This window comes from Narcine bancroftii, chromosome 3 (assembly GCF_036971445.1).
Source record: "Narcine bancroftii isolate sNarBan1 chromosome 3, sNarBan1.hap1, whole genome shotgun sequence".
Lineage (NCBI taxonomy): Eukaryota > Metazoa > Chordata > Chondrichthyes > Torpediniformes > Narcinidae > Narcine > Narcine bancroftii.
The window spans coordinates 95,521,027-96,565,966 of record NC_091471.1 but is presented as its reverse complement, the minus strand read 5'-3'; the positions used below and the strand labels follow the sequence as shown (position 1 = coordinate 96,565,966).

At 40.5% G+C, this 1,044,940-nt stretch overlaps 1 protein-coding gene and 4 long non-coding RNA genes across 23 annotated transcripts in view; 1 reads left to right on the top strand and 4 right to left on the bottom strand.

Moving 5' to 3' along the window:
* The window catches only part of LOC138756172 (uncharacterized), a 110,333-nt gene extending 76,148 nt beyond the window's left edge, over positions 1-34,185 (bottom strand). Inside the window, exon 1 of the long non-coding RNA XR_011352825.1 lies at positions 34,115-34,185. This is a non-coding gene — a long non-coding RNA (uncharacterized lncRNA). The remainder of the gene's footprint in view (positions 1-34,114) is intronic.
* A 38,274-nt stretch (positions 34,186-72,459) lies between these two features.
* tusc3 (tumor suppressor candidate 3) lies at positions 72,460-621,389 on the top strand. Of its 18 annotated transcripts, none has more exons than XR_011353547.1 (11): positions 72,460-72,591; positions 164,417-164,586; positions 236,208-236,325; positions 277,999-278,139; positions 286,546-286,686; positions 295,908-295,997; positions 386,114-386,177; positions 407,867-407,941; positions 533,164-533,225; positions 558,002-558,240; positions 613,246-613,333. XR_011353547.1 is itself a non-coding variant. In XM_069924580.1 (11 exons), exons 1-11 carry the CDS (start codon positions 72,487-72,489, stop codon positions 621,167-621,169), a joined length of 1,152 nt encoding a protein of 383 aa, XP_069780681.1. In that variant the 5' UTR covers positions 72,460-72,486; the 3' UTR covers positions 621,170-621,389. The 18 variants fall into 18 exon arrangements, 13 of the variants coding, with proteins under 13 accessions (XP_069780681.1, XP_069780684.1, XP_069780688.1 ...); XR_011353545.1 differs by having other exon boundaries at positions 557,973-558,240; XR_011353546.1 differs by lacking the exon at positions 613,246-613,333 and adding an exon at positions 593,687-593,769 and having other exon boundaries at positions 557,973-558,240.
* Positions 448,881-466,213, bottom strand: LOC138757377 (uncharacterized). 2 transcript variants are annotated; one of them, XR_011353550.1, is made up of 3 exons: positions 465,027-466,213; positions 455,800-455,995; positions 448,881-449,085 (listed from the first exon to the last, which is right to left on the bottom strand). It is a non-coding gene; the product is annotated as an uncharacterized lncRNA (long non-coding RNA). The 2 variants fall into 2 exon arrangements; XR_011353549.1 differs by lacking the exon at positions 455,800-455,995.
* Positions 482,799-499,904, bottom strand: LOC138757378 (uncharacterized). Its single transcript, XR_011353551.1, has 3 exons — positions 499,856-499,904; positions 483,817-483,884; positions 482,799-482,871 (listed from the first exon to the last, which is right to left on the bottom strand). It is a non-coding gene; the product is annotated as an uncharacterized lncRNA (long non-coding RNA).
* A 370,727-nt stretch (positions 621,390-992,116) lies between the features above and the next one.
* On the bottom strand, positions 992,117-1,005,333 carry LOC138756171 (uncharacterized). The gene is made up of 2 exons (XR_011352824.1): positions 1,005,232-1,005,333; positions 992,117-992,448 (listed from the first exon to the last, which is right to left on the bottom strand). It is a non-coding gene; the product is annotated as an uncharacterized lncRNA (long non-coding RNA).
* Between the last annotated feature and the right edge of the window lie 39,607 nt (positions 1,005,334-1,044,940).

Here is a 1,044,940-nt window from a genome sequence, read left to right as displayed (position 1 = left end):
GGGGCTTTATTGTTCCTGGGCTTTGGCTTGAAGTGAAGGTTGAGCTTGCAGCGAACCAGCCGGTGGTCAGTGTGGCATTCCGCGCTAGGCATGACCCTGGTGTGGAGCACATCTTGTTTGTCACTTTCTCGCACCAGGATGTAGTCCAGGAGGTGCCAGTGTTTGGATCGGGGATGCATCCAGGTGGTCTTAAGGCTGTCCCTCTGCTGAAAAAGGGTGTTTGTAATGACAAGCCGCTGTTCTGCGCAGAGCTCCAACAGGAGGCGCCCATTGTTGTTGCACTTGCCGACGCCATGCTTGCCCAGGATTCCTGGCCAGGTTTCTGAGTCTTTGCCGACACGAGCGTTGAAGTCGCCCAGGATGACAACCTTGTCGGCTGTAGGGGTACGTTGGATGAGGTTGCGCAGGTCGGTGTAGAACTTGTTCTTTTCTGCTGGTTCCGCCTGGAGGGTTGGAGCATAGACACTGATGAGGGTGATGTGACGCTTGTTTTGAAGTGGGAGTCGCATGGACATGATTCGGTCCGAGAGGCCTGTCGGAAGGTTTTCGAGTTTGGAGGCAATGAAGCTCTTGACCATGAAGCCTACACCAGATAGGCGTCGTTCATCCGAAGGCTTGCCAGACCAGTAGAGTGTGTAGCCCGCGCCGCGTTCTTGGAGGCTGCCTACATCTGCCAGGCGGCAGATGGGATGTATATATATGTTATATGTATATGTTATATGTATATGTTATATGTATATGTATATATATGTTATATGTATATGTATATATATATTATAGAGAGAGAGAGAGAGAGAGAGAGAGAGAGAGAGAGATTGAGATTGCTGGCGCTGAGACAAAGACTTCTTGTATCCTCTTTAGCCAAGGCAAGGTCCCAGAGGATTGGAGAATAACCAATCTTGTTATATTGTTCCTCTGTTTAAGAAGGACAGAACTGATTAAACACTGACATTATCTACTGGTGAGCCTTACAGGGAAATTATAGAGAAGATTATTAGGCATAGGATCTACCTGCATCTGGAAAAGCAAATACCTATTCAGAATAGTCAGCACGGCTTTGATTGGATTCAAAATTGGCTTAGCCTTGGTGGTGTGGCGGGGGGGGGAGGGAAAGAGAGAGAGAGAGAGAGAGAGAGAGAAGTAATTGTACTAATAAGAGTTCTAGTGATAATAAAGCCATATAAAATGCAAATCGTATACAGCTCAAAACCTACAATGGACAGAGTATCGGCATGAAATGTACATGTAAACAGGTGAACGTTAAAGATAAAGAGCACCACCTCAGGTTCACATTTGTTCCAGAATAATTGGGGACTGGGCCAAGCTGAGCAGAACTGGAAGCTCTGACCAGATCTACCTGGACCATTGCCTGAAGAGGGCGCACAAAATCAGTGAACCGGTGCAGACTCAAAAGGCCAACATGGCCTGTTTCCGCTCCGTAAATGGTTATATGGTTATGGACATGAATCACTGCTGGGTGACAAAGCATGTGAAAACTTAAACATTATCAAGAGGTTGTACACACCAGGGAAACCTATTGTGTTAGTTGATGCATTATCCAGGGCAATGACACAGAGTGAAGCACACAATGAGTGTTCCAGAGACAGATGTAAATCTCCACATGAACCTGATCACTGAATCTCTTCCCGTAACTGACATGAAATCCAAGCAGATCACAGCTGAAACAGAAGGTCATCAAGAATCTGAATAAAGGATGACCTAATGGTGAATCTCAGCCATACTACAACATCAGAGCTGAGCTGAGTGTTGTCAATGGGCTTCTACTCAAACAGAACAGAATTGTCATTCCTCAATCATTGCAACAAGAGAAGCTGAAAAGGGTGCACGAGGGGCACATAGGGATGGAAAAATGCAAGAGGGCGGCCAGAAATTCTGTTTATTGGCCAGGGATAAATGCGGACATTGACAGGATGGTTACAAACTTCAAGAATGGATTGAAACATCATCCAAAGCAGAGAAAGGAATCCATGATAATAACTGATGTACCAGCAGAACTATGGCATAAAATTGGGACTGATGAGTTCTACATTGATGGAAAGTATTACTTGTTGGTTATTATCTATTGAACTATCCAAAGATTGTGCTGCTTCTTAGAACATCTGCTGCTTCTGTGATCAAATATATGAAACCAATCTTGCCAGACATGGAATTCCTCAAATTGTCTTCAGTGACAATGGTAAAGTTGTAGAGAATTTCAGAACTTTGCAGAAGAGTATGAATTTCAACATGTGACTTCCAAGTCCTCTGCATCCACAGAGAAACCGCAAAGTAGAGAAAGGATTTTACATAGTTAAATAGTTACTCAATAAAGCACTGGACACTGGCTCAGGTCCTTATCTAGCTCTATTGAGTTAGATAGCTTTGCCACTTGAACATGGCATGTCACCTGCTGAGCTTCCGATGGGACATAGACTATGCACCATAATTCCCTACTCTGTAGGCTCAAACAAGAACAGAGATGTCGAATGGAAACAAAAGTGTCTGCAACGGAGACAAAAAAAATCTATGACAAGTCAGCAAGAAGCTTAGGGTCACTGGCACAACATGACACAGCGAGACTCAGAGATTTCAACACTTGGGACAAAAGGGCTACTGTTCAGGAGGATGTCAATCTGAAATACTACTCTGTCAGAACAGAGGATGATCAAATGCTAAGAAGGAATTGAAAGAGCCTGCTGAAAATGCAAGAGATACTGCAGGAACAACAAATGCAGAAGATCCAGCCTGCACAGCAATAGAGGAAACACCACCAGTGCTGGACAGTAGTGGACCAGCAGAATCAACACAAGAACCTGTGATAAGAAGATCCATATGCATCATCAAAGTACCTGACAGACCAAATTTCTAAGAGAGAAAGAACTGTACACTTATATAAAAAAAAAATTCTGCCAATGTTTGGGTTGAACTTGAAATTGAAATTAATATTGTATAAATGTGTCATGTTTAAGATAAAATATCTCAAGGAAAGGGGACGCACTGATAGTGTAGGGAGTCAGGATATGAACTGTGACATCTTGGGTAGATTCAAAATGGATACATCCACAAGGTCCTGTCTGTGTGTTTTCTAGCAAATAAATATAGTCCTTTTAAAAGAATCAAAGTTTATTTATTATAATAAAAGAAACATCAAAATAATGGAGGACTGTTATTCTGACTGGAAGTCTGTTATGGTCTGCAAGGACCTGTGCTGTTTATGATATATCTAAATAATTTGGTTGATAATGCTGATCAGTAAATTTGGAGGTGATGCAAAAATAAAATTAGAGGTGTTATATTGAGTGAAGAAAGTTATCGAAGGATTCAGTAGGGAATAGGGGCAGATGAATAGCCCCAGGTGTTTGAACTGGACAAGTTTGGGAGTCAAATGTCAATGAAAAGTATACAGTAAATGGAAAGATCCTTAGGATCAGCAATATACAGAGGTATCTTGGGATACAAGTCCATAGCTCCCTGAAAGTGACTTAGAGCATCAAACATGATTTATTGATTTCAAAAGTCAGGAAGTTATGTTGCAGTTATACAACACATTGTACACAGTCTTGTTGCCACATTACTGGAATAATGTGAAGGATTTGAGGAGGGCACAGAAAAGATTCACCAGGATGGCACCTGAACTGGAGAGCATGGACAACAAGGAGACATTAGACAAACTTAGATTATTTTTTTCTTGAGGGTCAGAAGCAGAGGAGCAACCTGATTGATCTAGAATTAGAAGAGGCATAGACAGGGCAGAGAGTCAAAGTATTTTTCCTGGAGTGGAAATGATAAATGCCAGAAGACATACATTTAAGGTGAGGGGTGGGGTGGGGGGGTCAGGATAGTTTGTAAGGAGATCAGTGATATTATTTTTAAAAATGCAGAGAATATGTACATATACATGTACAATATACAGATATACATGGTTGATCTAATACAAAATATTAGTTGGACCACAACTAGAATATTGTGACCAGTTGTGATTACAATAATCAATAAGGTGCAGAAGAGATTCATCAGGATGTTCCTGGTATGGAATGTGTCAGTTCCAGATAACCAACCTGAATAAGGTTGGTTTGTTTTTATTGGACCAGGGAAGGCTCAATGGGGACTCGATAAAGATATACAAAATTATGAGACCATAAATAAAGGAGGTAGTAAGAGTAGTAGAGTTGTCTAAGACCAGAAGACATAGATTTAACTGATTAGTAAATGTTAGAAGGGTCCATGAAGTTTTTTTTTAATCCAAAGGATAGTTGGAATAAACAGCCTGAAATGGTGGAAAGAGACGCTCTCACAACATTTAATAAACACCTCCACAATCCGCATTTGTGTTTATTGTGTTCAGAAAAGGTTCAAAGAGGATCAAGACTGGACACGTTATCAACAGTGCTCTTTATTTATGCATAGGGGTACTCACAAAAGGGCACACACTCAGACTAACCTGGAATAATGCACAATTAACTACACATTGGGTGCAAATAAATTGATGCTAAACATTCTCAACTCCTGATTGGGAATGCAAGGGTTAAGCACACAAGGTCCATCTAGCCACAGGTACAGCACATAAATGAACAGTAAGTTAACTACAAGTATACAAAATGAACCTGGTTTCCAGCATCAAGCATGGCTCAGGATCTGGTACAGGCCTATTGCAGTCAGCCCTCCAGTACCTGCCCAGCAGCCTGAATTTCAGTAATGGTCTCAAAACAGCAGCAAAAGCAGAGAGAGCAAGACTCCATGTGCTGGGCTTTTTCAATGTAGGGTTCATCCATGTGACCTGCGAGAACCAATCATGCATCAGCTCACCTTTGGGCAGATCTAACCCTTGATTGGCAGGTAACGTGACTTCTGGCTAAGTTCCAGCTGGAGAGGACATGTGACCCCCCCCCCCCCCCACATTCTGACCAGGTTCTTGATGGAGATGTCACATGACTCTCCACAATCCAAACAGACTCCAGAGATCACATGACCCTCCACAATCCAACCAGACTCCAGAGATCACATGACCCTCCACAATCCACACGAGAGCACTGGTGGGCAAAACAGTCACAATGGACATTGTGGGCTGAAGGGCCCATTCTGTGCAGCTTTATGACCCTGCATTCTGAATTGCCAAGGCATTCAAGGCTGAAGACCAAATGCTGATAAATTGGATTAGTTTTGAGAGATTTTTGATGGTCAGCAGAGATAATAGTGGGCAAAGGGTCCATTTCTGTGTGGGTACTCAACTACTTACACATTGATAATTAACAGTGACCTCTTTTTTTTCCCCCTTTTCCCTCAACTTGAGGTTCCACTGAAGTACAGGATGTGCCTAACATTATAGAAATAATCCACAATCAAATAATGGTTTCAAAACAATCCCAGATTTTGCATATATGCATCCAGCAGTAGGATTAAATGAAAAACATCATCTGATGGTAATCACCAATTATTAGGCAGAAAGAACAAAGAAATAGCAACAAATGAAAGAGTAACATTTCCTGTCCTGACTTTGTCCTTCTCCTAAATGAGAAATCAGGGTTACCATTTCAGCTGACCACATGCTACATTACAAATCAAGTCAATCCAGTGAAAGTCTCCATGTCTCTCAATAGTCAGAACATTCATTCCCATTCTTGTTCATTGCTTTAGTACCAAATGGTTCTGGATCAAAATGGCACAAGTCCACTAAGGTTTTCAACAGAAGAAAATCAACATCCTGCTCTGTATACACATTACATTCATAAATGATGCTTACATTCTCATGAGAAAGAAGCAGTTCAATAGATTACATCAGATAACACAACTGCCATACACAGGGTCTTGTTGACTGGCAAGTTAACAGGCCTCTGTCATGCTACTGTGCCCAGTAAGATGCCGGAAGAAACAATGTGTGCCTATCTAAGCACGTGACCCTGAGAAATAGAGCAAATACTTCAGAATGAAGATTCTTTGTCAGAACTAGGAAGCACAGGTGTTAATGAGGAAGCAATAGTTTGTGGTGACACTGGATTTATGGATCCAAAGTTCATCTTGGATCAATCATAGCACAATGGTTATCAATAATCCTGCTCTCTTTCAGATAATTGTCAAGAAGATTAAAGTTGAATGAGGGCTAGGAATGGAGTTGGAGGTGAGATACAATAGTAGTAACTTAATTGACTGAACTAATGGTTCCACGTACTGCATCTTGAAACTTATTGGCAATAATTGTGAGTAAATAGTTATGCACCCTTTTAATGAAATAAGTAATAATGATCTAAAATAAAGAAAAAAATTGTATTCCAAAATACTAACTTGTATGAATATAGTCACATGAATATAAAGCAAAACAAAAATCAGAAGTTTTAAAAACCTGCTTTTTCATTTTAAAAAAATACATGGTCCTGTAATTTGACACTCCGGTTATATGATCACAAAAGATTGTTTCAGACTTGTGTTTCTGTACATAAATACACAGGAAAACTATTTAAATGAAGTCTTAGAAGATGGATGACACAATATGTAGAGCTGTAAATTAAACTTGGAAAGCTGTGCAGGTTTCCATAACTAGCTTGGAATCCTAGTTCATTTCTCAGCCACAGTAGCTTCATAAACTTACTGCCTTTGAAGTTCTTAAGATCTTGATACATCAACCTTGCTTGTACCCCAAAGATAATAATGTTAAATAAACTTCTGCGCAAAGTGTTTGGAAAATATCAGTAAGATGCATGAGGCAATGAATAACTGATTTATTCAAAGAATAGCTGATTAAATGCCAAGAAGATCTAATGTACCTTTTGACCTTTAAGTGGAGTAGCAAGAACCAACCAACACCATGGTTCTTACTGCTCTACAACTATTTAGCTGATAAATAAATTTTTGAAGGGATTAACATCAAGACAACAAAAGCAGGAGTCTTTTTGCTTGTCTCAAACCTTTCCACAATATTGATTATAATGATCTATTCATATAGTAGATATGGATGAACAAGCTGTTTGATACCATTGCATCCTGCTCATAACTAAAGTAAGTTTACTCCCATATGCAAGCCATATCAATTTTCTTCCAAATTGGCAACACATCCATTACACCTCAACCCATGGTCAGTACCTCAGCTCTTATTTCACTGAAGACAATTTAAACATCTGGTCATTTTCTCCCAACACAAATTTGTGGATCCTTGTTACAAAATCCTTCCAATGTTTTACAAGATCTTGGCCTGCAGAATCTCTGAAATTCCTCTGGAATTTCCTCATCAAACAGTACTATCGTTCCTTCCACCGTGTGACAAATTCTCAAAAAAACTTCTTCTACCAAGCATGTAGGTAATTTGTCACGTTGATATCACATTCTATTATAAACCATTAACTTTAGGCCATGAGGAAACAATAGGAAAAGAATCTCTACTAGACGTTATCTAATAATATGGAAATTAGCTTGATGAATAGAATAAAAAATTACAAATTCAAATAACATGAGGCACAGTCATTCCAATAAAATTGTCAATTTTCTTAAAACAGCTGCAATTTTTTTTGCAAATCTGACAGCAGAGTAGATTTCTTCAAATGAATTCTTTCATTGAAATCTGCTGATGAGAATGCATCCCAACTGGGACTATTTGTAATAAACCTCCTCCCATATTTCTGAAGAACACAATGCTGATTTTTAAATATTAAGTTCATGTCTTAACACCATGTACAAACATAAAACAAATTGCTATTCCTAGGAAATAAAAAAACTGCCAAAAACATCAATGGGTGTTTTAATGACCCTTTAGTTTCTAGGAATTGCTTATGCTCCTCTTAAGATTCTGAACAACTCAGTAAACATTATTAGTAAATTAGAATAAGCTTTAAGAAAATTGTGATTAAAAGCACCTCAAACAAAACAAGGTTTAATTCTTTAGAAATGCAACCTCAACAACCAATTAAAAAACATCAGTATATAATGATCAGACCAATATGCAATACTAGCTCCACTGAAAACAGCATTATTCTCCCTACTCTAGCTCTCTCTTATGCTGCCTGATTTAAATATATATTTATAGTCACGATGCCAATGAGTCACAGATATAGAAATTTATTCCACTGCAAGAAGAATTATTAAAACGCCCTGCATTAACTGAGAATTTTCTGGGGCTGACTGCAAGAGAAGTTGGCCCCTGCTCTTGAATACACTATGCAAATGACACAGTTCAATTACAAAAGGGCATTCAGTCATTAGTATCCCCACAAATGGGATTTTTTTTTTTCTTTCTTTCATAGACATCCCTCTCTTCTGGGATTGAAAACATTGTCACCCTTGAATAGGGTCATCATCAATACACAGTAAAACAGAGACCCACTTTTGCTGAAAAGCTCTTTTAGTGATTCTGAAATTTCTTTCCAAATGTTGATAATCATCAAAAGTCTTGTTAATTAAATCAGATTTTCTGATGAGTTATACAATGGCTAAACAATTGATAAAAGCAGATAATTTACACCAATTATGCCAAAACTGTTTTAACTTGATACGTGGGGTACATTATTTCTGGGGGAATTCATGACCAGTACAAGATTCAACCAGGCATCACACTGCTTGGCACACCAGCATACTTGACAATTTTCTGCGATCAGACAAGGAGTTAAGGTTCATGCAACAACCTTTTTCAAATTCTTTTAACATACATTATTAGAGTTCAAAGATGCAACTTACAACCATCATGGAACAGACTCAGTACAAATAAAATTGATAATGTGTTGCTTTTCCACACATTTAAAATAGCACTTCGCCAAATAGTCCATTCTCAGAGAGTTTTCCGATACTAGATGGACAACTCCAGATCAAACATAATCAGTGGCTCCGTTTCCAAGCCTGTTGTTGCCAACACACGTGCAAAATGCTGCAGAGAGATCTTGGGCCATTCACTTTTGTTGAAACTGCTCGCTTTGTGGCGGCCACTGTGATTTTTATTCTCAACCTTTTCATCTCAGGAATTTTCCAAGATACTCAGCCATTACTCTCAATTTGCAGCTCAGAACAGAATCAAGTAGGCCAAACAAGCACAACGGTCACAGGGAATTGATTTCACTGAGCAACAGATGACATCCAAAATACTATTTACCACTGTTGCTGGCTTCCCACATATCCAGGCAGAAACTCATTAAGAACCTATACCTTTTCATTAACATGAAAGGTTTCTACTTCTCAATGTACAGATTTAGAGAACTTGGATATCAGAGAACTTCCTCAAAGTCAATGCCAAACCTCTGGTCACCTTGGTCTTGATGAAGAGCATATTGCTAGACATTTTCAGCAGGGAAGATGGATCCTCTGAATAAAGAGCTGCCTCCACTTCTCACATCACAGCAAGTATGCACTGAAACAATAACCAGCATCATGGAAGATCTGTTGCCCACATGTCCAGGAGTACCTACTGTAAACACCAACTAAGACTTCATCATTTTGCACAACTTAGCAAAATGCTCTTCATTCTCGTACAGCAAAGAGACTTGATTTATGCAGGGAATGAAGAGGCGCTTGAAAAATAGCAGAACAAAGATGGAAGATATAATTCCTTGGCACCCTTGGTCTGATTTTCCTCAATTGTCTACATAGGGTCCATAAAAGTCATTGTTACAGAGGCATTTCACATAAGCAAAATATGAAACCATTGGACTTTTCTCATGAGCCTGACAAAATTGAAACCGACAAGAATAACAGGGAAAATAAGTAACATGAAGCACTCTAAGCCGTGCTGGTCAAGCAATTAATTTATAAAGAGATCAGAAGATACACATGATTATGAATGCATGGGAGAGAGTGCATAGGAGATTCACCAATATGTTGTCTGGATTGGAGGACCTTATTAATGGGGAAAACTTGTTTTCATGAAATAAAGCAGGTTGAAGCGTGGCTTGGTAGAAGTACAAACATTTATGAGAGGCATAGCCCATGGTAAGGAAGTCAAAAGCAGAAGGGTAAACTTTTGAGTACGTAGAAATTTTAAAATGGCTCATAGGAATAAGTTTTTATTTCCCACCACCCCACCCCATTTTACACAGTGAGTAGTTGATATCTTGGACATGCCGCTAGAGGAGCTGTGGGATCACATGCAATTTCTACACATAGGAGACATTTAGATAGACACCGAGGCAGGGAAGACTCAAGGATATGATGCCAATTGAAGTGAAGGTACTCAATGTATATGTGTGAAAAGGTCTACACAGAACTCTATGCATCTATGGACCTATGTATGATAAGACCAATGAACAAAATTATAGCAAACACAGGACAACCTCTAAGCCTAAAAGAGAGCACTTTCTAAAATGGTGAAAGCCTTTAATCTGTTTGGGGGGGGGGGGGGGGTGCAAAGAGGCAGGGAGGTCTATAAATGCAGATTATTTTAAAAAAAACAATCAATAATCCCAAAGCTAAGTGGACAAAAATCATCTTATACCCAGAGAAAGTTTTACTGTAGCTAATGCAAATTATTTGACTATCCTAGGGAACAATTCTTTGGGAAGCATAGAAGCTCTAAAATAATCATCTATTGGTAGCACTAAACACATAACTTAGTAGAGCTGATATGTTACCCTCTGCTTTTGCAAATTGCTTAAAATAAATTTTGGAGACAATAAAACAATGCACAGACATAAAGATATGAAGGACACTTCTAAACATTACTTTATAGAGAATTGTCCCCAATCACGTTTCATGTTGATTTAGCAGTAGGACAGCTGGACTGGAGTAAATTATGAGGACAGATGGCACAAAATACTGCTGCATTCCTTGGGTTATTTATTTGAAGTTTCATAGAGAGTATGGGGGAACAAGTGGGACCAAGGGATCAGAGTGTAAAAATTAGATCAAATCCTAGAATGAAGAAACTTAAAATTATATTCATAAGCAAATACAAGTGAAAGCAAGGCTCTCTCTTTCAAAAGCAGCAATAAATATTAATGTTTAATGCAAAACTTGACATTATTAGGTTTTGTAAAAAACAAAAAGCTGGAGCAACTCAGCAGGTCAAACAATGTCTTTTATATAGCAAAGGTGAAGGATACATAACTGGCATTTCGGACTGGACCCCTTCATCAAGGTACAGAATAATGTAGGCAAGCGTCTGAACAAAAAGGGTAAGGGGGAGGGGAGGAGTGTGGTCCAAAAGGCAAGAAGTAATTGGTGGAGAAGGCAGGAAGATCTCAGCAGCAAGTAGGGGAGGAGAGATGGCTCAGTAAAATGTGAGGAGTAGAGACCTGAGGGAAAGAAGACAGGGGGGAGGGAGAGAGAATGGAGAGGTTAGGAGAAACCAGAGAAACTTATATTAATGCCATCAAGCTGCAGAGTGCAGACATGGAAAATGAGGTGTTGTTCCTCCAATTTACAGGGGGTCATGGTGGGATAGTCCACAAGGCCATGAACAGACATGTGGGTATGAGAGTGGGATGCAGAACTGAAATAGTTAGCCACTGGGTGGTCCCTGTCACAGATAGAGCAAAGGTGCTCAGTGAAGTGATCACCCAATCTGCGCCAGTCGCTCCGATGTAGAGAAGACCACAAAGGGAGCACTGGTTGCAGTATATCAATCCTGTGGATACACAAGTGACATGTTGCTTCATTTGAAAGGCCTGTTTGGGGCTGCAGACTGTGGTGATGGAGGAGTTGTGGACACAAGTGTGGCACCTCTTGAAGCCAGGGGAAGGTGGCAGAGAGGCAATTGATAGGGAGGGATGAGTGCACAAGGGAGTCACGGACAGAGCAGTCCCTATTGAAGGCAGAGAGGGGAGGAGAGGGGGAGAGGTGTCTGGAAGTGGGATCCTGTTGTAAGTCTCGGAAATTACAGAGGGTAATGTGTTGGAGACTGGTAGGGTGGTAGGTAAGAACAAGGAGAATACTGTATTTGTTGTGTCTAGGGGCAGAGGGAGCCAGGGCAAATGAGCAAGAAATGGGGGAGATGCAGGGTGAAGGCTTAGTTGATGGTGGTGGAGGGGAAGCCACGTTTGTGGAAGAAGGCAAACATTTCAGATGATCTGGACTGGAAGACCTCAGCTTGGGAACAGATGTGGAGGCGAAGGAGAAATTGCAAGAAGGGAACAGAATCTTTGCAGGGGACAGGTTGGGAGGAAATTTAGTCGAGGTAGTTGTGGGAGTTGGTGAGCTCGTCTCCTGCGATGGAGACAGAGAGATCAAGAAAGGGGAGAGAGTTACTTGGCATTCCGATGGTTAGTTGTAGAGTCATTTTTAATATTCCATGTCTGGAAATCAATTCTTTTCCAACTCAAATGGTATTTAATCTATTCAGAGTCACATTTCAGAAGTTTGAATGGGAACTTGTATTAGCATCTGACTGGATTTCGATGTCAGTCAAAGGAGGAATGGCATTAGTCTTTGAGTAGCAGTCTTTTACTTAAAATGGATTTCATGGTCCTGGAAGTGCAATTATGGAATAATGTAGGCATGTGGATATTCTATCCACATGTGGATAATTCTATCCACTCTTAGTTAAAATCCAAATATTTCTTCCAATGCTTTAAGGCACTACCAACCTGACCCTTATCTACTCTTCACCCCACCCCCCCCCACAACCTTGCCATCCTCCATCTCAATCCTTCAATCAGTCCAAATTTCCTTAACTTCTAATGTATTTCATGCTCCTAACCCATCTCCCATTATCCTGGACTATGCAACATCCTTATCACACACCTTTGAAAGTGCAGAATAATTTCCAGGCCATTAATTTTCAAAAACCAAAGATACTGAAGAATATGTGGCAAAAGTAGATAGATAAGGCATGATTTCATTGAGCAACAGAATAATTACAAAAAGCTAAAATGGTCTAATCATGTTCTGTAAGTGATTTTACATTAATCTTATTTCAAAGATTGGACCTCGGGCTGCGCAGCTCTCTTTTATGCTAGAATCAAGTCTCAGTCTATGTGTGTGGTAGAGCTTGAACTAACTCTTGCCCAGAGATGACAGTGTTCCCATGAACCAATGGGTAACACATATATCACATATGCCAAAAGGTTTTAAGGATCTCTAAAGCTGTATTTTATGCTTGAATTTCATTTTATGAAATGCACTTATCATTTAGGTGGCAACCAGTCCAAAATACTGCTCTTCATTTGAATTGAATTTATAGAACTATTTACAATTTAAATTGCAGTTCATGTAATATTGGTTGTGAACAGTAATTGTTGCCTTAAGGCAGTAACCTCCAAGTTTTATGATATATGACTAACTGCTTTTCAGGCTGCAACAACATTACTAGCTCCATACGATGAACTCTTAATTAACATACAAGTTTTATTTGGGCTCCTTGTGTCCCACATTGTCTCTCCATTGGACTCCATGAGAGATTACAAAATATATCACATATAGTAAAATAAACTTGCACATTGAAGCCAATAGAATTAATTAAGCTAATAAAGTGTAAAATATGTGAGCTAAATTAAGCCAAATCTAACAACAATCCAAACAAAAACATAAATAAAACTACTATTTTGTGAACATTTCGGCAAGAAAACTCACAAGCTGAAGTTGCAAAATTAATGATTCCACATGCAATGAAATGAGTATTAGAGGCAATATTTGGAAACAGATTTTTCATAGGTCTGAATGCAAAATGTGAATGTGTTTCTAAATCAGAATTATAAAGTCAGATAGATATAAAACTCTCAACTCATTGGAAGTTTTCTTTACATTGTACTTCCAGGAATGCAAAAAATCCCTTTGACCAACGAACTGAAAAAGTTCAGAGAATGTGTAATTTCTTCCAATGGCCTCTGATAAATGTTCGGAGATGTCATAAAATGGGCAGTTCCTGTGTCTGGAAAATTTCCTCAAAGTCATGTTATTGGGGAGCAGCAGAATTTCAGAACTTGATGTAGATAGCATAAGATATCATTGTCGTAGGATACTTAATCAAGATGTTCCATCACCAAATACACTATTTAAATGCTAACTGAACAAGAACAATAGATATTTTTCTTATTGAATAACAAAATGAGCATAAATTATCAAACAACCACCAGTGGATTCAAAAGAAAGCTAGAATTCATCCAAGAGATATAGTCAGAAATGAGAAAAGCTCGGCTTTGAGAAAGGAGATTAAATCTTAAAATACTGCTTTTTCCAGAATACTGGACTGGATGTGCATTTTTAATCTCTAATTGCTCAGGATAGTTTCACATTAAATAAATCCATTGCTCTAACTGCAAAACTCAAGCTTAGGAAAACTGTTTTGAGAGGACACAAAGTAGTGTAAATATTTGATATGATATTCAAATTTTTATTTTTTCATTTAGGGTTTACTGCCCTGACAAAGATATTTCTTAACTGATCATACATTGGTGTTATTATCTGAAATAAATAAGAATCATCTTGTTCAGCACAATGCCATCTATAATCTGAAAATAAGATACCATAGCGCCACATACTTGTCACGGGGAAAATCGATAATGACAAAAATTCACATTTGCAAATGTAATTGTATTCAGATGACAGTTAAAGGATGTGGATAACATCTTTGACAGTTATTCAATGTTGTTAACATTTATAAATAATAGCATAGATCTTTATTCAAAAGTCCACCCAACAAATAACAAATCATCCTTTGCATATTGCTCTGCATCAATATGAAAGGCTGCATTCCAGATAATCTTCAAATATTTCAAGGGAATTTCAGTTTCATGAATGGTCTGCTTCCTTACTTTAAAAAAAATGACATTTTCTTTGAACAAAATGACAGAATCCCAAGCAGATATGGCCCCGTTTAGCACAAATCATACCGGTTTCCAGAACCTAGGATCCCTCGTTAGTCTTTGCTGAATTTCCTGATTTTAGCCATGCTAGCAGTTTAGATGCTAAAATAATCCTTGTAGGCTAGAAAGACAATGGTGTCACCATTGTAAACAATTCTGACTGAAACAAGTTATTTCCAATGAAGACAATTTGTTTGGAGACTACGATCAAAAACAAAATTCAGTCCTGTGATACATTCAATACCATAATCAGAATTTATTGTCATGAACACTATTTTGTGGCATCATTTCAGTACAAATAATGCTACAAATTACATTTGAAAATAAATAAATTAGTGCAAAGAGGAGAAAATGAGGTAGTGTCTGTAGTTCATTGTCTATTCCAAAACCTAATGGCAGAGGGGAAGCTGTCCATCTGTCACTTGGTGTTCATCTTCAGGATCCTGTACCTACTTCCCGATGGTAGCAGTGTGAAGTGGGCATGGCCTTGGTGGTGAAGGTCCTTGAAGGTAAAGGCTGCTTTCTTAAGATGCGACCTCGATGGAGCACTGGCCGAGTTCAAAATTCTCTGTAGTTTTTCCTGTCCTGAGCATTGGCGCCTCCATACAAGATAATCATGCAACCAGTCAGAAAGCTCTCCATGGTACACTTGTAGAAATTTGCAAGAGTCCATGGTGACAGACCAAATCTCTTCAATTCGCCACATGAATTATAGTTTCTGGTGAGTCTTCTTCATGATTGCATCAACATGGAGGCCCCAAGACAGATTTTCAGAGATATTGGCATGCAGGAATTTTTTGACAAGTTGTAGGGCCCCATTCATAGATTACCGTCATAATTGGAAGATTGAAGAAGTCTGGATGCTCTGGCGATTCTCTATCTAGTGTCTGAAGGTCTTCATTCGATCCATATATTTATAATTTTACAAGTTCATCTTGCCTAGCAGGAGTTAAATTAGCCCATGGATTTTTTTTTTTTTTTAATTATTATGGAGTTAAATATGGGTTTAAATATAGTTTATCATGAATCATTTCATTAATTAAGATAGAACTTACCCTTTGTTTATGTAAAGGGATGGTTTAATTTAGTCCTATCTATTCTTTTTTCTTATCCAGAACTATATTTGGATATATTATGAGAAACTTTAATTACCATGTTGATGGAATTTGATGTCTTAAAGAAATGTTATATAAACAATTATGCTAAGTTTTTTTATTTATATTATACTGTATGTTCAATTTGTGATATGTGTATATGACCTGTTGTTTGTTATATTAGATGACAATGTATGATTTATATGTTAAACTCAATAAAAAATATTTTAGGAAGGCAGCCAGGAACTTGAAGCTCTTAATTCTTTCCACTGTTGACCTCCTGATGAGGACTGGTTCATGTTCTCTTGATTTGTCCCTCCTGAAGTCAAGCAGCTCCTTAGTTTTGCTAATGTTGAGTGCAATGTTGATGTTGTGACACCACTCAACTAACTGACCTGTCTAACTCCTATACGCTTCCTCATTGCCCTCTACAATTCTGCTGATAACCATGGTCTCATTAGCAAATTTGCACATGGCATTTGAGTGGTGTCTAGCCACACATTCATAGGTGTAGAAAGAGTAGAGCAGTGGGGTATGCAGGCATTCTTGAGATATGCCTATGTAGATTATCAGTGAGAAGAAAACATGGGTTCCATATCTTGTAGTCTTCTAATGAGGAAGTCAAGCATCCAGTTGGAGAAGGGGGTGCAGAGCCCCAGGTCTTGGAGCTTGTTGACCAGTACTGAGGATATGATGGTGTGGAAAGCTGAGCTGCAATTAATGTATGTATGTGGTGCTGTTGTCTAGTTGATCCAGAGCGTAGTGGAGAAATCTGATGTGGAGCAATTGTGATAGTAAATAGTAAATTCCAATGGGTCCAGATCTTTACCTAGGTATGAGTTAATGTGAGCCATGAACAACCTCTCAAAGCATTTCCTGCCAGTAGATGCGAATGCTATTGGGCGATAGTTATTGAGACCACCAACTCTGCTCTTCTTGGGCATTGGTTTGATTGATACCCTTTCAAACTACCATAATAGTTTTCTGGCAGAGATCGTCCAATTTCACTTATAAATTAATTATTTTTAATATCAGACACAACAAAGGGCAACTTCCAACAGAAGGCAGTAAATTCATCAGTAAATTGGAGACGGAATATTCCAAAATATTTCCAATTTGCTATATCAAGGCAGCTCCCATCTTGCTTGCCTTTTAGTCAATTATCTTTTATCTGGTACTAATTCTCCAGTCAGTAGAAAGAATTTCTCCATCAAAACCGCTAATACTGATATTAAATACCTTCAACAAGTAATGTCTACTCAAAATTGGACCAGTACTTCAAGTGCCATAGAACAAAAGCTAACAAAAGGCTACAAAGGCATACTTTACCTTTAAATAAAATTAAAGGTCATATGGAGAGTTCTCAAACGTCTGCTCCTACCACCTTCAACAAAATATAGACAACTTTCAATAAGGAGGAAAGGTGGTGACTTTTAATTGAGAGGGTCCAGATTTTAATAAATATTTAAATACTTATTCATACCTTTAATGTTCGGAAAATTCTGAATCTCTATAGAATATGCAAGATTGATATATAGAAAGGACACAATTTTCAAACAATGGATCCCTTTCAGATGGGTCAACAACCAAACATTTTGACACTCATATCTGACTGAGAAACTTCTGACAAAGCTTAAATTGCAATTGTAAGCAAAACTTAAATACAGGGGAAACTATGATATACATTTTTCATTATGCTGTTATCGATTTTAAAAAAAGATGCAATTTCACCCATTTCCAGTGTTCATTACAAGAGAACTGGGTGTTGAATATACAAAATGCTGACAGTTGAAAATCATTTGCAATTAATACATATTAATGCAGTGGTCTCAACCTTTTTCTTTCCATTCATACCACTAAGTAATTCCTATGCCATCAGTGCTCCGTGATTAGCAAGGGATTGCTTAAAGTGGTAATTGTTACTGAAATATTCTGCTTGAGAAAAATTATCATTCGCCCCTTTCCTTTGGAGTTATGAGACCGTCCACATGACAAGTCAATTAGGTTCAATTAAAACAGTGTTTTTTAAAACTTTTTCTTTCCATCGACATACCACCTTAAGTAATCCCTTACTAATCACAGAAAACCAATGGCATAGGGATTACTTAAAGTGGTACGTGAGTCAAAAGAAAAAGATTGAGAACCACGTCATTAATGAATCAATGTGTAGAACAGAATTACTCATGAAACTTGCTTCTATAATTTTAAGTATAAATACCAACTAAATATTATGGGTATATAAACTTACAATAATAACATGAAGAAAACTTCATAGTCTCCTGCATTTCACAGGAAGAAATATTAAAAAGCAAGGTAATGTTATCCTAGAAGAACCAAAATGTAAACTGCATTCTACCTTCTGAAAGCATTCTAAATTTTACAAAACCTGGAACTTTTATTATATTCTATCATAAGGTCATCCTTCCAGCCAGGTCGATACAGGTAATCCCTGAATTATGACCGTAATTAGGACCAAAGGATTGATCTCAACTCTGATTGGCCCCACCGCAAATGACTTATCAAGGTCTTAAAGTATTTTTTTTAATAAAAGATTTTCAACGAATGAACCTTTAATGAAGAATCTCAACATATGTACAGTACCTTTAATAAAGATATTCAACACATGAACTTTATTAAATAATAGAATCACAACATATATATAGTTCTTTTAATACAAAATAGTAGCTGGACAGTAGTTTTAATAAATATTGTCAACATTTGAACTTTAATTAGAAGTCTCTTCATCTGAACTTGATCGCATCACCACACTTATACTTGGCTGTGGATCTCAGTTTTTTTTCTTCATGGCAGAAGTTTGATGAAGGACATTGGAAGAACATGCCTAAATCAATTTATTTCTTCCTCCCCCTCCCCCCCAACTAAAATCGGCACTTGCTGCTTCACCTGAGACTCGTATGTAGTGCAAACTGAACTTTCTTTTAAATCTACTAAACCAATAATTACTTGCAGTGAAGATCCCAATGTAATCCATCCCCGCTCACTTTTTCAATCCCTCCAAAAGACTTCTAGCCTTCATCTAAATCATCCTTAAACATCCTTAAATTCAGTGGCAAGTATTTCTGAATCAGATCTTCCAACCACACCATTAATAACTTCTCCATCTCGTGAATGTGCTCTCATCATTGCTTCATTAAAATCGTGCTCTTCTAACTTACAGATTATTTTATGGCCTCACATTCTCCTTTAAAATTGTTGACACAATGGAGTGCGACAATCATAGGATGTGTACAATTTCATTGACCTTTCAACTTTGGTTAATGACTTTCATTTTTACCTCCAAAGTTATGGTATTCCCTCAGACTCTTAGCAGATCGATCAGCAGGGGATAGGTTTTTCCTCTTGTGTGCCATGTTTCTTGTGCATCTACAGAATGTTAACTGTGCACATGGCCTTATCTAGCGCTATGTTGCCCATGAGCAGATGCATTTTTTTTTAACGTTTCGGTCATATGTATGGGTGGACATAAATCACATAGGTTGGAAGCTGAGGACTACCTGTAATCTACATTTGATGATTGTTAATTATTGATCCTAACAATCCATTATTTATTTTTTTAAGTGTCTTCCTGCTTTTATCTCTCTCCTTTTCCTTAGAATGTTCAACATTATATATCATTCCAAAACCTTCAAGTTGGCAGAAATAATTAAAACATGAGATATTAAATTTATTTTAAAAGTTGATCAAAATTTGAGCCATAAAAATGAACTTTTTTTTCTATACTCCCCTCCAATTTACAAACAAAGTGGAAGATTGTTTTCTTGATGAGAGATAACCACAATTTCTCTGCCACGGATTCCATTAAAAAAAAAATCACAGGTGGCAAAATATTGCTGAAACACTGATATACAAAAAATATATTTCTCTAAATATACAGATTCCGATGTACATTGCCAGAAGGTTGGGATAAAAAATTTTTAAAAAACAGAAAATCATAAAACTTCCACCAGGTCAAGCAGTATCCATGAAAGAAGAATGAAATTTAATTTTTCAGAAAGAAGACCAGTCTTTGACCTGGAACTCTATTTTTCTTTCCACAAATAGTTCCTGACCAGGTGAGTGTTTCCATTATTTTCTATTTTACTTTGTTTTTCCAGCATCTGAACGTTTTCACAATTGTAATAATTGGATGTTCTGCATGAGAAGGAGCTCTTTGAATGAAAGTAGCTTAATACATTCACTAACATCATTTTGGCATTGGCAGTTAAGTTTCCATGATAATCTGTTGCAAATAAACTTTGCTCGCCTTCACCTAGTTAATCACTGCTTCAGACAAAATGTTTTGCTATTTGAACGTTTGCAATATGCTATGCTCATTTTTGCTCAACTATGTAACATTAAATAATTGAAAACATTAAAGTGTGTGGCTTCCACATTGCATATTCAATTTACAAACTAGCTAAAGCATCATTAAAGACTAGGTCAAATTCATTTCCTGTCCAATTCATTTTTTGTTAAATGGAGAATTTCTTTAAGATAACCAAAACATCCAGATTATGAATGAAAATTTAGTCCACAGAAAATTTCAGGCACAAGTTTAAAAAGCTTGGATATTTTCAATGCAACAGATACTAGTGCCTTGTCCAAGGAGTTGCCAAAAAAACTTCTATATCAATAAGTATACTTATCAGACATGTTCAAGTGTGCTTCAACACCATTTGACCATCCAGCAAAAGAGCAGAGGGGGGGGAGGGGGGGGGGGAAAGCTGCTATCAAGTAATCCATCAAGAAGTTTGCTGATATTTTAACCTGACCACCACTTCAAGCAGGCTACTGTGCATCATTTGTTGTTCCTGTAAAATATGTTGACATTCCTGGATAATTTTAATCATAATGTTCAGTGTTTTAAATTGGATAGGAACAGAAGGAATAAAAAAAATAACTATATGGGGAAATGTGTTGGCTCGTAGCAAAGACACGAGAAGAAACAAGAGCAAGAACAAGTACAGATATTATAGAGTTAAGGAGAAAGGTCATTTGGAGCAGGTGTACGGAGTTTATGGACAAAACAATAGCCTAGAGTTGGTTGGTGAAACCAGACCTAGTTTATATCATGGTCAGCCCCGCTTGGGTTGGTGGGGCACGGGATGGCATCGTGGGACCATCTCTTCCGGTCCAGACCCGAAGGTCGTGTATGCGCATGCGTCAGCGGGAGGCCAGCACCAGGACGTGGGGCGCGGGTCCAGAGACGGGCTTAAAGGTTGCAGCGCGGAATTTAAAACAAAGCCTGTGGTCGCAGTCTCTTCGCTGTGCTTGCTCCATGCTACAGCTCACTAATTACGGTGCAAGTTCAGAATAGATTCTGTTTGCCCCTACAATTGATCTTTTCTGTGCAACTTCCAGAATCAAACTTCATGCTGTAGATTTTTTTTTAAAAAAGCAGTAAATATTTAAGTTTATTAAATAATCGGAAAGATGCTTTTTTTTTGTTAAACAACAGAAAGGAAACATTTATACGAAGTTGTGAGCTGACTTTCTGATGATGGTCCAATGTTTCCAAATCTCATCATATCCATGCTTCCACAATCAGAAAGACTTAAGAGTTTAAAACAAAAGACAAACAATTTAATAACACAATAGTTTTATATTAAATATCTTAACTGTCCTTAGGTCTACTAAAGAATCAAGGAAAGTTGTAGACTCAATATTAAGATGCTGCATTAGCTAAAATGTTCTGCAGCTAAAGAAAAGTCAATAATGCATCACATTTAGACACGAACTCTGGTTAAATCCATGATGCTGGTTGTTAAACACTCTAACCTGTTCAGTTAGACAGCCCCATTTGCTGGAGAATTTCGGCTTTGCAATGCGAAGGGGGGAAAAAGTTGTCAGGTTGCCGAGCCGCAGCACATCTCAATGTGAATACACGCGAGCCACGAACGCTTTTGGCTCCCTTGATTAACAATGAGTTCAACAGTTACCCAGCTAATAAAAATCAGCGAAGAGTCTTGAAATACTGCAGTTTAAAAAAAAACACGAAGGCAAGTCATCCACAATAGGAAAGAAATAGCTCGAAACCAAAGCAGATCCGGTCAAAACCCGGGATAAATAAACTCTTGAACCACAAACTAGTTTCCGTGCATAACATCAAATTAGGCAAGATAGCCCAGATTTAAATTCGCATTGCATTTCCCCAACATTGAGATGACGTATCTATTTATAGAAAAAGGTACAACCAGTTTCAACACACCACTCTCAAGCCACCCAGTGCAAAAATAGTTAACAACAGATCATTTAGCCCGTACTCTCTCAACGACGAGTTCTTCAATATGTTAAATTAATGCCCGATTCCTTCGAATTCTTTAACCATCTCAAATAAAACTGGGGAATTGTCATTTAAAACACATTAAATCAATTCACCATATGCTGTATGTTACTAACCACTGGTATTCCCCACATCCTCTGCAAACCTCACACACATCAGCCAGATACAGAAGCTTCTCGAGGTGGTATATAATACAGTAAGTGTACCGAGCGTGGAAAGAAAGATGCATTTAACTAGAAAATAACTTTTCCTTTTTCATATATATATAAATAAATCAGGCCAATCGCGATCACGAAAAAAATGTAGCTGACAATACATCGGAAATCTCAGGTTTTTTTTTTAAAATAGATGAAACAGGAACATAGAAGAGAAAGGAGGAGTGATAAACAGGGAGAGGAAAATGTTCACTGTCGCTTCAGATGGTAAGAGATGAGGAATTAGTTGTCAGGAATATGGTGGGTTTGAGTATTTACAGAGGCTACTCCGGTGGTCATCATTATTCCCTCGCTTGCCCTTTCTTCTCCAACAGGAATTGTCAAGCCACACAATTTCGCAACCTACCGGGAACTCGACGGTGAAGAGTAACTAGTCTTTTTCTAGTCACTGATGTCACATACCTTTAACTCTTTAGAGTCCAGGACTGGGTGTCACAAATCGTAGGAGAGACAGCAGGAAAAAGTAGAAAGTTGAAAATCTAGACTTGCAATTCCCGGTTCAAACTCAGCATCGTCCTCCGCTGAGTTCGGGTCTCTCTCAGTCTTACTCCCATAGATCGCGCCTCCAGTGTTATTTAATGCACTTTTCTTCCTCCGGATCTCTTTTGCAAACGTAAATTAACCAGCAAACCGTCTTGAATATATACGTTTATGTATCTATTAAAATCGGAAAATCCTTCTTTCGGAAATAAGCCCCCTCTTCTTTAGTGAAGAACTAAATGCCAGAAAATCGTTGCATCATTAACAACCATTTCCCTTGTATGGCATCATGCGGCAATTTACTGGAGCACAAATACTTAAACTGGCGAGTGCAGTAGTTGGTGATAGCCTTTCTCCATTATGCTGAGGTAGTATCTAATTTCATATCTGATCAGCTGTAAGCCATTAGCATGATCAATTTCACCGACTGCGGTTAAAACCAGGACCCAGAGCTGATTTCAAACTGAAACTGCTGACAGCTGATAATATTCACAAGATAATACCAGGGATCCGGAGGAAATGCTCTCATTTTAACATTCTCAGCAAACGGATAGAGCAGGAAGCATAGGCAGAATGAAGCCTCTGTAGCAGACAAGGGCTGGATTCACTTGTGTTTTACTGCCCTTGACCACCAGGTGACTACACTCCTGTCTTTTTAAGACACTGAGGGGTTTCTTGTAAGTCGACAGCGCTGATATCCTTCAGCAGTAAGTATTCCGATTGGTCTTAATGCCCGTCGTGTTTCACTTTCGGCGACTCGGAATTAACCATTGAAGCAACGCTTGGTCAGAACTGAGGAGTTTGCATTCTCACGTGAACACTACCTTGCACATATTGCATTAATTTAATTGGCTGTTCACTGAAGATATCCGCTTAATTTTCAAGTAAACTTTTAAAAAGCAGCACTATTAACTATACAGTGTTCCCTGTACTATTCAGGGAGATCACAATCCATTTAAAGCCATGAAAACCGTTTAAAGTTTGGGATTTCCAAAATCATTCGTCAAAGGTTCTTAAATCCATATTTCTTTACAAAATGTTTCAAAATAAATGCAACTGAAGCAAAGATCGAATGTCCATACTATTTTACTCGAAAGTATTGTATTTAGTTTGTTATGGGTATAAAGTAATTTAATGTCCAAAGCCAACAGATTTCAGAGCTGTGGAGTGTTCGTGCCGTTGCACCTGATAAGATTTAACCAATCAGCAACAAATCATGACTGAATTGAGAAGGAAAATACCAATGAGAATGTCCTAAATGATGAGGGCGATGCGACGCTTGTTTTGAAGGGGGAGTCCCATGGACATGATCCGGTCCGAGTGGCCTGTCGGGAGGTTTTCGAGTTTGGAGGCAATGGAGTTCTTGACCATGAAGCCTACACCAGATAGGCGTCGTTCATCCATAGGCTTGCCAGACCAGTAGAGTGTGTAGCCCTCGCCGCGTGCTTGGAGGCTGCCTACATCTGCAAGGCAGACTTCACCGAGAGCGGCTATGTCGATGTCAAGTCTGAGGAGTTCATCTGCGATGAGGGAAGACTGACGTTCAGGTCAGTGGCTGTCAGCCTCCTCTAGCATGGTTCTGATCTTCCAGCATGCTAGCTTGAGTTTGTGAGCATCTTTTAAAGGACAAGTTCTACACTGATCTGCGCGACCTCATTCAACACACCCCTACAGCCGACAAGGTTGTCATCCTTGGTGACTTCAACTCTCGCATCAGCAAAGACTCAGAAACCTGGCCAGGAATCCTGGGCAAGCATGGTGTCGGCAAGTGCAATGACAACGGGCGCCTCTTTTTAGAGCTCTGTGCAGAACAGCGGCTTGTCATTACAAACACCCTTTTTGAGCAGAGGAACGGCCTGAAGACTACCTGGATGCATCCCCAATCCAAACACTGGCACCTCCTGGACTACGTCCTGGTGCGAGAAAGAGACAAACGAGATGTGCTCCACACCAGGGTCATGCCAAGCGCGGAATGCCACACTGACCACCGGCTGGTTCGCTGCAAGCTCAACCTTCACTTCAAGCCAAAGCCCAGGAACAGTAAAGCCCCCAGAAAGAGGTTCAATGTTGGAAACTTGCAGTCAGATGAAGTGAGAGGAAACTTCCAGGCAAACTTCAAAGCAAAGCTCGAGGATGCAATCCGCCTCATGGACTCGTCCCTTGAAACCCTCTGGGATCAGCTGAAGACTGCCATACTGCAATCCACTGAAGAGGTACTGGGCTTCTCCTCCAGGAAAAACAAGGACTGGTTCGACGAAAACAACCAGGAAATTCAGGAGCTGCTGACAAAGAAGTGAGCTGCCCACCAGGCTCACCTTGCAAAGCCGTCCTGGCCAGAGAAGAAACGAGCCTTCCATCGCGCATGCAGCCATCTTCAGTGCAAACTCCGGGAGATCCAAAATGAGTGATGGACTAGCCTCGCCAAACGAACCCAGCTCAGCGCGGACATTGGCGACTTCAGGGGTTTTTACGAGGCTCTAAAGGCTGTGTACGGCCCCTCATCCCACGTCCAAAGCCTGAAGAAAACTTAGGTCCTCCATCAGCCAGCTCCCCACCATGACTACCAGCCCCCCCACATCTCCATCGGGCACACAAAACTCAAAACAGTCAACCAGTTTACCTATCTCGGCTGCACCATTTCATCGGATGCAAGGATCGACAACGAGATAGACAACAGACTCGCCAAGGCAAATAGCGCCTTTGGAAGACTACACAAAAGAGTCTGGAAAAACAACCAACTGAAAAACCTCACAAAGATTAGTGTATACAAAGCTGTTGTCATACCCACACTCCTGTTCGGCTCTGAACCATGGGTCCTTTACCGGCATCACCTACGGCTCCTAGAACGCTTCCACCAGCATTGTCTCCGCTCCATCCTCAACATTTATTGGAGTGACTTCATCTCCAACATCGAAGTACTCAAGATGGCAGAGGCCGACAGCATCGAATCCACGCTGCTGAAGATCAAACTGCGCTGGGTAGGTCACGTCTCCAGAATGGAGAACCATCGCCTTCCCAAGATCGTGTTATATGGCGAGCTCTCCACTGGCCACCGAGACAGAGGTGCACCAAAGAAGAGGTACAAGGACTGCCTAAAGAAAGCTCTTGGTGCCTGCCACATTGACCACCACCAGTGGGCTGATATCGCCTCAAACCGTGCATCTTCGCGCCTCACAGTTCAGCGGGCATCAACTTCCTTTGAAGAAGACTGCAGTGCCCACCTCACTGTCAAAAGACAAAGGAGGAAAAACCCAACCCCAACCAACCAATTTTCCCTTGCAACTGCTGCAACTGTGTCTGCCTGTCACGCATCGGACTTGTCAGCCACAAACAAGCCTGCAGCTGACGTGGACATTACCCCTCCATAAATCTTCGTCTGCGATGCCAAGCCAAAGAAAAGAATGTCGTAAATGGGAATGTTGCGGGTGTGGGAGGGACTGTTGATCTCCGTTCTGATGCGTCTCGAATCGAATGTCCACAATTTATCCCCCTGTCCAGATGCTGTCCGACCTTTTGTGTTCCTCCACATTCTGCAATCTCGTGAGTTACCAATCGCAAGTGGTCATACAAAATAAAAGTTTAAAAAAAAAACTAGAAAACTCATAGATTTATAAAAACAATATAACCACTCAGTTTCAGCACTTTTCCTGAGCAAAATAATATTTTTTTAACAAAATGATAACATTAACTAATTAAATTGTTCTGTTCTCATTGTTGACCTCCCAAATGCATATATATTTTCAATTTTTTTTCAGAATCTGGATTTTGCCTACAATGTTGTCTGTCACTAATTTTAACCGAGAAGAATTGGTTTTGACCCACCTTCACGGAGAGTTACAGTCCCTCCAGTTAATATAGACCTGTAAAGTGAGATTAATGTGAGATTATTGTAAATAGATGTTTGGTGTGAGCCAAAGGATTTTTTTTCTGTGCAGTTGGGTCAAGAGTTCCAATAGGTAGTCCCCACAGAGCCTTCAAAGGTGTGTATATATGAAACCCTGGCTGACTCATAACCCTCTATTTTACATTCATTCATGTGCCTGTCTAAGAGTCTCTTGAATGCCCCTATTTTTGCAGCCTCCATTACCACACCTGACAATGCATTTCAGGCCCCCACAACTCTCGGTGTAACAAAACTTACCCCTGATGTCCCCACTAAACTTTCTTCCCTTCACTTTGTACAGATGTCCTTTGATGTTTGCTACTCCAGCCATGTGAAAAAGGTGCTGGCTGTCTACCTTATCTGTGCCTCTCATAATCTTATAGACCTCTATTAAGTCACTTTTCATCTTTCACACCAAGAGAAAAGTCTTAGTTCTGTTAATCTTTCCTCATAATGCATATTTTCTAATCCAGGAATCATCCTGGTAAATCTTCACTGCAGCCTCTCCATCACTTCCACATCTTTCCTGTAACTAAATACAAGTAGGCCTGTGGCATTTTTTTCCCAAGCCCTCCAAGACTCTGAACGCAGACACTTGGCGATCAAGAAAGAGGCACAAACTATAGTGGAGGTTGTACATCACTGGAGGCACACTCTGGCCGGCAGACCATTCACCCTGCTGACAGACCAAAGAGCTGTTATTTTTATGTTTAGCAATAAACAACAAGTAAAATCAAAAGTGACAAGATCAATGAGGTGGAGAATTGAGCTGTCCAGCTACAATTATGGGATTTTGTATCAGCTGGTCAAGCTCAATGAGCCACCCGATGCCTTGTCCAGGGGCACCTGTGCCAGTGTACAAATAGATTGCCTCCAAGCCCTCCATGATATCATCTGCCACCCTGGAGTCACAAGGCTCTGCCATTTTGTGAGGGCCTGTAACCTCCCCTACTCAGTTGAGGAGGTCAGGGAGCTGATCTGCAATTGCTTAATCTGTGCAGAATGGAAGCTGCAATTTTACAGACTGGAGAGCACCCAACTCATCAAGGCTTTGAACATCTCTGTCCACGAATCAGAACATGTACTTCCTGAATATCATGGACGAGAACTCACATTTCCCATTCGCCATCCCCTGCCTTGACTTGACCACAGTCACGGTCATTAAACCCCTCCATAACATCTTCATCCTGTTGAATGCCCCAGTTATGTTAACAGTGACTGGAGTCTGCATTCATGAGTGAGGAGTTGAGCCAATATTTTCTTTCCAAGGGCATAGCCATGAGTAGAACCATAAGCTACCACACCCGTGGGAATGGGCAGATGGAAAGGGAGAATGGCACGATCTTGTAGGCAGTCCTTTTGGATCTCAAGTTGAAAGGGATGCCCATCTCCCAGTGGCAAGAGATCCTTCCAGAAGTGCTGCACTCCACCAGGTGCTACTTTACACTGCAACTAACACCATCCCACATGAAAAATTGTTCTCCTTCCCTCGGAATTCGGTGTCGGAACTATGCTGCCAGTCTGGATAATGACCCCAGGGCTAGTGCTTCTCTGGAAACATGTTAGGACCCATAAGGGAGACCCACTGGTCAAGGAAATGCATCTCCTTCATGCTAACCCACAGTATGCTCTGATTATATACCCGGATAGACACAGTGTCCATCCAGGATATTGCTGGGGCTCCAGCTTGAGCCACCCAGTAACCCTTGTCAGTGACCAGTCAGCCCCAGGGATCACCCTGACAAGTGATGAAATTTTCCCACTTCCACCATGGCCCATCGATTTCCCCCCCCCCCACCCCTCAAACAAATTCCCCATCTCGCACCCCCCACCCCATCCCAACAGATCCGGTACACACAGGCACAGTTCAGCCCTCTAACACTCAGCCTGCCAAACAAGCCACCATTCTGCAGGAACCAACGACACAGTTGGTACTGCAGCAAATGCAGCTCTGGAAAAAAACCACCAAAGTGGCTGAATCTATGAACTGTTAAGGACTCCTCGACTGGTGTTGATGGACATTGACCTGCGTCACCCCATGGGTCTTCATTCAATAAAGGAGGCGTGAATGTGGTGAAATGCAGTATTACAGGCATGATCTCACTGGGCTGGGCAGGTGTGCCTGCCTTCTGTACCTGTAGCTCCTCCTTGTAAGATCCCAAATAAAGGCTGAAAGCCCTTGTCTCCTCCCTCATATCTACCTTGGACATGAGCCAGCAGCATGTAGAGGCATGCCTGCATTTTCTAATTAATAAAGCCTTTGACTAGTTGCTTCGTGTCTACGAATGGTCATTAGCTCACGATTCCTAAGATAATCCCCTGACTAATGAAACCCAGCATAACATAAGTGATCTTAACTATCCTATCATCCTTAACAGCATCCTTAGGAGATGTATGGATTTCGACCCCAAGGTTCCTCTGTTCTTCCACACTGTTAAGTATCCTACCATTAACCATGTACACTGCTTTCAGATTCGACCTTCCAAAATACATCACCTCATACTTATCTGGATTGAATTCCATCTATCACTTTTCTGCTCAACTCTACATTCTATCTATAATCTATTGTAACCTAAGACAACCATCAATACCATCCACAATTCCTCCAACCATTGTACCATCCGCAAACTTACTGACCCATTCCTCTACTTCTTTATCCAGGTCATTTATAAAAATCATAAAGAGCAGGGGTCCCAGAACAGATCCCTGCAGAACTCACTGACCTTCAGCCAGAATACATTCAATATTACTCTCTGCTTTATACAGACAAGTCAATTTTGAATCTACACAGCCTAGATTCCCTGACTCCCATGCCTCATAATTTTCTGAATGAGTCTCCCATGAGTACCTTATCAAACACCTTACAAAAATCTATATACACATCTACCACCCTACCTTCATCAATTTCTTTTGTTAACTCCTCAAAAAACTCAATTAGGCTCATGAGACATGACCTTCCCCTCACAAATCCATGTGTACTTTATCCAAAAAACTGTACTTTTCTAACTGCTTATAAATTCCAAGCTTAAGAATCCCCTCCAATAGTTTGCCCACCACTGATGCAAGGCTCACTGGCCTATAATTTTGATAATTCTCCCTATTTTTTGAACAAGGGGACCACATTTGCCATTCTCCCATACTCTGATACCTCCCCTGTGGCCGAATAGGATGCAAAGATCATCCCTCTCTTCCTTTAGTAAGTTGAACTGCATCTCATCTGGTCCCAGGGACTTATCAAACCTAATATTTCAAATCTGCTTCTGTTCACACTACTGACCCACGACTGCATCGCCAGATCCAGCTCCAACAATGACAATGACGATGAGTCACATTTCAGAGAAGAGGTGTAAAATCTCATGAAATGGTTTGAGAGTAACAATCTGAGTCTCAATGTGGACAAAATGATTGTGGACCAGGACCAGGAACAATCACCATCATATTAACAAATCTGTAGCAGTGAGAGCAAGGAGAGCACCAAGTTCCTTGGAGTTCACTTAACCAGTGACCTATTGAGGACACTCAACATCTCCTCAGTTGTCAGGAAGGTGTAACAGTGACTGCACTTCTTGAGAAGACTGAAACGGGCCAGGCTACCAGCCACCATTATGTCAACTTTCTTAAGGAGCTGTCGCTGCAGAGAAATGTATCAGAAGACAATCCACAGGACCATAACAGTGGCAGAGAGAATCATTGGAGTCTCCCTCTTCCCCACCCACCCATCCCCACCCCCTGCAATTGACATGATCTACCAGGATAATTGTCTGAAGAGGGTGTACAAAAATCATCAAGGACCCCTTCCACCCTGCACACAGCAGTTTTCAGCTGCTCCTGTCGGTAAAGTGATACAGGAGTACCAGAGCCAGCACCATCAGGCTGAGGAACAGCTTCTTCCCACAGGCAGTGAGAATGCTCAGTGACCAAAGGAACTGCTCAAAACAATATTTATTTTTATAGCTATAATATGTGTCCTGCGTGTGTGTATGTCTGGTTATGTGTCTGCATATTTTTCCACTGAGGACTGGAAAACGCTGTTTCATCATGTTGTATTTGTACAATCAGATGACAATAAACTTGATTTGACTTAAGGAGATCCAAAACTTCCTTTCTCTTAATCTCAGGATGCTCTAGCACATAAGCTTGTTCAATTCTGACATCACCTTGACCAAGGCCCTTTTCTCTGGTGAATACTGAAGCAAGGTATTCATTTAAGACCTCCCCAACCTCCTTCACGTTGCCTTCTTTAGCCTTAACGTACCTTCACTCTCATTATCCTTCTGTTCTGCACATAAGCATAAAAGCTCTCAAGGGTTCCCTTAATCCTATTACCAAGGCCTTCTCATGCCCCCCTTCTAGCTCATATCAATCCTTTCTTAACTTTCTTCCTGGCTACTGTAAAATTTCATGAGCCCTTCTGGGTTTTTTTTCGCTTCCTAAATCTAATGTCTGCTTCCTTCTTCCTCCTAACTAGCTGCCTCACCTGTTTTGTCAACCACGGTTCCATTTTCCTACCATCTTTTTCCTGTCTCAGTTGGACAAACCTCTTTAGAGGTTCATAAATAGTTCCATACAGCTTAATACACTAGTTCGTTGCATATGATATCAAGAAAGAGCTGAGAGTACTGCATGCAACACTTGTAATGTGACCAAGCAATGCTGAAGTGCTGAGAATTAATATTCTAGAACGACCCAAGTTCTTCCAATAGAGTTACAATAATATTGACAATGGAAAATTGCAAATGTAGGACCAATCCAGTACATATATAAATATCCTCCTCATTACTTCTCTACTGGTGCTGAAAGAAAGAAATGTTTTGGGCAAGGGAAGGGGAGCAGATTAAATGGGCTGCTTTGGTTTGGATGGTATTACTGTTCTTTAGGGTAGTTGGAGGCACATTCATTTGAGCCCATTTCATTATGCTCCTGACTTTTGCTTTATGAATGATAGAAAGTCTTTGTGGTATCATGAGGTGAGTCATTCACAACAGAAGGTCCAGCCCCCAATCTGTTCATGTAGCCACACAATATTGTATGGTTTGCTTATTTTTCTAGTTGATGGTAAGCCCTTCTGCTACTGAACGTCAAGGATAGATGATGAGATTTTTCCTTTTTGCAGATGGTTTCATATTATCACTTATGAGCTCATGCTGCACATAAACATGGGCTGTTTGTTTGTTGAGGTGAATGGAATTGAACAAAACAATTATCAAAAAAATATCCACACTCACTTTATGATGAAAGTAAGTTAGGCTGAGGATCCTTCCTTGAGAAAACTCTGCAGTGATATCATGGGGCTAGGATAATTGACTTCCTCAACCAGAACAATATCCCTTTGTGCAAGGAACCATTCCAATTATTGGAGCTTTTTCTCCTTCTGGTATAATGACTTCAGTTTTGTCAAGGATCCTTAATGATATATTTAGTTAAATATTGCTTTGATATCAAGGGCAGTCACTCTCACCACCTCTGGGATTTTGTTCATTGATCCAGGCGAAAAGTATTCAATGTTGTGTCCTGAGGGAAAAGCAAATTGAGTAACTGGAAACAGCGATTGCTGGAGAATAAGTACTGCTTGATAGCACTATCAATGGTACATTCCAAACTTTTGTTGATAATCCAGAAAAGATTAATTGAACAATAAATGGCTGTACTGGATTGGTCCTACATTTGCAATTTTCCATTGTCAATATTATTGTAACTCTATTGGAAGAACTTGGGTCGTTCTAGAATATTAATTCTCAGCACTTCAGCATTGCTTGGTCACATTACAAGTGTTGCATGCAGTACTCTCAGCTCTTTCTTGATATCATATGCAACGAACTAGTGTATTAAGCTATATTCTGTAATGGGAGAAACCTCAGAAGCAAGTTAAACTGGATCATTCACTCAGACCTTCTAAATGATCATGGTTACAAATAAACCAGTTTTGACTTCAGCATTCACATGAAGCACCGTGTAATTCTGCCAAGAATAGGAAAAGTTTAGAGGGATATAGGCTGAATACAGCAAATGATAAGAGTTTGGACAGCATGAATGTTGGAACGAAGGGTCTATTTTTGTGCTATAGAACTCTGTGTCTCTATGTAGCTGTTTAATGAATGGATGTGGCTAGACTTCAAAACTTCCACAAGGTCCAATGGTTATAAGTTCAATTAGCTTTAGCACACATGTATTCCAATATTAGAGCTTCACCAAATAGGCATCTGATTTTTTTTAAATGCACCAGGTGATTCTCTGGTATTGCTTATTAAACCAAGGCTGATCTCCTGGATTTATTGCAATGGGATCATGCCAGGCCACACAGTAAAAATTATCTTGGTATATACAGTGCCTCAAGAACACCCAGTTTTGAGATGCCCTATCTGTTTTCATCTGTCATATTTAGTGAAGATGGCAGCATTGCCACACAACAGTGGACCATGTGTTGAATCTTAACATCAGAGTTTCGTCACTCCAATCATAGGTGATTTGTCTACTTGCATCTGTAGCAGGCAGATTGTCGAGGATGACGACAAGTGTCCCTCATGTTGGTTCATTCCTGACCTGCTGCTGGAGCCCATTCTATTAAGTGTCATGTTGGACAGCCAGATCACATTTTGTGCTCTTGCTACTTTCAATATTTCTTCCAAGTGTTCTTCAACATGGAGGAGCACTGATTCATCAACTGATGGATGGTAATAATTGCTGTTTAGAAAGAGTTTTACTTACTTCATTGCATATGGAACCAATGTTGATGACTACCAGAACTATCTCCAAGCAACTGTTTAGCATTATGCCACCCAGATGGTTCAGACATGCACAGAGATTACAATGGAGGAATCAGGCCAAATTTAGACAGCAGTTTCCAGATATTTGTGAGGCTAACATCATGGTAGCACCACTGGCTGAACTGCTGTCTTCCATTTCTAGCAATACTAGTTCAGTCCTGAGTATTGGTACGGTGTTTGGAGTTGGCATTTACAAAGAAAACTTGAATGGGTTTTCATCCAGTGCTTGGTTTTCTACCACATTCCAATTCCAATTGATTGCTGCCTTAGAACATAGACATGTACAGCATAGTACAGGCCTTTTGGCCCACAATGTCATTCAACTCATATAAACCTACTCCATGAGCAATCTAACCCCTTCTTCCATAATCCTGTTTTTCTTACAAAAATGTTTGCTTGATTTCAACTGCTCTCTTCTCAAGATGCTCCCAAAATGTTAATTTTCTACCAAATGCCATTATTAGCTCTGTTTTTTTTTTGCCCAATAATTGGCATTACTGAAAAGCCTACATTTATTATTTACTGCTAATTATCCTTTAGCAGGTGGTGATGAATTGTCGTTTTGAACCCCTCTGGTCTTCTGGTAAAGGTACCCACATTACCAATGGGTAAGGCACTCCAGAATTATACCATGTGACAGGAAAGGAATAACACAACATTTCCAAACCAAAATTATGTATTACTTACTGGGAACCTACAGTTGCCGTTTTCACATACAACTGCTGTTTGGGTCCTTCTTTGGGTAGAGGTGATGTATTTCAAGGTTCAAGATTCCTTTATTGTGATGTCATAAAATATCACATGAAATTGGCTTTAGTCTGCCATAAAGCAGAGAGATTCACCATCAGGACAATTTTCTGCCTATTTCTTTGTAAGAGAAAGAGAAGCAAAAGAGAGTCCCTCCAGAGTCAATGAGTGTCCATGAATTCGCGTCAGTGCTCCCACAGCCTCCTCAGCCATACAGACATCTTAAGGTTCTCATTACTTGAGGTGGTAGGTGAATGGAAATAAAAGGTTTGAAAACCAGTTGTACCTAATTGACTTGTTATGTGCACGGTTTCATAACTGCAAAGGAAATAGGCCTATTACAATTTTTTTCAAGCAAAATATTTCAGTAACAATTGGGTCTAGAATAGTGGTTCTCAACCTTCCCTTCCCACTCACATACCACCTTAAGTAATCTCTTACTAATCACAGAGCATCTATGGCATAGGTATAACTTAACGTGGTAGGTGAGTGGAAAGAAAAAGTTTGAAAACAACTGGTCTATAGCATTGGCACCCGAGTTCTAGATCCAAACATCAGACATAATCTGAAAGACACAAGTAACAACAGCACTGATACCTGGTATCTTCCTCAGCCAGTCTCAACCCAGTCTTCAGCAGTCCACAGCCTAGTATAGGTCCTTTGACCTCAGTTGCCAGTAGCCTGCAGCCTAACTGGGTTCCTTGCCTTGAGTCATCAACAGCCTACTGTCTATGTGTTCTTCAGCTGCAGAGCCCCTCACTGCCCATCACCTTGGTCACTATCCCTTAGGGTCATCTCCTTGTTTCTCCCACTCAAAGAGTGGATGGTCTCCCCATTTTATAGTGCCCTGCTCCGGTCCTCTGCTCAACCAGAATCTGCAACCCCTCAAGTCTGCAGCCAAACGCAGGTGCCGCCAACTTGGGCCAGTCCTCGTGGTTGCAGGATTTAAAAATAAACCACTGTCAACTCCTTTAACAGGCTGTTTAAAGCTTGTATGGAGCTGTCAATCGTTGGACTGGTGGTAGAACCCTGTGTTGGAGTGCTGTGTCTCTGTACCCGGCTCTGCGCATATCCATATATTTTTGAGGCACATTTGAAGTAGAAAAGGAACTCCAATATATTTTGTAGATGGTACATAGTGCTATCACAGTATGGTAGAGAGGATGAATGTTCAGGGTGATTGATAGGGATGAAGTTTCCTAAGATTTGTTGAAGATGCATTCATCTAATTAGGTGGAAAGCATTCTACTGCGCTACTTTCTTATAACTTGTAAATTATAGAAAGGCTGTGGGGTATCAGGAGACAAATCATTGAACATTAAAGTCAAGCAGGTTTTCCTCCTACATGCGAACCACAATTATATTTACATTTGGTTCAGCAGTGGCAGGGAGGACACCATCGCAACCAGGGACCTGGCACCAACAGGAGCACCCACCATTCCACAGCATCCTTCAGCCCACGACGATGCTGACTGGGCATACATCCCTATCCCCAGGCAGGATGGGGTGCGCAGGATCTCCTTGACCACCAGGGTCCCACTTCAGCCAGGGGGGAGAACCTGCCCCCCCACCTATCCAATATGACTCTCACACGTCGACCCTGGACCCCTCGGCCACCCCTCCGCGCAGCACCACACCAGTCACTCAGACCCCTGCTCCCAGCCCCCCCTTCCAACTTCCCCTCTGACCAGTGATCAGGAGCCAGTCCTACGATGGTCACAGAGACTCCAGCAGCCACCGGATCGTCTCAATCTATAGATTTGTATAGTGGGTACGATTCATTGTTACTCCCCCCCCCCCCCCCCGCCCACAGCTGGGACAATTTTAAAGAAGGGGGTGAATGTGGTGGTGCACCACCAGCCTAATGCAGGGGGCAGCCTCTGTACCTGCAGGAGTGTACCGCTGACCTACTACAGGAGAGTAAGGGGGACAGAACTTAACCTGGCCGGCTGTCAATCAGTCCACCTGAATGGATCAAGCCTCACCCGGTTGGGTGTCAATCACTCTCCGAGATATAAGCCTGCGCCAGCTTCCGAAGTCTCTCTCAGAGTTACTGCAGCTACAGCCAGCCTGACTCTGTGGAAGTCTTTGTGAATTAAAGCCTGTTGTACGGTCTTTACCTTGTGTGTGTCTGATTCTGTCTAACAGCGTGCCACATAACCTACTGTTGCAGGTTTTTTTGTGGCTACTGTAGTTGAGTTTCTGGTTAATGGTATCCTTTCCGGTCATTGATAGTGGAGGACCTAGCAATGGAAATGCCACTGAACATCAAACCTCGATTGTTAGCATCACTCTTCTTGGATATGATCATGGCCTGTCTCTTTTCTAGTCTAAAATTACTGACTATTTATCCATCTGATAAAATCCTTAATCAAATATATAATCAAAGCTATTAACTTGGAAATATGAGTTAGGGGGATTACGTTTACCACATTTTCAAAATTATTATGAGGCAGCCCAACTTAAATTTATTAGTTCATTGATGAATTTGGTACAGCCTCCTAGTTAGGCTAAAATTGAGATGGCAAGTATTTCTGAATTTGAAATACATCAATTTTTGTTTAGATGGAATATAAATTTGTTACCACAATATAATGTGCCTATCTTTTTTTTCTTTGGCTTGGCTTCGCGGACGAAGATTTATGGAGGGGGTAAAAAGTCCACGTCAGCTGCAGGCTCGTTTGTGGCTGACCAGTCCGATGCGGGACAGGCAGACACGATTGCAGCGGTTGCAAGGGAAAATTGGTGGGTTGGGGTTGGGTGTTGGGTTTTTCCTCCTTTGCCTTTTGTCAGTGAGGTGGGCTCTGCGGTCTTCTTCAAAGGAGGCTGCTGCCCGCCAAACTGTGAGGCGCCAAGATGCACGGTTTGAGGCGTTATCAGCCCACTGGCGGTGGTCAATGTGGCAGGCACCAAGAGATTTCTTTAGGCAGTCCTTGTACCTTTTCTTTGGTGCACCTCTGTCACGGTGGCCAGTGGAGAGCTTGCCATATAATACGATCTTGGGAAGGCGATGGTCCTCCATTCTGGAGACGTGACCCATCCAGCGCAGCTGGATCTTCAGCAGCGTGGACTCGATGCTGTCGACCTCTGCCATCTCGAGTACCTCGACGTTAGGGGTGTGAGCGCCTATACTAAAACATTTAATGAAGTTATGGATAAAGAAAAATAAAATGATAGGCTCTAGGGATAAATTATTGGCTTTGACTCCATTGTATAATAATCAACTTATTTCTTTTTCAATACATAATCAAAGTTTATTGCATTGGAGATTTAAAATTTGGGAGATTGTTTTAAAGAGGGTACGTTTTTGTCTTTTAATCAGATGAAGAAAGATTTTGGTATTGATAAGAATTCTTTATTTCTTTATTATCAAATTCGATCTTTCGTAAAATGTATGTTTGGTTTTACCTAAAATGACTAAATTTGAGACTTTTCTTACGAAGGTACCAGAGAAGGGTTAGATTTCATTTATGTATCAAATATTACAGGATGGTATGGATAAAAAGGGTTGGGATAGATCTAAAATTAAATGGGAAGCGGATATTGGTTTTATTTTTTCTGAAGATGATTGGTTATGATCGGATATCTATTATGATAGTGTAACTAGATTGATAAATGCACGTTATGCAATGATTAATTACAATTTTTTACTTCAATTATATTTGACACCTGAAATTTTTTTAAAAGTATGGTTTTCATGAATCAGATTTGTGTTTTAGATGTGGTGATACGGTTGGAACTTCTTTTCATGCTGTTTGGTTATGTATACATATACAATCTTTTTGGAAGAAAATTCAATCGTTTTTAGAATACCTGTATAAGAGTAAAATAGATTTAGATCCAACAGTATTTTTATTTGGTAGTTTGCAACCTCTGAAAGACTTGGGATTAGATAAATTCCAGCTTGCTTTTGTATATTTAGCTTTATCCATAGCAAAAAAAATGTATTTCTAGAACGTGGAAATATACAAATATGATTGATATTAATAGATGGCATAATGAGATGAAATATTGTTTAATAATGGAAAAATTACATATGTTTCGTATGATAATTATATATTTTTTATTAATAAGTGGCTGTTATACTCAGAATATTTACATTTCAATTTATATTTATTAGATTTTAATATGTATATTTAACTCTTTTTTTATATTCTTTCTTTTTTTCTTTTTTTATGGCTCTCCTTAAGAGAGTTGACTGAAGGGGGGGTCTTTTCTTTTCTTTTTTTCTTTTTTTTCTACATATATATATATAAAAAATTCATGTTCATGTTTAAATGCTGTATATGTCATATATTATTTGTTTTTTGAACGAATAAATATTTTTTTTTAAAAAGCGATCCTGCTAATGCTACACAATAATCAATGGGACCTGATATTTAAAAGACAGAAGAACCACTATCTTTTTAATCCAACTTTATCCACATTTTTTAAAGGAACCATCAGTGATTTCACAATTCAGTTGATGAAAAGTTTGTTGAAATCATTTGCTTGTTTTTCTATTTGGGACCATTGACATTTCAGAAATCACAAGCAAGTGTGATAGTTTAAGTTTATGCACTACTTGAGCCAACACGTTTCATTAAATTGTGTCATTTTAGGGGCCATAATCCTAAGGTTTCTATATGACACAGCATAGGAGAGAAGGGCCTGCAGAATAAGGTTACCTACCAGTCAAGAAGAAGAGGTTGAGAAGTGGATTCTTCAGATAATCCTGCATCACTGTATTATGTTTGAATAGGGGAACCTATAACAGGATGAGGGAGGAATTTTTCAGTGTGGACCGGGAGCACAGGCTAGTTGGCAGGACAGTTTAGGAACAGTGGAACGCTTACAAAGAGATTTTTCACAATGCTCAACAAAAATATATTCCCATTAAAAATAAGACCAGTAAGAAAGGGAAGAGTTAGTCTTGATTAACTAAGGAAATAAAGGAAAATATAAAATTAAAAGCTTGTGGACAAAGTAGCCAAGAGTAGTGGGAAGATGAAGGATTGGGAAAATTTTAAAAGGCAATAAAGGAGAACTAAGGAGGAGATAAGGAAATGGAAGTAGGATTTTGAAGGTAAATTAGCATAAAGTATAGAAAACAACAAAACATTTTATAAATATATAAAATGGAAGAGGGTGACTAGAGTAAACATAGATCCCTTAAAATGCCAGAGGCATTGAATAGATATTTTGTGTCAGTCTTCATGGTGGAAGACACGTGCAGCATGCCAAAGAGTGGTGGTAGGGAGGCAAAGGGAGATGAGCGTCTTGATAAAATAATTGTTACAAAAGAGAGAGTGATGAGCAAACTAATGGGACTGAAAACAGACAAATCCCCTGGTTTCTGATGGGATGCATTGCAGGGTATGAGGGAAATGGCAGAAGTTATAGTCGAGGCATTGGTAGTCATTTACCAAAATTCTCTGGACACTGGGCCGGTCCAGGCAGATTGGAAAACAGCAAATGTCACACAACATTTTACAAAGGGATGTAGGCAGAAGACAGGTAATTGTTGGCCAGTTAGCTTAACATCTGCAGTCAGGTAAATACTTGAAGATGTCAATAAGGATGAAATAGCAAGATATTTTTTAGAACGAAGGGGTTCCATCAGATAGAAACAGCAAGGATTCAGAAAGGGCAGGTCTTGTTTGACAAACTTGCTGGAGATCTTTGAGGATATAATGGGTGCGGCAGATAGCGGAGAACAGGTTGATGTTGTATATTTGGATTTCCAGAAGGCATTTGATAAGGTGCCGCACAAGAGACTTCCCAATAAGATACAGAAGAATGGAATTGGGGGAAATATATTGGCATGTATTGAGGATTGGTTAACTGACAGAAGGCAGAGATTTGGAAAAAATGGGTGTTTTTCTGATTGGGAGACAGTGGTAAGTGGGGGGGCCGCAGGGGTTGGTGCTGGGCCCGCAGCTGTTCACCATTTACACTGATGATTTGGAAGAGGGGACAAGGTGTAGTGTAGTTTGCAGATGATGCTAAACTGAGAGGAAAAGCAAATTGTACAGAGGATGTGGAGAGGCTGCAGAAGGATATAGTTAAGTTAAATGAGTGGGCAAAGGTCTGGCAGATGGAGTACAATGCTAGTAAATGCGAGGTGATCCACTTTGGTAGGAAAAATAGAAGAGCAGATTATTATTTAAATGGTGAAATACTGCAGCATGCTATAGTGCAGATGGACTGGGGAGTGTTTGTGCATGAATCACAAAAGGTTGGGTGGCAGATACAACAGTTTATTAAGAGAGCAAATGGAATGCTGGCCTTGGTCATTAGAGGAATTAAATTCAAGAGCAGATAAGTCATGCTGCAACTGTACAAGATACTGGTGAGGCTATACCTGTGTGCAGTTCTGGACTCAATACTTGATGAAGGATATCGGGGTGCTTGTGTTTGCCATTTAAATAGTGAGTCTTTTTTAAATTCTGTATAATCAGTATTACTCATTGGCATCACTTCACTTTTATTTGCGTTGATCTTTTTTCAATTTCTTTATTGATATTTCTGATTCTGTTAAGTACACTATGATGTCATCTGCAAATAAACTGATTTCATACACCTTCTCCTTTATTTTTATCCCTTTTATTTTTTTTCTGTTCTTATCAGTTCTATCAATGGTTCTATTGCTAAAGCGAACAGTGAGGGTGATAGTGGACATCCCTGCCTAACTGACCTACTTAATTTAAATTGGTTCGATACATATCCATTTACTGTTACCTTTGCCAATGGTCCATTATATAATGCTTTAATCCAATTAATATATTTTTCTGGTAGCTTGAACCTCTGTAATACTTTAAATAAATAATTCCATTCTACCCTGTCAAAGGATTTTTCTGCGTCAAAAGCTACAGCCACTGTTGGCATCTTATTTCCTTGAACTGCATGAATAAGATTAATAAAATTACAAATATTATCCGCTGTTCATCTTTTCTTAATAAATCCAGTTTGATCTTGTTTTACTATTTTTGGTACACAGTTGGCCAATCTGTTTGCTAATAATTTTGCTATTATCTTATAATCTGAATTAAGTAGAGATATTGGTCTATATGATGCTGGTGTTAGTGAATCCTTCCCTATCTTTGGTATTACTGTAATTATTGCTATCTTACATGAATCTGGCAAGTTTTGTGTTTATTCTATCTGCTTCATTACTTCCAGGAGAGGAGGAATTAATAACTCTTTAAATGTTTTATAGAATTCTATTGGGAATCCATCCTCTCCAGGCATTCTATTGTTTGGCAGCTTTTTTAATATATCCTGTACTTCCTCTATTTCAAATGGTTTTATCAGTTTGTTTTGTTCCTCATCTTGCAATTTCGACAGTTCAATTTTAGCTAAAACCTCTTCTATTTTATCATCTTTCCTCTCGTTCTCAGTTTGGTATAATTGTTCATAAAATTCCTTAAAGTTTTCATTAATCTCCATTGGATTATATGTAATTTGTTTGTCCTTTTTCCTTGATGCCAATACAGTTCTTTTAGCTTGTTCTGTTTTACGTTGCCAGGCTAATATTTTGTGTGTTTTTTCTCCTAGCTCATAATACATTTGCTTTATTTTCATTATGTTTTTCTCCACCTTTTACATTTGTAATGTTTCATATTTTATTTTTTTGTCTGCCAATTGTCTTATTTTTGTTATATCATCCCTTGTTGCTAGTTCCTTTTCTGTACTTACTATCTCCCTTTCCGACTGTTTTATTTCCCGATTGTAGTACTTTTTCATCTTATGTTACATAACTTATTATTTGCCCTCTAATGTAAGCTTTCATTGCATCCCATAATATAAATTTGTCTTTCCTGATTCCGTGTTTATTTCAAAGTACATTTTAATTTGGGATTCAATAAACTCTCTAAATTCCTGCCTTTTAAGTAGCATGGAGTTTAACGTACATCTATATGTATTTGGTGGGATGTCCTCCAGTTCTATTGCTAATAACAGGGGTAAATGATCAGATAGCAATCTAGCTTTATATTCAGTTTTCCTAACTTTCTCTTGAATATTGGCCGACAACAAAAACGTATCAATCCTTGAGTATGTTTTATGCCTACTCAAATAATATGAGTATTCCTTCTCCCTTGGGTGCTGCCTCCTCCATATATCCATAAGTTTAATTTCTTGCATTGATTTAACCATAAATTTGGCCACTTTATTCTTTTTGCTAGTCTTTTGTCCAGTTTTATCCAACATTGGATCCAATTTAAGGTTAAAATCCCCTCCTATCAATATATTCCCCTGCATATCTACAATCTTCAAAAAAAATCTTGCATAAACTTTTGATCCTCTTCATTAGGTGCATATGTATTGATCAAATTCAAAAATTCTGAATATATCTGACACTTTATCATTACATACCTCCCTGCTGGATCTATTATTTCCTCCTCTATTTTGATTGGTACATTTTTATTGATTAATATAGCTACACCTCTGGCTTTTGTATTATATGATGCTGCCACTATGTGCCCTACCCAGTCCCTCTTTAATTTATTATGTTCCACTTCAGTTAGATGCGTTTCCTCGACAAATGCTATGTCTAATTTTTCTTTTTTTGGAAATGTAATAGCCTTTTTCGTTTAATTTGGTTATGTATTCCATTAATATTTATAGTCGTATCATTCAGCATGGCCATCTCATATTCTGTTTACACCTCATTTCTGCTTCCTCACCACCACCATTCCTCTTTTCCCCATTTTCATCTCTCAGTTTTCCCTTTTTGAACTCAATGTATGACAACACATTTAAAACATAAAATACTTCAACAACTCCCACATTTAATATTCCCTTAACCCCAAATGTTTCCCCCCCTCTCTGAGCTGCCCCTTATCCCTTGCAGGGCAACCACAACTCCCCTCTCCATTTGGATTGCGAACCCACTTTCAAGCATCAACTGATTTCGCAGTGACGGTTATTCTCTCCAACCCAACCACCTGCAGAAAAGACTTTTTTCTTTACATATAACAAAGCTCACCCTCTTTTTTTCCCTTACTTCCTTTCTTCCCTTTTCTTTCCCTTCTTTAGTTCTTACATATACATTATTCTTACATCTTTATATGTATTTTATCGCCGTTCTTCATTCTTGTTACATCTCTTCATCTCTCGTTCTGTCCTTCAGGTGAGATCCAGTGTGTAAAAGTAGATGACACATTTTTCTTGTTTACTTTCATTGTGTGATGACATTGTTTAATGGTTTTATTGTATTGTATATGTTGAATGTTTAATGGGTTTGGAGGGGGTGGGAAGGGGGAGGGAAGGTAAAGGGAAAAAGGGGATTAAATGCCACTGTGTATATTTAAGACAGAAATGTTTGTATGTATTTTGATTGATATGGTTCACAGTGCAGTTGAATAACCATGTTGAAGAACTTTGGGGGCATCCGAGACACTCTAGTAAAAGCCCTTTCCTGCTCACGGTCTCGAAGGCTTTGGTGAGGTCAACAAAGGTGATGTAGAGTCCTTTGTTTTGTTCTCTGCACTTTTCTTGGAGCTGTCTGAGGGCAAAGACCATGTCAGTAGTTTCTCTGTTTGCGCGAAAGTTGCACTGTGATTCTGGGAGAACATTTTTGGCAACACTAGGTATTATTCTATTTAGGAGAATCCTAGCGAAGATTTTACCTGCAATGGAGAGCAGCGTGATTCCCCTGTAGAATCAATAATGGTCACTATTAAAGTAGATTTAGACCGCAACTTCTTACATTACACGAGGAATTAAAAGTAGAAAACAGGAGGTTGCCATCAAAAAGCAAAATATAATGAAAGCTGGAAATCTGCCATAAAATTGTTAATGCTGTTATATTCAAGTGCCATCTTTGGAGAGAGTAAGTGCATACATTTCAGGTATATTTCTTGCTTTATTTCATTTACCATATGAATTGTTCAACTCTTCCAGAAATTGTACCATACTGATTTCTTGAGGAAAGAATGTATTGAAAATGTGTAGTGAATATCTTGCTCCATTCATTCACCAGAGTAAAAATTCTGGCTCGGTTCCTTCTGCATTCTCCACTTGTCTAATTTTCTAAATTATGTATATTCAATGATCTACCATAATTAATGGAACTTGGATCATTAAAATTAGATTGCAAACTAGTAAAAAAAATTATCTTTAAATAATCATGAGAAAGATTATTGAAGTTTGACTTATTATAGAAACTCTACTTTTGTTCACATCATTCACTTTAGGCTCAGTCAAATATAAAGTTGTTTATCACTTTTGATTGCAAAGTTAGAATGCTGAACCCTAATACAAATAGATTACTGAGAAGGTGCAACTATCACCCCTGTTCTGATTTTATCAACAGTTTATTTTTGACAGGAACTTGGCAATTACTGATGAAAAGAATGACTGAACTCTGCATCTATTGTTTTTTGCCTTTGAGTTAGCATAGCCCAAGACTTACAATTAATATCTGAATAAAGAGTTTGCTGAAAAAGATATAGAATTCTAGTCAGCTTCACATTAGATTGCTGAACAAAATATTGAGATGTTGTATCAATCTGTAGTTTAATCTCCTTCTAAATTTACATATAAATTGACAATTCTCTAGGTACAACTGCACAATAACATAGTACATAATCTTTCTTAAATATACTGTACATAAAAATCTGTCAACAATCTTCCAGATTCTTCAAACTCCTATAATCTGGTTACGCAATACTTAACAGCTCCATTCACTTCCTTTCCAAACATACAATGGACAAAAAAGGAGAGCAGAGGAAAATCTAAGGCTTATAAATACATTTCTCTTTTGAATTTTAATATCAACTATTTGCACTTGTATTGCAACATTATTTAAATGATCCAAGGTAACTGGCAGGATCTGTGTTGGACAGATTTTAATACCAAATCACACAAGTAGGTATTCAGACAGATGATCAATGACTTGATCAAATAAATTGGCATTGGTAGATGGTTACATTGGAGTAGAAATTCTAGTATTCTAGTTTCGCTTACCCTGAATAATCAAAAGCAAATAATTTGAAGCTCAAAAAAAGAAATTGGTCTTTGCATCATATTAAATAAAACATTGTAAAGACAGGTAATAGTGGTTTGTAACTATAAGTATTTTAAATAAAACTCCACCCCCCACAACACAGTGACAAATTCAAGCAAGAGATCCATCATGATTCATCACACCATTCTGGCTGATTGCAGCTATTTTAGATTCCAATAAAGCACTCAAGGGGCCATTATAGTTGTATTCCAGTGCGATCACTGAAAAAGATTCATGGAGTACCTCTGAGCTTAAGCATCTGTGTTTCTTTGCCATTCTTTGGGTAACTGTGATCCATTGTCCTTGTTCTATTAACCTGTACTTCTCTTTATATGTCATATAAAGCTCATGCTATATTATTTTTAGAATCTATTTACTTTTTTAAAAATTTTTTGGGATTCATTTACATCCAGGATGCAATTTCATGCAACGTGTAGAGAAATTTGTAGTCTGCATGTTTAAAAAAAAGTTCCACTGGAAAGTCATCCTGAAAGCATCATTAGACCATCCATCAGAGATTCACCAGAAGGCATTTGTCTCACTCTTCCCAACAGTCACTTACTTAGAGCATTGACATTCATGCACAATAGGGGATATTTGGCCTAGATTGTATTTTCTCGCTAATAAAGAGCACTTGGATTAACTCAACCTTTTGACTTACAGTTAACAGGATGGCAAATGATAAGGATATTTTAGATGTGCAATGAGTTACTATCTTTGTACTATTTCAAGCAGTGAGTTCTTTATCCCCACTGGCAGCTGATGAATAATAGTTTTCTTTAATAATGAACATTAAAAATCCTAAATATTTCAGTGTTGTGGGCCCAGAGGATCCCAAAACCCAGGAGCAATAGAAATTCACCAAGACAAATGATTACTTACACAAAAGTTGCTTTTAATTATCTTAAAACATGAAAACATGATCAAACTCTAACTTTTTACTATTAACTTAACTTAACCCCCTTCTAATTGTAAACAGACATGTATGTAATGTGTCTGTAAGTTCAGAAAAGTTCTTTGATTCACAGTCCAATATCAATTCTCACTCCTCCAAGTTCACTGGTATCAAACAATCCTTATACTGTGCAAATAATTTAACATTTATAAAGTTCACCAGGCTTTGATGCCTGAAAGGTAAATGGTTACCACTCAGGAAGGTTCTTGTCAGTTTTCAAAGAGAGATTGATTGCTCATTGGACACAAACTGATTCCGTCTGATGAGCCACTTCAGTGTTTTGCTGAAGAAACTTGCCACGTCAGGGTTTCCGGATGATAACCTCTTTCTTTCAGGTCACCACAGAGTTTATTTTTGTTTCCCTTTTTGCAAGTGAAACATTATTCAGACAGCTATCTCCTCTTGTATAGACCACAATGGCTTTGAATAGGCTGAACTAAGAACTCACAACCCATCTTCAAAATAGTTTTTTTTCCAGTTTGCCAGCTTGTCCTGTTCCTGTCCCAGCTGCTGCTGCTGAACTGTAGAACTGAATTCTCTCTCTCACTCTCTCACACAGAGAGAAAAAAACCTGTTTGACTCTCTCTCTGCCTGCAAAGCCACATGACTGGCCTAGAACAGCAAGCTGCATTCAGACAGACTGTGGCAAAGGACCAAATTTTCTGAGTCTGTTCATCTGATGCTTTTCAAAACAATAATCCATTACTCCACAGCATGTCCAATTAACACCTACTTATGAAGTCTCCATAGATTTTGCAAGGGCACTCGGAGCCTGGACTGTCTGGCTTGAGCAGAGCTCTGGCATTTTAAAATGAGATCTGTGTTGTGAAGTGATTGTATATTTTTGTGACATAACTAAAAAAAACTCACAATTTATCTCCTTTAAAACATATCTTTATACAATATGAAATATTACAAAATCTGTCACATCAGACATATTTATATGGAATGCATATGTAAATAATCAAATTATTTTAGTTGATGCATGTATATATAAGGACTGGATATTTTAATGGCATTAAAGACTAATTCACTATTGGGAGTTGTTGGAACCTAATTTAGATTGTTGATGAAAATGCCATCAAAGCATTATATTTCACAGTTCAGCATAGGATGTCGTAGGTGCTGTGTGGTTAGTAAGGGATTACATAAGGTGGTATGTGAGTAGTTAAAAAAGGGTTGATAACCACTGGTGGTATCCAATGTATCAGGCCTGAGTCCTTTGCCAAGGTATGAGTCAAAAGCAGGCAGGTGCCTGAATGAAAATGTAGGGGTGGAGAGGTGGGAGGAAGGGATTAGTGAAGGGGCACAGGCTAACAGGTAAGAAATCACAGATAGATATAGGTGGGAGGATAGGAGAGTATTAGATAAATTTTGATAAGATAAACATTATGATTATGATCCTGCTTTTGTCATTTTCTCACCGTATGTAGTTCTTTCTCTCTGGCATAGTCATGAACTTTCATTTGTTTTTCCTTATGGCTGATGCAGATGTAGAACAGAAATCAATATATTAAATTTAGATTTTCAAGCCCAACAATGACACTAGATGATGTAGAATGCTTATCTATCTTCTGAATCAAACATTGAATTGTTAAAATGTTCAGTGAACCATTCACAATGAAACTCTGAAAAGTTTTAAATTTGTTTTTTCTACATTAAGGTTCAGGACCTGGAGTGGTTAGTGCAGATACACCTTGATGGTATCCATTAAATTTGGGGATAATCTTTTCTAGGAATCTTCCAAACATAATCTATTGATCCTACAGATTCCAACATCTTCTCAAGTTTTCATTAGGTCTGATATTGTACTGCTAGAAATTAAATTGGGACTCAAAATAACTTGCACTTATTAAAATGAAGAGTGTTGTTATGGAGGCTCTTGTGCATGGAAAATGTTCTTCTCATTTTACTACAGTTTGTCTTATTTGGGCATTGTGAGCTGGATGGATTGTAATGGCATTGGGTAAGAGTTGAAGATTGTATGAACAGTGATACTTCACATTGTGCTGTCCATAAATCTACAAATCAACTGAGGCTACTTTTGTTCCATATGGCACTGATGTAGAATGGATTTCTGTCAATACTGGCTTGTGCTTGCCAACTTCTAAACTTGTTCCATCCTCGCTTTCTTCACTACACCCATCTGTTTCAGGTGACGCTGTAAGATTTGAGTGTGGTCCATGTCAAGGCAAAAAAAATCAATAAAATACAGTCATTCTGTACAGTGTTGCCAGAACCATTTACTATCAGCATGCAGTTAACTTGCACTTTTTCAAGATACAATACAGTGCTTGCTGTTTTATGGGGATTTATTTTCAACTTGTATTTCTCAAAATATTCCTTTCTAATGCCCAATGCATGGGAATGTATTGATGATACTCACATACTTTATTGGATCTCAAATATTGAGAATAAGAAAAAAGATTGAAACAGCAAAGAAATAAGCATTATTCTAACGAAAAGTCACAGCTGTTATGCAATTTAAAAATTCCAGTATTCTGAAATAAATTGAACAATAGAAACAATATCTGCCCATCATGGCTGATATTTTACTTCAAAAAGCACCAAATTTAATTGTGTTCTGTAGTCTTCATGAATAATTATTCTTTCAAGTTACAAAACTTAAATATTTGTTTAATATTTAATGGTTCATGATGCAAGTTTTTTTTGCAATTGAAATCAGATTATTTTTATTTTTAATTTCTGAATTGCAGTGTCTTATTTTTTTTTTAAAATGGCACCACCACAGGAACTGCTGTAATGGCAGCACTGCCGCAGACCCAGGAGAGTGGGGAATGAAGCCACAGCGCTGCTCTGCAAGGTCCGACTGCCCTAATGATGACAGTCTGTAAAGGCTTAAAATGGCCTGTTGAATGGGCCAAAGATGTTTTTTTTTTAAATCTTGCCACCACGGTGTTTGTGCCCAAGATGGCAGCACCTGTGCTGGGTGGAAGACACTGGGGGAGCAGTGGATCGGTGCAAACCACCACAATCAGAGCAAATGCCCCTGTTCAGGAGGAGAAACAGAAGAGACTACCCAACAGAATTCTGAACTACAGAGGCTCTGTGTGGATGGTGACAATGTGGTTGAAGGACTCATACAAGTTGTGGGCTGCTGGATACTGTCTCATGGGAACCAGGTATTGAAACTGGGATTCGAGAAGCTGCTTAGGGAAGAAAGGCTCCTGCAGGGCCTCAAGCACTGAAAGTCTTTCTGATTGTATAGGAGGCTTGGATCTGGAGCTGGGGTTGCCGTTGATTTGAACTAGAGTCCATGCAGGTGCAAAAACATTGGAAGTGAATCCACAAACACTTAATGTCTTTGAAGGGTCTTTCTTATACTCTCTTTCCCCTATTATAAGGGGCACCTGGCAATGCTCATGCTGACTCTTTGCTTAATGCCGACAAAAGTTGAAGTATTTCATGTTTATTACATTTTGATGAGTTATTACATGATGATAAAAGGAACCTTTGACCTTTAAAACCTCAAATGTACAAACTTTTCCATCGAAGAATAGGTCCTTTAAAATAAGAATGAAAAATATTAATTCTGAGATAACATTTATTCATCTAGTTTAGTAATGTTTCTATTGAGCAGACATTTTATGACATTTTCAATTCTATAGAAATGCAAATCAATATTTTCATTATTTGTTTTTTTTTAACTTTATTTATTCATTCAAAATACAGATAGTAAATAACATATACAACAATGATGAAGGGCAATTGGCAGGAAAAGTAAATAATGTTGTTCTTAAAGATGAAGGAAAACAGGGATTAAAAATTGGGAAATCCCTGAAATTCATATATTCATATTTTAATGCCAGGAGTATTGTAAAAAAGGTGGATGAGCTGAAGGTGTGGATTGATACTTGGAAGTATGATGTGGTAGCGATTAGTGAGACATGGTTGCAGGAGGGATGTGATTGGCAACTGAATATCCCTGGGTTTCGTTGTTTTAGGTGTGATAGAGTCGGAGGGGCAAGAGGAGGTGGGGTTGCATTGCTTGTCAGGGAAAATATTACAGCGGTGCCTAGGAAGGATAGATTAGAGGGCACATCCACGGAGGCTATTTGGGTGGAACTGAGGAGTAGGAAAGGAGAGGTTACACTTGTAGGGGTGTATTATAGACCACCCGGAGGGGACCGAGACTTAGAGGAGCAAATCTGTAGGGAGATAGTAGATATTTGTGATAAGCACAGGGTTGTAATTATGGGAGATTTTAATTTTCCACATATAGATTGGGAAACACATTCTGTGAAAGGACTGGATGGGTTAGAGTTTGTGAAATGTGTGCAAGATAGTTTTTTACAACAATATGTAGAGGTGCCGACCAGAGAAGGAGCAGTGTTAGATCTACTGTTGGCAAATGGGATGGGTCAAGTGATGGAGGTTAGTGTTGGCGAGCACTTCGGGTCCAGTGATCATAATGCCATCAGCTTCAATGTCATTATGGAAAGAGAGAAATCAGGGCCAAGGATTGAGGTTTTTGATTGGGGAAAAGCTAGATTTGAGGAGATGCGAAAGGACTTGCAGGGTGTGCATTGGGACAATTTGTTTTATGGGCAGGATGTAGTAGAGAGATGGAAGTCTTTTAAAGATCAGATTTTGAGAGTGCAAAAGCTTTATGTTCCTGTTAGGTTAAAAGGAGGGGCAAAAGGTTTGAGAGAGCCGTGGTTTTCAAGGAATATTGGAAACTTGGTTCGAAGAAAAAGGGAGGCGTACATTAGATATAAGAAGCATGGAGTTAAGGAGATGTTTGAAAGATACATTGAATGTATGAGGAATCTTAAGAGAGGAATTAGGAAAGCTAAAAGAAGGTACGAGAAAACTATGGCAAGCAGGGTGAAAGCTAATCCAAAAGAGTTCTACAAATATGTTAATGGTAAGAGGAAAGCTAGAGACAAAATTGGTCCCTTAGAAAATCAGAGTGGAAAACTGTGTGTGGAGCCTAGAGAAATGGGGGAGATATTGAACAGTTTCTTTTCTTCGGTATTCACTAAGGAGAAGGATATTGGGAGATGTGGGATAAAAAAAAGCAAATTGGGTAAATATGGGGAATATAGAGATTACAAAAGGTGTAGTTTTAAGGCTTTTGAAGAATATAAAGGTGGATAAGTCTCCAGGACCAGACGGGATCTTCCCCAGGACATTGAGAGAAGTGAAGGAGGAAATAGCAGAGGCTCTGGCGGTAATTTTCCAAATGTCATTAGATATGGGGATAGTGCCGGAGGATTGGCGCATTGCGCATGTGGTTCCGTTATTTAAAAAGGGTTCAAGGAGGAAGCCTGGCAACTATCGGCCTGTAAGTTTGACATCTGTGGTAGGTAAATTAATGGAGAAAATTCTTAGAGATAGTACTTATAAACATTTGGATAGACAGGGTCTGATCAGGAGCACTCAACATGGATTTGTGGGAGGAAAGTCATGTTTGACCAATCTGATTGAATTTTTTGAAGAGGTGACTAGGAATGTGGATGAGGGTAGCGCAGTGGATGTTGTCTATATGGACTTCAGTAAGGCCTTCGATAAGGTACCACATGGAAGGTTAGTTAGGAAGGTGCAGTCTTTAGGTATAAATTTTAAGATAGTCAAATGGATTGAACATTGGCTGAAAGGGAGAGGCCAGAGAGTAGTAGTGGATAATTGTCTGTCAGGTTGGAGGCCGGTGACCAGTGGTGTGCCTCAAGGATCTGTATTGGGCCCATTGTTGTTCGTTATATACATTAATGATCTAGATGATGGGGTGGTGAATTGGATTAGTAAATATGCAGATGATACTAAGATAGGTGGAATAGTGGATAATGAAGAAGGTTTTCAAGGATTGCAGAGGGATTTGGGCTGCTTAGAAAAGTGGGCTGAAAAATGGCAGATGGAATTTAATGCTGATAAGTGTGAGGTGCTTCATTTTGGTAAGAAGAATCAGAATAGGACATATGTGGTAAATGGGAGAGCATTGAGGAATACAGAAGAGCAGAAAGATTTAGGAGTAACGGTACATCGTTCCCTGAAGGTAGAAACTCACGTGAATAGGGTGGTGAAGAAGGCTTTTAGTATGCTGGCCTTTATCAATCATTGCATGGAATATAGGAGTTGGGAGGTGATGTTGAGATTGTATAAGACGTTGGTGCGGCCTAATTTGGAGTTCTGTGTGCAGTTCTGGTCGCCTAATTATAGGAAGGATATAAACAGAGTGGAGAGAGTGCAGAGATGGTTTACCAGAATGTTGCCTGGGTTTAAGCATCTGGAGTATAGGGAGAGATTGGACAGATTGGGTCTTTATTCTTTGGAGCGTAGAAGGTTGAGAGGGGATTTGATAGAAGTATTTAAGATTATGAAAGGGATAGACAGAATGGATGTGGATAGACTATTTCCGTTAAGAGGAGGAAAGATTAAAACAAGAGGACATGAGTTAAGAATTAAGGGGCAGAGGTTTAGAGGTAACATGAGGGGGAACTTCTTTACTCAGAGAGTGGTAGCTGTGTGGAATGATCTTCCGGGAGAAATAGTGGCGGCGGAGTCAATTGTATTATTTAAGAAAAGGTTGGACAGGTATATGGATGAGAAGAAGATGGAGGGTTATGGGCATTGTGCAGGGAGGTGGGACTAGAAAGGGGTGTTTGGTTCGGTGCGGACTAGAAGGGCCTAATGGCCTGTTTCCGTGCTGTAATTGTTATGTTATGTTATATGTTATGAACCATAAACATGAACGTTATATTTTGTAGATTTAAAAAAAAGAACCCCCCCCCTTCAGCCAACTATCCTAAGGAGAGCCATAAAGAAAGGAAAAAAAAATATTACAGAAAAATTAAACATACATATTAAGATCTAATCAACATAAATCAAAATGTAAATATTCTGAATATAATAACCACTTACTAATAAAAAATCTATAGTTATCACGCGAAACATATATTTCATCTCATTATGCCATCTATTAATATCAATCATATTTTTATCTTTCCACGTACTAGCAATACATTTTTTCACTACAGACAATGCTAAATATACAAAAGCAAATTGAAATTTATCTAATCCCAAACCTTTCAGAGGTTGCAAACTACCCAATAAAAATACTGTCGGATCCAAAGGTATTTTAATCTTATACAGGTATTCTAAAAACAATTGAATTTTCTTCCAAAAAGATTGTATATATATATATATATATATACATGATCAGACAGCATGAAAAAAAGTTCCAACATCTAAAACACAAATCTGATTCATGAAAACCATACTTTTTTAGTTTGTCAGGTGTTAAGTATAATTGATGTAAAAAATTATAATTAATCATTGCATAATGTGCATTTATCAGTCTAGTTACACTGTCATAATAAATATCTGACCAATCTTCCTCGGAAAAAATAAAACCAATATCCACTTCCCATTTACTTTTGAATTTATCCCAACCCTTTTTATCCATACCACCCTGTAATATTTGATACATAGATGAAATATAGCCCTTCTCTGGTACCCTCATAAGAAAAGTCTCAAATTTAGTCATTTCAGGTAGAATCATATCTCTACCAAACACAAGTTTTACCAAAGATTGAATTTGATAATAAAGAAACAAAGAGTTCTTATCAATACCATAACTGCCCCTCATCTGATTAAAAGATAAAAATTTACCTCCTTTAAAACAATCTCCCAAATTTTCCACATCTTTAAATCTCCCATGTAATAAACTTCGATTGTGTACTGAGAAAGAAATAAGTTGATTATTATACAACGGAGTCAAAGCCGATAATTCACCTCTAAAACTTATCGTTTTGTTTTCCTTTGTTCATAACTTCATTAAAAGTTTTTCTTCAATTTCATACTTTCTTTGACATTCAAATGTGTTTGTTATAAAAAAGCAACATCATTTTCATTTTTTTTAATATACACCAAAATTTGTTTACGCTTAATCGGACTGTTTAAACCTCGAACATTAAAAGTAGCAAACCTCAACTTTGACATATCTACTAATATTACTAAAGACCAATAATATCTTTATATTAAAACTCAAATCAACGTATATAGGCTCTCCAATAGGAGAAAAAAAACACAAATTAAAAGCTAGATAAAATGAAAATAAATTAAAAAATTTAAAAAATAGTTTAAAAAAAACCCCAAAAAACTACCAAAGGGTAGTAATCCATAAACAAGTTGCTGATGACTAATAGAACCTAGAGTAAATCTCTCCCTCCCCAGCTGAACAAAAAATAACCTCAAAATATCATAATAACATGAAAAGTAAAATAAGAATAAGAAGATTCTTCTATTCATCCAAGAGATTCCAAACTCGAAGATCCCATTTCAAAAGAAGTTGGACTCTATCCATTCCCGTTTTTTACATTTCTGCCATTTCTTCCATTTCCAGAACAACCAGGTTTTTCTTTAGGAGACAATGGTGGACTGCATCTTTGTCCTCTCATATCTGGCAATGAATCAGCAAAAATCATTGCTTCACGATCATTCTCAAAAAAGCGAGATTGATAGTTTCCATGAAACACCTTCAGCACTGCCGGATAGCGAAAAGTAGACTTATAACCTTTACGCCACAAAACTTTTTTAACTGGATTAAATTGATGTCAATGTTGAATGACCTCTTGACTCAAATCAGGATTTAAAAAAAAACTCTGCTATTCTGAATCAATTACGGAGTTTGTCGTTGGCTTACATCTTGCACTGCTAGTCGAAGTATTGCTTCTCTGTCCAAATAATTCAAACATCGAATTATTACAGGTCTTGGTGGCTGACCAGGTAAAGGTGTTCTTCTTGAAGCTCTATGAGCTCTTTCCAGTACCAAGCCTCCAGAAAAAATTTCTTGCCCTAGTACTTGTGGGATCCAGTCTTTAAAAAACCGAAGAGGATTTTGTCCTTCCATACCTTCTGGCAAACCAACAATTTTCACATTATTCCTTCTACTTTGATTCTCCAAATAGTCTATTTTCCTCTCTAACTCCTTCTCATGTTCTCACAATTCTATAATGGATTTTTCAACCTTCAACACTTTTTCTGTATTAGAAGCCACTTGCTGTTTACATTCCAAAAAAGCAGACTGAATTAAAAAAAAATCTTCACAAGATGCTTCCACACGTGCTTTAACTGTATTAAATTCTGAACTTATACTAACATTCATTTTTGCCAGCTCTTGCATTATAGGCTGAATGACAGCATTTAACTGCTTATATTATAGCTCATAAAAGCTCAGACCTGCTTTCTCTGACGTAGTGGCAGAACCAGGTAACTGCAACTCCTGCTGCAACTCAACAAAAGGCATTTTAATGGTTTTACTGCGAGTCTGGACTCCCAGCGATGGCACCCAGACTTCCTCAGGGGGTTGATGCTGGCCTCCCCCCGCAGCTCATTGTTTTTCCACAAAATCATGGAGGAGATCGATATCTTCATGATGAAGTGTTACCTGAAGCATTTCAGACAATAGAATCATCTTCCTGCGTGCTCCCTCCGTTAAAATTGAAAGTCTGCCAGAATCAGGATCCACTTCTTGGGAACAGAGAACAGGTAATTCCAGCACTATCCTTCACTTGGTGAGTAGTAGACATTTTTTTTCAGCTCCCACAGGCGGTCTTTGTGTTTTAGGCACTGAAGAAATTAAACCTGAAGCTGTAGCAAGTTGTTTAGACCCCAAATCTTCAACTCTTCGAAAATGTAACTTCTTCTGCACTTGAGGTTTAATATTCTTTCCATTAATGGCCATAACAGTTCCTTAATACTTTGAACTAAAAGTTAAGAAGTTTAAACTTGAAAACAAAGGGTTAAAAAATGGGTACTTAAAAGTCCGGCCAGTGAGGTCGAGATTACACATCTCGACTCTACGCCATCTTGCCACGCCCCCCCATTATTTGCTTTAATCATTCAAAATATAATGACTTTGGTTACATTAATTTACATATTGAAAATATAGATCTGCAAGTTTATTCCCTTCCTGTCTAGTTTCTTGTTACCGGATGTCAAAGAAAACCCCAAATACTATAACCAAGCAACACTGCCTGAAAACTTGAGACTGTGGTGCACTGTTAGCCAGAATCAGACACATACAAAGATAAAGACTGTACAACAGGCTTTAATCCACAAAGATTTCCAGAGAGCTAGGCTGGCTGTGGCTGCAGCAACTCTGAGTGAGGCCTCAGGAGGCCGGCACAGGCTTATGTTCCGGAGGGTGATTGACACCCGACTGGGTAGGACTTGATCCATTCAGGCCGACTGATTGACAGCTGGCCAGGTTTGTCCTGTCCCCTTACACTCCTCCAGGTACAGAGGTTGCCCCCTGCAGTAGGCTGGTGGTGTACCACCACATAGAGATACTCCAATTATTGTGCCGAAGGATTCAAGATACATTTTTCCATCATAACAATTGACTTCAGGTTGTTTACATTCAGGCCTGTGCAAAGCTGGTAAAAGGCCCAGGCCAGGTAGGAAATGTAGGCCCCATTTCAAAATACGGATTAAGTATTTTTGTAATCAGTGCTAAATACATATGATTTATGTATGGGTACATCATGTAGTGTACATAATGTTCTTACTAGTAATAGAACAGAATAAAAGAACTAGAATAATTTATATGAAGAAAAGTAATGGCAAACAATTTTATTCAAAATGTATATATGACAATAGAGTACAGAACTCAACATCCTCAACATCCATTGGAGCGCTCACACCCCTAACGTCGAGGTACTCGAGATGGCAGAGGTCGACAGCATCGAGTCCACGCTGCTGAAGATCCAGCTGCGCTGGATGGGTCACGTCTCCAGAATGGAGGACCATCGCCTTCCCAAGATCGTATTATATGGCGAGCTCTCCACTGGCCACCGTGACAGAGGTGCACCAAAGAAAAGGTACAAGGACTGCCTAAAGAAATCTCTTGGTGCCTGCCACATTGACCACCGCCAGTGGGCTGATAACGCCTCAAACCGTGCATCTTGGCGCCTCACAGTTTGGCGGGCAGCAGCCTCCTTTGAAGAAGACCGCAGAGCCCACCTCACTGACAAAAGGCAAAGGAGGAAAAACCCAACACCCAACCCCAACCCACCAATTTTCCCTTGCAACCGCTGCAATCGTGTCTGCCTGTCCCGCATCGGACTGGTCAGCCACAAACGAGCCTGCAGCTGACGTGGACTTTTTACCCCCTCCATAAATCTTCGTCCGCGAAGCCAAGCCAAAGAGAAAAAGACAGAACTGTAATAAGAAGCAGTAAATACAAACGTACATTCATATTTATTCTGTATTTCAGACCAAAAATGATCATTACTTCTTCACATTCAGAAATGTTTTACGTGCTTTTCTTTGGGCAAATTCATCAACTACACCAGAAAAATGAAGCGACTCTGCCTTGTCACTGTTGATGCTCAATATTGCTAATCCATTCAAAAGTTCTTGCATCATTATGGACTGAAAGTATGACTTAATTTGTTTTAGGACACTGAAACTCCTCTCATTAGAGGCCACTGTTGCTCTGAATGACAAAAAAAAATGTGCAACATGATGAGGACTTTGGGAAAACATTGTCCAATCTCAAGTTCAATATTTACCATAAATTTTGTTCAGTAATTGTGGTGATATGTTTCCTCCGTTGTATATAGTTATTGTTGACTACTGTATATATGGAGCTAGCCCGCCCACTGATGATTCATACCCTATGACTCCTCCCCTGTGGTCCTGGGCCATTAAGGTCGAGCCACCTTTCCCCTTCCTCCATTCCTATACCTGGATCCGGGCCAGCAAGATTCTTCTGTATATTAAAGCCTATCGTTCCCTCAGTCTAGTCTCTGTGGTTACTGGTAGTGCCTATCAGTAATACAGCAATTAGTTTGAAATTCACATCAAAAATTCTTTTCAGAAGCACTTCACTCTGAATGTCACTTGAAATATGCCTTGGATATCACAGCTAAAAATGATTAGCTTTTTGTAACATTTCATTCTCATTTAAAGTGCCACAAAAAAATCAAAAAGTCCACAAATGTCCGTGACTGCAGAAAAACGTGAAAGACCATTGATAACAAAGTCAATTATGTTGAAGAACACAATCACCCTGAAGTAATTTTTGCCACCCTTTTCAGTTGGGTACCCCCTGTGAGAAGCAAAACTATTTCACACACCAACTTTGATTGACACATGCTTCTTCAAGTATATCATTCCACTTCTCTCTCAGTTTCAGGATATCTGCCCGTAGTTGATCAATGTTATCCCTTTCCACAGATAATGTGGCATCACAAGATTCTATTACCAAGTTGACCTCGTGGATCATTGTGAGAACTTTAATCCAAATGGCTGACATCAGTACATTTTCAAAGGTATCCAAGTATATTTTGATACCCTGAAGATCAGACTTATACAGGTACTCTGCTTTCAAATTAATAACTTCATTCAGCTCTGTCACTGCATTTCTAACACTATCCAAATGCCATGCAATTGGTCTTACACAATCAATTTTTTCTGACCACCTTGTCTTTGGCATTTTTTGAAGTGAGACAGGAAGGCATTCTTTCAGTATCTCCCACCGCTGGGAACTTGAACGGAAGAATTGAACATTTTCGGTATGATTCCAAAGAATGTTACAGCTTCACTGCAGGCTTCAGCACAATCCATATCAACGAGATTTAGAGTATGATGTGCGCAACTGGAGAAAATTAATTTCTCATTCTTCTCCTTTAAGATAGCCTGCGCACTTCTGTACTTTCCTGCCATATTGGAGCCATTGTCATACTTACACAGTCGTCAAAGTTCAGGTTGAGCTTTTCTCTGCAATTTCTTCACCCGTCTTTTTGGAGCATACATGATTTGCAAGAAAATGTTCTTCATTTAAAAAACTGGTATCCTCTCTCTTCACATATCTGATGATGAATGATAGCTGTTCTTTTTGAGAACCATCAAGCGTTCCATCAAAAGAAATTACAAAATACTTTGCAGCTTTTATTTCTTCAATAATGCACTTTTGCATAAATGATTCACAGATTTCAATAAACTCCTTTTGTATTTTATTTAATAGGTACTGTACTTGGAGCTGTGTTTCATTCCCCTTTGCATTCCACACACGTGTAATGTTTTTGGCTAATATTGAATCATATTTGTTCAGAAGCTCAACAATACCCAAAACATTTCCATTTAGGCCATTGCCAATTTGTTCAGAAGAACCACAGAAAGCAAGACCCCTCTCTGACAAGAATATGATGAAGAATTTTCTTCCATTCATTACTTTCAGTCTTGAACTAGTCAACAATATAATTGACAATTGAGGATGAGGCACTGCTCATTGGAGCCTTACTTGCTTCTTTCAATGCAATATCATTTTCCTTGTGTAAGTTAGAATTTTCATGACTTGAAATGCGATCCTTTAATTTTCTTGACCCTTTCTCAATACTCCATCCTGGATGACTGGTTAATATACTACCATAAGAGGAGACATCCCCCTCGGTAAACAAAAAAAAACAAGGTGTACAATAACGTCAATTTTTTCACATGACTCCAACACAGCCACTCTCATTTATATTTATCTCCATTTGTCGGTGTTATTGTAAAAAGGTGAGTTGAAAATGAGTGATTATCCTTATCCTTGGGTACATCATTTGGTACTTCAAAATGCTGAACTTTGAGACATGATTCAGTGTCAATTCTATTCCTCTTATCCATAAGTCCATTGTCGAGCTGTGGACCCTTTTTTCATTATCAGCATCAGCTTCATTTGGCAACTGTGGTTCCACTGTTTGCTCTATGAGCTTATCATCAGTTTCTTTGTGGGTATTACCTTCTGTATCTGTAGCTGAGCCTGGTTATCAAGCTCACTGTGGTCATTCTTTGATTCACATGGATGGTGATTTCTAGCAAGGAAGTGATGCACCTTCAATTACTTCAAAGACTAGAAGTTATAGAGAAATTGATCGGCTTTTAATGACAACAGATTGTCCTGGACTGAGAAGGGAGATGTGGCATAGTTGCCTTTATTCAGGGGTTTGTGGGAGGAGCCTTAGGCTCAGTCAACAAGGGTGTGTCCTAACAAAGCCAAACATATGTATACAATGGTTTACCACATTCACCCCTTGTTTTAGAAAGAGTCTGGTGAGGTGAAGTGTTTTAAATGTTCTTACAAACTATTTTTTGGATAGTCGGGTCTGTCACTGCGACCGTTGTAGTATCAGCTGCGGCTCAGTTGTTGAATCCTTGGTGGTCTGGAACGCCTGTATGGTTCCATCAGCGTCGGCTTGGTGGATGCGTGGTGATGGATCTGACATCTCATCCTCTGGGGCTGGGGTAATATGCTATGGCACTGGTCCATCATGGGAGTGGTAGATGAAGGGGGTGCAGTGTTGTCAGCATGGTCTCAGGGACTCCTAAGTGCCAAATCCCAAATGGGACCATGTCCTCACGCCCATCAGGGTATGCCATGTAGGCATATTGGGGGTGATATTAGGAGATGGACCCTTTTGACCAGTGGGTCAAAGTTATGGCTCCTCAGATGCTTCCAGAGTAGGACTGGCCCTGGGGACATCAACCAAGATGGCTGCATGTTCCCTGAAGTGGACTTCCTAGGGAAGGAAAACATCCTTTCATGTGGAGTGGCAGTACGTAGGAGTGATCTGATTGAGTGGAGCACATCGGGGAGGACATCTTGCCAGTGGGAAACTGGAAGGCCTCTAGACTACAGGGCTAGGAGGGCAGCCTTCCAGACAGTGGTGTTCGCCCTTTCTACCTGCCCATTCCTCAAAGGTTGTAACTGGTGGTCCTACTCATGGTGATACCTCTGGCCAGCCAGTACTGATGCAGCTCATCACTCATAAAAGTGGTTGCTCTGGATATAGCAGGGGTACCCAAACAGGGTGAAGAGGTTGCGCAGGGCCTTGATGACTGTGGCAGTGGTCATGTCCAGGAAAGGAATAACAAACAGAAAATGTGAGTACTCATCAATGATGTTGAAGAAGTATATGTTGTGGTCAGAGGAGGGGAGGGGCCCCTTGAAATCAATGTTCAGGCATTCAAAGGAGTGGGTAGCCTTTATCAAATGAGCTCTGTCTGGTTGATGGAAGTGTGGCTTGCACTCCATACTGACCTGGCAGTTTCTGATCATGGTCCTGATCTCCTCAATGGAATAAGGTGGGTTGTGGGTTTTTGAAAAAGTGACCCCAGGGTGGCTGTGGTTGCTGTGGAGGGCTTGTGTGCTTACACAGGTTCCGAGGAACAGAGCATCTGAAGGTTCATTGAGTTTCCGAGCTGGTACATGAATGATGAATGAAAGTTTGATTCCCTACCTGAGTATCTTGTCATTTTTGATTTTACTTCGCTGATGATTGTTGAACATGAAAGCAAATGTCCATTAGTCGGTCAGCAAGGTAAATTGTTTGCCAGTGAGGTAGTGTGTCTCCAGTGCTGTACCATCTCAAAAATGGTTTGGGCCTCCTTCTCGACAGAAAAGTATTGAATTTTGGGGCCCTGGAGGATGTGGGGAAAATAAGGCTACGGGTCTGCCTGCCTGGTTAAAGGTGGCGGCCAGGGCGAAGTCGGATGCATCGCTCTCCACCTGGAACAGGATAGATTCGTCACAGCATGCATTGCGGACATTGGCAATGTCTGCCTTTCTGCGGCTCAAGGCCACACAGGCCTCTGATGGCAGGGGAAAAGAGGTGGATTTGATAAGGGGGAGGGTCTTGACAGCATAATTGGGGTTCCACTGGGCCTAGTAGGAGAAGAAGCTCAGGCACGTTTTTAGAGCTTTGAGGGTGTGGGGAAGGGGGAGATCCAAAAGAGGGCACATGTGACCGACTGGCAGGTCATAAAGGACTGCTTCTAACCAGACCCAGGTCATTTTGGACTGGTTGACCTTGATAAACTAGACTCCAGTCTTTTGTTAATAAAAGCTTTTGTTTGAGTCAACAAGTCTTTGAATCATTCAATGCACTACAGGGGTGAGGTTAGTGAACAGCAGTGGAGGGATGATCTTGAGAGCTGAAAGGCCACAGGTTGTGCGTAGTGGGAAATCTGAGGGTTGCTGGCTGGAAATGAAGGGAGGAGATGTCGGGGATGAGAGGTGTTTCCGTGGGTGAAGCGCAGAGGGCAGTTTAAAATCTGTTGGTTACAGACAGTGAGGGGGGAAGGGGCCCATTGTACTCCATCGTCACACTTTTAAGGTGGCATTGAAAGTCCAGCCCTAGCAGCATGGCCACAGAACACTATAGCATCACAAGGAGCTTAAAGCAATTGTAGTCTTTGCCCCGTACAGTCAATGTCCCTATCCAGTAGCTACGGACATCTGCCATTTGGGACTTCAAGGCCAAAGAGACTTCATGGTTTACTGGTTTTACTGCGAGGGAGTGATGCTGTACTATGTCAGGGCGGATGAAGCTCTCTGTGCTCCCACTGTCAAACAGGCAGCTCATCATATGACTATTTACTTCGATGTCCATCAATGATCTGGTGAGTTGATGAGGGCTACCTTGGTCTAGCATGATGGAGACCAGTGTTGAGTCGCTGTCAGGCTCCGTAGATGTGCTGGAGTATTCTGGCATTCAGTTCCAAGATGGTGGTGTCCAAGATGGCAGCCCCCACGGACTGCAAGCAGTGCTGCATGGTTGAGAAGATGGTGGCATCCAAAATGGCGGCATCCAAGATAGCAGCCCCCACAACCCGCACGAGGAGCTGCTGGGTTTAGAGGGCAACTCGGATTTACACACCTTTGCATAATGCCCTTTCTTTCCACAGCAAGAGCATAACGTGTCTTTTGTTGGGCAGCATTTTCTAGGATGTTTGTGCAAGCCATAGAAGTAGCATTCAAGTGCCCGTGGAATACAGTGGCCGTGGCCAGATCACTGGCAGGACATGGCGGTGTTTTGCAGGCTTGTGGTCCTTCCATGTCACAAGATGGCAGTGCCCGGGGTAACCATGGGGTGGCCATGTTGTCAGCTGGGTAGGTGTCCATATTTTGGAGGCCATATCTAGCATGTCTGCCTTCTGTATGTTGAGCTCTCCATGCTCCAACAGTCTCTGCTGGATACAACATCTCTGATCAAGTCTTCCATATTCACCGCGGCCATCATGGCCTTGCAGCCACAGGCCCTTTCAAATGCTTGCAGGGTCGGAAGATACTTGGCGCTCAATTCTCGGGTTGCTATTTTTGGGTATTGATGCACCATCAATAACTCCAAAAGATTGAAGATGAACAAACTGATAGGCTTTTATTAGCTTTAGAACAAAAGCACATCCATGCTGCTTAACTGTTCTGCATTGGGCAGTAATGAGTGAGACCTGTATTTGTATGTATCTTTGTGCACTAGCGTATTGATGGGGGGGGAGGGGTGGCGGAGTCCCGCACTAGGTGCCAGCCTGAGGTGGACGCCAAAATTGGAAAAAAAAATAGAGAACCCAGAAGGTAAAGCACAAGGCTAGCGCAGTTTTGATGCACTCTGCAAGAAAAAATGTCAGAAATTGTGCTAATATTTTTGTTTCTTTAGGGTCAGTATTCTTCCTTTGATTTGATCATTACTTTTATTACATTTTTCAATTCTAAGATATAATAAAATATTGATGAATCTGTTTCAGGGAACTCGCACTGTTGTATATTCAAAATGAGCAGATCAAGCAAACCAAAAGGTTTATCAATATTCAGTGGAGTTCTTGAAGTTTGGGTTTATACCTGCTGTACATGATGAACGTGTATCATTTTGCCAAAAGACTTTGACAAATGAATCAATGAAAGCAGGCCGTCTTGAAGCTCATTTGAGGGTAAACATCCTAACCATGTCAATTCGAAATTGTAATATTTTAAATCACTGAAAGAGAAGTTTGAAAATATATCAAAAATCACTTCATTATTCGCTACACAACCTACAACCCTGAATCACACCCTTGAAGCTATCTATGAAATTTCTCTGCTGATAGCAAAACATGGGAAGAATCAAACAATTGGGGAGGAACTGATTAAACCAGCAATATCATTGTTTCTCAAAACAGTTCTGCAAAAGGATGTCAAAGATGTCCGAGCAATGCCATTAAGTAATAGTAATGTCTGCAACAGAATAGATGACATGGGTCAAGATGCTGAAAAACAGCTTATTGAGAAGATGAAATCTTGAAAGTTTTCAATACAACTGGATGAATCTACTGTACAGGACAGTGAGTCTCTGTTATTGGCAAAAGTGAAATATATTGATCAGCAAATGTTTCAAGAAGATATGTTTTTTTGTGAATTATTAGAAACAACCACTACTGCAATTGATATCTACAGCAAGCTCAAAAGTTATTTGGATATAATGAAAAAACTGAAAGGAAACATTGTATCTTGTGTTGCAAATGATGCACCTGTTATGATGGGTTAAAAAAAAAGGATATTTAACATTAATGAAGTATAAAAATCCAAACATGCATTGTATTATCCACTGAGAAAACTTAATTGTCAAGAAAGTTTCCCTGTTCTTCACAAGATACTGCATTCAGTGATCAAGTGTATCAATGCAATCATAGTTAATGCCAAATGTGAATGTCTATTTAAGCCGTTTTGTGTTAATAAAAATGCAAAATATGTGAGATTATTGCTTCACACTGAAGTAAGATGGTTATCAAAGGGAAACTACTTCAAAGGGTTTAAGGAACAGTGAGTTGTTGGACAAACCTGAAATGAAGCTCTTGCTAACAACAGATGGCAAAGCTTATGTGAGTTACTTGATGGACACTTGTGAGAACAAGCAACTCCAAGTAGCAAATATGACGCTCACTGATGCAAAAACAAAGATATTTGGACCATGACATTTCTAGAATTATGCAAAAGAAATATTTCTGCAAGAAATTTCAGTCAATTCTATTAGTTGAATAGGTGTGAACTATCTAATGCTCCTACAAACATCATTGTTGACCATTTGAAAATCCTTCATCACTGACTTCAGTGATAGATTTTGTGATTTAAAGGCAATGGATTTTCCTTCTTGGTTAACTCAGCCATTGCTGGTGGACTTATCTAAAGTTCCAGTGCAATACCAAGAGGAGTTAACCGAGTTGCAACATGATGAATCTGTGAAAACTCTCTTCAAAGTGAAAGGAACCATGATGTGGCTGTCTAATGAGATCAAAAAGAAATACACAAACTCAATTGCTTTAGCAAGGGAACTATTGATACATTTTCCATCATTTTATTTAATAGAATGTGGCTTCAGTGCTATTAGTGATTTGCTACAAGTTATGAGAAACTGAAAGGAAATTACAAAATGTGGAGATTTAAGGTAGAAACTAACAAAATTAGTCCCTCGAATCAAAAAAATCTGCAGCTAGCGTCAGGGGCAAGGTTCCCACTGAAGTGATAACAATTGTGAATGTGTGTTTGAGATGGTTGACACATTGAAATAATAGTTGAATATGAAATACATGTTCCAGTATATTCCGACCTTAACTGCATTGAAATACATGCAGTAAATGATTTAATTAAAACTTCTTTTGAATATATAACTTTTTTCCACTAATGGTGGGGCAAATGTTTTTTTGAAAAATTAAAGTGGGGCTTAGGGGAAAAAGGTGGATAACCACTGAGGTAGTGTCTCCTGTGCTGCACTGCCTCAACAATGGCTTGAGCCTCCATCTTGACAGAGAAGTGTTGAATTTCAGGGCTCTGGAGGGTAGCAGCCAGGGTGGAGTCTGATACATCACTATCCACCAGGAACGGGATGGATTCATCTACCACATGCATTGTGGCCTTGGCAATATCTATCTTGATGCGGCTGAAGGCTACATGGGCCTCTGGCGTCAGAGGGAAAGAGGTAGATTTTATGATTGGTGGGCCTTGTGTGCATAGAGACCCACTGAGCCGAGCCGAAAGCCTTTAGGGAAGGGGAAGTTCCAGGAGTGGGCACATGTGGTCAGGGTCTGGATCAATTACACTGTTCTCAATGACACAGCTAAAGGTGGCAAGATGGGTTGTTCAAAATATGCACTTGGCTTTATTATACATGAGATTTAGGAGCTTGGCGGTTTGGAGGAATTTTGAAGATTGGTGTCATAATCCTGCAGATCATGGCTGCAAATGGTGACATTGTTGAGATACGGGTATGTGGCCTGCAGCTCCTACTGATCTATCATGGGGTCCATCTCCTGCTAGAAGCCTGAAACTCCATTGGTGATGCTGAAGGGGAACACAAATCCAGTTGGTGGTCCTCTGTGTGGATAGGGAGTTGATGATATATGGATTTCAGGTTGACGGTAGCATGAAGCTCTCCATACTCCCACTTTCGAAAAGGAAACTCATCACGTGGCCGTTTACTTGAATATCCATCATTTACATGGTGAGTTGATGTTGGCTGTCCTGGTCGAGTGTGATGAGGGCCAGTGCCGCATCATTACTTGTCGCTTTGGAGAAGAGGTTGCATGCTGATTTGGAAGGTCAGTCTCCAAGATGGCTGCCCTCACGGCCTGCATGCGGTGCAGCTGAATCCTGAAGATGGCACCCAAGATGGGGGTCCCTGCAACTTGCATGTGGTGCCTCTATTTCCTGGCAAAGGCGACATGCAGGATGGCAGCTCCTACAATCCGCACACAGCGCTGCTGGGAAGGGCTTTAGATCTATATACCTTAGCATAGTGTTCCTTCTTCCTGCATCTAGAGGAGACCAAGTCATTCTCTGGGGGCAGCATTTTCTCAGGTGCTTGCCCAGCCTGCAGAAATAGCACTTCGGGTTTTCCCAGAGTATGGCAGCCGTGGTTGGTGCACGAGGTGCATGAGGTGCTGCAGTCGTGGTCAGATCGTTAGCGGGGCAAGAAGGTGGTGGTGCATCCCAAGATGGTGGTGTGCAGGTAACCACAAGGCAGCTGCATTGTTGGTTGAATAGACCTCCATATTCTGGAAGTTTATTTCCAGCATTCCTGCCAGCTCAACTTGTCTCCACAGACTGATCTCTTGCTTCAATAATCTTTGGGGAATGTTGTTCCACATGATCCCTGCAACATTGGCATCTCTGATTAAATCCTCAGTGTACTTCGCAGCTGTCATAGCCTTACATTCACCGCCCCTTCCAAGGGTTCACAGGGGCTGGAGGAACTTGGTGTTTGACTCCCCGGGTCGCTGCTTTCAGATCTCCAGGAGATGCTTGGTGTAGACTTCATTAATCTTTCGTAGATACTGGCCCGTTAGAATGTCCATGGCCTCCTGATATGATGTGGCATCCCTGATCATTGAATACACCAGGGTGCTGACTCGGGAGATCGCCACCTGTAATTTGTCTTTCTCTACCGCACGTTGGCTGAAGATGCCTGCAGGAATGCCTCGAAACAACGTAGCCAGAGTTTGAAGTTGGTAGATGCCTCAGGTAATTGAGGGTCGATTTCCAGCTTCTCCAGCTTCAGGATCTGCTCCATTATAAAACTAAAGCTAATAAGAATGATGCATCATCAATAATTCTAAAAGATTGAAGTTGAACAATTTGATTGGCTTTTATTACCTTTTGAACAAAAGCACATCTCTGCTGATTGACTGTTCTGCACAGTCGGTCAATTGATGTGCCCAAACGGACAAACATGTATATACAATGGTTTACCATAGGTAACCTAGAGGTGCCTAGTGTAGACCTTGTTTACCTTCCTCCGGTACTGGCTTTTCCGATTTCCATCACCTTTGGGTGCGACTTGGCACCCCTGATCACTGAACGTACCTGAGTCCCAACCTGGGAATACACTGTCATCCTCTAATCGAACGATAGTAGAGGAGACCTGCAGGAATGTTTCAAAGCCACACAGCCAGAGTTCAAAGCTGTTGGGTGGGTCAGGCAATTGTGGGTCGAGGTCCAGTTTTTCTGGCTTCAGAATCTCCTCCATTATCAAAAAAACTGTTGTCAATAAAATTGATGCACCATCAATTACGTCCAAGACCAGAAGTTACAGAGAAACTGATAGGCTTTTAATGACAACAGCTTAGAGACATGCTGCTCGACTGTCCTAGACTGAGGAGGGAGCAGTGGCACAGTCACCTTTATTCAAGGGTCTATGGGATGAGCCTCAGGCACAGTCAGCAATGGGCATATCCTAACACAATCAAACATATATACAGTGGTTTACCACAGGAAGTCAGTCTTTGATATGGAGTTTTTAATAGCTTCTTCTTGCAATTTGGCATGCTTTCTCTTTCCTGCATCACTTTCATATTTTTTTCCATTGTGAAAATCTTCTAGGTCAGAACGTTTGGTTCCACCCACTGACCAATCGATTATATAATATTGATAGTAATATTTTGATATTAACAAATAAAACAAGAATCAAGGTAAGTCCATCAATTTTTGTTCCTTTACTTTTTTAACATTGATTAAAACTAAAATATTACTACCTGTACCAATATTGTAAAATCTATTGGTCATTAATGTGATAGCAAAATTACTGCCCTAAATTATATTCACAAACTTTGCAGCTCTATTATATTTAACGTAATATAAAATATATTAGCATGAAATACTTTGCATTAACAGTTAACAAAACACAAAAACAAGAGTGTATAAAATGCAAAAGACAGCACTAAACAACAAAGCTAATAATGAAACAATGAATTTAAAACATAATTATGTATCTTTTATCAACTTGCATTGAAACTACTCACAGGCCTGATTATTCAAAGTGATAGCATTTATCTGCTGCAAAATCCAAGTTTCCTGATATTTGATAAAGGGGTATGCAAGTGCAGAGCGAGAATTGTGGCTGTTGTGAGAAGAGTGGGAAAAGATATATCTGTATGTGTGTGTGTGTGTGTGTGTGTGTGTGTGTGTGTGTGTGTGTGTGTGTGTGTGTGTGTGTGGCCACCACAACAAGATACATATAATACATTTGGAACATAAGATGGTTTCAGTTATCTGTATTTATTTATCTGTATTTTACACGGACTCGTCCCCTGAAACCCTCTGGGATCAGCTGAAGACTACCATACTGCAATCCACTGAAGAGGTACTGGGCTTCTCCTCCAGGCAAAACAAGGACTGGTTCGACGAAAACAACCAGGAAATCCAGGAGCTGCTGGCAAAGAAGCGAGCTGCCCACCAGGCTCACCTTGCAAAGCCGTCCTGGCCAGAGAAGAAACAAACCTTCCGTCGCGCATGCAGCCATCTTCAGCGCAAACTCCGGGAGATCCAAACTGAGTGGTGGACTAACCTCGCCAAACGAACCCAGCTCAGCGCGGACATTGGCGACTTCAGGGATTTTTACGAGGCTCTAAAGGCTGTGTACGGCCCCTCACCCCAAGTCCAAAGCCCACTGTGCAGCTCAGACGGCAAAGTCCTCCTCAGCGACAAGATCTCCATCCTCAACTGATGGTCAGAACACTTCCAATCTCTTTTCAGTGCCAACCGCTCAGTCCAAGAATCCGCCCTGCTCCAGCTCCCTCAACAGCCCCTAAGGCTAGAGCTGGATGAGGTCCTCACCAGAGAAGAGACATATAAGGCAATTGAACAACTGAAAAGTGGCAAAGCAGCAGGTATGGATGGAATCCCCCCAGAGGTCTGGAAGGCTGGCGGCAAAACTCTGCATGAGTTTTTCAAGCTCTGCTGCCTCAGGACCTTCGTGATGCCATCATCATCACCCTGTACAAGAACAAAGGTGAGAAATCAGACTGCTCAAACTACAGGGGAATCACGCTGCTCTCCATTGCAGGCAAAATCTTCTCTAGGATTCTCCTAAATAGAATAATACCTAGTGTCGCCGAGAATGTTTTCCCAGAATCGCGCAAACAGAGGAACTACTGACATGGTCTTTGCCCTCAGACAGCTCCAAGAAAAGTGCAGAGAACAAAACAAAGGACTCTACATCACCTTTGTTGACCTCACCAAAGCCTTCAACACCATGAGCAGGAAAGGGCTTTGGCAAATACTAGAGCGCCTCGGATGCCCCCCAAAGTTCCTCAACATGGTTATCAAACTGCATGAAAACCAACAAGGTCGGGTCAGATACAGCAATGAGCTCTCTGAACCCTTCTCCATTAACAATGGCGTGAAGCAAGGCTGCGTTCACGCACCAACCCTCTTTTCAATCTTCTTCAGCATGATGCTGAAACAAGCCATGAAAGACCTCAACAATGAAGACGCTGTTTATATCTGGTACCGCACGGATGGCAGTCTCTTCAATCTGAGGCACCTGCAAGCTCACACCAAGACACAAGAGCAACTTTTCCATGAACTACTCTTTGCAGACGATGCTGCTTTAGTTGCCCATTCAGAGCCAGCTCTTCAGCGCTTGACGTCCTGTTTTGCGGAACTGCCAAAATGTTTGGCCTGGAAGTCAGCCTGAAAAAAAATGAGGTCCTCCATCAACCAGCTCCCCACCATGACTACCAGCCCCCCCACATCTCCATCGGGCACACAAAACTCAAAACGGTCAACCAGTTTACCTATCTCGGCTGCACCATTTCATCGGATGCAAGGATCGACAACGAGATAGACAACAGACTCGCCAAGGCAAATAGCGCCTTTGGAAGACTACACAAAAGAGTCTGGAAAAACAACCAACTGAAAAACCTCACAAAGCTTAGCGTATACAGAGCCGTTGTCATACCCACACTCCTATTCGGCTCCGAATCATGGGTCCTCTACCGGCATCACCTACGGCTCCTAGAATGCTTCCACCAGCATTGTCTCCACTCCATCCTCAACATTCATTAGAGCGACTACATCCCTAATATCGAAGTACTCGAGATGGCAGGGGCCGACAGTATCGAATCCACGCTGCTGAAGATCCAACTGCGCTGGGTAGGTCACGTCTCCAGAATGGAGGACCATCGCCTTTCCAAGATCGTGTTATATGGTGAGCTCTCCACTGGCCACCGTGACAGAGGTGCACCGAAGAAGAGGTACAAGGACTGCCTAAAGAAATCTCTTGGTGCCTGCTACATCGACTACCACCAGTGAGCTGATATCGCCTCAAACCGTGCATCTTGGCGCCTCACAGTTCGGCGGGCAGCAACCTCCTTTGAAGAAGACCGCAGAGCCCACCTCACTGACAAAAGACAAAGGAGGAAAAACCCAACACCCAACCCCAACCCACCAATTTTCCCTTGCAACCGCTGCAACCGTGTCTGCCTGTCCTGCATCGGACTTGTCAGCCACAAACGAGCCTGCAGCTGACGTGGACATTACCCCTCCATAAATCTTTGTATGCGAAGCCAAGCCAAAAGAAAAAAAAGAAAGAAAAAAAAGAATCTTTTATGAATCTTCTTCAAAATATCAATATTCTTTATCAGGAAGGCAGCCAATATCCTTAAGCGCTCACCCATGCCATCATTTGTTTGACCTATTGCCCTCAAGTAGATGATATAGGTCCATTAAATCAAGGATGAATAGATGCAAGAACAGTTTCTCTCCCTCTGCCAATTGGTGTATTTTGTATTGTTTTAATGCAACTTTTTTTGTTTTTATATACCCTTGTATGTTGTTTTTGTGAGTACCGCAGTTTGTATTTTAAATTTTGTTGTGTTTTCTTTCACAACAACAATACTTTTTTTTTACTTACAAAGGGTCCCCCCCTTTGCCTCTACCAGGGGGAGTAGGGCCCCTCAAAATCATAGGCCAATGCTAACTGGCCCACCTGGCCCCTCTCTTTTCTATTATTTATTTAACTGTTTTAAATGAATTTTCCCCCAACAAAGTTGGCAACTTCAATCCATCTTGTTTGTCCTAGTCAGTTCATTGTTTTTCTTGTTTCGTTTGTTCATATTGAGGACAATGGTGCACAATCTTAGTGTGCATTCTGAACGCGAGCTGGGCTTTCTCTTCCAAACGTGGCCAGACTGATTTCCTTCATACCATCTTGCACCTATCCCATTCACCTTTGGAGGGAAGCTTCCACTGCATCTTTTCACCTCAAAAGTTAGTTTATCCAATAGGACCCTTGCTCCTTAACCAATGCAAGTTTTTAATCTACATTTGCTGGTATATTCTAATTGCTTGTACGAATGCTACTTGTAATGCAAAACTCGTACTGAATGATTTTTATAAACAACATTTAGTGAAAATGCACGCAATTTTATTTCATTTGCAGTTTGTTGGGTTTGATTTGTTTCTCTTGGACACAAGTTTACAAATTCAGGAATAATTTCCACTAGCCTCAGTAGTGTATTGCAATGTTCCATATTTTTAACCTTGAAGAATGTAATTGACATTCGGTAAATTAAGCCTGTAGATTAATGAAGCTCCAGTGAAGGAGCTCCCTCATCGATCCACCGCACACTGTTCCTCCACGGCACGCTCCTCAGCGCCCCCCACTGGTAGACGTTCCCCCAACCCCCGCCCTGCGCCTGGAGCACTCTGGGTATTGTTGTTTCATTCTCTCTTGCTCCCAACCTGATGGAGCTCACGCCGGACCAGAATGCCTCGCGACGCCAGCATCTCAGCCAATGGGATACGAGGTCGATGTTGCCCCAGTTATCAGAATGGCGTCTCGGCGGAGGTTGGCACTGCTGCCCGTGGTGACAGTCGGTTCCTGGCTGCTCCTCTTGTCGTGCGTTCAACTCGGAGGCAGTCAGAAGAAAAAAGAGGTGAGCGAGTCCGGGTTGTGGTTTGTGAAATCGTTCCGCAGAAGGAGCAGGGTCTGGTTCTCCAGGGATGCAGTTGCTCAGGGGGTTGGACCAGCAAGAGTGCCCTCCTTCATTGGATTGGGCTCACAATGATAACCACTCCGCCCACGGTTTGCATCCAACTGCGGGTCAGTGTTTTGCTCTTGTTGATTACAAGTTTAGTCAATATTTATCCGGCTTTGACAGTTTTCTAAATATGATAGATTTCAGAGGAGTATTTCCGTAGAAGCAAACGGTTTCTTAAATACACACAGTAAATAAAATCAAATGATGTGAAAGCCTCTCATAACGACACTAAGGGCACTTTTATTCAGATGTTGGCCAATTTCGTGCCAATTTTTAAATGAAACATTTTCAACTCTTGTCTGCATGTCACATGACAAAATCTTTGAAGGATTTTGATAACGGGTTTTCCTGTTAATAACGATGATTTTTTTTCTGTTTCTTAAAAAATAAAAATGTCATCTCAATAATTCTTGATCATTGTTATTAAAGTTTCTTATTAGTTAATTCTGCAAGCACCGAACCAAATGATTAGAGTTAATCCATATCTTGTACAAGAGGTGAAAACATCCAGCCCTTAGCACCTGAATGCATTTTTACCCTCAATGCCACATGTATACACTAAACACAGTCCTCGATTCTATAATATTCAAAAATATTGAGGTATTGTGCTTTGAATGACTTATAATTTGCTGTGGAGAACTGACCATCTAATTCTGCTAAGTGGTCACTTAAGAGCCATAGAGTTGTACAGCACAGAAACAAGCTGATTGGCCAAACCATCCTTGTTAACCAAGCTGACCAACTGAGCTGAGTTGAACAACATCTAATGATGCTGGCATCTACAGGAAGAAAGTCAAAGTGTTTGGGCTGAGCTCTTCATCAAATCATAGTTTAAAAAAAAACCAAGTATATGCCTGAATAAAAATATGGGGGGAGAAGAAGGAGGAAGAGAAGGAACACAGACTTACAAGTAAGAGGTAATACAAGTGGGAGCGTAGAAGAAAAATAAGCTGAGAAGAGATGGGGAGAGGGCAGAGGGCTAATAAGTGTAGCTTACTGATAGGAGAAAGAAAGAAGAGTCTGGAGAGCTGGAGGAAATGCATTTGCTTCTGCATGGCCCATATCCCTCTGAACCCTTTCCATATATCATATATTAATTTTTTTTAATGTTGTAATTTTACATACCCACTTCTATATCTATGATAAAGGTTGCCCATCAATTCCATTTTAAATCTTTCATCTCTCACTTTAAATCTCTGCCCTCTAGTTTTACACTTCCCAATCCTGGGAAAAAACAAAAGATTGATCATTCATCTTATCTATGCCCTTCATGATTTTTGATTTTATTTGTGAGGTTACTCCTCGATTTTAAAAAAAAAAGAAGCCCCAGCCTACCCAGTTTCTTTTCTTAGCTGAAGTCCTTGTGAATCTTTACTGCATCCTTACCAATTCAATGACATTTTTCGCTCCCACTTGTATTACCTCTTACTGCATCCTTACCAATTCAATGACATTTTTCGATAGTTAAGAAGACCAGAACTTCATACATTACTCCAAGTGTGATCTCATCAACATCTTGTACAGTTGTAATATACATTCCAATTCTTGTACTCATTGCCCAGACTAACGAAAGCAAGTGTGTCAACCCAGCAAATTATGTTACCATTTTCAGGAAATTATGCCCCTGTATCCCAGGTCTCTCTGGAGTAACACACAAAAGTCTGCAAACACTGGAATTGAAGTAAAAACACAAAGCTGGGAAAACTCAGCAGGCCAAACAGTGTGCCTTATGTAGCAAAGATACAGATACATAACCAACATTTTGGTCTTAAGCCCTTCATCAAAGTATGTGATGAAGGGCTCAAGCCTGGAATGTTGGTTATATATCTTTCATATGCCATATTCAGCACATTGTTTGAATCTATAGGAACATAATAGGAGCAAGAGTAGGCAATCGTCCTGGCGAGCCTGCTGCGCCATTCAATGAGATCATGGCTGATCTGATGATAGGCTCATCTCCACCTACCTGGCTTTCCCTATATACCTAATTCCCTACTATGTAAAAATTTGCAAACATTGTCTTAAATATATTTATTGAGGTAGCCTTGACTGCTTCAATGGCAGTGAATTCCATAGATTCACCACCCTCTGGGAAAAGCAGTTCCGCTGCATCTCCATCCTGTCGGACTCTGGCTTTACCCTACCCTCAATTTAGTCTATGTGTCGTCTGAGTCCAGCGTGCTCGTTGAATGAAGTGATAGGAGAAGGTATTCGGTTCAACAATCAGTTTATTACACAGCACAAGAATAAAATTTAACAGAGCTCTGGGTCAGTCGTTAGTTCATAGGTCACCTGCACAGTGAGCTATTCCCCAAGACTGACTCCTATTGTCCAATTGGCTCAGTTTATATAGATCAACCTTATCATACAGAACAAAAGTTGGCTTCCTTTGCTAGATTTCATTATCATACAGAACAAAAGTTGTCTTCCTTTGCTAGATCTTTTTGCATAAGGGTTATCACAAGTCATCTCCTGTTTTGCAGATATCTGGGGTGTAGCGCTCCCATCTTAATCCTCCAGGCCAGACTATCCTGTTGTGTTGATCAGAAATTAATTCATCCCCAGATATTTCTAATCACCATTCTGTTCCTGTCTGGCCAATTTCTGCTGTTCTCTTTAACACCTCCTCATGCCTTAATCTTCCTCCTAGACTGGTTTCTTGCAGACCATTCTTTGTTCTGGTTTGGCCTGTGTCTCCTGTGCTACTCACCACCTCCTTCAGTTTGAGCATTCCTCCGAAATCGTTTTCTGCATTTCCTCTCCCTGTATTTGGGAGCAGACAATTTTGCTCAGCCAACTTTGCTCCATGCTGTGATTGCCCCTTAATCACATTCCTCTTTTTCCCTGAACCATGCAGTAAATATAAACTTATTAATTAATCAATCATTTCTTTCATAATGTTTTAACCTCTAGATTTTGTAGTGAATTCCATAGATTCACCACCCTCTGGGAAAAGCAGTTCCTCTGCATCTCCATTCCAAAAATACAACTCTGGATCTTGATGCTATGTCCCCTTGTTCTAGTCTCTCCCACCAATGGGAATAACTTACCTACCTCTATCTTAGTTATGCCTTTCAAAATTTTATTCATTTCTTCTAAATTCAAGTGAGTACAGCCCTAGATGTCTCGATCTCTCCTCATAAGTTAACCCCCTTATCTCTGGAATTAACCTAGTGAACCTTCTCTGCACTGCCTCAAAAGTCAGTACATCCTTCCTTGAGAAAGGAGACCATAACTCCATGCCATACTCTAGATGCGGCCTCAACAGTACCTTGTACGGTTGCAGCATAACCTCCCTTCTAAATTCAATTCCTCTAATAATGAAGGCCAACATTCCATTTACTTGATAGCCTGCTGCACCTGCGAACCAACCTTTTGCGATCCATGCACAAGCACTCCCAAATCCTTCTGCATGCAGCATTCAAAGGCATGTGGTTTGTCTTGGCTTCAATGGGTGGACATCAAGTATAAAATTAGGGAAGTTATGTAGAAGTTGTGTAAAACTTTGGTCTTGTCGCATTTGGAATATTCCATGTATGACAGGAAGGATGTGGAAGCTTTGGTAGATAAGAGGTTTACCAGCATGTTGCCTGGTTTAGAGGGTATGGGTTAGGGGGGAAAATTGGAGAGATCTGTTAAAGGTTTATAAAATCACGAGAGGCATTGATAGGGTGGATTGTCAGAATCATATCCCTAGGGCAGTGATTCTCAACCTTTTTCTTTCCACTCACATACCACTTTGTATTCCTTATGCCATAGGTGTTCTATGATTAGTAAGGAATTGTTTAAGGTGGTATGAGGGTGGAAAGAAAAAGTTTGAAAACCACTGTTTTAATCATATCCAATTGGGTTGTTATGTGCATGGTTTCATAACTTCAAAGGAAATAGGCCAATGACAATTTTTCTCAAGCAAAATATTTCACTAACAATTGGATCAAGAGCAGTGATTCTCAATCTTTCCTTCCCACTTAGTGGAGTGAAAAGTGAGATTGGACTGTGAATCAAAGAACTTTTCTGAATATACACATACATTACATATACGTGCAATTACAATGAGAAGGGGGTTAATTTGATAAGTTAATAGCAATAAGTTAGAGTTTGATTCTGTTTTCATGTTTAAAGATAATTAAAAGCAACTTTTGATTAAGTAACCATTTATCTTGGTAAATTTCTATTGCTGCTGGGTTTTGGGGTCTTCTGGGTCTGTAACAATATCCTATTTAATTTGGAGAAAATTTGATACAATATTAAAGATAGAATGTTTCAATTTATAAAGATATGGGCTCATTCTTAGAATTTTATTATAATTGGAAGAATTAAGAATTATTGAATGCTCCATTGGATCCATTTTTAAAAATTATTATATAAGGTAACCTTGATTGGAGAGAGGGAGTAGATGAGTTTTAGTTTCTTTTTTTTAAATAATTTTTGTAGTTCGCTTAACTTTGCAAAATGGTTTAACGTGGTTATTATCGATGAATTCAAATTAATTGTTTCTTATGTTAATTAAGGAATTCTCGATGTAGTTTCATCTTTTTTAGCTTACATGTATACAAGTGATTTTGTTATATGTTTTTCTTAATTTTTTTATGTAAGTTTATATGTTAAACTCAATAAAAAATATTTAAAAAAAAAAGAATTTGCTTTTTCATTTATTTTGAAATTTTCCTTCTGTATATTTGTATATGCAGGACAGCTTCATGTATATTTGTTTCTTTCAGACAACAAAACCTACTTAATAGCCTTTGACTATGAGCTATAGAATAACCAACATTCTGGTCTGGGCTGGCCCTCAGCACTGAGATTTTGCACCCAATTGTGAACTTCTCTTTAAAGAATGGTTGACAATAGTGAGGCTTGGAGAAAATTTTGACCCATGAGGCTGGTAAAATGGACTGGCAGTGGGAATAGTAAGTGAGGCATGCATGGTCACTGGCCAGATAGAGGGCAATGTGGCCCGGAGTGCCCTTGATTCACAATGAAGATTTTATTTTTGTTTCAGTGAAAACATATTAAGTACCTCTGTAGCAATTATGTCAACATTAATTATTTGAATGTCTAGAAATATTTCACTGTTTGGCTGCATAACCTGATATTAACCCATAAACCACACAATGTGCTTTTTTTCAATCTTTTCCAGCTGTATTTTTTGTTCCTTTAGTTTTTAAAATTCATAATACTTATTGCTTCATTTCAGTTGTGAATATCTATTGCTTATTTTGAAACTGTAACTTGTGGTTCCATATATTCCAGTCTAGTCAGGGAAGACATCAATACCGTCAAGCAGAAGAATTGTATTTTTCAATGAGATCATTTCCTCTTCCTTGTGCACTCAGTCTGTACAATTATTCTTTCTTCATCCCAGCAACCATTCTGGTGTCATTCTGTGACAAATATCCCCTTATTAATGCAAAGAAGCTGAACCTGTGCACAATGTTCCAAATTAAGTATAATTTCAGTATGAGATCTTTATTCTTGTGCTCAAATCCTCTTGAAATATTATTTGCTGTACCTTCAAGTTAACCTTCAGTGATTTAGTTAATGTGAGACCTTAAAGTCGATTGATGGTCATAAAGCCTGCTTCATTATTAAATGAGATCATACCAGAACTACCTCAAACTCCAGTTTTTTTTCTTATTCTCGCAATCCTTGATCCCCAGAATACTGAGAAATTTATTGATCTTTATTTTTAATATAACCATTGACTGATGTTTCTCAGGAATATAGAATTTCAAGGATTCAGCACACTTTTAGATAAGAAATTTCGCTTTTCAATTGGAAACAGCCTAATCTTTATTTTGAATCTATGACTCCCTTGGCGAGAGAAGCATTCCTGCAACCATCCTATTTCATTGAGGTCACCTCAAATTCTTCAAGACACTCTTTTTAAAAAAAAAAGTGAGGCTGAACCTCCTCAATCTCTTTTTGTCAGGTAGACCTGTGGCTCAGGAATGACTCTTCACTGCATGCTCTCAATATCAAAAATATGCTTGTGCCGATAGTGAGATTAAAATCTGCCAAGATTGAGAGAAAGGTCATCTGAAATAGGAGGGCAGTCATCTTGAGCAAAGCAGAAAGGTCATGGGTCTCCTCGTAAGAGCAAATGGCACCTTGACCCAAACAAGTGAGCATCAAGGCTACGAGAAAACAACTAGATATATTCACTTATAATGTTTCATTCTGCGCAATCTATATCTTTTGCATTGCTCAAAAGTCTGAACCTTTATCAGAATATGGACTGCTCCACTTTCCATAAAGGGAATTTGATGGAAATAAATGGCTTCTCTGGAAATGTAGGATGTGATACTTGCCACCTATTAGCCCAAATTTAAACATGGCCCAGCTCTTGCTGTTTCATTATCTGGAGTGTCATGAATAGAATTTGGCACTTATCAACAAACCACTTCGTTTCTACCTGTTGACATTGATGAAGATGTTGAAAATATTTTTTTGGATTCATGACACCTGAGAAATACCTGCAAAATTATGCTGAGATGATTGATCTTCTTTTACTATAAATACCACTGATTAGTGGATTGTTCAGAATCAGAATTTTTTGTCATAAACATGTGTCATAAAATTAATTATTTTGCAGCAGGATTACAGTTGCAAAATTGCAACAAATTACATTAAAAATAAATTAATGTAAAAGAATAGAAAAGTGAGCTACTGACTGTGGTTCATTGACCATTCAGAAATCTGATGACAGAGGGAAAGATGTTTTGTAACATTGGGTGTTAATCTTCAAGCTCCTGTACCTTCTTCTTTATGGTAGCAGTGAGAGACAGTTTGTTCTGGGTGGTGAGGATCCTTGAGAATGGAGGCTGCTTTCGTAAGACACCACCCCTTTGTTCCCACTTATTTAAATTTATAGTACTGTACCATCAGCTTTGATGCTACACTTGTTCATAAAGTGCCTTGGTGTCAAGGTAACTCATTTTCACTTCACAACTGATATCCTAGCTATGATAGATTTTTCCAGGGTGGGGGAGTCGGTCTTTCTGTCCATATTTGAAACATGGATGACAAAAGTTATGAAACCAATAGTTATTGCTAGAAACAAATGCATCAACTAATAGACTATGAACAAGACCTATGATAGTTTTCAGACAACATCTGGCATCTTTAAATAGATGATTGAGAGTCAACTTGTGGCTCCAGATCTGTGGGATTAGATTTGTCCTTTCTTTTACAGGCAGGACAAGTATGGACAATATCGTATATGCCGGGTTATTGCCAGATATATTGCTATGCTGGCAAAGCTTGGTCAGATATTCATCTGGTAATAGAACAGGTCCTCAGTGGAAGTGTCCATTTAAGAGCCATCAACCCCTCATTGTTTCCAGCCAGTTGAGAAGACTCTTTCCACATTCTGACGAGTAGTTGAGGATGAAAAATAAATGCTTGCTGTACCATTAATGCCCATTTTCAATGAAATACTATACATGACCGGCCTGCACTGAGAGAACTAGCCTTTCGTGACATTTGCTTATTCACAGAAGATAAATCCATTGATAAATGAAACATCTGAAGAATAATATTGCCCAGAATGTTTTGGGTTTAGCACATCAGCGTCAGGAGTGGGTGATAATAGTGATCTCACTGTGATTTATTTTTGTCTGGAAAACTTTTTTTAAACTATTGCTATCATGATACAAAATATCGAAATTAAATACATGGGCTCAGAAATGTATCCATATCTTTGATGTTGTGCTAAAGGTCATTGCATGACCCCCTAAAACTGTTTGGGTCATCAGCCCTCCACAGCAAAATTGAGTTAGGTCCAAGGTCTGACTTATCAGCTGCTAAAATTTGCAGGAAGTGGAAGGTAGGGGTGGTGCTTTTCTGGAGATTACTCATTCAGAGTCACTGAGGTCTGAGTTTGAATTGCAAAGGGTGCAAGTTCATGAAGGCATATTTTGTCATCAGGAGGTCAAAGTGAAAGTGGTGGTATTTAGAAAGTGACGAAAAGGAGCAGTTAATTTTTTTAAATGTTAGGATCCAACAGATATCTGGATCAATAGACCATCTAAATAGTTCTGCTTCTGCAGAATATACATTTGAGATGAGGTTGCTGAATTAAAGATCTAACAGAAAAACGTGATTTATTGACATCAAACTGTGTGCTACTACTCTGGAAATTGTGTCACATGCAAAGGGTGTTTCTTAATTTGAAGGTGACTGGTCATATTTGTGTCAAGGATTGATCTAACACTGACAAGGACCAAATTATATTCTACACAGAACATAATTCACTTACAGATGTAAAAACCTGAGAAAACTATTATTCCATTACCCAATTTCTTGCCCTTCACTTGCCAAAAAAAAAGGGAGAATATTATTTTGACTTTAAAAATATTTCAGTCTAGACTGGAAGATGAAAACACTTTCTACACAATAAATATATGAAACCAACAATTGATATAACATTATAACCATATAAACATTTACAGCACAGGGCCAGTTCGGCCCTTCTAGTCCATACCGAACAATTTCTCCCACCTAGTCCCACTGGTCCGCATTCGGCCCACAACCCTCCATACCTCTCCCATGCATATACCTGTCCAACTTTTCCTTAAACATTAACATTGATCTTGGTTCTACCACCTCTGCTGAAACTTCATTCCACACCCCCACCACCCACCTGTGTGAAGAAATTCCTGCTCATGTTTCCCCTAAACTTTTCCCCTTTTACTCTCAATCCATACCCTCTTGTTTGAATCTCCCCCACTCTCAATTGAAAAAGCCTATCCACATTGACTCTATCCGTCCCCCTTATAATTTTGAATACCTCTATCAAATCACCCCTCAATCGTCTATGCTCCAAGGAATAAAGTCCCAGCCTACTCAACCTTCCCCTGTAACTCAAATCCTGAAACCCCAGCAACATACTCGTAAACTTCCTCTGCACTCTCACTATTCTGTTTATATCCTTCCTATAATTCGGCGACCAAAACTGCACACCATATTCCAAATTTGGCCTCACCAATGCTTTATACAACTTCAACATAACATCCAAACTCTTGTATTCAGTACTCTGATTTATGAAAGCCAACATATCAAATGCCTTCTTCACCCTATCTACATGTGATTCAACTTTCAGGGAATTATGTACCATGACTCCTAAAACCCTTTGTTCCACTGCACTCCTCAATTGTCTATCATTTAACGTGTATGACCTGTTTTTGATTAGTCCTACGAAAATGAAGCACCTCACATTTATCAGTATTGAACTCTATCTGACATCTTTCTGCCCACTCTTCTAACTGTCCTATATCAATCTGTAAGCTTTGATAATCTTCCTCACTGTAAACAACACTGCCAACCTTTGTATCATCTGCAAATTTATTAATCCAATTTGCCACCCTATAATCTAGATCTTTAATAATATGACAAACAGCAGTGGACCCAGTACCGATCCCTGAGGCACTTCACTAATTGCCGGCCTCCAATGCAACAAACAATTTTCCACCACTACTCTCTGGCATCTCCCATCCAATAATTGTTAAATCCATTTCACTACTTCATCATTAATACTCAATGCTTTCACCTTCCTTGCTAACCTCTTGTGGAAAACCTTGTCAAAAGCCTTACTAAAGTTCAAATAGACAACATCCACAGCCTTCCCCACATCAACCTTTTTAGTAACCTCCTCAAACAACTCTATAAGATTTGTTAAACATGATCTGCCCTGGATGAAACCATCCTGACTACTCTGAATCAATCTCTGTCCTTCCAAATAGTTGAATATACCATCTTTAAGAACACTTTCCACTAATTTACCCACCACTGATGTCAGACTTACAGGCCTATAATTACCAGATTTACTTTTGGATCCTTTTTTGAACAGCAGAATATCATGAGCCACCCTCTCCTCCAGCCCTCTGGCACTTCCCCCGTGGCCAGTGACATTTTACATATTTCTGTCAACACTCCCACTATTTGTTCACTAACCTCCCTCAGGGTCTGGGGGAATATTTTGTCAGGACCCAGAGATTTATCCAGCTTGATCTTTTTTAAAACATCTAATACTACCTCCTCATTAATCCTTATAATGTCCTTATAACCTCCCTACCATATTTCTTCACTTCATTTGGTTCAACATTCTTTTCCTTAGTGAATACAGAAGAAAAAAAACATTTAAAATTTCTCACATTTCTGATTTCTCATAGAGTCTACCCCCTTGATCTTCAAGAAGCCCAATTTTATCCCTCACTATTCCTTTACTTTCAATGTACCTATGGAAACCCTTTGGATTTATTTTCACTTTGCCTGCCAAAGCAGCTTCATATCTCCTTTTAGCCTTTCTAATTTCTTTCTTAAGATTTATTTTACTCTCCCTATATTCCTCAAGCAATTCACCTATTCCCTGCTGTTTATACCTATTGCAGACATCCCACTTCCTCTGAACCAAGTTCCCAATATCTTTTGAAAACTAAGGCTCCCTATAGTTTCTAGCCTTGCCTTTAATCCTCATGTGACATACTCAAATGCTCTCAAAATTCCTCCTTTGTATATCCGCTATTATGTGCTACATCTTTTCCTGAAAATATCTTATCCCAATCCACACCCTCCAAATCTTTTCTTTTTCCCTGAAATTTGCTTTCTTCCAATCAAGAAATTCAACCTTTGGTCCATCTCTATTCTTTTCCTTTGCTAGCATAAAACTGATAGTATTGGAATCACTGGACCCATAGTGTTCCCTAAAACAAGCATCTATCATCTGACCTATCTTGCTCCCTAATAGGAGATCCAATACTGCCCCCTCTTGAGTTGGTTATTCTATGTACTGATTAAGAAAACTTTCCTGAAAACACAACCAACTCTAACCCATCTAGCCCTCTTATTGTATGGGCATCCCAGTTAATGTTTGGAAAGTTGAAATCTCCCATAACTACCACCTTGTATTTTTTTACACATATATGCAATCTCCTTACAAATTTGTACCTCTAATTCCCTCAGTCCAGTTGGTGGTCTCTAATACACTGTCATTAATCGGTAGTCTCCATCGGGCCATAGGACCTTTAAACAGCTGGTGTTCAGGCAAGGAGAACAACAACAACACCATGGGAGTTTTAAACAGCCAGCAATCAGGCCATTTAAACTTTGCAGGAGTTGAAAACAGTAGACCCCAGCACATTTAATCACAGGTGATTTAAAGGGACAGTGCCTCAAACCGTGCATCTTGGCGCCTCACAGTTTGGCGGGCAGCAACCTCCTTTGAAGAAGACCGCAGAGCCCACCTCACTGACAAAAGGCAAAGGAGGAAAAACCCAACACCCAACCCCAACCAACCAATTTTCCCCTGCAACCGCTGCAACCGTGTCTGCCTGTCCCGCATCGGACTTGTCAGCCACAAACGAGCCTGCAGCTGACGTGGACTTTTTACCCCCTCCATAAATCTTCGTCCGCGAAGCCAAGCCAAAGAGAGAGCATGGTCCATTTAAACACCGTAGGAATTACCAGCAATGGACTCACGAACCAGGTAAAGAAGACCCGACCATGTAGACACAGAGGGGGCTACAGATAAAGCTGAAACACTGGGACCTGAGGTTTCCGCTCCCTACCGTCCTCCTGGCCAACAAACAGTCCTTGGGGAACAAACTTGATGAACTCCAAGTCAGACTTCAACATCAGAGAGTCATCAAGGAGTACTGAGTGATGTGCTTTACAGAAACGTGGCTAAGCACAGACATTCCAGACAGGGTGCTGCAGGCCAAGGGCTACACCCTCCATTGCACTGACCAACCACTGGCGTCTGGAAAAACAACAGGAAGTGGTGTGTGTGTGTCATCATTAATTCATCGTGGTGCACAGGCATGACAGTCATGTCCCAGTCCTGCTCCCCCGACCTGCAACATCTGGCGATCATGTATCACCCATTCTGCTTGCCAAGGGAGTTCACTGCCATCATCTTGTTCGCAGTGTACATTTTGCCCCAGGCTAACATCAGGCTGGCACTGGAGGGACTGAGCACTAATTAACAGCCATGAAATAACACATTCAGATGCCTTCCCAATCATTGCGAGAGACTTCGTTCAGGCCAACCTGAAAAAGACTCTTGACAAACTACCACTAACACGTCACATGTGAGACGGGGAACCAACATACTCGACCACTGCTACACCACCATAAAGAACGCATACCAAGCCATACCATGACCACACTTCGGCAAGTCTGATCACCTGGCTGTGCTTCTATTCCTGGTACAAGCAGAGACTGAAGACCATAGCACCAGTGGTGAAGATGGTGAAAATATCGTTGAGGGAGGCGGAGGAGTGTCTGCAAGACTGCTTTTAATCGGTGGACTGGAGCATATTTAAGAAATATCCATAAACTTGAATGAATATGTAACAGATGTAACTGACTTCATCAAGACCTGAGTGGATGAGTATGTGCTCACGTGCACATACTGGGTGTACCCCAACCAGCAATCCTGGATGAATCAGAGTATTCGCAACCTGCTGAGGGCGAGAACAAGGGCATTTAACCCAGGGATCGGGATCTTTACAAGAAGGCCATCTCTGAAGCAAAGTAGCAATTCCAGAGTTAGCTAGAAACAGACAGATACACGCCGGTATTACAGCCTACAAAGTGAGGATGACTACTATGGATGGCTGTGATGCTTCATTACCTGACGAGCTGATCATTTTGTATGCCTGCTTCGAGAAGAACAACCAAACAGTGCCTACTAGAATTCCTGAAAAGGCTGAAGACCCTGTGATATCTGTATCTGAGGGCAACGTCAGAACATCATCCAAGAGGTTGAACCCTTGCAAGGCATCAGGCCCGTACAGCATAACTGGCAGGGTACTGAAAATATGTGCCAACCAACTAGCCAGCGTGTTCATGGACATTTTCAACCTTTTATTGCTGCGGACAGAGGTTTCCACCTGCTTCAAAAGGGCATCAGTCATCCCGGTACCCAAGAAGAGTAGTGTGAGGTGCCTCAATAACCAGTAGCATTAACTTCTACTGTGATGAAATGCTTTGAGAGGCTGATCATGGCTAGAATTAACACATACTTAAGCAAAGATCTGGACCTGTTGCAATTCACCTATTGTCACAATCTCTCCACAGCGGTTGCAATAACACTGGCTCTCCACTCAGCTCTGGATCACCTCAAACACAGCCCACTGCTCTACTCATAATACACCCTTGACTGTGTGGCCAGGCACAATTCCAATTCAATTTACAAGTTTGCTGCTGACATTACAGTTGTCGGCACAGTCACAATCGGCAATGAGTAAGTGCTCGGAAGGGAGATTGAGCAGCTCATTGAATGGGGTAACAACAACCTTGCACTCAATGTCTGGAAAACCAAAGAGATGTATTGTGGACTTCAGAAGGAAGTTAGGGGAACATGACCCAGTCTTCATTGAGGGCTCCGTGGTGGAAAGGGTCAAGAACTTCAAATCCTGGGTATCAGCATCTCCGATGATCTGTCCTGGAGCTTCCATATTGATTCAATCACAAAGGTGGCTCACCACCGGCTATATTTTGTGAGGTTTCTGAGCAGATTTGGTCTGTCATCGAAGACTCTCGTAAACTTCTGCAGGTGTACAGTGAAGAGCATTCTGGCTGGTTGCATCACTGCCTGGTTTGGAGGTGCCAACTCTCAGGACAAGAATAAAATCCAGAGGGTTGCTAACTCAGCCTGCGACATCATAGGCAGCAGACTTCACTCCATCAAGGACATCAACATGAAGTGGTATCTTTAAAAAAAAAGCAGCCTTTCTCCTCAAAGACCCTCATCACCTAGGCCATTTTCACTCTGCAACCATTGGGGAAAAAGATACAGAAGCCTAAAGATGAAGACTCTACAGCACAAGAACAGCTTCTTCCCCGCTGCCATCAGATTCCTGAATAATCAATAAACCAAAGACACTGCCTTACTTTTCGTGCACTATTTTTTTTAATAGTTCTGTTGTAAGATGGTTATAATACCAATATTTGCTCTATGATGCTGCAGCAAAACATCGAATTCCATGACAATAAATTTTGATTCTGATTCTGAACTCTACACAATGTTGGTTAGACGTAAATCACAGCACCTCATTTAGAATTGAGCACCAAAGAGAGGTTTGAAATGGTCACAGTAATTAAAAATTAAAAACTCTGTTAACACTGGAAATCAGAAATAAAACAAACGTTCTGGAAATACCTTTGATCAGAATCATTCTGTGGAGTTGAATGTTGAGTTCCAAGAGCTTCATTCTGCCTAAGCAGAAAATGACATGCTGTTCAATAAGCTAACATTGAGCTCACAGATACCTGATACATCAATTCTCCATTCACCTCTCTCTCTCTGACCTAGGGTGGCCATTCCAAAGGAGGACATTGTCCTATCTATCTGTCTGTTTGTATATGTGTGAGTTTACATTGTTGTTTTTTTCCAGTACAGTTTAATTTAAAAGGTACTTCAAAAACAACAAATGCAAGAACTGAATATATGTGTTAACCTATAATCATGTCCTTCTTTGGAATTGCCATTCAACTTTGACCCCTATGCTTGGTTTCTTTTTTTCTTTTAATAAGGCCCAACATAGCATTAATAGTTCTCAAAGCCTGTTCTGTTTTCAATTGCCAAGCTAATTCTCTATCACCTAATGCTGCTTAGATCTCTGAATTAGACACTCATATTGTTAAGTTTGCAATGTATTATAATGTAATTTCAACTTAGTCAATGCTGCCTTTTTATCTTCAGTATGACGTGGACTTTTTACCCCCTCCATAAATCTTCGTCCGCGAAGCCAAGCCAAAGAAAAAAGAGATAATTTTTCTGAAATTCTTTTTCCAACTCAGTTATCTTTTTCTCCAATGTCAAACTTTCTGTTAAGTACTTTTTTTTCTTTTGCTGAATAACTAATAATTTGGCCTTGTAAATATGGTTTCAAAGCATCCCATAAAATGAAATTACTCCATACTGATTTTGTATTTATATTCAAAAAAGAAGCAATTTGTTCCTTAACAAAACTAACAAACTCTGGCTTCTTCAAGAGCATAACACTAAATCTCCAACGATAAGTTGACTGCATAACTTCAGGTCCAGCACATGATATAAATAATGTGGAGTGATCAGACATAATCCTACTCTTATATTCAGCCTGATTAATTTGAGCTTGAAGATGAGCAGATACCAAAAACAAATCTATTCTTGAAAATGAATCATGTCTAGATGAATAAAACAAAAAATCTTTCTCTGTTGGATTTAATCTTCTCCAAATCTCAACTAAATTCAAATCTTTCATCAAAGATGCGATTTGCACAGCCATCTTCGATTTCCTTATACTTTTTGGAAACTTATCCAATAATGGATCGAAAACACAATTAAAATCCCCTCCAATTAAGATGTTTTCCTTAGCCTGATTTCATGTCGGAAAAGCTTCATATATAAATCGTTCATCATCTACATTAGGCGCATAGGCATTGAACAGTGTCCATCATTCTGCAAAAATCTTACAGTTCACCATTAAAACTCGACCTGCTGTCTCAAAAAATGTTTCCAGTTCAAATGGTATTTTCTTATGAACCAAAATTGCCACTTATTGTGTTTTAGAGTTAAAGGAGGAAGCAATTACATGTCCTACCCAATCTTTCTTCAATTTTAAATGTTCTTTTTCAGTTAAATGTGTTTCTTGCAAAAAAGCATTATCAACCTTCATCTTTTTAATGTAAGCCAACACACGTTTACCCTTAATCTGATTGTTATGTTAATTGTTACGATTGTTTCCTGTACGTTAAAAGTTGCAAAATTCAAATTAGACATTTTATACTAAAAAAAATTCTATTATTTTCACAATTCACATGTATATAACAAGAAAATAACTCCCCTTGCTTAAATAATTAAAAAAACCTACTCCAAAATAAAATACAAAAAGCCCCTACAATATAAAAAACACACAAAAAAAACTTTCCCAAAACTACACCAATGTAGTAATTCCCCAATTAACTGGGTGTGGTTTAAAAAAAAAACCATTAGTGACAGATGACTTTCGAAAGTTTCAGAGTCCCCACCCCACCCACTCCCAAGTTGAACTTTTCAGCAATTGAGCATCTCAATCATATTCCCAAAGATTGTTCCGGATCTTCAATATCAATTAGACTCCTTGACATTTCACCCTTCTTTCCATTCCCATTCCTCTTATCAGACATTCTCCTCTTAGGTGACAGTGGTCGATCAGTTCCCCCGCACATCTGGTAAAGAATTAGAAAATATTAATGCATCATGATCATTCTCAAAAAACTGAGATTGAAAGTTCCCATAGAAAACTCAACACGGTAGGGTACCGAAAAGTAAACTTGTACCCCTTTCTCCAGAACACTTCTTTTGCTGAATTAAATTCCTTACGCCTCTTAATAATCTCTTGACTCAAATCAGCATAGAAAAAAACTCTATTACCTTGAACTATCATTGGAGTTTGATTTCGCCAAGACTTCTGAACAGCAACTCTTAAAATCATCTCTCTATCCTGGTATCTCAAACAACAAAGTAAAACCGCTCGAGGTAGTTGACCCGGATAAGGTTTCCTCCTCAGTGCTCTATGCGCTCTATCCAATTCCAGACGGTCCGGGAAAAATTCAACACCCACTACATCTGGAATCCATTAAAAAAAAATTCACTGGATCTGAACCTTCAATATCTTCTGAAAGTCCTACTATATTCACATTATTCTGACGCCCTTGATTTTCCAAAGTGTCAATCTTCTTCAACAATTCTCTCTTCTGAATCTCCCATCCTACAAAAGAATCTTCAAGAATCTTCCACTTTTAATGTTTTTTCTCTATTCCGTTCCACTAGGTCTTTACAATCATGAAATGCCCCTTCATTCTTTTTGAAATTATCTTGTACTGTATCCACCACTTTCAGACATCTATTAACATCAGCTTTAACAACAGTTATATCTTTCTTTATAAGATGACACTTCTTCACAAATACTGTTCATTTTAGCTTTCATATCCATAAATCCTTGATCCATTTGTGAAGATATCTGTGATGACATATTATCCATTTGATGAGCAATCCCTTCCAACATTGTAAAAACTGCTTATATTTAAGCAGTTTATATTTAAGTGGGACTCTGGTTTATTACAGGGATATAACATGCCTGTTTTAAAACATTTATTAGGGATTTGGACTAAAAGGAATTCTGCTATAGGTATGAAGGGTAAGATATCAATTCAAGGTCCATTATATTAAAAGAGGTTTATTCCTTTTACGATGAATAATAGGTATTTAAAGGCATAGGAATCTGAAGGTTTAAAAGTGATAGAAGATTGTCTTGAAGAAGGACAGTTTCTTTCTTTTAATCGACAGAGAAAAATTTGGAATATCAGTTAATTCTTTATTTGTATATTATCAGGTTCGAGCTTTGGTAAGGGATAGTTATGGAAGAGAAATGAAATTACCTGAAGTAACGAAATTCAAGTTTCTGATTTTGCATACGTTGAAAAAGGGTTTTATTTCTGATATGTATGCTTTGTTGCAAGATTGTATGGATAAACCAAATTAAAATAAATCTAGAAGTAAATGCCAAGGTGATTTATCTTATGATATACCTCAAGAGGACTGGGAAGTGATGTGCCTAGATCGGGTGACTAAATTACTTAATCTAAGATATAGTTTGGTTAATTATAATGTTTTACATCAGTTGTATTTGGCCCCTGAGAAACTGAAAAAAATATGGATTTAGTAATTCAGATTTATGTTTTAGATGTGGATTACATACTGGAACTTTTTTACATGCAGTTTGGCTTTGTGATAAGTCCAACCATTTTGGGGAAAAATTAGAGTATTCTTTGAAAAGTTATTTAGGATTAAATTGCCATTAGATCCAGAAATTTTTTTTGTTGGGTTATATTGTCCCTGACTGGTTTGGGGTTGAACAAGTTTCAGATAGCTTTTGTTCGTTTAGCATTAGCAGTAGCACGGAAGTGTATTGCAATTACTTGGAAAGATGATGTAGCAGTAAATTTGAATTGTTGGCACAATGAATTGACATCTTGTATTTACATGGAAAAAATTACTTATAATTATTCCTTCTTTGTTCAAATGTGATCACCTTATTTGGAATGTATAGGTTTAGAAATATCTTAGGATATTATATAGTTTATGTTTGTAGTTGATTGATATATGTCTTTTTTTGCTCCCCTGGCGGGGCATGCTGGGGGTGGGTTTATATTGTCTTAGTTTAGTTTATTTTGTTATTATTTTTATGTATTGTTTTTATGTAATTTGACAATCTTAAATAAAGTTTAAAAAAAAGACCCAATGTGAGCATGGGAAACCCCTGTGTTACAGTCCACCCAATTTCAATTGAAACAAATTATACAACAAACTTTTTGCATATACCTGTATATCAAATGAATTTAACTTGATTTGTTTTCTTTCTGCAAATGTTGCCTGAACTGCTGGGTATTTCAAACAAATACTGTGTTCTGCTGTTTGCTGCTCCAGCATATGTTTCTGACTTGTTATCCAACTGTTCTCATTCATATCTGCACCAGACTACTTCCAAAGCATTGTATCCACAGGACATTCTCCACACAATAAAATGAACTGTGCAAGTGGACTAAGGATGAAATTTAACTCAGAAAAAAGTGAGGTGTTAGACTTGGGTAGGTTTAACTAGGACAGACTGTGAATGTTAGAACTCTGGGGATTTTTGCAGAACAAAGAGACCTGGGCGTACATAATCTCAAGAAAGTGGCGTCACAGATGCACAGGGTAGTGAAGAAGGTGATTTGCTACCTGATTTTTTCAGTTTCTCACATGCCCAGATTGCATGTACTGTTGTTCCCGTTTCCTCCTTACAGCGAAAACATGTATCTGATAATGTTGGATCCCATTTACTTAACTTTTGGGGCATGGTATATAGCCTGTGTAACCAATTATATTGTATCATGCGTAACCTCGTATTTATTATATTTTTCAGTTCCAGAGCATAACTTTTCCCATATTTCATTTTTTATCTTTATGTTTATATCTTTTTTCCCATTTTTGTTTGGGTTTATAGCAACATACCAAAAAATCCAGAGATGTTTCTTCTAAGTAATATAAGAAGAAAAGAATTAGGCCTCAAACTGGATGAAGCGCAAAAAAGATTTATTATGATAGCCTTAGATGTAGCAAAAAAATGTATAATGTCAACTTGGAAATCAGATGAGAGCCTGAGAGTACAGCAATGGTACATGGAAATGAATAAATGTATTCCATTGGAAAAAATAACATATAATTAAAAAAATAAAGTCACATTATTTGAACAAATTTGGGATCCATACATGGAACACAACAGAGAGGGCCTATCGCGGTCCTCCACCCCCCCCCCCAAAATGATAAAATGAGAAGAAGACAAAATGACCTGATCCAGTGTGTAAAAGTAGATGAAACAATTTTCTGTTTATTTTCATTGTGTGATGACATTGTTTAATGGGTTTATTATATTATTTATGTTGAATGTTTAATGGGTTTGGAGGGGGTGGGAAGGAGGGAGGGAAGGGAGGGGGGCAAAAAAGGGGAGAAAATGCCACTGTGTATATTCAAGAGGGAAATGTTTGTGTGTATTTTGATTGATATGGTTCATAGTGTGAAAAATTAAAAAAAAATTAAAAAAAGGTGATTTGCATTCTTGCCTTCATCAGTCAGGATGTTAAGTACAACTGTACAAGACATTCTGAGGTGGCATTTGAATATTGTGCATAATTTTGGTCACTTGGCTTTATGAAAGATGTAATTGAACTCAACAGGCTGTTTAAAAGATTCTTAAAAATGTTTGAATTGTAGGGACTTTTCTCCCTAGGGTATAATGAGCTAAGGTTTATAAAATCATGAGGGGCTTTTTCCCCAGAGTAAGGAGATCTCAAGCAGGAGAGCACAGATCTAAGTTAAGGGGGTGCGAAGCATTTAATGGGACTTGATAGGTACTTTCGTTGTTAATGGCTGCAGTGATTAGTCAACATGACACCCTCCTCCACTCTCTGTCAGGAAGGCACTTCCTCATTGATACCAGCGTCAGAGTAACCGGTCTTCAAAACCCGGATCGGCAAACAGCTCTGAGGGCAGCGAACAGCACCATGATACTGTGACAGATTTTATCATATTTTGTATATAGATATATTTTTGAAGGAGATAGATTGTGGGAGTAGTGTAGGTCACAAACAAACAGTAAAACACTTCACAAAATAGATCTCATTTAAAATGCCAGAACTCAGCTCAAGCCAGAGAGTCCAGGATCCGAGTGCCTTTGCAACAACTTTGAAGAATGCTTAAAGAGACTTCACAAGTAGGTGTTAATTGGACATGCTGTGGAGTCCAACAAATGAACAGACTCAGAAAATTGGGTCTGGATCCGCAATCTGTCTGAATGTAGTTTGCTCTTCTGTCATGTAGTTTCTCTGTTTGTGTCAGAGAGAGAAAGAGGGAGAGGAGACCAAACAGGCTCTCTCTAAGAGAGAGAGAGAGAGAGAGAGAACTGGTTTCTGCAGCATAGCAAGCTGGCAGCTTGTTGAAAACCCTTGTGGTCCATACAGGAGGAAATAGCTGGCTGGAGTGTTTCATCTAAAATAAGGGAAACAAAAGGAACTCTGTGATGACCTGCAGAAGAAGAGGTTGTCATTTGGAAAACCCTGATGGGGCAAGTTTCTTCGGCAAGACACTGAAGTCACTATTGGAAATAAATCAGTTCTATGTGTGTCCAATTAACAACAAATCTCTCTCTGAAACCAACGAGAACCTTCCTGAGCAGTAACCAATTACTTTTAGACACCAGAGCTTGGTCAAGATTCATAAATGTTAAATTCTGTGTACAGAATAAGAATTGCCTGATACCAGTGATCTTGGAGGAGTGAGAATTAAGATTGGTCTGTGAATCAAAGATCTTTTCTGTACTTACAAAAACATACATACACATGTGCTTACAATTAGAAGGAGGATAAGTTATGTTATGTTAATAGTAATAAGTTAAAGTTTGATCCTGCTTTTATGTTTAAAGAAAATTTAAAATGACTTTGTTTTAGTAACGATTTGTCTTGGTGAATTTCTATTGCTGCTGGGTTTTGGGGTCCTCTGGACCCATAACATTATGAACATTTGGCACGCTTTGGCGGCAACCAGTTCACGTGGACATGGGAGCAGACCTTCTGTGAGTCCACTGCTTACTAGTGGACCTTAAAGGATGGTGATTGATGGACCAACTTACAAAGGGCATGGATGCTTTCCAAAGTTGACTTCATCAGGAGCTATCATCAAATCCCAGCCTATCTTGATAACATCCTTAAAACTGTCATTGTAATCCCTTTTGGGGTCTTTGAATTCCTGAGAATGTCCTTTGGACTTGAGAATGCAGCCCAGACCTTCAAGAGGCTGATGGATGTGGTGGGCCGGGATCTCCCTTTCGCGTTCATCTATTTGGACGATATTCTCATCACCAGCCACAACATCACAGAGCATGCGGCCCACCTAAGGCAACTGCACCTGGTTCCAGAAATTTGGACTATGTGCCAGTTTGGGTTGGAAAAGATAGACTTTCTGGGGCATCGAATCAACTGGCACGGAGTGAAACCCCTGCCTGAAAAGGTAGAGGCCATTTGGCGTTTCACAGAATAATTCATATATTATACATTATTTCTGGGTTAATTCTCCAAAGCACTCTTTAGAAAATTCAAAATCCCACAAATATTGGAATTTGTCTTTTATAGTTGCTTAAAGTTAATGGCCCTATCTAATAATAGATTGATTACATAACATTATATTCTCATAATCACATTATGTACAACCAGGGGGAAATATGCTATACTATTTCTTACTCCTTTTTCTTTCCAATCTCTATATCTGCTTGTTTTTCCTTCAATTTGTGTCTCCACATTTATTATTAACTTTTCTCCATTAATGATTGATTTATTCATGATGTATGAACAAAGATTAAATGTTCAGTGGGATTTATACTCCCCAAAAAAAGTGAGTGTAAAAATTAAAACTGATTTTACTCAAATTTTAGTGTTTAATATTATTTCTCAAATGCTGGCAAACTTCCAAATTCTTGCCCAATTCTTGGTAAAACATTTTAGATGGTGAGTGTGGCCTGCTAATTGATTTATTACAGTAGACAACCATACTTATTGCTTCTTGACATCTACATGAATATTTTTTAATAAAGAACATTTAATGAAGATTATTTGGAGGATCATTCTCTTGTTTCATTGGATCTAACGTCCTGAAAAGAATTGTGGTTCCACTGTTTTCTTTTGATTGACATCAGCTGAAGTTATTTGGTAATGTTGTTATGGCATGGGACAGCTAAAAACTTTACAAATCTTGTTCATACTATAAATAATACAAATGTAATAATACTCAAGTCCTTTGTACATTTTACTAATTTAACAAAAAATGAGGACAACCATTATTTTTTTGCTCAAAATATCTACTCAAATTTGCTTTAGATACTAAAATGTTCAATGGTTTTGAAGAAATTCGTTTGTAGAAAGAGGCACTGACTAATTTACAGATCCAATTTGCAGAAAACCAGACTATTAATCTGTAACATAATTTAATGCCCCTCCCCCCCCTTGTTATTTAGACATTTAAATTCTAGGAATGAAATAAATTCATAATAAAATAAATCTGTAATTGTGAATTTAAATCTACCAGATTATCATTTTAAAAATCCATTCTTGGTCTGTGTATTTTTTTCTATTGGATGTTCTGTAGTCTCTTACTTTAATTTTCTGCCCTCTTGACTGAGATAAGCCCTCTGGGAGGCAAAACAAAATCCATCTCTCCAAAATTATTAGTTTTTAACAATTTTAAAAAAAAAGTATGTATGGCATATAAATCGCTTGTAAATATGTGCGCTGTGTCTATATACCTGTTCGCACGTTTTTAACCTGAGGACTGAAGTACGATGTTTCGTCAAGTTGTACTTGTACAATTCAATAATAAAAATAATCTTTATCTTCAACTATCTATTCATCCTCATGCTTTTGACTACTTTTGCTCCTCAATCTTTTATGATCCAGAAAAAAACAAACCGAGCCTATCTAATCTCTTTTTTATGACTGTAGTGCTCCCATTCAAGTCATATTTTGGTGAAAACCATCTGCATTCTAACAGTATAATCACATTATATGCAGAGGGGACCTTGACCTAATTTGTGAGAGTGAACTGCATGTAGATGATTGAGAATAACAATCAGGTTTGAGATAAAATTCACTTGTATTTTACAATGTATGGTCCATGAGAACATTTCTAGCATGGCGATGAATGTGAATCCGTTCTTGACATTTGGCTGATTTGAAGAAGCTTAATGTTCAAATTTTGGATTCAATGTGGTGACAAACTCTGCAGCTAGGCAGAAAGATGATCACCAGAATGAGAGCCACATTGGGTATATTTCTTGCTAACCCCTTTCTCTGGCAACCTGTACCAAACATTCTTATAAACCTAATCCATTCTGGATCTCCCACTTGGGTGAGTGTTGCTGTATGGGCAGCAGTGTGAGGTACCTTCCCTTCAGATAACAAGTTGATAAGCAAAGGGGACACAGGTAATGGGAAAAAGACCAGAGAGTGGGGTTGAGAGGAAAAAAATAAATGAGCCATGATTTGAATGGAAGAGCAGATATGATAGGCAAAATGGCCTAATTATGCTCCTATGTCTTATTGTCTTATGTTCTTATAGACCAGGTTTTCTCTGCAATTGAGAGGGATTCTCTTTCTACATTCCCAGCTTCTGTTTTACATTGATTATCGATGCCTTCAGGTAATTGGATGTGATGGTGAAATGGACAAAAGTTTGGTTGGATCATTTGTTGGAGAACATGGTCCTTCTCTTGCAATGATTGATTCTTGCCCACAAGGCAAGTTTATATCACAGATACTGATCAATTTCTGGAATAATGGTAGGTCTGAGCAGAAGATATCATTATCCATCCAAAAGGAGGTTTTGATTTGACTATGTCTGTGCTTTGATTTATCACTCCTCCAATCTAACTCAATGGATTTGGCAAAAGGCTCAATATAATATGGAAACAAGACACAGGAGAAAAGCTACTCTTGCCTGACTCTAGATTTAACTGGGAAATTTTCTGTTTGCCACTTGTTAATTTGAACTATGCTACTGAAGTCTGTAGAGCAGTTGTATCCAATTATAAATCCCTCCCTCCTCCCTCCAAAGGAGAGTCCACAATTTTGTTGGTGATATTCTGGTCTTGGATCAAGCAGTCTAGACACCCACTTACTGTGCACGTTGGTGAACCTGTACCAGAGGAGCTCAAGTTACGGTGAAGGTCTCCTCCAACATGATTGGTAAAAAAACATAATTGACCTTTAACAGTGAAATGAGTTCTCAGTTTCTGACCTCCTTCCACTTGTAGATTAGGGTGATGGTCCTATTCTCAATGGATGCTGACATTCTACCAACTAGAAACTTAACTTTACGTGTTTTCTGCATCCAGTGCTACTGAGCCAAGCACAAGTCAACCGAAAAGTCATCATTCCTCGGAATTGTATTTGGCTCAAAGAGATTTGACTATATCTATCCATTTATATTAAAAAATACCAAAATTCTTGAGGAACTCAGCTGGTTTATTCAGCATCTAGGATCTTTTTGACAAAAAATATATTGCTGACATTTCGGGCCTAAGCCCTTCCTCAAGGAAAAATCAGAAAAGGCACCATTTATATTGTGTGTCACCTTTATAAAAAGGATTTCCTGATCCTGCATGTCTGGCTGCTATTGTGCAGTGGAACCATCTTGACTGTTATACAATCATCCTCTAATGCCGAATATCACTTTGCATCTTTCAGTGAAGGCAGACTTGAATGATAAAGTTTGCCATCACTTTCAGTGGTTCAGCTCAATTATCTTTTTTTTTCTTTTTTTTTTCTTTTTCACACCATAAATCACATTAGCCATGATATACACTTTTTCTTTTTCACACATATACAGTTATCTTGAGGAAAAAAATGTTTGAGTATCAAAACTTCAAACCTGATACAAAGGTCTTGTTTTAGTTGTGACCCCACCCCCACCTCGAATACATCTGATATGGGAACAAGAAGCATCTGAAAATATTTGACATTACCAACTAAAGTTATTAATTTGAATGATTCAGATGCAACCCATCTTAGCAAATCTACCCATCTTAGCAAATTTATGCTGGTTGTGCTTGCTTAACCTGCACATATCTCAATGTTAATTTATCCAGGTTTTCTGAATATTTTGAACACAATTTCTCAGTACCAGTGTTAAACTGACTGACCCTCATTTCTCACATGTGCTAATCTTCACTGAAACCAATTTATCTATCTCAGTTTCAGTCTTTGCAGAGAGCTCATCAAATCTTGGAGCCACCAACTTCAAGTGGCATGTGCAAAGTTGTAAAATGAATCACTTTAATCAGGAATGTATGATGTATATATGCACACATTCTTAATGACTATTGGAAACTATTTGTTTCTATGACCCTTTCCCCCACTATCCAGTCAATAATGGGTAAAAAGACATTGTAAGTGCAAATGCAAAAATATATATATTTTTATCAAATCTTAGCTTGTGATCCCATCCTAATAGAATCAGTAACAGCTTGCATTATTGAAATACATTCAATGAAGAGAATGCGCCTTAGATACTTTACAGAAAGGGAGTGAAATAATAAGTAAAAGGGATAATGGAATATAAACTCAATGATGTCAACTATCAACTTATTATTTAGATAGCTTTTTTACAAGATGGTAATAAAGTTTTGAATGTTACTAATTTGATCAGTCGTAAGACAAGTTAATAGTTGGGCAGTGACTGAGTTCATCAAATCAGCTGGACGGTACAACTGAAGGCTGTAAAAACAAGTTTTTTGCCCCCAAAATTTGAGAAAATTTTACACCCAGGATGATAATTTAATGATTGTGTTTAATATTTGTCCTCAAAAATTATGTATAATTAATACATTTCTGAACAAATATATTGGAATTACTAGCTTGTTGCCTTTTTGAAAAGCTTTATTTTTGAGACTGGTTGCAACTGTTTCCTTCAGGTAAAAAAAGAATTTCGAAATGTCTCTGCGGGAAATTTATTGATTGAACTTTTGGAATTACTAGCTTGTTGCCTTTTGAAAAGCTTTGTTATTTTTGAGATTGGTTGCAACTGTTTCCTTCAGGTAAAAAAAGAATTTCCAAATGTCTCTGTGGTGGGAAATTTATTAATTGAACTTTTTTGAGCATTCTGTATTAATGCTGGTAAAATTTTAAAAATGATACTTTTCAAATTATACTTAACAAAATCTTATATTCAGGAATACACTTTAATGTTTTAGTATGAAGGTGAACCTAGCCATGCAAGTCATAATATTCAATTGTATTTTGTAAAAGGTTTTTGCCATATTTATTGATTTCATTTATTTTATTTGCAGTATTTAAAGTTGAGGACAAATTTTGTATTTATGCAAATGAAACTCTCAAATCCATGTATGTCAGGACACACACACACACACAGAGTCGGCACAGTGCCTTTACAGGACTTGGTTTTGAATCATGCACTGTCTGTGTGGGTTTTTCACTTTCCTCCCACTGCTCAAAATGTATCAGGGATGTAGGTTATTTGGATGTAATTTGAGTGGCACCAAAACAGCCTGTCACTGTGCTGTATGTCTAATTTTTTAAAAAAATTAAAACATTTTACATTTTTAAGTTTCAGTATTGTAACTGCAGTGGGACAGCCAAGCTAGATCTGCAGCTTTGTCCTACAGCACACATATTCTGTACTAATGCTACTGGGATGTGGAGTGGACCTGTATGCTTTACTGCATCCAATGCTTACAGGCACCTTTTGATATGAAATTAATCCAACTGGTATATTCCAAATGAAAGGAAGAATTTCCCTTGAATTTTCTCTTTAAATTCAGCATATGTTGTTTTGCAATTATTTTATTATCTGGCATAAAAAAAATTCCCTTTTCTTCAAAGGTAATGCTATACAGTAATGACCATCAACATGTTTAACAGAATTTGAAACTAAATCCAGAAACTGTTTGTCCTTCTTTGAAGGTTCTTGAATATATGTGAGATATTCAGGAAAATCACTTTTAAACTGTTGTTGCCATAGATAATTAAGTTTCACAACTGAAATTTGGTTGACATTCATGTTCAACATCTGATCATAATTCATTTTTCCTCCTAATGGTCCACTAATCGTCCTTCCAAGCAATGTTCTCACAGTATAAGGTCTGTCATTTTGACTTCTTGTTACTTCTAGAGGTTCAAGAGCTTTTGGTACATCTAATTCAATTAACATCTCAATTTTGACATCAATCTTAGTTAAGCAAACATCTTTTAGATGACCCCACTGTTTGATATCCTGATATGGAATATTCTCCTTATTCACAGGCATAATCTTCTGAGTATATACACTTGGAAGATCGCAAAATACATTGCTATTCAATCCAGCAATCTCTAAACCCGAAATTATATCAGTTTCAATGTTCCTTTCTTCGTTCATTGTCTTCAATAAGATCTGTAATCTTTTTCTGTGAAGATTAAGTTTATTCATTAATTCAACAGTACAAAATGATGCAGTACTTCCTGGATCAAGAAATGCATAGGCCTTCAGTGTGAAGCTCCCCTTTTTAGCTTGAACGTGCACAGGAACAATTGAGAGAGCTTTATCACTGGCCTCAGTAAGACTGTTTGTCTGACCAAAGCTGAAGTATACTTTTTGACTGTGTCTTGGATTCAGATTGTTTGACTTCCTTCTCAACTTCGTTGAGTATGCAATAACTTGGGATGCTTTAAACTGCATATATCACAACTGAGTTGCTTATTACAAGTTTTACTGATGTGTCCTTTACAGAAGTAGCCAAAACTTAATCCATTCTTCTTTAAAAAGGTTAATTTCTTGTGATACAACTTCTTCTCCAATTATGAACATCTTTTTTAAACCATGCTTATCTTTGCAATACAAACAGCCTTCCTGAACAGTTTCAACTTCCTTCTCCTTTGTTTCCTTGTTCTTTCCTGTGCTTGTATCTGACACATCAGAAACAAAGGTTCTTCCCTTGGGTTTCTTTTGAGATGATGACTTAGACTTATTTACATCTTTAGGAACTATTGAAGTATCCTTAATATTTCCAAAGACTGGTACAGTGTTAACATGCGCGTGCCATTCCAAAATTGTATAACATCTTCAAAAGTGGCGTCCCTTCTTGGAAGGATCTTAAGCTCTGCAACTTTGGTTCTCCATAAATCCTTCAGCTTATAAGGCAATTTGTTTACAATAATCAACAAATTAGTAAGCAAATTCAGCTCTTGCAAATATATACTACTTCCCATTACAACATCCTCTCAGAAAGAGTCCATATGCTTGTAAAGCCTTTGTCTTCTGATTTTATTGCTGACCAAGAAAGAATCTTGTCTATGTGGGCTCTTGCGATTTTATGTTAATCGCTATAATGATAATGCAACTATTCTTTTGCCCTTTTAATACCTTGTTCTGGATTTGTATATTGGCATCTTTTGACTAACTCCTTCACCTGTCTTCTAGGGTACTGTTCCAAGTAATAAAGATGTTCTTTAGCATTTTTAGTATCACTTTCAGTGTGATGTTCAAAATATTTCATGAACATCAGATATTGTAATAGATCTCCATTAAAAACTTAAATTTCCTTTTTCAAGAAACCATTTGAACCTTGTTGCTGTGCTAACGTGGTATAAGTTTCATTTTGTTTTCCTATGAGTGTGATAATGTCTTGTCCACCATGGCTTGCGACGAGGTGAATGGAGAAAACAGATCTTGAACTGGTGCCATAGGTGTAGAACCTTGAGTTGTAAAGTGATTGCATTGATGGGAACCCTTGGTCTTTTAAGTGATGACATTGATGGAGATCCTTGACTTGTAGCTGGTTCTCCAGCAACATGTAGAAACTTCAGTGGTTGTGTATGATCAACTCACATGGTTGAATATTTTGGAATTACCCTCCTTTTGCGAAGATCCATATATTGAGAACTCTGGAGAGATTGAATGTCACTAGTTCTTTCCATAGGATTGGTCATTGTCATTGGAGGACTAGCAGCGTCACCCATGGCACCTTGCTTGAGGATATTTGTTTCTTGTGGCTGTGTTAACCTTGGCTCTGCTGGAAGGTTAGGTTGGGTGTGTCACTTTGAGTGACAAATCTTGCAGAAGCCTGAGCTAATGCTTTCACTTTGGCTATATTCATAACACCTTGCTCCTCAAACTCTAGTCTTTTCTCTATTCAATAATCTTTTTTTCACTAGCCATTTGTAACTTCAGTTGCTGATTTTTGATTTCAGTTTCTTGCCTCAGTTGGTGATTCTTGATATGAACCTCCCTATCCTCTAAAGCATATCTTTTCTCCAACCACTGTTGTTGTGCACAGATGGTAGTCAAGTCTGCTTGTGCCATAGCATACATAGCTGATATGCTTGAAGTATGTGAAGCTGTTCTTGCTCAAGATGCCTTTGAAGATTTTGAAGATCTTCCTACGCTTATAATCTTGGAACTAATATCATCAGGATTCACATCAAAACTTTCAGATACTGCTGATTGAGTCTCTATCTTCTGCATTTCACTTGGTTCAGCATCACTGGGACTTTGCAACATACATTCATCTGTTCCAGATTCACTAACTTTTAAGCCTATGAACAAGGCCTGCAGTGCCTTGACAGAGTCTTCTTCTTGCTTGCTGGTTGAAGCAATTTCTTCTTTGGCTATTGGCTTCACTGTCTTGCCAAGCATTGTTGGTCCACTTTGCTGGCTCAACTCACAATCAAACAGTTCTTTGAGAGGAGCTTGTTTGCTCAAGGTCTTTGGTCCAATGAGTCTACTTATCCATCTTGCGTTCTTCACACTGCAACCTGGCTTTCTCTGGCTCCTGGCTGAATTGTCTTTGTGGTTCTGCACACAAGCTTTCTTATCTGAATACTTACAATAACATCTTCTGGGCTCCCTGCAAATTCTGCTACCAGAGCTCTGGTTTATCTTTTCAACGTCACAGGCATCTGGCTATACCTTGGCTCAATTTCATACTGTGCAATTCACAGACAGATTCTTACAGACCTGGAAAATATTCTCTTATTAAAGCGTGGATGTCTCTTGGCTTTAAATCAAGTTGTTAATTCTTTTAGAGAAATTTTACGAGCCTTTCTTCCGAATAAAGTTCACAATTAAAGTTTTATTTGAATCAAAATATAGACGACACTTTCTTTATTCTAATATATCCTAATTTCAAAGTATCATCTTCCAAAGTGTGAGCTGCAATATCCCTAACATCTGTCTCACCCCCCTCTCTGTCTTCCCCCCCGCCATCTCCCGCCTCTCTGTCTCCCAAGATGGTGTCCCCCACAGTTCGCACATGATGCTGTTAGCTCCCGGCAATGGTGACCAATATGGCTGCCCCCACAATCCGCAAGTGGTGCTACTAGGAAGGGGTTTAGACTTGCACATTTTGCCGCTGTCACTTTTTCCCACAGCTGGAGCAGGTCGAATCCTTTGCTGGACAGTGTTTCCTCTGGTGCTTGCCCAGGCCACACAAGTAACACTTCTGGTGGTCCCAGAGTACCGTGGCTGTGGTTGGGTTGCTGATGGATCCAAGCGAAAGCAATGGGAGTTGTTACGCAGAACACTACTCTTGTGGTCGACTTGTTAGCAGAGTGAAAGGGTAGCGGTGCATCCCACAATGGCGGCATCTAGGGTAACCACGAGGCAACTGCATTATCTGTTGAGTAGGCCTCCATATTTTGGAGGGCTACCTTCAGCATACCTGCCAGCTCAACTACTCTCTGTAGACTGAGCTTTTCTTGTGTCTAAAGTCTCTGTTGGTTATAGTTCGACCTGATCCCAGTGACTTAGGCATCCCTGATCAGTTCCCCCAGTGTACTCAGCAGCAGCCATGGGCTTACATTCACAGGCCCTTCTGAGGGCTTGCAGGGCCTGAATGCCCTTGGGATTCAAGTCATCTGGTCGCTGTTTGCGGGTCACTAGAAGGTGTCTGATGTAGACAATGTTGATCTTCCTCAGGTACTGGTCTTTAAGAATGTCCGTGGCCTCCTGGTATGACGTGGCATCCCTGATCATGGAGTACATCAGGGAACCAACTCAAGACAGCAGTTCCTGCAATTTACCAATCTCTGAATGCATGATGGGTGAAGATGCCTGCAGGAATGCTTCAAAACAGCGTCGCCAGAATTCAAAGTTGGCAGATGCTTCAGGTGATTGAGGGTTGATTTTCAGCTTTTCTGGTTTCAGGATCTGCTCCATTGCAAAATTTTAGAGAAAAAAATATTGATGCACCATCAATTACTCAAAGACTGAGGTTGAGAAACCAATAGGCTTTTATTCACTAAAAAAACAAAGGCACATCCATACTGCTTGACTGCCCTGCACTGAGGAGGTGGCTGTGGAATAGTCTCTTTATTCAGAAGCCAATGGGAGGGGCCACAAGTACACCCAGCCAATGGGTGAGGCCCGACCAGACGAATACATGCAACAGAGGTTTACCACACAGAGATTGATGGGTTCTTGATTAGCCAGGGTCTAAAAGGTTATGGGGAGAAGGCGGGACAGTGGAGCTGAGTGGGAAATTGGATCAGCTGATGATTAAATGGAGGGGCAGACTTGATTGGCTGAATTTCTGAATTTGTGAATTTATGCTCCTCTGTCTTATAATTTTATCATCTTGTATATGCTTCACACTTGTTTATTAGATAGAAAGCTACTTTTAATCCTTTTTCGTTTAAGTCTGCATTGCAGCCAGTCCCTTGGTGTTTTTGAATCTATTTCTGAGTTAGTCGGTATTCTTGGCTTCTTAGTTAATGATTGAATGATATGATGTTCATAGTGAGAAATAGTATTTAAAGTTGTTTATGAACAATGGCAATAGATAGATCATGTTTCTTCATTCTAATGCTGAAAATGGTAGTGTGATAGTACAGATCTATCACCAATGTATATAGTGTATATAGTTACAGTATCTAGACTGTGCTTACAGTGATTGGCTGAGAGCTAAGCCACGCCTACTGTCTGGGCCTTAAAGGGTTGTGTCCCTAGCCAGGTCGGTTCATTCCGGACTGGTCGACCACCTGTGAAGAGCTCCGGTCTTTTGCTAATAAAAGCTTTGGTTTGGATCAACAAGTCTTTGATTCTTTCGAGGAGCTCTACAATTTTATTAGCAAAAAGAATTTTTTTTGAAAGGGATGGAGCGTTTAACACGGCGAGAAAAACTTGATATCGACCCACAGTCAGCTACAGCCTTCAAAGCTTTTAAGTTCTGGCTGCTGAACTTTGAAAACTTCCTGAGATTCATTCAGGTAGAGGAGGATAACCAGCAACTAACAGCATTGCTGTCTATGGTGTCCTTGAGAGTCTACGAGAACATCCAGGATGAGACCACTGTGTAAGCCATAAAGGTACTGAAAGAAATGTATGATCAACCGGTGAACAGAGTTCATGCCCGGCTTGTGCTTGCGTCGAGGAAGCAACAGCCCGGCGAGTCCAGCAGGGCATATTTACATGTATTAAAGGCGTTGGGCAAGGACTGTAACTGTGTGGACAAAACTGCTGCTGAGATCACAAACGATCTCGTCTGGGATGCCTATGTGGCTGGGCTCCGATCGAACGAAATGAGGCTGCGCTTGCTCGAGCAAGGGGTAGAAAAACTAGAGGACGTGGCCCGGATTGCGATCACAATGGAAGATGCAGCCTTAAAGTCCAACGAGTTCTCTAGGGACTGGACCCCTCGTTCTGATATGAGTAGAGTGCCCTTCTACCCTACCACCCCCCGATATACTGACGGCCTGTCAGCTGCTGCTACACTGCCCCCTGCGAACCCAAGATGTTATTTCTGCGGGATGGACAAGCACAGCAGGTCCCAGTGCCCAGCAAGAAAAGTCTGGTGCCAGAAGTGCCTTAAAAATGGCAACTTTGCTGCAGTCTGTAGGTCTAAAATGGCCGCCGGCAAACACAGTGCCTTGTGTGAAGCCCAATCGCCACTATCCCATTCAAACTCTTCTTCCCCAGAGCTCTCGTCCAATGAGAGCAAGGGCTCTCCTGCACGGCAACGTCTGATGTCACGGAGATGCCAAACCCGGAAGGGGCAGCCCACCCTCGCAACCATGGTGTTGGCCCGCCTCTCGCCCCCGTGCGGAACACTCGACCCGGCCTCAGTCCCGACTGTGGCAACCGCTGCTGCTGCCGCCGCCACAGCCACCCCGACGGCCAATGCTACTGCTGCTGCTGCCTGCTCCCCGTCTACCGCTGCCTACGCTGCCGCCGATGCAGCCACCACGACCGACTGGGGACCCGCGGTGGCCAACCAGGTACTCACCCTAGCGTCCATCGCTGACGACCGCCGGGGCCTGACTGCCGCGACCGACGACCTACCCACCGCCAACCGCGAGCAACTACAAACCCCACTACTTACCTTTCATCCGCCGACGCCGCCACAACAGCACTTCCAGGAGGTCTTCCAACCTGCTCCTCCAGCTTTGTCTACGTCTATTACGTCATCCCGTTGCGTGAAGTCATCCCATTGCGTGATGTCATCACGTGGAACTCCCCTGTCAACTGCTTCAATAACACTAAATCAGCAATGCTCTCATCCCCTCACCAGAGCAATGGAACTGATTAAAGTGCATAGACACTACACCAATTGCTTATTTGACTCTGGGTCAACTGACAGTTTTATCCAGCCAGATCTGGCCCTCCGTTGGGGACTTGACATTATCCCCACTACCCAGAGGATTTCATTAGCGACGAGGTTGCACTCGACCGGGATAAAGGGGTATTGCATCGCCACGCTGGAAGTACAGGGCGTAACGGTCACCCACTTCAAATTATTCGTCCTTCCCCAATTGTGCGCCCCCGTGTTGCTGGGATTAGACTTTCAGTGTCAGTTCCGAACGGTGTCCCTACACTTTGGGGGACCTCACGCCCCCCTCTTGGTCTGCCATCGCCCCACCCCCGAAGCACCCGAGCAACCCGAGCAACCCGCCCCCGTGCCCCGGGGCCAATCCTGCGGCCTTTCCACACTCCGGATTGCCCCGCCAGCACTCTTCGCAAACCTCATCCCTGGCTGGAAACCTGTGGCCACCAAAAGTCGGCAATATAGTTACGAAAACAGGCAATTCATTAGGAGTGAGGTGCTTAGATTGCTGGATGAGGGCATCATCGAACCCAGTTCAAGTCCCTGGAGAGCCCAGGTGGTGGTTGTCAAGAACGGGGAAAAGCTACGGATGTTGGTCTACTATAGCCAGACCATTAACCGCTTCACGCTCCTGGATGCGCTCTCCAGGGGGACGTGTGCCAGCATACAGATGGACAGACTACAGAAACTCCATGAGGCGCTCTGTCATCCAGGGGTCACTAGGTTTGCCCATTTTGTGAAGGCGTGCAACCTACCCTACACAGTCGAGGAGATCCGCTCCATGACCCGAGCCTGTTCGGTGTGCGCTGAATGCAAGCCCCACTTCTTCCGTCCAGATAACTCCCACATTATCAAAGCCACCTGCCCCTTCGAGCGTCTTAGCATAGACTTTAAGGGGCCCCTACTGTCGACCAACCGTAATAACTACATCCTTACGGCATCGACGAGTACTCCCATTTCCCGTTCGCTGTGCCCTGCCCAGATACCACTGCCATCTCAGTGATACAGTCCCTTCACAGTATTTTCGTCATTTTCGGGTACCCCAATTCCATCCACAGTGATATGGGGTCCTCATTCATGAGCGCAGAGCTGCAACAGTACCTTCTGGAGTGTGGTATCGCTTCAAGCAGGACCACCAGCTATAACCCACGCTGTAACGGCCAGGTCGAGAGGGAGAATGCCACCATATGGAGAGTGGTTACACTGGCTCTCCGATCTAAAGGTCTCCCCACCTCTCACAGGCAGGAGGTTCTCACTAGTGCCTTACACTCCATCCGCTCCCTCCTATGTTCCGCAACAAATGCCACACCCCACGAAAGGTTCCTTTTCCCGAGGAAATCCGAATCAGGAACCACTGTACCGGCATGGCTCACCGTCCCTGGCCACGTCCTTTTGCGACGCCACATCCGGCACTCAAAGAACGACCCCTTGGTCGACAGAGTGACTCTACTCCACGCGAACCTGCATTACGCCTACGTTGAGTTCCCAGACGGGCGGGAGGACACTGTTTCAGTGCGGGACCTAGCTCAGGACGCGATAGACCCAGCAAACTCCCCAACCCAACCTTCCCCAACTCTTTATTCCCCAGGCCCCATGCTGCAACAGAAGGACCAACAGCACCCCAACGACCCGGGCCACCCTGCCGACAACACGACTGGGGAATTGAGCGAAGGAGCGGTCGCACCCGACGAGCCCGCTGGCGACACCACTCTAGCGACCCCAATCCCGGCACTACGGCGGTCATGCCGGATGGTCAGACCCCCTGATCGCTACAGTCCTTAACCTACCCCTTCCTTTCATTCTCTCCCTCGTTTTTTTGTTTTTTTTTCCAGGGTCAGTTCTCCAAGAAGGGGTGAATGTGATAGTACAGATCTATCACCAATGTATATAGTGTATATAGTTACAATATCTAGAATCGCTTACAGCGATTGGCTGAGAGCTAAGCCACGCCTACTGTCTGGGCCTTAAAGGGTTGTGTCCCTAGCCAGATCGGATCATTCCGGACTGGTCGGCCACCTGTGAAGAGCTCCTGTCTTTTGCTAATAAAAGCCTTGGTTTGGATCAACAAGTCTTTGATTCTTTCAATAAGCTCTACAGGTAGCAACAAAATAGGATCAATGCTTTATTAATCAGATTATTGCTTTTCCTGTTATATTCTGACACTTGCAGTCACTGAAAGCTCTGTATCCTGTAACAAGTGGTAGGTTTTGAGTGCCTTTATAACATTAACACAAAAAAATCATGAGGAGTAGAATATGTTACGAGTCCAGAGGACCTCAATACCCATCAGCAATAGAAATTCACCAAGGCAAATGGTTACTTAAATAAAAGTTGCTTTTAATTATCTTTAAACATGAAAACTGAATCACACTTTATCTTAACTAACCTAACAACCCCCTTCTAACACTAAGCACACATGTATGTAATGTGTATATGTTCAGGAAAGTTCTTTGATTCACAGTCCAATCTTCTCCAAGTTCATCGGTATCAGGCAATTTGTATACTGTGCATAGAATTTAGCATTTATGAATTTTCACCAGGCTCTGGTGCTTAAAGGTAAATGGTTACTGCTCAGAAAGTTTCTCGCTGGTTTCAGAGAGAGAGATTGTTGCTGGTTGGACACCCACAAACTGATTTCCTCCAACCAGTCACTTCAGTGTCTTTCTGAAGAAACTTGGCCCATCAGGGTTTTCCAAATGATAGACTCTTCTTCTAGGTCACCAGAGTTCCTCTTGTTTTCCTTATTTTCAGGAGAAACATTCGAGCCAGCCATTTCCTCTTGAATGGACCACAAGGGTTTTCAACAGTCTGAACACAGAACTAATAACCCGTCTTCAAAATGGGGTTTTCAACAAGCCTGCCAGCTTGTCATGTTGCAGCCTCGAAAGCAACAGCAGAATTGACTTCTCTCACTCTCCCAAAAAAATCATGTCTGTTTTTCCTCTCTCTCCCTCCAAAGAATCACATTTTTTTCTCTCTGTTTGCAAACCACATGACCCCTCTTAGAACAGCAAACTGCAACCAGACAGATTGCTGGCACAGGAATGAGTTCCTGAGCCTGTACATTTATTGCTTTAAAGACAATAGTCAATAAAAGAATTTGTATTGTAAACTAGCTGTCACATAGCATGCGAAGAGTTGCAATAAATTAGTCGTTTTCATGCAAAGGATGAATCTAATTGAGTCTCCCCAAAATAATTTTTCATGGCCTCGAAAGGTGGGAATATTTGAAAGAACAAGTTGATAATGGGGTGCTGGCACAGAAGAGGATTAAGGTTTGTGTAGGTCAACCACGATCACATTGAATGGTGAGGCAAGCTTGAGGTATTTAGTGGCCTATTCCTGCTTTATTTTGTGTTCTAGATATATATTCCAAAGCTTCAAAATCTCTCTGCTGGTGTGACATGCCTAATGGAGCTGTGAGTTCTCAATTTATCTAAAATGTCAATAGTTTCAGTTGAAAGTAGACCACCTGTGCCAAAACATAAAAGTGAACAAATGTGGTGCATAAATTGCAGGAAAGCACTGCTTGCCACATTTCCGATTGGGAAGAGATCATGATTATTTCTTAGTCAGGACTGAAATTCTTTTAATAACACCAATGGGCCCCTTTGATGATATGTTGATCTGCTGATATCACAAGTTTCTAACACTGTGTGTTCCTGAATTTTGTTAGAAGTTTATGTGAAGAAAGATCAAACTTTTTTGGTATTTACTCTTTGGAATAATTCTACTTTGCAGTGAATTTGAGTAAATTCTAAGACAATGCTGATTTAAAGAAAAAGTAAATTAAAGTTCCCAATTTCAATGCAATAATTTCCCAGAGGGTGCTAGAGAAGCTGTCCTCAGTGGGCTTCAACACCCCTCTCTGTAACTGAATTCTGGGCACAGTCTGTCTGGGTTGGTAGTAAATTGTCGAGCACCGTCACGCTGAGCACTGGTGAACATCAGAGTTGTGTGCTCAGCCCACTCCTGTTAACACTACTGACCCTCGACTGTTTTGCCAGATGCAACTCTAATAGTGTCATCAAGTTTTCAGATGATGCAAAAGTAGTTGGCTTCATAAGCAACAATGAGTTGGAGTTTACTTATCTTTGGAGTTTACTTATCTAGAAACCTATGATGGACACACAACGTCACCTAACTTGTCAGGAAGGCACAACAGTGACTACACTTACAGAGCAAACTGAAGCGGGTAAGGATACCAGCCACCATAATGTCAACCTTCTATAGGAGCTCCATAGTGAGCATACTGGACAGCTGCATTACAGTGTGGTACCATTGCTGCTGAGAAATTGATTAGAGGTCAGTCTACAGGACCATATCACTGAAGTTTCCCTCATCCCTGTTGACATGATCTACCAGAATCATTGTCTGAAGAGGGCACACAAAATCATTGAGGACTCCTTCCACCCTGCACACATCTTTCAGCTGCTCCTGTCAGGAAAGAGATAGGAGAGTATCAGAGCCAGCACCACCAGGCTGAGGAACAGCTTCTTCTCATTGGCAGTGAAAATGCTGAATGACCCAAGGAACTGCTCACCCTAACCATTGGAAACTTCCATATTCATGAAATAAAATGTATTTATTTATTTGTACATATGAATATATGTATTGTTTATCTGTATGTGTGTTATGTCTGGTTGTGTGTCTGCAATTTTTCCATAGGGACCAGAGAACACTGTTTCATCTGGTTGTTCTTGTGCAATCAAATGACAATAAACTTGCCTTGATGACTTGACAAAAGGCAATATTCAGTTAATGTTTTCACCCTGAACTCTACTTCAGGTTTGCCAAGATTGGGCAAATATCCCATAAGATTGTGGGGGTGGGGAAAGGAGCACAGACATACAGGATTACATGTGAACACTGGTGGGAGTGGGAAAAGAGAAGAGAAAGAATGGGAAGTATGAGGAGAGTGTCACATTTGTGGCACGAAATGTGAAGTTAATAAAACATTAAACACAAGTTTTATCAGGTAAACTTCTTAGTGTCTTTTTATTCTCCGGTTTCCTTTGTACTCCTGCCTGTGTTCTTATCTCTCTCTCATACCACGTGACTTCCGGTACATCTCATACGTATTCATTATCATGACATCCCTCCTTTAATCAGAAATAAACTTTACCTTCACTTACCAATATCACTCGGAAACATACAAACATCGTAACTAATGGTAATACTATAACTCAACTACATAAAATTTACTTCCTACAGTACTCATACATGCACTTTATGATATAAGATTAAAATACTGTCCTAAAGTTCTTATTAAAGTTATGGCACAAAGTCTTTGTATCGTTTGGGCGCTTTCCGGTTTCGTTTCGGCCTGCCTGCGATATTGTCGTCGCTTCTCGGTTGTTCACTCTCGGCGTCGGACATACTGCTCGCCACGGCTTCGGGTGTTTCTGGCGCTCTAGTCACTTCATCAGGAGTGCTGGTAACTGCCTCTGGAACATCATCAGGTCTCTCAGTTTCAGCATCTCGTATTGGCCTTTCAACCTCTTCGCTCGATGCATCTCTGGACTGGTACCTTTTTACACCCGAGACATTTCTCTTATACAGGACTCTAGTCGGAGACTTGACTGTCACCATACTGCCACTTCTGGATACGACAGTATAGGGTTGATGGTAATAAGGTGTGTCTAGCTTACCACCAGTTTCATGCCTCACTAGAACATTATCTCCTGGCATGATGTCGGAGTACTTGGCTCCACGTTTCGAATCTGTGTACAGCTTTGCTGCACCTCTCTTTTCAGCATCGTGGTCCCTCATCTCCTGGTCGTCTCGGATTTCCTTTATTTCTGGCATTTTTGTGCGGATTTTTCTCCCAAAAAAAATGCTTCTGCAGGACTTTTTCCAGTGGTTGCATGAGGCGTTGCTTGATAGACAGCCACATAAGATAGCAATGCTTCTCGCCAATTTTGTCTTTCTGCGTGTGCAATTCTCAATCGTTTTTCAATGGACTGATTTTGTCTCTCTACTTCTCCGTTGGCTTGCGGCCATTTCGGAGTTACTTTATGATGGTGGATACCTGTGGTCCTCATGTATTCCGCAAATGTCTCTGAAATGAATTGTGGACCATTGTCAGAGTATAATGTAACAGGTAGTCCATATCTTGCGAATATCTCTGCTAATGCTTGTATTGTTTTTTCAGTGGTTGTGGACTTCAACACCACGTACTCATAGTATCTGCTGTAGTAATCTATCACTACCATAATTGATTCACCCGTCGGTAAAGGTCCAAGAAAATCAACAGCTACGTCGATCCATGGTCCAGTCGGAAGTTGCGTACTCCGGATCGGTTCTGGCGGATTACTCCTACTTGTGATTTGACATCCGTGACAAGTTTTAACAAATTTCTCTGCGTCCTTATCACAACTTGGCCACCATACCTTGGTCCTGAGGTTTTTCTTGGTACCAACAATACCTAGGTATCCTTCATGCGCTAAGGATACGATCTTCGGTCTCAATCTTTGTGGTATCACCAATCTGCAACCTCTTAATACACACTGTCCGATGCAACAAAGTTCATCTCTAATGGGAATGTAAGCCTTGTGAGTACACTTGTCCCATTGTCCACTCTGTATGCATTCTCTTACTTCCATGAGTTCTGGATCACGTTCGGATTCTCTCTCTACTTCCTTCGTAGTCACAGCTTTCGGTGTCGCCTGAATAGCTACGAAGCGTACAAAGCTCTCTGTTTCTGTTCCCAATTCTGACTTGGATTGTGGACCACCAACCTTCACCAATCTGGACAGCGGATCAGCAATGTTTGCTTTCCCTGCAATGTGGATTACTTTATATTTGTAGGGTTGTAGTCTGAGTACCCATCTCTCTATTCTGGCACATGGTTTGGATCTAGGTGCATAGATCACCTCTAATGGCTTATGATTTGTGATGAGTTCAAATTCAATGCCGTATAAATATGCATGGAACCTCTCACAGGCCCATACAAGTCCGAGTGCTTCTTTCTCTGTCTGAGAGTATCTTCTTTCCACATCTGATAACGATCTGCTGGCATAGGCAATGATTCTTGGTCCTCCATCATGCATCTGGACCAACACTGCTTCTAAACCAACTGGGCTGGCATCCGCTATGTCTTTGGTTGATGCCGCCGGATCGTAATATCCAAGAGTTTTTGCATCTGTCAGGCTTTGCTTCAGCGCTGTGAACGCTTTCTTCTGCTCAGATCCAAAATGAAATGGTACTCCTTTCCTGGTTAGTTTCCTTAGTGGTTCTGCCAATGTAGCGAAATTAGGAATGAACTTTGCACAAAAATTGACCAATCCCAGGAAACTCCTCACCTCTGTTGCGTTCTGAGGTGCACGTGCCTCTTCAATAGCTTTCACCTTGGACTCTGCAGGGTTTAGTCCTTCCCGTGTAAGTCTGTGTCCCATGAAGTCCATTTCTGACACACCAAACTGGCACTTGTTTTCATTCACGGTAAGGCCTGCCTCCTGTAGTCGAGATAGTACACGCCTCAACCGTTTGTCATGCTTTTCCTTCGTTGGTGCATGGACTATGATGTCGTCAGAAATGTTGGCAACTCCAGGAATGCCTTGAATCACTCGATGGATTTCATACTGGTAGATCTCCGAAGCTGCATTAATTCCAAATGATAGTCTCTTGTAACGATACAATCCACAGTGAGTCACAAATGTTGTCACATCTCGGGAACCTGGATCCAGCTCTAATTGATGATAGCCCCATTTCAGATCAATTTTTGAGAATACCTTACTGGTAGTTAGTTCTTGAAGTATTTCCTCCACTGTTGGTATAGGATGTCGTTCTCTAATTATAGCTTCATTGGCCATTCTCATGTCAACACATAGTCTTATGTCACCCTTTGGTTTGGGCACAATCACTACGGGACTGACCTATTGTGTCGAATGTTCCACCGGTTCAATAATGTCTTGTTCGATCAATTCTTTAATTTTGGCTTCGACTTTCCCACGAAGTTCAAACGGAGTTCGGAGCATTGATTGTGCCTTGGGTTTGACCGTTTCGTCTCCCGCTAGCTTCAATTGTCGACCTTTCAGCTTTCCTACTCCTTGGAAGACTGCGGGGAATTCTTGCTTCATATCCTCATATGACTGAATTGAATTGACACAAGCTCCAATATGAAGTATTGCCAGGTCTTGCGCTGTGCTTCTACTCAGCAATGGTTCTCCCCTCTCTTCTATGACCATAAACTCTGCTTCGGTGTACTTATCTCCAGCTTCAACAGTTGCAGTAAAACATCCAATGGTCTGCAATGGCTTGGTTGCTGTGTATGAATACAGTTTCTTGGAACACTTCTTTGAGGTACAGATGATCTTTTTCCTTTTCAACTTCTCCCATAAATGTTGATCAATCACATTACTGTCACTGCCTGAGTCTATAATGACCTGAACTGTCACTCCACCAATGATCACTGGGACCTTCTCATGATGTACTTCATTCAACGTAAATTGGTAACAACTCTGTTCCTCCTGGGTATCATCATCATCACCGTCTATCTGGCGAATGGTATCTTTCTTTCCAGGATACTTTCCTTTCCCCAAGGCTTTGCCTTTGGAAGTTGTACTCTTCCTCTTCTGGTCTGCATTGGACTTGCTTTTGCACTTCTTTGCAAAGTGGTCCTTACCTCCACACTTTCTGCAAACTTTTCCTTTGGCCGGGCAATATGGGTCGTTTCCAAAGTGACCTCGGTTTCCATATCGATAACACTCCACATCCTGTGTCGACATATATCTTGGCTGATTATGGCGATGTGAGAGCCTCTTAATTTGCTGGCTTGAGTTGTCTTTCATGGTCATGGTATGAAATTGCCCTTCAACAGCCTCTAATGCAGCAGCAATGGTTAAAGCATCGGTGAGTTCCAACTCACTCCCTCTTTCCAGTAGACGTCTTCTGAGTTTATCTGATCTGCAGTGCTGTACAACTTGATGCAATAATTGGTTGTCCAAATCAGCTAGCATGTAATTGCATCCAACAGCCAGCTGGCGTAGTCTCGTCACGTACTGAGCAATTGTCTGGCTATCTTCTTGTCTCGTTCTCCGAAACAAATGGCGTTGAAATGTAGCATTCGGTGTCACTACATAGTGTGCATTTAATGCATCTACCGCTTTCCGGTACTCATCCTTTCTTCCAGTATTCAAAAGTGTCTTAAATGTTTCCCGAACTGAGGGTCCTGCAGTGAAAAGAAGTAACGCCCTTCTCTGTGCTTTTTGTTCAACTATACCGGTATCTAAAAATAGGCCACGAATGTCAGCGTAGGATTCAAATTCTTCCAGCCATGCCTTCCACTTCACACTTACAGTGCTTGCATCACCCGTTGGGTCAAAATGAGCAATTCCACTATGTGTTAGAAAGTCACCGTCTGCACCAGCCATGAGGAAATATTCCAGCCCCAAAAGTACTGAGTCAAAGAGAAAATTCTTATCACCTTGAAGTTGTCTGTAATCCTCTGTAATCTTGTTTAGTCTTTAATTTTCTTCAAGCTTCTTTCATCCTCGTCGCCAATGTCACATTTGTGGCCTGAAATGTGAAGTTAATAAAACATTAAACACAAGTTTTATCAGGTAAACTTCTTAGTGTCTTTTTATTCTTCAGTTTCCTTTGTTCTCCTGCCTGTGTTCTTATCTCTCTCTCATACCACGTGACTTCCGGTACATCTCAGAGAGATGAGGGAATGTAGAGTGGGTGAAAAAAAGAGAAAGTGGGAAGGTTGTTATTGGAAATTGGAGGTCATTATTGATGCCATCTGGTTGGAGACTGCCAACATGAAATATAAGGTGTTCCTCCAATTTTCTTGTGTGGTTTTAACCTGGAGGTGCATGATGCAATGGACTGACATATTAGTGTGGGAATGAAAAGTGGAATTGAAGTGGCTGGCCACTAGGAAATTATTGCAGTTGCAGTGGACAGAGTATAAATGGCAGCGCTGCCAGAGCCACTGTAATGGCACCACTGCCGCTGTGCGGACACGAGGGGATGTGAGGAAGCAGAGATACAGCGCTCCCACAGGGTCCAGCCGTCCGGTCGACTGCCTTTGATACTGCATGGGATTTGAATGGCCCATTGACAGTGCTTTTATTTGAGATCCTGTAACTTTGGGGTCTGTGCCCAAGATGACGGCGCATATTAATCGACAGTGGAGGGCACCAGCAAACAGGAAGACCAACTTTGTCTGAGAAGCAGAAGAGATGACCCACGGGACTGTGACCCCAAAGGTGAACTGGTGAGAGGGCTCTGCAGCGGACTGCTCGTGATTGCTTTTAGAAGATTCATGCTGGGCTGCGGATTGCTGAAGACTGGCTCGAACTGACTGGAGGGGTACCAAGTATTGAAATTGGGATGTGAGGAGGTGCCAAGGACACTGAAGGGTCCCTCACCGTGTCGGAAGTTTGGATCTGGAGCTCAGGTTGCCAATGGTTTGGATGGGACACTAGGTGGGTACAGAGGCTGCAGAAGCACTGGAAGTGAATCTACGGACACTTGGTGACTCTCGTTGGGGGGGGGGGGGCATTTTCTTTTGCTTTTTCTTAGACTGTAAAAAAAAATAAGAGGTGCCTAGGCAATTTCTGCCGGTGGCCAATCTGTCAACTTACAGCAGGCAAGAGAATTTCATGTAATGTAATTTTATTACTATGACAATAAATTGAATATTAAATCTTGAGTTCTTTCCCTTCCTTCTTCCCAGTACAGAGCACCTTTTACATCCCTCAACCCCTCCGCTGTAACATCATTGTTTCTTCTCCCTCCTACTGTCACTCACCTATAACCCTGTGATACTTCCCTCCTCAGCCCATCTTTTTATTTGGCTGTATCCCCAGATTTAGCATTCCTGAAGAAGGGTTCAGGCACTGAAACATTGACTGCCTATTGCTTTCTTTAGATGCTGCATGACCTACTGAGCTCTTTTTTTTGTATTGTTCTTCAAGAGCAAGATATAGCTGTAGCATGATCCACAACACCATTTATGTATAGTTCTGTTAGTCTTGCAAAAATGGTCAAACTGCTGGTTCCCTTTGTGCCATTCTCTCTCTCTGTAGAACAATTCTTCAAAATGCATGTAGGAGCATTTTCTGTGGCATATTGGGCCAACAGGTACTGATTTTTAACCATCATTTCCATGTTCAGAATATCAGGGCATTTGACTTCCCATTATTTTACAAGGATAGCTGGTAAATGTATTATCACCCCATTCCTTTGAATGGGATCACATAATCATTACATTTTAATTAATTTCTTTATCTTAAAGATGTTTTAAATAGTTTTTTTTTACAATTGTTGAAATCCATGAATAGTTTTTAAATGTCTCTGGTGTAGATGGATGCTTAATGGTGGGTTGAAAAGCCTGTTTCTGGGCTATGCGACTTGATCAACAAAAATGCAATAATTCTTCATATGATTTTTGATATAAAGGCCTACAATGAGTACAACTGGCATTGTGCTGGATTGAGCATGGTTAAAATCAAGTGATGAAAAGTGAAGATTATGAATACCTGTGCATCTTTTTCCTGAACATCTCTCAGGAAGTTAAATGATTTGATGACCTAAAGTTGGAAAAATAATGGTATATTAACAACATGTACATTTGTTATTATGCAAATTTCCCATTAAATTCAGTGGACGAAGGGAGACATACAACAGAGCTGCAAATCTTCAGTATATGGTGATATGTCACTAGCTTGGTATGCTGAGCCACATTAGTTTTAAATGAATTTGTTATGTTTGCACGTCAATTGCTTTTAAACATTGTAGGTAATATATTAGGAGTCTATGCACTCGATAACTATGTAATTACTAATTATTTTCTATCTCTCGCCCTGAATAGCAACAATTTTAAACCATTGGATCTCATTCCTACGAAATGTAAATTGCTGCTGAGAGATATTTTTAGTGAAGCACTATTTTTTAAAAAGTTGTTCTTGTCTTTGAATTATGGGAAATTAGAAGAAAGTGAATCTTCTCTGTAAATTTCTCTTTGACACTAATTAACTGTCCCCCACTTTTCCTCTGTATCTTTCATAATATTGTACTTACATTTCATTAAGGAAAAGATTGCTTTATCCTGTCACTCTAAGCCTCAATATGCTGATTAACCTTATAATTTTATATTTCTAGTATATAATGCATAAGCATAATAAAATAAAGTCATATATCCTTGCCCTGATTGATGCAGCAACTTTAATTTCAAAATTATCTTGAAATTAAATTAAATTGAATAGTGATGCTGAAGTTGCTCAACCACTTTTAAAATCTTGTCTAAGACAAAAGTAGTTCTGTCAATTTGAAGAAAATAGTGGCTTATTTCAAACACAAATGGTTTATTAACAACATCGAGTATTAATGAAAAGTGAAGCTAATTGGCACCAGCTTTAAAGATGTTGAATGACACTGCAAAAATCATATTTCTTTCTTTAGGTGCACTAAACTGAAGTTGTTTCCTGTAGTTGACCAATGTCTTTTGAATATTTATTGATCTGTCTGCAATGTAATGTATTCTTTGTCAAAAATAGTAGTAAATTAGGTTTATTGGTGGATGATGGTTTTTACAGTAGTCTTCAGAGTAGCTGTGTGACCAGAACTGTAGAATAAGGCAAGTTTTACATTTATTTTGTTAATGCATAGCATTTTGCATTGATCTTACAAGCTTATTTTCCATGGTAGGGCACTTCAAAAGAAATTGGACAAAGCATTGGCACCAGATTAAAAAAAGTTATCATTATTAGGAGGGTGTTTTTATCTCGCGTTTTAACCATAGCACATTATAGAAATTATGAAAACCATAAATCAGCCTTTAGTTTAGGCTAAAGAAATTGGCTAGGAATTGAATTGCATAGTTCCACATTTCTGGGTGCTGCACAATACAGTTTTCAATGAAAAGTAAAATGTAATTGACAATTAGGGAACCTCTTGTGAGGACTGAGAGTTCAATATTTTCCTTCCAAATCCTTCATCCATTTGATGAATTAATACATGGAGAAACCTGGACATGCATGGTAATGTCCAACATCTGTCAGGATCCTAACATTTGTGGTCTGTAACATTTCTGGGCCTGATGTAAACAAAGACTATAGTATGAGGCATGATCATCATTAATTAAAAGGGGTGAACCAAGCAACCCAATCCAGGGCAACCCAATTGCAGAAAACTTAACTCAGGGTAACTTAAGACATTTACTTACCAAGTTTCCTCCTCAAGTTATACATGTTAAAGACTGTTTAGTTATAACTGAATTTTAACTCGAGTTAAAGAGTGACAGAGTATATAGATATGTTTTTGGGAGATAAATTGGGAAAGTTGTGTTGGAGTCACATACAAACACTTTAAAACAGATCTTATTTAAAATACTGGAGTTCTTCCCCATGGTAGACATATTGGATCCAGAGCTTTTGTAAAAGCTTTTGAAGAGTTCTCAAGTGACTTCACTAATGGATTATTGTTTGCAAAATACAACAGATGAAAGAGCATGCCAGAACTGCTGTTGTCTGGAAGAGAGCTGGCTGTTGCAAGAGGGTCATGTGGTTTTGCAAGCAGAGGGAGTCAAACAGGCTTTCTCTCAGAGAGTCAGAGAGAGAGGGGTAGAGAGACAGATCACTTGCAGTGTTACAACCAGCAGAAGTAGCTGGGACTGGAACAGGGCAAGCTGTCAAGCTTATGGAAAGCCCAGTTGTAAGTTGGCCTTGTCAAAGCCCTTGTGGTTCATGTAAGAGGAGAAGACTGGCTGTCTAATGTTTCACTTGGAATAAGTAAAAAGGAACTATGTGGTGACCTGAAAGAAAGAGGTCATCTTCTGGAGGACCCTGAAGAGGCAAGTTTTGTCAGCAAGACACTGAAGTGGCTGATTAAAAAGGAACAACAAATCTCTGTCTTAAAACCGACAAGAAACTTCCTGAGTGGTAATCATTTACTTTTCAAGCACCAAAGCCTGATGAACTTTATAAATGTTAAATTCTGTGCACAGTATAAGAATTGCCTGCAACCAGTGAACTTGGAGCAATGCGAAGAGAGATTGGACTATGAACCAATGAACTTTTCTGAACTTACACACACATGGGCTTAGAATTAGAAGGAGGTTAAGTTAGGTTAAGGAAGTCAATAGAGATAAGTTAAAGTTTGATTTTCTTTTTCATGTTTAAGGATAATTAAAAGCAACTTTTGTTTAAATAACGATTTGTCTTGGTGAATATCTATTACTGATGGGTTTTGGGGTCCTCTGGGTTCGTATCATTATCTCTAATGTTTAAACAGAAAATGAATAGGAACCAAAATAAGAATCAGCCATGTCATTCCCAGCTCAGCTGACTTTACAAAGTTAATTTATAAATCTTTGAGTACTGCTAATATAAATTGATAAAACTGTCCCATGTGCTGTTCAAGTAACTGACTAATGGTAATATTATGAGCTCAGAGGACCCCAAAACCCAGCAACAATAGAAATTCATCAGACAAATAGTTACTTAAACAAAAGTTTTTTTATTTAAACATGAAAACAGGATCAAGCTTTAACTTATCACTATTAACTAACCTAACTTAATCCCCTTCTAATTCTAAGTGCACATGTATGTAATGTGTAAGTTCAGAAAAGTTCTTTGACTCACAGTCCATTCTCACTTCTCACTCCTCCAAGTTCACTGGTTGCAGGCAATTCTTATACTGTGCACATAATTTAACATTTATGAATTTCACCAAGCTCTGGTGTTTAAAAGTAAATGGTTGCTGCTCAGGAAGGTTCTTGTCTGTTTTCAGAGAGAGATTTGTTGCATATTGGACACCCACAACTGATTCCTTCAGATCAGCCACTTCAGTGACTTGCCGAAGAAATTTACCCCATGAGGATTTTCCAGATGATGACTTCTTTCTTTCAGGTCACCACATAATTCCTTTCTGTTTCCCTTATTTCAAGTGAAATATTATACAGGCAGTCCTCTCCTCTTGTATGGACAGCAAGGGTTTTGACCAGGCTGAACTAAAAACTCACAACCTGTCTTCAAACTGGAGTTTTTCCACAAGCTTTCCAACTTGTCATGTGCCAGTCCCAGCTGCTGAACTGTTGAACTGAATTCTCTCTCTCTCTCATACACACTCACACAGAGAACACCACATGACCCTCTTAGAACAGCCAACTGCACTCAGACAGACTGTGGCTCCAGACCTAATCTTCAGAGTTTGTTCATCTGTTGCTTTCTGAAACAATAATCTATTACTCCACAACATGTCCAATTAACACCTATTTGTGAAGTCCTTATAGGCCCTCTAAAGTTTTTGCAAAGGCACTCAGAGCCTGAACTGTGTGGCTTAAGCAGAGTTCCAGGATTTTAAATGAGATCTGTTTTGAAGTGTTTGTATCTGTATGTGACCTAAACTTAAAAAAACTGCCACAATTTATCTCCTTTAAAACATATCTATATACAATATAAATTATAACAATCTGTCATCACAGTAATATTCATAGAATCATCCCATACAAGTCCAAATTTATTACATTCTAACTGTATATACAACTAGTCAAAACAGTATTTCTCCACATTATGGTGCACACATATACATACATTCATAATACAAAGCACTTAATAATGATATAGACAAAGGTATAATTTAAAATCAATATATCCAAAATTTTGGAATGATTTAAGTGGCTACATGATGCTATTCATTATTCTCACAACCTGTCAGAAGATACTTCCCAGCCTGGCAGTCCTGATTTTGATGCTCTTGCATTTCTATTTTTTTGTGAGCTGAAACAACAGAACTGTTTAATGGAATCTTTGCAGGAGTTTAAATAATTACAGTTGTATCACAATTACTCGATCTCTGAAGTCATGCACCTCCCAGAGTTCTTTGTGCCCCCCCATACACCGGGAACTCCTGATCCTGTGGGGCCCGCAACTATATGTCACTGATTTGTTAATGGAGTGGCACGGTTCATTTTCTTCTTGATGGTAGTAAGTCAAAAATACTGTGTATTCGATGGAGAAGGTCTTCAATAATTTTTTGAACCCTATTTAAACAACCTCCAGTAAATGTCATCAAAGGTAAACCCCAATGATCCTCTCAACTTTGTTGATGATCCTATGTATTTTCTTTGAGTCTGATGCTTTGCAGCCAAAATACCAGCTAATGATGAAGCCAAACAAAGCACTCAATTGTGCTCCTATAAAAAGTTGTCATTGTTGGAGGCTGGTAACTTTGCCCTCCTCAACCTCCTTAGGAAGTGTGGGTACTGCTGTACCTTCCTGACAAGAAGGTGTTGTGGGTTTAGGATAGCTCATCCTTTGTGTGCACACTAAAGAATTTGGTGCTTTCCACACAAAAAATGTCAGAGCCTTTGTCCCAATCTCTGAGTGTATCTGACCAGAAGGACAACTACCATCGATGGCATCAGAGTGCTATGCAGGTGATAGGGAATTTCCATTGAAGTCTTCAGCAGTGGACTCCAGACCCACTGAAATATCAGGGCATAAAGACAAACATGCTGAAAAGTCCTGATTCTACTTCCTTCAGCTGATAAATTTGTGCTCTTTCTTGTTGAGGAATAATTGAAAGAAGAGTTAAATGTAGTTAGTGCACCTCAAATGTGGCTTGTCAGCACAATCCTGAAGGACCTCTTGTCACAGAAAGTTAGCAGGTTTTCATGGATTTTGACCAATGAGGAAGAAATAACACTCCAAAGGTGCAACAGTGTATTTTTTTTTAACAAAACATGAAAGAGTAACAAAACAACAAGTCAAATTCAGGATAAAAATAGCAAGCCTCATGTCCTTCTGTTCATTGATAACTCTTGTTTACAATGTCTGGGTTGGAGAAACCTTGATTCTTCGCACCACTTGCAATTTTGTTCCGAGGAAAACTTGCTCACTTCTCACACTTATATAATCAAAAAATCCTTGCTTCCTTCCTAATCTACACATATCAGTTAGCAATAACTCGCATTATTCTTAATCATCGGCAAGCCTTCACATTGTCAATTCAACCAGTCTTGGAAAGTTTATTTTGTCATATTCGTTGAGGTTTGAAGGCCTCATGAACCTCATGAGTCAAGACCTTATATTTACTTGTCTACTGAATTAACATGTCTGCTCCTTCTGAGATCTGTGAGCAAACAGTTCCATTTTAAGTACAAAGATCTGTTTTTAGCCATCTCATTGCAACATTACCTGACTAGGTCAACTTTATTTAACCTCATCCTCACCAAACTACTTCTACTGGATGTATTCTTCCAGTGATGATAACAAAGCTGTGGACAATCATGTGGAGAAAACGTTCTGTTATCTCTTTGAGGATATCCTCAGTCATATTTCATGGCTCTTTAAACATGTTAAATGAGAGTCTCAGAACAGATCTTCCAGTTTAAAACTGGGCATGAATCAGGCCCTGTGGAACATCAGCAGCAACAGGAATATACGTAACCTCTTGCCTCCCAATTCTTCTGTTTCCGTTGCATCTACTCCCAGGACAAGGTCTACCAGTCCAGATCATTAGAGATGTCCTCCCTCTTCAAACAATTTGGCTTCCCCACTACTGCCATCAACTTGACCCTCACCCACATATTCTCCATTACCTGCACCTCTATCCTGGTCCCCTCCACCCCTGTGCGCAAGGAGGATAGGATTCCACTTGTGCTCACCTACCACTCCACCAGCCTTAAAATCAAACATATCATTGTCTGTCATTTCTACTACTTACTATGTGATTCCATCACCAGACACATTTTCTCTGCTCCGCCCCTCTCCGCTTTCCACAGGGACCACTCCCTCTGTGACTCCCTTATCCACTCCTCCTTTTTCAGCAATTGCCCCTTTGACACCAACCCCTGTGACCACAAGAGATGCTTCTTTTGCACCTATATCCCCTCCCTCAGCACCATTCAGGGCCCTAAACAGTCCTTTCAAGTGAATCTGTGGGGGTCATCTACTACTCCCAGTATGGTCTCCTCTAAATTGGAGAAACTGGGTGCAAACTGGGAGACCTCTGCTCTTTCCATCCCAATAACAGGGATTTCCCAGTGGACACCCATTTCAATTCCCTGTCCCATTGCCTATTCCCTTACCGAGAGAGTAGAATACAGTGTTTCGCTCAGTTCATTTGGTCCTCTGAAATCTCTTTATGGGATAACTGCCTTGAAGAGGCTCTTCTGTCTATGTAGACTTCTATTAGAGTCACTCTCACTGCTCCCCCTCTGCACTGCCTGCTGCTCTCAAGCTCTACGACCATGTTCTCATCCAGACTCACTTCCACAGCTATGAGTCTTTCACGGCTACTTGCATCTGGTGCCACGTGGATTCCAGCTTTGATTCCAAGTTTGGGCATACTTCAACTGGATGGCATTAATATCAACTTCTCTGGCTTTCATTAAACCTCCCGCCCCACTTCCACTTCCCTTTGTCTCTCAATTCCTGTTTCCTTTCGCACAGATATGATAAATTCTACCGAGTCTCCTATCACATACAATTAACACCAACATCGAATCCAGTTTATGTTGGTCTGGTATCCTCCCCCATTATTTGAATTCTGAAACTTTGACATATTCTGCTTCTGGGTTATTCCTTTAAGAAGGGCTCAGGCCCAAAACATCAGCAATACATCTTTGTCTCCAATGGATGCTGAAAAAACCAACTGAGTTCCTCCAGCATTTTGGTGTCTGTCCTTTGGAAGAACAACAGCTCATATTCTGTCTGGGAACCTTCCAATCAAATGATATTAACATGGACTTCTCTGGTTTCTATTGCTTACTCCTACCGCACACCTGTAGCTCTCTCTCTCTCTCTCCCTGTTTCCTTCTGACTCCTTTAGATTAGCTCTGCATTCACAGAGCCCAAATCTTCTCTCTCTCTCTATCCCCCTCCCTCTTCATAGGAATTCTCACCTTTCATTTCTCCTGGATGCTTATCCATATCTAATCATCTTTTGTCTGTATTCCTCCCCCTGACAGGTACTGCTAACTTTATCTCATACCACAAAATGTCAGTAATATAGCTTTACCTCCGATGGAGACTGTGAGACCTGAGTTCCTCCAGCATTTCTGTAATTTTACTACAATCACAGCATCTGCAGACTTTTGTGTTTCACTCAGTGTAATCTCACTCTATCATTGCTACCTAGCCACTTCCTGGTTTATTGAAGAGAACAGATGGGCTTGTTGGGAGCAGAACGAGACGCACCTGAAAATGATTATGTTCCAGTTAAATAAATCTAGACAGCATAGGTTTTAAACCAACAACTGGAATGTTGAACAAAAAAAAAATAACAGCATGCAATATTTTGGAATCTGTAGTAAAAAGACTGCTGGAGGAACTCAGTGTGTTGGGCAACTTTTGAGTGTTGTTAACTTTTCAGGTTGAAAACTTGCATCAGTGTACTGCTGTCAGTCTTGATTGAAGCATTGATCTGAGACATCAACAATTACTCCGCCGCCCAACCCATGCGGCCCCCCCCCCCCCCCCCACCAGATGCCGTTCAACCTTCTGCAAGCTTTGGGTTTTTTTTTCGCAGTAGACAAAGATAAGTTACAGTGCCCTCTACAATGTTTGGGGCAAAGACACATCTTCTCCTTATTTGCTTCTTGGATCCATATTTTAAATTTGTAATTAAACAATTCATATGTGATCAATAGTGCATATTCCAGATTTTATTCAAGTTTATTTGAGTACATTTGGTTTGACCATGCAGAAATTACAGCACTTTTTATACATAGTTCCCTCATTGCAGGGGCACCATAATATATGGGACATAGCAATGGTGTGTATATTAAAGTAGTCTTGTTTAGTACTTTGTTGCATATCCCTTGCATGCAATAATTGCTTGAAGTCTGTGATTCATAGATATCACCAGGTGTTATCTTCTCTGATGATGCTCTTGCCAGGCCTCTACTGTAGCCATTTTCACTTCCTGCTTGTTTAATGCACTGATCCCCTTAAGTTTTCTCTTCAGCAGATGGGATGCATTCTGAATTGGATGACTGACTTGGCCATTCAAGAATTTTCCAATTTTTAGCCTTGAGAAACTCCTTTGTTGCTCTAGCATTATGTTTGGGATCATTGATCTGCTGTAGGATGAAGTGCCTTTACACCTCCACACTTTGCTCTTACCATCACCCTGATATGTTAATCTTGTCTCATCTGTTCAAAAATCCTTTTTCCAAAATTCTGCAGATTCTTTAAATACTTCTTGGCAATCTGTAAGCTGGCCATCCTGTTTCTGTTTCTAATTAGTGGTCTGCATCTTTCAGTGTGGCTTTCATTTTTCTGTTCATGAAGTCTTCTTTGGACAATAGTCATTGGCCAATCCACACCTGCCTCCTGAAGAGCGTTTCTGATCTGTTGGATATACGTTTTGGGATTTTTCTTCATTATGGTGCAAATTCTACTGCTATGAACAGTGGAGGTCTTCCTTGACGTACCAGTCCCTTTGCGATTACTGAGCTCACCAGTACGCTCTTTTTTCTTAACGATGTTCCAAACAGTTGATTTTGGTAATCCAATCCAAAAATTTGGGCCATATCTTGTACTGTTTTATTCTTCTTTTTTTCAACCTCATAATGGCTTCTTTCACTTTCATTGGCATGCTCTGGTTCTAACGTTGAAAAATGGCAACTCCAAAGGTGATCAAAAGCTTTGAAGCAAGCTGAACCATTGCAGCAATTGAATGTACCTGAGCAATCACAAACACTTGTGAAGCCAAATGCCCCAAATATTATGAAATGGGGAAGCCATATATTAAAAAGTGCTATAATTTCTACATAGTCAAACCAAAATGTATACAAATAACCTTGGTATATTATGTAGGATTAGATGTTAATATCTCTTCTTGCACTCCTGCGATTTGCTGCCTAGACTCTGCAGGGTAGCCAAGTGAGTGGTGGCCTCTTTTGGGATATCAAGTGGATGCCCTGTTCCTCAGTGTTTTGAACCTCCAGAGAGTTTAGCAGTGAATCCCGGCCACCCCGGCTCACCCCCAAGATGCCATTCACTCACATGGGACCCCAGATGGAATCCTTTCTCCTCATCCAGAGCCACTGGCTGCCATTTTTAGCTGCTCTGGAGAGATCTTTAACTGGTTGTTGGTGTTTGTTTCCTTGCATTCCCAACTTCTGGAGTAGGCTTGATTTCTATGTGGCTACGAATCCTCTGCAAAATTTGGAATGTGCACTTAATTACTTGTGAATCTTTTGATTACACATTTAAAACTCTGGAGCACAGAGGCCAATAAAGAAAAAAAAAAAGTGTCTTTGTCCCAAACATTATGGAGGGCACTGTATCTCTCCAGCAATAGATCAGATCTAAACTCTGCTATCATATCCAATTGTGAATCATGGTGGACTGTTAAACAGCTAACAGAGAGGATGTGCCATGAGTAATCCCATCCTCGAAGATAACAAGGCCCAGCATATATGTGCTATAGAAGAGACTGAATCATTTACAACTCTGATCATCTCGATGTGCCACAACGATCCTCTTGGTTTATTTCTGAGTTTCCCAACATAATAAAATATAATTGAATTAATTTCATGTCAAAAGATGGTTGCAAGCATTGGATGCAGTAAAGGATATAGGACCACTCCACTTTCCAGTTGTATTAGTACAGATGTTTGCTGTAGGACAAAGCTGCAGATATGTAGCTTGACTGTCCCATTGCAGTTACAATATTGACACTTATAAATTTAAAGTGTTTTAATTTTAAAAAATAGACATACAACACGGTCATGGGCTGTTTTGGGTGCCACTCTATTTCCATCCAATTAACCTCACCCCTAAGATATTTTGAGTTGTAGGAGGAAACCAGGGCCACTGGGGGAAAAACTAGGCAGACACGGGGAGAATGTACAAACTCCTTACAGACAGTGATGGATTCGAACCCAGAAACCTGAGCATTGTTGCTGCAAAGGCATTGTGGTAACTAACATGCAAACCATGCCACCCCAACAATGTGGAAAATTATGCAGATATGTCCAATTCACAAAGAACAGGTTAAATCAATTCTGGCTAATTTCTGTACAATTAGTTTAAATCTAATAATTACCAACACCTTTCATAACTGTGTTGTCAAGTAACACTTAACAGGAGAATGCTCACTGATGTTTGGTTTGGGATTCACCAGGACCACATAGCTCCAGATCTCATTACAAAGAACTAAATTCTGTGTCAGAAGGAAGACTGCCCTTGACATCAAGAAAACACTTGACTGAGTGTGTCATAAAGGTACCCTCATAAAATTGAATTTAATGGGTCTCCATAGGAAAACACTCCAATTGCTCACTCAAAAGAGCATGCTTGTCTTTACCTGAAGTCAATCATTCCATTCTCAGAACACCATGTAAGAGTTTTCTCAGGGTTGTGTCCTAGGCCAAACTATTCAGCTATTTTATTAATGCTCTTCCTTTTTGACATGAGATCAGAAGCTGACATTTTGTTGATGATTGGAATATTTCAATTCTATTTGTAGCTCTTCAGCAACTGAAGCAGACCATGACTGCAGGCAGTATAACCTGAACAATTTCAGAAAGGAGCTGATAAGTGGCAAGTAATTTCCATACCAAAAAATGCCAAGCACTCACCATTCAATACATGAAGTCTTACTATTTAACCTTGACAGTGTTGCTGAGTTGCCCACTATTGAAATTTCAGTGATTATTATTTTTTCAATATTTTATTTACATTTTTAGAACATATTGAAAAATATGAACGACTTAAGTAGACAAATTTATGCTGCATGATGGTTGCAACCCACACCCCCCCACCCAACCAAAAAACCTCAAAAAAAGTATGTTAGAAGAAAGAGGAAAGAAAGAAAGAGAGTGGAAAAATAAGGAAGGTTGCTGGAAAGAACTGTTCACACCACAGATTTCAATTCATTACTTAACTAGTGTCCTTCTTTAGAGAAGGTTAATGTGGATTAGAGGACTGAAAGAAACTCAACTAAAGATTTACACCTGAGATCTGTAAATATGGTCTCCATATTTGCAGAAATATGTCATACTTATTTCTTAGGTTGGAGGTAATTTTCTCAAGGGGAACACCAAGATGGGAGTCAGACTACCAAGTAACTGCAATACACTTTCTGGCCACTGCCAATGCAATTTTAACAAATTCAACCTGATATTAAATAATTCCAATTTTAGGAACATAGGAAGTAGGAACAGGAGTAGGCCAAAAATGGCCCATCGAGCCTGCTCCACCATTCAATACGATCATGGCTGATCTAATTTATGACCTAACTCCACCTACCTGCCTTCTCCCCATATCCCCTAATTCCTCTATCATGTAAAAAATTATCTTACCGAATTTTAAATATGTTTAATGAGGCAGCCTCAACCACTTCCCCTGGTTAGAGAATTCTAAACAGTCACTACTCTCTGGGAAAAACTATTTTTCCTCATCTCTGTCCTAAATCTACTCCCCCGAATCTTGAGACTGTGTCCTCTCATTTTAGTTTCCCCGGCCAGCTCAAAAAACCTTCCTACATCTATCCTATCCATACCCTTCATAATCCTATATGTTTCTATAAGATCTCCTCTCATTCTTCTGAACTCGTGCGAATATAATCCTAGACGATTTAATCTTTCATCATAAGTCAACCCCTTCATCCCAGGGATCAACCTAGTAAACCTCCTCTGGACCGTCTCCAAAGCCAGTATTGGTTCAATTTGGTCTTATCCCCATTATATTTCCCAGTAAAAACAATTCTGGGTTTTGTGAAAATGGAATTCCAATAATTTGTTCTAAAAAAAAAATTCCTAATTCCACCCAAAAAGTCTCCCTTTGGAACACAAGCACATCTAAAAAATTTATCTGATAAGTTGGACTTTAATGTATTTAGTTTCTGTGATGTGAGATATAAATGATGCAAAAAATTGTATTGTACTAATCCATACTTTACATTTATTGTATTTGTCATACTGGCCCTTACATAAATCAGACCAGTTTTGCTCATCAATACTTACATTTAAGTCTGATTCCCATCTCTGTCTAAACCTGTTCAGGGGTTCCCGTTTGAAGTAAGAAATACATTCTCGAAGTGAATTTCCTTGTGTTTCCCTTTCAACACAGAGTCACCACATAACTACAGTTTTATAAAAACGTCATTGGCCCCAATTTTTCCCTTATGTATGCTCTTAATTAAAAATAGCAGAAGATTGTGTGGTTATGGTTTCCATATTAAATTTTTAATAGTTCAAATTAAATAAGTTTCCCCTGCTCATAGCAATCCTTAATATATCTGATCCCTTTACGAGACCAAGTCTCTAAAATTTTATTACCCATTGTAAAAGGGATAGGCCTGTTTTGAATCCGAGATGCTTTAGGAGATAGGCCCTCTTTTGTTCCAATATCATAATTTATTTTATACCAAATATTAATTATATATTTTAACAAGGGTGCTTCTTTCTCACCAGATATTAATTTTGCTTCCCATTTTTATATAAATTTTTTCTGATATTCTCTCTCCAGCTTTTTCTAATTCTATTTTCAACCATGCAGGTTTGTCTCCTTTCTCAAAAAAGGAAGTAAGAAATCTCATGTGGGCCATTCAGTAATGATTCTTAAAATTTGGGAGCTGTAAACATCCCAAATCATATTTCCATGCTGATTTTTCTGTGAAGGCTCTCGACATCTTACCCTTCCAAAGGAATTTTCTGACATTTATTTAACTCCTGAAAAAAAACTATTAGTTAATGGAATGGGTAATGTTTGAAATAGGTACTGAACTCTTGGAAATATATTCATTTTGACACAGCTAACTCTTCCAACTAATGTTATTGGTAAAGCTGTTCACCTGTTCAAGTCTTCTTCAACCTTTTTAAGCAAAGGTGAGTAATTTAATTTATATACCATATATTTCATCGTACAAGTTGACCCCTTTTTCAGCCTCATTTTAAGGGTTTTATGGTATATCCGGCATATAAGTTGACCCCAATTTTCTTGCTGCCTGAAGTGCCCTGTTGACTGGTGTATAAGTTGACCGCCAATGCTTGTGATGCCTGAGATAGGCCGTTGACCCCCATAGATCGTGCAGATTGATCTGCTTGGCATTGGCTTGAGATGATTGCTGTCATGGAGGGTCCATCGACACAACACAGCACGCGATGAAAATATGAAGCAAGGTTGAAGTTGAAAGTGATGGAAATGGCCAAGAAAACCAGCAACTGCATTGCTGCAAGAAAATTTGATGTGCATGAGAAGTTGGTAAGAGATTGGAGGAAGAAAGAAGGGACTGTAAGGAAAGTACCAAAAAGTTAATGTTCTTTGAGTAAAGGAATTATCTGTTGGCCAGAATTAGAAAATCACATTACAGAATGAGTATATGAACAGAGACAGGATTGCTACATAGTCACCCGAAATACAATAAGAACATTTTCACTGCAGTGGGCCAAGTTGCATCCAGACGTGGGAGATGATTTTGAGGCTACAGTAGGCTGGTGCAATCATTTCGTGAACAGGAAAAATCTGGTATTACACCAATAAACAAAAAAATTCACAGAAACTACCAAAAGATCTTAATCATAACGTTGTAAGTTTTCACCAGTTTGCATTGGCAAATATCAGAAACATGGATGAAACCCCCATGAATTTTAACACAATAGGCAATAGCACAGTGGAATGGAAAGGTGTTAAAACTGTGCAAATGAGAAGTACAAGGCATGAAAGGACTAGGTTTACTGTGGTATTATCATGCATCGTCAATGGGACAAAGTTAAGATCCATGGTAATCTTCAAAGTATATAATACTTACATGGCGGTTATCCTGGGTTTGACATTTATTTTGCATCTTCTCAATGTTTGCATGAACAAATATGGATGTTGAGTGCAGAAAAATCATTTAGAAAGTGTGGGGTAAGGCGTACTGCACATCTTGATATGCTCAAGGCATGGTACACAGTGAAAGAGACTGTGATAAATTGATTTGAAAAGTGTGGCATCTCTTGTGCAATGGATGGCACGGAAAATGATTTATTATGGGATACTGAAGACACAGCTGAAACTGCCTCAACAGTTACAGACTGGGACCCATATGATGACTGTTTAAGCAGTGAGAGTATGGATGTGCTTGCTGCCATCTTTGCTTCAGCTGAAGATAGTGAGAGTGATTTTGAAGGGTTTAAATTGTGTTTTCATTAAAAATCAATGAAAATCTGTCACAGACAGGCTTTTTTGGTTTTGCAAGGATCGACATATGCTGAATCAGTTTTTCAAGGGTCGACTTATACAGCAGATCAGTGTGGATTGGATTTTGAGCTGAATTTAAGATCTCAAAAGTATATCTGGCATACAAGTTGACCCCCATTTTTGAGAGATTATTTGGGTTTCACAGCTCGACATACTTTGAAATATACAGTAAATTCTTTAAATTGTTATTCCTAAACATTTTATCCCATTTAGCAACCACTTAAATTGGGTATCTCTTTGGCACTGAGTATAATCTCCTTCTGTAAGTGGTATAATTTTGCTCTTATCACAATTTATTTCATAACCCAATACTTTCCCATAATCTTCCAGTTTCGAGTACAATTTCTGTAATGAAGTTAATGGCTCTATGAAATATATCAATACATCATCAGCAAATAAATTTATCTGGTTGATCCTGAATCCCTTAATGTCTGGATCTCACCGAATTGCTTCTGCAAACAGTTCTATAGCTAGAATGTAAAGAGGTGGAGATAGCAGACATCTTTGTCTAATAGATTTTGTCAACTGGAATGGTGCATTTGGCATTACTTAGGTTTTAGGGTCATTGTACAGTGCCTTTATCCAATTTATATTACAAAAAAATGCCCTCATCCAAATCTTTCCAGTATTTTAAATAGAAACTCGCACTCTAGTTTAGCAAACACTTTTTCTGCATCCAAGGCCACACAAAAGATCTGAATTTCTCTCCTAATAACATCACAGAAGTATGATCTTTGAAACAGTGAAGAATTTATTTTCCTTTATCTGACATGATGATAGTCAAGGTGAGTGAAATGATAAAATTCATGCTTTATATTTAGAATCCATGATCCTACCCTGTAATTGGGCTGATGTCAAAAATGTCTATCCTTGAATAGGAATCATGTCCATTTGAATAAAAAGAATAATCTCTTTCTCTTTAATGAATCTTTTTCCAGGTGTCCACTAAATTCAACTTTTGCCCTTATCACTGCCTTTGTTGATCTATCTAGAATTGGGTCCAGACAAAAATTGAAATCTCCTCCCACTAAAATATTTTTATAGGTATTCGCCAAATTAAGAAATGTTTCATGGAAGAATTTCTCATCATCAACATTTGGCACATATAAATTCACAAGGGCCCAGGACTTTGAATATATTTGACAGTACACTAATTCATACCTACATGCTGGATCTATTACTACATCCTGTATTCTAACTAGAAGGTTTTTCTACATCAAGATCACCACTCCTCTTGCATTTGAACTGAATGAGGAGGCACATACATAGCCAACCCAGTCCCTTTTTAGATTTTGATACTCTTTTTTTCAGCTAAATGTGTATCTTGTAGGAATGTTAGATCAACTCTCATTTTTAAAATATGTGCTTTCTCGTCACCATCCCATTCAAACCATTAGCATTAAAACATAAACTTGACTGTATTATTCATCTCTACAAAAACTCTCATTATATTCTCTTAATGCTCCCCCATCCCTTCTCCCCACGTGCCTTCTCCAAAAAGTTGCTTATTCTTTTCCTTCTGTGGTGAGATCCACACCCTCCAGCAAACCAAGTATGAAAAGAAAAGAAAGAATATAGTTAAAATAAACTTAACATAACGTATACAATGACATAACAATTAAGCAAACCTCCCCCCCCACCACTAGCATTGTTAATATTGTGTACAATCCAACCCCCCGCCCCTCCCGCCTTTGTTTTACAGGTTGTGGTAAATGCCATGCATATATAAACATGATATGATAGGGATCAGGTTCTCATCATCTCCGTCCCCCCGGAAAATTCTCCATATGATAATTACTCAATCTTTTTATGCAAGAGTAATATCTAAATAAAGCACAAAAATACAAAGTTGTCATGAATTAATTACTGCACTGGTCTAACATTCTGCAATGTTTCCACAATCTCTGCTGCAAGTTTAAAGTCTGAAAAAAAATTCTACCACCCATCAGAATGATTTTCAAAGTTGTTGGATATCTTAGCACAAACTTGTAGCCTTTCTGCCAGAGAGATTTTTTAACCAGATTGAATTCACACTTGTATTCACATAGAAGAATACTCTATTTCCTTCATATTCCAGTGGATCTCCTCTCTCTTGCTCCTTTCACTGTCTTGATACCTTAAGCATTTAATCAATATAGAATGGTTTTTGATCTGGTACTGGTTGTGGTATAAGGGATCTATGTGCCCTTTCAATTTCAATAATTTGCTCAACTTTTTCTGTTCCCAGCATTCTGTGTATCCATTCTTGGAAGAAATGAATAGGATCTGGTCCTTCCGTGACTTTTTTAAGTCCAACAATCTTGATATTATACCTTCAACTAAAATTTTCTAGTGTATCCAATTTTTCCCACATTTTGTTCCATGCATCTGTTTCATATTATTTTTCAACTCTTTCCTTTACATCTTCCATTCCATCTTCTAAAGTCTTCTTAAATCTTGCATCCAAGTTACCCATGACAATTTGCATATTGTTCACAACCTTAAGATACTTGTTTTTTTTAATTTGAAATTCTCAATTCACTCAATTCTCTCATTATATCTTCAAAGGTACACTTAGTGCCCTCTGAGGCTTTTGGCTGTTTACCTTTACCAAACAGTAGGGCTTTCTTCTGTTGTTCTTCCTCTGCACTGTTATCCCTGTCCAATGAGTCTGTTATGACTTCATCCTCCTTCGTGTCCTGTTGCAGAAATTAGAATCTGCTTGTATTAGCAAAAGCACTAGATGTGCCAGCAGGCAATGGAGATGAACTTCCAGTCACACCAACAGATGAGCTTCTCACATGAGGGGTGGATCGAACTCCAGCCCCAAGCTTCTTTTGGCTGGCAGGCCTTTGGTCACGATCTCCTTCAACTGCCCGTTGGACTTTGGAAGACCCTGCAACAGGTTTGTTCCTCTTTGCTGACAATCTTGAGGTGTTTAGATAAATTTTTTTCTTCAGGGTTGCATTTTAATACTTCTCTTATTAACTCTTTCTAATTACTTTCCCAGGAGGGTCGGGTTCTTGCTTTTTAACCCTGACACATCATGTGACATCCCCCCCCCCCACCCCTTCCCAATGATTATCTTTGACCACAATCTCATTCAGGCCAGTCACATAAATACCATGACAATTAAGTTCGAGGTTGGCATGCAATAACTAGTAACTTCTCTTAGCCTGGTTGGTACCCATCAACTATCTCAAAAAATCAATTCCTTTTCCACAGCTGCACAATTGCTGCAACATACAATCTAGAAATGCTGTACTTACCTTTACTCTTATAACATCTCTTGAACGTGCAGTTTCTTCCACTGTGAACAACAACAACAGGCATATAGGAACACCACAAATTGCAGGATCCCATTAATGATTACGTATTCTGTACATCCCAAAACTCACTTGACTTTGGTGCAAGTGCCATTTTCAGGAGATTGCTTCAAAAATCAACCATCCATCCTTTGTTCTTGAAAGGTCCAGCTCTGATGTTTAGACTGTGCTTCCATCTTAATCATATGACCTTGAGTAGAGGAATTTATTTTACTTAATCCAGCCTGATCAAGTCTGATAATGATTAAATGTTTCTTGATTTTTGCCACATGAAATGGTGATTTAAGTGAAACTGCTAGCTTAATTTTTTATCTTTCATTCTCTAAAAGACTGTCACTGTGTCCAGTTGTGCAGTTTTTTCGATAACCAGCTTTTTTCCAGGTTTGCCAAGCTATCATTTTTCTAGAATAATTATTGGCCTAGGTCTTATTGTAATGAATAGTTAATCTTTTTTTATACTTTTCGGACTATAATTTTCATCTTTGCCATTGAAAATTCTCGAGTATGATTTTTAAAAATTGCTTGTGTAATATTGGTGATGTTTTGAAGGCTGCATTAATTCTGCTTCCAAAGTTGCCTTGAAAGTGCGATTGTGAGCTTTTTTTATAATTGATTTTGTACAATCAATTCATTTCTGAATTCAATGTTGGATTTATTGAATTTATGGGCAACAGCAGAAAAATAACCACCAAAGATAGTGATAGTGAGTTTGGATGTAATAAGTCTACGAAAGGAAAACATCTGTGGATACATTTTGGTAGTTGGTATTCTCCAAGAGGCTGTACCCTAACCTCAGCTTTTTCTGATTTGTATTAATGATTTTTTTTTTGAAAGAAACAGGAGTGTAAAACTGTCACAAATTGGTCAGATTACAGTTTATTGCCAAATGTATCAAAATGCAGTGTTAGAGATTCTTAGGATGAAGGTTCGGGTTCAACATGGTTATTATAATTCAAATTAATTGTTTCTTATGTTGATTAAGGAATTCTCAATGTAGTTTCACCTATTTTTGTATTTTTTGTGCTTACATGTATACAAATGATTTGTTATATGTCTTTATTAAAATTTTGCATGTATTTATTTGTTAGACTCAATAAAAATCATTAAAAAAAAAGATTTTTTTGCCCGCAGACCAGTTAACATTTTACTTCTTGTACTATGGGAAAAGTGCAATGACAGACAGCAATCAGGCAGTATGGAGCAAAAGGTAGCATTATTTTATTATTTTGGGTTCATTGAAGATTCTTAGAACAGCAAGGAAGAAACTGTTCTTGAATCTGGTGATATGTAATTCATGCTTTGGTATCTTATTTCTAGTGAGAGGAATTAGTCTTTTAACATGTTGGCTGCTTTTCTAAGGTCGCAGGAATTAAAGATAAAGTTATTAGAGTGGAGCGGAATAAGTTAGCATCCTGAGCCTTGTTCACAATCCTCTGCAGATTCTTGTGATCTTGGGCTGAGTAGAAACTAGGCATTGATGCATCCTCTTAGGATTCTTTCAGTAAGGCACCAGAAGAAATTAAGGAATTCTGTGTTGTGCCATATTTCTTCAAGCTTCTGTGGAAGTGGAGGTGCTGGTGCACTTTCTTGCCATTACATTGATGTGGGTGGACCGTGCACATGTCCCTGGAAATGCTTATCCTGAGGAACTTAAAACTGTCTACTTTCTCAATCTGTTGATGTGGACTGGGGAGTAAATTTTGCCACTCTGGAAATTTATTACCAGCTTTTTGACCTTGCTGATATTGAGGGAGAAGGTGTTGTCCTGCTACGAAGCAACAAGTCAGAGGTACTCTTCTGTACTCTTCATTGTTGTTAGAGATCCTGCATGGTGTAATTCACAAATTTATAGGTGGATTTGGAGTTGTGTTTGGTCACATAGTCGTGGGTGTACAGGAAATAGAGTAGAAGACTGAGTATGCTACCTTGTGATGCCTTGGTGTTGAGGAAAATTGTGGAGGAGTTGCTGGCATCAATCCTCACTGATTGTGGCCTGCAGGATAGATGGATGTGATTCCTATTGCAGAGGTGGGTACTGAGAGAAGAATCACATACTTTGGGAATTAGTCTGCTTCGTACTATTGTGTTGAAAGGAGAGCTATTGTCGATAAAGAGTAGTCTGACGTGTTCTTTTTCTTCAAGTGTTTCAGGGGAGTTTAAATGGAAAAGCATAAACTGTCAGAGAAGTCAGAATTGTTTTTTTGGCAGCAGGTGAGAGCAGCTATAGATGTCTAAGGAGGTTTATATTTATTTGTTTAGATTGATAAAGGCAAGGGAAGATTTTTAAAAAAATGAAGATACTAGAAATCTAAAATGGAAGCAGAATATGGTGCCACAAGTTTGAGTTTACTCATTTATTTTTAAGAATCTAAATAATTAGGGTGTCATGGTTAGTGTAGGATTTAGCATAACACCTTTACAGAGCCAGTGATCGGGACTTGGGTTTGAATCCCTGGCTGTGTGTCAGGAGTTTGTATGTTTCCCTCTGTCTGCGTGGGTTTTCTCCAGGGGCTCCGGTTTCCTCCCACTGTTCAAAACATACAGGGGCTGTCGGTTAATGAGGTGTAAATTGGATGGCACAGACTTGTGGGCTGATATGGATTGTTACTGTACTGCATGTTGAAATTGAAATTTAAAATTTAAATCTAAATGTAAATTTAAATTAAATTTTAGAATAAAGCAGACCTCATGGAGCCCTGCTGCAATAATTATTTATAGGCTGAAAGATTAAGAGTAAAATTGGTCATTCTTATGTTTATGGTTCCAAGAAATATTGTGGCACATTGCACTCTAAAATTATTTTCTAGTTCCTAGTTGTCATCTGCTCAAAATGAACGGAGGAAAGATTAGGGGAGACGTCATGGGTAAGTTTTTCATACAGAGACTTGTTGGTGCCTGGAATGCTTGGGTTTCTTATTTCTAGTGAGAGGAATGAGTCTTTAACATGATGGTTGAGACGGAAACATTCAGGGCATTTAGGAGACTCCTGAACAGGCACATGGATGAAAGAAAAATAGAGGTAGGAAGGGATAAGTATTTTTTTGGTTGGAATATATACAGCAGGCCAGCACAACATTGATGGCTGAAAGCTGTAATGTTCTATGTTTGATGTTCTATGCTAAATTAGTTTCTTTATCATAATTCTTAACAATTTTTATTTACAGTTCATCCTCTGAATTTTTGTTTTAACTTAGAGATACACTGCAGAACACAGGTCCTTATGGCACATGAGCCCATACAACCCATGTGGATTGTGAACAATTCAGATTTCAGATTTCTTGTCAGAATATGTAGTTGACATTACATACAACATTGGAGGAGTTACGTGATGGAGTAGTGGCCGGTAGGAGAATACCAGCCTTCTCCAGAAAAAAAGAAATAAAGTGAAGAAAATACAAAGTTCAAGAAACACAAAACATAACAAATAAAAGATGAAGTTGTGGAGAAAAGAAAGAAAATGGCACACAAGAAGGAAAAAGTAAAAACAACAGGAAAAAAAAGAAAAGATGCCAAAAGAGAAAGGAGAAGGCCTTACCTGCATGAAGAAACAGGAAGCCATTATGGAGAAAAGAGCCCACTCCCCAAGGTTGGTGACGACCCCGCAGAGTTGCGATTTCCCGACCGCTGGACTGCAAAAATGGCTCTCTGAGCTAAACAAAAGCGCTATGCGCACACTAAGGAAAAAGAGAACACCGACGGGAGGGGGGCCCAGCTGAGGAGCGAGCTAACTCAACGCGACCAGCTGAGGGATGCCTGACGTCAGAGCTCTCAGCTGGAAGAAGAGGAAAGCGACAGGAAAGCGAGTGATAGGAAAGAAGAACAGCCACAGGAGGTCCAAAAGATGACTAGCCCAGAAGAAGAGGACTAACAGCAAGAAGTCATGCAAGAAGAAGCCCAGCAAAGTGAGGCAAGCAACTCAACAAGAAAGTCAGAAGGGACACAGATACAAGAAAGAGAAGTAGAAGACACAAACACAGGCGCAGACACAGAACAAGAGGAAGAAGAAGACCAAGCTGCACAGAGAAATAGAAGGTAAAATAGATGGACAGTATATAGATTTTTAAAAAAAATTCAAGAACAAATGAGAGCATTAAAAGAATGGTTGACATTAGAATTTAGTGAAATGAAAAGAAAAAATAAAAGTACAGAAGAAAAAGTGAGTAGAATAGAGCTGATCATGACAGAAATGGGAAAAGATTAGAAAATGTGGAAGAATGAGAAATGGCTATAGAAATGGAAGTGAATGACTTAAGAAGAAAATTGGAAGAAAGTGACAAAAAAGTTAAAGAGTTACAAGAGTTGTTAGCTCAGAAGATTGATATAATGGAAAAATTTAGTAGGTGAAACAACATAAAGATAGTGGGCCTAAAGGAAGATGAAGAAGGCACAAATATGAAAGAATTTATAAAAGAATGGATCCCAAAGGTCCTGGGAATGCCAGAAATACAGGAAGGAATGGAAATAGAAAGGGCACACAGAACACTTGCCCTGAAACCATAGCCACAACAAAAACCAAGATCCATTCTAGTAAAATTCCTGAGATATACGACAAGAGAAAATATATTGGAGAAAGCAATGAAAAAAATGAGAGAAGACAAAAAAACCATTAGAATACAAGGGTCAAAAAATATTTTTTTACCCGGACATAAGTTTTGAACACTTAAAGAAGAGGAAGGAGTTTAATACAGCAAATCGATCCTATGGAAAAAAGGTTATAAATTTATGTTAAGATATCCAGCTGTGCTTAAAATATATATCCCGGGGGAGCAAAACAGACTGTTCTCGGATCTGGAGAAAGCATAAGAATTTGCAGAACACCTGCAGGACAGAAGGAGAGATGAAGAGATGTAACAAGAATGAAGAATGACGACAAACTACATATAAAGATGTAAAAATAATGTATAAGTAAGAACTAAAGAAGGGAAAGAAAAGAGAAGAAAGGAAGTAAGGGGGAAAAAAGAGGGTGAGCTTTGTTATATGTGAAGATAAAAGTCTTTTCTGGAGGGGGTTGGGTGGGAGAGAATAACAGTCACTGCGAAATCAGTTGATGCTTGCAAGCGGGTTTGCAATCCAAATGGAGAGGGGAGTTGTGGTTGCCCGGCAAGGGACAAGGGACAACTCAGAGATGGGGGGGACATTTGGGGTTAAGGGAATTTTAGATGTGGGAGTTGTTTTTTTAAAAAAAATATTTTTCACACTATGAACCATACTGACAAAAATACACACAAACATTCCCTCTTGAATATACACAGTCATTTTCTCCCCTTTCCCCCCCTCCCTTCCCTCCCTCCTTCACCCACCCTCCCCACCCACTCAATGTTCAACATATATGATACATTAAACAATGTCATCACACAATGAAAATAAATGAGATTTGTGTCATCTACTTTTACATACTGGGTCAGTTCAATTCATCTTCTTCTCCTTCTGTCATTTTAGGTGGTGGAGGTCCATGGTAGGACTTCTTTGTGTGTTCCATGTACGGTTCCCAAATTTGTTTGAATACTGTGATGTTATTTCCATATGTTATTTTTTCCAATGGAATACATTTATTCATTTCTATGTACCATTGCTGTATTCTCAGGTTCTCTTCTAATTTCCAGGTTGACATAATACATTTTTTTTGCTACAGCTAAGGCTATCATAATAAATCTTTTTTGTGCTCTATCCAAATTGAGTCCAAGTTCTTTACTTCTTTTATTACTTAGAAGAAAGATCTCTGGATTTTTTGGTATGTTGCTTTTTGTGATTTTATTTAATAACTGATTTAGATCTTCCCAAAACTTTTCCACTTTCTTACATGCCCAAATTGCATGTACTGTTGTTCCCGTTTCTTTCTTACAGCAAAAACATCTGTCTGATACTGTTGGGTCCCGTTTATTTAACTTTTGGGGCGTGATGTATAGCCTGTGTAAACAATTATATTGTATCATGTGTAACCTTGTGTTTAATGTATTTCTCATAGTTCCAGAGCATAGCTTTTCCCATGTTTCATTCTTTATCTTTATGTTTAGATCTTGTTCCCATTTTTGTTTGGGTTTACAGCTTGTTTCCTCATTCTCTTTCTCTTGCAGTTTGATGTACATGTTTGTTATAAATCTTTTAATTATCATTGTGTCAGTAATCACATATTCCAAATTGCTTCCTTCTGGTAACCTCAGCCTGCTTCCCAATTTGTCCTTCAAGTAGGTTTTCAGTTGGTGGTATGCGAACATTGTACCATGAGTTATAATATATTTGCACTTCATTTGTTCAAAAGATAATAATTTATTTCCCAAAAAACAATTTTCTATTCTTTTGATCCCTTTTCTCTCCCATTCTCTAAAGGAAAGGTATTCTATTGTGAAGGGGATTAGTTGCTTTTGCGTCAATATTAATTTTGGTAGTTGATAATTTGTTTTTTTCCTTTCTACGTGAATCTTCTTCCAAATGTTGAGCAGATGGTGTAGTACTGGTGAATTCCCATGTTGCACCAGCTTTTCATCCCATTTATATAGTATATGTTCAGGTACCTTCTCCCCTATTTTATCTAGCTCTAGTCTGGTCCAATCTGGTTTTTCCCTTGTTTGATAAAAATCTGATAGGTATCTTAATTGTGCTGCTCTATAATAATTCTTAAAGTTTGGTAGCTGTAAGCCCCCTTGTTTGTATCATTCTGTTAATTTATCTAGCGCTATCCTCGGTTTTCCCCCTTTCCATAAGAATTTCCTTCTTATTTTCTTTAGCTCCTTGAAGAATTTCTCTGTTAGGTTAATTGGTAACGATTGGAATAGGTATTGTATCCTTGGGAAGATATTCATTTAATGCAATTTACCCTTCCTTTCAGTGTAAGTGGTAAACCTTTCCAATGTTCTATGTCGTCTTGTAATTTCTTCATTAATGGCTGATAATTTAATTTGTATAGATGGCCTAGATTATTTTCTAGTCTAATACCTAGGTATCGGATTGCTTGTGTTTGCCATCTAAATGGTGATTCTTTCTTAAACTTTGTGAAATCCACATTATTCATTGGCATTCACCTCACTTTTATTTGCGTTGATCTTGTACCCCGATACTTCTCAAAATTCCTTATGTAATTCTTTTATTGATATTTCTGGTTCTGTTAAGTATACTATGATGTCATCTGCAAATAGACTAATTTTATATTCCTTCACTTTTATTTTTATCCCTCTTATTTTATTTTCTGTTCTTATCAGTTCTGCCAATGATTCTATAGCTAACACGAACAGTGAGGGAGATAGTGGACATCCCTGCCTAGTTGACCTGTTTAATTTAAATTGTTTTGATATATATCCATTTACTGTCACCTTTGCCAATGGTCTTTACATAATGCTTTAATACCAATTAATATATTTCTCTGGTAGGTTGAACCTCTGTAGTACTTTGAATAAATAATTCCATTCTACTCTGTCAAAGGCTTTCTCTGCGTCTAAGGTGACCACTACTGTTGGAGTTTTGTTTCCTTGTACTGCATGGATTAAGTTAATGAACTTACAGATATTGTCCTTTGTTTATTTTTTCTTAATAAATCCAGTTTGATATAGTTTTACTATTTTTGGTACACAGTCGGCCAATCTGTTTGCTAATACTTAAGCTATTATCTTATAATCTGTGTTGAGTAGAGATATTGGTCTATACGATGCTGGTGTTAGTGGATCTTTCCCCGTCTTTGGTATTACTGTAATTATTCCTGTTTTGCATGAATCTGGTATGTTTTGTGTTTTTCAATCTGGTTCATTACTTCCAGGAGAGGAGGAATTAATAAGTCTTTAAATGTTTTATAGAAATCTATTGTGAGTCTGTCCTCTCCCGGCATTTTATTGTTCGGTAATTTTTTTTAATATATCCTGTATTTCCTGTATTTCAAATGATTTTATTAATTTGTTTTGCTCCTCTTCTTGCAATTTCAGTAGTTCAATTTTAGCTAGAAACTCATATATTTTGTCTTCTTTCCCTTCGTTCTCAGTTCGATATAATTGCGCGTAGAATTCCTTGAAGTTTTCGTTGATCTCCATTGGGTTATATGTAATTTGTTTGTCCTTTTTCCTTGATGCCAATACCGTTCTTTTAGTTTGTTCTGTCTCAAGCTGCCAAGCTAGTATTTTGTGCGTTTTTTCTTCTAGTTCATAATACTTCTGTTTTGTCTTCATTATGTTCTTCTCCACCTTGTATGTTTGTAGTGTTTCATATATTTTTATTTGTCCGCCAATTCTCTTCTTTTTGTTGTATCTTCTCTTGTTTATAATTCTTTTTCTATACTTGCTATTTCCCTTTCCAGCTGTTCTATTTCCCGATTGTAGTCCTTCTTCATCTTAGTTACATAACTTATTATCTGCCCTCTGATGAACGCTTTCATTGCATCCCATAGTATAAATTCATCTTTCACTGATTCCGTATTTATTTCAAAGTACATTTTAATTTGTCGCTTGATCTAACCATAAATTTGGTTACTTTGTTCTTTCTGCTGGTCTTTTGTCCAGTTTTGTCCATCTTTGAGTCCAAATTAAGGTTAAAGTCCCCTCCTATCAGTATATTCCCCTGCGTATCTGCAATCTTCAAAAAGATATCTTGCATAAATTTTTGATCCTCTTCATTAGGTGCATATACATTGAGCAAATTCCAAAATTCTGAATATATCTGACACTTTATCATTACATACCTCCCTGTTGGATCTATTATTTCCTCCTCTATTTTGATTGGTACATTTTTATTGATTAATATAGCTACTCCTCTGGCTTTTGAATTATATGATGCTGCCGTTACGTGCCCTACCCAGTCTCTCCTTAATTTCTTGTGTTCCTCTTCAGTTAGATGTGTTTCCTGCACGAATGCTATATCAATTTTTTCTTTCTTCAGTAAATTTAATAGCCTCTTCCTTTTGATTTGGTTATGTATTCCATTAATATTTATAGTCATATAGTTCAACATGGCCATTTCATACTTTGTTTACCTCTCATTTCCGCCTCCTCTTCACCACCTTATCCATTTCTGTTTTGTTTTTTTGAACACACTGTAAGACAACACTTCTAAAACATAAAATATTTCCACTATTCCCACATCTAAAATTCCCTTAACCCCAAATGTCCCCTCCCTCTCTGAGTTGCCCCTTGTTTCTTGCCGGCCAACCACAACTCCCCTCTTCATTTGGATTGCAAACCCGCTCGCAAGCGTCAACTGTTTTCGCAATGACTGTTATTCTCTCGCACCCAACCCCCTCCAGAACAGACTTTTATCTTCACATATAACAAAGCTCACCTTCTTAATTCCCCCCTTGCTTCCTTTTTCCCTTTTCTTCCCCTTCTTAGTTCTTACTTATATATTATTTTTCTTCTTTATATGTAATTTGTCATCATTCTTGTTCTTGTTACATCTCTTCATCTCTCTTTCTGTTTTGCAGGCGTTCTGCAAATTCTCGTGCTTTCTCTGGATCCGAGAACAGTCTTCTTTGCTGCCCCGCTGGATATTTTAACATAAATTTATAACCTTTCTTCCATAGGATCGATTTTGCTGCATTAAACTCCTTCCTCTTCTTCAGGAGCACAAAACTTATGTCTGGGTAGAAATTTTTTTTTTGACCTTTGTATTCCAGTGGCTTTTTTTCTTCTCTCATTTTTTTCATTGCCTTCTCCAATATATTTTCTCTTGTCGTATATCTCAGGAATTTTACTAGAATGGATCTTGGTTTTTGTTGTGGCTGTGGTTTTCGGGCTAATGTTCTGTGTGCCCTTTCTATTTCCATTCCTTCCTGTATTTCTTGCATTCCTACGACCCTGGGATCCATTCTTTTATAAATTCTTTCATATCTTTGCCTTTATCTTCCTTAAGACCCACTATCTTTATATTGTTTCTTCTATTATAGTTTTCCATTATATCCATCTTCTGAGCTTACAGCTCCTGTGTTTCTTTAACTTTTTTATCTGTTTCTTCCAATTTTCTTTTTAAGTCATCCACTTCCATTTCTCCGGCTGTTTCTCATTCTTCCACCTTGTCTACTCTTTTCCCTATTTCTGACATTACCAGCTCTAATCTATTCACTTTTTCTTCTGTACCTTTTATTCTTCTTTTTATTTCATTAAATTCTCATGTCTGCCATTCTTTTACTGCTTCCATATATTCTTGAAATTTTTTAAAATCTATGTACAGTCCATTCCCTTTATCTTCTATTTCTCTGTGCAGAGCTTGATGTTCTCCTTCTTCTTCTTCTGCATCTGCTCTAGGGTTTGTGTCTTCTTCTTCTCTTCCTTGTATCTGTGTCTCTTCTGACTTTCTTGCTAGGCTGTTTGTCTCAGTTTGTTGGGTTTTTTTATGGTGTCTTGATGTTGGTCCTCTTCTTCTGGGATGGTTATCTGTTATGTCTCTGATTTCCTTTTTTCATTCTCATCCCTCCCGTTCCCGTTATTTTCCGTATCTTCCCACTGGGAACCCTGCTGTTGGGTCTTTCTCAGTTGTTCAAGCTGTGGAGTTCCACTCCACAGCTGGTCCCCCCTCCTGTCGGTGTTGTCTTTGTTGTGCGCGGTTGCGCACCTCTGTTTGGCTCCGTGAGCCATCTTTGTAATCCTGCATTCAGTGGGTCGCGACCCTGCGGGGTTTCCACTGACCTCAGGGAGTGGGCTCCTCTTTCCACGGCATGTCCGTGCTTCTTTGTACAAGTAAGGCCTTCACCTTTCTCTTCCTTCTTCTTTTCTTCCCATTGTTTTTGGCTTTTCTTTCTTTGGTGCCATTTCCTCCACACCTTTATTTTTTATTTGTTGTGGTTTGTGTGTCTGGGGCTTTGCTTTTTCTTTACTTTTTTCCTTCTTTTCTGGAGAGGGCTGGTATTCTCCTACTGGCCACTACTCCATCATGTGACTCCTTCAGATGTGGGAGTTTGTTGAAATATTTTATGTTTTAAAAGTGTTGTCATACATTGAGTTCAAAAAGGGAAAACTGAGAGATGGAAATGGGGAAAAGAGGGATGGTGGTGGTGAGGATGCGGAAATGAGGTGTAAACAGATTATGAGATGGCCATGTTGAACTATATGACTATAAATATTAATGGAATACATAACCAAATTAAATGAAAGGGGCTATTAAATTTCCTGAAAAAAAACCAGACATAGCATTTGTGCAGGAAACGCATCTAACTGAAGTGGAACATAATAAATTAAGAGAGACTGGGTAGGGCACGTAGTGGCAGCATCATATAATTCAAAAGCCAGAGGTATAGCTATATTAATAAATAAAAATACCAGCTCAATTTTAGTATTTAAGCATTTAGTATTTAGTATTTAAGAAGAATTTGGACAGGTGCATGGATGAGAGAGGTATGGAGGGCTATGAGTGCAGGTCTGTTGGACTAGACAAAACAAAATGGTTCGACACAGACTAGGAGGGGTTTGTTTCTGTGCTGCAATGTTCTGTGGTTCGAAGGTTTAACACCAGCCTTTTGAAACACCATCACGTTTGATGCGGATGACACCAGTTGATCGTCATTTAGGTAGGTTCCCACACTCTTTTTTGGCACAAGAATGATTTATGCCTATTGAAACAGATGGGTACCTCACCCTTTGAGAGTGAGATGTTGAAGATATCCATGAATACATTGGCAAATTGTTTAGCACAAGTTTTTCGTACTCGGCAGGGTACTCCGTTTGGACCTGATGCTTTCCTTGGATTCACTCTCCTGAAGGCAGCTGCGCACCATCCTTGGATATGGGCAGGAGAGGATCATCAGGGGAATGGGTGTGTACAGTGGTGGTTCTTTCTTGTTCTTTTGGTCAAATTGGGCATGGAAGTCATTGAGTTCACCTGGGTGCTGTAATAGCATTGTGCAAAACCCTACACTAACTGATTACTCCATGGAGTTGAATTTATTTTCATCCCATGAAGGATGAAAATGGAATACAAGAATGAATTTTGCTGCACTTTGATGCAAGAAGTTAAATATCAACATTAGCTGCAAAGTGATAATGATGTTAAAGTTTGTTTTTCTCATTCTTATGGAATTCAGATTATAACTTATTACTGAGATTTCATCAATGTCAATTGCAAGGAATATGTAATGTGAATTAATATAAAATTATAAAGACAAGGAAATTATGGTTGAAATGAAATAATTCAAGTTGAAGTTCATTATCAACCAATTGTTCAAGTAAAATCTGACGGAACAGCATTCTCCAGTCCTCGGTGAAAAAACATGCAAACGCACAACCAGACGTTACGCACCTGCAGACACATGATAGATAGGCAATACATATAACATATAGAAAATAAATAAATATTGTTTAATAAATAGTTGAGTCTCAGCGGGTCAGTATGAGCAGTTCATTCAGTTGTTCAGCACTCACTGCTTGTAGGAAGAAGCTGTTTCTCAGCCTTGTGGTTCTTGCTTTGATACTCCTTTGTCTCTTTCCCAAGGGAATAGCTGAAAAATACTGTGTGCAGGATGAAGGGTCTTCACTGTTTTTTGCGTGCCCTCAAACAACGATCCGGGTAGTTTATGTTTATGGGGGCAAGAGAGATCCCAGTGATGCTCTTATCTGCTCTACGGTTCTGTGGATTGAACTCTTATCTAACACTCCACAGCATTCTGACCACACTATGATGTTGCTGGGCAGGGTGTTCTTGATAGAACTCCCATAGAATGTTGACTGGATAGTAGCCTGTAGCCTTGCCTGCACAGTCTTCTCAGGAAGGGCACTCACTGTTGCACCTTCCTGACTAGTGAGGAGTTTTTGTGTGTCCAGTGAAAAATTGTGCTCTCTACTCTCTCCACTACTGAGTTGTTAAGGTGTTGTGGAGGGTGGTCATTCTCAGTCCTTCTGAAGTCCACGATCATCTCCTTTGTTGAGTCCACATTGAGATTCAGGTTGTTATTCTCGCACCATATCATGAAATTTAGGAAAAACAAAAACTGCAGAAGCTGGAACCTTGAGCAGTGAGCTGCTGCAGGAAATCAGCATGTCAGGTAGTATCCATGGGTAGAAATAATCAACATTTTGGGTCAGCACTATTTATTATGACTTGATTGTAGAGTCCTGACCTGAATCATTGGCTGACCTGTTAAATTCCTCCAGCAGCTTATTTTTCACTTAGGAAACATTATGTTATTTTGATTGATCGTTTGCCTCAAATTAAATCTTGTCACAATATATTGATGCACATTACTTTCATGAGACATCACTTATAAAACCACCAAACGTACATTTCGGAAGCAGCTTTGATTTCTACTTTAAGACTTTTAAGAGGTCTTTAATGTGTATTTTTTTTTCAACGATTGCTTTTCAAGAGGATAAAGTGGTTGTGCGGAATGACCTTGAAAGTTTTTAAAATGGAGTTACACCAAGTTCATTGTTTTACATTCAATATTATCTTAAATTTTACTTGTGTATTTACTTTTGCATTATCTCACTGTGATGCAATTAAAACCTAACATGTCTGGAAATATAGAACTTAGGTGTCAATTGTTTCATGTTTAGATTGCATATGGCTACTTCATGATATGGGTACAAAATTACATTATTTTATTTTTGTGGATAAAGAGGAATTAACTGGAATCAGCCTTCACTGAGGTGTGTGCCATTCTGCTCATGTCCATGGATGGATACATGGAGGGAGTGCACAGAACATTCCATAGAGTCAGAGAGAAAAGCAACATAAATATAAGCCTTTTGGCTCTTGAAGTCCATGGAAACCATCAATGAACCATTTTTTTACACTAATCTTATGCAAATCTAATTTTTTCTCTCTACTTTCCAATAAACTCCTTCCAGTTTCTATCTATAAATTGCATGTAATGTGGCAAATTAACCTGTGTATTTTTGCGAAGTGAGTTCTTGAGACAAACAGGCTGGACAGGAAGCTCAATGTTCTGGATACACAATTTCAGGTATGACAGAGAGATCTGCAAAGACGGAGACAGTGATGTATTTCTGATGAGGGAACATTACAGTAGGCATTGGCCAATGACGCTACATATTTGATGAGGTTATGCCAATAGTAAGTAGGAATTAGAAGAATAAATCATAGAAGTTATAAATGCAATAGGGTAGCAGTAATACGAATTTAATTTTCTCAATATTGATTGGGAATACCTGTGTACAAGGGGTTTAAATGGTAAGGAATTCATGAAATGGATTCAGGTTGTTTTTTTTGTAGCGGTTTTATTGAGAATCCTATTAGAAGGGGAGCTATACATGACTTCAGCCAATGAGAAGGGGAAAGTCTTTGGAGGAACCCTTTGATAACAATGACCCTAATTTGAAAAACTTCAAGGCAATCATGGAAAAAGTTAAAGTTGGTCTGAAACAAAAGGAAATCAGAATTAATTTGTATAATAAATATCCTGGGACATGTAGTTTGGGAACACTTGTGATTGGGAGAGATCTATAATAAGTAGGAGGTAGTTAAAGGCTCTATTTAGGATTTACAGTTGACGTGACCTTGCAAGGATAAGAGACAATGACTAGAAATTGAGAAAGCCCCAGGAAACAAAGGATATTGAAGGTTTGATCAGGGAACAGGCTATAAATGTGCCAGGATTAGAAAATTAGAACCATAGAACAATACAGTGCAGAAACAGGCCCTTCGGCCCTTCTCGTCCAAGCTGAACTATTATTCTCCCTAGTCGCACTGATCTGTACTCTCTCTTTGGCCATTATACTCCTCCAATTTATCTACCTGCCCAAATCCTTTTAAAAATTAAAATGGAGTCCTCATTCACCATTTCAGCTGGCAGCTCGTTTCACACTCCCACCACTCTCAGTGTGAAGTTCCCCTGCATGTTCGCCCTAAACCTTATCTCTTTCACTCTTAACACATGCCCTCTGATTTGTATCTCACTTACCATCAGTGGAGAAAGCCTACCAAATTTTACTCTGTCGAGACCCTTCATAATTATAAATATCTCTATCAAATTTCCCCTCATTCTTCTATGCTGCAGCGAGTAAAGTCCTAACCTGTTTAACCTTTCCCTGTAACTCAGTTCCTGAAATCCGGTCAACATCCTAGTAAATCCTCTCTGCACTCTTTCTATCTTATTGATATCTTTCCTGTAGCTAGGTGACCAAAGTTACACACAATACTCCAAATTTTCCTCATCAATATCTTATACAACTTAACTATAACATCGCAATTCCCAAACTCAATACTTTGATTTATGAAGGCCAATATGCCAAAATCTCTCTTTACAACTCGATCCACCTGTGACACCACTTTCAGGGAATTATGTATCTGTGTTCCTGGATCCCTCTGTTCAACTACACTCTTTAGTGCCCTACCATTTACTATGTATGTCCTTTCTAGCTTTGTTCTTCCAAAATGCAACACCTCATACTTGTCTGCATTAAATTCTATCAACCAATTTTCAGCCCATTTTTCTAGCCAGTCCAGATCCCTCTGCAAGTTTTGAAAGCCTTCTTTGCTGTCCATAACACCTTCAATCTTTGTGTCATCTGCAAACTTGTTGATCTAGTTTACCACATCATCATCCAGATCATTGATAAAGATGAAAAAATAACAATGGTCCCAGCACTGATCCGTAAGGCACACAACTAGTCACAGGCTTCCAGTCAGAGAAGCAATCATCCACTACTATTTTCTAGCTTTTCCTGTGTAGCCATTGTCGAATCCGGTTGACTACATCCACAAGAATACCTAGCACCTGAACCTTTCTTACTAACTTCCCATGTGAGACCTTGTCAAAGGCCTTACTAAAGTCCAGGTTGACAACATCCTTTCCTTCATCAACTTTCCTGGTAACCTCCTTGAAAAACTCTATAAGATAGGGAGGTGGCACATTTGGCATAGAGGTTAGTGTAACGCTTTACAGCGCCAGCAAACTGGACCAAGGTTTGAGTCCCTCACTATCTGTAAGGAGTTTGTATGTTCTCCACTTGTCTGCGTGGTTTTTCTCCGGGGGCTCCGGTTTCCTCCCACCATTCAAAAATGTACCTGGGTGTAGGTTAATGGGATGTAAACTGGGTAACATGTTCTTGTTGGCTGAAATGGCCTGGTACTGTGCCTTATGTTGAAATTTAAAAATATATGTTAAACATGACCTACCATCCATAAAGCCATGTTGACTATCCCTAATAAATCCCTAGCTGCCCAAATACTTGTTCATCTGATCCCTAGGAATACCTTCCAATAACATATCTACTACTGACATCAGGCTCACTGGTCTTTAATTTCCAGGGTTTCTTTTGGAGCTTTTTTTAAACAACGGAACAACATGAGCTACCCTCCAATAATCTGTCAACATAATAGTGTCTGAGGACATTTTAAATATCTCTGCCAGAACCCCTGCAATTTCTACACTAGCTTCTCTCAAAGTCCAAGGCACTATCTTGTCACGCCTTGGGGTTTATCCTCCCGTGTTTGCTTTTATACAGCAAACTCCTCCTGTTCTTTAATCTGTATAGGTACCATGACTTCACTGCTTGTTTTCCTCACTTCCTTTGATTCTGTGCCAATTTTCTGGGTAAATACTGATGCAAGGGGTTAAAACAAAATGGGCTGCAGACCCTGTGATTGTAGTAAAAACACCAAAATGCTGAATGAACTCAGTTGGTAATTTCAGCATCTTTAGGAAACAAAGATATATTGCAAACATTTTGGGCCTGAGCCCTTCTTCAAGAAAAAAATCAGAAAAGATAGAAGCAGGATATATCAGAAAGTCTCAAAATTCACACAATGGGGGAGGAATCCAGACCAACAAAAGGTGTTAATTGGATGTGTTAAGGGACTAGGTAGAATTTATCATGTCAATACGGAAAGGAGACATGGAATGGAGAGATGACAGGGAAGCTGGGGTGGGGCCAGAAAAATCGATAGTAATCCCATCTGGAATAGGAATATGAGGTATTGTTCCTCCAATTCACAGGTAGTCTCAGCCTGGCAGTACATGAGCATGGACAGATATGTCAAAAAGGGAATGAGATGTAGAATTGAAATGGACCCTGGAGGTCCTGTCCTTCAACCTAGTGCCTAATGCCCTGAACTCTCCTTGCAGAACCTCCTCACCATTCCTACCCACCTCATTGGTTCCTACATGGACCAAGACATCTGGCTGCTCACCCTCCCTCCTGAGAATGCCATGAGCTCAATCTGAGATACCTTGGAACCTGGCATCAGGGAGGCAACATACCATCTGGGATACTTGATCTCTTTGGGAGAACCTCTCATCTGTTCTCCAACTATGGAATCCCGTACCTCTACACCTTGTCTCTTCTCCTCCCTTCCCTTCTTAGCTACAGGACCAGACTCTGTGAGAGAAACCTGACTGCTGTGGCTTGTGCCTGGTAGGTTGTTCCAACCCCACCTCCCCAACAGTATCCAAAATGATGTACGTGTTATTGAGAGGAACAGCCACAGAAGTGCCCTGCACTGACAGTTGGATCCCTTTCCCTCTCCTGATTGTACCCACCTACCTTCCTCCTATTTCCTAGGTGTAATAAAGCAAGTTTTTAAGCTTCATGGAGAAAGCTTAAGTAAAAAATTTGGAATGGCAAAAAGTCATGAAATTACTATTGCAAGTAGTATTAAGGAGCGATTGAAGGACACCAATAACTTCCCCTGTAGATTGATTTTTTTTTAAGGATTCTTAGGAAATGGGGATGTTGAAGTGCCTTCTTGACTGTAGCAGTGGTATTAATTGTCCAAGAAAGACCGTCAGCCAAATACATTCCTAGAAACTTAAAAGTCGTGACCCTTTCCACACAGTTCCCAATAATATACAATGGAGCTGGGGCCATACTGTTCCTCTTGAAATCCATTACGAGCTCTTTCATCTTCAAGGAATTCAATGCCAGATTGTTTTCTGAACACACACTGACTGTTTGTGGACTTCGTCCCAATAGGCTGACTATAGGCCCTTGAAATGAACTACAGTCGTGTCATCTTCAAATTTTATGATGGTATTAGAGGAATACTCAGAGACACAGTCATAAGTATAAAGAGATTACAACACTGGGCTCAATACACAGCCCTATGGGGAACCAGTGATAAGTATAAGAGTAGGGGGGGGGGGGGATAATGAGTGCCTGCTTTTACAATCTGGGAACGGTTTGTTAAAAAGTTCTTAATCTGGCCTATGACCCTTGAAGCATAGCAATGCAAGCCACACCAGGGATACACACATCCTCAAAGGTCATAAAACAAGATATGTTTTCAACTCATTATTATGTAACTTTCTAACCAGCATTTTAACTGAGAAAGCAATTCAAGCTAAAATTATGTACATGAAAAGAAAGAAGAAAGGTTTCACTTAAGAGTGATATAAAAGAAAAGATTAAAAGTATACCTGTATTCATTTATAATAATTAATATTTAAAGTGTCATTCCACTTTTACAAAAAAATAGTTTTCAGACAGGTTCTGCAGAATGTTAGACATATTTCCTTAATTTGATTTTTTAAATGTCTTCCACAAAACATGATTGAAATTTGACTTTTACTATTCCATTGGAAATTTGACTGAATGCTTTCCAGAGTGAATTGCGAATTGCGCATGCAAGGATGAATCTTTTCTGACATCAGACATGTACCAAGTGATAGTAGTCCTCATGCATTACCATATTCAGCATTTTTAGGTTAAGATCATAAACAAACCGATTTTCATAACACTTTCCTGTGCAGTTGTGTGATTTAAAGGGAAATTCACAGTCTAACTCTCAGCCTTCTACACTGCTCCAGAAAGCTTTAGGTTACCTGTTAATTCTAAAATCTGTGTGGGTGACTGATGTCGACTGAGTCTTTGAATGAGATAAATAGAAAGGCTTAACAATGCAGTTTTATCTCTCCAGTGTCAAATATTACCTAGTCAATGAGCAGTTTCCAACAAGCTAAGGTTCTCTAAGGTCATTGTTGTGTGGTCTTAACCACAGGCTTGCCATCATGTTTGCTTTGACAGTTGAGATCAAGTCACTGTCCTATTCAACTTTGTAACTTCAGGATCATTTTACTGCCACAATCTATGTCAATTCTTTTGCAGTATTGCAGAGGTAATTGATTGCAGGGTGATTAACCTTTAAATTTTAAATTTTTAATTTAGACATACAGCATGGTGACAGGTCATTTCAGCCCACGAGTATGTTTCATGGGTGTAGGTTAACTGGGCAGCATGGACTCATGGGCTGAAATGGCCTGTTACCGTGCTGTATATCTAAATTAAAAATTAAAAGGTTGGCAACCCAGATTTATAGGGCTTGAATTTTCTTTCTTTTTCTGTTTGGTTCAGCTCCATGGTATTTTCCTGTTTCTTATTAGTTTTTGGGAAAATCAAGTATTCTTTGTTGTTGAAGTAAAGGTTGAGTAAATAGATGCCCTTAGCAACCAGATTAACATTGTAATGCAATACATAAAAGTAGTGGAGAAATTCAACATGTCACACAGCATACATGAAAGCAAAGGTATATAACCAACATTTTGGGCATGAGCCCTTCATCAAGGGGGGAGAGAGAAGAAAAGGCAGGAGAGGAGCACAGGCCAACTGGCAAGAAGTAATGGATGGATACAGGTTGGAGGGCAAAAGAGAAATAAGCTGAGACATGATAGGGGGAGCAGGTAGCTTTCTGAATTGAGAGGGAAGAGGGTGGGGAATGGGAGGAAAGGAGACACAGGGATAGGGAAAGAGAGAGGCAGGGGAAGGGCCTAAGAGAAACTCGAGCAGTCAAAATTGTAATACAGTTCATTTTCAATTTCAGAATTCCAGAATTTCCTGTGGTTCTTGGATACTGGGACTCAAAGGGGGACTTGGGGGTCTTGGATCCGATGGTTGCTCAGTTGGAATCATGTCGTCTGGAATCCTGCGCGGGGTATTTGAAGATTCCTGGCCTATTGTGGGCATTGGGACCTCAGATCCTGAAGGTCTTCCCTTCCTATTATCCAGAAACCTAAACAATTCTTCCAAGTAGACAACCATTGCCATATATTCCTTGCAATTTACAAGAAGTTTATTACATTTGGTACTCATAATTGATTGAGACAGTGTCCTTCCTGCCATCTGGGTTTGCCACATAGGCATACATCGGGTTTGCGTGCAGTAGGTGCACTCTCTCGACCAGAGGGTCGGTTTTGCTTCTCCTCGTGCTTTTTCAGCAGGGCTGGCCCTGGCATCATTAGCCATACTGGAAGAGTGATTCCCAATGTGGATTTCCTTGGGAATGCAAACATTAGTTTGTGAGGAGTCACATTGGTCGTAGTGCAGAGAAGTGATCTTATGGAGTGGAGTGAGGTGGGCAGAACCTCTTGCCAGCGCGAGTCTGGAATGCCTTTAGACCGAGGGCCAATTTCACTGCTTTTTCAACTCATCCGTTCCCCCGGGGGTTGTAGCTAATCATCCTGCTTGAGTCGATGCCTCTTGCGAGCAATATTGGTGTAGCTCTTCACTCATAAATGATGATCCCCAGTCGCTATGAGTATAGTTGGGATACCCGAACATGGTGAAAATGTAGTACAGGGCTCTGATGACTGTGGCATCTGGACAGGGGATAGTGAATGGAAAACATGAATACTCATCGATAACATTAAAAAAGTACGTTTCCATTGGTGGAAGTTAGGGACCCCTTGAAATTGATGCTGAGTTGTTCGATAGGGTGGGAAGCTTTTATCAGGCGCACTTTGTCAGGGCATTAGAAGTGCAGTTTGCACTCAGCGCAGACCTGGCATGACCTTGTTATCTGCATGATGTCATTAATAGAGAAGGGCAGATAGCGTGTCTTGACGAAGTGAGTATTGTGGGTGATGACCAGGTGGCAGAGCTTGCTGTGAAGTGACCGCAACTGGCTGGTCTGAGCAGCAGCACAGCTTCCTCAGGATAGGACATCTGGAAACTCATTGAGGGTACCTGGTCTATACACTCTCTCAGTTTTTGGCTGAGAGTTCAATCCTCCACCTCGTGATCTTGTTCCTTATTTTGCCCCTTTTTGTATTATTGAACATGAATGCTACAAATCAATGAGCAGTGTGAATTTCCTGCTGGCCAGGTAGTGCCTCCAGTGCCTGATGGCCTCCACAATGGCTTGAGCCTCCTTCTCCACAGAAGGGTTTCAGAGCTCATGGGCTTGCAGGATGTGGGAAAGAAAGCTACTGGCCTGCCCGCCTGGTTAAGGGCGGCAGCCAGAGCTACATCGGAGGCATCGCTCTCCACCTGGAATGGTATGTTTTTGTCCACCGCATGCATGGTGGCTTTCATGATGTAGCTGCCTGGGCTCCGGCTGATAATGGGAAGGGAGCGAACCTTGTCAGCATAATGGGGTACCTACTGGGCGTAGTATGAGAAGAAGCCTAGGCACCTCCTTAGAGCTTTCATGGTCCTTGGAATAGGGAGGTCTAAGAGGATCAATGATGCCAGGATGGCTAGACATTTGGTCCGGAACACACACTCACTGAAATTGTATGTGAAGTTCAGGGATTTGGCTGTGTGAAGATTGTCATCATGGTACTCCAGATTGTGTCCTCAAATGGTGACGTTTTCGAGATAGGGGAAGGTAGCCCTTAGCCCGTACTTAACTACCATTTTGACAATCTGCCTCTGGAAGACTGAGACACCATTAGTAATAACGAAAGGGATGCTCAGGAACTGATAAAGTCGTCATCTGCATGGAATGCTGTTTAGGGATGGTGCTCGGAACGGATTGATGGCTGGTTATATGCAGATTTCAGGTCGATGGTCGAATAGACCCGATACTGCACAATTTCATTCACCTTTGTCCGAGATTCGGGGAAATGGGTATGTGTTCATGAATGTAAAGTGATTAATAGTTTGGCTATAGTTAATCACTACCCTGGACTTTTCTCCCCTTCTCACACCTACTACCTGGGCTCTCCACGGGCTCTTGCTAGGTTCAATTATGTTTTTTCTTTAAGCAGGCGTTGCGTTTTGGCTCTAATAAATTCTCAGTCCCCTGTACAGTATCGCCTGCTCTTTGTGGCTATTGACTTACAGTCAGGGGTTAGGTTCTGAAATTGTGGGGAGGCTTGATATTCAGCATGGAGAGACCGTGTGTAGTGTTTGGATTTTGGGACCTTCCTTTCTTCACTGTGATTGGGAGAAGTGGGCCTGAGTACTCCATGGTCATGCTTTCAAAGTGACACAGGAAGTCTCAGCCCAGCAACACAGAAGCACACAAATCTTTCAATACATACAGTCAGAACTTGCAAAATTCCCCCCTTTTATGGTTAAGTCGGACTGGAAGGACTCCTACCAGTCGACAAATTCTTCCAGGGCCTCTATGGACAGAGTATCAACCTGGAGCATGCCTGGCTTCAATAGGGCTTCCATCCCATTTCCAAAAAGTAAGCTAATAAAATTGTAACGTGATCGATAGTACTCAGAGACTTGTGAGGGGCACAAACACACTTTCATTAGCTTACAATTAACGGCTGGTATCTACAATAGTCTTCAGGTAAATTGGAGGTAAGGCGGGAAAACAGGGTTTATATTGGGACCGATGGGCGGAAAGCCAAGAGGAGGGGCCGGCCATCAAATCTATGCATAGACAGTGAATTCCAGTTCACTGCAGATGACCACTTATGCAGAGCATTAAAGTTTAATTTACCTGTCATTTTAATTCCTTGACTCATTAACATCTGATCTCTCTGCTTTTGATCTCCTACATTTCCAACAGTGCATAATTTAAGCTCGGGAAACAGCACTTCTTCCTCCATCTGGGTGTAGATCTTGAGGCTTGGTGATCAGCTTTTCTTTTATTGTTGGTATTTTAAAGTTACTTTTGCCTTGAATACTTTGATCTGCATCTTATCATGGGCATTCCATCTGTTCTCTCCATCATCTTCCTCTCTGCACCTAACCTAAAAAATGATATTTTCTTATATTTTCTATTTCTTATGATAGCTCTCCCCAAAGATGCTGTTGACTTGCTGTGAATTTCTGGCATTTCTTAACCTTTGTTCTGATTTTTTGCTATTGGATTGGTTGCATATTTGATGAAGAATTGCAAGAAGTTTATACTATACCGTTGGAATCCATGTGGAGCTCAGAGTTGGAGCATTTTCAAGAAAGATTAAGTTAAGTTTTGACAGAAAACTTGGTAATTTGAACAAGAGTGCTGAATTTCCTCCACTCTACAGTGGGTGGCAAATTCCAAGAATATCCCACCATATTTATAGTTAATCTAAGTTCAGAATTAAGGGGACTGTTTCATCTTGTATTCATATATGCGCATTCTTAGACAACACATGGATGAAGGAAAAGGTTCTTTACTTTAAAGTTGATGTAAACAGCCCATGAGGCATGCCATGAGGCTGCAAGCCTCCATTACAGATCTTACATATAGCAGTCTCCTGCTCTGTGTCAGTCTCTGATGGCAGCCAAGTATAATCAAACAGGAACTATATCCTTAAGACCTTGCTCGTAGCAAATGCAACCATGATCACTATCATTACATCTTCCTTAAAACAAAAGTAGCTTACTTTTAACTAACATCTTTTCTTTGTATATCTGTGCAATTTTAACTTTAACACCAGGAACTTACATTTTCATTCTTATCAACATTGTTAACATTTTTTAAACTTGTTTTGTGTGTTCACATTTATATACACTGAAACTTGAAGAGTGAATAAGATAGCATTACTTAATTCCATAACAGGAGTCTTTAAATTTGCTCAATTAATCTCTTAGGAGGATTCATGTATCTTGACAATCTCCTGACGGATTGTCCTTGAATCTGAGTCCATAAATTTGTTTTGTCTTTCAGCCTTACTTAATCACCATTGTGGAGTTTAGGTAGGTTTTTTTCTTCCTCTGTCAAAGTAATACTTTTGCTTTTCTTTCTGTTAATCTTTGAATTTACTCATTTTCTCCCTCTCTTTTGATTTTTAGGAGGTTCTCCTGAATGGGTAGGTTTGATCTTAGCCTACATCCCATAAGGAGTTGTGCTGGTGACATAGCACACTTGTGTGGCGTTGTGCGATATACTAGCATGCTCTGGTAGAAGTCCATTCCACTGTCTTTTACCTTGTTAATCAGTCTTTTCACTGCCTGTATGGATTTTTCCACTAGACCCTTGGACTGTGGAAAATGAGGACTTGCCATGGTGTGTATAAAGTCCCACTCTTTGGCAAAGTGTTGGAACTTTGATTGCAAAACTGGAGTCCATTGTCTGTGAAGTCCTTGCTTGCCACACCATGTCTGGAGAATATGGCTTTCATACCTGTTATTACAGCATCTGCAGTAGTGGTGTTCAGTTTACACACCTCTGGATACAGGAAGTAATTGTCTGTGACTACAAGATAGTCCATGCCTTGACATTCAAATAGGTCAGTGCCTATCTTCTGGTAAGGTCTGTATGGTACTGGTTGTGGCTTTAGTGGTTTTGCAGGATTGCTTGTTTGGTATTTCTGGTATATTGTACAGTTTGACATTTCATTTGTTATATTATTGTTGATTCTTGGTCAGTACATCCCCACTTGTGCTATTTTCTTACACTTTTTGATTCCGAAATGTCCTCCATAGATCTTTTTTAGCATCTCTTTTCTCAGACTCTTTGGGATAAGGATTTTATTTCCTTTGTAGATGTCCTCAACTTCTGATAGTTCCAACCTGCAGTTCCAGTACTCTGAAACGTCAGGTGAGCAGACCTGCTTCATGTTGGGCCATCCATCCAAGATGTTTTTTCTCAGTTGTCTCAGTGTTTCATCTTCATTTGTCTCTGACTTTATAAGCTCCATTTTTGCATCTGATAAGGGTAGCGCACTTGTGATCATGTCCACAAAGGCATTTATGTCTTCGTCCATTTTGGTGTTTGCGGGTTCTCTTGTGTCAGCAGCTCTAGACAACCTGTCTGCTGTGTACATTAGTTTACCTGGAGTGTATGCCACATTCAGTATATAACGTTGCAGCCTAATCATCATTCTTTGTATTCTAAATGGACATTCATTTAATGGTTTTTAGAACAATGCAATCAAGGGCTTATGATCAGTCTCTACACAGGTTGCTTGTCCTGACACAAACTGATGAAATCTTTCACATGCGTACGTGATGCTGAGTAGCTCCTTTTCAATTTGAGCGTATCATGTCTCTGCATCTGTCATCGAGCATGATGCATACGCAGTGGGTTGCCAGTCATCATATTTTTGCAGAAGAACTGCACCGAGCCTACTGTGTGATGCATCTAATGATGTCTTGATAGGTCTCGCTGGGTCGTAAAACCTCAGAACTGATTTCTCTGTGAGCAGTTTCTTTAGTTCTCTCCATGACTTTTCTTGTTCATGATTCCATTCCCATTCAATATTCTTTTTTGTTAGTCTTCTCAATTGAGTCATTTTTTTTCTGAGAGGTTGGATATGATTTTACCTATATCGTTGACCATTCCATTAAACCTCAGTATATCCTTTTTGCATTATGGCCTTAGCATTTTCCCAATGGCAGACACCTTTCTGGGATCACATCTGATGCCCTCACTACCAATAATATCTCCTACAAATGTTAGTTTTATCACTCTGAGCTGGCATTTCTCTCCATTCAGCTTCAGGTTTGCTTTCCTTGTTGCCTTTAGCACTTTCCTTAGTTTCTCATCATGCTCCATTCTCATGGTTCCCCATACTATGATATGGATCCAGGTGCTCATAGACCATATGGATAGTTTTGTGATACACTTCAGGATCTGAGGCAATTCCCAATGGTAACATTAGGAATCTGTATCTGCCAAATGGACTATTGAACGTGCACAGTCTTTAATTTGCTTCATCCAATTTCAACTGCAAAAATCCTGATGATGCATCTAACTTGCTGAAAAACTTTGCATTTGCAAACTGTGATATGATTTCTTAAAGCGTCATAAGCTAAAAGTGGTCTCTCTTTATTGCTCTGTTTAGATCTCTTAAATCCAGGCCAATTCTAAGATTTCCATTCTTTTTCTTCGCTACGAGTGAACACACCCACTGTATTGGCTTATCTATCTTCTGAATCACGTTCAGGCTTTCCATCGTGTCCAACTCTACCTTTAGTTGCTTTTGAAGCGCAAATGGAACTTTTCTGCATGGATGCATAATCGGTGCCACACATTTATCCATTCTGATCGTGTGTTCTCCTGGAAGGCAGCATAGACCCTGAAATAGGTAATTGTACTCTTTCATGAGTTCATCATAGACTGTCTCTCCTTCGCTTTACACAACAAGGACACGTTTTACCAGGTTCATTTTCTCAAAGGCTGTTAAACCTAGTATCGCCTGAACATCCTTTGGTTCCACAATGAATGCTAGCATGTGCTCTCTGTCCTTGTGTTTCACTTTGACCATGCATTCTCCTTGCACTGGTATATCGATACCTGAATATCCTGTCACCTTCTCTTTTGGTCCATATGTCTTTGGTCTGGGTCTAATCTTCTTAAAATAAGTCTCTGATCTTATATTAATTTGTGCTCTGGTATCCAATTTAATTGAAATGTATATGTCATTCACTTTTAATCTCAACATCCAGTCTCTTTTTCCTTGTTTTCAGTCACAATGTCTGCATAGAATTCCTCTATCTCCCTTTCATCCACTGCTTTGTTGCACTTTGTTTCGACAGCAATGGGTATAATGGTTGCTTTTGTTGTACATATTGCATGTTTTACCATATGCTGGACACTTTTTTGGTAAGTGTTGTGTATCGCATCAATGACATGGCTTTCGATTGTCCCTTTCATTTATGTTCGATGGCCACGCCTCTCTTTCCACTTGGGTGCTCAGTTTGTTAAATGGTTTATATCCATTCTTGCTCACTGTAGCCACATTGCAGCTAGTTTCACCGAATAGCTCTTTTTCCTGCACTTTTATAGTTTTTGTCTCCCTACAGAGTGCCATCACTTTTTCCAGGTCTAGATTTGGCTCTCTTAACAGTCTTTCCATTAGCCACCGAATGTACATGTTTTGCTTTTGTTTCTCAATTCAGTCACATACTGATCAATACTTTCTTCCATTTTCTGTACACATGAAAATCACATTACGTTTCGGTATGCAGTATGGCTCAAACTGTTCAATTATTTTTTCCAGTTTCATTTTTTCTCCTTTAGCAGCAAATGTGAAGTTATTATACACCTTCAGAGCTTCATCACCCACAGCTGTAGGAAAACTGATGCTTTCACTTTATCACTTTTCTCATCAACTCCGACTGCCACTAAATACAATCCAAAACATTGTTTGCATCTAGTCCAATTTTCAGTCGCATTACCTGTCAACTGAAGTTTTGCTGGTGGATGCAATCCTTCCATTTTTCACTTTGTTGGCTTCTCTTCACTGATAGGTTGCTGACTTTAGATTTTTCTTTTAAAGTATTTCCTTTTAATTTCCTTCATCCCACTTGACACCATGTTTCATCTTTGTATGTGTGAGTTCTTAGACAACACATGGATGAAGGAAAAGGTTCTTTACTTTAAAGTTGATGTAAACAGCCCATGAGGCATTCCATAAGGCTGCAAGCCTCCATTACAGATCTTACATTCAGCAGTTTCCTGTTCTGTGTCAGCCTCTGTTGGCAGCCAGGAACCATATCCTTAAGACCTTCCTCGTAGCAAATGCAACCATGATCACTATTATTATAGACAGCACGGTTAGCATAGCAGTTAGTGCAACACTGTTACATCTCCAATGACTCAGGTTTGAATCCATTATTGTCTGTAAGGAGTTTAAGCATTCTCCCCGCGTCTGCATGGGTTTCTCCAGGTGCCCAGGTTTTCTCCTACCCTTTAAAACATACTGTTGGTCAGTTGGGTGTAATTGGGCGGTACTAGCTGGGATGTGAGTGGGAAGGGAAGATTGAGAATCGCTGCTCTCGACCCAATTGTTACTGAAATATTTTGCTTGAGAAAAATTGTCATTGGCCCATTTCCTTTGGAGTTATGAAACCATGCACATAATGAGTCAAATAGATACAGTTAAAACATTGGTTTTTAAACTTTTTCTCTCCAATCACTTACTCATCACAGAGCACCTATAGCGTAAGGAATGCTTAAACTGGATGTGAGTGGAAAGAAAAAGGTTGAGAACTACTGGTGTAGGTGCAGAGGCACACAATCAGATGTTTGAGACCATTTGGAGATTGGGGAGATTTAATTGGATTGTTATAGGATTGGTGAAGTGGGGAAAACACAAAGTCCTCAGTAAGTATTCCAGGTCTCCCAGTCAGCATTAAGGGATTCAGACCAAGTATTTCAAGGAATGTCCAAAGACAGATGTTCCTCAAGACAAAGCCATCCAAAAGGAGCATTGTATTAGGAATTATGATATCCATTACATCCTTCAACTGGAAATCACATCAAAATCATGAGAGAAAGTGCTTAGCAGAATTATGAACTGATCTACAAAATAATTGTTGTAATGCTTCATTGATGAAAAAAAAAGGACTGTAATTTGAATAACCCTGAAGTAAATCTACAGCAAACAATCAAGGCATATTTTCTTTTTACCAATCTGTTGCATTATTTATGATAAAAATTGTGTTTTTTTGCTCCGCGCCTCTTGTAAAATGATTAGATTAACGAGCAAGAGGTTATTGTTGTCTTACATTTTTTAACAATTATATTAATATTTTACCCAAACTGTTTCATTGTTTTAACTTCATTGTTTTCCACAAACAGACATTTATTTGATGCAAGAGATATTATTGTCATTTTTTTCTCATTATTGCTTATTTAATATCAGAACCTCCAGGCAGAAAAAGTGGAGCAGCTCATGGAGTGGAGCTCCAGGCGTTCAGTCATTCGAATGAACGGTGACAAATTCCGAAGATTTGTTAAGGCCCCGCCTCGTAATTACTCTGTAATTGTGATGTTCACTGCCCTTCAGCCCCAACGACAGTGTTCAGTCTGCAGGTATGATTAAAAAGAATAAAAATGCTGGTGTGGGTATAAAATACAGGTGAAATACAAACTTATTAAATTTCCGTTAGCATTATGGTATCCTTCTCTGCCTCCATCTTGTAATCAATGTAATACTCGAAGGGCATATAATATGTAAAATATGACAATGAAACAGTATTTGAGTGTCTCAAGTATAACTTTAAATCTACAAAAGAAAAATTCCTAATACTGTTGTTTCCAGTGTTTATCCTGACATAATTACAATTGACATCAGATGTAACAGATTTTTTTTTAATTTCAAACATCACGGTATATTTCTCAGTAAAACTCTCATTTTTATTGTTATTACAATATGCTAAATTAAATTTTTTATCTATGGTGGAATTGAACCAACAAAACTCATTCATTATTTATCTCAGCACTAACAACTTATTTCATTCAGTTAATTCTCTGCTAATATATTAGCCTGTGTAAATGTTATAGTTTGTTGAGAAATAGTTTTGATTAATTAAAAAATATAAAATAGTCATGGACTCTTTTTTTAAAAGCTACTTACACAAGATTTTTAATTGAGAAGCATTTTTATTCATATAAATGAGAGTCATGGTTACAAATTCACCACACCCAACACATTGATGTTTATTAAGATTCCATTTACGGAAATTGGAACTCTGCCACTCTTCTATATTTGTGGAAGAAATGCTCCAAGATTAGTTTTCTTTAGCAGAATGATTAAAATCTGCCAACATCTCTCAGTGAGCCTTTTAATCAAATAAACTATTAAAGCTTAAACATGGTAAAATTAATAATAATATAATTAGAAATCTTTCAAACCTGTTTTTTTGCCAGGCAATTTTGAGCCTTGTTTAATTCAGATAATGGAAACATTTACATTAATTTAATGTGATGAATTTGGTGTACCAAACAGTACACTTGATGGAGAGGACAGACAGGTAAATGATTCAGGTCTGTACCCTTCATCCAGTATAGTCAATTTGATGGATAATTCATATGTGAAGTGTAATATCTATTTAATTAACAGAATAATCTGCTTTGCTGCGTGACGAGTTCAGTTTTTAGCCATTTTTTAAAATTTATTTTTGTTTTAGATGCTATTTCTTGTGCTTGTTAAATGTCTTTAATACAGATAACTGTCCAAAGGGACTTCAGAAAATTTCATAGAAATTAATATCAACTCAAAGGAGTAATTAAGATGGCAAGCAAATCCTTGGCAATGTAAGAATCAAAAGAAGAGAATAAATATCAGGGTTTATTATGATATTATGAAGAAAGTTGGAATCAATTGTTTTGTACATTTGCATAATTTTAATGATAGGGTTGAGAGATAGAGTCGTAGAATTATACAACATGAAAACAGGCCCTTTGTCCAAAAGCACCTTCAAAAGCTTGTCCTGTTTGCCTGCATTTGGCCCAAATCCTTCTGGAACATTCAGTAATCTAAGATTGCAAAAGGATTAATGGGATGTGGGTTAAGGAATAGCAAATGGACTTGAACTTGGATATAGTTTTGAAGTTTGGCAAGTTAAACCATGATAGGACTTGTGCAATAAACGGTAGGGCTCTGGAGAGTGTTGTAGAACAGAGAGATCTAGGGATAACGATGTATAGTTCTCTCCAAGTGGTGCTATCAGTCAGGACACCAAGTACTGGATTACATCCTGTTACAGCTATATGAGATGTGGCTGAGACCACCCTTAGAATATTGGTCGCAGTTCAGGTCATCAATCTATAGGAAGGATATCATTAAGCTGTAAAGGATGCAGAAAAGATTCACAAGGATGTTACTAGGACTGGAGGGCTTAAAATAAAAGGATAGGTTGGACAGGAGTGTAGGAGACTGATGGGTTGAACACATAAAGATGCATAAAATCTTCAAGGCATGGATAAGGATAATGGTCACGGACTTTATTCCAAATTAATATGTTTAAAAACCATTTAGGTAGGAGGATGGGTAGGAATAATGTGCCAAACCCAAAGAAATGGGACTATGTTAGGTGGACATCTGGCCAATAGTGCTAAGTTGGGCTGAATAGCCTGTTTCCATAATGTTTCCTATCCATGAACCTATAATTATGTCTGTCTCTACCACTCCTGAATCATATTCCATGTGCACACTGCCCTTTCTGTGAGAAACAATATTCTCACATCCCCTTTAAATCTTTCCCCTCTCACTTTAAACAAAAGGCCTCTAATTTTAGACTCACCTACCATGATTCTATGACCATCTGTGATCATCTACTTTATTTATGCTCTCCATATTTTTGTAATCCTTCATAAGGCTATCCATCAGCCTTCTTCACCCCAGCTTATCTACTCTCTCATAATTCAAGACTGCCAGTCCCAGGAATATTCTTATGAACCTTTCTGTGTCTTCTCTAGTTTAATCTCATCATTTTCATTGTATAATGATTAGTTTTGTTCACAATCGTCCAGGCACAGTCTCACCAACACCCTATAAAGTTGTAACACGATATCCTGATTCTTATATTCAATCCCCATCTGATGAGAGCAAAATGGTAAAGAGCAAAGGGACAAGATTTAAAGAGAAGAATGAGCATTTCAAACTCGTGATGTTGAGGAAATCAGGAACAATATGTTAACAGACTAGAAGATTTATGGTTTCAAATCTATTTGCTGGCAGCTATTTTTGAGCCCTGGATTTTAGAAAGGATTCTCAGAATCAGAATCAGTTTATTGTCATGAACATGTTTCACAAAGTTATTGTTTTGTGGCAGCAGTATTGTGCATTTCAGGTGCAAAATTGCTATCAATTACAATTCTATAAATGAAAGGTTAAAAAAAAATAGTTGGTGCAAAAAAAAAGTGAGATAGTGTCCTTAGTTTCATTGTCCATTCAGAAATCTGATGGTGGAGAGGAAGAAGCTATTTTTGTAATGTTGAGAGTATGTCTTCAAGCTACTAGTAACAGTGAGAAAAGGGCTTGGCCTGGGTAGTGAGGGTCATTGATGACAGAAGCTGCCTTCTTGAGACATCACCTCTTAAAGCTGTACTTAATAGAGTGAAGACTGATGCCCATGATGGCTCTCACTGAATTTATAACCCTCAGCAGCCTTTTCCCATTGTGTGCATTGACACCTCCATACCAAGGCAGTGATGCAGCCAGTCAGAATGCTCTCCACAGTACACATGTAGAAATTTGTAAGAGTCTTTGGTGATATACCATATTTCCTCAAACTCATGACGAAATATAGCTGCTGGTGTGCCTTCTTCATGATTGCATGATGGCCCCAGAATAGGTCTTTCGAGATGTTGACACCAAGGGATTTGAAGTTCCTTACCCTCTTCACTGCTGACCACTTGATGAGAACTGGTTTGTGTTCACCTGGTTTCCCCTTCCTGAAGGCCATAATCATTTCCTTAGCTTTGTTAATGTTGGTATTGTAGCACCACAAAATTTGCTGATCTTTCTCATTCCTGTTCACTCAGGGAAATATTTGCAGCAATTATATGTGCTGAACAGTAGTTGATGTGGAGCAAGGAGGCAGAAGAACAGATACAGGTGAGCTTGGGTGAATAGGAGTTGACAAATAGAAGAGTTTTGGAATAGCTCAGCCTGGAAGTAGGAAGTAGCAACAGACATTTATGAAATTTCAGTGGGACATGTTGTGGACTTCCATCAAATACATTTCGATAAATGGGCATTCATATTTCAACAAGGATTTATGCTCAAATGAATGCTGAGGGGATGTAGAAACATAGTGAATAATAAAGAAAAACTTGGGATATATTAGGTGCAAATCAGAATCTGAACATCAGACAAAGGGTGAATATAAAAGAATGGATTAAAGATAATAGAAAAGTAAGAAAAATATTTTTAAATATGACTCCTTGTATAGTTTGCTACTTGTAGAAATTGTATTGCATGGTTTTATTGTTCTATTTTTGGACAAATGAGGTTAATTAATATTTCCAAACCATACACTTTCTAAATAACAGTTACCATGATGTGAACTACTAGTCTGAATGGCTGTGCTGAGATTAAGTTGTACAACAATCAAATCCAGCAATTGAATGATGAACAATAGAAAGGTTTTCCACCATGCCAGCTGCTTTTTGGGTTTGCTTTAGGATTAAGGTTCGATGATGAATAAGAACTAATGATATATGTATACTACTGAAATTGTCTTAAAACGATATTGTTCTCGAACTGCTAATAGATGTAAACTACAGAGAATAAATGAAATCACTAATGGAGTAAAATAAGAATTCATGAAAATATTACACAGGCCAGATGCATTTATGAAGAACAAAACACAATGAACATTTAAGAGGAAAATATTTTAATCAGAACATTGCGATCTTTGATTTATTTTTCTCTCTTATGGATTCTTCCAGATGCACTGTGCCTTTTCCATCATTTTGTGTTATTTATATCAGATTTCCATCAACTGCATTATTTAATATTTTTATATTAGTTCTGGAGTCATTTTCACTTCCCATCCATTAATACTCATGAAATCTATTCTTTGCCGAAAAACTGAAAACCTTTTAAATTCACTTCATTTAAGTCATGGTTCACAACCCCCTCAAAATTGGTCCTCATGTTTATCTGCCATTAAACTTCAAACAACAGCTTTGGCTCCTTGCACATTGATTTCATATTCTTCTTCATTAAAAGTCACTCTAATACCTTATATATAACGCAGAATTAAAAAAAATATTTGAGCAGAATTTCTAATTGTCGATAGTGCAAAAAAAGTACTCACAAGAGAGAAATGTAAACAAGGAAATAAATAAAAACCAAGTGACTATACAACAAAGAAAGAATCCTTAAATAGGTCTCTGATTAAGTTTGCTGTTTAGGAGTCTGATGAAGGAGAGGTAGCAATTTGGTGGTATGAGTTTTGTGGCATCTATACTTCTTACCTGATGACAGCTGTGAGAACAGAGCATGTCCTGGGTGGTGTGATAATTCGTGCTGCATTCTGATGGGGAAAGTTTTGCCTGTGATGTTCTGGGCTGTGTTCACTGACTTTTGCAGTGTTTTCCATGCAGTGGTATTGGTGCCCCATCTCACATCATAATGCAGCTGGGTCAGCAAACTTTCTACTATACCTCTGTAGAGGTTTGCCAAGGATTTTGATGTGATACCCACAAACCACAAATTCCTGAGGAACTAGAGGCACTGATATGCTTTCTTCATAATAACGTTCATGTGTGGGTCCAGGAAAGGTGCCCTCAAATAGGGACACACAGGAATTTAAATTTGCTCACTCTCTGCACCTCTAATCACCCAATGATCACTGGATAATACACCTCTGGTTTTCCCTCATGTTACAGAGTTCTGTGTTGTGTATTGGCCTATGTGTTGTATGGTTTTATGTTAAAAAATGACAGGTTGCCTTAGAGAGCCAAGGTGAAGGTGGACTGCTGAGAGAGTGGGAGACAGACTGTGCATATGCAGAAAATGATCTAAAAATTTCTGGACTTGGACAATAAACCACCACTGGGTGCTGCTATGGAGTGGAAGAAGGCCCAGAGCATGAGTCATGGTCTGGAGGACAGTTTAGAATGTTGGGATTTCAAAAAGGATGAAAATTCTGAAGGCAGCCAGAAGGATCCGGACCAAGCCAGTGGTTTCTTTCTCTGCAAGCAACACAAGAAAACTTCAAATTTTGTGCTCTCTCTCTCTCTCTCAAAGATCTTTTGGCTTCAGTTTACCAAACAAAATGAATTTTGTTTATGATCTTTGCTTCAGTTGAAATCGAAGTTTTGTGAGTGTTGTGTGTTTTGTGTTTGTTTTGTGTCTAAGTTTTTCTGTGGGCTGGTTGGAAATATAACTTAGACTTTAATTACATATATTATATTTATGCTGGGGAATTTATTTGTTTTACACTGTCATAGTTATAAAAGGGGGGATTTTGAATTAAAGTTTGAAGGTGAATTTTTTGTTAATAAAGTAATTGTTCATCTTTACCCCTGTGTGATATGCCTTTTTTTGTGGTTGCTGGCGGTGTACGGCCCATCACCCCAAGTCCAAAGCCCTCTGTGCAGCTCAGATGGTGAAGTCCTCCTCAGCAACAAGATCTCCATCCTCAATCGATGGTCAGAACACTTCCAATCCCTTTTAAGTGCCAACCGCTCAGTCCAAGAATCCGCCCTGCTCCAGCTCCCTCAACAACCCCTGATGCTAGAGCTGGATGAGGTCCTGGATAAGGCAATTGAACAACTGAAAAGTGGCAAAGCAGCAGGTATGGATGGAATCCCCCCAGAGGTCTGGAAGGCTAGCGGCAAAGCTCTGTATACCAAACTGCATGAGTTTTTCATGCTCTGCTGGGACCAAGGAAAGCTGCCTCAGGACCTTCGTGATGCCATCATCACCACCCTGTATAAAAACAAAGGCAAGAAATCAGACTGCTCAAACTACAGGGGAATCACGCTGCTCTCCATTGCAGGCAAAATCTTCGCTAGGATTCTCCTTAATAGACTAATACCTAGTGTCGCCGAAAATGTCCTCCCAGAATCACAGTGTGGCTTTCGCGCAAACAGAGGAACTACTGACATGGTCTTTGCCCTCAGACAGCTCCAAGAAAAGTGCAGAGAACAAAACAAAAGACTCTACATCACCTTTGCTGACCTCACCAAAGCCTTCAACACCATGAGCAGGAAAGGGCTTTGGCAAATACTAGAGCGCCTCCACACTCTTCTCCATTGACAACGGCGTGAAGCAAGGCTGCGTCCTCGCACCAACCCTCTTTATTATCTTCTTCAACATGATGCTGAAACAAGCCAATAAAGACCTCAACAATGAAGACAGTGTTTACATCCGGTACCACACGGATGGCAGCCTCTTCAATCTGAGGCGTCTACAAGCTCACACCAAGACACAAGAGCAACTTGTCCATGAACTACTCTTTGCAGACGATGCCGCTTTAGTTGCCCATTCAGAGCCAGTTCTCCAGCGCATGACGTCCTGTTTTGTGGAAACTGCCAAAATGTTTGGCCTGGAAGTCAGCCTGAAGAAAACTGAGGTCTTCCATCAGCCAGATCCCCACCATGACCACCAGCCCCCTCCCCCCCACATCTCCATCGGGCACACCGAACTCAAAACGGTCAACCAGTTTACCTACCTCGGCTGCACCATTTCATCTGATGCAAGAATCAACAAAGAGATAGACAACAGACTCGCCAAGGCAAATAGCGCCTTTGAAAGACTACACAAAAGAGTCTGGAAAAACAACCACCTGAAGAAACACACAAAGATCAGTGTGTACAGAGCCGTTGTCATACCCGAATCATGGGTCCTCTACCGGCATCACCTACGGCTCCTAGAACGCTTCCATCAGCGCTGTCTCCGCTCCATCCTCAATATTCATTGGAATGACTTCATCACCAACATCGAAGTACTCGAGCTCGCAGAGTCCGCAAGCATCAAATCCACGCTGCTGAAAACCCAACAGCGCTGGGTGGGTCACGTCTCCAGAATGGAGGACCATCGCCTTCCCAAGATCGTGTTCTATGGCGAGCTCTCCACTGGTCACCGAGACAGAGATGCACCAAAGAAGAGGTACAAGGACTGCTTAAAGAAATCTCTTGGTACCTGCCACATTGACCACCACCAGTGGGCTGATCTCGCCTCCAACCGTGCATCTTGGCGCCTCACAGTTCGGCTGGCAGCAACCTCCTTTGAAGAAGACTGCAGAGCCCACCTCACTGACAAAAGACAAAGGAGGAAAAACCCAACACCCAACCCCAACCAACCAATTTTCCCTTGCAACCGTTGCAACCGTGCCTGACTCGCACATCGGACTTGTCAGTCACCAACGAGCCTGCAGCAGACGTGGACATACCCCTCCATAAATCTTCATCCGTGAAGCCAAGCCAAAGGTTGCTGGTTTGATCTTGTAACACTTACTAAGGTCTATAATTTACTACTTGTTTTTGGTTACGTTGAGTGCTGTTCTAACACAATTCAGCCAAGTTTTCAATCTTCCTCCTGCAGGTTGATTCACTGTTGCATTTTTTACAACCCACGACCATGTATTATCAGCAAATTTGTAGATGGTGTTATTATCATAGTAAGTCACACAGACATAGGTGTACAAAGAGTAGAGCAGGGGGCTAAGAAGATGGCCTTGTGGTGCTTCAGTACTGATGGAGATTGTGGAAGAGATCTTCTTACCAATCCTCATTGATTGAGGTCTGGAGTTGAGGAAATCCAAGATCCAATTACACAGTTGGCTTTTGAGTCCCAGGTCTTAGAGTTTGCTGATCAGTTTTGTGGGTATGTTGGTGTTGAATGTCAAACTGTATTCGATAAAGAGAATCCTGATGTTACTGTCCAGGTGCTCAAGGGCTTTGTGTAGATGGCATCTGCTGTAGACCTGTTGCTGTGGTAAGCAAATTGGAACAGATCCATGTCACTGCTCAGACAGGAGCTGCTATGCTTTAACACCAGCCTCTCAAAACACATCATCACTCTGGATGTGAGTGCCACTGATCAGTAGTCATTTAGGCAGATTACCACACTCTTCTTGGGCACATAAAAGATAAGCCGATTTAAAACAGGTGGGTGCCATGCTCTTATGGAGTGAGATGTTGAAGACATCTGTGAATAAATTGGCAAGTTGGTCAGCACAGGTTTTCCGTACTTGGCTGGGTACTGCTCGGACTGGATCGTTTCTTTGAATTCACTTTCCTGAAGGCAGCCACATGTCATTCTTGGATGCTGACAGTAGGGAATCATCAGTGGATTATAGTGGTGTGAAGTGTAACTTCCTTGATCTGGTATTCAGATCAGGTATAGAAGGCAATGAATTCATCTGGGACTGAAGCTAACCTGTCTCCTACTGCACCAAATTTGATTTCACAGTAGGTATTTTGGTGTATAAGATGATGCTTGAAGCATCCAACAACAAAAAAAATGCCAAAAACAGTGGTCCTCTTAGAGGCCAGGTACAAAAACGTGACCTTAAAATTCTATTCAAAATTCCACTCAATTGGTTCCATAACCCACTCAGACCCCACCCCACAACACAATTTTAAGATACTGGCATATTAGAAATACATTTTTTATTGTAAAATAACATCTAAAATCCTTCAAAATCACTATCACCATCGTTGTCTGAAACAAAGAACATGGCAACCATATATGGAGTCTCACTGTTTGCACTGTCATTGTATGGATCCCAGTCTGAATCTGACGATGCAGATTTTGCTTCATCGATCGAGATCTTTTGGTAGTTTCTGAGCAATTTTTGTTTGTTTGTAATTTTACCAGATTTTTCCTGTTCCTGAAATGGCTGCACCAGCCTAGTGTACCTTTAAAATCAGTACATATGCTCTGATTTTATTTCTTGTGACTATGCAGCAATCTGTTTGAGTACCCATTCTGCCACATGATTTTCCATCTCTGGCCAACGAATGATTCTTCTTCTTATCGAACATTGTTTCTTCGGTATTTTTCTTAAAACATCTTCATTTTTTTTCCCAATCGCTCTCTTATCTTCTTCTCAGTTATTTCAGTTATCCTCACAGCAGCATAATTGGTCAATTCCATGGCCACTTCAATGACATTTAACTTAAAACTGGCTTCATAGTTTCTTCAGTTTGCTGGAGGCTCCATGATTACACCCACCTTCTGGCCACGCCCAACAGCTGAGTCAACATGACACCAGCTCAGTCAACACATGTATTTTTGGAGGGGGGGCGTCATCTTATACACCCGATATATGATCAAACCATGCAATTCAGGCTGAAATTGTGGACCCATCGTATCTGAAGCTCATTTTATGCATTGAAATATACAGTATGTCATTTAGGCCCTGCCACAGCTGTCGGGTATCCTTCATTATCTCTATTCTTATCCTGAATCTTGAGATTGCTTTTTGTATGTTGTACCTGCTCCTTGTGCACTGTTCTGAATTTCCAGACTTAGCTGCCTGTGATCTGGCTCTCATTAAAACTGCTGTAAGACCTCACCTTATCCTACCTTTTCCTGTTTGAGGATCATTTCCACTTTTACCTAAGGACCATCATTTTTCTTACTCTAATTTACTCTTTTTTTTTGAACATTTTGCTTCTCTCCCTGATATTCCCATATATCCGCTGTCCAGCAACTCTCACATTAATGGGTTAAGAGCAAAAATTAACTTCTCGTCATTACATTTCCATGATCAGATATTTATTGAACAGCAAATGTAGCAGAAGTTAACAGTGTAAATAGACCCAAATTATGCCTGTAATTAAATGGAATAGATTAATCCTTGCATAAATTCTGTGCCTTGTATTAATTTAGAGGATGGGAATGATTGTTCATTTGTTCTGGCTGATAAGCACAGCAGAATATCCAGCTTTTAGTAAATGTGCAATGACACGCAATAAAGTATGTAATGAGTAGTCCTGCTTATCTTAGCTGAGGAGTGTATTAAGATGGAAGTTGGAGGCAGATAACGAGATTAGTTTGAGCATTAAATCAAAAACTTGTTAAATGTGAAAAGTCACTCAGAAGGCAGTGGCAACAATCATAAAACAAGCCACATGGTAAATAAAAATAATAAAATATTAGTGCTCTGAAGATAAATTGAAAACAGGGTTACTTAAATAATATTTTAAATGGCATTTATTTTTTATTTATTTGATGAAATTTGCCCTTCAGCGTTTATCTTAATCAATGGAACATTGAGATAAAAGCAAAATTAGAATTAGCAAAACTTTCACCCAAGAGAGAACATTTAAAGCTTAGAATGAAGCTAGGATTGAATGCAAAGAACAATTCCAAAATGTACAAGAGTGAACATTTTTAGAGTAAGGTAACAAAGTTCTTTAAGTGACTTTTAGTTCAGAAGATATTGACATCAATGACCAAAGAGTGCCTTGATGTTTGAGAGTTAAAAGCAGATAGAATAGGAGCATCAAAGCTTTCTGTGAAAATGGGTTAGAGATTAAGTATATAGGGACTCCCTGACTTGCGACCTTTGCGACTTACATCCATCCGCACATATGACGGAAAATATAAAATTTACGCGGTTATGTTGTGTTGGGCACTATCAGTTGCCCCAATAATTGCAATGACAAAGACTTGAGGGGAACGATAAGCTTTATTGCACAGAAGACTTGAGCTGGCCCGGAACCAAACTCGGGAAGTGCTGGGAAGGGAAAGGTGGCTCGACCTTTATGGCCTGGGTCCCGGGGAGAAGACCAGGTAAGAGTGTCATCAGGGGTGGGCCAGTCCAAGCCAATTAGCATATACAATCCATACCATTACATGTTGTATTTGACAAACTATAACAGGGAAACAGGGCATGTAAGAGCCAAAATATGCATACTTACCTTGTTAGTCGGCGTCCCAGGGTTCATAGGCTGGGTGCAGCCATCTTGATTCTTGTGGGTCATGTGCGGTTCACATATTGGAGTTCGGTTGGCGCACGTGCAAGAGTTAAGGGTGCAAATTCAATATCGTTAGGGTGGTAAACTCTTGTGCATGCGCCAACTGTACTCCAGTATGTGAACCCATTGCTGTTGCAGCTTATACATGGACTCAGTCTTACCAATTCTTTTGAGCCCAGGAGCTCAGATCCTTCCCTATTTTGAGTAATATGTAACAAATGTAAAATTTTGTGTTGTATATGGTGATGAGTTAGTATGTGACTGTACGACAATGACACTATCTGCAAATTTGCTGGCGATACCACAGTAGTAGGCTGCATAAAAGGAGTCAGAATTCAGGTGGGAAATTGAAAACTTGGCTGAATGGTGTATCAACAACTTCTTACTCAATGTTACCAAGAAGCTGATTCTTTCCTTTAGGAAGGGAAAACCAGAGGTGTATAATGCAGCAATCATTGTGGGTTCAGAGGTGGAGAGGGTGAGCAAATTTAAATTCCTGCGTGTCATTATCTTTGAAGATCTTTCCTGGATCCAACATACTATTATCATCAGGAGTTTGCAGAGGTGTAGTATGATAATGGCAATCTTAGCAAGCTTCTACAGATGTGCAATGGAAAGTGTTCTAACTGGCTGCATTAGGTCTCATATGAGGGCATCAATACCTCTGAGAGGAAAGCCCTGCAAAAGATAGTGGAGATAGCCCTGGACATCACAGGCAAAATTTCCCATCATCGAGAAAATCTACGTGGAATGTTGCTGTCAGAGAGTACTAACAATCATCAAGGATCCACACCACCCAGCACAAGCTCTGTTCTCACTGCTGTCATCAGGAAAGAGGTATAGGTGCTATAAGACTAGTACCACCAGATTTAGGAACAGCTGCTACCCCTCCACCATCAGACTCCTAAACAACAAAATCAATCAGGGACTTAATTAAATACTCTTACTTTTCACATTATTACTGAATATTTTTTGTTTCGTAGTCATTTTGTTTACATTTCTCTTTTGTATATATTATTTTTCTCTTGAGTACAGTTGACATGATCGATAAGGAGAAATTCTGGGTGGCCAGCAGGAAAAACTGTTTCAGGATTGATTGTGATGACATTTATGTACACTGACAATAAATACATTGAACTTTGATATGAGAACTTTTCTTGAAAATCTTGTCAATATCTTTGAAATGTCATCTTGATTTTCTTGAAATCTTTCATTGGAGGGGCTTCCTTCAGGAGTCTATAACTGTGCACTAGATAACATGGCCCATCCATTAGTCCTAATTAAGCATGACCAGAACCTTGATTGCTTCACGGAGAATGCTGTCAATATATTTGGTAGATCTTGTTATCATGGTGTTGACAATATTTCTCCAGTACTTTGAAGTATCCACTGAAGGTTAATCAAGATGGATATCTGTGGGAGGGCTGGGATTGCTGTTACTCATTGGACCATGAGCATGGCATCAGGTTTGATGTCTTTATTTCTGAGCACCCTCAACTTGACAAAGACTGAACTGGAATGCTGGAGATAGTGGCCAATTTCAGCTTTGATGTGTGCCTATGCTCAGAGATATTTCCATCTTATGGTCCCTATGGATCTTGACTGTCAAAGCAAATTGTTGTGCAGCAGCGTAAATTGTTGACATTTGTGTTGATGGTGAGCCTGATTTTTTTTCATAATTTTCAGTTAGGAGTTATTAATAACTTGGTGCTTGATCTTCATATGTGCATCTCTACAAGTGCGGAATATATACAGATAGTCCCTGACTTAGGACCATAATTGGGACTGACAAGTTGGTCGTAATTTGGATTGGTCATAACTTGGGGATCTTGGGCTGCTGCAGAGAGTGGGGACCTCGGGCTGCCGTGGGCAGTGGGGACTTCGGCCTGCCACTAGGAACGGGGACCTTGGGCTGCGGAGGACAACGGGGACTTTGGGCTGCGGCGGGGAGCGGGGACCACTGTGTACAGAATTTTAATACAAAATATATTCTTGTACAGTAGTTTTAATAAAGATTTTTAAAAATAAATCGGTTGTATGTGCAGGTAGCCGTAAGTTGAGGACTACTTGTCTGTCAGTGTGATGCTGGCATCTCCATAAATAAAATTTAGTACTATCCCTTTCATCCTGTAAAATAACTCCTTTAAAACTGGAAGCTTCTTGCAATTGAACTTCAGTATTATGGCTACCCCTTTGACTTGAAAATGGGGTGAGTCAAAAGAGATGTTATTGAGGGTGAGAACAAGTTCTGTAGGCCAGAGGAAGGGGAGTGGCTGGATCTGTTGTTAAGAAAAAATGAAGGGTTCTGAGAACTTCAGTATGTAGGATGGAGGTGTGTAGAGATTGGACATCCAAGTTGAAAATGAGGCAGTCAAGTTCAGGGAACTGGAAGTTGTTGAAGTGATGGAGGACATGTGAGGTTTTGTGGATGCCTGTAGAAAGGGACCAGATCAGAGGGACAAAATGGATTTGAGGTAAGATATCAGATTGATGGGGAAGGATCATGCCCAAACAGTGGGTTTGTGGTTCATGGGCAGGAGATAGAACTGTGCAGTGTGGGTTGGGAAACAATGAAGTTAGAGATGTGTGTGTGTGTGTGGGGGGGGTGGGATATGACCAGAACTGAGGTCAGAAATGATATATGAGATGGAGGCGTGATATTTATTGAATTTGGGGAAAGCAGGGAATCAACCTTATATGGATTTTGCACTTGGAAAATCTGTATGTTTTGATAAATGGTGCACCTCAAAAGGAATAAATAATGATTTTAACAGAATAAAAAAAATGATACTAATTGAGGAAATTCAAAGGTGTGTTCTCAATTATATCAAATTATATCTGGATGAGAAAGATGTGGGGACAGGGCAAGAATTGGCAAGATTAGCATTCTTTAACTCAAAAGCAAATTTCAGCTCGGAAAGCCTTTTCAGAAGGTTAATGTGGAACAGAGCAGTAAACATGAAATTAAGTCAGGGGAGAATATTAAGAGAAAAGCTGAGTGTAAATTAGGAAAGGACAGAATTTCAAGTTTTTTCTGTCATAATTGTAAAAATCATGATCATGTTCTTGCAAATTGTTAAGTGCTGAAAAAGAAGAGAGAAAAGGAGATATTACCAGAAACATTTATTCAGACAGTTAAACTTAATGAGAACAGAGGTGTCATACCTGTTTCATCCACATTGTGGATGCATTCAAACCTTTTGTGTCAGAGAGCTTGATTTCAGTAAAGGAGGGAACTTCCCAAGTTCCAGTTAAAATTCTCAGAGAGACTGGGTCTGCCCAGTCACTGTTGGAGGATGTTTTAATCCTTGATTAAAATACGGACACATGGGAGATGACTTTGATTAGAAGTGTTGGAGGAGATGTAGAAGTAATTGCTTTGCACAAAATAATGTTGAATTCAGAATTAGTTAAAGGACCGTTTGCAGTACAAGTTATTTCAAATTTGCCCATGGAAGGAGTCTCATTTTTTCTAGTGAATGACTTGGCGGAGGATAAAGTTGGGTCAGTGTTGAGATTAACAAGTAAGCCAAGTAAGGATGAAGCTGACGAAAATAGTGAGATATATCCTGCATGTGCTGTGACAAAGTCTTTGTTTAAGAAAATGATGAGAGCAGTGGAAAATCCAGTTGATAGAGACTTGCCCAGTACTTCTGAAATAGTCCAGAAAGAGCAGGTTAAATTTGAGAGTCAGGATTTGCCTTTGTAAAGAAGAGAGTTAATTGAGCAGCAAAACACAAATTCTAATTTTACTGACTTGAGGGAGAAGGCTGTGGATGAGGAGAAGATTAAGGAAATGCCCTGTGGATATTACTGGAAGGATGAATTGTTAATGAGCAAATAGAGACATCGTGATGTCCCTGCAAATGAAGAATGGGCAGTAATTCACAGGTGGTCATCGGTAAAGCCTATAGGAATTAAATTTTAAATTTGGCCCATAGTACACCTTTGGGAGGCCATCTAGGTGTAAAGAAGACCATGAATAACATTTTGAAACAACTTCTCTGGCCTGGTTTGAGGAAGGATGTTGTAAATTGGTGCTGGATATGTCACCTTTTCTTGAAAATCTAAAATTAAAATAGCAGTGAGTGGACCCACATTGCGGGGCAGCCATTTTTATTGTAGTTTTAACTTGTATGCTGAGAGCTTGGGGAGGAGAGTTCAACTGCGCAGGCAAAAGTAATGCCAGCAGGGTTGGGGGGCCAGGTTTAAAAAGGTAAGCTTTCTATTTACTTTCATTGCTATGAGGAGGCAGTGAGAGATTAGGGGTGTGTTCAACTGAGAAAATTGATTAGGCCTAGAAAGCAATTGAGTTAACAAGAAGAGAGTAATAAAAGGAGGGACAGCAAATGGAGATGCCATTGACAGAGTGGGGTATTCACTTTGTCTCTCAGAGGCTTAATCATGCAGCAGCTGAGGAAGAGCAATCTCCTTATAAAGTAAGGGTGGTAAGTTTCTTTAATTAATTGTGATTATTGCAAGAATTAAGTTATGGAGCCAGATGTTTGGTCAGTCCAGTGCTCTGATTGCAGGATGTGGAAAGTCAGGGGCAACACAATGTCCCTGTAAAAGGTGCATTCAACTCTAGCTCCTTGGAGACTGGTTTAGGGAGCTGGAGCTGAATGAATTCTGGATCATTCAGGAAGCAGAGGTTGTATGTAGTGAGGAAGGCAACTGGGTGACTGTCAGGAGAAGCAAGGGGGAGAGGCAGAGAGAGTAGGGTACCCCTGTGGCTGTTCCTGTTAATAATATGTGTACCATTTTGGGTACTTTTGGTGGGGATGACCTATGAGGGACAAGTTTTAGTTGTTGGGTCTCTGGCACTGGAACTGGATGTTCAGCTCAGAAGGGAAGGAGGGAAGAGAGGAATGCAGTCATGATAGGGGATTTGATGGTAAGGGGGACAGACAAGAGGTTCTGTGGGAGAGATTGATTATCTCAGATGGCTTATTGCCTCTCTGGTGCCAGGGTCTGTGATATTTCCAATTGCATGCTCCAGATTGTCGGAAGGGAGGGTGAGCAACCACATGTACTAGCCAATGTAGGGACAAATGACATGGGGAGAAAGGGTGAGGAGGTCCTGCAAGGAGAGTTCAGGGAGCTAGGAGCAAAGTTGAAGGAGAGGACCTCCAGGGTTGCAATCTCAGGATTCCCTCTCATGCCACATGCTGGTGAGGCAAGAAACACAAAGATAATTCAGCTTGACTCATGGCTAAAGAGGTGGCGCAGGAGGGAGGGCTTCAGGTTTCTGGATAATTGGGCTCTCTTCCAGGGAAGGTGGAACCTGTTCCAGTGGGATGGTTTGCACCTGAACTGGAGGGGGAACTAACATCTGTGTGGGTAGTTCTGCTAGTTTTGCTTCGGGTGGGTTTAAACTGGATTTGCAGGGAGAAGGAAACCAGAGTGTTAGAACAGATAGTAAGGTGGAAGACAAAGAGAGTCATGAAAAGACTGCATGTAAAGACAGGGAAAAAAATGGTCTTATGTGATCTACTTCAATGTAAGGAGTGTTGTCGGTAAGGTGGATGATATTATAGTGAGGATTTCCACATGGGATTATGATGTTTTTGCTATTAGTGAAACTTGGTTGCAGGAGTGGCATGATTGGCAGCTCAATGTTCCAGGGTTCTGTTGTTTTAGATGGGATAGAAGGCAAGGGAGGAAAGGAGAAAGTGTGGCATTGCTGTTCAGGGAAAATTTCACAGCTGCGCATAGACAGGACATCACTGAGGACTCATCTACAGAGGCCATATTAGTGGAGCTGAGGAATGGGAAGGGCATGAGCACACTTATAGGGCTGTATTACAGGCCACCCAATAGTCCGAGAGAATTGGAGCAGCAAATCTGTAGAGAGATAGCAGACTGGTGTAAGAAACAGAAAGTTGTGATAGTGGGAGATTTTAACTTTCTGCACATAGACTGGGACTCTCATGAGTTGGAATTTGTCAAATGTGTACAGGAAAATTTTATACATTAATATATAGAGGTATCAACAAGAGAAGATGTAACACTTGATCTTCTTTCAAGAAACCAGGCAGATCAGATGGCAGAAGTATGTGTTGGTGAGGATTTTGTGTCCAATGACCATAATTTCATTAGTTTCAAGTTAATTATGGAGAAGGATTGGTGTGGTCCTCGAGTTCAGGTTCTGAATTGGAGAAAGGCCAAATTTGAGGAAATGAGGAAGGATCTTAGAAAATTCAATTAGAATATTATTTTCTAGCAAGTATGCATCCAGCAGATGGAAGGCCTTCAAGGATGAAATTTTGAGGTTGCATGTTCCTACCAGGAATAAGGGCAAAGTTAACAGACATAGGAAACCTTGGTTTTCAAGGGATATTGGAGAGTTAGTTAAGAAAAGGAGGTGGCTATATATGTGGTATAGACTAGGAGGAAATGAACTACTTGTAGTGTATAGAAAATGTAAGAGAATGCTTAAGAAGGATATTAGAAAGGCAAAAAGAAGACATGAGTGATTTGGTAGATAATGTGAATGAAAATCTAAAGGGTTTCTACAAGTATATTAAAAGTAACAGTGAGACAAAATTGGACTCCTAGAAAATCAAAGTGGTCAACTATGTGTGGAGCCTCGCAAAATGGGGTAGATATTAAACATTTTTTTGCATTGGGGATTTACGGAGGAAACTGGCGTAGTGAATAAGGATGGAAGGGAAACAAATAGAAGTGTTACATATGGAGTTTAATGAGCAGGAGGTTATTGCTACAAATAAAGGTAGACAAATCCTGTGGACTGGATTCCTTCACACCTTGAGGGGACAAGTGCTGAAATTGCAGGGCCCCTGACATATATATTCAAAATGTCCTTGGTCACGGGGGAGGTGACAGAAGATTGGAGGATGGCTTATGTTGTCCTGCTGTTTAAGAAGGGCTCCAAGAATAAACCAAGCAATTATAGGCAATGAGCCTGATGTCAGTAGTATGTAAATTATTTGAAGGATTTCTGAGAGATAGGATATATATTTATTTCGACTGTCATCCGCTGATTAAGGACAGTCAGCATGGATTTGTGCGTGGTAGGTCATGTTTAACAAATTTTGTAGAGTTTTTTTGAGGAAGTTACCAAGAAAGTTGATGAGGGAAAGGCTATATTGACTTTAGTAAGGCCTTTGACAAGGTTCCACATGAGAGGTTGATTCAGAAGATTAGGACTCTAGGTATACATAGAGAGGTTGCAAATTGGATTTGAAATTGGCTTGGTGGAAGAAAACAGAGTGGTGATGGATGGTTGCTTCTCAGACTGGAGTCTATGTCGCGTGGTGTGCCTCAGGGATCTGTGTTGGGACTATTATTGTTTGTTATCTATATAAATGACCTAGATGATAATGTGGTGAATTGGATCAGTAAGTTTGCTGATGACAAAAAGATGGGAGGTATCATGGACTGTGAGGAAGATTTTCAAAGAATGCAGAGGGATCTGGACCAGCTGGGAAATTGGGCCAGTAAATAGCTAATGGAATTTAATGCAGACAAGTGTGAGGTGTTGCACTTTGGAAGAGTGATTCAGGGAAGGATGTGCATAGTAAATGGTAGGCCTGAAGGTGGAATCACATGTGGATAGGGTTGTAAATAAAGCTTTTGGCATCTTATCCTTTATAAATCAAAATATTGAGTATAGAAGTTGAATGACATTATTCAAGTCATTGGTGAGACCACACTTAGAACATTGTGTGCAGTCCTGGTTGCTCAACAGCAGTAAAGATATTAATAAGACTGAATGAATGCAGAGAAGAATTACTAAGATGTTGCTGGGTCTTCAGGAGTTGAACTATCGGGAAAGATTAAACAGGTTAGGACTATACTCCTTGGAATGAAGAAGAATGAAGGGAGACTTTATGATTATGAGGGGTAAAGGCAGAGTGGATGTGAGTAGGATGTTTTCACTTCGATTGGGGGAGAGGTATAAAGGGAACATGAGGGGAATGATTTTCACTCAGTGAATGGTAGGAATGTGGAATGAGCTGCCATCTGATGTAGTGAATGCAGATTCAATCTTGAGTTTTAAAAAATAAATTTGATCAATATATGGATAGGGGAAATCTGGAGGGTTATGAATTGAGAGCAGGACAATGGGACTAGCTATTTTTATTGATTGGCACAGACTAGAAGGGTTGAATGGCATGTTTTTTCTGTGCTGTAATGTTTTATGGTTCTATGCTAAAACGAATAGATTATTTGACAGGAAGACTCGAGTGAAAAAATACATGAAAACCCTCTTAGAGCAAAACTTTCTGGACCATATGAAGTAAAATCATAACTAAATCATGTTAACTGTGTGATAAATTGTTCAGATCTTAGGAGTAAAACTCAGGTTTGTCATATAAACATGTTGAAACATTACTATGAGAGAAATGGTAATGGAGAACAGTTTGAATCAGAGGTGTTAGTTGTTGACAGGGTTGAGGAAGTTATGGATCATAAGATCATAGAAACAGAATCTTGTGAGGGTAACCTTAAAGAAACCATTGTTCCTGTATGTCTGTCTAACTCAACAATTTTGGAAAATCTGGAGGAAAAGTTAGGCCACCTTAAATCACAAGAACAAAGGCAGTTCCTTTGGAGATGCACAAATTTGTTTCCTGATGTGCCACAAAGGATGTCAGTGATTTGTTATAATGTGGGAGAAGCAAGTCCCATACAACAACACCCCTATTGAATAAATATTATAAAGAGTAAAATAATGGATCAAAAGGCAGAATACATGTTGGACAATAATAAAATTGATCATCCAGTTGCCTACTTTTCAAAACAATTCAGTGTTATACAAAGGAACTTTTCCACTATTGAGAGGGAACTGTTATCTCTAACACTCACTCTGCAGAATTTTGAAGTCTATCTGGGTACAACCCATGAACCAGTAATGATTTTTACTGACCACAATCCTCTGGTTTATTTTTTGAATAAGATGAAGATTAAAAATAGGATATTATTAAACTAGAATTTGATCTTGCAAGAATATAATCTGTAGATTTCTTGTCTAGATGTAAAGGAAATACTTTCATTATCAGGATATGCTGTAACATGATATATATTATGTATAGTCATCACTGTAGTGAAGAGTTAGAAATTTGTGTAGGTTGGAAGAAGTGAGAGAAGGTAGGCCTCAAGGAGAGACGAGTGAAACTACTTTTGATGCCTTTTTTACAATTTTGGTATCTATAGCTCATCAAAGGGGTAATATGTCAACACAGATTGATCATGGATTTATGAACATGACTGCAAAAATGAATAATATTTGTGAGGAAGTCTCTTCTGTTAAGAAATATATTTCTGTTGTTGAAGCTGATGTCGATAGATGTTTGAATATGGTGGATACAGTTCAAGACAATTTTAAGAAAACGGAAGGTGCCTTTCAAGTTTGTAGAGAACAAGTGGAACGTAATATAGAAAAGAATAGAAAAAGTTAAAGATTCTTTTGTTGGATGGAAAATTCAGAAGAAAGACTTATTGAAGAAGATAGACTTTTTGGAAAACCAAAGCCGGCAGAACAATGTTAAAATAGTGGGAATTCCAGAAGGAATTGAGGGTTCGGATCCAATAATTTAAAAAAAAATTGATCCCTGAAGCATTGGGATTGGAATTTTTTTCCAGAAGGTCTGGAATTAGATAGGGCACATAGAGCTTTGAGAAGTAAACCATACCCAGGCCAACCTCCACGATCTGTTTTGATTCATTGTCTACGGTATCAAGACAGCGAAACCATCTTGCGAGTTGCGGTCCAAAATGCACGTAGATATCAGTCTCCGTTGATGGTACGGGGAAATAAAGTTTTCTTTTATCCAGATTTAAATCAAGAAATTATTAAAAGGCGTAAAGAATTTAATTCTGCTGAAGAGGTGCTTTGGAGGAAGGGTTATAAATTTTCTTTAATATACTCTGCAGTTTTGAAGATTTTTTATGGTAATTTTCAATCACAGTTTTTTGAGAGGGATTATGATGCTTAAACTTTTGCCAATTCTTTGCCAGACAGGGCTACTGAAAGGCACTCTTCTACCTAAGGGGAAGACCCCTTATAAGAAGAATGGAAATAGTAATGGGAGGCAAACATGTCAAAGAGTTTGATTGATATTGATGATCTGGAACAAACCTTGGGATTGAATTCATTGGGGCTCTGAACTGATTTAGACTTATAATTTTGTAAGTCCGGTTGGGGGGTGGGGGGGGGGATGGACGTCGCTGAAGCTTTTGGATATCATCCGTCACCTGTGGGGGCGATTTTATTTAAATCCACTCCCAGTTAAGTGGGGAGTTGCTACTTTTGTAGTTTCTACTTTTTTCTAAAAAACCTTTATTTATTCTTGTGTAATCTTTATTCTGTTTAAGGTGGGGGAGGGTTTAGTTGTTGATTAATTTAGGGGCTTTCTGTCAAGGGAGGTTCATTTTATTAAGGAGAGGGTTTTTTGTGGATTGAAGGAATAGAAGGGGGGGTGGTTAATTGTGATAACAATGTCTAGTTTGAATTTTGCAACATTTAATGTTCAGGGCTTAAACAACCCGATTAAGCGTAAACGTGTTTTAGCTTGTATAAAAAAGATGAAAGTGGACATTGCTTTTTTGCAGGAAACTCATTTAACTGAAAAAGAACATTTAAAATTGAAGAGAAACTTGTTTGGTCATGTAATTTCATCTTCTTTTAACTCGAAAGCACGAGGAGTAGCAATTTTGATTCACAAGAAAATATATTTGAACTCGAATCTTTGGTGAAAACAGCTTGTCGAATTTTAATGATTAATTGTAAATTGTTTGCCGAGTCATGGTCCTTGTTGAATGTGTATGTGCCTAATGTCAACGATGAACAATTTGTGTCTGAAGCTTTTTTAATTCTGAGTCAAGCTAAAGAAAATATTTTGATTGGGGGAGATTTCAATTGTGTATTAGATCCATTATTGGATAAATCTCTGAAAACTTTGAAAAAATCAAAAGCAGCAGTTCAATTGGTTTCCTTGATGAAAGATTTAAATTTGATAGAGGTTTGGAGAAGGTTAAATCCTACTGAGAAAGATTTTTCATTTTATTCTCTGCGTCATGATTCATTTTCAAGGATTGATTTATTTTTGGCATGAGCACATTTGCAATCTCATTTTATTCAAGCTGAATACAAGAGTAGAATAATTTCTGACCATTCATTGTTATTTATTTCTTGTGTTGGGCCAGAAGTTATTCAATCAACTTTTTGGTGGAGGTTTAATGCAATGCTATTGAAAAAACTGGAATTTTTAAAATTCATTAAGAATCAAATTGCTTCTTTTCTGGATTTGAATAGGTATACAGTTCAGTGTAATTTTACTTTATGGGATGCTTTGAAGGTGTTTTTACATGGTGAAATTATTAGCTATGCTTTAAAAGAAAAGAAGAAATTTTTGGTGGAGAGTCAGTTATAGGAAAAAGAGATAACTGATTTAGAAAAAGAATTTCAGAGGAATTTTACAGACAGTTTTAACTAAATTGAAGCTACAATATAATACATTACAAACATATCAATATGAATGTTTGATTCAAAGATCTAAGCAATATTATTATGAATTAGGGGATAGAGCCCATAAAGTTCCAGCGTGGCAATTGAAAACAGAACAAGCATCGAGAATTATTAATGCTGTGATGAAAGATAATTCAGTTACTTTTAAACCTCAGGATATTAATGACCAAGTTTTATCATTTTATCAGAAATTATATACTTCTGAGGGAGTTTGAGATGATGGTTCCATTGAATCTTTTTTGTCAGATTTAAACTTGCCAATATTAGGGGAAGATGATGTGAGGAAACTGGACTCTCTTTTTACGGATTTAGAAATAAAGGATATTATCCAGGAGATGATGGGTTTACTGTTGAATTTTATAAAGATTTTTTATAATGATTTGTCTTCTCTATTTATGGATCTTCTTCAGCAGGTAACACAAGAACAAGCTTTACGAGATTTGTGTTTGAGTGCAATAATAGTGGTCATATCAAAAAAAGATAGAGACCCTCTGAGTGTAGCTTCATATCGGCCAATTTCTTTATTAAATGCAGATTATAAAATAATAGGAAAATTATTGGCAAATAAACTTGCTAAGTATTTACACAATTTATACATGCTGATCAGGCTGGTTTCATTAAAAATAGGTATGCCTCTGACAATATTCTTAGAGTAATTTCGCTGATCAATGCTTCATGCCAGCAACCCAATCTACCAATGGTAGTTGCTCTTGATGCTGAAAAAACTTTTGATTGGGTTGAATGGAATTTTTTATTCAAAGTCTTGGAGAAATAAAAGTTTGGACCCTCTTTTATTGGTTGGGTAAAGGCACTATATAATAATCCAGTTACTAGGGTGGCGACAAATGGTCAAACCTCTTCCTTTTTTAAATTATCGCATTCAACTCGTCAAGGTTCTCTCTTGTCGCCAGCTCTATTTGCATTGGTCATCAAAGCGTTAGCTCAAGCTATTAGGCAGAATGAGAATATTAGAGGTATAAGGATAGCAGATGATGAATATAAGATTAATCTATTTGCTGATGATGTTTTGATATATTTAACTAATCCGGAACTATCTTTAATTTACTTGCAAAAATGTTTAGAACAATATGGTAAATTATCAGGATATAAAGTGAATTAGAATAAAATTGAAATATTACCAATTTCTGAGGCAAATTATGATCAGTGTAGATAAATTACTAAACTTCATTGGACTGATAAAATTAAGTATTTAGGTATAATGCTTGATGTAAATGTTCAATCATTGTGTAATTTAAATTATGTACCATTAATGAGAAAGATCAAAGTTGATTTGATTAAGTGGAAGGATCTACCATTATCATTAATAGGCCAAGTAAATTGTATTAAGATGAATATTCTGCGAATTCCATATCTTTTTCAGTCGATTCTTTGTTTACTTCCGAAATCTTTTTTTCAGGATTTACATAAAGTAGTATGAGAATTTTTATGGAAGGGAAAATTAGCTAGAGTTGCGATACATAAATTGACTTGGAAATATGCTTTGGGAGGTTAACAATTACCTCATTTTGAAAATTATTATGAAGCAGATCAGTTAAGATTTATTAACCATATGCTGGATGTTTTATACCCCTCCCCTAGCTGGGCTAGGCTAGAATTGGCTGGTATTTCTGAACCTTATTCACATCAATTTATATTTAAGTGGAATTCTGTTTCATTACAGAGATATAATGTACCGATTTTTAAAACATTTGTTAAAGATTTGGACTAAAAGGAATTTATTGATAGGTACAAAAGGTGTTCAAACTCCAATATATCAAAATTAATTGATTCCTTTTTCATTGAAAAAATAGATTTTTAAGGGAATGGCAGATTAATGGAATAAAGTCGTTGCAGGATTATTTTGAATAGGGTAAATTTTTATCGTTTAATCAACTTAGAGAGAAATTTGGAATTCCAGTGAATTCATTGTTTGTATATTATCAAATTAGAGCATTAGTGAAAGATAATTTTGGAAGAGAAATGAAAATTCCTAAGTTAATGAAATTTGAGTTTATGATTTCTCATTCATTAAATAAGGGTTTTATTTCTGAGACATATGTATTGATGCAAGACACTATGGATAAAATAAATTTAGATAAATCTAGAATTAAATGGGAAAATTATTTAATTTGTGATATTAATCAGGCCATTTGGGAGATGATGTGCTTTGATGGTGTGACTAAAATGCTTAATGTAAAATATAATATGGTTAATTATAATTTTTTTTGCATCAGTTGTATCTAACCCTTGAGAAATTGAAAAAAATATGGATTTAGTAATTCAGAGTTGTGTTTTAGATGTGGATGTAGGAACATTTTTACATTCAGTTTGGTTTTGTGATAAGGTTCAATCATTTTGGCATAAAATTAGGGAATTTCTTCAAAAATTGTTTAAGATCCAATTTTTGTTAGATCCAAAAAAAAATTTGTGTTGCACTGCCCCATTTATGGATTTGGGTTTAGATAAGTTTCAGACAGCATTTCTTCATATAGCATTGGCTGTGACACTTAAATGTGTTGCGATTTCATGGAAAGACAAGGTTGAGATAAATGTAAGTCTTTGGCATATGAGTTGAGGTCCTGTATTTATATGGAGAAAATAACATTTAATTTGCATGATAATTGACTTTTTTGTTAAGATGTGGTCACCCTATTTGAAATAGGGTAATATTTTAAATTGTTGTTTGCAATTCTTTTATTTTAATGCTTCCCTTGAGGAGTTTGCTGAGGGTGGGTGGAGGGGGGTGGGTTAGTTGTAGTTTTCATTTTTATATTATGGACTTTATTTAATATTTTCAAAAGATAAACTTTTACAAAGTTTTATAAAAAAGGAAAAAAAAACAGAAATTTGTGTAGGTTATAAAATAACTTTTGCTCGAGGTAAAAATCCTTTTTAGGGAGAAAGTGTAATGGAAAAAAATAATTAAATATATATTTAAAAAGGGGGATAAAATTAGGTAGTTTAGGTCAGTTTTCACAAGTAAATATCACATTTCAGAAACAGAGAGAGAGGAAGAGAGAGAGAAGAAGATAAAATCTGCAGCATTCAGTGAAAGGCTGGCAAAGTGAAAACCCTGTTAAAGACCCTATTTCAAGACTCGCTTTGAGTTCTGAATTCAGCCTATTTGGAATCTCTGAAGTGGTTGGTTGTTGTGTTTCTTCTGAAATAGGGAAAAAGAAGAACTCTGCAGTAACCTAGAAGCAGGCACATATCTTCAGAAAGACACTTCAGTTGCTGAAGGAAGGAAATCAGTTTGTCTGCACCCACGAAAGACCTGCCTGACTGGTAACAACTTAAGTTAAGGCACCAGAGACTTTTGAATGTAATGGCTAACAAAAGAGGTGAAGACGAAGAGTGGCTAACAAAAGAGATGAGGACATAAAAGGAAGCTAAAATTAGTGGGAAATCAGAGGACTGGGATTTCTTTTGACAGTTACAGAAAGAGTCAAAGAAAGTCACTCAGAAAAGATGAGCTATGAAAGGAGATTAGCTAACAATATTAAAAACTGTACTAAGAGTTTTTTTAAATATATAAGGAATAAAAGAGAGACACGTATTGACATAGGTCCGATAGAAATGATGCTGGGAAATTGTAATGGGTTATAAAGAGATAGCAGAGGAACTTAATCAATATTTTGTGTCTGCCTACACCATGGAAAACATTAGTAATATCCTGGACAATCAGAACCTTCAGGGAGTAGAGTTAGATTCAGTTAAAGTTACTAGAGAAATTGTGCTAGGCAAACTAAACAGATTAAAGATTGATAAATCTCCCAGACCAGATGAGGTGCATCCATGGGTTTTGAAAGAGGTGGCTTTGGAGATTGTAGATCCATTGGCGATGATCTTTGAGAAATCGATAGACTCTGAAGAGATTCCAGAGGATTGGAAGGTTGAAAATGTGGTTCTGCTGTTTAAGAAAGGTGGGAGACAGGAAAAGGAAACTATAGGCCAATTAGTCTGACATTGATGGTTGGGAAGATATTAGAGACAATTCTCAAGGATGAGGTGATGATATACCTAGAGATGCATGACAGGATAGGTCCAAGTCAGCATGGTTTTTTAAAGGGTAGATCCTGCCTTACCAACCTATTAGAGTTTTTTAAAGAAATCTCAAGTAGGATAAACAAAGGAGAAGCTGTGGATGTTATCTATTTAGATTTTCAAAAGGCTTTCGATAAGGTGCCACATATTAGGCTGCTAAATAAGATGAGGGCCCATGGAATTACAGGGAAATTAATAAACTGGATAGAAAAGTGGCTGATAGGTAGGAATCAAAGGATTGAAATTAAGGATGCCTGGCTAGTGGAGTTCTGCAGGGGTCGTTATTGGGGCTGCTACTGTTTACATTTATATTAATGATTTGGATTGTGGTATGAATGGTTTTGTGGCCAAATTTGTGGATGACACCAAGATAGGTGGCAGAATAGGAAGTGTAGTAGAAACTGTAAAGTTGCAGAAGGTTATATACAGATTAGGAGACTGGGCAAAATTATGTCAGATGAGATTTAACATAGAGAAATGTACAGTTGTACATTTCGGCAATGGAAATAAACAGGCAGAATACTATTTGGATGGGGTGAAAATTCAAACCTTGGATGTGCAAAGGGACCTGGGTGTCTTCCTGCAGGGAAACCTAAAAGTTAAAGATCAGGTGAAATTGGTAATGAAGAAAATGAATGCTATGTTTGCATTCATTTCAAGAGGAATAGTGTACAAGAGTGAAGAGGTGTTGATGAGGCTCTTTGGGGCACTGGTGAGCCCTCACTTGGAGTACTATGTGCAGTTTTGGGCCCCCTACCTTAGAAAGGATGTGATGTTGTTGGAGAGGGTGCAGAGGAGATTTACTAGGATAATTCCCAAATGCAAGGACTAACTTGTGAGGAGCGTTTGGCAGCTCTTGGGTTGTATTCATTGGCATATAGGAGAATAAGAGGTGATCTTATAGAGGCATTTTGTATTTTGAAAGGGTGGATGTGAGTAAGATGTTTCCCTTGGTGGGTGAATCGAGGATAAGGGGTCATCATCTGTAAATTAGAGGTTAGCCATATAAAACCGAGATTAGGAAGAACTTCTTTAGCCAGAGGGTCGTGGATCTTTGGAACTCACTGCTGCATACAGCAGTGGAAGCCAAATCACTGGGAGTATTTCAACAAGAAATTGACAAGTATCTCATTAGTGAGGGCATCAAGGGATATGGGGAAAAGGTCGTAAATTGGAACTAGTGTAGAGTAGCTTAGTGTAGATTTACGGAACAGACTCAATGGGCCGAGTGGCCTGCTTCTGTTCCTTTGTCTTGTGATCTTGTGACTTCAACTCAGTGCAGAGAACTCAAAACTGCTTGATACCAGTGAACTTGGAGAAGTGAACAGTAAATGAATGGACAGTGAAAAAGAAACATCTTGAACTCCCACTCCCACTCCCACTCCCACTCCCACTCCCACTCCCACTCCCACCAAATTAGAAGGGGATAAAGTTAAGTAATATTGTTAAGTTAAATATTGATCTTATTATTCTGTATTAAGAAAATAAAACCAATTTTGTTTAAGTAGCCATTGTCTTAGTGAATTTCTGTTCCTGCTGGGATTTGAGTCCTTAGGGCTCGTAACACTAAGGCCATAATTTGCACCTATGAAAAGATTGATAATAGTTTCATAAGAATTATGAGAAGATCCAGGAACTAATTCATTGTAAATATAGCACTTTCATAGATGCAAATGACCATATTCATGGGTTAAGTAATGGTAATCACAAGGCATTGGATTAAAAATCACATTGCGCTACGGTACCTCAATCTGATTAACAGCTGAATACCAAAAGGTTTCTTTATCAAGAGCTGACAGAATCCCTACTGTAGCATTAAAACATTCTGGTGAAGTATGCTTGCTGCAGAATTTTGGCATCAGTTTTCTGATCTGGGTAGAGCAGAACATGTCAGTAATGTCAGAAATATTATAATTATGACAATCTTCAAGAAAGGTGACATCGAATTGCAGTATTTTGAGTCAGATCCCCCAGCTTTCCACCACAGGAATGTATTTGCAAGGATTTTCTTCAACTGCCATCTCCCTTCTAATTTTGAAAGGATTAATGTCAAAAGAAAAATACAAAAGTCTGCAGACACAGTGATTAAAGTAAAAACAATGCTGGAGAAACTCTGCAGGTCAAACAGTGTCCTTTATAGAGCAATGAAAAAAATACACAACTAATGTTTCAGTGTTGAGCCCTTTATCAAGGTATGGAAAATGTCGGCAGGTGACTGAATAAAAGAGTAAGTGGGGAGGTGTGGTCGCAAAGACAGGGGGTAATACATGGAGAAGGGAGGGAGAGCATAGCAGCAAGCAAGGGGAGGAGGAATGGCTAGGCAAGTAGAGATGGAAGGGGGGGTGGTGAGTTGACAGAGAGAAGGGGGAACAAGAGCAGGTTAGCAAAACTGGAAAAGTTGATGTTAATGTCATCTGGCTGGCAAGTGCCCAGATGGAATATCAGGTGTTGTTCCTCCAGTTTATGGGTGGTCTTGGTGGGATAGTACATAAGGCCATGGACAGACATGTGAGTTTGAGAATGTAATGCAGAACTGAAATGGTGGGCCATTGGAAGCTCTCTGTCACTGGTGTGAACAGACCAAAGGTGCTCAGTGATCTCCCAGTCTATGCTTGGTCTCTCTGAAGTACTGAAAGCCATAAAGGGAGCACTGGATGCAGTGCAATTCTGCAGATACACAAGTGATGTGTTGTTTCACTTGAAAGCCCTGTCCCCAGTCTTAGAGGGGCGAGGTGTTGGTGCAAATGTGGTATCTTCTGTGGCCACAGAGGAAGGTGCTGGGGGAAGCAATTGATGGGGAGGGATGATTGTACGAGTGAGTCATGGAGGGAGCGATCTCTATGGAAGGCAGAGAGGGGAGCGGAGGTGATGGGAAGTTGTGTCTGGTAGTGGGATCCTGTGCCAGAAGTTCCAGGACATAATGTTTTGGATGTATAGGCTGGTGAGTTAGTAGGTAAGGACAAGGGGAATCCTGTGTTTGTTGAGTCTGGGGACAGAGGGGGCAGGGCAGATGAGTGAGTATTGGGGAAGATGTGGGTGAGGGCTGAGTTTCTGGTGGTGGAGGGGAAGCCATGTTTGTGAAAGAAGGCAGACATTTTATAAGATATGGACTGGAAGACCTCACCTTGTGAACAGTTGCGGCAGAGACAGAAATTGAGAGAAGGGAATAGAATCCTTGCAGGGGACAGGGTGCAAGGAAGTGTAGTTGTGGAAGCTGGTGGGTGTATAATATATGTTGGTGGAAAACGTGTCTCCTTATATGTTGACAGAGTGATCCAGAAAGGGGAGAGTGTTGTCAGAGATGGACCAGGTGAGTTTGAGATCAGGGTGGAAGTTGGCTGTGAAGTGAATGAAGTTGATAAGCTAATCCCAAGTACATGGGGCAGCTCTGTAGTCCTCAATATAATGGAGGAAGAGTTGAGGGGCCTCAACTGTGTAGGCTAGCAGCATGGATTGCTCCACTAAGCTCACATACAAACAGGTGTAGCTGGGACCTATTTGGGTAGAGATGAATTAACGGAGAAGCTTGCAAAAGGACCATTTAAGGGTAAAAGTTCACTCTTGTGTAAATTGAATTTATAACCAGAAAACTGGTCAAACAAAGTTAATATATTTGGTTTAGAAGCCCCAGGATTTTAAATAAAGAGCAATGGTTATCTGCATAAAAGATGCTTTATGTTCAATTCCACATCTAGTTATACCTTTAAATTCTCTACACTGTCAGAGAGCAACAGCTAATGGTTCAAACAGCAAAGATCTTAATGGACAACCTTGTCGTGTTTCCCCTATTAATCCTAAACAGTTTCAATTGTTGTAAATTAGTGTGAATTGAAGCTGTAGGGAATACATATAATTTAATCCATTTAATAAAGTCTGGACCAACATTAAATTTTCCTAAGATAGCAAATAGATACTCTTATTCCACATGATGAAAAGCTTTCTCAGCATCTAATGAAAGAACACATTCTGTTGCTAGGGTGGAAGGTAAGTATAAAATGTTAAATAGTTGATGTATGTTACAATAAGAATAGTATTTTTTTTTCTGTTTTCTTTAAAATAAGCCAGTTTGGTCAGAGTCTATAATTATTGGTAAAAAAAAAAATTCTAATCTATGTGCTAAAACCTTTCATAGAATCTTCATATGAACAGTAAGTAATGAGATAGGTCTATAACAATGGTTTTTAAACTGCCCCCCCCTCCCCCGTACTCACATTCCATCTTAAGCAATCCCTATACCATAAGTGCACTGTGATTAGTAAAGGATTGCTTAAGGTGGTATGTGAGTGGGAAGGGAAGATTGAGAATTACTGCAAGACTCAATTGTTACTTAAATATTTTGCTTGAGAAAAATTGTCATTGACCCATTTCCTTTGGAGTAATGAATCCATGCACATAACAAGTCAATTAAGCATGATTAAAACTGTGGTTTTCAAACATTTTATTTCCACCCACATGCCACCTTAAGAAATCTCTTACTAATCACAGAGCACCTCTGGCATAGGGAATACTTAAAGTGGTATGTGAGGGGAAAGGAATAGATTGAGAACCACGGAGTTAGTAGAAAAGAAAAACTGTATTTGTTTCTCAATAAAAATCTAAAAATTCTTTATCATCAAGGAGAGTAGTATTAAATTTGCATTGCCTTTTTGTAGATGGAATTCCATTAAAAAATTCAAAGACAAGATGATTGGGCATAGTCAGATATAACTATTCCTTGGTACTCACATGATTTGGTCAAGAAAATTAATTGGTTGTTAATTAAAAAGTAATCAGTCCCAGTAAATGAACAATACATATTAGATAGGAAAGAGTTTTCTCTACTGGTAGGACTTAAAAAAAAACACCAAACATCTGTAAATCCAAAATTTGATAGAAAGGAAAAATTTAGAAAGGATTGCTCTTCTTGAAGAAGAAAGGTCTAAAACCATATCCAAACAACAGTTAAAATTACCTCCTCAAAATCAATGCATATTGATTTAAATCAGGTAAAACTGAAAAGAATTTCCAAAAATATTTTGGTTCATCCATGTTAGGGGTGTAGACATTCCAGTTTTCATTGCAAAATTTTTTAAATAATAATTGATTCAAATGTTTCTTCATTCATTTGGAAAATAATAACCCAAGGATTAGTAAATCATTTAGAAAAATTGAAACAATTTGGAGGTCTGGCCTTACCTAATTTTAGATTTTATTATTGGGCTGCTAATATTTGTTATTTAACTTTTTAGATTTTTTATTCTGATAAGTTGGATCGTTCATTATGGACAGATTTAGACTTGAAATCTATTGAGTGCCTGTCTTCCATTTGGATTTTACAAGATGAATAGGAATATATCTAAATCAATATTCAAACATATATTGTGAATCTAGTACCAATTTAGGAAAGTTTTTAATTAAAAAAAAAATCTTATCTTGTATAATCTCTCATAATTATTTTTTTTGATCATCAAAAATCGATCAATCTTTCTCCATATTAACAAGGTATTGTTTCTTTCACAAATATATTTAAGGAAGTTTGCTTAATGTCTTTTGAACAGCTTGCAAGTAAGTAACAACTAGATTAGAAATTTCTTTAATACCATTTACTGTATTTTCCATTTATATATCCACCAGATTTAATTGATAATATTTTTCAATTGAATTCTTCTCAGAAAAAGGTTAATTAGAATTATGTATGATAGATTATTAAAATTATTTAATGATAAGATTAAAATGGCCTGGGAACTGGATCTATGGGACAAGATTTTTTAAACTGGTAAACGCTTCTTCTATATGTGCCGAACATTCATTAATCCAATTAAAAGTTGTACATCATGTTCACAGGTCCAAAGGTAAATTGACGAGTATTTTTTCCAATATTAACCCTATTTGTGACAAATGCAAATCTGAAATTGTTATATTGTGACAGAGTATATGGTTTTGGTAGATAAATTGGGAAAGATTTGTAAGTGTCGGTCACATACAAGCACTTTAAAACAGATCTTATTTGACATGCTGGAGCTCTGCCCATATCGGCCCCACAGCATTTGCATTTTTGGCATTTGGAGAATGCCAAAAAGACCCTCCTGGCACAGGTCAATCCACCAAAAAGGCCCAGTCATTCACACAGCATGCTTTGCTATGAATTCCATAAAAGTGGCTGACCACAAGAGCTGCTTCAAAAACCTATTTTCTCTTCAGCAATCAAAATCACGATGTTTTTGCAAATGTATAAAATCTGGAACAGAGTACGACAAGCCTTCCCTCAGTTCTTCTAATGTATTGAATTGTTGCTGGGTTATGACTTATGTTGTGACAGTGCTTGTGTGAAATGTTAAATGTTACCTGTGACCATTCAGTTTCTCCTGCCTATACTATCCCTTACAGTGATAAAGTGGGATATTGTAATATTTATCTTATTTTCATATGATGTAAGTGTTTCCAATGTGATTAGATGTATTTACTCTTCCAGATGAGATGTATATGGTCTTTAGACTGCAGGCATGCAACGGCACAATTAAGGAATTTTGCCGCTACATGGGCAGTCTAAGAAAGAATGTTCAGGAATTTTGAGTCAATTTCTGCACCACAATTTATCCTGCAGGACCCCTGCAACTTTTTGGAGTGTAAGTCGTACCGGAAAAATTTGTTGTCACTCATTCAATCTACTACATGTGCAACCACCAGGACTGTTGCACTCAAGTACTTGAAGTAGAAACATAGAAACATAGAAGATAGGAGCAGGAGTAGGTCATTCGACCCTTCGAGCCTGCTCCGCCATTCAACGAGATCATGGCTGATCTTAAGGTTCAGTACCCCGTCCCCGCCTTCTCTCCGTAACCTTTAATACCCTTATACTGAAGAAATATATCTAATTCCCTCTTAAATATATTTAATGAACCTGCCTCTACTGCCCTCTGTGGCAATGAATTCCATAGATTCACCACCCTCTGGGTAAAGAAATTCCTCCTCATCTCGGTCCTAAATAGTTTGCCTATTATCCTCAAACCATGGCCCCGGGTTCTGGATTTTCCCATCATTGGAAACATCCCATCTGCATCCATTCTGTCCAGTCCTGCCAGAATTCTAAAAATGTGCCCAGTGTGAATGACCACACGGACAGTAATTATGTTAATTTTTTTCTGTGATTTTTTTTTTCCGACATTGCATTCTGAAAACCATAATAGTTTTACCATTTTTTTTAAAATTTAGGGTTAGAACCAAAAACTACAAAATACATAAAACCCTCAGGATATGCTGTTCAGCTGTGGGTTTTTTTTTATTCTATGGGCTTTTTTAGTACAATACTTTTGATTTTTTAAAAATGTTCATCCATTGCAGTGGAGGAGGGAATCGAGTTTATGCTGTTTTAAGATTTTTTTTAATATATTCACTTTTGTTCCCTTTTTGCTATAATTTTTTTTAAATGGAAAAAAGAGAAGGGTTTTTGATATTTAGGTATTAATTTTTTTTTCCCCAACTGGAAGATTTAGTAAAGGTAAATTTTGATCTATAAATTTCATGTGATGCAGATAGATGGTCACCATTGTACTTGTCAATGTCAGGAAAAGTAAATGTCTTGAAGATTAATAGTATTCCATAGGTTAATTACCTTTTCCAATTGTTACCAGTGCAAATCCTATTAACATATTTTAAGGAATTTGATAAAACAATTAATACTTTTATTTGGAATGGTAAACACCCACACTTAAAACTTGATAAATTACAATTGCCAGTTGAAAGGGGTGGGGTGGGGGGTGTGCTTAGGTTTGCCAGAGTTAATGTAAAATTACTATGTTTTTACTCTTTAGCATTTAGCTCATTGGTCTCTCCCTCTAATGACAGCACCTCCTTGGTATCCTATTGAACATTTGCTCCTCCTCCTATCCCTCCATTAAAATTTTTGTCTATCAAGTTACTTCCTGATGCAAGATCTCACCCAATTATATCGCATATGTATTTGTTCTGGAATAAATTTTTAGGTTATTTAAATTTGTATTTGAATGAAGCCTTGAGTATTTGGATGAAACCAAAGTTGTGCATTGTCCCTTTTTTTCTGGAGGGAATGGCAAGAAAAATGTATAATTAAATTGGGAGACCTTTTAAAATCTTTTAATCAACTAATGCAACAGTATGATATCTCAAGGTCACAATTTTGGAGATATCTTCAACTGTGTCATGTGCTACACACAACTTTTGGTTATACACAGCAACCTCCACTAATTACTACACTATTTCCTGTTGTACTGGCTGCATATGGTAAATGTTATGAAGCCTCATTTTATTATTCAGCCTTATCAAAAATTTCAGGGGATAAACTTCTGTTGTGTCTTAAGATCATGGGAAATAGACATGAGTGTGGCTTTTGAGACGGAAGAATGGGACAAAATTTGTAAAAATAATGTCAGAGACCTGAGAGTGTGCTTAATTCAGTTTAAGACTCTGCAACATTTTTTATTGGATTCCAGCAAGGTTATATAGATTAGGGTTGAAAAATACCCTGAGTGCTGGTGCTGAGAGGTGGATAAAAGAAACTTAGTACACGTGATTTGGTCTTAACCCAGAATTCAAGAATTTTGGATTATGATACATAGTTACTTTGATGAAGTTTCAAGTTGTGGCGGCACACCATTAGGCAGACGAACCGTCCACGCATGTCACGCACGTGGTGAGGCAGCCAACCAAAATGGCGCCATCGGGGGTTTCTTCCCGACCTCGGCATCAGGCTTAGAAGCCTGAGCTCTGTGGCCCACGTGACACCCTGACGACATCCGGACCCACAGCGGTGCTCAGCCAGGTCCAGGCTGGGGGAATAAGAACAGCCAGGCAGACTTTAATCAGTTTTGCTCACTGAACCCTTTTGATTGTGGAGTTATTCAGTAAGCAGAGTAGCCGTCACTACAAGGTATTCAAATTCCTTTTTTGCCCCAGACTCTTTATCTTGGAAGAATCACTTGGGTATTTTTGGGGACAAATACACTCAAAATTGGATTCAGACAAGTATAATGGTTGGAAGACAAATTATACGTGAGGGTAGAAGAATTGTTGGGGGGGGGGGATCCATCATTTCAGGAGTTGGCCTCAGAAATGGACAAAGTGGCAGTGTTTGAACGCATATCTAACAAACATTTGATAAATTGGACATCTATTTGCAAAGAATGGGGCAAATATCAAGGTTTCCTAGGGGGGGGATAATGCATATTAACCATATAATCATTTAACAATTACAGCACGGAAATGGGCCATTTTGGCCTTTATTGTCTGCACCAAACTAAGTACTCTTCTTTAATCCCACCTACTTGCCCATAACCCTCCATTCCCCTCCCATCCATATACCTATCCAATTTTTCCTGCAATGACAAAATTGACCCTGCTGCCATTACTTCTCCCCGAATCTCATTCCACACAGCCACCACTCTCTGAGTAAAGAAGTTCCCCCTCAGGTTATTTCCAAACTTTTGCCCCTTAACTCTTAACTCATGACATCTTGTTTCAGTCTCTCCTACATGGAAAAAGCCTATCCACATCAACTCTCTCTATCCCTCTCATAATCTTAAATACCTCTATCAAATCCCCTCTGAACCTTCTACACTCCAAAGAATAAAGACCTAATTTGCTCAATCTTTCTTTGTAATCTTCGCTAGGATTCTACTAAATAGAATAATACCTAGTGTCGCTGAGAATATTCTCCCAGAATCACAGTGCGGCTTTCGCGCAAACAGAGGAACCACTGACATGGTCTTTGCCCTCAGACAGCTCCAAGAAAAGTGCAGAGAACAAAACAAAGGACTCTACATCACCTTTGTTGACCTCACCAAAGCCTTCGACACCGTGAGCAGGAAAGGGCTTTGGCAAATACTAGAGCGCATCGGATGTCCCCCAAAGTTCCTCAACATGATTATCCAACTGCACGAAAACCAACAAGGTCGGGTCAGATACAGCAATGAGCTCTCTGAACCCTACTCCATTAACAATGGCGTGAAGCAAGGCTGTGTTCTCGCACCAACCCTCTTTTCAATCTTCTTCAGCATGATGCTGAACCAAGCCATGAAAGACCCCAACAATGAAGACGCTGTTTACATCCGGTACCGCACGGATGGCAGTCTCTTCAATCTGAGGCGCCTGCAAGCTCACACCAAGACACAAGAGAAACTTGTCCGTGAACTACTCTTTGCAGATGATGCCGCTTTAGTTGCTCATTCAGAGCCAGCTCTTCAGCGCTTGACGTCCTGCTTTGCGGAAACTGCCAAAATGTTTGGCCTGGAAGTCAGCCTGAAGAAAACTGAGGTCCTCCATCAGCCAGCTCCCCACCATGACTACCAGCCCCCCCACATCTCCATCGGGCACACAAAACTCAAAACGGTCAACCAGTTTACCTATCTCGGCTGCACCATTTCATCAGATGCAAGGATCGACAATGAGATAGACAACAGACTCGCCAAGGCAAATAGCGCCTTTGGAAGACTACACAAAAGAGTCTGGAAAAACAACCAACTGAAAAACCTCACAAAGATAAGCGTATACAGAGCCGTTGTCATACCCACACTCCTGTTCGGCTCCGAATCATGGGTCCTCTACCGGCACCACCTACGGCTCCTAGAACGCTTCCACCAGCGTTGTCTCCGCTCCATCCTCAACATCCATTGGAGCGCTCACACCCCTAACGTCGAGGTACTCGAGATGGCAGAGGTCGACAGCATCGAGTCCACGCTGCTGAAGATCCAGCTGCGCTGGATGGGTCACGTCTCCAGAATGGAGGACCATCGCCTTCCCAAGATCGTATTATATGGCGAGCTCTCCACTGGCCACCGTGACAGAGGTGCACCAAAGAAAAGGTACAAGGACTGCCTAAAGAAATCTCTTGGTGCCTGCCACATTGACCACCGCCAGTGGGCTGATAACGCCTCAAACCGTGCATCTTGGCGCCTCACAGTTTGGCGGGCAGCAGCCTCCTTTGAAGAAGACCGCAGAGCCCACCTCACTGACAAAAGGCAAAGGAGGAAAAACCCAACACCCAACCCCAACCAACCAATTTTCCCTTGCAACCGCTGCAATCGTGTCTGCCTGTCCCGCATCGGACTGGTCAGCCACAAACGAGCCTGCAGCTGACGTGGACTTTTTACCCCCTCCATAAATCTTCGTCCGCGAAGCCAAGCCAAAGAGATGCTGAAACCCAGGTAACATTTTCGTAAATCTTCTCTGCACTCTCTCTCTACCTTGTTGATATCCTTCCTATAATTCAGTGACCAGAACTGATCTCATACTCTGGCTTCACCAATACCTTGAACAGCCTCAACATCATTTCCCAACTCCTGTACTCTATGCATTTAATTATAAAGGCCAGCATACTAAAAAGGCTTCTTCTCTACCCTATCCACATGAGATTCTACCTTTAGGGAATGATGCACGGTTATTCCTAGATCTTTCTGCTCCACTGCATTCCTCAATGCCCACCCATTTAATATGTATATCCTGCTTTGATTATTTATACTAAAATGAAGCATTTCACACTTATCAGCATTGAATTCCATCTGCCATCTTTCAGCCCACTCTTCTAAGCAGTCCAAATCCCTGTGCAATCTTTCAAAACCTTCTTCATAATCCACAATTCCACCTATTTTAATATCATCTGCATATTTATAAATCCAATTTACCACTCCATCATCCATATCATAAATGTATATGACAAACAGCAATGGACCCAATACAGATGCCTGAGGCACTCCACTTGTCACTGCCCTCCAGTCTGACAAACAATTATCCACTAGGACTCTCTGGCATCTCCCTTCCAGCCACTGTTTAATCCATTTGACTATATTAAAATTAATACCTAACGACTAAACCTTCATAACTAGCCTTCCATACGGAACCTTATTGAAGGCCTTACTGAAGTCCATATAAACAACATCTACTGCTCTACCCACATCAACAGTCAAAGTCACCTCTTCAAAAAAAAAATTCATCGACTGGTCAAACATGATCTTCCACACACAAATCAGTGTTGAGTGTTCCTGATCAGACCCTGTCTCTCCAGATACTTGTATATAGACCATCATTAATAATGTTTTCCATTAATTTATCTACCACAGACATCAAACTTGCAGGCTGATCATTGCTAGGATTGTCCCTTGAACCTTTTTTAAACAACAAAACCACGTGCAATACGCCAATTCTTCGGCACTATACACTCTAATGACATTTGAAAAATCACTCTGCTATTTCCTCACTAACTTCTCTCAAGGTCCTGAGGAAAATCCCGTCGGGACCTGGAGATTTGTCCACCTTTATATGCTTCAAAAGTTCCAGTATTACCTCTTTCTTAATCACTATAGTTTCCATAATTACCCTCTTTGTAGATTTTTTTCTGTTATTAGAGGTCTAAATAGACATATAGTTATTTTGATTATTTTTGCTGCCAAGTTTATTTATGTTTTATAGAGTTCAAAAATCACAAAGGGACTGGTAGGGCAAAGTAGGTCTTCACTGCTGATGACAAAAAATAATTAATCAAAATAATAATTAATAATCTCCCAAATGTCTGAACAACTAATCAGAAACACTCATCAGGAGGCAGGTACGTATTTGTTAATGATTACTGGGCAATTGAGTTCAACAGTTGAAGACAAAGGAGGAAGTGGTCATTATCTGAGTGGGCTGAGTCAGAGTGGTAAGGCTTTGGCTCAACAGGCTTCAGTGAGAACAGGTACGAGGTGAGGAATAATCCAAGTTTAAGACAGAAAGGGCCACCCTATTTGAGAAAAAAAGGATTCAGCAGTAGGCACAGGTAAGCGCAGGTTTTTTAGATATATGTTTTGTTAATCTCGTCAAGACAGGTGAATGCTCCTCTTGAAAATGTGGGTTGTCAGGGAAGCCAGTAGCTCCTGAAAAGCCAAGCTTAAGAATTAGAGCTGGAGTTGAATGAACTCCATATCATTCGGGAGGCCGAGGGGGGTGATAGACAGGAGTTACAGGGGCATGAGATGGTAGATGGGTGACAGTCACAATAGGGAAGGGAGCAGGCAAGCAGTGCAGGGTACCCCAGTGGCTGTCCCTTCAATAACAAGAATAACATTTTGGATACTGTTGGTGGGGGTGGGGGGAAACCTACCAGCGACAAGCCATGAAGATCAGGTCTCTGGCACAGAGTCTGGACCTGTGGCTAAGAAGGAAAGGTAGGAGGAGAGGTGAGCTGTCATGAGAGGTGATTCCGTAGTTAGGGGAACAGATAAGAGGTTCTGTGGATGTATCCGAATGGTATATTGCCTCCCTGGTACTAAGGTCTGAGATGTCTCCGATCAAGTTCCCGATATTCTTGGGACAGAGATTGAGCAGCCAGATTTTGTTATCCATGTTGGGACCAGTGATGTGGATAGGAAGGGTGAGGAGGTCCTGCAAGGAGAGTTCAGGGAGTTGGGCACTTGGTTGATGGACAGAACCTCCAGGGTAGTGATCTCAGGATTGCTACCCATGCCACATGCAAGTGAGGATAGAAATAGGAGGATAATGCAGCTTTACACGTGGCTAAAGACATGATGTAGGAGGAAGAGTTTCTGTATCATTGGGCTATCTTCCAGGGAAGGTGGGACCTATTCCAATGGGGCAGTTTGCATCTGAACTGGAAGGGGACTAATATACTTGTAGGAAGGTTTGGTAGTGCTGCTCTGGTGAGTTTAAGCTTGAGAGGTAAAACAGAGGTAGGGGAACCAGAGTGCCAGAGCAGATAGAGGAGTGGAGAAGAGAAAAGATTATGTGAAAATTGCATGTACCATTATAAATAAATGGGTTTAAAGTGTGGGAAATGTTCTTGGAGCATCTATTCCAATGCAAGGAATATTGTAGGAAAGTCAGACGAGCTTAGAGTGTGGATTGGCATGTGGATTTATGATGTAACGATTAGTGAAACTTGGTTGTAGGAGGGGCAGGATTGGCTTCTGTTGTTTGGGGCTTACATTGTTTTAGATGCAATAGAATTGGGGGATGAAAGGGGGAGGAGTGGCATTGCACATAAAATATTACAGCTGTGCTCAGGCAGGACTGACCAGAGGGGTCATCTACTGATGCTGTATGGGTCTAACTGAGGTATAGGAAAGGGATTGTATTATAGACCACCCAATAGTGAGAATTAGAGGGGAAAATCTGTACAGAGATAGCAGACAGCAGCAGGAAACATAAGGTTGTGATACTAAGAGATTAGAGTCGGAGGGGCAAGAGGAGGTGGGGTTGCATTGCTTGTCAGGGAAAATATTACAGCGGTGCCTAGGAAGGATAGATTAGAGGGCACATCCACGGAGGCTATTTGGGTGGAACTGAGGAGTAGGAAAGGAGAGGTTACACTTGTAGGGGTGTATTATAGACCACCCGGAGGGGACCGAGACCTAGAGGAGCAAATCTGTAGGGAGATAGTAAATATTTGTGATAAGCACAGAGTTGTAATTATGGGAGATTTTAATTTTCCACATATAGATTGGGAAACTCATTCTGTGAAAGGACTGGATGGGTTAGAGTTTGTGAAATGTGCGCAAGATAGTTTTTTACAATAATATATAGAGGTGCCGACCAGAGAAGGAGCAGTGTTAGATCTACTGTTGGCAAATGGGATGGGTCAAGTGGCGAGCACTTCGGGTCCAGTGATCATAATGCCATCAGCTTCAATGTCATTATGGAAAGAGAGAAATCAGGGCCAAGGATTGAGGTTTTTGATTGGGGAAAAGCTAGATTTGAGGAGATGCGAAAGGACTTGCAGGGTGTGCATTGGGACAATTTGTTTTATGGGCAGGATGTAGTAGAGAGATGGAAGTCTTTTGAAGATCAGATTTTGAGAGTGCAAAAGCTTTATGTTCCTGTTAGGTTAAAAGGAGGGGCAAAAGGTTTGAGAGAGCCGTGGTTTTCAAGGAATATTGGAAACTTGGTTTGAAGAAAAAGGGAGGCGTACATTAGATATAAGAAGCATGGAGTTAAGGAGATGTTTGAAAGATACATTGAATGTAAGAGGAATCTTAAGAGAGGAATTAGGAAAGCTAAAAGAAGGTACGAGAAAACTATGGCAAGCAGGGTGAAAACTAATCCAAAAGAGTTCTACAAATATGTTAATGGTAAGAGGAAAGCTAGAGACAAAATTGGTCCCTTAGAAAATCAGAGCGGAAAACTGTGTGTGGAACCTAGAGAAATGGGGGAGATATTGAACAGTTTCTTTTCTTCGATATTCACTAAGGAGAAGGATATTGGAGATGTGAGATAAAAAAATCAAATTGGGTAAATATGGGGAATATAGAGATTACAAAAGGTGTAGTTTTAAGGCTTTTGAAGAATATAAAGGTGGATAAGTCTCCGGGACCAGACGGGATCTTCCCCAGGACATTGAGAGAAGTGAGGGAGGAAATAGCAGAGGCTCTGGCGGTAATTTTCCAAATGTCATTAGATATGGGGATAGTGCCGGAGGATTGGCGCATTGCGCATGTGGTTCCGTTATTTTAAAAGGGTTCAAGGAGGAAGCCTGTAAGTTTGATGTCTGTGGTAGGTAAATTAATGGAGAAAATTCTTAGAGATAGTACTTATAAACATCTGGATAGACAGGGTCTGATCAGGAGCACTCAACATGGATTTGTGGGAGGAAGGTCATGTTTGACCAATCTGATTGAATTTTTTGAAGAGATGACTAGGAATGTGGATGAGGGTAGCGCAGTGGATGTTGTCTATATGGACTTCAGTAAGGCCTTCGATAAGGTACCACATGGAAGGTTAGTTAGGAAGGTGCAGTCTTTAGGTATAAATTTTAAGATAGTCAAATGGATTGAACATTGGCTGAAAGGGAGAGGCCAGAGAGTGGTAGTGGATAATTGTCTGTCAGGTTGGAGGCCGGTGACCAGTGGTGTGCCTCAAGGATCTGTATTGGGCCCATTGTTGTTCGTTATATACATTAATGATCTAGATGATGGGGTGGTGAATTGGATTAGTAAATATGCAGACGATACTAAGATAGGTGGAATAGTGGATAATGAAGAAGGTTTTCAAGGATTGCAGAGGGATTTGGGCTGCTTAGAAAAGTGGGCTGAAAAATGGCAGATGGAATTTAATGCTGATAAGTTTGAGGTGCTTCATTTTGGTAAGAAGAATCAGAATAGGACATACGTGGTAAATGGGAGAGCATTGATGAATACAGAAGAGCAGAAAGATTTAGGAGTAACGATACATCGTTCCCTGAAGGTAGAAACTCACGTGAATAGGGTGGTGAAGAAGGCTTTTAGTATGCTGGCCTTTATCAATCATTGCATGGAATATAGGAGTTGGGAGGTGATGTTGAGATTGTATAAGACGTTGGTGCGGCCTAATTTGGAGTTCTGTGTGCAGTTCTGGTCGCCTAATTATAGGAAGGATATAAACAGAGTGGAGAGAGTGCAGAGAAGGTTTACCAGAATGTTACCTGGGTTTAAGCATCTAGAGTATAGGGAGAGATTGGACAGATTAGGTCTTTATTCTTTGGAGCGTAGAAGGTTGAGAGGGGATTTGATAGAAGTATTTAAGATTATGAAAGGGATAGACAGAGTGGATGTGGATAGACTATTTCCGTTAAGAGGAGGAAAGATTAAAACAAGAGGACATGAGTTAAGAATTAAGGGGCAGAGGTTTAGAGGTAACATGAGGGGGAACTTCTTTACTCAGAGAGTGGTAGCCGTGTGGAATGATCTTCCGGGAGAAATAGTGGCGGCGGAGTCAATTGTATTATTTAAGAAAAGGTTGGACAGGTATATGGATGAGAAGAAGATGGAGGGTTATGGGCATTGTGCAGGGAGGTGGGACTAGAGAGGGGTGTTTGGTTCGGTGCGGACTAGAAGGGCCTAATGGCCTGTTTCCGTGCTGTAATTGTTATGTTATATATATGTTAGTACAATACTGGACCTCCTGTGAGGGAACGAGACAGGACAGATGACAGAAGTATGTGTAGGGGAGCATTTTGGGCCCAGTGACCATAATGCTATTAGTTTCACGATAATTATGAATAAAGAGTCATATAGTTCAACATGGCCATTTCATACTTTGTTTATCTTTCCTTTCCATTTCCTCATCACCACCTACCCTTCTTATCCATTTCTATTTTCTTTTTTTGAACACATTGTAAGACAACATTTCTAAAACATAAAATATTTCCACTATTCCCATATCTAAAATTCCTTTAGCTCCAATAGTCCCTCCCCTCTCTGAGTTGCCCTTTGTCCCTTGTCAGGCAACCACATCTCCCCTCTTCATTTGGATTTGCGAACCCGCTCACAAGCGTCAACTGATTTCGCAGTGATTGTTATTCTTCCCCACCCAGCCCCCCCAGAAAAGTTTTTAATCTTCATATATAACAAAGCTCACTCTCTTAATTCCCTCCTTACTTCCTTTCTTCCCTTTCTTTCTCTTCTTAGTTCTTACTTATACTTTATTCTTCTTTATATATAGTTTGTTGTCATTTTTGTTCTGTCTGTTTTGTAGGTGTTCTGCAAATTTTCGTGCTTTTTCCGGATCCGAGAACAGTTTGCTGCCCTGGGATAACTATTTTAAGCACCGCTGGATATTTTAACATAAATTTATAACCTTTTTTCCATAGGGTCGTTTTTGCTGTGTTAATCTCCTTCCTCTTCTTCAGGAGTTCAAAACTTATGTCTGGATAGAAAAAAAAATTGACCTTTGTATTCCAGTGGCTTTTTTTTGTCTTCTCTTATTTTTTTCATTGCCTTCTCCAATATATTTTCTCTTGTCGTATATCTTAGGAATTTTACTAGAATGGATCTTGGTTTTTGTTGTGGTTGTGGTTTAGGGGCTAATGTTCTGTGTTCCCTTTCTTTTTCCATTCCTTCCTGTAATTCTGTCATTCCTAGGACTCTGGGGTTCCATTCTTTTATAAATTCTTTCATATCTTTGCATTCTTCATCTTCCTTAAGGCCCACTATCTTTATATTGTTTCTTCTATTATAATTTTCCATTATATCCATCTTCTGAGCTAACAGCTCCTGTGTTTCTTTAACTTTTTTATCAGATTCTTCTAATTTCTTTTTTAAGTCATCTACCTCCATTTCTATGGCTATTTCTCGTTCTTCCACCTTGTCTACTCTTTTTCCTACTTCTGTCATGATCATCTCTAATCTATTCACTTTTTCTTCTGTACCCTTTATTCTTCTTTTTATTTCACTGAATTCTTGTGTCAGCCATTCTTTTAATGTTTCCATATATTTAATTTTTTTAATCCATATACTGTCCCTTCCCTTCATCTTCCATTTCTCTGTGTAGAGTGTGATGTTCTCCCTCCTCTTCTTCTGAGTCCACTCCAGGATCTGTGTCTTTTACCTCTGTCTCTTCTGATTTTCTTGTTGGGTTGTTTATTTTAGTTTGTTGGGTATTTTTGTTTTTATTATTTTTATTAAAGGTGTCTTGGTGTTGGTCTCCTTCCTCTGGGTTGGTCATCTGTTGTTTCTCTGATTTGCTTTTTTTATTCTCTTTCTTCTTGTTCCCGTTATTTTCTGTGTTTTCCTGTTGGGAATCTTGCTGTCGTGTTATACTTGTCTGTTTCAGCTGTGGAGATTTATTCCTCAGCTGGTCCCCCCTCCCTTTGGTGGTGCTTTTGTCTTGTGCATCGCGCATGCGCAAGGATTCACGGATGCGTGGTTGCGCACTTTTGTTTGGCCTCAGGGAGCGGGCTTCTCTCTCCACGGTGGGCCTCCTCGTACAGGTAAGGCCTTCGCCTTTCTCTTCCGACGTCTTTCCTTCTTCTTTTCTTCCCATTGTTTTTGGTTTTTCTTTCTTTGCTGCCATTATCTCCACACTTTTATTTTTAATTTGTTATGGTTTCTGTGTTTGTGGCTTTGCTTTTTCTTTACTTTTTTTTAACCTTTCTGGAGAGGGCTGGTATTTTCTTACCGGTCACTACTCCATCATGTGACTTCCTCTACATAACCAAATCAAAAGGAAGAAGCTGTTAAATTTACTGAAGAAAGAAAAAATTGACATAGCATTCGTGCAAGAAACACATCTAACTGAAGCATCATATAGCAGGAGCATCATATAATTCAAAAGCCAGAGGAGTAGCTATATTAATCAATAAAAATGTACCAATCAAAATAGAAGAGGAAATAATAGATCCAGCAGGGAGGTATGTTATGATAAAATGTCAGATATATTCAGAATTTTGGAATTTACTCAATGTATACGAACCTAATGAAGAAGATCAAAAATTTATGCAAGATATCTTTTTGAAGATTGCAGATAAGCAAGAGAATATACCAATAGGAGGGGAGTTTAACCTAAATTTGGACTCAAACATGGATAAAACTGGAAAAAAGACTAACAGAAAGAACAAAGTAACCAAATTTATAATTAAATTGATGCAGGAAATGCAACTTTTGGATATATGGAGGAAACAACACCCAAATGAAAAGGAATATTCATATTATTCGGGTAGACATAAAACATACTCAAGAATAGAACTATTCCTGTTATCAGCCCACATTCAAGGAAGAGTTAAGAAAACAGAAAATAAAGCTAGATTGTTATCGGATCACTCACCCCTGCTATTGGCAATAGAGCTAGAGGATATCCCACCAAGAATGTATAGATGGAGATTAAACTCCATGCTACTTATAAAAACAGGATTTTAGAGAATTCATTGAGCGACAAATTAAAATCTACTTTGAAATAAATACGAAATCAGTGAAAAATAAATTTATACTATGGGATGCAATGAAAGCATTCATCAGAGGACAGAAAATAAGTTATGTAACTAAGATGAAGAAGGACTAAAATCGAGAAATAGAACAGTTGGAAAGGAAAATAACAAGTACAGAAAAATAATTAGCAATAAAGGAAGATACAACTAAAAGAAGAGAATTGACAGACAAGAAAATAAAATATGAAACACTACAAACATATAAGGTGGAGAAGAACATAATAAAGACAAAACAGAAATATTATGAGCTTGGAGAAAAAACACAAAATACTAGTATGGCAGCTTAAGACAGAACAAACTAAAAGAATGGTATTGGCATCAAGGAAAAAGGACAAACAAATTACATATAACCCAACGAAATCAATGAAAACTTCAGGGAATTTTACGAACAACTATATCAAACTGAAAATGAAGGTAAAGAAGACAAAATAGATGAATTTCTAACTAAAATTGAACTACCGAAATTACAAACAGAGGAGCAAAATAAATTAATAAAACCATTTGAAATAGAAGAAATACAGGAGATAGTAAAAAAATGACCGAACAATAAAACGGCGAGGAGAGGATGGACTCCCAATAGAATTCTATAAAACATTTAAAGACTTATTAATTCCTCCTCTCCTAGAAGTAATGAACCAGACTGAAAAAACACAAAACATAGCAGATTCATGCAAAACAGCAATAATTACAGTAATACCAAAGACGGGGAAAGATCCAGTAACAACAACATCGTATAGACCAATATCTCTACTTAAAACAGATTATAAGATAATAACTTAAGTATTAGCAAACAGATTGGCCGACTGTGTAGCAAAAATAGTAAAACTAGACCAAACTGGATTTATTAAAAAAAAACGAACAACGGACAATATCTGTAAATTCATTAACTTAATCCATGCAGTACAAGGAAACAAAACTCCAACAGTAGCGGTTGCTTTAGACGCAGAGAAAGCCTTTGACAGATTAGAATGGAATTATTTATTCAAAGTACTACAGAGGTTCAACCTACCAGAGAAATATATTAATTGGATTAAAGCATTATATAAGGGACCATTGGTGAAAGTGACAGTAAATGGATATATATCAAACCAATTTAAATTAAGCAGATCAACAAGGCAGGGATGTCCACTCTCTCCCTCATTGTTCGCGTTAGCTATAGAACCACTAGCAGAACTGATAAGAACAGAAAAAAAAATACGAGGGATAAAAATAAAAGAGAAGGAATATAAAATCAGACTATTTGCAGATGACGTTATAATATACTTAACAGAACAAGAAATATCAATAAAAGAATTACATAAGAAATTGAAGGAATATGGAAAAGTATCGGGGTACAAGATCAACACAAATAAAAGTGAAGCAATGCCAATGAATAATGTGGATTTCACAAAGTTTAAGGAAGAATCACCATTTAGATGGCAAACACAAGCAATTCGATACCTAGGTATACAACTCAATAATAATCTCGGCCATCTATATAAACTAAATTATCAGCCATTAATGAAAAAATTACAAGACGACTTAGAGCACTGGAAAGACTTGCCACTAACACTGATAGGAAGGATAAACTGTATTAAAATGAACATCTTTCCAAGGATACAATACTTATTTCAATCATTACCAATTCACCTAACAGAGAAATTCTTCAAGGAGCTAAAGAAAATAATAAGGAAATTCTTATGGAAAGGGGGTAAACCGAGCATAGCACTAGATAAATTAACAGAATGGTACGAACAAGGAGGCTTACAACTACCAAATTTTAAGAATTATTATAGAGCAGCACAATTAAGATACCTATCAGATTTTTATCAAACAAGGGAAAAACCAGATTGGAACAGATTAGAGCGCACATGTCAAACTCTGGCCCTTGGGCCAAATTTGGCCCGCGATATAATTATATTTGGCCCGCAAGATCATTTAAAAAATGTATTAGATGTGACCCGCTGGCCGCTGCGCCAGTATAGCGCATGCACAGTAATACAACAAATCCCAGAATGCATTGGCGTCAGCCTGCTAATTGCCCCCACCTCCTCTGTTTACGTTGCAGGGTCTCACTGTGGACTCTGGTTTTGGGGCCTGGCCGGTGTCAGGGGAAGCCAAGGCCGCTTCCCAGCGCCCGGAACTGGAGGCCTCGGGCTTGTCCTCACCAGGACCGTTGCCCACTCCCCCTCCCTGCCTCAGGCCGACCCGCGACTCACGGTGATGGGGTCGCTGATCCCCTGAGATGCCACCCTGCAGCGAGAGCCGATGCCCCCGCACTGTCGTTGTCCAACCCGATCGCCCGCAAACCCCGCCCTCCCACACACAGGCCTGAGTAAGTATTATGAACTTTAATGTCAGGATAAAACGATCTTCCAATAGTTTCATGTCACAGTGATAAATATATTCCTGGTTAAAAATGGTCCTGCACCTGGATACAAGCTCATTAGGCATAAAACTTGAAAAGTGTGTAAATCAAAGGATATCTGTACCAATGGAAAAAGGGCATGGCAAATAACCCTGCTAGAGTTCACTGATTGCCCACAATCAGTCATCCATTTGATTGTTTCAGGAATCATGTTATTCTCCCACATACTCAATAGCCCTCAGATTTTACTATTTTACTATTCGACAGCACACTAGCAACATTTGACAAATCCTCTATTGAGAAATATTATTTATTGAATATTTTATTTCTCATTTGTTAATGCTTCTGGAAAGAGTTTATCCAAAACTATTATTAAACATTTATTTTAATGAGAAAAAGTTTAACATTACATATGTTGAAAGAAGAGAAAACATGCAGATGTTGTTGAAAATTTTCAATAAATATTTAGTTCAGCCCTCGACTTAGTCCAAGTTTTTAATTTTGGTCCCGTGAATTTGAGTTTGACACCCCTGGATTAGAGCTAGATAAAATAGGGGAGAAGATACCTGAACATATACTATATAAGTGGGATGAAAAATTGGTGCAACGTAGGAATTCACCAGTTTTGCACCGTCTGCTCAACATTTGGAAGAAGATTCATGTAGAAAGGAATAAAATAAATTATGAACTACTAAAATTAATATTGACACAAAATCAACTAATCCCTTTCACAATGAATAACCTTTCCTTCAGAGAATGGGAGAGAAAAGGGATGAAAAGAATAGAAAATTGTTTTTCGGGAAATAAATTATTATCTTTTGAAAAAATGAAGGACAGATATAATATAACTCACGATACAAGGTTTGCATACCACCAACTGAACACCTACTTGAAGGACAAATTGGGAAACAGTCTGAGGTTACCAGAAGGAAGCAATTTTGAATATGTTATTATAGACACAATGATAATTTAAAAAAATTATAACAAACATGTACATCTAACTGCAAGAAAAGGAGAACGAGGAAACAAACTGTAAACCTAAACAAAACTGGGAACAAGATCTAAACATAAAGATGGTATGCTCTGGAACTATGAAAAATACAATAAACACGAGGTTATGCATGATACAATATAATTGGTTGCACAGGCTATACATCACACCCAAAAGTTAAATAAATGGGACCCAACAGTATCAGACAGATGTTTTCGCTGTAAAAAGGAAACGGGAACAACAATACATGCAATTTGGACATGTGAGAGTGAAAAAATTTTGGGAAGATCTAAACCAGATATTAAATAAAATCACAAAAAGCAATATACCAAAAAACCCCAGAGATCTTCCTTCTAAGTAATATAAGAAATAAAGAATTTGGACTCGATTTGGATGGAGCACAAAAAAGATTTATTATGATAGCTGTAGCAAAAAAATGTATTATGTCAACCTGGAAATTAGAAGACAACTTGAAAATACAACAATGGTACATAGAAAAAAATAAGTGTATTCCATTAGAAAAAAATAACCTATAATTTAAGAAATAACATCACAATATTCGAACAAATATGGGAACAAGACATGAAATACAATAGAGAAATCCTACCGCGAACCTCCACCAGCTAAAATGACAGAAGGAGAAGACAACGAAATGACCTTACTCAGTATATAAAAGTAAAAGACAAAAATTTCTTGTTTATTTTTATTAAGTGATGACATTGTTTAACGAGTTTAATGTATCTTATAGATTGAACTTTGAATAAATGGGAAGGGGGAGAGGGAGGGAGGGAAGGGAGGGGGAAAAAGGGGAGAAAATGAGACTATATATTCAAGAGAAAAATGTCTGTATGTATTTCGGTTCATAGTGCGAAAAAAAAAATTTAAAAATAATTATGAATGAAGATAGGCCTGAGCCTTGGGTTAATATTCTAAAGTCGAGAAAGACAATTTTGGTAACTAAGAAAGGATCTAAGTGTGTGGAATGGGATGAATTGTTTTGAGAGTACAGAGTTTGTTTGTTCCTGTCAGGATCAAAGGCAAAATTAGAAGGCAAAGAGAACCTTTTTTTTTTGAGGGATATTTGGGATCTCGTTCAGAAGAAGAGAGAGGTGTATAGCAGGGATAGGCTACATAGAGCAATTGAGGTACTTGAAATGTATAAAAATTGCAAGAAAAACCTCAAGAAAGTTACCAGGAAGGCTAAAAAAAAAGACATGAGGTTGCTTTGGCAGACAATGTGAAAGAAAATCCAAAGTGTTTCCACAGGAATATTAAAAGCCTAAGGATAATAACAGACGAAACTGGTTGGCTTTGTATGGAGGCAAAAGAGATGGGAGGGATCTTGAAAGGATTTTTTTTTCATCAGTATCCACTCATGAAAATGGCACAGTCATGGGAAGTAAGAAAAAGAAGCAATGAGGTCATGGAATCTATACAGATTAAAGAGGAGTAAGTTCTTGCTGTCTTAAAGCAAATAAGTATGGATAAATCCCCAGGGCCTGACAAGATATTCCCTCAAACTATGAGTGAGGCTTGTGTAGAAATTGCAGAGGCTATGGCAGAAATATTGAGAATGTCCTTAGCCACGAGTGCGATGGAGGGTAGCTCATGTTTTCCTTTGTTTTTTTTTAAAAAGGCTCCAAAAAAATAATCCTGGATATTATAGTCTAGTGAGCCTGAAATCAGTAGTAGGTAAATTATTGGAAGATGTTTCAAGAGATATGATATACAATTATTTGGATACCCATGGACTAATTAGGGATTGTCAACATGGCTTTATGCATGGTAAGTTGTGTTTAACCAGTATTATAGAGGTTTTTAGAGGAGGTTACCATGAAAGTTAACGAATGAAAGGATGTGGATATTGTCATTGTGGACTTTGACAAGGTCCCTCATGGGAAGTTAGTCAAAAAGGTTCAGACACTAGGTATTGATGGTCAAGTAGCAAACTGGATTTGACAATGGGTGGACTGGAGAACCCAGTGAGTAGTGGTGGGTGATTGCTTCTCAGACTGTAGGACAGTGACTAGTAGTGTGCCTCAGGGATTGGTGCTGGTACCATTGTTGTTTGTCATCTATACTGCTATGAACCACACGTAATGAGCAACAATATTCAATGAACCAGACAGTTTTTAATTTTAAAACACTAATTTTATTTTTAACTCAAACTATAATCTTAACTTTTAAAGTATCCTTAACACTAAATCTGTCCCTTACTATGCACAGGTATTTGTGTGTGTTTTATATACCCAAATCATTACAGCCCAGGCCAAAATCTAGAAAGTTACTTCATTGTTCAGTCTTTTGAATTCCACGTTGAAGCGTACACCTTTGAAATTTGATGCCCAGAATTAATGTTGAACTGATGGCAAGACTGGAATTGTGGTTGCTACAAACTCCCGAATTCTTCTTGCATTGCCTCTGAAGAAATGTCCATCCACATGAGCTGTGATCATAACACTTTTGGTCCTTTTGTAGGTGAGACATGAACTGGGTGGTGTCCATGAAGTTTCCAAGTGACCTTCTCTGTTAGTCACACTCAAAATGAAGTACTTTGCTTCCCAAAAGACTCATCTTGCACAGGTCAATCCACCAAAAAGTCCCAGTCATTCACAGCATGCTGACCACAAGAGCTGTTTCAAAAAATTATTCTCCCTTTGCAAAATCACAGTCTTTGCAAAAATCACAAAATCTTTGCAAATATATCGAATTCTAGAAAAAACTGTGACAAACCTTCCCTCAGTTCTTCCATTGTATCAAATTGTCACTGGGGAATGACCTGTGATGGTGTTTCTATAAAATGTTGACTGTGACAGTTCCTCCTGTCTATACTATACTATCCCTTACAGTGATAATCCCAATTTACTAAAACAGGAGCTCATAAATATACTGTGTCCCCCAACAAAGAAAACTTTGAACTTTAATAGCAAAACCTTTTAACTACAATCTTTTTTTTCTTTTTTCTTTGGCTTGGCTTCGCGGACAAAGATTTATGGAGGGGTAATGTCCACGTCAGCTGCAGGCTCGTTTGTGGCTGACAAGTCCGATGCGGGACAGGCAGACACGGTTGAGCGGTGCAAGGGAAAATTGGTTGGTTGGGGTTGGGTGTTGGGTTTTTCCTCTTTTGTCTTTTGTCAGTGAGGTGAGCTCTGCGGTCTTCTTCAAAGGAGGTTGCTGCCCACTGAACTGTGAGGCGCCAAGATGCATGATTTGAGGCGATATCAGCCCACTGGCGGTGGTCAATATGGCAGGTACCAAGAGATTTCTTTAGGCAATCCTTGTACCTCTTCTTTGGTGCACCTCTGACACGGTGGCCAGTGGAGAGCTCGCCATATAACATGATCTTGGGAAGGCGATGGTCTTCCATTCTGGAGAAGTGACCTACCCAGCGCAGTTGGATCTTGAGCAGCGTGGATTCGATGCTGTCGACCTCTGCCATATCGAGTACTTCGATGTTAGGGATGCAGTCGCTCCAACGAATGTTGAGGATGGAGCGGAGACAACGCTGGTGGAAGCGTTCTAGGAGCCATAGGTGATGCCGGTAGAGGACCCGTGATTCGGAGCCGAACAGGAGTGTGGGTATGACAACGGCTCTGAATACGCTAATCTTTGTGAGGTTTTTCAGTTGGTTTTTCCAGACTCTTTTGTGTAGTCTTCCAAAGGCGCTATTTGCCTTGGCGAGTCCGTTGTCTATCTCGTTGTCGATCCTTGCATCCGATGAAATGGTGCAGCCGAGATAGGTAAACTTGTTGACCGTTTTGAGTTTTGTGTGCCCGATGGAGATGTGGGGGGGCTGGTAATCATGGTGGGGAGCTGGCTGATGGAGGACCTCAGTTTTCTTCAGGCTGACTTCCAGGCCAAACATTTTGGCTGTTTCCGCAAAACAGGACGTCAAGCGCTGAAGAGCTGGCTCTGAATGGGCAACTAAAGTGTCATCGTCTGCAAAGAGTAGTTCACGGACAAGTTGCTCTTGTGTCATGGTGTGAGCTTACAGGTGCCTCAGATTGAAGAGACTGCCATCCGTGCGGTACCGGATGTAAACAGCGTCTTCATTGTGCGGTACCAGATGTAAACAGCGTCTTCAGTTGTTCATCCAACTGCACGAAAAACTACAAGGTTGGGTCAGATACAGCATTGAGCTCTCTGAACCCTTCTCCATTAACAATGGTGTGAAGCAAGGCTGCGTTCTCGCACCAACCCTCTTTTCAATTTTCTTCAGCATGATGCTGAAACAAGCCATGAAAGACCTCAACAATGAACTATAATCTGCAACATTAAAAAAATACCTTCACTATTGTTATAATATATAATACAGACAAATAACATTCTTTTAGAAGTGTGTACAACTAATTTAACATCTGAAAATGCAATCACCGATTACATTATCTTTGCCTTTCATATAGGTGGTCATTAAATTATTGTAGAATTAAACTACATTTTAATAATCTTTGATTTTTGTTTTTCATCTTAACATGAAAATCAAAAATCAAAGGGATTATGGTCAGTATACACAATCATTAGCCCCTGAGCTGTACAGATATAAACATCGAAGTGCTGCAAAGCCAGTACAAAGGACAATAGTTCTTTTTCTATGGTAGAATTTTTTTTTGATATTTATTGAATTTCTTGGAAAAGTAAGCCATTGAATAATCAATACCATCACAATCATTCTTTTGGAACAACACTGCTCCCCCAGCCTCTTGATTCACACCCACAGCTAAAGAAAATGGTTTATCCATATCAGGAGATTTTAAAACAGAGTTATGGCATAATACCTCCTTTAAATTTTCTAAAACTCTATGATTCGTCCATACAAATTTCTCCCCCTTTATAAAAAAAAATTTAAAGGAAGAGCAATTTCTGCAAAATTTCCTATAATATCCTATCATTCCTATAAACCTTCTCACTGCTTTCTTGCCATTTGGGAATAGGGAATTCGCTTGAATAGGTGCAACTTTACCCTGACCAACTACATGTCCTAAGTATGTCACAGTAGCATGTCAAAATTCGCTTTTAACTAAATTGATAATTAAGTTTGCTTCAGATAATCTTGTAATTTCCCCAGTTCCATCAGATGTTCTTCCCATGTGGTCACTTTTCATGACTAAATCCTTAATATAAGCATCTGTATGTTTTAATCCTTGGATTACAGAATTTATCATCCTTTGGAATGTCATTGGGACATTTTTCATGCCATGATGGTGTCACAAATGCAGAAATATCCCTTCCTTTTTCAGTTAGTGGCATGCACCAGTAACTCTTCAGCAGATCCACCTGAGTAAGAAATTTACCTTTGCCAATTTTATCAATACAATCATTAATTCTAGGAATGGGATAAGCATCTGTTGTGTTTACTGCATTAACTTTTCAGTAATCTGTACAGAATCTAACAGTTCCATCTGTTTTAGGTACCAGAACACAAGGAGAGCTCCAATTTGAGTTCGAGGGTCTGATTATATCATTTTGCAACCTTTGTTCCATCTCCTAATTTATTATTTTACTCTATTCAATGTTTATTTGATAAGGGTGTTGTTTTATAGGACTTGCTTTTCCTACACCCACATCAGGACAAATCACTGTTATCTGGAAATAATTTTTTTAATTTTAAAAGAAGCTGTATCAATTGCTCCTTTTCCTGGAGTTGGGGATGATCTAATTTATCATCCAGATTCTGAAAAATGGTTGAATTAGGCAGCTGAACTGGAACAATGTTTTGTTTAAAGTGTCCCTCACAAGAATCAGCTTTTACTGTCTCATAATCCATAGATTTCTCAATCTTGTCAACAACCAATACCTATGGGGAAAGTTGTTCCTTACAAACATCTGATTTCTCATAATATGGCTTTAACATATTTGCATGACAATTATGTGTTGTGCATCTCTTATTAGGTGTTTTAACCACATAATCAACTTCATTAATGTTTGATTCTCTTTCATAAGGTCTTGAAAATCTAGCCCTAAGTGGAACAGAATTTGTTGGGAAAAGAATTAATACTTTATCTCCTTTCTTAAAATTCCTCACTCTAGCTTTTCTATCATACCAGATATTCATCTTTTCTTGAGCCACCTTCAAATTCTCCTGGGGGAATTCCCAGACTTTCTGCAACCAGTCTTTGAATTTACAAATATAATCTAATAAATTTAACTGCACGTCCTCATTAACTCATTGTTTTTTCAACAAAATTAAAGGTCCTTTAACTTGATGTCCAAACACCAGCTCAAAAGGACTGAAGCCTAATGATTTCTATACAGACACTCTAACTGCAAACAGAAGCAAATGGACACCCTCAGCCCAATTCTCATTATCACAGCAATAGGTCTTCGTCATGGTCTTGAGTGTCGAATAAAATCTCAGCAGGATGATATGAGTTTCAGGATGATATGCAGATGGTGTAATATGTTTAACTCCCAATTTATAAATAATTTGTTGGAACAGTCCTAACATAAAATTACTTCCTTGATCTGATTGAATTTGCTTAGGCAATCCCACTAATGTAGACAATTTAACCAAAGCTTTGGTTATGGATTTAGTTTTTATGTTAGTTATCATTTAAGTGGGATAGCTTCTGGAAACCTGGAAACTGCACATATAACAGTTAACAAATACTGATTACCAGCTTTTTGTCTTGGGCAATGGACCAACAAAATCCACAATAGCTCAAGAAAAGTGTTCTCCACAAATAGGCATAGGTTGTAATAGTGCCTTTGGTGGCCCCTGATTAGGTTTATCCACAACCTGACAAATCTGATATATCCTGCAAAAAGTCACAATGTCTCTCCTTAAACTAGACCAATAGAAGTGTTTTGTTATTTTATCTGCAGTCTTCTTTACTCCAAAATGACCACCCAAGGGTGTGCTATGGGCCAAATTTAAAATGCCATTTCTATATGCTTTAGGAAATACAATTAGCAGGTATATCCCTTAGTTTCCACTTTCTCATAAGCACAACTGGCACTTTCTCAATTTCCTCTTCGGTGAGATCAATATCTGTTTTCTGTTTACCTATCAATTCCTTTTGTGATAAAGAAAAATCCTTATTTTCAAGTTCAATATCAATAACACATCCACAGGAAAAGTTTCTGACAAATCCACACAATTTTAAAAACTTCTGTTTCGTCAATAATTTTAACTTACTTATCAAGTTTCTTTGCCATTGCCTGAGTCACTGCACAGGCCAGATAGATTTCAAAATCTGTCTTTACCTCATCAATTACTGGCTTCTCTGTCAATTTCATCACAGAATCCACTTGACCTTCTGCCAAGTCATTCCCCAAAAGCAATGAAATACCATCTATTGGTAAATTCTCTCAAATCCCGATAGTAACCATCCCATTAATTATTTCTGACTTCAGTAATATCCAATGCAGAGATACCAGCTCAGTTTCACCTCCAAAACCTCAGATTAAATTTATTTCACCTGCAGCAGTCTCATCTCTAAACTCTGAAACACTGTTGAACACAAATGAATGTGCTGCCCCAGTATCTCGAAGTATGTTTACTTTGAAGCACAATATTTAAACTCATCCCTAACATTGTCAGTAGATCTGAAACGTTGTATTCAAATAGATGAGAGACCTGGACATAGACATCTGCTGCCTCTTTATTTTTCTTCAGCTTCTAACAATTTGCCATCACATGACCCAGGTTTTCTTCAATAATAACAAAGGGGACCTGAAGGTTTTTCCTTTTCCTGTTTCCCTTCATCTTTAATTATCATATTATTTCCTGATTTATTTTCAAATTTACTGGGATGAACCACGTTAACATTTTGAAAGGTTTTATTGGGTATCAACTTAACCTTTTGGGTCAAGGCATACTCATCAGCTAACTTATCAGATACTTGCCAAGTTTCTACTTCTCTTTGATCTAAGCATGATTTTATTATCATGAGAAACACATCTTTTGATTTATTCAACTAACATAATTTCTCTTAATCTGTGGTAATCATTCTTTCTTTCTCTTGATGTGCACCATTGGCCAAAGCGCACAACTTTTGCAGAGGGAAAATCCATATAAGATTGATTCATTGATCAGTTCTGAACTTTTGTTTGTCAGCTTCAGGAACAAATTTGTAAGCTTTAAGCATGGCTATCTTTACCATCTCATAATTACCAGCTTGTTCTGTAGAAGAGCTGAGTGAGCCTGCTGTGCTTCCTCTTTCATTACACTTCGTAACATGAGGGACCACTGATCTTGTGGCCATTTTAAACTTTCAACAATGTTTTCAAAATATTGAAAGTATTTATCAATTTCACTTTCATCAGAAGGAAGAACTAACCACCTATCTACTGGCTATAAACCTCAATTGGACTAGAAGGTAAAATTTAGCTTTGTCTCTGCCCTGCCACGAACCTCCTTGTCCCTCTTTTTCCTATAACTCCATTTGCATTCTTCTTTGTGTCATATCACCTTTGTCTCTCTTCATCCTCTAATTTCATTTTTAACTCAAATTGTCTTTGCCTTTCTTTTTCCTCTAACTCCATTTGCATTCTTTTTATCCAATTCCTCATTTTTTTTTTACTCATCCTTTCCAACGCCAGTTCCTGCTTAATGGATTTTGTGACAGATTATCGATATGTTTTTGGGAGATATATTGGGGTATGTTTTTTTAGTGTAGGTCACATACAAACACATTAAAACAGATCTTATTTAAAATATTGGAGCTCTGCTCATGCTAGACAGGCTGGGTCCATGAGACATTGCAAAAGCTTTGGAGAGTGCCCAAGAGACTTCACTAATGGATTGGAACTTGTTGGAACCGCAGGCTGCCTGGAGTGGAACTTGCTGTTCCAAGAGTGTCATGTGGTTTTGCAAGGAGAGAGGGCAAAACAGGCTTTTTCTCAGAGCGGGAGAGAGGGAGAGGTCAGTTCTGCAATCTTACAGTCAGCAGTAGCAGATGGGACTCAAACAGGACAAGCTGGAAAGATTGTGAAAAACCCAATTTGGAAGATGGATTGTGAGTGCTTAGTTCAGCCTGGTCAAAGCCCTAGTAATCTATACAAGAGGAGAGGACTGGCTGCCTAAAGAAAAAGGAACTCTGTGGTGACCTGAAAGGAAGAGGTTATCATCTGGAAAATCCTGATGGGGCAAGTTTCTTTGGCAAGCCACTGAAGTGGCTGGTCGCAAGAAATCAGTTGTGGGTGTCCAGCAAACAACAAATGTCTCTCTGAAAACTGACAAGAATCTATCTGAGCACCAAAGCCTGGTGAACTTGAAGCAGAGGCCTTTAAAATTTTATGCCCAGAATTAATGTTGAACTGATGGGAAGACTGGAGTTATGGCTACTACAGACTCACAAATTCTTCTTGCGTTGCCTTTGAAGAAATGTCCATCCACTCGAGCTGTGGTCTAAACGCTCTCAGTCCTTTTGTAGGCAAGATACAAACTGGGTAACTTCTGCAAAGCTTCCAAGGCCCTGGTACTGACCCCTCCAAGTAACCTTCACTGTTACTTACTTTGGCTTGGCTTCGCGGACGAAGATTTATGGAGGGGGTAAAAAGTCCACGTCAGCTGCAGGCTCGTTTGTGGCTGACCAGTCCGATGCGGGACAGGCAGACACGATTGCAGCGGTTGCAAGGGAAAATTGGTTGGTTGGGGTTGGGTGTTGGGTTTTTCCTCCTTTGCCTTTTGTCAGTGAGGTGGGCTCTGCGGTCTTCTTCAAAGGAGGCTGCTGCCCGCCAAACTGTGAGGCGCCAAGATGCACGGTTTGAGGCGTTATCAGCCCACTGGCGGTGGTCAATGTGGCAGGCACCAAGAGATTTCTTTAGGCAGTCCTTGTACCTTTTCTTTGGTGCACCTCTGTCACGGTGGCCAGTGGAGAGCTCGCCATATAATACGATCTTGGGAAGGCGATGGTCCTCCATTCTGGAGACGTGACCCATCCAGCGCAGCTGGATCTTCAGCAGCGTGGACTCGATGCTGTCGACCTCTGCTATCTCGAGTACCTCGACGTTAGGGGTGTGAGCGCTCCAATGGATGTTGAGGATGGAGCGGAGACAACGCTGGTGGAAGCGTTCTAGGAGCCGTAGGTGGTGCCGGTAGAGGACCCATGATTCGGAGCCGAACAGGAGTGTGGGTATGACAACGGCTCTGTATACGCTTAAAATGAAGCAATTTGCTTGCCAAAAGACCCTCCTTGCACAGGGCATTCCACTGAAAAGGCCCATTCATTCATAGAGCATGCTTTGCCCAGAATTCCACTAAAAATGGCTGGCCACAAGAACTGCTTCTCTTTAGCAGCCAGAATGTAACAAATTCTGGAACAGACTGTGACAACCTTCCCTCAGTTCTTCCAATGTATCAAATTGTTGCTGGGCTGTGACTTGTGTTATGAGGGTCCTTGTGTTAAATGTTAACTGTGATCATTCAGTTCTTCCTATCTATACTATCCCTTACAGTGATAATCCCATTTTACTAAAATAGGATCTCGTAATAATATCAATGATCTGGATGATAATTGGTAAATTAGATCAGTAAATTTGCAGATGATAGTAAGATTGGAGGTGTTGTGGGCAGCGAATAAGGTTTTCAAAGCTTGTAGAGTGATTTGGACCAGCTGAAAAATGGCAGATGGAATTTATTGCAGGCAAGTGAAAGGTGTTGCATTTTGGAAGGATGAACCAAGAAAGGACATGCATGATGAATGGTGGGGTATTGAGGTGTGCGGTAGAATGGAGGTTCCTGGGAATACAGCTACATAATTCCCTGAAAATGTAGTCACAGGTGGATAGGTTTGTAAAGAGAGCTTTTGGCATATTGGCCTTTATATCTCAAAGTATTGTGTACAGGAGTTGAGATGTTATGTTAAAATTGTATAAGACACTGGTAAGGCCAAATTTGGAGTTTTTTGTTTAGTTTTGGTCATCTAAGTACTGTACAGGAAAGATATCAATATGATAGAAAGAGTGGCGAGAAAATGTACTTGGATGTTGCCTGGACTTCAGGAACTGAGTTACAGGGAAAGGTTTATTTGCTGAAGCGTAGAATAATGAGGGGAGAATTGATAGAGGTTTTCAAAACTATGAGGGGGGTAGACAGAGTAAATGTAGGTAGGCTTTTTCCACTGAGAGTATGTGACATATAAGCTAGAGGATGGGTTAAGAGTGAAAGGGGAAAAGTTTATGGGAAACATGAGGGAGAACTTCCTCATGCAGAGAGTGGTGGGGGTGTGGAACAAGCTTCCATCTGAAATGGTGAATGTTGGCTCAATTTAAACATTTAAGAAGAATTTGGACAGGTACATGGATGGGAGAAGTATGGAGGGCTATGCACTAGATGCATGTCAGAGGGACTAGGCAACAAAAAAAAAGGTTCAGCATGAACTAGGAGGGCCAAAGGGGTCTGTTTCTGTACTGTATTGTTCTATGGTTGTAAGGTTCAAAGACTTCATGAACAGAAATACATAGGCTACACTGCAAGATGCAAATCTCTAGTCACCCACAGAAACAGGATGGCCAGATTACAGGTTGCCAAAAGAGAATTTAAAAGAACCTGCAGAATTCTGGAAAAAGGTCTTGTGGACAGATGAGATCAAGATTAATCTGTATCAGAGTGATGACAAGAGCAAAGCATGGAGGCATAAAGGAACTACCCAAGATTGAAAGCATACCACCTCATCTGTGCAACATAATGGTGGGATGTTATGGCCTGGGCATGTATGGTTACATGGTTACTGGCACACTTATCTTCATTGATGGTGTAACTGCTGATGGTGGTAGCAAAATAAATTCTGAGGTGTATTGAAACATCTTATCTGCCTAAGTTCGAGCAGATGCCTCCTAACTCATTGAATGGCACTTCATCCTACAGCAAGACAATGATCCCAAGCTTACCGCTACAGCAACAATGAATCTTTTCAATGTTAAAAGCTGGAAAATTCTTGAATGCCCAAGTCAGTCACCTGATCTAAATCCAATTGGGCATGCCTTTCATATGCTGAAGAGGAAACTTAAGGGGTCATGTCCCCGAAGGTGCTGCACTGTTGGTATAGCGGTTAGCATAACACCTTTACACCTCCAGTGATCGGGACCGGGATTTGAATCCTGAGCTGTCTGTAAGGAGTTTGAATGTTCTCCCCGTGTCTGCGTGAGTTTTCCCCAGGGGCTCTGGTTTCCTCCCACTCTTCGACACCTGCTGCGTGTATTGGTTAATTGGTTGTCAATTGGGCAGCATGGACTCGTGGACTGAAATGGCCTGTTTCTGTGTTGTATGTCTAAATTTAAATTTATAAATTAATAAAATTGAAACAAGAAAGAACTGAGAATGGCAGCAGTAGATGCCTGGCAGAGAATCACCAGAGGTGATATTCAACACCTGGTTATATCTGTGAATCACAGACTTCAAGCAGTCATTGCATGCAAGGGATATGAACCAAAGTACTAAACATGACTACTGTACATATCATTGCTATGTCCCAAATATTATGATACCCTGAAATGAGGTTACCGTATATAAAAAGTGCTGTCATTTCTACCTGGACAAACCAAAATGTATGCAAATAACCTTGAATAAAATCTGAAATGTTCACTTTAATAACTTGTAAATTGTTTGATTACTTATTTTAGATTGTGGAGCATCGGGGTAAATAAAGGTAAATAGTATCTTTGTCCCAAACATTATGGAGAGTACTGTAATCTGACAAAATACTCACTGCTCCTGTTCCTCAAAAAAACACAATTAAAACATATTCCAAATGGTCCTATTTTGAGGCCATAAAATATTTAAGCACTACATAAATCCAACACCTAGGTTTGAATATTGTTCCAATTGATAACATATTGTTCCAATTGATAAGATAATTCCTTGTATAAAATTAACCAAATTCAAACTCATTTTGCAATTTTGGATCATTGACAAATTATCAGTTATTAACTCAAGAATAATACCAAATATGGAAAATGTTCTGAAAAAATTAAAGTAAAAATACTCAGCTAGAGAAGAGAAGAAATTTAATTTGCATCATGTTACAGGATTGGGTAAAATTAAGTAATTGCTTATAGGGAGTATATTTCATTTTGATGAAGCAATATAATTTTTTCAGTGACAAATGATAACATATAGTGTATTTAACTAGGAAAATTTACCATGCATTTTATAGGAATATAGACAGTGGTTCAGGGAGAGAATTCCAGAGCTTTGGTCCCTGCAATGAAAATCACTTCCCTGCTTCTGAGTATTCTTTTGTCCAATAAAACATGGCATCCACGGGGATGAAATGAGACCTAGTTTTAAATGTGTAGATTGGTAGTTTGATGACACCACAAGGATTCAATCTGAAAATAAATCTGAGACCTGAGTAATGGAGTTTTGAGACACAAGACTTGCTCGTCTGACAAAAATCTTTTGGGAACGACATCCTGGCTGGTATCATGTATGGGACATCTTTTTTTGAATATTTTATTAAAAAAATTCTCCATACATGTAGTAGTCAAATTTGATTTATTAATACAAGTTACAATTATGAAAACAACCTAAAACTGCAAAACCTCTCTTCCCCAAAACTCCACCCCCACCCTCAGAATAGTAATATGAAAATAAAATATAGGTATATAAAGTGAAAGAAAAAATTAACTTTCAGGATTGCACAGAGCAATATCATCGAACATACACATTTAAATAAAATCTTTTAATACATTTCAGAGGAGATTCTCGTGGGTCTGGAGGCACAGGAAATACAATATTATAAATTTAAACCTTATATTTGAGTATGTGGGTGCCAAATTTGTAAAAAAACACAGCATATCAATTTCTTGAATTATATGTAATCTTTTCCAAAGGAATACAACTTTCAATTTCTGCATTCTATTGTGCAATACCCAAATATTTATTTGATTTCCAAGTAACTGCAATACATTTTCTTGACACTGCTAATGCAATTTTAACAAATTTTAGTTGGTATATTAGCAGTTATAGTTTAGGTCTTGTTCCTTCAATAGTTCCTTATAAAAATCATTTTTTTAAAATAAATTTTATTTCTAAATTTAAAACCACAGAAGATTCATGTATTTTACCACAATACAAGTCCATTTCAAATACATGTGGTATATAAAAGAAAAGAAGGAAAAAGAAAGAACCCCGCCCCCCCCCAAACCTCAAACCCTTTTCCCCTAATCCTCTAAAAATCAAAAAAGGAAAGGGACAAAAGATTTTCAACTGGAGCACTCCTTACTACTATAAGTCTTCTTCTAACATACAGAGACCTTTAGGAGAAATAGAATGTCTGAGATTCATTCAAATATTCATACCCACAGTTTATAAATATGGGCTCCATATTTTCCTAAATATATGAAATTATTTGTAATTTTATCAAGTGGTATACAGCTTTGAACTTCTAGTTGCCATCTTTCCATTCCCAAATCTATATCAGACTTCCAAGTTATAACAATACATTTTCTAGCTATTGCAAAAGTAATTTGAACAAACTTCACTTGACAGGTATTTAGTTTTAATTTATGTTTAATCCCTCTAATATTACCCAATAAAAATAACATTGGATCTTGTGGGAATTTAATCTTAGGACACTCCGAGTAGAATGCAAACTTGTACCAACTTCCTGTCCACATCTGAAGCATAAATCAGAGAAAGTCTGGCTCAATTTATTTAGCTTTTGTGGTGTCAAATATTATTGATAAATTATATTGTATCAACCTATACCTCATGTGTTTTTCATACTTTCTCTACACAACTCAATCCAATTTGCTTATTCAAATCTACTTCCCATCTTTGTCTTGAATTATGAAATCCTATTTTCTGAATACTGCAGAATTATATTTAAATACCCAGATGTTGAAATTGGAAGGATTTCATGTCTTGTCTTCTTACATTCCTTTTTCTTACCCTCTGCAAAAATATTGTAAATGACATTAAAAAAAAAAATTAAGTGGAAATAATGCAAATGTAGATGATCTGAAGTCAAGGTGGTATAGATGTAAATCCATTTTCTAAAATGTCCTCATTTAACTTATGCAAATTGTATGAACTGGAATTGAAATACAGTCACAATGGATGCATTTGAAAAGTCAGGAGACAGACCAGAATTCTTGAAACAGTGATGGTTATTGGTGCTTTCTCTTATAAAGATGGAAATCCTGTCAGCAGCTGCCGAGGATGGAGTTGGTTGAAAAACACAGAAGTTAGACATCGATAATTCCCTGGTTTTCTTCATGGTTGTCTCATCGCAGTTTCCTCATTTGATCCCAAAATATTGTGGATATCATTCTAACAGTGGTTTTTTTTTACAGAATATAGAGAAGCTGAATTTCCTGTCACATAACTTATAAACTTTAATTCATGTAGTGTACAAATATCACCATAATTCACCTAAAAATACATTTACAGGATTAATGCATAATTTCAAAAATACATTGGCCTTGGGGTACCAACCTTGAAAATTTCCAAATGGTTGGTCAATTGAAAAAAATAGTCTCTTTAGCTATTTGGTATAATTCTCTCTAATCATAAATTATTTTAAACTCCTTTAAATACTAATTTCTTCAGTTAACTAGAATATCTTTTCAGAAATCATCCTATTCTTTTCACCCTGAGGATTCTGTTGCATTTAATGTGTAAAAGAAGTTGTTCCCAGTTTATTTATGGCTTCACTGTAAATTCCAACTCCCAGGTAGTATAGGGGTTCCATTTGCACAAACATTGCTCTTAGCTCCATATTTAGACTTAAACTTTTTGTCTCATTGCCAGATATGCCAAACAATCTTTCCCCGATAAGCCACATTCAACATATCCTAATATCTGATATCTGCCAGCCCCATGGACCCAACATGCAGTAAAAATACCCTCTTGGTTTGTTAATCAACAATATCTCATTTCATATTATTCCCAGGCCTGCCAATTCCCTGCTTGCTTTACTTTTTAGTATTATACTGAACAATTTTTTTCTCCCAAGGTACAATGTGATATCATAATACGAATCATAACTCCAATTATTCTTTTGGATGTTATGAATTCCCTCATCCTTGTATGAAGAGGGTTGATCCCAAAGTTAATATGACTTCACATCCAATCATGTTGGCTTCAGATAATCTCATTGTTAACATCTGAATTTGAAGGGTTCAGCAGCCAACTCCTAATGCCAGTGGCTCAGTACAGGCTTTCAATGGCCTGTTAAAGGAGCCAACTGTATTTGTAAATAAAATTTTGTAACTATGGAGGTCTGTGCCCAAGATGTCAGTGCCTGTGCTCGACAGTGGCCACAAGGGATTGCAAACTCTGGAGAGTAGTGGACTGGCAAAGGGCATCAGAAATGGGAAAAACACCTGATGAGAAGGAGAGGCAGAAAATACGACCCAACAGGAGATTGACTGCAGCAGGAGACCAGCGAGGGTCTCTGCGGCTGAGGGACCACATGAGCTGCGGACAACATGTGGTTGGAGGATCCACACGGGTTGCAGGCTGCGAGAGACTAGCTCTCAGTAACCAAGTATTGGAGCTCAGATTCAAGAGGATGCTGAAAGCAAGAAGGATTTCTGAAGGGTCTTGCATGCTGAAGAATTTATGATCGTATTGGAGGTTTGGATATGGAGCTCGGGATGCTGAGGCACCAAACAGGAGTCTGTGCAGCTGCAGAGGCTGTGGGAGTACTGGAGGTGTTCCCTTAGCCAAGCGACACTAATGGTGACTCTTTGCCTTAATGCAAGCAGAAGGTAATTTTGGATAATATTACATGTCCTGAACTATTACATGACAATAAAGGAATTGAATCTTGAACAAATTTACTGGAGTTGTTTGAGTATATAGTTATCACGGTGGATAGAGGGGAATAGGTGGATGCTATATACTGGGATTCTCAGAGAGCATTTGATAAGGTGCTGCATAAACGACTTTCCATAAAGATACATGTAGTTGGAAGTAATACATTAGCAGGGATAGAGGATTGGTTAATCAATATAAGGCAGAAAGTTGAGATAAATTGATAGGCAACTAGTGATGAGGAGAGTACCACAGGGGTAGGTGTTAGGCCCATAATTGTTCACTATTTATATTAATAATTTGGAATGAGTGGAGTTAGTGCACCATATCTAAGTTTGCTGATGTCACTAAATTGAGTGGGAAAGCAAATTATGCAAAAGATCCCAAAAGTCTGCAGATAAATATGGAGAGATTAAGTAAGTGGGCAAGGGTCCGGCAGATGAAGTACAATGTTTATAAAATCGAGGTCATCCACTTTTGGGGAAAAATAGTTAATCAGATCAATATTTACATTGTGAAAGATTGCAACTTGCTGCAATGCAAAGGGACTTTGGAGGATATGTGCTTAAATTGCAAAACATTATTTTTCAGGTGCAACAGATAATCAGGAATTCAAATATTCATCTTCATTACTAGAGGGATTAAATATAATAGAATGGAAATTCTGCTGTAACTGTACAGGGTACTGGCAAGGTCGCATCTGGAGTACCAAGTACCATTCTGGTCTTCCTGAGAAAGGACACACTGCCTTCGGAGGCAGTGCAGAGAAAGCTCACTGGGTTGATTCCAAAGATGTGAGGGTCAGCCTATGAAGAGAGATTGGGTCGCCTGGAACTAAACTTACATGAACCCGTGTGCATGGGAGGGTAAAGGAAAGCCAGAGCTATACAATCCAGTGATCATTGGGTGATCAGAGGTGGAGAAGGTGAGAAAATTTAAGTTTTTGGGAGTCACTATCTCAGAGGATCTTTCCTGGACCCAACGCACTAATGGCATCGTGAAGAAAACATGTCACTACCTCTACTTCCTTAGGAGTTTTGTGGAGGTTTAGTATGACATCAGAAACCCTGACAAATTTCTATGGAGGTGTGGTGGAAAGTGTGCTGACCAGCTGCATCTAATATGGGAATACCAATACCCCTAAGCGTAAAGCATTCCAAAATGTCCAGGACATCACAGACAAAGCCCTTCCCACTATTGAGTACATCCACTGGGAACATTGCCATTTGAGAGCAGCAGCAATCATCACACAATCTGTTCTTGCTTCTTCTATCAGGAAAGAGATATAGATGCCACAAGACTCACACCATCAGGTTTAGGAAAAACTGCTACCCCTCTAACATCAGAATCTTCAACCACAAACTCAATTAGAGTCTCACTTAAGCACTCTTGTCCACTTTATTTTTGTGTTTTGTACAGTCAGTTTGTTCACATTTGTTATCTGTTTACAGTTCTTTGTTTGTTTACATGTTTACACTGTGCTGACCAATTAGTCATAATTCTTTTGCCCCTGCAGGAAAAAGAATCTCAGGGTTGTCATGTTATGTTTGTACTCTCACAAATAGATAAATAAGATAGAGGCAGAAAAGTTATTTGCAATGGCAGGTGAGACTAGAACAAGAGGACAATGCCTCAAGTTTTATGACATTGTTTAATGGATTTAATGTATCATGTATGTTGAACGTTTAGTGGGTGGGGAGAGGGGTGGGAAGGAGGGAGGGAAGGGAGGGGGAGAAAAGGGGAGAAAATGACACTCTGTATATTCAAGAGGGAAATGTTTATGTGTATTTTGGTGAATATGGTTCATAGTGTGAAAAATTTAAAAACAATTAAAAAGATTGAGGGGAATTGATTTGGATGGAGATGGGGAAGAACTGTTTTTTTTTCCCCAGAGTAGTAAATCTGTGAAATTCTCTGCCCAGAGAAGCAGTGGATGCAACCTCATTACATATATTTATGACACTGATAAATTTTTGCATTGCTGAGGAATTAATGGATATGAGGAAAAGGTAAGTAGATGGAACTGAGTTATGACCAGATCAATTATGATCCTATTAAATGGATGAGCAGGCTCAACAGGCCAGTTGGTCTACTTATGCTCTTATTTCTTAATTTCTTAAGTTCCTATATTTTACCTTTCTGTCCCAATATTAATTTTTGTTTTGTATTTTGTTTTAAAGTTGCTTCAAATGAGAGCTCTTTACTTCCCAGTATGCTATTTGTCTATATTTCTTGCTTAGTCTTCTTCATGTCATCAGTATTCCTTGTTGCAAAAAAATAGTTTGTGATTGGTGTCTGACAGTTGTTGACTTTTGGAAGGGGGAAATCTACATTTTTTGTGGACAGTTTTCTTCAAGCCCTATCTCTTTATTCCTCAAGATTCCAGAATCTGGATCATTCTTTATTGATTATGTCACACATTTCAAATTGTATTCATTTGAGTCATATATACAAGTCAAATCTATTACTGCTGCCCCAATTAGTAAGCAGGTATTGTTTTATAGTAAAGTCTTAATGTGCTTTGTTGATTCTTGTTGTGTGAGGGGATAGACATTGATTTAGTGTTCTATAAATTAATCACTTGACAGGCCAGAAGTGTTGTGGATAATGTTCAACAATTAAATCATTGGGGCTTTATCAGGTAGTATCAGATAAATCAGACAGTTTCAATAAACTTATGAAAAATTCACAGCAGCCCTAATTAAAATACCACTATAAAGTATAGCTGGGATAAATATTTGCTGGACTTGGAACATCATTTTATCAACATATAAGATATTAAATTTTATGTGTCAAACTTTGACTGACAGCTCACTTGTTGGTTTGATTTTCATCCCAAAGCTTTCTGTCTCTAGCAGAATACGACGCAGATGCACTAAAAAGAAAATTTAGCAGGAGGAAATATCCAAAGACCGTTTCATTGCATTCCCCATATCATTGCAAGTAGCTGATTGGTCTGACATTCTTTCATTGTGTAATACAGCTTATTTTTCTTTTTAATAAAAGCTCTCCTCTCAATATTTGCTTTCTGTGCGCTGAGAAAAGCTTACAGTCTATGCGATGGTCCATTTCGGTAAACAATATTAACATTATCTTCAGTCAAGTTTATTCATTTGTGTTAAAATAACAATGGACAAAGAGGAATGTTGGAACAAATTAAAACAAGATGTTGGAAAAGCTCAGTAGGTCAGGTAATAACATGGAAGGAAGAAACAATTAACAGATCAAGTCAAAATCCTTGCATGAAAGCTTATCATACAAAATATAAAACATATTTCAACTTGAAAGAAAGTTTCTGAATAGAAAGAATAGTGTGAATGTCTGATAGGGTGGAAACCAAAAGAGACTGAATAATGGGTCTCCATACACAATACAGCACTATAACAGGTCATTTCTGTCCTCCGAGTCCTTGCCCCCCAAATTACACCCCATTAAATTACACTGCGGCATGGTTTCGAAGGGTGGGAGAAAACTGGAGCCCCTGGAAAACTTCCTTGCAGACATGGAGAAAATGTACATACTCCTTACAGACAGTGTGGAATTCAATTTCAGGTCCGGTCCAGATCGCTGGCACTGTAAAGGCATCGCACTAACCACTACGCTAACTGTTCTGTCCTGAGGTGACAATATGTATCAGTGAAAATGGCACTTTATTGGCTGAAGCACAGAAAGCAATAACAAAGAAATCATTCTAAAATCGTATAGAACATTAGCTGTGCTACAACTTTAATTCTCATGTTACAGGAAGCACATCACAGTGCTGGAAAAGGTGTAATAAAGCTTAATGAGGACATTGGGATGGCTGCAGATTTATAGTGATGAGAAACTGGGCTGGAGTTGTATTCAGTGAAATAGACTGGTGAGATCAAATTGAGGTATAGAATCTAGATACCTCAAGATAAATAGATGAAAGGCATTAATAATAGAATAATAGAAATTAATAACTAAGCTGATGACATAAAGTTTGGAAGTGTAATGGACAGTGAGAAAGGCTTTAAAAACTTGCAAAGAAATCTGGACCAGCTGGATAAATGACCTGCAAAATGGCAGATGGAATTTAAAGCCGATAAATGTGAGGTGTTGCATTTTGGATGGACAAACCAAGGTAGGACATACACGGTAAATATATGGTTGAACCGAGGGATCTGCGGATATATATATGGTCGTAAAGAGAGCTTTTGGCACATTGGCTTTCATAAATCAAAGTATTGAGGATAGGAGTTTCAATGCTATGGGAATTATTTAAGGCATTGGTTAGGCCAAATTTGGAATATTGTGAATAGTTTTGGTCATTTAACTACAGGGAAGATATCAATAAGATGGAAAGAGTGCTGAGAAGATTTATTGAGATGTTTCTGGGACTTGAGGAACTGAGTTACAAGGAAAGGTTAAACAGATTAGGACTTTATTACCTGGAGCATAGAAGAATAAAGGTAGATTTTATATAGGTATACAAAATTATGAGGGGTAAGTTGGCTTTTCCCCCTGAGGTTAGGTAAGATACAAACAAGAGGAGATGAGTTAAGAATGAAAATGGAAAAGCTTAAAGAGATCATTTGGGTGAACTTCACACAGAGAGTAGTGGGAGTGTGGAATGAGCTGCCAGCTAAAATGGTGAATGTAGGCTAAAATTGGCCAGCTACATGGATGGGAGAGATATGGAGGGTTATAGACTGGTGCAGGTCAATGGCACTAGGCAGAATAATAGTTCAGCACAAATGAGAAAGGGTCTCTTCCTGTGCTGTAATGTTGTATGGTTCTTTATGTAGAAGTAATTAATTAATATAAGCAGGAGGAAGTTGGAGCAGAAAGGATTTTACTCAACAAATATGTGTTGAGGTGTGCATTGATATCCTTGAAGGTCAAAACCTACAAGAGATTAATGTTAGCTATTTTTGATAACATATGCAGAATGAACTAAGTTGCCATAAGTTTATGTAATTCCATGAGTGTATTTTACAAACTCAGAATTAATTTTAGTGTTTGGCTCTTTTTTTCCCACAGACAGGCAAATGAAGAGTACCAGGTGCTGGCAAATTCATGGCGGTATTCCTCTGCATTTTCCAATAAACTTTTTTTCACTGTAGTGGATTATGATGAAGGAGCAGATGTATTTCAACAGGTACGGATTTTGTTTTTCATTGTGGTTCCCTTCAGTTTTTGTGGTGAATTAAAATGATTAAATTTCAAACCCGGAAGTGTTGTAGGTATGATTGCTGCTGCAAATGTGTGGTTCAGAAAAAGAGTTTAATACCTCATTGAAAACAACATTGCTGCTTGGACAGTTGAGCCAGTGTTGAAAACTAAGGTGTGCTTTGCTGGAAATTTTGCTCATGTGACGCAGCCAAAATCAACCTTGTATATTTTCAGATGAACAAAATGCTGTGAATGTTGTCTACGTGGCCTTTGATAATGTCCATCATGGGAGGGAAGCCAGGAAGGTTCATGGAGAAGTTATAAATTGGATTAAACATGAGCTTTGCCGGAGAAACCAGAGAGTGATAATGGATGATTGCCTCTCTGACTAGATGCCTGCAACTAATGGTGGGCTTCAATGATCGGTGCTGGCGCCACTATTGTTTTTCATCTATATCAGAGATCTGGATGATAATGTGGTACAATGGATCAACAGGTTTGTCGTGACAACACATTTGAATGTATAGTGAACAGTGAGGAAGTCCTTCAAAGCTTGCAGAGGGATCTGGACCAGCTGCAAAAATATACTGCATAATGACAGATGGAATTTAATGCAGACAAATGGAGGATGGTGCAATTTGAAAGGACCAACCAAGATAGCACACATAGTGTAAGCAGTAGGGCACTGAGGAGTGCAGTAGAACAGAGGGATCTAGGGAAAAAAATAAGACATAATTCCTTGAAAGTGGCGAAACAGGTAGATAGGGCTGTAAAGAGAGCTTTTGGCACATTTGCCTTCATATATCAAAGGATTAAGAGTAGGAATTAGGATGTTATGGTGAAGTTTTATAAGACATTTGTGAGGCCATATTTGGAGTAATGTGTGTAGTTTGGTCACCTAACTGCTGGAAGGATATCAATAAGTTTGAAAGAGTGTGGTTTATTCATTTATCTGGCTCCGCCCTCTTGCTGTGACTGTACTCATGGCTCCATCACCTTGACCCCATCGGTATAAAGGCTTCAATGCCATAACCCCCTCCCCTAAAAGCCTGGGTTGCAGCATGGGATCCACTTCAAGTTTATTGTGAATAAAAACCTGTTGTTCTATAACTCCAGTCTTTCAAGTTATCGATAGCGCTTCAGTTTTATTCACAATATTTTTTACTCCAATGATGGAACAATTCTTGAAGCCCAATAAGCTGGAGATCGACCTACAATTGCCAGAAGCTTCAGACACCTTTGAACTTTGGCTATGCTGCTTTGAAATCTTTCTGCAAAATTCAACCAGAATCGTAGCATGGAGGTAAACAATCTATACTTATTCTTCTCCCACGTCAGACATTGAGTATTCCCAACATATGAGGAGGCAATTGACATACTGAAAGATTAGTACAGGGAGAAAGTCAATGCCAGACACATGCTGACTACCTGCAGACAGCGACCAGGAGAGTCGAGTGTCGAGTTCCTCTGGGCTCTGCGGGGACTCGCACAAGCGTGCAACTTTCAGCTGGTGTGGGCTGCCAAATGCACAGAGGACATGATCCGGGGCACCTATGTCTCTGGAGTCAGATTGGACTACGTTTGTCAGAGACTACATGAGCAAAGTAATTTGGACTTAAACCTAGTGAAATAGCTGGAGATCGCCATCCGTAACACGGATGCTTATTCAGCCAATGTATTGGGGACCCCGTGCCCCCTACGAGCGTTGCCATCTTGAGACATGGGACTGCTAACTGATGGATTGCTACACATCCAGCAAGTGATCCCACCACAGCCGCCGTCTCCCACAAGCATCCGAAGTGCTACTTCTGTGGCCAGCAAAAGCACCCCAGTAAGTGCTGCCCAGTGAAAGACACAACGTATTTGAAGTGCAGGAAGAAGGGGCACTTTGCAAAGTTATGCCAATCACAACCACCTTCTAGCCCCAGTGCTGCATGTGTAGCATGGGGATAACCATCTTGGATGCCATCGTCTTGCGGGATGACCACACTGTGACATGGAGCCGCCATCTTGGATGCTGCTATTATGCTCCCAGACTATGAATCAGTACAAGCCAGACCACAAATCGACACTGACTTCCGTAATACTGGAACAAAACAGCCCACATCAGCTCTCCAGGTTCACGATCAGGTGACAAGATGCCTTTTCTAAAGCAGAAGTACAGAGAGTTTTATCCACCCTGACACGATGCAGCGTTATTCACTTAAGGCAAAGCCAGTAAACTATAAAGTCTCCCTGGCCTCAAAATCCCACTAAGCTGAGATCCGCAGCTACACCATGGTGATGCTGACCGTGCTGGGCAGAGACTTTAAGCTCTTCATCATGCCACAGCTCTGCATGCTGGTACTGCTGTGGTTGGACTTCCAGGCCATCTCAAAAGTGTCACAATGCAGTATGATGACCCTCTGCCCCCTCCTCATGGTCTGCAACCCACAGTTCATAAGCTGGCCGCCCTCTCCTCTGACCGCGTTCTCCCCCCTCACCGGCTGAGCCAACATGTGGCCACCCTCCGCATCAATCCCCTATTGCTGTTTGCCATCCTCACCCCTGACTATAAGCCAGTCACCACCAAAAGCAGGCGACACAGTGAAGGGGATAGAGCATTCATTAAAGCTGAGATACGGCAACTCTTGAATGAGGGGATCATTGAGTTCTGAGTTCTCCAGCCTGTGGAGAACTCAAGTAGTGGTATTTAAGAGTGGAGAAAAGCACTGAATGGTGATTGATTACATCCAGACCATCAACCGTGAAATGCAGCTGGACACGTAACCCATCCCTCACAGAGTGGATATAGTCAATCAAATCACCCAATATCATGTGTTCTCCACAATAGACTTAAAATCAGCCTACCACGGGGTCCTCATCCATGCGGAGGACCAGCAGTACCCACTTTCGAGGCGGACGTCTGCCTATTATTTCCTCAGGGACCCCTTCGATGTTACCAGAGTCTCCATCTTCCAACGGGAGATAAATCGGATGGTGGACCAAAATGACCTGCGCACTACCTTTACCTCGACAATGTTATAATCTACAGCCATGACCTGCAAAATAATGACGCCAACCTCCAGAAATTCTTCATGACTGCCAAATGCCTTAACCTAACCTACAACAGGGACAAATGTGTTTTTTGCATTTCATGCCTGGCGATTCTTGGCTGTGCTGTGGAGAATAGAGTCATTGGCCCTGATCCTGACTGCTTGAACTCCCCCTCCCGACAGCCAAAAGCCCTGAAAAGGTTCCTGGGATTCTTTTCCTTTTACGCCCAGTGGGTCCCCAATTACGTAGACAAAGCCTGCACCCTCATCGTCCACAATTTTCCTAGACAGCCTTCTGTCGCGTAAAAGAGGACATGCCAAAGCCTCGATGCACAGAGTAGATGAATCAATCCCATTCCAAGTGGAGAGCGACACATTCGATTTTGTCTTAACTGCAACCCAGGTCCTTGAAGTCTGACACTCCTCCATTGAGAAGGAGGCTCAGGCAATAGTTGAGGCATAGATAAAAGCTCACACTTAACTGGAGGGAGAAAAACACTTTTATTAGCTTACAACACAGGTAGGGTTCATGAACAGGCTTCAGAAGGGTTCTGGGTTTAGGTGGGAAATCAGGGTCATATATGGGCCCCCGGGGGAGGAACTGGGAGGCAGGACCAGTCATCAGTACAGCACATTTCTAGTGAATCCCAGTTCACTAAATTCACCCCTTCCTTCAGAATTAAGGGTCTATGGATGAAGACAACAAGAATCAGAAGCTGGTAATAAACACAGAAGAGAAATATTTACAATACTATTTACAGATTTAGGTGGTCCGGGGGTCTGGAGATCCTGGTGGAGCATCTCAGCACTGGGGGTCCTTTGGCTGCTTGAGTCTCCTGGTCCGTCTGATGGAAGGGTAGTGAGCTGGGTCTTTGGCTCGACGATAGAGGTGGGTTCACTCTCCTTCTGAACTGGGTGCCCTCCGTCCCTAAGTGTGGCTGGGGAGAAAAATCTTGGTAGCTCGTGGGCACTGGAGGGAATGGATCCTGTGTTCCGGCGGGTGCCAGGTCCCTGATGGAGACGGTGTCCTCCCTGCCATCCAGGTACTCCACATAGGCATATGTGGGGTTGGCATTGAGCACTTTCACCCTTTCCACCAAGGGGTTGGTCTTGCTTCTCCTCACATGCTTCTTGAGAAGGACTAGACCAGGACTAGTGAGTCAGGCTGGGAGTGTAGTCCATAATGCTGACCTTCTGTTGAATGTAAACATGAGCTCATGAGGAGTAGCATTGGTCGCCGTGCAGAGTAGCGACCAAATTGAGTGGAGTGCGATGAGGATGACATCCTGCCAGCGCAATTCTGGAAGGCCTTTTTGCTTCAGGGCAAATTTGATAGCCTTCCAGATCATGGCGTTCTCTTTTTCCAGCATCCCCTGGACAAGGCATCTGGAGGATCAATTGAGGCCCCTGGCCGGTAGGCGATGTCAAACTGTAGGTGGAGAGTTTGAACCTCCACCTAGCAATTTTTTCATTCTTGATTTTTCCCCTCTTAGCTTTGCTGAATGTGAATGCGACAGAGCACTGGTCTGTGAGGAGCGTAAATCTTCTACCAGCCTAGTAGTGCCTCCAGTGCCTTACAGCTTCTATAATGGCCTGAACCTCCTTTTCCACAGACAGATTCTGGAGCTCATGGCCTTGAAGCGTCTGTGAGAAAAAGGCAACCAACCTGCCCGACAGATTGAGAGTAGTGGCCAGACAGATTGAGAGTAGCGGCCAGGGCTACATCTGAAGCATCACTTTCCACTTGGAAAGGTTCATTTTCGTCTACCAAATACATGGCAGCTTTCGCAATGTAACTTTGGAGGTAATTAACAGCTGTACTTTGGCCGAAAGGTGAAAAGTGGTGGCCTTTAAGAGGGGACAAACCTTGTGGGCGCATTGAGGGACCCACTGGGCATAATATAAGAAAAACCCCAGGTATCTCCTCAAAGCCTTTGCTGTTCCGGAGTTGGGAAGCTCTAACGGGGGAACATCCTATCAGGGTTAGGGCGCATCCTATCAGGATTGGGGCAATGACACCATTCTCCACGATGTAGCCAAGGATAGCCAGTCGTGTAGTCCTGAATACAGACTTGTCAGAATTGTAAGTGAGATTCAGGGCTCTTGCCGCGTGGAGAAACTCTGGTGGGAAACCAGGGTTATATACGGGCCCCAGGGGGATGATCTGGGAGGAGGGACCAATTATGAGTATAGCACACTTCAAGTGAATCCCAGTTCACTATAGGCACTGGAGGCATTATCTGGCTGGCAGATGTTTTACCCTGCTCACGGACCAACAAGCCATGGCATTCATGTTTAACAACAAGCAGCGGGATAAGATAAAGAACAACAAGATCCCGAGGTGGAGGATCGAACTCTCCACCTGTAACTAACACATCATGTACCAGCCGGCGAAGCTCAACGATCCCTTGGACGCCCTGTTCCGAGAAACATGTGCCAACACACAGATAGACTACCTCAAAACCCTCCACAATAACCTCTACCACCCAGGAGTCATGTGATCTTTCCATTTCATTAAATCTCGGAATCTACCATACTCTATTGTGGATGTCAGCAACATGACTAGGGTGTGCAGCGTCTGTATGGAGAGCAAGCACACATCCACCAACCAGACAGGGAGAACCTTGTAAAGGCCACACAGCCTGAGCATGGACTTCAAGGCCCCCCTCCCCTCCACCAACTGCAATGTGTATTTCCTCACGGTAAACCGATGAGTACTCACATTTCCCCATTTCCATCCCCTGCCTGGACACGACAGCCACCACAGTCATCTGATGTATATCTACGTTCATGAGTAATGAACTGCGCCAATACATGCTGGCTGAGATATTGGCACCAGCAGGACCACCCAAAGGAATGGCCAGGTGGAGAGGGAAAAATCCAGGGAAGGCCATCATTCTCGCTCTTAAGTCCAGAAGACTGCTGGTCCCCGAAGCACTCCACACAATCAAGTCACTTCTATGTACCACCACCAATTCAACTCCTCACGAAAGAAATTTCTCCTTCCCCAGGAAGTCTGAGTCAGGGACCACCCTGCCATTGTGGTTGACATCCCCAGGGCCAGTCCTGCTATTGAAGTATGCAATGGGCCATAAAACCGGCCCACTGGTTGAAGGGGTTCAGCTCCTCCATGCGAACCCCCAATACGCATATGTGGCTTACCTGGATGGGCACAAGGACACTGTCTACATATGGGATCTCGCCTGTGGAGGGGCCTCTGAGGAGTTTGACCACCAAACAGCACCCTCCCCTCCTGCCATGGACACACACTACCTACCATGACATCCTAGCCCTGCCCCCACCTTAGTCACTCTGGTCAAGCTGCCATGTACCTAGCAAGTTGATGCAGCGCTGGAGGTCCAGGACTCAACAGTGGTCCCAGCAACAGGCCAGAAACCTACACTCCGACGGTCACAATGAAAAGCCAGGCTACTGGACAGACTTAATTTGTAAGAACTCGGTCCCACTTCACCCTGCTGGACAAAATTTAAAAAAAAACAAGGGGTGAATGTGATGTACTGTTGTTTACTCATTTATTGGGCTCCACCCTCTTGCTGTAACTGTACTTGTGACCTGGTATAAAGGCTTCAATGCCGTAACCCCTCCCCCAAAAGCCTTGGTCACAGTATGGGATGCATTTCAAGTTTATTGTGAATAAATGCGTGTCGTTCTGCAACTCCAGTCTTTCAAGTTATTCAAAGAGTACAGAGGAGATTTGGGAGGATGTTGAAGGGCTTGAAGAATTGAGTTACATGAAATGGTTAAACATATTGGATTTTGTTCCCTGGAACACAGAAGAATGAAGGGAGATTTGATAGAGGTATACAGAATTATGATAGGTATTGATAGAGTAAATTCAAGCAGGCTTTTTCTATTGAGGTTAGGTGAGAGAAAAATGATAGGTCATGGGTTAAAGTTGAAAGGGCCTGTTTGTGTGCTGTTGTAAATTCATGAACTATATTATCTATATTTCTTCAAGATTTCGAGGAATCTATTTTGCCTCATATTTTGTACTGATTTTTCCTATAACTCATTTTGCCACGTTGTTATCAATTCTTCCACTTACAAACTGTCTGGGGAACCTGGTTAATGTAATGGTTAGCACAATGGTATTACAGGACTGGTGACCCAGGTTCAAATCTGGAGCTGTCTGCAAGAAATTCATATGTTCTCCCTGTGACCTGCATGGGCTTTCCCCGTGTGTTCTGGTTCCTCCCAATCTCCAAAGGATACAGAGTTGATAGGTTAATTGGGAGTAAATGTGTGGCACAGGTTTCCTGGGCCAGAATGGCCTGTTATCCTGTTCTATCATTAAATTATAGTCAAGCAATTTACTGTGATCAATTAATCTACTATCCCATGCATCTTTGGGGTGAGGCCACTGAGGATATCAACCTGGTCACAGGGTTGAACCCAAGGCACTATAGTTGTGGGGAAGCTGCTCCACCAACTGTGCTGCAGTGTTGAACCACTATCTTCCACATAAAACATGGATGAGGTTTATTTAATCAGCAAATCTAAATCTCCATTTTGAGTGTTTTATGAAAACCTTGGATAAAAATGGATAGCACATGGTCTAATTAGATGCACCATTGCTTGACCAATATATCAGAAAACAGATGGCCTCGACCTCCTCCTGTCCAAAACTTGCTGCTGTCAAATTAATTAGAGAGCTGGTTAACGAGTGACATTGAAACACTTATTTTGCACCTGCAGCTCCATGTTTGCATTAAAGAAAGCAGTTGAAATAGATTTTAAAATAACGAGGACACAACTTTTGTGAAGAATTAATCTTCAAAGTTCTTTAATTTGAATTAGTGTTGAAATTCACCATCATGTCAAACAATCTTTATATATCACTGATTCCAATAGAAACCTTTGTGATCTGATAAGTCATCTGAACGTTATTTTGAATTGTTTTCAAAGGGTCAATTTTCTAATTAAACAATTGTGTGTCCTCAGGATATCACAGTCAGATTATCTTGAGATATTAACAGAATTTTATGCTTTTTGCATTTGTCTCATAAAACTAGTATTTTTGAAATTGAACTGTGAACAGCATCACCAAAAATATTATACACTCTGAGTGCATCGTATCTATAATGCACTGTCATGACGAAGTGGTGGAAGCAATGAAACAAGATTTAATCATGTCTTTCAGAAGTAAATTGAATTATTTCTTGAACCAAAGCATTGACATATTTTGCAGTGAGAGTGAGACAACAGGATAGATTACTGTGCCCTGATCGAGATCTGGAACACATTCATGGGGCTGATTAAACTGTCATCTGATGGCTTGGCAATTTTGACCAATTACAACTTGAAGAATAGTATCTCAATTTCCATCTCGACATTTTGCAGACCTCAGGACTCGATATTGAATTCAAGAATATCAGATAATTAGCCTTTCTTGTGTTGTGTCAGAACTGGTACATGATCCATTTGTAATTTAAACTTTTTTTTAAGGTATACAGCACAGTAACATGTCCTTCCGATCCATGAGCCCATGCCACCCAAGTACCCCATATGTTTTGATGGGTGGGAGAAAACCAGTGTGCCCAAAGGAAATTCAGACATGGGGAGAATATACAAACTCTTTACAGGCAGTGTTGGGTTCGATCTTGGATTGTTAGCGCTGTAATAGTACAGGTGCCTAAGCTTTTATCCAGAACTCTGAAAACTGACAATCTTCAAAAACTGGCACTTTTTTCGGTAGATAACATCTGCTCATCAAAGATGGAGTTTGGTGCCAAACATGGGTCAACACGACCCTCACTCAATTTCCATGTATTCCATGTCGATAATTTGCGGTATCATCACCTAATAAGTGGCCCTTCATGGTGCACGCCATTGCTAATTACTGTGATTATCACTTTATAAAAGTAACTCTGTCGGGTGCTGTCGCTGATTCGCGCGATCGTTACTTTATAAGAGCCCCTCCCCATCGGGTGTCATCACCACCCACCCTTCCAGTCAATGCTACCAGTCGGAAGCCTTTGTGAAGCCTATGAACATGATAAAAAGAGCTACAGAATCTCCTATGGATAACAATGAAATGCAGAAAACAAAGCGTCTTTCATTATCGATTGCGCAGAAGGTGGAGTTATTGCGGGAGCTTGATAGTGGTGTATCTGTGTGTTGTCTAATAGAAGATTATGGTGTGGGATCCTCCACCATATATGATTTGAGGAAACAGAAAGAACAGTTTTTTTAAGATTTACAGTGAGAGTGATGACCAATCAGACTGATGAATAAAAGGAAAACTTTGCATAGGGCAAAAAACATAGATATTGATTTAATTCTTATTGAGCGGGTGCGACAAAGAATAAGTGAATGCGTGCCATTGACTGATCTGCTTGTAATGAAATAAGCTTGAAAGTTCCATGAAGAACTGAACATTGAGGGTGAGTGTGAATATTCATATGGTTGGCTATAAAAATTTAAGAAGCACCTTGGTATAAAATATCTTAAAATCTGTGCTGAAAAAGCATGAAGAAATGTAACAAACAATATTAAAACATGCTTGGCATAGACTTTGGCCGTCCATAATGTTCGATGAAAATGAAGGTTTTCGTGTCAGTAACGAGAGGTTGATGTTTGCTAACCTCATTGCTGACGCCAAAATGTTGCAGCAGAAAATGTAAACGTGTTAGTGACAGCTGGCATTAGAAAAGTGCTGAACATTAACAATGATGCACCTGTTGTTCATTCCTTGAGTGATGGGAAAATTGCTGAGATGGTGTTACATATTGAAGAGCATGAGGAAATTGATGATGAGGACAAAGACATTGTGTGCTCAGGTGTAAAAATACCCATATGGCTAAAATTTGTGATTTGTTAATTGGTGGGATAGAACAATGTTCATTTATCAATGAGCATGCTCGTGTTATTATGATCTTCTATTTATCTAAATTCATTTAACAGCCCATGCCCCCTGTTTTGTGCAATTTTGAACTATTTTGCACAATTTTGAACCGTCACATTTGCTTAAAGGGACCGCCACATTAAAATGATTCTGAAATCCTGAAGATTCCGAACAATGGCAGATACCCGGTCCTAATGATTTCAGATAAAAGGATAGGCACCTGTATTTCCCAAACTGTTATGCTCACCATGCTACCTGATTTTCTTTTCTAGTAGATGTTAGCCATTTGCTGTGTTTTGCATTTCACGGTTTAACTTTTATTTCTTATTCTATTGTCATCACTCGTCTTCCTTTGTTTAACTACCACAAGCATATACGGTAACTGCACATTTATTTTTCTCTCTTAGATGGCACGGAGCCATATCTTTCTTTCCTCTCTGCAATGTTTTCTCACTTTTCTTGCTTATTTTTTTTCACTTTACTGATTCTGATGAAGGATCATTGATTTGAAACATCAGTCAGTCAGTTGCTGCCTGACTTTGGGGATCCACACATTGTCTGCTTTTATTTACGATTGAAATGGAGGTGCCTCATTTTGCAGACAGAAAATAATCGCGTTAAGCAACCTTCAATGCAGATTTAGTTAAAATAACACCATTATTTCTCCTTGAAAATGCAGGAAAATAATATTGAATGCTCTTTGTTTCCTTTATGAACAACTATAAAATTGTCTTATTTAGATACAGTACTTCAGGATTAAGGATAATTTATTTCTAGTCAGGCATTGTGGGGAAAAACATGATTATAACAGAAAAATCTGAAAGCTACTTTTAATGCTTGTGGAATGTGCAGTTACTGTATAACTTGAAATTGTCACCTTAATATCAGGGGACATCCGATAAAAAGAGTTTAAATTACTACCTTGGCGATGAAGTCGCAGCACCAACAGTGGTTTATTTTAAAATATCCAAATAAAATTTAAGCCTTTAAATGATCATTTGTTGTTAAAAGTTTGTGATTTCCTTTTAACAGCATCCATTGGTCGGTGGTAAGTGCCAGATTTAAGGATTGTCACCTTATTTAAAGGGTATCACTCAACACCAACATTTTAGGTGAAAATTCCGGGGTTGTCCTTTACACAAGTCATCCTAGACAATGGCATTTCTGGTCAATGTTAAAATACGGAATTGCTATCAAAAATTATACTCCAGATTTTCACATGTAATAGTAACTGAAAATATTGGTGTTGATAAATTTACGTGTAAGTGAAATTTTGTTTCATGGCATGATATCAGTTGAGTTAAATAATCCCTCTTTTTTATATAACTTTACAAATATATCATCTCTTTCCCCAAGAAGAAAATTTGTGTGGTATTATATATTATTTGCTCAACACAACAAAGCATTTTATGAACTATGTGAAGGGATTTAATCTTCAATCTGATGTTGGCTGAAGGGGGAGTGGGGGGGGGGTTTCTCTCTTTTTTTTCTCTCTTTTTTCTTTTATATAAAATATAAAATGTAATGTTCATGTCTAGTTTATTGTTATATATGTTACTTATTACCTGTATCTTGAGCGACTAAATAAAGTTTGGAAAAAGAAAAAAAAATCCGATAATGAAACATGTGGAGGTAGACCACAGTTCTCTTACTGAGGCTTATGTAATGTGGTCATCGAGGTGTGGAGGAATATTGAAACCACTTATTTTTATATCTTTTGTTTTTGACTTCTTGTATATCTTCCTTAATCTTAACTGTAAATTGTGTAGGATTTAGATTCCATTTTATTGTTCCTACTTATTTTTCTTGTTTGATGTATTGCACCAACATGTCCTGCATATCACTTTATTTCCCATATGACATCCAACAAGCACGTGCATAATCTTCATATGAGCTTTCATTAAAAGAAAAAATAAATTATGATTGTGTGGCTAATGTCCTCTGGGAGTATGCAGACAATCAACAAGTAATAGTGATTTTATGGTAGCAGTGTGAAATTGGTAACATTGCTAACTCATTGCCTGAAGAGCTAAGCACAGAATTGTGGTGTCACAGAATGTTTGCTGGCATAGACAACATAATTTGCCCCATGGGGTCTATTTTTATTCTATACACTGTAGTAGCTTGTTCCACTTCCTTGCCCTCTCTGCATATTCTAAATGATTTCCCCCTTGATACTTACTTCATTTGGTCTTTCTCGATTGGCCAGAAATATCCTGATCAAGATCTCTTAAATATACTTCAGAAACAGATCATTCCCTCTGTCCCTAGGCTATTGAGATCCCACTCTGTTCTTGGTTATTTGAAGTCCTCAATTGTCATTACTCTATGGCTTTTGCTCCTCTCCATTACCCCCCCCCCCCACCACCCACAGACCCCCGGTAAATTTCTATTTTGCATTGGTTCTCCAACCAGATATTGCTGTTCTTTCCCTTCACTGCATAATTCCCAATAATGATTGTTTCTTGATATTTTGTTCTCCCTCCATGAACATACTAAGCTTTGTGAAGGACCTCATAGCAATGCTACTTAAAGGAATCATCAAGGTCATCCAGTTTAGTTACCATTGGTTTCTGCCATGTCATGCTTTGATTCAACTAGTGTTTGATACTTGCAAATTTCTTTAAGGTCACTAAAGTTAACAAAAAGTGGGAGAAAAAAACTGAAAGATTTGTCTTCACTCATGAGGCTCCCAGGCATAGATGCATTTGTAGCTTTCCCATGTGTGGTGATTTGTGATAGATAGCATGAGCAAAAGGAAGGGAATGCAAGAAAATTAATTGCAAGAAGGGGGAAATGGAGGAAGAACAGAGATAAGCACTTTAAAATCATATTCATCCATATCCAATCACTCCAATTACCTACCATCTCAGTAAGAATGCTTTCCAATCCTTCACCCAGAAATGAGATGAGTTTTCAGTAATTTTTAATTTGTGGTGACTGCTTTTGCATTGTTTCCTTCCAGACTGGATCTGGAAATATATCAGTAACTTTTCCCAGCCTACCAAGCAGATTGCAGAAGGGAAACGAGCATATGGACATATTATATTTTGGGATGTAAACCATTTTGGCCCTTATGCCAAAGAGAACACATAATGAGATCATGCCGTATTTTTCCTCTCAGCCTCACTGCTTTCTTGACTTGACTCCACATTTCTTGATTCTCGTAATATCTAAAAAAAATCAGCATCTCTCTCTCTCTCTCTCTCTCTCTCTCTCTTTCTCTCTCTCTCTATCTTTACCTCTCTCCACGTATCCTTCTAATTTCCAAACTTATTTTCAAACTGTGACCACTGGTTCTGGACCCCTAACAAGGAAAACATCAACTTCACATATGTCCTGTCAAGCTTTCAACATCACTCTGAATACACTGAATGTAAAGATGTACTGTCAAGTTGGCTTGGTCACTTCTAATTCAACAAACCGGAAATGGTAGACTTGAAGTGGTAAATTTTTACTGCAACTTGCTCATTCACAAGCACATTACAACTCTGGTAGAGAGATCAGGCCTGAATGTAGTATTTCATTGGCGTTCTCACTTGAGCTATATGTAATTGGAGCAAAGTGCCTTTACTCATGTATCAAAATTCTTTTGTGATAAAGGCCAATGTACCATACATCTCTCTATTTGCATTATGAGCCTGCAAATTAATTTTGATGATCTTGAAAGCGAAGTTCAAAGGACCCTGTTGATCTACATCAGAATTTTGAAGATGGTGATTTTGGAGATGATGGATGCTCTAGCTGTAAATATTCTGATATCATTTGTATGGATTGGAGGAAAAATAAACAAAGAACATGAGAGAAAGAAAGAAAGAAAAGTAATACAAACTTATTTACTTTGTGCTATTGGGAGGGAAAAAGCTGGAATGAAAATAAAAATCTAATAACAGAAAACCTTAAAAAGGTTTACTGTAATTATGACAACACCTCACAAAGAGGAATAGGACAGAGTGGAGTTGACATTGATTTATGAAATTGTGTTTGACCACTTCATTGAAATTCCTTGAGAATATGACATAAGATAAAGGAAAATATACTGATATGGATTAAGAGTTTGGACAAAAAAATAAAATAAAGAACAAATGTGTTTTTCTCAGTTAGCAGGCTGTGACCATTGGGGTACTGCATAGGTAGGTGCATGGACCTCAGCCAATCACAATATTAATTATTTGGTGGGGAAACAAAATTTAATATTTTCAAGTTTACTGATACAAAATGAGATGGAATTGTGAATAAGAAGGAGAATGTAAAGAGGCTTCAGGGGAAATGGAGAAGCTAAGTGGGTTTCGACATGGAAGGTAGAACATAATATGGAAAAAGAGGACATTGTTCACTTTGAAAGAAACAATAAAGCAGAATATTTGTTAATGGTGAGATTGAGTGGTATTGATCTTCAAAGGGGCTTTGTTGTGCTTGTTAACGTCATTAAAGACCAACATGAAAGCACTGCAGTAAATGAGAAGAGCAAATGGTTTGTTAGCTTTTATTAAAAGGTGTTTTGATTACAAAGGTAAGAAAGTTTGATTGCAAATGCATATGGCTATGTTGACACTTCATTTTGAATATTGTGCAGTTTTGATTGAGTAGGTTGAGACTGTAATCTAAACTATATAATATAAAAGAATGAAAGGAGCTCTCATCAAAACTGAGCACCAGTGCTTAAATAATGAAAAAAAACCTGTATAAGTTTAACTCCAATTGAAATTGATGAAGATGACCTCATCAAGATGTTGAACTGATGCTGATAACCATTTGTGGAATTTTGTGAAGGGAGTCATACAACATGGAAACTAACTTAACTGGTTCATGCCAACCAAGTCCCATTTGCCTGTGTTTCACCCATATCCCTGTGAATCTTGGAAGATATTTTGGGAGTGATGACCATAACGTAAAGAAGGAAAGAGACAGATGTTTGAATGCACTTCAAAGGAACATTTTAAAATAAAATACAGGAATATTTGAACAGCTGACCAAAAATTTGATCAACTTCATTTTTTTTAAAATAGCAGCTGCAGCCAAGTCCATATGTTCTTGTACCCCTTTCAAATGGAACCAATTTAATTTTAATGCTCTTCATGGTTTTTAAATAATATTTTATTTAATATAAAACAATCAGCAAAACATATCACAATATTTCAAACTTAACCCAAATACATATTATATTTTACAAAAAGAAAAAAAATTATATAAAAGAAAGAAAAAAACTCCTATAAATCCCCCACTCCCCTCGCCTAACTCCCTACAAACTAAAAAAAAATGAAAAAGAAAAAGAAGAGGGACAAGAAAACAATAACAGGAGTACTTCACTTTCTAATACTTTTAAACATATAAATATTCATAGATACCAAGAAGAGAAAGGATATGTTTGAGTTTCATTTAAATTTTAATGCCAACAGTTTGTAAATATGGGCTCCAAATTTCACAAAATGTATGATATTATTCTCTTAAATCATAAGTAATTTTCTCAAGTAGAACTTCTGGTTGCCATTTATCCATTCCCAGATCAGTATCTGACTTCCAAGTTATAGCAATACACATTTTCTCGCTTTTGCCAATGCAATTTGAACAAATTTTACTTGATACATATTCAATTTTAATTTAGGTTTAATCCCTTGAACATTTCCCAGTAAAATAACATTGGATCCTGTGGGAATCTTACTCCAGTTATTCATTCTAATAAATTACCCAAATCAAGTGAGAATGGTTAATTGTGGAAGACTGCCAAGTTGAATGCAAAAAAAAACTTCTAAATCATCTAAAACATAAATCTGAATACATATAGTTCAAAATACATAACTTTTGTGGTGTTAAATATAACTGATGAATAAAGTTATATTGAACTAACCAATATTTCATGTTTATTGTACATTTCATACTCTCACTACATAACTGAATCCATCTACATTCATCTATTTGCTTATTTAAATCTACCTCCCATTTATTCCTTAATTTATGAACTCCTTTTTGAGCCTTCTTTTGTAATAATTTATACATCCCTGAAATTAATTTCTTTCCATCCCCAGTACTTAATAATAATTATTCTACTCTGTCTCTGCTGGTAATATTAAATCTTGACCAAAACTGTCACCAAAAAATCTCTTAATTTAATAATAACAAAATGTTGTATTTTTGAATATTTTAAATTTTTTATTCATTCTACTAAAAGTAATAAAATTCCCAGCTTCAAAACAATCTTTAATTTTCTTAATACCACAATTTTGCCAGATTGTTAAAAATTATTTTCTATAGAAAATGTAATAAATATTTTGTAATAAAGGTTTTCTTCCAGAGATTAAACCTATTCCTCCAATCTATATATCAATTTTATTCCAATGTTGAATTAAATGTTTCAGTATGGGAGTTTCTTTATTTTCTATATACAATCTAGCATTCCATTTAAATATAAAATGCTGTGGATTAGTTTCTCCTATTTTATCAAGTTCTATATTTACCCACGCTGGAATATTATATTAATAAATCTTAACTGTGCTGCTTTATAATAATTCATAACATTGGGGAGATGTAAACCTAAACCACATTTCAGCATCAATTTATTCAAAGAAACCCTAGCCACTTTTCCTTTCCTTAAAAATTTTCTAGCACTAGCATTTAATTCCTTAAAATATTTTTGAGGAATTGAAATTGGAATTGATTGAAATAAACATTGTATTCGAAGAAAAACATTCATCTTAACAAAATTTAATTTACCCATCAGAGAAATAGATAAGATATTCCATTTTTCCAAATCCTCTTTAATTTTCTTTAATAAAGATAAATAATTTAATTTAAATAATTTTGTCAAATCTGATTGCGCACAAATACTTAAATATTTTATTCCAAGGTTTGGCCATCTAGATTCAATTACTTCCTTATATTTCTGATAACCTCCTTTAAGTAAACACATAATTTTACCTTTCTCCCAATTAATTTTATGTCTCCATATTTTTTATTCTAATTTTAAGTTGTTGCAAAGAATTTAAATGGTCTGTTTAATATATCACAACATCATCTGCAAATAAATGTATTTAATATTCTTCTTGCTTCACCTTAATACCCACAATCTTTGAATCTTGTGTTATTAATTCAACTAACGGTTCTATGCTAAAACAAATAAAGCTATTGCCAATGGGAAATTTGATCTACTTGATTTCGTTAATTCAAAAGATGTTGAAATCTATATCTGTCACTACCTTTGCAGTATGTTTTTTTATACAGCATTTTAACCCAATTAAAACATTGACCCCAATTTACATTTACAATTAAACCATTGACCCCAATTTACATTTCTCTAAAACTTTAAAGAGGAAATCTCATTCTAATCGATCAAATTCCTTTTCAGCATCCATAGTCACTGCCACACTCAGGTCTCCCCTTTTTTGAATCAAATGTAACAAACTAAGTTATCTGCAGATTTCCAACCCTTAACGAATCAAGTTTGATCTTATAGGTATTAATTTCAGTAAATATTTTCCAATCTATTTGCCAATGATTTAGCTAATATTTTATAATCAACATTTAATAATGAAAGATGCTGGTTTCATGGGATTTTTTTTCCTGAATTACTTTAATAATTGCAATTAAAAAGGATTCTGGCAGAGAATGTGCCTTCATAGCATAAATTGAGTTATTAAAAGATCTTTAAATTTCTTATAAAACTCTACAGGAAATCAATCTTCTCCTGTTGATTTGTTATTTTGCTCTAAACTCATTACTTCGCTAATTTCCCTTGCCACAAATACTATATTCAAAATTTTCTGCTTCCTATCATTCAGACTAGGTAAAGTAATTTGAGGTAAAATGTTGTCAATTTTATTTTTATCATGTACTGATTCCAAATGATATAATTCAGAATAAAATTCCCTAAATACATTATTTATTTCTTGTGGTTTATATATCAAATGACTCTAGATATCTGTTCGGCTTTCAATTGCCATGCTAAAACTTTATGAGCTCCTTCTCCTAATTCATAATATCTCTGTTTAGTTTTCTGTTCTCTCTGTCTGAATAGTGTTACATTGAAGTTTTTTTTAATTAATTGTTTTTTTTTTCGACAGAAGAGAATGATTTGGTAAATCTTTTTACTAATTTCCCTATTTCCAATTCTAAATGATTTGTCACTTGTATATATTCTTTTTTAATTTTAGCTGAGTAACATAATTGACCTCATGTATGCTCTTAACTTATCCCAAATAATACATTTATTATCTATTAAATTAAAATTGACCTAAAAATAATTGAATTTTCATTCTTATCACAAAATCACAAAAATCTACTATTTTTATTCTTCTTCTTTCTTTGGCTTGGCTTCGCGAACGAAGATTTATGGAGGGGGTAAAAGTCCACGTCAGCTGCAGGCTCGTTTGTGGCTGACAAGTCCGATGCGGGACAGGCAGACACGGTTGCAGCGGCTGCAGGGGAAAATTGGTTGGTTGGGGTTGGGTGTTGGGTTTTTCCTCCTTTGCCTTTTGTCAGTGAGGTGGGCTCTGCGGTCTTCTTCAAAGGAGGTTGCTGCCCGCCAAACTGTGAGGCGCCAAGATGCACGGTTTGAGGCGATATCAGCCCACTGGCGGTGGTCAATGTGGCAGGCACCAAGAGATTTCTTTAGGCAGTCCTTGTACCTGTTCTTTGGTGCACCTCTGTCACGGTGGCCAGTGGAGAGCTCGCCATATAACACGATCTTGGGAAGGCGATGGTCCTCCATTCTGGAGACGTGACCCATCCAGCTCAGCTGGATCTTCAGCAGCGTGGACTCGATGCTGTCGACCTCTGCCATCTCGAGTACTTCGACGTTAGGGATGAAAGCGCTCCAATGGATGTTGAGGATGGAGCGGAGACAACGCTGGTGGAAGCGTTCTAGGAGCCGTAGGTGATGCCGGTAGAGGACCCATGATTCGGAGCCGAACAGGAGTGTGGGTATGACAACGGCTCTGTATACGCTTATCTTTGTGAGGTTTTTCAGTTGGTTGTTTTTCCAGACTCTTTTGTGTAGTTTTCCAAAGGCACTATTTGCCTTGGCGAGTCTGTTGTCTATCTCATTGTCGATCCTTGCATCTGATGAAATGGTGCAGCCGAGATAGGTAAACTGGTTGACCGTTTTGAGTTTTGTGTGCCCGATGGAGATGTGGGGGTGCTGGTAGTCATGGTGGGGAGCTGGCTGATGGAGGACCTCAGTTTTCTTCAGGCTGACTTCCAGGCCAAACATTTTGGCAGTTTCCGCAAAGCAGGACGTCAAGCGCTGAAGAGCTGGCTCTGAATGGGCAACTAAAGCGGCATCGTCTGCAAAGAGTAGTTCACGGACAAGTTTCTCTTGTGTCTTGGTGTGAGCATGCATAATAAATAAATAATAAATAAAAAATAATAAAACTATTTTTATTAATGCAGTATTAAACTCCATCCATAAGGTATATTTTTTTCCTCTCAAGTTGAACACATCAATGAAAGTGGTGAATGATCAGAAAATATTCTTGCTTTATACCAGTAGTTCTCAACCTTTTCTTTTTACTTATATATTACTTTAAGTGCCATTGGTGCTCTATGAATAGTAAGGGATTACTTAAAGTGGCATGTGGGTGGAAACTGCCAAAATGTTTGACCTGGAATTCAGCCTGAAGAAAACTGAGGTCCTCCATCAGCCAGCTCCCCACCATGACTACCAGCACCCCCACATCTCCATCGGGCACACAAAACTCAAAACGGTCAACCAGTTTACCTATCTCGGCTGCACCATTTCATCAGATGCAAGGATCGACAACGAGATAGACAACAGACTCGCCAAGGCAAATAGCGCCTCTGGAAGACTACACAAAAGAGTCTGGAAAAACAACCAACTGAAAAACCTCACAAAGATTAGCGTATACAGAGCCGTTGTCATACCCACACTCCTGTTCGGCTCCGAATCATGTGTCCTCTACCGGCATCATCTACGGCTCCTAGAACGCTCCGCCAGCGTTGTCTCCGCTCCATCCTCAACATTCATTGGAGCGACTTCATAACATCGAAGTACTCGAGATGGCAGAGGCCGACAGCATTGAATCCATGATGCTGAAGATCCAACTGCGCTGGTTAGGTCACGTCTCCAGAATGGAGGTGCATCGCCTTCCCAAGATCGTGTTATATGGTGAGCTCTCCACTGGCCACCGTGACAGAGGTGTACCAAAGAAGAGGTACAAGGACTGCCTAAAGAAATCTCTTGGTGCCTGCCACATTGACCACCGCCAGTGGGCTGATATCACCTCAAACCATGCATCTTGGCGCCTCACAGTTCGGCGGGAAGCAACCTCCTTTGAAGAAGACCACAGAGCCCACCTCACTGATAAAAGGCAAAGGAGGAAAAACCCAACACCCAACCCCAACCAACCAATTTTCCCCTGCAACCGCTGCAACCGTGTCTGCCTGTCCCGCATCGGACTTGTCAGCCACAAACGAGCCTGCAGCTGACGTGGACATTTACCCCTCCATAAATCTTCGTCCACGAAGCCAAGCCAAAGATAAGAAAGAAAAGATATGTGGGTGGAAAAAAAGTTTGAAAACCACTGTTTTAATTATACCAAATTGGCTCATTATGTGCTCAATTTCATAACTCCAAAGGAAATGGGGTAATGACAATTTTTCACAAGCAAAATATTTCAGTAATAATTGGGTCTAGAATAATGATTCTCAACCATCCCTTCACACCTTAAGCAATTCCATATTAATCACAGAGCACTGATGGCATAGGGATTACTTAAAGTAGTATGTGAGTAGAAAGAAAAAGGTTGAGAACCAATGCTTGTAACTGTGCAGATTAAAAAAAAATATATATTTTCAAATATGAGTCATGTCTATGAAAACAAAAAGAATATCCCTTTCTCGCGGATTCAACTTTCGCCAAATATCAACTAAATTTAATTGCTTCATAAAACTTAATATAGCCTTCGTCGCTTTAGCTCTTATTACTGTTTTAGTTGATTTATCCAATAATGGATCAAGACAACAATTGAAAACACCTACTATTAAAAACTTTACCTCTACTTCCACCCAGAGTAAAAAAGTATTCTTTATTAAACTTTCATCGTCTACCTTTGGTGCATAAATATTCATTAGTGTCCATATTTCAGAATAAATATGACAATTAATCAAAACATTTCCCCCCATAGGATCAATTATAGTATAATTTTTTTTAACTGGTAATGTTTTTAAACTTAATATAGCCACTCCTCTTGCTTTAGAATTAAAAGTTAAAGCTATAACTTGGCCCACCCATCACTTTTTAATTTAGAATGTTCTTTTACTGTCAAATAAGTTCATTCATCTTTTTCATATAATATTCTTTTCCTTTTAATTTAATAGTTTATCCTATTAAAATTAAAAATAAAAAGTTCTCCCAAGTCTCTTTATCAATTCTAACTGACCCCTGTGTACATCTCTATCCCTTAAGAAGAAAATAGAAAAATAATTAAAAAAGAAAAAAAAATCATTATTAACTTAACAAAAAAGATATTACTAAAAGAAAACTATTAAATAAATCCCAAAAAGTGCTGAATAAAAATATAACAGCACGATTTCCCTCCACCATATGGTTCATGGCTTCTGCCATGATAGGGCACATAATAATCATATAACATTTTATGGCATGGAAACAGACCATTTTGGTCCTTCAAGTCCACGCTGGTACACTCAAACAACTCCGCTAAATCCCCCCCACCTATTCTCCGCCCATAACCTTCCAACCCCCTCTTATCCAGCCTCCTCTTAAATGAAAGAATTAACTCTGCCTCCCTATTTCCTCCGGAAGATTATTCCATCCAGCCACCACTCTCTGAGTGAAGAAGCATCCTCTAATGTTTCTCCTAAAATTTTTCCCCCTTATCCTCAACTTGTGTCCTCTTGTTTCAACCTTCCCTGCTCTCAGGGGGAAGAGTCTACTTGTGTCTAGTCTATCTATTCCCTTAATAATTTTAAACACCTCTGGCAAATCCCCTCTTATCCATCTACATTCCAATGAATAAAGTCCTAACCTCTTCAATCTTTCTCTGTGCGCTAGGTATTTTAAGCCAGGCAACATCCTGGTAAATCTTCTCTGCACCCTCTCCATTTTACCTATATCCTTCCTATAATTTGGAGACCAGAACTGAACACAATACTCCAAACCTGGCCTCACCAACTTCTTAAAGAGTGGCAGCATCTGTTCCCAGCTCCTATACTCTATGCTATGATTTATGAAGGCTAACATACCAAATGCCTTCTTAACCACCTTGTCACCATGGGAATCCAGCTTCAAGGAACCCTGCACCATAACTCCAAGATCTCTTTGTTCTTATGCATTCCCCAATGTCCTCCCCTTTACTACATATGTCCTATTCTGGTTATTTTTTCTGAAATGAAGCACCTCACATTAAATTCCATCTGCCTTCTTTCAGCCCAATTTTCCAGACAAACCAAATCTCTCTGTAATCCCTGAAAACCTTCCTCACTCTCCACCACTCCCCCTATTTTCGTATCATCTGCGTACTTACTTACCCAGTTAACCATCCCATCATCCAAGTCATTAATATAAATTATGAACAACCTAGAGGTTGTTGCCTTGAGGCTTCCATCCTGACAGACAGTAGTCCACCATGACCCTCTGCTGTCTCTCCTCCAGCCACCTCTGAACCCATCTTACTATTTCTCTATTAATCCCTAGTGACTGAACCTTCCTTACTAACCTTTCTTGTGGAACCTTATCAAAAGCTTTATTAAAATCTAGATAGAGTACGTCAACTGCCCTACCTTCATCCACCTTTCTTGTCACTTCTTTGAAAAACTCAACAAGTTTCATCAAACATGACTTGCCCTTCACAAACCCATGATGGGTGCTCCTGATCAATCCCTACCTATTCAGATATTTATAAATACCATCTCTAAGAATACCCTCCATAACTTTTCCTACCACCGAAGTCAAGCTTACAGGCCGACACCTCGTGCCTTTTTAAACAACGGAACTACATTAGCAATCCTCCAATCCCACAGCACCACACCCTCCTTCAGTGATCATTGAAAAATCACTGTCAGTTCCTCTACTATTTGCTCCCTGACCTCCCTTAACGTCCTGGGGAAAATTTCATCAGGACCACTTTTACTGACCCTAGAAGCTCCAAAACCCTCTCTTTACTAATCCCTATCTTTTCCATACTCACATCTCACATAATCTAATGTCCTTTTCCTTGTGAACACAGATGAGAAAAAATTGTTTAATATCTCTCCCATCTGATACAGTTCCTTGCACAGTTCACCGCTCGCATTTTTCAGCGGTCCTTTTCTATCCTTAATCCTTCTTTTCTTATTCACATATCTGTAAAAACCCTTTGGATTCACTTTTACCTTATCGCTATTGACACCTCATACCTTCTTTTTGCCTTTCTAATTTCCCTCTTAATGTTTTTTTTCTGCAATCTAAGTAATAATCATACATCTTATCCATTTTTTGCTTCTTAAATTTAGTATAATCCCCCCTCTTATCCTGAATCAATTTCCTAACTTTTGCAGAAAATCACGGTTCTCTTGAACTTTTGACCTTGCCTTTCAATCTGACTGGCACCTAAAGATCTTGTACTCTCAATATCTCTTTATAAATACCCTCCAAATCTCCTCTACATCCTTTCCAGAAAAAAGATCAGCCCATACAATTTTCTGCAAATCCTTTCTCATTTCTTTAAATCTTGCCTTCACCCACTCAAAGACCTTCAACCTCAGATCTGACCTATCCCTTTCCATATTTAAATTGAAGCTAATGGACCCATGATCACTGGATCCAAAGTTCTCACCAACGCACACTTCCGTCACCTGCCCTATTCCGTTCCCTAATAATAGATCTAACATTGTCTCCCCTCTAGTAGGCACCTCAAGATACTGCTGTAAAAAGCAATCCTGAACACACTGTACAAAGTCTAAGCCATCTTGCCCTCTCATTGATTGTGTTTTTCAATCAATGTTAGGAAAATTGAAATCCGCAACTATCACAACCCTATTTTTACTACACATCTTAGCTATTTCCCTGCACGTTTGCTCTTCCAGTTCCCTATCCTCTTTTGGCAGCCTATAATATACCCCTATATTTGTAGCCTCACTTTTCTTATTTTTTAGTTTAACCCATGAAGAGCCTCCCGCGATGAGTCCTCCAGTCTATCTTGTCTCAGCACCTTTGCAATATCTTCCCTGGCAAGCAAAGCCATACCTCTCCCTTGTACCCCACCAATTCTGTCACATCTAAAGCAGCTAAATCCCTGAATATTTAACTGCCAGTCACAACCTTCCTTCAACCATGTCTCACAAATTGCTATCACATCATAATGCCACGTGTCAATCCACACCATTAGTTCATCCACCTTGTTTACCACCCTCCTTGCATTGAAATAAATGCATCTCAGAGATCTTCCACCTTTAATTTACTGCCTCTCACCCTCTCTACAATTGTTCCTATGGCCACTATTTATTACCTGCTGCTGTTCCACCTCCAGATTGCCTAAAGACTCTGTTCTTGCTCTCCTCCCTGACATGAATCCTTGTCCTCAACCATACAGGTTTAAAGTCTGAGCAAACACCCCTGCCAGGAGACTGGTACCTGTGGGATTTAGATATAACCCATCCTTACAGTATAGGTCCCATCTCCCCCAGAAATGGTCCCAGTGGTCCAAGAATTAAAATCCCTGTCTTTTACTCCATCCCTTCTGCCACACATTCATTCTCCACCTGACTCTATTTTTGCCCTCACTATCGCGTGGCACAGGAAGTAATCCAGAGATTACACCCTTAGTGGTCCTTTTTCTGAACTTCCTGCCTAACTACTTATATTCTTTTTGCAGGACCACTTCTTCCTTCCTACCAATGTCATTGGTACCGACATGAACTATGACCTCAGGCTCTTTCCCTTCCCCTTTTCGGATGTTCTGGACTTGTGTAGCCTCATCCCAGACCCTGGTACCAGGGAGGAAAACCACTATCCGGTTTTCTTTATCTCCTCTACAAAAACCTCTGTTCGTCCACCTCACCAGCAAGTCCCCTATAACTATCACCCTATTCTTCCTATTACTTCCTTTCTGGGCTACAGAGGCCTACCCTACACCTCTGCCTGCCTTAGCCTAACTATCCCCTTCCTCAGTACTCAAGGAGGAGCACCTATTTATGAGGATTTCAGGCTCTGGTGCTCTCTCTGGAGCCCAACCTTTCTCTTTCATCTTCCTAACAGTAACCCACTGTCCCTCCTCCCGTGTGCCAGGTGTGACCACCTGACTATAACTCCTATCTATGATGGCCTTGCTCTCCCTGACCAAAGCGAGGTCACCGAGCTGCAGCTCAAAGTCCCTAACTCGATCCTTTAGACACGGCAGCTCAGCACACTCAGTGCACACGTGGACATCCGAAAGGTTAGAAGTCTCCATGACTTCCCACATATGACAATGGTTCGGGCAAGCAAGGACGAACATCCAAACTCTCCCCCCCACCCAAAACCAGGGAAATATTAATTAATTACACATCAAGAAATAATAAATCACCTGCCGCTTCAAGGTCCACATTAAGTTGATTATCATTAATTAAAGATGTTTCCATCTGGGTTTCCAGCTTCAATTGAAACTCTTTTTGACAGGTTACAATCAGCTTTGGCACAGCCTTCTTCAGTGTAATTTGGATCTGCATCACCTCTCTTTGAACTTCTCGTTAATGATTTAAGCACAAGAAAATTTTATTTCCATAACCATAGGTCCCATGTTCTGCCTTGCTTTCTGGACTGCCAATCTTAAAATTTTCTCCTTATCTTGATATTGCAGACATCTCAAGGTGGCTAATTTGGCAGTTACCTCCTCTGTAAAGCTCTATGAGCCCATTCCAATTTAATTCCATTTGGAAAATTTTCTTCTCCCAAGATTCCAGGAATCAATTTTTGAAAATAAATTCCACAGGGTTGCCACTTCCTTCGAAATCTTGTTTAAGTCCAACAATCTTAATATTATTCCATCTACTTTGATTTTCTAACATATCTATTTTATCCATCATTTATTTTCTCTGCTTCTCCCAGAGAGTATCTGAATTTTTGACCTTTTTAATTCTATCCATCTCATTTTAAACTCTCTGCAGATCCAAATCAGGTCTTTGGACTGTGCTTTAACTTCCTTCACTTCTGAAGCATACTTCAATATTTCACTTTTAACCTCCTTCATATCAGACCTAACATCTTTAATATTAGCTTTTATAACTCAATATTGACCCATTATTAGAAAATAAAGATCTTTCATATTTGTTTTATTTTTCCCCAAGGCCTGCGATTTGGATGGTGCATCCTGCACCAATGAAGCCTCCAGTATTTTCTCTCCATCTTCTTGATCATCTTCATCTTGATCTGATTCTTCTTGATCTTCCCTCTTCTCTTGATCACAAAAAAAACTGCAGGTGCTCCCGTCAGTTCTAGCATGTCTGGTAGTTCCTTCACTCCACTGGTACTTCTGGGACTGGCACGTTGTGGCATCAACCTTTGCCCTGTTCATGGAATGTCGCTGAGGGGTGAGTGGTGACTGACAGAAGGATAACGATTGACTCTGGGGGTGGTGTCTGACAAAGGATTGGTGACTGACGGGAGCTTGGTGACTGACAGGAGGGGTGGGAACTGACAGGGGTGGTGCCTGACAGGGGTTGTGACTGTTGGGGGTGGTGACTGTTGGGGGTGGTGGTTGACAGTGAGTGACGACTGATGGGTTGACAACTAACGGAGAGAGTGACTGATGGGGTGTGTGGTGACTGACAGGGTGGTGACTGACGAGAGAAATGGAGACTGATGGGGTGGCGACTGATGGGGGGAGGGAGAGGTGATTGATGGGGCCTACTGATGGTTGGTGGGAGGGGAACTGACTACCAATAGTTCCCATGAGTGTGTGACACGCCACTTATTGCATCATTGTGGGGGCAGGATCCTCCTTAAATCACCGAGTTGGTGATTTAACAGGTAGGTCCGCCTGCGATTTGGAATGAACCCATGACCCAGTAATTGTGCCTGGGTCCCAGAAGGGCTACCCGGGTAGTGCCTATTGATAAGTTGCAGTGCCCTAGCCAGAATATCCTGTTTATATGAATACCTTGGCATTCAGTACAAAGAGATATTTCCAAGATCAAAATTTCTCACGCCTGCTTTAAATTGTGTGCTTTTTTTCCTAGCTGATTTTATGATCTCATGCTCGTTATAAATTGCGTCTTTCCCATGGCCGCTATAAATTGTGCGCTTTCATTCATTGCTGCTATTTACAATGTCATTCTCTCCATAACTTCCCATGCACGCTATAAGTTGCTGGGGCATTATTCCGATGCACGCTATTAACTGCACATTCTTTTGACATGTAAAAATATTCTTGTATAGAGCGCACATGCATATAATGAGTGGGGGGGTGGGGTGCCTGCTTTGTAAAAAACGCATATGATCCAGTCTCATTGTCTTTTGTATTATGTTGCAAATAGCAAGGCTGTGGTACAATCGACAGGCTTGAATTCATGAACAAAAGTGAGTGAAAACGATGTAAAAATACAGAAATGCTGGAGGAACTCAGCAGGTATTGCCGCATCCATAGAATGTAAAGATATATTATCAATGTTTCAGGCCTGAGCTCTTCCTCAAGGTACCTGGAAGATGGGAGGTGTCACGTGATGGAGTAGTGGCTGGTAGGAGAATACCAGCCTTCTCCAGAAAATAATAAATAAAGTGAAGAAAACACAAAGTTCAAGAAACACAAAACACAACAAATAAAAGATAAAGGTGTGGAGAAAAGAAATAAAATGGCACCTAAGAAGGAAAAAGCAAAAACAAAGGGGAAAAAAAGGGAGAAAAGACACCAGAAGAGAAAGGAGAAGGCTTTACCTGCACGAAGAGGCAGGGAGCCGCTGTGGAGAGAGGAGCCCGCTCCCTGAGGTTAGTGGCGACCCCGCAGGATCATGACCTCCCAACCGCGGGACTGCAAAAATGGCTCTCTGAGCCAAACTGAAGTATGCAATGCACACAATAAAGAAAAGGAAAACACCGATAGGAGGGGGGCCCTGCTGTGGAGTGAACTTAAACAGCATGACCAGGAGAGAGATGCCCATAGTAGGGCTCTCAGCTGGAAGAAGAGGAAAGCGACAGGAAATGGAGTGATAAGAAAGAAAAACAGCAACAGGAAGCCCAAAAGGTAACTAGTCCAGAAGAAAAGGACCAACTACAAGAAGCTATGCAAAAAAAAACACCCAACAAACTGAGGCAAGCAGCTCAACAAGAAAGTCAGAAAAGACACAGATACAAGGAAGAGAATTAGAAGACTCAAACACAGGTGCAGACACAGAAGAAGAAGAAGAAGAAGAAGAAGAAGAAGAAGAAGAACACGAAGAACAAGAAGAACAAGAAGACCAAGCTCTGCACAGAGGAATAGAAGGTAAAAATAGAAGGACAGTATATAGATATTTTTTTCAAGAACAAATGAAAGCATTAATAGAATGGTTGACATTAGAATTTAGTGAAATGAAAAGAAAAATGGAATGTACAGAAGAAAAAGTGAGTAGAATGGAGCTGGTCATGACAGAAATAGGGAAAAGATTAGAAAATGTGGAAGAACGAGAAATGGCTGTAGAAATGGAAGTGAATGACTTAAGAAGAAAATTGGAAGAAAGTGACAAAAAAGTTAAAGAGTCACAAGAGTTGTTAGCTCAGAAGATTGATATAATGGAAAACCATAGTAGGCGAAACAACATAAAGATAGTGGGGCTAAAGGAAGATGAAGAAGGAAAAAATATGAAAGAATTTATAAAAGAATGGATCCCAAAGTCCTGGGAATGCCAGAAATACAGGAAGAAATGGAAATAGAAAGGGCACACAGCACACTAGCCCCGAAACCACAGTTACAACAAAAACCAAGTTCTGTTTTAGTAGAATTTTTGAGATACACGACAAGAGAAAATATATTGGAGAGGGCAAGGAATAAAATTAGAGAAGACAAAAAACCATTGGAATACAAGGGTCAAAAAATATTTTTTTTACCCAGATATAAGTTTTGAACTCCTAAAGAAGAGGAAGGAGTTTAACACAGCAAAATCGATCCTATGGAAAAAAGGCTATAAATTTATGTTAAGATATCCAGCTGTGCTTAAAATATTTATCCCGGGGGAGCAAAACAAACTGTTCTCGGATCCGGAGAAAGCACGAGAATTTGCAGACCACCTGCAGGACAGAAGAAGAGATGAAGAGATGTATCAAGAACGAAGAACAACAACAAACTACATACAAAGATGTAAAAATAATGTATAAGTAAGAACTAAAGAAGGGAAAGAAAAGGGAAGTAAGGGAGAGGGGAAAAAAGAAAAGAGGGTGAGCTTTATTAAATGTGAAGATATAATTCTTTTCTGGAGGGGGTTGGGTGGGAGAGAATAACAGTCACTGCAAAATCAGTTGACACTTGTGAGTGGGTTCGCAATCCAAATGGAGAGGTGAGTTGTGGTTGCCCGGCAAGGGACAAGGGGCAACTCAGAGAGGGTGGAGACACTTGTGGTTAAGGAAATTTTAGATGTGGGAGTTGTTGAAGTATGTTTTAGAAGTGTTGTCATACATTGAGTTCAAAAATGGAAAACTGAGAGATGAAAATGGGGAAAAATGGAAAGGTGGTGGTGAGGAAGTGGAAATGAGGTGTAAACAGAGTATGAGATGGTCATATTGAACTATATAACTATAAATATTAATGGAATACATAACCAAATTAAACAGAAGAGGCTAATAAATTTACTGAAAAAAGAAAAAAAAAGATATAGCATTTGTGCAGGAAACACATTTAACTGTAGTGGAACACAATAAATTAAGGAGAGACTGGGTAGGGCACGTGGCAGCAGCATATAATTCAAAAGCCAGAAGTGTAGCTATATTAATCAATAAAAATGCACCAATCAAAATAGAGGAGGAAATAATAGATCCAGCAGGGATGTATGCAATGATAAAGTGTCAGATATATTCAGAATTCTGGAATTTGGTCAATAATGAAGAGGATCAAATGTTTATGCAAGATATTTTTTTGAAGATTGTAGATATGCAGGGGAATATATTGATAGGATGGGATTTTAACCTTAATTTGGACCCAAAATTGGATAAAACTGGACATAAGACTAGCAAATAGAATAAAGTGACCAAATTTATGGTTAAATTAATGCAGGAAATGCAACTTTTGGATATATGGAGGAGGCAGCACCCAAGGGAGAAGGAATACTCATATTATTCGAGTAGACATAAAAAATACTCAAGGATTGACATGTTGCTGTTGTCAGCCCATATTCAAGGGAGAGTTAGAAAAATGGAATATAAAGCTAGATTGCTATCTGATCATTCATCCCTGTTATTAGCAATAGAACTGGAGGACATCCCACAAAGAACATATAGATGGAGATTAAACTCATTGCTACTTAAAAGACAGGAATTTAGAGAATTTATTGAACACCAAATTAAAATGTACTTTGAAATAAATATGGAATCAGTGAAAGACAAATTTATATTATGGGATTTAATGAAAGCCTTCATTAAAGGGTAGATAATAAGTTATGTAACTAAGATGAAAAAGGACTACAATCGGGAAATAGAACAGTTGGAAAGGGAAATAGTAAGTACAGAAAAAGAACTAGCAACAAGGAAAGATACAACAAAAAGAAGAGAATTTGCAGACAAAAAAATAAAATATGAAACATTACAAACGTATAAGGTGGAGAAGAACGTAATGAAAATAAAGCAGAAGTATTATGAGCTAGGAGAACAAATGCACAAAATATTAGCCTGGCAACTTAAAACAGAACAAGCTAAAAAAAACTGTATTGACATCAAGGAGAAAGGACAAAAAAAATTACATATAACCCAATAGAGATTAACAAAAACGTTCAGGAATTCTATGAACAATTATACCAAACTGAGAAAGAAGGGAAAGAAGACAAAATAGATGAGCTTTTAGCTAAAATTGAACTACCAAAATTGCAAGAAGAGGAACAAAACAAACTGATAAAACCATTTGAAATAGAGGAAATACAGGATATATTAAAAAAGCTGCCAAACAATAAAACGCCTGGAGAGGATGGACTCCCAATAGAATTCTATAAAATATTTAAAGAGTTATTAATTCCTCCTCTCCTGGAAGTAATGAACCAGATAGAAGAAACACAAAACTTGCCAGATTCATGTAAAACAGCAATAACACCAGCATCATATAGACCAATATCTCTACTTAATTCAGATTATAAGATAATAGCAGAAGTATTAGCAAACAGATTGGCCGACTGTGTACCAAAAATAGTAAAACAAGATCAAACTGGATTTACTAAGAAAAGATGAACAGCGGACAATGTCTGTAAGTTCATGCAGTACAGGGAAATAAGATACCCACAATAGCTGTTGCTTTAGACACAGAAAAAGCCTTTGACAGGGTAGAATGGAATTATTTATTCAAAGTATTACAGAGGGTCAACCTACCAGAAAAAAATATATTAATTGGATTAAAGCATTATATAATGGACCATTGGCAAAGGTGACAGTAAATGGATATGTATCGAACCAATTTAAATTAAGTAGGTTAACTAGGCAGGGATGTCCACTATCTCCCTCACTGTTCGCTTTAGCAATAGACCCATTGGTAGAACTGATAAGAACAGAAAATATAATAAAAAGGATAAAAATAAAGGAGAAGGAGTATAAAATCAGTTTATTTGCAGATGACATCATAGTATACTTAACAGACCAGAAATATCAATAAAAGATCTACATAAGAAATTGAAGGAATATGGAGAAATATCGGGGTACAATATCAAAGCAAATAAAAGTGAAGCAATGCCAATAAATAATGTGGATACACAGAGTTCAAAAAAGAAACACCATTTAAATGGCAAACACAAGCAATCCGATACATAGGTACTAGATTAGATAATAATTTAGGCCACATATACAAATTAAATTATTAGCCATTAATGAAGAAATTACAGGATGACTTAGAACATTTGAAAGAATTGCCTCTAACATTGATAGGGAGGGTAAATTGTATTAAAATTAATGTCTTCCCACAGATACAATACGTATTTCAATCATTACCAATTCCCTGAACAGAGAAATTCTTCAATGAACTAAAGAGAATAATACGGAAATTCTTATGGAAAGGGGGAAAACTGAGGATAGAGCTTGATAAATTAACAAAATGGTACAAACAAAGTGATTTGCATCTACCAAACTTTAAAAATTATTATAGAGCAACTCAAATAAGGTATTTATCAGATTTTTATCAAACAAGGAAAAAAAACCAGATTGGACCAAGATAGAGCTAGATAAAATAGGGGACAGAACATATCCTTTATAAGTGGGATGAAAAGCTGGTGCAATATAAAAGTTCACCAGTACTGCATCATTTACTCAACACATGGAAGAATATTCACGTAGAAAGGAAAAAAACAAATTACCAACTACCAAAATTATTATTGACGCAAAATCAACTAATCCCTTTTACAATAGATAACCTTTCCTTTAGAGAATGGGAGAGAAAAGGAATTAAAAGAATAGAAAATTGTTTTTTGGGAAATAATTTATGAACATCTGAACAATTGAAGTACAAATATGGAATACTCATGCAAACAATAGATTGTTTGCATACCATCAACTGAAAACCTACTTAAAGGATAAATTGGAAAACAGACCGAGATTACCAGAAGGAAGCAGCTTTGAATATGTGATTACAGACATAATGATAATTAAAAGATTTATAATGAACATGTACATCAAGCTGCAAGAGAAGGAAAATGATGATATAAGCTATAAACCCAAACAAAAGTGAGAAAAAGATTTAAACATAAAGATAAAAAAATGAAATAGGGGAAAAGCTATGCTGCGGAACTATGAGAAATATAATAAATACGAGGTTACGCATGATACAATATAATTGGTTGTACAGGTTATACATCACACCCCATAAGTTAAATAAATGGAATCCAACATTATCAGATAGATGTTTTCGCTGTTAGAAGGAAATGGGAACTACATGACGTGCAATTTGGGCATGTGAGAAAGTGAAAAAGTTTTTGGAAGATCTTGATCAGGTATTAAATAAAATCACAAAAAGCAACATACCAAAAAATCCAGAGATCTTTCTTCTAAGAAGTAAAGAATTAGGCCTCAAACTGGATGAAGTGCAAAAAAAGATTTATTATGATAGCCTTAGCTGTAGCAAAAAAATGTATAATGTCAACTTGGAAATCAGAAGAGAGCCTGAGAGTACAGCAATGGTACATGGAAATGAATAAATGTATTCCATTGGAAAAAATAACATATAATATAAAAAATAAAGTCACATTATTTGAACAAATTTGGGAACCGTACATGGAACACAACAGAGAGACCTCCACCCCCTAAAATGATAAAATGATCAGAAGACAAAATGACCTGATCCAGTGTGTAAAAGGAGATGACACAATTTTCTTGTTTATTTTCATTGTGTGATGACATTGTTTAATGGTTTTATTGTATTGTATATGTTGAATGCTTAATGGGTTTGGAGGAGGGTGGGAAGGAGGGAGGGAAGGTAGGGGGGGAAATGGGAAAATATACCACTGTATATTTAAGAGGGAAATGTTTGTATGTATTTTGATTGATATGATTCATAGTGTGAAAATTAAAAAAAAAAAAGGTACCTGAAGGACAAAAGAAATGAAGACTTTGGACTTAGACCATGATAACCTTCCTGTGGAGAGAGTGTGAGGTGGACAGTAATGGGTACAGTGTGACGTTGTTAAGTTCAAAATCATTTTGAACAACTGACCTCTCACAAGAAGGGGGATCATATATTGAACTGACTCTTGTTGCAATAATGATCATTAGCCAGCTTGGCTGTTTTTGACACCAATTCCAAGAATTGCTGGTCTTCCTTTAAAGGTTCTTGGTCATCCCTGATGCACTCAGGAAAGTCATTCTCAGCCTTTTGGCTATGATTAATTGTAGGAAAGTTATTCTTCAGCTGCTGCTTCCATAGCCTTTCAAGCTTAACAATCGATATCTTGTTGACACATATCCGATTGATTTTGAACCACTTTCCTTTCGCCTAATGATCCATTAATCATCCAACCAAGCATGGTTTTGACACTGTAAGGTCCATCTCCCACATTCCTTATCATACCTAGTGCTTCTAGAGCTTTTGGTATGTCTGAACCAATCAGCAACTCAATCTCAGATTTGATTTCACGCAAACAAGCATTTTTCAAATGGGTACAGTTCAACGTTGTTCCTTTATTCACAGGCATAGACTTCTGAGTGTATACGCGAGTTCACAAAAGTCATTACTATTCAGTCCAGTGATCTCTAAGCGTGAAACGTTGGTTTCAATGTGTTTAACTTGACCTATAGTTCTCAATAGAATTTTTGTACTTCTTCCTTGGAGATTATACTTATTCATTAGCTCCATGTTACAAGATGATGCAGTGCTTCTTGGATCTAGAAATGCATAAGTATATGTTATTGCACTTCCTTTTATGGTCGTGACTTGCACAGGTATTATTAAAAGTTTTCATTTATTCTCACTAGCCCCAGTAAGATCATTTGTCAATACCAAGACTTCAGCACCGCTTTCATTTGCTTCTCTTTTTGCCATTTGTTCCTTTTCCATTTTTCTGTTTTCCTGGAAGATCTGTAGCATTTTGAGATGCTTTTGACTAATATGTCGCAGCTGAGTTGCTTTTTGCAGTTTTTGCTAGTATCCTTTAGACAGACAGCCAATGCATACTCCATTTTCCTTCAAAATGTGATTTTCTCACTATGCATCTTCTTTTCCATCTGTGCACACTTTTCCAAAACATGCTTATCATTACAGGAGCAACATTTCTTCACCACAGACAAACTTTCATCTTCCTTAATTATCCTGCCTACCAGTGATGTTGCAAATGTACTTTATTTTAAATTTTGTTTGAAGGTACGTTTCGGTCTTCTCATCTTCTTTTCTTACTGCTTGAGTGCCTTTGATATTTCCATACACTGGATCTGTGACAATGTCCACTTACCTGTCAATGAACTCCACCAAGTCCTTAAAATGAGCTGTCACATTGCATCTTTTCTGGTATTCAACAACTGAACTTCTCCATAGTTTTTTCATCCGGTGGGGTAATTTATCTGGAATGATTAGCATCTTGTAGATGATCGATCTCCGGCATGATGTATCAGTGTCCTCTTAGACAGAGGACCTTTTGTGATGTCTGGTCTTATTGACGACCATGAAAGAGCCTTCTGTACACAAGCTGCAGAAATTTTAAACTCTTTGCCAAAATGCTTCTTTAGTAAAAACTTAGCCTTTTACAATCCTTCGTTTGGGACCATATGAAGGCAACTCTTTACAAGATCTTGTGGTTGTCCATTCGTGAACTGCACCAAATAATATAAACAATCCTCCAAGTTTTGGCTTTTAATTTCAATACTGCATTCAAAGTTTTTCTTAAACACTGATTGAAATGGTTCACTATCAAAAACTGGAATCTTTCTCTTTGGCAGAGAGACTATAACTGCATTAACGATGCAGCCATTTCATCTTGCCTTAACATTCCTGGGCGTAAGTTACTTTGTTCACCCAGATTTCTGTTACCTGATGGTAGCAGCATGTATTCTGTATTGAAAGATGTCATTTGGCTCACATCTCTGTTCACTGAAGTCATTATTGGGATTCGAGGTGTGGCACCATCAGATACTTCAGGGCCCTCTAGTTCCCTTGACCTGGTCTGATTAACAGTAGTTTTTGTCCAGTTCCAATTGATCATTTTGCCTCCTTAGCCCTTAGCTGCTTCTTTGGCTGCTCTCTTTCCTCTTCAGTTGCTCCCGTTTCAGCTCCTCTTCCCTTCGTAGCTGCTCATGTTCTCTTTGTAGCTTCTTTTCCTGCTCAGCTCTTCCTCTAGTTCTGGTAAGGCAAATTTAATTTGAAGCATTTCCTTTATCGCTTCAAGAGCTGCCATGTCTGCCAAACCTTTACACGTGTAGATGCAGTACCTGAAACACTGAAGCTTGTTCTAAAACTCCTCCTGCTTCCTGTATTTGATGCACTATGTTCTGGTCCCTCACGAGGGAGAACATAGGCCTTTTTTTTATCTTATAACTAAAGGTAAGGTCTCACTGTAGCCTTCAGAAGAGTTCTGGGTTTAGGTGGGAAATCAGGGATATATGTGAGCAGATGGGGGTGGATCCAGGAGGCGAGGCCAGCCATCAGCACAACACACTACCCGTGATTCCTAGTTCACTGCAATCACCCCTTCACCTCTTCTTGCAGGTCTGTTAATGAAGAGAAGAACATGGATTCAGGAAAAAATTGAAAAATATACAATTATTTGCAAATTTACAGATTTAAGTAGTCCAGGATTCTGGAGATCCTGGTGTCGTGCCTTAGCAATGGGGGTCTTTTGACTCCTTGGGTCTCCTGGTTCCCTTATGAGGGAGGAGAGGCAGGCTGGGTCTTCGGGCTCTACGGTGGAGGGGGATGCACTTTCCTCCTGAACATGATCCCCCGAGGCTCTGACTTGGGTGTCTAGAATGAGCTCCGTGACTCGCAAGGCACTTGAGATAACAGACCCTCTGTTAAGGCAAGTGCCAGGTCCCTGATGGAGATGGTGTTCTCCCTGCCATTCGGTACTCCACAGAGACATACAAGGAATTGGTGTGGAGCAGTTTCACCCTTTCCACAAGGAGGTCAGTCTTGCTTCTCCTCACATGCTTCCTGAGAAGGACTGGACCAGCAGTGGTGTGCCAGGTGGGAGTGTAGTTCCCAATGTTGACCTTCTTTTGAAATTGAATAGGAGCTCGTGAGGAGTAGCATTGGACCCAGTACATAGTAGTGACTGGATGAAATGGAGCACCATAGGAAGGACTTCCTGCCAGCTTGAGTCTGGAAGGCCTTTTGACTTCAGGGCCATTTTGACAGCCTTCCAGACTATGGCACTCTCTTTTTCAACTGCCAGTTCCCTTGGGGTTTGTAATTAGTAGTCCTGCTGGATGCAATATTCCTTCCAGGTACTGACATAGCTCATCACTCATAAAGGATGAGCCCCGGTCACTATGAATATAGCTGGGATACCCGAACAGGGCGAAAATTTATGACTGATGAAGTGGATGTGCCGGGATATGGAATGGTGAACAGGAAGCAGGAGGACTCTTCAATGAAAGAGAGGAAGAAATTGTTCCTGTTCGTGGAGGGGCGAGGTCCCTTAAAATTGACATTGAGCCGTTTGAAGGGCCTGGATGACCTGATCAGGTGCACTCCGCTCAGAAGAGCAACTTGCACTCTGCTCAGACCTGGCAAGACCTGGTCATTTCCCTGATGTCTTCTATGGCGTAAGGGAGATTGATAAAATGAGCAGAGCTCATCATGCAGTTGGTCAGTGTGTGCAGAGGCACACAGCTTCCTTTGGATAAGGCATCTGGAGGGTCATTGAGGACTTCTGGCCGATAGGCAATGGCATAATTGTAGGTGGAGAGCTCGATCCTCCTTCTTGTCATTCTTGATTTTTCCCCTCTTGACATTAATAAACATGAATGTAACAGAACACTGGTCAGTGAGGAGCGTAAATTTCCTACCAGCCAGGTAGTGTCTCCAGTGCCTCATGGCTTCTACAATGGGTTGAGCCTCCTTTTCCGCAGAGGGGTTCTGGAGTTCGTGGCATTGCAATGTTCGAGAGAAGAATGCAACTGGCCTGCCCGCCTGGTTGAGGGTAGAGGCCAAGGCTACGTCTGAAGCATCATTTTCCACTTGGAAAGGTACATTCTTGTCCACTGTGCGAATGGTGGCTTTTGGAATGCAATTTCAGAGGTAATTAAAAGCTGTTTGGGCTTCAGCCAAGAGTGGGAAAGTAGTGGCTTTTAAGAGGAGATGAATCTTATCAGCATATTGAGGGATCCACTGAGTGTAATATTAGAAAAACCCCAGGAATCTCCTCAAACCCTTCATGGTTCTGGGAACGGGGAGCTCTAACAGGGGGTACATCCTATCGGGGTCAGCATCAATGTGCCATTTTCCATTTTGTAACCCAGGATAGCCAGATAGTTAGTCCTGAACATGCACTTGCTAGAGTTATAAATGAGGTTCAGAGCTTTTGTTGTGTGGAAAAAGCTCTGGAGGTTGACATCATGGTCTTTCAAGGTATGGCCACAGATGGTGACATTATCAAGGTAGGGGAAGGTAGCCTTCAACCCATTTTCATCCACCATTCTGTCTATCTGCCTCTGGAAGATAGAAACCCCATTAGTAATACCGAAAGGGACCCTACGGAATTGATAGAGATGACCGTTAGCCTCAAATGCAGTTATGGACAGTCCTCTGAACGGATTGGGAGCTGGCAATAACCAGCTTTAAGTCAATGGTTGAATAGACGCAACACTGCAGAATGTAATTCAACGTGTCCGAAATTCGAGGGACACAATATGTGTCCAGGAGTGTGTACCGATTCATAGTTTGGCTATAGTCAATTACTAGCCTGAACTTGCTTTCCCCTTTTACCACCACTGCTTACACTCTCCACGGGCTTGTGCTAGGTTCAATGATACCATCATCAAGCAGACTTTGTGTATCAGACTTTATTTAATCTCGGTCTGCTGAGCTGTACCTCCTGCTCTTGGTAGGAGTCTGGGGACAGACTCAGGAAGAGAGGTGGGGGGTCGACATTCAGTGTGGAGAGGTTTCATGTGAGTTCTCATTTTAAAAGCCCTCTGTTCCGAACTGTTACGGGGGGAGAGGACCAGAATACTCCAACGTCATGCTTTTAAGGTGACATAGGCAGTACAGACCCAACAGCACCGGAGCACATAATTCATCAAGCACATAATTTATCAAGCACATACAGGCATATTTTACAAAATTCCCCTCCTTCAAATGACAAGTGCACTATACAATGTTGTTGAATACACATAGAATACGAATGAGGTGCAAGGAATATACGATAATTGGAAGGATACATCTCTAGGTTGTTCTTGCATAGACCGTGAATCTCTGAACCTTTCAGTAGAGCCTGTGTCGATTAGGCATTTAGTGGTGTGTCCGTTTACCTTCACAGGCACTATAGAGTTACTGAGTTGGTGAGGTCTGTTCTGATCTAGAACCATCGAGGCTAGGACCCCGGAGACTCCATACCCCTCATTCGAGTGGCCCCCACCATCCTGGTTGCCCTGCGTGGGTAAGATGGTGTTGACTTCATGGTGCGGCAAGATGGCTGCCCTCCTTCCTCCTCCTCTGATGATGTCACTGACTTTGAATTTGGGATACGACAAGATGGCCGCTGATCCTTTTGGTGCTGTTTCCTCACTTCCCTCCGTCGGCGTGTAGCTCATCAAGTGGGTTGGATGAATTCAGCTTGGGGCTGGAATCAGATCCTGGAGCGGTACAGTCCATGGACTTCACTGGGCTTCCCCTCACACGGCAAACCCTCGCCCAATGCCCCAGCTGGAAAACACTGAGTCTTTAGCTGTGTAATGAGATCAGGGATGCTTGCTCTTGCTGCATAAAAAGCACTCCCTAGCCCAGGAGTTCTCTCTAGCACAGGAAGCGACAGCTGTTAGGGCTGGGATAGTGGGAGCAGCCGATCCTTCGAAGGGGTCACCTGAGTGTGCAAGTTCACTGGCTTTGAGTTTGTCATTCTCAAGCTTGGCCTTTTCCAATGATTTGGCCAGTTCAACGTGGCTAACTTGGTCCTTCTTACCTGATTCGAAAAGTCACTGTCTCATATACCTTGAGTGGACCCCCATGACGAGAGTGTCCCGGATCTGTTCTTCTTCACGAATGTGGCTCGTAGACACTTCGTAACTGTATTCCTTGGCAAGCGTCCACAGATCCAGCAGGTAGTCTCTCCTGGCTGTTGGCAACCTAAAGCGAGTCAGTGCCTCACTAGGACCTTGTTTTGCTACTTCAGGTACTGAGATTTCGATGCCTCAATGGCAGCATCATATGTAGTGCAGTCCCTGATGACTGCATACCCTTTTTTTCCTACTGTTGAAACGAGTGCAGACCTCCTGAGTTCATCGGTGTGGAAGACATCTCTGGTCCCATTCATGTAGGCCTGGAAGTCTAGCCAGTATGTGAACTATTCAGCCGTATCGGGGGGAAGAGGGTCTATCAGCAGCGTACCAGGCTTGAGTAGAGCTTCTATTGTTTAGGGAATAAGTTAATAAAATTGTAATGCAATTAAAAGCTCTTACAACAGGTGGGAGAACAAACGCTTTTATTTAGCTCATAACTAAGGGTAGGGTCTCACAGTATTCAGAAGGGTTCTAGGTTTTAGGCAGGAAACCAGGGTTATATGTGAGCAGATGAGGGCGGAGCCAGCCATCAACACAGCACACTACCAGTGAATCCCAGTTCAGTGCATGCACATCATCCTGTATGTCAGATCTTGCCTTAATATCTGACTTTGTCTCCATTAGGATTGCCCATTCTCCTCAACACCATCTTGTGGCACACCTTCAAACACTTCCAAATGGCCGATCTTAGATTCTACTAATGTCTTTTGCAGTAATTCTGAGGGATCCCCAGCAGCTGTAACCTGTTTTTCTATTGCCTCATTCAGTCTTGTGTTAAGAGTAGCTTTGTTTCCACTTTTATCTAATTGATGCCTGTGTAAATCTTTTAAGATCCGTGACCTTCATCTTCTCAGTACAAAGCAGCGGCTGGTGTGTTATCTATTCAGCCTACCGTCTCACTCAGACATCAAACATGCACAACAATAACTCCAAAACCAAAACAGTCCTCAAAGGACAAGCGGTAGTTTCTCCAAACTGTTTTCTAACTTGCAATGAACACACAGAAGGAATCTTTTAGTAAGGATTACTGCTTCTTAAATGGCCTTGTTGATTCTGTTGACAATTTTGCCTCCTTGAATTCAAAATACTCTAAACAGAGCCCAGTTGATCCTGTTTGAATTCCAAATCCAATTTGCAACTTTTTATTGTTTTAAAATCTGTCTTTTATTTATTAAATATTTAAGCGACTATTTTCATTCATAATCACTTGAAGGAATTAGAATGTTGTTCTCTATGACTTGTTCAAACAAATCCGTACTGAAGTCAAGTTGAGTTTTCCAGAGTTTATTAAATATTATTAATGTTATCAGTTGCTATGCATTGTTACAAGCTGTAAAGTATTTGTTAGACAATGGCTAAATGTTGTTAAATGATGGTTAAATGGTCAATAAAAGTTTTGTCGGATCATTCTAACTTCTTACCATTTTGTTGAACTAAGAAATTAACGAACTGGTAATCTCTAAAATGTCTGAAAATCTAGCTGTAACCTTGGATCGATGACTGTTACAATGCAGACACTCAAAAAAATATGTAAATCATCTTCTTGAAAACCACAAAATACAATTTGCTTGCAAGGAATACATTTTAACCCTTACACTGTGGTTGCGTGGGATAGTACCATAAGTTGGGAGTAATTAATGCAACAGAAGAGCAAACCAAAAGTTGAGATGAACCATTCCTTTGAAATACAGAAAAGGGAGGAGAAGGGAATATGAATCTGGTGGTGTGATCTAGTTAGAACTGACATGATATTGTCCTGTTAACTGTGAGTTCAGAAATTGGGAAATAAAAGTGGATTGAGAAGAACAACTTCTTTAGGACAATTTGGGATGGACAATATATACTGGCATTGTCCCCAATGCCCATATCACATGGTGAATCTAAAGAAAATAGGTTTAAGGTCAAGGAGATACAGTATGTAAACACTGTGCTAGAAAATGAATTAATGTTTTCCGGTCATTTCTTGTTTTGCAGTTAAATATGAATTCTGCACCCACATTCATGCATTTTCCACCAAAAGGCAAACCCAAGAGAGCTGACACTTTTGACCTCCAGCGAATTGGATTTGCAGCTGAGCAGCTTGCAAAGTGGATAGCTGACCGAACTGATGTCCACGTAAGTTTTTTTTGGAAATAAACTGATGTTATAGTTCCATTGAAAGTCATTCCAATCAAATTCATGCTTCACTTTGAATGCTGTTAATATTTGAGAATTTCTGCTACTGCAGACTTTTCTTTTACATTATTTGTTATATTTTTGTCATCTTAACATAAAACATTGCAGCACAATACAGGCCCTTCAGCCTTTGACGTTGTGCCGACCTAAAAAGGATTAAACACTTCCTACCTCATTGCCCCCTATTTTTTATTTCGTCCATGTACATACCCAAGAGTCTTTTAAATCCCCTAATGTTTTAGCTTCCATCACCACCAATGGCAAGGCATTCGAGACACCCACAGCTCTGTAAAAAAACTTACCCTTGATGTCTCTCCTAAACTTTTCTCTTTTCACTTTTTACAGATGTCCTCTGGTATTTGTTACTCCAGCCCTGGAAAAAAAATGCGCTAGCTCTCAGAACTTTGTAGGCCTCTGTTAAGTCACCTTTCATTCTTCTTCACTTCAAAGAGAAAAATCTTAGCTCTGCAAATCTTGCCTCAGAAGACTGATTTTCTAGTCCAGGCAACATGCTGGTAAATCTCCTCTGCACCCTCTTCATAGTTTCCGCATCCTTCCAATAATGAGGTGACCAGAACTGAACACCAGAGATTTGTAGAGTTTCAAGATGAGCTCACAACTCTTGAACTCAATCCACCAACTAATGAAACCCAGGATTTCATAGGCCTTGTTAACTATACTATCAACCTGGATGGATTTGGACTCCATGGTCCCTTCATCCACATTCTTAAGTAAATAACTATTAAATCTGTACACAGCCTTCTGGTTTAATCTTCCAAAATGCTTCACCTCACATTTATCCGGAGTGAACTCCATCTGCAACTTTTCCGCCCAACTCTGCATCCTGTCTATATCCTTTTGTAACCTACAACAACTTTCAACTCTATCCAACCTTTGTATCATCCACAAACTTACTGTCCCATCCTTCTGTTTCTTCATCTAGTTAATTTATAAAAGTCACAAAGAGCAGGGGTCACAGAACAGATCCTTACAGAACTCCTCTAGTCACTGACCTCCACCCAGAATACTTTCCATACACTACTACACTCTGCTTTCTACATGCAAGCCAATTTTTAATCCACACAGCCAAGTTTCCATGAATCTCTTGCCTCCTGACATTCTGAATGAGTCTCTCGTGGAGGACTTTGTCAAATGCCATACTAAAATCCATACAGACCACATCTGCTTCCCTACCTTCATCTATTTCTTCCTCAAAAATCTCAGTTAGATTTCTGAGGGATGACCTTAGCATTCTTGAGTAAGCTGTACTTCTCCAAATGTTCATAAATCCTGTCCTTAAGAATTCTCCAATAGTTTGTAAACCACCAATGCAAGACTCACCAGTCAATAATTTCCAAGATTCTTCATATTACCTTTTTTAAACAAGAGACCATATTTGCCATTTTCCAATCCTCTGGTACATTGCCTGTGTCCATGAGATCTCAAAGATCATAATCTATCACAACTATCTCTTCCCTACTTTCCCACAGCAACCTAGGATATGTCGCATCTGGCCCTGGGAATCATCAGTCTTAATGTTTTCAAGAAAATCTAACACTTCCTCTACCTTAATCTCAGCATCGTCCAGCAGACAAGCCTGTTCTATTCCACCTTCACCCTGATCAAGGCCCTTTTCTCTGATGAATACTGAAGCAAAGTATTCAATTAAGACTGCCACAACCTCCTCCATTTCCGTTATCCTTAAGGGGCCCCACCTTCGTTCTCACCATTCATCATATACACATGGAAAGCCTTGGGATTTTACCACTATCAATTAGACCGGACAGGCCAAAAGTCAAGATTAACAGGCTTTAATCACTATAAACTCACAGTCATATCTTACATCCTATTGGCCCAATTCCAAGGCAGTACTGAGGCAGGGAACTGGGCAATACCACCTTTATTAGTGATCTTGGAGGGGGAGGATTTACAGCATTGGAGGCAGGCCAACCAAGTACTATGACTGCAAAACAGTGTTCCACCACATTCACCCCTTCTGTTGAAACAAAGTCAATTCAGAGTCTATTTAAAGATTCAGCCTGTCCAGTGGTTTTGTCCGTCGATCTGACCATTGCAGTTCCAGCTGTGGTGTTGCTGTAGACTCCTGCGTAGGACCACTAGCGATAACCCCCAAGTGAATGGCCAGGTGAGAAGGGAGAATGGCACCATTTGGAGGGCAGTCATTCAAGCAATCGTCAAGCGTGCTGCCCATCTCCCAGTGGCAAGAGGTCCTACCAGAGAAGTTCCATGCCACCAGGTCCCTCCTCTGTATGGCAACAAATGTAACCCACATGAAAAATTATTCTCCTTTTCCAGGAGATCAGCATCGGGAACAACACTACTCATCTGGATAATGACCCCAGGACCTATGCTACTCTGGAGACACACCAAAACCCACAAAGCAGACTCCCTAGTTGAGATGGTCCAACTCCTCCATGTGAATCCCCAGTATGCCTACGTGAAGTAGCAGGATGGGTGGAGAGATAGTCTCTGTCTGGGTCCTGGCTTATGCAGGGCCCCACACAACTAAGGCGCTCACTGAATCAACTATGGTCAATCGACCAGCACCCCTCCCTTCCCCATGACTAGCAGAGACACAGCCCCACCATTGGCACCAGCTGCACAATCCCAACCCATAGCCCCCCACCCCGACCCAGCCCCCGACTGATTCTGTTCAGCCATCCGAATCACAGCCCCACTGAGGCTGAGTAAGTATCATAGTCTCTAACCATCTGGAAGATGCTGTGGCCAACCTGTGCAAACAGTAGGTCTTTCTTATCATCCTCGTCTTGGATGCCATGTCACCTCATGAAGGCATTCAGGCAGCACAAACATGGATTGAATTTCACGGAGACCTCTGGATCAGTGTCCAGCTTCTCTGCTCAAATAGCCTTGTCTACAGCACGTAGGTACAGTGATTAAATTTCACCACTATCAATTAGACCCCACAGATCAGGTGTCAGCATTAACAGGCTTTAATCACTATAAATTCACAGTCATATCCTACATGCTGTTGGCCCGACAAGGCAGTACTGAGGGAGGGGACTGGGTGATACTGCCTTTATTAGTGATTTTGGAGGGAGAGGAGTTACAGTATTGGAGGTGGGCCAACCAGTACAATGACTGCAATGCAGTGTTCCACCACAAGATTCTCCTTAATCTAACTTTCCTACTTTCCAAGGCTTTTTCATGCTCCCTTCAAGCTCGCCTAAGTCCTTTCTTAAGTTCCTTTTTGGCCATCATAAAATTGTCATGAGCCCTTTCATTTTCCTGCTTCCTAAATCTATTATATGCATCGTTCTTCCACTTAATTTCCTGCCTCACCTGTTTTGTCAACCATGGACCCCTTTTCCTGCCTCAGTGTTAAAAACCTATCCTGAACTCGGCGCGTGGCCCCTAAATATCCTCAACATTACTTCTGCGGTTTTTCCCCTGAACATCTGTTCCCAATTTACTCTCCCTGGTTTTAGCCTCATCCCATCATAATTATCCCTTCCTCAATTAAACACTTTCCAAATTTGTTTGCCTTTATCCTTGTCCATAACTATGCTAAAGCTCAAGGAGTTGCAGTGACTATCTCTGAAATGCTCACCCACCAAATTGTCTGTCACTGACCATGTCCATTACCCAGTACTAAAGCTTGTATGTCCTCTTCTCTATTCAGCTAGTCCACATACTGTGTCAGGAATCCTTCTTGGACACACCTGACAATTTGTGCCCCATCTGTCCCTCCTGCAGTCAGAAGGTGCCAGTCAATATTAAGAGTTGAAGACTTCCATAACAACAACGCTATAATTTCTGCACAATTCAAAATTCTGACAAATTATCTGTTCCTTGGTGACACGAGGGTTATTTTGAGCCCTCGAGACTACTCCCAGTAGTGATTACTTCCTTCCTATTTCTGACATTCCCTTCACTGACTTAGCATCAACTCCCTCTTCAGTGTCCTCCCTTTCTACAGGCCTGATACTATCCTTGACAAGTAATGTTACTCCCTCCCCGCTCTTGCCTCTCATCCTATTCCTTTTAAAACACCCAAACCCCAGTACCTGCATCAGCCAATCTAGTCTTTCCACCAGCCTAGTGTCTGAAATGGCCACAACATCATAATTTCATGTCCTGATCTATGCTCTAAGTCAGTGGTTCTCAACCTTTTTTATTTCCACCCACCTTAAGCAATCCGTTACTAATCACAGAGCACCTATGGCATAGGGAATACTTAAAATAGTATGTGAGTGTAAAGAAAAAGGTTGAAAACCACTGCTCTAAATTCATCTCCTTTATTCCTAATACTCATTGCCTTGAAATAGACACATTTCAAACCCTTTAACTGACTATATTAATGTTTCCTCTCTTGCCTGTCTTTTGTAACAAACCCACAATGCATTGCATCATGCTTTCTACCTTCTGCTCTATTCTCTGCATTCACATTCTGGTTCCCATACCCCTACCAAGCCCTCCCTAACAGGTCTAGCAAACATGTCCACCAGGATATTTGTCCTTCTCCAGTTCAGGTGCAGTCCATTCCTTTTGTATAGGTCAGTTCAGATGCAGCCTGTCCTTTTTGTATATCAGATCTTCCCCTGAAGAGATCCCAATAAATATTGTCTTTTTTAATCTTTGTGTTACCCTAAAGCAAAATTCTTTGAGCAGAGAATATACTAACCTTAGAAATTGCAAAGTTGAACATGGATTAGGAAAGATAAAAATGTGTCGTTGATTACTTACATTAAACATTAAGAAATATTTAGCAGTTCCGTTGTGTTTTTTTTTCATGTTGAACAATCAGTCACAGCTACAGCTCTTACATTTACCACAAGAAACTTGGATGAATTTAAACTTTGAAGTCTGGCCAGTAATCTGACCACAAATTGCATCAGATCAGTGGAAATAATATGGTTAACCTTGTTCGATATCCAGAGGGAGGATGCACAACAAACATGTTCCTCTTCAGAATGAAAATAAATAGTACTGGAAGAACACAGTTGATAAGAAACAAAGTTAATTTTTCATGTTAAGGACCCTTCATCAGGCATTATTTCACTGATGCTACCTGACTTGTGGAGGGCTACCTGCATTTTGATTTTATTTTTAATTTCCAGTAACTGCAGTTATTTTGTTTTTTTAAAACCATAATATATAAAAAATAAATTAGACCCAACCAATAAAAAAGGTCCAAATTTAAATTTCTTTAACACCTTAAATAAGAAATTCCATTCGACCCTATCAAAAGCTTTTTTAGCATCGAAAGCAACTACCATTGGTAGGTTGGGCTGCTGACATGATGTGTTGATCACTGAACTAACTCTTAAAATATTATCTGAAGCATACCTATTTTTAATAAAACCAGTCTGATCTGTATATACCAGTTGAGGCAAATACTTAACAAGTTTATTTGCCAGTACTTTCACTATTATTTTATAATCTACATTCAATAAAGAAATTGGTCTAAATGAAGCTACATTCAAAGGATCTCTATCTTTTTTTGGTATAATAATATATACAAAATAATAATATATTATTAATGTATAATAATCCAGTGGCTAAGGTAGCGACAAATGGTCAAACGTCTTTGTTATTTAAACTATCGTGCTCAACTCGTCAAGTTTGTCCTTTGTCGCCAGCTCTATTTGCATTAGTCATCGAACCATTAGCTCAAGCTATAAGGTTGAATGAGAATATTAGAGGTATAAGAATAGCGGAAGATGAATATAAGATTAATTTATTTGCTGATGATGTTTTGATATATTTCACTCATCCAGAAAATTCTTTAATTCATTTGCAGGAATGTTTAAAACAATATGGTGTACTGTCAGGATTTAAGGTGAATGGGATAAAAGTGAAATATTACCAATTTCTGATACAAATTATGATTTGTATATACAAATTACTAAACTTCATTGGACCATTAAAGTTAAATACTTGGGTATAATGATTGATGTAAATATTCAATCATTATATAAATTTAGTACCATTAGTGAGAAAAATTAAGGCTGATTTGATTAAATGGAAGGATTTACCTTTGTCATTAATAGGTCGAGTAAATTGTATTAAGATGAACGTCTTTCCGGGAATTCAATATCTTTTTAGTCGATTCTTTGTTTACTTCCTAAATATTTTTTCCAAGATTTAAATAAGTAGTGCGAGAGTTTTTTATGGAGGGGGAAGTTAGCTAGAGTAGCATTACATGAATTGACTTAGAAATATGCGTTGGGAGGTCTACAACTGTCTCATTTTCAAAATTATTATGAATCTGCCCAATTATAATATATTAATCATATACTGAATGTTTTGTATCCTCCTACTTGGGCTAGGGTAGAATTGGCTAGTATTTCAGAATCTTCTATCCACATTACTTTATACTTAAGTGGAATCCTAGTTTATTCCAGGGATATAATGTACTAATTTTAAAACATTTGTTAGAGATTTGGACTAAAAAGAATTTATTGATAGGTATGAAAGGTAAATTATCGGTCCAGGCTCCAATATATTAAAATAAATTGATTCCTTTTTCGCTGAATAATAGATTTTTAAAAGATTGGCAGATTAAGGGAACAAAATGATTGCAAGATTGTTTTGAAGAAAGTAAATTTTTATCTTTTATTCAACTTAGAAATTTGGAACTTCAGTGAATTCTTTATTTGTGTATTATCAGCTTAGAGCATTAGTGAATGATAATTTTGGAAGAGAGATAAAAATTCCTAAGTTAACAAAATTTGAGTTCTTGATTTCTCATTCATTAAATAAGGGTTTTATTTCTGAGATGTACTCATTGTTGCAAGACACAATGGATAAAACAAATTTAGATAAATCTGGGACCAAATGGGAAAGTGATTTAATTTGTCATATTGATCAGGCTGATTGGGAGACTATGTGTCATGATGGAGTGACTAAAATGCTTAATGTAAGATATAGTATGGTTAATTATAACTTTTTGCATCAGTTGTATCAGACCCCTGAGAAATTGAAAAAATATGGATTTAGTAATTCAGAAGCGTGTTTTAGATGTGGAGTATGTATTGGAACATTTTTACATTCAGTTTGGTTTTGTGATAAGGTTCAACCATTTTGGCAAAGAATTAGGGAATTTCTTCAGAAATTGTTTAAGATTAAATTTCTATTAGATCCAAAAGTTTAACTGTTGGGTTGTACTGCCCTACTTACTGATCTGGGGTTGGATAATTTTCAGACAGTTTTTCTTCATCTAGCATTGGCGGTAGCACATAAATACGTGGCTGTTTCATGGAAAGATGAGGTTGAGGTGAATATAATTTGTTGGCATAATGAGTTGAAATCTTTTATTTATATGGAGAAAATAACAGTGTAGGTTAATTATGATTTTTTTATTAAGATGTGGTCACCTTATTTGAATTGTATGGGTTTAGTGTTGTATAATTTTTTTTATTGCACTTTGTATGCTCCCCTTGCCGGGTATGCTGAGGGTGGGTGGGAAGGGGAAGGGGGAGGGGTAGTTGTAGTCTTTTTTTATATTACATATTTTGCATAAGTTAGTTTTTGAAAAATTTTAAATAAAGTTGAAAAAATAAATTCGGCATACAGCAGTTTAACAGACCAATTTGGCCCTTGGAGTCTTTGCCACCCAAATTACTCCCCATTAACATAGATCTCAGTAAGATCTCAGTATGTTTTTGAAGGGTGGCGGGTATCCGAAGCCCCTGGAGAAAACCCATGCAGACACCAGGAGAACATATAAACTCCTTACACAGTTCAGGTGCTGTAAAGGTGTTGTGCTAACCGCGACAGCAACCATGCCGCTCTTAAAATAATACAGTACATTTTGGGAATGCCTTCATTTATAGAATACCAAAAATCTATCCACAGACTTCAAAGCAATTCAATTAACTTTGAGTTGGAATATTTGATAGAAGTTATGCATTGTTAATTGTAGTATACTTCTTTCAGAACCTTACCCTAATAAGGATACTTCCATTAAACCATGTATCTGTAGAGGGATAGAACACAGAAGTAGGGTGTTTGATCCATTAGGTCTGTGGCAACCATCAAAAACCCATTTTATTTTATGGTTCCAACAATTTTTCCCTAGATTTTACCACAGAGCTACAGACGGAAAGAAATTTACTGTGGTTAATTAACAACCTGCACATTTCTGGATGTGGGAGGAAGCTGAAGTCCCCCCAGATGTAAACTATATGGTCTTAAGGAGGATGTACAGATTCCACACAGGCAGCACTGTAGGTAACTGGAGCTATGAAGTAGTTGCTTCGGCAGCTGCGCCATATGATCCCCTCCAGTTGTACGTTAATTTAAACAAAAAGGAGACATAAATGACAGCATTATTCATGGATATATTTATTTCTTTTTCAGATTCGTGTGTTTAGGCCTCCAAACTATTCTGGCACCATTGCCTTGGCTCTCCTTGTTTCACTTGTAGGAGGATTATTGTACTTGCGGAGAAATAACCTGGAATTTATTTATAATAAAACTGGTTGGGCCATGGCTGCCCTGGTATGTATACAGATTACCATGTAATTATTATATTAATTCTGAAAAAAATACATTTGCAGTGAATGATAACAGTGCTAATGTTAATTTCAAAGCTTTCTTAGTTCAGAGGCTTTTGTATTTTGTCTCTTGCTGCATCACACTTGCCCTCTGATATTCATATCTATTTACATTTTCAAAAATCCTTTTTTTGGCCCTGACATTAATTTTACAGCAACTATCCTACAGGCAAGAATAGACCATGGATATAGAAACAGAGGAAGAAAACATATCAGTCAGAGTCTGAGCAGGTTTATGTCTTTGATGAAATCCCAAATTAACAGTCACAAGGATATCAGTTTAAATCAGTGGCTCGCAACGTTTTTTTCATTCATACCATTTAAGTCATCCCTTACTAACCACAGAAAACCTATGGCATACTATGCCACAGGTGCTCTGTGGTTAATAATGGACGACTTAAGGTGGAAAAAAAGGTTGTGAGCCACTGGTTTGAATCATGTAAAACTTTATATGCAAGTATCTTTATTTCATAAGGAGACTTTTAAACAATTTTTCACTGATCTTACCACAATGTAGCTACATTTGGCTGAAATGAGGTACACTTGATATTAAATATGCAATAAGCATGTAGTTAGAAATTCTTTGTTGTTCTTATTAGGGAATACTTTTACTCCAGACTTTTATCATGTTTAATTTTAACTTGATATAGGATTCAGGCAAGAGATATATCAAGCAGCACAGTTGTGTTGCCCCAAGATGTTCTTGCTGACAGTAGTGTCTGTTTACAGTAATCAAATTGGACTGGATTAGACATGTCACCCTCTCCACCTTCCCTATCCAACTACCTGTGCAAGCAATTTTTAAATACTGTCATTGCTGTGACACTCTCTCTCTCTCTCTCACACACACTCTCACACACACACACAAACACACACACACACACACACACACACACACACACACACACACACACACACACACACACACACAATATATATTGAGAAAAAAATACTACGAGGGACATCAATTGTCATAATTTTTTTGTCTGATTAAGGATGTCTGAAACTCGAATGCAAAGATTGAAGATAAGAGGGAAAAGATTTAGAAGGGACCTTTTTATCAAAAAGTAGATGGTACTTGGAACTTGCTGCCAGAAGAAGGTGGATTCAACTGTGTTGTTCCCAAAGACAGGTACATGGATTGGAAAAGTTCAGAGGAATATATTTGCCAAGCACCAGCAAATTGGTTGAGCCAACATAGATAGCTTGCTCACTATGGTCAAGTTGGGCTGAAGGGTCATTTCACATGCTATAAATCTCTCTGATTCTATTTTTCCAATTTGTATACATTACTGACATGAATTTAACTTAAACCCTTTTCACTCTTGTAAGTTATCCCAGGAATTAACTTCCAATCGGCCTTTAAAGTGTATAGTGTGTAAGCAAAATCAGCTCAATGCCGGCATCAGATAATGTCATCTCATGCTAGGGATTGACGGCCTTGACCCCAGTACAATCCCTGGCATCTCCAGACATCAGTGTTGCAATCAGGCAAGCGTAAAACAGGTAATTACATTGTTGGATTGAAATGACCCAAGTTTTTGCGTTAGTGCATTAATGTGAAGGAAGAAAAGATTAAAATGAAGGTATAAACTTTGCCATGGGAAGGTCGCAGTTGGGAGGTAAGAAAGAGAGAGGAAATAAATAGCAATAAACATCAATAGCTGATGATTTTTACACAGCGTGGGAAAATTGGTAAAGCTATAGCACCCAATTTATAAAGAATGTGGGGGAAAACAATGGTGGACCTAACTTCCCAGAATGCTGTGCAGCAGAGAAACCCCTCTATGAATGCTTTATGCATGTAGCTGGCCAAACAGTCCTTTCTCTGCCGCATGGAATTCTGGGAGGGCAAGTCTGCCATCGCTTTTTCCCATGATATAAATAGTGCGCGATAGTGCTCCCAACTTTCCCATGCTATATAAATTGTGCACTATAGCGCTACAAACTTTGTTACGCTATATAAATGGTGCGCTAAAGTGCTCCCAACTTTCCCAAGCTGTTTAAATATTATCCACTTATTGCTATTTATTGATAGCACTTTCCCACTGTCCCTTATAAAAGTTTATATCGGTTGGCATAACAACAGGGGCTGAAGGGCTCATACTGTGCAGTATGTAAAGCTTAATTATGTAATAAATAGACATGATTAATTTTGTTCAAATATAAGATCATAATACATTGATCAGGATTTAGGGCAAGTCCACTATCGCTCGATGTGTCACGATGTCAGCGGTAGAAGGTAGAGAAGTCCTAACCCCAGGGATGGCTCCTTTCAACTGTGAAAATGTTCAGTGTCCCAGTTAGGATTGGTCAATTGTGAAAAGCCCAACCCCCATTCCTATCTCAGGATACTGGACAGCCAATTTAGTGGGGTTAGGATTGTTCTATCTTCTACCGGTGACGTCATGACGCATTGAGTGATGGTGGACCTGCCCTAAGTCCTGATCAGTGTATTATAATCTTATATTTGAACAAAATTAATGAAGCATAATTATGACATAATTAAGCTTTATGTACAGCACAGTACGAGGCCTTCACCCCCTGTTGTTGTTGTGCTAACCTATATAAACCTTTATAAGGGACAGTGGGAAAGTGAGCAATAAATAGCAAGAGCGGACAATTTTTAAACCGAGTGAGAAAGTTGATAGCACTTTGGTGTAGAATTTATATAGCATAGAAAAGCTGGTAACGTTATGAGCCCAGAGGACCCCAAAACCTAGCAGCAACAGAAATACGCCAAGACGAATGATTACTTAAACAAAAGATGTTTTTAACAATCTTTAAACATGAAAACGGGATCAAACTTTAACTTATTACTATTAACTTAACTTATATGTATGTAATGAATATATAAGTTAAGAAATGTTCTTTAATTCAAAGTCCAATCTCAATTCTCATTCCTCCAACTTCACTTGTTGCAGGCAATTGTTAAACTATTCAAAGAATTTAATATTTATGAATTTTACCAGGCTTTTGTGCCTGAAAGGTAAATGGTTACTGCTCAGAAAGTTCTGGTGGGTTTTCATAGAGAAATGTGTTGCTCGTTGGACACCCACAACTGATTTCCTTCAGAAACAGTGTCTTGCCAAAGAAACTTGCCCCATCAGGGTTTTCCAGATGATAACTTCTTTCTTTCAGGTCACCACAGAGTTCCTTTTTGTTTCCCTTATTTCAAGTGAAACATTATACAGCCAGCCATCTCCTCTTGTATGGACCACAAGGGCTTTGATCAGGCTGAACTAAGAACACACAACCCGTCTTCAAAATGGGGTTTTCCACAAGCTTGCCAGCTTGTCCTGTTCCAGTCCCAGCTGCTGCTGCTGAACTGTAAAACTGCAGAACTGATCTCCGTCTCTCTCTCTCACCCGGAGTAAACCACATGACCCTCTTAGAACAGCTAACTGCACTCAGAAAGACTGTGGCACCAGACATAATCTTCCAAGTTCGTTCATCTGATACTTTCCAAAACAATAATCCGTTACTACTCAGCATGTCCAATTAACACCTACTGGTGAAGTCCTTATAGGCACTCTTCAAAGTTTTTGCCAAGACACTCGGAGCCTGGATTGTCTGGCTTGAGCAGAGCTCTGGCATTTTAAATGAGATCTGTTTTGAAGTGTTTGTATGTGACCTACATTAATTATCCTGCCACAATTTATCTACTTTAAAACATATCTTTATACAATATAAAATATAACATAATCTGTCACAGTAGCACTATTGTGTACAATTTAAACAGTCTGAGAAAATTGGTAGCACGATAGTGCACAATTTATAAAGATTGTGGGGGAAAAATCAATGGCGGACCTGCCCACTCAGAATTCCATGCAGCCAAGAAAGGGCTGTATGCCCGGCTGCATGCATGGAGCATTCACTGAGGGATTTATCTGCTGCATGGCATTCTGGGAAGACTGGTGCACCATTGCTTTTCTCCCCACGATCTTTATAGATTGTGCACTATAGTGCTAACAATTTTTCCATGCTTTTTAAAAATTGTCTGCTATTGCTATTTATTTTCTCTCGCTCTTCCCCCCCCGCTCCCACTGTGGCACTGTGGCTTTCCCATTTTAATCCTTTCTCCCTGTACTCACACAAAAACTTGGGTCATTTCAATCCCACAATGCAATTACCCATTTTACACTTGCCTGATTGCAATGCCAACGTTTGCAGTCGCTGGGGATTGTACTAGGGGTTGAAGCTGTCAATCACCAGTGTGAAATGGCATCATCTGACGCCGGCATTGAGCTGATATTGCTTTCACACTTTCCACTTTAAAGGCCAATTTGCATTTGATTCCAGGGATCACTTGCAAGTGTGAAAGTGGCTATGGTAACAGGCCCTTCTGGCTCACCAGCCTGTGCCACCCAAATATACAAATTAACCTACTGTGGAAGCGATGGAGTGGGTACAGAGGAGATTTACCAGGATATTGCCTGGATTGGAGAATGTGTCTTTTGAGGCAAGGTTAACAGAGCATAGGCTTTTCTCCTTGGAGCGAAGAAGCATGAAAGGGGACTTAATAAAGGTTTACAAGATTATGAGAGGCATAGATAGGGTGGACATCCAGCACCTTTTTTCCAGGTCAAGAGTAGCAAATGCCAATGGACATCTGTAAAATGTGCTGGGCTGATGTCAGGGGTAAGAGAATAGTGGGTCTCTGGAATGATTGTGAGGGGTGGTGGTGAAGGCTGATACAATAGGGACATTTAAAAGACCCCTAGACAAGCACATGGATGCAGGAAAATTAGTTATGACTGAAAGGTAGAGCAGGTTTAATTTATTTAGTAGGTTTATATAGGTCAGCACAACTTTGAGGACCAAATAGCCTCCACTCTGATCCAGGTTTCACTTTCTATGTTAAATCCCATATGTTTTTTGGAGTTTTTTTCAGTAATTGGTTTAAATTAGGAAACCTGGATCAAGCCAGCTTTTACCACCAAGGGAAACTTGTTATGTTCTAGCAATCCGCAGCCTACTCCACAGCCTGACCCAAGTAACGTCATCCGGACATGACGATCGAGTAGGTAGCATGGGCCTAGAGAGCCTTCTTCAATAGGCCACAATGGCAATGGAGGAAACAGACAAATCAGCAATCGGCAGATCGTTAAGCCACCAATCAGCAGTTAGTGGAGTGTAGGCCACACCCACTGATGACGTAGGAACAAGGCTCAGTCATCCTATAAAAGGCAGAGCGAATGACCCAATAAATCAGTACTGTTTGTACTCTCGAGTGTGCGTGTCTTCACTAGAAGTCTAACCCAGAGTTATAATCGCAACCATTCGCCACATTGGTGACCCCGACAGGTCCAAAAGTCCTTCTGGATGTTGCAACCACAGGTGTGGTTCCAACAGTCCGAGCCACAATTCGCCATTCGACACATCACTGCTGCTGCCACGCGTCACTACTATGTTGTGAGCTCCCTCGATCAAGAGATGGCAGCCAGGATCATCGATTTCCTCCAGGACCCTCTAGAGCAAGGGAAGTATGTGGCCCTCAAAGAGCTATTAAATGGCACTTTGGGGCTCTTGAAGCATGAATGCACAGCCTGATAATTGCACATGGACCGCTTGGAGGACAGGGCCTATCTGCCCTCATGAGCAACATGCTTGCTTTAACTGATGGACACATTCTTTGCCTGCTCTTCGAGAACATTTTTCTGGAGCAACTGCCAGAGGACATCCGGCTGCTGATCACGGAGGAGGACTTCAGTTACCCCAGAAAAGTAGCTGCCCAAGCAGATGCACTCTGGGAAGTAAAAATGGATTCATAATGAACATTGGAGCAAGTGACCACATCCCAGCTACAATGAGCAATAAGACAGCCAACTGGCCAGTGGATCGCAATGGTGAGCAATATTGTTTCTATCATCAACGGTGAAGTTCCAAGGCCCATCAATGCTGCTCCCACTACATGTTCCTGGGAAACACCAGAGCCAACTGTTACTGATGGTTGCAGCAGCCGGCCTACAAGACAGCCTCCTGCACGTTCAGAACTCCTTGTTGATTTGCCAGTTCATAGTCTACACAGAATCCGAGGTCAGTGTCCTTTCCCCCTTCTGAATCCAATACCCGCAATGGAAGTGTGGGTCGGATGTCAAGGAGCGTAGACTGCTGCAGGCCAAAACGTTTCAGATCCTCTCCCTTGAGGGAACTAAGCTTACCACCCCCCACCTACACCTAGTAACCGACAGTGACAATGAGTTCGCATGGATTGTGACCGAATTCCCTTCCATCAAAATGCCTCACCTTACCTCGGAAGAACCTAAGCACCGGAGGGCCGACTGTTTCACACTAGCGCTCTCTTCCTTTCCCCCAAAAAACTCAACCTTGCAAAGGAGGAGTTTCAAAAAATGGAAGAGCTCAGCATCATGCAGTTCTCCGACAGTCCCTGGGCCTCCCCAATCCACAGGGTGGCCAAGGCAGTATGGAGTTGGAGACCTTACAGGGATTACCACCACCTCAACGAAGCCACCGCACCGGACAGATATACAGTGCCCCACATCCAGGACTTCACCACCAACCTGCAAAGGCACAGATCTTCTCAAAGGTTGACCTCATCGGATCCGGGTCCACCCGGGACATTGCCAGAACTGCAATCATTACCCCTTTCGGACTGTTCAAGTTTATCAGAATGTCTTTGGACTGAAAAATGCGGATGAAACCTTCCAAAGACTGATGGACACAGTAGATAGGACCTCAAGTTTACGATCATATACTTGGATGATATTCTGATAGCCAGCCGCAACCGTGCCGAGCATGCAGTCCACATAAGGCAATTGGGCACCTGCGTGAGTACATTCAGTTTGATAATCAATCCAGTCAAGTGCCAATTTGAGTGAGAGGAAATTGATTTTCTGGGGCACAGAATAAATAAAGATGGGGCCAGGCCTTTGCCCGAAAAGGTGGAAGCCACCTGGTCTTTTGCAAAGCCAACTTCAGTTTGCCGGCGTGGTTATCTTTTATCAATGCTTCATACCAGCGGTGACCCACATCATATGTCCTTTATTCTTCCTTATGGCAGGTCAAAAGAGAGAAACCAAATGGACTCAGGAAGCATCAGAGACTTTCCAGAAAACCAAAGACGCCCTGGGCAACGCCACCCTCCTGGTGCATCCAAGCACAGTGGTGGATGCCTCCAACACTGCGGTCAGAGGAGTACTTGAGCAGCTGGTTGATGGACAACATCAGCCTCTTGTTTTCTTCAGCAGGCACCTCCAACCACTTGAGTTCAAATACTGTGCTTTTGATTGAGAGTTCCTGGTGCTATACCTGGCAGTCTGACACTTCAGGTACTTCCTGGAGGTAGACAGTTCCTGATGTTTACGAACCACCAGCTGTTCACTTTTGCTTTCAGCAAAATATCAGATGCATGGTTGGCCAGGCAACAAAGGCACCTGTCCTATATATCCGAGTTCTCCACTGACATCAAGCACATCACTGGGGAAACAAACATGGTAGCTGATGCACTATCATGGCCATCCATACAAGCCCCTGCCCCAGGAATCAACTACGCATCCCTGGCGGAGGCACAACAGTTAGACCCTGACATCCCCACATACAGGACTGCAATAACCGGTGTCCAGCTAGATGACGTTCGCATCAACCCAATGGAACAGATATTCCTGTGCAACACCTCAGCTGGAAGAACTCGACCAATAGAGCCAGCAGCATGGAGGAAACAGGTTTTCGACATGGTCCACAATGTGGCACACCCAGCCATCAGAACCACGGTCAAGATGGTGGCCAGATGGTCTCCACAAAGAGGTCAGTCAGTGGGCCAGGATCTGCACACAGAGCCAGGCATTAAAAGTCTAGATGCACATCAAAGCCCCACTTCCTCTCATCCCACCCCCAGTCTTTCAAGCCGGCCCGACGAATGTTCAGCCACATTGACATTGTGGGCCCCCTGCCAATATCAAGAGGAGGTCAATACCTTTTAATGATGATGGACCGCCTGACAAGGTGGCTGGAAGCAATTCCTCTGGCAGAAAGTTCCATGGAAGCATGCGCCAGAGCCCTACTGAACACCTTGGTAGCATGGTTTGGAGTTCCAGAGCATCTGACCTCAGACAGAGGGGCTCAGTTCACCTCAGTCCTTTGGGCGGTCTTAGCCAACTTGCTGGGAACACACCTCCACCATACCACGGCTTACCACCCTCAGGCCAAAGGGTTGGTGGAAAGGTTCCACAGTCACCTCAAGGCAGCCCTCATGGCCTGTCTCAAAGACCCTAACTGGGCTGACAAACTCCCATGAATCCTGCTGGGTATTTGCACTACTCCCAAAGAGGATTTTGACATATATGGCACACCCCTGGTCATCCTTGATGAATTTCTGGCCAAAATAATGGACGAACTGCCAGCAACAGCCCTGACTTGCCTAAGAGAACAACTAGGTATGCTGGCCCCAGCACTTCCCAAAGCACATGGCCAGCCCAAAATATTTGTCCCTAAAGGCTTAAAGGACAGCAGACACTTCTTTGTGAGATGTGGGGCTCACCAAGCACCACTTCATTGGCCTTATGAAGGACCCTATTGGGTGCTCAAGTACAATGGGACCACCTGTGTGATAGACATTGGAGGTAGGGAGGAGATGTTCATGATTGACCATCTCAAACCAGCACATTTGGACCCACAATGCAGAGGCCAGCCTTCCAAAGATAGAGCTGACACACAGGTTGCCTGTTCTGGTGGTGGGGGGAGTGGGAAGGGGTCGGGTAGCGACCCGAGCCTACTTTGCGGCCTGACACAAGTAGCGATGTCCGAACATGATGATCCAGCAGTGAGCACGGGTCAAGACAGCCTTCTTCCATAGGCCACAATGGGAATGGAGGAAATGGACAAATCAGCAATCGGCAGATCGTAAAGCCACCAATCGGCGATCGGTGGAGTGTAGGCCATGACCGCTGATGACGCAGCAGCAAGGCTCAGCTGGCCTATTAAAAGGCAGAGTGAACGACCCAATAAATCAGGACTGTTTGTACTTTCGAGTGTGCAGGTCTTCTTTAGACCTCTAACCACCATTATAACCACAGCCCTACACCACAATGCCGTTTTTAATTGTGATTGGAAAAGTGGATATAAATTTGGGACATGATTGAATTTCATAAAATTAAATTCTAAAAAATGGGAAGTCATTATTAATCCATTGTTATCTTTATGCAGTGTGTGGTATTTGCCATGACTTCCGGACAAATGTGGAATCACATTCGAGGCCCTCCATATGCCCATAAAAACCCACAAAATGGACAAGTGGTAAGTACTTTACAATTGAAAAAAAAATATGTTGCTTGAGAAAATGCAAGTTTATTGGCTTTACATTTTAGAATTATGGGTCCCTTGTCTCACTTCTTTGATGTTCATGGGATAAGGATATTGAAATGGCCAAATTTTTCAACTTCAGTTGTGAAAACTCATTGAATTTTTTAGTATTGAGGCTGCTGAAGAGAGTCCTAATACATTGATATAAAAATCTCACAACATTTAAGAGATTCTTAAATGAACACTGGAATTGCTTAAGCATTAAAATGTATGGAACAAATGCTAATAAATGGTATTAGTGTACATTCGTGGGGTTCAGTGCTTAAGCAGACCAATCGATTTGTGAGGAGAGAATATTTCACACAGGTTGGGAGAAGAGTTTAAAGGAGTGTTCATGGGCCACGGTGCTTTAGTGGACCAATCAAATCACGATTCATCAGTAGAAATCAATAAAAGTGAAGCAAGCACAGTCGGAGCAGCCATTGCGATAGCCTCGTGTAGGAATGGGATAGGCTCAGTGTAGGAGTGGAAATATGTGGCTTTGGTTTGAGAGCCCCAGTGTAGGAGTGGGAATAGGAGGCTTTGGTTCAAGAGGCTTCGGTGAGCAGAGGGAGAGTGGAGGTTAGGAGTTGAGGCAGGGTAAAGACAGGTTTTTCTAACTCTTTCCTCTTTAATAGTCAGGAAAAGGACATTCTCCTCTTGGGGAATGTGAATAGTCAGGGAGGCCAACAGTATCCTTGACGACTTCATCTGCAGCTCTTTACAGACCATGTTAGGAAATTGGAGATGGAGTTGGATAAACTCTGGATCAGTCAAAAGTAGCAAATAAAGGGCTAAAGGTTTAATATTTAAATGCACTCAGCATAAGAAATAAAGTGGATAACCTTGAAGACCAATTACACATTGGCAGGCATGATGATGTGGAGATCGTGGAATTGTGGCTGAAGGATGGATGTCATTTGGCGTTTAATGTCCTTGGAGCTTAATGTCATAAATTACATCTTAACTTAAGCAGCTATTTAAAGTGCAGTATAAAAAGGGTACCTGAGGTTTAGAATTGTACACACAACATGGTAACAATCAACAATCACCAAAACACTTGCAAGTAAAAATACAACTTCAGCCTGGTTTTAAAAGCGTTAAAGGAAGGGGTTGATCTGATGGATAGAGGAATATTGTTCCACAGTTTAGGGGTTGCTATCGTGAAGGTGCAATCTGCCCTGAGTTTGCAATTTGAACATGGAATTGGCTGATCTGAGGGATCTTGAAGTGGAGTAGAGTGTTAGGAGATCAGTGATGTAGGAGGGAGCTAGTCCATTGATGGCTTTGTAAACAGACTGTAGAACTTAAAATATATTCTGAGCCATACTGGCAACTAGTGAAGGGAGGTGAGAATAGGGGTGATGTGGTCCCTTTTCTTAGCTCCTGTCAGGAGCCTTGATGCTGCATTCTGAATCATTTGACCAACTAATTCCCTTGTAAAGAGAATTATAGTAGTCTAAATGGGAGAAAATGAGGCCATGGATAACTTTCTTGAAGTCTATCAGTAACAGGAATGATTTGATTTTGGCAATAGTATGGAGCTGCAAAAAGCTATCCTTTACGACTGCATTGACTTGTTTGTAAGCTTGAAGTTGGAATCGAATATCACACCAGGGGATTTGACGTGTGGTATAACGAGGGTGGCTAAGTTGTCAGTGATATTGCTGATAATTTTGGTGGAGTTGGGGGGGGGGGGGGAGGAGGAGCCAAATAGGATGATGTCAGATTTGCCTTTGTTTAGCGGCAGGAAGTTTTGAGCAATCAGCACTTTATGTTCTCCGGCCATTGAGGCCGGTTGTCTTTGATTGATCGTTGGGCTTCAGGGGGAGATAGGGCTGCATGTCATTAACATAGCAGAAGAAGGAAATGCCATGTTTTTGGATGATATGAACGAGAGAAAGCATGTAAAAGGAGAAGAGAATGGGGCCAAGAATAGACCCTTGTGGGACCCCGCACGAAAGGGTAGTCGATGAGGATGAAAATTTACCCATGTTGACTGAGAAAGTCCTATCACTGAGATAAGTTTTAACCAATTCAGGGCTATTCTGATGACTCAGACCTTCTGCGGGAGGTGATCTATTAAAATAGCATGATCCACCGTATGGAACGCATCAGTAAGGTCAAGGAGAATTAGAATGATGGGCCTTCCTGAGTCAGTGGAGAGTAGCATATCATTGTATACTCTTAGTAAGGCTGACTCTGTGCTATGGTGGGCCTTATAACCTGACTGGAATTTTTCTAATATGTTGTTTTGATGTAGGTAGGATACAATTGGCTAAGAACAACTTTTTCGAGGCCCTTTGACAGGAATGGCAGTTTAGAAATAGGTGCTGGTCATCAGCACGCTTGAAGCAAATTGGAACTGTCTCAGTGGCTAAGGAACTGTTAATAATAGAGGATGCATGGATCCGCTGCATTGAAATCATCCCTCAGGAGGGGAGTGTGGATAATGTCAAGGGGGCAGTTTGTCAGCTTCCTGGCGAACACAATCTTTCTAAGGGTGGGTAGTGTGATTGGGCTAAAACAGCCATGGTTGGATGAACAGAGTTGTGGTACAGTTAGATTCCAGGTGGAGGGGGAAATGTTGGTCCTGATATTCTCGTCTTTGTTTAAAGAATTTTTAAAATTCTTTGCAATTGGTAAGTGAAGCATCAGAGCTGGTGTTAGGTGCGTGTCCAATGATTGAGTTGATGGTACTGAACAAGATTTTGTGAGTTGTTGGAAATTAGGTTCGCAAAGAATTTTGTTCTTTCAGCCTTTAGTGTTTCTTGATATGTGTGCAGGTAGTTTTTCAGAATTTCAAGTGAAATTTGTAATTTGTCTTCCTTCCACTGATGTTTGGCTAACCTACACTCCCTCCTCAGGGCATTAGTGATGTTGTTGAGCCAAGGTGCAGTCTTGAGCTTAGGTTTTTTTCACTTTGAATGGGACTATTGTATTCAGGATAGAAGAACAGATGGTATTAAAAAGGAACGAAAGTCCCTCCGTGTTGAGGTGAGGAGGGAGCATATCCATGATGGTAGTACTTGGGGCAGCTATAAGGGCTTCTGAGAACCTATTCATGGTTTGTGAGTTAATTTAGCCAGAGCAGTGTATAGGAAGACTTGGTTTGTTTGGGGAGCGAGAGAGGGCTAGATTGAAAGTGACTGCTATATGCTCTGACACATGGGTATCAATTTATACTGGGATGTTAATAGATTAATCAAATGACAGGACTAGATCAAGAGTATGTCCTAGCTTATGAGTGGGTCCTGTTGGAAGCAGTTCCAAGTTCCACGTACAAGAGGTTTGGTTGGACTGCACATGTGGATGTTGAAATCACCAAGAATCAGAACTCAATCGAAGTTGGGCATGTTGTTTGAAAAGAAGTCTGCAAACTGAGTGATAAAATCCTTATGTATTTTTTGGTGGGTGATATACCAGAACGATTAAAAAGGAGTTAATTGTACCCACTTTAATTAGTTGGACTTCGTAGGAGGAGAAATAACCTGAATTCAATAAAACGCATTTGTATTGCTTTTTGAACACAACAGATAAACCTCCACCCCATCCAGAAGGTGTGTGCACCTAGAAAGTCACGGTTGTGTGGGCAATGCTCATGCAATGGAGCAGTCTTGTCAGTATTTAACCAAGTTTCTGTCGATAGTAGGAAGTCCAAACCTTGAGTGGTGAAAAAGTCATTAGGGATAAAAATCTTGTTTGATAAGGATCTAATTTAAGAAAGGATGTGCTGATGTTCGAGAGGGTTCAGAGGAGGTTCACAAGGATGATTCCAAAAGTCAAAGGGTTATTATTTGACATCTCTTGATCTGTACTTGTTGCAATTTAGGAGAACGAGGGGGGACATTTCAAATGAAACATTTCAAATGTTGAAAGGCATGGACACAGTAGATGCAGAAAGGTTGTTTCCCAAGGTGAGAGAGTATTGTTTAAGAGGGCACATCAGGATTGGAGAGTTTTCAAATAGAACAGAGATGTGGTGGAATTTCTTCAGCCAGAGGATACTAAATCTGTGGAATATGTTGCCACAGGCAGTTGTGGAGGCCAGATCATTGGGTGTTTTAAGGCAGAGATTGATAGATTCTTGATTAGCTAGGGCATTAAAATTATGGTGGACTCAATGGGCTAAATGGCCTATTTCTTCTCCTCTGTCTTATGGTTTTATGATCTTTCTTGATAGCATAGACTTTGTGAGTGAAAGGCTTTGTTTCTCTGTTGTACCACTCCATAACTCCCAAATTCTGTGACCTAATGATTTAATCTCAAGCGTTTGAAAGAGATAGCTGTGGAAATAATGTGTGCACTTCTTATTTTCTTTCAAAATTCCCACATATTTTGGAATGGTTTCCAAAATTTGGAAAGTACCAAATGCAACCCATTATTTAAGAAAGGGAGATAGAAAATGGTGAAATACAGACCCATTGTTTGTCTTCATCTTCATAAATATATTTATGCGTAATTGTTCGAATATTTTAAAACACAAATAAAGTTTAAACAATCAAGTTCGGACTATAATGTTTTACAGTTTATTGCCATTTTGTTCTCATTGAACCAAAATTGCCAGTATATTAGAATCAGAATTAGAATTCATTGTTGTGGCAACATCAGAGTGCAAATAATTGAAAAATAATTGAAGAAAAAGACAAAGTAAGGAAGTGTCTATGGAAGAGCAAGTGCCCTTGGTCAAAATGTGGTGCCTTACGTTGAGCTTTGGTTCAGCACGGAGAACTGTTGAGTGGAAATCTGCCAGGATGTGGACAAATTTGTTGCCTGAAACGCATTATAGAATCAAGGTGGGTAGCTTGGCTTCCCCAGAGGCAGAGTCAGAAAAGTTTTGGCATGCACCAAGTGTTGTCCTTTGATATTGACAAGCAGGCAGTGGGTACGAAAGAAGTCAGCTCCCAGGAGTGGTTATGCCACTGCTGCAAAGGTGAAGGTCCATGTAAAGCAGTTGTTGCCGAACCGAAGGTGAATGGTGCTGGTACCAAAAGTCCAATGGAGGAGCTGTTGGCCACCCTCAGTGCTGGGCCATGGTTCCATGGTTGGTGTCGAGACCTTCGAGGGTTAGGATGCTTATCTTGGTGCCATTGTCGACCAGAAACACCTGCCTGACAAGGAGTCCCAGATATAGAGGAGGCTATCACATGGGCCAACCACCGCAGCCATCAACAACAGTTGACCAGGGCATTTTCTGGAAACCTGTAGGGTGGGCGGCATCGACAGGCCTCTGCACCCCATCGCTGATGATGGAAGCAGAACTGTTCCAGCGCATTAACTTGCCTTTCTGCTGGTATTGGACTCCCAGGCAGCTGTTTGTGGGGCTTGCTGATGTGATCTATGATGGCACTGGTATCTTTGCTCTCCAGAGTATGTCTGCCCGGGCTGGAACTCTCCGAGGGTTGTTGAAGTCCTCGTCCATGAACAAGAGTCTGCTCCAGAAAGATCTGTTCAAAGAGCTGGCAAGGCTTGTGGCCCTCAGTTAGAGTGAGCATCTCACTCATTAGTGCAGACGGGGCCCTGGCCCCCAATTCATCTATATGCAGCAATTGTGCTGAGAGAGCCCGAATGTGTGGGTTAACAGCTCTTTGAGGGTTGTATATTTGCCTTGCTCTGGAGGCTGCCATAGGAAATCTATGACCCTTACTGCTGTATTTTGATCAAGAGTGCTCACTTCGGAGGCGATATGTTGAAGCTGGAAATGAGCCTTGGCCTGCTCAAACCACATGTGTGGTTGCGACACCCAAAACCTTTGGAACCTGAGTGAGACTGTGTGGATGGTTGCTGGGTCACCAATGTAGCATTCGTGCTATGCGAGCATGGAGGAGAACGTCATGCACACCAAGCCTTGGAATCGTGACTGATTTATTGCTCTGGCCATTGCACTTATGTGGGCCGCAGGCACTGATGACAGGGCCGCACATCATCAGAGCACTGGCCTGGGATTAGCTGGCATTCCCGCCATAGTTCCCCAGCTATGCATGGTCACTGAGTTTGTCGCCCATTTTGTGGGCTGTCCACATCTCCGTGCATGGGCCGCTACTATATATTATTTGTCAACACTAATAAAATGTAGACAGGCTCTTAAAGTAACTGATGAGATTTCTCTTAATGTTGTGGGTATGATAACTTTTCTTTATTAGCATAGTTAAACCAATGTAATGATGTTATTCATTGTCATTGATTTCCATCAATCAATTTTCTTCAAAGTGAACCATTATACAATATATATTTAAATAAAGCTGAGGAATTATTATCTTTTATCTTTTACTCTATTTGCAACTTATTTTTCCCACACAAATAAGCAATGCATTGATGATTAGGCTGAACACACTCCTGCCAACCATTTTCATGAACACACTTAATTATTTCCTCCTTTATATGTTTCACTAGCTTCCCTTAAGTGCATCAAAGCTGTTTGGCACAGTGAATTCGAATTTTAATCCTTTCTTTGTAAAGGAATTTATTTGAATTTCCAATTCGATTTACATGTGTATTCCATATATCTGTGGTCCTCATTCAATTCTAGCTCATAATATGAAATACATATCTACCCTATCAAAATAATTTCCTGATCTTAAAGATCTCCATTTCCACAAACCATCCTTTTCCCAAGAAAATAGGCCTTGCTAATTCAATCTCTGTGAATAAGTATATTTCAGTTCCACAAAGTCAAGTAAATGTTTTATACTGTATTGTGGCAGCCTGCCACTATGGAGATCAAGCCAGCACAGTTTAGTAAACAGCAGTATAACACACTGTAACACGTCCCTTAACACAGCGAACCAACGCGGTTGAAAGCTGGAGATGTACAAGACCGCTCTTTCTCATGGCCCCATCCCTTCGCAAGCGAAGATGAACATAGTGCCTTGGAGCTCTTCTGTCCTCACAGAACTTTTGTTCTATTTTCCATGGAGCTTTAGGCACCATGTGCCCAGGACAAATGCCACCCTCTCGGTTCCACACCACTGGCCCTGGCGAAGTGCGAGGCACGACAGCCAGAGTGGTGCAGGATTGACCCACAGACGTTTGTTCCAAGACCGTGCTCGCTGGCCATTGTCCTTACGGATCCTTCGCCCACCGAGTTTGCTGCTGCAGACTGCTAGAGAAACTGTTTCCCGTGCTCTGTCACAGCTGCCAGCCCCTGCTGCTAGACTGACATGTGATATTTGCCCATAGCTGGGGTTCTTTCCAGGTACTGATGGCTGGGCGAGCCAAGCCCGGGGATTTGAAGTCAGAGTTACCTTCTCCTAGCCTTTGCCTGAATAGGCAAAACCTGCAAGACCAGCAGCCCTAAAATGGTGCTGGCCAAGCTGCCCAGCTAACAGATCAGTAACAGGCTGGGGAAAAAGGGTATTCATGCAAGAATGTTCCTGCCCACTATTGTTATTCATGCAGCTGATGTCAGGCAATCAAACAAACGGTGGGAACTCCAACTGTATAAAAGGAGCCTTTCCAGTCGGCTACAGTATATCTTTTTGTGCCTTTGTATCCTTTATATAAAATAGCATCATCAATAGTTACATTCTTTGCCTGTGATGTTATTGAGGTTCAGGACAAGTTTATATAATTTTGCTTCTTTTGAATTCAGTAATTAGAGAAAGTTTTTAATTTTTAAAGATTTCAACTTTTGAAGATTTGATTGATTGGAAGTTATACATATACAGTATTTTAAAATATGAAAATGATGTTGTTCTAAAATTCATAAATTTACCCACAAACAGAATATTTTAACAACTAAAATATGTGACGTGGCGTGATGGTATAGGTTGGAGATGTGGAAATACACCTCCCCTGGCAGAATTAATTAAAATCCGACTTTAAGAATTAAAAAAAAAATCCTTAAACTTAAAAACTTAAGGAATTATTCATTAATTGATATACTATGGCTACAAGGAAAGATTCAAACAACTAAGAAAGAGGTTAGTACAGATGAAGAAGTTGAGCCTACCTTAATGATGGAACTTTGGGCTCAAGTTCCTCTTCCTCCAAGAGCGACTTGTGTTGTGCCGGCAAGGATTCATACGACTCCAGCACCATCTCTTGGGGGAGCCAGCGAAGATGGCGCTGGAGTCCAGAAGAAGACAATCGAACTGCAGACATTACAGGATCAACATGCGCTCAACGGAACAAATCAGGTGTCCAAGCAGCAACAATTGGTTGAAATTGATGATGACCAAGTGAATAAAGACCCTGAAGAAGATTTTTATTCTTATAAATGAACTGTTTAATTAATCAATGTATATTCTGTGTGGGGGAGGTGGACTTTTTGTCTTGTCCTTCCAGAACCATGTGTTCTTTTGTGGAGAAGGCCACTTCCCACACAATAGAAGGAATAGTACTATATATTTTTTAATATATCAGTACTTTTTTTCTGGTTTCTTCGAGTCAAATGCAATTGAAGGTTTTTGTGGAGCAGGAGTCCAATGGAGGGTGGCGAGAGCTCTTTAATTTTTGGATTTAAGAAATGGCATATTAAATTTTCTAAGTTGTAATATAAACAGGCTTAATCAACAGAAAAATAAGATTTGCCTTATATTAAAAAAATGAAAGTTGATATTGCTTTTTTTTAACAAGAGATGCATTTAACTAAAAACGTGCATCAAAAATTAAAAAGTGATTGTGTAGGTCAAGTGGCAGCTTCATCATTTAATTGAAAGCAAAAGGGGTTTCTATTTTGATTAATAAGAATTTACCTGCTAAGATTCAATCTGTGGTCACAGATCCTGCTGGAAGGTTTGTTTTGGTACATTGTCAAAACTATTCAGAGTTGTTGACATTTATGAGTATATCGGCACCTAATGTTGTCAATGAAAGATTTATTCATGATTCTTTTATTCATCTTGATGAGGCTCAAGAAAAGGTTTTAACTGGAGGAGATTTTAATTGTTGTCTTGATCCAATTTTGAATAAACCACAGAAGGCAGTTACCAGGACTAAAACTGCAAAAAGGATTTTGAATTTGATGAAAAATTTGAATTTGATAGATATTTGGCAATGGTTAAATCTGAAGGAAAAGGATTATTTGTGGTGGTGTGAGCAGTGGAAGAAACACAGCCATCACGTTGAGGGTCGTTAATGACTGTTTTTAATTCAAATTCAGCCCGTCCCTTTAAGGGCAGCATGAACTCAGTCACCTGATGCATTGTGACATCATAATCGCTGCCCAGGGTGTGCACTGGAAGGGATGCTGGAGTCAGAGAGAAACCTCTGACGATGCCATTTCCCCATGGCTGACCTGCCATGTGGCAGGTTCGCCATGAGGATGTGCGCCGCCACAAAACCCTCCCCCCAGAACCGGCTCCGCGTCCTGTCGCTTTGGCGGCCAACCCTGGCACTTGGGCGCGGCCATCTGCACTGGCTATGATGTCCAGATGGGCCGCCTTCAGCAGTCCACCATAAAAAGTTCCTCTCTCCTCCCAACATCCAGGGTGAATGTTCGGCCTGACCAGTGCAAATCTTTGTATGGCTCCTAGTACAGTCGCTGTAGCGGTGCACCTTGTGGTCCCCTCCACGCGAAAATGAACTGGGCCGAGTTGAGCTCTTTGGGGGATGAAATGGGTGGGTGCCATGGCATGCCGGGGATGGGGGCGCAAGGGAGGCCAGTCGCCTGCGTAGGTCCGCCAGCAGGTTTTCGTCGGTGGATGTGGTGTCCACATGTCCTGCGTCTCCGCATCATTCCTCCATGCCTGAACCAGTTGTTCGTAATCCAGGCCAGGTACGAGAGTGTTGATGGCTGGATGGGAGAGCACATCTGCCACTACATTGTCCTTGCCGTCCCTGTGTCGGATGTCAGTCAACATCAGATATGTATGAGAGGTGGCGCTGCTGTCTGGCAGACCACGGATCCATGGCCATCGCCAGTGCTTGAGTGAGGGGCTTGTGATCTGTGAAGGCTGTGAATGGCCTCCCCTCGAGGAAGTATTGGAAATGGCGGATGGCCAGATACAGATGAAGACATCCCGGTCAAAGGCACTGTATTTGAGCTATGGCGGGCGCAGTTGCTTGTTGAAAAAGGCCAACGGGCGCCATTTTCCATCGAGCCTCTGGTCCAAAACTCCCCCCAACTGCCGTAGCTGAGGAGAGTGCTGTGTGCGCCTCCAGCCACGGGTGCACCAGCAGCGTGGCACTGGCTAGAGCCTCCTTTGTCATGATGAAAGCCATTTCCGCCTCCTATGACCACGATAAAGTCTTTACTTTGGTGGCTATGAGCACAAACGATGGGTACATAGTACATAGGGATGAAATGATGGTAAAAGTTCACCATTCCCGTGAACTCTTGGAGGCCTTTCAGGATGAAGGGTTTGGGGAATCGTTGAACAGTCGCTACCTTCTCTGGTGCTGCCGCGGCCCCAGCCACGGAAATGGTGTGCCCCAGGAAATGGAGGGACTCCTTGCCAAACTCACATTGACCGTGAGGCCAACATCCGCCAGCCATGCATAGAGTGTGCAGAGGTGGGCTTTGTGTTCATCGCAGTTGCGACAGGCAATGAGAATATCGTCCAGGTAAATAAACACAAAGACCTGGTCTTTTCCAACTGCATTCATAAGGTGCTGGAACATTTGGGCCACGTTCTTCAGACTGAAGGACATTTGCAGGAACTCGAAGAGGCAGAATGAGGTGATAATGGCCGTCTTGCCCACATCGTCTGGATGCACTGAGATCTGATGGTATCCCTGCATGAGGTCCACATTGAGAAGACCCATGTGCCGAGGATGTTGGCGGAGAAGTCCTGTATGTGGGGCACCAGGTACCTGTCGGGGTTGGTTGCATCATTCAACCGACAGTAGTCCCCACAAGATCTGCAGCACCTGGATGACTTCAGGACCATATGGAGTGGCGATGCCCAGGCGCTGTCCGAGCGCCGGACGATTCCCAGTTCCTGAAGCCTGGAGACCTCCTACTTTGCCTGGTGGAGCTTCTTGGACAGAAGCCATCTGGGTCTAGTGTGCAGCGGGGTGCCCTGTGTGGCAATGTGGTGGAAGACCCCATGCTGGGGCAGGGCGGCGTTGAACTGTTGCTCTAAGATGGCAGGGAATTCGTAGAGGATCTTGTCGAACTTGTCCCTGGCAGCGGCTATGGCAGCGATTTCGGGCCTGCGGGCTTCTGCTGCGTTCAGTCGGGTGGAGTGGAACATTCAGGCATTGAACAGCCTTTTGCCCTTCATGTCAACCAGTAGCCCCTGAGCTCTGAGGAAGTCGGCCCCTAACGGCACAGTGCCCACGGAGGCTAGGACGAACCTCCAGTGGAAATTTTCCTTCCCAATCTGGATCTGTGCCCTGCGGGTGCTGTAGGTCCTGCTGGTGAGCCGTTGTCCGCCTGCAGGGTTGGACCTCGAGATCGAGTGCGAGTCTCTAATGCTGTGGGGGAAGGACGCTAAGCTCAGTCCCTGTACCACCAGGAAATGGCGGCCAGTGGATCTCTCCATCACATGAAGGAGGCTGTTTGTGTGGCCAGCCGTCTTAGCCATCAATGGCGGCTGGCCTGGTCATTTCTCTGAAACCCACAGGGCTGGTGGCAATTACGGGCTTGCGTTCCCCAGCGCTAGTGGTAGAAACACCAGGCCGACTGGCCCTCCTTTGGCTTGGTCTTAGGAGCAGCTTGCAGTCCAGTGGCTCCTGGTCATGTCACCTGGTTGAAGGCTGCCTCGTTCTTCCTCTTCATGTGCCAGAGGGCATCTGCACGGCTGCTGCTCTCCTCGGATTTGAGAAGTCTTCATCTGTGAGGAGCAGCTGGATGTCCTCTGGCATCTGTTCCAGGAATATCTGGCGGAAGAGAAAACAAGGCTTGTGGTCTTCTGCCAGGACCAGCATTTCATCCATCAGTGCCGTCGGACTACGGTCCCCAAGCCCATCTAGGTGAAGGAGCCTGGAAGCCTGTTGCTGGGGATTTAGACCAAAAGTTCCAAGCAGCAGGTCTTTGAGGGCGGTGTACTTGCCCGTAGCTGGGGGGTGGTGGATGATGTCATCCACCCTCGGTGCCATATCTTGGTCGAGAGCACTCACGACATGATAGAACATCGTGGCGTCTGAGGAGATGTTGCAGTGTTGAAATTGTGCTTCCGCCTGCCTGAACCACGTTCTCGGTTGGTGGGTCCAAAAGGGGGGAAACTTGATGGAGACAGCATTAACCTCTACTGAATCCATGGTGTTTTGAGTCCAGAAAAAATGTCTTGGCTCATCGGGGTCACCACTGTGGCAGTGTGTGCAATGGAAGAAACACAGCCATCACGTTGAGGGTCGTTAATGACTATTTTTATTCAAATTCAGTGTGCCCCTTTAAGGGCATCATGAGCTCAGTCACCCGGTGGATTGTGACATCATAATTGCTGCCCAGGGTGCGCGCTGTAAGGGATGCTGGAGTCAGAGAGAAACTTCTGAGATGCCATTTCTCCATGGCTGCCCCGCCACGTGGCGATACAAGCGGGGCCGGTTCACCATGAGGATATGGACTGCCACACATTCTTTTTTTATTCTTATAGACATGATTTTTGGGTTTGGAAAAAGATTTTCAGAGAAATGGTTCTGGGAAATAAAGGAAAAGTTTAATAAAGAAGAACTTTTATTATGATACGATCTAGTCTTAGAACTGAAAAATTAATTGAGAGAACTAAACAAAAGTTTTATGAATTGGGAGAAGGAGCACATAAAGTTTTAGTTTAACAATTGAAGGCAGAACAAACCTCTAGAATAATTAATGCTATTACAAATAATTCTAATGAGATTACTTATAAACCTCAAGAAATAAATGATTCATTTAAGGATATTTATTTTAATTTATACAGATCCAAGATTAATCGTGATGAGGTTAAAATTGATAATTTCTGTCTCAAATTAGTTTATCTACCTTAAATTGTCAAGATCAAAAAGATTTAGATGCTCCATTTATGGCAAGATAAATTAGTGATGTTCTTAGTTCTTTGCAAAGTGGGAAGTCACCAGAAGAGGATGGTTTTCCAAATGTTTTTTTTATATAAGAAATTTAAGGATTTATTAATATCTCCTTTTATAGGGGTGTTGAAACAAGCAGCAGAAACTCATTCTCTACTGGAATTTTTTTTTCAAATGCAATTATAACTGTGATACCTTCGAAAGACAAAGATTTGTTAAAAGCTGAACCTTACAGGCCAATATCTTTATTAAATGCTGATTATAAAATTATTGCTAAAATTTTGGCAGAGTGGCTAGATATCTACTGAACTTAATTCATATGGATCAAACTGGTTTTATTAAAAAAACACCAATCTGCCAATAATGTTGCGAGATTGATAGTTTATTACATTCATTTTAAGAGAAGGGTGATTTATTGGTGGAAGTAACTTTAGAAGCTGAGAAGGCTTTTGATCGATTAGAATGGAATTATTTATTTAAGGTATTAGAAAATCTTGGTTTTGGATCTACATTTATTAATTGGGTTAAATCTTTATATAAAAATCCCTCTGCTAAATTTGTAACCAATGGACAAATTTATTTTGCTTTTCCACTGACTACATCAATGGTTCTCAACCTTTTTAGCCCTTGGCCCAATTTTAATTTTTCAAAAAAATGTATGCCCCACGATTAGTAGAAATATGTTATATATTCAAAAGAAATTTTAATTAAATATATGTCAAACATACATTTAACAATTGTCATCACTTCAGTGGGAACCTTGTTCCTGACACTGGCTGCAGATTCTTTTTGATTTGATGGACTAATTTTGTTAGTTTAAACCATAAATCTCCAAGTTTTTGTTTTTAATTTCAGTCGGTTTCTCTTAGCTTGTACCAAATCACTAACACCACTGAAGCCACATTCTACTGAATAAGGTGATGGAAAATGTATCAATAGTTCCCTTGCTAAAGTAGTCAAGTTTGGGTACTTCTTCAATGTCGTTAGACAGCCACATCATGGTTGCTTTCACCTTGAACAGAGTTTTCACAGATTCATCATGTTGCAACTTAGATAGCTCCTCTTGGTATTGCACTGGAATTTCAGCTAAGTCCATCAGCAATGGCTTGGTTAACCAATCTATTATGTTCTGGGAAAATCTATTGCCTTTAAATCATAAAATCTATCATTGAAGTTGGTAACAAACATTTTCAAATGGTCAACAATGACTTTTGTAGCAGCATTAGTTCCCTCACCCATATTCAACCAATAGATTCAAGGCTGTATTTTGTGCAGTGAATAATGAAGTGATTTCAAATATTCCAGTTTCAAATTGACATGGTAAGGATATTTTGCCCTCAAATGAGCTTCAAGATGCGCAGCTTTCATTGATTCATTTGTCAAAGTCTGTTGGCATAATAGGCAAAAAGGTGCGCGTTCATTGTGTACAGCAGGTATAAACCCAAATTTCAAGAATTCCACTGAATATTGTTAAATCTTTTGCTTGCTTGGTCTGCTCATTTTGAATATACAACAGTGCGAACTGACTGAAACAAATTAATACAACAGCACGAGCTCCCTGAAACTGTTTATTCAATATTTTAATGTCTTAAAATTGAAAAATGTAATAAAAGTAATGGTGGAATCGAAGGAAGAATACTGACTTGAAAAGACATTTAAAAAAAAACATAAGCAATTTCTGGCATTTTTTTTCTCGCAGAGAGTTCATCAAATTGGACTTGCCTCGTGCTTCACCTTCTGGGGTCCCTATTTTTTTCCGATTTTGGTGTTCCCATCAGGTTGGTGCCTGGGGAAGACCACCCACCCCCCCTCACCCCCCACCCCCCATCAATACGCTAGTGCACAAAGATACATACAGATACAGGTCTCACTCACTACTGAACTAAAAAAAGTAAAGGGGTATGAATGGAGACATGATCATTGAGATCATTTGGATTCCTCATCACCAATGAGATCATGTGAAATGGATGATAATAAGACCGATCAGAAAAAAATATACTTATAATGTTAACAGTTAAAATAAGAGAAACAATGGAGAAACAACAGAGAAACATTGGAAGAGAAAAACACATGTTATGAAAATAAAAAGAACAAAGTGATTTTATTTGAAAGTTACCACAATTATGTTGTACTGACAGTATTGCCAAGTCACATCTTTCACAGCAACATAAGGAGTTTTTTTTTAAACCAAATTGTTAATTATTTCCCAACATATTCCTTTGCCCCACTAAAATATTCTTTAAACCCATGCCTCACCAAAATATTCCCATGCCCCACCTTGATAATCTATGGTCTAGATCAAGTAGATAAAGATGTCCTTTATTTCCAATTTTGTTTGTTTCAGCAATAAAATCTTTAGCAGAGTTAATAAGACAAGATTCTAACATTAAGGGTATAAAAGTTAGTCAAGAGCAACATAAGATTAATTTATTTGCTGATGATGTTTTGGTTTATATGACAGACCCCCCAAAATTCTTTGCATAAACTATATATAAGACTGGAAGAATATGGTGCAATATTAGGTTATTGTGGTGGCGCACAGCCTAAGGGCGAACCAGCCCCACTTGTATTGCCACGTGGTGGGAGAGCCATTAGGAGATGGCGTCATTAGGTGTTTCTTCTTGACTCCAGTGTCCCTTCCAGCACACGGCCTGGGCAGCGATTATGACATCACAATGCACCAGGTGACTGATCTCATGCTGCCCTTAAAGGGGTGCGCTGAATTTGAATAAAAACAATCGTTAATGAGCATCGGTGTGGTGGCACTGATTTACTTCAACTCCTCAGAGGGCCACATTATAAGATTAATTGCGACAAAAGTGAAATTATGCCCTTGGTTAAAAGAGATTATCCTCAATGTAGAGAATTTGCTCAATTTAAATGGTCAGAGGATGGAATTAAATATTAGGGTCAATAATTATTTAAATAATTTATATAAATTGAATTATGTGCCTTTTCCTTAAAAAATTAAAGAAGATTTAAAGAGGTGGATTAATTTGCCGATAACCCTAGTAGGTAAAGAATTGCATGAACATGAATATTTTTCCAAGGGTTCAATATCATTTTCAGTCAAATCCCTGTTGGATCACTCAAAAAATTTTTTAAGGATTTGCACTGAGTATTAGGATATTTTTATGGAAAGGAAAGATGTCTTTGAAAAAAATTGACCTGGAAGTTTGAGTTGGGAGGTTTGCACTTCCCCTTTTTAACATTTATTATAAGGCAGCTCCATTGAAATTTATTAATGGGATGGCTTAAAATAGAATTGAGTAAAATAGGAGAAAACAATATACAGGACTTTATTTACAAATGGAATTCAAAATTGTTAATATGAAGTAGAGATATGCCTGTTTTGAAACATTTGATTAAGTTATGGAATAATATTGATTATGAAATAGGTGGAAAAGTTTTGATTTCTCAAATAATAGACTTTGTTTTTCTATGGATAATCAAATTTTGAGGATTTGGAGTCAAATGGGATTAAGAAAATAGAAAACTGCTTTGAAGCTGGTAAATTTATTACTTTTCAATGAATGAAGGAAAAATTTAATGTTCCAAGTAATACCTTTTTCTGTTATTATCCGATTAAGGCTTTCTTGGTTGATAAGTTAGGTCCTAATTTGATATTACCTAGGCAGAATGAATTAGAATTATTGATATGTAAGGGTGGCTTGAATAAGTTCATTTTGGTGATGTATAAATTACCAGAAAAAGAAGCTTCTAAGTTAGGAATTCATAAATCAAGATTAAAATTGGAGGATGATTTAAATAGATGATGCAATTATGTAAAGAAAATAGACAAAATAATTAATGTAAGGTATAGATGGGTTCAATATAAATTTTTGCAACAATTATATTTAACTCCTCAAAAACTTAAAAAATGAATCCAATAATATCAGATCTATGTTTTAGATGTGGTCAGGAAGTTTGATCCTTTTGCATTCTACTTGGAAGTGTCCTCGAGTAAAACATTTTGGTGAGAGGTAGGACATTTTTTGGAGAAAATATTAAGGATTAAACTCCCATAGAGACCAATGTTATTTTTGTTGGGTAATATTAAAGTGGTTAGACCTAAGTTATCATATTGAATTTTTACGACTAGCTTTAGGTGTTTCTAGGAAGTGCATAGCTATTACTTGGTAATCAGGTACAGAATTAGGGATGAAGAAATAGCATGATAAATTGTGTATTTGTATTCCACTTGAGAAAATAACATAATTTACATAGTAAGTATCTTTTTTTTGAAAATTTGTAGTCCATATTTACAACATGTTGGTTTAAAAATTTGAAAGCCCATCCAGTTGGTAACCACAAGTTCGATTATTGAGACTTTATATTTCTTTTTGACATTCTCCCAACTCTTTATTTTTCTTTTTTTTTTCCTTTTTTCATTGTTTGATATATTTTGTGGGGGAGGGTGGGGGGAAGGGAAGGAGTGATGTGGGGGTTTCATGTGTAATTTTCTTTTCTCTTATCTTCATTGAATATGTATACTTGGATGTGGTTTTAAAATTCTTAAATAAAATATTTTTTAAAAACTAAAATATTATTCACCTGTTATCACAATCAGATATGCCCATTTTTATTACTTATCTAGTCCTGCCATTACCACTGATTTTCTTTTGTGGAAGTAAAATAAACTATAACACATGCAATGATTAATAAAAATCAAACTCATTGTTGAATGTCAGAGTTGTATAATATGACCTCATTACTTTGTGTTTGTAATCTCTTATTGATCTTCTTAATCTCCTTGAATATTAAGTCATTCTTACATCTTCCTTCAGATGCTAGTTTCATAATAGAGTCACTAGAGTCACTTCCATGGAGTAGTGGGGTCGATGTTCTATAACATAAAGCACTGCAGCACCTTACAGATCCTATAGCCTTTGATGTTTCGCCAACCTATATATTCCTACCAAAAAAAAACTAAACCCTTCCTATGTCATAACCCTCTATTTTTTCTTTCATCCATGTGTCTGTCTTAGAGTCTCTTAAATGCCCCTAATGTTTCAGCCTCCACCATTACCCCTGGCAAGGCATTTTAAGCACCCACAACTCTGTGGAAAAAAAAAAACTCCTGATGTCTCCCCTAAACTTCCTTCCTTTCACTTTGTACAGATGTCCTCTGGTGTTTACTATTCCTGCCCAGGGAAAAAGATGCCAGCTTTCTAACTTATTTATGCCTCTCAGAATCTTATAGACCTTTATTAAGTCACCTATCAATATTCTTCATTCCAGGGAGAAAATTCTGAGCTCTGCTAACCTGTCTCATAAGACTTACTTTACAATCCTGGTAAATTCTTTCTGGCCCCTTTCCATTGCTTCCAGATTCTTCCTATAAGGAGGTGATAAGAGCACAATATTCCAAGTGTGGTCTCACCAGAGATTTGTAGAGATGCAACATGACCTCTTGACTCTGACTTATGAAGCCCAACATCCTATAGGCCTTCTTCAATAACGTATCAGCCTGCATGGCAACCTTGAGAGATGTATTGATTTGGACCCCAAGGGCCTTCTGTACTTCCACACTGCTAAGAATTCGACCATTAAACCTGTACTCATTCTTCAGGTTTGATCTTCCAAAATGCATCACCTCACACTTATCTGAATTGAACTGCTACTTTTCCACCAAGCTCTGTGTTCTGTCTCGATCTTTTTGTAACCTACAGCAAACCTCAACCCTATCCACGACAACTCCAACATACATAACATCCACAAACTTACTGAACCATTCTTCCACTTCTTCATCCAGGTAATTGATAAAATCACAAAGAACAGGGGTTCCAGAATGGATCCCTGTGCAATTCCACTAGTCACTGACCACTAGTCAGAATACTTCCTGTTCACAACTACTCTGTGCTTTCTACAGGCAAACAAATTCTGAATTCACACAACCAAGGTTGCATGGATCTCATGCCTCTGAACAAGTCTCTCATAGGGGAACTTCTCAAATGGCTTCCTTAAATCCATATACACCACATCTACCACTCTACCTTCATCATTTTTTTTTCATTTACCTCCTCAAAGAACTTAATTAGGCTTGTGAGGTATGACCTTCCCCTCATAAAGCATACTAAGTGCAAAATACAAGACTGTATTTCTCCAAATGCTCATAAATCCTGTCTTTAAGAATCCTCTCCAACAGTTTGAACCCCACTGACATAAAACTCACCAGTCTATAATTCTCAGAATTTTCTCTATTACCTTTTTTTTAAACAAGGGAACCACATTTGTGATTCTCCAATCCTCTGGCACCTCCCCGTGGCAAACATAGCCAATGCCCCAGGTATCTCTTCCCTTCCTTCCCACAGTAACTTAGAGTATATCTCATCCAGCCCCAGGAACCTTTCAATTTTAATGTTTATAAGGAGATCCAGCACTTCCTCTTCCCTAATATCAACAAGGTCCAGCATACAAACTTATTCTATTCTAACCTCACCTTAACCAAGGTCCTTTTATCTGATAAATACTGAAGCAAAGTATTCAATTAGGCACATGTTGTCTCCATTATCGTTTAGTGGCCCTATCTTCACTCTCATCATTCTTCTGTTCTTTGCCTATGCATAGAATGTCTTGTGCTTCTTTTTAATCCTCCTTGCTAAGGCCTTCTCATGGCCTCTTGGAGCTCTGCTAAGTCCTTTCTTAAGTTTCTTCCTGACTACAATATAATTCTCATAAGTCCTTCTGTCTTTTTGCTTCCTAAATCTAATGGATATTTCCTACTTCCTCTTAACTACCTGCTTCACCTGATTTGTCCACCATGGTTCCCTTTTCCCTATCTCAATTGGGCAAACATATCTAGAACCCAGCACAAGTGGTCCCTAAACATCCTCCAGGTTACTTTTGTGTTTTTTTCCTTTGAACTTCTGTTCTGAAATTTGCTCTCCCTAGTTCCTGGTTAATCCCATCGTAATTAGCTCTTCCCCAATTAAACACTTTATCATTTTGTCTGCTTGTCCATAACTATGCTAAAGTTCAGGGAGTTATGGCTACTGATCACCACAAAAGAGTTATTCTCTCTTATCAAGAGGTCTGTCACCTGACCAGATTCATTACCCATTACTAGATCTAGTACGGTGTCTCCTCTTTTTGGTAGGTTGATATACTGTGCCAGGAATCCACCTTGGACACGTCTGAAAAATTTTGCCCCATCTATCCCTTTTGCAGTCAGTATGTCCCAGTCAATATTTGGGAAGCCAAAGTCTCCCATAAAAACAACACTGTTACTTTTGCACCATTCTCAAAATCTGGCTACTTATCTGTTCCTCAGAATCTCAAGGGCTATACAGGGGCCTATAAACTACTCCAAGGACAGTGATTGCTCCTTTTCTATATCTGACTTTTACCCACACTGACTCAGTAGACACTCCCTCCACAGCATCCTTGCTTTCTCCAGCCATGATGCTAATGCTGACAAGTAATATTACTTCTCCCCTCTCTTACCAATTTCTTTTAAAACAACTAACTTTGAATCAGCCAATCCTGTCTTTACATCATCCAAGTCTCTGATCCTCACCTGAGTGCATTTGTTAGGAATATATTCAAAGTTGGGCTAAAAACTCTTTGGAAATGTCCAGAGCTTCTACCTTTGTTCAATGATGACTGAAATGTTTGGTGCCATGTTAGATCTGACAGGCCACGAGGCATTCATTTACTCTTCAGGAGTCACAACGACACTAAACTGGTCATTCCTGAGAGTGAATCACACCCCAGAAGACTGTTTCTCTTCTGAATTGCCCTCCCTCTTTCACTTTTTACCAAGAAGGAGGTGTACTCTTTCACATTCTTCCAGCAGTGCCCAGCAAATCTAACTCAGATGTCAAAGCATTTGGGAAAGCAGTGCCTATGTGTGATTTATTTTTTTTAATAGGGGATAGCTGAAAGAATGAAAATAAGGAGTGGATGAATACAGAGGGCCAAAGGAGTGTGGCAAGAGTACCCATTGAGGGAAAAGGGGAAGGAGTGATGCAGCAATGTGAGGAGAAGGGAGGTAGATACAAGTGCTGATGGGAGGAATCTGGACTGTTTTCTGGTTAACACAGAAAGAGTGGAGATTTGGGGACAATGAGGACAAGGACGTGAGGGGTTAATGGGAAGATCAGTAAGGGGAAAGTGACGAGGAACATGAGGCGTGTGTGTGTGTGTGTGTGTGTGTGTGTGTGTGTGTGTGTGTGTGTGTGTGTGTGTGTGTGTGTGTGTGTGTGTGTGTGTGTGTGTGTGTGTGTGTGTGTGAGTGCGTGTGTGCATATATTGAAAGGCACTTATGCAAATGGAAATATGCAAGATTGTGTGATTATTAATATTTATTCAGTGGAAACTGGACATGGACCTCCTTGCTGCAGAATCAGACTATCTATCCCCATGCCTCTTGTCACAAAATAATTAAGAAGTCTATAACATGCTTCAACAGTGCTTTCATTTTGGAATGTTATCATAAGCTAATTTTTAAAAAAAACAACTCTTGAGCATGTTCCAGTCAATTTCTTTCGGATGGACTCTTATCCTTGGATCCGTTTGATTTTTTTTTACTTATGTGATTTGTTGATGCTGGCAATCTCCAATTCTAATGCAAAAATAATAGATTTTCCTAATACAACTTGGAACACTTGTTAGCACCTTTAAAAGTCTAACAGTTAATCTTCCTGAAATAGCATTAAAATAGTCACAATAGACTTCATTTAGAATGTGTGAAAGTGTACATCAGCAAGAGAATAGTAAAAACTGAATCATGTCGCAACATGTTTTAGTGCGCTGTGGCTTTGGCAAATACTAGAGCGCCTCGGATGCCCCCCAAAGTTCCTCAAAACGGTTATCCTTCTTTTTTCTTTGGCTTGGCTTCGCGGACGAACATTTATGGAGGGGTAATGTCCACGTCAGCTGCAGGCTCGTGGAGGGGGCGGACGTGAACCTGTCCTTGGGCCTGCGCAAAGGAGCTTTTAGGTGGAGTGCAGTGTGCGCAGTACTGGCCTCACCCTTTACACCCATGGTTCGTGTGCCGTGGCCAAGCAAGCTGGGACGTGGCAGCAAGAAACCAACAAGGTCGGGTCAGATACAGCAATGAGCTCTCTGAACCCTTCTCCATTAACAATGGTGTGAAACAAGACTGTGTTCTCGCACCAACCCTCTTTTCAATCTTCTTCAGCATGATGCTGAAACAAGCCATGAAAGACCTCAACAATGAAGACGCTGTTTACATCCGGTACCGCACAGATGGCAGTCTCTTCAATCTGAAGCGCCTGCAAGCCCACACCAAGACACAAGAGCAACTTGTCCATGAACTACTCTTTGCAGACGATGCCGCTTTAGTTGCCCATTCAGAGCCAGCTCTTCAGCGCTTGACGTCCTGTTTTGCGGAAACTGTCAAAATGTTTGGCCTGGAAGTCAGCCTGAAGAAAACTGAGGTCCTCCATCAGCCAGCTCCCCACCAGACCCCCCACATCTCCATCGGGCACACAAAACTCAAAACGGTCAACCAATTTACCTATCTCAGCTACACCATTTCATCGGATGCAAGGATCGACAACGAGATAGACAACAGACTCGCCAAGGCAAATAGCGCCTTTGGAAGACTACACAAAAGAGTCTGGAAAAACAACCAAATGAAAAACCTCACAAAGATTAGCGTATACAGAGCCGCTGTCATACCCACACTCCTGTTCGGCTCCGAATCATGGGTCCTCTACCGGAATCACCTACGGCTCCTAGAATGCTTCCACCAGCGTTGTCTCCGCTCCATCCTCAACATTCATTGGAGCGACTTCATCTCCAACATTGAAGTACTCGAGATGTCAGAGGCCGACAGCATCGAATCCACGCTGCTGAAGGTCCAACTGCGCCTGGTAGGTCACGTCTCCAGAATGGAGGACCATTGCCTTCCCAAGATCGTGTTATATGGCGAGCTCTCCACTGGCCACCGTGACAGAGGTGCACCAAAGAAGAGGTACAAGGACAGCCTAAAGAAATCTCTTGGTGCTTGCCGCATTGACCACCGCCAGTGGGCTGATATCGCCTCAAACCGTGCATCTTGGCGCCTCACAGTTCGGCGGGCAGCAACCTCCTTTGAAGAAGACCGCAGAGCCCACCTCACTGACAAAAGACAAAGGAGGAAAAACCCAACACCCAACCCCAACCAACCAATTTTCCCTTGCAACCGCTGCAACCGTGTCTGCCTGTCCCGCATCGGACTTGTCAGCCACAAACGAGCCTGCAGCTGACGTGGACATTACCCCTCCATAAATTTTGGTCTGCGAAGCCAAGCCAAAAGAAAAAAAAGAAATAATTAAACTTTAATTAAAATAAAATCAGGAATTTCCTACAAATTACTAGTTCTGTTATTTTTTTTTCCTTCTTGTTCTTCAAAATATCTGATATTTCAATCTATGAAGGAACTAAATTATGCTTGGGCATCACTTCTGGGATTTTCATTCACACATGTATATCACATGACATGTAGGGTACACTTGTGAAAAGGCAGATCTTCGTTATATTTGTGACGCTGTATTACTTGGAAGAGACCTGCTTACCACGTGCTCGTCTAGTACTTGTGAACCTATTTGAGGTGGGTTCCTTTTGAGTGCCATATTTATCCAGATCTCACTTGACTTTTCTCCCCACCCAATAGCATTGCCTTATCAATCCTCAAGCTTGGAATTCTCGCTCAAGCAAATGCCAGCCATCAGCTTATGAGTACAACCAGATCCCTAGCCCACTGTTTAAAACAAATGGAACAAATCCTGATAGATCCCCACCTACCCCAGACTACAAAATGCATCTCTCTACCCTCTTGATGACTAATAGCAGACCCCATTTACTGACCTTCTTCCATGACCCCTTGTAGCCAACCCTCACCATGATGAATATACTTGCCAATTGTACTCAACTTCTCTTCTTGTCACTGCTTCCCACCACCATCTCCACCCATTGCTCAGGCCCAAACTTAGCTGACTTTTGTTCATGAGATCTGCAATAGTGAAGCATGCAGAAGCTGGGGCTTTAACCAATGCCTTGGGCCTATTGCAATACTTAATTTTACAGTGGTGGACCCTCAAATGATGCATTTAAAAGCCCACCACAAACTAAGTTTTTAACAAGTTTTTAACTTTTGTATACAATTATTCATCAATGTTTTTTTATAAGAATGGGGACATATAATTAAAGGAGAACATTTTATCCTATCCGGTATAAAATGTTGCAGAATCGTAAATGAACATTGAGTGGTATGTGTCGACTGTAGATATCCAGTGACATCAATTTTGTACCCTTGCCAGAGATTATTTCCATTTTCTTTAAGGAACCTGTTAGATACATAGCAAAGGGAAACAGATGGAGCAGAAAATATGTACTTCTCAAGAGTTCTAAAATATGGAACAAATAGAATAAACTAGTCAAAACTCAGGTTTAAATAGTTTATGATGGAAGCAAAATAAACAAAATCATTGGAATGACACATTATAAATAATATAGCTTTGTAGCGAAGTATTCTATACTAGAGACGTGGTGTACATATTGTGGTATTGCTGTACACATTGTCAAGCTGGGAAGCTGTGGAGCCTATTGCAAGACTGATAACTCCAGGCTTGCATGTTGGGCTTATATAAGTCACTGCTTATGTCACATGGATTGGAAGTGACATCATCAGCCCATATTAAAACCTGTGTTGGATGCAGGTAAATTTCCCGCATTTTCCTCAGCACGTCCACCATTTTTGGAGCAAGTTTGCTTGATGGTAAGTGGGTCGCCACATGACACCCCCAGACCCCAGAACCGGTAATATCACTCCAGACCCCAAATGTCTATTTTTTTTTGTTTGGGTGGCCTTCCTCTCCGTCAAGGTACCTGAACCACGACTGGTCCGTGCAGATCCAGATAGGCAGGTTTGAGGCAGTCAATTGCAAAAACTTCCTTTTTACCTCCGATGACCAAAATGCTCATCGAACCACTGCATCTTAGTACCTCAAAGGGACCCTCATATGCATGCTGGAATGGTGCTCGGTGTGCTCCTTTCCGCATGAAAACATACTTGCAATCATGCAAGTTCTGGGTTATAAAGTACCTGGTCTACCATGTTGTGAATAGACAATGGAAAGCATTCACAGATCTAATGGAGAAATTGCAAAAATCGTTTATACTGGTTTGGCATAAAAATAAACCAAAAAAGGTGACTCAACCGTGGATAACAAGGGAAATTAGAGACAGCATTAGGTCCACAGAGAGAGCATATCAATTGGCCAAAAAAAGTACCACAACCGAAGACCGGGAGCAGTTCAAGATGCACCAAAGGAGGACAAAGGGATTAATCAAGAGAGCAAAGATAAATTACGAAAGTAAGCTTGCGGCAAATATAAAAACCGACTCCAAAAGCTTGTATAAATATGTCAAGAGGAAAAGATTGGTGAAATCCAGAGTAGGTCCTTAGCAGTCGGAATCAGGGGAATATATAATGGGGAATAAGGAAATGGCAGACCAATTAAATTCTTACTTTAGTTCTGTTTTTACAAGAGAGGATACAAATAACCTCCCAAAGATGTTGGGAAACATAGAGACTAATGCAAGGGAGGAACTGAAAGAAATCAGTATCTCTAAGGACATGGTCTTGGGGAAATTGATGGGATTGAAGGCAGATAAATCCCAAGGGCCTGATAATCTACATCCTAGGTTACTTAAGGAAGTGGCCATTCAGATAGCAGATGCTTTAAGAATTATTTTCCAGAACTCGATAGACTCAGGATCAGTACCCATGGATTGGAGGGTAGCTAATGTTACCCCACTATTTAAAAAGGGAGGTAGAGAAAAAGCGGGGAATTATAGGCCGGTGAGCCTTACATCAGTATTGGGCAAAATGATGGAATCCATTATAAAGGATGTAATAGCGGAGCATATGACTAGCAGAGAAGGGATCAGACAGAGTCAACATGGATTTACAAAAGGTAAATCGTGCTTGACAAATCTATTGGAATTCTTTGAGATGGTGACAGGTAAAATAGATGGGGTAGAGCCAGTGGATGTGGTGTACCTGGACTTCCAAAAGGCCTTCGATAAGGACCCGCATAAACGACTGGCTTCCAAAATCAAGGCTCATGGGATTGGGGGCAAAGTATTGATGTGGATTGAGAACTGGCTGGCAGGTAGAAGACAGAGAGTTGGGATAAATGGCTCATTTTCTGAGTGCAGGCAGTGACCAGTGGGGTGCCACAGGGATCTGTACTGGGACCCCAGCTGTTCACAATTTACATTAATGATCTGGATGAGGGGATTGGATGTAATATCTCAAAATTTACAGATGACACTAAGCTAGGAGGGGTTGTGTGCACGGAAGAGGGGGTCAGGAAGCTCCAGTGTGATTTGGATAAATTGAGGGACTGGGCAGATACATGGCAAATGCACTACAATGTGGATAAATGTGAGGTTATCCACTTTGGTAATACAAACCAGAGGGCAGATTACTATTTGAATGGCAATAGATTAAGAGATGGGGAAGTGCAGAAAGACCTAGGGGTACTTGTACATCAGTCTCTGAAGGCGAGCATGCAGGTACAGCAGGCGGTTAAAAAGGCAAATGGTATGTTGGCCTTCATATCAAGAGGGTTTGAGTATAGGAACAAGGATACCTTACTGCAGCTATACAGGGCCTTGGTGAGACCACACCTGGAGTATTGTGTGCAGTTTTGGTCACCTTATCTAAGGAAGGATGTTCTTGCAATGGAGGGAGTGCAGAGGCGATTCACCAGGCTGATACCTGGAATGGCAGGAATGACTTATGAGGAAAGATTGCGCAAATTGGGATTGTACTCGCTGGAGTTTAGAAGATTGAGAGGGGATCTCATAGAGACATATAAAATTCTGGCAGGACTGGACAGAATGGATGCAGATGGGATGTTTCCAATGATGGGAAAATCCAGAACCCGGGGCCATGGTTTGAGGATAATAGGCAAACCATTTAGGACTGAGATGAGGAGGAATTTCTTTACCCAGAGTGTGGTGAATCTGTGGAATTCATTGCCACAGAGGGCAGTAGAGGCAGTTTCATTAAATATATTTAAGAGGGAATTAGATATATTTCTTCAATATAAGGGTATTAAATGTTACGGAGAGAAGGCGGGGAGGGGTACTGAATTTTAAGATCAGCCATGATCTCATTGAATGGTGGAGCAGGCTCGAAGGGTCGAATGACCTACTCCTGCTCCTATCCTATGTTTCTATGAGATGTCGGTATCGGTATTGGCACTAAAGAACCAAGTTTCTCACAGAGCTTGTTTAGGAGCACTGCGGGCATCTCCTCCCATCCTTGTGAGTCTGATACAAATTTTTCTGGAACCATCAGTGACATGCCTAGACCACCTCTGCTGATGAGGCACCTTTATCGTCCATAGGTGCCACTCGTATGCGCAAGAAGGCAATTTGTCAATTCAGTTAGGTCTCAAATTCCTGTGGAACCTTTCTACTAGTCTGTTGAATTATGAGTGGTACGTAGTTGTGTGGTGCAACTTGGTTCCAAGCAGGGTGGCCATTGCTGACCACTGGCTTGACATGACTTGGGCACACCTATCAGACATGGTGTGTGCTGGCAGACTGAAGTATTTTATCCAGGTGGAAATGAGGGCCCTGGTGCAGGTGTCGGTAGTCATATCTGCCTGTGGACCCCTCTCTGTCTACCGCGTGGCCCGATCCACTATCGTGAGAAGAAAACGGGAACTACATGCCAGCAGCAGGGGGACTACAGTTTCCACGTGTTTGTGATCAAACATCTGATAAGTCGGTTCAAATGATTGTACTGGGGCTTTTATGTGCTGCTGGACCTTAGATGTCTGGCAACAAATTCATGTCTTCATCCAATTGGTGACCTGTTTTCGAAGGCCATGTCACAGAACTCTGTTGGCTAACATCCAGACAGTTGTTCTGATTGATGGACTTGCCAATCGTGAACCAGGCCACCGGAGTGATTGGGTGAGGACGATCTGTAGATACATTACACAGGCGTTTGATCTCCCCCAGGCATACTTGAATATCTTCCAGCTGAAGGTTCAGGTCTGCTATTCTATAGTGAGGAATTTATTCGTTTGTCTGTTGTGCTTTTGCAAGCGCAAAATAGTCCACCCCTTGGGCTAAGGCCTGCATGGATTGTATGGCTGAGCGAGACAGCACATCTGCCACTAGTTTGGTCTTTCTTGAGATGTGTTCGATGGCCATTATGAATTCAGAAATATATGATTAATGTCTCAGTGGGCAAGCTGACCATGGATCTGATACCTTAGTGAAGGCAAATGTAAGTGGTATGTGGTCTGTAAAAGCCATGAAATGCTTGCCTTCTAGAAAGTACCTGAAATGTTTGATAGCTAGGTGCAGTGCCAACAATTCTTGATCAAAAGCACTGTACTTAAGTTCTGGTGGTCTTAGGTGTTCAAGCACCCCTCATATTGCCATACTGAATGCGTTCACTATCAGGGCTGTCGGGACATCCATTCTTGGGTGGACCAGCAACACAGCATTAGCCAGTGCTCCTAAGTGTTCTCAAATGCTGCCGACAATTCTTAATACCAAGTGACATCACTTGCTTCGCCTGACATCAGGGTTAAGATAAAAGTTTACCATTCCAACGAACTCGTGGAGGCCTATAACTGTGCTAGGCTTAGAGAATGCCTGGATCGTCTCATCCTTTGCTGGTATTGGCTTTGCTCCGTTTTTGTTGATTCTAAGGCCCAGAAAGTCCAAGGTCACTAACCTGAATTGACACTTGGCCAGGTTGATGGTCAGCCCAAACTCAATCAAACAAGTGAAAAGCTTGTGCAGGTCGTACAAATGTTCCTGATGACTACAGTTAGTGATAAGTATGTCATCCAGGTATATGAAAGTAAAGTTGAGATCACGTCCCACTCTGCCCATTCAAAGTTGGAAAATCTGTGTAGCATTATTTGGTCCAAAAGGCATCCTTCTGATTTTAAAAAGGCTAAAGGATGTAATAATAGTCTTTTGAAATGTCATCTGGGTGGACCAGGATCCGATGATACACCTGGACCAGGTCCACCTTGGAAAAGATGCGGGCTCCCTGCAGGTTAGACGTGAAGTCCTGTAAATGCGGAACCGTGTAGCGATCCGAAGCAGTAACCTCGTTCAAGCTGCGGTAATCACTGCAGGGTCTCTATCCACCTTTAGTATTGCAGAATTGAAATGGGATTCTCCTCATGCCGAATGTCTTGATAGTACTGCAGTTTGCAGCTTTCAATGATGCCCCAGGTTTTCCGTTACGTGTGTCATGCCCTGAAGAGGGAAGCACGCTGATCTCAGCCCCTGTATCCACCAAGAAATGCCGGCTGGAATGTCTATCCCAGACATATAAAAGGTTGTCTCGATGGCCAGCCGCTGCAGCCATTAGTGACAGCTGGCCCCAGCATTTCCCTGAAGCACCCCATCGTTGATGGTAGAAACACCAATGGATATTATCTTTGTCCCGTTGTCTCCTGGCCGACTGGCAGTCTGACAATTGATTTGATCGACCCTGTTTCCAATCTAATGTTGGAGTTCAAGATCCTGCTGCTGTGAGTAGGATCTTGTGACCTGTCCTATGGATGTCAAGCTTTCTTGCTTAGTCCACCATAGAATGTCAGCATGGGCTGCGACTCTCCGTGGGTCACTGAAATCCTCATCGGCAAGTGGCATATGGATATCTTTTGGCAACTGCTTCAAGAAAGCCTGTTCAAACATAAGGCAGGGACTATGCCCTTCTGTTAGTGCCAACATTTCATTCATAAGCGCGGAAGGTGTCCTGTCTCCCAAGTCATCCAAGTGAAGTAAACAGGCTGCTCGCTCATGTCGTGAGAGGCCAAATGTATCGATGAGCAGACTCCTGAGCACCATCTACGCCCTCATCTGGAGGATGCTGCAGAAAATCAGAAACTTGGCATGCCGTCTCTCGATCCAGGGCACTTGCTACATAGTAGTACCACATGGAATCAGATGTTATCTGCCTCAACTGGAATTGGGTTTCTACTTGGTCAATCCATACACTGGGTTGTGAAATCCAAAATGTTGGCAGTTTCAGAGCCACAGTATACATCGAAGAAAAATGTTCCATGTTGGGGTCCAAATATTGTGTGGTCCGCTGGGAACACCAACATAGCACTGTACATGTTGTCAAGTTGATATATACGCTGTAGAGTCTAATGCAAGACTGACACCTCCAGGCTTGTTTGCTGGGCTGATATACATCATTGCTTCTGTCACATGGCAGGAAGTGATGTCATCAGCCGAGATTAAAACCTGTGTTGAATGCAGGTCAATTTTCCACATTTTCCACAGCATGACCACCATTTTTGGAGCAGGTTCACTTGCTCGTAAGTGGGTTGCCACACTAACATAATTTTAATAAATATCTCTAATCCATAAATTTTTAAAAAATAATTTTGGTTGCTGATTCTATGTGATTAATCACATGGCACTCTTTCTTTTTTACACTTAATTGATGCACCCATGTAAGGTAGAAATTTTATTTATTCAAAGAGTATTGAAGCAACAAGATAAAATAATGTGTTGTTTAAAACAGACAGGACCTGCTTTTCAGATGATGTAAGCCTACCTCCCCAGTAGTGGGGTTTGGCTCAATGTGAATGCACTGATCAAAAACAGGTGCAACAAAAATAAATACTTCAAGATTAGGTGCAAGTGAAAGCTTTATAGCAATGAATTTATCATTTTAATATATATCCCCAGAGTAGTTGGAAGCTGCAGTGGTCTACAACAATTTTGTGAATATAGTACTTACATATTTTTAATTTAATTTTAGTAATACAACATGGCAGAACGTCCTTCCGGCCCATGAAGCTCGTGCTGCCCAATTATACCCAATTAACCTACGTTTTCCCATACATTTTAGAGGGTGGGAGAAACTGGGTGACTTAGAGAAAACCCTCACAGGTCAAGGGAAAAACATATAGACTCTTGACAGAATTCAAACTAGGGTTGCTGGTGATGTAAAAGTATAGCGCTAACTGTCCATTACAGCCTTTGTTCCAATCTAGTCAATATTGAATTCTATTGCCTACAATTCTATTGTTTTAAGATAGTTATGGAAATAAATTGTATCAAAGATTCCTACAAACCATTTAGATACAGTAATAACTTGATTGATACATAGTGATCAGGTGGGATTTATTAGGGGCCGTCGCTCATCCAATAATATCAGACGCCTTGTAAATATTATATGATCAGTGGCCGATAAACAATCACCTACTGCAGCTATTTCACTCGATGCTGAAAATGCATTCGATCGGGTAGAATGGAAATATTTATTTAAGATTTTTCAATTTTTTGGATTTGTACCCATCTTTTTAAAATGAATTAGATTTTGATATAATAACCCCATGGCAGCGGTTCAAACTAATGGTTACATTTCACCTTTTGTTCTGTCATAGGAGGGGTACCAACAGAGTTCCCCACTTTCCCTAATGTTGTTTTGTCTAGCTTTGGAGCCCCTAGCAGCAGCTATTAGAGAGAATGAGAATTTTATAGTGCTATCTGTGAGAAGACAGGTTCATAAGCTTATGCTTTATGTGAATGATATTTTATTATTGGTGTGGGATCCTGGTCGCCCATTGCCGTGTCTTTTGAATATTATAAAATCTTATTCTGGATTCTCCAGTTATAAGGTTAATTGGATAAAATCAGAAGCATTATCATTGACTGTATACTGCCCTGCATCTGCTTTTCATCCAGGCCAATTTCATTGGCCAAAGAAGAGTATACAATATTTAGATATTAATTTTTCCTCCCAACTGGAGGATTTAGTAAAGGTAAAATTTGATCCATTATTACAGAAAATTTTATGTGATGTAGACAGATGGTCATCGTTGTACTTGTCGATGTTAGGAAAAGTAAATGCCTTGAAGATGAATAGTATTCCAAAGGTTATTTCCAATTGTTACCAGTCGAATTTGATAAAATAAGAAAACACCCACTCTTGAAATTTGATAAATTACAGTTGCCAGTGGAAAGTGGGGGGGGGGGGGGAAATAGGTTTACCAAAGTTAATGTACTATTTATTATGCTTTTACCCTTAAGCATTTTGCAAATTGGTCTCTCCCTCTGGAGAGAGCACCTCCTTGGTATCATGTTGAGTTATCTGCTCGACTCCTATCCCTCCTTTACAATGATTATCTATCACGTTATCTCCTGGGGAAAAACCTTATCTAATTATATTGTATATCCATTTGTTCTGGAATAATTTAGCCAGATTATTTAAATTTGATTAATATTTGAATGAAACCTTTGGGTTAATCTGAAGTTGTGTATTGATGTCCATTTTTTCTGGAGGGAATGGCAAGGGAAATGTATAATTAAATTGGGAGACCTTTTAAAATCTTTTAATCAACTAATCCAACAGTAATATCATACTGGAAATATCTTCAACTGCGTCATGCGCTACACGTAACTTTTGGTTCAACCCAGCAACCTCCACTAGTTGCTACAATACTATGGCAGAGGTAATGAAGCCTCATTCTATTACTCAGCCTTAACACAAATCTCAGGGGATAAACTTCTGTTGGGTCTCACAAGAGCATGGAAAATAGCCCTGAGTGTGGTTTTTGAGACAGAAGAATGGGACAAAATTTGTAAAAATATCAAAATAATGTCAAGAGACCTGAGTGTGCATCTAATTCAATTTAAGATTCTGCACTATAGACACATGGTTATTTTGATATTTTAGCTGCCATGTATGTTTCTAATTTATGGATAACTTTATGCTTTGTATCTTATGATTTATGTAACTTTAACACTGACTCAAGGATTTGGGGAAACTTTTTTTAAAGAACTCAATAAAATTTAAATCATAAAAAAAGATAGTTATGGAAAAGAATAACACTGGTCCTCAATTTAGAATCCTGAATTGGGGGACGGCAAACATCAACATGATTAGGCAAGAGTTAACGATAGTTGGCTGGATTCAAATGCAAGAGGATTAAAGCATGGGGGCCCAGGAAAAACATGTCGCTCGTCGAGTAAAAGGCAGTTATAGAAAGTTAAAAGAGCCATGGTCACCAAAACATATAGAGGTTCAGATCAGAATATAGGCAGACAGGTTTGAGGAAATCCCTTGAGTGTGAGGTATGTAGAAGCAGAGTGTGGGGAAATAAGGAGGACCAAAAGAGGATTTGATAAAGCGTTGGCATACGTTTAAGCGTGAATACAAAAAGATTTTGGAAATATATTAAATTTAAAGGGTCACAAGGGAAAGAATAGGCCCCTTTAAGGATCAGGATGGGTGTCTGTGCAGAGCCAGAGGAGAGGTTATATTTTTTGAATGTGTGTACTGTGGCACAGAATTAGCAGGAATGGGAGGTGAGGTTGGTAACTTAAGAATAACCTAGGGCCTGTCTGTATCCATAATAATGAGAATTAGCAGTTGTAGGATGTATCAACACGGATAAAACTCAAGATCCATACCAGGTCCAATCTGAAACATTGTGGGAAGACAAAAAGGAAATTGTAAGGACCTTAACATGCATTGCTAATCATTGCTGAGGACGAAAAAAGTTTGGAGGAATTGGGTATGGTAAATGTGGTGCTTTCATTTCAAAACGGCTTTAGGAATAACCTGTATAATTCCTGACCTATTGAAATAAAGGTAAGGAAACCGCTGAAGAGGATTCTGAGATGGAATCTATCAACATTTGGATGGCCAAGGGAAAATTAAGGAGAGGTAGCATTTGAACAAGAGAAAACATGTTTCGTGAACTTCTTGAAGAGGTGACAAAGAGGATAGGTGAGAGTAAGATAGTTTATGTTATTTATATAGATTTTAATAAAGAGCTTGATAAGGTCCCACATGGTTGGTTGATATGGAAGGTAAGGGCTCAATGGAGAGGAGGCAATCAAGCCAACTGGATTTAAAAAAAATGGCTTAATGATCAGAATCAGAGGTTGTGAATGGCAGCTTTTCAGAGTGGAGGATCATGAGCAGTGCAGTGCCTTAGGGTACAGTGCTAGGATCTTTGTTCTTTAGAATAAACATTAATCATTTGGATAAGGATGTATGTGACCAGCTGAGTACATTTGCTGTGCACACTAAATAACGTGATATGATGGATAGTGAAGAGCTTAGATTTGCAATAAGATCTAGACCAGATGGGTAATTTGGCTAAAAGAATAGAGAAGTATGAGGTGCTGCACTTGAGTAAATTGATCCAAGGCAGGACTTACTCTGTTAACAGCAGTGCCCAATAAAGAATGTTAAGGAGCAGAGGGACCACAGGGTGCAGCTACATAGCTTTTTAAAGAAAGCAATAGAGGTCTTCACAGTAGTGAGCAGAACATTTGGGATGCTTACCTTCATTGATCAGGGTATTGATTAAAAATGTTGGAACGTCATGTTGAGGTTATACAAGACGTTGGAAAGGCCATTCCTGGAATATAGTTTGCAGGCATGAACACTTAGCCAAAAGAAGCAGATTATAAAGTTGGAAAGGGTACAGAAGAGGTTTATGAAATTGTGCCAGGATGAGGGAAATTGAGTTATTGTGAGTGACTGTAAAAAGGCTAGTTTTTCTTAGAGTGTTAGAGGTTGAGAGGGGACACTATTGCTGTCTGTAAGTTCATGATGGGCATAGATGAGGTGAACAGTGACAGTTTCCTAGAGAACCCAAGATACAAGGGCATAATACAAGGTGAGGGAGTTGGGATTTAGAAGGAGTGTTCTAGTATAGTTTTTCACTCAGATAGTGGTGGACATCTGAAATGAGCTGCCAAACAAATTGGTGAAGGCAAGTATGTTAAGTCAACTATCTAGATGGAGGGTCAGGAGCATCAAAATCAGGACAGCCAGGCTGGGAAATAGTTGCTTCCCGCAGGCTCTTAGATTGATGAATAGTATCTTGTAACTGAGCAAATCATTTTTTATTTATTTTAATTTATATCTTGATATATACATCTGATTATTATATGCTGTGTGTGTGTGTGTGTGTGTGTGTGTGTGTGTGTGTCTGTGTCTGTGTGTGTGTGTGTGTGTGTAAGAGAGAGTGTGTGTGTGTCTGTGTGTGTGTGTGTGTGTGTGTGTGTGAGAGAGAGTGTGTGTGTGTGTGTGTGTGTGTGTGAGTGTGTGTGCACCATGAACAAGAGAAACACTGATAATAAACATAAACTTGAATTGGGAGTAAAGCAGGAGGGCACATTATTCAGCTTGGAGAACCTGGGCCTGTGGGCCTGCTTGCATGCTGTAAGACTCCAAGACTCTGAATATCTGTACATGTTCGTAATCTATGATCAGACAGTGCTGTTTAATGGAGGTCATACCTTACCTTCTTCACTTGTTATAGTGGCACGTGCTCCAACTTGATATGCCGTCTTTGTGTTTTAATGCATTTTGTGTCAGTTAACACTATTTAAAACACTTTGTGACTTCTACAAATACTAGCTGAGTGGTGGAATGCTACTACCTCTATGACTGTCTCAAACAGACATTAAAACTGAACCTATATTGTGACACTATTTCCAAACGACTTAATCCTAAAACTCCCCTACTCAAGAATAATCTGCAAGTCTTCACGTGTAACATTGTGTTTTTACCTACTGCAGAAGTTTCACTGATGTTGCTCTTTATAGGAGCAGGCCAGTTCAAATTATAATTCCAGACTTGGGGATAATTGGATTTCAGTAAACCTTCAATCTCACTTTGGGAGGAATGTACATACTTACTCAATATCTTTATTCCTCTTTGATGAGTTTCAATTCTCTGACCCCACTGCCTCTTCTTCACCATGGATGTGCAATTATTTATTTGCCATCAGAAATTCCTCAGGCCTTCCATTTCTTTCTTTAATGCAGATGTCCACACAGGCATTTTTTTCTTCGACTCCTTCCATTTCCTACAGATCCAGGGTGTAGCCATGTCTATGTCTGCCTTTTTAATCAGTTATCTGAAACACTCCCTGTTCGAATGCTTGTCAGGAACCTTACCCAAACTCTTCCTCTACTACATAAATGACTACATTGATGTACCCATGCAGAATTCAAGAATGTCATTAATTCTGCCAATTACCATCCTGTCTTAAATTTACTTGGAATTGTTCAGGCACCTCTCTCCCTTTTCTGGACATCTTTCTCCATCTCAGGAGACAAATTATTCACAGACATCAATTACACACCCTCAGATGGTCACAGCTCAGGTTTATACCTCTTCTCACCTCTTCCCTTGAAAGGATGTTATTAATTTCTCCAGATTCCTCTGCTGCAATCCCATCTGTTCCCAGGATGAGGCCTTCCACTCCAGGAGATCAAAATGTCCTCTTTCTTTAATAAACATGGATTTCCCCAACTGTCATTGGTAAAGCCTGTACGTTTTTCTCTTCCATTTCTCATACTTCCACTCTCATTCTACCTCTCCCCACGTCCTCATTTTCCATCCCACCAGCCTCCACATCTGACACATTATCCTCTGATACTTCCACTAACTTCAGTGCAATCCCATAACCAGTCACATCGTCCCTCCCCCATCCTATCCATCTTTCTTAGGGGTTATTCTCTCTGAGGTATCCTTGTCAACTCTTTCCTCTCTGTAATGGTTAAACCTTTTGTTTTTGATTCTTAGTTAATTTTGTGCCTATCTCTTTAAGAAGGAGTATTTTTTGAATATTTTATTTAAAATCTAATCAACCATGATTACACAATAGCATAATAATACAAATATATCTTCAAATTTAACATAGTTTTAAAAATCCTCTATCCACCCCTAACCCTTACAGTAATACACCCCCTCCTCCCATCTTCACCTGTACTTACCCCAACTAACCCCTAATAAAGGAAAAGGCAAAAAAAGGAAAAATAACAAAATAAGTATTAATACCTCATGGAATAAGGGAACCCCACTACATCCAGATCAAAATCTTCAGTTTACAATTGAGATAATCCAAATAAGGGCTCAAAACCTTCCTGAAAATATAGTGTTTATCTCTAAAATTATACGTTAGTTTTTCAAGACGAATACAAAACCTTAATTCTGAATGCCAGCTCTGCAAATTAATTTCTCTCTGATCTTTCTACGTACTTGCTATACATTTCCTCACCACTGCTAAAGCTAATCTCAAAAAAGCTATTTGAAGTTTTCCAATCTATATACCAAATAAATTCCATTTGTATCTCCAATTAAAAATAATTGAATCTAAAGAAAGTTTTTTTTCAAAATATCCAATAAATAATCCTTAACATGAGACCAAAAAGATTTAACCTTATCACAAGACCATAGTAAATGTAAAAAAGTACCTGTCTATTACAACGAAAGAATAAATCAGTTATATCTTTTTGAACATTCTAAAGTTAAATATGATTGATGGATAAAATTATAATTTACAAGTCTTTTCCGGACATTGATAATTTTTTTCATACTATCATTACAGTTAGTTTTCCAAAGATCTCTATCCAAATCAGCTCCCAAATCCTTTTTCCCATTTTAGTCTTGATTTATGCAAATCAATTTTAGACCTTTTCTGTCGCAATAATTTATACATTTCAGATATAAATCCTTTCTTCCCTCCGCCGTGAACCATCATTTCAAATTTCAACTCTTTTGGAAGAAACAAATTCTTCCCAAAAGAATCATACATCATCAATTTAATTTGATAATTAATAAAAAAATAGTCTGAGTTGGAACTTGATATCATTCTTTCAAATGAAAGAAATCGGTTTAATTCATAACAAATATTTGCTATCTTACTCCCTTTCTGATCCAAAATCTTAAGAAGATAATTATTAACCATAAAAGGAAAAAAGTTTATTCTGATACAAAGGAGTATATCTCGATGTTTTACCTTGAGTACCAATTCCGTTATTTGTACCATCCCAAATATCTATCAAATGAGATGAAATTAGTGACTTATAAGAACATAACAATTTAACATTCCATTTATAAACAAATTGATCCATTCTATCCTCAATAATTCCATTTAATTCTATATCCGCTCAAGTCAAAGATCTATCAAGATCAAACATTCTTTTAATAAATTTTAACTGAGCGGCCTTATAATAATTTAGAACATTTGGAAGTTATAATCCCTCTAATTCATATTTCCATGTTAACATGCCATTTTGCTCTTCCATAAAAATTTCCAAACTACTGTATTCAACTCTTTAAAAATTTTTTAGGAATATTACAAGGAATAGATTCAAAAAGATACTGAAGTCTTGGAAATACATTCATTTTTATACAATTCACTCTACCAATTAAAGTTATTGGCAAATCTTTCCATATAATTAACTCTTCTTTAATTATAGAAAATAATGGCAAATAACTTAAATCATACAAATGATATATATGTCTAACAATTTTAATACCTAAATATTTAATTTGATCAGTCCATTAAAATCGTGCTACTCCTCTACAAACAGAATAATCAGCTTCAGACACTGGCATAAGTTCACTTTTATTCCAATTCACTTTATACCCCGATAATTCTCCATATTGTTTTAAATTCTCCTGTAAAACATTTATCGACTCTTGTGATTCCGTTAAATAAATCAACACATTGTCCGCAAATAAACTAATCTTAAATTCATCTAATCCTGTCTTAATACCCTTTATATCCCTATCCTGCCTTATTAATTGCATTAAAAGGTTCAATCACCATTGCAAACAATGCTGTTAACAGACTACAACTCTGTCTGGTAGATCTCTCTAAATTAAAAGATTCAGATATTTCCCATTTGTCACAATTATAGCTTTTGGTTATTTATATATTGCCTTTATCCAACTTATAAACATTGGTCCAAACCGGAATTCTTCCAACACTTTAAATAAAAAAAACCACCATTCCACCCTATCAAATATCTTTTCAGCATCTAATGATAAGACCATTGGTAAGTTGGATTTCTCCAATGAAATATTAATTAAACTAATTAAGCTACCCTTAATAAAACCCGTTTGATCAATATGAATAAATTTAGGTAAAAATTTGGCTAAGACTAAAGTCTTAGTCAAAAGCTTGTAATGAAACTGGTCAATAAGTCCCAGGATTTAAAGGGTCCTTATCTTTCTTAAGAATAACTATTATAATAGCTTGTGAAAAAGAATATGGTAAATATTGTGTATCTCTAGCTTGCTGTAAAACTTCAAGAAACAATGGAGGTAATATTTTTTGAATTTTTAAATAAAATTCCGCAGTAACACCATCCTCACCTGGAAATTTACTATTTGGCATTAATTTAAAAACTAGCATAATTTCCTTAGAATCTGCTGGTTTCTCAAGTTATTCCTGAATTCAATCATTCAAAATAAGTAATCGTAACTTATTTATAAATCTGTCTATTTTACTTTGATCTTGCTGCACTTCTGGAGTATATTATTTTTTATAAAATTACCAAAGAAATTTTCAATTTTTTTCTAACTGACTCTATTGTTCTAGATTCTTGCTCTGATTTCAATTACCATGCCTAAACTTTCTGCCTTTTCTCCCAATTCATACTATTTTAGATCTTTGCAATAAATATTCAACTCTATTAGTTTGTAAAGCATTATATTCAATTTCTTAGAATCTAATTGTACTTTTTTTCTCTTTATCAAATGGATTCCTCTGTAACTCTTTTTCTAAAACATTTATATCTTTCTATAATGTATCAACCTCAGCTAAATATTGCTTAAGTTTGACTGTAAAACTAATAATATGACCTCTAAAATATACTTTTAAAGTATCCCATAATAGAAATTTACTGTCCACTGAATTTCTATTTATATCTAAAAACTGTTGTATTTGTTCATTAATATATTTACAAAATTCTTCAGTTTTAAAAATGAAGAATCAAACCCCCAATGATGTATAGAGTCCATTTCTTTCCGTTGTTGTTTGTGTCAATGAAACGAGTGAGTGATTTGACAAAATTCTAGATTTATATTCAGTCGATACTACATTATCCAATAATTGAGTCAATAATTTAAAAAAATCAATTCTAGAATAAATATCATACTGATCTGAATAAAAATAATAACTCCTTTATTTTGGGTTTAATTTCCTCCATATATCAATCAAATTAAGTTCCTTCACCAAGAAAGTCTTTTTTTTTAGCCATCTTTGTTATAGGCATCACCTTACCTGATTTATCCACTAAAGGATCTAAAAAACAATTAAAATTACCCCTTTTCATAATTTGATTGTGACAATATGATAAATTAAGTAAAAAATCCTGAATAAACATATCATCCACATTTGGTACATAAATATTCACCAAATTCAAAAATTCTGAATAAATTTTGCAATTTAACAACAAATCTCACCCTATTGACTCGTATAATGATTCCAAAATAAATAGCAGATTTTTATGAACCAAAATTGCCACCCCTGTAGCTTTACAATTAAAAGATGAATAAAAGACTAACTTAAACTTTTCATGTTCTAATACAGTTAAATGAGTTTCTTGCAAAAGTGCAATATCAACTTTTAATTTATTAAATTTCTTATGTTTAATTAGGTTATTCAGCCCATTCACATTAAACATAGCAAATTTTAAATTAGATATCTAATTTCATAAAGATCCCAATCTGTGCAGCAGGGTCCCCATCCACATAAAAGTTATATAAATAAATCAAAATAATAAAAGAAAAAGAAAAATAAACAAAAACATACTCGAAGCAATATAAGAAAATACCTTTTTCCCCTTCCCCCCCTTAAGTACTGAAAGTACTACTCCCCTCTACAACACGGTAACGGCCTAGGCCACTGAACAACGGTGTTGGTTGAGCTACAATGAGATTTTACATCTTTCCCAAACAGAAATAACAAAAACATATAAACAAAAAGTTCAAGTCTGATAAGCTTCTTCCAAGTCTCTATTCACTTGATCATCATCAATCAAAATCTCTTCAGAATCACTAGATTCCTTTTTTTTGCATCTCCTCCAATCGATCTTTGTGTACTTTCTTCTTCTTCACCTTCTGAACACCATTACTATTTTTCCTAGCAACTCCATTTGTTTTTTTGTGATTGAGAAGATGAAGACAGACCTTTTTTTAAGATCAGGCAAAAAATTAGCAAAAATAATTGCATCACCATCATCTTCAAAAAACTGAGGTTCATAATTCCCATAAAAAACTTTTAAAACAGCAGGGAATGGGAAGGCAAGCTTACAACCCTTCTGCCAGAGGTCTGCCTTGGCAGGGTTGAATTCTTTATGCCTTTTAATAATGTTTTCATGCATTTTGAACTGCCAATCTTAAAATCAGTTCTGTATCCTGATACCATAAACACTTGACCAAAACAGATCAAGGTGATTGACCAGGCAGTGGTTTCCTGCTGAACCTTCTATGGGCCCTATCCAATTCCAATCCATCCAGAAACAAATCCAAACCTAAGACATCAGTTATCCATTTTTGAAAAAAAATTACTGTTTCAGAGCCTTCAAAGTCTTCTGGCAGACCCACTATCTTCACATTATTCCTCCACCTTTTATTCTCCAATGAATCAATCTTCTTCATTCATAAAAGAATCATCAAAAGTACTCAACTTCTGTTGACACTGATCAATATCACAGACACAATCCTCCAGCTGTGTTTCATCTTCTTAACCTTCTCTTGTACTTTATCCACAACTTTTGCATATTTTGCAACATTAGCTTTAACAGTTGCTATGTCCTCCATAACATTTGAAAGCTCATTATTAACAGATGCAAAACCCAAAGAAATCTGTTGAGACATTGCCTGAAATTTTTGCTCAAAGTAATCTTTACATTTAGGTAAATGCCTAGCCTGAGCTGCATTTCTTATTGTTCACTAAATTGAAGGTCTTCTTCTGAGCTTGGCTCTCCAAACTCTTCCATTGCTCCTGCTCTCAGCTCTTCTACTTCCACCACCGTTACTTTCTTACTTCCCCCCCCCCCCCACTTCGGGTTTTAGACCGATCCTCCATAAACCCAGACTCACTAGACCAGTGATCACCAGCCACCTCCCCCCAGGCAGAAAAATACTAGGAATAGTGCGCGTGCGCAAAGACTCTTCAGCTTCGGTGGAGGGACGTCACTTCACATTGGTGTCATCTTGTCCGGGACTCCGTGGCTCTGGCACCGGCGTTACCCTTGAAGTAGCCAGCTGTCATCGCTGGGAGCGAGGAAGAAGATTACCTGAGTCACCTGGATCCAAATCCATGGTAGGCCTTACCTCTTCAAAACTCAACGATTGTTTTAAAATCAGCTTTTTCATTGTTTTTGCCCTGTTTTTTTTCATAGTTATTTCAGGTTTTTCCAATAATATTCTGTTATTATTAAAATCTATATTATTAAAATGTCATTTCAAAACAGATCTTTCATAAATCCATTGGAAGAGATGACTACCCATGTCTCTCTTCTACGCCAGAATGCCACACCCCAAAGAAAGAGTATTGTTTATAGTGTTGCCATAGTGACTATGACCATACTATGTCGTAATATCTGCGCAGACTAAGATCTTGGATCTCATTCTTCTACGAACTATGAAGGAGACGTGAGCTTGAGATAATTTTCTTTGAATTCATCTTATTTCATCTTATTTCTTCTTGTTTATCTCTTTAAAGTTGAATATCCTTATATCTTTAAATATAACTAAATGCTTTGTTTATTCATGGTTATGAAAATCTTCATGCGAAGCTATGCAAAAAGTTTATCTGTTTTATCAGTGAATTAAAGCTACATAAAGCTGGATCTACAAACAGCTGTCTTATGGATTAATAAGATAGTAATTGAGAATATCGTTCCCACATTTCCTTGAAGATGACACATTTTGAAATTAGGAAATACTAGAGCCTGGAAATTGTTGTCTATACCTCTGCCTACCTTTTGGGATTCACAGTATAATCTCAGAATGTCACTGCATCAACCCCCTTATCACCGTCCAAGGCCACAAACAGGTGATGCATTCAACCTTATCTGCATAGATGTATCCTCTACATCAATAAGAGAAATCACAGGTTGGGTGACTGTCATTAATTCTGCCAATTTTTGAGACTACAGAGGTGTGGACGGCTGGAGACTGGCTGGAGGTATACCAGGTATCATAATTGGGATATGAGGAGGTGGTGAGGGTGTTGAAGGGTTCTTGACCATGTCGCATGTTTGGATCTGGAGCTTAGGTTGCCAATAGATTGAATACATTGGACTAGACTCCATGTGGCTGTGGGGACTACGGAAACACTGAAGACGAATCTACGGACACTCGGTGACTCTGGGGGGACTTTTGCTTCTCTCTCTGACTGTAAGTCTGGCTAAGTCTGTCTGTAAGAGGCATTTAGGAGATTTCTGCAGGTGGCAAATCTGTCTGCCTGGCAGCAGGCAAAAAGAAATTTCATGTAATATGACACTGTTTTATTACAAGGATAATAAATTGAATCTTGATCTTCAATCCTACTTATCTGAACATTTGCTCTAAGCAAGAACTCCCATTTCAAATGACCATTTCCACACAGACATAAGAACATGAGAAATAGGAGCAGGAGTCGGCCATCCGGCCTGGCGAGCCTGCTCTGCCATTGAATAAGATCATGTCTGATCTGATGATTGACAACTCCACCTACCTGCCTTTTCCCCATATCCTTTAAATCCTTATTTATGTAAAAATCTATCTAACTGAAACTTAAATATGTTTAATGAGTATCCTCAACTGCTTCCCAGGACTACTCTCTGGGAAAAACAGTTTTTCCTCATCTCCATCTTAAATCTACTCCCCTGAATCTTGAGGCTGTGTCCCTAGTTCTGGTCTCACCTACCAGTGAAAACAATTTTCCTGCCTCTATCTTGCCTATCTCTATCATAATTTTATATGTTTATGTAAGATCTCCTCTTAAACTTCTGAATTTCAGTAAGTATAATCCCAGGCAATTTACTCTCTCCTCATAGGTCAATCTCCTTATCGGTCAACCCCCTAATCTCTGGGACCAACCTGGGGAGCCTCCTCTGGACTGCCTTTGCCAGTATATCCTTTTGCAAGTATGGAGACTAGAACTGCACACAGTACTCCAGGGGCAGCCTCACCAGTACCTTGTATAGTTGCAGCATGACCCTGTTCTTGAATTCAGTTCTTCTGGTGATGAAGGCCAATATTCTATTTGCCTTCTTAATAATCTATTATACCTGCAACCCAACTTTTTGTGATTCATCCATAAATACTCCCAAGTCCATCTGCTTGATAGCATGCTGCAGTTTTTCACCATATAAATAATAATCTGCTCTTCTATTGTTCCTACCAAAATGGATGACCTTGCACTGTACTCCATCTGCCAGACCTTTGCCCACTCATCTCTCTTAACTATATCCTTCTGCAGGCTCTCCACATCCTGTGGACAATTTGGTTTTCCACTCAATTTAGTCTCATCCGCCAACATGGCTACACGACACTCTGTCCCCTCTTCCAAATCATCAATGTAAATGGTGAACAGCCCAGGACCGACCCCTGCGGCCCCCCACTTACCACTGTCTGCAAATCAGAAAAACACCCATTTATCCCAACTCTCTGCCTTCTGTCAGTTACCAATCCTCAATCCATGCCAATATACCTCCCCTGACTCCATTCATCTGTATCTTAATGATTAGTCTCTACTGTGGCACTTTATTAAATGCCTTCTGGAAATCCAAATATGCATATCAACCTGTTCCCCTCTATCTACTGCACCCATTATATCCTCAAAAAACTTTATCAATTTGTCAAATAAGACCTTCCTTTTCTGAATCCATGCTGCGTCTGCCTGATGGAACCCCTTTGTTCTAAATATCTCACTATTTCATCCTTAATGACAGCTTCAAGCATTTTCCTGACTTCAGACATTTTAACTTTAACTGGGCGATAGTCACCCGTCTTCTGCCTCGTCCATTGCTATGTGAGTCATGTGTAAGCTTGAGGAACAACAGATCATATTCCTCCTTGATAGCCTTAAATCCATTTTTATAAACTTGATTATCACCTATTCCTACTTAAGTATTTTAAAGAGTTCCCACCTAAATCAGTGATTAACCATTTATCCATGGATGCTACCAGACCCGTTGAGATCCTTCAGCCTTTCATTTGCTCAATTCCACCATCCGTAGTTTTTGAGTTTCTCATTGTTATTCATGTTGTTTTTTTGTGAAATAGCCCTGATTGAACAAGAAGACTCATTGAAAGCATCATAATGTTAGAAAGGTTAAATTTCGAAATTCAGACTTTCTCCTTATACAGGTACATATCCAAAATGCTTCAGACCAGATGTTGTTCAGTTTTTGTTTTTTGTTTTGGTTATCGGAAAAAAAAACCTCAAAAACAGCACAGTAGAATCAGCCATTACACCTGTCTGACACCTCCCCACTGCCGTCGCTGGTCCCTGACATCTCCCCACTTCCGCCGCTGCTGATCCCCAACAGCTCCCTACTGTAGCCAGTCCTGACAACGGTCCCCGCTCCTGCCCAGGAGCCTGTGGTCACCGCTGCTCCCCAGCAGCCCAAAGTCGCCACTCCTGCCCAGGAAGCTGCTCTCCTCGATGACGACAGGACAAAGGTTTCTTCCGACTGCTTGTAAACCAAGTACAGCAGAGAGTAAAGAAGAAATGAAAAGAGGGAGGGGTGGAGGTTATCTGAAACTAAGACAATTGGCATTCATGCCCTTTGGTTTACAGGCTGACCCTTGCATCTACTTTCTCCCCATGAGCTGCCTGACCCACTGACTTCCCCCAGTTGCTTACTGATGGTTCGAGATCCCAGCCTGCTCTTCAGCATCAGTCTTCATGGCTGGTTCTGAGGTCTGTTGTTACAAAACTGGTACCAACAGAGCGTCAGAGCCCCATATGGACAAGTCAGGTGGTGATTTTTTTTAACTTGTGACATCATGTCGGGGCTAAAAAAAAGTTCAGTTTTTTGATCTTTTCAGTATTCAGAACTTAGTATTTGACCTGTACTTAAAGTGTTTCTTTTAAATATACCTTCTAATTTCCTTCCTGCATTACTGAATTTAAAATTTTTTGGATTTTTCAATTGAAAAATTTCTCAGCAGTCCAATAAATTTCAAGGTAGCATCATCACCTCAATCATTACCAGTGATTATTTTAGTGAATGAAAAAAAAAATAAAAACATGCACATTTATGAAAACTAACCTTAATACTTTGTTTTTAAGTTCTTTTCAAGACAAATTATTGAAGACCTGTAAACAAAATTGTTTTATTGATCATATTTCTAACAATTGTGTGATAGATTCATGCTGTTGTATACTAAATCCTACAAAATGGAAGTTTATTCTGCAGTTGCTCGCCTGTTTTGATACTCATATTACATGAGATGGCATTGCCCAGAATGACAGCTTTATAATGAGGAATTTAACCAGTGAATGTAGGATCCTGACATTAATGTCATTGCATTATTAACAGACAGCTATTTGTTACTGACATAAACAGCTTGATTAATGATAATGCCATATTAAAGGACAGAGAAGGTCAGAATGGTATGGAAGCCAACACGACTAATAAGAATTATATTGATTGATTATATCTCCACATAAATAAGAATCATAAAGGATAATTATGTGCAATGCACCCTGATCTATTAACATCAACTTAGAAAAATAACTCATCTTTGCAAATTCTGACATTTTTCCCACTTAAATTTTAACTGAAGACCTCACTTTATAATTAGTCATTATATCATTTGAAACAATCACAGATTTTACAATCATATAGCAATTAAAATAAAAATGCTACATGACATAAATTTCCAGGATATGTTTTGTTTACATTCAAATATTTCAATTTTAAGATAGATATTTTATTTTTAAATAATGTATCCTTGTGGTAAAGGTACTCCTGAGTTGTAAGTGCCAATAACTTGATACAAAATGATGAAGAAACCTTAATATATTTACAACTGGTACAGATCTTGCCTGGAAGGTACTTGCAGAACTTGCCCCTCATTCATGCCTTTTGCCAAAAAATTAATTCGGGCATACTGCCTAGCAAATTACAGAATCAGAAAAATTACCCCACCACAGTTTTGTATTTCTATCATAAGAAATGAAGATGATATTGATTATCCATCTATCTTTGCATTTATTATGTTTCCATAAGATAATTTAAATGATATTGATATAATGAGTTTATTGTCATACATATTGAACAATGAACGTAGGCATCAAAATTCTTACTTGCTGCAGCTAAACAGGTACTTTTCAAAAATAAATAACTCCAATAGTGCACATTAAATCAAATGTAAAAATAGATGGTAAATACAAAAGATGGATAATAACTCAGTTACCATAGTGCAAGAAAAATGTGGGATTATAATCATTCACATTGGCCTTTTTGTGGTGTTGGAATAGTTTATGATTAGTACAGTAAGAAAAATAAGTAATCTTTTCAAAATATGACTTACATCACGACCGTATATTCCGAATATAAGTTGGGTCTCGAAACCCTCAAAAATGAGGGTCAACTTACATGCCAGATATACTTTTGAGACCTTAAATTCAACTCAAAACAACAGCTCGATGTAGATTTGGCATATAAGACAACTCTGGAAGCACCTCCCCACCACCGGGGCTGCTGCTCCCCAACACCTCCTCATTGCCAGGTGCCACCATAACCCACCCAGACATTTTACAATTGTAGACCCCAAGGTCGCCACTCCCGCTCAATATGCCAAGGTTACTCCTGCCTGGTAGGCTGTCACCGCTCTTGCCCAGTAGGCCATTGCTGCTCTGCCCAGTAGATTGCGGTTGCTCCTGCCCGGTAGCTGAGGTCACCTGCCCAGTAGGCTGCTGTCCATGCTCCTGCCTGGACACTGACACATAGCCATGGTTCCTGCACTGAGCACACTTGGGCAGTGAGTCAACTTCTTCGATGCGGAAGGCACCGCACCCAATATTGAGAATGGAGTCACCATTGTTGACTCCGACTGCAGCTGATGTTGGAGACTTGGATCCAGCAGCATTTGGCGTCTTTCCGACCAGAAGAAAATGATTTTTTAACATTTTTTTTTAACTTCCTTGCTTAATTTAATGGTTTGTTACTTGGTGATTGGGGTGTTGTAACATAATTTGGATTGTCGCTGGGAGGTCCAGACACCAGTGTCCAGCACATTCCTTGCAGAAAATTGGGGGTTGCCCAATATATGATAAAACCATTAAAATGAAGCTGAAAATAGGTCTCAACTTATCTGCCGGTCGACTTATGTACCAAAATATACGGTAATTGTGATTTTGTTCAAATCTCTGGAGCAGACTTCCACACAAACTTTTTATCTAAGGTTAAATGTGAATATTTTCTGTCATTTTTAAAAATTTTCCTGATTTATCATTTGAAACAACATCATCACCATTGATGGTTAAGAAAATGTAATGTCTTATGGATCTTTGTGGGTAATTAGATGATTGGAGTGGATGGTAATCCTGTGAAACAAATTTTCTTAGAAAGCTTTGAGGTATTTATGGGAATATAGAATAGTGAGTTGAGCTATTAAGGTTTATCACTTTAAGTTCAGGCGAGTTAAGTTACTTTTGATCCAGTAATTTGCTAAGGAGTACGTCCATAGCAGATTATTGGCTTTGATAGCAAAAATATTTGGTGAAGGGCTAATTGTTGCAGGTTCCTTGCCACGTCCCAGTTGCAAATATATGAAGAATTTATCATTGATTTCTATGTAAATATTAGCATACACAACATATCAGCATTCAAGGATTATATACATCACAAGGATTGCACTAGTTCAAAAATGTGGCTCACCACCAGCTTCTCAAAGCCTCATAGGTGGTTGTTATAAACTAGTGATTAACAAATGTGATATTTTTAATAGTCTCAATAACTTTGTATGAAACTGCCAGTTTCCTGTCAAAATCTATTGGGTTCACTAATGCCCTTTAGGAAAATAAAATTTGTCAGTATCTTATCTGGCCTTGGCTATCTGGTCATACAGAGTGACATTTTATTCAAGCACTACTTGGGAAGGACAATAAATGCTGTCTGTACTGAATAAATGTGAAAATTGGAAAGTATGCAAAGGGTGAGAGCTCATATGAAGTGGTGCACTCAACATGTGGTTTATGGAATTGTTGAGACACAGTATCACTTGGTATAATATTAACTTAAATCAGACAGTCTTTTGCAATGTTAATCAGAATACTTCTAATCGGCATGTAGTAACCTGGGAAGGGTCACCTCACCACTGGTTACTTCATTTTTACAGCTGATATCCAGAGGAAATGAACTCTTCTAGAAAAGGCTTTTTTTTTCCTTATTTTTATCTTTGTGAACTCCTGTTCTTCTGGTGAACATTCCCCCACAAAGAAGTTCTCGGATATACATTTAATTGTATTGAAAGAGTAATGATATGTTTCCAACTTATGTTGGCGTGTTGTTTGAAAGGGAATCTCCCATGTAGTGCCACTCATGAAAGAGTGGTGAATGTAAAAAAAGTTCAGAAGATCAAATTTGGCATCATGGCATCACATTCTGCCCTGAGATTATTTTTCCTGTGGGCCAGATAGAATTTGTGCTCACAACTGCACTCAAGAAAGGATATGTATACAAAAGAGAGAAATATAAACAAACTGTGTGATACAGAAAATAAATAAATAATGTGCAAAGTGTTGTCTGCATACTAGACTGCTAAGATTTGTGTTACCTTGGTCTGGTGTAATTGCTATTACATTAGCTAAAAACCTGCTCAGAGCTCTTCCTTTTGCATCATGACAACATTGCCATTTTCAGTTGCTCCAGTGGCAGGAGTGAACGTTTCCCAGTTTTGAAAAATTATCATTATGGTTATTATCTCCCTATCTCATCCCAGTCTCAAGAAAGAGTCCTGATTAGAAACATTAGCTCTTTTTCCACTGGCATCCCTTGTTAATTGGCCTTGCAGTGTCCTGGGATAGGAAGCCATTTAAGCTGTTTCCACTGGGCCACCTTTAACTGGGGCAGTGACTGCTTTTCAACTGAATAAAACTCATCCCCGGGGATTGGAGTGTTCTACCTTTAACTGGAAACAGGAGACTTTATGTTGTCCTTTTTCCACTAGTTTAATTAACATGCCAATGTCTGCTGACACCGGGGATTTGAGGAGGGATAGAGGCCGTCTGTCCCCGGCGTGAAATGACGTCTTTTAACACTGGGATGCTGCTTTCTTTTTCCACTCGACCCTGTCCCAGTTAATTCCCCCTTCATTCCTGGAACTGTGTGCCAGTGGAAAAGGGGCTACTGACTGTTCACCCCTCTGAGTCTGATGATGGTGGAGTCAAGTGCAATACACCAACATGCTGGAGAAATTCAGCAGGTTATTCACATCCAGAGGATGTGAATTTATAATTTGGTGTTAGGGCAGCACTTAAGACTATCCCCATCCATGAATGAAAAGTAAAAAGACTCCAGCAGAGCAGCATTTTGAGATGGGCCACTTTTAGGTCCAAGTGCTGCTGATGGTCGAAACTCAGTCTTTGGTTGACCCCAGTCTTTGGTGTGGATGCTGAGCAGCATTAAGGACCAACTCCAGTTGTTATCTCTCTATATTTTGTTATCAGTAGCAGGGCAGCATTGGGACAGTAGGGTGGGCTCCTAATCTGTGCCTACTTCGAGGGTTGAGAAGGTGTGATTGACAGCAGGCAACTAGATATTTACACAAACTCTTTTTTTGCAAAGTACCACTGGGATGTGGCAGTTCTTTTCTAGCCTTTAAATGGTAGCTAAAAGAAAAGTATTCACTGTATTTTGCTACACATAATGATAATAAATAAATGATCTCATATAAATTAACTCTGGTTTTTGGTCTTCATAATATAAGTAGCCATTCAGACCTGGAAATTGGAATATGAACTCCTTGTGAGGTGTGTATTGTAACTAAATATAGTAACATTACATGTTAGAACATGTAACAGAATGGCCCACAAACAGGCCCTGCTGCCAACCATGAGGCCAATCTAATTAATCTGCAATGCTTGTATCCCCCTATTCCCTCATTGTTCATGTGTTTGTGTAAATACCTAAAATATTGAAGAATTAGAATTTATTGCATTAACCATATAACAGTTTACAGCGCGGAAACAGGCCATATCGGCAATGAACAAGTCATGGAATTTGTTGTCTTGTGACAGCATTACAGTGCAAATATTGATATAAATTACATTTCAAAAATAAATAAATAATTCAAGAAAATAGGAGAACATGAGGTAGTGTCTATTCATAAATTTGATGGCAAAAGTGAAAATGCTGTGCGCTGGGTGGGTGCCATTTTATCTACTTTTACCACCTCCCCAGCAGAGCATTCCAGGTGTCTACTAATCTCTGAGTATTAAAAAAAAACTTGTTTCTACACATCTCTTTTAAATGTTCTACCTCTCGTCTTAACTCTATACCTCTAGTATTTGACATTTTTACTCTGAATAAGAGATTCTTACTATGCTTCTCATACTTTTACATTCCTCCGTCAAGTTCCCATCAGCCTCCTACACTCCAGAGAAAACAATCCAACTTTGTCCAAACCTCTCTTCACAGCTAATATTCTCCAACCCAGACAATATTTTCGTGAATCTCTTCTGTACCTCTTCTAAAGCCTCGATATCCTTTCTGTAGGGTGGGGTCCAGAACTGCACATAATATTCCAAACATGATCTATATTGCAGTGTAATTTCCCAATTTTTTTTACTCAGTGCCCTGACTGATGAGGAGAAGCATGATTGATATCTTCTTTACCATCCTATCAACTTATGTTTATATTTTCATGGAACTATAAACTTACACCCTCAGTACATCAATGTTCCTAAATGTCATACTATTTACTGTATTGACTTCCCAAGTTGCCACACCTCACACTTGTCCAAAATAAATTCCATCTGCCATTTTTCTACCCAAATATCCAACTTTTCTATATACTTGGACAACATTTCTCACTATCCATAACTCCATTAATTTTCATATAATCTGCAAACTTGCTCATCAGACCACCTACATTTTCATTTAATTATTTTTTTTGTCAGAGTTCTCTAGTCAGAGAAACGCTCTTCCACTATTATCCTTGGTCAAATCCAATTCTGTATCCATCTTGAAAGCTAGCATAGGATTAGTATGGATGGGAACATAATGGTTGGCATGGACTTCTTGAATTGATTAACCAGTTTGTATGGTGTATGTGACTTTAGAACTATAACTCATGTATTAATCCTCTTGGATTTTCTCATAAGGCAACATTGCCAAATAGAGATTAATGTAAGAAAATGGAAAGAGTTCTTAAATCATCTTTGCACAGAAGGCAATGGGTCAGGTGCTGGAGGATGAGATTAATGCAGGTGGGTGCTCACTGGTCGTTGTGGGTGTGATCAGCTGAATGGCCTATTTCAGTGCTGATTTACTCTGATTCTCTGACCCACGCTAAGGAGATAAATAAAAACGCAAGGAAGTTTGCACATTTAAAAATATATTTAGCATTTAGATTGTGATCTTTTGTTGTTTTTCTTGCAAGGTATGAGATAATATGTGACAAATAATTATTTTGGAAGCTAAAGCAATCAAAGAATGTTGAGCTATTCATTACTTTGGGAAAGTTATTGAAATTTTACTTATAGTCTTCATGTTAAATTTGAAAACTATAAAATCTGGAATAAGATGGCCAGTAAAAACTTAAACATGTGATGAAATTATTTTTGAAAAGAACTGCAAAAATTCACCAGCATTTTATTTTTTCCTGATGTGATTATCACAGAGATGCTCTTCTAATACTCTTCATCCTCTTGTGCAGTGTTTGATGAAGTGCCAAAATAATTGGATTCTGAACAGGAATAAAAGAGATGAAAATGAAATATGTCAGGGTGGAGTTGCAGTTGCTTCCAAATAGACACAAATATAGAGAGAATAGAAGGCTATCTGTCAATTAAAAGCTGCAGAGTTTTAGTTTGATTTGAACATCGTGTTTGGCACGTTCACATGGGCTGATGTGCCTGTTGCTGTTCGATGTAGTCAAAGAGGAATTATTTTAATTTTTTGATCTTCAGAAATGTTGCAACATAGACCAGCAACAATAGAAATCCACCAAGACATGGGTATTTTAAAACAATAATAATTTTTATTAACTATTAATAACATAACACTTCTTACTTAACTTTAACTTAATCTTATTATGCACAAATATATATGTGTGTGTGAGGTCCCAAACACCATTACAGTTTAGGAATAATTGTGAAAAGTCCATTTTTAAAGTTCTGTCCCAGAAATAATTTGTCTTGAAATTCAGAATCTTTACTGTTGTTCTCAAAACTCATGACTTCTTGTAGAGTTGTTTTCAGAGAATCATTTCTTCATATGAATGATTTCCCTCTCTTGCATGGAGGTAACATAACTTGTTTTACTTGTTGAATTCACACCCAGGCAAGGGTTACATAAAGTGACCATTTAAAAATGGATACAATAGAACTGCCTCCTTTTGACAAAGAGACAGTGAAGTGGCTCTTTCTCTTTGAAACCATGGATTCTGTGTACCTCCCATGACAAGGAAAATGCAACACAACAGTACCTCTCTCACTGAAGGCGACTGCATTTCTCCCCTCAGTTGATGACTTGTGCAATATAAAAAATGCCTTCTTAGAGGTGTAATCACATGACATGACATCACTCCTGGTTCTATTTGAAGTCTCATCTCTTCCAAAAGTATGAGTTGACAGTTCCAATCTGTTTGCTCAGGTCACAAGCAAATGGTTTTGTGTGTACACAGATCATTGAACCAAAAGCCAGCTTGTTTGACCAGATGTCATCTCTCAGCAAACATCATTGTCTTTAGTTTCAATGAAGAATCACTTCTGACTTTTATGGTTATTAATACAACTTCATCTCTCAAAATAGTTTCTGTTGTGTGTGTCTGTGTATGTCCCTGTATCCAACCCACCAAGTCCATTTTCTGAGAAATATATAATTTTAACCTAAGGATTAATAATAACACAATTCCTTCACAAGAAATGAAAGATTGATCAGGAAGATTTTCTTGATTTCAATGGCATAATTGATAAGAATAGCCACAGTTTTTAAAAAAAATGCATTATTCAACCAAAAAAAAAGACTGAATAATGTGGTGGGGGATATATTGTGGCAAGTGATAGTTTACTGGAATCTATTGAGCTTATATAATGAAGTGAATTCAAGAACTAGGATATTAAAATTAATTTCCCAGTTTGAGAGCTTAGATCAATAAACAGATAAAGCTAAACAACAAAATTATTGTTGCATAACATTAGCAATTGTTCTGATGTTTTGCAGGTATTGAGCCTAGGAGTACAAATGGATGAAAAATTGTGATAATTCTTCAAATGAGGATATACTAATTAAATATTGTTTCAAAAAATGAGGAAATAATTTGCAAAATACTTGAAAATGCATTTATTTTAGATTTATTATTTTTGATTCTGCAGAGCAAAATGGGCTAATATTAGTGTTATTTCCCCCCCTGGATTTCTACAAATGTTTCACCTTAAGTTCTGCCAATCTCATTCTATGTATAAAAAACACACACAAGAACTGCAGATGCTGATATCTATGAGCAAACAATGAGAAATTGGGGAAATCAGCAGGTCAGGCAGCATCTATGGAGAGAAATTGTCAGTCAACGTTTCAGTTCATGACTCATTATCATGACAAAAGTTGGAAGGGGACATAGCAGGCATAAAAAGGAGGAGAATTGCTGGGAAGGGACCAAACAAGAATAGGATACGGAGATACTGGACAAATGAAGGTAGGAGGGCAGTTGACAATATGTTGTGGGATAGGCAAATGGTTTGATAAAATTTGGGGTAATGGAGAGATGGAAACAGTGGAACCAGATTAGGTTGAAGTTACCTAAACTGGAAAATTCAATATTCAAGGTAACACACCTCACTCTAGTTCCTCTGTTCCAATGTTACCTTCTCTCAAATGCCTGTTCTCTTTTCTCTCAAACCTACCTCCCCTCTCACAGTCTCCTCCTCTACCTTCTGCTCCTTCTCCCCACCTTCGTTTCTCCAGTATCCTACCAACTTTTTGCCTCTTCTCTGCCCCTCACCCCACCTCCATTGCTATTTCAATTTCTTCTTAATAAAGGGTTAACTGACCATTTCTTTTCAAAGAAACTGCCTGATCTTTTTCCCTAGATCTTCCACATTCACCCATACTATCCATAGTGTTGCTGTTACCAATTATTAGGGGTATTCTGTTTGCAAGTCAAGTTTATTGTGATTTGATTGTATAAGTGCAATCCAACAAAACAACATTCTCTGGTCCTCAGTACAAAAGCATACAGACACACAACCAGACAAAACACACAAACAGACAAATCATACATATGCAGGACGTATTCTCAATAAAACATAAATAAATAAATATTGCTTTGTGTAAATGAGAGTCTTAGACGTTTAGTGTGAGCAGTTCCTTTGGTCATTCAGCAGTCTCACTGCCTGTGGGATGAAACTGTTCCTTAGCCTGGTGAAGCTGGCTCTGATACTTCTGTATCCCTTCTCCCTTATTGGATCCCCATTGGATTTGAATAACATGTATGTCAGGGAACATATTATAATAGTCAATTTTCCCTAGCAGGAATTATTGCTTATTTTGCCAAAGAAATTTAAGTGTGAAAATCATTATGAATGATTTGCCTGTACTTGTAATTAATGTGATATAATTAATCGATCATAATGAATGTGTTATTGTTAGAATTTCAAAATTAATGAATAATAATTTTACTTTTTCACTGAATTGCTCATTTTGCGCACACATCCAGAAAATATAGTAATAGAATATTAATAAACAAGCAGTTTAGAAAAGATTTGTTTGCAGAAGTAACTGAACAACAGGTTCACAAACAAGCCTCTGTAGCGGCGGCTACACTGCTCCTGGAATAACACACGCAACCAGACGGGTTGAGCTCAATGAGCAGACTAGTTTATTGCAGGCTGCTGGGCTGCACTTATACTCCCAGCCTGGACCTGGCTGAGAACCGCGCTGGAGGGCGCTGACGTCATCCGGGCGTCACGTGGTCCCCCAGCGCGGGTTTCTGAGCCCTGAGCTGGAAGGAAGGGAAACCCCTGACGGCGCCATTTTGGCTGGCTGCCCCGCCGCGTGGCTTACAAGCGGGGCCGGTTCGCCTGCCTTGTGGTGAGCCGCCACCTCTCCAAGCTTTTGGAGAGAGGGAAAGCAAATCCACAATGCAGAATGGATGTAAAAAGATTTACCTGAACTTAATTTAGAATTAGAATTAGCAAGCAAAAGAATATTAAACTAGATTTTCTTTTTCACCCTCAGCTAGAGAATGTTAACCTTAAAAAATACATACAAGCTCCTATGTTACTGCAAAGAATTATTGGAACTCTCAGAGTTATTTTATTTCCTCTGACTAAGCGCAGGTTGTTCAATGCTTTAATTTCCATTCAACAGTTAACATGTTAAATGATCTACCACTCATTAGTCTACTTCAAAAATACAGGCAAAATATGGTGGAAGTGCTGAATAGATCAGGCAACATGCGTAAAGAATGAAACATATTTAGAGTTATAGGTATTGACTTTTCATTGGAATTAATAGAACTTTGAAACATAACTAATTCTAATCTGGAACACATATTTAGAGTAATTTCATCAGTTTTTTAACAGCAATTATAATTATGGCTTTACAAGAGTTTGAATCATTAATAAGGGGAGCTTTATTGTTTGGTTACCTTTATGTTATGAATGTTGAGGATGGAGCGGAGACAACGCTGGTGGAAGCGTTCTAGGAGCCGTAGGTTGGAGCGCCTTCATCCCAAATGTCGAAGTTCTCGAGATGGCAGAGGCCAAAAGCATCGAGTCCACGCTGCTGAAGATCCAGGTGCGCTGGGTGGGTCACGTCTCCAGAATGGAGGACCATCGCCTTCCAAAGATCATGCTATATGGCAAGCTCTCCACTGGCCACCGTGACAGAGGTGCACCAAAGAAGAGGTACAAGGACTGCATAAAGAAATCTCTTGGTGCCTGCCACATTGACCACCGCCAGTGGGCTGATATCGCCTCAAACCGTGCATCTTGGCGCCTCACAGTTCGGCGGGCAGCAACCTCCTTTGAAGAAGACCGTAGAGCCCACCTCACTGACAAAAGACAAAGGAGGAAAAACCCAACACCCAACCCCAACCAACCAATTTTCCCCTGCAACCGCTGCAACCGTGTCTGCCTGTCCCGCATCGGACTTGTCAGCCACAAACGAGCCTGCGGCCGACGTGGACATTTACCTCCTCCATAAATCTTTGTCCGCGAAGCCAAGCCAAAGAAGAACCTTTATGTTATAACTGTTGATGAGCCTTATTTCAGAGATCATGCCAATAATTACTGGATTATTACATATTGAATTGTGTTACTATTCATAAAGTGAAACACAAAAGTCTGCAGATCCTCTGATTGTAGTTAAAACTCAAAAATAATGGAGGAACACGCAGCAGGTCTCGCAGAGCCACCGGGGATTATTTAGATTGAACTCCTATGGATGCTGAAAGACCTGTTGAATTCCTCCAGCATTTTTATGTTTTTGCTATTTTGCTACACATTGTTTTCACTTCTCTTTCATCCCTCTAAAAACAGAATTAGCAATACAGTATAAATCATATGACATTCATCACTGGACATTCTGTTATCGTGTGTTTGCTACTCTAGAAATTTCATTTTTTTATTGTATTTTTGTCAGTAATCAATTTCAAGGTTCAAGTTCAAATTTATTGTCAGATATCATAAATGACATGAGATACAACCCTGAAATTCTTTTTCATTTGATTCAGGCAGAATTTCTACTTATCTATATTTAAGAAAAAGTAACTTATATAAAAGAGAGAAATATAAACAAAGAGAGAAATGGAAACACACTGTGCAAATACAGAAAAAGTATTCAGTAATGCATAATGTGCAAAGTAAGACTCCTTAAAAGAGTGTTGTTTAGGAATCTGATAGTGGAGGGTTAACCCCTTTTCCTAAACCTGGTGATACAAGTCTTATAGCACCTATACCTCTTTCATGAAGACAGCAAGAACAGAGCTGGCCCTAGGTAATATGGATCCTTGATGATTGCTGCTCCTCTCCTGAGACGGCTGAAGGTGGCAAGGCTACTGCCCACCATTTTGTCAACCTTCTTTAGCAGCTCTATCAAGAGCGTCCTGGATGGCTGCAGTGGCTGAATCTGGATGCAGATTGCTGTACGGTTGCTGTTGAGCATTGGATCGGAGATGAATCCACAGGACCATAAAACCAGCAGAGAGGATCACTGGGGTTGCCATCCACCCCATCCATATAATTTATTGGGATCGTAGTTTAAAGAAGGCTCATAAAATTAGCCACAACTGTACATCCTGCATGCATCACCTTCCAGCTATTCCTGTGGGGAAAACGATACAGAAATATCAGAGCCAGAACCACCAATTTGAGGAACAGCTTCTTCCCACAGGCAGCGAGACTGCTGAATGACTGCTAAAACAATTCTCCATGACTCTACTATTTATTATAATATATGCAAATAGGTACTGTGTTTTAGGACTGAATGCATGTTTTCCACTGTTCTGCATCGTTGACCAGAGAAAACTGCTTCATCAGGTACATACTGGTACAATCGAATAACTAATAAATTTGAACTCAAACTCTTTGACGGCAGCATTCCGCGTAGATTTTCACAACATTAGGGAAAGTTCTGCCTCTGATGTACTGGTCTGTGTCCACTACCTTTTGCAGGGCTTTCTGCTCAAATGTATTGGTACCCCCATACCAGGCCGTGATGCAGCCAGTCAGCACACTTTCCACAACACATCTGTTGAAGTTTCTGATCCAGTGTCATATCGAACCTCCGCAAACTCCTGAGGAAGTAGAAGCACTGACATGCTTTCTTCGCAATGACATTAGTGTGTTAAGTCCATGAAATGCCTAAGATAGTGACTCCCAAGAATTTGTTTGCTTATCCTCTCCGCCTCTTATCCCCAATTACACCTCTAGTTTTCCCTTTCTAAAATCTATAATCAGCTCCTTGGTTTTGGTGACATTGAGTTGAAAGGTTGTTTTTAGTATGCCATTCAGCCAAGTTTTCAGTCTCTCTCCTGTATGCTGACTCATCAGCCCTATTCATACATCCCATTTCTGTGATATTATCAGAAAATTTGTAAATGGTGTTGTCAGGCTTAGTCACACAGTCATAGGTAATACAGCAAGTAGAGCAGAGGGATAAATAAGCAGCCCTGAGATGCTTTGGAGCTGATGGAGATTTTCTTGCCAATCTGCACTAGTTAAGATCAGGAGGTGATGAAATCCAGGATCAAATTACACGTTGGAGTGTTGATTCGCAGGTTTGCTGATCAGTTCTGAGGAGATGATGGTGTCAATAAAGACCAAAATGATGTATGCTTCTTTGAGTCCAGGTGTTCCAGAGGTTTGTGAGAATCAGTGAGCTGGCATCCATTGCTGTGGGAGGCAAATTAGAATGGAGCAATGGATCCTGATGGCAAAATAGTTTGGCATACTGATCGTGTATGGTGCACACTTGTTCTTTGGACATAGTTATGGCTTATCAATTTACTTTTGTAAAGATTGAGATTATAATTGTTGCAACAGTTAGGCCTGGTCTCCAGTATAGTATTCAGCAGTATGATGAATTTAATGAGTTTGGAAATATTATTTTCTTATTGTCATTGCTATAATGTGTATTTACAATAATTTTAAAACGGTCTCCAAAATGGCAACAGAATTTCACCAACTTTTAACCAAAAATACATTTTAAATTAAAATTAACCAGAGTAATTTTTTTTGCACCCTTTATATTCACAAAGAAAGAAGCCTTAGGTCTGTGGTTAATGCACTTATATTGTAGAATGCTCATTTCAATTTGTTTCTTGACCTGCTACATTATTAACCACAAACCATGATGAGTGCTAAACATATGTCATAAAATAAAATACCTGTTTTTATGAGGTGTGCCTTTTTGAAAATATTTATAATATGCTCCTCTGACTGCAATCATTATTTGTCCAGCTGGATGGTAAAACATGTATGATTTTAGCCACTCAGAGCAAAAACAACCATACATACAGACTTTTGTTGATCATTTGAGATAGTTGTTAACTTGTATTAAAAGATCTCAGGTGTCATATCTCAGTCATTATGTGTATCAGATTGTGCAAGGAAAACTGCCAGACATTTTCAGAGAGAACAAGGGCTGCCAGCTACAGTCTAGATTTAAAAAAAGGTATCTCCCTGAGGAATACACATTGCAAACACTGCATTCTCTGAGGAGTTGATAATAATAAACCACTAACCAGTCTATTTTATCTCTCAGCACAATTGACTGGTAAATGAATGGCTTGATGATTTTCCTTGGAGACATCATTTGATGTCTGATCCTGCCTGAGCAGTTGTGCTTTCTGGACGTAATGAACATTGTTTCCTTGCTATGACTCAGCTTTCCTTCTTATCCTAATCAAAAATAAATAAAATTTACAATTTTGAAATGTTGGATGTTTTAACCTTATTTATAATAATTCTATATTATGAATATTTCTGACATTTTGAGAATATGGTTTTCTGAAAGAAATTATTTTTGCAGTATATTTTTCTTATATTTATATCAAGTCTCATTTTTAAAATAAGTAATCTATGTGCCTATATTTTAAAGCTTATATTGTCAGTTGAAGGGTATTTTTTTTTAATCAAAGTGAGGTGATACTATTTCAACTAATGCTTTTGAAAATCATTTGGCATGACCAAAATTATTTCTCAGCACAATCACAGATCTGTATTTAAGGGGAAACTTTTAGCATATACTTTTTCAGATTATTTTTGGAAAGCAGAGCACTTAATGTGTCAAGCAGGGAGGAAAACATCAGGGCTTAATGAGATAATTCAGAAATTATTGAATATATTCAGGGTTTCAATTTATAGTGTGGTGTCAGATCAGAACTGATTTATTTACTGTATGAGATCTGGGATTTTCCAATTTCAACTCGCTCTAAAACTCTGCAGTATTGTGAATTGTGAAGAGCAGAGAGACAAATATCAGTAGGGTATAAACAGGCTTATAGAATTGTGGCCAGTGGAATCACAGTGGACACAACAAAATAATCACACAAGGTGTTTTTAAAGTGAATCAAATAGATTTACTCTTCATAACCTGCACAATCTTTTAAAAAAGCCAGAATCGTATGCTCGACACCCGCTGACATCATCAAGTGCTGACATCACATAGCTGGTTCAATGCCTTCTGGGATTTGTAGTGCTGCCATAGTGCTGCTACACTTACCCCTCCCCCCAAGAATTGGCAGAAAGTTTTGTCTGTCTTTTAGGTGGTCGACCCCTGCGATGGACTGTTGGCTGCTCCAGTGGGGAAGACTTATCCTTATGAGCTGGTTTAAGCTTGTCAATAGTGAAAGACTGTGGCTTCCCTCCAATATCCAAAATACAGGTCAACCTAGTTTGTCAAAGTATCCTATAAGGACCTTTGTAAGGCATCTGCAAAGGTTGACCAAGTGTTCCCCGACGGTTGAAGTGATATTCGCAGTTTTTGAGGTCTTCAGGCACAAAGGAAGGATGTTCTCTCTGCGATGATGGTGGTTTAGGGGTCAATTTTCCTATGGTCTCCCTTGGCCTGCTAAACAGTTCCTTAGGATCATCGCTGGAGTTGGAATGGTAGGGAACTAACTTCCCAGGAACCACCAACAGTGCACCATACATGAGCTCCGCAGATGAAGCTTGGAGGTCCTTCTTTGGAGTTATTCTCATCCCCTGTAATACCCAGGGCAGCTCATCAACCCAGCTTAGGCCTTCTAACCGAGCCATCAAGGCTGACTTGAGATGTCAATGAAATCTTTCCACTGTTCCATTAGCCAGGGGATGATGAATTGTTGTACCGAGCAACCAAGACAAGGTCATCCACAGCGAGGAAGTAAATTGTGGCCCTCTATCCAAAGTAACATTCGCCAGTAAACCAAAACGAGACACCCAGGAACTGAAGAATGCTACAAATGTTTGCAGTAGCCTCTATCATAGGCACAGCATCGGGCCACCACGTAAACCTGTCTATTGATGTGAAAAGGTAATGGTATCCTCTTAAAACAGGAAGCGGACCAACAATGTCCACATGGACATGAACATGACAAGTAACTGCTGGGAAGGACTGCAGTGGTGCTTTAGTATGACACTGAACTTTTGCTTTTTGGCAGGCAATGCAGGGCCTCACCATTTGTGTAATGTCTTTTTCAAGACTGTACCACCCAAACTTGTTTGAAACTATTTGCATGGTCGATCTAATCAATGGATGTGAGAGACCATGCATAGAGCCGAATATTTGACATTTCCATGATGCTGGAACTACTGGGCGAGGGTGTTCTGTTGATATATAAGAGGAGTAGTTTGCCATGAACTCCAAACTGGACATCCTTCAATTACAGGTTCATGACTGTAGTTCGATAAGCATTCGTCTTATGGTCATGTTCTTGGGCTGCGGCCAAAGTTGTGTAGTCAATACATTGATCTACAGATAAAACCTCAAGTGGAGCAGAATGGGACAGTGCATCAGCTACTGCAATTGTCTTTTCTGGAAATATGTAGTAATTTTGTGGAAAATTCTGAAATGAATGATATTTGCCATTGTTATTGAGCTGACCAGGGCTCAGCAACTTTGAAAAAGGCAATTGTTAAGGGCTTGTGGTTGGAGTACATAGTAAAATAGCGGTAGTATCGAATAGTCAAGTAAATAGGCAAAAGCTCCTTATCAAGAGCACTGTATTTTTTCTCTGCTTCACGAAGATGGCAGCTGAAGAATACTAATGGTTTCCATTGCCCATTGACATATTGATGAAATGCACCTCCTACAGACATACTGGAAGCATATGTAGAAATGGCGATGGCTGCGTTTAAAACTGGGTAGCTGAGCATCGTGGCATGAGTCAGCAAATCTTTTGTCTTTAAGAAGGCATGGTTTCCCTCTTCAGTCCAATGGCAAAAAGGGGCTTCATAATATGAGCTGCTCCCAGAAGAAACCAAGAGTAAAAATTTACCATTCCCAAGAATTTCTGCAGGCTTTTAACTGTAGCAGGACTTGAGTATTTGGTAATGACCTCAACTTTGGATGACAGTGGAGTCACGCCTTCCTGAGTAATCCTATGCCCCAAGAAATCAATAGTTTCTTGTCTAAAAATGCATTTATATGGATTGATGGCCATCCAAATTCTTGAAAATGAATAAAAAGTGTATGAAGATGTTCCAAATGTTCTTCCTTAGTTGCACTGGTCACTAAAATGTTGTTGGTGTAAATGAAGACATTGGTCATACCACATCCTAAAGCATCCATCGCCTGTTGAAATGATTGAGCAGCATTCTTTAATCCGATTGGCATCCGTAAAAATTCGAACAACCCAAACAGGGTTGGAATGTCTTCCGGTTCTACCGGTACCTTGTGTTTGTCACGCATCAGTTCTATTTTGGAGAAGATCTTCATTCCGTGCAAATTAGCCGAGAAATCCTGAATATGAGGTATTGGATAATGATCCAGGATGGTGGCATTGCTAAACCACCTGTAATCTCCACATGGTCGCCAACCTCCATTGTGTTTTGGGACCATATGTAATGGAGATGCTCAGGATCGTGTTATATGGCGAGCTCTCCACTGGCCACCGTGACAGAGGTGCACCAAAGAAGAGGTACAAGGACTGCCTAAAGAAATCTCTTGGTGCCTGCCACATTGACCACCGCCAGTGGGCTGATATCGTCTCAAACCGTGCATCTTGGCGCCTCACAGTTCGGCGGGCAGCAACCTCCTTTGAAGAAGACCGCAGAGCCCACCTTACTGACAAAAGACAAAGGAGGAAAAACCCAACACCCAACCCCAACCAACCAATTTTCCCCTGCAACCGCTGCAACCGTGTCTGCCTGTCCCGCATCGGACTTGTCAGCCACAATCGAGCCTGCAGCTGACGTGGACTTTTACCCCCTCCATAAATCTTCGTCCGCGAAGCCAAGCCAAAGAAGAAGAAGAAGAATGTCTGCCTCTGCCACTACAGCCCTTGGGTCTTCAAATGAACATTTGGATAATAAGAGCCGAATATCATCTGGCATTCGCTCTAAAAAGAGCTGCTTGAATAACATATTGGGACTTTCACCAGCTGCCAGGAACAACATTTCATCCATTCTGAAGGGGCGTGGTCTCCCAACCCATCGAGATGTAGTAGTTTGGCTACCCTTTCCCTACGGGCATACCATATGATTTGCTGTTAGTGATGAATCCCGTAGGAAATTGCAGCCCTCTTAGCGATGGCTTGGTCTTTGCGAAGATGAAATTGTGCTTCAGCCTGCTGGAACCACAGTTCAGGCTCAGCTGTCCATAAAAATGGCAGCTTCACAGCAATGGCTACAGAGTCCATGTTTGTCCAAAAATACATTTTTGGACTCATCAGGTCACCAATTGTGGCCACTGGAATCACAGTGAACACGATGAAATAATCACACAAGGCATTTTTAGAGTAAATCAAATGAATTTACTCTTCATAACCTGCGCAACCTTTTAAAAGCCAGAATCACACGCTCGACACTTGAGACGACATCACATAGCCAGTTTAATACCTTCTGGGAGTTGTAGTGCCACCATAGCACTATTGCAGAATGGACAAATGTATGGTATATGAGGTTTAATGCAGAGACAATGAGGTGATGAATTTTGATAGGAAGAATGAGGTAAAATTTTTTAAAAGAATTCCGTTCTTAAAGTGGTGCAGGTGGAGAGGGACTTTAGGATATTGCACAGATTATTAAATGCAGCAAGACAGGTTAAGGAAGTGACTATGATAATGTTGAGAATTTATTGTCATACACATAAGAATAATATAAAAATACCCTGAAATTCTTGTATACCGCACCAGGATATATATTCTTGCATCTGCCATAAGGAAAGAGGTATAGGTGCCACTTGACTTGTACCACCAGGTTCAGGAAAAGTTGCTATCCCTCCACCATCAGTCTCCTTAACAATAAACTCAGTCAGAGACTCATTTAAGGACTCTTTCTTTGTCAATATTTATTATTCAATATTTATTTCTGTATTGCAGTCAGTTTGTTTAAATTTCTTTCTTTTTTTCTACCTTTCTCTTGCTACCCTCTTATTTTTAATATATATAAAATCCATGGATTTGCCTTAATCCTACATGCCAAGGATATTTCATGACCCCTTTCATCATTCCTAATTCCTCGTTTAAGTTCTTTCCTTCTTTCTGTATATTCCTTCGGGTTTTCGGATAGTTTCAGCTCCTAAAATCTTTTATATGCCATCTTTTTCTTTTTGACTAAGCTTAAAATCTCTTGAAACTCAAGGTTCCCAAACCTTGTCATCCTTATCATTCCTTCTCATAGGAATATGCTGATCCCAAACTATAACCAGCTTGCCTTTAAAGAATTCCCACATGTCATTTGTGAATTTACCCTTAAGCAGCCTCTCCTGAACTATTTTCTCCAGTTCCTATCTAATACTTTCTATGTTTACCACTTTAGCCCATGGACAATTCTTGTCCATATCCAGAACTATCTTGAAACTGTTCCTAAAATGATCCCCCACTGGATCTTTAATTACCTAACAAAGTTAATTTTCCCATACAAGCTCAAAGGTGGCCCCCTTCTGAAATGAACTATTTGCATTTTTTTCTAAGAACAATTGATGCATCGAACAAATTCTGCCCCATCTAACCCCCAATACTAAGTGATTCCCAGTCAATATTGGGGAAGTTAAAATCATCCATTACAACTATCTTGTTGATTTCACATCTTTCTATGATTTGCTTGCACATCTGTTCCTCTAAATCCTACTGGATATTGAGAGGTCTATAGTAAAACTCCTGTAGTATTTTCACTTTCCTTATTCTGAAGTTCTTCTACTTGATGAGCTGTTCAGGTATCATCTGTTATTGCAGCCCTGACATTCTCCCTGTACAATACAATTCCATTACCTCTTTTACATTCCTCTTGATCATGTGTAAAACATTTAACGCCTGGAATGTTGAGCTGGCTCTCCTGCTCTTCTGTGAACCAAATTTCCAAATTTCTGAAATGAATACAGTTCCCTCATGTTACGTACTAACCCAAGTTCATCTGCCTTACTTGATATAAAATAAATACTCTTCAGACCACGATTGTCGTGTCCCTATCTATTTTTATTATTGGATTTACATGACATGACCCTCTCCACATTCACTCCGACAGCCCTGGTTCCTATCCCCCTCCTCTCGATTATGAGTTAATAAGTAAGGAGTGTCTTGCAGCTATATAGAACTTCGATTCGGTCAGATTTGGAGCATTGTGTGCAATTCGAATTGACCCATTATAGGAAGGAGGTGGAGGCATTGAAAAGGATGCAGAAGATTCCCGATGAAGGGCTCAGGCCCAAAACTTTGATTGCCTTTTGATTCCTATGAGGGCTGCATGACCTTTTGATATTATCCAGCACTTTTCTTTATTGCAACTTCATTAGAATGCTGTCTGGATTAAGGGGTATGAACAATGGACAAATTGGTATTGTTTTCTTTGGAACCCTGGAGGTGGAGAGGAAATTTGATCAATGCTTATGAAATGATGTAAGTCATAGAGAGAGTAGACTGTGAAAATCTTTTTTTTCCGCAGAGTAAAAATGTCAAATAGTAGAGGCCATGCGTTTAAGGTGAATGGGGGAAAGTTTAAGGGAGATATGTGGAGCAAGATTTTTCCACAGAAAAAGTTTTGGGTACCTATCACTGGTCCATGCTGGACTGCTGGGTTGATGGTGGAAGGAGACACAACAGTATCATTAATAAGTTTCTAAATAGACACACGAACATGCAGGGAATAGAGGGATATGAATCATAACAGGTAGAAGAGATTTAGCTTACTTTGGCATCATATTCGGCGCAGATATGATTTATTTATTTTAATTATGGCCACAATGCCATGTTGAATATCTCAATTAGATTTTTGTCCAAAGCATATAATTGAAAACTGAGGTCCTCCATCAGCCAGCTCCCCGCCATGACTACCAGCCCCCCCACATCTACATCGGGCACACAAAACTCAAAATGGTCAACCAGTTTACCTATCTCGGCTGCACCATTTCATCGGATGCAAGGATCGACAACGAGATAGACAACAGACTCGCCAAGGCAAATAGCACCTTTGGAAGACTACACAAAAGAGTCTGGGAAAAACAACCAACTGTAAAACCTCACAAAGATTAGCGTATACAGAGCCGTTGTCATACCCACACTCCTGTTCGGCTCCGAATCATGGGTCCTTTACCGGCATCACCTACGGCTCCTAGAACGCTTCCACCAGCGTTGTCTCCGCTCCATCCTCAACATTCATTGGAGCGACTTCATCTCCAACATCGAAGTACTCGAAATGGCAGAGGACAACAGTATCGAATCCACGCTGCTGAAGATCAAATTGCGCTGTGTAGGTCATGTCTCCAGAATGGAGGACCATCGCCTTCCCAAGATCGTGTTATATGGCGAGCTCTCCACTGGCCACTGAGACAGAGGTGCACCAAAGAAGAGGTACAAGAACTGCCTAAAGAAAGCTCTTGGTGCCTGCCACATTGACCACCGCCAGTGGGCTGATATCGCCTCCAACCGTGCATCTTGGCACCTCACAGTTCAGCGGGTAGCAACCTCCTTTGAAGAAGACCGCAGAGCCCACCTCAATGACAAAAGACAAAGGAGGAAAAACCCAACACCCAACCCCAACCAACCAATTTTCCCTTGCAACCGCTGCAACCGTATCTGCCTGTCCCGTATCGGACTTGTCAGCCACAAAAGAGCCTGCAGCTAACGTGGACTTTACCCCTCCATAAATCTTCATCCGCGAAACCAAGACAAAGAAATAAAGATAATTGAAATAGCTATAATCAGTATCACGAATGGAATACTCTAACAGTCACCTTCATCATCATTGATCTCCGTGCACTTATTCTGCAAATAATTATACTTTCTGACAATATTAATGAGGAGATTAAAAATTGATACCAGGTCATTTCCAAATAGGGCTGAAAATTGTTTCTGTCCACACAGTCTGACTTAATGCAGATATGTATTGTTGGGCTAAGAAGTCCTCTTGTGAACAAAGATCTCCCACCATTTACTTCCTCTACAGTGTTCCATTTCCTTTTATTTTCTGAACTTCAGCCTAGGGTTAGGACTCTTCTTCCTTCTACTAGTGATGTCATAATGCATCAAGCAATGGTGGACCTGCCATAGATCCTGATCAATGTATTATGATCTTGTATTTGAACAAAATTAATCATGCCTAATTATAACATAATTAAACCTCATGTACAGTACAGTACATATTCAGCTCATGTTGTTGTTGTTGTGCCGACCTGTATAAACCTTTATAAGGGACCGTGGGAAAATGCTAGCAATAAACAGCAATCATGGATAATTTTTAAACAGTGTGGGAAGGTTGGTAGTGCTATCGCACACAGTTTAAACAGCATGGGAAAGTTGGTAGTCCTATAGCACACAAAATAGAAATACCATGGGAAAAAGCAATGGCGGACCTGCCCTCCCAGTATTCCATGTGGCAGAGAAAGGGCTGAATGCATGGCCTCATGCACAGAGCACTCATGGAAGGGTTTCTCTGCCGCTCAGCATTCTGAGAAGTCAGGTCCACCATCACTTTTTTCCCACAGTCTTTATAAATTGTGCACTATAGGACTACCATCTTTCCCATGCTGTTCACTATTGCTATTTATTCCCTCTTTCTCTCTCTCTCTCTCTCTCTCTCTCTCTCTCTCTCTCTCTCTCTCTCTCTCTCTCTCTCCCTCCTATGGCAACTTTCCCATAGCAAAGTTTGTACCTTCATTTTATTCTTTTCTTCCTTCATCTTCCTGCACTCACACAAAAACTTGAGTAATTTCTATCCCAGAATGCAATTGCCCATTCTACACTTACCTGATTGCAATGCTGGCGTCTGCAGACTCTGGGGATTGTACTAGGCACTGAGGCAGTCTATCCACAGTGTGAGATGACGTCATCTGAAACTGGCATTGAGAAGATTTTGCTTTCACCCTTGACCTTCTCTAGGCGATTGGCCATTAATTCCTGGGACCACTTGCAAGTGTGAAAGGGGCTTTAGATACATTTTGTTTTCACCAGAAGCATCTTTTCTCCAGTGTAAACATAACTTTGTATCTTTAGTATTTGATGACTGTTTCACAATCAGTTCAGGTGATTTGATTTGTTCACTCTCCAAGCCAGAATTTCTCTGCTAACCAAAATTGTACTGGGTACTCTCAGTTGTGCTGCATTGTATGGACATCAATGTCTAATTTTCTCCCTCTCTTACTGCAATTGATTTGAAGATTTTAGTTGATCTATTTATTTGATGCCTGAATTGTTCTCCAATGAAAAGTGCTTTGGTTTACTGTATTGTAATAAATAGTAGAAAACCTCCTGGATTTTTTTTAATGCTCAATTCTTCTGTTCTGCAGAGTGCAATGCTTCTTCAGACAATATAAATCTCTGATTGACTCCAGAAGCTTATTCTCTATTCCGTGCTGTGTGCCCTTAAAGCCTATAAGACTAATTCCTGTGCAATAATTGCTACTTCTGTTCTGCAATTTCCCTGGGCCTTTCATCAAGCTCCAAGGAAATGACATGGAAACGGGCCATTTGGCCCAATGCACATTGGTATTTACATTCCTCACAGCACTGGTTATAATCACGTTCAAATAATTTTGTGTCATTTAATGCAATTGTTGAATTTGAATTCCTCAATGGGAAGAAAATTAGCATTTTTTTTGAAAACTATAAACTAAGAAGTGAAATTTGTTGTGTGCTCTGTGACTTTGACAGGAGAGTAAAGCTCTTCATGTTATTTTCATTATACCATTGCACACCAATTCCATCAGGTTCTCTGAAGGAATGCTTGAAGAAATGTTATTTTTATCTTGTGTTCTTTTGAGAACATTTGCTGTTTGAAAATGTCCTTTCTTGCTAGCTCAATTTTATATTGCAGAATGAAATATATAAAGAATATAAATTTTGCAACATGAGAGGGTCAATAATTTCTCTCTTTTCAATTAAATATAGTTATCCACTGATGAGATAGTACAGTTGTTTAAAATTAAAGCAACTTGGGTAAGAGTTGAACAATTTTTGATGGCTAGCAGACGCTCCAGGAAAAAGCCATTTGGATGACTTAGTCAATCTTCTGGTAGAAAATGGTTTAGTTTAGAGCACAAGTGAAGATAACCAACTGAAATTATCTGGTCAGCAAAGAATACTTTGACATTTTAATCACTATTTACACAATCATCTGTTAGGTGATTAATTATTAAGTTCCAATAAAAATTTCAAAATAGAAAAAACTTGTTACTCAGTGGAGGACTGTAAAATACATAATTTATTTTGCTTGAAAGAACTCATTTAAAAAGGGTTTACCCTGAGTGAAATGTTCTCAATGTATGTTATAAGTCTCATCATTATAATACCTACTTTCTATTTATATAAAACTGATTTTATAAATTATGTACATATATAGTATACATGTCTCTCGATTCTGTGGCCCAGTATGTGTTGTACCAATTGCACGCTTTTACTTATGTTCATTTAATTTATTGTGAAATTTACATTACAATCTTTGTCATTATTCATCATTAAACCGTAGAATAATAAATATATTTTTCAAATTCAAGATCATTAAATCATTTGCTTTTACCAAAAGGAATGCATGTTAATATTACAAACTAAAATTTTCATCTTGAAACATGTTGCTACTAAAGCTGAAAATTACATGCAATTCATAAAAATAGCAGTTTATCCTATGAAGTTAAAAATGAGGGGAACCTCTGGTTCCAGATTCATCTTCTGTAACTTTGAGATTATTAATAATTGATTCAGCTTGTCTTTTGCATTCAACTAAGCAAAACCCTCCTTGACCTTTACATACATCTAATTTATAAATGCAATATCTTTCCTCGTTGCTATACTGTTGAGTAAGAGAAGAAAAGAAAGATGACTAAAGATGGGGGTAAGAAGTTAAAAAAAATCTCAATGTGAGCATTTAAAGACTGCTTCCAGAAAGAGTGCATATTTGATCATTTCTTGGCAAACTCCGACTTCTTCGTTGCAGACCTCCCTTGGTTATATCTAAAAATGCTTAAAATTCCAGATGGATGCAACACCTAGCTTTAGCTCTCCACCATCTTTTGAACATAAAGTACCCTCCATAATGTTTGGGACAAAAATACTTTTTTTTTTCTTTAATTTGCTCCTGTGCTCCACAGTTTTCAATTTGTAATTAATCAACTCGCATGTAATTAAAGTGTACATTCAAGGTTTGACTAATATAGAAATTACAGCACTTTTTATCCATAGTCCCCTCATTTTAGGGCACTATAATGTTTGGGATATTTTACTTCATAAGTGTTTGTGAGTACTCAAATCTGTTTAATTGCATCATTGGTGCAGGTATAAGAGAGCTAGGCTGGTTCTAAGATTTTGATCACATTTTAAGTCCTTAGTTGCCATTTTTCAACATGAAGACCAGTGTCAGATTGGGGATTGTTCTTCATTATAATAAGAATTCCTCTGTTACCATCTGTGGATATCTTCCTTGGAATACCAGTCCCTTTGTGATTACTGAGCTGAGCAGTAAGCTCTTTATTTCTTAATGATGTTCCAAACTGTGAATTTTGGTAATTCTAAAATTTTGATGGTCTCTTGCAATTTTTTTCTTGTTTTTCAGTCTCATAATAACTTCTTTAACTTTCATTGGCACAACTTTGGTCCTTGTGTTGGAAAATGGCAACTATAGGGTGATTTTTATTTATTTATTTAAAATTTAAACCAATTTGGCCTATGAGTCTGTGCCGCCCAATTTACACCCTGTGGTGATATGTTTCCTCTATTGTATATAGTTATTTTTAGTTACTGTATATATGGAGCTGGCCCGCCCACTGATGACTCATACCCAATGACTCCTCCCCCGTGGTCTTGGGCCATAAAGGTCAAGCCACCTCACCCTTCCCTCCATTCCTATACCTGGATCCAGGCCAGCAAGGTTCTTCTGTTTATTAAAGCCTATCATTGCCTCTGCCTCGTCTTTGTGATTACTGGTAGTGCACTACACACCCCATTAATCTACACTCTTGTACTTTTTTTTGAAGAATTGGAGGAAACCAGAGCCCCCCAACAAAACCCACGCAGACACTGGAAGAACATACAGATTCCTTACAGACAGCACAGGATTCAAATCCAGGTCCACTTCTGATTGCTGGTGCTGTAAAGGCATTGAGCTAACTGCTACACCAACCATGCTGCCGTGATCAAACCGTTCCAAACAGTTGAATTTGGTAATCCAAAGATTTGGGTGATTCTTACTCTTTGATTCTTGTTTTTCAGCCTCATAATGGCTTAGTTGGCATTCATGGCACAACTCTGGTCCTCATGTCGTAAAATGTCAACTACAGACACCAAAGCCAAGCTCTCTTGTACCTGTACCACTGAAACAATGAAACATACCTGTACTGCACCCACAAAAACCTGAGTAGCCAAATATTCCAGGCATTATAGTGCCCTGAACTGAGAGAACTGTGTATAAAAAGTGCTGTAATTTCTACATGGTCAAACTAAAATGTACACAGATAAACTTGAATAAAATATAGAATGTGCACTTTAATCACAAGTGAATTGTTTAATTACAAATTGAAAACTGAAACACAGGGGCAAATAAAGGAAATAAGTATCTTTGTTTCAAACATTATGGAAGAGACTGTAGAACATAGAACTCTACAGAAACAGGCTCTTTGGCCCTTATAACTGTGTCAAACATGAAGTCCAATCTCAACTAAAACTCTGATGCTTGTATTTCATGAATTTCCTTTCATCCCCTTCGTCTTCACATGTCTATCAAGAACCCTCTTAAATGATACTATTGCAAGCTCTCACACCAGTACTCCTGGCAGCCCATTCCAAGTATTGACTACTCTCTGTGTAAAATATTTACCCTACATTCCTTTAAACTGCTCCCTCCTGCTTCTTAAAAGCTTGACCTCTTTTGAGTGATGCTTTTATACTGGGGTTCGACTGGGACCTCCAACCAGATGGCATTAATATCGACTTCTCTGGCTTTTGTTAAAATGCATAATCCCCCTCACCCCATCCCCACCTTCATTTAATTCCCCGTCACCTTCCCCCAACTGTGTCTCTCCCTTCCTGGTCTTTTGGGTAGACATGATGAATTCTCACCTCTCCCCTTATCACATCCAATTAAAATCTTTTGTTGGTCTTGATTCCTCCCCAGCTGGCAGTGTCTGAATTCTAACATTTTCTGAGATCTCCTTCTTCTGGCTCATTCTGCATATCCCTTGAAGAAGAGCTCAGGCCCAAAATGTCAGCAATGTATCTTTGTCTTTTATGGATGCTGAAAGACTGGCTGAATTCCTCCAAGATTTTGGTATGTTTTTTACTACAATCACAACGTCCATATACACAATGATTCTAACAGTCCACCTCATCAATGTTTTTCATTTCTCATGGTTTTATACACCTTCATCAGGTCTCCCTTCAGCCTCTCTTCAGTTTGTCTATTCTTTCCCCTTGACTCCTGCCATCTAAAGCAAGTAACATCCTGGCAAACATTTTCTGTACCCATTACAAAGCCTCCACCTCCTTCCTGTACTGAGTCAATCAGAATTCTACACAGTATTCCAACCACAGCCTAACCAAAGTTTTATCTAGATGCAACACGACTTCCTTATTTTTGTACTCAATGACTAGCCAATGAAAGAAAACAAATAATGTGTCTTCTTTACCACTGCATGTACTTGTTTGGCTTCTTTCATTGAGATCTGGATCTCGAACCTCAGACAGATCCCTGTCATTAACTATATACCCTTACATTTCACCTCCCAAAAGTGCAACACAGACTTTCCTGGACTAAACTCCCATCTGCCACTTCTATGCCAATATCTGTAACTGATCTGTTATATTGTATTCTTTAATAGCCTTCTGTTCTTTCCACAACTCAACCAATCTTTATATGCAAAATTAGTAACACATCCATGTCTATCCAAGTCATAAACAACAGGTGCCTTGCAGAATACCCTAGTCAACAGTCTCCAGCTACAATAACACTCTTTCAATCTGTCTTCTATGGACCAGCCAATTCTGTATTCAAATTATTAACTCAACATGGATTCCACACATTTGCATTTGGCTACCATGAGGGACCTTGTCAAATGCTTTAATAAAGTCGATGTGGAAAATACCCACTGCCCTACCTTCATTAACCATCTTTGTGAGGGGAGTCACGTGATGGAGTAGTGGCCGGACGGTGAACTCCAGCCCTCTCCAGAAAAGTCGGAAAAAACAAAGGAAAACACAAAGGCACAGAAATAAAAGTTAAAGAAAAGTGAGTATAAAGGTGGAAAGAAGATGGCGACAAAAAAAGAAAAATCGAAATCAACGGTAAGAAGAGAGGAAGAGAAGACAACGGAGGAAGAAGGAGAAGGCCTTACCTGTTCGAAGAGGCCCGCGGTGGAGAGAGAAACCCGCTCCCTCAGGTCGGTAGAAATTGGACTACAAAAATGGCTCGCTGAGCCGAGTAAAAGTGCGCGGTGCACATGAAAAAAAACACACCGACGGGAGGGGTGACCAGCTGGGGAGTCGATCTCCACAGCCGGCAACGACAGCTGCAGAACACCTGCAGCAAGAGGAGAACACAGAAGACAATGAAAACAAGAAAGAAGCGAAGAAAAGGGCAACAAAGAAACAACAAATAGCTAACCCAGAGGAAGAAGAAGAGGAAGAGTACAGTGAAATAGAAGAAGAAGGGAAAGGCAAGATAAAGGATATACTTTCTCTTATTAAAGAATACATGGAGTCATTTAAAGAATGGCAAACACAGGAATTTAATGATTTAAGAAGAAGAATAAACAACACAGAAGAGAAAATGAATAAAATAGATATGACCTTAACAGAAATGGGAAAGAAAATGGACAAGATGGAAGAGCGGGAAGCAGCAGTAGAAATGGAGGTTGAGGACTTAAAAAAGAAATTAGAGGAATCTAATAAAAAAGTTAAAGAGACACAAGAACTGTTAGCTCAGAAAATAGATATAATGGAAAATTATAACAGAAGAAATAACATAAAGATAGTGGGCCTTAAGGAAGATGAAGAAGGCAAGAATATGAGAGAGTTTATAAAAGATTGGATCCCTAGGATCCTAGGATGTCCAGAACTACAACAAGAAATGGAAATAGAAAGGGCACATAGAGCATTGGCCTTTAAACCACAACCACAACAAAAACCAAGATCTATTTTAGTAAAATTCGTAAGATACACTACAAGAGAAAAGGTACTGGAGAAGACAATGGAAAAAGTAAGAGAGGGCAACAAGCCACTGGAGTACAAAGGGCAAAAAATCTTCATTTATCCAGATATAAGTTTTGAACTCCTAAAGAAGAGAAAGGAGTTCAATACAGCAAAGGCGATTTTATGGAAGAAAGGGTATAAATTTATACTAAAGCATCCAGCGGTATTGAAAATATTTATTCCAGGTCAACAAAACAGACTATTCTGGGATCCAGAAGAAGCATGAAAATTTGCAGAACAATTACAAAATAGACTGAGGGATGAAGATGTGTAATGAGAGTAAAAATGACCACGATTTAAATGTATGTGGGTAAAGAGGTATAAGAGTGTATATGTATAATGTGCATACGTGAATGTATCCGTATTTAGAGGAAAATATAGATAGTATAGACAAGAATTAATAAGGGAAGGAAATGGAATAGAGGGAATAAGGAGGGAACTAAAAGAGTGACCTTTGTTACATATGAAAAGTGAAATTTTTTCTGGGGGGGCTGGGTGGGGAGGAGTTGCGGTCACTGCAAAATCAGCTGACGCTTGCGAGTGAATTCGCAAACCCAAATGGAGAGGGGAGATGTGGTTGTCCGACAAGGGATAAAGGACAACTCAGGAGGGGAAGGGGAGATAGGGGGTAAAGAAGTTTTAAATAGGAGAATAAGGAAAATGTTTGATGTTTTAGGAATGTTATCTTATAAAGGGTTTAAAATAAGAAAACAGAAATGGAAAAGGAGGAAAGGTAATGATGGAAAAACGGAAAGGGAAGATAAACAAAGTATAAAATGGCTACGTTGAACTAAATGACTTTAAATATTAATGGAATACATAACCAAATTAAAAGGAAGAAACTGCTAAATTTACTGAAAAAAGAAAAAAATTGATATAGCATTTGTGCAAGAAACACACTTAACTGAATTGGAGCACAAGAAATTAAAGAGAGATTGGGTAGGACATGTAACAGCAGCATCGTATAATTCAAAGGCAAGAGGAGTGGCTAAATTAATTAGTAAAAATGTGCCATTTAAAATAGAAGAGGAAATAATAGATCCAGCAGGGAGATATGTAATGATAAAATGTCAGATATATTCGGAGTTTTGGAATCTACTCAATGTATATTCACCTAACGAAGAAGATCAAAAGTTTATGCAAGATATCTTTTTGAAGGTAGCTAATACGCAAGGGAACATATTAATAGGAGGGGATTTCAACCTGAATTTGGATTCAAATATGGATAAAACTGGGAAAAAAATTAACAGAAAGAACAAAGTAACCAAATTTATAATTAAATCAATGGAAGAAATGCAACTTTTGGATATATGGAGGAAACAACACCCAAAAGAAAAGGAATATTCATATTACTCGGCTAGACATAAAACATACTCAAGAATAGATCTATTTTTGTTATCAGCTAGTATGCAAGATAGAGTAAGAAAAACAGAATATAAAGCTAGAATACTATCGGACCATTCACCCTTAATATTGACAGTAAAGCTAGAGGACATCCCTCCAAGAATGTATAGATGGAGATTAAACCCCATGTTACTTAAAAGGCAGGATTTTAGAGAATTTATTGAAAAACAAATAAAAATGTATTTTGAAATAAATACGGAATCAGTGGAAGATAAGTTTATACTATGGGATGCAATGAAAGCATTCATTAGAGGGCAAATAATAAGTTATGTAACCAAGATGAAGAAGGACTATAATCAGGAAACAGAGCAGTTGGAAAGGGAAATAGTAAATATAGAAAAAAAATTAGCAATGAAGGAAGATACAACTAAAAGAAGAGAATTGGCGGATAAAAAAATAAAATATGAAACACTACAAACATATAAGGTGGAGAAGAATATAATGAAGACAAAACAGAAATATTATGAACTGGGTGAAAAAACGCACAAAATCCTAGCATGGCTGCTTAAGACAGAACAAGCTAAGAAAATGGTATTGGCATCAAGGAAAAAAGACAAACAAATTACATATAATCCAAAAGAAATTAAGGAAAACTTTAGAGAATTCTATGAACAATTATACCCAACTGAAAACGAAGGGAAAGAAGGGAAAATAGATGAATTTCTGACTAAAATTGAACTACCAAAACTACAAATAGAGGAACAAAATAAATTAACAGAACCATTTGGAATAGTAGAAATACAAGAGATAATAAAAAAATTACCAAATAATAAGACACCAGGAGAGGATGGATTCCCAATAGAATTCTACAAAACATTTAAAGACTTATTAATTCCGCCCCTCCTGGATGTAATCAACCAGATTGATGAAACACAAAGCTTACCAGATTCATGTAAAACAGCAATAATTACAGTAATACTAAAGCAAGGGAAAGATCCACTCTCACCAGCGTCATATAGACCAATATCTTTACTAAACACAGATTATAAGATAATAGCTAAACTATTAGCAAACAGATTAGCAGAGCATGTACCGAAAATGGTAAATTTAGACCAAACTGGATTTATCAAAAAAAGACGCACAACAGACAATATTTGTAAATTTATTAATTTAATTCATGCAGTAGAAGGAAATAAAGCACCTACAGTAGCAGTTGCTTTAGACGCAGAGAAGGCCTTTGACAGAGTAGAATGGAATTATTTGTTCAAAGTATTGCAAAAATTCAGTTTACCGGAGAAGTATATTAATTGGATTAAAGCATTATATAAGGGACTGTTAGCGAAAGTGACAGTAAATGGACATGTATCAAAGCAATTTAACTTAAGCAGGTCAACGCGACAGGGATGCCCACTATCACCTTTATTGTTTGTGTTAGCTATAGAACCACTAGCAGAATTGATAAGAATAGATAATAATATAAAAGGAATAAAAATAAAAGACAAGGAATATAAAATCAGTCTATTTGCGGATGATGTTATAGTGTACTTAACAGAACCAGAATTATCAATAAAAGAATTATATAAGAAATTGAAGGAATATGGAGAAGTGTCGGGTTACAAGATAAACGTAAATAAAAGTGATGCAATGCCTATGAATAATGCGGATTTCTCAAAATTTAAGAAGGAATCTCCATTTAGATGGCAAATGCAGGCAATAAGATACCTAGGTGTACAAATAAACAAAAATCTCGGCCAACTATATAAACTCAATTATTATCCACTAATGAAAAAATTACAGGATGATTTAGAGCATTGGAAAGATTTACCACTAACACTAATAGGAAGGATAAACTGTATTAAAATGAACATTTTTCCAAGGATATTATACTTATTTCAGGCATTGCCAATACAACTGACAGAAAAATTCTTCAAGGAGTTAAAGAAAATAATAAGAAAATTTTTATGGAGAGGGGGGAAACCGAGGATAGCACTAGATAAATTAACAGAATGGTATAAACAAGGAGGCTTACAACTGCCAAACTTTAAAAATTATTATAGAGCCGCACAATTAAGATACCTATCAGATTTTTATCAAACAAGGGAAAAACCAGACTGGACGAGATTAGAATTAGATAAAATAGGGGAAAAGATACCTGAACACATATTATATAAATGGGATGAAAAATTGATACAACATAGAAGTTCTCCAGTATTACATCATCTCCTCAATATTTGGAAGAAGATTCATGTAGAAAGAAATAAAACAAATTATCAATTACCAAAACTAATATTGACGCAAAACAAGTTACTCCCTTTTACAATAGATAACCTTTCCTTTAGAGAATGGGGAAAAAAAAGGGATTAAAAGAATAGAAAATTGTTTTTCAGGAAATAGATTCTTATCCTTTGAACAAATGAGAGATAAGTACAATATAACTGGAGATACAGCGCTGGCATATTACCAATTGAGATCCTATTTGAAGGATAAATTAGGAGGCAGTTTGAGTTTGCCAGAGGCAAGTAACCTTGAATATATGATTACAGATACAATGTTAATCAAAAGATTTATAACAAATATGTATATTAAACTGCAAGAAAATGAGAATGAGGAAACAAATGGTAAAACTAAACAAAAATGGGAACAAGATTTAAATATAAAGATAAAAAAGGAAACATGGGAGAAATTATGTTCTGGAACGATGAGAAATACAATAAATACGAGGCTACGTATGATACAATATAACTGGATACACAGACTATACATTACACCTCAAAAGTTAAATAAATGGGACCCAACAGTATCTGATAGATGTTTTCGATGTAAAAAAGAAATGGGAACAACAATTCATGCAATCTGGACATGTGAGAATGTAGAAAAATTTTGGGAAGATCTCAATCAGATATTAAATAAAATAACAGAAAACAATATACCAAAGAATCCAGAGATCTTTCTCCTAAGTAACATAAAAAACAAAGAATTTGGAATTGATTTGGAGGATGCACAAAAAAGATTTGTTAAGATAGCTCTAGCCGTAGCAAAAAAATGTATTATGTCAACCTGGAAATTGGAAGATAATCTGAAAATACAACAATGGTATATAGAAATGAATAAATGTATTCCATTAGAAAAAATAACATATAGTTTAAGAAATAATATTGAAATATTCGAACAAATATGGGAGCCTTACATTAAATACAATAGCGAAAACCTACCGAGGACAATCATTACCTAAGTTGATGGAAGGAGAAGGAAAGAAAAGAATGGACTCAGTAGAATTTCTGGTGTATTTTTGTTGAGTGACAACATTGTCTGACTGGTTTAATGTATCCTAGATTGTATACCTTAAATGGATGGGGGGGGGGGGGGGTGTTGGGAGGAGGGAGAGGGGGGGAGAAAATTTCACTGTATATGTGTGAAAAGGAAAAAGTGTGTATCATGGCTAATGTGTTTTATGGTGTGAAAATAAAAAATTATAAAAAAAAACATCTTTGTCACTTCCTCTTAAAACTTAAATTGGTAAGACATGATGTGCCCTGCATAAAGCATGGGCTGTCGCTAACCTGACTGTGACTTTTATGTCCTATCCCTCAGTATCCTTTCCAATAGTTTCCCTATCACTGATTTTGATGATGATGCATAATGTACATATGCCTCAAAAACTTTACTTGCTGCAACCACAAAGCTACTTGTAAAGAAATAAAACTATATTAGTGAGCTAATTGAATTCAATTAAAAGAGACAATCAACACATAGTATAGACATAAATATTCATGGTAATCTTAGTGTAGAAATAGTGGCTTTCAATATGCAGTCAGTCAATGATTAGTGTACAAATGGGGGTTTCAAGAGGCTGATAGCTGTGAGAAAGAAATTGATCTTGAACCTCGAAGTGCTTGTTTTGTGGCTTCTGTACCTTCGGCCTGAAGGGCCAAATTAGTGGGAATTAGTGTGTCCAGGATGGTGGAGGTCGTTTATGTTGTTGGCTGCTTTATCGAGGGAGTGCCTCACATAAATGCCTGCAATTGATTAGAGATCATAGTCTGTGATATGCTTGATTATATTTGGTACACTCTGTTCCTGGGCAGTCGAATTCCTAAACCAGGCTCTGATGCAGCCAGCCAGTCAGTATACTTTCCACAGTGTATCAGTGGAAGATCGATGGAATATTCAAATACATAGCAAATTTCTTTAGACTCCTTAGGAAGTAGAGGTGTTGATGTGCCTTCTTCACAGTTGCCTCAATGAACTGGCTGCAGGAAATATCTTCTGAAGATTCTAAGGCTTATTGGCCTATAAATTCCTGGATTGTCCATTTTCTCCTTGAACAAAAATACAAGATTAACTGCCTGTTGACATCTTTGTCAAGGAGCTGGCAATCTCTTTACTTGTCTCTTTCAATAATCTGGATACATCCCATCAATTCCAAGGGACATCTACCTTTATGCTTCTCGAAAAATCCAACCTTTTTCTTGATCTCAAATTGTTCTATCACGTAAGGTTTCTTCAAAACATGCTCCCTGTAACTATCCATGACTTTCTCTTCAGTAAATACTGATGTAAAGTACTAATTTTATACTTCACTCACTTCCTCTGATTCCAAGCATAAATTTCCTCCTTTCTCCTTGAGTGGTCTTCTCTTCCCCTTAGTCATCCAATTTTTCTTAATATAAATGTAACCTACCCTTAACATTTCTTCAATCCTGCTTACTAAGAACATCTCACCCCTCACTACGTCATGTTTCTCCACAGCCTCATCTGATTGAGGAAGGATATACTGGCTTTGGAGGCAGTGCAAAGGTGACTCACCAGGTTGATTCCAGAGATGAGCCTTTGAGAAGAGATTGAGTCATCTGGGACTGTTGTTGCTCGAATTCAGAAGAATGAGAGGGGAACAAAGAAACGTACAAAAGTTTGAAAAGCATAGATAACATGGAGCTACGTACTTTATATTTTGGCGTATAAGTTGACCAGTGTATAAGATGACCCCACCCCCCACCCCCATTTTCAGCCTCATTTTAAGGGTTTTATGGTATATCTGGTGAATAAGTTGACCCCAATTATCTGGCTGCCTGAGGAGATCCATTGACCAATGTATAAGTCGACCCCCAAAGCTCATGATGCCTGAGATGGGCTGTTGACTGGTGTATACATCAACCCCCATAGATCACGCAGATTGATCTGCTGGATGTTGGCTGGAGGTGATTACTATCATGCAGGGTCCATCAACACAATGCAACATGAAATGAAAATATGAAGTGAGGCTTTAAGTTGAGAATTATAGAAATGGTAAAGAAAACCAACAACTGTGAGCTGAAAGAAAATTTGATGTGCATGAAAAGTTGGTAAGAGATTGGAAGAAGAAAGAAGAGACTTTAAGAAAAATATCAAAAAGGTAATGTTCTTTGAGAAAAGGTATCACTCGTTGGCCAGTTGGAAAATCACGTTGAAGAATGGGTACATGAACAGAGGTAAGATTGCTACATTGTCACCCAAAATAAAATAAGAACATTTTCATTGCAATGGGCCAAGTCGCACCCAGTCCTCAGTGATGATTTTGAGTCTACAGTAGGCTGGTGCAATCGTTTCATGAACAGGAAAAATCTGTTATTACCCCAATAAACAAAAATTTCACAGAAATTACCAAAAGATCTTGATCATAAAGTTGTAAGTTTTCACCAGTTTATTATACGGAATTTGGAGAAACACCAGTTTGCATTGGCAAATATCAGAAATATGGATGAAACCCCCATGAATTTTGACATGATAGACAATAAAACAGTGGAATGGAAAGTTGTTAAAACTGTGCAAACTAGAAATACAGGCCACAAAATGATCAGGTTTACCATGGTGTTATTGTGCATGGCCGATGGGATATAGTTAAGACCCATAGTAATCTTCAAATGCCAAATTAAATCGAAAATGAAATTCCCTGCAAGTACTTTTGTACATTTTCATGAATAAAGGGTGGATGGATGAAAATGGTGTAAATCTATGGATAGGCATTATGGATACGCAAAGAATGGAGTTTGCTGGTCTGGATATGTTTCATAACCACTTAATTGATAACACTAAAAGTAGATTAGTACTACATAATACTTGTATGGTGTTTATCCCGGGTAGTTTGACGCTTATATTGCAATCTCTCAATGTCTGCTTGAACAAGCTATTCAAAAATCATGTGCGCAAGGAATGGAATGGAATACATGGATGTCGAATGCTGAAAAGTTGTTTACAAAATGTGTGCTGCATTACTTGATATGCTGTGTAACTTCATGTTCAAGGCGTGGGACAAAGTGAAAGTAGAGACTGATAAAATCATTTAAAAAGTGCAGTATCTCTTGTGCAATTGGTGGCACAGAAGATGATTTATTGTGCGACACTGTCAACGAAGCTGAAACTGGCTCATCAGATACAGACTGGGACCCATATGATGACTGTTTAAACAGTGAGAGTATGGATGTGCTTGCTGCCATCTTTACTTCAGGCGATGATAGCAAGAGTGATTTTGAAGGGTTCTAAATGTGTTGTTTTCAGACAATGATAGCAATTTTGGAAGGTTCTAATTGTGTTGTTGTTTTCAATAAAAATCTCAATGAAAATCTGTCACTGTCGACTTATACGCCAAATCAGTGTGGATTGGATTTTGTGCTTAATTTAAGGTCTCAAAAGTATAAGTCAACCCCCATTTCTTGAGAGATTATTTTTGGTTTCATGACTCAGCTTATATGCCAAAATATTCAGTAAGTTGTTTCCACTGGTCTCAAGCCTCAAGATTCAGGATAGTAGATTTAGGACAGAGATATGGAGGAATTGCTTTTCCCAGAGGGTGGTGAATCTATGGAATTCGCTGCAAACGAATTTGAGCCGTTCAGAGCAGGCTCAATGGGCTAAATGGCCTATTGCTGCTCCTATCTCTTATATTCTTACATAGCTTCCTGTATCTTATATTTGCCTTCATTTTATTTTTCTCAAGTTAATTATCTCTTTTGTCACCCAAGGTTCTCTTATCTTGCCGTCTCTATCTATCATTCAGACTGGAACGTGGCAGTCCTGGACTCTAATTAGAAGGCCTCTGAACTACTGCCAAATGCCAGCTAAGGGCTTGCTAATTAAATCAACTTACCTCATGTCTAATCACGTCATAATTTGTCCTCCCCCCAATTTTGTCCTTTTCTGCACAGTTCAAGGTTATCCTTGTCCATAACTATCTTGAAAGTTAAGTAGGAATGATCACTATTCCCAAAATAATCCCCACTGAAACACTGATCACCAGCCAGGCTCAATTACTAATACAAGGTCCAGTATGACCCACTTCCTGGTTGGATTATCTACATTATTTCTTTCTGACCTTATCCACTATTTGGCCAACATTTAGTCCTTGGTGATCAGAAATTTCATGCAGTGACATTTGTCTTCATCCATGAACGCCAGTTTATAGTCACAGATCGAGTTCCTCTCCCCAGTCACTTCTTGAGGCTGAACTACACTGTTCACAAGGACTCATGAGATGAAGGGATCTAATCCAAAATGTTGACCTTTTTTTTTTCAATTGATGTTCCTCAACCCCATAAGTACCAACAGCACCAGAACCAGCAGGTGAAAATTCACCTTCCATTGTGTAATCGTTCACCGAGAGCGGAAGGAGAGGCGTCGGGGAAGGGGTGTCTTGAACCCAAGACAGGCTTCAACCCAAGACTTTTGTCACTTGTCCAAATGTCTTTCGTATTCATCTGGATGTCAAGTTTCATTTGACAATTGTGCCCATGAAGAAATAGGAAACTTTGCCGTATTTAAATTTACTGTTCTATTCTAATAAGAATGATAGCTGTTGCACAACAGAAGATGAATGATATCTGAATAACTGCAAGTGTCTGTGGCTAAAAGGTAGTTGAATTAAAACATAATCAATGAAGGATTTAATGTCAACAATGGAGAACTTGAAGGAAATATGAGAATGCACTGTGAGCATTCTGAGGTTGACAAACAGAGGTGACAAGCGTATGGGACTTGAGGAGATAGCCTCAGCTTCTGAGCTAGTTATTTTGAAAATGTGAATATTGGGGGAGACGACAATAAAAATGAAAAATCTTAACAGTGGGCGTCATAATGAGTAATGTAATTTTGAAACACGAAACATATGCATAAAATAAACATTAATATTTAAGATAAAAAAGAAGATAAAAAATAAATAAAGTAAAATCAGCACATTATAAAACATAAAAGAAAGCAAGCTATTTTTAGATCTGGACTTTTGTAATGATACAGGTAAAATTAATGCTGGGGGGGAGTGGGCAGAACCAGCACTAACAGCTCCAAATTCATGATAGTTAGACACAACAGGCTCCTATCTACTGGCAACTAACCACTACACCCATGAGGTATAGTGACTTAGCATCACCTTTAGGTCTATGGAGAAACCCTGGCCTACTCAGCATGAATGTCATGAGGCAGTATGTACTCCAGATATCATGACGCCTGGTCACCTGTTGTTTGTCTATATCAAGCCTAACAGCACGTCAATAAATGTTTTTGCTCCTCTATGGATGAAACTTGAGGCGTGGTCTCGTTATTCATCCTATTTTAACATGATGGCATATGTCCAAAACTTACATCTGCCACATTGGTAACCCTGACAAGGGTCTAACTGTAATTAGACGCAGCAATGAGCTCTGCAAGCCTGAGCAACGATTGCAAACTTTCACAAACAGCTCACTTGTGGACAACAAACTTTCTCTTTGCCAGCCTAAGCAACAACTGCAACATTTATGCAAAACACAGCTTGCTTGCCACAAACTGGTCAACCGTAGATGTTACGAACAACTTCAACAGGTCATCAACAAAAACATCAATCAAGCAAAAGGACAACACTTCCTTACACGGTCGACTGAACATACAGCAGGTTTGGAAAGACAAAACTATGCAGCCTAAACTGTTGTTTACTGCCTCACAAGCTGAGAAACCAGCCGTAACGACGAAGGGAAACTGTTTGTATACATCAAAAACTGCATGGAAATGTAGCCAGTTTTGTAAAATATTTACACTTCCCGAATTCCAGTTTCTGAAGGGGTCATAAATCAGCAAGGTCTGCCATCATCAACACAGGCTTTTCAAACTTGCCTCTTCAGACCTTGAGTGATTTGTACCTCAGTAGCTGTGACTGGAGGGAGCCCCCCCCCCCCCGCATCCATGTTGCAACCAGTTACTCCCACAGGGAAAACTACTTGATCTGGGAATAACCAACGACCCCTACCCAAGAGAAGAAGCCTGCTTTTTGTGAAATAAAATAAAACATTTTTTAATAAAGCTGCCTGTCTGAGACCTCGAAGTGCAGGCAAAACTCATTGCAACAGGGTTTGGTCTCCTGCTCAACATAGTATTGCCTACACGCCGGGCAGACAGCCAGAAGATTTTTCGCGGCTCTGGCAGTTGCTCCGTAGAGTGCCACCTGCCAGCTCCTGTGTGACACTACAGACTTTGAGCAGCAGCAGGCGATCATTCCATGGAGTGCCACCTACCAGCTCCTGTGTGTCATTGCAGGCTTCAGCTGCAACTCGACTTTCTAAACTTCACTCTTTCCTAGCAGACTTTGGGATTGGCTCTATACACTCTCACATTTACCAACAACCTGTTTACAGTATGGACTTTTACTTTCAAATACTGTTCTGAGTTAACTAAACTGTAATTGTCGGTAATCAATGTTGACTTTTCACAACTGTCTTTGATTATCTTTTGCAGACCTTAAGTGTCTCATATGATTCCTATTTATTCATGTTGTCAATTATTGTTTTTTGGCTTACCAAATGTGATAGTACAGATCTATCACCAATATATATAGTGTATATAGTTACAGTATCTAGACTGTGCTTACAGCGATTGGCTGAGAGCTAAGCCACACCTATTGTCTGGGCCTTAAAGGGTTATATCCCTAGCCAGGTCGGATAATTCCGGACTGGTCAGCCACTTGTGAAGAGCTCCTGTCTTTTGCTAATAAAAGCCTTGGTTTGGATCAACAAGTCTTTGATTCTTTTGACGAGCTCTACACCAAATGATTGTATGCTTCCTTCCCCAGCAGCTTTTGTACACAATGCATGATTTTACACATTATATGACGCACCGGCACAGCGCCATGCCCACGGCATGTCAGTTTCGCTCTCCTTGCACATTTCTACGCAGCGCATTGGTGTTCACGTCTGCACTCAAACAGAACTGCTGAGCCAGTTGGTCACTTACTGCTGGTTCTGGTGGGGGGCTATGTAGCGGTTCGCGGGGGGGGGGGAGTGGTCAGAACCAGCATTGACAAAACTCCCCTTTTCCTTGTGTAGGGACAACAAAACACATGACTTCCATGAAGCTTCCAAAACTCAGATACGGTCAATCAAAATAACCATTACTTTGGTCACGATCCGATGCAGCATTTCTCCTACTTCCAAAACCCAAGTATGGGTCAATCAACGTGACCATTCCTTTGGTCATAGTGGGGATTCAATAATTCCTCTGACAGGGAGAATCAACCAAATTGTCCATTATCACACAGTCATTCCTGCTCCATGCTCACTGAGATGGCCGCTGATCATAAAGTGCTGTTCCTTCAGTGTTCCACAAACATGACTGTATCATCATCAGTGTCCCTGGAAAAAGCACCCAATGTCCTTCCTCCTCGACAAATTAACAAATTTGGTACAGCCTGTACTAGCTGACAGTCTCTCCAAAGCTGTAAATGGTTGCAGACTGTGTACGTCCTTAAAGTGATACTCACACTAAATGAAACAGGAGATCATAATATGAACAAATAGGAAATGTCCTAATAAACATGCAAGTGGTTTGACAGTGCTCAGCACAATATTGTGAATTGCTGTACATTATCCAGTCAATATTTGTATGATGTGATTTATTCAATGATTCTAAGAATATTAATTGATGCCACATGAGGGTAATTGTGCTGCCATCACTAATGAATGCCAATTAAATACATTGGCAATGAATCTGAGAAACAATGGGACCCATGCTTCCTTTAGGGTTAGCATGGAACACATCACTGAAATGGTGAAAAGACTGCTGCTCTTTTATGAATCATGAGATGTGGGGCTGCCTGTTCTAAAATTCCAAGTCATACTTTGGGCACTTTTATAACCATAACAGCTGTTATCATGTAACAATGATATTTTTACAATTATAGCACACCTTTCACTGCTCTAATATAGCTTTTATATCAATGAGAGTTATTTAAATTAGTGAATATTGCAAGGTATAAAACATGATAGTCAACCTGCAGATAATTAGTAAAAATAAGCAAAGATGGTCTCCCTCTGTCATTTTGCTGTGGTATAAATATTGACTGGTAACAAAATTATGTTCAGGCTCCTGGGAATACATGTCCACAGTAAAAATGAAAGAGGAGCATTATTAATGCATGTGGCAGAATAATGCAGAAGTCTGTAAGGGTGCTTTTATATTATCGAAACCCCTATTTACGAATCAGTTTTGTTTTTTTTTCCCCCAGGAACACCCACCTATTGTCTACCCAAACACATATTGCACAAACTCTGCTCCCAAACAATAAAACCATCTGATAAGTTGGCATTGTTATGAAGTTGAATTTGTTGCCGGGGGATCCAGCATTTTTCCTACAAAGTTCTGATTGTGTACCTACCTTTGTGCTATCAATCAATATTGTGAAGATCCTGAATTGAATGGTAATGTAATGAATGAATATTGATGAATAATTTAGCAATAAATTAGCTGGATGCCTGAAAATGGAGTTATTTCTTTTGTTAATAAAATAATTATTTCAGCAAGGATGTAGTTTTATTGGTGCCTGCCACATTGACCACCGCCAGTGGGCTGATAACGCCTCAAACCGTGCATCTTGGCGCCTCACAGTTTGGCGGGCAGCAACCTCCTTTGAAGAAGACCGCAGAGCCCATCTCACTGACAAAAGGCAAAGGAGGAAAAACCCAACACCCAACCCCAACCAACCAATTTTCCCCTGCAACCGCTGCAACCGTGTCTGCCTGTCCCGCATCGGACTTGTCAGCCACAAACGAGCCTGCAGCTGACGTGGACTTTTTACCCCCTCCATAAATCTTCGTCCGCGAAGCCAAGCCAAAGAATTGCCCAGTTATGTGCAGAAAGAAGGCTGTATGAATGCTGGGTGGTTCTCTCATCAACCAATATATACATATATATTTTATATGTATGTATATTGCAGCACAAAGTTGTAGGTGGTACTATTAACATTATTTTTGTGACATATACAGAATGTGAATTCAGAATGAAGAATATACCATATTTCCTCTAATAGTCTGGATATGTAAGGTTCAAGAGGGTTTAGATGAAGTCAGATCTCAGTTTTGAATTTTCATCTCATCCTACTATTTCCATTTTTTTCCCCACTTTCATTTTTAATTTCTTTGTTTATTTCCCTTTCTCCAACTTTTCTTTCTCCTCACCCTTCCTGATGGTTTCTCCCTCCATTTCTCATGCCTATCCCCTCTGGTCCTCTCGGTGCTTCAATCCCCTTTTATGTACACAATTTCACCCCTTCTGTCTAACCTTCATAAATTGTCCCTACTCAAAACATTAACAGACCATTTCTACCCATGGGTGCTGCCTGACCAGCTGATTTCCTCCAGCAGTTCTTCCTCTGCTTTGAATTTTTGTCTCATTTTGAAAATTCTTTGGTCAGAATCTCAAACTCAAATTAAATGCAGTGAAAAGTGTGAAATGTTCACAGGAAAATCTCACATCTTCTTTATTCTTACCATTCTTATGAAAATTGAGTTATAGGTTTCTAAACTTTTATTCGGAATTCCAAAAACCGACAACCTCCAAAAACTGCTGATCAAAGATGGACTTCGGCACCAAACATGATCTGACGTGACCCTGCCTCAACTCCTGTGTATCCTGTTGCATTCTGCTACTTTTTAAGTGCCTCTGAATCACCTATACTGTCACCAGTCCAACATCTCAGAGCTTTCAGTCAGTCTAGTGGCGGCTCAATGGCCATCATCACTAACCACAATCCCCCATGCAGCTGAAACTGCCGTTTTCCTGGTGCTGTTACAGTGGTCGTTGTGTGGTGGGGGGGGGGGGGGGGGGGGGCTAGGGGAAGAGAGAGAAAGACAGAACTGCAACTTGGTCAGGAGAAGGGGAGAGACAGCAGCACAACTTGGTCGGGCGAGGGGAAGTAGAGACAGCAGCGCAAATCAGATGCGTGAAGGGGGAGAGACAGCACAACCCAGTTGGATGGGGAGGGAGAGATGGCAGTGTGACTCAGGCGGGTAACTTGGGAGGGGGTGGGGGGGGTGGTGACGGCAGCATGACTCGAGCAAACTTAAAGAAATGGAAAGCAAAATGTTCTGAAAAACAGAAGATTCTGAACAACAGCAGGAGTCCAGTCCGAACGATCCTGGATTAAAGGTTAGGCACCTTGTACTGCTGTTGGTTCTTATTCAGTGAATTAAATTATATGGTGGATCACAGAAGCATGTGTAACATGTATGTAAAGATATCATATGTATAATTATTGTTTACTGATTGTGAATTGTTATTTTCTATCATTATTCCACAGAGTTATATTCATGGGAGTAGCCAAGCTCAATTTGTTGCTGAATCGCACATCATTCTTCTCCTAAGTATCCTTTGAAATATTAGGTATGATGTTGCAAGATAATCTTGAAGAAAGTAGTAAGTCCAAATTTACATTTGTGGTTAAAAAGAAAATTAAAGGTATGGCTTTGAAATATGTGTCCAAATATGAATTGCAAAATTTCATCAGTACACATTAGCACATCAGGCCCAATCAATCCATGCAGCATTTATTCAACTGCCGAATTTCCTCCTGTCTTCCCTCATTAAATGCAACAGTGTGATGTTTTGGTCTCTTCCTTGTATGCTTGCTAGTCCCCACCACCGCCCCCCCCCCACCCCATTTCTTCTTATTTCAAATTTTTAATATCATTTTCATAAGTTATCCTGTCCAATGCCTTTAATTTTTTTATGATGTTGTGACTAGAAATGTGCTCAATGAGATAAAACTTTAGCATAATGTCCCAACTTTTCAATATAGTGTTTGGTTTGTTCATTTTACAGTCTTACCAGCTTATGGAACAACTTTAGTGAATGGAGTATTTCCACTTAAAGATTCTTTTTTTTATTTCCACACTCAACCCAGACACTGATCTTTCAAGTAGTGATCTTGTTACTGTGATATAATACCTGTATTTATCTTTATTGAACTTCAATTGCCATTTTTTTTTCACAATCTACAAGTTTATCGGGGTAATTTGCCACAACCCTCCCCAGTCTGGACTGTTACACCAATTTTGTTCAATCTGCAAGTATAGAAATTATGTTTTTAGTTCCATAGTCAAAATGATTAATGCTTATTGTGAACAGCACTGATCCGAGTACTAATCCTTATGGAATACCAATATTTGATGGATTCTGCCACTTGTCCTTCAACTTCATTATTCATTTGCCTGTTTTGAAGTACCTTTGAACATCAGGATCAGGTACATTTATGGTAGTACCATTGTTTGCTGTCAGGGAGTCAAATAGAAAAACAGATCTTTCAGCCAACCATGTTGGCCATCAAATACCCAACAATACTAATCCCTTTCTCAATCTCTCCACCTATTGTCTTCTGTGCCAAATGCTATTTTCTCTGTGATTTCATCTTTTAATGATCAATAAGTTAAGCAAGATATTCCCTTTTGAAATCCATGTTGAAAATTCATCATCTTACCTCTGTTTCTCGATTATCTTGTTTTCTCTCCTTTAGTAGTCATTATTTTTTCCACCACAAGTGTTGATCTATGGGCCTAGTTCAATCCCTTTTTTAAATATAGGTGGTATGTTGGGTATACACATCCTCTGGCAATATATGTTTTAGTAAAGAATGATTAAATCCACATAGTTATATCATTTTCCTTCCTATAGACTCTGCATAATCTGCAATGTTTCTCCAGCACTTTTATTCATTGCACTACAATCCCAGTGTCCATAGACTTTTCTCTTTAACTCTAAATCTGCAAATAATTTATAATTTCTATCCAAATATCTATAAAAACATCAATTTATAAATGTATTGTAAAATTTTCTGCTGTTAAAAACATATCAGAATTTAAAAATCATCAAAAATACGTTATTGTTGACATTGTATTTTGTTATTTTAAACATGACACTCCTTGCATCTTTGCTTAATTTAGGTATGCTCTGGTAAATCACACAGAATAAAGCTCAGTTTTCACTGAACGCATATAATTCAACTGCTTTCCTCCCAACAGAAGATTCCTTTACTGCCTCCTTCGCTCCAAGGAAAGCAAGCCTTATCCTATCTAATTTCCCCCCATAATGTAAATCCTATCTTCCGGATGATATCCAGGTGAATGTCCTCTGCATCCTCTTCAGCCCTGAACTCCTACTAATCTCTTTTTTAAGATGACACAAAGATGTAGACAGTGAAGAATGTTTTCAAAACTTGCAGAGTGATCTGGACCAGCTGGAAAAATGGCAGATGGAATTTAATGAAGACAAGTGTGAGGTGTTGCATTTTGGAAGGACAAACCAAGAAAGGGCATACATGGTGAATAGGAAATCACTGAAGTGTCCAGTAAAGCAGAGGGATCTAGGAATACAGATAGATACAAAATTCACTGAAACTTGTGTCACAGGTGGGTAGGGTTGTAAAGAGAGCTTTTGGCATACATATTGCCCTTCATAAATCAAAGTATTGAGTATAGAAATTGGCATACAGGCACACAATCCTTTATCCGGACCCTTGCGGGACAGTGCGTTCTGAATTTCGGATTTTTCCGGATTTTGGAAAGCCAGATTTAAGCCCAGCCAAATTATGCTGCCCTATCCACCCCACCCCCTTCCAGTCATGCTGCCAGTCACCCCCCCCACCCTCACCCTCCCGACTGCTGAAGGTCCCCTCCCCCCTCGCCCACCCGAGTCATGCTGCTGGTTTCCACCACCTCCCATCACCCACCTGACTCACACTGCCAGTCTGCGCCCCTCGCCCACCTGATTTGCGCTGTCAGTCTCTCGTCCACCCGTCTTGCGCTTCCATCTCTCACCCGCCTGACTCGCACTGCCGGTCTCTCACCAGCCCGACTCGCGCTGCCAGTGTCTCGCCCACCCAGCTCGCGATACCGGTCTCTCACCTGCCTGACTCGTGCTGCCGGTCTCTTCCCCCTTGCCCTCCCAACTCGCGCTGTCGGTCTCTACCACTTGCTCGCCCGACTCGCGCTGCCGTCTCTCTCCCCACTTGCTGGATTTTGGAGCTTTCCAGATTTTAGATGTCCAGATAAAGGATTGTGTACTTATATTATAAGTTGTATAATACATTGGTGAGGCCAAATTTTAAGTATTGTGTGCAGTTTTGGTCACCTAACTACAAGCAGGATATCAATAAGATAGAAAGAGTGCAGAAAAAATTTATTAGATTGTTGTCCAGACTTCGGGAATTGAGTTACAGGGAAAGGTTAAACAGGTTAAGACTTAGTCCCTGGAGCATAGAAGAATGAGGGGAGGTTTGATTAAGCTATTTAAAATTATGAGGAGGATAGACAGAGTAAATGTAGATATGATCTTTTTCACTGAGGGTAGGTAACATACAAACCAGAGGATAGAGGTTAAGAGTGAAAGGGAAAAAGTTTAGAGGAAACATCTTCATACAGAGAGGTGGGAGTCTGGAACGAGCTGCCAGCTGAGGTAGTGAATCCATGCCCAATTTTAACATTTAAGAAGATGGAAAAGGTATAGGGAACTATGGACTGGGTACAGGTCAGTGGGACTAGGCAAATAAAAATTGTTCAATACAGGCTAGAATGGCTGAAGGGGCTTGTATCTGTGCTATAGTGTTCTACTGTTCTAACTCACAGTTGTCACATGTTGTTTTAACTGGAAGAATTTGCTCCCAATCTACTTTTGCCAGATCCTCTTATGCTTTTTAATTATTTTTTAGTTTAGACATACAGCATGATTACAGACCCTGCCAACCCATGAGCCCATGCTGCTCAATTGCACCCAATTGACCTACAACCCCCATAAATTTTGAAGGGTGAGAGGGAACTGGAGCACCCAGAGGAAACCCATGCAGAGGTGGGGAAAACATACAAACTTTTACAGTCAGCGCCATTTGAGGAGGTGCAAAGGTAATTCAACTGGATTTATCTCCATCCAGGAGGAGAGACCTGATAGGCTGGATTCTATTTTCCTTGGAATTTAAGGGGTATCTGACTGAGCTAGCTATACAGAATTATCAGGGATAGATAGGGAGGATAAAAAATAAACTTTCTTCACAGCAAAGGTGTCAAAACCAGAAGACATAATTTAAAGTATTTGAAAATAACCCTTATGAGGCAAGGTTTTCTCTTTGGAGTGAAGAAGGATAATAGATGACTTAATAGAGGTCTACAATATTCTAAGAGGCATAAATAAGGTCAACAGCCAGCACCTTTTATCCAGAGCGGGAATAGCAAATACTAGTGGACGTCTGTACAAGGTGAAAGCAGGAAAGTTAAGGGAAGACATCAAGGGTAAATATTTTACACAGAGTTATGGGGGCCTGGAATGACTTCCCAGGAATGGTGGTGGAGGCTGAAACATTAGGGGCATTTAAGAGATTCTTAGACAGGCTCGAGGATGGAAGAAAAACAAAGGGTTATGAGGCAGAAAGAGCCTCATATTTTTTTTTGTTAGGAATATATAGATCAGCACAAGATCAAGGGCCGAAGGGCCTGAACTGCGCTGTAGTGTTCTATGTTTTATGTAAGCAATAGGAGATTTAGAGCAGATTTGTGCAAGGATCTTTTTTCCACTCAAAATGGTTGAAATCTGAGATAAGGTCAAATGAAAATGTTAAGCCTCATAAATATTTATTTTACAAGGGTATAAAGGAATATGGAATCAAGATGAATGAATGAAGTTGTGATAACTTTATTGTTCATTTTGTAATTGTAAAATAAGGCAAAGATTTATTTAAATATCTAATTTAGAGTGCAATTACCTGGAATAGTCATAGATAACACTTAAACAGGAATGTAAATGGAAATCATGTCTGGTTATGCTGTTGCCATATCCCAGATGGGTAAGATAGTAAATTGAAGTGAAATTAATGTTTTTAATTAAAACTGATTAAAATGTTGAAATAAAATATAAAAACAGCTGTGATGCAGAAGAGATGGTGAAAGACTGAAACTCTTGAAGCAGAAAAAAATCATTTACAGAAAGGATTAAAGATTCTGCAAAAGGGCTATTAAAAAGAAGGCCAAGAGGGGAGGGGAGAAAAAAAGCGACAATCTATCAAAGGGATTGCTAGCATTGAAAATACCTTCTGCATTTGTAAGGTACATGTATTTAACCTTTGCTTGTTTATTAAATCGTCCAAAGAATTGAAGTAAATTATAAGATGTGTTAAATATTTTGATCCTAGGGGAGTCTTCATCATGAGCACCAGTACATACTATTCCGCTCTAACAGAAATAAAAGGAGTGGAATCAAACAGAATCCTTGAATTTGACATTAACATATTAATAGTACAATGTAGTGCAAAATAAATCAGCTTCCTAGAAAAATAAATGCTCAGAAATAGCTGCAATAATTTGAGACTGAGGTCAGATTCACCCCTGAGTGTCAAGTCACTCATCCAGCATAACAGCAACCTATACAAGGCAACCTGTATAGGTAACAAAATGACAAGTTTCTGTTTCAGTTTGACTACTCTTTGACATATTTAATATAGTGGAAATATTAAGGAGCAGGTTTACAAAACTTAATTCAAATATCCAAGAAGAGTGTTTCGATGTCCTTTTGATGTAAATTAGGATATAGTTATCAATAGAGCCAGTGCTACTTGATGGCAATATTAAATATAGGCATGTTTTTCCAATCTATATCTCATGAGCCTTGTGTAATTAACAGCTAAAATAAGTTGATAACTAATGAATATTAATTAGTAAAATGTGTTGATTTTTAAAAATGTTTTACATGTGAAACTTAAATGCATTTTAATATGACAGAAATACAAAAATGACTATAAAATGGGTAATAGCATTTTTTTTCAAATTGGAGTTACAATATAGATCCTTATCCCTTTATCCGTTTTTTGATTCCAAAAACCAAGAACCTCTGAATACCGAACATTTTTTTACTGCATGTGCAGTTTATTTTCAGGTGTTCTTGAGAGACCGAGGAGAGAACATTGCTCAAGCGGCGAGGAGGGAGAGAGCGAGGGGAAAATGCGGCACAGATGTGGAGGGAGTGAGGAGAGAATGTGGTACTGATGTGGAGAGAGTGAGGAGAGAATGCGGCACCGATGTGGAGAGAGTGAGGAGAGAATGCGACACCGATGTGGAGAGAGTGAGGAGAGAATGCGGCACCAATGTGGAGAGTGAGGAGAGAATGCGGCACTGATGTGGAGAGAGTGAAGAGAGAATGTGGCACCGATGTGGAGAGAGTGAGGAGAGAATGCGGCACCGATGTGGAGAGAGTGAGGAGAGAATGCGGCACTGATGTGGAGAGAGTGAGGAGAGAATGCGGCACCAATGTGGAGAGTGAGGAGAGAATATGGCACCGATGTGGAGAGAGTGAGGAGAGAATATGGCACCGATGTGGAGAGAGTGAGGAGAGAATATGGCACCGATGTGGAGAGAGTGAGGAGAGAATGCGGCACCAATGTGGAGAGTGAGGAGAGAATATGGCACCGATGTGGAGAGAGTGAGGAGAGAATATGGCACCGATGTGGAGAGAGTGAGGAGAGAATGTGGCACCGATGTGGAGAGAGTGAGGAGAGAATGCGGCACCAATGTGGAGAGTGAGGAGAGAATGCGGCACTGATGTGGAGAGAGTGAAGAGAGAATGTGGCACCGATGTGGAGAGAGTGAGGAGAGAATATGGCACCGATGTGGAGAGAGTGAGGAGAGAATGCGGCACCAATGTGGAGAGTGAGGAGAGAATATGGCACCGATGTGGAGAGAGTGAAGAGAGAATGTGGCACCGATGTGGAGAGAGTGAGGAGAGAATGTGGCACCGATGTGGAGAGAGTGAGGAGAGAATATGGCACCGATGTGGAGAGAGTGAGGAGAGAATGCGGCACCAATGTGGAGAGTGAGGAGAGAATGTGGCACTGACCGATGTGGTGAGAGTGAGGAGAGAATGCGGCACAGATGTGGAGAGTGAGGAAAGAATGTGGCACTAATGTGGAGAGAGTGAATGTGTCACCAATGTGGAGAGAGTGAATGCGGCACCAATGTGGAGAGAGTGAGGAGAGAATGTGGCACTGATGTAGAGAGAGTGATGAGAGAATGCGGCACCGATGTGGAGTGAGGAGAGAATGCTGCACCGACCGATGTGGTGAGAGTGAGGAGAGAATGCGGCACCGATGTGGAGAGTGAGGAAAGAATGTGGCACTAATGTGGAGAGAGTGAATGTGTCACCAATGTGGAGAGAGTGAATGCGGCACCAATGTGGAGAGAGTGAGGAGAGAATATGGCACCAATGTGTAGAGAGTGAGGAGAGAATGTGGCACCAATGTGGAGAGAGTGAATGTGGCACCGATGTGGAGAGAGTGAGGAGAGAATATGGCACTGATGTGGAGAGAGTGAGGAGAGAATGTGGCACCGATGTGGAGAGAGTGAGGAGAGAATGCGGCACCAATGTGGAGAGTGAGGAGAGAATGTGGCACCAATGTGGAGAGAGTGAATGTGGCACCGATGTGGAAAGAGTGAGGAGAGAATATGGCACCGATGTGGAGAGAGTGAGAAGAGAATGTGGCACTGATGTGGAGAGAGTGAGGAGAGAATGCGGCACCAATGTGGAGAGAGTGAGGAGAGAATGTGGCACCAATGTGGAGAGAGTGAATGTGGCACCGATGTGGAGAGAGTGAGGAGAGAATGTGGCACCAATGTGGAGAGAGTGAGGAGAGAATGCAGCACAGATGTGGAGAGAGTGAATGTGGCACTGATGTGGAGAGAGTGATGAGAGAATGCGGCACCGATGTGGAGTGAGGAGAGAATGCTGCACCGATGTGGAGAGAGTGAGGAGAGAATGTGGCACCGATGTGGAGAGAGTGAGGAGAGAATGCAGCACCGATGTGGAGAGTGAGGAGAGAATGTGGTACCAATGTGGAGAGAGTGAATGTGGCACCGATGAGGAGAGAGTGAGGAGAGAATGTAGCACCGATGTGGAGAGAGTGAGGAGTGAATGTGGCACCGATGTGGAGTGAGGAGAGAATATGGCACCGATGTGGAGAGAGTGAGGAGAGAATGCGGCACCAATGTGAAGAGAGTGAATGTGGCACCGATGTGGAAAGAGTGAGGAGAGAATGCAGCACCGATGTGGAGAGAGTGAGGAGAGAATGTGGCACCGATGTGGAGAGAGTGAGTAGAGAATGCGGCACCAATGTGGAGAGAGTGAGGAGAGAATGTGGCACCGATGTGGAGAGAGTGAATGTGGCACTGATGTGGAGAGAGTGATGAGAGAATGTGGCACCGATGTGGAGTGAGGAGAGAATACTGCACCGATGTGGAGAGTGAGGAAAGAATGTGGCACTAATGTGGAGAGAGTGAATGTGGCACTGATGTGGAGAGAGTGATGAGAGAATGTGGCACCAATGTGGAGAGAGTGAATGTGGCACCAATGTGGAGAGAGTGAGGAGAGAATGTGGCTTAGGCAGAGAGCGGGCAGAGAGCAGGCAGCATTATTCAGATGACCGTGTGGGGAGAGAGCAGCTGCAGACTCAGGCGGGCGAATGGGAAGATAGTGAGAAGAGAATGTGGCCCGAAGAGCACGGAAGCCCCCCCCACCGAGCTGCCAGGGCCAGAGAGCGAAGGGACCCAGGTGCAGGGTAAGAAAAGGGAGTAGGCACTGAGGACAAGGTGATTAGGGAGGGAGGGAAGCCGAGGGGACACTGAGGAGCGGCCAAGCCTCAGCAGCAACAAGAGCTGGGCCCGAGGGAAGAGGAGGTGATTGGATGCCCTCCAGCAGCTGAGCTGGTGCAGAGGGACCAGATGATGGAAATCTGCCCAATGGCAGTCGAGCTGGGCCAGAAAAAGGCAGGCAAGAGCACAAGTGGAGCCCAGTGGGGTGAGCCTCTTTTTTTTAATGCAGGATCCATGGCTGCCTTTGTTACCCATTAGTCCCCACGCAGCTGGAATCGCTCTTCGTTTCCCAGAGCAGTTCCAGCTGTATGGAGGATTATGGGTAACAAGACAGCTATTGCTTGTTGAGCCAGCTTCAACGTGGCATCGCTCCAGAAAAAGGGTTTATGTTTTGCGTGTATCTGTACTGCTGCCATTTTAATTCCATAATCTGGAATAATCCGAATACCAAGACGTGTCTGGTCCCAAAGACCTCGGATAAAAGGATAAGCACCTGTATTGTGATAATTCTATTTTAACTTTAAAGTTCCCCCTTTTATTAGATCTAAGGATTACTGTATTCAGATCACTTATTAAGAGATTTTCTTTGCTATTCCATATTGTGTAATTGCATACATTTCTTTATTTGACTCCTAAATTTTTAGAATAGCATCACAGTTGCAGGCCTGAAATCTGGGGTTGTTTTCCATGCAACCACAAAGGTTGATATAATTTTTTGAAATAAATGGGCAGTGCAGTTAGCATAGCAGTTAGCACAATGTTAGTATTCCTCCAATGACCCGGATTCAAATCCAATGCTGTCTATAAGGAGTTTGTCCGTTCTCCCTGTGTCTGTGGGTTTCCTTAGGATTCTATGGTTTTTCTCCCACCTTTCAAAATGTACGGGGGTTAATCAATGTATTTGGAGGCTGGAAGGGACTGTAACTGTGCTGTTTGACTCAATTAAGTATTCAGAGAGAAAGGGATGGACTAAAGTTGTTCACAGTGGTGAAAGGCTCAAGAGCCAAAGAATGCAGAATGAAGGTGATTGCCAAAAGTGACACAAAGACATCTTTCACACATCTAATAGATTGGATCTGGAATGCCCTGTCAGATACAGGTAGTGGGGATGTGGAGGTGAGTACCAGCACAGTAAATCAACGGATAGCTACATGTTGACTTAGGCTCTGCACTAACAGGGCTAGTGATTCAGAATCAGAATTTATTGTCATGAACAAGTCATGAAATTTGTAATTTTGTGACCACATCACAGTGCAAACATTTATATAAACCACCTTACAAAATTAATAAAAAATAGTGTAAGGAAACACCCAAAGTAAGGCAGTGTCTTTGGTTCATTATACATTTAGAAATCTGATTGCTGAGGGAAAAAGCTGCCCTTGTGCCGCTGAGTGCTCGTCTTCAGGCTCATGCACCTTTTTTCCAATGGTAGCAGAGTGAACAGGGCATGGCCTGGGTGGTGGAGGTCTTTGACAATAGAGGCTGCTCTCTTAAGACACCGCCTCATGTAGATGTTCTCAATTCAGTGAAGACTTGCCTGTGATGTCACAGGCTGAGTTCACAAGCCTCTGGAGTTTTTTTTTCTTGTCCTGAGTGTTGGAACCTCCATACCAGATAGTCATTCAACTAGCCAGAATGTTCTCCACAGTACACCTGTAGAAGTTTTCGAGAATCTTTGGTGACATACCAAATCTCCTCAAACTCCTCGCAAAGTATAGATGTTGGTGAGCCTTCTTCATCATTGCATTGACTTGAAGGCTCCAAGACAGGTCGTCAGAGATGATGACGCCCAGGAATTTGAAGTTCTTTACCTTCTTCATTGCTGACCCCTCAATGCGGACTGGTTTGTGTTTTCCTGATTTCCTCCTGAAGATTCTAGTCTGCTCCCATTTTCAAGAGAGGCTGCTTCAAGCATAATGCTCAAAAGGGAACTGGCTAAGTATCTGGAAAAAAAGACTTTGCTGGACTATGGCTGAGAGCAAGGGAATGAGATTGGCTGAATTGCTTATGGATAGAGGTAGCATGAACTCACTGGTCTTGAAGGTCTCTTTCCATGATGTCAGTTTTCTGTCATTTGGTGAGGCTATGGGAAGACTGTTTCTCCCTGATATCAGAAAGTAGATAAAGGGATTGATCAGTTTGTGAAGACACAGCAATGGAAGGGTAGCAACAGACTAGAAGGGCCAAATGGCCTGTTTTCTATGCTGTAGTATTCTATGGTTCTAGTATTCTATATTGATTAGAACTCCCTGCCATTTGGCCCCATGACTCTTGTACATTCTACATGAAATTTGTTGTTGCAGACATTTGGAGGGGCCATGAAGGCCTCAAGCCCAAAACGTCGGTTATGTTTCTTTATCTTTGCTACATAAAGGACACTGTTTGACCTGCTGAATTTCTCCAGCCTTGTGTTTTTACTTGATCCGCGGTGTCCACAGACTTTCATGTTTTATGTCCAAGGAATGATTTTGTTGTCTGTATAGGTCTGCAGTAGCTGTATAGTGCACGAGTGTCAAGTAATGTAATGGAGTGCTAAATTAAGCACAATCTCCCTATCATTGAGAGACATTGCTTCCCACCAAGCAAATGAGGGGCAGAAAAATGACTAAGAGATGGAGCAGAAAATTAAAGGAGAAGGAATAGAAACCCTAAACAATGCAATCTCTTTGATGTGCCTGTGAGAATAATTTCCTCATGCTAGACTTGAACCACACGTCCTGTTTAATTTACACCAGGTGGGGTTTGTGGGGGGTGGAGGGTTGGAATTTTAGCCCCAGCAAATGAATTTTTTTTTACCAAGAGTGATAATAAATATCAAAAATACAGCAAATATAATATGAAGCAGGACTTCATGAACAAAGTGATGATTGGGAAGAGTTTGTGGCAGAAGTCCTTTGGTAATGTAAATGATTTGGTCATTATGAGTTTCTGCAGTTTGGGAATTTAACCCAGAACACATAAATTTCCTTGTTGAAAATTGCTAAAAAAAAAAATCCCTGGTGAGAACAAATTAGGATTGATTGGAAGCAAGGAACTATCAATATTATCACACAGTAAATTCTGTGGCTTGACCATGAACTTAAATTTACAGAAATTGTGTGGTTGCTTTACTTAGATAAAAATGGAAGGTTTTGAGAAGTTGAGACTAACCTTGTTGTTTATTATCAATACCGTTAAAACAGCTTATTGCAGTTTGAAAATGGTTGGTGTTAATACAGAAATATACTCAAACACAAAAAGGAAGCAAGTTAGCCCACCACACAAGTCTCAGGAGAATCAGCAGCGACTGCTGTCTAGTATGAGAGAAGAGGACTTTGTAATGTGGAAGATAACCAGGATATATCAGAACAACAAATATTTCAGGAAACTCAATTTGTCTTGCTGGAAAGCGGCACATCGCTGCAAACTCTTTGAACATCACCCACTGCCTATTGAATTTGGCAGATATTCCATCACTATACTGACAAATTTCTAAATTTTAAAATCATTCCAAGGTCCCCAGGAAACTTCAGTATTATTTTTAAGACAGGCAGATGTAATTGTTTGAAAAGGCTACCTTCTACTTCACTTTCATTTTGGGTGACACGAGCCTGCATGGAATAATGTTGCTGAGGCTGGATGTTCTCAAATATCAGATACTACATTCATGTGGAAATCTAGTCACCTTAGGCATCCCTTGAGTATTCATCGCAACAACAAAAAAGATACCAAGACATTAAGATGCAATTGATCTACAAACATAGAAAGATGTTTCATTCAGGTGTACAATGTGCACAACCAGCTGGGCTAGCTTTTGGAAATTTCACTAATTGGACTCATCAGTTTCAAGATTATCTGGAAACCTCTCATCATTTCCATGACCTTTCACCCCTTTGTCTTCACTCACATTCATTCATTGTTCTTGTTTCCTATCATCCTGTCTCTAGCATTGAAAGTGCTTTTTCCAATCACAATGCCTAACCTCATTTTACTTCTCTTGAAAGCTAACTGATGAATTTTCTTTTCAATTCATCTTTCAGACCAGCACTTCAATCCCTAACATCATTCAATTTGCTCCTGCCTTTTGTCCATTTTATTCTATAGTCTGCAAAGAACATAAAATTCCTTTCAGATGTGAAGAGAGCAGGATAAGTGTAAATATTTCTAAAGCCATTCTGAGTTTAGATGGCTCTACTGCCCGATCCAAGAGCTATTTATAATGGTAGTAAGCAACATAAACTATTAAGATTTGAAGGGATTTGTAGTTATACTGAAGATAGCCTTTTTATAACAAGCAGAATTAAGTATATCCAGCAATAATTCACTTTTAACTGGAGGTATTCAGGTCAATGGAGATACTATGATGGGCCAGGCTGCCTTGCAAGCAAACTGGATTGCAGAGATGAGAACTGGACAGTAGCTGATGTCATAATCCACCACAGGGACGTCACAATGGCGGGTGCTGTCGCGGCCTGGGGGATTTCAGCAGGTGCACTTTTATTTATTAAACAGTTGGTTGAGTACAACAATGGTTGTTGGTGTAGTCTGTTCATCTCACCAGATTCCTGTGCTCCCCAGCAATGTTCCCAAGATGGCACTCATCACACCATTTGGGCTATTCAAGTTTCTCTGCATGCCGTTCAGGTTTAAGAACGTGACACAAATATTCCAGAGGCTTATGGACTCCATGGGCCGTGGGTTGGATTTCATCTTCATTTACATGGACAGTATTCTCATTGCAAGCTACTCTCGACAGGAGCACAGCACACACCTGCGTCAATTCTGTCAGCGGCTCAGTGAGTATGGTCTGACAATCAAACCAGCTAATTTGTTCCCTCCCAGTACATCTGGGATCCATTTTTTGAGGAACTCCACCATGTCTCTCCCCTCTATACCCTCCTTCACCCCCACAATCTTAACATCCTTCCTCCTGCTGAGGTTTTCTAAGGTATCTATCTCCACCCTGTCGTTCTCCTAGGTATCCATTTCATTTTCCCTCTTATCCAATCTTTCTTCCACCCTCTCATGTCTCCTCTGTTTCCGATACCTTATCTATCATTTATCCAATCTTTCTTTAATTGCCCTCTGCCTTGCCATAAGTGTCTTCAATTTTTTTTTTTATTTGGCCAATGGCCTCCAGTATTTCTTTTGCAAAAGGCATCAGGCCCTCTGCCTTTCACCTCCCTGTATTGTTTTTTTTTCTTTTACCCCCCTCAATGTTCCTCTTCCACTTCTTCATCCTCCTCCACCTCGCTTTTCAACTCCAGGCCACCCAGCCACATGATTTTCCCACCATTTCCTCTCTGTTCCTGGAGTCTACCAGACCCAATGCCTCAAGTGCCCTCTGTCCAAATCTCTTCACGCCCACTGGACGGAGTAGCCCTACCAGGTAAGTCCCTTTTCCTCCCGGCCCACGGGGTTGGTGTGCATTCTTCATATTTCCACAGCTCCACGAGTTCCTCCGATACATGGATTCCTAGGAACCTGAAGGAGTAACCCTCTGAACTTCCATGCCATCACAGGTTGATGGTCCCTTAGCCTGTCTTTTCTAAAGTCCACAATAATCTTGTTGCTTTTGTTGATATTGAGAGCAAAATTGTAGTTCAGGAGCAATGCAACCAGACGCTTGACCCCATCCTATATTTTGACTCATCATTTCTCATAGTATTGTTGGAAAATTTCTAGATTGTATTGAAGCTGAAATTGGATATGCAATCATGAGTATGATGGGAATAGAGTAGGGTTTGAACCAAACAACTTTGAGGTAACTCTGTTAATAGTCAGCGAGGAAAAGGTGATTTTGTCATTGATTATGGTCTGCTGTTAACGTCATCACATCAGAGTTAATTGTCTAATAAAACTGTTTGAAAGATAAAAAATAAATAAATAAAAAAGATTATGATCTGCTGATGAGGATATTGATGATCCATTTGCAAAGGAACTCATTAGGTTGGATTACAAAAATGCAGTAGGAACTCAGCAGGTCTCGTGTATCCATAGGAGATAAAGCATATAATCAATGTTTCAAGCCTTTGTTCTTCTTCGACTTACCTGTGGTAAACAACAGTTATGCTATGATTGGCTGGACACACCTCCTGAAACCAATCCTACCCATAGCTCCTTATATGCTTCTCATTCTACTCTGCCTTGATCAGTCAACAAGGTTGATGGCTGATCCACTCTATAATTAATAAAAATCTGATCATTTCACAACTCCAGCCTTTTGTGAAAAGTGATGTTGCATCAAATTTATTACTATATTTTTCAAAAGGAAGCATGGAATAGTACCTGAAACCTGAGAAGCTCAACATCGACCCTCAATCGCCGGATGCCCTGAACATGTTCAAACTGTGGCTATGTTGTTTTGAAGACTTCCTGGCGGTAACCACAGACGTTATCACTACGGATGCTAAATGACTGGGGTTACTCTTCTCACGAGTCAGGACCCATTGGCTATGGCGATCCTGAAGACCCAGAATCATAAGAAAGTAAATGAAGACTACACCAGGCACCTCCTGGCCACCAGAAAGCGGGGACCTGGAGAATCATGCAGTAAGTACTTGTGGGCTCTCCAGAGCCTATGCAGATTGTGCGACTGTAAGTCCGTGATGGCCACCCAGAATGCTGAGTATCTCATCCAGGATGCTTAAGTGGCCGGTACCTGCTCCGGGTACATAAGACAAAGACTCATGGAACAAAAGGTACTTGATCTATGAGGATGGTTGAGCTGACAGAGACATTGGAGGTGGCCCTTAAAAATTCAGATAATTACTCGGCTGCCTCTTGGTCGCCTGCAGGTGCCACTATCCTTGGATGGGGAATTGTCCCACACCATGAGTGACTGGTTATCAATGCCATCCCACTCCTCTAGTGACTTAACCTCGACTGCTGTTACGAGTAATCTCCCCAATTGCTACTTCTGTGGGCAGGGGAAGCACCTAAGGAAAGGCTGCCCTGCCAAGGATGTGGTCTGCTCTAGGTGCAAGAAAAAGGGACATTATGCCAAAGTTTGCCAGTTCAAACTATCTGCGAAACCTAGCAGCACTGCGTGCAGACGGCCGCCACTCCGAACAGCGCGATCGGCGCCATCTCCTCTACAAACCAGCGAAGCCATGTGCGAGTCATGGAGACTTCAATTTTGGACCACGCAGCAAAGGTAATCTACTCAGGCATACAACATCTCAAGGGAGCAATGAGGGCAGCCATATTAGGGTTGAGGGTGACCATCTTGGAATCGTGAACATCCATTGGACTCAGACAGTGTATCTATACTGCCCTCCATCACCCTGAACTAACAGGCACCACACAGACTCGTGGGAGTACAGCAAGTTTTATCTACCACTATACTGCTAAGCATCTATCCCTTAAAGTACGGCCCGCCAAACACAAGATATTACTCGCATTCAAATCAACCATCACAGCAACCATCCATGGATCCTGCATAGTGACCCTGACCACTGGAGGCATAGTTAACATTTCAGACTACTCATCATCCCACAAATCTGTCCCCCCTTGCTACTGGGGATAGACTTCCAGTGCCAACTTCAGAAAGTGGCATTGCAATTATTAAATATATGTCTATGATGTGATTGATTTATTTTACTTTAGAGAATTGATTCAACTTGGAATTTAAATTGGATGATGGGAGAGATTTGAGATTCTTAATGGATATATGATTAATTTGAATTAATATTAGATATATTGGAATTTAACATTTAGAATTTATTTAAAACTAGATTTACATCTTTGAATTTGTTAAAATGTGTTGGTTTATGGAATCTTTAAATTTTTTAAATATCCATTCCATTTTATTTCTTTTTTTCAGGATTGGGTGGGTTGGGGGGCTTCTTTTCTTTTTTTTCTTTCTATTTTATTTTTCAACTTGTAAAAGCCATGTATGATAAATTATGAATGAAATGTATGTAATGTAATTGATTGTATGGCATCGATAAATAAAATAATTTAAAAAAGTAAGTGATATTGCAATTTGACAGGCCCCGTCCCCCCCTTACCATTTGCAACAAACAATTCACAGATGGCCCTCTGCATGTTACCTGTGGCCTCTCGTCCCTCAATGTTGACCCTCCCCCCCTACTGTTCACCAACTTCACCCTCGACTGCCATCCGATGTCCACCAGGAGTAGGAACATAGGAAGTAGGAACAGGAGTAGGCCAAAAATGGCCCATCGAGCCTGCTCCACCATTCAATATGATCATGGCTGATCTAATTTATGACCTAACTCCACCTACCTGCCTTCTCCCCTAATTCCTAGTTGGTACTGTGCAGCAAACAAGGCGTTCATTAAATCAAAGGTTCTGCGCTTGTTGGGTGAGTGCATCATCGAGGCCAGCAGTAGCCCTTGGAGGGCCCAGGTAGTTGTGGTTAAGAAAATGGGTGGAGGATAGGATTGTCATAGACTACATCTAGACCATCAACCAGTAAACGCCGCTGGTAATGGACCAGTCATATCAGATATGGTCAACTAGATCGTACAATATCGAGTATTCTCCACAATTGACCTGAATTTTGCCTGATCTGCCCAGAGGACTGTCAGTATACTCTAGTCAAGGACGATGGCCTCTTCTATCACTTCCTCCAGATCCTTTTCGGTGTCACAAATAGGGTCTCCAACTTCCAGCATGGTGGGGTAATATAATCAGCAGGCCACCTTCTCATACCTTGATAATGGAACTAACTGCGGACAAAGCCTGCAAGATTACAGTTCAAATCTCCATAAATTTCTTATGGACAGCAAAATGCTGGTATCTTACTTATAACGAGGGCAAATGTTTGTTCTGGACAGCACGACTAGCCATCCTCGGCTGCATGGTTAAGAACGGCATCATTGGCCCTGACCATGACCACATGCATCCATAACTGGAGCTATCTCTCCCACATACCTTCAAAGCACTGAAGAGAAGACTTGGGTTCTTCTCATATTACGCTCAATGGGTCCTCAACTAAGTGGACAAGATGTACCCTTTGGTCAAAACCACCATGTTTCCCCTGCCACCAGAGGCCCAAGCTGCATTCAACCATATCAAAGACAACATTATCAAGGCAACCATGCATGCTATAGACGAGTCCACTCCGTTCCAATTGGAGAGTGCTGCATCCAACTTTGACCTCGCTGCCACACTCAACCAAGTGGACAGGCCTGTCTCCTTTTTCTCCCGCACCCTTCAGGGCTGTGAAATTTGCCACTCTTCTGTCAAGAAGGAGGCCCAGGATATCATGGAGGCAGTACACCACTGGAGGCACTACCTTGCTGGAAAATGATTCTCTCTCCTCATGGATCAGTGAGCGGTCACATTCATGTTTAATAATAAGCAAAGGGGCAAATTCAAGAACAATAGGATCCTCAGGTGGAGAATTGAACTGTCCACTTACAACTACGACATCCTCTACAAGCCTGGCAAACTTAAAGAGCCCAAGCAATTTTGTGTTTTTACTACAATCACAGCCTCATGTATCACCCCACTGAATTTGATTATTAGTTTTTTCAGATATGATAGTGTGAAACACTAAACAGTCATCAATAAGTAGCAGCCTGGTCATGGTGTTCTAGTGGTCCAGGTGATCTAACTCAGAGCAAAGGGCCAGCAAGACGACAACTGTCATTGACTTTTGTGTCGTTTGGCAAATTGAAGTGGGTTCAGGTCCTTCCTGAGACAGGAGTTGATTTGATCCATAACCAACATTTCAATGTATGTAAAGTTCCACCAGCAAATACTTATCAAGGCAGGTCACCTTGCTCTTCTTCAATACCAGTATGATGAGTTTTTGATGCAGGTGAGAATCTCATAACATAGCAGAGAGAGGTTGAAAATGTTTATTATGAAATATAACATTTATTATAAGCATAAAGCACTTACATCAACAGTGATGAAGTGTTTTGAAAGGCTGGTGTTGAAACATATCAGCTTTTATCTGAGCAGTGACATGCATCTGTTCCAGTTCACCTAACATGGAAAGAGGTCTACGGCAGATGCCATCTCACTGAATCTATTGTGAAATGTAAAATTGATTATAAAATATAAAGCACTTTCATCAACAGTGATGAAGTGTTTTGAAAGGCTGGTGTTGAAGCATATCAGTTCCTGTCTGAACAGCATCGCTGGTTCTACACAAAGCCCTGGAACACCTGATCAGCAAAGATGGATTCATCAGGATGCTCTTTATCATCTACAGTTCAGCATTGAACACCATCATCTCCTCAAAACTGATCAGCAAACCTGGGACTCAACACCCCACTCTGTAACTGGACCATGGATTTCCTCATCTCCAGACCTCAATCAGTGAGGATTGGTAAGAACATCTCCTCCACAATTTCCATCAACACCAGAGAACCACATGGATGCATTCTTAGTCCTCTGCTCTACTCGCTTTACACCTACAACTGTGTGGCTCAGTTTGACAGTAACACCATCTACAAATTTGTCAATAATACTACAGTAGTGGGTTGTATAAAGAGGAGGGAACTTGGCTAAATGGTGTCAACAACAACCTCGCATTCAATGTTACCAAAACTAAGGACTTCAGGAAAGGAAAGCCAGAGGTATGCAATCTGAGATATTGACTCCCAAGAACTTAAATGTGCTCACTCCCTCAACTTGTGATCTCCCATTAATCACTGGATCGTATATCTCTAGATTTTCTTTCCTGAAGTCAGGAATCAGCTCCTTAATTTTGATGACATTGAGTGCAAGGTCATTGTTGGTGTACCATTCGGCCAAGTTTTTGATCTCCCTCCTATATGCTGACTCAGTGCCTTTCTTTATACAACCAACTACCGCGGTATCGTCAGCAAGTATGTAGGTGTTGTTGTTGTCATGCTGAGCCACTCAGTCATAGGTGTAAAGTGAGTAGAGCAGGGAGCTAAGGACACAGCCCTGTGGGCCTCTGATACTGTTAGAGAATATGGAGGAGATTTCTTACCAATCATCACAGATTGTGGTGAGGAAATCAGTGATCCAATTTCACAGTGGGGTGTTGAGTCCCTGGCTTTGGAGTTTGCTGTTTAGTTTTGAGATGATGGAGTTACATGCCAAATTGTAGTCAATCCTGATGAATGCATCTTTGCTACCAGATTTTCCAGGGCTTTGGATAGAGCCAGTGAGATGGCGTGCACAGTAGACCTGTTGCTATGATAGGTGAGCTGAAATGTATCCATGTCATCCCTGAGGCAGGGACTGCTATGCTTCAACACCAGAATTTCAAAACACTTCATTCAAATTGGACACAGAGGCACTGAGTTCCTCTGAGAGTGAAGATTTGCCATCTGCTATTACACCAGATTTGGTTTTGTAGCAGGTTATGTCATTTAGACCCTACTACAGCTGTTGGGTGTCCCTTGCTGTTTCCATTTTCATCCAGAATCACCACTTTGCCTGGGAGATTGCTTTTTATAGGTCATTCCTGCTCCTTTTGTATTGATCTGGATCTCCAGACTTAAATGCCTGTGATCTGGCTCTCAATGTTTATCACTGTAGTATATCAATGATTTAGATTATGGAATGAATGGTTTTGTAGCCAAGTTTCTAGATGATATGAATGTAGTTGGAGAAACAGGTCATGTTGAGGAAACAGAGGCTACAGAACAATTTATACAAATTAGGAGAAGTGGCAAATGTAATACAATGTTAGAAAGTGTGCAGTCATCCACTTTGGTCGAATAAATAAACAGGTAGACTTTTATAAATGGGGAGAAAATTGAAAATTCCCAGATGCAAAGAGACCATGGAGTCCTTGTCCATAATACCCTAAAGATAAACTTGCAGGTTGATTTGGTGGTGAAGAAGCAGAATAGAGTATGAGTCGGTATGTGAAATTGAGGCTTTGTAAGGCACTGGTGAGATCTCAGCTGCAGTATTATGAGCAGTTTTAGGCTCCTCATTTAAGAAAGAAAATGCTGACATTGGAGAGGTTTCAGAGGAGGGAATGAAAGGATTATCGCATGGGAAACATTTGATGGCTTTTGGCCTGCACTTGTTAAAATTTAGGAGAATGAGAGGGGATCTCATTGAACATTTGAAAGGTATGGGCAGACAGATGTAGAGAGGTGGGAGAGTCTGGGATAAGAGAGCTCAACTTCATTCTTGAAGGGTGTCCACTTATAACAGAGAATGGAGGAATTTCTTCAGCTAGAGGGTGGTAAATCTTAGGAATTTGTTGTCACAGGCTGTGGTGGAGTCCAGGTCAATGAATGTGTTTAAGACAGAGTTTGATTGGTTTTTGATTAGCAGGGGATCAAATGTTATGGGGAGAAGGCCGGGTAGTGGAGCTGTCTGGGAGAATAGGTCAGCTCATGATTGAACGGTGGGCGGGCACAGCCTATTTCTGCTCCCATGCGTTATGGTCTTATCACCTTACTTGTATTATAGTACTTTGTCTTCGTTATTTTGTTCTGAGTTTTTCACGGTAAGGCCTATTTCCATCTTTTCCAGAAGTTGGGATTAATCTGACTAGCATTTTTTGACCAGTGCAGGAACAATGGATTAAATGACATTGCGCATTCATATCATCATTTCATTAAGAACAATGTCTTGGAAGTTGTAGTATTTTGTTTTACTGTATAAGCATCAGATACTAATAATTTAAAAGAATAGAGAAATGTCACATTGGTCTCAATAAATTTTGAAACTGCAAAATAAACACCACAAAAATCATCAGAATTTTTTTTATATGTAAAATGGTATCACTGTTCATGGAGCCAAGGAGACAGAGCCATCATAGAACATTCCATCATGTTCATGCAGATAATAGTTGTGCATTTGGGTGAAGAAAACCACATACAGCTATACCACTAGCACAAATCAGTTATACACACACACACACACACACACACACACACACACACACACACACACACACACACACACACACACACACACACACACACACACACACACACACACTATCTAAGCATTTAAAATTTTCCCCTCAGGTCATCAAAAACATGAGCTCATTCTTTTCATCATTCTGGCAAGACTTTTTTTATATATGAAATTAAATCACTCAAGAAAGTGAACAATCCTTCATGAATATAAATAAATTAATTTGTGTTGTTTCTTTAACTCTTTATTATGCTTTCTTTCCATCCCAGGTTTCCCTGCCATTTTAGTTGCAGTTTCCTCATGGCTCCACTGATTTGATTGTAAAAGGAGTATTCATTAAACCACATTTTAACTAGCTTATTGCTCTGTTCTCTCAGAAGTGATTTTAAAAATTGAATTAAGAATCACATTAAATGTTATGCAATGCCTTATGTTTAACATCTGCATTGTGCGGAAAAAGAAAAATGCAATTGGTGTTTTTATTGATACTCTAAGCATGATTAAAGAATGTGAAACGGTTCTAAATCATATGCCTGATTTGCTCTGGAACAACATATGAATGAATATTCTTTGTTGTGTCTCATTTCTATAAATTGTTGTTTCCTTGACAACAATTGCAGATGCTGCCATCACCATGGGAATGGTTCTTCTCAATGAAGCTGCAACATCCAAAGGAGATGTGGGCAAAAGACGAAGTAAGCTATAACAACAATTTTGTATCTTAGTCAAGCAGTAGTATATTAAATGTAATACAACATGAAATAATTTGCCAAATTATCTAATTTGAAGTTTGAATATTGGCTTTCTTCACGCTTCCTACTTTTTTTCTCATGTTTGATGGAGAAGTGTCAGGAGAATAATCACAAGGAAATTGAAAACAGTTAAAATAGTTTTTAAAGAATTTAAGTACTTAAGGAGCTCACTTAATATTACGGTGAATTTTCATTGTTAAAAAGCATTTGATCTGGCTATTTTTGTTCTGATTGAAGATCACTGTCAAGTAATTTGGCAATACTCTTTATGAAATTATGTTAAAGAGGACATCAGAATGAACACATTTGATCATTGGTGAAGTTCTTAGTAGAGGGTCAAAGATAAATGGAATGTCTGTGATTAATCTGCTAACAAAGCAGATTAACAAAACAACATCTCAAGGTGAGGTGAAAGTTCAATCTAATACTTTAATGGGCTGATGGAGGCTGACTATGGAGAGGATGTGGTTTCCAAGTTTGGAAGAATCTCTAGATTCAAAATATAAACAGAAAATTAGAAGAGAAACAGAGTCAATGCTTCTGGTCAAAATCATCACTGGCCTGAAACATACAAATATCACATGATTTGTTGAGTATTTTAAGCATTTTCAGTTTATATTTTTAATTTCCAGCAACTGTAGTTTTTATTTTCAAATATTTAGATACCTGGTGCTCACTGTGGTGATGGCATAAATTGTATTGCAACTTCAGAAAGTGAATGATTTCATTTTAAATGTAATATTAGAGGTTATTTGAAGTGATCTTTTCTGGAATGATACCTCTTTTTACATAATCATGAATATATTTTGGGTAGAGTGTTACCAAAACAATATTTCTCAACCTCTTATTTACAAACTAGTGCATCTGTGGGTTTGTCGTAGCAGGTCAGTAAAGGAATATTTAAGATGGTCTGCATGTGATTTAAAAGTTGAGAAGCACTAGTACAGAATAATACAATAATTTTATTTTAACTTTTTTTTGTTATCATTCCCAGGATCCTTTTATCAATGCAATAAAAAATTATTGCCAGTGCATATTCGAGACACTGAAAATATATTTTTTTTATGGGCCAGGCATCCCATTCCTTAATATTTGAATGACTTGAATAACTTTTGAAGACTCTAAGAAACATTGTTGCTTTCATGCTTTCTCTTTCCTATTTTAAATCTTTTACCCAATTTATCTATCTATTCCTCATTCAATATTCTATTATAATTTATAATTCGTTCTGATACTTTAAATCATTGATTTCATAATTGTTTAATCTGATTGGCTACACTGAAATCCAGTTGTTTCTCCTGTTTTTTCCTACTTTAACAGTCAAGATAAATCTTGGTGGAAATGGTATCAACCTGTAATTGCAGCAATTAGCAATTGCTTCCTGCAGAAGTAAAAACACAAACATTTCAGAACAAGTTTTACAACTGGGAGTTTTGGACTGCTTTTGAACTTGTTTTAAAAATATTGTTGGACTACTAATTTGTATCTTATAACTTTTATTCAGTGCAGATATCTATTTATGTATATTTTCAATGCTAACCTAAAATAGTTGACAGGTGGAAATGAAGTAACATAACAATAGGGAACAATGTAAATTCAATAACGAATAGATTATGTTTGCTCCTTTTTACATCTCCTAATAACCATAGAATCGGGCCTTACTAATTTTTCTTTCTCACTTACCCCCTTAGATTCACTGTTAATGGTATCCAGTGTCTTTTTGAATGTAGATATCAATTTATTGATGGCTACCTTGCACAGAAAAGCTTTTTAAAATGATCTCTTATGCACACCTTTGCATTATTATCTTGAGATTATGTCATCACTAATTTTTACTGATCAGAAAGTTATTCCTATCTCTATTGTTTATGTCTTTTGACATTTTGGACAACATGACCAAAGACTACAATATATCTTGGCAATTGGCAAATGTAGAGTTCCTTGATGCCACCATTGTCCCTCATAATTCACCCCTTCCACCCAGTACCAGCACAGTAAGCAGGGATATTTTATTTCTTATAATGAAGTATTATCTAAAATTGGATGATATGATTTAACCACCATCCAGGTAACCATTAGGAGTGATGTTATTTTGTGTTCTTGATTGACCTTCCAAAATCCAATTTCTTCCTTCGTCTTCTTTTTTATTATTTGATAAATAAGAAAAGCATCTCAATTTTAATTGCCTTCAAAATAGACTTCCAAGTAAAGTTATAATTATGATCAGAATTTGTCTTGCAGATTAAAATGTCATATTAACTTTAGTACTCAAACTTGATTAGATTCAAGCAGCATGCCCAAATAGTCTTAAAGTTCAATAAACTAATCTCAGGGTTGCATGTGATATGATGTATGTTCTCTGACAATAAATCTGAAATTAACAACAACAATCTTGCACTCAATGTCACCAAAACTAAGGAGCCGATTGTTGACTTCAGGAAGGGAAAGCCAGAGGTGTACAATTCAGTGATCAATGGGGGATCAGAGATGGAGAGGGTGAGCAAATTTAAGTTATTTGGAGTCACTATCTCGGATAATCTTCCTGAACTCCACATAGTAATGGCATCATAAAGAAAGCACATCAACACCTCTACTTCCTCAGGAATTTGCAAAGGTTTGGTATGACACCAGACACCCTGGCAAATTTCTACAGATATTTGGTGGAAAGTGTGCTGACCAGCTGCATCATGGTCTGGTATGGGGACACTAATACCCTGAGTGTAAAGCCCTCCAAAAGGTAGAGAATACAGCCTAGAACATCACAGGCAAAACCCTCACTACTATCAAGAGCATCTTCAAGCAGTGGTTCTCAACCTTTATCTTTCCACTCACATACAACTTTAAGTGATCCCTATGCCATTGATGCTCTGTGATTAGTAAGGGGTTGCTTAAAGTGGTATATGAATGGGAAGGGAAGGTTAAGAATCACTGCTCTAGACCTAATTGTTACTGAAATATTTTGCTTCATAAAAATTGTCATTGGTCTATTTCCTTTGGTGTTATGATACTGTGCACATAATGAGTCAATTAGATACAATTTAAACAGTGGTTTTCAAACTTTTTCTTTCCACCCATCTACCACCTTAAGCAATCCCTTACTAACCACAGATCACCAATGGCATAGGGAATACTTAAAGTGGCATGTGAGTGGAAAGCAAAAGGTTGAGAACTACTGATCTACAGGGAAAGTTTCCATTAGAGAGCAGCAACAATCAAGGATCGACACCACCCAGCACATGCTCTGTTCTTGCTGCTGCCATCAAGAAAGAGGTATGGGTGCCACAAGACTCCCACCACTAGGTTCAGGAACACCTGCTACCTCTCAACAACAAACTCAATCAAGGACTAATTTAAGAACTCTTACTTGTGCACTTTATTGTATTTTTTATTTGTTCTGTATTGCACAGTTAGTTTACATTTGTTATCCGTTTACAGTTCTTTATTTTTTTTCCATGTATACACTGCATACATTTTTTTTGTACCAATAAGTGGTAATTCCGTCTCACCTGCAGATAAAGAATCTGAGGGTTGTATGTGATGTCATATATGTACTCTGACAATAAATCTCATGACAGAACACCTTGCTAGACCTACTTTCTTATACTTGATTTTGTATAATTAACCAAGCTGGAATGATAATACCTACAAAGAGTTTATCCTTCAAGATTTGGGATGACCAATATGCATATCCTTGATTTTTTTTTCCCCTTTGTCTTCCTTGTAACGTCACCAACAGACATAAATGGTTATCTGGAACTATTGAATTTAACACTAAGGGCAGCTGCATGCCTGGATAGAAGATGAGGTGTTGCTCCTTTTTTTTAAATATTTTTTTATTTTTCACACTGTGAACCATATCAACCAAAATACATACAAACATTTCCCTCTTAAATATACACAGTGGCATTTTCTCTCCTTTTTTTGCCCCCGACTTTCCCTCCGCCCTTCCCACCCCCCTGCAAACCCATTAAACGTTCAACATATACAATACAATAAAACCATTAAACAATGTCATCACACAATAAAAATAAACAAGAATATTGTGTCATCTACTTTTACACACTGGATCAGGTCATTTTGTCTTCTTATTATTTTAGGGGATGGAGGTCCGAGGCAAGCCCTCTCTGTTATGTTCCATGTACGGTTCCCAAATTTGTTCAAATAATGTGACTTTATTTTTTTAATTATGTGTTATTTTTTTCCAATGGAATACATTTATTCATTTCCACGTACCATTGCTGTTCTCTCAGGCTCTCTTTTGATTTCCAAGTTGACATTATACATTTTTTTGCTACAGCTAAGGCTATCATAATAAATCTTTTTTTGTGCTTCATCCAGTTTGAGGCCTAATTCCTTACTTCTTATATTACTTAGAAGAAAGATCTCTGGATTTTTTGGTATATTGTTTTTTGTGATTTTATTTAATATCTGATTTAGATCTTACCAAAACTTTTTCACTTTCTCACATGCCCAAATTGCATATACTGTTATTCCCATTTCTTTCTTACAGCGAAAACATCTATCTGATACTGCTGGGTCCCATTTATTTAACTTTTGGGGCCTGTGTAACCAATTATACTGTATCATGTGTCTTCTTTTCTTTGGCTTGGCTTCGCGGACGAAGATTTATGGAGGGGGTAAAAAGTCCACGTCAGCTGCAGGCTCGTTTGTGGCTGACCAGTCCGATGCGGGACAGGCAGACACGATTGCAGCAGTTGCAAGGGAAAATTGGTTGGTTGGGGTTGGGTGTTGGGTTTTTCCTCCTTTGCCTTTTGTCAGTGAGGTGGGCTCTGCGGTCTTCTTCAAAGGAGGCTGCTGCCCGCCAAACTGTGAGGCGCCAAGATGCACGGTTTGAGGTGTTATCAGCCCACTGGCGGTGGTCAATGTGGCAGGCACCAAGAGATTTCTTTAGGCAGTCCTTGTACCTTTTCTTTGGTGCACCTCTGTCACGGTGGCCAGTGGAGAGCTCGCCATATAATACGATCTTGGGAAGGCGATGGTCCTCCATTCTGGAGACGTGACCCATCCAGCGCAGCTGGATCTTCAGCAGCGTGGACTCGATGCTGTCGACCTCTGCCATCTCGAGTACCTCGACGTTAGGGGTGTAACCTTGTGTTTATTATATTCTTCATAGTTCCAGAACATAACTTTTCCCATGTTTCATTTTTTATCTTTATGTTTAAATCCTTTTCCCACTTTTGTTTGGGTTTATAGCTTATTTCATCATTTTCCTTCTCTTGCAGCTTGATGTACATGTTCGTTATAAATCTTTTAATTATCATTATGTCTGTAATCACATATTCAAAGCTGCTTCCTTCTGGTAATCTCAGTATGTTTTCCAATTTATCCTTTAAGTAGGCTTTCAGTTGATGGTATGCAAACAATATATTGTTTGCATGAGTATTCCATATTTGTACTTCAATTGTTAAATGTTAATAAATTATTTCCCAAAAAACAATTTTTTATTCTTTTAATTCCTTTTCTCTCCCATTCTCTAAAGGAAAGGTTAGCTATTGTGAAAGGGATTAGTTGATTTTGCATCAATAATAATTTTGGTAATTGGCAATTTGTTTTTTTTTCCTTTCTAAGTGAATATTCTTCCATATATTGAGTAAATGATGCAATACTGATGAGCTTTTATATCGTACCAGCTTTTCATCCCACTTATAAAGTATATGTTCCGGTACCTTCTCCCCTATTTTATCTAGCTCTATCTTAGTCCAATCTGGTATTTCCCTTGTCTGATAAAAATCTGATAAATAGCTTAATTGTGCTGCTCTATAATAATTTTTAAAGTTTGGTAACTGCAAGCCACCTTGGTTGTACCTCGCTGTTAATTTATCTAATGCTATCCTCAGTTTCCACCCTTTCCATAAAAATTTCTTTATTCTCTTTAGTACATTAAATAATTTCTCCGTTAAGGGAATTGGTAATGATTGAAATAAGTATTGTATCCTTGGGAAGACATCAATTTTAATGCAATTTACCCTTCCTATCAACGTTAGTGGTAATTCTTTCCAATGTTCTAAGTCTTCCTGCAATTTCTTTATTAGTGGCTGATAATTTAATTTGTACCAGTGGCTTAAATTATCATCTAACCTAATACTTAAGTATCGAATTGGTTGTGTTTGCCATTTAAATGGTGATTCTTTTTTAAATTCTGTATAATCCGCATAACTCATTGGCATCACTTCACTTTTATTTGTGTTGATCTTGTACCCTGATATTTCTCCATACTCCTTCAATTTCTTATGTCGTTCTTTTATTGATATTTCTTGTTCTGTTAAGTATACTATGATGTCATCTGCAAATAAACTGATTTTATACTCCTTCTCCTCTATTTTTATCCCTTTTATTTTATTTTATTTTCTTATCAGTTCTGCCAATGGTTCTATTGCTAAAGCGAACAGTGAGGGAGATAATGGACTTCCCTGCCTAGTTGACCTACTTAATTTAAATTGGTTCGATACATATGCCTTTACTGTTACCTTCGCCAATGGTCCATTATATAATGCTTTAATCCAATTAATATTCTTTTTTTCTGGTAGAGTGAACCTCTGTAATACTTTGAATAAATAATTCCATTCTACCCTGTCAAAGGCTTTTTCTGCGTCTAAAGCAGAACTGCATGAATTAAATTAATAAATTTACAGACATTATCTGCTGTTTGTCTTTTCTTCTTTTCTTAATAAATCCAGTTTGATCATGTTTTACTATTTTTGGTACACAGTCGGCCAATCTGTTTGCTAATAATTGTGCTATTATCTTATAATCTGAATTAAGTAGAGATATTGGTCTATACAATGCTGGTGTTAGTGAATCCTTCCTTGTCTTTGGTATTACTGTAATTATTGCTGTCTTACATGAATCTGGCAAGTTTTGTGTTTCTTCTATCTGGTTCATAACTTCCAGGAGAGAAGGAATTAATAAGTCTTTAAATGTTTTATAGAATTCTATTGGGAATCCATCCTCTCCAGGCATTTTATTGTTCGGCAGCTTTTTTAATATATCCTGTACTTCCTCTATTTCAAATGGTTTTATCAGTTTGTTTTGTTCCTCTCCTCGCAATTTCGGCAGTTCAATTTTAGCTCAAAACTCTTCTATTTTATCATCTTTCCCCTCGTTCTCAGTTTGGTATAATTGTTCATAAAATTCCTTGAAGTTCTCATTAATCTCCATTGGATTATATGTAATTTGTTTGTGCTTTTTCCTTGATGCCAATACAGTTATTTTAGCTTGTTCTGTTTTAAGTTGCCAGGCTAATCTTTTGTGTGTTTTTTCTCCTAGTGCATAACACTTTTGCTTTATTTTCATTATGTTCTTCTCCACTTTATACATTTGTAATATTTCGTATTTTATTTTTTTGTCTGCCAATTCTCTTTTTGTTATATCATTGCTTGTTCCTAGTTCCTTTTCTGTACTTACTATCTCCCTTTCCAACTGTTCTATTTCCTGATTGTCGTCCTTTTTCATCTTAGTTACATAACTTATTATCTGCCCTCTAATGAAAGCTTTAATTGCATCCCATAATATAAATTTGTCTTTCACTGATTCCGTATTTATTTCAAAGTACATTTTAATTTGGCATTCAGTAAACTCTCTAAATTTCTGCTTTTTAAGTAGAATAGAGTTTAACCTCCATCTTTATGTTCTTGGTGGGATGTCCTCCAGTTCTATTGCTAATAACAGGGGTGAATGATCAGATAGCAATCTAGCTTTATATTCAGTTTTTCTAACTCTCCCTTGAATATGGGCCATCAACAAAAACATATCAGTCCTTGAGTATGTGTTATGCCTACTCGAATAATATGAGTATTCCTTCTCTCTTGGGTGCTGCCTCCTCCATATATCCATAAGTTTAATTTCCTGCATTGATTTAACCATAAATTTGGCCACTTTATTCTATTTGCTAGTCTTTTATCCAGTTTTATCCACCATTGGATCCAAATTAAGGTTAAAATCCCCTTCTATCAATATATTCCCCTACGTATCTACAATCTTCAAAAAAATCTTGGATAAACTTTTGATCTTCTTTATTAGGTGCATATATATTGATCAAATTCCAAAATTCTGAATATATCTGAAATTTATCATTACATACCTCCCTGCTGGATCTATTATTTCCTCCTCTATTTTGATTGGTACATTTTTATTAATTAATATAGCTACACCTCTAGCTTTTGAATTATATGATGCTGCCTCTACGTTCCCTTCCCAGTCTCTCTTTAATTTATTATGTTCCACTTCAGTTAGATGCGTTTCCTGCACAAATGCTATGTCTATTTTTTTTTTCATTTTTCAGTAAATTTAATAGCCTCTTCCCTTTAATTTGGTTATGTATTCCATTAATATTTATAGTCATATAATTCAACATGGCCATCTCATATCTGGTTTACACCTCATTCCTCACCATCACCATCCCCCTTTTCCCCATTTTCATCTCTCAGTTTTCCCTTTTTAAACTCAATGTATGACAACACATTTAAAATATAAAATACTTCAACAACTCCCACATCCAATATTCCCTTAGCCCCAAATGTACCCCCCTCTCTGAGTTGCCCCTTATCCCTTGCCAGGCAACCACAACTCCCCACTCCATTTAGATTGCGAACCTGCTCGCAAGTGTCAACTGATTTTGCAGTGACGGTTATTCTCTCCCACCCAACCCCCCAGAAAAGACTTTTTTTACACATATAACAAAGTTCATTCTCTTTTTTTCCCCTTACTTCCTTTCTTCCCTTCTCTTTCCCTTCTTTAGTTCTTACATATACATTATTTTTACATCTTTAAATATATTTTATCGCCGTTCTTCATTCTTGTTACATCTCTTCATCTCTCCTTCTGTCCTGCAGGCGTTCTGCAAATTTTCATGTTTCCTCCAGATCCGAGAACAGTCTGTTTTGCTCCCCAGGTATAAATATTTTAAGCACAGCTGGATGTCTTAACATAAATTTATAACCTTTTTTCCATAGGATCAATTTTGCTGTATTAAACTCCTTTAAGAGTTCAAAACTTATGTCTGGGTAAAAAAAGAATATTTTTTGACCCTTGTATTCCAATAGTTTATTGTCTTCTCTAATTTTATTCCTTGCCCGCTCCAGTATATTTTCTCTTGTTGTATATCTCAAAAATATTACTAAAACGGATCTTGTTTTTTGATGTGTCTGTGGTTTTGGAGCTAGTGTTCTGTGTGCCCTTTCTATTTCAATTGCCTCCTATATTTCTGTTATTTCCAGGACCTTTGAGATTCATTCTGTTAGAAATTAAAGTACCTTTAAAGAAATTGCTCGAGACAAAAATTGAGAACAAAGAACATTTATTACTACAACAATGCAAAGTTGGGTGCTTCCCCTTACCCTGGGAATACACACACATACTGGGGCTCACCCAACTTTTATACAGTCAATTTCAGTATCAGAATGCCCTCCCCCTTACATTCTTCTGCCCCCTGGATGGGTTTGGCATAGGTAATCCTTCCTGCCTACGTGCAGTTTCAGTACACTTGGAGGACCAGGGGGTATCCTGTGGGTGCCCCATCATGTCATTGTCCTTATTCACACCTTCCTGATTCTCTGGGCTACAGTCTCTTGATATGCAGAGTTGACTCATTCTATCTAGGGTTGGCTAATTTCATATGTATAAATCTGTGTATGGTTAGCTAATTAGAAATGTATGACTTGGTACTTCTGTCCAGGGCTAGGAGACCCTTATCTGATCCAGACTACCTCAACTTCCTACATTCTATTGTACCTTACCATTCCTTATCTTAGTCCTGTGGTCTTGTCACAAAGACTAGAAGATTCTTATGTTAATCGTGCTGACTCTGCTTTCCTGCATCCTAAGCCCCAAGCTTATCCTGTTTGAACTGGTTACAGCCATTTTACTGATGAACTTTAGTTTCTTCCATGTTCATAATTTTAGATCAATTTTCCCATCTCTCACAATCCTCACTTTTCTTTTAGATCAGTAATACTGATCTTTCACCATGATCAGTGTTACTGATCTTTGGCTACTAGTGTCAGTGTGACTGATCCCCCCCCCCCCTTCCTCACTTTTCTTTTAGATCAGTAATACTGATCTTTCAAGTGTAAGGTGTAGTTTTACCCAGCTGGTTAACCGAAATGTAACACCTGTGTAAAGTCTTTAGGTAGGGGAGCACCATGAAGGTCAGAGTAGCGAGTCCAGCTGCTTATTAGGGTTGTGAGTATCAGGCTCCAGTTCTCAGTAAAGAGTCTAGTCCATCCCACATCAGTCCGAAGTTGCCACGTCTGAACATGGGCATGGGCAGATTCACGTTGAAACATTGAAGCAGTGTCTTTTAACCACCCGACTTTTGTAAGCATTGTCCTGACGAAGTCTGTGAGAAACGCTGCCTTCAGCAGCGAATGAGTAGTCAGGCGGTTCCGTTGAATTGTGGCTAGTATATGATGTCCTCTTCAGCCCCGAACCCTAGGGCCACCGATCTCCGAAGGCTGTTTGGAGCCTGATATTAAAGTGTCAAGCAGCTCACGTTGTTGGAAACTGGTGCTCCCCTTCACGGGGTGATGAAAAGTGACCAAGCTGGGGGGGGATTGTTTCTTGTGATTTAACTGTGTGTTGCAGCTTGTCTGCTAACATTAGCATATGTATCATTGAACTTGGGAGTTGCAGCCTGTCTGTGTACATTAGCATATGTATCATTGAACTTGGGAGTTGCAGCCTGTCTGCGTACATTAGCATATGTATTAACTCTCTCTCTCTCTGTTACATGTACAATCCTGACTACCATTCTGTCTGTCTTTGTCCCACCATGCCCTTTGTGCTATCGCTTCAAAACTCCTGTCTCTAATACCTGTGTAGGCTAAGATACAAATTAGATGTACTCCACTAAAGCTGTTCAGTTCCCCTGGTCCGTATTGGAATCCCTTGTTAACCCATACCCCACTATGACTATACATTAAATCTATGCCCTGTCTACATTCTAAAGGAGCACAATTGTAACCTCTGCTGCCCCTATTCCAGGGGGACTTAAAACATTAACGAACAATATTCCAAAAAATGAGTAAACAACAATGAAAGTAAAACCCATTGAAAGCAGCAATAAAATACAACAATAACTGAATAAACCACAAAAAATGTAAAGCTCATTGAAAACAGCAATAAAATACAACAATAACTGAATAAACCACAATAAATGTAAAGCTCATTGAAAACAGCAATAAAATACAACAATAACTGAATAAACCATTAAAGCACGAAAATAAATGTAAAACCCATAAAAATACGGCAATAAAGAATACAACAATAACTGTATAAACCATTAAAAAAAACGAAAAAAATGTAACATTACGGCACTTTGTCACGGCGCAGTGTAAGTTTCAGGTCTGATGGATGAGGAACTGCACGCCAGGTTGGGGTTTGAATCTGTGTGTCGTGATGTTGTGGTTCAGAAGCTGGTTTAATTCTTTGAATGTGGGTCCAGCCTTTCTCTCTTGTTCTTACTGCGGTGTCTGTAATTAAAAGTACACAGCAGGGACCATCCCAGGCAGGTTTTAGTTGATCCTCTTGCCATGCTTTTACATATAACCAATCACTAGATTTTAATAAAATGAATAACAATCTGACTTTCCTTTGTGTTAGTGTAAAAATTGTAAAATGAAACACAAACCATATTTGCATGGGTTTTGAATATGTTAGACCTTATTAAAATGCAGTTGGAGCTGCTTGTCTGTATGGGGCACAACCCTCCAATTTGTTAGAGTACATAACAGACATTGTAGCACAAGAGCCTCTGCAAGAGAACTTGAAACATATTCAACTTTTAGTTCTGCCTTAAGTAAAATGCCTTGTGCCACAGCTCACAACCATATTCCATATAATAACCATATAGCAATAACAGTACGGAAACAGGCCATATTGGCCCTTCTAGTCCGCACCGATTTACATGAAACTCCAACTAGTTCCACTTACCTACTCCCTGCCCATAACCCTCCAACCCCCTTACATCCATGTAACATAACCAAGGGCATTAAAAGGGTAAAAATCTGGCAATTTTCTCTCCACAGAGAGCATTGGGGAGCCTGGAACCGATTGTTGATTTTGTAAAATGAAGTTGAACAGGCTTGTACACATTTTCAGACTGCTTGTGCAGTGAGTGCCATACACCATGGTCTTCTGATTCATTGGTGAGGAGGTGATCAGTAAGATGCAGCAGTGGAAGTGCTTGCTCAAAGGCTGGAGGAAAATTAGATTTAGACCTGGATTTGTCAGAATGATAAGAGTTTATCTAAAGCTGGCTTTAGATAGAAGAACATCACAGGTGCTCCTCAATTTACGATAGGGTTGCGTTCCAGCAGACCCAGCATAAGTTGAAAAAAAATCTTAATTGGAGACGTACCTTGTCTAACATTGACAGCACTGTATCAGTCCTCATACTGATCCCACTACCTTGCTCTCTCCCAACAGTCCCTGTAAGCTTTCCGAAAATGTGATTAACCAACGAGGAAATCAATGATGCTTGTGATGACCTTTAACACATTATATGAAAGTAAATGACAGTCATGCTATTGTGTCATCGTAAAATCATAAGTAGGGGAGCACCTGTATTACCTTTCATATTTTTGCAATGTTGATTGCACACACAATCATTTAAGTACCGGCTAGTTTCTATAATATTGCACTTAAAGTTTAGCTGCATGAATCCTGGAGCTTGTGGAGTCATTAGTGAATCAAGAAATATTGGTGCCATGGCAATTTCTCTGTACCATGCCAATTTCCCAGTCCTGAAACCGGGATGTAGTGAATAGTATCAGGTACAAGATCTGTGAGTAATTAATGCTATTATTCCTATGCGCCCAATTGTTCTGAACGATGCCACCAATTTAAATCATATTCCACCTATTGCAGTACTCACACACCACCATAGACCAGTTCGCAGGTTTATCTCTCCATTAAGCTGAATCCAGTCGCGCAGGGTTTACCTCCGTGATTATTTACAATGTAACTTCCGCACTACCGGATTTAAATATAAACCTGATGAATGGGGAAAGTTATCATGAATTAAATAACAGCGGCAATACAGAGAAATTGTGCTGAGGCATTAATTTCACTCCGGAGGAAAATGCACCAGAGAAATGAATGATTAAACTTATAGGAATCCCCATAGGAATCCCCAGAGGTATCTTTATTCTCCAGAGGTGGGTGATCTTTAAACTCACGGACCTTGACTGCTGAATGTGTAGAAGAAATGTATTAAATGTGTTGATAGGGCTCCATACCTCTAACTGCAAGACAAGAGCCTGAAGCCTCAATTTCAAGTGCCACAGTGCACTTAAAGGGACATGCACACTCCCCCTTCAACTGGCTGATCCAGCCACTTTACACATCAGATCCTTTCTTTATCTTACATACACTTAAAATAAGACGTGTAGAACTCACCCTATTTGCGCAAACATTTCTCCCTGCAAATGTTATAACATCACAACTCTCAGGTACTCCCTGTGCAAAATCACATTTGAATACAATTTATTTCATAAATTGGAATTAACTGGTAGTTAAATTCGCTAATTCTACAGTATTGAAAAACGATCATTTATGACATTTAATTTTTAGCATGAATTTTAATCAATATTGGTCAGTGACTGAAGTGGGAAGTCGTGATTTATGAAATTATCTCTGGTCTCTACTCTCCCACTCCCGACGCTTCTCCCAACATTCAGGAGCTGGCACACAGTCCCTGCCTTTTCCATGTTACTCATCTACTATTACTTTAACTGCTTGCATTAAAATGTTAGCCTTTGCTTTCTGCTTATCCTCAGATGTCTGGACAAATGCTTTTTGTGTGATCTGTAGAAGCTGGGTTATTCCCTGCTCATGCCAATTTTCTGTCTTTTGTAATTTTCTCCTAATGTCTGGGGCTGAGTTGGTAACAAAACCTGTTAGTACCAATTGTTCCCCTGCTGGGGATTCTATGTTGAGACCCCCATATTGTATATATATTTGGTCCCAAAAATTGGTCTAACTGTTCGGCACATCCCTGGGGATCTTCTATCAGGGAGATTAATTCTTTCTTAAAATTACGTACTTCAGTGCTGGTCAGGGGCACATTTACGAAACCGAGACCCTCTCCCATGGGAATTTCCCGCAGTGGTCTCATCCAATTGGTTTCTAGCTTATTAGGTCTGGGTTCCTGCTCCCTGGGAAATGAATCAAAGGGTTCTGCCCTTTCTTCCTGAAGAGTCTCACGCTGTTCTGAATTAAAGTTACCTCTCTCTCCTGCCAACAGAGGTGGTAATCGAGTGCTTTGTGAGCAAGTTATCATACCACTCCTGCTCTCTTCTCTCTTCTCTAGTGGTGGGGGAGGTGGGGAAGGTGCAGAAGGGTAGGTCATAGGAGGGGAAGGAAAGATAGGAGCCGGCATAAGAGGAACATAGGGTGGAGGGAGGGAATGTAACACATCCCAACCCTGTGATTCAGGGACAAAAGGTTCCTCCTCTCTCTTATCCCTGAATTCTTTCTCATTCAAAACCAGCTGTTCAATGGATCCCTTGAGCCAGCAGGCTGCATATTCCCTGCTCTCAACATTGTCTTTCTGGTTTTGATAGAGCCATAGGTTCAAAGCTTTACACATCCATTCATCCTCGGATCCGAATTTTGGCCAGTACACGGAGCTCCCTTTAACCGGGTATTTAACCCATTCAATACAACAATACCTGACCATCGTCAGTTTCTCTTTACCACGGGTCTTTCCTGTGCCCCACTCAGATAACATCAACCCAAGCGGGCTGTACGTAGCTATCTGGTGGTCACGTCCTGTGTCAGGACTCTCCTCTTTACTGCCCGTTATTCCCATGCTTAGAAACAAGTAAAATACCTGACCATCGTCAGTTTCTCTTTACCACGGGTCTTTCCTGTGCCCCACTCAGATAACATCAACCCAAGCGGGCTGTACGTAGCTATCTGGTGGTCACGTCCTGTGTCAGGACTCTCCTCTTTACTGCCCGTTATTCCCATGCTTAGAAACAAGTAAAATACTCTTACCGAGTTCTAGTAGTACTGCTCTAGCGCGCTTCCTTCCGCCGTTTGTTCTCAATGCCTCTTCTCGGATATCACTCGCTTCTTCCACTGACCAGCCACCCGTCGCCCGTGAGTCCAGCTGAATCAGCCGGGGTGCACCTACTCTCGTCGTCGGGGTACTCTGTCAGTGGAGGGAGTGTGATCCCGGACGAGCCCCCATTTGTTAGAAATTAAAGTACCTTTAAAGAAATTGCTCGAGACAAAAATTGAGAACAAAGAACATTTATTACTACAACAATGCAAAGTTGGGTGCTTCCCCTTACCCTGGGAATACACACACATACTGGGGCTCACCCAACTTTTATACAGTCAATTTCAGTATCAGAATGCCCTCCCCCTTACATTCTTCTGCCCCCTGGATGGGTTTGGCATAGGTAATCCTTCCTGCCTACGTGCAGTTTCAGTACACTTGGAGGACCAGGGGGTATCCTGTGGGTGCCCCATCATGTCATTGTCCTTATTCACACCTTCCTGATTCTCTGGGCTACAGTCTCTTGATATGCAGAGTTGACTCATTCTATCTAGGGTTGGCTAATTTCATATGTATAAATCTATGTATGGTTAGCTAATTAGAAATGTATGACTTGGTACTTCTGTCCAGGGCTAGGAGACCCTTATCTGATCCAGACTATCTCAACTTCCTACATTCTATTGTACCTTACCATTCCTTATCTTAGTCCTATGGTCTTGTCACAAAGACTAGAAGATTCTTATGTTAATCGTGCTGACTCTGCTTTCCTGCATCCTAAGCCCCAAGCTTATCCTGTTTGAACTGGTTACAGCCATTTTACTGATGAACTTTAGTTTCTTCCATGTTCATAATTTTAGATCAATTTTCCCATCTCTCACAATTCTTTTATAAATTCCTTCATATTTGTGCCTTCTTCATCTTCCTTTAGGCCCACTATTTTTATGTTGTTTCGCCTACTATAATTTTCTGAGCTAACAATTCTTGTGACTCTTTAACTTTTTTATCACTTTCTTCCAATTTTCTTCTTAAGTCATTCACTTCCATTTCTACAGCCGTTTCTCGTTCCTCCACATTTTCTAATCTTTTCCCTATTTATTTCATGACCAGCTCTAATCTATTCACTTTTTCTTCTGTACTTTTCATTTTTCTTTTAATTTCACTAAATTCTAATGTCAACCATTCTTTTAATGCTCTCATTTGTTCTTAAAAATAAACTTTATCTATATTCTGTCCATCTGTTTTACCTTCTATTTCTCTGTGCATATCTTAGTCTTCTTCTTCCTCTTCTTATGTGTCTGTACCTGTGTTTGTGTTTTCTTCTTCTCTTCCTTGAATCTGTGTCTCTTCTGACTTTCCTGATGAGTTGCTTGTCTCACTTTGCTGGGCTTCTTCTTTCTTGGCTTCTTGCTGTTGGTCCTCTTGGGCCTCCTGCAGCTCCCCTTCTTTCCTTTTACTCCCTTTCCTGTTGCTTTCCTCTTCTTCCAGATGAGAGCCCTGGTGTCGGGCATCTCTCAGCTGGTCAAGTTGTGTTTGCCCACTCATCGGCTGAGCCCCCCTCCCATTGGTGTTCTCCTTCTCCTTAGTAAGTGCACTGCGCACATTTGTTTGGTGCTGAGAGCCATTTTTGCAGTCCAGCGGTCAGGGGGTCGCGACTCTGTGGGGTCGTCATCAACCTTCTCCACAACGACTTCCTGTTTCTTTATTCAGGTAAGGCCATGTCCTTTCTTTTCCAGCATCTTTTCTTCTTTTTTTCCTGTTGTTTTTACTTTTTCCTTCTTGGGTGCCATTTTCTTTCTTTTCTCTACGACTTTATCTTTTATTTGTTGTGTTTTGTATTTCTTGAACTTTGTATTTTCTTCATTTTATTTCTTCTTTTCTGGAGAGGGCTGGTATTCCCCTACCGGCCACTAATCCATCATGTGACTCCTCCAGGTGTTGCCTCTTGAGCTAACAGAGGGCTTTGTTGGCACAGTGTAGAAAGCAGTGTAGAAATACAAGGGAGGTCAGATTTGGGGCTGCAATGGAGAATTAAAATAATACTGGAAGCTCAAGATCATCTTTATGGTTTCAACAGAGGTATTCTGCAAGAACAATGTTCAAGCTACTTTTGATTTTTTTCATAGTAGAGTAGACTGCAGTATCAGCACTGAATGCAAGAGTATATTTGAGAGGTGAAAGTGAATGGCTGCTTCATCTAGTAGCCTTCTTTAAACTTTAAAATACTCTCAACAAGATAAAAAAACAAAACTAGTGTTTTCCTTTTCATTGTGGTACTGGACAAATGTGCCTGTACTGAATTTGACAAGAACCATTCAGAACATAGTTAACTTCTCATCAAAACTTTCAAGAACTTTTTTGTTCTCTGTATAAGCCGACAATTGTTCGATGCCTGTAGTGTACCAATTTTAAATTTGTGCCACTTGGTTTTTTCCAATCAACTTTTAAAATTAATTCAGATTTTTTTGCTTTCAGTTTTTGATTGTTTTGGTAATTAATCATGGCTTTTTTTTCATCCACTCCATTTTGTTCATCTGAATCTACTCCAATGTTACATCTTTCCTTGTAAAGCCCTTGTGCATTGACTCAGCAAACCAGGGTTTTAATGGTACTATGTTTGGAAAGCATGAATGATTGCAAACATGTTTACCAAACAGGCCTTTGGATAGAAATTCTTTTAACATTCTTTGTAATGGCATTTAACAAATCACTACCTTGATTGTGATAATAAACTTGTTCCATGATTTAGCAAAGGAGTTAGTTGCTGCCCAGAAAGAGAGAGTTCTATTCTGCTGCACTTCTGGCTAAATACAATCTCAGAATTTCAGGCTTACTTTCTTACAAATGGTAAAACTACTTAAATCATTCTTTCCTGCAACTTGTTTTTGCGTTACTCTCAAAGGTACCTTCACAAAGAAAATTAATTATATTTTATGTATAATCGCCTATCAAATTCTATAAAATAATTATTGATTAACTCTCAGCTGAGATTCTCTAAATTCCCATAACCAGTTCAGTTTTCTTTGTCAAACTGAAACATATCTTCAGTGAATTATATAACGTACAACATCAACAAGGAATATTCATGCCTTGAAGATAAAAAAAAGCTAAATGACAGACGTGACTGAAAATAAAAATAAATAATACATGAAAGTATTTGCTTAAATATCATCATCATGGCTATCCCTCGTAGACGAGGATGATGGCCTTCATTCCGTTGATCCACAGAGTGAAGACGACTGCGTGTATTTGTTTAAAGTATACTAGATTTTGCACTCCAAGAAGCACATGAAACTTCACAAATCAACCAACTAATTCCAATGGCATGGAAACCATGAGCTGATGGATTTGTTGCAGCCTTTGCCCACCTTCACAGTCATTGAGTTCAGAGTAACTTCATCAACCTGTCCACTGTTGAGGACTTGGTTGGAATTTTCATTGTCATGGACCTCACTCTCGACCTTACCACCATGAGTGACCCTATCAGGAGCATAGCTCCAGGTGGAATCATTCTCGGAATTGCAGGACCACACAAGCTTCTCCACCAAGACAAGGCGACAATCCACAGAGAAGGCTTAAATATGGCCACAATTATATGCCTCAGTTCAACTGCCAAACAAAATTGTTATTGTTTCTGTCATCAATCGGAAAGTAAATTAAGTCAACCACATGGATGTTGTAATTCCTGGAATGTCAGGTGTTTAATATTTTGTGAAAGGTTCTCATCACCTACTTCCCAGAAATCTTCTACCATTTATATTATTACAAGTTATTATATTATTATATAATATAGCATTATAAAATATTTGCTGCAACTTTATGAGATCAACTTTGACGGCACTCCATGAAGCTCATCGCCACACAGGACGAATTAACCTACTTATTGACACACATCCACCACCACCCTAAACTTTTATGCATTCCATCATAAATGAGACAGCATGCTTGCTGTGTGCATGTGCATCCACAAACATAAAATGTTTTATGACTCCTTGCTGAGATTTCTCTGATAGTACATAATAAAAATGTATTCTCCATTATGTGGAAAAGGGAAAAAAAACCCAGCAAGTGCAAAGGAAAACCTGCAAGTTCTCCTCCATGTTGCAAACTATCCTGAGTTGGAAATCCATTCTTTCATAGTCAATGAAAGACTATCTGGAATTCTTCATGTGATAGAACAATGGAATCATCCACAAGACTTTATCATAATCAACTAGAATAATAACTTTTGTTAGTTAAGTCCATTATTCTAATTTAAATTTAAGGAAATACTTTTGGAGTTTGAATGCACAGGGAACTCTGAGAAGCATTTTAATTTCCCCCACACAACCATGCAAATGCAAATCTGTTCATTATTCATCACAGTGTGGCAGTTTCTCCACTTGTCCAGCCAATGGAAATGTCATGTTCTGAGCTCCGCTCCAGAAGATCTATACTAGGAATCAAAAGCAGTAATTTTCTATGTGAATTAGTCTTTTGCAGCAGCTGCTTTTGGTTACACATTTCTTCAATGCATATCTTTTATAAATATATGGAAGTTGTGACAAGCCTCTTTCTAAAAGAAAAATGCTGTGTTAATGGCATTACTTGGACTTTAATTTTGTTAATTTTAAGAGATGAAAGAATATTTTGGAAAAAAAAAGCTATTCTGTATCTTGTAAGAAATGTGCATAATTTCAGAAAGAAAGAAAGCAAAAGTTTGCTTCAAGCTTCAGGATTGAGGATTTGTAATAGTAAATTGAGCAAGGTGTTGAAATGAGGCATTGGAGACTAGAATCTGTTGTGCAACTAATTACTTTTAAACCAGAATTTATAGCTTCAAGTTCTTCAATTATTGTACTGATATCACTTAGTGTGCTTTGACAAAAGGAAATGAAGTTTAGTTTTCTGGGAATGGCTATAGAGATGTTGCACAGTTCACTTCCAAGAATCCCATCAAAGAGTGGGTTGTGTTAGGTACAATTCAAAGTAAGTTAATGAACTTGATGAATGTGTGCACTCGATTTGTAACATTTAAATGACCTCGTAGTTGAAGGCTTTTTTTTTGAAACAGCACTTTGTAAAGTAAAAGCACTTTTATTCGGTGTGATATAAAAAAAAGAATTAGGCTTTAATAATGGTGTCATTTTTGCTCAAGGTAGAGGATTGCATGATAAATCATATTTCAAAGAGTATTCAAAGAGAATTGGAACAAACAAAATTACGTACATCATCTGGCATGGTTCACCTAATCACCTCAAAAAGTGCTGAATTTAGTTATAAATCATTAAAAACTGTCCATTTATTTTCAGTTATCTGGCTGCATTCGTACATTGATGTGACACTGCTTCAGGCTAATTCCCAGGTGAAATCTCAGACCTGTCATATTGAACAATACAAAAAGGACCCACTCTGTTTTGATTAAATAACTTCTGATATACCAAAATAGGAAAAATATTCAAAAATAACATTTAAAATTATATTAATATTAGTTTTACACACTAAAAGTAAAAATGTTATAAATCGTACTTGTCAATATACTAAATGTGAAGATTCCTCCATGTATTTCTCACAATGTATATCTTTTGATTGTTAGTGAAATAACAGTGTAGCCAACATGTGTCTATACATGATGATGCAACATAACAGTACCTTCTCTGTAATAATGGGGATTTCCCAATGTCAACCCATTTCAATTCATTGCCCTATTCCCATGCTGACATGTCTGTCCATGGTCTTATGCATGACCAGAAACCACCCACAAATAGGAGGAACAACACCTCATATTCCATCTGCGCACCTTCCCACCAGATGGCATTAACATTGACTTCTCAGATTTCCGTTAGCCTCTCTCTCCCATCACTCCCCTTTCCCTATCCTATTGTCTCCTTTCATCCATTTGTGTATTCACAGAACCATCCTACCCTTCTCCTCCAATCAGCTCTCACCTTTCCTTTCCTGTCCTCCTATCCATGTCCAACTACTTCCTTTTGCGTGTTGGCCTGTGCTTCCCTCCCCCACCCCCCCAACCCCAGCCCTTTCTTCCCTTCTCCCCTAGCCTTTTTATTTTGGTGCCATCCTTCATTTTGCTCATACCTTGAAGAAGAGCTTAGGCCTGAGACATTAGTTATAAATATTCACCTCCGATGGACACTGCGTAACCTGCTGAGTTCCTCAAGAAGCTTTTTTTTACTACAATCACAGCATCTGCAGACTTTTGTGTCTCACTTCACTTGGTTGAATGTGTCTTTGCAGGTGCTAAGAGTTGGAAAGGGAGACTTAATGACAAAGTCTGTCAAAATCCATCCTATTAGTTCCACATTCCATTTTTCCCCCCATTGCCAGCCCCTTTTTTTTCATTTTCAAGTACTGATCAAATTACCTTTTGAAAACAATTGTGGATTCCTACCTTTTCAGACTCACCTTTTCAGTTTATAAAACTTGCTCTATCAATTTTTCCATTCTTAATTTACATTCTGGCTGAGGTGAACTGGCGTATTCCTGATTATCTAGTTCTGCCCCATTCAATGACTGTCCCTCTTTTGACCTTGTATAAAGCTTCTAACACCGATCCTTCCCGATCAGTCTCAGCCTCTCGAGTTATTTACTGCACGTCAATTTTATTCACAATATTTAGGTCTTTCTACAAAACTCATGGCCATTGATCCAAGCAGTCTGCATCTTCTCTTCTCCCAGGTCAGACCTCAAGTGATCCCAGTGATCATGGGCACCACCAATTATGTGGAAGCAATAGATATACTCAAGGGACAGTACAGGGAGAAAGTTAATGAAGTATAGATCAGGCACATACTGGACACCTGCAGACCGTGACTGGGGGTATCGGGCGATGAGTTCCTCCAAACCCTGTGGAAACTCGCGTGGATGTGCAACTTCCAGGCGTATCGGCTGCCCAAAATACGGAGGACATGATCGGAGATGCATCAGGTCTGACTATGTGCACCAGAGATTACTCGAGCAGAGTACGTTAGACTTAAAAGGGCCGATCAATCTTGAAAAATCGCTGGAGATCGCCTTCTGCAATGCAGAAGCGTACTTTGCGAATTGGCCCACATGAAGGTAGCCATCCTAATATGCAGATCTACAGGCCACCAGTCCTCTACTGCACCCGATTAATGAGCCCACCATACCCACCATCTCCCAGGTGCATCTGAAGTGCTACTTCTGCAGCCCAGCAAGAGATACAATGTGCTCCAAATGCAGGAAGAAGGGCCACTATGCAAGAGTATGCCGATTACAGTCCTCCAGTCCCAGTGCTGCAGCGTGCACAGCATGGCAGCTGCCATCTTGGACGCCGGCATCTTCTAGGGATGACCATGCCATGACATGGGGCCGCCATCTTGGATGTCACCGACTTCTGAGGAGATCCACGCTGCCACATGGGCACCACCATCATGCCCCCAGATGGAGTCTCTGTGCGGGTCAGACCGATCTTAGCCTCATTGGTGCTGAACCATAATAGCCCTCACCAACTCGCATGCTCCATGATGGACCATCTCCATTAACAACTAGGTAATTAAATGCCTTTTCAATCACAGGAGCACCGAGAGCATTATTCATCCTGACACTGTCCAATGTTACTCCCTTGAGGCAAAACCAGTTGCCTACAAAGTTGCCCTAACCTCAAAGTCTCACTTCACAGAAATCCACAGCTACTCTACCGTCAGAGACTTTAAGTGCCTCATCATGCCGCAGTTCTGTGCACTGGTACTGTTGGGGCTAGACTTAAATTGTGTCACTATGCAATATGACAGCCTTCTCCCACCCCTCAAGGTCAGCAACCCGCAGTTCCTTAACCAGCCACTCTGCCCCCTCCCTCCCCTGCTGGCCCAATTGACGTGTGATTTTACCTCTGCATCAATCCCTGCTACTGTTCACCAACCATAGGCCTAACTGTAAACCAATCGACACAAAAAGCAGGTGATACAGTGAGGAGGACAGGATGTTTATAAAGGCAGAGGTACGATGACTCCTGGATGAGGGGATCATTAAGGCCAGAACCAGCCCCTGGAAAGCTCAGGTAGTGGTGGTCAAGGATGGGGGTCAATGCAGAATGCTGATTAACTATAGTCAAACCATTAATCGCTACACTCTACACTTCCTCAGGGTTCCCTTCGGTGTCACCAGTGGCTTCTCCATCTTACAACAGGAGATGGACCGGATGGTAGACCAAAATGACTTGAACACCACTTTTCCATACCTGAATAATATCACAATCTGCGGTCAAGACCTGCAAGACCGTGTCGTGAACCTCCAGAAATTTTGTACCACCACCAAATGCCTGAACCTGACCTACAATAAGGATAAGTGTGTTTTCCACATTAACCGACTGGCGATTTTTGGCTGTGTCATGAAGAATGGGGTAATTGACCTTGACCCCGAATGCATGCGGCTTCTGCTAGACTTCCGCCTCACCCACAGCCTCAAGGCCCGGAAAAAGTGTCTGGGGTTCTTTTCTTATTACGCCCGGTAGGTTCCTAATTATGCAGATAAAGCCCACTCCCTTATCAGGTCCACTTCATTCCACCTTAAAATTGAAGCATGGGCAGCCTTCTGCTGCATAAAGGAGGACATCACGAAAGCCGTAATGTATACGGTGGATGAATCTGCCTCCTTCCAGGTGGAGAGTGATGCATCCAATTTCACCTTGGCTGCCACCCTTAATCAGGCAGGCCAACCTGTTGCCTTTATCACCCACACCCTCCAGGGCCCTGAAGTCCGACACTCCTCTATAGAGAAGGCAACTCAGGCAATAGTTGAGGGAGTACGGCACTGGAGGCACTCCCTGGCCAGCAGACGTTTTACCCTGCTCACAGTGGTGGCCGTGGCATTCATGTTCAACAATAAAATTTTGAGGTGTAGGATCGATGTCGCCACCTACAATTACAACAGGGGTAGCTCAACAAGCCCTCAGGTCCCTTGTCATGACGGACATGTGCTGATGCACAGGTGGATCGCCTCAAAGCCCTCCACGACGACCTCTGCCATCCCAGGGTCACAAGATTTTTTTTCACAATATCAAATCTCGGAATCTGCCATATTCCATTGGGGATATCAGAGACATGACCAGAGACTGCAGGGACTGTGCAGAGTGCAATCTGTGCTTCTACCAACTGGAGACGGCACACCTGATAAAAGCCAAGCGCCTGAGCATGGACCTCAAAGGCCCCCTTCCCTCCACCAACTGCAATATATACTTCCTCATGGTTATTGACGAATATTTGTGGTTCCCTTTTGCCATCCCCTGCCTTGACACGACCACCATCACACTCATTGGGGCCCTGCGCAACCTGTTCACTCTGTTTGGGTACCCGTCGAACATCCACTGTGACTGGAGGTCCTCGTTTATGAGTGATGAGCTGTGCCAATTTCTGCTGGTCAGGGGTATCGCCACCAGCAGGACCACGAGTTATAATCCCCGGGGGAATGGTCAGGTAGAGAGAGAGAATGACACTGTGTGAAAGGCCAACCTTCTTACCCTAACGTCCAGGGGACAGGAGGTCCTTCCAGAGAAACTCCACACCACTTGATCTCTGCTATGTACTGCCACTAATGCTACCTCTCACAAAAGAATTTCCTCCTTCCCCAGGAAGTCCATGTTGGGGACCACACTACCTTTCTGGCTGATATCACCAGGACTAGTCCTGCTACGAAAACACATGAGGGGCCATAAAACTGACCCTCTGGTCGAAAGGGTTCAGCTCCTCCACGCGAAACCCCAATATACATTCGTGGTCTACCTGGATGGGCGTGAGGAAACAGTCTCCATCTGGGACCTCACACACGTGGAGACCCCGAAGAGTACACCCACCAGGCAGCACCTCCCCCTTCTGCAATCACGCATGACATTCTGCTGCACCCTCCCCTCACCCCAGACACTCAGGTCAAGCCATCGTGCCCTCTGCTCATCGACACAGCACTGGAGGTCTGGGATGAGACAGCAGCCCTGGCCGCAACAATTGGTGCTCTGCCAGTCAGTTCAGAAGATCAAGCCACCAGACCAGCTTTAACCTGTAAGACTGTGCCCCAAGTCACTCCGCCGAACAATAAAAATAATCAAGGGGTGAATGTGATGAACTGCTTTATTCTTGATTACCTGGTTCTGCCCCATCCTGTGAGTGCACCTGTGGCCCACTCTCTCTTTTGGCTGTATAAAGCCACTAACACCTTGGCCCTTCCCCAGAAAGCTTAGGTCATGGCACAGGATGAGGTCCCTGTCCATTGTGAATAAAAAGCTTTAAATCAATGACTCAATCTCAGCCTCTCAAGTTATTTACTTCATGTCACTGGCTCCGTTGAATTAAAAAAAAGGTAATTTCTGCAAACAAAGTTTAACTAAGTATACAATCGTAATAGATCTTATACATGTATCCAGGCACTTGAACAATTTCAGTGGTTATTTGTCAGTGATAATTCAGTCTGTCTACTTCTTCTCTCCCTTTGTGTAAAAGGTTTCCTTTTTTTCACTTCTCAGGTCAGTTAATTAAATCCATTTTGACCAGTTGATCCCTTTCTATAGATGCCAAAACAAGCAAGTTCGTTTATTGATCATCCGATTGTTCAAGTACAACCCAATGAAACTGCATTCTTTGGTCCACAGCACAAAACAGTACAAACATACCCATAGATACAGCATGTATCCAGACCAAAACAGAACATGCATACATATATTTAAAATAAATATTGTTGATAAATAGTGAAGTCTTGGAGAGTTGTTTTAGAAGTTCATCAGTCATTTACCATGGGAAGAAGCTATATTTCGGCCTCGTATTTCTGGCACTAATACTTCTGTATCTCTTTCCCAATGGGAGGAGCTAGAAGATGCTGCATGCAAAGTGGTAGGAACCTCACAGATTTTACAAGCCCTCTTTAAACAACGATCATGGTAAATCTCATCAGTGGGGGAAGGGAGACCCCAGTGATCCTCTTTGCTTTATTTATGATTCTGTGGCAGCAACTGTATCTCACTGTGATGCAGCCAGCCAGGATGCTCTTGATAGTGCTCCTGTAGAAAGTTGAAAGAATAGTGGCCTTGCCCATCTTGGTCTTCCAAGGAAGTTCAGCTGCTGTTGTGCCTTCCTGATAAGTAAGGAAATATTGTATGTCTAGGGTAGGTCACTTCTTAAGTGGATTCCAAGGAACCTAGTGGTCTCTACCCTCTCCAGTTCAGAGCTAGTAATGTATAGTAAGGTGTGATCTTGCCTCGTCTTCCTGAAGTCCATAATCACTTCCTTTGTCATATCCATGTTGAGACACAGCTTGCTATTCTCACACCATTTCTCGAGATTTTCCACCTCTTTTTCATAGTCTGACACATAGTTATTGCTGATCAGGTGAACTACTACTGTGTCTTCTGAAAATTTGATGGCCCTGTTGGAGCTGGATCTGGCGTTGCAGCTGTGGGTCAGTCATGTGATCAGGAATGGTCTAAGCACACAGCCCTGAGGTGTGCCGTTGCTCAGTATGATGGTGCTCAACGTTTTGCTGCCAAGCTAGACCGGCTATGGTCTTCAGAACCATAGAATACTACAGCACAAAAACAGGCCCTTTTGCCACTTCTAGTCTGTGCCAAACCATTTTTTTTTCCAAGTCACATTGATCTGCACCCAGTCCATAGACCTCCATCCTCTCCCAAATACCTGTCCAAATTCTTAAATGTTAAAATTGAGCCCACATTCACCACCTCAGCTGGCAGCTGCATCCACTCTCTATGTGAAGAAGTTCCCCCTCATGTGCCCCCTAAATGTTTCCCCTTTCACTCTTAACCTATGTCCTCTAGTTTGTATCTCACCTACCCTCCATAGAAAAATCCTATCAACATTATTCTGTCTACTCCCTCATAATTTTAAATTCCTCTATCAAATCTTCCCTTATTCATTCTACATTCCTAACCTGTTTAACCTTTCCTTGTAACTTAGTTCCTGAGTCCAGGCAACATCCAAGTAAATCTTCTCTGGCTCTTTCTATGTTATTGATCACTTTCCTGTAGTTAGGTGACCAAAACTGCACACAATACTCCAAATTTGGCCTCACCAACATTTTATATAACTTTACCAAAACATTCCAGCTCCGATACTCAATCATGAAGGCCAATATGCCAAAAGCTCTCTTTACAGCCCAATCCACCTTTGACACCACTCAGGGAATTATGTGTCTGTATTCCTAGGTCCCTCTATCCTACTGCACACCTTAGAGCCATTCAGCCTGCACATCTTTTCTTGGTTTGTTCTTCCAAAATGCAAAACTTCTCAATTGTCTTCATGAAATTCCATCTGCTGAAGAGCCATCTTATTCAAATGGAAAGACTCTACCATGTTTCATTGGTTCTCTCATATTATGCCCTGTTTAAATTTAGAAAAAAATTAGATATCATGTATTTGATTAATCGGTGAAATTTGAAGATAGATGGCAACCTTTTATGTCTTATTTTCATTTGATGTTAATCTTTTAAATTTGATTAGATACCATAGGATGAGGGAGGAATTGGGCAGAGTGGACTGGGAGCACAGGCTAATTGATGAAACAGTTGAGGGACAGTGGAAGATTTTCAAATAAATATTTTGTAATGGTCAACAAAAATATATTCCGGTCAGGAAAAAGGGCAGCAAGGGAGGGAAAAATCAACTGTGGTTAACAAAGGAAATAAAGGAGAGTATAAAATTGAAAGCACAGGTGTACAAAACTGCAAAGAGCAGTGGGAAACTTGAAGATTGGGATAACTTTAAGAGACAACAAGGGGTTACAAAGCAGGTAATAAGAAATGGGAAAAAGGATTATGAAAGTAAATTGGCAAAAAATATAAAAACAGAAAGCAAAACATTTTATAAATATATAAAACGGAAGAGGGTGGCCAGAGTTAACATAGGACCCTTGGAAGATGAGAAAGGAAAACTGGTAGCAAAAAAAATGAGGAAATGGCCGAGGCATTGACCAAATATTTTGTGTCAGTCTTCACGGTGGAAGACACGTCCAGCATGCCCAAGTGCGGAGTTAAGGATGCGAATGTTGGGGAGGGCCTTGATAAAATAGTTGTTACAAAGGAAGTAGTGATGGAGAAACTAATGGGATTAAAGCCAGACAAATCACCTGGTCCTGATGATATGCATCCAAGGGTTCTGAAGGAAATGGCAAAAGTTATAGTTGATGCATTGAAGGTCATATACCAAAATTCCTTGGATTCTGGGCAGGTCCCGGCAGACTGGAAGACAGCAAATGTCATGCCACTTTTTCAGAAGGGATGTAGGCAGAAGACTGGAAATTATTGGCCAATTAGCTTGACGTCTGTAGTTGGAAAAATGCTTGAAGCCATCATTAAAGATGAAATAGTGAAACTTTTGGAATGTAAGGGTTCAATCAGGCAGACGCAGCATGGTTTTAGAAAGGGAAGATCTTGTTTGACAAACTTGTTAGGATTCTTTGAGGATATAATGGGTGCAGTGGATAGAGGGGAACAGATTGATGTATATTTGGATTTCCAGAAAGCGTTTGATAAGGTGCCGCCCAAGAGACTTATCAGTAAGTTACTGGAAAGTGGAGTCGGCGGAAGTATATTGGCCTGGATTGAAAATTGGTTTTCTGACAGGAGGCACAGAGTCGGGATAAGTGGGAGTTTTTCAGGTTGGCAGAGTGGTAAGAGGGGTGCCGCAGGGGTCGGTGTTAGGTCCACAACTGTTCATCATTTACATTGATGACTTGGAGGAGGGGACAAAATGTGGTGTAGCCAAGTTTGCAGATGACACCAAATTGAGTGGAAGAGCAAATTGTAATGAGGATGTGGAGAGGCTGCAGAGGGATATAGTTAAGCTGGATGAGTGGACAAAGGTCTGGCAGATGGAGTACAATGTTAGTAAGTGTGAGGTTATCCACTTTGGCAAAAAAAATAAAAGAGATGAATATTGTTTAAAGGGTGAAAAACTACAGCATGCTGTTATGCAGAGGGACTTGGGAGTGCTTGTGCATGAATCGCAAAAAGTTAGATTGCAGGTGCAGCAGGTTATTAAGAAGGCAAATGGAATTTTGGGCTTCATCGCTAGAGGAATTGAATTCAGGAGTAGGGAGGTAATGTTGCAACTGTATAAGGTACTGGTGAGACCGCACCTGGAGTACTGTGACCAGTTCTGGTCTCCATATTTGAGGAAGGATATACTGGCTTTGGAGACGGTCCAGAGGAGGTTTACTAGGTTGATCCTTGGGATGAAGGGGTTGACTTATGATGAAAGATTAAATCGTCTAGGATTATATTCGCTCGAGTTCAGAAGAATGAGAGGAGATCTTATAGAAACATATAGGATTATGAAGGGTATGGATAGGATAGATGTAGGAAGGTTTTTTGAGCTGGTCGGGGAAACTAAAATGAGAGGACACAGTCTCAACATTCGGGGGAGTAGATTTAGGACAGAGATGAGGAAAAATAGTTTTTCCCAGAGAGTGGTGAATGTTTGGAATTCTCTAACCAGGGAAGTGGTTGAGGCTGCCTCATTAAACATATTTAAAATTCGGTAAGATAAATTTTTTACATGATAGAGGAATTAGGGGATATGGGGAGAAGGCAGGTAGGTGGAGTTAGGTCATAAATTAGATCAGCCATGTTCTTATTGAATAGCGGAGCAGGCTTGATGGGCCATATTTGGACTACCCCTGTTCCTACTTCCTATGTTCCTATGTAGATGTACTCACTCTTCCAGATGAGGTATAGTTTTATCTTTGTTTTTTGGATCACGGTATTAATCAACCCTTAGGATAAACTGCTAAGATTTTTTTTTTGGTTAGTTTTCTTTTTTTTAATAGAGTAGGTAAGGTGGGGAAAAATATGTGTGTGTGTGTGTGTGTGTGTGTGTGTATTTTTGATGTCTTTTCTGTATTTGTCCAGTGTAATAGAGGGGGACCGAGTTTATACTGTTTGAAATTTTATCATACACACACACACAATATTATATTTTCAGTTTTGTTCCCTTTTCTTCATCGTCTTTATTATAAAAGCCATTGAAAAAGATTGAAAAAAAATTCCATCTGCTATTTTTCAACCCATTTTTCCATTTGGTCCAGATTCCTTTGCAAGCCTTGAAAACATTCTTTGCTGTCCACAATTCCTCCAATCATAGTGTCATCTACAAACTTGCTGATCCAATTTACCACATTATTGTCCAGATTTTTGATATAGATAACAAACCACAATAGTCCCAGCACAGATCCCTGAGGACCACCACTAGTCACTACTAGTCACAGGCCTCCAGTCTGAGTAAATGGGTCTTTTTCAGAATGGCAGGATGTGACGAGTGGAGTGTCTCAGGGATCGGTGTTGGGTCCTCAGTTGTTTGTAATTTATGTTAATGATTTGGATGAGGGGATTATAAATAACATGAGCAAATTTGCAGATGACACTAAACTGGGTGGCGGTGTGGGGTGTGAGGAGGATGTAAGGAAAATGCAGAGGGACTTGGACAGGCTGGAGGAGTGGGCGGCTAAATGGAAGATGAATTTCAATGTGAACAAATGTGAGGTTATTCATTTTGGGGGAAGTAATAGGAAAGCTGAGTATTATTTAAATGGAGACAAGCTAGGGAGTGGGGAAGTGCAAATGGATCTGGGTGTACTTGTTCACCGGTCACTGAAGGCTAGCATGCAGGTTCAGAAAGCTGTGAAGAAGGCAAATGGAATGTTGGCTTTCATAAAGAGGGGATTGGAGTATAGGAACAGAGACGCCCTTCTGCATTTATACAAGGCCCTGGTGAGACCCCACCTGGAGTATTGCGTCCAGTTCTGGTCTCCAAACTTGAGGAAGGACATACTAGCTATAGAGGGTGTGCAGCGCAGATTTACAAGGTTAGTTCCAGGTTTGGCAGGGTTGTCATATGCAGCAAGGCTAGAAAAACTGGACTTGTATCCATTGGAGTTTAGAAGGATGAGGGGGGACATGATTGAGGTATACAAAATCATCAGGGGGATAGACAAGGTGAAGTCTGATTACTTGTTCCCAATGATGGGGGAGACGAGGACTAGAGGGCATAGTTTAAGAATACAGGGTAGGCCCTTTAGGACGGAGATGAGAAAGCATTTTTTTACCCAGAGAAGTGTGAATCTGTGGAATGCTCTGCCACAGAGGGTGGTAGAGGTGGATTCGCTGACTATGTCCAAAAGAGAGTTAGATAAGACTCTTGTGGGTAACGGAGTTAAGGGTTATGGGGATAAGGCTGGAAAGGGGTACTGATGGTAATGATCAGCCATGATTTAAAATGGCGGTGCTGGCCCGACGGGCCAAATGGCCTACTCCAGCTCCTATTGTCTATTGTCTACCACTACTCTCTGGCTTCTCCCATCCAGCCATTGTCGAATCCAATTCACTACTTCACCATGAATACCTTGCTTATGAACCTTCTCGACTAACTTCCCACATGGGACCTTGTCAAATGCCTTACTAAAGTCCATTCACAGTCTTTGATTCTTCAACTTTCCTGGTAACCTCCTCAAAAAACTCTGTAAGATTGGTTAAACAAGACTTACCATGCACAAATCTATGTTGAGTATCCCTAATCAGTTTCTGGCTATCCAAATAATTGTATATCTGAACTCTTAGAACACCTTCCATAATTTACCTACTATTGACGTCAGGCTCACCGACTTATAATTTACAGGGTTTCTTGTGGAGCGTTTTTCAAAAAACGGTACACTGTGAGCTACCCTCCAATGCTCTGGCAACACACCCATGGCTCAGAACATTTTAAATATTTCTGTCAGAGCCCTTGCAATTGTTACATTAGCCTCTGTCAAATTCCAAGGGAATATCTTGTCAGGTCCTGGGGATTTATCCATCCTTATTTGCTTTAAGTTAGCAAGCACTTCCTCTTTAATCTATATAGGTTCCATGACCTCACTGCTTGTTTCCCTTATTTTCCATGACTCTGTGTCTGTTTCCTGAGTGAATACTAATGAAAAAAAAACATTTAAGATCTCTCCCATCTCTTCTGGCTACATACAAACCCAACCACTCTGATCTTTCCTTACTATCCTTTTGCTCTTAATATACCTGTACAAACCGTTAGGATTTTTCTTCACGTTGGTAAAGCAACCTTGTGTTTTTTTTTGCCTTCCTAATTTCTTTATTGAAGTTTTTCTTGCATTTTTTATACTCCTCAAGTGCTTCATTTGCTCCATGTTGCCTATTCTTGATATAAACCTCTCTCTTTTCCAAACTAGATCCCCAGTATCCCTCGAAAATGAAGGATCCTATGCCTGTTAAACTTAACTTTAATCCTGACAGGAACATACCAAATCTGTATTCTCAAAATTTCTTTTGATTGTCCTCCACTTACCTCTCACAATCCTGCCTGAAAATAACTTATTCCAATCCACGCATTCTAGATCCTTCTCATTTCCTCAAAATTAGTCTTTAACCAATTTAGGATCTCAACCCAAGGCCCAGACGTATCCTTCTCCATAATTAACTTGAAACAAAGGCATTATGATCAGTCAACCCAAAATATTTCCCTACACATACTTCAGTCACCTGTTCTGTCTCATTCCCTGAAAGGAGATCCTGTATTGCATTCTCACTAGTTTGTACCTCTGTATCGGTGGTTTTCAAACTGCGACTATATCGGTTGTGGATTGGGACACAATTCTTAAGTTGGTTAATAGCTGTTTATTATGTGCTCAACATTGTCTATTACAATTCAAAGTGGTAAACAGTTCATTATTTAAGGCTTAGGCTAAATTGTCCTGCTTTTATTCTGATATGACTCCCGGTGTGACAAGTGTAAGAACAGAGAAGCGTCATTAATTTATATGTTCTGCACTTGTCCTAGACTATAAAAATATTGGAGATAGCTTTTCCATACTTTATCAAAAATTTTCAGTATAGATTTAACACCGAATCCATTGATGGCCCTCTTCAGTACAACAGGAAGTAATGATTCTTCTTTATCTTTGGTTCAAAGTCACGCCATTTATTTTGCCTCTCTTTTGGTGAGGTATGCGATTTTACTTAAATGGAAGGATGTTTCCTCGCCTACTCATGCTCAGTGGTTGCGTGACATCATGCCCATTTGAACAAGGAAACGATTTTATTTCTGATAATAAATAATGATCTTACTTTATAATTCTACTCCAATCTAATTAAATTGTCTGATTTGTATCTTTTCCACGTTCCTTATATTATTTTTTTTTACCTTTGTGTTTCTTTTAATACTGGTCATATATAGCCTCTGGCAACATGTTTGAGTTTTTTTTTCCTCTACTATTCTTACCTTTATTTTATATTTTGAGAGGTTTTTCTTCCAAAAAAAAAGGTATATACTATTTCAAATATGAATTATGGATATGATTTACAATTTATGTATGTTAGTGATAAACAGAATATCTTATTTGGTTTATGTAGCTCCCCATACTATCTTATTGAATTGTACCTTTTTTTGTTTGTATAAGTTCTTTATTAAAATCAATAAAAAATATTTTAAAAAGAAAAAGGGCAGTGGTTCTCAACCTTCCCTTCCCACTCACATGCCACTCTAATCCCTTACTAATTGCAGAGCACTTATGATACAGGGATTACTTAAAGTGGAATGTGAGTTTGAAAAACCACTGCTCCATATATTCATTTGGAAAACTTTCCTGATCACATTTGACAAACTCCAAGTCACCAAGCCCTTTTACAGTCTGGGGGTCCCAGTCAATATGTGGAAAGTTAAAATATCCCACTATCACAACCTTATGTTTCCTGCATTTGCTCCATCAATTCTTGTTGAGTATGGGCAGTCTATAATACAACCCCATGAGTGTGGTCATACCTCTCCCATTCCTCAGCTCCACCCATTTAGCCTCAGTAGATGAGCCCTCTGGTCTGTCCTGATATTTTCCCTGACCAACAATGCCACGCCTCCCCGTTTCATCCCCCCCCCCTCCCCATTCTATCCCATCCAAAACAATGAAAACCTGGAACATTGAGCTGCCAGTCATGCCCCTCCTGCAATCAAGTTTCTTTTCTTTTTCTTTTTTTCTGATAAAAAGAGTACAATGAAGAAAAGAGTACAAAACTGAAAATACAATATCACATATGTATCTCAAGATAAAACTTTAAACAGTATAAACTCGGTTCCCCCACCACTGCTCTTGGACACTGTGATAATTCTATGTGGCAATCCACACTCTAAACTTGTCTACCTTTTGTACAATACTTGCATTGAAATAGATGCTCCTGAGAACATTTCCACCATTGACTTCTAATGGTGCATGTAATTTTCACCTCATCTTTTCCATTCTCCACTCTTCTATCTGTTCTGGTTCCCATCCCCCTGAAAAATGTACCGGAGCAGCATTACCAAACCTGCCCGCAAGGTTATTAGTTTTGTTCTGGTTCAGATGCAAATTGTCCCATCGGAACAGGTCCCCCCTTCCCTGTTAGGATCTCCAGAATCCAGTCACAAAGAGGGTTGTTGAGTTCAAGCAAGGGCAGCTTCTCCACCAGCCTATGGAGTGATTGTGTTAAATGCCAAGCTGAAGTCAATGTGCAGCAGTCTGGCATATGAGGTCTTGTTCTCTAGGTAGGTCAGGCAAGTTTGTGATCTTCATTGAATATGTTTTCTCATTATCATTATAATTTTTTTCAGTATCATGAAAAGTCTAACTACAAATTGAGTAGAAGTGCATTGACTTTAAGACAACGTAATCGTGGATCCCAAGACAAAGCAGTACCTGCTGGGATGCTGATAATGTAATTTCATTTTTTAAAGGCTCTAATTGTTTTCCCTCCCTTTCAAATAATTCATTGTTATTAGATCATTTTTGTGACAGCCACCTCTATGGGAATTCCTATTTTAGTTGAAGCAAGCATAAAATTAAACAAGCAATGGAGGTTTATACCTCCCCTAACACTGAGAATATATATCTGTATGATTTGATTTAGTATTTCAATTAACACAATCTAAGGAAGCGCAAAAAACTTGTTTCCTCTCAACTTCACCAATCCAGCTTCATCCCCATTTCTGCCATTATCTGTTTGGAGTTTGCATATACCTGGTCACCACAGAGCAAGGTGGTTAAAGAGCGGGAAAATTTTGTATAAAGACAATAAGCATAATTGATGAATATAATCAATGTCTTGAAGGCCTGACATATTCAGGCATTATTGATGGCGAACAATTCAGCAGTTAAGAAGATGATGTCGGTTCACTGCTTGTGTGTGTGTGTGTGGCTATGGAGGTTATAGGAGGTTAAAGGAGGCATCGGCATCGGAGGAGGTCTATGGATACTCTGTCTCTAAAGGGACTGTCTTTTTCTTCCCTTTCTCTTGATAGTAGGGACTCCAAACTAGTGGTGCCCCTTTGTGTGCCTTTACAGGCAAACATTAGTGAATGGATTTTATGTGTTAATTTGTATAATATCAGGCATAGTCAGATCTGATCTATTTTTCCTTGCAAAGTGGATACCTTCACATTTACCAGCACTGAACTCTGATCAGATGGTGTATGATGTTGGTAATGAGATTAAGTTCAGGACTACAACAACATCACAAAAAGTTCTGACTGAACTATTCCTAAGTCAGAAGAATGAGAGGTGTTCTAATGAAAACATAGAGTTTTGAAAGGGGTATATGATAAAGGCAGGAAAGTTGTTTCCACTGGTACATGAGACTAGAACAAGGACTCAGCCTCAAGATTTACGGGAGTAGATGTACGACCGAAGTGAGGAACTGCTTTTCCCAGAAAGTAATGAATCCATTGAATTCTCTGTTCAAGGACGCATTATAAGTTGCCTCATTAAATATATTTAAGACAGAATTAGAATAGATTTTTACCCAGTTGGGGAATTAAAGGTTATGGGGAAAAGACAGGTAGATGGAACTGAAGACGTGGCCAGTTCAGCCATGATCTTGTTGAATGGGGGAGCAGACTCAATAGGTCACTTGACCCACTTTTGCTCCTTTTTTTAATGATATTATCTGTCAGATCCTTGTCCACTCACAATTGACAATACAAGACAGGAGAATAGTACAGCACAGAACAGTCCCTTCACCCCATGATGTTGTGCCGACTTTTATCAACCTACCCTATGATCAATCTACCCCTTCCCTCTATGACATTCCTTAACTCTCCATTTTTTATCCACGTGTCTATCCAAGAGGCATTTAAATGTCCCTATTGTATTAGCCTCTGTCACCAGTCTCAGAATATGTTCCAGGCATCCACCACTCTCTAGGTAGAAAAAAATACCTTTGATATCCCCACTAAACCAACCATTCTCAAAGGTGCCCTAGGGGCTACAGCAGATTTAAGGGAGAATCAGGGTCTAAAATCCTAAATATTTTTTTGTTTTTTTTAGGCATTCAGTAGATGTATGGAAGAAACTAGCAAAGCTTGACTGCTTCACAGGGAAAGGGGCCCATAAACTTTGTGCAGATTCCTTATAGGGCCAAAGTTTAAAAAAAAGGTTGAGAATGGCTGCCCTAAACATTCCTCACTCATGTTAAACAGATATTTTCTGGTATTGGGCATTGCTGCCCTAGGGAAAAGCTTCATACCATCTATGCCTATTGTAATTTTATACACCTCTCTTAAGACACTTTTCATCTTTCATTGCTCCAAAGAGAAAAGCCCGAGCCTACTCAGTGTTTTCTCATAAGACATGTTCTCCAATCCAGGCCACTGGTCACTGCCCTCTGCATCCTCCCTAAGATTTCCATGTACTTGAAATGAAACAACCGGAATAGAATACAATGTGGGCTAACCAGAGTTTTATAGAACTGCATCATTACCTCACAGCTCTTGAACTCAATTCCCTGAATAATGAAGGCCAGCACACCATACGCGTTCTTAACCATTCCATAAACATGCACAGCAACCTTGAGGAATCTATGGACTTAGACACCAAGATTATTCACACTGCCAAGAGTTCTGCCTTTAAGTTTGATCTTCGAAAATATATCACTTCCTACTTTTCCAGATTGATTTTCTTCTACCACTTCTCTGCATCCTGTCCATATGCCATTATAACTTACAACAACCTTCTACACTCTTCTTAACACCTCCTCAGTGTCATCTGAAAATTTACTAATCTTTCCCTCAACTTCTTCATCCAAATCATTTCCAAAAATCACAAAAAATGGGTTCTAGGGCGGCACGATTAGCGTAGAGGTTAGCACACCGTGGTTACAGCACCAGCGATCGGGTTTGATTCCAGCACTCTTTGTAAGAAGTTTCCACCTTTTCTTCGTGTCTATGAGGGTTTCCTCTGGGTGCTCCGGTTTCCTCCCACTCTTCAAAACATACAAGGGTTGGAGGTCAATTGGGTAGAAATAGGGGCACAGCCTGTTACTGCACTGGATGTCTAAAAACTAAAAAAACAGATCTTGAGGAATACTACTAGCCACTGCTCTCCAGGCAGCATATACTCCATCTACAATGACCCTTTGCCTTCAGTGGGCAAGCCAATTTTGAATCGATGGAGCTATTTCCATGTGTTCTATGTCTCATGACTATCTGGATGAGCCTATCTTGGGGAAGCTTATCAAATGCAACTCCCATAACCTGTCTATATCTCTCTTCAGACTCTGCATCCTCTGCACCATTTGATTTTCCACTCAATTTACTAGCATGCTATTTCATCTGCCGGTTCCTTGTTCATTCTTTTAATCTATCCAGGTCTCTCTGCAGCCTTTCATATTCTCTGTCACCTATTTTGGTATTAATGGAAATTTAGACACAAAGGCATCCATTCTATAATGCAAATCACTGAAACACAAAGTAAAGAGAAACAGCTCCAACACCCACATTTGCAGATCACAATGAATAAAAATACACTAAAATCTCCCTCCGTTATATTGATGATACTTTGGTGGTCCCACATGCACCCATGATGAGTTAGCTTCATCCACTTTGCTGCCCGACTTCAAATTCACTTGGTCCATTTCACTTTCCTCGATCTTCCTAATGTTAAAAGAGACATCCTATTTCCAAGTAACAGCAATACATTTTCTCGCTATTTTAATTGAGAATCTGATAAATCTAATTTAGGAATTATATTTCCAAAATTTCACATCAAAACTAATTTAGGATTTAATGGAAAAACAACATCAGTTACTTGTTGCAAACAAATTACTAATAGAAATTCAAAATGGTTTAACTTTTGAACAAGACAAAATTGAATGTAAAAATGTTCCAATCTCGTCAACATCGATCTGAAATATCTGACTTCCATTTATTCAATTTTTGACGTGTAAAATATAATTGATGTAAAATATTGTATTGAACCAACCTATATTTTACATTAATTAAATTAATAATAATATTTTTACATAAATTTTGCCATGTCTGTTGATCTAATGAAATATTTAAATCTTGTTCCTGTCTTTCTTCTGGCCTATATAAACTTAATTTAGACATTTTCTCCTGTAATTCCATATATACTGATGAAATAAATTTCTTAACAATTCCATCAGTAACCAATTTTTCTAAATCTATGATTCATTAATACCAGTTCTGGTCCTATTTTAACTCTCAAATAAGCTCTCAATTAGAAATAACAGAAAAGAGGAATATCATATCTAGCTCTGGGAGACAAACTCTTTCCAGACATCATTTACAAACTCACCAACTCCCACAGCTACCTCGACTACATCGCTTCCCACCCTGTACCTGTAAAGATTTCATTCCATTCTCTTAATTTCTCTGTCACTTTTGCACCCAGGATGAGGACTTCCATGCCAGATTATCAGAGATATCCTCCTTCATCAAACAACGTGGCTTCCCCACTACCAACATCAACTCAGCACTCTCCCGCATATCCTCCATTACCTGCACATCTGCCCTGGCTCCCTCTGCCCCCATGCATAACAAGGACAGGATTCCTCTTGTCCTCACCAACCACCCCACCAACCTTCACTTCCAACACTTCCTCCTCTGCCATTTCTACCACCTACTACATGATCCCACCATCAGACACATCTTTCTCTCATGTCCTCTCTCCACCTTCTGCAGGGACCGCTCCCTCCATGACTCCCTTGTCCACTCCTCCCTCCTCACCAATTGTTCCCTTCGTACCTTACCTTGTGACCACAGGATATGTTCCACATGCCCACACCTCCTCCCTCACCACCATTCAGGGCCCCAAACAGCCCTTCCAAGAGAAGCAACATTTCACTTGTGAATCTGCAGGGGTCACCTACTGCATCTGATGCTCCTGCTGTGGTCTCCTATACATCAGAGAGACAGGATACAGACTGGGACATTAGCTTTGTTGAGCACCTCAGCTCTGTTGACCCAATAAGGTAGATCTCCCAGTGGCCACCCATTTCAATTCCCCATCCCTTTCCTTTGTGGACATGTCTCAATCATTCTCAGTCTGAGACCACCGGCAAACTGGAGGAACAACACCTCATCTTCCAACTGGGAAACCTCCAATGGATGGCATTAATATTGACTTTTCTAGCTTTTGTTAATCCTTCCCCCATACCTCTTTTTGCACAAACATGATAAGTTCTTTCCCCTCTCTTTATCAAATCCAATTAACACGTTTTGTTGGTCTGACTTCCTCTCCCAGCCAGCATTGTCTGAATTCTGAGCTTTTCTGAGATTCTCTTCTGGCTCATTCTACTTATTCCTTGAAAAACAGCTCAAGCCTGAGATGTTGGCAATATATCTTTGCTTTTTATGGATACTGAAAAAAAACAGCTGAGTTCCTTCAGCATTTCTGTCTGTTTTTACTACAATCACTTCAGCAGACTTGTGGCCTTCACTTGGAACATCACTGAAAATGGTAGCTTACCAGAATAGGATCCTTTTATTACTACTCTGTTTCTTGCTGACCAGCCAGTGCTCCAGCCAAGCAAGTATCCTTCTTGTGATTCCATGGGCCCTTATCTTGTTTAGTAGCCTTATGTGTGGCAGCTTGTCGAAGGCCTTTTGAAATTACGCAACATCCATTGCATCTCCCCTGTCTATTCTACTTGTGGTCTCTTCAAAATTGCAATAGGTTTGTCCTATGTTCCTTTAAAGAAACCATGCTGACTTGAGTCTATTTTTTATGCACCTCCAGGTATTCTGTAATCTCATCTTTGACAATCAATTCTAATAGTTCCCAACCACTAACATCAGGCTAATAGATCTATAATTTCCTTTCTGCTGCCTTGCTCCCTTCTTAAATAGCAAAGTGACATTTGTGATCCTCCAGTCCACCAAAAACATGGCAGACTCCATTGATTCCTGGAAAATCATTGTCCATGTCTCCAAAATCTCTGCAGCTACCTCCTTCAGAACCTAAGGGTGCATTCCATCCGGTCTGGGAGACATATCTATCCAAAGACAATTTAGTTTCCCGAGTACCTTCTTTCTTGTGATCTTGACTGCACTTACTTCTCTTCTCAGAAAGCCATTAGTATGCAATTAATATCTTCCACAGTGAACACTGATCAAAAAAATGAATTCAATTCCTTTTCTAACTCCTTGACTCCAATTACAATTTCTCCAGTGTCATTTTTTATTGATCCTATGTCTCCTTTGGTCACTCTTTTACTCTTTATATATTAAAAAAAAACTTTTAGAGTCCTTTTTGATATTACTTGCTAATCTTCTTTCATAATTCATCTTTTCCTCCCTAATCACCTTTTTAATTATCCTCTCCAAGTCTTTAAAAGTTTCCTAGTCCCCTATCTTCCCAATAATTTTTGTTTCCTTGTTTGCCCTCTCTTTTAGTTTTACTTTGGCTTTAATTTAACTTCCCTCGTCAGCCACAATTGTCTCACGTTTCCATGTACAATTTTTTTTCTTTTTGGGATGTCCCTGTCCTGCACTTTCCTCATTTTACGCATTAACTTCAGTCATTGCTGATCTGCTGTCTTCCCCATTCATGTGTGTAAACCGACTGAATACACTCAGGTGAGAAGTACAAACATCCTTTTAATAGCTTACAATCATGACCAGTAGACACAATAGTCCTCAGGTGAATTTGAGGTGTAGGCAGGAAAGCCAGGGTTTAAATTAGAGTAGATCAGGGTGAAGTCAGGGGAGGAGCCAGACATCTGAACAATACATAGACAGTGAATTCCAGTTCAATGCATTCACCCCTTCCTTCAGAATAGAGGCTGTGGGTGAAAAACAGAAACCGTTCATTAAAAAAAAACAATATTTTACAAATATTTACAACTTAAGTCTGTCAAAATTCTAGTAATTCTGGTTGAGCGCCGCAGTTACTGGAGGAATTTAGGCTTCCCGAATCTCCTGGACTCCCCCTGTGGTACAGGGTCAGTGGATCTCAAGAGTTCCGGCTCAAGTCGCGGAGTGAATTGGACCAGTTCCTGAGCAGTGTCCTCCAGGACCCTGAGTGGGGTACTTGGTAGCTCCTGGCATACTTGAGTCATCGGACTCACAGTTCCAGTGGGTGCCAGGTCTTTGATCAGGGTGCAAGGTCTCTGTGGTTAGGGTATGCCTTGTAGGCATATGTTGGGTTGGCGTGCAGCAGGTGCACCCTCTCGATCAGAGATCTGTCTTGCTCCTCCTCACATGCTTTCTCAGCAGGACTGGCCCTAGTGCCATCAGTCAAGCTGAGAGAGTAGTCTCAGACATGGATTTCCTCTGGAACGTAAACATAGACAATAGACAATAGGAGCTGGAGTAGGCCCTTCGGCCCGTCGAGCCAGCACCGCCATAGTGACCTGATGGAGTGGAGCGCTGTGGGTAGGACTTTTTGCCAGTGTGAGTCTAGAAGGTCTTTTGACCAGAAAGCCAATTTCACAGCCTTCCATATAGTCGCATTCTCTTTCTAAACTTGTCTCTTCCCCCTGGGGATTGTAGCTAGTCGTCCTGCTATAAGCGATGCCCCTTATGAGCTCTTCGCTCATAAATGTTAAGCCCTGATCGCTATTGTTACAAGCCCAGAGGACCCCAAAACCCAGTAGCAATAGATATTCACCAAAACAAATGGTTACTTAACTAAAAGTTGCTTTAAATTATCTTTAAACATGAAAACAGAATCACACTTTAACTTATCACTATTGACTTAAGTAACCTAATTTAATCCCCTTCTAATTCTAAGCGTACGTGTATATAATGTAAGTTCAGAAAAGTTATTTGATTCACAATCCAATCTCACATTCCTCCAAGTTCACTGGTTGCAGGCAATTCTTACACTGTGCTCAAAATTTAACATTTATAAAGTTCACCAGGCGTTGGTGTTTGAAAGGTAAATGGTTACTGCTCAGGAAAGTTCTTGTTGGTTTTCAGAGAGAGATTTGTCATTCCAGGACACCCAGTCACTTCAATCTTTTGCCAAAGAAACTTGTCCCCTCAGAGTTCTCCAGATGATAACCTCTTTCTTTCAGGTCATCTCAGAATGCCTTTTTGTTTCTCTTATTTCAAGTGAAACATTAGACAGCCAGTCCTCTCCTCTTGCATGAACACAAGGGCTTTGACCAGGCTGAAGTAAGCACTCACAACCCCTCTTCCAAATGGGGTTTTCCACAAGCTTAACAGCTTGTCCTATTCCAATCCCAGCTGCTGTTGCTGACAGTATCATTGTAGAACTGATCTCTGTGTGTGTGTCTCTCTCTTTGAGAAAAAAACTAGAACTGCAAGTTCCCCTACAGACATTATGCGGTTCCGACAAGCTCTTTCATCTGTTGCTCTTTGTAAACAACAATCCTTTAGTGAAGTCTCTTGGGCATCCCTAAAGCTCTTGCAAAAGCTGTGGGGCCGATATGTCTAGCATTAGCAGAGCTCCAGTATTTCAAATAAGATCTGTTTTAAAGTGTTTGTATGTGACCTACAAACCTTTCCCCAATTTATCTCCCAAAAACATACCTATTTTCTGTCACTCTATGGATATAGCTGGGATAGCCGAACAGGGTGAAAATAGAGTCCAAAGCCCTGTTGACCGTGGTGGTGATCATGTCTGGGCAGGGGATGGCGAAAATAAAATGTGAATACTCGTTGATAACGTGGATAAAGTACACGTTTCCATGTGTGGAAGGGAGGGGACCCTTGAAATTGACACTGAGCCATTTGAAGGGGTGGGGATGTCAGGTGTGCTTTGTCCGAAAGTTGAAGTGCGGCTTGCACTCTGCGCAGACCTGGAAGGACCTGGTTATCTCCCTGATGTCCTCAACGGAGTAGGGCAGGTTGTGTGACTTGACAAAATTAGCCATGCAGATGATGCCTGAGAATGACCACAAAGCTCATCGTGCAGTGACTGCAACTGGCCACTGTGTGCAGAGGTGCAGCATCCTCTTGACAGGGCATATGGAGGTTCATTGAGAGCACCTGGCCTGGATGCTATGTCTTAGTTATAGGTGGAGAGTTCAATCCTCCACCTAGCGATCTCTTCATTCTTTATTTTTCTAATTTTTGCATTATTTTCTCATTTTTGCATTATTAAACATCACTGATTGGTGAGCAGTGTAAATTTTCTGCCGGCCAGGTAAAGCCTTCAGTGCCTGATGCCCTCTACAATGGCTTGATCCTCTTTCTCCACTGATGGGTTGCGAAGCTCATGGCCTTGTAGTGCGCAGGGGAAAAAGGCAACCAGCCTGGCCGCCTGGTTAAGGGTAGCAGCCAGAGCTAAGTTAGAGGCATCACTTTACATCTGGCAGAGTGCGTTCTCGTTCACCGCAAGCATGGTGGACTTTGCAAAGTAGCTCCGAAAGTAATCGAAAGCCATCTGGGATTCAGCCAACAATGGGAAAGAGGTGAACTTTAAGATGGGGAAAACCTTATCCACGTAGTGAGAGACCCACTGGGCGCAGTAGGAGAAAAAGCCCAGGCACTTCCTTAAGGCTTTCTTGGTCCTTGGGATTGGGAGGTCTAACAGGGGGTGCATTCGAATGGGGTCAGGACCAATCACACCATTCTCTAGCACATAGCCCAGGATTAACAGACCTTTCATTTGGAACACGCATTTACTGGAATTGTAAATGTGGAGAAACCTCTGGTGGTTGGTGTCATGGTTTTCCAGAGAGTGTCCACAAATGGTAACATTGTCGAGATAAGGGAAGGTGGCCTTCTACCTGTACACGTCTACCATTTTGTTCATCTGTCTCTGGAAGACCAAGACCCTATTTGTGATACCAAAAGAGACCCCTCCCAGAACTGATGGAGCCATCCATCTGCCTCAAATGCTGTGTAGGGGAAGTCCTCGGAATGGATCGGTAACTGATGATATGCAGCTTTTAGGTCGATGGTTGAATAGACCCAATACTGCGCAATTTTGTTACCATGTCCAAAATTCGAGAGATGGGGGTATGCATCCAGGAGTGTGAAACAATTAATTGTTTGGCTATAGTCAATCACTAGCCTGGACTTTTGACTACCACCTGGGCTTTCCATGATCTGCTGCTTAATTCAATGACGTTTTCTTTGAGTAGCCACTGTGTTTCAGCTTTGATAAATTCCCGATTCCCCACACTGTATCGCCTGCTCTTTGTACCTATTGGTTTACAATCGGGAGTCAGGTTCGGAAACAGTGGGGAGATCAATATTTAGGGTGGAGCAACCACATGTGGTGCCCAGCTTTTGGAACCTTCCGTTCCACACCGTGATTGGAGAGAGTGGGTGAGTGTACTCCATGGTCACCCTTTTAAAGTGACACAGGAAGTCCAGGCCCACAACACAGGAGCACACAAATCCTTCAGTACATACAATCGCTTTTACAGTTAGATGTACTATACAATACCCCTGGATCATCACAGTGCAAGTGTGAAGATAGGAAAATGCGATAGTCCATCGGCTACAGTCTTAAGTTGTACCACAGAATCATCGCAGAGAAAAGCTCTCCATGGAGCCATCAGTCAGATGTCCGTTTGCTCTCACCTTCATCATTGAGTTATTCAATTGGTGAGGTGTTGTCTGATCCTGGACAACCGATGCAAGTACTCAGGAAACTCCATTGCTCCCCAAACTGATGTCGATTCTCTCTCTTGGCCTGCGGGTAAGCAAGATGCCGTTGCCCATAAGGTGCAGCAAGATGGCTGCCTTCTATCTTAATCCAATGACGGAGTAGGTGGGGCCAACCTTGAGGTGTGGCAAAATGGCTGCCGTAGCTTTCTGCGATGCTTCACTTCCAGTGGCGGGTCCCGCCATGAGCGCAGCAAGAAGACACTGGTGGTGAACAGCATGAAGAAGTGGGATCCGGTCCTTCGGGACTTGGTCATGGGTTGAGCAATGATTAGGGGGTTGCACACATGATTTCTATCTTTGGGTTCCCTTTAGACTGGCAGACCTTCACCCAGTGCCCTTGATTACCGCATCCAGCGCACATGGAGTCCTTCGCGGGGAATTGGGCGTGAGGGTGTTGTGCCTGTCCACAGAAGTAGCATCCCCTGCACTGGGCTGCAGGGTCACAGGCACCCCATTGACATGTTCCTCTGAAAGGGTACCTCTTTCATCTGCGAGGTCATCAGCTCCCAGTTGGGCCTGTTCGAGTACTTTCGCCAGCTCCAGGGTGCCGGCCAAGTTTTTCTTTTCCAACTTCAGCAGTTGCTGCCTCACATTACTTGATCTCACTCCTGCCATGAGGGTGTCCTGAATTTGTTCCTCCTCTCTCACCCATGGCGACTTCATGGTGGCGCTTTCTGGTCAGCACTCACAGTTCAAGTGTATGGACTTCTAGCAACTCACCTGGATGCTGCCGACATTGAGAGATTTGGTACCTCACCAGCACATCATTCTGGGGCCTCATGTAATTGCCCTCAAGACTTCTATGGCCGACTCATAGCTAGCTGATGACAGTCTACCTTTTAGGGCCGACTCAAGAGAGAAGTGCCAATCTCCAGAGACCATCCGAGTTGAAGACGTCTTGTATGGCCGTCAGGTATGTCTGAAAACACTCCAGCCAGTAGGAGAATTCCTCTGGGGCCTCAGGGGAATGAGGGTCAATTTAGAGCATGCCTGGCTTCAACATGTCTTCCATCCCATTTCAAAGTTAAGCTATTAAAATTGTAAAATGACTAAATGCATTCAGAGACAAGTGAGGAATACAAACACCCTTTTAATAGCTTACAATCAATGGCCAGTAGACATAATAGTCCTCAGGTGAATCTGAGTTAAGACAGGAAAACCAGGGTTTATATTGAGGTAGGTGAGGGTGGAGCCAGGGGAGGACAATGCATTGACAGTGAATTCCAGTTCACAGCAATGTGGTTTTCCAATTGTCTTTGGCCAGTTCCTCTCTCATACAACTGTAATTTTCTTTACTCCACTGAAATACTTACACATCGGACTCTAGCATCTCCTTTTCAAATTTCTAAATGACTCAGGCATATTGTCATCACTGCCTCCAAAAGGTTCCTTTACTTTAAGCTTTCTAAACACCCCTGGTGCATTACACAGCCCCCAAACCAGAACAGGCATTCCCCTGGTGGACTCATTAACAAGCTGCTCCAAAATGCCATTCCGTAATCATTCCACAAATTCTCTCTCCTGAGGTTCTGTACCTACCTGACTTTCACAATCTACTTTCATGTTAAAATCCCCCATAATTAACTTAATGCTGTCCTTCTGACATGTCTTATCTACCTTCAGTTGTATTTTGTAATCCACATCCCAGCTGCTGTTTGAGGGCCTGTATATAGAATTAGTGTCCTTTTGACTTTACCATTGCTTAACTCAACCCATAAGGAGTCTATCTCTTCTGATCGATGTCCCTTCTTTTCAATTATTTAATATTGTTGCTTAATAGCAGAGCCACAACACTCCCTCCACCTCCCTACTTATACTTCTAATACACTGTGTATCCTTGGACGTTCAGCTCCCAATGACATCCATCCTTTAGCCATGACTCAATAATGGCCATGGTGTCGTATCCTCCAATCTGTAGCTGTACAACAAGATCATCCACATTTTTTCTAATGCTGTGTGAATTTAAGTATAACACCTTTAGATCTGTTTTTGGATGTACTGTCTCTGTTATCCCTCCGTCTGTTATTTAGTCTCGTTACCTTCCTGTCATCCTTGCTGCACATTATCTTGACTTTACTGCTGTTTCCCCCTTCTTCAGATCTGGCACACTGGTTCTCAACCCATGCCAAATTAGATTAAACCCTCCCAAATTGCTATATTAAACCTGCTTGTCAGAATATTGGTCCCCTTTGGGTTTATACGAAAATAACCCATTCTTTTTGTATAAGTTGTGCCTTCCCCAAAAAGACCCCAATGATCCAAAAATCTGAAGTCTTTTCCCCTGTATCGATTTCTCAGCCACACATTAATCTGCCTGATGCCCCTATTTTTTTCACATTAGCACATAGCACAAGCAATAATCCTGAGATTATCAACCTGGAGGTCCTGCTTCTCAGCTTTGTCCCTAATTGCCTGTATTCCCTCTTCAGGACATCCTGACATTTTACCTATGTCATTGGTACCAACATGTACCAAGACTTCTGGCTGTTTTACCTCTCCTCTCAGAATGTTCTGGACCCAATTTGAGAGATCCCTTATCCTGGCACCAGGGAGGCAACACACCATCTGGGTGTCTTATCAAGCTCACAGAATCTCCAGTCTCTATTCCTCACAGAGGAATGTTCTATCACTATTGCTGATTGCTGAGGGAGGTATTCTCTCCATATTTCCTGTGTCTCCAATGTATCACTTCCTCACTTTCCCGAATTGTAGGTCAACAAGATGCAGCTCTAGTTCCTTAACCCAGCCTCTTATGGAGCTGCACCTTGGTGCACCTGGCATAAATGTTGGCATTGGGGAGGCTCTAAGTCTCACAGGGACTCTACATCTGACAAACACAGAGTACTAACCCGAGAGTCATAATACCTAATCTATTAATACTAATAATTTTGAATAATATACTCACCCACCTAAAACCTTTGCCTCTTGCCTGTTCTTGCCAAAGCCCATTGAGCCAAAGCCTTAGCACTCTGACTTAGACTACTCCGACAACATCCACACTTGGTGCTGCTCCCTCATAGCTTCAATAACCCATATTCAGCCCTAATGTTGAGTGGTATCTTTGTGGCTTTTTCATGTTCTCCTGGTTATGCAAGGATGTTCTCCCTTTTATATAATACAGTGAACATGCTGTGGTGAAAGTTCATAGATATGCTGCTTGGATAATTTTATACTCTAAATTGCCCCTTTAATGGAGGTAAATGACAAAGGATCTTGATGATAGGAGAATGCAGTTGTAGAGCTACAGGGAAATTAGGAGTGGGGGAATGGAATTGATCTGATTCCTCTTTTTGGAACCAATGAGTGAAATGACCTCCATCTCTTCATAAAAAATTAAGAATAGTGGAATTGAACATTTTTCATCCACTCGTTGCAGTTTTTAGTTTTTAATTCTGAGCTGAATATTCTTGGGTGAAGATGAGAGATATGTAATCGCTAGATGGTTGTTTAGTCATGCTAATAACAGGAGTTCCAAAATTCTTTATTACCACTTTAAATCTGTGCAACAGTAGGCATTCTCTCATTATTAAGTTCATAGAATATTTGCAAAAGCTGTGACACTATTAATTAAAACATTTATCTCTATCAAGTAAATCAACTTACAAAGTAGTGGTGACATAAAAATAATCACACAATTTGATAGTAGAAAAACTATACTGAATTTTTGCTGATAAAGCTGGAATTTAGCACATTGTACATTACAGCAGTAATTACAGAACTCGAGATGGTATCAAATGATGAGTTTGACTTCAAGCTAGTATAAGCATGAACCAACCAAAAGGGAATAAATTGCTATCGGCTGGAGTTGTCAAAAAAACAAACAACAACAATATCCTTCCAGATATTCTACCCCCTCACAAAATCTCGTGTATTCATTTTTAATGCACTGAGAAAATCTCAGCTGAGAAATAAAATTGAACTCATGAGAATCTTTTACAAGAACCTATAAATCCTCCCCCTATGGATTCAACCACCCCTTCAGAAACTTTGAAAATAGGTAAGCATTAAAGTGATATTGCATTGATTTTTTTGTGAAAGGCCATAAACACATGCAAATTAGGAACAGGAGACCACATTGTCCCTCAGATCTGCTACTGCAGTGAGATCACGGCTGACCCTAGCTCTTCAATGGCTGTTCAGCACCCTGCAGTCTTGTGGGTGTCATATTGTCCATTCTAATCATCTCTACCTCCTCACCAGTGCCTGCATTCATTTTACAACATGGGAACTGTATCTGTTCACAATAGTATAAGTGTGTTTTAACCAAGGTTCAATATAAATGGAGTAAGGTGACTTACCCTTGCATACATCCTCTTGTGATAAAAACCAACATATTGTAAGGGATAGTTGCAGAAATATACATTCACATGCAATTCACTGAATTACACTTTGATCAGTTATTGATAACTCTTTGATTGAGAAATGAGAGCAACAATTCGTACAATATGAATTTATTGATCACAAACTTATAACTAAAAGTTGATATTCAATAGCTTGATTTATATGAACAGATTTATTTATGGCCTTCTAGCAGTTTGAAAACCAAGTCTCTAATAAATATTTGCGTAGCAAAATAATGACAGAGGCAATTCAGATTGTAATTAAATATGGTGGCAAGGATCAAGCTCTAAAATTGTTTATTAAATAAGATTATTTTGTGGTTAAAATTTTACATTACTGAAAAATGTATAACATTGTAACTTGTATAATGAATAGTTCAAATGTCTGAATGATTGATCAGTTATGCTCCAGAGGTTATATGATCTTGGCACCATGAACTATAATTTATTTCCTATAATACACAAAACAACATAAGCATCTGGAAATCCAGTAGTGGCAGCATTATCTTGCATCTTGAATTACTCATGAAGCCTCAAGCACTTATCCTAGATTGCCTTTTACCCTCTTTGATGTTGGATGCATGTACAGTTAATTTACATATTTATCTACACCTGTATTTTTTTATTGCAATCAGCATTTAATTCCTTGAGACTGGATTTATGTCCTTTAAAATGTTTGATATTGGCAAGGCCCATCTTTTACACCTAGTTGGCATAGATTTCTGCATCAAAAGCAAATACAAATCTTTAGCAGACCTAGAGGAACTCAGCAGTACAGGTGGCATTCATGCGTTGAAATGATCGGTCATCATTTCTGATCTGAACCCTTTATCTATTTGTTGATAAAATAGGTAACATTACTGTATAAATGGGTAAAAAAAACACATGGAGGGGTCCAAATATGATAATAGGTCAGAAGACATAAGAAATGTAAAAACCAGATGAAGTCAATCATCCCTACAGATTTATAACTGATGTTGCTTCACTTGGAAGGACTGTTTGTAGTCCCAAATGGTGCTGAAGGAGAAGGTGTAAGTGCAAGTGTAGCACTTCTTGTAATAATGTCAGGTGTAAATTCCAAGGGGCAATTGAAGGGAAGGGATGAGTAGACAAGGGATTCATGGAACAAGCGATAATACTTCACTTGTATATCTGTAGGGGTCATTTACTGACTCCAGGGCAGTCTGGTCTACATTAGAAAGACTAGATGCAGACTGGGAGATCTCTTCCTTGAACACCTTTGCTCTGTCTGCTGCAACTGTGGCCAACCACTTGAATTCCGCACAGTGTTGCCATACTGACATGTCTGTCCATGGTTTCATGCATGTGCCAGGTTGAGACCACCAACAAATTGGAGCAACAACACCTTATATTGTTTCAGCAGTCTCCAACCTGACACCATCAACATCAACATCAAATTTCTGTTATCCTCTTTCCCCATTCTCTCTCTTTCCCTCAGCTCTATGTCTGCTTCCAGCTCTCCACACTTTTCTGTTACTTCTCCTTTCAGGACCTATCTTTTTTATTCCTCTGCCCTCTCCCCCATTACTTCTCACTTCTTTCCATTCCACCTGCATCCACCTATTACCACTTGTGGTCCTCCACAGCCCCTCCTCCCCTCCCCCTATTTTATCTTAGTGTTGATAAAGGGTTCAGACTCAAAACTGACAATCTCTACCCATGGCTGTTTTCTAACCTTCTGAGTTTCTCCTACAATTCTTTGTCAGCCTAAGATTCCAGCATTTGGGGCTTTTGTGTTTCTCTATGAGAATCTTTTAATTATCAAGTATGATAAAGGCAGATGTGCTTCTATTACCTGCTGATTACTATCCTACTGCTGACTACTAAGAGTGAAATTACCAGTAAAATGTAGAAAGATTGATGAATCTGCTTGACATATGTATCAGGAATGTTCCATCTCAATCAGTCCTGAAAAACCATGAGTGTCTGATATACCTTTGATAACCTTTGAAGGGCCCGAGCTGTCCAAATTATGAGGTTCTATTTAATGTTTGATATTGTCCATCTGTCAGAGTATTATCCCAACTATGAGGAACTGAAGTATCTTCGGACTTATGATTGTTTGACGGAATATGTCTTCTAAATTATTTTATGGCAGTGACAAGGAAAGCTTTGTGCATAAGCAAGACTTCATGATGGGATTAGCAAAAATACTTACACTTCTGTGGTTCAATGAAATTTAATTAGTTATATGCCACCATTTAGTTTGCAATATCCAAAGGGAACTGTAGTTCACAAGCACTGCAGACAACTTATAGGTCATGTCATTTGCAAATATCAATGGTATTCTGGAGCACTTCCTTTCAATGAGTTTTCCTTGAATCACATGAGGCAGAGTGTATTAATTTTACCAAGTGGACAATTATGTGGATCTTTACTATGCCAAAACTTGGAACCCAACACAAGATGACAGGTTGACCTGCAGCAAAAAACATGTGATAAAAAAAAACAAAAAATGGTGGACATACTCAACAGATGAAAGACATGAAATATTGATTCTTTGTCTTTCTGTATAAATGCTGCTTGGTTGGCTGAGTATCTTCAGCATTTTCTGTTATTATTTAATTAGTTTGGATATTGAAGATGATAGCATCACAAGATTGTGTGCTGTTGATCTCAAACTAAGCACCCCACAAAGATCTGGGCTTCCTCTTTTCCAACAACTATTGTCAACCTGCCTCAAAGGATTCATTGTGCCCGCGCACCTAACAGTATCAGGCTAGGTGAGACACCCACCACATTCAAGATTTCTCAAAGACAAGGAAGATATTAGTTATTTTAGAGAGTTTGAAATGAAGATGGACTTCCAAAAGGCCTTCGATAAGGTCCCGCATAAATGACTGGCTTACAAAAATCAAGCCTCATGGGATTGGGGGCAAAGTATTGATGTGGATTGAGAACTGGCTGGCAGGTAGAGGACAGAGAGTTGGGATAAATGGCTCGTTTTCTGAGTGGCAGGCGGTGACCAGTGGGGTGCCCCAGGGATCTGTACTGGGACCCCAGCTGTTCACAATTTACATTAATGATCTGGATGAGGGGATTGGATGTAATATCTCCAAATTTGCAGATGACACTAAGCTAGGAGGGGTTGTGTGGACGGAAGAGGGGGTCAGGAAGCTCCAGTGTGATTTGGATAAATTGAGGGACTGGGCAGATACATGGCAAATGCACTACAATGTGGATAAATGTGAGGTTATCCACTTTGGCAATACAAACCGGAGGGCAGATTACTATTTGAATGGCAATAGATTAAGAGATGGGGAAGTGCAGAGAGACCTAGGGGTACTTGTACACCAGTCTCTGAAGGCGAGCATGCAGGTACAGCAGGCCGTTAAAAAGGCAAATGGTATGTTGGCCTTCATATCAAGAGGGTTTGAGTAGAGGAACAAGGATACCTTACTGCAGCTGTACAGGGCCTTGGTGAGACCACACCTGAAATATTGTGTGCAGTTTTGGTCACCTTATCTAAGAAAGGTGTTCTTGCAATGGAGGGAGTGCAGAGGCGATTCACCAGGCTGATATCTGGAATGGCAGGAATGACTTATGAGGAAAGATTGCGGAAATTGGGATTGTACTCGCTGGAGTTTAGAAGATTGAGAGGGGATCTCATAGAGACATATAAAATTCTGGCAGGACTGGACAGAATGGATGCAGATGGGATGTTTCCAATGATGGGAAAATCCAGAACCCGGGGCCATGGTTTGAGGATAATAGGCAAACCATTTAGGACCGAGATAAGGAGGAACTTCTTTACACAGAGGGTGGTGAATCTGTGGAATTTATTGCCACAGAGGGCAGTAGAGGCAGGTTCATTAAATATATTTAAGAGGGAATTAGAAATATTTCTTCAGTATAAGGGTATTAAAGGTTACGGAGAGAAGGTGGAGACGGGGTACTGAACTTTAAGATCAGCCATGATCTCGTTGAATGGCGGAGCAGGCTCGAAGGGTCGAATGACCTACTCCTGCTCCTATCTTCTATGTTTCTATGTTTCTATGAATGCAAGAAAGATTGAAGTGGAAGTTGAAGTTATTAAGCTAGTTTTTAATATATGTTATACTATGAAATGTAATTTAGGAGAATGGCAAATCACATACATGTAATAAATAATACACATAAATATTAGTACACTAAAATTAGTATAATTACAGCATCTGCAGACTTTCTTGATTAACCGGATACATGTAGTGAGTTTCTTTTAACCACATTTTCTAACCAGTAGTTATTTAGCAATATGGTATGACGAACACATATGGATCTCATGTGACCTTTAACTTTTTCAAGGTGTGCTACAGCATGTCCTTTTGAGGTGCCTGAATTTTATATCAAGTCACACTGATTCTCCTTACTCAGAGCGAGTAAAGCATGCCAGCACTTTCCAAGGAGAAGCAGCAAATTATTGAAAGCAGTTTCAAGATTTTGTCCATTAAAATTTACTAGCATGGAAATTCCAAAGATGCTGTTCATTTCATGCTGTAAATACACTTAGTTTTGATTTTGTTGATATTACATGAACCTGCCAAAGATTGGCCAAACAAGTTTTGCTCAAGGACCTCATAAAAAGCAGATAAACATAGTGTTGCAATAAGTTCAAGCTGCACACTGGCCACAATTTTTTCAAAAGGTTTCTTCCTGGAAATAAAATGGGAATTATGATAGACAACTACAAGCTGAAGACAAAGATAATTTCAAATTTTCTGTATCACATAGGAAGTTGGGGAAGAATTAAATTAACTTTTATTGAATTTAATCACATAATGACACTAACACATTGTAGAGATCGTCGAAAGAATCAAAGACTTGTTGATCCAAACCAAGGCTTTTATTAGCAAAAGACAGAGCTCTTCACAGGTGGCCGACCAGTCCGGAATGACCCAACCTGGCTAGGGACACAACCCTTTAAGGCCTAGACAGTAGGCGTGGTTTAGCTCTCAGCCAATCGCTGTAAGCACAGTCTAGATACTGTTACTACATACACTATATACATTGGTGATAGATCTGTACTATCACACACATTAGTTCGATTGACCTAAAAATGATTTGCTGCTGATTTTCATTTGTACTCTGCATCTGATGCCTCTTGTATCAGTGTCTAACAATAGTCACATTGATAGATTCCAGTTGCCCTGATATCACTTTCTATGGTCACCATGTTCGTCACTGACTCTACCAAGATCAGCAGGGAAGAAGTCCAAGTGCAAATGAATTTTCAGAGACATGCTGCACTTCATGCTTGAAGTGGACTTAAAATGTGACAGGACATCACAAAAGAATTGGTTATATCTAAAAAATGGTGCATGATAGGAAATGTTAAGGTGATTTTCATGATCAGCAGCCCAAAGTCCAGAAATGCACCCAGAAATGTACAGGAAACAAAATCTTTGTGTCCAGTATAATTGATTAGATCCTTGCTTGTTTCATGTTATAACTTTACAAAGTAAGGAGCAGTTTCCATTTGCTTATTGAGCTGGTGTAGTTTGCGTAAGTTTGTTGTGTTCAAGATTAGGTTTCACGGGCTCAAAGAGATTCAAGATTGGACACCTGTAATCAACAAACTGTGGGCTTTATTTATTCGCAGGGAATTCATGAAAGGGCACACACTCACACAGATAACTTACACAGCACACAGGCACGGTATACCCAGAAATAATGATTCAACTTCTTTAGCCCTCACATCCACAGGCACATTATACCCAGAAACAAGTTTAACTTCTTCAGCACCCAACACCCACAGGCCTGGTGTACTGCATAACTGACGAGTACATACACATGAACCTGATCTCCAGTGTTGCCTCTGCTTGGGACCTGGGACTGACCCATTGCATTTGGCCCTCCGGAGCTGCTCATAGCCTGCAGTCTGGAGTTCAGTGATGGTCTCCATGCAGCAGCAACAAACAAAGAGAGAGAGAAAACAGAGACTGCACATGCTTGGCTTTTTCAAAGCAAGACCTGATCTCTTGACCTGCGAGGACCAAATGTGCATCAGCCTCACCCTTGGGCAGATCTAATCCTTAATTGGCAGGTGAGGTGACTTCCGACTAGGTTCCAGCCAAATGTGACACATGACTCTGTAATCCACATTCCCATCAGATTCCAGACACAGAGGCCACATTATCCTCATGTTCCACACTCCCACCATGTTCCAGACAGAGAGGCCATATGACCATCCAGAATCTACACTACAGCATTCATTTTTCTAGCAGAAAAAATGTGTTTAGTCCTCAAGCTATTGTCTCGTATTTGTTGAATCAGAGCTAGGTCTCTGCCAGAGATTGTGAGGAAAGCATTAGCAAGCAGAATTAAAAGATCCTGTGCTTGCATTAATTGCAGATAACCTGCAACTGTCCCAAAGGGATTTTCTAGAAATGCTGTGGTTTTCTATGTTCCATAACTCTATAATGCTTTGTGGTAAGCCCATAAATAACTGGAGAAAGGTATGGGATACATGATTACAAAGAACAGTAGATTTCAGAATGTCAAGAAAGAGCAAGAGCTAGCAATCCTGTCAGTTGCCAGAGTTGCACTCCCACAGATCAGAGATAATGGAAGAATATTCAGATTGCATTCCCTTGGCATCAATTACATTTTCTGCAGATCATCTTCATTGACACAAAAATATTTTCCTCATAAATTCTTCTATCGAATGCAATCAAGTCAGTGTGAGGTGAAACACCCGATGCACAGCAGCAGTAGAATGGGAGAGATAGTTGCTATTTTTTATGAAGAGGTCACTTGTTGATTACATTAAAAACTCCACAATCTCTCACCTGCATTGTAGGCACAAACTGGTCAGAATAGAATTGGTAGAATTGCCTCCTTATAGGGTGGCACGGTTGTCATAGCGGTTAGCGCAACACCTTTAGAGCATCAGTGATCAGGACCCAACCGGGATTTGAATCCCGCACTGTCTGTAAGGAGTTTGTACGTTCTCCCTGTGTCTGCGTGGATTTTCTCCAGGGGCTCCGGTTTCCTCCACCATTCAAAAAGTACTGGGGATGTAGGTTAATGGGGTATAAATTGGAAGAGTGGACTCATGGGCCAAAATGACTTATTACAGTGCTGTATGACTACATTTATCGTGCCAGAGAATGGGCTTCAATCCCAAGCGTTTGTGTGGAGTTTGCACATTCTTCTGGTGACCATGTAGCTTTCCTTCAGGTGCTCTGGTTTCCTCCACTTCCAAAATACATGCCGGTTATTAGATTAATTTGCCACTGTAAACTATACTAATGTGAGTACGTGAGTGATAAAAACTTGTTAGTTCATAAGATTATGAGGAGTATAAAAAGGGGCAGGATAGATAGATGTAGGTTAATGTATATGCAGGCAACCATGCCTGCCTGTCCCGCATCGGACTTGTCAGTCACCAACGAGCCTGCAGCAGACGTGAACATACCCCTCCATAAATCTTAGTCCTCGAAGCCAAGCCAAAGAAGAAAGAAGAAGTGTATATGCATATTTGACTGTCAGTGTGCACTCACTAGGTCAAATTTCCTGTTTCAATGCTGTAATTCTGTATAGACCTTTTTATAGAAAAGAAATAAGAGTGTTGTGGTGATATGTAATTACACCACTAGGTCACCAGGGTTCATCCCGATGACCTTGTATATAAAGCAGTCCAAAGCTAGTCTAGCCTTCCAGGTTTGTCTTGCAGAGAGACAAGACCTCTTAGTGTACATATTAGTTTATTAAAGCTGTCTTATACTCGCACTGCTGGTTATTGTCAGTACAAATGTAAAGGCAGAAATTCTCTGCCTTTACATTGCTAAACCTACCTCCACAAAACCTCCTAGGGCAGATCCCAATCAGTCCTGAGGGAAGTCAGAGGTGAAGTGCAGTTGCTCCACCTCATCCATAAAGGTGCTTCTGCTGCAAGCGGCTGTATAGGGGCAGACTGATGATGTCACAATGGTGGCCTCAGCTCACGACCCAGGAGCCACCACCAGGGCTCCCACAGGGATTGGTGCTGGGGTTAGGGCACCCCTGCCACTCAGAAATGTCCTCTTTCCATTTCTTCTCCACCCCTCACTCCTTCATCAAGCTGAGCCAGAAGCAGGCAGACAAGGGCACAGCGGAGCCCAATGGGGTGAACCTCTCGTTTTAATATGTGATCAATGGCCGTCTTCATTACCAATAGTCCCCCATACAGCTGGAACTGCTCTGGGTAACAAAGGCGACCATTGCTCGGTGCGTATGTTGGAACTCACTGTGAAGGGCAGCACTACTGCACCACACACCACGCCACCCTCAGCTCCGGAGGACAATTCCCGATGCCGATCTCCAAAAATCAACACTGGAGCAGCCTTGTAAACCTTCTCCATAAAAGTTAAGTCCACATCTTTTTTTCCCTTGTTGGGCCGGCTTCAAAGCAGCATTGCTCCATAAGAAGGGCTCTAACAGCCTTACGCAACTTCACCAGTATTAAGGATAAGTGGTTTATAGTCATAAAGTAGCAAATATTTTTCCCATGCTTATTCTCCTTTTCACCTAAGCACCAACTCTTTTGTGAAAGAACAAATTGCAGTTCCCAATATATCCATAGCAGTCTCATCCATTAGTATGAGCAGATAACTTGTGCATATGCACACTCCTTTGTATTTTGTGTTGAAAAAGTAAGATGAGAATTTCTTGTGCAAGTTTTTGAAAGGCTGCAAAGATTTGTATGATGTGATGGCCGTTATTCAAGCTTACATGGTAGCAACTTTCCTTGCTTTACAGTAAGTGTTACTGTAGTTTGTGATGCAATAAAATTGCAACTTCAGCATTTGGGCACTGCATCAGGTTTGAACTCCCAAGAGTGTAATTTGACTTGATTCCACATCATTCCACTCTATTCCACATCAGCAGGGAGAGGTCCAAGCTCAGTGCACAGCCCTTGAGAAGTTGGTACCAGAATCTTCCATATACCATGCCATTAAATGCAGCTTTCTGGTGGGCCTGCTCAATGCAGTTGCAAACTCAATAAAAGTCCTCATTATGACCTATTTGACAAAGCTCAGACACAACTTTACCCCTCCCCCCCACCCCCCACCAAAAAAGGTTTCACCTCTGGTACTGTGATTTCCTGCCCACTCACATTAAATGAGTGAACAAAGAGAGGCTAGAATGGCTCAGTGAGTCAGCCAACATCCATGGAGACAAGTGGTCAATCAACACTTCGGGTTATGATTTGCTTGTTCGGTTACTCTTTTTCAGTGTCCAAAACCTGAAGAATACAATATTTAGAATTTGGTGAGGGGAGAAGTTAAATAAGAAGTACATAGTTATGTCATCTGCAACTATAAAATCATAACAAATTAGGGGATGAAGTGAAAGTGAGATTATGGCTGTGATACTTCACTCCCTCATGATCTGAATACCTTTTATGCTCGCTTTGAAAAGGAGAATTTAACTGTACCTATGAGGCTCTATGCAGAAGCTGGTAACCCTGTTTGAAAGGCCAACGTCAGAAAGTCTTTCAGGAAAATGAACCCTTGCAAAGCATCAGGCCCCATTGACGTTTCTGACAGAGTAATGAAAATCTGTGCCAACAAATTAGCTGGAATGTTCATGGATATTTTTAATCTCACTACTGAAGTTCCTACCTGCTTCCAAAGGACATCAATCATAGAAGAGCAGGATGAGCAACCTCAATAGCTATCACCCTGTTGTACTCACATCTATCATAATGAAATGCTTTGAGAGGTTAGTCATGGCCAGAATTAACATATCAATGCAAACACCTGAACCCACTGCAATTCGCATGCTGCCACAATCATTCCACAACTGATGCACTCCACTCAGCCCTGGATCACTTGGACAACAGCTGCTTTTCATCGATTATAGCTCATCTTTCAACACCATAATTCCCTCACTATTTGACAGCAAGCTTCAAAACCTAGGACTCTTCACCTCCCTCTGCAACTGGATCCTTGACTTCTTCACTGACAATCAACACAGGCAGACGTCTGTAGCTTAGCCCTCAGCTCTACTCCCCCTACACCAATTCAAATACCATCTACAAATTTGCCAATAACACCACGATCATCGGCAAAATCACTATGGCAATGAAGAACCGCACACAAGTAATATAGATAGCTTGTCTGGTGGTGACACAACATCGACCTTACACTCATCATCAGTAAAACAAAGGAATTGGATGTGAACTTCAGGAAGGGGAAGGCAGGAGAACACAAACCAGTCTTCATTGAGGGGCTAGCAGTGAAGAGGGTAAAATACTTCAGATTCCTGGGTGTCAACATGATCATCATTTAATGCAATTATGAAGAAGGCATGCAAGTTGCTATATTTCGTTAGAAGATTGAAAAGATATGGAATGACACTAAAGATACTTGCAAAATTCTACAGGTGTACCATACAGAGAATTCTGACCGGTTGCATCCCTGTCTGGTATCGACGTGCCAATAGACAGGACAGGAATAGGCGACAGAGGGTTGTAAATTCAGTCAGCGCCATCATGGGCATTAGTCTTTCCTCTATTAATGAGATCTTTCAGAGTTGGTGCTTCAAGAAAGCAGCATCGATTATCAAGACTTTTCACCAAGCTACCATCAGGGAGGAGGTACAGGACGCTGAAGGCACACACTCAGCAATACAAAAATAGCTTCTTCGCCTCCACCATGATTTCTGAACAGACCATGAACCTATGGACACTAACTCACTTTTTCTCTTTTTTGCACTACTTATTTATTTTTGCAAATCTTGTATATACAGAATTGTTCATAGAGTATTTTTGAACCTTGTTTTGCACCATGCTGCTGCCTCAAAAGAACAAATTTCATGACATGTTCATGACAATAAACCTGATTAAGATTCTGATAATCTTTAATGGTTTTATCTCCACCATTTGCTTTGAATCCTTCCACAATGGCTATCACTGCAAACCATAGAATATTGCAGCACAGAAAATGGGCCCTTCAGCCCTTCTAATCTGTGCCAGACTATTATTCTGTCTAGTCCACTGACCCTCCATTCCTCTCCCATCCAGGTGTATGTTCAATTTTTTTTCTTATATGTTAAAATTGAGCCCAACCTGCCAACCCATTCCATACTTCCATCACTCTCTTTTTGAAGAATTTTTTTCTCTTTTCACCCTTAATTCATTTCCTCTGGTTTGTATCTCATCGAACCTCAGTAGAAAAAGCCTATATGCATTTACTCCATCTATATCCATCCTAATCTTGTATACACCAGGGAATAAAGTGCTAACCTGTTTGACCTTTCTCAGTAACTTAGTTTCTCAAGTCCCAGCAACATCCTAATAAATCTTCTCTGCACTATTTCAATTTAATTCAGATATTTCTGTAATTAGGTGAGCAAAACTGGAAAAAATTTGTGAAATCGTGTTAGAATTACAAACTGAGTCTCAATGTGATGTTACGAGCTCAGAGGACCCCAAAACCGAGCAGCAATGGGGACTTAAACAAAAGTTGCTTTTAATTATCTTTAAACATGAAAACAGAATCACACTTTAACTTATTACTATTGACTTAACTAACCTACCTTAACCCCCTTCTAATTCTAAGCGCACGCATATGTAATGTGTGTGTAAGTTCAGAAGAGTTCTTTGATTCACACTCCAATCTCACTTCTCATTCCTCCAAGTTCATTGGTTGCAGGCAATTCTTAAACTATGCACAAAATTTAACATTTATAAAGTTCACCAGACTTTGGTGCTTGAAAGGTAAATGGTTACTACTCAGGAAAGTTCTTGTCGGTTTTCAGGGAGAGATTTGTTGTTCCAGGACACCCGCAACTGATGTACTTCCATCAGCCATTTCAGTGTCTTGCTGACGAAACTTGCCACATCAGGGTTCTCCTAATGATAATCTCTTTATTTCAGGTCACCACAAGAGAAACATTAGACATCCATTTCTCTTCTCTTGCATGGACCACAAGGGCTTTGACCAGGCAGAACTAAGCACTCACAACCCGTCTTCCAAATGGGGTTTTTCACAAGCTTGCCAGCTTGTCCTGTTCCAGTCCCAGCTGCTGCTGCTGACAGTAAAACAGTAGAACTCAAATCTCTCTCTCTCTCTCTCTCTCTCTCTCTCTCTCTCTCTCTCTCTCTCTCTCTCTCTCTCTCTCTCTCTATCCATTAGTCAAGTACAATCAGATGACAAATAGACTTTAAATTTAACAATTTTTTATTTAACAATTAAATTTGGCCTTACCAATGGCTCATACAACATTATAATAACATCCCAACTCCTATACTTAATACTTTGATTTATGAAGGCCAATATGATTTTCCAACCCTGTCTACCTGGGCAAATTTTGAGCAAATTATGGATCTGTATTCCCAGATCCCTCTGTTCTAACACACTCATCAATGCCCTATCATTTACCATGTATAGCCTTCTTTGGTTTGTCCTTCTAACATGCAACACCTCACACTTGTCTTCATTAAATTTCATCTGACATTTTAAAGCCCATTTTTTCAGCAGGTCCAGATCTTTCTGCAAGATTTGAAAATCTTCCTCACTTGACTACCCCTCTGATCTTTATGTCATCTGCAAACTTCCTGAATCCATTTACCATATTATCATTCAAATCATTGGTATCAATGACAAACAACAATGGACTCAGCTCTGATCTTTGAAGCACGCAACTGGTCACGGGCTTTCACTAGTGTCTGAGAAGCAATCATCTACTTCTGTAAACCTATTGTTGAATCCAATTTACTACCTCTCCATGAATACCGAGTGTCTGAACCTTCCTGACTAACCTACCATGTGGGACCAATATCCACAGCCTTTCCTTCATCAACTTCCCTGATAACAACCCCAATAAATTCGGTAAAATTTGTTAAACATGAACTACCATGCATGGTCACGTTGACTATTCCTACTCAGTCCCTCACTATCCAACTATGTGCATATCCGATCTCTTAGAACACCTTCCAAAATGTATCTACTTCTGACATCAGGCTTACTGACCTATAATTTCCTGGGATATTTTTGGAGCTTTTTTTAAACATCAGAATAAACTCCATGGATGTGTGGCTTGCAACAGTAACAAGTATACCATTTGGACATCAGACATGATTCCTGGTTGACGGTTAGTTGGTATATGAAGGGGATGTTTTGCTTTTAGCAATGTTTGATACGTGAAGTTGGGGGCTATGAAGTCTAACAATATCTTCCCTCACTCCAATCACTTTTGCAAGACTATGGAACCCTTTACAGCACCTGTGTCCAGATATTAGGGTCTTGATTCCTAACATTGATCTCTATGGTTATCTGCTTGCATGAAGAAGGAGGTCTTCTATCAAGCCCTCCAGTGAAGTGTGAGAATCCCATCAAGATCTTGTGCCTTTTCACAGTTTCCCAGGCCAGATTTTTTTTCTTCCATGATGACCAGTGCCAGCTCCAGCTATATGGAGCCTTTGCTGGAAGAACTGGTTTAAGTAACTCCTGCTAGGTTAATCTGGAGCTAACAGATGATCATTTTGGGCTCCAGATGATCATGCTGATACATGCAGTATGGTTTGTTCGGGTTGCATGCACAAACCTTTATAATGAGCTGGCAACCCAGTCATCACCCACAGCCATGATTTAAGGTTATATAATTCAGTCCCTGACGCTATGCTGTCAATTCATTGGACAGATCATTAATAAGTTTTTGTTATTTTGTCCTTTTTTTGCAGCTGCTGATTAAAATATTTTAGAAAACTGCAGGATTTTTATTTTGAAAATCCATTTAATATAACAGCTTTCTGCCAGTGATTAAACAGGGCATATTCTTTATAATCACCATTCTGCACTCCAGTGACTTTGTTGAAAGAAATATGAACTTGGATCACATTCATAGCCATTGGCATCTAGATCTAATCTGGAATTAATCCTGTAAGTGATAAGAGGCTTCATTTTTTCAAATGCCACAGTTTGCAACAAAAGAAATTTCCTAGTTATTGCTCACAAAAATGTAGGAGGTAATGATTGAATGAACAGGATATTTGCAAATAATATCCTGTTATATGTAAGCTGCTGCAGACAAAACTCTGCTGGGGGAACGATGTTTAATTTGCAAATATATTGTGTCATTCATGTGGTGGGATTTAATGCAACTTCATATATACACATTACAGAGAAGAAAGTTGAAGCTAGTCGTGAAAGAAAAATTCTCCATTTTAAATTGTATTATCCTGTCAATTGAATGCAAAAATCAGTAATATACTGTTTGCATTGACCAACTCATCTCCAGGTTTTGCTCATCAAAAAACTTATAATTTAAACCACTAAATATCAAAACATTTACTACAGGGACCAGAAAATGTTAGAACTTATTTATTCAAGTGTGGATGATTTTTCTTTTCATAGTTTGACTACCAACAGATCTCTTGCACTAGATATTTACAATTTTACGTGGAATTCCATTCCCTCACCACTGAGTAATTCCCTGAATTATTCCATTGACATGATCTACTGGGCTTGTTGTCTGAAGAGGGCTCACAAAATCATTAAGAGCCCTAACATTATCCAGAAACTCATGTCGGGGAAAAAGATACAGAAGCATCAGAGCCAGAAAAACCAGGCTGAGAAACAGCTTCTTCACTCGGCCAGTGAGACTGCTGAACGACAGATGAACTGTTCATATGAATCCCTCCATCATTCTACATCATTTAATAATATTTACTTATTTTATATATGTACTGCATATAAAATCACTTGGAAATATGTGTGCTATGTCTATATATGTCTTTGCATGTTTTATTTACACCAAGGACCGAAAAATGCCGTTTCGTCCAGTTGTACTTTACAATTGTATGATAATAATAAACTTGAACTTAAAGCCAATAGATCTTTATCTGCTATGTTAAAACAAATGTCTGATATTTACAATTGTTTCTGTAACTTTAAATGAAAAGCAAGCAATACTTATTTGTCAAAAACTATAATATCCAAATCATATTGTTAATTGACTGAATCAAGATGCTGTTGGTCTGGACCCAGGAAGAGCAGAAAAACAGAGACACTGTCTTTCATAACTCCACTGTGGGGTCCATCTTCTCAACCATCCCATCTTATGGATCCATGCAGGTTTAAATTGCCTGTAGAATGGTTTCTGCATTAAAGATTCTCAGAGGTTGAGCAACCAAGATGGCAGTGTCCTCGAGAGTAGCAGGGCTCTAAAGAAGTAGCAGACATCAAATTGGAAGAAGACACCCCAGCCTTCCTCTCATGACGTCACCCCTACCAAGAAGGAGAAGTCTGAAAGAGAATTCAACAGGGAACAAAACCACAGCAATGGACCTGCAAGGAACTTGGCGAATGAAGGCCTCAGACTGCGTGCTGCTTGTGGTCACCTGGTATGGGAACTGGGATTTCTAAGGGTACTGATCATGAGCAGGGCTCCAGAAGATCTAGGGGTGCTCAAAACATCCTAATCACTCCAGGGATTCAAGGCCAGAGGCTAAAATCACTGACTTGGTTGCATCAAACTCAGGTTCACCACTGGACAGGTCACATGACTGTGCAACAGTGGCATTGAAGAAAGCAGTGGGATCCACATACATTCAATGCTTCTCTTTCTTATCTTGATAGTGGCCCTGTATTGATGCCACCATTTGGTATTCCTTTACAGAACAAAAAAAAACACATTTTTGTTTATTTTTTAGTATATTACAATGAACAGAATCTTGGATGTTGTTGAACCTTTTCCTGCATGTTCGTCTTGAATGTATTTATATTGTACCATTTGTATCTATTGGTGTCAATAGAACAAAATATATGGAATGGAGAGCAATCTTCAAACAATATTCATGCCAATTTACTTCTATTTTTACAGTCAATGCTCAGAATAGAACAACTGATTTCTTAATGCTTATTATTAATAAGGGAAACATGCTTTAAGACCCACATATAAATCACTTATCTAATTTTGAGTTGAAATATTTAACATGATCTTCACATTTTTCTAGCATGAAGGTAAGTAAGTGGTCTGGTTTATTTTAATAGTTTTTATTAATTTAGATGTACAACATGGTAACAGGCCCTTTCAACCCACAAGCCAGGCCCACCCAATTGCACCAAATTAACCTACAACTCCAGTATGGTTTCTTTTTGAAGGGTGGTAGAAAACTGGAGCCCCTGGGGAAAACCCAAGCAGTAACGGAGAACGTACAGGCTCCTTACAGACAGTGCAGAATTCGAGCCCATGTCCCAATCACTGGAGCTGTAACAACGCTGTGCTAGCTACTATGCTGATCTGTATTAAAACTAGCCTCTTGGGTACATACAGATATGGCCTAGGTTGATCTGTTTTTCAGAATTTCCTTTTGCACAGTTGACAATCAAATTAACTTTATTGTATGATTAATTCCAATATTATTGTGGGACCATTTTCTGTGCACATTTCTGCTATGCATTTGAGAGAAGAGACTGAAAAAAGGCTTAGAATAAGGGGTCAACGTCTCATTTCTTGCATCCTGAAGAGGGTAAAAAAAAAACAAATGCTGGACCACCTCTGGACTGAGGTCACCCTGAGCAGGCCATAGACACTTTCTGTTCCAGGACACTTCTAATTTTATTAAACCAATGGGAGCCTGTAATAATTTTCAGTATAAATCTAATTCAAGAAACCCATCACAAAAAAAGGAAAATTTTTCAGAATGATATATTTTTTTTAAACAATTTTGAGTGAGTACTCAGAGATCTTGTTGACTAAATTGAGTCCCCTTTCAGCTTGAGGCCTCTGCTAGATGTCTTTGAACACTCTGCCTCGTGGCTGTAGTCTCCGAGATTTATCTGACCAACAGTGGAGACCATGACTTTGGAAGGGAAATACTGGTCAGATGTGTTTTATACTCAGGGTGCTCAGACACTCCAGATGTTCCATTTGAAGGTTTTGGACCTTGATTTCTCTAGTAATAACTTGCAAAAATTAAGTTTAGAAGCCTTGGTTACAAGAAGATCAGGAATTTTGAAGTCAGTGAATCAAATTTCAGATGCCATATTCCACCACCTCTGGTGGATAAATTTCTGCATGACAGTAAACTCTTAATTTCCTTACTAATGTATTTAATTTTTTGTTAAGATCAATGAAATGGTTGAAAATTATTGAGATGATTTGATGTTTTGAGAGTCTAGGCTCAGTTATTACTCATTGGATATGGAAAATATTTTAATGCAATCATTTTTTAAACTATACAAATCACATATCATCTCAATAATTTATACAATTGTTTCAAAGGTTAAACAAACAATATTTTCATTATTTTGAATTTGCTTTAAAATTGCTGACATGGAACATCAATTTGAAATCTGAAGCAGTCAATATTAATCAGAGGTCACAAAGAACATTAAAGTGAAAGATTAGGTATATTATTCTCTGTAAAATGGGACAATGTTCTCCTGTGTTGTTTGAAATGCATGAGTCTGTAAAATCAAATATAAAATATTCAAAAAATAAATATCTAAAATCTCCTTAGCCATGGTTGGATTGGAGGGTGGCACATGTTGTATTCTCTACTCTTAATATTTTTATTGATATTGTTCTCAAATAAGACATACATGTACAAAACATTTATGGAATACATGTTAATAAAGACATTAGAAAACTCAACAGACTATAAAGCAAAATACAAATATAAAAATTCATCAAAAAAATTTATCACGTAAAGCGTGACTCTGAACCACAACCCCAAACCAACATTGTATGGCCAAAGAAAAAAATGTATTTCATTCCTGAAATAAACAGCAAGTGTTAAAATTCAGAATTAATATTTTCCCTAAAGGTTATGAAAGTAATTCAGGAATTTTCCCCACAGCATTTGAAACCTTATATTTGAGTTATTAATTTAATAATGAATCTTTTCTAAATGTAATCAGGACATAGTGTCCCTTAGTCATTGAGCATGAGTGGACGAGGCAGCATCCTTCCATCTGAATAACATCATATGTGTAGCCAAGTGAGGCGTAAGACAGTACGACATTTAGTTGGAGTTAAAAGAGTATTATCCTTTCCAGTTGTACCAAAAAGGATTAGACTAGATTTAAAACTAAGAATTAAAGATAAAGTTTTGAAACACATCCCTTCAATATTTTTTCAATGTTAGGAGATGCCCAGAACATATGAATTAGAGAAGCCTCTCCTCTCCTACATTTATTGCAAAAAGAATTTACATCTGAATAGATATAATATACTTTGATTTTAGACATTTGGCCACATGTACAACTTGAAATTGTAACAAACAATGCCAGGCACATAGGGATGTAGTATTAACCAGCTTAAAAATTAAATCCCAAACTTCATTCAATAATGAAATCTTTAAATCCTGTTCCCAGGCATTTTTAACTAGAGGGGCATATCTCAAATCCACCAACTTATTATAAATAATGGATATTAAATCTTTGCCAGAATGTTGTAAACTAAAAATTGCATCAACACTGGTTGATGGGGAAAATCATGAATCTGAGATTGAAGAAAATTCCTGATTTGCCAATATCGATAAAAAATGAGCATTTGGTAAATTTAACTCTCCAGAAAGCTGTTCAAATAACACAAAATTTATCAATAAAAAGATCCTTAAAATATTCAGTACCAAATTTGGTAAATTTAACTCTCCAGAAAGCTGTTCAAATGACACAAAATGTATCAATAAAAAGATCCTTAAAATATTCAGTACCAAATTTAAGCCATTCACGATAAACAAGATCATGCAAAGAGGGTTGAAAAAGATGATTGGATAAAATAGGGCTTAAAAGAGAAAAACCATGAAGTCGAAAATGTTTTCTGAACTGCACCCATATTCTCACAATGTGCTTGACAACAGGATTATCAATTGGATTATTTAAAGAGAAGGGAAGTGAGGATCCAAAAAATGCTGGAATGAAAATGTTTTCAGCAGAATTCAGGTCCATTGTAGACCATGCTGGACAGTCTACTCGATTATGAAAATGTAACCAAAACATAATGTTTATGTATTTTGAATACCCAATAATGAAATCTACAATTTGGTAGAGCCATGCCTCCATTCCTTTTAGAATTTTGAAGATAAACTTTATTAAGCTGTGGGCGCTTACCCTTCCTTATACAAGACAATATAATCAAATCAAGGGAATCAAAAAATCATTTGGGAATGAAAATTGGGATAGACTGGAAAACATTAAAAATTTTGGTAAGATAGCCATTTTAATTGAATTAATATTACTGACCAGAGATATAGAAAGGGGCGACCATTGTGTTAAAGAATATTCCACATACTTTAATAAGAAAATCTCTAAAAATGTACTTATGATTCTTTGTAACTGTAATACCAAGATAGTTAAATTGATTTTCCACAATCTTAAAAGGAAGATTTGTGTACTGTGATAGTATACAGATATGTTTTTGGGAGATAAATTGGGGCTGGTTTGTTAGTGTAGGTCACATACAAACACTTTAAAATATATCTTATTTAAAATACTGGAGCACTGCTCATGCTGGATATGTCGGCCCCTGAGCCTTTGTAGAAGCTTTGGAGAGTGACCAAGAGACTTCACTCTTGGACAGTTGTTTACAAAAAGGCAACAGATGAAAGAACATGTCGGAGCCACAGACTGTCAGGAGAGGAACTTGCTGTCATGTGGTTTTGCAAGCAGAGTCAAACAGGTTTTTCTCTGAGAAAGTGAACGAGATCAGTACTACCATTTTACAGTCAGCAGCAGCAGATGGAACTGAAACGGGACAAGCTGGAAAGCTTGTGGAAAAACCCAATTTGGAAGGTGGGTTGTGAGGGCTTGGTTCAGCCTGGTCAAAGTCCTTGTGGTTCATGCAAGAGAAGAGGACAGGCTGCCTAATGTTTCACTTGAAATAAGAGAAACAAAAAGGAACTCTGGTGATCTGAAAGGAAGAAGTTATCGTCTGGATTACCCTGAGGGGACATGTTTCTTTGGCAAGACACTGAAGTTGTGGGTGTCCAGCATACAACATATCTCTCTCTGAAAACTGACAAGGACCTTCCTGGGCAGTAACCATTTACCTTTCAAGCACCAGAAAGGTGAACTTTATACATGTTAAATTCTGTGCACAGTATAAGAATTGCCTGCAACCAGTGAACTTGAGGAATGAGAAGTGAGATTGAACTGTGAACCAAAGAATTTTTCAGAGCTTACACACACATTACATACAAATATGCTTAGAATTAGAAGGGGGTTGTTAGGTTAGTTAATAGTAATAAGTTAAAGTGTGATTCTGTTTTCATGTTTAAATATAATTAAAAGCAACTTTTGTTTAAGTCCCCATTTGTCTTGGTGAATATCTATTGCTGCTGGGCTTTGAGGTCCTCTGGGCTTGTAACTGATGCAACTGTGTTCAAAGCAAATCATTCACTTTTATGCAAATTTAATCTATATCCTAAAAACATACTAAATTGAGAAAGTATTGACAACATGAATAGAAGTGTCAGGACTTGATAAGAAAACCAGAAGATTGTCCACATAAAGAGAAATCCCTGAAATATCCCCACACTCTTGGAATGCAATCACTAATGGCTCTGTGGCCAAATCAAAGACTAATAGACTTAGAAGACTTAGGTTTCCTGTTGGTGATTAAAAAGTTTTGACTGTTGAAAGCCTGATCCAAAATTGAATTTTCCAAAAATCATGAATATATACATCCATTCAACTTGATCAAATACTTTCTCTGCATCAAGAGAGAGAACACATTCAGGAGTCACACTGGAAGGCAAGTACAAAATATACAATAAGTGATGTATATTAAAATAGGAGTAGCAGATTTTAATAAAACAAGTCTTATATTCAGAGATAATCTTAAGATATTCTCCAAACTACAGCCCAAAACCTTAGCCAAAATTTTTACTTTAATGTTTAATAAAGAAATTGGCCTGTAGGAAGAGCACTCAATAAGATCTTTCCTTTCCATGGGAGATATACACGCTTTGTTAAATGTTGCCGGGATATTAGCCTGCCTAAATGAATTGGATAGCACAAACTTAATTGGGGTGAAAGCAGATGAAAAAAAGATATGAAAAACTCCACAGGAAATCTATCGGGTCCCGGAGATCTTCCAGAATATAGTGAAGAAATAGCAGTAACTATTTCCTCCTGCAATATCGGTTCTTCTAATCTCACTTGATCATCCACAGAAAGTGTGGGAATAGTTAAGCAATCCAGGAAACTTTCCATCAAACAATTATCATTATGAATTCAGAAATATAAAGTTGGGAATAAAATTTTCTGAATGTGTGATTTATTTCAGAATGATCCGTAGTAATGGTACTATCATCCTTTCTAATCTTTGTATTTGTCACTTGGGTTCAAAACCTCTCAACTGATTAAAAAGGCTCCAAAAGTAACCCTTGGAATTATAGACTGCTGAGCCTGATGTCAGTAGTAGGTAAGTTATTGGAAGTGGTCTCAGGAATTGGATATACAATTATTTTGATAGCCAGAAATTGATTAGGAATAGTCAACATGGCCTTGTGCATGGTAGGTCATGTTTAACCAATCTTAGAGTTTTTTTAAGGAGATTACCAGTAAAGTTGAGTTGTCTGTATGGACTTTAGTAAGGCCTTTGGTAGGATCCCACATGGGAGGTTAGTCAGGAAGATTCATAGACTAGGTATTCATGATGAAACAGTAAGCTGGATGTGATAATGGCTGGGCAGGAGGAGCAAGAGAGTAGTGGTGGATGATTGCTTCTCTCAACCTGAAGGCCTGTGACTAGTGGTGTGCCTCAGGGATTGGTTCTGGGACCATTATTGTTTGTGATCTATATCAATGATCCAGATGATAATGTAGTAAATTGAAACATCAAGTTTGCAGATGACACTAGGATTGGAGGCATTGTGGACAGCGAAGAACGTTTTCAAATCTTGCAGAGGGATCTGGACAAGCTGGAAAAATGGGGTGAAAATGGCAGATGGTGTTTAATCCAGACAAGTGTGAGGTGTTGCATTTAGAAGGACAAACCAAGAAAGGGCCTACACAGAGAATGTTATGGCACTGAGGAGTGTGGTAGAACAGAGGGATCAGAGCTTTGCATAATCCCCTGAAAGTTGTGTCACAGGCAGATAAAGAGAACTTTTCGCATATTGGCCTTCATAAATCAAAGTTTTGAGAATGAAGTTGAAATGTTATGGTTAAGTTGTATAAGATATTGCTGAGGCCAAATTTTGAGTATTATGTACAGTTTTGGTCACCTACCTACAGAAAAGATATCAATAAGATAGACAAAGTACAGAGAAGATTTATTAGGTTGTTACCCGGACTTCAAGAACTGAGTTACAGGGAAACCGGTTAGGACTTTATTCCCTTGATCATAAGACAATAAGTGAAGATTTGATAGGTGTATTTAAAATTATGAAGGGGACAGGGAGTAAATGAAGGTAGATTTCTTTTTCACTGAGGATAATCAGAAACAAAATTTATTGTCATGAACACGTCATGAAATTCGGTGTTTTGTGGCTGCATCACAGTTGGGCATACATTTTACACCAATCTTGCAGTCTCTTCAATCTGAGGCGCCTGCAAGCTCACACCAAGACACAAGAGAAACTTGTCCGTGAACTACTCTTTGCAGACGATGCCGCTTTAGTTGCCCATTCAGAGCCAGCTCTTCAGCGCTTGACGTCCTGCTTTGCGGAAACTGCCAAAATGTTTGGCCTGGAAGTCAGCCTGAAGAAAACTGAGCACCTCCATCAGCCAGCTCCCCACCATGACTACCAGCCCACCCACATCTCCATCGGGCACACAAAACTCAAAACAGTCAACCAGTTTACCTATCTCAGCTGCACCATTTCATCAGATGCAAGGATCGACAATGAGATAGATAACAGACTCGCCAAGGCAAATAGCGCCTTTGGAAGACTACACAAAAGAGTCTGGAAAAACAACCAACTGAAAAACCTCACAAAGATAAGCGTATACAGAGCCGTTGTCATACCCACACTCCTGTTCAGCTCCGAATCATGGGTCCTCTACTGGCATCACCTACGGCTCCTAGAACGCTTCCACCAGCGTTGTCTCCGCTCCATCCTCAACATCCATTGGAGCGCTTTCATCCCTAATGTCGAAGTACTCGAGATGGCAGAGGTCGACAGCATCGAGTCCACACTGCTGAAGATCCAGCTGCGCTGGGTGGGTCACGTCTCCAGAATGGAGGACCATCGCCTTCCCATGATCATGTTATATGGCGAGCTCTCCACTGGCCACCGTGACAGAGGTGCACCAAAGAAAAGGTACAAGGACTGCCTAAAGAAATCTCTTGGTGCCTGCCACATTGACCACCACCAGTGGGCTGATAACGCCTCAAACCGTGCATCTTGGCGCCTCACAGTTTGGCGGGCAGCAACCTCCTTTGAAGAAGACCGCAGAGCCCACCTCACTGACAAAAGGCAAAGGAGGAAAAACCCAACACCCAACTCCAACCAACCAATTTTCCCCTGCAGCCGCTGCAACCGTGTCTGCCTGTCCCGCATCGGACTTGTCAGCCACAAACGAGCCTGCAGCTGACGTGGACTTTTACCCCCTCCATAAATCTTCGTCCGCGAAGCCAAGCCAAAGAAGACTACATCACTATAAAAATATATAATAATAACAGTGCACAACAGTAAGAAAGTGTATTTGGTTCGTAAAATTATTGATTTTTCAGGTATCTGATGGCAGTGGAGTAGGTGAGATACAAACCAAAGGTCAAGGGTTAAGAGTGGAAGGGGAAAAGTTTAGAGGGAACATGAGGAACTTCTTCACACAGAGAGTGGTAAGAGTGTGGAACAAGCTGCCAGCTGATTACATTTAAGAAGAATTTGGACAGGTACATGGATAGGTCAGTCGGACTAGGCCAAAAAAAAGTTTGGCACTGACTGGAAGGGCCGAAGGGGCCTGTTTCTGTGCTATAGTGTACTATGATTCTGACAAATATCTCCATGCTGGTTTGAAAATACCAAAAACAGTTACATTTACAGTAATGATTTCTCATGTATTCTAGGAATTTTTTCCCCCCATTTAGAATCTTTAACATCATGAGTGAGAACTTGCTGGAAAGTGCTGAAATTTGCTGGAACTTGCTGTAAGGTACTGGAATATCCATGCTGAACCATGGGGAAGCTTCGAATCTCTGGCCTGCACTAGCTGGCTAACAATTTCCTTCCTGCAGTCCATTATGTACATCTGCATGAAACGCAGCTACAAGAGTACAAGCAGACCAAAGTTTAAAGCATTTCTGCAGGGAAATCTGCTCACTGAACCTGTGACGCACAAGACCTGGTGTTGCAGTGACTCCATTCATTTGAATGGAGAATTATAGCTAAGAGGAAGAAATACAAGGTAATTTACCTTTTTTTTAAATATACTTTTTTAATGCTTTAAAATATTTGTGTTTTTGAAAACCAAAATCTTTAATTGTTTATTGTTAATAGTGTTTGCTTCTGGATATCAGAGATATTCAGAAGTATTCAAACTCTTTTACAGTGATTTATTTCTTCATTTTTTTTTAATGGCCAGAATTTATGTTGACACTATTTTATGCAAGGCCATGCAGAGAGCCATTTTATTTCAAAATTGCACTTAGCAGCGTTACTGGGGCGTCTGCGAAATGTTAGCCTGAACTCATTACATCATTAGGAGGATCTCTGCTGCAAATCTTTTCTGGGTCACAGTGACTTGGTTCCAATATTAAATCTGTTATGTTTCTGTATTCCCTGTACCCTACAACTTCTAAATGTGAAAATAGCGATGGGTCTTGACACTTTATATGATGAGATTACATTTTAAGTGACTTAAAAGTTAATAGCAGAAATCTATGCATTTATCCTACTTATCTCAGGAACTGTATTTAGTCTCCACTCCAAAGGTGCATTTTGCGAACCAAATGCAAAACATTGTCTTGAAAGAAGTGTATAAATTATTTCATTATTTTTGTAAATCAAGTAGTTGCTATCATCTTCACATGGTTCATCTCTGATTCTACCCTTCTTTTTATATATCTCGGTTTTGATCTCATGGAAAAGGTTAACAAACATATGTTAAAACCCTGCAGACTGACACAACTTCCTCCCACCTTGCTTTCTAAAAGGACACTATTATATTATCTCAGGATTTCCATCTGTCACATTTGAGCCTATATTTCACAGAATTATCTTTGTTCTTCATGCATCACAGCTTCCCTTCTACTATAGTTGGCAGAGGCCTTGAGTGCATTTTGACTATTTCATGCACTTCTGTTGTCATCTCCTTCTCCTCTTGGACAGAACAAGGATGGATAGGAAATTAAGAAAATCAATAAACTGTAGCTGCTGGAAATCTGAAATAAAAGAAGAAAATGCTGGCAACACTTAGAAGATCAGGCAGCATCTATGGAAAGAGAAGCAGCTTGATGTTGAACATTTAGATCTCCCAACATTTAACCATATAACAATTTACAGTACGGAAACAGGCCATATCAGCCCTTCTAGTCCGCAATTTCAAGACCTGTGATAGGTGAGCTCACTGATTAATTACAATGAATCGATCAATGGATCTGCCCTACAGCTCAGAATCATCACCCAAACTACTCGCCCACACAGAATTGGTCTGAATGCAGATGGCTTATGGAGATGAACTCACCTTGACATGTGATGCCTTGGCAATGAATAGGTTTTTAGGTGTGCTGTGCTGATGTCCTGTTCATTAAGTACCCCTTTGATAGGAGGCAAAAATGTAGGGAAAGCTGAATCTCTTGTCAAATCCTGTGAGACTTTGAGAGATATTTTAAATGTTTTTGATATTCAGGAATATTCAGAAACTAAATAGATCACATTCTTTACTTCAAGAATATTGAATTAAAAATATAGTACTTTTAGGGGATGCTAAAGTCATTAAATGTGCGATAGAGTATATTGAAACCGATGGAAATATACAGTATCCGTGCAAAGTAACTACAACTTCACTCTTGTTACTGATCACAGAATTTCATGCTATGTAGTGGAGTTTTATCCAGTCACTCTCCTCTTTTTATATTTTGTGTAGTTGGTATTCAGACTCAATAACTTTTTTTTATTTTTGTGGGATATTATTAGAATCCCTGCTATAATACTGTGATTATATTGTGTGATACTGTATTCTTGGTAATTCAATTGTATTGCAGTTGTATTATGCCTCCTCCATTTAACATAAGACAAGCCAAAAACAATGTTTCTGCTTAGTCAACCACAAATATTTCCCATTTGAGATCCACGAAGAACTGGCAATTTTAAAAAATAATATTTCACTGATATTCTCAAATTGTTCAGACTTTTCTCTCAAAAGATTATGATACGAAATGCATCATTGAATAGTAATTTACCACAATCTATTATATCTATTATATGGCGAGCTCTCCATTGGCCACCGAGACAGAGGTGCACCAAAGAAGAGGTACAAGGACTGCTTCAAGAAATCTCTTGGAGCCTGCCACAGTGACCACCGCCATTGGGCTGATATCGCCTCCAACTGTGCATCTTGGCGCCTCACAGTTCAGTGGGCAGCAACCTCCTTTGAAGAAGACCGCAGAGCCCACCTCACTGACAAAAGACAAAGGAGGAAAAACCCAACACCCAACCCCAACCAACCAATTTTCCCTTGCAACCGCTGCAACCGTGCCTACCTGTCCCGCTTCGGAATTGTCAGTCACCAACGAACCTGCAGCAGTCGTGGACATACCCCTCCATAAATCTTCGTCCATGAAGAAGCCAAAGAAGAAAGAAAAGAAAGAAATTGTATCTCCATTCTCATTAAGGAATTTAGTTTTAAATGCACACAAAATGATAAGTAATTTAGGAAAATGTTTATTTGTTGAAAGCATATTTCTGTATTATATGTTAAATATGAAGGCTAGTTTTGAAATTTTGGGCATCATGAAAAGTTTGTATCCCAAGGACAGTCCTATTAAATTGTTAAAGATCATGTTCAATGGTGCATTTTCAAACATGGATTTAATGTGTATCTGAATAGTTTTACAAATTAAGATTTAGTATATAAAAGAAAATATTGCTGAGGATACAATAAAATAGCAGTGAAACACTGTATCATATAATGCACCTTCAGTCCAACAGATTTTTATGTGACATCAAAAAACAAACCTGTCGATTCCCTCATTCTCTTAAAGACTTTTCCTCAACATTCCATCAAAGTACCATTTAGTGCTGAAAATACAGCTTTAGGTTTCTTTGTAGTTATCCTTGGATTTATTACTTCCAGCAGGAGGGGTAAATTAACAGTGGAATCATTGGATTTCCCATTTCAACAAAATTGCTCCAGGCTTTATGGTCAGTGACCAGCCTCTGACATCTGGAGATAAAATCCAATTTAATTCACATAATTCCCCACCCCCTGTAGGAGATAAGTTGTATCTAAAAATTTCCCTGCTTTGTCATTAATAGGAAAATGGAGAAACTGGTTAACATGGCACACTCTGGTTGAGTAGGTTTTCCATTATAAGTGGTCGAGAAATGCTTTAACTTTGTACACCCTTGCTGGATTCCATGACAAGTTCATTGTCAGAACACAACTCTGAAAATTATTGTGAACACCTGCAGACATTTCCCTGATTAATTAATACAAATATTCAGACAAGTGTCACTTCTCTAGTACTCTGGAAATCTTGATGGTTCTATCAGTTAAGCAGGGAACCATCAGCAGTTACATTAGTAATGATTGATAATAATCTCCAATAAATAAGCCTGAAGGTTTCATTATGGCATCTGTCACTCTTGTCAGCAATGAGTTGTTCTCATCGCCATGGTTGCTGCTGTCCATGGTCGTAATTTGTTTTCTTCCAAGATTTAAGATCAGGACCTTAATAATAATGAGTTTATTGTCATATACATTGTACAATACACATATGCACTGAAATTTTCACATGCTGCAGCCAAACAAAAACTAGAGCAGTAAGCAAATTGAATAAATATGTAAGATCGATAGATAATAAATTTTCACATAAACCCATATGTATAAAAGTGACTTCTAAAAGTACAGGGTTCTTTTGCGCTGTTGGAGCAGTCGATGAATAGTGTACCAAGAGGAGATTCAAGAAAGTTATCTTCTGTTCAGTTAAAATGGTTACTATCGTACCAATGTGAAATGATCAAAGTTCAGATTGTCAGAGTAAAGACATTGTATATTGTCATATACAACCCGAGTCTCAACGTAGACAAGACGGAGGATATGATTTTGGACTTCAGGAGGACTATGAAGGACTACACATTAATAACTCAGTAGCAGAGAGCACCAATTTCATCAGAGTCCACTCAACAAGTGATCTATCCACGATGCACAACATCTCCTTTCTTGTCAGGAAAGCACAACAGTGACGCTACTTCTTGAGAACTGAAGTGGGCAAGGCTACAAGCCACTCTCATGAAAACTTTCTACATGAGCTCTTTTGAGAGCATCCTTGTGGCTGCATCAGTGTGGTATGGTTGCTGTAGACAATTGGATTGGAGGTCAGTCCACGGGAAGATAACAGTGGCGATGGGTCTCCCTCCCCATCGACATGATGACATGATCTACCAGGATCTTTGACTGAAGAGAACATGTGAAATCATTCAAGAGCCCTAACACCCAGCAAACAGCATCTTTGAGAGAGGGAGAGAGAGAGAGATCTATATAGTATTCACACTAAGCATGCAGTGAGTGAAAGAACCATGCAGAGTTCAAAGTGAGTTGAACCAAATGAATTTAATGGAGCCATCACACACGTTTAAATCCCTCAGAACCCAATGACACTTGCGACTCCTGGGATCTTTATGACATCAGCCACTAGGCTGTGGGTTTACCCTGCACCCGGAGCTCTCACAGTCAGATCTGCTGTGAACTGGCCCACGACTCTGTGAGCTGGTTCACCTGTTGCGTGGACAAGCCTCCACATGACCCTTCCTACCTCCAGAACTGGCATTAGGAGGTGTAAAGTCCACAGCCAACTCCTCTTCAGTCTATTTGGGTGATGACCTCATCGGCATGGAGGTGACCTCATGGCCACTCATGTCAAAGATGCACGGTTCCATTCTATCACACCACCTTGGAAAGGTCCTCATACAGCCACTGGAGTGGAGTCCAGTACATGCCCCTGTGGATGAAGACATATTTGTAGTTCCGGAGGTCCTTGGGGGTCAAAGGAAGGTGTCAGGCCATGACATGAGGTTGAAACAGGAGCTAGTGTTCCTACCTTCTCTTGGAGTCTTGTGAGCACTGCCGCGGGTGTCTCCTCTGTGACACGGGCTGCAGGCACAAACTTGCTTGAAGCCATTAGTGGGGCGCTGTATGCCAACTCTGCCGAAGAAATGGCCAAGTTTCTTTTAGGAGCCTTGCGAATGCCAAGAAGCACTCATGGGAGCTCGTCTACCCAATCCAATCCAGGCCTCGGAGGCAAACATTCATGGCCAATTTCAGGTGCTGGTGGAACCGCTCTACCAGGCTATTGGACAGCAGATGGTAGGCCGTGGAGTGGTGTAGCTGGGTCCCAAGTAGCTGTGCCGACCATAGGCTGGTCATGAACTGTGACCCCACCCTCCCCTCCACACCCCGCCCCACGCCAAAACATGCAATGAGGGCTCTGGCGTAGGATTCCATGGACGTGTCAGTGAGTTGTACGGGTTTTGGCCACCTGGTGAACCTGTCGACCATGGTGAACAGGTACCTTGTCCCCGGGAGACCAACATGGGCCGATGATGTCCAAATGGACATGCTCAAAGCTGCTGTGTGTCGGCTGAAAAGGTTGAAGGGGGGGCTGGGATCACATGCCTTTGGATTTTGGATAACTGCCAGTGTATGCATGTCCTAGCCCAATGTCCAACTGCTTGTGTAGGCCATGCCAAGCAAATCTATCTGCCACCAGTTGCATGGTTGCCCGAATGGACGGGTGGGCTAAACCATGTAGTGCATCGAAAACACAACGCCTCCAAGCGCCTGGAACAATAACTGGTGTTGGCCGCTGGACATGTCACAGAGGACCTTGCTGCCTGTTGGGTCGATGGGGATGACTTCAAGTTTCAGGCCCGAGACTGGATTGCAGTAGACTGGCATTTCTTCGTCCAGCTGTTGTGTCTCACCAAACAACTCATAGTCCAACACTAGGGATCGGGAATGCACCAAGTGGATGGAGGTGCGAGACATTGTTTTTCCCAGAGATATGTTTGATGGTGCTGGTACACTCCCAGATGTATGACAGGTGGCATTGCTGTGTGCCAACCATGGATCCGACATCTTGGCGAATGCAAAGGTGAGGGTTTTGAGGTCTGTGAAGCCTGTGAACTCCTGCCCCTCAAAGAAATACCAAAAGTTCAGAATGATAAGGTAGAAGGCTAGCAGCTCCCTGTCGAAGGCACTGTATTTCAGCTACAAGGGTGGGGAGTGGAGGGTAGGGAGAGTCAGAGGCGCTGGCTGAAGAACACGATTGATTTCCACTGACCATCAATTGGTTGTTCTAAAATGCCGCCAACTGTCCAGTTGGAAGTGTCAACTATGAAAGGTGTGGGCACATCCACACACAGGTATACCAGGAGGGTGGCATTTGCAAGGGTTTCCTTGGCCTGCTTGAAAGCCGCTGCTTACTCTGTATCCCAGGTGATTTCCTTGGCATTGCTGGTAGGAATTTGTCATAAAAGTTGATCATGCCCACAAACTCCTGTAGGTCTTGATTGTATTGGGCCTGGCAACTGGTGTATGGCTTCGACTTTCATCTGCAAGGAAACCACTCTATGCCAGTCGATGAGGTGCCCAAGGAAATCAATGGCCGACAGCCCAAACTGGGACTTCGTAGGGTTGATGGCCAGGCTGTATTCACTCAGATGGCGACAGAGTTGATTCAGGTGCATCAAATACTCTTGATGAGAGCATCTGGCGATCAAGATATTATCTAAGTAAATGAAGATTAAATCAAAACCCTGCCCCACTGTCCATGTGCTGCTTGAATGTCTGTGCCGCGTTCTTGAGTCCGAAAGGCATCTGAAGAAACTCAAATAGACTGAACGGGGTGATGAAGGCCATCTTGGGACATCGCTGGTGTAAACAGGAATCTGTCCTTGGAGAAGATGCGTGCTGTAATTATTATAATATTTTGGGAGAATTTGGTAATACTTGGGGAGAATAGGTTACATACATACACACATTTTGAAACAGATCTTATTTGAAAGACTAAAGAAATACTGAAGATCTCTGGAGAATGTCGGCACCTTTAATTGAACTGACATCATAAGATGTTTGGAACTGGAGCCAGGATGACTATAAGAATCCTTCTGCAATGTGCTCACAAAAAGGTCACTTCTGGGTTTTGTTTATCTCATAACAACAGATGGGAGCAGAAGAAAGAACTCCTGTTGTTTGCTGAAGAAGGTGGGGAGTTTTGCAAGTTAGTCACATGGGCTTTCTGAAAGCCAGTTGGAGAGAGAGGGAGGGAGAGAAGAGAAGCTCTCTCTCAGCCAGTGTGTGTGTGAGAGACACTGAACAGTGCAATCCAGGAAGAACTGATGAAAAGTTCCAAAAGCTGTGGATGGCTGGAAGTGCTATCTGTCTAATGTTTCTCTTGGAATAAGGGAAACAGAAGGAACTCTGTCGTAACCTGAAAGAAAGAGGCTACCATCTGGAAAACCCCGATGTGGCAAGTTTCATCAGCGAGACCTTGAGGTGATTAGTGGTGGTGCCTCAGTTGTGGAAATCCTGGAACAACAAATCTCTCTGCAAACCCTACAAGAAACCTTCCTGAGTGGTAAACATTTACCTTTCAAGCACCAAAGCCTGATGAACTTTATACATGTTGAATTCTGCGCACAGTGTAAGAGTTGCCTACATCCAGAGAACTTGGAAGAAGGAGAAGTGAGATTGAACTGTGAATCAAAGAACTTTTCTTGAATTTACACACGCATTGCATACACGTGAGCTTAGAATTAGAAGGGGGTTAATTTGGGTTAGTATAGAGAATAGTTTAGTATAAGTATAGAGATAAGTTAAAGTTTGATTCTATTTTCATGTTTAAAGTTGATTAAAAATAACTTGTTTCGAAACCCACTTGTCTTGGTGAATGTCAATTCACCTGGGGACAAGATACCTGTTCACCATGGTCGACAGGTTCACCAGATGGCCAAAACCCATACCACTCACTGACACGTCCATGGAATCCTACACCAGAGCCCTCATTGCATGCTGGGTTGCATGTTTTGGCGTGGGGGGGGGGCGTGGAGGGGAGGGTGGGGTCACAGTTCATGACCAGCCTATGGTCGGCACAACTACTTGGGACCCAGCTACACCACTCCACGGCCTACCATCCGCTGTCCAATAGTCTGGTAGAGTGTTTCCACCAGCACCTGAAATTGAGGATTTTGGGGTCCTTTGGGCTCATACAGGGTCCCTTGCAAATTGGCTGTAAAGTCCTGAGTATGGGTACTGGGTGAGCCATGGTGGCATCATTGAGTCTTCTGTAGTCACTGCAAGGCCTCCATCCTCCAGCTAACGTGGGCATCATATGCAGCGGAGATCCCCATCTCCTCCATTTCCTGAACTCCTCCTTGGTGAGGTGGAGTTTGTTGGGCTGGAGCCAGGACATGTAGCAGCGATCCTTGAGTGGGAATGTGGTGCTGTACACTCTCTTTAGGGGTGTCGGTGGAGAACTGTGGTGTAATAATGGTTGGGAATTCCACTGGTACTCTGGCAAATTTGTTGCCTGACAAAGTCATAGGGTCTAGATCCAATTTTGTCACTGAAATCGTCATTAACGATGAGGAGGTGGATTTGTTCTGGCATCTGCTCGAGAAAGACTTGTTTGAACTGTAAACATGGCTTGTGGCCATCTGCTAGTGCCAGCATCTCATTCATTAAGGCTAATGGCACATGGTTACCTAGGCTGTCCATGTGGAGCCATCATGCTGTGCGCTCATGGTGGGAAAGACCAGAAGTATGGATCAGTAGTGCCTTGGTTATTTCATACCTTTCCACAACTATTGGCTGGTGTAGGAAATTGATGATTCTGCCTGCTGTTTCCTGGTCGAGTGAACCGATCACATAGTACTTTGTGGAATCCGAGAAGATTTACCTGACCTGGAATTGGACTTCAGCCTGTTCAAGCCAGACCAGCAATAATCAAGGATCCACACATTATTCTCAGTGCTGCCATCAGGAAAGAGATGCCACAAGACTTGCACTACTATGTTCAGGAACAGCTGCTACCCCTCCACGATCAAACTCCTCAACAACAAACTCAATCAGGGACTTATTTAGGAACTCTTATTTGTGCACTTCATTGATTTTCTTTTTGTATTCTATTATTATTGGCTATTATTGAGTATGTAACCTCCAGCTGACCAGGTGATGACAGCATTCTAATACCTTATCATACTTCTCACTTTCCAGTTCTCCTTCATCCCACAAACTTAACTATTCATGCGATGTGCATTATGCACCTCTTCCCTCTTCCATAACCCTCCATTCATTACATTCTTACCCTCATGTCTTTCTATATAACAGAAGCAAGATGCCTTCTGATCCTAAATATGAAGTGTTCCTACATGGTGACAATAGGTGGAACTGTGCAGATCTGAACTGTTCTTAAGGTTAGATGACAATATCTCTGATTGCCCAACCTTCAGCTCAGTGGCAAAGGCTTAATCAAGTAAGTGAACTCTTCTAGTCCCACCTACATGCTCCCTGTCCATAACCCGCCAATCCCCTCACATCCATGCACTCATCCAACCTCCTCTTAAATTACAAAATTGACCCTGCTGCAACCACCTCTTCTGGAAGGTCATTCCACTCAATCACCACTCTCTGAGTGAAAAAACTTCCTCTCTTGTTACTTCTAAACTTTTGCCGCCTAACCCTTAACTTGACTCTCATTCCAATCTCACTTATCCTCAAGGGGAAGAGCCTATTCACATCTACTCTGTCTATCCCCCTCATAATTTAAATGCCTCTATCAAATCTGCCCTCATACTTCTATGCTCCAATGAATAAAGACCCAGTCTACTCAATCTTTCTTTGTATTCTAGAGACTGCAATCCAGGCAACATTTTAGTAAATCTTATTTACATCCTCTCTACCCTATTGATATCCTTCCTATAATTTGAGGAACAGAACTGCACACAATATTCCAAATTTGGCATCACTAATGCCTTGAACATTCAACATCACCTCCCAGCTCCTATATTTTATGCTTTGATTTATAAAGGCCAGCATACCAAAAGCCTTCTTCACCACCCTATCAACATGAGAATCTACTTTCAAAGAAAGATAAACCATTATTCCAAGATCCCTCTGTCCTTCTGCATTCCTCAATACCCTCCCCTTTACTGTATGTCCTGTTTTGATTATTCTTCCCAAAATGAAGCACTTCACACTTCTCTACGTTAAACTCCATCTGCCATCTTTCAGCCCACTCTTCTCAGCAGTCCAAATCCTTCTGCAGTCCCTGAAAACCATCTTCACTATCCACAACTCCCTCTATTTTTGTATTGTCTGCATATTTACTAAACAAATTTACCACTCCATCATCCAAATCATTAACGTAAATGACAAACAACAAGGCACCCAACACCAATCCCTGAGGCACACCACTTGTCACTGGCCTCCATCCTGACAGACAATTATCCACCATGACTCTCTGGCACCCATCTTCTAGCCACCATTGAACCCATCTGACTATCTCAACATTAATCTATACCACCTGAACCTTCCTCACCAACCTTCCATTTGGAACCTTATCAATGGCCTTACTGAAATCCATATAGACGACATCTACTGTTCTACCCTCATCAACCTTCCTAATCACTTCCACAAAAATTTCAACAAGATTTGTCAAACATCACCTTCCTCTCACAAAGCCATGTTGGGTGTACCTGATCAGTCCCTGCCCCTCTAGATACTTATACATATTATCTCTAAGAATACTTTCCATTAGTTTACCAACCACTGTCATCAAACTTACTGGCCGATAATTGCTGGGCCTATACCTGGAGCCCTTTTCAAACAGAGGAACCACGTTTGCAACACACCAATCCTGCAGCACCACTCCTCCCTCTAGTGACCGTTGAAAAATCACTTTCCTTCCTGACTTCCCTCAAGATCCAGGGGAAAATCCCATCAGGACCTGGAGACTAATTTTAACATTTTAAAAGATTTACTAGTTTCACTAGGCCATTAACCTAATTGATGCATATTTTTATTTAAATAATATTTAAATGCCCCTGGCTATCAGTGACATAAAATAAATTTTAGCAATTCTGCATCCAACATTAATTTCAGCCCAGAAATATAGGTAGCAAGTATGGGCATCAGCCCTGATCCAGTATGATCCAGCATCCTGTCATTTTTACTTGAAATTTTCAAGCAGTCTGCACAATTAGCTGCAATGCCATTAAAACCACTATGAAACATATCATCTCTCTTTTAAGATGTGAGTTTCCTGGAAAATCCAACAGAGATAAATTTAACTTTGTTAGTAAATGTGCATACTCATGCCCTGTTTTCAGTTGTAGAAATTAATTTTCAATGACTTAATATATTGTACATTTAACCCTGCTGAATTTATCAGTACAGGTGATTCCATTCTTTACAGTCACAATTTAAGAGCAGGCTATGCAGTAATAATGGCTGATGAAATGATTTGCTATCTTGATTACATTTTCTTCTGAATCCCACCAAGTTCATGGTTCAAATTATATAATTAAATATTCCACATATGAGCATTTAATTTTAATAAATGACCAACTGAAAATTATTTCACAGTGCAAGTCAAATTAAGATTTACAAAATGTAGTCAATTTGCCAGCCTCTGCTTTCATATCCAAGGTTTTGCATAGTTCCATCTGTACCTCAGTAAATGCAAAGCAGCAATAATAATGTGTACTTTAATAGGATTTGTTTGTTTTTCTGAAAGAATGTACGAGTTAAATCTTACACCTCAAAATAAATCAAAAAGGCAATGCTGGAGAAACTCAGCAAGTTAAACAGTATATTTTATGTAGCAAAGGTACATCACCAACATTACGGTCTTGAGGCCTTCTTCAAAGTACGAGAAAATGCCAGCAAGCATCATAAAGCAACTGTTTGACCTGTTGAGTTTCTCCAGCATTGTGTGCTTTTTTACTTCAACCACAGTGTTTACAGAATTTTCTGATTTACTTCAAAGTAAATCAATTGCTTTTTACAGCAAGTGCAACTTTGAAGATATTTTGAATGCAGTATTTATAGGAAGCAGGGATTTGCTTTTGATGTGTCAGACTTGGTTGAATGAGAAGACTTTTCCTCCAAAAAAATGCTTGAACAAAGCTCCACTCCACCCTTGAGAACAAAACTTATCTGTCATGATAGGACTGTAAAGCATCTTGAATTTATCTCTCTTCAGTTGACTTTAAAGTTGTTTGAGTTTCCTTGCAGTAATAATTCTGAACAATCTACTGACTTTTTGTCATAAGCTGCTGCTTCTCACTATTCATGCAAATACTGACTTATATCAATGTCCCTAAATATAAGGGTTCCATAAAACAAGTATTTAATTTAACCAAAATTATGAATGGTTACTCAAGATTATGTAGATTTTAGAATATATTTATTAGTTCAAATAATGTTAAATTTTGATCAAAAGTATGGAATAGCATAATGAAATATATATTCTGTGGCGGCGCACATCCTCATGGCAAACCGGCCCCGCTGTATCGCCATGTGGCAGGGCAGCCATGGGGAAATAGCGTCCTCAGAGGTTTCTCTCTGACTCCAGTATCCCTTCCAGCGCACATTCTGGGCAGCGATTATGATGTCACAATGCACCAGGTGACTGAGCTCATGTTGCCCTTATAGGGGCATGCTGAATTTGAATTAAAACAGTCATTAACGACCCTCAACATGGTGGCTGTGTTTCTTCCACTGCTCACACCGCCACAGTGGTGACCCCGATGAGCCCAGACATTTTTCAGGACTCAAAACACCATGGATTCAGCAGAGGTTAACGTTGACTCCATCAAGTTTCCCCCCTTTTGGACCTACTGACCGAGAACGTGGTTCGGGCAGGCGGAAACACAATCTCAACTCCGCAACCTCTCCTCAGATGCCACAATGTTCTATCATGTCATGTGCGCTCTGGACCAAGATACGGCAGCGAGGGTGGACGACATCATCCACCACCTCCCGGCTACGGGCAAGTACACCGCCCTCAAAGACCTGCTGCTTGGAACTTTCGGGCTAACTCCCCAGCAATGGGCTTCCAGGCTCCTTCACCTAGATGGGCTTGGGGACCATAGTCCGTCGGCGCTGATGAACGAAATGCTGGTCCTGACGGAAGACCACGAGCCTTGTTTTCGCTTCCGCTAGATATTCCTGGAACAGATACCGGAGGACATCCAGCTGCTCCTCACAGATGAAGACCTCGAACCCGAGGAGAGCAGCGGCCCATGCAGATGCCCTCTGGTGCACGAAGAGGGAGAACGAGGCAGCCCTCAACCAGGTGGCATGACCAAGAGCCAGCTGACCGCAAGCCACTCCCAAGTCCAAGCCAGAAGAGGGCCAGTCGACCTGTTGTTTCTACCACAAGCGCTGGGGAGCACAAGATCGTAAATGCCACCAGCCTTGCGGGTTTCAGAGAAACGACCAGACCAGCTGGCATTGATGGCTGCAACGGCTGGCCACACAAACAGATGGACAGATTCCTGGTGGACACAGGGGCTGAGCTCAGTGTCCTTCCCCCCACCCCCCACAGCATTAGAGACTCGCACCCGATCTCGAGGTCCTACCCTGCAGGCAGCCAATGGCTCTACCATCAGGACCTACGGCACCCGCAGAGCATAGAACCAGATCAGGAAGGAGAAGTTCCACTGGAGGTTCGTCCTAGCCTCTGTGGGCACCGCGCCATTAGGGGCCAACTTCCTTAGATCTCACGGCCTACTGGTTGACATGAAGGGCAAAAGGCTGGTCAATGCCCAAACATTCCAGTCCAACCGACTGGACACAGCAGAAGCCTGCAGGCCCTACATCGCTACACAGGGCCCCCCGCTGCATGCTAGGCCCAGACAGCTGCCACCCAAGAAGCACCAGCAGGCAAAGGAGAAGTTCTCCAGGCTCCAAGAACTGGGAATTGTCCGGCACTCAGACAGCGCCTGGGCATCGCTGCTCCATATGGTCCCGAAATCATCCAGGGGCTTGAGACCGTGCTGGGACTACCGTCAGTTGAACAACACAACCACCCCCGACAGATACCCAGTTCCCCACATCCAGGACTTCTCCACCAACTCCATGGCGCATGGGTCTTCTCCGAAGTGGACCTCGTGCGGGTATATCATCAGATCCCAGTGCATCCAGACAATGTGGGTAAGACGGCAATTATCACCCCTTTCTGCTTCTTCGAGTTTCTGCATAAGCCCTTTGGACTAAAGAACATGGCCCAAATGTTCCAGCACCTCATGGACGCGGTTGGAAAAGACCTGGACTTTGTGTTCATTTACCTGGACGATATTCTCATTGGCAGTCACAACCGCAATGAACACAAAGCCCACTTCTGCACACTCTTTGCCCGGCTGGTGGACTTTAGCCTTACGGTCAACTCAGCCAAATGCCAGTTCGGCAAGGAGTCCCTCCATTTCCTGGGGCACACCATTTCGGCGGCAGGGCCCGCACCAGCGCCAGAGAAGCGAGTGGCTGTTCAACGATTCCCCAAACCCTCCACCCTGAAAAGCCTCTAAGAGGTCGCATAGATGGTGAACGTTTACCATCATTTGATCCCTGGAACTGCGCGCACCATTGTTTGCGCTCATGGTCACCAAAGAAAGGACATTATTGTGGTCAGAGGAGGTGGACAGGGCTTTCACCCCGCTGCTGGTGCACCTGTGGCTGGAGGCGCACACAGCGCTCTCCGTGGACGCCTCAACTACGGCAGTGGAGATGGAGGGTTCTGGAACAGTGGCTCGATGGACAATGGCACCCGCTGGTCTTTTTTAGCAAGCAGCTGCACCCGCCAGAGCTCAAATACAGCGCCTTCGACCTGGAACTCCTGGCACTGTGTTTGGCCATCCGCCATTTCCACTACTTCATCGAAGGCAGGCCATTCACAGCCTTCATGGAACACAAGCTCCTCACTCAAGCACTGGCGATGGCCAAGGATCCGTGGTCCACCAGACAGCAGTGACACCTCTTGTACATGTCTGAGTTCACGACCGACATCCGACTCAGGACCGGCAAGGACAATGTAGTGGCAGATGCGCATTCCCGTCCAGCCATCAACACTCTCACTCCCAGCCTGAATTCTGAGCAACTGGCTCAGGCACAGAGGAACGATGCGGAGACGCAAGCCTTGCGGACTGTCATCCCGAGCAGCCCAGACACATTGCTCTGCGACGTCTCAACAGGCATGCCATGCCCGGTGGTCCCGCCGCACTGAAAGGCGAAGGTCTTCAGTCTGATCCACGACCTCGCTCACACAACTGTGCGGATGATCATGGAGCGGTTTGTGTGGCACGGGCTGAAGAAGGAAGTGGTGGAACTGGTGGGGCAGCATTGGGGAAATGGCATCATCAGAGGTTTCTCTCTGACTCCAGCATCCCTTCCAGCGCGCACCCTGGGCAGCGATTATGATGTCACAATGCACCAGGTGACTGAGTTCATGCTGCCCTTAAAGGGGCGCGCTGAATTTGAATAAAAAACAATCATTAACGACCCTCAACGTGATCGCTGTGTTTCTTCCACAATTCAACAATTTTTTTAACTCATTTATTTTTAAGAATGTTATTGAAAGGAATACAGAAATATGTTAACTGTTTTATATCATTTTATTTTATGAAAAATAAAAAAAATTATAAAAGCAAATTAAGTTTTGGATTGAAAAAAAATCAAAATATCTTTCTCACTTCGTTATTGGTATTCTATTTCACAAATATTTAGATGTGTCAGGAAACAACAAAGACCAACATTGTAAGGAATTTGACACAAACTACAATAAAAACAACTTTGCTAGACAGTTTTTTTTTGTGAAATGAGAAGCATGGAATATTTGTCAACCAAGTTAAAATAATTGAAACTTAGCCATCCTCTTTACAAATCAGAAATGAACACATCAAGAAATATGGTGGACATAATTTTGCAATCTTTGAGTATTTCCTCATGAAAAAAAAGGTCCTACATATCATATTTTGAAAAGGATTCAGATTGAAACATTGTTAAGAGCTCAATTTTACCTTATTTACCCATGGGACCAAATAATTAGCTATTTGTTAGCCAGACCTAGTAAAAGCAGCCAGGACTCCTTTTGCAGTAAAATGGAAAACTGATGTAAAATGGAACTTGGCCCCCCTGACCAGAGCCTGGTTTAACTCAGTTCAGGTCAGATGCTCTGGATGTTTTGATAAAACATTCAGGTTCAGGTTAAGCTAATTAGCTGAGCATTATCACGTATATCTCCTTGGATCTTGATTACTGATTGCTATCTAAACCTCGAAACATTGGTAATCATTATATTTATGGCTATGGTTGAGGTAGGCCAGTTCAAATAAGACCATAAGGATACAATTCAACCATTTTGCCAATCAAGTCTCCTCTGCCATTGGTATCACGGCTGATTCATTTTTCTTCTCAACTCCATCTTCATTCCTTCTCCCCATAACCTTTGACACCCTTATTAAATCAAGAATCTATCAACTTTCCTTTAAATATACCCAACGACTTGGCCACAGAGCTGTATAGGACAACAAATTCCACAGATTCACCAGCCTCTGGCTGATGAAGCTTCTCCTTTTCTCTGTTCTAAACAAGCATCTTTTTTTATTCAGAGGCTGTGCCTTCTCGTCCTACACTCTCCCACCACTGGAATAATCTTCTCTGTGTCCAGTCTACGCAGCCCTTTCAATATTCAGTACATTTCAATGATATCGTCCACACCTCTTGTTGTAAACTCCAGTAAGTACAAGCCCAGAGCCTTTGAACTCTACTCACATGTTAATCCTTTCATTTACCATTGTTCTTGTAGCTTTACACAAATGTGTTGGAGAAACAAGGGCCCATCAGCCCTTGATGTTGTGCTGATCCAGATTATCCAGCATCCATAGGAAGTAAATATTAACCACATTTCGGGTCTGGATTTTTTCTCAGGAATCCTGACAAAAACCCTAATATAGCTTATAAACCCATCTACATAGTTCTAAGCCTATGTTCTTTTCAATGTACAAAAGCAGCAACATTTAAATCCTCAAGATGCTAACCATTCTATTAACTGTTCAACCTCTTGTCCATGGGGCTGATAAAAAAAATTACACATATTCCTCAATCATTTCACCACCAGAGCCATCATTCCACATCAACGAGCCATGATATGGATGCTTCTTGGATACTAGGACACCCTCATAATTATCTCCCTGTTGGGATTCAAAATCATTCAGCCAAGTTACTAACCTTTTAAGTTAAAAAAAAACTTGCACCAGGGATACCTCCATTAGTTACAATGCTGTCCATCAATATACATTAAGAATAAAAACAAGTGGCCAAACCCAGTTTAATATGGGTCCAAAAAGGCAAAGCAACATTGGCAAAAGTTCTTCACAAGACAATAGAGTTAGACAAAGGAGAAAGCAAGAGACAGCAGAGGGACATCAGTCTCACCTCACTGTTGGTGCTTCCAGATGTGCAAGGAGCAGGCATCAGGAAACAGAACAGCAGTGATATTCCACCTCAGTGTTCAGACCTCCAAACAAAAAGAGCAAGCAACAGGAAACTGAAGAACAGTGTCAAGCTCAAGTGTTTTATTTCCTAGGCAATGTCAGTAATTCTGCTAGTATCCTATATTTGTAATCCATGGAAATCACCTGTTTTTTCTGAGACAACAGTGGCACGGTTAGTGTAGCTGTTAGCACAATATTGTTACTGCACCAGCGATTGGGACTGGGATTTGAATCCCACAATAACTGCAAGAAGTTTGTACATTCTCCCTGTGTCACCTGGAGGCTCCAGTTTCCTCCCATTGTTCAAAACATAACAGGAGTGGTAGGTTAATTGGGTGGCACGGACTTGTGGGCCTGTTACCATGCTGTATGTCTAAATTTTTTTAAATCCATTTAAAATTACAATCCATCCAGAGATGCTATCTCCAGGAACACCAGGATTGCAGGAGCAATTATTGATGAGAAGATGGAATTGAGATTTGCTGACAAAATGGTCTTTAGTGAATGTTTCTTCCCCTCTATAGTCTCTGCTACTTGAAAATATTCATCTAAAATAATGGAAACTCTTTGGTATTCGAAAGCCTGATGGCAATATAGGTAATGAAAATTGACCCAGTAAAAATAAACATAACCATAAAAAAATAAAATTGAAAACTGAATTCCATAAAGTAAATGTTAGAGATGAGTCTGTGAGAGATCAAGTTGATTCTGAGGTGTATAGAGCTAATTTATAAATGGAGGCAGCTCACAGCAGCAGTATTTAATTTATCTGACTTCTATTAAAATGATATAAACTACTTTTAGTGTTCATGTGCCAGCTGTTCTGATTAATTCAATGCAAGTTCTATATTGAATTAAATTATCTCAAAAAAAACTATCACCTTAGGTATGCAGACCACAGCACCACCTCACAGTTTACCTTATGATGATCAAACATTACTTCATTAAATACCATCTGAAGTCTTGACCAATTTTCTTACTCATGACAAATGGGTAATAGCATCCTAGAGCCTGAGGGATTCTTACCTTGCCAATCATCTGAGAATTTCACATGACCTCATAACCTAACCTTTGATATGAACCATGCTTTTGGGTCATGAGCACTTAACTCTTTAACATGTCACTGCTTGCTAGGTCACAATACCGACTTTGTTGCATGACAACTGAGTATTCCAGTAGGACTATGATCACACACTCCCAGTGGCTTCAGATGGAACTTCTCAGTCCCTTATGGCTGTCTCCTGCAGAAGAAAAAGTCAATTTCAAATGTTTCTTGACTATTTTATGTTTAGATATTAGTCATCACAAATGGGTTTTTAAAAAGGTAATGAATAACTAAAAATGTACATGTTATTCTCGAAGACATTAGGCATCTCTATTCAAAGATGCCCTCATCAGACTATAATTCCTCATTTAAATATACAGTATTCTACAACTCTATGAGGAGAGGTTTTAAATTTGCTCCATTAGTCCATTTTTTTAAAAAAAATACACAGAATGGAGAAAATTAGAAGAAAAAACAGGTGTGGGAATAGACTTTATTCAAAAAAATTAGAGTCATGATTTTCCATGATGTTTTTCCTGTATAACTTTAAGGTATTCTGGGATTATCCAAAAAGTGTGAGTTTGAAATTTCCATGATTTATTTTGATTGCTATTGTATTAAATTTTGTATCTATATTATTGTATATTGTATCTATATTATTTCATTTCTCAGAACTAATTTCCTCTCTACTTAGGATAATGCAACTAATAGGTTCCTCAAGGGTGCATTTCTTAATTTTCTTTTCCTGATGTATGTCCAAAGATGCCTATCAATGATTGTCCACAAGTCTTGATCTCAGTACCACAACCAACCCTAACTCACTATGATGTACAATAAACTTATAATAGATTATCTATAGGCTAACATAGAAGATACAAGTGTTAAAAATATTTGGATCTATTGATTTTGAGGTCCTCTATGAGCACCTGAGACTAGAATGTTGGCAGGGGAAGGGAAAGGTAATCAGTGAATGAACAGTATGGGCTAGGCCAATGAAGCATTCGACTGGTTCTTGGATCACAAAAATAACAGACAAAAAGTATCCACAGTCTTTTTTGTGTAAATTACGATTGTTCCTGAAAGTGCCTGTTGGTTCATCTGTTCAAAATATAGAAACTAGAGAGTGAATGAGGCGAGGTCTATCCTTTGGACTTTAAAATGACATTCTGGGTTCCATTCCAGTCACACATTCCCGATTTGCACATTAGAGGTGATACACAGGAATTCTAAGAAAACATACCCAAGTAGAGAAGGTGATACAGTTAGCTAGATTTTTTTTTTAAATCATCAGAATTATCAATGTTTCCAGGCATGATTGTAATTTGCAAGTAAAACATTATGTTTTTACCTCATTTGAAAGTAAACTCCTTACTTTCAGGAACTCTAACCCAAAAACTCTAAGGAGCTGGATTGCCATTTTATTGTTTGTAATTTTTGTATATTTCCTGATTTTCTTGCAATATGGAGATGCAGCTGAGTTAAACAAGTGGCTCAAGGATTCGTCTAGGAGAAGTGGCTTCCAATTCATGGGAAATTGGAACCACTATTGGGCAAGGAAGGAAATGTTCAAAGGGAACGGGTTCCATCTGAACCATGATTGGATTTGGATCCTGGCAAATTGCATAACTTGAACTGTGGACAGGGCTTTAAGCTAAACAGATTGGAGAAGGGTGGATAAAGTAAAAGAAGAGTGTGGATAAAATAAAGTCAAAGTTAAAAAAGAGTAAAGTAAGAGAAGAGTGGTTAAGTCAACTTCAAGAGGCAAAGATTACCAGATTTTAAAAGCACAAAACCAAAATGTATGCAACTACCTTTGAATAAAATCTGGAATGTGCATTTTAATTACATGTGAATTGTTTGATTACAAATTTAATAACAGAAAATGTATCTTTGTCCCCAACATTATGGAGGGCACTGTAGATAGGTAAAGTGAGTGGGCAAGGGACTGGCAGATGGAATACAAGATTGGTAAATGTGAGGTTATCGAGGTTATCAACTTTTGAAGTTTAAATGGAAGCTCAGATTACTATTTCAAATGGTAAGTGATTGAAATTTGCAGAAGGATTTGGAAGTGCTTGTGCATTAATTGCAAAAGACTGATTTGCAGGTGCAGTAGGATATCAAGAAGGCAAATGGAATGTGACCTTCATTTTAAAGGGATTGAATTTAGAGCATGGAGGTTTTGCTGCAACTGTACAAGATACTAGTGAGACTGCATCTGGAGTAATGAGTGCAGTTCTTGTTTCTTACTTGAAGAAGGATGTACTGCTTTACAGGTAGTGCAGGGGAGTTTCACCTGGTTGATTCCAGAGATGAGAGGGTTAGCCTATATGGACAGATGGTCATTTGGACTGTACTTGCTGGAATTTAGAAGAATGAGAGGGAACCTTATAGAAAAGTATAAAATTATGAAAGGCATAGATAAGATAGAGGTAGGTAAGATATTTCCATTGGTGGGAGATGCTATAACTAGGGGACATACCCTCAAGATTCAAGGTAGTAGATTTAGATCAGAGAATAGTGAATCTATTAAATTCATTGCTCGTAGAAGCAGTGGAGGGTTTCTTCAGAAAATATATTTAGGACAAGGGTGGATAGATTTTAACATAGGAGAGGATGAAGGAATTATGGGGAAAAGTCAGATAGAGATGAGCCTATCATCAGATCAGCTATTGAATGGCAGAGGAAACTCAATGGGCCAGATGGCATTCTCCTGCTCATATTCTAATTTTAATAAGTATTTCTGAATTCAAAGTAGTGTTAGAAGACAAATAAGAGCTTTCCATTTCAATATTAGGTTACATCATCTGCTAAATATGTGAAAAGACTGCCTCATAAAATGTTGCAAGATAGAATCAAGTAGCTTAAAACCATAAAACATTCCTTTAGAAGTATTACAATCCATAAAATCTATGATTTCATTAAATCATAAATGCCTTCTCCAGCTCTTCACATAGAACAAACTGGTTTCACTTTAATGATCTGAGTAAATATTTGATCAAAATGTTAATCCTTTCTGGTAAAAAAGAAACATAGAACATAACAGCACAGAATCTTCAGCCCACAATGTTGTGCCAACCTATATAAACCTAGCAAAAAAAAAACTTCCCTACCTCATAATCCTCTGTTTCTGAGTCTTTTAAATGTCTCCATTGTACCAACCTCCACCATCAGCCCAGGTAATATATTCCAGGCACCACTATTCTGTGTAAAAAAAACTTAACCCTGACATCTCCCCTAAACTTTCCTCCCCTCACATTGTACAGACATCCTCTGGTTTCAACAGAAATGCTGGAGAAACTCAGCAAGTCACACAGCAGTCTTTATGTAGCAAAAATAAAGATACATAACCAATGTTTCAGTCCTGAGAACTTCAAGGTAGGAACAAAAAGCAGGCAGATGCCTCAAAAATTATGGGGGGGGGGGGGGGGGGGAGAGAAGAGAGGAAGAAGGGACAGGAGAGAAGCACAGATCCACAGACAAGGGGTCATAGGTGGATTCAAGATTCAATTTGTCATAATAATAAAACTGTATCATATTACATGATTTTTTTTGCCTTTCTGCAAGGCAGACAGATTTGCCACCTTACAGTCTTATGATCAGAGAGAGAGAAGCATAAGGGAATTGGAGGGAGGGTGTACAAGAAAAGGCTGAGAAGTGATGGGGTAGGGGATAGGTTTCTGAATGGAGAGGGAAGGGGTTGAGAGGTGGACAATAGGAGACAGAGGGATGGGGAGGAGAGGGAGTCAGGGGAATAGCCTAGAAGAAACTAGAGAAACCAATGTTAAAGCCATCCAGTTGTATAGTCCCAGAGTATTAGGTTTTGCTCCTCCTATTTATTTAGCAGTGTAGGAGGTCATGGACAGACATGTGAGGTGTGGAATTGAAATGATTGGCCACTGTGAGATCCCCTCCATTGCTGCAGAGAGAGCAAACGTGCTCAGCAAAACATTCTCTCAGTCTACGACCAGTCTATCTCACGAAGAGAAGTCCACAATGGAAGCATTGGATGCAGTAGATTACCCTGCAAATTTATAAGTGAAGTGTTGCTTCACTTGGAAGTAGGGTTTGGGCCTCCTTTAAAATGGTGGTGAGCGAGGTCTGGAGCCTGCAGTCACAGCGGTAGATACTAAGGGAGTGATTTGTCAGAAGGGATGAGTGGAGTCACAGAGGGACAGGTCCCTGCAGAAGGCAGAGAGGGGAAAATACGTCTGATGGTGGGTTATGGAAATTGAGGAGGATATTATGTTGGATGCGGAGGCTGGTGGTTTGATAGAGGAATCCTGTCCTTGCACATCTAAGGGTAGAAGGGGCCGAAGCAATTGTGCAAAAGTTGGAGGATATGTGGGTAAGGGCTGAGTTAATGGGAAGCAACATTTATTTTTAAAAAAGAACATCTCAGATGATCTGGAATGGAAGACCTCATCCTGGGAACAGATGCAATGGAGGAATTGAGAGAAAGGAACTGAATCCTTACAGGGAATAGAGTATTTGAGTACAGGGAATAGGTGTATTTGAGGAGTTGGTGGGATTGTCAAAAATATTTGCAGAAAATTTCTCTCGTGAGATGGAGACAGAGAGATTGAGAAGGGGGAGAGTTTTGGCATAGGTGGACCAATTGCATTTAAGGTTGGGGTGAAAGTTAGCAGCAAAGTGATGGGTGCGTGAAGCAACATCAATGAGGCTGAGGAAGAAATGACGAACTTTGCTACTCTCACCATGGTAAAAAGGTGATGGCTGTCAACCCTATCTATGACTCTCATAATCTTGTAGACCTCTATTAAATAATCTCTCATCCTTCTTCATTCCAAACAAAAAATTTCCTAGCTCCATAAACCTTGCCTCATACAATATGTTTCCCAATCCAACATCCTGCTAAATCTCCTTTGCACCCTTTCCTTAGCTTCCACATCTTTCCTATAATGAGGCAACCTGAACTGAACACAATATGCAGAGTGTGGTCTAACCAGAGTTTTATAGAGCTCCAACATTATCTCTTGATGGTTGAATTCAATCCCCCAAGTAATGAAGCCCAGAATTCCAAAAGCCATCTTAACTACTAAATCAACTTGCACAGCAACCTTGAGAGATCTATGAATTTGGGCCTTAAGGTCCCTCTGTTCTTCCACACTGTTAAGAATCCTGCATTTAACTATGCACTCTGCCTTCAAGTTTGACCTTCCATAATGCATCATTTCACATTTATCCAGATTGAACTCCATCTGCCACTTTTCTACCCAATTCTGCATGATATATCCTGTTGTAACCTACAACAAACTTCTATACTATTCACACACCTCCAACCTTCATGCCATCTGAAAATTTACTGACCCATCCCTCTACTTCTTCATCCAGGTCATTTATAATAATAACAAAAATGAAGTGTCCCAGAGCAGATCCCTGTGGAACTCCACTAATCACTGACTTCCAGGCAGAATTCATTTCATCCACTACTACCCTCTGCTTTCTGCAGGCAAGCCAATTTTGAAGACAGTAATTGTTTTATTGGATGCAATATTCAAACACTTCCAGATTAATGTTATTCTCTTTATTGGGATCTATCTGCTTCATATGAAGAAATTATACCTGAATGGGAGTGAATGAATAAGCAGCACCAAACAATTTGCCATTTAGCACAAAGTACATTTTATCAAATCTGAAATCAGATTGTAATTGCTCATTCTAAATTCCAATTAGGAAGACACTAATTTCTACAATTGTAATCACCAAGAACAAGTTTAAATACTTGCATCATTTAGGTACCTAATGAGCAGGAAGCATACAATTTTGAAGCCAAGCCAACAATGCTCTTGCCATTTTTGTTTATTATCATATAATCTACAATTAGTTTTAGTTTTTCAGTGACGACTGATGCTTTATGGACTTTGGGCAAATTCAGATAGAATATTTTAAATGTGGGAATTGGCCACTGAAAATTACCTGTGATACACCATCAATCACTCCAAAAGACTGAAGTTGAACAAAACTGATAGGCTTTTATTTGCAATCTTTATGAAATTTATGGAGAAGCAGTTAACTTTTTTATTTGATACAAACAATTCATCAAAATTTCCACTCTGATTTTTGGGATGCTATGAAAACTTTTCTGAGGTGGAAAATTATTTCTTATAAAGTGAATACAAAAAGGAAGACCAATAAAAGAAAATTAGAATTAGTTAATCAAATTAAACAAATAGATCAAAAATATGCAGAAACTAAAAATCCTGCATTATATTAAAAACATATGAAACAGTTTCTAACACTATGGTCGCCCCTTTCTATATCTCTGGTCAGTCATATTAATTTGATTGAAATTAATATCTTACCTAAATTTTTATGCCTTTTTCAGCCTATCCAAATTTTCATTCCCAAATCATTTTTTTTATTCACTTGATTTGATTATATTGTCTTGTATATGGAAGGGTAAGCACCATCATCTAAACAAAGTTCATCTTTAAAAGCCTAAATGCAACGGAGGCATAGCTCTACCTAATTTCAGATTTTACCATTGGATGGTCAACGTATGAAACATAGAAGATAGGAGCAGGAGTAGGTCATTCGGCCCTTCGAGCCTGATCTGCCATTCAATGAGATCATGGCTGATCTTAAAGTTCAGTACCCTGTCCCTGCCTTCTCTCTGTAACCCCTAATTCCCTTATACTATAGAAATATATCTAATTCCCTCTTAAATATACTCAATGAACTTGCCTCTACTGCTCTCTGTGGCAATGAATTCCATAGATTCACCACCCTCTGGGTAAAGAAATCCCTCCTCATCTCAGATCTAAATGGTTTGCCTATTATCCTTGAACCATGGCCCTGGGTTCTGGACTCCCCCACCATTGGAAACCACCCTTCCGCATCCATTCTATCTAGTCCTTCCAGAATTTTATATGTCTCTATGAAATCCCCTCTCAATCTTCTAAAGTCCAGCAAGTACAATCCCAATTTGCGCAATCTTTCCTCATAAGTCATTCCTGGCATTCCAGGTATCAGCCTGGTGAATCGCCTCTGCACTCCCTCCATTGCAAGAACATCCCTCCTTAGATAAGGTGACCAAAACTGCACACAATACTCCAGGTGTGGTCTCACCAAGGCCCTGTACAGCTGCAGTAAGGTATCCTTGTTCCTATACTCAAACCCTCTTGATATGAAGGCCAACATACCATTTGCCTTTTTAACCGCCTGCTATACATGCATTCTCGCCTTCAGAGACTGGTGTTCAAGTACCCCTAGGTCTCTCTGCACTTCCCCATCTCCCAATCTATTGCCATTCAAATAGTAATCTGCCCTCTGGTTTGTATTACCAAAGTGGATAACCTCACATTTATCCACATTGTAGTGCATTTGCCATGTATCTGCCCAGTCCCTCAATTTATCCAAATCACACTGGAGCTTCCTGACCTCCTCTTCAGTGCACACAACCCCTCCTAGCTTAGTGTCGTCTGCAAATTTGGAGATATTATATCCAATCCCCTCATCTAGATCATTAATGTAAATTGTGAACAGCTGGGGTCCCAGTACAGATCCCTGTGGCACCCCACTGGTCACCGCCTGCCACTCAGAAAATGAGCCGTTTATTCCAACTCTCTGTCTTCTATCTGCCAGCCAGTTCTCAATCCACATTAATACCTTGCCCCCAATCCCATGAGCCTTAATTTTGCATGCCAGTCGTTTATGTGGGACCTTATCAAAGGCCTTTTGGAAATCCAGGTACACCACATCCACTGGCTCTCCCCCATCTGTTTTACCTGTCACCATCTCAAAGAATTCCAATAGATTTGTCAAGCACCTTCTGTAAATCCATGTTGACTCTGTCCGATCACTTCTCTGCTAGTCATATGCTCCGCTATTACATCCTTAATAATGGATTCCATCATTTTGCCCACTACTGATGTAAGGCTCACCGGCCTATAATTCCTCACTTTCTCTCTACCCCCCTTTTTAAATAGTGGGGGTAACATTAGCTACCCTCCAATCCATGGGTACTAATCCTGAGTCTATCGAGTTCTGTAAAATAATTCTTAAAGCATCTGCTATCTGAATGGCCACTTCAGAAAACCTTATGAAACCTTATGTTTTGGCTGAATTTTTATAATTGAGTGGACTGTCAATGGAGTTGAACTCTTCTAATAACATTTCCATTCCAGCATTTCTTGGATCCTCACTTTCCTTCTCTTTAAATACATTAATTGATAATCCTGTTGTGAGGCACACCGTGAGTATTTGAGTGCAATTTAGAAAACATTTTTGACTTCATGGCTTTTCTCTTTCAAGCTTCATTTTAACCAATCATCATTTTTCTACCTTCTTTGCATGATCTTCTTTTTCATGAATGGTAAAATTAGGTATATATCAAAATATTTTTATTGACAACAGTTTTGCATCACTTGAACAGCTTTCTGGAAAGTTCAATTTACCAAACACTTTTTTTTTCTCAGATATCTGCAAATCAAACATTTTCTTAAATCTCTGTTACCTGATTTTCTTCAGGCACCTGATGTGAACATTGTTGATGTTGTATTTAGGCTACAACATTCTCACATAAGTTTACTATCCATTATTCATGATAAGTTGGTGGGTTTGAGACATTCCCCTCTAGTTAAATGTTAAAATGCCTGGAGCAGGATTGAATCATTACATTTACAGAAAAAGTTTGGGATCTAATTCTTAAGATGGTTAATACTACATCCTTATGTGCCCATCATTGCTTGTTACAATTTAAAGTTGTGTTTAGGGCCCATATGTCTAAAGTTAAATTATCTCATATCTATTCAGATATAAATTCCTGTTGTGATACATGTAAGAGAAAAGAAGCTTCTTCAATTCATGTGTTTTGGACCTGTCCTAACCTTGAACAATACTGGAGGGAGGTATTTCAAACTTCATCTGTAATTCTTAATGTAAATTTAGAGCCTAATCCTTTGGTTTCTCTTTTTGCTACAACTGGAGAGGATGATACTCTTTGACCTCCAATTAAATGTTGTATTCTATCTTTTACATCTCTCTTGACTAGACATGTGATTTTTTTTAATATATTTACAAATGTTCAAGACAAAGAGTGCAAAAGACAAAATAAGTTTACAAAAATAGTAATATACAGTCATTAATAGCTACTGCATGTCTAATTATGATTAATTGTACCTCCCCTCCTCCTCCTCCCTTCTCCCTGAGAAAAGGTAAGAAAAATAGAAAAAGAATAGAGAGCAAGAAAACAAGATAGTTTGACTAAACTAAAAACAGAGAAAATTTAAGAAGGTGTCAGGTATGCTTTGTCTACCTTCCGGGTCTTAAATTATTTAGCTTTTCTAGATCCAAAGGAGGGTACAGATGGAGCACTCCGAAGTGAGGGAGGAAAAACTGAATTTACAGCTATTTTCCGTACATACAACTACCAAATGTTGATTAAAAACATTATATTTTTTGCTCAAACTGTAAGTCATTTTCTCAAGGGGAACACAACTTTGCATTTCCATATTTCATCATGCCATTTCTAGATGGGAATGAGATTTCCAGGTAAAAGCTATATACTTTCTGGCTACTGCCAATGCAATTTTTACAAATTGCATTTGAAATTTCGACAGCCACATCATCTGCAATGTTTCCAAATTAAAACAATTCTGGGTTTTGTGGAAAAATGTTTTGCTATAATTTGTTCTAGGAAATTCCTTAGATCTACCCAGAAGGGCCTCACCTTGGAACATGACCAGGTTGAACGTAGAAAGATTCCCATCTCTGTGCCACATCTTAAACATCGGTCTGAAATTTCTGATTTAAGTTTATTTAATTTTTGTGGCGTGAGACATAACTGATGCAAGAAATTATACTGTACCAGTCTATATCTAATATTAACTGTATTCATCATACTGTCTCGACATAGATCGGACCTGCACTGTTCTTCAATTATTATGTCCAAATCTGATTCTCGCCTCTGTCTTGACTTATTTAACCTCCTATTAGGAGTTTTTGCTTGATATAGAAAATACAATGCTGAAATAAATTTCATTATAATCCCCTTTCAAATCAGAATCTCCAAATCGCTGCACTTCAGTAAAGTAATTGACGGATCTAATTTGTCCTTTAAATAAGATCTCAGTTGAAGATAGCAGAGCAAAGAATTATTTAGCAAACCATAGGTACTTTTTAACTGATCTAATTATGTAAGTTTCCCCTACTCTTAACAGTTCTTGATACAACTGATTCCTTTCTGGAGACCAGGAATCCAGGATTTTGTTATCCAATATTGATGGCATTAATCTAATTTGAGTCGGGGGCATTTTTGGTGATAACCCCACCTTAATTCTAATCTGCTGATTTATTTTATACCATACATTAATTACATGTTTTAACATGTTTTAATTCTCTTATTCCAAAAACCAATTTAGCATTTTATTTATAAATAAAATCTCCTCCTGTCCTCTCACCCACCTTGTGCAGCACAATTTGTGACCAGGAAAGTCTTTCTCCCCCCTAAAAGAGAGAGGCAATAAATTTCAACTGGGCTGCCCAATCATATCTGTTTTTAAAAATCTGGGAGCTGTAATCCTCCCAAGGACCAGCTGGAAAAATGGGATGAAAAATGGTAGTTGCAGACAAGTCTGAGGTGTTGCATTTTGGAAGGACAAACCAAGATAGGACATTCACAGTAAATGGTAGGGCACTGAGGAGTATGGTATAACAGAAGGATCTGGGTATACAGATACATCATTCACTGAAAGTGACATCACAGGTAGAAAGAGTTATAAAGCGAGCTTTCGGAACATTGACCTTCATAAATCAAAGTATTGAGTATAGGTATTGGGATGTTATGGAAAAGTTGTATAAGACATTGGTGAGGACAGATTTGGAGTAGTGTGTGTAATTTTTGTCATCTAACTACAGGAAAGATATCAATGAAATTGAAAAATTGCAGTGGAGATTTACTTGGATTTGAGGAACTGAATTACAGGGAAAGGACTTTATTCCCTGGAGCACAGAAGAATAAAGATATAAAAAATTGTGAGAAGCATCTGTTAATTGCAAGTTGGCTTTTTTACCACTGATGTTAGATGAGATACAAGCCACAGGACATGCTGAAGAGCGTGGTAATCTGTCTAAATGACGACCAACCAGTGGCACTCCCATCCACATTGATGAAATGCTTTGAGATGCTCATGCTGAGTATATCAGCACTGATCTAAGTGGTGTCACAGATCCGTTGCAATTTCAGATTTATTGTCAGAGAACATATATGACATCACATATAACCCTGAGATTTCTTTTTCCTGCGGGTGTGGCAGAATTACTACTAATTGATCGAGCAAAAAAACATAAAACATGTAAACAAAGAACTGTAAACAGTTAACAAATGTAAACAAACTAACTGTGCAATGCCGAGTGGTAACAAGCAATATCTGCTCCACAAGATGAAGATGCAAGTTTCCTCCCATTCTCTGATTCAGAGTTGGAAACATTGTACTTAGTATGGATAATGACTTCTCAAATGTGGTCCAGGGTTGCATTCATCAACTTGGCATGTATTGAAGATACATAGAGTGTGTGAATGTTTAATACCATGCTCATTATGAGAGGTTGATGGGTAGGAGATGGTTTTGTGGAGCATTGAGCAATGTGGGAAGCTAATCACACAGTTGGTGGGATGTGGTTGAAGTCATTGAAATTCTTGGGTTTGACGACTGACATTGTCAACCATAGCTCTCTCCTCCCATTGCCTTCACTGACTGTGTCCGACATGGAGGGGAAAGAACATTTGTTCCACCTTTGAACTAGCACCTTCAAGGAAAGCGTTCATGTGCTGCTTGCATCAGAAATATGTGCACAGATTAAACATGTTATCCAATCCCTGGCGTATATTCTGGAGCTATCTGATTTAGCCCCCAATGAGTCCAGTATTCTCAGTTTTACTTTGAAGTTTCTCTGCACAAATTCACTCCTATGCCACATTGTATCATTATGCATCTTGTTCCTCAACATTGTACATTTAATAGGATTTGCAATCAGCCTCAATCTCAAACCCTAAATTTGGTTGACACTTGATATTGCTTTAGACATCCTTATATTTGTTGTTATCAAGACTATATGGTGCTTAGGGGTATGTGTGAGTGGAACAAGTGACAATATGGACATCGGGAGTGGGGGGCTTGTGGGTTCTAGTCCCTGGAGTGGGCTTTCAATAGGCCTTTTCAAGCTGCTGTGTAAAATTGGGTTAACCGTGTGTGATCCTAATCCAACCGGGTCCCTGACCTTCCTCAGAGGTAGTCAGGGAACTCAGTTAAACTTAATTAGGTCGCATCCACCAGCAACTTCAACAGCAAAATGGCTGACCCGGATACTCCCGAGGTGTCAGTGCTTGCGTGCTGGCATCACAGATAAACACCTGGCTGAAGTGTCTGCCACAATTGGCGGGAGAGAGGGGTTGCTGGTGCAAGGCCCGAGGTGGGGGGGGAAGAGAGGTCGCTGCCGTGGAGGTGGGGGAGAGTGCTCACTGCCTCAGGGGGGAGGGCGAGTGGGGGGTCCATGAATGCCACTCAATGTTTGTGGCCACAGGACGTTGCAGAGGAGGAAAGTGATTGACGGGGATGGGTGTTGATTGAGGGTGGGGGTGGTGATGTACCGGGGGGATGGTAATTGGCAGTAGGTGGTGACTAACGGGGGGGCAACTGACAGGGGTGACGACTGATGGCTGTGGGGGGAGGGGAGGCTTACCGATAGCTCCCGTGAGTGCATGTCATGTCACTTACTGTGTCATCGCGGGGACGGGATCTCCCTGCAGTTAAAAAGGAGCTTCCAGCACCTTTGCCCCAGTAATCGTACCTGAGTCCCAGGAGGACTGCCCAAGTGCTGCAGTTTAAAAGAGCCTAATGATTGTATTTAAATTTAAGGGTATAAATTATGTATGAACTGATATTCTCATAGAGACTTTTTTTGTAAAAAGCCAAATTCTGTACTCACCACATTGGTTACTTAGTGGAATATTATTAATATAATTCTGGGCTTCCAAACCATATAGAGCATTCTGGGGAAAGAAAATTATATTTTGCAATGTTAAATAATGAGGATTTCCACTGACCACCGTGACAGAGGTGCACCAAAGAAAAGGTACAAGAACTGCCTAAAGAAATCTCTTGGTGCCTGCCACATTGACCACCGCCAGTGGGCTGATAACGCCTCAAACCGTGCATCTTGACGCCAAACAGTTTGGCGGGCAGCAACCTCCTTTGAAGAAGACCGCAGAGCCCACCTCACTGACAAAAGGCAAAGGAGGAAAAACCCAACACCCAACCTCAACCAACCAATTTTCCCCTGCAACCGCTGCAATCGTGTCTGCCTGTCCCGCATCGGACTTGTCAGCCACAAACGAGCCTGCAGCTGACGTGGACTTTTTACCCCCTCCATAAATCTTCGTCCGCGAAGCCAAGCCAAAGAGAAGAAGAAGAGAGAGAATGAGCTTGGTTTTATAGAAAAATTTTAAATATATCTTAATTGTTTTATATTATTTTAGTTTATTTTCAAAGATCACTAAAAAAAGCTTGAGAAATTATGAATTGCAATGGGTTTGCAATGCCAGTGTGCGACTGGCCTGCAGAAGAACTTGGAGAGTGATTGCATCCTGATGAGGCTGGCTGTGCAACAGTGTGCTTGCTGGCTCATGAAATCCCTGTTGGCTTGGTATCTTCTGCTCTATGATACTGGAAAATACAGTATTTCAAACTAACAGCTCGAGATAGCATTCTTCTTACTGTGGCTTTCTCTACAGTGGAAGGCAGGCGCCTTAAACAATGTTAGAACAACATTGATATTGATTACAAGATGCAAATCTGACATACGATACACATGTTCCTCCTCTGTTATTATTTTGTATACCACTGCCTAAATCTTAAGTAATAATTACCCTCAGTCCTTTGAGTCAAGCTGTCCTAAAAAAACTAAAATGAAAATTTATATTCTGCTTACCATCTATTGGTTTAAAAATCAAAGGCAAAAAAAAAAACAAGAAAAGTTTTAACGCTCTCTTTTACCACATCCCACTCCTTAAGATGACTGGAGTATGTCCCATGTTCTAAACCAGGGAGAGATATTGGGCAAAATAATATTCATATCTTCCCAGCAGCCAATTGTGGTTAATAAAATGCTTATATAGATTAAAGGATATGGTGGAACACTGTAGTGCATGCATTGTACTAGTTGACCACCTCGATACTGCAACTCCTCCCCCTCAGAATACCTAATAAAGGTGGTATTACCCAATCCCCTCCCTCAGTACTGCCTTGGAATCAAGCCACCAACATGTAAGAGGTGCCTGTGAGTTTATAATGATTAAAATCGACTTCTAGTCTGTCGGGTCTAATTGATTATGCTACAATTTAATCAATATAATTTTTGTGCCAATTGACAAGGCTATACAAGCAGAGAAGCTGGACACTGACCCTAAGGATCAGTGGCTGCACTGCCTGAATGAGGCGACACAATATTCAGGAAGAAGTCAACAAGAGAAACACAGGTCAGCCACCATGTTTTCCAGATGATTAGAGATGGTGATACTTACTCAACAGTTATGCGGCTCCTGACAAAGCAGCACCTGGCCCCAAAGAACATAATCTACACTAGATACCTTGTGGGCAGCCACCGACAAGCACCTAGTGAGTCTTTTGATAAATACATTCGGGCCTTGCGGGAGCTGAGGCGAGCTTGTGGCTACACCAACATTACAGCAGCCATCTACCAGCAGGAGCTGATCAGGGATCCATGTGTGGCCAGCTTCATGTCTGAACATAACAGACAAAGGCTCCTGCAGGACGCGGTCGATCTCGCCATATCGTTAGAGACAGCCCAACAGAACACGGAGGCTTACTCCTCTGGCAATGTGGCTGCCACGTGAGGAGAACAGGTGCCACCTTCTTGGGATCACATACTTAAAAAAGCTTTTGCTATCCTCCGCAATATTATCTGCTAATTTCCTCTCGTACTTCATTTTCCCGTCTCTTATGGCTTTCTTAGTTACCCTCTGATGTTCTTTGAAGGTTTCCCAATCCTCTAATTTCCCACTCCGCTTCGCTATCTTATAATTACTCCCTTTGGACTTGATAATGCATTTGATTTCCTTAGTTAGCCAAGGCTGCCATTTACATCTCCTAGAGCCTTTCCTCCACTTTGGAATAAATTTGTCCTGAATCCTGTGAAAAATAATCCATAAAAACCTGCCATTTTTCCCCAGTTGTCCTCCCAGCTAGTGTATCTTCCCATTTTATTTTGGATAGCTCCTCCCTCATAGCTGCAAAATTCCCTTTATTTAACTGAAGTACAGATGCTTCCGACTTCCTTTCCATTTCCCTTTCTAATTGCAGCTTAAAAGTAACCATACTATGGTCACTATTCCCTAATGGCTCCCCTACATCAAGGTCACTTATTAAGTCTGCGTCACTGCACAGCACCCAGTCCAGAATCGACTTCCCCCTGGTAGGTTCCTCCACTAGCTGTTCCAAGAAAGTATCTCGTAGACATTCTATAAACTCGCTCTCTTGTGTTCCTGCCTCCGTCTGATTATCCCAGTCCACCTTCATGTTGAAGTCCCCCATAACTACCGTATTGCTACCACTTTGACATGCCACTCTTCATTCCTGATTTATACTACTACCGATATCTGAGCTACTTTTCGGAGCCCTGTAAATGACCCCCATTATATTCCTCTTGCCCTTGCAATTTCTTAATTCAATCCAAACAGACTCTACCTCACCTGTTTTAATGTCCTTCCTTTCAAACGCCTGAATCTCATTTCTTACCAACAGAGCTACCCCACCTCCTCTTCTTAACTTTCTGTCCTTTCTAAAGGACGTGTACCCTGGAACATTTATTTCCCAATCCTGCCCTTCCCGCAGCCATTATTCCGACAATGTCATAACCTCCCATTGCCATTTGCACCTCAAGCTCATCCATTTTATTCCTTACACTCCTTGCATTCATACACAATACCTTGGTGCCATACCTCCTTTCTCCCTCCACCTTGGTTCTTGGTGCATTCGTTCTTATTCTCCTATCACTTTTAGCTCCCTTATTCCTTATTGTTTCACCGTCTATTGGAACCACCCCTATATTCTCTCTCCTATCTACTTCCCAATCAGTCCTGTTCCCTTCCCCCTGCCAAATTAGTTTAAATCAGCTCCGACAGCTTTATTAAACCTAACTGCCAGTATATTGGCCTCCTTCGCATTCAGGTGTAAACCATCCCTCCTGTATAGGTCCCGTCTTCCCCAGAAGAGATCCCAATGGTCAATGAACCTGAATCCCTGCACTCTGCACCATTCCCTCAGCCACACGTTTAACCTCTTGATTTTATTATTCTTGCCCCCACCCTCACACAGTACAGGAAGCAGCCCCGAGATTACAATCCTGGAGGTCCTGTTTCTCAACCTCCTTCCGAGCTCACGGTAGTCTCTCTTCAGGATCTCCTCCTTCAATCTATCTACGTCATTTGTGCCCACGTGTATCAGGACCTCTGGCCGGTCTCCTCCCCCCCCCAGGATACTCTGAACCCTATCCGAGATGTCACGTACCCTGGCTTCTGGGAGGCAACACACCATACGGGAACACTTGTCAGGTTCGCAGAATCTTCTGTCCGTTCCCCTAACGATGGAGTCCCCAATGACCACCTTGTTCCCCTTCTTCTCCTTCCGTACCACTGTCTCCTTTGGCGCTACCTCTGGCAGGTTATCTCCCCCTACTTCATCCAATACTGTATATTCATTGCTAAGATCTGTAGCCACTGGGGTGCTCTCCACAGAGCTAGCAACTTTTGCCCCACTCCTGACAGTAGTCCACTTTCCTGACCCCCCCAATCCAGGGGTAAGCACTTCCCTGAGTGTTGAATCAATAAATTCCTCGCTTTCTCTGATTAGCCTCAGATCATCTAGCTGCATCTCCATTCCTTTAATTTTTTTCCTAAATGCTTGTGTCTCATTACATCCCCTGCAGGTATGTCCTGTGGAAATGTTTATGGTCTTGTCACCAACCTCCTCACACTCACTGGTGAGCCTAAGGTCATCTAGTTGGAGCTCCAGTGCCTCAACTCGGCCCCTAAGGAACCCCACCTCCTTGCACCTGGCACAGATATGGTCTTTTGGGAGGGTGGAGGTCACCCATGGCTCCCACATCTGGCAACTTGAGCATAGCACCAACCCCATGGACATGGCTCAGCCTTTTAATGGTAGGGTACTCACAATGCACTTTACCTAGGAAGGTCTTTCTCTACACCTGCTTATGCCGATCGGTTAAGAACATAGAGCAGTCCTATTTTAGCTTATTTTTGATGTACAAAATAATTTTTTAGTGTATTATTACCTCATTTTCAGTATTTTTTTCTGTGATATATTGTTCAAAAGATATACAGATAGGAAGGGATTAGATGGAATTGGGCTAAATGTGAGCAAATAGGACTAACTCAAAATGTCAACTTGGTCCAGCTGGATGGGTTTGGCTGAAGGACCTGTTCCGTGCTGTATAACTCTGACTCCACTAGAAGAATATCCTTAAATCTTTAACAAGATCTTCCATCCTAAAGATTTACTCTCTCCATTACCGGTAAGTCATGGTTGCATTGTGTACCATTTGCAGGATGCAGGGCAAGACTTCATCAACATCACCACTCAAGTTCTCTAATTCTGCTGTCAAAATGTTCAATAGGTGCATAGGAACATCAGTTTCAATTCATAGGAGTTGCATACTATTCCCACTTGGAAATACAGTGCTCTTCATATTGTTTGGGACAGACAATTTTTTCCTTTATTTGCCCCTTTGCTCCACAGTTTTAAATGTGTAATCAAACAATTCACATCTGATTAAAATTGCACATCCCACATTTTATTAAAGGGTAATTGTGTAAATTTTGGTTTCACCATGTGGAAATTACAGCACTTTTTATACTGTCCCCACATTTCAGGCCACCATAATATTTTGGGCAGAGCAATGGTATTTTTATTAAATTCATCATGTTTAGTACTTTGTTGCATACCCCTTGCATTCAATGACTGAAGTCTGTGATTCATAGACATCACCAGATCATGAGTATTTTCTCTGGTGATGCTCTGCCAGGCCTTTATTTCAGTCGTCTTCAGCTCTTGCTTGTTTCGGGGCTTTCTCTTCCACATATCAGAGGACTGCTCAATTGCATTTAGATCTGACTTGGCCATTCAAGAATTTTCCAGTGTTTAGCTTTGTAAAACTCCTTTGTGGCTTTAGCAGGATGTTTGGGATCCTTGTCTTGCTGTAGGATGAAGCTCCACCAATGAGTTTGGAGGCATTTGTTCAAACTTGACCAGATAAGTTGTTCCTGTACACCTCAGAATTCATTTTGCAACTGTCATCTGCAGTTCTATTAATTATGAAGATAAGGGCACCAGTACTTGTGTCAGCTATACGTGCTCAGGCCCATAATATCCCCACCACCATGTTTCACTGATGAGATGGTATGCTTTGGATATTGAGAAGGTCCTTTATGCTTCCACACTTTACCTTCTCCATCACTCTGATACAGGTTAATCTTGGTCTCGTCTGTCCTCAAGACCGTTTTGCAGAATTCCGCAGTCTTTTTTAAAATACCTCTTGGCAAATTGTCATCTGGCCACCCTATTTCTGTGGCAAGTAGTGGTTTGAATCTGTATTTCCATTCATGAAGTCTTCGTTGACTTGCTGAAAGAGTGTTTCTGATATGTTGGACAGGTGTTTGGGGATTTTTCTTCATTATGATGAGAACTCTCCTGTTATCAGCAGTGGGGGTCTTCCTTGGAATGCCAGTCCCTTTAAGATTACTGAGCTCACCAGTATGCTCTTTGTTCTTAATGATGCTCCAAACTGTTAATCCTAAGGTTTGGGTAATGTCTCTTACTGCTTTATTCTTGTCTCTCAGCCTCATAATGGTTTCTGTGACTTTCATTGACAAAGTTCTGGTCTTCATGTTGAAAAATGGGAACTACAGAGTCCAAAGGAGATCAAAAGCTTAGAAGCAAACCTAAGCTGTGAAACAAAATGAATGGTTTGATTACAAATTTAAAACTGTGGAGCACAGGGGCAAATAAAGGAAAAACCACTTTGTCCCAAACATTATGAAGGGCACTGTATATTCAATTATTTCATCACTGAGCTTTACTACTGAGGGTCCCTTTGCCAGTGGCTTATCTAAGTAAAATAGTGCCTATGGCAAGCACTGAAATTGTGCCCCCCACCCCCCCCCCCCGTTAAAAAAACACACACACACACACATAAAATTGACAGTTGGTCGATTTTCATGCACAAGTGGGCTGGTGCTAACCACTGCACCAAGTGTGCCACCTAACATAGCTTTGTAAATTTCACTCGTCGCGTTGTAATTTATTAGAGATGAACCAGAGGATTAACTCCTACCCAGGCTTTTATGCTGAGGTTTAGTAAGGCAAAGACTCCCCCCCACCACCTTCTTGCTCCTACCATCTCCTCCTTTCCCTCTCCCCATCCTATCACTCCCCCTACCCGTCCTCTTGCTCCCCACTCCCATCCTCTCGCTCCGTAACCATCCCCGCTCACTAGCAGAGCCCTCGATTGCAAACTACACCACACCACATTGAGGTTTATTATTCTCAGTCGTTAAGACATAGCACACTCCAGGCTCTAGCCCATGTTGAAGTGACCCAAGCCTCATGTTTCTTACCTGCCATTCTGGCTGGAAGATGCAGCCTCTGCAAGCAAAATGGGCATCTTTCTTACTCGTAATAACCCACGCTGCTCTGAGTTTCCTTGACGCTGTCACGGGCAGAATGGCTCCAGCTGGTGGGGGATTATGGGTAAGGAAGATGGTCATTTTGCACATTGATCCCACATTGAGGTGCCACCGCCGCCACGAGTTGCCCGAGCGGCCTCAAAGGTCGAAGCAGCCTGATGAGCCTGGTGTGGCCCTATGAGGTGCTGAGGGGGCATTCCGGTGAGCTCAGGCAGTACTGTACCCTTGGCTGGGATGAAAAACATGGTATACACACCAAACTGGATAGCTGGTACATTCAACAATCAAGAAAATCAATACAATACCCGCCACGCTACTGCTTCACTCAGGTACACAGCTCTCTGCAACTACTAGAAACTAGGGACACTAATTAAACACTCTCAACTCTTTAACAGTACGGTGCACATCGTGGTACCAACAACAATTTACCAACAATTTCCCCAGCAATGAGTACCGTTCTATAGTTCTAGACCTGGAATGAAGCAGGGTGTTCCCAAAGGCAGAGGGTAATTCATGCACACATGGTTCTAAGACACCCAACGATGGCAAAGAGGGCAATTTGAGCATGCATGGTGCCTTTTATAGTTCTGGAGGGCTGGGGGGGACCCAGCCTCATCATTTACAGGAGACCAATGGCTCAGTGCCAACAAAATTAAACCAATTAAAACAGTCAATAACCCAATGCCAAGTACAGGTGGGCTGGAGAGCCCAGTCCAGATAATTTACACAGAACCAATGTCTCAGTGCCATCAAGGTTAAGCCAATCACAAAGGTCAATGGCCAAAGTACAAAGCAGTTTAAATTGGTCAATGCAAGGTGTGCTCTTAATCTGTGGGGTGTGATCAAACCTTGATTGGTAGTGCTGTCAAGACCCTTCAGAGAGATGAAATGGTAATTCAGTTCTTCAGATTATTTTATCCTTTTCAGTCACACACTAACATACTTTTAATTCACGTAAAAATGACACAAAGTACTCAGTGTCACAAAGATGATACTCTGTATTTCCCTGACACTGGCAAAGCGGTTCCAGCTGTGTCGGCTATTTTGCCGATTGATCCCACATTGAGCTACCGCTGCAATGAGGTGCCGGAACAGCCCCGAAGCAGCCCGATGAGATTCCGGCTGAGAATGGCCCCAGCCAGGTGCCGGTGCACCGCTCAAGTGGGATGGAGATTCTGTGTTGGGCTAGGGACTTGGATATTGGGTGGATGAGGTGAGGACAGTGGCGCCCACCTGCAAGTGGTTCCCCAAGGCATGTTCCCTGGCTGCCATACCTATGCCCATCACAAATGCTCTGTAAGAATATATTCTCCATTCAAACAGCTTTTACTCACCATTCTAAGAGCAATTGAGAATGGCCAATAAATGCTGGCCTTGAAGCAAAGCCTACATTATTAACAAAATGTATTTTTTCATGATACATTTCATGAAGTGACGTCCTGCTTTGCGGAAACTGCCAAAATGTTTGGCCTGGAAGTCAGCCTGAAGAAAACTGAGGTCCTCCATCAGCCAGCTCCCCACCATGATTACCAGCCCCCCCACATCTCCATCGGGCACACAAAACTCAAAACGGTCAACCAGTTTACCTATCTCGGCTGCACCATTTCATCAGATGCAAGGATCGACAATGAGATAGACAACAGACTCGCCAAGGCAAATAGCGCCTTTGGAAGACTACACAAAAGAGTCTGGAAAAACAACCAACTGAAAAACCTCACAAAGATAAGCGTATACAGAGCCGTTGTCATACCCACACTCCTGTTCGGCTCCGAATCATGGGTCCTCTACCGGCACCACCTACGGCTCCTAGAACGCTTCCACCAGTGTTATCTCCGCTCCATCCTCAACATCCATTGGAGCGCTTACATCCCTAACGTCGAAGTACTCGAGATGGCAGAGGTCGACAGCATCGAGTCCACGCTGCTGAAGATCCAGCTGCGCTGGATGGGTCACGTCTCCAGAAAGGAGGACCATCGCCTTCCCAAGATCGTGTTATATGGCGAGCTCTCCACTGGCCACCGTGACAGAGGTGCACCAAAGAAAAGGTACAAGGACTGCCTAAAGAAATCTCTTGGTGCCTGCCACATTGACCACCGCCAGTGGGCTGATATCGCCTCAAACCGTGCATCTTGGCGCCTCACAGTTTGGTGGGCAGCAACCTCCTTTGAAGAAGACCGCAGAGCCTACCTCACTGACAAAAGGCAAAGGAGGAAAAACCCAACACCCATCCCCAACCAACCAATTTTCCCCTGCAACCGCTGCAATCGTGTCTGCCTGTCCCGCATCGGACTTGTCAGCCACAAACGAGTCTGCAGCTGACGTGGACTTTTTACCCCCTCCATAAATCTTCGTCCGCGAAGCCAAGCCAAAGAAGAAGAAAAGAAGTTCCAAGTTTATAAACTGCAGTTTTTCCATCACACAGATCTACTTTGATAACAAGCATTTTATTAATTGTAAACTGAACATTCCTTTTAATATTTGAAAATGAACAAAAATGCTAAATTTTACCCAACTATGTGAACTCATGTTCTTCATAATGTTCAATGAGATATGTGTTAAAATGCAAACTGTATTAATAGTTGTGCAGACAGCAAAGAAAGAATGCAATAAAAATGGATCATTAGGTTATCGTCTAAAAGTTGTAATGTCCTGTTGGCATCTAAAACAGCAGGTGACAGATCTTGGTAAATTGGTCCATTGGACTCATTCATCTCACAACTGGTGAGCTATAGATATATCAGTAACGTTGGTGCGGCCTAATTTGGAGTTCTGTGTGCAGTTCTGGTCGCCTAATTATAGGAAGGATATAAACAGAGTGGAGAGAGTGCAGAGAAGGTTTACCAGAATGTTGCCTGGGTTTAAGCATCTGGAGTATGGGGAGAGATTGGACAGATTGGGTCTTTATTCTTTGGAGCGTAGAAGGTTGAGAGGGGATTTGATAGAAGTATTTAAGATTATGAAAGGGATAGACAGAGTGGATGTGGATAGACTATTTCCGTTAAGAGGAGGAAAGATTAAAACAAGAGGACATGAGTTAAGAATTAAGGGGCAGAGGTTTAGAGGTAACATGAGGGGGAACTTCTTTACTCAGAGAGTGGTAGCTGTGTGGAATAATCTTCCGGGAGAAATAGTGGCGGCGGAGTCAATTGTATTATTTAAGAAAAGGTTGGACAGGTATATGGATGAGAGGAAGATGGAGGGTTATGGGCATTGTGCAGGGAGGTGGGATTAGAAAGGGGTGTTTGGTTCGGTGCGGACTAGAAGGGCCTAATGGCCTGTTTCCGTGCTGTAATTGTTATGTTATTATGTTAAACATATAAGCAGTCCACTTGTTGCAGGAGGGGAAAAAATGCCAAAGTCTGATGTGACTAGAGGGGTTGGGTAAACAAGGGAAGAATTGTGGGAATGTGCACAGAGCCCAGTCCTGGTTGTAATGTGGACCTTGTCACTTTTCATACAAGTATACTGGTGAGTATGCTTGTTGTTTAGTGGAGCCTCCAATTAACTAAGAATAGAGGTAAAGAAGAATTGTTAAATACACAAAGGGACTTAAGATATTGGAACTCAGAGTCATGTGAACAGTATGACAGAAAGAAATATTAGAAGAATTAGCTGATTTTTGAATGCTGGCAATGAGGAAACGAGCAAGGAAGCCCACATTAAATGCAATCCTTAGATGTTTTAGATGTGGGAAATCATTCCATTGTGCAGTTTTAGCAATAGGCATAAACCACGTTGAAAGAAGATGAGATTTGAAATTTATGTAGAAGCATCATATTTAGCCAAAATTAGGAAGATTGATGACATCAGAATAAAAGCCACAAAGGATGCTGGTAGTATTGAAACGTGATAATTTCAATCTTAATATCACGGTAAAGGTTCCTTTATTGTCACATAATACTACATTTAGAATGTAACATACATGTTTTTTTTTTACTTTTGTCCACCATAACGTAGACAGAGATTGCCACTTTGTCCAGCGTCCTTCACAGAAACATGGTGTTCCTGGGCAGTCTCCCCTCCAAGTACTGACCAGTCCTGAGCCTGCTTAGCTTCTGAGATCAGACAATCTCAGGTGTATCCAGGCTGTTAGGTGCTGTATAACATGTGTAATCTTGCTTGTAAACGACAAGTGTTGCTTTCAGGCTATCATCCTTTTGGTTTGTGCAGTACAGATGCATTCTCTATGGGCTGAACCAGACTGTAAACAAATTCAACATACTTTGCATAAGAACCTTAGGTTTCATATGTATCAGTGTTTACATCTGCAATAGACTTGCTAGTGATTAAGAGTCTGAAACATTGTTTACATTTGTCAGTGAATTTTAAAAATTTTGGCTAAGCCAGGACATAATTCATAAAGGCTGTCAGACAGAACAACATCTATGATAAATGAAGGAAAGTATATTTTCACATCAATATTTTACTTTTTTGTAAAAATGTGGTACAAAACATCATAAGATTACAATATTAAAATAATTCTTAAAAAATTAGATGAAAAGTTTTATTAAAGTTTCTGCTTGGGTTCTGTGCACTTTCCAGCTTTGAAGCTTCAAACAGTTGGACCTTTTTAAATTACATTTTTAAAAATGCTGTTGTTATTTATTTTATCAATTTTATAAATGCATGATCTGCATCTCACGCAGCCCCTGCATTAAAAACCAGAGGATAGTAATCGAATCATAAAGTGGATGGAAAATAAGCTTAAAATGTTCACTAAAGAATGCCTTTCAATCCATTCCATTGTTGGCATTTTCACAAGCTTTGGCTACTTCCACATGTTCCCTTACATATCAACCTTATAAGGACAGAGTTTGCTTTACTGTGCTGAAAACCATGCTTTAACTGTTAAGCATTCACAAAGTGATTCTTCTGCAAGGATCCAGCGTATGCTTGTGAGTATCATACTTGACATATAAGAATCAACAATATGTCACATTTGCAGTTGATTAGCTGATATAGAAAAATTGCCACATATCATCAAAGAAATGTGTTAAATTATACGAAAACAAGTTGCAAACAAAAAGGTATGACATATGTGGCAAAGGTACTTTTGGGTATATACTCTATTAACAATTGTACCAAATAACCAACTATATATTTTCTCTCTCTCACTCTCCCTCTCCTTCTCCCTCTTTCTTTCTTGTCTCTGTGCTCTCTTGTTTACCTTGTTGCCTTTCCTCCCTTACAGCTCCTTAGAACCTTATTTTCTAAATCTGACAATTCTGTGCAACTAACAAACAAATTTGTAAGATGACAAAGCATTTCATTAATGAAAAAATAAATTAAAAAAATGTCAGCCTCCTCAAAAGTATGCTTAGCTCCTGTTGAAAATGTTCCGTTGAGTCCTATTCATTGTCATCATCTGTCAACTTTCTTCTGGACTCCGGGTGCTTTCACCTCCTACACCTTATCAACTAAAAAATATATCCAAAAGATAGATTGTAAACATGCAAGCTTCCACCACCCACTGCTTGCTGTTCCAAGCCTGCTGCCTTGTCTAACTGTCCTGAGTGCTTGCACAATGAGTGAAAGTTAAAAGAAAATTAAAACCAGTGAAGATGAGTGAGAGAATCAAGAATTAAAACTGTCTCAGTTGTAGAAGAATCGTGAAATAAGATGAAAATATTCTTTTTTTTCTTCTATCCCTTAGCATTGAAAGAAATGTGATTTAGATAGGTATTCTTACCCCCAATCATTTTCAATATAAAAAAGTAATTGTTGATTCACCCTTATTTAATCTGTTATATTTAGGTGTTATAACTTTCATAAGGGAATTGTCGTCCTTTTCGTTGATAATAGCTCATCTTTCAGCACTACCCTCCCCTCAGTACTGGTCAGCAAACTTTAAAACCTGGTCCTCTGCACAACCCTCTGCAAGTGGATCCTTGACTTCTTCATTGGAAGACTGCAGTCAGTACAGATCAGTAACAACATCTCCTCCTCACTGACAATCAACACAGGCACACTTCAGGGATGCATGCTCAGCCCACAGTTCTACTCGTTATACACCCATGACTGTGTAGCCAGGCCCAATTCCAAAGCCATCTACAAATTAGACGACGACATCACGTTCGTTGGCAGAATCACAGATGGCAATGAGGAAGCGTACAGGAGTGGGAAGATCAGCCTGTTGAGTGGTGTCAAAACAACAACCTTGCACTCAATGTGAGCAAAACTAAGGAATTTCAGAAAGGGGAAACCAGGAAAACACAAACCAATCCTCAATGAGGGATTAACAGTGGAGAGTTTAAAGAACTTTAAATTCCTGGCTGTTAACATCTCTGATGATCTATCCTGGGGCCATCGTATAAATGCAATCATGAAGAAGGCTCACCAGCAGCTATATTTTGTTAAGAGTTTGAGGAGATATGGTATGTCACCAAAGACTCTTGCAAATTTCTACAGATGTACTGTGGAGAGCATTCGGACTGGTTGTATCACAGGATGCCAATGCACAGGATAGGAAAAGGCTACGTTGGGTTGTGAACTCAGCCGAAACCATCGTGGGCATTAGTCTTCTCTCTATTAAATGCAGCAATAAGAGGCAGTGTTCCACGAAAGCAGCCTCCATCAGCAAGAACCCTCTCCATCCAAGCCATCCCCTCCTCTCACTGCTACTGTCAGGAAGAAGGTCAAGGAGCCTGAAGTCAAACCCCCAATGTTATAAAAACAGTTTCTTCCCCATCACCATCAAATTCTGAATGGACAGTGAACCAGAGACACTACCTCACATTTTTCCCTTCTTTTGCACAAATTTATTGTAGTTGCAGAACTGTAATTTATAGCAGTTTCTACACCTGCAATGCACAAAACTGCTGCAGCAAAACAAGACATTTCACTGCACGTGTTCATAATACAATAAACCTGAATCTGATTCAAAGTAACGTTTTACTTTTCTACCCAAATACCTTCACTTTATTGCAGTCCCCAGCTTTATTAAAATACTTAGGTAACTTGGATGGTATCATACTCCCTCACATTGAATCTCCTTTGGCATTTTCTTTGATTTAATATCGCTCTCACTCCATTGGCTTGACTTTCTTCTTTAAGGAAGTGAATGTGAAGCAAATTCTAGATGATCCCTGCTTGTGACAATTTTGTAGAAATCACATGATCATGTTCAGGGCTCTTGATCTTCAGTGGTTTCTCTCTTTGAAGGAAAATTGCATCGACTCTGGTGATACTGAGGTGGCTGATGGCGTTCATATGGGAATTGGGAACTCTTCCACAGACTGGGTAGGAAACAGCTGATGATAGATGGATAGGTAGTTTGGGAGGGAGTTCACATTTCCTGCCCTTTACCTGAGGCTTCTATGTGCTTTCTCATGGCCTTCCTTTTGTATTTGGGAAGTTTCACAGAGAGATGAGTCTGGACAAGTGTTATAATCAAAGGTAACTTTGTTGAACATGTGGGAGACAAATGGGAAGACGTCAAACAATGCTTAATTGCTTTACTACTAAATAACTAGAAAGACACTCACTTCGGACCTAGGTTGGTCTCTGATACCAGTGGCCACCTACTACACAGTATGAGACAAAAATTATAGTGGTGTAAGCAGGCACATCGGGCATAAAGGACTCCGATACTGGTGGCTGTTTACCCTATCACACTCTCTCACATGTGTACACACTTCACAGACAGGGACTTTCAAACACACTCCTGATTCCCTGTACCAACAGGAGTGCGGCTTTACAATAGACAATAGGAGCTGGAGTAGGATCTTCGGCCCGTCGAGCCAGCACCGCCATTTTACAGATCATGGCTGATCACTACCATCAGTACCCCTTTCCAGCCTTATCCCCATAACCCTTAACTCCTTTGCCCACTTTCTGCAAGCACTGATCTATGCAGTACTACAGCTCATCTCAATGTAGTGCACACCTTACCCACGAATCCTCCAGTGATGTTTACTGTAGTCATGTGGCTTGGAGCAATGTCCACGTCTTGAAATAAGAGGCAGAGAGAGATAGATGTGACATGCGTTGATATTAATACTGTTCTGAGCTGGGTGTCTGGCCAATGATGACGCTGAATCATTTAAATGAGCCAATGGTAAGGCGTGCACTAGTGGGTGGCCGGAGTCCAACCTTGATTGGCAGGTGATGCGACTTCCAAATAAGTTTCAGACAGGGAGGTCACATGATCCTCCACAACCCATAATGTTCCAGACAGGGATGCCATGCGTTCATCCACGATCCACATATAACACTTCCCCCAATGCTCCTCTACTTTAAGCAGTCATAGGAGACAACTTTGCCATAACATCCCAACTCCTATAACTTTGATTTATGAATGCCAATGGGCCAGAAGCTCTCTTTACGATCCTATCTACCTGTGGCACCACTTTTAGGGAATTGTGTATCTGTACTCCCCAAATTCCTCTGTTGTACCAAACTCATCCAAAAGTTTGGTACAAACGAGATAGTTTTTCTCCAGGACCATGGAGCATATTTGCATAAATATAAGCTAGAATAGGATTTAAGAATAGGATAGGAATAGGATTTAAGCACACTGAAATATTAAAATATTAAGATGTATACAGTAAATGTCCACGGAATGCTATTCTGGAATTCAGGAGCCTGATGGCTTCGTGAAAAAATCTTGCCCAATCTAGATGTAATGACCTGGGTGCTATGGTACCTCCTACCAGATGGCAGAAGGGAGAACAGTTTACATGAGGGGTGTGTGGAGTCCTTCACAATGTTTATTGCTTTCGTCTGCATCATGTGTTGTAGATGTCCTTCATGGTGGGAAGAGAGCCCCCAATGATCTTTTCCTCTGCAGGGTTTTGCGGTCCGAGATGGTAGAGCTTCAAACCAGGCGGAGATGCAGTTGCACAGGATGCTCTTAATACATCCTCTGTAGAATGTAGAATGTCGGGAGGGTGGGAGAAGAAATTTCTTCAGCCTTAGCAGGAAGTAGAGGCGTTGCTGGGCTTTCTTGGCTATGGAACTGGTGTTAAGGGACCATGTGAGATTCTCCACCAAGTGCACTCTAAGAAACTTGATACCCTTGACAACTTCAATGATGAAGCCGTCAATGGTCAGCGCTCCAGAAATCAACAGCCACCTCTTTTGTTTTATTAATATTCAGATACAGGTTGTTGGGTATGCACCAGTTCATTAGCACCTCATCTCTGTTTGCTGACTCCTCAATCTTACTAATAAGGCCCACCACAGTTGTCAGCGAACTTGATGTGGCTCGAGCTATGTTTAGCTGCACAGTTGTGGATCAGTAGAGTGAACAGCAGTGGACTAAGCACTCAGTCCTGGGAAAGGTGGGGGGGGGGGGGGGGGGTTTAGTGTGATGGTCTTGGAGGTGCTGTTATTGATCCAGACTGCTTGAGATCCCCCAACAGGAAGTCAAGAATCCAATTATAGAGGGAGGTGTTTAGACCCAGCAGGCTCAATTTCCCTATCAAGTATTGAGGTGTGATTGTATTGAATCTACTGTATATAATCAATTATCATTGATGTTAGCCATGCAAATGCTGTGGCCCACCGTTTTAGAGCTGGTTTAGCATTGATTGGAGCCTCAATACAGGGATTATTGATTTACAAGAGGTACTGACATTCATTAGCTTGTTTTGTCAGTGGATTATAAAGATATTGTGAAAATAGCATTGGTAGTATGTTCTTCAGTGCTTTGAGGTGCTTTTCTGTAGATTGTCAATAACTTTGAAGGGAGAGGATCACTATTGCATGGTAGATCACAAACTTGGAACCTGGTTTGTGAAAATTGTGTGAGATATGGAGAGTGAGCTGTGTTGTTCAGGATTTTGTCGTGGATATTGATTTTCAAAGAGATGGTGCTGTTCCAAATCAGAATCAGGATTTATTGTCATAAACGAGTTATGAAATTTGGTGTTTTGTGGCAGCAGCACAGTGCAAACATTCATATTATAACCATGTTACAACATTACTATAACAAAAATAAATAAAATAACAATAATAGAGCATGAAACGTAAGGCAGTGTCTTTGGTTCATTGATTATTCAGGAATCTGATGGCAGTGGGGAACGAGCTGTCCTTGTGCTACTGAGTGCTCATCTTTAGGCTCCTGTATCTTTTCCACGAAGGTAGCAGAGTGAAGGGGGCATGGCCTGGGTGGTGGGAGTCTTTGAAGATAGAGGTTGCTTTTTTTTAGACACACCTCTTCATGTAGATGTCCTTGATGGAATAAAGTCTTGTGCCTGTGATGTCTCAGGCCGAGTTAACAACCCTCTGGAGTTTATTCTTGTTCTGAGAGTTGGCACCTCCATATCAGGCAGTGATGCAACCAGCCAGAATTCCATCCACGGTCCACACGTGGAATTTAACAAGAGTTCTCGGTGATATAGCCAATCTCCTCAGACACCTCACAAAGCATAGTCACTAGCGAGCCTTCTTTGTGATTGCCTCAACGTGATTGCAACCAATGCTGTTGGTCCCTCCTGATGAGACTGTGGGGGGGGGGGGGGGGGGGGGGGGTGGTGGGTGAAGACTTTTTAGAGATCCTTTATTTTCTGGATATTTAGCATCAGCCCCATCTTTTCAAATGCTTTGATGAAGTTCTCAACAATTCATTTATGTTGTGAACTTCACACAGAAACTACTGTCATCTGCATTATGTTCTGATCTTCCTAACCTGTTCATTCCAGCCACATTTGGAAATAATAGTAAAATTTGATAGCAGTACCAAAATGTCCACAATAATTACCTTTTCAAGGGCCTATTGAAGTTTCTAAAAAATCTGGCATGATGACAGTTTCATTCAAAGCACAAATATCTCTAAGTAGAACTGGGGCGGCACGGTTAGTGCAGTGGTCAGTGCATGCTATTTCAGTGCCAGTGATCGGGTCAGTGGTTCGAATTCCATGCTGTCTCTAAGGAGTTTGTATGTTCTCCCCATGTCTGTGTGGGTTTCCTCCGGGCGTTCCGGTTTACTCCCATCCTTCAAAACATATGGGGGGTTGTAAATCAATAGGGTGTAATTGGACAGCATGGGCTCATGGGCTGAAATGTTACAGTGTTGTATGTCTACATTTAAAATATAAATTTTAAAAATTAAATTTATATTTTAAAAGTATTTCATCTTGCAACACTGCAGTCCATAATAATATCTATTGATATCTTGCCAAAGAATTATAATTATGCCCAAATAAAAGTCAGAAATTGATATCTCTGCAACATTCCACTTTTCCAAAATGCATTAGGTCTTCAATGTAAAAAATAGCAAACCTATATTACTAATTTTCAATAGCAGGCCAATAATAATCCCATAATTTATAATAGTGTTGACACACAATTGCATTTAAGGAAATACTATATAGAGGCAGTATGATTCCTTTTTTCAACAAACAGAGATAAAACAACTCTTGAGTTAACATGGACCAATTAGCTTTTCTCTAGTAGTCTGCAATAATTGGACAATGAATGAGTAGGACTTGATACAAGGTAAGATACAATCAATAGAGTTCTGGATCTAAGAAGGATGAAAGCTGGAGTAGCTGGGTTTAGATGAGTTTTGAGGATTCTGGTTGTAAATTCAAAGCAAAGCTGGAACTTAATAATGTTACAGATGAAAGAGTGAAGGAAGAAATATGAGACTCTCTGAAAGTGCTTCATAGGTAAACAATTGTTATAATTCCATCCCATGTTGGTAACTCGTACCTTGTATTGTCATTTATTCCATTTATTTTAAATTTATTCCATTTCAACATACTCATTTAATAGTCCTGATCAGGGATGTTTATCTAGCTTGGATGCTTCTGTGGAAGATGAGAACAGACCCATAAATATCTGAGAACTGTATGAATGTAAGAATGTAATTCATTGCCAATGTGCAATTCATCAAAGTGAAACCTAAATTAATGGTCAGGATGTTGAATACAAGAGTTGCAACATCATCGGGATAAAATATTGATGAGATTACATTTGGAATACTGTGTGTAGTTCAGAGCCCTTAACGAAAGGAAGAAGGATGTCATTAGTTGGAAAAGGTGTCGAAAAGATTCACTGGAGCATTACCATAATTAGTGGTCTTTACTTATAAGGAGAGACTGGCTAGGCCTGGGCCTTTTTCCCTGGAGCATAGGAGGCTGAGGGATGATCATTACAGAAATATATAAAATCATGTAAGAAACTGATCAGGTGAATGGTTTTTCTCAGTCAAGGAGAGTATGATCCACTGGTGGTCCATGGGTTTCTTATAGATGATCTGTGCTAAGCAATACTCATAGCAGTCTGTAGGTGAATAAAAGGTTGACATTTATCCAATTTTCTGCACTTTTAAACAAAGGAGCATAGAAATATAGGATGATTATGAATATGATCTTAATTTATTTGAAAGCACGTCTGTTGATATAAGTTATCTGGTTTATTCAAATATGTGTAAAATAGGTGGTATGATAAATCACCCTTAAGCTGCACAATGACAATATTTGCACGATTCAAAGACCAGAAATGTTTGAAAGCTGGATCGTATGATTTTTTTTTCCAATGTGCATATTACCAGTTCTACTAAACTGTGACAGTTCTCTTTCACTCTTGAATGACCAAAAGCATTTTTTGGTATGATTTACCCAGCTATATTCAAGATGCAAACATTGTGAGATATTGTAATGATTTCCTGACTAAAATCAATTCTACCTTACTTACATTTTCCACCATCAGCACAGACCAGTGAAGCAATGAATGGAATCATATCAGCAATAGATACTCATTGTGTTGAACTGTTTGCAGCAGCCTTAATTTTAGTGTTTTAGCTTCTTCCTCAAGAGAATTTTTTGTTCAGTGAACTGAATTTTATGAATTTCAACATTGATTATTAAAGCAGTGAATTATTGATCCTGAAATTGTAATTTTGCTTAGATTGTAACTGCAATGTGCTTTGGATAATCAATATACTTATCACAAAATTAAATTACAATTTGCTATTATTAAGTTTTTATAATGTCAATAATGTCACCAAATTAAACATAAAATTCATTATATATGTTTAACTACTAATTAGTACACTGCTTTTCACCAATCATATAGATGTTAAAGAAATCACTTAAAACAAGTCAAGCTAGTTAATATTATGATCAAACAGTATATAAAGATGAAAAAATATGAAGAGAAAACATATATTTTGAATACAGATATGTTTCTAACAATTCTGGATCTTTCTTTAAATTATATTTTATCATATTTGACTGCCTGGTTTCCTATAAAATAAAATGCAATGCTATTGACATTCAGTTTTTCATTTTAGATAAGATAATAATACTCACAATAAAAGTTTATATTGTATTTATTTCATTAATGAACTTCACTCTAGTCTTCTTTTTTCATCTTCGATTGAACATTTCTGAGCACAGGAAACTCATATTGTAATGGGTCATTATTAGTACTGCTAAAATGTAAGACTATCTTGATAAATTAAGCCTTTCAGCACAAATTGAGGACATTATTGTGGACATTATGCTTTTCCAGATTTGAGAGATCAATTTTTGCATCGGATCTTGGTGAGACTACACCTAAAGTACTGTGTACAATTTTGATTTCTTTTTTCTTCAGAGGATGTGCTTTTAACAGAAGGAATATAACAAAGAATCACCAGACGAGCTCTTAGCATACAGGTCAGTCAAATAAGGAGAGATTTAGTCTGGACCTTTAGCTCTTGAAATATTAAGAAATGACCTCACAAGAGAATGTTAAATGTCTTAGTAGATTCAGCAGAACACACAGGGAGGTTGTTTTCTCTGGCTGAGAAAATGCTCAGCAGATCAAGGTATGCATGTGGAGAAAAGAAAATTCTGTTAATGTGAAAGATGGATAACCTCACAGCAGAACAGGTCCAATCCAATATAAACAGAAAAGAAAAAACAAATTACCTGAATGTTAAAATTCATTATTAAATCATGAAGAGTTGATGTTCCCAAACACAATATCAGGAAAGGAGATGCTCCCCCTCGTGTTTACATTGGAGATGTTTTTTTAATATAACTTTATTTATTTGTTCAACAAGGTTATTACATACAGTAAAAAAAAGTACATATTATGAATGATTTAAAAAAAAGAGAAAAAAAGAAAAAAGAACCCCCCCCCCCAGCCCCCCGCTCCCCCTCTCAGCCACCTCTCTTTAGGAGAGGCAAAGAAAGAAAAAAAACACTGAGATATATTTACTAAAATCTAATCTAGGTAAATTTAAATGTAAATATTCTGAATATAAAGACCACTTATTAAGAAAAAAAAGAATAATTATCATGTAAAACATACGTGATTTTTTCCATTACCAAACAAGTTTTCATCTCATTACGCCATCTATTAATATCAATCACATTAGCATTTTTCCGTGTACTTGCTATACATTTTTTTTGCTACAGATAAAAGCTAAATATGCAAAAGCAATCTGAAATGTGTCTAATCCCAAATCATTCAAAGGATTCAACTCACCCAGCAAAAATATTGTTGGATCCAGAGGTATTTTGATCTTATACAAATGTTCCAAAAACAATTGAATTGCTTTCCAAAAAGATTGTATATGTACACATAACCAAACAGCATGAAAAAAAGTTCCAACCAAATTACCACAACTTTTTTAAAAACAAATTAATCTCTTTTTGGAAGAAAATGTTAACTCTGTTCAGAGTAAATTTATATTGTGGGATGCTATGAAAGCTTACTTGAGAGGTCAAATAATTAGTTATACCTCTAAAGTTAAAAAAGAATTATCTGGCAGAGAGCCTTGAATTAGAGAAACAGATTGATGAATTAGAAAAGGAATTTCAGAGAGATGTGACAGAAAATCAGAAGATAGAGTTGTCTAGATTGAAATTGAAATACAATACGTTGCAATCTTATCAATTTGAATGCTTGATTAATAGATCTAAACAACGGTATTATGAATGGGGTGAGAAAGCGCATAACTGCTATTGCATGGCAGTTAAAGAAAGAACAGGTATCAAGGGTTATTAATGCAGTCAGACGAAATTCGTCTATTACTTACAAACCTCATGAGATTAATGATGAGTTTCATTCATTTTATAAGAAATTATATACTTCTGAGGAAAAATAGGAGAGCGGATTGATTGACTCCTTTTTATCGGTGTTGAAATTACCGGTACTAGGAGAAGACATATTGGAGCTGGAGGCTCCTTTTACTGATTTAGAAATTAAATCGGCTATGTTGGAAATGCCGAATGGAAAATCACCTAGTGATGATGTGTTTTCGGCTGAATTTTATAAGGTATTTTATGATGATTGATCTACAGTGTTTGGAGATGTGTTACAACAGATTAATGAACATTATGATCTACCTGAATCATGCTCTAGTGTCTTAATTACTGTAATTCCTAAGAAGGATAGAGATCCATTAAAGGTGTCTTCATCGGACCAATTTCTTTGTTGAATGCAGACTATAAAATAATAGCTAAAGTATTAGTGAATCGATTGGCTAAATTTTTACCTAAGTTGATACATGTTGATCAAATAGGTTTCATAAAGAATAGATATGCTACAGATAATATTCTTCGAGTGATTAGTTTGATTAATAAATATCGTCAATGCCCTGACCATCCGATGGTGATATCTCTTGATGCAGAAAAGGTTTTTGACAGAGTTGAGTGGAACTTTTTATTTTAAAGTCTTAGAGAAATTTAAATTTGGTCCTTCTTTTATTGGTTGGATTAAAGCTTTATACAATAAACCAATAGCCAGGGTATTGACAAATGGTCAGATCTCGGAACCTTTTAAATTAACTCGTTCAACTCGACAAGGTTGTCCTTTCTCTGCAGCTTTGTTTGCGTTAGTATTTGAACCTTTAGCACAGTTGATATGACAAAATATACAGATACAAGATATGAGAGTTTTAGATGAGGAGTATAAAATTAATCTATTTGCTGACGATGTATTGGTGTATTTAACAAACCCAGCTCTGTCACTTTTACACTTGAAGGAATGTTTAACACAATATGGATCTTTGTCTGGATATAAAGTTAACTGGGAAAACAGTGAAATTTTACTGATTGGTGAAGGAGATTATTCAGTTTATAGGAACATTGGAGGTCTTTGGAACAAAATGTGACATTCTGATAGAAAAGAGTAGGAGTTAAGTGGACAATTAAAGTGTAAGGAAAAATAATGCTTTCTTTTTTAAAATATTTTTATTGAGTTTTACAGAAACCCTTTACATAAGGTAATGATAACATAAATCTATTCATATCATATACATAGCACATATCAATTGAAAATTAGACACATACCCATAATTGTTACATAACTTATTTCATTCAGGACATCAAATTCTACAATTATAATAATTAAGCAATTAAATCATAACACATACTAGGTCCAAAAATAATATTGAATACAAAAATTATACAAATAATCCACTTAAATACCCTTATACAAGATATTTTGTACTTCTCTGATGTGATCATATTGTTCTGTGATATCATCTATAATCTGCAGTTAAAGCCCTCTTTACTTATTTGTCTTAATAATAAAAAGTAATAAATTTATCCCTACTAATCCACCCCTCTCTCTAAACAAGATTATCTGTATATATTCTAAATATGAATCGATTAACGCTCCCTGCCCCGCGCACCCCCAAACACCAGGCAGGGAATAACCAGAATATCCACCCCACTTAAATCCTCAGATTATGATAATTGTTCATGAATGAGCCCCATATCTTATCAAATTCACACTTTACGCCTTTAATATATCACTTTTTTTTCCAAACCTTAATAAGACATGATATCATATATATGAAAGTGAGTGAGTGAAACATTATCTTTCCATTTCATCAAAATTGCTCGAATGGGCTATCAACAAAGCATTGCTCGAATGGGCTATCAACAAAGCATTGCTCGAATGGGCTATCAAGAAAGCATTGCTCGAATGGGCTATCAACAAAGCATTGCTCGAATGGGCTATCAACAAAGCATTGTCTTCAGGGTTGAGGACAGAGATATATCCTCTTCATGATAAAAAAAACAAATAAAACAATCAAAGGGCTTGGTTCTAATTTATTCTTAAGAATCGATGATAAAGTTTGGAAAACATCTTTCTAAAAATGTTCTAAATTTGGACACTCTTAAAACAAATGAATCAAAGAAGCTTCAAAAATTTTTCAAAAATTTTTTATCTGGATCCAAATCCAGATAAAAACAAGATAATTTAACTTTAAACATATATATTCTGTGCAGCACCTTAAATTGCAGCAAACCACACCATGCACAAAATGAAGATTCATTAAGAGTTGTGTCTCAGTCCTCATCAGAGAATGCTCTGTTCAAACCACACTCCCAAACGTTCTTAATCCTGGTCATTGAGGCCATTCTTAAATCCATTAAATTATTAATGCTAAAGACAGGTACTCTACAATTTGTACACAATCTACATTTGATTTTTTTCGATGTTGACAAGACCAAATTGTGAATAGCAAATACAAAGAAATAAGTAATAATGTCTTTTCATCTGGAAATATGTTTCAGTCCTTGGCTGGTAGAAGAGAAGTTATAAGATCATAGGTGGATAAAAGTGCCCAGAATAAGCGGAAAGCTGGTGAAGATGCAAGAGTGACCCAAGGAGTCATGGAGGGGAGAGTTCCCTCTGAATTCTGATATAATAGGCAGGAGAATATGTGTCCATTAACTGGACCTCATTGAAGGAGGCAGAAATTACAAAAGATGATTCAGTAAGAGGATCAGAAGACCTGTTCTTTCCTATGTATGAATAAGGGATGAAGGTGAAGGTGTGGGAAATAGATGAAGCAAGGGGTCAGTCAATTATGGTGGAGGGAAAGCCACAAGCAAGGATAAAGGACAGTATCAGAAATACCTGTGTGGAAAGTATTGCTTAACGTGAGTTGCACATTGGTGCCACAATTAATGTTGACGTCATAATATGTGGGTTGGATCTGGTTTTGGTTGCTGTCTGTCAGGAGTTTTCAGGTTCTCTCTGTGACTGTATGAACCTCCCATGCACATATTCCCCTCTCCTCTCTGCCTTCCACAGGAACCTCTCCCTCCATGACAAGACCAAGGAATGCTCTTTCCCCACCTTTCTTGGCACCTACTCCTGTAACCGCAGAAGATGCACCATGCACCCATACCTCCTCCATCACCGCCATTTTGGACTCCAAACAGTCCTCTAAGTGGAGAAATACTTCACTTGTGAATCTGCAAGGGTCATTACTACATCAGTACTCCCATTGTGATCTCCTCTACATTGCATAGACTGGACGCAGACTGGGAAATTGCTTTGTTGAGCACCTCGGCTCTCTCTGCCGCAATTGTGTGGATCTCCCAGTGGCCACCCATTTCAGTTCCCCACCCCATTCCTTGCTGATGTGTCTGTCCATGATCTCATGCACTGCCAGACTGAGACCATCTGCAAGTTGGAGAAACAACAGCTCATATTCTGCCTGGGCACCTTCCATTCGGATGGCTTTAACACCGACTTCTCTGGTCCCATGACACTCCCACCCCCATGTTTCCCTATGTCTTTCCTCAATTTTTATCTCTTTCTTTCTCACTCTCTCTTCCCTTTTCCCACTGACTCCTTTCACAGAGCCAAAAACAACCGCCCCCTCAATCAATTCTCACCTTTCCTCTGTCCTGACTTCTTATCGTATTCAATTAATATTTTTTGTCTACAATATGCTCTTTCATGCCAGGCCTCCACCTTGAGGTTGGCTATAAGCGCGGAGGGAAAACATAAACTTACCTTTCATGGAGCAGTCCAAAAATGCTCCTGCGTCCCAGAACAGTTCCAGCTGCTTGGGAAATTATGGGTAGGAAAGATGGGCATTCCTCTGTCATGTTTTGAGCTGCTGATGAGCAAACCCAAAGGCCAAAATTGCCTGGGTGTCAGAACGGCCAGTGGGGCTGTCACAGCCTGCACTGGCAACTCCCTAATGGCCTCCCACCATCCGCCCCCACCCTGAAGGTCCTTGCCTTATGGCCCTCGCTGACTGCCCCTGCCCCGATGACCCCTTCTGACCATCCCTGCCCTGAGGGGGTCATGGAGGGGGAGGGGTAAGTGGGTGGGAGAAAGAGAGAAGATGTGTCGCCAGCCCCTAACCAACTGCTTGCAGCAGCTGAACATAAATGTGAGGCGCTTTTACACTCAGGCTTTTTCACTGCATGAAAGGGACTAATCACAGCATCTGCAGACTTTTGTGTTTCACTCTGGTTATTTCACACATCCCAAAGAATTACCGGTAGTTTAATAAGTTGCTGTAAATCATCCCTTGGTGTGCTTAACTGACAAAATATCAGAGCTGTTAACGGTTATGTATAAAAGAGTACTTGTTTCAGCAATACTACGTGAATGGGACAAATGATACAGTTTCCCTTGGAGCCTGCATGAACAAAATACCTCCTTCTGAATGGAATGGAATTGAGTCTTACAGGAAGCAGGTGGGAGGGAATATGGTTGAGATTGCTTCTGGTTTATCATGTTTCTTCAAAACTAAGCTGTGCCTGAGGTGGAGACAGAAAATCAAAAAACCAGGGTGGAAGATTTCAAGTTGTTTATGAGTTCAAAAATGACACCAATATCATTATATCAAAGTTGAAGAATGGGGCCCAATTAAGACTGAAACAAGGGAAGTTCCAATTTTTCTACAAAGAAGCAGGCAAGTTTTGCCCCATGTAGGTTCCAATGTCTGCACCTTTGACCTAAAGAAAGTGAGTAGAGTTAAAGGTAAAGTTGTTCAATGTCAGAATATGCTCATTGAAGAAAATAAGTGTTTCTTCTATGTTAAGGAAGAAATATAGGGTCATCAGACTATCCTGGTAAAGAATGTAGAGATAATGTACATCCATGATGAAGAGGAGCTGGTTGGAACAAGGAAACTGAAAATTGTCAAGGTAGTCCAGGGCATGAGAGGTGTCATGGATGTAAAGTGGAATTGGATTGGACCTAGATAAAAAGAATGGATTCAACCAAGAAGAAATAATTTTGGTGAGGGAAAAATCAAGATTGGACTGGCCTGCTTATGGTTTTTGGGCAGGAGGTAGGAGTGTGCAATAATGTAGGAAGCTGCAGAGAGAAGATCTCTCAAGCAACAAAGACAGTGATTGCATGGGAGACAATGGCCTGATTTTTAGTGATGGAGTTATGCTCCAGAGGAAGTTATGAGAAGATGTTTGAGAGTTGACACCATGGGTCTTCTGAAAATGAGATTCCGCTGCCTGTATCAGATCAGGTACAAAGACTTAATCTTTGTGAGCTTTTCACTGGAAGACTCCAAAATCATAGTTCATAATGAAAAGTTACTCACTAGACACTTCAATAATTAATACCATCATTGTCATGAGTAATTAACCAAGAAACCTTAGGTAACATCTTACATGTTCTCAAACCTACCTTTTGCAGAGCACCTTCACTGATCATAACACTTTAATGAACAAACTTCTGATCCAAATGCTGAAATGATTTTCTGCATGTGTTTCTAGTTGTGCGTTATTCATTCTGAATGAACCTTGAAAAGACATAAAATTTAGTTTGATGTTGCTCAAATGCATGTGGATTCTCTTACCTGGAGGGAGACCTTCTCCATGGCTGTTCATATTTGGTCCTGACCTCTCTCCTAAGAACATCAGTGTCTTTGTGTCATTGTCTTTCTCTCTCCTATGTTCTTGACAGTCATTTGGTACAGTATTTTGCTGATGTCTGATTGGTGGAGACTGTGACTTTAAGGGATAACACCCTTTGCAAATTGATGTGCAGCAAATTGTCAGAAGTTGCATTGTGTAGTATCTGGTCCCAGTGGAATTAAACAAGTTCAATTTTCGTGCACAGTTCTGAGCATTAATCGCATTAGTGCCATTTCAAATGGGAAGAATTACTCTGAGGGTCTGTAAGAGCGAGCTGTTCAGTAAACTAAAGGCCATTTTGCACCATTGTTCACCTAGAGTTGATATCCTCCACTAAAATTATAGGAGGATTATTGTTTTCATTATATTTTATTTGAAGAAATATTAATGTTTCAGTTAACCCAAGAATGATTTCAGGAACTACAACCTATGAGAGTAGCCTGAGAGGCAAATTCAAAGCCCAAGCTGCTTGTAGCCTGATCAGATCAATGTATTTTTAGTCAATTTCATAATGTTTTACCTCGTTACAGTAAGATGGCATGGGCATTTAAAAGATCATTAAACCATTTATTAATCATAGAGCAAATTTTAGATTTACAGAGTAAATTATCTTTATTTGCTGGCTGAACCTTTCCACATTAATAAGGTCTATAAAACATTTTTGAATGGGCATGCATGCACAGCACAAGTTTGTAGACAACAATATCTTATTGCCTTTAATTTTGTAACCTTCCTCAGGTGTCAGGGGAGAGGTGATGCAGTGCTAAAATGCACACAAGGCCTCCATGGGTTATGAAATGATCCCTATTTTGCAGAGATAAGTCAATTTTGTCCATATAACAGAAAATACGCATTAGTCAATGTTGTGGTGCCAGTAACATCCATCAATGTTATGATTGACAATAAACCACTGAACACTGAATTTGGTAGATTTTTTTTTAATTTCAAAATCAACTTTATTCAGCATATAAAATGTATATACTGTGCAAGGTCTTTTCACATTCAGAGTTCTGCATTTATACATAAACGAAAACAATGCAATTTTTTGAAAACATTTATAGTGTCATATTGGTTTGTACATTCTGCTATTGTACCCTTGTAATGCTAACTATTTATAGCACCATTGCCACCAATGTGCCCCCCCCCAACCAGGATCACTTCCCTTTCTTTAATTTGAGGGGCTGCTCCACCAGTCTTAGCCCCTCATTATTGAGTGGCAGAAGGATCCTTTATTCAAAGTAAATTATTTACAATACAAGAAAACCATTCAAGACTTTTGACATTCATTGTGTCCATCATATCGATACATTCTCATCATTGTACATTTTGCACTCTTCTTTCCATTCTCCATTACCACCACTGTGCCATCTTGTCATTTCTCCCCCTTCTGTTGGTTGAGGGACTACCCCTCAGTGCTCAGTAATGGGAGGACTCTAGATGGTGATTCTTCCCCACAGTGCCCTCGCATTGGCTATACCAAACCTCAGTGCATCCCTCAGCATGTACTGCAGTCGTCAGCATTCTCCATGTGCTGAAAAATAAACAGGTTTTGGGCAGACCAAAGAGCATCTTTCACCAACATGATGATCTTACAGCAGTTCTGGATGTCAGACTCAGAGTGTGTCTCAGGAACAGTCTGTAGATGAGAGAGAACTCTGTCACACTGCCGCTGGGGATGAACCTTGACAAAGGTCCCTGCATCGTAGTCCACACACTCCTTGTGAATCTACAATCAGCAAAGAGGTGGGCGACAGTCTCCACTCCACTTCAGATATCCCAAGGACAACATGAGGAGGGTGATGTTCCAGTTGTACAAGAAGGATCTCTTTGGGAGGGCTTCTCTCATTGCCAGCCAGGCCAAGTCCTGGTGTTTGTTTGTGAGCCTTGGTGATCTAAACCAGTGGTTCTCAACCTTTTTCTTTCCACTCACAATACTACTTTAAGTATTCCCTATGCCATAGGTGCTCTGGGATTAATAAGGAATTGCTTAAGGTTGTATGTGGGTGGAAAGAAAATGTTTGAAGACCACTGTTTTATTCGTACCTAATTGACTTGTTATGTGCACGGTTTCATAACCTCGAAGGAAATGGGCCAATGACAATTTTTCTCAAGCAAAATATTTCAGTAACAATTGGATCTAGAGCAATTATTCTCAACCTTCCGATTTCAATCACATACCACCTTAAGCAATCCCTTCCTAATCCCAGAGCACCGATGCCATAGGGATTACTTAAAGTGGTATGTGAGTGGAAAGAAAAAAGTTGAGAACCACTGACATAACCGTCTACACAGGGAACTCATCCCTCTGGATCCATCGTGTCCTCCTCTCTCAGTTTCGGCAGCACATTTCCTGCTGACCACTGACTAATGCCCTTATGACCGAAGGTGTTGTTCTGGAAAAACCTTTCAATGAAAGTGTGACAAAATTTAGCTAACTAGGACATTGCATGGCAACAGGGCCAGGCCTATCCTTTGCGATACCTGGGATAGATAAAATCTCAGCACTTGGTGCCCTCATTCTTTTGCTCCACGTACAACCTGATGCACCCACACACGAAGCCAGTCATCAAGATGAGAGCCACGCTGGGTATGCCCTTGCCATTATTTTCTAACGACTTGTACATGGCGTTCCTTTAGACCCTATACATTTTGGACCCACAAATGAATCTGAAAACTACTTTGGTAACTGCCAAGGTGGATATGTGGAGATTGGGCCACACCTGTGCCATGTACTGAGACCATCTCGCACCTGATGACCAGGTTCTTCCCTGTTATCAAGAGGGAGCAATGAGCCCATAGTCCTAAGTTTTGGTAGACCTTTGCAATGCACTCAGACCACTTCCTGTTGGATGCCTCAGCCCCTCCACACCACATACCCAGCACCTTCAGGTTGTTAGATCTAACAGTGAATGGAAGAGCATTGCCTCAGTCTTTTTCTGGTTTACTTAGGCGGCTGATACAGACTCAAAATGTCCGCATGTTCTGATCAGTCTCCAGACCAATCATGTATCCAAACAGAAGACAGCAACGTCATCCATATACAAGGAGGACTTGACTCGAATGTCTGGGCTGCCTGGCAATGCCACTTATCTTATGCCTCCATCTTTTCTGATAGATTCAGCAAAGGGATCTATGCATCACGCAAAGAAGACCAGAGACAGTGGGCAGCCTTGCCCAACTCCAGACTTGATGGGGAAGCTATCTGTTTCTTACCCATTAATTTGGACTGCACTACAGATGTCTGTGTAGAGCAGTTTAATCCAATTCTGGATTACCTCCTAAAAGTCAATTTTGGAGAGCACATCCATCATGTATGTGTGCAACATCCGGTCGAAAGCCTTCTCCTGGTCTAAGCTGGCCAGGAATGTGTCCACCGCACCCCTCCCCCCCCCACTCCCCCCACCCCACTCCTGTCCTGCACATAGGGGATGGTGTCCCTGAGCAGCGTAAGGCTGTCAGAGATCTTCCTGCCTGGAGCTGTGCAAGTCTGGTCTGGGTGATTCACCTGCCTCAAGGCAGACTTGATTTAATTGGCAATGGCCTTACACAGGATTTTATAGTCCACATAGTCCACATATTCTTTTTGAATATGCTCTTCCTCAGAGTCTGACAGGAGCATTGTATACTTCCAGTAGCTCCAGGCCCACGCACAACTCAGCCGGTAGGTCATTGTTTCCAGGAGTTTTACTCATCCCAAAGAAATGGATGGAGTCCATCAGCTTGCCCCAGAGTAATTGGTTGAATCAGATATTCACTCTTGCTGTTGTCTAAGACCTCCATGATCAAGGACAGAAAGATTTATGAGGCCATTCTGTCTGTAGTCTTAGTGTTGTACAGGCTGGCCTAAAAGAATTTACCGATCCTCTGAATGTGCATCTGCGAGGATGTGACTGAGCAGTCCTCTTCCTTAAGGCTGTGGATCACAGAGCTTCTTCTGTGAATATGGTAGATGTGAATGGTCGTTTATTCAGCACAGACAGGTCTTCCAGAGGATCTCTTTCTTCTCTCCTCTCCTTTCCCTGTCCTGATTCAGCAGTACAGTTCTGTTTTATATTGGTCAAACAAAAAAAGAAACAATAAGTGATTAACAACAGTTTCAGTGATCATAATTACTTTTAAGATTCTGCAAAGATAAGTTTACGGAATTACATTATTACAACGAGAGCACATCCCAACTGGAAGAACCAGTTTGAATGTTCCAGTACCATCGGCTACTCTGAGGGGTTCTGAGTGCAAATCCCAAGATTCTGAAAATATACTTTTATATCATTGTTGAAGGATAGTTTCTTGAATGAATGAAAGCTTCTTGTTACGTATATAAGCACTTGAACAGATATACTGAAATCTTTGCCCAGTTACATAATACACACTAACAAACAAGAGGTATGAATTAAAATATGATGGGAGAAAAGTAAATATTAAAAGTATAAAATAAATATCACAGTTGCAGTTAATGCTAAAAATGTGATGTTACAATAGTGCAGACATATCTTTGGTAGTCCTTGAGTAGTATAATGGTCAGGGATGATATTGGGAGGCTCAAGAGCCTGATAACTATAGGAAAACAACCTGTTCTTGAATCTAGAGATGCTGGACTTTAGGGTTCTATACCTATGCCCTGAAGGTAGAAGTAAGAAGAGAGCATGACGAGGGTGATAAGGATCCAATGAGATGTTGGCCGCCTTCTTGAAGCAGAGCCTCACGTGGATGTCCTCAATGGATGAGAAGTCGCTGCTCACATGCAAGATCCCCAAAAGGTCATACCAATGCCCAAGTTAAGTAAGATGATCTGCTTCAATGACCACCGGCTAGAGGCACTTGTATCCATTGTGATAAAATGCTTTGAAAAGTTGGTTATTAAACAAATCAACTCCTGCCTCAGAAACAATTGGAACCAAACCAGTTTGTCTATTGCTACAGCAGGTCAACAATGGGTGTCATCTTGGTGACCATCTATTCTGCATTAGATCACTGACAATAGATCACAAGAACACCTAAATTAGGCCCACTGATCACTGATTACACATCAGCATTTAACACCAACATGCCAGCAAAATCAAACTCAGGGATCTCGGACCTTCAATTTCCTCATCGGAAGAGCCAAAATCAGTGAAGATTGGCAACAACACCTCCTCCTTGCTGACCATCAACACAGGGACACCTCAAGACTGTGTTCTTAGTTTCCTTCAATGTTCCCCCCTAAATCCTTGATTGTGTTTCAGTGTCAGCCTCAAAACAGCCTAGAAATTCGCTGATGACTCCACTGTTGTTGACTGAATAACAGGTAATGATGAGTCAGGATTTAGAATGGTAATTGACAATCTGGTTGTGAGGTATCAAAACAATATCCTTGCTTTCATCGTCAGGAAGACCAAGGAGCTTATTACGGAAAGGGAGACTAAGGGACCAGGCACCTGTCCTCATTGGCAAGAGATGAGTGGAAAGGGTTGGTAGCTTCAACCTTATGAGCATTCACATACTAGAGGGCCTCTCATGAGGTCAGAATATCAAGGCATCTGTGAAGAAGGCACACAGTGCCTCTGCTTTCTGAAAAGTCTGAGGAAATATGGCATGTTGTTGAATGCTCTGTGGAACTTCTACAGGTGTACTGTGGAAAGTATACTGACACTAAGCGGTGACTTAATGGAGTTGTTTGACATTATGAGAGTCTTTGATAGGGTGGACAGTCAGCACCTTTTTTCCCATGGTGGCAATGGCCAATATCAGACATCTGTTTCAGGTAAGTGAAAGAAAGTTTAAGGGAGATATCAGAGGTAGGATTTGCGGGTACAATTGGGGTATTTAAAATAGTCTCAGATAGGCGCATGGATGCAGAACAAATGGAGAGTTATGGGCTGTGAGAGAGGGAAGGGTTAGATTGATGTGTAGTTCGTATAGATCAGCATAAAATTGTGTGCCAAAGGGCCTGAACCGTGCTATACTGTTGCGCAATGTGGTTTGGAAACCTGAATGTCCAGGAATGCAAATGGCTGCAGAAAGTTGTAAACATAGCTAAATCTATTACAGGCTCCCTTAATATACAAATAGCCCGAATATTAATTGACAAAACAAACACATTCTGACCTGTATATTATGTCGCAGGGATATGTCTGTAACCATGGCCACCTAATGTCTTACCTCATCTCATCAAGGTGTTTTAATGAAAGCCAATTAACTTGAACATATATTTATTGTTTTCCCATATAATGATATAGAATCAGGATAGCCTTTGCACAATGATTAGTTTTGCTGCACTGAAGTATCAGTGAATATTACAATTTTCAATTATCCTTGCATACGTATCAAATCAGGATTGCCTTGTCTCTTTCCAAAGTGAATCTATTAAATAATCTCCTACGGTAAAGCTGCCTACCTATGGTCTAAGAGATGATCATGTCTGATTACTGCAGAGAGGTTACATGTATATAGTTTTATTTTTGAATAGTGTTTCTCATTTGAATTAACTAATATTTATGGGCACTCGTATCTGCAGGTTTCCATAAATTAGCCTTTTGTAAGTCAGGGAGAACCTAATATTGATTGTTTCATATAACTGGGACAAGCAAAAATAATTTGTTGTGGATGTGACATGTTGGTAATTTTCAGAATGACAACCTGTAAATAGCGTAACAGTATTGGGATCAGTTTTGGACCCTCAACAAATTACAGTCGATAAAATGACTTTGATGAGGAGACAATGCATTTCAGCCAAATGTGCTGAGAAAGAAAAGTGGGTGAGAAGGCATATTAAAAGGATATAGTGTCTGCAAAGGAGAACAAGTACCAGTAGGTTAAGTGAGTGAGCAATGGGATTGTCTCATAGCAGATGGGGAATTTTAAAACGGGTTTTTTTTTTTGTGGCAGCAGGGGCCACAGTAGCTGCAACAGAAATGGACTCTGCAACTGTAATCTCATGGACCAGCATGTCCCATACTCTACTGTCTAAATCGTTTCTCCTCCAACTAAACCCATATGGGTCACTTTAAACTCTTTTAACAATTAAAATCAAACCAAGCGCAACAACTAAATTAAATGAATACATGCAGTACAAGTGATATTCCACATGATGTTACATGAAATTACAGTTGCACCACCTCCATCCTGTTTGTCCCTTATAGAAATAATTGGTGTCCAACTATTAGCATGACAGTGATGCTCTGGTGGAGGTTTTTTTTTTCAGTTTACCAGCAGTCTAAAATTAATGTTTCCACTGATACATACAGCCGCAAACATCCACTGAAGGTAACTATGCACACTGGAGGCATCATGTTATTTAAGTAATGGCTTGTTAATTTGATGACTGTCTCACAGCATGGGCTAGACAAAACATTTATCTTGTAGCGTTCGTGCTACATGTGCGTGGAGAAGAATGACACACACACCAAAGCCTTGAAGTCAAGACTGGTTTATTGCACTGGCCGTCGTGTTTATATGGGCCTCAGGCGCTGACTTCATGGCACCGCATCATCAGAGCAATGGCCTGGGAATGGCTACAGTTCCCACCAAAGTTCATTGTCTTCCCGCCATGCAGAGGTCACCTGGGACAACAGCCAGTGTCACCCCCAGGTCCGTGAGGTCACCATGTTCATCAGCCATTTTATGGAACAGGCTGTGTCTCTGTGCGTGCTCTGCCAAACGACTTGCCCCTTCCCCCAGAACTGGCGATCGCCATTGTCCATTGAATTTGGCGGTCTGCCCCTGCGTCGCAGGAGAGAATTGGAGACAGCTCAGATATGCCAGCTTCAGGCAGTCGATGGTAAAGGTCTCCTCCTTACCACTGATGTCGAGGACAAAAGTGGAGTCATTGTCCCTGATGACCCTGTAGGGCCCTTCATAGGGTGGTTGTAGGGGTGGCTGGTGTGTGCCCCTTCGCACGAACACATACTGACATCCCCTGGGGATGTTATGTTTGGGTTGGCCATGTGGTGGGGGTTGTTGCGGGACTAGGGACCCCAGTTTTCATCACAGGTTCTCAAGGGTGGCCAAGGTGTCTTCTGGGTGTTTGTCAGGGGCAAGGAATTCCCCTGGAATAATTAAGGGTGTGCCATAGACTATCTCCAATGCCGAGACATTGAAGTCCTCCTTCAGCATGGTACAAATCCCCCACAGAACTCAAGGCAGTACATCCACCCAGTTGGGACCCTTGAACAGCCCATCGAGGCTGCTTTCAGGCGCCTGTGGAACAGGTCAACAAACCCATTGCCCTGAGGGTGATATGCAGTGGTGTGGTGTAGCTGTGCCCTGGGAAGTTAGCCAGTGCTGCCCTGAGCCCCGAATCTGGACACCAGGTGTCGATGAGTGTCCTGGTACAGGTTTCTGTGGAGATATCAGCCAGCAGGACCACCTCAGGCTGCCTCATGAAGCAGTCAACCATGGTCAGCAGGTATCTCACACCACAGGAAACTGGTAGCAGCCCCACTACATCAATATGCACATGGCTGAAACTGCGCTGTGTCGATGTGGGCCCTTTTGTGTGAGTCTGCACTTTTGAGGACTGGCAGGTTGTGCAGGCCTGAGCCCACTGGCTGACCTGCTTGTGGAGGACATGCCAGACAAATCCACTAGCCACCATCTTGACTTTGGCTCATATTGCCGGATGTGTCAGGTTGAGTATGGCAGGATGATGGGGCAAGGGCACAGTAGTGTCATATTACCTGGGCTGATGGAGGTCTTCTTCCACCCTCAGACTGAAAACAGCTGTCCTATATGTGGGTATCTTTGGGTCTGCTGCTGCGCTTCGGTGAGGGCCACATAGTCAACCCCCTGGGACAGGACGTGGACTTAATCTATTGCGGAGCATTACAGAGCATCAGCTACCATATTGCTTTTTCTTGTGATGTGCTGTATGTCCATGGTAAATTTGGACATGTAGGACAAGTCTCTGTTGTTGGGGTGACCTCGGATCTGATACCTTATTGAAGGCGAAGGTCAATGGGTTGTAATCAGTAAAGACCTTGAATTGCTGGCCTTCCAAAAAGTAACAGAAATGTCTTACTGCCAGGTACAGCACCAATAGCACTCAGTCAAAAGTACTGTATTTGAGCTCTGGGGGGGGGTGGCAGAGGTGTCTACTGAAAAAGGCCAGGGGTTGCCACTGGCCTTCAATGAGCTGTTCCAGTATGCCTCCTACCATTGACTGTCAGAGTGGTAGGTGCCTCTGGTCTGGAGTGTACCAGGAGGGTCGCCTTAGCCAGCATGTCTTTGGCATTCTGGAACACCTTTGAAGACTCATTGTCCCAGGTAATGTCCTTTGACTTGCCCACCATTAGCACAAAGAGGGGGTGTATGATGCCTGCTGCTGCCAATATGAATCTGTGGTAAAGATTTATCATACCAGCAAATTCCTGTAGCCCCTTTACCTTGGCAAAATGCTGGACTGCCTCAACCTTTTTGGGGAGGGGTGTTGACCCGTGTTTGTTTATTCTGTGACCCAGGGAATCAGTAGTGTCCAGGCCAAATTGGCACTTCATGGGGTTAATTGTCAAATCGAACTCACTCAGCCGGGTACACAGCTGTCTCAGCCGGGCGGCGTGGTCTTTGCAGCTGCACCTAGCGATGAGGATATTGTCCAAATAGATGAACGCAAATGGGACATCCCAGTCCATTGCGTCCATCAGCCACTGGAAAGCTTGAGCTGCATTTTTCAGACTGAAGGGCATGCGGAGAAATTCAAACAGGCCAAAGGGGGCTATAATCGTGGTCTTGGGGACATCCTGGGGGTGAACTGAGATTTGGTGCTACCCCGAGATGAGGTCCACCTTGGAAAACACCTGTGCCCCATGCAGGTTAGTGGCGAAGTCTTGGATGTGGGGTATGGGATATCGTTGAGGTGGCGGTAGTCGCCACATTGCCTCCACCCCCCCTTTGCTGTTTTTGGCACCAGGTCAAGGGGGAGACCCAGGGACTGTTGGAGCATTGCACTATCTCCAACTCCTCCATTTTCTTGAACTCCTCCTTTTGCAGGCTGAGTTTTCGGGAGATAGCCGGTATTCCCTGGTGTGGAGCAGGGGACCCTCAGTCAGAGTGTGGTGCCTTACCTCATACTTTGGCTTGGCTGCAGAGAACTGTGGCATCACCATTGAGGGGAATGGCACCAGGATGCGGGCGACCTCGTCAGAAAGCATTATAGAGTCAAGGTCGGGAGCAGATTGTTTGGCCAGAGGTAGAGTTTGAAAAGTTCTGGCATGCGCCAAGAACATTTGAGGTCTATGAGCAGGCAGTGGGCATGAAGGAAGTTGGCCCCTAGGAGCGGTTGTGCCACTGCCACAAGAGTAAAAGTCCACGTAAACTGACTGGTTCCAAACCGAAGAGAGATGGTGCGGATGGAGGAGCTGTTAACTGCCCTCAGTGCAGGGCCCTGTTTGCCATTGTGGGTGTCAAAGCCTGCAGGAGCAGGACGCTTATCTCAGCACCAGTGTTGACCAGGAAATGTCTGCCCAACAAGGAGTTCCAAATATAGAGGAGGCTATCATGTGGGCAAACCACCACAGCCATCAATGATGGTTGGCCAGGGTGTTTTCCAAAAACCCACAGGGTAGATGGCTTCGACAGGCGTCTGCACCCTATCGCTGATAATAGTAGCAGAACTGTCCCTGAATATTAACTTGCCTCTCCGCTGGTCTTGGTCTTGCAGTCGACAGTTTGTGGTGGCTGCTGGTGTGGTCTACGACGGCACTGGTGTCTTTTTTCACTCTCCAGACTATATTCACCCAGGGATCACTGAATTCCTTATCTGTGAGCAAGAATCAGAGATCGTCAAGCAGCTGTTCCAGAAAGATCTGCTCCAAGAGCCGGCAAGGCTTGTGGCCCTCGGTCAAAGTGAGCAACTCACTCATTAAAGCAGCAATCAGGCAGCACATTCATGCCTGAAGAGCCCGAAAGTGTGGGTTAACAGCTCTTTGAGGGCAGCCTTGCTCCAGAGGCTGCCGCAGGAAGACTACGACCCTTGCCGCTGTATCTTGATCGAGTGTGCTCACGACGTCGAAGTAGTGGGTGTTGTTGGCGACAATGTGTTTAAGCTAGAACTGAGCCTCGGCCTGCTCAAACTACATATGTGGGTGCAACACCCAAAACGTTGGGAGCCTGAGTGAGACACCGTGGATGATCGCTGGTTCCACCTGTTCCAGCATCTTCGAGTCCAACTGCCGGTTGGATCTGTTGGGGTCATCAATGTAGCATTCACACTACACGGGTGTGGATAAGAACATGTGCACTTCGAAGCCTTGAAGTCGAGACTGGTTTATTGGACTGGCCGTCGTGTTTATGTGGGCCCAAGGAGCTGACATCAGGGTCCTGCATCATCGGTGCGCCGGTCTGGGATTGGCTGTCATTCCCACCACAGTTTACTGTCTTCTTGCCATGTGGGAGGTCATCTGGGGCAACATCTGGCGTCACCCCCAGGTCCGCACTGTCGCCACGTTCATCGACCATTTTGTGGTCCCGACCGTGTTTCCATGCGCAGGCTGCCACAATCTTTTAAATAAACAAATTCAAAAGGACTTTCCAGCTTCAGTCAATTTTTATGGTTCATTTGCTGCACTGGGATCCTACAGCACCTTGGGATTTGATTTTCAACCAACCTTTTTGTAATTATTTGTTTATCTTGATTTGTGGATGGTTACTAGATATTATTGACTGCAACTATTTCTAGTCCTTTTCACACCATCGGTGAGTGGTGACCCTACTCGAACCCAGGTGAAATTCCCGGGAAGGCAGGATCTCCCAGGCCTTTCACACTTTGGTCCAAATTCTCTGGAATTTGCCTTCCCCGGAAATTTGGCAGAGTTCCGCCCCCAGCGATGATGTGTTACTCAAGGCTACTCTAACCAGAGTTCTCAGGATCATGGAATTGGACCTTTATGTCGCTCCCCATTCTTCATTCAAACTGACCTTCACTGATATGTGAACTGAATATGTGGTGTTTATTTCATCATCATATTATCATGTATCTTTAAAGCATTTCTTTACCCAGTGCTTCAATTGACATTGAATGAGATTCATATTTGGTGATATGGTCCAAATGTTTAATGAGACACACCCCCACCCCCCATTTATTGTGCCCCCTGAGCCCCTGGCCATTTATCACCTGCCCCCAGGGCCATTTGTCACTACCCCCCTTCCCCCCCCCCCCCGCACACCCCACCTTGGGGCTGTTTCAGGATGTCACGACAGCAGCACAATGCAGGATCAATGGCTGACTTTGTCACCTATAATCCCTCACACAGCTGGAACTGCTCTGGGAAATGCATAGTGATTCCAGCTGCATAGGGGATTATGGGTGACAAGGACGGCCATTGACCCCACATTGAGTCACCATCGCAAAATCCCAAAGCGGCCCACTGTTGTTAAGTGGTATGATCCTTTATTTTAATTGCGTATGTGATGCAGCGTGCAAGCGCTAATGTCACGACTCTTCCCCCTCCTTGGCCATTTGCCTTTTCACACTGCAGTTAGAGGGTGGTCCAGGAAAATTATCCTGGTCTGCAGCCCTACCTCTTAGGCCTACTCTCAAGCTACGGAATCAACTCTGACCCATTAAGTGCCGGGAGCAGCATGAGGTGTACTTTATAATGATGAAACACCAGACCGGTGATGCTGTAACTCAGAACCACATGGATTCAAACTTTTTTTTTCTGAATAGTGGTTGACAGATAAATAGCTAATGAGAAGAGGAAGCTCCACATTCTCAATGATGGTGGTTACCAGAATGTAGATGCTAAAGGCAAGGCTGAAATATTTGTAACCGGCTCCAGCCAGAAATGCCAGATGGATGATTCATCCACTGAGATCCCACCTTCAGAGAAATCATCCAATTTGATTTATTCTACATGATGTAAGGTAATGACTGAGAGGAGTGGATACAGCAGATGTTATGGAACCAACAATGTAATATTTTTTCATAAAAAGCGAGGTGCATTCAACCTTGTTAATCCTGTCTACTGTCAATCATCAAAAGTAATAGAAAGTGTCATCCACTCTGTTGTCAAGCAGTACTTCCTTACCAATAATATACTCCCTGATGTTTAGCTCAGGTTTTAGCAGAACCTCTCAGCCCGACCTCAATGCAACATTGCTCCAAACAAGCAGACCACACAGAATTTTACCAAGTGGGGCATCAAGAAGCCCTGCCAACCTAGTCAATGGAGATCAAAGTCATAATGCTATACACGTAAGTGCTGGAAAAATTCAGCAGGTTACACAGAATATATAGGAAGCAAATGGATCTAATCAATGTTTCAGGCCTCAGCCCTTTGTCAAGATAAAAGCAAAAATGGGCAGGTGCCTGAATAAAAACATGGGAGAGGAGAAGAGGAAGAAGGGGCAGAGGGAGGAGCACACGCCAACAGTAAGAGGTCATAGGTGGATATGGGTGGGATGACAGAAAAGAAAACTGAGAAGTGATAGGGGAGGGGTAGCTCTCTGAAGAGAGGGAAAAGGGGGGATCTAGAGGAAAGGAGACAGAGGGATAGGGAAAGAGAGAGAGATGGAGAGGGGTCTAATGGAAATGGAGAAGTCGGTGTTGATGTCGTCTGGTTGGAAAATGCCCAGACAAAATATTAGGTGTTGTTCCTCCAATTTGCTCAATAAATTCAGTTTGCCAATGCACGAGGCTATGGGTAGACATATCAGTGCAGGATTGGGGTGTGGAGTTAAAATGTTTGGCTGCTGGGAGGTCCCTGTTATTGAAGCAAACAGAGCTTATGTGCTCAACAAAACAATCTCCCAGACTACAGCCAGTCTTTCCGGTGTAAAGGAGGCCTCAATGGAAACACCAGATGTAGTCGATGACCCGTGAAGATTCACAAATGAAGTGTGGCTTCTCTTAGAAGCACTGTTCAGAGATCTGAATGGTGGTGAGGGAGAAAATATGGGCACATATTTCCTGTGCTCAATGGGTTAGAAACCGAGGGGACAATTAGTGAGAAGGGCTAACTGGAAGAGGGAGGGAACAGTCACTGAGGAGAATGGAGAAGGGAGGAGAGGGGATGATGTTTCTGGTGGTGTGATTACGTTGTAGTGGTGGAAATTGCTAAGGATTTGTTGGATGCAGAGGCTGCTGGGGTAGTAGGTGAAGACAAGGAAAATCCTGTCCTTGTTGCATCTAGGGGCAGAGGATAACTGGGCAGATGTATGGGAAATAGAGGAGATGTGGGGTTGAGTTAGTGGCAGTCAAGGGGAAGTCTTGTTATTTTGAAGAAGGAGGACATTTCAGATGTTCTGAAATGGAAGACCTCACTCCGGGAACAGAGGCAGAGAAATTGAGAGAAGGCTTCAATGAATGGATTTTTTCCTCACGTGAAGGAATGTAGTTTGCACATTGGAAATCAATCAACCCAGTTCCAGAGTATCACTGCAGGAGTCCCTCAGCTCAGTGTTCCAAGCCCAACCATCTTCAGCTACTTTAATGATAACCTTTCAACCATTAAAATCTCAAAAGTGGGGATGCTTGCTGATAATTGCAGAGTGTTTAATTCTATTCCTAACTCATCAGCGAATGAAGCACTTTATATCTGCCACCTTGATAAATTTCCACCATAGAAGTATCCAGTCAGTGACCATTTCCAAGAAGAGATAGTCCAAGAACCTACTCTTGACACTCAGTGACGTTACCATTGTGGAGTCCGAGGTTAACGATCAACCAGAAACACAAAAAAAAATCTTTTTCTTTTGCCCATGTTAGTGTTGAGCAATGTTGGGATGAGGTCAGGCTGAATGGTTCTGCTAAAACCCGAGCTAGACACTAGTGAGGATGTTATTAGTAAGTAAGTACTGCTTGATATCATAGTGGATGACACTTTCTATTATTTTTGATGATGTAGCCATTAATACCATGGCTATAATAGTAAGTCAAAGGCTGGGTATCTTGGAACAAGAGACCCTCTCTGACACTCTAAGGACTTTCCACTGTCTAAGAGACGTTTGGAGAGAGCATTTCAGAATACACTCCATTTGCTCTGATAAATGCAGATTCAAGTACTCTCAAGAAGCTTGACATCATCCATAATACAGCAGCTCCCATTTACTCGTCTGCTCCTTCCTCACTTGCAGCATCACCTGCTGAGTATTTCCAACATTACTTCAGATTTCCAGAGTCTGCAATTTTGATTTTTAATTTCTCAGAATACTGCTCATTTTTGGTCTAATTATTTACAAAGGATTTGGAGGCAGTACAGAAAATGTTCAATATTTGATTCCCGGTTTGAAGAATAATTCATTGGGTTTGGTCTATACTTACTGGAGTTTAGGAGAATAAAAAGGGACTTCTTAGAAACATCAGATTTTGCAGGTGATTGACAAGAAAGGTGCTGAGGTGGTGCTTTCCCTCATGGTACAACCTAGAATTAAGAAACATAATATCCCCCAGTTAAGGTGGAGCTAAGCAGAAATTTCTACTCTCCAAGGGTCCTGAATATGCGCGATTATAAATACCAGAGAGTTGTGAAATCTTAAATATATTCAAAGTTACCATAGAGTTTTGAACTATTAGAAAGATGAGAGTAATGGTAATTGAGCAAGGAAGTGATGCTCAGCTCAAGATCAAATTATATATGATTTTATTGAATGGCAGAGCAGACCTGACATAAACGTGTCTTCTGCTCTATTTCTTATGTACCTAGATCCTTATATCAGACCTTGAAAAGCTTTAATGGTGATTCAAAGTAGCAATTTGATAACAACCCTCATTTCACTGAAGATTTCATTTTAAGCTCCTCCTGTCAAAATATTTCTTTATCATTTCATATTTGTAGGAATCTTAATCAATAATAGTTCATTAAAATATATTGTACTCAAAATGTAAGAATGAATCTTAAATGATAATTCAACTTGAGGTTGAAACATGACTCAATTGTACAGTACTTTCAGCTCAAAATCCTTAATGGATTCTTTCCAAACATGATGTATTTCAAATACAATAATATGAATATCAATCCAACTAAGGAATATAAAATCTTTCATAATGCCCAAAAAACATGTTTTTTTATGGATTGAATACAAATATTTACTTGGAAAAATTGACCCTGTAATTATATCTTTCTCCTAGCAGGTGATGAGGTTTAGGTACAGTGGAGTAAACAATTATTTTTCATCCAGATTTCTATTTGGGTGGGAGAGGGGAGGGTAACACAATTTATACCAGTAGTATTGTATCCTGTGAGGCATAGAAATCTATGAAACAATTCACTGCCTTGGTCAAATAAGGAGAGAGCTAATGTAAAAAAAAACATTTTTTTTAGTTCGGATGCATACCTAACTCAAAATATGAGAATGGGCACATAGACTAGAATCTCTATCTTAAACTCGTATGTGGAATGGAAGCTTTGATTAATTTGTGTGAGGACTATTGAGGAAATGGGTGAGAGAAGCTTAGGTGTCTTTGCACTTACCCTTAAAACTATTCACTTCAGCTTGAGAGACTTCAGTGTAAAGATCTGCTTTTCTCTAAAATCAGACCCTGATCCAACCCAATAAGGCCAATCCAAGTCCAAGCACTTGACTATTGACATTCGGAACCCTGTACCGTTTAGGCACTCGGCACATCATGTGCCCATTGTCTCCACTCCCTCTTCTCTGTGATGTAAGACATGCTGGATTTAAATATTTTCCAAATACATTTTCTTAACATGAAACAATAATTATGTTTCATTCTCTGTGGACACACCTTGATTTGCAGAAATTTCTACTTGTACTTCAGATTTCCAGCAACTGAATAATTTTGTTTTATGACACGTAGGTATTTGTTCAATAATCATGTTCAATTCATTTTAATTTTATTTTTTTAAATAATTATCATCCATGTATATTCTTCTTGCTTGTCAGATCCTAAGTGATTCTGGATGTTTAAGAACACCAAATACATTCACATATGTAAAAATTATTCCCAACGAAGGACCAGATCCAAAATGATGATTATCCATTACTTCCCACAGAAATTGTGTGACCTCAAGATTCAAGATTAAATTTATTGTCATGAAATAAAAACTGTGTCATATTACAAAAAATTGCTGTAAGGCAGACAGATTCATTATTGACATAAATTGTCTTTAGCGCCTCCTACAGTCAGTGAAAGAGAAGCAAAAGAGAGTTCCACGAGTGTCTGTGGATTCACGTCCAGCACTCCCGCAGCCTCCACAGCCACACAGAGTCCAGTGCAAACCATTGGCAACCTGTTTTCCAGATCCGAATCTGCAACATGATTAGGAACCCTTCAGCGACCTCAGCACCCTCTAGCATCCCAGTTCTGATACCTTGTACCTCTTCAGCCAGTTATGAACTGGTCTCCAGCAGTCCGCTGCCTACTGTGAGTCCCTTGACTGCAGTCCCCTGAAGCCCACAACCTGCATGGGTTCCCCTCCTCAAGGCACCAACAACCTGCTGCCTGTGTGTTCCTCAACAGCAGAACCCCTCACTGGTCCACCACCATGTTCACCGTCCCATGGGTCCTCTCCTCTGCTTCTCCTTCTTAGATGGGGTGGGGGGGGGTAGTTACACTGTTTTCTGATGCCCTGCACCAGTCTTCTGTCTCCCTGGAGTCCGCAACCCTCATGGCTGCTATTGATCATACGTGCCACACCATCTTAGGCGCAGACCCCATGGTTGCAGAATTTTAAATAAAACCACCATCAGCTCCTTATGCAGGCTGTTGAAATTTTGTATCGATCTGATGGCAGTCGGGCTAGGTGGTTGGACCAGTGGCAGCACTACCGTTACCGCAGCTCTGGCGGTGCCACCATTTTCTAGCGGCAGCAATTTCTCTGGCATATTTGTGTATTGCAGGACACCTGCTGATTCTCCTCTTTAATTAGCATGCCAGCAGTTGGTATCAAAAGGAAGGAACAGAGCCAACCAAAGCAATGCGGTGATTGGCAAAGTGAGAAAAATGAATGGCTGAAACAAGTTCATGGAACTGCAAGGCTCACTACAATGGAAATGCGCAGATTTTCAGTTGTTTTTCCCTGGAAACAGAGCAAATGAAAACATTGGATTCATTTTGGAGAGAGTTAGTTCGTATGTACAATGTGGAAGAAAACGTTGAATTCCAAATGTGAGTTAGCCTCTTTATTTGTTTTCCTGTTTCAAGCTTTCATCCAGTTTCCTCACATGGAATCTTTAGTTAAATTACATCAAAATGCTAAGATTATGTAATTTCAATCAATATGAGTTAAATGTATTCTGTAATTTGGATCAATGCCATTTAAATTGCTATATTTTCTTAGTGTTGTCATTTTTAACCTAATAATATTGAGGTGTAATTTGCAACATTATAAAAACGTCATAATTGCACACCAGAAAGAATAAAAAAGACAGCAATTAAGTCCATATTTTCATTTATGATTTAACAAAGAATGACAAATAATCCTGATCTCAAAATCCCCAATTAGCAGAGAAAACTTGAATTATGCAAATCCTTTAAATTTTGCCATTTTCAGATGAATATTGGTTGTGATGGTAGTCTGCTAGTTTTTTTATTCTCTCACGATCCCAACTACTTTGATGAAGATGTGATATTGGAAGAAGCAATAAGAGAGATCTTCTCCATGGGAGAGAAGCACTGGAAAAGTCACGTAAATGTTTATTTTGTTTTTATTAACCTAAGAATATCTACAATTGTTTACTCAATTTGGAAAGAGTGGAGTGCTTGAGGGTCAAAACATGCTGGCAAAATATGTCAAAAACGATCAAAGGCATGCATTGAAAATACACCACAGAAGTAAAGATTACTTCAAGTGATACAGAAGGATTTGAGGTGAAGTTATGCCTCAAAGACTAGATAGATAGAACAATGTAGCACAGTACAGGCTCTTCAGCCCTCAATTTTGCCAGCCCATATATCCCTCCCTAAAAAAAATGTACTAAACCCTCCCTACCCCATAACCTTCTATTTTTCTTTCATCTATGTGCCTATATAAGGGTCTCTTAAATGCCCTTAATGTTTCAGCCTCCACCACCATCCCCGGCAAGGCATTCCAGGCACCCACAACTCTGTGCAACAAAACTTACCATTGATGTCTCCCCTATACTTCCCTCCCTTAACTTTGTACATATGTCCTCTGGTGTTTGCTGATTCTGCCCTAGGAAACAGGAGCTGGCTGTCCACCCTATCTGTGTCTCTCATAATCTTGTAGCCCTCTGTCAAGTCTCCTCTCATCTTTCTATGATCCAAAGTGAAAAGTCCCAGCTCTGCTAACCTTGACTCATAAGACTTGTTTCCCAATTCAGGTAACATGCTGGTAAATCTCCTCTGCACACTTCATAGCTTTCACATCCTTCCTATAATGAGGTGACCAGAACTGAACACAAATCTCTCAGTGTGGTCTTGCCAGAGATTTGTAGAGTTGCCATAGCCTTGAGCCTGCTCCTGTTGCAATACTGATTGATGTGTTTGCTGAGCAAATAAGCATATGTTCTCAGAATAAGATGTTTGCGTATTAATGATGTTCAGGATAGATTAGATCAGTGGAGCAAAGTGTTAGATGAAAGAAGAATAAGGATTAGTTAATGGAAAAGCAAAACATGGACTGCAAACTCTCTTAGATACCTAATGTTGGAAATGTGATTACCAATGAGAATTTTATTCAGAAAGTATCATGGGGATTAGGTATTCAAAGGAATGCAGATTTAGATGAAGAGCTAAACATCAAATAACGTGTAAGAGGGTGGGCGAACTGAAATATAGTGATGCAACAGGGAAATATATCAGAGGAGCAGGGATAGGAATGGAGGCATCTAAGAGAATGTACAATAAAGAAAACTAGAATGGTATGAAAATGTTTAAAGAAACCAAGATAAATACATGGGAAATTGAATTACCAAAACAGCTTTTCCAAAGAAAAGAAGTGGAAAAGTGAAGTAGAGTAATATCATGCAAAGGGATACTTTAAAGAAAGACTTGAAGAAAAGTGGTAAGTCTGATCAAAGTAGGTGGAGAAACATGATCTGCAAAAATGACCGCATTTCAGAAAAGGAATAATATAAAGCCTACTACATGTTAATTTTAGAGGTCCCTGAATTGAAACCAATCTTTCAGGATGTTTGCTTACCAACAATCTATATGCTTCTTCAAATACACTCAACATACAGTTCGTACTAAGTCTTTGATGTGGCTCGGTGATACAGGTTTCCATAGTGATCACTATTCCTTTTGTATCTTTGGCCTGACCGCAGCCAGGTTGAAACAGTTTCCATGGTGATCATTCTATACTGTGTTTCAACAATAAGCTATTTTTTTTTAGCTCTAAGTGGCCTGACTATGATCTCAATCATTTATACAAAATGAGATTATATATCCTCAGAACGGGAATAGTACAAGGAACGTGGATTAGAAACAACTGAACCAAGCAGCATGCCTAAAATCTCTTTGGATTAAATCCAGCATCCCCAGCAAATTTTAAATATTATTGTGTAGGAGCATAATAAATAGAAGCCAGATAAGGTCACGCTCCACTATTCAAAAAGATTATGTTCTATCTTTTGCTTCATTTTAACATGTCTGCATTAACCTATGCTTATCCCTCCTGCATTATATCTCATCACTCTTCCACTTCCTTCTGGCAGTGCTATTTATGTATTCTGTGAATATGATTCCTTCTCCCAAATACTTTCGCATACCCTGCAATAATTGGAAAAGATGGGCCTTGCTCATCTGACCTTGGTATAAGTGCCCACCACATGGTAATATTTCGTATATGCAAACCTGATGTAAGAGGCCACGATGTGCCCTTTGAAGTCTACAGATCAGAACTCGTACCTAACATATTGAAATGGTATATTTCTTGTGAACCAAGGAAGACCCAATCGTGAGATGCCCATATAGTAACTCATTTAAACAATAACCAAACAGGCCAATCTCTAAAAATAAAAAATGGAAAGGATCAAACAAATTACAGAACAGAAACAGGCTCATTCAGCCCTTCTAATCCATGCCAAACCATTTTTCTTTGCCAAGTCCCGCTGGTCTGCACCCAGTTAATAGCCCTCCATACTTTTATCCATGTACCTGTCCAAATTTCTCTTAAATGTTAAAATTGAGCTCACATTCACCACTTCAGCTCACAGTCCATGTGGACAACATCCACACCCTTTCCTTTATCAACTTTCTTGGTAACCTCCTGGAAAGATTCTATAAGATTGATTAAACATGACTGCCATGTGCAAAGCTGTGTTGACTCTTCCTAATCAGTTTCTGGCTATCCAAATAATTGTATATCCAATCTCTTAGAATACCTTCACATAATGTACCTACTACTGACATCAGTCTTACCTGCCTATAATTTTCAGGATTACTTTTTGCACCCTTTTTTAAACATAGCAACAATGTGAGTTACCCTCCAGTCCTCCAGCACACCATCTAAGGACATTTTAAATATTTCTGCCAGAGCCCTTGCAATTTCTACACTAGTCTCTCTCAAGGTCTGAGGGAATAACTTGTCAAGCCCTGGGAATTTATCCACCCTTATTTTCTTTAAGACAGAAAGCACTTCCTCCTCTTTAATCTGTATAGGTTCCATGACCTCATTGCTTGTTTTCCTTACTTCCCATGTCTCTATGCCTGTTTTCTGAATGATAACAGATGAAAAAAAACACATTTACAGTCTCCCCATCTCTTTTTGCTCCATACCAAGCCGACCACTCTGATCTTCAAGGGGACCAATTTTGTCCCTTACTATCCTTTTGCTCTTAATATTCTTGTAGAAACATGAAGGATTTTCCTTCACATTGCCTGCCAAAGGAACTTAATGTCTTTTTTTTTACCCTTCCTCGTTTCGTTCTGGAGATTTTTTTTTTCATTTTTTTATACTCCTCCATAATGTTTAGGACAAAAACTCTTTTTTTTTCCTCGTTTATTTGCCCCTGCACTCCAAAGTTTTAAATTTGTAATCAAACAATTCATGTGTAAATAAAGTATGTATTCCAGATTTTATTCAAGGTTATTTGTACACATTTTGGTAGAAATTACAGCACTTTTTATACATACCTGTAGTCCCCTCACTTAAAAGCACTATAATATTTGGGACATTTGGTTTCACAGGTGTTTGTGATTACCTAGCTCTCTTATAATTGCTTCATTGGTGCAAGTATAAGAGAGCTAGGTTTGCTTCTAAGCTATTTATCACCTTTGGACTCAGTAGTTGCCATTTTTCAACACCAGAAGACTAGAGTTGTTCCAATGAAAGTCAAAAGCAATTATGAGGCTAAAAAACAAGAATAAAATAGTAAGAGAGATCGCCCAAACCAAAATCAACTGATTGGAACATCATTAAGAAGAACGAGCATACTGATGAGTTCAGTAATCACAAAAGTAATGGTATTCCAAGGAAGACCTCCCCCTGCTGATGACAGAAGAATTCTCATTATAATGAAGAAAAATTCCAAAATACCTGTCTGACAGTTCAGAAACACTCTTCAGGAGGCTGGTGTCGATATGACAATAACTACTGTCCGCAGAAGACTTCAAGAACAGAAATATAGGGGAAACATTGCAAGATTTGGATCTGGGAAAGTTCCTTTACACCTCCACACTTTGCTCTTGCAATCACTCTGAAACCATTTAATCTTTGTCTCATTTGTCCACAAGACCTTTTTTCCAGAATGCTACAGGCTATTTTAAATACTTATTGGCAAACTGTAATCTGGCCATCCATTCTGTGGCTAATTAGTGGTTTTATCCATGTTCCCTATACCTGCTATACATCTCTCTCTTCTTCCGAACCAGATCTCCAATACCCCTCGAAAACCAAGTTTCCATATGCCTGCTAACCGTACCTTTAATCCTGACCTTCAAAATTTCACTTTTGAAGGTCTTCCACTTACCTCGCATATCCCAAAAACAACTTATCTCAATCTATGCATTCTAGATTCTTGCTCATTTCCTCAAATTTTGGCCTTTATCCAATTTAGAATCTCAACCTGAGGCCTAGATCTATCCTTCTCCATAATTAACTTGAAACTAATGACATTATGATCACTGGACCCAAAATGTTTCCTTACACATACTTCTGTCACCTGTCCTGTTTCATTCCCTTATAGGAAATCCAGTATTGCACTCTCTCTAGTTGGTATCTCTATATATTGATAAAGAAAACATTCCTGAACACATTTGACAAACTCCAAGCCATCTAGTCCTTTTACAGTATGGAAGTCCCAGTCAATATGTGGAAAATTAATATCACCTACTATCACAACCTTAAGTTTCCACCACCTGTCTGCTATCTTTTTACAGGTTTGCTCCTCCAATTCTCATCGCAATCTATAATAAATCCCCATGAGTGTAGCCGTACCTTTCTCATTCCTCATCTCCACCCATATAGGCTCAATAAACAAGCCCTGGTTTGTCTTGCCTGAGTAGAGCTGTGATATTTTCCCTGATGGGCAATGATATTCATCCCCCTTGTGTTCCCCCCCACCCCCATTCTATTGCATCTAAAGCAATAGAAACCTAGAACATTAATCTGCCAGCCCTGCTCCTCCTACAACAAAGTTTCACTAATAGCCACAATGTCATAATTCCACATGCCAATCCATGCTTCAAGCTCGTCTCCCTTTCCTACAATACTCCTTGCATTGAACTAGATGCACCTGTGTGGTACGCTGAGGTAGTAGCAAGCAAGCACAAAACTCAAAAGGCCATATTGTTATATACAATATAATATACAATACAATATATTGTTATGACCCTGGCTTTTTTTCAGTAAAAGTCTGAACACCAATTCAAACTCAGGAGGGGCCAGCTCAGGTTTATATTCCAGTCGGTTCATTGACAGATGGTCAGGTGGAGTCAGCCCCTTAAGTGGTCTTCCTGCAGGTACAGAGATCACCCCCTGCAGTAGGCTGGTGGTCGTATCACCACAATCTGAGAACATTTCCACCACGTACAACCTATTGACATCTAATGCTGCATGCAATTTTCATATCATCTTTTCCCTCCTCCACTCCTCTATCTGCTCTGGCACTCTGGCATCTACCCCCCCCCCTTCAAATCTAATTTAAACTGATCGGAGCACCACTAGCAAACCATCCCACAAGGGTATTAGTCCCCTTCCATTTCAGATGCAAACCATCTTGTTAGAGCAGGTCTTACATTCTCTGGAAGAGAGCCGAATGATGCAGAAACCTGAAGCCCTCCCTCCTACACCATGTCTTTAGCCAAGTATTAAGCTGGATTATCCTCCTATTTCTAACCTCACTAGTACGTGGCATGGGTTACAATCCTAAGATCACAACCCTGGAGGTCCTCTCCTTCAATTTAGTGCCTAATTCCTTGAACTCTCCTTGCAGGACCTCCTACCCATGTCATTGGTTCCTATATGGATCACAACTTCTGGCTGCTCACCCTCCATCCTGAGAATACCGTGAACTTGATCTGAGTTATCTTGGACCCTGACACCAGGGAGGAAACATGCCATCCGGTATACTCGATCTCCTCCACAGAACCTCTTTTCTGTCCTGCTAACTATGGAATGCCTATCACTTCAGTTCTCTTCTTCTCCTCCCTTCCCTTCTTAGCCATAGGACTAGACTCTATGCCAGAGACCTGATCGCCGTGGTTTGTTCCTGGTAGGTTATTTCCCTCCTTCCCCTCATGTATCCATAATAGTATACTTCTTATTGAGGGGAATGGCCATAGGGGTGCCCTGAACTGCCTGCCTCTTCCTTTTCCCTCTCCTGACTGTCACCCATCTCCCCTCCTCCTGCTTCCGAGGTGCCCCTGTAACTCCTGTCTATCACTCCCTCTGCCTCCTGAATGATCCGGAGTTCATCTTATTTTAGCTCCAATTCCTTATCTTGTCTGGTCAGGAGCTGTAGCTGGATGTACTTCTTGCTCTTCTCATTCTGTATGAACAGCCACTCTGGAAGTTCAGTATGAAAATTTACTTTTCAAAAATTACGTTATTTATGTGTAAAAGCCATAAATATTAGCAAAACTAAAGAATTGATTATGAACTTCAGGAAAGGGGAATCAGGAGAACACAAACCAGTCCTCATTGAGGGGTCAGCAGTCAGTTTAAGTTTAGGATCATACGGGGAAATTCATTAAGTTGCATGAATCTGTCAATTGAAGTTTTCATTCTTGAGGTTTTTTTTCATAATGCTATTATGATCCATTATAATGTTTTAACACTGAAGATATGGTTGACAACAATTTCAAAAGTTATGCTGTAATTTTTTCTTTGGATTTTTATGTAATCATAGTAGATAATGTCCTATTTTGATAATTCCTTTATGGCACAACCTGATTGATTTTACTAAAACCAGTAAGTTTTTTCATATTCTTGATTTTTCTCCTCCTTGTGTTGGCCAGCACCTGAACCCTCATTTTCCTAGATTGAAATGTTTTCAGGTTCCACCGTTATTTGATTTGCAAGGCCACTGGAACAAGCCCAGTTTATGTAGACACTATCTCAACAGAACAGCTTTCTATCGACAGTAACCCTGTCAATGCCACATGTATTGAAATTGTAGCAAGGCAACTTCATCAGATATTACCATGTTAGTACAGTTGGTGTTGATCGCACCAATTGAATTTGACTAATAACATTATTTACCTGAACTAAACATCAAAAGATGATGGAAACTGCAATTTTTTTTTGTTGCATTGTGATCATTTCCCTTTGCTGAAGAATATTTATGCAATTTCATAAGAGCTACAGAAATTGAATAGCATTCGACAGATGATTGCCTCCACCTTGCAGGATGCAATGAAAACTGGCCTTAAGTTACTTATTTTGCAGAAATAAGGAAAACAACCTAATAGTTCAAGTTTTTAGATTTCAACAATGCTAAACAACAGAAAAAAATTACATTATGAATGAAAGATAATTTTCCAATGTTTTGTTTCCACAGGGCACTTATTTAAGATTTGTGCATGCAGTGTACTTGATTTTCTATATTTATCTTTGGGACTACATGTCTTGACTTTCCAATTATTATATGCTCCCACTTTTTGCTACAAACATAAATTGGGAGGTCACTCTTTAATACTGTGCCGAAGAAACAATAAGTACACACACCCACAAAACTTAAAGGCAGATTTGTTCCAGTAAATATTGAATCCATTTTAGGTTTTTTTTACTTGAAGCAACTTTTGTTTTTTTCTGGTTTCTTTTCAAAACCAAACTGTTTCAAAGTTTTCGTCTCCAATTAACAATAGTAAAATTACCCAACTTTTGAAACCTGTTTCATGAAGTCTTGTCTGAGACTTGAGGCTGCTTTTAAAGTGTTTGGTGACAAGCAGTTCAATTATCATAATGAGGAAAAGGCAATTAATAGAGGTTGTAGGTACATCAACATTTAATGAATTATGTTTTTGCATTGTAACATTTATTAGCCGGGGTACAGTCCTATTTTCTCACCAAAAACGGCAACAAGGGAGGTGCTGGGAGGGGCCTTGAGGTGCTGGAGCTGCCTCCCGAGGCGCTGGAGTGGCACTCCGGTGGGCACTGCGCCCCTGTTAATTAGAGGTTCCATTACTGAAAATCCAATGTAGTGTGAATAAATCAAGCAGAAAATCACAATCAGCTTTGAAGCAACATCATCATCATTCTAATTGCAATTCATTGTTAGGCATATACTTTACTTCACATGAGATTGGTCAGTAGTCTTTGTTTTTAAACTACAGTAGTTAGGTTTACCAAGCCAACTCAAAAGATGATGGAAACTGCAATTTTACTTTACTTCACATGAGATTGGTCAGTAGTCTTCGTTTTTAAACTACAGTAGTTAGGTTTACCAAGCCAACTCAAATCTCATAATGTTGCATGACGTTGCTATAGTTATGCACTCAGAATTTGTATGTGGCCAAATGAAGTGTACATTGTTCATCAAAATGTACCAGACATTAGCTCAGTTGCTTGAGATCATTTTCCTAAACCATCCTCGGACTAGTTTAATGCAATTCAACGAGGTTTAGTGCACTTCTTGTGCTTGTTTTCTTTACATTCAATGATTTGCTGCTGTAGGAAAATGGAAAAAAATCAAAAGGACAATTGAATGATCATGAAAGAGAGAGAATGTGGCAGAATGAACAAGAATTGAAGGGAAGGTCAATAAAATGAATGGGATTACTCGATTTGAACTGACATAGGTCCAAAAGGTTGATTGGCCTCTGATGTAATTAGTAAGCAAGCAGTATGTTTCACTTTAACCATATTGTTGGTATTGCAATAGTTTTGATGAACTCATGTAAATCAGCTATTGCTGTAACATTTTCCTGTGATGAAAACTTGCACTAAAAAGGCTTGTGCTGGTTTTATTCCATGGAATTCCTACATGCAGATTTCCTGAATGGTTCCCACAGCATTTATTTACAAAGTTCTCTCTCCATGCAGTAGTCTAGATCTCTCAATTTTTGGGAGTTTAAGCTAAACTTAAATTAGGCTGGCATGGTTAGCTTAGCGGTTAGCAAAATGCTGTTACAGCGCCATCAACCCGAGTTCAAATACAGCACTATCTGTATGAAATTTGTACATCTCCCTATGTCTGCATGGGTTTCCTCTAGGTGCTCCAGTTCCTCCCACCCTTCAAAATATATGGAGGTTGTAGGTCAGTTGGGTATAATTGGGTGGCACAGGCTCATAGACTGGAAGGGTCTGTTATTATGCAGTATGTCTAAATTTAAACTTTATTTATTTTATTTAAGATGCATGAGCCATTGATCTGAGTGAAAACTTGAGTCCATTTTTCCCCCCCCCAACACAAGCCCATCAATATCTATATTCGGGTCACCACTTCACATGCCCTCCATCACTTCAACAATTTCCAGTTCCCTGAACTAGATTACCTCATGTTTATCATAGACATTTAATCATTATCGTCTGAATAGAAGGCCTTAAAGCCCTTCACTTCTTTCTGGACAATAGACTCAGCCAGTCCCTTTACACACCACACCCTTCTCCAGCTGGCAGAACCTTTTCCTCACTTCCAATAACTTCTCCTTTGACTCATCCCACTTTCTCCAGGTCAAAGGGGTACCCTTGGGTGCCAACATGGGTCTCAGTTATGCCTGCTTTTTTGTTCGCTAGGTGGAGAAATCCATGCTACAAGCCTACAATTTCAAGGCCCCTCAACTCTTCATCTATTATATCGACAACTACTTTGATGTTGCCTCATGCACCCATGATGAGCTCGTTGAATTCATCCACTTTGCTGCCAACTTCCACCCCAAAATCTCTCTGCCTGCATCTCAGAAGACAAACTCTTGACAGACATCATCGACAAATCCACCAACTCCCACAGCTACCTTGACTACATCTCTTCATACCATACACCCTATAAAGATTCCATTCCCTTCTCTCCATTTCTCTATCTCCGTCGCATTTGTGCCTGGACAAGGTCTTTCGTGCCAGATCATCAAATATGTACTCTTTCTTCAAACGTTGTGGCTTTCCCTCTATGACCATCAACTCAGCACCCACCTGCATATCCTCCATTACCCGCACATCTGCCATGTTTCCCTCTGCCCCCACTTACAACAAGGACAGGACACCCCTTGTGTTCACCTACCACCCCACCAGCCATTGTGTCCAACATATCCTCCGCTGCAATTTCTGCCACCTATTACCAGACACATATTCCACACCCCTTCCCTCTCTATTTTCCACAGGGACTAACCCCTCTGTGACTTCCTTGTCCACTGCTCCCCCCTCACCTTAGCACCAACCCATGTGACCACAGGAGATCCTGCATGTCCACCTACACCTTCTCCCTCTCCAACATTCGAGGCCTCAAACATCCTTTCAAGTGAAGCAATATTTCACGTGAATCTGAAGGAGTCACCTACTACATCTGGTGCTCTCGTTGTGGTCTCCTCTACATCGAAGAGACTGGACGCAGACTGGGATATCACTTTGTTGATCACCTCAGCTCTGTCCGCCACAATAGTGTGAATCTCGTTGCCACTCATTTCAATTCCTGTCTCATTCCCTTGCTGACATGTCTGTCCATAGTTTCATGCACTACCAGACTTCAATCTGGGCACCCTTCAACCAGAGAGCATAAACATTGACTTCTCCAGTTTCCATTTAACTCACCCCTCCCCATTACCCCCAGTCATCTTTCCCTGAGCTCACTCTCACTCTCCCTCTCTCTTCCCTTTTCTCTCTATCTACTTTAACAGAGCCTAAAACAATTCTCACCTTTCCTCTCATCATATCCAATTAACACCCTTTGACTGTTGGTCTGGACTCCTCTTCTTGTCATCCTTCAATCTTTATTCAGATGCCTTCCTGTTTTTTTTTGCTTATACCTTGAAGAAGGGCTCAGGCCCAAAATGTCAGTAATCTATATATTTATCACTTATGGATGCTGTTGAGACGGGCTGAAGTCCACCAGCATTTCTGTATGTTTTTACGAGGCATTGATCTAGCCACTTAACATTACAGCAGAAATTTATTGTAACTGTAATTTCTGCAATTTGTTACTTGTTTCCCCGCCTTTTTTGCACTCTCCTCTGCAAAAGCATTTTCAGTCTTATTTGTAGTGTTTCAAATTTCTGTCACCTACAACCACTTGCCCCAAATTTACCTCTTCATCTGACCCATGTGCACCAATACCAAGGATTTCAGAAGGAGCAAGCAACAGGAATGCCTTTGTATTGTCCTACATAAAAAAGGCAAGTACATGAGAAGCACTAAAAGAAGATGCTCTGAGTGTGTGGCACGATGGCAGAAGACAACTTTCTGTTATCCTTATTACAAATGCAGCAATGAATCTTATTTTGTGCCAGCTTTAATATCCTACATAAAAGTTAGTTCAGGAGGGAAGCCATGTTTATTTAAAGCATGGGAACATTTTCTTGAATTGCAAACATTCAAGATCTAGAAGCATGAAGAAAATATTTAACAATTTAATTTTATGTGTGTGCTCAGTGGCGGTTAAAGATCTCATTGTTTTTGCTTCAGTGCCATGCTTTAAGCACACTATCAAGCTAATGTACTGTAATTGTACAACAAAGTAAAGAATGTGCTAATATTCATAACTGCCAAAAATAAATGACTTCTTAAGTGAAGTATATGAAGCATGTCTAAAATGACAGTGTCTTCTATAATATTTTTTTCTGACAACATGTCTGCTGATAACAATAAATTGCACAGCACAATAAATCAAGAGTAAAGAATAGAAAAAAATGAAAGACCAATGCAAGGGTAAGCAGGGAAAATTAAATTTGAACATGCATAAAAAGTAGGGAAGAAAAAGTGAAAAGGAAAAACATTAGGATGGTAATCTCAGGATTCTTGCCTGTGTCACGTGACAGAGAGGGTAGGAATAGGAACAGGAAGTTGTGGCAGATGAATGCTTGGCTGAAGAGTTGGTGCAGGGGCAGGGGTTCAGATTTCTGGATCTGACCTGCACCAAAAGGACGGGCTACATCGGAACTGGCGGACTGGTTTGCTTGAGCTGTTGGGGAGGGTTTATACTAGTTTGGCAAGGGGATGGGAATCAGAATGTGAGTGCAGTAGAATAGAAGGACAAAAGCATGATGTTATGTGCTCTGAGTTGTTGAGAAAGGATGGATGGGGAGAAAATATAAATGTAGCAAGTTAGAAGGATTGAAATGTGTCTAGGAATATTAGGAATAAAGGGGATGAACAGACCATGATCAGTATGTGGAACTATGATTTTATGGTCATTACTGCGACTTGGCTGGAGGAAGGGCAAGATTGGCTGATGCAGGTACTAGGGTTTAGGTCTTTTAAAAAGAATAGGATGAGAGGTAGAAAAGGCGGGGGAGGAGGGGAGTGGCATTACTTGCCAGAGACAGAGAGATAGTATCACAGCTTTAGAAAGGGAGGATGCTGCAGAGAAATTATCCACTGAGTCAGTATGGGTGGACGTCAGAAATAGGAAGGGAGCTATCACTGTGCTGGAAATAGTTTATAAGCCCCCAAATAGCTCTCAGGACACTGAGGAGCAGATAATCAGTCATATTTTGGAATAGTTTGGGAAATACAGGGTTGTAGGTATGAGTGATTTCAACTTCCTTAATAATTACTGGCACCTCCTGACTGCAAGAGGGATAGATGGGGCTGAATTTGTCAGGTGTGTTCGACTTGGATTCCTGACACAGTATGTGGATCAGCTGATGAGAGGAGAGACCAAACTGGATCTGGTTCTGGAGAATGAACCTGGTCAGATGGGGGAGCATTTTGGTGAGAGTGAGCACAACTCCCTTAGCTTCAACATAGCTATACAAAAGGATAAAAACAGTCAACTGGGAAAGTGCTTAACTGGGGAAGGGCTAATTATGATGGGATGAGGCAGAACCTAGCAAGAGTAAATTGGAAACAGATGTTCAAGAGAGAAAGCACTGAAGTAATGTGGATGAAGTTTATGGACCACTTGTGCAAGTTCGGGATAAGTTTGTCCCACTGGGACAAGGAAGAGATGGTAAGAAAAGGGAACCATATCTGACAAAACAGGTCAGAAAACTAGTCAAGAGGAAGAAGAAAGCAATCATTAGATATAGGAAACAGGAAGAGCTCATGAAAAATATATGCTAGTCAGGAAGGAACTTAAGAGAAGACAGGAGAGCTCGAATGGGGCATGAGAAGGCATTGGCATGTAGGATTAATGAGAACCACAAGGCATTCTATGTGTATTTGAAGACAGATGACGAGAATGAAGGTGGGGCCACAAAAGGATAAATGAGACAACATGCATGGAAGCAGAGGAGGTTGGGGAGAATTGAAGAATAGCAAACATAGTCTCATTATTTTTAAAAAAAGATAATTGGGAGAATCCTGGGAATTATACACCCGTGAGTCTTATGTCAGTGATGTGCAAACTATTGGAAAAGTTTCTCAAGGATTGATCTATGAGAATTTGGAGAATTACAGTCTACTTCTGATGATACACCACTAGCCTACTGCAGGGAGCAACCTGTGTACCTGCAGAAGAGCATTGGAGGACAAGGAAACACCTGGCCAGCTGTCAATCAGCTGACCTGAATGGACCAAGCCCCACCCGGTTGGGTGCCACTCACTGTCTGGGATATAAGCTAGATCCAGCCCCTCAAGGTCAGTCTCAGAGCTTGCGCAGCACTCTCACAGCCAGCTCTGTGGAAGTTTGTGCTAAATAAAGCCTGTTGAACAGACTTTATATTTTTTGTGTCTGCTTTCTGCTCGATGGCGCATCTCAATTTACTCTACATAAAGTTTTGAAACTAATGGAGAAGTTCCTGAGCGCCGGGAGCCTTGAAGTCGACCCACACCATCCGGAAGCATAGGCACGCTTCAAAATCTGGAAGCACACGGTTGAAGCAATCATCGAGGCACACGCCGACAATATCCAAGACTCCAACAGGAAAAGGCTCATCTTACTCCACTCGAAGCTTGGTCCCCAAGCTTTCCAGGCCCTCAAAGACTGCATTGGGAACTCTGAAGTGATGAACATCCTAGAAACCAGGTACAAACCTCCCACAAATGTGATCTTTGCAAGATACCTTCTGAGTATTCGTGCCCAGTTGCCCGGAAAGATGGCCAAGACCTACCTGAGAGCCCTACATGAGTTAACTCGACCGTGCCTGGCAGAACCCAGAATGAATGAAAGGGAGGTGGAAAGGTTGATCAGAGATGCCTACGTCCAAGGTCTATGCTCGAGAGCCATCAGGCAGAAGCAGCTGGAGGACAATATCTAGTCCCTGGCCAAAACAACGTAGATAGTCAGAACCATGGAGGCAGCAGCCCTGCACACGGAAGTCTTCAACTCTAGGCTTCCCCAGGACTACACGTGGTCAGCACAGACAGCAGCTGTGGCCCAAAACCAGAAGGTGGACGAGAACATCACTGCATGCCCTTATAAGTACGATCGCACCAAAACTGCCCAGCCAGAAATCAGTACTCCTCAAGATGTGGCAAGAAAGACCATTTCACTAAAGTATGCCTTTCAAAGCCTGCTGGCAGCTCAGCGGTCCTCTACGATCAGCCTCCCTCCCACCCGGTCTCAGCTATGTGTGATTGCCAGGCGACACCATTGCCCCCGCAGCAACAGAGTGGGAAATTAGAGGATTGGGAAACCTTCAAAGAACATCAGAGGGTAACTAAGAAAGCCATAAGAGACGGGAACATGAAGTACGAGAGGAAATTAGCAGATAATATTGCGGAGGATAGCAAAAGCTTTTTTAAGTATGTGAAGAGGAAGAAATTGGTTCGGTCTAAAATTGGCCCTTTGAAAATGGGCAAGGGTGAAATTATTACCGGAAACAAGGAGATGGAAGCGAATTTAACAAATACTTTGCAACTGTCTTCACCAAGGAGGATATAGGTTATAGTCAGTTAGGGGGTAGTGGTCATGCGGTACCAAGAGACTTGGGGAACTTTACTGGGGAGGTAGGGGATCTAATGGATATCCGGATCCAGAAGCAGGAGGTTATGAGTAAATTGTTGGGACTGAGGGCTGATAAATCCCCAGGGCCTGATGGGCTGCATCCTAGGGTGCTTAAAGAGGTGGCTATGGAAATTGTGGAGGCACTGGTCGACATTTTCCAAAGTTCCATAGATTCCGGGGAGGTCCCTGAGGATTGGAGAGTGGCTGATGTGGTGCCGCTTTTTAAGAAAGGAGGGAGGGAGAAAACGGGAAATTATAGACCGGTTAGCCTGACATCAGTGGTGGGGAAGATATTGGAGTCCATCATAAAAGGAGAAATAGCAGAACACTTAGTCAGTAATAATAGTATAAGGGCTAGTCAGCATGGATTCCTTAAGGGTAAGTCATGCTTGACTAACCTTCTGGAATTTTTTGAGGATGTGACAAAGAGGGTGGACTCGGGAGAGCCAGTGGATGTGGTGTATTTGGACTTCCAGAAGGCCTTTGATAAGGTACCGCACGGGAGTCTAGTGGGCAAGATCAGGGAGCATGGTATTGGAGGTAAAGTGCTGACATGGATAGGAAATTGGTTAAGAGATAGGAAACAAAGGGTTGGAGTAAATGGGTCTTTTTCAGAATGGCAGGATGTGACGAGTGGAGTGCCTCAGGGATCGGTGTTGGGTCCTCAGTTGTTTGTAATTTATGTTAATGATTTGGATGAGGGGATTATAAATAACATGAGCAAATTTGCAGATGACACTAAACTGGGTGGCGGTGTGGGGTGTGAGGAGGATGTAAGGAAAATGCAGAGGGACTTGGACAGGCTGGAGGAGTGGGCGGCTAAATGGAAGATGAATTTCAATGTGAACAAATGTGAGGTTATTCATTTTGGGGGAAGTAATAGGAAAGCTGAGTATTATTTAAATGGAGACAAGCTAGGGAGTGGGGAAGTGCAAATGGATCTGGGTGTACTTGTTCACCGGTCACTGAAGGCTAGCATGCAGGTTCAGAAAGATGTGAAGAAGGCAAATGGAATGTTGGCTTTCATAAAGAGGGGATTGGAGTATAGGAACAGAGACGCCCTTCTGCAGTTATACAGGGCCCTGGTGAGACCCCACCTGGAGTATTGCGTCCAGTTCTGGTCTCCAAACTTGAGGAAGGACATACTAGCTATAGAGGGTGTGCAGCGCAGATTTACAAGGTTAGTTCCAGGGATGGCAGGGTTGTCATATGCAGCAAGGCTAAAAAAACTGGACTTGTATCCATTGGAGTTTAGAAGGATGAGGGGGACATGATTGAGGTATACAAAATCATCAGGGGGATAGACAAGGTGAAGTCTGATTACTTGTTCCCAATGATGGGGGAGACGAGGACTAGAGGGCATAGTTTAAGAATACAGGGTAGGCCCTTTAGGACGGAGATGAGAAAGCATTTTTTTACCCAGAGAAGTGTGAATCTGTGGAATGCTCTGCCACAGAGGGTGGTAGAGGCGGATTCGCTGACTATGTTCAAAAGAGAGTTAGATAAGACTCTTGTGGGTAACGGAGTTAAGGGTTATGGGGATAAGGCTGGAAAGGGGTACTGATGGTAATGATCAGCCATGATCTAAAATGGTGGTGCTGGCCCGACGGGCCAAATGGCCTACCCCAGCTCCTATTGTCTATTGTCTATTGTCTATTGTCCCTAACCTTGGCAGTTCCCTCCACCTCGCCAGCGCCACCCTGCTAAGATGCCATGTCCGGGGACTACAATTATGTCACTTACAGTCCAGAGTGATGTCACTTCCAACACCCATGATGACTTTACCAGCGCCAACAGCGTGACATCACTTCCCCCGGTGCAACCAGCACAGACAGGGAGGAAGGCCAGTCATGCTGCCATTACACATTCCCACACGGTGCCGCCATCTTGTGCTGGACAGGCACAGCTGCCATAGCCACAGCCGCCTAGGCCCACCCAGGCCTACAATGAGCACAGTACTGATGACGATGACAATGTGGTCAACACAGGTGCTGGCCAGACCCCCCTACTGATGCACCCCAAACCTCTGGACACAGCCAATCATCACCCATCGCACCCCACGCCTTCAAAGAGCACCACCAGCCAACACTCACCTCTCGCGATGCACCCCATGTCTGCAGAGGATGCCGCTAGCCGCAAGTCACCTCCACCATTGGGGAAGGATGACTTGGACCCCAAGATGGTCCTAACAGCCACCACGCTGACTTGAGGCATCCCTCACGGCCTCGGGCGCTCCATGATGGACATCAAAATCAATGGGCAGGTAATGAAGTGCCTAATCGACAGTGGCAGCACCAGGAGCTTTATTCACCCAAACGTGGCCCACTCCCTAAAATTCAAAATCCACTCCACCACCTTCTCTATCGCCTTCGCCCCCAGGTCCGAACTATTAATACCCTCGGGCACTGTTCTGCCGATCTGACTGTGGGGAGGGGGGGCAGACATACATCGTGTTCAGGCTCCTGGTCATGCCCAAACTCTGTGCCCCAGTCCTCCTGGGCTTAGACTTCCAATGCCACCTGCAGAACGTCACCCTCACCTTCAGGGGGCCCCTACCCCACTCACGCTCCACAGCATGCCATCCAACCAGCCCCAGCCAACCTGCACCTTCTCCACACTGCACATCACCCCTCCTGCTCTCTTCTCACACCTCATGCCAGACTGCAAGCCAATAGCTGCAAGAAGTAGGTGCTATTGCACCGCATACAGAGACTTCATCAGGGCAGAGGTGCGATGGTTTCTGACAGAACGTGTCATGGAGCCCAGCAACAGGCCATGGAGAGCCCAAGTCCTGGTGGTTAAAGGGGGTAGCAAGCTGAAGATGGTCATGGATTACAGCCAGACCATCAACAGGTAAACCCAACTGGACACCTATCCCTTACCGAGGATAGCTGACGTGGTCAACGAGATAGCCCACTACCAGGTCTTCTCCATGATTGACCTGAAGTCAGCCTATCACCAACTCCCATTCACCCGCATGACAAGTCTTACATCACCTTCGAGGCAGATGGGTGCCTCTACCCGTTCCGCTGAGTTCCACTTGGGGTCACGAACAGGGTCTCCTTCTTTCAGCGGGAGATGGATCGCATGGTAGGCTGGCTCAAGCTAAAGGCGACTTTCTCGTACCTGGATCATGTCACCATCTGTGGCCATAACTTGCAGGACCACGATGCAAACCTGGAGAAATTTCTCCGGATGGCTGAGGAGCTGAACCTCAATTACAATAAAGAGAAGTGCATGTTAAGCACCACCCGCCTCGCCATCCTGGGGTACGTCGTGCCACATGCTGTCATTGTCCTGGATTCAGAATGGATGCGCCCATTAATGGAGCTGCCCCTTCCCCCTACACTCAATGCCCTGCGCAGGTGCCTTGGCCTGTTCTCCTATTACTCACAGTGGGTTCCTCGCTTCTCAGACAAGGTCTGCCCATTGGCCCGGGCCACAACTTTTCCCCTCCCACCTGAGCCGCTGGCAGCCTTCACACGCATCAGGCAGGATATCTCAGACTCCACGATGCATGCCGTGGAAGAGGACACCCCTTCCAGGTGGAGAGCGATGTCTCCATTGTGGCCCTCGCAGCTACCCTTAACCAGGAGGGGAGCCCTGTCACCTTCTTCTCCAGGACTCTCCACAGTTATGAGCTAGGGCACTCCGCCATTGAAAAGGAGACCCAGGCGATCGTGGAAACGGTCCGCCACTGGTACCACTACCTGGCAGGCAGGAGGTTCACCCTCCTCACTGACCAGTGTGCAGTGGCGTTCAAGTTCAGCACTACCCACAAAGGCAAGATCAAGAACAATAAGATCTTGTGCTGGAGAGTCGCGCTGGCAACATACAGCTACAACATCCAGTACCGTCTGGGGAAGTTTAATGACTCTCCCGACGCCCTCTCCCAGACCTGCAAGTCACTCCATGATAACCAGCTGCAGGCACTGCACAAGTCCCTCTGCCACCCGGGTGTCACCCGCTTATACCATTTTATCAAGTCCTGAAACCTCCTGTACACCGTTAGGGATGTCAGGACCGTGGCTGGGATGTGCCAGATTTGTGCAGAATTGAAGCTCCGCTTCTTCTGCCCGCCCCAGGTCCATGTCATAAAGGCCACTCGGGCCTTCAAGAACGTCATCATAGACTTCAATGGCCCCCTGCCTTCCACAAATCGGAACATCTATTTCCTCACAGTCATAGACAAGTACTCCCGCTTCCCTTTCGCCATCCCATGCCCAGACACCTCCATGGCCACTGTCATCAGGGCACTGACGCAAATATTCACCATGTTTGGCTAACCTGCGCTCATTCACAGTGACTGGAGGTCTAACTTCATGAGTGAGGAACTGCACCAGTACCTGATAGCAAAGGCCATTGCAACTAGTCGCACGACTAGTACAACCCAAGAGGTAATGGACAGGTGGAGCGCAAAATGGAGTAATCTGGAAGGCAGTCCTCCTGGCCCTTAAGTCTAAGTCCATAGATAACTAGCAGGACACCCTCCCTGAAGTGCTCCATGCCATCAGGTCACTCCTGTGCGCAGCTACCATTGAGACCCCCTCACAAATGACTGTTTTCATTCCCCAGGAAATCGGAAACGGGAACATCACTTCCAGCATGGCTCACATCCCTGGAACTGATGTTCCTGCATAGACATGTGCAGGCCCACAAGGCTGAGCCCCTGGTTGACCAGGTGTTCTTCCTACACGCAAACCATAACTATGCCTACGTTAGGTTCAGCAACACCATCCCAACCAGGGACCTGGCACCAACAAGAGCACCCACCACAACACAACCACATCCTTCATCCCAGGGCCATGTCGGCCTGACCCACTCCCCAGACCCCGGACAGCTGTGGGACACCCAAGACCACCACAAGCACCCCGGACCCACTCCAACCATAGGGGACGAACCCGCCCCCCCCACCCATCCAATGCCTGACATACACTTCAACTCTGGTCGCTCCGGCCACCCCAGTGTGCTGCACCAGGCCAGCCACTCTGGCCCCCTCCCCCACCCTCCCCAACTACCCCTCGCTTACCCTCACCAACCCTGCGACAATCACAGAGACTCTAACAGCCGCTGGACTGTTTAAACTTCTAAATAATGTGTATATGTTTGGGGCTTTGGTAGAACATGGAATGTAACCTCCCCCCGGGACAATTTTTAAAGAAGTGGGTGAATGTGGTGATACACCACTAGCCTACTGCAGGGGGAAACCTGTGTACCTGCAGCAGAGCACTGGAGGACAAGGCAACAACTGGCCAGCTGTCAATCAGCCAACCTGAATAGACCAAGCCCCACCTGGTCAGCTTCCAATCACCCTCCAGGGTATAAGCTAGATCCAGCCCCTCAAAGTTAGTCTCAGAGCTTGCACAGTACTCTCACCACCAGCTGTGTTGAAGTTTATGTAGAATAAAGCCTGTTGAACAGACTTTATGTTTTGTGTCTGCTTTCTGCTCGATAGCACATCACACTACTAAAGGATAGTCAGCATCACTTTGCGAAATGAAGGTCGTGCATCACAAGCCTAATTTAGTTTTTTGAAGAGGTGACAAAAAAAAATGATGGGTGAAGGGTGGTAGATGTGGTCTACGTGGATTTTAGCAAGGCATTTGACAAGGTTCCCCACAAGAGACTCATCCAGAAAGTCATGGGTGTGTGGATAAAAAAAAATTGGCTTGTAGGAAGAAAGCAGAGAGCAGTAATGGAAGGAAAGTATTCTGCCTGGAGGTTGTTGACTAGTGGAGTGGTGCAAAAATTTGTTCTGGAACCCCTGCTCTTCGTGATTTTTATAAATGATCTGGATGAAGAGGCAGAAGGATGGGTCAGTAAGTTTGCGGACTACATGAGGGTTGGAGGGGTTGTGGATGGACCTGAAGATTGTTGAACATTACAGATAATATAGACAGGATGATGAGCTGGGCAGAAAAGTCACAGATGGATTTCAATCCAGATAAGTGTGAGGTGATGTATTTGGTCAGTTACTTAAGAGTGTGGATGAACAGAGGGACCTTGGGGTTCAAATCCATATTCCCCTCAAGGTCACTGCACAGATTGATAGGATAGGAAAGAATGCCTATGGGATGCTGGGATTCATTAATAGGGAGATTGAGTTCAGGACTAGAGAGGTCATGTTGCAACTCTACAAATCTCTGGTAAGACCACTGTAGCGCAAATAAAAGCTCTCATGAATGGAGGGAGAACACATGCTTTTATTAGCTTATAACAAAGGGTAGGGTCTTACAAAGGTCTTCAGTAGGTTTCTGGGTTTAGATGTGAAACCTGGGTTATATATGTGTAGATGGGGGTGGAAATTTGGGGAGGAGCGAGCCATCTGCACAACCTATATATACCATGTAATAATTACAGCACGGAAACAGGCCATCTCAGCCCTTCTAATCTGCAACAAACCAAGTACTGTCCTCTAGTGTGGAGCCTAGAGAAATGGGGGAGATAATGAACAGTTTCTTTTCTTCGGTATTCACTAAGGAGAAGGATATTGGGAGATGTGAGATAAAAAAAAGCAAATTGGGTAAATTTGGGGAATATAGAGATTACAAAAGGTGTAGTTTTAGGGCTTTTGAAGAATATAAAGGTGGATAAGTCTCCGGGACCAGATGGGATCTTCCCCAGGACATTGAGAGAAGTGAAGGAGGAAATAGCAGAGGCTCTGGCGGTAATTTTCCAAATGTCATTAGATATGGGGATAGTGCCGGAGGATTGGCGCATTGCGCATGTGGTTCCGTTATTTAAGAAGGGTTCAAGGAGGAAGCCTGGCAACTATCGGCCTGTAAGTTTGACGTCTGTGGTAGGTAAATTAATGGAGAAAATTCTTAGAGATAGTACTTATAAACATCTGGATAGACAGGGTCTGATCAGGAGCACTCAACATGGATTTGTGGGAGGAAGGTCATGTTTGACCAATCTGATTGAATTTTTTGAAGAGGTGACTAGGAATGTGGATGAGGGTAGTGCAGTGGATATTGTCTATATGGACTTAAGTAAGGCCTTCGATAAGGTACCACATGGAAGGTTAGTTAGGAAGGTGCAGTCTTTAGGTATAAATTTTGAGATAGTCAAATGGATTGAACATTGGCTGAAAGGGAGAGGCCAGAGAGTGGTAGTGGATAATTGTCTGTCAGGTTGGAGGCCGGTGACCAGTGGTGTGCCTCAAGGATCTGTATTGGGCCCATTGTTGTTCGTTATATACATTAATGATCTAGATGATGGGGTGGTGAATTGGATTAGTAAATATGCAGACGATACTAAGATAGGTGGAATAGTGGATAATGAAGAAGGTTTTCAAGGATTGCAGAGGGATTTGGGCTGCTTAGAAAAGTGGGCTGAAAAATGGCAGATGGAATTTAATGCTGATAAGTGTGAGGTGCTTCATTTTGGTAAGAAGAATCAGAAGAGGACATACGTGGTAAATGGGAGAGCATTGATGAATACAGAAGAGCAGAAAGATTTAGGAGTAACGGTACATCGTTCCCTGAAGGTAGAAACTCACGTGAATAGGGTGGTGAAGAAGGTTTTTAGTATGCTGGCCTTTATCAATCATTGCATGGAATATAGGAGTTGGGAGGTGATGTTGAGATTGTATAAGACTTTGGTGCGGCCTAATTTGGAGTTCTGTGTGCAGTTCTGGTCGCCTAATTATAGGAAAGATATAAACAGAGTGGAGAGAGTGCAGAGAAGGTTTACCAGAATGTTACCTGGGTTTAAGCATCTAGAGTATAGGGAGAGATTGGACAGATTAGGCCTTTATTCTTTGGAGCATAGAAGGTTGAGAGGGGATTTGATAGAAGTATTTAAGATTATGAAAGGGATAGACAGAGTGGATGTGGATAGACTATTTCCATTAAGAGGAGGAAAGATTAAAACAAGAGGACATGAGTTAAGAATTAAGGGGCAAAGGTTTAGCGGTTACATAAGGGGGAACTTCTTTACTCAGAGAGTGGTAGCTGTGTGGAATGAGCTCCCGGGAGAAATAGTGGCGGCGGAGTCAATTGTATTATTTAAGAAAAGGTTGGACAGGTATATGGATGAGAAGAAGATGGAGGGTTATGGGCATTGTGCAGGGAGGTGGGACTAGAAACGGGTGTTTGGTTCGGTGCGGACTAGAGGGGCCTAATGGCCTGTTTCCGTGCTGTAATTGTTATGTTATGTTATGTTATGTTAGTCCCAACTACCCGCACCTTGTCCATAACCCTCCATTCCCCTCCTATCCATATACTTATCCAATTTTTCCTTATATGACAAAATGGACCCTGGAGCCACTACTTTTCCTGGAAGATCATTCCACACAGACACTGCTCGCTGAGTTAAGGAGGTCCCTCATGTTACTTCTAAACTTTTGCCCCTTAACTCATTACCTGTTGTTTCAATCTCTCCTACCCTCAAGATAAAAAGCCAATCACTCTCATAATCTTAAATAGCTCTATCAAATCCCCCTCAACCTTCTACACTCCAAGGAATAAAGACCTAATCTGCTCAATCTTTCTTTGTAATCTAGATTCTGTTAACCAGGTAACATTTTTGTAAATCTTCTCTGCACCCTCTCTACCTTGTTGATATCCTTCCTATAATTCAGTGACAAGAACTGCACACAGTATTCCAAATTTGGCCTCACCAATGCCTTGAATGGTCTCAACATCACCTCCCAACTCCTGTATTCTATGCTTCTCAGCATTAAATTCCATCTGCCATCTTTCAGTCCACTCTTCTCTGCAGTCCAAATCCTTTTTGCAATATTTGAAAACCTTCTTCATTATTCACAATTTCATCTATTTTAGTATCATCTGCATATTTACTAATCCAATTTACAACCTCATCATCCAGATCATTAATGTAAATAACAAACAGCAAGGGACCCAATACAAAACCCTGAGGCACACTGCTTGTTACCGGCCTCCAGCCTCCAGCCTGACAGTTAACCACTACGACTCTCTGGCATCTCCCTTCCAGCCACTGTTGAATCCATTTGACTATCTCAAAGTTAATACCTAGCGCATGAACCTTCCTAACCAGCCTTCCATGCGGAGCCCTATCAAAGCCCTTACTGAAGTCCATAGAGACAACATCGTCTGCTCTACCCTCATCAACATTCCTAGTCACCTCTTCAAATAATTCATTGATTGGTCAAATGCGACCTTCCACGTACAAACCCATTTTGAGTATTCCTGATCAGACCCCGTCTCTCCAGATACTTTTATATATTGTCTCTAAAAGCGCTTTCCATTAACTTACCTACAACAGACATCAAACGTATAGGCTGATAATTGGTAGGCTTGCTCCTTGAACCCTTTTTTAAACAAAGGAAGCACATTAGCAATACGCCAATCGTCTGGCACTATACCCATCTCTAATGACATTTGAAAAATCACTGTCAGATCCACTGCTATTCCTTACCAACTTCTCTCAAGGTCCTGGGGAAAATCCCAACAGGACCTGGAGACATATCCACCATTATATGCTTCAAAATCTCCAGTACTTCATCTTTCTTAATTACTACAGTTTCCTTAATGACCCTTTTTGCTCCTTTTAGCCCATACAATTCAATATCCTGCTCCTTAGTGAATAGCAAAGAAAAGAACTTGTTCAAAATCTCCCCCATCTCAATTGGCCCCACACGCAGTTGTTCACTCCAATTCTCTAATGGAGCAATTTTATCCATCACTCTCCTTTTGCTATTAATATATTTATAGAAACCTTTTGGATTTATTTTCACCCTGTTTGCTAAAGCCACCTTGTACCTTTTAGGTTTTCTAATTTCTTTCTTGATTATTTTTATATTCAGTGTATTCTCCATACATCTCCTTTATTCCTTCTTTCTTATATTTATTCTAGGTCTCTCTCTTTTTTCGAACCAAGTTTCCAATATCCCTTGAAAACCACGGCTCTCTCAAACTTTTGGCGCTGCCTTTTAACCTGACAGGAATATAAAGAGTTTGTACCCTCAAAATCTCACCTTTAAAGGACCTCAATTTCTCTGCTACATCCTTCCCATAAAATAAATTGTCCCAATCCACTCCATGCAAATCCTTTCTCATCTCCTTAAATCTAGCTTTTCACCACTAGAAAACCTCAACCCTAGGTCCTGACCTATCTCTTTCCATAATTACATTGAAGCTAATGGCATTATGATCACTTGATCCAAAGTGCTCCCCAACACATACCCGTGTTCCTTGACTTATCTCATTCCCCAACAGTAGATCCAACACTGCCCCTTCTCTAGTCGGTGTCTCTAAGTATTACTGTAAAAAACTATCCTGCATACATTTTACAAATTCCAAACCATCCAGCCCTTTCAAAGAATGTCTATATTTGGAAAATTTAAATCTCCCACTATCACAACCCTGTGTTTATTACAAATATCTGCTATCTCCCTCCAAATTTGCTCCTCTAATTCTCTCTCCCCATTTGGTGGTCTATAATACACCCCTATAAGTGTGACTACCCCTTTCCTATTCCTCAATTCCACCCATACAGCCTCCTTGGATGAGCCCTCCAACCTATCCAGCCTAAGCTCAGCTGTAATATTTTCCTTGACAAGCAATGAAACACCACCCCCTCTTGCCCTTCCAATTCTATCACACTTAAAGCAATGATTCTTAAAGCAGTAAATCTCAATTCACTGCATTCACCACTTCCTACAGAATTAGGGCCTGTGGATGAAGACAGAGAACACAAACTCAGAAAAAACTAAAAAAAATATATATATATAATTATTTGTAGATTTAAATGATCCAGGGCTCTGTAAATCCAGGAGGGGTGCCTTAGCACTGGAGGACCTTTTGGTCTCCTGGTCCCTCATAGAGGAGGTACAGTGTGCGGTAGTGTCTCCGGTTCTATTGCGGAGGGGGATAACGCTTCCTCATGAACCAAAACTCCTGAGACCTTGATTGGGGATGGTGAGAGAGATGGTGAAAATGAGTTCTGGAATCTGTGGGTCACCTGTGGCAATGGATTCTCTGTTCTGGGGGTACCAGGTCCCTGGTAGAAACGATGTCTTCTCTGCCATTCGGGTAGTCCACTTAGACATATGTGGGATTAGCATGGAGCAGTCTCATCCTCTCCACCATGGCATTGGTTTTGCTTTTCCTCACATGCTTTTTTAGGAGGACCGGACTTGGTGTGGTGAGCCAGGTTGGGAGTGTGGTTCCCGATGTCGATCTCCATTCACAATTGAGGAAAAGCTCGTGAGGAATCACATTGGTTGCTGTACAGAGTAGCGACCAAATGGAATGGAGTGCCATGGGTAGGACATCCTGTCAGCGTGTGTATGGAAAGCCTCTTGACTTGAGGGGCAATTTAACAGCTTTCCAGACCATGGCATTTTCTTTTTCAACCTGCCCGTTTCCCCAGGGATTGAAGCTTGTAGTCCTGCTGATTACGATGCCCCTTTCCAGCAGGTACTGATGTAGCTTCTTGTTCATAGATGATGAGCCCCGGTCGCTATGGATATAGCCTGGATACCTGAACAGTGCAAAAATATAATCTAGGGCCTTGTTAACTGAGAAGGGAGAGGTGTCTTAACCTGGGATAGCAAACAGGAATCAGGAGTACTCGTTAATGACAAAGTGGAAGAAGGTGTTGCCGCTCGTGGAGGGGAGAGGTCCTTAAAAGCGACACTGAGCCTTTCAAAGGGCTTGAATTACTTGATCAGGTGCATCTTTTCGGGGCTGTAGATGTGCAGCTTGCACTCCACGCGGACCTGGCAGGACCTGGTCATTTGCCTGATATCTTCCATTGAGTAGGGCAGATTGTGTGCCTTGACAAAGTGAGCCATGCGAGTAACCCCTGGCAGAGCTCATTATGTAGAGACCACAATTGGCTGGTGTGTGCTGAGGCACAGCTTCTTCTGGATAAGGAATCTGGAAGTTCATTAAGGGCTCCTGGTCAATAGGCAATGTCATAATTGGAGGTGGAGAGCTCGATCCTCCACCTAACAATTTTTTCTTGCCCCTCTTGACGTTATTGAACATAAATGGGACAGAACGCTGGGCAGTGAGGAGTGTAAATTTCCTACCAGCCAGATAGTGCCTCCAGTGTCTGATGGCCTCTATAATAGCTTGAGCCTCTTTCTCCAAAGATGGATTCCGGAACTCGTGGCCTTTCAGGGTCCAGGAGAAAAATGCCACCAACCTGCCCACCTAGTTAAGGGTAGCAGCCAGATCCACATCTGAAGCATCAATTTCCACTTGGAAAGGCACATTCTCATCCACCGCGTGCATGGTGACTTTCGCAATGTGGCTTTGGACATAGGTAAAAACCACTTGAGCTTCAGCCGAGAGGGGAAAAGTAGTGGATTTTAAGAGGGGGTGAACCTTATTGGCAAATTGAGCATCCCACTGGACATAATATGAGAAAAACCCCAAGCATCTCCTCAAAGCTTTCATGGTCCTTGAAATAGGGAGCTCAAACAGGGGCGCATCCCATCCGGCTCGGGGCCAATAATATCATTCTCCACCACATTGCCAAGGATAGCCAGTCATTTAGTCCTGAATGCACACTTGCTAGAGTTATAAGGGAGGTTCAGGGCTTTCGCCATGTGGAGAAAGCTCTGGAGGTTGGCGTTATGATCCTCCAAGGTACGGCTACAGATGGTGACATTATCGAGGTAAGGAGAGGTAGCCTTCAATCTATACTTGTCCACCATCCTGACCATCTGCCTCTGGAAGATAAAAACCCTATTGGTAATACCAAAAGGGACCCTCGGAATTGATAGAGATGGCCCTTGTAGGAAGGCAGCCACCTACAACTGCCACACCAACATTGAGGAGCCCCATAACTAGCCACATAGACAAGGATGTCACAGTGTTCAAATGCTACACAGTCAGAGCAAGTCTAAAAACCATGACTAGGATGGAGATTCATGACTCTACTTTCCTGTTGGGAAAAAAGATACAGAAATATCAAATCCAGAACTATCAGACTGAGGCACAGCTTTTTCCCACAGTCAACGAGATTACTGAATGACTGCTAAAACAACTCTCCATGACGCTACTATTTATTAATTTGTGTGTGTGTGTGTGTGTGTGTGTGTGTGTGTGTGTGTGTGTGTGTGTGTGTGTGTGTGTGTGTGTGTGTGTGTGTGTGTGTGTGTGTGTTATAATATGAAGAATACCTTGTATAGCACAGTTAATATGTTGCAAAAAAAAATCTGTGTTATGGAAAACCACACTGTTGAAAACATTATTACAATGTACAGTACAACAATTATCCAAAATCAGATTCTCCGAATGAAGATATCAGAAACAAATCAGAAATCCTCACATACCACAGGTCTTGAGCAACACTAAAACAAGTTAAGCAATAATGAAGTTGAATGAACGCAGCTGAGCAGTGAGCATTGTTGCTGACACGTTACATTATTGCACCACTGTTGGTAACACAATATTAATAAAATGTAACAGTTTTTGGTAGTACTGTATTAAAATTATAAACCACATTATATCAAAACCCACACTGTTCAAAACCGTGTTATACAAGATATTTCTTTACACACACACCACACACACACACACACACACACACACACACACACACACACACACACACACACACACACACACACACACACACACACACACACACACACACACACACACACACACACACACACACACACACACACACACACACCTCTGGTATCCAGAATTCAAGCAACCAGAAAAAAAACTCAAGGAAAATTGATTAAAAAATTAAAATATATAAGAATAAAATAATAGGTTAAAATTTGTAAGTTTCACATTGTAAAAGTAAATGTTCTCTGAAGTAACACATAAACCTTTGGTGGAGACGGAAGCAAGTATTCAGCCAGCAAAGTGCTTTGGTCATGCTTTTGTCATTGCAGCTGCTTACATAAAGTATGAATAAAGTTATGTTTGAATAAAATGGCATCACTCAGGATGAAGAGCTGACTGATGCTACTCACTGTTGGGGTGTCTCTCTTAAAGCGTCTGCTTTTTCCTGGTTTGTAAGAGGCACCCTGGTCAGAGGCTTTATCTGCAAACTTGGATAATTATCTATAATATTATTGTTTATTTTTTGTACGGCTCCATGAAGAGGGATGAACCGGCAGACGCAGCAACAGTCAAATGTTTTCAAAGAATGTAACTGAAAATAAAATAAAATGCTGTAATGTTTATGTACTGAAATCTGTACAGTGTAAGTACATAATAGTATTTTTGACTTTTAAACTGTTTATTCTTAATGAAGATGTATTAGTTTGGGATTGCAAGTCTCAAGCAACCAGATAACATGCTTATTCGGTATCTATCAATCCCCACAGGTACCAGACACAAGGGGATTTACTGTATATTCTTTGATTTTATGACCATTCTCATGAAGGTTTCTCTCAAGAAAGTAGAATTTGATTTACAAATTGTTAGCACTCAAATAATGTACATCTGGAATCCACCAGCTCCTAGAAAGCCTAGTTTGGTTATTCATCTGTAGTCCAATCAAATTGAGTATTGTGCAGTGGTTAGCACAATGCTATTACAGCACTAGCCCCCCAGATTAAAATCCAGTGTTGTCTGAAGGGAACTTGTACATTCTCCCTATGTCTGCATGAGTTTCCTCCAGGTGCTCTGGTTTCCTCCCATGTTCCAAAGATGTACAGAGTTAGAGGGTTGGCTGGCCATATTGGTGTATTTGGGCAGTGTGAGCTCGTGAGCTGGAAGGGCCTGTTAAAGGTAAATGTAAAGGTTCCATTATTGTCTCGTAATACTCCATTTATAATGTAGCATACATGTAATTCTTTAATTTTGTATATTGTAAGAAAGACAATCACCTCTTTGTCCAGCGCCTGTCACAGAAATGAGGCCCCAGTGAGAAACGAATGCATGACCCCTGATTTACAAGACCAGTGCTCTAATCACTGAGCTATCGGATACCATGCTATATCTCTAAAATTTTGAAAAAAATTATAACGTCTGTATATAGAAACACACTGATTTGCACAGATGGGATTTCTTATTCAGCATTGATGATTGGCACCTACACCAAGCATAGTTTCCATCTGCTATGATTGGAATACCACTCTAATGGGATGGTTGCTACTGAATATTGCTGTTGATCGTTAATTTTTCTGACAGCAGTAAGATCAGAAAAGGAAGTTTAAATCGAGGGAAAGGTGAATAAATCGTCTGAAAGAAAATAGAACACAGAAATATTTCTTTTGAGAGATGAACATCAGCAGTGCAATTCACAGAATTAGAATTTTGACTTGAAATGTCGACCAATCTTCTCCCACTGACGCTACTTGACTCACTGAGATCCTCCAACAGATTGTATTTGACTTTGGATTCCGGCATTGGCACCTTCTGTGTGTGATCACAGAAAAGTGATGGCACGGAAGGAGGCTAATTGACCCTTCAAGTCCATGTCAGCTCAATGCAAATGGAATCGAATTTGTCTCGTTCTCACGCTCTATCCATTATCCTGCAATTTTTCTTTCCCTTCATCTACTTATTCGGTTCGCTTTTGAATGCCACAATTGAACCCATGTCCCCTGTTGTTCATGACAGTGTATTCCAGATTAAATGCCAACCGCTTGTCAGAATGATATTTGAAATAATTAAGTTAATTGTTCTTGATAGCGCATCAATAAGATATTTACTGGAATATTTCTGACATTTGATGCCGCACATGAAGTTTGAATTATCGTAAAGTGGCAAGGTTAAAAATGTAGAAATAATTTTAATAAGAGCGGTATGGTTAGCGCAACTCTATAACCATGCCAGCGACCGGGGTTCAAATCTGGTGCTGTCTGTAAGGAGTTTGTAGGTTTCCCCCGTATCTGCATGTGTGTCCTCCGAGTGCTCCGGTTTCCTCCCACCCTTCAAAATGTTGTAGGTCAATTGGGTGTAATTGGGCGGCAAGTGCCCATGGGCCGAAAGAACTTGTAAACATTTTAAATTTAATTTAAATATAATGCAGATGCTATCTGGGGTCAAATTTGTTTCATGGTGAGGATAAAATTTAATATTCACAAAACATTTGGGGCAAGAAGCTTTAGAAAAATATGTGACAATGTGAAAGACAGATGTTTGTTCAAGCTGTGAAGTCATTGTTTGAGCTATCTTTCTACATCTTATTGTTCATTTGGTGTTTGTATTACTAATGACTTTATATATAGTTAGCAACAGTGGACAATAATAAAATTGCCTGACTATTCTTTGTGTAGAGCAATATATAAAGTGGAAAGATCCCACACTACTCCCTGCATTGAAATAAATTCACCTGACAACATTCCTATCACATACAAACCTTTAATTTCTGTCTATACATACAGTTGTCACATGACATTTATCCTCCTGCTCCTCACTATCTACTCTAACACTTTGGTTCCCATCCCCCCTGCCAATCTAGTTTAAACGCCCCCCCAGAGCAGCACTAGCAAGCTTACCCGCAAGGATGTTAGCTCAGGTACAAACCGTCCCATTGGAACAGGTCCCACCTTTCCCGGAAGAGAGCCCAGTTGAAGTCCTCCCATCTGCACCATCTCTTTAGGCACATTTCTAGCCTCACTAGCATGTGGCACGGGTAGCACTCCTGAGATCGCAACTCTGAAAGTCCTGTCCTTCAACTTTGCATCTAACTCCCTCGACTTTCTTTGCAGGACCTCCTCATCTTTTCTATTCATGTCATTGGTCCCTACATGGACCACGATATTTGGTTGCTCACCCTCCCTCCTGAGAATACCAAGAACTCAATCTGAGATATCGTGTACCCCGGCACTAGGGAGGCAACAGACCACCCGGAATTCTCTCCCACAGAACCTCTTATCTGTCCCCCTAACTATCAAATCTTCTATCACTACTGCTCTCTTCTTTTCCCTCCTTCCTTTCTGAGCTGAGGGTCCAGACTCAGTACCAGAGACAATACCACTACAACTTGTCCCTGGTAGATTGTCCCCACCAACAGTATCCAAAATCGGTTGTTGATGGGAACGTCCGCAGGGGTGCTCTGCTCTATCTGTCTATTCCCCTTCGCTCTCCTGACAGTTGCCCAGCTATCTACCTCTGATATTTGAAGCTGACTGTCTTCCTGAAAATCCTCTCTATCACCCTATCTCCCTCCCGAATGCTCCAGAGTTCATCCAGCTCCAATTCCCTAATTTGGTTTGTCAGGAGCTGCAGGTGTTGTCCTGAGGGACAATTGTGTTCTTCCAGATTTCCCACAACCGGTGCAATCCACTGCCCTAGCTAACTCCTCTTACCTACTCCTAATATCAATCCAAGATATCGATCTGAAGGCCACCCTGCTGAAGCCTCACTCAAAGCCGACCCACTGAAGGCTTCCCTGCTGAAGCCTCACTCACTCACTGCCGATCCACCAAAGGCCACCCCGCTGGAGCCTCACTCACTCCTTGCTGACCTGCCTAAGGCTGCTACGCCGAACTTCTGACTGCATTAGAAAGAACAAGGTATTATTGTTTACCTCTGATGAAGAAATGCCATTTTACAATTTTGTAAAGACATTTTTTTTTAAATTCATGTCTTTTATTTCCATTGATCGTTCTCTGTAGGTCAAGAGATCGAATAAATGTTCATAAATGGTACCTTTGTACCAAGTAATTGTGATAAGGAATTTTAAATTACTGAAGTTGTAATCTGTGAAATGACCTCGTAGAGCTTTACATACAATATCACAGGCAGAGTAAAGCTAGATTTAGAGCATTTCTAACCATTGCTTTGAAATCAAATAAGAATAATTTGAATGGCCACCTTTTTGACATTTAGCACGATTTGTTTCTTACTGAGCTTTACTCAGTTTGATTATATATGCATAGACTTCTTGCATGAATACATAGCAAATAACTGCCTTAAACCATATCAGATGAATATAAAAAGGGATTAGCTATAACATTTTCATTTTTTAATAATGTTTTTACCAATTTGTGTTACTGTTACAAAATATTACAAAACAACACTTGTAGAAAATGTTGTCCTAAAAGATAGTCTCTTTCTTATGAGATGTCTAGAATTTATTATTATTCAGAAGCTTAGATTTTCACGTAATAAAAATTGACAGAAAGGATAGAAAACAGCTCAAAATTTAGTTTGGTATCTCACTGATACATTTGTAAGAATCCAGTTCTCCAAGAAATCTACAGTTCATCAGTGCATTTGGATTATTATGTATTGCCATTAACCACAGAGAACTAAGAAAGGGACATCATTAATGTGCATGAGTGAACATTTATTTTATTAGTTAAAACTGTGTTACTGAGCCATTTACAGTAAAACCCCTGGTATCCAGATTTTAAGCAACCAGCACCCTTAAGCAACCATCAAAAAAAATCAAGGAAAATTAATTTAAAAAAATTTAAATAAATAAGAATAGGTAAAAATATGTACATTGAAAAATGTAAAAAAATAAATATTCTCTGAAATAACACATAAAACTTTGGTGAAGATGGGAGCAGATATTCAGCTAGTGATGTACCTTGGTCGTGCTTTGCTTGTGGTTTGAATAAAGTTGTGTGAAACAGCAATAGCGTCGCTCAGGCTGAAGAGCTGGTTGATGCCGCTCGCTGTTGTGGTGATTCTCTTAAAGTGTCTCCTTATCCCTTCTTAGTAAAAGTCACCCTGGCCAGAGGCTTTATCTGTAAACTTGGGGGGAGGCGGTTTAATTATCTATAATGTTATTGTTCATCTTTTGGGCTGAAGAACCTGCAGATGCAGTGATGGTTAAATTGTTTCAAAGAATCTGATTGAAGATAAAGTAAAATACTTTAGATTTCAGATTTATTGTCAGAAAGCATACATGACATCACATACAATCCTGAGATTCTTTTTTGTTGTGGGCGAGACAGAATTACCGTTTACTGGCAGTGAAAAAAAAAGGTACAGAGCATATACATGTAAACAAATAAAGAACTGTAAACAGAAAATGAATATATTGATCAAAGTGAAGTTTGTTCAGTGTAAGATCAGTATAGTACTGTATAAATTGTTAAAAGACTGAAAGTCTTTTGTCTTTTCAACTGTTAATTCTTAATGCAGGTGTTAGGCAATGTCAGAATAAGTCTCAAGCAACCAGAAAATACACTCATCCAGTGTGTCCCATTCCCCATAGGTGCTGGATTCCAGGGACTTTACTGTAAAACATATTTTTAGGAGCTAATCTACATTTGTACTAAGTGATTTTGAGTTCTTAGCAATTGGGTAATAAAATTGCTCTCGACATATTTTGATTTAGAGGGAGAAAATGTAAATACTCTTGCTCATGATTAATCTTCACCAACCCCATTCCATCCCTGCTCTACATGTGAATTGAAGCTTTGGATAAACTTTTTGGAAAAGCACTCTAAATTTAAATTTGCACTGCAAGTGGTTTCGCTGCTTAAATGGATTAATATCACCAAAATAAATTAGTTGTACTGCCACTAAGTTGTGTTTGAATTACAACTTTTGAAGTTCCACTGATTTTCTGTCATTAACTTGGTGATTTTTTTTGTACTCCAATTTGCTGCTGCCAATGTTGCAGTCCAGTCACTTTAACTTTGGAGTTCATAAAAATGAGGGATGATCTGATTGAAACAGAAGTTTCTAAGGGAGTGTGGAAGAATAGATGCTGAGATTCTTCCACTGGTAGGCGAGACCTGAACATGGAGCCATGGTTATAAAATTAGGGGAAATTGTTTAAAACTGAAATGCAAAGGAATTTCTTCTCAGTGAATTTCTGGAATTTAGCACCCAGAGAGTTGTGAAAACAATATCATTGGGGTATTTAAAAAAGAGGTAAATAGACAATCGTGTCTGCCTGTCCCGCATCGGACTTGTCAGCCACAAACGAGCCTGCAGCTGACGTGGACTTTTTACCCCCTCCATAAATCTTCGTCCGCAAAGCCAAGCCAAAGAAAAGAAAGAAATAGACTTTTGAAAGATTAGTTAGCCCAGGGCCAGAGGGAATGCAAGTGAGGATTGCAGCAGATTGGCCATGATCATCTTGATGGGAAGAGCATGCATGAGGGATTAAGTGGCTTACTTTTGTTCTAACCTTTATTGTGTTCCCGCACAATCTGAGAAGGCCTGATGGTATTCACTGAGAAAGTTTGCGGGTAAAGGCTAGTTCCAATATGAGATCCTTTCTTTATTTTGTCTGCCATAGAGTTAGTTGCAAGGTTTACCATTTAATTAATTTATTTCAATTTTTTAATGTAGAAATACAGCACAATAAAAGGCCCATAAGCCTGTGCCACCCAAAACGAACTCTGTATGTCTTTGGAACGTGGGAGGAGCTGGAAACCCCATGCAGGTATGGGGAGTGCTATATGGAGATAACAATTTTAAAAAAACTTTGTGTTATCCAGGCAAGTCAACCCATACTTAAGTTCAACAGTTAAACTGCACAGATCCATGAGTGTCAAGGTAAAGGAAGCATCTCTTCCACTCAGGATGATCATGGCTAATCTGCCCCAAGTCTCACATGCTCTTCTGTGCCATTTCCCAAAGGCACCAAATTATATGATCCTTGAAAAATGTGCACAGAAGGATACAAATCATATTTTGCATTTTTTATGTGAGGTGAGATATATTGTACTTAGCTGAAAAAGTGTGATGTTGCACTTTGGCGAGAGAGAGAGAGAGAGAGAGAGAGAGAGAGAGAGAGAGAGAGGAGTATAGGTGCATAATGGATACTGTTGGGAGGAGAGGGGGGAGGGTGCAATTTACCAGGGACAAGTCAAAGTAGTCAGCTCTCTAGCACAGAGTCTGACCCTTCAGTTCAGAGGGGAAGGGGAAGAAGAGGAGAACTACAGTGATTCGGGATTTGATAGTTTGATAAACAGATGAGAGGTTCTATGAATAAGATCAAGACTCTCAGAATGCATGTTGCCTTGTAGGTGCCAGGGTCAGAGATATCTCAGATAAAATCCACACCATTTTCAAGCAGGAGGATGAGCAGCCAGATGTCATGGACCACATTGGTACCAATGACATCATAGATAGGTGTAGGGATGAGGTCCTGAAGAGGAAATATTGGGAGTTATAAACATAGAAGATAGGAGCAGGAGTAGGTCATTCAACCGTTCGAGCCTGCTCCGCCATTCAACGAGATCATGGCTGATCTTAAAGTTCAATATCCCGTCCCCACCTTCTCTCCGTAACCTTTAATACCCTTATACTGAAGAAATATATCTAATTCCCTCTTAAATATATTTAATGAACCTGCCTCTACTGCCCTCTGTGGCAATGAATTCCACAGATTCACCACCCTCTGGGTAAAGAAATTCCTCCTCATCTCGGTCCTAAATGGTTTGCCTATTATCCTCAAACCATGGCCCTGGGTTCTGGATTTTCCCATCATTGGAAACATTCCATCTGCATCCATTCTGTCCAGTCCTGCCAGAATTTTATATGTCACTATGAGATCCCCTCTCAATCTTCTAAACTCCAGCGAGTACAATCCCAATTTGCGCAATCTTTCCTCATAAGTCATTCCTGCCATTCTAGGTATCAGCCTGGTGAATCGCCTCTGCACTCCCTCCATTGCAAGAACATCCTTCCTTAGATAAGGTGACCAAAACTGCACACAATACTCCAGGTGTAGTCTCACCAAGGCACTGTACAGCTGCAGTAAGGTATCCTTGTTCCTATATTCAAACCCTCTTGATATGAAGGCCAACATACCATTTGCATTTTTAACCGCCTGCTGTACCTGCATGCTCGCCTTCAGAGACTGGTGTACAAGTACCCCTAGGTCTCTCTGCACTTCCCCATCTCTTAATCTATTGCCATTCAAATAGTAATCTGCCCTCCGGTTTGTATTACCAAAGTGGATAACCTCACATTTATCCACATTGTAGTGCATTTGCAATGTATATGCCCAGTCCCTCAATTTATCCAAATCACACAAGCTTCCTGACCCCCTCTTCCGTGCACACAACCCCTCCGAGCTTAGTGTCATCTGCAAATTTGGAGATATTACATCCAATCCCCTCATCCAGATCATTAATGTAAATTGTGAACAGCTGGGGTCCCAGTACAGATCCCTGTGGCACCCCACTGGTCACCGCCTGCCACTCAGAAAATGAGCCATTTATCCCAACTCTCTGTCTTCTACCTGCCAGCCAATTCTCAATCCACATCAATACTTTTCCCCCAATCCCATGAGCCTTGATTTTGTAAGCCATTCGTTTATGCGGGACCTTATCAAAGGCCTTTTAGAAGTCCAGGTACACCACATCCACTGGCTCTCCCCCATCTATTTTACCTGTCACCATCTCAAAGAATTCCAATAGATTTGTCAAGCACGATTTACCTTTTGTAAATCCATGTTGACTCTATCCGATCCCTTCTCAGCTAGTCATATGCTCCGCTATTACATCCTTAATAATGGATTCCATCATTTTGCCGACTACTGATGTAAAGCTCACCGGCCTATAATTCCCCACTTTTTCTCTACCCCCCTTTTTAAATAGTCGGGTAACATTAGCTACCCTCCAATCCATGGGTACTGATCCTGAGTCTATCGAGTTCTGGAAAATAATTCTTAAAGCATCTGCTATCTGAATGGCCACTTCCTTAAGTACCCTAGGATGTAGATTATCAGGCCCTTGGGATTTATCTGCCTTCAATCCCATCAATTTCCCTAAGACCATGTCCTTAGAGATACTGATTTCTTTCAGTTCCTCTCTTGCATTAGTCTCTATGTTTCCCAACATCCTTGGGAGGTTATTTGTATCCTCTCTTGTAAAAACAGAACTAAAGTAAGAATTTAATTGGTCTGCCATTTCCTTATTCCCCATTATATATTCCCCTGATTCCGACTGCAAAGGACCTACTCTGGATTTCACCAATCTTTCCTCTTGACATATTTATAAAAGCTTTTGCAGTCGGTTTTTATATTTGCCGCAAGCTTACTTTCGTAATTTATTTTTACTCTCTTGATTAATCCCTTTGTCCTCCTTTGGTGCATCTTGAACTGCTCCCAGTCTTCGGTTGTGGTACTTTTTTTGGCCAATTGATATGCTCTCTCTTTGGACCTAATGCTGTCTCTAATTTCCCTTGTTCTCCACGGTTGAGTCACCTCTTTTGGTTTATTTTTATGCCAAACCGGTATAAACAATTTTTGCAATTTCTCCATTAGATCTGTGAATGCTTTCCATTGTCTATCCACAGTCAACTCCCCCATAAACACCACCCAGTCAATCTTAATCAACTCCCGTCTCATACCATCATAATTCCCTTTATTTAAATTCAGGACCTTAGTCTCGGTTTTAATTTCATCACTCTCCATGTCGAGTGAGAATTCGATCATATTGTGATCGCTCCTACCCAAAGGGCCTCGTACAGCAAGATTGTTGATTAGCCCCTTATCATTGCATAATACCCAATCTAAAATGGCCTGCTCCCGAGTTGGTTCCTCGACATATTGGTCTAGATAACCGTCCCGTAAACATTCAAGGAATTCTTCCTCCTCAGTATTTTTACTAATTTGGCTAGTGCAATCTACATGCAAATTAAAGTCTCCCATGATGACAGTTGTTCCCTTATTGCACGCTTTTCTAATTTCTCTTTTAATGCCTTCCCTCACCTCTACACTACTATTTGGAGGCCTATATACCATCCCCACTAACATTTTCCGTCCCTTGCTATTCCTCAGTTCTACCCATATAGATTCCGCATCTTCCGAGTTGATATCCTTTCTGTCAATCGTGTCGGTCCCTTCTCTCACCATCAATACTACTCCAACCCCTTTTCTTTCTTGCCGATCCCTCCTAAATATCGTATACCCCGGGATGTTAAGTTCCCAGGCTTGCCCACCCTGCAGCCATGTTTCTGTAATCCCAATCAAATCATATTTGTTTATCTCAATTTCCACAGCTAATTCATCTACCTTGTTCCGAATGCTTCTTGGATTAAGATATAAAGCCTTCAGATTTGCTTTTTTCACCCTCCTTGCTCTTTCTGATTTTTTACTTTCGCTGCCTAACCTAACTTTTCCTGTTTTATCTTTTCTGTCCTTTGCCCTATCATGCAAGTTCCCACCCCCCTGCCAAATTAGTTTAAACCGCACCCGATGGCTGTACCAAACCTAGCTGCCAATATATTGACCCCTTTTGGGTTTAGGTTAGGAAGGAAGTTAAAGAGCAGGATCTCAAAGGTGGCAATCTCTAGGTTTCTCTCAGTGCCACACGCCAGTGTCAGTGGGAATAGGAAGTTATGGCAGATGAATGCTTGCCTGAAGATTTTATGCAGGGAGCAGCTGTTCCGATTCATGGATTATTAGAAGCTCCTCTGGGGAAGGTATGACATGTACAAAAAGGACAGTTTGCATCCACCTGAACAGGAGGGGGTCTAATATCTTGGCAGGCAGGTACGCTGAAGCTGTTGGGGAAAGTTTAAATTAGTTTGGCAGGGGATGGAAACCAAAATGAGAGGACAGTGAATAGGAAGGAAGATACACAAGTAGATACACTATGTAGTAAAATTGTGTGTATGGATAGGCAATCAATTGGGCAAAATGGGACGTATAAGACCCGCCACCGCTGACCGCCCCACCAGCGACAGCAAGCAGCGATCCCCAACACTTACTGTTGGCTGCAGGCAGCAACACCAACTCCTCGACACTGTCTCTTCAGGCCCAACTGTTTGCGTGACGTCATCATGCACACGTTGTGTGACGTCATCACGCAGGACTCCACTGTCCCCATTACAAGTCTCTGCATAAATAACCCTCGGCCAGGACTTCCCCCATCCCCTCACAAAAGCAATGGAACTGATTAAAGTGCATGAACACTATACCAATTGCTTATTTGACTCGGGGTCAACTGACAGTTTTATCCCCCCCAGACCTGGCCCACCATTGCGGACTGGCAATTCTCCCCACCGCACAGAGGATTTCATTGGCGACCAGATCTCACTCAAATGGGGTAAAGGGGTACTGCTTGGCGACCCTGAAAGTCCAGGGCATCACGATCACACACTTCAAACTATTAGTCCTTCCCCAAATGTGCACCTCTGCACTGCTGGGACTGGATTTTCAGTTCGAGTTTCAAACTGTTTCCCTGCACTTTGGGGGGCCTCATGCTCCACTCTCTGTCTGTAACCACTCCACCCCGGAAACCTCCTGCCAGCGGCAGCCCGAGTCACCTGCCTCCACACTCCGGGGCCTCACCTGTAGTCTCTCCACCCTCCGAGTACGAGTTGCTCCGTCAGCACTTTTCGCAAATCTCACCCCCTGACTGGAAGCCTGTGCCCTCCAAAAGTCAGCAATATAGTTATTAACACAGGAAATTTATCACAAATAAATGCAGTTGCGCAGACTGCTGGATGAGGGCATTATCGAACCTAGCTCAACTCCATGGAGGGCCCAGGTGGTGGTTGTTAAAAATGGGGAAAAGCCGCGGATGATGGTTGACGACAGCTAGACAATCAACCGCTTCACGATCCTGGATGCGTACCCCCTTCCACAGATCACGGATGTGGTGAATCAGATTGCCCAATACCGTGTATTTTCCACCATTGACTTACATTCGGCCTATCATCAGCTCCCGATCCGCCAAGAAGACCGACCTTTCACGGCCTTTGAAGCGAATGGCCGACTGTATCAATTTCTCAGGGTACTCTTTTGGGTCACAAATGGCGTCGCAGTCTTCCAGCGGGAAATGGACCGGATGGTGGACCAGAACGGGTTGACAGCTACTTTCCTGTATCTGGACAATGTCACCATCTAATCCTAGATGATTTAATCTTTCATCATAAGTCAACCCCTTCATCCCAGGGATCAACCTAGTAAACCTCCTCTGGACCATCTCCAAAGCCAGTATATCCTTCCTCAAATATGGAGATCAGAACTGGACACAGTACTCCAGGTGCGGTCTCACCAGTACCTTATACAGTTGGAACATCACCTTCCTACTTCTGAATTCAATTCCTCTAGCGATGAAAGCCGACATTCCATTTGCCTTCTTAATAACCTGCTGCACCTGCAACCTAACTTTTTGCGATTCATGCACAAGCACTCCCAAGTCTCTCTGCACAACAGCATGCTGTAGTTTTTCACCCTTTAAATAATATTCAGCTCTTTTATTTTTCTTGCCAAAGTGGATAACCTCACACTTACTAACATTGTACTCCATCTGCCAGACCTTTGCCCACTCATCCAGCTTAACTATATCCCTCTGCAGACTCTCCACATCCTCATTACAATTTGCTCTTCCACTCAATTTGGTGTCATCCGCAAACTTGGCTACAACACATTTTGTCCCCTCCTCCAAGTTATCAATGTAAATGATGAACAGTTGTGGGCCTAACACTGACCCATGCGTCACCCCACTTACCACTCTCTGCCAACCTGAAAAACTCCCATTTATCCCAACTCTCTGCCTCCTGTCAGACAACCAATTTTCAATCCAGGCCAATATACTTCCCCAGACTCCACTTTCCTGTAACTTAGTGATAAGTCTCTTGTGCGGCACCTTATCAAACGCTTTCTGGAAATCCAAATATACAACATCAACCTGTTCCCCTCTATCCACCACACCCATTATATCCTCAAAGAATCCTAACAAGTTTTTCAAACAAGATCTTCCCTTTCTAAAACCATGCTGCGTCTGCCTGATTGAACCCTTACGTTCCAAAAGTTTCACTATTTCATCTTTAATGACGGCTTCAAGCATTTTTCCAACTACAGACGTCAAGCTAATTGGCTGATAATTTCCAGTCTTCTGCCTACATCCCTTCTTAAAAAGTGGAGTGACATTTGCTGTCTTCCAGTCTGCCGGGACCTGCCCAGAATCCAAGGAATTTTGGTATATGACCACCAATGCATCAACTATAACTTCTGCCATTTCCTTCAGAACCCTTGGATGCATATCATCAGGACCAGGTCATTTGTCTGGCTTTAGTCCCATTAGTTTCTCCATCACTACTTCCTTTGCAACAACTATTTTATCAAGGCCCTCCCCAACATTCGCATCCTTAACTCCGCACTTGGGCATGCTGGACGTGTCTTCCACCGTGAAAACTGACACAAAATATTTGTTTAATGCCTCGGCCATTTCCTCATTTTTTGCTACCAGTTTTCCTTTCTCATCCTCCAAGGGTCCTATGTTAACTCTGGCCACCCTGTTCTGTTTTATATATTTATAAAATTTTTTGCTTTCTGTTTTTATATTTTGTCCCAATTTACTTTCATAATCCTTTTTTCCATTTCTTATTACCCGCTTTGTAACCCCTTGTTGTCTCTTAAAGTTATCCCAATCTTCCAGTTTACCACTACTCTTTGCAGCTTTGTACACCTGCGCCTTCAATTTTATACTCTCCTTTATTTCCTTTGTTAACCACGGTTGATTTTTCCCTCTCTTGCTGCCCTTTTTCCTGACCGGATAGTATTTTTGTTGAGCATTACAAAATATTTCTTTGAAAATCTTCCACTGTTCCTCAACTGTTTCATCAATTAGCCTGTGCTCCCAGTCCAATCTGCCCAATTCCTCCCTCATCCTATGGTAGTCACCCCTGTTTAAGCATAATATATTATTTAGATCTATTTCCCCTTCCATCTGAATGAGAAATTCAATCATACTATGATCACTATTTCCCAGATGGTCTCTGACTAATACATCATTTACTCTACCTATCTCATTGCACAACACTAGATCCAGGAGAGCATTTTCTCTTGTGGGTTCCTTAACATGCTGCTCAAGAAAGCTATCGCAGATGCATTCTACGAAGTCCTCTTCCAGACTCCCACGACCAACTTGATTTTCCCAATCGATGTGGAAGTTAAAGTCCCCCATGACTACTGCCGTATCATTATTACATGCCTCACTTATCTCTCTATTTATTTCCTGTCCCACTAAACTATTGTTATTTGGTGGGCAATAGATAACACCCACCAATAATTTTTTCCCTTTGTTATTCTTTATCTCTACCCAAATGGACTCAACATTATGCTCTTTAGATCTTATATCATTCCTCACTACTGCCTGGAGCTCATCTTTGATTAAGAGTGCAACTCCACCTCCCTTACCATCCTGTCTATCTCTTTGCACCACCTGATACCCTTGAAAGTTTAATTCCAATTTAGGGTCACCTTGTAGCCATGTTTCCATGATGGCTACCAAATCATAGGCATGGGTACCGATTTGCGCCTCAAGTTCACTAACCTTATTTCTAATACTGCGGGCATTCAGATAAAGTGCCCTTATGCTCTTTGTCCTTTTAATATCTAGTGACTTCTGTAACCTTTTCTTTTGATTTTTCTGCCCACTATTTTTCTTTGTAATTTTCTTAACACTATCATTGACCCAAAAACTCAGTGTACCTTCTGATTTTTTATTTTCTCCTCCCAACATTACTTTTCCTATTTTACTTTTCCTGGTCATTACTTTATCTTCCCTACCCTTTTCCCTATCACTCTGGTTCCCATACCCCTGCCAAATTAGTTGAAACCTTGCCCCACTGTGGTACCAAGCATACTTGCCAAAATGTTGACATCTTTTGGATTTAGGTGCAACCCGTCCCTCTTGTAAAGATCATGCCTTCCCCAAAAGAGATCCCAATGATCCAAGAAGCCAAATCCTTGCCTTGTACACCAGCACCTCAGCCACACGTTCATTTTCTTTATCCTTGCATTCTTTTCATCACTTGCATTTGGAACAGGTAGTAATCCCAAGATCACCACCCTAGCGTTCCTGTCCTTCAGCTTTCGTCCAAGCTCACTGTAATCCCTTTTCATTACCTCCTCCCTTTTCTTGTCAATGTCGTTTGTACCCACATGTACCAAGACATCAGGCTGCTGTCCCTCTCCTCTCAGAATATTTTGGACCCGATTTGTGATATCTCGTACCCTTGCACCAGGGAGGAAGCACACCATGCGGGTATACTTATCTGGCTCACAGAACCTCCTGTCTGTACCCCTGACAATGGAGTCCCCAATAACTACTGGATTTCTCCTTTTCCTTTTCTTTTGGACCACTCTGCCAGGCTCATTGCCATTGACCTGGGGCCCATGGCCATCTTCTGTCCGGTCATCTCCCTCAACAGAATCCAACACAACATAACTGTTGCTGAGTGGGATAGTCACTGGTGTGCTCTCCGTTTTTCTTGCTTTTTTCTTTCCCCCCCTGATGTTTTCCTACTTACCTGACACGGGTTCTGGAGTATTTATCGCCCTGAAAGTTGAGTCGATTAACTCTTCACTCTCCCTTACAAGCCGCAGGACATCAATCTGCAACTCCATATCCCTAATTTGCTCCCTTAGTAACTGCATCTCGGTGCACCTGGTGCAGATGTGGCCATTTGGGAGGGTGGAGGTCCCCCATTGTTCCCACATCTGACACCTAGTACAGAGCACTAACCCTATTGGCAGGACTCTGAATACAAAGGCAAATAACTCAGCTTACCTTTTCTCCTTGCCTGCTTTCGCCGAAACCTGATAAGCTAAAGCCAGGAAGTCTCACTCCTTCACTGCTCCACTCACTTACTGAGCCACTCCTCGCTGGCCGCTCCCTCCCCTTTCACTCCTTTTATTGGCCACTTGACCAATTAACCCTGTCACTTTCAGCAAGCTCCTCCTCCTCTGATTCACAGCCCGACTCTATCCAAGCTCCTCCTCCGACTCCCAGCCGAACCAAGTAGGCCCAAGCCCCGATAAGCCCCGACTTTAATAGCTTACCTTCTCCTCACTTTCAGCAAGCTCCTCCTCCTCTGATTCACAGCCTGACCTTCTCCAAGCTCCTCTTCCGACTCCCAGCCGAACCAAGTAAACTCAATGACCCGCCAGATGCGCTCTCCAGGGGGACTTGCGCCAACATACAACTGGAAAGGCTGCAGAAACTCCACGAGGAGCTCTGTCATCCAGGGGTCACTAGGTTCACGCACTTTGTCAAAGCTCTCAACCTGCCCTACACGGTCGAGGAGATTCGCTCCTTGACCCGAACCTGCCCAGTGTGCGCTGAGTGCAAGCCCCACTTCTTCCGTCCGGAGAATGCCCACATCATCAAAGCCACCCGCCCTTTTAAGCGTCTCAGTGTAGACTTCAAGGGACCCCTACCGTCATCCAACCATAACACCTACATCCTTATGGCCTTCGACAAGTACTCACTCTTCCCGTTCGCTGTGCCCTGCTCGGACATGACTGCCTCCTCAATTATAGAGGCCCTGCACACCATCTTCGCCATCTTTGGGTACCCAAGTTACATCCACAGTGACAGGGGTTCTTGTTTATGAGTGCAGAGTTGCAGCAGTACCTTCTGGAGCGGGGTATTGCTTCAAGCAGGACCACCAGCTATAAACCACGCAGTAATGGGCAAGTCGAAAGAGAGAATGCCACCGTCTGGAAACCGGTAACGCTTGCCCTCCGGTGCAAAGGTCTCCCCACCTCTCGCTGGCAGGATTTGCTCACTAGTGCCCTATACTCCATCTGCTTCCTCCTATGCACCGCAACCAATGCCACTCCCCATGAAAGGATGTTCTCTTTACCGAGGAAATCCGAGTCGGGTACAACCATACCGCATGGCTCATGGTACCCGGTCCAGTCCTCTTACAATGCCACGTCCAGTACTCAAAGAATGACCCCTCGGTTGACTGAGTGGCTCTGCTCCAAGCGAACCCACATTATGCCTATGTTGAGTACCCGGACGGACAGGAGGACACAGTCTCGGTAAGGGACCTAGCCCAAGCTGGATCAGGCACAGCAGTGCCTTTAACCCAACCTCCCCCTATTCCTTCTCCCCCAGGTCATGAACAGAGAGACCAGCACCACCCCACCAGCTCAAGCCAGACTGTCGACAACACCATTGGGGAATTGAGCAAAGCAGTGGCCGCACTCTACAGGCCTGCCGGCAACACAACTCTGGCAACCCCAAACTTGGCATCATTGCCGTCACGCCGGATGGTCAGGCCCCCTGACCGGTACAGCCCCTAACCTCCATCCACCCTGGGGTCGGTTCTCAAAGAAGGGGTGAATGTGATAGTACAGATTCTATCAACAATGTGTATATCTACATATGTACAGATTGACTGTGATTGGCTGAGAGTGTAGCCACATCTACTGGCAGGTCTTAAAGGATTACTCCTAGCCAGACCAGGTCATTCTGGACTGGTCAACCTACTTGTGATATGCTCCAGTCTGTTAGTTACTAAAAGCCTTGGTTTGGATCAACAAGTCTTTCGTTCTTTCAACACGCACTACACACCCCAAATGCATGCTGGAAGCATTTTCTTGAAAAAAAATTGAAGAGCTGTAGGGAAGGAAGGGTTGAATGGGAGTTATTCAACAACTCCTTTGAAGAATTAGCACAGGCACGATAGGGTAATTGGCAGCCTCTTAAACTGTGAGAACCTATGATTGAACGTGTGCAATTGAATAGCAGACTTCACCTCTTAGCTTGTAACCATGACATCCTGCAGTACTTCTACTTCAAGATGTGAACTGTCTTGGCAGACAATCCATTAAAGTAATTACTAATTAAATAATATGGAGTAGTGTAGTCATGGTTGCCTACTTACCTTCATCAAGAGAAGGAGAGTGAGAGTGTCAGGATCACCTGTGGGGCAGTGAACCAATGAGAAGGTCAGAGGAGTTTAGCTGGATGGTGTTTGGAGAGTTGAAGAAGCCAATATTGCATTCAGTGAATAATAAAAGTAACTCATCTTCATGGTGTGTTGAAAGAAACAAATTAATATATTCTTTATTTGTTTATATGCCATGTTAAATCAGTGCCGTTACAAGTGATGACCCAACGTGAGTTCACAGTAACTTCTAATTTAAAATGGATAGTGTTGAGGATAAACCCCTTACAAGAGCAGTTGGGGAGGTCAAACTAAAGATCCCCTGTTTTTTACTTTTTACAGCTTAGTTAAGAACATAAGAACAAAGAAATAGCAGCAGGAGTCGTCCATCCAGCCCATCCAGCCTGCTCTGCCATTTAATAAGATCATGGCTGATCTGATCATTGACTCAACTCCACCTACCTGCCTTTTCTCCCTATCCTTTAATTCCTTTTTTTATGTAAAAATCTAACTGAACCTTAAATATGTTTACTTGTGGAGCATCTTCCAGAGCAGATTGCCTGTGAAGTGAAGGATATCTTAGTGGACCTGGATGGTAATCTCCCATACGACATCCTTAAGGCGGCTATTATCTGGTGTATTCACCCATCTAAGGAAAGTCGTATTGCCCAATTACGAGCTGATGACAGCCTAGGCGATGGGCAACTGTCACAGATGTTGAGGAGGTGACACAAGTTAGCTGGAACAGATCCAGTCAAAGGTGAGTTTTGGAAACAGAGATTCCTTCGATGTTTACCTCATCATGTTCAAGAGCATTTAGTGATGTTCACACTCGATCAGTTGGCAGATCATGCTGACCTCGTTACGTTCACGACCTCTGCATTGAAGGTAGAAAGATTGGCTTCTTCTCCTAGTCAACAGGAAAAAAATCAAACTGGAACAACTCCTTACTGAATCTTGTGAGGTTCCAACACCTTCTCAATTGAAGATAACTGAGTTGGAGCAGCAAATGGCAGGTCCACGCTTTGAGGACGCAATGGAATTCCTTCTGTCAACCTGGTTGGAATCGTGGTGGTCGAGGACATGGTAGACGCGACAGACGGCTTATTTGTTGGAAGCACCAGAGATGTGGTGCTGCTGCCTAGTTCTGTCAGTCACCTTGTGACTTCTAGAGTGGCAGCCAGGAAATGACCAGGCCCAGCAGTAGAGGCAACTGCTGTCCATGAGCATGTCAGCCACTGGCTCTTCCTTCTTGTTCTCTTGGGTGCAGAGAGTTCAGTGGTCTCTCCAACCACGGAGGAACGCACACACCCCAATATGTCATGTGTTCTTTCAGCCACCAAAGATTCTCATATTCAAACATATAGCCAGAGGTCACTCACGTTGGATTTCCATCTCAAGAAATCTTTTTGGTGGGTTTTCATGGTTGCAAGCATGGCAAATTCTATTTTGGAAATGAATTTCTTGTCACATTTTTCTTTTTAGGAGGATTTGAAAAATTGCAGAGTTGTGAACTGTAGCTCCTGTATACAAGTTAGCTGCATCCGTTGTCCCTTCAATGTTGTCAGCCGTCTGACGAGCATTCAACCTGCCTCCTCCCCTTTCTGAGCCTTGCTCAAGTATTTCCCTTGCCTAATGACCCCATCGTCTCATCATACAGATGTTAAACATACAGTAACCCAGCATATAAAGACTTGGGGTCCTCTGGTGGTAGTATCGGCTTGTAGATTACCCCCGGATCATCTTAAAATTGTGAAATTGGAATTCGACCACATGCAAGAGTTGGACATAGTCCATAGATCTGACAGCTGCTGGGCTTCACCTTCGCATATGGTTCCAAAAGAAATCTGGGGATTGCTGGCCTTGAGGTGATTATTGTGCCCTGAATAATTCTACTGTGCCTGACCGATACAACATCCCCAATTTACAAGACTTCTCAGCAAATCACCACGGCAAACATGTATTTGGGAAAATAGATCTAGTTCGTGCTTACTATCAGATTCCAGCTGAGCCTTCTGATGTCACGGAGACAGCAGTAATTACCCCTTTTGGCTCATTTGAGTTTCTACGAATGCCTTCCAATCTATGGAATTGAGCTCAGACATTCTAGCCGTTTATGAACCATGTACTAGCTGGCCTTGATTTTGTGTTTGTTTACATCGATTATATATTGGTTGTAAGTGTGGATGAAGAGGAACACGAACACCACCTTATCTCATTGTTTCAAAGTTTGCCATTTTGATCCATCCCAGTAAATGCATTTTTGGTACTGCTGATCTTATATATTTGGGACATGGAGTTACGCTACATGATATTTTGCCTGCTGAATCATAAGTGTGAAAGATTTGAGAATTTCGTACACCTGCTATGTCTGGTGATGCTTTTTAAGCATGAAAAATTTTAATGACCAATTCCTGCCAAAAGTTGCAGCATCTATTACCTTTTACTGAACTACTAAAAGGATCTGATAAGTCCGCATCCAAAAGTCCATTAACTTTGGGAGATGATGCTGTCATCGATGTGAAGACTGTGCTTGTAAATACCACAATGTTTGTACATTACAAGCCCAATGCCTTGCTCTCTCTTACCCCAGAAACATCTGTCAGTGCTGTGGGAGCAGTTTTAGAATGAGTCCATGGGCAATAGGATCCTCTGGCATATTTTTCAACCCAGCTGTCCCCAGCTCATCCAAAGTATAATACTTTTGGTCGAGAACTCTTGGCCATCTATCTCGCAGTTAAATATTTCTGCTTTTTTTATTGGAAGATCGTCCTTTCACCATTTATACAGACCACCAGCCTGCTATGCATACTGCAAGTACAAGTGCACACCTCTACTCGCCCAGAGAGATTCAGCACTTGAACTTCATCCTACAATTTTCATCAGACATACGGCACATCTGAGGAAAAGCAAATGGTGTGGCCAACACCCTGTCCAGGTGCAACATTGACACCTTATGTACAACTACTTCCATTGATTTCACTGCCATGGCTTGTACCCAGCACATTGATCTCATCCTCACTGATCAACTCTGGTCTCCATCTTCAAGATGTGACCCTGGGTGAATTGGGTGAAAAGTTAGTCTGTGATTTTTCCACAAGAAGACCTAGGCCTTTTGTGCCAGTGGCTATGAGGGGGGAGATTTTTGATTCTCTTCACAATCTATCACATCCTGGTAGAAGAGCATGAATCAAACTAGTTATGAAACATTTTACCTGGCCTCATGTTCAATGGGATATTGGATTAAAAACAAGGACTTGCTTGCTGTGTCAATGCTCTAATGTCTTCAGACACATGAAGTCCAAGCTGGAGGGTTTTGTTGTTCCAGATTCTCGTTTCTAGCACTTGCACCTAGACTTGGTAGACCCACTTCTGCCATCTCATGTGTGAAGACCAGACTACCAGGTGACAGGAGTCCATTCCTATCACTAACATCTCTGCAGGAACAGTCACTAGGGCTTTCGTGGATCATTGGATTCCATATTTTGATGCTCTGGTCACTATTACAATGGATTGAGGGTCTCAGTTTGAGTCAGCATTGTTCCAAGCTCTCACTAATCTTCTGGACACTACCCATATTCACACTACAGCTTACCATCCACAGGCCAACAACCTCATTGAGCATTTACATTGACAATTGAAGGCAGCATTAACAACAAGTTGTGATGCATCTACGTGGAGTGAATGTTTGCCCATGGTTCTCCTTGGAGTGCATACTGTTCAGCGGCAGAGCTAGTATATGACACTACGTTAAACTTGCCAGGTGAGTTTGTGAATCTGAGTCGAAGCCCAACACTCAATGGTCCACTCGTTACATTGATCGTCTTTTGGAGAACATGAGATTACTCCACCTACTCCACACAGCAGGCATCACCTGCAGTGTATGTGCTGAATGATTTACAATGCTGTACTAGTGGTCCTCTAACATGATGCTGTTCACAAAGCAATTCAGCCTGTTTACAATGGTCTTCTTCAGATCTTATATCGCCACCCGAAGATTTTTGTGATCCACAGGAATGGAAAAGCTGATGCAGTTTCCATCGACAGTTGACGTCAGTGTATATCGATTTTCTGTGTTTCACATCAGAGCCAGAATCTGAGGATCAGTCACCCCTTTACCAGGTGGTCTGTGTATTGCCTGTCCTGCGCTATCATAGGAGGTTGAGCTGAACTGTCAGCCCTTCAGACCGTTACATAGTGGGACAGTTCCAATCAGTCGCTTCCTTGCATGGCTCAGAGGCGGAGGGGGTGCTGTCATGGCCATGTACTTACCTTCATCAGGAGGAGGAGAATGTGAGTGTCAGGATCACCCATGTGGCAGTGAGCCAATGAGAAGGTCAGAGGAGTTTAGCTGAGGGGTGTTTGGGAAGTTGACTTCATAGTGTGCTGAAAGAAACGAGTGAGCATACAAGCAGTCCTCAGGTTACAAATAAGTGCAAGTGTAAATTGGGGATCAGCCTGTTCGTAAGTACGAGTTATTCGTAAACCATATGTTCATAACCTGAGGACTGCCTGTATTCTTCATTTGTTTGTACACTGTGGTAAATCAGTGCCGTTATAGTGTCCTTGGAGAATAAATTTGCTCTACTTAAATAGTACTTTAATAGGTTTCTTTTCACTTTATACAATTGTCTGACTCTCCCTTTCCTGATTGAGAAAATCCATCTTTTCCCTAAAACCCATGCCTTTTGTAAAGCTTTTGGTTAGATGTGCCGATGATTTTTTTAGCTGAGTAATTTGTCTGATAAATTTCCATTTGCCTTTAGGAAGAGGAGCAGATGCTGGAATCTAGAGAAAAGCCAAACCACAGTAGGAACTCAGGGGTTGAGCAATATCAATGGGGGAGAAGGTTTTGTGGATGATTCAGGTTGAGATTCTGCATCAAGACAGAGTGGAGAGGGAAGGTAGCCATTATGAAGAGAAGAGGACAAGTGTGAGACACAAGCCAGTCAGTGATAGGTGGACAACTCAACCCCACCCCACTCCATCTGCCCATTATCTTTCATCACTCCTCAGTCTATATATATCCTATTGGCCCTTCCACCTCTCCTCTTCACTTTGGCTCTCTTCCCTCTGCACTCTCAGTCATGATGCAGGGCCACGACACAAAACTTTGACAGTTGTTTCCTGTCAGCCCACACACATGCTGCTTGACTCACTGAATTCCTCCCCCAGTTTATTTTGGAAACTTGCTAATTAGTTTGTGTGTAAATATTTATTGGGCAAGTTAGGAGTGAACACTCTACTGTCACTAATCTGTCCAGCCTCATACGCTAAAAGTTCAAGTTCAAAGTTCCGATTTACTGTCAGAATAATGTGACAGCGTATATCGAAATGTTTTTGGGAGATAAATTGGGAAAGGTTTGTTAGAGTAGGTCACATGTAAACAGCTTAAAACAGATCTTATTTGAAATAATGGAGACATAGTGGCTTCTCACGCCTTTTTGCAAGAGCTTTGAAGAGTGCTCCAGAGACATCACTAATGGATTATTCTTTTTCAAGGCAACAGATGCTGTTGTAAGAGGGTCATGTGATTTTGCAAGCAAAGAGAGTCAAACAGGGTTTCTCTCAGTCTCAGTGTGTGTGTGTGTGTGTGTGTGTGTGTGTGTGTGTGTGTGTGTGTGTGTGTGTGTGTGTGTGTGTGTGTGTGTGTGTGTGTGTGTGTGTGAGAGAGAGAGAGAGAGAGAGAGAGAAAGAAGCAGAGATTACTTGACAGTGTCTGCCAGCAGAAGTTTCCGGGTAGAGGAGAGGACTAGCTGTCTAATGTTTCACTTGAAATAAGAAAACAAAAAGGAACTCTGTGGTGACCTGAAAGAAGGAGGTTATCATGTGGAGAACCCTGATGGGGCAAGTTTTGTCAGCAAGACACTGAGGTGACTGATGGAAGTACATCAGTTGTGGATGTCCTGGAACAAAACATCTCTCTCTGAAAACCAACAAGAACCTTCCTGAGCGGTAACCATTTACCTTTTGAGCACCAAAGCCTAGTGAACTTTATAAATGTTTAATTCTGTGCACAGTATAAAAATTGCCTGCAACCAGTGAACTCGGAGGAATGAGATGTGAGATTGAACTGTGAACCAAAGAACCTTTCTGAACTTACACACATATTACATATATGTGCGCTTAGAATTAGAAGGGGGTTAATTTAGGTAAAGTAAGTTAATAGTGATAAGTTAAAGTGTGATTCTGTTTTCATGTTTAAAGATAATTAAAAGCAACTTTTGTTTACGTAATCATTTGTCTTGGTGAACATCTATTACTGCTGGGTTTTGGGGTCCTCTGGGCTCGTAACAGTACATACATGATTTCAAATACAACCCTGAGATTTTTTTTCCTGTGGGCCAGGCAGAATTTCCACTTATCAGTAATGCAAAAAAATTGTATGCAAGGAAACAGCAACACAGAAATAAATAATGTGCATGGGAAGATTTCTAAAATGAGTCTCTGATTAAGTTTGTTTAGGAATCACAGGGTGCAGTGGTAGGAACTGTTCTTGAACCTGATGGTATGATTCTTGAGGCACCTAGACATCTTTCCTGATGGCAGCAGCAAGAACACCCAAGAGGTCCTGGGTGGTGATTTTTGCTGCTGCTCTTCAACTGCTGCATTCCATGTAGATTTTCTAGATAGTAGGGAGAGTTTTGCCTGTGATGTACTGGGCTATGTCCACTACTTTGAGCTGGGCTTTCCACACAGAGATATTGATCCTCCCGTAGCAGGCTGTGATGCGGCATTCAGTGAACTTCACATGACACATCTCAAAATTTTGCAAGGTTTTCGATGGCATGCCAAATCTCTGCATACTCCTGAGGAAGTAGTGGTGCTGACATGCTTTCAGGAATTTAAATTTTCTCACCCTCTCCACCTCTGATCTCCCAATGATCACTGGTTCATACACCTCTAGTTTTCCCTTCCTAATATCTGCAATCAGCTCCTTGGTTTTGGTGGCATTGAGTGTGCTCTTGTTGGTAGTACACCATTCAGCCAAGTTTTCAATCTTCCTCCTGTATACTGAGTCATATTGTCAGCAAATTTGTAGATTGTGTTACTTTCATAGTAAGCCACTGGTTTAAGTCATAGGTTTAGTGGAGCAGGGGACTAAAAACTTATCCCTGTGGTGCTCCAGTACTGATGAAGATTGTGGAGGAGGTGTTCTTATCAACCCTCACTAATTGTGGCCTGGAGGTGAGAAAATCCAGGATCCAATTACACAGTGAGGTGTTGAGTCCCACGTCTTGGAGTTTACTGATCAGTTTTGAGGGGATGATGGTGTTCAGTCCAAACTGTAGTCAATAAAGAGCATCCTTATGTTGCATTTTTGCTGTCTAGATAGAAACATAAATGATATCAGGTGCAATATTGCTTACATCAATGAGTATGTTAAAATTTATTGTATTATGTTTTTACTTATACGACCCGACATAAAAAGAATTTCTCCAGTCCATGGTGCATATAATATACATATATATATATATATATATATATTTATATATTATGCACAAATACACACACACTGCACCCCATACATAAACACATACTGAATATAAGTAGCGAAGCAAAATAAATATATACATAAAAATCATTTATGGGTTTATAGGATTGATGCACAGTTTCACTACCTGCAGGAAGAAGCTGTTTCCCAGCCTGGCAGTCCTGGTTTTTAACTGCTGTATCCTTTTCTTGAAGGTATTGTTTTAAATATATAAGGGTCCTGAATGATTCTCTGAGCCCTCTTTAAGCACTGGTCCCTGTAGATATCATTAATAGAGGGGAGGGAGACCCCAGTGATCTTCTCAACAGTTTTAATCACTCTCTGTCCTGATGGTTTGCAACTGCACTATGATGGAGCCAACTAGGACACTCTGATCATTGTTCCCTTGCCAGTTTGCATGAAATCTAGTATGTTTTGGGCCACAGAGCAGCAGAAACTCAATTTTTTTCAGTGGAGCCAACTCCCATGTTATTTCTTCTCACACATTAGGATTTTTCATCATTCTGTTGTAGTATCAAGAAAAGTTCCACACAGTAAACTATGGCATCTTTGGAAATTATAAGTGGTGTTTTCACTATCTCAACACATTGTAAAAGAATACTTTAGTTGAAGTCTTACATTACATTGTAAATACTATTGTTGCTTGTAAATGGTGTAACGTTACCCAGGAAAATTCACTGTTTGACCACTAAGTTGCCCTTAAATAAATTCTTTTGAAGCTGCACTGAATTTATTTTATTAATTTCAATTTATCATTTTCTGACAGTTATCTGCCTGGTGGGATTAGGCTTGGTGGTGTTTTTCTTCAGTTTGCTGCTGTCAATATTCCGGTCCAAATACCATGGGTATCCTTACAGGTAGGTTCATGATCATATCTCCAATCCTATTGTATTGCTTTGAAGAATTAATTTGAGTCAGCAAAATGCATATTCTTCCTGCTTTTCAAAGAACCTGTCATCGCCCCTTCATCTCAGCAGAAAATAAGTTGGAAATTTGAAATGTTGGGAATTAATTTTTGCTGACAGTAAGAAATTATTTTTGCAGCTAAGGATCAAATTATGAGAAAGTATTGACTGACAATGTTTCCCCTTTGGTGTTTGGGATATTCTGGCATCCTAGGCTAGATGAAAACCAGTTAGAGACAGTGGTACAAATATCAGTACAGAGCTTAGCCAATTTATCAAAAAATGGAACAAGGATAATGTTGGTTTGCTCCCTCCCTGATTTTATTTCCATAGAATCCAGAATCTAGAACAGTGTTGTGCTAATGGGGTGGTCTCAGGCTTTCATTTTATGCTTCCATCTTTTAAGTTCCCTAACCTAACTTTTGTCATGCTGGATTCTCAAAGATGGTTAGGGAATGCCGATGAATGTTGTCTAGTTAGCAACACTTCTAATTTGAAAAAAAATCTTTAATATCTCATAAGTAAGATGAACACTTAGAACCCATGCCACCTTCTGCTGCTGCAGCTACAATGACCTCCTTCCTCCAATCCGACCCTGCTTAAGAACTGTAGGATGGCTTTAAATAGGGCAGACCAGTCTTAATTAATTTTTCCATTCAGGAAACTAAGCCTCCTGTTGAGACAATAATCCATGTAATTGAGAGTTTGAGAGTGGCTGCAAGTAACAATTGAATAAATGAGCTGGAAGCCTGAAATTAATGTGTTGCAATGTCAGAAAGGGAGCGTGATGGCCATTTTCCCTGTTTCTGTTTTCTGGGTTATCATCTTTGACCTCTGCTGTGTGGAGAGCATCAAATAAAATCTGCACTGTAGGACTGGTGTTTTGACAAGTGAGATAAAGATAAGCCACCTTTGTATGTAATAACTGTGCCTCACATTGCTTCCTGCCTCCCTCTGTGAGCAGGTGCTGGTTGTAAAGCAGCTGATCTACCTAATGTTCATCCAAATATATTGAAATAAATTGGACTTGTGAGAAACAGCCAGCTTCTGTGGCAATAACATCAGATGCGTGTGTAGAATCTTACTTTCACATTATGATGTCTGTGAGAGGATGTGGGATATGCAAAAGGCAATTTTTCAGTTGAATTACTGCTGTGAGTGCTTAGCAAGAGCCACCAAATAACATGCATGAGTAACACAGCTACAAACAGCTGCTAACTAGGAATTCAATGGTATGTCAAGGCAAGTGTTTATTTAAATGAAGGCACTTAGAAATAGCATGGAACAAAAACTCCACGGGTTGCTTTTCCACTGCATTCATTTAGTTCAACGTTATTAATCAAGAATTGCAGATTAAAAATCTTACATTTGCTTTGGTTTTCTTCCCATTATTTGTTCTGCACATCAACAGGTTAAATATTTTCATAATTATTAAGATACAATCTTGTATTATTCTCTAAACATTGCATTGTTTAAATTCAGTAAAAGAAAATCAAATGGAGGGACCTCAGTCATGTTTTAACCATTTCTCTTGCACAAGCTGCAACATACTGACCTCATTTAAACGATTAGAGGTGTGAAAATATCTTGAAAACAACATCAATATGTCATATATAGAACCAAGATCATTTTTGTTCAAAAAAAAGACAGATTTTTTTTCCTGTTGGAGACTACATGGAGAGTTAGCTCCCAACTCCTACTTGAAAGTCTACAGAAAAATGGATTTAGGTGAACAGGAATTTCCCCAAGCATAGTTTGGCTCTCCATTTCCTTAAAACTACAGCACTCTTCAATTTTATGGAAATTGACAACTTTGAGCAGGGATTGGGAGGGAAGGGAAAGATGCCAATGTGTAAATAGATGAAAATAAAAACTGTGAACCAGCATGAATGCTTCATGAGCCAGGAAGGAGTTGGGATGACTTGGCAGTCTTTCAGAGATGGAGATGGATTTTGACATGAATTGGGGAACATGCAAATTGAGGGAATGAGTGGCCATCTAACAACAAAGGAAGGGAAAAATAATACCACTTTGAACTACACGTGATGAAGATTGCCATCATAAAAGAGGACCAGAGAGGAAAGGTGAAGAGAGCCAGAATGGGAACCATATAACAACATCAAGATGAACAGCTTTAGTGCAAATTATCAATCAGATTGAACAAGGGAATGTTGTGTCATTCTCAATGTCAGCTCTTTGCATCAAATGTGACACTTTTTAAAGTTTTCTCACCTTTGGCAAGTAGGAAAGTCCTGATATTTAATGAGATAATGACCAGATAAACTTTTTTTAGGGATGTTAGTTAAACAATATATCACTCTTCGGTTCTTCCATTTGGGGGTCATGGAATTGTTTACCTGAGAGAGTAGATGGGATCTCAATTTAAAGTTTAAATGTAAGATGAAGTTCTGGTATTGCAAAAGAGTTTTAAACTAGATGTTTGGGTTGAAGCCAATGAAAAACATAGTCTAAACTCTTCACTATTTCTAATATAGCTGTCCAGTTCAAGTTTATTTATCATTCAGTTATACTTGTACAACTTGACGAAACAGTATTTTCCAGTCCATGGTGCAAAACAGTGTAAGGACACATATGAACATAGCACACAGACAAATGATACATAAACAGAGTACATACAATATACAGTATTAATAATAGAATCTTGTAGAGTTGTTTTAGCAGTTCAACAGTCATCCAGCAGCTTCACAGCCCATGAAAATATGCTGTTCCTCAGCCTGGTGGTTCTCATTCTAATATTTCTCTATCTCTTTCCTGGTGTGAGTTACTGGAAGATGCTATGTGCAGGGTGGTAGGGATCCTTCCTGATTTTGCAAGCCCTCTTAAACAATGATCCCAATAAATCACATCAATGAGAGTGATTCTCTCTGCTCTTTTATGGTTCTGTGGATTGACCTCTGATCTAATTCTCTACAGTAACCATTCCTCACTGAGATGCAGCCAGGCAGGAGGCTCTTGATAGACTTCCTGTAGAATAGTGGCAGGTAGCCTTGCCCGCCTTAGCTTTCTAAGGCAATGCATTCGCTTTTGGAACTTCCTAACCAGTGAGTCCATGGACACTGAGGAGGTTGTTGCTCTCCACTCTCTTCACTATTAATATGCAGTGGAGGGTGGTTGTCCACGTTGAGACTCAGGTTGTTATACTCACACCATTTCAAAAGATTTTCCACCTCTTCTCTGTAGTGCAACTCATTTTTGTTGCTGATGAGGCCAACTTTCAGGATCTTGCATCCTCACCCATTGGCTGTAAGAAGTTTGTATGTTCACTGCATGTCCTGCATGGGTATTCCCCAGGTGCTTTGTCCGTTTTCCTCCCACCCTCCAAAATGTACAGGAGTTGTAAGTCAATTTGGGTTTAATTGGACTGCACAGGTTTAAATTGCCAGAATTGGCTTTTATTGTACTGTAAATAAAATTTAAATTTAAAAAAATTAAACTACTGTTGTGTCATCTGCAAACTTGATGAGTCTGCTCGATCTGGCTTTGCAAGTCCTGGGACAATAGCCTGAACAGGAGCATGCTGAGAACATAGCCCAGCACTCAGCATGATGGTACTCAATGTTCTACTGCCACCTGGACAGATGGTGTCCTTCTGTTAGGAGATCCAGAATCCAGTTGAGTCCCAGCAAGGACAGCTTCTCCACCTGTCTCTGGGGATTGATTCTACTAAATGCCAAGTTGAAGTCAATGAACAGCACCCTGGTGTATGAGGTGTCATTAACCAGGTAGATCAGGATGGAGTGGAGATTATAGCATTTTCAGTGGAATGGTTCTGTCTGCAGACAAATTGAAATAGGTCCAGTGTCTCTGGGAACTGCACTTTGATACATTCCACCACTAGACACTCAAAGCATTTCATAATGGTGTAGGTCAGTGTCACTGGGCAGTAGTTATTGAGTCTGTTATTGTTGCCCTCCTTGGTACTGGAATGATGCTGACTGCCTTGAACTCCACAGAGATGTTGAACTGCAGTAGTGACATATTCAAGAAGCCCATTCATCAGTTGGTCTACACAGTCCTTCAGTAGCCAACCTGGGATGTTGTCTAGTCCCGCTGCCTTGTGTGGGTTCATCCTAGATAGCATTTTGCTCCCCTCAGCTACAGCTGTGCAAGAGGCCTGCTCTTCAAAGGGAGACAGAGCTTTCTTTGTTGTCAGTTTGTTCTTCTCGTCAAACTGTGCATAGAAAATGTTCAGTCTGTCTGGAAGGGAGGCATTATCATTGACTCATAAGGTTGTCTTGTGATCTGTTATTGTTTTGATGCCTTGCCTCATGTCACCAGTGTTACACAGCTGTCTGTTGATCGCCTTTGCATACCTATACTTTGCCTTCCGGATTGCTTGGGAGAGTTCAGCCCTGACTGATCTTAGTGCCATCTTGTCTCCTGTCCTGAAGGTAGCATCACAAGTTCTGCTAAGAATCACGACCTCTGCAACCAAACCATGGTTTCTGGTTAGCCCTGGTTGAGTAGCTTTTAATCTCTGTGACATCCTTGTTGCATTTTTCTATTATTTAAGTGATACAATCTTGAGTAAACGAGCATCTTAAGTTTGAAAAACACATAGTTCATTTCACTTTTTCAATGGTAAAATGGTTAGTATAATAACAAGGCCAGCACAATTAGTCTATTAAAGGGCGGCATGGTTAGTGTAGTGATTAGCACAACACAGTGCTATTGCACCTGGGATTGATTCCAGTGCTGTTTGCAAGGAGTCCATATGTTCTCCTCGGTGTGTTCCAGTTCTGTTCAATATTCCAAAGATGGATGAGGTTAGTAGGTGAAATGGTAAAATAGAACATAAAACAATACAGCACAATACATGCCCTTTGGCGCTCGATGTTGTGTCCTTCCAAAAAAAAGTACTAAACCCTTCCTACCCCACAACCTTCTATTTTCCTTTCATCCGTGTCTCTGTCTAAGAGTCTTTTAAATTCCCCCAATGTTTCAGCCTCCACCACATCCGTGGCAGGGCATTCCAGGCACCCACAACTCTCTCTGTAAAAAAAAATGCCCCTGATACCTCCCCTAAACTTCGCTCCCTTCACTTTGTACATATGTCCTCTAGTATTTGCTAATCCTGCCCTGGGAAACTGGTGCTGGGTGTTCACACTATCTATGCCTCTCATAATTTTGTAGACCTCCATCAGGTCTCCTCTCATCTTTCTACGCTCCAAAGTGAAAAGTCTCAGCTCTGCTAACCTTGCCTCATAAGACTTGTTTCCCAATCCATACAACATCCTGGTAAATCTTGTCTGCACCTCTTCATAGCTTTCACATTCTTCCTATAATGAGGTGACCATTACAGAACACAATACTTTAAATGTGGTTTTTCCCAAAGATTTGTAGCATTGTAACATGACCTCTCTACTTCTGAAATCAATCCCCCTGTTAATCAATCCCAGCATCCCATAGGCCTTCTTAATTATCCTATCAATTTGTGCGGTGACCTCGAGGGATGTATGGATTTGAACTCCAAAGTCCCTCTGTTCATCCACACTCTAAAGTAATGACTATTAAGCCTGTACTCAACCTTCTGGTTTTCCTTCCAAAATACATTACCTCACACTTACCCACATTGAAATCCATCTGCCACTTTTCTGCCCAACTCTACATTCTATCTATATTCTCTTGTAACCTTCGACAACCTCCAGCTCCATCCACAGCACTTCCAACCTTTGTGTCATCCACAAACTTACTGACCCATTTCTGCCTCTTCATCCAGGTCATTTATAAAACTCACAAAGAGCAGGGGTCCCAGAACAGATCACTGTGGCACTCCAGTAGTCACTGACTTCCAGACAGAATACTTTCCTTCCAATACTACTCTCTGGTTTTTTCCTACAAGCCAATTTTTTTTATCCACACAGCCAAGGTTCCACTGATCCTGTGCGTCATGACTTTCTGGATGAGTTTCTCATTGGGGACCTAATCAAATGCCTTGCTAAAATCCATGTAGTCCACATCTACAGCCCTTCCCTCGTCAATTTATTTTGTTTTCTCCTCAAAAAAACTCATTTAGACTCATGAAGCATGACCTTCCCTTCACAAAGCCATGCTGACTATTCATTGATCCTATCCACTGAAGTAAGACTCACCAGTCTATAATTCCCAAAATTCACCCTATTATCTTTTTTTAAACAAGGAGACTATATTTTCCATTCTCTAGTCCTCCGGCATCTCCCCTGCAGCCAAAGAGGATTCAAGGATCATAGCTACTGCCCCAGATATCGCTTTTCTCACCTCTCACAGCAATCTGGGGTATATCACATCTGGTCCTGGTGACTTATCAAACTTGATGTTTTTAAGAAGATCCAACACTTCTGCTTCCTTAATCTCTACATTGACCAGCGCATTGGCATGTTCAGTTTTGATCTCAACATGATTAAGGTTATTTTCCCTTATGCCAACTATTCTTTAGGACCTCCCCAACCTCCCCTGCCTCCATGCACATTGTTTCATTTATCCTTTAGTGGCCCCACTTTCACTCCCATCATCCTTCTATTTTTCACATATGCATAGAACGCCTTGGGTTTCTCCTTAATTCTACATGCCAAAGGCTTCTCGTGCCCCCTTCAAGCTCTCCTGTCCTTTCTTAAGCTCCTTCCTGGCTACCATATACTTCTCATGAGCCCTTCCTGTTTCATGCTTCCTTTAACTAACATATTCTTCTTGCTTCTTCTTGAGTAGTTGTCTGACCTGTTTCATCAGCCATGATTCCATTTTCCTACCATCTTTTCCTTGTCCCAGTGTGACAAACCGATCCTGAAACATGCACAAGTGATCCCTAAACTTCTTCCACATTACTTCAAGGCTTTCTCTTTTGAACATCTGTTTCCAATTTACTCTTGCTAGTTCCTGCCTCATCCCATCATAATTAGCCCTTCCCCAGTTAAGCACTTCCCTAGTTTGACTGTTTTTATTCAATTCCATAGCTATGTTGAAGCTAAGGGAGTTGTGGCCACTCTCACCAAAATGCTCCCCCACTGAGAGGTCCACCACCTGACCAGGATCATTCCCCAGAACCAGATCCAGTTAGGTCTCTCCTCTCGTTAGCTGATCCACATACTGTGTCAGGAATCCTTCTTGTACACACCTGACAAATTCAGCCCTATCTATCCCTCTTGCAGTCAGTATTTGCCAGTCACTATTAGGAAAGTTGAAATCACTCATAACTTTAACCCTATATTTTCCGCACCATTCCAAATTCTGACTGCTTATCTGCTCCTTAGTGTCCCGAGGGATTTGTTGGGGCCTGAAAATTACTCCCAGCACAGTGATAGTTCCTTTCCTCTTTCTGACTTCCACCCACACTGATTCAGTGGATACTCCCTCTGCAGCATCCTCCCTTTCTATAGCCGTGATACTATCTCTGACCAGTAATGTTATTTTGCCACCCCCCCACATTTTCTACCTCCCATCATGGGTGTATTTGGGTAGTAGGGGTTCAAGGGCCAGAAGAGTTTGTTAATGTGCTGTATCTCTCAAGTAAACTAATTTTTTAAAATAACTGTAAATCAAAAACCTGTACAACTTTGTACTTTATTGTACTGTATTTTACAACTTTTTTAGAGCCATGGAATGGATTTGTGATTGATCCTTTTACTAAAAGCATTTTACAATAAGTGTTAACTCTTAATATTTTCTACTGCTGAATGAATCGGCCAGTGATCTGTAATATAATTTATGAACTTTCTTCTTTTCCAGCTTTTTAATAAAGTAAGCAATGGAGCCACACTGGGAGTGGACTGGAAGATAAATACTGTCTGAAAAAGGAAGTATTTTAAGAGTTGGTTCTGCAAGCCAAAATTTTAAAAATGCGAACATTGATTCTAACATATTATTGTGGAAATGTACAAGTGCTAGTCTGAAGGGACTCTCTTTATCTGCTTTCATGTCTTTCTTATGTATAGATTTATTTATTAGCTTAAATTGATGTAGAGAGTGGTGTGCGAATTGTTCAGAAATATAACAAAAGTGCAAGAATCTCCACATGGCTTTTGTCCAATTCCTTTGCATCACACCGTATCATAATATTTCACGATAGTTTAATGTTCTCCTCAAGAGCCTGAAGAAACGTCATAACAAGCATATTTTTCAAGAAAAGCCTGGTGACAAAATTTGATGCACGACATAGGAAATTGATTCAAGTTAAAGTCAAGGGAGTGTTGTTTGCCCACAGTATTTTAAAATCTCAGTGCAGACCCAAACTGAGATGAGTCAAGAAATATTTGACCATATATCTTGTTATTGAGAACTGGCGATGTTATTTTTCAAAAATACTCTCCTCGGCAAGAGGATTTAGTTTTTGTGATCACATGCAAAGTTACTATAAATTGTCATTCAGGATGACAGTTCTTTATATCATAGCAATGGGAAGAAGTATGCTTCTTAAAATAGTCTTAAAATAGCACTCCCCACCCAACCCTTAAATTTATACACTCATTGAACAGCCAACTTTCATCTGATTTTAAAAATTTAAATAATGCTCATTTATTTTATTTTATGGAATGATTTTACTGCATGTTTGTAATAGTTTATCATTTGTTGATTCACTGGAGCTTTTTGCATCCTCACCCACATTATGGAAGATATTTCTGTGCAGATGCTTATACTAAATGTGCGATATTTAGGACTAATCTATGATACCCGATTCAAGAAAGCTGGTTCCACAGAAGTTGAAATAATTTTTGTTCGATTGTACCTGACTAGACCAACTTCACAAACCGTGATAATTTCAATCATTACAAGTTTGTTCCTTCTGAAGTTGATTCTAGGAAGCACACAAATGGAGGTAAAGATAGCCAGGATAAACCAAGCACATAAATCAGGAGGTCGTTCAAAAAAAACCATTGGAATAAATGTTGTGACGTCAAGAAAACAAGCAAAAGAAGTAGTAGCTAAAAGGAAAATCAAAACCAAATGTGTTGGCAATTAACAAAACCTTAATCCCAGATAAAGCATTTGTCCGACTGTTTCAGGTTGGTATTAAGAAACTATGACTTATTTGGCACCTGAGATCACCATTGTAATATATATTTTATGACCCAGGAACAAATGCAGGAATGCCAACTTTATTTAAGGAATATGTTTTTCAGCTGGTGTATGAACTTGGTAGAAAGCCCAGTCTAGCATGCCATGAAATATTGGCCATCAATCTGTCCAAATTTACTGCACACCTGTGACAAGCTCTCAATCTTATCGCACTTTTTAAATTTAAAAAATACCTACATGATATTTTTGAGGCTTATTGTAAAGCTTGCAATATACTGACTTGTGAAGCCAGTTCATTTCAAAAACATTCAGCAGACAGCCAGTGTTTACCACTGTTGATTGTCTGCATGCATTATCAGTAGGTTCATATTGTGCGTGGCTAACACCTGTTAACATTAGTTCACACTGTTCAAAGGGATGGTCCTTCGTAGGTGGAAAATGTTTTGTCATTTATGCAGGAAATGAATCTTATCTGGCATGGCACTGGAATAAGCAAGCTCTGACATTCTGGAAGTAGTGCGATGCTGTGTTCTTGTGCCAGACCTCTAGAAACCATTCAGAAAACAAGTGGAGACAGCAGATGCTGGAATTCGGACTAAAAATCAAACTACTGGAGAAACAGTAGGACAGACAGCATCTGTAAAAGCAAAGGGATGATTAATGTTTTGGATTTGATCGAGTGCAAAGGGGAGATAGCCAGTGATGTAAAGTGGTGAGGCAGGAGTGACAAGTGATATGCTCTATTAGGTGAGATCTTCTGAAAAGTGATGGAGCCCTCTCTCACATCTCTATCTCTCAGACTTCTGCTGCCATTTCCCTGCCCCTAACCACCCCCCACCAAACAGATCAGAGATGGAGTCCTCTCCTTGTACCCTGCTGGATTCACATCCAGTCCATCAATTTTATTAATTTCTTCCAACTGGAACAGGATCCCACCCCCAGCCACATCTTCCCCTTCCCATTCATTTCTGCCTTCTTCAGGGACCAGTCCACTTATCCTTCCCCCACCTATTCCCCTCCTTCCCATTCATTCCTGGCAACAGCAGGAGGCCCAACAACTTCTCCTCACTACCATTTTGGGAGCTAAAGAATCTGTCTAGGTGAGGAAGTGATTCATATTTACCTCCTCTAACCTTGTCTACAGCATCCTGTGCTCCCAGTGAGGCTTCCTCTACATTGGTGTGACCATGTGTTTGGAGTGCACCTGCATTTTAATTTTAAATATTTAAAATTTAAACACTCAGCGTGATAACAGGTCCTTTCGGTCCACAAGCCCATGCCACCCATTTACACTCAATTAACTTACAACAGTAGGTTTTGAACAGTGGAAGGAAACCATAGCACCTGAGGAAAATCCATCCAGACACAGGGAGAAGGTACAAACTCCTCACAAAGAGAGCCAAATTTGAACCCTGGTTGCTGGCATTGAAACAGCATTGTGTTAACTGTTACACTAACTATGCTACTTGGGATGATCATTGTTTTTGTCCATAATGGTTGTCCCAAGCACACGCTTGCATGCCACTTCAACTCTCCTCCCTTTCCCACACCGACCTGCTCATCCTCAGCTTTCCCCACCGCCAGTGCTAACGAGAACAACACCTCATAGTCTGCAACCCAATTATATGAACATTGCATTTTCCATTTTTAGGAAGCCCTCATCTCCTGTGTTTTCCTCTCCACCTCGAGTACATCCATTTTATTCCCTTACCCATAACACCCTGCCAGCTCCCCTATCACCCACTTTTGTACTCCCCCTCCTGATTTCATTCAGCTATTACCCACATATTTCTCTCACTTGACTTACACTGCCAACTGGTTCCATCCTTTCACGTCCCCTCTAATTGTTTCCATTATCACCTTCCTTCCATGCCAGAATCTAATACTTGTATCTTGACCTCCATGCTTATCAGCCTAGCCTCCCCCCATCCCACTTAGATCCATCTGCCTTTTATACCTTATTTGCTTCCACCTACTGCCCAGATACCCGTGTCTTCCAACTTCATCCCTTCCCCACCCTCAGTAAACTCCTTCTGCCCATTATCTGTTATCCCTCCTCATCTTAGCCATCACTTACTTACCTCTTTCTCTTTTTTTGTGTTTTTAAATATTTTATTTGAGTTTTAAGAAAGTACAGAATATAGGCCTCAATTATTAAAATAACAATAATCTTCTTTGGCTTGGCTTCGCGGACGAAGATTTAAGGAGGGGGTAAAAGTCCATGTCAGCTGCAGGCTCGTTTGTGGCTGACAAGTCCGATGCGGGACAGGCAGACACGGTTGCAGCGGCTGCAGGGGAAAATTGGTTGGTTGGGGTTGGGTGTTGGGTTTTTCCTCCTTTGCCTTTTGTCAGTGAGGTGGGCTCTGCGGTCTTCTTCAAAGGAGGTTGCTGCCCACCAAACTGTGAGGCGCCAAGATGCACGGTTTGAGGCGATATCAGCCCACTGGCGGTGGTCAATGTGGCAGGCACCAAGAGATTTCTTTAGGCAGTCCTTGTACCTTTTCTTTGGTGCACCTCTGTCACGGTGGCCAGTGGAGAGCTCGCCATATAACACGATCTTGGGAAGGCAATGGTCCTCCATTCTGGAGACGTGACCCACTCAGCGCAGCTGGATCTTCAGCAGCGTGGACTCGATGCTATCGACCTCTGCCATCTCGAGTACTTCGACGTTAGGGATGAAAGCGCTCCAATGGATGTTGAGGATGGAGCGGAGACAACGCTGGTGGAAGCGTTCTAGGAGCCGTAGGTGATGCCGGTAGAGGACCCATGATTCGGAGCCGAACAGGAGTGTGGGTATGACAACGGCTCTGTATACGCTTATCTTTGTGAGGTTTTTCAGTTGGTTGTTTTTCCAGACTCTTTTGTGTAGTCTTCCAAAGGCGCTATTTGCCTTGGCGAGTCTGTTGTCTATCTCATTGTCGATCCTTGCATCTGATGAAATGGTGCAGCCGAGATAGGTAAACTGGTTGACCGTTTTGAGTTTTGTGTGCCCGATGGAGATGTGGGGGGGCTGGTAGTCATGGTGGGGAGCTGGCTGATGGAGGACCTCAGTTTTCTTCAGGCTGACTTCCAGGCCAAACATTTTGGCAGTTTCCGCAAAGCAGGACGTCAAGCGCTGAAGAGCTGGCTCTGAATGGGCAACTAAAGCGGCATCGTCTGCAAAGAGTAGTTCACGGACAAGTTTCTCTTGTGTCTTGGTGTGAGCTTGCAGGCGCCTCAGAATGAAGAGACTGCCATCCGTGCGGTACCGGATGTAAACAGCGTCTTCATTGTTGGGGTCTTTCATGGCTTGGTTCAGCATCATGCTGAAGAAGATTGAAAAGAGGGTTGGTGCGAGAACACAGCCTTGCTTCACGCCATTGTTAATGGAGAAGGGTTCAGAGAGCTCATTGCTGTATCTGACCCGACCTTGTTGGTTTTCGTGCAGTTGGATAATCATATTGAGGAACTTTGGGGGACATCCGATGCGCTCTAGTATTTGCCAAAGCCCTTTCCTGCTCACGGTGTCGAAGGCTTTGGTGAGGTCAACAATGGTGATGTAGAGTCCTTTGTTTTGTTCTCTGCACTTTTCTTGGAGCTGTCTGAGGGCAAAGACCATGTCAGTAGTTCCTCTGTTTGCGCGAAAGCCGCACTGTGATTCTGGGAGAATATTCTCGGCGACACTAGGTATTATTCTATTTAGTAGAATCCTAGCGAAGATTTTGTCTGCAATGGAGAGCAACGTGATTGCCCTGTAGTTTGAGCAGTCTGATTTCTCGCCTTTGTTTTTGTACAGGGTGATGATGGTGGCATCACGAAGATCCTGAGGCAATTTTCCTTGGTCCCAACAAAGCTTGAAAAACTCATGCAGTTTGGCATGTAGAGTTTTGCCGCCAGCCTTCCAGACCTCTGGGGGGATTCCATCCATACCTGCTGCTTTGCCACTTTTCAGTTGTTCGATTGCCTTATATGTCTCATCCAGGGTGAGGACCTCATTCAGCTCTAGCCTTAGGGGCTGTTGAGGGAGCTGGAGCAGGGCGGAATCTTGGACTGAGCAGTTGGCACTGAAAGGTCCATAAAAGAATTAAAATGAATGGAGAGTCCCTCTTCTTCCAGTGCCCCCACCCCAAATTCAAAAGAAAAGGGGACCGACAGGAGGGAATAGAGGGAAATAAAAAGAAAGAAAATAGAAAAGAAAAAGCAACAAGAGCAAGGTTTGACATCTGAGAGTCACATCATTTAAAAAATATTAAATTTCCAGTAAGGATTATACTAATTGATAAATATCAAAATAAATTATACAATCTGGACATTTAAGTAATCTGGTCAGGACGGTTCTTGTTGGTTTCAGAGAGAGATTTGTTGCTTGTTAGACACATACAAACTGATTTCCTCAGATCAGTCATTTCAGTGTCTTGCTGAAGAAACTTGATCCATCATGAGTTTTCCAAATGGTAACCTCTTCTTACTGGTCACCACAGAGTTCTTCTTGCTTCTCTTATTTCAGGAGAAACACTCTAGCCAACCATTTCCTCTTGCAAAGACTACAAAAGTTTTGAACAGGCTGAACTCAGAACTCACAAAATGGGGTTTCAACAAGCCTACCAACTTGACATTTTACAGCCCCAAAAAGCTACTGCAGAACTGTCTTCTCTCTCCCTCTAAGAGAAATCCTGTTTTTTTTTAATTTCTTTCCTCTCTTTCTGCTTGTAAAAGATTTTTATCAGCACTTGAGCCTGGACTTCTCCATTTGCACCTTTTTGAAGTTCTCCAAAGCAGTTCCATTGTTCCTACTGTCACTGGTGCCTGAATGTCTGGCTTCACCAAAGCTCTTGCATTTTAAATGAAATGTGTTTTGTTACTCTGTGAAGTAACCTACACTAAACCTTTACAATCTATCTCTTTTAAAGACATATTTATATATAATATGAAATATAATATAACCCATAACAGGGTGGTTTCTGGACTTGAATTCACCCATGACTAAATGAACTGCTCCCACTAAACCTTTGTGTCACTATTATTTATTGAACAATATTTTATATATACTTGTCCTGCATATTTATTGTTTGTTTGTGTGTTATGTCTGGACATGTGTTTGCATGGTTTGTCCCAAGGACTGGAGAACGCTGTTTCTTTGGGTTGTCTTTGTACAATCGGATGTTACATAAACTTATGAATTTGAGCTTGAAGAGTTTCTTACATCACTCCAGAAAAGTAGATGGCAAAGTTGAATTTAGTAGCACCACAAAATGGGCCTGAGATTATATTACACTTTGTAACTGGAGCATTAAGCTTCAGTTCATGTAGTTTTAATTAGAAAACTAGTTGGGGAAGTCACGTGATGGAGTAGTGACCGGTAAGAAAATACCAGCCCTCTCCAGAAAAGTTTTAAAAAAGTAAAGACAAAGCAAAGGCACAAACATAAAAACCATAACAAATTAAAAATAAAGGTGTGGAGATAATGGCAGCAAAGCAAGAAAAACCAAAAACAACGGGAAGAAAAGAAGGAAAGACATCGGAAGAGAAAGGTGAAGGCCTTACCTGTACGAGGAAACCTGCTGTGGAGAGAGAAGCCCGCTCCCTGAGGTCAGTGTAAACCCCAAACGCAGGACTACAAACATGGCTCACGGAGCCAAACAAAAGTGCGCAACCGCGCATGCGCGAAGATTCGCGCATGCGCGATGCATACGACAAAAACAACACCGACGGGAGGGGGGACCAGCTGAGGAGTAAATCTCCACAGCTTCTACAGACAAAAATAACCCGACAGCAAAGGTTCCAACAGGAAAACATAGAAAATAATGGGAACATGAAGGAAGAGAGTAAAAAAAGGAAATCAGAGAAATAACAGATGACCAATCCAAAGGAAGAAGACCAAAACCTTTAATAAAAATAATAAAACAAAAATACCCAACAAACTAAAACAAACAACCCAACAAGAAAATCAGAAAAGATAGAGGTAAAGGACACAGATCCTGGAGTGGACTCAGAAGAAGGAGGGAGAACATCAAACTCTACACAGAGAAATGGAAGATGAAGGGAAGGGACAATACATGGATAAAAAAAATTTCAAGAATATATGGAAACATTAAAAGAATGGCTGACACAAGAATTCAGTGAAATAAAAAGAAGAATAAAAGGTACAGAAGAAAAAGTGAATAGATTAGAGATAGTCATGACAGAAATAGGAAAAAGAGTAGAGAAGATGGAAGAACAAGAAACAGCCGTAGAAATGGAGGTAGATGACTTAAAAAAGAAATTAGAAGAATCTGATTTAAAAAAAGCTAAAGAAACACAGGAGCTGTTAGCTCAGAAGATGGATATAATGGAAAATGATAATAGGAGAAACAATATAAAGATAGTGGGCTATAAGGAAGATGAAGAATGCAAAGATATGAAAGAATTTATAAAAGAATGGATCCCCAGGGTCCTAGGAATGCCAGAATTACAGGAAGGAATGGAAATAGAAAGAGCACACAGAACATTAGCCCCTAAACCACAGCCACAACAAAAACCAAGATCCATTCTAGTAAAATTCCTAAGATATACGACAAGAGAAAATATATTGGAGAAGGCAATGAAAAAAATAAGAGAAGACAAAAAACCATTGGAATACAAAGGTGAAAAAAAAAATTTCTACCCAGTCATAAGTTTTGAACTCCTGAAGAAGAGGAAGGAGTTTAACGCAGCAAAATCGACCCTATGGAAAAAAGGTTATAAATTTATGTTAAAATATCCAGCGGTGCTTAAAATAATTATCCTGGGGCAGCAAAGCAAACTATTCTCGGATCCGGAAAAAGCACAAGAATTTGCAGAACACCTACAAAACAGACAGAGAAATGAGATGTAACAAGAACAAAAATGACAACAAAAGAAGAATAAAATATAATTAAGAACTAAGAAGGGAAAGAAAGGGAAGAAAGGAAGTAAGAAGGGAATTAAGAGAGTGAGCTTTGTTATATATGAAGATTAAAATCTCTTCTGGGGGGGCTGGGTGGGGAAGAACAACAGTCACTGCGAAATAAGTTGACGCTTGTGAGCGGGTTCACAATCCAAATGGAGAGGGGAGATGTGGTTGCCCGACAAAGGACAAAGGACAACTCAGAGAGGGGAGGGACTATTGGGGTGAAAGGAATTTTAGATATGTGAATGGTGGAAATATTTTATGTTTTATAAATGTTGTCTTACAATGTCTTCAAAAAAAAAACAGAAATGGATAAGAAGAGTAGGTGGTGATGAGGAAATGGAAAGGAAAGGTAAACAAAGTATGAAATGGCCATGTTGAACTCTATGACTTTAAACATTAACGGAATACATAACCAAATCAAAAGGAGGAAGCTGTTAAATTTACTGAAGAAAGAAAAAATTGATATAGCATTCGTGCAAGAAACACATCTAACTGAAGTAGAACACAAGAAATTAAAGAGAGATTGGGTAGGACATGTAACAGCAGCATCATATAATTCAAAAGCCAGAGGAGTAGCTATATTAATCAATAAAAATGTACCAATCGAAATAGAGGAGGAAATAATAGATCCAGCAGGGAAGTATGTAATGATAAAATGTCAGATATATTCAAAATTTTGGAATTTACTCAATGTATACGCACCTAATGAAGAAAATCAAAAATTTATGCAAGATATCTTTTTGAAGATCACAGATACGCAGGGGAATATATTAATAGGAAGGGATTTTAACCTGAATTTCGACTCAAACATGGATAAAATTTTTTTAAAAACTAACAGAAAGAACAAAGCAACCAAATTTATAATTAAATCGATGCAGGAAATGCAACTTTTGGATATATGGAGGAAACAACACCCAAAGGAAAAGGAATATTCATGTTATTCGGGTGGACATAAAACACTCAAGAATAACCCTATTCCTGTTATCAGCCCACATTCAAGGAAGCGTTAGGTAAATGGAATAGATTGTTATCAGATCACTCACCTCTGTTATTGGCAATAGAGCTGGAAGACATGCCACCGAGAATGTATAGATGGAGATTAAACTCCCTCGGACTCAGGATCGGAGGAGGCAGTGAGTCAGCGCCTGGTGTCGGGTGAGAGGAGGATGAGCCAGGAGACAGCATCAGAGAGGTGAGTAGAATAAATAGCTGGACTTACCGGGGCTCGGACTTAGAAAGGTCGGACTCGGGGTCAGAGGAGGCAGTGAGTCAGCGCCTGGTGTCGGATGAGAGGAGGAGGAGCCAGGAGACAGCATCAGAGAGGTGAGTAGAATAAATAGCTGAACTTACCGGGGCTCAGACTTAGAAAGGTCGGACTCGGGGTCGGAGGAGGCAGTGAGTCAGTGCCAGGTGTCGGGTGAGAGGAGGAGGAGCCAGGAGACAGCATCAGAGAGGTGAGTAGAATAAATAGCTGGACTTACCGGGGCTCGGACTTAGAAAGGTCGGACTCGGGGTCGGAGGAGGCAGTGAGTCAGCGCCTGGTGTCGGGTGAGAGGAGGAGGAGCCAGGAGACAGCATCAGAGAGGTGAGTAGAATAAATAGCTGAACTTACCGGGGCTCAGACTTAGAAAGGTCGGACTCGGGGTCGGAGGAGGCAGTGAGCCAGCGTCTGGTGTCGTGTGAGAGGAGTTAATTGGGGTTAATTGGTAAGGGCTAATAAAAGGAGTAGAAAGGGAGGGAGTGGCCAGTGAGGAGCGGCGGAGTGAGTGAGTGGCCCAGTGAAGGAGTGGGGACTTGGGAATTTGGCTCGTGGGACTTCGGCGAGCAGGGGTTGAGAAGGAGCTCCTTGTGTGTGTGGTAAGGTATCTTTATAACAACATATTATAGTAAGAAAGAGGAAATGGAGTCAGTTGGGGTAGTTAAGTGTTTCAGTTGTGGGATGTGGGAAATCAGAGTCACCACAGCTGTTTCTGATGACTACACCTGCAAAAGGTGCATCCACTTGCATATAATGAGTGACCGTGTTAGGGAGCTTGAGTTGTAGTTGGATGAACTGAGGATCATAAGGGAAGCAGAGGCAGTGATAGAGAAGAGTTACAGGGAGACAGTCACCCCTAGAAGGCAGGAGTCAGGGAATAGGGTGACTGTGAGGAAAGGAGGGAGAGTGCCTGTGCAGAGTACCCCTGTGGAAGTGCCGCTCAGCAACATGTATTCGGCATTGGATACTGCTGGGGGGAACAGCCTAATGGGTCAGATCTCTGGCACAGGGGCTGCCCCTGAGGTTCAGAAGGGAAGGAGGGATAAGATCAGGATACTTGTAGTTGGGGACTCATTAGTCAGAGGGACAGATAGAAGGTTTGTGGGATGAAGTCGGGGATCCAGGTTGGTCTGTTGCCTCCCTGGTGCCAGGGTCAGGATATCTCAGATCGAGTTCATGGCATTCTGCAAGGGGAAGGAGAACAGCCAGAAGTCATGGGTCCATGTGGGGACAAATGACTTAGTTAGAAGTGGGGATGAGGTCCTGAAACAGGATTATGTGGAATTAGGTAGGAAGTTAAAAAACAGGACCTCCAAGGTAGTAATCTCTGGATTGCTGCCGGTGCCACACACTAGTGAGGGTAGAAATAGGAGGATGTGGAGGATGAATGCGTGGCTAAAGAGATGGTGCAGGGGGCAAGGGATAAGATTTCTGGATCATTTGGATCTCTTCTGGGGAAGGTCGGACCTGTACAAAAGGGACGGACTCCACTTGAACTGGAGGGGGACCAATGTCTGGCAAGCAGATTTTCTAGAGCTGTGGGGGAAGGTTTAAACTAGTTTGGCAGGGGGGTGGGGATCAGAGTGTGAGAGCTGTGTCAAGGGAGCATAGCCACCTAGATATGAATAATAAAAATAAAATAGGTAGGATGGAGATTAGGGTAAAAGGTAGAAAAGAGAATATATGTGGGGGTCATTCTCTGAAATGCATATATTTTAAAGAAAGAAGCATAGTGAATAAGGTAGATGAGCTTAGGGCATGGACAGATACTTGGGGTCATGATATTGTTGCAATTAGTGAGACCTGGCTACAGGAGGGGCAGGACTAGCAACTTAATATTCCAGGCTACATTTGTTTTAGATGTGATAGATCAGGGGCTAAAAAAGGGGGAGGAGTTGCTCTGCTTGTTAAGGAGGACATTACTGCTGTGAGGTGGCAGGATGGTCTGGAGGGATCATCCAGTGAGGCTGTTTGGGTGGAATTGAGGAGTGAAGGAGGCATGAGGGTGCTAATAGGGGTGTATTACAGACCACCAAATGGGCCAAGAGAATTAGAGGAACAAATTTGTAGGGAGATAACGTGTATCTGTGAGAATCATAGGGTAGTGATCATGGGAGATTTTAACTTCCCTCACATTGATTGGGATAACCACACAGTTAGAGGGCTGGATGGGCTAGAGTTCGTTAAATGTTTTCAAGATTGTTTTCTAAATCAATTAGTAGAAGAACCAACTCGGGACGGTGTAATACTGGATCTCCTGTTAGGGAACGAGCTAGGTCAGGTATGGGACATTAATGTTGGAGAACAACTTGGGTCTAGTGATCATAACTCTGTTAGTTTTCGGTTAGTTTTAGCGAAGAGCAAAGAGGGGCCTAAAGTTGAGGTTCTGGATTGGAGAAGAGCAAATTTCGAAGGAATAAGAAGGGATTTGGGGAGTATTGAGTGGGACAGGATATTTTCAGGTAAGGATGTAAATGAAAAATGGAGGATATTCAAAAAAGAAATTTTGAGGGTACAGAGCAGATATGTCCCAGTGAGGATCAAAGGAAAGGCTGGAAGTCATAGGGAGGCTTGGTTTTCAAAGAATATTGGAAATTTGGTTAGGAGAAAAAGGGAGGTGTACAAGAGGTATAAAGAGCAGGGAGCTGAGAATTTGAAGGAGGACTACAAGGAGTGTAGAAGGAATCTTAAGAAAGAAATTAGAAAGGCCAAAAAAAGACACGAAGAGGCTTTGGCAGACAGAGTAAAAATAAATCCAAAGGGTTTCTATAGATACATTAAAAGTAAAAGATTAGTGAGGGATAAAATTGGACCCCTTGTAGTTAGCGAGGGTAGGCTAAGCGAGAAGTCAGAGGAAATGGGGGAAATTTTGAATGATTTCTTTGCCTCGGTATTCACTAGGGAAAAAAATATTGAACCAATTGAAGTAAAGAAAAATAGTGGGGAGGTCATGAAGCATATAAGGATAACTGAGGAGGTAGTGATGGCTGTGTTGAAAAAGATAAAGGCGGATAAATCTCTGGGACCGGACAAAATATTCCCAAGGACACTCAGGGAGGCTTGTGGACAGATAGTGGGGCCATTAACAGAGATATTTAGGATGTCACTGGCCACGGGGGTAGTGCCAAAGGATTGGAGGGTTGTGCATGTGGTTCCGTTGTTTAAGAAAGGGTCCAAATGTAAACCTGGGAATTATAGGCCCGTGAGTCTGACGTCTGTGGTGGGCAAGTTGATGGAAAGTGTTCTGAGGGATGGTATTTACAAATATTTGGAGGTACAGGGATTGATAGGGAGTAATCAGCATGGTTTTGTCAGGGGTAGATCATGCTTGACAAACCTGATTGAGTTTTTCAAGGGGGTTACAAAAAAGGTTGATGAAGGGAAAGCTGTAGTTGTTGTCTATTTAGACTTTGGTAAAGCTTTTGACAAAGTTCCCCACAAGAGGTTAGGAAAAAAGGTGGAGGCATTAGGTATAAATAAGGAGGTAGTGAAATGGATTCAGCAATGGTTGGATCGGAGGTGTCAGAGAGTAGTGGTAGAAAATTGTTTGTCCAATTGGAGGCCGGTGACTAGTGGAGTTCCTCAGGTATCAGTCCTGGGTCCACTATTGTTTGTTATATATATTAATGATCTGGAAGTAGGGGTGGAGAGTTGGGTAAGCAAGTTTGCAGATGATACAAAGATTGGTGGTGTTGTGGACAGTGAGGAAGATTACTGTAGATTAAAAGGTGATTTAAGAAGGCTGGAGGTGTGGGCTGAGAATTGGCTGATGGAATTTAATACAGATAAGTGTGAGGTGTTGCATTTTGGAAAGGCAAATCAAAATAGGTCATATGCATTAAATGGTAGGCTATTGAGATGTGCAGAGCAACAAAGGGATTTAGGAGTTATGGCAAATAGTACCCTCAAGGCTGATACTCAGGTAGATGGTGTGGTGAAGAAGGCATTTGGAATGTTGGCCTTCGTAAATCGGAGTATTGAATTCAAGAGTAGGAAGGTTATGATGAAATTGTACAAGGCATTGGTGAGGCCAAATTTGGAGTACTGTGTACAGTTTTAGTCACCAAATTATAGGAAAGATATAAACAAAATAGAGAGAGTGCAGAGAAGGTTCACGAGAATGTTGACAGGATTTCAAGGTTTGAGTTACAGGGAAAGGTTGTGCAGACTAGGGCTTTTTTCTCTGGAGCATAGAAGATTGAGGGGGGACTTGATAGAGGTGTTTAAGATTTTAAAAGGGACAGCCAGAGTAAATGAGGACAGGCTTTTTCAATTAAGAGTGGGGGAGATTCAAACTAGAGGGCATGGTTTAAGGCTGAAGGGGGAGAATTATAAGGGGAACATGAGGGGAAATTTCTTTATGCAAAGGGTGGTAGGGATATAGAATGAGCTTCCAGCAGATGTGGTTGAGGCGGGATCATTGGTTACATTTAAGAATAGACTGGATAGATACATGGAGAGGAGAGGACTGGAGGGGTATGGACCGGGTGCTGGTCAGTGGGACTAGGAGGGTGGGGATTTGTTATGGCATGGACTAGTAAGGCTGAACTGGCCTGTTCTATGCTGTAAATGGTTATATGGTTATATGGTTACTTAAAAGACAGGATTTTAGAGAATTCATTGAGCGACAAATTAAAATCTACTTTGAAATAAATATGGAATCAGTGAAAGATAAGTTTATACTATGGGACACAATGAAAGCATTCATCAGAGGGCAGATAACAAGTTCTGTAACTAAGATGAAGAAGGACTACAATCGGGAAATAGAACAATTGGAAATGGAAATAACAAATACAGAAAAAGAATTAGCAATAAAGAAAGATACAACTAAAAGAAGAGAATTGACAGGCAAAAAAATAAAATATGAAACACTACAAACATATAAGGTGGAGAAGAACATAACGAAGACAAACAGAAGTATTATGAGCTAGGAGAAGAAACGCACAAAATACTAACGTGGCAGCTTAAGACAGAACAAACTAAAAGAACCGTATTGGCATCAAGGAAAAAGGACAAACAAATTACATATAACCCAACGGAAATCAACAAAAACTTCAGGGAATTCTATGAGCAACTATATCAAACTGAAAATGAAGGTAAAGAAGACAAAATAGATGAATTTCTAACTAAAATTGAACTACCAAAATTGCAAACAGAGGAGCAAAATAAATTAATAAAACCATTTGAAATAGAAGAAATACAGGAGAATTTAAAAAGAAAACTACTGAACAATAAAACACCGGGAGAGGATGGTCTCCCAATAGAATTCTATAAAACATTTAAAGAATTATTAATTCCTCCTCTCCTGGAAGTAATGAACCAGATTGAAAAAACACAAAACATACCAGATTCATGCAAAACAGCAATAATTACAGTAATACCAAAGACGGGGAGCGATCCACTAACATCAACATCATATCGACCAATATCTCAACTTAACACAGATTATAAGATAATAGCTAAACTATTAGCAAACAGATTGGCCAAAAATAGTAAAACTAGATCAAACTGGATTTATTAAAAAAAGATGAACAATGGACAATATCTGTAAATTCATTAACTTAATCCATGCAATACAAGGAAACAAAACTCCAACAGTGGTGGTTGCTTTAGACGCAGAGAAAGCCTTTGACAGAATAGAATGGAATTATTTATTCAAAGTACTACAAAAATTCAACCTACCAGAGAAATATATTATTTGGATTAAAGCATTATATAAGGGACCATTGGCGAAAGTGACAGTAAATGGATATATATCAAACCAATTTAAATTAAGCAGATCAACAAGGTAGGGATGTCCACTATCTCCCTCACTGTTCGCATTAGCTATAGAACCACTAGCAGAACTGATAAGAACAGAAAATAAAATAAGAGGGATAAAAATAAAAGAGAAGGAATATAAAATCAGTCTATTTGCAGATGATGTCATAATATACTTAACAGAACCAGAAATATCAATAAAAGAATTACATAAGAAATTGAAGGAATATGGAGAAGTATCAACGCAAATAAAAGTGAAGCAATGCCAATGAATAATGCGGATTTCACAAAGTTTAAGAAAGAATCACCATTTAGATGGCAAACACAAGCAATTCGATACCTAGGTATACAAGTAGATAATAATCTCGGCCATCTATACAAACTAAATTATCAGCCATTAATGAAAATATTGCAAGATGACTTAGAGCACTGGAAAGACTTACCACTAACACTGATAGAAAGGATAAACTGTATTAAAATGAACATCTTCCCAAGGATACAATACCTGTTTCAATCATTACCAATTCACCTAACAGAGAAATTCTTCAAGGAGCTAAAGAAAATAATAAGGAAATTCTTATGGAAAGGGGGAAAACTGAGGATAGCACTAGATAAATTAACAGAATGGTACAAACAAGGAGGCTTCCAGCTACCAAACTTTAAGAATTATTATAGAGCAGCACAATTAAGATACGTATCAGATTTTTATCAAACAACGGAAAAACCAGATTGGACCAGATTAGAGCTAGATAAAATAGGGGAGAAGATACCTGAACATATACTATATAAGTGGGATGAAAAGTTGGTGCAACATAGGAATTCACCAGTATTGCACCATCTGTTCAACATTTGGAAGAAGATTCACATAGAAAGGAATAAAATAAATTATCAACTACCAAAATTAATATTGACTCAAAATCAACTAATCCCTTTCACAATAGATAACCTTACCTTTAGAGAATGAGAGAGAAAAGGGATCAAAAGAATAGAAAATTGTTTTTCGGGAAATAAATTATTATCTTTTGAACAAATAAAGGACAAATATAATATAACTCACAATACAAGGTTTGCATACCACCAACTAAAAACCTACTTGAAGGATAAATTGGGAAACAGTCTGAGGTTACCAGAAGGAAGCAATTTTGAATATATGATTACAGACACAAAGATAATTTAAAAATTTAAAACAAACATGTACATCAAACTGCAAGAAAAGCAGAACGAGGAAACAAGCTGTAAACCTAAACAAAAAATGGGAACAAGATCTAAACATAACGATAAAGAATGAATCATGGGAAAAGCTATGCTCCAGAACTATGAGAAATACAATAAACATGAGGTTACGCATGATACAATATAATTGGCTAAACAGACTAAACATCACACCCCAAAAGTTAAATAAATGGGACCCAACAGTATCAGACAGATGTTTTCGCTGTAAGAAGGAAACGGGAACAACAATACATGCAATTTGGGCATGTGAGAAAGTGAAAAAATTTTGGGAAGATCTAAACCAGGTATTACATTAAATCACAAAAAGCAACATACCAAAAAACCCAGAGATCTTCCTTCTAAGTAATATAAGAAATAAAGGATTTGGATGGAGCACAAAAAAGATTTATTATGATAGCCCTAGCTGTAGCAAAAAAATGTATTATGTCAACCTGGAAATTAGAAGACAATCTGAGAATACAGCAATGGTACATAGAAATAAATAATTGTATTCCATTGGAAAAAATAACATATAATTTAAGAAATAACATCACAATATTCGAACAAATATGGGAACCATACATGAAACACAATAGAGAAATCCTACCACGGACCTCCACCACCTAAAATGACAGAAGGAGAAGACAACGAAATGAACTGACCCAATATGTAAAAGTAAAAGACAAAAATTTCTTGTTTATTTTTATTAAATGATGACATTGTTTAATGGGTTTAATGTAGCATATAGATTGAACTTTGAATAAATGGGAAGGGGGGATAAGGGAGGGAGAGAAGGGGGGAAAAGGGGAGAAAATGATACTGTATATATTTAAGAGAAAAATGTCTGTATGTATTTTAATCAGTATGGTTCATAGTGTGAAAATTTTTTAAAAATTTTTAAAAATTAGAAAACTAGTTTTTTACTCTTCTCTTGTTTTGCCTTTAAGTCTTACTCAAATCTCCCTCTCCTCTATTGTTTTATTAGTGATGAGTTTTAATTTGTTCCTGCCTTCACAATGGAAGAATTTCAATCAAAATCTGGCCTTTAGCATGCTTTTTGAATGCAACTTAAAAGTTAACGCATGAAAACAGCAACTGACAAAACAATGATTTCATCCTGTTAATTGCCAGGAAGGAACTATATCGTTGGCATCTCTTGCTTAACTTGGATTTTTTTTCCTTCTTCGACCAATATTTTGCAACTTTCATTAACGTCACCCAATTTAGAAATGACTGTTGGCAGAACTAATTTCTTTGTGATATGTTTTAAATTGGCATTTATTGTCTGTACTTTTGAGTAGTTAACGCTTTACAAAACCTAGATATTAGTCATGATTTAGGTGGATGATAGACATGCACTCTGTTTTAATATGTGCAAGTTTTCAAATTAATCTGAAACATTAATACTATTTCTCACATATAGATGTGATCTGAACTGCTGAGTACTTCCAACATTTTCCATTTTTATTTCAATCTTTTTTTCCATCAGATAAATTGAGTCTAACATTGCAGCTAAATCTTTTCTTTGTGCCAGAGGACCAGTCAGTTCCTAAATGCAAAGGTGAGGGAAAAAGAGCTCTTTTTGTTCTTTGCTTGGGAATTGTTTTGGGGCCCATGAAGAACAGGATATCAGAGTTGAATTCCTTGGGTCTGATGGTACTTTATGCCATTTTATGTCAGGCATCCATCTTGAAGCCGACTACAAGAATGGATCGAAAACTTAAAACTTACCTTTCAGACAGCAGCCCTAAAAGGCTGCTCCATTCATATCCAGAGGCACCTCATAGGGACTTCCATAGCTGATGGAGGCGGGGTGATTGGTGCTGTAGTGGCACCCATCATTATTATGTGGCAGAGCAATGGCCGTGTTCCCTACCTATAAACCCCCACACAGCTGGAACCTCTCTATGGTTCCCAGAACAGTTCCAGCTGTGTGGGGGATTATGGGGTAGGGAACACGGCCATTATTCTTCTGCGTTTTAAGCCACAGAGTGTGGCCCCAAAGGCCAAAGTGGCCGTCTCAGCCTGCCTCAGCCACTCATGATGGCTTCCGTTGGCTCCAATGGCTCCTGCTGCCCCCCCCAACCCCACTGCCCCACAGCTCCTGTTGACCCACAAGCCCCCACTGATGGTTCCCACTGGCCCAAGGGCTCCCGCTGCCCTACCAACCACCGCTGCCCCATTGGTTCCTGCTGCCCTGATGGTCTCCACTGACTCCCATGACGGTTCCCGCTGCCCCGATAGCTCCCTCCCACTGCCCCTGCCTTGGAGGGAGAGGGGTGAGTGGGGAAATGGGTTGCGGGTTAACACCATCATCAGCCCACCCATAACCAGCCGCTTGAAACGGCTTTACATTCCGGTCAGGAGGCAGAGCACAGCGATCAGTCGATTATCCTTCCCTGAGAAGTGTTGGAATTGGCGCCTCAGAGCCAGCCACAGCGCATTCAGGAAGGTATGTCTTTAGCCGTAAGGGCAAGGAACCTCTGCCTTTACAGCCATGTGTTTTCCCTGCTTGAAAGTGCCTATTGAAACATATTCCTGAAAAATGTTAAGTCTTGAAACCAGCTTTGATTGGAATGGAGAATTTGAATGGGTTTTGGAGAGCAACTAGAAGAGATACAGGCAGCTTCAATTTAGGGTTTCTCTCTTAGTTCTGGGCTAGATGCAAACCCATTTTCACACATGAAAATTATCAGCACATATAAACCCTAGTGGCCTCAGGTCATTTTTGATGGAGTGAATTTTGGGCATGCTCTGTCTAATTTGTGGAGAAAGGTGAAGAAAATAGGGGCCCCAATCATGAATATTCATTATAATTTCAACTATTGCAGGTAGTAGTGTTTATTCCTCTGGACACAGCAGAATTTAACTATGATGTGTAGGAGAAAGTCAATGTATTGAGTATTTGAATTGCCTTTGATCCCCAATGTACAAAATCAACAGTTTTTTTTTAAATAGAAGAAAACTATTGTTCAATTTGTTTAGAGGACAAGACCTCAGTACATAAAGGAGTTAAGAATATGCACAATGGTCAGGAGTGCCACTAGAATAAATTATGTTAATGAAGTAAATGGTCGTGCATTTAAAATCTTTACCTTTGGGTCAGAAGGTTCTTGGCCAAATGCCTCTCCAGAGCTTAAATTTAAAAAAAATATCTAGGACATTTTTTGTTAGAACTGTGCAAGTGCTTAATGTTGGATGTATTTCCAAAGACAACTGGATCATTTATATTTGGGGCAAAGACATTAGCCAGAACTATTAGTTTATTATATAATTTGTCTGTTAATATAATAAAATGTCCTTGTTTATCTAAAATACTGTCATGAAGAACAAATTGGATATTTTGATTTATTAATATTAAAACTCCACTTATTTTGGCTTCAGAACATGAATGAAAATATTTTCCCTTCCATCTAAACATAAACCTATCCTTGTCAGAATTCTTTATATGTTTCTTGAAAAAAATCTGCTTTTAACTGTCTAAGATCTGCCATAACTCTGTGTCTTTTAATTGTCCCGTTCAAACATTTAACATTCCATGAGATAATTTGAATCAGAGCCATCATCCGATTAATAAATTAATTTATTCAAATAGCATCTATCCCGGCCATCCCCATCGAGCTCAGGGGGCCACCACTTCAAATCTACACTATAAATCCAAGAACTCTTGGGATAAAGGTAACCTTGTCAAATTAAATACCTCCCTTCCAGCCCTCTAAAATCTGATAATTGCCAACCACAGTTGGGATCTGTTCAAAAATAAAACAAAAACAAAATACTTCAGTTGATTATCTTAATGCTCCTTAAAGCCAAATACCAATAAAAAAATGGAAAAAGGATTGTTAAAAAAACATTTTCCACTTCAAAAAGTATTCTTATATTAAGAATTTCAATCAAATATAAGACCCAATCTATCTAGAATTTCATAACCTATTTATATAATCCAAAGTTTGTCAAGAACAAAAACATCTAGGTACTTAATGTGAGAATGAGGGGTAGGACAGAGGCTTGTAGGCAATGTGGAATCAGATTATTTTGGGGGGGCACGAGAAGAAGATGATGGGTAGATGCAGCCAGGAGAAGAAGGAGTATGGAGGTTTTGAGACAGATGCTGATAGATGGTTGTTGGAAGCATAAGTAAAGGAGAAAAAGACAAGGCAGGTAGAAGCAAGGTAGGAAGGAGAAGGGAAAGAGTAGAGATAGAGCCTGGTATGTGATAGGCATGGTATCCCCTCCACAACTTGGTCCCATCTGCCCATCATCTCTCCCTTGTTCCAAAATATTGCCGTTGTTGGACATCTAAAATAAAACAGAATGCTAGAAATACTCACCAAGTTTGACAACAGCTTTGAAAAGAGAAGTACAGCTAACGTTTCATTTAATATCTTTCATTTGAACTTAGAAAGGATCAAGGGACAAATCAACTTTTTTTTGCAACCTACTTATTGAATTTGAAAGTACTTTGAGGGAAGATATCGTTTAGTTGCAAGAAATCAGGAGAACCCCATGGCACTTCAGAATCCATGGAAAGCTTTATCCTTAAAGAAATTGCTGTTATGTTACACCTCTCATGTTCTCAGAACATTGTAGAATACTTCAGAATAAATTAATTAGCATTGAAGTGCAGTCACCTGTTATGTAAAGCAATATAATAGTAAATTTATGCACAAAACCTCTGCATTATAGATAATTGGTTTTCAAGTAAGTGACCAGGCATGCTTGTTAGTCTAGACAGATGATTCTCAAAGGAAGAAAAAGAAGATACTTGCCTTCATATAATGCCTGTTAATGTTATTAGAAGGCATTGCAATTCTACTCCATTGATTTACTTTTTAAGTGCTCTCATTATTTATACATAGACAGCTATGGCTCACAAGTAGCTCTTAGCAAGGTCTCACATATGGCAGTTAAGATGAATAAGCGGACAAATTTGATAACAGTAGAAATGTTGGTCAGTACAGTAGGACAGTTCCCTGATTTTCTTTGATTGTTGCCAAGGGAGTTTTCACATGCACTGAAAATGTTCAACACCTCATCTAAACATTGCTGCACTGAAGAGTGCAAAATTCAGTTTGAAATGTTCAATAATCCAAGATTTGATAGCTATTGAGGAATGAAAGGACTAGACTTTAACTACTCTTTATTTGAAGCAATGTTTTCTGGCCACAGCCAGATTAATTCCTCGAATCTTCAACAGAATATTGAATGTGATCTTTTAACTCCAAGGCTATCTCATCAATATCTGTTCATAGGACCATGCTGTGTATACTTAGACAGCCACATTTCACTGCATGAGTGATTATGCTTCAAATATTCAATATAAATTTGGGTAGTGTGCAATTTCCTAATATTGATCTACCAATGCTCACAGATAAGACCTAAACTGACACATCCTTGAAGGCAAATGTCTTTTGACAAATCTGCAAAGTATTTTCCTCACTGAGATTAAATGCAGTCTTTACATCCATGGTTTTGTAATAAGATATTGCATAATCTGATGCCCTGCAGCACAAAGCATGAAAAAATGTTAATTCTACACTCTATTACAATATTCTAAAAGAAACATTGAAATCTATTTTATATTAATGGTCTTGCATTATGAGGAAAAAAAGTAAAATTACATCTTTTTTTTCAACATTTGGAACACCTACTTGTTTTTACAATATAATATAACAGAGAACATTTCAACACAATGCAGGGCCTTTGGCTCACAATATTGTGCTGACCAACATCAGCCTACTCCAATTAAATCCATTACTCCCTCACAACCCATACACTCCGTTTTCCATACATCCATGTGCCTATCTAAGAGGTTTTTTTTTAATGTTTCTACTGTATCAGCCTCAACCAGCAGCCCCCAGCAATGCATTGCAGGCATCCATCATTCTCTGTGTAAAATCCCTACCTACCTCTAATATTCCCTAAACTTCTCTCCACTCTCCTTTCAATACATGTCCTCTGGTGTTGGCTATTGCCGCCCCAATAAAAGGTGCTAGTGATCCACCCTTTCTATGCTTCTCATAATCTTATGCACCTATATAATGTTGCCTCTCATCTTTCATCCAAAGTCAAAGTCCCTGCTCTCTCAACCTTTCTTCATAAGACATATTCTGCAATCCAGATCACATCCTGGTAAATCTCCTCTGCACTCTCTCTAAAACCTCCACATCCTTCCTAATAATGAGGGGACCAGAATGGAATGCCATATGTGATCTAACCAGTATTTTATAGAGCTGCACCATTACTTGGCTCTTGAACTCAATTCCCCAATTAATAAAGATGAGAACACCACTCAGCTTCTTAACCACCCTATCAACTTACATAACAACTTTGAGGGATCTATGGACTTGGAACCCAAGATCCCTCTACTCCTCCACAATGTATTAACCATGTATTTTGCCTGTGGGTTCGATCTTCCAAAGTGTATCATTTCACAGTTTTCTGGATTGAACTCCATCTGCCACTTCTCCACCCAAGACTCATATCTATATTCCATTGTAACCTGTTAAAACATTCTACACTACATTTTAACTTTTGTCATTTGCAAACACATTGACCTACCCCTATACTTCTTCATCTAAATCACTCTTACAAATCAACAACAGCAGGGGTCCCAGAACAGATCCCTGCATATCACCAGTCATCACCAACCCCTAGCTAGAAATATATTCCATCTACTACACCCTCTGCCTTTGGTAGGCAAGTTGATTCCAAATCCACATTGATAGATCCCATGCCTCATGAGTTTCATGAGCCTAACATGAGGACCCTTGTCAATAACCTATGAAATCAAAAATCACCATATTTACAGCCCTGCCTCCATCAATGTCCTTTGTCACCTCTTCAAAAAATTAAATTAGACTCATAAGGTATGATCTGTCTGTCACAAAGCCATACTGATTGTCCCTAGTAAGACTAAGCGACTCATAAATCCTGTCGCTAAGATTCCTCTCCCATAGTTTTCCCATGTCCAAGGCTGTGCTAAAGGTAAGGGAGTGCCACAATCCCTGAAATGCTCCCCCTCTGAGAGGTCTATCACCTGATCAGGTTCATTATCCAGTTCTAGATCCAGTATGATCTCTCCTCTAGTTGGTTTGTCCATTGTTAAATATTCAGACAGCAGCAATAAAAATTAGCCAAGACAATAATATATATTTAATATATATATAATATATAAATAATATTTTTATTAGTAATTACCAATAATATAACACCTTATCTAACTTAACCCCCAACTATGCACAAATATTCTTGTGTGTGTGTGTGTGTGTGTGTGTGTGTGTGTGTGTGTGTGTGTGTGTGTGTGTGTGTGTGTGTTGTCAATTCAAATTTCAGCTAAGAAAATCCAGAGATGCAGGCTTTAAATTGATTAAAGTAATCACAGAGTAGGTGGGAGAGACCAGATGATAGAATGTTGTAAACTCACAAAATCCTTGTCGAGATGCTTCCAAAGAAATGTCCTTTTCAGATGAGTGGAAATCCAAACTCCCCTTTTCTTTGCATAGGGAACATGAAGTGAGTGATTTTCACAAATCTTCCAGAACCCTTTAGTAGGTCAGCCAAAATAATGATGATCCCTTTTGATCATGGTGTGGCACAGTAATCCCCCTTAAAAAGTGACCATTCCTTTGACCATGGTGGGGTATATCTCCTTACAGAAAGAAATCATGTAAATTGTCTATTAACACGAGGCCACTTCAGCACAGGATCCCTTCAAATAAATACTTCTCCAAGTGCTGCCCAGATCAAACTGAGTACTGTTTCTTTAACATGTTGGTCACATAGTCTCCGCACCTGTGTTTTCTTGGGTCACTTCCTCTCTCCAGACATAGTGAATTTGAGTACACGCTGTCCCCAGCCTGTCAGCACACAGTCAATCTCCAAAGCTTCCAGGACTTTCAGCCTGATTTGTTCTCTTAAAGTGACAGTCCCACTAAAATGGGAATAAGCTGGGAGCACATAATTCCACATACGATGTCAGGAATCACTCTTGAACACACCTAACAAATTTTTCCCCATGTATCCCTCTTTCAGTATGGAGGTGCTTGTCAATAATTGTGAAGTTGAAATCTACCATGACAACAATCCTATTAATTTTACACCTTTCCAAAATCTGCCTACTTATTTGCTCATCAATATCTGGTGACTATTGAATACTTGCAATAGAGTGATTGCTCCCTTCCTGTTTCTGACTTCTATAATCACTTTATGGTGTCTTCTCTTTCTGTAGCTGTGATATTATCCCTGATTAGCAATGCTAATTCCTCAGATATCACCCCACTTTTAAATCCTTCCCTATCCCTTTTGAAATACCTAAACCCTGGAACTTCGTGCAGCCAATCCTTCCCTTCCAACAGCCAAGTCTCGGTAATGGCCACAACATCATAATCCCGTGTACTAATGCATGCTCTAAGCTTATTGTCCTTATTCTTTATACATTAAGCATATTTCAATCAATCTGAATGACTACAATTATGCTCTGTCTACTGCCTGTCCTTCCTCACAGTCTCACCACATTTTGCATTGATCTTTCTGCCAATTGCTCCACCTGACCTAACACTGTAGTCACTGGACAAAATTGTTTCCTGTTATTTACACAATCAGCTCCTTTAATCTTTATAAGCAGCCCATCTACAAATTTGTTTAACTGCCATAAACTGTCTAATTAAGTCTTCCTACATTTTCATGCTCAATTGTATGTAAGCTTAATCTATGAAATATGTCCTCATCACTTAACAGTTTTGGCTCCTATTGCCTGCACTGCATCTCTTTAAGAGCTAACATTGCATCTTTCCTCAGGTGGATGCTTGAAAAGAACTGTGATGTAAAGTGCACAATATTATACAGCAGCCCATGTTAAAGAAGGCTAATATTCCATTAAACTTTTTAATTATATTTGTATCTGTCCATGAGCTGTCAAAGATTTGCACTCTCTCTCAAACCATTATCCTATTTTCTCCATAGGTCATCATTTTTTTCATAATTTAGAATATGTATCTATCTTTCTTAAATTGAGCATTACTAACATTAAACTTCTCTGTCATTAAAGCAATAAATGGGCATCAATTCATGGATGTGATCTGTATGTTCATGCAGTTGAGGGTATTTTGAAGGATTTTAGAGTCAGGGCTGTGCAGACCTGCATTAGAAATCTAATTAATTGATTTTACTTGAATCCTTCTTTGTGTATGTTCATCACTGACTGGACCAAGGTCAGCAGGGAAAAAGTCCACATGCGAATGCAGGGAATGAATTTTCAATGACGTGTTACACTTCATGGTTTTGTCTGTTTGAAGTAGACTTAAAATATGAAGGAAATCACAAAAATAGGTTGTTTCTAAAAATCGGTACGTGATAGGAAATCTTGAACATGATTTTCGAGATCAGCAGCCCAAAATCCATAAAATACATCTAAAAGTGTTCAGGAAGCAAAATCTTCATTGTCCAGTGATATTGGATTAAGGTAAAAGAATGGTTGGTGTGTATGGGAGCTTCCAAGCTGCATCTCTACAGTACTTACCCTGGGGGCTCCAGTTTCCTTCCACCGTTTGGTACGTAGCAGGGCTTGTGGGTCAATTGGGTGTAATTTGGCAGCATGGGTCTGTTACCATGGTGTAGGTCTAAATTTAAAATTTAAAAAATTTACATTTAAAATGCATCTCTATCTTTACTCTCTCTTGAGCCCACTTTTAAGAAGGACACATGGAGGAGAGGGGGTTGGAGGGTTATTGGCGGAGAGCGGGAGGTTTGAGCTAGTGGAGTTGTTCTAGTGAACCGGTGCGGACTCAAAAGGTCAACCTGGCCTGTTCCCTCTCCGTAAATGGTTATATGGTTATATGTTGAAGAAAAAATCAGGTCTTTATTTTAAATGCTGCCAAGTGGAGCTTGTAACACTTTCCCAATGAACCCTGACTTCACAAGTTCTTGATATGTAGTACCCTCTATAATCTGATCTTGCAATATTTTGAATGGAAACTTTTTTTAAAAATATAAATGCTAGGACCAAAATAAAAATAGAAAATGCTTTAAACATCCAGCAAGGGCAGAAAGAGAAATGGAGATTTCATGATTTAGATCAAAATTCCTTCATACAAGCAGGGAAAGAGATGAAAACAATTAGTTTTATATAAGATAACAAAGATAAAGGATCAGAGCAGGGCAATGTCTGTGATAGGGTGAGGTCAAGCTCACCAAGTGTGTAAGTTATTGAACTGTTATAGGTGCCTTGGCTTGTCAAAAATTTCCTGGTGAGGCTACTGTCATGGAAGAGTTGGGGAGCTAGAATCACTTTCAAGGAACAATGCACCTGTACCCCTAGGTCTCTTTGTTCTACAGTACTCTCCAGGGCCTTGCCATTTACTATATCCTCTCTGGAAGGTCACAGAATGGTTATAACATGGAAGAACTCTGTTCAGCCTGTCAAGCCTGTAGAACTCTAAGTAAGAGCAATTCAGTGAAACCCACTCCCCAGCTGCTGTCCAAAAATGCTTGAGTGTATTGAATTTCAACAGTGAAGCAGTGAAAGCATGGGAACAGTAAAAGAAAATTTCCATTGCTGAGCTCTAACCAAAATACCAGAACAAATAATCCATGGTGATTTAATAGAAAGGCAAGAAGTAGGAAATCTCGGCATTCTTATTCCCTTCAGTGATGACACAAGTGGGAAAAATGCAACACAAAACCTGATAAAGAAGGTATTGATATATTCTTGAGAAATTCATCCTCCTTTACTTTGACACAAACACTGGAATCTGGTGTCTTTGGGAATTGCAGTTATAAATACATAGGGGCATCAATAGAATCCAGCCAATCACTGTCATATTTTTAATCTGAAAGATCTTCCTAATGTTTGAAATGCCTTAAACATATTTGGATCTTCCTCAACACAAAAAAAAACCAAAATTCCTGCACTACTATTTATTATACTGTGGTGGCGCACATCTTCATGGCGAACTGGCCCCGGTTGTATTGCCACGTGGCAGGGCAGCCATGGGGAAATGGCGTCGTCAGAGGTTTCTCTCTGACTCCAGCATCCCTTCTGGTGCACACCCTGGGCAGCGATTATGATGTCACAATGCACCAGGTGACTGAGTTCATGCTGCTCACTACCCTCAACGTGGTGACTGTGTTTCTTCCACTGCTCACACCGCCACAATACAATGTTTTTTTTTTATCAAGTAAGAATATAATTCATACTTGGGTAAGAATCATAACATGTAAAGGCCAAATCAAAATAATTGTGTTTTATTTAGTACTTCTCACATTCCTAAACATTTTGTAATCATTGAAACATGTTTGAAGTGCAGATTTTGCTAAAATCTTTGGAGTGGAAATGAAAATCAGAACTTTTTGACTTTGACGCATAATTTTTACTGCCACCAAACCACAACAAAAATGGAATGCAATTTGAAGCAACTGAAATCTGAAATATTTTACCAACGGGTACTCTAATCGTATTGTTATGGGCGCAGAGGACCCCAAAACCCAGCAGCAACAGAAATTCACCAAGACAAATGGTTATTTAAGCAAAAGTTGCTTTTAATTATCTTTAAACATGAAAACAGGATCAAACTTTAATTTATTACGAATAACTTAACTTAATCCCCTTCTAATTCTTAGCGCACATGTATGTAATGTGTGTGTAAGTTCAGAAAAGTTCTTTAATTCACAGCCCAATCTCACTTCTCACTCCTCTAAGTGCACTGGTTACAGGCAATTCTTATACAGGAATACAATCCTTCATCTGGAACCCTCAGGGCACAGCGTGTTCCGAATTTTGGATTTTTACAGATTTCAGAACAAATGCTAGCTGCTCCAGATTTAAGCCCACCCGAATTGTGCTACCATATCCACCTCCTTCCAGTTGCATTGGCATCTCTCTCCCCTCTTGCCCAGCCAAGTTGTGCTGCTGTCTCTCCTACTCCCCCCTGCCCACCTGAGTCACACTGTCTCTTCCCACCCCCCATCCAACCTAGTGGTACTGCTCTCTTTCTCTCTCTCTCTCTCTCTCTCTCTCTCTCTCTCTCTCTCTCTCTCTCTCTCTCTCTCTCTCTCTCTGTTGGCTGTACCAGCACCAGGAAAAAAAATGCCATTTTTTTGGAGCTTTCTGGATTTTAGATGTCCAGATAAAAGATTGTGTACCTGTACTGTGCACAGAATTTAACATTTATGAATCTTCACCAGGCTTTGGTGCTTGAAAGGTAAATAGTTACTGCTCAGGAGGGTTCCTGTTGGTGTTTAGAGAAAGATTTGTTGTTCGTTGGACATCCACAACTAATCCCTTCCAATCAGCCACTTCAATGTCTTGCCGAAGAAACTTGCCCATCAGGGTTTTCCAGATTATAACCTCTTTCTTTCAGGTAATCACAGTTCCTTTTTTGTTTCCCTTATTTCAAGTGAAACCAGCCATCTCCTCTTGTATGGACCACAAGGGCATTGACCAGGCTGAACTAAGAACATAACCCGTCTTCAAAATGAGGTTTTTCCACAAGCTTGCCAGCTTGTCCTGTTCCAGTCCCAGCTGCTGCTGCTGAACTGTAGAACTGAATTCTCTCTCTCTCTCTCTCTCTCTCTCTCTCTCTCTCTCTCTCCCTCTCAGAGAAAACCATAGAACAGCAAACTGCACTTACTGCACCACTGGACCCAATCTTCGGAGTTCATTCATCTGTTGGTTTCCAAAACAATAATCCATTATTCCACAGCATGTGCAATTAACACCTACTTGTGAAGTCCTCATAGGCATTCTTCAACGTTTGTGCAAAGGCATTCAGAGCCTGGACTGTCTGGCTTGAGCAGAGCTCTGGCATTTTAAAATGAGATCTGTTTTGAAGTGTTTGTATGTGATCTACACTAAAAAAACCTGCAACAATTTATCTCCTTTAAAACATATCTATATACAATATAAAATATAATGCAATCTGTCACAGTATATCAATTGTGTATTATTCATGGGAAAATCATTACTGGCATAAGATCTCACATAGTTATTAGTTTTACAGATTTGCCTGAATTCAGACTAAATAATTAAAACACAGTGAGAATTGTGTTCTGTTGGATATTCTTTGTAAATCAAAATATCATTTATAAAGTGAAGGTTGATGTTTGCAAAATAACGTAAATATTTTACTTAATATTTAAATAGATAAATTTAGACCTGTAATCTTGTGAAGGAAATTTGTAGGATGTGTCTGATATTGTCTCTGCATTGACATTCCAGTGAACAACTTTAATAACATTTTGTATTATATCTTCCATCATTGCAAAACGTCCCAAAACACTTACCCATCATTGTGAAATGTCATCGACATTGTAATGCAAGAAAAGCAGAAGTCAGTTTGTACTCACCAAGCAATATGATGATGAGCATTGTTTCTTTACAATGTTTTCTGGAGGATAGATATTGGGCAGATACTGGTGCTAATGTTACTACTCTTTATCACGGTAATGCCATGGGACTGATAGGTTTACCTGAAAGAACTGAGAAGCACTCAGATTAATCTTTCATCCAAGTGACCTTTGACAGTGCAGCACTCCATCAGCACAGAGGCATGCTTTTAGGCTTGAGTCATGAACTGAAATTCTTGGAATATGACTTCAACCAAACATCTCTGTCTCAGAGGTGAGAGTACCACTGAACTCAGTCAGGCTGGACACTCAATGAAGTAGATCTTCAATCGTTAAAAAACAACATGGTGTTAACTAAGCCGTTGAGTTACTGTAGGATGTTATTTAAAGCTGGGAAATCAAGAAGATGAAGTACAATTTCATGTGAAAATTAAAAGTTAATTTAACTACAAATTAGAGCATTGGGATTACATTGTGTAATGGATTTATGTCCTTTGAATTAATTTGAATGGTTTATACACTGAAATCTTTCTTTTTTCTTTTCTTTGGCTTGGCTTCGCGAACGAAGATTTATGGAGGGGTATGTCCACGTCTGCTGCAGGCTCGTTGGTGATGACAAGTCCGATGCGGGACAGGCAGGCACAGTTGCAGCGGTGGCAATGGAAAATTGGTTGGTTGGGGTTGGGTGTTGGGTTTTTCTTCCTTTGTCTTTTGTCAGTGAGGTGGGCTCTGCAGTCTTCTTCAAAGGAGGTTGCTGCCCACCGAACTGTGAAGCGCCAAGATGCACGGATGGAGCCAATATCAGCCCACTGGCAGTGGTCAATGTAGCAGGCACCAAGAGATTGCTTTAAGCAGTCCTTGTACCTCTTCTTTGGTGCACCTCTGTCACGGTGGCCAGTGGAGAGATCGCCATATAACACGATCTTGGGAAGGCGATGGTCCTCCATTCTGGAGACATGACCCACCCAACGCAGTTGGGTCTTCAGCAGCGTGGATTCGATGCTTGCAGACTCTGCCAGCTCAAGTACTTCGATGTTGGTGATGAAGTCACTCCAATGAATGTTGAGGATGGAGCGGAGACAGCGCTGATGGAAGCGTTCTAGGAGCCGCAGAGGACCCATGATTCGGATGATACACTGAAATACTGTTAACAAAAAAAAAAACGTTTGTTTTGTGCGTTATCTAGGCAGGTCAATTATACAGTAAGTAGTGCAATAATAACAAGCAAACAAGCAAATAAATAATAAACAGAAGTGTTGGAAGTAGCATTACATTGAATAGAAACATAGAAACATAGAAGATAGGAGCAGGAATAGGTCATTCGACCCTTCGAGCCTGCTCCGCCATTCAACGAGATCATTGTAGTGCATTTGCCATGTATCTGCCCAGTCCCTCAATTTATCCAAATCACACTGGAGCTTCCTGACCCCCTCTTCCATGCACACAACCCCTCCTAGCTTAGTGACATCTGCAAATTTGGAGATATTGCTTCCAATCCCCTCATCCAGATCATTATTGTAAATTGTGAACAGCTGGGGTCCCAGTACAGATCCCTGTGGTACCCCACTGGTCACCGCCTGCCACTCAGAAAACGAGCCATTTATCCCAACTCTCAGTCTTCTACCTGCCAGCCAGTTCTCAATCCACATCAATACTTTGCCCCCAATCCCATGAGCCTTGATTTTGGAAGCCAGTCGTTTATGCGGGACCTTATCGAAGGCCTTTTGGAAGTCCAGGTACACCACATCCACTGGCTCTCCCCCATCTATTTTACCTGTCACCATCTCAAAGAATTCCAATAGATTTGTCAAGAACGATTTACCTTTTGTAAATCCATGTTGACTCCGTCTAATCCCTTCTCTGCTAGTCATATGCTCCGCTATTACATCCTTAATAATGGATTCCATAATTTTGCCCACTACTGATGTAAGGCTCACAGGCCGATAATTCCCCGCTTTTTCTCTACCCCCCTTTTTAAATAGTGGGGTAACATTAGCTACCCTCCAATCCATGGGTACTGATCCTGAGTCTATCGAGTTCTGCAAAATAATAGTGCAGGGGAGAGAGAAAAGTACTGTTAAAAAAGTACAAGGGAATCATTGTTTGCTAACAAGATACCCATTTAAGAGTGGAAAACAGGCACAGTGCCAACCCTTTCCCCAAGAAGAACACTAGAGTATCGGATGAAGTGTATCCACCTGACACCTCTAGCCATTCAACGTGACCATGAACAATCAACACTGACTTCATTTCATCTTCTACACTAGTTCCCCATGGCATTCAACTCCTTGATCTTTCAAAAATTGCCAAATCACTATCTTCAATTTTCTAAAGATTTTGCCTTGACAACTCTGTGGGAATTCCGGATATTCAAGTGAAGTTAAGTCAACTTTATTGTCATCTGATTTTACAAGTACAACCCATTGAAACAGCGTTCTCCAGTCCCTAATGCAAAACATGCAGTCACATAACCAGACATAACACATATACAGACAAATAATACATATGCAGGCCAAAGATTTCATCTATAGTTTTGTTCAAATTAGAGTCTTAGTTGATTAATGTGAGCAGTTATTTTGGTTGTTCAGCATTTTCACTGCCTGTCGGAAGAAGCTATTCCTCAGCCTGGTGGTGCTGCTTCTCATACTCCTGTTTCTCTTCACCGGTTTTGCACAGCTGTCTGTGGATCTTCCCATGCTTTGCCTTCCAGATTGCACTGGAGAGTTGAACCCTGTCTGATCTTACTGCCATCCTACAACCCTATCCTGAAGGCAGCATCATGAGCTCTCAGGAGGGCCCAGATCTCTGCATCAAACCATGGTTTTTGGTTAGCTCTGGTTGTGAAGCTTTTCACCTAAGAGGCATTCTCATTGCACTTGCTGATATAGCCAGTCACTGAGCTCATGTACTCCTCTATGTTTACATGGATATTATTAGTGGCTGCCTCCCTGAAGCAGCTCCAGTCCTTGGTCTCAAAGCAGACTTGCAGCACTGCTGTGTTCCCCCTCTACTCCCTCTACTCCCTCCACTCCTAACCTCTGCCTGGCCACATCTGATCTCCTGAGACTGACAGTTTGCTGTCCCATCAGTCTGTACACCAGGATTAGCAAGATGGATATGTGATCCGAGTAACCAAGATGGGGGTGAGGTGAAGTCTTGTACGTACCAGGGACGTTGGTGTACACCTGATCCAGGGTGTTCTCTCCTCTGGTGTGAAGTTCACATGCTGTTGAAACTATGGTAAGACTGGTTTTCAGGTTGGTAAGATTGATGTCACTAGCAACCACTGTGAAATAAAATTTCTGTGCGCCTCTGTTTGAATGATCTGTCCCTTATGTGTGAGCTATGTGCCCACTGGAACATATGTACCACAACATGCTTCCTTAAGTTCTTATTTGTCTCAGTAAGGCCCTCGTTCTTCTCTCACTGAAGGAATACAGATCTAATCTGTTTAGCTTGGTATCCCAGGATCAAGCCTAGTTTTTATGCTGCCTCCAGTTCAACTGCATCCTTTATCAGACAAGGGGACCAGAACTCTGCACAGTATCTCAGGAATGGCTTCAATTTCTGATATAGCCAGTCAATGAGCTCATGTACTCCTCTGTTTACATGGATAGTATTAGTGGCTGCCTCCCTGAAGCAGCTCCAGTCCGTGGTCTCAAAGTAGATTTGCAGCACTGCTGTGTTCCCCCTGTACCCCCCTGTAATATTGTAAGAAAACTTCCAATAAATTGTAATCCCTTAGAAATAAAAGCCAATGTGCCATTTGCTGTCTCAACTACTTACTTAATCTGTCTGCTAATATTTTACGATTAATGCACCAGAACATTTTAATCCCTTATTTAAATAATAATCTACCTTTTCATTACTCCTAATGAAGTGCATGACTGCATAATTTCCCATACAGAATTATATTTGCCAACTTTTCGGAATGACAATATCTTCAGTGCAGCATGCTCTGCCAACTATTTTTGTGACATTTGCAAGCTTGAACACTTTACAATTTATCCCCTCCTCCAAATCATTAATTTAAATAGTAAATAATTGATTCAAGATTCCTTTATTGTCATGTAATAGTACAGAAGAAGTAATATTACATGAAATTGCTTTCTGTCTGCGTTAAGGTAGACAATTAGTCACCATTAGTGTTGCCTGGCATTCCTTACAGTAAGAGAGAAAGAAAAATAGAGTTCCTTCAGAGTCCATGCACTTCTGCGGCCTCTGCAGCTGCATAGACTCCATTTTGATCTATCGCCATCCCGAGTTTCAGATCCAAACCCTTGGCATGATCAGAAAGCCTTCAGTGCCAGTGGCCCTTTGGGAACTCTACATGCCCTCAGAACTCTCTCGCATCTTGGATCCAATACCTGGCTCCCATAAGCCAGTCACCAGCAGCTAACAGCCTGGTGCGTGCCCCTGACTGCTAGTCACCAGCAGCCTATGAAGGGTCCCTCCACTGCTGAGCCCCCCACTGGTTTGCTGTCATCGTCATCATCATGTTGGCTCATCTCCTCTGCTTCTCCTTCTCAACAGGGGGATGTCCTCCTCACTTCTGGTGCCCTGTGCTAGTCTGCTGCTCCCACAGAGTCTGCAATCCTTGTGACCTCTGCAAAATTAAAAATACAAAATACAAAAGTAAATCCAGTATTTACTCCATGATGGTTGTACCCCCTCTCCCAAACCCCCACCCACCCAAGAAAAGACCTCAAAGAAAAAGATATACATGGAAAGAAAAGCACGAAAAAGATAAAGAAATAGGAAAGAAGGAAAAGAAAACAGAATGGATTGCTGAAAAGTGCCATGGGTCATAAATTCATACTCAATTAATTTTCTTTGGAGAATTGGTTTCAGGGATTAGATTAAATATAATTAAAAATTTACACCTGAGATTTGCAAATATAGATATTATTAGTATATTTGCAAACTTATGTCATACAAAAAGGCCTTAATTTAGAACATAACAAAGTTGAATGTAAAAAAATCCTACCTCCTTTCCACATCTAAAACATTGGTTTGATAGGTCTTAATTTAAATTATTTAATTTCTATGGTGTGATTGATGCAAAAAAAATTATATTATACTAATCTATATCTTACATTTATCATTTTTGTCATGCTATCTTGACATAATTTAGACCAGATTTGCTCGTCCATTCTTACATTTAAGTCTGATTCCCATCTCTGCCTGGACTTATGAACCCCTTGTCTGGGGGTTCCTATTTGAAGTAAGAGATACATTTCTAAATAAACATCCTTTTCATATCAGAGTTTCTATATCACTGAAATTTGGTAAAAACATTGTTGGGACCAATTTATCCCTTAGTTTTGCTCTTATTTGAAAATTGGGTCAGAAGATTGTGTTGTTAGGCAATGCGTACTTACTTTTTAATTGTCCAAATTACATCAGTTATCCCTGCTCATAATAATCTACAATATATATGATTCCTTTATGAGACCAGATTTCAAAAATTTCATTACCCATTGTATAAAGTTAATTAGCCTGTTTTGACTCAGATAAGTTTTTGGGAGATAAGCCTCCACTTTTTACAGTATCGTTATTTATTTTATACCAGATATTAATTCAGTTTTTTTATCAAAGGGGTTCTCTCTCACCAGTTATTAATTTCACATTTGATTCATATATAAAATCCTCTCTCCTATTTTATTCAATTCTATTTTCACCCATGCAGGTTTATCTCCTTCTTCAAAAAGAAGGTAAGAAATCTCATCTGAGCCACTTGATAATTTTTATATATATACATAAGGGAATTGTAAACCTCTCAGTTCATATTTCCAGGTTAATTTTTCTATGGAGACATCAACCTCTTACCTTTTCAAAGAAATGTTATTACATGTATTTAACTCCTGATAAACATCTGTGATAATGGTATGGGTAGTGATTGAAAGAGATATTCTACTCTTAGAAATATTCATTTGAATACAATTAACTCTTCCCACCATCTGTTTAGATCTTCTTCAATCTTTTTTGAGTAAAGGTAAATAATTCAGTTAGTATAATTTTTTTAAATTATTATCTGTACGTATTCCTAAATATTTTTTTCCCATTTGCCAACCACTTAAATAAGTTATCTCTTTGATACCGAGTACAATCTCCTCCTGCAAGAGGTATCATTTCACTTTTAGCCCAATTCATTTTATAATCGAAAACTTCCATATTCTTCAAATTTTAAGTACAATTTCTGTAATGAAGTTATTGGATCTGTCAAATATATCAATACACCATCAGAAAATAAATTAATTTTGTAATCCTCCTGGTTAACCCTAAATTCCATAATATCCAGCTCTTGACAGATTGCTTCTGCAATAGAGTTGGAGAGAGCGGACTTGTAGACAACAAGATCTTGACAATTGGAATGATGAAGAAATTTATCCATTAGTCACCACTTTAGCTTTCAGTTTCACTTTATTGTATAATACCTTAATTCAATTTGTAAAACAATTGAACTAATCCAAATATTTCCAGTACTTCAAAAAGAAAATCCCATTCCAGTCTATCAAATGCTTTTTCTGCATCTAATTCCACAGCAACATTCAGATCACCTCTTTTTAGTGTCAAATGAATTATACTAATCAACCTGCTTACATTATTAGCCAATTATCTCTTTTTCACAAAGTCTGTTTGGTCCATATTAATCAATTTCAGCAAAAGGTTTTCTGATCTATTTGCCAAAGTCTTTGGCAATGATCTTATAATCTGAATTTAATAATAAGGTATATAAGATGTCAGTTTCAATGGATCCCTTTCTGTTTTTGACATCACAATGATACTTACCCTTGAAAATGATCTTGGGAGAGTATGTGTTTTTTAAATATTTTATTTATTCAACATATATAATATCAAGTAATTAATGATAATATACCATAGTTGCATAATAGAATGTTAACAAATATATGCTGAAACTATATAAAAAAGAAACTAAAATCTAAAAACTAAAATAAAAAGAAAAATAACTAGCTACTACAAATAAAATCTAAACCTCCTATTAACCCTCCTTCCCCAACCTAATCTAATCCCAAAACTGAAATATATATTTCATTATAAAATTATAACAAATAATTAATTCCGATTGCATCAGTTGACACTCAGAGACCTCAAAAACATCATGAAATTATTATACAAAAATATCATAATTTTAATTTCATTATTTTAGCATACAGACCCCAAATTTGCAAAAATAAAGAATATTTATCCCTTAAATTAAATGTTTTTTTTCTAACGGAATACAACTTTGAATCTAATGTTAATGAAATAACAGATTTCCATGTTACAGTGACACATTTCCTTGCTATTACTAAAATCAAATTAACAAATTTTAATTGAAAATCTGACAGTGATAATTTAGGAGTAAATTTCCTAACAAAAGTAATTCAGGATATAAAGGGAAGTTCACTCCCATTATCCATTGCAAAAAATTTACCAATAGAAACCCAAAACAGGTTGACCTTTGAACAAGACCATGTAGAATGAAGAAAAATTCCAATTTCTGTTGATGTAAAAAATTATAATGAAGTAATTTATATCGTACATTAATAGTATTTGTCATAACTTCTTTACGCAAGTTTTGCCAGTCTTGTTGATCTATTATCAAGCCCAAATCTCATTCCCATTTTTCTTTTGAATTAAACAAGCTTACGTTAGGTATCTATTCTTGTAATAATATATATGCAATTGAAATAATTTTTTTTAATAATTCCATCAACCATAATTTGTTCCAAATTTGAAGGATCTTTTAAAGTAATTTCCATTAGTTTCTCTCTTTAAAAAGCCTTCAATTGAAAATAATAAAATAATGTATTACGAAATATATCATATTAAATCATTAATTGATCAAAAGACATCAATCTATTATTATCATAACAATCCCCCAATTTAGAGATTCCCTTATAATACCATATATTTTAAAAGGGATTATCTTTTGAAAAAAATCACTAAGGGGTTAAGTAATGGCATTTTTAGTGAAAGAATATTTCCATAAGTTTCTAATTTAACTTTATTCCAAATATTCAACAAATATTTCAATATTGGATCTTCCTTATCTATTGCAGTAGATTTAAAATCCCATTTATAAATAAACTCATCTGGTCTAACTTCTACGTTATTTAATTCAATATCCACCCATGATGGTCTAATTTTAATGAACACAAAAACTAAAAACCTTAATTGTGCTGTTCTGTAATAATACTTAAAATTTGGAAGTTGTAGTCCTCCTTGTTCATATTTCCATGTTATTTTTTTCTAATTATTTTCTTACCATCTTCCCTTTCCAAAGAATTTTCCTAAATTACTTATTTAAATCTTGAAAAACCAATTAGGTAAAGTAATAGGTAAAGTTTGAAAGAAATATTGAATTTGTAGAAGAAAAAATTCAACTTAATAAAATTAACTCTCCCAATTAACGTAATTGGTAAACTTACTGATTTATTTAAGTCTTCTATTTTTTAAATATTGGAATATAATTGAAATTATATACATTTTTCAAATTGGTATCAATACATATACATAAATATTTAATCTTGTCTGTCCATATAAAATGAACCACTTGTTTACATTGTGAATAATCTCTTTTTACAAGTTCCATTACCTTACTTTTATGCCAATTTATCATATCCTTCATCATTATTCTGCTGTATTGCATTCATTTTTCTAGAAGATTGTTCCACTTTTAATTGCCAAGCCAGAACTTTATGTGATCATTTCCCTAATTCATAATATTTCTGCTTAGGCCGTAGTATCATTTTCTCTGGTCTATATGTTAACATTGTATTATATTGTAATTTTTTATTAAATAAAATTCTATATTTATCCTGTTACGAGCCCAAAGGACTCCAAAACCCAGCAGCAATAGACATTAACCAAGACAAGTGGTTTTTAAAACAAAAGTTATTTTTAATTAACTTCAAACATGAAAATAGATTCAAACTTTAACTTATCTCTATATATTATAATCTATACTAACCCAAATTACCCCCTTCTAATTCTAAGAGCACATGTAAGTAATGTGTGTATAAATTTAAGAACATTTCTTTCGTTCACAGTTCAATCTCACTTCTTCCAAGTTCTCTCTGGTTGCAGGCAATCACCATACTGTGCATAGAATTTTACACGTATAAAGTTCACCAGGCTTCGGTGCTTGACACTGCTCTGGAAGGTTCTTGTAAGGTTTGCAGAGAGATATTTGTTGTTCCAGCACTTCCATAACTGAGATACCACCATTAGTCACCTCAATGTCTCGCTGATGAAACTTACCTCATGAGGGTTTTTCAGATGGTAATCTCTTTCTTTCAGGTTACAACAGAGCCCCTTCTGTTCCTTTTATTCGAAGAGAAACATCAGACAGATAGCACTTCCAGCCATCCAGTGCTTTTGGAACTTTCCATCAGTTCTTCCTGGATTGCATTTATGTCACACACACACACCATCTGAGAGGGCTTCTCTTCTCTCCCAACTGAAACTCCCAAAGAGAGCATGTGACTCATGTCTTGCAAAACCCCCACCTTCCTGAGCAAAACAACAGGAGATTTTTCTTCTTTCAAGTTGTTATCTTAGGTAAACAACCCAGAATTAACTTTTCTCTCTGCTTTTTGCAGAAAGGAGGCAGCAACCTCCTTTGAAGAAGACCGCAGAGCCTACCTCACTGACAAAAGGCAAAGGAGGAAAAACCCAACACCCAACCCCAACCCACCAATTTTCCCCTGCAACCGCTGCAATCGTGTCTGCCTGTCCCGCATCGGACTTGTCAGCCACAAACGAGCCTGCAGCTGACGTGGACTTTTTACCCCCTCCATAAATCTTCGTCCGCGAAGCCAAGCCAAAGAAGACTGATAGACAACATGACTCTAGCAAGATGGAGAGCTCAGTTCAATTAACAACTACTTGTGAAAGGTGCTTACATTCTCCAAGAGATCCTTCATTGTGAATTCTTCAGTCTTTCAAATAAGATCTGTTATAAAATGTGTGCATATATGTGACTTACTCTAAATCTTATAAATTCTCCCCAAATATTAATGTTCTTACAATCCTCAGAGGATAATTTTTGAATTTCCTTTTTCCAATAAAGTTATTTCCTTTTCCAATTTATCTATATCCTTCATATATTCTTCTTTAAGTTTTGAAGAATAACATAATTTGCCCTCGTAGATATGCTTTCAAAGTAGCTCAAATAACAAACATATTTTCTACTGAATGTAAATGAGTTTCACAAAAGAACTGAACATGTTGCCTTATAAATAAACAAAAATCCAGTCTTTTCAATAATAAAGAATTCAACCTCCATCTTCTTTCTTTGGCTTGGTTTCGCGGACGAAGATTTATGGAGGGGTATGTCCACGTCTGCTGCAGGCTTGTTGGTGACTGACAAGTCCGATGCGGGACAGGCAGACACAGTTGCAGCAGTTGCAAGGGAAAATTGGTTGGTTGGGATTGGGTGTTGGGTTTTTCCTCCTTTGTCTTTTGTCAGTGAGGTGGGCTCTACGGTCTTCTTCAAAGGAGGTTGCTGCCCGTCGAACTGTGAGGCGCCAAGATGCACGGTTGGTGGTGATATCAGCCCACTGGCGGTGGTCAATGTGGCAAGCATCAAGAGATTTCTTTAAGCAATCCTTGTACCTCGTCTTTGGTGCACCTCTGTCTCGGTGGCTAGTGGAGAGCTCGCCATAGAACACGATCTTGGGGAGGCGATGGTCCTCCATTCTGGAGACGTGACCCACCTAGCACAGTTGGGTCTTCAGCAACATGGATTCGATGATTGTGGACTCTGCCAGCTCGAGTACTTCGATATTGATGATGAAATCACTCCAATGAATGTTGAGGATGGAGCGGAGACAGCGCTGATGGAAGCGTTCTAGGAGCCGTAGGTGATGCCGGCAGAGGACCCATGATTCGGAGCCGAACTGGAGCATGGGTATGACAATGGCTCTGTACACACTGATCTTTGTGTGTTTCTTCAGGTGGTTGTTTTTCCAGACTCTTTTGTGTAGTCTTCCAAAGGCGCTATTTGCTTTGGCGAATTTATTGTCTATCTCGTTGTCGATCCTTGCATCCGATGAAATGGTGCAGCTGAGGTAGGTAAATTGGTTGTCCGTTTTGAGTTCTGTGTGCCCGATGGAGATGTGGGGGGGCTGGTAGTTATGGTGGGGAGCTGGCTGATGGAGGACCTCAGTTTTCTTCAGGCTGACTTCCAGGCCAAACATTTTGGCAGTTTCCACAAAACAGGACGTCATGCGCTGGGGTGCTGGCTCTGAATAGGAACATAGGAACATAGGAAGTAGGAACAGGAGTAGGCCAAAAATGTGCCATCAAGCCTGCTCCGCCATTCAATACGATCATGGCTGATCTAATTTATGACCTAACTCCACCTACCTGCCTTCTCCCCATATCCCCTAATTCCTCTATCATGTAAAAATTTATCTAACCGAATTTTAAATATGTTTAATGAGGCAGCCTCAGCCACTTCCCTGGTTAGAGAATTCCAAACATTCACTACTCTCTGGGAAAAACTATTTTTCCTCATCTCTGTCCTAAATCTACTCCCCCAAATCTTGAGACTGTGTCCTCTCATTTTAGTTTACCCGGCCAGCTCAAAAAACCTTCCTACATCTATCCTACCCTTCATAATCCTATATGTTTCTATAAGATCTCCTCTCATTCTTCTGAACTCACTCGAATACAATCCTAGATGATTTAATCTTTCATCATAAGTCAACCCCTTCATCCCAGGGATCAACCTAGTAAACCTCCTCTGGACCATCTCCAAAGCCAGTAAATCCTTCCTCAAATATGGAGACCAGAACTGGACACAGTACTCCAGGTGCAGTCTCACCAGTACCTTATACAGTTGCAACATTACCTCCCTACTCCTGAATTTAATTCCTGTAGCGATGAAGGCCAACATTCCATTTGCCTTCTTAATAACCTGCTGCACCTGCAACCTAACTTTTTGTGATTCATGCACAAGCCCTCCCAAGTCCCTCTGCACAACAGCATGCTGTAGTTTTTCACCCTTTAAATAATATTCAGCTCTTTTATTTTTCTTGCCAAAGTGAATAACCTCACACTTACTTACATTGTACTCCATCTGCCAGACCTTTGCCCACTCATCCAGCTTAACTATATCCCTCTGCAGACTCTCCACATCCTCATTACAATTTGCTCTTCCACTCAATTTGGTGTCATCCGCAAACTTGGCTACACTACATTTTGTCCCCTCCTCCAAGTCATCAATGTAAATGATGAACAGTTGTGGGCCTAACACTGACCCCTGCGGCACCCCACTTACCACTCTCTGCCAACCTGAAAAATTCCCATTTATCCTGACTCTCTGCCTCCTGTCAGACAACCAATTTTCAATCCAGGCCAATATACTTCCCTGGACTCCACTTTCCTTTAACTTACTGATAAGTCTCTTGTGCGGCACCTTATCAAACGCTTTCTGGAAACTGGGCAACTAAAGCGGCATTGTCTGCAAATAGTAGTTCACGGACAAGTTGCTCTTGTGTCTTGGTGTATAGGAAAGACATTGAATCAGGTGGAGTAGAGTCTGTTTGGATAGAGTTGAGAAATTGCAAAGGCGAAAGAACAATAATGGGGGTCTTCTGAACAGTGGCTCAGATGTGGGAATCAGTATAAATAAAGAATTAAGAATAGCATGTCAGAGTGGTAGTGATAAAGTAGTTATGGGTGACTTCAACTTGCAAGTGGAATGGGAAAATCAAGTAGGTGTGGAAAACTAGAGAACGAGTTTATGGAATGTCTCCGAGGTACATTATCAGAGCAGCTTGTGTTGGAACCTACCAGGGGGAAGTCGATTCTGGATTTGATACTGTGCAATGAAATGGAGTTAATAAGGGACCTTGAGGTAGGGGTGCCTGTGGTGAATGTCTGCCAAGCTGCCTGTCTCCTCTTTGGCGAGCCTTGCTGTACTAACATTTGGCTGTGCATTATCTCTACTGTTAACGACACTCCCCTTAGATATAACTGTATATGCATCTATTGTCTTTCATTATTATACCATGAGTTTCTCCTAATAAAAGTCATGATTATTGTTTGACCACATCGTCTTTGCCTACTTCATCAATTGGCACTTCAATTTTATTAGCAGAAACTTATGGTACAATAATGAAAGACCATAGGTGCATATATAGTTATATCCAAGGCAGGGACATTGTCTGGCTGATGTGTGGCTCTTTATTATGCCAGAGCTCTGCGCCCCTGTGTTACTGCGGTTAGATATTCAATCTCAGATGAACAGTGTAGTGTTAAATTTTGGTGGGCCACTACACACACTTACCATCCCCCGTGCTAGTTACTGCAGTCTGTCTGCATTAAAGATCAAAGCTCCTTCCCTTTTCAGTAATTTATCCCGAGTGTCAGCCGATTACCACTAAGAGCCGTTCTTACAGCAAAGATGATCTTGAGTTTATCAAAGCTGAGACCCAGAGATTACTTAAAGAAGGAGTAATTGAACCTAGTCAGAGTCCGTGGCGGGCCCAAGTGAGAGTTGTGAAAAATCACACTAAGAAATGACTGGCTATTGACTACAGTGAGACAATCAATCGTTACACAAACTTCGATGCCTGGATGCTTACCCCCTGCCACGCATCAATGAAATGATTAATCAGATAGCACAATACAAAGTATACTCCACTATCGACCTCAAAGCAGCTTATCACCAAATTCCCATTAAGAAAAGGGAACAGCCCTATACGGCTTTTGAGGCTGATGGGAGAATCATACCAGTTTAAAAGGGTACCTTTTGAGGTCACTAATGGTGTGTCCGTGTTTCAGAGGGAAATAGATAAGATTGTTAGGATGTATGAGTTACAGGGTATGATTCCCTATCTGGATAATGTCACTCTCTGTGGGAAAACACAGGCTGAGCACGACAACAACTTAAATAAATTTTTAGCAACAGCTAAAGAACTCAACCTTACATTTAACGCGGGCAAATGTGTGTTCAACGCGATAGAGCAACCCATTCTGGGCTACAATGTCCGCAAGGGCGAAATGCACCCCGACCCAGAAAGAATGGCCCCCCTTTATAAGTTACCACCCCCAGACTCAGCAAAAGCCCATAAAAGGAGTATGGGATTCTTTTCCTACTACTGCAAATGGGTTCGGGACTAAGCCATAAAGGCATGCCATCTGTTTGACACTAAATCTTTTCCTCTCTCTCCAATGGCCTTGAAGGGTTTAGAGAGAATTAAAGCTGATATTGCCAAAGCTGCACTCTCGTCCATTGACGAGGATGTCCCATTCCAAGTGAAAAATGATGCCTCAGATTGTGCCTTGACCCTTAATCAAAAGGACAGACCTGTAGCATTTTTCTCCTATTATTGAAGTTGTTCACTACTGGAGACACTTTCTAGCCGGCAGAAAATTTACTCTTGTCACTGATCGGAAATCTGTAGCCAACATGTTCAGTACTAAACACAAAAGTAGAATCAAGAATGATAAGGTGGCATGCTGGTGAATAGAACTCTCAACTTATAATTATGAGATCCTGTACAGACCGGGCAGGTTAAATGATCCCTCTGACGCATTGTTACGATCTGCTGCTCGTGCTCAGCTGGAGGGGCTAAAAGAAATCCATAGCAGACTGTGCCACCCAGGAGTCATGAGATTCTCCCACTACATAAGGGCTAACAACCTTCCTCACTCTCTGGAAGAAGTCAGGAAACTGACTAAAAGCTGTCCTGTTTGCACAGAATGCAAACTGCAAAATTTCAAAGCTTCGGAGGCCACTCTCATCAAGGCAAACCAACCTTCTGAGAGGATTAGCTTAGATTTGAAAGGGCCGTTACCTTCCAACAACAAAAATATATATTTCCTTACTTTAATTGATGAATATTCCAGGTTTCCCTTTGCGATACCCTGCCCTGTTGTCTCATCAGCATCTGTCATTAAGTCACTTGACAGAATTTTCAGCATTTTTGGTTTTCCTAATTACATTCATATTGATAGGAGCTCAGGATTCATAAGTGCTGAACAGCAGCAAGCCCTGCTACTAAAGGGGATTGCCACCAGTCATACAATGAGCTACAATCCGCAGGGCAATGGGCAGGTCGAAAGGGCTAATGCTACCGCCTGGAAGACTGTTAATCTTGCTTTAAAAACACATGGTTACCCTGTTACCCTGTGGCAGGAGGTGCTGCCTGAGGCATTACATACTATTAGGTCTTTATTGTGTACTGCAACAAATCAAGCACCTCATGGAGGTATGTTTGCCTTTCCCAGGAAATCAGGAACTGTGATGGATTGGCCAACCTGTTTATCTGAGCCTGGAACAGTACTGCTGAAGAGCCACGCGTAAAACAGATCCCTTAATCCAACTAGCTCTGCTACTGCATACTAACCCCAATTATGCTCATGTTAAATTCCCAGGCGTGAGTACTGACACTGTACCCCTAAGAGATCTGGCTTCGCCTGGTTCGCCCCTTCCTTACACCCCAACTCAGAGTGAACATGAGTGGTTGGACTCACCCCCCCAGCCTGTGACCCCTAGTAAGTTTTCAGATGGCCATGCTGAGGCTCCACTGCCTCACGCTGGCGATTCTGGTGTGGGTCCAGAAGTCAGTCCTTCCCACACTACAGACCCAGGACCTGTAGCGGTTCCCAAGGTTGCAAAGGAGCCACCTGTTTTGAAGCAAAGCACCAGAATTCGTAAACAACCTGATAGGCTGACATATTCATAAAACATCTCATTATATTTCGATTGCTTGCTGGATACTGGTGTATTTTGGCTGTTAAGTGTATTCTCAAGGCCAAACATGATATCCATGTATCGCTTGCTTCAGTCTTTCCTAGCAGCTGTCCTTTTGATTTTAACCCTTCTTCTGCCGGGGAGGGACTGTGGTGAATGTCTGCCAATCTGCCTGTCTCTCCTTTGGCGAGCCTTGCTGTACATTGCCTGGCTGTACATTATCTCTACTGTTAAGGACACTCCCCTTGGATATAACTGTTTATGCACCTATTGTCTTTCATTATTGTGCCATGAGTTTCTGCTAATAAAAACCTTGATTATTGTTTGACCACATCGTCATTGTCTACTTCATCAACTGGCTCTTCAATACCATTAGATGATAGTGAATATAGTATGATTACTTTTAATCTGCAAATGGAAAGGGAGAAGAAAAGGAAGTCAAAACATTAGTGCTACAGCTGAATAAGCTATGAGGGAGGAGCTAGCCAAAATAAAATGGAAGAACATTCTAGCTGGGAGGATAACTGGGCAAAAATGGCAGGTATTTCTAGACATTTTTCAGAATATATTCATTCCAATGAGGAGGACAGGCTCTAAGAAAAGCAAATGACATCCGTGGTTGACAAAGGAAATCTAATGCAGTATCAGGTCCAAAAGAAGTATGTATAAGATGGCAATTCAGAGTGGGAGATTAGAAGATTGGGAAGCCTTTAAAAAACAACAGAGAGAAACTAAGAAAGTCATTCAGGAGGGGAAAATGAAGTACGAGAGTAAATTGGCAAGTAATATAAAATAGGATAGCAAAAGGTACTTCAGTTATGTAAAAATGAAGAAATTGGATTGGGCCCTTAAAAACTGAAAAAGGTGAAATTATCAATGGAAACATGTTTCACCAAGGAGGATATAGGTTATGATAAGATAAGAGGTAGGGATCAAGTAGTATCTAGGGACTTCGTGAAATTACCAAAGGAAATAGAGAATCTGATGGATATTCAGATCCAGAAGGAGGTGGTTGTGAGCAAATTGTTAGAGCTGAGGCCTGATAAGTCCCCTGGGCCTGATGGGCTGCATCCCAGGGAGCATAGAGAGGTTGCTCTGGAAATTATGGAAGCACTGGTCAACATTTTCCAAAGTTCTTTGGATTCAGAGGAAAGTGCCTGAAGATTGGAGAATGGCTGATGTAGTACCACATTTTACGGAGGGAGGGAGGGAGAGAGAATATGTAAAATTATAGACAGGTGAGCCTGATATTGGTGGTGGGGAAGATATTGGAATCCATCATTAAAGTGGATGCGGTGTACTTGGACTTCTAGAAAGCTTTTGATAAGGTCCCACACAGGAGGCTAGTTATCAAAATCAAGGAACATAGATAGATAGTTGGTTGAGAAATAGGAAACAAAGGGTTGGGATAAATGGGTCATTTTCTGGATGGCAGAATGTAGTGAGTATGGTCCCGCAGGGGTTGGTGTTGGGTCCTAGGTTGTTTATCATTTATGTAAATGATTTGGATGAGGGGATTAATAACTACATATGCAAATTCACAGATGACACTAAACTGGGTGTTAGTGTGAAGTGTGAGGAGGATATCAAGAAATTGCAGAGGGACTTGGACAGGTTAGGGGAGTGGGCGAAGAAATGGCAGACGAAGTTTAATGTGGTTGTCCATTTTGGAGGCAGTAACAAGAGAGCAAAATAATATTTAAATGGAGTTAAGCTGGGGAGTGGGGTAATGCAAAGGGATCTGGGCGTACTTGTTCACCAGTCTTTGAAAGCTAGCATACAAGTTCAGCAAGCGGGGAAGACGGCGAACGGTATGTTGGCTTTCATAAAGATGGGATTTAGTAGAGAAGCCCTCCTGCAGTTGTACAGGGCCCTGGTGAGACCACACCTGGAGTATTGTGTCCAGTTCTAGTCTCCATATTTAACAAAGGACATATTTGCTATAGAGGGAGTGCAGAGCAGGTTTACAAGGTTCGTTCCCGGGATGGCAGGATTGACATATGTGGATAGGTTAGAAAGACTTGGATTATATGCGATAGAGTTTAGAAGGATGAGGGGAGACGTGATTGAGGTATTTAGGATTATCAAAGGACTTGACAGGGTGAAATCAGTGCACATGTTACCAATGATGGGAGAGACTAGGACTAGAGGGCAGAGTTTAAGAATACAGGGAAGGCCATTTAACACAGAATTGAGAATTTTTTTTTTACCCAGAGAGTTGTGAATCTGTGGAATGCACTGCCACAGAGGGTGGTGGGGGAAGATTTGCTGGATAGATTTAAGAGAGAGTTGGATAAGGCTCTTGTGGGCAGGAGAGTTCTTTTTTTAAACTTTATTTATTCGTTCAAAATACAAATAGTAAATAACATATACAACAATTAACCATAAACATCAACGTTATATTTTATAGAGAAAAAAAAGAAAAAAAAGAAAAGAACCCCACCCCCCCCACTTCAGCCAACTCTCCTAAGGAGAGCCAGAAAGAAAAAAAAATTAAGGAAAAATAAAACATACATATTGAGATCTAATCAATGTAACTCAAAATGTAAATATTCTGAATATAACAACCATTTATTAATAAAAAAACTATAGTTATCACGTGAAACATATGTAATTTTTTCCATTATTAAACAATATTTCATCTCATTATGCCATCTATTAATATCAATCATATTTGTATCTTTCCACGTACTAGCAATACATTTTTTCGCTACAGACAATGCTAAATATACAAAAGCAAGTTGAAATTTATCTAATCCCAAACCTTTCAGAGGTTGCAAACTGCCCAATAAAAATACTGTCAGATCTAAAGGTATTTTAATCTTTTACAGGTATTCTAAAAACAATTGAATTTTCTTCCAAAAAGATTGCATGACCAGACAACATGAAAAAATGTTCCAACAGTTACCACATCTAAAACACAAATCTGATTCATGAAAACCATACTTATTTAGTTTTTCAGATGTTAAGTATAATTGATGTAAAAAATTATAATTAATCATTACATAGCGTGCATTTATCAGTCTAGTTACACTATTGTAACAGATATCTAACCAATCATCCTCAGAAAAAAATAAAACAAATATCCACGGCCAGGAGAATTAAGGGTTATGAGGGTAAGGCTGGGATTTATTTAGTCAAGTCAATTTTAGCTTTTAGTCAATATTTCTCCAGCTAAAAATTTAAAATGATTTTCCCTTGCATTTGGAAGTTTATCAATTTTAGTCTCAATTTTATGCATTTTTTCTTAAAAAATCTTTTCCTTGCCTTTAAATTCTTCTTCTTTTGTGCTTGTATTTTCCTCTTCACTTGCAGAATCATTAGAATCATATTCTATACCAGGTAAGTCTTCTTCTTCTTCCTCTACAACTAGAGTGCTGGACTGGCCCTTTAAGAGGAGTGAATTTTTTTCCTTTAAAATTTTCATCCATAGCGCATATGTGTGACTCCTCATGCATGCGCGTTGCAGACATACCTTTTCCGATGGTGCCATCTTTGCGAAAAGCTACAGAGATGGCTTTGTGAGATGGTTCCTCTCCAGGGCTGTCTCCAGTGGCTGCTGGAGAAACTCTGGCAGACAGCTTCACTGAGAAAATAGGCCCACGTACTTTCTCTTTTCTCAGTTCACGTTTCTCTTCCAGAGTAGTTTTTAGAGTTTTTTTCTTTTCTTGGTGGCATTTTATTTTCAATTGTCCACACTTTAGATGAACTTTAAAATAACTTTAATAGTAAAACTTTACTTATTATAAATTTTTTACATTAAATTCCCCAGGTGTAGAGCTCGTCGAAAGAACCAAAGACTTGTTGATCCAAACCAAGGCTTTTATTAGCAAAAGACAGGAGCTCTTCACAGGTGGCTGACCAGTCTGGAATGATCCGACCTGGCTAGGGACATAAACCTTTAAGGCCCAGACAGTAGGCGTGGCTAAGCTCTCAGCCAATCGCTGTAAGCACAGTCATTACATACTCTAGATACTGTAACTATATTCATTGGTGATAGGTCTGTACAATCACATCCCCCAAGAGTATGTGTTTCAAATACCTGATCTAAGACCTCGATAAATGGAAGAATCAACAAATCTTTAAATTCTTTATAAAATTTGGGAGGGAACTCATCTTTTCCCAGAGATTTATTACTTTAAATGAATTCAGTGCTTCCCTGACCTCCTCCTGAGTAAAGGGAGGTATTCAGTTCTTCCTATTCTTCAAATCTAATCTTGGAAGTCTTATTTGTGATAAAAATGCTTCTATTTTATTAACATCTCTGATATTCTAATTGATATAATTTAGAGTAAAATTGTCTAAAAGCCTCATTAATTTCTTAAGGTTTACCTGGTATAGTCATGTTCGTATCTGTTTTTATCGCATTTATCATTCTTGATGCCTGTTCTGCCTTCAGCTGCTAACAAAGTACGTTATAGGCTCTTTGACCCAGTTCTCAATACTTCTGTTCACTTCTTGTTATCACTTTTTCTATTCTATATGTTTGTAATGCATTTATACTTCAGCTTTATTTTATTGTCTAAGCTATTCTTCAGACCCCCTCATTTGGAGGACTTTTTCTAAGTTAGTTATTTATTTTTCCAGTTTTTTCCACCTCTCTTGTACGTTATTTTTTAATCTTAGAAGTATAACTTATAATTTGTCTTCTTAATTATGCTTCCAATATAATAAACTTATCAGTTGTTGAATTGCAGTGGTCTCACAAAATATCTGAATTTGTTTTCTAATAAAGTCACGAAAATCTGATCTTTTCAGATGCCAACAATGGACTGATTTTCTTTATCTGGCATCATAAACATCAGAATCAAAGGTGAATGATCTGATAAAATTCTCATTTTATATTCAGCTTCTATAATCCTACTTTGTAGTTGAGCTGACATCTATTCTGGAATAGGAATCATATCCATTTGAGTAAAAAGAATAACCTCTTTCTCTTGGATGGATTCTTCTCCAAGTGTCCACTAAATTCAGTGGTTTTCACTGCTTTTGTCCTTATTACTGCTCTTGATGACCTATCTCAAACTGGATGAAGACAAAAATTGAAATCTTCTCCTACTAAAATATTTTCATAAACATTTGCTAGATTAAGAAATGTTTCTTGAATAAATTTCTCATCATCAATATTTGGCACATATACATTCATAAGGCTCTAGGATTCTGAGTATATTTGATGGTGCACCATTAACTTACCTACCTGCAGGGTCTATCACCACATCTTGTACTCTAACTGGAAGATTCTTGTGCATCAAAATTACCACTCCTTTTCTTTACAATATTTGATGTCATTTTTAAGTTAAATGAGTTTCTGTAGGAAGGCCAAGTTCACACCCATTTTTTCAATAGGTGACAATACTCACTTTCTCTTCACAAGGCCATTTACCTCATTAACATTAAAACTTAGGTATTTTACTACATTTGCCTCTCTCTTCATGTCTCCGCCAATAAATTGTACGGATTGTAGCAATTGCCACAAAAGTACACATGATACAATAAAAAACAGTTCCACATTATCCCCACCCTCCCCTTCAGAATATTCACCATATAATAATTAATCATTCCTTGCCTACGAGTTGTATCTGAATATAAAAAAGAATAAGAAAATACACATTATCTTTAATCATTCCTGAGATCATTCCTACTAAACAATGTTTCCACTAATTGTTCTGCACACTTATAATCCAAAAACAAATTTCTGTCATCATTTGGTGTAATATTTTTTAAAGTTGCTGGGTGACGCAACACAAATCTGTACTCTTTCTGCCAAAAGGGAGCTTTTATTAACTGGATTAAATTATCACCTTCGTTTCAATAATGCCGCACTTATATCTAGATAAAACAAGACTCTCGTTCCTTCAATCTCAAACAGGGCACCTTCAGCTTTTGCTCCTTCTGTCACTGCAATAAATATATTTTCTCTGTATTGGTGTCTTAGGAACTTGGTCAATATAGAACGTGGCTTATGATCTGATGTTTGAAACGGTATGAGAGCTCTATATGCCCTTTCAGTTTCAATGTTCTGTTCAACCTTGTTGTCTCCAAAAACTTTAGGTATCCATTCTTGGAAAAAAAAACTAATAAAATCTTGACCTTCAATAACTTCCTGACATAACATAACATAACAATTACAGCACGGAAACAGGCCATTAGGCCCTTCTAGTCCGCACCGAACCAAACACCCCTTTCTAGTCCCACCTCCCTGCACAATGCCCATAACCCTCCATCTTCTTCTCATCCATATACCTGTCCAACCTTTTCTTAAATAATACAATTGACTCCGCCGCCACTATTTCTCCCGGAAGATCATTCCACACAGCTACCACTCTCTGAGTAAAGAAGTTCCCCCTCATGTTACCTCTAAAACTCTGCCCCTTAATTCTTAACTCATGTCTTCTTGTTTTAAACTTTCCTCCTCTTAACGGAAATAGTCTATCCACATCCATTCTGTCTATCCCTTTCATAATCTTAAATACTTCTATCAAATCCCCTCTCAACCTTCTACGCTCCAAAGAATAAAGACCCAATCTGTCCAATCTCTCCCCATACTCCAGATGCTTAAACCCAGGCAACATTCTGGTAAACCAAAATCAAACAATTTTAATATTATTTCTTCTGCTGAAATTTTCCAGTATATCCATCTTTTCACACATTTTGTCCTTTTCAACAGCCCATGCATCCATCTCAATCTCAACTTTTCTCACTCTTTCCTTTACATCTTCAATTTCTTCTTCCACAGTCTTAACACTTTCACCCATGTTACCCATAAAAACTTGCAAATTTTTCACAACAGCACAATATCTTTTCATTCTTTTACTTGTGCTCTTCAATTCTTCCATTAAATCTTCCATTTTTTTACATTTTGCAGGAACTTTTTGTTCTTCAGCTTCATCACTATAATTTTCTCTTACTGTTATGTTTTGTTCTTCTTCCTCCTCTGAGTCTTGTTGATATTGCCCGGCACTGATGAAGGCACTACAAGTACTGGCTGCTGTTGAGGGTTCATCTTCATCGTAAATGTACATACGTCTGTGCATGCATAAATGATCTTTGTAGCGCGTCAAATAACCCAAAGACTTGTTGACTCAACCAAGGCTTTTATTAGCAAAAGATAGGAGTGTATTACATCGAGGTCAACCAGTCCAGACTGACCTGGGTCTGGTTAGGAGCAGCCCTTTATGACCTGCCGGTGGGAGTGGCTACAGCTCTCAGCCAATCACTACTACTATATGTAAATATATACAAATATATATATTGGTGGTAGTATCCATACTATCACAATCTTCATCTCCTTCGAATCCAACACCTCTAGCTGCTCCAACAGGCAATCCACTCACATGGTGGCGGGGGGGGGGGGGGAGGGTTGTTCGAACTCAAGCTCCAGGGTTATGTTGTGCAAGAAACCTCTGTTCCCGATTTTCTTCTGTTGTTCACTGGACTCCGGAGGTTTCTGTAACTTTTAAAAATCTTTTTTGGGAGATATTCTTGAAATATTTAAACGTTGTTTTTCTTAGCTTAAGTACGTCTGTTTAATCGATTTCCTGGGAGGGTTGGGTTCCTGCTTCCTGCCTCTACTGCATCACATAACACCCTCCCCACCCCCCATCCCCAGCTAAGGACATTTTAAATATTTCTGCCATAGCCCCTGCAGTCAGGCTTCTTGCGGAAGGTGAACAAGAAAGAGCTGTCCATACACATATTTTAAAGAAGCTGAAAACTATAATGGGTAGCTTACCTTGAAAAAAATACACCCAACTTTCCTTTATACCAACAACAAGAAAGAGCTGTCCATACACATATTTTAAAGAAGCTGAAAACTATAATGGGTAGCTTACCTTGAAAAAAATACACCCAACTTTCCTTTATACCATCTGCATAAATAATCAAACACACCAGTTTCGTGGGGCGTGGCAAGATAGCGTAAAGGCAAGATGTGTATTCCACCTTCTCCCAGCTGGAACATTAAACACCAGACTTTAAGTTGTTTAACATTAGTTAAAAAAAAATAATAATTTTTTAAACAATAGTAAATTACTATGGCAACTAAGGTAAAAAAAATCTAAGGCTCAACTTCAAAAGAAATCGCCATTTAAAAGTACAGAAGAATTGAGGCCTACCTTAACAGTGGAATCCTCGGAGTCGATTTCGGCGATTCCTAAGGCCCAGAGGACCCCAGCCCAGCTGATTTTGAGACCGGCGCCGACCTTGCTCCCGCAAGATGGCGCCGGGCACGCATGTGAAGCTGTGCGTGTGGACGACATGGTCGATAGGGAGACCTGCGGCCATGCGATCCTGGGAACATGTAGAGTAGCATCAGAAAATGCTCCGACGCACCCCGTGGCTTTGCCCGGCCTGCGTGGAGCATCACGGGTCCAGGAGCTCCTTGATAAGGTGTGGGCTGTGGGGGAACCCAAACACAGGCGCCCCAAAGAGGTCAGGATGCTGGCATCGGGTGTCCAGACCTGCAGCTGCACTGCCAAGGCATCCATACCAACAGAAGAAGAGGAATTACTTACCTTTGCAGAATAAGTTCAGCAGGTGGAGCCAGCAACCTATGAAGGTAAACATCAAAAAGTGGAATCGGAACCTGGAATGGATTCAGTATTTACAGTTCTGCAAGGGATTGCCTATCAGATGGGTAATATGTCAAAATAAATATCAGATCAAATGAATCAAGGATTTTTGGAGGTGAAAATGAAGATGCGATACTTTATGTGAAGAAATGTCAAATATGAAGCAAGTTATGAATGTAGTCAAAAATGACATTAATAGATGTATAAAATCTGTTGATATTGTACAAGAAAATTTTAAGAAAATTGAGACAGTGTTTTCTGAGTGTAAAAGTCAAGTGGAGCATAATAGAGAAAAAATAGAAAAAGTGGAAGGATGTTTCATAGATTGGGGAATTCAAAAAAGAGGCTTATTGAAGAAGATTGATTCTTTGGAAAATCAGAGTCGGAGAAATAATGTGAAGATAGTTGGTCTTTCAGAAGATATTGAAGGCTCTGATTCTATAAAATTCTTTAAACATTGGATCCAAGAAATTTTGGGTAAAGAGTTCATTCCTGAAGGTTTGGAGTTAGATAGGGCTCATAGAGTTCTGAGAAGAAAACCGCTTCCAGGACAACCGCAGAGAGGAGTTTTGATTCGTTGTTTAAAATACAAGGATAGAGAAATGATTTTACGTATGGCAGTACAAAAACCACCTCAACACCAATCCCCATTAATGGTTCAAAATAACAGAATGCTTTTTTATGCTGATTTGAATCAAGAAGTTATTCGTAGACGGCGAGAATTCAATACGGCTAAAGATGTTCTGTGGCGAAAAGGTTATAAGTTCCTGCAATTTTGAAGGTTTTTTATGGAAACTTTCAATCTCAATTTTTTGAAAATGATTTGTGAACTCCCTGCTGGAATTGAGAAGAAATAGTCATTCTCCGCCTTTGTCTCCTAAAAGGAGATTAAACAGAAATGGAAATGGCAGTGGAAATGGAAAAAATGGAAAGAATGGAAAAAATGGAAAGAAAGAAGAAATACAGAATCCTCTTGATTTCGAAGATCTGGAGCAATCATTGGGTTTGGAGTTACTGGGTTGAAGATATGAACTATATTTGAATGTGTTTATCTATATAATAAATATATATCCAGCTGAGGGGGAGGGGTGGATGACACTGAAAACTTTCCCACACCCAGTTTTTTAGGGTAATATTGCCTTTGGGTGGTTTTTTTTGTGTGTGTTTTTTTTTATTTTTGTTTTGCTTTTTTTTAAGAGGGATTTTTAATTTTTTTTTATTTTTGAAGGATTACAAAGGGGAGCATTATTTTATAGAGTTTACTTTTTTAGTGTGTGTATTTACTAATAGTTAAAATTATGTCTACATTGAACTTCACAACTTTTAATGTTCAGGGGTTAAATAATCCAATAAAGAGAAAGAGAGTATTGGCGTATATAAAAAAATATGGAAATTGATATTGCTTTTTTTACAAGAAACACATTTGACTGAGAAAGAATATTTGAAATTGAAAAGAGACTGGGTTGGTCAAGTTTTTTTATTCTTCTTTAAATTCTAAAGAAAAGGAGTAGCAATTTTAATTCATAAGAATTTACCATTTGAATTGGAATCTACTGAAGGGAATGCTGGTAGAGTTTTAAGAGTTCATTGTAAAATTTTTGCGTAATTTTGGACACTGCTTAATTTATATGTACCCAATACAGATGATGAGCGGTTTATTTCAGAAACTTTTTTCTTTTTAAATCAGGCTAATAAGAATATTTTAGTGGGTGGTGATTTCAATTGTGTTTTGGATCTTTTATTAGATAAAAATCCAAAAAGTATAAGAAAGTCAAAGATGGCAATACAACTTAATGCGTTAATGAAAGATTTAAATTTGGTAGATATTTAGAGAAAAGTTAATCATACAGGGAAAGAGTTTTCTTTTTATTCTTCAAGGCATGACTCGTTTTCCAGAATTGATTTATTTTTGGTATCAGCACATCTTCAGGGTAGGGTATTGCAATCTGAATATAAAAGTAGAGTTATATCAGATCATTCATTATTATTTTTCTCTTGTGAAAGTTTGGAGATAATACGTTCAATGCATAGATGGAGATTTAATGCAATGTTATTGAAAAAAACAGAGTTTGTTACCTTTGTTAAAGAGCATATTTCTTTATTTTTGACCAAAAATGTTAATTCTGTAAAGGGTCATTTTGTATTATGGAATGCTTTGAAAGCTTATTTGAGGGGACAGATCATTATCTATTCTATGAAAGTTAAGAAACAATATATGGTAGAAAGTTTACAGTTGGAAAATGAGATTTCTGAAATATTTTCAGAAAGATATAATAGAAGATTAAAAAAAGCCATATTAGTGAAGTTAAAATTATGCTATAATACTTTACAAACTTACCAGTTTGAGGGCTTAATTAATAGATCTCAACAATGTTATTATGAGTTGGGGGAAAGGGCTCACAAGGTACTTGCCTGGCAATTGAAAGTTGAATAGGTGTCTCGGACTATTAATGCTGTTAAGAAAAATTCAATAATCACCAATAAGCCTCAGGAAATTAATGACCAGTTTTATTCATTTTATCAAAAATTATATACTTCTGAGGGGAAACAGGATAATGGTTCTATTGATTCTTACTTATCTAAATTAATGTTACTGGTACTAGATGAGAAAGATATTCAGGAGTTGGAATTTCCATTTATGGATTTTGAAATCAAGGAAGCTATTTGGGAAATGCCTAATGGTAAGTCCCCAGAAGATGATGGGTTTCCTGTGGAATTCTATAAACTTTTTTATGACAAATTTTCTAATATATTTGGGGAAGTGTTAAATCAAGTTACTGAAGATCAGAAGTTACCGGAAATGTGTTCGAGTGCTTTAATAACTGTCATCCCAAAGAAGGACAGAGATTCTTTACAGGTATCTTCATATAGACCTATTTCTTCATTGAATGTAGATTATAAAATTATGGTGAAAGTATTAGCTAACAGACTTGCTAAATATTTACCTAAATTAGTACATATTGATCAAACAGGTTTAATTAAGAATAGAAATGACTCAGATAATATACTTCGATTGCTTACTTTGATCAATGCATATCGGCGGCAACCTAATCATCCTATGGTAGTTGGACTAGATGCCAAAAAAAGCTTTTGATAGGGTTGAATGGGACTTTTTAATTAAGATATTAGAGAAATTTAAATTTAGCCCTTTCTTTATTGGTTGGGTTAAGGCCTTATATATGAATCTGATTGCTAGGGTGGTGACAAATGGACAGACATCTTTACCTTTTAAATTGACTCGATCAACTCGTCAGGGCTGCCCATTGTTGCCAGCCCTATTTGCATTGGCTATAGAACCATTAGCACAGGCTATTAGACAAAATTAGGATATTAGATGGATGAGGATTAAGGATGAAGAATATAAAATTAATCTCTTTGCAGATTATGTGCTGATATATTTGATAGAGCCTGAGAGATTGTTGAAGCAGTTACAGGAGTGTTTAGTGAAATTTTGAGAATTGTCGGGATATAAAGTTAACTGGAATAAAAGTGAAATTTTGCCAGTTTAAGTAGAAGATTATTCTGAATTTAAAAATATTACAAAATTAAGATGGATGAATAAAATCAAATATTTAGGTGTGTTTGTGGACAATGACTATCAATTTTTAAACCAATTAAATTATGTACCTATATTGAGGTGGATTAAAGCAGATTATATTAAATGGAAAGATCTCCCATTAATTCTAATTGGACATGTTAATTGTATTAAGATGAATATCTTTCCTCGAATTCAATGTTTATTTCACTCAATACCTTCTTTACTTTCAAAGAGTTTTTTTTCAGGATTTGAGTAAAGCAGTACGAGAGTTTTTATGGAAAGGTAAATTAGCTTGAGTAGCACTGCTCAAACTTACTTGGAAATATGCATTGGGTGGCTTACAATGGCCACATTTTCAAAATTATTATGAGGCAGCTCAGTTGAAGTTTTTTAGTAGATTGATGGATTTGGATCAACCTCCTAGTTGGGCTAAGGTGGAGATATCATGTCTACCCAGAACGAAGATACATGAGTTTATATTCTGTTCGAATTTGATTTTATTACAGGAATATGATATGCCAATACTGAAACATTTATTAAAGATTTGGATTTTTTTTAAATTAGGGTCGAAAGATAAATTATCAATTTTAACTCCATCAAGGTCTTATTCCTTTTTCAATGTTTAATAGTCATTTAAAGATTCGGAATTCTAAAGGTATAATGACAATGCAGGACTGTTTTGTAGAGGGACAATTTCTTTCTTTTATCGATTTGAGAGAACAATTTGAAATACCTTTAAATTATTTATTTGTGTATTATCAGCTTAGGGCTTTGGTAAAAGATTATTATGGTTGAGAGATGTATTTACGTACTTTGTTGAAATTTGAATCTTTGACCTACTATACCAACTAACTGTTATGTATAATTTATTACAGGACAATGTGGATAAAACAGATTGGGAAAAATCTAAAATTAAATGGTAGACTGATTTAGTGTTTACTTTTTCAGAAGATGATTGGGTAAACATGTGTCAGGACAATGTAATTAAATTGACTAATGTAAGATATGGTCTGGTCAATTATAATTTTTTACATCAATTGTATTTGACCCCGGAAAAGTTAAAAAAAATATGGGTTTAGTAATTCGGATTCTAGCTTTAGATGTGGTTTATGTTCTGGTACTTTTTTACATGCGATTTGGACTTGTGTGAAAGTCCAACCATTTCGGCAAGAAATTAAAATAGTTTTGGAAAAAATTTTATAATTGAGGCCTACCTTTGGATCCAACGATTTTTTTGATGGGAGATTTGTATTCATTCAGGGGAATGGGTTTGGAAAAAGTTCAAATTGCTTTTGTACCTTTGGTGTCATCGGTAGCACGTAAATGTGTTGCTAGTACTTGGAAAGATGATGTAGAAATTAATATAATACACTGGCATAATGAATTGAAAGCTTGTATCATTATGGAAAAAAATTACTTATAATTTACATGATAATTATTATTTTTTTGTTGATAAATGGTCTCCATATTTGAAATATATGCAATTGGATGTATTTTGAACTGTTATTAAAATTTATAATTTTTTAATATATTTTATATTTTTGGCTCCTCTTAAGGGAACTAAATGAAGGGGTGGGGGGAGGGGAAGGGTTTTTTATTTGTTTTTTTTCTTTTTAATTTTTTTTAAATGTTTGTTGTGTTTTGTTTTTCTTTATATATACATTTTTGTAAAATTACTTTGTTTGAATATTTAGATTGTATATTATACTTTTTACTTATCTTTTAAATAAAGTTTTTTAAAAAAAACACATCACTTTCACAAACTGTATCTAGATGCTTTCACTTTCAAAATCTGCATTCAATCCACAATGACCAAGATGTGTTCTAAGACAGCAATAACAAGAAGAATTTCTGGATGATAGATCAGATGAAATCTCAATGAACAAGGCACTTTTCATCTGACCACTTCTCAAAAATGCCTCTGTGCTTATGTTAATCTTTAAAGTTAAATCTTTAGTATTAAAATATAAATATTTCTTGGTAGAGTAAGTTATAGAGTTAAATATATTTCTATGAGGGAATTGTGGGATGGATTCAGGGTGACACAAAGGTTTCACAGACCTTTACATACAGAAGTCAGTTCTGAATCACAGCATCTGGAAAACAGAGAGATAAAGCTGACAAAGTGTTCTTAATTGAAACTCAAGTACCATGTGGTTCTTAAAAGCATTTTTGTGTAGGATCAGCTTTATCCCAGCAGCTGTTTCAAAACTTGTGCAATTAAAGTGACATGTGCTAGACTTCTGGAATCATAAACCACTTAAGCCTCTTGGAACAGAGATGAGGTCAGAGTCTTTTATAGATATAGAGTGGTTTTGAAGAGAGGTAAAAGGTTCTGCAGAAATGAAACTAAAATTATGATGATGTTATGTCACATGATGTCAGAACTATAAAATGATGGCAGAGAGACATTTTGGATACCATTGAAGAAAATTGAGCTCCCTCTGAAAAGACAAGATTGAAACAGAAGTCTCTAGAATGAGAGGGAGATGCTGTTCTGTATTGTATGATCCTTATCATAGGAGATACCCAACATAAGTGGCTTTTAAATAAGTAAGACCACTTCTGACTGCTCTTTTAATAAAAGAGAGGCCACCTCATTTTTGTCCAGAAGATGGTCACCCCTGCTGGAGAAAGAAATCATTGGGAAGATCACAGTTCCACAATCTTAACAAGATAAGCAGAAACTTGTGAAAACACTCTTAAGAAGAAATATCTCTCTGAAAGACAACTCATCAAGGGACTTGTCAGTTTAAAGACATCTGAAGATATAATGCTTAAAAGTGCTTCATAATTACTTCTGAACTGTAATTTAAAAAGATGTTTGATAGTGGACTTTAAAATTTACTTTTTCAGAATCAAACTTAAACTGTTATGGCTTGAATTTAATCACGTGCATGTGCACTCTCTCTCTCTCTCTCTCTCTCTCTTTCTCTCTCTCTCTCACATACACACACACACACACACACACACACACACACACACACACACACACACACACACACACACACACACACACACACCCACGCACACCCACCCACCCACCCACACACACACACATATATATTTGCACATAGTGGGGTTTAAAATAGAGTTAAATTTAGAGAAAAGTAAGATTGTTTTGGATTTCTATTGTCTGGTGAATTTTCCATTGCTGATACTAATAAGGTTTTATTAGTTTGTAACACTCTGCATGAAGCAAGATTTTACTGGGATCAACCTGTGTATGTAAAAATGCAAATGTCATTGGAGAGAAATAAAAATGACAAAAGGAGCAGAAATTCAGATGCAATCATCAGGACAATGGGGGTGTTTCGAGTGAGCCGGGAAAAGCACGGTGATGTGAGGTAATGCGAGGTGAAGCGCGGTGATGCGCGGTGACACCCCGAATTTGGCTGCACTGGAAACACATCCGGTTGTGGCCAATGTGCGGTGATTCGAGGTGTTCCGGCATCCTACTTTTGAGGTGGTCGATGCGGGGTGATGCGAGGGATGACCTCGCAGTGGAAACACCGCGGGGGACTCACCGGAAGTCGCGATTTTTCACCTGCGGTTTTCAATTGCTCATCGGACTTCCTGGTCACCTCGCATCACCCTGCATCACCTTGCATTCCTCGCATCACCTCGCATGGTCCCACATCACCGCGTAGTTATCGCTCGGTAGAAACAGTTCAGGTAGTCCAAAAATGCGCGGTGATGCGAGCGACAAAATATCGCGGTGATTCGAGGTGATGCGGGGTGATGCGAGGTGTCCTTAGTATAAACACAGCTTATGATCTATATATGTAGAACATTTAGTGGTAAGTGATGCAAAATTATTTTAGCATTGATTAATGCAGTTAAAATATTGTGCAAACGATCGATTAGCTTTATTATGTTTACTAGAGTGATCCCAGTTGTCAGATCAAAGTTGTGTCAAGACATTAGAAATGCAGTTTATTTTTACTAATTTGCGTAATGTGAGCAAAGTCAACATTTGTGTATGGACTGATTGACTAACAGATGATGTAAAGGTTTCACAGGACCTAAATTCCCTTTTGAACTGAGTGGCTTTGTTAAACATTTCACAGGATGGTTAAGAGTCAATCTTATTCTGTGTTTGGGAATTCATGTCCAAAATGTTCCTTAAATTTCCTTTATAGTTTCAAGTTTCTCTAAGGAAATGCTTATTCATTGGGTTTTACTTGTTCAATCAGATGATAATGAACTTGAATGAGATTTTACAAAATGATATAGCTTTGTGCAGCAATTCAGTGGCTTTCATTTACTGGAATCAGTTTTGAATTCACGATTTATTTAATTTACTGTATTTAAATTTCCCAGCTGCTATGGTTGGATTTGAACTTGTCTCAGGAATACTAGTTCAGTAACTTCACTGTAGGCAAAGGGCTGCCAACCTTTGTATGTTTCTTTGTGCATAAATGAAAAATTGGGTTCCCTGTACAAAATCAATGCAAGGCATTATTTTTCCCAGAATTTTACCAACACACGGAACAAACCTTCAAAAATCAGAGCATGAGCAGCCCTGACATTTCTTCAACAGTTAGCTGACAGATGCAATGACACAGATGTTCACTGTTAATGATGTATATTATTGCCTCCCCCCCCACCCCACCCCTGCTGACTTGTAAAATAAAGTCACTCTTATATCAGAACAATCTTCCCAAAGGGAACTTCTGGAAACAGCTGTTTGCATGATGCGAAACGGCTATAGCATCATCCATTGGTGGTAATTGAGTCTTGTCTGCCTTCAATAAAGAATATTTGCTTATTCTTATTCTTTCTGATAAACCGATGCTCAAGAATAAGAATACTTTGCCACCATTCCAGTTCTTTAGGTCTGAGGCAACAGCTGATGCCTAAATGGGACCTATGGACCCTTCCATAGATGGGTCAGTAGGTGTCTGATGGGTGGGTAAGTAGTTTGAGAGTTGCTGCAGTCATTTTGCATACAAGCAGATCTTCCCAATGGATGATTTGCCATTCTCAATGCCACTTCAAATGATGCTTCTGCACTTTGAGCAGTCATGGTTAAGTAGTCCCAGGAATCAATTATGTCTTTATCACTTGAGCGCATCCTTTAATCTGACCATGATGGAGCTCGGAATATAATGACTATTTTAAGAACCATGTAAAGAATGTGGTCTGTCCAGCAAAACCAATTAAATGTGATCATGGATTCAATGTTGGGAATATGGACCTGGAACTGGATACTCATGTTGATTTGCATACCTTTCAAATGGATTGGGAGGATTTTACTGAGGCAACATTAGCAGTATTTATAAGCAACTTGTTGTAGGTAGTAATAATAGGTTTATTTCATATATATTATACATTGTAAACATGTATCAAAATTCTTACTTGCTGCAGCCAATTCGGTACTTCATAATTTAAAAATCTATTACAGTATACCCTAAATTAAAATTAAAAATAATATTCACATTTACCTTAGTGCAAGATAAAAAAGGTGGTGTGATAATGGCACACACAGGGTATTTTGGTGGTGTCAGAGTAGTTTAGGATCAGTGTAGTAAAGGGAGGTTAAGAGCCTGAGACCTGTTGGAAAGAAACTGTTCTTGAATCCAGAGTTGCTGGTGTTCACACTTCTGTATTTTCTGCACAAATGAGGCAGGCTGTGAGTGGTGAGCTGGACTTGAGGTCTTGATGTTCAAACACCCTTTAGCTCAATCAACTTCATCAGTAAATACATTAAATACATAGCATCTCTTCTCAATTAAAAGCACCGAAGCGCTGGAGGATCTTAAAAGATCTCACAGCGTCCTTAGGAGATAAGAACATACAACCAACATTTTGGACCTGAGCCCTTCATCTTTGTACCTTGATGAAGGGATCAGCCTTGAAATGTCAGTAACATATCTTTAACGCTTATGGACAATGCGGGACATGCTGAGTTCCTCTAGCATTTCTGTGTTTTTATTGCAATCCCAGCATCTGCAGACTTCCGTGTTTCACTATATGCTCTTCTCGCCTCCCCCCCCCGCCCCTTACTTCCATGGGACAGAAGATATATTCCCAGATTCAAGGACAATTTAATTCCCACTATTATCAGACTCTTCAACAGATCTTTCATTAGTAAAAGATGATCTTGGGATCTCACAATCTTAACCTCACTGCAAACTGTGTACTGTTTTAACTGAGGATTTCTCTCCACCGCTGTACTCAATTGACATCACTGCACTGATGTCAATTATGCAAACCTATTGGACTTAAGTATGGGTAGAATTGCCTTCATAGCACACAAAACAAAGGCATTTCCACTGTATCTCTGTATAAGAATATTAGTGGCAATCCTCAATTATTTTTTAATTTTTAAAAAATTTTCACACTATGAACCATACTGACCAAAATACACACAAACATTTCGCTCTTGAATATACACAGTGTCATTTTCTCCCCTTCCCCCCTCCCTTCCATCCCTCCTTCCACCCCCCTTCCTTCCCACTAAACATTCAACATATCTTCTTTTTTTCTTTGGCTTGGCTTCGCGGACGAAGATTTATGGAGGGGGTAAAAAGTCCACGTCAGCTGCAGGCTCGTTTGTGGCTGACAAGTCCGATGCGGGACAGGCAGGCACGATTGCAGCGGTTGCAGGGGAAAATTGGTTGGTTGGGGTTGGGTGTTGGGTTTTTCCTCCGTTGCCTTTTGTCAGTGAGGTGGGCTCTGCGGTCTTCTTCAAAGGAGGTTGCTGCCCGCCAAACTGTGAGGCGCCAAGATGCACGGTTTGAGGCGTTATCAGCCCACTGGCAGTGGTCAATGTGGCAGGCACCAAGAGATTTCTTTAGGCAGTCCTTGTACCTTTTCTTTGGTGCACCTCTGTCACGGTGGCCAGTGGAGAGCTCGCCATATAACACGATCTTGGGAAGGCGATGGTCCACCATTCTGGAGACGTGACCCATCCAGCACAGCTGGATCTTCAGCAGCGTGGACTCGATGCTGTCGACCTCTGCCATCTCGAGTACTTCGACGTTAGGGATGTAAGCGCTCCAATGGATGTTGAGGATGGAGCGGAGACAACGCTGGTGGAAGCGTTCTAGGAGCTGTAGGTGGTGCCGGTAGAGGACCCATGATTCGGATCACGTTGCTCTCCATTGCAGGCAAAATCTTCGCTAGGATTCTACTAAATAGAATAATACCTAGTGTCGCCGAGAATATTCTCCCAGAATCACAGTGCGGCTTTCGCGCAAACAGAGGAACTACTGACATGGTCTTTGCCCTCAGACAGCTCCAAGAAAAGTGCAGAGAACAAAACAAAGGACTCTACATCACCTTTGTTGACCTCACCAAAGCCTTCGACACCGTGAGCAGGAAAGGGCTTTGGCAAATACTAGAGCGCATCGGATGTCCCCCAAAGTTCCTCAACATGATTATCCAACTGCACGAAAACCAACAAGGTCGGGTCAGATACAGCAATGAGCTCTCTGAACCCTTCTCCATTAACAATGGCATGAAGCAAGGCTGTGTTCTCGCACCAACCCTCTTTTCAATCTTCTTCAGCATGATGCTGAACCAAGCCATGAAAGACCCCAACAATGAAGACGCTGTTTACATCCGGTACCGCACGGATGGCAGTCTCTTCAATCTGAGGCGCCTGCAAGCTCACACCAAGACACAAGAGAAACTTGTCCGTGAACTACTCTTTGCAGACGATGCCGCTTTAGTTGCCCATTCAGAGCCAGCTCTTCAGCGCTTGACGTCCTGCTTTACATTCAACATATACAATACAATAAACCCATTAAACAATGTCATCACACAATGAAAATAAACAAGAAAATTGGGTCAGTTCATTTCGTCTTCTTCTCCTCATTCTATCATTTTAGGGGGTGGATGTCCTCTCTAGGCCCTCTCTGTTGTGTTCCATGTACGGTTCCCAAATTTGTTCGAATACTGTGACTTTATTTTTTTAAATTATATGTTATGTTTTCCAATGGAATACATTTATTCATTTCCATCTACCATTGCTGTACTCTCAGGCTCTCTTCTGATTTCCAGGTTGACATTATACATTTTTTTGCTACAGCTAAGGCCATCATAATAAATCTTTTTTCTGCTTCATCCAGTTTGAGGCCTAATTCTTTACTTCTTATATTACTTAGAAGAAAGATCTCTGGATTTTTTGGTAATTTGCTTTTTGTGATTTTATTTAATACCCAATTTAGATCTTCCCAAAACTTTTCCACTTTCTCACATGTCCAAATTGCATGAACTGTTGTTCCCGCTTCCTTCTTACAGCAAAAAACATCTGTCTGATACTGTTGGGTCCTATTTATTTAACTTTTGGGGCATGATATATAGCCTGTGTAACCAATTATATTGTATCATGAGTAAACTCGTGTTTATTGTATTTCTCATAGTTCTGGAGCATAGGCTTTCCCATTTTTAATTTTTTATCTTTATGCTTAGATCTTGTTCCCATTTTTGTTTGGGTTTACAGCTTATTTCATCATTCTCTTTCTCTTGCAGTTTGATGTACATGTTTGTTATAAATGTTTTAATTATCATTGTGTCTGTAATCACATATTCAAAACTGCTTCCTTCTGGCAACCTCAGCCTACTTCCTAATTTGTCCTTTAAGTAGGTTTTCAGTTGGTGGTATGCAAACATTGTACCATGAGTTATACCATATTTGTATTTAATTTGTTCAAAAGATAATAAATTATTTCCCAAAAAAAACAATTTTCTATTCTTTTGATCCCTTTTCTCTTCCATTCTCTAAAGGATGGGATTAGTTAATTTTGTGAAAGGGATTAGTTGATTTTGCGTTAATAATAATTTTAGTAGTTGGTAATTTGTTTTTTTTCCTTTCTACGTGAATCTTCTTCCAAATGTTGAGCAGCTGGTCCAGTACTGGTGAACTCCGATGTGGCACCAGTTTTTCATCCCACTTATAAAGTATATGTTCAGGTACATTCTCCCCTATTTTATCTAGCTCTAATCTGGTCCAATCTGGTTTTTCCCTTGTTTGATAAAAACCTGATTGATATCTTAATTGTGCTGCTCTATAATAATTCATAAAGTTTGGTAGCTGTAAGCCCCCTTGTTTGTACCATTCTGTTAATTTATCTAGTGCTATCCTCGGTTTCCCCCGCTTTCCATAAGAATCTCCTTATTATTTTCTTTAGCTCCTTGAAGAATTTCTCTGTTAAGGAAATTGGTAATGATTGAAATACGTATCGTATCCTTGGGAATTTATCCTTCCTATCAGTGTTAATGGCAATTCTTCCCAATGTTCTAAGTCATCCTGTAATTTCTTCATTAATTGCTGATAATTTAATTTGTATAGATGGCCTAGATTATTATCTAGTCTAATACCTAGGTATCGGATTGCTTGTGTTTGCCATTTAAGTGGTGATTTTTTCTTAAACTTTATGAAATCCACATTATTCATTGGCATCGCTTCACTTTTATTTGCATTGATCTTATACCCTGATATTTCTCCATATTCCTTCAATTTCTTATGTAATTCTTCTATTGATAATTCTGGTTTTGTTAAGTATACTATGATGTCATCTGCAAATAGACTAATTTTATATTCCTTCTCGTTTATTTTTCTCCCTTTTATTTTATTTTCTGTTCTTATCAGTTCTCCTAAGGGTTCTATAACTGTTCTAAGCAAACAGTGAGGGAAATAGTGGACATCCCTGCCTAGTTGACCTGCTTAATTTAAATTGGTTCGATATATATCCATTTAGTGCCACCTTCGTCAATGGTCCTTTATATAATGCTTTAAGCAACCCTCAATTATTATACAGAGGAACTACTGTCAAGGTCTTTGCCCTCAGACACCTCCAAGTGCAGAGAACAAAACAAAGGACTCTACATCACCTTTGTTGACCTCACCAAAGCCTTTGACACTGTGAGTAGGAAAGGGCTTTGGCAAATACTAGACTGCCTCGGATGCCCCCCCATAGTTCCTCAACATGGTTATCCAACTGCACGAAAACCAACAAGGTCGGGTCAGATACAGCAATGAGCTCTCTGAACCCTTCTCCATTAACAATGGCGGGAAGCAAGGTTCCGTTCTCGCACCAACCATCTTTTCAATATTCTTCAGCATGATCCTGAAACAAGCCATGAAAGACCTCAACAATGAAGACGCTGTTTACATCCGGTACCGCACGGATGGCAGTCTCTTCAATCTGAGGCGCCTCCAAGCTCACACCAAGACACAAGAGCAACTTGTCCGTGAACTACTCTTTGCAGACGATGCCGCTTTAGTTGCCCATTCAGAGCCAGCTCTTCAGTGCTTGACGTCCTGCTTTGCAGAAACTGCCAAAATGTTTGGTCTGGAAGTCAGGCTGAAGAAAACTGAGGTCCTCCATCAGCCAGCTCCCCACCATGACTACCAGCCCCCCCCACATCTCCATCGGGCACACAAAACTCAAAACGGTCAACCAGTTTACCTATCTCGGCTGCACCATTTCATCGGATGCAAGGATCGACAACGAGATAGACAACAGACTCGCCAAGGCAAATAGCGCCTTTGGAAGACTACACAAAAGAGTCTGGAAAAACAACCAACTGAAAAACCTCACAAAGATTAGCGTATACAGAGCCGTTGTCATACCCGCAATCCTGTTCGGCTCTGAATCATGGGTCCTTTACCGGCATTACCTACGGCTCCTAGAACGCTTCCACCAGCGCTGTCTCCACTCCATCCTCAACATTCATTGGAGCCACTTCATCTCCAACATCGAAGTACTCAAGATGGCAGAGGCCGGCAGCATTGAATCCATGCTGCTGAAGATCAAACTGCGTTCACGTCTCCAGAATGGAGGACCATTGCCTTCCCAAGATCGTGTTATATGGCGAGCTCTCCACTGGCCACCGAGAAAGGTGCACCAAAGAAGAGGTACAAGGACTGCCTAAAGAAATCTCTTGGTGCCTGCCACATTGACCACCGCCAGTGGGCTGATATCGCTTCAAACCGTGCATCTTGGCGCCTCACAGTTCGGCGGGCAGCAACCTCCTTTGAAGAAGACCGCAGAGCCCACCTCACTGACAAAAGACAAAGGAGGAAAAACCCAACACCCAACCCCAACCAACCAATTTTCCCTTGCAACCGCTGCAAACGTGTCTGCCTGTCCCGCATCGGACCTGTCTGCCACAAACGAGCCTGCAGCTGACCCCTCCATAAATCTTCGTCTGCGAAGCCAAGTCAAAGAAAGAAGAATTATTATACCCCATCTTAATTGTAGTAGGCTTCAATATTATAATTGTCATATGATAAATAATGAACAGAAAATTAAACTCTGAAGGCTCCTTCCTGAATGGAATAATGTTGCCTTCAAGTGGAAAAAATTCAAGCAATTCTTAACTATTCCATGGTCATATACATTTCTTTGGTGCCTATCCAGATTGCAGGTATCCTGCAGTGTGGTTAATGGTCTTCATTTACATAGCAATTGACCAGGCCTTTGAAATGTTAAATATTTGCATTCACAGTCTGTCTAGCTATTGGTTCTCAAGGTGAAACTATTGATATACAAATTGAAGTCAGAGAAAACACAAAACCCATCAAGGCTGCAATTCACATTTTTCAACCGGATATTAAAATAAATCTATAATTAAAATGAGGAAAAGCTGGCGATGACTGAAATGTACCTGAGCAACAAAGCGCTTACTACATTTTCATCTGCTGTTCCTATGTCTTGTGTGGATAATGACATGAAAAGATGAACAACTTCTGTTATGGATATTTGAAAACAGAGCAAAAAAGAGCTGTAATGTGTGGGATAGTATTTTATTTTTTAAAAATCAAGCAAAAACTATTAAGGAAATCAATAAACTGCAATTTTTCTGGGACCTTTGGATGGGATGGACAAAGAGGGGAAGCAAGTTAATTTTCAGTAACAGAAAAGGTAGGAAAGGGATAGGTAAAATAAAGAAAATGGCAATTAGAGTAACAGTTGAAAGTGTAATTATGCTTCATATTCTATGTAATATTTCTGATGTTTCTTTTATTTTAATAAAGTTAATATAGTTAACACAACTATAGTTTATTAGCTAAAGTACACAAGATTATGCAAAGGTATCAATCTAAAACAAATATAAATACATCAGCAGCACAAGCTTTTTAAGTGTGCAGTTCTTTTTCTTTTAGAGATTCAGTTTATCAGGATGCTTTGATAACAAGTGTGGATCTTCTTAACACAGGTGCTTGTGTCGGCTCTGCTGGTCCATTACTGTCTAGCATTGGTGGTGTTCCTCTGTTGCAGGCTGGATCTTCTGCATTTGTCTGTTCCTGTAGTGTTTCTTGCATTTTCCTCCTCAGTATTTGACCCTCCTCTGTCCTGACCGTGCAGGTTCTTGGATTTACTTCCTCCTGAGCAGTAGCCTTTCGTCCCAGGTGTTGGGATCACTGTGTCTCACCGTGTCGTGTTGTGCCAGTGGTCTTAAGCTTCTTGCTGACTTGTCATAGTTTTCTTTTTGTCATTGCAGACATTTTTGTTTCCATTCTACATATCTGTTCTTATTTGGGTCTGCAGAGTAGGGAGGTGTAGTATGTGGTCTATGTCCCATCAGAAATTCAGCGGGTGACATGCCATGGTCAAGTGGCAAAGCTCTGTAACTCCAAAGAGTTGAACCCCTGTCTTGTGCTTTCTTGAGCAATTGTTTAACTATGTGAACTCCTTTCTCTGTTTTACCCTTTGACTGTGGATGCAGAGGACTTGAAGTCACATGTCAGAAATCATACACTTCCACAAACTTCTGGAATTCTCTACAGCTGTAACATGGCTCATTTCCACTGTAGACAATTTGAGCAAAGATTGATTTTATATATTGGATCACACAAGCAGCAGACATATTAGGAAACAGCACAATCTCCAGATAGTTTGATAGATAATCAATAACTAGCAAATAATTATTTCCATCCATGTTGAACAGATTAGTCCCAATTTTATGCCATGGTTTTGCTGGTATGTCAGTTATTATCATGGGTTCATTTATCTGGTTTGCATGATGTTTCAAACAGGTCTCACAACTGGACATAATCTTGTTGATGTCAGCATTTATCCCTGGCCAATAAACAGCAGTTCTGTCCCTCCTCTTGCTGCATTTTTCCATCCCAAGGTGCCCCTCATGCAGCCTTTTCAGCATCTCTTGTTGCTGTGATTGAGGAATGACAATTCGGCTCTGTCTGTGTAGAAGCCCATTGACAACATTCAGCTCAGCTCTGGTGTTGCTGAGATTCACCTCTAAGCCATTCTTCATTCAGATTCTTGATGACCTTCTGTAGAAATGTGTCCTTTTCTGTTCCAGCTGTGATCTGCTTGGATTTCATGTCAGATACGGGAAGAGATTCAGTGAGCAGATTCACATGGAGATTCACATCTATCTCTGTGAAACTCTCATCATGAGCTTCACTTTGCATCATTAGCCTGGATAAGGCATCATCTAACATAATATGTTTCCCTGGTGTGTACACCAATTCAAATCCATAGCATTGTAGGTTCATCATCAATTTTTGGGCTTGCAGCAACATTTCATTGAGATTTTACCTGATTATCACTATTAATGGCTTATGGTCTGTCTCTGCCATGAATGTTGGTAGATGATGCACATAAATGTGGAATTTCTCAAGTCCATAGACCAGACCAAGACACTCTTTCTCGATCCGTGCATATCAACATTCAGATGTTGTCATTGTCCTTGATGCATATGCTACTGACCTCCAATCTTCCCCTACATCCTGAAGTAGTATGGCACCATAGATATTTTCGTCCTTCTGGATACATCAAAGAACATCAAAAGTACTGGCTCTGTAGTTGGAATGGTCTTTAGTCATCCCCATTCGTGGTTGTCTCTCCACTTGAATTCACATTTGTCCTGTAACAACTTCATTAAATATAGTTTTGGAGGACAAGTTTAGTATGAATTTTCTCGCACTCTTTTATAAAGTGTATGCATATGTTTTAATCAATTGTGTGCATATTTTACCACGCACTTTTATAAATTGTGTATGCATGTGTTTTATTCCCACTATGATTTTCCCACTCTCTTCTATTGATTGTTGGTCTTAATAAAAGTAATGTTTGATTCCAAACCCTTGTGTCTAGACTCATCTCTCTCAGATCTGACACTTTCTCAAGACAGCAATGAGCATTGTAGGGACCGAGAGTGGGCCACCAGGAGAGTCACCTGACAGCCCTCCACCAGCTCCCAACAATAAGCAGTGATGCTAGAGGTAATAATTATTGTCAATGTTACTCACCATAATCACCCTAATTTCAACTTCACATAAAAGGCTGGGGGAATATTTTTGAGCCATTTTTTTGGAAAAAAAAAGTGGGTCTAATATGCCATCAAATATGTTATATGTAACACTAGACGCCGATGCTGTTGAGTTACACATCCTGTCTCTTTTGCTCCCGGAATGCTGGCTTGCTCTTTAAAAAGACACACTGACCCCGCATTATGCTGGCTTTGTTCGGTTCAGTGTAAATGTCCAAAGCCAGCTTAATGCCAGTTCTTCTTTATAGTGATATTGTGGGATTTCTGTGTAAAAATCTCTTTTGATACAGAGGTCTGAAGGAGATGGAAAAAAATACAGTCAGAATAAAGAGGTACCATGAAACAGAATAAAAAGCACATGGAGCAATGTTACAATTTATTCAAGAAAAAATATTTTTTTTCAGTGAATATAGTCCAAGGAAAACTCATTAGTCAATTCCTGGCATGTCAGGGTTGTCTTATCACAGACTGCAAAATAAATTGGATTCATATTCTTTGGCATTTATAAGAATGAAGATTGACCTCACTGAAACAAACAAGAACCTGAGAAGGGAAGGCAAATTAGATGTTGTGATCCTTCTTCTGATATTGAGACTATCTTCCTTCATAATCATCTGGAGAGACTTGAATGTTGTTGTTTATGACACATCCAAACAAATATTCCTAAAGTTGAGTTGAGTTTTCCATGGTCTATTAAACCTTATATCAGTTATTACATTATTGCAACTTTGTACTAAAACTATGATAAAACAATTAAATGATGATAAAAAAAACAATCAATAGAAGTTTTCAAACCATCTCAAGTCTTTCCATCTTCACAGAACAAAGGAAAATCCAAAACTGACTGTTAGCTTAAACATGCTGAGAGCTAGCCATATCCTAGAAGCTGGCTGTTACTAGGAGTCAACATGAAATATTCAACAACTACTAGCTGTTTGGAACTTACAATTAATTTTAACCCTTACAAAACCAGCCCCTAATTATTATATCTGAATAATATTAATAATAATTACCATTACAAAGAAAAAAATTAAACATAGTAGCATATATCAGTTAAATTTCAAAAGAAAATGAAAGCTTTCTGCTTCTTGTAAAAAAGATAAAATTTTGTAATAATAATATGAAAGTCAGTTTTAGTCTTAATCTGCTTGTAAGTTTGCCCCAGCCCATCCAGTGCTTGAACACAATTATCAATTTCCTGAGTGCACAAGATGGGCTTTGTTTTCTTGAAGCTTTGAATACGATTTATTGCTTCTTGCGCAGCTTCTTCATCTAATATTGGTTGGTCAAGTGTGACATCTGATACTTTTGATTCCAACGGATTAATCTCTTTAACTATCACTACATCAGGCTTATTAATCCTTTTCTTAATCTTCTGCATTGTTATTAACTGGGCCTTCATGGCACATTCTTGATTTTTTTTTTTCGTAGTCAGTTGTCTTGTGTCATTAAACAATGATTTGTCCTCTTTCAAAAAATGTATGCATCTTGACAACACTAAATCCCTTTCTTCAATAATTGCATTTATTTCTTTAGCAGTTATTCTTTTCTTCCTTTTGGCTTTACAAATTCTATTTACAATTGACTCTCCATTCTTATCAACTGCTCTCTGGTCTTTTCAGTTGATCACTTTCAAAACTGAAGAATCATCAGATTTGTTCAAATATTTCTGAAAATCTCTTTTGTTTCCAAGCACAAAATTAAACATCTTTTGGTCACTGTTATATGGAATATCCAATATTTCCAAGTCCTTTTTCAACATTTTGTACTTTGATGGCAGTTGCAACATATTGTCAATCAAATGCTCCTTTATACCATCTGTGCATTTTTTGTGTTCAGCCATTTAAAACATGCTATAAGATTTCTTCATGATCTTGTCTGCTGGTGGATCTGGGCTACAAAAAACTACTTTTCCAGACATTTGTTTCATTCCTGCCCCAGATATAGCTTTGCAGGAATAATCACCAGCAGTATTTTGCAGCATCTTCTAGTACTTTATTTTCATCCATTTTTGTTGAAAACAATTCCTTTAGTGCTTTAGTTTAGATGCTCTTGATTTATTTTGTCAGCAAGATTTTCTAAGAACTGTTTATTCATTCAAGGGTTTTTAGTCATTATCGATGCATTCAGGAAAGCCTTTCTTTAACAATTTTTTCAGTAGTTCATTGAGTTTCGAAACAGAGATCATATTGACACTTGTTGTCTGCTTCTGAGCAATATCATTCTCTCTTCTAATGGTCCATTGATTGTCCATCCAAGCATAGTTTTAAAGTGTAAGGTCCATCTCTCACACTTGATATTACTTCTATTAGTTCCAGAGCCTTTGGTATATCTAAACCAATTAGCATCTCTATCTCAGAGCTATCTTCCGGTATATAAATCTTCATCAGAGATGACCACTGATCCACATCATTTTGATCTGGGATGCTTCATTATGCATAGGCATAGTCTCTGTGTGAATATGCCTGGGAGATCACATTAAACATTGCTGTGTATTCCAGCAACCTCTAACCCCGAAACCATGTTAGTTTCAACAATCTTTTTTTTGTCCCATGATTTTCAATAGAATTTTTGTCTTTTTTCCTTCAAGATTAAGCTCATTCATAAATTCACTGTGCAAAATGACACAATGCTACCTGGGTCAAGAAATGCACATGTACGTACCTGTTCTTGGCCTTAACTCGTACAGGCATTATTAATAGTTTGCAGTTATCTACACCAGCCCCAGTAAGACCACTTGTTTCAGCACTGTTTTCATCTGCTTCTTTCCTTGCCATATGTTCCTTTTCCATATTCTTCTTTTCCTGAAGATCTGTAGCTTTTTGGGACTCTTTTGACTACAAATGTCACAGCTAAGCCACTTTTTGCAGTTTTTGCTGATGTGTCCTTTACACAGACACCAAAACACACTCAATTTTCCTTCAAAGAAGCAATTTCCTCACTATGCATCTTCCTTTCCATCTGTGCACACTTTTCCAAATCATTTGAACAAATGATTTGGAACAAATGAACAAATATTTCTTCACAACAGGCGAACTTTCATTTTCTTTAATTTCTTTATCTGTCACTGCCAGTGAGGTGGCAAATGTAATTTTTTAATTTAAAAAAAATTGTACAAGGGTATAGCTTGGACCTCAACTTCTTTACTCACTGTCTGAGTATATTTGATAATTCCATACACTGGATCTGTGCCAACATCCACTTGCCCTTCAATGAACTCCACCAAATCCTTAAAAGTAGCCATTTTCATCACATTTTTCTAGTTTTCAACAACTTGGCTTCTCCATAGTTCTCCCATCCGGAAGGGTAATTTATTTGCAAAGATTAGCATATTAATCTTGGCAAGTCAAGCTCTCGAAGATGGCCAATTTCCATCATGACTGCAACATCCTCTTAAAAAGAGGACTTATGCTTGTTAACCATTTGTGTCTTCTGCTCTTATTAATGGCCATGAAAGAGCATAGAAATGTTATACTTGTTACCAAACTGCTTCTTCAGCAATGACTTAGCCTGTTTGAATCCTTCCTTCTGAGCCATATATTGGCAACTCTTTACAAGATCTTGTGGTTGTGAACTGTTGCAAATAATCTAAACAATCCTCCTAGTTTTGACACTTAATTTCAATACTGCATTCAAAGCTGTTCATAAATGCTTGTATTCAAGTGGTTCTCCATCAAAAACTAGAATATTTCTCTTGAGCAGAGAAAAGAGCGACTGTAACTACATTAACGATGGAGCCAATTCATCTTGTCATGCATGGGCAAAAGTTACTTTGTTCACCTAGATTTCTAATAGCTGCTGGGATCAGGTGGTATTCAGTTTCACATGATAGCATTAGGCTCACATCTCTGTCCAAAACAATCATTATTGGGATTTAAGGTCGAGCACCACTGTGCCTTAACCTGATCGAACTAAAACAAATGTATCCTGGAATATTGGAATTAGATATATTTTTTCAGTATAAGGGTATTAAAGGTTACAGAGAGAAGGTGGGGATGGGGTACTGAACTTTAAGATCAGCCATGATCTCGTTGAATGGTGGAGCAGGCTCGAAGGGTCGAATGACCTACTCCTGCTCCTATCTTCTATGTTTATTAATCAGGACCAAACATGTATTGTGGTTGTAGAACTGGCTCTGCCTTGGTAGTCAATATTTTCTTTTCCTGTTGTCCTTCCTCAAAGTGTGATGATTTAGATATTTTACTTCAAGCACCAGATACCATTGAACCTCCTAGTGCCTTCGACCTGACCTGCTTAACAACAATTTCTGTGTCAGGATCCATCAGCTCCTGTTGCCTCTTTATCTGCTCCACCTGTTCTTCAAAGGCATCTCTCTTGAAGCAATTGCTCTTCCTGTTGCCTCTTTAACTGCCTCTTCTGCCCTTCTAAGTCAACTTTATTGAGAAGGTATTCTATTTTTTTTTTGCTTCAAGAGCTGCCATTTCAACTGAATCTTTACATGTGTAGATGCAGTACTTGAAACATTGGAGTTTATTTGACACATTATTTTTAGGTCCTATTAGGTCTCACAGTCTCCATTTTGATTGCCCATCCTCCTCACCACCATCTTGTGACTTAGCTTCAGCCATTTCATGTGGCTGAGCTTAGTTTCTCTTAATTTTTTTTGCAATAATCTTGTGGGATCTGTTTCTTTCTTATCTATATCCTCACTCAGGCTTGCTTGAAGAGTCACTTTGATTCCACTTGTCTCTAATTGCCACCTTTGCAATTCTTCTGCAAGTTCCTTTCTCTTCATCTTCTCAATGAGTAGCTCTTTAGCTGCAGCAGCTTCAGTGGCTGCTGCTATCTTATCCATTCAGACTATTGACACCCTCAGACATCAAACATTCACAACAATTACTCCAAAACCAAAACAGTCCTTAAAGGACAATCAGCAATTTCTCCAAACTATGTTCTAACTTGCAATAGACTACAAAAGGAATCCTTTAGTAAGGCTTACTGCTTCTTCAATGGCCTTGGTGCTGTTGACCGATGTATCTATTTCTTTGATATGCATGCTTTAAACAGAGTCCAATCAATCCAGTCTGAATTCCAACTCCAATTTCCAACTTTCTATTGTATTAAATTCCTTATTTTATTGACTAATAAGTCAATAGTTTCTCTTTTATTGACTAAATATTGCAATTATTTTTCTTTACAATCACCTGGAGAGAATGAAATGTCATTGTTTATGATTTGTTCAAACAAATAGTCCATATCAAAGTTGAGTTGAGTTTTACATGGTTTATTAAACCTTATATCAGTTACTACATTATTTTAACTTTGTTATACAGTACTAAATCTATGATAAAACAATGACACAGTGATTAATATGATGATTTAAAAAGTCAATAAAAGTTTTCAGACCATCTCAAGTCTTTCCATCTTCGCAGAACAAAGGAAAATCCAAAACTGGCCCTTATCTTAAACACACAGAGAGCTAGCTATAACCTTGAAGCTAGCTGTTATTCGGAGACAACATGAAATATGTCAACATCTACGAGCTATTGCAACTTACAATTCATTTTAACCTTTCCATCTAGTGAATGAACCTCAAAACAAGGTTCATAATTAAAATGTTGGAGTGGTTATTTTCAATTATTTTCTATAGGAGGTTCTTCTTTCAGAGGGTGATGGAGGCTGGATCACTGTGAATATTTAGAGAGGAGGTTTCTGCATCTTTGAAGTATCAGAAAATTGAGATGTTGGGGAACTGAGCCAGAAGAGACCATAAAGCTTGAAGCCAGTTAGCTACCATCACACAGAATGAAGGAACAGATTTGAGGGGATGAATGGCCTACTGCTGTTTCCTTATTTTCTTAAGTTCCTCTGAAAACTGCAAAAAAAAACCCAGTAGGTGAGTTGTTATTCCTCAAATTGCGTTAGTCCTCTTTATAATAGTTCAGAAAGTGAGATGGTGAATTAAAGTGACTCAAAAACTGCTGATGCTGGGACCTTGAAGGAATGAAGAGAAGCTGGAAACTCAGCAGGTCAGGCAGATGATGGAGAGATGATTGGTCAACGTTACAGTCAAAACACAGAAATGCTGGTGGAATTCAGCCGATCACGCAGCTTCGTAGGAGGTAAAGATATATTACCGACCTTTCGGGCCTAAGCCTTTCCTCAAGGGTTGAGTGAAGAACCAGCATCTGAATTAAAAGCTGGGGAAAGAAAGGGAAAGAATGGGAGGGGGAGAAGTACAGTCCAACAGACAAAATGTATTAATTGTACAATTAGCCAGGAAGGACACGTGGCTGTGGAAGTGACTCTGGGTGAGTACATGGTTGTAGAGCTTGAGAGCTGCAAGGAATGCAGATGGAAAGCAGCGAGAGAGATTCTCATAGAACTCCCTTCAAAGAGAGGAGGAGAATATCTTCAGGGTAGGGATCCCTTGAAGAGATTTGCAGTGGAGCAACTGAATGGAGGGAAACATGAAACTCTGCAGGTGCTGTGTTTGTAATCAAAATACAGCAATGCTGGAGGAAGTTAGCCGGTCTCACAGCGTCTATAGGAGGTAAAGATATATTACCGACATTACGGGCCTGAGCCCTTCCTCCGGGTATGAATGAAGAAACACAGTATCTGAATTACAAAGGGTCCTGACCTGAAACATCAACCGAACGCTTCTCTCTATCAATGCTGTCTGACCCGTTGAGTTCCTTCACCTCTCTATGTTTATTGATGAATTAAATTGACAGGCATAATTTTCTCTTGGTTTATCCAATGTTCATGTATTGTCTTTTGCGATGAAATTAAGGAATGCTTCAATGGGATCACTAGATCCTGTGTCAGGCAGCACAGAGTTTATATGTGAGTGGGAAAGTAGAAGTACTCGGCCAAACAGCTCCCAGCTGACAGAAAGAGCTGCATGGACTGGACAGAGACATGACCATCTAACTCCCATGTTTTCCTCTGTTCCACTTTAAGAACTGACTGATTCAATCGACTCTGCCCTAATGACTGAGCCCACAGCCTTCCCACTGTCCATTCACAAGCAATGCTGGGCCCTCAAAACATTGCAGAGCGTTGGTATCTCCTGACCATTGAGCTGAGTCTTCTAATGGTGATCAAGTGAGACTGGGAAGAAAATGCGTCTCTGAATAAATAGGCTGGCCTGTATTCAAGGCCTCAGCAGCCAACCTTAACAAATACCCCAATGTTGCCCCTGACCTCATCATAGAAGAGTGTGTGCTGATAAAACTATTTGTGTGTTTCCCCACTGCAAAACAATAAAGTGCACTCATTACTGAAGGCCAGGAGCAAGACATACATGTCAGGAGACCAGGTACAATCTGTGTAAGACCATCAGAGTTGTATCCACAGACATCTTTAACTTTTCTTTCCAACATGCTGAAGGACCTACCTGCTTCAAAAAAAGGCACTACCATTGCGTGCACTGAAGAAGAGTGCAACAATGGGCATAAGTAAGCATTGGCTGGAGGCTCTACATCCACCATCATGAAGTGCTCCTAGAGGTTGGCTATGGCTCACATTAACTCTAGACTACCAGCCACCTCCAACTCACCTATTTCTCCCTGGCCCTACACTTAGCCCTGGAATACCTGGACAATAAGTTCACCTACATTAGGACACCTACATTCATTGACTACAGCTCTATCTTCAGAACCATGCCAACTCATTCACATGCACTGTAACCTTGGCCTCAGTGCCCCCCTCTGTAATTTGTATCCATGACTTCCTATACTGCAGGGCACAATCAATGAGGACTGATAACAGCACCTCCTCCTCTATCATCCTCAACACCAGGGTCATGCAAGGCTGTGTACTCAGTCACCTCCTATATTCCCTGAATAACCATGGCCAAACTTCATCTGTAATTTTGCTGATGACACCACCATCACAGACAGGATCTCTGTCAATGACAAGGTGAAGGGAGATGGAGGGACTCGTGCTTTGATGCCAGGTCCACAAACTCTCCCTCTGTCATTGAGCCCAAACTGCTGGTCAGAGACTTCCAGGAGATGGCCGCAAATCACTCTATATCAGCGTTAATTAGGTGGTGATGGTAATAGCTTTAAATTTATAGGGATAAACAAGTCCAATGACTTCCTGATCCACCCACATTGGCACAATGGCCAAAAATCGCACCAGCAACTCGATTTTCTCTGAAACCTGAGGATATTTAACATATCTCAATAACTTCTATAGATGAACAGTGAAGCATCTTATCAGGGTGCATTACTGTGTGGTACGTGAATTGGTCCACCCAAGATTGCATGACACTGCAGAGCGTTGTGAATGTGATTCCGTTAACCCACCCCTTCCCTACATGTATTCCTCCCATTGCCTTGGAAAGGCAGCCAAAATATTAAAAGACTCATCCCAGCCCATCCACATTCTCTTCTTCCTCTCCTATTGGGAAGAAAACTCATGTGGGTGAGATCACACCACAAGATTCAAGAACAATTTCATTCCTGCTGTAATCAGACTCCGAAATGAATCTCTCACTCGTAAAATTGTGTGGCCTTTGCTCTGAACCAACTGAATCTCTCTGAAACTCTGCACTTCTGCTCTATGTCTTACTTACTACGTATGAGATATTCTGCTGGACTGTTCGCAAAATAAAAGTTCTCTCTGCATCTTGGTACATGTGACAATAAATCTGAAGTTGAACATAAAAAGACTTGTTAAAAATGCAACATCCCCACTGACTCTTGGAAATCTAAATAAAAACTGAAATGGCAATAAATACTCAGCAGGTCAGGCCACATCTGTGGGAAGAAAAGCAGAGTTAATATCTGAGGTCAAAGACTCCTCATCGGAACTGGCTCTTGGGAATCTCTGCACTACGACTGCTCAAAGTTCAATGGAAACATTTGGAACAGAACTGTGAACCTCAAATCCATAATCAGGAGCATGAAGGAGCTCTGGGTAAACTGCAGAAGGAATACAACAATCATTAACGATCCACCCATTCTCTTCATCAGGCACCTTCTCCCCCAACTCTAGAAGAGTCTGCACTTCCCACATTGATCTCAGCAGTCACTGCAGTTCTGAAAGAACCAGAACAGAAGTTGATCACTCCTGATCCCAAGGGACTGTGACAGATGAAGGTGGCTCTGGTTTATTACCAATGGAAACGATTTATTTCCCTCTATTTAATGGTGCTGAAACTATATCATCTATACAAATATAACCTCCATTCTATCACAGAGATTTCCTATATTCCCTCCAGCTCTCCATTCACTGCAAACTAAAGTACACTTGATTTCTCGCTTTTGCTGTTCTGATCACTTTAAAATCTCATTCCTGTGTCTCACTGCCTGACCCACTAAGAATCCTGAGAATTCACAGTGTCTGCAAACTTTCTTGTTGAAATCTTGAGTATTTCCTATTTTTAATTATAACAGTGACTTCCTCCAACTTTTATCAGAGCCTTTATTTCAGCAGGGATGATACATTTTCCAGGACAGAGTGAGATGTTTCTCTGTGACTAGAGAAGAATAATCTTTTTTTTTTCAAAAAATAGACTTTATTCACAATAAATTATTTGCAAAAAAGAAAACCATTCGAAGTCTTTTTTTCACTCATAGTGTCATGTCTGTACATTCCCATTATTTTACTTTGTTACATATGCTCTCTGGTCACATTATTAAACCCACCATTACCCCTACCATGGGACCCTTCTGTTGTTTGAGGGGCTTTCCCTTGGTTTAATCACCTTGTGTTTAACTGCTGCCCACAGTTATCACCCTTCATCAGAAATTTTCCTGTTTAACCATATACCAATTACAGCACAGAAACAGGCCAATTTGGCCCTTCTAGTCTGCACTGATCCAAGTACCCTCCTCTAATCCCATTTACCAGCACTCTGCCCATATCCCTCCTTCCCCCTCCCATCCAACTCTGTCTTAAGTGACAAAATTGACCCTGCTTCCATCACCTTTCCCGGAAGCCTATTCCACACAGTAACCACTCTCTGAGTAAAATGTTCCCCCTCATGTTACTCCTAAATCTTTGCCCGTCAACTCTCAACCCATGACCTCTTGTATCCATCTCTCCTACTCTCAATGGGAAAAGCCTTTCCACATAAACACTATCCCTCTCATTATCTTAAACACCTCTATCAAATCTCCTCTCAGCCTTCTACATTCCAAGGAATAAAGACCTAATTTGCTCAATCTTTCCTTGTATTCCAGATGCTGAAACCCAGGCAACATTTTTGTAAATCTTCTCTGCACTCTCTCTATCTTGTTAATATCCTTCCTATAAATCGGTGACCAGAACTCTAAATTTGGACTCACCAATGCCTTGTACAGTTTCATCATTACTTCCCAACTCCTATATTCTATGCACTGATTTATATAAGCAAGCATTCTAAAGGCCTTCTTCACCACCCTATCCACATGCGCTCCACCTTCAGGGAACAATGCACCGTTATTTCTAGATCTTTCTGCTCCACTGCATTCTTCAATGCTCTCCCATTTACCACATATGTCTTGCTTTGATTATTCTTTCCAAAATGAAGCACCTCACACTTATCAGCATTAAATTCCATCTGCCATCTCTCTGCCCACTCCTCTAAGCAGTTTAAATCCCTCTGCAATCTTTGAAAACCATCCACAATTCCCCCTATTTTAGTATCATCTGCATATTTACTAATCCAATTTACAGCCCCATCCAACAGATCATTAATAATATATGACAAACAGCAACAGTCCCAATACCGAACCCTGAGGTACACCGCTTGTCACTGTCCTCCAACCTGACAAACAAGTATTTACTACTACTCTGGCATCTTCCTTCCAGCCACTGTTGAATCCATTTGACTATCTCCAAATTAATCCCCAAGGACTTAGTCTTCCTAACTAACCTCCCATGCGGAACCTTATCAAAGGCCTTACTGAAGACCCTATAGGCAACATCCACTGCTCTACCCTCATCAACATTCCTAGTCACTTCTTCAAAAAATTCAACAATATTGGTCAACCTTCCACGCACAAATCCGTGTGGAGTGTCCCTAATCAGACCCTGACCCTCCATATACTTATATATACCATCTCTAAGAACGCTTTCCATAAATTTACCTACCACAGACGTCAAACTTACAGGCCGATAATTGCTAGGCTTGATCCTCGAACCCTTTTTAAACAAAGGAGCCACATGCGCAACACGTCAATCCTCCGGCACTATACCTGTCTCTAATGACATTTGAAATACCACTGCCAGAGCCTCCTAACTTCCTCACTAACTTCTCTCATGGTCCTGGGGAAAATCCTGTCAGGACCTGGAGTCTTATCCACCTTTATATGTTACAAAAGCTCCAGTACTACCTCTTTCTTAATCACTATAGTCTCCATATATACCCCCTTTGCTTCCTTTACCCTGCACAGTTCCAAAACATGTCATCATTCTGTTCACCAAGATTGGCAAATGAGGGACAACAATTTTCACCTCATCAACGGTGAACCAGAGTCTGCTCAAGGATTCTGATGAGGATGCAGATGGCTTGACATTGATCACACCAAGTTTGGTGACCCAGTTGAAGGTATAAGATTAAGGCTAACAAAGAAGTTCAAATTCCTTTTGCTAGATAATAAAATGTTCCTGAAATCACAGCAGTCAATATCAATGTTATATGGTGCATGAACCCTCAGCGAATGTAAGGTATAGAGGTTACTGGCATTTGTATAAAGAACATTTCTATTGATAGGGTCCTAAAATAACTTCACTGAAAATATTTATTACTGTTATCCTGCCAGCACAAATCAAATGGGACATTGATGAGTTGGCACCAGAATCATTCACATGGAACCTAGATGTATTTTTTTTACATGAAGAGATGAAAGCAGATTTATTTGACATTAAATGTAATATCATGTATTTTATACCGCTTTGACATTTATTATCATACGAGATCATAAACTTAAGATGGAACTATTATTTGTCCTCTAGAAAATAGTTTTTAATATTTGCATGTGCGCCAAGAAAGAGCAGAAGAAGTAACAATTCAATGAGTTATTTTAATTCATTAATGAAATATGGTGGGTCTTGAGCAAATATTCATTTATTGCATTCTTTAATATTGGTGAAACTGGGCAGTCAAAAGTCAACCACATTAGTGTTTCACTTCCTTAACTGTAGCGAGAAACTCATAGAAAAAGAGAGAAAATAAAAATAGCTGAACTCGTGTGTAATAGATACATTCAAGTAGGAGATCAGTGGATCTGCATATGGCTACGCTTCCTCGAAAAAATATATTGTCCTCTGGGGATAGTTATTCAGTCAGTTACTTTCAACTTTCACTGTGGTTAATGGCCTTGATGTTTGCATCGGCAACTGGGTCAATCCATTAAAAAGCTGAATTGAGGTGTGCCTGCAGAATCTTTTTCTGTTCAACTGGTAGTCCTCAGGCTCAAACAAATTCAAAGGAAAACGATGTCAAAAAGAAAACAAAAATAGGAATCAAAGTCAGAAAGACAAAGTTCACAATCAACATCAGAATAGAAAAATTGATTTATCAACAGATAAAATGCCCACAAAATTCTGATGATGAGGTAATGGTTGGGGAAATTTCCCATTTTATGGTTTGTTGCTGGAATAGTTTTACGTGGTTTGAAGAGAGCAGGATCCATGTTGTGATCTTCCAAAACTCAGAACCTTTCTCCAACAAGTTATCTCAGATTTAAAATGATTAATCTAAGGCTAAGGCTAATTAATTAGTAGACATGTCAAGCATTTGCTGCATACCTCTGAAATATTAACATCTATCTGTGGGTATGCCAATGAAGTCTTCTGATCACAATCTGCACTCTCATTCCAAAATCATATTTTGATCTGCTTTGTATTTTTTTTGTTATCCATGAGACCCTAAGAAAACAACAGCAGGTAAATATTCAGCTTTCACATACATGTCCTTGGCATTCAACCCTCTTAATGAATTTTTCTGATATCGGTTAAGTGTACATTGCCTACTGGGAAATGTAGCTCTTTATTATACACATTATCATTATTATAAACCACATAATGTTGTTGTTCTTCAAGGAACAAACAAAGCAAGCACCATGTAGTCAAGCTGTCGATTTGATGACAATGCATTCTACAGTTGTACATCAGATTGCAAAAGCTATTCTATTTGATTCCAAGCATTAGCTTCTTGAACAGAAACAGCACCTTTCTCTTTGGCTACTCCTTTGTTTTGGATCAGATCTCATGAAATCATGGCCATCTCTCTGATGGTGAGAATTGTATTTTGAATATCCATTCTATACACCACCAGGGAAAGTTACTTTAATCACTACAACTCCAATGGGAGGGCCAGTTATGGGCAGTGCAAAAACATGCAAAATAAATGTCAGAGAAATGTAAAAATATTATTAGAGAAAAACAGCAGACCATGCAGCATCAATAAGAAGCAAAGGGATATAACCAATGATTTGGGACTGAACCTTTTGTCAAGGTAGGAGCAGAAATGCAGGCAGGAAGTGAAAGTACTCAATCAACCTCTTAGATTGTGTGGAGCCCTTCATCACTATTTAGGGCCCCAAACAGCCCTTTCAAGTGAACGAACACTTCATTTGTAGAAAAAAAAAATCAGAGAGACTGGACACAGTCTGGGAGACAGATTCATTGACCACCTTCCCTCTGTCCAGTGTCATAATGTTGATCTCCTAGTGGCCAACCATTTCAATTCCACACTCCATTCCCACACTGACATATCTGTCCATGGCCTCATACACTGCTAAAATGAAGCCACCCGCAGAATAGAAGAACAATATATAATATTCCATCTGGGCACTATTCAACCAGATGATATTAATATCGACTTTTCCTGTTTCTTTTAGGGCCCTCTCCTCTCTCTTTCTCTTTCCCTATCCCTATCCCTGTTTCCTTTCTTCCAGCTTCCCACCCCTTTCCATCTCCATTCAGAGACCTATCTCCTCCCCCTATCATCTCAGGTTTTCTCTTCTGCTCTCCCACCCATATCCGTATTAAGTGGACAGCTCTGAAAATGGTGACGCAAACTTGTCTGCAGTGGCTACTCCTGATCATGGTTGCTGCAAGAATTTAGAAGTTTGGAACCATGAACAAATTTTAATAAGATAAAAATTGACAGTGGACTGCAGGGAGTTGCCAGTGGAACACATCGAACGGAAGCAGATCCGAGCAGATGCTGCAGAAATATGGAACTTACCCAACTGAGGTGTGGAGCTTCAGACATGGCCGTAAGGAGGAGGTTGAGCCGCCCACATCATTGGAGACTGGTAGTCTTTCAGCTCTTCGGAGTGCTGTCGGAGGTGTCTTTTGAAAGGACGAGTGGCTGAGTTGGAGATGGTGTCTGGTGCAATGACTGATTTGGAGCTGTGCCAGGCTCAGCGGTCGGGAGAGACATGCCTAGGCATCCTGGATAATGGAGGACTTGGAGGCTGTAATGTCTGGGCCTTTCGGGAGGGATGGCGTCAGAGGGCTCGGGCAGAGTTGGGTTCCCTTCCACTGGTGGAATGAACATCAGTGGAGGGGTCAGTAACCTGACCTGCATGAATGGAGTCCGCAGTGGCCTCTAGTGCCTGGGGAACGTTCCTCCACATGAAAATGGTAGATATTTTATAATAACTAGCTGTAACCTGTTTTCTTGTGGACATTGTCTGGTTTCTGAAAATTGATTGTATGTTGCATTATATTGTTAGGCAGTCTTTTGTACTGGTCACAGAAAAGCTATCTCGGTTTTAATGCAATATGATGTTAATTGTGATAAATAAACACTATCTGATACCTGACCTGATACCTGATATCCACCTATGACCTCTTGCCAGTTGGACTGTGGTCCTCCCCTGCCTCATCTTCCCTCTTCCTCCCACATTTTTATTCAAGTGTTTGCCTGCTTTTTTTTCTCGTATGTTGATGAAGAGCTCAGGTCCAAAACAGTGGTTATATTCCTTTGCTACATATGGACTCCGGATGACATGCTGAGCTTCTTCAGCACTTCTGTGTAGTGCACTACAGATTTCAGATTTATTGTCAGACTACATACATGACATTCCTTTTTTCCTGTAGGCACAGCAGAATTACCACTAATTGGTAGTGCAAAAAATAAACTGTACACATTGTAAACATGAAAACAAATAAAAAAACTGTTAACAGTAAATAATGTAAACAAACTGACTGTGCAATACAAAGAGAACAAAAGAAAATCAATAAAGTGTATAAGTAAGAGTCCTTAAATGAGTCTCTGACAGTCACTGCATCTGCAGACTTAATTGTTTAACTCAGGAAATGTAAAATGAGTTGACAATTATGGCATTGTCAAAATTATTCCACTCTCATCTTGCTAATCTACTATTTGTTCATTATTAATGCAACAAACCTAGCAAGAATTTAAAATATTGTCATCTGCTCAACTTGTTTGCCCATTCTTGACCTGCATTGACACTTTGTTTCTCTGAAGGTGAGATCTCTAACATGAGTTATCATCCAATGCCAAAAGCCCTCATCCCTCCCTGGCCTCCTCTAAATGTGTATTATTTTCCACAATTTTGACTCTGTCACCTTCCCCTTCATCTACATCCTACTCTGGCCCTCATGCAAAGCCTGTCATGGTTTATTAAAGCTTCCCAACTCACAACGTTTCCCAATTGCCAGAGACCTGTGATGACCCTACAACTTTAAATCTGTGGCACCTCAGACAGATACCTCATATTCAGAAAATCCTGAGAATCTGAACCTAGCCCTACTATTTGATACACAACAAACAGATCACAGGCATTTAAGTCTGGAGATCCAGATCAACACAGAAGGAGTAGGTATGACTTGGGAAAAGCTATCTCCTGGGCAAAATGGAGATTCTGGATGAAAATGGAAATGACAAAGGATACTCTACAGCGGTGGCAAGACCTAAATGCCATAACTTGCTAAAAAAACAAATTTGATGTAGTAGCAAATGGCAAAGCTTCATTCCCAGAGGAACTCTATGCATTCTACACCCGATTTGACCACAGTAAGAGCAAAGAACCAACTCTACATCCCTTGTTGAACCGATCCTGACCATATTTGAGGATGACATTTGTGCTGAATCCAAGGAAAGAATCCGGCCTGGACAGAGTATCTGGCCATGTATAAATGATCTGTACTGACCAACTTACCGATGTGTTCACAAATATCTTCAACATCCCACTCCGGCAGGGTGTAGTACCCACCTGTTTCAAACAGAAGAGCATAGTAATCTGCTTTAATGTCTATCAATCAACTGTACTTACATCAACAGTGATAAAGTGTTTTGGAAGGCTCGTTTTGAAGCATATCCTGTCTAAGCAGTGACATGGATACATCTCATTTTGCTTATTGTAGCAACAAATCTATGCCAGATGACTTCTCACTGGCTCTACACAAAGCCCTGGAACACCTGCACAGTAAAGATACATTCGTAAAGATGTTCTTTATAGACTACAATTTGGTATTTAACACCATCATCCCCTCAAAACTGATCAGCAAACTCCCAGACCTGGAACTCAACACCCCACTGTAAAATTGGATCATAGATTTTCTCACCTCCAGACCTCAATCAATCAAGTATCTTAACGATCTCAATCAGTACAGGAGCACCACAGGGCTGAGTTCTTAGCCCACTGCTTTACTCACTTTATACCTACAGCTGTCTGGTTAGGTACAACAATAGCACCATCTACAAATTTGCCGACGATACCACAGTAGTGGGTTGTATAAAGAAATGTGATGTGTCAGTACACAAGAGGGAGACTGAAAAACTTGGTTGAATGGTGCACAACAACAATCTTGCATTCAGTGTCACCTAAACCAAGGAGCTGACTGTTGACTTCAGGAAAGGAAAGCCAGAGGTATACAATCCAGTGATTGGGGGAATCAGAGGTGGAGAGGATGAGCAAATTTAAGTTTTTGAGAATCACTGTCTAGGAGGATCTTTTCTGGACTCAACACATTAATGGCTTCATGAAGAAAGCACGTCAGCACTTCTACTTCCTCAGGAGTTGGCAGAGGTTTGGTATGACATGAGAAATCCTGGCAAATTTTACAGATATGTGGTGGGCTGCATTAAGGTCTGGTATGGGGACACCAATGCCCTTGAGTGTAAAGCTCTCTAAATGGTAGTGGACGCAGCCCAGGACATGACAGGCAAATCCCTCCCCACTATCGTGAACATCTATAGAGAACACTGCCATTGGAGAGCAACAGCAATCATCAAGGATCCACACCGCCCAGCACAAACTCTGTTCTCGCTGTTGCCATCAGAGAAGAGGTATAGGTGCCACAAGACTCACATCACCAGGTTCAGGAACAGCTGCTACCCCTCCACCATCAGACTCCTCAACAACAAAACTCAATCAGGGACTCAATTTAAGGATCCTTTCTTGTGCACTTTATTGATTTTCAAAATTGAACACTCATTTGTTTACATTCATTATCTGTTTACAGATCTTTATTTGTTTACATATATTCACTGTGCACATTTTTTTTGCACTACCAATAAGTGATAGTTCTGCTTTACCTGTAGAAAAAAGATTCCCAGCTTTGTTTGTAATGTCATGAATGTACTCTGACAATAAATCTGAAATATGAACATCTGATAACATCTGTATTGGTCTGAGCAATTCCATATCATTGAATTGAATTGTTTATTGGTACATTAACTTTGTTTCGTGTGCTATCCAAGCAAATCTACCTATCCTTAATAAAACAAAAGTTACAGAGAAAGAATCCAATAGAAACAGCGTGAGGGGGACATCATACTGAGAGATCCATTTAATTGTTTGATAAAGACGGGGAAGAAACTGCCCTTGATTCTTTTTTTTTCCATGTACAGTGCCTATTTATTTAGTGATTACAAGAAATTACATTATTACAAAATTACCATATTTCAGTTACACACTATTTACAAGTACAAAATATAACACAGTCATCACTCTGCAGAATACACTCAAGGCTCCTTGAATTTGGTGGGAAGGAACATTGGTTTGCATGATGACCTGAGTAGCATTCAGATGTAGACCTTTCATTTTGTGAAACCTGCCTCAATGTTGCCCTTGTTTGATCTGTGAGCATGTTGAAGCCTGTCTTGAGTATCTTTAGAACTGGAGCCTAAAGCCTTATGACAGCAGTGTGAGCATTCATGAGTGATTCTTTGACTTTGACTAAGATTTTTTTGCCTGTTTCTACTTAACTGCTCCTGCCATAAGAATTAGCATGTGATCTGTAATAGATTGCACTGCAGACAACTCTTTGTTCAACACAGTACAGATTATGATGGTAGACTCTCTGCCAGTCCTCACAATGACACAAGTGAATTATTACACAATCAATTCTGCTTAAGCAGCATTTGGTTGCATTGAGCAAAAAAGCAGGCAGGTGCCTACATTGAAGTCTGAACTCCTTGGATCAACAACAATGGAAATGTTTCCAGTTATTAAGGGTCTGGATTTCATTAACAATCTGCACTCACTCCTCTTCAACTGGTTGGCATGGAAGCACACACCATCAGATTGATGTAAGGTGCTGTGAGGTGCTGGCTTGGGCATCAATGCCTTCTCTAAAAATAGTTGCTTCTCTCTTCAGAATCAGAATTTTATTGTCATCAACAAGTCATGAAATTCATTGTTTTGTGGAAGCATCATGGTGCAAACATTCATATTATAACCATTTTACAATATTACTATAGCAAAAATAGTGCACGAAAAGTAAGGCAGTGTCTTTGATTATTCAGGAATCTGATGGCAGCGGGGAAGAAGCTATTGTGCCATTGAGTGCTCATTTATCCCGATGGTAGAAGAGTAAAGAGAGCATGGCCTGGGTGGTGGGTTTCTTTGAGGATAGAGGATGATTTTTAAGACACTGCTTCATGAAGATTCCCTCGATGGAGTGAAGTCTGGTCCCTGTGATGTCACAGGCCAAGTTAACAACCTTCTGGAGTTTATTCTTGCCCTGACAATTAGTGCCTTTATACCAGGCAGTGAAGGAACCGGCCAGAATGTTCTCCACGGTAGAAGTTTATGAGAATCTTTGTTGACATACCCAATCTGCTCAGACATCTCACAAAGTATAGCCATTGGCGAGGTTTCTTTGTGGTTGCATCAACAGGAAGGCTCCAGGACAGATCCTTGGAGATGTTGACACCCATGAATTTGAAGTTCTTGACCTTCTCCAATACTGAGCCATCGATGAGGACTGGGTCGTGTTATCCTGACCTAATTCTTTTATCCATATTCATCTCCTGACATTGAGTGCAAGGTTGTTGCCATTACACCATTTAACGAGCTGATCTATCTCCCTCCTGTATGTTTCCTCATTGTCATTTGTAACTCTGCCGACAACTGCAGTATCATCGGCATACTTGTAGAAAGCATTAGAATTGTGTCTGGCCATACAGTCATGGGTGTATAATGAGTAGAGCAGTGGGCTAAGCACACACCCTTGGGGTGCGCCTGTGTTGAAAATCAGTGAGGAGGAGATGATGTACTGACTGTGATCTTCTGATGAGAAAATCATGGATCCTGTTGCAGAGTGTGGTACAGAGGCCTAGAGTTTGTAGCTTCTTGACCAGCACTGAGAGAATAATGGTATTGAGCTGTAGTCTATGAAGAGCAGCTGTTTTTGAAGTGATCCAGAGCTGAGTGGAGAGCCAGCGATATTTCATCTCCTGTGGAGAGATTGTGATGATAGGCAAATTGCAGTGGGTCCAGATCTTTGCTTAGGCATGTGTTAATTCTGGCCGTGATCAGCCTCTCAAGCCATTTCATCACAGTAGAAGTTAGTGCTACTGGGCAGTAGTCATTGAAGCAGCCCACACTACTCTTCTTGGGTACCAGGATGATTGATGCCATTTTAAAGCAAATGGGAAACTCTGTCTGCAGCAATGAAAGGTTGAAAATGTCCGTGAACACGCTGGCTGGTTGGTTGGCACAGATTTTCGGTACCGTCAGGTACGCCATCAGGGCCTGACACCTTGTGTGGGTTCACCCTCTTGAATGATGTTCTGATGTCATCCTCAGAGACGGATATCACAGGGTCCTCAGCCTTTTCAGGGTTTCTAGTAGGCACTGTCCTTCTAAATAGCATGAATGTCAAATCCATATCTCAATAGGCACCATGAAATATTATCTCCTTTCTTCAACAATATACCATCTCCTCTGATTATCTCCTATGCCCCCACTAAATTCACTCAGAATTCCAAACTTGAGGAGCTTACAAGCTATTTCATCTCCAAGACTGAAAGGATCAAATTTGTGATAGATACATCTCTCAATTTTTCCAATCCATAACCATCGGCACTTGCACTGAAGCATGGGATATTTCAGACCGATCTTCACCCATTTCACTCTATATGGTCCCCCAAATCTCAAAATACTTCTTTTCATTTTCTACCCTCCCACCTATACGCACCTATGACTTCTTACCCATTAGCCTACACTTTTCCCCTTGCCGCTTCCTTCCTCCTCTTTCCTCCTCCCCCACCTTTTAATTTAGGCACCTGCCTGCTTTTTTTGCTCATACCTCGATTAAGGGCTCAGGGCCAAAATGTTCATCACCCTTTACTTCCTATAGCTGCTGCTTGCCCTGCTTAGTTTCTCCAGCACTTTTGTGTATTGCACACAATAAAACATGTGTTTTTGAGTCATGCAGTCTATCAAACTTCATCACTTCACATGTTACAGTACATGCTGCAGGCTTTCATATAGGATCTACGTGGTAAAGAAATATCGTGAGGATATTCAAAGCACTTTGCATCTAGGCTGCAAAAAGTGATATTAGGGTAGATAAATCAAAATCGTCACTGAAACTAGGTTGTATCGATTGTCTTAAAGATGGAGAAAGGTAAAGAGGTGGCTATATCAGAGGAGGACATTCAAGAGCTGGGGTCTAGGAACAAATAAACCTGTGGACATGTGAGACTGCAATGCTGGAATCCAGAGAGAGAGAGGAAAGCGATCTGCTAGATCTGTGGGGAGGAAAAGGAATTGTTACCGCTTTGGGCTGAAACCATTAACCAAATCAGATCATTGTCCAGTATGAGGGGATGATGTCATGAGGGGTGAGATAGTGGCCAGTGGGAATTGGTTAACTCAAGAGGGGTAAAGGAGGAAAATTCAGATGGAGACTCACGAGATATGACAGATGTTGAAATTTGAAACTGAATTTTCAACCTTTCATTGCTGGAGGAACTCAGCAGGTCAATGGGAGAAAAAAAATTTCTCTTTTTCTCCCAATGATGCTAACAGATAGAGGAGCCTGGATAGGAGAATGAGGAGTCGTCAAGTCAAGCTTATTGTCATCTGGTTGTACAAGTACAATCTGACCAAACAATGTCCTGGGTGTGAAAACATGCAGACATACAACCAGACATAACACACATACAGATAAATAATACATATGCAGGAAAAGTATTTTATCTTTTATAAATGAATAAATAAATATTGGTTTTGTACAAATGAGAGTCTTGGATGTTTAGAGTGAGCAGTTCCTTCGGGCATTCAACTTTTTCACTGCCCATGGGAAGAAGCTGTTCCTCAGTGTGGTGGTGATGGCTCTGATACTCCTGTATCTCTTCCCCAACAGGAGCAGCTGAAAGATGTGTGCAGGGTGGTAGGGGTATCAATGATTTTGTGCAACCTCTTAAGACAACAACCATGGTAGATCATGACAAGGGGGGGGGGTGGGAGGGAGATCCCAGTGATCCCCTCTGCCTCTCTTATGGTCCTGTGGATTGACCTTCCATCCAATTCTCTGAAGCAACTGTACCACACTAAGATGCAGCCAATCAGGATGCTCTTGATAGAGCTCCTACAGAAGGTTGACATAATGGTGGCTGGTAGCCTTGCCTGCTTCAGTCTTCTCAGGAAGTGCAGTCGCTGTTGTGCCTTCCTGACAAGTGAGGTGTTGAGTGTCCATGATAGGTCACTAATTCAGGAACTCCAAGGAACTTGGTGCTCTCCACTCTCTACTACAGAGTTGTTGATGTGAAGTGAGGGTGGTCATTCCTGGTCCTCCTAATGTCCACAAATATCTCCTTTGTCTTGTCCACGCTGAGACTCAGGTTGTTACTCTTGCACCATTTCATGAGATTTTCCATCTCTTCTCTGTCGTGTGACTCATCATTGTTGCTGATGAGGCCAACGACTGTTGCGTCATCTGCAAACTTGATGACACTGTTGGAGCTGGATCTGGCAATGCGGTCATGAGAAAATAGCACAAACAGGACTGGGCTGAGCACACAGCCCTGAGGTGCCGTGGTGCAGAGATGGAAGACAGAGGTGGATGATTGACAAGTGCAAGACAAAGAGAAAAAGGTAGGTGAAGTAAAGTAGAAATAAAAATGAGATGCACAAAATGTTAGAGTTATAGGAGTGTAGGGACATACATGGTGCCAGTCAGAAGCTCAAAGAGATTTAGAGGGAAGAAGGAACAGAGGTACAGGGGACTCTTTGATTACAACAGTTTGGGTAACAAAAATTCACTCCTACAGAATTCATAAAACATGACCCCAAAATTTGAGATATATGATAATATTCACTCTTGTGGAATTTATGTGGAAAAAAATAGGCATGCACAAAATGCAAAAGAAACAAATTTTATTAATTTTTATGTTTGCTCAATCAAAATTGAGATTTGGATATGATGTCAGCACATTGATTGGACTGTCATTCTGACCTCTCCTTCCCTTTCCATTCAGAGAGCTACCCCTTCTCCCATCACTTCTCAGCAACTTTCTTTCCTATCCTCCACCCTATGACGTCTTGTCTGTCGGCCTGTGCTCCTCCCGGTAGCCCTTCTTCCATCACCTCCTTTCCTCCTCCCTCCATTTTATTCAGGCTCCTGTCTGCCCTTTTCCTCATATTTTGATTTAGGGCTCAGGCCTGAAACTTTGGTTACCTTTCACTTCCAATAGATGGTGTGTGACCTGCTGAGTTTCTTCAGCACCTCCCCTACAATCTCAGCATTTGCAGACTTTCCTGTTTAACAATAAAATCTATTTTTGAGACTGTTCTCTCCCTGCTGCCCACATTATATTATCAAGATTACCCACATTTCAATTAACTCGTCTTATTGCTACATCATTCAGAATCATTGAAATATTACTCAAGACATCCTTTCTGAATATTACCTATGTTCTGGACCAGGAACAAGCTACCTCATTACATACCCTCCCCATTCCCATACGTCCTTGATTTAATATATCAGTCAGCCATCTGCTCCATCCAGATTAATGAGACATCATTTCTTCATCCCTCTAACAACTGCTACCTCATTATAAAGCAGGCAGCAACCCATCCCCATTGCTCTCAACCTCTGCTTTGCTTTTGGTACAGTTGATGACTCTGGCTTTCTGAATAGACTTCCTCTCCCACAGTCTACCACCAAATATATTACAGCATTTCGTGGTTTCTCTTCCTCTCACCTCTGGCCTAACTCAGCCACGACAAGAAACCCAATTAAGCTAATGGTGCCCAGGAAATAGTATATTTTTATACAACCATAATAGTTATACACCTGCTCTAATCTTGCTGGGTTTTGTGGATTAAAATTTCTTGCCTTTCATTTTATTCCAACATCAATTTTGAGATAATTTCCTTCTGCGTACATTAATGACTCATTTAATTTATTTCCTGAATTTACTTAAGATCTGTTATATCTTACCACCTTTGATTCAAATGTATTTAACAAATTTTTTTTTCAGTGATGTTTTCCCTTCTAATATAGTTATTTTTTTATAAAACTTTTTTTCAGTCATATACCTTTCTTCTCCCCTTCTCTGTCCTGTTTTATATTTACACTGAGTCTTTCTCTGTCACCAAGTCATCACTTATTCTGCCAAACCAGGTGAACTAATTTATCTTTTGCTGCTACTGAAAACAAATTTGTTATGAAAGCATCCTGAATGAATTATAATTACAGTTTTTCTTTTTCATCTGCAACACTTTCTTTTTTCTGCATAAAATGCCCTTCTGGCTCTATTATTAATATGATTTATTAGTTTTTTTTAAAACAAATTTCACAAGTTATTTTTCTTTTTGTTTACCTGAATCAGCAGAAAATCTGGTCAGCAGAAGTGCTGCAGAAGGTATTATTAGACAGGTAAGGAGAATGGACAGAGAAGTGGCAAATGAAATATAAATATCGGGAAGTGGATGCTCATGCACAAATAAACGAACAGACTAGATGGGGAGAAAATTGAAATTACCCAGTTGCAACAGGACCTGGAAGTCTTCAAGCAGGATCGTTTGAAGGTAAACTTGCATGTTGAGACAGTAGTGAAGAAGGCAAATGAAATGCTGGCATTCATTTTGAGAGGAATAGAATATTAAGAGCAGGGATCTGAAGTTGAGGCTTTATTAGGTACTAGTGAGACATCTGTTACAGAGTCCTAAGGACCCGAAAAACCAACAGCAATAGATATGCACTACAACACAGGGTTATTTAAACAAAAGTAGTTTTTAATTATATCTGAACAAGAAAACAGAATTAAACGTTAACTTGTTACTTAACCTACCTAACCCTCTTAATCCCCCCCCCCCCCGCTATAACATTAAGCGCAGGTGCGTGTAATGTAAATTTAAGATTAGAAAAGTTATTTGGATCACAGTCCAATCTCACTGGTTGCAGGCAATTCTTGTACTGTGCACAGAAGTTAGCATTAACAAAGTTCACCAGTCTTTGGTGCTTAACAGGCAAATGGTTACCACTCATGAGGGTTCTTGCTGGTTTTCAGAGAGTGATTCCTTTTGTTCCAGGTCATCGCACCTGTTCCTTTCCAATCAGTCTTGCTGACAAAACTTGCCCTCTTCAGGGTTCTCCAGATGATCCTCTTTCTTTCAGATCGCCAGTCTTCTCCATTGACCAGGCAGCCTTCCAAAGTTTGCCAACTTGTCCCTCTGGAACTGATTTCTGTGACTCCTTCTCTCTCTGTTTCACTCCCTCCCTCTCTGAGAGCAAAGCTGTTCTGAGTCTGCCTGCAAAGATCACATACTCTCCCGGGCCAGCTGTATTCTGCAACTTGGTTGCTCTTTCTGTAAAAAGCACCCTGCAAAAGTCTGCAAATATTTTGTGTTTTAAAATGTGTGTGTGCAAGCTGCTCTAGCAATTCCTTCCCAAACCACCTCAAAATACTTTGTCACACATCACTTGAAGTACTCTGAGCAGTTTTGGGCTCCTCATTTAAAAAAAAAAGTGCTGGCATTGGAGAGGGTTTGTGGTACTGGTTGACTGTAATGAAATGAATGTGCTGTGTATAAGAGTTAAAAGATGTTATTATAACCGTATTATGAAAGATAAGAGTGGACTTTTAAACGATTGCTGTGAATTACTAAAAAATGGGTATTGGGATACTCACAGACAGGTCAGCTGCAACTAACATTCCAGACAACTATCCATTATCACCTCTTCCATAAAGCTATCTCCTGGTCCTCTACACAATAACCTGCCGTTACACACATAACGAGCTGTCAGACGCACCCAATTATATAAATGGGTTCCCGCCCAAAAACAGCTGACTGTACAAGCTTGTCCAGAAATTGACTAACCCTGTTCAAATTAATGAATATGGAGATGACTGGGGAAGCAACATTTACATGTTCCAAAGGCCAGGCAAATACTGTCTTAAAGGACCTTTTTTTTTCATGTCTGCCATGATTCCATATCTTTTAATTATAATAGAAAGCCAATTTAATGATAACCATTTTCCTGTCTTTAGAAACAAGCAACACTGACTGTAGCACCTCAGCTTGAAACAATCCCCTCAAAGGAATGGTCACTTAATCATATGCAGCAAAATGCCTTAAATATTGTACCCTCTAACCTTGTGCTTTGAATGAGGTTCAACAGTATTAGGGAGGTGACCTTGTCTACCCAACCCTAATTACTGCTTATTCCTGCTAGCAGTACTGTAATAAATTCTCTGTATGTTGGTTGCATTTCATGGTTTGGTTGTACTTGTACCTTGACAGGACTAAACTATAACAGGTTCAAACAGGTTCTCTAGTTTGCAGGAATGAAAGGATTATCATGAGGAGCGTTTGACAGCTCTTGTCCTGTATTCACTGGAATTAAAGAGAATGAGTGGGATCTCAATGAAACATTTTGAATGTTAAAAGGCATGGATAGGGTAGATGTAAAAAGGTTGTTTCACACGGTGGGAGAGTCTAGGACAAGAGGGCGCAGCAGGATTGAAGAGCGTCCACTTAGAACAGAAATGGGTAGGAATTTCTTTAGCCAGAGGATGGCAAATCTATGGAATTTCTTTTGCCACAGGCAGTTGTGGAGGCCAAGTCATTTGATGTATTTAAGACATTGATATTTCCTTGATTAGCCAGGTTATGGGGAGAAGGCTGGGCAGTGGGGCTGAGTGGTAAAATGGATCAGCTCATGAGTAAATGGCTGAATAACTTATTTCTGCCTCTATGTCTTATGGTCTTAAGTCCACTTATTTTTTTTTTATCTTGCTGCTTTGATATTGTCTAAATCACAGTATTATGTATAAACTTAAGCCTGCATTTTCAAAAATGCATTAAAAAATAGGCAAAGCACTTAAACTATTTACATATTAAGTTTCTAAGTTGGTCAGACTAAATGTTGCAGTTGTTCAGTTACAGTATTATATTGCTTTCAAGTCCAATCAGGATCGCAGCATGAGAACAGAATGGCACTGCTTAAAGCAACATTACATGTAACATTCAGACTTCATATCTACTTTTAAGATTTAAATTATTCATAGAATATCAAAACTTGCTTTGCAGTGTCTAGGAAGTACACAAAAGTGCTGGAGAAACTCAGAAAGTCACGCAGAGTCCATAGACAATAAAAGACAGTTGACATTTTTGACCTGAGCTGTTCTGGGGCGGCCAAGAAACAGGCAGATGCCTGAATTTTTTTAAAAAGTGGAATGGAGAGAAGGGGGAAGACTTCGGGCTAACGATGTCCAGAAAAAGGTGTTGCTATAGGGAGTCACAAAGAGAATGAGCAAGAAAACTGAAAATTGTATAACCTGCCTCTAACAAAGTGATCAAAGGAAATTTGAGGTAGATGGAATTATGTATGGGAAAGGAAACTAACAGGAGGGATAAAAAGAAACCCTAAAGACAAACTGACAAAGTTGGGAATGATCACAGAATAAAATACTGCAAATACTGCATTTCTGGAATGAAAACTAAATGTGAAGAGAAGAACTGAGTTAAATGAAGGCTGAAGACGTTTGAACAGAAAATGTGAACTGATGCTTTTACAACATACTGAATTCATGCAGTGATATGTTCTCAGCATCTACGTAATACATGAACATGAAGTGTGAAACAATTGTTGAATGGAAAAAAAAACATATCCAAAGCTTGGTAGATAACTTCTTCAAACAATCAAATGGATATTAATGATTAATGTATTAATTTATTCAATTCATAATTATTGAATTATAAATGATACATATGACAGTTATGAGAATGGTCCACGAGTGTGGATAGGTTTACTAAAAACATATAATGATAGAAAAATATGTTGCTTGCTTGCAAAGTACAATCCCCAAATACTCACTGTGTTCTCATACTTCATGTGAAACATGAAGCCCATATGAGTTTATGTAATCAAAATTACAGTTAAATCTACAGCCTTATTCTTGCTATCTGAATAATGGGAAATTCAAATTCAGATCTTCCAAATATCTCCACTTCATTTAAACTGCTTCAATCTAATTGGAATTTTTTTTTTAGGAGGAATCTGAATTTAAGCAAACTGAAACAATAACGTTATTATTAATTAAATTAAATTAAATAATTAAATTAAATTATAATTATAATATAATTAAAAAAACACATTCCACTTTTTAAACTCTCCCCAAATTTTCTGTTCCCCTTCATTAGAGGGAATAGTTTGTAGAATTGGATTGGAGTTGGGGTATGGTGGATTTAAAATAGAGCTTCAGATATTTCAATTGTAATTTCAAAGATTAAAAGAGACTGTCCTCGGAAAGTCAAGATATAAGCAGATAACAACGAGAAAACAATATTTCCCTGATTCTCATTTAATGACTGACTTGGGTGACTTGATCTGCTTGATTCCATGAGTCAGTATTGCCACGTAACCACTAAATAACACAAAGTTGCATGTGCTATTCACATGACCAAGCAAGTTACATGGAAAAATAACAGGTCAAAGAAATCACACAGCTATTTACCAAATCTATCGCAGTTAGGGTTCAGGTACATTGGTGATGGTGCGCATGAAAGTTAACAATGGTAGTTATGGTGCTTGGATAGCTCTGAACTCCCTGAGTTTTGGAGCTGGACTTCTACTGGCAAATGGAAAATATTCTATCATATTTTATCAAAGTGGAAAGATTTGAGATGGGGAAGTGAACTGATCACTGCAGCATACCCATCCTCTCACATGCGAATAGAGTATTTTGCATTTAAGTATTTGGTAACTGGTGATCAGTCAGATATTGATGATGATGATGTACCATAGAACCATAGAATCATAGAATGCTACAGCACAGAAAACATGCCATTTGGCCCATCTAGTCTGTGTCAACAATCATCTCCCTAGTCCCACTGAACTGCTCCCAGACCATAACCCTCCAGGCCTCTCCCATCCATTTACCTATCCAATTTATTCTTAAAACACATGATCAAGCCAGCATCCACCACATCAGATGACAGCTCATTCCACACTCCCACCACTCTCCGAGTGACTAACTTCCCCCTTATATTCCCTAAACCTCTCCCTCTTCAACTTAAAACTATGACCTCTTGTATTTATCTCCCCCAATCTGTGGAAAAAGCCTATTCGCAAGAACTCTGTCTATATCTCTCATAATCTTGGAAACTTCTATTAAATCTCCCCTCATTCTTCTACACTCCACAAAGTCCTAACCTGTTTAACATGTCCTTGTAACTCAAAACATTGAAGACAAAGTTTTCCACCTCCTACAATGTGTCAGTACAGCCTTTGGGAAGCTGAGGAAAAAGACAATTGAAGGTCAAAATTTCAAACCTGGCTTGCTGAAAATCAAGAACCTCATCATATTGTATGCTTTGGAGATATAGTCAATAAATAGTATGCACCTCAAAGCAATGAAGAGGCACCACTATGTTCCCCAAATCCCCTGGAAAGATAAACAAACAAATGTTAGCATCTACTCTCCTACTAATATCATGTGCACTGAGGCTCTGATCGTATTCAAGAGCTCTGGATTTTTGTGCAAACCTAACAGTAGACCTCTGAAAGCACCACTTGACTTTGAGGTCCATTGCCACAAGAGATTTGCAGGGTATAAGGAAAAAAATACTATCCTCACTCATTCTTGGGAGTTCCTATCTTTGACAAGAAGGAGAAGCATGCAGGAGGTACTGAAAACCTTAAAGTCTCCATGACAGGAGGACATGGAAAAACAAAATGAAACATAGGGGAAATAACAGAGATCATCCCAAACAAGATGTCCACTTTTTCAAGCACTTAATTCATCAGTTGGATCCCACAGCCACCTCAGATCTGCAGCGGACGAAAATCATTCAACAAGCTGCCAATCAAGAGAGAAAAGAAGCCTACGTGTAAAAGAAAATGCCTTCATTACTTGCTGACCTCTCTGCTTATCTTCTTGCATCATGAGCCTCTTAAATCACAAAATGAGAACATTGTTATATTTTATGAACAGCCAACATCTGTCGTTGAACCCTGCAACCTATTTCAAAGCCTAAGCTATTACTTGTTCTGTTGCAATCATTTTTTTTTGAAGTACACTCTCCTTTGAGCAGGTTCTTGTTATACTGAACTTATTTAAATGTTTCAATCAGAATTGGCTTCCTGGGGATTTTGCATGCAGTTTGATTGCTTTGATATCAAGCAAACTTCTGAACATGCTCTGACCACATGAAAAAAAAAATTAAATTTAGGACACAATTACAGATCAAACCAAAATGATACTTAACTTGAACAAGAGTTTGAGAGGAAAATAATGAAAAAGAACGTTTAAATGTTTTCATTAAAGAAAGCTGTTGCTATTTTAAAATCAATTTCTTTCTCGCTTTTGTACAGTCAGAAGTGGAGCAAACTACTGCTGATTCAACATAAATCATAATATTTTGGATTGGGACCCTTTACTGAGACTCATTCTCCATAAAGGATTCTGGTCTAAACCAGTGACTGACCATTTCTACCCATTGTAAGGTAAAACATCATGAGATGGGAATGTGTAAGGAGTTACCCTGTGCAGGGCTGTAACAAGAAGGGGAGGTGTCCTTGTACTCCTGTTAGGTAAAACATCATGAGATGGGAATGTACAGGGCTGTAACAAGATGTGAATGCATCCTTGTACTTACAAGATAAGAGAGACATTGATGGATTGAGAGGCAGGAAGCTAGCAGGGAAAGGATAGCAACAGTTTTAGTCATTGGACAAGTAATGATATGATGATGTTCTAAGCACGTATCCAAGGGTATAAAAAATCACCATTTTGCTGATAACGGCAGAATGCATTCTCCGACTAACATGGTTAGTTGCAAGTGTTACAATCCGGTAATAAAGAACAAAGAACCCTGATTTCGACTCAGTCTGGTGTTTGTCTCACTCATTCATGAACAAAGCAGACCTAACACCATGGATGCTTCTTGATTTGCTGAGTTTCTCCAGCAGCTCATAGTTTGCTCAAGATCCTCGCATCTGCAGGCTTTGTGATCTCATGTGATAGGATACTGCTCAGTGCCTGCATGAGTGCAGTTCCAACAACACTCAAGTAGCTCAGAAGCATCCAGGCCAAAACAAACCACTTGACTAGCACCTCATCGACAATCTTAAACGTGTGTTTCTTTTCTTTCTTTTCTTCTTTCTTTGGCTTGGCTTCGCGGACGATTTGCAAATGCCCCCTCCTGACTTGAAAATACATCACAGGTACCTCATCAACACAGGGCTGGAAACTCAGAACTATCATTCGAAGAGCACTGTAAGAATAGTTAAAAGTGGTTCAAGGTGACTTCTGTACCATGTTCTCAAAGAATTGATGGATAATAAATGCCTGTATTTCCTTAAGTGTAACAGAATATGAAAATAGGTGGAAAAATCATCATGTGGCCACCCTGGGATTGTATATAATCAAATGTTCAAGTATCCTCATGCCAAAGGTGAACACAATCTAGTTTTGTTACAAAATTTAGTCTGACTGCAGAGTTTAGAAAATGAGATCTGGCTCTTCTAAAATAAAAAAAAATAATCCAATTCATTGACATCAGCATTTATTTTCTGTTCTAAAGTTGCTGAACTTCTCCATAAGCAGTGCAATATTTCTATGCAATCATTTCCTGAAGCAATGCAAACCCATTGCCCAATAGCTCTGAATTTAAATAAATTTCATTCATTCTACTCACTGAGTGATTAATTTCAATTAATGCCTCCTTTCAATGATACACCAAATGCAGTTATTTTCATCTTGATTCTATCAAAACTTCATACGTTCACTGGAAGGGAAAATACATGAATTTCAGATGACACATCAAAAACTGTCACATTTAACATCAACGTGGTAGCTACTAGTCAATAAGGAGCCTTTTATATATTTGTTTATATTAATATGTCAATCCTGGGTACTCTGGGACATAAACAGGTTCTCTTGCCTGTGCTCTTGGACCCCTGACCACGCCAGCCATTGCTTCTGCTGCTCATTCAAATCTTTCCCCTGTTTGCTGAGATCGTCACCAAATAGAAATTTTGTTACAAGGTTAGATGGTCTGCACAAATGAGCATATCTTACATTTAGGTCGGGCTTAATCAGCTCCTTCTTGAAGGCATTCGGTTCATAGTTTGCACGGGATAACAGCCCCAGAGCGTCACGTTGGGTCTCCGATAAACCATGTAAGAGCATTTGTGCAAATGCAGTGACCTCTATAGTCTTTGCAATTTCATGTCTTTTGCCCTTGTGGGAACCTTCAAATTGTCCCATATTGTGGGGTTTACCTTAGGCACCTCCAACAGAGGGCAGTTAACAGGGAAGGGGTACCTCTCTCCTCCTTCTCCAGAGGGGGGGGGTTGACTCCATTTTTGTGGATTGCTTTCCTGCGATCTCCCTCAGGGCTTTGCTCCTGCAGGCTCACTATTTTTGCGCTTTTGTGCGATCGCTCTACTACGATTCCTCACTGATTTGGCGCTTTTTTGTTCCCGTGCCAAAAAGCTTGCAAGTCAACGGATATAATGGCTGCGCATGCGTGGATGGGATCTCACGTTGTCGAACCAACATATATTGTGAAGAATATTTTTTATTGCTGAGTATTATATAAAGACACGTATTTATGGTTAAACAAAAAAAAAATCTTTATTGGAGTTATTTTATATGAGCTATAATCAAATTGTGAAGCTACATAAACCATAAAATTACAATATACCTTTCTGGAAACTTAATTTTCTTCAATTTATAGATAGAGTAATATACTAATAGATTTATAGATATACTAATAGATTTATAGATATACTAATAGATTTATCGATATACTAATAGATTTATAGATATACTAATAGATTTATAGATATACTAATAGATTTATAGATAGAGTAATAGATTTCATATGAGCAAAGTATGAGTTAATCTGAGGTCTCCGCCTTCATTTATTAAGTGAGTTCATATTCAAAGTTTGAATATTGTGTTAGTTTAAAATCTCATTATTCAGCAATATTCAATATACCTGGTGTCTAATGATTTGATAGATAAATAATTATGGTTAATTAATGATTAAATAATTACATGATTCATTAATGTTTAAAAAAATCATGGAAATGCCTAGTTGAACTTTTTTTATAACGAGCAACTTTTCCCTTGTTTCCAAACACTACTTCAAATAAAAAGTGAGTCGATGGGAACATATACACGGCCACACTCTGCCTGGGATATATGGAACAGTTCTCAAATTGGTCTTCCTACATCCCCCATATCTTTTCCATCATGCAATAATGATTTTATTGATGCTTCTTCCTTCTCTATTATAGAGCTTGTAAGTTTCATCATGTATACTGCAGGTTTCCAACCCCCTTCTCTGACTCTTCCCTTCCCTTTTCAATTTCTTTCATTCTATCTTTGGGAAGAGGTTAGAGGTCAATATCTGTATCAGCCCACAGATCCCCACAGTTTGAATATACCATCCCCACCCCAATTCCTGAAAGGACCCCATTTATTTGTTGCAGTCTCTCTAGATTCGGACTGCTCTTTCCTCTCTAGTGCTTCCAAGGTGTTTTCCTTTATCATGAAATGTAGCTTCTTCTAAAGATCATTTATAGGTCGCAATAAGTTTGCTTCCCATTTCACACATTTGAATCTCACTCCCTCTCAAAGTAAGGACATGTTTTCTCCCCCCTCCCCTACATCATTACTGTATAATTGGCCCATCTTGTCTATGCCAACGAGGAAATGCAATTGCCTGCATTTGGCCTATATCCCTCCAATCCTTTGTTATGCATGCAGTGAAACATGAAAATCTGCTGAGGCCACAATTGTAATAAAGCTACAAAAAATGCTGGAGGAACTCAGCATGTCTCAGATAGGAGAGTAAATATGTATTACAATTTTTTGGGCCTGAGACCTTCCTCAAGGTGTCTTTTTTAAAACTACAATCACAGTATCTGAAGACTTTCAGGTTCCATTCCATTCAGTTATACCACTGTGAAATTTATTTGAGGGATGCCTATCCCGAAGAAATTCTCCTCCTCTCACTTTGAGGAAGGGCTCATTCCCAAGATGTAACATATATGAATTTTTTTTTTTAACTTTGTCCACTGTAAGAAGGATAAAAAGTTCCCACTTTGTCCAGCTCCCCTCATTAGGCCCCAGGAAGAAATTGTGAGAAACAGAAGAACCTTCACAGATTTCACTCGAGACAAAAATTGAGAACAAAGAACATTTATTGTACAACAATGCAAAGTTGGGTGCTTCCCCTTACCCTGGGAATACACACACATACTGGGGCTCACCCAACTTTTATACAGTTCATTTCAGTGTAGAGGTACCCTCCCCCACTAACATTCTTCTGCCTCCTGGATTGGTTTGGCATTTGGTAATTCTGTCTGCCTAGGCGCAGTTTCTGTAAACTTGAAAGACCATGGGGTATGCTGTCTGGGTCCCATCACGTCATTGTCTTTATTCATGAATTTGCCTTTGTCCTTATTCACACATCTCAACACCCAGGACTTACTAATTCTATATGCAGAACTTGCTAATTCTGTCTATCACTATAAGACCCTTATTCTATTATACTTGCGTAACCCTTCATCACACTCTTATCGGAATTCATCCCTACTCAGCACTTACTTAACTTCCTCTAGTCTAGTCTAGTATTCCTTATTTCATTCATACTAGTTTTACTTCCTATATTCTATTATCTCTCACAATCCACACTTTTTCTTTAGCTACGCTTAGTAAGTTCTCAACTAGAAACTTGGTCTTTTTCCCAGTGAGTCAGCAAACGAACTGCAATCTCAGCATCATCAGACGGAGTTTGGGAAACATACATCCTTTGGGTTGTAGTGACCTGACGAAGGGTCCGTTGAATTAAACACTGCACACAAGTCATTAGGCAGGGAAGTATCATGATGGATAAAGTAATGAGTCCAACTACTATAAGGGCTGTGTGTATCCACCTCCAGTCACCAGTAAAAAGTTCAACCGCCTGACCATTGTGACCATTGTCATCAATCGATCTTCCACAAACACCGCCCTCAGCAACCAACAAGTAATCGAGAGCCAGGCGGTTTTGATAAGCTGTATCTCATATCTGTCATTGTTCTGCAGCCAATAAATCCAAGGCCGTCGCTGTCTGTTTGGTGATAATCTCCAAAACTGCCTGGAGTCTGATTAAACGGTTTAAATACCAAACAGCTGTGGTATTCTGGAGCAGCCTGAGCCATTTTCAATTGGAATCCCCCTTATAGTGATGGCCTTTAGCTTTCCGAATGTATTCGTGACCCAAAGGATGATTTACAAGATGCCAAGTTGGGGGGGGGGGGCGTTTATTGTTACCTAACCTGTGAGTAGCAGCTTGTCTGCGAGCATTAGCATATATACCCCCTTCATCCCTACTCCAGGTATAGCCCTGACTAATGTTCTGCCTATCATTTTCCCACCATCTTCTTTGTACCATATTTTTAGCACTCATCTTTTTAATATCTATAGGGGCCGGGATGCAAACCCAATCCACTCCCCTAGGGCCATTCTGTTTCCCTGGTCCATGTTGGAATCCTAAATTAAACCATACTAAATAAGGTACCCCACTATGAATACACTCTATACTTGTGCCCTGTCAGCATTCTAAAGGTAAACTTGTCCATTCCTCAAAGTAATTATCACCTCTGCTGCCCCTATTCCAGGAGAACTTAATACATTGTGTACAATTGGGTGATTTCCCAAAAATTGGGAACCAGCAGAAAAACAATACAGCAAATAATAAAAATAACATTACAGCACTTTTTCCCGGCGTAGCGTAACTTTCAGACCAGAAGGATGCGAGACTGCACACCAGGTGGAGGGTATATTATCAACGTCTTTAGTCCGTGGATTAGCTTGTTTAATGTGTTGTATGTGAGTCCACCCCTTTTCTTTTGTTCTCACTGCAGTGTCTGTAATCAGAAGTACACAATAAGGGCCGTCCCATATCGGTTTTAGTTTATGGTCTTGCCATGCTTTTACATATACCCAATCACCAAGTTTAATAGAATGAATAGGATAGTCCAGGGGTGGGTTTTGAGCTAATAAACCCTTCTGTCTTAAGTCATATAGAGAAGTAGAAAATCCCTGTAAATATTTAGATATGTACTGGTCATTAGCCTCAGGGGTAGGGGTATCAGTGTGGAATCCCATGTAAGGAAGACCAAACATCATTTCATATGGTGAGACAGCAAGGTCCTTACGAGGAGCTGTGCGCGTCCTGATTAAAGCTAAGGGTAAGCATTTAATCCAGGAGAGGCTAGTTTCCTCATGAAGTCGAGTGAGTTGATTTTTCAGGGTCTGATTCATCCGTTCAACACGGACTGAACTCTGGGGGACCCATGGGGTATGTAACTGCCAATCTATTCCCAGGATTTTACACACACCCTGGAGTACCTGAGAGGTAAAATGTGTACCTCGATCTGAGTCAATGGTTTGAATAATGCGATGACACGGAATAACAGACTCTAGTAATATCCGGATAACGGTGCTAGCACGATCATTAGGAGTCGGGAAAGCCTCAACCCATCGAGTAAAATGATCCACCATCACCAGGAGGTATTTATAAACCCCTATCTTAGGTAATTCCATGAAGTCAATCTGTATTCATTGAAACGGGCGTATGGCTATATCACGACCGCCAGGCATTACCTGGCGCATGACTTTCTTATTCACTCGCTGACAGATTGGGCACCCCCGAGTACTTTGCTTGGCTATGGTGTATATTCCCGAGCAATTAAAGGACCGTACAAAAGCATCAACAAGTGCCTGTGTTCCCCAATGTGTCTGCTGGTGGAGCTGATCAATAATCTGATGAGCCAAGGCTTTGTTCAGTACTTGGCGTCCCTCTGCCGTCCACCACAACCCATCGGCAGTTTGACGCATTCCCTGGTCTTTCATATAAACCTCCTCTTCCCGTGAAAAGATGGGAGTCTTTTGAACCTCATGTGGGAGTAATAGCTGCATGTCTATTTTTTTCTGTGCGTGCAGCCTGTTTGGCAGCTTCATCTGCCCGTCTGTTCCCCTGTGCTTCAGGACTGTCAATAATTTGATGGCCCCGTACATGAACTACAGCTATCTTCTCAGGTAACATAAGAGCATCTAAGGATTGAACAATTAAGTTTTCATGGATCAACTTCTGTCCTTTCCCAGTTATCATTCCCCGCTCTTTCCAAATCTTTCCAAAGGTGTGCACTACACCAAAAGCATACTTTGAGTCGGTATAGATTGTGCCCACCATTCCCTCTAAACCCTGGAGAGCTCTACAGAGGGCATATAATTCACAGGATTGTGCCGACCAATGACCGCGAAGACGACCGCCTTCAATCACAATTCTTTCATTCCCATCCACTACACTATACTCGCTATACCGAATGCCGTCAATGCAGCAGGAAGATCCATCAATAAACCATCTTTCACCCTCCCGTAAAGGTTGTCTGTAAATCTATCACTTCTAAACATACATGCTCTAAATCATTGGGGACAGTATCAGAATCTGGAGAAACCAAGAAGGCGGCTGGATTCTGTTCTTTGTTTATAATCAGTGTCAAACCATCCCTATCCATAAGAATCGCCTCATAATTTAAAATTCTAGAATCAGTAAGCCACCTTCCGGCACATTGTAAGAGAACGGTGCGGACTGAGTGAGGGATGTGAACTATCATCGGGGCACCAAACGTAATCTTTTGTCCTTCCTCGACTAAAATAGCAGTGGCTGCAATTGCTTGCACAGATTCTGGCCAACCACGACAAACAGGATCTAAAATTTTTGACAGAAAGGCAACTGGTTTTCTAAAGCCTGCCCTCTCTTGCATTAATACTCCCATGGCCACACCATCTTTCGCATTGGTATATAGGTCAAATGGCTTATTTAGGTCAGGTAAAGCCAAAACTGGGGCACTAATAAGACGCTGTTTCACCAAGGTAAAATCTTTAATCTCCTCCTCCGTCCAGACAACAGTTTTGCCACCTAGAGTCGCAAGTTTATCATAAAGAAATTTGACCAGGCTAGAATAATTCTCAATCCAAATTCTACAGTATCCCACTAAATCAAGGAATTTCCTAAGTTCTTGAGCACTCTTTGGAGGCGGGATCTGCAGAATACCGTGTGTTCTCTCTGGACTTATCTTCCTAATTCCTTGACTAACCAGATGACCTAAGTATTTAACTTCAGACTGAACAAATTGTAACTTTGATTTGCTCACTCTAAGACCCTTATTCCCTTGAAAATTCAAAAATTCAACAGTGTATTGTTTAACCACATCATACATTTTTCCTGTGATTAATAAGTCATCACATATTGTATTAATTGACAATCCTCTCTCTGAGGGGCCTCATCTGGTATCTGTTCTAAAATTTGGCTAAACAAATTTGGTGATTCTGTAAAACCCTGGGGAAGGACCGTCCACCGGTATTGATTTTTCCGTCCTGCAAAAGGATTCTCCCACTTAAATGCAAACATGTCCGTACTGTCTATTGCCAATGGACAGGTCCAGAAGGCATCTTTGAGGTTAATTACACTAAACCACTTACTATGGGGATCAATTTTACCCATTAACGTATAGGGGTTAGGTACAACCGGATAACGGGTGAGAATAATTTTGTTTAACTGCCTCAAATCCTGCACTAATCGATAGGTACCATCTGGTTTTTGGACAGGTAAAACTGGGGACACCATCTTTCACCAATTGGTAAATTACAGGCTGCAGCTCCTTTCGGCCAGCCATAGGAATTGGATACTGTTTTCGTCTAATTACTTGGTCAGGGTCTTTTAAAGTAACTTGCAGGGGAGGAACATCTAATCCTCCTCTATTGCCTCTTTTTGCCCATACTCTAGGATTTATTAGTTCCCGATCCTCCTCTGTTAGTACATAAAATTGAACCCCGATACCTGATCCCTGTGGTCTGGTACCGATAGCCAATTGGTCCTGTAAATCCCGTCCCAACAAGCAAACTCCAGCTTGGGGAACTAGTAAAATATCCTCTGTTATTATCTTTTCTCCCATTTATATCCTTACATTCTTTAGTATAGGGACCGTAAAATCTCTTCCTCCCACTCCCGAAATCATCACTGTCCCTTCCGTTTTAACATCCTCGGGCCGTTGTAAAATACTAAAGCAGGGTGCCCCAGAATCTACTAGAAAAGTCATCTTGTCCTATGCTTAAATTTACCAATGGTTCTCCGTGCAGCCCCACGGTGTGTATTGACTAAGAACCGTGACTCCCCTATTCATAATCTGCCTCAATCAATGCGTAAGATTGCGTCTCCCTGGCTCACATTGGGCATTCCCTCTTAAAGTGTCCTTTTTACAATAATAGCAAACTAATGCTCCTGTTTCCCAATTTCTACCAGGGTCTCCATGGGGTCCCGGGAATGGTCGTCATCCCCGGAATTCTCCTCTACCCCTGCCTCTGCTCTGGTCTCTACTTCCCCACTCCCGGCGCTCCTCCTAATGTCCAGGAGCTGGCGCACAGCTCCTAACATTTCCCTGCTGTCCCTCCACAACTTCCTTGACTGCCTACATCAAAATCTTAGCCTTTCCTTTCTGTTTATCTTCAGACCTCTGGATGTATGCCCTTTGTGCGATCTGTAAAAGCTGTGTTATTCCCTATTCATGCCAATTCTCTGTCTTTTGTAATTTCTTCCTGATATCTGGGGCTGAATTAGTAACAAAGCCTGTCAATACCAACTGTTCACCTGCTGGGGATTCTATATCCAACCCCCCCATATTGCTGTATGGCCGCACGCAATCTATTCAGAAATGCAGAGGGGGTCGCCTCGGGACCTTGGGGAACCTCAAATGCCTTCTTAAAGTTCTGTCCTTTTGGAACAGACTCCTTCATTCCTTTTATTAGATTAATCCTACACTCCTCCATTCGTGTGCGACCATCATTAGTATTCTTATCCCAATTCGGGTTTACCAGGGGGAATTTAAGTTCCCCAGGTATCGCCTCTGGTCCTTCTTGGTGTTCCCTATCCCAGACTCTAATCCCTGCCTGGCGAATCATTCCACGCTCATCCAAAGTTAATAGAGCTTTAAAGATCGATATTAATTCATCCCAGGTACATATATTCGGTCCCAAAAATTGATCTAATTGTTCTGCACATCCCTGAGGGTCTTCTATCAGGGAGGTCATTTCCTTCTTAAAATTGCGCAACTCCATACTAGTCAGAGGCACATTTACGAATCTGAGACCCCCACATCCCCTCCAAGGGAACCTCTCGTAAAGGTCTCATCCAGTTAATTTCTGGCTTATCCCCTCCTCTATGATGTTTAGGTTCCTGCCCTCCGGGAGACAAATCAAAGCATTCTGCCCTTCCCTCCCGAAGGGTCTCACACTGTTCTGAATGACCCTCATAATCAAAGATTCCTCCCTCTTGTGTCAATTGAGGTGGTAATCTTGTTCTCTGTGAGCGGGTCATCATACCACCCCTACTTTCTTCTTTCTCTAACTGTGGAGGAGGAGGGGAAGGTAAAGAAGGGTAAAGCGTAGGTGAGAGGGGGGAGATAGGAGCCGGCACAGGGGGAACATAAGGTGGAGGAAGGGAATGTAACACATCCCATCCTTGTATTTCAGGGCAGAAGGTTCCTCATCCTTCTTGTTCTTACATTCCTTTTCGCTCAAAATCATTTGATCAAACGATCCACTGAGCTGCATATTCTCTGCTCTCGGTATTACCTCCTTGATTTTGGTAGAGCCAGATGTTCAATTCCTGACACATCCAGTCCTTGTCGGATCCGAACTTTGGCAAATATACCGAACTCCCTTTTATCGGATTCTTAACCCATTCCTGACAGCAATACCTGACCATGGTCTGTTTATCCTTCCCATGGGTTTTCCCTGTACCCCAATCAGATAACATTAATCCTAACGGACTATGTTTAGGTATCTGATCTTCTTGTCCTTCTCCAGGACTGTTTCCCTTGCTACTTACTCCTCCCATACTAGCAGGTAAATAAAATTCTTCTTACCGGGATCCAGTAGCTATTCCTAGCGCACTTCCTTAACATTCTCCCGTCATTTGTTCTCAATGCCTCTTCTCGGATATCAATCACTTCGTCCACTGACCAGTCACCCGTCGTCCGGGAGTCCAGCTGAATCAGCCGCGGTGCACCTACCCCCGTCGTCGGGCACTCTGTCAGTGGAGGGAGTGGGATCCCGGACGAGTCCCCAATTGTGAGAAACAGAAGTACCTTCACAGATTTTGCTTGAGACAAAAATTGAGAACAAAGAACATTTATTGTACAACAATGCAAAGTTGGGTGCTTCCCCTTACCCTGGGAATACACACACATACTGGGGCTGCACCCAACTTTTATACAGTTCATTTCAGTGTAGAGGTACCCTCCCCCACTAACATTCTTCTGCCTCCTGGATTGGTTTGGCATTTGGTAATTCTGTCTGCCTAGGCGCAGTTTCTGTAAACTTGAAAGACCATGGGGTATCCTGTCTGGGTCCCATCATGTCATTGTCCTTATTCATGAATCTGCCTTTGTCCTTATTCACACATCTCAACCCCCAGGACTTACTATTCTATATGCAGAACTTGCTAATTCTGTCTATCACTCTAAGACCCTTATTCTACTATACTTGCGTAACCCTTCCTCACACTTTTATCGGAATTCATCCTTACTCAGCACTTACTTAACTTCCTCTAGTCTAGTCTAGTATTCCTTATTTCATTCATACTAGTTTTACTTCCTATATTCTATTATCTCTCACAGAATGAACTTACAACACCCTGGTTTACAAAACCATTCCACTACCATTGAGCTATGCAGCCCCTTAAACCATGGGGCTAATCAAATCATTAGTATAGATGATAAACTCAAATCATTGTTAATCAAATAATATTTGATTATAAACAATAGTAGACCTAGCACCAATCTCTGTGGCACAACTCTTCACTGCCACCATCTGTCACCCACCATCAAGCCAATTCTGTATCCAGTTGTCCAGCTCAAACTAGAACTCATGCAATCTGATCTTCTACCACGTGGGATCAATTCAAAAGCATAGCTAAAATCTATGGGGACAACATCTGCTGCCCTTCCTTCATCAAACTTCATGGGCACATCTTCAAAAATGCAATCAAATTTATGAATCACAATTTCCCACACATAAATTCATGTTGACTCCCATCAGTCCTTCCCTTTCCAAATGCGCTGTTTGGATTTCCTGCAGATATTTTATTCCATTTTAATAGTTACACAATACCTGCAATGAACTTTTACTCAGCAAGGAGCCATTTGAGGATTTTGAACATAATTAAAACCTTCCTGTGATCAGAGTATTGTGCATACAAGCAAAGCAAAATCAGTTTAATTTGAAATATACAACCGAAAGTGATAATGTTGAATAAATGTATAAAATCACCGATAACCATTGTAAAAGGCAAAATTAGCAAGGTTTAAAACTGGGTAAGAAAATTGTTAAATTTAATTTCTTCCAGCATTGCCACAGGCTTCAGTGACAGTGAACAATGAAATAATCATGTGTAGCGTGTGCACTATCGTGAAGTGTGGAAAGAAGATACACACACACACACACACACACACACACACACACACACACACACACACACACACACACACACACACACACGAGCAGTCAAAGTCGAAGACTGATTTATTGCACTGGCAGCTCAGTTTATATTCACTCCTCGCTGCTAACAACTGAAGTGATGTCACGGCAGTTCTGATCTCCAACTGGTTGGCATTCCTGCCGTTGCTCGCTGTTTCCTGCTGTGCGGGTGGTCACCTGGGATGAAGGTCATTGGCCCCTGTGGGGTCTGCGCAGTCGCTGCATTCGTTGGCCATCTTGTGTACCGGGCCATTTCCCGGTTAGTGGGCCACTATATGACCCCTGCCCCACCAAGAACTGGTGATTGGAACGCTATTTGCCAGTTTCGGTGGCCTACCTCTGTATTGGAGGAGGTGCGTGATGGCTAATGTCCAAATGTGCTGGTTTGAGGCGGTCGATAGTGTAAGTCTCTTCTTTACCATCGGTATCCAGCACACGTCGACCCGTTATTTCTAATTACTTTATATGGCCCCTCATAAAGTCGTTACAGAGGTGTTGGTGTGTCCCCAAACAAAAACATACTCACAGGTCTTTGGGGACCTAAGTTTGGGCCTGGCTGTGCGGTGAAGGCTGCGGAGGCTAGAGTGCCTAGGTTTCCCCCCAGCTTAGTCAATGAAGTCCTCTGGGACCTTAGCAATGGCCAATATCTCCCCCAGTATGGTGTGCCATGTACCATCTCAGCTCTGGAGGCATTAAAGTCCTTGTTTAGCCCAGTGCGGATCCACAGGAGGAGCCAGGGTAACTCGTCTGCCCAGTTCGGCCCCTTGAGCTGAGCCATCAAGGCCGCCTTTAGGTGCCTGTGACACCACTCCACCAACCCGTTGGCCTGAGGGAGGTAAGTCATGGTATGGTGGAGCTGGGTTCCCAGCAACTTGGCCAGCGGCTCTTAGAGACCTGAAGTGAACTGTGTACCTCTATCGGAGGTCGTATGCTCCAGGACTCCAATCCTCAACACACAGGTGTTAATCAGTGCCCTGACGCCAAGTCTCAGTGGTTGTATGGGCCAGTGTGACCACCCCTGGCCACCTTGTGGAGCGGTTCATCAAGGTGAGGAGATATCTTGCCCCCACGGGAGACCGTCAGTGGCCCTACAACATCACGCTGGCTTGTAAGTCTTGGGGGGGGGGGGGGTGCCTTGACGTGCATCTGCATTTTGGATGTCTGACTGACCTGTTTCCAGAGGCCGTACCAGATGAACCTACTTGCCACCCTTTTAACCAAAGTCCTGATGGCTGGATGTGCCAGGTTGTGCACCATATTGAAGATTTGCTGCCTACACACTGCTGGCACGATGGGGCAGGGTTTGCCGGTGGAAATGTCGCAGAGGAGCATCTGGTTACCACAGCTGATGGCGACATCCTTCAGCTTGAGGCCGGAAACTGCTGTTCTGTATGTTGGATCCAGCATCCTGCTGTGCCTTGGCTTGGCCAGAATAGTCTATTCCCTGGGACAGGGCCTGGACGGACTCACTCATGGGGCAGTACAGTGCGTTGGCAACCACATTTGTTTTACCTGTGATGTGTTGGATGTCTATGGTGAATTCAGACACATATGAGAAGTGTCACTGCTGCTTTAGCAACCATGGGTCAGACATTTTGTGGAAAAGAAATGTTAATGTCCATGAAGACACTGAATTTCCCACTGTCCAAAAAATGCCAGAAGTACCTGACTGCCAGGTACAACCCCAATAGCTCCTGGTCAAAGGCTCTGTATTTGAGTTTGAGTGGCCAGGTGTGCCCGCTAAAGATGGCCAGGGGCTATCATTGCTCTTCAATATGCCAGTATGAATCAGTGATGAAAGTTTATCATACTGGTAAATTCTTGCAACCCCTTCAGTGTGTGGGGTTTGGCGAAGCACCCAATGGGGTATTGGGTACCTGTTAGGTGTGATAGTCTCGTTGATGGTCATCACATGGCCTCCACCCGCCTGCTGCCTTTGAAACCATGTGCAGGGGGAGCCCCTGGGGCTGTTGGAATGCTATACTATCCTCTGCTCTTCCATTTTTTTTTTAAAAACTCCCCCTTGGCAAGGGTGAGCTTCTTTGGGGGTGGGGGAAGGCAGCACACCCTGGCATGGAGCAGGGGGCCCTCAGTGAGGATGTGGTGCCTTACCCCATGCTTCAGCTCAGTGGTTGAAAACTATATTGCCATGATTGAAGGGAACTCCACTAGGATCCGCTTGAATGCGCTGTCATATAAAGTAATGGAGTCAAGGTTGGGGGCAGGTAACTTGGATTCCTCCAGGGGCATAGTTTGAAAAGTTCTGGCACGCACCAAACAAATCCCTTTATAGTCCACCAGAAGGCAGCGGGCTCTCAGGAAGTTGCTGCCAGGAGTGATTGTGCCACAGCTGCAATTATGAATGTCCACGTGAACCGGTTTCCGCCGAAGTGGTGGGGGATGATGTGGGTGCTGAACGTTCATATAGTGGTGTTGTTCCATGCAGGGGAAGGACGCTTATTTTGGCACAAGGAGGCGTCTTCCTGACAGAGAGTCCCATACATGGAAGAAACTGTCATGTTGGCCAACTGCTGTAAATATCAACGACGGTGGACTATGATGTTTCCCTGAAAAAACGTAAGGTGGGCGGCATCGACAGGACCCTGTACCCCATCATTGGTGATAGTTGCAATACTTTTGGGTCGGAGGGTCCACTTGCCTCTCTGTTTCCTGTGGCCTTGTTGCCGGCTTATGTTGGGCCTAGAGATTTGTTCCACTGATGCCTGTTATCTTTCTTTGTTCTCCAGAGCATGTCTGCTCAGGTTGCAACTTTCCTGAGGTTGCTGACATCCTTGTAATTGAGCAAGAGTCAAATATTCTCAGGCAGCTGCTCCAGGAAAATCTGCTTAAAGAGCAGATAAGGCCTGTGTCCCTCAGCAAGGGCGAGCATTTTATTCATGAGGGCAGATGGGGCCTGTCCCCGAAACCATCCATATGCAATAATTGAGAGGCGCGTTTGCGCCCTGAGAGCCTGAAGGTGTGGGTTAATAACTCCTTGAGGGTATTGCATTTGCCTTACTCTGGAGCCTACCTTAGGAAGTTGACAACGCTTGCTGCTGTCTCCTGGTCGAGTGAGCTCACCATGTAGTAGTAACATGTGTCATCAGCGTTGATTGTTGAAGGTAGAACTGGGCCTCGGCCTGTTCGAACCACATGTGTGGTTGCATCACCCAGAAAGTTGGCAGCTTCAACGAAACCGTATGAAGATCTGCTTGTTCCGTCATCTTCTGGACCAACTGGCGGTCGGACCTGTTGGGGTCACCAATGTTGCATGCGTGCTACCACAAAGTGTGGAAAGAAGACAGTCTCACGAGGAGTCGAAGTAGAAGAATGATTTATTGCACTGGTCGTTCTGCTTATATTCTCTGCTTGCTGCAGAAGACAGGATTGATGAGATGGCAGCACCGATCTCTGTCTGGTTGGCGATCCTGCCTTTGCTCGCTGTTTCCTGCTGCATGGGTGGTCACCTGAGTTCTGCGTGGTTGCTGTGTTTGTCGGCCATTTTGTGTACCAAGTCGCATTCTGGTTAGCGAGCCACTACACATGCATATTTAATAGTTATTTTGGTTTCTTAAAAGCCTTATGATGGTTCTTTGAATTTCCACTAACCATTGTATTATTCAGCCAGATATAAAGACTAAAAGATAAAATGGAAAGAATAGAAAATTGTAGCATCACAGTTAAAACTATCTTGATATACAAAGTTAAACAAGAAAGTCTGCAAAGTGAAATGCAGACACGTACTGGGGAAACTCAAGTACAGATCCATTTTATCTCATCCCTTGACTTAACATAATATTTTTTTTAAAAATAATGTTAAGGCATTGAGTGCTGCAACAATTCTTGGTTGACAATGTCTCTACAGATTTTTCTTCCCCTAACTTACCTCTGATCTCTCCTTTCCAATCAAAACTGTAACAGCATTTATCCTTTGACCTTTCTCTCTATGACCCCATTTGTTCAGATATTAGCTCATTCTTATGCAAACCTAGCCAAGCAAACATTGAGCTCATTACAATGTTAAGGTTAATAGTCGCTTTTGTATTTCCACACACATCTTCTGCCAGTAAATCAGACCCTCACTCCTATGTCAAGTTTTCCCCTGGGTCATTTAATCTCACCTCACAAAGATAGCCGAGATCATAGTAAACTGGCCATTGAAATTTGCCCCAAACGCATGTGTGTATGGTAGAATTTAGGGACTGTCGGAGACAAGCAGAGCAATGAGATTACTCTGCATAGACCCTGTGCAAAAACACTGTACACAATGTACACATGTAAACAAATAAACAAATGTAAACAATACAGAGAAGGGAACTTCATGAAAGTTAAGGAATTCAGGGAAAATAACAGTGATACAATGACGCATTTTGGCATTACAAAAGAAGAGATCTCATCACCCTTGAAGCACATAGAGGTGGGTAAATCAAGGAAACAAAATATTGCTGAAGCCCTGGCAGACATTTGCATCTTGATGAACCACTGATGAGATGCCTGAAAGCTTAAACAGGATTGATATCATCTAAGAAAGCAGTTCAACTCAAAGTGTGAAGTGATGCATTTTAGGAAATTAAACCAGGGAGAATCTGAAGACAGAGACATACTGGGGTACAAGAACATGGGTCCCTAAAAATGGCATTACAAGTAGACGAGACTATGAAGACAGCGTAAGCATACTTGCTTTCATTGGACGAGGCATTGAGTAAGAGTTTTGCAACACGTTATACCTGGCCAAAATGTGGTTGAGACGGTACTTGCAATATTATGTGCAATCCTGGTTTCTACACTATGTGAAGGATGTGATTATGCAAGTGATGGTGCAAAAGATTCACCCGGATTTTGCTGAAACTGGGGAGTTAGAGTTATAAGGAGAGATTGGATTGACTGCGACTGTTTTCTGTGGAGTGAAGAAAGCAAAAAAGTGATCTCCTTGAGGATTATAAAATATGAGGGGCATAGATAAGATGGATAGTTGTAGTCTTATTTGAGACTAGGGCAGATCCAAATTAAGATTAGATAAGAAAGAGGGAAGCACAGTTAGTGTAATGGTTAGCAAAACTATTATAGCATTAGCAACATGGATTAGAATCTGGCACTGTCTATCAGGAGTTTGTATATTCTCCCCATCTCCGTGTGGATTTCCTCTGGGTGCTTCAATTTCCTTCCAAGATCCAAAGACATACAGGGTCAGTAGGTTAATTGGTCACGTGGGTGTATTTGGGTGGTGTGGGCCTGTGGGTCAGAAGGGCCTGTAACTCTACATTAAAATTACAAAAATTAAAGGGGACCTGACAGGTAATTTTTTTGGTATGTATATGGAATAATGGTCAGGATTGGGATTTCAATGATCCAGCACACAGATGACTACATGTGAAATAGAGGTGGAGGCAAGAGAGGGTTAGGGAGAATATCACAGCTGTACTTTAAAAAGATAATGCTGGTAGAAAGCTGCATTTATCATTTCACATGGAGATTCCAAAGCTGGCATCTGTGATTCAGTTCTGGCCCGCAGGCTTTACCATTTGCAGTTTCTCTGCAGTATTCAAGGTAAATCTCATGAACAGCTGTAAATGAAAGCTTTTAACAAATTAGACCCTTTGTAAAAGAATCTTAAATTTCTTCCAGATGCTCCTATTTCCTTCCAAGATCCAAAGATGTACGGGATCAGTAGGTTAATTGGTCATGTGGGTGTATTTGTGTGGTGTAGGCCCGTTACTGTGTTGTGACTCTAAATTAAAATAACAAAAATTAAAGGGGACCTGAGAGGTAAATTCTTTTTGGTGAGTATATAGAATGAACTTCCAGCGGAAGTAGTAAAGGCATGTATAATTATATAAAATATATTTGGACAGGTACATAGATAGCAAGGATTTAGATAGATATGGACAAATGTACACAAATAAGATTAGTTTAGATCAGCATCTTGGACAACATGGATGAGTTGGGATGAATGGCCTGTTTCCACACGGTATACCTCTATAACTCTATAAAGTAAGATAAAATCTCAGCATTTAAACACATTAGAAAAGGTAATTTATTTTGACATATTCACATGAGGGAATTGAAAGAGACGTGAATACAAATAGAATCAGAGAGTCTGCCTCTCAGTAATTATGGTGCAGTAAACCACCTACTTCATATAACAAATATAAGAACCTAAGATTCTTTTACAGAGGGTCTAATTTGTTAAAAGCTTACATTTACAGCTGTTCATGTGATCTACCTTGAATATTGCAGAGAAACTGCAAATGGTGAAGCCTGCGGGGGACGGAACTGAATCACAGATGCCAGCTTTGGAATCTCCATGTGAAATGAGAAATGCATCAGAATCTATAGGTTGCCATTACTGTCACAATGTAGTAAGAGTGAGAACTGGGCATTATGTGAAATGACTGATTTCAGATGTCACAGTTCGGCGGGCAGCAACCTCCTTTGAAGAAGACCGCAGAGACCCACCTCACTGACAAAAGAAAAAGGAGGAAAAACCCAACACCCAACCCCAACCCACCAATTTTCCCTTGCAACCGCTGCAACCGTGTCTGCCTGTCCCGCATTAGACTTGTCAGCCACAAACGAGCCTGCAGCTGACGTGGACATTACCCCTCCATAAATCTTCGTCCGCGAAGCCAAGCCAAAGAAGAAGATGTGAGGTCAGAAGGCCCGAGTTGCATGTGATGTCCTGTGTGTAAACACTGACAATAAATCTGAAATCTGAAATAAATTTTTGCAGAATTGCTTACGATTCTCCTTTACTTCACCTGCTAAATATATCTCACAATCCCTTTTTGCCCTCCTGATTTGCTTCTTAAGTATACTCTCACATCCCTCTTGATCCCAGCTGCCTATGCTTGACACATGACTCCTTTTTCCTGGCCTCAATGTGCAATCCTATGAAAGAGATCACTCCTTTCTTAATCCCAAGATCTATCCATTTATCCTCACTGGGCTTTCTGCCAGGATTATCCTCTTAAAGTACAGCTGTGATATTCTCCCTAATCCTCTCTTGCCTCCGCCTCTGCTACACCTGCAGCCATCTGTATTTTGGAACATTGAAATGCCAATCCTGACCATCTCTCAACTCTATTCCTGTAATAACATAATATTTTAATCACATGTTCCTACAAATATCCTGAGCTCATCTGTTTTACCAGACTGGCTTCTTACATTGAAATCATTGCAGTTTGGTCTGTCTTCTGTCAGACCTTTTTCATTCCTGCCCCTGCCCGTTTCATCTACTGAACCTGTTCACTTGAATTTCAATACTTGCTTCAAATGTCTCATCAGGGGTTGCAGCCCCCTGCTAGAGATGCAAACTTCATTTGATATTCTGTACACTGATAATTGAGAAATGTGTACTTTGCTTCTTGTTTTGCAATCAGTAAAAATTATTAAACAATGCCATTGAAGCTACTGGAGTTCAGAGCAGAAATGGCAATGGTAGTGTTGAGAAAAGTCACAGGTCACAGGGAAGAGCAGGGCTCTTTGGAGAAGTTACTTTGAGGTCAGTCATGATGCACATTCCTCTTTTTGGTTTTTCCCAATATCACCTTCACTCCAGAATTTTAGGGTGACCATTCCAAAGGAGGATATGGTCATAGGTAACCATATTGTGACAGATTATACAAAACAAAATATTTTTGGGAGATAAATTGGGACAGGTTCTTTAGTGTAGGTCACATACAAACATTTCAGTGGAGGAGATTCAAACTAGAGGGCATGGTTTAAGATTGAAGGGGGAAAATTATAAAGGGAACATGAGGGGAAATTTCTTTACGCAAAGGGTGGTAGGGATGTGGTGACCACATCTGAACAAAAAAAATAATTATCTTGCAAATTATATGTGATTTTCTCCATATAAATACATGATCTTAACTCATTATGTCAGCAGGCTATATTTAATTCCATATTATCTTTCCATGTAATCGCAATACATTTTTGCGCTACCGCCAATGCCAAATGAACAAACGCCATCTGTAACTTGTCCAACCCTAAACCAGTAACTAAGGATATAGTATAACCCAACAAAAAAATTAATGGATCCAATGGTAATTTAATCTTGAATAATTCTTCCAAAAAAAAAAAGTTTTATTGCTAAATGGTTGAACTTTATCAAAACCAAACTACATGTAAAAATGTTCCAGTATGAAGTCCACATTTAAATCATAAATCTGAATTATTAAAACCATATCTTTTTAACTTTTTGGGAATCAAATATAGCTGATGTAAAAAATTATAGTTAACTAAACTATACCTTACATTAAATAATTTAGTCACAATTGTTTAAAGATAATTAAAAGGATTTTGTTTAAGTAACCATTTGTCTTGGTGAATATCTATTGCTGCTGGGTTTTGGGGTCCTCTGGGCTCGTAACAATATACTTCTCTCTCTGCATGGTAACCTAAGACCATATCCTCTTTTGGAATGACCACTCTACTCCAGATTCACTTTTTATTTCTTTATTTGTTTCTATTAGTATACATGTTTATTTTGCATCAACATTTTTCCCTCATTTAATCTACCTTGCTTTTTCCCCAATCACAAACTTATTTTTTGATGATTTCTCATCGTTTATTGCTGCTTTTATACATGTTTAAGGTCTTTGTTTCCAGTTTGGATTTAAAACAATAGCACACAGTGTTTTCTCTGTTTCTCTGGCAGCAGATGCTGCCTGATTAGTTGAATACTTTTTTTCTATTTTAACTTAGCTACTCAACATCCATGGTATTTTGTTTTGTGTAGAGGAAATAACATTAATTTTAGTTAAAATCCATAAGTCAATTTTTATCAACGGGTATAATTAAAATGTAGCAGCACTAAAGAGTGAAAATTGATATTAAAATAGATGAATAATGGTGCATTTGTGATAACAAATATAGCATTTCATTCATTATTATAATTTAGTGGCACAGTCCAAGAAAACATCTTCAGTACCAACAACAGTTGCTGTGTAGCGTGTTGGAATTGTCCAATAATAATGATTCTTATTCTGGACCATTACAGCCTCTGAATTAAAAATCATATATTGCTTTCCAGCAAGGCATCAATTATCTGCATTCCAATTACTTCTCTTGTAACTCTCTGAATGAACATCTGGAACAATTGCTGCAAGCCAAAGTTTTGCAAGTGTAAAAGCTTCAATATTGTTTTTGCTATTTGTGAGTTATCTCATTAAAAAGTGGTAAATTTCCTGAAGTCTTTTTGGATTTAATTTCTCCACTGCCTCTGTGATGAAGTGCCAGCCACACAAAGAATTTCACTCTCAGAATATCCTTTAATTAGTGTATTTTCCCAATTTTTTTCAGATTGGTGGTATTATGGATAATGAAGAAAGTTGTATAAGGTTAAAACAGGATATTGTACTGGTGAAGGAATGACAGGTTCAATTTAACTCAGACAAGTGTGAAATGATGCATTTTGGGAAGTAAACCAGAGCAGGACATATCCAGTAAATGGCAAAACCCTGGACAATGTAATGGAACAGAGCCGCATCAAGATACAAGTGTGTAGTTCCTTCAAAGTGGCAACACAGTTAGTCAGGATGATGAAGAAATTGTTTGGCATGTGTTTCATCTTGTATCCTTATGTGTGAGTTTTTAAGACAATCACATGTATGAAGAAAAAGGTTATTTACTTTAAAATTATTGTAAACAGCACCATGAGGCATGCCATGAGGCTAAAAGCCTCCATTACAGATCTCCATACTAGCAGCCCCCTGCTGGCAGCCAAGTCTAATCAAATGGTAAGGCATTGCTAGTTGCTATGCAAGCATGATCACTATCATTACATCTCCCTTTCCAAAAACAAAAGTAGCTTACTTTTAATTAACATATTTTCCTGTATAACTCTGCAACTTTAACTTTAACATCAGGAACTTATATTTTCATTATTATAAACATAAACTTTTTTTAAAAATTGTTTTGTGTGCTCACATTTACATACACTAAAACTTGAAGAGCGAATGAGATAGCGCTACTTCATTCTATAACAGTATTTAAATTTGCTCAATGAGTCTTTAAATTTGCTCAATGAGTCTCTTAGGAGGATTCACATGTCTTGACGATCTCCTGATTGATTGTCCTTGAATCTGAGTTGTTGTCTCAGACAATGTCTTCTCAGATGTACACTCAGGTTGTTCAACAGTATCAGTCTTTCCATCTACTGTGGCTGGTCCCATTTGAAGGTCTTGACGATTTCTTCACAGAAGAGCACCTTCTTCTGTCTGAATGGTGTATGATCTTGGTTGGACTTCAATAAGGACAGTTCCTTTCTGAGCCCATAAGTTTGATTTGTCTTTTAGCCTTACTTGGCCACCAGTGTGGAGTTCCAGTAAATTTTTTGTTCCTCTGTCAAAGTAATACTTTTGCTTTTCTTTGTTGTTCTTTGAATTTCCTCACTTTCTCTCCCCACCCCCTTTTGTTTTCAGGAGGTTCTCCTGAATGCGTATGTTTGATCTTAGCCCAAGTCCCATAAGGAGTTGTGCTGGTGACATACCACACTCAAGAGGCATTGTGCGGTATACTAGCATGCTCTGGTAGAAGTCTGTTCCACTGTCTTTTGCCTTGTTCATCAGTCTTTTCACTGTCTGTACCGATTTTTTTCATGAGACCATTGTACTGTGGAAAATGAGGACTTGACATGGTGTGTAGAAAGTACCATTCTTTGGCAAACTGTCGGAACTTTAAATTGCAAAACTGGGGTTCATTGATTGTGAAGACCTCGCTCGGCATGCCATTTCTGGCATGAAATAACTTTCATACCTGTTATTACAGCATCTGAAGTCTAAGTGGTGGTGTTCAGTTTACACACCTCTGGATACAGGGAGTAATAGTCTGTGACTACCAGATAGTCCTTCCCTTTACATTCGAATAGGTCAGCGCCTACCTTCTGGTAATGTCTGTATTGTCCTAGGTGTGAGTTTAGAGGTTCTGCAGGATTGCTTGCTTGATATTTCCAGCATATTGTACAGTTTGACACTTCATTTGTGATATTAATGTTGATTCTTGACTCATACATCACCTCTTATGTTCTTTTCTTACATTTTGATTCAGAGATGTTCTCCATGGATCATTTTTAGCATCTCTTTTCTCAGACTCTTTGGGATAATGAATTTGCTTCCTTTGTAGATGATGTCTTCAACCACTGATAGTTCCACCCTGCAGTTCCAGTACTCTGAAATATCAAGTGAGCAGTCCTGCTTCATTTTTGGCCATCCATCCTAGATATGTTTTTTCTCAGTTGTCTCAGTGTTTCATCTTTGTTTGACTTTGAGCTCCAATTTTGTATCTGATAAGGGCAGTGCACTTGTGATCATGTCCACAAAGGCATTCACGTCTTCTTCCATTTTGGTGTTTGCTGGCTCTCTCATGTCAACAGCTCTAGACATCGTGTCTGCTGTGTATGCTACATTCATTATATAGCGTTGCAGCCTAATCATCATTCTTTGTATTCTAAGTGGACATTCATTTAATAACTTTTGGGACAATGCATCAGTCTCTACACTGATTACTTGTCCTGTCACAAACTGATGAAATCTTTCACAGGCCTATCTGATGCTGAGCAGCTCTTTTTCTATTTGAGCGTATCACGTCTCTGCGTCTGTCATTGAGTGTGATACATACACCAGTCATCATGTTATTGCAGAAGAACTGCATTAAGCCCACTATGTGATGTATCTGATGATATTGTGATGGCCTGCAATTGCGGAGAGCGGGCTGTAACATCGTGCGGCAGCAGACAAGGACAGAGATCATTAAAGCGATTCCCAGAACAATGAACTGGCGGGAGTAGAAGCTGGGGCAGCATCAGACCAATAGCTCTAAAATGGTGTTGGTCAATGCTCAGCTAACTCAGCAGAAACAGGCTGGGGAAGAAGGGCACTCATATATATGGCGTTCCCACCCACTATTGTTATTCATATGGCTGACTCAGTCAATCAGCAAAAACGGCGGGAAGTTGAACAGTATAAAAGCAGTCCTTCCAACCCTAATTAAGTCAATGTGTGTGTGTGTGTGTGTGTGTGTGTGTGTGTGTGTGTGGTGTGTGTGTGTGTGTGTGTGTGTGTGTGTGTGTGTGTGTGTGTGTGTGTGTGTGGGGGGGGTGTGTGTGTGTGTGTGTGTGTGTGTGTGTGTGTGTGTGTGTGTGTGTGTTCTCCTTTGCAGCGGTCAGCTACAATATCTTGATTGGTCTTGCTAGGTCGTAAAACCTCAGAACTGGTTTCTCTGTGAGCAGTTTCTTTCGTTCCCTCCATGACTTTTCATGGTCATGATCCCACTCCCATTCAATGTTCTTTTCTGTTCATCGTCTCAATGGAGCCAGCTTTTCTGAGAGGTTGGATATGAATTTACCCATATAGTTGACCATTCCAGGAAACCTCTGTACGTCCATTTTGCATTGTGGTCTTGGCATGCTCCCAATGGTGGGATCTGGTCTGATGCCCTCACTGCCAATAATATCTCCTACAAATGTTTGTTCTGTCATGCCGAGCTGGCATTTCTCTCTATTCAGCTTCAGGTTTGCTTTGCTTGTTACTTCCAGCACTTTCCTTAGTCTCTCATCATGCTCCATTCTCGTAGTTCCCCACACACACATCCATTGAGGTATCAACTCCATCCAGGTGTTCATAGACCATATGGATAGTTTTGTGATACCATTTGGAATTGCCTCAGCTCCTGAAGTGTAACCTTAGGAATCTGTATCTGCCAAATGGACTATTGAATGTGCACAGTCTTGAACTTGCTTCATCCAATTTCAACTGTCAAAGTTGTGATCTAACTTGCTGAAAAACTTTACATTTAAAAAATGTTACATGATTTTTTCCATGCACCAGAAGCTTAAAATGTTCTCTCTTTATTGCTCTGTTTAGATATCATTGATCCAAGCAAATTCTAAGTTTTCCATTATTTTTGTCCACAATGACGAGTTAACGCACCGATTCCATTGGCTCATCTATCTTCTGAATCATGGTCAGGTTTTCCATCCTGTCCAACTCTGCTTTTAGTTGCTTTTGAAGTACAAATGGAACATTTCTGCACGGATGTATTATCAGTAGCGCATGTTTATCCACTCTGATCATGTGTTCTCCTTGAAGACAGCCTAGACCCTGAAATAGGTCATTGGACTCTTTCATGAGTTGATTATAGACTGTCTTTCCTTCGCTTTCCACAATGAGGACTCTTTTTACTAGGTTCAGTTTCTCATAGGCTGTTATACCTAGTATGGCCTGTACATCCTTTGGTACCATGATGAATGGTAGAATGTGCTCTTTGTCCTTGTGTTTCACTTTGACCATCCATTCTCCTTGCACTGGTATATCGGTACCTGAATATCCTGTCACCTTCACTTTTGTTCCATACATCTTTGGTCCAGGTCTAATCTTCTTAAAATCAGTTTCTGATATTATATTAACATGTGCTCCAGTATCCAGTTTAACGGAAATGTATATGTCATTCACTTTTAATCTCACATCCAGTCTGTTTTTTTTTGTTTTCAATCAAAACATCTACATATAACTCCTCTATCTCCCTTTCCTCTACTACATGAACCTTGCTTTGTTGCACTTGGTTCCTACAGCAATGGGCATAATGGTTGCTTTTGTTGAACATATTGCATATTTTACCATATGTTGGACACTTTTTTGGACACTTTTTTAGTAGGTGTTGTACACCACATCGACAACATGGCTTTCAATTGTCCCTTTCATTTTTGATTGCTGGCCATGCCTCTTTTTCCACTTTGATGTGCTTTTGTTAAACAATTTATGTCCGTTCTTGCTCACTGCATCCACGTTGCAGTTGGTTTCACTGAACAGCTCTTTTGCCTGCATTTTTACAGTTTCTGTAGCCCTACAGAGTGCTATGGATATTTACAGGTCTAGATTTTGCTCTCTTAGCAGTCTGTCCCTTAGACTATTATCTGGAATACCACACACAAGTCTGTCTTTTATCAGCAAGTCAGTGAGTCTACCAAATTCACACGTTTTGCTTCTGTTTGTCAATTCAATCACATACAGATCAATACTTCCTTCCGTTTTTGGTACATGTGAAAATCTGTATCTCTCAAATGTTATGCTCCATTTAGGTATGCAGTATGCCTCAAACTGTTCCATTATTTTTTCCAGTTTCATTTTGTCTCCTTCAGCAGAAAATGTAAAGTTATTATACACCTTCAGGGCTTCATCACGCACAACATGTAAGGAAACTTAATCACTTTTCTCATCAATTCTGACTGCCACTAGATAGAATCCAAAATGCTGCTTAAATCTGTTCAAATTTTCAGCCACATTACCTGTCAGCTAAAGTTTCGCTGGTGGATGCAATCCTTCCATTTTTCCACTATTATATTATCTTCATTAATTAGTTGCTGACTTTAGATTTTACCTTTAAAAGAATTTCCTTCTAATTTCCTTCTGACAGCATGTTTCATCTTGTATTTGTATGTGTGACTTCTTAAGTGAACACATGGATGAAGAAAAAGGTTCTTCACTTTAAAGTTGTTGTAAAGAGCATGATGAGGCAGGCATGAGGCTGCAAATCTCCATAACAGCTCTGCATACTGTGAGTCAGCCCTCAGCTGGCAGCCAATTCTAATCAAACAATAAGGTATTGCTAGTTTCCTTGCAAGCATGATCTCTATCATTACAGCATGCTTGTCTTCAATGGATGAGGAATGGAGTAGAAGAGTTGAGGTGTCAGAACAAGATGTTGGTAAGGCCACAACTGCAATATGGTGTGGAATTCTGGTCACCATGTTTCAGGAAGGTATGTGATAAAGCTAGAGAGGGTAAAGAAAATAATCACAATATCAGTGCTTAGACTGGAGAGCTTGAATTATAAGTGGAGGCAGGATTGGTTGGTACTGTTTTACCAGGAGCAAAGAAGGCTTAGGCCTGAACTTATGGAGGTTCATAAAATTCTGAGGGGCATAGATAGGTAAGCACAGTTGTTTTCTCATTGTAGGAGATCTAAACATAGAGGGCATAGGTTAATAATGAGAGTGCAAAGATTTAAAGGCAACCTCACACATATGGAATATAGAACAAACTGCAAGAAGAGGTAGAGATGGGTATAACTACATGTTTTAAAATACATTTAGACAGATGAATGGATATGAAAGGTTTAGAGAGATACAGAGAATATTTTGAGAAATGGCATCATGGTCAATAAGAATAGTTGGTCCAAAGGGCTTTTATTTATGCTGAGTATATCTACAAATCTCTATTTTCATGGTGTGTCATTGATATAGGTGTTATTTACTGTTATCTCCAGTCTCACTGAGCTGCAAGTTATTGTGGCATCCATTTAGAGTGAACTATAGAAATACAAGGTGAATGTCATACATAGTACTGTGCAGGTAAGAACTGGTACACACTAGATCAGCAGCAATAAAAATTCACCAAGACAATAGTATCTTCAAAACTATAATTTTTCATTAATAACTATTAATAACATAAGATTTCTTACTTAACTCTAACCTAACCCCACTATGCACAAGTGTGTGTGTGTGTGTGTGTGTGTGTGTGTGTGTGTGTGTGTGTGTGTGTGTGTGTGTGTGTGTGTGTGTGTGTGTGTGTGTGTGTGTGTGTGTGTGTGTGTGTGTGTGTGTACAGTTCAGCACTAATCCTGAAAAGATGATTTTAAAGTTCAGTCAGTTTTGTTTTGAAACATTCTTTAAATCGTTGCTCAAAAGTGATTATGAAGTAGCTTTGAGGCATCAGATTTCTCAAAACTCAAAATCTTTTAAAGTTGTTTTCAGAGAATTGTTTCTTCATACGAATGATTTTTATCTCTTGCATGGATGCTTCAGAACTTGTTTTCTTCCACAATGATTTCACAAACTCGGGTATGATACTGACGAAGTAACCATTATAATAGCCATGATCCAGAAACAAGAATAATCTTGCATTCTTTTACCCAGAATTAGATCACAAGTGGCTATTTAAAATGCCGCCACAGCACTCTTGACTAAGAGAAGCAGCAAAATGGTCATCCCTTCTGGACTCACGGTCAGTCTGTTTTACTCACAGAATGTTACGGCATTTCTGACCTCAGATGTTTTTGGTAGAGTAATATCAAAGATACCTCTTGAAATGGCGTAATCTCCTGACATGACAATAGACAATAGGTGTTGGAGTAGGCCAATTGGCCCTTTGAGCCAGCATTGCCATTTATCAGATCATGGCTGATCTTTCCCTTTCAATAACCAATCCCAGCCTTATCCTCATAATCCTTAACTCCCCTGCCCACAAGAGCCTTATCCAACTCTCTCTCTTAAATCTATCTAACGAATCCGCCCCCACCACCCTCTGTGGAAATGCAACTCTCTGGGTAAAAAAAATTATCCTCATTTCTTTGTTAAATGGCCTTCCCTGTATTCTTAAACTATGCCCTCTAGTCCTAGTCTCACCCATCATTGGGAACATGTGCTCTGATTACACGCTTTCAAGCCCTTTGATAATCCTAAATACCTCAATCATGTCTCCCCTCATCCTTCTAAACTCCATCACATATAATCCAAGTCTTTCTAACCTATCCGCATATGACAATCCTGCCATCCTGGGAACTAACCTTGTAAACCTGCGCTGCACTCCCTCTATAGCAAGTATGTACTTTCTTAAATAAGGGGACCACAACTGGACACAATACTCCAGGTGAGGTCTCACCAGGGTCCTGTACAACTGCAGGATGGCTTCTCTACTCCTATACTCAAATCCCCTCTTTATAAAAGCCAACATACCGTTCGCCGTCTTCACTGCTTGCTGAACCTGCATGCTAGTTTTCAATGATTGGTGAACAAGTATGCCCAGATCCCTTTGCATTACCCCACTCCCTACCTTAGCACCATTTAATTAATATTCTGCTCTCTGGTTTCTGCCTCCAAAATGGACAACCTCACATTTACTCACATTAAACTTCATCTGCCATCTTTCCTCCCACTCCTCTAAACTATCCAAGTCCCCTTGCAATTTTCTGACATCCTCCTCGCTCTTTAAACTACCACCCAGTTTAGTGTCATCTGCAAATTTGCATATGTAGTTTTTTCTTAATCCCCTCATCCAAATCATTTACAAAATTATAAACAACTGAGGGCCTAACATCGACCCGTGTGGGACCCCACTCGTCACATCTTGCCATCCAGAAAATGACCCGTTTATCCCAACCCTTTGTTTCCTATTTCTCAACCAACTATCTATCCATTATTGAACCCTACCCCCGATACCATGCTCCTTGATTATGCTAACTAGCCTCCTGTGTTGGACCTTATCAAAGGTTTTCTGAGTCTCCCGAGTTCCCCCTCCTTGTTACGTCCCCTAAAAATTCCAGGAGATTAGTCAAGCAGATTTTCCTTTAAGGAACCCATGCTGACCAGCACCGATACTATTATTCCTTCCTAAGGGTTCTGCTATTTCTCCTTTAATGATGGATTCCAATATCTTCCCCACCACTGACGTCAGGCTAACCGGTCTATAATTTCCTGTATTCTCTCTCCCTCCCTTCTTAAAAAGTGGTACAATGTCAGCCACTCTCCAGTCTGCAGGCACTTACCCGGAATCTAAAAAAACTTTGGAAAATTTCGACCAGTGCTTGCACAAGTTCCAGAGCAACCTCTCTAAGCACCCTGGGATGCAGCCCATCAGGTTCAGGGAACTTATCAGGCCTCAGTTCTAACATTTAGCTCACATCCACCTGATTCTGGATCTGAATGCCCATCAAATTCTCTGTTTTCTTCGGTAATTTCAGCAAGTCTCGAGATACTGCTTGACCCCTACCCCTATTCTTATCTTAACCTATACCCTCCTTGGTGAAAATAGATGCAAAGTATTTGTTAAATTCCTCAGCCATCTCCATGTCCCCATTAATAATTTCACCTTTCTCCATTTTTAAGGGCTTAATTTTGGCCCTAAGCAATTTCTTCCTTTTAACATATCTGAAAAAGCTTTTGCTATCTCATTTTATATTACTTGCCAATTTACTCTCGTACTTCATTTTCCCCTCCTGAATGACTTTATGTTGGTTTTTAAAGGCCTCCCAATCCTCTAACCTCCCACTCTACTTTGCCATCTTATACATTTCTTTTGGACCTGATACTGTATGTGATCTCCTTTGTCAGCTACGGCTGCCATTTGCTCTTCGTAGGGCCTGTCCTCCTCGTTGGGATGAATATATTCTGAATCCTGTGAAAAATGTCTAGAAATACCTGCCATTTTTGCCCAGTCGTCCTCCCAACTTCCATTTTATTTTAGCTAGCTCATAGGAACATAAGAAGTAGGAACAGGAGTAGGCCAAAAATGGCCCATCGAGCCTGCTCCGCCATTCAATACGATCATGGTTGATCTAATTTATGACCTAACTCCACCTACCTGCCTTCTCCCCATATCCCCCAATTCCTCTATCATGTAAAAATTTATCTAACTGAATTTTAAATATGTTTAATGAGGCAGCCTCAACCACTTCCCTGGTTAGGGAATTCCAAACATTCACTACTCTCTGGGAAAAACTATTTTTCCTCATCTCTGTCCTAAATCTACTCCCCCAAATCTTGAGACTGTGTCCTCTCATTTTAGTTTCCCAGGCCAGATCAAAAAACCTTCCTACATCTATCCTATCCATACCCTTCATAATCCTATATGTTTCTATAAGATCTCCTCTCATTCTTCTGAACTCGAGCGAATACAATCCTAGATGATTTAATCTTTCATCATAAGTCAACCCCTTCATCCCAGGGATCAACCTAGTAAACTTCCTCTGGACTGTCTCCAAAGCCAGTATATCCTTCCTCAAATATGGAGACCAGAACTGGACACAGTACTCCAGGTGCGGTCTCACCAGTACCTTATACAGTTCAACATTACCTCCCTACTCCTGAATTCAATTCCTCTCGCGATGAAGGCCAACATTCCATTTGCCTTCTTAATAACCTGCTGCACCTTCAACCTAACTTTTTGCGATTCATTGCTGTATAGTTACGCTTATTTATCTGTAGCACTAATATTTCTGACTTCCTTCTCTTCTCCCTTTCCATTTGCAGATTAAAAATAATCATATTATGGTCACTATTACCTAATGGCACTACTGCCTTAATGTCCCTTATTAACTCCACGTCATTGCACAGTATCAAATCCTGAATCGACTTGCCGCTGATAGGTTCCATCACAATCTGCTCCAAGAATGTATCTCGGAGACATTCAATTAACTCATTCTCTAGCTTTCCCACACCTACTTGATTTTCCCAGTCCACTTGCAAGTTGAAGTTAACCATAACTACTGTATCACTACCACTCTGACATGCCATTTTTAATCCTTTATTTATACTGATTCCCACATCAGAGCCACTGTTTGGAGGTCTGTATATATCCCCCCATTATGGTTCTTTTGCTTTTGCAATTTGTCAACTTTATCCAAACAGACTCTACTCCATCTGATTGAATGTCTTTCCTTTCCATCGCCTGAAATTCATTCTTCACCAAGAGAGCCACTCCACCTCCTCTACCTAACTTTCTGTCTTTTTGATAGGATTTATATCCTGGAACGTTAATTTCCCAAACCTGTCCCTCCTGCAGCAGTGTCTCTATTACTCCAATAACATCATAACCTCCAATGTCCATTTGTGCTTCAAGTTCATCCATTTTATTCCTTTTACTCCATGCATTCATATACAAAACCTTGAAACTGTACCACCCTGCTCTCTTCAATTTGCTCCCTGACACCCTCTCTGAAACTCTTCTATCCCTCTTTAATCCCTCCGGCTTTGAGATTTCACTGACTATTGGAACTTCCCCTATGTTCACTTTCCTATCCATTTCCCTATCAGTCTGGTTCCCCTTCCCTTGCCAATTCAGTTTAAACCATATCCAACAGCATTATTAAACCTTGTTGCAAGTATATTTGCCCCCTTTGGATTTAGGTGCAACCTATCCTTCCTGTAGAGGTCATGTCTCCCCCAGAAGAGATCCCAATGATCCATGAACCTGAAACCTTGCACGAAAGTAGTCACGTGATGGAATAGTGGCTGGTAGGAGAATACCAGCCCTATCCAGAAAAGAAGAAATAAGTGAAGAAAACTCAAAGCTCAAGAAACACAAAACACAACAAATAAAAGATAAAGGTGTGGAGAAAAGAAAGAAAATGGCACCTAAGAAGGAAAAACCAAAAACAACAGGGAAAACAAAGAAGGAAAAACGCCGGAAGAGAAAGGTGAAGGTCTTACCTGCATGAAGAGGCAGGGAACCGCCGTGGACAGAGGAGCCCACTCCCCAAGGTTAGTGGAGACCCTGCAGGGTTGCGACCTCCCAACCGCAGGGTTCTCAGCTGGAAGAAGAGGAAAGCAACGGGAAAGGGAGTGATAAGAAAAAAAAACAGCAACAAGAAGCCCAACAGATAACTAACCCATAAGAAGAGGACCAACAACAAGAAGCCATGAAAAAAACACCCAACAAACTGAGGCAAGCAGCTCAACAAGAAAGTCAGAAGAGACACAGGAAGAGAAATAGAAGACACAAACCCAAGAGCAGATAAAGAAGAAGAAGAAGAAGGAGAACACCATGCTCTGCACAGAGGAAAAGAAGGTAAAATAGATGGACAGTACATAGATTAAAAAAAAATTCAAGAACAAATGAAAGCATTAAAAGAATGGTTGACATTAGAATTTAGTGAAATGAAAAGAAAGATGGAGAATACAGAAGAAAAAGTGAGAAGAATAGAGCTGGTCATAACAGAAATAGGGAAAAGATTAGAAAATGTGGAAGAACGAGAAATGGCTGTAGAAATGGAAGTGAATAACTGAAGAAAATGACAACATTTAAAGAGTCACAAGAGTTGTTAGCTCAGAAGATGGATATAATGGAAAACTATAGTAGGCGAAACAACATAAAGATAGTGGGCCTAAAGGAAGATGAAGGTAGCTAAATTTGAAAGAATTTATAAAAGAATGGATCCCAAAAGTCCTGGGAATGCCAAAAATACAGGAAGGAATGGAAATAGAAAGGGCACCAGAACATTAGCCCCCAAACCACAGTCACAACAAAAACCAAGATCTGTTTTAGTAGAATTTCTGAGATACACGACAGGAGAAATATATATTGGAGAAGGCAAGGAATAAAATTAGAGAAGACAAAAAAACCAATGGAGTACAAGGGTCAAATTTTTAAAAATTTTTAAACCCATACATAAGTTTTGAACTCTTAAAGAAGAGGAAGGAGTTTAACGCAGCAAAATCAATCCTATGGAAAAAAGGCTACAAATTTATGTTAAGATATCCAGCTGTGCTTAAAATATTTTTCCTGTGGGAGCAAAACAGACTGTTCACGGATCCAGAGAAAGCTCGAGAATTTGCAGAACGCCTGCAGGACAGAAAGAGAGATGAAGAGATGTAACAAGAGCCAAGAACGATGACAATCTACAGATAAAGATGTAAAAATAATGTATAAGTAAGAACTAAAGAAAGGAAATAAAAGGGAAGTAATGGAAAGGGGAAAAAAGGAGGGGAAAAAATAAAAGAGGGTGAGCTTTGTTTTAATGTGAAGATAAAAGACTTTTCTGGAGGGGGTTAGGTGGGAGAGAATAACAGTCACTGTGAAATCAGTTGACACTTGCGAACGGGTTCACAATCCGAATGGAAAGGGGAGTTGTGGTTGCCTGGCAAGGGACAAGGGGTGACTCAGAGAGGGGGGGGTGACACTTGGGGTTAAGGAATTTTAGATGTTGGAATGGTTGAAGTATTTTATATTTTAGAAGTGTTGTCATACATTGAGTTCAAAAAAGGAAAACTGAGAGATGAAAATGGGGAAAATGGGAAAGGTGGTGGTGAGGAAGCGGAAATGAAATGTAAACAGAGTATGAGATGGCCATGTTGAACTATATGACTATAAATATTAATGGAATACATAACCAAATCAAAAGGAGGAGGCTATTAAATTTACTGAAAAAAAAATAGACATAGCATTTGTGCAGGAAATGCATCTAACTGAAGTGGAACATAATAAATTGAGGAGAGACTGGGTAGGGCACGTAATGGCAGCATCATACAATTCAAAAGCCAGAGGTGTAGCTATATTAATCAATAAAAATGTACCAATCAAAATAGAGGAGGAAATAATAGATCCAGCAGGGAGGTATATAATGATAAAGTGTCAGATATATTCAGAATTCTGGAATTTGGTGAATACATATGCACCTAATGAAGAGGATCAAAAGTTTATGCAAGATATTTTTTGAAGATTGTAGTTACGCAGGGAAATATATTGATAGGAGCAGATTTTAACCTTAATTTGGACCCAAAGGTGGATAAAACTGGACAAAAGACCAGCAGAAAGAACAAAGTAGCCAAATTTATAGTTAAATCAATGCAGGAAAAGCAACTTTTGGATATATGGAGGAGGCAGCACCCAAAGGAGAAGGAATACTCATATTATTCGAGTAGACATAAAACATAATCAAGGATTGACCTGTTCCTGTTGTTAGCCCATATCCAAGGGAGAGTTAGGAAAACAGAATATAAAGCTAGATTGTTATCTGATCATTCACCCCTGTTTTTAGCATTAGAACTGGAGGACATCACACCAAGAACATATAGATGGAGATTAAACTCTATGCTACTTAAAAAACAGGAATTTAGAGAATTTATTGAACGCCAAATTAAAATGTACTTTTAAATAAATATGGAATCAGTGAAAGACAAATTTATATTATGGGATGCAATGAAAGCCTTCATTAGAGGGCAGATAATAAGTTATGTAACTAAGATGAAAAAGGACTACAATCGGGAAATAGAACAGTTAGAAAGGGAAATAGCAAGTATAGAAAAATAACTATCAACAAGGGAAGATATTACAAAAAGAAGAGAATTGGTGGACAAAAAAATAAAATACAAAACATTACAAACGTATAAGGTGGAGAAGAACATAATGAAAATAAAGCAGAAGTATTACGAGCTAGGAGAAAAAACACACAAAATATTAGCCTGGCAACTAAAAACAGAACAAGCTAAAAGAACTGTATTGGCACCAAGGAAAAAGGACAAACAAATTACATATAACCAAACAGAGATCAATAAAAACTTTAAGGAATTCTATGAACAATTATACCGAACTGAGAATGAAGGAAAGAAGACAAAATAGATGAGTTTTTACCTAAAATTGAACTACCAAAATTGCAAGAAGAGGAGCAAAGCAAATTGATAAAACCATTTGAAATAGAAGAAATACAGGATATATTAAAAAAGCTACCGAACAATAAAATGCCTGGAGAGGATGGACTCCTAATAGAATATTATAAAACATTTAAAGAGTTACAAATTCTTCCTCTCCTGGAAGTAATGAACCATATAGAAGAAACACAAAACATGCCAGATTCATGTAAAAAAACAATAATTACAGTAATACCAAACATAGGGAAAGATCCACTAATGCCAGCAATGTATAGATCAATATCTCTATTTAACTCAGATTATTAGATAATAGCAAAACTATTAGCAAACAGATTGGCCAACTGTGTACCAAAAATAGTAAAACAAGATCAAACTGGATTTATTAAGAAAAGACGAACAATGGACAATGTCTGTAAGTTCATTAACTTAATCCATGTAGTTCAAGGAAATAAGACGCCAACAGTGGCTGTTGCTTTAGACACAGAGAAAGCCTTTGACAGGGTAGAATGGAATTATTTATTCAAAGTATTACAGAGGTTCAACCTACCAGAAAAATATATTAATTGGATTAAAGCTTTATATAAGGGACCATGGGCAAAGGTGACAGTAAATGGATATATATCAAACCAATTTTAATTAAGTAGATCAACTAGGCAGGGATGTCCACTATCTCACTCAATAGAACTATTCTTAGAACTGATAAGAACAGAAAATAAAATAAAAAGGATAAAAATAAAGGAGAAGGAATATAAAATCAGTTTATTTGCAGATGACATCATAGTATACTTAACAGAACCAGAAATATCAATAAAAGAACTACACAAGAAATTGAAGGAATATGGAGAAATATCGGGGTATAAGATCAACGCAAATAAAAGTGAAGTGATGTCAATGAATAATACAGATTACACAGAATTTAAAAAAGAATCACCATTTAAATGGCAAACACAAGCAATCCGATACCTAGGTATTAGATTAGATAATAATTTAGGCCACCTATACAAATTAAATTATCAGCCATTAATGAAGAAATTACAGGATGACTTAGAACATTGGGAAGAATTGCCACTAACACTGATAGGAAGGGTAAATTGCATTAAAATTAATATCTTCCCAAGGATATAATACGTATTTCAATCATTACCAATTCCCTTAACAGAGAAATTCTTCAATGAACTAGAGAACAATAAGGACATTCTTATGAAAAGGGAGAAACGAAGGATAGTGTTAGATAATTTAACAGAATGGTACAAACAAGGTGGTTTGCAGATACCAAACTTAAAAAAATTATTATAGAGCAGCACAATCAAGGTATCTATCAGATTTTTATCAAACAAGGGAAAAACCAGATTGGACCAAGATAGATCTAAATAAAATAGGAAAGAAGTTACCAGAACATATACTTTATAGTGGCATGAAAAACTGATGCCATATAGAAGTTCACCAGTACTGCATCATTTACTCAACATATGGAAGGAGATTCACATAGAAAGGAAAAAACAAATTACCAACTACCAAAATTATTATTGATGCAAAATCAACTAATTCCTTTCACAATAGATCACCTTTCCTTTAGAGAATGGACAAGAAAAGGAATTAAAAGAATAGAAAACTGTTTTCTGGGAAATAATTTATTATAATTTGAACAAATGATGTACAAATATGGAATAACTCATGGTACAATGTTTACATACCACCAACTGAAAGCCTACTTAAAGGACAAATTGGGAAGCAGACTGAGATTACCTGAAGGAACCAGCTTTGAATATGTGATTACAGAAACAACGATAATAAAAAGATTTATAACAAACATTTACATCAAGCTGTAAGAGAAAGAAAATGATGAAATAAGCTATAAACCCAAACAAAAGTGGGAAAAAGATTTAAACATAAAGATAAAAAATGAAATATGGGAAAAGTTATGGTCTGGAACTATGAAAAATATAATAAATATGAGTTTACGCATGATACAATATAATTGGTTACACAGGCTATACACCATGCCCCAAAAGTTAAATAAATGGAATCCAACATTATCATATAGATGTTTTTGCTGTAAGAAGGAAATGGGAACAACAGTACATGCAATTCAGGCATGTGAGAAAGTGGAAAAATTTTGGGAAGACCTAACTCAGGTATTAAATAAAATTACAAAAAGCAACATACCAAAAAAATCCAGAGATCTTTCTTCGAAGTAATATAAGAAGTAAAGAAATAGTTCTCAAACTGGATAAAGCACAAAAAATATTTATTATGATAGCCTTAGCTGTAGCAAAAAAATGTATAATGTCAACTTGGAAATCAGAAGAGAGACTGAGAGTACAGCAATGGTACATGAAAATGAATAAATGTATTCCATTGGAAAAAAATAACATATAATTAAAAAAAATAAAGTCACATTATATTTGAACAAATTTGGGAACCGTACATGCAACAGAACAGAGAGGGCCTACAGTGGACCTCCACCCCCTAAAATGATAGACTGAGAAGAAGATAAAATGACCTGATCCAGTATGTAAAAGTAGATGACACAATTTTCTTGTTTATTTTCATTGTGTGATGACATTGTTTAATGGGTTTGTTGTATTGTATATGTTGAACCCATATGTTTAATGGGTTTGGAGGGGGGTGGGAAGGAGGGAGGGAAGGGAGGGGGGGGAAAAGTGGAGAAAATGCCACTGTGTATATTCAAGAGGGAAATGTTTGTGTGTATTTTGATTAATATGGATCATAATGTGAAAAATTTTAAAAAAATTAAAAAAACCTGAAACCTTGCACCCTGCATCAAACCTCCAACCATACATTTAACTTTCTGATTTTTTTTTCATTTTTGCCCTTCCCGCACGCAGCACAGGTAGCAACCCTGAGATAATGACCTTGGAGGTCTTGCTTTTTAATCTCCGTCCTAGCTCGTGGTACTTCCTCTTCAGGATCTCCTCTCTTAATTTGTCAATGTCATGGGTACCCACGTGTACCAGGACATCCGGCTGCTCACACATTCCTTTCAGAATACCATGAACCCTGTCCAAGATATCCTGCACTCTGGGTCCTGGAAGGCAACATACCATTTGGGAATATATGTCTGCTCCTCTGATAATGGAGTTTCCAATGACCATCTTGTCTCTCTTCCTTCCATTCAGCACCACTGGCTCCGATCCAACCTCAGACTGGCCATCTTCCCCAACATCATCCAAAACAATATATTTGTTGCTAAGAGGAGTAGCCACTGGAGTACTTTCCACTGACTGAGCAACCTTCCTCCCACCCTTGACAGTAGTCCACTTACCTGACCACCCCCCCAATGTGGGGGTAACCACCTGTTTGAAAGTCATGTCAATAAATTCCTCACTTTCCCTAATAAGCCTCAGATCATGACATTGCAACTCCAGCTCCTTAATTTTATCCTTTAACAGTTGTGTCCTGGTAAACCCCTTGCATGCATGCACTCTGGGAAGGGTAAAGACCATCTCATTTGCCTTCTCACTCCCTGATGAGCTGGTGGTCCTCAAGCTGGAGCTACAGATCACTAACCCGGTTTCTAAGGAACTTCACTTCATTGCACTGGGCACAGACATGGCCACTTGGGAGGGAGAAACTCTCCCAAGGTTCCCACATCTGGCAGCTTGAGGAGCAAATTAACCCCATAGGCATGTCTCAGCTCTTTAATGGAAACTTACCTATGAAGGGTAAATAAGAAAGCTCACCTTTCTCCTCACCTGGTTTCACCGAAGACTGATGAACCAAAGCCTGGAAGTCCCACTCCTTCACTAGGGCACTCACTCACCTGGGCCACTCCTCACTGGCCACTCCCTCCTACCTACCCTATTGGCCATTGACCTATTAACCAATTAATTAAATAAACCTGGCCCAGTAAAAGCCCTTAGAATAATACCTCTTAGCCGCTTACCTCTTCCTTCCTCTGCTACCTCGAGTGTTTTCTGTTTGAAATGTATCTCTTCCAAAAGTTTATGTTAATATGGTTCCGGATTGTCTGCTAACCACAAGCAAAAGCCTGCTTTGTTTAAACAGATGCCATCTGAGTTTCCATTCTAACAACATAGGTGTAGCGCTATTGATCAACCACATTAGTCTGAGAGTTGTGATTAATAGGCTTTTATTACCTTAAGACATCAACACATCGCACATGTTGCTGGCCAGGTTCCAAGGCTGGTACTGAGGGAGGAGTTTGGGTGTAACACCCTTTATAGGGATTTCTGGGAGGGAGGAAACACATGTTCGGTGGGATGGGGGCTGCGGGTCAGCTCATACTGTACATAAATACATTCAGTGATTGCACCACATTAGGTAAACAAGCAAAGAGTCTTTTGTTTAATTACATGTCCTCCTTGAGTAACCCTATTGTCCTAGATATTGCAATGAAAAAACACTTCTAGTTTTATTGGGTGGTTTACCAGACTTTGCAAATCCAAAAATAGCATTTTAAAACTTTACAACCCCCACCCCCTACCCTAACCCACCCCACCTTCCTAACCCCCCCTCTAAACTACCCCAAAAACAAGGAAAAGGAAGAAAAAAGAAGAGGAGATCAAATAACATAACACCCATCAATTATTTGCTAATGTTTGGGACACCACCACAAGTGCATGTGAAAAAAATGAAAAATTTAATCGCACATATTCCAAATATGGGTTCCAGGTTATTTTTTTAAAAAGGAATAATTATTACATAAATTGTATCTTAACGTTTCCAACGGAATGCAAGATCTCCTTTCCAAGTGCTATCCTTGAATACAAGTTAATCTCATTTTTCCAAGTAATTGCCAAAGATTTTCTAACCACAGCTAAAGCCAATCTCAAAAAAGCAATTTGGAATTTATTTAATTTTAACTCCAAACTCAATTTCTTAATATAACCCAATAAAAATGCCAAAGGGTTAAGTGAAATCTTAAATTTGAAAACAGCTTCCAAAAGTTCCTTAATTCTATTCCAAAAGGGTTTCACCATCTCGCATAACCAAATAGCATATAAAAAAGAACCAACTTCCTTTTGACATCTGAAACATCAATCAGAAGATATAAACTTATATTTCCTTAATTTCTCCGGAGTTAAGTATAACTGATGAAGAAAATTATAATGAACCAATCTATACCTTACATTTGCAATTTTAATCATTCTATCTTCACATAAATTAATCAAATCATCTTGAGAAATAGATATAAACAAATCTTTTTCCCATTTTAATTGAGATGGGTTGAGTTTTTCTGGGGGGGAGGCGACGTGCCCTGGTGTGAATCAGAGGCTCTTCTGTGAGAATGTGTTGCTTCACCCCGTGCTTGGGCTCGGTTGAGGTGAACTGTGGCACCACAATGGAGGGGAATTCCGCTAGGATGGGGGTGAACTCATTGCCTGAGAGGGTGATGAAGACAAGGTGGGGAGCTGGTAGCTTTGCCTCACTCAGGGAAAATGTTTGTAAAGTTCTGGCATGTACCAACTGCCGCCCTATCAAGACTATCAGTGCAGTGCACCTGAAGGAAGTCTGCGCCCAGGAGTGGTTGAGCCACTGCTGCCAACGTGAAGGTCCATGTGAAGTGGCTGTCACCGAAAGAGAGCGGGATGGTGCGGGTGCCAAAAGTCCAGATGTTGTGCTGTTTGCTGTCCTCGGCCAGTCCTGGCTTCTCTTCCTGGGTGTCGTAGGCTGAGGGTGGGGAAGTACACTGACCTCTGTGCCCGTGTCCATCAGGAAATGCCAACTTGAAAATGTGTCCCAGACATATGAGCAACTATCTTGTTGGCCAGCTGCTGTGGCCATCAGTGAAAGCTGGCCATGATGATACTCTGAAACACACGAAGGGGGTGGCATCAGCAGGCTTTGGTACCCCCTCGTTGGTGGTAAAAAAAACATATTGTACATCAGGAGAATCCTCTAGCCTTTCCATTGCTAGATGTAGCCTGGTTGGTTGTTGCATGCGGAGCCTAGCGACTTGCTCTACTGATGTGCCATTTTCCTGCTTTTCTCTCCAGAGCATGTCCGCCCAGGCTGGGACTTTCTGGGGGTAACTGAAGTCCTCGTCGGCTAGCAGCAGTTGGACGTCCTGAGGCAGTTGCTCCAGAAAAATCTGCTCAAAGAACAGGAAAGACATGTGCCCCTCAGCCAAAGCCAGCCTTTCTCTCATGAGGACGGATGGGGCCCTGTTCCCCAGGCCGTCTATGTGCAGCAAATGGGTGGTGCGCTTGTGCCTTGAGAGCCTGAAAGTTTGGGTTAATAGCTCTTTTAGTGCCTTATATTTGCCATGTTCTGGAGGCTGCTGTCGGAAATCAACGACTCTTGCAATGCAGAGAGTTCACCACGTAGTAGTACTTTGTGAAATTGGTGGAGATCTGCTGCAGCTGAAATTTCCCTGTTCGAACTACACAAGTAGTTGCAATGTCTACAATATTGGCAATTTTAGTGAAACTGCATTGTGTTGACAGGTCAGTCATCTTCGGTCCAAATTCCGTAGCAAGGCACTACTGCAGAGTGAGAGAAGAATGACACACATACACACAGGTATAAGTGAAGTCAAGACTGATTTATTGATATCCCAGCCCTGCTTTGATGGACCCAGCTTCCCACCACTGGGCCCGAATTTCGCACCACTGCAGGTGGATGTGACTTCACCAGCGAGCTGGCCTTTGATTGGCCATACATGGTCCTAGCCCGTGAAAGCCATTAGTGTGCGCGGGGGTTTTGGCGCTCACAGCATTAATCCATATTTTGAGTGCTGATTCACTTGCCAGGTAATGGGTCGCTACACCAGCTTGATAATAATATGATTAAGTAATGCCAAAACATTTTCTTTCAGTAAAGTTATAATTATAATCCCCAAATATCTAAATTGGTGTTTCACTATCTTCAAAGGAAAATTAGAGCATCTTGTAAATGACCACTTGGGGGGGGGGGGGGGTGTAATAGTTCACTCATATGCAAATTTAATTGATAGCTCAAAAACAGACTAAAATGAGCAAATAATGTTAATATATTTTATACCTAAGATTAATAATAGCACAATTCCATCACAGGAAAATGGGATTCTATTCCCTTAGTATGTTAACAGAGATTCATGCTGTCTCAAAAGCTGGCAATAATCAGATCCCTGTTATCCAATAATGGCAGTATGTGGAGTGAAGTTTCTGGATCATTAATAATTCTCAATTCAACTTATTTTTAATTTAAAAATAGATTCAGTTTCTATACCTGCAATGGTAGGATTGGAATTGGTGTTGACATTGAACAAACAGTATAGGATAGGAATAGGCTAATCATGACACCAAGGTAAACTATATCCAAGTGCCTGCACATGGTGCATGTCCCTGCATTCTCTGCAGGTCCACATACATGTTCAAATGCTACCTAGGTCTCACTACCATTCCTCCTTCCTTACCTTCCAGCCCCACCCCATGCCACTCTGTGTTAATATAAACTTGCCTCATGCATCTCCTTTAATTTTCCTCCACTAACATTGTCTGGATTAATAGTCCACTAATCTAGCCACATTCGTTCTGAGCACTTTGGCTAATATATCTTTAAGTACAATTTTACACAGGTATTCTAATCTTGTGAAATAAACAAAAGAACACCGATCTGATCAATTCTGTGTAAACATGGCTCTACAGCACCCATGCTCGTGTGTACGTGTGTGCGTGCGCTCACACACACACACACACACACACACACACACAAAACCAAATTATACAAGACTTAATTTAAACTCTAACTATCCATTTGAATCCGTTATTATTTGTCATACTTGAGGCTAGTCACAGGTGAGGCCACTAGACTCCTGGCAAAGGTTGGTCTCCTGCCCCAGGTGTTGTCAGTACTGTCTGTTCTCCCTTAGTTTGATCAAGGATGTCGACGGGTTCCAACCAAGGGAGGACGGACACATTTGACCATCAGGAGGGAGTTATTCCTCCCTTTAGCTTTCTGATTGAGGATCAGTTATAATCCATCTTGGCATTCTTGTAACTTCTTTTGGCTTGACTAAGTGGATAGAAAGGTGGGAGGCCACTTCTATACCCTTCAAAGTATAGTGGGTTTAGGAGAAAGCTTTAAATCCAATTCTCCAAGTTAGATAGGGAAAGAAAAATGTGGTTCCATTCCATGTCTGAATTGCTTTTCTCTTTTAGAACGGACACTTCTGTTAAATATTCAATCACTATTCAAAGGGTCTTCATGTGGTTAGTCACACAATGCATTGTCTCATTGACCTGATCTAATGTTGGTCCAGTTAGTTTTGTGGATTGGAATTTCCTAATAAGTGCACAAGGCTGGCCTTCCCATGATCCATTGCTCTCTGTCCTGGGAACTAGTGGTTGACACATCAGAGCACCAGTGGCAATTATTGTTGCCACAGCAACCTTTTAGTTTCTTGTAGTTATCATAATTGGGGGCAGGAGTGGTGCTCAGTGTCGCCAGTACTTGAGTATTCTCAAATTTCTGAATTAATTCGCTCGGCTCAAGGATAGTGAAGGCTGCACTCTAACTTTGCTTCTGAACGGGAAAGAGAATGGGAACTTCCCAGTTCCATAAACTTGTCGAATGCCATACTAATTAAAAAGATATATCAGATTTTAATTCTTGTTAAGAGCCACCAAAAGATCTAATTGAAATGAAGTAATTCACTGCCGACCTATATATCACTTGCATTATAAATTATTCAAGAGGATAGTTGTGCAAAAGTGCATGATTCAGAATCAAATTCGGAATTTACTTTTATGAACCAGTAAAGAAATTCATTGTTTTTTGGCAGCATTATAATGGAAACATTCATATAAACCACCTTATAAAAATAAATAAAAATTGTCCATGATAAGTCAAAGTAAAGGATTGTCTTTGATTCATTGATTATTCAGGAATCTGATGGCAGCGGGGAAGAAGCTGTCCTTGTGCCATTACGTACGCATCTTTTTCCCGATGGTACCAGGGTGAAGAAAGAGGGCATGGTCAGCCCTTGAGGATAGAGGCTGCTTTCTTAAGACACCGCCTCTTGTAGATGTCCTCAATGGACCGAAGTCTGGTGCCTGTGATGTCACAGGCCGAGTTAACAACTCTCTGGAGTTTTATTCTTGTCTTGAGCATTGGTACCTCCATACTACACAGTGATGCAACAAGCCAGAAAGTCTCCAGGTATAGTATACCTGTGGAAGTTTTTGAGAGTTTTCAGTGACATAACAAATCTCCTCAAACACCTCACAAAAGATAACCCCTGGTGGGTCTTCTTCATGATTGCATTGACAGGGAGGCTCCAAGACAGGTCTTTGGAGATGTTGTCAACAGGAATTTGAAATTCTTGGCCCTCTCCACCTCTGAGCCCTCATATTTTCCTGACTTTCTACTGAAGTCCACAATCATCTCCTTGGCTTTGCTAATGTCAAGTGTGTACTTGACTGGAGGGAAAACCAACACTTTCATTAGCTTACAACATAGGTAGGGTTCATGAACATACTTCAGAGGGGTTCAGGATTTAGGCAGGAAACCAGGGTTTCCTTAAGAAAGACAGGTTGTGAGTGCTTCGTTCAGCCTGGTCAAAGCCCTTGTGGTTCATGCAAGAGGAGAGGACTGGCTCCCTAATGTTTCACTTGAAATAAGAGAAACAAAAGGGCACTCTGAAAGAAAGAGGTTATCATCTGGAAAACCCTGATGAGGCATGTTTCTTCAGAAAGTCACTGAATTGGCTGGTTACAAGTTTTCAGTTTTGGGTGCCCAGCGCAGAACAAATCTTTCTCTGAAAACTGGCAAGAACATTCCTGAGCGGTAATTATTTACCTTTCAAGCACCAATGCCTGGTGAACTTCATAAATGTTAAATTCTGTGAACAGTATAAGAATTGCCTGCAACCAGTGAATTTGGAGGAATGAGAAGTGAGATTGGACTGTGAACCAAAGAACCTTTCTGAACTTACACACACATTACATACATGTGCACTTAGAATTAGAAGGGGGTCAAGTTAGGTTAGTTAAGTTAATAGTGATAAGATTAAGGGGAGAAGCCGGGAAAGGGGGGGTGGGGGGGCAGTTGTCAGTACAGGACACATCTAGTGAATCACAGTTCACTACAGAGTGCAAGGCTGTTAAATTTAATTTTTTAAAAAATTATACAGCATGGTAACAGGCCATTTCAGCCCATGAGTCCGTGCCATCCAATTTACACCCAGTTAACCAACACCCGTGGTATGTTTTGAATGATAGGAGGAAATCTGAACCCTCAGAGAAAATCCATGCAGACACGGGGAGAAGATGTAAATTCCTTGCAGACAGTACACGATTCAAACCCTGGTCTGGTCCCAATTGGTGGTGCTGTAAAGGCATTGCACTAACCGTTATGCCAAATTTAACTAACCTAACTTGACCCCCTTCTAATTCTAAGTGCCCGTGTATGTAATGTGTGTGTAAGTCCAGAAAGGTTCTTTGGTTCACAGTCCAATCTCACTTCTCATTCCTCCAAATTCACTGGTTGCAGGCAATTCTTATATTGTTCACAGAATTTAACATTTATGAAGTTCACCAGGCGTTGGTGCTTGAAAGGTAAATGGTTACCGCTCAGGAATGTTCTTGCCAGTTTTCAGAGAGAGATTTGTTCTGCGCTGGGCACCCAAAACTGATTCCTTGTAACCAGCCAATTCAATGTCTTTCTGAAGAAACTTGCCCCATCAGGGTTTTCCAGATGATAACCTCTTTCTTTCAGATCACCACAGAGTTCCTTTTTGTTTCTCTAATTTCAAGTGAAACATTAGGGAGCCAGTCCTCTCCTCTTGCATGAACCACAAGGGATTTGACCAGGCTGAATGAAGCACTCACAACCTGTCTTTCTTAAGGGATTTTTCCACAAACTTTCCAGCTTGTCCTGTTCCAGTCCCAGCTGTTGACTGTAAAAATACAGAACTGATCTCTCTCTCTCTCTCTCTGAGAAAAAGAAGCCTATTTGACTCTCTCTGCTTGCAAAACCACATGAACCTCTTAGAACAGCAAGTTTCACTCCAGACAACCTGTGGCTCCCACAAGTTATTTCATATGTTGCCTTTTGTAAGCAACAATCCATTAGTGAAGTCTCTTGGGAACTCTCCAAAGCTTTTGCAAAGGCTCTTGGTGCCAGCCTGTCTAGCATGAGCAGAGCTCCAGTATTTGGAGTAAAACAGATCTGTTTTAAAGTGTTTGTATGTGACCTATGCTAAAAATCCATCCCCAATTTATCTCCCAAGAACATATCTATAATCTGTCATAACACTAATAATTAATTGAAGGCAGCTGCAGAAGACAGGTATATTAATTAATTATTTGGTCCAATAATTATCTGTGGATGATATGATACTTTACTTTGTCATCCATATATCATCCATAATATCTATAGTCTAACTTGGAAGTGACAAATGGTTGTATGACCTGCTAAAGCAAACAAAAACTAAGTGTACAATAACATTAAATAAGTTAGAGTATAGTTTTAAATTTCAGCAGGTTATTGGGATTTTAAAGAAAAAAACTGAAATAATTAAGAAATGGATACCATTTATATCAGACATTCATAAACTTCCTCTGCAATTTTTAATGTTAAAATATTCACACTTTGGTAAAAGAGGATGCAGTTACATGTTGAGGTAGAACAGGATGCAGAAATTCATAAATATCAAATATATAACATGATCTCAAGGAAACAGATAAATAACATAACAGGAACATTACATTGTTAAGATGGGAAGCATATTTATGCTATTTTGTTTATGAATGAATTTATTAGATACACTAATTTTGGTGTACGATAAACATAAGCAACTGATCAAGTTAACATTGTGCATACAGCAGTTCCAAGGAAAAATAAGAAATAGTTTTGCTGTGCTGTGACTTCAACCTTCCTCATGGGAATGAAAATACAAGTTGCATGAAATCTCTCACAGCAAGAATACTGATTACATGGAAGTTCTGGTGATCACAGTTCAGCTTACTTAAGAACATTAGGATTGGAAACAGAGAAAACAATCTGTTCATTCTAGCAGTGCCAGCAGTATTATAAAGCAGCGCTCTGGATTTCATTCTTCTCTTGAATTCAGCTCTCAGCCTTTGTCTCTCTCACATCAGCTAATTCAGCATAGAACTAAATTACAAATGATGGAACTTTTCATAGTTCATAGTTCAGACATCATACAAAATGTCTTTTTCTGTTGGCCTAGGCAGAATTTCTACTTATTGGTAGTGCAAAAATCTGTACTCAAGAAAAGATATATATATATATATATATATATATATATATATAGAGTGAAATGTAAACAAGAAGGAAGTGCAATACAGAAAATAAATATTCAATAATAAATAATGTGCAAAGTAAGGGTCCTTAAATGAATCTCTGAGTTTGTTGTTGAGGAGTCTGATGGTGGAGGGGTACTGGCTGTTCCTGAACCTGGTGGTATGAGTCTTGTGGCATCTCTACCTCTTTCCTAATGGCATCAGTGAGAACAGTTCATGTCATGGTGCTATGAATCCTTGATGATTGCTGCTCATCTTCAATGGCAGCATTTCACATAGATTTTCTCGATGATCGGCTGTGTTCATTGCAATTTCCAGGGTTTTCTAGTCAGAGGTATTGGTGCCCCCATACTAAACCATGATGCAGCCTGTTAGTACACTTTCCACCATACCTCTGTAGAAACTTGCCAGGGTTTTCGATGTCTTCAAACTCCTGAGGAAGTAGAGGCACTGACGTGCTTTCTTCACAATGGCATTAGTATATTGGGTTTTGGAATGGCGGTCCGAAATAGTGACTCCCAAGTGTTTAAATTTGCTCATTTCCTCCACCTCTAATCTCCCAATGATCACTGGGTCATACACCTCTGGCTTTCTCCTCCTGAAATCTATAATCAGCTCCTTGGTTTAGGTGAAGTTGTTTTTATTGTTGTTTCTTTTGTCGATATGGATCTACTTGTGTGGTAGTGCTCTATAGGTCTGCCAAAATCATCTATGATCCTTTTGCGTAAACAAGTTAACATTCTATGAATAGAATTAAAACTATTGAAGCCAATAACCCTAAATTAACAACAGTTTCTTGCACTTCTTTTAATTGAGGGATTACAGTATTCCCCTCAAGTATTAGTCATTCTTGAAGGTTATTTTAACACCTATACTTCACACTGCTTCCCCTTTGGAAAAAAAAATACACCTATGTAAATTATCAGTTACTTATCCGTATGAAATATAAAATAATTTTATTCTTTATATTCTAATGTTGTTCCATATGTTAGAACTGTTTTGTCTGGGCTTAAGCTGGCTAGGCAGAGCAGAAGTGATATCACGTATTAAAGGGGAAATAATTATCATGGTAATTAAATAATTATAGGTAGCAGAGTGCCAAAGTTAGTGGAGATGTTGGTTCACACCACCAGCAATGAGTTTGAGTCTGAGCTGAGTTGACCTGCAGTGCCGTCAATATGGAGTTTGCACATTCTTTATGTGACCACGTGAGATTCCTCACTGTGTTCTAGTTTCCGCCCACACCTCAAAGATGTTTGGATTTGTATTTCATTAGCCTCTGTAAATTGCTCTTGTGTGAAGGACAGATAGGATCTGGGCTGCTGAAGGCAATGTGGGATATAATAGGATCAGTGGAAAATTGTTGCTTGAATGGCTCATTTAGCCTGCTTCCATACCATATTGTTCAATAGTTTTCAACCTGGATGTCAGTATGTTAATTTGTTGGAGCAACTTATGATGGAGGAGAACAGAAGACATAGTTGGTTGGGATTATGACTTGTGAAGAGGATGCTAAAAAGTTTCACTTAGAGAGAGTTGAGTGAGGGGAATAATAAAAGGCAGATGGAGAATAACATTCATAGTTATCTACTTTTAAAGGAAAAAGATAAAGAAAATGTTGTAGTGTTCATGCTATGCGAGCATGGAGAAGATCGACATTCACACCAAAGCCTTGGAAAAAGGGACTGGTTTATTGCTCTTGCCGATGTGCTTGTATGCGGCCCAGGTGCTGACATCAGGGCCCCGTGTCATCGGAGTGCTGGCCTGGGATTGGTCGGCATTCCTGCTAGAGTTTCCCATCTTTCTGCTGTGTGGAGGTCACCTGGGACAACGGCAAGTGTCACTCCCAGGTTTGCACGGTCGCTGTGTTCATCGGCCATTTTGCAGGCTGGTCCATTTCTCCGCTCACAGACCACTGAACAACTCCAAACCCCTGAACCAGTGACCTGGCCATTGTTTTTAGCCTTGGGTGGTCTGCTCTTGCATCTCGGGGAGAAGTGGAGACAGGCTCATTACAGATGTCAGGGTCCCACATCATCGGAGTGCCTGTCTGGGATTAGCCAGGGTTCCCGCCAGAGTTCCTCACTCACCTTCCTGCCATGCGGAGACACCTGGGATGACAGCCGTTGTCACCCCTAGTCCGCGTGGTTGCTGCATTCATGGGCCATTATGTAGGCCACTCTGTATCTCTATGTGCAGGCTGCTACAAAGTATTATTTAAATAGTGATAGATTGGGAGATATTTATGGACAGAGTGACTTTGATGTCCCAGTGTGTATGTTATTAAAAATAAGCATGCAGGTGAGACAAGCAGTTAAGAAAGCAACTGGATTGTAAATTTTCATAACAGAAGATTTTGACTTAATACAATTATATAAGGCCATAGTGAGATCACATATTCTGTTTCGGTTTGGAGTCCTTACCAAAGAAAGGATGTATTTGCCATGGAAGTACAATGAACATTTATCAGACTGATTCCCGGAATGTGATTTCTGGTTTTAGTCAACTAGGTCTGCATTTACTAGGCCTTAAAACATGAGAGGGGAACGTATTGCATTATACAAATTATTTTAGGAGTGTTAGAACAGATTGAATGCAGGAAGGATGTATTTCAACTTCAGGATCTGGGGAAAAAAAGACCAGTCTCAACTGAGGAGATATCTCTTCACTCAGTGTGGCAGGGGTAGGGGGAGGAGGGGGGTGGAGAGGAATGTTCTACTCCAGAAGACGGTAGGTGTTGCATGTCAAGTCACTGAATATATTGAGGTTTAAAATCATTAAATACTAAACATGATGGCCAGGCGCTCTTGCTCTGAACATAGTTTTTCTCAATGAAATTCAAAGTGTGGCAAGTATAATCAATCAGTAGCACTTGGTCTGATTTCATAATATGAGCATTCACCTCATGGCAGAAGCCATCTCCTGACAGTTATAATGGTCCTTATCAAATAAGAACAGTCAAGGAGGAATTCACTTCGAAGTTTGCCTCTTTACAGCTTATGAGCCTGTCAATGCTCTTCAGCTCTGAGCCACTGCTTCGTATATTAACACATGATGGGGATTCAATGTGGTCACCAAATTTGGTAGCCATTTTAAGCAATACTGAAATACCTTGAGTGAGCAATAAATCTCACCCCAACTGCCATTATTTCCCAAGTAGAGCAATGATATTTTTTATTGATTCAGGGCACTAATTAATAAAATAAGCTGCATAAATGCAATGTGCTATTTTCAACCAGATAATGTAATTCTATTGCCTTCCATGGCAATTACCTGACCCATTGAGTTCCTCTAAAATTTTGTTTGGTGCCGAGGATATCTTGATTACCTGGATATTTCTGCAGCCCTTTCAGCATTTTATCCATTATGGACTTGATGTTATTTATCATGTAGTTCTAAACCCCAATGTCCATATTTAACTGCAGTAATCATGGCTACTAAAGTCGAGTACCAGAAGGACTTGTCAGAGTTACATGGTTGGGTGGTCAGCCACTAAACCAGCTCCCCTACCAGACCTGCCTGATGCGGAGGGTGGCTAGACTCACTGTAGGGTCAACGGCCATCTAGCGTGGAAAGGGCATCCCTTGCATCGAATCTTGGCATGGTCATTCACTGCAACAGAACTTCCCCCAGCCATCCTTGAGGGGATGTTGAAAGCGTGGGTCTGGACCTGTGCAACCCCTACTCACCTAAATCCACATGCTGTTCCTTTTTTGAGGAGTAGGATATCACATATTAAACCCCACATAGTGACTAAAAGGAACCATTATCATCTGACAGGATAGATAGCCAGAGGAAAAAGTATTGAGAGTCCAAATTCTCACAAAAGAACACGTGAAGTGGGCAGTAAATACTACTGATTTTAAACAGTTCTGTTCAGAATCACTTTGTAGTTCCTATATGATTACACAGTTTTGACTGCCACAATCATGAGATTTTCTTTTTCACTGTGTTGGATTTTCACCAACACCATATTCTGTTTGAACTTCACCTCCTTTATAGTTTAAAGATGTGAGGAATCAGTCTTGGCTGATAATAAATTGGCTTCTAAACAAATGCAAATAAGTCTTTTATCCCATAATGCCACTGCACAAAGAGAAAATCTTGGAAACACTTAGCAGACTAGAAGCCATCTGTGGAAAGAGAAATAGAGTTAATGTTTCCAAATGAAGCTGAAGTACTAACCTGCTGAGTTCTTGCATGGTTTATTTTTCTCTATTTCTGCATTAAAAATTGTAAAGAGCCCATCAACTTGCTGTGCACAGACTGTTCTTGTTAATTAATTTTCTGGACATGGGTATTTTTGCTATGGCCAGCATTTATTGCCTTTTCCTGGTTTCTCTTGCAAAGGAAGATGTGGGCCATCTTCATAAACTTCAACAAACCCCCAGTTATTGACTAGGAAGCCTTTGGACTTAGACCCAATGACAGAGAAAGAACAGATGATGTGTTACTCAAAGGGAAACTTGAAGGGTGTGGTGATCCCACGTGCTTGTCCTTGGTGGTAGAGATTGCAGTTCGGAATGTCTTGGGAAGTTAGAGCAGTTCATTTTGTAGATGGATGATGCTGCAGCCAGAGTGCACCAATCTTACAGGTCTTGAAATTGCATTCTTATGCCAGTATCTTCAGAATGACACAAAAGGAAATGTATGTTTAGGGCAGTGGAAGTGATTACCTGCTCCAGGGATACATGCATGACAGGGTCTGGGAATGTCACTAAACTGCACTGTTTTGCAAAATGGTGCTAGTTTCAGGGGTTATTGCAGTGAGAAGCATGTGCCACTGATGTGCCAAATTCATTCTCCTACCAAAAAAAAATTAAAAATGGAAAGGTATGGTCATTGAAATATCCAATTTCAGGTAACCCCCAGTCCCAGTATTCTCTTCCCCCATATGATCATCTGGCCAACAAGCTTGCTTCTCCCTTTTATCCCCATTCCTTTCTCTCCTCTGCCATCTGGTTACACCTTTTCAACATCCTCCCCATCATCTAGTTCTACCTATCACCCACCAGCCTCTGTCCCATACTGTGATTGCCTGACAATCTTCGTGCTCCCTCTCAAGCCTGATGCAGGGTCATGACCTAGAATGTGGACTTGCATCTTTTGCCTCTGTAGGTACAGCCTGCCTTGTTTTGTTTTGTTCTGTGTTCCAAACTCTGGAGTCTCTTTTGTTTTCATAATAAAAGAAGAAGGTTGGAGGTCTCACTATCTCTTTTTGAAATATTCCTTAACTTATCTTTCTTTTGACAAACTAATTTGGGGACTGACCATTCTGTAGAATTAATGTACTGAAACTGAGTAGAAATGTGAATACTAATATTCATTTTCAAACTGCATTTCTACATGTCAGGCACAATTCTTTTTTAGAATGAAGCATTCAAACCTAAACCTTGGCAATCAGGGTCATCCTCTATACCACTGGCACTAATTTTAATGCTTCCAGAATTAGAAATGATAATAAAAATGAATTCATTTTTGAAAAGTTCATACCTGCAGCAAGTAAATGATGGAAACTAGTGATTCCATTACATTTCTCCAATGCTTCATACGCCAAAGTCTTAAACTTGGTCACAGCTGACAGCTTGTTGCAAATAGACCTGCTGGCTAAGCAATCTTCCTGACCCACATATGGTGCTGTTAATTATTCATCAGTGGCTCTGCCTTATGCAGAGCAAAGATACATGCATATTATGATTATCTGCATGGGGACCATTCCAATGTAACAAAGTCAATTTCTGTCGTCTTCAGCTGGGGATAAAAATGGTGTTTCTTCTCTGCCATCTCAACTGAAGACAGATTTACTTCAAGCTGGTGTTTTAAAACTAAGTTGTCATCCAACAAATAGTTCTTTTTATGATCTGTCATCGGTCTTATTTCAGCGATAAGTAAATCATTGATAATGGGCTGTCATATTTATTGCACCATGCGTCCAAAAACGGAACAGATAAATTAAAGATAAAATCAGAGTAGCATTTGTGAATGTTTCAGCCGCTTCACAATTTGCAGCCTTAGTGCAAAAGCCATATTAATTAAATTTTGTTATAGTGATATTCCTCCACAGTTAATATTTATTTCTATGAAGCCTCTTTTCAGATCATACATCAATCAAAACTGATTGCTACAGGTTGCTGAACAAATTCAGCTAATTTTATTCAATATGACTGTAGTGAACTGGGATTCACTAGAGGTGTCCTGTACTGACAACTGGTCCTGCCTCCTGGCCCCTCCCCCTGGGGGCCCTGTATATCACCCTGGTTTCCTGCCTAAACCCTGAACCCTTCTGAAGCCTGTTCGTGAACTCTACTTGTGTTGTATGCTAATAAAAGCGTTAGTTCTCTCTCCAGTCGAGTGTGAGCTTTTATCTTCGCTACAATTTTATTAGCTTACAAACAAGGATGGAGGCATTGCTCAAGCCCAGTATACTGTTAACAGAACCCCAGTCCCCCAACGTGGCTGAGGAGTTCGCATATTGGCTGGACTGCTTCCTGAACGCAACCAGGGACGTCTTCCATATAGACGTAAATTATGGAAACTAGTGATTCCATTACATTTCTCCAATGCTCATCTCAAGGGTAGGGACAAAGCGGTACGCAGTTGTCCAAGACTGCCCGATCAAAGAGGCCGCCGTTAAGATGCTCAAGGCCCACTACATGAAGACCCCAAATGAGGTCCTAGCGAGGCACTGACTTGCCCCACGCTGCCAACATATCGGAGAGTCAATTGACAACTACCTGCTTGATCTGCGGATGCTGGCTAAGAGGTGCAGGTATGAGGGCGCTTTGGGCTGAGTCCGGGAAGATGAAAAGTTTCGGGATACTCTAGTTGCAGGGGTCCGCTTGAAGTAATAGGCAGTGACTGCTCGAGTCAGGATGAAAGGACCTCGCTAGCCAGGTCGAGCTGGCCAAATCACTGGAACAGGCCAGTCTTGTGAATGATGACCTGGTGGCCAGTGAACTCGCGATCTCACTTGAGCACATCCAAGGACCAGCTGCTCCCACTACGGTGGCCCCCACTCTAACAGCAGTCACTTCCCGAGTCCAGAAATGCTTTTGCTGCGCCAAGGGATGGCACTCTTGTGCCCGCTGCCCAGCCAAAGACTCGGTGTGCTCCAGCTGTGGGAAGAAGGGACATTGGGCAAGGGTCTGCTGCACGAAGGGAAGACTGGGAAAGTCCATGGACTGGATCCAATACCAGCCCCAAGTTGTCTGCGCTGGACTCACCCGAGATCACCTGCTGCTCAACCCGCTGCCTACGGAAACGGCACAAAAAGGCTTGGTGGCCATCTTGCAGTGGCCCGATTTCAAATTCTGTGTCATCATCATCAGAGGAGGAAGGAGGGCGGCCATCTTGCCACGCCACGAAGTCGGCGCCACCTTAGCACAGGTCGACTCAAGTCAGAGGGGGCCACTCGAGGGAAGAACACTGCATCTCTGGCAACCTGGCATGGCTGGTCCTCGACCAGAATAGATCTCACCAGCTCAGCAACTCGATGGTGACGGTGAAGGTAAACGGACATTTGACCAAATGCCTGATTGGCACAGGCTCCAAGGAAAGTTTCATAAACTCATGGACTGTGCAAAAATATAACTTGATAAATGTACCTGTCTAATTACCAAATTTTCCTTGCGTCCTAGTCCCATTCGGCATGAATACAGAAACATTGTATAATTCATCTGTCGTTTGAAGGCGGGGAATTTTGTAAATTCCGCATGTATGATTTAAATTAATATTGTACTCCAGTATTATTGGGTCTGGACTTCCTGTGTCACCTTAAAAGCGTGACCTTGGAGTTTTCTGATCTCCTTCCACTGGTAACGGTTCGGAATGGAGGGCCCTCAAAACCAGAACCCACTTGCAGCCTCTCTACACTGAACATCAACCTCCCCACATCTGTTCCCAAACCTGTCTGCCAAATGTAAGTCCATCGCCACAAAGAGCAGGAGATACAGCGCGACAGACAGGGAGTTCATAAAGATGGAGACCCAACGCCTGCTGAAGCAGGGGATCATCTAACCCACCACCAGTCCATGGAGAGTGCAAGTGGTGGTAGTAAAGGGGGAAAACAAGTCAATTAGTGATTGACTATAGCCAAACAATTAACAGATACACACTCCTGGATGCATACCCCCCCCCCCTCGCATTTCGGATATGGTGAACGAAATCGTGCAGTATCGGGTCTATTCGACCATTGACCTGAAAGCTACCTATCACCAGCTGCCAATCCATTCCAAGGACCGCCTGTACACAGCATTTAAGGCTAACGGTCGACTCTATCACTTCCAGAGGGTCCCTTTTGGTATTACCAATGGGGTGTCTATTTTCCAGCAGCAGATGGACAGTATGGTGGACGAGCATAGGTTGAAGGTTATCTTTCACTACCTTGGCAATTTCACCATCTGTGGCCACACCATTGAAAAGCCATGATGCCAATCTCCAGAGCTTTCTCCATGCGGTGACAGACATGAATCTCACCTACAATTCTGACAAGTGTGTATTCAGGACTAGACAACTGGCTATCATTGGTGGAGAATGGTGTCATTGGCCCTGACCCTGATAGGATGCGCCCCCTGTTAGAGTTTCCCCTCCCTGGAACCACAAAGGCATTGAGGAGATGCCTGGGTTTTTTCTTATATTGCGCCCAGTGGGTCCCTCAATATGCTGACAAGGTTCCTCCCATCTTAAAGACCACCACTTTCCCCCTTTCAGCCCAAACCCAGACAGCTTTTAATTACCTCTGAAATTACATTGCAAAAGCCGACATGGACGCGGTTGACAAAAATGTACCTTTCCAATTGGAAAGTGACACTTCGGACGTATCCCTGGCCACTACTCTCAATCAGGTGGGCAGGCCGGTTGCCTTTTTCTCACAGACATTTTCAGGACTCTCGGAACCTGTCTGTGGAAAAGGAGTCTCAGGACATTGTCGAAGCCGTAAGGCACTGGAGGCACTACCTGGCTAGTAGAAGATTTATGCTCCTCATGGACCAACGCTCTGTCACATTCATGTTCAGAAATGCCAAGAGGGGCAAAATCAAGAATGGCAAAATTGGTAGGTGGAGGCTGGGGCCCTTAATGACCCTCGAGCTGCCTTGTCCAGGGGATGCTGTGCCTCCACCCACACCAGTCAACTGCAGACCATACACAATGAGCTCTGCCATCCAGGGGTCACCCGCATGGCCCATTCTGTCAATTTCTGCAATTTGCCTTACGCAATAGAAGACGCCAGGGAAATGATCATATTATGCCAGGTCTGCGCTGAGTGCAAGCGCACTTTTTTCGCCCCACGAACGCGCACCTGATTAAATCATTCAGGCCCTTCGAATGGCTCAGCATCGATTTTAAGGGAGCTCTCCCCTCTACGAACGGGAACATCTACTTTCTCTCAGTCATTGATGAGTACTCCTGCTGCCCATTCACCATCCTGTGCCCAGACATGTCTGCCTCATCTCTTATGAAGGCCCAAGACTCTATTTTCACCCTGTTCAGGAATCCCGGCTATATTCATAGTGACCGGGGCTCAGCCTTCATGAACTATGAGCTGTGTCAATACCTGCATGTGAGGGGAATCAGATTCAGCAGGACTACCAGTTACAACCCCTGGGGAACAGGCAGATTTAAAAAAAGAACACCACAATCTGGAAAGATGTCAAACTTACCCTGAAACAAAAAGGCCTTCCAGACTCTCACTGGCAGGATGTCCTCCTCACCTCGCCCCACACAATTAGGTCACTACTCTGCACTGTGACCAATGCTACTCCTCATGAGCTCATGTTTCCCTTCAACAGAAGGTCAGCATCAGGGACTATACTCTCAGCCTGGCTCACTAGTCCTGATCCGGTCTTTCTCAAGAAGCACATGAGGAGAAGCAAGACCGGCCCCTCGTGGAAAGGGTGAAATTGCTCCATGCCAACCCCATGTACACCTACATGAAGTACTTGAATGGCAGGGAGGACACCATCTCTATCAGGGACCTGGTACCCACTGGAACATTGCCTCAGATGCCGCACGAGCTACCAAGCTTTTTCTCCCCACAGCTCACCCAGGGCCTCAGGGGACCCGGTTCAGGAGGAGAGTGAACCCCCCTCTATCATCAAGTCAGAGCCCCAGCTCACTACCCGTTCATCACCAGGTAGACCAGGAGTCTCAAAGTGCCCAAGGCGCCCCAGTGCTAAGGTGCTCCACCAGGATCTCCAGACCCACGGCCCGCCTAAATAGAATTGTAAATATTTATCTTCTGTGTCTATTACTGGCTTCTGATCCTAGTTCTCTTCATCCAGACCCATAATTCTGAAGGAAGGGGTGAATGAAGTGAACTGGGATTCACTAGAAGTGTCCTGTACTGATGACTGGTCCCACTTCCAGGCCCCTCCCCCGGGGGGCCCGTATATATCCCTGATTTCCTGTCTAAACCTTGAACCCCTCTGAAGTCTGTTCATGAACCTTACCTGTATTGTAAGCTAATAAAAGCATTAATTCTCCCTCCAGTCGAGTGTGAGCTTTTATCTACACTACAATGACAGAACCTCCGATTACTTCATCCTTCAGTTTTCAAATGAAAGTGAAATATTTAAAATACCTTGTGGATTTTGCAGATTCACATGGATCAGATTTTTTTTTCTCATCATTGATAGTTAACCTAGTCAGTGAGGTGGTATTTTAGTTGTGGCTGATATGACTTAATAATTTTGATCGATTGCCTCAAAACATACGAGTGTTGAAATTGTTGGGATAATCAAGGAAAGAAAATTGGGACACAATTGTACAGACAATAACCACAACAGCAGTGCAAGTATAAGACAGCTTTAATAAACTAATATATACACTAAGAGGTCTAGTCTCTCTGCAAGACATGAAGTACTTGGATGGCAGGGAGGACACCATCTCCATCAGGGACCTGGTACCCACTGGAACATTACCTCAGATGCCCCATGAGCTACCAAGCTTGTAGGCAAAATTGTAGCACTGGACTGCTTTATATACAAGGTCACCGGGATGACCCCTGGTGACCTAGTGGTGTAATTACATATCACCACATTCACCCCCCCCCCTTAAAAAAATGTTATCTCCCCCCCCACACCCCCGTCCTCCTTCCCTTGTTTGTAAGTTCATCATTCCAAAATTTTTCTTGGCTTCCATTCCCTTTTGGACCTCCTCAGTAGTCGTATGGGGGTGGGGAGTGTGGTCTGCCTTTCGGCCTTTCTTGGTGGAGGTGTGGGAGTGGGAAGTACTGGTTGGTCAAGTGGTCGTGCGGGCTGGTGATCCTCTTGTATGGGATTAGGTCCTGCCATCAAGTCTAGGGTGGTGATATTTTGTGGGGCGGGCGTACCCAGGGTCCTGATTTCCGGGGTGGGTGGTAGAGTCCTCTGGGGTGACTCGATGGACGACTGTTCTAGTGACTGCTGCTGCACTCCTTGTTGATCCGTAGACATCTGTGTTTCCTCCGCGTTGTTCACACATCCGGCCAGCGCAAGATCCCTGGTGGCCACCGAGTCTTCTCTTCCATCTGGCAATATGACAAAGGTGTACTGAGGGTTCGCGTGCCTCAACTCCACTTGATCCACCAGCGGTTCCACTTTGTGGGGTCTGCAGGGCTTCCAGAGGAGAACAGGTCCCGATGTCATCATCCATTTAGGCAGCACTGTGCCCGTCGTGGCTTTCCTTGTGAAAAAGATACGGTCATGTGGGGTCATGTTAGTGGCAATACACAACAAAGAATGTATAGAGTGTAGGGCTTCTGGCAACACTTGTCATCTAGAAACAGGCAGGTCTTTTGCTTTTAAAGTCAAGAGGACCATTTTCCAGATAGTGGCATTTTCCCTTTCGACTTGTCCATTCCCCCCAGGATTGTAACTTGTAGTACGTCTGGTAGCAATCTCTCTCTCGTGCAGATACTGCTGTACTTCTGCACTCATGAATACACCCCTGTCTGTGTGTATGTAGTTTAGGTACACAAATATGCTGAAGATGGGTTGGAGACATTTTATATCAGTGGCTGCTGATACATCAGAACACGGGATTGTGAAGGGGAAACGGGAATATTCATCTATTACGTTTAGGAAATAGACATTTCTATTATTGGATGGGAGTGGGCCTTTAAAATCAAGGCTGAGGTGCTCAAAAGGTTTGGTAGCTTTTATCAGAGTGGCTTTGTCTGGTCGGTAAAATTGCATTTTGCATTCCGCACAGATGGCGCAGCTCTTGTTCACTGACCTCACTTTCTCTACCGAAAATGGGAGGTTTTGGGTTTTAATGAAGTGAAACAGTCTAGCGACCCCAGGTGGCCCAGCTCATTGTGCAAGTTCTGCAACTGGGATGTATGGTTAAGGATGGCACAAGTGCCTCTGGACAGCGCGTCCGGGGGCTCGTTGAGTCTCCCGGGGCAGTATAGAATGTTGTAGTTAAGTGTAGGCAATTCTATCCACCAGCGCAGGATTTTGTTGTTCTTAATTCTCCCCCTGTTCTGGTTATCGAACATAAAAGCCACAGACCGTTGGTACATGACGAGGGTGAAGTGTTTACACGCCAGATAATGTCACCAGTGCCTTACTGCTTCCACAATGGCTACGGCCTCCTTCTCTACTGCTGAGTGTCTTACTTCTGACCCCTGTAGGGTTCGCGAGAACTGTCATTCGGTCTTGGTTTAGTGTGGCTGCCAGAGCCACTTCGGATGCATCCGTTTCTACTTGAAATGGGATTGACTCATCTATGGACCGCATGGTAGCTTTAGCGAAATGGTCCCTCATGTCCCTGAATGCTCTGGTGGATGCTGGGCACAGTGGGAAAACAGAGGCTTTTATAAGTGGACGGGCCCTGTCAGCGTAGTTGGGGACTCATTGGGTGTAGTAAGCGAACAGCCCCAAACACCTTTTTAGTGCTTTCAGCGTGTGTGGCACTGGGAGGTCTAGGAGAGGGCGCATACAGGCTGGGTCTGGGCTGATTTCCTGATTCTGCACTATGTAGCCCAGGATTGGCAACTTCCTGGCATTTGTCCCTGTTGTACGTTAGTTTCCTTTCCTCGGCTGCCTGGAAGAAGCGTTTTAAATTTGTGTCATGATCCTCCTGAGTGTGGCCACAGATCGTCACCTTGTCTCAATAGGGGAACACCGCTTTCAGTTGGAACTCATCTACTATTCGGTCCATTTCTCTCTGAAACAGGGACACTCCATTGGTGACACCAAAGGGAAGTCGCAGAAATTGATACAGCCTGCCATCTGCCCCAAATGCCGTGTAAATGTGATCGCTGTTTCTAATGGGCAGTTGGTGATATGCTGCCTTCAGGTCTATGGTGGAGAACACCTTATACTGTGCAATGTTGTTGACCCCTGCTATGCGTGGCAGGGGGTAGGCATCTAGTTGTGTAAATTTGTTGATTGTCTGGCTGTAATCCACTACCATGCGCAGTTTTCCTCCTGACTTTACTACAACCACCCGGGCTCTCCAGGGGCTGGTGCTCTGCTCTATGATGCCCTCCTGTAGTAGCCTGCGGACATCTGTCCTAATGAAGGCTCTATCCCTGGGGCTGTACCTCCTGCTCTTTGTGGCTATTGGTGTGCATTCTGGGGTCAGGTGTGTGAGCAGCGGAGGGGGTTCTATGTTCAGAACAGACAGGCTGCAGTGTTGTTTCTTTGTAAGGCGTAGTGGGGGGTGAGGCCCGTTGTGCACTATTGTAATGCTTTCTAACTGGCACTGAAAATCTAACCCCAATAGTACCGGGGCACAGAGGTGAGGGAGTACTAGTAATTTGAACCCTTCGTATTTTGTGCCCTGGATTTCTAGAGTAACCCTGCAAAACTGTTTTACCTCAGCCACAAGGCTGCTGGCTGCTAACAGAATCTGGTTCTCACTTGGGCATGTGGGGAGGGCCAGGCAGTTGACTAACCCCTGGTCAATAAAACTTTCAGTCCTTCCACTATCTATTAACCAATTTACCCTCACTTCATTAATTTTGATGCACACAGAGGCGTCAGATAAATTGTGTGGACTCACCTGATTCATGCATAGGGAAGCAAGTCTGGCGTGTCCTTCGTGTCCTTCCATCCGATAGTACTCGGCATCATATTCATCTCCTGAAGACTGTGTCCTCTGCTCTGTAGCATTTGTCCAAGATGGCTGGCTGCACATGGCATTCTTCTTCTTCTGTTTGTCTGTGAAGAAGAGCTTCCCGCCTCTCAATAGCATGAGAATGGGCCTTAGCTGTGGCCTTGGGGCTTCTGCAGAATTTTGCATAATGCCCATGTTTTCCACAGTTGGAACAGACATTTTCTCTGGCAGGGCAGAGGGCTCTGGGGTGTTTTCATTGTCCACAGAAAAAGCACTTCGGACCCTCAAGGTGCTGCTGCTGCTGTGAATTCCTGTGAGGCAGCATACTTTTCGTGGGGCTAGAGAGTCAGTCCAGCAGTGTGACGTTTGTCCAAGACCCAGGGTCCTGTGAGTACTCCTCCAATTCTTTCTTGGTGCTTTCTAAAGATTCTGCAATAGTCTCTGCCTCATCTAGCCCCACCATTCCTTTCTCCAGCATTCGATGTCTCATCTCAGTGGACCGTACGCCCGCAACAGTTCTGTCCCTAATAAGGTCCTCTGCATACTCCTGAGCTGATACTGCTTTAAAGTTGCAGCCTTTCGCCAGGTCTTTCAGAGAGAGTATAAAGTCTCTGGCAGACTCCCCTACTTGTTGTGACCTGGTCATGAGTCTGTACTGGGAGTGGAGTTCACTATGCCCCTTACTGTAATGCCTTTGTAAAATGCTCATTGCCTCTTGGTAGGACCTGGCATCCTGTATAAGGGAGTACGGGTGGTCTCCCAGCTGCGCTAACAGCAGCATTAATAGCTCTTTATCCGATGCCTCAGCACCCTCCACTTAATTTAGAAAGCATCTCTGCCAGTGGCCAAAGTGCATGCTGGCTCCAGGATTTCTGGGGTCGAGCTCCAGCCTGTCTGGTCGCAGCACATGTCTAACCTGCAGTCTCTGGTCCCTTAGGTATAGCAAGGGTGGACTCTGGGCTACTGGGAGCTGCTGGTCGAGTCTCTGTAGGGCTTGTGTCTGCTGAAGGAGTAACCTGGGTGCTTGGGGATGTTGGCTGAGTCTCTGACCTTGGGACATTTGCAGCGGGCTTAGGGGGGATCCCAGCAGTAGCGTCAGGTCTCCATGGTACTGGGGAAATTGCTGCTGGGGGAGTGACGGTAGTGGTGTCTGCTTTCCTTGGCTCTGGAGTTGATGGGAATTCTGTACATACACGGCGTTTGGGAGCACGACTCGTGGAGATCGTTCCATCCACACTTGTAGTGGCCCCTTTCTGATCAGACCGGGGTTTAGGGTCGGTGGCACCTGTACTGGTGAACCCACGGTCAGGCAGGGCTCTTGGCCATTTCTTACCTGCCCTATCATACTTCTGTGGTCTTCCCTGCATTCCACCACGATTTCAGTACAGCGGTTCCTTGCCGTCTCTGTCCTCGGAAGCACGTGCGTGCTAGTCGTCCTCGAATTCGATTCCTCAGGAAGAGTCTCCAGGTGGTCGGGAATGTGCATTGGAGGCGAAGCAGCTTCCATCCTAGTAGCTATCATATTAGTTTATTAAATTGTACTGACAATAACCACAACAGCAGTACTAGTATAAGACAGCTTTAATAAACTAATATGTACACCAAGAGGTCTTGTCTCTCTGCAAGACAAACCTGGAAAGCTAGACTGTAGCTCTGGACTGCTTTATATACTGCAAGCCTACACAAGCAAGACTCCGCAACTCTACCTCCACTACACTGATGACAACATTGGTGTTACCTCACACACCCATGATGAGTTTATCAACTTTATTCACTTTGCTGGTATCTTTTACCCTGACCTCATATTTACTTGGTCCATCTCTGTCGACCCTCTCCCTTTTTTGAACTATCTGTCACCATCTTGGGAGACAAACTTTGTATAGATATTTTCTACAAACCTATCAACTCCCACAATTACCTCAACTACACATTTTAACACCCAGTTCCCTGAAACAATTCTATTATTTTCTCTCAGTTCCTCTGGCTCCATTGCATCTGTTCCCAGGATGAAGTCTTCCATTCCAGATCATTCAAGGTTATCTTTCGTCAAAAAACTTTGCTTTCCCTCTACCATCATTAACTCAACCATTATCTGAATATTCTCCTTTTACCACACATCTACCCTGGGCCCTTCTGCCCCTAGGTGCAACAGGATTTCCCTTGTCCTCACCCATCACTTCACCAACCTCTACATCCAACATGTTATTCTCTGCAACTTCCATCATCTACAACATGATACCACCACCACCAGACACATCTTCCATGTCCTCACCTCTCCACTTTCCATAGGGACTACACCCCTCATGACTCCGTCATCCACTTATCCCTTCCCATTAATCACGCCCTTGGCAAATTTCTCTGTGATTGCAGGAAGTGTTACACTTGCGTCCACATCTCCTCCCTCACCACCATCCAGAGCTCCAAATTTTTTTTTCACTTGTAGCAACACTTTACTTGTGAATCTGCAGGAAGCATCTGCTGCATCTTGTACTCCCTTTATGGCCTTCTCTATATCCAAGAGATTGGACCCAGACTGGATGATCACTTTGCTGAGCACATTCACTTTCTCCGGAGCAATTACACAGATCTCTCAGTGGCAACCATTTCAAATCTCCAAGCCACTCCTGTCTGTCCATGGTCTCAAGTACTGACATAAATTAGAGGATCAACTCCTAATATTCTGTCTGGGGTCTCTTCAACTGGATTAACATAAACTTCTTCAGTTTCTGTCAGACCACTCTCCATTCCTCCCTCTTTTCCCTTTCCCTTTGTCTCCTTCCTTCAAGCTCTACCCCCTTTCCTCTCCATTAACAGAGCTATCCCCCCTCCCCCTGTTTTCTCATGTCCTCACTCCCATTTGCTTGTGGGCCTGTACTCCTCCCCATGCCCCTTTCTGCTCCCCACCATTTTATTTAGGGGCCTGCCTATATTTTGCTAATACTTTGATGAAAGGCTCAGGCCCCAAATATTGGTTTTATGCATCTTTATCTTTACTATATAAAGTATGTTGAGTGATCTGGTGAGTTTCTCCAGCATTGTATTTTCATCTTCACTTGTCTTGCTTCATCTGCCCTCTTCTGTTCTTTATCTCTTTGTCTAGCACCTCTAAATCACTTGCTTCTGTGTCCCAACTCCACCCCTCCCTTACCCCTTACACACCCAGCCTTATTTCTCCACTGCACGTCTTCTTTTCCCACCAATGCCCTACTGAATCCTGTTTAAAGCGTGTCCTCTTTGTGGGCTGTCTCTCTTTATCCACAGTCTGGATGAAACATTTTGACCTGAAACATCAACAAGGTCCTCCTGCAAATTTTTTTCTCCCTAGATTCCGTATCTGTGGTCTCTTGTGACTTTATCCCCTTTTCCCCTTGGGTAATAATATTATGAAGATGGAATTTTTGAATTTCAGGTAACCATAGCCTTGGTGTTTTTCTTTCACACATAGTTGCAGGTGAACCTCCGTTTCTTCTCCCTTTTCCCATCCTCTCCTCACTCCCCTTCCCATTTGGGACCACCTGTTCATCACCTTCCCATAGTATTTGGCTCCACCTAGCACCTGGCAGTTTCTATCTTCTGCCCTCTCATACGGGTATTTTGTCCTCTTTCATCTCAGCCCTGATGCAGGGTCTGGACTTGAAATATCAACTTCTATCTTTTGCTTCCACAAATGCTGTTTGACCAGGTGAGTTCTTGTAGCATTCAGTTTCATTTTTTCCAGATTTATAGTATCTGATGTCAACTTGGCTGCATATTTAAATTTTCTGATGCCACTAAATTTGATGCCACAGTATCCAGGAATGTAAAGAGCAGATGAAAATTACCAAGTGACATCGAACAATTATAGAATTAAAATGTGAAAATCAGTATGTAGTCATCCAGAATAAACTGTTGTCGATTATCTGGAGCACAATCTAAAAAATGACATTCAATTACATGAGTGACAGGACATATTGATGAAAAGAAGTGCAGAAATCACAAAATAAAACCTGCATTAGCTATTTAGATGCTTTAGTAAAGCTGTAGAGAGCTCCTATTAGTTCTACCCATGGTACTATTTTCAGTTCCAGCTTGATGCAATTCAATAAATGCAAAGAGTTATATTATAAACACAAACAATGGATATCATGATAGTAAAATAAGTGTGATCTGATTGTAGCAAAGTAGTTATATAAACGATTTGATAAAGCCATGCTCCTCTAGAATAATGTAAGAACAAGAACATTAAGAGTGAGAAAGGTGCATGGAGTTGGGAGTAAAGAATTGGCACGAGCAGAGGATTGGTTAATTAATAGAAGGCATTGAGGATAAATGGGTATATCTCTGGGTGGCAATCCGTAGATAGTGGAGTGCAGCAAGGACTGGCATTGGGCCCACAACATTTCAGCTTTCAGATTTTCAGATTTTAGAAATTTCATGGTATATATAAATGATTTGGAGGAGGGGACCAAGGGTGGCATGTCTAAGATTACTGAGGTCACAAAATAGAGTACAAAAGCAAATTGTACTGAAAGCACAGGCTGTCTGCAGAGCGATATAGATAGGTTAAGTGAATGTGCAAGGATCTGGCAGATGGACTAGAAGATTGGTTGAAGTGAGGTCATCAATTTCAAAAGTAGTAAAGTGGACTATTAATTAAGTGGTGGAAAGTTGCAACATTCTTTTACGTTAGTTTGTAGGTGCAAAAGGTAATTGAGAAGGCAAATGGAATGTTAGCTTTAATTGTTTTAAGAGCAGGGAGATTCTAGACCTTTTCCTTTTAAATTAAAAAAAAAATTCACACTGTGCACCATATCAATCAAAATACATACAAACATTTCCCTCTTAAATATACACAGTGGCATTTTCTCCCTTTTTCCCCCCTACCTTCCCTCCCCACCTTCCCACCCCCCTCCAAACCCATTAAATGTTCAACATATACAATACAATAAAACCATTAAACAATGTCATCACACAATGAAAATAAACAAGAAAATTGTGTCATCTACTTTTACACACTGGATCAAGTCATTTTTTATTCATTTCAAAGTCGACCTCTGCATGGAAGGCAGCTTAAAAGCCGAATAAAAAGGTATTTCCTACCTTTTCATAAAGGCCCAGAAAAGCTTGCTCCGATGTCCCCTTTCAACCTGGAGGTGGAGGGGGTGCTACTGGTGCCATGACACCTTACATACGCACTGAGCAACTGCCGACTTCATTACCCATAATTCCCATGCAGCTGGAACCGCTCTGCATTTCCCAGAATGGTTCCAGGAGTTTGGGGGATTATGGGTAGGGTAGATGGCCATTGCTCTTCCACGTATTGAGCTACTGATGCTGATGAGCAGTCCTGAAGGACGAAGTGGTCCGGTGAGGTGCCAGAGGTTGGAGCAGCCAGCAGGGCTGTCACATTCCTCTCCAGCCATCTCCTGACAGACTGGCCTCTGCTGCCCTGATGCTCCTCACCGGTTGCTCCTGCCCTGACAGCCCCCACCAGCTGTCCTGCCCTGACGGGGTCATAGAGGGAGAGGGGTGAGTTAGATGCGTCATGGGCTGATGACAACACTGCGACATCATCAGCCCTCCCCTAGCCAGCTGCTTGCAGTGGCATTCCATTCATGTTGGATGGCGGAGCACAGTTCTCTGCTGCTGACCCTTCCCCAAAAAGGATTGCAGATAAAGCTTTGGAGCCAGCCAGGGCACATTGATGGAGACAAGTCTCCCAACGTAAGCGGGGAGAATCTCTGCCTTTACACTCTGGTTATTTGACTAGATGAAAGGACCTCTGTTTCAACTGTACAGTGTGCTGGTGAGGACGTACCTGGAGTTCTGTGTGCAGTTCACGTCACTAAACTTGAGACAAATTGGGGAGGTGGAATTTTGAAGAAACATAGAATATTATAAAAGGAATAGATAAGATAGAAACAAGGAGATTGTTTCCACTGGCAGGTAAGACTAGAACTTGGGGGAAAGTCTCATGTTTTAGCGAGTAGATGTATGACAGATGAAGAGGAGCTGTTCCTCCTGAAGCAGTGTAATGCTCTTTGTAAGGAAGCAGAATAGGTTGCCTCATTGAACGTACTTAAAACAGAGATAGATAGATTTTTGAAGAATAGGGTAATTAATAGCTCTGGGGAATAGATGTCTAAGTAGGCTGACTTCAAGGCCAGATTAGCCATAATCTTATTGAATAGCGATGACCTGCTCCTGATCCAATTTGTTATTGATAACTCCTTCTCTGAATATGCTGGTTATTATTCTGTGGAAATAAGGTACTTGAGCAACACATTTCTTTTACAAAATGCTTTATCAAAAATCTGTTGAGATGTGCTTATTTCAAAATTTCATATCTGACATTGAGAGTGTCATTGGCAAGTGTATCAAGGTGAGCAATTGGAGTCAAGTTAGAAATTAGCCATGATCTATAATTAATGGTTCTCAACCTTTTTCTTTCCACTCACAGACCACTTTAAGTACTCCCTATGCCATCAGTGCTCTGTGATTAGTAAGGGATGGCTTAAGGTGGTCTGTGAGTGGGAAGAAAAAGTTTGAAAACCACTGTTTTAATCGTATCTAATCAATTCGTTATGTGCACGGTTTCGTAACTCCAAAGGAAATGGGCCAGTGACAATTTTTCTCAAGCAAAATATTTCAGTACCAATTGGGTCTTGAGCAGTGATTCTCAGCCTTCTCACTCACATACCAACTTTAGCAATCTCTTACTAATCACAGAGAATTTATAACATAGGGATCAATTAAAGTGGTAAACTGCACGAAAACCAACAAGGTCGGGTCAGATACAGCGACGAGCTCTCTGGACCCTTCTCCATTAAAAATGGCGTGAAGCAAGACTGTGTTCTTGTGTTCTCAGCATGATGCTGAAACAAGCCATAAAAGACCTCACCAATGAAGATGCTGTTTACATCCGGTACCGCACAGATGGCAGTCTCTTCAATCTGAGGCGCCTGCAAACTCACACCAAGACACAAGAGCAACTTGTCCATGAACTACTCTTTGCAGACGATGCCGCTTTAGTTGCCCATTGAGAACCAGCTCTTCAGTGCTTGACGTCCTGCTTTGCAGAAACTGCCAAAATGTTTGGCCTGGAAGTCAACCTGAAGAAAACTGAGGTCCTCCATCAGCCAGCTCCCCACCATGACTACCAGCCCCCCCACATCTCCATCGGGCACACAAAACTCAAAATGGTCAACCAGTTTACCTATCTCGGCTGCACCATTTAATCGGATGCAAGGATCGACAACGAGATAGACAACAGAGTCGCCAAGGCAAATAGCACCTTTGGAAGACTACACAAAAGAGTCTGGAAAAACAACCAACTGAAAAACCTCACAAAGATAAGCGTATACAGAGCTGTTGTCATACCCACACTCCTGTTCGGCTCCGAATCATGGGTCCTCTACCTACGGCTCCTAGAACGCTTCCACCAGTGTTGTCTCCGCTCCATCTTCAACATTCATTGGAGCGACTTCATCTCCAACATCAAAGTACTCGAGATGGCAGAGGCCGACAGCATTGAATCCATGCTGCTGAAGATCAAACTGTGCTGGGTAGGTCACGTCTCCAGAATGGAGGACCATCGCCTTCCCAAGATCGTGTTCTATGGTGAGCTCTCCACTAGCCACCGAGACAGAGGTGCACCAAAGAAGAGGTACAAGGACTGCCTAAAGAAAGCTCTTGGTGCCTGCCACATTGACCATCGCCAGTGGGCTGATATCGCCTCAAACCGTGCATCTTGGCGCCTCACAGTTCGACGGGCAGCAACCTCCTTTGAAGAAGACCGCAGAGCCCACCTCACTGTCAAAAGACAAAGGAGGAAAAATCCAACTCTCAACCCCAACCAACCAATTTTCCCTTGCAACCGCTGCAACCGTGTCTGCCTGTCCCGCATCGGACTTGTCAGCCACAATCGAGCCTGCAGCTGTGGTGGACATTACCCCTCCATAAATCTTCGTCCGCGAAGCCAAGCCAAAGAAGAAAAGAATGTGAGTGGAAAGAAAAATGTTGAGAACCACTGATCTATATGAATGATTGAATATGACTGATAAGCTGAATAGTTTGTCCATTCTTTTTCGATTTTAAATAAAATCCAATTTTGAAATGTAACTGAGCCATTCAATAAAGCCAATGTGCTGTGGAGTAGAAAGTCAATTGTATGAAAGTTCTATAACTACCCATTTTACATTGTTCCATTTTCTTTTTTAAAAGCATGTAGAGAGCACATTGGATAACTGAATTTGCATTTGGATGGTTTGCTCTACTGCTTTTTGATAAACTTACCCCCCCTCCCCCACCCCACTGACTGTCTCTAATGTTAGCCCTTGCAGACTTCCTCAATCTGGCTAGTTTGTTTCAACTCTTCCATTTATAGAAACAAATTTCCATTAATCTCTCAAATCTTCATACCCCACTAGCCAAAAACATAAATAAGTATGTCCATGGAGAGCTCAATTCCCAACAAAACAAAACCAGTAAAATGAGAGGAGTGATTTATGCAAGTATATGTTTTAATCTAACTTTTATAACTCTTTGGTATGTGTGCTGATTATAATAAATGTTATCTTGATGCGAATGTAATGAGGGTTTCATGTTCTCACAGCTCGACTCAGCAGCCAGTCAGAAATATTATTAAGCCTGGTTGAAAAAAATTCAAACAATGCAATATAATACAATGTCATAAATATCCAATAACATTAGAGATGGGAATCTGCCCTTTACAGAGCTGCGTTACATGGTTTCTGTATTGACTCTTTCAAGACTGGTGGAGGAAAAGAGAAACAGAAGCACAGAGAATGAACCATCAGCATTAAGGATGAAGAGGAAAGAATGAAAAGAATTAAATAAATGTAGATCTGCATCAAGGTGATGTGATATGAGAGTTTATTGTCATACACATAGGGACAATGTACAGAAGCACCAAAATTCTTACTTGCTGCAACAGGCTTTAATACAATGCCCCATTGTACAGAAAAAGAGTAAATATACAAGAGTAGAAAAATGAATATTCATAGCTGCAGTGAGTGTAAAAAAAGTGATACATTGACAGTACAGAAATATATTTTGGTGGTCTCTGAGCAGTTTGTGGTTAGAATAGTTAAGGGAGATTCAATAGCCTGATCCTGCTTGAGAAACAATGTTCTGGACTTCAGGCTTCTGTACCTTCTACCCAAAAGAAGCAGTGCTATGAGATAATGGAGATCCTTTATGATGTTGGCTGTCTTCTTGAAGCATTGGCTCACTTTGATGAGTTAAAGTGATGATAAGCTGGCGCCTGTGATGGACTTAGCTACACATTCCTGATAGCCATTTTCACTGTTACTATGGGGGAGTGGGAGGGCAGGTAATAACAAATACATCAGAGGGGTGTAGTTGGGAACGTTCTAATCAACAATTGAAATCAGTAGCAAGCTGACTTAATTTATCCAGATACTGGATACATGGAAATGAATCTGTGGTAAACCACTGTTAAACCACGATTGGCTGCTACCAACTGGAACACGCCTCCCGAGACTGATCCTACCCAAAGCCCCTTGCAGGCCACCCTTTGACTTTTGCTCTGATCATTCAAGGAGGTGGATGGTTGTTTTCTGGTTTTTAGCTATTAAAAGCCTGATTGTTTCACTACTCATCTTTTTGTGAAATATTGATGGTCCATCAGAATCAATGTCATGTGGTCCCACACTACAAAAAGAAAATATTTTAAGCTACTCCTCACAATTTCATGTGAGGATTAATTTGGATATTGCAGGAATGACATGATGAGTGTTTTAAGTCAGAAATACTGATAAGGGGACACGGTGAAAGGTGGAGCTAGTCAAACTTTAAAACAGGTTTTCTTAAATTATAACTGTGTGTTTTCTTTGGTGTTTAAATTTTAAATTTAGACATGGAGCATGGCCAGAGGCCCTTACGACTTGTGAACCTGTGTCACCAAAATACCTCTATTAAAATCTACAACCCCCATATATTTTGAAGGGTGGGAAGAAACGGAGCCCCCAGAGGAAACCCACACAGACACAGGGAGAACATAGAAATTCCTTACAGATGGCACTGGATTTGAACCTGTGTCATTGGTATTGTAATAGCACTATAATTGAAAATTGTTTTATTCCCAGAGTAAATTGCAGGAATACCCCTTTTCAGGAAATTTTAACTGTCAGTTGTAGATATGTTACACACTTATGACCTGGAGATATTGTTCATGCAAAACTTATTCTGGAAAATTGGAACTATCATAGAGCACTCTCTGCACAATTAATTCTGATGAAAACATTGCTCTATTGGACCCCTATCAGTTCAATCATATACTTAATTGTAGATTTTTATCTCTTTCCTCCTCCAAAATTTATCCTACCACCATTCTACCATCATTCCACCTCCCACATATAATCTGCTTCAATGTCACAAGGTAGCAGCCAAATCCCTCCCTTAAGCCAGAAGCCTGGTCACCTCTCCTTTCCATTGAAGCACAAGCAAATTCCTTTATGGCCACTCAGTTGTGAAAATGTGCTACAGACATTGGCTTGTGTCTGAGACCTTGGATTAAATTGTGAGAGTCAATTATAAAGTGCACTCAGATGTTTTAGATTTTATTTTGGCAGATCCTTTCTTATTTTATCACAGTTAAACTGGCATGTTGTATAGATTGAGGTAATCATGTGCACAATATGGATTAACCGATGGGTATCAAGATGGACTCATCAGGATATAGAGAAATGTTATGCAGAAAATTCGGTAAAATCATTCCATTATCAAAGTGACTACAATTAAATGAATTTGGAAAAGACAATGGTATTCCTAACAGTGCAGGGGTGAAATAGGTAATTGTAAATATGTGAAAAATGAAAGAACAAATACATTATTTGGCTCCTTGAAACTACAATACAACATTGGGCAATCTGATTCAGGCCACAGCTCTGATCTCATAACTTATGATTCACCTAAAGGTGAAAAACCTGCTGACCTCAGAGCAGTACACAAAAAAGTGCAGGAGAAACCCAGTGTGATGGAACACTGTACTGCGGACATGTTCTCACTGGGCTGGGCAGGCTGGCCCGCCCTCTGTACCTATGGCCCCTCCTCATAAGATCCCTAATAAAGGCTGAGAGCCCTAGTCTCCTCCCACATATGTGCCTTGGACATGAGCCAGCAGCATGCAGAGACTGTGGTGCACTGTTAGCCAGAATCAGACACACACAAAGATAAAGACTGTACAACAGGCTTTAATCCACAAACATTTCCACAGAGCCAGGCTGGCTGTGGCTGCAGCAACTCTGAGTGAGGCCTCGGGAGGCCAGCGCAGGCTTATATCCCAGAGGGTGATTGATCCATTCAGGCCGACTGATTGACAGCCAGCCAGATGATGTCCTGTCCCCTTACACTCCTGCAGGAACAGAGGTTTCCCCCTGCAGTAGGCCGGTGGTGTACCACCACATTCACCCCTCCTTTAAAATTTTCCCAGGGTTGGGGGGAGGGCAGTAACAAGGAATCGCACCCACTATGTACATATAATATTTACATGTTGAGACGATTCAGCGGCCTGGTCATTGCCCGTGTTGACCACGTCGACATCGGTTGCTGGGTGCGGCATGAGGCAGCTGATGGCACCTGGAGGCGTGGGGAGCGTCGGTAGGGCAGCCTGGTTATCACCCATGTAGACCACGTCATTCTCAATGTCGTTGGGGGCCCTCCGTGTTGAGTGCTGCCTGGCCCAAAATGGCAATGACGTGTGGAGGGCTGCTGCATGGCTGGCCTCCTTCCACAGCCATGTCCACTGTGCCGGGGGAAGTGATATTATCACGGCCGGAGACAATGACGTCGTTACATCAGCCGGAAGTGACGTCGCTGTAGTTCTCAGTGAGCAGCGCTAGCAAGGGCAGGGGCTGGTGCAGATGCTCGGGGCACACGCTGTGACAGTCGCTTGCGGGGCTGGGTTTTGGGGTCCTCTGGGCTTGTAACGGTATACTCAGTGACCTACTACTGCACAGAGCAGGTCATACCAATCACTATCGGCTCTGATTTCATGGCATCTCAGATAGGCTTTCAAATTGCATAGCCACATATCAAACTTTACGGAGGCCTCTGGTTCCTTTGATCGATCTCCAGCTTCTCCAGTTGGATTGCCTTGTACATGGCACTTTAAAATTGTGATTAATAAATTGTAGCATAGTCAATGACTACTTGCGGGCATGCAGCAAGAGTCAAAGGCTTTATTGATCAGAAGACCCAGACATGCCTCTGTGGTAGTACACCATCGGCTTACTGCAGGGGGCAACCTCTGTACCTACAGGAGTGTAATGGGACAGGACAACACCTGGCTGGCTGTCAATCAGTCAACCTGAAGGGATCTAGCCCCACCCAGTAGGGTGTCAATCACTCTCCGGGATATAAGCCTGCGCCAGCCTCCCAAGGGCTCACTCAGAGTTGCTGCAGCCACAGCCAGCCTGGCTCTGTGGAAATCTTTGTGGATTAAAGCCTGTTGTACAGTCTTTATCTTTGTGTGTGTCTGATTCTGGCTAACAGTGCACCACAATTTAACCCACAAAATTTTCCCACAGCGGCAATGGAAAGACTCCTGTGTGTTGGGAGCCTCAAGGTCGACTTACGCCTCCCGGAAGCCCAGACATGCTTCGAGATCTGGCAGCACGCGGTCGAGGCAATCATCGATGCACATGAGGGTGACATCCTGGACTCTGATTGGAAAAGGTTGGTCCTACGCCGGTCAAAGCTTATGCCTCCTTCTCAATGGCGGGATGTCTGTGTCAGGGCCTTGGAGAGTGCAGGAATAAAATGCCACTGGCCTGCCTCCTTAGTTCAGTGTGGCAGCCAGAGTGAAGTGGGAGTCATCACTTTCTACTTGTACGGGACGGATTCATCAATGGTGTGGATCCCCATTCCCATCCTTGATGCCCTCGAAAGCCTTACAGCCCTCCGCCGATGGGGGAAAGGCTGTAGTTTTCACCAGGGGTTGGGCCCTCTCCAAAGCTTTTGCAAATGCTCTTGAAATCAGCCTGTCTTTGTTGAGCAGAGTTCTAGTATTTTAAATGAGATCTATTTTGAAATGTTTGTATGTGATCTACACTAAAAAAAAACCTGCTCCAATTTATCTCCCAAAATCATATCTAGAATCTGTCACAGTACCAAATAATTTGTGACTGCATTGGATACAAATAGGCAATGGTCCTACTCCGACAGAAATACGGAGCCCTGATGAATGTGATGCATGCGCACTTCTAGCTGAAGTCCTGACACCAGGGTCTAGGTGAGTCAATCGATGATTTTGTGAGGGCCATGAAGAAGCTGGGGTGAACCTGTGGGTGCCAGGACATGACTGCAGTGACCTACCAGGAGCAGCTCATCTGCGACGAGATAGTCGCTGGCTTTCACTGTCATCACATAAGGGAACAACTCCTGGAGAAAGGTGATCGGTCCCCACAGGAAATGGAGCAGATGGCCAGACCGATGGAGACTGCCCAAAAGAATGTGGAGGCCTACATAGCAGGCCATGCGGCTGCTAGGTGGGGGGAATGTGCAATGCTATCTGGGGCTTGGGGGCTCCTGACTACCGGTATTACCAGTGAGATTACATGGCACGGTATTACATGAGATACAACTACTGTGGCCAAGTAAACACCTGCGAAAGTACTGTTCGGCCCATAGCGCGACCAGCTCAAACTGCAGGAGGAAAGAACATGATGCCAGGGTATGTCATTCTAAACCCCACTGTGTGGACCATGACCCACATTGTCATCTTGGGTCGACCCACTTCCACCATCATTTCTGGTTGCTGAGAACCGAACCTCCGGACTAGGGGCGTGACAACAAGGAGTGATGTCACATCAGGCTTCACATCCGGGCTCACTGGGTGTGATCCATGTGGGTGGCTATCTTCACTATCTTCTGGGTGGCCATCTTGGCAGCAGCCATCCCAATGACATAGCAGCAGTGACTCGAACAGTGAGCTGACGTTGGCTTCCATCTTGCTGGACCAGAGTAGACCACACCAGCTGGGGTGATCGATGATAGAGATTGAGATAAATGGCCACATCACTGGCTGCCTGTTGTACATGGGAAGCACTGAGAGCTTCATTCACTCGGGTACAGCCAAATATTATTCCCTGACTGTGTCCCCAGCCAAGTGCAAAGTAACACTAGCCTCCAAATCCCTCTCTGCAGAAATCCCCAGGAGCTACACCATGACCCTAACTGTAGGGGGCACCAAATATATGAACTTCAGTTTGCTGGTGATGCCCTACCTCTGTGCACCCGTCCTATTGGAGCTGGATTTCTAGTGTCAGCTTAAGGTGTGTTGATGCAGTTCAACTGCCACCCCCCCCCCCCCCCCAACATCAGTAATAACCTGTTCTGAGAGGCCACACTCATTCCCCTGAAGAAGCCCCATCACTCGCCTGAATCCCGGGTGGGGCTCCTGACCTGCTGCCTGGCCATCTTCCGGGTCCCTCTGCATCTGTTGTTCCAAAACCTCACCCCAGACTGCAAACCTGTTACCACTCAGAGCTGGTGATACAGCTCCGAGGACAGGGAATTCATTAAGTCAGAGGTGGAGCAGCTGCTGGGGGAGGGCATAATAGAATCGAGTAACAGTCCCTGGAGGGTGGTGAAGAGTGGGGAGAAATACCGGATGGTGATAGACTACAATCAGACCATCACTTTACTGGACACTTACCCTTTTCCTTGTATAGCTGATATGGTGAACAAGATCACCAAGTATAGGGTCTTCTCTACCATAGATCTCAAATTGGTATATCACCAAATCCCGATTTGCAGAAAAGTCTGGCCGTCTCAGCCTTTGAGGCCAATAGCCGACTCTACTATTTCCTGTGGGTCCCATTTGGTCTCACGAATGGGGTGTTGGTGCTCCAAAGGGAAATGGACCGCATGGTGGATGACAATGAACAAAAGGCTACATATCCATATCTGGACAATGTCATTATCTGCAGCCATGATCAGAAGGAACACATCAAGAACCTTAGCACCAAGTGGGTGGCAATCCCGGTGTATGTGGTAGAGCCTTGTGTCATCACCCCCCAACCCCGAGCGCATGTGGCCCCTTCTGGAATTACCACTGCCACAGAACTCTATAGCTTTAATAAGTTGCCTGGGGCTCTTCTTGTACTATGTCTAATGGATCCCCAACTATGCAGACAAGGCCCAATCCCTGGTGAAAACTACAGCCTTTCCCCCATCAGCGGAGGGCTGTAAGGCTTTTGAGGGCATCAAGGATGGGGATGGGGATGCACATCATTGATTAATCCATCCCATTCCAAGTAGAAAGTGATGACTCCCACTTCACTCTGGCTGCCACACTGAACTAAGCAGGCAGGCCAGTGGCATTTTATTCCCGCACTCGCCAAGGCCCTGACATAGACATCCCACCATTGAGAAGGAGGCATAAGCTATAGTGGAGGCCATGTGTCACTGGAGGCACAATTTGGCCAGCAGACCATTCACCCTGCTGATGGACCAGAGAGCTGTTACTTTTAAGTTTAACAATAAACAGTGGGGTAAAATCAAAAATGACAAGATCATGAGGTGGAGAATTAAGCTGTCCACCTACAATTATGAGATCTTGAATCGTTCAGGCAAGCTCAATGAGCCACTCGATGCCTTGTCCAGGTCTTCTGTCACCCCACGATCACAAGGCTCTACTGTTTTGTGAGGGCTTGTAATCTACCCTACTCAGTGGAGAAGTCAGGGAGATGTCTCGCAGTTGCCTGGTCTGTGCAGAATGCAAGCCGCAATTTTATAGATCAGAGAGAGCCCAACTCATCAAAGTCACTTGCCCCTTTGAACGTCTCAGCATGGACTTCAAGGGGCCCCTCCCATGCAAGAATCGGAACATCTACTTCCTGAACATTGTGGGCGAGTACTCACATTTCCCATTCGCCATCCCCTGCCCTGACATGACCACATCCATGGTCATTAAAGCACTCCGCATAGTATTCACTGACTGGATACTCCAGTTACGTTCTTAATGATTGGAGATCCACCTTCATGAGTGAGAAGTTGCCACAATAGTTCCTTTCCAGCTTTGAGCAGAACCACCAGCTACAACCCCCGCAGAATTGGGCAAGTGGAGAGGGAGAATGGTATGATCTGGAAGGCAGTCCTTTTAGACCTCAAGTCAGAAGGGATGCCCGTATCCTAGTGGAAAGAGATCCTTCAATGTGAAAAATGGTTGAAAATGATTAAACGCACCATTCTGTGAAAAGAGATGGAATGCAATGTAGATTAGAGCTTGCGAGTAGACAGTACTAGCTAGTGGGCCCCTTCTTATCTCGAGCCCCAAGGATGCAAGGATCTGGTTCAGGCTAGTACAGTGACCTAAGGTAGTCTATAGCTAGTACTGCGCTTGCTTAATAGAGACATGAATATTAACTTAGACGCCCCTAAGGAGGGATTGAATTAATTAACATAACATGCGATGTATGAAGAGTGATATCTGGATTGATGGAAGGGAGAAGGAGAATGTTGTAATGTATTGCGATTCTGATTAGAAAAAGGTAAATGAAGGTGGGGTGATGTTGAGCGCTGGACTGTACGAAGGAGTGATGATTCTGAATCTCAGATGTGTCTCCAGACCAGGGACACCTGACTCTGCAGACTCGAAATAAAGCTGAACTTGTTCTTCAAGACTTTGTCTCCAGAGTAGTGATTGTTTTTCTTCTTTGGCTTGGCTTCGCGGACGAAGATTTATGGAGGGGGTAAAAAGTCCACATCAGCTGCAGGCTCATTTGTGGCTGACAAGTCCGATGCGGGACAGGCAGACACGGTTGCAGCGGTTGCAGGGGAAAATTGGTTGGTTGGGGTTGGGTGTTGGGTTTTCCTCCTTTGCCTTTTGTCAGTGAGGTGGGCTCTGCGGTCTTCTTCAAAGGAGGTTGCTGCCCGCCAAACTGTGAGGTGCAAGATGCACGGTTTGAGGCGTTATCAGCCCACTGGCGGTGGTCAATGTGGCAGGCACCAAGAGATTTCTTTAGGCAGTCCTTGTACCTTTTCTTTGGTGCACCTCTGTCACGGTGGCCAGTGGAGAGCTCGCCATATAACACGATCTTGGGAAGGTGATGGTCCTCCATTCTGGAGACGTGACCCATCCAGCGCAGCTGGATCTTCAGCAGCGTGGACTCGATGCTGTCGACCTCTGCCATCTCGAGTACTTCGACGTTAGGGATGAAGGCGCTCCAATGGATGTTGAGGATGGAGCGGAGACAACGCTGGTGGAAGCGTTCTAGGAGCCGTAGGTGGTGCCGGTAGAGGACCCATGATTCGGAGCCGAACAGTGAACACTTTATATTTCACATTCAAGAAGTGCTGCATGTCACCAGGTCCCTACTTTGCACTGCAACTAATGCAATGCCACATGAAAAATTGTTCCCCTTTCCTCGGAGGTTGGGCATTGGGAACCATGCTGACAGTTTGGTTGATAACCCCGGGGCCAGTACTTCTCCGGAAGCATGTCAGAACGCACAAGGTAGACCCACTGGTCGAGGAAGTGCACCTCCTGCATGTGAACATCCAGTATGGGCTGATAAGATACCCAGACGGACAGGATAATACAGTGTCCATCTGGGACCTGGCAGGAACCTGGGAGGCCCTTAGACTGCAAGGCTAGGAGGACTGCCTTCCAAACCATAGCATTTTCCCTCTCCACTTGCCCATTACCCTGGGTTTTTAACTCGTGGTCCTGCTCATGGCAATGCCCCTGGCCAACAGGTATAGAGCAGCTCATCACTCATAAAGGAAGGCCCCAGTCACTCTGGATATAATGTAGAAGCCAAACAGAGTGAAGAGGCAGTGCAGGGCCTTGATGACTGTGGCAGTGGTCATGTCCAAGCAAGGGATGGCAAATGGGAAACAGGTGTATTCATCACTGATGTTAAGAAATATATATTGTGGTCAGTGGAGCGGAGGGGTCCTTAAAAATCAAAACTGAGTCACTTAAAGGAGTGGGTAGCTTTAATTAATTGTGCCCTGTCTGGCTGGTAGAAGAGCGGCTTGCACTTAGCATAGATCTGGCAGTTCTTTGTCATGGACCTGATCTCATCGATCAGGTATGGCAGGTTGTGTGCTTCGACAAATGGAAAAAATCTGGTAACTCCAAGGTGACATAGATCAATGTGGAGGTTTTGCAGCTGGTTGATCTGTGCACTGGTACAGATCTCACAGGACAGGATGTCTAGCAGCTCATTAAGTTTCCCCAGCTGGTTCAAGATATAATAATTTAGGTGGACAATTCAATCCTCCACCTCAGTATTTTGTCATTTTTGACTTTACCCTGCTGATGGTTGTTAAACATGAATGCGACAGTGCGTTGATCAGTCAGCAGCGCTAATCTCTTACTGGCCAGGTAATGGCACCAGTGCTGCACTGCCTCAACAATAGCTTGTGCATCTTTCAAATTTCAGAGCCCTGTAGGGAACATGAAAAAATGTAACTGGCCTGCCTGTCTGGTTAAGGGTGGCTCCCAGGGTGAAGTCTGATGCATTGCTTTCCACCTGAAATGGGGTGGATTCGTCCACAACATGCATTGTGGCTTAATGCGATTGAAGGCTAGATGAGCTTCTGACGCCAGGAGCGAGGATGAGGATTCAATGAGGTGGTGGGCCTTGTCCGCCTAATTGGGGATCCAGTGAGCATAATAAGAAAAGAACTTCAGGGCCTTGAGGCTGTGTGGGAGGAGAAGCTCCAGGAGTGGCTGCATGTGGTCAGGGTCCGGCCCAATGAATCCATTCTTGAAAACACAGCCAAGGATGGCCAGACAAGTTGCATGAAACATGCACTTGGCCTTGTTATATGTGAAGTTAAAGAGCTTGGCTGTGTCGAGAAATTTTGGGAGATTGGTGTCATGGTTCTGCAGGTTATGGCCACAGATAGCTATCGAGATTCAGACAAGGCCTGCAACTCATACTGGTCCACCGTGAGGTCCATCTTCTGCTGGAAGACTGATATGCCATGATTGACACCGAAAGGAATCTGCAAGTGGTAGAGGTGGCCATCTGCCTCAAGCGCCTTGTACTGGTGGTTCTCTGGGTGGAGAAAAAGCTGGTGATATGCCACCTTCAGGTCAATGGTCAAAAAAGGCCCGATACTGGTCAATTTGGTTGACCACATCAGCGATGTGTGGAAGGGGGATAATTATGTCAGACTTTAGTCGATGACCATCCTCTTCTTTTCCTCATTTCGCACTACCACTACCTGCACTCTATGTGACATCAATAACCTCTTCCTTGAGTAAGCATTGTACCTCTGCCTGGATGTCCCTAGCACTGTAGTGTCTACTTTTATTGGCGACGGGTTTACAGTCAGAAGTGAGGTTGGCAATTAAGGAAGGGGGGTTGATTTTAAGTGTAGTGAGTGGTTGGGGGATTGCAGAGGGCAGATGCTGTGCAGTGGTCAGTTTGAAAATTTCTGGTTATACACAGAGAGGGGTGGATGGGGCTCATCACACTCTATCGTCACACTTTTAAGGTGACACAGAAAATCCAGTACCAATAATACAGCAGCACAGACCTGAGGCATTACCATCAGCCTAAAGTCTTTATATTCAGTACCCCCCCACTGTTAAAGTCACTACGCAGAAGCTTTGGACGTCCACTGTGTGCGACTTGGATGCCTAGGAGACCTTCTGTTTCACCAGCAATACTATAAGGGAAAGATGCTGCACTGTGTCCGGGTGTATAAAGCTCTCCGTGCTCCTACTACCAAATTAGCAACATATCTCGTGGCCGTTTACCTAAATATCCATCATCGACCTAGCGAATTGATGTTGGCTGTCATGGTCGAGTGTGATGGCTGCCAGTGTCGGGTCATTGTACATCGCTGCTGTGGTAGTTGGTGGTGTCCAGGATAGCGGTCCCCAGGGCCCGCACATGTTGCTGCTGGATCCCAAAGATGGTGCCCAAGATGGTGGTCTTGACGGCCTGCACACAGCACTGCTGGGTCCCAAAGATGGCACCAAAGATGGAGGCCCTCACAGATTGCACATGGTGCTTTTGGCCTCCAGTGATGACGGTATCCAAGGCGATGGCCCCAATGATCTGCACGTGGCGCTGTGAGGAAGAGGTTTTGACTTACACAATTTGGAATAGTGGCCCTTCTTCCCGCAGCTGGAGCAAGTTGAATCCTTTGCTGTGGAGTGTTTCCTCTGATGCTTGCCCTGGTCATACAAGTACCACTTTGGGTGCTCCCATAGTACCACAGCTATGGTTGGGTCGCCACTAGAGCCAGACGAAAAAGACAGGAGGTGGTCGTGGAGCACTGCTGCCGAGGTGGAGTTGTTAGCAGAGCGAAGGGGTAGCGGTGTGTCCCAAGATGACGGCACACAGGGTAACCACAAGGTGGCTACATTGTTGGTTGAGTAGGCCTCCATGTACTGGGGAGCCAACTCTAGCATAACTGCCAGCTTGACTGCTCTCCGTAGGCTGACCTCCCCTTGCTTCAAGATCCTCTGTTAGATGTATTTTGACATGATCCCAATGACATGGGCATCTCCAATCAGGTCCTTTGTGTACTCCTTGGCAGACATGGCCTTGCATTCAAAGGCTTTGCTGAGTGCTCGCAGAGCCAGAAGATATTCAACATTGGACTCACCAGGTCATTGTTTGCGGGTGACTAGAAGGTGTTTGACATAGACAACATTGACCTTACGCAGGTACTGTCCTTCCTGGTACGATGTAGCGTCCCTGATCATGGAATACACCAGGGTGCCGAACCGAGAGTGCAGCACTTGTAGCTTATCAGTCTCTGATCACACAATAGGAGAGGAAGCCTGCAGGAATGTTTCAAAACAGTGCAGTCAGAGCTCAAAGTTGGTGGATGCCTCGGGCATCTCCAGCTTTTCTGGCTTCAGGATCTGCTCCATTGTAAAAAAAAAACTTTTCAGTGAATAAAATTGATGCACCATCAATTACATGAAAAACTTTTTGAGAAATCAATAGGCTTTTATTCACTTAAGGACAATGGCACATCCATACTGTTTGACTGCCCTGCACTGAGGAGGCAATTATGAAACAGTCACCTTTATACAAGAGCCTGTGGGGTGTGAAGGGGGGGGGGGGGGGAGGTGACAGGTACAATCAGCCACTAGGTATGTCTGACCAGACAATTATGCATAACAGTGGTTTACCACATCATGTATATTACATTTTTCAATGGGCAAAAAAGGAACCTTTTGAACACTTGAGAAGGAAGCGGAGAAGTGTTGGGGGGTGAGGGCAGAGGGGTAATAAAAATAGCTCTCTGATAGGAAGATCACAAGCAATGCATTCACTCTCTCTACATCTATGATTTTTTTGGACATATGATTCAGGCATCTGGGGAGCTGTGCACCTTTATTCCCAATTGTTTGCCCAGTACATTTTCACCAATCACAATTATTGTTTTAAGTTCACTTATCCATTTGTCTCCTAATTTTCTATTAGCTGAATGGATGCTTTCTGTTTCTTCTGGGAAAATACAGAATACCTGTATCTATCTGTCAATGGAGATAGCAGAGGTCAGGTCCCAATTACCAAAGGATACAAAAGAAGTTACACCATTTACTGAAGTAGCAAGGGAGCCTCTCCAATGTAATGTGAGACAGATATCAATACATTTAAATGGAGGTATGTAAAAACAAAAGGAAGTCTACAATCTGAAATGATAACTTTCACTTTCTATAGATGCTGCTTAGTCAGATTTATTCATTTATTTATTCTCAGAGTAAATCCATGAAATAGCACACAACCCTGAGATTCTTTTTGTCTGCGGGCGAAGAAGAATTACTACTTATTGGAAGTGTTTTAAGAAAAACTGTTTTCAACATAAACACGTAAACAAATAAAGAAATGTAAACAAACTTATCGTGGACTACCGAGAGAAAAAAAATCAATAAAGTGCAAAAGTAAGAGAGTCCTTAAATGGGCTCCTGATTGAATTTGTTGTTGAAGAGTCTGATAGTGGAGGGGGAGCAGGTTTTGCTGCACCTGGTAGTGCAAGTCTTGTGGCATTGATACTGCTTTGCAGATGGTAGCAGCGAGAACAGAGCATGTGCTGGGTGGTGTGGAAGCTTGATGATTGCTGCTGCTTTTTGATGGCAGCATTCCCTGTAGATGTACTCAAAAGTGAGGAGGGGTTAGTCTGCTGAATATTTAAAGTATGTTCTGATTTAAGACCCTTAGCATCTGTTAAGTTTTTTTGATTAACAAGAATTTATTATTCTACATTATTTATTTCCATGTGCCTGAAATATTATCCCACCATATTTTCCCATGCAAGAAAGAGTAGCAATGAGGTCTGTGTGCATACATTCACCATCTCCTGAAAGCTCTTCGCGTTTAGTCATTATGCTGACTTCACAAGAGCACTCGAGAAATCTGAAGCTCAACCATCCATGAACTCTGATGGACATGGCTACAATTTCAAGACCTGATGATCTGTAACACTGTTCCATCCACTTTGGACAATATAATAGAGTGTACAAGGGATGAAATGAAAAGCTGCAACTGAGAAACTGGCAAATACTTTGACCCATACAAAACCTGTCCATGGGAAATGATCTTTACTTAAGATAATCGACATTTTAAAAAAGGAAAAATAAAAATTCACTGTTGCTCATCCTCATGTAAAAAGTCAACACAACTCTTACTGAGCTGTATTTATCTTACTTCCTGGAATGAGCACTTTAATCTTTGGTTGCTTGAAATTTGCTAAACCAGAGCCTATACAAGCATTGCTCTCACAGTATCCTAGACTATCCTTTGTAGTCTAGATATTTTTAGACCAGCATACTTTTCTGGTGTTCCATTATGAACATAGCATTTCTTATGCGTTGTCTTCAGTCTCCAAATAGATCAACAGAAGAGTATTAAAAGGGCACAGCATCATACCCTTTCACTGCAGTCCTCCCAACAAATATAAAGAGCAGCACAAAAGCGCCCAATCTAATAATTCTGTTAACAATTATGGTGGTACAGCACCGGCCTACTGCAGGAGGCAACCTCTGTACCTGCAGGAGTGTAAGGGGACAGGACAACACCTGGCCGGCTGTCAATCAGTCAGCCTGAAGCAATCAACCCCAACCCGGTCGGGTGTCAATCGCCCTCTGGGATATAAGCCTGCGCCGGCCTCTCAAGGCCTCACTCAGAGTTGCTGCAGCCACAGCCAGCCTGGCTCTGTGGAAGTCTTTGTGGATTAAAGCCTGTTGTACAGTCTTACTTTGTGTGTGTCTGATTCTGGCTAACAGCACATCACAACAATAAGATAAAGCTTGCTTTTAAAATACAGATAATTTCAATTATCCAAAATTGGATTATCCAAAATCCTCAGTTATCTGTATTTTTTTTTGCCTCATAAGTGATGTCTGATCAGCTCTGAACGTTTTTTGTATAATTTTGGATATCCAAAACAATCAGAAATCATCAGTTATCTGAAAATTTTTCAGAGGTGAACTGACGTCACAGGTTGAAAAAATATTGGAAGTTTTGAAAACTCTTTGAGTAGAATTTTGAGTTTTTGGCGTTGGATTTATCTTATTTTGTTCAGGTTGTTTTTTGTGGTGAGAATTAAACTATTTATTGCTTAAAAATAAAACCCTTTCCTTGTTGTTTAAATACCGTTACAAGTGATTTGCTGTTGCTATGGGGCTGTTTAAAAAAAAAATGGCCAATTATCCAAAAATATTGTTTATCCAAAATAGGCCCAGTCTCGACCATTTCCGATAATCGGAGTTGTACTGTAAATTATTTTGTCTCATCAAATCTTCTAAGTTTGACTTCATAGCACTCAAAGAGACATGACTTATTAATATAAGATATATATTATATAATATGAATTTGACATCTAAGAAAAATTTGAATAGGTTCATGGATGGGACGGTTATAGATGCCTATGGTCCAAGTATAGCTTAGTGGGACTTGACAGAGTCATAGTTTAGCACATACTCAGTGGGGTGAAGGGCCTGCTTCTGTTCTGTGGTGTTCCATGGTTCAATGAGATAGATCAAGTTGTAGGTGGCTGTGGAATAAGAAATGTGGCAGAAACAGCCAAAATTCAGGACAACCTAAGATTGCCATTACATGATCATGTGATGAGCTCAGTACATCATGCTTTTGGAGATGCAACCCAGTGTCCTGACTCTTTGACCATGCCTCTGTCTCGACGAATGCTGCCTGGCCCAGGAATTCCCCCAGTAGTTTGATTCTTTTCCACATTACAATTAATGCAGTCTCTTGTATTTCCTTTCACTCCAATGGTTTAGTGCTGTCCTGTCATTTGGTTGTGAAGTGATAAAGCATGGAAAATTGGCCTTATTGAGTGTTCTTTACATTTCAGCATGAAGTACATTCAAATTGCACATGATTTCAAACCAAAATGAGTTGACTGCATATAAATGAAACAAGAGAGATATGAGCAAGGTTATGCTTGAGGCTTGCAGCTCCTTTGGTATCTAAATGTAATGAGCCTACTCCTAACAACTTTTTAATTGACTTCCTGGTCTCTTTGTGCTTGCCGTGCCTAAGGCTTTTTCTGCTCTATGTAGTGCATCCACTCTTACATTTGAATAACTAGAGTAAGAAGGGCTTCATTCCTGAAATTAATTGACTAAGAATATTTTTTTATAAGCTTGCACTGGAATTTACTTCTACCCTTTTGTTTTTTATAGATTTAACATTCTGAAGTGTAAATGTGAACATGCTTTTTCCCCATATCCTTTTACTGTCCTTATCATATCCTGGCCTTTCTCAGTCTATGAATATAAATATGATTAGGAAAGCAGAGGATGAAAGGTTTATATGAAGATCATTCAGTCTTGGAAAACTTAACATTTTAAACACCTTAAACTGTCACTAAACATATTTGAGTGACTAATTAATAGCTTTGAACTTTAATTTTCATATGTACACTGCTCTTTGAAACGTGAATATTGTTCAAGTTCAGAGGTTTCCTTTGCTCCTGCCCTTTCTTCATTCCTTGTTATAATTTCTTGTCTTTTCCTAAAAGAGACCCAGATTTCTTTTCAATAATCCTTTTTCAACATGGCTTTAGAAGTTTTTAAAAATCCATTTTCATATCCTTCTATTTGATTCTCTCTCTCTCTCTCTCTCCCTCTTCATTTCTTGGCCACCATTTGTCGAATTCTAAAATTCTCACCTTCCTATTCATCTTGAAAACACTTTTAACATATTGCATTCTTTAATTATTATTGTATAGCCCTTTTGCTGCACTTGAACCAATTTCAGAGAATTGGGTTATTCTCAACATATCTGCACCAAATAGATGGAGAAATAATGGGATGAACTACCATGATAAACTCAGAATCAAGACATGCCTTGGCAAATGTACCTTGAATTATTAATGTTCCATTAATAATGTATTTATAACCTTATCCAGAGTACACAAAGTTATATATGAATTTACCTCTCGAGGCAGGGTAATCAAATGGGATAGAATCATAAACTCAGGATATTTGTTATCAATACCATACCAATCTCAGGACATGCAATTTAGTAAACACAGTCAAAGTGAATAACCATCAGCAGAATAGGGATTTTTGAACCAATAGCAAAAGCATTCTCAAGGTTGATGAGAAAATAATAGCTGAAGTCTGTAGAGAAAAGTAATCAATGTATTTAATGCCAGGAATTTTTTTTAAAATAAAGAGCTCTAAAGGATCATTAACTTCAGATTGCGAGCTTTCAATTTAATGTAGGAATCTTGAGATTTAAAACTAATTTGAAAGTTTGAAATTTTTTTAATTAGAGAATCAGAGGCACTCTGATAGTTCAGTGGTTAGAGCACTGGTCTTGTAAACCGGGGGTCACGGGTTTGTTCCTTGCTGGAGCCTCATTTCTGTGAGGGGCAGTAGACAAAGTGGCTCTCTCTCTTCCTTATGGTAGACAAGGTTAAAGAATTTCCTGTATGTTACATTCTAAATTTTTAAATTTTTTTTAATTTTTCACACTATAAACCATACTGACCAAAATACATACAAACATTTTTCTCTTGAACATATACAGTGTCATTTTCTCCCCTTTTTCCCCCTCCCTTCCCTCCCTTCCTCAGCCCCCCTTCCCATTTATTCAAAGTTCAATCTCTAAGATACATTATACCTGTTAAACAATGTCATCACTTAATAAAAATAAACAAGAAATTTTTGTCTTTTACTTTTATATCCTGAGTCAGTTCATAGAATGTTAACATTTTAAATGATGTAGCATTACGTTCCAATAATGGAACTCTTATCTTTACTTTGGGGAGGGTGCAAAGCAGGATATTGTCTGGGAAAGAGTATTTCCCATGACAGAGTAGGTCTGTTTCCCCTAGGACAATACAATTATGAAGGAAAGACTGCACAAAACAGTTCCTTATATTAGAGGTAGATATAACTAGAGATCATAAATTTAAGATAAGGGCTAGAGATTTGAAGGGGACATTTTTCACCCACTGAGTGGTGAGTATATGAAATATGCTTGTTGCATGAAGACTGAAGTTGCTGAGACTGAAGGCTTTTATTTACAAGAGATGGACAGGATCCCTGTGTTGGTCACTCACACTGACTCAGACTTGAATGGGGGGCAGGCTTGTGGCATGACAGCCTTTATGAGGAAGAAAGGGGAAAGAGTCATGAGCCGGCCAGTGAGAGCAGGGTCAACCAGGAAAGGTCATGACTTTTATATATGGAAAATATATACAATAGTGGTTTCACCACAATGCTGTCTGAGAAAATGGTTGTAGCAGAGTCACTGACAGTATTTCAAAGTCTGCAAACAAGCACTTGAATTACCTGAGAAACAGGCCAAGTGCTGGAAGATGGCATTAATACAGAAGAGAATCTACTGCTTGGCATGGGCAGGGTGGGCTAAATGGTCTGTCTCCATACATATGACTCAATAAATCTAAAATTTAGCATGGTTTGGTAGCATGGAAAAGCAAGTGAACATTTCAGCAAGGAATTTTATGTATACTTGTTGAGATTTCATCTATTATCAATGGACTGGTATATTTCTGCCATGAGTTGAACTCATTGATACACCGCTGTAAATCAAACCTCATGTTTTGTCGTCCTTGTGAAGTTGGATAATATAAGGCATAAGATTGAAATTAAGCCAACTAGCTCCTTGAAACTGGCTCACTATTGAATATATTGCGCCAAGCCTTTACTTCAACTCCATGCCAATATTCCTTATCACCTAATTTTCTCAATCTAAAATTTTACCAGTTTTGGACTCAAATATAATCAAAGATTCACAAACTTTCCATCTTCTTTGGCTTGGCTTCGCGGACGAAGATTTATGGAGGGGGTAAATGTCCACGTCAGCTGCAGGCTCGTTTGTGGCTGACAAGTCCGATGCGGGACAGGCAGACACGGTTGCAGCGGCTGCAGGGGAAAAATGGTTGGTTGGGGTTGGGTGTTGGGTTTTTCCTCCTTTGCCTTTTGTCAGTGAGGTGGGCTCTGGGGTCTTCTTCAAAGGAGGTTGCTGCCCGCCAAACTGTGAGGCGCCAAGATGCACGGTTTGAGGCGATATCAGCCCACTGGCGGTGGTCAATGTGGCAGGCACCAAGAGATTTCTTTAGGCAGTCCTTGTACCTTTTCTTTGGTGCACCTCTGTCACAGTGGCCAGTGGAGAGCTCGCCATATAACACGAACTTTCCTTACTTTGTTCTAAATGGCTTAAACTTTATCTTGCACTGTTTTCTGGCTCCAGAGTCTCCAATCAGACAAAGCTACCTCTCAGGCCAATCAATAGCACAACACAGCACTAGGCCCACCACGTTGTGCTGATTTTCTCAGAATGTTACAGGCAAAGGCCTCATCTCGAGAACAATGAGTAGAGATGGAGAAACTGTAAAAAGAAACCCAAATCTTTGTAGAAAGGAGGGAGGACGTATTTTTGAGGTAGATGTGGGCTTGCAGAAGATGTTAGTGGCAAGTCTCAATCTCTACTAGAAATGCTTTTGAGGCTTCTGTGCAGATAGTGAAAATGGATCCCACTGGGCCAGCAGGTGAGAGACAAATTTGTCTCAGTAAACACGAGCACTTTAACTTGTAGACCTGCTGGTGAAGTACTTAAAATCTTAAAGTGACAGGCCAAATTTGTTCAGGAAGGATTTTAAATATGAATAAATAAATGGCTTTTAACTTGTATTTAACATAGTGGGTGTCTATTCCACAAAGGTTTGAAAGTTCCACTCATTAGTGTGGCCACTCAATGAAAGGAGAATGATGCTTGCAAACACATTGGAGGGTAAAGGGGTGAAAGGTACTGTAATTTCAGGAGTCTTAACTTGGTTGCCGAAGTGTAAACCACTCTTAACTTCTTGCTAGAGTATAGCACAGTGCAGGCCCTTTGGCCCACTATGTTACTGTGGTTCTTCCTCAAGAATCAGCCTTGCTGACCTTTTAGAAATCTGTGAAGCAGCAAAGAATATTAAAGAGTATGAGTTATTGAAGAGTCAGATATATAAATGTATGGGGACACAAATCCAATATATAATCCTTAACCTGTAATTTTCTCCTATGAACCATGTTGAGGTAATATGAAGGCCTATAATTTTGTCTCCAGTTGGATGAGTTTTTGAGACAATGAAGCTTTTCACACAATGAGTGCACTTCAATACTCTCCTAATCAAATAGTGTAGAACTCCTGATACACACACTGAATAGATTCAAGTCCAGCCAGTATGATTTGATATTGTTTTGACGTACTTAAAGCTACAATTGTAAAATAAGTTGTAATTCCCAATGTTTCTGCAGTCCAACTTTTCAGAACTTGATTTTCTGACTGGCCTTGCATTTTTGGATTGTTCCTGAAGATTATGTGGTTGCTGGTGGTAATAGTGAAGAGGAGAGCAGACAGAATGGGGTTGGGCTGTGCCTGGTGAAGCAGCATTACAATTATACAAGCACGTAGAGGCAATCAATGTTTTCCTACCTGACATAGCAAAGGGGAAACTTCACAGTCAATTGATCTTGTGCAGGACTCCAGCTTGACTCATGGATATACAGTATCTATTCCAAAATTCTGATAGGACATGGACATAATTGCCTGTACCATATGTTTACATGGAGCAGAATTAAAATTCTGTTGAGGATGTTGCGAAATACCAGTATATACATCCATACAGACTGGTATCATTGAAGTGTCATTTGGACTTCATCAAGGATCAAGAATTTAAGTGATCTTGATTAGTTAGATGTGCCTTCATTAAACCTTTTTTTTATGGGAAGCTGTACGCAGTCAAAGGGACTATTTCCAAAGGGAGAGAAAAATGTACAATTTGAGATGAAAGACAAATGGTGTCATTTTTGAATCAGTGTAAATGGCTGTAATTATGTTGCAAGTTTTCAGGAAGAGCAAAGTTTTGCACATGATACACTCAAAGTATACGTTAGGTCTCACGGATTTGTATTTGTACCACTGACATCAAAAACTTAAGGATCCTCTATAAATATGAAATTTACTTGAAAGACAAATGAGTTCTACCCTAAATGATTTACTGAAAAATAAACTTTTAACTTATTGTGACTCCCACTACTTTGTAAAAAAAAATAGACATGCAGCATGGTAACTGGATCTTCTGGCCCATGGGTCCATGCCGTCCAATTACATCCAATTGACCTACAACCCCCGTTACATTTTGAACGGTGGGAGGAAATTGCAGCACACAATTATGGGAAGAACATACAAACTCCCTACAGACAGCAGAGGATTGCTGACATGTAGATGGTCACAGGTGGTACTCACTGCCAAATTCACAGGACAGACATCATTCTGAAGAAGAAGAATACAAGCTGCATTAATGTTGAATATACTGTGTTTCTCTGACAGCAACTGAGAGGATACTGTTTTCTTACTTAAAAGTATGCATTCTTGCAGAAAGCAATCGTATCAAATCAGGGTAGCACATTGAGTCATGCATTTTTCACAAGTATGAAAGAAATCAAGCCAAGTTCTGAGGGAGTATGGATCATATAACCATATAACTGTATAACCACTTACAGCACAGAACAGGCCAGTTCGGCCCTACTAGTCCATGCCGTAACAAATCCCCACCCTCCTAGTCCCACTGACCAGCACCCGGTCCATACCCCTCCAGTCCTCTCCTCTCCATGTAACTATCCAGTCTTTCCTTAAATGTAACCAATGATCCCGCCTCAACCACATCTGCCGGAAGTTCATTCCACATCCCTACCACCCTTTGCATAAAGAAATTTCCCCTCACGTTTCCCTTATAATTCTCCCCCTTCAACCTTAAACCATGCCCTCTAGTTTGAATCTCCCCCACTCTTAATTGAAAAAGCCTATCCACATTTACTCTGTCTGCCCCTTTTAAAATCTTAAACACCTCTATCAAGTCCCCTCTCAATCTTCTACACTCCAGAGAAAAAAGCCCCAGTCTGGACAACCTTTCCCTGTAACTCAAACAAAGATTCATTGGCAAGGAGGCAAACTATAATCATGATCCCTGCTCCCTTCGGAGGTGGTTTGGTGAATATAGGGAAAATCTATTTCTATTGGAAGAATGAAGTCAACTGACCAGCTCATTATTAAAGCAAAAACAATTAAACTCTGGTGGCACACCACTAGGCAGGTGAACCGGCCCCGCTTGTAATCCACGCAGCGGGGCAGCTGACCAAAATGGCGCCGTTGGGGACTTCCCCTTCTTCTCAGCACAGGGCTTAGATGCCTGCGCTGGGGAAGCACGTGACTCCTGACGTCAGCGCCCCCCAGTGTGTTTCTCAGCCAGGTCCGGGCTGGAAGTATAAGTCCAGCTCAGCAGCCTGCAATCAATCAGTACTGCTCAATGAGCTCAACCCATCTGGTTGTGTGTTCTTTCAGTAGCAGTGTGACTACCACTACAATTGGTGACCTTGACTGGTTCAAACGTGTTTGAACCCATCATGAGCGAACCTGGGATCAGTGCTATAGCCATCAAGCTGCCTGAATTCTGGGTTCAGGAGCCGCCGACCTGGTTCAGCCACGTGGAGGTTCAGTTTCATCTCCACCAGATTTCATCTGACACAAACAAATTCTACCATGTGGTCGTTGCCCTGGACCAGGCTACCTGCCGAAGACAAATACGAGACCATCAAGCAAGTGCTTACCAGATCCCTCGGACTATCCAGGTGCCAGCATGTCACTCGGATGCTGCACCTCAACACCCTGGGGGACAGGTCCTTGATGGAGCTGATGGACGAGATGCTCGCGCTCATGGGTGATCACACCAACTGGCCACTCTTCAAGCGCATTTTCCTCGACCATCTGCCTGAGGACATCTGGCCGTTATTGGCCCAAGAGAGCTTTACCGACCTGAGGAAGGTCACTCAGAAGGCCCAAGAGCTATGGCTCGAGTGATTCCCAGAGGGCTCGGCAGTCTAGCAGTTCACGAGGCACGGGCCTGACCACGCCAAACCCGCCCCTAGTGCTGCGTAGAGAATCCACCTCCTACAGGGGCCACCAAGATCATAACCAGGGGCACAGCATCCGCTCCAGGCCTCTGCTTCTACCACCAGCACTGGTGAGCCAAGGTTCGGAAGTGTGGTCAGCCCTGCTCGTTCCAGGGAAATGACCAGGCCAGCCGTTGTTAATGGCTGCGGCGGCTGGCCAAGGACACAGCCTCTTCTACCTGTGGGACTCAGTCAGTGGCCGGCGCATCCTCGTCGACACTGGGGCCCAGATCAGCGTCATCCTGTCCATCGAGTCCAGGAACGGACCTCGAGGATCTCCTCTCCGTGCGGACAATGCAACAGAGATCTGGACGTACGGAGAGAAGACAGTCCACTTCTAGATTGACCGACAAAAGTTCTTGTGGAGGTTCACCGTCTCGTCCATTCCAACCGCCATCCTGGGTGCTGACTTCTTCCTCACCCACAGGCTTCTGGTGGTCATTTGGGGTAAGCGCCTGGTGGACGCCCGTATTTTCCAGGCTGTTCGCTTCAACGCCACTCACACAGAGCAGTCGCAAATGGCCATGATCAGCACACCCAGAGATGAGTTCCTGGGAATCCTGGATAAGTTTCCGGCCCTCCCCAAACCACAGTTCTCCGCTGCCTCACCACGCCATGGGGTGTTCCACCACATCCCCACCAAGGCCCCACTGGTTCATGCCAAGGCATGCCAGCTCTCACCTGACAAGCTCCAGGTGGTGAAGGAGGAGTTTTCGCATCTATTGGAGCTGGGGATCATTCGGCGGTCCAACAACCCGTGGGCCTCACGGCTCCACCTGGTCCTGAAAGCCTCTGGTGGCTGGCATCCCTGCGGAGACTATCAATGGCTCAATGAGGCGACAGTTCCTGACCGTTACTCCATCCCTCACATTCAGGAATTTATTGCCAACCTACATGGTGTGAGGGTTTTCTCCAAGGTTGACCTGGTGTGCGGGTATCACCAAATCCAGGTGCACCCTGAGGACATACCCAAGACAGCCATCATCACCCCCTTCGGCTTGTTCGAATTCCTTCACTTGCCGTTCAGGCTCAAGATTGCTGCTCAGACCTTCCAGTGCCTCATGGATTCAGTGGGCAGGGACCTGGATTTCATCTTCATTTACTTAGACGACATCCTCATTGCCCACAGGGATCGGGTGTAACATAAGGCCCACCTGCGCACCCTCTTCTCCGAGCTAGCCGACTTCGGCCTCACCATCAACCCAGCGAAGTGCCAATCTGGGAAAGAGTCCATGCAGTTCCTGGGCCATACCATCACGGCCAAGGGAGCCATGCCCGCCGCTATGAAGGTCACCGCTGTCAAGGAGTTCCCACGTCCGGACAATCTCAAAGGGCTACAGGAGTTTGCAGGTATGGTCAACTTCTACAACCCATTCATCCCGGGAGCTGCGCGCATCATACAGCTGCTATTCACCCTCATCACAGCCAAGCACAAAACTCTCACCTGGACTCCAGAGGCCTGTAGTGCATTCGACGCCACCAAGGACACCCTCGTGAAGTCTACCATGCTCGCCCACATGCTCACCGTCGATGCCTCTGCCACAGCCTTTGGTGCCATCCTGGAGCAGCAGGTGAACGAACAATGGAAACCGTTGGCATTCTTCAGCTGGCTTCTCCGCCCACCAGAGTGCAAGTATAGCGCTTTTGACTGTGAGTTACTGGGCATGTACCTGGCGGTGTGGTATTTCTACTATTTCTTGGAGGAGAGGACTTTTATCATTTTCACTGACCACAAACCCCTCACCCAGGCACTCACAATGGCAAAGGATCCCTGGTCGGCTAGCCAGGAGTGTCACCTCTCCTTTGTGTCAGAGTTTACCACCGACATTCGGTACAAGGCAGGACAATGTGGTTGCCAATGCACTCTTGCGACCGTCCATCTGCGCGCTGATGTCCGGCTTCGACTTTGACCAGCTCGCCCTGGACGAGAAGTCCGATGAGGAGACATGAGCCTTCAGGACTGCCATCACGGGCCTACGGTTCCAAGATCTCCCAACACTAAGCGGCAGAAGCACCATCGTGTGCGATGTCTCCATGGGCACCCCATGGCCAGTGGTTTCCTAGCAGTGGCGCAGACAAGTCTTCCGTCACATCCACGACCTTTCACACTCGTCCATCAGGTCCGCGGTCCAGACAGTGGCAGAGCGGTTCATCTGGCACGGGCTGTGGAAGCTAATTGCGGGCTGGGCCAAAACAAGCACCCATTGCCAAATGTCCAAGGTATACAGGCACACCAGGATGCCCGTTAAAGAGTTCGAGCACATCCGGGAATGGTTCAGTCACATTCACGTGGACATAGTTGGGCTCTTACCCACTTTCTGGGGCAACCATTACCTGTTCATGGTAGTGGACCACACCACTCATTGGCCCGAGCATGGAATCCTGCTCCTGAGCGCTGTTGCATGATTAGGTCACCTGGTTCGGTGTTCTGAATCACCTCACCAGTGATCAGGGTGCCCAGTTCACCTCTGCGCTCTGGGCATAGCTCGCCAACAGGTTGGGGATCAAGCTACACCGACCATGGCCTATCACCCGCAAACCAATGGGCTGGTCGAGTCACCTTAAGTCAACACTTATGGCCCACCTCACCGGTCCCGACTGGGTGGATGAACAGCCTTGGATGCTCATGGGCTGCAGGAGGATCTGCAGGCATCATCAGCTGAGCTGGTCTATGGCACACCGCTGGCACTTCCTGGTGAGTTCATCAATGCACCTCACAATCCCCAGTGGTCGCCACAAAAGCTGCTTCCCCACCTCCGGGCCTACTTGGACTCCTTCGCACCCCCACTGCTCACCAGACACGGCCATCTCACGTCCCCAGCGAGCTGTTTTCCTCAGAGTACAATTTCATTCAGTGAGGCCCACCCGCGGCTCCTCTGGAGAGACCTTACGAGGGTCCGTACAAGGTTGTCCAATGTTCAGGGTCTATGTTCACGCTGGACATTGGTGGCAGGTGGGAACTGTTTACAGTGGACAGGCTGAAGTCAGTGCACCTTGATCCCACTGAACCAGTGATTGTGGCCCAGACCAAAAAGTGAGGCCGCCCAGCTAAAAAGGACATTGGCGCCGATTCTGGGGGGCGGGGGGGTTTGTGTGGCAACACACCACTAGGCAAGCGAACCGGCCCAGCTTGTAATCCATTTGGCGGGGCAGCTGTCCAAAATGGCGCCATCAGGTGTTTCCCCTTCTTCTCAGCACAGGGCTCAGATGCCCATGCTGGGGAAGCACGTGATGCCCGGGTGTCATCAGCGCCCCCCAGCACGTTTCTCAGCCAGGTCAGGGCTGGGAGTATAAATCCAGCCCAGCAGCCTGCAATAAATCAGTTCTACTAACTGAGCTCAACCCATCTGGTTGTGCGTTCTTTCAGTAGCAGTGTAGCTGCTACTACAAAACTAACATTTTTAATTAACATTCCTTTTCAAATGTAACTACAATTACTCAATAAAACCAGTGTACAATACTATGAAAATCATATATTCTTGGACCGGTTACAAGGTCAAACCAGCAACCACAAAGAAGACATATCAAACAGGGGTAAAGATGAACAATTACTTTATTAACAAAAATTCACCTTCAAAGTTTAATTCAAAACACCCCTTTTTATAACAATGCCCACTGGTTAATATACAAATTTCTATAACAGTGTAAAACTAATAAATTCCCCAGCCTAAATATAACATAAGTAAACAAAGTCTAAGTTATATTTCCTACCAGCCCACAGAAAAAAAACTTAGACACAAAACACGTAAGACTCACAAAACTTTGATTACAATCGAAGTAAAGATCGTAAACAAAATTCAGTTTGTTTAGTAAACTGAAGCCAAAAGATCTTTTAGAGAGAGAGCACAAAATTCGAAGTGGTCTTCTTATGTTGCAGAGAGAGGAACAATGGCTTGGTTCGGATCCTTCTGGCTGTCTTCGGAATGTTCATCCCTTTTAAAATGCCCAACATTCTAAACTGCCTCCCAGAAAATAACTCATGCTTGGGCCTCCTTCCACTCCACAGCACACCCAGTGGTGGTTTGTCTTCCAAGTCCAGAAATTTCTAGATCATCTTCTGCACATGCCCAGTCCATCTCCCACTCTCATTCTCTATCTCTCTCTCTCTCTCTCTCTCTCTCTCTCTCCCACACACACACTCCCAGCAGTCCACCTTCACCTTGGCCCTCAAAGGCAAACTGTCACTTTTTAACATAAAACCACACAACATAAGTCAATACACAACACAGAACTTTGTGACAGAGATAAGTACAAAATCCAGCAAATCCATTAATTAAATTGTAAATACAGCATCACAGCAGTTATTTTAACACAGTTTATGACATATTATTTTCTTTCCTCTTCTGATGTTTTCTTTTACTCATCTTTTGGATAAGTAAATATTTTTGATTAAAACAATTCTAAGCCTTGCAGATTGTGATGACATCCTTCTATTGCAGTGCAAGTGGAAGTATTAGATTCGATTGAACAGGGGACTAGTTTCTTGAACCATAAAGATTGGCAAATGTGTCAGGATGTTCTAGATTTCTGACACCTGTGTTCTCATACAGCATGCAACAATGTAATGCATTAAAAGTCACATGTGAGCATCCATCCCCAACCTTCAACTGAAGTCCAGGGACTTCTTATATTGAGGATTTGGATATACCTTGTTCCTCTCCCCTCAGCTGTACACAACCTCAGTTAGTTGAATGAGATTACAAACTGGTGTTAAAAAAGCAAATGATTTATGTTTTTTTTTCAGGTTGATTTCATCTCAATATCAATATTCTTAATTAACTTGCATCAGTTCAAGATGTTCAAAGTGGCAGATGAAGTTTAACCCAGAAAAGTGTGAGGTGCTTCATTTTAATAGGTCAAATTTGAAAACAGACTACAATGTTAAAGGGAGAACTCTGAGCTGTGTGGATGAACAAAGAAACCTTGGGTTCTGTGTCCATATGACCCTCAAAATTCCTGCATTGGTTGATAATGTTGTTAAGAAGGCATATGGTGTGTTGGCTTTCACTAATGGTGGATTTGAGCTCAAGAACTATGAACTAATATTACAGCTATATAAGACTTTGGTTAGATCCCACTTGGAATATTAAGTTTATTTCAAGAAAATGTGGATGTTATAGAAAGGGTGCAGAGGAGATTTACGAGAATTTTGCCTGGATTGGAGAGTATGTCTTATGAGGATAAGTTGAGTGAACTTGGTCTTTCCTTCTTGGAGTGATGGCGAATGAGGGTGACCTGATATGGATGTACTAAATGATGAGATTAATTGATTGTATGGATGCCCAGAGACTTTTCCCAAAGCTGAAATAGCTAAAATGTGTAATTTCAGGACCATCGCTGGAAGAGGAGGAGTGAGGGACTCAGGAGAGCTGGTTGGAGACCAGGTTTTGGTGAGTGTATTTATGAAGGGAGTGGAGGGAAATTCAAGGGTTAAACAGAATGGTGATTGGTGGGATTGAGTACTACATATAGGGGCAGCGACATAAAAAAAGAGGGAAGCTCAAGTGGAGTGGCCAGTGTGGAGAGGCCAGTGAGTGGCTCAGGGTAGGAGTGGGACTTTGAGGCTTTGGCTCATGAGGCTTTGGCAAGCTGAGGGCGAGCTTGTTTCTAGTAAGGTAGGCCAGGTAAGATATTTGTATTTAAACAAAGAATAGGTAATAGAGACAGCAGCAAGGGCAGTGGAATGCTCCGATGCAGCATGTGGGAAATCCGGGACATCACAATTGTCCCTGATTCCCTGATCACTGCATTTGCAAGAGGTGCATCCAGAGGCAGATCCTTGGAGACTGAGTTAGTGAACTGGAGCTGGAGCTGATTTAACTCCAGACTATTCGGGGGGGCAGAGGCAATGGTAGAGAGGTGCTTCGGAGGACAATCACTCCCAAAGGTCAGGAGGCAGGTAGCTGGGTGACTGTTAGGAGAAGGAAAGGGAATAGACAGATGGTGCAGAGCACCCCTATGGCCATTCCCCTCAACAAATATACTGTTTTGGATGCTGTTGGAGGGGTGGGAGTGGATGATCTATCAGAATCACGTCATAGTGGTCATGTTTCTGGCACAGACACTGGCCACTTGACTCAGAAGGGAAGGGGGGAGAAGAGGACAGCTATAGTGATTGGGGACTCGTTAATTAGGCGAACTAATAGGAGGTTCTGTGAGCGAGATTGAGGCTTGTGGATGGTATGTTGCCTCCGATATGCCAGAGTCAGGGATGTCTGATCGAGTTCACAGGATTCTGGAAGGGGAGGGTGAGCAGCCAGATGCTGTGGTCCACGTAGGGACAAATTACATAGATAAGAGTAGAAATGAGGTCGTGAAGAGGGAAGATAGGAAGTTAGGAAAAAAGTTAAAAAGCAGGATATCAAGGGTAATAATCTTCCTGTGCCACGTGTCAGAGAGGGTAGGAACAGGAAGTTGCGGCAGATGAATGCATGACTGAAGAGTTGGTAGAGGGGGGAAGGATTCAGATTTGTGGATGATTAGGATCTCTTCTAGGAAAGGTCTGATCTGTAGAAAAATAATGTCTGGACCTCAGCTGGAAAGGGACCAATATCATGGTGGCAGGTTTGCTAGAGCTGTTGGGGAGGATTTAGACTAGTTTGGCATGGGGTGGGAACCAGAATATTAGTGTAGAGAATAGGACAGAAGGTCGAAATCATGATGTGTTCTGAGTTTGTGAGGAAGGACGGGGAGGGAACAAAACATAAAGGTAGTCAGAGGGTTTGAAGTGTTTCTATTTCAACTCTAGGATTATTAGGAATAAAGGGAATGAACTTAGAGAATGGATCAGTACATGGAACTATGATGTGGCTGTTCCAGAGACTTGATTGGAGGAAGGGCAGGAAGAGCAGGATTGGCTGATGCAGGTACTGAGGTTTAGGTGTTTAAAAGGAATCAGATGGGTGGTAAGTGAGTGGGGTGGGGGGGGGGGGGTGGGGGTGGGTAGTAGCATGCTGAAGAGTGCATGTCTACTGAGATGATGTGGGTGAAAGTCAGAAATAGGAAGGGAGCAATCGCTATACTAGGAGTAGTTTATAGGTACCCAATATAGCCCTCAGGACACTGAGGAACAGATAAGCAGGCAGATTTTGGAATGATGTAGGAAATACAGGGTTGTTGTAATGGGAAATCTCAGATTCCCTAATATTGACTGGCATTTTCTGACTGCAAGAGGGATAGATAGGACAGAATTTGTCAGGTGTGTTCAAGAAGCACTCCTGACACAGTATGTGGACCAGCTGATGAGAGGAGAGGCCAGACTAGGAGGGTGGGGATTTGTTACGGCATGGACTAGTAGGGCCGAACTGGCCTATTCTGTGCTATAAGTGGTTATATGGTTATATGGTAATGAACCTGGTCAAGTAGCAGTCCTCTTGGTGGGTGAGCATTTTGGTGAGAGTGACCACAACTCCCTAAGCTTTAGCATAGCTATGGACAAGGATTAAATACAGACAAAATGGGAAAGTGTTTAATTGGGGAAGTGCTAATTATGATGGGATGAAGAGTAAATTGAAACAGATGTTCAAGGGTGAAAGCAAAAAAACTAATGAGGAGGAGGTTTAGGGGAGCATTTGAGCAGGGTTCAAGATAGGGAAAAGATGATAGGAAAAAGGAACTGTGGTTGATGAAACAGGTGAAGCAGCTAGTCAAGAGGAAGAAGGAAGCATACATTAGATATAGGAAGCAGGAAACAGGAAGGGCTCATGAGAAGTATATGAAAGACTGGAAGGAGCTTAAAAAAGTAGAGCTTAAGATGGGGCATGAGAAGGCATTGGCCTATAGTATTAAGGAGAATTCCAAGGCATTTTATGCATTTGTGAAGAACAGAGGATGATGAAAATGAAAGTGGGGCTGCTAAAGTATAAAGGAGGCAACATGTACCTGGAGGCAAAGGAGGTCCTAAATGTATCTACAAGAGAAAAGGACCTAGATCAGTATGAGGTCAGAATAGAACAGGCTTGTATCCTGGACAGTGATGAGATTGAAGAAGAGGAAGTGTTGGATCTTCTTCAAAACATTAAGATTGACAAGTCCTTGGGGCAGGACTGATATACCCCAGATTGCTGTGGGAAGTTAGGGAAGAGATAGCTGGGGCAGTGGCTATGATCTTTGAGTCTTCTTTGGCCACAGGGAGGTGACAGAGGATTGGAAAATGGACAAATGTAATCCCCTTGCTTAAAAAAAGATAATAGGAAGAATGCTGGGAATTATAGACTGGTAAGTCTTACGTCAGTGATGTGCTTACATGTAGAAAGCAGAGAGTAGTAGTGGATGGAAAATATTCTGTCTGGAGATCAATGACTAATGGAGTTTTACAAGGATCTTTTTCTGAAACCCCTACTTTTCGTGATTTTTTAAAAAATGACCTAGATGAAGAGGCAGAATAATGGGTCAGTAAGTTTGTGAATGATATGAAGGTTAGAGGAGTTGTGGATAGTTCAGAAGGTCGTCATTGGTTACAAAAGGATATAGACAGGAAGCAGAGTTTGGTAGAAAAGTATCAGATGGAGTTCAATCCTGATAATTGTGAGATAATGCATTTTGGAAAGACATACTAGAAGGCTGAAGACAGGGTTAAGGGTCAGGTACTTAAGAGTGTGGATGAACAGAGGGACTTTGATGTCAAAATCCATACATCCCTCAAGATAGTTGTGGAGTTTGATAGGATAGTTAAGAAGGCCTATGGATAATTAATGGGCTTCATTAATAAGGGGGATTGAGTTCCAGATTCAAGAGGTCATGTTGCAACTCTACAAATCCTTGGGGAGACCACACATATAGCATTGTGTTCAGTTGTGGTCACCTATTATATGAAGGATGTGGAATCAATGGAGAGGGTGCAGAGGAAATTTGCCAGGATGTTACCTGGATTGGAAAATAAATCTTATCAGGCAAAGTTAGGAGAGCTGGGACTTTTCTCTTTGGAGTGTAGTAGGATGGGAGGAGACAATAGATGTCTATAAGTTTATGAGAGACATAGATAGGCTGGATAGACAAAACCTTTTCCCTGGGCAGGAATAACAAACACCAGAGGACAAATGTAGAAAGTGAAGGGAGGAAAGTTGTGGGAAGACACAAGGGATATGTTTTTTAATACAATGAGTTGACGGTGCCTGGAATGTCTTGCCAGGAATGGTGGTGGAGGCTGAAACAAATGGATGGGTTAGATTCAGCACTTTTTAAAAAAGGAATATGTGGGTCAGCACAACATTGAAAATTGAAGGGCCTGTACTATGCTGTAGGGCTCTATATTCTGAGAGTGGATATTTTTAAGGTGCTTGGGTGTAAATGCAGAGTGGATGTAAGAGATAAGTTCTTCACACAGAGTTGTGGGTGCATTGAATGCAATGCCGGAATGGTAGTCGAGGCAGGTTCAATAGGATCTTTGAAGAGAGTTTTAGGTAGATGAAACTTAAAAAAAAGTGAAGGATTATGCAAAATTCTAGGAAATTGGTATAGTTAGCATAGCACTGTGAGCCAAAGGGCCTGTACTGTGGTATATATTCTATGTTCCATGTAAAAGATTTTTTTAAAAATTATCTATTCATATGAAAATAGCAAAGAAGCCCTTTGGCTGCACTAGCTATCAGATGACGATTAGTGTGGTTACTTTAGACTGGTGGCAGCCTCATCTCTACTTGTGACCTATTTGAGTGAGCACAGTAGCAACACCACTGCAAGAGGTGAATATGGCCATGAGAATTGTGCAGGTGCCATCTAACCTGCTTCCAGTGTGATCCATCCTATTAATTCAGTTAAAAGAAGGTCAAAAATTTTAGTGTAAAGTGTAATGTTACAGGAACTTTTTTAAAATTTTTTTGGCAATTCTAATTTGTACCTTGTTACTGATGAATTGATAACAGTGGAAATAGATTGTATGCACAGCATAAGTATCAGAATACAATAAGATGAATTCTTCAGTGATTAATATTCATATAGATAATAACTGTGTAAGTTGTATTTGATTTATGTATGCAATGTTTACTTGTAACTGCATTGGCAGTGGGTTTGATAGATAATTCCTTACACCTTCATTTGATATTGATAATTGAAGAATAATAGAATATGATTTGAAGCTAAAGGGATAAATCCCTGCACATCAATTTCATTCTCTTAGATATTGGAGAACATTACTTCTTGTTAAATCAAAGAGTTTACAGAGATGCATGCATAATTTTTCCTGTTGTGAGACCAGCAGGTCTCACTGGAAACTCACTGGAAACTGGAAACTTCTCCCTGCATGTTTTGCAATATATTCAAAGAAAGATTGGTCATGTGCTAAGACTGGTGGATCAAAGGCAATAATGATATGAGGCACATACAGTATAGTCTAACATCTGATGACCAATATTACAGCTTCACAACCAGAAACTATTCAACATCTAATGTTATCAGGAGAATCATGATCTACAGCACCCAGACAATTTTAAGACCATTCTCTTTTTAAAATATTTTAATTAATTTGATAGAGAGAAATATTACATGTATATATTGTTTAGATATTAATTATATACCTTTTATATAATGTAATACAGAATATGTGTCATATATAAATTACACATCGTCTTACGTACAGTAATTCCTAAAAAAATGAAAACTCCTTCTGAGAATTTTACCTCATTCTAATATTGAGATAACATTATGATTTTCTAAATAGACCAATCTCTTCTAGCTGTAGAACAAAAATAAGAACAAAAAAAATACTAATCTAACCCCTCCCATTAAACACAGTCACCAGCAAATAAATTGTAAAGAATGAAGTGTCGACTCTCAGACATTGGATAGAAAACCCCCAGAACACCCCTGCCTAAGTATTTAAATTATGATGATAGTCCATGAATGGGCCCTATATCTTGTCAAATTCAACTTGATCTCTTTAATATTAGATCTAATTTTCTCCAAAACTCAAGCAAGATGCAACAGCCTGTAACCATTGCATACAAGTTGGTGCTATGCTGTCTTTCCATCTTATCAAAGTATGGCCATCAATGAAGTAAAAGCTACTATTCTTTTTTGAGTTGAATTCTAGGAAATCTTCTCTTCTAGAAAATAACCAGTCAAAACAATAAAAGGACACAGTTCTAATGTAATCCTAAGAATCTGTGATAGGGTTTTAAAGAATTGTTCCCAATATTCTTATAGTTCTGGACACTCACAGAAAATATGAATCAGAGAGGCCTCAAAAATGTTACATTTGTCACATAGTGGATAAACATCGGGATAAAAACAAGATAATCTTGACCAGAGGAGGAGGAGGAGGAGGAGGAGCAGCAGCAGCATTTAGAATTTGAAAAGAGGCAAGGCAGCAGAAAGAAGCTGATTGGAGGAAGCTGACTGGAGGAAGAAGTTGATTGGAGGAAGAAGGTGACTGGAAGAAGAAGTTGATTGGAGGAAGAAGGTGACTGGAAGAAGAAGTTGATTGGAGGAAGAAGCTGATTGGAAGAAGAAGCTGATTGGAGGAAGACGCTGATTGGAGGAAGACGCTGATTGGAGGAAGACGCTGATTGGAGGAAGAAACTGATTGGAGGAAGAAACTGATTGGAGGTAAAGCTGATTGGAGGAAGAAGTTGATTGGAGGAAGAAACTGATTGGAGGTAAAGCTGATTGGAGGAAGAAGCTGATTTGAGGCGCAGCAGCAGAAAGAATTTAAAAACGGGTAAGGCAGCAGCAAGAAGCTGATAGGAGGAAGAAGCTGAGTATCACTATAAAAAGTGAGCAGCTGTGTTGTGATCATTGATGGGGGCAGGCTGCATCAAAGTGGCAAGGCTTTGGTGAGATAGGTAAGGAGTAGTAAGTGTTGCAGTAAGACAGGGCTGCCTTATTCAAGGAACAAAAAAAGATTCAGCAGGTAGGCACAGGTAAAGGCAGGTTTTAGATGTCATTTTTTTCCCTCTAGTCATAAACAGTAGTGTTGGGTGCTATTAATAGCCCAATAATGATGCAGACAGAAGACTGAAGGGAATGATAGGCTTTATTAAGCAGGAGACTGCTGGCCTGGGTCTAGGCTAGGAAAATGAGCGGAAAGGAGAGGAGACTTGACCTTTATGGCTGGGGTCACATGGGAAGGATCAAGGCAGGAGCTAAGGTAGGGAGACCCCCCCAGAGGGTGGGCCAGCCAGTACACACAGCCATATCACCACGTGGGAATGCTCTTCTTGCAGAAGGGAAGCCAGCAGTATCCCTGATGACTTCATCGATGAAAACTGCATGCAGTTGCAGGTCCTGACAAGCTGAGTTAAGGAATTGGAGCTGATGGATCATTTGGGAGGCAGAGGTGGTGAAAGATAGGAGTTACAGGGCTTCTAGGAGGCTGGAGGGTAGGTGTAAGGCAGTTGGGAAAGGGAAAGGAAACAGACAGGAAGTGCAGGGAACCCCTGTGGCTGTTCCCCTCAAAATAAGTATACTATTTGGATACTGTTTAGATGGGAGTGGAGGACCTACCTGGGACAAGCCATGGCAATCAGGCTTATGGCAGGGATTCTAGTCCTGTGGCTAAGCAGGGAAGGGAGGAGAAGAGGTGAGCTGTAGTGATAGGATATTCCATAGTTGAGGGGGTGGATAAGAGGTTCGATGGAGGGATTGAGTATCCTGGTATGTTCCTTGCTGGTGCCAAGGTCTGAGATTGAGTTCGTGGTATTCTCAGGAGGGAGGGTGAGCAGCCAGATGTTGTTGTCCATGTAGGGACTAATGACATTGGTAGGAAAGATGAGGAGATCAGGGAGTTAGATGCTAGGTTGAAGGACAGAAACTCCACAGTTGTGATCTCAGGATTGCCACCTGTGCTAGTGAGGTTAGAAATACGAGGGTAAAGACATAGTGCACGAGGGATGGCTTCAGGATTCTGGATCATTTGGCCCTCTTCCTAGCAAAGTGGGAACTGTTCTGATGGGGTAGTTTGTATCTGAACTTGAGGGGGAAGATTTGTTAACTTGGCTCCACTGGATTTAAACTAGATTTGCAGAGGAGTGGGAACCAGAGTCACAGAGCAGGAGGAGGAGGGTAAAGATGTGAAAATTGCATGCACTGTTAGAAGTTGATGGGTTGCATGTTGTGGAAATGTTCTCGGGTGCATCTATTTAAATGCAAGGAGTATTCTAGGAAAGGCAGACAAGTTTAGAGTGTGGATTATGACATTGTGGCTATTAGTGAAACTTGATTGCAGGAGAGGCAGGACTGGCAGCTTAATGTCTATGCTTCCAATGCTTTAGATATGATAGAACTGGGTGGATAACAGGGGGAGGAAAGTAGTGCTCAGGCAGGACTGACCAGAGGGCTCGACAACTGACACTGTATGGGTGTCAGGAAATGGGAAATGTATGAACACACTCGTGGGCTTGTATTAGAGACAGCCCAATAGTCGAGAAAAATTGGAGGTCAAATCTGTGGAGCAAACAGACAGCTACAGGAAATATAGGTTGTGATATTAGCTGAATTTAATTTTCTGCAAATTGACTAAGACTTCCATACAGTAAAAAGGCTGGATGGCTTGGAGTTTGCCAAATGTGTTCAAGAATGTTTTTCTATATCAATATAGAGGTACAACTAGAGAGAGTGCAATACTGGATCTCCTATTAAGGAATAAGACAGGACAGGTGACAGAAGTATGTGTAGGGGAACATTTATGGGTCTAATGATCATAATACCATTAGTTTCAAGTTGATTATGGAGAAGGATAGACTTGGGCCTTGGGTTGAGATCCTAAATTGGAGAAAAGTGGATTTTGAGGCAATGAGAAAGGATCTAGTATGTATAGATTAGGATGTTGTTTTTGGACAAGGATGTGTGAGGTAAGTGGTGAAATTCACCTTCAATGGTGAAATTCGAGATACTGAGTTTGTATTCCTGTCATATTAAAGGCGAAGTTAGCAGGCATGTGGAACCTTGGTTTTCAAGGGATATTATGGGGATCTCATTCGGAAGAAGAGAGGTATATAACAGGTATAGGCAACATGGAGCAAATGAAGTACTCGAGTATACAAAATCCAAGAAAAACCTCAAGAAAGAAATCAAAGTCTAAAAGAAGACATGAGGTTGCTTTGGCAGACAATGTGAAGGAAGATCCTAAGGTTTTGTACAGGTATATTTAGAGCAAAAGGATAGTAAGTGCCAAAATTGGTCCCCTTGAAGATCAGAGTGGTTGGCTTTGTATGAAGCCAAAAGAGTTGGGGGAGATCTTTTTTAATAAGTATTCACTCAGGAAATGGGGATAGTCATGGGAAGTAAGAAAAACCAGCAGTGAGATCATGGAATCTATACAGATTAGAGGAGGAAGTGCTTACTGTCTTAAAGGAAATAAGGATGGATAAATTCTCAGGGCCTGACAAGATATTCCCTTAGACCATGATGGAGGCTAATGTAGAAATTGCAGGGGGTCAGGCAGAAATATTTAAAATGTCCTTAGCCATGCCTGAGGTTTGGAGGATAGCTTGTGTTGTTCCATCATTTTTAAAAAAAACTCTAAAAATAACCCTGGAAATTATAGGCTGGTGAACCTGACATTAGTAGTATGCAAATTATTGGAATGTTCTCTAAGAGAGCATACAATTAATTGGATAGCCAGGAAATGATTAGGGATAGTCAACATGGCTTTGTGCTTGGTAGGTCATGTTTAAGTTTTTTGAGGAGGTTATCATGAAAGTTGATAAAGGAAAGGCTGTAGATATTGTCTACATGGACTTTAGAAAGGGTTTTGACAAGGTCCAACATGGGAGGTTAGTCAGGAAGGTTCAGACGCTAGGTATTTTTTGTGAATTCATGAACTGGATTCAACGATGGGTGAATGGGAGAAGGTAGAGAGTAGTGGTGGATGATTGCTTCTCAGACTGGAGGCCTGTGACGAGTGGTGGTCCTCAGGGATTGGTATTGGGACCATTGTTTTTAATCTATAAATCAGTGATCTGGATGATGTGGTAATTTGGATCAGCAAGTTTGCAGATGACACTATGATTGAAGTGCTGTTGACAGTGAAGGTTTTCAAAGCTTTCAGAGGGATCTAGATTGGCTGAAAAATGGCAGATAGAATTTAATGCAGTCAAGAGTGAGGTGTTGTATTTTGGAAGGATATACACAGTAAACGGTAGGGCACTGAGGTGTGCAATAGAATGGGAACCTGGGATTACAGATATATAATTCCCTGAAAGTGGCATAACAGATTGATAGGGTTGTAAGGAGAGCTTTTGGCATCTTGGCATTCATAAATCAAAGTATTGAGAATAGGAGTTGGGTTGTTATGGTAAATTTCAGACATTGAGCTGAAATTTGGAGTATTGTTGCAGTTTTCATCACCTAACTATAGGAAAGATATCAATAAGTTGGAAAGAGTGCAGAGAAAATTTATTAGGATGTTGCCCAGACTTCAGGAACTGAGTTACAGGGAAAGGTTAAACAAATTAGGACTTTATTCCTGGGAGTGTAGAAAAATGAAGGGATATTTGATAGAGGTATTTCAAATTGAGGAGGATAGACAGAATAAATGAAAATAAGCTTCTTCCATTGAGGCTGGGTGAGATACAAACCAGAGGACATAGGTAAAGAGTGGAATGGGGAATGTTTAGGGGAACATGAGGGAGAACTTCTTCACACAACAGTGGGAGTGTGAAACAAGCTGCCAGCTGAAGTGGTGAATGCTGGCTCAATTTTAACATTTAAGTGTTGGACAGCTAAATGGATGGGAGAGCTATAGCAGGTCAATGAGACTAGGCAAGAAGAATGATTTGGCAAAGACTAGAATGGCTGAATGGGCCTGTTTCTGTACTGCAATATTCTATGGTTTTAAAGGGAGATACAGGAGTATCAGAGTCAGCACTACCAGGCTGAGGAACAGCTTTTTCCCATGAACAGTGAGAATACTGCGCTTGACGTCCTGTATTGCAGAAACTGCAAAAATGTTTGGCCTGGAAGTCAGCCTGAAGAAAACTGAGGTCCTCCATCAGCCAGCTCCCCACCATGACTACCAGCCCCCCCACATCTCCATCGGGCACACAAAACTCAAAACGGTCAACCAGTTTACCTATGTCGGCTACACCATTTCATCGGATGTAAGGATCGACAATGAGATAGACAACAGACTCGCCAAGGCAAATAGCGCCTTTGGAAGACTACACAAAAGAGTCTGGATAAACAACCAACTGAAAAACCTCACAAAGATTAGGATATACAGAGCCGTTGTCATACCCACACTCCTGTTCGGCTCCGAATCATGGGTCCTTTACTGGCATCGCCTACGGCTCCTAGAACGCTTCCACCAGCGTTGTCTCCACTCCATCCTCAACATTCATTGGAGCGACTTCATCCCTAACATCAAAGTACTCGAGATGGAAGAGGCCGACAGCATCAAATCCACGCTGCTGAAGATCAAACTGAGCTGGATAGGTCACGTCTCCAGAATGGAGGACCATCGCCTTCCCAAGATCGTGTTATATGGCGAGCTCTCCACTGGCCACCGAGACAGAGGTGCACCAAAAAAGAGGTACAAGGACTGCCTAAAGAAATCTCTTGGTGCCTGCCACATTGACCACCACCAGTGGGCTGATATTGCTTCAAACCATGCATCTTGGTGCCTCACAGTTTGGCGGGCAGCAACCTCCTTTGAAGAAGACCACAGAGCCCACCTCACTGTCAAAAGACAAAGGAGGAAAAACCCAACACCCAACCCCAACCAACCAATTTTCCCTTGCAAATGCTGCAACCGTGTCTGCCTGTCCCACATCGGACGTCAGCCACAATCGAGCCTGCAGCTGACGTGGACATTACCCCTCCATAAATCTTCGTCCGTGAAGCCAAGCCAAAGAAGAAAGACAGGAGTATCAGAGCCAGCACCACCAGGCTGAGGAACAGCTTTTTTCCATGCACATTGAAAATACTGAATGACCAAAGGAACTCCTACTAACCATCCAAAACTTTCATTCATTAATGAATGAAATGCTTATCCTGCATATCTATTGTTTCTGTATGTGGACTATGTCTGTGTCTTGCACCAAGGACTGAAGAACACTCTTGGGTTGCATTTAACGAATCAGATGACAATAGTCTTGACTTGACTAAAGAATTGGTTACAATCAGGATGTTCCATGGAGTTATGAATGCAAGTATTCATAGAGAAATAATCTAGATAATACTAATAACCAGTTTGTGCTTAACACAAGTAGTAGACCATTCAGCCCCTTATTACTTCTCTACCTTTAAATAAGATCATGGATCATCCTTTATTTTACCACTAATTTCCCTTAATTCCTTTAATACCCTTACCTTGAATATATTTGTTAAATGAACCACCACAGCATGTTTGGGTAGAGAATTCCAGATTCACTGTCCTCTTGGTAAAGTCATCTCTCCTTGTCTCACTGTGGAATGATCATCTCTTATTTTAACATAGTTACACACCCCATCAAACCCTGTGAATATTTTTAAATATTTCATTAAATTCACCTCTCAGCACTCTAAACTGTGGAGAGAATGGCAATGATTATTTAATATTTGGCAATTGAACAATCTTTCTGACTAAAAATCAATTTGTTGAACCTTTGCTTTAAGCTTTCAGAGTGTAATCTACCTTGCTTGTAAAACTGGTTATTAGTACTTACAATATTTTGACCCATTTTTCTATTTAATCATTCTCTTCAAATAGCTTTATTGCCAATATTTCAAACTCACCTTTTTCAGATGTCAATCATGCACCTGAACCATTTCCGACTCCTTGCTCCCTTTCTGATCTCCCTGCATCCATCTCAAGACAAACTATGTACAAACATCAAATATACACCCACTGATTTCCACAGCTCCATCCCCTTTTCTCAGTTTCTCTCCCTCTACTGTCTTGTTCTCAAGATGAGACCTTCTGCTTCAGGGAATCTGAAATGTCAATTTCTTCTGCCCACTGCAGTTGATGGAGTCCTCATTCACAATTCCTCCATTTCCTGGATTACTATTCTTATCCGCTTCCAAGCAGACAGCACAGAAAGAATGTTCCCTTTGCTTTCACTTTTCACTCTACCAGCTGTTGCATTCCACACACTATTTCCCTCCCGTGTCATGATCCTACAATCAGTCACATCTTCTCCTCACCCCACAGGGACCACTCTTCCCATGTCTCCTTGGCTTGCTCATCTTCACCCACCTCTCCCTACACCTCCTCCATCACCACCTACAAACAGCCCTTCTAGTTCAAAGATTCACATTCTCCACCCTTGTTTACTGATTTCATTGCTCTTGATATGGCTCCTCTTCAAACGTAGAGAAAGCAGATGTTTGGGTGCACCTGTGGATTCACTGCTTTTCACCCACATCCCAAGATCTGCAAATTAGTGGGCTAATTGACCCTAGTGCATCAGTGAGTGGTCGAATTTGAAGGGATAGTGATGTGAATGTGGCGAGAATAAAATGGGATTAGTTTGGGATTTGGCAGTTAACATGATAGGAATGCTTAAGGGGCTTTTAGATGGATAAATTAATTATGGATCATGTGCAGGCAGAAGAGATTTAGTTTAATTTGGTGCTGTGTCTAGCACAGATGTCACTGGTGAAAGGCTTGTCCTTGTGCTGTAATGTTGTGTGTTCAATGGAAGTGGTGAGCTAAAAATCTTGTTTCCATGCTCTATGACTGCATGGGTATAAGAGTCTAATCCCAAACTTGGGATTCTCATTGATTACCTTAACAGAATATTAAGTGCTTACTTTTTAATGCTTCATATTAGTCTCTTCTAACTATTCATCTGAGGGACAATGCCCATAATTTTATTATGTTTACTTGCCATATTGCAAGATCTGCATGCATGAATAGAAATAATATCAAAATGCAGCAGATTTTTCAACCAGATTTGCTGCATATGAGCAAATGCATTTAGAGGGTGTTAAGTATTCTTTAATTTAAACTGATAAATAACGTAAATGCATGAATTATTGATCTGGTAATTGCATTGTATAAATACAAAAGAAATCCAGCAACCGTTCTGCACAGTAATTTATATAGATTTCATTGTAAATAATTAAACAAAGTCATTTTTTTTGCACCATGTCATGGGATAGCTTTGTTGAAGTTGTTGCTGATTGAGGGCCCACTCCAGGTGAGTTTGAACATGAAGAGTAATCGTGAAATCTCACTGCTATCAGAGATTATGTGAGCATCTTACTGTAGCATATCTGGAGTCTTGTTAGAAATATTGAGCAACAGATATACTAAGGAAATAAAGATCTGTAAACTAAAAAGGAAAACTAGTGAATTGGGAAGGGTAAATGGATCTTTTTAAGAGGTTGGAGATGTAGGCAACTTGTGGAGGCCAGTTGTTACCTTAACACTTCCACCATACAGATTAATTTGCAACTTAATTTGATGTATGTGGCTTATTTTCCCAAAGTAACCTTGATCAATATAAATGAACAATTTCACATTTGTTTGACATTGCAGAACTGAATCCAAACCTCAGCTTGGAGCATTAAATTGTAGATATTGTGGAAGAGTCACGAACATTTTCAATTTCTCATGGCTGTGTTCAGAGATTCCCACCTGCATCAAAAGGGCATCAATCATCCCGGTGGTCAAGAAGAGCAGAATAAGATGCCTTAACATTACCCAGTGGCACTAACGTCTACTGTGACAAAATGCCTAGTGAGGTTGGTCATGGCCAAATTTCACACATACCTAAGCAAAGGGCTGGATCCACTGCAATTTACTTACCATCACAATCGCTCCACAGCAGACACAATAACCACTCAGCTCTGGATCACCTGGAAAACAGCAACTTGTACATATAGCCTCTTCGCCTTCTGTAGGGTCTGGTCCCTCTATGACTCCCTCAACCACTCCTCCCTTCCCACCAATTCCCCCCCCATCCTCACCCTTGGCACCTTCCCCTGTAGCAACAGGAAGTGCTACACCTTTGCTTACACCTCCTCCCTCCTCTCCATTCATGGCCCCAAACAGTCCTTTAAAGTGAAGCAACAATTGTAAATCTGCAGGAGTTATATTCTGTATCCAGTGCTTACATTATCCTTTCTCTACATCAGACAGTCTGGATGCAGACTGGGCAATCACTTCGCTGAGCACCTTCAATCTGTATGCATCAGTGACAGGATCTTCCAGTGCCCAACCTCTTCAATTCCACATCCCATTCCCATGCTGACATGTCTACCCATGGCCTCGTGTACTGTCCCACCAAGACCACTGAAAATTGGAGGAGCAACACCTAATTTTCCATCTGGATTCTCTCCAACTGGATGGCATTAACATCAACTTTTCCATCTTCTGCTAGCCTATTCTGTTCTTCCTCCCTTCCTTTTGTCTTTTCTCCAGCTCTCCACCTCCTTCCCTCTCTATTCACAGAGCCTTCACTCCTCCCCCTGTTTTCTGGTGTGCCCTACCTCCCTTATCCACATCATACCTCCTTCCTGTGGGACTGTGCTCCTCCTCCTGTCCCTCCCTCCCTCCACCATTTTGTTTGGTGCCTGCCTACATATCTTGATGAAGGGCTCAAACCCAAAATGTTGGTTATGTATTATCTTTGCTAGATAAAGTATACTGTTTGACTTGCTGAGTTTCCATAGCATTATATTTTTACATCAACCATGGTGTCAGCAGACTTTTGTGTTTTACTTCATACATACAGCTCTTCATTGAGAACAGCTCAGCTTTCAACAGCATTATTCACTCAGTGCTGGTTAACAAGCTCTATACATGTGCCTCTGTATCCTGCTCTGCAACAGGATCCTTGAGTTTCTCATCAGAAGACCACAGTCAGTACGAATTGAAAACAACATCTCCTCACTGGCTAGTAGCACAGACTCATCTGATCTCAAAGATGTGTGCTTAGCTCACTGCGCTCCTCACTCTACACCCATGTCTGTGTGGCTAGGCCCAATACAAATTCTCTCACAAATTTGGCAATGACCACACGATTGTCAGCAGAATCATAGATGACAATGAGGAAGTGTTTAGAAGAGAGATAGATCAGCTAGTTGAGTGGTATCACAATAAACATTAGCAAAACTAAGGAGATGATTGTGGACTTCAGGGGAACATGACCAGTCCTCGTCATGGGGTCAGCAGTGGAGAGGGTCAAGAACCTCAAATTCCTGAATGTTAACATCTGTCCTGGAGCCTCCATGTTGCTGCAATCATGAAGAGGGCCTGCAAGCAGTTCTATTTCATGAGCAATTTGAGATTCAGTGTGTCACTGAAGACTCTCAAACTTCTGGGGGTGTACTGTGGAGATCATTCTGGCTGGTTGCATCACTAGAGGTGCCAATGCTCAGGTCAAGAAAAACTCCAGGGGGTTGTTAATTCAGCCTGTGACAGCACAGACACTAGACCACTCCATTGAGGACATCAACAAGAAGCAGTGTCTTAAGAAAGCAGCCTCTATCCTCAAGGATATCCACCACCCAGGCCATGCCCTCATCACCCTGCTACCAGTGGTGGGGGGGGAGAAAGGTACAGGAGCCTAAAGACGAGCACTCAGCGGCACAAGGACAGCTTCTTCTGCTCTGCCATCAGATCAAAGAACCAAAGACACTGCCTTTCCTTGACTTTTTCTAAATGTTTACACTGTGATGCTTCTGCAAAACAATGAATTTCCTGTCAATAAAACTCTGATTCTAATTCTGGAATCCAAATTATAAAATAAAGTCCAGAAATGCTAGAAGCACTCAATGGGATAAAGTGCATCTGATGAAATGATGAGAGCTTATTATCATATACTGAAGTACAATACAGATGCAATTAAATTTTTGATTCACAGAACTATAAAACCAACAATTAAGCACCACAAGAGAATAAAAATAAAACAATAAATAAATATTCACAGTTGCAGCCATGAAAATTATGTGCTGTTTCATTACTTCAGATGGATGTTTGGTAGTCGTGGGGTGGTGTTATGTTTAGGGTCATTACAGGGTTGCTCAAAAGTCGTAGTTAGAAAAGGAACTGTTCTTGAATCTTGGGTGCCAGATTTCAGGTATCTGTACTTTCTGCCTGAAAGTAACAACACAAAGAGAGCATAGCTGGGGTGATGGGGGTTCTTTATGATTGTTTTCTGACTTCCTGTAGATATCTTCAATGGGCAGGTGGTCAGTGCTTATGTTGGACCTGGCTATATCTGTCACTTTCAGTCGCCTTCTGTCAACATTTTAACTGCGTATCAACCAGCCTTGCCACCTTTCATGACTTATTTACACATAGTCAATATCTCTCTGTTCTTGTAACCCATTTAATGGTAATGGGTTTCTTGTCATCTTCTCTCTTTGGCTTGGCTTCGCGGACGAAGATTTATGGAGGGGGTAAAAGTCCACGTCAGCTGCAGGCTCGTTTGTGGCTGACAAGTCCGATGCGGGACAGGCAGACACGGTTGCAGCGGCTGCAGGGGAAAATTGGTTGGTTGGGGTTGGGTGTTGGGTTTTTCCTCCTTTGCCTTTTGTTGGTGAGGTGGGCTCTGCAGTCTTCTTCAAAGGGGGTTGCTGCCCGCCAAACTGTGAGGCGCCAAGATGCACGGTTTGAGGCGATATCAGCCCACTGGCGGTGGTCAATGTGGCAGGCACCAAGAGATTTCTTTAGGCAGTCCTTGTACCTTTTCTTTGGTGCACCTCTGTCACGGTGGCCAGTGGAGAGCTCGCCATATAACACGATCTTGGGAAGGCAATGGTCCTCCATTCTGGAGACGTGACCCACCCAGCGCAGCTGGATCTTCAGCAGCGTGGACTCGATGCTGTCGACCTCTGCCATCTCGAGTACTTCGACGTTAGGGATGAAAACGCTCCAATGGATGTTGAGGATGGAGCGGAGACAACGCTGGTGGAAGCGTTCTAGGAGCCGTAGGTGATGCCAGTAGAGGACCCATGATTCGGAGCCGAACAGGAGTGTGGGCATTGCCTCCAAACTCGAAAACCTTCCGACAGGCCACTCAGACCGAATCATGTCCATGCGACTCCCCCTTCAAAACAAGCGTTGCATCACCCTCATCAGTGTCTATGCTCCAACCCTCCAGGCGGAACCAGCAGAAAAGGACAAGTTCTACACTGACCTGCGCAACCTCATCCAACGCACCCCTATAGCCGACAAGGTTGTCATCCTTGGCGACTTCAACGCTCGCGTCGGCAAAGACTCAGAAACCTGGCCAGGAATCCTGGGCAAGCATGGCGTCGGCAAGTTTATTGTCATATACATTGTATAATGTACATAGGCACTGAAATTCTTATTTGCTGCGACCAAACAGACACTTTTCTAAAAGATGACAACTCCAATAATAAGCATTATTTTAAATTAAACTATAAAGAACTATTACATATAAATATAGATAATATTCACAGTTATGATATTGCAAGAATAAAAAGTGGTATTACCATGGTGAACAAAGGTCATTTTGTGGTGTCTTGACAGAAAGTATATCCTTTATTTTGTCCTTTCAATGTATTCACTGAAATATTGTTTCTCTGTCTCTAAATAATTAAACTTAACAAATTTGAATTAAAATCACTGCTTCTCATACCATTTTTAGATCTATATTTTATTTGTTTTGTTTTTATATTGTCAGTAAAATGAACTGGCTGTGCAATAAATCATGGTCCATATTTTCTAGTAAAATAAGGAATTATATCTTGGTCAGCCTATTTTATTCAGGAGGAAGTTCATGAACCTTAAAGCTGAAAAATAGTATAGTAAATTTATGCCCAATCCAGAGTTTACATTTGCTGACTCAGCACTAACAGAAAATTCCTCTCAATTAAAACTGGTCATTTCTGAGATTTTATATTCTAAATGAAAGGCTTCAGTGTAATAGTTTTCATGCCAAAAAGGTAGTAAAAGCCACTATTAATTTGTTCACATGGTCAATTTGAGTTTGGGAAAAAGTTTATTAAAAAAATATATTAAACTCAAAGCAGGTATTGCATTTTTCAAAGCACACATATGTATTAATGTATTGTATCTAAAGGAACTATAACATAAAAGTTATTGTTATTATGCCTTCTACAAAGAACTTGTGTGATTTTTTTTGTTCTGAAGTGTCTCCCTGCCTTCCATGAGTGACCGTTCACACAGGAAGGACCAATACTCCAAATATCCATACACACCAGAAGTTTATACAGAATACCTGATGTGAAGTATTTAAGGAGGCTGGACATCTTATTCATTAGCCTTTTGTTGACCTGCAATTCAGTTTAGACCAATGGTTCACAACCTTTTTCTTTCCAATCCCTCTGTGACTACTAAGGGATTGCTTAAGGAGGTATGTGGTGGAAAGAAAAAGTTTGAAAATCACTGCTTTAATTGTACCTAATTGACTTGTTATGTACATGGTTTCATAACTCCAAAAGAAATGGGCCAATGACCATTTTTCTCAGGCAAAATATTTCAGTAATAATTGGGCCTAGAGCAGTGATTCTCAACCTTCCCACTCACATATCACTTTAAGCAATCCCTTATTAATCGCAGAGCACTGATGGCATAGTGATTACTTAAATGTGGTATGTGAGTGGAAAGAAAAAGTTTGAGAACCATTGGTTTAAACTGCAGGCAATCTGTGAAAATAACTGGGGGTCGAGGAGTTAAAATGTTGGAATGGGAATGAGTCCTCACTCCCATCCTGATCTTTTTACCCAGACTACGTTCCAGGAAACTGGGAATAATTTCCTGGAACACAGCAGCTGTGTAAAAAAAACCCCATAAATTAATATACATTCAGGCAGGCATACAATTTCAAAGTGTTCAAAGTCAAAATAACCTTGTTTCTTGAACGTTCTCATTATCTCTCCAAGAGTGATCTGTTATATACATATTAAAACACATCTTTAGTCCAATTACCCTTGTGTCATCCAAAACCTTGCATCAATCATTTGTCTCACACCAACAGCCATCTGTTCTAAAGTTCACTTGAGTATGACACACACTCACACATGCATTGCATAAAACAGAATTTAACAAAAAATTTCATGTACACTTTCTGATTTCAATTTTCTTTTAATCCTAATGTTTATCCAAACCCTTTATTCTAAAGTGAAACCTTTGGACAATGAACAAACTAATGTTCCAATTATTCAATTCATAAATGCAGATAATAAAAATTATACTCAATAGCTAATTATTCCCAAAGTAACAGATATAAGACACTTCCCAACCAAGTTCTTAACAGATTTTTCAAGGGAATAATACAACAGACATCAATTTATCCATTGTTACCTGCAACTCTGAAGTTGTGTATGAGTTCAGCAAGGTAAGGAAATGAGAATTGCTTCTCTGCTTTCAGTAGTCGTTACTGACATAAATTTATCAATCCTAAATTCATATTCATGTACTTAAATTCCACAGTTCACATGGTGGAATTTGAATTGGCATCTCCAAATTATGAGTTGTGTTATTTAATTTCTCATCTTGTAACAGAACCTTTATGCTGCTCTATCTTCTGTGACACTTCAAGACACAAGTTCAAGATGTTAGGCTCACCATTCCAAGCTGCAATTTATTATCAACATCAATGGAAAATATAGAAATGAGTCTGAAATTGTTATGTACACAATAGCAGTGATAAAAATTTAGCCCAGATGGTGTTATATTAAAAATATTTTTAATTATTAATCAACAATCATATAACACCTCATCTAATTTAACTAATTATCTAAACTTGACTAAATTTATATACTCTTATCCAACTTAAACTCTAACTATGCGCGAATATATTGGTGTGTGTGGAAAGTCACTACGGCTCGTTTCTCAGAAGGCATTTCAAAGTTTAGTTTCATGGATTTGATGGGTGAGATATGCAGGCTTTAAGATGACGTTAGCCATTCCTGAAGTGGGTGAAAGAGACTAAGGGTGACAGAATGTTGAATACTCATGAAATCCTTTTTGAGGTACCTCAGAGAAATGTCCTTTTTAGATGAGTGCTTTCTTCTGTAATTAGAACCCTCTTCATGGGTCAGTCGTGGTAGAGTGCAGTATTTCTTCTCCAATTTTAAAATCCTTTTCGGGGGCAGTTAAGTAGAGTGCAATATTTCTTCTGAAACTTTAAAAAACCTTCTCGTGGGTCAGTTGAAGTGGTCTCTTATCCCTCTGTAAGCAAAATGAGGAAATTGACCGCACAATGATGCTAAGTGGTGTGGTGCGCTGTTAGCCAGAATCAGACACACACAAGGTAAAGACTGTACAACAGGCTTTAATCCACAAAGACTTCCACAGAGCCAGGCTGTAGCTGCAATAACACTGAGTGAGCTTCGGGAGGCCAGCGCAGGTTTATTACCCGGAGGGTGATTGACACCCGACCGGGTGGGGCTTGACCCCTTCAGGTCGACTGATTGACAGCCGGCCAGGTGTTGTCCTGTCCCCTTACACTCCTGCAGTTACAGAGGTTGCCCCCTGTAGTAGGCTGGTGGTGTACTACCACAAGTGGGTTTCTCATTCCCACAAAAGGGGTTGAAGAGCTTTTTATTCTTGTGCTATTTACTTAAAATGGCCTACAGAACAAATGATGCACTGTTATTTTAAGAAGTTGGTCACATGCGTCTTATCTTGTATTCATATGTGTGCGTTCTTAAGACAACACATGGATGAAAGAAAAGGTTCTTTACTTTAAAGTTGTTGTAAACAGCACCATGAGGCTGGCCATGAGGCTGCAGGTCTCCAAAAGAGACAAGCAAACTGTGTGTCATTTCCCTACTGGCAGCCAAGTCTAATCAAGCGATAAGGCATTGCTACCATGATCACTACCATTACATCTCCCTTTCTTAAAACAAAAGTAGCTTACTTTTAACTAACATGTTTTCTTTGTATAATTCTGCAATTTTAACTTTAACACCAAGAACTTGCATTTTCATTATTATCAACATTGTTAACATTTTTTAAACTTATATGTTCATATTTACATACACTAAAACTTGAAGAGCGTATAAGATAGCACTACTTCATTCTGTAACAAGAGTCTTTAAATTTGGTCAATGAGTCTCTTAGGAGGATTCATATGTCTTGACAATCTCCTGATTGATTGTCCTTGAATCTGAGTTGTTGCCTAAGACAATGTCTTCTCAGATGTGCATTCAGGATGTTTAACTGTATCCATCTTTCCATCTACTGTGGCTGGTCCCATTTGAATGTCTTGACAATTTATTTGCAGAACAGCACCTTTATCTGTCTGAATGGTGTATGATTTTGGTTGGACTTCACTAAGAACAGTTCACTTCTGAGTCCTAACTTGGTCACCAGTGTAGAGTTCTCGTAGGATTTTGTTCCTCTGTCAAAGTAATACTTTTGCTTTTCTTTCTGTTCTTTGAACTTCCTCACTTTCTCCCCCTCTTTTGTTTTTAGGAGGTTCTCTTGAATGGTTAGGTTTGATCTTAGCCTATGTCCCATAAGGAGTTGTGTTGGTGGCATATCACACTCGAGGGGTGTTGGTATATCATTTGTAATATCATTGTTGATTGTTGGCCAGTACATCACTGTCATGATAATGAATATGTATGAGATGTACCGGAAGTCACGTGGTATGAGAGGGAGATAAGAGCACAGGCAGGAGAACAAAGGAAGCTGGAAAATAAAGACACTGAAAAGTTTACCTGATAAAACTTGTGTTAGATGTTTTATTAACTTCACATTTCGGGCCACAAATGTGACATTGGTGACGAGGATGAAAGCAGCTTGAAGAAAATTAAAGACTAAACAAGATTACAGAGGATTACAGACAACTTCAAGGTGATAAGAATTTTCTCTTTGTCTCAGTACTTTTTGGACTGGAATATTTCCTCATGGCTGGGGCAGACGGTGACTTTCTAACACATAGTGGAATTGCTCATTTTGACCCAACGGGTGATGCAAGCACTGTAAGTGTGAAGTGGAAGGCATGGCTGGAAGAATTTGAATCCTACGCCGACGGTCGTGGCCTATTTCTAGATACTGGTACGGTTGAACAAAAAGCGCAGAGGAGGGCGTTACTTCTTTTTACTGCTGGACCTGCAGTTCAGGAAACATTTAAGACACTTTTGAATACTGGAAGAAAGGATGAGTACCGGAAAGCGGTAGATGCATTAAATGCACACTATGTAGTGACACCGAATGCTACATTCCAACGCCATTTGTTTCGGAGAACGAGACAAGAAGATGGACAGACAATTGCTCAGTACGTGACGAGACTACGCCAGCTAGCTGTTGGATGCAATTACATGCCAGCTGATTTGGACAATCAATTATTGGATCAAGTCGTACAGCACTGCAGATCAGATAAACTCAGAAGACGTCTACTGGAAAGAGGGAGTGAGTTGGAACTCACCGATGCTTTAACCATTGCTGCTGCATTAGAGGCTGTTGAAGGGCAATTTCATACCATGACCCTGAAAGACAACTCAAGCCAGCAAATTAAGAGGCTCTCACATCGCCATAATCAGCCAAGATATACGTCGACACAGGACGTGGAGTGTTATAGATGTAGAAACCGAGATCACTTTGGAAAAGACCCATATTGCCCGGCCAAAGGCAAAGTTTGCAGAAAGTGTGGAGGTAAGGACCACTTTGCAAAGAAGTGCAAAAGCAAGTCTAATGCAGACCAGAAGAGGAAGAGTACAACTTCCAAAGGCAAAGCCTAAGGGAAAGGAAAGTATCTTGGAAAGAAAGATACCATTTGCCAGATAGACGGTGACAATGATGATACCCAGGAGGAACAGAGTTGTTACAAATTTACGTTGAATGAAGTACATCATGAGAAGGTCCCAGTGATCATTGGTGGAGTGACAGTGCAGGTCATTGTAGACTCAGGCAGTAACAGTAATGTGATTGATTGACATTTATGGGAGAAGTTGAAAAGGAAAAAGATCATCTGTACCTCAAAGAAGTGTTCCAAGAAACTGTATCCATACACAGCAACCAAGCCATTGCAGACCATTGGATGTTTTACTGCAACTGTTGAAGCTGGAGATAAGTACACCGAAGCAGAGTTTATGGTCATAGAAGAGAGGGGAGAACCATTGCTGAGTAGAAGCACAGTGCAAGATCTGGCAATACTTCATATTGGAGCTTTGTCAATTCAATTCAGTCATACGAGGATATGAAGCAAGAATTCCCCGCAGTCTTCCAAGGAGTAGGAAAGCTGAAAGGTCAACAATTGAAGCTAGCGGTAGATGAAACGGTCAAACCTAAGGCACAACCAATGCGCCGAACTCCGTTTGGACTTCGTGGGAAAGTCGAAGCCAAAATTAAAGAATTGATCGAACAAGACATTATTGAACCGGTGGAACATTCGACACAATGGGTCAGTCCCGTAGTGATTGTGCCCAAACCAAAGGGTGATATAAGACTATGTGTTGACATGAGAATGGCCAATGAAGCTATAATTAGAGAACAACACCCTATACCAACAGTGGAGGAAATACTTCAAGAACTAACTACCAGCAAGGTATTCTCAAAAATTGATCTGAAATGAGGCTATCATCAATTAGAGCTGGATCCAGGTTCCCGAGATGTAACAACATTTGTGACTCACTGTGGATTGTATCGTTACAAGAGACTATCATTTGGAATTAATACAGCTTCGGAGATCTACCAATATGAAATCCATCGAGTGATTCAAGGCATTCCTGGAGTTGCCAACATTTCTGACGACATCATAGTCCATGCACCAACAAAGGAAGAGCATGACAAACGGTTGAGGCGTGTACTATCTAGACTACAGGAGGCAGGCCTTACCGTGAATTGAAACAAGTGCCAGTTTGGTGTGTCAGAAATGGAATTCATGGGACACAGACTTACACGGGAAGGACTAAACCCTGCAGAGGCCAAGGTGAAAGCTATTGCAGAGGCACGTGCACCTCAGAACGCAACAGAGGTGAGGAGTTTCCTGGGATTGGTCAATTTTTGTGTAAAGTTCATTCCTAATTTCGCTACAGTGGCAGAACCACTAAGGAAACTAACCAGGAAAGGTATACCTTTTCATTTTGGATCTGAGCAGAAGAAAGCATTCACAGCACTGAAGCAAAGCCTGACAGATGCAAAAACTCTTGGATATTACGATCCGGCGGCATCAACCAAAGTCATAGCGGATGCCAGCCCGGTTGGTTTAGGAGCCGTGTTGGTCCAGATGCATGATGGAGGACCAAGAATCATTGCCTATGCCTGCTGATCGTTATCAGATGTGGAGAGAAGATACTCTCAGACAGAGAAAGAAGCACTCGGACTTGTATGGGCCTGTGAGAGGTTCCATGCATATTTATACGGCATTGAATTTGAACTCATCACAGATCATAAGCCATTAGAGGTGATCTATGCACCTAGATCCAAACCATGTGCCAGAATAGAGAGATGGGTACTCAGACTACAACCCTACAAATATAAAGTAATCCACATAGCAGGGAAAGCAAACATTGCAGATCCACTGTCCAGATTGGTGAAGGATGGATGTCCACAATCCAAGTCAGAATTGGGAACAGAAACAGAGAGCTTTGTATGCTTCGTAGCTATTCAGTCGACACCGAAAGCAGTGACTACGAAGGAAGTCGAGAGAGAATCCGAACGTGATCCAGAACTCATGGAAGTAAGAGAATGCATACAGAGTGGACAATGGGACAAGTGTACTCACAAGGCTTACATTCCCATTAGAGGCGAACTTTGTTGCATCGGACAGTGTGTATTAAGAGGTTGCAGATTGGTGATACCGCAAAGATTGAGACCGAAGATCGTATCCTTAGCGCATGAAGGACATCTAGGTATTGTTGGTACCAAGCAAAACCTCAGGACCAAGGTATGGTGGCCAAGTTGTGATAAGGACGCAGAGAAATTTGTTAAAACTTGTCACGGATGTCAAATCACAAGTAGGAGTAATCCGCCAGAGCCGATCCGGAGTACGCAACTCCCGACAGGACCATGGATCGACGTAGCTGTTGATTTTCTTGGACCTTTACTGACGGGTGAATCAATTATGGTAGTGATAGATTACTACAGCAGATACTATGAGTACGTGGTGTTGAAGTCCACAACCACTGAAAAAACAATACAAGCGTTAGCAGAGATATTCGCAAGATATGGATTACCTGTTACATTATACTCTGACAATGGTCCACAATTCATTTCAGAGACATTTGCGGAATACATGAGGACCACAGGTATCCACCATCATAAAGTAACTCCGAAATGGCCGCAAGCCAACGGAGAAGTAGAGAGGCAAAATCAATCCATTGAAAAACGATTGAGGATTGCACACGCAGAAGGACAAAATTGGCGAGAAGCATTGCTATCTTATGTGGCTGTCTATCGAGCAATGCCTCATGCAACCACTGGAAAAAGTCCTGCAGAAGCATTTTTTGGGAGAAAAATCCGCACAAAAATGCCAGAAATAAAGAAATCCGAGATGACCAGGAGATGAGGGACCACGATGCTGAAAAGAAAGGTGCAGCAAAGCTGTACACAGATTCGAAATGTGGAGCCAAGTACTCAGACATCATGTCAGGAGATAATGTTCTAGTGAGGCATGAAACTGGTGGTAAGCTAGACACACCTTATTACCATCAACCCTATACTGTCGTATCCAGAAGTGGCAGTATGGTGACAGTCAAGTCGCGGACTGGAGTCCTGTATAAGAGAGATGTATCAGGTGTAAAAAGGTACCAGTCCAGAGATATATCGAGCGAAGAGGTTGAAAGGCCAATACGAGATGCTGAAACTGAGAGACCTGATGATGTTCCAGAGGCAGTTACCAGCACTCCTGATGAAGTGACTAGAGCGCCAGAAACACCCGAAGCCGTGGCGAGCAGTATTTCCGACGCCGAGAGTGAACAACCGAGAAGCGACGACAATATCGCAGGCAGGCCGAAACGAAACCGGAAAGTGCCCAAACGATACGAAGACTTTGTGCCATAGTTTTAATAAGAACTTTGGGACAGTATTTAATCTTATATCATAAAGTGCATGTATGAGTGCTGTAGGAAGTAAATTTTATGTAGTTGAGTTATAGTATTACCATTAGTTACGATGTTTGTAGGTTTCCGAGGGATATTGGTAAGTGAAGGTAAAGTTTATTTCTGATTAAAGGAGGGATGTCATGATAATGAATATGTATGAGATGTACTGGAAGTCACGTGGTATGAGAGGGAGATAAGAACACAGGCAGGAGAACAAAGGAAACTGGAAAAATAAAGACACTGGGAAGTTTACCTGATAAAACTTGTGTTAGATGTTTTATTAACTTCACATTTCGGGTCACACATGTGACAATCACCTCTCGTGCTCTTTTCGTACACTTTTCAATTCTGAGATGTCCTCCATGGATCCTTTTTAGCATCTCTTTTCTCAGACTCTTTGGGATAAGGATTTTGCTTCCTTTGTAGATGATGTCTTCAACCACTGATAGTTCCACCCTGCAGTTCCAGTACTCTGCAACGTCAGTGAGCAGTCCTGCTTCATGTTGGGCCATCCATCTAAGATGTTTTTTTCTCAGTTGTCTCAGTGTTTCATCTTTTTTGTCTCTGACTTTATAAGCTCCATTTTTGCATCTGATATGGGCAGTGCACTTGTGATCATGTCCATGAAGGCTTTCAACCATTTTGGTTTTTGAGGGCTCTCTGTGTCAACAGCACTAAACAACGAGTATGCTGTGCACATTAGCTTACCTGGAGTTTATGCCACATTCAGTGTATTCTAAATGGACATTAATTTAATGGCTTTTGGAACATGCAATCAAGGGCTTCTAGTCAACCTCTACAGTCGCTACACTGATTGCTTGTCCTGACACAAACTGATGAAATCTTTCACAGGCGTATCTGATGCTGAGCAGCTCCTTTTGAATTTGAGCATATCGCATCTCTGCGTCTATCATTGAGTGTGATGCATGCTCAATGGGTTGCAGACATCATATTTTTGCAGAAAAACTCCAGAATGTATATGTCATTCACTATGTGTTGCATCTTTATATGATATATTGATGGGTCTCGCTTGGTCATAAAACCTCAGAACTGGTTCCTCTGATTTCTTTAGTTCCCTCCATGACATTTCATGGTCATGATCCCAATCCCATTCAATGTTCTTTTCTGTTCGTCTTCTCAATGGAGCCATCTTTTCTGAGAGGTTGGATAAGAATTTACCCATATAGCTGACCATTCCATTAAACCTCTGTATGTCCTTTTTGCATTGTGGCCTTGGCATGTTCCCAATAGTGGACACCTTTCTGGGTTCTAGTCTGATGCCCTCACTGCCAATATTATCTCCAACAAATGTTAGTTCTGTAACCCCGAGCTGGCATTTCTCTCTATTCAGCTTCAGGTTTTCTTTCTTTGTTGCTTCCAGCACTTTCGTTAGTCTCTCATCATGCTCCATTGTCATGGTTCCCCAAACTATGACGCCATCCATTGAGGTATCAACTCCATCTAGGTGCTCATGGACCATATGGATAGTTTTGTGATACACTATGAACCATATCAATCAAAATACAAACAAACATTTCTCTCTTAAATATACACAGTGGCATTTTTTCCCCTTTTTTCCCCCTACCTTCCCTCCCCCCTTCCCACCCTCTCTAAACCCATTAAATGTTCAACATATGCAATACAATAAAACTATTAAATAATGTCATCACACAATGAAAATTAGCAAGAAAATTGTGTCATCTACTTTTACACACTGGATCAGGTCATTTTGTCTTCTTATCATTTTAGGGGGTGGAGGTCCGAGGCAAGCCCTCCCTGTTGTGTTCCATGTTTGGTTCCCAAATTTGTTCAAATAATGTGACTTTATTTTTTAAATTATATGTTATTTTTTTCCAATGTACCATTGCTGTACTCTCAGGCTCTCTTCTGATTTCCAAGTTGACATTATACATTTTTTTGCTACAGCTAAGGCTATCATAATAAATCTTTTTTGCACTTCATCCAGTTTAAGGTCTAATTCTTTACTTCTTATTTTAATTAGAAGAAAGATCTCTGGATTTTTTGGTATGTTGCTTTTTGTGATTTTATTTAATATCTGATTTAGATCTTCCCAAAATTTTTTCACTTTCTCACATGCCCAAATTGCATGTACTATTGTTCCCGTTTCCTTCTTACAGTGAAAACATCTATCTGATACTGTTGAATCCCATTTATTTAACTTTTGGGGTGTGAAATATAGCTTGTGTAACCAATTATATTGTATCATGCGTAACCTCGTATTTATTATATTTCTCATAGTTCCGGAGCATAACTTTTCCCATGTTTCATTTTTTATCTTTATGTTTAGATCTTTTTCCCACTTTTGTTTGGGTTTATAGCTTATTTCATCATTTTCCTTCTCTTGCAGTTTGATGTACATGTTTGTTATAAATCTTTTTATTATCATTTCCGTAATCACATATTCAAAATTTGCTCCTTCTGGTAATCTCAGCCTGCTTCCCAATTTGTCCTTTAAGTAGGCTTCCAGTTGATGGTATATAAACATTGTACCATGAGTTATTACATATTTGTACCTCATTTGTTCAAATGTTAATAAGTTTTGTGATAAACTTCAGGAGCTGAGGCAATTCCAAATTGTAACCTTAGGAATCTGTATCTGCCAAATGGTCTTGAACTTGCTTCATTTAATTTTCTCTGCCAAAATCCTGAATGATGCATCTAATTTTCTTAAAAAAATTTCTTCACACGTTGGAAACTTAAAGTTTTCTCTCTTTATTGCTCTGTTTAGATCTCTTGGATCCAGGTGAATTCTAAACTTTCCATTCTTTTTGTTCACAGCGTCAAGTGAACTCACCTGCTCCATTGGCTCATCTATCTCCTGTCCAACTCTTCTTTTAGTTGCTTTTGAAGCACAAATGGAACTTTTCTGCATGGATGTATTATCGGTGGTGCACATTTATCCACTCTGATCATGTGTTCTTTTGGAAGGCAGCCTAGACCCTGAGTTCATGAGTTCATCATAGACTGTCTCTCCTTCGCTTTCCACAACAAGGACTCATTTTTACCAGGTTCAGTTTCTCACAAGCTGTTAAACCTCATATGGCCCTATATATTTTTTGGTACCACAATGAATGCTAGCATGTGGTTTTTGTCCTTGTGTTTCACTTTGACCATCCATTCTCCTTGCACTGCTTTACCTGTACCTGAATATTCTGTCACCTTCATTTTTGTTCAATACATCTTTGGTCTAGGTCTAATCTGTTTAAAATCAATCTCTGATATTACATTAATTTGTGCTCCAGTAACCAATTTAACTGAAATGTACATGTCATTCACTTTTAATCTCAACATCCAGTCTCTGTTTTCTTTTTTCTTTTCAGCCTCAACTTCTACATAGAATTCCTCAATCTCCCTTTCATCAACTGCATAAACCTTGCTTTGTTGCACATGTTTCCTACAGCAATGGGTATAATGGTTGCTCTTGTTGTGTATATAGCATGTTTTACCATATGCTGGATACTTTTTGGTAGGTGTTGTGCATCACATCATGTGGCTTTCGATTGTTCCTTTCATTTTTGTTCACTGGCCACGCCTCTCTCTCTACTTTGATGTGCTTTTTGTTAAATGCTTTATGCTTTTTCTTGCTCACTGCATCCACGTTGCAGCTAGTTTCACTGAACAGCTCTTTTGCCTGCGTTTTTATAGTTTATGCAGCTCTACAGAGTGCTATGGCTTTTTCCAGGTCTAGATTTTGCTCTCTTAGCAGTCTTTCCCTTAGACTGGAATACCATACACAAGTCTGTCTTTTATCAGCAAGTCAGTCAATCCACCAAATTCACACATTTTGCTTCTGTTTCTCAATTCAGTCACATACTAATCAATACTTTCTTCCATTTTCTGTACACGTGAAAATTCTGTGCCTCTCAAACATCAGGTTATGTTTAGGTATGCAGTATGCCTCAAACTGTTGCATTATATTTTTTCCAGTTTCATTTTGTCCCCTTCAGCAGCAAATGTGAAGTTATAATACACCTCCAGGGCTTCATCATCCACAACATGTAAGAAAACTTATGCTTTCACTTTATTACTTTTCTCATCAGCTCTGACTACCACGAAATATAATCCAAAATTATGTTTATTTTTTTTCCAATTTTCAGCCACATTACTTGTCAGCTGAAGTTTCACTGGTGGATGTAATCCTTCAATTTTTCACTATGTTAGCTTCTCTTCACTGATCAGTTGCTGACTTTAGAGATTTTACCTTTTAAAGTATTTCCTTCTAAGTTTCTTCATCTCACTTCTGACACCATGTTTCATCTTGTATTCTTAAGAGAATGCATGGATGAAGGAAAATATTCTTTACTTTAAAGTTGTTGGAAACAGCACCATGAGTCAGGCCATGAGGCTGCAAGTCTTCATTACAGATCTGCATAACGTGCATCTGCTCCTGTTGGCAGCCATCTAATCAAACTGTAAGGAATTGCTAATTGCGTTGTAACCACGATCATTATCATTAGAACGTGGTCTTTGCACTTGGCTTCTCCAGGGCTTCTGTTTTGATTTTGCAAATGTATCCAGTAAAAGGAACATGATTTTCAAAGCTTGATGCTAGTTTCACAGTCACTTCAAATCCTGCAGGCAGGTTTGTAAATCTGCTTTCTTAAAAGGACAGTCCCACACAATAAAATGAACTGCAAAATATGGGAATGTGTAGTGCGAACAAAAGTTCTCATGACTGGAGGAAGAACACACACTTTTATTAGCTTATAACAAAGGGTAGGGTCTCACAGTAATCTTCGGTAGGGATCAGGGTTTAGGCGGGAAACCTGGGTTATATGTGGGTAGATGCTGGCAGAGCCAGGGGAGGAGCCAGCCATCTGCATAACCCATTACCAGTGAATCTCAGTTCACTGCATTCACCCCTTCCTGTGGATGAAGACAGAGAACACAGATTCAGCAAAAACAAATCAGAATATACACAATTATTTGCAGATTTAGATGATCCAGGGGTCTGGAAATCCTGGAGGAGTGCCTTAGCACCAGTGGCCCTTAGGTTCCCTGGTTCTTCTGGTCCCCTCATAGTGGGCAGAAGGGCCTCTTGTTCTATGACAGAGGGAGATGATTCGTCATCCTGAACTGATTCTCCTGAGATTCTGATTGGGAATGGTGAGTGAGATGGTGAAAATGAGTTCTGGAACCTATGGGTCACCTGAGGCAATGGATTCTCTGTTCTGGTGGGTGACAGTTCCCTGGTAGAGAACGTGTCTTTCCTGCCACCCTGGTACTCCACATAGGCATATGTGGGATTGGCAAGGAGCAATCTCACTCTCTCCACCAGGGCATCGATTTTGCTTCTCCTCACATGCTTTCTTAGAAGTACTGGACCTGGTGTGGTGAGCCAGTTTGGGAGTGTGGTTCCCAATGCCGATCTCCGTTCAAAACTGAATAAAAGGTCATGAGGATTCGCACTGGTTGTGAGTACAGAGTAGTGACCGAATGGTGTGGAGCATGGGTCTGGAAGTGGAAGGCCTTTTGGCCTGAGGGCCAATTTGGTGTCTCCAGACCATGGTGTTTTCTTTTTCAACCTACCTGTTTCCCCGGGGATTGTAGCTAGTAGTCCTGCTGGATGTGATGCTCCGGTCACTATGAATATAGCTGGGATACCAAAGAGTGTGAAAATAGAATCTAGGGCCTTAATAATCAAAGAGATGGAGATGTCTGGACATGGGATGGCGAACAGGAAGCAGGAGTACTCATCAATAATGAAGAACAAGAATGTATTCCCATTGTGGAGGGGAGAGGTCCCTTAAAATCGACACTGAGCTGTTCGAAGGGCCTGGATGATTTTATCAGGGGTGGTAAAAGTGCAGCTTGCCCTCCACACAAACCTAGCAGGACCTGGTCATTTCTCTAAAATCTTCCATTGAATAGGGCAGATTGCATACCTTGACAAAGTGAGCCATGCGGGTAATTCCTGGATGGCAGAGCTCATTATGTAGAGACCGCAATTGGCCAGTGTGTGCTGAGGCACAGCTTCCTCTGGATAAGGCATCTATGGGCTCATTAAGGGAACCTGACTAATAGGAAATATCATAATTGTAGGTGGAAAGTTCGATCCTCCACCTAACAATTTTGTCATTTTTGATTTTTCCACTCTTGATGTTATTAAACATAAATGTAACAGGACGCTGGTCTGTTAGGAGCGTAAACCTCCTACCAGCCATATAGTATCTCCAGTACCTGATGGCTTCCACAATGGCTTGAGCCTCTTTCTCCACAGAGAGATTCCAGAGTTCGTGGCCTTGCAGGGACCGGCAGAAAAATGCCACTGGCCTGCCCACCTGGTTGAGGGTAGCGGCCAGAGCCATGTCCGAAGCTTCACTTTCCACTTGGAAAGGCACATTCTCATCCACCATGTGCATGGTAGCTTTCGGAATGTGGCTTCGGACATAGGTAAAAACTGCTTGGGCTTCAGCCGAGAGGGGAAAAGTAGTGGATTTTAAGAGGGGGCGAACCTTATCGGTGTATTGAGGGACCCACTGGGCTTAATATGAGAAAAAAGCCATGCATCTCCTCAAGGCTTTCATGGTCCTTGGAATAGGGAGCTCTAACAGGGGGAACATTCTATCAGGGTTGGGGCCAATAATACTATTCTTCACCATGTAGTCCTGAACATGCACTTGCTGGGGTTATAAGTGAGATTTAGGACTTTTGCCATGTGGAGAAAGCTCTGGAGTTTGGCATTTTGATCCTCCAAGGTATGGCCACAGTTGGTGACGTTGTTGAGGTAAGGAAAGGTAGCCTTCAACCTATACTCATCCACTATCTTGTCCATTTGCCTCTGGAAGATGGAAAACCCAGAGATAATACTGAAAGGGATGCTCTGGAATTGATAGAGCTGGCCATGATTTTTCATTGAGCAGGTGTTGAGTCTCTGATTTTATGAACTCTTGATCAGCAGCCCTGAACCACCTGCTCTTTGTAACAATTGGCTTGCAATCCAGAGACAGATTTGGAAAGAGGGGTGGGTGGTTGTTGGAGAGGCTGCATGTGCATTCTGATTTCAAATGCCCTCCGTTCTGATCGATTATGGGAGGGAGAGGACCCAAGAAGTCAAGACCCAACAGTACTGGAGCACACAAATCATTATGTACATACACCAATGTTTACAAAATTTCCCCCCTTCTAAGGACAAATGGTCTTGAATATGAGTGGAGTGTGAATTAAGCGTGAGAAATATATGGTAATTGGAAGGATATAATTTAAGTTTGTATTCCCGAACTGTCTGAGAGTCGATGAAACTTTCAGTAGAGCCAGTGTCAATTATGCATCTAGTTGAGTGACAGTTACCATAGAGTTGCTGATTTGATGTGGTCTGTCTTGGTCCAGAATCATCGAATACCCCCCTCCTTCCTGAGGAGCTGGCAGGCAAGATGGCATCGACCTTGTGGTGTGGCAAGATGGCCGTCCTCATCCTCCTCTAACGATGACGGTGATAATTTCTAATCACAGCAAGATGGCCACCGTGGCTTTTTGCGCCGTTTTCCAACCACCACCCTCCGTCAGCAAATAGCGCAGCAGGCAGGCTCTGCTGAGTTGGGGGCTGAGGGAGATGGCTTTGGGCTGGAGTTGGAGTTGGGAACAGTGCAGGCTGTGGATTTCCCAGGGGTTCCCTTCGTGTGTAGACCCTTGATCAGTCTTCCTTTTACCACAGTTGGAGCAGGCAGAGTCCTTAGCTGGCCATCAAAAGTGAGGATACTAGCTTCTACCACAGAAGAAGCACACGCTAATGCGAGAGGGCTCCCTATCATGGGAAGTGGTTGCTGTTGGGGCCAAGGCGGCAGGAGTTTCCGATGCTTGGAAAGGTTCACTGGGGAGATTGTTGTCGTTGACCTCAAGGTCATCGGTCTCGAGCTGGGCTTGTTCAATGGACTTGGCCAGTTCAACTTGACTGGCCAAGTCTTTCTTACACAACTCAAGGAGTTGCTGCCTCACATATTTTGAGCAGACCATCACTACTAGGGTGTCCCAGATCTGCTCTTCCTCACGAATACAGCTAGTAGCCTTTTCATACCGGCACTTCTTGGCAAGAGTCCACAGGTCGAGCAGATAGTCGTTGATGATCTCTCCTGGCCGCTGCTGACACAGAGCGAGTCAATGCCTCATTTGGACCTCATTTTGCAGTTTCAAATACCGATCCTTTCTCAATGGCCACATCGTAGCTTGTATAGTCCTGAATGACTGCATATCCCTTAGTCCCTACCCTGGAAACCAGGGCCGACCTCCTGAGTTCATCCATGTTGAACACGCCCCTGGTCACATTCAGGTTGGACTGGAAACAGTCAGTCAGTAAGAAAACTCCTCGGCAGCATCCGTTGATCAGGAACATACTCGGCTTGAGTAGTGCTTCCATCTTCTATTTAATAAGCTAATAAAATTGTAGTGCAGATAGAAGCTTTCAGAACTGGATGGAGAACATGTGCCTTTTTTAGCTTATAACAAAGGGTAGGGTCTCACAGTAGTCTTTGGTAGGGATCAGTGTTTAGTTGGGAAACCTGGGTTATACGGGAGTTGATGGGGGAGGATCCTGGGAGAGGAGCCATCCATCTGCATAATCCATTGCCAGTGAATTTCAGTTCACTGCAGAATGTCACAGAAATGTAAAACTGACCAGTTTTCAAAATGCAGCTTGAAAAGCATCAGCATGCTCAAACTTGAAATTGGGTCTGAAACGTTTGCCAAATTTGCACTCAGATTCTCTCTGCCTTCCCCCTCCACCCCCAGAATAAACAAAATTCATAATAAAAAATACAGAGGAAAACAGTGCAGTCTTTATACATTCTTAGTGTTATACTTGGATATATACATTGTAGTGTTAGTCATTAATTACATTATATAGCACCAATGTCATTAATGTGACCCCTTAGGATTATTCCCCCTTCAGTTGTCTTTACAGCCACTTATGGGGGCTATTAAGCATTGCTGTTAGTGGCTGCCTTGATCTCACATAAGTAACCCTAGAAATCTCTTTGCACATTAAAATAAATCCAGCATGGATAATTAGGACAAATTGAAGCCAACGTAGGATCCATTTCAGAAGGAGGGATTGATCTGAAGATACCATACTCAAACTAGATGCTTATTGTCAGAGTAGAATAAGGTGTGGTCTGTTGTGTTAAAGCCAGTGGACAAGGTAACCAAAAAAGGGCAAATCACCATACGATCCATGTTTTTGAAAATGAGCAGTTCTGTAGAATTTGGAAGTTAACTTTGTAAATGTTGTTCAGAGAGAGAAACTGCAGTACTGTATTAGTTATTCTGAGTAAAGTAATGGCACTTCAATGAATTGATTGGTGCCACAGGTGTTTTGCTGTCCCAATGGAAGATGGAGAGATAAAATTGAGGGTCTTGGTGCCCTGTGGTTAATGTTTCTGCTGCAATTCCTGAGAAAGTGTTTGAGCCCTGCAAATCCTCAGGTCACAGGAGCAACTCTGGGTGTGTTACACCAGCCGAGTTGTTAGGTTGCTACTTTATGAACCAAAGGATTGGACATTTAAGCTTGAGTTATGGGATTGAAAATGTGCATAACTAAATTGACACTCCATGAAAAGTTTGTATCATGGATTGTGACCATTAAGCTATTGCATTCTCATCAAAATAAAATAGCTGATGTACTGATGTGTATCTGTCTGGCCGCTAAGTGAGCTGTTACCTCTAAAATGGTCCATCTTGTCAGTCAGCTAAGGGTTTGCTGGCATTGTCCACATACTGTGAGTGCATGTGGCTTCTGATTCCTCCACTTTCCTCTGTCAGCATCTTTGGAATGTATTCCTATACATCAGCAATGCCAGAGAAACAATGAGCAAATTTCAAATACATCTTAATGATCTTTATCCGATCTCTGACGTTTGAAATAATTATTTCTGAAATGGGTACTCTGAAGAAGAATTAATGACATTATAGGTTTAAAAAGTACATAAAATAACTCAGAATACAGTAAATCTTGTGATGAATGAAATCTTTCAAAAACAGTGATATATCAGGCAATAGAAAATGCATTGTGCAAAAGCAAAAATTCACAGTGGAAGTGACCAAAGTTGCTCTACTTTCCTCATTATCTCCAAGTTTTCTCTTGTTCTCCATCATTCGTCAATGGCTATTTTCAGTTTGGAAATGCAGACTAATGCTAATATGGCATCCAAACAAGAAAATTGTTAAAACTCTCATAAATATTCTTTGAAAAAAATTCATGAGCAAGTTTCCTTCACTTCCCATCACAAAAGATTATTTTACATACATTTTGTGTTTATAACTCAGAAACTACATGATAATAATTTTTCAAATTGATCAATTCTTTCAGATCCTGGTGTAATTGCAGGACCAGTATTGATTATTCTTGAACTGAATGGCTTACTTGGCTATTTTAGTTTCAATCTCATTGGTAAATCTAGCCAGACAGGTAAAGGGAACCAATTTCCTGTTCTGAACCAAATTGTTTTTGGGACAATCCAGAATTTTTCTGGTGCTTGTTTCTAATGACTAACTGTTAATTAATTCCAGAAAATGAACTGAATTTAAATTACAAAAATATATTTAAAAATTTGCCTGATTCAAACTCAGGTATCAGCCTCTGGATTATTCATTCAGTAAATTAACAACAGCATCTTCGCTCTTTGATACAAAATAGAAAGATACAACAACAAGCCTCACTGCTTGGTATTTTATTAACTTAAATGTGAAAAAAACTAGATGCATACAAAATAATGTATGCAATGCCTTATGAGGGGTTAATCAAAGATACTTATTAGATCAATTGCAATTCCAAATAAATAATAAACAGGAAACCTTTGATAACATCTAGCTCTATCCCCCTGAAATCATTAAGTGAAATTGTTTAAGAGTTAAGTATATCAGGATTGATAGATGACAGACAAGTGTATTTTCTGGTTGCTTGAGATTGCGTGGTTGCTTGAATTGGTGAACTAATGGTGAGGCGCATCAATTATAAGCATTAGTATTTTTTATCTATTTATTTTCTTGTTTTTTTTGTCAATTGTTTGAGGCTATTGGTTGCTTGAATTCTGGATACCCAGTTGTATTATACCACTGAACATAGTGAGAAACGTACACATAAGATACCATTAGTCCTACAGTATCAGATTTCCCACGGACTTTTAAAAAAAATGAATAGATTACCATTAGCTAGTTAAAAGGCTTTCCTTCTCTTTGTATGTTAATTTGATTCACAACAGTAAAGAAGCCAAAACTTTGTTGGTTCCCTTTTAGTTTCTTTCAGATGGATTCTTGAGATATTCTTACAGCCAATAATCAAGATTACTTTTAAAAGTTTTTTTATATAGTGAAAACTGAGCTAGACATTGAGTGATTAGTTTAGAGGGTCATGTTGATACATTTCTGCATGGGAAATTTCCATGTCTATTGAAAGTCTTTTTGATGCACTGTTTGCATGACATGGAAAGGTAAGTGAATCCATTTTAATCCATAGCTAAGACAGCTATTTTTTTTTGATCTTGACTTTGCAGAACAGAAACATTTTGCTGAATCTATATCAGATGGGTAACACGTACATTCTTTCCATTTAGATCGACATAGTAAGCAACACCAAAAATTACTAACAGAGTGATTAATATTCATTGTTTAACTTGCCTTGATGTGTGCATGCTCTCTTAACAAAGTGCACCTTACTTGTAATTAATGAGAAATACCATTTGATGGAAAAATAGGGGACTGAATAGTGCAACATATGAACTGCAGTGACCTATATCGGTTGTTGCATAATGGATTGTGACTGTCCAAATTATTCACTTTCTGTTGCAACAGAAGTGCAAACTGTGGAAGTTTGCAGCTGTTATTGAATTTCTATTGTGTTTTCTTTCATTCACCTCCAGATAGGCGAAGCAAAATGCATTGCCTGGGAAACCACCAAATTCTTGAGGTTGATTATTGCAGTGGATAGAGGCTGCATTGGAGGAGTTTCTACATCTTGCTGAATGACCTGGGATGGGGAGAGATGGCTTGCTGCTCCAGATGTCTATCCAGGCTAGGATGATTTTAACTGCTTGGAGACCACTGCATTATCTGGGGAGTGGAAGGCGGGGGGGTGGGGGGGGGGTGGGGTGGTGGAAACTGTTCATGAACTCCATGGGAGTGTTTATGATTTCGAGAAGATCAGAATCTTTCGAGGAAAGCCAATGGCACAAAGGGGATTTGCTGAATTGTTTTCTAGATTGGAAAACTTTAATTATGGGGGAATATTGGATAGGCTGAGTTGTTTTTTTCTTGTGTGAAGGAGACCGAGGATTGAAAGTCTAGAGAATCAAAAATGATTTTTTTTTTGCCCATGGTAAGAATATTAAAAAGAAGGCATAGTTTTCAGGTGAGTGGAAGGAGTTTTAGTAGAGATTTGAGTGGATTTTTTTTTATTGAGAGTGGTTGATCCTAGAACTTCCTTCTAGGCAAAGTATTGGGATCAGATACTCTCACTCACTTATGAAACTTTTGGACAAACACTTAAATAGGCAAGGTAAGGAGAGATATCGACCCAAAGTGAGAAAATGGAATTAGTGTAGATGGGCAAACAATTTGAAATGGAGTTAGTGGGCCAAAGGAGCTATTTCTGTGCAATTCTGACTCAATGACTTGATGGAATTGTTTTCAAAAGCATAATCTCAATTAATGTCAAGAACAAAAATAAATGAGGTATTTTCTGCAGAAGAGGTTCACAAAATTCAGGAAGAAAATTTAAAACAAATAGTTGATGTTTCAATGGGTTTCATTGGTGTTACAGCTAGCATGTCAAGCGGCTGGATATCCAAATTGCGTGAGCTGCGCATATTCACCAGGAGAGTTTTCTTTCTCTTTTATTGGTAACACTGAGATGTTTTGAGAGATTATATAAAAAAAACATAGTTCTTTTTACAGACTATACGCATCCTGGATTTCCCTTTTCATCTAACGATTCAGCTTTGAATAATTTAATACTCATAAGAATCCATCTTTCATATCCTCAGTGGAGTGAAACAAGAAAATCTGCAGATGCTGTGATGTAGAAAATACATAAAAGTACAGGAATAACTCAACAGGTCCTGCAGTGTCCATAGGAGGCAAAGATGACTAACCAATGTTTCGGGTTCCGACAAAGGGCTCAACCCCAAAACGTTGGTTCTATATATTTGCCTCCTATAGATGCTGCGGGACCTGCTGAGTTTCTCCAGCACTTTTGTGTATTTCATATCCTTAATTTTATTCTTCTGGGAATCTTTTCCTACTTAAGGCCCAATGATCTTAAAAACACTGGTTCTTAAAGGGCCTGTGCAATTCTTCTGAGATCAAGGCTTTCAGCAACCATTGGCAAACATTGGCTTTTCAATCAAACTGCCTGGTTCATTTCAATCTTTTGCTCTCCCTACTGAGGATTAGTAAATTAAATCATTTGTCTTTTGATTGTTTTGAATTTGCCTTTGTTACTTTTTATAAAATTAGTCCACTGTTTGCTGTTGTGAATTTACACATTTTGCATAAAGCTTAAATTTTCTGGTTGCATATTTCCAATTGCAGTGTTTTATCCCAGCACCAGATTGGTAATTGAGTCAATGAATCATTTGTATGCAAATGATCAGTAAATTATAAACTGGAAGTAACTTAACCTTGTTTCTGGAAACGTTAGTCATGTAACTGAGTGTGCAATAAAGATATATTTATGGCAAAATTTAGATCTGGAATGCCTCGAATTATTCTGATTTTGTATTTACTAGAAACAAATGACAGATTGCTCTAAATATTATAAAACAAAATATTTCAGCGAGAAATGAACGTTTTGCATTAAAAACTTCATCTCATGAAATTCTAATGATCTTATTTCCTCGCAAACTAAAATGTATTTGTGCTTAGGGGCTTCATCATTCCTGCCAAAGCTTCTATGTTTATCCAGTAATTAAATGATCATGGTGATTCTTGCGTGGGAGACTGTGTGCACAAAGGTGGGATTTTAAACCATGCAGCAAACTAATTGCTCCAGGCTACTTTAGTGAGCTGAAGTGGAAATGTACATCTTATGGCTGATGTCAACAAAACTGAGACAAATAAAATGTTATTTTCCTTTTCCTAAACTCTGGACACAGGCAGTATGGAGTCATAGACTGGTACAGGACAAAAACAGGTCCTTTGGCCAATCAGGTTCATGCTTTTGCTATCTATACTAGTCCCATTTGCCTCCATTAGATCTCTATCTGTTATGACTTGCCTATTAAAATGTTTGTCAAAATGGCTTATAAAAGTATTGATTGTATCAGATTCCACCACCTCCAATGGCCACATGCTTGTCTGTCCAAGTAACTCATCTCTCAAATGCCCTTTGCAATTATTTTCTTTCAGCTAAAGCCCATGGCCTCTTGTTTTAATGCTCAGACCATGGGACTATGTACCCTTGCTGTTCACGTTATATTATTAACCAAATTGGCTTGCATCTCATATGGGCTGTGTTATAGATAGAGAATTTGGGTTAAAAAGGGTTTAAGTTAAAATGTGATGATTAGTCATAAAAGGGGGCTAACCACTGGAGTTTAGCTGGAAAATGTAACAAAAGACTTGCAACAGATTTAACTACAGAGAGACATGCAGGAGCCAAAGATTGATAAAGAGTGAAAAACAGAATTTGGTGTGAGCAGAGGTCATGAATGATCGTGGTGTGCATGACTAACAGTAATCAGGATGATTCTGCAAAAACTAACCAATTAAAGCAGTGTAGTGGAGATGCCGAAGAACAAGCAAATTGTATAAAAAACAATGCACTGTATGTATCAGGGCTCGACTTGGCAAGAAGCCGGTTGAGTCCAACTCTGCAGACTTGAGAATAAAGCTTGTCGTGACACCGATCTTAAAGAGACTCATTTGTGAGAATTTGTGTTTCTGACAGGCTGAACCATCTTTTCAAACGCCTTACTTTAAAATTCAAATAGATGTTTACAGCCCTGCCTTCTTCAATTTTCTTGATTACCTCCTCAAAAGACCCTGAGGCAGGATTTCCTCTGCATAATGCTATGTTCGTTCTTGCTGATTGGCCTCTGCCATTCCAAGTATTTATTTTAGAGATGCAGCATGGTAACAGGCATTTCTGGTCCATGAGCTTGTTCGGCCAAAATACCCCAATTGACCTATAAATGCAATAGGTTTTTAGGGATGCGGGAGGAAACCCAGAGAAAAGCCATGCAATCATGGGGAGAATGTACAAGCTACTTTCAGACAGCATCAGATTTGAACCCTGGTCATTGGCATTGTATTAGTAATGCACTAATTGCTACGCTAACTGTGCCTACCATAATTAGTCTCAGTGACCAGTAAAAACCTGGCTTATCCCTGATGTCCTACTTAAAAAAATGAACAATATCAACCTGTATCTAGACTTCTGGTACCCAGAGGTTTAAATGATTATGAAGACCTGCTTAATCTTAGGCTTAATATATAAAGGAAAAGGGCACCAAGTCTCGAAGATGACATTGAGTAGTGTACATAAAAAAATAAAGCTACCTTAATAGGATCATGTATAGTTCTGGACTCTTTACTAAATGTAGAGTCTTGGAGGGTTCATACTAACCCTCTGACACTCTACTAGTTATTAAACAATATTTATTTATTTTAATATATGTTTCATTTATCTATATGTGTGTTTGCATGTTTGCTATTTTGTCAGGTTGTAATGATAATAAACTTGAACTCTTTATTTGGGTTATTCCAACAGTATAGTGGATAATCTAATTCTGTCAGTTGGCACACCAGGACAACTGAAAGAGCGGCTGCTTCACTTCTCCAGTGACTTGGGTTCTGTCTGTGTAGATTTTCCATTCACTCACTCTGATCACAACATCCTACATCCCGAAGACATCTTAGCTGGTTGTAGTAAAATTCCACTAATATGAATCTACATAGTAAAAAAACATTGGGGAGTGGTATGGTTTGATAGAATATAATGGGATTAGTGTAAACATTGAGTCAATCCCAACAGAAACCATAAAGCACCTGTTTACTCTCATCTTTCCTTGCTGTCCGTGCATTCCCATCAACTCTCACCAGACTCTAATAGTTATCGACCTACTAGGAGTGACTTATAATGACTAACTCACTTAATAACTTTAATGAAACTGGAGCAACTGAAAGCAATCCTTGCTGTAATAAGGATTTAGTACTGGAGTCAGGATTAAACCCAGGGCCCTGGAGCATTGAAGCAGCAACCTTAAGTGGAATGAAGGGCCTGTTATCATGCTGTATATTTCTCTACCCATATGCCAAAGCCACCAGGTCATGAGAAGGAACTGCCAAATGTGAAATGGGGGGAACGTCATGTGGTTGACTCCACACAAAGCTCTGGAACACCTGGACAGCAAAGGCACATACATCACTGACTACAGTTTGGCATTCAACACAATTATCCCTTCAAAATTGATCAGCAAACTCCGAGATCTGGACCTCAATACTCCACTGTGTAAGTGGATCCTGGATTTCCTCACCTCCAGTCTCCAATGTGAGGACTGGTAATGTTACAAGCCCAGAGGGCCTCAACACCCAGCAGCAATAGATATTCACCAAGACAAATGGTTAATTTAAACAAAAGTTGCTTTTAATCACCTTTAAACATGAAAAAAAATCACACTTTAACTTATCATTATTGACTTAACTAACCTAACTTAACCCCCTTCTAATTCTAAGTGCATGTGTATGCAATGTGTGTGCAACTACAGAAAAGTTCTTTGATTCACAGTCCAATCTCACTTTTCATTCCTCCAAATTTACTGGTTGCAGACAATTCTTTTACTCTTCACCAGGCTTTGGAACATGAAAGTTAAATGGTTACCACTCAAGAATGTCCTTGTAGGTTTTCAGAGAGATTTGTTGTACGCTGACACCCACAACTGATTTACTTCCATCAGCCACTTCAGTTTCTTGCCGAAGAAATTTGCCCCTTTTTTTTCAGGTCACCACAGAAACATTAGACAGCCAGTCCTCTCCTCTTGCATGAACCACAAGGGCTTTGACCAGGCTGAACTAAGCACTCACAACCCATCTTTCAAATGGGGTTTTCCACAAGCTTGCCAGCTTGTCCTGTTCCAGTTCCAGTTGCTGCTGCCGACTGTAGAACTGAGCTCTCTCTCTCTCTCTCTCTCTCTCTCTCTCTCTCTCTCTCTCAGAGAGAAAGCCTGTTTGACTCTCTCCCTTGCAAAACCACATAACCCTCTTAGAACAGCAAATTCCACTGCAGACAATCTGTGGCTCCGGTAAGCTCTTCCATCTGTTGCCTTTTTGTAAACATCAATCCAGTCTCTTGGACACTCTCCAAAGCTATGCAAGGACTGTTGGGCCCGACATGTCGAGCATGGGGCAGAGCTCCAGTATTTTAAATAAGATCTGTTTTAAAGTGTTTGACCTGCCCCAATTTATCTCCCAAAAATATATCTATATTCTGTTGCAGTAAGACCATCTCCTGCACAATATCTATCAGTACCAGAGTACTACAGGACTGCATTTTTAGCCCCCTGCTCTACTCAATTTACATCTGTGTGGCTTGGTACAACAACATCATCACCTAAAATTTGTTGATGATACCATGGTAGTGGGTTGAATAAAAAGGAGCAATGAGTCAGCATATAGAATGAAATTGAAAGCTTGGCTGAATTATATACTAATAACCTTGCACTTAATGTCACCCAAACCAAGGAGCTGATTGTCGACTTTGGGAACGGAAAGCTGGAGGTATACAATCCAGTGATCATTGGAAAATTAGAGCTGGGGAAGGAGATCAAATTTAAATCCCTGGGAGTCACAACCTTGGAGGACCCTTTCTGGATCCAACACACTAATATTATTGTGAAGAAAACACGTCGGTGCTTATATTTCCCTTGGAGTTCTTCAGATGTTTGGTAATACATTGGAAACCTTGGCAATCTTCTTCAGATGTGCAGTGGAACGTATGCTGACTGGGTGCATCATGGCCTGATATGGGGCACCAATATCTCTGAGTGTAAAGCACTGCAAAATGTAGTGGACACATCCTAGTATATCATGGGCAAAACTATACTACCATCGAGAATATCTACATGAAACACTGCTGTCAGAAAGCAGCAGCAATTATCAAGGATCCGCCCTAACCAGGACATGCTCTGTTCTCACTGCTGCCATCAGGAAAGTGGTATAGATGCCACACAACTCATACCACGAGCTTCAGGGACAGTTGATATCTCTTTACTGTCAGACTGCTAAACAATGAACTTAATCAGAAACTCATTGAAGGAATCTTAGTTTGCTAATTATTTATTACTGAAGATTTTGTTTTAATGCTCTTTACCTCCCAATTCTAATTCTCGAAGCCCAGATAAAGCAGGACACAGGGTGCCCAATTAGCAGACTAGTTACGGACAGAAGCAATCCCCGTGTAGTGGGTTGGGCGGAACAAACCAATCTGGTATGCATTCCGGCCGTGAATATCTCTTCATCAGAGCTCCCCCCATGTACCCACAGCCTCAAATGCCCTGCATACAAGGCAGAGGCCAGGGCCTGTTGACGAATTACTGCTATACCCTCCTCTGGGGTTCTCCAATTATTCTGCAAATGTAAATCCCAATTTACTGGTGATGGGTATACTTATAGCAGGGCATCCCCTAGAGTAGTAAATAAGTAATCCTCCTCTCTTCCTCTACCCCGCAGCTCAGCAGTGACCCGGATATCAGTAGACATGTTCCTAATCCCAACAATTCCTCAGGGGTTAAATATACATTACCCCCTCCTTGTTCCCAGACACGCAGGAGCCAGGCTGCTGGAGTTTCTCCTGCCTTTTGCCTAAATCGATCTCCAATGGCAGCCAGCTCTTTTATAGAGAAGTCACATATCATTGACTCCTTCCGACCCCTGTTCCCACTTTGGCCCACAGGGACCTCCACCCAGTCTAGGGGAGGAGGCCAAGGCCATCCAGTAGAGGGAGTAGAGGAACAGTGTGTGCATGAATGGATTTAGGTGAGTAAGGGGTTGCATGGGTCCATACCCACACTCTTGACATATCCAGCAGCATAGTGAAGTCAAAGATCGCTGGCAGAAGATCTGTTGCAGTGAATGGCCATACCAAGCTTTGATAGTAGGGATGCCCTTTTCATGCTTCATGGCACGTGTTTGTTAAATTGCCATTGACCTACAAGAGGGTTTTTCCGCCCTTTGACAGGTCTTGTTTATCATCCTCCGTACCAGGCAAGCCTGGTGGAGAAGCCAGTTTAGTTGCCGACCACTCGACCATGTGACAGATAGTACTGGGTTACATGCTATCAATAGCACTCAAGACGAGTGGCTTGACACAAGGGATAAAATTGAGCCCCTTGAGGATCAGAGGGGTAGGCTATGTGAAGAGTCAGAAGAGATGGGTGAAACTTTAAATGATAGTTTTCTTCAGTATTCACTAAGGAAAGGAATATCGAGAGAGGTGAAGTCAGAAAAACTGGTAGCGAGGTCATGGAAAATGAGGAGGTAGAACTGGCTATTTTAAAGAGAATAAAGGTGGATGAATCTCAGTGTCCTGACCAGATATTCCCTAGGACCTTGAGGGAGGTTAGTATACAAATCATGGGGGCTCTGACAGAAAAGTTTAAAATGTCATTAGTCGCAAGGGAGTTGCCAGAGGGTTGAAGGGTAACTCATGTTGTTCCACTGTTTAAAAAAGGCTCTAAAAGTAAACATGGTAATTATAAGCCTGTGAGTCTGATGTTGATGGTAGGTAAATTAATTTAGAACATTGTTAGAGATATTATATACAATTATTTTAATAGACAAGGATTGTGTAGTTTTTTGTGTGGTAGATCATGTTTAACAAATCAATCATTTTTTTGAGGATATTACTAAGAAGGTTGATGAGGGCAAGGCTGTGGGTGTTGTCTATATAGATTTTAGTAAGGCCTTTGACAAGGTTGCGTATAAAAGGTAGGTTAGGAAGGTTCAAGCATTAGGTATTAATGTTAAAGTAGTGAACTGGATCCAACAATCGTTGGATGGGAGATACCAGAGAGTAGCGGTGGAAAATTGTTTTTCAAATTGGAGGCCGGTGACCAGTAGAGTGCCTTAGGGATTGGTACTGGGTCCATTGTTGTTTGTCTGGATGATGGGGTGGTAAATTGGATTAGTAAGTATGCAGATGATACTAAGATTGGTAGTGTTGTGGACAGTGATGAAGGTTTTCAATGCTTGCACTGGGATATAAGGCAGTTAAAAGAGAGGGCTGAAAGATGGCAGATGGAGTTTAATACTGATAAATGTAAGGTGTTACATTTTGGTAGGACTAATCAGCAAAGTCATACATGTTAAATGGTAGACAACTGAGGAATGCAGTAGAACAAAGTGATTTAGGAATTCTGGTACATAATTCCCTGAAAGTTGAGATTCATGTAGATAGGGTGGTGAAGAAAGCTTTTGGAATGTTGACCTTCATAAATCAAAATATGGAGTACAGGACTTGCAATGTCATGTTGAAAGTGGACAAGACATTGGTAAGAACAAATTTGGAATATTGTGTGTAGTTTGGTTCCCGAATTATAGGAAGGACATCAATAAAATAGAGAATGCAGAAAAGATTTACAAGAATGTTACCTGGGTTTCAGGTTTGAGTTAAAGGGAAAGGTTAAGCAGGCTGGGTCTTTATTCCCTGGAGTGTAGAAGATTGAGGGGTGATTTGATAGAGGTATTTGAAATTATGAGGGAGACAGATAGAGTAATTGTGGACAGGCTTTTTCCATTGAGAGTAGGAAAGATTCAAGCAAGAGGACATGGATTAAGATTGAAGGGGGAATGGTTTAGGGGAAACATGAGGGGGAAAAGCTGGATAGGTATATGGATGAGAGGTATGGAAGATTATGGGCTGGGTGGAGGTCAATGGGACTAGGTGTTCAGCATGGACTAGAAGGGCCGAACTGGCATGTTTCTGTGTTGTAATTATTATATGGTTATTTATGAAAAGCAAACACCCTCCATTAATTGTTTTTATATATTCAGCTTATTTCAAGATACAAGTTTTCTTTTATGTTGTGTAATAATGCATGAAAATGTAACATACATGATATACTGCCGTAATGTTGTCAAAGAGTTGCCATTAGTATTGCCTGGCATCCCTTACCTTACGAGAAAAAGAGAAGCACCATTTCAAGTCTAATTAAGATGAACTTTAAATTTCCATACATTTTTAGATTTCCTTACAACAAAAAGAATGACATATTGGCCTATTTTATCTATGCTAGTCCATTGAGCAATTCCTTTCACTGACATTTTTTTTCTATTTAATGCTTCCAATCAATTCCACCCAGGTCTCACCATTCACCTTCACATTAGAGGAAATTTACAGTTGTCAATTAACTTGCAAGAGAATAAATTTTGGGGACTGGGTGGAAAGCAGAGCACCTGGTTAGGTCACAGGGAAAATGTGCAAACTCCACATACACAGTGTCAGAAGATACGATTGATCCTGGGCCATGAGAACTGAGAGGCAGTAGCCACAAGGCTACTCAAATTTTTAATTGACCCTAGATGCAGCCAGGAAAAGCTATAGTGCTTTAAGAGCTTCTTTTTTGAGCATTCCTTACTTAAAGGTGCACTTTAGCAAACTTAATTAAATGTGAGCAACTGCTTTTGTAGAGTTGTGTAAAGGATTTCCTGAATTTTGAAAATTTTCATAAAATAACTTTTTCATGTGCAACTTGGATATTTTCAGATCTTAATAAGCAACCAAAGAAATTTGAATTACTTGAAAATAAATACTGCTAAATTTGAATTGTGAATCTGAAAGGAACTTGGATTATATGAAGGTGAAATTCAGCTGGAATTTCTGAAGGTTCTGTTTTCATTTTTGGAACTTTGATGGAAAATTTGAAAGATGCTGAAAGTCATTAAATTTCATTATTTTCTTATTTCAGAAGGAGATGAGAAGATGCCCAGTGAAATTCCCTCTCATGATGTCAAAATTTAAAGGAACAGTATTTGAATCAAAACAAAAGAAAATATCTAAAATAGATTCCATATTCTTGATCTTTAGAAAACTAATTAAGTTTAGCTTCATTGATCATCTATCAATTGAAGCAAATTGTGGATCTGGATGGCACTGTTGGCTTAGCAGCTAGCGGAATGTTATTACAGCCCCAGTGATCTGGGTTCGAATCGAGTGCTGTCTGTCAGGAGTTTGTAAATTCTCCCCGTGTCAGTGTGAGCTTTCCCCCGGATGCTCCAGTTTCCCCCTCACCCTTCAAAACACATAGGGTTGTAGGTTGATTGGTTGTGGCCGGCTACGTCACATTGTTGTACAGTTGCTGCAGAGAAATGGATTGGAGGTCAATCCACAGGACCAGAAAAGTAGCAGAGAGGATCACCGGAGTTTACCTCCACACCATGCACCCCTTCCCCCCAATTCATCGTGTTCTCTCTGGATTGTTGTCTGAAGTGGCTGTGTAAAATCATTCAGGGCCCATTCCACCCTGAACACAGCATCTTTCAGTTGCTTCCATTGGGGATGGGATACAGGAGTATCAGAGCCAGCACCACCAGGCAGAGGAACAGGTTCTTCCCACAGGCAGTGAGAAAGGTGAATGGCCAAAGGAACTGCTCACACTAACCATCCAAGACTCTCATATGTACAAAGCAATATTTATTTATTTATTTATCTTTATAGATAAAACACTTTACCATGCTGTATGTCTAACTTAACTTTAAATTCAAGCTTTGAATCCATTTCTCTGTTATACAAAATGTGGTGAACATGGAAAGCAATTTCAGGACAGCCACGGCTGTTTGTCTGTAATTTATTTAAGAAAGAATTGAATAGGGATTTGAAGGAGTGGGTGATGGAGAAATAAATTGAGGGTAATTCATCCTTCATTCTGCTTGTGTTGACACAGCAGGAAACAAAAACATATTCAAGTAAAGCTCATCATTTTTGTGTGTAAAACAATAAATAGATTTTAAAAGTGAAAATTCTTCAAATAAACATTAAAATAATCCAATGCATGTCATTTCCTACTTAATGTATAAATTACTGATGATTCTACTCCCTCAGCAGAGAATAATCCAAATGATCACATTCCTGAATACAGGTAGTCTTCAACTTACAACCGTGTTCCATCTGACTCACCAGTTGTATCTTGAAATGGATATAAGTCGGAAGAATGTTAGCAATGGCACGTAGAAGTCGTAAATTGGTTAATTACCTTCATTTTTAATTCCAAATCAAGTGTCAGCAGGGGATCTTCTTTGACATGCTTACCATGCTTACGTCGCGCACGCACGCACACAGACGTTTTGTTTTATTTCTTTGGTCCTATGTATGGATGGTCATAGGTTGCATAGGTCATAAGTCAGGGACTACCTGTACAAGCAAATTTATGTGTTGTGACTGAGCTCCTGCAAGCCCGCAACTTTAATTCAGCAAAATTTCTTGTCCTCTTTACCTGATCCAATGAAACGTTTTGTATGTTGGAGGAGTAGTTAACCCCTTACACTAGGAACCCATCTGCCTACACAAGTAGACATTAAAAAATGCCACGACTATTTTGACGAAGAGCCGTAACCTCTAATTCATTGGATAATATTCTTTCCTCCATCAACATCAGTAAAATCCATTTATCAGGTCATTATTACATGGTTCCCTGTGAGAGCTTGCTGCGTGCAAATTGGTTGCCCTATTTCCTGCAAAGACTACAAATTTGCTTCATTGTTTGTGAAAAACATTGGGATAACCAGAGGTCAGAAAAAGTGGATTATAAATGTAAGTTTTCCTTCTTGTTGCTTTCCTCTACCTTGTTCTTCATGCTCATTTAATCCCTTTGCAGTGAACTGTAAATTCACTGTCTATGCACTGTTCTGATGGCTGGCTCCTCCCTTTGCTCCACCCTCACCTACCCCAATATAAACCCTGGTTTTCCCACCCTACCTCAAATTCACTTGAGGACTATTGAATCTACCGGTCATTGATTGTAAGCTATTAAAAGCATGTTTATACTCCTCACAAGTCTCTGAGTCCAATCAGTCAAGTTACAATTTTAATAGCTTAACTTTGAAGCAGAGTGGAACTCAATGATGCTCCAGGTCTACCATCTGTCGCCAGAAGCTCCGGAGGAATTTACCTACTGGCTGGAGTGCTTCATCTTACAAGATGTCTCTGGATGTCTGCACTTCTCTCTCAAGTCGGCCCCAAGCGGTTCGCTGTCATCAGAGACTATGCTACATATGAGTCGGCCACAGAAGGCTTGAAGTCCCGTTACATGAGGCCTCAGAGTGAAGTGTTGACGAGGCACCAACTCTCTCAACGTCGGCAACATCTGGGTGAGTTGCTGGATGATTATGTCCTTGAACTGTGGGGCCTGACCAGAAAATGCCACTAGGAAGAGGTGATGGCCCAGGTAAGAGAGGAGGAACAAATCTGGGACAACCTTGTTGTAGGATTGAGGTTGAGGTATGTGAGGCAGCGACTGCTAGATTTGGGGAAGAAAGATTTGGCTAACACCCTGGAGCAGGCAAAAGCACTTGAACAGGCTCAACTAGGAGTTAACATCCTCATGGGTGAAAGCAGGTCCTTTTCAGAGGACCAAGACATTGGGGCACCAGTGACCTCCACAGCCCCAGCGCTAACCACTACAGCCGTGCACGAATGGGGATGCTACTTCTATGGACAAGTTCAGCACCTCCATGTCCAATTCCCTGCAAATGACATTGTGTGCTCAGGATGTGGTAAGTTAGGGCACTGGGTGAAGGTCTATAAGGCTAAGGAGAACGCAAAGAGGGCGACCGTGTCTGCGACTTCTGAATTGGCATTCGACCCGTGCCCAAGTTATGAACTACTGGCCCCAGCCTCTCCATGCTGCTCACAGTCAGCATCTTGCTATGCCTCATGGTGAGACATGCCACCGGAAGTAAAGCATCACAAGAAGCCACGGTGGCCATCTTGCCACGCCTTGTGGTTGACACCACCTGGTCCTCCTTCAGATCAAGATGGAGGGCGGCCATCCAGCTGTGCCTCGTGGTCGACTCCATCTTGTCTGCCTGCAGGCCAAGAGGAGAAAATCAACCTCAACATGGGGAGAAACGTGGTTTCCGGAGCATTGGCATCGGCCGTCCTGGATCAGGCGATACCTCACAAATTGAATAACTCAACAATGGAGGTGAGGGTAAATGGACACTTGACTGATTGCTTGGTAGATACTGGCTCAACTGAGAGCTTTATAAACTCTGTGCCTGCTCTGCTGCACAACTTAAAATTTTATCCGATGGACTATCGTATTTACCTAGCGTCACACTCGTACTCGCATCTATCCAGGGGTATTGTATAGTATATCTAATTCAATAAGAAGTTGGGGGGGGGGGTGGATTTTGTAAGTTCTGATTGTATGTACTGAAGGATTTGTGTGCTTCTATGTTGCTGGGCCTGTACTTCCTGGGTCACCATAAAAGTGTGACCATGGAGTACTCTGGCCCATTTCCTCCAATCATGGTGTGGAATGGAGAGTCCCATAAGCCAGACACAACATGTGGTCTCTCCACCCTAAATATTGAACCCCACCCCGCACTGATTCAGAACATGACTCCCAATTGCAAGCCAATAGCCACAAAGAGCAGGGAATTTATCAGTGCCGAGACGCAACGGCTCCTCAAAGAAAATATAATTGGGCCAAGCAACAGCCCATGGAGAGCCCAGGTGGTAGTCGTGAAAGGAGAAGAAAAGTCCAGGCTAGTGATTGACTATAGCCAAACAATTAATATTTTCACAATCCTGGACCATACCCCCTCCCTCGAATTTCTGACATGGTAAACTAAATTGTGCAGTATTGGGTCTATTCGACCATTGACCTGAAAGCTGCGTACCATCAGTTACCGATCAATTCCAAGGACCACCTCTACACAGCATTTAAGGCAGACAGACGGCTTTATTAGTTCCAGAGGGTCCCTTTTGATATCACAAATGGGGTCTTGGTCTTCTAGATGGACAAAATGGTTAATGAATACAGGTTGAAGGCCACCTTCCCTTATCTCAACAATGTTACTATTTATGGATACTCTCTGGAAGACCATGATGCCAACCTCTGGAAGTTTCTCCATGTGGTCAAATCCATGAATCTCACATACAACTGCAGTAAGTGCATGTTCTGGACAAAACGTCTGGCGATTCTGGACTATGTAGTAGAGAATGGCTTCATTGGTGCTGACGCTGATCGAATGCACCCCTTGTTAGACCTCCCAATCCTGAAGAGCATGAAGGCCTTAAGGAGGTGCCTGGGCTTCTTTTCTTTCTACACCCAGTGGGTCCCTCACTATGTGGATAAATTTCACTCCCTCTTAAAATCCACCTCCTTCCCAGGTGGCTTTCAACTACGTTCGGAGCTACATCGCAAAGGCCACCATGCATGCGGTGAATGGGGACGCACCTTTCCAGGTGGAGAGCGATGCCTCTGATGTAGCTCTGGCCACTACCCTTAACCAAATGGCCAGGCTGGTTGCTTTTTTTTCCTGCTCCCTACAAGGACATGAGCTTTGGAACCCATCAGTAGAGAAAGAGGCTCAAACCATTGTAGAGGTAATCAGGCACTGGAGGCTTTACCAGGCCAGCAGAAAATTTACACTGCTTACCAATCAGCGATTAGTGGCATTCATGTTTAATAACGCAAAAAGGGGCAAAATTAAGAATGATAAGATCACTGGGTGGAGGATCAAACTCTCCTCCTAAAATTATGACATTGCATACAAGCCAGATACTCTCTATGAACCTCCAGATGCCCTGTCAAAAGGAAGCTGTGCCTCTGCACACACCAGCCAGTTGTGGTGACTGCACAATGAGCTTTGCCACCTAGGCTTCACTCGCATGGCTCATTTCTTCAAGGGCCGCAACCTGCCCTACACCATTGAGGACATCAGGGAAATGACCAGGTCCTGCCAGGTCTATGCTGAGTGCAAACCTCATATACCTCCCCAACAAAGCGCATCTGATAAAGGAATCCCACCCCTTTGAACGACTCGATGTAGATTTCAAGGGTCCTTTCCCATCCACCCATGGAAATGTGTACTTTCTCAATGTCATCGACGAGTATTCACATTTTCCATTCACCATCCCCTGCCCAGAGATGACCATAACTACTGTCATCCGGGGCTTGTACTTTATTTTCACCCCGTTTGGGTATTCCAGCTATATTCATAGCAGCCAGGGCTCATCATTTATGAGCGAGCAGTTACATCAGTATCTGCTCATAAGAGGCATTGCTTCAAGCAGGACGGCTAGCTACAATTCCCGGGGGAACGGAGAAGTTGAAAAGAAAATAGCCTCTCAGGTCCAAAGGACTTCCAGACTCACACTGGCAAGAAGTCCTATCTAGGGTGCTCCACTCCATAAGGTCGCTCCTCTGCACTGTGACCAACGCAACTCCTTAATGTTCACTTTCCAGATGAAATCCATGTCCGGAGCTACCCTCCCACCTTGGCTAATGGCACCGGGGTCAGTACTGCTGAGAAAGCATGTGAGGAGGAGCAAGACAGACCCCCCCCCCCCCCAATCGAGAAGGCACACCTACTACATGCCAACCCAACAAATGCTTATGTGGCATACCCTGATGGCAGAGAGGCACCCACCGGAACTGAGGATTCAATGCCTCAAACAAGCCAGGGACCACCAAGTACCTCATACAGTGTTCCAAACAACACTGCTCAGGAAGTGGGTAAATCCATTCTGCGACAAGAGCTGGAGCCCTCGAGACCCAGTAACCCTCCACCACGTGGGGTCCAGGAAGTTCAGGAAGCTCAAAGTCCTCCAGTACTGATGCACTCTACCAGAATTATTAGACCCCCACCCCAGACAAACTCAACTTGTAAATATTTGAAAAGTATAAAGTTTTTTTTTAATGTATCGTCTCTGTTTTTCACCCATAGGTTCCCTTCTGAAGGAAGGGATGAATGCAGTGAACTGGAATTCACTGTCTATGTATTGTGCAGATGGCTGGCTCCTCCCTTGGCTCCACCATCACCTGCTCCAATATAAACCCCAGTTCTCCTGCCTTACCTCAGATTCACCTGAGGACTATTGTATCTACCGGCCATTAAAAGTGTATTTGTACTCCTCACAAGTCTCTGAATGCAATCAGTCGCGTTACACCCTTATATGTAACTCACTTTACAGCTATTTATTAAAAGCATCCAGAAGCTCATGCTAGAAATTTTAACTTTATTTTACTCCACAAATGCTGCCAGACTCAGAGTAATTCCAGCAACTTCCTTTTTTTTAGTTCAGTTAAAATCACATTTGGATTATGAGCTCAACTCAATAATTACCTTTGGGAGCAATACCAGAGGCACCCAAACTGTGTAACAAAATCACCATGGCTAGCATCAACAGTACATTACACCTGCCATGAAGTTAATCCATTATACCTTGAATATTTTCCACAGGATTTTGTTGTGGAATCATTGAAGCTCCTGCTTCCCCAGCTGGCTTAGCACTCAATGGCCTTAAAGTCGAGCTATATTTGTATATCCTCATACTTTCCTGCTGGCTGTAGTGTTAATGCATTGTGGTCTGAAAAATCTGTTTCAAAGTAAACATACTATGAGCTCGTCCACAAATGTACTCATTTATTTTCAGCATTGACATTTCCCCTGACAGTGAAAATCTTCATGTCATTTGATATTCATTACTCTGCTTTAGTGCCTAATCCCTACAATGCTGAGCTATCCATTCCAATCAGTCAAAACATCTAACACACAAACTGGGCATTTTAACCTTTAGAGCTTAACTTAACTATTTTGTAACACAAGAAATTGGAACCAATTTATTGAATGATATACTCTATATATGAAATTTAGCCTTTCCTGTAAAATGCTTGATGTATGGGGTCAAGAAGATGTGTAAAAAAAAAAGGTGGCATTTTAAAATGTGATGGGATCATAGATTTTGTGGTGGGAGGTAGAGAAAGCAATGAATGTATTATGTTGGCATAAAGCAGGTGAAATGCCATGCAATACCCTGGAATGGTTTCCGGGAAATGATGGGAAGTGTGAATATTTAATTTCACCAGTGAGTAGAGTACACTTACATCGAGGAATTGGAGAGAATTATCTTTGAGCCGCCATGTTCATATGAAGAAACATGATCCACTCATGTCGATGCAATGGCCAAGAAAGTGCACCAGCAGCTCTACTTCCTCACCAGCCTGAGGAAATAGGACATGTTACTGTTGACATGTTACCTGTATCCCTCAACAAGGCTCAACACTGGAAACATTCCATCTGGATGCATCTCTTCATGGTACCAGAACTGCTCCAGTCAAGACTACAAGAAACGACAGAGACTGTGAACGCGGCTCAGTCCATTGCACATATTGTGCCAACCTCCACTCCCTCTACTCCATCGATACCTCATGCTGCCTCAGAAAATAAGATAATACATTTTAAAAGACTCGTTCCATGCCAGCCACAGTCTCTTCACCTCCTCCCAACCCCCCCTCCACCATTAAGAAGAAAATTCACAAGAGTGAGATCATTGACAACAAGATTCTGTTTTTCCTCCTGTTAGGAGACTCCTAAATGCTCCAAGTGAAACACTAAAGTCTGCAGACGCTGTGATTGTAGTAAACTCAGAAGTCTTACAGTGCCAATAGAAAGTAAAGATAAATATTTTAAGGTTCAAGTAAAAAGCAGGCAGGCAGGGGGAGGAGCACATACCAATAAGCAAAAGGTGTTAATTGGATATGGTAGGAGGAGAGAAGAAAGGTAAGCATTGACTGGGGGTGGGGGGGAGATGAAATTTATCAGTGCAGAGCTGGGGGAAAGGAGACAGGGGAAGGAGAGAGAGAAAGGGAGGGGGAGAGAGAGAAAACTAGAGATGGGAGGAGACTTAGGGATAGATGTAGAGGGGGTGGTTGTCGTGTGGATTGTGGAGGGTCACATGAACTCTCCAGCTGGAATAAGGAATCTGATGGTGTCGGAGAAGAAGCTGTCCTTATGTTACTGAGTACTTGTCTTCAGGCTCCTGTACCTTTTTTCCTGACAGGTGCTGAGTGAAGAAGACATGGCCTGGGTGGTGGACTTCCTTGAGGATAAAAGGTACACCATCTCTAGTAGATGTCCTTGATGGAGTGAACACTGGTACTTGTAATCTCAGGCCGAGTTAACAGCCCTCATTCTGAACGTTGGCACCTCTCTACCAGACAGTGGTGCAACCAGACAAAATGCTCTCCTGAGTACACCTGTAGCGGTTTACGAGTCTCCAGTGACATACTGAATCTCCTCAGATACCTTACAGAGTATAGCCACTGGCGTGCCTTTATGTAATTGCATCAATACGGAGGCTCCAGGACTGATCCTTAGAGATGTTGACACCCAGGAATTTGATCTCCTTGATCCTCTCCACTACTGGCCCTTCGATGAGTAATGGTTCGTGTTCTACCAATATCCCCTAAAATCCACTATCATCTCCTTGGTTTTGCTAATGTTGAGCACAATGTTGTTGATGTGATACTACTCAATTAACTGATCTATTTCCCTCCTGTACGCTTCCTCACTGTTGTCTGTGATTCTGCTGACAGCCATGGTGTCACCGGCAAATTTGCAGATAGTATTTGAATTGTACCCAGCCAAGCAGCCATGGGTGTAGAATGAGAGGAGCAGTGGGCTAAGCACACATCATTGAAGTGCTTATGATCAGCAAGGAGGAGACATTTCCAATTTGTACTGACTGTGGTTTTCGAATGAGAAAATCAAGGATCAAGTGGCAGAGGGAACAGAGGCCTAGGGTTTGGAGCTTTATGACCAGCAATGAAGGAAAAATGGTGCTGAAGACTGAGCTGTAGTTGATAAAGAGTAGCCAGATGTATGAGCTGCTGTTGTCGAAGTGATCCAGAGCTGAGTTGAGATCCAGCAATATTGCGTTTGCTGTGGAGCAATTATGATGGTAGGTGAATTGTAAAGGGTCCAGACCTTTTCTTAGGGATGTGTTAATTCTGGCTATGACCAACCACTCAAACCATTTCAACACAGTAGACAAGGGTGCTGCTGGACAAACATCTTTGAGGCACCTCAGTCTGCTCTTCATGGGCACTGGGATGATTGATGCCATTTTACAACAGATGGGAACCTCCGACTTCAGCAGTGGGAGATTGAAAATGTCCATGAAGATTCCATGGTACAGATTTTCAGTCCCCTGTCAGTTAAGCCATCAGAGCATGACAACTTGCAAGGGTACAACCTCGCATGATATTATGATGTCCGTCATAGAGACAGATATCACAGGGTCCTCAGCCTTTTCTGGCTGGTGTGGGAGCAAGTGTAGCACCTCCTTCTGTCACAGAGATACTCTCATATCACAGTGTGGAATGATTCAATCTACAGGCATATTTTAACATGATCCTCAGTGGACCATGACTCTAAAGTAAATCCAGAGAGCAACATCAATCACATTATTAGCATCACAAAACATTTGATCCCATCAATTGATTGGAACTCTGGAAAAACCTTCTCACATTCATCTCCATTACATAATGACACTCAGGCTTGTGATCTTAACCAATGAGTCTACAAGAGGCCTAATCTCAGTGTAGACAAGTGTCAGAGAAGACTGCATCATCACCCAAACACTTTTGTAATCTCTCTCACTCCAATGCACATTTACTGGCACTTGGAAAACTGTTGCCAAAATTCCTACATCCAGGTTCCAAGACAACCACATTTTTGAATAAAGCTACAAATAATATATTGTTGTAAATCTAAAATGAGAACAGAAATAAAAGCAAATATAACTTGAAGGAAGGTCATAGTAAGTACAGAAAAAGAACTAGCAACAAGGGACGATATAACAAAAAGAAAAGAATTGGCAGACAAAAGAAAATATAAAATACAAAACATAAGGTGGAGAAGAACATAATGAAATAAAGCAAAAGTATTATGAACTAGGAGAAAAAATACACAAAATATTAGCCTGCCAATTTAAAATAGGACAAGCTAAAAGAACTGTATTGGCATCAAGGAAAAATGACAAACAAATTACGTATAATCCAATGGAGATTAATGAGAACTTTAACAAATTTTATGAACAATTATACCAAACTGAGAATGAGGGGAAAGATGATAAAATAGAAGAGTTTTTAGCTAAAACTGAACTGCTGAAATTGCAAGAAGAGGAACAAAACAAACTGATAAAACCATTTGAAATAGAGGAAGTACAGGATATATTTAAAAAAGCTGCCGAACAATAAACTGCCTGAAGTGGATGGATTCCCAATAGAATTCTATAAAACATTTAAAGAGTTATTAATTCCTCCTCTCCTGGAAGTAATGAACCAGATAGAAGAAACAAAAACTTGCCAGATTCATGAAAGACGGCAATAATTACAGTAATACCAATGATGGGGAAAGATCCACTAACATCAGCATCATATAGACCAATATCTCTACTTAATTCAGATTATAAGATAATATCAAAACTATTAGCAAACAGATTGGCCGACTGTGTACCAAAAATAATAAAACTAGATCAAGCAGGATTTATTAAGAAAAGACAAACAACGGACAATGTCTGTAAGTTCATTAACTTAATCCATGCAGTACAAGGAAATAAGATACCAACAGTGGTTGTTGCTTTAGATGCAGAGAAACCCTTTGACAGGGTAGAATGGAATTATTTATTGAAAGTACTACAGAGATTCAATCTTCCAGAAAAATATATTAATTGGATTAAAGCATTATATAATAGACCATTGGCAAAGGTAACAGTAAATGGATATGTATCGAACCAATTTAAATTAAGTAGGTCAACTCGGCAGGGATGTCCACTATCTCCCTCACTGTTCGTTTTAGCAACAGAACCATTGGCAGAACTGATAAGAACAGAAAATAAATAAAAGGGATAAAAATAAAGGAGAAGGAGTATAAAATCAGTTTATTTGCAGATGACATCATAATATACTTAACAGAACCAGAAATATCAATAAAATAACTACATAAGAAATTGAAGGAATATGGAGAAATATTGGGGTACAAGTTCAACGCAAATAAAAGTGAGGCAATGCCAATGAATAATGCGGATTACACAGAATTTAAAAAAGAATCACCATTTAAATGGTAAACAGAAGCAATGTGATACCTAGGTATTAGATTAGATAATAATTTAAGCCACCTGTACAAATTTAATTATCAGCCACTAAGGAAGAAATTGCGAGAAGATTTAAAACATTGGAAAGAATTACCGCTAACGTTGATAGGGAGGGTAAATTGCATTAAAATGAATGTCTTCCCAAGGATACAATACTTACTTCAATCATTACCAATTCCCTTAACAGAGAAATTCTTGAATGAACTAAAGAGAATAATAAGGAAATTCTTATGGAAAGGGGGGAAACCGAGGATAGTGTTAGATAAATTAACAGAGAGGTACAACCAAGGTAATTTGCAGTTACCAAACTTTAAAAATTATTATAGAGCAGCACAATTAAAATTTTTATCAGATTTTTATCAAACAAGGGAAAAACCAGATTGGACTAAGATAGAGCTAGATAAAATAAGGGAGAATGTACTGGAACATATACTTTATAAGTGGGATGAAAAGCTGATACAATATAAAAGCTCCCCAGTATTGCATCATTTACTCAATGTATGGAAGATTCACTTAGAAAGGAAAAAAACAAATTACCAACTACCAAAATTATTATTGACGCAAAATCAGCTAATCCCTTTTATAATAGATAATTTTTCCTTTAGAGAATGGGAGAGAAAATGATTAAAAGAATAGAAAATTGTTTTTTTTGGGAAATAATTTATTAACATTTGAACAAATGAAGTACAAATATGGAATAACTCATGGTACAATATTTGCATACCATCAACTGAAAGCCTACTTAAAGGATAAATTGGGAAACAGATTGAGATTACTAGAAGGAAGCAGCTTTGAATATGTGATTACAGAAACAATGATAATAAAAAGATTTATAATGAACATGCACATCAAGCTGCAAGAGAAGGAAAATGATGAAATAAGCTATAAACCCAAACAAAAGTGGGAAAAAGATTTAAACATAAAGATAAAAAATGAACGTGGGAAAAGTTATGTTCTAGAACTATGGAGAATATAATAAACACAAGGTTATGTATGATACAGTATACTTAGTTACACAGGTTATATATCACACCCCAAAACTTAAAAAAATTGGGATCCAACATTATTAGATAGATGTTTTTGCTGTAAGAAGGAAATGGGAGCAACAATACATGCAATTTGGGCAAATGAAAAAGAGAAAAAGTTTTGGGAAGATCTAAATCAGATATTAAATAAAATCACAAAAAGCAACATACCAAAAAATCCAGAGATCTTTCTTCTAATTAAAATAAGAAGTAAAGAATTAGGCCTCAAACTGGATGAAGTGCAAAAAAGATTTATTATGATAGAACTTGAAGGAAGGTTAAGCAATATCTTAAAATCCATTAAGCTGTTTTCAGCAGTTACCTTGAATCTAAATGTATATTTCAGTACCATTAGAAAAAAAGAAGAAATTAGAGAATGAAACAAATTAAAAATTAGGAAATAACAGAGAAGTCTTGATCTGTTAGGTAAGCTAGAAATGTTCAGTGAGGAAAATGAACTGTAATAGAGCCCTTCTCACTGTACCAGGTAAAATGTGACAACAATCTTGAACTTGAAGAGCCATATGATGGAAATCGTTTAATAAAGTAAATAGAAAGAAATCTAGTAACTCACATGAAAAGAAATTAAAGCGTGGAAGGATGCAAAGCAGAAAGAATATGAGCAGAAGGAATAACTAGCAGTTAATGCAGCAGATATGAAATCATTTCAGAGGCCTGTGTCGGATCAGCAACACTGCAGTCATTAGTGTGCGGAACAGGATTTTTTGCACCAGCTGTATCTGACGCCGCAAAAGATTAATAGATCGAAGCCAGAACTATTAGACCAACGTTTTAGATGCGGCATTGATAGAGGAACCTTTGTGCACGTGACCTGAACATTTGCCAAGGCGAGGCCCTTTTGGGTGGAACTACGCAAAGTCCTAGGGAAAATTATAAGTAAGGCATTCCCACAGGAATGGGTAACTTAATGGACATAAGAATTAAAATGAAGCTGTCCAAATTCCAAATTCAATTTAAAATGAACGCATTGGCGGTGGCCAGGAGGTGCATAATGTTTTCCTGGAAATCCAACTCCTGACTGAGTATTGCACAGTGGAGAAAGCCTCTGTTCCCCTGGAGAGAATTACCTATAACTTAAGGGGAAGGCCAAAAAATTTGGCAACCATACTTAAACTCCATAGGAGCAAGGTTGTAAAGAGGACTACTGCGCCTCATTGCCTTGCCTTCCCCACTTCCCTCTTAATCTTGGGGTGGAGGGGGGATGGGCCGGGGGGGCCGTCTCATTCCAGCCAGGAAAAAAAATTGGCATGAACCTGGGCCACCATGCCGTGTCAGACCAACATGATATGATTTACTCCTTTGATGTGAGTGCTTTTAATGTCCTGTGTGTTTTTGGATTAGTTAAGTATTATATGTCAAGGATATGGGGTGGGGGGGGGGTGGTGTTGGAGGAGAGGGGAGTGGATAAACTGAATGGAATAGATATGGATAAGCAGTAGTTAGTGCTGATTTGTAATCAATGACAATGACAAAGTTGAAAACTGTTTTGAGTTCAAGTCTGGAAAATCATAAAATATAAAAAAAAAGGCACTAATCTAGGGAATAAAAATTGTATAGCTTAGGCTCAGTGATGAATGCAGGAAAAGGGTCTGAAAACCCAAACAACAACTCACTTCGCTCAGATCCTGACCCTTGACTGACCATTTGAATACTGCCTGACATTTGAGTTCCCCCACTATCTTTGTTTGCTCAAAATTTTAGCATCTACAATTCTTATGTTTCTCTATCACACTTCTCTTCTCTGGCTATCAATTGATTCAGATCATTTCACCAGCAGGCAAGGCTGTGAGATAGGAGCGTGTTTAACCATGGCCTGAAGATACTACAGGACTAAATTGAGCCTCTGAACAAACTTCAAGCGAATCCTTGCTAACTCTGTTACTCTTTTCCCAGATGCTGCCTGACCTGATCCTGCATTTTCTATTTTATTTAAATTAGAAGTTGTTTGTGAAAGAACCATTCAAAAGAATGAGTTCCAAAAATAGTTTCTGGTCATGATCTGTAAAAAATGTATCCAATGAGGGGAGGAAAATCAATTTACAGGTAATTATTAATAATGATAACATGTAGATGAAACATGATGAAATATCTTTTTGTAATTGATGAGTGGGTTGATCCACTGCACGTGAAATATTTCTCTGCCTGCCTTATTTTATTCTATTAATCTTGTAACAAAAATAATTAAAGTTAAATGGAAATTCTTAAATTGAGTAAAACCTACAATTTATATTCAATTTCATTGTGTAGGAACAATAATATCAATTTTCATTGTCCACATCTGTGAAACTATCTTTCTGGGGTATAAAATAAATGATCCTGGAGCACTCAAACTAGCTTCCTCCATTTCTGTGAGCTAATCTATAATTCACCTCATTTCTTTCACATCCTACCTGAGATTGAGACTTTCCTTGGAAGTGGTCTTGCTCTTTTCTGCAAATTCAGCTTCCTCTCCTAACCCAATTCCAGTTGGCATTACAGAACCACAATGAAATAAAGGAGGATATTAAGCCATTGTTCACTGTAAGAGAGATCCAGCTCGTTCACTAACCTCAGAGAGTATTACAATTGTCGGAGTACACTTAGGAGGGAAATCAGAAGAGAAAAAGAGGAACTGGCAAGCAGGAGAAAGGAAAATCCCAAGAGATAATTTTACAAGTATTTTAAGAAAATAAGAGCTTGGGGGGGGGGGGGGGTGGGCGGGGGGAAGGGGGAAGAAGGGGGAGGGAATTATTTGGTGCTCCTAAAGATCAACATGGCCATCTTTGTCCTGAGCTATAGAAGATCGGTGAGACTATTTATTAATATTTCTTATCAGTCATTACTGCTGACAACATTGTAGAAGTCATGAAATTGAAGGAAACAAAATGCAATTTTCTGGACCATTGAGAAGGTTTCAGTAGCCTTGGGGTGCATTAAGGTGGACCATTCACCTTGGCATGATCAAGTACATCCTTGCACTTCATGTTAAGCTCATGCAGGCCCTTCCAGAGATAGATAATCGTTGGCCTTGGTTCAAGTGCTGAAAGACTGTAGCTTAAGCTGGTGCCATTATTTAAAAAGGGCAGCAGGAACAAGCCAGGGAACTACAGACCAATGAGTCTGATGTCAATGGTTGAAAAATTGCTGGAGGGAATTTTGAGGGACATGGATAAACAGGGACTGAATAGAGGCAGTCCATGGGAGACCATGTGCCACAAACCTGATAAGTTTTTTGAAGAGGTAACTGAGGATTAGTGAGTGAATGACAATGGATATTGAATACATGGAATTTAGCAAGGCCTTGACAAAGTCTCTCACAGCAGGTTCATCTGGAATTCAATATGAACAGGCCAATTGGATTCAGAACTGGTTTAGTGAAAAGAGTCAGGGGGTAGGAGTGGAAGGATGCAATTCTCGTTGGAGGATTGTGACCTGCATTGGGCCATAGAATTGGTCCTGGATCTACTGTTGTTTGTTCACATTTAAGTTTGGATTAAATGTTGTCTCATTTTGTCTCTAATTTATGAGATTATCTCTTGATGTCTGCTAACTTCTGCCTTAATTTCTGCTCATTAGTATTTGATGTTGCTGCTTTTTACTCTTGGGTTTTAAAAACATTTGACATAGAACTTGATGACCAGGGAACATTACAAAACTGCGTCATGGAAAGCAGCAATCTATGCCAACTCTACTGTAGACAACTCGTGTTCACTGTTCAGGACTTCGCTGAGCGCCCTGCCAATACCTCATTGTAGAACATTTTGTTCTTCCACAACTTCAAAGAATATCAACCATCTGTTAAATCAGAGAGTTAGAACTTGTTATCTACTAGCCAATTATATTATTATACCTCCAGATAGTGGTATGGAAAAGAAGAAGGAAAAGTATCATTTGTGTAACTCCTTTAAATCTTAAAGAAGTTTTCAGAAATTTCAAACACAGTCAAAACAAATTGTTAGACATTCAAGGGAAACCTTCTCAATGTTATTACAAATAAAGCACATCAGGTGGTTTGACAGTAATTTTTTAAATACATTGTATTCATGTTGATGAATTATTTGAATTAGTTGAGGGAACCTCAATCCATAGCAATAAACAATACATAGCTATAAAAAAGGCTTCCCCTTTTCTAATTTAAAAAAAATCATTCATTTAATTTAAATGAGGTTTTTGTTCATGCACCAAGCATGAATCTAGTTGTAAACCAAAAAGCTGATTGGTGGGAATGGTTGAACAAATTGCACGTAAGAATCCATGGACCAAAAATGTAAGTCAATTAAATAACACAGATACCTTTAGAAATTACAAGGCTCTTAATTAGATTAATCAAAGATTTTTGGCAAATTGATTGAAGACTAAATTTTACTTTGGTTAATTATATAGAATAAGTGATAACAAAATAACTATCATGTGCTAATCATTATTTTATTTGAATAATTGGTTTGTAGCAGCAATAGAAGATATGTACTTCATCTTTTAAAGGCTAAATTAGGCCCAGAGTGCTTTGATGTTTCCTTAGAACTTGGCTAAGAAAGTAATGTCTCACTTTTCAGCTGAGCCCAAATTTTACTGAGGCAGCAGATTTTATTATGATGCTACCAAATTTTTAAAGACATAAATTAATTGGAAATGTACCATTACAGATTGATTTTTAAGTTTCTGCAATAAAAAGAAAACATCTGTGTGGAACAATTTATAATTACAGTTTGGAATTAAACCAATGCTGAATGACACCAAATCATCAACAGACTTATAATTAAGACATTTATTTAGTGGAATAACAGTTATAGGTAATGAGGAACATTTGCAATATCATAATCATACTAAGACTTCCACTGCTTTCATTCCAAAGAAATAAAAATTTTGCTGTGAAAAAAATCATATTAATTGATATTATTATAATTCTGATTCATTTATCTTGATCCAGAAATGGTTTATATGTCACTGTAACAATATAATAGAAAACTTGCTAATTATCTAATGAAAGAAAGAAGACAAGAGGATTGTAGGGAAATTTTTGGTAATAATGATACAACCAATTTATATACTTATCCAAGAATTGCAATGGATTAGATTTACCTTTGGTGTGGGGACGTTTCATCAGGATGTTGCAGGGACTGGAGGGCTTGATTTATGGGTAGAGGTTAGATAGGCTGGGTCTCCATTCCCCAGAGTGTAGTGATTGGGGTTGCAGATTAAATGGATTCTTACAGCTTATTTTCCAGAGTAGGTGATTTGAGAACTAGAGGGCATAGGCTTAAGGTGAGAGTGGAGAGATTTAAGTGGAACCTGAGGAGCAATGATTTTTACTCAAAGTTAAACAATAAAATCTGCAGATACTGGGATCAAGTTCAATACATAAATGTGCACAGCAGGAATGCAGCATCCCGAGGAGTAAAGCATAACCAACGTTTCAGGCCCAAGCACTTCACCAGGAATAAGGAACAAACAGATAGATGCCTACATAATAAGATGGAGGAGGAGATGAGAGGAGAAAAAAAGGAGAATGGAGAGGGGCAAAGCTAATAGGTAAAAGGTAATAGGTGGATACAGGTGGGATGGGAGAAGAGAAAAATAATCTGAGAGGTATTACTTTGGGAGCCACATTGCAACTGATCACATGGGAGTAGCACTTGTTTATGACCATCCCATCCCAGAAGCTGGCAAAAGCTTCCCTTTCCCCCAGCATGGTTGTCTGCTAGAGCTGGAGTCTCCTGCCTTGCATGTGTCTCCTCTAAATCACCCTCCACTATTTACTGATTGCCAAGATCAGAGCAGGTGAATTTGATCAAATAGATGCTTGATCTTCTGAGTAAAAATGTTGCCAATCTACAGGCTATTGTGTTCAAGAATAGGGTCAATGTTTCAAAAGTGAATCAAGGCTGGACACGTCATCAACAAACAGTGGTCTTTATTTACACATAAGGAAATTCACAAAAAGAAACACACAAACAGACCAACCTGGAATAATACACATATCGGGTGCAAGTAAATCGCTGCTAAACATTCTGAACTCCTCATTGAGAATGCAAGGGTTATACACACAATTCCCATCAACCCACAGGCACAGCACACTAATGAACAGTAAATTAACTACAACTAACAAGTATGTCAAATGAACTTCGTTTCTAGCATTGACTACAACAGGTAGTCAATTTCAGGTCCATTTCAGTCAGCCCTCCAATGCCCACCTCTGACCAACAGCTTGGACTTTAGTGCTGGCCTTGAGGCAGCAGTGAAAGAAAAGAGACCAAGTAGACTCCATGCATGGTTTTACAATGCAGGGCCCAATCACGTGACTTGATTGGACCAATCACACATCAACAGATCAAGAGAACCAATCACATATCAGCTGCAAGAACCACTCACACATCAGACTCACAAGTGGGCAGATCTAACCCTTGATTGGCAGGTGAGGTCACTTCCGAACTCAGGTTTGCTGAAGAGGTCACATAACCAACCACAATCCACATTACACAGGCACAGCTTTTGATCCACAGATTGAATCCAACATTTTAGTGGTAATTGGCAAAATAAGTGAGTTTAGGCAGGCAATCCATCAAGTCAATGGGTCACAGAGAAACAGCATGGAACAGAACCATCTTCCCAACTCTTTGTGCCAAACAAGTTGTCATTTGGTCCTGGCCAGAGAAGAAACAAGCCTTCCATCGCACATGCAGCCATCTTCAGCGCAAACTCCGGGAGATCCAAAATGAGTGGTGGACTAGCCTCGCCAAGCGAACCCAGCTCAGCGCGGACATTGGCGACTTCAGGGGTTTTTACGAGGCTCTAAAGGCTGTGTACGGCCCCTCACCCCAAGTCCAAAGCCCGCTGCACAGCTCAGACGGCAAAGTCCTCCTCAGCGACAAGATCTCCATCCTCAACTGATGGTCAGAACACTTCCAATCTCTTTTCAGTGCCAACCGCTCAGTCCAAGATTCCGCCCTTCTCCAGCTCCCTCAACAGCCCCTAAGGCTAGAGCTGGATGAGGTCCTCACCCGGGATAAGACATATAAGGCAATTGAACAACTGAAAAGTGGCAAAGCAGCAGGTATGGATGGAATCCCCCCAGAGGTCTGGAAGGCTGGTGGCAAAACTCTGCATGTCAAACTGCATTAGTTTTTCAAGCTTTGTTGGGACCAAGGAAAACTGTCTCAGGACCTTCGTGATGCCATCATCATCACCCTGTACAAAAACAAAGGCGAGAAATCAGACTGCTTAAACTACAGGGGAATCACGCTGCTCTCCATTACAGGCAAAATCTTCGCAAGGTTCTCCTAAATAGATTAATACCTAGTGTCGCCGAGAATATTCTCCCAGAATCACAGTGTGGCTTTCGTGCAAACAGAGGAACTACTGACATGGTCTTTGCCCTCAGACAGCTCCAAGAAAAGTGCAGAGAACAAAACAAAGGACTCTACATCACCTTTGTTGACCTCACCAAAGCCTTCGAAACCGTGAGCAGGATTGGGCTTTGGCAAATACTAGAGCGCATCGGATGCCCCCCAAAGTTCCTCAACATGGTTATCCAACTGCACGAAAACTAACAAGGTCGGGTCAGATACAGCAATGAGCTCTCCGAACCCTTCTCCATTAACAATGGCGTGAAGCAAGGCTGTGTTCTCGCGCCAACCCTCTTTTCAATCTTCTTCAGCATGATGCTGAACCAAGCCATGAAAGACCTCAACAATGAAGACGCTGTTTACATCCGGTACCGCACGGATGGCAGTCTCTTCAATCTGAGGTGCCTGCAAGCTCACACCAAGACACAAGAAAAACTTGTCGATTGAACTACTCTTTGCAGACGATGCCGCTTTAGTTGCCCATTCAGAGCCAGCTCTTCAGCGCTTGACGTCCTGTTTTGCGGAAAATGCCAAAATGTTTGGCCTGGAAGTCAGCCTGAAGAAAACTGAGGTTCTCCATCAGCCAGCTCCCCACCATGACTACCAGCCCCCCCACAGCTCCATCGGGCACACAAAACTCAAAACGGTCAACCAGTTTACCTATCTCGGCTGCACCATTTCATCGGATGCAAGGATCGACAACGAGATAGACAACAGACTCGCCAAGGCAAATAGCGCCTTTGGAAGACTACACAAAAGAGTCTGGAAAAACGACCAACTGAAAAACCTCACAAAGATAAGCGTATACAGAGCCGTTGTCATACCCACACTCCTGTTCGGCTCCGAATCATGGGTCCTCTACCGGCATCACCTCCGGCTCCTAGAACGCTTCCACCAGCGTTGTCTCCGCTCCATCCTCAACATTCATTGGAGCGACTTCATCCCTAACATTGAAGTACTCGAGATGGCAGAGGTCGACAGCATCGAGTCCACGCTGCTGAAGATCCAGCTGCACTGGGTGGGTCACGTCTCCAGAATGGAGGACTATCGCCTTCCCAAGATCGTGTTATATGGCGAGCTCTCCACTGGCCACCGTGACAGAGGTGCACCAAAGAAGAGGTACAAGGACTGCCTAAAGAAATCTCTTGGTGCCTGCCACATTGACCACCGCCAGTGGGCTGATATTGCCTCAAACCGTACATCTTGGCGCCTCACAGTTCGGCGGGCAGCAACCTCCTTTGAAGAAGACCGCAGAGCCCACCTCACTGACAAAAGTCAAAGGAGGAAAAACCCAACACCCAACCCCAACCAACCAATTTTCCCCTGCAACCGCTGCAACCGTGTCTGCCTGTCCCGCATCAGACTTGTCAGCCACAAACGAGCCTGCAGCTGACGTGAACATTTACCCCCTCCATAAATCTTCGTCCACGAAGCCAAGCCAAAGAAAGAATATGCCTGGATTTGATCTTTATCCTTCTAAAGCAGAATAGGCAACAAAACCCACATTCCACCTTAAGTATTCCTTATACCATAGAAGCTCTGTGACTTGTAAGGGATTTGTTATGTATATGTCTTTAAAAGAGATAGATTATGGGGGGTTCAGAGTAACAAAACACATCTCATTTAAAATGCAACATCTTTGACTGAAGCCAGATATTCAGGCACTGGTGATTTGCAGAGACAATGGAATTGTGGGAAAAAAATCAGGTGCAAATGGCTCAAGTGCTGATAAAAATCTTTCAAGGATTGTTTGGAGTCCTACAAGGAGTTCTGGTTTTGACAAGCAGAGGGAGAGGAAAGGGCAAACAGGATTCTTCTCTTGGAGAGAGAGAGAGAGAGAGAGAGAGGTCAGTTCTGCAGTAGCTTTTTGAGGCTGTAACATGGCAAGCTGGCAGGCTTGTTGAAAACCCCATTTTCAAGATGGGTTGTGAGTTGTGAGTTGTGAGTTCAGTCTGTTGAAAAGCCTTATAGTTCTTACAAGAGGAAATAGCTGGCTAGACTGTTTCTCCTGAAATAAGGGAAACAAGAGGTGACCTGGAAGAAAAGGTTATCATTTGGAAAACCCATGATAGATCAAGTTTCTTCAGCAAGACAGTGAAGTGGCTGATCGGAGGAAATCATTTAGGGTGTGTCCAACGAGCAACAAATATCTCTCTGAAATCAATTAAGAACCTTCTTGAATGGTAACCATTTACCTTTAAGCATCAGAGCCTGGTGAAAATTCATAAATGTTAAATTCTGTGCACAGTATAAGAATTGCCTGATACCAGTGAACTTGGAGGAATGAGAAGTGAATTAAAGCTAATAACTTTCCTGAACGTATACATATTACATACACATGAGCTTAGAATTAGAATGGGGTAAAGTTAGGTTAAGTTATGTTAATAGTAATAAGTTAAAATTTGATCCTGTTTTTCTGTTCAAAGAAAATTAAAAGCAACTTTTTTTTAAGTAACCATTTGTCTTGGTGAATTTCTATTGCTGCTGGATTTCGGGTTCCTCTGGGTTCGTAACAGATTGCTTAAGGTGGTATGTGAATGGAAAGAAAAAGTCTTGAAATTGGCCTTCCTTTTCCACTCACATACCATCTTAAGCAATCCCTTACTAATTACAGAGCATCAAAGGCATAGTAAAACTTGCTTAATTAATATATATAGGAAAGACAACATTCAGAAACCAGACAGCCCTGCTCAAGAGGATCCAAACACCTTAATTCTTTAAATTATGGTAATGCTCCATGAATAGGTCCCACGTCTTGTAAAAATTCTTCTTTACATCTTTAACATTATATCTGATTTTGTCTAAACTTAGGAAAGACATGAGCTCTTGCTACCATTGAGTATGAGTAGATGGAGTGCTATCTTTCCATTTCATCAAAATTGTCTATCTAGCTATCAATGAGGTAAAAACTAAAATTTGCTTCTGAGATGAAGTCAATTGTATTTCCTCTTCCTGAGAAAAAACAAATAGAACAAGTAAGGGGCATGATTTTAATTTGACCTTAAAAATGATTGATAAAATTTGAAAGTAATTTTTCCAAAACTTTTCAAAATTAGGCCAAGTCCAATAATGTATGCATCAATGAAGCCTCAGAAATTTTACATTTATCAAATAATGGATCACTATCAGAATTGATAATGGATCACTCAGAATAGAAGCGAGATCGTTTAACTTTTGGAATATGTGCTCTATGCACCACTTTGAATTGAAACAAATAATATCACACACAGGAGGATTCATTAATCAAATTTAGAACAAAGTCCCAGTCCTCATCTGTAAGTGACATATCTAAGTCATACTCCCAATCACTCTTGATCTTAACTAGCAAAACTTTTTTCAAATCCATCAAGTTACTATAAATAATTGATATTCAGCCTCTATGAGAAAATTGAAAGTCAAAAGGTGGATTTTGAATATTATAATTGTACCTGCTTTGATAGTTTCCAGCTTGTCCCAGATTTGGACTATCGTCCCAGTGAAGAAGTTGCCTCTCAGATCCTTACATCTCTGCCCTCTCAACACAAACCGAGAATTGCCTACTCTAAGAAAAAAGACTGTGAGCATTCATTTTCTCCCATGCTGCTCATGACTACATAAACCTCTGTGATACACCTAAGCCCCACAATTCAAGCTTGGCCATATAAAAGACTTGGAATCCCAAAATAATAAATATAAGTTACAAGAGGCAACACAAGTTTTAATTTCCAAAAGGTATCTGTATTTTCTCCCAGGTTTTCTCCCACATTCCAAAGATGTATGGCATTGAGAGGTTAATTGGTTGCATGGGTTATTTGGGAATCAGGTGCTCATGGGCCAGAGGGGCCTGTTATTACACAATATCTCTAAATAAAAATAGATTGAAATGCCTGCATAAAGTCCAATTTGTGCTCTTGTAACAACCAAATGGAAACCGGTGTAAAGTCAAAAGAAGTTGCAGGAATCTGGAATGTAAACAAAATGCTGGCAGAACTCAATGGGTCAACTAGAAACTGTGGAGACAAAGGGTAGAAGCTGACAGTTTGCATCAGAGAAATGTATTATCCTTTTCCTCTCCTTTCACCTCACTAGCCTTCACATCGACCATGTCATTCTCCACCATTCCTGCCTGCTCCAATGCAATCCCATGACCAGGAACATTTTGTTTCTTGACCTTTTTCTGGCCTCCACGGGGACTATTTTCTTGGGATTACCTGGTTCCTTTATTCCATCAAGAACCTCCCCAACTCCACCTCTGCCACCTCACCACCATCCTTGGACATAAGCAGTCCTTCTAGGTGAGACAAAGCACCTCTGCTCACCCAGTCTGCTGAATTTAGTGCTGATAGCCCGTATGCCTCCAATGTGGTCTCCTCTACAATGATGAAACCAAGCAAAGCTAGATGACTGTTTTGCTGTGCACCTATGGTTTGGCCAAAACACAATATTATACTTCTAGTTGCATGTCTTTTTAACTCTTCTTCCCACTCCAGCGACAACTTGCCCATTCTTAGCCTTCTCCATTGCTATGTAGAGGCCACATGTAAACTGAAATAACAACAGATCATATTCCCTTTGGGTAGTTTTCAACCCAATGGTATGAATATTGAATATTCCAATGTCAGGTAAGCCACACCCCCAGTGCTCTCCTCCCTCACATACACATCTGAGCACCTTCTCCCTCCCTCAATCCCTTCCCCTGCCTGTGTTCCATCTGCTCATCATCCCCTCCCTATCACTTACCAGCTTCCCTCCCTACCCCTTCATACTTCTGCACACTGGCAATCTTTCCTATTCCGTCTCGTACAGAGGCATGGTCTCAGATTTACCTTTCGCTTCCTCAGATGCTGCTTGACCCACTGAGTTCTTCCACTCAACTGTTTTTGTTCTGACAGCCTGTGTAATCTTTTCCTACCATCATGTATTGAATTTTTTGACATCCCAAGGAAGTTGACACTGAAGAAGACAAATGATTTGACCCAAGAAAATTAGTACTTTTTTAAGGAAATTATGCCACCAAAATCACCTGCTAAGGGCATGTTGGTGTATAGAAGGTGATATCCTTTGCCAGCACAACTAAATTCCTGTGTATGTGGTGCAGAAGAATCTCCTGCTGAGAAAATAATTGGAGTTGGCGGATTATTCTCTTTGTAATATGTAGATGAAAAGGCTGTTAATAGCATGACATACTGAGCAGACTTGGCATTTATGCTGATATATAAATGGTAATACACCATGCAGCCTGCAGTGTGACAGCAGGAGATCTTTGTCTCATATCCCCATAAGTATTACCTATGAATTTTCTGTGCAGATAGGGAAAAGAAAATCAGTGTTCTGCACGAATTTATCTACAAGTAGCATAGCAATCATTTGCATTCAGCTAAAATGCTTTGGTGGAGGTGATCAGTTGAATCCTTGCAACTGCACTGTGGGATGTTAGCAGACTTCTTTTGTCTGAAAATCCTCTCCCTTTTTTTTATCAAGCGTTAACTCATTGAATAAGATGAGGGATTGGAAGCAAAATACTTCTGAAATTCTGGATGGGAAACTGAAAATGCTAAGTGCTGCTAAGTTCTTTCACTTTTCCATCTTTCTTTTAATTTAACATGTGTTTGTGTGCGCGCGCATGTGTGCATGTGTGTGTGTGTGTGTGTGTGTGTGTGTGTGTGTATGTGTGTGTGTGTGTGTGTGTGTGTGTGTGTGTGTGTGTGTGTGTGTGTGTGTGTAAGTGGGAAGGCAGTGATGCCAATATCCATGACATCTGTTGAGTAACATGGTATCCTTTTTATCCTTTATATTCAGGAAGGAATATGTTCAGGTGTCATTATTTCTAAATATGTTATAGTCAAAATATATATGACACAAACAACATACTTTGGAACAATTTGCTTCTTTTTTTCTGAGCTGTGCAGGTGATGGTGGCAAACTCAGGAAAAATGCAGTGGTGCCATGGTTAAATTATTGAATTTGTAATCCAGAGAGCTGTGGTAACGACCTAAGGAAACTCAGCAGAATCCATAGGAAGAAAAGCGTAACAAATGTTTTAGTCCTGAGCCCTTCGTGAAGGTAGGTCAAGGCTCAAAATGTTGTTTAGCCATTATTTCCTATGGATACTGCTTGACCTGCTGAGTTTCTCCAGCACGTATGTGTTTTACCCTTGAGCCCAGCATCTGCAGACTTTCTTGTTTGAAAATCTAGAGGGCCATTCTCAATGAGGGCCCTTTGGCACCCCCTGGGGTACATAGCTCATTTCAGGCCTGTAATGACAACTGTAGAATTTAAATTCAGATTAATACTCTACAATTTAAAAAAAAATACTCTTTATTTATAACAATGAATACAACACTAGTAAGAGGTCATCTATTTCATAGATATTATTCAAGACAAGAAAACTACAATTTTTAACTGGACTGGCCACCTACCACCAGCATGTAAAAAGTAAATCACAAAAATCTGTAGGCACCGTGGCTGAAGTAAAAAAAAATGTTTCGGGCTTGAGCCCTTCATTTAGGTATGATAAACCTTGATGAAGGGTTCAAGCCCAAAACATCGATTATGTATCTTTATCTATGCCACAGAAAAGACACTGTTTGGCCTGCTGAGTTTTTCTAGCATTTTGAATTTTTACCACCTGCATGAACCTGCTTTACCAGAGGTCCCAGCAAACTTAATCACTGCTACACCAAGATAAGGAAGGCCTACCGTTCTTTCCCAAGACCACACTTTGGCAAATCTGATCACCTGGCTCTGCTCTTTCTGCCTTCATACAAGCAGGACCTACAAAGAGAGGCTGTGGAGGTCAGGACAGCTAGAAGGTTGTCAGAGGAGGCTGAGGAATGGTTACAGGACTTCCTCAAGTCAGTGGATTGGACAGTGAGCATGGACTCTGCTGAGAATCTGAATGAGAACACTGAGGCTGTCACATACTTAATCAAAACAGGTGAATAAGTGAGTCCCCAAATCATTCAGGATTTTCCCCAACCAGAAGCCCTGTATGAACAATGAAATCCGGACCCTGCTGAAAGACAGAATTCAGGCATTTAAGTCTGGAGATCCAGATGAATACAGCAGGACCAGGTATGACCTGCAGAAAGCTATCTCCCTGGTGAAGTGGAGATTCCAGATGAAAATAGAAACAACAAGGGACACCTGACAACTGTGGCAGGGCCTAAATGCCATAACCTGTTACAAACCCAAATCCTGTAAAGTAGTAGATGGCAAAGCTTCTCTCCCTTAAATGCCTTCTATGCTCGATTTGACCACAGTAGCAGTGAAGAGCTACCCCTCCACACCCTCACATCCGCTGATGATCCCATCCTCTCCGTATCTGTGGATGAGGAGCATACTGCCTTCAGGAGAGTGAATCCGAGGAAAGCATCTGGCCCAGATGGAGTACCTGGCAGATTATTAAAAATCTGTGCTGACCAACTTACCAAGGTATTCACGAATATCTTCAATATCTCACTCCAGCAGGACATAGTACCCACTGTTTCAAAGAGGCATCAATCATTCAGGTGCCCAAGAAGAGTGCAGTAACCTGCCTTAATGACTATTGACCAGTAGCACTTACATCAACAGTGATGAAGTGTTTTGAAAGGCTAGTGATGGAGCTTATCAGCTCCTGTCTGAGCGGTGACATGGATTCATTCCAGTTTGCCTGTCATAGTAACAGGTCTATGGCAGTTGCCATCTCACTGGCTCTTCACAAAGCCTTGGAACACCTGGACAGTAAGGATGCTCCTTATCGACTACAGTTTGGCATTTAACACCATCATCCCCTCAAAACTGATCAGAAAACTCCAAGACCTGGGACTCAACACTCCACTGTGTAATTGGATCATGGATTTCTTCACCTCCAGATCTCAATCAGTGAAGATTGGTAAGAACTTTTCCCTGACAATCTCCATCAGAAACAGAGTCCACAGGACTGTGATCTTAACCCCCTGCTCTACTCACTTTACACCTCCAACTGTGGAGGTGACAATAACACCATTGACAATTTTGCCTACAATACCATGGTAGTGGGTTTTATAAAGAAAAAGGATGAGTCAGGGCAGGAGCCAAGATGGGGGGCATTCGTGGGCATTGCCCCACCAAACAAGATATTGTGACACCCCCCCTACCCACAGCACTACCTTTGCTAGCATCACTAGTCTCCACGTGATATAAGCAATGCATTTGTCTGTTTGGTTGGAGGTAGGGGGAAATGCGACAGTGGTGGTGCACGGAGGAAGTTCATGGTAGCAAGTTTTGGAATGTCAGATTGTGCCCCCACTGCGGTTACCCTAATGCCACCTAAGATGAATCAGCATACAGGATGTAGATTGAAAACTTGGCTGAATGGTGTACCACCAACAAAACTAAGGAACTGATTGTTACTTCATGAAAAGAAAGCCAAAGGTGTGCAACACAGTGATCATTGGGGGATCAGAGGTGGAGATGGTGAGAAAATTTAAGTTCTTGGGAGTCTCTATTTCAGAGGACCCAACACACAAACACACAAATGGCATCATGAAGGAAGCACGTCAGTACCTCTACTTCCTCAGGAGTTTGCGGAGGTTTGGTATGAAACCAGAAACCCGAGCAAATTTCTATGGAGATGTGATGGAATGTGTGCTAACCTGCTGCATCAAAGTCTGGTATGGGAACACCAATATCCCTGCGTGTAAAGCCGTCCAAAACATAGAACATCACAGGAAAAACCCTCCCCACTGTTGAATATATCTACAGGGAATATTGCCATTGGAAGGCAGTGGCTATCATCAATGACCAACACCCAGGGGTCCAATGCTGCCAGAGCTCACAGAGCCCCTCTGGCACCTCATGGGGCTGCTACGGGGCCACTCTGGCATCTCATCATTCCAGGTTGGGGGGGGCAGCCCCCCCACTGAGCATTATTCTGGTACTCCACATCCTACTGTTCGCTCTCAGTTATACAATGCCATATTCAATATGGCAGTCACCAAGGTCAGGTCCCACGAGACCTTCCTGTTACCATTTTTGGTGAGATTGGGCACCTAAAATCATAGCTCTGCACCCCTGCCCATACCACCAAGCACCCACCCTGCTCTCTCACTGCTGACATCAGGGAAGAGAGATAGGCGCCACAAGACTTGCACCACCAGATTGAGAAACAGCTGTTACCCCTCCACTATCAGACTCAATGACAAACTCAATTAGAGATTAATTTAAGGACTCTTGTGCACTTTATTAATTTTCTTTTTGTTTTCTCTGTATTGCACAGTTTGTTTACATTCATTATTTGTTTACATGTTTATTTTTGCACTACCAATTAGTGGTAATTCTGCAACCCCTGCAGGAGAAAGGAACCTCAGGGTTCTATGTACTCTGACAATAAATCTGAAATTAGAAATCAAAACATGGCTCCAGACCGAATAAAGTAGTTTACTCTTAAATACTATTTGAAGTGCTCAAGCAAGCCAATCAATTCAAGCCAGTGATGTTCAAATTCCTAACGTGAATTCCAAAAAAATGAAAACATGGGATTGGCCATTGAACAAGCTGATTACAAAGCTCCAAAAGGACTCAAGTCAATTTACAAAACAGACCTGAATGATTTTGTTGCTGTGACAGTATATATAGAGGTGTTTGGGAGATAAATTGAGAAAGATTTGTTAGAGCAGGTCACACACAAACACTTTAAAACACTTTAAAATTTTAGCAGGAGCTTTTGTAAGAGTTCTCAGAGACTCATGATGGACTGTTATTTGCAAAAGGCAACAAATGTAACAACAGGCAGTGGCAGCTTTGTCTGGAAAACAGAATTAACTGTCTGGAAGGTCATGTGATCTTTTCAGGCAGAGAGCAAGGAAAAACAAGCTTTGCTCTCAGAGTTGGAGGGAGTGAGAAAGAGAGGAGGGAGAGACAGACATTGGTTTCAGAGGGACAAGCTGGCAAGCTTTGGAAGGTGGCCTGGTCAAAGGAGAGGACTGGCTGTCCAGTGTTTCCCTTGGAATAGGAGAAACAGAAAAGAACTCTGTGGTGACCTGAAAGAAAGAGGTTATCATCTGGAGAACTCTGAGGTGGGCAGGCTTCGTCAGCAAGACACTGGAGTGGCTGATTAAAAAGGAATCAGTTGTGGATGTCCTGGAACAAGAAAAACTCTCTCTCTGAAAAACAACAAGAACCTTTCTGAGTGGTAACCACTTACCTGTTAAACACCAAAGCCTGGTGAACTTTATTAATGTAGCTTCTGTACACAGTACAAGAATTGCCTGCAACCAGCAAGATTGGACTGTGAACCAAAGAACTTTGCTGAACTTACACACACATTACACACACGTGCACTTAGAATTAGAAGGGGGTTAAGTAGGTTAAATGAGTCAATAGAGATAAGTTAAAGTTTGATTCTATTTTCATGTTCAAAGATAATTAAAAGCAACTTTAGTTTAAGTAACTCTTTGTTGTGGTGTCTATTTGTCTATTGCTGCTGGATGTTGGGGTCCTCTGGACTCGTAACATTGCAATAAGGTGGATTATTTGCACTTTTCCCTGTCCTACAAATACCTCATATGGTGCTGATTGTTTTCTCTTTATTTCCTCAAGACTGGCAATCTACTCTAATTTTCCTGCATTGGACGTTTGGCCTCATCCAATGGTTGTGCTCCTCGAAGGAAAACCTAAGCAATATTGCCTAACCAAGAAACCTTGGCAGATTGCAATGGGATATGCACAGTAGTGCCCTCCAGCCTACTCCGCATGGCATTTCTGGGTTTCAGTCCACATACAGGAAGCCATTTGACATTCGATACACCTTATACAGCAGCATATTTTTGTGAAACCTGTAAATGTTTCCTCAAGCTGAGCAAATCCCTGCCTCTGGTAATTAAGGTTAATTTATCTTTAGGAGTATTGGGTGTAACAAGATTAGTAAATATTTCATTGTATTTATCAAGGAACTTTATGTTATTTAAAAATAGTTTTCAAATAGATGCTGAACAAAACCTATTGCTTACAACAAATATTTTGCATGTTCATTTTCTGCTGTATTTATCAAATGTCACCTGTTTCTGTACTACAATTTACATCACACAAAATCTTTGACCAATTACCATCAGCAAGGAGGTACAGGAGTATTAAGATCAGAACTGCTAGGCTGGGAAATGGCTTCTTCCCGCAGGCTGTGAGATTGTTGAATGATATCCTGTAACTGAGAAAATTACTCCAAAATATTTATTTAAAGTAAAATCCGATCATGGACTATCATTATAACTTGATTAATTAGGCAGGGGTGTTCTGGGGGTTTTCTATCCGATGTCTGAGAGTCGACACTTGATTCTTTACAATTTATTTGCTGGTGACTATGTTTAATGGGAGGCATTAGATTAGTATGGGATTTTTCTTTCTTTTGTTCTTAGTTTTTTTAATAACTAGAGAAGATTGGCCTATTTAGATAATCACAATGTGTATCTCAGTACTAGAATATGAGTGAAATTATTATAAGGATTTTTCACTTTTTTGAGAATTTTATAAGACAATGTATAATTGATTCTCTATTGCAATATATAAAAGTCATATAATTAATTAATATCTAAACAATATATACATGTAATATTTCTCTCTATCAAATTAATAAAGAAAATTAAAATTAAAAGAAAGAAAATAAATTTTTTAAAAAATAAATAACAATAAACTAAAAATAAAAATAAAAGTTAAAATTGTAAAAGTTTTTTTTCTGAAGTGACACGTGAAACTTTGGTGAAGATGGGAGAATCAGTCAGCCAGCAGAGTGCCTTGGCGATGCCTTGCTCTTAGCAACTGTTTGAATAAAGTGTGAATAAGTTGGTGTTTGAATAATATGGTATTACAATGCTGCTCACTGTTGGGTTGAGTCCCTTACAGTGTCTCTTTATGCCTGCTTAATAAGACTCTTTATCTTTATTAGCATACTATTAAGTATATTAGCATTATACTAATTAAGGCATTAACTGTAATTGGGGGAGGGGATAGGGTTAATTATGATATTATTATTCATCTTTCGGGTGGTTCCATGGAGGGAGAGGAACCAGCAGATACAATGATGGTTGAATGTTTTCAAAGAATGTGACTGAAAATAAAATAAAATGCTTTAATATTTATATGATCTTTCAACCATAGTTTGTTCAGGGTAAGTATGGAAAAATTATTTTTGTCTTTGAACTGTTTATTCTTAATGTAGGTTTCGCGCAAACAGAGGAACTACTGGCATGGTCTTTGCCCTCAGACAGCTCCAAGAAAAGTGCAGAGAACAAAACAAAGGACTCTACATCACCTTTGTTGACCTCACCAAAGCCTTCGACACCGTGAGCAGGAAAGGGCTTTGGCAAATACTAGAGCGCATCGGGTGTCCCCCAAAGTTCCTCAACATGATTATCCAACTGCACGAAAACAAACAAGGTCGGGTCAGATACAGCAATGAGCCCTCTGAACCCTTCTCCATTAACAATGGCGTGAAGCAAGGCTGTGTTCTCGCACCAACCCTCTTTTCAATCTTCTTCAGCATGATGCTGAACCAAGCCATGAAAGACCTCAACAATGAAGACGCTGTTTACATCCGGTACCGCACGGATGGCAGTCTCTTCAATCTGAGGCACCTGCAAGCTCACACCAAGACACAAGAGAAACTTGTCCGTGAACTACTCTTTGCAGACGATGCCGCTTTAGTTGCCCATTCAGAGCCAGCTCTTCAGCGCTTGACGTCCTGCTTTGCGGAAACTGCCAAAATGTTTGGCCTGGAAGTCAGCCTGAAGAAAACGGAGGTCCTCCATCAGCCAGCTCCCCACCATGACTCCATCGGGCACACAAAACTCAAAACGGTCAACCAGTTTACCTATCTCAGCTGCACCATTTCATCAGATGCAAGGATCGACAATGAGGTAGACAACAGACTCGCCAAGGCAAATAGCGCCTTTGGAAGACTACACAAAAGAGTCTGGAAAAACAACCAACTGAAAAACCTCACAAAGATAAGCATATACAGAGCCGTTGTCATACCCACACTCCTGTTTGGCTCCGAATCATGGGTCCTCTACCGGCATCACCTACGGCTCCTAGAACGCTTCCACCAGCGTTGTCTCCGCTCCATCCTCAACATCCATTGGAGCGCTTTCATCCCTAACGGCGAAGTACTCGAGATGGCAGAGGTTGAGAGCATCGAGTCCACGCTGCTGAAGATCCAGCTGCGCTGGGTGGGTCACATCTCCAGAATGGAGGACCATCGTCTTCCCAAGATCGTGTTATATGGCGAGCTCTCCACTGGCCACTGTGACAGAGGTGCACCAAAGAAAAGGTACAAGGACTGCCTAAAGAAATCTCTTGGTGCCTGCCACATTGACCACCACCAGTGGGTTGATATCGCCTCAAACGGTGCATCTTGGCGCCTCACAGTTTGGCGGGCAGCAACCTCCTTTGAAGAAGACCGCAGAGCCCACCTCACTGACAAAAGGCAAAGGAGGAAAAACCCAACACCCAACCCCAACCAACCAATTTTCCCCTGCAGCCGCTGCAACCGTGTCAGCCTGTCCCGCATCGGACTTGTCAGCCACAAACGAGCCTGCAGCTGACGTGGACTTTTACCCCCTCCATAAACTTCGTCCGCGAAGCCAAGCCAAAGAGGTTTAGGCATTATAACAGTGAGTCTCAAGCAATCAGAAAACTCACTTATCCAGCATCTACCAATCCCTGAAGGAGTTTTACTGTGTATTTATTTTTCTATATAACCATTATGTGCCGTTTACTGTGTGTGTGTGTGTGTGTGTGTGTGTGTGTGTGTGTGTGTGTGTGTGTGTGTGTGTGTGTGTGTGTGTGTGTGTGTGTGTGTGTGTGTGTATACGTGTGTGCACTGTGTTATGGAGAAACACTCTTTTGTCTCATTGTATGTACAGTCAGATGATAACAAATGTGAATTAGTAGCCCTTTTTCACCAGTCTGACTTCTCATAGATACGTACCTTGATATCCCTTAATGAAGACATCTGCTCAGGATGTATGTTTCTATGAAGGGAAATATGTTGTGAATCTCTGGCATTCCAGCCGTGATAAATCACTTCACAGCACAGTGAGGAGAGATTGCCTATAAGGCCTGGTGTTAATTGAACTGGGCCTAGTGGTGCAGCTGTTCAGAGCTAAGATGTGGGGCACAGGACTGCATCCTATTTGACAGATGAGATGTCCTTAGTTGGGGAATGGCAGCAACTACTTATAGACCAGCTAGATCTCATAGTCCCTCACCATTTCCTGCTGGTTGTGCTGGAAGCTGCTGCCTCGTCCTGCCTTCATTTGGCTGGGCTGGAGAGAGTCGCACAGCTACTGTCAATCACCAGCAACAAATGCTCTCATCATGTCGGTCAGGGTGCCAAGTGGCTGCACCTCTAACCTTATCCCTATCCTATATCAGTCAAGACATTTATTGTCACCTGAGTGCACAAGTTTTCTTTTCTTTGGCTTGGCTTCGCGGACGAAGATTTATGGAGGGGGTAAAAGTCCACGTCAGCTGCAGGCTCGTTTGTGGCTGACCAGTCCGATGTGGGACAGGCAGACACGATTGCAGTGGCTGCAGGGGAAAATTGGTTGGTTGGGGTTGGGTGTTGGGTGTTTCCTCCTTTGCCTTTTGTCAGTGAGGTGGGCTCTGCAGTCTTCTTCAAAGGAGGTTGCTGCCCGCCAAATTGTGAGGCGCCAAGATGCACGGTTTGAGGTGATATCAGCCCACTGGCGGTGGTCAATGTGGCAGGCACCAAGAGATTTCTTTAGGCTGTCCTTGTACCTTTTGTTTGGTGCACCTCTGTCACGGTGGCCAGTGGAGAGCTCGCCATATAACACGATCTTGGGAAGGCGATGGTCCTCCATTCTGGAGACGTGACCCACCCAGCGCAGCTGGATCTTCAGCAGCGTGGACTCGATGCTGTCGACCTCTGCCATCTCGAGTACTTCGACGTTAGGGATGAAAGCGCTCCAATGGATGTTGAGGATGGAGCGGAGACAACGCTGGTGGAAGCGTTCTAGGAGCCGTAGGTGATGCCGGTAGAGGACCCATGATTCGGAGCCGAACAGGAGTGTGGGTATGACAACGGCTCTGTATATGCTTATCTTTGTGAGGTTTTTCAGTTGGGTGTTTTTCCAGACTCTTTCGTGTAGTCTTCCAAAGGCGCTATTTGCCTTGGCGAGTCTGTTGTCTATCTCATTGTCGATCCTTGCATCTGATGAAATGGTGCAGCCGAGATAGGTAAACTGGTTGACCGTTTTGAGTTTTGTGTGCCCGATGGAGATGTGGGGGGGCTGGTAGTCATGGTGGGGAGCTGGCTGATGGAGGACCTCAGTTTTCTTCAGGCTGACTTCCAGGCCAAACATTTTGGCAGTTTCTGCAAAGCAGGACGTCAAGCGCTGAAGAGCTGGCTCTGAATGGGCAACTAAAGCAGCATCGTCTGCAAAGAGTAATTCACGGACAAGTTTCTCTTATGTCTTGGTGTGAGCTTGCAGGCGCCTCAGATTGAAGAGACTGCCATCCGTGCTGTACCGGATTCAAATGTATAAGTAATAATTGTCTCTAAAATATGAGAACCTCAGGTGGTTAGTGTGAACAATTCCTTTGGTCATTCAGCATTCTCATCCCTCATGGGAAGAAGCTGTTCCTCAGCCTTTCCCTTATACTCTTGTATCTCTTTCCTATCAGGAACAGCTGAAAGCTGGAAGGGGTCCTCAATTTTTTTGAGCACCCTCTTCAGACAACGATCCAGGTAAATCGCGTCGATGGGGTGGGAGGAGACTTCAGAGATCCTCTCTAATGTTCTTATGGTCCTGTGGATTAACCTCTGATCCTTCCGATCAGCCCTGACAAGCAGCCTCCCCACACTGAACCTTGGACGATTCATTGCTGGATTTGTGCCAAATTCTTGACAATTGAGTTCTGGGCACAGCAGGGCACAACCATTAGGTGGGCCAAGGCTTTGTTCCAGGTTTGCATAGAAGCAGCACTGTAATGGATATCTCCATTGCATAAATACCACATCAATCCTTTTTCAGCACTGATTCCCCAAGTACCATTGTCCCTGAGTGTGAGAGACCAGTAACACTGAGATCAGTAACACTGATCTAAAAGAAAAGTGAGGATTGTGAGAGATGAGAAAAACTGACATTGCAATATGAACATGAAGAAATGAAGAAAATAAAATTGATACATAAGTAAATGAATGAAGCCAGTACAAACAACATGAGACATGGATATTAGAAGGCAGGAAGCTGACACTGTCTGAGTAAGATAAGAATCTCCTACAGCAGCAAGTTCACTGAATGAAGGAGAGAAGGACAGACAATTGAGAATAGAAGTAGAGTTAGTCTGAACAAGATAAGGGTCGCCAAGCCGCAGATAGAATTAGCAAGGCTTGCATAAATAATTAGAAGACCTTAGACAGTATTAGCAAGTTATACATATATAATTAGTAAGCCATACACAGATTTTTCAAGTATGCATATTTAACTAGTAAACCCTAGACAAGATTAACGAACCCTGCAGATGAAGGGACTGTAGCCCTGAGAGTAGGGAAGGTGTGAATGGGGACAAGGGCTAGGATGTGAATAAGGACAATGGGAATAATGGCATAAGAAGACACCGACAGGATACCCCCTGGTCCTCCAAGTATACTGAAACTGCACGTAGGCAGGAAGGATTGCCTCTGCCAAACCTATCCAGGGAGCAGAAGAATGTAAGCGGGAGGGTATTCTGATACTGAAATTTACTGTATAAAAGTTGGGTGAGCCCCAGTGTATGTGTGTATTCCCAGGGTAAGGGGAAGGACCCAACTTTGCATTGTTGTTGTAATAAATATTCTTTGTTCTCAATATTTGTCTCGAGCAATTTCTTTAAAGGTACTTCTATTTCTAACACTGAGAATGCATTTTGAGCAACAAATGAGACATGAGGTGTCTTCTCATGGAAATAGAAAATGCAATTTCATTTCAAAATTGGCCACTTCATGAAAGATTTTGCATTCGGCGATGGACAAATAAGGGTAAACAGAAAACAAAACAAAAAGTTTGGATGAAGAGGTAATATTTGCAGTTGCAGATATTAAATACACTGGCAAAGTTTTTGTATAATTTGCATCAAGATTCCAAATGTGGGAAAACAAGAAAGGTGTTCAGTCAAATGCTATTGCTTGGAACATAGCACCAGCATTGCATCATGGAGAAAATATTAAATAGCTGTTCACCTTCAGTCATGGATTTTAGCTGCTCTATCTTACTGTAAAACTTCTCAGGATAGTGTCTGAATGTCTGTCATAATTTTGGTTTTAAAATTAACAGACTGCCCTACATTATGTTCTGATTTCAGCCCAAAACCAATTATCTATTGTATTCAATGGATGCTGGGTTCTTCCAGAATGTTGTAAGTTATTCAACATAATTTCTTATGTATCTTCACCAACATTTAACTGAATCTGTTGCATAAAATTGGAAGCTATCCTGTGGAGCACCTATTTTTTTATACTCATCTGTTAGTTTAATTGCTACGGATAACAACAAGCTTAATGATATTAAAGGCAATTTACTTTTGCTTAAGATATTAATATACATATTGCTATGCAATCCTTTGCTATTTCTGCAAAGGTTTAAACCAACTTCAAATGAATAGATTGATTATTCCGTGAAGAGCATGCAACAAATTGTAAAAAAAAGCCTCAAATTAACATTGTACATTAATGTGAATGTAAAATGTTTAATTGAGGAACGATGTTGAACTAGAAACATATTGTTGAAAAAACTCATCAGGTCGAACAGTCCCTGAGGGTCAAATGAAATGATGTTTCAGGTCAAGACCATTCATCAGGACTGAGTTCCTCCAGCTGTTTGCTTTTTGCTCCAGATTCCAGCTTCTGCAGTCTCCGGTAGCTTCATCTCGAGTTTCAGCAAGCACGAAAGATCTGATAGATTAGGCAGAGAAGATGAAGGGTCCGCCAAGCATTAATTAACGTTAAAGAAAATGAAAGAAATCATATTATCCTCAACCCATTCTATCAAAAAGGTTGAGCAAAAGCATGTTGGAGGACACAATGAAGGTCTATTTGGATGGATTCTGCCCTGTGCAAAGCAATAGAAGATCACTCTTTGCCCTGATCATATCCTGTGTCATAAATGGCCCCACACCACAGTGAAATGAACAATCAGAGAGATTTAACTTGTAGTTCTTATCTTTAAAATGCGTTCATTGCAAATCAACCAGTGATGAGGTCTGAGATACCACGAACACTGAAAACTCAGGTCGCTAGGTGCTGAATAAAAGGCATCAATTTCCGATTTACTTCAGTTTGAACTCCGTGCAATCAAAACAAGTTTTCTGAGGTTATTCCAAAATGAATGCACCTTAAAACATCAAGGGAGGAAATGAACATTGCACAACTTAGAAACCCCATGCACAATATACAGTAAGGCATTGTTAGAAATTAAAGTACCTTTAAAGAAATTGCTCGAGACAAAAATTGAGAACAAAGAACATTTATTACAACAACAATGCAAAGTTGGGTGCTTCCCCTTACCCTGGGAATACACACATATACTGGGGCTCACCCAACTTTTATACAGTCAATTTCAGTATCAGAGTGCCCTCCCCCTTACATTCTTCTGCCCCCTGGATGGGTTTGGCATAGGTAATCCTTCCTGCCTACGTGCAGTTTCAGTACACTTGGAGGACCAGGGGGTATCCTGTGGGTGTCGCATCATGTCATTGTCCTTATTCACACCTTCCTGATTCTCGGGGCTACAATCTCTTGGTATGCAGAGTTGACTCATTCTATCTAGGGTTGGCTAATTTCATACGTATAAATCTGTGTATGTTTAGCTAATTAGATATGTAGGACTTGGTACTTCTGTCCAGGGCTAGGAGACCTTTATCTGATCCAGACTACCTCAACTTCCTACATTCTATTGTACCTTACCATAGCTTTTCTTAGTCTTATGGTGGCTCTTGTCACACAGAAGATTCTTATGTTAATCGTGCTGACTCTGCTTTCCTGCATCCTAACCCCCAAGCTTATCCTGTTTGTACTGGTTACAGCCATTAACTGATGAATTTTAGTTTCTTCCATGTTCATAATTTTAGATCAATTTTCCCATCTCTCACAATCCTCACTTTTCTTTTAGATCAGTAATACTGATCTTTCACCATGATCAGTGTTACTGATCTTTGGTTACTAGTGTCAGTGTGACTGATCCCCCCCCCACCCCTCCTCACTTTTCTTTTAGATCAGTAATACTGATCTTTCAAGTGTAAGGTGTTGTTTTACCCAGCTGGTCAATAACCAAATTGTAATACCTGCGTAAAGTCTTTAGGTAGGGGAGCACCATGAAGGTCAGAGTAGCGAGTCCAGCTGCTTATTAGGGTTGCGAGTATCAGGCTCCAGTTCTCAATAAAGAGTCTAGTCCATCCCACATCAGTCCGAAGTTGCCATGTCTGAATATGGGCATGGGCAGATTCACATTGAAACATTGAAGCAGTGTCTTTTAACCACCCGACTTTTGTAAGCATTGTCCTGACGAAGTCTGTGAGAGACGCTGCCTTCAGCAGCGAACGAGTAGCAGTCTGTGAGAAACGCTGCCTTCAGCAGCGAACGAGTAGCAGTCTGTGAGAAACGCTGCCTTCAGCAGCGAACGAGTAGCAAGAGTCAGGCGGTTCTGTTGAATTGTGGCTAGTATCTGATGTCCTCTTCAGCCCCGAACCCTAGGGCCACCGATCTCCGAAGGCTGTCTGGAGTCTGATATTAAAGTGTCAAGCAGTTCACGTTGTTGGTAACTGGTGCTCCCCTTCACGGGGTGATGAAAAGAGACCAAGCTGGGGGGGGATTGTTTCTCGTGAATTTATTGTATTTGCAGCTTGCCTGTGAGTCTCTCCCTGTGTGTGAAATGTACATTGATTAATCACTATGTAGGCTGTTAACTGCCTATCGCTACTGTGTTCCCCTGCCGTATTAAAATTGTCCTAAATCTATGCCCTGTCTACACTGTAAAGTATCACAATTGTAACCTCTGCTGCCCCTATTCCAGGAGGACTTAAAACATAGCAAGTACTGAAGTGACATATCCATTTAACGAACAATACCCCAATTAATGAATAAACAGTTAAAAATAAACAGTTAAAAATACAACAATAAATGTATAAACCGTTAAAAAATATGACAATAAATGTATAAACTGTTAAAAAAATACGACAATAAATGTATAAACCGTTAAAAATACGACAATAAATATATAAACCGTTAAAAAATACAACAATAAATGTATAAACTGTTAAAAAATACAACAATAAATGTATAAACCGTTAAAAAAATACGACAATAAATGTAACATTACGGCACTCTGTCACGGCGCAGTGTAAGTTTCAGGTCTGAAGGATGAGGAACTGCACGCCAGGTTGAGGATTGAGTCTGTGTGTCGTGATGTTGTGGTTCAGAAGCTGGTTTAATTCTTTGAATGTGGGTCCAGCCTTTCTCTCTTGTTCTTACTGCGGTGTCTGTAATTAAAAGTACACAGAAGGGACCATCCCAGGCAGGTTTTAATTGATCCTCTTGCCATGCTTTTACATAAACCCAATCACCAGGTTTAATAGAATGTATAGGAAAGTCTAAGGGTGGTGTTTGGGCTAATAGTCCCTTTTGTTTCAAATCTTGGATGGAAGTAGAAAGCCCTCGTAAAAATTTGGAAATGTATTGGTCATTAGCCTCAGGAATGGGAGAATCAGTGTGGAACCCCATAAATGGGAGCCCAAACATTATCTCGTACGGTGAGACTGCAAGATCTTTACGAGGTGCTGTCCGAATTCTAATCAGGGCTAATGGTAACGATTTAATCCAGGAAAGACCAGTCTCTTCATTAAGTCGGGTGAGTTGAAGTTTCAATGTTTGATTCATACGTTCGACTCGACCCGAACTTTGGGGATGCCATGGGGTATGTAGTTGCCAGTCTATTCCTAGGTTCTTGCAGACACCCTGGAGAATCTGAGAGGTGAAATGCGTACCTCTATCTGAATCAATGGTCTGCATCATACCGTATCGTGGAATGACACATTCAATGAGTATTCTGATAACAGTGCTGGCGGATCATTCGGAGTAGGAAAAGCTTCAACCCATCGTGTAAAATGATCGACCAGGACAAGGAGAAATTTGTAAATACCAATCTTAGGAAGTTCAGTGAAGTCTATTTGTATGCGCTGGAACGGGGGAACGGCAATGTCGCGACCGCCAGGTATTACTTGGCGCATCGATTTCTTATTAACCCTCTGACAAATGGGACAAGATCTAGTAGCAAGTTTAGTAATATTGTATATGCCAGGGCAGTGAAGGAAACGTCCAAAGGTATCAACAAGGGACTGGGTTCCCCAATGCGTTTGTTGATGTAACTGATCTATGACTTGGCGAGTTATGGCTTTGTTAAGGACTTGCCGTCCGTCTACTGTCCACCACAACCCGTCGGCAGTCTGGCAAAATCCCTTATCTCTCATTGAGACCTCCTCTTCCCGTGAAAAGATAGGGGTCTTTTTAATTTCTATCGGTGTGGGCAGTAGCTGGTACATGTGAATCTTTTCTGCTAATGCTGCCTGTTTGGCAGCTGCATCAGCCTGCCTGTTTCCTCTAGCTTCAGGACTGTTACCAGTCTGGTGTCCCCGCACATGTACAATGGCAATTTTGGACGGGAGTGTTAAAGCCTCTAGGGATTGGGTAATTAACTGTTCATGGGCTAACTTTTGTCCTTTGCCAGTTATCATCCCTCTTTCTTTCCATATCTTACCGAAGGTATGGACTACACCAAAAGCATATTTAGAGTCAGTGTAGATCATTCCTACCTTGTTCTCTAGTTCGTGGAGTGCTCTACAGCATATAGCTCACAGGATTGTGCTGACCAATGACCAGGGAGGCGACCAGTTTCGATCACCAGTTCCTGTTTACTGTCCACTATACTATACCCACTATAGCGGGTTCCTGCAATACAACGTGAAGAACCGTCAATAAACAATCTTTCTCCTTCAGTCAAAGGGACATCGGTTAGGTCTTCCCTAATTTTGGTTTGTAAGTCGATAACCTCTGAGCACACATGTTCTAAATCGTTTGAGGATTGGTCATTAGTTGGAGAGATGAGGAAGGCTGCTGGGTTGAGAGTTTTGGTCGTAAGTAAGGTCAAATCATTGCTGTCCATTAGTATCGTTTCATATTTTAAAATTCTCGAATCCGTGAGCCACCTTCCAGCCCGCTGTAAAGAATATTGCGGACTGTATGAGGGGTATGAACTATCATAGGGGCGCTGAAAGTAATCTTTCGTCCTTCTTCAACCAAAATTGCAGTGGCTGCTATGGCTTGTATACACTCTGGCCAGCCGCGACAAACGGGGTCTAAAAGCTTTGACAGGAAAGCCACTGGTTGTCTATAGCCAGCCCTGCTTTGGGTGAGCACTCCGGTGGCTGCCCCAGCTTTGGTATTAGTGTATAAATCAAAAGGTTTGTTTAGGTCGGGTAGCGCTAAAACTGGGCCACGCGTAAGGCACTGTTTAACAAAGTTAAAATTTTCAATCTCTTCATCCGTCCAGTCAAGGGTTTGGGTTCCTATACTGAGAATCTTATCATAAAGGAATTTGACCAGGTTCGAATAATTTTCTATCCAGATTCTACAGAATCCCACTAACTCAAGGAATTTCCTGAGTTCCTGGGCATTTTTGGGAGGGGGGATCTGTATAATACCAGTTATTCTCTCTGGGCTAATTTTCCTGGTTCCTTGACTGACTAGATGTCCTAAGTATTTGACCTCGGATTGCACAAATTGTAGTTTGGACTCGCTGACTCTCAGACCTTTCTTCTCCAAAAAATTTAAAAGTGCTACCGTAAAATCTTTAGCTAATTCATAAGTTCTTGCTGTAATTAGCAAGTCATCCACGTACTGTATGAGTTGGCAATTTTCTCTCCGAGGAGCTTCATCTAATACCTGTTCTAGGACTTGACCAAATAAATTGGGCAATTCTGTAAAGCCTTGTGGAAGGACAGTCCACCGGTATTGGTTTTTACGGCCAGTAAAGGGGTTCTCCCATTCAAAGGCGAACATGTCTCTGCTCTCTGTAGCTAATGGACAAGTCCAAAATGCATCCTTGAGATCAATGACACTAAACCATTGATTATGGGGGTCAATTTTACTCATGATGGTATAGGGGTTGGGTACAACCGGGTGACGGGCAAGAATGAATTTGTTAAGCTCCCTCAAGTCCTGTACTAGGCGGTAGGTGCCGTCTGGTTTTTGAACAGGTAAAATCGGGGTATTAAAGGGAGACATACAGGGTTCGAGTATACCGTCCTGAATCAACTGGTCAATTACGGGCTGTAAACCTTTTCGGCCAGCCATCGGAATCGGGTACTGTTTCTGTCTAACAATTCGTTGAGTATCTTTTAAAGTGACTTGTAGCGGAGGAATATCGAGGATTCCTCTATTTCCCTTTCCTGCCCATACTCTTGGATTTATTAGTTTGCAATCTTCCTCGTTTAAAACATAGAATTGTACTCCAATGCCTGATTGTAGAGGTCGAGCACCGATAGCCAATTGGTCCTGTAAATCCCTTCCTAGCAAGCATACTCCGGCTTGGGGAAGTAATAGAAGATCCTCAATTATGATCTTATCTCCCATTTGAATTCTGACTTCTCGCAATACCGGGACTGGAAAGTCTCGTCTTCCCACCCCAGAAACTGTAACTGTCCCTTCTATTTTCACCCCCTGGGGTTGGTGTAGAACGCTAGATCGGGCGGCTCCAGAATCGACCAAAAATATCATCTTATCACTGTGGGGTCCTATGCATAAATGTATTAGCTGAGAACCGTGACCCCCCTATTCGTGATCGGCTTCCATCAGGGCATAGGAACGTGTGTCCATTGCTCACAGTGGGCATTCCTTTTTAAAGTGCCCTTCCTTTTTACAATGAAAACAAATAAGGGGTCCTGTTTCCCAATCTTTCCCAAAATTTCTAGGGGGCATACGTCGTCCCCGGAATCCTCCTCTACTCCTCCACCTGCTGGGGTCTCCACCTCCCCACCCGTGGCTCCCCTCACCGTGTACAGAAGTTGGCCAGTAATCCTTATCTTTTTCATGATGATCAGCTACTATTCCTTTGACTGTTTGTAATAAAATTTTAGCTTTCCCTTTTTGTTTATCCTCTGCCCTCTGGACAAATGCTCTCTGAGCAATCTGCAGTAGCTGGGTAATTCCTTGCTCGTGCCAATTTTCTGTCTTTTGTAGCTTTCTTCTGATGTCTGGGGCTGAGTTGGTAACAAAACCCGTTAGAACCAATTGTTCCCCTGCTGGAGATTCTATGTCGAGACCCCCATATTGTTGAATTGCCGTGCGCAATCTATTGAGAAATGCAGAGGGGGTCTCCTCGGGACCTTGGGGAACCTCAAAGGCTTTTTTGAAATTCTGTCCTTGGGGGACAGATTCCCTGATTCCTTTGATCAAATTAATCCTGTATTCTTCCATCAGTGTGCGGCCACCACTGGTATTTTTGTCCCAATTAGGTTTTGTGAGGGGGAATTTGACTTCACCAGGGGTCGCCTCGTGCCCCCCTTGGTGTTCCTTATCCCATACTCTAATGCCTGCCTGTCGGATCATTCCCCGCTCATCTAAGGTAAACAGAGTCTTAAAGATGGATGTTAATTCCTCCCAAGTATACAGATTTGGTCCCAAAAATTGGTCTAACTGTTCGGCACATCCCTGGGGATCTTCTATCAGGGAGATTAATTCTTTCTTAAAATTACGTACTTCAGTGCTGGTCAGGGGCACATTTACGAACCCAAGACCTTCTCCCACGGGAACCTCCCGCAGGGGTCGCATCCAGCTGATTTCTGGTTTCTTAGATTTGTGTTCCTGTTCCCTGAGAAGTGAATCGCAGGGTTCTGCCACTTCTTCCTGAGGGATCTCACGCTGTTCTGAATTACAATGTTCTACCTCTACTGTCAACGGAGGTGGTAATCGAGCGCTTTGTGAGCGAGTCACCATACCACTCCGGTTCTCCTCTTTCTTCTCTAGTGGTGGGGGAGGAGGGGGAGGTGCAGAAGGGTAGGTCATAGGAGGGGAAGGAAAGATAGGAGCCGGCATAGGAGGAACATAAGGTGGAGGGAGGGAATGTAACACATCCCACCCCTGTGATTCAGGGACAAAAGGTTCCTCCTCTCTCTTATCCCTGAATTCTTTCTCATTCAAAACCAGTTGTTCAATGGGTCCCTTGAGCCAGCAGGCTGCATATTCCCTGCTCTCAACATTGTCTCTCTGGTTTTGATAGAGCCAGATGTTCAAAGCTTGACACATCCATTCATCCTCGGATCCGAACTTTGGCCAGTACACGGAGCTCCCTTTAACCGGGCATTTAACCCATTCAATACAACAATACCTGACCATTGTCAGTTTGTCTTTCCCACGAGTCTTTCCCGTGCCCCACTCAGATAACATCAACCCAAGCGGGCTGTACGTAGCTATCTGGTGTTCACATCCTGAACCAGGACTCTCTTCCTTGCTACTCATTATTCCCATACTTATAAACAAGTAAAATTACTCTTACCGAGTTCCAGTAGCAATGCTCTAGCGCGCTTCCTCCCGTCGTTTGTTCTCAATGCCTCTTCTCGGATATCACTCGCTTCTTCCACTGACCAGCCACCTGTCGCCCGTGAGTCCAGCTGAATCAGCCGGGGTGCACCTACTCTCGTCGTCGGGGCACTCTGTCAGTGGAGGGAGTGTGATCCAGGACGAGCCCCCATTTGTTAGAAATTAAAGTACCTTTAAAGAAATTGCTCGAGACAAAAATTGAGAACAAAGAACATTTATTACAACAACAATGCAAAGTTGGGTGCTTCCCCTTACCCTGGGAATACACACATATACTGGGGCTCACCCAACTTTTATACAGTCAATTTCAGTATCAGAGTGCCCTCCCCCTTACATTCTTCTGCCCCCTGGATGGGTTTGGCATAGGTAATCCTTCCTGCCTACGTGCAGTTTCAGTACACTTGGAGGACCAGGGGGTATCCTCTGGGTGTCCCATCATGTCATTGTCCTTATTCACACCTTCCTGATTCTCGGGGCTACAATCTCTTGGTATGCAGAGTTGACTCATTCTATCTAGGGTTGGCTAATTTCATACGTATAAATTTGTGTATGTTTAGCTAATTAGATATGTAGGACTTGGTACTTCTGTCCAGGGCTAGGAGACCTTTATCTGGTCCAGACTACCTCAACTTCCTACATTCTATTGTACCTTACCATTCCTTTTCTTAGTCTTATGGTGGCTCTTGTCACACAGAAGATTCTTATGTTAATCGTGCTGACTCTGCTTTCCTGCATCCTAACCCCCAAGCTTATCCTGTTTGTACTGGTTACAGCCATTAACTGATGAATTTTAGTTTCTTCCATGTTCATAATTTTAGATCAATTTTCCCATCTCTCACAGCATGGTAAGGTAAATTGCACATGGAAATGCCAGGATCTATTTCCCAATGGTCATGAATCCAGCCTAGAAATATCACTGATGTAATTTGAGTGTGCAAGGTGCTAACATTTCCAAGTTCCATCATAAATTGATTCAATGATAATGGAAGCTGTGGGCAATTTAATCTGTTTAATTACCTCTAATTTAGGATATTTCTTTGAATCTAATTACACTCATGAAACAAATTTGTGCATGTTTTATCAGAACTGAAGGGGTACTTTCTACGTAACCTTACTTTAAGGAATTCCAATCAGAAAATCTGGAACTGCAGCCATCAAAGCCAGGTCCAGATGCTCTTAATTTGTTTGTAATTAATGTTGATCTCTGGAAAATTAGGAGTACTGTAAATCAGGTGTGCTTATTTCCAAGCCTAGAGCCTGAAACCTATCCCTGCCAAGTCAGCACAGCCTTCTCAAATTTATCTTCAACGGTTCTTTAACACAATAAGTATTAGTCATTCTCTCACTGTGAGCATCCCCAATGTCAACAATAATGCCTGTTTCAGTAGTCACATCTATGACAACCAACTGAGAATAGCAGAATCATATAACCATATATAACCATATAACCATTTACGGAGCGGAAACAGGCCATGTTGGCCTTTCGAGTCCACACCGGTTCACTGATTTTGTGCGTCCTCTTCAGGCAATGGTCCCGGTAGATCACTTTGATGGGGGAGGGGGCGAAGGGAGACTCCATTGATCCTCTCTGCCACTCTTTTTGCAAACAAAGTCTGTCTGAGCATGTCTGGAACATTGCTTGGTAATCAAGTGGTTGCAGGATTTTAAAATTAAATATTGTCAACTTCTTTAACAGGCTGTTTAAAGCCTGTACAGAGCACAAACCCTTCTTCCCTCCATCATCTCATCTATACCTCCCAATAAAAACAGCTAAATGACTCCTTCCACCCACAGGTCAGAATCAGGATTTCTTGTCATGAACAAGGTGAAGTTTAATGTTTTGTGGCAGCATCATAAGGGCAAACATTTATATTATAACCATCTTATGACATATTATAAAAACTAAAATAAAATAATAATAACACTATTAGTGCACGGAAAGTAAGGCAGAGGCTTTGGTTCATTGATTATTCAGGGATCTGATGGCTATCCTTCTGCTGCTGAGTGCTCATCTTTAGGCTCCTCTACCTTTTCCCCAATGGTAGCAGAGTGAAGAGGGCATGGCCTGGGTGGTGGTGGGGTCTTTGAGGATAGTGGCTGCTTTCTTTTTTAAGGCACTGCCTCACATAGATGTCATCGATGGAGTGAAATCTGGTGCCTGTGATGTCGCAGGCCGAATTAGCAACCCTCTGAAGTTTATTCTTGTCCTGAGACTTGGTGCCTCCGTACCAACCAGCCAGAATGCTCTCCTTAGTACACCTGTGTAAGTTTATAGAGAGTGTTCGGTAACATACCGAACTGCCTGGGACACCTCACCAAGTATAGGCGCTGGCGAGCCTTCTTTGTGATTGCATCAACGTGCACCTCTTGGACCGATGAGGACTGGTTCGGGTTCCCCTGAGTCCTGTGACCCAGGTGAACAATGCTATTTCTTGCTTTCAGAAAACATCATGATCAGTACATTTCTGTCTCTATTGCTGGCAATGGGGAACCAGAGGCCTTTTCTTATCATAAGGATCTTGCCAATATTTCTATTTTATTGAGTTCATTGAAAAAGTTCTGAACTATCCACTCTCAGTGTGTCTTTGAAAAATTATGCCCTAACCAATGTTTCCTACACTGTAACTTAATTTGCAGTAAATAAAAGCAGAACACAGGAGAAAGCTTTACATCATGGTTTGTGAAGACTGCCAATTGAATTTTATCCTTAATCTGTAATCTTTGAAACAAGGTTTTTATGAATATTTATGATTTGGATTTATCATGGAGAACAAAAGTGATGATGTTTTATTATTACTGCACATTGTACAATATGCATGGTGTTAGGTCTGCTTTGTTCATGAATGAGTGAGACAAACACCAGGCTGAGTCGAAATCAGGGTTCTTTGTTCTTTATTACCGGATTGTAACACTTGCGACTAACAAAGTTAGTCGGAGAATGCATTCTGCCGTTATCAGCAAAATGGTGATTTTTTATACCCTTGGATATGTGCTTAGAACATCATCATATCATTACTTGTCCAATGACTAAAACTGTTGCTATCCTTTCCCTGCTAGCTTCCTGCCTCTCAATCCATCAATGTCTCTCTTAAACTGTTGCTATCCTTTCCCTGCTAGCTTCCTGCCTCTCAATCCATCAATGTCTCTCTTAAACTGTTGCTATCCTTTCCCTGCTAGCTTCCTGCCTCTCAATCCATCAATGTCTCTCTTATCTTGTAAGTACAAGGATGCATTCTGTTACTCCTTAGTACTGGGTGACTCCTTCTCCGGTCCCATCTCATGATGTTTTACCTAACAGGAGTACAAGGACACCTCCCCTTCTTGTTACTGCCCTGTACAGGGTAACTCCCTACACATTCCCATCTCATGATGTTTTACCTTACAATGGCCACCAACATTACTACTAGCAGCTGAAGAAAAACTATAATTCTAAAGTAATTGAATAAAATGAAAAGAGGTAATAAATACATAAAAAGATATAAGAATCCACAGTAGTCCTAGTGCAAATGGTCCTTTTATAGTGTTGGAGCAGTTTATGTTTTGTGTAACAAGGAGAGGTTCAAGAGTTTGAAAGTTTTAGGAAAGAAACTGTTCTTGAACCTAGAGGTGGGGGTTTTCAAACTTCTGCACTTTATGTCTGAAAGGAGGTTGCGATGAACCTGGATATGTTTGTTGCCTTCAGTAATAAAGAAAGTTGTATAAGTTAGGGAATTCAGGGAAGAGTTTAGTGATGTCTTGAACGACATCCACAATTCCAATTAAAGTGCATAAAGTTGGATAAATCCCTTGGGCCTAAGCACGTGTACCTGCGCACTACGGAAAGCCAGGGAAGAAATTACTGGGGCCCTGCCAGACATTTTTGAATCATTGTTAGCAGGTGAGGTGCCAGAAGACTGGAGAGTAGATAATGTGCCGATAGCGAGGTCACTAAGGCTACAGCTAGGTTATAACTCTTGGTTATTGCCCTAAGGCTGTAGCTTGATTTCGCAGGAGAAGAAAGACACACACACTCCAGTAGAGTGTATTCAACACTGAGTTTATTCAGTTGCAGCTCTGCCTTTTATAGTCAGCTCGGTCGCATCACCACCAGGGTGTGGTTTGAGTGGGCCAGCTGCTGAACAAAATGCATTTACAGTCAGTAAAGTTCTTTGGGATGTAAGTGCAGGGTTGCCCGTGGGGTCTAGGTTTAGCGGGGGCCATGGGTGCCTAGGTGCTCACGTAGTCAGGACAATGTGGTCGCCGTGGGCTCCCTTAAGTTCTCACGAATTCGCCTGGCATAACTAGAGGTGTAGCATAGACTAATTCAGCAGAGGATACCTCGAGGTCCTCCTTGGGTGTAGTGTGGATGCCTAACAGGACCCAAGGGAGTTGGTCAGCCCAGTTAGGTCCTGTAAGTTGTGCCATTAAGGATACCTTGAGGTATCTGTGCAACCTCTCCACCAAGCTGTTGGCCTGTGGGTGATACTCCATGATATGGTGGAATTGGGTCCCCAGGGCGTGGATTAAGGCAGTCCACAGACTGGGTGAATTGGGGCCCCCTGTCCGATGTAAGGGGTTCAGGGACCCTGAAACGCACTACCCAAGTCTTGAGTAAAGCCCATGCGCATGCTTCTCTGGAAGTCTCTGATAGTGGCACCACCTCTGGCCACCTGGTCATATGGTCAAACATTGTGACAAGGTAATGTGTACCTCTTGATAGGTGTAGGGGCCCCACAATGTCAATGTGCACATGGCTAAAGTGGCGGCGTGCTGGCTTGAATGACTGTGGCAGAGATTTGATATGAGTCTGGATTTCGGATGACTGGCACTGAGTACAAGTCCTGGCCCACAGGGCAACCTATTTGTGGAAGCCGTGCCAGACATACCTGTTTGCCACCATTTTGAGGTGAGGTAAGCCAAGTTGTGACTGAGTAAAACACCCGCCTCTTCCAGGCAACTGGAATAACAGGACAAGGTTTACCTGTCAAGTTGTCGTGATCTGGATGTCCTCCAGTTGTAAGCCAGTGAGCACTGTCCAGTACGCCAGAATGTCAGAATCTACTTGCTGTGCATCAGCCAGGGCTACGTAGTCAATGCCAGGGGTAGGGTCATGCATCGCCAAGATAGCTGGACAGGATAGGGCATCAGCCAACACGTTGGATTTTCCGGCAATGTGTTCAATGTCTGTTGTAAATTCAGAAATGTCGGACAGGTGCTGCGGTTGCCAGGCTGACTACGGATCTGACACATTACTGAAGGCGAAAGTAAGGGATCTGTAACCCACCTGCCCAGCAAAGGCACTGCCATCATGGGCACAGACCCCATGAGTGCACCATTTAAAGAAAAAGTACCTTTGGCCCCTTTTAAACCTGTACAGTACTGTTGGCATTAGGACCAGGCAGTAGAATGCTGCAGAGCAGCGCTTGTCTAAGCTGCCTGCTCTCCCAGATCCACATCAGCGGCAGTGCTGCCAACAGCAGCTCCGGCAGCACTAACATTTTGGCCTTTCCCAATGCAATCCTTATATTCCTTCAGGGCTCTGTCTGATCCGACCTTACAAAAACGTCCTTTTTCTCTTCCAGACTAAATTCAATGACCTCTCACGACTTTCAAGGTTCTCTCATCTGGACATCCCTGTCTTTCTTTTACACTGGAATATGGTGTTCCTTAAACAACTTCAGATGAAGACTTGCCCAATAACATCTGTTTCCAATTTACTCCCATCACTTCTGTCTGATCATATCAACATTTGCTCTTCCCAATTTGGTACTTGCACAAGGCCCAAACTTATTCTCATTCATAACTCTCTTGAAATATAAGAAATTGTGATCACTAAACCAAAAAATGTTATTCCACTCAAACTCTGATCACCTGGTTAGACTCGTTGCCAATACATGATCTTGTGTGGCCCTCTTTTTAGATGAACTGTCTACTTGCTGATTTAAGACACCCTCCTGGATGTACTTAAATTCTGTATGATCTGAACCTCTAAAACAAAGAACATTCCAATTAATACAGTAAAACCCCTGGAATCTGGAATTCAAACGACCTGCAGTCTTAAACAATTGGAAATAAAAGGAAAAAAATAATTATAATAAATAAAAATAAAATAATAGGGAAAAATACTTAAGTTTAAAATTGTGATAAATGTTCACTGAAGGAACACATATACTTTGGTGAAGTTGGGAGCAAATATTCAGCCAGTGGAGTGCCTTGGTCATGCTTTGTGCATAGCAGCTGCTTGGATAAAGTTTGAATAAAGTTGTGTTTGAATAAAATGGCACCATCCAGGATGGTGCTTGCCATTGAGGTGACTCTCTTAAAGTTTCTCCTTATCCTTACTTAGTAAAAGTTGCCCCAGTCAGAGGCTTTATCTATAAACTTGGTGGGGAGTGTTAATTATCGATAATGTTAATGTTCATCATTCGGGCAGCTCTGTGGAATAGGAGGAACCTGCAGATCCAGTGATGGTTAAATGTTTTCAAAGAATATGACTGAAAATAAAGTAAAATGCTTTATTTATATATTCATGCAAGTGAAGTTTGTTCAGTGTAAGCCCAGTGTAGTATTTTTGTCTTTAAAACTGTTTATTCGAAAAGCTGGTTTCCTCCCACCATTCAAAAACATACCGGGATTGTAGGTTAATGGGGTGTAAATTGGGAAGCATGGACTCATGGGCTGAAATGGCCTGCTGCCATGCTGTATGTCTACATTTAAAAACATAATGCATGTCTAAATTGAAAATTTTTAAAAATTTAAATTTATTAGTTAAGCGTTGGAAGTATAAGTTGCAAGCAACCAGAAAATACACTTATCCAGTATCTACCAATTCCCATAGGTGCCGGACACCAGGGGTTTACTATATTAGAGAAATTTAAGTCTTGCACAATGACAATCCAGTTGCTGTTGCAACTTTCCATGATATGTCCACATATCTGGTCTCCAATTCTTAATGGCTATTGGAAGGCCCATAGTTTAGCCTACGGCTCTGCCGTTGTCATACCCACACTCCTGTTCAGCTCCAAATCATGGGTCCTCTACCGGCATCACCTATGGCTCCTAGAACGCTTCCACCAGCGTTGTCTCTGCTCCATCCTCAACATTCATTGGAGTGACTTCATCCCTAACATTGAAGTAGTTGAGATGGCAGAGGCCGACAGCATCGAATCCATGCTGCTGGAGATCCAACTGCGCTGGGTAGGTCACGTCTCCAGAATGGAGGACCATCGCCTTCCCAAGATCGTTTTATATGGCGAGCTCTCCACTGGCCACCATGTCAGAGGTGCACCAAAGAAGAGGTACAAGGACTGCCTAAAGAAATCTCTTGGTGCCTGCCACATTGACCATCGCCAGTGGGCTGGTATCGCCTCAAACCGTGCATCTTGGCGCCTCACAGTTTGGCGGGCAGCAACCTCCTTTGAAGAAGATCGCAGAGCCCACCTCACTGACAAAAGACAAAGGAGGAAAAACTCAACATCCAACCCCAACCAACCAATTTTCCCTTGCAACCGCTGCAACCGTGTCTGCCTGTCCCACATCGGACTTGTCAGTCACAAACAAGCCTGCAGCTGACGTGGACATTACCCCTCTATAAATCTTCATCTGCGAAGCCAAGCCAAAGAAGAAAAAAATATAGCCTAGTGGTTTTCAAACGTTTTCTTTCCACTCATATACAACCTAAAGTAATCTCTATGCCATAGGTGTTCTGCGATTAGTAAAGTATTAGTTAAGTTGGTATGTGAGTGAAAAGAAAACATTTGAAAACCACTGGTATAGCCCAATCAGAGTGATTTCACCTTTTTTATTTCAACTTGAACTGCCTTAGTCATTGAGCTCAACATTATCTGTGACATTCTCCCTGATTATGATACAAAGTGGGATCTTTACATCTTTTCCTTCCTTCACTATCCTGTCTAAAGCAAAAAAAAACAAACCCCAGGAACATTGAATTCCCAGTCCTTTCCCTTTTGCAGTCAAATTTCTGTCATTCATAATTCCAAGAACCAATCCAGCTTTTGTTCAACTGCCTCATCCATCATCCCATCAATTTCATTGGGACCATTCACATGTTCCTTCCTTTCAGACTTCATTGCCATCAACTCTACTCCTCTACCTGCTGCTTTTCTGTTTTGGTTCTTACTCCACTACCACTCTAGTTTAAATCCTCCCTGAATACACTAGCAAACCTCCCTGTGAGGATGTAGGTTCCACTCCAGTTCAGATGTAACGCGTCTCTTTTGCACAGGTCCTATCTGCCCTGGAAGAGATATTATTGTTCAAAATATCTGAAGCCCTCCTTCCTGCACCAGCTGTTTAACCATACATAAAGATGCAGCATCTTTCTACTTTTTGCCTGAGTAGCATAGCGATCCTGAGATTACAATGCTGGAAGTCCTGCTTTTTAACTTGCTACCTACCTCTTAAAATCTTTCTGCAAGACCACATCTCAGTTCCGACAAATGTCATTGGTACCAATATTGACCAGGGCCTCTGTCTGCTTTCACTCCCTCCTTAGAATCATCTGTAACTGGTCAGAGACATCCTAGACCCTGGAACTGAGAAGGCCATACTTCTTACTGAAGTCTCATTTGTGGGCTAGAAACATACTCATGTCCCAAACTAGGCATATGGGCCACAATAGATCAATTGAAGTAATTTAGTTTGCCAACTTTGTCAGCATAAGTCAGGCTGAAGGGTCTGTTTCCATTGGAAAGATCAGATAGTTTGGGTCTGGAGGTTGAGAGGTGACAAACCTCTCATGAGGGGCATTGATCAGGTGAATTTTCACATTTTTTCAGAGTGTAAAACTAGAGTGTAAAATTGAAGGCGAGATGGATAAGATTTAAAGGGCATCTGAGGTGAAAGATTCTCACACAGAGAGAAGTGGTTATATGGAATGACTGACAGAGGAAGCCTCAGAGTTGGCCCAATTTAAGGGATATTTAGAAAGGTATCTGAGTAAGAAGGATTGCGAGGAACATGGGCTGAATGGGATTAGTTCATGTGGGCAATTTGGTCAGCATGGATGATTTGTGCTGAATGCTTGGATTCTGTGCAACTCTATGACTCTGTGGAAGCGTAGAAGGGATTTATCTTCTGTGGAACATGTGCACACTTGAGAGGGTTGAACATCTCCAAAAGTGTCAGTTCCAGTTAGATGTTTACCCATCTTTTATCAACAGTGTTATTTCTCCTTCAAGCATGGTCAAATTATTTCTTATTTTCAGGATGGTGAAAGAAAAAGAATGATTTTGCTATCATTTATATTAAAGGTCATTATTTGGTGTTATGAACATTTATGACTGCAGTCCCCATGCTTATGATGACAGAGAAATTGGATTCAACAAGCTTTTTTAAATCTTTAAATCTATAGAAAATTCTCTGAGCACAAATGATTCCTGTTAAAGAAGTAAATTTAAAAAAATTGCAGGTTTAAAATGTAATAAAAGCAATGACAGTATCCAATCTATGTGTGATGTATGTTATCTGACCTGATGATGTAGCTTAATTTTGTGAAGCAATTATGTCCAGGAACAGAAAGTAAAACACTGCAGGGCTTAGGAACCTGAAATAAAAGTAGAAAATGTTAGAAATATTCTGCAACTTTAGGAGATAAGCAGAATTAACTATTGAATTGTGGACTTTTACTTAGCAGTGATTGGTGTTTCTCTAAAAACACACCGAAATGCTGGAGGAACTCAGCTGGTCTTAAGCGTGCATAAGAGATAAAGATAATTTGCTGAAATTTAAAGTCTGAGACCTTCTTCAAGGATGAAGCAAAGAATAGTGTTTAACTGACACTTCCCAAACTTCCCTCTGAGCCCTGAACAGAGAATATAGAACAAATACAGGTATTCACCAACTTGCAATTCCTGTCCATCCACGCATATGATTGAATTGGCATTGCCATAGACTTATAGCTGTAGTAGCCAAATTGGAATGAGTCCATGTCACCGCTCAGGGAGGAGCTGATATGCTTCAGCACTAACATCCCAAAACACTTTATCACTGTGGTTGTAAATGCCACTTGTCCAGAGTTGTTCCAGCAAGTTGATGCTCTCTTCTTAGGCACCAGTAAAATTGAAACTTAGGTTCCACACCCTGTCAGAGTGAGAGGTTAAAAATATCCATGAATGAACTGGGCATTTGGTCAGCATAAGTTTTCGGGACTCGGCCGGGCACTCCAACTGGCCTCCTGAAGTCAGCCTGCACATTATCTTCAGATACTGAAAGTAGAGGATCATCTAATGATCAAATTAGGCAAAGAAGGCATTGCATTCATCTGGGAGTAAAGCTTTGCTCTGCCCTGCTGCACAGGTTCTGGCTTTGTAGCAGGTTCTGTGATTTAGACCCTGCCACAGCTGTCATGCCCCCTTTGCTATTTCCATTCTCGTCTGGAATCTTCCCTTCTCCTGGAAGATAGCTTTCCATAGGTCACATCTGCAATCTTGTCACGTTTTTGATCTCCAGACTTAAATGCTTATGTACTGGCTATCATCAGGTTCCAGATTTCATTGTTCACCCAGGGCTTATGCTCGGGGAAACTCTGAATGATTTTGTGTGGACACGCTCATCCCCAGCCATTTTAATGAAGACTAAAACACCCTTGGTGTAATCATTCAGGTCCTCAGCTAAGTTCTTGAACACTGACCCAAGGCAATTGTGTAACCTTTCCTCAACCTCCTGGTTGTCCTGAACTCTGGAGCCTCTGATATGGGATGATTAACTGAGAGAAATATAGGGGGAAAGTTAAGGAGCACGTTATGGAACAATGACAGGAACACCAAGTAATGCAAGTTACTTGGATTAAAATCTTGGAACATTGACAGGAACACCAAGTAATGCAAGTTACTTGGATTAAAATCTTCGAACATTGACAGGAACACCAAGTAATGCAAGTTACTTGGATTAAAATCTTGGAACAATGACAGGAACATCAAGTAATGCAAGTTACTTGGATTAAAATAAAATTTATGCAATCTGACAAGTCTTTAATAAAGCAAATTTCAAGCATTTCATTATCCAAATCCAGAACTTTGCATGTTAGCCCATCAATCTGCTTAGTGAAGATTTAGTGGCCATTCTGCAAAATTCCTGGAAGGGTTGAAAATTAGAGGAATCAAGGGATCTTTCAGGTTGGACATCATCTTAATTATCAGTATAGTATGTGCAAATTTGCATGTTCCTGTTTCCTATAAATAAAAGCAGAACTGCTGAAATTAATCACCTGTTCACATCATATCTATGGAGCAAAAAACACTGAACTTTTCATTGCAATTTTCCTATCCACAAATGCTATATTTCTTACCATAATGTTTGTCAATTTCTCTGATTTTTCAGCTTTTCCCAACAGCCCTATGTACCAGGGACATGGCTCGAACACATCTGTGTGGTAGAAATAAGAATGCCACGGGCCATTTCCTGTAAATGGGCAATCCGTTTATTGCTGTCTATATGACTCTCTCATGAAACTTTACAGTTGTATCATTCCTGATCCTTAAAATTTATATTCCAACTCAAATTTAGTCATGAAACTTTGATGTACTCTTATTTCCACATCTCAATACCTTGCACCATTGCTAAATGCTAATTAGCAATGAAGGAAAGAGGGTTAACATTTTCATCTTGTCACATTGATAGGTATTGCCTTGTAAATATCTAATTTCTCCCATCAAACACCAGCTGATTTGTTGTGGAAGGAGCACTTTGAATGTCTATCATCCATTCTGTTGCAATTGAGTTGCCTGCTTTAGTTGAGTGAATAGGATATTACTGTGATCCCAGTTTATGGATAGTTGACAATGATAATACTGTTAGAGTTAAAATATGTATAAACACTTAAGTCTATTACAATGCCATTAATTATTCTGCAAGTGATCACACTGCGAGTGAGTAGCTGGCAATTTAAGTTATATCTCTTTTGCTGTCAGTCATAATACTAGAAACCAAATACCAGAAACACTCAAGCGTTCAAATAGTTAACATTATCAGGCTGATTATAATGATGAAATGTTAGGCACATCTGCTTTACCATATTCCTATCACAAACACATTCGGAGAGAATAGATTTTTGATTTTCTGCTCAGGTTCACAAATTTACCATCAATGGTTCATCTTCATTTTTTTCTGCAAGTCATTTCTTACCATCTGCAAAAACAGAGTTAAAATTTATTTGAACTAAAAATAATATAAATGCTAGAAATACTCAACATATCAGGCAACATCATACCCCCATTATTGGGTTATTTTTCAATCGTGTTTTTAAATGGGGATGCAACAAAATGAACACATGAACAATCGCAGAACAATGGATTATTCCTTCATGTAGGTCATCTGAAGGAATTAGTAATAACATTAATCCAGTTTGTAGCTCATCAGCCAACTATTAAACACCATGGGGCTGCAACATAACACTGTTTCAATAGATAATATCAATCAAGATGTAAGTATACACTGCTTGTAAAGTGGCAAATTGCCAAATTACTTCGCTGATGCTGTGATGCATTATTTGTACTTTGTTAATCCAATTATATATGTAGTGCATTGCGTTGTTCAACACAATTGGGAGTCTTTTCCATGTTAGGATGCATTTTCGATAGCTCAGCAAGTCATAGTTTTTATCACTTTGTAAAAATTTATTACTAATCATCTGAATAATATTGCAATTGTTATGAGTGCAGAGGACAAAAAAACAGAACTGCAACAGAAATTCACCAAGACAATGGTTACTTAAACAAAATTGTTATTAATTTTCTTAATACATCAATACATCAAGATCAATATTTAACTTGTTGCTATTAACTTATATTAACCTAACTTAACCCCCTCCCCCTTCTAATTCTAAGCGCACATGCATGCAATGTGTATATGTTTAGGAAAGTTCTTTGTTTCACTGTCCAATGATTCACTATTCACTTCTCCAAGTTCACTGGTATCAGGCAATTTTCTAAATTGTGCACAGAATATAACATTTATGATCTTCACCAGGCTCTGGTGCTTTTACTTAAATTGTTACCACTCAGGAAGGTCTTTGTTGGTTTCAGAGAGAAATATTAATTGTTCATTGGAAACACACAAACTGATCTCCATCAATCAGCCACTTCAGTGTCTTGCCAAAGAAACTTGCCCCCTCATGGGTTTTTCCAAAAGATAACCTCTTCTTCCAGGTTACCACACAGTCCTTCTTTTTCCCTTGTTTCAGGAGAAACACAGTAACCAGTCAAAGTCCCTGTAATTGACTACAGAGATTTATAATAGGTTGAACTCGGAACTCAAAACCCGTTTTGAAATGGGGTCTTGCAGCAGGTCTGCGAACTTGCAGTCTTCAACCCCAACTTCCGGAGTAAGAGTGACACTTCTCTCTCTCTCTCTCTCTCTCTCTCCCCAAAAAAATGGCATGTTTTTTATCTCTCTCTTTGCAAAACCACATGATCCCTCTTAGAACAGCAGACTTCAACCAGAAACTTGGATCGCTGGCACCAGTTTAGCAATAAAAAAATAATCAGTTTCTGAGCATGGACATTTTGTTCAAACATGTTATTCTTTTAAAGACAATAGTCCATTTCAATTCTACAACATCTGTCCAATTAACACCTACTTATGAAGTCTTCACAGGCACTCTTTGTGGTTTCTGTAAAGTCCATGGCAGACATGAAGGCTCCATCTGCACAGGTTTTTGCATTCTAAATGAGATGTTAGTTTGTGAAATGTGACTTAAACTAAACCCCCATCTTTAATATATATTTTATCATAATTTTATGAACCCATTCCATAACACAATCCATATTATTCAACTTCAAAGATTCATTTTCTAAGAACTTTACATTTCAAGTGAAGATACAGCTTGATTGCAGAAAGTTAGAGGATTTGGATGCAGCTATATAATTACAGGTCATTTCTAGCATGTTTTATACAGTATATATATATATTTGCTTCTCTTCATTTTATTTCTGTCTTGTTGATATTCTTTACCATACTTTAGATGCTTCAATTATATTCATTTAACTGTAGTCATATTGCTTTCTATTTTAACTCATTATGTTACCTGATGTCAGATGTAGAACAACCCAAATGTTTTGTGGCTAATGAGAATTAATGGTGATGATAAACCACCATGGAATTATGTCTGCATTTCTGGTCATCTGCATTACAACTTTTGAATTGGTGCAGACACGTCCCTTAATTCTACTCGCCAATCTTATAATTGTGTTCATTATTAAGAAGCCAACTGTTTTCTATTCTTTATAAATTATTCTATTTTTCAAACATATGAAGCAACAAAAAATTGACATTAAAAGGAATGAAAATTAATTGTGATGTACAATATGCATGGTGCCTGATTGGATAAAAAGTAAACGATTTGAGTTTATCATTTACTTTGTGCATGGCCATATTAGATTTGCATACTTATAATCAGCAAACTGAAGATAATTTGTTGTTGTCAAAGTGCATTGGAACAACAGCTAAATAATTAAAGGAGAAAGAGGAGAGAGATTGTGCTGCCAATTTGAAATTGCAGAAGATATCTTCAATTTTCAGTCTAGTTTGAAGAAGCTTAGCTTTCAAAACTTGCTGTGAAACATAGACCTGCAGGAATCATGCAGGTTTCCAGGGGAACCAATCCTCTCAACTGTATCCTGTGGAGACTTATCCCACTGTGCATACAATGCACAAAATAGGGCAATTTAGTTTCACATTTCCAGTGAAGTATATCAACTGCTTATCGCAAAACAGTGATGATCCAATGATCAATTTAGTGCTATAATCATGTCCTAGACTGTTAATGCCCTGCCTTTATTTTAAAATAACATTAAACTGACAATCTTAGAAATAGCAAAAGATGATATTTATTCCCAGACTGAATACAAAATCACTGTAACTGCATTGGGTGTTTCATGCAGATGGCCATTTTCTCATGATTGAAAATATTACTAATACTGTGACACATATCCTGGACACAGATCCTCTTCATCTCTCTGTCTTCCTTGGCTTGGCATCGCAGATGAAGATTTATGGAGGGGTAATGTCCACGTCAGCTGCAGGCTCGTTTGTGGCTGACAAGTCCGATGCGGGACAGGCAGACACGGTTGCAGCGGTTGCAGGGGAAAATTGGTTGGTTGGGGTTGGGTGTTGGGTTTTTCCTCCTTTGTCTTTTGTCAGTGAGGTGGGCTCTGCGGTCTTCTTCAAAGGAGGTTGCTGCCCGCCAAACTGTGAAGCGCCAAGATGCACGGTTTGAGGCGATATCAGCCCATTGGCGGTGGTCAATGTGGCAGGCACCAAGAGATTTCTTTAGGCAGTCCTTGTACCTCTTCTTTGGTGCATCTCTGTCTCGGTGGCCAGTGGAGAGCTTGCCATATAACACGATCTTGGGAAGGCGATGGTCCTCCATTCTGGAGACATGACCTACCCAGCGCAGTTTGATCTTCAGCAGCGTGGATTCGATGCTGTCGGCCTCTGCCATCTCGAGTACTTTGATGTTGGTGATGAAGTCGCTCCAATGAACATTGAGGATGGAGCGGAGACAACGCTGGTGGAAGCGTTCTAGGAGCCGTAGGTGATGCCGGTAGAGGACCCACGATTCGGAGCCGAACAGGAGTGTGGGTATGACAACGGCTCTGTATACGCTAATCTTTGTGAGGTTTTTCAGTTGGTTGTTTTTCCAGACTCTTTTGTGTAGTCTTCCAAAGGCGCTATTTGCCTTGTCTGTTGTCTATCTCGTTGTTGATCCTTGCATCCGATGAAATGGTGCAGCAGAGATAGGTAAACTGGTTGACCGTTTTGAGTTTTGTGTGCCCGATGGAGATGTGGGGGGGCTGGTAGTCATGGTGGGGAGCTGGCTGATGGAGGACCTCAGTTTTCTTCAGGCTGACTTCCAGACCAAACATTTTGGCAGTTTCCGCAAAACAGGACGTCAAGCGCTGAAGAGCTGGCTCTGAATGGGCAACTAAGTGGTAAATGCCTAGAACACACTACCAGCAGGAGTGGTAGAAGCAGATACAGTCACAAAGTTTAAGAGATATTCAGAAATATGAGCAGTCAGGGAACTGAAGCATACAGACTATTTGAATACAGATGATCAGTTTAAATTGACCTGCTGTACTGTTCGATGTAAGGATGAACAATGCAACTTGAATGCCAGCCTGTTCACTAGATATTCTCTGCTCCTCTTTGATCACCAGGTTAAACCCCAGCCGTCTGACATACTGATGCTACTGTGGTGTAAATATCCATAAATGAATGATCTCTATGTCCTGCAACAATGCACTTCCAGAGGGTTAATCCTCTTGACCTTTCATTGGTTTTCTGGGCTAATTCCTGTGATTTGTGTGAAGGTCCTTTGGGATGTCAGTGACAACTGTCAAGACAAAAAAATTATTTCATCATTTGTTATATTTGCTAAAAGCATAACTGGAGTTGTTCATCAATTAGCTGTCTTTATTTGAATCTAACAATCTCTATATTCCTGATTTTCAGACACACCAATCTCTAATTATTTCTCATGCTTTATCCATTGTATTTGTTGGGTGCTCTTTGTGGTCTGTGCTCTTCTCTGTAAGGAGAGAGAGAGAGAGGAGAGCCCTATGCATGTATGGAATGGGTGGAAGGGAAGAATTTATTGAGGATATCTATGAAGGAGACAGGTGACATTACACAAGGATGCATTAGGTGTCATCAATTGGTATCTAAATGAGAATATAAGAGCACAAAGTCAGAGAAAAAGGTTTTACAGCTGGGTAATTTAATGGTAAGAGGGATATGCTACAGCAGATTTGAGAAGACAATGATGGAGTTGATGAGAAACATAATCAAGATACAGATAAGTACATGGTTCCACTTGCAACTGTTTACAGCCGCCAGATAATTCTCATGCTGCAGACTTCCTCCATGATCTCCTTGATGTTTACTTCCTTTGTTAAGGAACAGTATAGCTCAGATTAGAAAATCCATTTGCATTTTCTGTACATTAAAATAACACACAAGTTACAATTTTGGGAATGGCTGACAACAACATAAACTTTCTTGTAATACTCTGCCCATAAGGAAATTGGACCAGGCACTTCCTGTGGTATTTCATTTTCATGGCAACTTTACCTTCCCAATGACATACATTAAGTAACATCATATAAAAAGTACAGTACAACTCCAATTATCCAAAATCAGATTCTCCAAAATCCTCATTTATCTGAATTTTTAAAAAGGTTTCAGTTAAATGAGAATGTCTGAAACAAATCAGAAATCCTCATATATCTGAAATTTTTTCAGAGCCAAACTGACCGGGGACCTTGGGATCCCAGCAGTAGGACGAGGGGACCTCAGGCTTCTGGCAGCAGCAGCGGCAGTGGACCTCGGCTCCCGGGCAGGAGCGGGGATCTCGGTGGGGAGGTGTCAGTGATTAGCTGTGGCCAACATATTTTTTTGGTGAGAATTAAGCCTTATTTTAATGCTTAAAATGCCTTACCTTGTTTGTTGTTGTTTAAACACTGTTACAAGTGATTTGCTTTTGCTACTGGGTTTTTTTTTTAAAAGTGGCCAGTTCTCCCTGAAAACTGTTTATTCAAAATAGTCCCAATCCCAAGCATTTTGGATAATCGGAGTTGTGTATGTACATTTTACTTCAGACCAGAAAATGGTCTAAAGTTTAGAATTAAGATACCAATTAATAAAGAAATTGTATAAAATGTAGTGAAACGATGTGATGTTCCCTAATCCAGAAAAACAATCATACTAAGATGTTGAAATCATTCCTCATAACTTTTATTTCTATAACATTATGTCACTGCAGCTCCCTGCAGAGATCGAGGCTTCTGGAAACTGCCACATGTAATTCCAAACCCTTCATTTTGTGATCTTGTGGTTTATTTTAAGGCAGGGGTGTCAAACTCAAATTCACGGAGGGCCAAAATTAAAAACTTGGACTAAGTCGAGGGCTGAACTAAATATTTATTGAAAATTTTCAACAACATCTGCATGTTTTCTCTTCTTTCAACATATGTAATGTTAAACTTTTTCTTATTAAAATAAATGTTTAATAAATGTTTTGGATAAACTCTTTCCAGAAGCATTAACAAATGAGAAATAAAATATTCAATAAATAATATTTCTCTATAGAGGATTTGTCAAATGTTGCTAGTGTGCTGTCGAATAGTAAAATCTGAGGGCTATTGAGAATGTGGGAGAATAACATAATTCCTGAAGCAATCAAATGGGTGACTGATTGGGGCATGAACTCTAGCAGGGTTATTTGCCATGCCCTTTTTCCATTGGTACAGATATCCTTTGATTTACACACTTTTCAAGTTTTATGCCTAATGAGCTTGTATCCAGGTGCAGGATCATTTTTAACCAGGAATATATTTATCACTGTGACATGAAACTACTGGAAGATCGTTTTATCCTGAGATTAAAGTTCATAATACTTACTCAGGCCTGTGTGCGGGAGGGCGGGGTTTTGCGGGTGATCAGGTTGGACAACGACAGTGCGGGGGCATCGGCTCTCGGTGCAGGGCGGCATCTCGGCGGATCAGCGGCCCCGTCACCGTGAGTCGCGGGTCAGCCTGCGGCAGGGAGGGGGAATGGGCAACGGTCCTGGCGAGGTCAGGCCCGAGGCCTCCAGTTCCGGGCGCTGGGAAGCGGCCTTGGCTTCCCTCACACCGGCCAGGCCCCAAAACCAGAGTTCACGGTGAGACCTTGCAACGTAAACAGAGGAGGTGGGGGCAATTAGCGGGCTGACGCCAATGCATTCTGGGATTTGTTGTATTACTGTGCATGTGCTCTACTGGCGCGGCGGCCAGCAGGCCACCTCTAATACATTTTTGGAAATGATCTTGCGGGCCAAATATAATAATATCGCGGGCCAAACTTGGCCCGCGGGCCAGAGTTTGACATGTGTGTTTTAAGGGCTCAGAAATACTTTAAAAGGAATAAATCTTTATTAAGGCAATAATGTCTTAATTTTTCAATTTTGCTTTGTGACTTCAGATCTGGCATTAGCATACTCTTAGCATGCTTAAGATGCAATTGTACAAGACAGAGAGTACAAAAATGATTCAGTGGGAAGTTGCCTGAATAGGAGATCTTTAGTTATGGGGCGAGATCGGATGGACTGTTCTTTTTGGAATGAAGGAGCAGACCTGATAGAAAGACATAAAATAATGAGAAGCACTGATGGAGTGGATAGTCAAAATTGTTGAGTGAAACTTGGAAGTCTGCAGATGCTGTGATTATAGTAAAAACATAGAAATGTTGGAGGAACTCAACTGGTCTTGCAGCATCTAAAGGAGGTAGAGATACTGTTTATAACCAATGCTTTGGGCCTAAGGCCTTATTCAAGGTATTAGTACAAAGCCGACAGGTGCCTATATTAAAAGGCTGGGGAGAAGGGAAGAAAGGGTAGCTGAAGGAGCGCAGACCAACAGACAAAATGTGTTAATTGGATATGGATAGGAGGACAGGAGAAAAGAAAGGTGAGAATTGATTGGGGAGGGGTGTTTTTGATTCTGTGAAAGCAGAGTAAGAGGAAAGGAGACAGAGGGAAAGAGAGGTAGAGCTAGAGGAAAGGATAGAAGGGAAAAATAAGTGTGGGGTGCAGAGGGACAAACAGAAACTGAAGAAGTCAGTGTTAATGCCATTCATTTAGAGGGTGCCCAGCTGTTGCTCCATCATTTTCCCATAGTAAGGGGATCAAAAATAAAAGGGAATAATTTGAAGATGAGAAGTCAAAGATTTAAAGTGATCTTCAGGGTAAGATTTTAAACAGAGTGGTTGATATCTAGAATGCAATACCAGAGGAAATGGTTGGTTCTGATATAATTGTAATGTTTGAGAAGGATCTTGATACACCCATACACAGGCAAATGGGATTTGAGTGGATGGGCAAAAGGGTACCATGGATGTGATAGACTGAAGGGCACGTTTCTGTTAAGTACAACTCTGTAAAGTATTTGGTAAACCAAAACTGGGTGTAGCCCAGTTTCTTGCTTTATGTCCCTTCATTTCCTGATAATTCCCACTGACTTATCTGAAAAGACATCAGCGAAAAAGCACATAATTGGAACCTGTGAATGTACCACTTTCTCCTCTCAGTTCTTAAAAATGAAGCTTTTCATAGTGAAATTTTGAAGTGTTCATTTAAGCACAAATTGAAATTGTAGAGTTCTGATTTATTTGGAAAACCAAAAATACCTTGGATGGGCCAAAAGAACTAAGCAATTAAGAAGGCCAATCAAGTCAAGTCAAATTTATTATCATCTAATGATACAAGTACAACCTAACGAAGCAGCATTCTCTGGTTCTGTGTGAAAAACATACAGACGCAACACATATATAGGCAAATAATACATATGCAGGACAAGTATTCATATATACAAATTAATTAATTTTGTTTCCTGAATATGAGAGTCTCAGATGGTTAATGTGAGCAGTTATTTTGGTTATCAGTATTCTCATTGCCCATGGGAAGAAGCTGTTCCTCAGCCTGGTGGTGGGCCTTGTATTGCTTTCCCAATAGGAGCAGCTGAAAGATGCTGAGTGTGGGGTGGAAGGGACCCTTGATGATTTTGGGTGCTTTCTTCAGATAACGATCCTAGTAGATCACATCCAAGGTGGGGAGGGGACTCCAGTGATCCTCTCTGCCACTCTTATGGTCCTGTGGATTGACCTCTGATCCATTTCTCTGAAGCAACCATGCCACACTGTGAAGCACCTGGCCAGTACACTCTCAATAGCGTTCTTATAGAAGGTTGACATAATGGTGGCCAGTATCATTGTCTACTTCAGTTTTCTCTGCCAGTGCAGTCACTGTGGTGCCTTGCTGACAAGTGAGGAGATGTTGAGTGTTCACAATAGGTCACGAGTTAAGAGAACTTCAAGGAACTTGGTGCTCTCCACTGCAGAGTTATTGATGTGTAGTGGAGGATAGTCATTGCTGGTTCTCCTGAAGTCCACGATCATCTCCTTCATCTTCTGCATGTTGAGACCCACAGTGTTAGTCTTGCACCATAGCATGCAATTTTCCACCTCTTTCCTGTGTCACTGTTGTGTCATCTGCATATTTGATGTTAGTTGAAGTTAGATCAGGTGATGTAGTCATAGTTCAGTAGCATGAGCAGGAGTGGCCTGAGCACATCAGCGTGAAGTGCACCAGTATTCAGCATGATAATACCTGATGTTCTGCTACTGACCCACGTAGTCTGTTTGCTAAGAAGTCCAGAATTCAGTTACAAAGAGGATGTTGAGTCCTAACTAGGACAGCTTTTCCATCAGTCTCTTGTATTGAAGGCCAAGCCAAAGACCATGAACAGCATACTGGCATATGAGGTGTCATTCTCCAGGTAGATCAAAACTGACTGAATAGACAAGGATATAACATCGTCAGTAAAATGGTTTCTTTGACAGGTGAATTGAAATGGGTTCAACGTCTCTGGGATGTTGCTTTAATGGTTCCATCTCCAGATGCTTGAAGCATTTTATAATGGAGGAGGTCAGTGCCACAAGGCAGTAGTCATTGAGGCTTTCTATTGTCACCCTCTTAGGTACTGGGATGTTGGTTGCTGTCTTGAAGCCTGTGGGGATGATGGACTGCTGCAGAGAAGTATTGAAGATGTCCGTGAAGACCTCCATCAATTGGATTACACAGTCCTTCAGTACTCGACCAGGTATGTTGTCTAGTCCCACTGCCTTGTAAGGGTTCACCCTGGATAAGGTTCACCTCACCTTGGCCATGGCCATGCAGAGGGCCCATTCATTATGGGGACACAGAACCTTCTTTGGCGTCATCCTGTTCTTTTCATCAAACTGTGCATAGAAGGTGCTCAGTCTGTCAGGAAGGGAGATGTCATTGTCTTTAACTGGCAAGGTTGATTTGTGATCTGTTATAGTCTATATCCCTTGCCACATGCTCCTCGTTTTGCTGGTGTCACCTCGCTGTCTGTGGATCATCTGTGCATACACCAGCTTTGCCTTCCCCATTGCACGGGAGAGTTCAGCCGTTGCTGATCTTAGTGCTATCTTGTCTCATGTCCTGAAATCAGTATCATGAGCTCTGTGAAGTGCCTAGACCTAACCATTGTTTCTGGTTAGCTTTGGTTGTGAAGCACTTGATCTCAGTAACAACCTCAATGCACTTGCTGACGTAGCTAGTCACTGAGCTTGTATACTTCTCAATATTTATCTGACCATTTTAGGTGGTCGCTTTGCTGAAACAGTTCCAGTTCATGGTCTCAACACAGACTTGTAGCACTGCTGTGCCCCCGAGCCATGTCCTGATCTCCTTATGAACTGGCTTAGCTCGTTTTGCCAGGGGTTAGCCGGTGGATATGTGGTCTGAGTAAACGAGGTGGGGGAAAGGGGTAGCCTGTACACACCAGGGATGTTGATGTACACCCAATCCAGGGTGATCACTCCTCTGGTGTTTGAGCCTCCATTTCTATGGGATTGGAGTTTAAGGAGAAGGAAGTATTGTCACCATTGTGCATGGACTGGTGAAATACACCTAAGGTATTATGCATAATTTTGATCCTTTCTTTTTTAAAAAAAGGATATATTGACCTTTGAGACCAGTCCAGAAAAGATGCTCACCAGGCTAATTCCTGGAATGAGAAGGTTGGGAATATCTTGAATAGCTAAAAGAACTACAGATTTTGAAGTTTAGAAGAATAAAGGATGTTCTTATAATATTCCTTGGAGCATGACAAGTTGGATGTCAAGATGTTTCCATTAGTGGCGAAGTCTCAAACAGAGGACATAGTCAACGATAAGTGAACAGTCATTTTAATCTATGGACTTTAGGTCCATAGGCACTTATTCTCACCAAGATTGATGTATCTCTGGGATTCTTGACACTGAGTTCTGTGGAAGTTGGATAACTAGATATATTTAAAGAAGAGATGGAGATTTTTTTTGAAGATTGTGAATGATGCGGAACAGATGAGGAGTTAAGGTCTGCGGCAGATCAGACATACTGAAAGATGGAGCAGGTTTGAGGGACCCTATGGCTTGTTCCGATTTCCTGTGTCTACTCCAAAGTGTGGAAAATAGTACGGGCTTCAGCTTTATCAACTAATGTTGAATACTGCACCCCACCACTGCTTAACCCCAGTCTTCCACTCCAAATTTTGCTCACAGCATAGCACAATTGATTTCAGGAAGTCCGCAAAAATTACATATTTTGCTGCTTCAATTTTCTGATAATAATGATGCAGAGAAATAATCCAGTTTGGATGCTCAATGTGAGATGATGTTCAGTTGGACTGCAATAGAATGTTATTCACTGCAACAGGATGCACTGAGCTGTCTGAAAGGTTCCAACAGGATGTAATGGAAAACATTTAAATTTTGTTGTGATTATTTGTGAACTTTTAGTTCTTAGCCAATTTTTAACAGAAATAATGGATTTGACTCATTTATATTAATAATCTGATAATCAAGGTGTTTTTCAAAATTGTCTGAATATTTTTATAGCTGCACTTAACAGATTCACCAATAAGTTGAAACTGTATTATTTAATTGGAATTCAATAAGCAGAGAAATGTGAAACAAAAATAGAATTTGTAAATGTGTATTTTATGTGTAGATTTTTGATATCATGATGCTTTACAATAGGATTAATGAAAAGATGTTCTGCCTTCATAGATTTAATTGTTCCAAATACTTTGATTTACACAACCAGATTGTTTGCTCTTTTACTGTTACTTATTATTGTTATTTATCCCTTCAGCTGACAATTTTTTAAGATGATAAAGCAGTGCACGAAATATTTCATGTAATAAACTCCCCTATTGTAGGCTCAGCCATAGTCATGGAAGCACAGAATTTAATAACCTAACTTGCAGTAGTTTAATCATCTAATGAATATTCTACATTCAAAATCTTCTCTATGTGCCCCTGAAGAGGCTGTTGGAGGTGTTATATAATTCTAAGTAGGGTATCTACTTTTTAAATCAAGTTTTTGCCAATTGGTGGTTTGCATATAATTTGAGTTTAGACATTAATTTGTCAAGTAAGTAACCAGATCCCATAGTGCTCTGGGATCCTTTCTACAGAGTGCAGACAAAAGGTATCGATGCACTCACTGCACCTAATTCCTCCATGATAATAGTTCAACACTACTTTATGAGCTATGATATAGTTGCGACCTCCAAGAACTATATAATGTGTTGTGTAAATGTGAATATTTCTTCAGTTCCAGTATCAAAAATCATATGAAGAAATGTCAGTGGAGGAGCAGAACTTCAGAAATGTACATTTTCAGTGACTGAGAAAGCTATTCCCTTTAAACATTATTTGACACTATAGTGCAAGTTAACACATGTACATAAGATTTCAGTTTGAAACCTAGGGAGGAATATATTTTAGCTAATATCACATTGATTTGAGACCATACTTTGAAATCCATCTCTCCCTGGCCTGAAAACATACAATATCCCAATATTGCATTTGTTGGCATTGAATTAGATGTGACCAGTGGCAGATTATCTTTAGTAGCTAAAGTAACATATGCTATGGGCCTGGCATTTTCAAGGGCTCCGCACTAAAAGCTAGCAGACTTCAATTCCGATTCAGTGATTCTGCACTTGCTCTGTAACTATAGTACTGTACTGCTTTCAACTTTTATGAACGACCGGGTGTTTAAGGTTAGGGATTTTAGCCAATTATCACCTTTAATCAGGATTATTATTTTAATACCTATTAATAGGAGTGTGGTATCTATGTGATAAGTATACAACAAAAAGGTATTTGAAACTGAAGTCATAGCCATTGCACAAAGAAGAAAATTAAAATGGAAATGCGCCATAGCCGAACAGTGAAAACACGCCTCAGGCCCTCACTCAACTGGCTGGTTTGTTTACACGTTGGTGAGCTGCATGCTGCAAGGTACATAATCATTATGAACATCATTAATAACATGATATTAATTCAAATTTCAATTACTGATTTAATTAAATACATTTCTACTCTAGACTGATAAATGTTATGTAGAAGTGTGGTGTGATGTGAGAAAGTGGCGTGGATGTGGTTAGTGATGAGAAGGTGTGGTGGATGTTTCAACTTGAAAAATGATATGGTGTACATAATATGCATAGTCTTAATAATGCGTCTGTGAGCATTATTAATTTGGTTTTATAATGTGGGATGGCGATTTTAATTGATTTACGTGGGGTTCGTTGCAGGTGTGGCAAAGTGATAGTTTCAGGTTTGTTTTTGAAATTGATAGCTTCTGAAAGCATTGATTTCACCCATTGTCCATTTCAAGAATCGGGTCTGCAGAAAATGCTCTTTGTGGCAAGGCCTTTCCCTTTATTCCAAAGTTAGGACAGTGATCGCTGTAGATGCTGAAAGTTTTCGTTTAAGGGGATTCTGAGACAGGAGCAGCACGAATCACAATGTGTCCTCCAATGTTGAAAGTCATAGTGTTGTACAGCTTAGAGCTGGGCCGTCTGGCTGATATGCTATAAGCAAGGACCAGACTTGTATCATACTTTTATTAACAGAAGAAACCACTTCTACTGACCAGTGGGATAAGTTTCACCATCTGTTATACCAGTAGGGTGGAGCAAATCTACAGTCATAACAAATAGCAAGCAGTCAGCATAATACATTACATCACTACACTGGCTCAATCCATCCACACAGACTTGACTCCAAAAACACACTAACCTTATTTGCCTGCACGAGGTTCAAATCTTTTTCTGCCATGCCTGCCTGAATGTCTCCTAAACAGTGATTGTATCTGATTTCTCCACTACCTCTGCTGTCAGGGAGCTCCTGGTATTCACCACCTTTTGTGTAATAAAAACTCCCCCTCAACATCTTTGCAGCACCTTAGTTGATTTGCTGCTCATCTTGTTTTTAATACCTCTGCCATGGAAAAAAAAGTTCTGTCTTCACCATCCATATCTCTTATAATATAAGATACAAATCCAGTCATCCCTCAGCCTCCCTAGCTTCAGGGAAAACAACCCCAGCTGATCTAATTCCTCCCCTAAACTGGTAACCTGAACCAGGCAATAGCCCGATGATATAACGCAGGCACATTTAATTTAATTAATTCAATATATTTTGGATGAGTCATGCTCTAATCATCTCCCTCTCTGCTCTCTTGTTTTGAAGCAGCTAAAAATTATGCAATCCTCTACAGGAAAAAAGATTTATCCACCTGCCGCCTGATAAACTTAAAGCGCAGCCCCTAACTCCAGCATTCCGAAAAAAAATAGCATGCAGTTTGTTATGCTACCATGTGTAAAATAGACCATGGCAGATTTTCTCCAGGTCATCAGATAGCAGGAGGAGCTATGTCCTCAAGTCACCCACATAGGTTTGTATCCATTCATAAAATGTGCGAGGCTGGATTTGCAATGATTTATCACTTTGAGTTCATCTTTCTCCTCTGAATTTAGCTTCCCCTGGCATTCGATGTTCTACTTGCCTCATTTTCTCTCTTTTAAATCATTAGATGTTTTAATATTTATGTATTTTTTTAAATTTAGAGGCCCTTTATGACATATGCTACAGGCCTCTCACTGGTTCTGACACTAGCTGTGATGAGCCTTTTTCAGAGAATAGAAAAACAAAGGGAAAATGTTTGGCTAGGGACTGGATAAAATGTTAATTTGACATTATTGCCTATATTTTCATTCTCAGGCAAGACCCTTTTGCATTAACCTCCTCATTATACCAGTTATTGTCACAGGGGATAACTGGGACAATCCTGTTTCTCCTGGCTTTGGAAAAAGAGAATCGGTATCAGAATTTATTGTCATAAACATGTCATGAAATTCATTATTTCGCACGAGCATCACAGTGCAAACGTTGATATAAACTACCTTACAAAATAAATAAAAACAGAACAATAAAAAGTCAAAATAAGACAGTGTCTGTGGTTCATTGTTCATTCAGGAATCTGATGGCAGAGGGAAATAAGCCGTCCTTTTGCCACTGAGTGCTTGTCTTCAAGCTCCTGTACCTTTTCCCCAATGGTAGCAGAGGGAAGAGGACATGGCCTGGGTGGTGGAGGGTCCTTGAGGATAGAGGCTGCTTTCTTAAGACATTGCCTCTTGTAGATGTCGTAAATGGAGTGAAAACGGGTGCCCAAGATGTCTCAGGCCTAGTTAACACCCTATGGAGTTTTTTCTTATCCTGAACGTTGGCAATGGAATTGGCTATTTAACAATCGTCATCACATATGTTCGACAATAATGGACTCCCAATTCCACAAACCAGAGCTCACCTTTAGCTGCTGTGTTAGACCAAAAAAGTTCATTATGAGCCAAGCTGATCATTATTGTCATAAAATGGCTATCACTCTCCTGGGACAGATCGATTGTCTGTCCATTGTACCACCTCTGATTAAACTGGAGATTGATGGGCGAGGATCAGATTGGGGTAAAAATTGGAATGTTTAAAACTTTCACAACCTACTACCTATCCATCAAAATTGAACCCAACTCCTATTGTATTATACAAAAGTTGGAGATGAAGTTTGAGATTCACACTGAGATCAATCACAGTTTATTAACCCTAGTTTTGGAAGAATATACTTGGCTTGGAGACAGTGCAGAGAAGATTTTCCAGATCAATTCCAGACAAAAGAAGTTATCTTATGAGGAAATATTAAGCAGATTTCATTCAGCAAGATCTGGAGGGTAACTTGACAGATTAAATGCTGAAATAATGTTTCTCCTGCTCTGGTAAAGTAGAAGGAGGCAAGAAGGACCAATTCATTGTCTCCGAGGATTGTGAATCTTTGGGGTCCTCTACACCAGATGTAAGGTGACTGAACATGTATCAATTGATTTATCCAAAATGGATCTCCAATTATAATTCATTCAGTTGATATATTTGGAAGAAAATGCTACCCTCCAACTGAATGATTTATTGTACTACCAGCAGTATCTCAATTTTGCAAAATTAAATAAGAGATTGATTGGATTGTTATGAGGATAATTTTGAAATTTCAGCAAATGTAAAACTGGTGATATTTTACTGGCTGCTGCTTGAAGAATCCACTTTAGTTTATATTGCATTGACTTTAAGAGAAGAGAAAGCAGTTCTACTATCATTTGCTTTACACCCAACCACTGGTTCAGATATTGCTCTACAGTAATAGATCCCTCCAAATCATTCTGTGTTCTGCAGTCTAACTCATCCCATAAATCTTGAATTTTACATTGAATATTTTTCTTTATATTGTGAAGATAAATGACAAAAAGTAAGATAATTTGAAATCGACTAAAGCATCTGAAGTAGTTTCATGATTCAAAATAATAATGAATTATCACAATCATTAGTTATTTTGAAAGCCATTCAAATTTGGCATAATTATATACTACTTAGTCCAGTATTTTAATTGCAGGCACTTAACAATTGAACATCTGCCCTTGAATTGTAATATCATATGGGGAAAAATAGAAATACAATGTAAGTAATTATTTCATAAACATCATAATTACAAGTTTGTGCAATACAAAACACTTCATGCCTCTGTGCTCATAAATACTGTCATTAAAGAGCTATCATTCAAAGCAGGCCATCATACTTTCAGCCACACAATGATTAAAATTGTGAAGTGACCCATGAGCAATCATTAAAGAGATTTTTTGATACAATTTATTAAGTGTCCATGATATTACTAACCAAAGTTAAAAATGAAAGTGAAAGCAGGTGCTGTTAATGACAAGCAAATTACAAAAAGCAATTTTTGCACATTGTTTCTTTTCTTTCTATGTACTATTAATTGTAGAAAAGCATGTAAGCAGACATTCATAGTATTTGTTAATAACATGACTTCAATCAATGAATTATTTCTACCTGGAAAATATGCAGCAGATTCAGGAATAGGATGGGGGCAGGTACCTCAGTTCACATCACAATTAGATTAAATAACCTTAATTTGTTTACTAGCCTATAGAGCATGTAGTGTCCATGTACACTTCACTGGACACTGGCTGGCAAAGAGGATCTGGTCTATCATGCAGGAAATGAGAGTTTCTGCTGTCAAAATCCTATTGCCTGGTGGGTGTTATACAGGCTCCAGAAGATAATGCTCTTAAAACCATTCCCAGATATTGATCCTGTCTGTTTATACTAGGTGTTTTGTGACCTGTAAGTTGAGGTGTTTTTTTTCTCCTTCGTAAGCAATTATCTGATGTGCTACATAGCAGAAATCCATAATCTAATTTTATAGTGCAAAATATTTAATTTCAACATTTTTTCCAAATAATGGGCAACATGTTCTAACCTGTAATTTTTCTTGGATGAAAATCGACTGAAAGGTTTTAGGATGCCCACCACGGAGCTGCAGCAAAATGGTCAGGTTCCTTAACTGACAGTAAGTAGAGTACCCACGGATGGGCGCCCAGAAGCAGGATAGTTGCTTTGTGCTTACAGATGCAAAGTATCCTAAAGGTCACCAGAAGGTGATAAAGGGGATGGATTTTGAATTGGCTTCCTGAATGCGAAACCAGGAAAGTCTAGGCCTATGGCACCTTAACACCCATATCGGCCATTAAAGGAGTTTTTTTTTGTCCAGAGAGGCCAATCTTTCCAGAAAGAAGATGTTTATGCAAGAGTTATTGTGGTCCAGGTGAAAGAGGAAAGAGGATTAATGGATGCCTTATTCAGTGCAAGATCGTCCATTCACAGTGAGAGTCATGGGTGGCAAGTGGGAAAACAAATCTATTGCCATTGTGGCTCTGGACTCTACTACTCATACTTCCTGAGGAATGCATGGCATTGGGCTCTGGGAGCACAGCAGCAGCTTTCAGAGTACCTCATGCTCCTTCTCACACACAGAAGGGTCAGTGTGAAAATAAAACAGCATGGTATGGAGGGCTTATAATGTTCATGGATAGGATAACAGCATATTTAGTCCCCTGTCTTTATTTGTCCCCTGCAGCCAGTTGACCTCACCTTTTACAACCAATTGCTCTCCCAGCAGCCTGCAGCCTGCTATAGGTTATTGCCAATGCATTCAATTATCATCCCATCTTGGGCACAATCTTTTAAGCACCCCACCCAGGAAGAAGATTCACAAATATGAGATCATGCACCACAATTGCTCGATATTGACTGATCTTTCTCCATAGCCCTGCCCTCTTGCATTATGATTTCTTTCAGCATTTATGAGGTGCCTACAGATCTATTCGAAAAACAACCTCTATCAATGCATCTTGGTACATGTGACAATAAACGTGAACTTGAGCTTGATCAGTAGAATCCATCTATCAAAGCTCTTGTAGAAAAAAAAAATCTTTAAAGGATTACTAGCATGGGTACAAAAACAAAAAGAAAGGGATGGTGTTTCACAAGGATGGATTAACTTCAATGCAAAGTGAATGAAAAGGTATAATATTGATCTCTATAGATATATAGGATGATCACAAATGAAATAATGTTTTTTTTTTCCTTTTTCCTCAATGATGCTACTCAACCTGCTGAGTTCCTTGAGCAGACTGTGTCGACTTTGGCATAGTAGGTAATAGATTTCTAAGGATAAATCTGCCTCAATAATTTTGCTATGTAAATGGCAGGATATAGTTTCAACACTAGTCCTGTCACATTAGGGATTGTTTACTGAGCAATCCAGAAAGTCAAATCTAGTGAGCATACAGATATTTAAGATAGAAGAGCAAGTGTACATTCAACTGGATAAGGTTATAGTAAAAGGATCAATATCAAGTTCATTTCTTATCTTGTACATAAGAAACCAGAAAAAACACCACAGTGTACACACATAAACAAACAATATGCAGCTCACAATAACCACATACATACATAAAAATATAATATAAAATATATTGTTTGTAACAAAAGTATTTGCCTGTAAGGGAAATTCGCCACAGGGAATCACACTCACTTATTCACTCACACACAAGATACATACAACAATTTGGCAAGCAATGATATTAAATCACTAGAATGAAGGGACATAGGGTCAGAAGTGATAGAATCCTTGTGGGTTGAGTTAAGAAATGGCAAGGGTAAAAGGTCCCTATTAGCAGTTATATATAGCAGCTGGGAAGTGGATTACGAGTTACAGCTGGAAATAGGAAAATAATGTGTCAGAAGGAAAATGTCAAAATAATTATGGAGGATTTTAACATGAAAGGGGATTGGGAAAGTCAGGAAGGTACTGGATCTCAGGAGAGACAGTTTGTAGAATGCCTACGGGATGGCTTTTTGGAAGAGGTTGTTGATAAACCCACCAGGGGATCGGCGGTTTTGGATTGAATCAGAGGTGATTAGGGAACTAAAGGTAATAGGACCATTAGGAAGTAGTGATCATAATATGATTGAGTTGAGTTTCAAATTTGAAAAGGAGCAGTTTATATCAGGTGTGTAAATATTTCAGTGGAACAAAAGAAATTACAGTGGTATGAGAGAGGAACTGGTCCAGGTTGTCTGAAAAAAGTAAGCTAGATGGAGGGAATTGGAAGATTTTTCTACAAGAAATAAAGAAAGTGCAGGATAGATATATTCCAAGAGAAAAGAAAATTATGAATGGAATAATGGCACAAATGTATCTAACAAGAGAGTTTAAGGCTAAAATAAAAGCAAAAGAGAGGGTATGCAAGGAAGCAAAAATTAGTGAAAAATCTGAGAACTGAGAAACTTCTAAAAACTTACAGAAAGAAACAAAGGAAGTCATTAGGAAAGAAAAGATGAATTATGAAAGGAAGTTAGCAAATAACATATGAAAGGATACTAGGATTTTTTTTTGAAAGAAGAGTAAAAGAGAGACACGGTAGACATAGGACCAATTGAAAATGATACTTGATAAATTATAATGGGTAACAAAGAGATGGCAAAGGAACAAAATGAGTATTTTGTGTCAGTCTTCATTGTGGAAGATGATAGCAAAATACCTGATAGTCAGAGGTCTCGGAATAGAATTAAATACAGTCAGCATTACTAGAGAGATAATGGACTAAAGACAGGATGAGGTACACCAATGGTTCAGAAGGAGGTGGCTTTGGAGATTGTGGAGGCATTGGAAATGACTTTCCAGAAATCAATAGACTCTGGGATGGTTCCGGAGTATTGGAAGGTCAAAAATGAAATTCTGCTGTTTAAGAAAGAAGGGAGGCAGAAAAAAGGATATTATAGGCATATTAGTCAGGCATCTGACTGATATTGAAGTCGATCCTCAAGGACAAGGTTATCAAATACCTTTCAGTGCATGACATGATAGGTCCAAGCCATACCAACCTTTTGGAATTTTTGAGAAAATCTCAAGTTGGATGGACAAGGGAGAGGCTGTAGATGTTGGATTTTCAAAAGGCCTTTGATAATGTGTCGCATAAGATACTGCTTAATAAGATGAGAGCCCATGGAATTGCAGGAAAGATGTTAGATTGAATGGAGCATTGTCTTATAGAAAGCAAAGGGTGAGAATAAAGGGATTATGTTCTGATTGGTTGCTGGTTACCAGTGATGTTCCACAGGGGTCGGTTTTTGGGGCCGTTTCTTTTTACAATGTATATCAGTTATTTAGATTATGAAATGAATGAATTTATGACTAATTTTGCAGATAACACCAAGATAGGTGGTGGAGTAGGAAATGTTGAAGAAACTGAAAGGTTGCAGAGAGACATGGACAGCTTAGGAGAATGGTAGATGAGATATAATGTTGAGCAATGTATGGTTGTACATTTTGGAAGAGGAAATAAACAGAGATAAAATTATGGGGATAAAATTCAAAATTTGGAAGTGCAAAGGGACTTGGGGGTCCTCATGCAAGATACCTAAAAGTTAACCATCAAGTTGCATTGGAAGTAAAAGAAAGTGAGTGCTATGTTGGCATTCATTTCAAGAGGAATAGTCCATAAGAGTAAAGAGGTGTTGATGAAGCTGTATGAGTCATTGGTGAGACCTAATTTAGAGTACAGTGTCCAGTTTTTGGCCCCTTAGAAGGAATGTAATGATGGTGGACAGAGTTCAGAGAAGATTTACCAGGATTATTCCTGGAATGCAAGGGCTAAAATGAGAAACGTTCATTGGGGCTGGGGCTGTATTCATTGGAGTATAGAAGAATGAGAAGGGATCTCATAGAAACATTTTGAATGCTGAAAGGACTGGACAGAGTAAATGTGAATAAGATGCTTCCCTTGGTAGGAGAATCCAGGACAAGAGGGCACAGTCTTAGATTTAAAAGGTACCCATTTAAAACAGAGATGAGGAGAGAGGGTCGTGGATTTGTGGAATTCGTTGCCACATACAGCTGTGGAGGCCCAATCATTGGGGGAATTTAAGGAGGTGATTGATAGGTATTTAATTAGTCAGGGTATCATGGGAAAGGGGAAAAGGCCAGAATTTGCAACTAGATGTGAGAATGGTTTAGCTCAGGATGGAGTTGCATTGGGCACAACTAAACAAGCAACAAATACAAACTGCACTAGATATAGATAATGCAGAGGAAGATGTAACAACAGTACCCACCACTCCTCGACCCAGTGTACATAAAGCACTAAGATTAGTTAGTGTGCACCACAAAACCCCTGGCACACAACTTGCTATCTATTCTCTAGTATCGGCTCTGGGTCATGACCTGGAGTGGAGCTTGGGTTCATTCCTTGAGGAAAAGAGAACCAGCTGCTTCATGTGTTGGGCTTTATACCCCTCTGCTCATCAATGGAGCTGCCCCAGGTATACCCAAAACAGGGCAGTTGATTAACAGAGCCAATGACAAGATGCATGTTTTATGAAAAGGCCAATTACAAGGTGAATGCTCAGAATGGGTGGTCTTGACCTTAATTGACAGATGTGTGTTTTGATCAGGTTCCTGCCGGAGAGGTTACATGACCCTCCTCACAATAGTGACCAGGATTGGAATCCCGTGTTCTGTCGATGTCTGAGTGGATTTCGTCCGGGTCCTCCCAATGTTCAAAAAATATACTAAGGACGTAGGTTATTTGGGGTATTTGGGTGGCAAGGGCTCGTGGGTCAGAAGAGCCTGTTTTCGTGCTGTATGTCTATGTATGCCTAAATAAAATATCATTCATAAGAGACACAGGGTTATAGGAAACAGTTCATCATTCACACATCCTGGAGAAGAAGTGATTTCCCAGCCTGGCAGCCATGAGCTTGATGCACCTGGGCAGTAACTATAATATTAAAAGGATATTTGACCTTGGACTTCCTCACTCTTTTTTTTTTCACCTTTGGCATGGTAGGCATAGCAGTCAGTGCAAAACTGTAACAGCTTCAGTGATCAGGGTTCAAATGTTGCACTATCTGTAAGCACCCTGTACTCTGTGTTCTTCGCCAGACCATGTGAGTTTCTTTCAGCTGCTCCAGTTTCTTTCCATATTCCAATGATGTATGAGGAAGTAAATGGAGCACATGGATGTAATTGGGTGGCACAGGCTCATTGTCCGGAAAGGCCTGTTACTGTGCTATATAAATAAATCTTGAAAAAATCTTCATCATTCTTTGTAGAAGTATTTCAAGCTTTTTATCTTTGAGTGTATTCTCTAATTACAGATTCCATCCAATTCTGAATTACTCTGAGAGGCTAAGTCCTGCTCTCCATATTCCAACACATTCTTTGTCTCCCCCAAGACCAGCCTCTTACATCAATCCCAGATTTAAATTTCTTAGCTCTGCGATCATTCTTTCATGATCTTGACCTTTTATTATCTTTATAATCTCCACCTGCTTCATATTCATAACTTCTATGCTGCCCAATCTCAGGCCTCTTGTACATTAACATTTCCACAAAACTTTTCTTGTCATATCTTTATTGCCATGCTATGATGTGAAAAATTCTGCTGCTAAATCTCTCTGTCTCAATAGTTGTTTCTTGTTTCATCATTATTTACAATCTATCTGTTCTAGTCCCTCCTTTTGTGACTTAGCATAAACATTTTCTTTGACTGCATTATAAAAATTAAGGTTTTTATTATTGTTTCTTCTTCCTCGAATGACTCATCCTACAAAATATCTGATCAGAGTGTATGGTACATAGAAAACCACCAAATATCTGGAGTCTTGCACAGGACAATACAAAATCAATTCATCACCTTCGCCTGCGGATTGCTGATTCGTTTTTCATTATCTTGATGCCTCATGTGATTTCAGTTAAATTTGAAAATACATCACTTTAACAGCCCCTTCTGGCCCACGATCTCATGTCGCCCAACTACACCCATGTAACCAACTACTAACCCCATACGCCTTATCTCCCACTTATCATGACAAGAGTCAACAGCTATGGATCAGACCAAGCCATGCAGCTGTGCATCAAAGGCAGATGTGATCATGGATAGACATGGTAAAGAAGATGCTATTCTGCCAAGTTACTGCCCAGATCAGCACTATTTCCTTTGGCTATATGTACATTTGAATTGTCAAGGAATATGTTCAAGGAACAACCAATGAAAAATAAATAAAAATATCAATTGTTTAAACTGAAAGAGAAAAATAATAAAAGATGTAGAAATGATTAGGCCAGGACAGCATAGTATATGTGTGTCAAAATAAATAGCAATAACACATATACATGGTGGGTATGGAACATATTGAATGAATTAGAGCTACTAAATCAGTTTGAACCTTATGAGATGGTAGCCATTGCAGAGATGTGAAATAGAGTCAGTTTATTTCCCGAGTGACAACATTTCTCCAGACACAAAGGGAAGAGGATAAAGCTCATAACTAGCAAAAACTAGAACAGACTCAGGTAAGTAGGACGGCTCAAAGAACAACAGAGGCCTAATGAGAAACTGCAAGCTGCACAAAGGAAATATTAAAAGAGATTTGCATGGGATGTCAAAACCAAAGCAACTATTGGTATACTTGTATGAAAAATAGGTGGAAAATGGGGGCAATACCTGCCCCTTTGTAAAGTGAGAAAAGTGAGAATGAAATTAAGCATTCGCAAGGCGCAGATCAGTTGGAAATTTAGGCAGGGGACTAGCAGATGGATGTTCATGTGGACAAGTGTGAAGTGTATTTTGGAAGATCAAATGCAAGAGGCAAGTATACAATAAATGATAGGAACCTCAGGAGCATTCATGCAGTGAGACCTTTTGGGTGCAAATCCACACCTCTCCAAAAGTGACAAGTGGTAAAGAAGGTGAATGGCATACTTGCCTTCATGATTTAAGGCATTAAGTACAAAAATTGGGAAGTGTTGTGATAATTGTATAATACCTCGGATTATCACACCTCAGTATTATGCACAGTTGGGATCACCATATTAAAGGGAAGATTCTGAAGCCTTTGAGAGGGTGTAGAAGATTCCCCAGGATGCTGCCTGCATTAGAGAATATTAGCTATGCTCTCTAACACAGAACAATACAGGCCTTTTGGCCTTCAATGTTGTACCAATCTTCATAAACCTACTCCACCATCAATCTAATACTTCCCCAATCTCACAGTCTTTTACATGCCCTTATTTTACCATCCTCCATCACCACCCCCAACAATGCATTCAAAAAACCCACCATTATCTGTGGGAAAAAAACTTATCTCTGACATCTCCCCTAAACTTTCCTCCATTCATTATAAACAGAAGTCCACTGGTATTGTCAATCCGGGAAAAAGGTGCTGGCTGTCCAGATTATCTATGCCTACATATTCCACCTCTACTAACGTTTTAAACTTTAAATTTTTTAACGATTTAGGCCATTGAAAAGCATCCCACTCATTTACATCAAGTTAACCTACCAAACCGTATACCTGTTGAGGAAACTGGAGCACATGGGGAAAATCCATGAAGGTAATGGGGAGAATGTAGAAACTCCTTACAGACAGTGCTTGTTTCAAACCCTGGTCACTAGTACTGTAATTGCATTGTGCTAACCACTGCTCTAACTCTACCGCCCTTTTGTTGTTCATCACTTGAAAGAGAAAATCTCTAGCGCACATAAAACATGGTCTCCTATCCTGGTAAATCCCCTCTACACACTCTCTTAAGCTTTCACATCCTTCCTATAAGGAGATGTCCAGAACTGAACATAATACTCTAAATGTGACATAACTAGAGTTTTATAGAGCTGCAATATTACCTTGAGACTCAATCCCTTGCTCAATGAAGGCCGGCACACCATATCCCTTCTTAACCACTGTTGTGATAACCTTGAAGGATCGATGGAATTGGACCCCATAATCCCTCTGTTCCTTCAATTTCCTAAGAATGCTACCATTAACCACATACTCTAACTTGAAGTGTGATCTTCAACACATCCGGATTGAACTTCATCTGCCATTTCTCTGCCAACACTGATTCCTGCCAATATCACGTTATAACCTTCTGATTCATCCACAACACCTCCTACTTTTGGATCAGCTGCAAAGTTACTAGCCCACCCCTTCATTTCTTCATCCAAGTCATTCATAAAAATCACAAAGAGCACAGGTCCCAGAACAGATCCCTGTGAAACACCCCTAGTCACTAGTCATTGGCAGAATAAGCTCCATCTTCCACCACACTTTGCCTTATGTGGACAAGACAATTCCAAATTTAAGGAGCCATATTTCCATGGATCTCATGCCTCATAACTTTCTGGATGAGCCAATTATAGGGGACCTTGTCAAATAACCTTACTAAAATCCATACACACTGCATCCACCACCATATCTTTATCAATTTATAGGCCTTGAAAAATCCTTGAAAAATTCAAGCACAACTTGCCCCTCAGAAAGCTAATTTGATTATCACTATTGAGATTAAACTTCTCTAAATGCTCATAAATGCTGCTCTTAAGAAACCTTTCCAATAGTTAGTACATCACTGACATAAGACACGTTGGTCCATAATTCTTAGAATTCTCCAGAACCTTTCTTAAAAAAGAAACTATTCTGACACAAAGATCATCACCAACATCTCAGCAACCTCTTCCTTCATTTAATATATTAACCTGGGGTATATCCCATTCAGTCCTGGGGATATCTATCCAGATGCATTTGAGAAGCTCCAGCACTTTCTTAAGTTCGACCTGCGCCAGCAAATTTGCCTGCTCCATGCTGCCCTCACATTAACCAATGTCTCTGTCCCCAATGATTGGAAGTCTCATCACCCATCAATCAAGGCTGGACTCTGGTCACCCATTAGCACCTACCTTGCTGTTGGCTAATTTAAATCACATAGTGTCATTTTTGGATAGAAGCACAACTTTGCACTGTATATAACACCAAATCACAGCACATTCTTTCTTTCTGCCTCGTGGTCTAGGCCCTGGACATTGGTCCACATCAGGTCGCTACTGTGGACATCACTGGAAGTGTCATTGGTAAAGTGTGCACTACATTGAGGCTGAGCTGTAGTATTGCAATAGATCAGGGAACCGGGTGTGAGTAGAAGACCCTGTGTGTAGTGTGTGAGCATGTCAAGTATAGGTTCACTATTGTCAGATTCCAACCTAGGTCCAAAGTGAATATCTATATCGTTGCTTAAGTGAAATAGTAATCGAGTACCGTTTAACAGTCTCCTCCGTTTGTCTCCTGTGTGTTAATTAAAGTTACGAGTTATTGTAACATTTGTGTCCAAACTCAACTCTCTGTGAACCCACTGAACCTGATATCCTTCCCAACACAATGCATAAAACAACTCAGGATTTTCATTAACAGAACAGGCCAAGGCTTTCTCATGCCCCCTTCTGAAATCCCTTCTTAAGTATATTCTTGGTTACCATATATTTCTCATGAAACCATCCTAACTTTTGCTTCCTAAATCTTAAATATGCTTTCTTCTTCCTCTTGACTGACTGTTCCACCTCTCTTGTCAACAATAATTCCTTTAACTGACTGTGATAGTACAGATCTATCACCAATGTATATAGTGTATATAGTTACTGCATCTAGACTGTGCTTACAGCGATTGGCTGAGAGCTAAGCCACGCCTACTGTCTAGGCCTTAAAGGGTTGTGTCCCTAGCCAGGTCGGATCATTCCAGACTGGTCGGCCACCTGTGAAGAGCTCCTGTCTTTTGCTAATAAAAGCCTTGGTTTGGATCAACAAGTCTTTGATTCTTTCGACGAGCTCTACAATTTTATTAGCAAAAAGAAAAAATAATTTTTTTTGAAAGGGATGGAGCGTCTGACTCGGCCAGAAAAACTTGATATCGACCCACAGTCAGCTACAGCCTTCAAAGCCTTTAAGTTCTGGCTGCTGAACTTTGAAAACTTCCTGAGATTCATTCGGGTGGAGGAGGATGACCTTGAGAGTCTAAAAGAACATCCAGGATGAGACCACTTACACCGCAGCCATAAAGGTACTGAAAAAACTGTATGATCAACCGGTGAACAGAGTTCATGCCCGGCTCGTGCTTGCGTCGAGGAAGCAACAGCCCGGCGAGTCCAGCAGGGCATATTTACAAGTATTAAAGGCGTTGGGCGAGGACTGTAACTGTGTGGACAAAACTGCTGCCGAGATCACAAACGACCTCGTCAGGGATGCCTATGTGGCCGGGCTCCGATCGAACGAAGTGAGGCTGCACTTGCTCGAGCAAGGGGTAGAAAAATTAGAGGACGTGGCCCGGATTGCAAACACAATGGAGGATGCAGCCTTAAAGTCCACCAAGTTCTCTAGGGACTGGACCCCTCGTTCTGATATGAGTAGAGTGCCCTTCTACCCTACCACCCCCCAAGATACTGACGGCCTGTCGGCTACTGCTACACTGCCCCCTGCAAACCCAAAATGTTATTTCTGCAGGAGGGACAAGCACAGCAGGTCCCAGTGCCCAGCAAGAAAAGCCAGGTGCCAGAAGTGCCTTAAAAATGGCCACTTTGCTGCAGTCTGTAGGTCTAAAATGGCCGCCGGCATACACAGTGCCTCGTGTGAAGCCCAACCGCCACTATCCCATTCAAACTCTTCTTCCCCAGAGCTCTTGTCCAATGAGAGTGAGGGCTCCCCTGCACGGCAACGCCTGACGTCACGGAGACGCTGAACCCGGAAGGGGCAGCTCACCCTCGCAACCATGATGTTGGCCCTCTCGCCCCCCCACACCAACGAGCCCGTTGGCGACACCACTCCAGCGACCCCAATCCCGGCACCACGGCGGTCACGCCGGATGGTCAGACCCCCTGACCGCTACAGTCCTTAACCTACCCCTTCCTTTCATTCTCTCCCTCGTTTTTTTTGGGTTTTTTTCCAGGGTCAGTTCTCCAAGAAGGGGTGAATGTGATAGTACAGATCTATCACCAATGTATACAGTGTATATAGTTACAGTATCTAGACTGTGCTTACAGCGATTGGCTGAGAGCTAAGCCATGCCTACTGTCTAGGCCTTAAAGGATTGTGTCCATAGCCAGGTCGGATCATTCCGGACTGGTTGGCCACCTGTGAAGAGCTCCTGTCTTTTGCTAATAAAAGCCTTGGTTTGGATCAACAAGTCTTTGATTCTTTCAACGAGCTCTACACTGACCATCTTTGTTCTAACTCTATGGAACAAACCTATCCAGAATGGCAGGCAATTGGTCCTTAAACATCCTCCCCTAGAATCTCTGTTCCAAATTTTATTTCAAACTTTCCTGCCTAATACCATTATAATTAGTCCTTTCCAATTAAACACTTCTCCTTTTTGTCTGTTCATACTGAACACACTGATCACTGTTCCAGAAATGCTGTCCATTGAGATTCCTGCTGCCTTACCAGGTACATTGCTCGGTTCAAGATCCAGTATCACCTCTCCTCTATTTGACCTGACCAAATGGCATGTGTGGTGGTACACCACTGGTCTACTGCACGGGGTGTAAGGGGACACGACAACACCTGGCTGGCTGTCAATCAGTCAGCTTGAATGGATCAAGCCCCACTGGTTAGGTGTTAATCACCCTCCGGGATATAACCCTGCGCCAGCCTCCCGAGGCCTCACTCAGAGTTGCTGCAGCCACAGCTAGCCTGGCTCTGTGGAAATCTTTGTGGATTAAAGCCTGTTGTACAATCTTTATCTCTGTGTGTGTCTGATTCTGGCTAACAGTGCACCACAGCATGTCAAGAATCCTTTTTGGACACCTCATTAATTCTGCTCCATCTAACTCTTTTACAACAAGGAGGTGAGGTGCCAGTCAATATTAGTGAAGTTGAAATCCTATAACAATCTTATTATTTTTGTAACTTTCCTGAAGGAAACAAACTCCATTGCAAGGATAGAAATCCACCCTAATTAACTGGTGAATAAAATAATAACATTAGTGAATGAGAACCATTCAGGACCAGAGTTTTCAAGGATTAAGACATGTCATAAATGCAATAATTGAAATTAATCATCATTCGGGAACAATTCTTTAAAATGGGAAATTGTGCGGACTCTTATCATCAGTTAAGAACCTGAGTGTGTCAGATGAATAGAGGAGGAAGGTGAATTGAGGGGGAGATGAGTAGAGGGGGAGGTGAGTTGAGGGGGAAGATGAGTTGAGGGGGGATGAGCTAGGGAAGGTGAGTTGAGGGAGTTGAGAGAAGGAATGCAGGGCATTAAGTTAATTGAGACCAAGATCATTTGTCAGAAGACTTGCTGGGTCTATAGTTAGGACTGGAAATTTTGGATGATTGGTGAAACTAACTGAACATATTGAAGGGAGTCCTAAAGCAGAATCCAGGGGAATGTCCATGGATGTTGTTTATGTGGAATTTCAGAAAGTATTTGATTAAATTCCTCAAGATAATTTATAGAATATTTGTTATTGCTGATTACTAACACAAATTACAGGGATAATGTTTCAACAAGACATACTTATCAAGAGCAATAACCCTTTATAAACTAATGGTAGTTTCTAGTTCAATAATCTCTCAGAAGTCACAATATGGTAACTTTGCATCCATCACACTTAAAAAAAGTAATAAGCTCATTCAAAAGATTATTTACTTACATAACATGATGCAATTAACTCAATATTCGAGTTAATTTTGACCACATATTTTTACTGAATTTCTTCATCCTCTCTGACGCAACTTCAAAGACCTGAGTTATACCTCATGACTTTAAAGTATCCACTCTGAAGATTGATGAATTCAGTGGATCACTTCAACAAACAAGTTTCACAGTCTCACAAATTTATATAATTCTTAATACAACATAACTCCATTCCTGGTTATATCTCCTTGAATTTAAAAGATCAAACATTGATTCTGGTTTTTCTTTTTGAGAGAAAATTAGATTAATTTGGGAGGCTAGGTCTAAGGAATACAGACTGAAAATTAAAGTTAGCTCATCCAAATATGATGCTTGGAAGCACATTCATGTGTAGATATTTTAGAACATACTTCCACATCTTTTGCCACTTGTAATCACTTGGAAATCAGGCCTGTGATGTTGGTTGAAGTTCATCAAGAATCCATGCCCAATAATGATGAGATTTGAGCAGGTTCAGATGATGAGTAATATAAAATCAAATAATATTATTGGAAATTGTGTTTGATATGGGAATACAGACACATTGCAAACATGATTGTATCATATTTGCTGAAGTCATGGAATAATTCTCTTTTTAATGAATAAAAGAAATTTATCAAGTTTCAGTATTATGAGGTACATCAAAAACATGTCAGAAATACACTGAAAATGTTAAGACGTAACTGTTTTCATTATCAGAAAATCACCCTGTTTTTATGTAAATGTACATTTATCAAAAGTTTATTTTCTGAAAGAACAAAAAAGGTCTTTAATTCCATACTTGCAAAATCAAACAGTCCTTTCAGTCCAACTTGCCCATGTTGACCATGTTGACATTCTGAGCTGCTCCAAATTGTCTGAATTTTGTCCATATCATTCTAAAGCCTTCTTATCGATACATCTGTTTAAATGTCTCTTGAATGTCAAAACTATACCCATTTCTATCACTTCCTCTGGCAGCTCATTCCAGACCCAGGCTACCTTTTGAGTGAAAATACTTCCCCTTGTGTCCCTCTTAAATCTTTCCCTTCTCACCTTAAACTTATGCCCTGTAGCTCTAGAATTGTGTTCCATGGCTTTGAACATCCATTTTATCCATGTCAAAACTTAAACGTTATTTCAGTGTTCTGTCTTGATATTCCAAGTCCTGTAGAAGGATTTGAAATGATCCCAGAGCAATGGACCAGGGCACACAATATAAGACCAGCACCTTAAGTACAGTTCTCTTATCCCCTTGCAATTCATTCAGGGAGAATTATTTTATTTTTCATTTGTGATCATAGTTTTTAATTTGTCAAGTACAAATGCAAATTTAAGGTTTATAAATTTAAATATAAATTTTCAATTAAATTTAGACATACAGCATGGTAACAGGCCATTTTGGCCCACGAACTCATGCAACCCGATTACATCCAATTGACCTACAACCCCTGGTATGTTTCAAATGGTGGGAGGAAACTGGAGCCCCCAGAGGAAACCCCAGGGAGAACATTCAAACTCCTTACAGATAGCGCCCTGTGCCTGATTGCTGACACTGTAACATTATTGATAATTGTGCCACTCTTAAGTTTATTTATCATCTGATTATGTAAGTGGAACCATACAAAACAACATTCTCCTGTCCTTGGTGAAACACACTGCTAACACAGATACAGACATAACACGCATACAAACGATAAACCTGCACAGTAGGTAAATACAAATATTAAAATAAATAAATAAATAGTCATGTCACTTATTAGCTAGAGATAATAAGAAAAATGGGGAAAATATAAATAATGTAATCGCATCTCATATCAATCCTGATCCCACTGAATTATAAACAGCTTTATAACGACTTTGTCGCTTGGAGGCTTGTAGTCACATCAACTATCAATCCTGATTCCACTGAATTATAAACAGCTTGATGTGCTAAATGACTTTCGGTGGTTCCTATGCCGTTATTTTTCTATTTTCTAGTTTGGAATATAATTGACTCTGATGTTGCTGGGTATTATTTTGTTTAATTGAAGTTTCTGTGCATTAAACTGTAAAGTTTATCAGAGTACAGCATTCTGCTTTTTAACACAGTGATGCTGGTCGAAGTTCATCAAGAAGCCTTGCGCAGGAACGTGAGATTTGAGCAGGTTCAGATGATGGGTAACAAAATCAAAGAAGATTACCAGAAATTTTGTTTGATATGGCAAAAGATGCACATTACCAGCACACTAATGTATGTAATAATTATATCCCATTCACTGAGGTCATGGATTTATTCTTCTTTTCATAAAAGAAATTTATCATGTCACATTATTATGATTACACTGTTACATCAAAAACATCTCAAAAATACACTGAACATGTAAGACATACAATAATTGGTTTCATTATCAGAAAATTATTTTATTTTCCAAGTGCATGTACATTTTTCAAACATTTGACTGTTTATCCCTTTATCATGTTATCAAGATTAGTAAAAAGATTTTGCCAATTTCCAATGATATTTAAAGACTGCCTAATACTCAACGTATTTCCAATCAAGCAAAAATGCTGCTGTAGATGTTCCTCAGAACCATGATTTTTATTTCATAGAGACTTCCAGTGTGGAAAGAAGTTCTTCAGCCCATCGAGTCCATGCCACCCATCATGAACTCACTTAACTTATTCCAACAATCAACCAATTTAGAACCTCTCCCATCCTCAAAATTCAATCACTCATCCACAAGGTGTTCAACTTTGGCATGTAGGTGGAAGCCGGAGCACCTGGAGGAAATCCCCAGTCAGAGGAAGAATGTCCATACTCCACATGGAAAAAAATTGAGGTCAACTCAAACCCTGCTGTGCCTCCATTTTGTTTGTACACAAGATCTTAGTTTCAAGCAGCACAGCCGAATTCAATGAAATATTCTCCTGGTAATGTTCAAACTCCCATGACTTCACAGGAATTCAACAATTTGGAAATAAAGTCATAGAATTATTGAATTATAAGCACAGGTAAAACCTTTTGGTTCAACTCATCCATAGTGACCAAGGTGCATTCCTGAAGTAACCCCATTTGCCTGCATGTAGTCCATAGCTCTCTAAAGTTTCAATGTGTGGCCAACATTTGTTCATACCAAGCCAGAAACATTAGTTATTTATCTTTATCTTTGCTGCATAAAATACAGCAGAGTTTCTCCAGCATTGTGTTGTTACTTCAATCATGATGTCTGCAGTCTTTTGTGCTTTACTTCTGCCTGTGTATGTATCCAATTGTCTTTTAAACATTGAAATTGTACCACTACTACTTCCTCTGGTAGCTCAATCCCATCACCTGCTGAGTTAAAATGTTATTCCTTAGCTCACATTTTTGTTCTGAACTTAGAACAATGCCCTCTGGTTTTAGTCATCATGACCCTGTAAAAAAAAGACTGTGGCCTTATCTACCTTATTTACGCTACTCATGATTTGATAAACTTCAGAAAGTTCTCTTTTCAGCCCAACAAGTTTCTCTGTTTAACTCAAACCATCCAGTCCCAGCAAAATCCTTAGAAACCTTTCTGCACCTTCTCATACTTAACGATATAATTTCTAGAGTATGGCGTCCAGAACCACACATAATATCTCAGGTGCAGTCTCAGCAACATCTTGTGCAGTTGTAACATGATGTCCCAAATCTTGTACTCAGTGCCTTGTCCAATGAAGGCAAGCATGCCATATGCCTTCTTCTCCACTTTGTCAATCTGTGTCACCACTTTCAAGGAACTATATTTTTGCACCCTAAGGTCTCTTTGTTATCCAACACCTTCAAGGTTCCTGTCATTTACTGTGCATGATCGGCCCTGGTTTATCTTCCCAAAATACTTTACTTTTCACTTGTCTCAATTAAATTCAATCTGCCATTCCTTTGTACTCTTTCTCATTTGGCCTCGATCCTGTTTAAACCTTAATCTTTTGTTACTGTCCACCAATTCTATCCATCAACTCTGGTGTCATCCACAAACCTGCCATTCATTCCACCTCCATTCTCATCCAAAAGATAACTATGTGCCAAGCAACATTGGACCCAGCTATGATTCTCAAGGCACACCGCTGGTCAAATGTTTTCAATCTGAAAAATACTCTCTAACTTCCACTACCAAGCTAACTTAGTAACCAATTGGTCAGCTCAACTTGGAACCAAGTAACCTCATCTTCTGATGTCACTTCCAAAACTATATCAAATTTGAGACACACAATTTCTCAAAATACAAAGCCATGCTGATTATTACTAATTGGACCTTGCCTTTCCAAATGTAAATAGATCCTGTCTCTCAGATTTCCTTTCAATATCCTACCATCACCACCACTAATAATAGGTTCACCAGCCTGGTGTTCTCTGGCTTGCTCTTGCAGCTCTTAAGAGACAACATTAGCCACCCTCTAGTCTTCTGGTAGCCCACTTATGACTAAGAAAGATACAATAATCCCTTCAAGTTTCCCAGCAATTTATTCCCTTGCTTTCCCAAAAAAATCTGAGGATATGTTTGGTCAGACCCTTAGGTCCTGAATCAAGATTTAACACATACATCAAATTATTATCATTATCTGCAAAGATTTAGTGGTAATATGAATATGTACCTGCCGATAGATAGGTGGCCCGTCCCCCACTAGTGACTCGCTCCCTGGTAACTCCACCCATTGTGACCCTGGATTAAAGGTCAACCTCTCTCTCCCTGTCCTCAGTCGAGCACTTGGAATAGGGCCAGCTATGTCTAAAGTATATTAAAACCTATCGTTTTTCACTCTACAGCTTCGGAGTTATTGATAGAGCTTATCAGATTTCTGCATATAAAGTATGATCATAATATTAAAATAAATTGCTGCATTTTACTTATTTTATCCTTGTGGATATGTTAACTTTCTACATGAAAAGCACGTAATGAAAAGATGACCCTGCTCTAATCTATGTTTCAACAGAAATTATTGCAATTTTATAGATGTTTGCTCTCCAAAACTTGTATTAATTCTAACCTCAAAACAAATAGAATGTTCATATCTTTGAAAAGTTAAGCCTGAGTATGTAAGTGTAATCCAACAAAAGTGGTAATAAGCTTTGCATCAGGTTTGTCTTAAAACAGTGACTTTTCTGGTGTGTAACAACCAAGCTTATCACTTACATACTGAGTATTTGGGTGAACTTTATCTGTAGATAATTGATTCATAGACAACTGACTGCAGCTCCTGTGACTTTCGTGGAAGGTAAATGCAAAAAAAAAGTAAATCCGCTTTTTATGCAGATGCTTGGAAATACAATGATATCCAGTTCCTTGTTGCCACCAAATCTTCTGACTTCTCCACTTAGCTTGATTTACAAAGGATTCCGGATATTAAAATATTCTCCAACAAACATCGGTAAAGCTATTGATTATTCCAATACATCCATAATTTTTTTTTTAAATATTGTGGCAGATGATGATGTTTCTGCTCATACACCATCATGTTGAAGTGCTAGGGATAACGAGACCACACATGAAGTTGTCAGCCAAAGAAGAGTAGAAACATTTATTGACATGCTGTTAGGCTTAATTTAGACACAGAACATGTGACCTAGCAGCATGACATCTGAAATGTGAATGACCTCATGATGTAGCTACGCTGAGTAGGACAGTGCTTCTCAGTAGACCTGTGGGTTCTGCTGAATCACTATGCCTCCTAGCTATAATGGCTAATTGTCAGTAGATAGGAGGTTGTTGTGTCTAGCCACCACAAGACGAGAGCTGTTAGCGCTGGTTCTGCCCACTCCCTCCAAGTGTACTGCTACAATATTTTATTTTTGATTTTCGAAGACTTGTATAGATACAGACAACAATACCCTTTTTTCCTACATGTATGAAATACAGAGTCTGTTTTCCCTCCCTACCCCCTCCCCTCCTCCCCATGCCCCAATACAACCAAGAATAAAGTTATATAAATTATACAAATACAAAATAAAAATACTAAACGGCCCTTGCAAATAACTGAAGAAAAATTATTTAAATTAAAAGAGGTAAGGGACAAAGAAACAAGAGCATGTTGTCTATACCACACCCCACTTCTTTGATCCTCATTTCCCTGCTGGGATGGATTATTTCATTTCCATTATTCAGAAGGGGTGAAATAATATCTGTGCACCTATGTGTTTCAGGTAAGGTTACTGCACTGGAATGAATGTGTCACAGTTCCTTCTTAAATTGTTCATGATTTTCTCCACGGGAATGCAACTCTATGTTTCCATATTCCATCATGCAATATTTAGTTTGGAGTTGGACTTCCACATAACTGCTATACATTTCCTGGCTACTGACAAGGTGACCTTGACAAACAGAATTCAGAATTTGGGCAATCTAAAACTCACATCCCCAATGTCTTCCTGAAGGTACAATTCCATATCATGTTGAAAATCCACCTTTGTATTTTTTTTTCAGGATGTCCCCCAGGTCCTCTCAGAAGGATCTCACCTTTGTACACAGCTAGTTTGGGTGGATAAAGTTTCCAATCTCCACACCACATTTTAAGCACATTTACAAGATTTCTGGTCTGGATTTATGTAATTTTTGTGGAGTGAGTTGGAGCAATGTAGGAAATGGTATTGTACCAACCGGTACCTGGCACAAATAACAACTATCATGCTGGCCAGCCATAGAACTGACCAGCACCACTCGAGGATTGTTGTGCCCAAGTCTGACTCCCATCTTTCCCTTGATCTGTGTAAGCCCGGCTTCAGGTCCTCACTTTGGAACATGAAATAAACTTATGCACATTTCCCTTTGGAATTAGTATCTCCATGTCACTACAGATGGGCAGGGTCATTGATGGTCTAAGTGTGTCCCTTAAAACAAAGATCTTAGTTGCAGATAACAGAAGAATTGCTCTATCAGACAAATTATATTTATTCCTTAACTACTCGAATGACATAAGCTTCTGCTGCTTGTAACAATTCTCGATAGAAGAGGGCATGGCCATGCAGAAGATCTGATCAGACTTGTTTTGAAATAGCTCTCGATAAAAAGTATTAAAAATCAGAATTTAACATCAAAAATTGATAAAACTAGTACTAAATGACCAAGGCAAACAAAAACAAAAACTGGAGAAGCAACAGCTCAGTCAGGAGCATCAAGTGAAAGCCCAATGAGGAGCGGTGCAGGAGGGTCCTTGGGACTGGCTGAACCCAGCAGAGCTGGATCGGGAGAGGGGGGGGGGAGTTGGCCCAAGATAAAGACAGGCTAAAGGCATTAGAAGCAAAAACATGTGAAACAGACAGAAAAGGATTAATGGACAAGATCGATCATATTGAAAATTTCAGCAGACACAATGTAATCATTGAACTAGAGAAGGAATCGTGGGGAATGAAGCGGTGAGCTTCTTTGAAACATTGATCCCACAAATGCTGACTAAACAAGTTAAAAACAAGTTAAACACAAAGCTGTAAATTGAAAGGGCTCGATCGGAAGCTCAGATCCAGAAGAACCAGTGAACAGCAACCATGAGCAGTCCTGACATGACTTTTAAGTTAGCGGGAGTGAGATACAATCTTGGGAGCAGAATATGGATATTCAAAAAATAACTATGGCCCATTAGTGGTGGACCATGAAAAAGTAATGTTTTTTTTTAGAACTTTTGCCCTGCCTTGGTCAAACAAAGAAAAGAATTTGATGAGGTAAAGAGACAACTGTGACCCAAAAACTTAAATTATCAATGATTTACCCAGAGATGCTGAGGGATGATGTCCCAAAAGGTTATCAACAAATTTTCAAGAATAAAGAAGTGGAAGAATTTTTATGAAAGTTGTGAAGAGATTTGAGGCACCAGTTAAGAAGATCAAAAAGCCCATTTTGGAATGGGACTAATTGAAGGATGTATTTTTTTTTTCATTTTGTGGTACTGAGCCATCTTGTTTTTGCTGCTAAAAGTAAAATCATTGTAATATATGCGGAAAGATCTGGAAAGAAAGGGAAGTGGGACTCCGATTTAAGGGGGAAAATGGTGTCAGGAGAGGAGCAGTTTTAAAAGATTGTTCTAAAGGGAGGGGTTCTTCTTCAGAAAAGATTCCGTGGATTTTTTTGTGGGCTTCCAGGTTCTATTGTTTAAGTCACCAGCATAGCTAGGGATGTTTATCTGTTTCTTAAAAGGGAAATGTTACAGTATTATTTTTTAAAATTGGAAAGATTTTATTGTTATACAGTATTTGTTTGAAAAATGGTATGGATAAAACACTAAAGTTTATTAGTCATAATATTAATGGGCTAAAAACTAATGGTAAAAAGAAAATGGCCTTGGCATACCGAAAGAAATTAAAATAGATACAATCTATCTGCTGGAAATGCATCTTACCAAATTGGAACTTGACAAATTAAAAAGAGAATGGATAGGACAAATAATTTTGAATTCCTTTGGTTCAAAGGCAAGAGGGGGTAGCAATTCTAATTAATAAAAATAATTAATAAATTCTAATTAATAAAAAATACATTGATTGACCAAGACAGAAGGTATGTAATGGCACATTGTAAATGTTATGGAGAAGCATAGACATTTATGAATATTCATGCCACAAATTATGACAGTGAAGCCTTTATGAGGGATATCTTCTTAAAACACCAGGAGAGATTTTATTTTTTGCTTGGACCCAATACTAGATAAATCTGCAAGAATGGTAACAAGGGCAAAAGTGGCAAAAAACACAATTTTGTACATGAAAGATCGAAATCTTATCGATATATGGAGGAAATTAAATCCCACAGAGGGAGACTGCTCCTTTTACTCAAGGGTGCATGATTCACATACAAGGAATGGTTTATTTTTAATGCCTGCCCAGTTAAAAAGTAGAGTGATAAAAACAGAATACATAATGAGGCTTCTATCAGATTACTCACCACTAACATAAACTATTGTAATAATGGAAAAACAAGAAAATGTAAACAGATAGTGTCTCAACACCATGCTATTAAAAAGAACAGACATCTGCAAGTTTATAAAGAGACAGATAGAAATATTTTGTCAAACAAATCAACCGTCTACTAATAATAGTTTTTTTTTATATAGGATATGGGACTACAAGAAGAATATGGACTACTGGAGAATAAAAAAAGCTAAAATATAATACAATAAAAACATAGAATAGAAAAAAAGCTATATTAAAAACTAAACAACAATGAGTTAGATGAATGGGCACACAAATTCTTATCTCAGCAAATTAAACCAGAGTTTATCAAGATTGATAAATGCTATAAAAACAAAGATAAATAGACAATAGACAATAGACAATAGGAGCTGGAGTAGGCCATTTGGCCCGTTGGGCCAGCACCGCCATTTTAGATCATGGCTGATCATTACCATCAGTACCCCTTTCCAGCCTTATCCCCATAACCCTTAACTCCATTACCCACAAGAGTCTTACCTAACTCTCTTTTGAACATAGTCAGCGAATCCGCCTCTACCACCCTCTGTGGCAGAGCATTCCACAGATTCACACTTCTCTGGGTAAAAAAATGCTTTCTCATCTCCGTCCTAAAGGGCCTATCCTGTATTCTTAAACTAGTCCTCGTCTCCCCCATCATTGGGAACAAGTAATCAGACTTCACCTTGTCTAACCCCCTGATGATTTTGTATACCTCAATCATGTCCCCCCTCATCCTTCTAAACTCCAATGGATACAAGTCCAGTTTTTCTAGCCTTGCTGCATATGACAACCCTGCCATCCCTGGAACTAACCTTGTAAATCTGTGCTGCACACCCTCTATAGCTAGTATGTCCTTCCTCAAGTTTGGAGACCAGAACTGGATGCAATACTCCAGGTGGGGTCTCACCAGGGCCCTGTATAACTGCAGAAGGGCGTCTCTGTTCCTATACTCCAATCCCCTCTTTATGAAAGCCTTCTTCACAGCTATCTGAACCTGCATGCTAGCCTTCAGTGACCGGTGAACAAGTACACCCAGATCCATTTGCACTTCCCCACTCCCTAGCTTGTCTCCATTTAAATAATACTCAGCTTTCCTATTACTTCCCCCAAAATGAATAACCTCACATTTGTTCACATTGAAATTCATCTTCCATTTAGCCGCCCACTCCTCCAGCCTGTCCAAGTCCCTCTGCATTTTCCTTACATCCTCCTCACACCCCACACCGCCACCCAGTTTAGTATCATCTGCAAATTTGCTCATGTTATTTATAATCCCCTCATCCAAATCATTAACATAAATTACAAACAACTGAGGACCCAACACCGATCCCTGAGGCACTCCACTCGTCACATCCTGCCATTCTGAAAAAGACCCATTTACTCCAACCCTTTGTTTCCTATCTCTTAACCAATTTCCTACCCATGTCAGCACCTTACCTCCAATACCATGCTCCCTGATCTTGCCCACTAGACTCCCATGCGGTACCTTATCAAAGGCCTTCTGGAAGTCCAAATACACCACATCCACTGGCTCTCCTGAGTCCACCCTCTTTGTCACATCCTCAAAAAATTCCAGAAGGTTAGTCAAGCATGACTTACCCTTAAGGAATCCATGCTGACTAGCCCTTATACTATTAATACTGACTAAGTGTTCTGCTATTTCTCCTTTTATGATGGACTCCAATATCTTCCCCACCACTGATGTCAGGCTAACCAGTCTATAATTTCCCATTTTCTCCCTCCCTTCTTTCTTAAAAAGCGGCACCACATCAGCCACTCTCCAATCCTTAGGGACCTCCCCGGAATCTATGGAACTTTGGAAAATGTCGACCAGTGCCTCCACAATTTCCATAGCCACCTCTTTAAGCACCCTAGGATGCAGCCCATCAGGCCCTGGGGATTTATCAGCCCTCAGTCCCAACAATTTACTCATAACCTCCTGCTTCTGGATCCGGATATCCATTAGATCCCCTACCTCCCCAGTAAAGTTCCCCAAGTCTCTTGGTACCGCATGACCACTACCCCCTAACTGACTATAACCTATATCCTCCTTGGTGAAGACAGTTGCAAAGTATTTGTTAAATTCCTCTGCCATCTCCTTGTTTCCGGTAATAATTTCATCCTTGCCCATCTTCAAAGGGCCAATTTTAGACCAAACCAATTTCTTCCTCTTCACATACTTAAAAAAGCTTTTGCTATCCTCCGCAATATTATCTGCTAATTTCCTCTCGTACTTCACTTTCCCGTCTCTTACGGCTTTCTTAGTTACCCTCTGATGTTCTTTGAAGGTTTTCCAATCCTCTAATTTCCCACTCCGCTTCGCTATCTTATAATTACTCCCTTTGGACTTGATAATGCACTTGATTTCCTTAGTTAGCCAGGGCTGCCATTTGCATCTCCTAGAGCCTTTCCTCCACTTTGGAATAAATTTGTCCTGAATCCTGTGAAAAATGTCCATAAAAACCTGCCATTTTTCCCCAGTTGTCCTCCCAGCTAGTGTATCTTCCTATTTTATTTTGGTTAGGTCCTCCCTCATAGCTGCAAAATTCCCTTTATTTAACTGAAGTACAGATGCTTCTGACTTCCTTTCCATTTCCCTTTCTAATTGCAGCTTAAAAGTAACCATACCATGGTCACTATTCCCTAATGGCTCCCCTACATCAAGGTCACTTATTAAGTCTGCGTCGCTGCACAGCACCCAGTCCAGAATCGACTTCCCCCTGGTAGGGTCCTCCACTAGCTGTTCCAAGAAAGTATCTCTTAGACATTCTATAAACTTGCTCTCTTGTGTTCCTGCCCCCGTCTGATTATCCCAGTCCACCTTCATGTTGAAGTCCCCCATAACTACCGTATTGCTACCACTTTGACATGCCACTCTTAATTCCTGATTTATACTACTATCGATATCTGAGCTACTTTTCGGAGGCCTGTAAATGACCCCCATTATATTCCTCTTGCCCTTGCAATTTTTTAATTCAATCCAAACAGACTCTACCTCACACTCTAACATATAAACAAAAAGAAATCAATGACATCTTTAGACAATATTACATGAAAATATCTACATCAGAATTACAAGGAGATGAGAATGTAGAAGAATTTTTGTCAAAAATTGAACTTCTAAAACTAGAAGAGAGAGAAAAGATAGAACTAGACACCCCCTTTACAAGAGAAAAAAATGAAAAAGTCCCAGATATCTTACAGACTAATAAATCACTGGAGGAGGATGGATTCCCACCTGAGTTTTACAGACCATTCAAAGAAATATTAATGATCCTGTTAATAGATGTTCTGGACCAATTAGTAAAAACACAGACCCTTCCTGAATCATTTTCAACCCTGATTATTACAGTGTTACAAAAAAAAAGACCCATTAAAATCAGTCATATAGACCAATCTCTCTGTTAAATGCCAATTATAAGGTACTAGCAAAAGTCTTGGCTAATAGATTAGGACAATATCTACCAAAACTGATACATGCAGACCAGGTAGGATTTGTTAAAGGAAGACATTCCTCAAATAGTCAAGGAAGATGATTTAATATAATGCATATGGAAAAATTTGAACAGAATCCAAGTATCGACATCTCTCTAGACATGGAAAAAGCATTTGGAATGGTCCTTTCTATTTAAAACACTGGAAAAATTTGGCATAGGCAGAACATTTATAAATTTGTAAACCACAAGTTAAAATTATAACCAATAATCAGATGTCAGCAGTGTTCCACTTTTTTTAAAAAGAATTTTAGCGATTGAACTGCTGGCAGAGATAATAAAAAGGGATCTGGATATAAAAGGCTTCAAAATTGGACAAGAACTCAAAATTAGATTATTTGCTTATGATGTGCTATTATACCTATCAAACCCAACTAAATCTTTGGAAAAATTATAAGAAACACTTGAAAAATATGGAAGAACATCCAATTATAAAATAAATATGGGTGTATGAGATTATGCCATTGACACATTTTGAATATGGAAGCTACCAAAAAGGAAGTAAATTTAAATGGAAGACAGATGGAATAAAATATCTTGGAATAACAAATAACAATTTACAGAATCTGTATTAACTAAATTATGTTACTCTTTTGGGGAAGATAGAAGAGGACCTGCAGAAATGGAGAAACTTACCGATTACTCCAGTAGGAAGAGTTAATTATGTCAAAATGAAAGTAATGCCAAGAGTGAAGTTATCTTTTTTAATTGCTGCCTATTCAGTTACCTAAAAAAATATTTAAATTATTAAGCAATCATATTAGACATTTCCTATGGTATAATAAGGTACCAAGACTCACACTGGAAAAACTAACATGGGGCAACAGGCTAGGAAGACTTTTAGATTAAAAAAAAAACTACCGAGCTTCACAGGCTTCTTTCTGGAAGATTGCCTTCACCCCCCCCCCCCCCCACCCACAACACCCTTGGATTTAGATGAGAATGCACTCAATGAGGGAGGGGGAAGCAAAGGACTTTTATCTATAAATAGAGTGTCAAATCGATAGAAAAAATGATGGATTATCCCATACTAATACATATGGTCAGAATGTAGCATGAATTTAATGAATGTATATGGAAAAAAGTAGGGATATCAATAAAAGCAACACTGTGTAAAAATGTGTTATTGCCTATGAACTTATGCAATAGAATATTAAATTTGTGGTATGACAAAGGCGTAAGATATATTAAAGATTGCTATATCCTTTGAACAATTAAAACATCAATATGGAGTGGCCAATGTGATCTTCTTTTGTTTTCTCCAGCTTAGATAATTCTTAAAGAAAGATGGGGACCTAACCACACCTGAAATTAGTGAAACTGAAGTCTGGATGGGGAATACACCCAAATTTATAACAAAAATGTACTATGCACTCCAGAATGAAAGTACAAAACCAGGCTTACAAAGTTCAAGGGAAAGATGGGAGTCGGGCTTGTGTGTGGTGATTTCACAAAGAAGCTGATCAGATTGGGGTAAAGACAGCATGACATCAGTTATAAATGCAAGGTATGGATGGTTCAATATAATTTTTTACACCAATTATATCTTACTCCACAAAAGTTACATAGATCAAAAGCAGAAATATCAGAGATGTGTTTCAGATGTGGGAGTAAAACAGGAATTATTCTATATGCTATATGGTCATGCGTGAAGGTGGGGCCATTTTGGCAAGACATCACAGAAAAATTAACCAGGATAACACGAGTGGCCTTTACTGATGACCCTGAGCTATATCTACTAGGCAATTTTATGGAAATAAGCAACAAATTGAATAAATATCAAATCTCATTTATAAAAATAACCCTGGCAGTAGCAAAAAACTGTATTGCAATCACTTGAAAGTCTGACCTCTCTCAACCTATAGCATGTTGGACTACAGGAATGAATACCTATGGAAAAAAAAAACACACATAATTTAAAGAATAAATATGACATTTTGGAAAGATCTGGCGGCCATACTTGGACCATATAGGGACCCGAATACAGTAATAAAAAAGATCTATAAATGTTACTATTATACATATCCAAACATGATTTCCCCAACTGTATTCTTTATATTTAAAAGATATTTAAGCTTTGATGGTGTGCAGATCTGTATATATGGAAAGGGGGAGGGATTGTTTATTGTTGTTTGTAAGAAAATGTTTAATATAATGTGATATTGAAGATTTTATTATGTATACTTTTGAAAAAAATCAAAAATCAAAAATGAAATATTCAAAAAATCCTTGATACACCTGATCCCTTTCTGGCACCAGGTGTTGAGAATCTTATTGTCCAGAATCATGGGTATTAAATTTTTCTGGGTTAAGACAACCCGTTAGCCCAATGTTTGCTGAACTACATTTTTAAATGTTTACCCTTGTTTTCAAATCTTCCTTTGGTCTCACCCTGTGGTGGAACCACTATATAGCTGAGGCACTGTCTCTATGAATGTACTGTATGGGCTGGGCCACCCTTGTACCTGCCCTCAGAATTCCCATAAAGGCTGTTATGCCCAAACCCCTCCCTCAGTACCTGCCTTGGAATTGGGCCAGCAACATGTGAGACATTCTGATGATTTATGGTAATTAAAGCTTATTAATTTATATTTCTAGTCTAATGTGGTCAATTGTTAGTGCATCACACCCCAATCACCATAATGTTATGCCTCAGACAATGCAAAATGGGTGAATAAACTGGACATTGACCCTAAAGCCACAGAGGCTTCTATCAAATTCAATCAATGGCTACACTGCCTCAACGCGTTCATGAGACACAACAATGTGCAGAGTGAGGAAAATAAACAGGACTGCTCTTTGCACAGGTCATCCAGTGAGTTTTTCAAATGATCAGAGACTTCAGTACATCTCGGCCACTATGGAGCTCCAGAAGAGACAGTATTTGGCCCCGACAAACATCATTTATGCCAAGTATCTTTTGGGCAATAGTAGACAAGCACCTGATTAGTTTGTTAGCAAATACATGTGGATCCTATGGGAGCTGAGGTGAGCCTGCGGCTGCAGAGATCTCTCTGCTGCCATCCACTTAGAAGAACTGATATGAAACGCGAATGCAGCTGGCTTCAAGTCTGATCACGTCCAACAGAGACTCGTGGAAAAGAACGATTGAAGCCTGCAGGAGTCATAAACCTGGCCAAATTGCTTGAGATAGCACAGCTACATGTAGAGGTCTCCCCTTCTGGAAATGCAGCCACCATGTGGCGAGCATGGGTACTACCATTTTGGGACATGAGGTCCCAAGTTGCCACCACCGCTATTGAGCACCCGAACTGCTACTTCTGCAGCCATGCTAAACATCCTCGTAGTAGCTGCCCAGCCAAAAATGCAACATGTTCTCCCTGCAGGAAGAAGGGACACGACAGGAAGGTATGTACATCCCAACCTTCTTCAACCGTGCTGCGTGCTGTCGGCAGCCACCATCATCCTGGGCCACATCACTTCTGGTCACAGGGAACGGCTAAGTGGGACCATGGGGACGACATACCAGGATGGGACTAATTCTGGCGTCACTTCCAGTAGCAAGGAGCAGCACCATGTGTGTGCCATGGGGCAGCCATCTTGGGAGGATGCCTCCAAACCAGTACTACAGTAGTGAATCAGACAACGACCTTACGTTGGTCTCAATCACCCTGGACCAGGACAGACCACATCAGCTAGCCAAGGCCACAATGGAAATTGAGATAAATGGTCACATCACAAACTATCTATTTGATAGGAGCATGGAGAGCTTCATATACCTGGGCACAGTACAGCGCTACTCCTTCAAGATGACAACGGCAAAGTGCAAAATCGCTCTGGCCTCCAAATCTCACTCGGCTGTGATCCATGGCAGTTGATCTATGATATTAATTGTGCATGGCACTAAATACAAGAACTTTAAACTCCTTATTACGACACAGCTCTGTGCACTAGTCATACTGGGTATGGACTTTCAGTCCCAATTCAAGTGTCCAATAACACCTGAGTATGGACTTCAAGTGTCCACTCTGCTCCACAAACAAGAAAATGCTCTTTCTCAATATTATCGATGAATACTCACACTTCCCATTCACTATCCCCTGCCCAGACATGACCACGGCCACAGTCATAAAGTCACTAAGCAACCTGTTCACTCTGTTTGGATACCCCTGCTATATCCATAGCAACTGTGGAGCCTCATTTATGAGTGAGGAGCTATGCCTGTACCTGCTGGCCAAGAGCATAGCCACGAGCAGGACCATGAGCTGGGAACAGCCAGGTAGAAAGGGAGAATGCCACCATTTGGAAGTCAATTCTCCTAGCCCTTAGGTCAAAAGGCCATTTCCCAGTGGCAAAGCCATTTCCCAGTGGCAAGATGTCATCCCTGAGGTATTCCAAGCTACCAGGTCCCTTCTCTGTACCTCTACTAATGCTACCTCATGGGAAAGGCTGTTTTCCTTCACCAGGAAGTTAGGAACCACACTACTATCCTGGCTGACGACCCCTGGGCCAATTCTACTCCGGAGGCATACCAGGAGCCAAAAGACTGATCCCCTGGTTGAGAAGGTCCACCTCTTCTACGTGATCCCCCAGTACACTTACATGGACTATCAGGATGGATGGCAAGACAGTTTCCATCAGAGTCCTGGCACATACAGGTGACCCCTTGATCAACCAATCAGAACCCTCCCCTTGACCACTGGCAGTGTAACCAGGCACCCAGCCCCACTAATTGTACCTGGCTCCCCATCCCAACTCCAGTCTGAGTAACCCCATGGTCCTATTAACCCCTCTCAGCCACCAGAGACCCAGCCTGCCACACAAAACACCACCCAGGAGCCAGCAGCTGAGCCGCAGCCAGCACTGTAACAGTCACAACGACAGATGAGACCATGGGACAGGCTGAACCTGTAATGAACATTGATCCACTTCACCTTGCCAGACTCTGTTTTAAAAGAAGGGGTGAATGTAATGGAACCACTGTGTATCTATTAGCACTGTATAAGCTGGCCCACCCCTGTACCTGTGACTCCTCCCGTCAGAATCCCCATAAAGGCGGTTATGCCCAAACTCCTCCCTCAGTACCTGCCTTGGAATTGGGCCAGCAACATATGAGACATTCTGATGATTTAAGGCAATTAAAGCCTATTAATCACTACTTTTAGTCTAATCTGCTTAATTTATAATGCATTCACACTCCAATCTCTCTGTGATCACTCTTCACCTCACGAGTTCTCTGCATTGCTGACCTCTTGGTGATCCCTGAATTTAATCACTCTGTCCTTGTTGGTGTGCTATTAGCTGCAAATATCCAAAACTCAAATTAACCACCACCCCTGTTTTTTTTTTACACAAAACATTTCTTTTCTTCTACAGGAAAGCCAAACTTTCACTTTTCTTCCTCGTTAATAGATCTGTATCAAATTTTGCCCTGTGGGATGTTCTGCTATGTCAAAAGTGCAATGTAAATTCAAGTCTTCATTGTTGTTGAAGCACAAGGTCAGCAAAATTGTGATGTATCCATAAGGATGGAGAGCAACAAAAGATGAAATATAAGCAAAAAATCAAATTCAGGTTTTAGTTCTGACCAATGATCTAATTACAATTATTAAAATCCTGGAATGATAGTATTATTGTTACAAAGAACAGTGGATTATCTTTTATCAATCTAATACTGCATTGAGAAATACCTGTCACCTTACATATTCCTTGATGGGAACAAATTTACTTCAGGCAAATATGCCAAGATTTTTTAAAGTCAAAATAGTTAGGGACTGTTCAGTCCAACATAGACTGCACTACTTTGGCCTAACCTGAAACTTTTTCTTCTTTCTTTGGCTTGGCTTCGCGGACGAAGATTTATGGAGGGGTATGTACACGTCTGCTGCAGGCTCGTTGGTGACTGACAAGTCCGATGTGGGACAGGCAGGCACGGTTGCAGCGGTTGCAAGGGAGAATTGGTTGGTTGGGGTTGGGTGTTGGGTTTTTCCTCCTTTGTCTTTCGTCAGTGAGGTGGGCTCTGCGGTCTTCTTCAAAGGAGGTTGCTGCCCGCCGAACTGTGAGGCGCCAAGATGCACGGTTGGAGGTGATATCGGCCCTCTGGCGGTGGTCAATGTGGCAGGCACCAAGAGATTTCTTTAAGCAGTCCTTGTACCTCTTCTTTGGTGCACCTCTGTCTCGGTGGCCAGTGGAGAGCTCGCCATAGAACACGATCTTGGGAAGGCGATGGTCCTCCATTCTGGAGACGTGACCCACCCAGCGCAGCTGGGTCTTCAGCAGTGTGGATTCGATGCTTGCGGACTCTGCCAGCTCGAGTACTGAAGCTACACTGCTGGAATATATCTTGATTTGTACTCATCAGAATATATCATGAACAGGTACAGGAAATAATTAAAACTGCTTATGAAATTAAAGAACTTGTATTTTGAATACAAGTGAGGAGAAATAATGCTAGAATTAACTCCAGGAATATATCTTTCTTTATTCTTCTTCTTCTTCTTTGTCTTGGCTTCGCGGACGAAGATTTATGGAGGGGGTAAAAGTCCACGTCAGCTGCAGGCTCGTTTGTGGCTGACAAGTCCGATGCGGAACAGGCAGACACGGTTGCAGCGGCTGCAGGGGAAAAATGGTTGGTTGGGGTTGGGTGTTGGGTTTTTCCTCCTTTGCCTTTTGTAAGTGAAGTGGGCTCTTTATTCTTCACTGACAATTGAATGACTAAGCCATTTGTTACTGTAGTTCACAAACAATGCAATTTAGCAACTATCCTTTAAAATTACCATGTAAAGAATTAAAATCAACAGATTATGGTGGAATTTCAACATTACCTACCCAAACATTAAACAGATAAACTGAAGGCTTTAGGCAAACTATTTTCTTTTATTTTGGATATTCTGTGTTGGTATTATTCACTCAATCTAAGTTTAAACTCTTCAATTTGTAATATATCTTATGACGCATGCAGAGGAAACATACAGTATTTTAATTTAGTTTCACGATATCTTCTTGTGAAATGCATCCTCCGTTTACATCCATTACAGGATCAATATTTATTAAAATATTTTGTCTGTTAGTTATACTGTAACATGAAGCAAAAAAAATCACTATTATCAGTTTAAAGGACATTGAGGAGAAATGTGCATCTTTTTTATTTTCTGTTGTTCAGAAATTGTAGATCTAACATTTATTCATAATGTTACAAGCCCAAAAAGGACCCCAAAACCCAGCAGCAAAAGACATTCACCAAAACAAGTGGTTTTTAAAGCAAATGTTATCTTTAATTAACTTTAAACATGAAAACAGAATCAAACCCTAACTTATCTAACCCAAATTAACTCCCTTCTAATTCTAAGCGCATGTGTATGTAATGTGTGTGTAAATTTAAGAAAAGTTCGTTTGTTCACAGTTTAATCTCACTTCTCCTTCTTCCAAGTTTTCTGGATGCAGGCAATTCTTATACTGTGCACAGAATTTAACATATATAAAGTTTACCGGGCTTTGGTGCTTGAAAGGTAAATGTTTACTACTCAGGAAGGTTCTTGCAGAGTTTGCAGAGAGAGAGAGAGTTGTTGTTCCAGGATTTCCACAACTGAGGTACAACCATTAGTCATCTCAAGGTCTCGCTGATGAAACTTGCCCCATCAGTGTGTACCAGATGTTAATCTCTTTCTTTAGGCTACCACAGAGTTCTGTTCTGTTCCTCTTATTCCAAGAGAAACATCAGACAGATAGCACTTCGAGCCATCCACTGCTTTGAAACTTTCTGTTCCCTTCCAGCTCTTCCTGGCTTGGTTCAGCCGTGACTGTTCAGTCTCTTTTCAGCGTCACACACAAGTTGAGAGGGTTTGTTTTATCTCCCTTGCTCTCTCTCTTTTCAACTGAACTGCCAGAAAAACCCCCACCTTCTTCAGCAAGCAACAGGAATTCTTTTCCTTGGTCAAGATGTTGACTTAGGTAAAAAAAACCAAGGTGTGACATTTCTGTGCACTCTGTCAAAACCTTGAAAAGAGCTTCCAACAGCCAGAGTGTCTCCAGTCCATTCATTTTATGACATCTGTTCAATTAGCACCTACTTGTGAAATGTGCATCACATTCTCCAGATATCCTGCAATGTTATTGAATATGAATTCTTCAGTCTTTCCAAATAAGATCTGTTTTAAAATTGTGTATGCATGTAATCCACTTACCAAAATCCCAAATATTTATAATCCATTACAGTAACCCCCAGCAGTCATTCAGCAGAAGAAGAGAAGCTTCGAATAGGTATTATTTACCTTATTTATAGCACTAGTCAACATTATTTTCTGCATCATTAAAACTTCAGGAAGCTACAGCTAAGGCTGAGACCCAAACATGGGTTCATTAGCAACAAGTGGCCTTTGGTGGGTTGGCAGCTGTGAGACTTTGGCAAGTCGAGGCAAGGTGAGGTGTGGGGGAAGCAGCAGTAAAGGGAAGTTCAATTTTTGATATTTTAGCAATCCTTAATATTTTAATTATCCTTCAATTAAATTAGGCAAATATAATTGGCAATGGATTGCTCAGTTTGCAGGATGTGAGAAATCTGGAACAGCATAATTGTCACTACAAAAGGTGCATCCAGCTGCAGCTCCTGACAAACCAAGTTAGGGAAATGGAACTGGAGCTGGAGGAATTCTGGATCATTCAAGATGAAGAGAGGGTGAAAGAGAGGAGTTTCAGGGAGACAGTCACCCCCAAAAGTCAGGAGGCAGGTAGCTGGGTGACTGTCAAGAGAATAAACTGAGAGAGCAAAGCACCCCTGTGTGTGTTCCCATAAACAATAAGTATACTGGTTTGGATACTGTTGATGGGGATGACTTACCAGGGATATGTTGTAGTGGTCACATCCTGGCACCAAAACTGGACCCTCAGCTCAGAAAGAAAGGAGGGAAAAGAAGAGAGCAGTAGTGATAGGTGATTCGATAGTTAGGGGGACAGTTAAGAGGTTATATAATAGAGATCAAGGTCTGTTGCCTCCCTGTTTTGTGGATCCGCAATATCTCAGATTGAGTTCTCAGTATTCTCAGGAGTAAGGTGAGCAGCCAGATGTCGTAGTCCATGTAGGGACCAATGATGTGGGTAGAAAGGATGAGGATGTCCTGCAAAGAGACTTTAGGGAGTTAGGTGCAAAGTTGAAGGACAGAACTTCCAAGGTTGCGATCTCTGGAGTGCTTCCCGTGCCACGTGCTAGTGAGGCTAGAAATAGGAAGTTAATGCAGCTGAATATGTGGCTAAAGAGATAGTGCAGGAGGGGGGGGGGTTTGTGTTTGTGGACAATTGGGCTCTGTTCCAGGGAAGGGAGGATCTGTTCCGATGAGACAGTTTCCACCTGAACTGGAGGGAGTCTAACATCCTTGCTGGTAGATTTGCAAGTGCTGCTCCTGGGGGGGGGTTTAAACTAGATTGGCAAGGGGATGGGAACCAGAGTGTTAGAGCCGATAGTGAAGTGGAGGAGGCTAAAAGTCATGTGAGGACTGCATATATTGACAGAAATCAAAGATTTGTACATGATAGAAATGTTCTCAGGCGTTTTTTATTTCAATGCAAGTATTGTTGGAAAGGCAATCGAGTTTAGGAGATGGATTGGCGCATGAGATTGCGACATCATTGCTATTAGTGAGATTTGGTTGTAGGATGGGCAGAACTTGCAGCTTAATGTTCAGGGGTTCAGTTGTTTTAGATGTGATAGAGGGGGAGGGATGAAAAGGGGGGTAGGATGAAAAGGGGGAAGAATGGCATTGCTAGTGTTAGGTCTGCTTTGTTTATGAATGAGTGAGTCAAACACCAGACTGAGTCGAAATCAAGGTTCTTTGTTCTTTATTGCCGGATTGTAACACTTGCAACTAACAGTGTTAGTTGGAGAAGGCGCATTCTGACGTTATCAGCAAGTGGTGTTTTTTTTATACCTCAGGATACGTACTTAGTAAATTATCATACCATTACATTGTCCAATGAATAAACTGTTGCTATCCTTCTCTGTTAGTCTGCTGCACATCATTCTTGTTAGTGCAAAGCTTATCTTGAGTGTACAAGGTCACATCTGCATTCTGTTACTCCTTAGTACTGGGTGACTCCTTCTCCGGTCCCATCTCATGATGTTTTTACCTTACAATAGTCAGGAAAAATATCACAGCTGTGCTTAAACAGAGCAACCCAGTGGGCTTATCTATAAAGGTTATATGGTGGGGTTGAGGAACAGGAAAGGTGTGACCACACTGATAGGGTTGTAGTATAGACTGTCCAATAGTCAGAGAGAATTGGAGGAGCAAATCAGTAGAGAGATAGCAGACTGATGTAAGAACCAGAAAGTTGCAATAGTAGGAGATTTTAACTTTCATCATATTGACTGGGTCTCCCATACTGTAAAAGAGCTGGATGGCTTGGAGTTTGTCAAATGTGTTCAGGAAAGTTTTCTAAATCAATATATAGAGGTACCAATGAGAGAGGATACAATACTTGATCTCCTATTAGGGAACCAGTTAAGTCAGGTGACAGAAATATATATGTAGGAAATGTACCATCATTAATTCACAAAAGACTGAGTAGTGAAACAATCAGGCTTTTAATAGCTAAAGAATGGAACACCAACAAACAAGCATCCACCTCCTTGACTGATCAGAGCAAAAGGGAAGGGGTAGCCTGCACGTGGCCATGGGTTTGATTGGTCTCGGGAGACACAGCCAATCATGGTGTAACAGTGGTGTGAAAAATGGCTGAAGATAATTAAACTAGCACTGCTCTGCGAAGGAGATGGAATGCAAAATATGTAGATTAGAGCTTGAAAATAGACAGCACTAACTAGTGGGCCCCTTTCTTATCAGAAACCTCAAGGATGAAGGAATCTGGTTTGGACTGGCACAGTGACCTAGGGTACCCCATAGTCACCATTGCGCTTGCTTAATAAAGACATGAATATTAACTGCCTAATTAACATAACATGCAACGTATGATGAGGGAGGGACTGTGTGGTATCTGCAGGGGTGGAAGGGAAAAGGGATGGTTGTAAGGTATTGAAATTTCGATTGGAAGAGACTAAATGAAGGTGTGGTGATGTTGAGCCCGGGACTGTACAAAAGAGTGATGATTCTGGACCTCGGATGTGTCTTGGGACTAGGAGACACCCGACTCTGCAGACCCGAAATAAAGCTGAACCTGTTCTCCAAGAATTTGTCTCCAGAGTAATGATTGTGAATACTTTATATTTCACAGTGGTTCACCACATTCACTTTTTTTTAATGAAGGATCCTGCAGGGTGAGGACAAAAGAGAGTGAAACAACTATACATATACATACTTTACAGATTAAGTCTATCCAGGGGTTCTCCTCTGTGAGCGATGTGGCAATGGTTGGGGGAAGGGGTTGCCATAACATCATGATCAGGTTGAGGGGTTGGCCTATTAATAAATTGCCAAGGGGTGGGAACAGGTGGGGGTGGAAGGGAGTGTGGAGCTGGTACATCATTGGCAGGAATAGTAGCCTGGGGCAAGTGGTAGTCAGCTGCATATTTGGGGAACCATAAGGTTGGAATATGGGAGTGCCTGTGGAAGGTCAGTGCCAGGTCTTAGATTGAGACCGTGTCTTCTCACCCATCAAGGAAGGCGACGTAGGCATACTGGGGATTGGTACTGAGGAGGTGGACCCTCTCGACCAGTGGGTCAGTCTTAGAATGCCTGACATGCTTGCGGAGCAGGACAGGTCACAGTGAAGTAAACCAGGTGGGCAGCATAGAGTCTGAAGCAGTCTTCCAAGGGAGGGCAAACATCCGTTCATGAGGCGTGCTGTTGGTGGCCATACATAGAAGTGACCAAATGGCATGATGTGCATCTGGTAGGACTTCTTGCCAATGGGAGATGTGGACACCCCACGACCCCAGTTCCAGGAGGATGGTCTTCCAGACTGTGGAAATTTCATTTTCCACTTGCCCATTACCCCAGGACCCTGAGATTGTAGCTGCTCATGGTGATGCCCTTGTCCAGCAGGTACTGCTGTCCAGCAGGTACTGCCACAGATATATATGAATGATATATCCTGGTTGCTGTGGATAAAGCCAGGGTACCCAAATATTTTGAAGAATCTATGGAGAGTCTTGATAACAGTGGCCGTGGTAATGTCATGGCATGGGATGGCGAAGGGAAATGGGAATATTCATTGATAACAGTAAGGAAATAAACATTGTGGTTGGAGGAGGGGAGGGGACCCTTGAAGTTGATGCTGAGACACTCAAAAGGATGTGTAGCCTTGATGAGATGTGCCTTGTCTGGCTGGTAGAACTGCGGTTTTCATTCAGCACAGATCAGGCAGTTTCTAGTCATTGTCTGGACCTCCTCAATGGAGTGAGGTAGATCCTGAGATCTAACAAATTTGAAAACCTGGTAACTCCAGGATGACAGAAGTTATTATGAAGAGTCTTTAGTTGGTCCATTTGAAGAATAGCATAAGTTCCATGGTTTAGAGCATCCGGGGAATCATTAAATTTACCAGGTCTGTAGTGGATATCATATTTGTAAGTAGACCGTTCCAGTGTCCATCAAATAATCACCATTATTTGATTTTTCCCCTTTGCTTATTATTAAACATGAATGGTACCGTTCACTGGTCTTTGAGAAGGGTGAACCATTTCCCACCAAGGTAGTGCCTCCAGTGGTGTACTGCTTCCACAATAGCCTGGGCCTCCTTCTCGATAGAGGAGTGGCAAATCTCATGTCCTTAGAGGGTATGTGAGGAAAAAGGTGACAGGCCTGCCCACCTGGTTGAGAGTGGCCACCAGGGCCAAGTCAGACACATCGCTCTCCACTTTGAATGGCGCTGACTCGTCCATGGCATGCATAGTTGCCTTGGTAATATCATATTTGATCCATTCGACTGCCTTTTGGGCTTCTTTTGTCAGAGGAAATGTGTGGCCTTGACCAGTGGCCGAATCTTGTCCGCATAGTTGGGGACCCATTGAGCGTAGTAAGAGGAGAATCTGAGGCATCTCTTCAGTGCTTTTCGTTATATGGAAGGGGCAATTCCATCATGCGGTCAGGGTCAGGCCCAATGATGGCGTTCTCAACAACACAGCAGTCATGCTCTCTGGAAGACACATTTGTCCTTGTTATAAGTTTGATTCACGCATTTTGTTGCTTGAAGGACCTTGTTGAGATTAGCATCATGATCCTGCAGGTTGAGGCCACAAATGATAAGATGCCAGAGGATTGGAGGGTAGCTCATGTTGTTCCATTGTTTAAAAATGACTCCAAAAGAAAACCAGGAAATTACAGGCTTGTGAGCCTGTCATTAGTTGTAAATAAATTATTTGACAGCCATGGTTGATTAAGGACAGTCGGCATGGCTTTGTGCATGGTAGGTTGTGTTTAATGAATTTTATAGAGTTTTTTGAGGAGGTTACCAAGAAAGTAGATGATGGAAAGGCTGTGGATGTTATCTGCATGGACTTTAGTAAGGCCTTTGACAAGGTCCCACATGGGAAGTTAGTTCAGAAGTTTCAGACACTAAGACACTAGGTACCCATAGAGAGGTTATAAAATGGATTTGATAATTGGATGAATGGGAGAAGACAGAGAGTGGTTGTGGGTGATTGCTTCTCAGATTGGAGGCTGGTGATTAGTGGTGTGCCTCAGGGATCAGTGCTGGAACGATTGTTCTTTGTTTTCTATATCAATGATCTGGATGATAATGTTGGAAATTGGATAAGCAAGTTTTCTGATGACACTAAGATTGGAGGTGTTGTGGACAGTGAGAAAGGGTTTCAAAGCTTGCAGAGGGATCTGGAACAACTGGAAAATAGGCCAGAAGATGGCAGATGGCATTTAATACAAACAAGTGTGAGGTGTTGGATTTTGGAAGAACAAACCAAAGTAGGACATACACAGTAAATGGTAGGGCACTGAGGAGTGCGGAGGATCAAATGGAGCTGAAAATAATTCTCTGAAAGTGGTGTCACAGTTAGTCAGGGTTGTAAAGAAAGCTTTTGACATCTTGGCCTTCAGAAATCAAAGTACTTAGTTCAGGAGTTGGGATGTTATGGTGAGGTTGTATAAAGCATTGATGAAGGTCTCAAGCCTGAAACGTTAGTGATGTATCTTTATCTTTGCTACATGAAGGCACTGTTTGACCTGCTGAGTTTCTCCAGCATTTGTGTGTTTTTGTATAAGACATTGGTGAGGTCAAATTTGGAGTATTGTGTGAGGTTCTGGTTGCCAAACAACAGGAAGGATATCAGTAAGATAAAGAGTGAAGAGAAGATTTACTAGGAAGTTGCAAGATCTTCAGAAGTTGAGTTATAGGGAAAGATTAAACCAGTTAGGTCTTTATTCCTTGGAGCATAGAAGAATGAAGGGAGAGTTGATAGAGATTTACAAAATTATGAGGGGTATAGAAAAAGTAAATGTGAGTAAGCTCTTTCCACTTAGATTAGGAGAGATAAATATAAGAGGACATGACTTTAGACATGGCTTAGGTTTAGGGAGAACATTTGGAAGAACCACTCAGAGAGTGGTGGGCATGTGGAATGAGCTGCCATCTGATGTGGTAAATGTGGGCTCACTATTAGGTTTTAAGAATCAATTGGATAGATACATGGATGGGAGAGGTTTGGAGGGTTATAGAATGGGAGCAGGTCAGTGGCGACTAGTGGAATGATGTTTTGGCACAGGCTAGAAGGGCCAAATGGCCTGTTTTCTGTGCTGCAGTGTTCTATGGTTCTATCATTATATATAAAATCAAGATCAAGATTCCTTTATTGTCATGTAATAAACACAGAAAATTTAATACAGGTGCTCTTCAACTTATGATGGGGTTCCATTCCAACAAACCCATAGTACCACACCAACCATTTTTTATAATTAAATTTTGAATACTTTATTCCACACTGAAAAAAAAGCATTAACATACACAACTGAAAGCACACTGGGCATGAAGAATGTTTGAAGCATTCAACTAAAATTAATTTCTGAATGGTGGGGATGCTCAAGCATCAAACAAGATAATCAATTTCACTCTCTTCTAATGATGCTAAAAAACAGCTTGTAGTACACAATGTTTCATCGATACTTGACACTTGTTGATGGTTTAACAGGTATAGTCTTCCTCAGGAAGATATCAGTTTTAGACTGTACAAATTGTCTCTTCATTTCATTGTATATTTCTTGAGTATCCTGTATCTGCCTGTCTCCTCTTGCAAATCTCTCATAATTGGTATCCATTTCTTCCAACATCCATTCGCCACTATTGATGGTAGCAGGCACCTCAGCCAATTTCTTTTCTGTGAACTTTATTGGTGCTGTATGATATTATTGCGCAATGCTGACATGGCCCGGAATTGTGAGAGAGTAGCGTACTGCATATAGCAAGCGCTGGAGCAGATCGGAATTCAAAATTGGAAGTATGGATTTGAACCATCGTAACTTCGACAAAGCTTGTGGGACCATCATGTGGGTGGGGTGGGGGGGACCTGTAATGCATAGAATGTTCTTTTGCCTGCCTTATGGCAGATAAAGAATCACCATTAATATTGCCCAGTGCCCCCTTTCAGTAAGAGAGAAAGAGTAGCAAAAGAGTGTTCCCTCAGAGATATTTTGTGTCTGAATTTGTCTCCAGTGCTCTCCCACTCTCTGTAACTGCACAGGGCTCTGTTCAATCTATTTGTAACCTGAGATCCAGATCCAAATCTCTGACAAGATCAGGATGCCTTCAGTTCCTGAGGCCCTCACGATCCCAGTTCCAATACCTGGCTCCCATGAGCCAGTCGCCTGCAATCCATGGCCTATGTAGGTCCTTTTGCCATTAGCCTGGAACCCCTTGGCATCGCTGCCATCACAGTGCCACCATCTTGCATACAGATGCCGCAGTTGCAGCATTTTAATTAAAAACACCATCAGCTCCTAATAACAGGCTGTTTAAAGCCTTGTACCAATCTGCCAGCATTAGGACTGGGCAGTTGGATGCTGGCCTCCCAGGTCCACACCAGCAGCTGCATTGCCATTGTAGCAGCTGGTATATGTGTGACTTGCTTGTAAAGTATTGGCACTGAAGAAAACAACATTTGAAAGATTACCCCCGTTTTACATCATTTGGTGTGGGTAGTATAATTTCCACCAATTGATTGGGCGATCGAGTTTAACAGATGAAGATAAAGTGGGGAGTGGTCATTGTCAGAGTGGGATGAGTCAGACTGGTAAAACTTTGGCTCAACAGGCTTCGGCGAGAACAATTAAGAGACAAGGAATTGTTGAAGTTGAAGTCAGAAAGGGCCACCTTATTTGAGGAACAAAAATGATTCAACAGGTAAGGTCAGGATTTTAGATACCACATATTTTCTTCATCTAATCATGGACAGTGGGAATGGCAGCCAAGGCAGGGGACTGCTCCTCTTGCAGAATGTGGGTCATCTGCAAGAAGTCAATCCAGCTGCAGCTCCTGACAAGCGGAGTTAAGGAATTAGAGCTGGAGTTGGATGAACTCCAGATCATTTGAGAGACAAAGGGAGTGATAGACAGGAGTTACAGGGACACTATCACATCTAGGAAGCATGAGGAGGGGAGATGGATGGCAGTCAGGAGAGGGAAAGGCAGGCAGTGCAGGGCACCCCTGTGGTCATTCCCACAATAACAGGTATACAATTTTGGATACTGTTGGGGAAGGGGACTTACCAGGGACAAGCCACAGAGATCAGGTCTCTGGCACGGAGTCTGGTCCTGAGGCTAAGAAGAGAAGAGAGCAGAAGAGGCAAGCTGTAGTGATAGGGGATTCCAGTAAGGGGGACAGATAAGAGGTCTGTGGAAGAGATCGAGTATCCTAGATGATACGTGGCCTCCCTGGTGCCAGGGTCCAAGATATCTCATATCGAGTTCATGGCATTCTCAGGAGGGAGGGTGATCAGTCAGCTGTCGTGGTCCATGTCAGGACCAATGACATAGGTAGAAAGGGTGAGGATGTCCTGCAAGGTGAATGACAGGACCTCCAGGATTGTGATCTAAGGATTGCTGCCTGTGCCACACAATAGTGAGATTGGAAATAGGAGAATAATGCAGCTTAACGTGTGAATAAAGACATGGTACAAGAGGAAGGGCTTCTGGATCATTGGGCTTTCTTCCAGGGAAGGTGGGATCTGTTACAACGGGACAGTTTGCATCGAAACAGGAAGGGACTGATATCCTTGCAGGAAGGTTTACTAGTGCTGCTCCAGTGGGTTTAAACTAGATTTGCAGGGGGAGGGGAACCAAAGTACCGGAACAGATAGAGGAGTGGAGGAGGGAAAAGTTTATGTTAAAATTGCATGCACCATTAGAAGTCAACGGGTTGAATGTGGCGGAAATGTTCTCAGGCGCATCTATTTCAATGCAAGGAGCATTGTAGGAAATGCAGAAATGCTTCGAGCGTTGATTGGAACGTGGAATTATGACATTATTGCTAGTGAAACTTGATTGCAGGAGGGCCAGGACTGGCAATTCAATGTTCCAGGGTTCCATTGCTTCAGACACAATTGAATGGGGCGTGGGGGGGGGGGGGGGTGGAGGGTTATGAAAGGAGGAGGAGTAGCTTTGCTCATCAGGGAAAATATCACAGCTGTGTTCAGGCAGGACAAACAAGAGAGCTCCTCTACAGAGGCTATATGTGTGGAGCTGAGGAACAGGAAAGGAATAACCAAGCTCATTGAGTTGTAATATAAACTGTCCAACTGTTAGTGAGAATTGGAGGAGCAAATCTGTAGAGAGAAAGCAGACAGCTGCAGGAATCATAAGTTTGTGATAGTGGGATATTTTAACTTGCCACATTTTGACTTGGACTCTCATGCTGTAAAATGGCTGGATGGCTAGGAGTTTGTAAAATGTGTTCAGAAAAGTTTTCTATATCATTATATGAAAGTACCAACTAGAGAGAGTGCAATTACTGGATTTTCTGTTAGGAAACCATTACAGAACAGGTGACAGAAGTATGTGTAGGGAAACATTTTGGCTTCAGTTATCATAATGCCATTAGCTTCAAGTTAATTATGGAGAAGGATAGGTCTGGCCCTTGGGTTGAGATTCTAAATTGGAAAATGGCCAATTCTGTGGAACTGAGAAAGAATCTTGACTATGTGGATTGGGATAAATTGTTTTTGAGAAAGGATGTGCAAGGTAATTGGATGACCTTCAAATGTGACAGAGATCTTGTCAGGGTCCAAATGCAAGTTTAGAAGGCATAGGAAACTTTGATTTTTGAGGGATATTGGGGATCTGGTTCAGAAGAAGAGAGAGGTGTATAACAGCTGTATGCAACATGGAGAAAATGAAGTACTTGAGGAATATAAAAAAAACGCAAGAAAAATCTAAAGAAAGAAATCAGGAAGGCAAAAAGAAGACATGAAGTTGCTTTGACAGACAATGTGAAGGAAAATCCACTGGGTTTCTCAAGTATATTAAGAGCAAAAGGATAGTAAGGGACAAAATTGGTCCCCTTGAAGATCAGAGTCATCATTTTTGTCTAGAAAAGAAATGCAGGAGTTCTTAAATGTTTTTGTTTTTCATCAGTTTTCACTCAGGAAAAGGGCAAAGAGTTGTTGGAGGTAAGGAAAACAAGCAGAAAACCATGGAACATATACAGATTAAAGAGGAGAAAGTGATTGCTGTATTAAAGCAAATAAGGGTGGATAAATCCCCAGGGCCTGACAGAATATTCCTTCAGACCTTGAGGGAGGCTAGTGTAGAAATTGCAAGGGTTCTGGCAGAAATAGTTAAAATGATCTTAGTCACAGATGTGGTGCCAGATGATTGGAGGGTATCCCACGTTGTTCCATTGTTTAAAAAAGGATCCAAACGTAACCTGTAAATGATAAGATGGTGAGAATGACTTCAGTAAATTATTGGAAGGTGTTCTAAGAGATTGGATATTCAATTATTTGGATAGCCATGGACAGGTTAGGGATAGTCAACATGGCTTTGTGTGTGATAGGTCAGTGTTTAATTAATCACATAGAGTTTTTTGAGATTACCAGGAAAGTTGATGAAGGAAAGGCTGTAGATGAACTTTAGTAAAGCCTTTGACAAGGTCCCGCATGGAAAGTTAGACAGGAAGGTTCAGACGCTAGGTATTCATGGTGATATACTGAATTTGATTTGACAATGGCTGGATGGGAGATGCCAGAGAGTAGTGGTGGATGATCACTTCTCAGACTGGAGTCCTGTAACTAGTGGTGTGCCTCAGATATCTATGCTGGGACCATTGTTGTTTGTCATATATATCAATGATCTGGATGATAATGTGGTACATTGGATCAGCAAGTTTGCAGATTTCACTAAGACTAGAGTCACTGTGGACAGCAAAGAAGCCTTTCAAAGCTTGCAGAGAGATCTGAACCAGCTTGAAAAATGGGCTGAAAAATGGCAGATGGAATTTAAGTGTGAGGTGTTGCATTTTGGAAGGACAAACTAAGAAAGGGCATACACAGTGAATGGTAGGGCACTGAGGAATATGATAGAACAGAGGGATGTGGGAATACAGATACATAACTCCCTGAAAGTGGAATCACAGGGGGATAGTTTTGTTAATAGAGCTTTTGGCAGGAGTACAGGAGTTGGAGTTGTTAAAATTGTATAAGACATTTGTGAGGCCAAATTTGGAATACTGTGTAGAGTTTTGGTTACCTAACTACAGGAAAGATATCAATAAGATAGAAAGAGTGCAGAGAAGATTTACTAGGATGTTGCCTGGACTTCAGGAACTGATTTACAGGGAAAGGATAAACAGGTTAGGACTTTATTCCCTGCAACGTAGAAGAATGAGGGGAGAATTTGTAGAGCTATTTAAATTTATGAAGGGGATAGATGGAATAAAGTCATCTGGAAAAACTGAGCCATCTTCGAGTTGGATATCGGTGGTAAACCAAAGTTCTTCACTACAGATAGACTCAAGCCTGCCCATACAGACTAACAGAACCTGTGGAGCCACCAACACCTCGACGCAGAGGCAGAACACAAAAGACTCTGGGGACTATACCTACAGATACTATAGCCTGTCCAGGAAGGTGGTTGTCTCCTCCTGCTGTCCTCTTGCCTGTGGAATGAAATCCCCAGGAAATGTGAGTGGGGATCCGCAGAGGAGTCCAGTGGAGGATGCATGGAGGTCTTCTTTCAGCATTGTTCGGATGCCCAGTAGTGCCCATGGTAGCTCATCCACTCAGTTGAGGCCATTGAGTCTGGTCATGAGGGTGATCTTGAGGTGCCTGTGGAAATGCTCCTCCATGCCATTGGCTTGCGGGTGGTATGCCGTCATATGGTGTAGTTGACCACCCCACAGGTTGGCAATTTCGGTCCACAAACTGGAGCTGAACTATGCACCTTGGTCAGAAATGATGTGTTGTGGCAGTCTGAATCTTGCAATCCAGGACAAGAGGAGTGCTTTGGCACAGGACCTGGTGGATGTGTCAGCCAGGGGGATTGCTTCTGGCCACCAGGTAAAGTGGTCAACCACTGTGAACAAGTAACGGAAACCCTAAGAGAATGGAAAGGGTCCCACTATGTCCACATGAATGTGGTCAAACCTGTGTTCTGTTGGCTTGAAAGGCTGTGGTGGGACCTTGGTGTGTCACTGCACTTTGGCTATTCGGCACTGTGTACACGCCTTGGCCCATCCCTGGACTTATTTCTGCAATCTATGCCACACGTACTTGCTGGCCACAAGCCAGACTGTAGTCCTGATGGATGGATGTGCTAGCCCGTGAATGGAGTCAAAAACTTATTGCCTCCATGGCATCTGGTCAATAGGTTGAACCTGCCCAGTGGCCACATCACACAGGAGGGTGGTAGTACCTGTGCTGACTGGAATGTCCTGAAGCTGAAGGCCTGTGACAGTGGTCCTGAACTGCGGGATATCATCGTCCTGCTGCTGTGTCTCTGCCAGTGTTGGGAAGTCCAGACCATTGACCAGGGAGTAGATGCTGTGTCTTGACAAGGCATTTGCAACCACATTGTCTTTGCCCAAGATGTGCTGGATGTCGGTGGTGTACTCCAAGATGTAAGACAAGTGTCTCAGTTGGTGAATTGACCAGGGATCAGAGATTTTAGCCAGGGTGAAAGTCAATCGTTTGTGGTCCGTGAAAGCCCTTCCCTCAAGAAAGTACTGGAAGTGGCAGATGGCTAAGTTCAGCACCAGCAGGTCTCTATTGAAAGCACTGTACTTTAGTTAAGAGGGCCGCAGGTATTTGCTGAAGAAAGCTAGTGGGTACCAACTTCCTTCTATCAGCTGTTTCAGGACTCCACCAATCATTGTTCCTGAGGCATCGACTGTGAGGGTCATGGGTGCATCTGGTCTTGGGTGTATCAGAAGTGCAGTTTTGGCCAGGGCTTCTTTGGTTTCCACAAATGCACATGTGGATTTGTCATCCCAGGTGAGGACCTTCTCCTTGCTGGACATCAGGATGAACAGAGGGCGCATCACTTGGGCAGCTGCTGGGATAAACCTGCGATAAAAGTTTATCATCCCCACAAACTCCTGCAGACCTTTGGTTGTACTGGGCTTTGGGAAGCTGTGGATGACCTCTACCTTGTTGGGCAGTGGTGTGGCCCCGTCCTTTGTGATCCTGTGGCCCAGGAAGTCAATGGTGTTCAGGCCAAATTAGCATTTGGCCAGGTTGATGGTGAGGCCGAACTCCTGCAGACGACTACAGAGATTTCAGAGGAGCTGAAGGTGTTCCTGTCGGGTTCTACTTGCCACAAGGATATTGTTGAGGTAGACGAAAGTGCTGACCAGGTCTTGGCCCACTGTGTCCATCAGTCGCTGGAATGTCTGAGCCACATTATTGAGCCTGAATAGCATCCTTAGGAACTTGAACAGCTCAAATGGAGTGATGATGCCCATCTTGGGGATGTCATCAGGATGTACCGTGATCTGGTGATATCCTCGCATGAGGTCCACTTTTGAGAATATTGTTGCCCCATGCAGGTTTGCCGCAAAATCCTGGATGTGTGACACAAGGTAACAGTCCGGGGTGGTGGCCTCGTTGAGCTGGCAATAGTCACCACATGGTCTCCAGCCCTCCAGTTGCTTTAGGCACCATGTGCAGGGGATAGGCCCATGGGCTGTCTGACGGTTGAACAACATCCAACTCCTCGAACTTGTGGAACTCCTCCTTAGCCAGTCAGAGCTTCTCCAGGGTAAGTTATCTCGTCCTTTCATGGAGAGGTGGGCCCTTGGTGAGGATGTGATGTCTGACACCATGTTGAGGCATCTCTGCTGTGAACTGAGGAGAAAGGATTGCCAGGAATCCTGCTAGCACCTTGGAGCTGTGGACAGAGTTCAGGTGCATTGCCAGAAACCTAGCACCCCTCAGTGTGATGGTCTGGTAGGTCTCGGTGTAGATGAGTCGCTTACCCTTAAGGTCCACTAGGAGGCTGTGGGCTCACAGGAAATCTTCTCCGAGGAGTGGTTGTTCCACTGCAGTGTGATGGTGGGATTTATTTACAACCCCCACGGTAGCCGAGCACTTCTGTTTCTGTTTCCACAGAATGTCTGCCCGAGCTGCGACTTTCCGGGGAATGGTAAAATCCACATCCGCCAGGAGAGGTTGGATGTCTTCAGGCATCTGTTCCAGGAACGTCTGCTCAAACATGATGCCAAGCTGCTCGTCTCCCAGGAGGGCCAGTATCTCGTTGATGAGTGCCAATGGGTATCTGTCTCCAAGCCCATCCAGGTGGAGCAAATGTGCTCCTCGCTCTCGCCACAAGAGTCCGAACGTCTCAGTTAATAGCTCTTTGAAGGCATTATAAGTGCCTTCCAATGGTGGCCTGTGGATAAAGTTGGCCACTATGTCTGCAGTCTGCGGATCCAGGGCGCTGATCACATGGTAGTACCGGGTGATCTCTGCTGTGATGCCCCGAATCTGGAACTGAGCTGCTACCTGGTCGAACCACACACCAGGTTGAAATGTCCAGAAGTTCGGGAGCTTCAGGTCGACTGCGCTGACTGCTGCTTTGTTCTCCATCACTAGGTTTAGATTCCTTCTAAACCATGGGGGTCACCAATTGCAGCTGACTGCTACAAAGAAACACAAACACAGTGTGGCAGCTCACTCGCTTTATTAGGGCTGGAAAGGCTGTTTTTATACAGTTCAAGTTCCCGCTATTTTTGCTGATTGACTGACTCATCCATATGAATAACAATAGCGGGCGGGAACATCCATGCATTTGAATGTCCTTCTTCCCCAGTCTGTTTCTGCTGAGTTAGCTGAGCAGCTTGACCAACACCATTTTAGGGCTGTTGGTCTGATGCTGCCCCAGGTTCTACCCCCGCTGGTTCGTTGTCCTGGGAGTTGCTTCAGCAATCTTTGTCTGCGTTCACTGCCGCGCGATGGGCTGGCCCGATCTCCGCAATTGCAGTCCGCCACAAATAAACTATTAAGAAATTAATAAAGAAAGGATATAAAAATTATGAAAGTAAATTAGCTCAAAATATAAAACAAATGATAAAAGTTTTTAGAAATATATGAAGCAAAAGCAGGTGGATATATATTAAATATAGTTTGCCTGGATGATGAGAAAGGAAACCTAATAATGGGTAAATCAGAATTGGCTGAGGCCTGAACAATGCCATGTTAGAGGCTTATGGGGAAGTGACACAGAAGAAGCATTGAGGCCTGGTGCAGATAAGCCATTACCATAATCAATGGCAGGACAGGCTTGAAGGTCTAAGTAGTTTATTCCTACTCCTAATTTCTTATTTTCTCTTGTACTTGCATTTTTACATCATCACTAACAGGAAAAAGGAAAACAATTTACATTTGAATAGATAATTGCTTAGAAATTTATTTCTGGTAAATGTAGTATCAGTGTGATAGTACAGATCTATCACCAATGTACATAGTGTATATAGTTACTGTATCTAGACTGTGCTTACAGCGATTGGCTGAGAGCTAAGCCACACCTATTGTTTGGGCCTTAAAGGGTTGTGTCCCTAGCCAGGTCGGATCATTCCGGACTGGTCGGCCACCTGTGAAGAGCTCCGGTCTTTTGCTAATAAAAGCCTTGGTTTGGATCAACAAGTCTTTGGTTCTTTCGACGAACTCTACAATCAGAAATCTGAGGAACTTATGAAGATTTATCCTCGGTGTTTGGGGAGGTATTACAACAAGTGACTGAACATTACGAGTTACCAGAATCTTGTTCTAGTGCTTTAATTACTGTAATTCCAAAGAAAGATAGAGATCCGTTAAAGGTGTCTTCGTATAGACCTATTTCTTTATTGAATGTGGACTATAAAATAACAGCTAAATTGTTAGCAAATCAGCTTGCTAAATATTTACCTAAATTGATACATGTAGATCAAACAGGCTTTATTCAAAATAGATATGCTTCAGATAACATTCTTCGATTAATTAGTTTGATCAATGCATACCGACGGCAGCCCAACCATCCAATGGTGGTTGTACTTGATGCGGGAAAGCTTTTGATAGGGTTGAATGGAATTTTTTATTTAAGGTCTTGGAAATTTTAAATTTGGCCCTTTTTTTATTGGCTGAGTTAAAGCTTTATATACAAACCCGACTGCTAGGGTGGTGACAAATGGACAAGTTTTGTCGTCATTTAAATGAACACATTCTACTCAACAGGGTTGTCCATTGTCACCAGCCCTGTTTGTATTGGTCATTGAGCCGATAGCTCAATTAATACGGCAAAATGAGCAGATACAAGGAATGAGAGTTCTGGATGAAGAGTACAAGATTAATTTATTTGCAGATGATGTTTTGATATATTTAACAAATCTGGAACAATCTTTGCCTCATTTACAGGAATGTTTATTACAGTATGGATCATTATCTGGGTATAAAGTTAATTGGGATAAAAGTGAAATTTTACCGATAGTTGAAGGAGTTTATAAAAATGTTATTAATTTGAAATGGAAGGATAAAATTAATTGTTATATTGAGTATTAATCATTATATAAATTAAATTATGTACCATTGTTGAAAAAGATAAAAGCAGACTTAATTAAATGGAAAGACCTTCCATTAACTTTAACTGGCTGGGTTAATTGTATTACAATGAATATTTTTCCACGTATCCAGAATTTGTTTCAATCAATACCATGTTTTCTTACAAAGATTTTTTTCTAGGATTTACATAAAGCTACTAGGGATTTTTTATGTAAAGGTATATTACCAAGAGTAGCATTAAATAAGCTTACTTGGAAGTACGCATTAGGTGGGTTACAATTACCTCATTTTCAGAATTATTATGAAGCAGCCCAACTTAAATTTATTAGTGGTTTGATGGATTTGGATCGACCTACAAATTGGGCTAAAGTTGAGATGGCATGTATATCTGAAACTGCAGTACATCAATTTATATTTCGGTGGAATATAGATTTATTATGGGAGTATAATGTGCTGGTATTAAAACATCTATTGATGTTATGGACAAAAAAAATAAGATTATAGGATCAAAAGATAAATTATCTATTTTAGCATCATTATATAATAATCAGCTTATTCCTTTTTCATTATTTAATAGTCATTTAAAGAATTGGGACTTTAAGAGTATAAAAATATTGCAGGATTGTTTTGTAGAAGGTCAATTTCTTTCTTTTACTCAATTGAAAGAGCATTTTGATATTGCTGAAGCTTCTTTATTTGTTTACTATCAACTTCAGTTGCTGGTAAAAAAAAATGTATGGTAGAGAAATTATTTTACCTGTATTGTCAGAGTTCAAGTCTTTGATTTCTTCTATGCCTAAAAAGGGCTACATTTCTGTTATGTATCAAGTATTACAAGATAACATGGACAAGTTGGAATGGAAGAAATCTAAGCTTAAATGGGAAAATGACTTTTGTTTTTCCTGAAGACTACTGGACGGATATGTGTCATGACAGTGTTACTAGATTGATGAATGTACAGTATGGAATGGTTAATTATAACTTTTTGCATCAGTTGTATTTAACTCCTGAGAAATTGAAAAAAATTATGGCTCTAGTAATTCAGATTCCTTTTTTAGATCTGGTATGGGTATTGGAACTTTTTTACATGCTATTTGGTCTTGTATGTATGTACAACCATTTTGGGAAGAAATTAAGTTAATTTTGAAAACAATTGTATAAGTTTAAGTTACCATTAGATCCATCTGTTTTTTTCATTGGGTTATGTGATTCCTTTAAAGGGATTGGGGCTGGATAAATTCTAAATTGCATTTGTATTCTTAGCGATGTCTGTAGCTCAAAAATGTATAGCAAGTACATGGAAGGATAATACAGTGATTAATATAATGTGATGGCATAACGAAATGAAAGCTTGTATTGTTATGGAAAAAATTACATATGTTTTGCATGATAATTATTCTTTTTTTATTAATAAGTTGTCATTATATTTGGAATATATGCATTTAAATGTACCTTGATTTATTTTATTTTTAGTTTTTCTTTATATATTTCTTTGGCTCTCCTTAAGAGAGCTGGCTGAAGGGGTGGGCGGGGGGGGGGTTCTTTTCGTTTTTAAATTTTTTTTTGTTGTGAAATGTATTCTGTATGTTTACCAAAAATTTTTCAATAAATAACGTTAAAAAAAAAAGAAATCCGAGGAACTGAATTTCAGAGAAGAGTATAAAGATGTGTACTGTTCGAGTTATTAACTAGGGGTGAATTTCTTGGTGCATCTTTAATTTTTCCAGCTTTAAAAATAATTTACATCAAAAGCTGCCATTACATTTCTACAATACTACTTTATATATAATGTGTTAAATAAAATCTGACATGTAAAAAAAAGGTGCAAAATAAAAATGTTTACAAAATTATTAACCAGGTTTTTGCCATCATGGTTAAAGTTGTTCAAAATAAGGCAGAATTTGAGTGGCAGCCATAAAAGCAGTATTTTACAATTCTATTTGATTCAAATTTTGATGGTATTGTTAAATACAATTAGTTGGAGAATTGGAACTTGGGATTCTTTTTGGAAATGAAGTCGAAAATGGTAAAAAAATAAAAGTGTTTGCATCATGCCAAAAGCTGCCAGAGCTACTTAAATCAAAGACGACTGCAATACAGCATCTGCCCTTGAGGCTTACAATTGTTGCAGCAGAGTGAACCTATGATCTGTTAATTCCCATCTCAAAAATTAAAATAAAGCTGTAGCACATGGATGGCTTCTAAATGGCAAAAGAACAGCAAACTAGAAAAGCATTTCCACAATGATAAAGTGATCATAACTGCAGCAATGAGCCATCTCAATTCAGTTATTGTGCAAAATGGTCATTGCCGAGGCTGTAACAAAGGTGTCACAAAAATAAGTAATTCAAATGATTGTCCTAATAAACATAGGGCTCTTTCATGCAGATAAAAACGCCTGACTGTAAAGGCGGAGATTCTCTAACCTTACTTCCATGACCGGCTCCAAGGCACTGGCTGCAATCACTCTCGGCGGAAGGGTCAGCAGCAGAGCGCTCCACTCCGCTGCCTAGCATGAACGTAACGCCACTGCAAGTGGCTGGCTGGGGCAGGCTGATGACATTGCAGTGGCATCGTCAGCCTGAGAAGCAGGAGTTGGATTTTTAAAACACTCCAGGGAATGGCTTTGGTTCCTAAACTTGCACACTGTCTGTGTGGAGTTTGCATATTTTCCCCATGTCTCTGTGGCTTTTTTTTCTGCCTCGTTTCCTAATCTACATCCCAAAGATCTCCTGGCAGGTTAATGGTCACTGGGCCCTGGTTCAAGTAATTCGCAAGGGAATGAAAGGGTATGTGAGAAAGAAGGGGTTTTTACCTCAAACTTTAATATATTAGGAATGATGGCTTATCTCTGCTGGGAACAGTCATAGACCTGATGGGTAAATGGCCTTCTATGATATAATGTTCAATCTTTTATCATTCAGCAGGTGGCACTAAGGCACCTGTTGCCCCGCCTCCTCGGCTCCAGAGGGCGCTATGAGGCTCCGCTCAACATGAATGCCCTGTTAGGGCTGCTGCATGAAAGGTAAGTTTATATATTTACTACAGTACTTGTAGCCGGCCTCCAGGCGGAGACTTGGCATAAAGGGCCTATTGCCTAGCAACTAAAATGTTGCAAAACTTCTCAATCATTTATCTCATGGAACTTACTTATCTTCAATGAAAGATAAAAACCAGCATGAAGCAATCCTAATGTAGAGTCACTGCTAAGGTCTAAGAACATATGAGCTCTCCTCAACAGAAATGTATTCATTCAGATTCACTCAACCACCATTACGGACAATACATTTATGACGGAGCCATATCTTACCATTCTCTACTCCCTACTCACTACACAATTTACGTCACAGTTCTCTTTCCATAGGATCAACTGTAAGGCATGTTGAGCCATTTCATGAAATGATGTCTGAACTGTATCTCAACTTCTTCTACTTAGCTGAGTCAAACTCAACACTTGTAGTGATGTCCTCAGCTCACAAAGCCATCTTGACTTTAAACCTCGTGTTTTTATCTCAATTTCTGGTATCTCCAAGTTTTTATTATATTCCCATCAGCTTTTCTACCTCTCTGACTCTACAATCTCTTTAGTTTTTGACTGCTTATTTTTATTTCTTCTCTTTAATATCGCACAATAAACTGATCACTAATTATTTTACGTTCAGGTCTGTAATACAGGTTAAATTATAAAGTAAATGTGGTGGTGGTCTGAGCAGCAGCACAGCTGGACAGGCAAAATCACCGCACCGAGCAGCCGGCACAGAATTTGTGCAGGCTCCCCTTCTTTGCCCAGGAGAAGCCCTCATTTGCAGACCCATGTGGGTTACTTCCCAGCTGGCATGTTCCCAGAGAGACAATGATTCTGTAGCACACTAACTTCATTCCCCTTTATTTGGTACGCTGACATCAGTCCCCTTTATGAAGCATGCTGACATCACTTCCCTTTATGAAGCATGCTGACATCACACCCCTTTATGAAGTGTTCTGACATCACTCCCCTTTATGAAGCGTGCAGACATCACTCCCCTTTATGAAGCGTGATGATATCATTTCCCTTTATGAAGCGCACTGACATCACTCCCCTTTATGAAGTGTTCTGACATCACTCCCCTTTATGAAGTGTGCTGACATCACTCCCCTTTATGAAGCATGCTGACATCACTCTCCTTTATGAAGCGCGCTGACATCACTCCCCTTTATGAAGCATGCTGACATCACTCTGCTTTATGGAGCACTGACATCACTTCCCTTTATGTGGCGCACTAAAATCACTCCCCTTTATGAAGTGCGCTGACATCACTCCCCTTAATGAAGTGTTCTGACATCACTCCCCTTTATGAAGTGTGCTGACATCACTCCCCTTTATGGTGTTCTGACATCACTCCCCTTTATGAGGTACGCTGACATCACTCCCCTTTATGAAGCATGCTGACATCACTCTCCTTTATGAAGCGCGCTGACATCACTCCCCTTTATGAAGAGCGCTGACATCACTCCCCTTTATGAAGCATGCTGACATCACTCTGCTTTATGGAGCACTGACATCACTTCCCTTTATGTGGCGCACTAAAATCACTCCCCTTTATGAAGTGCGCTGACATCACTCCCCTTTATGAAGTGCACTGACATCACTCCTGTTTATGAAGCACGCTGACATCACTCTCCTTTATGAAGCGCGCTGACATCACTCTGCTTTATGAAGTGAACTGACATCACTCCCCTTTATGAAGCATGCTGACATCACTCCACTTTATGGAGCACTGACATCACTCCACTTAATGGAGCACTGACATCACTCCCCTTTATGCAGCGCGTTGACATCACTCCCCTTTATGAAGCGTGCAGACATCACTCCCCTTTATGAAGCGCGATATCATTTCCCTTTATGAAGCGCACTGACATCACTCCCCTTTATGAAACGTTCTGACATCACTCCCCTTTATGAAGCGCACTGACATCACTTCCCTTTATGAAGTGTTCTGACATCACTCCCCTTTATGAAACATTCTGACATCACTCCCCTTTATGAAGCGTGCAGACATCACTCCCCTTTATGAAGCGCGATATCATTTCCCTTTATGAAGCGCACTGACATCACTCCCCTTTAAGAAGTGTTCTGACATCACTCCCCTTTATTAAGTGTTCTGACATCACTCCCCTTTATGAAGTGTGCTGACATCACTCCCCTTTATGAAGTGTGCTGACATCATTCCCCTTTATGAAACGTTCTGACATCACTCCCCTTTATGAAGCGCACTGACATCACTCCCCTTTATGAAGTGTTCTGACATCACTCCCCTTTATGAAACATTCTGACATCACTCCCCTTTATGAAGCGTGCAGACATCACTCCCCTTTATGAAGCGCGATATCATTTCCCTTTATGAAGCGCACTGACATCACTCCCCTTTATGAAGCGCACTGACATCACTCCCCTTTATGAAGCGCACTGACATCACTCCCCTTTATGAAGTGTTCTGACATCACTCCCCTTTATGAAGTGCTGACATCACTGCCCTTTATGAAACGTGCTGACATCACTCTCCTTTATGAAGCGTGCTGACATCACTCCCCTTTATGAAGTGCTGACATCACTTCCCTTTATGAAGCATGCTGACATCACTCTGCTTTTTCGAGCACTGACATCACTTCCCTTTATGTGTCGCACTGAAATCACTCCCCTTTATGAAGTGCGCTGACATCACTCTCCTTTATGAAGTGCACTGACATCACTCCTGTTTATGAAGCACGCTGACATCACTCCCCTTTATGAAGTGCTGACATCACTCTCCTTTATGAAGAGCGCTGACATCACTCCCCTTTATGAAGCATGCTGACATCACTCCCCTTTATGGAGCACTGACATCACTCCCCTTTATGCAGCACTGACATCACTCCCCTTTATGCAGCGCGCTGACATCACTCCCCTTTATGAAGCATGCTGACTGACATCACTCCCCTTTATGAAGCGCGCTGACTTCACTCCCCTTTATGAAGCACACTGATTTCACTCCCCTTTATGAGCCGCACGATGGATTAAAATAAAAATCAGTTGGTGTTGACTCTTCTCTGGTAGCTGTTGTTTCTTGAGCTCTGCAGTTAGTGCCACTAAATTGGTGACCCGGATGGGTGCTCAACAGCTTTTGAGCCTCAACAGTGAAACATAGTGACAAAGTCTGCAGAATGGATGTTACTACTGCCCTGCACACGGTGGCTGTGAAACGGGCCAGCTTCTGGCCTCACAGACCACGGCCACATTAGGAATAGAACAAATGAAGCCACCAAATTCTGGCATGTAGTCACCTCATTAGATGAAGATTCTGCTGCCAAGGTAAATGATTTTATCAACAACCTGCCCGATGAGGATCAACACACTGCTTTTAAGGCACACCTCCTCACGACTTTTGACAGGTCTGACCTGGAAAGAGGCAGACGCTTACTCCACCTCGACGATTTGGGGGCAGAAGGCTCACAGAACTGAGGAATTAAATGCTTGCATTAGCAGACAGCTATTTCAACTGCTTAATGTTCAAGGCAGCCTTCTTGGATCAGCTCTCTCGTGACATTGTCCTGTTGCTCTCTTCTGCTGACCTCCAAGCCGAGAGAAGTGGCGAGGGAGGCAGACAGATTTCACAGGGTACCGTAGCCTCCCATGGAAAAGTTTCAACAGGTCACCTTGGACAGTCAAGTCAATGCAGCTGCCAGTTCTACAGCACTCCACAAGCTACTGAGGAAGAAAAAGCCATTGGAGAACAGTGAGTGGTGTTTCTACCACAGAAAATGGGGCAGGAATGCACACTCCAGTTACGTGGTTGAGTCCCAGGGAAACAACAACACTAACCACCACTGATGGCCTCGGTGGTTGGCGACCAGACTGGCCTGTTATATGTCACTGCTCAGCGCAATGGATGCAAGCTGCTAGTCGACACAGGAGCTCAGCTCAGTATCTTCCCGTCATCCTCTTACAAACCTCAAGCCAACTGGTGCTCTGCCAAATGCATTACAATTAGCAGTTTTGGTACTAAGTCAATACAACTTGTATTAGGCGATACTCCTTACCGCTGGACTTTCACGCTAGTGATCATAGGACAGCATTTTGGAAGCAAACCTTCCTGAGGGCACATGACTTGTTGGAAGACATGAAAGAGTGGAATTTGGTCTACGCCACCACATTCCACACATGCCCACTTTCTTCAGGTCATCGGCTGGCAACACTACAACTGTTGATTTTGCAAACTTATTTGCAGTGTTTCCTGAACTACTTACACAAGATTTCCATTTCGTCTCTCCACATCATGGAGTTCAGCACTGTCCCTCTCCTACATTTAACCACACTGTCCCTCTCCTACATTCCAAGGCACACAGACTTCCCCGAACTGGCTACTACAGGCCAAAAAAGTGTTCAAAGCTATAGAGGAGGTAGGCATCATCCGAAGGTCCTTGGGCATCGCCACTCCATATGGTGCCCAAAGCATCCAGTGGTGTAGGATCTTGTGGAGATTCCCATCACCTCAACGGCGCAAATATGCCGGATATGCCAGATTGACAGGATTTCAGGGTCTGAGTTACAGGGAAAGGTTGTGCAGACTGGGGCTTTTTTCTCTGGAGCGTAGATGATTGAGAGGGGACTTGATAGAGGTGTTTAAGATTTTAAAAGGGACAGACAGAGTAAATGTGGATAGGCTTTTTCAATTAAGAAAGGGGGGAGATTCAAACTAGAGGAAATGGTTTAAGATTGAAGGGGGAAAATTATAAGGGGAACATGAGGGGAAATTTCTTTATGCAGAGGGTGGTAGGGATGTGGAATGAGCTTCCAGCACACGTGGTCGAGGCGGGATCATTGGTTACATTTAAGGAAAGACTGGATCATTACATGGATAGGAGGGGACTGGAGGGGTATGGACCGGGTGCTGCTCAGTGGGACTAGGAGAGTGGGGATTTGCTACGGCATGGACTAGTAGGGCCGAACTGGCCTGTTCTGTGCTGTAAGTGGTTATATGGTTATATGTATCTAACACCACACATTCAAGATTTTGCTGCCAACCTCCATGGCAAATGTATCTTCTTGAAGGTAGACTTAGTAAAAGGTTATCCCCAAATCCCTGTCCACCTGGAGGGCATCCCTAAAACAGCCATTATTACTCCATTGGTCTATTTGAGTTTCTGAGGATGCCTTTCAGCCTTAAGAACACAGCTCAGATGTTCCAATGGATGCCATCCTTTATGTCTACCTCAATACATCTTAGCGGCCAGCGAGTCAACACAAGAGCACAGACAACACCTGCGACAATTGTCTAGAGGCTTCGGGATTTTTGACTTTCTATCAACTTTGCCAAGTGTGCATTTGGCAAACACATAATTGATTTTTTGAGATACAGGGTTTTGAATGCAGGTGCAACCCCAATTCCAGACAAAGTATCAGCCATTCGGGCCTTCCCAAAGGCCACTACAGTTAAAGGGCTACAAGAATTCCAGGGAATGGTTAATTTTTATAAAAGGTTCATCCCAGCAGCTGCCAGGATCATGAAGCCCTTGTTCCACATCCTCACCAACAAACCTAAAAAACTGCTCTGGACTACAAAGGCCACAGAACCATTTGACAAAGCAAAAGAGGCCTGTCAAAGGTAACCATATTGACCCACACACATATGCATGCCCCACTTGCACTCACATCAGATGCATCGGACATCGCCGTGGGGGTGGTGCTCCAACAGAAAATCAGCAGTCTCTGGCAACCGCTGGCATTTTTCAACGGTCACCTATGCCCGCCCGAAATAAAGTACAGCATTTTCAACTGGGAGTTGTTAGTGCTTTATCTGGCCATCAAAAATTGCAGATATTTTCTCGAGGGCAGACATCTTACTGCGTTTACTGACCATAAGCCTCTAACGTTTGCACTTGCCAAGATTACAGATCCCTGGACAGTGCGTCAACAGAGGCATCTGGCCTATATTTCTGAATTTACCTCTGATGTGCAGTATTTGTCAGGTAGAGAGAATGTTGTAGCTGATGCCTTCTCCAGGACAGAGGTCAATTCAATTACAGGATGGCTCGATCTCTGGGCTTTCACAATAGCCCAACTAGAGGACTAAGAGGTTCAAGCTTTCGGTACAGCTTTTACGGACCTTCTATAACCATATAACCATATAACCACTTACAGCACAGAACAGGCCAGTTTGGCCCTACTAGTCCATGCCATAGCAAATCCCCACCCTCCTAGTCCCATTGACCAGAACCCGGCCCATACCCCTCCAGTCCCCTCATATCCATGTAACGATCCAGTCTTTCCTTAAATGTAACCAATGATCACGCCTCGACCACGTCTGCCGGAAGCTCATTCCACATCCCCACCACCCTCTGCATAAAGAAATTTCCCCTCATGTTCCCCTTATAATTTTCCCGCTTCAATCTTAAACCATGTCCTCTAGTTTGAATCTCCCCCTTTCTTAATTGAAAAAGCCTATCCACATTTACTCTGTCTGCCCCTTTTAAAATCTTAAACACCTCTATCAAGTCCCCTCTCAATCTTCTATGCTCCAGAGAAAAAAGCCCCAGTCTGCACAACCTTTCCCTGTAACTCAGACCCTGAAATCCTGTCAACATTCTCGTGAACCTTCTCTGCACTCTCTCTATTTTGTTTATATCTTTCCTATAATTTGGTGACCAAAACTGTACACAGTACTCCAAATTTGGCCTCACCAATGCCTTGTACAATTTCATCATAACCTCCCTACTCTTGAATTCAATACTCCGATTTATGAAGGCCAACATTCCAAATGCCTTCTTCACCACACCATCTACCTGAGTATCAGCATTGAGGATACTATTTACCATAAATCCTAAATCCCTTTGTTGCTCTGCACTCCTCAATTGTCTACCATTCAATGTATATGACCTATTTAAATTTGCCTTTCCAAAATGTAGCACCTCACATTTATCTGTATTAAATTCCATCAGCCATTTCTCAGCCCACACCTCCAGCCTTCCTAAATCACCTTTTAATCTACGGTAATCTACCTCACTGTCCACAACACCACCAATCTTTGTGTCATCTGCAAACTTGCTTATCCAATTCTCCACCCCTACATCCAGATCGTTAATATATATATAAGAAATAATAGTGGACCCAGGACCGAACCCTGAGGAACTCCACTAGTCACCGGCCTCCAATTGGACAAACAATTTTCTACCACTACTCTCTGACACCTCCCATCCAACCACTGCTGAATCCATTTCACTACCTCCTTATGCCTCCACCTTTTCTCCTAACCTCCTGTGGGGAACTTTGTCAAAAGCTTTACTAAAGTCCAAATAGACAAAATCCACAGCTTTCCCTTCACCAACCTTTTTTGTAACCCCCTCGAAGAACTCAATCAGGTTTGTCAAGCATGATCTACCCCTAACAAAACCATGCTGAGTACTCCCTATCAATCCCTGTACCTCCAAAAATTTGTAAATAGCATCCCTCAGAACACTTTCCATCAATTTGCCCACCACAGACGTCAGACTTACAGGCCTATAATTCCCAGGTTTGCATTTGGACCCTTAAACAGAGAAACCACATGCGCCACCCTCCAATCCTTTGGTACCACCCCCGTGGCCAGTGACATCCTAAATATCTCTGTTAATGGCCCCACTAACTGTCCACTAGCCTCCCTGAGTGTCCTAGGGAATATTTTGTCCGGTCTGGGAGATTTATCCACCTTTATCTTTTTTAACACAGCCATCACTACCTCCTCGGTTATCCTTATATGCTTCATGACCTCCCCACTATTTTTCTTTACTTCAACTGGTTCAACATTTTTTTCCCTAGTGAATACCGAGGCAAAGAAATCATTCAAAATTTCCCCCATTTCCTCAGACTTCTCACTCAGCCTACCCTCGTTATCTACAAGGGGTCCAATTTTATCTCTCACTAATCTTTTACTTTTAATGTACTTATAGAAACCCTTCGGATTTATTTTTACTCTGTCAGCCAAAGCCTCTTCATGCCTTTTTTTGGCCTTTCTAATTTTTTTCTTAAGATTCCTTCTACACTCCTTGTAGTCCTCCTTCAACTTCTCAGCTCCCTGCTCTTTATACCTCTTGTACACCTCCCTTTTTCTCCTAACCAAATTTCCAATATTCCTCGAAAATCAAGCCTCCCTATGACTTCCAGCCTTTCCTTTGATCCACACGGGGACATAACTACTCTGTACCCTCAAAATTTATTTTTTAAATATCCTCCATTTTTCATTAACATCCTTACCTGAAAATATCCTGTCCCACTCAATACTCCCCAAATCCCTTCTTATTCCTTTGAAATTTGCTCTTCTCCAATCCAGAAACTCAACTTTAGGCCTCTCCTTGCTCTTCCCCTTTATGAAGTGCTGACGTCACTCCCCTTTATGAAACGTACTGACATCACTCCCCTTTCTGAAATGTGCTGATATCACTGCCCTTTATGAAGTGCTGACATCACTGCCCTTTATGAAGTGCTGACATCACTCCCCTTTATGAAGTGCTGACATCACTCCCCTTTATGAAGTGCTGACATCACTTCCCTTTATGAAGTGCTGACATCACTCCCCTTTATGAAGCGCACTGACATCACTCCCCTTTATGAAGTGCTGACATCACTTCCCTTTGTGAAGTGCTGACATCACTCCCCTTTATGAAGCGCACTGACATCACTCCCCTTTATGAAGCATGCTGACATCACTCCCCTTTATGAAGTGCTGACATCACTCCCCTTTATGAAGGGCTGACATCACTCCCCTTTATGAAGCATGCTGACATCACTCCCCTTTATGAAGGTCTGACATCACTCCCCTTTATGAAGCATGCTGACATCACTCCCCTTTATGAAGTGCTGACATCACTCCCCTTTATGAAGGTCTGACATCACTCCCCTTTATGAAGCGCACTGACATCACTCCCCTTTATGAAATGCTGACATCACTCCCCTTTATGAAGTGCTGACATCACTCCCCTTTATGAAGCATGCTGACATCACTCCCCTTTATGAAGGTCTGACATCACTCCCCTTTATGAAGCGCACTGACATCACTCCCCTTTATGAAATGCTGACATCACTCCCCTTTATGAAATGCTGACATCACTCCCATTTATGAAGCATGCTGACATCACTCCCCTTTATGAAGGTCTGACATCACTCCCCTTTATGAAGCGCACTGACATCACTCCCCTTTATGAAATGCTGACATCACTCCCCTTTATGAAGTGCTGACATCACTCCCCTTTATGAAGCATACTGACATCACTCCATTTTATGGGGTGTGCTAACAACTCTCTTCTTTATGAAGCGTGCTGACGTCACTCCCTTTTATGAAGTGTACTGACATCACTCCTCTTTATAAAGCGCTGACATCACTCCCTTTTATGAAGTGTACTAACATCACTCCTCTTTATGAAGCGCTGACATCACTCCCCTTTATGAAGCGCACTGACATCATTCCCCTTTATGAAGCGCACTGACATCACTCCCCTTTATGAAGCGCTGACATCACTCCCCTTTATGAAGTGCTGACATCACTCCCCTTTATGAAGCATACTGACATCACTCCATTTTATGGGGTGTGCTAACAACTCTCTTCTTTATGAAGCGTGCTGACGTCACTCCCTTTTATGAAGTGTACTAACATCACTCCTCTTTATGAAGCGCTGACATCACTCCCCTTTATGAAGCGCACTGACATCATTCCCCTTTATGAAGCGCACTGACATCACTCCCCTTTATGAAGCGCTGACATCACTCCCCTTTATGAAGTGCTGACATCACTCCCCTTTATGAAGCATACTGACATCACTCCATTTTATGGGGTGTGCTAACAACTCTCTTCTTTATGAAGCGTGCTGACGTCACTCCCTTTTATGAAGTGTACTGACATCACTCCCCTTTATGAAGTGTTCTGACATCACTCCCCTTTATGAAACATTCTGACATCACTCCCCTTTATGAAGCGTGCAGACATCACTCCCCTTTATGAAGCGCGATATAATTTCCCTTTATGAAGCGCACTGACATCACTCCCCTCTAAGAAGTGTTCTGACATCACTCCCCTTTATTAAGTGTTCTGACATCACTCCCCTTTATGAAGTGTGCTGACATCACTCCCCTTTATGAAGTGTGCTGACATCATTCCCCTTTATGAAACATTCTGATATCACTCCCCTTTATGAAGCGCGCTGACATCACTCCCCTTTATGAAGTGTTCTGACATCATTCCCCTTTATAAAACGTTCTGACATCTCTCCCCTTTATGAAGTGCTGACATCACTCCCCTTTATGAAGCGCGCTGACATCACTCCCCTTTATGAAGCGTGCTGACGTCACTCCCTTTTATGAAGTGTACTGACATCACTCCTCTTTATGAAGCATACTGACGTCACCCCACTTTTTGAAGTACACTGACATTACTACCCTTTATGAAGCACGCGATGGTTTAAAATATAAAAAAAACACATTTGGTAGTTGACTCTTCTCTGGTGTTTCTTGAGCTTTGCAGTTAGTAGCACTAAGATTTCATTTTGTTCTTTGCAGAGGTTCACTTGATTAATTTCAGCATATCTGCTGGACCTATGGAGTCTGATAATGCTGATAGGTGCCATCAATTCCTTTTTCCCACAAAAGAAGACATGAAGAATCCATGCGAATAATGGAGTCAAGTAGAGGATCAGTTGAGTTGTAGTTTGCAAATTTCTGATATGAGGAGGGTTGTAAGTGTCTTCCCCTGCCAAGGCCCTATCTCTGTAAATGTCTGAGCTTTCCTTCTTCCCTTTGCTTCAAAATGGTACACAATAACTGCTCTAGTTGACCAAGTCTGATCATTTCCTTTTTCAGCTCTGTGCCTCAGTGTCCAACTGTGTTGTTTAGGACTCAATAGAGTCTCAAAAAAGGTTTCAAGTAAAAACATTGAGATCCATTTCTCCTCACTAATGTTTCCTGACCTTTCGAGTGCTCCAGCTTCTTGTTGTTTGTTCAAGATTTCAGTTCTTGTGCTCTATTATTTATCAGCCTGATGAACAATCATTCCATCAAAAGGGCTAAATAAATGCAGGTTTCTGTTTTTGTTGACAGCAGCAATGGTGAATTGAGTTAAAATTCCTACAATTAAATATTTTTAAAAATTAATTGATTTATGGAATGGGAGCAGGTCAGTGAAATGATGGTCAACATAGCCTGTGTTGAATGGCCTGTTTTCTGTGCTGTAGCACTCTGTTTTAAAAATAATTTTGTTTTCATTCTTTTGTCTAATGTTTTAATTTCTTACCAGGAAGCTCGGTATATTCTTGCCCTGGCCATCGACTTCTATTCATCTGACGATGAACTGATTAGACTTGGTCAGGTATCATTGTTGCCTGCTCAGTTCAGTGCATAACATTTGGAACAATCGGTTGTTATTAATTCTACTGTGGGGAGGAAACAGGAGTGATTCAACCATCCATTGCCTGCCTTCTGTTGAAGGTGTCTAGTTTTCCCCCCCCCTCCCCGCAATTTCTACTTTAATCATACACCGTTGTATAACATTCCATTGTCGTACATTCTTCTTTGTCACAAAAATTCTTTTGGAGTCTTCCAGGGATGAGTGAAGCACTGGGAGTCAATTATATGCAACTCAGCCCTAATCATGTGGAAGCTGGAAAAGTTGGCCTTCTCCAAACTGACTTCCAGGGCTGTATTGCTCTATCTTTAGATGTGAAGGAGGAACAGGTTTCTCTCAGGTCCACTTTCCTAGCCATATCTTCAAAGAGTTATCTAATTAGTCCTACTAACCTACTTTTCCTTCCCGTAGTACTACAAAATATCACTCCATCAGAATAGAAATTGTCCTTCCACCTCTCTCAGGGTTGAAATACTCATTGTAACAGCTCACTGCTTTATTTAATTATTTCTTACGAGTATACAAATGGTTAAAAATTCTTAGGATGTCACACATGTATAATTTAAAGATCTCCTGAGTGGAAGTGGATGAATATGAACCAACCATAAAAATAAATCTGATGAAAATGAAAAGACTAAACTTAACAGAATCCTTGGTTTTATACCGTTGAGAAAGTTGCACATTGTTGCAAAAACAGAGACAAAGCAAGGAATTGAGAATGCCTGTTATGTATTATATCTATTATAAAGTTATTCAACAAAGGGTTCTGCATAGGTAACAGAGTTCAACATCAAAAAAAAAAGAGTTCTGATGAATTTAAAATGGGGGCCAAGATGAGGATTTATTGTACTTGTTTTATATCCTCAAAAAATTAATCGCAAAGCACATCACTGAGTATCACAGCAGATCTGATTAGTAATGCCTTTCAACCTGGTTCTAAACTTGGGTTTCAATCTTGCTGATATGCTGATTTATATTGTTATACATTTATTGATGTGAACTTTATATACCATGAGATGTAACTATTCTCAAATCAGCTAGAGATAAATGGGTTTGAAATAAAGGTCTCTCAGGTTGAAAATTAGAGTTACATTTGACCTTGCATGAAAGGAGCTCACAAACACAAAGGATGATGCTCTATGTAAAGCAGCAATTTGTGTTTTGATTCATAAATGTCAGCACGTATGCTCTAATTCATTAAGATAAATGTATTTGACTATGTTGTAATCTTAACAGCATCATTTTATATGTAGGAGCTACTCAAATGATAACAGAGGAAAAGAACGATAAGATCTTTATGGATTGTATCACATTTTGAAATCTGGCATTCTGATAACAATATTTGGTGCAGTAGTATACATGTTTTGCTGCTGCAGAGAGAAAATTGGTTTCAAGCTTGCAAACAATATGTGTGTGTACATGATCTTGGAAGTGCAAAAGTTAGACAAAACAAAGCTGATTTGATGCCAGAGCTTCAATTTTGGAATAAAAGTGAAATAGCAGAGATCAATAGGGCAGTAAACAAATGTGAAGTGAGTGACAGTGTTTACATTTCTGATTGAGAACCTTTTTTTAAATCAGATTTCTTAAAAAAGACATAAACCTGACTCTCTTTTAGAATCCAGTGCAATTGATTGGCAACACAATGCTGTCTTCTTTCCTGCAAGCACCATACACACAAAAGGCACCTGGAAGCAACATATGTCTTTGTTAATTGAGGAAAACCAAATATTTTGTAGTACAATACTGAATTTAGTGCTTTCAGATGAATTAAATGTCTTTACAAAAATAAATATATGAACAAAACTACCCATATTTTTTTTCTCTTCAAAGTAGGGTGGCCATTCCAAAGAAAGACATGATCATAGGTTACCATAATATATATTTTTCTTCTTTGGCTTGGCTTCGCGGATGAAGATTTATGGAGGGGTAATGTCCACGTCAGCTGCAGGCTCGTTTGTGGCTGACAAGTCCGATGCGGGATAGGCAGACACAGTTGCAGCGGTTGCAAGGGAAAATTGGTTGGTTGGGTTTGGGTGTTGGGTTTTTCCTCCTTTGTCTTTTGACAGTGAGGTGGGCTTTGCGGTCTTCTTCAAAGGAGGTTGCTGCCCGCCGAACTGTGAGGCGCCAAGATGCATGGTTTGAGGCGATATCAGCCCACTGGCGGTGGTCAATGTGGGCAGGCACCAAGAGCTTTCTTTAGGCAGTCCTTGTACCTCTTCTTTGGTGCACCTCTGTCTCGGTGGTCAGTGGAGAGCTCGCCATATCACACGATCTTGGGAAGGCGATGGTCCTCCATTCTGGAGACGTTACCTACCCAGCGCAGTTTGATCTTCAGCATCGTGGATTCGATGCTGTCGGCCTCTGCCATCTCGAGTACCTTGATGTTGGAGATGAAGTCGCTCCAATGAATGTTGAGGATGGAGCGGAGACAACGCTGGTGGAAGCGTTCTAGGAGCCTTAGGTGATGCCGGTAAAGGACCCATGATTCGGAGCCAAACAGAAGTGTGGGTATGACAACGGCTCTGTATACGCTAATCTTTGTGAGGTTTTTCAGTTGGTTGTTTTTCCAGACTCTTTTGTGTAGTCTTCCAAAGGCGCTATCTACCTTGGCGAGTCTGTTGTCTATCTCGTTGTCGATCCTTGCATCCGATGAAATGGTGCAGCCGAGATAGGTAAACTGGTTGACCGTTTTGAGTTTTGTGTGCCCGATGGAGATGTAGGGGGGCTGGTAGTCTTGGTGTGGAGCTGGCTGATGGAGGACCTCAGTTTTCTTCAGGGTGACTTCCAGGCCGAACATTTTGGCAGTTTCCGCAAAACAGGACATCAAGCGCTGAAGAGCTGGCTCTGAATGGGCAACTAAAGCGACATCGTCTGCAAAGAGTAGTTCACGGACAAGTTGCTCTTGTGTCTTGGTGTGAGCTTGCAGGCGCCTCAGATTGAAGAGACTGCCATCCGTACGGTACCGGATGTAAACAGCGTCTTCATTGTTGAGGTCTTTCATGGCTTGTTTCAGCATCATGCTGAAGAAGATTGAAAAGAGGGTTGGTGCGAGAACGCAGCCTTGCTTCACGCCATTGTTAATGGAGAAGGGTTCAGAGAGCTCATTACTGTATCTGACCCGACCTTGTTGGTTTTCGTGCAGTTGCATAACCATGTTGAGGAACTTTGGGGGGCATCCGAGGCGCTCTAGTATTTGCCAAAGCCCTTTCCTACTCACGGTGTCGAAGGCTTTGGTGAGGTCAACAAAGGTGATGTAGAGTCCTTTGTTTTGTTTTTCTGCACTTTTCTTGGAGCTGTCTGAGGGCAAAGACCATGCCAGTCATTCCTCTGTTTGCGTGAAAGCCGCACTGTGATTCTGGGAGAACATTTTCAGCAACATTTTCGGCGGGTGGGGGGGGAATATATATTATACACACACATATATACAGTGTGTTTGCATTTGTTGCTTCTGCAATATTGTTTAAATGTTATATAAAAATGTAAATACTCTGTTTATGGAATAATAAAATAATATATAAGTAATATGGTCCTCCTTTGGAATGGCCACCCTAATTTGAAGGCTCATATTTTTCATTCATGCCCAATGATGCAAATAATCCTTGAACTGAGAAAAGTAACCGCGTGCCTTTAGGGAAAATGCTTGCAGCTCCTTTACCCTGATCCAACAACCAAAGGATGAAGCAATAGTAACAGTTCTAATATATTCCTTCTATTTAAATCCTTTCATTTTGTATTTCGTTCTATAAAGTTTAATCAAAAAATTCCTCAGAACAAAAATATAAATAGTAGTTTGGATTATTGGAAAGCGAATTACTTTCAATTTTGTATGGCTGAATCATGAAAACCAAGATTTGTCTTAAAATAATTTATTTTATCCATTTATACTCCAATAGCCTTTTTCACAATTGAGGTACTTTTGATATTCAGCCACTATTATAATGTAGGAAAAGAAAAGCAATTTACACAACATGTTATGCAATGTTCAATGTCATGGAGATCAAATAGTCTTCTCTAATAGTGTAGGCTTATTTTTTTTTATTTCTTGGCTTTTACGGAGATTGTTTACCATAATTGGGGCTGGTACAAATTTTATAGGAGTAAAAATAAGTTCTCAAACATTTATTTTGCATTTTATCCAGTATTTTAGATGTGTTTCTTGGTGCAGTAATCACAGTTATAACAGCATTGTAAGCGTAGTGCATACATACAAGGCAAAAAAAGACCTCTAATCACCTTCAGCGGAATCACATATGGTTATGCAAAACAACAAATCTGGTTCAGTGAACACAAACTCTTGTGGACATCAGGGACAGAATTCCATATGTTGAACCATATGGGATATTTGTATATTCATGCATGCACATAAATACTAAAGGAGTCAAGCTCCCAGTGAGCTCTCTGCATCCTCACTTCTAACTGCAGGTCAGTTGTAGCTTTCAGTAACGAGACGGTGAAGGTAAAGTTCACTATCATGAGGATGTTTTATCTTATCATCTTCAGTCTTAATGCAACTTTGAACATTGTCATTAGCATATGACAAGATGTTTACAAAAATTATTACTCAAAAGATCTACATTATTTAGCGACATTTTAGCTATCTAAAAATTATGGCAGCATTTAAAAAAAGATTCAACAGATAATTGACACAAGAAGCCCTTAAAAGTGTTGGTTTTGACAATATCCCGAATAGATCTGACTTTAAACCTATGTAGTATGTCTTTTTTTGAAAAAAATACATTATTTGTTGAAAATCTCACATCTGTAATAAAAAAATGCTTTTGGAATATTTAAACACAGTGTCATGACTTGACACACTTCCCAACAACTCTATCAAGTTGGAAAGCCAAAATTTACAGGAAAAGCTTGGAATCAGAAAGTATTCAAAAATCTGAAAATTTCTTCATGAGTTTCACCAGTTACGGCTACTCTGTGAAAAAAATCATTAATTTCTTTTTCTTAGGCAGTCACATGTAATCGTGCTGTTCCACAAGCATACCTGTACAGATGTTACAGGCATAGAGGTGGAGATAAGAGAGAAGGGAGATTTTGATAGGGAGTATATCACAGTTGAACTCGTGGAGGATTGTCCAGTGAAGCTACATGGTTGGAATTGAGAAATAACAAGGGTATGATCATATTATTGTATAAAATTATATAATTTTATAATTTAAAATTGAATAAAAAGCGTGATGAGTCAGCACACAGGAGGAAGAATGAAAACTTGGCTGAAAGGTGCACCAACAACAACCTTGCACTTAATGTCACTAATACCAAGGAGCTGATTGTTAACTTCAGGAAGGGAAAATGAGAGGTATGCGATTGTTGTTTGTGAAGAAAAACAGGTTTGGTAGATGTGGTGGTACACCACCAGCCCACTGCAGGGGCGACCTCTGTACCTCCAGAAGAGCATGGGGACAAGACAACACCTGACTGGCTGTCAATCAGCCAAACTGAATGGACCAAGCCCCACCCAGTTGGTTGTCAATCATCCTCTGAGATATAAGCCAGAGACGGCCCTTTGAAGACAGTCTCAGAGATTGCAACACCAATCCTCACAGCCAGCTGTGTGGAAGTTTATGTTGAATAAAGCCACTGTATTGACAATAGCCACACCAGAAGTGCGAGTATAAGACAGCTTTAATAAACTAATATGTACACTAAGAGGTCTTGTCTCTCTGCAAGACAAACCTGGAAGTCTAGAGTGTAGCTCTGGACTGCTTTAAATATATAAGGTCACTGGGATGACCCTGGTGACCTAGTGGTGTAATTACATATCACCACAGCCACCACAGCAGATCTCAAAGGCAAGGACTCTGAATACAGTTTTAATGCGGAAGTATTTTATTTACAGAAGGCAAGAATGGTCAATGATTACTGATGCAGCACACACACACGCGCACACACACACACACACACACACACACACACACACACACACACACGCGCGCGCGCGCGCGCACACGCACACACACGTGTGCACACACAATCGCACACACACACACAAACACACACACGCGCGCGCACACACACAATGATCAAGGAACAATCACTACGATGTCCCACCAACCCCTGACTCACTGCAGACTCAGCTCTATGGTAGAAGGAACACTAATTAAACGCTCCCAACCCTTTTTACAGTGCACATCTTACCAACAGTTTCTCCAGCACCCTTCCACATTTCTAAGTCAGGAATGAAGCAAGGTAGTCCCAAGCTGGCAAAGAGAGATAACAAAGAGCACATGGCACCTCTATAGTGCTGGAGGGTGCAGCCCAGATCATTTACAGGGTTACAATATCTCAGTGCCATGAGGGTTAATCCAATTACAACAACCAATGGCCAAGGCCAAGTACAGGCATGTTGGAGAGTGCAGTCTAGGTAAATTTACATGGGGCCAACAGCAAAGCATGCACTAATAGGTGGGGTGGAACCAAACCTTGATTGGCAGCTGGTGCGTCCTCCAACTATGTAGGTGGCAGTGCTGTCAAATGACAGCCACAACCCTTTCCAATACAACAATCCAGTGATCAGAGATGGAGAGGATGAGGAAATTTAAGTTCTTGAGATTCACTAACTCAGGGGATAATTTCTGAACTCAACACACAAATGACATCGTGAAGAAAGCACAACAGCACCTCTACTTCCTCAGGCTTGGAATGACATTGGAAGCCCTGACAAATTTCTGCAGATGTGTGTTGGAAAGTGTGCTGATCAGCTGCATCCTGGTCTGATATGGGGACAACAATGCCCCCCTGTAGTGATACACCAATAGCCTACTGCAGGGGGCAACCTGTGTACCTGCAGAAGATCACTGGAGGACAGACCATACCTGGCTGGCTGTAAATCAGCTGACCTGAATGGATCAAGCCCTATCCGGTCAGCTGCTAGACATCTGCTGGGACATAAGCCACATCTGTCCCCTTGAGGTCAGTCATTCTGAGTTGCAGCTGACTGCAGCAGAAGACTTTAAATAGAATGAAGCCTTTTGTTCAGTCTCTTCAAATCTTATGTCTGTTTACTGTCACCACAGTGCATCACACCCCCTGAGCAAAGAGCCCTGAAAAAGGTAGTGGACACAACCCAGGACATTATGGGTAAACTCTCCCTACCATCGGAGAGCAACAGCAATCAACACCACCCAGCACATGCTTTGTTATCACTGCTGCCATTAGGGAAGAGGTATAGATGCCACAAGACTCACATGCAAGGTTCAGGAACAGCTGCAACAACATTTAAGGACTTAACTTTTACACTTTTCTGTTTTGATGCATTTCTTTATTTGTTTACATGCTTAATATTGAGTCAGTTTTTTTTATTTGCCTCACCAACAAGGTCATTCTGCCTTACCTGCAGAAAAAAGAATATCAGCGTGTATGTCATGTATATACTCTGACAATAAATCTGAATCTAAATTATTATGTTTGTACTGCAGACCCCTCAACAGTCAGTTAGAATTAAAGGAGCAAATATGTAGGGAGATGACACATAGCTGTAAGAATAAGAGGAGATTTTAACTCTCCATATATCCACTAGGACAGCCATTATGCTGAAAGCAGGCATGGAGTGGAATTTGTTTAAGTATGTTCAGGAAAGTTTTCTCAATCAAAAGACAGCCCCACTGTAGATCCTTTTGAGAAGAAAGTGGGAGTGGGGAAAGCAACTGAAGTGTCAAGGGGAGGGTGTTGCATTTTGGGACAAGTAACATGGTTTGAGCAACTGATCCAATGTCGAAAGCAGAGTCATTATAACATTGAAAGCACTTCAGATTAATGATGCTCCTTTGAAGATGGTTCATGATTTTTTTTTTGTCATTATTACTAAAGATCCAAACTAAGGTTCCATTTGGAAAGATTACTTTTCATTGTAAAAAAAAATTGAGCAAATGATTAAAATCTAGTTTTTGAACTTCACAGGAGTCCCAGGCTGTTTATTACATATGGCTTATAATATGAACTTTCGCACCTTTTGTGATGTTGAGCAGCAAGACTGAGGCTTATAGAATACCCTATCAAGTGTGTTTGTGATTGTGCGTGCTTACACAAATTCAAATTTCATACCTAAAGCCTGCACATCTCCAGCGCATAATAAGGTTCATTACAGCTCCACTGATCTACAAAATGTGACTGAAGTCATGAGAATCACCATTAATGTTATATGTTACTATGACCTTCCTGCATTTCCCTTCCTGCCCTCTCTATTGTCATTTTGCCGCTTCATCATATATAACCAAAGCATTCCCTTCCAATGCTTCTCTTCCACTGCTCGGCATAATAACATTGTCCTTGGTTCCATTGTTACCAATGCAGGTCTATCTGCAGCATCTTTAGCAATGGGTTCTCTTCATGCATCCTTTACCTTCATGCTGGCTTTCAGTGAGACCAGCCAGAGATGAGATATGCTTCTACATGTACAATGATAACACCCAACTCATCTCTCACCATTCCTTTTCATTCCTCCACTACTTACATGTTGTTAGATTGTTAAATATATGTCCCTTTTTGAAGCCTACAATTTCCTTGAGTTGGAATCTGGAAACAATGTTGCAGAAATCATACAAATTCTTCACTTGCCATTTTGTTACAGTGCTATTTTTAACTTTTGGTATCCTACTGAATAAGTACAAAAGAAAGACTGCCTTCCCTCTGCATGTAATGTTGTCTGCCTCTGTTCTTATCTGACTTCATTTGCTGTTGTAACTCTTCTAACTTAACACCTTGCATCACTTATATCCTGTAAATTCAATTGTATACCTTGGAAGCTTTGTCTAATCCAAAACTTTGCTGCTTTCATCTTGTTCTACTCACCCTATTTATTTAATCCTCGCTGCCCCACACTGGTTTTCAGTTCCCCAATATATTAAATTTAAAGTTTAAAGTTCTCACTTTCACTTATCCAACATACCCTTTGAGACCCGACTGGGATCATTCTCTGAAGAGGACGTGCAAAATCATTGAGGACCCCTTCTACTCTGCACACAGCAACTTTCAGCTGTTCCAGTCAGGGAAGAGATACAGGAGAATCAGAGCCAGCGACACCAGACTGAGGAACAGCTTCTTCCCACAGACAGTGAGAATGATGAATGACCAAAGGAATTGTTCACACTAATCATTCAAGACTCTTGTTTGTATAAAACAATATTTATTTATTTGAATAGATAAAATACTTGTCCTGCACATGTGTTGCTTGTCTATATGTGTGTTAAGTCTCGTGGTGTGCCTGCACGTTTTGCACTGAAGTCCAGAGAACTCTGCTCATCAGGTTGTACTTGTACAGCCAGATGACAATAAACTTAACTTGACCTATTCTTGATGATCTAGTTTTGATTTTTCCTCAAGCCTTACAACATCACCTCCATATCTCCTGTCTCATCCTTCCCACCTATACTTCAAAGCTGAGTGCTAGTGAATCCATCCTTAAGCACTGTATAGCTTCACTTGCATATGTCCAATTCTTATGAATCCCATCTCCTGGGCCAAATCTCTCATTTTCCCTCCGTGCCCTTTAAGATTATTCTTTTACTCCACATCTTTGACTAAACGTTGATCATGATTCTTAATCTCTGATACATTATTTCTTGTCTGATTTCACCATTGTGAATAAGCATGGAGTGTTTTTGTATTCAGAAGTCGTTAATTAAGTGAAAGTTATTAATGTCGTTTTCATCCCATGTGGGTGACTACCAACACTTTACAGAGGAAGTGTTGCATAAATGCATATTAAGTCATTGTTTCAGTCATAAACTTTACAAAGTGCCCAGTATCTGTTAGAAAAGGGCTCCACAAGAGGCTTACTGAAAACATGTGCAGGAATATAAAGTTCCTTGTGTAGAAAACATATTATTGTTATGAAATGTATTTTATAAATCTCTGCTCTACAGGCTTGAGGTTATAATCAGAAGATTAACAAACATCACAGACAAACTCAGCTTGAGTGTTGTGACTAAACAGAAATTGTGCATATTAAATTTGAAAAAAATTTAAAAGGCTGGAATTGTGAGGCCATTAACTCAGAAACAAGCCATTCTTGTCTACTACTGGTTTCTAATTTGTTAACCTCCTCCTTCCCCATTTCACTTAGTTCAATTTTTTAAAATTCTCCCTTTAATTTCTTCCTTTATTGTTTATCTGAAACGTTTATCAGTCCACGAAGAAGCAAATTCTCTGTGTAAATTTGTTCTTTATTGCACACAGTAGTGATTATCGTAAATCTCTAGTTTTCCCAATAACTAGAAACATTGTCTTTAATATATCTATTAAATACTTCCATAATTTGAAAGATCCTCATGTAGTAATTGAAGGACGCAGTGCATATGAGAAATAGAAAAGTTTCTTGCATAAGTTTACCAAGTTACTTGTGAAGTTATACAAATAACTTTACCCTGGGGATATAGAACATAATTCAAAGTTTATAAGCTACCAAATGTTTTGGAAATATGATTAACAGTCAGGAAGATGAAGCTGACTTCAAAAGCAACGAGGCAGATTGGTGGAATGTACGGATGTAGAAAGTCTCATTTAATGCAGAGAGCTGGAAAGGAGGAAAGAAGAGAGACAACACTGTAGTGCACGTCGAAAGAACCAAACCAAGGCTTTTATTAACTAAAAGACTGGAGCATATCACAAGTAGGTCGACCAGTCCAGAATGACCTGGTCTGGCTAGGAGCAATCCTTTAAGACCTGCCAGTAGGTGTGGCTACACTCTCAGCCAATCACAGTCATCCTCCACTACCATCTGTACATATGTACATATACACATTGGTAAGAATCTGTACTTATCACACACCACTAACCTTTTCAAGTGATTGTTATGGTTTGTCACAGACTGAGTGCAAACACAGTCAACCTGACTTCACAGATTTCTATCTTTAAAAGTTGCCATTCACAACTTCATGCTCTATAAAACAAATTAAAACACTAAGAAGTATCACCACTCTGAATCAGATTCAAATATATACTTTCAGTGATCGAAGCTTTTGTGTAAGATCACAAATCCTGTTATGTAAGCAAATGTACAATGAGAACATCCATATTTTTTGTACAGTATTTAAATAATGTATAACATTCTTGGTAAATGTTATGTTCTACTTTCTGATCTGGTTAATTCAACTCTTTTCAGTTTCTCCTAAATCTTACGGGACTAGCTAATAGATAGGCAAACACCACAACTACAGACTGTTATATATTGAATTGATTTAAATGGAATTGAATATGTTAATGTTAATGTTAAATAAAACATTCATTTAAAAGGTGTAAGGATGGCATTATTTCACAAATGATGGATCCATTCAATGGCCTGATAATAGTGGGAAGAAACTGTCTTTGAATCTGGTAGTGCCTATTTCAAACTCGTTTATGTTCTGTCCAATGGGAGGGGGGAGTTGAGAGTGTGATTGGAGTGGATTTGGTCTGTTAATAGTGCAACAGATAGTGCAAGAATAAAACCAAAGGTGCAGGGGATAGTGTTACAATTATACAGGAATGGAAGTTTCGTAAGGCAAAAGTACAGGGCATAATGTTAAAGAGAAAAATGCAGTTAAACAGTGCATCATTATTTTTTATTCATGAGAGGTCCATTCAAGTTTGAAACGGGGGGCGTGGCAAGATGGCGTAGGGAGCGGACGTGCCTTCCCGGTCTCCCCCAGGCAGTTATATAAATACCCGTTTTAAGAATATTTCTTTTCTGTTAAAAGTCTTTGTTTTGTTTATCAATTGTTTTTAGTTTAAAATGGCAACAAAGATTAAGGAAAATAGAGTTCAAATACAGAACAAAACTACACTCTCCGACTTTGGAAGAAACTCGGCCTACTTGCCCAGACAGAACCACGGAGTCAAGGCTGGAATTTTCTTAAGAACGGAGCTCATTAATTGGACTGTCGGATAAGCTGGCCTTGGACACCCCTCTGAAAGATGTTTAAAATGGCAACAAAGATTAAGGAAAATAGAGTTCAAATGCAGAACAAAACTACACTCTCCGACTTTGGAAGAAACTCGGCCTACTTGCCCAGACAGAACCATGGAGTTAAGGCTGGAATCTTTTTAAGAACGGAGCTTATTAATGGGACTGTCGGATAAGCTGGCCTTGGACACCCCTCTGAAAGATGGTGATGAATATTGATTTGAAATGTTTTATGAAGATAAATTGCAGTAATTGGCATTGGTTGCCCGTGAGTTTTAAAAATCCAGATAACATTAAAGTTTATTAGTGATTTTTTTTGGATGGAATATCGGAAGGATGAACTTATTATCTATAAATACAGAACAAAATTACATCCTTTGACTTTGGAAGAAATTTGACCTATTTGCCCAGACAGAGCCGGAGTTGGTGCTGGAATTTTCTCAAGAACAGAACTTATTAAAGTTGATTTCAGACTCCTTTTTGAAAGATGGCGACGAATGTTGATTTGAAATATTTGAAATATTTTCTGAAGATAAACATATATATGGAACTCCTTGACCTGCAATAAGGTTTATCAGTGATTTTTTTTGGATGGAATATTGGAAGAGTGAATTTATTATCTGTGAGTATGCATACATTGCAAACAGATTTTAATAGTTTTGAAAAGGTTTTTTTTTAAACTAAACAACAAGATCAGTTTAATATTGAGAAAATTGGAAAAAACTGAAACTTTATTAAATTTGGGAACTCAGTAGAAAGAAACTATGAACAAGATTGATGATTTATAAAATTAAAGTTGAAGGAGCAATGTCCAAGAAGAGTCAAAAATTTTGAATAAGTTTTTCTTGAAAATAAACAATAATTTCAACTTAACATTGAGAAGATTGACAAAGTGGAAATTTGATATTAAATTGGGAAACATAGAAGAAAGAACTTATGAATAACATTGATGCTTTAGAAGATCAAGACCGAAGGAATTATGTTCAAGAAAATTTTAAAAGATTTGAAAAAACTTTTTTTGAAAGTTAAGCTACAAATTCAACTTGAGACTGAGAAGAATGGAAGATTCGGTGTTGAACTGGGATGTTCAGAGGTGTTTTAATTCAGTGGATGAAATTCAGGAAGACTTGAAAAAAAAATTTAAAAAAAAGCTTTTATTGATTGTAAACAATGTTTAACTCAGTGTTGGGAGGGTGGAAAGGGTGCAAAATTTAATATCAAGTTTGGATTTTCAAAAAAAAGAGTTTATGAATAAGATTGGTTAAATTGATGGACCGGGGTTTTATGGATATAAGAAATGATGATTTTTCGGTTTATACGTGTATTTTGTCTGCCTGGGGTGGGGGGGAGGGAGTGGTACTTCTGCTCCCGAAAGTCATATGCCACTTGTGGTTTATACCACACCCATTTGGGTTTTTGGGAATTAACCACCACAAGGTGGTTTCCTAAGGGGTTAGGGGAGGTGGGGGGGGGGGTGAAAATTTGAAAATTATTTAGTATCTATTATGTAATATGATACTAAGTCAATTTGAAATTAATGTATGGAGATACTATAAATAAATTTCAAAAAAAAAAGTTTGAAACAGCAGGAAAGTTAAAGTTCAAGTTTATTATCATCTGATTGTACACACACCACCTAATGGAACAGCATCCCTCCTGGCCATGGTACACACCGAAAAACATAATGCACAATACATAATGATCACATAAATAATCAAAATAAAATATGTATAAATATTTGCAATTATTTACACAGTTACAGGATACTGTTCATCAGTCTAGCAGCCAGTTGGAAGAAGTTATTCCCCAGCCTGGTAGTCCTGATTTTGATGTTCTCTTACCTTCCTCTTAATGAGAGTCAGCTAAAGATACTGTGTGCTGGGTGGAAAGGGTCTTCTATAATTCCCCATTTAGTAAATGCTCCCAGTAAATGCTGTCTATAGAGAAAAAAAAAATCAGACCCCAGTGATTCTCTCAGCAGTTTTAATGGTCTTCTGTATAGGCTTCCAGTATGATGCTTTGCAGCTACCATACCACACAATGAGCAAGACACGAAAGTCTGCAGACACCGTGAATGAACTAAAAACACCATGCTGGAGAAACTCAGCAGGTCAAACAGTCCTTCATCAAGTATAACATAATGCAGTGGTAGCGTGAATAAAAGCTCTTATGACTGGAGGGAGAACAAATGCTTTTATTAGCTTATAACTATAAGTAGGGTTTCACAGTAGTCTGAACTAGAAGCGTTCTGGGTTTAGGCAGGAAACCAGGGTTATATGTAAGCAGATGGGGGTGGAGCCAGGTGGAGGTGCCAGCCATCAGCACCTCAAACTACCAGTGAATCCCGTACACTACATTCGCCCCTTCCCGCAGAATTTAGGGTCTGTGAATGAAGACAGAGAACATGGGTTAAGAAAAAAATGGTTGAAAAATATACAGTTATTTACAAATTTACAGATTTAAGCAGTCCAGGGGTCTGGAGATCCTGATGGACTCCTTAGGTCTCCTGCTCCTCTTGTGAGGGAGGTGGGGTCTCTGGCTCAAAGGTGGAGGGGGATGCACTTTCCTCCTGAACCGGATCCCCTGAGGCCCTGACTGGGGGTGGCGAGAATGAGCTCCGTGGCTTGCTGGGCATCTGAGCCAATGGACTTTCTGTTCCAGAGGGTGCTAGGTTCCTGATGGAGACGGTGTCTTCCCTGCCATCTGGGTTCTCCACATTGGTGTGGAGCAGTTTCACCCTTTCCACCAGGGAGTCGGTCTTGCTTCTCCTTGCGTTCTTCCTGAGGAGTGGACCAGGAGTGGTGATCCAGACTGGGAGTGTAGTTCCAGATGCCGACCTTCTTTCAAATTTGAATAAGAACTCATGAGGAATAGCGTTGGTTGCAGTACATAGTAGCGACTGGATGGAATAGAGTACCATAGGGAGGACTTTCTGCCAGCATGAGGCGAGAAGGTCTTTTGACTTCAGGGTCAGTTTGACAGTCTTCCAGACCATGGCATTTTCCTTTTCAACTTGCCCGTTCCCCAGGAGTTGTAGCTAGTAGTCCTGCTGAACGCAATATCCCTCACCAACAGGTGCTGACGTAGCTCGTCATTCATAAAAGTTGAGCACTGGTCGCTATGAATATATGTGGGATACCTGAACAGGGAAAAAATGGAATGTAGGGCTTTTATGATTGATAAAGTGGACATGTCTGGACCTGGAATGGTGAACGGAAAGCGGGAATACTCATCAATGATTCAGAAGAAGAAGGTATTTCCATTTATGTAGGGGAGAGGTACCTTAAAATCAACACTGAGCTGTTCGAGGGGCCTGAATGACTTGATCAGATGCACCTTTTTGGGGTGGTAGAAGTGTGGCTTTCACTCCGAGCAGACCTGGCAAGACCCGATCATTTCCCTGACATCTTCCATGGAATAGGGCACCTTGATGAAATGAGTCATGTGGTAACCCCTGGATGGCAGAGCTCATTATGCAGAGACCGCAGTTGGCCAGTCCTCTGGATAAGGCATCTGGAGGGTCATTAAGGGCTCCTGGCCGATAGGCAATGTCATATTTGTAGGTGGAAAGCTCGATTCTCCACCTAGCAATTTTGTCATTCTTGATTTTTCCCCACTTCACATTATTGAACATGAATGCGACCAAGCACTGGTCAGTGAGGAGTGTAAATCTTCTATCAGCCAGGTAGTTTCTCCAGTACCTCATGGCTTCTACAATGGCTTGAGCTTCCTTTTCCTCTGATGGATTCTGGAGCTTGTGGCCTTGTAATGTCTGTGAAAAAAATGAAACCGGCCTGCCCGCCTGGTTGAGGGTAATGGCCAGGGCTACTTCCAAAGCATCGCTTTCCACTTGGAAATGTATATTCTTGTCTACTGCATGCATCGCAGATTTCGCAATGTGGTTCCAGAGGTAGTTAAAAGGCATTTGGTCTTCAGCTGAGAGGGAGAAATTAGTGGCTTTTAAGGGGGCAAAACTTGTCAGCATATTGAGGGATCCACTGGACGTAATATGAGAAAAACCCCAGGCATCTCCTCAAAGTCTCTGTGGTCCTGGGGATGGAGAGTTTTAACATGGGATGCATCCTATCGGGATCAGGGCAAATGATGCCATTCTCCACCATGTAGCCAAGGATAGCCAGACATTTAGTCCTGATCACTCACTTGTCAGAGTTATAAGTGAGGTTCAGGGCTTTTGTCTCATAGAGAAAACTCTGGAGGTTGGCGTCATGGTCATCTAAGATATGGCCACAAATGGGAAGGTAACATTCAACTCATACTCATCCACCATTCTGTCCATCTGCCTTTGGAAGATATAAACCCTGTTAGTAATACCGAAAGGGACCCTCTGGAATTGATAGAGATGACCATTAGCTTTAAATGCCATTATGGACGGTCCTCTGAATGCATTGGCAGCTGGTGATAGGCAGCTTTCAAGTCGATGGTCAAATAGATGAGATACTGTATAATATCATTCACCATGCCCGAAATTCGATGGAGTGGGTATGCGTCCAGGAGTGTGTACCAGTTAATACTTTGGCTATAGTCAATTACTAGACTGGACTTGTTTTCCCCTTTTACCACTACCACTTGTGCTCTCCACAGGCTGGTGCTATGTTCGATGATGCCTTTGTCAAGCAGACGTCCTGCTCTTGGTAGCAATAAGTTTGCAGCCTGAGGACAGATTCGGGAAGAGAGGGGGAGGGGTTGATATTCAGTGTGGAGAGGCTGCAAGTGGATTCTGATTTTAGGGGCCCTCTATTCCGAACCGTTACGGGGGTAGGGGATTAGAATACTCCAAGGTCACACTTTAAAGATGACAGAGGGAGTCCAGACCCAACAACACAACTCATCAAGTATATACAAGTGAAATTTACAGAATTCCCCCACCCCTTCAAACAACAAATGTACTATACAATGTTATTGAACATGCGTAGAATGCGAATGAGACACAAGAAATATGCGGTAATTAGAAGGATACATCTTCAGGTTGTATTTTTGCACAGTCTATAAGTCTATGAAGCTTTCAGTAGAGCCGGTGTCAAATGTCTATTTACCTTCACAGTCACTATGGAGTTGCTGAGCTAGTGAGGTCCGTCCTGATCTAGGACCATCGAAGCTAGGTTCCCGGAGACTCCATGCTCCTCACTCAAGTGGCCCCCACCATCCTAGATGGCATCGACCTCGTGGCGTGGAAAGATGGCTACCCTCCTTCTTCATCTAATGATAATTGCACTGAGTTTGAATTTGGGTCACAGCAAGATGGCAGCCGAGCCTTTTTGCACCATTTCCTCACTTTCACCCTCCATCGGCATGCGCACATCAAGTGGGTTCTGCTTAATTCGAGGCAGATGGCTTGGGGCTGGAATCGGATCTGGGAGAGGTGCAGGCTGTGGACTTCCCTCACGTGACAAATCCTCGCTCAATGCCCTTTCTTGCCACAATTGGAATACACTGAGTCTTTTGCTGGGCAATGATATCGGGGATGTTGGCTCTTGCTGCAGTAAAAGCACTCCTAACACTAGAAGTGGCAGCCAGTAGGGCAGGGGTAGCAGAAGCAGCCGCTCCTTGGAAGGGGTCACCTGGTGAGCAAGCTTGTTGGCTTTGAGTCGTCATTCTCGAGCTTAGCCTGTTCCAGCGATTTGGCCAGCTCGATATTGCTAGCCAGGTCCTTCTTTCCCGACTCAAGCTGTTGCTGCCTCATGTACATTGTGTGGAAACCAGTGACTAGAGTGTCCCGGATCTGTTCTTCCTCACAATCGTGGCCTGTAGCCGCTTTGTAGCTGTACTTCTTGGCAAGCGTCCACAGATCCAGCAGGAAGTCATCGATGGTCTCTCCTAGCTGCTGGCAAAGTAGAATGAGTCAGTGCTTCGCTAGGGCCTCATTCTGTGACTTCAGGTACCTAGCCTTCAGCGCCTCGATAGCAGTATCATATGTAGAGCAGCCCCTGACGACTGCATACCCTTTCATTTCTACCCTCAAAATGAGTGCGGATCTCCTGAGTTCATCGATGTGGAAGACATCTCTGGTCACGTTCAGGTAGACCTGGAAGCAGTCTAGCCAATATGTGAACTCCTTAGCCACATCGGGAGACAGAAGGTCTAATTGTTAAGGATTAGGCTAATAAAACTGTAGCGTGAATAAAAGCTCTCACAACTGGAGGGAGAACAAACACTTTTATTAGATTTTTAACTGAGGGTAGGGTCTTACAATGCTTTTCAAAAGGGTTCTGCATTTAGGTGGGAAACCAGGGTTATAAGTGAGCAGATGGAGGCAGAGCCAGGAGGAGGGGCCAGCCATCAGCACAACACACTACCAGTGAATCCCATTTCACTGCAGCAGGCAGGCGCCCAAACAAAATGGTGGGGGAAGGAGGACAGTCCCACAGGCAAGAAATATTATGTGGATAATGGAGGCATGCCAGCAAACAGGGGGAGGGGTGAATGGCTCTGTGACTAGAGATGGAAGAGGGTGGAGAGCTGGAGGAAAGAAGACAGAGGGAATGGGAAGGGAGGGAGAACATGGAGTAGGTAAGCAGAAAATGGAGAAGTCACTGTTAATGCCATCTTGTTGGAGAGTGCCCAGGATGAAGTGTCTAAGAGAAAGAAGGCGGCTAAAAGTGGAGGAAGGTGTCTTGAGTGGGGGTGGTGGTGGTGGTCATGGAAGTGGGCATGGAGACGGAGATGACAGAAGAAACGTTTTGCATTGTGGTGTGCACAGAACTCATTAATGTGTGGGTGGAGGGGGATGAAGATAAGGCCTCTGCTGAGGACAAAGTGCCCTGTCTCAGAGAGGGGAAGGTCAGCAGGGATGTTAAAGACCAAACGGGGATCAGAGTGTGACTTGACGTGGTGGAGAGTGCTGGGTGGAGGTGGGGGGGGTTAGAAAGTGGATATGGAAGGGCAGGGAAGTCAGAGGGGGAGGGTGGAGGTTTGGGGAGGTCAGAAAGTTGGGTATCAGAGAAGAAGTAGAGGGTTAGGGAGGTGAAAGGGTGAAGGTGGAAGTTGAGGAAAGTCAGAGAAGGGAGGTGGTGGGTTGGGAAGACCAGAGAGTGAAGGTGGTATGTAGAGGAGGTCAGAGGGGGAAAGTGAAGGGTTGAGAAGGTCAGAGGGTTGAGATAAAAGGAAGGGGAAGTCAAAAGAGGGATGTGGAGGTAAAGTACACTGTTTGGCCTGCCAATAGTCTCCAGTATTGTGTTTTTACTTACACCACACAATAGGTGCTTTTATGCTGCAGCACCTGGGTTACCCTCCTGGGACCCAGGTGCTATTAGTGGGGCAAAGGTGCTTCCATCACCTTTTAAGTTGCTGGGAGATGGACCTATTAAATCGCCAACCAGGCAGCGACCCCTCTCCACTCCCTCCACCCCCCCCCCGCAGAAGCGACCCCTTTCCTCTCCCCCCTCTGTGGCAGCAACCCCTCTCCTCTCGCCCCCTGCAGTAGTGACCCCACTCCCCTCCCAACTATGGCAGCCAACTCCTATGCCCCCCATAGCAGCCGACCCCTCTGCTCCCGCTGATCGTGGAACCCCCCTGCACCGTCGTTGCATCCCCTCTCCCCGTGACAGCAATTTCTCCCCCCATGACAGTCACCTCACTCCCTCTAAATTGTGGACCTCCTGTGGCAGTGACCCCTCTCTCCACCCACCCCCCCCCCCGATCACAGCAGATACTTTAGCAGAGGTTTCTCTGTGATGCTAGCGTCCCAGCGCTGATATCACAGGAGTAACTGGGTTGGCCATTTTAGTTTTCAAGCCACCGGTGAACAAGACCCAGGTAAGTTTAATTGGGTTCCCTGACTACCTCCAAGGTAGGGCAGGGGCCAGCTTGACTTTGGAGCCCACTGACTGGGTTAGACCCTTTCAAACTGCCTTGTGAGTGGGGCGTTAACCGGGCAAATTGCCCAGTGAACCCAATTTTACAAGGCAACTTGAAAGTGCCTGATGATGCAGCCAACCAACACACTCTCAATTGTACTCCTGTAAAAGGCTGTCAAAATGGGGCCTGATAGAAACTGTCCTTGAAGCTGGAGGTGCATATTTTCAAACTTGTAAATCTGCCCGACGGGAGGAGGTGGAAGAGAGTATGACCAAGGATTGATGTATCTATTAAGATGTCGGCAGCTTTCCTGAGGCAGTGGGAGGAGTAGACAGATTTGAGGGAGGGGAAGTTGGTTTGCATGAAGACCTGAGCTGCATTCACAGCTTTCTGCAGTTTCCTGCTGTCTTGGACAGAGCGGTTCCTATGGATCATCAATTGGCATCAACTTGGTCCTTGGTTCATATTGTGTTTGCTATGTCATACATGCACTTTTTAATATTTTCTTAACACAGATTCCAATATTTTTGAATATATGAACTAAATACAAAAAGGTACATCATTGTGTAACCAGAATGAAAAAAGGTAATTGAACAGACTTGCCAAGATAATGTGTAACTCATATATTCCAGCTAAATCTATTTGCGACACAAAAGATCCAGAAATAATTATAAATGAGGAAGCTTGTATAGTCTGCTTTGAGTGCATCATTGATTCACACCATTTTTCAATTCTTGTGCATCCCACTCCCTACTCCCACAATTCAGTTGGGTATTTTTGTAATTTGCTTGTTTTATTTGTTAAACAGCTCAGGAAGCTGTGTCGGATGATCTGCAAGATACTTCTTTTCCAGACAGATTTTTCTAAATTTTCCACTGGGGAGAAGGCCGGGACAGGGTACTGATAGTGGAAGATCAGCCATGATCTAAATGAATGGTGGCGATGGCTCGATGGGCTGTTTGGCCTACTCCAGTCTATAAATGACCTGAACTCATGTGTGTCTCATATCTCCAACAAAGCAATTGATTATTTTGTTTGATAACCTAAACAATGCACAACATTCAGGATGTCAAGTGAATGGCCTTCTGAGGTTCTCCAACATTTTTATGTATAGCACTACAATTCCAGCATCTCAAGACTTTCCTGTTTAACAACATTCAGGTTAGGGTCTGACTAAAGGTTGTATAGCTTAACTACAGAATCCAATGAATTGTCATTTTTCTGAGTTTTGTTTGTAGGTTTGACTTGGATTTCTTTTCCAACCTGGATCCAGCCAGTAAGACAGTTTAGATAAATATTCTTAGTAACAGGATTCTTTGAATATGGAATGCATATTGCAAGGGCCAGATGAAACGGTATAATTGAAGCATTTAAGACAAATAAATCTCTTGGTGCCTGCCACATTGACCACGGCCAGTGGGCTGATATCGCCTCAAACCGTGCATCTTGGCGCCTCACAGTTCGGCGGGCAGCAACCTCCTTTGAAGAAGACTGCAGAGCCCACCTCACTGACAAAAGACAAAGGAGGAAAAACCCAACACCCAACTCCAACCAACCAATTTTCCCCTGCAACCGCTGCAACCGTGTCTGCCTGTCCCGCATCGGACTTGTCAGCCACAAATGAGCCTGCAGCTGACGTGGACATTTACCCCTCCATAAATCTTCGTCCGCGAAGCCAAGCCAAAGAGGAAGCAGAGAAAAAAGAAGAAATACTTATTGCAGAAAAATTGATTGGTGGTCAATCCACAGGAGCGTAACATTAGCAGAGAGGATCACTTGACGTGATCAACCGAGATCGTTCTCTGAACAGGATGGGCAAACTCATTGAGGACCCCTTCCACCCTGCACACAGCATCTTTCAGCTGCTCCCCATGCAGGAGTATGAGAACCATCAGCACTAGGCTGAGGAGCAGCTTCTTCCCACAGGGAGTGAGGATGCTGAATGACCAAAGGAACTCCTCATATTAACTATCTGAGACTCTCATATTCATGGAACAATATTTACTTATTTGTGTCGATGAAATACTTGTCTTGCATATGTGTTGTTTTTCTGTATGTGTGTTATGTCTGGTTGTAAAATCAGATGACAATAACCTTGATATTTGAGCCATTGTGTATTTTGGAGCTGATCTGCAAATAATCATTTGGTTTAACAATAGAAATAATTTGAAATAATTGGCAACACTAAAGCAGAAGTTTCAGAACAAGTGTGTGGTATTTTGGTAGAAGAAAAACTACCAATTTTTGTTTTTGTGTCAGCCAAAGATGCTCCATTACATAACAGCAGACATCATGAATTTGTTGATCTACAAATCCACAGCATAGCTGCAGGACTGTGTTAGAACCATGGACTGGAGGAGATTCAGGGAGGCAGCAGCCGACAATGACCACGTAGAGAAGCATATAGAGGATGTCACAGTGACCAAACACTACACACCCCGGGTGAACCAAAAACCATGGCTAGACACAGAGACTCATGCACTACTCAGACCTCGGGATGCTGATTTCAGATCAGGTGATAAGATGGAACTAAGAACAGCAAGGAGCAAACTTTCCTGGGCAATCAGGAAGACAAAGCAAACAAAAGATCTACATCAACTGTGTGACACTGGCGATACAAGGTGCATGTGGCAAGGTATTAAAACCATAAAGACACAAGTGAACCTTGCGGGACATAACAATAATGCTTCCCTTCCTGACAGCCTGAACACTTTCTACACATGGTTTGATACACGGAGAAAAACCCTGATTCTTTCCTGCTCCCCTCCACCCCCTTCCCCACTCCACTCCCCCCACCCACCCTCTGCCCTGAAGAGCAGGCACCTTATAGAGCAGCAGCTGAGGTGAGGAAGATCTTATTCAGGTGAATCAAAACTAAGCAACAGGACCAGATAAGGCACCTGGTCGAGTGCTGAGGGACTGTGCGGTCCAGTTGGCTGAGGTTCTAATGAATGCCTTCAATATTTCACTCCAGCAGTCCATTGTCTCCGCAGGATTCAAGGCAGCCACCATACCCTGATGTCCAAGAGAATGATGGTAGCTGGACAAAATGACTACTGACCTCCACAATCATGAAGTGGTTTGAACGACTAGTAATGAAGCACCAACCAGCAAATAGACCCATTCCAGTTTGCCGAACTGATCCACAGGCAATCCAATAGCCCTAACCCACCACTCCATCCTGACCCACCTCAGAGGCTGGTGAATAAACTGTCCTCGTTAGGACTCAGTACCCCTCTCTAAAACTGATCTTGACTTTTTGATTGAAAGACTGCAGTATTTCTGGATTGGCAGTGAAACCTCAAGCCTCAACATAATGAGTTCTGTTATAGCTCATCCCACTATTGCACTGGCATCACGCGGGCAGTGCAGGAGATGCGAACTACACCAGGTGATGCAATCAGAGGGGGTCAAACCAAAATGACTGTCAGAGCCCCGCAAATCCACGCATGCGTAGACCCCTGCAGACCCACAGATTTGCAGCACCCCCACAGCCCACACATGCACAGAACCCCGCAGATTTATGCATGAAGGGGGTGGGGGGGGGGGGGTGGGTTATTACACCATGAGTTACTGGCACTGGGTGACATCAACCCTTGTGAAGCCACTGCACTACTGTTCACATTGCTAACTCATGACCGTACTGCCAGGTTCAACTCCAACAGAATCATCAAGTTTGTAGATGACACAAAGGTGCTTAACCTCATCAGCAACAATGATGAGTTAGCTTCCAGAGTGGAGGTTGATAGACTTGTACAGGGGTGAAGGAGCAACAACCTGAGTCTCAATGTGGACAAAACAAATTAATTGATTGTGGACTTCAGGAGGATGAAGGACCACTCCCCAATGCATATCAATGGTTCTGTCATAGAGAGAGAGAGCAGGGAGCACAAACTTTCTTGGTGTCCATTTAAAATATGACTTATCTTGGACCCACACACCTCCTCATTAGTCAGGAAGGCGCAACAGTGCCTACACTTCAAGGAGTTTGAGGAGAACAAAGCTGCAGCCACATCCTAACTATATTCTCTAGATGCACAATAGAGAGTGTCCTGACTGGCTGCATCATATGGTATGGTAGTTGCAAAGCATCAGATCGGAGGCCAGTATTGAGGCTGATTAAAACTACTGAGGAGATCACTGGGATCTTCCTTCCCTCTATCAATTATATGCGTAGGGTACAGTGCTTAAAGAGGACTCAGTGAATCATTGAGCCCCCTTACCAACCAGCCCACAGTATCTTGAGACTCTACATTCAAGGAAGAGGTACAGGAGCATAAAAACCAGGATTGGCAGGCTAGGAAACAACTTTTTCCATAGGTAGTGAGACTGCTGAACAATTCTAAATTACCCGTAAATTATTTGTATATATTTTGATTTTGAATCCTATATATATGTCTTTTGTGTGCAGGATGTACTGTGTGTTTGTGTGTGTGTGTGTGTGTGTGTGCGCACTATGGTCAAAGCTCAGATTTATTGCCAGAGTACATACATGACAGCTCATACAACTCTAAGATTCTTTTTCCTGTGGGGCAGGTAGAATTTCAACTCATCGGTAGAGCAAAAAAACTATACTCAAGAAAATGTATGTATACAAAAGAAAAAATGTAAACAAAGAAAGAAATGTAAACAAATTGGTTGTGCAATACAGAAAAAAAAAACATTCAGTGATAAATAATGTGCAAAGTAAGCGTCCTAAAATGAATCTTTGTTGTTTTGGAATGTGATGGTGGTAGCAACTGGTGGTACCAGTCTTGCGGCATCTATACTTCTTTCCTGATGACGGCAGTGAGAACAGAACATATCCTGGGTGGTGTGATCCTTAATGATTGCTGCTTCTCTCCAACAGCAGTGTTCCATGCAGATTTTCTCAATGGTGGGGAAAGTATTGCCTGTAATGTTACTGAGCTGTGTCCACTTCCTTTTGCAGGGCTTCCCACTCAGGTATCAGTGCCTCCATACCAACCCACAATGCAGCTGCTCTATACAATTTCCACCACTCATCTCTAGAGGTTTGCCAAGGTTTTCAATGTCATACCAAACCTTTGCCAACTCCTGATGAAGTAGAGGTGCTGACGTGCTTTCTTCACGATGGCATTTGCCTGTTGGGTCCAGGAAAAGGTCTCTGAGAAAGTGGCTCCTGATAATTTAAATTTGTTCGCCCTCTCCACCTCTGATCCACCCTTCCTAAATCCACAATCAGCTCCTTGGTTTTGGTGACATTGACTGTGAGGTTGTTGTTAATACGTAATTCAGCCAAGTTTTCAATCTCCCTCCTCTATGCTGACTTCATCGCCCCTTTCTATACAACTCACTACCCTGGTCTCGTCAGCATATTTATAGATGGTGTTGTCATATCAAGTCACACAGTCATAGGAATAAAGCAATTAGAGCAGGGGAATAAGTTTGCAGACTTCTGGGGCTCCATTACTGATGCGAAGAGATGTTCTTACCATTCCTCACTGATTGTGGTCTGAGGTGAGGAATCCAGGACTCAAGCGCACAGTGGAGTGTTAAGGCCCAGGTCTTGGAGGCTGATGATAAACTTACTGGTCCGAAGATGTGCTGTTTTGTCAGGTTGTACTGAATATGTATACTGTATGTACAATCAGAATTAATAAACTTGAAGTTGTAATATAGCACTGTTTCCCTCTGAAAACACAGTGTGAAATTCTTTCATATGTGAGTTATACATAGATTTTATTTACTGGGATACTCACTGTGATGGAACATGGTATTGCAGACGTGACCTCGCTGGACTGTGCAGGCTGGCCTGCCTTCCATCACTGTAAAAATCCCTAATAAAGGGTGATAATCCTAGTCTCCTCACTCATACCTGCCTTGGACATGAGCCAGCAGCATGTAGAGGTATGTCTGGGTCTTCTGATCAATAAAGCCTTTGATCTTAAAGGCTTTATGCCTGCGGGTGGTCATTGATAATGCTATAATGACTTTTCCATAATTCTTTCTGAATTTATAGCATGTGAGGTTATTTTGAACCTGCAGAATGAATGATATCTTGATTTTACTCTCTGCCGATCTTTGCCTTCTCCTCAGCCATTGGCTCTGTGACCACCTCCAGAAAGATTCCATCATTATCTATTTTTTCAGTAACTTCATATGTGTCTTGAGATCAACAGTGACATTTCTTAACTTATCTGCAGTCTGTACTAAATTTTATTTTGGAACCCAGACTTGTACATCTCACCATTGTCTCACTTCCATATTCCTCCCCCATTATTTGAATTCTGAGACTTTCTGGTACAGGTACACAATCCTTTATCCAGAACTGTTGGGGGACAGTGTGTTCTGAATTTTGGATTTTTCCGGATTTCGGAAAGCCCACCCGAATTGTGCTGCTGTATCCACCAGCAACCCCCTTCCAGTCACCTGGCTGTCTCTCCCAACCGTGGTCTCTCGGCCGCCCGGCCGCTTCCCCCAACCGCCGGTCCCTCAGCCGCCTGGCAGTCTCCCCCGACCGCCGGCCCTTGGACACCCAGGCAGTCTCCTCAACCGCTGGTCCCTCGGCCACCTCCCCCAACTGCCAGTCCATCGGTTGCCTCACCCAACCACCAGTTGCCGGATTTTGGAGCTTTCAGGAGTTTAGATGTCCAGATAAAGGATCGTGTACCTTACTTCTATTTTTCCTGATTTTTCCTTGAAAAAGGACTCAGGCACAAAACTTCAAGAAATATATCTTTGTCTCCTTTACATTCTGCCCCTGGCTAATGTCAGGCTGGCATTAGAGGGACTGGGCACTGTGATTAACAGCCAAAAGACTGCCTTCCCAATCATTGTGGGAAACTTCAATCAGGCCAAATGAAGAAGACTGTGACAAACTACCACCAACACGTCACATGCGAGACCAAGTGAACAAATGCCCTCAACCACTGCTACTCCACCATGAAGAACGCATACCGAGCTGCACTTCGGCCAGTCTGATCATCTAGCTGTGCTTCTATTCCTGGCGTACAAGGAGAGACTGGAGACCACAGCACCAGTGGTGAAGACGGTGAAAGTATGGTTGAGGGAGGCGGAGGAGCATCTGCAGGATTGCTTTGAAGGTGGGCTAGAACATATTCAAGAACCCATCCATAGAATTGAATGAATATGCAACAGGTGTCACTGACTTCATCAAGATCCACGTGGATGAGTGTGTGCCCACACATACATACCGGGTGTTCCCCAGCCAGAAGCTCTGGATGAATTAGAGAATCCATAACCTGCTGAGGGTGAGAACAAAGGTGTTTAAGGCCAGGGATCGGGATCTTTACAAGAAGTCCAGGTATGACTTGTGGAAGGCCATCTCGGAAGTAAAGTGGCAATTCCAGAGGAAGCTAGAGATAGAGACAGATACATGCCATCTATGGCTGGGAGTGCAGGCCATTATAGCCTACAGAGTGAAGATGAACACTACAACTAGTTGTGATGCATCATTACACGATGAACTGAACACCTTCTATGCCTACAAAAATCCCTGAGAAGGCTGAGGACTCTGTGATAGCTGTCTCTGAGAGTGACATCAGAACATCATTCAAAAGGATGAATCTTCACAAGGTGTCAGGCCCTGATGGCGTACCTGGCAGGATACTGAAAATCTGCACCAACCAACTAGCTGGAGTGTTCACAGACATTTTCAACCTCTCATTACTGCAGACAGAGTTTCCCACCTGCTTTAAAAGGGCATCATCCTGATACCCAAGAAGAGTAGTGTGAGCTGCCTCAATAACTACCACCCAGTAGCACTAACATCTACTGTGATGAAATGCTTTGATAGGTTGGTCATGGCCAGAATTAACATGTACCTAAGCAAAGATCTGGATCTACTCCAATTTGCCTGTCATCACAATCACTCCACAGCAGAGGCAGTATCGCTGGCTCTCCACTCAGCTCTGGATCACCTCGATAACAGCAATTCATACATATGGCTGCTCTTCATAGACTACAGCTCAACCTTCAACTCCATTATTCTCTCAGTTCTGGATAAGAAGCTTCAAACTCTAGGCCTCTGTACCCCACGCTGCAACTGGATCCTTGACTTTCTCATTGGAAGACCATAGTCGGTACAATTTGGAAACAATGTCTCCTCATCACTGATCATCAACACAGGCGCCCTCAAGGATGCGTGCTTAGCCACTACTCTACTCGCTATACACCCATGACTGTGTGGCCATGCACAATTCCAATGCTATCTATAAGTTTGCTGATGACACCACAGTTGTCGGCAGAATCACAAATGGCAATGAGGAATCTTACATGAGGAAGAGAGATCAGCTCATTAAATGGTGTAATGACACCTTGCACTCAACATCAACAGAACCAGGGAGATGATTGTGGACTTCAGGAGGAAGTCAGGATAACCCAGTCCTCATCAAGGGTTCAGTAGTGGAGAAGGTCAAGAACTTCAAATTCCTGGGTGTCAACATCTCCATTGATCTGTCCTGGAGCCTCCATTTTGAGGCAATTACAAAGAAGACTCACCAGCAGCTATGCTTTGTGAGGTGCCTGAGGAGATTCGGTCTGTCACTGAAGACTCTCATAAACTTCTACAGGTGTAGCGTGGAGAGCATTCTGGCTGGTTGCATCACTGCCTGGTATGGAGGTGCCAACTCTCAGGATAAGAATAAATTCCAGAGGGTTTTTAACTCGGCCTGCGACATCACAAGCACCAGACTACTCCATTGAGGACATCTTCATGAAGTGCTGTCTTTAAAAAGCAGCCTCTATCCGCACAGACACCTACCAGCCAGGCCACGCCCTCTTCAATCTGGTACCATCAGGAAAAAAGGTACAGGAGTCTAAAGACAAGAACTCAGTGGCACACGTACAGCTTCTTCTCCATTGCCATCAGATTCCTGAATGATCTATTAATCAAATACACTGCCTTACTTTTCATGCACTATTACTTTTTTTTCATACTAATGTTGTAAGATGGTTATAATATGTTGTGGCCACAAAACACCTAATTTTATGACTTGTCCATGACAATAAATTCTGATTCTGATTCTGAGATGTCGAAAAGACCAGCTGAGTTCCTCTAGAATTTTGGTTTGTTTATTATAATCACAGCATCTGCAGCCTAACGTGTTTCATTTCATTCTTGCCTGTTGGTTTTAACAGTCTCACTTTTTCATTTTGCCTGACAAATAGTTCACTGTCAAACTGAAACAACCCAGGAAATCACCTTCAACTCTTCGTATTGGATGCAGCTTTAGAGATAGGTGATCTGGTAGAATTAATGGATGTGTGGAACCTTTGCAATTTACAAAGCTGTCAAACAAGCAAGATGTGAACTATGATCCATTTTCAGATATTAACTCCTTAGCTATCTCATGTGTCAAAGATTCAACTCAAATCTTCAATTCAATATTTCATCATCACCACAAATTTGTATAGCTATCTTCAATTCACTTGTGTATCAATGAGAAGTGGAAACGTGATGCTTTTCTGAAAAAAAAACAAAGTGGACTCTCTGAAATCATTGTGTGTCATCACCACATGGCTTCCATTTTACCTGAGGTGGTGGTACTTAGCACTCCACATCAACCTGTCTAAGTGAAATTCTGTATTGCGTTCAATGGCTTCCCTATCTGGATTCTGTTCTCAAGAATATACCCTTCCAATTTCCTCACTATGTCTGTAAAAGGAATATCTTTGGTATATCTGACAAAAGGCTCAGGCCAGAAACATTAACTGTCTTGATGCACGATCAATTAACAAAAAGACTGAAGTACTGGAACTGAAGGTTTTTATTAGCTAGAGATGGACAGCATCTCTTGAGTTGGTGTCTCACACAGACCCAGTCTCGAACTAGGATAGGGTTGTGGCCTTTATGGGGGATAAAGGGGTGGAGTCACGAGCAGGGCGTAACATATAAGGTCAAGATATTTACTAGGGATCTGAAGCCCTGAAGAGCTGGGGGGGGGTGTGTGGTACCCCACTATTGGCTGGGGGGGGGGGTCATATGCTCCTGCATGTGCCAGGTCCTGGATGGATACTGTGTCCTCAGATCTATCTGGGAATTCCACGTAGGCGTACTGTGGGTTGCCGTGGAGCAGCTGGACCCTCTTGACTAGTGGGTCGGACTTATGGGTTCTTACATGTTTCCACAGTAGTACTGGCCTAGGGGATATCAGCCAGTTGGGTAGGGTCGTTCCAGACACCGATATCCTGGTGAATGTAAAAAGTCTTTCCTGAAGTGTCTCATTGGTGGCTGTACACAGGAGGGACCAGATAGTGTGCAGGGCCTCTGGGACAACTTGCCAGTGTGTGACGGGAAGGCCCTTGGACTTTTAAGGCCAGTTCTCCACCTCAGGATTTTGATACATAAAAAATTATCTTTTGAATGACAATCAATGGAGGAAAAGGCAGGATATATTCTTAAATTGAATTGTAAGATTTTTAGTGAATTTTGGACTTTACTTAATATTTATGCCCCAAATGCAGATGATGAAATATTAATTTCAGATGCATTTTTATTTTGGGTTAGGCTAATGATAATATTTTAGTTGGTGGTGATTTTAATTGTGTTTTGGAAACTTTATTAGATAAATCTCCGAAGAAAGTTAAGAAATCCAAGATGGCAGTTCAGGTTCAAGCGTTGATGAAAGATCTTAATGTAGTAGATATTTGGACACATCTTAATCCGACAGAGAAAGATTTCTCCTTTTATTCATCAAGACATGAATTGCTTCAAGGATTGACTTCTTTTTAGTATCGGCATACTTACAAGGGAAAATACAACAAGCGAAATATAAAAGTAGGCTGATTTCAGATCACTCTTTGTTATATTTTACATATGCAACTTCTGAGAAAATTCAAATGGCCTAGCGTTGGAGGTTTAATACAATGTTATTAAAAAATATGGAATTAATTGATTTTTTGAAAAAACTAATTAATATTTTTTTGAAAGAAAATTCTAATTATGTTCAAAGTAAGTTTGTATTATGGAATGCTATGAAAGCCTATTTAAGAGGACAAATAATTAGTTATACTTCTAAAATAAAAAAAAAGAATCGATTAAATCAGAGTCTTGAATTAGAGAAACAGATTGATGAGTTAGAAAATAAATTTCAGAAAGATGCTACAGAAAATCAGAAAATAGAATTATCTAGGTTGAAATTGGAATATAATACTTTGCAATCTCATCAATTTGAATGTGTGATTAATAGGACTAAACAACTGAATTATGAATGCGGAGAGAAAGCACATAAGGTACTGGCGTGGCAATTAAAGAAAGAACAGATTTTGAGGACTATTAATGTTGTTAGACAGAATTCTCTTATTACATAAACCTCGTGAGATTAATGATGAATTTTATTCATTTTATAGAATGCTATATACATCTGAAGGAAAACAAGAAACTGGATCGATTGATATTTTTTTGTCACAGTTGAATTTACCGATATTAGAGGATGCAGATATACAGGAGTTAGAAGAACCATTTACTGATTTGGAAATTAAAATGGCTATGTTGGAAATGGCGAATGGTAAATCGCCTGGTGATGATGGATTTTCAGTTGAATTTTATAAATTTTTTTATGATGATTTATCTACAGTATTTGGGGATGTATTACATCAACTTGGAGAACATTATGAATTACCTGAGTCTTGTTCTAGTCCTTTAATTACAGTAATTCCAAAAAAAGATAGAGATCATTTGAAAGTATCTTCATATGGACCAATTTCGTTGTTAAATGTAGATTATAAAATAATAGCTAAAATATTAGCAAATAGATTGGCTAAATTTTTATCTAGTTGATTCATAGTGATCAAACAGGTTTTATAAAGAATAGATATGCTTCAGACAACATTTTGTGCGTGATTAGTTTGATTAATAGATTTCGACAATCTTCAAATCACCCGATGGTCATATCCCTAGATGAAGAAAAAGCATTTGATAGAGTTGAATGGAATTTTTTGTTTAAAGTTTTGGAGAAATTTAAGTTTGGTCCTTTTTTTATTGGTTGGATTAGGGCTTTATATAGTAAACGGTAGCTAGAGTATTGACGAATGGTTTGATTTCAAAATCCTTTAAGTTAACTCAATCAACTCGTCAAGGTTGTCCTTTATCACCAGGTTTATTTGCATTAATGATTGAACCTTCAGCATAGCTAATAATACAAAATACACAGATACAAGGTATGAAAGTTTTAGATGAGGAGTATAAAATTAATTTATTTGCTGATCATGTATTGGTGTATTTAACAAACCCAACTCAGTCACTTTTGCACTTGAAGGAGTGATTAATACAATATGGATGTCTTTCTGGATATAAAGTTAATTGGGATAAGAGTGAAATATTACCAGTAAGTGAAGGAGATTATTCAGTTTATAAGAATATTATTAATTTGAAATGGACTGATCAAATTAAATATCAGGGTATAATTCTGAATGTTAATTATCAATCTTTATATAAATTAAATTATGTTCCGATAATGAAAATATTAAAACTGATTTGATTAAATGGAAAGATTTACCTATTAATTTAATGGGTAGGATAAATACAATTAAGATGAATATCTTTCTGCGTATACAATATTTGTTTTAATCTATTCCGTATTTACTTGATAATATTTTTTTTTGAGATTTGAATAAAATGGTTAAGGAGTTTTTATGGAGGGGTAAATTTTCGAGAGTAGCTTTGAATAAATTAACTTGGAAATATGAGTTAGGCGGACTACATTTACCACATTTTCAAAATTATTATGAAGCAGCCCAACTTAAATTTATTAGTTCATTGATGGATTTGATACAGCCTCCTAGTTGGGCTAAAATTGAGATGGCAAGTATTTCTGAATTTGAAATACATCAATTTTTGTTTTGATGGAATATAAATTTGTTACAACAATATAATGTGCCTATACTAAAACATTTAATGAAGTTATGGATAAAGAAAAATAAAATGACAGGCTTGAGAGGTATATTATCGGCTTTGACTCCGTTGTATAATAAACAACTTATTTCTGTTTCAATACATAATTGAAGTTTATTGCATTGGAGATTTAAAGGTGTGAAAAATTTGGGAGATTGTTTTAAAGAGGGTAAATTTTTATCTTTTAATCAGATGAGAGAAGGTTTTGGTATTGATAAGAACTCTTTGTTTCTTTATTATCAAATTCGATCTTTGGTAAAATGTATGTTTGGTAGAGATATGATTTTACCTGAAATGACTAAATTTGAGACTTTTCTTATGAAGGTACCAGAGAGGGGTCATATTTCATCTATGTATCAAATATTACAGGATGGTATGGATAAAAAGGGTTGGGTTAGATCTAAAAGTAAATGGGAAGCGGATACTGGTTTTAATTTTTGTGAAGATGTTATGATAGTGTAACTAGATTGATAAATGCACGTTATGCAATGATTAACTACAATTTTTTACATCAATTATATTTAACACGTGAAAAATTTAAAAAGTATGGTTTTCATGAATCAGATTTGTATTTTAGATGTGGTGATACGGTTGGAACATTTTTGATGCTCTTTGGTCATGTATACATATACAATCTTTTTGGAAGAAAATTCAATCATTTTTAGAACATCTGTATAAGATTAAAATAGTTTTAGATCCAACAATATTTTCATTGGGTCATTTGCAACCTCTGAAAGGCTTGGGATTAGATAAATTTCAGCTTGCTTTTGTATATTTAGCTTTATCCGTATCAAAAAAATGTATTGCTAGTACGTGGAAAGATACAAATATGATTGATATTAATAGATGGCATAATGAGATGAAATATTGTTTAATAATGGAAAAAATTATGTATGTTTCACGTGATAATTATAATTTTTTTATTAATAAGTGGTTGTTATATTCAGAATATTTACATTTCAATTTATATTGATTTGATCTTAATATGTATATTTAATTTTTTTTAAATATTCTTTCTTTTTTCTTTCTTTATGGTTCTCCTTAGGAGAATTGGCTGAAGTGGGGTGGGGGGGCAGTTCTTTTCTTTTCTTTTTTTTATATATTAAAAAACATTCATGTTTTTGGTTAATTGTTGCATATATTATTTGTTTTTTGAATGAATAAATAAAGTTTAAAAAAAAATAGCTGAGTTCTATTTCTCTGCAGACCACTTCCTTAAGCTTGTCAAAATCTCACTGATGTTATAGTGACCACTGAAACTCCACATCCTCTTTCAGCAACTCTCTGAGGTTGGTTGTGTGGTCTGACATGTGTAGGGTGAAGAAACTTACATATTGGACCAGGCCAAGGAAGCTTCTTAGTTCCTTTATGTCCTTTGGGTGGTCCATTTCAGCAGTGGGTGTCATCTTCTCTGGGCTTGGTCTAACCCCTTCAGGTGTGTAGGTGGAGATTGTGGGTTTTCTCATCTCTGCCAAAGATCTGGATGTCATTTGCGATGCTGATAGCGCCCTTGCATCCCATGTAGGTGTCATCTATCTTTTGCTGGAAGATGTCTTGGCTCACCTTTAGGCCAAAAGGTAGGCGCAGGAACTTGTACTGGCTGAATGGAGTGTTGTATGTTGTTAGCAATGTTGATTATTGTTCCAGCTTCACATTCCAGCACCCATTCTTGGCATCTAGTTTACTGAAGATTTTTGATCCTGGTTGTCCAGTAGTCATGTTTTCCAGCATTGGTATTGAATAGTGCCCTCTTTTGATTGCTTGGTTTAAGTCTTTGGGGTCCAAGCATATACTTAGGTGGCCATTTGGTTTTTCTTTTACTACTATAGAATTTACCCAGTCAGTTGGCTCAACTACTTTTGCTATCACTCATTTTTCTTCAATTTCTTCCAGCTCCTGTTTTAGCTATTGTTTCAGCTCTATTGGCACCTTCCATGGAGCATGGGTTATTAGTTTGTATTTTGGGTCTATAGTAATGTGGTATTCAAAGTTCCCAAAGCACCTGACAGTGTCATCAGAGCATTTGGGGTACATGTCCAAGAGCTTGGCCTTATTCATGATCAGAGGGCGTTGCTCAAGTGGGGTGATATTATTGATCCTCTTAGACATTTTCTTCTCCCTAATCTCATTGTTTACAGAGATTAGCTGTAATTTTTTACAACTATTCAGGCCTAGGATTGATGGTCTGTCAATGTAAACCACAAGGAATATGCACATGATGCTCTTTCCTTTATGTTTGCCTTTTATTTGGACTTTTCCTAGTTCTTTAATCATGGGGCCACCGTCAGCTGTGAGTGTGACATTTGTGGCTTCTAGTGTGCCTTCCTCCAGGTACCCATTCTTTATGTATTTCGGGAACATCTTGCGGTACAGTCTAAGCGGGAGGATGTTGCTTTGTGATCCAGTATTCAACTTTATTTTCAAGTCGAATGTTGTTGGTTTATTTCTGATCTTTCTTTTAACTTTTTTCGTGGCACGTAATTCATTTTTTTCTCCCTTCCCTTTCTTAAACGTCTCATGGAGGAGTATTGTTTCGATGCCTAGCGTCAGTGAGCCAGAGTCACTGCTGTCACTTCCCTTGACGTGGTGTACTTTCCTTCTGTATTCTTGGTTTCTTTCTCTTTTCATGTCAGACCTACACATCTTTTCCCAATGATTGACCTTCCCACAGGTCCTGCACTTCGAACCATACGCGGGGTATTTCTTGCAGTCATCGAAGGAGTGTTTTCTGCCGCACTTCCTGCAGTTCTCATATGTCTACGATTTTCTTTGCATGCGCTTTATGGCATCAACCCTTCTATCTCTGTGCTGCATGTTGGCCTGCATGGAGAGGGATTGCATTTGCCTCCTAGTGGCCTTGAAGGCCCTAACTGCGTCTATGGCATCTGCTAGTTTCACGCTGTCTTTTCCTATGAGAGCTTTCTGCCCTTCAGGATGAGCCTTTCCCCAGATTAGTTGGTCAACTCTTCTCTATTTCTTTGAACTTGCATTTTGTTGCCATGTTCTTTAACCTTGTGAGGAAATTAGGCTCTTGTTTTAATCCCTGGAACTCGTATCACTTTATTCTATGGTTGGATTTCGGTTCCAGATGAGAAGAAAATTTTTCTACTATCCGTTCTGGGTTATTTTCTTCCTCTTCAGCCAGCTCCCAGCTATTAAACAGGTCTAGTCCTCGTTCCTCTGTCCAAAGAAGGATATAACTAACCTTTTCCTCTAGAGTGATTCCCTTGAGGAGACTTTTGAATGCCAGGTTGCACTTCTGCTTGAACTTTTAAAAGCCTCTATGATGTCGTTGCCTTCCCACAGCAGCTGCTGCTGCTGTGGCCATCTTCTCCTCCAGCTCTGGTAGTCAGATAATGGTGCTTTTTTTTGTTTCCTTCTCTTCGTGTTTATTATAGAGATTTTTTTTCATACATGGTGTGGGTTTCTGTCAATCCCACCACTGCCACCATGTTATGTCCTCAGTTGTACCATCGGAGGTCTTAATAAACAATCAGAAAAGCTTGTAAGATTAGAGCACAAACTTTTACTCAAATCTCAGGTTACTGGTCATGTATGAATACACTGTCACACTGAGCATGCTCACCACTCAGGTGTGATGTGGCCCTTACAGACTTGCAATGTTTATGCTCCAGCATAAAATAGGCCTGAGTTTCCTTTGTATGTAACAGGGTGAATTCAATGATGTGTGTCAAAAAAAGAATGGAGACCTATACATGCATATGGACTGAAAAGACTTGAATGCTATATTATTTAGCAATTTATATAAAGGTTTATGCATTAAGTACTAGATGTACAAGAACATTTTTATAAAGCAATTCTCATGGAACATTGGAACTATGCAATGAACACTCATTCCTCATAGATACGAGATGTGAGTATACTGTCAATGGATGACAGTATTTTGTCAATACAACTAAGAACAAACATCTTCTTAACATTCTGCTACCAAATTTGCAGTGCGAATCTTACCCTCACCAATTAATTC

Coding starts and splice junctions, on each gene's coding strand:
- tusc3 (XM_069924580.1), top strand. CDS start 72,487: ATGGCGTCTCGGCGGAGGTTGGCACTGCTGCCCGTGGTGACAGTCGGT. Junction 236,326..277,998: donor GAGCAGATGTATTTCAACAG/GTACGGATTTTG, acceptor CTTGTTTTGCAG/TTAAATATGAATTCTGCACC. Junction 295,998..386,113: donor ACCCACAAAATGGACAAGTG/GTAAGTACTTTA, acceptor ATTATTCCACAG/AGTTATATTCATGGGAGTAG.